The sequence below is a fragment of the Carettochelys insculpta genome, chromosome 2 (genome assembly GCF_033958435.1).
Source record: "Carettochelys insculpta isolate YL-2023 chromosome 2, ASM3395843v1, whole genome shotgun sequence".
Lineage (NCBI taxonomy): Eukaryota > Metazoa > Chordata > Testudines > Carettochelyidae > Carettochelys > Carettochelys insculpta.
The window spans coordinates 74,354,207-75,507,639 of record NC_134138.1 but is presented as its reverse complement, the minus strand read 5'-3'; the positions used below and the strand labels follow the sequence as shown (position 1 = coordinate 75,507,639).

General features: G+C 44.0%; 8 protein-coding genes and 1 pseudogene across 11 annotated transcripts; 7 read left to right on the top strand and 2 right to left on the bottom strand.

Annotated features, from left to right (window-relative positions):
• The first annotated feature begins 134,742 nt into the window (after positions 1-134,742).
• LOC142008563 (transcription factor SOX-17-like) lies at positions 134,743-137,662 on the top strand. Its single transcript, XM_074985792.1, has 2 exons — positions 134,743-135,853; positions 136,410-137,662. The coding sequence occupies exons 1-2, from the start codon at positions 135,553-135,555 to the stop codon at positions 137,345-137,347; spliced, it is 1,239 nt and encodes a 412-aa protein (XP_074841893.1). The 5' UTR covers positions 134,743-135,552; the 3' UTR covers positions 137,348-137,662.
• An 8,885-nt stretch (positions 137,663-146,547) lies between these two features.
• Positions 146,548-148,822, top strand: LOC142008562 (transcription factor Sox-17-alpha-like). Its single transcript, XM_074985791.1, has 2 exons — positions 146,548-147,041; positions 147,590-148,822. The coding sequence occupies exons 1-2, from the start codon at positions 146,741-146,743 to the stop codon at positions 148,528-148,530; spliced, it is 1,242 nt and encodes a 413-aa protein (XP_074841892.1). The 5' UTR covers positions 146,548-146,740; the 3' UTR covers positions 148,531-148,822.
• Positions 148,823-274,110: 125,288 nt separating this feature from the next.
• Positions 274,111-592,331, top strand: RP1 (RP1 axonemal microtubule associated). The gene is made up of 58 exons (XM_074985790.1): positions 274,111-274,755; positions 276,177-276,348; positions 301,584-301,747; positions 302,868-302,954; positions 305,748-305,880; positions 315,833-315,984; positions 316,608-316,686; positions 319,664-319,739; positions 321,314-321,390; positions 321,494-321,525; positions 321,676-321,805; positions 326,785-326,885; positions 330,864-331,037; positions 331,386-331,598; positions 332,922-333,099; positions 337,023-337,154; positions 346,363-346,565; positions 353,935-354,021; positions 357,545-357,677; positions 357,937-358,088; positions 365,092-365,246; positions 369,739-369,797; positions 370,121-370,165; positions 374,239-374,402; positions 399,140-399,365; positions 418,157-418,311; positions 419,705-419,783; positions 421,266-421,347; positions 423,415-423,470; positions 423,627-423,659; positions 432,273-432,442; positions 448,357-448,576; positions 470,810-470,964; positions 476,887-477,100; positions 480,668-480,858; positions 485,432-485,642; positions 494,878-495,032; positions 511,153-511,231; positions 513,366-513,497; positions 513,588-513,769; positions 517,385-517,471; positions 523,891-524,023; positions 526,062-526,213; positions 539,186-539,438; positions 543,579-543,814; positions 547,101-547,227; positions 549,544-549,692; positions 567,256-567,454; positions 568,946-569,005; positions 569,314-569,492; positions 570,001-570,220; positions 573,371-573,525; positions 573,679-573,754; positions 576,295-576,373; positions 576,567-576,855; positions 578,825-578,903; positions 589,911-589,986; positions 591,839-592,331. The coding sequence occupies exons 1-58, from the start codon at positions 274,111-274,113 to the stop codon at positions 591,891-591,893; spliced, it is 8,487 nt and encodes a 2,828-aa protein (XP_074841891.1). The 3' UTR covers positions 591,894-592,331.
• On the top strand, positions 281,356-286,971 carry LOC142009132 (oxygen-regulated protein 1-like). Its single transcript, XM_074986693.1, has one exon. The coding sequence runs from the start codon at positions 281,356-281,358 to the stop codon at positions 286,969-286,971; it is 5,616 nt and encodes a 1,871-aa protein (XP_074842794.1).
• A 15,494-nt stretch (positions 592,332-607,825) lies between the features above and the next one.
• XKR4 (XK related 4) lies at positions 607,826-883,972 on the top strand. Its single transcript, XM_074985789.1, has 3 exons — positions 607,826-608,610; positions 795,281-795,480; positions 883,026-883,972. Exons 1-3 carry the CDS (start codon positions 607,826-607,828, stop codon positions 883,970-883,972), a joined length of 1,932 nt encoding a protein of 643 aa, XP_074841890.1.
• A 52,551-nt stretch (positions 883,973-936,523) lies between these two features.
• LOC142009324 (DGAT1/2-independent enzyme synthesizing storage lipids-like) lies at positions 936,524-974,892 on the bottom strand. 2 transcript variants are annotated; one of them, XR_012644432.1, is made up of 8 exons: positions 974,705-974,892; positions 962,010-962,340; positions 954,819-954,983; positions 948,326-948,519; positions 945,334-945,394; positions 943,732-943,838; positions 942,329-942,468; positions 936,524-939,276 (listed from the first exon to the last, which is right to left on the bottom strand). XR_012644432.1 is itself a non-coding variant. In XM_074987173.1 (7 exons), the coding sequence occupies exons 2-7, from the start codon at positions 962,335-962,337 to the stop codon at positions 939,172-939,174; spliced, it is 993 nt and encodes a 330-aa protein (XP_074843274.1). In that variant the 5' UTR covers positions 962,338-962,340; positions 974,705-974,892; the 3' UTR covers positions 936,524-939,171. The 2 variants fall into 2 exon arrangements, 1 of the variants encoding a protein (XP_074843274.1); XM_074987173.1 differs by lacking the exon at positions 943,732-943,838.
• A 14,999-nt stretch (positions 974,893-989,891) lies between these two features.
• LOC142008258 (DGAT1/2-independent enzyme synthesizing storage lipids-like) lies at positions 989,892-1,023,719 on the bottom strand (annotated as a pseudogene).
• Positions 1,023,720-1,040,574: 16,855 nt separating this feature from the next.
• On the top strand, positions 1,040,575-1,059,247 carry LOC142008559 (DGAT1/2-independent enzyme synthesizing storage lipids-like). Its single transcript, XM_074985788.1, has 7 exons — positions 1,040,575-1,040,707; positions 1,040,752-1,040,901; positions 1,041,933-1,042,097; positions 1,052,035-1,052,228; positions 1,055,261-1,055,321; positions 1,055,693-1,055,832; positions 1,059,152-1,059,247. Exons 1-7 carry the CDS (start codon positions 1,040,575-1,040,577, stop codon positions 1,059,245-1,059,247), a joined length of 939 nt encoding a protein of 312 aa, XP_074841889.1.
• A 5,653-nt stretch (positions 1,059,248-1,064,900) lies between these two features.
• TGS1 (trimethylguanosine synthase 1) lies at positions 1,064,901-1,105,737 on the top strand. 3 transcript variants are annotated; one of them, XM_074987172.1, is made up of 13 exons: positions 1,064,901-1,065,209; positions 1,068,971-1,069,035; positions 1,070,940-1,071,115; positions 1,072,555-1,073,407; positions 1,075,448-1,075,559; positions 1,076,562-1,076,648; positions 1,078,350-1,078,524; positions 1,081,432-1,081,771; positions 1,083,067-1,083,234; positions 1,084,246-1,084,389; positions 1,088,529-1,088,747; positions 1,089,722-1,089,798; positions 1,103,917-1,105,737. In XM_074987172.1, the coding sequence occupies exons 3-13, from the start codon at positions 1,071,056-1,071,058 to the stop codon at positions 1,104,031-1,104,033; spliced, it is 2,352 nt and encodes a 783-aa protein (XP_074843273.1). In that variant the 5' UTR covers positions 1,064,901-1,065,209; positions 1,068,971-1,069,035; positions 1,070,940-1,071,055; the 3' UTR covers positions 1,104,034-1,105,737. The 3 variants fall into 3 exon arrangements, with proteins under 3 accessions (XP_074843273.1, XP_074843271.1, XP_074843272.1); XM_074987170.1 differs by lacking the exon at positions 1,064,901-1,065,209 and adding an exon at positions 1,065,254-1,065,458; XM_074987171.1 differs by lacking the exons at positions 1,064,901-1,065,209; positions 1,088,529-1,088,747 and adding an exon at positions 1,065,254-1,065,458 and having other exon boundaries at positions 1,089,736-1,089,798.
• Positions 1,105,738-1,153,433: the final 47,696 nt, after the last annotated feature.

The following is a 1,153,433-nucleotide window of genomic DNA, read 5'->3' as shown; positions in this document are numbered from 1 at the left end:
TTGTGGACAGAGGCACATGCCAGAAATCCCTCAGGCAAGCAGGGAGTGGGAGTCAGAATTTTTTTTTGGCCCAGCTGTGACTTGCCAAAACATATGGAGAAGGTGCATTATAAGACTTTTCAGGGCAGCATATGATCCCCTTGCGTAGATATACATCTTCCTAGCTTGGTCCTAGAACCTCTACCTCCACCCTTTTGTGGATGATGAGTGATCGTACTAGAAATAGCCTGCATGAGAGTTCTGTGGTACAGTGAGACTCGGGAGAGCTACACACACTTCATGCCGGTTTGGCAGTATAAAGGAGGGACTTTTAGAAACGCTCACTGTTGGCCTAGGTCTCGAAGTCCATGGGAGCAGAGAGAGGCCCGCCTTTGGCACTTTTGAAAAGTCCACCCTACAAATGCCTCTTTTCCACTTTCCAGGTCAGAATTTGGCTCCATAGAGGACTAATGCTGATGTGTCAGCAACGAATCATGGAGCAGATGCTTCAATGGTAACCTTGAAACATATGTAATTATGAAGTTTGGGAGAAACACATTGACATCCACCTGCTTGTGGGCGAAGGACTGACTAGGGAGACCCAAAAGCTGCATGTAGAAAGAAGAAAAGGTGCCTGGATATTACCCTTACTTTTCTCCCCAGTGAGTCAGAATGTACCTGGGGAGCAAGGTTGGTTAGCAAGGTTAGAGCTTCTGCTTTTCAATTATTGTATCCTTTTCCTTGCTTCAGGGACCTCTTGGTTTTCTTGTTGTTTTTATTATTCTTGTTGTGGTGACTGGAGTTGGCTTGGAAAGAGGGGATGGTGACCTTTGAAACAACCCTGTCTGCACCCTTCACAGCTGCTGACAGTGGGGGTGGATAAGAGATCGAGTTGGTGGGGGGAGGGGGAGGAATTTCTCCAATTAACAGCCAGAGGAGCAGCACGTTCCAGTATCAGTCCCATACAAGTGGTGTTATTTTTCCTGTCATGTTTGTGGGGGTACAGCTTTTGTTTATTTTTCTTGCAGAAAGGCAGGAAAGCAAATCTGGAAAAAATACAGCTCACATGTCATCGGTAATTACTTGGCTGGAGTGCCTGGCACTGGCTTGCTGACAGTTTAGAGGCAGGGAGTGGGTGAAACCCAGCTGCAGCCAACAGGGAGAGAGAGAAAGATCTTAATCTCACTCAGGCTTCACCCACCCTCCTTTCCCCTCTCCTCCCCTTTCAGCCTTCTCCTCCTAGGGGAACTATGGCTACAGATTCGCATAACTAGTTTTCTCCATTTTTCAAGGGTCTGTTCCGTGACCTCTGCTGCTTTCCGCCCACCTTTTTCTGCTTGATGACTGAAGTTCATGAGGAAGCAATGCACCCGACAGAGCACAATGCTCCCAAGGCATCAGTGAGTCCTACAGCCTTCTCCAGGATGCAGGAGAGAAACACAGAATAGCTTAATTTGCAAAGTGTGAGTGAAGTATGATGAGGATGAGTCTTCAGGTAGATTCAACCTTGGCTGTGGCTTCTTTTGCAATGATGCCTGTCAAATCTGTGAATATAAATCTGTTCAAATGCTAAAAATGGTGCCGTCTACCAGAGCTAAATAGTGCTGCAGCTATAGTGCAGTAAGAAGCCTGGGGATATGATGTAAGAACTCTAGGAAGGGTTGAGACTGATCACTACTCAGGTGGGGCTCATGAATGAAAATCCAGAGTATGGTAGGATATTGTCCTGGAGAGTTATTGCCGGGGCAGGACTCTTCTTTTTGTTAGTCTTGAACAAATGCTTGAACATAATGAATTTGTCTTTCAGAGAACGCATGATGATTCTATTGTATTTTTTATGTCACAACCTTGAAACTGAGGCCTGATGAAAGGCCCTGGTTTCCTTGCACTCCTTGAAATAACTTCATGAATAGATGACGTCTTGCCCACTTGAATCTTTTTTTTTTTTGTGCCTTAAAAGAACAAAGTCAGTTGACTCTTTACAAAGTCTGTCTCTTTGTTGATCATATTTTTCTACATCCTCTGGTCATTGAAGGGAAGTGTTTGGTGGGCATCATGGAGGTGTCCATGGGAGGAGGGAGGCTAGGGCCAGGTCTACACAAGGGGAAAAGTCAATGTGAGATACATAACTCCAGCTATGAAAATTGTGTGGCTGTAGTTGGTGTATCTAAATGGCATTTGCTGCTGTCCTCACACCATGATGTTGAGAGGGGAAACTTATCTGTTAACTTCCCTTCCTCCTTGTGAATGCGAGGTATGCATGGGTTTACAGTGGCACCCTGGTTGTTTGAGTTAGCATGGACCCACTAGGTGAACTAAATCATATCCCAGAAGATCAACCACCAACATGTTGATCTTCCAGTAAGTATAGCCAAGCCCTTGGTTCAATAGACAAGCCCTTGGTTCAAAGTCTGAGGAGAGTTTGGGGGGGCTTCACTGAAAAATTTGCCTGCAGAGTTTGGGTGTCATCATATGGCAGCCCTGAAGGGAGAAGGACTTAGAGATGGTAGCCAGCTTGCTGTCAGTCATGTTATTGTTACTAATGTTGGTGTCTGTCAGGTGACCAGTCTGCCTGGGTTTAAAAATACAGGACAAAAGATGGAAGGTGGGTGGGCGGTTTTGGGGCACACCCTGAAAACAAGGTTGTCTGCGAGGGCACATGGTCACCCTACTTTAGTTGTATGTGAATTTCAGTGTGAGTAGCCGCATTCTTCCTACCAAATCTCCCCTTGCAATTTCAGAGGGTTGTCATGTTCTTTTTCACTTCGCCTGTGTCTATACTACCTCCTTACTATGAAGGCAGGATGGTAAGTAGGGTTTTGGGAGTTTATTAATGAAGTGCTGCAGTGCATATGCAGCACTTCATTAAGCAAATTCCCTCCCACCCCTCAGCAACTCCAAAGTGTTAAACTTCGAAGTGGTGGCTTGCATGTAGCCACAGCTCACCTGTCAGTTCTTCGAAGAGCCTGGGCAGCTTCGAAGTCCCTTTACTCCTCATTGTGTAGTAATCTGCTATAGTGTGATGCAGTCAGCGGCTGAGACAATTCCTCTTCCTGGAATAAAATCTGTCAGTTTTCGCATCGGTACCATAAGTCGGATAGAAAGTAGAATCCATGCATTTCTGCTGAGCATGGAGGGTTATTCTGGCTGTGCTGAGGGGATGCAGTTTGAGATATCCCTTTACGAGGATTGGTTCCACCTACTTGATCTCCAATCCAGCTAGTTGCTCCTGAGGAGAAACAATTTGGTAGTGTCCCCTGAGCTACACTGGGCACAGTTCTGCCATTCTGGATCTCCTTTATTCATGCCATGCATGTTGGAGGTGAAGGTGGAAGTTCCTTTGTTCTTCTTTCCTTCCCTGCCTTTCGGCTGTGGAAGACTGGGAGGGGAGGCATTGTTAGCTCTAACTGACCACCTCGTCTTCATTAAACTCCTTCCATAAAGCATGTTTCTTTCAAAGCTGTCAGATTCCCCACTATTAGCCTGATCCTCTGTCAACTGAAATCAACAACTCAACTCTCATTGGCTTTACTGGTGCAGAAGAAAGCCCAATAAAAGTGGCTACCAACAAAGTTTGTGCTGGCCCTAGGTTTCCTTATGCTGCTTGAAATAACTCCATTAATAGGTTATATCTAGCCCACTCAAATCTTTTTGCACCTTAAAGCTGCGTCTACACGTGCACGCTACTTCGAAGTAGCGGCAGTAACTTCGAAATAGCGCCCGTCACGTCTACACGTGTTGGGCGCTATTTCGAAGTTGAAATCGACGTTAGGTGGCGAGACGTCGAAGTCGCTAACCCCATGAGGGGATGGGAATAGCGCCCTACTTCGACGTTCAACATCGAAGTAGGGACGTGTAGACGATCCGCGTCCCGCAACATCGAAATAGCGGGGTCCTCCATGGCGGCCATCAGCTGGGGGGTTGAGAGATACTCTCTCTCCAGCCCTTGCGGGGCTCTGTGGTCACCGTGGGCAGCAGCCCTTAGCCCAGGGCTTCTGGCTGCTGCTGCTGCAGCTGGGGGTCCGTGCTGCATATACAGGGTCTGCAACTAGTTGTTGGCTCTGTGTATCTTGCACTGTTTAATGAAAGTGTGTCTGGGAGGGGCCCTTTAAGGGAGCGACTTGCTGTTGAGTCCGCCCCGTGACCCTGTCTGCAGCTGTGCCTGGCTCCCTTATTTCGATGTGTGCTACTTTGGCGTGTAGACGTTCCCTCGCTGTGCCTATTTCGATGTTGGGCTGAGCAACGTCGAAGTTGAACATCGACGTTGCCAGCCCTGGAGGACGTGTAGACGTTATTCATCGAAATAGCCTATTTCGATGTCGCAACATCGAAATAAGCTATTTCGAAGTTGGGTGCACGTGTAGACGTAGCCTAAATGGGCACAGTTAGCTGACTCTTTCCAAAGTCTGTCTCTTTGTTGATAGTATGTTTATTTATCATGTACATAGATTTGCTGAGGAACATTGGGTTACTAACTTTTAGACTTTTTATTGCTGTTTTTAAATAAAATAATATTATAGTTTTTGATTTTAGGGAAAAACATCTGAAATAACTACGTGGAACTTACAAAAGGACTTATGTCTCCACTGACATTAAAAAACTCACGGCCTTGATGCTCAGAGTCATGATCGGCTGACTCAGGTTTGCAGGACTCAGTCTGTAAGGTTAAAAATTGCGGTGTAGATGCACAGGCTGGAGCCTGAGCTTTGAGACCCTCCCTGCTCTGTGTCCAGCCAGAGCCTGAACATCTTTGCTGCAATTTTATAACCCAGCAGGTTTGAGTCAGGGCAGCTGTGACCATGCTGTGGGTCTTTTACTGCAGTAGAGACGTACCCTAAGAATACTCAGTAGTGTCCTTTTAACAATGCTTTTGCATGACTGAGAAAAGAACATTCTGCTATGGTGTCCTGGCACAGAGCCTTGTTTTAGCTGAGACAAGTCTGGCTCTGAATCTCAGCAAGGGGTCCTACTTCTCATGAGCAGAAGTAAAATCAAACATCCAGCGTCAGCAGGTGGAATGTTCAGTGAGATGGAACCATCAATAATCTTCTGGTTTTGCTCCTTACATTGAGCTTATTTGTCTGTGTCATTGTCGAATCAGCAGAAACTATTCAACAGTTATTTCCAATAAACTGTTGTCAAATCTTCTCAATCCTAACAGAATACAGGAATCCCCATTTTCTACCCTATCCTGGTAAATATTGTTGTGTGCTGCTAAACAGCTGCCTCATTCTACCCCAAGTGGTGTAAGTGAAGTGCTTCCATTTCACAATGTTGCACTGGTTACTTACTTACTTACTTAATTAATTAATTAAGGTTTATAAGACATGAGGGGGTTTTGAGAGGAAATGAAAAATAGATATAATTGAAAGTCAGTTGCATGTAAATCAAGGCTCCAAAAATAATGAGATTGGTTTAAAAGTCATTAATTTAAAAAAAAATTGCCTTCTGGTTTTGAGCCTTTTTAGATATATGTTTTTGAGCTTTGTTTCCATATCCATGGAGGCTAGAAATGTTATTTTATGTAATGAAAGCTGAGGCTCCTATGATCACATGACTCCAGGATCTGGATTCTGAAGGAAACAACAAATATCACAAGATTACAAGAGTTTGCAATACTGCAGGTTATGCTGATGCAAATGCTTACTCTGGAGTGCAACTGTAGTTCATGTTTACTATCTGAGACATTCACATTCTCCAGGCGGTTTCCCAACTTCAAAGAAAGAAGTTGTCTAATTTGCAGTGATCTGGGGAATTCCTCCTCTGGGCCCCCTAACTAGACCTTGGAGCAATTGTTTAGAACATACCACAAAGAAATCCATCCCAGGTATTATGTTGGTCTTAGGGCATTCTAGAAAGTGGGGCAGGGATAGATTATTGACTTTTCCCAAATTCTTTTCATTGTAGGCAGAGTGGAGGCCCTGGGAACCAGTAAAAAGTGCCCTTCGTGCACCTGGGAATTTAGCTCACAATTAAGAGTGCTTTGATTGAATACTCCCATAGTAAAGAGGGACACAACTGCATGGCTATTTTGCTTTCACCTGAGTAGAGCCGTTTTCAAGTATCCAGTTCTTTATATGCGCTGTACAGCATTATAGGCCATGTTGAGAAAGCTAGGAGAAAAGTTGTGTACCCCAGTGGACAGTGATGAAAGACAGAAAGGAACATCACTATAACCAAGTGAAAGTGTGTTGGGGAGTGAGAAAGAAGTTGTCTATAGATATAAGATGATATCACTACTCAGGTGTTGTCTTGCATTGATCTGAGTGGTTCTGAGTGCTTTGTTAGCTTTTTTTTTCAGCATAAACATGTATTTTTGTACGGAAAGCTACAAAGTGGGTCCTTAGAAGGGATCTGAATTAGAGGAGAGCGGAAGCTTGGCAAATAGATTTTTGGAAGGTCATTCCAGTCTCATCCAGGTCAGCATTGACGAAAGTGTGGACACGTTTGTGAGATAAGAAGATGAAAGGAGTGTGATGTGAAGGACAATCGGTGTCATTATGAAAACTCTGGCAATTAGGTTGTTAAAAGATGTAGTAAAATATGCGAATTGCTTTTTAAAAAGCCCTCTCTCCCCCCCCCCTCCCCCCCCCCCCCCCGCCCCTGCCTTATTTTCTTTTCTACTTTGTGGGAATGCCCTGCTCTCTCACACCTGTATTTCATGGGATTTTCACAAAACAGGTTTGAAATACAGCTCTCTTCTTTAAACTACATGTAGTCTGTATTATTTGCCCTCTTAGTGATTGGAATGAATCTCTGGATACTTGCTAGGCATGTATGGGAGTGGGAAGAGGAGGAAAGGAAGTGTACAAGAAAAGGCCAAGAGAGACAGAAGAAGTTAGCTCTGGTTTACATGATTATGTTGCATATTCTCTTTGCTTCAATTTTTGGAAATTTTGAAAAAAAATGGTTTGAAATTAAAGCAACCACTAAACCATTTAACTTGTATAACTAGAAGTGGCTCAGTAAATTAGCACAGGTCTCATTGACCCTGGCAGAATTACAGGGGTCATATTTTGTATGGATGAAATGTTCTATAATTTCTCCAGTGTATTATGTGCAAATAGGCTTTTCTTCAACAGCAGGCATGCATGTCTTCTCTCTCTTTCCACCTTTCTATTTATTTTATCAATAAACAGATCTGTGGACAATAACACTCTTTATTTTCTATTCATATTTGTGTTCCCATTTGTCAAGGGATTGGGCATTTATATGGAAAATGAGAACATCCACAGTCACATTAGAAGTGATGTAAACATTCATCATTTTGGGTGTATGCCAGCCTCTGAAAGGAATAGGTGGAAACTTCTCCTATGGACAGGCTTTCTACTATTGTCTTCTATGAACATTAAGCTACCTGTACTTGTTACTGTCAGAGACACAAAACTGGGCTGGATGGATCATTGATCTGATGCTGTGTAACAATTCCTATATACCAGTGTTTTTCAAGCAGTGGTGCATGTACCTTTGGGGGTACACCAAGGTCTTTCAGAGGGTACATCAATTGATCTAGATATTTGCCTAGTTTTATGACAGGCTAGATAAAAACACTAGTAAAGTCAACACAAGCCAAAACTTCATTCAGAACTTGTTTCTGCTGCTTCATATGCCTTATGCTGAAATGTAGGTACAATAGTTCTGTTCTAATTGATTTAATTGATAACAAGATGGTATAACTTGGTGGTATGCAAGACAAATCTGACTCCTGAAAAGGGTACAGTAATCTGGAAAGGTTGACTGGCACTTGTTTCAAGACCTCAGATTATTTTAGGGCCATGTTTCTCAGCTGGTGGTACACGTACCTTTAGGGGTACACAAGAGTAGTTTGGAGGTACTATAATTTTTATTTTTGAAAAAGGGGTATTTCTTAAAAAAGTTTGATAAACACTGCTATATACTTATATCTTCAAGAAACCTCTGCTGCAAGTAACCTCAATTAATACCGATAACTTTCAGACCTAAGAGAAGCAATTTAAACAATTAGGCAAGAAATAAGCACACTATTACTGCTGAGTCTGGTGTCCAGTTCCAAGTTTGATGTGCTGTTGAGGATGAGGATGTTACTTTTGGCTAATAAAGCACCTTTTGTCCAAGCGTCTCAAAGCACTGCACACATATTAATGAACTGGACTTTTTTCAAAGAGCCAATGAAATCAATTGGAACTTTTGTAGCAGTGCTCCCAAAAACCTTCTGACACATGCTGAACTTCTGTTATTTTTACAGATGGGTAAAATAGAGTCCTGGAGAATGCAAGTAACTTAGCCAAAGCTGCCTACGATACACTACTGCAATGGCAGATGGCACCGATGAACTATGCACCCAGGACAGAAAGGAGCTCCTGAATAATGCAGGTGAGGGAAAGGATGGATAAAATAGAAATACAAAAGAAAAGGAAGGATGAAGAGAGTGAGGAAAGAGAGGAGCATGAAAGGTTGGATAGACTACTCAGTAGTAAGCATTGTGCCAAGTAAGACATATTTGCAGGAATGGGCCATAAATATATTAAATTTTGTTACCTTTTTTATATATTCTTTTTGCGTGTGTGCATTGTCAGCTTGTCTGTATACACCTCAAAAAAGTAGTCAATTATTATTTTTTTCAAGATTCAGACTTCTTGGTCAAGATATTGTCAAGGTCCAGATAACAGAAAACAATAACAACAATGATAATAAGTAGAGCCCTGCAAATCTGTGGCCATTTGCTTTATATCTGTGAGTATCCTTGGCTCATTTCTGCAGATACAGTTGTGAAAGCAAACACAAATATTGTATCTAGAACCCTGCATATTTGCAGATATCCACTTTATATCTGTGGGCAATGTTCCTGACTTCAAACATTTACATACCCCTTTTGGGACTTTGGCCTTGTCAGAGTAACCCCTCCCCTAGTGCCATCCCAGTGCTTATCTCCTGATTTTTAGTAATTTATTTTCTGCCATGGACCCCTTGAAATCCTTTCACATATCACCAGTGATACACGTGCCACACTTTGGGAAACACTGCCTGTGGGTATTCACTACTGCAGATGTGACTGCGGATATCCGCAGATCATTTTTGCAGGTTCTGTTACCAGTTTCGTATCTGCACAGAACTCTAATAATAAGTAAAAAAAAAAAAAGAGAGATTTCAAGGTCTGCTCAAAAGCATCTGGAAATCCAGATTTGACCTATAGTCTGCCTGTTGCCTGAATTAAGTCCTTGGTCATGTAAATGTGCTAAACTTCAAAGTCATGAAAAGGTCCTATTGAATTCAGTGGGATTACTCATGTGCTTCAAGTTGACCTTGCCCAGTTGGAGCACAGTAAAAAATTCAGACCCTTGTCTTCACTTGGGTTTTACAGTGGTATAGCTAATCCACATTAGCTATCTCACTGTAAAACAAAATGAAAACATACAACCAACCAACCAACCAACCAACCAAAAAAGCCTCAGTTGGCAGTGAAGAGATAGCCTGAGTAGCAAGGACTCAGTTCAGCGCTCCTGCTTCCACTGGCTGCACCTGAAAGGATTAACAGAACAAGAGCTGCCAGGACCAACTGAGTTCCCATGGAGTTTACTTCTTTACACTCTGACTAGTGATTGCTGAACAAGAGTTTTAAAATCCTCTTTTTTTACTGGTCTTCACAAGTCCCGTGCAATATATTTAGATCACAAACTTCTATATATTCCAAGTACTGTGTCGTCTGAAAACTAAGCATTATTTTATATTTGCCTTGAAATTCTAGACAGTCTGCTAACTGTGATTCAGAACAATAAGATGACAAACAGAGACTTAGGGACTGATTCTTAGCTGAGGTAAATTAACACTTCTTGTGCCAATTCATGCCAGCTGACGTACTGGTACCAAAAATGGCTATGCTAAAAAGTGATTTATATAATGTGGAGCAATAGTTCAATCGCTGAATAGCTCAGACTTGTAGTTAGGGTTAAAATGACTGAACAAGTTGAAGATATTCTCTGTTTGCCTTCCATTGCTGCTAGCCAAGACTTCTGAGAGACTGACATTCAGTTAGCAGCATTATACACAGTATTTTTTCAAGTGTGAGAGCATCTCCATCAGTTCTTTTTAACAGTGAAAAAACAAATTTTGCTGCTTTTGAAAAAAAATATCAAACAAAATAAAATAGACTATCACCTCTGCTTTTCAATGCAATAGCCTCACGACAAGTAGATCTTGTGAATGTCCCAGGAATGGGATATTATTGTTTCATATTCCTCCTGTAGCAGTGTGTGGTCACAAGTGAATCTATGACAATTTGCCCCTCTGTCATGTGTACTGGATGTGCCAAAGGATGAATAGTCATAAGTCTGACTTGAGGAACTGGAATATACATAAGCCTGTTAGGGGAACACTTTAACCTTGCTGGACATTTGATAATGGATTTTAAAATAGCCATTTTTCTGCAAAAGGATTTTACCACAAGATTACAGAAGGAGACATCTGAATTGGAATTCATTTGCAAATTTGATACATTTAAACTAGGCCTTAAAGAGATATCAGCTATCTCATGCATTAGAAGGGCAATTTTCACACCTGTCATGTTCACAGGAATGGAACATATCCTATTTAATTTGCTTCATCAACTGGTCCGACTAGCACCAGGTAACCCCTTTCCTCTCTCTTTTCTCCCCGCATATAAACCCTGGATTCTATTTGTCTACTCTAATCATCTGAGGAAGTGGGTCTTACCCATGAAAGCCGAATGCATTTATTAGCCTCTAAGATGCTACAGGACTGCTTGTAATTTAGAGCAGTATAACAAAGGTGTGTTTGTTTGCTGCTACACTGTTTGAAAGGAAAGCAGTATCTTATCACCTGATAGCACTGCTTAGATTAGGTCTGATGGGAGTCCCACCTAAAACAATACTAATCTACATCTCTTTTATGGAAAGTTCTTGCTGCATTCTGTATCTGATTAACTTCTAATCAAGATGGCATTGTACTGGGGCTGCAGGTAGGGCTATGAAGAAGAGCACATAGTGGATTAGCTTTTCTTTCATCTCCTAACCTCTTTAAAAGTGGAATCAGCCTAGCAAACTAAATTAGGGTGAGGAGATATTCTCAAGGCTTTGAAGTGCTTGTTTGTCAATAAAAGTTTGATTTATTTGCCCTTCACCTGAAAATATTATTATGAGTTGTGAATAAACTAACTTATAAGCATCTTTTATTAAAGAAAAGAGAAATGTACCTGCTCAGTTAAAACTATTAAATTGTCAATGAATAGGTATGTTGTGAAGTATGGAGCAGAAAAACTTATTTCAAGGAAAGTATTAGCAAGATCACCTGGACAACCAACAATTCATTGTTCACTGAGATGCCACCTGAGAAAAAGTTATTTTTCAAATGAGAACTATAACTATTCACAATGACATTCTCCGTGAGGGTTGCAGAAATCTTCCTCTCTGATTTCTGATTAAAAATCATTACAGTCTATTTATACAGTTCGCTTAATCTCAAAACATGTTACACCTTTAATGGGAAGAAATGTAGACTACACTGGGATTATTCTCTCCACTCATTCACCCAGTCATCTTCAGAGCAACCTGGGGTAACAGTTTAACATTATATGGCAACACACATGATGGTTCCAGGCAAAAAATGAAAACTGTCTCCTCTGACGGATCCACTGGGGATGGAGGGTGCAGATGTTCAGGTTGAGCGAAGCACCAAAAGGCTTATGGATGGCCCTGGTTGTGGCTGAAATGGAAGAAGGAATCATCACCTTTCAGAAGTGATTCCATAATATGCTCTCCACACTGCAGCAGTGACAGCAAGAAGTTGGCTGGGAGCATGTTTTCTTCTGAAAATTAACTAATCCAGTTTCTACTGGCACAATAGCTGGATAATTCTGGGTTGATAAATACAAGTGTTCAAACAATCTGAAAGGTGTATTGTGAGGGCGTTGGACCTGGACCATCTTTTGTGTTTTGTGATTGTACAGCACCAGCACAATGGGATCCTTATCTCCGTCTGGGACTCCTAAGCACTACTACAATCCAAATAAAAATAATAATGGCTTAGTTATTTCATTCTTGTATAAAAGGCCATTAATAGGAATGAGTGAAAGCCAAGTCACTTGGGACATCTCTGTCCCAAATAGCTTGCAATCTACTTTCTGATCTACACTGAAAAGTTGAAGTGGCATAGGTGCCCCGCAGCTGCCATAGGTATTGCAAAATAACCCCCAGAGTGGAGGGCTTCCATTGGCATAGCTAACATCGTTCAAGAGGTAGTGTTCCCAAACAGACAGAAAAACCCCATCTGCTGGTGTCTGCTGCATCTACACTGCTATGCCAACATAGTCTCCGCAGCGTAGATGTACCCTAAGTGTGTGATATAGCTTTCAAATTGATAAAATAAAGATATTTATCCAGACAGAATCACTCAGCTGTTGTGACAGATCCAATCAACAGAAACTGAATTGGTTCATTTTCAATAGCAAATATATAGTCATAGTCAGGAACCAGACAACCTCGGCAGAGAGTCTGTGGAGAGTATTAGGGACAGGCCTGCCAATGGGGGATGGGGAAAGGAATGGCAAAAGGAGCAGCTGCCCTGAGGTCGGTCAATTCAGAGAGACCCAGGGCTCCAGCCCCTGATGCTGCTACTGCAGTGGTGGCAGGGGCCAGAGCCTGGGCCTTTCAGATTGATGCTGGAGTGCCACGCTGCACAGTCTGAGCAGCTCTCAGGCCTGGGGGGCTGCCCCAGCTCCGCCCCTTCTGCCTGAGGTAACCCCCTTCCTGGGGTGTGGAGCTGCCTCCACCTTGCCTGGAGGCCAGCAGAAGCTGTTTGCCCTGCCAATTATAGAAGAGCTTCCAATGGGTGGTGATTCCACCCAGGACAATGAATAAAGAAGTATTATGTATGCTATAGGAAGTGATGCAAGGAGCTGAGCTAAATAGCTCAAAATAATTTAGTTTGACCCTTTGGCTGTTTTTACAATGATTGTGAGATTTAATTTATCCAAACCCATTTGTTCATCTCCACAGTATTTTCTTAAATGTCATATATATTGTATTTTCAAGGGGATTTAAAGTTCATCTAATCTTGTCTTTAAATTAGTTGACTGGACTTGTGATTAAATGGAATTTTCAAATGTCAGAGGCTAAGTTTTGCTATAAAATATATAATTATCAACTATTAAATAATTCAATCTTTCCAGTTCAAATGGGCTTTTGCTAGTAGAAACTGGGGTTATATCTATTTATTTTACAGTTGTAAACATGACTATGGTTTTACAAATGGTGGTAGCAACAATATATGTTTGGGGGCAGTCACATACTAACGCCCTGTTTCAACAGCAATAGAGGATGAACAGTTGTTGTGCTAACAAGGCAGTTTAAGAAATCAGCTATCTCAAATACTTATAAGAGGATGTTGAAAAATAATGGTGAGCTATCTGATTACATACACTCTCTCCTTAATTACACACATCAGAACTCCGATCAGTGAAGCAAGTTAAATATCTCTGTCCCTAATTTACAAAGACAATCACTTCTAAACTGAGCAGCCTGAAGTCATGTGACTAAATGTATATTTAGGCATCTAACCAGATATTGGCTGTTCTTCAGAGGTCCTGAGTAATACTAGCTCTCCTCAAACACTTCCAGTGCCCTAAGTTACTTTGGCTTAGTTTAGCCTTTGAAAATCAGTCAACATTTGCTACTTGTGAATTTAGTAGCATAACTTAAAGCTCTTAGGTTAGACATTTTTGAGCAAAGTCACTCTTCTGTCTGTCATCCAAAAGGTCTGTCCTTAGATGTGCAGCCCCTTCTGCAATTGTGATGATAAATTTCCCAAAAGAGTTTTAGTTAATTAAAAGATGGTTCATTTGCTTATGTGTTGCTGTGTGAAACAAGTATGCTAATTAGCGGAGCATAAATTACAACTGTCTTTGAGAAGTATAGGTTATCACTGCTGGACTACCTCAGGTCTGTAAGTGTAACTGATTAAACAGCTATCTGGACAAATTAGGTTTTACAATGTTTTCAATTAATAATGGATTCAAATGCAAAATAGAGCAGTCAGAGCCATTATGGGGACTTGTGACACTATTGAGAAGAGTACGTATCAGTTAACCAATGGGTGGATTTTAATGATGCTTAAATGTTATTTTTATATCAGAGACCCAGTTGAACTCACTCTATTAATTTGAAATTTCAAAAATTATTCACAACAGTCAGTAACTCCTCCAGGGTGTAATTATATTTTAATACTGAAGGTCCAATCCTACTTCAGGTTAATGAGAGTTTTGCTGTGGACTTGAACAGAAAAACAGTGCTCCTTAAAGCTTTAAGTTACAGTCAGAACTTCTGAACCTTCTGCTTGCAACATCTGTTTTTATGAAAAGGGGGACATTGGTACCAATCATCGTTTTGCGATAATTCACACACAGAAAAAGCCTAAATTGGGTTGGTAGCTTATTCATGACAAATAGTTTTTATCAACTTTATTCTGAAATGAATGGAGAGAGTTCTCCAAGGGTAGTAGAGGCTTTACAGTGAGCTTAAAGAATTGCTTTCACTAATGGAGTCATAGGCTGCAACTGAAATGTTAGAGTCCTTGTGAACAAGATGGAATCCAATCTGTGGCCAAGAAAAGTCACAGGACTCTCCCTTCTACTTCAGGACACCTGTTACAATCCCCCTGGAGTAAAAATGAAACCACCATCCCTACACACTCCTCTCCCCTTCTCAGGTAGTACAACAAATATAGGAAAGGGGAATATTTCTTTGCAGAGGGATGAATGAGGGAGAAGAGCTAGCACGAGCAGTAACACAGGATTAAATCTACTGTAAAGATTTAGGGGCTCACTGGTACCACAGGACAGGTGCCAAGCACTGACTCTAGTTTAGGAGTGGGCAGTAAGTGGCTGTGGGCCAAATATAGTTCACCAGGGATAGCCACTGGTGAGATGCCAGATGCTTTGTTTACCTGAGCGTCTGTAGGTACGGCCACTTGTGGTTCCTGCTGGCTGTGGTTCACCGTTCCCAGCCAACAGGAGCACTGAATGGCTGCACCTGCAGATGCTCAGGTAAATAAAGCCTGTCAGCCTGGCAGCTAGCCCTGGTTAACCATATCCAGCCCATGGGCTACTTATTGCTCACCTGAGGTCTAGACCCACAGTTTAGGAACCCTGGGCAGAGTTCCACTGCAGTGATGAGTCTTGGAGGCCCTGATCATCGTCAGTACCTAGAAAGTCCACCCCACCATACTGAGTCCACTCCGGTGTCCTCATTTGATGTTCTCTGCAAATCCATGCAAAGTGACAATCTCCCTTCTTAGCTACAGCCTCTCTCCTTATTTCCAATGTGAAGTCACAAGCTCCAGAGCTCTTGGTCCCATACATGATGGTCATACAAGATCTGGCTCCACTTGGTCCTTTTCAAGAGATTTCTTCCTGACGTGTTCCTCCTCCTGGTTCCTGTCCTGGGATGTCCCCAGTTGGCCTTTCTGTCACTTCTGGTCTGGGGGCTGGTTCTTAGCTTTTTCACTATGTGAGGGTCTGGCTGCTGTAGGCCTTCACGTCTGGAGCTACAGACACACACCTGCCCCGTCCTCTGCCTTTCTTAATCATTGTCTTTCTGGAACAACCAGATTTTAAGTGCATATAAACCTGTTGCTGTGTGGCTGGTACTCAGTGTGCAGTAGAGGTCTGTGGAGAGCGGGAGGAAATTCTAGCCACAGACACAATAATGTTGTGGAAGGAAAAAAGCAAGAAGGATTGGCTGGTGGAGGGGATCCCTTGCAAAGACTTGTCAACAATGAGAGCTCACTCTAGAATGTGGCTAAGATGTTAGTTTTACAAAATATTCTAGAAAATACTCTGCAGCCTAGATGATAAGGGCAAGCCTACACTGCCCCATAGTTTGGTCAAGGGGTGTGTGAACAGCTGTGCGTACCCTAGTGCTGCTCTATGAGGGACTCTAGTGTGAAGTAGGAACCTTTAAGATTGTGCCTGCAGGATCCACTTGGGGGAGTTACAGCGTAGCACTTGGGTGGACGCAGCTGATCACACCCCCTTAGACTGAACAGCAGGGCAATCTAGATGTGCCCCAAACTTTTCCAGGCAGGGACAATTTGTCTGTTGAATTTGTCTAGCATGAGGAAGCTCTGATCCACAATCTGAACCTCTATGCCCTACCATGGTGCAAATAATAATAGTAATAATCATAAATGGATCTGGTTGGGAACAGAATTTCTGTTTTGCTGGAGCTTGTTGCTTTTGTACCTTTTGCTTATTAACAGATTTGCAAATTTAATTCTTCATATCAAACCTGCTCTTCTGCAGTGAAGTTCTACTGCACTGATAGCAGTACATAGCACAACACACCTAGGGTGGCCCACCGTTTGGAATATGTTGTCTCTAAATTAGGTTATCCTTCTTACATCTTCATATTTTGATGTATAAACATCTTTGATATAATAAATTACATGTGTAAGGGTTTTAGCGTCTTCTAGAAGGGGTGCATCTACACTACCAGCTACTTTGAAGTAGCTGGCACAACATTGAAATAGCATGCACCACATCTACACATGCCATGCGCTATTTCGATGTTGAAATCGACTTCAGGTGGTGAGACGTCGAAATCGTTATTCCTATCTGAAGATGGGAATAGCGCCCTATTTTGACGTTCAACATTGAAGCAGGGCGTGTGTAGACATGGAAATAGTGGGGTCCTTCAAGGCAGCCATCAGCTGAGGGGTTGAGAGACACTCTGTCCAGCCCCTACAGGGCTCTGTGGTCGCCGCGTGCAGCAGCCTTTAGCCCAGGGCTTCTGGCTGCTGCTGCTGCTGCAGCTGGGGGTCCATGCTGTGTGCACAGGGTCTGCAACAGTTTGTCAGCTCTGTGGACCTCGTGCTGTGCAGGCCGAGTGTATCCGGGAGGGGCCCTTTAAGGGAGCGGCTTGCTCTTGCCCCAAAAAGGCTAGTCCAGCCTGTGACCCCATCCACAGGCTTTGCTGGCCCCTTATTTCGATAGAGAGTGCTTGTGTGTGTGGATGCTCTGCATTTCCTTCCAGGGCGGCTCCTTTCGACGTTCCCCGTCGCTACTTCGACATTGAACATCGACGGCACCAGCCCTGGAGGACGTGTAGATGATATGTGTTGAAGTAGCCTATTTCGATGTTCTTACTTTGAAATAGGTTACTTCAACGTAGTGTGCTAGTGTAGACGTAGCCAAGAAGACTTATCTTAAAATGACATTTTTTACGGTTCACAAGTCCCTGAGAGACCTTCACCAAGTCACTCAAAAGCCTCAGAGCAGTGGTTTCAGCAGAGGCCTTATATTAATTTTTTTCCCCTTGAAGCTGATTCAAGTGCGCTGAGGTGACTGCAGCTAACATGCCTGTTCCTGCCATCTTCTCTCAGGCAAAAATCTCACTGTGGTTAATAGTTTTATCAGATAATGGATAGTTCAGCTGAGTCTCTTAACTGAAGTCCCATCAGTCCTCTTGAATCAATTTTATCGAGAAAAATTAAAGTCAAAACTAAAGTGAGGTAATTTGGTTAACTAAGGGTAGCTGGATCAGGCTCCTCTATCATATACATATCTTGAACACTCACAATTCTGCATGGAGCATTCAAACTCAGTAATAGTTTATACCTGATTCAAATTTCTCCAGGAACAAAATTTGTCTACTGAAAGGCATTGTTTTTGGCACACAAGCTGCATTTTCTGGCCTGAGCCACTCCACTGCTGTATCCTGACAGTCTGGCTTCTGTAAATTATATTGGGAAAAACAGAAGATGATGAAGTGTTACCGGGGAACATTATGGGTTATAAAATGGGAAAAACTGGAGGAAGAAAACTCACAACAAGCTAGTGATCTGACCAGGCTGATTTTTTTTTTTAAATAAAATGAGGGGGTTTGCTTTCATTCTTTTCTCCTGGCTAAAAATCATATATTTATATCCATTTTCAACAAGGGAAAAATAAACCCAAAGCAATGAAGATCAAAGGGAGGAATATATTTTTGTGATGCTAATAAATGGATAAAAAATTGTCAGAATTTGTTTTATGTTTAATGGTAGGAGACTGAATAGCTAAAGGGGTGGAAACTAACCCTTCCTGCAAACATAATACAGCAGTGAGTGACACCCACTCTCCAGCACTGTTGGCTGCTTTATGATTCTTTCTCAATTCAAACAAAGCTGTATTCAAAACAAGGATAAACACATCAATGCTAATTTTATATAAGACTCTTCCTTGTATAGTAATTTCACCAATTCTACTCACGTAGCAAAGAGCAGGATTTCTTTGATCTCTTCCTGCCATCTACATTTTGCTATGAAGACTACTGTTAAATGTCTTTTGTTCTGGTATAGAGTTGCTAACAGTGATAGATCATTTTCCTCATAATCTACATAAATGTCTATATTTCTGCCAAATGTCAACTGTTTTTTTCCTGTTCAAGTCTCAGAAATATATCACATCAAATAACTCAATACCAAACAACAAACAAGTGATAATGCCTTGTGTTCCCATGTGAAAGTTAGTACAAGTTGGAAGTACTTAAACTTCATGCATGATTCTGTGGAAACAAAGCTACAAAAAACAGCAGCCTCAACATGTGTCAAAATGTTCAAGTAACTTGAACACTTCCTTTGAATACTTTGCCCCTTTTTTATTTCAGTTTGTTTTGCAAATCAATTCTGATTTTTTTTCAGATGAATTTGTTATTCCTAAGAATTTTTAGGCATTTTCTAGCCCATGCATTATATGTGAGCTATTGCTGTTCCTTCTTCATGTGTTGTGTTTAAGATCCAGAATTAATCATGTGATACTGTTTCTATGACATGATTGGATGACTGAACTCTTTTTTACGCAAGAAAATGCTTGTCGTATTGTTTGTCAATGGTTAGCACAGATTTTTCTGGGATGAGTAAACATTTGTCCTAGAATTTGTGATGCTATGAGAATTCATGAATATTTTCACAAATACCTGGAAACTGTTCAAATACTAGAGAATAATGAACTTGAGGAACCCAACAAAACAAACTTCAAATGTTTATTCATTAATCGTTTCACCCTCACTACTCAGCAAGCTTTTCCTATGAGCTTGCAGTCACTCAGCCTTTGTCATAGCCATTGTACACTGTTCCTAGAAGCTTTTAAAAGTTCAAAATGACTTCTAAAATCATTGGGCCCTTCAAAAATTTGAGCTGGCCCTTTGCCGTCACCATTTGGAAAGGATGGATGGAGAAGTGCTAGGTCTTCGTTAGTGGGAATTGTCAGTGTCAAAGATGGCTTTTTGAACATAAGATTTAAAATGTTCTTTTAAGACAAGTTGGCACCCTGTGGAGACATTGACAATCTTTCAAATTATTAATTTGCATTTAATTTTACACATTTGGTGGAGAGGATTAGGGACTGGATTCTCATGAATGTAATTAATTTGGATTCCAGTTTGGATATGGCACAGAGACTACATTGGTTGTGTTGGACTGTGACCATCTCCTGGTGCATTAAAGATGAGGGTGAAATCCTGGATCCACTGAAGTCAATGGAAAAACTCCTGGTACCTTCTGCGGAGCAGGATTTCACCCCAGCTGTTCGTATGAATATCATTAGATGTATCATCTAATTTTGATACTAAATATGATGATATACATGATATGTAAAATCTTTGGTGGGATGGGGGGATACTTTCATTGGGAATAAGGCATACATTTTTAATAATAAGTATAATTCACCAAGATTTGTGGTAGATTCTCCATTATGGTGAACTTTTAAATCAAGATCAGCTGCTTTTCTAGAAGATGTGCTCCACACAGAAATTCTTTCAAGGAGGTTCAGTGGCCTGTATTACATAGAAAGTCAGACTCATAATCCGTAGTCCCTTCTGACCTTGGAATTCGTTAATATGTGTGGTTCTGTTACTTTCCTCAGAGAGATCCCGGAGGGGGATTGTTGGATTGTTGTTCTTGTGCTCTTTTCTCTTGGAGTACCACAATGTTCTGTACTATCACCTAGTTTATTCTATATACAGTAAACCCTCAATTTAATGGACTAATGGGGGGAAGAGGTATCCATTAATGCTGAAAGTCTGTTAGGTCTGAATGCTTATACTGTATGATGATGGACCGACCTTCCCAGCCCATCACTCACTCCTGTCCTCTGCTTCCCCTCTTCCCTTCCTGACTCCTGCCCCATTCTTCCTCCATCTCCCTCTCCCAATTACTGGGAGAGGAACTGCACACAGGCCTGGCTCCTTCTACTTCCCACTTGTCTCAGTGCGCTCAGCGCTGTGGCTCCTCCGGCGCCCCAGCTCCGAGCCACCTGTGTGAAGGCAGAGTGTGGCTGCAACCCCCAGCCTGCCAGCAGGCAGCAACCTTCGATGCTGCAGCTGCTGCTCAGTGTCATTGCAGGCAGCAGCAGCCAGGTGTTGACATACAATCCACACACATAGGGATGGGGGAGGAGAGCTCCTGCACCCTGCTGCATGCCCAGCCACTCCAAGGGCTCCTCCAGCCCTGGTGGCTTCAGCAGCAGCAGTGGCTCTGGCGGCTCTGGTGAGTCGCCAGCATTTATTCAGGGATTGGGGGTCTGTTATTTCCAAAGTCTGTTAAATTGGGGTCCATTAAATTGAGGGTTTACTGTACATCAGAAGCCATCAGGAGAGACAGCGAGCAGGTTACGACACTTGTTTTTATATCTTTATCCCGACAAGCTCATAGAGTGTTAAGTATTTTTCTCCATCTGGGTAAACTGGAGCATAGATCAGAGAACATAGTTGCTCAGGCTCATTCTGAGACTGGAAGGGAAATTCCAAAAGCCACTGTCTCTCCACTCTAATTAAGCATATTTGCCCATTGTTTCTAGTATACGCAATGTATTGATCTAGTTAGATTGCCTGTCGCTTTGAGAAGACCAAGTAGCAAAAGTGTGAGTGGCTTTTTCCAGTCTGCAGCTATGAACCCTGCTATAGTGATCCATGCGTTTACTTTAGCTGAGGTTCCTAGGATGTTCTTTACATCAAACCAGAACTTTAAATCTGTTTGAGAGCTGAAGGTAAGGCAGAACGTTGGGATCTCCTTGTTAAATGCATTGCCCGTGAGTACATGACCCCAGTGCTCTGTCAAGTGCATTGGCTGCTTTTTGGCTTCTAGATGGGGTTTTAAGATGTCAACTTTGACCTGAATAGTCTTGAAGAACAGGCCTATGTGGGAGCCTGCCTATGCTGCCGCAGGTGCAACTGGCAAATAAGCTCTAGCTAGACCTCTTTTTAAATTATAGGACAGGGAGTTCTTGTCAGAGCCTTCTCTGAGAGAACCCCTTACCTTTTGAAAGTCACTCCCTCACTCCCTTGGTCAGCAGTACTCCACATTTGTTTTCCTTTGCACATATTATAGAACCATTATCTTTTGAACAGGCATTGAACAGGATTCAAATTCAAGTGTTGTAGGGTAGCGGGATTTCTTGGGAGAATTCAAAGAGCGTGAAGACTTTTTTCTGCCATGTTTTCTTGCAAAATCACTTGTGCATGGATGGAATTTACAACTCTTGTTATTTTGTTATGTATCTTGTGTTTTGCATTTTTAGTTGGTGGTCTGGAATCTGGGAGAGCTGTTAGTTAGTTTATATCTGTATGTATGAATGAAAGGAAACTAGACTCTTTTATATACACTAAACTAGGATGCAAAAGCAAGTTGTATCCCAATCCACTCAGATTTGGTTTATATCCATGTCCTTCATCCCATTATGTGCATCCATTAAGCATCTCATTTCCTTTCATTCATACGTACAACAAAAATAAATGGCTTTAGCAATAATATAAGGTCACAAGGCTGATACATACAGCCAAGGAGTTTTTGGTGGGTCCCTTACGGTATGATTTCTCCCCATCTTTCTCCAGATCCTTTAAAGTAGTCCAAATGTCTTGGCAATTGGAGACAGTCTCTCATTGTCCATTTCACAGCACAGATCTCAATCTTTGGTCTCTATGGGAAGGGGAACTTGGTGACCCAGATGATACAAGATGGTTGCATACAGACCATTATTATTGCCCGTATGAGTAGTAAAGAGTACACTGGAAGTTGCTGTATCTCCTAGAAGTGGATGAACTGAGCTCTAATCCTAGTCCTATGTGTGTAACATATTTATGTTAGTAAATTTACTTGGCATTGCTTGAGTATTTAAGTCAAGTAAGGAGGAAGTTGGGGCTGGCTCCTTGTTGCAGGGCATCTTCCTCGGGGTGAGGGAGGAAGAAGCAGGGCTGGAGCTGCAGCACTTTTCCCTGTCCCCAAAGAGAGCTGCGGGGTGGGGTGTCAGGGTGCTTTTTTCCAGCCCTAGTAAGAGCAGTGGGGGTGGGCCTGGGTCCTCAACCCTTTTCTCTGGCTTTTCCCCAGCCCCAGTGAGAGCTGCAGAGTCAGGGCTGGGCCAAGGTTAGGGCTGGGGTTTTGCTGCTTTTCTCCAGTCCTGGCAAAAGCTGCAGGGTGGGGCTGGGGCCAGGCCGCTCTCCCCATCCCCAGCTTGAGACTGTGGGAAGGGGAAGGGTCAGGGTTCCTGGTGCCAATGTCTCCAGCACTGGCTAATTGGGGGCAGGGTGCATTACAGGGGGCAGCAGGACTCCTCTTGTGCGGCACCGTGACCAAGTGCCAGGAGAGAAGGTTAGGGCAGGGGGCACTGAACTGTCTGGATCTGGCAGGGTGGAGAGCCCTGTCTCTACGAGGCCACTGTCTTCCTGCTGAGACCACCCTCAGCGGTCACTTTGCTGTATCGCCGTTCACTGTGCTTGTTCCCCCAGTGGTGAGTCTGAAGTATGTCATCCCTCCTCTCAGCGCCCCTCGCTTTCCATGTTCTGGAAAACCATGGGATTTTAGGCACTTCCCACTTTCAAGGACAACCAAACCCTGACCTTGGTTTAAGTTAGGGTAAGAGGAAGCCACACACCAAATATCATGGTTGTAGCTCTTATGGTTTAAGAGAGGAATTCTTGAACAAAGGTAACACAGACAGACAGACAGACAAATATCTATCTATCTATCATATTTTTAATGTGTGTAGCTATAGATAGATATAGATATAGATATAGATATACACACACACACTACCACTCTGAGACTTGTCAGTTTTGTTCTTTAGGTCTTGTCAACATTGTGAGCAGAATTATGCTATTGTAGTTACAGCTGTGGTTAAACACAGCTGATGCTTGCTGTGCTGTAGCAGTTCCCCCTATTAGTATGGACTAAGCATTGTGCCATACAACTGTTTTATAGTACGTTACTTCATGTCACACCTACCGTACAAATTCAACCATGTCAGAAGATCCAGTTTTCCTGCTCAGAATTTTTTCTAATGCTGTCAGTGAAGATGACAACTCAGCATCATGGGCTATAACATTAGAATCGCTTGTATAGAAACAAATGTCGCTTAATTTTAGCTGCTTGTCTGTTCATGTTTTTAAGCACAGTTTATGTCAATGCATAAGTGTCCATAAAATTTTCCTTTGTAGTGATATTCACTGGTAATATCTTTTGATGTTTGATTGAGCTTTTTTTTTCTCCTACACAACTATGCCCAAGAGCAAGAGATATAGGGCGCAGCCCTTATTGTCATTGGGCTAAAGGACCACTTCAAGACAATGAAACCGATTTTAGAGAGAATTCTGTGTAACTTCCCATTCTAAGAGGTTTCCCCAAAGTATTCCATAACTATTGAACATAATTTTGCTCTGTTTGTCTGAGACCCAGTTCAGTCCCTTGATTGGTCACTTAAAACTGATTCCACTGCATCTTTTAATCTTGTGTACTTGATGTTTTGTAGATAGATGTTCTCAGGTAGGTCTGCATCTCTTGCTGATATATACAGATAGTGAATCAAAGGAAAGTATCCATTTCTCCACCTCTCAAATACCCATTTGATTATAGCACACAATATGGTATAGCTAAACAGTTCTATGAAGCAGACACAGAGTAGGTTTTTACAGGGTATGCTTCTCTCTGTGGTCTTGGGTAATGTCAATGGGATCTGGGGAAGCCACCTGTAAAATGTAGGTTTTCTTTGCATTTTTCATCATTCCTAAGAAGAGCTTCCTTTTTGCCACTTATTTGCCCAGAAATTATCTTTGGTTTTCATATGAGGTGAGTAGAAAAGTAACAGCTGTGCTTTTCTAAAGCATTCACATTGACTTCAGTGTAAGCAAAACTAGGCCAACACTCAGAGCTTTTGAAAATGCCACCCATTGTGCACAACCACAGTGTGTACTTGTAGATAATGGCAGGAGAAGCTGGTGTCCAAGGAGTGGTTAGTAGAGTAGTACAAATGGAATGGTTTCTCTGTGCTTGTTTTGAAGTTTCACTTTGAGATGTAGGTGCAAATAAAAGTTGTAAAAACACAAAGTGAAACAGCTGATGTCGCCAAATATTGACTTGGTATTTTTTTTCATCAAAACCAATAACTTCCATCCCAGTTGTGAATTGTCCCAGATCTGCTCTGAATCTGGTGCAGCTCAGATCAAAATTTTGTCCCCATTTGCCAAACTCAACAAGTTAGACAATTATGAAGGTGTCACACGTCTGCTAGTAATGGTAGAAAAGAAGAGTTGGCTTTAAATAAGCAAACTACATGGTTCATACAAATTTTTCCTTCCGTTATGCACATTCAACCTTAGTGAAGTCAACGAACTCACATGTGTGTAAGTAATACAGAATTTAGCCCTATGCTACCGTCAAGCTACTTTTTCTTTTTCATTTCCCCCAACAGTATTTATTCAAATAATCAGAATTCTCACTAACTGTGGCAGCCTTCCGCAGGTCATACAATCTTTCAAAAATGAGCTACTCTTAACCTTTCTCCATTTCATAGGACAGAAGAAGGCTATGACTCTCAGAGGGGATAAAATGTATAGATTGTTCAAGTTCTGTTTTTAGTATTGTTGGTTTCTGAATCTGCCCTCAGGCTCCGCCTCCAGGTTCTGAATAGAGATGGATATAGTATTTTTGATTAAATGAATTTTTGTGGAAGCTAAGGTGTTTCATGCAAGCATATTGGTTTCAATGATATTTGAGAGAGAAAAAGAAAAAATGTATCAGGCAGAGCAGAGATTTGATCCCACATCCCAGAACAAACATGCACCATTTCAAAAAGCTCAGGCTTTGGTACCATTCTTATCTCTTAAAACCATTCAAAACCTGTTTTTGTGGGCTTTTTTTCTGGTGTGTATGTGGGTGGGGGGCAATAACTTCAAGTACTGTTCTGAGAAAAACCTGGATCCAAGCCCCCCCATCTCTGGAGATTTGCAGTTTGATCTATGCTCCACAATTTAGGCCTATCTTGAAATAAAGGCAGTCAAGCCAGCCCCAACTTGTCAAATCATGAGTCACATGCTCCCAAGTTAAAGGGATTCTTAAAATTAGGAGATATTAGAAATTAATGGCTGTGAAGTTCTTTTTATTTGCTCTCTGTCTTCTGAGTCTTTAGGATCATATTTTCAAGCATGGCAACTGCAAGACCTGTGAGTTCTTTTTTAAATAATGAAAACAGAGATTCTCATGTAATCACAAGGTACAAGGAGCTGAGGCTTTAAGGAAACACTGAATATTGAGAGAGTTAGCCACACATCTGGAATAAAATAGAGTTGGGTCACTTTAGCTGCCACCCCCGCTTTAACCTACTCATTTTGCCATCTTCCCTTCCCCTACACACTTCATAGTTCAATAGCTAAAATGATTTTCCCTGTCCACCACTCAAGCCTTGTTACTCCCTCATCAAATATGTCCACCATATTCTTCTTTCAACAAGTCTAATCATTTTATACAGAGCCTTGGTAATACAGACAACTCTTCCCAATGACTGGTCTACTTCTCTCTTATCACAGTCATTGTTATGTATTAAGTCCCCAGTCAAAAGTCAGGGCCCTTTGTGCTTGGCACTGTGCAAGTGTAACAGGAATACAATTTCTGCCTAAAAGAGCTCTCAGGTAGGCTTAAAACAGGACACATCATCCGATAATGCGCCGTCATATTGGATGGTTCCTCCCATGTCTTCGTGGAATGACTGGATCATCTTGAGTAACTGTGGAGGACAGCTTATCTTGTGGAGCAGTTTGAACAGACCATCCCTGCTGACCAACTCAAAGGCCTTGGTCAAGTCGATGAAGGCTATGTAGAGTGGCTTCCTCTGCTCCCTGCACTTTTCCTGCAGCTGCCTTAGAGAGAAGACCATGTCAACGGTAGACCTTTTTGCACGGAATCCGCACTGCGATTCGGGGTACACCCTCTCAGCAATCTTCTGCAGTCTGCCAAGGATGACGCGAGCGAACAGTTTACCAGTGATGCTTAGGACGGAGATTCCATGGTACTTGTTGCAGTCGCTTCTGTCTCCTTTGTTCTTATACAACGTTACAATGTTAGCGTCACGCATATCCTGTGGAACCTCACCGTCTTTCCAGCACAGGCACAGTAGCTCATGTAGGGGTTCCAGGAGTGCGTCTGTGGCACACTTGATTACCTCTGGTGGTATACCATCCTGGCCAGGGGCCTTTCCTGCTGCAATGCTGTCGGTGGCTCTGTTCAGTTCATCCACAGTCGGTTCTTGATCCAGTTCGTCCATTACTGGTAGGAGCTCGACGGCATCGAGGGCTGCGTCAACCACAATGTTCTCGCGTGAGTACAGCTCAGAGTAGTGCTCAACCCAGCGCTCCATCTGTTTGGCTTTGTCAGCGATGACCCTCCTGAAGCATGCCTTTGGATCTTCAACAGAGGGCATCTTGCTGCACACAAGATCTGATGGGAAACTGTTTAACCTTGCAAGGCTGAAAGCTAAGTCTAAGGTGCGGGAAGTCCTCATCAGAGACATGCTGTTCGCAGACGATGCTCTGTAGTGTCTCACACAGAAGACCAGCTTCAAAAACTGCTGGATCAGTTCTCCAAGGCATGCAAGGACTTCGGGCTTACCATCAGCCTAAAGAAGACAAATGTACTTGGTCAGGATGTTGCTGAATCCCCATCAATCAGCATTGACAACTATACGTTAGAGATCGTCCACGAGTTCGTTTACCTCGGGTCCACCATCACTGACACCCTGTCGTTGGACACTGAGCTAAATAGGAGGATCGGAAAAGCGGCCACAACTCTGTCCAGACTCAGCAAGAGAGTGTGGAATAACAACAAACTGTACACTCACACCAAAATGCAAGTCTACAGAGCCTGCATCCTCAGCACCCTCCTTTATGGCAGTGAGACTTGGACCCTGTATGCCCGCCAGGAAAAGAGGCTGAACGTTTTCCACTTGCGCTGCCTTAGGCGCATCCTTGGAATATCATGGAAGGACAGAGTGACCAACACCGCCATCCTCGAGCAAGCTGGAATCCCAACCATGCACACCCTCCTCAGGCAACATCGGCTCCGCTGGCTTGGCCACGTCCACAGGATGAATGATGGAAGGATTCCAAAAGACATCCTGTATGGTGAGCTAGCCTCTGGCAAAAGACCTCCCGGATGCCCCCAGTTGCGCTACAAACATGTCTGCAAGAGAGACCTCAGAGAGGTAGACATCGAGCTGGACAACTGGGAAGAGCTAGCAGACGACCGCAGCAGATGGAGGCAGGGGTTACACAAGGGCCTTCAGAAGGGCAAGATGAGGATCAGACAGCTAGCAGAGGAGAAGCGAGAGCACAGAAAGCACACTAAGGACTTGCCAGACACCCACCACATCTGCAAGAGATGCAGCAAGGACTGTCACTCTCTTGTGGGTCTTCATAGTCACAGTAGACGCTGTAAATGAAGTCCTCAATTGAAACTATAAAGGGCGCGATCCATAGTCTATGCAGACTGAAGGATACCTACGAGGACCCATCAGCTGACTGAGACAGATGGGCTGCTGGGAGTGGGGCATGCAGGACAAAACAAGGAAACAAGCCTGGATTATGTAGTAGACCTGACACATCACCTGCCTAGTCATTGTCACACAGCAGCATTTTGTAAACATCCCAGCAAAGGTGAGGGTCCTTTGTCTCCTCTGGTGGATTCTAACTCTCCTCTTACTTCATCTTCTCTTGCTTTTCCCTAAGCATCTTCTATCTCGCCCAAGCGCTTGAAAATCTCTTTACTCCAGGGCACTAGAGCCCCACTGCCCTATTTTTCCCCAAGCACTTTGTCAAAATATGCCTCTTCTATGAAACTCAACCTACATCTATACTACAAGATAAATTCAATGTTATTAAATTCAATTTTATAATGCTGGGTTTTATAAACTCAAATTTGAGTATCCTCACCTCCCCACAATGTCTCCACAAAGTTGAATTAGTGCTTCCACTCTAAATTGCCAAAGATCGACTGTTGCTGCAGTGCATTATGGGAACTTATCCCACAGTTCCCTCAGCCCCATAGCATTCTGGGTGTTTTTCTCTGGTGAAGTATGGGGAAAAAATGCCCCACAAGTGGTTGTGGGTCTGTGATGTCATCTTCCCACATAGCATTGCTCTCATTCCCCTCCTGTGGAAAGCAAACTGCCATTTTTCCTGAATGAAAGAAGGAAAAGTAGGGAATCACAATGCGTATGTGCTCTGGGATTACCGAGGTGCCTATGCCATGTTAACCTGTTCCTCAGTTACTTTTCCCCCCTTGAAATCACGGTATGGTATGATCTATCTTAAGGCAGCCATTTGATGAGTTTGCCAAAAGAAATGAAGACTGGAAAGAAAGCATCAATAAAGATTGCCAAATTAACGGAAAAATCTTGCCTTTATTACTGAATTATCAATGATTTTATTAAAAAGCAGATGAAACATCATCTCTGAAATTATTACAGGAACAGATGTGATGTCCTTCTTCTGTCATTTTTTAAAGCTTTTGAGGAAATGGAAGGGTGTTCATTTAAACACATCTTGGTTTCCCAAGAGTTACTGGTTGAAAGAAAGCTATGGACTAACTGTTAATCCATCTTAAAAGCACATGCTGTAGATTCACCGGCTGAACTGCAAATAGTAATGGAAACAATTCAGTTCCCTGAAAACAAAATGTGCTTTCTTAAAAGGGAATCAACTTTCCAAAGCCTGCTTTGGTCTTGTGTTGCACTCCGTAGGATAGGGGTGGAAGCTGAGGGATTAGTCGACATGGTCCCTTCAGGGGATAGGTCCCTTCAGGGGCTTTCTCTGGTGGGGGAGCCAGCCCCAAATATCATTGATTGTGGAGGCCAGCCCCCCAACATATACTGATGGGTGGGGTTTGTAGCTGAGACATGGTCTCTTCAGGGGCTTTCTGCCAGCCCCTTGTTGTGTGCTGCCCACCAAAAACAAAGCAAAGACCAAGCTCTCCAGCTTGTGTAGCCTATGAGGGGCCATCCAGCCCCAGAAAGGCTCCTTTTAGCATGGTGCAAGCACCAGACTTCTTCCCAGTGACAGCCAGCCCCCCAAAATCTTTCCTGCCTTTAGAGACTTCACTGAGCACAAGATAGGATATGGTGCTGTCTGGAAGCACGGTCTGCACTGCACTACAGGCGTGTGCTTTTACTGGGTCTGGGGCTAGTCATGTGATGTGGTTGGGTGCGGGGTAGACCCCTGACTGTATGGCGCCTGTGCTGGAGGAGGGGCTGCCCCTGAACAAATGTGAACTGCAGAAAAGAAGCATCTTGGCCTCTCATGCAACCCCACAGTGTTGCTGCCACGTGGTGTGGTAGGGCAGGGGCTGGTGCCAGCACTGAAACAAATCTCGACCTCTCCTACTTGACCCATCCTGTGCAGGGGAGAAGCCATCATCCCTTGCTGGGGCTATTTTTCATGGCTAGATGTGATCACCACCCTGATCATAAAGAAAAGAATTCAAAACAAGGTGTTTTCTTACAGAAGAAAGGGGGTTTTAAAGAAGAAAACCCCAGTGTGGAGAAGCCCAAAAATGCATCTCAAAATAGCAGTTAGCTATTCTGAAATACCATGTCTATGCACCTGGAGCCTATGTTGAAATAGAGCCATTGGATGCACTGTGGATTATTTCAAAATAGGCAATACTCCCTGTTTTAACAGCGCCTATTTAAAAATAGCTATTTTGAAATACACACTATTGCTTGTAGAATGCACTTTGTCACTTTTGAAATAAGCCAACTGCTATTTCAAAATTATTTCAAAATAGCAGTTGCATTGTGTAGATGCTAAGATAGTTGTTTCAAAATAACAGCCAGCTATTATTTCAAAATAACTTTGCTGTGTGTACCTACCCAAAATTGCAGCTCTAGCTTCTGCGTGTAACAACAAAAGAGAATGTGTTGAGTGGTCTGCAAAATGGATTGGGATCTAGGATTCCTGCTGCTAACCTGGCCCGCAGTGTTGGAAACACCTATGCTATGTCTACACTAGTGAGTTTTTTTTTTTTTTAAACTGAGTTATTTCAAAAAATCCTGTGGAGCATCTACACACAAAATGTGTTCTTTCAGTGTTAAATCAGAAGAATGCAGCACTTTCTCCAGCAGCCCTCTTCCTCTCCCAGATCAGGAAGGGCACCTTTTTCCAAAAGATTCTTTCAGAAAAAAAGCGCGCAGATGCCCTGTGGGCTCTTCTTTAGAAAGAGCAGTCTTCATGGCGCCAGATTTTTCGTTTTCCAGCCCGTTCCTTTGATAGAGTGGGGCCTGTGTGGATGCTCTTTATCGAAAGAGCGGATTGACTTTTTCAATCTGCTTTTTTGTGTGTGGATGTGCTCTTTCAAAAGAAGTGTTTTGGAAGAGATCTTCTGGAAGAACTTCTTCTGAAGGATTGCTGTAGTGTAGACATAGCCTTAGACACGTCATTCAGATGAGTAATCATGTTTTTAGTAAAGTCTTTGGAATGAAGACTTTTGTTTAATATGGGTGAAATCCAGGCCTCACTTAAGCCACTGGGAGTCTTGAGGTTGACCTTTGTGAAGCTGGGATTTCACCATTTAAGATTTTACAGTGCCTAATACAATGGAGACTTCTAGGATTACTGCAATCTAAATGTCACAGAATTATAATAAAGCAGAAGTCTCTATATATTTGGTAAGCATTACTTTTTACTTTTTATAATAATTAACTGATGGCTCAGTATTGCTTGGTAAAGTACCATAATATATATCATTTTAATAAAACATCAAAGTTGAACAATGCAGGATAGCTAGTAATGGTAGATGTCTGGCTGCCTCCCCTAAATGCTCTGGAAAATCTCAAACTGAGGTTGTAATTGGGTGCAATTTAGTTTGTGTCTTTAATTGGCTCTCTTGTAAACTAACAATTATCAGAGCTTTCCCTTTCTTCTTCTCTGGCATAACAGCCATTTTCCCATCAGGCAGTGCACTGGGAAACAGGTTTACATTTGGAAATGTGCCAGCCCAAACTAAACCACTCTTCTTCAGCTGTGGCATAATGGATCAAATTCAGTATTAAAGCCATTTCCTTCAGAATGCCCAGGGTCAAACTGAATTGCCATAAACTAGCTGATGTGCATTGTAAAACAAATGTTTAGACGGATGACTACTCTTTTTCCCACTTTTTCTATTTACAAAGCTGGTAAAAACAAAAGGCAAACCCAGCAATGAAAGATTTCTTTTTCAGTAAGATTAAAGGGGTTGTTATGCAGATTGTTTTTACTTTACTTTGTTTATCTTGAGCAAACAGTGTAGTTGTTACATAGCTTGGATTCAAGAGACTGTGCTGCTCCCTTTACTATTCTGTCCCCTCTCAGTCCTGATAGTACTTCCTTCCTGACCTCTCATGACTTCCCGCTTCTAGTCTTATCACAGCAAAAAACTTGACACTGTACTGGCCATGCCACTTGGAATGCACCTAAATTCCATACATGGAAATCTCCTTGCCTTCACATTTGCAAACAACTATCATCTGCAGAGCTCACCCAGTTATTTCCTACTGACACTCTCATTCCCCTTGCAGATGCCGTGTTTAAAGTATTCAAAAAAGAAAGTGGGAAAGTATTTTCTCCTTTAAGCTCACTTAAACCATCTGGTAATCTGGCCCAATGTGTCACAATCAGTCCAACATAGCTGCATTAACTTTAGAAGGGTTACACCAACTTATACCAGCTGACGATCTGGCTAATTGAACCAAGTGTTTCAATAAGATAGATGAAGGAGGAATAAGTATGAGACACACAGGTGGTGCATCTGAATCCAATGATACTGAAATCCCAATAAGTTTAGTCTAGAAACAGCTCTAAATGTATGGCACAATTTGTTTAATTCAGACTTACTGAAAAGTGTGACATATGGGCTATGTCTACACTACCATTCCTCTTTCAAAAGAGGCATGCAAATGAGTGAAATTGAAAATGCAAATGAGGTGCGGATTTACATATCTGGCACCTCATTTACATATCCTTCTTTTGAAAGAGCTTTTTTCAAAAGAGGAAAAGCAGTGTAGACATGGCACTTTCTAAAGTAAACTCCATCTTCGAAAGAGCCCTTTTTCCGAAAAATTCAATAAAATTCAGTAGGGAAAGAACTTGTAATGACCTTGCTATAGTTGTTTGTCACAGATTTTGAAGTCAGAAAGGACCATTCTGAGCCTCTAGTCTGACTTCCTGCATCACAAAGACTATAAAACCCAACCAGTACTTTCTCCATCAAGCCTTCAACTACTATTTGAGCCATAGAATATCCCTGATAAACACATTGTTTTAATGTAAAGATTTCAAGTCATGAGGAATCCACCACAGCCCAGGATAAACTTTTCCAATGGTTAATTAGCCTCACTTTTAAAATATTTGCCTCTTATTTCTATACTTAATATATCTAGCAAGGCTGAGGACAGAAATGCTGGGATCCCAGGATAGGTGGGGGAAGCTGGTTCTGAGCCCTCTTGGAAAAGTCGGGACTCAGGTGCAAGGGGCATGCAGGGAGCTAGCCTCTTCCTGCCTGCCCTGACCACGTGGCCAGGATTTCCAGCAGTGATTTAAAGTGGTCCAGAGCTCCATCTGCTTCCATGGCTCTGGTGGCAACAGTGGCAGCAGCTGGGAGCCCCAGGCCCTTTTAAATTGCCAGTCCCGAGGTCAGTTGCCCCTTTCCTCCCCTCTCTCTCCTCCACTGGCAGTCCTTATGTCTAACTTCAACTTCCAAACACTGGATTTTGTTATGCCTTTTTCTCTGAAATGAAGAAGCTGTCATCTATCAGAATCTCTTTCCCATCTAGCTATTTGTAGACAGTGATATGATCGCTTAACTTTACACCAAAGTCCTCCAATCTTGTTTTATAAGACATGTTTCCCAAAATGCTAATCATTCTTGAAGTTCTTTCTTGAGCCTTTCCAGTTGTTCAGCCTCCTTTTTTGAAATGTAGGTACCATAACTGGAATCAACATTCCGGTAAAGGTCTCACTAATGCCACAAAGAAACATTTCAGTATCGTCTACTTGTGTATTCATTGATCCTGTTACGCCTTTTAGCTACAGCATTGTATTGGAAGCACATATTCAACTGGATATTTACCATTAATCCTAAATCCTTTTCCATGTCACTACATTTCAATATGTAGCTTCCCATATTGTAAATGTGACCTATATTCTTTGGTTTTAGATGTAGGACCTTGCATTTGGCTATATTAAAGCACGTTCAGATAAGTCGGCTTTGCCAAAGGACCAGATTGGCCTCTATAATTGACTTGTCTTGTCATTATTTATCAGTCCAGTTTTTGGGTCATTTTCAAACTTTACCAATAACAATTTTACAAGTTTCTTTTTAGGTCAGTCATGAAAATATTAAACAGCTCTGTGTCAAGAAGAGTTTTCTATGGAATTCCAACAGTGATAAACCTATAAGACGATGATTCCTCATTACAATGACTTTTTAAGATCTATCAGGTAACCAAAGTTTAATCTACTTAACAGTGATTACGTTGACTTTTGATCAGTTTTTCATCAGAATATCATACTTGACTCAGTCAAATTCCTTACAAAAGTCAAAGCATGTTATGTCAACCTTTATCTGCCAAACTTGTAACCTTGTCAATAAATTAGTTTGTTTGATGAGATAATAGATCTATTTGCTATACAGTCATTTAGGTTGGGATTAAGTATACCACCAGCCTTTTAAGTCTTTACTGATTGTATCCTGTATCAGCTTTGCCATTAATTTGATTGGATCAATGTCAGGTAACAAGTATTCAAAGACCAATTCTATTTTCAATTGTCTTTCTAAATCAAAATAACATCTGAGTTCATACACTTTAAGATGTCTCTATAGTTTACGCTTGCTATAAAGATTTCCTGCTATCTAAGTAAGTATCTGTTATGGACCAAATGATATTATCAGTTTTGCCAATGTAAATGCACATTTGTTGTCATGGATTTGATCCAATAAAAATCACAACCGAAATTGACCCTGATGTTTTTCAGGTTTCCGAAAACTTCACTAACAAAATCATATTGCACAATCGATCTGGAATTCCCCATCTAAAGACTCTTATGGTTACCAAAGGTGAAGGGTCTTGACAGTTTGATTACTTGCATAAGCTGAAGGGTAGTCAAAAATGAAAGCAAGAGTCTTCCTGAAATCACAAATAGAAATCATCACCATCTTAATTTAATATTTCATTCTTGTCAGATAATTTATGGCATGAAAAGGTGCTGGCTATAAAATGCAATTATCCCAGAAAGCTTGTTAAAGGTGCTTAAGCAGGATTGGTCCTTGTTTAAAGATGGAAAACTGAAGCACAAAAAAAGCAACATTCACATTTTCCAAAGTGCCCACTAATTTTAGGCATCAGTTTTTTGTGTGACCATTTTTGATATTTAAGGTATCTTAGTCTGGGCGCCTAGAGTCAGTAGCCAACTTTTTGCAAGTGTTGACTTTGTGCTCACGGGCAAGTCAAAAGTAAATAAAGATTCCTAAATTTGTTATCTAATATCTTGTGATACTGAAGTCAGTCAAACTGTATTTGCATCCTGATTCATGATTTTGGAACATTTGTGTCTGGCAGTACTGTTTTGTTTTTTTTTTAGCTGCATTTAACTATATCCCTCTTCTCCACCATCTTACTGAGTGTTAGTGTACTCAAAATATTAAATAATAATAACAAGCAATAAATAAATTAATTTCATACCCAAGAATAAGTGTGTGATGCCAATGTGTGTGATCAAGCAAATAGGTCCACCACCCTTCAGTTGAGAAGAACTGTCAAGTGAGAGTTCCACAGCCAATTTCTTCTTAGAAGAAAAAGATTAGATTTTGGACTTCTATAACATCAGCCAACTTCAGCATGGTCTGCTTCCTGATTAGTTAGTTGGGATACCATAATCAGTGATGTCATGGTGCTGATGAGGTTTTTCAGGGGATGCACATCCGAATTAAAGCAGCCAGATGAAGAACACAGAATCAGTGATAGCATTTGACTGCTTTGGACAGATGAACTATTTAGCCCTTCTGACAAGATGAGAATATGACTGAAATGTCAAATTAAATGGTACTGTGTGGCTTCAAATATTCCATGTTCTAAAAAATAAGCTTATCTCTAAAATGTCAAATCCTGAAGTTTTGCAGGAGCTCTTGCATCAAGTCAAGGGACAAGGTTAGAAAGACTTTATGACTTAAGTAGAATCCTACTTATTTCCATAGTTGCTAAACTTAATTCCTAAGTGATCTTTGTTAAGGCATCACACACGCTTGCCAAGCAAGGCTTCTTGATTTTTGATTATGCTGATTGTAAATTAATCTGATACTTGGTTTGATCCAAAACAATGAGGGAAAAGGGCTTTTAAATTGTGCAGTAACTGCAGCTGTCATGTTCTCTGTAAGGTATGGAACATACCTGGCTCTAGCTCAGTGGTCTGCAACCTGTGGCTCCAGAGCCATGTGGGTCTCTTTAAGGACTGCTTTGTGGCTCCCAATGCAGTAATTGTAAAGTTAAAAAAAACTTTCTGATTATTTTTGATAAACAATGAACATTTAAAAGCCCAGCAATGAACAACTAATATCTAAATAGCAAATGATTTGTGAGCTTAAAATGTTGGATAACTCCCCCGAGTGTACTCCAGAGAGAAAGAAGGTTCAGGAGTGAAAGCCCAGAAGACAAACACACAAGTAAAGTGTGACGAAATAGAATATTGAAAAAGTTTGTGAACATTGCAGTAAGCATGTATCTCATTAGAAATCATTGTGCATGCGCTGCTCTTAAAATAGGGGTTACAAAAAGTATGGTTTGATGTAATTTATTAAGGACTGTCTTGTATTCACATGCATTGAGGCTCTTGAACTATGGAGTTTTTTACCAAATTAAAAAAAACAAACAAACCCGGCTCTTCTTGCTGTTTTGGTTGCCAATCCCTGCACTATTATTCCAGTGGTACAGCTACATTAGGGCTCCCTGGTTCTTGGTTCTTGCTGCAGTGTGAGAATAGGGGTACGTGCCTGGCACTTCCAATTATGGGAGTGGAGACGTATGATCCATGGTTTGTCTCTAGTACCACACTAGACAGTGAAACAGACTGACATGAGGGGAAGTAACTAATACATTGGCCACGTCTACACTAGCCCAAAACTTCGAAATAGCCATGCAAATAGCCATTTTGAAGTTTACTAATGAAGTGCTGAAATACATATTCAGCGCCTCATTAGAATGCCAGCAGCCGCGGCACTTCGAAATTGACATGGCTCACTGCTGCGCAGCTTGTCCAGATGGGGCTCCTTTTCGAAAGGACCCCGCCTATTTCGAAATCCCCTTATTCCTATCTGCTGAAGGAATATTCCTTTCAAAGTTGGCAGGGTCCTGTTGAAAAGAACCCCTGTCTGGACAAGCCACGTGGGAGTGAAAAGTGGCAATTTTGAAGTGCCGTGGCTGGCGGCATGCTAATGAGGTGCTGAATATGCATTTCAGCACCTCATTAGTAGTCTTCAAAATGGCCATTGGCATGGCTATTGTGAAGATTTGTCTTAGTGTAGATGTAGCCCTACAGAGATAGCTAGGATCTCTCTTCTGATCTGTCTATCCAGGTATGGCCTCAGTCACTGTATTGTAGATGACTGTTTCACAACCTTGAATGGATTTTATTCTCACAACATGCCTGTAAAATAGGGAAGCATAATCCCCAATTTACTATGAATGGCAAATCTCCCAGTGATTTCATGTGCAGGACTAGGCTCTACATATGCATCTTTTGTACAGGAGAGTCATCATTGTTGGAAAGAGTCACTATAATGACAGACCTTACAATTTTCCTGTCTCACCTCCTGTTAGGCCCTGCTGGAATTCCCCGTCCTTGTCAATAACAGCAAGAGTTCCTGAATTCTGACTGCTCTTAAAAACATGATTACCTCACTTAAAAGCCTAAATGGGAGTTGATTACTCTAAAAATCTGGCTCCCATTACTGGGGCTGATGACTTTTAAACTCATCTATGAAGAGATGCTTTTGCGCTGGCTGATATCTGGTGTGACAGCTTTTCTTGAAAATCTTATTTTCTTGCAAAACTGGGAAAGAAAAGCATATAGAAAATGTTAGCGATTTCCACAAAGACTTGTGTAATACTCATTAGCGAGATGGTGGCTGAGTTAGTATCTTTTAGTGGAATAACTTTTGTTGGTGAGAGAGACAAACTTTGAAACTTACACAGAGCTCTTCTTCACCTTATTTCTGTGTTATTTGGGACCAACTCAGCTCCAGCAATACTGAATGTAATAACTCATTAAGCATGTTAAAGTCCTGTAAGAATACAGAGGTAAGCATCATGTGTGCAAGATTTAGACAAATCAATAGGACTTTGGAGTATTTTTTTAAAGCCTTTATATACTGGTACTTGTTTAGGGTATACATATATATACATACAGAGAGAGAGAGAGAGAGTTGTATTTTTTGCAATCAGGGTTTGAAGTTCATACATACTTGTATGATGTCCTACTGCACTCCTTTCTGACTACTTATTAGAAATAATCTGTGCCAGAATTCCTTGAGTTTATTAATATTCCCTGCACATTGTGTTTGTTTCTGTGTTTAAAGTTATTGCCAGATTATGGCCTGTCTGTGTCTGATAGTGGTAACGTTTGTGTATGAGCACAGGGTCATCTGATAACAATTAAGTGGGTGATAAGTACTGTTTAAAATGGGTAGAAGCCAGAATCATGTGGCTCCCAGTATACTTTTAGAAGGTCCCACCAACAAAAGAAAGAGTTCAAGGTATTTCGGAAGAGGTAATTGATTACAACCAACTTCATGATCGTTCTGGATGTGTTCCTTCCTGCTGAGACATAATTAAAGTTTGTGTTCCAGTTGGACCTATTTTCAGCATTTGAGCAAGGACAGTGGCTTTCAGGCCTGATTTGGATCTCTACTAATACTAATTGAACACCTCTGCAAACTCTTTTGAAGCCAGGTGTCACACTAACCAAAGTGAAATTTCACTCAAGCCCTTTAGGTTTAAATGGATAGCATAGGATTTGTGAGCAGCCTTGAAGCATTTCTGTTGCAGAACACATACAAGGACTTAAAGTGATTGGATTTAGAAAACTTATGCTAACTCAGACCTTCTTCTAGTGTCTTTTGCTGTGATTGTTCAGAAAGGTGAGTCACTTTCACTGACTTTCAAATAGCTAGGCTATGTCTACGTGGGCAGCCTCTGTCAACAGACATCGCTGTTGGCAGAGGTACCTTGGCAAAACATCTGTGGACAGACAGCATCCACACATACAAGAGGCTCGCCATTCTGTTGACAGAGAGCATCTACATGGCACCCAGATCTGTCGGCAGAGGGAGCCCCTTAACCCCGGAAGGAAGGCGTGCATGGAGGGCAAGCCCTTCCAGGACTGCTGGCTGTGTGTGCCCTTAAAATACACCCCCATCCTCTGGCCACAGTCCCTGTGAATGGTGAGCCTTGCAGAGCCCTGCTGGCACAGCCAAGCCCCTACAGGCACCACAGCCTCAGTTTCCAGAGCTCATTGGTGACACCCCAGCAGCATGGCAGGGTAGCTCCCAAGCTGTCCCTGGAGCCATGGGCAGCTGCTGCTCCCTCTGCCTCTGATCCTCAGGGGTTCTTCTATTACAAATGGGAGGATGACCTGGAGGAGGAGCCCACAGATGACAGCCACATGGCCCCAGAACCCTGGCAGCCCACCCCCCATCAGGGGCCCACACAAGTCTGGCAGTATTCCACCAGCAGCGACTGGTGGGATCATCTAGTGATGGGGCAATGGGATGATCACCACCAGGTTCAGAATTTCTGAGTGAGGAAGACCACCTTTCTAGAGTTATGCCACCAATTCACCCCTGCCCTGCACAGACAGGATATGACCATGTGTTCTGCCCTCACCCTGGAGAAGATAGTGGCCATAGCAGTGTGGAAGTTGGCAACACCTGACAGCTACTGACTGATGAGTTGCCAATTCAGGGTTAGGAAGTCCATCATCAGTGCTGTTCTGATGCAGGTAAGGAAGCCTCAGGCTACATGGGGGGATGAGGAGAGGGGCACAGAAGGAAGGGGAGCAGGGACAGGGGGTCAGGGAGACAGGGGTCAGGGAAAAGGGGAGGGGAGGCGGCTGTGGAGCTCCCTGTGTTACAGGGGTGCCATCGCCCAGTGACCCATAGCCAAGTCCGGTCTCTTCTCCCTGCAGGGGATGCACAGTATCAGTGACATCTTGTTCTGGAGGTTCATCGGCATCCATGATGTGGACACCCTGGTAGTCAGCTTCCACAACCTGGGCTTCCCCAATTGTTTTGGGGTGCTAGATGGCAAGCACATCCCTATCGGGGCCCTAGAACACAGTGCTGGAAGCTTCATCATTTGGGAGGGATACCACTCGGTGGTCATGCAGGCCTTCGTGGACTACCAAGGACAGTTCTTCAATGTCTATGTTGGGTGGTTGAGCCACATGCATAATGTGTGGGTGCTCTGCAATTCAAGCCTGTGGCGTAGGATGTAGGAGGACGCCTGCATCCCCCACCAGGCGCTGGCTGTCGGGGACACACAGATGCCTCTCTGCATTGTGAGGGATACAGCCTACCCACTCCTTCCGTGGCTCATGAACCCCTACACCGGCCACCTGGACTGCACCCAGGAGATCTTCAATGCCTGCCTCACCTGGGTGAGGAACCCCTTGAAGCTGGCCTTCGGCCGCTTGATAGGGAGGTTCCAATGCCCCCTCATGCAGCGAGACATGGGAGAAGAGACCATCCCTGCAGTTGTGGTCGCATGTTGTGCGCTCCATAACTTGGTGGGGAGGAAGGAGGAGGAGTTCCTCCAAAGATGGGTGCTGGAGGAAGGATGCCACTATGAACAGCCCAGGGCAGCCCCCAGCCAGCAGGTGTATGCGAATGGGGTGTGCATTTGGGAGGCTCTGCAGGAGTCCTTTGCTTGTGGACCCCAGTGACCATCCCCAGTGCACCCCCAGGAGGGGTTAACATCCTGCCACACCCCTCTCCTACAGCACCCCACCACCACCATTCCTCAGGAGGGACACAGGGGTTTGAGAAACAAATAAACCTTTATATAAGAAAAATACAACAGTTATATATACAGGTGCATTTCTAATTACACCTGAACTGGGGGGATACCTGAACTAGGCGAAGGAGATCAGTCAGGGTGGGGGTTGAGGGCCATGACCCACAGTGGCCATGTAAGCCCCTCACACCCCACGGACAGCCTTCCACCATCAGGCTGGGTTGGGGCTGAGACCATAGGAATGTAGGGGGCTGGGAGGGTGCCACAGTTTCTGGCTTGGTGGGTGGGGTGGCAGGGCTGGGGGGTCCTGGGGGAGATGGATTTCCACCATCTCCATCGCACTCCATGTGGCATGTGCCTCATGTGCTGTCTGGGGGAGTGGGGGCAGGAGGGGGAGCCCTGCCTGCCAAGGGGGTGAAGGCAGCAGGCTCTGCAGGTGGGGTGGGCCAGGACACCCAGGCCTCTGCGATACCTAGGAGCTGGTCCACCCAGGCCAGCCACTGCTCTGATCCCCACGAGCAGTCCCAGTGCTGCTCGTTCCCCCAGCACATCTGATTCTCGGTTAGTTCGTTCTGCCATTGGAGGGCAGTGGGGTATGCCCAGAGGGTGTCCTCATCTGACTGTTGATGGGTCCTCCAGATGAGTGGATGTGCTGAGGCCAGTGGGCTGCCATCCCTTGTGGGGTGCTGGTCGCTCTTCCCCTGCCTCTGCCTCCTCCCTGGGGCTGGCTGGGTGCACAGCGGGGCTGCGCCGGCCCCTGGATTCTGCAGTTGTGGGGAGAGATGGGGAGAGGGTGAGTCCTTCTCGCAACACAACCCTTGGATCCCACCCCCTGCTCCTGGCAGTTGCAGCCCCCAACCCTGGGGCTGAGGGATAGAGTTGTTCACGGTGCGCATGTCCGTGTCTTCGCAAAGTGGGCCCTGCTGCGCAGTGTGCCTGTGCTGTCAGGCGAAGGGCCTGATGACGTTTCCCCGACCTCCAGAGGCATGTAGCGTTCCCAGCAGTGGTGGCGGGGGCAGGTGCTGCCGGGGCCTCCCCAGGGCCCTGCCACATGTATACAGCATGCATCATGTAGGGATCTTGGCAAGGGTGGCCTGCCCCCACCCAGTGACTTGGGATGTCACAGGGCCTCCACGGCTGCGTCTACACGTGCACGCTACTTCGAAGTAGCGGCAGTAACTTCGAAATAGCGCCCGTCACGTCTACACGTGTTGGGCGCTATTTCGAAGTTGAAATCGACGTTAGGCGGCGAGACGTCGAAGTCGCTAACCCCATGAGCGGATGGGAATAGCGCCCTACTTCGACGTTCAACATCGAAGTAGGGACGTGTAGACGATCCGCGTCCCGCAACATCGAAATAGCGGGGTCCTCCATGGCGGCCATCAGCTGGGGGGTTGAGAGATACTCTCTCTCCAGCCCTTGCGGGGCTCTGTGGTCACCGTGGGCAGCAGCCCTTAGCCCAGGGCTTCTGGCTGCTGCTGCTGCAGCTGGGGGTCCGTGCTGCATATACAGGGTCTGCAACTAGTTGTTGGCTCTGTGTATCTTGCACTGTTTAATGAAAGTGTGTCTGGGAGGGGCCCTTTAAGGGAGCGACTTGCTGTTGAGTCCGCCCCGTGACCCTGTCTGCAGCTGTGCCTGGCTCCCTTATTTCGATGTGTGCTACTTTGGCGTGTAGACGTTCCCTCGCTGTGCCTATTTCGATGTTGGGCTGAGCAACGTCGAAGTTGAACATCGACGTTGCCAGCCCTGGAGGACGTGTAGACGTTATTCGTCGAAATAGCCTATTTCGATGTCGCAACATCGAAATAAGCTATTTCGAAGTTGGGTGCACGTGTAGACGTAGCCCACGTGGGACTGGCAGCGGCCCGGCGGTTGCCTGATGTGTGGGCACTACGCTCCACCATGGCCATGCATGCAAGTGGTGAGCCCTAGAGGGGCCTGCTTCCCCACCCCACAAGCCCAGGGGGATGTAGCAGCCGAGGTGCTCATCGGATGGTACCGAGAACAGGATGCCCATGTGGAGCTGGTGGCACTGGCCTGCCCTGGCTCAACTCAGGATTGAAAAAGGGCTTCAGCTGGAGTGGCTCTGGTGAGCTGGCTGGCTCCAGGGGGGCACCCTCTGGTGATTAAGGCCACTCCCCGGTGTCCATGCGGGCAGTGCTGGGGCCCCATCCTTGTCCCCTGAGGAGGTGGTCCAGCTCTCTGTAATAGGGACAGGTGGCAGATCCTGCTCCTAGCCTGTGCTGTGCGTCTTGGGCCCACACGTAACCCTGGCAGATCTCTTCTACATTTGCCCACACTTACTCGAGGGTATGGGTGGGGTGGCTGCATTCTGCCAGGACTTCAGCCATCTGTGTGTAGCCCAGGGCATTATAGTATTTAGTGGTGGAGTCCAGGACCATCTCCTCTTTGGCCAAGAAGGCCATCAGGTCTTTGATTTCAAGGGCAGACCAGGAGGGGGCCCACTTCCTGCCACCCCTTCTGGAAGCCTAAGATCCCTGCTCTGAGCTGTGGGAGAGCCCAGGATGGTCTCCTGCTGCCTGGAACATGTTTTTTGTTAATAGAGAGTGGCTGCCAGGTTGTACCTGCAGTCACATGCAGCAGGCCTATGGCCACATGTCCTGCTAGCTGCCGGGGCTGCCAGCACCTTTAAATGCAACCGGAGGCAGGGATGATAAAGTTGTCCCTTGGGGGAAAGGTGCTTCCTGGCGCTGGCTGGCCAGCACCATGGAGTACTTGTTCTGTTGACAGAATGGGCCCCAAGCATCTACACGGCAATTTTGTTGACAGAATTTTGTCCACACAGTTATAATGCCTGATCGGGGAGAGGCATAATGCTGCTGGCTGAAGAGCTGAGTTATGTCAACAAACTCTCGACAGACCACTTTAACTGAGTAGATGCTCTGTGCGTTTTGTCGAGGAATGGCTGCTTCTGTCGACAGAGGGTGCCCATGTAGAGCTAGCCCTACTCAGCTAAACAGCAAAGCTTTCTAAGCGAATCACTAAAAGGACACGATCCAAGTCTGATTTGCAATCTCTTCAGGGCCTGGTGGTAAAGGGGTAGTCCCCTTCCCTGCATCCCAGTTTTCCAAGCTTTATATTTTTATTGTCCAATCAAGCTGGTCTAGCCTCTCCATGCTTTGAGCCGGGTACTAGTTTTGAGATGTCACCATAGCCCACATACAGAAATAGAGCTCCGGATTCTAGATCCTCTTTTAGGAGTTAGTCATTAAGGCACCAATGGGGTTATGAAGTAATAAATTACAGAATAGTTCACCTCTTACTCAAACCTCGCTAACATCCGAAGGCAGCCCTTCCCCCATGCCGAGAAAATGTTCGAATGCTGTGCATGCCGCTCCTCCTCTAGACTGGGGAAGAGATTCTGGCAGCAGTGGTGTCCCTGACCTCAGTGCACATGCTCAGAACCTTCAGCCTGTGCAGTGGTAAAAAGTCACTCTTGGTCCCTGCTATCTATCTCCTTGCCATTGGGACGTGGGTATCCACTGCACGGACCATCAGAGGAGGTGTGGACAAGAGGAGGTGGGGACAAGAGAACTCAGTGCCCCACCACTACCTTGACCAGCTTCGAAGATGCAAGAGATCCAGCAGTCACCACCATCCCTACTGTCCAGGCCTGGCAGCCTCTTGACGAAGGACTTGCTGTCCCCATAGAAAGTAGCAGCCTGGTTGCCTGTATTCCTGCTCAACAGAGAAGCCCCTGTCAGACTCCTGCTGCTGTGGGCTGGGAAGGGACTGGATGCCCTGGTACTTCTCCAAGCCCCCTCCCCTGGGTGGGGCAACTGTAATGGGCCAGGGTTTTCCATAAGAAGCTGGAGGGGGGCCACAGAGAGCTCAAGGAACTGCATACTACCAGCTCCCCTTGCACTCTCCAAGCTACACTATGCACCGGCAGAGGGGCAAGTCCAAACACAGCTTAAAATCATGCAGGGGCAGGACAGAACCATCCAATCTGCTAGATCTGGTCCTCAGGTGCCAGTTGGATCACTCCGGCTAGATCATGTACCTTTAATCCCACACCCGATGTAGCTGCTTTAATTTTTAAAGGATTCTTTAAAAAATTCACGATAAACAAGCATTGAAATGTTCCTGGTCTCACCATATACTGTGCTTTTATGGCAGGGGCGTGCCCCACAGCACAGGTGACAATTTTTGAGATTGAGCAAATTAATGATGATAAATGGATGAAAAATGGTGGACTTGTGCCTTGTAGAAAGTCTTGAACTGAGTCAGCATAGGGTATAGCTGCACTGCTCAGGTAGCCAAGGTGACTGGCACCCAGGTCTCAGCAGAAAAGGTGGATCACTGGCAAGTTGCTTAGGATATATCTACACAAGGAAATTAAGTTAAATTTGTTCAGAGCAGTTTTCTAGCACCCGATTTTGTAAAGTCGAAGGTGCACGTCCACACTGGTACATAAAATCGACGGAATGTGTCTCTATGGCTACGTCTACACGTGCAGCCAACATCGAAATAGTCTATTTCGATGAATAACGTCTACACGTCCTCCAGGGCCGGCAACGTCGATGTTCAACTTCGACGTTGCTCAGCCCAACATCGAAATAGGCGCAGCGAGGGAACGTCTACACGTCAAAGTAGCACACATCGAAATAGGGATGCCAGGCACAGCTGCAGACAGGGTCAACGGGCGGACTAGCGCTTCCGGGGCAACAGCTAGCCGCTCCCTTAAAGGGCCCCTCCCACATACACTCAGCCTGCACAGCACGCGGTCTGAGGAGCCATATAGGCACACAGACCCCGAGCGCCGCAGTCATGGACCCCCAGCAGCAGCAGCAGCAGCAGCAGCAGCTAGAGGTCCACCCAGCCCTCCCGGCAGGAGCAGGGCTTGCCCTGGCTCATGCCATGTTGGGGGCAGCTAAGCACCTTCTTGCCCCGGGGGAGAAGATGCCCCCAGGGCAGCAGGGCTCAGCCCCTACCCCTGCAGCACCCCGCTCCACCCCCCGCCTCACACGCCAGCGGCTGTGGAGCTACCCCACCAGCACCGACTGGTGGGAGCGGCTGGTGCTTGGGGAGTGGGACGACGACCACTGGCTCCGGAACTTCAGGATGACCCGCCAGACATTCCTGGAGCTCTGCCAGTGGCTCACCCCCGCACTCAGGCACCGGGACACTGCATTGCGGCGTGCCCTCCCTGTGGAGAAACGGGTCGGCATCGCTTTCTGGAAGCTGGCCACTCCGGACAGCTACCGATCCGTGGGGCAGCAGTTTGGTGTTGGAAAGGCCACCGTCGGGGCTGTCTTCATGGAGGTAAGAGAACCCACAGGGGGAGGCCAGGCCAGGGCAGGGGGGCCAGAGCAGGGGGGCCAGGGCAGGGGGGCCAGAGCAGGGCAGGGCAGGGCAGAGCAGGGCAGGGCAGGGGGGCCAGGGCAGGGGGGCCAGAGCAGGGCAGGGCAGGGCAGGGGGGCCAGGGTAGGGCAGGGGGGCCAGGGCAGGGCAGGGCAGGGGGGCCAGAGCAGGGCAGGGCAGGGCAGAGCAGGGCAGGGCAGGGGGGCCAGGGCAGGGCAGGGCCACGCACACCCTGCTCACCCCTCATTGGGGCTGTCCCATGTGCTTTCTCTGCAGGTCGTGCGTGCCATCAACTCCATGCTCCTGCACAGGCTCGTGAGGCTGGGGGACCCACAGGCCACTGTCGCCGCCTTTGCCACCCTGGGCTTCCCCAACTGCTTCGGGGCTCTGGATGGGACTCACATCCCCATCCGCGCCCCGGACCACAGTGGCGGCCGATACCTCAATCGGAAGGGCTACCATTCAGTCGTCCTGCAGGCCTTGGTGGACAGCCGGGGACGGTTCCAGGACATTTACGTGGGCTGGCCTGGCAGCACCCACGACGCCCGGGTTTTCCGCAACTCGGGCCTGTGCCGCCGGCTGGAGGCGGGGACCTACATCCCCCAGCGGGAGATCCCTCTGGGGGACACCACCATGCCCTTCTGCATCCTCGCGGATGCGGCCTACCCCCTCCGGCCGTGGCTCATGCGCCCCTACACGGGCCACCTCTCCGCCAGCCAGGAGCGCTTCAACGAGCGCCTGAACCGTGCGCGCCAGGTGGTGGAGCGCTCATTTGGCCGCCTCAAGGGACGCTGGCGATGTCTCCTGACGCGCCTGGATGCCAGCCCCAACAACATCCCCCAGATTGTGGGTGCCTGCTGCGCCCTGCACAACCTCGTGGAGAGCAAGGGGGAGAGCTTTCTTCAGGGCTGGGCCGCCGAGGCCACCAGGGCACACGAGCAGCCACCTGCTGCCCCCAGTCGGCAGGTGGACCCAGAGGGGACCCGGGTCCGGGAGGCCCTGTGGGCCCACTTCGACCAACAGGCCGCAGGGTGAACTCTGCCCAGGCCCCCTACTGCCCGCCCCTTCCTCCCCCACACTGCTGCCCCAACGCCAACACCATGGAGCACCCCACCGCGCCCCCCCCACTTGTCCAAGAGAAATGACAGCACGAACTTGTGGGTGAACGTAAACGTTTTTTTTGTCTTAACGAATTTTTTTTTTTAAATAAATAAATATCTGACACAGAAACCAAAAAGAAGGAGGGACAAACGTTCAAGCAAATCAAGATGGGCACAAATAAAGCAATACAACCACAAAGCAAATAAAAAAGTGTGCACCATCAACAAAAAAGCAAAGCAGGGAGGAGAACAGGGCGAACTATTTACAGAGGGGGGACGGGGCAAACAGGGGCACCAAAATAAAGCAGTCCAACAAAAGTATGTCCAACAAGGGGGGGGGGGGGGCACGTCCCGGGCCCCTCGCCCCTACAGCCCAGCACTGGGCGTGCCCGGCCGGGAGCTCCGCCGGGCCTGCAGTCTGGTCCGCGGCTGGGTGGGAGCGGGCTCCACCGGAAGGTAGCGGTGCCGGCGAGTCTTGGGTGGCTCCAGGGGTCCCTCGGCGCGGTGGCCCTCGCGGGGAGGTGGTGGGGCGACGGCGGACGGCCCGGCGACGGCTGGAGCAGCTGGTGGTGGGGCTGCAGGAGCGGGCATGGCGGGCGGTGGCTCGGCCGGCGCGGCATGGGGGGCCAGGTAGTCAACCAGCCGGTTGATGGTCTCCATATAGGCCCCCCATGCCTCCCTGCGCCAGGCCAGCACCTGCTCCTGCAGCCGGAGGTGCTGCTCCGACACCTCTAGCTGCCGGCGGAGGATGGCCAGCAGCTGGGGGTCCGTGGCCGCCGCCGGTAGCAGGCGCGGGGGCCGCTGTCTGGCCCTCCGCGGGGCCGGTCGTTCCTTGGCCGAGGGGCTGCCCTGGAGCGAGGGTCCCGGAGGGCTCTCCGGGACAACCGAGGCCTCGCCGGCGCTCTCTTCCGGTCCTTCGGATGGTGCAGGTGCAGGTGCAGGACACAGGAGAGGAGGGGGGAAAGAAGAATGGAGACAGGCGTTAGTGTGGGCCCCGAGCCGTGGCCTTTGTCCCCCCCGCCCTGTGCTGCAGGTTCCCCATCACCGTCCCCGGGAGATGCTGCTGTGATGGATGGGGTTCAGGGGTCCCCCTGCCCTGCACCCCGTCACCTGGTGGGAGCAACTCTCACTTCACCCCGCAGGGTCTGAGAGCAGGAGAGCTTTCTTAGGCCACAGATGGCCATTTCTGGCAGGAGTGACAGCACCAGCTGTCGGAAGAGACAGTCCTTCCAACCCGTCGTGGGGAGAAGACCCCAAGGGGGGCTCCTCTGGGATGCAGCTTTCCCCCTCCTCAGGCTGGCTGCCTACCAGCTCTCCCTTCCCCTAGCCTCTACCTGTGGCCCCCGCCCTCGCCCCCCAATTCCAAGCCAGCTCGGCTCCTCCCTCCTGTTTGCTCAGGGCAGAGGTGTCACCTGCCAGCTGTAGCGCCAGGATCCTCCTTTGGCCCTGGGAGCTCCTCGGCTCTGGTGGCTCATATGTAGCCGGAGTCTCCCTTTGGCACTCCCCCCACTCCATCACATGCTGCTGCTGCGGGGTGTCCCACCCCCTCCGCCCGGGGGCCCCTCGAGGTTCTGCTCCCCCCCTGGCCCGGGGATGGGGCATGGCACTGTCATGCAGGGTGGCGGGGGGCAGGGGCTGATGGCTGCAGTGCTGTGAGGGCCATGGCCCTAGTGTCCTTGGGGCCATGGCCATGTGAGCGTGTGGGGGGCCCTGGACACACCTCTGTTCCCCCCGCCCCTCAAGCCCCGTGGTGTCCACCAGAGAGGGGTACCTACCTGTGGGTCCGCTCCCACGGTCCGGAGATCCCCGGGGGGCGGAGGCCCTGCTGCTGCTCCGGGATGGCAGGAGGAGGATCTGCAGGCTGGATTCTGCGGAGGAGGAGCCCCCCTCCTCCTCCTCCTCCTGCCGCGATGTCCTGGGGATGGCCCCCGGGGGGGGGCCCCCGGGGTGCGGGGCTTGCCTCCGGGGTGGAGTCCGTCTGCAGGGCCTGCTCGGGCTCGTCAGCCGAGGTGTCAAGGGTGGCTGGAGGGGAGGAGGTATGCCGGGAGCCCAGGATGTCCCTGAGCTCCCTGTAAAAGGGGCAAGTGACGGGGGTGGCCCCAGATCGGCTGGCCACATCCCGGGCCCGGGAGTAACCCTGCCGCAGCTCCTTGACCTTACTGCGGACGTGGTCAGGAGTGCGGGCAGGGTGACCCCGGGCAGCCAGGCTGTCGGCCAGCCGAGCGAACGCATCTGCGTTCCGCCTCTTGCTCCCCATTACCTGGAGCACCTCCTCCTCGCTCCAGAGCCCCAGCAGGTCCCGCATCTCGGCCTCCGTCCAAGAGGGGCCCGCTGCCGCTTCCCAGACTGCGTGGCCCTCTGGGTGCCCTGGCTGCTCTGGCTGCCCTTGGGGGGGGTCCCCTGGGGGCGCTGGGGGGGCTGCTGGGCAGCCATGGCTGGTGTCAGGGGCTGAGGGCTGTGCAGGCTCGCCGCGGGTGCAGGCAGGAGCCTGCACGTTGCCTCAGCCTCCTGCAGTCAGGGCGGGGGAGGGGACCTTTAAGGGGCCGCTCCACGCGGCCACCAGTGAGCTGAGGGGCTGGAGAGAGCGTCTCTCAACCCCCCAGCTGATGGCCGCCATGGAGGACCCGGCAATTTCGAAGTTGCGGGACGCGGATCGTCTACACTGTCCCTACTTCGACGTTGAACGTCGAAGTAGGGCGCTATTCCTATCTCCTCATGAGGTTAGCGACTTCGACGTCTCGCCGCCTAACGTCGAAGTTAACTTCGAAATAGCGCCAGACGCGTGTAGACGTGATGGGCGCTATTTCGAAGTTGGTGCTGCTACTTCGAAGTAGCGTGCACGTGTAGACGCAGCCTATTAGTGTTGCCAGGTTCAACTTTGTCAGCAGTGCACTGTGGGTACCTATCCCGCAGTTCCTGCTGCCCCATTGCATTATAGGTTTCTGTCCCAGTGTGTCATGAGACAAAAATGTGACACGGATCATTCTGGGTGTGTGTTGTCAGCATCCCATAGGACAGTTGTCTCCCCGGAAACGAACAGCAGAAAGTGTTTTTGCAAGAATTTTTTAATACTTATGCTGATACCATTACAAGGCTGGCATGGAACCTGTGCAGCTTAAAACAGTTGTGGCAAATATTTTGAGCACCTCATGCATTGCGCTGCTATATATGCAGAGCCTAAGCAGCCGTGAGAGAAAGGAAGACTCCGAGGAGGACACAGACATATATAATTATGAGACACTGGAGGGGAGGAACAGGGAGATGCTAGCTGCACTCGATCGTTTATTCACTGTGGAGCACCAGTTCTGTTACTGGGAAATGGGCTCAGACTGATGGGGCCACATAGTTATGCAGCTATGCAATAATCAACAGTGGCTACAAAACTTTCGCATCTGTAAGGCCACTTTCATGGAAATTTATGAATTGTTTTCCCCCATCCTGACGCACTGTGATACCAAAATGAGACCTGCTCTGACTGCTCAGAAGCAAGTGACATTAGCTCTGCAGAAACTTGCAACATTGGACAGCCACCAGTCTGTGGGCAACCAATTTGGAGTGGGCAAATCTACAGGGGCTGCTGCTGTCATTAGGTAGAAAAGGCAATCAATGCCCTTCCGCTATGAAAGACAGTGACTGGGAAACATGCAGAATGGAGTGGGTGGTTTTGCCACAATGGGTTTCCCTAACGGTGGTGGGGCAAGAGACAGAACACACATCCCCGTCTCGACATCAGGCCACCTTGCCACATGACATAAACTAGAAGGGGCACTTCTCCGTGCTGCTGCAGGCATTGGTGGATCACAAGGGCCATTTCATCAGCAGCACTGTGGGATGGTTGGGAAAGGCACATGATGCGCACATCTTTAGGAACTCTGGTCTGCTTAGAAATCTACAGAATGGAGCTTTTTACCCAGCCAAGGCTGCAGGGCTGAGGCACATCACCTGGCCAGTAATTATGAGCAGCCAGACACCAGGACAACAAGGACTGCACAGTGTGGGGCGCTGCTAATCAGGGAAGATTAGAAAACCAGCTTTACGAATGGCCAAACAGCAACATGACAGTCATGCCTGTTACTGTTAAGGAGGTACCCGCGGAATGACGTGTGCTTGCCTGTAAAGTCTGTAACCCCGGCCACACACACACCTACACTGCCCTGTGCAACACAAGCAACGTAGACACTGATCTTGCGAGTTTGATCGGTTTTATTCAGGGGACAGTAAAGGAGTTCGTGGCATGGGCTGTGGGGTGGGTGGAGCCATTTTAACCTTCCTGGTTTTGTGTTGTGGGTGTTTTTGGACCACACTGTCAATTATGTACAGGCTGCACCTCCTTCATCCAGCACCCTCAGGACCTGACTGGTCCCGGATGAGGGAATTTGCTGGATGAAGGGAAGTCCCCTGCTCCAGCCACCCAGTCTGCTGCCTGCTCCTCTTCTGCCCACCCCCAGACCTCCAGCTCCAGGGCCTTCTTTCCTCCTGCTGCACTTTGGCCCCTGGTGGGTTGACACCAGTCTGGCCACCTCTGTCTGCCAGCTGTGAAGACTGGTTCTAGCCCCATGCTGGAGATGGGCCTGGCCCGGGCCATGGCCTGGCCATGTGGGCACCAGCTCTGCCCTGATTGGGCTGCTGGCTTGGAAACAAAGGCCTGGCCCTGCACAAGCCAGCTCCAGCCCTGCCTGGGGTGCTGGATAGTGCCAGGCTGCCATCACATCCCCCACCTTCCACATGTCTGGTCCTGGCCAGGCTGTTCAGCACTGGCCAGGTTGTCTGCACGTTTCCAGCCCAGCAGGCACCGGGTGCAGACCTGGCCCTATGGAGGCCGGCTCTGGCTGGCTGTTGCTTCTGGCCAGGGACACAACCCTGCTGGGCTCCCCTGTCTAAGGTGCTTGGGCTCCCCCTACTAACCTCCCAACCTGGGGTCTCTGGTCCAGTAACATCCGTAATCCTGCTGACAGCAGATGTTGCTGGATGAGAGAATTCCAGTGTTGGGAGGTTCAACCTGTCTCTCTGTTTTTTAAATGTAACATGTCAATAAGCATTCAGTATCTGGTTAAATCTGACTAAAATAGCTTTTAAAGTGTCATACCAGTAGCAAGAATCTGTTAGAATGTTATGGTCTAGATCATGGGCGTCCAACCTTTTGGCTTGCCTGGGCTACATTGAGTGAAGAGGAATTGTCTTGGGCCACATATAAAATATATAATATAGTTAATGTATAAAAATCACATAATAATGTTAAAAGTTTATGATCTTGTGGGGCTGCATTACTAGCTGTCCAGGGCCGCATGCGGCCCGCAGGCTGCGGGTTGGACACGCCTGGTCTAGATTTTACAGTTCAAACTCATAAGTTACAAAACTTCATCTTCTTTCATACTTGGCTCTCAGACTATGAAGTCACTTTCTAGCACAAATTGTCTTTTATACAATCTGTTAGCTTTTGTTATCTTTCACCTTATTTTTGGAAAATTGCTTGTTGACTCCAGCTGTTTAATAGGAAACTATGCTTAATAAAAGTAATTTATATTTAAACAATTCCAAAGGAAATGGCCAAAGGAATGCATAAACGACAAGGATATTCATCAGACACTAGCAAAAGCAAAATGGATGTTGTGATTGGGATTTTAACATGTTTCAGAAGCCGGCAGCCGGAGATAGTTTTGTGGTGACGTTCCCACTCATTTATTTCCCTTCAGTGTTTATGTTGGAAGGATGGCATGTTATTTTGAAAGAAACGAAGAAAAAAGTATATTGAAAAGGAAACTGGCACTGTGTAGCCCAGCTTAACACTAGAATTTATTAATAGGATGCACAACTCAAGGGTTATGATAATTAACAGTACATAATAAATAACAGTTTAATATTAATTTATTTTCTATGGGCTACATTGTGTATTATGGTCCTGAAATCTGATGAAGTCAATGGGAACCATTCCATTGATTTAAGTAGAAACTAGATCAGAGCCTAAATGCACAGCTCTGCAGACCCCTGGTTGCACTTGGGAAGTAGGGGGAAATTTACTGCATCTCTTTGAACAGTGCAGTTTACTTGCTTTGTACTTCCGGTTAACTCTGCTGGTCAATACATAGGTGTGTATGGGCCTGGATCTACCAGATCTCTTCCTCCCTGGGAGACAATATAAGAAAAAAGGGGAATCTCTCTCCAGAAGTCCTACGCTTATGCCAGTATAGGCACTAATTCCTGACGGTCCATAACTGAGGCTGTGTCTACACTACGAGATAAATTTGAATTTAAGACAGTTAGCTTGATTGTACCAAGTGACTGTCTTCACTGTAAATACCACTAGCGTGATTTACGGAGCACTAATATTGATAGCGTAATGTCATCAGAACTGGGCAAGTGTAGTGTCAAGTTCAAGTTTAAAATTTGAATACAGGCCAGTGTGGAAGCACCATGTCTTAAAATTGAATTTATTGGTCTCCAGAAGTGTCCCATATGTATCCCACAAAGCTCAGCAGTTACCTGACATGTATGGCCACTTCCATCTCAGCTGCTCTCCATAGCTGTGTCTACACGTGCACGCTACTTCGAAGTAGCGGCACTAACTTCGAAATAGCGCCCGTCGCGGCTACATGCGTCAGGCGCTATTTCGAAGTTAACTTCGACGTTAGGCGGCGAGACGTCGAAGTCACTAACCTCATGAGGGGATCGGAATAGCGCCCTACTTCGACGTTCAACGTCGAAGTAGGGACCGTGTAGACGATCCGCGTCCCGCAACGTCGAAATTGCGGGGTCCTCCATGGTGGCCATCAGCTGGGGAGGTTGAGAGACGCTCTCTCCAGCCCCTCAGCTCACTGGTGGCCGCGTGGAGCGGCCCCTTAAAGGTCCCCTCCCCCTCCCTTCCTCTGCAGGAAGCTGAGGGAACGTGCAGGCTGCAGCCTGCACACGCGGCCAGCCTGCACCACCCTCAGCCCCACAGAGCTGCGATGGCTGGCCGGCAGCCCCCCCAGCGCCCCCAGGGGACCCCCCCCAAGGGGAGCCAGGGCAGCCAGTCCAGCCAGAAGGGCAGCCAGGCTGGGAAGCGGCAGCAGGGCCCCTCCTGGACGGAGGCCGAGCTGCGGGACCTGCTGGGGCTCTGGAGCGAGGAGGAGGTGCTCCAGGTAATGGGGAGCAAGAGGCGGAACGCAGATGCGTTCGCTCGGCTGGCCGACGGCCTGGCTACCCGGGGTCACCCTGCCCGCACTCCTGACCACGTCAGGAGTAAGGTCAAGGAGCTGCGGCAGAGTTACTCCCGGGCCCGGGATGCGGCCAGCCGATCTGGGGCTGCCCCCGTCACTTGCCCCTTTTACAGGGAGCTCAGGGACATCCTGGGCTCCCGGCACACCTCCTCCCCTCCGGCCACCCTTGACACCTCGGCTGACGAGCCCCAGCAGGCCCTGCAGACGGACTCCGCCCCGGAGGCAAGCCCCGCACCCCGGGGGCCCCCCCCGGAGGCCACCCCCAGGACCTCGCGGCAGGAGGAGGAGGAGGAGGATGATGGGGGCTCCTCCTCCACAGAATCCAGCCTGCAGATCCTCCTCCTGCCATCCCGGAGCAGCAGCAGGGCCTCCGCCCCCCGGGGATCTCCGGACCGTGGGAGCGGACCAACAGGTAGGTACCCCCCTCTGGTGGACACCCCTGGGCTTGAGGGGCGGGGGTAAGAGATATGTGTCCAGGGCCCCCCACATGCTCACATGGCCATGGCCCCAAGGACACCAGGGCCATGGCCCTCACAGCACTGCATCCATCAGCCCCTGCCCCCCCCCACCCCGCATGACAGTGCCATGCCCCATCCCCGGGCCAGGGGGGAGCGGAACCTCGAGGGGCCCCCGGGCGGAGGGGGTGGGACACCCCGCAGCAGCAGCATGTGATGGAGTGGGGGGAGTGCCAAAGGGAGACTCAGGCTACATATGAGCAACAAGAGCCGAATAGCTCCCAGGGGCAAAGGAGGATCCTGGGGCTACAGCTGGCAGGTGACACCTCTGCCCTGAACAAACAGGAGGGAGGAGCCAAGCTGGCTTGGACTTGGGGGCCGAGGGTGGGGCCCACAGGTAGAGGCTAAGGGAAGGGAGAGCTGGAAGGCAGCCAGCCTGAGGAGGGGGAAAGCTGCATCCCCGAGGGGCACCCCTTGGTGTCTTCTCCCCACGACGGGTTGGAAGGACTGTCTCTTCCGACAGCTGGTGCTGTCACTCCTGGGAGAAACTGGGCATCTGTGGCCTAAGAAACCTCTCCTGCTCTCAGACCCTGCAGGGTGAAGTGAGAGTCGCTCCCACGTGGGGATGGGATGCAGGGCAGGGGGACCCCTGAACCCCATCCATCACAGCAGCATCTCCCAGGGACAGGGATGGGGAACCTGCAGCACAGGGCTGGGGGGACAAAGGCCACGGCTCGGGGCCCACAGTAACACGTGTCTCCATTCTTCTTCCCCCACTCCTCTCCTGTGTCCTGCACCTGCACCATCAGAAGGACCGGAAGAGAGCGCCGGCGAGGCGTCAGTCATCCCGGAGAGCCCTCCGGGACCATCGCTCCAGGGCAGCCCCTTGGCCGAGGACCGCCCGGCCCCACGGCGGGCTAGATGGCGGACCCCGAGCCACCAACCGCCGACGGCGACAGACCCCCAGCTGCTGGCCATCCACCGTCGGCAGCTGGAGGTCGCGGAGCAGCACCTCCAGCTGCAGGAGCGGGCGCTGGCCTGGCGCCAGGAGGCATGGGGGCCCTACATGGACACATTTAACCGCCTAGTGGACTACCTGGCCCCCCATGCCGCGCCGGCCGCAACCTCGCCCGCCCTGCCTGCTCCTGCAGCCCCACCACCAGCTGCTCCGCCCGTCGCCGTCCCGTCCGCCGTCGCCTCGCCACCCACCGGCAAGGGCCGGAGCGCCGAGGGACCCCTGGAGCCACCTGACACTCGCCGGCCACCGTACCTTCCAGTCCAGCCCGCTCCCACCCAGCCACGGACCAGGCTGCAAGAGCGGCGGGGCTCCCGGCTGCCAACGCCCAGTGCCGGGCTATAGGGGCGAGGGGCCCGGGATGTGGCCCCCCCCCTGTATATAGTTGGACCTTGTTTTTTTCGGCCCCCAGTTTGCCCCGTCCCCCCCATGTAAATAGTTCTCCCCTTTATCCTCCCTGGTTTTCTTTTTATTATTGCGGACAGTTGTTTCTTTGTATTGTTTTATTTTTGTACATATTGCTTTTGTTCAACGTTTGTACCTAGTTTTTGGTTTGTGGTTCACATATTTATTTACAGTCAGAAAAAAAAAGCTTCGGAAAGAAAAAAAAAAGTTTACATTCAGCCACAAGTGCGTGCTGTCATTTGTCCAGGACAAGTGGGAGTGGGGGGTGGTGGGGTGCTCCATGGTGTGGGTGTTGGGGCAGGAGTGTGGGGGAGGAAGGGGCGGGCAGTAGGGGGCCTGGGCAGAGTTCACCCCATGGCCTGTTCATTGAAGTGGGCCCGCAGGGCATCCCGGACCCAGGGCCCCTCGGGGTCCACCTGCCGACTGGGGGCAGCAGGTGGCTGGACGTGTGCCCTGGCGGCCTCCGCAGCCCAGCCCTGGAAAAAGGTCTCCCCCTTGCTCTCGACCAAATTGTGCAGGGTGCAGCAGGCACCCACAATCTGGGGGATGTTGTTTGGGCCCGCATCCAGGCGGCTCAGTAGACATCTCCAGCGTCCCTTCAGGCAGCCAAATGAGCGCTCCACCACCTGGCGTGCGTGGTTCAGGCGCTCGTTGAAGTACTCCTGGCTAGCGGAGAGATGGCCCGTGTAGGGGTGCATGAGCCATGGCTGGAGGGGGTAGGCCGCATCTGCGATGACGCAGAAGGGCATGGTGGTGTCCCCCAGAGGGATCTCCCACTGGGGGATGTAGGTCCCCGCCTCCAGCCGGCGACACAGGCCCGAGTTGCGGAAAACCCGGGCGTCGTGGGTGCTGCCAGGCCAGCCCACGTAAATGTCCTGGAAACATCCCCGGCTGTCCACCAAGGCCTGGAGGACGACAGAATGGTAGCCCTTTTGATTGAGGTATCGTCCTCCACTGTGATGCGGGGCGCGGATGGAGATGTGAGTCCCATCCAGAGCCCCGAAGCAGTTGGGGAAGCCCAGGGTGGCAAAGGCGGCGATGGTGGCATCTGGGTCCCCCAGCCTCACGAGCCTGTGCAGGAGCATGGCGTTGATGGCACGCACAACCTGCAGAGAAAGCACATGGGACAGCCCCAATGAGGGGTGAGCAGGGTGTGCGTGGCCCTGCCCTGCCCTGCCCTGCTCTGGCCCCCTTGCTCTGGCCCCCATGCCCTGCCCTGCCCTGCCCTGCCCTCCCCCCGTGGGTTTGCTTACCTCCATGAAGACAGCCCCGACGGTGGCCTTGCCGACACCAAACTGCTGGCCCACGGATCGGTAGCTGTCTGGAGCGGCCAGCTTCCAGACAGCGATGCCGACCCATTTCCGCACTGTGAGGGCACGCCGCATCGCGGTGTCCTGGTGCCTGAGTGCGGGGGTGAGCCACTGGCACAGCTCCAGGAATGTCTGCCGGGTCATCCTGAAGTTCCTGAGCCAGTTGTCGTCATCCCACTCCCCAAGCACCAGCCGCTCCCACCAGTCGGTGCTGGTGGGGTAGCTCCACAGCCGCCGGCGTGTGAGGCGGGGGGGGGCGGGGTGCTGCAGGGGTAGGGGTTGAGCCCTGCTGCCCTGGGGTCATCTCCTCCTCTGGGGCAAGGAGGTGCTCAGCTTCCTCCCGCATGGCACGGAGCAGGGCAAGCCCTGCTCCTGCCGGGAGGGCTGGGTGGACCTCTAGCTGCTGCTGCTGCTGCTGCTGCTGCTGCTGCTGCTGGGGGTCCATGACTGCGGCGCCCGGGGTCTGTGTGCCTATGGCTCCTCAGACCGCGTGCTGTGCAGGCTGAGTGTGTCTGGGAGGGGGTCTTTAAGGGAGCGGCTAGCTGTTGCCCCGGAAGCGCTAGTCTGCCCTGTGACCCTGTCTGCAGCTTTGCCTGGCATCCCTATTTCGATGTGTGCTACTTGGGCGTGTAGACGTTCCCTCACTGCGCCTATTTCGATGTTGGGCTGCGCAACGTCGAAGTTGAACATCAACATTGCCGGCCCTGGAGGACGTGTAGACGCTATTCATCGAAATAGCCTATTTCGATGTCGCCACATTGAAATAGGCTACTTCGATGTAGGCTTCACGTATAGACGTAGCCCATGTGTGCAGGAAGTACATCACAGGAAGCCTGCAAATTTGAATTCATCACCAGCAACCCCTGGAAATATAAGATGCACCCAGAAGTTAGAATTTATTTTACCCATCTCATCGCACCACATCAGTAACCATTACACTGCATCGGTAGCCATCACACCACATCGGTAGCTATTGCATCGGTAGCCCTCTCGCAATCATGAGCACTCAGGGTAGTGATCTGCCTAGTAGTTCTCAGGGTCTCAGGAGAGCTCCAGTGTGGAGCCATCAGGAGATCTTCTTGCAGTTTGGGGAGAGGAATCAGTGGCGAGCAGACTTCGGGGTGCCAAGAGACATGTGTGCCTATATGATAACATGTTGCAGTTGATGATTGCCAAAGGCTACTCCTGGGACTCTATGCAATTCTGGGTGAAGGTGAAAGAACTCTGGCAGGCATATCACAAAGTCCATGAAGGCAACTGGTGGTCTAGGTCCTTACCCAAGACCTGCTGCTATTATGAACAGCTGCACATGCTTCTTGAGCGGGGAACACAACCATGTTGCCCACTCTTCATTTCGATACTTGTGGAGTCCCTGGTCTGGAGTCCAGGGTGAGCTGATAGGAGCTGCTGGAACAGGAGGAAGAGGCCAATGGAGAGGAGTATGGTGACAACCAGCAGTGGCCTGAGGAAGCTGTTCCTGACGTCCTGGAACTCTTTCCCCTAGACCTGAAACTGGTCCCCTCTACACCAGTCCACTCTATGCCAATCTCTTCAATGCTGGTCCCCAAGCACCTGGGGCCCAGCTGTTCTGGTGAGTATTTTTTTCTGAATGCTAAGCGGGTTGCGGCTTGGAATAGGTATGGGTAGAGATATAGGTTACCTGTGGAACTCCACCCCTCAGAACAGGGAGTATTAATCTTTCTGGGGATTGAGTGCTTCTCCTTTTTGGGGATCTCCTTGAATGCCTCATTCAGGCACTTTTGTATTTTTTGCACCAGGTTTTTAGGCAGGCCTGACTTAGTGCATCTTCCATGGTAACACACCTTGCCATGCTGGACAACCAGCTAGCAATCTGGTATCATAGTGCCACATAGTATTCTTGCAAATTTTCCAAGCTTGCGGTCACACAGGGTGAGCAGCTTTTCTTTTTAGCTGTCTGTTATTTTTAGGAGGCTGATGTTTTCTTTGGCAACCTAAAGAAGCACAGGAATTTGGATTGGATTTCTTTGCAATGCTCTCTGCCCTTTTACATTTGCCTGGAGTGCATTGCCACACCATGTGACTGGCAGGTGCTCCATCTCCCCTGACCGCCCCACCCGCACAGCTGGCAGGGTCTCCACCCATTCTCCTCTCCCATTTCTCTTTCCCCCTGCATTTCCCTCCCCACCCAGCCATCCCACAGGCTGGAATCAAACCCCTCTCCACCCTTCCCCCTTGCCATGCAGCTACAGACCCTGCTACTGCAAACTAGCATGTCCAGCACAGATGGGTTTGTCTTCCTTTTCCTGGCCTTTTCTTCCCTGATTAGGGCTGCTCCTGGGACCACCAAAAATTTTCACCCCTGGCCTGGCAAACAGCTGGAAATCTCACAACCCCCAGCATTTCTTTTCACATTACAGTGGTCCTCTCCACCCAGCCATCCCTGCAGATGGAATCAAATCCCTCTCCACCATGGCTGCTGGGCTCTGTGAATCCAGCTCCTTGTGAAGGATTAATGAAAACAATTTTTCCCCTGCATCAGGACACTGTCCTGATTCCCCTGCTTTGCACCCCAACTCTTGTGAAGCAGCCAATTGCTTACCATGTCCACAACAAAATAGTCTGGATAAATGATGGTTTGTGCAACGCACACTTTGAATCCCATCCTTAAGAAGCCTAAAGTGGCCTTGCAAAAGAGGAAGTTTCACTGGTAGTGCTGACAGAAAGCCATTCATTCCATGGGTAAGTGCTTTGTGTGAATTATATCTTCGCTGTTCAGCAGGCATTCCCATCATGGAAGACAGGGCAAGGGAGCACAAAAGGTCCAATCAGGATCTTATTCTGCAGCACATGGAGTGGTCTCAAGCCAAAATATTGAAAGCGAAAGGGACAAAGCACAGTGGCAGCAAACTACAGCGCAGTGGTGGCAGAATATGCTTGAGCTCCAGAGAGAGCAACCGGCACACCTGAGGGAGAATGTGGCAAAGCTAATAATGACAGTGAGTGACCAAATGGAGGTCCTGTGCTCCATGCTGGAGATGCAGAGGGACTCACAATGCAGCACTGTGGGCTCCGCTCACTGCTACCTGGAGTCCCCTGAGTACAGTTTGCCCACCCCCCATTGTCACAGCTCTCAAATGTGGAGAGGGAGTGCAAGGAAAGCCTGCTGCTCTAGCCCCAAGAGCCACTGAAAAAGGCTATTCCACCACCCTTGATGATGCTTATTTTCCCTGCTGCTTTAACTCACTCCCCCATCCCCCAAATATGTTTATTCTTTTTATGACAAGCTCGGTGTGATTTTTTGGTACCCATTTGTGGCAGACCCCACAGAGAATGGGTAGATGATATAGTTGATTGGTGCAGAGCTAGTCTACAGAAACTAAGCCACTCTGCACTGGACAGGGAAGGATGGAAGGAAATAGTGAGAAAGGCATCAGACACCAACAGGCGCTGAGACCACAGTTATTGATGATGACGATGATGATGATGATGTGTGGTAGGGTGCACAAATCATTGCAGGGACTTGCATGGGACAGTGAAGGTCTGCAGAGGACTTACAGCACAGGGACCTGGGTCAGAGTGGGGGCCAATAGTCCAGCTGCCTGGTGCTGTTTTGTAAAATAACCCTCCCTTCACCTCCATTCTTCTTCCTGCAACTTAGCCCCATCCCATCAAGTAACAGCATTCTTTCTGTGAAAGCCTTGGTTTGATTTATTGGTTCACATTTGGTGGGGATCACAAATCATTTTGGGGAGTCGTGGGTGGTATTAAAACAGAGAAGTACAGAACTATCGTGTCTGACAGATCATTCATAAAGCTATGTTTCAAAGCCTCCCTGATTGCTGCAGCTTTCACATGTTTATTGGAGAATGGCCTTGTAGGTGGCTGCACATAAGCCGTGCTCATGGCCTTAGCCTCAGAATTCCAGATGGTCATAAAAGTCTCCCTCCTGGATTCACAAATGTTATGCAAAATACAGCATGCTGTAATCACAGTGGGGACATTAGTTTCTGAAAGATCCAAATGGGTTAATAGGCACCTGAACCTTGCTTTTAAATGGCCAAAGGTGCATTCCACAACTATTCTGCACTTGCTGAGTCTGACATTGAAGTTATCCTGGCTGTGGTCCAAGGCTTCTGTGTAGGGTTTCATGTGGCAAGGGAACAGAGGGTAACAAGATCACCCAATATTAAGACAGGCATCTCCACATCACCAATATTGATTTTCTGATTTGGGAAAAAAGTCCCATCCAGGAGCTTTCTGTGCAGACCAGAACTTCTGAAGATGCGTGTCCTGTGAGCCTTACCCAACCATCCCATGTTGATGTGGGAGAAACAACCTTTGTGATCTACCAACGTCTGCAATGCCATTGAGAAGTACCCCTTTCTGTTTAGATACTCAGAGGACAGGAGGGCCAAGGCCATAATGGGGATGTGAGTGTCATCCATAGCCCCACCTCAGTTAGGAAACCCCAGGTCAGCAAAGCCATCCGCTATGGCTTGTACATCTCCCAGCGTCATGGTCTTCCTCAGGAGACACCAACAGAGTGCCTTGGCTACCTGCACCACCACGACCCCCACTGTATGTATGCCCACCCCGAGTTGATTTGCCACTGAGTCTTAACTGCCCGGCATTGCAAAATTCCACAGATCGATTGCCACTCACTTCTGAACTGTTAAAGCCAGCTTCATTCTTATGTTGTTGTGCTGTAGGGCAGGTGCCAGCACATCACAGAGTTCCATAATAGTTGACTTGCACATGCAAAAGTTCTGCAACTACTGCTGGTTGTCCCAGGACCCCAAAACGATGTGATCCCACCACTCTGTGCTGGTCTCATGAGTCCACAACCACTGCTCCACTCTCAGCAATGCAGCCAGGGCAGCCAGCATTTGTGAGTTTTTGGACTGCAGTTGAGCGATTTCCTCTTCAAAATATCCATCATCATCATCATCATCATCATCAACCATCATCTCCCTTTGTAGTTGCAAGAAAAAGTGCATGACAGTCTGTGAAGTTGCTGTAATGGTGTGTGCAATGATGTGAAGCATTCGAGGAGCCATGCTTGCACTAGTGCTGTGCCAGCAAAAATGGCATGATCTCACATTCATTTTTGCACAGTTAGTGGGTACTCTTAATTCTGGGACAGTGCTTTGCATTCTGGAATAGTGACATCAAATACCCACAAGCAACTGCAGAAATTTTTTTACACCCAACTCATTGGTACAAAACTTTCAGAAAGGAACAGGACTAAGGCACCATGGGATAAATACCCACAATGCACTACTCATGCATTTGAACTTGGATAAGACAATGGGAACATGGTAACTCAACATGGAGAAATGGTGGGTTGAATTTCCAGAAAGTTTGAGGACACTTAAATTCAAATTCATAAGAATGAGGTTAAAAAAATGAATTTATTAAAAGTCAAATTTATCTCGTAGTGTAGACATATCCTGAGTCATATGTGGAGGCAGGATATGGAAAAGAAATCTTTGCTATCTTCCCCTACCACCACTGCATCACACAATCCAGGTCTACATAAACACCCCTGCAATGCTCATTTTCAGTGGAATCTGAGCACCTAACTGTTTTAAAGGCACACCAATGTTACTTAAGTACAACAGGGCTCTCCTCCTCTATCCTATTGAGAACAGCAAGAAGTTCTGTGGCACCTTATAAACGTACAGATATTTTGGAGCATAAGCTTTTGTGGGCAAAGACCAGCTTTGTCAGATGCATGAGTGGGGGAGTTTCATAGCAGGATCTAAAGAGGGGGTCTCAGTAAAGGGGAGGGCCAGAGCTCACAAAGTCTGTTCAGTCAGGGTGGATATGGCCCATTATTGGCAGTTAATGTGGAGCTGTGAACATCAACAGAGGAGAAATCAGGTGAACTCAGTCTGGGGGGATGTGGCCCATTGTCGGTTGCTAATGTGGAGATGTGAACATGAGGAGCTGAGAAACTGCTTTTGTAATGGGCCAACCACTCCCAGTCTCTATTCAATCCTTGGTTGATGGAGTCAAATTTGCAAATGAATTGCAGCTCTGAAATCTCTCTTTGCGCTTTAGTTTTGAAATTTTTTTGTTGTAGGACTGCTACTTTTAAATCTGTTACTGAGCGTCCAGGGAGATTGAAGTGTTCTCCTACCAGTTTTTTTATGTTACCGTTCCTGATGTCTGATTTATGTCCATTTATTCTTTCATGTAGAGACTGTCTGGTTTGGCCAATGTAAATTTACATTTACATTTCAAAAATAAAATCCAAACAGAGATTTCAGAACTTCAATTCATTTGCAAATTTGACTCCATTGTGATGTTGGCAGGGTCCTTTCGAAAAAGACCCTATGTAGACAAGCTGCGGGTGAGCGAAACGCGGCACTTTTGCAGTGCCACAGCTGGCAGCATGCTAATGAGGCACTGAATATTCATTTCAGTGCATCATTAGCATTCTTCAATTTGGCCATTAGCATAGCCATTTTGAAGGTTTTTGTGAATTGATTTTGAGTAAAGCGCCAATGATGATTCAGTTTCTCATAATTCTCATTTACCAGAAATATCATATCTTTGATTTAGTCCTGCCTATTCAAGATTGTATGATCAACATCAGCAGAGTTCAAGATCACTGGTCAGATAGTAGAATCTGATGTGTCAGTTTCTGCTGTGCAGTTTTTTTCATTGCTATTTCTGTCATCAGGTGAAGTGGGATCTTCTTTATCATTTCTCTCCCTTTCACGTACACCAGATTTTTCTTTGTGATTACTCTTCTTTTCGTGTGTGTCTCATTTTTCCTTCTAATGATTCTCCTTTTTGCTAACAGGAAAACCAAATGATTCTCCATCACTTTTCTCACATTTCCATTACTTATCTTCAGGTTAATCTATTAATTCCTTAGTAATAGATCTTCTATCATTTATCCTTAGCTCCTCAGTTTCTTCTGCACTGGGACATCACTACTGCTTAAAGCCAGGTCTATGTTGCTCTGTTTCAGGTATTTTCCTCTTAGATGTTCACCTTGCTGCAAGATAGATAGCAACTGTGTTTTTTTGCTTCCTATACTTAGCTCCTGAAGGCTTTGCCAGGATCATTTTTTATTTTTACCAAAAAAACCCCAGAAAGCATTAAGCAAAATTCAATGTTCCTCAGTCTTAGAAAGTCACCAAACGTTGCACGTTAAGCATTTCAAAAGAAATAGTAGTATGTCTTTTATATTGTTGAATAGATAGGGTTTGATAGCTATTGCTGGCACTTCATTACATATGCCCTTTATTAGTCACTACTTACACTTTACAAGTCCTAAAATAAAAATACACTTTGGCCATGTCTACAAGGCCCTTTAGCCCAGTGCTGTGCTGGAAGCACTATGCTAATGACGGTTCTAGAAACTGTAAATGGAAGTCTATTTGCAAACTCACGCAGCTAATTTGCATAGCCATGTGAGATTTTGCTGTCGGCAGAGGGGGATGCTGGCAGTACAGAGGCCATGTGGATGTGCCTCTGCCAGCTACCCCTCCTCTGTTGCCAGCCCTTAAGCCTGAAAAAATTCAGGCATAAAGGGGTGGTGACAGAGTGGGGTTTAGCTGGCAAAGGCATGTGCACACAGCCTCTGTCCTGCTGGCAGTCCCCTCTGCAGAGAGCAACATATCACGTGGCTATGCTGATTAGCCAAATGAGTTTGCAAATAGACTTTCATTTGAAATTTCTAGAACTGTTGTTAGCCTAGTGCTGCTAGCAGCAGCACTGTGCTAAAGGGCCATGTAGATGTGGCCTTTGGCAATTACACAGTAACACACGGCTCACAATATTGCTGCTGGGCTCTGACTTTGTTCTTTTATCTTATTGATTGACTGGCAACGTGCCACTGCTCTATTCTCAGGAGAGCATGGCTGACAGTATTTGAGGAGATTCAAGGAAAATATAGTTCTCGGAAAGTCTGGGAGGTTCCATAAGTTTCTACAAAGTTCTAGAACATTGTAGGTGGTTAGCAAAAATGAGTCTGCATACAGAATACCTGAAACATTTTACTTCAAACAGTCTATTTTCCCTTTGGTTGCTAAAAAGAAAAGTAGCACTCTGAATCTGGTGCCTCTCAAAACCCAGCAATCATAAGGTTGCCTGCTCCTAAATTCAGCCCTGATTTGACCCATAAACCTATTGTGCCAAAAAAGTGTCCTTTTATTTTGTTCAAACCCATTCTTTGCCTCATTCACTGAATGGAGGAGTTTCTTCTTCCCTTGCTGGGTAGACACAAATCTTTCTTTAACTGGGGTCAGAAATTACTACTGGCATGTGTGCATATATATCTATATGATTTTGGATACACACAAACCTTTATTACTTAACCACAAAGAAAGGGGAATACAGCAGGGGTACATGTTAATATACTCCCTGAATTCCCTGTGGGAAAGGTTTTTATCTCTGTCACTTGTAGCACGTACGCTTTGTAAATAAACTGGAGTTTTCATTTCCCTGCTTTGTTACTGAGAGCTATAGTCCAGGACTGGAGCCATTCTGTCCTTTCTGTAAAAGGACAGTTGTTTATGTGTCGTCTAGAAAACTGAGGGAGGAGGGGTCAGCATGCCAGAGGATGTGCAGTGAATGTGTCATGTCAGCACAACATATCTTGTCTGTCTTTCTACTATTTGAACACATTGGATCATCTATTGTATAACAAAGCAGGTCTTACATGCCAAATTCCCATTGGCAAAGGAGTGTAAAACAATTTCTCTACATTGTTTGGGACAAATTCTAATCTCAGTCTCTTCGGTGTAAATCTGGAGTAACTCAACTGATTTCATTTCTGGATTTATAGCAGAGTAATTGAGGGTTTGTCCACATGAATAGTTAGCCCCTGGAAACTTGGGTATGAACCTGTCCTGTACTAGACTGCTGCAGTCTAACCGTTCATGTGTACCCTCTGCATTAACAGTTGATTAGATCATTTTGATCTACCCAGAGGATTACATCAAAGCACATTAGCAGACTCTTAATGTGGGTCAGCAGGGTGAGTATGTGCACTTAAACCATGGCATGCTAATGCAGGCTAGATTTATACCCTGGCTTGACAAGCCTTGAGGTCTTAGCTTAGCTATCCCTTCAAGCTGAACAGTTAAAATAACTATCCAGTTGCAACTACTGTCTGCAGAAGAAAGGACCAGTCAATGGGGAAATCTTTTGAGGTGATGAATGCTTCTTTCAAACAGCTAAGCATCATCTGCTCCCTGTGAAATACTGAGTCCTCTTCATTCCCATTGAAATCAATAGAGCTGGCCCTACGAGACATTGCCATTTTAGCTCTATTGGAGTACGATGGATGATATGTAGGCCTAAGGGCTGTCTGTATACTGTTCAGACATGCTGATGAAATATGGTTGTTACAGCATTATGTGAGAGGGAGATAGAATAATGTTAAAATTGTGGACTAAGTGGAGAGGTGCCAGTTTGTTTGTATATGCCTGTTGTTGCACCAGTAACCCTATTGTTCAATGTGTGTTGTGCATCCTTTCTAGGCCTGATCCACAGAGGATATGTGCGTGAGACAGGTGAATGTTTTGGGGACTGAATCCTTTAGTTCAATCCAGGGAGTCTCACTGTATGGAAGTCCTGGGTTTAATCCCCATGGCAACCATAATGGCCATCATTCTACAAGTCGTATAATGGAACATCCCTATAGAGTGGTTACCTACCACACACACTTCATGACAAGACAGACTTCAGATGTTAGTATTCACTGTGACCATCTTTAGGTCATGAAATATATAGAAAGTCTTGACATTTCTGCTATTGTACTTAGGTTCTTCTTTTCAGATATACTTTTGATGGCACAGGTGTTCCCCAACAGCAATCATTTAGAGGAATTATATCAAGGGCAAGTAAACAAGTTTCCTGACTTTCATACCAGGTGTAATAATGAGCAGAACTACGGTTTGCTTCTAAACTGGGATTACAAATTGGAAGAACAGGCTGTCCTAGGGTGTTTTTTATTTGATCTTCCAGTGAAGATTAGATTATATGATCAGTGTGACAGACACTATCTTTGTTCAGGTTTTGTATAGCATTTAGCACAAGGTTTCAGGTCCATGACTGGGGCTGCTAGGAACTACTACAATATAAGTAATGATAATCAGGTTTCACTTTCAAGTTACCTTGGGCTCCCTTCTTTTCCTAAGAGAAAACATTTAGGATGCATGCTGACAGAAGCAGCTATTGATTGTGTTGGGCTTTTTGGTTGTTGTTAAAAGAAATAGGAATTTTTGATGAAGTCCACAAAATAAGTAATTTCATTTGAAGCCCTGAGGTTCACTTGACCTGTCACTTTAAAATATGCTGTTCTCATTGTGATGTAATTTTGAAACTGGGTCTTGTGCCGAGGTTCAGCGTTAAATCACGAGCAGGCATATTTTAAAGTGACAGGTCCAATTTTCAAACAGAGCCTCATTGTTTTAAATTAAATAATTATGTGATGACAAAGCCCAGTGTTCTTAATGTGATCATTCTCGATAAACTCTCCCAAGCCACAAAGCCTGTCCCTAGGGGAAGCAAAAACCTTCTGGGAGATTCTTGAAATAGGAGTCTCATGTGGAAGCAACATCTGGGGTGTATGTTGTGGCAAGGTGCCCCTCCTGCCTTGGCTCAGATCCTTTGCCTCTTCCCCTAACAGACCTGTTGGCCTGGCTTAGGGAGGGGATCCCACCACTCCTCCCTCCCCAGCCCTTCTGTCAGCACTCTCCTCCTCCTCCTCCTGATCGGCTCTGGCTACTGTAACTCCCCCCACAGCATGTCTCATGCTCCTCCACCTCCTCTCCCCTCCCTTGCTCGGTTTGTGTCCCTGCTTTTAAGCCTACCAGCAGTTAGCTCAGCTGGACCCTGCTGATTACCTGTGCCACACCCTATTGCTTCCACCTCGGAGCTTAACTAACTCCTTCTGTCTTTTCCCTAGCCCAGGCTGGGTTCTGGGCTAACGTCCACCCTTCCACCTGGGTCTGCTGCCCTGAGCCTGTTACACATCCCCTCTCTCTGCTCAACACTAGGGGGTTGGGCTACTTGGGACGGTAAGCAATGTATTCTTGACAGGACATCTGTGTTGCCATGCTGGACCCTGGCCCTGTGCTGCACTTGGAAGTGGCGGGGCTAGAGAGACATGAACTACCATATCACCTGGGCATTCCCGTCTTTGTTCTGCTGCATCCACTTCAGGAGTGCATAGTTAGTGACTAAGGTGAATTTCTGACTCAGTAGGTAATACCGGAGGCTTTCCATGGCCCACCTTACTGCCAGGCATTCCTTCTCCACAATGTCGTTGTTTCACTCCTCAGGCAAGAGTTTCTGGCTCAGGTACAGGATGGGGTGTTCGTCTTCCCTGATCATTTGGGAGAGGACGGAGCCCAATCCAACCTCCGAGATGTCGGTTTGCAGTAAAAATTCCCTCTCAAAGTCTGGGGCCACTAGTACTGGATCACTGCAGAGAGCTGTTTTTAGATCCACAAAGGCCTCTTTGGCTTCAGGGGACCACTTCACTAGATCCGGCCCACAGGCTTTTGTTAGTTCAGTTACGGGGTGGGCCCTAGAGGCAAAGGTGGGGATGAACCAATGATAGTACCCCACCAGCCCTAGGAATGCTCACACCTGTTTCTTCCTGGCTGGTTGGGTCCACCTTTGGATCACCTTCACCTTATTCAGATGGGGCTTCACCACACCCCTCCCTACCATGTATCCTAAGTACCTGGCTTCAGCTGTCTCAAATGCACATTTCGTGGGGTCTGCGGTGAGCTTGGCCTCCCTCAAGGTGTCCGGTACTGCCTCCACTTTGTGTAAGTGGGTCTCCCAAGCTGGGCTATGGATGATGATGATGTCAAGATAGGTGCTGTCATACTGGTGATGCAGATTTAGTAATCTATCCATGAGCCTCTGGAACATTGCTGGGGCCCTGTGTAATCCGAAAGGTAGGATGGTGTAGTGGTAGAGGCCTTCTGGCATTGCAAAGGCTGTCTTCTCTCTCGCTTCCCTGGCCAGGGTAGTCTGCCAGTGCCCTCTAAATAGGTCGAGAGTGGATACAAACTGGGCCTGCTCCAACGGGTCAACAAGTTTATCTATTGGGGCATAGGGTATGCATCAAATTTAGATACCTCATTTAACTTTCTAAAATCTTTGGAGAAGCGGAGGCTGCCGTCAGTCTTAGGCACCAGGACAATTGGTCTAGACCACTGGCTGTAGGATTCCTCTATAATAACCAGTTCCAGCATCTTTCTTACTTCTCTTCGTACCTCCTTCCGCTTCTGGTATTTGGTAGGGCCTCACATTTACCCTCACTCCAGGCTCAATGATGATGGTCCTTTCAGGTTTGGGTGAGAACACCTCCAAGTATCATGCAATCATTTGGAGTACTTCCGCTCTCTGGCCTGGGGTCAGCTCAGGGGAGATCACCACCAACTTCTGGGGGGTCTTCCTCAGGCATTTGTTTCTCCAGTACAACTACCTGTGCTCCCCAGTACACTAGGGTTTCAGTAGGTTGACGTGGTAGACCTGTTAGGGCTTGTGGCAATATGGTTGCCACACCTTATAGTCTACATCCCGCACAACCTTGTCCACTTTGTAAGGTCTCTGCCATCTGGTGAGGAGCTTGCTTTCTGCCTTCAGGACCGGCACCATTAATCGGTCTCAGACCCAGAACTTCCGTACAGTTGCCTGGTGATTGTAGTATGTCTATTGGGCCTCTTGGGCCTTTTCTAAGTGCTTCCTGACAATGGGGATGACATGGGCTATCCTGTCTTTCATCTGGAGGACATATTCTACAACATTTCGTCCATGGGTTGGTTGCTCCTCCCACATTTCTTTAGCAAGGTCTAGGAGGCCTCGGGGATTACGCACATATAATAATTCAAATGGGGAAAACCCTGTGAATGCCTGAGGAACCTCCCGCACTGCAAACATAAGGTATGGCAGCAGGGTGTCCCAATCCTTACTGTCCCAGTTCACCACTTTCTGCAACATGCTTTTTAGGGTCTGGTTGAACCACTCAATGAGACCATCCATTGAGGGTGGTACACTGAGGTCCTGAGGACCCATATGTGGGGTAAAGCACACAGGTCTTTCAAGAGCTTTGAGACAAAGGGGATTTCTTGGTCTGTCAGAATCTCCTTGGATATTCCTACCCTTGAAAAGATTTAAACTAACTCCCTGGCTGTGGTCTTGGAGTTAGTATTCCTTAGGGGTACTGCTTCTGGGTAGTTAGTGGCATAATTGATGACTACCAATTTGCGCTCATGCCCCCAAGCAGACTTTTCCAGGGGGCCCACCAAGTCCATGGCGAGCTGCTTAAAAGGTACCTCAATAATAGGAAGAGGTACCAGTGAGGCTCTTAGGTGTGGCCAGGGCTCATGGAGCTGACATTCAGGGCAGGAGGTGCAATAACGTCGGATCTCTGAGTACACGCCAGGCCAACAGAACCTTTGTAAGACTCCGGCCATGGTTTTATCAACCCCCAGGTGCCCCCATATAGATGGCTGTGGGCTAGGTCTGGAACTGCTTGACAGTGTCTCTGAGGCACTCAGAGTTGCTCCACCACTGGCACCTGGCCCTGACTGGTTACCACCTGATATATCAGCTCCCCTTCTAGAATGTAGTATGGTCTAGAGCCTTTGTTCTTCCCTTCTCTGGGGACACCATTTACCTCAACACTTCCTGGTGTGTGTTGAGATACATCGGATCATTGGCCAGGTCCTGCCCAAAGTTCTCAAACAAGGGTCCCATGGGTTTGAGTCCAGAGGGGTCTTCTCCTGCTTCTGCTCCCAAGGTCCACAATATGTTGGGCCCAGCCTCAGGCTTGCCCACCTCCTGGGCTGCCCCCATACTGGCTTGCTCAATCCCATATCTGATCAGGGCCTGCCTTTGACTTTAGGCCAGAATATGACTCCCCAGCTTTTTCTCTGCCCTCTTTTCTCTCCCTGTTTTCTGGGACTTTCCAGACCCCAGGAATAGGTCCTGGTCAAACTCTCAGAAGGCTGGGAGGGCTCTGTCTCCTTTTGCATCATCTACAGGGAACAGGGTACTAAACCCAGAGAAGTCCTTTCCTATGACGACAGGATATGGGAGTCGGGGAACCACCCTGGCAACTACTATCTTGACATCTTCTTGGACTTCTATCAACACAAGAACAATGCAGGAATAATCAACATCCCCATGCACACAGGTTATGCCTATGCGCTTAGCACGGGATAGCTGCTCCTGCCCCATCAGTCTCCCCGAGACCAGCATGGCTGTGCTGCCTGAGTCCACCAGGGCTATAGTTTCTGCCATTCATCTTGACTGGCCAAGTGTATTGATTGGGAGCCATTGTAATGCCCATGGAGTTGGTGAGGAAGCAGGGTCCTCTGAGATTCCCAAGGTCACATTGCATGTGCTCCTCTAAATTAGGACATTGGGCTGCAATATGCCCTAACTCCTTACATGCACAGCACCTATAAGTTGCTCAACCTCTTGCTCAGCTCTGGAGGCTGCTTGGTCTCATCCACATCCTTCTCTCTCTCAACTCACAAATCCCTCCCACTGTTCTTTGATCCCCTTCCTCCCATTCCTAGCTTGATCTGAGGGCTTGGGTGCCTGGACCTTGAGGCGTAGGGTAGGCCTCTCCCTCCATTTTGGCCCATCTACAATGGCCCAGGAGAGACCTCTGGCTGTTATCTGTCTCTCTGCGAGGGCCACATTCTCCTCACAGGAGGAGGGGTCATTCTGGCTGACCCAGCTTCACAGGTTGGGTGGTAGCCCCCTCATATAACAGTCCAAAACAAGGGTCTCTGTTATCTCCTCATGGCTGTGGGCCTCAGGCCACAGCCATTTCTTGGCCAAGTGAACAAGGTCAAATAGCTGGGACCATGGGGCCTTGCCTTCCTGGAACCTCTAGTCATGGAACTGTTGGGCTCGGACTGTGCTCGTTACCCCAGACCTCACAAGTATCTTGGCCTTTAGCTGGACATAGTCTGTGGCTGCTTCCTCAGCCAGGTTGAGATAGGCCTCCTGAGCCCCCCCCCCCAACAAAAGGGGAGCCAAGATGCTGGGCCACTGGGCTCATGGCCAATCTTCCCATTGTGCCATTCACTTAAAAGCCAGGAGATACCCCTCTACATCATCCTCCCCTGTCATCTTGTGCAAGTTCTTGCCTGCTTGCGGAGTTATTAACAGTGGTTTGTAACCTATCCTTTAAATCCACTTTGGTACCAAATGACTGGAAGACGGCCAATATAACACCAATATTTAAAAAAGGCTCTAGAGGAGATCCTGGCAATTATAGACCGATAAGTTTAACATCAGTACCAGGCAAATTAGTAGAAACACTAGTAAAGAGTAAAATTGCAAGGCACATAGAAGAGCACGAATTGTTGGGCAAAAGTCAGCATGGTTTCTGCAGAGGGAAGTCGTGTCTAACTAATCTACTAGAATTCTTTGAAGGGGTTAATAAACATGCGGACAAGGGGCACCCAGTGGACATAATATACCTAGATTTCCAGAAGGCCTTTGACACGGTCCCACACCAAAGGCTTTTATGTAAATTAGGTGGTCATGGGATAGGAGGAAAGGTCCTTTCATGGATCGGGAATTGGTTAAAAGACAGAAAACAAAGGGTGGGAATAAATGGTAAATTTTCACAATGGAGGAGGGTAACTAGTGGTGTTCCCCAGGGGTCAGTCCTGGGACCGATCCTGTTCAACTTGTTCATCAATGATCTAGAAAATGGTGTAAGCAGTGAGGTGGCAAAGTTTGCAGATGACACCAAGTTGTTCAGGACAGTCAAAAGCAAAAGGGATTGTGAAGAACTACAAAAAGATCTCAGCAAACTGAGTGATTGGGCAGCAAAATGGCAAATGAAATTTAATGTGGGTAAGTGTAAGGTAATGCATGTTGGAAAAAATAACCCAAATTACACGTACTACATGATGGGGTCAAATTTAGCTACGACAGATCAGGAAAGGGATCTTGGAGTTATAGTGGATAGTTCTCTGAAGACATCCATGCAGTGTGCAGCGGCAGTTAGTAAGGCAAATAGGATGTTAGGAATTATTAAAAAAGGGATCGATAATAAGACAAAAGAGATCATACTTCCCCTATATAAAACTATGGTACGCCCACATCTCGAGTACTGCGTGCAGATGTGGTCTCCTCACCTCAAAAAAGATATATTGGCATTAGAAAAGGTTCAGAAAAGGGCGACTAAGATGATTAGGGGCTTGGAAAGGGTCCCATATGGGGAGAGGCTAGAGAGACTGGGACTTTTCAGTTTGGAAAAAAGGCGATTGAGGGGCGATATGATAGAGGTATATAAAATCATGAATGGTGAGGAGAAAGTGAATATAGAAAAATTATTTACCTTTTCCCATAATACAAGAACTAGGGGACACCAAATGAAATTGATGGGTAGTAGGTTCAAAACTAATAAAAGGAAATTTTTCTTCACGCAGCGCACAGTCAACCTGTGGAACTCCTTGCCCGAGGAGGCTGTGAAGGCCAGGACTCTATTAGGGTTTAAAAAAGAGCTTGATAAATTTTTGCAGGTTAGGTCCATAAATGGCTATTAGCCAGGGATAAAGTATGGTGCCCCAGCCTTCATAACAAGGGCAGGAGATGGATGGCAGGAGATAAATCACTTGATCATTGTCTTCTGTTCTCCTTCTCTAGGGCACCTGGCATTGGCCACCGTTGGCAGATGGGATGCTGGGCTCGATGGACCTTTGGTCTGACCCAGTATGGCCATTCTTATGTTCTTATGCTGGCGGCATTTTCCCTTGCAGCTGTGGACCTTGGCATTCAGGGCCTCAGCTGGGCAATCATCTCTTCCAGGTTAGCTCAGCCCTGGGCTACGTGGCTCACCAGCAGCTGGTTGGTTTGTTGTTGCAGGCAAACAGATTCTTGCTGGGTGGCCATCTGGACCCACATAGCCTCCTGCTGGGCTGCTGTAGTCTGCACAAGTGCCTTGACAACATTCTCCATTTTGTCTACACCCTTTTGCAGGCAGCGTTGCCCATCTGGTATGGGTCTGCTGCAGGGGTCTCACAGCAGCACATGATCCCACCTCTCACACCAGGTGTGGCAAGGTGCCCCTTCTGCCTTGGCTCAGTGCCTCTTCCCCTAACAGGCCTGTTGAGCTGACTTGGGAAAGGGAGGCCACCACTCCTCCGTCCCCAGCCCTGCTGTCAGCACTCTCCTCCTCTTGATCTGCTCTTGCTACTTTTACTTGCCTCACAATGTCTCTCATGCTCCTCCACCTCCTCTTCCCTCTCTCTCCTCTCTTGCTTTGTTTGCGTCCCAGCTTTTAAGCCTCCCAGCAGCTCACTCAGCTGGACCATCCTAACTGTGCCACAGCCTATTGCTTCCACCTGGAAGCTTAATTAACTGTCTTTTTCTAGCTCAGGCTGGGTTCTGGGCTGCCTTCAACCCTTCCACCTGGGGTCTGCTGCCCTGACCCTGTTACAATGTGAATACAGTAAGGTCTCACAATTTGCAAACTTAACATTTGTGAATTCAATTATTCGCAAGTGCCGGCAGCCACCACTTGCCTGGGGCAGTTGTGCTAGCAGCTGCTGCTTCCCGGGGGCCCCAGGGTAGGAGCTCCCTGGGGCTCCAAGCCACCCCCCCACCCCCCCGCAGTATTTGTGAAAATCAACATTTGCGAGGGTTCTGAACACGGAACCCTCGTGAATATTGAGACCCTACTGTATGCTGAAAACTTTCAAAATCTAGTTCCAGTTCTTCTCCTAAGGGCTCTTCCCCATCTTGTCAGAACCCTAAAGGCATCCTCCTTTTCCTCCACTTAGCTAGCACACACACGTTCTGGTAGAGAGACCACTTTCCTGGTTTTTAATGGCTTTCCTTTATTTGGGGCTTTACGTCTCATGAAGAGCTGCCAAGAAACATTTAATGATCAGATAAAAATATTTTCAAACAATAATCATGCAAAAGATACAGATGCCTAGTTGTGTATGATGGGCACTTCTGAGGCCTTTAGGAAGATGTTTTGTCTCATATTTTTCATACAATTGTTCTTTACTCCCATGCAACATTTCTGGTTGTCAGCAGGACCTTTTGTCCTGGGTGCCATTCTCTAGCCAAGAGAAATGGATATGAATCCTGTCAGAGCTGTCAGCACTGCTCCTTAATCAACCAGCAGGATTTCTGCAGGGTGGTATGAAGTCTTCCCTCCTCCAGAAGCTCTGCACTCCCTTATTGCCTTCCCAGGGAGCAAGATAAAGCCATGTTTTATAAGCTGTTTTTAAAAGAGACGTTGCAATGCTGAAATCCAGTTCTGATCCTCCCTGATATTTGAGGGGACTTGACTTGGACTTTGGGGCAGGCCTGTTTCTTAGATTGATGACCTTGGAGTGTTTAGAAAATACACAAAAAAGAGGAAGAACTTCTACAACAAGCAACTAATTACAATGAATAAGACAAGCCCCGGCTACACTGTAGTATTTCCCCTCTTCCACTGGGTAAGGACAATATATTACCTCCCCACCTGATCAATTTGCACATGGATGGGCTGTAGAGTAATAGTGGATCATTTGACAGTCAGTGACAACACTCTTGCACACTGCCATGACTTATATGATTTGCAATTGTCTGGGGGCGGAAATGTCTCCTAACTGATTCCTGGGAAATGAGTGTATACCGTAAAAGTCAAAAAACTTGTTCCAGATGATTAATAAAAGAGATGCTTGCTGAAACTTCAGAAAATCCCTATATACCTACACCTCAATTTACGAATGTAATTGGTTCCATGAAATCTATTTGTAAGGTGAAAATTCATAAATTGAAAATAAAATTCTCATTAATTTCAATGTAAAAAATTCTGACTGGTCCCTGACTCCTGGAAAAATCACTCAATATTTTTTCCACATATATTACAATACTATACAATCATAAAATAGAGCTGCTTTATTGCTTTTTTATTACATTTATTACCACCAGTCAGTTCTTAGATAGTGGGGACAAAAGTGGTATTGACCTGAGTTCCATGGGATCATCCGCATCATCATTGGAAACAGCTCCCTAGTGACTTCAACTTCCTTAATTGGGGTCTTATAATCAGCTTTTGAGGTTAAGGGCTGAGGATCAGCTGATGGTGATAAGGGTTTAGGAGGTGGTGATGAGGTTGAGGTTTGAAAAAATGATAGAACTGAAGTTTGTACTGCAGCACTCTTTTTTCCTGTCGTACAATTCCTGATAGCATTGAACAGCTTCATGAATTTGTTACTCACATGCTGAACTCCATTGTAAGATTGGGTCATTGTCACTGAGAATTTGTGTAGCTGCCTCCAATGCATTGAAGAATTTTGAGAGTATGTTAGTGTTCAGTGTTTTTTATGGTTTTTTATGGTCCATCCAATTCTTCCTCCTCCTTTTCCGTAATCTTCCTGCAGCCAGTTGAATAAATTCTTCAATAGTCAATTTTTACTGGGTGATAATAACAGGTCTTGAACATCATCTGTGTCTACCTCATTGAATCCTAGTTGAGTTACCAGTTGCACAATAGAATTTTAATGTCTTTCACTTCACCTTCAAAACCTCAGAAATCATGAATGTATTTAAGCAATAGCTATTTCCAAACACCATTCAGGATACTTTGAGTAATTTTGTTCCATGCCATTGTGATATTTTCTATAGCCATCCTAATGTTGTAGTTCTTCCGTAATTGCTTAATTGTTGGTTTGTGTTCCCCATCTGATGCAAATCTAAGATACCTCATCACCAGTTGCAGATAGTAAGCTTTAAATGTAGCAATGACTTGATCGATTGGCTGAATGATGGAAGTGGTATCTGGGGGCACCATTCAAATGTTATTGCCATAGGCCTTGACATTGATAGGGTGACCTGGAGCATTATTGAAGATCAGCAGACATTTATTATCCAGATTATTTTCAGCACAATATTTAGAAATGAATGATGAAAGATAGCTTGTTACATAATCAGCAAAAACCTGCTTTGTCATGCAGGCCTTGTTTAAGCCTTTAAGCACCTTCAGATTTTGTGAATGGTGAATAAGAAGAGGCTTCAATATCATGTCTTTTACCAAATGTCCACCAAGCAGCAATGTCAGTTGATCCTTCAAGACCTTGAAACCTGTTGCTTTTGTTTTATCCCTTGAAATATATGTTTGAGAAGGCATTCTTTTCCAGAGAAGGCCCATTTCATCAACATTAAAGATTTGCTTTGGAGAATATCCACCTTCACCAATTTTTTCTTGCAATGCAGCTGGGAAATGTTAGCTGTATGAATATAAGCAGATGCTGCTGCTTCACCTGTAATAGGCAGACTATGATAATGGTAACCTGAACCAACCATGACTTGCTTTGAACATTACTTTGGCGGCCCCAACTCGCCTCTCTTCCTTTGCTTTCTTCTTTAGGTCCTCAAACAAAGACAGGGCATTCTCTCTTATGATGAGGAAGCTCAAAGGCATGTTGCATTCATTATGGCTGTTGATCCAATGTATTAAAAGTCTTTCAAGTTTACCCACTATTGCATCCGTGGCCTTTGTTATTTGATGCAACTTTTAGCTCCACGAACATATGTGTTTGCCATTTCTTTTATTTTTTCTTTCTGCAAGATGCTTGTACGCACTGTCGATGCCACCAAGTTCATTGCTAAGCATGTCTTTTGATTGCTGGCCCTTCTCAATTCTTTTAATAACTTCAAGTTTGGTAGCCACAGATATTGTTTTGCTTGGTTTCTTGACATTAGTGACAGCTCCTGAAGAAACGTTTTCATGTCTAGGACCCATGATGATCACATATAGCAAATATATTTGAAGATTAATATAACTCACAGTCAAAATGATATGAACACAGTGAAGAGCACAAACCAACTGGGAAGAGCTGGGCAACTGAGGGAAATGAGTCAATCTCGCACTGCATTCTGCTGTATTCCTCCACTTCTGTTGCTTACAAAGCAGATGCTTGAATGAAGGATGGTTCTTCTTTGTAGCAAAAATGTTTTTCAATTTACAAAGAGGTATAAATTTGTTTGTTGTAGCAAAAATTCATAAATTGAAAGTATGTAAATCAAAAGATGGGTTTACTAACCCCCGGTAGGTGCCCAGTATTTTATCTGGTGTGCTTCCTTAACAATTAATTAGTTCAGGTCTAATCCTAAGAGATGCACAGCTCCTGAAATTCAACTTGACTTCAGTGACCACTGCTGCTAAGAGGGAAAGGAGAAATACTCACATATTGTGGAGACGATCACAGTTAAACAGAATCCTTCAAAGCAAAAAGTATTGCATGCCAGCGGGTTGACTCAGAATCCATTACCCAAGCTGTATAACAGCATAAAGTGGTAGGAAGACTAGAGCTTAGACTTTCTAGCCACACAAGCACATCAGTATTGACAGTCCTCTCTAGCCAAAATAAATAGCAGTACCATTGTGCGCATTTACATTAAGACTGCCCTCTGTGCTTGGCAGCCTGGCCAAATTTCTCTTGTTCAGGTACAGCATCAGAGGGAGAAAAACCTGTGTTGCCATCAACTTGATACCCAATTCAAAGGGTCTGATTTTTTGTTGCCCGGTGCCTGAAGTAAGTAATCATTTCTCCTGTACATCACAGTTTGCTCAACACAACTAATTCTGATTTGGTATCATCTGACACTCTTTGCCTACTGGTATAAATGTCTATTTCAGATATAGTCTCAGAGGGGTAGCCATGATAATCTGTAGCTTCAAAAAAACAAGCAGTCTTGTAGGACAGTAATGACTAACAATTCTTTACCTAAAAATAAATCTTAGTCATTACAGTGCTACAGGACTGCTTGGTTTTTGGTTTTGTTTTTTATTTTTATTTAAGATGTAGTGCAACAGAGATTTGGGCTTAAAATTCTTATTTTAATGAAACTTAAACCATCAAGAGCATGCTACAGGTTGAATCTCTCTTGCCTGGCACCTTCAGGACCTGACTGGTGCCAGACAAGAGAATTTGCTGGACTAGAGAAGGTTAATATTGTCTAGCACATTACCAACACTTTCACTGCTTACTGAGCTCTTAGAAGACATTTAGGCTGTCTGTACTAGCTGATTTTGTTGACAAAACTGGAATTTTGTCAACAAAACCCACGGAGTGTCCAGATTCCCAAGGTGTTCTGTTAACAGTAAATTGACAAAATGCAGCAATTTTATTGACAATTTTATCCCACCCCCACAAGGCATAATGCCTCTGTCAAAAGCCAGAGTGGACTTTCTGGGGGAGGGCTCTGTGGACAGAGAGGGCTTCCAGGACACTGGGCAGCCCTGTCTGCTGTGCTTCTGGTTGGCTGTTTTGCTTGAGAGAACAGCTGGGCAGTCCAGCTGCTCTCTCTTGACAGAAGGGATCATTCTTGCAATCTGCTTGGCAATTTGGCCACAATCTGTCAACAGAAGTTTTGTCAGAAGATAAGACTTCTCAAAAGATGGGTAAAATTTTCCACAGTGTTTAGGCACTTAAGTCCCACTGACTTTCAGTAGCCGTGTCTACACGTGCACGCTACTTCGAAGTAGCGGCACTAACTTCGCAATAGCGCCCGTCATGGCTACACGTGCCGGGCGCTATTTCGAAGTTAACTTCGACATTAGGCGGCGAGACGTCGAAGTCGCTAACCCCACGAGGGGATAGGAATAGCACCCTACTTCGACGTTCAACATCGAAGTAGGGACCGTGTAGTCGTTGCGCGTCCCGCAACTTCGAAATAGCGGGGTCCGCCATGGCGACCATCAGCTGAGGGGTTGAGAGACGCTCTCTCTCGAGCCCCTGCGGGGCTCTATGGTCACCGTGGGCAGCAGCCCTTAGCCCAGGGCTTCTGGCTGCTGCTGCGGCAGCTGGGGATCCATGCTGCAGGCACAGGGTCTGCAACCAGTTGTCAGCTCTGTGTATTTTGTGTTGTTTAGTGCAACTGTGTCTGGGAGGGGCCCTTTAAGGGAGCGGCTTGCTGTTGAGTCCACCCTGGCTATGTCTACACGTGCCCCAAACTTCGAAATGGCCATGCAAATGGCCATTTCGAAGTTTACTAATGAAGCGCTGAAATGCATATTCAGCGCTTCATTAGCATGCGGGCAGCAGCCGCGCTTCGAAATTGACGCGCCTTGCCGCCGTGCGGCGCGTCCAGACGGGGCTCCTTGTCGAAAGGACGCCGCCTACTTCGAAGTCCCCTTATTCCAATGAGCTCATGGGAATAAGGGGACTTCGAAGTAGGCGGCATCCTTTCGAAAAGGAGCCCCGTTTGGACGCGCCGCGCGGCGGCAAGGAGTGTCAATTTCGAAGCGCAGCTGCCGCCCGCATGCTAATGAAGCACTGAATATGCATTTCAGCGCTTCATTAGTAAACTTCGAAATGGCCATTTGCATGGCCATTTCGAAGTTTGGGGCACGTGTAGACATAGCTCCTGTGACCCTGTCTGCAGCTATGCCTGGCACCCTTATTTCAATGTGTGCTACTTTGGCATGTAGACGTTCCCTCGCAGCACCTATTTTGATGTGGTGCCGCGCAACGTCGAAGTTGAACATCGACGTTGCCAGCCCTGGAGGACGTGTAGACGTTATTCATCGAAATAGCCTATTTCGATGTAGGCTTCACGTGTAGACGTAGCCAGTGAGACTTAGGTTAGTCAAAATTTCAAATATGAAACTTCAGTATGTGTTATATTGCACCAAGGCTGGGAGATCATTAAATTCTGAGGCCAGAAAAATGTATTTTGACAAAACCTGTCGGCAAATCGGCGTAATCTAGACATAGCCTTAGCGGATAAATTACAGCTAAATAATTCCACAGAACACAGAGAACCAGGTCTGGTGGCTGTAAACAAACTTAATGGAACCACAGGAAACTTGGTCAGATCTATGGTAAGTGTTTGTCCGGCTAACTAAAGTCATGCCAGTTTACAGATATTGCCAGACTAGAGTTCCGGATTAGAGACGTTCAAGTTGTACCAGTGCTTCCCCTTGCACCACTCAGAAGAATTCTCTCTTCATTAGGATGGCTGCTAGCTGCCAAGCAAGCCTGTTTCAGATATAGCCTATCGTGAGCTATCTGGGTGGAGAAGAAGTGGGAGATAATCAAACCTTCACAAAGGTCTTTCCTACACTGGATATGGGTATGCCCATCTGTGGTCAGGCTTCCACGTGGCCATACCAGTGCAAACCCCTAGTGCAGTGCTTCCCAAACTTAAAACATACACATACCCCCTTGGAGACTTTGGCTTTATTGGCATACCCCCTCTCCCAGTACCGTCCCAATGCTTATCTCCTAATTTTTATTAATTCATATTCTGCTGCATACCCCTTGAAATCCCTTTGCATGCCACTGGTGATCTGTGTACCACACTTTGGGAAACACTGCCCTAGTGCACAAATAATTAGTTATGCTGATGCCACTTACATAGCTTGAAAGTTATGTTAACTATAATGCTGAAGATTGTGGCTTTGCTAACATATCCTAGGAATTTGCACTAATGCTGTGACACAGATGTCTGAAATCACCAGAGCAAACCAGGCCTGAATGTATGACTAAGCCACCACATATTCAGCAGGCAATAATTTATTACAGTACCTACCATAGTGGGGTCCTAGTCTGTGCCAAGAAATCCTGGGTGCTATGGTAACACAATTTTGTGGAGAAATCAAACTGCTGATAGAAGCTTACGCTGGCTGGTTGTCAATTGTCAAAGTTTTCTCTCTAGCCTTAGATAAGTCACAGAGTTTCTAGAAGAGTAAATAAGTGAAATTGGAGTCTTACAGTTTGAGCTTCTTAGTCATATGTGGCAAAAACAACTGACTTCTCAAAAGATGAGAGGTAAAATTTTACATAGTGTTTAGGCACTTAAGTCCCACTGACTTTCAGTGAGACTTAGATTTACTTAAAATTTCAAATATGAAACTTCAGTATGCGTTATACTGCACCAAGGCTGGATGGGCATTAAAATCTGAGGCCAGAAATCTGAGGCTAATTAGACAGCATTCATCACTTTATCTGCAGAGTGGTGCTCTTCTTCAGTTGTTCACTAAATAAAAATGGTGGAACTGCGGAGGGGTGTTGTAGGTACTAACAGAAAATTATAAATGGTTGGATTACTTTGTTTTCTGAATGTGTGTTTCCAAACATTTACTAAAGATACTGCATAGAAGTACTGCAAAGCCCTCAGGTTGGTTATAAAAATGTGGCATCTCAAATGAAAGGAACTAAGCTTAATACAGAATTCTCCGCATTTCCTACAAATTATTCAGGATGAAAAGCTGGCAAGGAGTCATACCATATTAGTTTCATGAAAACAGTGAACATTCATTTTGGAGTATTAAGGCATTCCTTACAAACAGTTTTGAGAAGGATAAGCATGTTTCTTCACGGGTATTTATTAAAATTTGGTTCATTTTGGTTTTGAACTGCTACAGTATTTTTTACCTGTTTCTGGAATTGAAGGTGATCTCAGTTTTTTAAACCAGTTTTCTAAAGTTCTGCTTAACAAGAGAAGTCTATTTCTGATCAAACAAACAGAATCAACATATGGAACGTTGCTGAGATCCTGGAATGTAACTTTAAGAAGTTACAGTTACAAATTGAGAGCCAAACTCCTGCCTTACACAAAGTATACCTAAGATAAATTAAGGTCTTAGTGACCTAATGAAAAGCTACAGATTGATATTCCTTTTGTTGAGCAGCCTGTAATTTCATTACTTTTATTGACAGTAATTATAACAGGCTGGATTTATGGAGGCCATAAAGAAAAGTTAGTGAACCACATGAAAATGTCAACATGCTCACCTTGGTATGAGAAGTCTCAGGCTTTTTCCTCACCCCCCTTGTGCAATTATGTTCTAGGACAGTTCTTAAAGGCTAGGGTGCATTATTTTAGAATTTCCCCATACCAATTCCATTTTTTGAAATAAAATGATGGCTGCTGGTCTCCTTATGATTTCAGGTATACCTTCTAACTCTTGCCCCGCTATCATAAAATTCATCATCTTTCTATTTTACATAGTTGCAATTCCATCAGTCCCTCTAGCCCCATTCCATTTGGATAGGCCTGAAATTTGACTGAGGGTTTTTGGCTCTCCTGTTAGTATGTTTTGAAATAACTAAATTAACCATGTAGTTCAAATCCTGCACTTCATAGTTAAGCAAACTGCCCATTACTCAGTTACTGGAAGGCTTGCCTGTGCTAGGATTACAAGATCAGGCCTTTCCCTTGATCATGTGCCAGAGGAGAGGTGTCAAGTTTACAAGTAGGAAAGTGTTTGTGCAAACGAGCTGGTGATGTAATGCTACTATGAATATCGTAGTAGGGCTGGAAACAGATCAACACCAACTGTAGGAACTATTCAAGAATAAGAAATTAGCATAGAATGGACATGCCTGGTATTTCTTCCAAAATAGCTATATTTCTCAATAAAATGAAAACCTAGGTTTGTATAAATGGGGAGGAGGAGAAGCAGGGTGTATTTTAGTAAAAGGAGAAGCAGCGTGTATTTTAGTAAAAAAGCGCACTAGACTCAGGCTAAAAGACCAGTTCCTGTTCCTAATTCTGCCGCTGGTCTTCTGGGTGACAAGCTTTTATGCCCTGTGCTTTTGTATGTTTCATCTGCACATATTGTAAGCTCTTTGTGACAGTGACTATCTCTCACTACATAGCTGTACAGCTTCTAGCAAAATGAAGCCTTCAGAAACTATCCTTGTCTTTGTCAGGGCTGCCTTCTCGCTCTGACACGCTGAGTGCAGAAAGGGGGAGCCCATAAAAACCTTAAAAATACCTTGCCTCAACAGATTCTGCTTAAAAAGAGCTCCCCAAGGTCACAGATTTCCTGATCCTGGCTTGGCAGACTGCCACCACCCAAGTGAATAGAAACCTCTTTAATCCAGGAAGACACACTTGGGATATATCCCTGTGGGGTAAACCCCAAGCTCTTGAACCTTCCTTACGAGAGAACTTGGAAACAAAGAGCTGTATCTGATGGCTCACCAGTCAGTCTAAGGTGCGAATATACACAGACCCTTCTCTAGGACACAGGAATCAAATAATTGCCTTTAAAAAGTAATTTATTCACAACACAAGAGATGGAAATATACCAAGAAAGTAAATAAACATATTTAGTTGCTTGATGAAATAAAACAACTCAAAAACCATTCCAGTTGCAACACAGAGAATTTCTTCCCTGGGATTCAGCTGAGAAGTTTCAGAGTGCAGGGGAAAGAATCAACAAGCCTGAGAAAGTCCACACCAATTTCAAAACAAATATAACCTGATCACCTCACTAAACATTTCATTTCTACTTACATATCTTAAAGTATTCTCTTACATGAACTACAATAGCTTTAAACTACTAAGTTACCTGTGTGGTCATGGGGCTAAATCTACTAATTCCTAAATGAAGCCTCTGAAACACAAAAATAATTGTGAAAGTGCATGAAAAGGCCCGCAGACTTTAGGAAATGTTGATGAATTTGTGAAATTATGTAACATTTACTCAAATGTTGCATTGTAAAAATCTTTACTAATTGTTTTATTATATATAAAAAAAATTAAGAGGGCTAGTATAATCATACTACATTAACAGTTTGTTCTCTATAGGGCCTTATATGTGCTAACATTTATGTTAAAAACCTCCCCCTTTGCACCTTTATTGCTACAGCTCCAACAATAATAGCAATAGTACTGACTACCTACAGCATTTTAGCCACTGTGGCTTATGATATTGCATCATCCAAGCTTGAGAAAACTGCTCAAAACACGAGCGGCCCAGATAGGCAGATTTGATTGAGTTCTTACTGTGGTACAGCCCTCATGTATGATTTTAACCAAATTTGAAGTCTGGAAATGACCTCCAGGACTTGATAAAAAGACATTTTTAATCCAGATGTATAATGTTCCCTGTCTTTAATGCTTCATAGTATAGCCAATTCATATGTTCTATTCAGAAATTCTTTTTTAATTGTTTGTTTTACATGCTTGAAAATAGCCTTGAAGAACAATGTATTGTTTATATCCAGCCAATTAGTTAATCTGTGTAAATAGCTTACACCAAATTAAAAATAACAGACCAAAGACTCAATCACAAATGATAATTTTCTGAAAGAATAGGGGAAGGGTGTCACTGAAATCCTGTACAACCAACTAAAATAAAAACAGCTCAGTATTTCTATAATATAAGTGTGCTATTTAGGGCCAGGAAAAAAGATTGGTTGCTGTAAAAAAACTCCCTGTTTGCACGTTACTTTATTTCCTTACATTGTGATGCTGCGGTGTCTGTCAGCAAAGGAGTGTGAGCGAATCACGTGTTCTCTCAGTTCCACTGTACAGATACAACATCTGCAAATCAGATGCTCTAAACAGAAGTAGTGATTGCATTCAGTGCATATCTCTATTTACATGTGAATACAATGTGAGTGCTTGTGCAATATGTATATTGCTATGTACAGATATAAAAAAACCTGCACAGAATGAACACAGGACTAGATCCTCAACTAGTGTAAACTGACTTGGATCAATTCAATTTATACCCAGTGAGGATTTGCCCTTGTATGGAAGAATGTGAGGCACTAAACTGGTGAAATAGCAGAAACTTCTATTACTGTACATGCTTGCTTACTATTTCGGCCTGTAAAGATGCAAATCATGTGATGGGTTCATTGCCTTTCCCTCAATTTTGCTTATTATCTTAATGATTATTCAGATTTATGCATGCCTACACTCCTGTTTGCTTACAATAGGGATAGCATATCTACCTTTGTGTCTCACTCTCTTTATTTATGCAGGTTGAACCTCTCCAATCCTCAATTCTCTCATCCAGCGACATTGGTAATCCGGCATGATTTTAGTTAACTGGACAACCACTTATCATGGGTGTGACCAAGTTTCAATGGCTCCATAAAGGTTGCTTACGGCCACCAGTCCTGGCTTTCAGTGTTCTGTGCTATTATTTAACTGTAATTTATGCCTAAATGTTTTCTAAGAGCACTGTAAGCAGTGAAGTGTTGGTAATGCTGCTAGATGACATTGACTTCCCATGGTCTGGTAAATCTCTTGTGTGGTGCTGGTCAGGGTGCCAGATGAGAGAGGTTCAACCTGTGCCTTTGCCTGCTCTGTATATTTAACTAAACATTATAGTTTCAGCTAGTAATAAACCTTATGGGGGATGACACATCTCTTTGCACTCTTTCAATTTCCCCATTACCAAACTTCATGGAACAAATTCCCATCAGCTCTTTTGTATCTCTCTTCATATAGTGGGTTCCTCTTCAGCTCCACTGCTTCAAGTCAACTTGGACATCAATATCATTCCACATGGTAAAATTTATGTTTTTATCATTTGTTAAAAAATTACATTGAACAGTTAAAAGAATGTTAAGGTTACAAAGTGAAGCACACAAAAGTTAGGAAATGCCAGAATTAACTTTAATCAACTTCTGCAACTTTAATTCAGCCTCCTTGTGCTGATACATTAGGACACAGTCATATGATCACATACTGGTTTTCTATCCTAAGTGCCATAGGCAACTCTCCCAAGATCACATAAGTAGTCCGGGAATTGAACACAGATTACCTGAGTCCCAGTTCTGTGCATTTCTTTCAAAGACCATTCTTCATCACTCGAAAAACATGTTTGAGCCACAGGGCAGTTTGCAGTCCAGTTCCTAATGCCCTGTATTTAGTATAGACTTGTTCCCAGTCTATGGCATGATCTCTTGACTTCACAGCAGTGCTTCTGCTAGCTGCTGAAAGGTCATGTGATCTGCATAATCCACAGACCTGAATATTGATTTCTAAACTTCAGAGCGGCACTTCCTGAGAACTCTGAAGCCACTGAGTACTGCAACATATTGATCACAAAACTCCCTGTCGCCAGCTTGCCCTAAAATTAACATTCAGGCTATCACACCTTAGCCCTGTAATACCAAACTGAGGCTTGCAGGGGTGAAAGGTCAGAGATGAAAGGGTTCTAATACTTATTGTTTGAAATCAGCCCAGGAGGGAGCAGAACACTTCTATTAACACCTGTCTTTTTACTCCTTTCAGATTTGTTTGTCAATTCTACCACAGGAAAATCCATAGAGCAGATGATAGAAGCGAATGTAGCTTCTTAAATGATTTGTCAAAGCTGTACAAATTTAGCTCTGAATTAGAGCTGTGCTGAGCATTTGAAGGAAGATAAAAACTTCTGAGAGAGTCTAAACAGAAATTTGGCTGTCCCAAAAGCTTAAGAGTTCACTGAATTCTACAAAGCTGGGCTGAGAAATGATGCAAAGCTTGATTTTGCATGGCTGAAAGGTATTGGGCAAAGGAAAGAGACCGGAATTAATAGTCTCTACTGGACCTGGAATTTAGTAGTTACGGTTCCCTAGCCCTTACACATGGTGGGCAATTAACACCCAAAGGCTCTGCTCTCACCGCTGGCAGAGCCAGTTCAGTAGCAACTACTACTGGTTCAGTAGTAGTTCCCTGTCTTCTAAACAGGGCAGGGTAATCAACAAGCAGAGGCTCTGCTCCGTCAGTCAGACAGAGTCACTTTGGAAACAATCATGGACTCCTGGTCTCCAGCAAGACAGAATAATTAATTACCAAAGGCTCTTTTACAGTCAGACAGATCCAGTTCAATTGCAGTCAGGGTTCAGTTGCAGTAGTGCTCCTCATGGTACACTGCCAAGAGCACATACAGCAGCTCCACAGCATCAGTGCTCTCCTGTGGTCCAGGTTGGTCTCTGGGGGTAACAATGGCTGTCTCTCGGGAGCTCATCACTTACCTCCCTCAGCTTCCCCTCACCTGAACGGCAATGCTTGCTTTTATACTTCCCCTTCCTGTCCCACTCTTCTGCTTCCTCTGAGTGGGGAAGGGCGATTGGACCCACCAATCAGCTCGGAGTGTCTCCTCAGCATCCATGGCTGAGGGGTGCCATCCCTCCTCAGTACAGTCAGCCAATCCAAAGTGCTTCACGAAGAAGTTTGTGAGGGAAAGGAGAAATCATGAAAGGTTTGAGGGTTATGCATACAGCCTTCGTGTACAGAAATGGGAGAGCTGAGTTCAGTTCCTGACTCTGAGAGACATTCTCTGTGACCTTGAGTAAGTCATATAAGTAGCTGCTGAAATCTGTCCATAAACTGGAAAAAACATACCCTTGTGCTTAAGTCTCATTGTAAATTAACGCTATTTAGTTCCCCCCATAATAAATGTCTTTAATCCACAGGAAGGGTGGATAAAACCTTAGCAGTCACACTAATCATTTGAGCCAAGTTAGAAAAAGCTATGCCACTACTAAAGATGTTATAACATTCTTTCTTAAATACCTTTCACAGAAACAAGTGTACATCATCACAAATATAGGCACACCTTTCAGCAAAGGACAAGTTCTAATTTTTCACTAAAACATTTTCAGTGCTAAATTAGTAGCACTTCTCCTGGAGATCTACCAAGATAATAGCTGATGGCAGCATCTTTCTTTCTTCCTTTCTTTGGTAGCTGCCACAAACATGGATCTGAATGATGAGTTGCAGGACATAACTTGAATCTGGCACACATCTTTTCAGAAAGAAAGTTCATGACAGAAAATAAAAAAGGTGCCTTTCAACCTCAAGGTCTCAAAAGGGTTGAATGTATAACAGACAAAAGTTAAGAACATTGCGAGAGGAGAATCAACATGGTTTCTTCTAGCTTCTGGGTGGGAAGCAAGGTGTGTGTGTGTTGGGGCGAGGGTGGGGCAAAAAGCCTATATTAGCTATTTTGTGGCTAGCTCACTGACAGAGTCCCAGACTTCATAATGCAGACTGAATAGTGATAAAATGTGTAGGTCATGGTCACGAGTAGCTGCATACTGTCTATCCTGTGAATGCAGATGTTCTCCGGTAGCAGCCACTGTTTGTTTTCTAGTGTTGACACAGAAAACTGAGCTGTTGTGTCTTGTTACCACCTCCGTGAAGAAAGTGTAATTTCCTTACTCTGTGCAGGCAAATATTTACTGGCTTGCTGGGGGTGGGGGGCAGACAACCAGGTGGATCAGTGCTAAGGAGACAATCACTGAAGTACAGAAAGGTCACTCAAGGGTGATAGCATTGAGTGCTACTAGATTTCATGTGTTGTTAGTGCTTAAAAACAATAGCTGTGAAAAGGGAGGAATTCTCTTAACCCCTTCTGGTGTTCTTTGCTTTCCTGTATCAAAACCTCCTGCATTAATAAACGAAAACATATCAAATATCTCTGGCCAAAATGTTCACAAGCAACCAGTGGTTTTGGGGTGCCTCTGTTTGCATTGTTGCAAAAGAAGTCTGGAAAGGGTGACTTCTAAAGGCTCAGAAAGTGATTAAAAAAGAAAAAAAGAAATCCAGTTTAAAAACTTTGTAATTTTAAGATGGTCTCATAATTTTTCAAGGTCTACTCAAGATTCTTGGAAACCTGGGGTTCTCAGTACTGTAAAACACTTGGATAATGCCTGCCTCTGTTGGACTAGGCCTCACCTCAAAGAGCCCCCTCAGGGCTTACTGTTTAGTCTAGTTATGTTTGGTGCTTTAATTACATGATCATTCTCTACTTTTTGTACATGAGGAGGTTTGATATTATGGCAATGCCTCCCTTATATATAATAAAATCATTATATAGGGTGTTAATTAGCATACTTAAAGTTAATAAATAATAGGTTCCGTTACATTACTTATATCAGAAAAGTCCCTAGGAGTTATTCTTATCTTGCATCAGATTCTGATGTCTGTGACATAGCTATGGTGGAATACAGAATGGAATTCCATCTTGAATAGTTTCTTGTGAGTCTTTTGCCTTCAGTATAAGTCAGTATGGGAGCACATAGCTTAACTGGAATAAGGTTAGCAGATTCCTGCCACATTGTTCTGCATTTGTTTTGAATTTTTTTCCCCAAGGTTTAAGTTTTAAAGAAAAATCTTCAGTTCAAGCCTTCAATGTGTTCTCCTCCCTAGTCTGTATTATAACCTTACTGTTACTTAAGTGTAAGTTTTAAAAACCTATTTAGTATGTTGGCTGTTGAAATGACCACTAACTAGCACTTTTGTCATGTTTTGCCGGGGAATCCTCAGAGCATAGCGAAATGCACTGATGATACATCCTTGAACTCTTGTGTGTTAAGAACAATATCATATTTAAACAGAGAACACAGCTCCTAAATAAATCTCATACAATTCAGGGTGATAGAAAATGAAAGCTTTTTGAAGTATTGGTTGACTACTATGAATATTTGACTGGGGCTAAGAGTAGTGATGGGAGCAGTTTGTCATTGTTACAAAGTGAATGGAAGATAATTTGTATCAAAGGGCAGCAAAGCAAGGCTCATCGCTAATAATCCTGTCATCAACTCACTTATTGCTTGTGGCTTTAAATAGTTCCCTCAGAGCCCAGCATGAATACCACCATCACAGCAGCATGGGAAAAAAAGGGGAGACTCGCAAAAAAGAAGTCATAAAGTCTGGAGCTCTAGCCAGATTTCCTCTGCAAGGTGAGGTGTGGCCTGCAATGTGTGTGTGGGACTGCCTGGGAGGGACACACATGCTCCCCCCAGACCGGAGAACCTAAGACTGGCAATGGGCCAAGCAGTCAGACGCCAGGCTCTGGGCTCTCAGCACTGGGAGAGGTCGCTCAGCCTAGTTATACAATGGTATTATCTCAGGCCAACCACCGCTGCAAAAACTCTCAATGCTTCCTGTCCTTATGGTAGCAGCACAATCTGTCTGCTTTCCAACCACTTTCTGTCACACTCACCAGCACTTGGTTGCCAGGCTAGCTGTATAAATGTCTAAAGCTACTTCTTTCCTGGGATTTTCCAGACACTGCATGCAGTAATCTATTGTCTGTCATGATCATGAGTCACATGGGGAAAGGGAGTAGCTCCTTGTTCTGTTTCTGTGAGGCCAGCAAAATCAGCTTTTACAGTAACAACCCTTTAGCATCTCTTGGCATGTTTTGCAGTGGAAAGTGTCATATCAATACTAGCTATATAGAGGAGATATATTTAGGGTCAGTCCTTTTCTGTGTTAAATAGACACTCTAGGCACTGTCTGGGCTCTTGTAGCAGTATTTTAAAAACGTGGAGTTGCAGCAAACCAGTCTCCAAAGCTCATTTTCCAGAAAGTAGGCTTTCTATAAAAACCACTAACATACCTTTAAACAGAAAATGAAGGGACCACACTGAAAATGAAAGGAAAAAGAAATATAATTTGATTGCTATAATTAAGAACCCAGGAGACTGAATCACTAGAAAAATTGAAGTGTAATAATAATAACAGAGACAGTATGTTGTTTGTGGTATATGCAGCTATCTTCCTCTGTTCTATGTATTGTTCTTGAAATACATTATATCTACCCATAATTAGCATCAACAAGAGAGAAGAAGAGCCTCAGTCACTGAAATAATAAATGTGGTGTCATGGGGTGGACATGCTCATCCCCCTCAGGAATAGAGTGTTAGACCTCTTAGGCCTCTCAACATGTATGCCACCCCATGGGTGTATCAGCTCCTGTGGCCCGGAGTAATCACACCTCGTCTCTGTGGGACCGTCTAGTCTAGTGGCCACAGTCAATAAAAACATCCCCTTCTTGCAGGGTAGTGTGGACTAGCGGCCAGAGTCAGTAATAAAATGTCCTACCCTCAGGGCCATGGGGCCTAGTAGCCAGAGTCAGTTTTACAACACTCCCTTTCCTCCAGGGCTGTGAGGCCTAGCAGCCAAAGTCAGTTTCCACACTTGCTTCCCTCTGGGCTCTGTGACCTAGCATCTAGCGTCAGTTTCCACTGGAGGCTGGAACAACTTTCAGAGTGGGGGTGCTAGAGCTCTTGAATCTAGCTAGAAACCCTGTACACAGTGGCAACCAGTTCAGGCCTGGGGGTGCTACAGAACCTACCCTGAACTCCAGGTTACAGCACCTATGGTTGCCACACTCCCATCCCTCAGGGCAGTGGGGCCAAACAGCCAGAGTAAGTTACCACACTCCCTGACTTCACAGCCATGGGGCCTAGCAGTCAGAATCAACAGCAACTGTTGTAGCAGCCTCCCTCCCCTTTGGGCTTAACAAGGAGGGGGACCCAGGCCCACCCTGTCCACTAGGTTCCAGTTCAAGGCCATGTGGACTGTGGAGTGGTTCCTCCTTAGTTCCCGGCAAAGAAATCCAAGCTCTGCCTTTTTTTTTTTTTTTTCACCATGAGAACTCCTCTAACCATTTCTCACTCTCTGGCCGCGTCTACACATGCACACTACTTCGAAGTAGAGGTGTCAACTTCGAAATCGCGCCCGTCACGGCTACACGTGTTGGGTGCTATTTCGAAGTTGAAATCGACGTTAGGCGGCGAGACGTTGAAGTCGCTAACCCCATGAGGGGATGGGAATAGCACCCTACTTCGAAGTTGAACGTCGAAGTAGGGCACGTGTAGACGATCCGCGTCCCGCAACATTGAAATAGTGGGGTCCGCCATGGCGGCCATCAGCTGAGGGGTTGAGAGACGCTCTCTCTCCAGACCCTGCAGGGCTCTATGGTCACCATGTGCAGCAGCCCTTAGCCCAGGGCTTCAGGCTGCTGCTGCGGCAGCTGGGGATCCATGCTGCATGCACAGGGTCTGCAACCAGTTGTCGGCTCTGTGGATCTTGTGTTGTTTAGTGCAACTGTGTCTGGGAGGGGCCTTTAAGGGAGCGGCTTGCTGTTGAGTCCACCCTGTGACCCTGTCTGCAGCTGTTCCTGGCACCCTTATTTCGATGTGTGCTACTTGGCGTGCAGACATTCCCTTGCAGCGCCTATTTCGATGTGGTGCTGCCCAACGTCAAAGTTGAACGTCGACGTTGCCAGCCCTGGAGGACGTGTAGACGTTATTCATCGGAATAGACTATTTTGATGTCGCTACATCGAAACAAGTTATTTCGATGTAGCGTGCACGTGTAGACGTAGCCTCTGGGCCTCATGGTTCGGTCCACCCAAAACTTATCCGTAGGGGCTTTGACAGAACCTCCTTCCCCAGCAGCAGTTAGCCCTTGGTGAGCTACTCCACAGGCCTTTATTGCTGACCTCCTGCTGGAGCATACACAGCAGGGTTGTTGGGCCTGGGGACTTTTTAGCCGGGTGACAAGAGTTAATCCTTGCAAGGCTGATACCTTCTATCACATGTGGGCATATTAAAAACTATAAAAATATCCTTTTAAAAATATTCCAATTTAATAAAACAAAGCAAGCAGTCTGTAGCACCTTAGAGACTAAAAATCTTATTAGGTAATGAGCTTTTGTGGGAAATAAACTCATCTGATTTAGTAAATAATATAAATAACTAGGAGAGGTTTATTTAAAGAAACAGATACTCTAGAAAATCTGATTTTATGATTCTGAAAACTGGCTTTCAGGATTTGATGGGTCAGATTCTCAGCTGGTGTAAAATGTAAATATTTATTTCACTTGATGCAGACATGTATTTGATAGCTCCAGTCTATGAGAACATACAATAGAATTAACCAGATACGTAAGCACATACTTAACTGTAAACCTGTGATTAGGCCCAGTGGAGTCAAAAATATTTCCCGTGATTAATAATGGGCCCAAATGAGTTTCTGTTCTCCCCTCTCAGCAAGATAAATGAGGTAGGAAAGTTTTAAGTTAGGCCTATTTTATTGTTTTTTGATGGGAGACTATTTGATGAAAATTTTTTGTTAACTTCATAGACCAATATTGAATTTAAGTTTCCGAATCTACATGAATACAGAGCTATGTAACTTGTAATTTTTAAAAGGTAGGAAATGAAAAAAATAAAATTCCTGTGCTAATATGTCATGGTTATTTTGCAATGTGCATTTAAAAACACAGGTTCCAAGCCTGCAAACTTTACATTAATAACTTTATGCTGGAATAGTTCCATTGTAGTAGCCACATATGTCTGTCAGCAAAAGTTATAATGTGGTTTGGTTTTGCCTGCTTAAGTTGAACCGAACTGTATTATGACACAGTGGGGCAATATGTTGTTCCAAAGAATCCTGATAAGATGATTTATGCAGTACAGGTGAGTGCTTAGTTGTCTGAACTATAAAACTGGGTGACGACCTACGTCACTGCAAATCAACATCTAGGTAAATGTGTTACAATTTAAAAAAAATCTGTAGTGATTTATATATTTTCTTTCATTTTTCTTACTTTTTTGGGTAATTTTCATCTCCAAGTGAATGATTAACTGTCTTATTTTTACTCCCAAAGAAGCTAAAACTAAAAGCAAGCAAACCAACTAAAAACGGGTTGCCTGAAGAAGGCTATCTGATAGGGAATCTTTAAATCTTTGCCATTATATTCATCACTTGATCACTAACTCTGAGTTTCCTCAGATAAGTGTACGGTACTAATTCATTATTACTGCTACCTGAAAGTATGACTACAAGCACCAACACAGAGGTGCAAATGTAAATGGATGAGCCAGATGATTAAGTTAAATAAATATGTAATGCCCATGGACGTGGGCTGTCGGCAGGAGGGAATGATCTGCAACTTTAGGGGCTAAAGCCCTTGTGCTCTACGACATGAGCTAAAGGCCAGGTGGCTCTCAGGCAAGGCTGTAGAGCAGAGACTTCACTCTCCCTTGTCAGTGGTCTCAGTGTCTCTGGGGTTACAAATGTATAATAGAAACATAAGTTACCAAATTAAAATGAGACCTTACTAAGTAATAGCCTGTTTGCACTACGTGGACATTACAAACCCTGTGATACTTTTTATGAGTAGTGCTTTGATTTGGTGTTTATGTAGAGTGACCATTTTTCCCTAGGTTAAATACAGAACACCCTGGGGAGGGGGAATCACACCTTCCTGGTGCCTGAAATAGGGGACTGTCCGAGCCAAAGTGAGATGGATGGTCACCCTGCTCAGGCAGTGGCTGCCACCCTGTTGAGGGGCAGGGGGCAGAGGAGTGCTCCTGAGCTGTCAGGGCAGCTGTGGCTCCTGGCTGCCTCAAGCCTTGGGGTACCAGGAATGGGGTTGCAGCCCTGCTGGGGACCTCCCTGCACTGGTGCTCCTCCTGGCTCCCCTGAGCCATGGGGAGCTGGGAAAGGGGTGGCAGCCACGGTGGTGCCTGTCCTGGCTTCCCCAAGCAGCAGGGGGCCGGGAGTCAGGTGGCAGTTGTGCTGGTCTTGGCTCCCCTGAGCTGTGTGGATCCGGGTGGCAGTCATGCCTTCTGGCTCCTGGCTCCTGGCTCCTCACACTGTGGGGACCAAGGAGCCAGGCACAGCCATGCTGGTCTGGCTCCTGGCTCCCCCAAGCTGTGGTGAGCCCAGTGGCAGCTGTGCCTTCCAGCTCCCTGCTCCCCAAAGCCATAGGGAGCTGCAGGGAGCCTGGGACTGGGCAGGAGCCGCTCCTTTAAAAGAATGCAGGGCAATTAGCTCCTTTGTTAAAATAAACTGGTAGGCCTTCCTGCCCCCTGAAATACGGGGGTGTCCCGGCCAAAATGAGATAGATGGTCATCCTACGCTTATGGCTTTCTTCCCTCAGACTCCACTCTTGTTCAGTGTTCTATGCACCGACTGCATTTCTGGGTTTATTTCACAGATAACTGCTTTTAATAGGAGATCTCAGTTTTTACAATGATGAGTGCTTCTAGCCTTCCAAAACTCTGTACGCTCAATAGTCTGGGATGAGTAATTTTGGAGGGACGAATAAAATGCCATTTTCTTCATTATGAAGTATGGCAAAAGTCAAGATTCCCGGGCTGATCAATTATGATTTTACAAGACTAGCTGCAGCATTCATGGCTGTCATTGTATCTTGGTATGCAAATAAAGAGCACGACCTAGCAAACTAATATATATGAATAAAATTATTTACTTGGATCCTGCTCCCGCAAATGGATCTGTGCAGTTGGACCCCTGCACCTATCTGGAGCTGAGTACTCTTTTGGAGTTTCTAGAGATATGAAATTAATGCCATTCATTTTGTGAGTTGCTTTCCTCCTGTGTGTCAGTTCCTAAAAGCCAATTAGTAATAGTATGTTTGTCTAAATTCTAATGGAGAAAACATGCTGCCCTGATTTGAACACTCAATTTCTACCAAGAAGAGACTTGAAAGAAACTAGCCATTTTCTAAGAGCTGTAAAATGGTGTCTTGTTTGTGTTTAGGTTTTTTTAATTTGTTTATTTTTTTTAAAGGATACCTTCTCTTTTTTCTGCAGAGTTGCTCAGGTCAAAGTCCACTCAAGTTTCAATTGGTACCACTCATACAGGTTTAGTTTACCATTTCTCACCCAGACTTTTTCAGCTCCTCAGCTGGCCAGTTTTCCTAAATGATTGCTGTTTGTGCTGTGTCACTTTCTGCCTCACATTTGTCACATGATTAAAGTTAAGCACATGTGCTTGTGTTCAGGGGCAGTGCTTGAGACTGCAATATAAATTTGAAAGTATGGATCGGTATAATACTAATTATCATTTGAGAGGTTTGATTTGTGAAAGTCAAGAAAATAAACAGAAATCCAGTAGGGACCATTTTCGTGTTGTTGAGTCCATTAAATTAATTTTTGTACTGATGGTAACTGTAACATAAAATTCACACAGTAGAAGGTAAAGTTTGCCACTCAAGACACAGTATCAGTGCAAACTAAAACCCTGAGTAAACACAACAAACACAAATGTTAGCCCTTTTCCATTCCAAATAATACTTGTTCTTATTAGCAAACATCCTCATCACTTTAAACTTTCACCTTGTAATAAAAATATGGTGCTATGAGGTAATGCGAAATCTGATTGGACTCTTTGAAAAAACTACAGAACTCAGATGAGGAAGAGAAAGATATGAGAATGTACCACACAGAGGAGACAGAGAGATGGACATATGCCAAGATAAAGAGATACAATAACATTTCTTGAGAGATATACACTGAATACACTTCAGCCTACACCCAATTATTTTAGGGGCCTTACTCATTTCCTAAACACCAGATAGGAAATATTCAGATATTTATTGAGTTTCCACAAACTCATTAAAAGCAAAAAACAAAAAACAAACAAAAAAAAAACACAGAAAAAATCCCCACAAAGTTATTGCAAACCCTGTGTCCACTGCACTTTATTGGGGTAATTATGAGGTACTCAGTGTTCCATTCTAGCACCAGGAGTTGTTCAGAGATTTGGAATATGTAGTCATGGAAATTAGAGATATAAAAGATGTCTGTCATTCAAGCATGTCCTAGACATACAGGTATCTTCTGTTACTTTTATTCTCACCAATATCCTATCGGGAACGATGCTTTTATCTTTCAGGTTGTCAATATTCACTAAGTTTAAAATCTGTACTTCAGTACAGGGCTAAGCTGCTTGCTAAAAATACTCCATTGTAATATTATTTTACAGTATTTTGTTTTGTTGGGGATGGCTAGATAGAAAGTTGTTTTTTCCTGGTTCTGTCACAATTTACTGTGTGACATTGTCCAAAACACATAATTCCTGCCTCAGTTTCTTCTTTGGTAGAGTGAAGTTAATGTTTAGGTAACTTTGTTTGCTAGAAATTTGTAAAGTGCTTTATGATTCCAAAATAGCTGTTATATAAGTGCAATATATCATAGCCACGTCTACACCAGTCTGATACTTTGAAAGAGCAGGCCCCATGTCATAGTGCATGTCGCGTCTAGACATGCCACGCGCCATTTCTAGGGTGAAATTGACATTAGGCACCTCAGACATCGAAACCGCTATTCTAAACAGAAAATAGGAAGAGGGCGCTACTTCGACGTCTTTCTTCAAAAAAGGATGTGTGTAGATTCTCCGCGTCCCGCTATTTTGAAAGAGTGGGGTCTGCCATGGTGGCAATCAGCTGGGATGCGGAGATGTACTGCTCAGCCCCTGGGGGGCTCTATGGTCCATACGTGCAGCAGCTCTTAAAGCTGCACGGACCATGAAACTCCGTTGCAGGAAGCTAAGAGTGTGCAGGCAGCAGCTGCTACATGTGCTGCCCCTGCACGCCTCAGTGCAATCCCCAGCAGCCCCCAGCTTGAGATGGCCATCAGCCTGGCAGGTCAGGAGTCCCAGGCCCTGTCCCCCCAAGCGAACCCAGGGCTCTCAAGTGTCCAGCTGCGGGGGGAAGAAGTGCACCCCCTCCTGGAGTGAGGCCAAGCTCCAGGACCTGCTGGGGCTGTGGCATGAGGAGGAGGTGCCCTGAGTGATGGGGAGCAAGCGGCGGAACATGTCTGCCTTTGCCTGGCTTGCTGAGGGCCTGACTCTCCGGTGTCACCCTGCCCACACTCTGGACCAAGTGAGAAGCAAGGTTAAGGAGTTGCATCAGGGTTACGTCCAGCCTCGGGATTCAGCCAGCCAGTCGGGGGCCACCCCTGCCACTTGCCCCTATTACAGGGAGCTCAGGAGCATCTTGGGCCCCTGGGACACCTCTTCCCCATTGGCTGTCCTGGACACCATGGCCAAAGAGCCCCAGGCGTGTGAAGAGCCAGAGCTAGGACCATTGGCCAACCTCACACCACCAGGACTGGAGTCGGAGCCAGGCACAACAGCAAATTGGTCCAGCGAGGAGAGAGACCTAGTAATAGATCTCCCTGCCCACACCTCCAGCCAGGCATTGGCCAGACAGCCATCCCCCAGCCTTGGCAGTGGACCTTCGGATACGCACCCCAGGTCATGGAGTGGGGAAAGCAAACACGACTGGGGGGCCCCCTACACTCCCGCAGACCCTGGCCCTCCAGGGCCCAGCTGGACCATGGCCGCGGGATGGAGGCATGGCTGCCAGTGCTCATCAGCACCGACTCTCACAGACGGTGCTACACCCTGACCCTGGCTGGGAGGGGTGGGAGAGCAGACCACACAAAGGGGCCGCCCACAGGGCCATCGCACCCATTGACAAGGAACAAGGGCAGGGACCTGGCACCCCCTGGAGGACAGGAGACGTGGGCCATGGGGCGGGGTTTGGTACTCATGGCCTTTTTCTCTCTTCCCCCCATTTCCACAGCCACACCATCCGAGAGCCGGGAGAGCCTTGCCTCATCCATCAGCCTGGACAGCCCACCAAGGCATGGGACGATGACTGCCCAGAGCCACTCCCAGCACCAGGACAGGCCCAATCACAGTGGAGCCAGAGGCGGCTGGTGGAGGACCCCCACCTCACCGCCTCCATCCGGCACCGGGTGGAGCTGGCTGAGCACCGGCTCTGCTTTGAGAAGGGGGAAGCTGCCTGCCACCGGGCAGCCTGGGGGGACTTCATGGGCACTTTCAGGGACATGGCAGCGTACTACTGGGAGCTCCTGGCCCAGCTGCCTCCTCCTGTCACCCTGCCTTCTGTCCCTGCTGCTGCTGTGCCTACTGCCCCCTGCTGCCCCTCCCACAATGGCCCCACTTGCCAGCCCCCCAGAAGAGGATCCCACTGGCCAAACCACTGGTCTGAGGCCAATCCCTGGCCCTACCTCCCTGCATTCCCCACCCCCCAGCCAGCCTCTCTGGGGACCCTGGACAAGGCAGGGTGGGACCTGGAGCTGGGATGGGTTGCACCCCTCCACTCTGCCCTGGAATGATGGCCCACCACCCATGCCATCTAGGTCCTCCTCCTCCTGTATATAGTTAACCTCCCCTCCTGTAAATAGTTAGCTCCCCCTCCTGTACATAGTTAGACCTACCATTATGTTTAACGATAAGTATTACTCACAGTTTTTGTAGTTTTCAGTACATTTTATTTTTCCAAAACCCCTGTGTGCTGTGTACTTAGTGGGGGTGTGGTGTGTGGGAGGTAGAGGACAGTGTGTGGGAGGCTCGTGGGGATGGCTGGAGAGGTGCTTATTGGGGCCTCTGGTCCAAGTACCAGCGCAGGGCATCCCTGATGTGGATCCCATCCTGGTAAGCCTGGCGGTTAGGGACAGAGGCTGGCTGGGGGTAGCTCGTGCCAGCCTCAACTGCCCATCTCTGCCTCCCATTTACTCTCCATGACATTGTGGAGTGTGCAGCAGGTATCCATGACTGGGGGACATTGATGACTCCCATGTCCAGGTGGGCGAGGAGGCAGTGCCACCTCCCCTTCAAGCGGCCGAAGGTGCACTCAACCACCTGGTGGGCATGGTTGAGCTGGCCGTTGAAGCGCTCCTGGCTGAGGGTGGGGTGACCTGTATAGGGCCATATGAGCCAGGGCTGGAGCGGGTAAGAGCTGTTGACCACCAGGCAGAGGGGCATGGTAGTGTCACCCAGCAGCATCTCCCTCTGGTGGATGTAATTCCCTGCCTCCAGCTGGCAGCACAGGCCCAAGTTCCAGAAGATCCACAAGTCGTGGGTGTAGCTGGGCCAGCCCACATATATGTCCTGGAATTGGCCCTGGCTGTCCACCGTGGCCTGCAGGACCACTGACTGGTAGCACTTCCTGTTTATGTATTGTCTTCTGCTATGCTCTAGGTTCTGATAGGTATGTGGGTCCCATTGAGGGCTCCAAAGCAATTTGGGAGCAATTCCAGTGCAGCGAAGCCTACAATGGCCGCGTCCAGATTTCTGACGCAGATGACCTTTCGGCGGAGCATGGAGTTCAGAGGGTGGACCACCTGTGGTGGGGGAGACATAGGCACCTGTGAGGGTATGCAGAGTGTGCCTGTCCCCCCCAGGCCCTCCCCAGGCTCTCAGCCCCCAGCTCAGGCCCCCAACTCGGGCCTGCGTGCTCAGGCCTTCTTACCTCCATCAAGATGGCCCCAACTGTGGCCTTGCTCGCACCAAATTGGTGTCCCACAAAGCGGTAGCTGTCTGGAGTGGCCAGCTTCCAGACAGCTATCACGACCCTCTTCTCCATGGGGAGGGTGCTTTGCATCCGGGTGTCCTGGTATCTCAGGGCAAGGGACAGCCACTGGCAGAGCTTGAGGAACATCTACAGCTGCATCCAGAAATTTCAGAGCCACTGGTCATTGTCCCACTTCCCCATGACCAGTTGCTTCCACTACTGGGAGCTGGTGGGGTGGTTCCAGAGCAGGCAGAGCACACGGTGGGGGGCAGGAGGACCCTATGGTCTGGGGCATCCCCTTCTGCCCCTGGGTGGGGGCTCCCCTGCCAGGAGCTGCTGGGCAGCCACCAGTGCTGCGACTAGCAGGGCACCCGCTCCGCTAGTGGCAGCCAGCTGCTGCTGGTCCATGGTCTTTCCTGCGGGCTCTGTGTCTCTGGGGCTTGTGGCAGCTCTGCAAGCCTCATGCTGTGCAGGCTGAGCATGTTTGGGAGGGGGCCTTTAAAGGAGCAGCTTGCTGTGGCCCCAGAAGGGCTTGGCCGCCCTGCTACCCCATTCATAGTGTTTCCTGGCCCTTTCTTTTGAACGAGGCCACTAGTAAGTGTAGACACTCTCTTTCAACATCCTGAGCTTCCCCTTTCAAAATGGCACGTGGCCCTTTCAATGGCTCTCATCAACGACGCCAGCTCCAGCCCAAGTGTAGACATTCCACTTGGAAAGAGCGTGTTTCAACCACTCTCTTTCGAAAGGTGCTCTTCCAAAGGAGCACTCTAGTGTGGACGTAGCTTATATTACATAAGCAACTGTAAAAGGGCCACTTAACACGTGTCATTCATGAAAGAGCATGACTACAGCAATATTTTCCACCCCAATAAGAGAAGACAAAGATCTCAGGGGATCCATGTGTTTTAGCAGACAAATTGCTAATGTGGGAGAGACACTCAGTACCTTGACTGAATTACTTGGGGAATTTTCAACACATGACAGAGTTCCTCTCATTCCAGGGCCCCTTCCTTCATGTTTTTGTATGTGTGAGATGTTAGTCATGCAGGGGCAACCCCCACTCTCCTGTTTAAAACCAAAATTATTTACCTATGTTACAAGTACTACTCTAGATTGTTAATATTAAAGGATCTTAACAGAGAAAAGTACTTTAGATTTTATGCATTTGTTTATTATATAAATTTCTTTCATGTTTTTATATTAAATAGCTTAGTAAATTTCAATACTTTTTTTTCACTCAGCTTCATGGTTAGGCTGTCATGAGAATACTCAAGGTGTAGATAGCAAGAACTGCAAATGAATGTTTGCTTATTTTAAAATAAACTGTTTCCAGTGATGTTTTTAATTTACAGAACTTTTTTCTGTTGACCTTAGATTTTGTAAAATTTGTTATTTTTACAAAACATCCATTTTCAGGCAAGATTTAACCATAAATGTGTCATTTAAAGGCTAAGAAAAATACAATACAATTCCTAAAAGTATTATTTTTCCTTTTATGGATGAGCAGTAGGCTTCAAAACCACAGTGTAAATAGAGTTTCCTGTTCCAGGGGAGTGTTGGCTACCGTAGGAGCCCAAAGGTCCTTTGGGAAAAACTTGATAGGAACTATGAGCTGTATGTGACCTGAGGCTTCAGGAACCAAAGAGCCAGAACTGAGGGAAACACATTTCACAACCTCTTTGTGCACTTTTAAGTCCCATAAGCACTTCTGGGAAAGTAAACCCTCCAGCATACACACCGGATTATTAAAGAATAGTGAAGGAATCTTGCAAATGCTTTTCAGAAATCATTCTATTATCTGTAGATCAGTGATCTTTTTCCCTGAAGTTTGTTGGAGCACCAGTTTTTATAAAAGCCTGCAGACAAAAAGCTGGCTCCTGCAAGGTAATGAACAGGATTAAGGGTATTGAGTATGACTCCAGAGTTGCTGGGCATCTCAGTGGTTCAGGTCCAAATCATTTGTTGCAGGCAGAATACTTTCAGGAGGATGCTTCAGCACACAGTGTTCTTTGATGATATAGCAAATTTAGTAGTTGTTTGGCACACCATCAATTTTAATTTATAACTATCAATATCACAGGATTCCACCCCTACAGGATATGTATGGCCACTGCCTTTTTTGTAAAAAAGAGGAGCTGGTACTCAGCCGGCTCCCTTCCACTCCCCTTCAGCCAATCATGCAGCTGGGGCTGCCAAGGTGCAGGTACTCAATGCCGGCAAGTACCAGCACAAAAATAGCACTGTGTGTTGCTATTCTCCCACACCCAAGAAAGGATGCAAAGTGGGAGGGGAGTCTTGAGTGACCACACCTTTTGTCATTGAGGCCACAGTCCAACACTTGTACAAGTACTTAACCTCGAGCACGTCTTAGTGGCACAGTGGGGCTACTTGTGAGTAAAGTTAAGCATATATATCTGTTGGATCAGGGATTTAATGAGTAATGACGTGACTAACTGGGACTTAGAGGGAGATAATTACAGGCACTGCCACCCACTTCGTGATTGTGATTGTAAGCAAAGCACCTAATCTTGCTGTTCCACAGACACTGACCTGTTAAAAAAGGTAATAGAACTGAATTTCTCCCATTCTTTTGTCTTTTCTCTTGTTTAGATTGTATAGGGGAAGAACCTTAGGTATTATTGCATACACATCAACATTGAGAGAATAAAATAATTTTGGATGCAAAATCAGTAAAGGACACTCTAAAAGCATCTGATTTAACTGTGCAACACATTCAATGCTTGTCGTGAGACAAGTTTAAACTATTTTACTTGTGCTTACCACATGACAGCATGTCTTGGAAACCAAAAGAACTCAAAATTTTCATTAAAAACTTAGTGAGAAACATGTTTAGAAGATAAAGAAGAAACATCTATCACATCAAGTGTATTGCTGAGAATGAGATAATGCAGCAGTTCTCAATCTTTCCAGACAACTGTTCACCTTTCAGGAAGCTGATAATTCTTGCATACTCCCAAGTTTCACCTTATTTAAAAACTACTGGCTTACAAAATCAGACATAAACATGGAAAAGTGTCATAGTACACTATTAATGAAAAATTGCTTTCTTTCTCATTTTTACCAAATAATTATACAATAAATTGTGACACTCAGGTTGAGAAACACTGATCTAGTATGTAGAACAGTATAAACAAATTTCGCTTTCAATGCTTGGTGGATATATCTCTTTCAGTTCTTTGAACAGTCCCTCTGAGACACTCGAGTCCAACTGTGCTTTGTACAGATCAGGGCACTATCTCATCCATCACTGCACAGCCTTCTCCTTGTTTATGAGCACCTTGTCATTCTTGTCTTCGATTGCCATTTGCTTTGGCTGCCACTTCCTACTAATATTCATGATCATCTTATACACCTCCCTAGCCTTACACTTATCGTAATACCTCTCTGTATAGCATGGAAAGAAGGGAAGGTACCTAAGGAATGGACAAGGTCCATGCTAGTGACAATACACAGGAAAGGAAGTGCCTTGGATTGCAAGAACTACAGAATGATTGCCGTAACGAGTCATTTGGGCAAGGTGCTGATGATAAGACTGAGATCACAGACAGAAGAACATCTAGAGGATGAGCAAGCGGGATTCAGGAAACATGGAAGTACCAAACAGCAGAAATTGCCACTAAAACTGATAGTGGAGAAAGCTCGATGAAAGAAAAAGAACATCTACAACTGCTTTGTCAATTTTCAGAATGCATTTGACACCATAAACTAGAAAGTGACTTGGGCGGTGTTGGAGTCATATGGAGTGGACAGCAGACTGATAAGGCTGTTGAAGGATACTAATGACAATGCAGAGGCAGCGGTGAGAATGTGTGGAGGGTTGGGAAGTTGGTTTAGAACGAGTAGAGGTACGAGACAAGTAGATGCAATATTGCCGACTATCTTCATCATGCACCTAGAGAGAGTGATGGACAAGATCAAGGAAGAGGTAGAAGAGATATCTGTGCACAGGATGAGAATCAATAACTTGAGGTTTGCAGATGATATAGTTATCATTGAAGAAGATAAAGAGATGCTAGCAAGAAAGGTGCAGGTGCTAAACAAGGAAGGGAAGTGGTATGGACTGATTATGAACATTGATAAAACAAAAACAATGGTATTTGGAGATGAGGAAGTAGGGAGGAAGATCAGTGTAGATGGGATCAAACTATAGAATGTAGAGAAGTTTATGTATCTGGAGAGCAACATAACATGTGATCTAGACTGTAAGATGGAAATAGCAACTAGACTAGCCAAAGCAAGAGCAAGTTTGAAGGCGATGGATAAGATCTGGAAAAGCAAAGCAATTAGCTTAGGAATGAAGGAGAGTGTCTTGAAAATGTGTGTATTCAGCAGCATGTTGTGTGGACGTGAGACATTGGTGATAACGAAAGATTCAAAGATAAGGATATTGGCATTCAAGAGGTGTTGTTATAGAAAGATCCTGAGAATAGGATGGATGCAGAAGATCACCAATGAGGAATTATATAGTGGGACAAACCACTCATCTGTCCCTAAACGGTCCTGTGCTTCCAGGTGGCTCCTTGTGGGCCTCAGAGACTCAAGGAGACCCCTTTGTTGCCCAGGGACTTCCTGAAGGTGAGAGTCTCCCTTTACCGAGCCATGTTCATCATAGGCCAGTCCGAATTTGGGGTGCAGGAGTTTCCCTTCTTCCCCTGCCTCAAGGTGTTCTGACCTTACCCCCATCAGTCAGCCCTTCCAGGGACAGCGGGGCTGGGGGGAGTCCAGTTGCACGTACTGCTCTGGACTCCAGACAAGAGACCCTAGGCAGGGAGGGAGGGAGCCAGGGGAGCTTTTTTCCCCTACCCCACGACAGCTCTCTTTCCCTGGGCCTTTTCACCCCACCACCACTTTCTGAGACCTTTCCCCAGTACCGTGCCGCTGTGCTGTGCTTGTGCTGCGCTCGGGTCTGGGCTGGGCTGGGCTGGACTGGGCTGATCAGCTCTCTACTCTCCACACCTCCAACCTTGTTTTCTCTGGGCACCATGCCCTCTCCTCTCCTGATGCCTGGAGAAAGCCTTTTATAGAAGAGCCTGAGGGACTTTATTAGGCCCAGGTGCTTCCACTCCAGCCTGATGCCGGCTGCCCCTCATGAGCCCCAGATGCTTATGCAGCCAGCAGGACTGTGCTCTCCAGGGATCTTACAAGGGGAACAAAAAGGGGTTCTTCCAATGCCCAAAATGTTCCCCTTCCCTCAGGCACCTGTCGGCTGCAGACTGATCTGCCTCAAGAGAAAGATACAGCTGAAAGAGAACCTACTGCAGAAAGTTATACAATGGAAGTTACAGTTATTCGGGCATATCTGCAGAATGAATGATGAACGAAAAATCAAGACCCTGGTATTCGGCATAATGGACAGTTTGAGCAGGAGAGGCAAACCCCACAGAGAATGTGTATATGATGTAGTAGATTGGTGCAGAAACTAATCTACAGAAACTAAGCCACTCCGCATTGGACAAGGAAAGATGGAAGGAAATAGTGAGGGAGGCATTGGACACTAATAGGAGCTGAGCCCATGATTGTTGTTGATGTTGATGATGACAAACAAGTCATTGTCTATATTAATTTTTAGCTTGTACTTTTCATGTACTCTATTGTACAACTAGGCAAATTTCCGCATGAGTTGATGGAGACCTCTGCATACTTCCAAAGATACATATATTTTTGATTGAGAACTAGTGAAATAATGCATTACTTTGTAGTTTGAAAACTACTCTTTTCTTTGTGATATAGCAAATATCATTTGATGGTTTTGAGTTAATGTACCACATTTAAAGGATCCCTTCTCTATACAATAGACTGTGACATTAGTTTCCAAATCAAGGAGAAGGTCTGGCTGCCTAACATAAAATGACCTTCCTTTCAGGTTGATTGTGCAAAAACTAAAACAAAACAAAAACAAAACACACCAAACTTCTGAAAACATAAACAAAGGAATCTCATTTGTCTGTCGCTCCTCAAGGTAATATTTCAGGTTTATTAGACAGTTTCTCTGTTAACTTTATTCATTTGAAACAAAACCCTGGGTGTGTGCTTTCTAGAGGCCCACATAAACCTACAAAGCTATACATAGCACAGTCTGATTTAGTTACCAGCTGACATTTCTCCACAGATATTCCATCTGAAGAGAAAGGAAATTCTGAGCTTCCTTATTATTCCAGCATGCTGAGCCTAGTAGTCAATAGAAGGTTTTCCAGGCAAACAGCTCCTTGTAATAAATGGTTGGGGATATTTTCACTAGTTCCAGTGATAGAGATAATATCATTGACTTTTTCATATTTTATCAATTCCCTTGGAAATCTTTGCAGCATTACATTTCCTGATCACTCCTTTGCCTTGTAAAGCATTTGAGAGAGAAGTCATTTCAGTGCTTTGGTGTGGGTTTCAACAGCATCCCTGCCTCCCCACCGCCACACACTGATCCTTTATGGTATAACGAGAGGAGTCACACTGGGTTCCATCCATAAATGGACTTGGGCACTTACCTGACACTTTAGCTGCCTAAGTCCTATATTCAAGAACCACTGAGACTCCCAGGCTGTCAACCTGGATGCACTTAAATTTCCACAGGTAAAGAAAGTCCTTTAAGCACCTTTTTCCGTCATTGGGTACCTGCAAAACTTCCTGAGTCCTGGTGCCATTGATCTGCTTGATACCCTAGCTCACTCTGGGGGGTTTCACAAACTACATATTCTCCCACCTATTCACGTACCTGCAGACATGGCCAGAGCCTGCCTACCCCACACAAAGGATGGGCAGCAATTTGCTAGACAGGCATTCCCCAATATACTGAGCTGTGGAAAACCTATTTTTAGTCCCTAAGTCTGCCTGAAGTGAAGCACAGATTTTGGTTTCCTACAGCTGAGGTGAGGGTCTTAATTGCTTAGCTACTGAGTATTCTGCACGGTCTTGTGCAGTGTCTCCTGTTCAAACAGTTCCATTTTGTATGCAAGGTTTAAAGATTAGTTGGGTCAGAGAGAGAGCATAAGAGGGAGTCTGACTCCAAAGCCCAGTGACTAGGGCAATGCCTGGTGCAGATATAGTCCTTATGAATCTCTTTCTTAGGTGCTTAACAGTGGGATGAGGATTCCAGTGGGAGGTAAATTACCTAAAATTTAAGTGTTATGATGCTTAAATATCTTTGTGGATTTAGCCCATCCAGACCTTCAAGCAGAAAAATAGTTATGGGGGGAAGAGGACACACAGGCCTGATTTTAGAGAATGGGAGACTTCTACCCCACCCCTTTTAACTTTTAGCTTGGATACACAATATGTGCTTCTCCCTGCTGAGCTGAGAGAAAAGGGTGAAGTAGAAGGGAGCACTGTGACTTTGCTGTCTGGCACTTGTTTGGCTGAGTGGAGACATGGCAGTTCCAACCTTTTGCCACAAGGGGCCGCTCTATTCCCCTTTCTGGGACGCTGGCTGTGGCTCTGTGAAGCAGATCCTGTTCCTGCACCCTTGAAGTCTTAATGGGAGCTTTGCAGCCTCTAATAGGGTTTCTTTCTTGTCTTCCCCCTGCTGCTGGCAGAATTATTCATCAGTGTAGATCTCAGAGGACAAGTGGAACTGAGTGGTGACAGCAGGACATTAGTGGACCCTTCGGGCTCCAGTGTGCATTGATTTATTAATTACATTTCAGATAGTACCCTTTCACAAAGTATATGTGCCATTGCACAGTGGCTGCTCATGGCACAGAGTCAGTGGCTAAGAGTGCAGATATCATTTTTTTTTTTACTCTTTATCCCTTCCCTAACCAAATTAATGAGTAGTTCTATTGCCAGAAAACAAAGAAGTGCAGTTCTGCTCCCCAAAACCTGCCTTTCTACAAGGGCATTGTGCAGCGTCGTATTTGTGTCAACTATTTTCACATTGAATATTGTCAATTCTCACCTTGAAAGATATGTTAGACCCCTACTTAACTGCCAGCCCTGCAAATTCAGTGTATGTTCTTTCCCTCAAAGGTGACCAGATAGCAAACGTGAAAAATCGGGACACTTTTGGTAGGGAAAAGGAGAGGGTATAGTTGTGTATACTAAACTCCTAATATTAGGACAGTCCTGTTTACATTGGGACATCTTGTCACCCTATTTCCTTCGCAATTACTATTCATCAATAGTGAATGTTGTACTGGTTACATCAGGCCCACAATAACATCTGTTCATTGCCTTCAGTTGATTTGCACAGAGGTAAATGATTGGAACTAAATGAGCCTTTTGGTGAATAGATGTGTTAACTCAGTCTGTCATAGCTGGTTTGGGTTTATAGGGCTGACAGGAGTAAAAATGAGTACCAACTTATTTTTGGCATCTAAGATCCTCAGTAATTATATGTAATACACATGGATCCAGATTTTTTAATAGAACATGCCGTTTTATGTAGTCATTTGTCAGAGATGAACTGGTATTTCATAAGGGTTTGTTGAAAGTACAGACTTGTGGTTAAATCTTGAAGGCTGAGGGACTCTGTTCTCTTATGTAGAGGGGAGTTCAACAGTGAGCTGGTGAAACCTGAGCTTGGAGTAGGCTGGTGTGCTAGATATAAAATATAGGCTCAGTTGCTGGGTGGAAGGGCCCTGCAGAGATCTAGAAGAGGCAGGGAATATACACAAAGGAGCTTGCTGTGAACTCCATGGAAATTCTATGGACCTTAACCTGCCTGTTGGAAATTCCACATGAGAGCAAAGAATAGCAGCTCCTAGGGAATGAGAGGAGAGTGGGGCTGAATGTTCAGTGTGAACAGCAGCAGCACAGTCTCAGCTGTCAAAAATCATGAGTCACTTTCCTCCCCTCCCATATCAGAGATTTAAGCAGATAAATTTGGGGTTATTTTTATTTGCTTTCTTTCTTTCTTTTTTTTGGGGGGGGGTTTGGGGGCAAGGAGGGGTTTGAGCCTTTGAGCTTTCAGTCATTTTTGACACGATAAATAACTTCCAATAGGGAGCCCTATAACTTGATTATCTGTGGGAATCTGGAGAACTCCAGTTTGATGGGAGAAAACAGACTCAGTGGAAGAAGTAATAAAGCCTAAATGATGTACTGTTTTGGTTCTCTCTTTATGCTTGAATACTGAACATGGTGTTTTATAAATAACAAGCAGTCATAAGGCACCTTAGATCCAGAAACAATGTGAAATAATTTATAAGACAGATCATTGCAATCCCTGTTAGTAAGTCTTGTTGATCACATTGATATTTTTCTGACCTGAAAATGATACCCCAGATAGCCCGCAGAGCATAAGGAAGTGTATGTAGGACAGAAGGGGGTCCACTGAATCCCCAAATTCCACTCCATTCTTCTCAGTCTGAGTGTTGCCATATTTGGTTGTTTGCTTAAAGACACTGCTGATGACATTGTGGTTTACAGACAGAGACAGCATTAACTTATTGCATTCTGAGAGTTTATAATGGGAGTTATAAAACCACTTGAAGACTTCATTGTTAAAAGTCATAGAACCCATGAACTGAGTAAATAGCATTGAGAAGCCAAGCAAACTATGTGTTTGCTTAGATTTAAGATAGATTTAAGCAACTGAAAGTCCTAAAGAGACTAACAAGTGCCTTATATTGAAGACAGTTACCTGACTTGGCAAAAGCCAAAATATTCTTAGCACTTGTTGCTCAATATGGATATTAACAATTGCTATTAAATAAGGAAAGCAGCTGCCTCTCCACATTTTGGAACTATCAGGTAGGTTCACACGTTGAGAATACCATTTGGGATAAAAGTCTGCAGCAGAAGATTATCGATGCAACCAGCCAAATTTACTAATGGAACTCCACAGGGATTAGTTGCATAGCTGATGAATTCTGTAGAACAGACATGGAAAAACAGTGGCAGCTGTCATGACCACAGCCTCATGACCACCGCCTGCTAGAAAGAGACAGGGAAGTAAATCTAAACTGAATTGCAATGCCATGTTTTTAGTGACTGCAGTAGCACATGAGACATGTGCTGATCCCTGCCAATGGCTACAGCTTGATGTGAAAAGGCAGAGACAATACAGCAGATGTCCACCTGAAAGACATTACATCAGTTTGCAAAGTCTAATAATCTCTGAATTATTTGACAAAATTGCTTTGAAGTCTTTCAGATGCCTACAAAACTCTGAGGTGACCATTGGACAAAGATGCTGAATGGACATACTTTCCTCAACATAATGCAGCCATCCATAAATCAAGGAGCAATCCTATCCTTATATACTAAGATGTGAATGAAGAGGAGAACATACAATGTGAGAGCATTGAGATGTGGCTTTGGACATTACTCCTACAAAAGGGACAACTGGTAGCAGTCCCATCAAAGCTACCGTCATCTATACATCAAAGATATGCCAAAACCGAAAAGAAACATGGTGCCATGGTGGTCACATGTAACAAATTTGACTAGAATATTAAAAGACAAAAAGCTGTTTGAGTAAAAAGTGACCATAAACTAGTACAGCCCATTTTAAAAAGCTACATCTGGTGTCTCCAAAACCTGGTAATGGAAATTCATTGATACCAGATAGACTCAGAGGGGTAATTGTGTTAGTCTGTAGCTTCACAAGTAACAGTAGTTCTGTAGCACCTTAAAGACTAACAAATGTATTAGGTCATGAGCTTTCATGGGTAAAAACCACGTCTTCAGATGACTGGAGTAGACAGTTAGAATCCAGGCTTTATATATCGGGGACAGGAGTAGGAGGGATTAAAATTAGGAAAAAAAGGTTACCTGTCATTAGTGCAACCAGTATATAAAGTGAAGTAAGTTAAGTAGGATGTGCCCCATTCCTGAGAATATCAAAGGTGGGAAAATCGCCCTTGTAATGCATAAGATAGTTGGTATCTCTGTTATGGACTAATTTAAATGTGTCAGATTTGCAAATGAATTCCAATTCAGATGTCTCCCTCTGTAATCTCATAAGATTGCAGAAGGAGACAACTGAATTGTAATTCATTTGCAATTTTGGGACACATCCTACTTAACTTAATTTGCTTCATCCACTGGTCCTACTAGTGAAAGGTAACCCCTTTTTTTGTTTTTTCCACTCCTTCCTTAGCCACCTCCCCCACCCCCACTGTATAAACCCTGGATTCTAATTGTCTGCTCCAGTCATTTGAAGAAGTGAGTCTTTAAGCTGCTACAGGACTGCTTGTCTTTCATACCAGATCATCACCAGATTGCAGCCTTGCAAAAAACAAAGAAAATACATGGCAAGCCATCATTGGATGATGAAATACTCCCACAGAAGGCATTACTAGCAGCCTACTACAGTACTTGATGCCAAGGCTCATGCATACTTTGTTCCTTATAATCCCAGCACTACTGTAATGGACAACTGTGGAAGGAGCAACAAGCAAAAAGGAGGAGAGAGATGATGACCAAAGAGTATTTTGACTGACAAGCTAAAGACCTTGATCACAAAGTGATCTTTAAGGGGTGATGGGTCCAGCCCCACCTACAACACACTTGACTTGCTTGCCCAAATGTTGAAAATAGCAGTGTCACACGACAGGCAGCTCCTGACAGCAAAATTAGAAATTCTGTGATGGAAAGCAATACAGAAGCCTCTTGAGCAGAGGTTCTGAAGTTGGAAGTTGTGACCCCTCAGGGGGTTGCAAGGTGATTACAAGGGGATTGTGATCTGTCACCTCTGGGGATCCAACTCAAACACCCTTTGAAATAAATTACCCCACCTTTTTAATGTATAAGGCAGGGCCACACTCAGACACTTTCTGTGTGAAAGGGTCACCAACACAAAATTTTGGAAAAACACAACCTTGATGTACCAAGAAGAAGCTGGGCTAAAAAGCAAGGATGGCTTCAGCCATTGAATAGCCTCAGGAAGGAGGAGGGAGGGCTGTGGAATCCCTTAATTAAGGGAAGGCCTTGAGTCTGAGGGAAGACTGAATATTAATAAATTGGACTCCAGGAAGGGGCATATTATTTTAAGTAATTTGGGTTGCAAGTTATTGAGAAGTTGAAGGGAACTGAGAGCGGGATGCCTGCAGGGCCGTGATGTGCCACAAGAGCCCATGCTCCGGAAGTAAAATTTGGAGATATTGTCAGTATCAAACTGTTTCTTTAGGACAAGTTGTACACTGGAAGCAAGCTACCAGATAACAGATTAATCTTTGTTTGTATAACATAGCATTGACTGGACATATATTTCACATAAACTGAAAATGCATTTGCCCACTCCAAACAAACACGGATGTGGAGGATGGTAACATATTCAATGACTTGATTAGCAGGAAGCAGAAGGAATTTAAGATGTGAATGACTGATAAATCTCAGAATAGATTTTCAAACACCCCACCAGCTGTAACAAAGACTTATTCTTGCTCCAGCATTAAAGCACCTGCAACTTAGGTATATGCAAGTTTTTCTTTCATGCTTTATTATTTTACAAACCCACCAATCAAAGAGAAAATTACCTTTAATGCCAGGCAAGTTAAAAATGTGTTAATTAAAACAAAAAGATATTATAGAGTGCCTGGGGGTATGTAAGCCCCTGATGATGTTCATATTTAACTTTGTTATCTCAGATAAATATTATGAAAGTGATGTTACAGGGCATGCTACTGTTAGCAAAGGTAGTTTTAAAAAGAAGCAGAGAGATAGCCCTGCTAGTCTATATATTATCAGAAAAAAGCAGTCCAGTAGCACTTTAAAGATTAACCAAATAATTTATTAGGTGATGAGCTTTCATAGGAGAGAGCCACTTATTGAGTCTGTTCTGGTATGGCTATGGTCTGAAGAAGTGGGTCTGTCCCACAAAAGCTCACCTAATAAATTATTTTGTTAGTCTTTAAAGTGCTACTGGACTGCTTTTTTGCTGTAAAAAGAAGGTGTATAGATATGAGGAGTATGATTGATTTTTCTGTGCGGAAGATAACAGACCCATTCCTCTGATCCAGAGGCTGTCACCTGTGGTTTACCCCAGTGTTCTGTAACCCCATTTCTGTCCCCAAATAAAGAGGACAGTGTGTATAAAGTATATTGGGGAATGATACAAAATCAGGGAATTTATGATAGAAATGTAACATACAAGCAAATAATATAACCCAAAAACTTAGTGATATAGTGACTGATTTACTGTGCTTGGAGCCCAGACCCAGCTTGGTAAGCCACGGCCACATCAGGGAAATACTGACTGGAAAAGGTAAGAAGATACCTATACAAAAATCTGATCTGGTGACCAGTGACTGCCACTTGAAGGGTCCTCAGGACATTTAACCCATGGGCTTCACAGAGCCTCTAGGGAGGACAGCTGAAGAGTTCATTGATGTTGTTCAGGATGAGAGGAAAGCTGCAGAAAGTTCAGGGATGCAGGTGAGGAGACATGTTTTGTGATGGCTAATGGATGGGATGTCTCTTCCTTTTCCTCCCCTAAGGTGCTGATTACGAACAATCCTTGATGAGCTGCAAAGACCTGTGGGTTTGCTGCCTCAAGGACAGACAGCAGTGACTAGTGTCACTCACAGTGTTATATAGGCTTCTTAGCCAGAAACATGAGGTGAGTGGAACTCTCGCACCAAGGCGGGAAAATCTGGTTAAAACCAGTTCTCCAACAGTCTCTGAATGTTCCAGAGGGAGAGGGCAAAGCTCAAGGTGGAGCCCAGGAGCCAGAGGTGACCAACTCCATTTTTTTTACATAAAATCACTGTTTTCATATTAAAATCATTGACATGTAATCATAAATGTGCAAAAATTATATACTCCAAATTAACCACTGTGGCATGATTATGTGTAGGAACTTGGGAGATCTCTATGGAGAGAGAACAGCACGTGTGTGGAGGAAGAGCTAAAATCTGAATGTTGCACTGCCTTGACAATCTCTCCTTTCATGCTTGATTGGTGAATATTTTGGAGCTGTTTCCTTAAACTATGAGGACAAGATACTGGCTTGTTTTATAAATAAACTGCCAGAGTCTCTTGTAATCACCTGTGCTAGGGAGCTGGGGCTTAAAGTAAAAGCCCAAATACTGTAAGTTTTGAGATTAAATCACCAGGTTTTTCATGTGGGGAAGAAGATGTTGAAGGGGGAGGTTGAGGCTTCCTCTGCCCTTCACACACATCTTTACACGATATAGGCTGTATGTCTACACTATAAAAATAACTTTGAAGTTGCTTACTTCAAAGTACAACGTCAAAGTAAGCAACTTCAAAGCAGAGCGTCTACACACACACTACTTCAAAGTTCAACTTCGCAGTAGGGCACTACTCCATTCCTGGAAATTGAGTGAGGACTTCGAAGTAAGGGGAAATGTGTGTAGACTCTCTGCTGGCTACTTCGATGTAGTGCCTAACTTCAAAGTTAGTTCATAGCGTAGACGCACCCATTGGATGTCATTTTGACAGCTGGCAGCTGGTACTAGTGCTTTGGAAGGATCTCCCCATAGCAGTCAGTCAGACAGGGTATCTTGCAGTCTTTTGCCTGCTTTGTAGCTACAGATCCCATTTAAAATGTTACTTGTCTTTAAAGTGGTTAATACCAAAATCAGTTTTCCCTAAATACCATTGCAAGTAAGAAATTCTGAAATCAGGTTAGTATTTGGGAATATCTGTGAGCTAGTATTGACAAAGTTTTGATTTTTTTCATATTCATAGATGGTTTCAATCTTTTCAAGGATTAAACAAGTAGAAAATTCAGAACAACATCCTAGAATTGTTACTGTAATAAAATTAATTCTTCTGTGTAACTGGTAATGAGTGGACAAAAGGAATGTAATTCATCATTGGGACTAAATATAACATTTTATTTTCATTTCCTTCTGTCTTATTTGTGCTCTCTTTAAAAGCAAAGCATTCTTTTATAGCTGAGTATGGCAGATGGAGCAGGTAGCACATTTGCAATATGTTTTGCATTTACTGGTATAGATGCTCCAACATCAACAGATAAATTTGCGATGTTGGAAGTCTTTCAGAATTCTTTTTTGTGTATTCCACTGCTGAATAAAGGCAGGTGTGGCTATATCTGCTTATCTTTTACACAAGAATGTCTGCTTGGAGCTGTCATACAGTCTGGTTGCCAGGTGTCACACAAACAAGAATACATATATGATGTCATTCATAAACCCCTCAGGATAAAGCTCAGTGATGTCTCTCTGAAAGAACCCAATGTATAAGGGATTTTGGGAACTGTTCATGTCAGGTATTTTTAATAACATAAATCATACTATGTATTCAAAATGCTTGATATCTAGAAATGAAACAACTCTATTATTAACAGGGGTATGGTCTCCCCACAATGTATGTGTAGGAATATATCAGCAGTAGTAGTAGTATTTTTATTTCAATAATGCTTAAATACCTAAATGAGGATTCTTGATTTTTATTTGATTGGCATAAATCTTGTCCCAAAGTTCTTACAATCTGTGAGTCCAACTGCATAATACCCACCATTATTAGGGAGAATTATCAAGTGAATGTTATTGCTCCACAAAGGAAAATAGATCCTTAGCTGTGAGACTGTCTTCCTCTTTTTTTAAAAGTTCCTTACTCAAAGAATTCTTCATTGGCCTTGTTCATTAAGGAGCTGTGGTAGTGAGAAGTCCAGGGTGGAGCATCTCTCAGTGTGTCCTATACTGTGCTGAAGTGGCCCTCAAAACCCCACAATCAGGAGGAGCTAGAATGCTAGATAGTTCCCTGCAGTCCTCATACTGTCCCTAATTTGTGAGGACCTGATCCTCTGAATTGCTTAGCTCCCTTGATTTCGGTTATATTCTAATAGTGCTCCACCTTCTTGTATTTTACATGATTAGGACCTTCGTTTGTACATGGATCAAAAGTTCTCTCAGAACAAATACAGATGATAGGTGTTGGATTTTGCACTTGGCCTCTGAATTAATGGAATTTGTATACCATGTAATCAGATAATTCTTACAGAGCAGTGTTTATTAAACTATGTTCCATGGAGCTCTGTTGTTCTGTGAACAACTTGCCAGTGTACTGCATGCATCTGACACTTTTTTGATATCATACATCAATGGTATATATTTTCTGCTATTAAAACCAGATACAATCTTATTTCTTCATTGCTATAATATCTGATTAAATTACCTCATTTTGTTTTTGCTGCATATGTTACTGTGGGGTTTTTTTTGGTGGAGGGGATGTCTGGCAACAGTTTTTTCAACAAAATGTTGAGAGGTGTTCCGCATAAAGAATATTATTGTTTGGTGTTCCGTGGTTTCAAAAAGTTTAAGAAACACTGTTAAAGAGCATGCTTCAGGAGCAACATATGCATTATTTACCAAAGCAATAGTGTGAGATAAATAGAATCCTGGAAGCTTGTTTGGGGCATGCCCACACCAGATAGTTGTTGAATAATAATTGTTGTGTAAGGCTTAAACTTTTCTGTTTTAGCTCAGTGTCACCTTAGTTAGAGACTCAGATGCCTGAGACATGCATATTTAGTGTCATTTTACTGTAAAAGTTGCAGTATCTTAGTAAAACAACAGTTTTGCATGCAGATATCTATTAGCCTGGCAATTTATATTTTATTCTACTTTTTTGCACTTAATGAATGTTTATATCCAAGTGCACAGCTGAGTCCTGAGATGTAGAATATTAACAATATTTTCAGAAGTAACTAGTGATTGAGTACCTCAGGGTTTGAATGCTTGCTTGATTCATCTTAAAAGGAACCTGTTTTCAGAAGGTTCTGAGCATCCATGCTCTGAAAATCAGGGACCTTAAAGTGTCTAATGTTGGGCCCCCCTCAATCACTAATCACTTTGGAAAATATTGGCCACTAAGTCTTACAGCAAGTGATTCAATATTTTGCATATATTTGCTGAATTTTAAATTGTATTTTTATGCAAATAGTTTTCCTTCTGTCTTCTTTAAAAATAAGCATAACCTTCCCTGTCCTCACCCTCCTCAATGCACAGTAAAAGCTAGTATTCTTATCTGCTGGGGTCAGAAAAATCTGAGAGAGAGAGAGAGAGAGAGAGAGAGAGAGAGAGAAAGAGAGAGAGAAAGAGTGAGATTGAGTGTGAGGGGAGAACATCCGAACAATTGCTGGAGCTGTTTCTTCCCATCTTTCCACTATGTGAAAGGTGAAGAATTTGGAACATTACATTATTTCATAGAATAATCTAGCATTAAGTTTTTTTAAAAAAGTCACACCTGAAGCTTGGCTCCTAAATTTGTTTGTAGACACTTAACATAAGCAATCTGAATTTCTAAAGTACCGAAAATAGTTTTCATTATGGCCTTTGGGAATGGCAGGATGCTCCCCATTTCTGAAAATCATGTCAGTTACATAGGAATTGTATACACACAACAGTTACACCAATGTAAGTGAAATTGGCTTATTTAAAATGACACAACTTTCTATGTAAACTGGGTTTTAGCTAATTCAGATTTAGAGCCCAACTTTAAGTTCTGATTCCTGAAAATATTGGCCTAGAAATCTAAATATTTTGTGCAATAGTGATAGCTTGTTAGGTAATTTTCAGCTAATGATTTTTCTTACATGAAATTTAAATAGTGTTCGGTACATTGGAATTTCTATTGCCGTTTAATCTTCTAAACAGTAGAAAAGTTATGGTGTGAGTAGGGAGATGATATTTACATCCTCATAGCATTTTTCCTGACATTCTGTATTGCCACAAAACACACTTTTTTTTTTGCTTTGTATAAAGTGAGCGAATATGATTGCACATTTTTGATATGTTGCTAAGTAGGTTTAATTATTTTAAAATAGGGGTTTGACATGGTAATGCACACTACTAGGAGAAACTTTAAATATACTTTCAGGAATCCAACATGTGTTTGGAAACACTGACCCTTTTGCACCCTGCAACTTTTCTTTATCTTCTTTCTCACAAAGTTTATTTGTTGATTTTGAAGGTATTAAGCTGATAAATGCAGTTCTCAGGTAGCCCCTCCATGACATTTTAACCCAGGTTCAAAGCCTCAGTTGTAGCTCAGCTCCCTGAGAGAAGCTTTGATGTTCTTACATTCATTCCACCCTGATTGGCTATTGTCCCAACTATTTACCATTGTGAGGTTTTAGTGGAGTTTTTTGAGGGACGGCCAGTGAAGGTTAAAGGAGTATTCTAGGATACAGCGGAATATCCTGAAGCAGAACCTTATTTGCTTTGAGATTCTAAGAAAGACATTACAGTAAAACCCCAACTTACACACAGGTTGCACTCCTGGGCAACCCTTCATAAGTCAAATTTCATGTAAGTTAGGATGTGGATAGGGCAAAGAGCTAGCCCAGGCAGCAGGTAGCCTTGCTGCCTTAAGGTCCCCCGAGCCGGGGCTGTGAGTGATGGAGGGGCTCAGCAGCCACAGTGAAAGTGATGGTGGTTCCAGGCACCCGCTGGCTGGGATAGTGGCGCTGCTCGCATTGCTCACCCTGCTGCCTGGTTCCTGGGTCCCTGCAACTTGGGGGAGCTAGGAAGCTGACCAGCACTGCTGCACCTGGCTCTGGGTTCCCTGCTGCTTTTGGGAGCTGAGAGCCAGGCACAGAACGGAAGCCAGGTGCTGCAGCACCAGTCAGTTTCCTGGCTCCCCACTGTAGGAGCCAGGAAACTGACCAGCGCTGCTGTGCCTGACTCTGGGCTCCCTGCTGCTCATGGGAGCAGGGACCCAGGGGCAGACAGCACTGGTGCAGCAAGAGCAGCAGGGTGAGTGATGTGAGCAGTGCCACTGCACCAGCCAGTGGGCACATGGAGTCACGAAGCTGGACCGGGGTGGTGAGAGCAGCAGGAAGAGTGCCACTAGCAGTGCCACCACACCAGCAGGGGGGCACACAGAGCCGCCACCATCTGTGTTGCACCTGCTGAGCCCATGAAGTTTTCAAATGGGCAGCAGTGAGTGTGAGGGGGGGAGGGCTGGGAGTGCAATAGGGCCCAGTGGGAAGGTGCAGCAGCAGGGCAGTAATTGTTGATTTTGACTTGCATTATTCCAAGAAATGCGCACATGGAAATCATGTAAGTCGGGGGTCTACTGTAATCACTTATGATCTGTTGTATGTTTCTGAATACAGGAAGAGTCCTGAATATATCAGAACTGAATATATTCCATGTAGCTAATGAAGAGGGCTCAGTTCTGCATCAATAATTGCGCTGAGTAATTAATGAGCAAAACCTCAGCTTGTATGAACAGGAGTAAGGGCAAGGGACAAATCTTTGGATAACAGCTCTTCTACCTAGTGCAGGGGTCGGAAACCAAAATAGCAAGAAGAACCATTTTTTCCAGCTGAGTAAAAAACTCAATAATTCAAGAGCCGCAGTTCATGTGAATACAAGACAGTCCTTTACAAATAATGTCAAACCACACTTTCTGTAATCCCTATTTTAAGAACAGTGCACCCACAATGATTTGTAATGCAATACATGCTTGCTGCAGGACATTCACAAATGCTTTACATATTTTATTTCTTCACACTTTACTTGTGTGTTTGTACCACTGTCTTCCTGATTTTCAGTCCTGAACCTCCTCTCTTTCTCTGTGGAGGACACTAAGTGGAGTTATCCCACATTTTGAGATCACGTATTGTTTGCTATTAGATATGAGTTGTTCGTTTTGGGGCTGTTAGACGTTCACTCTTTATTGAAAATAATCAGGTTTGGTTTTTTGTTCTTTTTTTTTTCCTTGCAGTTATAGCATTAGGAACCACAAAGAAGTCCTTCAAGAGCCACATGTGGGTCCGCAGCCACAGGTTGCAGACCCTGACCTAGTGTAATCAGTGAATATTAGCCACAGGATTTCTAGCCTGACAATGAAGCAAATTATTCATTAGAACATGGTCTTAAAATCCTGGATTGCCACCGGCTAGTGTAGTCATACAACTTTGCGGCAATTAGCATCATTTTCGTAAAATTTAATAGGACTTGGTGGTTATAAATCTAGAAAAAAATTGACAGGTTATATCAACTTACTAGAAAATCAGCTTCCAATTTTTTTTTCTTAAGACTGGATTCAAGTTTAAATTATTAGACTCAGAAAAGTAGACTTTTTCATCCCTTACAATTTAAAATACTGATTGACACACAGCATTCCATGCATGCACAGTCAATGATAATGCCGTGATAAGATCTGCTCTATGCAGCAAATCAGAAACATCATGGTCTCTGACTGGTTACAAATTTGAAATAAACAGGAATGTCTGACTTTTGTCCACAAGCAGACTCGGAGTTTGTATTCCAGTCTGAAAATCAGACTGCAAAAGATTACATTAGATTTAAGAAATCCATCTGAAACCAGAATTGCTGGGCTACTATCTCCTTCTGGTCATTCTGTTCACATAATATTTATTTTAAAGATGAAGCAGAATTTCAGGAAAGTTGTTCACACTTTAAGGTGCCCCTCTCTGGAGCTTTGTATTACCAACCTTTAAGTCCCTGAAATTATGCATTTTCATAAATGTTTTTAGAATGGTAATCCAGATAGGAAAGTATGTGAAATCGAGGAAATTCAGTTCTGAAGTTAAAACAACTTGGTACAACTATAGGCCTTATTTTGTTTCAAAAAGTCTTATTCTCACTGGGACCTTTTGAATGTTTTAGTTTAGTTCCACTCCTATAAATCTGCACCTGGAGGGAGACATTCCTGCATGGGGCTTTCACCTTTGTGTTGGAGAAAAGTCTTGGCCATCCCTTCAGCACTATAACCATTACTAGTTCTGAAACCCATGAAGGGTGCTCTCTGAGGCCAATCCATGCAAGGGATGGAGACCAGGCAGGCTTGGGAAATGAGAGTGGGAAGCAATGGATTTCACTGCCAGGGATCTCAGAGAGACTTAAGAGGCCAGAGTAGGTACAGTCAGGGGTTGACAATCCATGCAACTCTGTCGACATTTGTCAGGTTTGACAGAAGTGGACCCTGCAGTCTCTTTAACAAGCAGAAGCAAATCTTCCTCTGCTTTCTCTGTGTTGGAAGGAGTCATGATGGGCTCTTTCTTCATGGACCTCCTCGTTACCTAAGAGAGGGATGAATTTAACTGAATTTGGTGTCTGTCTTTTTCTGAACTATGATTTCATTCCAGAGAGGTCATCTACAAAAAGTCTTCATACTATGTGGCCAATCCAGTCACTAGGGAACAACTTGCAACTCTGCTGGGACATGAGGCAGGGAATATGTGAACTTGATACTGCTTCATTTGATACATGCCCCAGTACCTGATACATGTGGCTGAACTTCATGTATTTCCTATTCTATCCTTTTGCCGTGTGTGTGTGTGTGTGTGTGTGTGTGTGAGGTTGGATGATCATCATATAATACTTATATGACTGTTCCAGAGTAGGATGTGTACCACTCAGCGTCTCCTCAGTGATTCTCAACCTCTTCTGTAATAGGATCTTCATTTCTTCATTTAGCTGAGACCTAGTCCAGACAGCTCTCCCATTTAACAGTATAAGGAGGACAGGGTAGTTTATCAATCTGAATGAAAAATGCCTGTTTTAAAGCACTTTTGGCTGGGATGCCCCTGAGTTAAATCTTTAGTTGGACTTGTTTACTAGGACATGGTCAGAAAAACTCTTTACGTATCAGAGTCCACATCCTTTTTTCAGACATAAGTAGCTTTTTTTTTCTTTTCAGATTTCAACAGTTTGGTATTTAAAAATTGCTTCTTGGAAGACAACTTTCTTTAAGACTACCATGTGATGCTGTATACATGAGTAACTAGTACAACACGTACAGTAAAGTAGCTAGGATAGATATATTGATTCTGGCTGAAAACAAACAAAACATAACCTTGAACACTCTGTGATGGTCACAGCGAGATTTCCAGTTATTTCTGGTGCCAACATAGATGATCTGATTCATTGTACTTTGTAGTCAACAAAACAAAAAAGCAGTCATGTAGCACTTTAAAGACTAACAAAATAATTTATTAGGTGCTGAGCTTTCGTGGGACAGCTGTTGTTTGTATTCAACAGTCCATTTTTATTTCCAAAATATATTTAACAGAATGATAGGCTTTTCTCTATAAAAATGTGTTTCACTGACACACAGAGAACTGAATAAGGTAACTTTTCCATATTATCCTGACATCTCTTTTATGAAAAGAATTTTCTACCTGTCTTCTATAATTTCAGATATCATGGGGGCAGCTTTTGATCTCTACAGATCTGGAAGTAGTTTTCGGAACCTTATCTGCATAGCATGCAAAACCATGTTAAGTGTTATGAGGTTTTGACACACTTATCTGGAACAACGAAGGGTCCTGTGGCACCTTATAGACTAACAGAAAAGTTTAGAGCATGAGCTTTCGTGAGTTAACTCATGAAAGCTCATGCTCTAAACTTTTCTGTTAGTCTATAAGGTGCCACAGGACCCTTCGTTGCTCTACAGATCCAGACTAACACGGCTACCCCTCTGATACTTATCTGGAACAGTTATAGACAGGCAAGGATCAACACTTTGGCATAGCCACTGCCCTCAGCAAAATCTACGGTCTTTACAACATTGCTCTTCTAATAAATTTTTCCAGGTTACTCATTTTAATATTGCATAGTATATTTTTAAAAATTAGTTGTTCTGTGACTGCAACCTAATTATTTAGTCAAATAGCATTATTTATTTTAGTGCTATATGAGGAGATTTGAGCCTTCTCACAGAAGATCCTCTCTTATCATGGCATATCTCTTTGTTGTGAGTCTGGATCTAATTCAACAAACACAACCTGTGCCAAGTACACATATAGCAGGCATGACAGATATTCTGACTTGGCTTGCTTAGTGAGTCATCCACTTGTGTTTATCAAGGTACCTGATTTCAAAGAGCACTACAATTCAGTAGTTCTCAGCTGCAAGTTTTGGTTAGTCTTTATATTTTAAACCTCTGTTAATGGGTTAAATAACGTCACTTCAGTTGTGATGAAGGAGAAAATAGGTAATGGCAGAAATGCTAATCATTTCTAGGTAGCCATAAACAGCATAGGTTTTTTTTGTTTTGTTTTTTTTGTTTTGTTTTTGCCAGTTTAAGAAAATTGCAATTTGTTAATATAAAAATACCAGGTCTCAAGTCAAGTTTCAATTACTGTGTTTGACATGTCTGAAGTTTTGCAAAACCTACAGTTCAAGTATCAGTTTGTAAATGGCTATATTAGCTACATAATATTCCTCAGTGGGATATAAATATAGGGCCAACCAAATCTGTCTGCCTTTGCTCACATACTAGTATTACTATCAAAACAAAAAGCAGTCAAGTAGCACTTTAAAGACTAGCAAAATGGTTTTTTTAATAGTTTTTAAAGACTTTGCAAGTCTTTAAAGTGCTACTTGACTGCTTTTTGTTTTGATAGTGTATAAACTAGCACGGCTTCCTCTCTGTTACGAGTATTACTGATATTGAAATCAATGAAAGAGCTCCCATTAACTTCAGCAATGGCAGGATTCAGAATTTTCCCCATAACTTTTGGTATAGCTTCTTCAAGCATTTCCCCACAATGTTCTGTTGTTAATGTTCCAGTGAGATAACCAAAGGATTAATGAGGAATAATTAAATTAATTAATTTATCCACTCTCTATCTGGGAGTGTTTCTGAACAGCTTGTTCTTTGTTCTATTCTTTATCTGGAATGATTTTCCAGATGATGCCTACAAATATTTTCAACCCAGTAGATTGTTTGCAAGTAATTTGCAAACATTAAGTACTCTAAATTCAAGGTATGTCAGTGGGCTCAATTGATGGATACACCGCAGGGGTCTCATTGTTCCAACAAAGCGGATCTTTGCCCATAAAAGCTTATGCTCCAAAATAGCTGTTAGTCTATAAGGTGCCACAGGACTTCTTGTTTTTCAAGCTACAGACTAACAGGGCTACCTCTCTGATAATTGTTCCTTCTGTTCCTTAATTGGATGAACAGAATCTTTAAATCAGATGTCAATGAGAATACTTGTATTTGAATTCAGAGTTTTCTTTTCATGAATATTGTCTAAAGTTTGTTTATGTCACTGTTTCTGCAGCCACTTCTTCCAATAAGTTTGCTCACTAGTCTATGTGAAGGAAGTGAATATAAAGGATGTCTAACACAGCCTAAGTGAATCTGCTTTTCATATGAGCAAATATTTGAGTGTGTATTTTAAGTATTTACCCTGCCCTAGTACAGAATGAACTGTCAAAAGAGGCAGAGGCATTTGATCTTATAAATGAGGTGTTTTCAGAACTACTGTTGTCTAATATGTTCATCCTGCAGCTGTTGGTTTTAGTTGTTTAAATAATCCTACAATATTATGTGTCTCCACTATGTGTATTATACGGTGCTCTTTCCTTTGTGAATGAAAAAGGAATAGTAATATGAGGGTTTTAATAGGGTATAGTCTCCTTTTACCTCTCCCCTCAGAAATATGCTACAGTAGTCTATATTAATTGTCCAGAATAATACATATAGTAAATGTCTTAGTCTGGTGCTTTGTCATGGATACCATAGTGTAAGGACAACTGCCAAGTGTTTTGTATTTTAATTATTTCCTGAAAAATTGGTCCATTGGATATTTTATTTACTCAGTAAAAAAGAACTCTCTTGAGAGATGTGGTTTAATAACTAAGAACCCTTATCTTATGTTTTTGGTTCAATTTCAGATGCATTTGGTTGTCCTGGAAGTGAGGGACTGATTGCATTGGCTAGATAGTCCACAGCATAGTGCTCAAAGATTTAGAAAGTTGGCAGGGCAGCTAAGGTGGAAATGAGTGAAAGACATGCATATTTTAACAGTTACTGCACCTTCATAAAATGGTTGCAGAGTTGAATTAATTATAAAAATGCTTAATTTAAATCAAGTGAGTTTTGGCTAATGTGTTTCAGAGTTACTACTGGGGCTTCAATCTAGACAGCAAACCTTAAAAATTAGGTATATTTGTGCAACAGTTGCCCAAGGATTTGAGAAGCAAGGCTAGATCTACAGTAGAGTTCTAAGTTGTTTTCTGATATGCAGTTTAGCTATGCCATCAGTGTAGTTAGAATCGATGTATCAGAATTGACTTTCTTACCCCGTATAATCGGAGCTCTCACACTTGTGCTGATATAGTACCAGGGTTGACAGCCTATCCAGAGAGATTGATTTAGCCACGTCCTAACATGCGCGGCAAAACTTTTGCCACTATACTATCAACTGGGTTTTAATGGTATTTCCATACCCACAGAAGGCCTGGTGTAGATGCAGTTTTTTGGCAATTTAGGCTACACCTTTCCATTTGGTGTCTCACATGACTAGTTGATGCCTGGTTCAGGCAGCTCTTCTATTTAGGCTAGAGAGAAAATCTATTTGGTGTGGGCAGACCCACACTCACCTATCCCCTCTGTTTCAATGGGTACCAACATCCATCAGACTATTCCTAGTACTCAACCCACAGTGTTTCCCCATCCATGGAACTTAATTAAATGGTGCCCATACCCAACACCTTTTGCTTAGCAAACAATGGTTGTAGATAAGTTACTCTTTGGCCTTTGCTGGGAGATTTTTGGTCACATTATGGTCTCTGGCTGCAGGGTGATTACTTCTTTGGGGGGCAATCAGCTCCCTCTGGTGGCAACTGAAGGACTGTCTACCTGTTTGTCTAGGTTTTTATACAGGGCTTCAGAGCATCTTCAGAATGACATTACTATAACTAGCACATGAGGGAATGCATCTTTGACTGTTGGCAATCTCTCCAGCTGGAGCAGATGGCTACAACGGAGAGCAGTTTCCTCCTCAGTGGAAATAGAGATTTGAGAGGTAGCATCCTATAGATCATGGTTTCTCAAACTGGGGGGGCGTGCCCCCTGGGGGGACATGAGGCAACCCAGCCCCTCCATCATTCCCCCCACCCATTGCTTCTGGCTTTCAGTCCCTTCCATTTTACGTGGGTGACCCAGCACAGCCGCTATAAGAAGCAGGCAGCTGGTGAAGACCCACATGCAAAGGTGAGTGAGTGTGGGTTGGGGGGGAATGGGGTTAGATGGGGGCTTAGGGGGTACCTGGCTCAGGTAAGGGGAGCTGAGTGGTCTCTGGCTCAGGTAAGGGGTAAGAGCGGTGGGCTGGTGGGTCCTGGATAAGTGGGAGGGGAGGGGCTTGGATAGGTGGCTTGCAGACCTTGTGCAGCTCAGGCAGCTGGCCAGCTTGCAGGACTCATGGGGCTTGGGCAGCTAGCCTTGGCATCGCAGGGCTCAGGGGGCTTGGGCTGGTGTGCAGGTGACTGGCCCAGCAGTGTGGGGATCATGCAGGCAGGTGGGTGGCTTGTCTGGGCAGCATGGTGCTTAGGCAGGTGGCTTGGGCAGCTGGCCCCAGCAGCTGGTGGGCGGGCAGGTGGCTGGTCCCGTTGGTGCGGGGCTCAGGCGGGCGACTCTGACAGTGCAGATCTGAGGTGGGCAGGCGGCTGGTGCGGGTAGCTCTGGAGGCTAGCATGGGGCTCAGGCAGCTAGTTAATTAAGGCTGCACCAGGCAACCACAAAGGGCCAAGAAAAACTATTTGTGCATATTTTTAATTTTAAATAACATTTTTATATCAAGTCTTTGTGTTTATTCTAAATTACAAACTGCATTTTTTATTAACAAGGGGTTTGGATGATAGTAAAGAAGAGGTGGTGGGGGTGTGAGGCTTTCTCAAAAATCAAAAGTGTGGGTGTGATGCCGAAAAGATGGGGAACCACTGCTATAGATGTTTGGGACCTATATGAGATGCTTGATGCATTTCAGTTCTAGCTCCCAGATCACTAACTCACCATCATGTTTTGCACTACCTGATCAAGTGAATTGTATCAAAACTTGAGAGCAAATTAGTTTTTATTGTGACACCACTGGATATTTGAAAGTCATGTGCCATAGCCCCAGAACTGAGAATAATACAGTAGTTTCATCATGAATCAGACAGCTTATATTTCTGGAATTAGTAAACTGAGTGAAGATAGTGAGTCAAGACAATCTATATACCAGTTATTTGCACTTGGAGTGGGGGACTATCTTTTTTCCCTCTGTCTAGCTTAATGAGGGGATTTTGTTTTGTTCCTCTTTTCTAGCTTGTGGCTCCATGTGATAATTGCTGTCTCATCCCTTCTGCAAACACCTTTCAAAGAGAACTGTGCAGATATGAAAGGTAATGTATGGAGTATATGCAGTTTTTCAACCCCCTGACTTTTGTGAAACACAGATAGATCATGGAGGGGAAGTAGATGCAAACTTCAGACAGATGATTTCTAGACAAATTTAAAATGCAATTTACAAGTGACTAGCTGAAAGTATCTCAATGGCGCAAATTATTTTAGAATCTTTTGGAATTGTTCATCTTTTTTTAGAAACTTCTCAGCTGATTTGGGCATGATCCTATGAGGTATAGATGTACCTCAGTTCCAACGGACCAATAAAACTTGGGGATGCTGAGAACCTTGCAAATAAAGTTGCAAATAAAATTATTTGTAAAGAAACATTGTGCTTGACTCTGCATCTAATGAAGTCAGTTCTGATTTTTCATACTTCTATACCTTAATTCTTTAGACCTAGTAAGTGCCAGGGCTCAAAATATTTTAAATTACTTCATGGATTCACAACAAAAAAACAAAACAAAAAAAAAACCCTAACCATGGGACACCTGTTCTGGATTTCATTTAACCTAATGAAGAAAAGGGGTTCTTATCCAAATCACTTGGATATGAATAGCTCATCTGGGAATCTTGTAAAAATGTCTTTTTGCTTGAGATTTTTAGTATTTCAAATTTCTGGACAAAGAAACACCCAAAAATCTTTTTTATTATTGTATTTGTTTTATTCGGCATTTTTAGAATAACAAAAGTTGTGATTTATTGGAACATTAAAAAAAATCTTTTTCAATCTAAATATTATCCACACTGTAAAAGGATTTTCTTTTATTTTCGCTTTTGAGGACTTTTGAGGTTGTGCACGATTCTTGTTTCTTCTGATCCCATTTGCTTAGCCCTAGTAACTATTGCAATAAAAAAGATGGTAAGTCATCTGAAGATTTGAAACAAGGATCCCAAATTTTGCATTTTTGTTACGTACATCTGTGAAAATATTACGAGCAGAATACCTGCTCTGTAATTTAAATAACTGTATAATAGAATGGCAACTACTTCACTCAAAACATATTTCCTTTTCCCCTGTGTATTGGATGAAAATATCATTTTGATGTAGCAGAAGGGACTTAACATAAATTGTCTACCAAAAAAAAGCAGTAATAAACATAGAGTTTAGGATTATCAATAGCACAACAGACCACACAGAGAACTTTGTAGAACATATCATTCTTGTGACTTTTGAGTAAAATTATTTTCCTTTTTGATAGCATAGGCCTTACACTATAAATTTTAATAGTAGAACCCAGATCAACTTTTCTCTTTCAAAAAATTGTTTGCGTTTCTCTCAGCCAAAACTAAACAATTTCTTAACTGAAAACATTCTAGTACATGGGCTGGATTCTGATTATAGGTACAGTTGCATAAATCTGGAGCAGCTTCATGGGCATTAGATTTATACCACTGTAAGTACAATCAGACTGTGGCCAAATGTGTGGGAATTTTAAAATATTTTTCCAGGGTAGGGATTCGCAAGGTGTAACCGACTCTAGTGGAGGGTTAATCTTGTGGTTTTTGTATGCAAAATTTATGTCTGTTTTTGGAGCTGTGTTTTAAAAATTGTAATTATTTGTTTTAATAAGCGCAATAACTTATGACTTGTATGATATATTAAAAATAATTTTACCCCTCCCCTAATTTTCACACTTTTGTTTAAGTGAAACTGGGGTTGGCTAATAAATTAAGACTACATCCATTTTGAAAATCATTTCAGTATATATTTTTGAGCATTAAACCTGATTTCCAAAAGCAAAAACTATGTTTAAAAATAAAACTTGATTTACAGTAACATTCTGCATGGGCCCAAAATCTTCCATTACCCTTCAGTCTTTCAAAGACAAAGTCCCAAACTGAGAGCCAACAGAATAACAATAATGGTAAAGGACAGTTTACAAAATGTAGGCAGATTGAATAAGAATGAGTAACCTGATAAATTTAGAAATAAAATGAAGGATGAGCCTGGGGATAGTTGTTATTTCTGGACCTGATCCTGACCCCAACCCAGTTAATTACAGTTTTGACAATGACTTAGAGCTATCTTGGTTACAAATATGATGTATAGCTTAGCTAAGGCTTTAAATATAATTGACTGGGGTACAACTTTCAACGGCACCTACAATTTTTATTAATCTAAGCACTTAGGTCACTTTTGGAAACGGAATCTAGGCGGCTCAGCCATTTAGACACTTTTGGAAAAATTAACCTCAGATCTCAGGGAGAATTTTCCAACTACCCTGTATCTGCTTTAGAATGGCTTCATATGCCTGGATCTAGCCATTTTCTTCAAAACTACCTGTCTTCCGTCCTCAGTAAAAAAAAAAAAAAAAAAAAAAAAAAAAAAAAAATCGACTGGCTGTAGAGTTCTCCAATCCACAGAGGACACAGGAGAAGCTCTTCTCGCACCTGAAAATCTTCCAAAATGCCCAAGATTCAATTCAGCTGATGAAACTAGCTTTCCAGAAAATCACTTCCCTCCAGAATCTGCTCCTTGCCTGTGTCAGCGCAGCAGTGCAATGCTACCAGCAAGAGAATGGGGTGGTTATAGACAGCTCCGTGGCGCAGCGTCAAATCCAGCGGGACAAATACGCTCGGTTAGTGTGTGGCTGGATCTGGCAGAGGAACACACCTGCAGGCAGTGGACTCTGTATGTGTGACTGCAGCGGAGATCGGGCCCAGCGTTTGCCAGCCAGCTGGTACCAGCAGCTACACTGTGGAGAGCCAGCGGGCAGGCGGGCTGGAGCCGCGCCTCTCCTGCGGCCTTGGCAAGGGTCAGCCCGGTCTAGGGGCTGGCGGAGGGCAGCGCCTCCCCTGGGGAAGCCCGGGCCTGACTGACACCTGCGTACGTAGGGCGGCTCCATGGCCCGTGGGAGGGGGTAGCGGAGCCGGGCGCCCGGCTCTCCTAAGGAAGCGCTCCGGGGACAGGCCTGGCACAGCAGCGCCGGCTGGGGCTTAGATGGGAAGAAGCTGCAGCCCCGCGACCGAGGAGCTTCAGGCTGCGGGCGGAAGGGGAACAGCGCATTTCCTCCGTCTCCGGAATGCCCCCGCCGGCCCGGCAGGAGCAGGCTGCAGCGCCCGGCCCGCCCGGAACCAGAGCGCCAGGCAGCAGCGACGCCCGGCCCGCCGTGGGGGTGGGGTGCGTGGCACAAAGGGACCAGACAGCATCAGCCGCCCCCGGGCCTGAGCACGTCTTTGCGCTGTGTTCTGCTGGGGGTGGGCCTCTCACGGGCCCTGTGGTGTACCTGGGGAGGGGTCCCACGGGCCCTGGGCTGTACCTGCTGCTGGGCCCAACGCCAGGTATAAACCACCCCAGTCACGCCCGTGCTCCGTGCTTGTCAGAGTTGCAGCTTTCAGAGCAGTTTGCACTGGGCAGATCCCGCAGCGCTTTTAAAATGCTAGTTGAGGGGGGTACTCGGGGCAAGCCCAGTCCTTCCTGGAGTGGGAAGTGTTCTTACCTGGGCCGTGGGGAGAAAGCCCCTCTGCGGACTTGCACCCGCGCTGCCCTCCGCTCCTAATCTGAAGGGGAAACGGGCTGTTTCTGAAAGGGGGCACACCCAGCACACTCCTATGTGTGCAAGGAGGTTATTGTTTTCGCTTGTTCTCCGAGCTATTGTCTATTCATACGAACAGCCAAGCCCAGGGTTATGGCGTCCCCACTGAAGCGCCTCAGTGCCGGGAGCTATATACGGATATGAACAGACAGCGGCTGACTTGGGGTCAAGGGAAAGAGAGAAATTGTGTGTATGTGAGAGAGAGAGAGAGCGAATGTGAGTGACGCCTCTGATGTGTGCGTGTGTGTCAGAGAGAGGGAGAGTGAGTGACGCCTCTGTGTGTGTGTGTGTGTGTGTGTGTGTGTCTGCGTGAGAGAGAGAGAGACAGACGCGGGGGGTGAGAGAGAGTGAGTGACGCCTCTGGTAGTTTAAGCTGCTCCACACAAATTAAACACACAAAAGTGTTGGGGGAAATACTTTCTAATTAGTCATCCCGCTGTATTCAGCTTTTAGCAGAGAACAAATGACTGTCGCGTTGATTTTAATATTAAGTCAAGTCTCCCCCAGTTATTTTTCTAACTCGACAAGCCCGGGCTGGCATTTCTCCTCTAAGTCATTTCAGGCCGTGTTACTTTGGCTGCTGTGAGCATGGACTGCAAGCGCTGTTCTGCGGCGCAAGCTTGTTCCTTTTAAATACACGCACACAAAGGTCTTGTCCTGAGAAACAGCGCGTTTGGCAGGAAACCCTCCGGATGTTTGCTGCTTTTCATGTGGCATTTGTGGTCGGCTCTGATAACGCTGGGCGCACCACTTCCAACACCCCGTTTTGTAAGGGAACTGAAATAGAAACACGTCTTAGCTGCAGGAGCCCCCTCCCCCGCTCGTTGCCTCGTACACTTTTATATTCGTGAGTTGAAAAGGTCAATAAATCAGAAAGCTGAACTCCCGGGGACACTGTTAGGTTGGGAAAGTCAACGACTGACCCCCGCTTCACACCCCCGCGTCCGGTGAGGGGGTTGGATATACCCAACTTTTGAACTCCTAGGGAAAAGGGGGTGAAGTTTAGCAGAGAGACCGCAACTGGGCGCTTTCTAATTTAACTCAATCAGCTGCCCGTGTGGTCTGGTATGAAATAAATCTGGACTGAAATTCAGGAATAAAGCTTGCTCAGAGTGAGACAGAACATGGGGTGGGAGGGCGGCTGGGAGGATAATCTGTGTATCCATGACACCAAACGCATTGGAAAGGTCACACCGCCAAATTTTCTGTACAAATTAGCCAGCTTTTATTTTCTCGGCTTGGATTCAAAACACACCTTACACTCACTTTGATCCCAGATCAACGAGCTGTAGAAAGTTTGCACAAATCTCCCAAAGCCAGCGGCGGTTTGCTTCTTTCCTGACCTGTTCATTCAACGGAAAGACGTTTTCCCCACTGTTAGAAATTACAGACTAAACGCTGGTGTGCATTTTATATCTAGTCCTTCACTAAACTGGGAACTTTTAAATGTTTGCCTCACAGCGCTTCTTCCTCGTGAAGCTGGATGTTCCCACCAGCAGTGCTGGCTGGAATGAAAAGGATTGCTTGACAGTTCACCAGGAGCAGCTCGTTCAAAGGTGATACACTCTTTTCCAAGGGGTCAGAATCTGCAGAAGGTAGGAATGTTGTCTGAGCGAGATCATAAGAACTGGGCCTCAATGCAGCGGGGGATTGCCCCGAAGTCAAGGGTAGCCTATTCACATTAATAGCTATTAAATATTCCGCAGCCACACAGTTGGGAGCTAGAATTTCTCTTTTAAATTTAGGCTATCTTGCTTGCCACTCCTACTTTGAATATGCCGCAGTGTGCAATAAAAGGGATGCTAATTTTCCCGTCGCGTTGATTTAATTCAGATAAAAGATCTCTTTCTCCCACGTTTTTCAGTGATCCACTAATATGTGACTCCTTGCTAAAAACTACTCTGCGCCTAGCCTTGGATTCGGAAGGGTCCAGTGTCACCAGCACATCGAGACTGTTGTACTTTAAAGCCTGGGCCACAAGTATAACAAAATTGGATGATGGCCATATTTGGAAAAAGAGCACGAAGGGAGAAAGGCATAAGGAGAGAGTAGGGAAGGCAGCGCAACACAGTTGGTGTCTGGGCCCTTGAAAGGTTAATTCTAACAGGAGTTTCTGATTGTTATAACCACTTATCCGACAATGCATTTTCGCGGGCAAGATTATTATATCTAGATTATTGAATTTATTTTAATGCTATTTTAAATATATATAATGTGGAAAGATTATTTTTGTATAAGGACAGTTTGCAGCTAGTTATAAAAAATATCCCTTCTTTTTGTAATAGCTACTACACAAGCCTAAGACATTAAGACACATTGAAATTCGTGTCCTTGGCGTTTTTAAATTTTGCGTGCTTGATTCTATACTTCCTCAACTCGAATGAACATTCAGAGGAAGAAAACCCCAAATGTGCTTTTCTTTGTAAGGAAGTTACTGAAACTACCCTTGCAAATCTTCGCAACTAGAATACATGCCGTCTTCTATACGAAATACACGCCGAACATTAGGGTTTGAACACAAGAATTTAGAGCAGACTCGTAAGACACGTACGCATTTCCTTGGCTTTAGAAAAGGGGACACAAAACCAAGAACGGGCCCAAAAGGCTCCCACTCATAAAAGTTAGTTACTTCTGGAACAGTAAAGCATCTCAAGGTATTGCTTTCTTGAATCCCTACTAAATATTTCACTTGTAATGGAATAGATCATTTGACAGGAAACATAAAATAAAATGCTGTATTTCGTTAAAGGCGAGGCTGACTTCATTCATGAATTGAGAAGAGGATTCATGTAGTATCAGCTTATTTGCCCGTAGCTGTTGTCCAAACAAAGGTGTCCCTAACCAAATAAGCCTCTTTGATCTTGTGTTTAAAGCTCGGCGCTGTTCTAAGATAAGCATTCAGGCATTTAATAGTGCCATCAAGCAATGCAAACATCAATCTCAGACTTTATGAAAAAGCTGTAATTTTGATTACCGCGTATGCCACGTGAACACACAAATTAATAGATAAATATATACAATATGAATCACGTATATAATTGGATTTTATATTTCAAAAGACCCAGCCATATGTTAGATATAAGAAGCATAATTACATAGTAGTTGTTTACCTTATATACTCAGGGAAACGCTATGGTATGTTCATCATACTTCTGAATGCCCAAAGCATCTTTAAGGTGCAGAGGTTGCAAAGTTCAACACAACTACCGAGCGCTATATGAGCACCTCCAGACTGTATATATTAGAAACACGTAACAGAAAATCTAGTTTGCACGCATTACAAGGAAGACGCAGCTTTTAATTTAGTGAAGAGTTCACTAAAATCAAACTGAGATGCCCATGTGAAAGATGGTTTTTTCCCCCTCTAGGCTGCCGAGTTAGATATTTCTAGGCTAGTTATGAAACTTTTAGGGAGAGGAGGTGTAAAAATATGCCTAATTATTTCGCTAACTCCAACCTAGGCAAACTCCACCTAAAATGTAAACCCATTATGGAGCTAACATTCAGTCTGTGGCAACATATTGAAGGCTCTGCTCTTCTCTTATATTCCTTTTTCCAACATTTCTCTACCTTGAATAATGAGATTGCAAGCTTGAAGGCAGGGGCTGCAGAGGAGTCATTGCGTGTACAAGACCTAACAAGTACGCGCTGCTCTTGTTTTGTGCCAGTTCAAACCCTCAGTAATATAATTAAGATGTATTATGGGGATGTTTTCAGCTCTATGGAACATAAGCTTACATAGGTACACCAAAGGCTTCGTGGTGATATACAGCATGTCCCGGCAGCAGCTCTTTGCCCTCGCATTCAGATCTGACTCCTGGAAACGGCCGTCCCCGCCCGGCGCTGCCTCTCCTGTAACCTGGGCAGGTAAAGAGCAGCTGGACGGGGCGGGACCGGGCCGGGCCTCTCCCATTCCCCGCTCGGAGCGACCGGCCTCTGGGACAGAGCCAGCCCAGAGCTGGACCCGCCCCCGCCGCTCCATTGGCCGCGGCTCCGGGTAAATAGGGCCGCGCTCTGACAGCTGGCAGCAGTGAGCCGGTGCCCCCCAGCAGAGGCGCAGCTGGTACTTAGTCCCCGCGCCCAGCCCGACACGCGGGGCAGCTTTCCCTGCCGCTGCCCCAGCTGAGCCTGCGCGAGGGGCTGCGGCGCAAACGGCCCCTGTCCCCAGGCGGTGGCCGGGGAGGGGTCGGAGGCGGAGGCGGAGGCGGGTCCGGCTCAGCCCGGCTCCTCCCGGTGGCTGCGGCGGGCCCGAGATGAGCAGCCCCGATGCGGGCTACGCCAGCAGCGACGACCAGACGCAGCAGGCCCGGTGCCCGCTCCCCATCATGATGCCGACGCTGGGGCCGTGCCAGTGGGCAGAGTCCCTGAGCCCGCTGGCAGACGCCAAGGGCAAGAGCGAGGCGGGCGGCGCGGGGGCGGCGAGCGGCCGGGGCAAAAGCGAGTCCCGCATCCGCCGCCCCATGAACGCCTTCATGGTGTGGGCCAAGGACGAGCGCAAGCGGCTGGCGCAGCAGAACCCGGACCTGCACAACGCGGAGCTCAGCAAGATGCTGGGTGAGTGTCCGCCAGGGGCCGGGCCGGGCCCCTTCTCCCCTCCGTGCCGCAGCCGGCCGGGAGCGGGAGCACTGGCCGGCGCGCGGGCGGGCGGCACAGCGCGGGCAGCGCAGAGCGCCGGGATCGCTGCCAGCGCGGTGCAGGGAAGGTCCCCGAGGGAGCGCAGGCGCTGGTACCTGCCCCGGGGAGGAGGCGGCTGCGGGGCCGCGGCGGGAGCTCCAGGGAAGAGCGGCCTGTGCGGCCGGACCGGGGTTGGAGGGGAGCTGTACGCTGTGCAGTAGGTGCGGGCTGCGGGCGGGCGGGCGGGCGGGAGGGGCTGGGTGGGGGCGTACGAGGTTCGGAGACCCGACCCGAGGGTGTGCGGCGCCCGGGATGGTGGGGAGAGGATGGGAGCGGCCGGGCGGAGGGAGGATGGGGGAGCCCGGGCAATAGGGGCAGAGTGGAAGTGCCTGGCTGGGGGCTCACGAGGCTACGGGGGACCGAGCCCTGGGCGCTGGGCGCGGCGCGGGAGGGAGGGAGGGAGCAGGAGCCCAGGGTTACGCCTTTCTCCCCGCAGGGAAGGCCTGGAAGGCGCTGTCTCTGGCGGAGAAGCGGCCGTTCGTGGAGGAGGCGGAGCGGCTGCGGGTGCAGCACATGCAGGACCACCCCAACTACAAGTACCGGCCGCGGCGGCGGAAGCAGGTGAAGCGACTCAAGCGCGTGGAAAGCGGCTTCCTGGCGCACGGGCTGGCTGAGGCGCCGGCTGCCGGGCTGGCCAGCGAGGGCAGCAGGATGTGCGCCGAGAGCCTGGCCCTGCCCTACCCGGAGCCGGGCTACCCCGCCGTGCAGAGCGCGCTGCCCCCGGCGCTGGGCCACTACCGGGACTGCCCGCCCTTGGCGGCCGCCTTCGACGGCTACCCCCTGCCCACGCCGGACCCCTCCCCGCTGGAGCCGGCGGAGACCGAGCCGGCCTTTTTCACGCCGCCCCCGCACGACGAGTGTCAGCAGCAGCAGCAGCAGCTGGCGCCCTACGCCTACCCCGCGGCCGAGTACGCGGCGCTCGGGGCAGAGGGCCAGGCCAGCGCGGCGCTCCGCAGGCCCCTGGCCCGCGCCGAGCCGCTGGGCCAGCTGAGCTCGCTGCAGAGCCTGCTGGGCTGCCCGGGCCCCCTGCACGCCTACTACGGGCAGCTGTGCCCGCCTCCCGGCACAGCCCGCACAGCCCAGGCCCAGCTCCAGCTCCAGCTCCAGCAACAGCTGTGCCAGCCCTCGCCGCCGCCCGAGGCGCAGCAGTGCCGAGAGCCCCTGGAGCCGCTGCAGCAGGACGAGCTGCTGCTGGGCGACGTGGATCGCACGGAGTTCGAGCAGTACCTGCCCTTCGCCTGCAAGCCCGAGCTGGGGCTCCACTTCCAGGGCCACGAAGCCGGTCTGCCAGCGCCAGACGCCCACGGGCCCATCTCCGCCGTGGTTTCGGATGCAAGTACTGCTGTGTATTACTGCACTTACCCGGACGCCTGAGGGCTCGGAGCTCCCGTGTGTGGGGAGTACTTGGCACTGGCGCACTCCCTGGCCATGACTGTGCTTTGCTCCTATTTATGGTATTTATTGGAATCTTGAGAACTGAAAGGTGACCCAGAACCCGCTCAAGGTTCGGCAAACAGCCCTCCCTCTGCTCCTCAGGCGGTGCAGTTCTCCCGTTTCCCCCTGAACTGAAGATGTAGAACTGTTACACTCAGAGAGCTTGCACAGTCGGACTGTAACTGATCAGCTCTTGGAAGAGTTGTTGGGATCCACCTCTTTTATACATGCGGATTTGGGGTTTTGTACAGACTTAATTTTGCACTTTTACAAATAAAAGGATAAAATAATAAAACTGTTCATGTTATATCCCCTCACTGGTGCGATTGCACTTATTTTAATGTCACGGATGGTTGATAACTTGATCTCTTTAGGCGCTAACCACTTAGATAAATAACCTGTTTTCAGATGGAAACCGCGACAGTAAAGAGAGCTCCATTATACTTAAATATTGGAAACAGTGCCAAAGGACTTCCTTTTGAGTCCCTGACTTACCTCAAATAAGTGGCGGAAGAAAATGATAGATCATCCGTCAAAACACTGTTTTCTCCTTAATAATATCAATACGTGAATTTTCAGTGATTTTTGTTTGGCGAGGCTGATGACTGAGGGAACTCAATTTACTTGTAAATTAGCTTGGTTAGTAGTACGTTTGTAGTGAGATTCAAGTTAAAGGGGAAAGAAAAGATGACACTAACATATTTAGTCATTGGCCAAGTATTTAGTGAATCGTGGAAAGGTTGGAATTCACTGGGAACAGGATCTTTAAAGTGCCAACCCAGAAACACGAATTTTACCACCTGACCTAGACATAATGCAGCCTGCCCTCAGTGTGCGGCAGAGTTGATTTACGGGAAAAGATTGAGGGGTGCCAATAGCTCCTCTAGCATGAACCCCACAGTGTAGTTTAGATAATACTCTAACACCTGTGTTGAATCGTAACAGAGAGGAAGCCGTGCTAGTCTATACACTATCAAAACAAAAAGCAGTCAAGTAGCACTTTAAAGACTAGCAAAATAGTTTATTAGGTGAGCTTTCGTGGGACAGACCCACTTCTTCAGACCATAGCCAGACCAGAACAGACTCAATATTTAAGGCACAGAGAACCAAAAACAGTAAGCAAGGAGGACAAATCAGAAAAAGATTTGTCCTCCTTCCTTACTGTTTTTGGTTCTCTGTGCCTTAAATATTGAGTCTCTTCTGGTCTGGATATGGTCGGAAGAAGTGGGTCTGTCCCACGAAAGCTCACCTAATAAAGCATTTTGCTAGTCTTTAAAGTGCTACTTGACTGCTTTTTGTTTTGATACTCTTAACACCTATGTGACAATCGGGGCTTCTAGAGTTCAGGTTTCTATGGCTGATTCCCAAATCTACAGGAAGCTGTTATTTCGCAACCCAGCATTCCGGTAGTAAATCAGAATAGGCGTTTACACCTTCCCCTTCTCACTGATCAGCCTTCCTCTTCCATTTAGGCCTCACCTGGCAAATATGTCAATGTCACTTCAGCTAGAAATACCTGACTCCAATGTAACTTGAATTTCGTATAAGTATGTCCGATTAAAATATTTAATTTCAGAAAACGTTTTCAATTAAGAGGAAGTGTGGGGGGGGCAAAGTGGTGACAAAGGATTTATAAATCCATATTCAGAAATTCATATTCAGTTTCGAGACTGACATCTATTTCCTTTATTTGTATCTGAAATATTGTACTGCTGGAAGCATGGGTGGCAGAAATGAATTCTGGGAAATGGGAGTGAGAGGGAAGCTCTAGCTATCCTGTGATTAACCCGACTTTTATCTAGTGCATTAAATAGTGTCTTGTCCCAAATTCATTTTAATTAGGTTTTGGCTCAGTTGATAAAAATAATACCTGCAAACAACTTCGGTAGAGGGGGCCTGATGCATTGGTTTTTGGATGAGGCCCCAAAGCACTTAGGCGGTATGTCTGAAATTTAACATGACTTAATTTTAGCTGCAGGGCTTGCATTAAAAAGCAATTTTCACTTTCCTTGTACAATGGTCTACTCTCAAGGTTCCTAACATAATGGGGTTCCTTCCCTGTTGCTCTTTTCACTGTATGGTGATGGTGTGACTACAAGTGCTGTGTCCTCCAGACCATTTCCTGTCTCCTCACTCAGGTTAGCTAAGAGCAGATAGATCCTTTATGCTTTTGATTATCAGGTCGGGCACAGGGCTTGCCAAGGAATGTTATAAGTGGGTATGCATTTAGGACCAGATTTTCAAGCGTCGCTTACACGGCTTGCCTACATTTTTGTACCTGGAAATTACAGATACAGATTAGATCATTTATACTTTCAAGTACCTGAGTGTGTTTGAAGTTGGATTTAAATATTCTAAATTACCTACATTTTTTCAAAATCTCTGCTAAGCCCTTATTCAGTTTGAGAGAGAGGAAAATACTACCCTGCAATTAATACATTTGTGTGAAAAGGGCGCCATTTATTTCAATTTTTGATATTGCTATATTGGATGAGCTATGCGGACCTAATTTAGCCAAATATTAATAGTTCTGTCAGGTAAAGAAAAGCGCAGAAAGTCTATTTTGGATTGGCTAGCTAACGCAAGACCTGAACACATTGTTCGCAGGTAGCCAGGGAAACCGACGTTGACGCTGCCGCTGGGGTTAGCAGAATCACGGCAGTGACAATCGGACCAACCGCTCGCCGGGAGAGCAGATCCGGGAAAACTAAGGAGCAGAATATGGTGTAAATTAGGGTGTCCTGATACCCCCATGAAGGGATGCCTTAAAACTTCCTCATCAACACGCGTCTGCAACAGAAGACTATAATCTGAATATATACTTCATCTCCTCAATGAGAGAACCAGATGTTCATGGCTGATCAAATATCACCTTGAGACAAGTTGCTAGTTAGGAATATAGATGATAGACGCTGAAATACGTTGGAAAAGTACCGCGGTGGTATTTCTTTTACATTGCCACGCCTTTATTGCAGGCCACAGGAGGGGATGGAAAATTGTTTCAGTTATTCACTCTTCACCCATAGTTTTTGGCAGAAAATGTCTTGGTTCTCCCCTTCGTCTGAAAAGGCTTGGAATAAGTGAGTGTTTTTGGAAAGTCTCAGTTTCTGAGGTAAGGGCAGAGGTGCTGGAACTAGGGGTGCGATGAGGGGGTGCTGCAGCTCCCGCACCCCCCAGCTTGAAGTGGTTTCCTTTACATGCAGGTTCACAGCTTGGTTCAGAGGCTCTCTGAAACCTTTCCCTGCCCCCCACACACTATTAAAGTTCATTACACCTTATAAATTATTCTGTTAGTCTTTAAAGTGCTACTTGGCTGCTGTTATGTTTTGACAGTATATAGACTAGCAGGGCTTTCCCTCTGTTAATGTAAAAGTTGTCTCGGCACTTCTGGATATGGGCTGCATTTTCTTTTGTTTCCTCCCCGGTGAAATTGCCACCCTCTTTCCACATACCTGGGTTAACTTCCAAATGTGTCATGTAAATGAATTAGGTCCATGACCAAATGCGAGAAAAGTTGATCCTGCTTTGGGCAGGGGGCTGGATTCCATGACCACCGGAGGTCTCTCTCAGCCCTAGGCTTCTATGAAAACCCTGCATAACATTTATAGAGCTGGGAATAATTACTGATGAGAGTTACTTAATACATTTACCCTTTCTTGGAGAGGCGGTGGAGGGAGGGGTAGGAACCGTGTACAGTTTAGAAACACCTTTACTCACTAATCAAAAATATTTCACCGCGAGGGTCTAACAATATACGGAGATACTCCCCCAACTGTTCGATTAACGTATTTGATATCTCATATTCGGGAGGTGCTTTTTAGTTTGATTTGATAGATGGTTTAGTTGATGTTCTTTTGTTTAAGAATCCGACTTCTGGCTCCTGCAGACTCACTTTTAAGAGTTCGAAATGCACTCAGAGTTATTCGGTCATATTAATTTAAAATATAGCAGGTTTGTGACAGGTGCCGGTGCATAAGTTTTGACTTTCCCAAATTTTAAGAAAAACCAGAAGTACTGGGGCACCTTATAGACTAACTTATTGCCCACGAAAGCTTATGCTCCGAACATCTGTTAGTTTATGAGGTGCCCCAGGACTTCTGGTGGTTTTTGCGGATACAGACCTAACACGGCTATCCCTCTGATTGATACTTGTCACCACATTTTTCAATTAGACTCTTAAATCTCATACTCAAGCTGTTACACTATGTTCTCTAGGACATTTATTGAAAGTGATTATACAAAAACTAGGGAAAAGGCGCGAATGAACTGAGTTTTGATTGGTGAGTATGTTCCTAAACACAATTTGTTGAGAGATTCTAACATTTAACTACTGTACTGTCCCCGTCACAGCTTGATTACAATGTGCCAGTTTTGTAACAGAATAAGGAAAGTTCTGTCTTTGGTCCCGTTCTCTGAGTCCAGCCCGTCAGGCTCTGCTGCTGACGGGAAACAATTTCTACAAAGAATGGTAAACTTTCTCTTGAAACATGCATTTTTCTGCTCATCCTTAGCGTCTCCCTCTTTCCGCTAACCAAAAAGAAGCAATGCCTCTCTACTGCCTTATCAGGAGCAGAAGCAAGTCCTGAACTGAGGAAAACTCTTTCGATTTGAAGTTTTTTATGTTTTCACTTGCTAGATACAACAATCAACTTAAATCCAGTCTTGCAAAAAAAAACAATCTTCCAGTAAACAAAAGCGTTAGCAAGCATGGTTTTAATTCATTTATGTAAATGAAGTGTGAACCCTGTTTTACAACCCTAAGACGAATAAAGACCACTTATCCTAAGGCTCGTAAACTCGGGCTTCTTCCCATTGAAAAATCACCCACCAAGTAATTAGATTCTTCCATACTACAAAACTACTGTACCTTGCTGAGGTTCCCCATGGCGGCAGGATAGTTTCCAGGCACAGTAAAGCACTTACAATGTTGTGTCGGTGAGTGCATGTCTCCTTATTTTTAGTTTCTCCCAAAGGACTGGTATACTGCCTGCTGGTGCAGATTTCAGTAAGCAGATTAAAAAATCGATGAGGGAAGGGTATAATCTAATGTCAAAATATGTGAATTTAAATCCATATAGTCCCAGCTCTGTATATGAACACTTTTTTATGCTTGACTAAGAGGTTGCTTTCCAATTAACTTTTCAGGAATAACTAACCATGTGGATTTTTACCCCAGAATAAGAGTGCCTGGTTCCTGTTTAGTTTAATCTTCTTTTAAAGGTAACAGGAACAAGACACTCCCATTTTTCTAAAGTAAGTTCATCCACACTTGGAGTTATTCAGAGTAGCTTTAAACCAACAATCTACCTGAATCCGAATTCGTTTTCGGATTGGTTGGTCTTGAATATATGAGGAAATGAATTCGGTTTCAGATAGGGTGTGAATTTAAAATGGAGTTATTCCTGAATAATTCCATGAACAGCTATTCTTGTTCCAGATCATTTACAGGTAGACTTTTACATCAGAAACAGCCATGCTGCTTCTAACCCATAAGCCCTAATGCCTTTTTTAAAAGTTTGATTTACATTGCCTGGACAACGGTTTTATTGACATCCCTCCAAAAGCTGCTCGCAGCGCACCAAAGAAGAGCGTTCATTTATACTGATGCAAAGGTGTAGGCTGGACCCCTGTAAACAACATCGGGAGCGCCAATGTAGAGGGTTCTGGCGGACCATTTACAGCACGGAGATAATTAAACCAGCCTTGTGCTGGGGCGGAGGGGAAATGGAGATGAAACAAAGAATGGATGAAGATGGGGCACCATAGGAGGTTAGGGCAAACTGTATAGTGGAACAGTGTGTTTTATCCCTCCCTCCAATTCCTACCCTGTCCTATTTCAACTGTAAAATCTCTGGAGGCAGGGATGATCTACTACTTTGTGTTTGTACAGCGCCTCGCACGTGAGGGCTCCTTTTCTGGTTGATCCCGAGGTACTACCGTAACAAATGTGATTAGTAATCATTAGTCAGAGCTGGATGTGGGCATATCATACAGATACCTACCAAGAAACAATCCCTGCTCTGAAGAGCTTATAGTTGAAATCAACAGCAATGAGGGGTGGGAGGAGGAAAAACTATCGACTGCCTAAAATGGCAGGAAGGGGGCAAATTCCTGATTTGTGTTTAGATTAAATCGCTGTTCTGATCTACTCGTGCAGTGTGGTCTGCCCTAGTTCCTGTGACAGCTGCTGAAGGAGGACAACGGCACCTTTCAAGCGCTGCCGGCTCTGAGTCTTGGCTGCTGTGTATCCCACTCCCAAATCCCTTCCTCTCCAGCAAACGGTTCGAGGGAATGGTTTCTCTGTGGAGCTGGTTGCTAAACTACTCGCTTGCTAATGGGCTGGGTCCTTTGTGGTAAATGTCTGGGTTAAAGCACCCTTTGTAAGTCATACACAACATGGCTTGCATGTCACCGTTTGAAACAGGAGGGCCAGTATTGGGGAAGTACAAAGAAGCCAAAACAAAAAAGTCTGTCCCACGAAAGCTCACCTAATAAATTATATTGTTAGTCTTTAAAGTGCTACTTTACTGCTTTTTTGTTTTGATAGTATATAGACTAGCACGGCTTTCTCTCTGTTACTAAAGAAGCCAAAGTGCTTAGTACATTTGTTTCTAGAAAAGAAGAAAATGACAACAAAAACAAGACAAAAATAACAAACTCACAGTCCCCTTGCTCATGGACATTTGGCACCTAAACTCAAAGGCTGTGGTTACAGTACAGCACTCTGTCAACAGAAGTCACTGTCGGAAGAGATTTCCTAGCAATACTTCTGTCCACAGAGTGGCTACATCTACACTTAGGAAAAACTTCGAAATGGCCATGCTCATGGTCAAATCAGAGAATACTAATGAGGCACTGAAATGAATATTCAGCACCTCATTGGCATGCTGCTGGTTGTGCTCCCCTGTGGCTTGTCTACATGGGGGCCCTTTTCCAAAGGATCCTGAAAACATCAAAATCCCCTTATTCCTATCAGCTGATTTTGATGTTTGCAGGGTCCTTTTCAAAAGGACCCCATGTAGACAAGCCACATGCAAGTGAAACCGAAGTGCCACTGCCAGCAGCATGATAATGAGGCGCTGAATATTCATTTCAGTGCCTCATTAGCATTCTTCAATTTGGCCAGTAGCATGGGCATTTTGAAGTTTTCCCTAAGTGTAGACATGGACGGTGTGGCCATGCATAAAAGCCAATGGGAGAGCACTCTAATTTGTCGCCAGTGTAACTGTAGCTAAGGGCTATGTCTAGCCTCGTGGGTTTTGTGGACAAAACAGCCATTTGGTAGAGAAAACCTGCAGAGCATCCAGATTTTCAGGGGTGTTATGGCGACAATAAGTCGACAGAATGCAGCCCTTTTGTTGACAGGCATACCCTGCTTGCCAGCTGGCAGAATGCATCTGTCAACAGAGATCTGTCGACAAAAGCTGGTCTGGATGTTCTGGGGGCCCTTGGCTGTGTCTACACGGACACAAATCTTCAAAATAGCCATATTTCTAAGATTACTAATGAGGCGCTGAATATTCAGTTCAGCACCTCATTAGCATTAAGAGGCTTCAGGCCACGGCGCTTTGAAAGCACTCCTTTCAAAAGCGTGTGGCTCAACACGGCTACACGGGGGTCCTTTTCGAAAGGACCCCACACCTTTCGAAATCCCCTTATTCCGATCAGTGAGCGGGATAAGGGGATTTTGAAAGGTGCAGGGTCCTTTCGAAAAGGACGCCTGTGTAGCCGTGCTGAGCTGCACACTTTCGAAAGCTGTGCTTTCAAAGCGCCGTGGCCGGAAGCCTCTTAATGCTAATGAGATGCTGAATATTCAATTCAGCACCTCATTAGTAATCTTCAAAATGGCCATTAGCATGGCTTTTTCGAAGATTTGTGCCCGTGTAGACACACCCCTTCTGTTTACAGAAAGGGCTTCCAGGACACCAGGCGACACTGTCTGCTGAGCTTCAGGTTGGCCGTTTTGCTGATAGAGGGGCTAGACACTCCGGCTGCTCTCTGTCTACAGAGTGTATGGCTGTTGTGATCCACTTTGCTGTCTGGAAGAGATCTGTTCACAGAAGTTTTGTTGTAAAATATCCTCCGGACTGCTGACCGCTCTCTCCACAGAGCAGATGGCTCTTTCAATCTGCTTTAGAGTAGAGCTGCACTGTGTCGACAGCAGTTTTGCTGGAAAATCTCTTCTGGCAGAAACGTCTGTCCACAGCTGCTTCTAGTGTAGCTGTAGCCAGAGTTAGGGTGTGGCTTAGTTTTTAATACTAGTACACCAAACTTGAAGCAACTGATTTGTCAAATTAAGACAAAGAAGAGGGTCCATCTATGAGATGATCTCCGGGGCCAATTCACAAACTTTTCAGCTGCATTGGCACAAGCATTCCTCTTTCAAAAGAGGCATGAAAATGAAGGAAATCAAAAATGCAAATGAGACAGATATTTCCATATCTGGCACATCATTTGCATATTCCTCATTCAAAAGAGCTTTTTTCAAAAGAAGAAAAACAGTGTAGACGTGGCTCTTTCGAAAATAAGTGGTGTTTTCCAAAGAATACTTATTTCTATTTTTTTCTAGGAATAAGGGTTCTTTGGAATATGGTTTATTTTCGAAAGAGCCGCGTCTACACTGCTTTTTTTCTTTCCAAAGAATTTCTTTTGAAAGAGGAGTTTGCAAATGAGGTGCCAGATATATAAATATATGCCTAATTTGCATTTTCAATTTCCTTCATTTGCATGCCTCGTTCGAAAAAGGAATGCTAATGCAAAACCAGCTTTCATCTAAAAGATCTCTTGTTCCATATCCCATTGTACAGCCACCCCCAGTGGTCCCTTACTTAACGCTGCAGCTAAGTATGGGTTTTTCATTTGCTCCTCTATACGATTTTTAGGCTGAATAACTCCCTTCAGCTTGACTCCTGGAAACGGCCGTCCCCGCCCGGCGCTGCCCCTCCTGTAACCTGGGCAGGTAAAGAGCAGCTGGACGGGGCGGGACCGGGCCGGGCCTCTCCCATTCCCCGCTCGGAGCGACCGGCCCCTGGGACAGAGCCAGCCCAGAGCTGGACCCGCCCCCGCCGCTCCATTGGCCGCGGCTCCGGGTAAATAGGGCCGCGCTCTGACAGCTGGCAGCAGTGAGCCGGTGCCCCCCAGCAGAGGCGCAGCTGGTACTTAGTCCCCGCGCCCAGCCCGACACGCGGGGCAGCTTTCCCTGCCGCTGCCCCAGCTGAGCCTGCGCGAGGGGCTGCGGCGCAAACGGCCCCTGTCCCCAGGCGGTGGCCGGGGAGGGGTCGGAGGCGGGTCCGGCTCAGCCCGGCTCCTCCCGGTGGCTGCGGCGGGCCCGAGATGAGCAGCCCCGATGCGGGCTACGCCAGCAGCGACGACCAGACGCAGCAGGCCCGGTGCCCGCTCCCCATCATGATGCCGACGCTGGGGCCGTGCCAGTGGGCAGAGTCCCTGAGCCCGCTGGCAGACGCCAAGGGCAAGAGCGAGGCGGGCGGCGCGGGGGCGGCGAGCGGCCGGGGCAAAAGCGAGTCCCGCATCCGCCGCCCCATGAACGCCTTCATGGTGTGGGCCAAGGACGAGCGCAAGCGGCTGGCGCAGCAGAACCCGGACCTGCACAACGCGGAGCTCAGCAAGATGCTGGGTGAGTGTCCGCCAGGGGCCGGGCCGGGCCCCTTCTCCCCTCCGTGCCGCAGCCGGCCGGGAGCGGGAGCACTGGCCGGCGCGCGGGCGGGCGGCACAGCGCGGGCAGCGCAGAGCGCCGGGATTGCTGCCAGCGCGGTGCAGGGAAGGTCCCCGAGGGAGCGCAGGCGCTGGTACCTGCCCCGGGGAGGAGGCGGCTGCGGGGCCGCGGCGGGAGCTCCAGGGAGGAGCGGCCTGTGCGGCCGGACCGGGGTTGGAGGGGAGCTGTACGCTGTGCAGTAGGTGCGGGCTGCGGGCGGGCGGGAGGGGCTTGGTGGGGGCGTACGAGGTTCGGAGACCCGACCCGAGGGTGTGCGGCGCCCGGGATGGTGGGGAGAGGATGGGAGCGGCCGGGCGGAGGGAGGATGGGGGAGCCCGGGCAATAGGGGCAGAGTGGAAGTGCCTGGCTGGGGGCTCACGAGGCTACGGGGGACCGAGCCCTGGGCGCTGGGCGCGGCGCGGGAGGGAGGGAGGGAGCAGGAGCCCAGGGTTACGCCTTTCTCCCCGCAGGGAAGGCCTGGAAGGCGCTGTCTCTGGCGGAGAAGCGGCCGTTCGTGGAGGAGGCGGAGCGGCTGCGGGTGCAGCACATGCAGGACCACCCCAACTACAAGTACCGGCCGCGGCGGCGGAAGCAGGTGAAGCGACTCAAGCGCGTGGAAAGCGGCTTCCTGGCGCACGGGCTGGCTGAGGCGCCGGCTGCCGGGCTGGCCAGCGAGGGCAGCAGGATGTGCGCCGAGAGCCTGGCCCTGCCCTACCCGGAGCCGGGCTACCCCGCCGTGCAGAGCGCGCTGCCCCCGGCGCTGGGCCACTACCGGGACTGCCCGCCCCTGGCGGCCGCCTTCGACGGCTACCCCCTGCCCACGCCGGACCCCTCCCCGCTGGAGCCGGCGGAGACCGAGCCGGCCTTTTTCACGCCGCCCCCGCACGACGAGTGTCAGCAGCAGCAGCAGCAGCAGCTGGCGCCCTACGCCTACCCCGCGGCCGAGTACGCGGCGCTCGGGGCAGAGGGCCAGGCCAGCGCGGCGCTCCGCAGGCCCCTGGCCCGCGCCGAGCCGCTGGGCCAGCTGAGCTCGCTGCAGAGCCTGCTGGGCTGCCCGGGCCCCCTGCACGCCTACTACGGGCAGCTGTGCCCGCCTCCCGGCACAGCCCGCACAGCCCAGGCCCAGCTCCAGCTCCAGCTCCAGCAACAGCTGTGCCAGCCCTCGCCGCCGCCCGAGGCGCAGCATTGCCGGGAGCCCCTGGAGCCGCTGCAGCAGGACGAGCTGCTGCTGGGCGACGTGGATCGCACGGAGTTCGAGCAGTACCTGCCCTTCGCCTGCAAGCCCGAGCTGGGGCTCCACTTCCAGGGCCACGAAGCCGGTCTGCCAGCGCCAGACGCCCACGGGCCCATCTCCGCCGTGGTTTCGGATGCAAGTACTGCTGTGTATTACTGCACTTACCCGGACGCCTGAGGGCTCGGAGCTCCCGCGTGTGGGGAGTACTTGGCACTGGCGCACTCCCTGGCCATGGCTGTGCTTTGCTCCTATTTATGGTATTTATTGGACTCTGGAGCTTTGGGACAAAAAGCTAGGCATGGAAAAGTACTTATTTCTTCCTGATAAATCCTGTTTTTTATAAAAAATATATTCAGGTAAGGTTCTGCCGATGGTTCATATGCTTCATGTGAAAGTCTTACCCTCACTTTTGCAAGAGGAATCATAAAAGTGGTTTTACTTGTTAAACTTTTTAAAAATAATGCCTTCTCAAAACGTTGTCTTTTGTACCCTTAGTAAAATAAATCATTGATATTTCTTACACATTTGTTGTCTATACAAGTAGCCTTCCTTCTTGGACCATGCACACTTTAAACCTGCTCTAAGCAGAGCTATCATGCAGTAGGAAAAATGTAATTACTTTGCCTGGGAGCCATTCCTGCCATCATTAATTTAGGCAAAGGAATCTCTGGTACAAAATAACACTTGGCAAGAATGCTGTTAGTGCTGAAAGGATCAGACCTACTACTGTACACATGTGTACCAAAGTTCGGGAAACAGAACTATTAGCTTCTGTAAACAGCACATCTTACCATTCTAGAAGAGCAAATAAATATCCTTTGGCCAAATATTTCTTTTTGTTATACTTGGGTCCTCTTCAGAGAGCGTGTAATACCTAGTTCAGTCTGATCCTTCAGGTGGGTTCGGTCTAGTCTATTTTTATAGACTCCAGACAGTTGCCTGGGGCCTCAAAAGCCACTGCTGGTACAGGAAAAATAACAAACAAGATTTCTAGGTAAAGTGCTTGTTACTAGCAAATTACTTTAAACGTGAGTGACTGCTTGGCTTCAGATCTAACGTTTCTGTTTAGGTACATCTGTGCTAGAAGGAAAAAATAAATACATCAGAGCTAACTTTGCTAAACAAAAAGCCAAATGACATTTCAGAGGGACCTTGGAATTTGAGTGGAGTGTCTGTTGAAATATTTCATCAAGCAAACAAAAATAAAATTTAATAGAAGTACCTACATACTGGATGAGTTTTTGTGGAACAAAATAATGTTCTCTCCTTGTGAGCTGGAATCTCAACCTGTCTAGCTGGTTACAAACTACAGTTTGATAACCAGTTATCATGTAAATCATCTTTTGTACTAAATGACTGAAGGATAGCTAACGTTATGCCAATTTTTAAAAAGGTCTGTAGAGTTTATCCTGACAATTATAGGCCAGTAAGCCTAACTTCAATACCTGGCAAACGGCTTAAAGCTGTAGTAAAGATCAGAATTGTCTGACATAGACATGAACATAATTTTTTGAGGAAGAGACCTCGCAGTTTTTGCCAAAGGAAATAATACCTTATTAATCTACTAGAATTCTTTATGGGGGGTCAACAAGCGTGTGGAGAAGGGGGATCCAGTGGATATAGTGTACTTAGATTTTCAGAAAGTCTTTGACAAGATCCCTCACCAAAGGCTCTTAAGCAAAGTAAATTGTCAAGGGAAAAGAGAGAAGGTTCTCTCATGAACTAGTAACTGGCTAAAAGATAGGAATCAAACGGTATGAATAAATTGACAATTCTCGGAATGGAGAGAGGTAAATAGTGGTGTCCCTGAGGGGATCTGTACTAGGACCAGTCCTACCCAATCTATTCATAAATTATCTAGAAAAAGGGGAAAACAGTCAGGTCACCAGGCTTGCTGAGTGGGGGAGGGAGGTGTAAAGGAACAGTTTCCCAGGGGTGTGTGCTTTCAGAGGGACCCAGAGCTCTGGCCACTACTGCTGCCAAAGTAGCAGTAGTGGTGGCCAGCGCTCTGGGCCCTTTTGAAATGCTGTGGCAGTGCTGTGCTGCCACTCCCCATGTGGCTCTGAAGAAGCATATGCCTGGGGTCCAGGGTTGACTGCTCTAAGCCCCACCTCTTCTGAAGGGGTAGGAAGCTGGGCTTCCCGTCCCACTTTGCCCTGAGGGCCTGCAGTGGCTGTCTGCCTCACTGAAGGTGGCAAAATTAACAGATGGTACAAAACTGTTCATGATAGTTAAATCCCAGGCAGACTGTGAAGAGTTTCAAAAGGACCTCAAAAATGGGTGACTGGGCAACAAAATGGTAAACAAAATTCAGTACTGGTATATGAAAAGTAATGAACATAATTCCAACTATAATATTATAGGGCCTAAATTAGCTGTTACCTCTCAAGAAAGAGATCTTGCCATCATTGGGGATAGTTCTCTGAAAACACCCAGCACTGCAGTGGCAGTCATAAAAGTGAACAGAATGTTGGGAATCATTGACAAAGGGTTAGATAAAAAGACAGAAAATATCATATTGCCTCTGTATAAATCCATGTTCCATCCACATCTTGAATACTGCATATGGATGAGGTTGCCCCATTTCAAAAAAGATGTATTGGAATTGGAAAAGGTTCAGAAGAAGGCTACAAAATTATTAGAGTTACAGAACGGCTGCTATGCAAGGAGAGATTAAGAAGACTGTGACTTTTCATTGTGGAAAATACAAAACTAAGAGGAGGCTGTGACAGAGGTCTACATAATGTGACTGAGGTGTAAGAAGTAAATAAGGAAGTGGTATTTACTCCTGATAACAAACGCAGTAGGTGGGGCGGTCACCCAAATGAAATTAGTTGGCAGCAGGTTTAAAAAATAACAAAAGGAAGTATTTTTAACACAACACACCATCCACTCGTGGAACTCCTTGCCAGAAGATGTTGTGAAGGCCAAGAGTACAACAGGATTCAAAAAAGAACTAGATAAATTCATGGAGGACAGGTCCACCAATGGCTATTAGCCAGGATCAGTGCGGATGGTGTCCCTAGCCTCTGCCAGAAGTTGTGAATAGGTGATGGGATGGATCATTTGATGATTACTTGTTCTGTTCATTTCCTCTGGGACATTCAGCATTGGCCACTGCTGGAAGACAGGATACTGGACAGAATAGGTGGACATTTGGTCTGACCCAGTATGGTTGTTCTTATGCTCCTTCCAGCAGTGTAAATTTCCTTCTTATTTCCAACAAAGATAACTGCAGTTCTGGCCTGTGTTATCAGATCAGCTTCAGACCCCTGGGAATAATCTAATGGATCAAGCAGATTAATTTCAAACAAATATTCCAATAATAACAGATGTGGGCTTGTAAATGTTTATTTAACAATTCAGCAAGAAGATATAATTTTATGTAGTATCTTTTGCGATCAAGGCCAAATTCTGACCTCATAAATCCTGACTAAACTCACTGACTTCAATGGAGCTGTTTAGTTCAAGACTTCCAAGCATTTATTCAAGATGTCTATGTTGTAATTGAAATCACAATTTGGATCAAATTATTCTGAAATGCCTTCTACTCCACTTAATGAAACAACAGTGAAGATGAGCATAGCACTCATTCTGCAATAAATAATGGCCAGCTAAAACACAGCAGGGCAAGAGAGATAGTATGAATGTTAAATTTCAGAGACAGAGTAGCCTAGGGAGGTATTTTCATGAATCCTTCAAAGGCAAACATGGTATATACTATGCTAGTTTCTCTTATCCAGTGTTGATGGTGACAACAATCCAGAACCGTCATCAGCTATAATGCATTAATACAAGCATTTTCTTGTATTAGTTTTTCTTCACCAAAATTACTGCAGCTATCACAAAACTTAACATTCTACTGCTATGTTAATAAATAGTAAGAGAGGTATAGCAAAATATACATAAATTATATCTATTACATACAAATCCTCTACATTAAATAACATTAAAGCTGTGAATTTAAGCACGCAAAAGGTAGGAAGTGCTAGATTAAGATTGCCTTTGCAGCATTAAATTCTTTCATAGCCTTTGTGCTTTAACTACGTGATCATACACTCCTCTTTCCCACACTAAATGGATAGTTATTCTGTATTGCTTTATGTCCTCACACTTAGCATTTGGGCTCAGGTGGTATTTGTATGCATGCCATCCAATTTTGCAGTGGATACAAAAGTATTAATTTTCTCAGGGGCTTTTCTATTTTGCTTCTATCATAATATTTTAGTTCTTTACATACAGTGAATTATTTTTACAACACCTACGAGATGAGACTGTGGTACTATCCCCATTTTATATATGTGGAATGGGAAACATAGACTGCAGGCAAAAGTATCAAGTTGGCTATCCCACGGGAGATGTCTGGGAACCTGGGTTCTGATTGTTTTTTTCAGAGTCCTTAGTATTTTATATGTTCTGTACAAAACTCCCAATGTCTTCAGTTGCATCTGTGAATACCTAGCAGTTCTGCAAGCCAGATCCCAGGTGTCTCAAGCTGAGTACCCCAAAAATGAGAAATATATAGGGGCCACCTTTGAAAATTTTGGTTTACACGACATGCCTAGCACCACATCAGAGACTACCACAAGGCTATCCTTTCTCTTGCTGCAGCCCCTCCTTCATATACTACACTTCCAATTTCTACCACCTCAGGCATAGTTCCTACAGAAAGTAGCATCATTCTTTACACAACCCTGAGTCATTCTCAGATTGCTGTTCAGCCTCTCACTGAATGGGGCGGTAATTGCTGAATGCCTCATTGAGGTAATGAGCAACTGGTTGCAGTAGCAGATTGTTAACGACTATGTAGACCTGACCCTATATGTGTACAGGGAGACAACAACTTGCCACCAGGTTTCATAGGTATTTGTTAAATAGCAACACAATATGAGTTGCTGAAATAATTGATTCAGTTCTAAGTTCTGCAGGGAAGTGTGTGCTAGTGCCCAGAGAACCTTCTTCCCCAAACATCTAGTTCTCTTCTGCCACTCTCTTCCCCTCAACTCCCACCTGATAGCACCCTGCTCATTGACTTTTTCCCCCATCCATAGCTACTGCTGCCTCCATGTTCCACAGTTCTTTGCTCCTCTCTCCATCTCCTCTCATGTCTCTGCTCAGCTTCTTCCGCTGTCTCCTACCTATGGTCCTGGCCATGTTTTGCTTCTCTTCTTCCACCACCCTGTGTTTCTGACTTTCCCCCTCATCTTTCTTTCCCCCACAGGCTTCTGTACTCCCTCCCTCCCTGCAAGCTCCTACCCTTAGTTTCCCCGCCGCTGCATCTCTTCTTTTCCCTTATGTATTCCCCTCCAGCATGCAAGTCAAACTGCTGTCTCCTCACTGCCAGTGCTCTTGCAAGGGGACCACTGACAGCAACAGAGAGAGAGCCACCCTGTCTTCATTCCAGTTCTCAGTGCCACAGGGGCTTGCAAGTGATAAGAGGAGCAGTTACACAGAAAACACAGCTCAGCCCTTGCATCTCTGAGCTGGCACACGCTGAGTTTGAACCAAATCACCAAAGAATCCTAACAAATCTCTACTGAGCATGCAAAGACTGAGTTTTTGTTCCCCCATTCACTCCACCCAAGTCTTATACGAGCCAAACACTGGTGAAGTTTTGGGACAACCTGATACCCTCTTGCTAAATGTTAATTCTCTGCTTCAAAGAATGCAGTAGAATAAAGTGATCGTAGGAATTGATTTAACATGACCAAATCAATATTTTTCTCCTTGATTTAATTATTGGAAATAGCTGAACGATTTTAGCTGAAGCTATCCAAAACACTTCAGCCTGAGGCAGACACCTGGGCCTGGAAAATTTCTGCCCAAATCATTTAAGTCTTCACAGTTAGTATTAATAATTGAAAATAGGGTCTTATAATGGAGAGTGGTAGAAAAGCTGTAGCTAAAGGTGTTGCTATCCACACTACCTATAGAACTATTCAGTATAATGATTTGGTCATAACACACAAATGAGCATTGGCTTAATGAAAATCTATTTAAATCTAAATTAATTAAAACTGAGCAAGCTTCTCTGGCTACATCTACACTAGAGAGTTTTTTAAACAAAACTGGGGTTTTGGTCAACAAAAGTCAAGGTGCAGCTGCACACAAAATGTGTTTTGTTGACTGTCTATAAAAAAGCTGTGTAGATGCTCCAGGGCCCTTTTGTCGACAGAGCAGATCAAAAGATGACCCGCTTTTATGTGTAGATGCGATCTGTTGACAGAAGTTTTGTCAGAACATCTCTTCTGACAGTAACTTCTGTAGATAGATGCTTCTAGTGTAGATGTAACCTCCGTGATGATCTTAAATCCTTTTTAAACATGGTTTATGTTGACTCAGCTAAAGTTTTTGGGGGTGGGTCTACACAGAAAACATTTTTTTAGAAATCAATTTAATTAAATCAATCTAGTGAAATTGGCATAGTCTTCTTATGTGGGAACTGATGAACAAATTTGTGTAAAATCATTGCAGCTTACTGGAGATTTTAAACTTACTCAAATTAATAGGAGGGTTCTGATGAAGGTGTTGGACTCCATCTTCCTTCTAATTTTTTCCATTTATGTGTGGAATGCATTTTGTTATGTGTACTGAGGCATGTGGGTGTGCACCACCAGTAGAAACACATGCTGCTGGCTGTGGGTGCTCTGCTAATCAACTGAGAAGCATTTGAATCTCTCCTGGGCGGCTGCTGAAACACTCATTTTGCAGCAAATACTGGTTGGACCCCTGAAATTAAACTGTTTATAACCATTTAGTTGAGGAAGCGTCTTCTATGAGTATATCACCTACCAAATTAAGTTAAATCTATGTACATTTGAATAGCAGTTTAGGACTGTCCCCAAAGACACTTGCCCTTTTCTTGACTAAATTGGTTTCAAAACACACCCTTAAGTAAACTGGGACATATTTGGATATAGATCAGGGCTTTCTGACCAGCTGTTTTGTTGAACTTGATAGCTCTGAAGACCTTTCTGATTTTTGTGTGATGTGTACTCATTATTCCTCCAACTTGTAGTTTCTGAATTCCTCAGAGATCTAAAATAATAAATCCACATGATTGTCTCAGGTGAAACTGAAAGTTTCATCCAAAGTGACAGTATAATGATTAGACCCTTCCATGATGTACTGTTTAGAATGCTGGCCAGTGAGGAAGAAAGAAGAACAACTGCATACTTCTGAAATGAAAGTGCTCCGGGGCATTCAGAGAGGTGATAGACTATTCAGTGAGACATTGTGAGCCATGATACAGGTAGCACTCATCATGGCTAATCTGAGAAAGTATCGGCTCAGATGGCTGAGCCATTTGAGATGACAAGAAAATGTGGGATATGTTGGTCATATTCCTGGCAGTGCCTCATTAGCATATTCTGAAGTGCCATATTACCATACCCCTTCTGAAAAGAAGGGCTAGTGTAGCCATGTAGTTTATTTATTAACCAGTCTAAGCTATTAACTAACAAGCTTGCTTTTACTATGTTATTAATCAATTGTAGTGGCTAAAATAATAATGCTTGGTTAGTCATTTTTGTGGGGAGAATTCACACGACTGTGGTTCATTTGGATAAGGAAGTTCACTAATCTGGGTACTGAGCCACTGCTAAGTATTACTGTCTTATGGCTTGTCTATACTTCAGGCTAAACTGGTGTTTCTGTGATTGATGTAGCAGCGTTGATTTAGCAGATCTGGTGAAGATGTGATGAGTCAATGGGATAGTGCTCTCCCACTGATATCGGTAGTCCACCTCCCTAAGAGGAGGAAGATAAATCATCTGGAGAGCATCTCCCACCTACACTGTGTGATGTAGACATACGTTAAGTGAATGTAAGCTACTTTGCTGTCTGGAGTAATTCTTTTCATACAGTTAAATGACGTAACCAACATCGACTTATGTGGCAGCCCTTAGATTTCAAATATTCCTCCTTTCAATGTAAAAATGGTATATTTGTTATCACAACTGTATTGTCATACCTAGCATTTATAATATTATTTTATCTGACATAGGAAAATGTCAAAGTAATTTGAAATATGTTATCAGAAACTATGTGCTTACAGCTTTAAAAAAACACAAACAACCCAGCTGATAGTTGAGAAGTAGGAGTGTAGCATCTTCTGTAACACTGTAACAAGCAACAATTCAATGAAAGTCAAATATATTTCCATGCCTTTGCTTATCAGAGTAAAAACTTGTTCCAAAGAGTGCTCCTTGCAGGTATCAAGGGAATATAGTTATTGTTCATGTAAAGGGTGGCAGCTCCATTTACCCATAGAGAATATATTTAGGAACCAGAAAACTTGGGCTCTTTCCAAGGCATTGTGGAATTACTTTACAGTGCCTGATTTACTTTAAAACTTCTTGTTATGGCAGTTTAGAAACAAAATTTATCCTGCACACATCCTGTTTAAAACAATTTTTCTCTTCTGTTAAATAAAGATAAAGAATAGCAGAAACTGTTTTTCCAACTAAAGGTTGCTTCTTGATTAGCTAAAAAAGGTAAATCAGTATTTGTGGATTCATGAACTGATCATTTGACATGATCCAATTTCAGATTTCAAATACATCAGTTATTTCTCACTTGCAAACTGGTTCTTAGGTTTATTCATATTGTGCCATTATTGTTTTATTTTACCCTTTGAATTTGTTACCCAAGAATTTGGAGGGATGAGGGGTTGCAAATTTCCATGACTATGTGTGTTGTGTGTGTATCCAGAGGGAGAGATCCTGCTCACCTTGCTTATGTGAAACCAACAAGGCTATGTCTACACTAGCTCCTTCTTTTCAGTAGGGGCATGGTAATGAGTGAGTTGGGAAGATGTTAATGAGATGCTGCCATGAATAATGAGGTGCCTCATTAGCATAATGGTGGCCATGAGCAAGCTGAAAGCACTGTTTTCAAATCACGCGCTGCCCATGTACACAGGGGCCTTTCGAAAGGACCCCCTGGACTTCGAAAGCCCCTTCTTCCTATTTGGTTTATGTGGCCCCCATTATGCTAATGAAGTGCTGCACATTCATGACAGAGCCTCATTAGCATCTTCCCAACTTGTGCATTACCATGCCCCTTCCAAAAGGAAGGGCCTAGTGTAGACATAGCCCAAGAGTTTTGAATAAGGCAAAATTTAACCATCTGTAATGCCTATGAAGAGGATATATCATATTTATTGGATATGTAAGTGAACTGATATTAAAATACCTGTTAATAACTCTATCTTGTATTTATATAGAAATGTTGTTTCAGATGATCTGAAAGCATTTAAGCCACATCTACACTAGCAAGTACATTCAGAAAATCTGTCCCTCTTTTGAAAGAGTGTGTGGAGCAGCTGCACACCAAGTGTGCGCTTTCAAAAGGAAATTGAAGGAATGCCGTGCAGCTTTGGAAAGTGCTCCTGTGGTTCTGTATTAGGAAGAGTTCCCTCTTTCAAAAGAATCTTTGAAAGAACCTGTGTAGATGCTCCATGGGCTGCTTTTTCAAAAGAGGAGTCTTCTCCGGTGCCAGCCAGCTGGGTCGGGGAGATGCCCTGGCCAGTGGCAGCAGGGCGCTATGCTCCCTGCATCTGGCCATGTTTAAAGATGCAGGGACCCAGAAACCCTGTAGCAAGAAGCTGAGAGTGTGCTTGCAGCAAAGGCATGAGCTGCTTGCAGCACACCCTCACAGCCACCCCCTCAACTGCGAAAGACTGCCATGCCAGCAGCCAGCCATCACAGGAGCCCCAGGGCCTCCCCTCAGAGCTCTCACAGGGTCCACAGGAACCCAGGGAGCTGCTGAAAAAAGAACAAGAAGTCCTGTGGCACCTTATAGACGCACAGATATTTTGGAGCATGAGCATCTGATGAAGCAGGTCTTTGATCACAAAAGCTTATGCTCCAATATGTCTGTTAGTCTATAAGGTGCCACAGGACTTCTTCTTGGTTTTGAAGATACAGACTAACTTGGCTGCCCCTTTGATAGTGAAAAAAGGGCATCCCCCTGGACCGAGCCGGAGCTCAGGGACCTCCTCAGCCTGTGAAAGGAGGAGGAGGTCCTCCGGGAGATGGGTGGCTAGCGGCAGAGTGTGGCTGCCTTTGCCTATCTTGCAACCAGACTGGCCACCCAGGGACATCCTGCCTGCACACCTGTAAAGCAAATTAAAAGAGCTCTGGCGGGGCTACGCCTGGGCCTGGGATTCTGCTGAGAGATCAAGGACAGGTCCTGAAATCTGTCCCTACTACTGGGAGCTTTGTAGCCTCCTGAGGCCCTGGGACACTTACCATCACCCACTGTCCTGGATACCATGGAAGATGAGCCAGACCTCAAGGTCAAAGAGGAGCCAGGATCCCACGGCAGCACCACCCTGCCACGCACAGACCAAAGCCACCATCTGAGGACTCCTGCGATGGGGACCTGGTCATCGACCTGCCATTGCAGTCATTGAGCTGGGCGGCAGCCAGCAGGGCATCACAGGACTTCAGTGAGGTACCCTCTGGTAAGTGTCCAGTGGGACACACACCCTGGCTCATGGGCAGGGGCACCACAGCTGTCAGCAGGCCATGCACATGCCCAGCGGAGCCAGGCTGGACACATTGCAGATGGCCATGGCTCCTGGTATGTTGTAACGGCCACTGAGCAGCAGCTCCTGTGGACAGTGCCATGAGCTGCATGCTCAGGAAGGGGATGTGCTGGGCCAAACTATGGCTGGGGCCTGCCCCACGCAAACACACAATATTCTATGGCTTCCGTGCCATTGGAGAGGGGGTGGTGGGCTCATGCCTACAGGTGCATAGGGGACACAGCCCTAGGGCCAGTACTGAGGGACTGATGTGCTGTCCATCTCTTCCTCTACATCCTTGCAGCTGCACCACAAGAGGGCTGGGAGACCCCTGTCCCATCCATTGTCCAGGACAGCCCACTGGAGGTGGAGGGGAGGGCCCAGTCCCGCCTCCCACACCAGAACCTTGATGGACCTGCAACAGGAGGGCATGGAGGTAGTCAGGAGATGACAACGCCATCTGCCACCATGTGGAGGTGACCGAGCAGTGCCGCTGCCTGGAGGAAGAGGACCTTGTCTGGTGGAGGGTGGCCTGGAGAACCTGATGGCCAACCTCAGAGACATAACTGAGATTCTGTGGGGAGTATCTGGCCCACCCGGGCTATCTTGTCTCCCCCCCGCACCTCCTCTGTTGACCCCCTTGCCCCCCTCACCAAGTCCAACCCTGCCAAAGCTCTCCCGTGGCCCTACCTCCCTGTGCTTCCTGCCCTTTTCCAGCCCTACCAAAGACCCTGAACCAGGGGTGGGAGGGGATTCTGGGGCCAATGGGACTCACGGCTGTGCACCCCATCCTGGACTAATGCCCCTCTCAGCCCCCAGGTTGAGCTGCCCTCTTCTTCCTCCCTCCAGACTGAGCTGCCCGTACTTTCCCAGCTGCTTGATGTATATAGTTTGCCACTGTTCCCCACTGAAAATAGTTCTGGTCACTGTTTGTAACAATCACAGAGTTAACAGTTTACATTAAACAGTTTATTTTTCCACCATCCATATCCTGTGCTCATGGTGGGGGGAGGGGGAGGGGTTGATGCGTTCTATACCAACTAACTTTTTTGATGTGTGGGAGAGAAATTAAGAATGTGATCCAATTCAGGCAATGGAGGGTTATTTAGATAGGTAAAATGTGATCATCTAATCAGGGATTTGTTAGATATGAGCATTATTACCCCTACTCTTGATTGAAACACGCCACCTTGTTTTCACTTCAGTTACACTTGGAAAGGTGAATGGGAGAGGCACATGCAAAACTTCTGCTTGAGGGAGGAGTGGGGTTGTTCTAAGCCAGCTGCAAAAAAGCCATGTGGAGTGTTGAGGGAGGAAACTAATATTTCTATGACTACTCAAATTTAGAGTCTGGACTCCTCCCCTATCAAGGACGCAAAGGAAGAGAAACATGATTTTGAGTGATAGCATGACGTAAAAACAACAGAAAGTCCTGTGGCACCTTACAGACTAACAGCTATATTGGAACATAAGCTTTCCTCTGACGAAATGAGTCTTTGCCCACAAAACCTTATGCTCCAATATAGCTGTTAGTCTATAAGTTGCCTCAGGACTTGTTATTTTTGTGGATACAGACTAATACAGCTACCCTTCTGAGGCTGACATAGTATATATAAAAGAGGCACTGCATCATTTCTTCAACCCCACCTCTTTTACTTTCTGCATGAAAGGGCAGGCAGTTTCACCTTTACATGAAACATACCATGGGATCTTTAAAGACTATAAATTTAAGTGCCCCTGAAATACTATGGAGACATTATCATTTTTTATTTTAGTTAAGAAATAACTACCTACTAATTCACCAACAGATAAAACTTCCCTTACATGTACACAACCAGTGTCGAGGGTAGTTACCAGCAATTCCCGACAATAGGCTGGAATAAGAGTGCAGCACTATGGTATGTTCACAAGTATCAGAGGAGTAGCAGTTTTAGTTTATATCAGCAAAAACAATGAGAAGTCCTGTGGCACCTTATAGACTAACAGATATTTTGGAGCATAAGTTTTCATCGGCAAAGATCAACTTTGCATCTGACAAAGTGGGTCTTTGCCCACAAAAGCTTATGCTCCAAAAATCTGCTAGTCTATAAGCTGCCACAGAACTTTTTGTTTTTATGGTATATTTGTGTAGGGAAGTGTTCTGCAGCCTTGTACCTTAGAGGAGCTGGAAAATGAATTTTGTCTTCCCAAATTTATACTCACACTTTGTGTACACACTGAAAGGAATAGACTGAAATGCAGTGGGAATTGTGCAAGCTGTGTTTGGGCTGAGTTATAATAATTTTAACAATACCTCAGTTTGAGAGCTGTCCTAGCTCTTGGAAGTATAACCTTTGGGGAGCACAAGCAGGGGAGGCTCAGTTGCAATGATCTGATCTGTCTGTGAGGCAAACATAGAAATGACTACAGTCTTTTCCAGGAAAAGGACCCAGGGAAGATTGATATGTTTACAAGCACTATGGGAAGGACAACCTTAGAGATCATTCACGTTAAGGTAGGAGTCTTTTATACCAGCTGGAGAAGGAACTTTTAAGACAAATCTATGACTCTCTGAGCATGTTTGGGACATGTGGTAGCAAAACTGATAAAAACAATAATAATTACTTTGATCAAATGTGTAAGAAGCTATTTAAACAGTGAAGTGTGAGACTATCAAGTATTGTTTACACTGCTAGCGTTAAAAGATGAGACTTTGCATCAAATTTCTACAGCAAAAGAAGAATCAACTGAAACAAAGTAAAAATGTGAAACAATAATTTGAAAAATGAAAATCTTTTTGAAATACCATTTCAGGAAAGCAATGAAGAAATAAAAAGATAAACCCCTTTTAGAAAGTCTGCCACACTTCAAGAAACAGAACTAATTGAAAAAAAAAAGACTTTGAAATGACAGGACTGATTGGGAATGCTCTAAGCCTAACCAGGTTGATTTATCAAACTGAAAGTGGAATTTGAAAGTGGCCAGGTAACTGAATCTGTAACCAAGGTAGTTGGACCATGACTTAGCGTTAGGAGGACTTGGTGGGAAAATGTAATCTGAGCCTGCAAAACTAAGGAGCATTATTCATATGGTTTTCTTACTAGGCAAAATATGCACCTGAACTAAATCTGCAGCTCTCCATAGCAGAACAAGAGCCTAATGAGGCAACCAAGGATTTTTCAGTCTGAGTGCTTGATCTGAGACAAAAGACACAAGAAGTTGACTTCCAGCTAAGCAGTGACCCTGCCCTTTGACAAAGCAAGTTTCTCCATTTAGTCATGACAGGACTGCAGAATGACATATTCAAGGGTGACACAAACCATATTTAAGAGATAATCAGGTTGCTGGTGAGACTTTATTGGAGATCTCTACACTAACTGGGAGTAATGAAGTGAAGAGAAACAAAGGATGACTTGGACTGACTGATGAATGAAATCAGGGAACTAAAGGACAGCATTAACAAAATCAAAGGTGCAAAACCTGAAATTAACATATTAAAGCAAGATGCCCAAACAAGTAACAAAAAGCACTCTTAACGATCTGAACAGACAGAGGTAACCCCAGAGAAAAGAATGTGCTAGCTGCAGGCGATCTGGCAGAAGCCGTATTTGACCACTGTTTCAGAGGCGCCAGGAAAAGCACAAGAAATCATAGAAAAGCTGACCCCTTTATCTCATTAACCAGAAGCAGTCTACTTATACCCATTTGTAAAGAGATGTGTGGTGTGGTGTTTCCTAAGTAAAACTCCACCCTGTGGGACACAGGCACAGGAGGGGTGCGTGGTCTTGAGCCAGTGGTTGGAAAATAGTCTCCGAGACACATGCCTTAGAGGGCTTTGAAAAGCTACTGGAAAGGGAAGATGGGATTGAAAGTGGCCTACGGACCCAAGCCCCTTAAAAGGATAGATTGAAGTCCACTTTTAATTAAGTATGATGACATATGTTTTAGTGTAGGTCATTCCACACAAACTAGAGAGCTACACTAGTATAGTACCCCTAGTAAAAAGCAACAACAACAACAACAAAACCACTGCTATAATTCACCCAATGAGGCACCAGCACCTAGCTTCATTAACCATATGAAATGTACTGTATGTTTCCTTGTGTGGGTGTGGCAAAAGTGAAAGCTCTTGTGGGCTTCATCAGAAACAACAGTTCAGACAATCTGTGAACTTGTAAAGCAGAGAGAAGGGATGCAATCATCCCCAAAGGAAAAACCACCAGTTTAACATATTAGACTCACACAGGCCTGGATACTGAAAGTTTAACAGCAAGGCTTAAACCAGATGTTGCTGTTCAATGGGTTGATGGTGTAGGGCATCAATAAGAGATTAGTCAAAATACCTCAAGAATCATCTAGTTCGATCCATGTCCCTGTCAATAAGCTGTTAAAACATAACTTCACTGTGAAAGGACAAATGATGCTGAGAAATTTACAGCAGGTTAAATCTGAAATTTTCTGTGGGCACTCATCATATAATATGTTTACTGGCAGCATCAATGTCAAAGGACAGAGTTGGGAGTATCCAGAATTTGGGTCTAAGGGCAGGTCTACACAAGAGGAGAAAGTTGACCTAAGATACACAACTGCAGCTACAAGAATAGCATATCAGGAGCCAAAGTACCTTAGGTTGACTTTCCCCACTGTACCCACAGTGGGAAGTCGATGGGAAAGTCTCTCTTGTAAACTTCCCTTACTTCTCACGACTGGGGATGCCCTGAACATTTGATTTAGCCCATCCCTTCTAGTATGCTAAACTGAACATCAGAAGCATCCTCGTGAGTGTTGATCTTCCTGTAAGTATAGACATGACCTAAGCCAGTGAAGAGGATAAGAGACTCTAAACTGATGGGATGACCAAGATCTGTTTGAATCAGCAATGAACATGTGTTATTTGTCAGAGATGCGAAGGAAAATAACCCATCAGGTGCCAGAAGAAGAGTCCAAAGTTTTCTCCAGAAATGATGGAGACACAGGGTGGATCTCTAGTCTGCAGATGTACATCAAGTTAGACAGCTGACAATCAGAAAAGCATGTGACTGTGTATAGACTATCAGGATTTAATAGAAAAAACACTCAAAAACATGCTCTGAATGGATGAGGAATTAAATCTTCACTCTCAGCCTTAGATCAAGGGAAGACCTACAACAAAAGTTTTATGGTTGAACGAAGTCATCCACCACAACCTTCATTACTCCATGGAGTCTATGTCAATGGGTTAGCATCCCATTTGGATTAGCATATTCATTTTCAGCCTCCCGGTGGAGTACAGAAAAATGCCAGGAGGAACTTAGGTATAAGGTGTGCATCCCATATTTGGATGATATCCTTGATTACAGTGGCATCTTTGAAGAACACACAGAGAATATAAGAAGAGTACTGTAACAATTTTAGAAGCATGACAGTAAAGTGAAAGATTCTAAAGTGATTTCTTTAAAAGAAAAATATGTTACCTGGAAATGGTGGTGTCTGCTGAAGGTTATAAAATGGATCCAGCTGGCATGTTGGCTGTTCTTGCTCTTGTAGAAGAACCACTAACAAGAATTTTGCATGCTGCTATTTGTCCTTGCTATTATCACAGGTATATTCAAGATTTTTCTCCATAGTAAAGCCAATGTAAGATTTGTGTATTCCTTTGGAATCTGACATATAACACCATCAAAAGTAGATTCCAAAAGGAGAAATGCCAAATGGCAAGGGAATGTGATAATACTCCAAACTTCCAATTATCAGGACTGAACAACTTCAAACTGTTTTAAACCAGCTTGATTGCTTAATACAGCCACCAATAACAGCTTATTCTGCTTTTGCCTTACCTTTTGTCATTCTTACAGATGCTTCTAATGAGAGACTAACCACAGTTTTATATCAATATCACGAAGGTAAATTAAGGATCAAGAACTTCAATTGCATATGAGATGTATTATTACTTTCATTCAGGAAAGATGGAGTATCTAGCACTGAAATGTTCTGGAAATGACAAATTCACTGACTACCTCTATTACAAACCTTCATGGTTACAGTGATAACTCATTAGTCTGTTGTCCTCTCTGCCATGTTGAACAGCACTGCACAATGATGAGTTCCAGCTGACTTTAAGTTCAAAGTTAAATATTTCCATGAAAATTTAATGAAGAGGCACATGCTTTATCCAGGATACACTCAACATGGAAAAATATTTGACAGAATCCACAGAAGAAATGAGCAATTATGTTGTTAATGCTGCATCTGCACAGTATCTTGGTTAGCAGTTATTACTAAGAACACTTTGGCAGAAGACGACTTCTCCATGGACATTATATCTATCATGAAACCTGTTCCACAAGGAAGTATTTTGGCAACTGAGAAGGAAGTAACAGTTGTTGTTAAAGTTCTTCTTTTTCATATTCCTGTGGTATAAACCAAAAGAACACAGGAAGAAGTGGTCAGATCTCCATCCTGATGAGTAAATGGTAGTGGCTGCATATGGATAAAGGTGGACCACTTTATCATAAAACCAAATGATGAAATCAACTAGTATTACCTAAAAATACAAGAGGCAAATATAGCAAAGCACATAGGAAGAGATGAGACCTCTAGGAGCAGGGCAAGTAAGCAGTCCAATGAGAATGTAGCTTTATTGGCTGCAGATGAAGAGAAGTATCCAACATTTTATTACTGTGACTACAGTCTGCACATGCTTCAAACGAAACATGACCAACTTATCAAAGATTCACTAAGTAATGTAGTTACAACAGAGCTTCTGCAACTTGTACCAATAGACTTCTTGTATCTGAAAAGATGGAAGAGAGGGTATAAATACAATAAACCCTTGAGTTATGCACCGGTTGCGTTCCTGCAACCTCCACGTAACTCAAATTTTTGTGCAAGTCAAATTTTGCTGCAGCCTGGTTCCCAGCTCCCCTGGGGTTGCAGAAGCTGGGAAACTGACCAGCGTACCAGGGCTGGTCAGTTTCCGGGCTCCCAGAGTGGTGGGGAGCCAGGAACCAGGGGTCAGCCTCGTTCCCATCTCCCTGCCGCTTGACATACTGGTCAGTTCTTGGGTCCTGCAAATGGCAGGGAGATGGGAACCAGGCTGTCGCTTGGTTCCCAGCTCTATGAACTGGTCAGTTGCCCGGGTCCTGCAAGTGGCTAGGGAGCTGGGAACCAGGCAGCAGCCTGGCTCCTGATTGCCCTCTCTTTGCAGAGCCAGGGCAGCAGTCTTGCTCAGTTTCCTGCCTACAGCCAGTGGAGGGGAGCTGGGAACCAGGGGAGTCCTGGCTTCCAGCTCCCCTCCACTCCTTGCCAGATGCACAAAATCTCTATTAGTAAGGTCATGCAGGCCTATAACTGTTACATGAAATGAGGCTACAGGATTCTCATCCTTATATTCATTATATAAAAAAAAATCACCTAATTTGCCCATTGACATTGCATTTGGTTTACCTGTAAACTGCACCTGGGGGGACACAGAAAGAGAAGCTGCTGGTGAAAAAAGCTTATGTATTGACATAAAAATGTCCTCATTATTTGTTCATGAAAAGAATCAGTATGACCAAAAAGTTCCTGGTGCTGCTTGCATACCAGATTACATAGTAATGGTCCAGAATCTTTCAGAGAGAGACAGAGCAAGCAAATTAAGATCCTATTGGGAAGATAAAGAAGAAGGCAAACTAGCATAGTAAAAGATCAAAATGAGGACAAGGATTCATCTTCCTGTGATTCTGACAATGAGATTAAAGATGAGCTACTTTATATGAGGGTACCACATACTGCCAATGGTACAGAGACCCTGAATCCAAAGGCAGAAAAATTGTAACTACACATGGGAAATGGTGGCCTATCCTTGAATCACAAGTTCTCTTAGAGTGAGGGCAGGTGTTTCCAGGTACGGCAGGAGGATTTCAATCATGACTGTAAGCCCATCTCCTTCATCCTATGTCTCTTTTCCTCCTCAGCTTGTTGGAGGGCAAGTTCAAAATGCAGGGGACCATCATGTATTTATTTCTCTCCTTTTTGAGTGATCTTGGGCAAGTATCTCCCAAGTGTCAATGTAAATAGTGCACTTCTTTAAGTTATCATTCACCAAGCCCTTATAACTGTTCTGTTGTCCTCCTATGGTACCCTTCTTTCCATTGAGAGAACAGGACCTCTTTTGGGAGGCTGTCATCTGGCATCCAGACAAAAATCCAGTGGAGCTGCTGACAGATGAACATTGCCTTAATGCTAGTGTCTGTGTCTGTGTCGAATTAGGTCTGGTTCACCATCTTTAAAGATTTCAGCTGGGATCCCATTTGGACCTGCTGCCTTGTTGTTCTTCATCTGCTTAATGGTACTGTGTACCTCATGCAAATTGGAAGGGTCTCCAAACTCATCCCTAGGAGGTCATTGTGGGCTTTGTTCAAATACTTTATTTGCAAACATGGAGTTACAGTTAAGAAGATCTTCAAATGTACAGCATGCTGCAAATTAAATCTCAATAGTGCTTTACAATTTCTCTCTTGATAATGTCTCATAGGCATTGCCATAGGGACCTGAACAGTGCCTCTACTTTCTAGCATAGCAGATGCAGCAATGTCTCTCTGCTCCTCTGTTCGGGTCACTTGTAGTAGAAATAGGTATGGGAGGCTTGCTGTTATCATCACAAGTTTCTGTCTGTGGCTGTATTGTAAGGTTGATATTTTCAAAAAGTGTGATATTGGTGTCAAAATCCTGAAGAACTTGTACTTAAAAGCTGATTTGTGTGTCTTCTCCATAACATGTTTGTTGCCATTTCTGTCTGATACTACAGAGGTTCAGGATGTGATGTAATCACCCTAGATTTCCACAAATTACCTTGGTATTCTGACTGTCAGACACTTTCACCAGATGAAAACTGTTCAGCAGCTAGGTGTGACTTTTGTGGCCATTGGATCACAATGTTGCTCAAGAACATTCCTCCGTAGATCAAGGTTTAGCAAGTCTAGGCATCCCATAAGAAATGTAGTAGCCTGGGCTGCATTTTTATAAGTCAACAGAAAATTGTCTGTCTTCTCTTGTGTAACAAATTATCTAGTTTAAGGCATACCGCAGATCTCTTGAATGTCTGAATAAACCTATTCCCTAATTTGTTCTGGCAGGGTGGTAGAAAGTTACTGTGATATGTTGGGTATCATTTCTTTTGACAAACAATGAAAACTCTTTGGATGTGAATTGCGTTCTACTGTTACTTACAATTAGTTCACAGGCTCCACTTCCTGAAAGCAATGTCTCAACTAGATCTTGGTGAAGCTTTATTACAAAATGAATTTTTAGGGCTGTGAAACTTGTTGTGAAGTCAGTAAATAGTTTTGGCCAAGCCCCCGCACCCTTCTTTTTTCAGAAATGTCAAAATGTATTATTTTGATGATTTCTAAATGAACCACTCAGACATTTCATTATGAAGCAACATTTTTGAAACAAAATGTCAGTTTGAATCTACGTTCAAAACATTTAGTTTGAACATTTTTTGGTTTTTCATTTTAGTGAGAAAAAACAAACCACTCTGTTTCTGTTTGAAATAAGCAACTTTTAAATTTTATTTTTCTGTTTGGCCACTGAACTGTGAAAAAATTCAATTAGTTGTTCAGCTCTACTTGTAACTCTTCCAATATCTGTGCTGAACTACTTGAATTCGTACAAAATACTTCATGTAACTTAGAAACTGCTGGTAGTAAGCCTCACCCTTGCTGACTGAGCTAACCTTGTTATCCCCACCCTTGCTCTGGCTTATTTATACCTGGCCCTGCAGATTTCCAAGACCAGCATCTGATGAAGTGAGTCTGTGCTCACGAAAGCTCATGCTCAAAACTTTTCTGTTAGTCTGTAAGGTGCCACAGGACCCTTCATTGCTGTTACAGATCCAGACTAACACAGCTACCCCTCCGATATTAGAATGAGCATTTACTGCTACCAAAAATATACCTCCTGTAAATGGGCCAGCATTATCAGACCCCTGGTATTGAACAGAGGCTTTTAAAGCATTTAGGAAACAGCTTTGGCTATCATGCCACACCAACACAGTAGCAGATGTGTGAATGGACAGACTTAGGTGGTCTAGCTTACAGCGTTCCACAACCCTCTTCTTATTTGGCCATATGGTCTTGGCCCTGATTGGCTAGTAATTATATATAAACTACCCGCTTCAGCTATGGCCGTGTGTGAGGAACAAGGTATTGTGTACTAATTGCTACCTGGACCTCTTTAAGCTGACCTTGCTGCACCTTCCATCTGTATTGGCTTCCCTATCACATGGACCTGTTGCTCAAACTCTGACCACTGTGTGGGATAACATTTTGACTGGATGAACTCTTGGATAAGTGTATTCTATGTGGATCATGGTCATGGGCTAGGTGGGCTCTCATAGGGTGCAAAGGAGTCTGCTTAGGCAAGGGGTTGTGTTTGACAGCTTTAATATTGTTTTGCCATTTCCTTTACTTGTGTATCAATCCATGGCCACAGGACAGAGCTCCTGGCAATACTTTTTATTTCAGATACCAAATGGCCATCCTGTAATTTGTGGATATTTATGAGCTATGTTTTGTAGGAATAACTGCTCTGGTGTCAATATTAGACTGCTTGTTTTACCCTTATCTGTCCTTTTGCTGTAAGAAACCTGGAGAAAGATTTGTTTGCACCTGTCCCTCCATTCTTTGTAATGTCACACACTTTTGCCAATACTGGCTTGTTTGTAGATTAGTCACTGGCAAAGGTTCAGTTTGTCCCATATAGAACATTGGCTATCTCTGGTTCCACTTCAGTAAACATACCCATGCCTTTCAGTGGGAAGCATGAGAAGTCACTTGTCTTTGCATGCTGGTTGCTGCTTTTGAACTCTGTATAATAACAAGAATAACTAGTTGTGCTGTCACCTCTATGGGTGCTCGCCACCGTGGGTTAAAAATTGAAACTAGCAGTTGATGGGCTGTAACCAAAGAAAATAACTTCTCACGTAGGTACTGATCATACTCAGAGCTTCTCTATCAATTTAAATATGGCTATCTTTTGCCGAAGTAAAAGATCTCACTGAAAGGCCTACAGCTTTTGCTTCTAGATCTTCCATTATGTGTGAAGCAACTGCTTCAATTCCATATACAGAAATGTCACAAAGTTTATATGCAGTGATACACTGTGTTATGCAAGGAACTTTTCTGATGCTATACATTTCTTTCTCAAAAGCCTGCCCTTGAGACAGTGTGCGGACCAACACCATGTTTGTCCATTGTGTTTTGTTTTTGCTTTTTTAAGAGGTTGTAACTCTGTTACATTAAGCAAAAACCTCTGGTAAAAGAACATCATTGTATTATATTTTGTATTGAGGATGCCTTAAGGATCACAAATTTTGTTTTGTGATTTACAGAAACTATCTGTGTCAATGGTATCACCATAAAACATCAAGTATTTGAAAAAATACAACTTTTTTCCTTGCTGGGTTTACGAGCAGCTTTTGGTGGTTTCCAAGAGACTCTTAATGTCAGGTTCTAGGACCAGTAGATTATCCAATTCCAAGAAATATCTAGTGCCTTTGCCTGTATCAACTTCTCCCACTCCAGCGTCAATGAATGGAACGGATTGGGTCTGGGTGAATAGCCTTGTGCCTGCCTGATAAATGGCAGTACCTGCCAGCCTCATCAGCCAGAGTTATAATGACCACGAGGAAGCCAGAGAAGAGAGAAAGGGAAAGAGAGCCAGGCACAGAAGTAAGTGGTGCCTCTTAGTCTGTTGCCCACCAGGCCCATTGTGGGCAAAGTAAATGGGAAGCCTATATGTAGTTGGGAACTGGTGGTGGGAAACATAATGTGAGTGAATATTATAGGTGTTGCACCTGACTGATGTGTCCCTGACTCTGGCTGCATGTACACCATGGTTTCCCAAACTGGAGGGCATGCACCCCTGGTCGGGGCATGAAGAAATTCCAGGGGTGTGTGAGGTCACCCAGCTCCCCCCATCAGTCTCCTCACCCAAAGAAAGAGACGTCCTTTGCTTCTGGCTTTCAGCCCTGGCCATTGTACATGGATGACTCAGTGCAGCCGCTATAAGACCAGGCAGCTGGTGAATACCCAGGTTGACCTAGAAGACCCATGTGGAGCTAGCTGCCTCCTGCAAAGGTGATTGAATGTGGGTTGGAGAGGGAGGAGGCTGGGGAGGGGGGAGGAGGAGGATGGGCTTAGATGGAGGGCCAGGGATGGGGTAAGAGCCAGGGCTAGTGGTGCCTGGCTTTGTGGAAGGGGAGGGGCTCAGGTAGGTGGCTTGCAGGGCATGTGGGGCTCAGGCAGCTTGGGCTGTCAGGTGGGTGGTTGGCTCTGGAAGCACAGAGCAGCTTGGTCTGGTGGGCAGGCAGCTGGTCCCAGAAGTGCGGGCTCGGGTGGTTGGCTCTGGCAGTACAGGTCTCAGGCGGGCAGGTCTCTTGCACAGGCAACTCTGGTGGTTGGCATAGGGCTCAGGCACCCAGCCAGCTGGGGCTGCACCAGGAACCCACAAGGAACCAAGAAAAACTATTCATGCTTATTTTTGATTTTCAATAACATTTTTATATCAAGTTTTTGTGTTTATTTTAGATTACAAATTGAATTTTTTAGTAAAAAGGGGGTTGGATGATGGTAAAGAAGAGGTGGGGGTCATGTGGGTTTCTCAAAAATTAAAAGGGGGGGAGGCGTGATGCCAAAAAGTTTGGGAACCACTGGTCTACACTATGACATAAAATAGATTTTATTAAAATTGATTTCTTAAAGCTGGGTTTCATACATTCGATTTTGAGCACCATCACCTTCCCACATGCTCCCCACAAAATCGACTTACTGCTGCCACACACAAGTAGCTTAAATTGAGCTTAAATCAAATGCTGCTGCAGTTTATTGTGGGAACCTAACCCACAGTTCCCTGAGCCCTGTTGCATTCTGGCCCCATAAGTAGATGTGAGTATATGATGCTATCTTCACACATTTCATTCACATCTTTCCCCTGCCATGGTAAGTATGTTTAAGTAGACATGGGTGCTACACTGAAACTTGAATGAATCATCAGTAATGGGCCAAGGTGGCTAAAAGATGGCACCCAGCTAACAGCCATGCAAATTGTGACCGCCCATGGAGTGCCTCTCTGAAACTTTGATCTGGATTTAGGCCACCTGCAAAAGAAGACCCTTATGTCAAAGTAGACATGTTTGTTATACGGAAATTTGAATAACTCACCAGGCTAAACAACCACAGACTACAGCCAGGTTTGCCCATGGAAAAGAAGACCCTTACGACAAGAATTTTCCCTGCTGCAAGCCCTACTTCAACAATTGTGGAAATTGTATAACTAATAAGTTGCCTTCATTGAGACATGTATGGCTCAGGGTGGCTACAATACCCCTGGCTACAGCCAGCCCCTCAAAATCATGACTGCTAAAACAGCCACAGCTACAGCCAACCCCTGAAAATCATGACCACTGAAGGAGATGTCTAATGCATCTACTGGCATTAGAAAAGGTTCAGAAAAGGGCAACTAAAATGATTAAGGGCTTGGAACGGGTCCCATATGAGGAAAGGATGGAGAGACTGGGACTTTTCAGTCTAGAAAAGAGGAGACTGAGGGGCGATATGATAGAGGTATATAAAATCATGAATGATGTGGAGAAAGTGAATACAGAAAAGCTATTTACTTGTTCCCATAATATAAGAACTAGAGGACACCAAATGAAATTAATGGGTAGCAGGTTCAAAACTAATAAAAGAAAGTTTTTCTTCACACAGCGCACAGTCAACCTGTGGAACTCCTTACCAGAGGACGCTGTGAAGGCCAGGACTCTAACAGAGTTTAAAAATAGCTTGATAAATATTTGGAGGTTAGGTCCATAGATGGCTATTAGTAAGGGGTAAGGTATGGTGCCTAACCTTTTGTCGAAGGCGGGAGATGGATGGCAGGAGACAAATCACTTGATCATTGCTTCAGTTCACCTCTTCTGGGGCACCTGGCACTGGCTACTGTCGGCAGACAGGATACTGGGCTAGATGGACCTTTGGTCTGACCCAGTATGGCCGTTCTTATGTTCTTAAGGCAGCTAGTAGTGGTATACATGGAAGCATGGACCCCACAGTTGCACTCCCAGCAAAGAAAAAGAAAGAAGATTTTTCAGCCTCTCATGATCCTACAGCCACGGGCTTGCAGGTGCCAAATTGTAACAGTCCTGTTGCCTAATTCCTACGCAACTGAGAGCAGTGGAGACATAAGTGGCTAGAGCAGAGAACTGTAGTGCATTGTGGGGCACATTCGGGACATCTATGGAGGCTAATGAATTTGATTTAAAGATGTGCCACATCCTCACTACACTTTATGGCTGGGGCGGCCAAGGTGCTGGTATTCAGTACTGGCAAGTACCAGCACAAAACAAGCACTGAGTATAAATGCTATTTTAATAACTATCCTGTTTTATTGAAATAATTCTGCTTTGTATGTTAATCATGAGATACCTGTTGTCATTGTCATAAATCTCCATTTACTGGAAGGCTTGGACTAAGCTGATCTTGGAGAAATGTTTACCACTAGCTATTGAGGCAAATGTATCTTCTAGTTTGATTAAAGAATACTCATATTGGCCCACATGGAAAGTTGGGTTAATGGCAATCATGATATATTCATAGATTCAGACAGACTCTTGCTTTTTCATTTGTGACATTATAGAAGTGTTTTCAGTTAACCTTGGGTAAAAATTGCAAAGTCCTGTAACTGGCTCTTGCTGCATTGTTGTGTCCCTGAGCTCATCAGACTGTGCTAGACTAGGAATAGGCAAAAAAAGCTGCTTTTAAAATTGAGTTAAGCTAACTTTCATTAGTTGACATGATTTGAAGTACTCCTTAAAGCCTTACAGCATTAGCTGGCCATGTGGTAGCGTATATATGGCCGCGCTTGCACTGGCCCCTCCCTTTCGAAAGGGGCATGTTAATGAGAGAGTTCAGAAGGTGCTAATGAGGCGGTGACATGAATATGCAGTGCCTGTTAAGTATAATGGTGGCTACATGTAATTTGAAAGTGCTGCTTTTGGAACGTGCACCATCTGTTCTTCATAAAACCAAATAGGTTTTGAAGTCAGGAGGGTCCTTTAGAAAGGCCCCCATCTACACAGGCAGCATACATTCTGAAAGTGGCACTTTCAAATCATGTGCAGCTGCCATTGCGCTAATAAGGCGCTGCATATTCATGTCAGTGCCTCATTATCATCTTCTGAACTTCCTCATTAACTTGCCCCTTCCGAAAGGAGGGGGCCAGTGTAGATGCAGCCAATGTGTCTTGCCCTCCTTCCAAGCTACCCTGGCAGCAATTTTGGTGGTGCAAAGAGAGGAAAGCTATCTCAGTGGGGCAACTGAGACTTCTGGGGGCCATGCTGCAGGTGTTTTGTGACCATGAAAGGCTCTGGCCAGTGCTTACTGCACTCTGACATTCCTTACCCAGCATAATGGTTCTTCAGGAAGCTGAATTTAGAGCAGTCCTGAAGCCTGAACCACATTTTATAGGCTATTTCTACTCCCTCAGCAGCGTCAAGCAGAGCTGTTGTGCAGTCGAAGCTTTGGCCCATTACGTGAAAATAGTTGAGTGCATGTATCCTCTGGAAATAATCCAAGCTTCTCTTTGTGCCAAATGATGAATAACAGTACTGTGATCGCATATAAACATTCCACATTGATGTGAATCTTCATAGTTCTTAAATTAGAACTACTGTTATATCCAGGAATTCTCATTTTCTTTTGCAGAATTGGTAATCTTTGAGTTCTTATGATTCACTTTCAAGTAGAGGAAAGGAAACAGTTCAGAAATTTCTCTGCATTACCCTTGACAGCAGGAAGGCAAACAGTGTCAGTTTTAAGTGTTGCTGTCAGAGCTTGGCAAAGCCACATTCTTTCTCCCAGTATACCACATCAAAAAGTTCTGCATTTAAATGTTGTATTAATAGCCCTTTATATACCAAGCACTGAAGAAGATTAACAAAAGGGTAAAGAATTAGCACAAAAATAACAAAGACAGAAACATTTAAGTGAGAAGAAAATATTAATTTTTATAAACCCAGTAGGAAAGGCATCAAATAATTAACAGGAGCAGCGTTCAAAAGAAGCAGAAAGGAATTTGAATATGGGTCTGAAAATGACACACAGAAGAATGAAAAGAAAGGACTTTTTGGTTTTTGGGGGGGTGAGAAGGATATTAGATAAACATGAATCATGGGGAGAAGTACAACACAGGCAGCAAGCAGAAAAGATGAACAAATAGACAGAAGACATAGACTCTGATCCGAGGGTAAGGGAAACAGGCAGGGCAGGACCAGTTCAGGGGATTAAATGTAAGACTTTCAAAGCACTGTTGCAGATGGAAGCCAATGGAATGAAAGGAAGCAAAGAGAGATCTGTGAATAGAGAAGCCAAAGATAAATGTATGTGTTGTATAGGATTAATTGAAATGGTTTCAGAGCATATTGTGGGTGACCAGTATAAATTCCATTGCAGAACTCATGAGTTGACAAGTGTGTGGACCTTTTTCCATATCCAAAATGAGAGGTTTCTACAAATGTTTATAGAAAATGTCAGTTCTTTGTTTATGAGGACTAGAGCATGATATGCATATACAGGTGCTATGCTTTCACTGATAGTTCCAGTGCTAGGATGCTCTGAGCTTAAAAACAAAGATTTGAGGAATGAAAACAGACTGCTTCAAATCCAGTCACCTTCTGCTTTCTGAAACCATCCACTGTGTGTCACGTGTAAAAAATATGTTTTGTAACGGGGGTCTTGCTCTTCAAAGGCTAGAAGCCTAGGATGAAACAACCCTGATCACTAAAGAGCCAGATTTGGGGATACAGTGGGTGTTCCCTTGTAACCAGCAGCTGGAGGCTACAATGAAGGGGAAAGTGCTTGAAAAGATAAAGTGTTAAGAGAGCTGGCTCCTGCAGACCGTAAGCAGGAAAGAACAGGAAGTGACAGAACAAGAGATCAATGAATGGAATTAATTTTAGGATTTTGAGTTTAATTTTTGAATTTATTTTTATCTGAATAAACCAAGATGTCAGGGAGAGGTGTTGGGAATCGACAAAGCAATTGTGGTGATTAAGAAGCCCTTGAGGAAGAAACTGATCCAGGCTGCCTGAGGTGACCTCAAACCCGGAGGAGGTGCCTGGAATATGGTCACTAATTCTAGTGTCCATTTAGCAGTCATATAGCAGCTCTGGCATTAATAACTTCTGCAGATTATTTTCCTTGCAGGCTAGCAATATCTCACTAATAAACAATACATACACTCAATGGCTGCATCTATACTACAAAAGTATAACTTCAAAGTAAGCAACTTCAAAGTAGAGCATCTACACACAAAATGTACCTTCCCTTACTTCAGAGTAGGCTTCCCCTACTTTGAAGTAGAACATCTACACACAAGTAGCCCCTACTTATAAGTATGGGGCCAGGAAATGATGCAAGCATGGGGTCACATGGCTGACAAGCCTTTCCGGGCTTGCAGCCAGCCATCCCCTTAAAAGGTCTCTCCCAACAACCCCACCCTGCACATGGTCAGGACTGCCAGGCTGCAGACAGCAGCAGAGCCCATACTAGGGAGAAGAGCTGCACACCATGCCCACTCCCACCCTGCCCAAGAACAATGTCCACTTCCCCCTGGCCAGCCTGCTGGCCATACTGATTGCCCTGCTGTTCCAGTGGCGTGACCAGGTAGCCTGCCTGGGACCCACCCTGTAGACCCTGGCCATGGCCCTGCTGATTCTCCTTCTAGCCCCCCCGATTTGGTGCCAGTGGGCCTTCACCACCAGCACTGAGTGGTGGGACCGGCTGGTGCTGAAGGACTGGAACAATGAGCAGTGGCTGAGGAACTTCAGGATGACCCAGCAGACATTTGAAGACCTCTGCCACTGGCTCACCCCAGTCCTCCAGCACTGGGACACACAGATGCAGTCCCCTGCAGCTGCAGTCCACTCTGGTGGGCTGCAGCAACTTTCCACCTGTGGAGACACAAGGGGACAGGGGTCAGCCCATGAGTGCTGGGTCCCAACCCCAGGGGGTCCGAGGCCCCAGCTCTGCTGCCCCCCACCCTGCACCTCAGCCACCCAATAGTCCATGAGCCCGGGGGATCCTGGGTACCCAGAGGTTCCACCTTGATGAGGGTCAGCCCATATTCCCTACCCCTCCTGTCCCCAGGTGTGTGGGCTGGATGGCTGTTCTGGGTGGCGGGGGGCCCTCCCCTCCCTGTCCCTGGTGACATCCCACTCATCCCGTACGTTCTGGCTATGACCTCCCACCGCTCAAGCAAGGCTCAGCTGGAGGAGGCACTGCTTGGTGTCCCGAAGGAGAGGGTGATGACAAGCGTCCCGTCGCTGGAGCCGTCATCATCACCCTAGGTCTTGGTGGGCTGCTCCCTGCACAGGGGGCTTGTGGTGCCGGAGGAGGCCACCTCGCCATCACTGTCCGTGGGGGGTGGGGATGGGTGGCACTGGTGGTGTCCACGAGGTGCTCCAGGGTTGCCACTGCCCTTGGCCCCAGGAGCCTGTACAGTTCCTGTTAGTGGAGACAGTGCATGGGCCATGCCCCCAGCTGGCTAGCAGCATCACAGGCTTTGATGTATGTCTGCCTCAGTTCTTTTACTTTGATGTGGATGGTGCTGCCAGTGCCAATTGGGGTGGCCAGCTGGTCCAAGCTGGTTTGGCAAAGGACCTCCTCCCCCCCCACCCCAACAGCTCCTTCCCTCTTCAGCTTGTCCTTGGTCCAGGAAGGTCCCCTTCTGGCATGGCTCTTGCCCGGGTGCTGCAAGCCTTCAGACTCATTGTCGGGGATGCCAGGGAGGCAGGGACGTCTTGGCGTGATGCCAGGGTGGTCAGGGGATGTGGAGGCTGGGTGGTGCATTGAGCAGGGGCAGTCCAAGTGGGTGTTTTTGCTGACTTTGCTGGTGGCACAGTCTCAGCTTCCTGCTCGGGGCTGTTGGGGAGCTGTTTCGTTTAAGGTAGCTGGCAGGGAACATAGAATGCTGCCTTGGCTGGCCTGACTGTCTCCACCCGCGGGGGTGGTGGGAGGGCTTCCTTGGCAGACCTCCTTACTTCGAAGTAAGGAGTGTAGAGCATCTACCTACACTTTACTTTGAAGTTAAGCTTCGAAGTAAGCCACTACAACATTCACAGGAATGGAGTAGTGACTTTGAAGTTAGCCTCCCTTACTTCAAAGTTAACTTCAAACGAAGGAAAAGTGTGTGTAGACGCTCTGCAGGCTACTTCAAAGTAGCAGCTTATGTCAAAGTTATTTTGTAGTGTAGACACAGCCAATAAGACCAACATTTTGAATAATAATAGCTTAATGTTACGTCCTTAAGTCTACATTTATAAATGGCCTAAAATTTAACCTTATAGTTTAGGTTAGATTTTGGGGAAAAAACTAAATCTTTCCTGCTGCAAATTAAGCTGACAACAGTTTGTCCCACATGCAGTGGATGTGGATAACAATCCATCACCATTCTTATTATAAAAATCCTTTCTATATTTGAAGACTCTTTTATTTCAGGGCCATGCTTCCTCTCAAGACTAAATATAACTCATTTTTAATCTTTCCTAAGAGGTCACATTTTCTAACTCTTCAATCATTTTTGATGCTCTCCTTTGGATTCTGTCCAGTTTGTCCACAACTTTCATGGGCATGGGGCCAAGAACTGAACACAGCACTCCAGCTGAAGCCTCTAGAGTGCCATGTAGAATGGACATTTATCTCCCATTCCTTCATATGGCACTTTTTAAAATATATTCCAGAGTGATAACAGCTTTTTTTTTCCCCCACAACTGTGTCACTTTGGTAACTCTTACTCAGATTAGGCTCCACTATAACCACCAAATCTTCTTCAGTAGTACTACTGCCTTGCTACTTATTCCTCATTTGTCGCTATGCATTTGGTGCTCTTTCCTAAGTGTAGGACTGTGTACGTTTTTTTACTAAATTTTATTTTGTTGATTTCAGACCAGTTTGCCTGTTCTTCAAAGTGCTTGCAACCCTCCAGCTTGGTGTCACCTGCAAATTTTACAAGCTCACTTTCCTTTCTGTAATCCAAGTAATAAATAAAAATAGTGTGTAGTATTGGACCCAGGATAGACTCTTTTGGGCCCTACTAGATATGCCTCCTCAGTGTGATGACAAACCACTGATAACCTCTCTGAATGTTTTTTCAACCTATTGTATAAGCACTTCATAATAATTTCATCTCAATCACATTTCCCTAGTTTGCTTATGTGACTGTTACGTGGGACTTTATCAAGGGCCTGAAATTAAGATATATCAGGCCTTCTAATTTCCCCCCATCCTCTAGACCTGTCAAAGAAGGAAATCAGAAATGTTTTGGTGTTGACAAATCAATCCTGGCTATTACTTAATATCCCATTGTCTTCTAGGTGCTTGCAGATTGGCTAATTATTTGTTTCAGTATCTTTTCAGGTATCTAAGATAAGCTGACTGTTCTATAGTTCCCTGGGTTTTCCTTATTCCCCTTCTGTATTTGTGATTCTTCCATCCTCTGGAATCTCATCCGTCCGCCATGAGTTCTCATGTAACTTAGCTCTCCATAAATGCATCTTTTCTACCATTTATATACTGGTAATGCCTAAGAGTCTCAGTCAGAGTTTAGGGCCCTGTTAGCTGGGAGCCAGGCCCACTGATGAGGGGTAGGAGGGCAAAAGGGGCAGTTGCTCCAGGGCCTGACATTTCAAAGGGGCCTGGAGCTCTGGGCCCTTTTGAAGTCCTACGGCAGCACGGCTGAGCTGTTACCCATGGCTCTGAAGGAAGGGGAGCCCAACACAGTGAGTCTAGCTGTGCAGAGGGCTAACTGCCCTGGGCTCTGCCCCTTTTGTAATAAGCCCAGCCCCTTTCAGGGGCATGGAGCTGGACCCCCCACTCACTTTACCTTGGGGCCCACGGTAGCTGTTACCCCCACTGCTAGAAGCTGTACGAACATAGATTCAAACCTGCAAGTTAGAACACACAGGTAGACCCATGTGCCTGTACAAAACTCCACTGAAATCTGCAGTCTGTCCATATATTGTAGAACCAGGACCAGAGAAGAAGACAGGGCCACTGTCCTAAAGAGTTTACAAGTTTAGGTTCTAATCCTGTAAACACTTCAACATGTCTTTGGCTCTGCACTCAACCAGGCTCCTGAGCTATTCACATATGTACAGTTGCAAAGGTGGAAATGTCTTCAGGATCAGGGCCTAAATGTGCTTGTTCCTTGTGTTATAGTATTAAGCGCATAGCATGTGTTCCATACAAAGGAAGTTCAAAAGGACTTCTGTTAAACTATTGACCTTCCATTTTCCTAACTAAACCTCTCATTTTTTTCCCTAGGCTTTTATGTCTGAGATATGAGATATCCACTTGGATATCTTCCCTTTGGTGAGACAATAGCAGCATTTTAGGAAAGTCACCACAGATTTGGTCTAGCAATCCTTACTCAAGCAAACCGTCCATGTCGTTTCTGGAATGAAATGCAGTGGTGGTGTAACAGGGCACCATGAGGCTACATAATTTAGAAAAAGAGTTCTAGAATATTTTCTTTGATTAAAACTACAGTGAGAAATTGGGCCCTGATACTGCCATTGACAGGATACAGGCGACAATGTAGATAGCATCGAGAACAACAAGAAGTCTTGTGGCACCTTATAGACTAACAGATATTTTGGAGCACGAGCTTTTGTGGGCAAAGACCTGCTTCATCAAAGTCTTTCATGGGCAAAGACCCACTATCTGCTAGTCTATAAGGTGCCACAAGACTTCTTGTTGTTCTCGAAGCTACAGACTAATACGGCTACCTCTCTGATATTTGTCACAATGTAGATAGCAGTGATCTGTGTGGGAGCAGCAGTCCACCCACATGATATCTATTGCAGGATCAGGCCTTCAAGCAGCAGCAGGAGCAGTGTGTAAATAAAGACTACTGAAAGAGTGTACTGTAAAGTAAAGCTGAGATTTAATCATGAGTATTTTGAGGAAAAATCATGGACAGATCACAGGCATGAAATGAAAATTCACAGGCTTCATGACCTGTCTGTAACTTGTATTATATACCTCTTACTAAACCTTGCATGCTGCAGTGGGGCACTTTGGGACCACCAGAGGAATGGTGGGGAGTGGTCTGGGACTGCCACTGGTGCTTGAGAGAGGAGGGATACTGTGGTGTGCAGCACAGGACCACTGCTGGTGCTCTAGGGCAGTGGATGACTTGGCCTGCGACTGCTCCTGGTGTTCTGCAGCAGAGGGTCGCCCGCTGTTTGGAAGGGGAAGCTGCAGTACACAGACTAGGACCTGCACTCATGTTCCGGGCAGAGGTGCTGGGTGGGAGCGGGGGCAGGTGGTGTCACATGGCCCAGGACTGCCAGAAGGAGCTGCTGACGCAGGGCACTGGCTCCTGGGCACAATGAGACTACACTCCTCGAAGGATATCTGCATTCGTGGGTAGGCATTTGTCTTCACACAGGGCTCTACAGATAATGTCTTTCTACTTTAAGACATCATAGATATTCCTAGGTTGAGTAATTTAGGAAATTTTAGATAAATAGATTATAAACTTAGTTGTAAAGTGTCAATTATGATATAATGTATTTAAATAGTAAACTTTTGTTCCTGTGTGCTTGAAAATAGTAATTGAAAGGAGACACCAGAATGCTGTGAGTGTGCAAATGCAGTTCTAGGGGAGAAATGTTAGCTGTGTCCTGCAAAAATATAGTGTGACAGGGTAAGGCCGGCAGGGGGTGAGTACAAGAGGGAAAAGCAGGGCTGGCAAATAAGCAGAGTGGGAGCAGCTGGGGAGGAAGATGGGAGAAACTGGGATGCCCTACCCCCATACCTAATGTTTACCATCTGGGAGGTTCCTCAGGCCTCCACAAGGTTTCCTCCTTTCGAGCTATTGTATGATGGAAACCCTGAGGCATCCTGGACCTCGCCAAAGAGATCTGGGAGGAGCAGCTGAACCATGGGCGCAATATTATCGCACATGTCCTCCAGATGAAGGACCAGATTGCCAAGGTTATGCCTATTGTCCAGGAGCACCTGGAACAGGCCCAAGAAGTCCAGCAGGCATACTATAACCGACAGGCGACCGTCCGGAAGTTCAAGGTGGGGGACCATGTGATGGTATTAGTCCCAGTGGCTGAGAGCAAGCTTTTAGCCCAACAGCATCCTGGCCATGGGGCTAGTGGACTGAACAGAGGCCTGGAGCACAGGAACGAGGTTAGCCATACTATAATAGGTATACAGTAAACCCTCAATTTAATAGATCCTGATATAACGGACTTCAGAATTAAGGGATGCTGTCTGCTGCTGATGCTCCTCCCCCACAAATAAATGCTGGAGACTCACCAGGGCTGGAGGGGCCATTGGGGTCAGAGAAGTGGGGTTGGGGGGCTGAGGTGGGATGCGGGAGCTCTCTTCCCCCGGCCCCATGTGTATGGAGCATGTTGGCACCTGGCTGCCACTTCCTGTAGTGGTGCTGAGCAGCAGCCATGGTGTCAGAGGCTGCTGCCCCATGGTAGGCTGGGGGCAGCCATGCTCTACCTTCGCATGGACAGCTCCGAGCTGGGGGCTGGAGGAGAAGCAGTGCTGAGAGCTGCAGGAGATGGAAGGAGCCATGCCATGATTCAGCTCCTCTCCTGGTAATTGGGAGAGGCAGATGGAAGTATGAGGGGAAGAATGGGGCCGGAGTGGGGAAGGGAAGAGGGCAGGTAGAGAACAGGAGTGAGTGATGGGCTGGGAAGGTCAGTGCATTATCATACAGTTTAACCATTTGGATATAATGGACTTTCGGCCTTCACAGACACCCCTTTGCCCCAATTAGTCCATTAACTCAAAGGTTTACTGTATTTAAAAAAAAACCCTTAATACTGATGCCAATGCAATTTTTTGGTAGAAGGAAAATTTTGATACAACATAAGAAATGCACATTATTTTAAGATGGTAATTATTATCAGGAGAAATTTTAAAAATTATGTTTCTCAACAGAGTTATACCCACATATAAATAAATACTTGCATAAAATGCAGTCTTCTCAAAATCAGTAAATTATATTTCAGAGATCAGTATATCTTAGAAGTCTTTGCTTTGAAATCTACTAATGGAAAGCTCTAAAAGAGCTTTACCAAGGGAAGTAAGGATCACCATCTTTATAAAAGGGGAGACTGAGACACATAATTGTGAAATAACTTGCCCAAGGCCATCCAGAGGACCAGAAATGAGAATAGAACCCAGATTCCTGAGTGCTGGACTAGTGCTCTGTCTACTGACACAGATAAATTCCCATGTCACCAATACAGCTCGGAATTCTGTAATTTTTACCAACCAAGGTAACACAATGCAGCAGTCTGGGAGTATTATATTCAATTCCCTGTAGAGGGAAATTACAGAAGCACAATGTAACCATCCAAACCAGAATTTAATCAGGCTGGCTCATCCCCATTGATCTTATGAAACATTCCACAGGATCTCTAATGACCAGATGTGGTCAGGAGTTCAATGTTATGTCTCATTTAAAGTACATCACCTTTAGCAACCCAGTGCTTCTTGACATCATAGTGAAGCTGTAGATGTAGTCAGACTTTTATATTTGGGGGAGGGCAGCTCCAGCCAGGCTAATGGGACACTTTGTGTGCGCAGGGAAGGGGGCAGAATTCCTTGCCTGCCTGATGCTTGCAATTTGAGAGGGCAATGGGCCCTGCAGTAACAATTCAGAAGGAAGAGTACTGCCTACTATTGGGCTGCTAAGTACTGGGCATCTCATGGGACAGCAGCTCTGCTGTGTATTCCTGCAGCCCAACTAGAGTGTCACACTGAAACAAGGGGGTCAGCCCTTTAAGGGTGAGGGGTTCTATGGACTTAGCCACCTCTGTTTCCTTATCAGACACCACTGGGAAAAAGTCAGATGTTGGGAGAGCTCAGCTGAAGGTACAGCTATAGGAGGAAGACTGATTCTTTTGATTGGCCGGGGCAGGGTAAGGAAAATGGGGATGAAAAAGATTGGAATGAAGGTTCCTCCAGTCCGGTTTGTCAGGGGGAATAGGTTTATTCTGAGTATCTTGTCTGAGTTCATAAAGTATGCCCTGAGCCTTGAAAGTGCCTTGAGCATGGCTTTGGTTCTTCCTGGGTTGGGGAGGAACAGGACAGCTACTTACATGTGCATTCAGCCAGGCTGCAGCTACTCCTACTGTCCATCAAGACTGCGGTGGTATCTACTGCACAGGTAGTCAAGAGTACTTCTGCTCTCCCTGTTGCATCCAAAAAAGAAAGGAACATCATAGGCAATGTCTACACTACAACATAAAGTTGAAGTTATGCTCTAGTATAGACACAGCCTAACTATAGGTGTGGGGAACAGAAAGTAAATGGAACCAAATGTTAGCACTAGGATTCCCTCATCCTCTTTCCCTCCACTCTCAGCCACCTTCTCTTTTCCAGCTTTATACCTTCTTGGCTATCCCCCTACTTACAGAAGTAAAGCACATTCAGATGCACCCACCCAGCTGCCCCATATATAGCTGTCAAGATTGCTGAAGCTCTATGTCTGACTCCTGAATATTCAGGGCCTCATTAGCATTAGGATGCTTCCAGCCACAGCGCTTCAAAAGTGCCGCTTTCAAACGCTTGCAGCTTGGCGTGGCCACACAGGGGTCCTTTTTGAAAGGACCCCACACCTTTTGAAATTCCCTTATTCCTCTCAGTGGAGGTGAATAAAGGGATTTTGAAGAGTGCAGGGTTGTTTTGAAAAGGACCTCCGTGTAGCCACGCCAAGCTGCGAACTTTAAAAGCCGCATTTTTGAAGTGCCGTGGCCGAAAGTATCCTAATGCTAATGAGGCCCTGAATATTCAATTCAGCGCTTCATTAGTAATCTTTGAAATGGCCATTTGCATGGCCATTTTGAAGTTTTGGCCAAGTGTGGCCACAGCCTAAGAATGACAAGGAGTCTGGTAGCACCTTAGAGACTAAAGGATTTATTAGAGCATAGATTTTCCTTGGTTTTCTCTTTAAGGTGCTTCTGGACACCTCTTTATTTTTAAAGATACAGACTAATATGGCTAATCCTCTAAGACTACTTATTTTAATAGCTATATGTAAGGCCATTTCTACACATGCCACTTTCTCCGAAAGTGGCATGCTAATGAACTGCCCGAAATATGCCAATGAGGCATGGATGCAAATTCCCCATGCCTCATTAGCATAAGGTCACATGATTTGGAGTCCAGAAGATGCTTTTCCAGACTCCAAAACAACGTGTAGGAGCATGACCCTGAAGGGTCTTCTGGAAGGAAGTCCTCCTTCCGGAGGCCCCTTCTTCCCAAAATTTTTTGGGAAGAAAGGGTTGCACTTCTACACGTTGTTTCGGAGTCCAGAAGAACGTCTTCAGGACTCCAAATCATGTGACCTTATGCTAATGAGGAGCAGGGAATTTGCAGCCGCACCTCATTGGCGTATTTCAGGCAGTTTATTAGTGTGTCACTTTTGGAGAAAGTGGCATGTGTAGAAACAGCTTAAATGTATATATTTGGGAACCAAAATTGAATGTCATGCTTACAGGATGAGAGACTCTATCCTGGCAAGCAGTGATTCTGGAAAAAAGTGGTAGAGTTAGTGCTAGATGAACACACTGTGGTACTTTGGCTAAAAGAGCTAACATGATCTAGGGATGCCTTACAAGGGAATTTCAAGCATGAATAGAGATGCTGATTAGTAACAGAGAGAAAGCCGTGCTAGTCTATATAATATCAAAACAAAAAAGCACTAAAGTAGCACTTTAAAGACTAAAACAATAGTTTATTAGGTGAGCTTTCGTGGGACAGACCCACTTCTTCAGGCCATAGCCAGACCAGAACAGACTCAATATTTAAGGCACAGAGAACCAAAAATACTAATCAAGGTTGACAAGTCAGAAAAAAAATTATGAAGGTGAGCAAAGCAGAGAGCAGAGGGGTGGGGTGTGGGGGGTCAAGAATTAGATTAAGCCCAGTATGCAAAAGAGTCCCTTTTGAGTCCCAGAAAATTTGCATCCTGGTTCAAATCACGTTAATGTGTGGAATTTGTATATGAAAGAGAGTTCAGCAGTCTCACTTTACAAAGCAGTGTGAAAATTCTTCTTCAATAAGACGCAAACTCTTAAGTCATTAACAGAATGACCTACTCCATTAAAATGTAGACTAACTGGTTTGTGAATCAGGAGTGGTTTGATGTCTGTTTTGTACCCATTAACTCTTTGTCTAAGAGAGTTTGAATTCTGTCCAATACAAAAAGCATCTGGGCATTGTTGGCACATGATGGCATATATGATGTTAGTTGAGGAACATGAAAATGTGCCTGTGATTCTGTGACTAACCTGGTTAGGTCCAGTAATGGTATCTCCAGAATCGTTATGTGGACAAAGCTGGCAGTGGGCTTTGTTGCAAGGAAAAGTCCCAGGACTGGCGTTACTGTGGTATAGACTGTGGCTGTTGGTGAGAATCCTCATGAGGTTGGGAGGTTGTCTCTAGGAACGTGGCTTCCTGATTAAGGATAGGTTGTAGGTCTTTAATAAATTTTTGCTATTATTTCCCCCTCCAGCTTATCTGTAAAATCATCAGATAATTCATTTCTGTGGGTAAATCCTGACTACAGAAATTGTTCAGTACTGTTCTTATCAGTCTTTTATGCAGCCATGGTTAGTGATCTGCAAGATAACAGGAGCAGAAAACAGGTATAAGAATCTTTCGGACTTTTCTAGATAACAAAGATGAATTTACAGAAAAGAATCATGGAATCATAGAATCCTAGGGCTGGAAAGGACCTCAGGAGGTCATCTAGTACAGCCCCCTGCCTAAAGGCAGGATCAACCCCAACTAAATCATCCCAGCTATGACCATATCAAGCCTGGACCTAAAACCTCTAGGGATGGAGATTCCACCACCTCTCTCAGTAATGCATTCCAGTGCTTCACTACACTCCTGGTAAAATAGTTTTTCCTAATATCCAACCTACTTCAGATCATTACTCCTTGTTCTGTCATCTGTTACCTTGGAGAACAGTATCTCTCCATCCTCTTTAGTGCCCCCTTTCAGGAAGTTGAAGGCTGCTATCAAATCACACTTGTCTTCTCTTCTGCAAACTAAATAGCCCACATCTCTCAACTGCTCCTCATAGGTCATGTGCTCCAGCCCTATAATCATTTTCACTGCCCTCTGCTGAACCCTCTCCAATGCATCCACATCCTTTCTATACTGGGGGGCCCAGAACTGGATGCAATACTCCAGATGTGGCCTCACTATTGCTGAATGGGGGGAAGAATACCTTCTCTAGATCTGCTGGAAATGTTTCTGCTAATGCACCCCAATATGCCATTACACTTCTTGTCTACAAGGGCACACTGTTGACTCATATCCAATCTCTCATCCACTGTAATCTCCAAGTCCTTTTCTGCTGCACTGCTACTTAATCAGTCAGTCCCCAGCCTGTAACAGTGCTTAGGATTCTTCCATCCCAAGTGCAAGACTCTTCACTTGTCCTTGTTGAACCTCATCAAATTTCTTTTGACCTAATCCTCCAATTTGTCTAGGTCACTCTGGACCCTAGTCCTAAACCTTCAATGTATCTACCTGATCCCCTAGCTTAGTGTCATCTGCAAATTTGCTGAGGGTGCAATCCATCCCCTCATCCAGGTCATTAATAAAGATGTTCAACAGTAACGGCCCTAGAACTGGTCCTTGGGGCACTCCACTTGAAACCGACCACCAACCAGACATTGAGCCATTGATCACTACCCTTTTGGGCCCATCCATCAAGCCAGCTTTCTATCCATCTTACAGTCCACATATCCAATCCATACTTCCTTAACTTATGGGCAAGAATGTTGTGGGAGACTGTATCAAAAGCTTTGCTAAAGTCACGGTATATCATTGACTTCCCCATGTTCACAGAGCCAGTTACCTCATCACAGAAGCTAAGGAGATTGGTTAGGCATGACATGCTCTTGGCACTCTTGATAGCTTTCCCCTCTTCCAAGTGCTGCAAAATGGATTCCTTGAGGATCCCCTCCATGATTTTTCCAGGGACTGAGGTAAGGCTGACTGGTCTATAGTTCTCTGTATTGTCCTTCTTTCCTTTTTTAAAGAAAGGCACTACATTTGCCTTTTTCCAGTCCTCCAGGACCTCTCCCAATCTCCGCGAGTTTTCAAAGGTAATACCCAAAGGCTCTGCAATGACATGAAGGTCCTTCTTAATAAACTTGTATGTTATCTTCACTGAAGAAATCACTAAGGTTACTTTGTGATTAGTATCCAAAATCTGGCATATTTTAGGGACAAAAGTTGTGAACATATTGGACACTATGATGCATATGAATGATAACTGTTCCTGAAGGCAAATATACAAGCAGTAATTCAAGAAAATCAAATGGCATAACTGGCAGAAGCTTTCCTGTCTCTCTGGCCATTTCTACACATGCTAATATAGGGAGCAAAAGATGCTAATGAGGCATGGATGCAAATTCCACACACCTTATTAGCATAACGTCGTGTAAGTTGGAGTCCAGAAGACCGTTCTTCCAGACTCCAAAATGCCAGGTAGAAGCGCGGCCGCCGGGGGGACTTCTGGAAGGAAGTCCTTCTTCTAGAGGCCCCTTCTTCCTGAAAATTTTTGGAAAGAAGGGGCCTCCGGAAGGAGGACTTCCTTCCAGAAGCCCCCCCAGGGCCGCGCTTCTACACAGCATTTTGGAGTGTTGAAGAATGGTCTTCTGGACTCCAAATTACGTGACGTTATGCTAATAAGGTGCGGGGAATTTGCATCCGTGCCTCATTAGCATCTTTCACTCCCTGTATTAGCATGCCACTTCCAAAGGAAGTGGCCTGTGTAGAAACGGCCTCTGTGAATCCACCCATGCAGGAGTTTACAACACTATCTGTCAGCACCACATGAGTCCCTAAGATGTGGTCCTGACCAGGTATAGAGGACTTATGCATTTCTGAGGTCAAGCAATTCCTATCTTCAGAAATGCAGACCTGAAACTATAGAATCATTTGTAAACTTAAAGGAAATTTGGCTGCAGTATCTTTGTGTGATTGGAAAAAATAAACTAAAAAGCAGTACATGTACTGTTCATTCTCTCCCAGTTCATCAAGGTAATTGCATTGCCCTGACATGGTTAATCCTAAAAGTACATACACACCTGATAACCTGCTTGCACCTCAGGCTAGGAAAGAGGATCTTACATAATTGGTGAGAAAATAGAAGAAAACATTATTTGCCTGTCTCAAGCTTGTGTTTTCACAACTAAAAGCTCTGTTACTGTTGATTTTAGCCTCACACATCATGAGGCTATCACATTGTGTTTCCAGCTGCCAATTTTTGTAAATACATTACAGTAAGTAGTGAGCAAATCCCTGTACAAAAGAACTTAGTTTTTCATATTAGAATGTCCACAGAATAATATATTATGATACATTTTGTCACTGTGGAATATGTAAGATTACTAAGCATATGGGGATGGTGTCCACTTCAGGATTAAATACTTCAGAGGAATTAAGGCAGGGAAAAATAGAATAATTTTAATGTTCTTCATATTTATTGCCACAGAAAAAGTGAAAGTGTCATAGTGTTTTCAGTGATGCTCAGTTCATATAGATAGAAATATATACCTAATCCTCCCGCACCCACTCTTTTCTGTTTAAAGAAAACAAGTTAATTTTGGGTGGTTTTCTAATTATTAATATGTCAAGACATCTTCTGTGAATTGCAGGCTTTTTTTCTCACTTTCTCATGTTTTTAAAAAAATCAGTATGTGACCATTTTGGCACAGAGTCACCAAACCTAAGCAAGATCCTTTGACTTAAAGTTTCTTAGAAAAATGAGAATAAATTTCCTGATTTTAAAATATGCTCACCTGTGTGTGTCAAACTTTCAAATGTGAGCAGCCAGTTTTTCAAAACTCAGGCTTCCTTAAATTGAATCAAATTGGATGAGCAAAACTGCTGTTCAGTTATCAAAATCTTGGCCACATATGTTTGTATAAACACTTATTTAACCTACATTCTTGTAACATGTTATTTTTTAAAATGCACTGTTCTATGATGTCTTCTGGCAGAACAACTCTGAATTTAGTAGAATGAGTTTTAACATAATTTTAAATTTACTAAAGAAAAATATATGCCCTGCCATATAATTTGATTTTTCTTTTGTCTGTTCAGATAGCATGCTTTGTTAATGGGCTGTTTTTTCATAGCTGACAGAGGCCACCCACTGTGGCTGTTTATCCTGACCCATGTACTTCCATGTAGGCAACTTAGTCTTTAATCCAAATGGAATCTTTATTTAACTAAACCAGAATCTGCTGATCCCATCCCAGCAGGTGTAAATTGAGAAACTGGTAGAGCTGATGATAGCTCTGGAGCTAGCAGGGTCCAGAGCTAAATACTCAGCAAGATTACTGTTAGGCGACTTCACTAATTAACAGAGGACAAGCTTATCCAACCTCAGGGCATAATTGCTTACAAATTATGACTAATTAGCTTAAAAAGTTGTGGAAGCATAGAACAAACATGTAAAATAGAGACAAAACCTTACAGAAATAGCACATAGAAATTCATAGACCCTCCAAAAACCTTGTACTGTACTTTTTATTTTAAGAAAATGAAAAAATAATTGAAGATTTTTATGGCATTAGAAATAAAGAGACAACCTCATCTTCCAAATAAATTCCACATTCATTCTCTGGGTCAAACAAATAGTGAGGTTCTTGACTTCATAAATTTTGTCTTCCATCTGCACCAGTTCTTCTTTCCTTGTTTTCAACTAAACCCAAGTTAAAAGCTGAAATTGTCTGTATGGAAGACCCAGCTATTAACAGGTGATTTTAAAAGCCCCACAAATATTCTCAAATACAAAATGTGTTACCTGGAGTTATTTGGAGAGGTCTTCCTCTCACCCCCACCCAAAAGGTGTTAAATTATTAAAGAAAGAAATATAATTTCCATGAAAAATCATTCACTGGGCTCTACAATATCTCATTCTATCATGTGAGAAAAAGGCATTTTCTAGGTCATTCTTTATATTCTTTCCTTATAACCAGGACCAAGGAGAAAGAGGAATGTGAGGGGCAGGAGGACTGTTTGGCCTTGGCCTCAAGCTCACAGGGGGGCATCAGATTTAAACACTCATTAATTTTTTGGCATTTGATATGTTTCACAACTTGTTTTTGTGCACATCCCTCAATAATTAGTGCATTTGCACAGAAAAGGGCTAGAAAAACATTTGTTAAATTAAAAAAAATCAAATTATGTGTCACTCTGTTATGACTAAGGGCCTCAAAAACTGGAAGTGGCCTGGGCCTTTCTGGACCTCTGAGGCTGTATCTACACTGGCAGCTTCTGTCAACAAAACTGGGCTTTTGCCAGCAAAACTCGCCGAGTATCTACATGGTTAAAGTGCTCTGTCGAGAGTTTGTCAACAAAACTCAGCCGTTCACAGCAGTGTTATACCTCTCCCTGCTCAGGTACAGTGCCTCTGTTGACAGTGTTTTGTTTACAGAGTGCCCATGTAGAGACTTCTGTCGATAGAGGGCTTCCAGTTCCCTAGGCAGGCCTGTTTGCAGAGCTTCTGGTCAGCCGTTCTGTCGAGAGAGAGCAGGGCAGTCTGGCTGCTCTCTGTCAACAGAGATGATTGCTCTTTCCATCTGCTTTTGCATGTAGGTGGAATCTGTTGACAGAGCTACTGCCAACATTTCTCTGTCAACATTGACCTCTGTCAACAGAGGCTTCCCATGTAGACAAGGCCTGAGAGGTCCTGCCTACGACAAATCTGGGCTGTGGGTCTTAGATCAGAGAAACTCAACACAGCCTATCCAGGTGTGTCTGAGAAGAAAGGCACATCCCCAAGAATTGAGTGCCCAGAAGATTTCACTATATATATATTTTTTCTATATGTGGTCTTCAATACATGTATACTTGTACTAAAATGTATTTGTTTCCACAGTATAGGCATTAAATAGAAGCCTTTCCTAAAGGAGTATCTAAGTGTGTTTCCCATGTTTATAAATAAATGTTTTATTATCCAGTTGCAGTCATTAAATGACTGTTTTCCACAGCGGTATAGTAATGTTTACTGAGGTGTTTGTGGTGAACACTATATACAAAACAGGAAACTCTGCAATAGCTTTAGTGTGGGTAGTGAATGTTCAGTTCTGAATAGCACCAAAGCCTACTTTCTTTAGGATTTCTTCATTTAGGCGCCAGTTCAGTCAAGCACTTAAACATGTTTAACTTTAAGGGAAGAATCACAGAATGATGCCCTAAAGGCCTCATTCTAATAGCTCAGGAAAAAGCCTGAAATACAGCATTATGGTGGTAGGGAAGCAAAGCGGTTGACATGATGATGGAAGCCTGTGTAAACAGTCTACAGCCCTCTGATCAGCTCTTAATGGAATTCTCTGCAGTACAGTTACTTTTTCAAAAGGCAGAAGTGGGACACATGCAGAGGCCGAGACACCTCTGTGGCCCCATTTTGCCTCATCTTCTGAACCCCTACCCCAAGCCAAGCCAGAAGTAGGAGCCAGGCTGTGGTAAAAGCTGCACAGAGAACCTAGGCAGCTGTGAGGATATCAGATCCTCTACCTGCCATAGGCAGGGGCCCTGAAAGCATCTCTTGGCCTCTGTCCCTGACCCCCAGGGCAAGTGGAGGATCCAGGACTCTCCAGAGCAGCCTAGGGTCCCTGGGCAGCTCTTACCATGGCCCATCTCTGGCCCTGGCTTCTAGTCTGCAAAGGAGATGGAGCCTCAGGGAGGGAGAAAGGAACAGGAGGAAGGGATTTATGGTGAGGGGTGGACCTAGTACCACCTCAGACTCCAACACCTAGAGGAGTCTGGTATCTCCCCGGAGCCTTGGGCAGGTGTGGAATGATGGAGTAGGGAATCTGGGAAAAACGCTGCATTTAGCCCAGGGCTGGGATTACAACTGCATTTTGGAACTGTGTAATGGAGTGGGGGGAGTGCATGTGTGAGTCAGGCTGGATGTCTGAGGCAAGCAGCAGCTCCCAGTGGCTAAGGATGACCCTGGGGCTACAACTGGCAGGTGACACCTCTGCCTGAACAAAGAGCAGGGAGGAGCTGAGCTGGGTTTTTGAATCGGGGGCGGCAGTTAGAGGCTAGGAAAAGGGAGAGCTGGAAGGCAGCCAGCCTGAGGAGGGGGAAGCTACACCCCAGAGGGGCACCCCTCGGGGTCTTCTCCCCAGGACAGGTTGGAAGGACTGTCTCTGGCTGCTATGCTGTTGCTTCTGTGAGAAACTGGACATCTGTTGCCTAATAAACCTGCTGTTGTACCTGCTGAGTGAGAGTCTCTCCTGCCAGCGGATGGGGTGCAGTGCAGGGGGACCCCTGAACCCCATCACAAACTGTCTCACCCAAATTAGGACAGGTGGTCACCCTATGTGTGTTCTCAGCTGCTGCAAGGGCTATTGGTGCTGTAGAGCCACACTGGCTGCTGGTTCTCAGCCGGTAGTGCTGGGTGAGGAAGAGTGAGGCTGGCAGCCACTGTAGGCTCCAGAGCAAGGTGGGAGAGGGGGGTCTGGCTCTGCACCTGCAGAATGGGTGGGGCCAAGGTGGAAGGGGCGGGGCCTAAGGCAGTCAACCATTAGCACCAGCTGGACATCAGAGCTGGCCTCTCTCCTCCACTCACAGCTTCAAAGGGGCCCGGAACTCTGGCTGTTGCCACTGGTACTTTGTCAGCAGTGTTAGCTAGAGAACAGGGTCCTTCTGAAGTGCCAGGCCCTGGGACAGCTGCACTCTTTGCCACCCTGTTGTCATTGGGTCTGGTGGGGAAGTATTCCATTGAAATGCTGTGAAGAAAGTGTGTATACAAATGGTTCCTTGCTGAATAGCTAAGTTTAGGATTATGTTATACAGCTGCAGCAGAAAAGCTGCTAACAAAAGACTAAACTGTGGCTTTGTCACAAGCCTGGAGTGACACGGAGTTTCATTGCTGCAGGAGCGGACTGGGAAACAGATTGACATTTGGTCACTGTCTGGCTCCCTGTTTCCCCCCATGTCAGCAAGATTTGTGTGTGTGTCAGATATGCATCTTGTGCAAGCCCTGTACCTGGTTCAGTATGCAGACTGTGGGAGGTGCAGTCAAGGCTCTCTGAGGCGAGTGATGTCCCTGTTCCACTTCTGGGACAGTGTACCTAGGTCCTGCCCATTACTCAAGGGAGATTACAAGGTGCCAAAATAGCCCTAAATATTTACTATTGTTAGCACTGTTATGTTAAGTATAACTCTTACAGTGGATGTAGCCAGGTGGTGCCCGTAGTTATTTTTCTAAACATTCAAGCTCTGTTGAAGCTTTGAAGGACTGCTGGATTGTTAATTTTGTAATGTATTTTCTGTAGTAAAGTAGCCATCACTGGGTTACCTGGTTACTCAAAGGGTTGGTATAGCTCCATCCCTCCCTACCTATTTGGGAGCATTCCCGCTCCTCTGATCTCCACATAAATTCTCTCTGTTTGTTGTGATGACATTGAATAAAGCAACAATGTCTCCAACCAGTAGTTTGGTGAGCAAAATATTACATCTGTTGCATTGAGCAGTCTCTCCACTAAAGATTTTTTGTGGGTGGGGATTACTGTGGGTTGCACTAGAGCTGGGTCCATTGTTTAGCCCACTAAAAACTGGAGTCTATTTTTGCTGCAGAGTTTGTTCTGTGTGGTGTGTGGGCTTTAAGCCATGAAAGAGGCCACTGTCTGTATGATATTTGACCATCGCTGTTCAAGGACTATGCTATATGGTGTAAATAGAACAAGTTACCCATACTCTGCATCACTACCACCTTTTCCAAGAGGAAACTGACCTTCAAGCCCCCCAAAGCCTGCTAGTTTGGCACAGGGAAGGCAACAGCTGTTTGAAATATATGGGCTGGGTGTACACTTGTCCCCAACTTCAAAGAGGACATGGTAATTAGGGCTACAGGAGATTACCAATGAAGTGCTGCTGTGAATACTTTACTCCTTTGCTTCTTTGCGTAAGTATTCAAAATTTTGAGGAGTAAAGGGACTTCAAAGTAGCATGTGCCCGTGGCTACACACATGCTGGCACTTTGAAGTTTGAAGCTTCAAGCTACCACGGGGGGAAATTAGCCTAATGAAGTGCTGCATATTCACCGCAACACTTCATTAGTAATCTCCCATGGCCCTGATTACCATGCCCACTTCGAAGTTGGGGGCAAGTGTAGAGAAACCCATGTACAATTGTATTAGATGACTCAGGACTCATGATGGCACAAGGATTCTTTCTCTTCTAGGTGCATTTGTATTTCTTGTTCAGAATTGCAAAGTGTCTGTTACCTCAGTAGTTATGCGTCAGGAGTTCTGACTACATAGTTTAAGTATACATGTTAAGACTAGTTTGGATATTTGGATATTATGTGTCTCTCATTTACTGTGGAGAGCTTTGAAAGTTATGTAATTTTAAAGCTACACATTTAAGGACTGTATCTTGCATTCGTTCCTCATTTGAAATAGAATAAGGAGAACAGGTCCAGCTGCTAAATAGTGAAGAAATGTTAAGTCTGATGGATTTAAGGTAAGGTTGATTAATTACTGAGAAGTACACAATTTAATTTGGAAACAAAAATCCATGAAACGTCAGATTTCAAGCTTCTGTTAGACCACCTGTCCCGGTTTCCTAGCCTTTTGGCCTCTGTGTGCCATGTAGATGACAGATTAGCTGTGAACATCCTTTATAAAAGGAAATAGTGTTCTATAAAATTCACACCACGGTTTCCAATTTGGTATCAGTCAGGACATCCTAAAATAAAATTTGTTTCAAAAATAGATCTGTAGTGGGGAAATGTCAGGGTTAAAAGAAAACAATCTGCTTATGTCAGTTTGTTCTGTGAGAAAACTTGCCTGAAAAGAAGGTTTGTAAAGGTGCAGTAGTTTTTTGGCTGATTGGAAGTAAAGCAAAGCAAAACAACAATAGTGTGTTCTGTGAATCGAGTGTGATAAAGAAGAGTTACCATATGGCAAAACAGGAAGCTTTAAAAAGCAAAACAATTGATCTGAGAGAAGGACTGATGAGCTAATTTTAACTTTCTTGTTTTAATTTTAATGTAGAATTATATATACCAAAGTAAATTGCTCAGTAAATGCTATTAGTAAATGCTATCAAGAACACACAGTACAGTACAACAGTACAGAGATGCACTATAAAACTTAATTTTTGCCTTTATTTTGTTTCAGTTTTGGTCTAATTTTTGCAGTCCTTTTAGAAATGGGAATTTTGCTTATATAAAACCTGGTAGATTGGTTTCTTTGTCTAATTTACACTGCATCTGGAGTACATTGCAAGAAGCTATACTTAAGGTTGCCTGAATACTTCTATTGTAATGGGCCCTTTTTTAGTAGCTTGTAACTGGGCTATGTCTAGACTACAAGCTTCAGTCAACAAACTATTTGTTGACAGAAGTTTTGTCGACAGAGTATGTGTCCGAACTGCAGATCTCTTGGAAGAGATCTGCTGGTTGGGAGTGTTCTGTCAACATTCCTGTGCACCTCATTCCTCGAGGAAGATGGGATGTCTCGACGGAGGGGTTTTTTTCTGACATTTGTCCCCATGTGGATGGGCAAAATGTCAGAAAAGCATCTCCCGACAGAACTGTTGGGAAAAGATATGCAAAGGAGTTGTGCAATTTACATATCTTTTGCTGGTAATTTTCTGCAATCTAAACACAGCCTATGACAAACTTTAATCTCTGGTGTTATAATTTGTAAAGTCTAGGCTATGTCCAGACTGTCAGCAAAAGATACATCGTCCCATCCTCAAACAGACCTGCTACCAGGGTGTGTGTGTGTGGCCTCAAAGGGGTGATCTTGGAGAGCTCAGGGGGCAGGGGATGGGAGGGGGCAGAGATCCCCCTGGGGCCCAGGGACTCCCTCCCTCAGCCCCTGATGTGTGTGTTTAGTCCCCTCCCTGTGCAAGCTGTGAAGGCCATCAACACGCTCCTGCTGAGGGTCATCGGTCTGGCAGCTGTGGATGCAGCCATGGCCATATTTGCCTCCCTGGGGTCCTTGAACTGCTACAGTGGGACCCACATCCCAATCCATTCCCTGGAGCACAGTGCGGCCAACTGTATCCACAGAAAGGGGCATTTCTCCATGGTGCTGCAGGTCCTGGTTGACCACTGTGGACAGTTTGGGGACATTTATGTTGGGTTGTCAGGCTGGGCACACGATGTGCAGCTGTTCTGCAACTCCAGCCCGTGCTGGAGGATGGAGGCAGGAGCATTTGTCCCCTGCCAGGAGCTGGCCATCAGGAACATACACATGCCACCGTGCATTGTAGGGATCGCAACCTACACCCTCATGCCCTGGCTGATGAAGCCCTATACCGGCCAGCTGGACCCCAGCCAGGAACTGTTCAATGCCAGCCTCAACCGGGCCCAAATGCAGGTCGAATGCATCTTCAGCTACCTCAAGGCCCATTTTCAGTGTCTGCTCACCTGCCTGGATATGGGGGAACACATCATCTCCCGAAGTTGTGGCCCTGTTCTCTACCCTGTGCAGGATTGTGGAGGGGAAATGGGAGACCTTGGATATGAGCAGCTCGGTGCAGCTCTGATCTGCCTGGCCAATCAAGATGTGCTGCAGATCCATGAGGCCCTGAGGGAGAGCTTCTCCCCATCCATCCCCAGGGTCCCCCCAGCAGGGCCTTGGGGCTTTGGATGAAGGTGGGGGAAATCACAGCTTGGAGCGGGGGCTTAGGACAGGGGTGGGGGACCTCAGTCCATGGAAGGGTGGGTTGGGGCCAAGAGCAGGGGATGTAGGGAGACACTGGGGCTGTGGTTGGGTCTTGGTTGTCAGGAGGCGCAAGGGGGGGCCTGGAGAACAGGGGGGATGAGCATTGCCCTCAGCCATTGCCAGAGGTCAAAGATGCTCTGTGGGATGGCCGGTGGGGTCAGGTTAGTGGGGGCAGAGGTGGGGGGCACAAAGGTGGGGAGCCAGCAGGGATGGGGGTGGCAGCTGCAGTCAGGTGGGCCAACATATCTCACCAGACACCAGTGGTGGTGTCAAAGTGTGACAGGAGTTGGTTCCAGGCCTGCAACCGCCATTCCTGGTTGTCCTGCAGTCCCCACTCCAGGAGGTCCATGAACCTCCAAAAGGCAGCATCTGTGGTCAGGGACTGGGACAGGGACAGGTAGATAGTGGGGGAGGCAGCTCCTCCTGGCTGCACCAAGCCCCAAGGAGCTGGTGATCCCTGCCTTTCCAGCCCCAGGGAAGCAGCAGCTGTGGGTGCTCCAGGCCCAGAGCCCCAGGGAAACAGCAGTCACAGGAGCTCCCGGTCTGGAGCCCCGGGACAGCGGCAGCTGGGGGCGCTTCCAGCCCCATCACCAGCCACCAAGAGCCTAAATATGGGACAATTCATCCCTTTTAAAAAATAAGTCGGGACGCCTTTTGGCTTCCCAAATACAGGACCATCCTGCCCAGTATGGGATGGTTGGTCACCCTAATTATAAGGCATGTTTTCTAATCCTTTAATGATTCTCATAGCTCTTCTTTGAATTCATCAACATACTACCTGAGTTGTGAACATCAGAACTGAACATAGTATTCCAGTAGGCTACCTCTACACTACAGAGATCTTTCCAAAGAAGCCTTTCCACAAGATCTCTCCCAAAAGAAATTCTTTCAAAAGAGTGTGTCCACACACAACAAAGCAGATCAAAAAAGGTGATTTGCACTTTCAAAAGAAAGTGTCCACACAACCCCTGCTGTTTAGAAAGAATGAGCCAGGGATCAAAAAATCAGGCACCAGGAGGACTGCTCTTTCAAAAAAAAAAAAAAAAGGGGCCTGCGGACAGTCTATACGTTTGCTTTCGAAAGAAGCTTTTGAAAGGGGGCGCTCTTCCTGAAATGGTAAAGGAAGAGTGGTTTTGAAAGGAGTGCTGTATTCTTTCAATTTATTTTTGATAGAACGCTTTTTATGTGTAGATGCTCCACGGGATCTTTTGAAAGAACTTCCTTCTTTTGAAAAATCTTTCAAAAAACTTGCTGGTGTAGACACAGCCATAGTGATTATACCTGTGCCATATACAGAGGTCATATAACTTCTCTGCTTCATATGCCTTTGTTTCTCTATGCAAGAATTGCATTAGCCTTTTTCACCACAGCATTGTGGTACGGGCTTGTGTTCAGCCAGTTATTATTATTCATCATTATCATTTATTACTTCCCATTTAAAATTACATTTGGAAACTGACCAGCCAGTTTTTAATCTATTTAATGTGTGCTGTGTTGGTTTTTTAAAACTCTAGTTTTTTAATCAAAATATCTCCAAGTAAAACACCTTACAGAAGTCTATTACATCAACTGTATTATCTTTATTAACCAAATTTGTAATCTGATGAAAATGTTAGTTTGGGACCTATTTTCCATAAATTCATGTATTCTCCTTTATATCTTTATTAAAGGGCTCCCATATGAGCAGTTCCATTATTTCTCCATTATTAGTGGTAGGCTGACAGGCCTGTAATTATCTGTGCTATCTAATTGACCCTTTTAAAATACTGGCACAAACAGCCTTCTTCCACGACATAATTAAAATAAGAAGCATAAACAAGTCAAAGAACTCATTGGCCAGCTCTTTTACAACTCTTGTGCTCATGTTCTTCAGACGTACTCATTTAAAAACTTCTAGCTTCATTAGAAGCTAACATCGTATTGAATTACTACTGGAATGAATGAATATTATTTCATCGTTGTTATACATGGCTACATCTAGCTTTTTCCCAAATACAGAGTAGAAATATGTATTGCAAATGTTCTTTTGCTGCATTATTATTCACAAATCTGCTATTGTTCGGAATACTTACATTTCCATATACTTTTCCATATATTTTTATAAATCTCTTTCTTATAGTTGTCCTGATCATAGATTTCTTCTTGTGCCTCTTTGCTTCCCTTACCAATTTTCTTACAGTTCCTAGCTTCTGATGCAAATTCACTGCTATCAACTTCCCCTTCCTTTAATTTGTAAGAAATAATTTTAAATATGTTTAATTATTTCACAGTTGCTTTCACTTCCCTTCTAATCTTGGTTGATCTTTTTACCATTGTGGACTTTTTCAGCTGGAAGATTGTGAATTTTTGGGCACATTGTAAGATATTCTTAGTTTACAATTATCATTATATTTTTTCTGTTTCAATTCTATCTCTCAGCTGACATGGCTCCTGACTATTTTCAGCTTGTGCAGCTGGCCTATTTAACATATCATGTGTGTATATGTGACTATTTTGTGGGCTCCTGTGCAAAATTACACCTGCAGGAGTCTAAGCATCTTTCTTCCAGTCTATCATTGGCCTTAACTTCCATATACACATTAGAACACATCCACCCTCATTTCTATCTGTCTTCTGCTTAGCTATGATCCTCCTTTGCTTATGGTGACTCAACAACCTGATTAGAATTGACAACTTTCACACCTTGTGTGGTCTCATGGAGGCTAACCCTCATGCATTCCCGCTTTCGCTTATTGAGCAGACTTCCAAGCAGCTCACTTGATGTGTCCCCTGCTGGATCTGTGCAGGGGCAGAGCACTTGGGTGGAGCTGGCAAACTCCAGTGGCAGGAGGTGGAGGTAGCATCAGGGAGAAGAAAAAGGGGGTCCGCCCTGGTCTCATTCCATCTTTGCTTCTACAGTTATTTCCATCCACCCAAATTTCAGTCACCCCATATAGCTGCCCCCATCTGCTCACACAAACCCAGCTTTCCTCCCTGCCGCCCAGCGTCTTTACCCAGACATCTACTCTCCAGCCACTGGGCTGCCCTTCTTTCCCTCCCTGCCGCCCACATGCAGCAACCCTAGACATTCAGATTTCCAGCTAATCTCAGCTACCATCCTGCACACTCCCACAAGCCCAGCTGTGCTTCCCCAGCCACCAATTCTTATCCTCCAAACCCCCTACAAGTGCAGCTGCCTGATCTTTCAACCCCAGACTGTCACCACTCAGCTATGCCCCAGATACCCATTTGCATCCATCTACCTTCTGCAGCTAACAAATTTTGCAGCTTCATGTCCTACCTTACCTCTGCTGGGCCGGGAGCATAGTCTGATGCAAAATAACTTGTAGATTAGTCATTAGGCCAATTTTGCAATTTCACATAAGATATCACACATGGAAGAACAGACCCCTGCAAGGCTGAGTAGACAAAGACCATTGCTGGTTAGTGGAGAGAGCTCCAGGAAATGACAAAACAGGGTTAGTAGCTGCGGAGGAGGAGCAAATGGCACGTACAGGTGATCTAGACTAGAGTTTCTAAACCCATGGGTTAGGACTCAACATTGGGGTACACCACAGGAGTGTTTAACAAGGTTGTGTGTCAGCTCCTGTCTCTCAGAGGCAGCTGGGCTTACCTTCCTGCTTTAAGGAGAGGGCTAGTGCAGTGATATGAGCATTAGCCTGCTAAATTCAGAGTTGTGGGCTCAATCATTGAGGAAGCCATTTAGGGACCTGGGGCGAGCAGATTTAAAAAACATTCTGTCAGGCATGGTGATAGGTCATGCTATAAGGGCAGGGGAGTGGACTCGATGACCTGTGAAGGTCCCTTCCAGCTCTACAAGATAGGTAGCTCTCCATATTATTAGAGGCACTGTAGCCTTTATGGTCCCAGCACCACTCAGGTTTGGCCCCAGTCATCATGGTGACGGGATGCTGGGTAGGCCAAAGTTGAGTGAGGGGCACTACAACCCCATGGCATCGCATCTCCACTCACAAATTTGGTTCAGTCAGGAGGAAGGGCCAAACCTGAGCAGAACTGCAACCTCAGGGGTTGAATTCTTGGAGTGGTAGCCAACCTCATCCCGTTTCACAGCATAGGAGTGGAAGGAGATACCATTGTGAGGTGAGTGCTCGGCAGGATCTGATAAGCGGTGAGAGAAAACCACTTCAGGGTCTCTACGTCCAGACTATTCACTGTGTCTGAAGAGGCCATAAAGATTTACAAATGGATGCCGAGCCCAAAAAATTGAGAACACCTGATCTAGGCAATATATCTCACCCTCCTGGACATTACCTCAGCAGTAAGGCTCTTTCTCTTCCTTAAGTGGGCCTTTCCACTCTACCCTGCACCTTCTTTGGCTGCCAAATCATGTTCTCTTCCAGAAAGTAGCAGTGGGCAGGTGGCCTTTTAGCATCTAGGGAAGGGGCTCACTGGCAAGGAACGCAGAGTGGTATTGCGATAAAGAGACAGATAGAACCTGAGGTACTGCAGATGGGCAACCAAGAGGATCAGTGACTGTCTTGGGAGGGTTAGAAGAAGACTGAAGGGTGGGCATGAGAACCAGGAGGCAGCTGGAAATGAAAAAGAATATGTTGGGGATGTTAAAGATGTGAGAACTAGTTTCAGCTTTCAGGTTTGATTGAAGATGTAGCCACATCACGCTGCACTGATCTAATCTCAAAATGACCAAGGCACGCTTTAGCATAGCAAGGTCTCCATCTGAAAGGAAGGTTAAACTCTTGATCAGAGCTGTATGGAGATAATCTGTGGCTGTAAGTATACCATGACATTGGGCCCCTTATGGTTCTGTCACTGTGGCCACCCCTCCTCTTTGGAATGGTGGTGGCAGGAGGCCCTCACTACAGGTACAAAGGCAGAAGCATGGAGTCCACTTCTTCCCCCACAAGCGTCTACATGTCCCCCCAAGCCCTTGGAGGCAGTAGTGACCCTTCCCCACTCTGGAGAGGCAGGAGAGCAGGAAGCCCTCAGCAGCCAGTGGGTAACTGTTCAGCTGGCTGTCTGGGTTGGGAATTTCTCGGCTGACAAAGGATAACAGAAGCACATCGCACTCTGGCTCAGGATCCCACCCATTTCTTATGCCCACAAAGAGAGTTTTATGGCACAAAGAGAGACCCTGTATGTTGTGGGGGTGGAGGGGGTGGGCAGAGAGGGAATGCCTGGCTTCTTAGGGCAATTGTCTTTTCCAAGCAGCATTCGGAGGATCTGACTCCCTGAATTTAGATTTGTTTGCCAATCCTTTGACCTTAGTAATAGCAGGAACTAAGAACCTCGCTAGGCTAATATTTATCAAAAATACTTTTAGAAATGGAGAACAGGTCTCCCTAACTCCCACCACAAATGTTTGACCTCCTTGTCTCCTTTGAATCAAATGGTGGCATCTCCACCTTTATTTACTTACTTAGCACACTCAGTTATGGACAGGGAAGCCTTGCTGTTGTTTTTTTGGTCATGGTGTAGATCACAGATACCGTGCTGCATCTGTTTCCTGTTAAGGAAGCTTAGTGCTGCCTTTTGTCCAGCAGGTGGAACACTTGCTGCAGTTTGTGAAGTGTAGGAACCCTGCTATGACACTATTTTTAAAGAGATTTTTAGGCACAGTTACAGCTTCATGACAAACTGACATTATGAAACAGGCAATTTTCCCTGGTACATTGTTTGAGGAGATTTTGCTAGTCTAGGAAGTGTAACATTATATGTGTACACCAAGTAAAGGTAGCTCTAGAAAACTGAATTGTTAGTAATTGAACTATGTTGCACCAGTGCATGCATCAATTATGCAAAAAATTATACTGGTTGTGTTGTTTGATGTGCACATCTTCACACTATCACTTTATCTTTGTAGTTGCTTTGAATTGCATGCCAAACCCAGAGTTCATGGCACCCTTCCCTGAAGCAGGGGCTTGTTAGAGTTCTTGAAAGGCCTTCTGGTAGCTCAGGGGCTGTGGGATAAGTGCTAAATATGGCAATACTCATTTTGTTATTATCAAAATATCTCTGGAAACAGGGACCAGGTCTTCAATACACGGATATGTGTTGGGGATGGATGGGAAGGCTTTGGAACTTGCTGCAAATTATGTTCAGGCTGAACCTCACTAATTTGGCATCCTCAGGACCTGACCAGCTCTGGAGGAGAGAATTTGCCAGACTACAGGGGATCAGTATTTTCTGGCAGCATTACCAGCACTTCCACTGTTTACTGGGCTCTTAGAAGACATTAACTTAAGCTGAGGGAATATATAGAGGAGTGAAGTAAGATGCATAGAAGCAACATTACATGTTGTTACCAAAAATAATATCTGCCCAGGTGGCAGTTATGCATATTTTAATCTAAATTTTTATATGGTGTGTATGAGCTAAAATGAGTTTAAAGTTGAGGAATGACTTGTGCATGGATTGATGTTAAAATACCATATGCTCTGTAAACTCTTGATGCAGATATTTTGTCAATATAAACTTCAATAGTCACACAGACAAGCAGACCAGCTGCATTATGTAACCAAGGTAACAGTTAAAACAAAGGAAAACAGAATTGTATTTCCCTGTATATGTGCAGGGATGAAATGGCATGGGAAAGCACAGGGGGAAACTGGGGAACCTCAGCCTAGTAGTGGTATCCCACGTCCTGGCCCTCTACCATGGAAGAATTACATAAACACATCCCAGGGGCATGTTGCTGGAATAATTGTGGAGTCTATTTTGGATTTCACGTAATTAAATAGTACCTTGTGGGATGGTGGTTGGTAAATTCTTTGCCCTTCTACCTAAATTTATCAGATGTTTTAAAAACACTCGATTTATTTTTCCTTTACAAATCTAAATGTTTGATCAGTCCCTTCTTATGTCCCTGTATGTGCAAAACCAAATCTCCCTGGTTTTTCTTTACCTTGCTCTCAGCTTGGTCAAACTGTCAATGGCTTGTCATCTTTGCTTCCTAGCCTTGTCAGTGAGGTTCTTCTTGTTGTTCAGGTCACGCTATTGAGAAACAAGAAACAATCGGGTTAAAAAGCATAAAAGTGGCTCCCCCATCCTGTGGTATAGCATGCAATGTGATAAAAATAGCTAGCTTTGTTTAATTTAAAAAGTCAGTGCCTTCTTGCAAATTTGTATCTTGGGTCTAGAATGGTAGGGCTATAAGGTAACACTTTCCCCACCCTCCCAAAAATTAGATTGGGAATAGAGGAAGATTATTGGAAGCAAAGTGGACAGAGCAAGGGGGTAGGTTTAATTTCAAATGAGCAAAATAAGAATTGGCAATAATGGCACTGAAGATCCTGAAAGGCCCTATTTGGGAGAGTGGGGTCAGGGCTGATTAAACTGGGCAGATTTTAGCTTGGATGATATTGCAGGTCCAGCTCCAGGAACGGACGGGTGTGAAATTCTTTGATGGCAAAAGAAAACATGTTTGACTCCTAAGTTTGATTACCAGAATACTGGCTTTATCAGAGGTCTGCAGACATCTTCCATGATGACTGGAGAAATTTGGAAATAATATTTATACCTTTCTCTACTACTTTTCCTGGTAGCAGGCTGGATGAGTTTCATATGGATTTGCATTCTACCAACTTGCTGTGGGTGCACCGGCATTTGCTATCAAATAATATTTATATCTGTGTTTTATCTATTAAAGAAAGCAGGATGAACAGCGACTGCATCTCGATAAGAGCAAATTGCTAAATGGATGCCCTGGCTTGCATGCCAATATGGACAATTATACGACAATGTATAAGGTAGATGTTGGATCTGTGATTCACAGCATGCAGATCAGTCAATCAATTTAAATGTGTTGTACACAGGGTTAACTTCTGTCTAACTTGTTTAAAAAAGGTTTCCCTTTCATTATGCACCCCTTTGAGTGCGACCTCATGGCATGGTTCAGTCAGCTATTGTGCATGGTGTTAGACAAGTCTGCCCTGAGCAGGATCAAAATCCCTGAAGGTAACATGGAAGGGGGTTGCATCAAAGATGTTGAACGTGTCAGAGCTAGGTGGGGAAAGGGACCATTTTTGCTCTGGCCACTGAGAAGGTTTGTGTGTGGGAAAACCAGGAGGACTAGGTGACATAGGGGGAGATTCTCTTTGTTCCTAGTTATGTTTGATTTAAGCAGGTGAAGTGTCTATCACATGACTTAGAACAAAGTTTAGGTATATGAATAGCACAATGCAAATATATTTTTTATAAATTACTGGATTGAAGTGTAACACAGAGGTAGCCGTGTTATTCTGTATTCTAACAATGCAGAACAGCAGGCATGTAGCACTTTAAAGACTAGCAAAATGATTTATTAGGTGATGAGCTTTCAATCTGAAGAAGTGGATCTGCCCCACGGAAGCTCATCACCTAATAAATAATTTTTCTAGTCTTTAAAGTGCTACATGACTGCTGTTTTGGACTGAAGTGACCTATCTGACTTCTTTTATTACCAACTAAGATATTTAAAAACAAACACCAATTTCATCTCACATGATCTAGTCTGAACTAGTCTGTCAGGTGGTGGCCACTATTCAGGAGAGAAAGCTGCCCCTCTGACTGCTGGCTTGTGGAAGTTCATGGACTGAGTCATAGCCACAGAGACTGCTCTGTGTTCCAAGGAGGTGTTATGTCTGCAAGAGTATTTTAGTAATTAAGTTTAGGCTCTAGAATATGCATTATGGTTTTATTATATATACAGTACTTCTATTTGCAGGTACTACTTGAAACTGTATGCTTGGTTAAACAGACAGACACTTACTGTAACTATAAGAATACCTCAAGTGTTGTGTGTGAAGCAGAGCAGTGATCTGAGTAGAAATGGTAAACTGAGATGTTCTGACTCTTTGACAGAAACAAATCTGTGAATACTGCCAATGGTGACTAGACCGGAGGCTAAACAGCTCTTGTGCCCTCTGAGCAGCTCTGTGCCATGGGCCAGGCTCTAACTTGCAGATGAACAGCAAGGCCTGTGAGGCCTAGAAGGGAGGGCTTGTTTTATGGATGGTAGAGGAGCTGAAGCTGGGCAGCTCACAGTTTCCTTTCACTTAGCAAAGGTTGGGTAGCAAAGTGCCTCACAACCCTGTGTCCTCCCAGGAAGCATCACACTGCATTCTTTCAATTTCATTTATTTTTAAAAAAGAGAACCAATCGTAGCCTCTTTTATTTTATAGCAAAGAATATTATTTTGCTTTCAGGGAAAAGGAAACCTGGGATGAACAGTGTTAACAGGTGATGCTTATATTAATGCTGCCATTTGTCATGTGCCTAAAACAGCTGTCTTCACAGCCTAATGCTGCATGCTCAAGAAATGAATTCAAGGCCACATTTTGACTGTTGAAGAAAAGCAATTTCAAATAATGATGACGCTACTATCTATGCTGGAGTCTATATAAGTTTTGACAGATTAATTTTCACTGAAATGGGCCCAAACCTACTTAAAACTTTTGAATAGAGAAGAGTTATTAAAAATCCACCTGAAAATGTTGTGGAGGACCATCTCTAGATATGTGCCAGATGAAGTCTTGAACTTAAAAGTTTGACTTTGGTGTGTTCATATTTTGAAGGCAGATTTCTTTCAGGATTTATAAAAATCTGAGTTTATCAACCTGTCTTGGTTTTCTCCTTTTTAGTTTTATTGAGATAGAGCTGAACATAATTAACACATTTATTTTTGGTGCTGTACTTTTACAGGATTGGAGAAACAGTCTGTTGTTTTTTTTTTAATGTAGCTACCCACACAGTAAAATGAGTCAGAACACTTTGTCTAATAAACAAAAAAACAACTGTATAATTTACAAGTTTTTTTAAATCAAGTAATCTTCATAATGACAAAGGACTTTTCCTTATGATTTTTCTGCCATTCTTTTATCAGCTCGTGAAATTTATTCAGTGAGAAAATCCCAGGCACATCATCTGACATTTATATTACAACTGAATCTACCTGTGTCCTGACTTCAATGCACACTACTTTACAATTAAAAAAAAATCAGATCATTTATAGATTTAGGTCTCTAAATTTTCATTTAGATATCTTACTTTGGCCATCCAAGTTTGAAAAGTTGCCTTTTTTTTTGTTATAAGTGTATAAATAGCTTAGCAAAACTGTAGTCTTCATATTTTATAAAGTTATAGATCATTGCTTTGAGGATAAACCACTTCAAAAAAGAGGTAGGAAGAGATAAAGAAAGAAAGGATTTACCCTTAAATTCATGCATGCGAAGCTTGACCATGGAGAGGACAAAGTTTGGAGAGCTCTGCTGTCCATGTCTATTTCCTTAAACATGCTGATTTGCCTGTTAGTGAAACAACACACGTATGCTCTAAATTGGAAAGAGTGCCACTGACTTCAAGAGGAACAGGGTTTGGCCCACTGCTGTTTTGGGATGGAGTCCTGCAAATGCTTGGGATTGTTGACTCTACTCACTGTATTAAACGGTTTGCTTAGCAATATTTTCCGGTTTGAGGCCGAACATAGGATTATGGGTAGGGACCTACAGTAAACTCTGTCTTAACCAGCATTCTATCATCCAGAATGCTCATATAACTGGCATTTTAACCATAAGTAAATTTTAGTTATGTTTTCTGTCAGTATACTACAGTGAAAGTAAATACAAATACATACAGCAAATACAGTACAAAGTTACAGTGTGCAATACTACTGCTGTTGGCAAAGAAAGTACACTTCATACATTTTTATTTGTTTCTTAATATCTAATTTTGTTTTTATTTAGTGTTATGCATTGCTAGGTAGATCTCACTATTATCCAGAATATTTGAATATCCAGCAACCTCCCAGTCCTGGGGCTGCTGGATATGAAAGTTTACCGTAGTATAATTCAGGATATGTACATCACCGACTACATTTTCAGCACTCAACAAATGGATAAGACATGAATAACTTTTTCACAACCTCGTCTTACATAGTTCTGGTAAAATACAGACAATCCTCAGGAAGGCAAAACTCAGCACTTGGCTGAATTGTGAGTACAGTGTGGTGATATGAGGAGGGGGAAAATAGGGGAAAAACCCTAACGTGTTTTGAAAATCAGCTTATTCTTGGGCTGTCTCTTCTCTACCAGAAACCAGGCAAGACTCTGTTAGAAACCTGTGGTTTCCCTCCAGCTTTCCTACCTGGTTCCTCAGTAGCCTCTTCAGTGGGCTAATGCTGAGGAGAGCCTGGAAGCACTGCCTGCCAAGCTCATAGCTCATCAGCAGCTTGGGCTTCCCTGGTCTACATTTCGTGTGCAGCTAGATAGGCAGATTGCCCTAGACTTGCAGACCACAGAACTTCCCCTTTTGTGGAGAAATTAGATATGTTGGGTTTGTATTATTAATTGGAATGAAGCTAAAATTTGAATTTTTGAAGACCTTCCTGAAATGATATTACTTTTTTATCATATGGAGATATGCCTATCTCACAGAGTGGGAAGGGACCTTCAAAGGTCATAGAGCCCAGTCCCCTGCACTCACAACAGGATCTATCACCAGCCTGATGGATTTTTTTGTTAAATCTACTTGTTCCAGACCCCTAATTAGCCCCTCTCACTGACTGAGCTGACATCCCTGGGTTTAGTAGACACGTGCAAACTCAGCTCCCCTCCCTGCTATGGTTATTCAGCTCTAGTCAGGCAAGAATTCAACTGTGGGTGCCTGAACTGTACATTTCCTTATGCTACCATGGTTGGATTTTTTGAATGGCAACAATAACTTTGTATTTCCTGGATATGTAATGCTGGAGTTTGATACAATTAAAGCATCCCTGTTCTGTGTTTTCTTAACCCTTACATTACTGATAATTACTCTCAAAAGTTGATTCTGTTTTTAATTCAGGTTTTTTGGCTGTGAATAATCACCCAAAGGAACATTTATAGCTGGTAAACTTAGTTGTGGACTGAGTTTATATTTGGGAAAAACTTGCAAACTGTTGCTCTTTTTTCCTTTAGTCTTGTACTGTTTGGTATCTCAAAGCCCCAGCTCCTGGAGTCAGATGATTAGGTGAGAATCTCAGTTTTGATTCAAAAAATGAAGATGTTGATGAGAAAAGTTTGAATATGTGATCCAAGTATGCCCCTAAAACCTCAAAATCCAGGACACACACAGACTCCAAATTTATTTTTTTAAAATCTTATAATTCTTAAACCTGCCTCCTGATTTTCTTGAGGGTTGATGGATTACTTACAAACAATTGGGGATGTGAACGCAGAAAAATTTTACAAACCTTATTGATGTTTTCACAATTTTTAAAAAATGCAGTGAATGTTAGTTAATATGTTTTATTTTTGAAGTTGCATTCATTTGCCACTGTGTTTATAACCCAGGTACTGTGACATTGAGACAATGAATGCAAATTAGAGCTAGAGAAACTAAATAGAAACATATTAGTCAGGCTACATCTAGACTGCAGAGTTTTGTTGACAAGATGGCCATTTTGTAGACAAAACCTGAGGAGAGTCCAGATTGCAAAGTGCATTCTGTGGATAGTATGTCAACAGAACAGAGCAGTTTTGTTGATGGCCAGACTCCACTTACTACAAGGAAGAACACCTGTCGAGAGAGATTTGTTGACAAAAGGTGGGTCGGGACATTCCGGGGGAGGGGGGCTTCTGTCGATGGAAAAGGCCTCTGGGATGCTGCGCAGGTGCCCCGGTGGATACCCTGTCAACAGCAAGCAGCTCTCTATGGTTCTTTCCTCTGCTTCTCCTTAAAAACACAGGGAGCCTGGGGAACACCTTGGCAGGAAACTGAGAGCATGGGAGCAGCTGAGCTACACGCTGCAGCCCTCCACACCTTCACAACTTCACCTTTTCTCTAGAGCTCCAATGTGGCTAAGCAGCAGCAAACCTGAGACCCCTTGGGCCCTCATGGGAGCAGTCTCAGGAGTCCCAGAACCCACCTGAGGGGTCCAAAAGATGTTCCCTCTCCTGGAGGGGGCCAAGATCTAGGCCCTCCTGGATCTCTGGGCTGAGGAGGAGATGCTGCAGGACCTCAAGGCTCTCTGCAGGAATGCAGACATTTATAGACAAATGGTTGACACCCTCACTCAACAGGGCCACCCCCACCACACTCTGAAGCAAGTGAGGACCAAAGTGAAAGAGCTGCCACAGAGGTCCATAAGGGCCCAGCATGCAACAGGTTGCTTGGGGGCAGAAGTCCCATCCTGCCCTTACTACCAGGAGTTCCACCACATCCTACAGGGCAGAGAAACACCTCACCCCCGGGCTGAGTTTGGACATGGAGCTCACGGCCCTCTAGTGGAGCAGCAGCCCGAGAAGGAGGAGGAAGAGGACCAGCCACCAAAGGGCGAACCCCTGCAAGAGACAGACTCTAAATCCAGCAGCCTCATCATCAGTCTGGACTTGGTCCCTGACAGCCAGGCCGCCTCCTGAGCCTCCTCTGAGCTCAGAAAGGGTCCCTCCAGTGATTGTCCCATTGCATGGAAGGCAGGCTCAGACAGGACGGTGTTGAGTGTCACTTGGCCAGCTCAGGCGGGACATCACGGAGCATTCCCAACACATGGAACCATACACAGCGGTGGTGTGCACCGCCTGCAATCAGGAGACAGCCTCAAGGCATGGGTGGCATCCTGCTGCCAGGCTCATGTGAAGCTGGATGAGCCCCAGGCCCTGGGCAGGAGAGGTCAGGGAGCACCTGCCATGGTTGGAAATGGGCTAGCCACAAAGGCACCGGCCTGACCCTAGACACCCTGAGGAGTGCGGCACCTGGCACACAGGCATGCCTGCAGGTCTGAGGCAGGACCTGCTCCTGTGATCAATGTTGTAAACTACAGGTGTATGAGTGGCTGCTCCCAGCTCACCCACTACACATGAGGTGACCCCTCTGTGGGTGGACACCCCCCTTGGCTGCTAGCCCATGTAGTGGTGGAGGTGGGAAGCCTGCAGTGGTCAGCCCAGTCCTGCAGGCACCGTGGGGCCCCTGTGTGGCACGGCCCACTGTGCAGGCCACAGATGGCTTTTCTCCTGGGACATCCCCATCTCTTGACCCAGGGGGTGTTGGTTGCTGCTCATGGTGGGAGGCACAGCCTCAGGGGCTGCATTGCAGGAATAACTCACCATCTCTCCCTCCTTATGCTCCATACAGCTGGACCTGCATTGACCAAAGGCAGGGCCACCCCTATGACACCACCAGGACACCTCTGGAGGTGCACACTGGAGGGTCCCTGAGGAGATTCTGCAGCAGTGTGTTCTGGTCCTCAGAGATATCCGGGGACCCCAGAATAATACATCTGGGTGGATGTGGAGTGGTGGTTGTGGGTGTGGGAGCAGTTAATGTCCCACTGTGACACTGTCACAAATATCCGGCGGGACATGCTGGCCCAGCCATTTGCAGCCACCCCTACCCACCCTGCACCCATCTGCCCTCTCACAAAGCACTCTGGACCCCGTCTGCTCCCCTGGGCAATGGCCATGCCTCTCCCCTTCACCCCCAGACTCCCCCTGTTCCTCCTGCCTACCCAGACCCCACCACAGCTCCTCCTCGTTTGTACCTTCCGCTGGTCCCATCCCCAGCCCTGCCCCAATGGGGGCCCCAAACGCATGACAGGAGGGGATCCTGAGGCTGATGCCACTCAGGGTCCTGCTGTCCCTTAAGTTCATGACCCAACCCCCCCATGTTCTGAGGCCCCCCCACCATGTCCTAAGCCCAACCCCCTATGTTCAGGTTACAAGGACCCTCAAAACCCCGCTGTCCCAGTCACCATCCCCTCATAAATAGTTTCATGTGAGCATGTAAGTTTCACATAACTTTTTTTGTTAATAGTTTTCACCTGAGCAGTTTATCTTACCCATCACTTTTTTGTTAATAGTTTTCACACCATTAAAACCCAGTTAATTGTTCACCACACATGCGTCCATCTATATTGTGCAGGGGTCAGGGAGGACAGAGGGGGTGTGGTGGGGATGGGGTAATGCTGTGGGCCTGAGTCCCCTGCTGGGGGGCCCTGGGAAGGGTTACTGGGATCCTTGGGAGAAGCTCTACCTCAGTGCCTCCTGGATCTGAAGGCCCATCCTGATGGGTCTGGTGGATGGTAGCAGTGCTTCGCTGCTTATCGGCATGCCCCTTACAGCCAGCATCTGCCACCACCCTGGGAGGAAGGCCTCCTCCTTCTGTTCCATGATGTTGTGCAGGGTAGATCAAGCTCCCACAACCTGGGGGATGTTGCACTTCCCCGCATTGGGGCATGTCAGGGGGCACCTGAACCACGATTTGAGGTGGCTGAAAGCATACTTGGTCTGCATCCTGGAATGGTTCAAGCAGTTATTGAATTGTTCCCTGCTAGTTTTGCTATGTATTATTAATGATCATTATGTTGTTCGTGGGCTGCATAAAACACATGAGGGTAAAAAAATAGCAGTAATGGTACAAAATAAATTAGATTTGTGAGTGTTTTAGTTTTAATTACACAAGGTATAAAATATTCTACAATAGAAGACAAACACTTTTTAAAAATATGCAACATTCCATCACCCTCATGCTTACCCATCAAAAGGTTACTCAACACTGTAGCATAAAATACAGTGAATTCCAAAATGGAAGCATTGAAAGTGATGCAGAGTATTGCAAGGGGAAAAAAAAGCCTCATTGTCATGTGAGATTGTACAGTGTTTGGTCTGAATATAAACAGTAGTCCAGCAAGATGATGAACTAGGCTCTTCACTGTTTTTTTGGTGATATTTTGGTTCTGACTCTTTAAGGCTAATATGTCCAAGTCCACCTATAACTCATTCCACCTGTGGGGAAACAGAAAGAAAATTAGTGTAGGCATATGACAAGTGGACCCTGCGGTTAAATCAGTCCAGACCTGGAAATAAGAGTAGCCTCCAGAAGGACAAAGTGGGAGAAAGGATGGCTGCCTTCGACATCTCCCAGTACAGGGAAAAAAGATAGAGTGGAAAGACAACAGCGGAAAGACAACAGCTTTGAGAAGCTGAGAGAGGGCTATAGCTGGCTTAATTATCAATATCGATTCAAGAAAGACAGTAGTGTCACCCCTGACTGAAGGAATTAAAACTTATGTGGATTAGCAGTATTGGCCTCATAAGGAAGTCTGTGGGACTCCTAGTTGAGGGGAAGTCTACCCATAGTGTCAGAAAGAGAACCGTCATTTTCCTGAATCAAGGCAGACAAGGGCTGGACCTGGTTTGATTTTCTCTGATTTTCCATGCATAGGGCATTTTCATTTAAAATGTCTTTTTATAGCACCCCCAGAGGAAGTTGAGGGAAGACATGTCGGGGGGCAACAGCTCCCACAGGCCCTCAGACAAGGTGCATGGAGGAGGGGAGCCCTAGATCCATGTCCCAGAAAGGCTGGGGCCTCCAGTGGAAGTGGTGGATCTGGGACATCCTTCTCTCATTGCCACCCAAGCATAGCGCTAGGTCCCTGCCACCAGCTGTCAGAGTAATGCAGAGCAAGCCGTGTGGTGCTCCAGTGGTGATTTAGAAGGCCAGGGATCTGTCTGTTTCCTCTGTTGCCACAGTAGCGGTGCAGTGGCTCAGAATGCTGGGCCGCTTCAAATCTGGTCCCCAGGACAGCTATCCTCTTTGTCCCTTCACCCCACCATTGGTGGGCCTGAGGGCAGCACTCCTAGAGGGCCACACTTTGCCACAACAGGATGTCCTGAGATGTCTCTCCTACTCTGGACTTAACACACATGGAAAGTTCCTATTCAATATAAACCTACTATTTTATTCTAGTTCAGACTTTAGTCAGAGAGCTTTCGTGATTCGAGTCCTCCTACTCTAGATTGCCCCTCCTACTCCACAATGACTTAGTGAAAGATATTCTATTCTAAGCCCAAGTTTGCCCTCCTCCAACATTCTAAAAAACAAAACAAAAAAAAAAACAACCCTTTTTCTTCCTGAATTTTCTTATTCTTTCCTTTACTGTATTAAAATATACTTTTTATTCAATACATAATTAACCTATGGAAACCCCATACCAAAAGATTTGACCAAGGCAGAGAACTCAGAGTCCAAAAAGAATAAAAGCTTTACATGGATTATGAACATTTACGTTTTACTTACATAGGTTAAAAAAGAGGGGTAGGGACCCTCACCCTTCAGGCTAGGAGCCATCACTAATAGATAGGTTAGTAGGAACTGTTCCCTACAGGTAAGTTATCCTTAATAATTGACTATTAGCAAGGTTTTTTGCACCTTCCTCTGCAGCCTATAGTATTGGCTACTGTCAGAAGCAAGACAGATCACTGCTCTGATCCATTATAGTAGTTGGCATGCTCATTTCTGTCTTCCATGGGTTTCAACGGAAGTTGTAAATGCATATTGTGCACAGGCTAATGTATGTGTATAATTCCAAATCTTACATTCAATTGGAATGTTATTCTTTTAACTTGGCACTTTGTTTCTGGCTTGTGCCAAAGCATAGGAGACACCCAGGCACACATGTTTCTGTATGTTTAAGCCACAGAATCAGAGCTTCCTAGAATAATAATGTGTTCAGTCTCATGATAATGTTTGTTCAGCCATGAAGAACAGATTTTAATATCAAAATGAAAGAAGTGGGTCTATCCCATGAAAGCTCACCACCTAATAAATTATTTTGTTAGTCTTTAAAGTGCTACTGGACTGCTTTTTTGTTTTGATAGTATATAGACTAACATGGGTATCTGTCTGTCACTATTCAGGTTTTAATATGTTATTCTGGTGCCATAATAATACATGTAATTTTCTTCCCCTTTTGAAGAGAAATGTTTGTTAGATTCTATTCAGAACCCTTGTAAATTTGTAATTGTGGAAAAACTTCACAAATTGTTGCAATCTCTGTAACACAATTTGAATTTTCACCCTAACTAATTTTAGTTAGATGTAAAATAATTAAAACTAAACAGCAATATGAAAGTCTGCTGGTTATTCTGATTAATGCAAAGCAAACGAAAAATTGAGGGGTGGGCTTTCAGCTCAGTGCATGGAGATTTAGGTACATTTGTTACATGGAAGCAACAGTTATGTGCAATGTCTGAGTACTGCTTCTTCTCAGTTGCAAACAGCTGGCACCTGAAAGGCAGTACACCCATGAGACATCAAGTTGTCCGTAGGAAGGTGCACGTTCCCTGACTTCAGAAAACTTTGCCTTACATTTAGAGTTGTTTGTGGAGCAAAAACCATGGCTGCTGAGTTTGCACCAGAACAGGTGCTGCCAAACCACCAGATGGGAGAGGGTTCATTGGCTATGAGGGCTAGCAACTGCTGGAATTTAGTGGTCCTAACTACTTTGGTAAGCCTATTTATTCAGGTCTTGCATTTAGGAGAGGCTCAGTTAGGGTATATTCCTAAAAATCTAACAGGTTGATGTCAGACCAAATATACATGATAGGGAATTGTTCAATGCAAGGCTCTAAGATCCTCAAGGGATTCTTAGGATTTATGATGTCATCAGAACCAGTAGATGTGTATGCAGTAGAAGCTTTGTTCAAAGTTTACCTATTTGTTTTTATAACACATGGAAAAATTCTCATTTGTCTCCAGGTCCACAGCATAAAAACTGTTTTTCCTTTGCATCCCTCAAAAGCCATTAACATCAGTAACCAATAACTGGGTAAGTAAGAGAAGCACAGAATTCCTCTCATGGGTTTCTGTTTGGTAACATAAGCCACATAAAGCTCCATGGCTTTGCCATTGAAAACCCAAGAACGGATTACCTTTTGACACATTGTTCATCATCTACTTAGTAGATGGAACATTTCTATTTATTTATTTATATTGCCAGAAACAGTCTCAGATTTGTGTTGTGACACTGCCTTGATGTTATGACCATTTTGCTCCCTGCTGCTCTCCAGAGATTTCCACAACCAAGCACTAGTTTTTATACAATAGTGAACTACACTGAGTGTTTATAATTCATTAGCATTCTTGTAGTAAACTATGAAAATGAAGACAAAATGGGAAATCCAGTCTAGTCACACATCCACTCCAGAATAAAATTATAGTAACATATCCACTGTGACAAAGCTCCTTCTCTGGCTTGGGGTGTGGGAGGGGGCAGGCCCATGTTTTTTGGGTAGATTACTTGCCTCAGAGACTCACAGCAGGCCTCAGGTTACACACCAGCAAGCTGTTTTGGTGCACTACTTATGATTGGCCAGCCCTGGAAAAGAGAAAGCTATACTCCTTAGTCTCTGTTGTCCTTTCAAGTGACTCAGGCAAGGCCACCCTTCCACAAAGTCAGTTCTTCTCCTATGCTGTATAGAGAGGTCAGGGGAAAGCCCAGGCTAACCCTTTACTCTGTACTCCATCCCAGAGACTCTGTGATAGCACCTACTAACATCTTGAGTTTCAGCTTCTTCACAATGATTTCCTGGGACACTTGCCCCACAGCAGTCCCTAATACTTTCCTTACTGACAGTACTTCCCTCTGGTACCTGCTTGCACTTACACCACTCAAATACTCTCTACAACTCCTTATCTCTTCTGAGCCACTACAGGTAAAGCCTTTTTATAGCCAATCTCCACTGGTTCTTTATTGCACCAGCGTCCAGCTTAACTTGGCTCCCTGGAGTCTAATTGGTCCCAGATGTTTTAAATGGCCTAATTTCCCTGATTGCGTCTAGCAGGTTCCTGCTGCTTCTGGACCAGCCCTTGCTAGTTTATTCTGAGAAAAAGGACTTATTTCGTCTACAGCTAATATAAGTCCTCTACATCCCTGTTCTATAGTCCTCTGGCTCGACCCTGTCACAGTACATATAGGCACAAAAATTATCCCTTTTTTCCACCAATGTGGAGGGTTCAGTTTTGCCAACCCCAAATTTTCAAAAATCATGAGTAATTAAAAAAACTCACATGATAAGTAAAGAGAACCCCATTTAAAAAAAATCTTTTGAGACTCTTTGTGTGTTCCTGGCTGCTTGTTTTTAAGCATTTCTCTACAACTGAAGGTTAGAAACTTTTTTTAACGACACCAGAGATTATCACCTAATCCTTTGATTCTAGGTGCTGACTCTTTAAGAAAAAAAATCAGCTATTTTGAAACCTGTGATAAAATTGCTGGAGTTGGCAATGCTGGTTGAATCAGTTCTCTGTGTTTGCTCACAGGGAGATGTGATTTGGGGAGCTGGGGGGGTGATTATCACTTACATGCCATAATTTCTCTCTGTGTGGGGTCCTGCGTGTGACTGAACAGGGCAAAGGGCTGTAGAAGTGATTGATCTGCCATTACATGGGCAGAAACTAATTTTGGAATATTTTTAAAAAGGTTCATTTTAACTCAGTTCCCACCCTCCCCCTGATGTATTTTTTTTCCCTTCCTGTTGCTAGGAAGAAAACTTTCACAGAATCTTAGTGTGTGTTTTAAAAGCTTCATGACTGATCCACTGTACAAGTGACTGAGATCAGTAATAGCATCTACTCATGGATTTTTCACTTTGCTGCTCTTGAAGGTAAATTGTCAAGATGATGAATTTTTTCACCTACATAACACTGAAATTTAAAGGTATAAGCATTCAAATTATATTATGAGTTAGATTTGCTCCAGTTTCTTGCCCTAGTGTAATTGTACTGTTTTCAGGTGGATCACATTAGCATTACAGGAGTAATGCAGTGGTAAATTAGGCCCTGCATTTCTTTGATGCTTTAGTTTTGTATTAAAGTATATGGGATAAATTCATTTCTGAGTAACTCAATCAATGTAATGAAAGATCCACTAGACTACAGTACTTCTCAATGTGGCTTCTGAGCAATAGCTTATTGCATCCCTCATGGGACAGAGGATGAGTAATGAATGAGAGTATTACTATTCCCTACCTTTTGTAATAAGCTTAGTTACTGTCGGCGACATTGGATCTAAGTCCTAAATTCTAATCCTGGTTCTTCTACTGATTCACTGTTCTTGAGCACTGCGCAAATCATGTTGGCTTCAAGACAGCAAAGTGCTTCACCACAAGAGTGGTGCTATTGCAGTCAGTGTGACACCTCTCATATTTAAAATCAAGTACATGCTCAGGTGCTTCACTGGATTAGGAACTTAATGTCTGCCTGTTGCCACAGTTACAAGACAGGGCTAACAACAATAACTCCTGAAAGTAGTGTGAAGATTCATAAGCTAATATTCATAAAACATTTTGCACATGTACATTACTTTATTAGCAATCAGTATAGCTGATAAGTAACAATCCTGGGAGGGAGGGTTGAGTTTCTGCACCTCCTGTGGACTTCCTGAGCTCTTAGAAATGGCCCAAATAAAGGGTTACAGTGTACTGAACTGTATTGTGACAGAGAAAATGTTTGTGATGGGAAGAGATTGAAAGAGAGGAGGTAAATGCTGTTCAGTGCCAGTCCTTTACAGGATTAATTCATTCATATATCACAGTGAGATTAATGACTGCAATTATGATCAGGAAATAACAAGCAGCTCCACTATGGTCAGTTTGTTGCTTAAGAGTTGTATGAAGTGTTTGCCGTTGCTATAGGTAATTCAGCCAATAATACAAACTAAACATTAACGTTCACTTTCAACACGAGTGTGTGTGTAGGATGCATCAAAGGTGGAGTATACATGAATTTAGAGCAGCAGTTTAATAAAGTAGCATCTATAATGTTTTGATTTTTCTTTGCAGCCATTTTCTATAGCATTGCAAAGACCTGGGTGGCAATAAAAGATTAAAATGCAACTGCATTCTGGAAAAGTGAGGTAAAAATCTTTTAATATTTTTTCTTTCTGAATGATTCTACATGCAATTTTTATACTCTGGGAGCAAATTGTCCTGGGATTAGATTGGGGCATATGGTATAGCTGATTTTGTCTATAGCAGAATTTGTGACAGATATGTGTATTTGCTTTTTTTTTTTTTTTGTATACTTGACATTTTCCCATCAGTTGCTGAACCTGTCTATCTGGGCCTTCATTTTTATCTGGACTTCAGGTGAAATATTTTGAACTTATGAAAACTAAAACTCTTTCTCATACTTGTGGCCTATATCGTGCTGGTGGAACTCAGCTGCAGTCAATAGTTATGCCAGCAGTGAGTTCACCTTTAGAGTTGTGAAACCCACAGCTTGACCCTTGTGGGATTATATCCAGAAGGTCACACACACAGTATGAATTTTGAGCATATCCCCATGTTTTGCTCAGTTGATGGACATTATATATGATGTTGATGGTGCTGGAGAAAGCCCAGAGTGCTCTGTCCTCTCTATTTATGGCAGCTACTGCTCTCCTCTCTTGGTTTGCTGCTGGGGAATATGGTGTGGCCACTCTACTGGAGGTTAATAAGCACATTGCTGGCAAGGGAAAGTGACCTCTTTTGGCCTTGCCAGAGTCCCTAACAGGCAGAAATATTGTCATACATTTACTTTCATGGATTTTTCCTGTTGATGAAATTAAGTTAATAGGAATAGATTCACAATTGACAGTGTTCTATCCATAGCCTATAGAGTTAATTTTGGTATAACAGTGGCTAGGCAATTCTTCACAGTACCTCTTGCAGCATGAGAGAAAATCAAACTCCAAGTATCAGCTCTCCTTCCTTACTAGACAGGTATGGATGGAAAGGATTTACCTCAAAATGTTCCTTTCCTAAGAGTGCTTTGTTATGTAGCATTATTCCCTGGGGAGTCCTATGTGGCTACAGCAATACACAGAGCCTGAGCTTCGGTGAGATCAGCAGAGGAAAAAATCAAGCAGATTTCAAGCCATCCATGTAACAGCGACCCGGCTCTGCAAATAGCCTGGCATTGCTAGGTTGGTCACCCTGTTGACAGCAGCTATGCTACCACTATGACACTTCAGTGTGGTTCATATGACATGCAACAGCCATTTATGTCACTTTGACTAACTTTTGATGCTAGTCAAACATAACATGCTGAATTCTGAAGGGGTCATACAAAGACCTCCATATTTCCCTGGCTCTTCCCATCTCTAGCTGGTTACCACTCCTGTCCTCACACATAGCGGATCACATCAGCTGTGTCTAAACAAGAAAGTGTATTATGTTCATAAAGTAATGTTATTATTTATTGGTATTACAGAAGTGCCTATAAATCCCAGATGAGATTAGGGTCCCATTGTGCTAGGCATTGAACAGGCATAATAAAATACAGTCCCTCCTCCCAAGAGTTTAAAATCTAAGAAGACAAGGAGTATGAAGTGTGAGAAAGGAAATAGAGGTAGAAAGACATGGGTAAAGCCACACAGCAGAGATTCAAATGGAATTCTGGAATCTCCTAACTCCCAGCTGTATTGTACTGTACTGTATTCATTGGATCACAAGACCCTTCCCTTTAGCTGTGTCTATACTATGAGATAAATTTGAATTTAATTCAGTTAGCTTGATTTTACCATGTGACTGTCTTACTGTAAAGACCATTAGCTCGATTTTGGGTGCACTAATCTTGAGATTACAAAATTGCAGTTACCTGATGGGTATAGCATCAAGCTCGAATTCAGAAGTTCGATTAAATGCAAGAGTAGAAGCGCCACATCGTAAAAGTGAATTTATTGGCTTTCAGATGTGTCCCGTATGTAACCCATAATGCCCCTTTCAGTGCTCTGCTCTGGCCGGTGCTCTCCAGTAACAGGAAGACCGTGAATTTCCAAGCAGGAGTAATGAGCCTTTAGATGTGGGATCATGTTAGTATGAGAGCCTGAAAAGTGTCTGTCTTTCTTTCTTTCCCTGTATGCTATGAGCGCATCTACACCTTCAAATAGGCCCCGCAGGGAGTTCGTGGCTCTGTCTGTACACTTGCTATTTTTTGCTGCTCTGCGTGAGGGGGAGACTCTTTTGTCCTCTTTCTTCCAACTTTGAGGGGCCCTGCATTATTTCCAGGGATTGGCATATTTTCAGGGTGGGGAGGGGAATGAGGAAAATGCAAAGTGGGAAGATGATGTCAAGACCAGTGAGCATACCTAGAATGCTACCGGCATGAGGGAACTGTGGGATAACATCCCACAATGCACTACTGCAACAGTTGTGTGTGGCAGCAATCGCTCAACTTTGTGGAGAGCACATGGGAAGTGAGGATGGTCAAATTTGAACTTATAAATTCTAGACTTAGAAATTTGATATAAATAAATTCGAATTTATCTTGCAGTGTAGATGCAGCCTTTAACTAAATTGATTTAGCAACTGCTGTAGCTAAATAGGTGCAACATTTTTGTGTAGATTTTTGCTCTTATTTTATTTAACAATGCCATGTTTTAATTTAGCTTAAGTGAGCAGAGAATTGATTTTTATGGTAAATCAATATTTGGGTCTCTTAAACTGAAATGCTAGCGTCCACCTAGATAGTTGCACTTATGTAACTAAAACAGTTGCTAAACCCAGCTACAGGATGAACCTCTCTAGTCTGGCACTCTTTTATCTGTCAACATCCATACTCAGGCATGATTTTAGTTAGCTGGATGACCACTTATCATGGTTGTGGCCAAATTTCCCATGGTCCCATACAGTTTGTTTACAGTTACCAGTTCTGGCTCTCACTGTTCTGTGCTGTTATTTGGCTGTAATTTACCCCTAATGTCTTCTAAGAGCCCAGGAAGCAGTGGAAGTGTTGGTAATGTTCTAGACAACGTTAACCTCCTGTAGGTCAGAAAATTCTCTCGTCACATCAAGTATCAAGGGTGCTGGATTTAACCTGGTTTAACCTGTAGTTAACTAAGTACAGTTTTCCCATATAAACAAGCTCAGAGGTTTAGCTTGAAGTGTGGTGTGTGGTGAACCTCTTGTTCCTCCTCTAAGCTGTTGCCTAACCTGTTCTGCATTGATACTCCACTGATTTGGTCTTTGCCTTGCTGAGGATGGAGGTAAGCACGTGGGCTGAACATATTTGGGTAACACTGTGTCGTTGAGCAAATACACTGTAAAAAATGAGTTAAATAAATTCAAATGGATAAGTAACTTATGAATTGTAGAATTTGTGCCATGCTAAAGTTCTGTGTAGCAAAGTAAATTCATTGAGAAAACACTTAAGGATGGATTTAGATATTTTTCCAAAATTATAATTTAAATTGACTGAAAGGGAAATCTAAGCAATGTAATACATTAGGCACACAGTCCTTCTGTGGATCTACCCCTTCCTTTATGTTGTAGTGAAGGAAATGCAAAGGTCAGGGTCACTTTGGGACACTTATGCTCAAACCTGATTTATATCACAAATGACAGTGAGTTTGGTGCTGTGTGCTTATTATTCTCTAATAAATATTTGTCCATAGCATAAAATTTGGCATGATTGTCTGTACTTGGGACATGTTTAAAATCGTGGATCTTTGGTAGGTTTGAGGTAAACTGTCATACTCATGATTAATACCAGGTATTAACTATTGCAGTAAAGCCTCGATCTTGGGAGCACACAAAACTTGGTGTACTCGTGGTCCTGTTTATTTCACTCTCAAAATACTCACATTTCAGTGATTAGCTGGGTTAGAGCTGGAGTCTCTGCCACAGGCTATATCTACGCTACATTCCCCTTTCCGAAGAGGGATGCAAATGAGGGAGCTAAAGATGCAAATGATGTGCTGATTTACGAATCTTGTAGGATTGATTTGCTTAATCTCATGTGATTGCAATTCCGGAAGAGACTTTTCCGAAACAAAAACAGCAGTGTAGATGGGTTTCCTTCCAGGGGGGCAGGAAACATTTTTGGAAGAACCCTTCTTCTTATTTTGGCCCTTCTTCCTATTTTGTTTCAGGAAAGAGGGTTCTTTCAAAAACAGCTTTTTTTTTTTCCCCAAAGGAACCCCATCGACACGGCTGTCTTTGTATTTCTGGCAGAGACTTTTCTGAAAACAAATCACATGAGATTATGCAAATGAACCATACAGAATTTGTAAATTAGTGCTTCATTTGCATTTTTGATCTTCCTCCTTTGCATTCCTCCTCCAGCAGGGGACTGTAATGTAGATGCTGCCATAATGAAAAAGATATATACTAAAGTTAATTATGCCTAGTAATGATGATTATTAATAACAATAATAATGTAGCTAAATCCCCATGTACTGTGCTGTCAAAAGTGCTAACTAAACTAATGGTAACGGGGCACATAATTCACTGCTTTAATTGCCTTACTTTGTTCAGTACAATCGGTATATTCTTTGCAAAGGTGTTTCAAAAAGCAAACTAGATGCTTGTCCAGCTTCCTTTTTATCTTTTACAATTCACACCTCAGTCTAGTTGAAATTCTTATTAAAGCCATTTATCATTTGCAGCATGGCAATATATGTTGAGTGTTTGTATGTTTATTACTGCCTTGGTATTACTTTTATTATTAGCAAACCATGAAAAAATAAATAGTATCCTTAGAAACTGTAAACTGAACATGGAAACATACTCAGTATTGCATTGTTTCTAATTACTTTTAGCATTCCAAAGTATTAAGATCACCCAGGCATGACTTCCTTAAGGACAATTGTGCATTTTCAGTGACATAAATTTCCAGCACTGAAACTTGCTTTGAATATTAGAATAGTAGAGTTAGGAATCCATAGATTGTACATTCTTCAGCATAGGGCATTATCTTTTGATATGCTATTAAAGTGTCATGAATAGCTCCTCTCCTTCATAAATAATATAACAGCAGTATTATGAATGTAATGGGAAACATTGACTGGTGCAACCAAAGATAATGCAACAATATTGGAAAATTAACAGAGAGTAAGCCGTGCTAGTCTATACACTATCAAAACAAAAAGCAGTCAAGTAGCACTTTAAAGACTAGCAAAATAGTTTATTAGGTGAGCTTTCGTGGGACAGACCTACTTCTTCAGACCATAGCCAGACCAGAACAGACTCGATATTTAAGACACAGACAATATTTAAGGCATGTCACTCCTATAGACAACCTCCCAACCTCATGAGGATCCTTACTAACAGCCACAGTTTATACCCCAAGAACACCAGTCCTGGAACCTTTCCCTGCCACAAAGCCCGCTGCCAGCTTTGTCCACATATCTTCTCTGGAAATACCATCACTGGACCTAACCAGGTTACTCACAGAATCACGGGCACGTTCTCATGCTCCTCTACTAACATCATATATGCCATCATGTGTCAACAATGCCCAGATGCTTTGTATATTGGACAGACTTCTAACTCCCTTAGACAAAGGGTCAACGGGCACAAAACAGACATTAAAACACTCCAGATCCACAAACCAGTTAGTCAACATTTTAATGGAATGGGCCATTCTGTCAATGACCTCAAGGTATGTGTGTTACTGAAAAGAGATTATCGCTCCTTTGTAGAAAGGGAAGCGGACGAATTGACATTTATATTCAAATTCGGAACATTAACACATGGTTTAAATCGGGATGTGAACTTTCTGAGTCACTATAGGGGCTCGTCTGCATACTTAACTCAATCTAATTCTTGATCTTCCCCCCTCACCCCTCCACTCTCTGATTTGCTCACCTTGATTATCTTTTTCTGATTTGTCCTCCTTGCTTACTGTTTTTGGTTCTGTGTGTCTTAAATATTGAGTCTATTCTGGTCTGGCTATGGTCTGAAGAAGTGGATCTGTCCCATGAAAGCTCACCTAATAAACTACTTTGCTAGTCTTTAAAGTGCTACTTGACTGCTTTTTGTTTTGATATTGGAAAATTGTTTTTGTCCCACCTCCTCATCTGCTGTTGAACATGGCAAATTTCTAATGTAGATTTCTGCAGTGAAGCTTTACATTTGTACAAATGGTTGTACTTTTTCTAGTTGTTTGAATATGCAAGCCCACATATTTTAAAAATAGGCTGGCTTTGATTTGTCTTTTTGTTCCTTTGACAGCTCTCTTCTACAGAGGTGCTCTTCGCAATGTGGGAGTGGTTTGGTCCCAAATCTAAATGAGTATTTACTGTACATCTTTTGTTACAGTCTCTCCCATCAGTGAATGCACCATACAGGTTGCCAAGTTTCATACAGAACATTTCGCAAATTTCAGTAGAGAACTTATATTTTATGTTGTTAGAAGAACCAATTGACTATTGGCAACAATAATGTTTCACTTTACTCTACAATTTGTTATGAACTCATACTTGTGCATGCCTTTAGGAGTATGGTGATAGCTTTATGCAGCCTATATATTTCAATACTCAAATTGGTCACCTGTGTTTTTTTTTTTTTAAGACCTCAGTATTTACCTCATGAAGAAAAGGTTGAGCTAAGAACAAAATGGTTTTTTAAGTAAAACAAACACATTTTTCTAAGACATTTGATATAAAACAATCTCTCTTTCTGCTTGTCTTTAAATTTAATTATTTTTTTAAAAAAATTATTTTAAAATCTAACCTGCACCGTAGATTTCCAAATAAGCTCATTTTGTGATGCTTGTATAGTTTCAGGCATTAAACTTTTATAGTTCTTCTCCATGTATTAATCTAGTAACCAATGGATAACCAGCTTTTTTTACTTACTTAAACTTGAGTAGTCAGTTTGTGGTTTGCTTCAGAAATATAGTGTTTTTTCCAGATTTGTTTCTGAACTATGTTTTCTCTGCTTGCATAATTTTTCTTTTCTGAATTTTGAAAAAAGTTTGCCTATCTGAGTTCTGATAACAGGAAGATCTTTAAAGGAGAAATTTGGTTTGTAGCTTTTTTTCTCAAATACTTGCATGGTTCTTGCATTTTTATTCATGTTCTTTTTGTAAGGGGAAATAATATAAGTCCTATTATGCACATAGGCAAATAGAGGGAAGGTTTTACAGTATGTGTGGAGAAAGCAACAGCTCTGATAGAGGCTTTTCTGGGGAGATAGCGTGAATGTGTTTTTGTTTTAAATGCTATTACAGCCCAATCCTGAGAGTTGTTGCATATTTAAAATCTAATTTCCATTACAATCAGTGGAACTAGAAGGTACTGAGCACTTCATAGGACCTGCCTGAACATTAGGTTTTGATCACTTAAGCATGTACTTTAATTTTTTATTTATATAGGGCTGTTCCACATGCTTAATTTAAGCATGCGCTTACCACTTTTTTAGATTTGCGCATAATGGGTGACATATAAGGAATCCAAAGCCAATAGTGGTGATGCTGGTGGGCAGAGGAAAGTTTTGTGAAGGGTTTGCAGCCATGGTGCAGTCTCTCTTGATGGAATAGTCCATAGCCATGGCTGGTCATTTTTGGCTGTAGTTTGAATACTAATGGATTTCTCAGTGAGGCAAAATATCCATGAATAGTGCATTTGATCATCCCCAGTTGATGAGGAGACCTTGTTCTGTCCTGATGGATTGTGATCTGGCTTCAGTTACTAATTTGTCACTTCTTGGGTGTAGTACTGCAATGCAATATATCTGCACATGAGAACATCAGTACTTAGGAAAAGCAAATTAGAGTAGAATGTTGCTTTGCAGTTCCTCATCAATATGGGCTACCTTGAGGCCTTCATACCTGTCCTCTGTAGAATTTTGCATCTAGTTGTAGGTCCTAGTTCTTGTTGTCCAGGTGCTCAACACAGTGCACAGAATAGCTAAAAGATTGCCCAAAGCTCTGGGATGAGGCCCATGGTTCTCAGCTTTGCTTCTTTGATGCTAAGGAAGCATCTAGACTAAGGCTAGAGCTTATCTGCATGGGAGACAAAACTTGCCCAGGGGGATGGTCAGAGACTGGAAAATGAACTTCCACAAAAACTATGGACTATCACACATCTCGGCACTTTCAACTCCAAGTGAAAGACACGTCTTTGACCTTGTCTTCTCTAACATCAATAAACAACAACAGGAATATATGTGTTCTGGGTTTTTAAACCTTTCAAAAACAAGATATTCCACATCACATACTTCTCCCCATGAGAAGAGCATGGGAACAAACACCTGTGAGATGCATACCTGTAGTACTTAAAGCACTCTTGGAAGGTGCTCAGGTACTCTGGTGATGAGGATGGTAAAGAACCTTCCTAAAATACAGCATAGAAGTTCATTCACTAAACATTCAACTGAAAGTGGTATCCTGGGAACCCATGCACATTAATAGTATTGGGTCTGAATGAAGTTTATGGGATTTAGATTCAAATGCTGTTCACCTTACTTGCTCAAAACAAACCCATTGATTTCAAGTTACAAGTAATTGGGTCTGGGTTAAAATTAGTAGAACTCTTTTGAATTCATAAATTTTAATTACCTCTAAAGTTGACTCCTGTTTTTGTGGAAGTCTAACAGAACAGAGTCTGATGGGCTCATGCAAGTGCAGATGTCCTAATGTGGTCATACCATCCCCCTGAGGCATGCAGAGCATCATCCTTCACCCCCATTCTGATCAAGATACTGTGGGAGCTTTATAGGGGCTTTCCTCAATAGTGCTTGAGAGACTGGAGCAAGGAATCAGTCCCTCTAGAACATTGTTCCCTGCTGGCCTTAGGGGATTTCTGCTCTGAAATCTGAGGTGGATATGTGATGGGTTGGGTCACAGAGATCCCCTTGAGACTGTTGCCTTATAGGCAGGCTCAGTGGTATGATCAGCCTATCTTCCCTCTGGGGCACCTCGCCACCCTGTCCTGCTGAGTCAGAAGCTCTGGTCTCCCCAGGGAAAGGCACAGAGCTGGGATCACAGCCCACAGCAGAGTAACACACACAGAGAGAGCAGCTTGGTTCTGGGAAGGCTGTACACAGCCCTAGTGGGGCCAGAACCTCAGATAAATCCATTTTATTCTGCATGAGTTTCACAAAGAGCAAGCTAATACATTGTTTTCCCCCTTTATCAACAGAAGAGAGAGATGCAGAGCTGTTGTACCTCCCACATAACCATTATTTATACTGGGTTTAATGATAACAGTGATGTTATTAAAAGTATGATTTAAATAGTAGTATCAAGTGATGATAGATCAAATTATGTTACTAAGCAAAATAAAACAAAACATGCTGGCCAGCTAAGTTTAATACTCTCAGAAATTTCTTAGCCTGCTAGTAGTTTTAATCATCTTTCTCTCAAATTAGGCAGTCTCCAAGCTTGAGCTCAACCCTTCCCCTGTTCAGTCTTTTTAGATGTTTCCAGCAGTCATTCTGGTACTAAGCAGGGGTTGTCGTGGCATCTTGCAACTGCCAAATCCCCTATTGTTTGGTTCCCTGCCTATAAATAATTTTGTCCAATGCAGGAATTCTTTGTGTTCTGCCTCATCATTTCACACCCCTTATAAAAGTACCACATGTAAAATGGGTTCCAGTACCAGGTGGCCTAGTTACATGCCTTGGTAGGACCAACCGTAGTCCAGGCTTACAGGAAGAACAAGACTAGTCACAGATCATTTTCCTGAGTATTGGGCCATTAAGTGCATTAAGTACCACTAATGGCTTGTATTAGCTGTCACATGGCTGGATTTTATATTGGTCTGGAAGCCATTTTAATTCTCAGTGAGGCTACTGGCCTCATATATTGTGCTGGGGGGCCATGTGGGGTGTCAAATGAAAACTGATGATGCCCTGAATCTATGTTTGCTACTTGTGTGCCTGTATCATGTATGTAGGTAAAGTTATGGATTTTATCTCTGCAGCTGTGTGAGAAATGTTTCAGTGCTGAGGTTCACATTAGGAGGTGGATCTCCACTCCAGCCAGGACAATAGACTGAGCAAAGGCCCAGATGACCAACACCTCTTTTGTGATGGTGGGGTTTTCCTACTGGGACTGCAACAAATGGAAACTCAGCACAGTGACCCACCTGGTCAGGTAGTAAGCCAAGACCTATGGAGAAGAATGGAATTTTCCCTCCACATATGAAAAACTGTAAGATGGCCCCTGGCAGGTACTTTCTTTGTTCTTCAGTCCTCATGAGTTAACCCCCCCCACCACAACCTTATGAGGATTTTCACTAGCAACCACAGGCTATGAGACAATAATACTAGTCCTGGAACCTTTCCTTGCAACAAGCCCCATTGCCAACTTTGCCCACATATCTATTCTGGAGATACCATCTCTGAACCTAACCAAGTTAATTACAGAATCACGGGCTTATTCTCCTGTTCCTCAGCTAACACCATATATGCCATCATGTGCCAACAATGCCCATACACCATGTATATAGGACAGATTGCAAACACTCTTTGACAAAGAATGAATGGACTGAGAACAGACATCAAAAACTCCAAATACACAAACCTGTCAGCCAGCACTTTAGTGGAGTGGGCCATTCTATTAAAGACCTGAAAGTTTGTGTTCTACTGAAAAGGGACTTTAACACTCAGTTACAGAGGGAATGCTCAGAGCTAACATTTGTATTCAAATTTGACATGTTAGCACATGGTTTGAACAGGAGCAGCTATTATCTGACCCATAATAAGGACTCTTACATACTTTGATGTTTTATCTAATTCTTAACTTTTCCTCTCCCCCGGCCCCCTGCTGTCTTTCTGCTCTTCTGATTTGCCAACCTTGATAACAAATTTTGGACCTCTGTGCTTATATATATTGAGTCTGTTCTGGTAAGGCTATGATCTGAAGAAATGAGTCTGTCCCACAAAAGCTCATCTCCTAATAAATTATTTTGTTAGTCTTTTAAAGTGCTACGTAATCTCTTTTTTTGTTTGGATAGAATACAGACTAACATAGCTATCTCCCTGTCACTACACAAATAAGCTGTGTCTACAGGATCCCCCTCCTTTTGGAAGGGGCATGTTAATGAGCGAGTTTGAAAGATGCTAATGAGGTGCTGCCATGAATATGCCATGGTGATTCGAAAGTGTCTCTTCCGAATTGCGCGCTGCCCGTGGAGGTGGGGGGGCCTTTTGAAAGGACCCCCTAGTCTTCAAAAGCCCTTTCTTCCTAACACCAGAAAGGAAGAAGGGGCTTTCGAAGACTGGGGGGTCCTTTCGAAAGGCCCCTGTCTCCATGGGCAGTGCGCAATTCAGAAGTGGCACTTTCAAATTGCCATGGCCACCATTATGCTAATGAGGCACTGCATATTCATGGCAGCACCCCATTAGCATCTTTCAGATTCACTCATTAACATGCTCCATCTGAAGGGAAGGGGCTCATGTAGACACAGCTATAGAATATACACATTCAGAGGATTACAAACTCTCCAATGATAGGTTTCATGCCACATTTTGAATAAAGCATATTGATGTGGTGCATATTCATATTCAAAAACAGATTTCCATTAAAAATATGAGGGCCCAATATCATAGGGTAAATGCTGCTTCACATGGCATCAACTTCTGCTGGGTCTCCCTCCCTTGCATGCTAGTCAATAGGAATTCAATCAGTAGAGTCATGCTGGCTGGGGAGAGAATGGGCACAAGAATGCTTTGAAGGGCACAATCTATGCAGGATGGCTCTGGTCTCTGGAGTTCACGGTCTGTGTGTCATTAGGAGGTCTCATACTTTGGACCCACATCCCTTCCCTTGACAAAAATTTTTCAGAAAACTGTGGGGTGATGCTTGTTGAATGCTCTGCCTTGTGCCCATCTCCTGTAGATTTTTTGGTCACTATGGGCTAAGAGAAGAGATAGCTAAAAGTGATTTATATCAGGGATCACAGAATCACAGGGCTGGAAGGGACCTCAGGAGGTCATCTAGTCCAGCCCCCTGCTTCAAGCAGGATCAACCCCCATGCGCAAAAGAGGATCTGGTGGCTCTTATTTTTGGTGTTACTTTCCTTACATGTCACGACCCAGAAAGCTAAAACCACTTTATATTTGCATACATTACATTTTGTCTCTTCAGCATAAGAGTAACACAATTCACCTTTGGTGATAGTTGTTGGCAGACAATCTTGCTAAAATTAGTCCTGTTTTATTAACTGGAAATCGTCAACAAGACCGAAACCATGTGTTTGTATTATATACTGCAATGCCACAGTGCCGTCCTTTCTTTCTTTTCATTCTGCCCTAAAACTCTGACCTTTGATTACAAGGGAGGGTGCTTGCAAAGCCAGATGTCTTAACCATGTTCAGATAAGTCACTCATCGCCTTTTTTTAAAGCGGTGTTTCGCAGAGCAGCATGGATGGTGCATAGGATTTGGTTTCCGCTCAACCTTTCCAAAACTAACAGAAGCAGGATTCAAAAGTGCACTAGCCCTGTTGTGTCAGCTGGTTAGGCAGCAAGTCCTGGAGGATGAGACTGATTATTTCAATGATAAACTGAGGTCAGATTTCCAGGCAAGGTGTCTGCATACTATTTAATGCTGGAACCAAAAATAACAACCAGTGTAGGGGAAAAATAACTGGCTAATAAACTTGGTTCCAGACTTGCCTTTTGTGATCATTGGCAAGGCTGATGATCTTGAACAGAGTAACTGTTTGTAACACTTTTAGAATTTAATTTTTATCAAATAAATATCTATGCACACCCCTCACCAAATGTCTACATTTGTTTTTTCTTGTTCAGACTAAATCTCTTCTGGTTTAAGCTGAATAACTAATGTTCTCAACTTATTCCATGTGCTTGAAAACATCGACAATATGCCATCCTTCTCTGCCCCCCAAAAAGTGTTGCCAGATTACAGATTAACCTACTGGAATTGTGAGATACTGAATTCATTAATCTTCAAACAAGCTAGTTAGCCGAGATGGCCTACCATCCCTCTCAGAACACGCTGAATACTTATGTGTAAATCCTCAAACTAGTGCCCAGCTTGAGGAGTCATATTGGTAATGGGTAGCTCCACTGAAAGACTGGAGGAAAAAAATCCATCTCTTTTCTTGTCCTGAGGCCAGGGACCAGCTGAATAACTGTTCCAAGAATGCTGCCACAAGCCTTGAGGTGGCTCCACTCCCACTGCAGCCTGTCCTCTGGGTACTGATGTACTAACTGTTGACATACAGCTGAGCTGTCGGGAACAGAGGTAAAGATGCAAGTATGCCCATTCTCTGTCTTCCCGCCCACATTCTTTATGTAGTCAACCTGGACCAGCACTGCTCCTGGGAACTTTCTGCAACTGGAGGAAACAGGGCCATGGTTCACTGCACAACCCTAAATGTTTGCTGTGAAAGAAAACTCCATGGTTATGTCTACACTAACATCCCACTTTTGAAAGGAGGATGTTAATGAGACATTCAGGATATACTAATGAGGCACTGTGCCTCATTAGCATAATGAGAGTTATGGCACTTTGAAAGTGCCGCTTTCGATCGCGCAGCTCAACTACATAGGGTCCTTTTTGAAAGGAACCAGTAGACTTCGAAGTCCCCTTTTTCCTGCACCCAAATAGGAATAAGGGGATTTTGAAGTGTGCGGGGTCCTTTTGAAAAGGACCCCATGTAGATGAGCCATGTGCGGTCGAAAGCGGCACTTTCAAAGTGCCACGGCTGCCATTATGCTAATGAGGTGTTGCACATTCATTGCAATGCTTCATTAGCATATCCCAAAGTGTCTCATTAGCATCCGCCTTTCGAAAATGAGAGGGCTAGTGTAGACATAGCCCATATGTTTGTAAGTCAAAACTGAAAAAGAACCGTTGCCTTCAGATTTGTAAATGCACAATTTGTCAGATACAAAATGCAGTGTTCAGCTCACACTTGAATACCACAGCTCTGCACTTTGCTTTCTGAAGGACCACACACACACACAGCTATATAGGGTAGAAGGACTGCAAAGAGCCATACCTCAGAAATAGTTTGGTAGAAGGATAATATGTCTACCAACACATTGCTAAGATCCATCCTTTTCTTTCTATTCAAACAGCCAAACTCTTACCCTCTCCATCCTGACTGCTGTTCTTCCTCTCTTGTAGTCTTATTGCACCAGCTTTACCCTCCTTCAGTCCCTATACAGAGCAGCTGCTAAGATCACCTTCTTTGTCCATGATTCTGATCCCATATCCCTCAGGTCCCATCTCCCTCAGTCCTCTTTGAACCTGTCCACTGCTTCACCCAGTCTCCCCCATGTCCTTACATTCAAGCCCTTCACAACTGTCACTCCTGATCCACTTGGGTCCCTTATTGCATTATATGAATTATGCAGGCTTCATTTACCCCGTGGTCAGCTTCTCACACATATGTCTCTGTACTTCTCTTCCATGCTACCTTGTTTGCACTGAATGATCTCCGCTGAGCTATTCCAAAAAGCCATTTCCTTTCTGCTCCTTCATGTGTAACAATTAATGACTGAGGGGTGGCCAATTTAGTTTGGGAAGCAGATGGGATGGCCAGCACTTATTTATGATGAAAGTTTTGACCATGGATCAATGTATATTAAATTCACTCTCTACCCGCATTCTTCATCTTCACTTGTCTTCACGGAAGCTCTTCAGAGGTGGGCAACCCCCGTCTTTGTATGTGTTCATAGTGTGCCTGTCTCAATAGAGACCTTGATCTTCTTTGGGGTTGCTGCCGTACTACACTTTATCAAACAATTAAAATAGCTTTTATGGTGAGGTTTTTACCACAATGGTTTGTACCAATGCAGAATTGTAAATCTATATCACAGCTACTTGATAGCAGCAGTCATCCTGCACAACACTGTCAATTTTGTATTCACGGCTGCAAAAATGTGTCTCTCTGTTCTGTTTCCCATCAGATCACTCAACCTGTAAGCGAACTTACCTCAGGCTCCCTTCTCTCTTCCGAGCCACTGGTCAAAATATCTCTCTTTCTAAATAGCTGCTTATATGCAAAGAATAAGACTATCAATTTCTTCTAAAATCTGAGGCACAGTTTCAAGTCCACATCACACAGTAATTAATAATCTTCACCACTAGCATTCCCTTGCAGATCTACTCACAATAAAAGCCATATGAAAAATGTTAAAGTCTGCAAGTGAAAACATTGGGAAGTGATTTATCTCAGTAGGGAGGGAGCTAATCTTTTCCTGGTTTTAGTCCGGATATTCATGGGTTTTATTTCATAGATAAGACTTTGGCACCATAAGCAAACTGGAATGAGGAGCTGGAAGAGTCATATGGGTGGAGACAATATTAGTCAGCACTAGCACCAGAGCAAATGTGATCATCGGTTATAAATATCTTTCTTGATGAAGTTAAGTGATATGAATAATTTTATGCGACATTTCAGAAGTACCCATTTGCAGCTGTTCTATCAGTCTAAAAATTACAGATCTGAGCAAATACAGTATCAGAAAAGACTGAAAAAGAGCTATGGTATTTAAGCATTTCAAGGTGTGTATTGTGGGAGGGGTGGTTGAGAGTGTTTGACAGCAGAAGATCCAGAATGTTTTAGTGAGCAAGAGTACTTTTAAAATGTTTGGTTTTTATAGTACAGTGTTAACTGTGGGCCAGCTTCACCCCTGGTGTAACTCCTTGTTGTCTGATTTCTTGCTGCTGTGGAGAAACACATGAGAAGAAAGAAATGAGGTTCTCATTGTCTTTACTTCCTGTAGTTCCTTTGAGGAGACAAGATTTACTATGTTCTCCCCACGTTTTCCTGCCATAGAGTGGGCAGGGTTAGGGCCTCGGAAATCACAGATCACTCAGGGTTTCATGAAGGATCACCTAACCAGCATGGCTCCTTCCCTTTTCTAGTAGGGGCCACAGCTTTGCTTTCAAATATTTAGAATGTCATTGTCTTCATTGGGAAAAAAATAATCATCAGGTGAAGGCTCGAGGAGGGTTTAACCCTCTGTAGTAGGGTGAGTGCCTACTACTGTAAAGAGGGAGTTAAGGCAGGCTAGAGGGAGTATGTAGCCATGTCTACACGTACACGCTACTTCGAAGTAGCGGCGCTAACTTTGAAATAGAGCCCGTCATGGCTACACGTGTTGGGCGCTATTTCGATGTTAACATCGACGTTAGGCGGCAAGACGTCGAAGCCGCTAACCCCATGAGGGGATGGGAATAGCGCCCTACTTCGACGTTCAACGTCGAAGTAGGGAACGTGTAGTCGTTGCGCGTCCCGCAACTTCGAAATTGTGGGGTCCTCCATGGCGGCCATCAGCTGAGGTGTTGAGAGATGCTCTCTCCAGCCCCTCAGCTCAATGGTGGCCATGTGGAGCGGTCCCTTAAAGGTCCCCACCCCCACCCTTTCTGTGCAGGAAGCTGAGAGAGCGTGCAGGCAGCAGCAATAACACGCGGCTCACCTGCACACTCTTCTTCAGCCACCCAGACCCCCAAAGGACCTCATGGCCTCCCAGCAGCCCCCCCAGCGCCCTCAGGGAACCCCCCCGAAGGGGAGCCAGGGTAGCCAGGGCAGGAGCCAGGCCGGGAAGCGGCAGCAGGGCCCCTCCTGGATGGAGGCCGAGCTTCGGGATCTGCTGGGGCGCTGGACCGAGGAGGAGGTGCTCCAGGTAATGGGGAGCAAGAAGCGGAACGCGGATGCGTTCGCTCGGCTGGCCGAGGGCCTGGCCGCCCGGGGTCACACTGCCTGCACTCCGGACCATGTCCAGAGTAAAGTGAAGGAGCTGTGGCAGGGTTACGCCCGGGCCCGGGATGCGGCCAGCCAATCTGGGGCCGCCCCTGTCACTTGCCCCTTTTACAGGGAGCTCAGGGACATCCTGGGCCCCTGTCACAGCTCCTGACCTCCGGCCACGCTTGATACCTCGGCTGAGGAGCCCCAGCAGGCCCCGGAGCCGGAGTCTGCCCCTGAGGTAAGCCCCGCACCCCGGGGGCCCCCCCGGAGCCCACCCCCGGGCACCGGAGCAGGAGGAGGAGGACTCCTCCTCCACCGACACCAAGCTCCAGATCCTCCTGCCATCCTGGAGCAGCAGCCGGGCGTCCGCCCCCCGGGTGTCCCCCAACCATGGGAGTGGACCTACAGGTATGTACCCCCCTGGTGTACACCCCCGGGGTTGAGGGGTGGGGGTAATAGATATGTGGCCAGGGCCCTCCACATGCCCAGATGACCATGGCCCCAAGGACAGCAGTGGCATGTCCCTCACAGGAGTGCATCAGCCCCTGCCCCCCCCAGCACGACAGTGCCATGCCCCATCCCCGGGGCAGGGGGGAGCGGAACCTCTAGGGTCCCCCGGGAGGAGGGGGTGGGACACCCAGCAGCAGCAGCAGCAGCATGTGATGGAGTGGGGGGAGTGCAAATGCGAGACTCAGGCTAGATGTGAGCAACAAGCTGAATAGCTCCCAGTGGCTAAGGATGATCCTGGGGCTACAACTGGCAGGTTACACCTTTGCCCTGAACAAAGAGGAGGGAGGAGCCGAGCTGGGTTTGAATCGGGGGCCGCAGTTAGAGGCTAGGGGAAAGGAGAGCTAGAAGGCTGTCTGCCTGAGGAGGGGGAAAGCTACACCCCCAGAGGGGCACCCCTCGGGGTCTTCTCCCCAGGACGGGTTGGAAGGACTGTCTCTGACTGCTGTACTGTCACTCCTGGGAGAAACTGGGCATCTGTGGCCTAAGAAACCTGTCCTGTCAGACCTGCTGAGTGAAGTGAGAGTCACTCCCACCAGGGGACGGGGTGCAGTGCAGGGGGACCCTTGAACCCCATCACAGCAGCATCTCCCGGGGACGGGGATGGGGAACCTGCAGCACAGGGGTGGGGGGACAAGGGCCACGGCTCAGGGCCCACACTAACGGCTGTCTCCACATTTCTTCCCCCCCGCCCTGTGTTCTGCAGCTGCACCATCGGAAGGACCAGAGAGCGCCGGCAAGGCTTCAGTGGTCCCGGAATCCCCTCCGGGGCCATCGCTTCAGGCCAGCCCCTCAGCGGAGGACCGACCGGCCCGACGGCGAGCAAGATGGCGGACCCAGCAGCAGCAACCGCTGGCAACGGACCCCCAGCTGCTGGCCCTCCACCGCCGGCAGGTGGAAGTTGCGGAGCAGCGGCTGCGGGTGGAGCAAGGCCGCCTCCACCTGCAGGAGCGGGCACTGGCCTGGTGCCAAGAGGCATGGGGGGCCTACATGGAGACATTCAACTGCATAGCAGATTACCTGGCCCCCCATGCCGCGCTGGCCGCCGCTGCGCCCGCCCTGCCTGCTCCACCCGCTGCACCACCCGCTGCTCCTGTCGCTGCGCCGTCCACTGTCGCCCCGCCACCGAGGGCCATTCCGCCGAGGGAGACCTGGGGCCAGCTGACACTCGCCGGCCATATCTTCCGGTCTGCTTGGCCCCCAGCCAGCCCCGGCCAGGGCTGCGGCCGAGGCGGGGATCCCGGCCGCCCACCCCCCGTGCTGGACTATAGGGGCATGGGGCCCAGGATGTGGCCCCCTTTGTATATATTCCCCCCACTGTTTTGTTGTTCGGCCTTGTATATAGTTTGTATTTATTTATTTGTGACCCCCGTTTTCACTGTCTGATCCTTCTCCCCCCCATGTAAATAGTTCTCCCCTTCCTTGTTATCCCTGTTTTTTTTGTTAATATATACATACATATATAATATTAAGTTACTTAGAAGTTCCTTTAGTTATTATTAGTGAGAAAAGAGTTGCAGTAAAGAAGTTTGATTTCAAAACAAGTGTCTGCTTTTATTTGTCCAAGAAAAGTCGGGGGGTGGGGTGTGCTGTTGGGTGCTCCGTGGTGTGGGCATAGGGGCAGGGAGTGTTGTGGAGGATGTGGGGGTGCAGTGGGGGACCTGGCAGCGTTCACCCCGCGGCCTCATCAAAGTGGGCCTGCAGGGCCTCCCGGACCCGGGTCCCTTCGGGGTCCACCTGGTGACTGGGGGCAGCGGGTGGCTGCACATCGGCCCTGCCGGCCTCCACAGCCCAGCCCTGAAAGAAGGCCTCCCCCTTGCACTCCACCAGATTGTGTAGGGCGCTGCACGCACCCACAATCTGGGGGATGTTGGTGGGGCCCGCATCCAGGCGGGTGAGGAGACTCCTCCAGTGCCCTTTGAGGCGGCCAAATGAGCGCTGCACCACCTGGCACGCGTGGTTCAGGCACCGGTTGAAGTGCTCCTGGCTGGCAGAGAGATGGCCCGTGTACGGGTGCATGAGCCAGGGCCGGAGGGGGTATGCCGCATCTGCGATGATGCAGAGGGGCATGGTGGTGTCTCCCACAGGGATCTCCCACTGGGAGATGTAGGTCCCCGCTTCCAGCCGGCGGCACAGGCCTGAGTTCCAGAAAACCCAGGCGTCGTGGGTGCTGCCAGGCCAGCCCACATAAATGTCCTGGAAACGGCCCCGGCTGTCCACCAAGGCCTGGAGGACCACTGAGTGGTAGCCCTTCCAGTTGATGTAGCGTCCTCCACTGTGCTCCAGTGTGCGGATGGGGATGTGAGTCCCATCCAGAGCCCCAAAGCAATTGGGGAAGCCCAGGGTGGCAAAGCCCGTGATGATGGCATCTGGGTCCCCCAGCCTCACGAGCCTGTGGAGGAGCATGGCGTTGATGGCACAGATGACCTGCAGGGAAAACACATGGGAGAGCACCAATGAGGGGTGAGCAGGGTGTGTGTGGCCCTCCCCTGCCAGGGCCCCCCTGCCCTGCCCTGCCAGGGCTGCCTCTCCCCCTGCCCCCCGTGGGTCCTCTTACCTCCATGAGGACAGCTCCAACGGTGGCCTTGCCGACGCCAAACTGCTGTCACATGGATCGGTAGCTGTCTGGAGTGGCCAGCTTCCAGACAGCGATGCCGACCTGTTTCTCCACAGGGAGGGCACGCCGCATGGCGGTGTCCTGGTGCCTGAGTGCAGGGGTGAGCCACTGGCATAGCTCCATAAATGTCTGCCGGCTCATGCGAAAGTTCCTGAGCCAGCAGTGTTCGTCCCACTCCCCAAGCACCAGCTGCTACCACCAGTCGGTGCTGGTGGGGTAGCTCCACAGCCGGTGGCATATGAGGTGGCGGGGGGGTCGGTGTGCTGCAGGGTTGGGGGTTGCATCCTCCTCCCCTGCGGGCATCTCCTCCTCTGTGGCAAGGAGGTGCTCGGCTGCCTCCTGCATGGCATGGAGCAGGGTGAGCACTGCTCCTGCAGGGGCGGCTGGGTGGACCTCTGGCTGCTGCTGCTGCTGCTGGGGGTCCATCATGACTGCGTTGCCCGAGGTGTGCATGCCTATGGCTCTGCAAACCATGTGCTGTGCAGGCTGTGTGTGTCTGGGAGGGGCCCTTTAAGGGAGCCGCTAGCTGTTGCCCCGGAAGCGCTAGTCTGCCCTGTGACCCTGTCTGCAGCTGTGCCTGGCACCCTTATTTCGATGTGTGCTACTTTGGCATGTAGACGTTCCCTCGCTGCGCCTATTTCGATGTGGTGCTGCGCAAAGTCGATGTTGAACATCGACGTTGCCAGCCCTGGAGGACGTGTAGACGTTATTCATCGAAATAGCCTATTTCGATGTCACTACATCGAAATAAGCTACTTCGATGTAGGCTTCACGTGTAGACGTAGCTTGTGTGGCTCTCCCAGCCAAACAGTGAAGGGCTCCTGGGGAACCAATCACAGGGCAGCTTTCTGGAGCGGCCTAGTATAAAAGGAGCTGCTCCAGCCCAGCTAGGTCAGTTAGGTCCTAGCCAGGGAAGGGGCAGGACCAGCTCCCACAGAGCAAGCACCTCAGCAAGAATAGTCCTGGCAGGCCAAGGTGGGCCAGGGAGAGCCTCCAGCTTGATGCCTGCCAGACTGCTGGTCACAAAGTGGAAGGCCCTGAGGGTGCAAAGGAGGCTACAGGGGAAGAGGCACAGGAAGCAAGGCAGTGAAGGGAAGGGAAGGGAAGAGAAGAGCAGGGCAGGGCAGGACAAGGCTGCCACCAGAGTGCCCCTGAGTTGGGACTCAGAGGAGTGGGCAGGCCTGAGTCCCTCCCCTTGTACCTCACCAAGCCACACAGCAGGGTGGCCCTAATAAACTGTAGCATGCTCCTGATGTGAAGGGCTTGACCAAGGCAGTAGGCCACAGTGGTGGGTGCCCTGTCTGGGCTGTTCAAGCTTGTGGGGGCAGGGTGGTGAGGTGAGAGGAGCAGGGACAGAGCACAAATCAAGAGATTCGTGGCACTCAAGTGCTGACAAGGAAGGAGACAGAGGGTCTGGAGGCCACAGATGGAGTCCCTGTGGCCCACTGAGGTGCAGGATGGCCACTCTTGGGGATGACTCCCTATTCTTGGTTGTCTATGCTTGATAATACGTATGATGAAAACCACAGAAATATGGGTTATACAACGGAAGTTACAGCTATTCGGGCATATCTGCAGAATGAACAACGAACGAAAAGTCAAGACCCTGGTTTTTGGCATAATGGACAATTCGAATAGGAGAGGCAAACCCCACAGAGAGTTGGTAGATGATATAGTAGATTGGTATAGAGCTAATGTGCAGAAACTAAGCCACTCCACACTGGACAGAATGGAAGGAAAGATGGAAGGAAATAGTGAGGGAAGCATCAGACACCAATGAGCACTGAGCCCATGGTTGTCGGCATGACAGGAATAAGCAAGCGATCCCATTGGCATCAGTGGGAATGGTAGTGCTAATAAATCAGGATTTGTCTAGAATAGCTGTGGCTAAAGAACGAGAAGAGGTGTCTGCTTAATGATCTTAAATTAGGATTTCTTAGATAATAAATGTTCAATTCCCTGCAGATGCTGGCTGAAATATAAATCACAAATGACATTGGATTTCACATACTTGCAGAACCACCATGCTGTTTTCCCTCAAATTATTACAGTAGCCTTTAAATAAATCAGTTCTTTAGACCAGGTTATAATGGCTCTATATCAGTCAAAGTTTGCTCTAAGGTGAGCACATGCTTTTCATGCACCAGCTTCTTGTGTGTATTTGAGGACAAGATTGGCTCCAGATGACCCTGTGTTATGAAAAGGAGTAAATAGCAAATCTTTATCTAATTTCTCTACACCAGCCATGATTTCATAGACCTCAGTCATATTCCACCCTTAGTCATCTTTTTTCCACACTGAAAATTCCATTCTTATTAATCTCTACCAGTCCAGTATATCTTTTTTGAGATAGGGTGACCACATATGCACACGGTATTCAAGATGTGGCTACACCAGGGATTTTTTAGCGAGGCAATAAGATATTTTCTGTCTCATTATTTATACCTTTCTTAATGATTCACAATATTCTGTTTGCTTCTGTGACTGAACACATCCAGTCAATATGCAGCAGCAGAGAAGTATCCCCAATGAGTCCAAAAAATTTCTTGAGTGGTAATAGCTAATTTAGACCCCCATCATTTTCTGTGTATAGATGGGATAATGTTTTGCATTAATCAACATAGAATTTCATCTGCCATTTTGTTGCCTAGTTATCCGGTTTCAAGAGATCTTTCTGACGCTCTTTTCAGTGTGCCTAGAAATTAATTCTCCTGAGTAGTTTTGTGTCATCTGCCAATTTTGCCACCTCACTGTTTACCCTTTTTTTTCCAAATCACTTATGAATATGTTGGATAGGACTGGTCCCAGGACAGACTTCCAAAGGATGTCACTCTTTATCTCTCTCCACTCTGAAAAGTGAATACCTACCCTGTGTTTCCTGTATTTTAACCAGTTACCAATCCATGAGATTACTTTTCCTCTTATCTCGTGGTAGCTGATTTTGCTTAGGTGAGGGACCTTGTTAAAGGCTTTCTGACAATCTAAATGCATTATAATCATTGAATCTCCCTTGTCCACATGTTTGTTGACTCCCTCAAAGAATATTAGTAGATCGGTTAGGCATGATTTCCCTTTGCAAAAACCATGTTGACTCTTTCCCAACAAATAACATTCGTGTATATGTTAATAATATTTTTCTTTATTATAGTTTCAAACAGTTTGTCCACCACAGAAGTCAGTCTTACCAGCCTGGAATTGCTATGATCACCTCTAGAGCCCTTTTTAAAATTTGGCATCACATTAGCTATCTTCCAGTCGTTTGGTACAGAAGCTGATTTAAATGTTAGGTTACCAACCACAGTCAGAAGTTCTTCAATTTCACTTTTGAATTCCTTCAGAACTCTTGGGTGTATGCCATCTGATCTTGCTGACTTATTACTGTTTAATTTATCAATTTGTTTCTAAACCTCCTCTAATGACACCTCCAGTCTGGGACAGTTCCCCAGATTTGCCCCTTAAAAAGAATGGTTCACATCTCTCTTCACAGCCAGGAATACTGATGCAAAGAATTTATGTAGTTGCTCTGCAATTAACCCTATCATCCTTGAGTGTTGCTTTAGCATATTAATTGTCTACGGGCACCACTGGTTGCTTGTCATTCTTCCTACTTCTGATGTACTTACAATTATTTTTTGCTCTTACTTTTTGAGTCTTTGGTTAGCTGTTCTTCAAATGCTTTTTGGGCTTCCTAATTATATTTTTAGCCTTCATTTGCCAGAGTTTATGCCTTTCTATTTTCCTCACTGGGATTTAACTTCCACTTTCTAAGTGATGCCTTTTTGCCTTTCACTGTTTCTGTTTCTTTGATTAGCCACAGGGGCACTTCTTTTCTTATTAAGTTTTTAAATTTAGGGTCCACATTCAAGATGAGTGTCTTTTATGATGCCTTTAAAAAGTTTCCCTACAGCTTGCAGGGTTTTCACTTTGGGCATAGTACCTTTTTGGGTGGGACCTTCCTGGTCAGCCTGTTAAGAGACATGGTGCTATTTTAGAGTGGATGTGAATTTAATTGTAGTTAGGCTGCTTAGTGCTTACATGATGTTTCTTATGGTAATTCCAAGTAAAGATAATACATGAGCCCTCAGTGATATATTATACTGCAGGGATGTAAGAAATACGAAGCTAGAAGAACCGTGTATTAGTCCAAGGCAAGGGCATATAAGTAATATGACGAAAGTCAACTAGGGGTATATCTTTACTACAGGGAAGATCGACCCTGCTGCAGTTGACCTTCCAGAGTTCCATCTAGCACTTCTGTAATAGGACAGGGTTTCTGGGCACAGCTAGAGAACTCAGTCCAGGGTATCTTTGCTTAAAATCTGGGCTATTTACAGCCCCAGGCTGGGATTTCCTTCTCACTAAGGCAAATCCAATCAGCCACAAAAGTACCTCTGCCAGCCCCACGGGCCGGCAAGAAGCCACACAAGCGAACCCACAGACTTCCCAGCTACTACACCAGCCCAGACCAACAATGCCAAAACTTAGGTGAGAGGTTATTAAACATATTTCACCAACTCCATGCAGATTCTTCTGAGCCCAAAGGGGTCCACCCACAGTCCTTGGTCAATATATACTTGGATCTTACCCAAATCACCATACTGAACAGTCCTTCAGATCTAAATATCTAAAGGTTATTAATTAAAAAGAAAGAACAAGGTTAGAGAAAAAACTGTTAAAGCAATACTTTACATACATCAATTTTAGCTACTGATGCGGGCCAGTGATGTTATTTGAAGATTCTTGGAAGTCTCTGAAAGTCCATTCAGGTTACATAGTTTTAGTTACTGGAGAAATGTAGATCTGGCCTGCTGCGGTCCATGTGCTGGAACATGGACCCTTGGAGACAGGCACAGGTACTAAAAGACAAAAAGATCCAAGATGGATACTGCTAAGTCCACCTCATGGTTCTCTCTTTGTGTTCAGGGACAAAGCCCTTTCTTCTTCCCATAGTCCCTTGAGTGTCTGCCCCACCTGACTCAGGTGGTCTGTTTGTGGCAAACTGCCATTGGTTGCTGGTTTTGCTAGCATGCCCCAGTCATTTACATGGCAGGTGAGATGATGCCCTGTCATCCAATTTCAATTTCTTTGCTCTGACCAGGTCACCTGACTAGTGGGTTCCATTCCACTGACAATTCTCAAGCATCTGGGATGTGTATTTGATGTCTGAGCACCTGGGTTCTGCCTCGTTTAGTCTATATCCTTTCTGGGGCTGAGTTCACACCTCCTGTTGTGAAGCTTAGCACTAAAGCATTGCTAATAAAACTACATTGAACCTACAGTGTGCCCCATTGGTACCAGTACTCCTGTCTCTAATTAGGAGTAAGGGAAGTCACTGGGAGCACACATGCCAGTTGACTTCCCTTAGTGGAGACAGCACAGAAGCCTGAATTAAGGTATATCAGTTCTACCTATGTAATTTGACATTCTGCTGTCGTGTTGAGCTGCTCTAAGGGAAATATCAGCTGAACTGATGAATTGCCCAAGTTGTGTTCACAACAGGAGAGTTGTCATGCAGTAGAATTAACATCATTTGAGAGAGACTGAACAAAGCTGCCCATAATGGACTGTTAATGAACAGTCAAGCAGTGGCTGGTAGATGCACAAGATTAATGAGTATGACCTTCTCATTTTAACTTCTGTGATTCTGGTAACCTCAGAATTTTTACATAGCCTTTCCTCTATCATATTTTTTATGACAACACTGGTTTTCTATTCTTTTGTCCCCACTCTCAAATTTCATATTTAAACAGATTGTTCTGACAAACCAGCATGCAAATGATCCTCAAGAATATCTGTTTATATAGTATTGAATGGCAGTCTGCTTTAAGTACACCTGTGTTAGTTTCTTAAATTCCAAACCGAATGCTATTAAACAGCACATTGTCATCTAGTTTTCATGATTCTACTGCTACAAGCTGAACCTCTTTAGTCTGGCACCCTCAGGACCTGACTGGTGCTGAATGAGCAAATTTGCCCGACCATTGGAAGCTGGTATTATCTAGCACATTACCAACACTTGCAGTGCTTACTGGGCTCTTAGAAGATACATGGGGTAAATTAGAGCTAAATAACAGAAAAAAACATTGAGAGCGAAGACGGTGGGCTGTAAGGAAACTTTATGGGACCATGGGAAAATTGGCCCCACCCATGCAAATAGGACTGCTGGCTAATTAAAATCATGCCACGCCACGGATGTTGCTGGATGAGACATTGCCAGACTAGAGAGGCTCAACCTGTATTATAATTTCAACTATAGTAACCTTAATTTACAGCTTGATAAAAAGTTTTATTCCAATTGCAAACCAGTTTGTCAGGACTAGTTACTATGTAAATAAATATGCACATTAGAAATCATTTTCAAATTATTGCGTTTTCTGTGACCAAAATCTGTGGTGTCTTGTAATTTAAAACAGTCAACACTCTGGGAAATATTAAAAAAATAACTCTGAAGCAAGAATTATTTTCCAGTCCTGAAAGTTGACCATACAATATTTCTCTTTTTCTTGTCCTACCCCAGAAAATGTTTCTGAAGGGAGAAAAATGTTAAGAATTAGTGTTTAGAAACCCAGGAGAGGGAGTCCTAATGCTCATTGTCCTCTGCAGTTCAAGATGGCAAGACAGCATTTAAGTTCAGAAGAAGTCAAGATTATACCTTTAGTTAAAATTGTATTGGAAATACAATATACTCCTATAGCATGATAAATGGCTGTCTGACATGGCATACTGTATTTTTCTAAAGAGCAGGTCTAACTCTCAAAAGCAAAATTAAGCCTAAAATAGCACTAAGCCAGTAAGGAAATCTAATTGTTTAGAGACAGTTTGCATGCTCAGATTATAGTAGCGTGTCAGTTCTTTTTTGTATCAGTGTCTTCTATACAACAGGCATTCTTCAGCCTCTAAGTATTTCCCTGTGGCAGTCTGCTAAAAAAAACAAGGACAGAGCTGTCCTACATCATTCTTTCCGCTAGCTGCTCCCAGTGATTTATTTGAAGTCTGGATTACTGCTTATCTATTGAGATAGAGAAGTACAACCCTAGTGCCTACCTGTCTACTCTGTGCAGTAGTGCTATTGTTCTGTCATGATTCTTGAATAATTGTTTGTAGGTTGACCTTGGCTGGTAAACTTATCTGTGATGATTTTACAAAGACTAGTTTTTATTTCATTTGTGGCAAAAGAACTTTTTGTAACATAGATTTTTCCCCCTCCTATACAAACTTAAATCAGAAGGGAATGATTCTGAGGCAAGGCTGATCCAGAGGGCTATTTGTAAATCCACATTGTTTTGACCTTTTCTATGGCTCCTATGCCCATGTCTTTGTCTCCATAGACAAGGGTGGCTGCACCCACAGGAGAGTAAAGTTGATCCTCTACTGTATGCTCTTCTTTTCCCTGCCTCCTAAGAGGAGTTAGCAAGAATGGTCTGCAGCAGTTTGAATTATGTGTCTCCAAATGAAAGTCTAATCGGCACTAATTTCCTCTCTAAGGTTAGGGCCGTACTACAATTGTCCTTTGAAAGAAATTCTTTTGAAATATCTCTTCTGAAAAAAACTTCTTTCGAAAGTTAGAGACCACACACAAAAAAAAAGCAGATCAAAAAAATCGATTGGTTCTTTTGAAAGGACGGGCCAGGAAATGCTGCAGATTGAAAAGTCTTGCGCCATGGACGACTGCCCTTTTGGTAAAAGGGCTCCTAGGGCATCTGCACATGGTTCCCCCCCAAAAGAAATATGTTTCATAAAAAGGCATTCTTCCTCATCCAGGAGCAGAAGGGGGCCACTGGAAAAAGTGCTGCATTCTTCCTAATTAATATCAAAAGAACGCATTTTGTGTGTAGACTCTCTGTGGGATTTTTTGAAAAAGCCATGCAAGATCTATTGTTTAGTATAGTAATAATATTCCATGAGGGGGTTTCGTTGATATTTTGGAAGTGCTGGGCACTAGCCTAACTTTCTTCCCTTGGCCTATCTCTCTGACTTTTAAGTGAGCAGAGTTAGCTTAACACAGTGCTTTGAGAACCCCATTGTTTATTGTTATTAATAAACAGTTTGGAAGTACAGATTCAACCTCCCAGAAATGGCATTTTGTGGTCCAGCAACATCCGTGGTCTGGCATGACCGTGGGTGTTACTGAACCAAAGACCCCAGGTTGGGATGCTATTAGAGGGACGGCCAGCCAGAACCCAGTACTAGGAGAGCCTGGCCATCCTGGGCAGAGGAGCCTGGCAGGGCTTGTGCTTTTGCTGCAGACAGCCTCCTTGGGGCTTTGGCCACAGCAGCACCCTGACCCGGGCTGAACCTGGTGCCCGTTGGTCTGGGGCCATGCCAGCAGCCTGGCTGGGTTCACAGCAAACCCCAATGGCTGTGCTGAGGCCAGAGCTGGTGTCCCAGTCAGGGCTGGAGCCAGACCTCACAGTTCTGGGGGCATGGATGTACCAGCAGCCTCCTTAGGGCTGGGCTTGAGCTGGTGCCCACAGGGATGAGGGAGGTGTGACCTGGCCATGGCTATGTCCGGTGCCGATGGGGCCAGAGTCACACCAGCAGGGCTTCAGAGAGGTAGCCGTGTTAGTCTGTATTTTCAAGAAAAACAAGAAGTCCTATTAGTCTATAAGGTGCCACAGGACTCCTTGATGTACCAGCAGGGCTTGTGTCCCTGGCCATATCCAGCCTCTGTGGGGTCATAGCCAGCCCAAGTGGCTGGGCTTGGGCCGAAGCCAGCTCCCTGACTGGACCTACACCAGCTGCGGCTTGTGGGGCTGGGGCTGTGCCAGCAGCACAGTTGGGGCCGTAGTCCAGCCATGTCCAGTGCCCACAGGGCTGTGGCCAAGGGCTGGAGGGCATTCGTGGGGCCAGGGCTAGAGCTAGTAGCAGTGTCTGCGGGGCTATATATGGCATCTTGGCTGGGTCTGGGGCTGATGGCAGCCCGAGGTCTGGGCAGGAGGAAAGGGGGCCATGGGGCTGGAGATGGGAGCAGGAGGGCAAAAGTGGCACTGCTAGCAAGGAGGAGCAGCAGACTGGGTGGCCAGAGGCAGGAGACCTCCCTTCATCTGGCAAATCCCTCTTCATCCAGGACCCTTGGGTGGCAGATGAGGGAGGTGCGACCTGTAGCGTTTGTGTTAAATGCTCAGTATTGTTCTTCAGTTGTCAGTAGATCATAAGTTTCACTCTAAACCACTTTTTAAATCAGTATAGTTAAATAGTACATACCCCTGGGTGGACATATATAAAAGGAATCAAACATGAATTATATTGTTTTATCTTAATTTGGACAAAATTAAGATAGATAAAAAAGTTTAAGCATTTTAAACATGCCCTGGCTTTGCCCTGGTTTAATGAAATTTAAAAACAGACTTTTGGCTAATACAGAGTAAGATTCTGTGTTGACAGAGCAGTGTTTCAAGGTATTCAGTCATGCATCTTACAGGTTTCAATACATTTGTCTTGGGCTTAAAGCACATATTAAAATGCTGTTGGATCCAACATGGAACATTACTACTTTTATTAAACTGTATTATAGCCTGAAAATCTGAGTCTACTTGCTTGACATGGAGTTAAAAATTGCAGTGTAGAGGCACAATTAATTTTTTTTAAAAATAGCATGAATTTGTGGTTACTGTGGGGAAAAAAAGCAGTATTCAATCTTCCTGTGCACTGAAGATAAGTGAATGAGTGTAGGACTATTTGGCTGTGCCTACACTAGCTCCCTACTTCCAAGGGAGCATGGTAAGTAAGGTGTGGGGAGATTATTAGTGAATTGCTACACTGCATATGCAGTACTTCATTAAGCTAATTCTCCCCTGTGGCAACTCTGAAGTGTTAAACTTTGAAGTGACGACTCACATGTGGCCATGGCTCACCCGCCGGTACTTCGAAGTGCCTGGGCAACTTTGAAGTCCCTTTATGCCTCAAAATTTCAAAGAAGTAAAGGGACTTCAAAGTTGCCCAGGCACTTCAAAGTACCAGCGGGTGAGCCGTGGCTGCACACAAGTTGGCACTTTGAAGTTTAACTCTTCAGAGTTGCCGCTGGGGAGCATTAGCTTAATGAAATACTGCATATGCAGCACAGCAATTCATTAATAATCTCCCCACACCCTACTTACCATCCTCTCTTCGAAGTAGGGACGCAGTGTCAATAAGCTCTTTATTTTAAGTAGGGCTTTGTATTACAGCTGTCTCTTGAAGGGGGATAGAGCATCTGGCTATACCTCTTTGCCAGATGCAACTGCATTCCCCAGGCACTTTTACTCCAGTTAGGACCTAGATGCTTGTGACAGCCACTGCTGATGTTGAACGAGTGTCATCCTTGAAAGTGATGTAAGGCAAAAATTGATATTGCATCCTAATGAGGTTTCCAGCAGAGTTTTCCTCAGGAACTGAAAATGGTGTGTGTGTGTGTACGGTGGGAGCACGGTGGTGGGAAATGAGGCCCAATGAGGGCTGAGAACATAAGAGCAAAGGTGAGCTATATGGCGTCACAGTAAAAATTGTACAATGTTCCACAATGGTTTAATTACACTTAACTCATGTTTTAAAATTACCATAGAAATTTAAAGTTGGCTACTCAAGCCATCTATGAAGCATTACATCTACATCCTTCTTGCTTTTCTGTAATTTTGATGTCTTCTTCTGTGACTGTAATTTCCAGTCCTTCATGATATGCTTGTGATCAGGCAGAAGGTGATTTCTTTCAGAACTCACAATTCTACTCAATAAGAGAAAAGAATGCTCAGCACTGGCTGTTGTTAAACGGGGAGTAGCAAGAGTTCTTTCATCTCAGCAAACATAGCACAAAGATTGAGTCAAACCATTAGTGATGATAAAGAAGTTGAAGTTAAATCTTCATATGTTCATCATATGATATTTTGTGCTGTGAATTCTCTATTCTTTCCTGATCACATGGCACCCGTATTGCTGGTAGCACCTCACACCACTCAACTCTGCATATTTGGTAAGTCAGGCATGAGAAAAAGCTGTAGGGAGGTTGAGTAGAGTTCAGAAATCACTTCAGTTTGCACCTCTGAAATCTGGTACTCTCTTGTCCAGCAACATCTGTGGTCTGGCATAGGAATTTGCCAGACATGAGAGTAGTGGCTGATGCAGGAGCCCCTGCAGGGACATACCCTATCTCATCAAGCTGGAAGGGACCTTGAGAGGTCATCAAGTCCCGTTCCCTGCCCTCACAGCAGGACCTATCACCCCCCTCTTTTTCAGAAAGATAGCAAGCATTTGCTTTGCTTGATCAGAACCAGTGTCCAACCTCAGGATTAACAGGGGTCATCCACTTAACATTGGTGTCCTGTTTTATTATGTGTGGAGTCCTTGCTTAAATATAAAGTATAGTGCAGGCATGTTGTTTCACATAAACTGCTGGAGACGCAATTCATTCTTAACAGCTTCATTAAGTTATTTTATACTTGGCTTTGACAGTGACTGGATGATAAGGATTTCTGCACTTTGATGCAGTCCAAAGGTCTTTTGTTTTGTAGCTTTTTAATATAGGTTGTTAGAACTGGCCTGGCTGATAAGTCTTGCAAATCAGGCTCTTCTACTCTTACTATATCAATCCATGATATGCCCACATCGACTGTTTCTACACATGCCACTTTCTCCAAAAGTGGCATGCTAATAAACAGCCCAAATATGCTAATGAGGTGCAGTTGCAAATTCCCCATGCCTCATTAGCATAAGGTCACATGATTTGGAGTCCAGAAGATGCCCTTCCAGACTACAAAACAGAGTGTAGAAGCGTGGCCCCTGGGGGGACTTCTGCAAGGAAGAGCTCCTTCTGGAGGCCCCTTCTTCCTGAAAATTTTTATATCAGTGGAATAGTAGAAGTGTTATACAGATGTGTAAATAGAAATATCTTCACACCACTGGACTTCCCGTGGTATTAAGGAATATCTGATGCATTGATTCTGAAGTATCTTCTTTGTTGGCCTTATTGTTTCCTTTGTTGGAGAAAGAGCTTTTAACTCTCAGATTTTTTCCACATTGCCAGTTAAATTAACGAAGGGGTCCTCAGTGAGAAAGTTGCCTCAAGTTTAAGAATTTTCCTATTAACATTATGTATTTGAGCAGTTATAAATATGTCAGATATCCATTCCTATTGCTTTGAAAGCTTTTTTAATGGTACCTTGTTTTCATTTAATCACTAGGCCTAATGTTGCTCCCCTTTCACAATCTGATCAAGTCCCCACTAAAGCAGAGTGAGGGATTTTGTCCATTGATGTCAGCGATGCTATCGTGTGCCTGGACACACTGCATATACACTGATGAATAGAAGATGGTTTTCACCTTTAAAGAAAACCTATTTAGGTTTTGCAAGGAGCACATAACTGGGTCCATAGAAGCTAGAGAATTAAAATTTCTAGTAGATCACTTAATCAATTCTCTTACTTATGTAGGATTTTTTTTTTTTGCAATATATTTTTTGATATTCAGCCATTCTAGTTCTAAATGTCTCAATGAGCCTTTAGGGCATTTTTCTTAAATTCCTTCTGACAGTACTGTTGTTTAAGGCCAGGACTGATATCCTCACCCACCTACTGTATGGAAGCTTCCTTTACTTAGGAATACTTTTATTACTTTTAACTAATTCAGCTTATTAATTGATTTTGGAAAATGAATGCAAATAATTTCAACAGTAATTTTTACTAAACAGAAGTAAATAACAATAAATCATTTTATTTTGTATCTTTAATTAAAGTTGTGAAGTGTCTTTTCTGTATAATTTTCTAATTAATGTGACCATCTGTATGAAACTTTGCATTGAGAAGAGGACATCAGAGGACATTTTTAGCTAAGGTAAAGGAGTGATTATCAGAAATGTGATGTACATTTGAAACCTAATGTTGTTTAGATTGGAAGATACTGGCATTACTTATATATATTTTATCCTCAAGAAATTGCTTTTGATACTTTTTCTGGCATGTGCTATGTTTTACATCTATTCTGAATTGAGAAACTGGCAGGATGCCAGAAATGCCAGCAAAGCAATATACTCTGAGTAATTAATAGAAAAAATGTAGGTTTTACATTTTTCTTCCTAACCTGTTCAGTTTAAAGCCTCATGCATATATATGACCAATCCACTATTTAAATGTGCATTAGAGTCACCAGTTACATATGCAGCAGATGTAGCAAGGACTGTCACTCTTACGTGGACCTCCACAGTCACAGTCAATGCTCCAAATGACAATCTGAAATGGAGTTACGAAGGGCGTGATCCATATTCTACGCAGACTGAAGGATGCCTAGACAGCCACCAGGTATGGGTTGGTCTGGAGTATAGCTCACCCAGCTTCCAAATCAAAACACAATGGGAAGGAAGATTAAAAATTAGCTCTGACAATAGGCACTACAAAGACATTGTAAATAATTAATATAATCCAAAAGGCTTGACAATAATGGAGGAAACTCAGTGTGTGCCTATATAAACATATATGTACATAAAATGAGCACACATGTGGATACTTCAGTCATTGAATCAGAGGTGGAAAGGAAGTTTATCGGAGGTTCTTGTTTAAACACATATCTCCAACTTGAAGGCAGGGGTTTTATTGTAGACATTGAGGTTTAACTTCAAAGACACCCAGTTGGTAAAAGTCTCTGGCTACATCAGTTTTACAAGTAGCTTTGCATTTATTTTTAAAGTGAGAATGAAGGTAGCTCCTATATTTTCCCAGAACTTCTTATTCTGACTTATGGTTAGCACCACTCCTTCTCTTTTTCTACACGGGGTGGCTCAGCTACCTCTCTTTAGCTCCCTGATCATGGTGCCTTTTGTGAGCTGCCTCCTTCAGCAGGGAAATAACACTAAACCCCCAGATTACTGTCTGGTTTGGGGTACAACTCAGGCAGGGTGCAGCAGAGCTTGGGGTTGGCCTCCAGGGGGCACCCAAAGATCTTCTTCTTCTTCTTGGCAGCAACGAAGGGTCCTGTGACACCTTATAAACTAACAGAAAAGTTTTGAGCATGAGCTTTCGTGAGCACAGACTCACTTCATCAGATGCCGGTCTTGGAAATCTGCAGGGCCAGGTATAAATAAGCCAGAGCAAGGGTGGGGATAACAAGGTTAGCTCAGTCAGCAAGGGTGAGGCTTACTACCAGCAGTTGATCTGGAGGTGTGAACACCAAGGGAGGGGAAGCTGCTTTTGTATTTAACCAGCCATTCGCAGTCTCTGTTTAAGCCTGAGCTGAGGGCATCAAATTTGCAGATGAATTGTAGCTCAGAAATTTCTCTTTGGAGTCTGGGCCTGAAATTTCTTTGCTGTAGGATAGCTACCTTTAAGTCTGCTACTGTGTGGCCTGGGAGATTGAAGTGCTCTCGTACAGGTTTTTGTATATTGCCATTTCTGATATCTGATTTGTGTGCGTTTATTCTTTTACGTAGAGACTGTCCAGTTTGTCCGATGTGTATATAGCAGTGGGGCATTGCTGGCACATGATGGCATAAATTATATTGGTAGATGTGCAGTCACTTCTTCTTGGCAGTCACTCAATAACGAGTAGGATGTCTTCATGTCACCCTCCTATTTGTGAGTGCATTGATGGCTATCAGCCTAATTCTGGAGCTGCAGGTCTTACCACAGAAGGGACAAGTGTTGGTTGCTGTTGGAGGGGCACAGGACTATTTTTGCTGTTCTTTTCTTCCTCTCCACCTCTCCTCATCTGCCTTGTGGAGGGAACTCTCAAATTGCACCAAACCCTCATGGATTACCATTTTCCACTGAGGACAGCTGTGGGCACAGTTCTCTCAAGTGTCAACACCAATGCTGCATTTTTTTCATGTGTGCCTTCAGAATGTCCTTATAGTGCTTCCACTGGCCCCCAATGCTCCTCTGTCCTTCCTCCAATTTGGAGAACAGAATCTGTTTTGGGAGTCGCTGATCAGACATCTGAACCATGTGACCAGTCCAACGAAGTTGTTGCTGAATGATAATGGCTTCAATGCTGGTCATGTTTGACTCTTCCAAGACACTAGTATTCATGTGCCTATCTTCCTAAGAGATATTTAGGATCCATCCTCTCCATCAAGGCCACATGTCATCCACAGTCTGAAACATTTTTATAAATGTTAATTAAGCTGAACAATATTCCTTTAATATAAGAAGAGACCGGCAAATATCAATACATCCATTTACAGATAGATAAATGAGTCACACAAGGTGTGTCTACCCTAGAATGCAACATCAAAGTAGTAAGCCCAACTTCAAAATAGCGTGCGCCGCGTCTACACGCAGCACACGCTACTTCGAAGTTGAAATCGAAGTTAGATGGCAAGGCGTTGAAATCACTATCTCTATCAGAAGATGGGAATAGCACCCTACATCGATGTCTAACGTGGATGTAGGTTGTGTGTAGACGTTCCGCATCCTGCTACTTCGAAATAGGGAGGTCCGCCATGGTGGCAATCGGCTGTTAGGCGGAGAAGTGCTGTCCAGCCCCTGCGGGGCTCTATGATCTCTGCACCCAATGGTTCTTAAAGCTGCATGGACCTGGAAACCTCGTAGCAGGAAGCTGACACCATGCAGGCAGCAGCCATGCCACGAGGTGCCCCAGCACGGCCCAGAGGGAGACCATGGCAGCAAGCCAGCCCACCGAGCGTCCCCCAGAGCTCCCCCCCACGGGCCATCCCAGGGTCCCAGGACTCCAGCCAGCGGGGCAGGAAGCGGGGCCCCTCCTGGACCGACTCTGAGCTCCATGACCTGCTGGGGCTCTGGGGTGAGGAGGAGGTGCTCCACTTAGTGGGGAGCAAACGGCGGAACGTGGAGGCGTTCACCCGGCTGGTTGAGGGCCTGGCTGCCCGGGGTCACCCTGCCTGCACTCCTGACCATGTCAGAAGTAAGGTCAAGGAGTTGCAGCAGTGTTATGCCTGGGCCCGGGACTCGGCCAGCCGGTCTGGGGCTGCCTCCGCCGCTCGCCCCTATTACTGGGAGCTCAGGGCTATCCTGGGCCCCCAGGACATCTCCTCCCCACCAGCCACCCTTGACACCATGGACAACAAGCCCCACAGGCCTCAGAGCCAGGGTTGGGTCCAGAGGCCAGCCCTGCACCCCAGGGCTGCAGCCGGGACCCTCCACATCCCTTCCCACAGTTCCAGCTGGGCAATTGCCAGACGGGCCTCCCATGACCATGGCAATGGACCGTTGGGTACGTACCCCACAAGGCACACACCCCCAGGGCACGGGGCGGGGGAACCACTTGACTGGGGGCCCCCCACATCCACAGAAGACCCCAGCCTGCTTTGGCCTGGGCAGACCATGGCCCGGGGACGGTGTCACAGCCACCAGTGCGCATCAGCACCTCCACCCACGGACAGTGCCGTGCCCCACCCCCAGTGGGGGGTGGGGGGGGCGGACCACTGGAAGGGGCCATCCACAGGGTCACTGCATACACCAATGGGGGACGGGGGATGGGGACCAGATGCCCTTGGGGGGAATGAGGGGTGGGCCACGTGTCAGGCCTGGGTACTCACAACCTCCCTCCCCCATTCCCCTGTTTCTGCAGCCGCACCATCCATAGTCCTGGACAGCCCCCCGAGACCCCCGGACCACCACTGCCCGGGGTCACCGCCTGCACCGGCACGGGCCCACCCCTGCTGGGGCCAGAGGTGCACCACGCACGAACCCGAGGTAGCTGCTGCCCTCCGGCACCAGGAGGACATCATGGAGTGGAGACTCCACTTCAAGGAGCGGGAGGCTGCCTGGTGCCAGGAGACCTGGTGGGACTTTATGGCCACCTTTAACCGGGTGGCCGCCACATTCGAGGAGCTGGTGGTCTGGCTGCCCCCCCCCCGTTATCCTCTGTGCTGCCCTCCCTGCTGCCCCATCTGATGTCCCACCTGCTGCCCCATCTGACGTCCCACCTGCTGCCCCACCCATCAGCTCTGCAGGGCAGGAGCCCACTGGGGCTGATGACTGGGCACAGGACCCGCCTCAGCCATACCTCCCCGTTCTCCCGGCCCCCAGCCAGCCTCGCCGGGGACCTTGGCTGAGGGGGGGGACCAGCCACCCGAACATGGCGGGGGTCGCGCCCTTCCACCCCCACCCCAGAATGATGGGCTGATGTCTGGCCTACCCAGGTCTCCCCTGTGTATGTAGTTGTCCCCACCCTGTATATAGTTATTTATAGTTGCCCCCCCTTATATAGTTTATTATAGTTGTCCCCACCTGTATATAGTTATTTTCCATGATGCTGTTTGTATTAGTTTAATATGCACAACAGAGGCGAGGTTTTTGGTTATTTAAACAATGAGGCAGTTTTATTTTTTAAAAAACCATGTCCCGTGTGCTTTTGGTGAGGGCGGGGCGGGGGTGCTGGGGCGGTGTGCAGGCAACCCACCACGGATGGCCTGGGTGGTGCTCACTAGGCCCCCGGTCAAAGTACTCCTGCAGGGCTTCCCGGACCCAGACCACACCTTGGTGGGCCCGGCAGCTGGGGCAGCAGCTGGCTGGGGGTAGCCTGTTCCAGCCTCCAGTGCCCAGCCCTGCAGGAAGGCCTTCCCCTTGCTTTCCACCAGGTTGTGGAGAATGCAGCAGGCACCCACAACCTCGGGGATGTTTGGGAGGCCCAGGTCCAGGCAGGCCAGGAGACAACACCAGCGGCCCTTCAGGAGCCCGAAGGCTCGCTCGACCACTTGGCGGATGTGGTTGGGTCGTGCATTGTAGTGCTCCTGGCTGGCATTGAGGTGGCCTGTATAGGGCCGCATAAGCCAGGGCTGGAGGTGGGTAGGCCACATCCGTCATGAGGCAGAGGGGTATGGTGGTATCCCCCAGAGGGATCTCTCTCTGGGGGATGTAGGTCCCTGCCTCCAGTTGGCAGCAGAGTCCCAAATTACGGAACACGTGAGCGTCATGGGTACAGCCGGGCCAGCCCACTTATGCGTCCTGGAAGTGGCCACGGCTGTCCACCATGGCCTGCAGGACCACAGTGTGATAGCGGTTCCTGTTTATATATCACCCACCACTGTGGTCTGGGGTGCAGATAAGGATGTGGGTACCATCGAGGGCCCCAAAGCAGTTGGGGAATCCCATGGCAGTGAATCCCGCGACAGCTGCGTCCAGTTCCCCAACTCAGATGGCCCTCTGCAGCAGCAGGGCATTGAATGCATGCACCACCTGCGGAGAGTGGACATGGGTGCCTGTGAGGGTATGCAGAGTGTGCCCCCCCCAGGCCCCCTTCCCAGGCCCCCCTCCTGCCCCCCTCACTGGGTTCAGACCCAGGCCTCCTTACCTCCATCACGACAGCCCTGACTGTGGCCTTGCCAATGCCAAACTGCCGGCCCACAGAGAGGTAGCTGTCTGGAGTGGCAAGCTTCCAGACAGCTATGGCGACCCTCTTCTCAACGGTGAGGGAGCGCTGCATCCGGGTGTCCTGGTGCCTCAAGGTGGAGGTGAGCCACTGGCAGAGCTCCATGAAGGTCTGCCAGTGCATGCAGAAGTTCTGTAGCCACTGGTCATCATCCCACTCCCCCATAACCAGGTGCTCCCACCACTCGGTGCTGGAGGGATAGCTCCAGAGCTGGCAGGGCACCCGTGGGTGGGAGAGCAGGAGGGCCCAATGGTCTGGGGTGTCCCCTTGTGCCCCTGGGGAGGGCTCCCATTCCAGAAGCTGCTGGGCGGCCGCCTGTGCAGCATCTAGCAGGGCGCCTGCTCCGCGGGAAGTGGCTTGGAGGGCTTCCAGCTGCTGCTGGACGTCCATGTCTGTGGGCTCGAGGTCTGCGAGGCTTGTGTCACCAACACAGGGCTCGTGCAGTGCAGGCTGGGTGTGTCTGGGAGGGTCCCTTTAAGAGAGCGGCTTGCTGTTGCCCCGGAAGGGCTAGTCTGCTCTGTGACCTCATCCACAGGCTTTCTTGGCCCCTTATTTCGAAGGTGGGTCCTTGTGTGTGTGGACGCTCTGCTTTTCCTTCCGGGGCGGCCCCTTTCGACATTCTCTGTTGCTACTTCGACATTGTACATCGATGGCACCAGCCCTGGAGGATGTGTGGACGATACGTGTTGAAGTAGCCTATTTCGATGTCGTTACTTCAAAATAGCCTACTTCGATGTAGCGTCCTAATGTAGACATAGCCACAGAGAACAAGTGACTTGTTCAAGGCCACGCAGTTAGCTGGTTAAAAGAATTTATGTCCTACATTTGTAGTCCTTTCTTCTGAGCAGACTTTCTGAAAGAGGCAAGAATTTATAGGCAAACTGATTAAAAGATTTCTGAGACACCAAGAAATATAGGTAAGGATTAACTATTACATCACAAAGGCTACGTCTACACTAGCCCCAAACTTCGAAATGGCCACGCAAATGGCCATTTTGAAGTTTACTAATGAAGCACTGAAATGCATATTCAGCGCTTCATTAGCATGCGGGCGGCTGTGGCACTTTGAAATTGACGCGCCTCGTCGCTGCACGGCTTGTCCCGACGGGGCTCCTTTTCAAAAGGACCCCACCTACTTCGAAGTCCCCTTATTCCCATCAGCCAAGTATGTGTCTATTGAATTTACTTTAAGAGTTTGGGTCAAGAGACAATATTTTAGACATTGATGTTGCACGATTGCATTGGATAATGTAATTGCAGTGCAGACAAAGGCAAATATTTCCCTGAAGTTGGTAGAGGAAAGTCCAATTTTTTGGACACACTTTGCCACAAAGTGGAGTGGAGAAATCTAGCTACCTCTCTGTAGCACAGTCAATGGAAAGATTCTTGTGTCAATCTAGCACTGCCTTTTGGGGAGGTATTCGAACTGCAATGACATAACTATGCCACTTCAGAGGTGGCAATGCAGACATGGCTAAAGAGATCTCCTACTGATTTTATTGGGGCCAGGATTTTTCACCAAGAGCCCATCATAGGAGTTTAGAGAGAAATTCAGGTTTGTGTTCACATTGCCCAGATTCTGTGGAAAAACAGCTGAACCCAACCAAAGCATCAGCTTTCAAAGCTGGTTATATTGAGCCTAGTTTAACAATCTACTTTTTCTTTTTCCTCTCCAGTGACATTTTTTCCCTTTTTTCCTCATGTGTGGATCCCCAGTTGCTGGTTGTCAATTTTTTCTTGCAGAACTTCATGAACTAATGTCTGTAAGGATGAAGTTGATAAAAAGTTAATGGAGATCAGACATGGAAATGTGCTTCTAACTAAATGTCTCAATCTTATCAGCAGTAGCGTATTAATAATGGCACATTTTTGGAAGGCTTTACTGGAAAGGATGTAAAGAGGCTGGGCACATTCAGAGAAACTTAACCCAGGCCCCTGCTGCTAATGTGATAATTTCCTTTTCAACTTGATAACAATTTCCTAGTTCCATACCTTACTGAACAGTCCAATTAAAAAATAGAGGGGTAAGAGGTTGAAGGGACTTGGAAATGTAAGGCGTACTATCACCATTTGCTTGGGTCATGAGGCCAATTGTAATAACTGCTATAGCAACTGCCCATTTTAAATAACTCATATCTAAGTGATAAAAATATTCAGCTGCTGTTGCCCCAGATGGCTCAAACTTAAACAAAGAGTGACGTTCCAGGTCCATAGGATTGCCAGTCCGGGAGAACGATGTCACGCATACCTCTGACCCACGATAATTCCCTGAAATGGGCGGCTTATGTTTCTGGGATGCTAGTTATCTGTTTAAAAATAGGAAAGGTCAGTGAAAATGATAGAATAATTGATCAAATATTTTTTCCTTACTTGGACATTAATTTCCAAACTGTTGCTGAGGAGCTAAGAGGTGGGCCAGAGGTGTTAAGCTATACTTAAATACTTTTAATGTGTAACCAAGATGTATAAGATCTTTTTTCATTACTGAAGTGACAAATTCTGTAAACAAGAAGAAATAATGAATGAACTTTGTATAGCTTCAAAAACTGCCTTGATACATTTACAGTTTTTGGGCTCCAGGTCTGATCCAAGGACCACTTAAGCACATTGACTTCAACGAGCTTTAGTTCTGCCCTCATGAGCACCTGAAGCCTGAGGATATCTGTGACACAGTAGAATGTGGTCAGATGTCATTGGTATTTTGCTCTGTTCTACAATGATAACTGTTCTGCTACGCACATGTGCTCCCAGTGTGTTGCACTGTCTCTGAAATGTAACAGAGAGGTAGCCATGTTAGTCTGTATTCTAAGAAAACAAACCAGCAGACCTGTAGCACCGTAAAGACTAACAAAATAATGTATTTGGTGATGAGCTTTTGTGGGCCAGACCCACTTCTTCAGAACTGGAGATACCTCTGGCTAACTAAAATCATGCTGGATTACGGATGTTGTTGGACAAGAGAGGCTTAACCTGTAGTTAATATTACTTCATAAAGACACCCGATCAAGAAAGACACTCATTAACAGATTGCTGTGTAGCAGCCTACTTTATAACTTTATAAAACTTTTTTAAGATGTGCACACCACTTCTTGTTTTCTGAGGTGTGCATGCCTGTCATGCTTCTTGGACCACTGGGCTTGAGCCAAAGAAGCTGAAAAACGCAGCCTGCAAGGTTCATATGCAGAATTGTTTTTGATCTACTTCTCTTTTACTTCAGGGCTCAGTGCCATATAGTGTAATATTCTTGTTATGCAATTAAATAACTAATGTTCCAGACACAGTATTTGAAAATTAATGTGACTTACAACTTAGATAAGAATAAGGCTGGGTCTTCACTTGCCCCCAGCTTCAAAGGAGGCAGGGTAATCAGGGCTATGGGAGATTACTAATGAAGTGCTGCGGTGAATATGCAGCACTTCATTAGGCTAATTTTCCCCCACGGCAACTTTGAAGTGCCGGCTTGCATGTAGCCATGGGAACTTCAAAATCCCTTTACTCCCCAGAATTTTGAGAAGTAAAGGGACTTTGAAGTAGAGTGGGAACTTCGAACTGTTCATGGCTACACACATGCCGGCACTTCAAAGTTTGACACTTGGAAGTTGCCGCAGGGGAAAATTAGCCTGATGAAGTGCTGCGTATTCACTGCAGCACTTCATTAGTAATCTCCCATGGCCCTGATTACTCTGCCCCCTTCGAAGTTAGGGGCAAGTGTAGACAAGCTTTGAGTGCTCTGTCTTGTCTTCCCATATTTGATTATCAAGAGTTTAAATGTTTTTTTACTTCCATCCTAGAGCTTATTTGTGTAATTTTCTTCATAGTCCATGAGTGGCATTTAAAACTTGAATGATATCTAAAATTACAACATAAAAAATTAAAAACTAACATCTTATACTTTTGTTTTAATTCCAAACCTATGAGTGATTGTGGGCCCAGTTTTGGGCAAATCTAGTTTCAGTTTTCACTCTTTGCTTTACCCTTTCCTTAGGGTGGAGGGGGGTGCAGATGGCTAACTCCAGAATAGTAAAAACCCAAAAGAGATCCCATTTGTCTGTTGGAGATTAGCAGCCAGAAACCATGGACACCATTGGGTTCACTGTGTATGTAAACTTAATGGATGCCAAAAGCAAAATAAAGCTTGTTAAAGCCATCTGCAACCTAATGCAGTAGTGTTTAGCACAGTTCTGCTACACAGTATGAACTACGTCACACTTTGGGATGCATCTGCAGGAAGAATCCTTAGCATTTTGCTGGCTATACATATTCCAAAGACCATTAATACTGAAGACTTTGGGGCAGGCTGATTTTGTCTATGGAGAAAGGTCAAGCTGCTGTGGACAGCCAAAAATACCAATAAATATCTCTTGCAAGGAAGTTGCAGGGCAGCTGGTGACAGGAAGGTTTAGATTAATATATAAAATTGATATTAAATGGCTCCCTTCCTTCTAAGTCCCTATATAATTAGACAAAGTAAGAAAGATACTTTAGTGACTTTTCTGCTGAATTGGTCAGCAGGATACATGTATATCAGCCTTTCACATTCCTGCCTGGAAATTAAAAATATACCACACACAAAAAAATGTTAAAAAAACATTATTATCTTTGCAAATTTTAACACTCAAATGATTTGAAAGGCCAAATTTAAGATGCTGGTGGTATCTTATATCAGGTTTTTTGTCTGTATGCATTATGATACTGTCTTTAATGATGTGATCACACAAAAAAAATGCAAAGGCCCTGTGCTTCACTAATCCAAAGTATGACCCCATGTGCTCTATCTCTTCTTCACAGCTGGCCCCTCATCCTGGTCCCATTGTCCTCATTTAGCAAATTCAAGTCTCCACTTAGTCTTTTCATCCTAATTTTCCAAGGCCCTAATCTAACCCATCCAACTCTCTGTACCATTCCCAGTCTCCTTGCTCAGCAATCTTCAGTTCCTGCTCTTGCTACATGTCTCCTTGTTTTCACTTTCCATGTCCAGCCAGTTTCAGTTCCTGCCTTCACAGCTCCTTCCTAATCTGTCTCTGTCCCTCACCCTGGTATCTTGTTATATCTGTCCATGTTCCATGTCTTCACTGGCCCTCCAATCCCAATCACACTGTCTCTACCTCTCTGGCTCCTTGTCTTCATCTCTTTACCTTACTGGTCCCAGTTCTTTCCTGACACTGCAGCTCCTTGTAGAAATGTAGGGCTGGGAGGGACTTCAAGAAGTCATCACATCCGGCCACATATGCTGAAACAGAACCAAATGGACCTAGACCATCTCTGACAAGTGTTATCTAACTTGTTGTTAAAAAACTCCCTTATTTCACAACTGCCCTCAGAAACTATTCCAGAGACATTAAATCTTCCAACCAGATAGGTTTTTCCTAATATGCTACTTAAATCTCACATGCTGCCGGCTAAACCCATTCTCACTTTTCCTACCTCCAGTGGGCATTGAGAACAACTGATCTCAATCTTCTTTTTAAGACCCCTTAATATAGTTGAAGTCTGTTATCTGCATGACCCCATCCTTTCAGTTTTCTTTTGTCAACACTAATCATGCCTGGTTTTCTAACCTTTCCTCATCAGACAGGTTTTCTAAGCCTGTCATCATTTTGCTGCTTGCTTCTGGACTCTCCACAGTTTGCCCACGTCTTTCTTAAACTGGGGTGCACACAATCTAATGCAGTACTCGAGCTGAGGCCTCACCAATACCAAGGAGAGCAAGACAATTGCATCCCATGTTCTAAGTATGACACTGCTGTTAATACACTTCAGAAAGATACTAGCTGGCTACGTCTACACTAGCACACTACGTCAAAGTAGCCTATTTCAAACTAAGAACAAGGAAATATCATTAACATGTCCTCCAGGGCTGGTGCCGTCAACGTTCATCATTGAAGTGGCAATGGGGAAAGTTGAAAGGAGCCACCCTGGAAGGAAATGCGGAGCGTCCACACACACAAGCACTCTCCATCAAAATAAGGGGCCAGCAAAGCCTGCGGATGGGATCACAGGCTGAACTAGCCCTTCTGGGGCAAGAGCAAGCCACTCCCTTAAAGGGCCCCTCCCAGACACACTTGGCCTGCACAACACGAGGTCCACAGAGCCGACAACCGGTTGCAGACCCTGTGCACACAGCATGGATTCCCAGCTGCAGTAGCAGAAGCAGCCCGAAGCCCTGGGCTAAGGGCTGTTGCATGCGGCAACCATAGAGCCCTGCAGGAGCTGGACAGAGCGTCTCTCAACCCCTCAGCTGATGGCCGCCATGGAGGACCCCACTATTTTGATGTAGCGGGATGTGGATTGTCTACACATGCCCTACTTTGACGATGAACACCGAAGTAGGGCGCTATTCCCATCTTCGGATAGGAATAGCGATTTCGACGTCTTACCGCCTAACATCGATTTCAATGTCGAAATAACACACGGCACGTGTAGATGCGACACGTGCTCTTTTGATGTTGTGCCAGCTACTTCGAAGTAGCTGGCTAGTGTAGATGCACCTGCTGTGATACAGTGTTGACTCATGCAGTTTGTAATCCATTGAAACTCCCAGATTCCTTTGGGCAATGCTACTCCACAGCCAGTTATTCTCCTTTTAGTAGCTGTGCATTCGAGTTTTCCTTCCTACGCACAGCACTTTGCATAAGTCTTTTGTATTGAACTTCATCTTGTTGGTTTCAGACCATTTCTCCAATATGTTAAGGTCATTTTGATTTCTATTCCTGTCCTCCAAAGTGTTTGTAACCCCTCCCAACCTAGTGTAATTTGCAAATATTATAAATATACTTTCCAATCTGTTATCCACGTTATTAATGAAACCACTGAATAGTGTCTGGTCCATGCAGCACCCACATGAGGCAACCTCCCAGTTTCATAGAGAAGCGTTGCTAGATACTCTTTTTGAAAATGTTTTTTCAGTGAGTTTTGATTCTTGGAAGTGGCTGAACCATTTTGTCTGAAATATCATGAAATATTATTATAAAATATAATTTTATTATTAGCCAAACCATTCTGCAACTCTCTAGATGCATACCCTATTCACACAAGCAACCATATTCTGTCTGTCTATATATGTACTCTATCTGCCCCTCATCACTGCAGTGACTGGGAACCTTATTCTTCCTTGTCCTAGTTTCCCCTTCCATGTTTTTAGGGCTTTCTGTGTCTTTTTATTTATCTTTTTATGATGTCCTCATCTAAAGGGGGATTGACACTATTATTTATTGTATAAATATTGTATCTTTATCAAAGCTAAAGAACAGTAATATTTGTACATACCAAGAACGCAATAAGACTTCAGCACAGGAATTTTTAAACACCAAAAGCAAAATTGTAGCAGCCTAATACTAATACTTTTTTTGTCCACATTACGGCTACTTTTAAAGAAAGTTTGGAATCAGTATACATGTGGTGCTCAAGTTGAAGAAATCTCCCAACTGGGCATGAAGACAATGTAATGTAGAAAAAGGCATGGTAGCTATCCAGAAAATTGTTACACCACCTCTACATTACACTTCAGTGACTGCAACATCATCTAATTTTTCCTGGACTAACTTTATATTTCTACATTCTATTACAAATCTTGTACAAAAATGGTATCGATTTCAAATAGTAAGGCCAAACTCTGCTCACTATTCTTGAATGAGTAGTTTTATGGATAAATACTAACAGAGAGGTAGCTGTGTTAGTCTGTACTCCAACAAAACAAAGCGGAAGAAATGTAGCACTTTAAAGACTAACAAAATAATTTGTTTGGTGATGAGCTTTTGTGAGACAGACCTACTTCTTCAGACCGATTTTGTTTCCAATACAGACTGACATTTATAAGTACAGAGGAACAAAGAGAAAAAAAAATTGCAATAAAAACTGACAAATCAAATAGGAGAGAAGGAGCAGGGTGAGAGGTGGGAGGATGTTAATTGTCCTGTCTGGGATAATTATGAGCATCAACGGAAGGGAAGCAGTCCTTGTAATGCATGAGGTAGTCGATGTCTCTGTTCATACCATGTGTTAATATGTCACATTTGAATATGTACTGTAACTCAGAAATCTCTCGCTCTAGTCTGTTGTTAAAATCTGTCTGTTGCAGGACACAAATTCTCAGGTCTTTAACAGAATGGCTCACTCCATTGAAGTGTTCAGACAGACATCATCTTTCTCTCCAAATGCAAAAAGATGGACATTGTACCCAAGGGACTGACAGTGAAAAACCCCTTACAGTCAATGTACTACACTGATTATAGTGAGAAGCTATACCACACATTCTCTAAGAAACTGAGGAACCACTTCATGAATATCCTTTACAGCAAGCAAGAAGGGATCGAGAATGACCTCTCTGAACTTGAAACTCTCATCAGTAGTCAAGATTCCACACAAGACCTCACAGAGTGGGACTTTTGCTACAGTACACAAATCTATAACACACACTTCCACTCCCTACAAAAAAGAAAGGACAATAAATTATCTAAATTACTTCAAGATACTACCATTACAACAACTACAACACACTGGATAATATTGCTAACCTTTCAAGCTACAAATTTAACCCAGCTGAAGAGTCTCTCTTATCCCAGGGTCTTTTTGTCCCACTACTTCCATGAACCTAGTACAACTTTGTGGTGATCTCGAGACCTTCTTTCATCATCTCCATCTAAAGGAATACTTCCAATACACCAGTGAGCATCAGTCTGACTCACTACATTCCCCCTCCCAATACCAAAAGAAGAAAAATTCTATGTGGACTCCCCGTGACAGATGTGACAATCTAGATTTCTACATACAATGCTTCTGCAACTGCGCAGAGACTGAAATTATATGCAAACAACACTAAATGAAATACAATCACAACAGTGCTGAATGCTATGCTGTCCAGAGTCTCAAAAATAACTCGGACATTATTATCAAGCTGGCTGACAAAGGGGGTGCTGTTGTCATCATGAATAAATCAGACTATGAACAGGAGGCAGCTAGACAACTATCCAACACCACATTTTGCAGACCTCTTTCCTCAGATCCCACTTTAGAATTACAGAAGAAACTACACCATCTACATAAAGAATTCCCTGCCTCTACTTGAGACCAAATTCACTCAGGCACACCATCTGAGCCCTGACCTGGATTATTCTATTTACTGCCTAAAATCCACAAACCTGGATACCCAGGACGCTCTGTCATTTCAGGTATTGACACCCTTACTACCAGATTGTCTAGTTGTGTAGACTCCCTTCTCAAACCCTACACCACCAGCACTCCTAGCTATATTCGAGATACCACTGACTTCCTAGGGAAATTACAAAACATTGGAAACCTTCCTGACAATTCCATCCTTGCCACCATGGATGTAGAGGCCTTATACACCAATGTTCCACATGAAGATGGACTGCACGCTATCAGGAATACTATCCCTGATGTTACCACAGTAAATCTGGTGGCTGACTTTTTGTTCTCACCCACAATTATTTCCAATTTGGGGACAATTTATATCTCCAGATTAGCGGCACTGTTATGGGCACCTGCATGGCCCCACAGTATGCTAACATTTTTAGGGCTGACTTACAGCAACGATTCCTTAGCTTTCATCCCTTCTTACCCCTCATCTACTTACGTACATCAATGATAGCTTTATCATTTGGACCCACAGTGAAGCGAATCTGGAAGAATTCCACAGAGATTTTAGCAACCTGCATCCTATCATCAATCTCAGCCTTGAATATTCCACATGAGAAATACATTTCCTGGATAACACAGTACAAATCGCTTATGGCCACATTGACACTACCCTCTACTGGAAACCCACTATCTGCTACACTTACCTACATGCCTCCATCTTCCACCCAGCTCACACCACACGATCCATCGTTTGCAGTCAAACCCTTAGATACAATCACAACTGCTCTGATCCTACTGATAGAGACCGAAAATGACAAGACCTCTATCAAGTATTTATAAAACTGAATTACCCACTGGGAGAAGCAGAAAAACAAATTGACAGGGCCAGAGGAATACCCAGAAACCAACTACTTCAAGATAGGCCCAAGAAGATCAACAACAGAACACCACTTGTCATCACCTATAGCCCCCAACTCAAACCCCTGAAATGCATCATTACAAATTTACAACCTATTCTGGATCAGGATGCTACACTCCAGAGGGCTCTAGGTGACAGGTATGACCTTTCCTATAGGCAACCTCCTAACTTGAGAAAGATTCTCACCAGCAATCACAGGCTACACCATGGTAATACGAATCCTGGAACTTTTCCTTGCAACAAACCCTGCTGCCAACTTTGTCCACATATTTATTCTGAGGATACCATCATTGGACCTAACCATGTTAGTTACAAGATGAAAGGCAAATTCTCGTGCACTTCCAGCAACATTATATATGCTATTATGTTCCAACAATGCCCTGACACTATGTACATTGGACAGAATGGGCAAAACCTTTGCAAAGAATAAATGGACACAGAGCAGACATCAAGAAACTCAATACACATAAGCGGGTCAATGAACACTTCAGCGGAGTGAGCCATTCTGTTAAAGATCTGAGAATTTGTGTCCTGCAACATAGAGAATTTAACAGCAGATTAGAGTGAGAAATTTGAGTTACAGTACATATTCAAATTCGACACATTAACACATGGTGGCTATGTCTACACTAGCCCCAAACTTCAAAATGGCCATGCAAATGGCCATTTCAAAGTTTACTAATGAAGTGCTGAAATACATATTCAGCACCTCATTAGCATGTGGGCAGCCATGGCACTTAGAAATTTGATGCGACTCGCCACCGCGCGGCTTGTCCAGATGGGGCTCCTTTTTGAAAGGACCCCACCTACTTCGAAGTCCCCTTATTCCCATCTGCTCATACGAATAAGGGGACTTCAATGTAGCCGGGGTCCTTTTGAAAAGGAGCCCTATCTGGACGAACTGCGCGGCGGCAAGCCACGTCAATTTTGAAGTGCCGCGGCCACCCGCATGCTAATGAGGCGCTGAATATGTATTTCAGCACTTCATTAGTAAACTTCGAAATGGCCATTTGCATGGCCATTTTGAAGTTTGGGGCTAGTGTAGAAATGGCCAGTACGAACAGAGACATCAACTACCTCATGTATTACAAGGACTGCTTCCCTTCCTTTGATGCTTGTAATTACCTCAGACAGGGCACTTAACATCCCCCCCCGCCCGCACTCCCTTCCTTCTATTCTATTTGATTTGTCAGTTTTTATAGAATTTTTTTTTGTTTATCTGTATTTATAAATGTCAGTCTGTACTGGAAATGAAATTGATCTGAAGAAGTGGGTCTGTCCCACAAAAGCTCATCACTGAATAAATCATTTTGTTAGCCTTTAAAATTCTGCGTTTCTGCTACTTAGTTTTATGGATGCCATTGGAGCTAGATGGGTGAGACAAATGAGACAGATTTCTGCGGAAATTGATTCCTGTGTGACCGTGAGAGCTTTTCACAACTTTTATGAGTTTGATTCTATACAGTATAATAAGGAACAGGTCTCATTGAGGGCAGTTTCTTTCTAGACTCTCTTGAGACTAAAGAAGTATGGAGCTGGAACCTGTGTCTGTTTTGCTTTTTTAAAATACATGTAGTAGCTGCAGTACAGGGTAGGAAGTAATGAATCCTGTAACTTGTAGCTGTGTTGGTGAAAGCTTTGTGAGTCTTTTAAGGCCTTGCCAAAAGTAGGTTCATCTGCAGCATCAATCAAATTCACTTGTTTATTCTCACCAGAGGAACAGGAATGTAATCTGAGAGTCTCAGATTCCATTGATGCGCAGATGCAGCTCAGTGGCTGAAGTCTTCATCATCATCAAAAGGGGATTGTACAGTGGAAGACCAGATTTTAGTTCAGATACTTAAAAGGAAGTCAACGCTATCAAAATTTCAAGGTGACTTCAATTTGAAGCCATCAGAAGATTATTTACTAATTCTGAATGGTCAAATGTTGATGGTATATAGATAAATATATAAACAACTGGGGAAAACAGACAGTTATAAATAACAGAGTATTGTCTGGAAGGTGAGCAGTGTAATTCCATTTGTTGTCATCTATTTGAGACTTAAATGATTATTTTAGTAAGCTATTTAAGTTAAGAAATAAGTATTTGTAGCAAAAAAGCGTCTGCCACATAACCATACCATAAGTGGATACATATTGTGTAGGACGTAAAAAGCAACTCCAAAGCAATATTTAATATTGCTATAAACATTGAATGTACAGGATAAGAAGTAAATGCCTTCTGAAAAAATCATTGTGATATTTAATAGTGCTAGCTGAAAAGCAACCTTTCTTGTAGCTAGCCCACCAAGCTAGTAGGGAAAGCTGACTGTAGCCTGATTAAGTAAAGAAGCATCAAATCAGATTATACCTTTGGTAGTAATTAGATGGAACAGTTACCATCTGGGGACATGGTAGTTTCTTTAAAAAAAAAAAAAATCAAACCATGAAATAATGAAGCCACAGAATGACATAATCCTTCTCTGGATGTGGAAATAAAATACAAGTTCACTCAGTTTTATAATTCTTGTTTCAGTGTTCATTCTTGAATAGCAGATGTCTTCCTGGGTGGTTATCTGCACTTGTCTGGAAAGTATTTATGGAGGAAGAATGGTATGGGAAGAAAACCATGGAATTATTTAAATTGTAATTACTGAATGATAATAATTACAAATGTTCAGCCCAGTTATCATAAGCACAAACAGAAGGACGTGATCATTTGATGACTTTTCACAATTGAGAGAGAGAGGGAGGGAGAATGTCAGGAAAAACTTCTATACGCTGAGATCTGTAAAAGTGTGGAACAGTCTTTCCCAAGGTAAGAGATGGAATCTGTATTTCAGGAGAAATTTAAAGCTAAAAGCACTAGAAAAATATCTTTGAGAGGACAATGAGACCAAGGAGATGGATTGAATTTCCTAAGAGACTTCTGATTCTGTAACAACATTGCTAGGGAGATGGATCTGGGAAAGAAAATTGACATTAGAAATAAATAGAAAGGTAAAAAGAAAACTAATATTGAGTAGATTTGCTGAGTGAAATGCTAGATTCTGTACTTTGAATAATGGCTACCTAAAGTAAACCCAGTCACGGATTAACATTAGCACAGATTAAGCAAATTGATTGTGATATTTTTATAGCAAGGCTTTCTTAGGATAAGATTGAAGACGTTCATTTCATGAGGCATGGTCAGTTACACTTATATTAATGTAAATATTTGAAAACAAGATGGTTATCACTTTATTTACATAGGATGCGACTGTGGGTGAGTGTAATAAAATGTTCCAGTACAAAAATTAACTATTGTGAAAAATGATTGCTTTCTGTAGCTTTGGATAAACTGGTTAAATTTAATCTTTCTCTCTCTCTCTCTTTCTTTTTTTTAAAGCATGGAAACATTACTGTAAATTCTTAAATTGAAAGGTGTTTAGTGTGAAACAAAGTGTCTGAGTTCTGTTTTGTTTTCTAGCAGAGTAACATTCCATATAAAATGGAGATGTATATAATTTAAACAGACAATTTTGTTTTGTTGGTTTTTTTTACTTAATTTAATTTATGGGTTTTATAGTTTTAGAAATTAAGTTTAAATGAAGATAGTATAGTAGTAAAACTATGACCTCTGGTGTGAAATAAGGTCTTATATAATACATAGCTTTATCTCCTTTTAGAAACTGTGTAAGATGCATAGAAAAACCTTCTGTTATTTTCCAGAAATAATTGGATTAGGTTTAATTGCTAACATATGTACAAACTAAAAACATATCCAATATACTAATGCAATAATGATTAAATTCTAAAGTACTTTAGAATATTTGATTATTGTAGTATTTTTATATTTCATGAGGGAAGGCCTGATTTTCTGCTAGTTGATTACTTTTCTGTGTATATAACTATTTCATAATAGCTGATCACAGGTATTTGTATTTTTTCATTACCTTTTGTATGCTTTTTGTTTGGTTGTTTTTGGATTATAATTTCTTGTATCCAGATCCAGTCTAAAAATTATCTGTGTAATAAATAGTCATTTAAGTGATCTCTATTGAAAACCTTGATCAGTTTCCAAAATAGAATAACTACCTGAATAAAAATTTCTGAATCAAATTTTAATGACAATAGAACAGCATATTTTAAAAGCTGTTATGAGTAGGTTTCGAAACCCTCATGAGCAAAACTGTCCCCTGAATGATTTTCTTAGCTGTACTAATAGTTAAGTAGTTGAGGAAAAATCTCTTCCACGCAAGTAATCTTCCTCTTGGGAAGTGGCATACACAGAGAAGGAGGAGATAAAACCCAGTCTGTGTAACCTGAGAGCAGAGTGGAGGATGGCTGTGATTCCGTCAACCATTGATCAAGGCTGATATTCCACATGTGCTGGAATAGTAGCCTAAGCCTGTGTCTGCCAGTTGAGTGGGGTGGGAGTTAGGGGTTATTGGGGATGCTCATAAGCCATGCTGCCACTGATTCTCTCATTACATGTGCACCTTTGCCTTGAAGCCACCGGGGCTAAATTGGTGCTACTGTGAGAAATATTAACTCTCACGAGCACATCCCCTGAGAAAGTCCATGTGTTCTGAGGGGAGCATGGTGTGTAAAGTGGCTACTCCCCAGTTACATTGCCCATCCAGACTTACCCTGCCACCAAGTGAAGTGACACTGACAAGTATGAGGAAAGCATGTAACGTTAGCTGCATTCCTACCTTCATATTTTTTCCCCTGTTCCACCCTAAATGGGGGAACACTAGGCCTCTAGAGTCAGTAGGAACATTTTAATGTAAACATTATATAAAGCCCATGACTACTTTGAATGCCAATAGTTTCAAACTTGGGTTCCTACTGTTGGATATTGAAATCTATACTGAGGCAGCTAATGAATGGGCCTGATTTTCAGAAGTGCTGAATATCCAAATCTCCTATTGATTTCATTGAGAAGTGCAGTTGCTCAGAATGTTTGAGAAACAGGACACTTAACTAGGTGCTTAATATGGATTTGGATGTCTGATTTTAGGCACCCAGGTTTGAGATTGTTGGCTGGACCAGTAAACATTTTTCTGTTGACACAAAAATTTGAGTCCACCAGGTCAACCTTGGCCCAGATGGTTCTGACTCAATCTTTAGAGTTATTTTTGGTTTGACAACATGTCATATGTGCCCTTTGCAGCACAGATAACATAATGCAAACATAGACGTATTTTGGCTATTTTATTTTTAAAGAGGAAAAACCAAAACACAACATGATTTGACAGGGAGACCTAAGGCCTCAACCTTAAACCAAGCTTGTCAAACATGACCTTCCCATGAACTTCAACTGTTTTAAAGGTGGGAATGTTTTCTTATCCATCCCAGAGCTGTTGTATGTAGGTGATGAAGTATTTTCTTTAGAACAAGGCATTTTTCCCAGTTTCATTAAGAAAAATGTTTAATAGCTGAAGGAGGTAGTATGCTCCTGTATTCAATCTGCCATCTGCCTCCAAGTGACATAGTTTCATTTAGGCGATTTATTTTTAGAAAACACTCATAGAAAAAACACAAAGTAGCTCACAAGAGTGCTATATGCATTTATATGAAAAGAGTCTTTGAAAGGGACATTGGTTTTGGTAGACACATCTTTTCTCCAGGCTGATTAGTTCATAAGCTAGTTTTTTTTACTCCAGTGTATGTTGTGGCCAAGGCAAGCCAACTATTAAAATGCAACACTGCTATTAAAGAATTGTAACTAAACTGAGTGTGGAGTGTATGTGGGTGATACACGGGAGGAATGATCTTTGTTTTGAAGCTCATGGCCCATGTTAGCATTGCTTTCAGAAAGAGTGTGTCGCTTAGATGACCAGAATTTTACAAGTATCAGAGAGACAGCCGTGTTAGTCTGTATCCGCACAAACAATGAGAAGTCTTGTGGCACCTTATAGACTAACAGATATAATGGAGTATAAGCTTTTGTGGGCAAAAACCCACTTTGTCAAATGCATTAGTGCTCCAACATATCTATTAGTCTATAAGGTTCCACAGGGCTTCTTGTTGTTTTTTCAGAATTGTACAGCTCATTCTAAAATTTTAGCAACCAAAAACTGCTAGTTTTAATAAAAACCAACAGAAGTGGCTTTGTCTTTATAAAGGCTTACTCTAATTTAAACCTTTGTCCTCCTAGGAAAAAATAATTTTACATTTGACCATCAAGATTTCACTCAGCACAAATGCAAATATTTAACTGGTCAGGCTGTGTATCTGGAAATGGAAAGCTTACAGTAGAAAAGCAAATTATCTGTCCCAGTTCTAACATGGATGGTTAACTATAGCCAGGAAAACATGACTCTAAAATACTCAAATTAGTATCACTGGAATGGAGTTGAACCGGTGTAAAATGGTGTATTTGTGATCAGAAGAAAAGCTGTCGTCTTTCAGCTTTTGCTTACCTTGGCCTGAATTCTGGCGCGTATCTCTGGATAAACTCTCCCCTTCCGCTGTAGAGTTCTCTACTACCTAATGTGTGAAATGCTGCCATTACATGGATCCTTAAAAAGAAAATCTCTAATTACCATTTGAGTCTGACAACGTACCTTTTTCTAAGCAAAGTGCTGTTGCACCAAAACGATAAGAGATGTGAAAAAACATCTTGTGACTGGAGAGTTACATTGTAGAGTTCTGAGCATACCTGAAGTAAAGCTACACTAGTGTAATCCCACAGTCGTGGAGTCTTTGTGGAATTTAGAGATAACAGCTTCCACCATATGTTAGTGATTTTTGACAAGATTTTCTGCTGTTGATTTTTCTTACAAATTTGCCTTTTGCATCTTTCAGAACGAAGACTACATTGTTACTGCACTTGTGAGAAAGCTTTTACAACTATCTCCTCCTCCTCCTCCTCCTCCTCCCAGAGTGCTGTCAAAATGAGCGAAACACCGTCGACCAATTATTCAATGCTTCAGCCCAACTTTTCTGAGAGTGAACAGACTTTGTCTACACGTCACTTCAATGTTACTGAACCTGTTGTGGCCAAACGAATCTGTTTCTATAAAAGTGGAGACCCTCAGTTTAACGGAATCAAGATGGTCATTAATAATCGATCTTTCAAAACATTTGATGCTTTGCTGGATAATTTGTCCAAAAGAATTCCAATACCATTTGGGGTGAGAAATATTAGCACGCCACGTGGGATACACAGCATCACTAATCTGGAGGACCTTGAAGATGGGAAGTCTTATATTTGTTCCGATCAGAAGAAAATCAAGCCCATTAATCTGGAGCAGGCCAGTAAGAAGCCATTGCCCTGGCAGATCAGCAGGCCTGTTAGTGCCCGTCGCCGAGCAGTGCAATTAGCCAGGGAGAAGAAAGATGACATTGTTCAGGATGACGCAGCTGTAAAAATTAGAACCCCTAAAAAGCTGCTTGTTTTCAAAAATGGTGACATAAGAACCAGGGCCACTCTAGTTCTGGACAAGAAGAATATGCAAAACTTGGAGGCCTTTCTGGATTACTTAAGTGAGTTAATTCAATATCCAGTTGTGAAGTTATACACTACCGATGGCAGAAAGGTGAGAATAAATGGCATCACATATGTTTTTTACTGTTTTTGGTTTTATAATATTACCAATGAAATCAAATGACTTGGTTGCTTATATGACTGGCCACCACTCTGACCAGTGTAAGGTCCCCTTTCCACTGACCATCTGCTGCCTTCCTTGTAGACCTGCCTCTGTACACCTCTTCACTTTCAAAAAAAATTCTCACTTTTGAGGAAAAATACACTCATACTGGGACTTGCATGTTGAATAGTAACAGAGAGTAAGCCATGCTATCAAAACAAAAAGCAGTCAAGTAGCACTTTAAAGCCTAGCAAAATAGTTTATTAGGTGAGCTTTCGTGGGACAGACCCACTTCTTCAGACCATAGCCAGACCAGAACAGACTCAATATTTGAGTCTGTTCTGGTCTGGCTATGGTCTGAAGAAGTGGGTCTGTCCCACGAAAGCTCACCTAATAAACTATTTTGCTAGTCTTTAAAGTGCTACTTGACTGCTTTTTGTTTTCATACTGGGACTGTACTTCCTGAAGCCAGGGGATTTTAATTCTAGGTTTTCTTGGATGCCCACTAGCTTTCTCTTAAACCACTTCTTTCCCTATGGCTGGGTCTACACAGAGCTCTGCTCAGTGCTGCTGCCGACAGAGCTATGCAAAGTGAGCTTCTTGGGATTGCAAATGGCTGCTTATTTTGCATACTCCTGAAGCTCATTAACATAGCCATGTGAGAGTTTGGTGCTGGCAGAAGGAGGTGCTGGCACTGCAAAGGCCATGTGGACGTGCCTCTGCCAGCTAACCCCACCTCCAGCACCAGTCTCTTATGCCTGACACATTGCATCTTTCAACTTGCATTTGGGGAAGGTGTGATTTCTGTATTCTCTTTCCACAAACAGACGAGAAAGAGAGAAAGGGGCATGTTGTCTGCAAGTTAGCAAAGCACAATCCATGAGGCTCATATTCCTTGAATGGGTGGAGCAGTTAGTTTGGTACCTACTAATTATGTTTACTTTTCAGTACACAGCCACTGACTACCTATACAAGAGCCCAGTAATATATTTTATGGCTGAAGAGCCTTCTCTTCACTGACTCTCTCATTTCGTTGCTTCTGATTGTCTCCACGTTGGGATGAATCCAAACCCCATTTCTAAACTTCTGACTTCAGGGAAATATTATAACCAGATCAAAACTGAGCTTCTCAGTATCATCTTCTAATAGATTTACCCACACACTCACAAAGAGGCAGGAATTGTGTTACCCAATGTTGAAACACATTCAGCTCTGGAATAAAATCAAGCTCTTTGTAATAGTCTGCTGCAATGCTATGGAAGTATAGAATAGAACATGAAGGAAAAGCTATGTGGAAAGAATAAATCTGTTATATCATTACTAGTTGTTGCTGAGGCAGAGAACTTGATTTGTTGTTGCTTTTTCTCCAGGTTCCTAACCTTCAGTCTGTGATCTTGTGTTCTGGAGCAATTGTGGCAGCTGGAAGAGAGCCTTTTAAACCAGGGAATTATGATCCTCACAGGTATTCACTGCCTGCTAAATGGCCAGGACTGTCCAATCGTGTATACCCCAAAGCAGATGCCAAGTCAGACAGCAGAAATAGTAAGTTCCTTTAATTATTCTGTAATTTCTCAAGTGATCTATTGCTTTCACACTATAATGCAAAAAAAGAAACCCGAGCAATCCGATCTGGATCAAGGGTTTTCAAAGACGACCAATTGGAACAAAAGTATTTATTTTTCCTCACATTTCCTCAGAAGGCATGAGAAAGATCAAAACATTAATCTTCTATTTGGCATTCAAGTTTCTGTTGAAAAATCATCTGGCGTATGTATTGCTTTTCAAATAGATTTATCTGAATTGTGTATAAAACTATAACAACATATTTTAAAATGTGCTACCAGTTGTTAAGCTATCCACAGCATGCTTTGTGCATACTAAAGAAAGGGTTAAAGAAAACGCATGGTACAAAACAGAGGACAAATGTATGGCTCACCTATAGCTCAACTTTCTGAAGGAGTGATTGCTGAGCAAATATATTATCATGCAGTGTTTGGATGTTAGCTCACTATATCCTGGGCAGCAGGTGAAGGTGCACCTGGGGAAGGCAAGTCAAACCTCCTCCCCCTCCCATCTTGAGGCCCACCCCTCCAGCCAAGAGGCCCTGCTCCTTCTGCGACCTTCCCTTCTAGGTATTGTGGGGAGCTGGCTGCTGGACCATGGCCCCAGTCCTTCCTGGCAGCCAGGGAACTGGGCTGCTACACCACAGCGCCAGCCCTCCCAGGAGCTGAGGACCCAGACTGCAGCCGCCTCACCCTGCCCCAGCAGCCAGGGAGTTGGGCTGCCATGCTACAGCCTCAGCCTTGCCAGGGGACAGAGACTGAAGGCAAGGGAAGGCATTTCCTTCCCAAAATTACCCACCACCCATGAACCAAATGTAGGGGGATATCTTGTCATATTCTTAATTCCATATGTGTCAAAGCCTAATTAAAGCACACTGGGAAAAACAAGGAAATAAGCAGTTAAATCAGCTGCCCTCTGAATGTTTCAACCTCATTCTTTTCCAACATTTCTCCCACCTCATCCTGAAGAGTCACTGTGTCACATTAACTTTATTTAGTGGCCATGTTCATGTGTTTTCATTTAAAAGAAGTTTAGTGTGACTTTCGTAAAGTTACAATGCAACTTTCGTTGGTTTGTGTAAGTGAGGTACATTGTCAGATTCCTGATTATCTGTCTAGCTTCTTATATAATCCTGCTATAATAGTATTTGAGCATGTCAAAATCTTTAATGTATTTGTATGCACAAAACCCAAGAGAGACAGAATCTTAAAAATGGCTTTAACAACTTGTCCAAGATTATATAGGAAGTCAGTGGTAGAACAGGGACTTGAAATTGAAATGCCTAATTTTCAATTAGTGCCCACAATAGGACACCATAGTTCCTCACACCTTGTGGCCCACACCTATTTTAACAGTACTTTTTGGGTAGAGTTACGTGAATGGGTGATTTCCCTTTGTCTCCTCATGAATCTGCATGATGAGAGAGAATGAGGTATTGGGGAAGCCAGGTTTGGGGGATGTGGGAGAGGGAATCAGGGATGTGTGGATCTGGGGGTAGATCAGGTCTGTCTGGAGAACCTAAAATGGGGGACGAGCGGGAAGCACAGCAGTTCTGTGCTAAAGCATTAGCTCATCTAGGACTTCCTGATGCTGTTGGCTCTGCTCCCTAGTTCACCTAGACACCAGCACTTTAGTACTAGAAATGAAGCAGCACTTTAGAAGTTTATTTTTTCTGTTAATTTTCCAGGGTACTTCTGCCTTGCTGTGCTGAGGAGTCTATGTAGAATCAAATGCCAATTCCTCTGCACAGAGACACAATGTTCTCATTTACCTCTAGATCCCCACACCCAATGCCTCTACTCAGTATCTCATGTTGCCAAGCCTGCTCTCTTTAGTTTTTTCCAGCTTCCACTCTACAGCCCATCCTGATGTTTCTTGTCCCACATGTCTTGACTCCTTGGTCACCAAGGCTATGCGTACTGTATAGCTGATGTGTTAAGAGAACAAGTAGGAATAGTCTTAGGAATAGGAAATGTCTACAGAAATAAAAGCTGTCAATACAGTTTTCTCCTTCATCTAAATTTTTGCTTTAGTCATGGCTAGGTTGACAGCATTAGAATATGGAAGTAGCTGAGAGAGCTGGAAAGGTGCATCAGCTAATGTTGGGAAAATGTAGTTAAATCAAGAGGAATAAATAACTCATTTTGTATTCTACTTTGAAAATTCAAAACTGTCCTATGTTGGAGATATCATCATGTTATACTAGGGTGAAGTTCAGAATTTTATGGGACTTTTGCTGTTTCCATTCCATTTCCAGAGGCTAGTGAGGATGAAATTTTTATTTACAGAAGTGAAAGGTCTGGTGTTTGGAATGGGACCCAGGCTGAATTTGCTGTCACTTCTCATTCAGTTTCTGTAAAAGACTCTACAATGGAAATCTAAAAGAGGCAACACATCTGAAATTCTTTGTGTATGTAACAGTTACATGGACAGTCATGAAGTCATTCACACAGATCCTTTCAGGGCCTACTCCAGCAAACTACATGCTTACCTTATGCACACTGGTACAGTCATAGCCTGAGATGTGCCCATTTGGGTTACAAGAAAATTTGAATTTACAAGGTGTTTCATTTAATACCCCTACTTCGTCTTACGAGGCATTTCCTCGAATTTACAAGGATACACTACTGTGGCTGGTCTGGGTCTCTGCCTTGGCGCTGCAGCAACGGTGTGCCTTAGCCCAGCCAGCAGCTGCAGGCTCCCAGGCGCTCCTGTAAGACGTGGATGCTGGGCGCGCAGCCCTTCCCGGCCCCGCCCCTGCTGCTTGCCCTCAGGGGGCCACTGCCGTCTGCCCTGCACAGCTGTGCCTCGGGTGCCACTCGCTGCCTTTCGTCACATTGAGCACCTTGGCCGCCGCCAGCGGGGCCTCTCCGCCACGCAGCCCCACATGAGCGAGGCATCGCCCCTCACCAGCTGGGGGCCCCCTGTGCCTGCCTAGCTCCCCACGCAGCCAGCCCCTGGCACCGCCCCCTGCCCGCTTAACCTAAGCTGAGCTCAGGCCGGGCTGCCTCCCCATGCCCTGCTCTGCCCTGCCCATCCCTTGCACCGGCCCCGCTTCTGCAGCCGTGGGCAGCTACTTAGTTTTGCGCCCCCCTCCCAGGTGCTCTTCCATTTCTGTTCCCCTCGCAGCCCTGTCTCTGCACCTGGGACATCCCCTCCGGCCGTGGGCTCTGCTTCCCAGGCCGCACTAGTGGGAGAACTTTTCTGAGCTCCGTGCCTCTCCTGAACTCCTGCTTCCTACTGCAGCCCAATCACCACATCCTGGTGGTGATGCAAAACAAGGCAGCATTGGCTTCCTGGCAGATCTCCCTCCCCATTTTTTGTACTGTAATTAATGAAGAGAAAATGCCTTGTTAGGTTGTGTTATGATAACTAATGTTAACTATCGTAGTAATTGTGTTCATTTTAACGGGATATGGTGGTGTTTTAGCATAAATGGGTGTAAATTTTGGGGCTCAGGAACTCATAACATTTTTTCCCATTGAAATTCATGGTAATTATGTTTTCGACTTACGAGAATTCGCCCTAAGAGGGGTTTTTCAGGAGCGAATTACCCTCGTAAGGCGGGGGAAGACTGTAGTTCTATTAAGTCAAATTAATGTTAAACATGTGCTTTGCTGGACTGTAACTTTAATATAAATTACAAACCACTACATAAAATGACTGAATGAGTATCATTACCAATTAAGTCTTGATGTAACTCTTTCTGAATTTATAGTTGTGCCACACACATTATTTTACCTATACACATAAAAGCACGCAAAGTATAATGAAGGCACACAATTTAGAAAATTCTATTTAGTTTTCTCCAGGTGTGCTTTTGGTTCCTCACCTATTATTTTCACTCTCTAACACTTTTTAGAAAAGACAGATGCGATCTTTTTCTGTACATAGGTGCTGGAGCTAGGTTTGAAGTTTTTTCTAATATATACAGAGCTTATAGTTTGGTTCAATGGCTCTTGGCACCTTCACTGTACAAATTCCAACACCCCTGTGTCAGTATCAAGTTATGACAAAGTAATACAGACAGACATATTTTAGAAATACCTAACTCTGTGCAGAGAAGTGCATTAGAAGCCTAATTTGCATTCAGTGGATTTTGGCCCAGATCCTGGAGAACTGTAACATATAGTTCACCTTGCAACTGCATGAAGTAAATTAAAATAAATGACATAAAGATCTTATTATAAATATTTGGTTCACATTTTAAATGTAAACATATGTAAAAGTACATTCAAAGGGCCCAAGTTTACATCCATGAGTAGTACTCCATGGGACTACTGAGGTGACTGGATTAATTACATAAGTGAAAAGTATAGATTCAAGCCCAGAGAGATCTAGTCTTCCCTTGACTGACTTGTTGTAGCACCAATTAACATTCCAATTGCTATGCACTGCATGGACATAGATCCATTAACGACTATTAAATCAGTTAGAAGGAGCGTAGGAAAATATCTTAGGGCCCAATCCTGTAAGGCTCTGTGTGAATCCGGAGGGAGTACAAAGCATATTCAATTTACCAGGTCAATGGAATAGGGAACATTTGGCATGCCTCAAACTATGGGCCTTAAAGATTAATTGTAACACTGGTGTTAGAAGGGTCATGCTACAAAACAAAATAAAGACAACTGCACGGCAATAAAGTTCAGTCTTTACTCTTTGTATGCATTCTGTTTTTGTGTTTTCTTTTTTAACAAGTGTTTGGAAATGGGTTAGAGAAAATAAACCCCTCACTATAATAATTTTCCTTACAATAATTTATTCAATCACAATGCTCACCAAAATTCCCAGACCTTTCATTGGGTTCTTTTATACTAATCATATTTTGTTTTCTCTTTTTTTTTTTCTATCTCCTTTCTTTGCTGCCTGCCTGCTGTCTCTCCATCTGGATGTTCATGTATGATGATTATCTTCTACACTTTCCTTCTAATTTTGTGAATTTCAATTTGGGTGCTTTCAATAAAAATATTGAAAGTGAGTTCACAAATGGCCTCAAGATCTCAAATTTACTCAGTTTCTTCTGATAAAGGTTTCAGCAATGAGCACTCAGATGTTTCTTACATTCCTGATAATTATACGGGCTTAGCAGAAAATCGTTCCCATACTGCTGAAGATTTATCAATAGTGAGGTCTGAAGATGATATTGAGAAATCAGTCCATGTTAATCAAGATGGCAGTATGACAGTGGAGATGAAAGTTCGATTCAGGATAAAAGAAGAAGAAACCATAAAATGGACAACCACTGTCAGTCGTGCTGGTGCTTCTAGTGATAAAAACATCAAGATTTGCAATTCTGCAGTAGGTGCAGAAGATCGTTTATCTGATGTAAATATTTCAGCCTATATAAAACCCACAAAGGCTCCAGCCTTGGAGAACTACATGAATACTGAGAATGACTCACTGTGGCAGATTAACACAGAAGCAACAAGTAAAGAATCAAAGTCTGATTTAAGTATTTCTGACCATAAAATATGGCAGAACCCTTCTGCAAACATGGATGTAAGCAACGTGTTACAGGACAAAGTCAAATCTTATTTTCATAGGCCTCCTACACCTGGGCCAAGAAGAGTGAGACAAAAGAAAGCATTGGTTGAAAGTGTCACTGTAATATCTGACAAAAAGGTTCAGGAAAAGATAAGACAATTCTCCTACAGTGAGGAAATAGAAGATGGGGAAGGCAAATCTGAGTATTGCATGGTCACTCATTCCAGCAGTAAAACATCAAGTACTAATTCAAAGCTTAATGAAATAAGCAACAGAGATTTATTAAAACATTCTTTAGAAAAGAAAAAAGAAGAAACTCTGATTAAGTTAAGTCATACAAGTCGTGGTTTAAAAGAAGCTACAAATACAAAGACATTAGCTATGCGTGATGAAGATGGATTGTTACAGAACATTTTGGAGAAATCCATTGTGGAGGAAGCCATGTGTAATAGTTTATTTTCAAGCAGCAAAGCTAACATCAGTGGCTTCATACCTTCATCGACGATATACCAGGCAGCTAGGCCACTTTCAGCAGACACCATCCACTCTGTTCATGACCACTGTGGAATTAAAGAAATAAAAAGATCGCTGAGTTCTTTCATCAGGTACTCAGAATTGTCTCAATCAAAAAGTGAAGACAGACTGTGTAACCCATCTGCTGCATTACTTTCTTCTCAAGGTTCCTGTCACTCAGCCTGTACTGGAAACAGTCAGACTCGGACGACGATGGCAGAGTGTATGAAGGCTACTTCTGAGAAAATAAACCTGACAACAGGATCCTCTCCTGCCGCTCCTGAGAGTGAGAAGCAATTCAGTGGCACCAATGAGTATGATATGACAACCCATTTCACTGACAAAAACCAAACTGCATCTTCTAACCACAAAAAGAAGAAGAAAAAGAGAAAACCACAATATGATTATCTGGAGCAAGATGTACATTTGCACCAAAATCAACGCTATAAGGAGAGTGCAGAGGAAGGAACTATTGAGAGTGAGGAAATATCTCATCAGGCGCATGACACAAATGAAGGCATTCAGGAATTTACAACACGAATTAGAGATACTTTCTCTGAAATATGTCAGAAAAAAGCAGTGGCATTTCCTGTCAGAAACTGTGATGAATCTCTCAGTTCAAACAAAAACTTATGTCCTGAAAATGAGTTATCTCCTCAGGTTTCTGTGGAAGTCCAACAAAATGAGTTCTCTAGTAAAAAAATAAAAGCTAATAGACAGGCATCCAATATAAAATCCAGATCAACTGAACAATTTAGTTTGCCAGTGTCTGCAAAATCAGAAGAGGGCCTGACAATGGGAAAAGATGATGATTCAAAAAGTGAAACTGAATATAGCCAAAATACACCAGGTACTGAAAAAGAAGACATATGTCACAGCATTAATTGTTTAAAACAGACACAAAATTCCTTAGTGGCATCAAAGCCATTGTCAGATGTGGCAAGTGGTAATAATGTAGAAATAGAAAACGAGAATGCAATTTCAGATAGTTCGTATAAATCTTCAAAGAAAGAAAAAAAACAGAAAAAGAAGAAGTATCCAAGCACAATTGAAAGTACAATAAATATGGCAGATGGAGTTAATAGCCTAGGTCCTCTGAAACAAGAGGGCTTTCCAGATGAGATAACTGAGTATTCACTGGAAAACTATGTCCAGAACTGGCTGCAAAATACATATCCAAATGTTGTTTTGCCTCCAAACAAATTAGCTCCCATAAATAGAAATGAAAGAAATGTGGCAAATAGTAACTTTTTTCATTCTCCAATGGAGAATATCACTACTCTGTCAGATAAAGAGACTAAAGAAATAGCAAATGAAGTGGACCTAACCAGAAAACCCAATCTGATTGAACACCATTTACTAAAAAAGCCCATGGAACCTCTCAGTGAAATGGGAGCTATTCAAGACTCAGATAAGTGGTTATATAGAAGGCAAATTGGCTCTTTGACCAATGCTGATACAAGTATAACAAAACAGGAGAAATATTTCCTACAGTCAGATTTCCAGTATGATTCTAAGCTACAGATGTTTAATGAAATGCATGCAAAAGATAAGTTGCAATCAGAAATCAATACTCAAGATGTAAGTCCAAATCAAAGCAAAAGTGCTGAGGTTGCTGTTCAAGTTGATTCCAGAATTTTCAGTAAGACTGAAACTGAGGCTCAAAAGGATTGTGTGTCTAGTGGGTTGCTACGCCAACTACAATCAGCTATGCTCAGCATTCAAAAGGCTCATACAGGCTGTATAGAAAAATCATGTGATTTTACAGATTTTTCTTCTTCATTTCTTGGATCTCCTCCCAATCTCCTCTTAGCTTGGCTACTTGCACTGAATCTAAAAGAGAGTTTGAATGGCATGTCCAAAGGGGATATGCTAAAAGCTACTTGTAGCTGTTCTGAAATATTCACACTGTTACAATTTCTAAAACAAATTGCAGTCACAGATGAAGCTGAGGACTTAAAGGATGCGCTCTCAAATTTGCAAGAATCAACATCAAATCATTTATTACACTCTGGGAGCAGAACAGAAAAGCAGGAATCTGCAGATTGTCATGAAAGTCCTTTTGGAAATGTTCCAAACTTTCATGAAAGTGAAAACCCAAATAAGATCTGCATTCTGAAGGATAGTATGAATTCAGAGGAAAATGCTGATGTACAACAGCTGACTGAAGAATATAAACACTCCGATTTAAAGAAATACCCTAGTGCATCAGCAGAAACGTCAGATCTAAATGATTTGAATGTTCACAAAATACCATCAGATAGAAAATATGATAATGCTAATTCAAGTAACTGTAGTCTTACTTCAAATGTAGAATTATCCGAAGGAAATGAAGAAGTTGATAGTTCATTACCAGAATCCCAGGATAAAGCCACAGATACATCATTCAATAATGAAGAATCAGGGACTTCAGAAGAGCCTAACTCAACTGTTCACAGTATAGCTTCTAGTGATAAAAGTAATATTTTAGATCTACAAATTTCTGAGGTAGAAGATAATACAAACATTAAAAATGAGCAAGAGGACATAGAAAAACCAAACGAGCACTATAAATCAGCTGCTGAAACCTCTACAGAATGTGACTGTGAGGAAAACAGTTCACAGGAAGAAAAGAAAGAAAATGGGACTTGTGAAGAAACCCCTGAGAGATTATCTACACCATCACCATTATCTTTTAGTTATGAGTCAAAGCAAATTACAGAGTTGGATTTACCTGAAGTAGAACAGAAATTGAAAGTAAAACTGATAGTAAAAGAACTGGAGCATGCAACACATTCAAAACCTTCATCTGAATTCAAAAAATGCGTTAAAAGCCCTGCTACTTCTGACTGGTCAGATTATAGACCAGATACTGATGACAGTGATTACAATTTTAGGGCATCCAGTGACTTCACCAATGAAAGTGGGGAGGAAGCTATATATGAAAAACAGTATAATACTGGTTACATTAGAAGAACTATCGAACAGCTTTATGGTAAAGAAGAAGCCTCCTTTAAGCCTACCTTTCACCCTGCACATCCATACATGTCCAAAGTTCTTCAAAAGTACACTGAAGAATCTCAATGTACAATTATGAAAGAAAATACTTCCATTTGTCAGGAACATACTACTTGTTTTGTTCAGAAAATGTCCAAGTCTTCACTTGTATCATATGAAAGTCTCGAAGAAATAAACAAAGGGAGTAGTACATGGAGAAGAGAGAATTTTTCTTTACCTGCAGCAAAACTCAGTCTTAGTGGAGAGATGACATATTGCAGTGATAACTGCTCAGTGCAAAGTACAAAGCAGTATTGTCAGTCAGGTGTACCTGCTGATGAAGATGAAGGAATACTGATCGATAAAGGCAAGTGGCTTCTTAAGGAAAATCATTTGGTGAGAAGATCACCACCTGAAAAGACTGGAATGTATGGCAATTTGGACACAACGTCAGCAGACACAATGTTTGACAACAATAGTGGTGATGTCCCATATTCTTACTTTGGGAATCTGAATCCGTATTCACCATACAATGAAATATCTTCTTCAGAACCTGAAAATACGGCTAACCCCAATGAATGTGGAGGCAACTACTTCATTATGCCTCATAATAGTGATTCAGAGCCTTTTCCTGATTTGAACCTGAAAAGCAAACCTAGCCTCGGTGATGATACCTCTGTTCTTCATGCGGTAAAAAGAGAAAACAAGAATTTGTCATTCACAGTGTGCACTACTTCCACAAATGTTTGTATAGAGGCAAATACTAATTATCCAGTCTTTACATCTGTGGAATTTAGATTACCTGATAATAAGGTGCATCCTCTGGAAGAGCCTTTAAGTGATACACCTATAAAAACCCAACCAACTAATGACAATAATGTCAACAGGGGAGCTCTTGAGGAACAAGATTCGCTGGATAAGCTTCATGCTATTTGTGGACAACATTGTCCGATACTGATGGCCATCATAAAACCAGTTAATGAAGAGAATAGAGGATATGCCTATAGAAAAGCATCTGACATCGAAAATCAATTGGGCCTGTATTTGGTGACCAAAAAAGCTCAACATTTGCTGTTGCCAGGCAAAGACTTCATAAGAAACAAAAATAATCCTGTGATTCTGAAGAACAACTGTATTAATAAGATTGCCAGTGATATTTTTAATAGATTTTGTGCAAATAATACCTTAGATTTCATTAATAGAAATAACATTGAGATTCTTGTATCCTCAGGTCTAGGAGAAAAAAACAAGCTAAATATGTATGTGATGGAGGATATGAAAGTAAATGTGCAGGATATGAATATAAATAATGAAAATAATGTATCAAAACCAGTAAACAATGATATAATAGTAAATAGCGATAATAAGCTACCAGATGCAAAGCAAAAACTATACCAAAATTCAAGAGGTAGCCTAATTCAAGTTCTTGAAGAAAAATCTGCTCCCTTATTGACAGATATAGCAGAAGGCTGCCATTCTGAAACATTTCACAACAGTGACATTACCTTAAATAACACTGAATGTAATGTGTCTAAAAATTTGGAAGAAGAAAACACCTTTGGTACAGAAGAGAAAACTCTCTTTTGTGTAATGTACAATAACAGGAGCAATGAAGAGAAAGATGCATAATAAAAATATTGGGTAACTGACCACTCTGCCCAAATGAACCTTTGTGGGCCGTGCCCTAAGTATACGCCCATTGAATATGATGCACAGGCCTAGAATGCTTACCTTTTTACAGCACTGCAGAAATACAGATAATTGGCTAACTTCTGGGGGGAAGGAGGGTGGGTAGGAAATAGGAATCAGAACCAGCCTCCTATATGAGTGATGTCATAAAAAAAAAAAGACAGTTTTCCTCACTGATGCTGTTGTATTTATTCCTTAAACATAATTGGTTTCATTCCAATTTTAGTATCTCAGGAAAATCAACTAATGCTTGTTAGAATGAAGAGTTTTGTAACCACATAGCCACCAAAGCTGCAAAATAAACTACTTATACCTCATAAAATTTTTAGAAAAAAGCTGGGAATAATCTTTCAGACTTTGTCTGAACTGCAAAATAAAATATGGTAGTTAATTTGTAAGGAAAAGTAGATAAGTACTGTTCAGATCCTCTCAGAAGGTGCTACAGGACTGCTTGTTTTTTGTTCAAATGTCATTGTGTTACAATGACAACTAGCGAACAATTGTCATGGTAATTGTGTGCGGGTTTTTAAACCAAGATTAATACTAAAAGGCCAGCCATTCATATCTGTTAAAGGCCAGACTCAGAAGATCTGGCACCAGGGTAAATAAAATAAACTTTTTCTGCTTCATCTAAGACCACCATATTTAGGTGAGATTTGTCTCTCTGGGAATGGAGTGGTGTTACTGCCTTTGTTATCCATTAAGATTTTACAAAGGTGAATGTCTCTGAAACTAGATAGTCTATGTGGAACCTTATCATGGAGCCTATTATTTAGAGCACTCTTGTAACAAGATTTAAAGAGGGCTCTTCCCCCTTTCTCCCATCAGACAGAGCAGGGAGTTGAATTTGGATCTCCCAGATCCAGTAAATAAGTTGGTTACTTTACTACAACAGACTGATTCTGATTCATGTATTGCTGACCCAAGACATGCCCTCTTTGAGCCACAATTTTATCTCAGAGGGAGGAAACAAATTGGTCAATATCTCCCATTTGCTAGATCAGGTAGTTCCTTGCCTAGCTTTCTGGGTTTTTTGGATTGCATTTTAGGATGCCTAGACATGCACAACAGGCTTTGCGGATAGCAGTGAGTTTCTGTGAAAGGTGCTAAGATGCCCAGCATTGCCAGGTCTAAGCTCCTTAGTGGATCTGGGTCTTTTTGCCATTACACATCAGATTCTTGTACTCATTCTGACTCTCAGGCCTGACATCAACCTTTACCAGTACTAGAGTTTGCTAAAATACAGTAGTCCAGGTCATCCTAGCAAGAAACACTATTATTGCTCTTTTTAAATGGCAATTCAATTTATTATTTCACTAATGAGCTCTTTTATATATGACCCATGCTCATTTTTGTTTTCTAAATATAGTAAGCTAGTAGATGCACAGAAGTATAATTTAATATATTTCAGGAAGTTATGCTCTGTTTTTAGAAATGCAGATGCCTGTTTATAGAATGTGTTTTTTGTTTTTTCATGTAATTTCAAAGTGTGAAACTGGAAAAATACTTTATGTACATTGTAACGATAGTGAATATTGGAGTCCCTGAGGCCAGAGAATAATGTCCTTGCCCATGCTGAAGTCAGTCACTTGTGACGTAAGGTCTTACTAAGTAGGAGTTGCAGTAAGAGAAAATGGACTGTGCATAGTCTCTGAAAGTCCAGTCCAGTGGCAGCTATATCTCTGTGTAAATATTTGATATTTTTCTATTGTTTTGTTATCTTTGAATTTCTTTGTAATCTGTGAAATAAATCCACATTTATTATAAATAAATAAATAGTACCTATTTCCCCAGTTCTCATGCCAATTTCCACATTCCACTTGGATTCTCAAAATTCTTTTAGGACTGCATAGTGAAGATTATAGATATATTTCAGCTGTTTTAGATCTTAATTCACAAATAAAGCATTGTTTAAAAATGTTGAGTTTGATAGTATTTTGGTGAAATCCAGCCAGGAGTCAAAAGCAATTGTCTATTTTATGTATAAAACTTTCAGAAAAGTCCACTGTGGGAATGGCTGTAAATGAAGGGTTAAGCAACCCAACAACTTTTCATGGTCATTTAGTCCTTCTTCATCCCATACTATCCCCAATCCTTATTTTATGTCACCCAATACCTTAATTTATTTGGATTTTCAAAAGTTTTTTGGCAAAATTGCTCTCAAGAGATTACTAGGCAAATTAAGTAGTCAGGGAAGAGAAGTAACGTCCTGTCATGGATTAGAATCTGGCAAAGAAACTGAAAAAAGAGGGGAATCCTAGCCCCACTGAAGTCAGTGGATTTTTGCCACTGGGACAGAATTTTACCAGTAGAGAGAATAAATGGACACTGCTGAGCATGGCTAACAGGAGGATGTTCCAAACACCCATATGAGAGAGATCATGGCTATGCAAAAATCTGACAAAGATGTGGAGAGTCATTGGGGATGGCTCAGTGAACATTCTGCTCAGTGTGAAGTGGCATCAAACAGCAAATAAAATGTGAATGATGTGCTAGAAAGCAATGCAGAAGATGTTGTAATGTTTGTATACAAATTGATACTGAACCCTCATCCAGCACACTATATTTGCTTCTGGTCACCTTATTTCAGACGTGGTCAATATTACAGGGCCAGGTTGACATAAGGCAGCTGATGTGAACCTAATGATGCAACTGCCTGCACTATAATAGTACTCCGGCTGATGTAAGTCGCCCGCTACACTGACCCCGTAACTCCTCCTCCCTGAGAGGCATAGTGCCCAGGTCAATGGGGCTAGGACAGGGGTCGGCAAACTGCAGCTCCAGAGCTGCATACAGCTCTTTAATGAGTCAGTTGCAGCTCTGGAGGTTGCTGCTGCTGACTCTTCTTGTGGCTCCCTACCCCACTGCCTTGTAAACAAACAAACAAATAAATAAATTCAGCTGGTTTAAACTAACTGAATTTAGGTTTTTTTTGTTTGTTTTTGTTTTTTGTTTAAGCGGCAGCAAGCAAGGAGCTGCAAGAGGAATCAGCAACAGCAGGGGAACGAGTCTAGCGAAAGCCGCAACAGGGCGAGCCCCGGAGAAAGCTGCGCAGGGGGGCTGGGGAACTGCACCGGGTCCAGGGAGCCCTGCAGAAAGCCGTGGCAGGGACCCGGGAAAGCCTCAGTGGGGGCCAGAGAGCCACGCAGGAGTTCACAGTGGCAGTGTGACTCCATGAGCCCTGGGACAGAGCAGTCTATCTGGCCCCAGAGGGGGGAACTAAGGGACACTGTTCTGCGTCCTCTCCCCCACACCAGCATCTTTCATGTTGGCCGGCTCCACCCAGCTCCCTCCATCCGTCAGCTTGGTGCAGGTCAGCAGTGTGGTGCTAGGTAAGGCTGGCAGTTCTGGGGGCTGAGAGGGGAAGGGAAGGCAGTACAGGCCTGGGGGATGGGGTGGAATTGGGCTGCTGGGTATCTTGTGGGGAACTCCCATGGCCTCTGTCAGCCCATCTACCTGCCTCTGTCATAGGCCATGAACATCTGTCTGCAGAGCTCACAGGACTACATGGCGGCCTGGGTGCAGGAGGAGTACATGTCCAAATCTTCTGCCTTCCCAACATGACTCCCTACCCCACCACAATAGGGAACGGCCCCAAGGATCTCCTAATAACTCAATACAATTAAATATTAATGGTTATTAAAAATTCTGTTAAATGCTGAACAACTTATTTTTAAATAGCAAATGATGTGTGATTTGGAAACATTGGATAATTCCCACTTTAGCATGTGCAGTGCATTGTGGGATATGATAATGTATCTGTGTTTGATCATGTTGCTAACAAAGTCTTGATTCTGAAAAGGAAAAGGAAGCATGTGGCATTCCTGGTGTGAAGGGCAACACACATTTTAAGAAAGAAAATCGAAATTAAATGTGAGGTAAAATTGGCATAATAAAAGTGGGCTCAGGAGTGAAAGTTGGGAAGACAGTGAGATATGAACACACGTGAAGTGTGAGGAAATAGAATATGTTAAAAGTTTGTGAATGTCCTGCAGTAAATATGTATCACATTACAAATCATTGTGTGTGCACTGTTCTTAAAATAAAGGTTATAAAAAGTGTGGTTTGACATTATTTATTAAGGACCAGATTGTATTCACATGCATTGAAGCTCTTGAAGTATTGATATTATAATCAAATTTGAAAAAATGGCTGTTCTTGCTATTTTGGTTGCAGACTCCTGAGTTAGGATAAAAGATAAAGGAGTTGAACATTTCTGCTTCTGGGCACAATACAACCACTGAGTGGTTGGACAGCTTATGCCATAACTGTCCATTAAAAAGTTTCTCGAACTGTCTCCCAGTGCATCAGGTACTGACCACAGTCTGGCACCAAATTCTAGACTATATGGACTACTGGTGTAGCAGTTCTTATGCTACTCCATTTCTAGAACTGTAGAAACTTCAGTAGGTTTGAAGGTTCAACAAAACTGTGGGCAAAATTAGGTTCAGGTATGAAGGCATGGAGAATTTTTTAATAATGTTTTAATAATCATTTAGCAATCAATCAATATATTGGGAACAGCAGCAATCACTTTGGTTAAAATGGTTTGCACGGTGGTGTCCAATCTAATTCTTTGGTTTTGGTTATTTTTAATTTTCTTCATCTTTACAGATGACATTTTCCGCTGTTAGTCTGTTTCAGAAGGTGATTTTTTTGGCAGCTGCCTTAGAGCTGAAACTGTTGATGTTAGAAAAGTTGTTGGCTATTTGCATATCTCTTGTTCTGAGAAGTGGCTGAAAATCTTTTGCTTATACTTCAAAGACTTTTGGAGTCAAGCAATGTTAGCCTGAAAAAATTTGGAGTGATTGAAAATGGTACTAGAAAGGAAACCACTCTACATAATGGACTATGAAGGTCACAGCTACCCCACCCTCTCATTATGATAAACTTGAGGTACAGTCTGCTGATGGGTGAGATGGTTCTGAGAATATAAGCCGTAAGTAATACAATAAACAGCTAATGAACATTTACTGATTTCTAAGATTGGTATATTCAGTTTGAAAATAAGAATGAATGAATGAATGTTACCAATTTTCAATATCCAGTTTAAAAAGGCATTTTTCTCCCATTACTTTTATGAATAAGACAAAAGGAACCAATGCAATTTTATTACTTAACTTATCATTCTTAAACATGTTTCCTTTAACTTTGATAGCCCTGATGTTGTCAAATAGCGTTAGCCCTATTACCATATTAATCCAATGTAAGAATTAAAGGGATTACTTAACGAAGGCAAAGTTTTACCAACCGTCATCATCTGAATTAAGTTGAGATGTCAGGTACACGTGTCCAGCCTGACTTGCACATTGTACAGATATGTTGACTTAATGCTTATAAATGAGGTCAACATGCAGGATTAAGCAGGGGTGCAGTATGGTTGTCTGTAATCAGAGCATACTCATGCAATCATGGGAAAGGCCAACACTTCTGATAACAGTCGACAGTGGGTGAAGCTGCTGCTGCTTAGGGAGACAACCTCCCTTAGCCTGTGGCCCCTCCCATGCTCCATCCTTGTGCCGCACAGATGCCTTCCTCCTCACTGTCCTACACTCTCTCTCCTATTTCCCTTTTTTGCCTGCTCACTCATTCTAGCCAAATCCCTGAGCCCAGTTGTAGCAAAGAACATTTGGGGGAAAAAAAAAACACTTTAGATTTCTTTTTAAAGAACATGGAGCAGGTTTCCCACTGCATGCCAGATTGTGAACACTGGACATGCAGAAGGTACCTAATTAAAAAGCACTAAACTTGGAAATAAAAAATGTCAATCATGAGTTTTTTGATATACTCTGAAATTTGTCATATATCTCATAGAACTGGAAGGAATCTCAGGAGGTCATTCAGTCCAATCCCTTCCCCTCTCAGCAGATCCAAGCACCATCCCTGACAGATTTTTTTTTTATATCAGTTTGCCCCAGATCCCTAAATGTCCTCCAAGGACTGAGCTTATGACCCTGGGTTTACAAGGCCAACACTTAAACCACTAAAAGGCTCTGTAGTAAGGGCAAGGCAGTTTTCCTACAGAATATAATATTAAGTATTATGGAACATATTACACGACCCTTTTCTGTTTTACATTTTCTTAACCAGTATTTCGAAGCTGGTTTTATGTTTTAGATTAAGCCTTCATAAAGTAATCACTCCAGGTTACTACATATTTTAAACTCACTGAAACAAAGACATTATTTTAAATTAACCAGTCAGAGCAGTTTAGTGTGCTCATAACAAAGTTCATTGTTTTTGAGAAAAGGGAACGCTATTTTTTGTATGATTTTAATAATAGGATATGTGTATGAAATTTAACTGTTTGTTAAAATGTGTTTCCAAAGATTTTAGGCACATCAAAGGGACTTTAAATCTTAGTAAGATACTGATTTTGGTGGAGGGGTCTCTTAAAATTAGTTCACCAAGTAGTCAGAAGTAAAAAGGAAACTCCTTTGTCCAGCTGTCTAGGAGACTAGAAATAGTGTCCCTCTAAGGGTGTGAACGTAGTGTGGGGGTGCATAGAAAAGACAGGAAGACTTTGGAAGCAAGTTTTGTACTATAATAATAAAAAATTAAAGTGTGTGTTTTAGATAAGAGTGGTCTTTTAGAGAACTAATTTAAAAAACTAAACGTCTGATGATCCAAGCATTTAAGGCTAAAGCTGAATACTCTATTTGCACATTTAAGTATCTATGCAGGGATTTTTTAAACATGCAATTTTACAATCTTCACCCACAAACTACTGAGATGTTTAAAAGCAAATTTTAAACTAAGGTTCTGTGGACATCATAATGCACAACTGGTTTTGCCAATAAATGGGGTTGGCACATGCATGTTAAATGGTTTTATTACTACAAAAATGACCTGTTTTGCAGGTTCAGTGTTAAGCTAATCAATCTGTGTGCTGGTGGAGTGTCACTTCACCTGTTAGGCTAGTGAACGCTGCCAAACAATCTGGCAGCTGGAGTGGCCTGCTATGGGAGAGCCTTCGGGAACTGTCAGAATAGGGATTGGAGGAGGGGAGAAGTTGAGGCTAAGACCCAGGGGAGGCATTGCCTCCTTTTGCCTCTCATAGCAGTGGTGTCCAAAACAAATATAATGGTTCGCTGCCACCCCCCCACCAGGTGCTTCCCCCCACCCCTGAGCCAGGCACTTCTCTGCCCAGTGACATTATTCACTGGAGCCACCCCACGGCGGGAGCATGCCGGGGCTAGAGGAGCCATCTCCACTCCTGCCACCACATGCTTGTCCCACCATGTGGTGGGGCATGTGACCGGAGCAGCTGGAGGGGCGCCCCACATTCCACACACTCTGCTGCCGCGTTCACCACAAGTGGCAAAGAGGGAGAGTATTGGACACGATGGTCATATACCCTCAGCACGTGGTGCAAGCTTTATAGACTATGTAACCAAATCAGGCACGGGGAAAGAAGATTACACCAGTGGCCTGTTTTCCTCTAGTGTTGCAGAATGCGTTTCTTCTATTTGTTTCTGTTCCTTCCTTTTCTCTCTTGCAGCTTCTGTTCTTGTTGCTGTGCTGTTGGCTATTCTTGAACTTTTTAGACCTTTTTAGTTGAATGAGATCTTTCAATGAAGATCTATATGCACTATGGAAAAAATACTGAGTAATGTATCCTGGGTTCATAATATATGATTTGTTCCCCGCTGTCTCAGTTTAATGTCTTCAAACTGTGACAGTTCTTCGAAGGATGGGAGATTAACCTGGCACTGAGCATCTATTCAGCAGTTTGTTTTATAATTTAATAATGACAATATAATTATTTAGCTGAGCTGCTGGCACACACATGTATAACATTACTCAGAAAACCCTGCTGCTATCCAGGGGCAAACTCCATCTCTTTCAAAAATTAATGAATGCTGGATTGCAGCAATAATTTATTGTAATAAGTGCATATTTCATACAAGAGTGAAACTTTTTAGATCCCTGTTTTTAAGCAAGCTAATTTCTACCATATTCTGCCTGATTACACACTGTAATGCTTGGGCCATCTTTACACCAGGGATCTCAGAGCATTTTAGAAACCCAGTAAATAAATCTCAGAACACTGATGTAAGGTGAATATTGTGGGAAAACCACAACAAGCCTCCATGGGAGAAGTTTAAAATTACTGCTAGAGCCACTACTGGCATCCACATAGGTTTAATGGTGAAGGCCAAATCCTCAGCTTTTATAAGAACTTAGGTGTTATTTGCACAGGGATAGTTAAGCATGCAAGCAAGGGCTTTTCAGTAGCCTGCCAACCACCTGTGTGGGGAGCCATGTAAGCAAGCCAGGAGCGAAATAGTAAGAGACAGTTGAGGAGAGGCAAAGGGTGTAGGTATTTGGGTTACTGATCTGCCACATCTGGCTGACAGACCAGACACAGACACTTCCGTCTCCTTGAGATTCTCAGCTGCAAACATCTTGGTGTTAAGCATCTGAGCCAGGTCGCCCTTAAATGGTTTCAACCAGTTCATCATCATCATCATCAATAACCGTGGGCTCAGCGCCCCATGGTGTCTGATGCCGCTCTCACTATTTCCTTCCATCTTTCCCTGTCCAGTTGGGCATCAACTATCTGTCTCTACCCCTGTCTTCTGGTCACATGAGATTATTCTCTCAGACTCACCTATTGATGACCTTCATCCAGCCCACCAGCTATGAGTTCTAACAGCTATTGGGTCTTCATGTGCTGAAAAGAAGGAGTTCCCTGTCTAGTTTAAAAGTCCAGCTCTGGAGTCTCTAGGGCTGGGGCCAGAGGATTGCTGCTGCCATCTCAAGGGTACTTAGGGTGCTTTGAAATAGCTGACCAGTGGAAATGTGTCTTCTGGGGGACTTGGGTACCCAGGGTCTCAGGTGGCACCTGAGATGCAGCTTTAAAAAAAAGATGTGACCGACACGGTGGATATAGGAGCCTATCTGCCTATTTAGGCATCTGAATCCCTTTAAAAATCTGATCTGGCTTTTTTACCATATGATAATAGAGTAAGTCCCATCCACCTAGGCTAAAAATGAACTGTGGTGTTAGAGGGTAAGGGTGTGACCAAATAAAATGAATATTCCTTATTGATTTCTTCAAATAAAAAATAATACAACTTTGTGCCCTAAAGCATAGCTGCTAGTATCTGTCTGCCCACTGTCATTTTGCATGATAACACCATTACATGATGTAATTCTGAGTGACAGCCATGGCGCATATTCTCAAAGAATTTAATGGATTGTGGGTGTGATAAATAGACAGACTCATACTACAGTCAGAACACTGTCAGTGAGAGAAGCAGTGAACCAAAATGGCTAGGAGATATGTGGTTAACTAGTCCCTGGATTCCTATGAGAAAAATGTTTTCCTACTGCTTTTGCTCTTTCCTTTCTGTCCACGCCCAATGCAAAAGCCAGAACCTATGTGCTGTACTGGACACTCAGTGGCAGATTTAAGGGTGACAGTTCTGAAACAAAAAATTTCAAAAACCAAATAGAGAGAGAAATCTCTGAACTGCAATTTATTTGCAAATTTGACTCCATTAACCATGGATTAAACAGAGTCTGGGAGTGGCTTGCAGCTCACAAAGGCAGTTTCTCTGCTCTGGGTGCTAATATCTCCCCATTAGATGCTGACAATGGCTCACATTCCCCTGTCTGATCTGACTTGTTTTTACCTCTTTTGATAAGTACTGTTGGTACTGGACCATTTCCACCTTGCTGAATAGACCTTGTCAGCTCTGGCCCTCCCTCTTACTGGGACCCCACTCTTTAAATACCCCTCTGAAACCACCCGCCCTGACTCATGTGTCTGTTGAAGTGGGTCTTTGCCCACAAAAGCTTATGCTCCAAAATATCTGTTAGTTTATAAGGTGCCACAAGACTTCTTGTTCTATGTGCTGTACTGTAATTATATATAGGTTAGGCTATCATTCTGTGCTTATGTCTGCCTATATGCATCCAAACAAGAAAATAGCCAGTGCTGAAATTTAAAATCTCCTTCTCATCATCACTTGAAGCCATGACAGAATTATTGTACTTTTCTTTGCAGAGGGCTAAACAGAGGCACAGAATGGACAAGTTGCATCACCTAAATCAGCAACTAGAAATGGTAATAGAATATAGGGTCCCTTTTTCCCTTATGCTTTTATTCTAACCATTTTACCACATGATTATAGAAAATATATATCTCAGTACAAACACAGCATTGCATGTGAGAAATTCATTCCTGATGTGGATCGTAACTTGAGGATCTTCCTACATATGTTCATCTGAAGTAAATCCAGGTATGAACAGTGATATTCTCTCTCTCTTGACAATGAGACCCCTTCTTACTTCAGACCCAAATTTAACAGAATATTTAATCACAAACCAAAGGTGCTCCAGGGCAGATCTTATAAGCAGCAACCACATATATTGTGCATTGGATTCAGCAGCCATATGTATTTGCTTTGGATTTATCACAAAGGATTTAGCAAACACACCCATTACTCAACCTCCATTACCTCCTAAAAAGTTTAGCATCCCATTTTTTTTTCAGATTGGAGCCTAAGTATTTGTAAGGGTATAGTTTGCATCACACTCTTATTATTCTGAGGGGAACAGGGAGGGTGCAAATAGCTTCTAACTCAAATGTCCCCTGGCATGCAGAGGTCTCCCATAATTGTAATACCCGCAGTATCCTGTAACTAGCTGGTGAGAGAGTAAAATACTCTCACATATGCACAAAGTATTTAAATATCAGAAGTGAGACCACCGCCCACAATGTAAGATTTTTTTTAAATGTGTTTTTTGGCATGTCTTCTGATTCTTGAACTCCCTCACCCCATCTTCAATGTATGTGTGGCACACTGAGTATGGCTGTGCAGTGAGCTCAGGGGTTGATTTTGTCAAGGAGACAGGTGCTAACCCAAGGCAAGTCTACACTATGGAGTAGAGACCTAAGTTACTCAGTTCCATCTATGTGAATAATGGATTCGACATACCTTCAGTGGATTTACTGCAGTGTCTGCACTGCGCTGGGTTGACAGGAGAAACTCTCCTTTTGACTTACCACAAGCTTCCTGTGCTGGTGCAGCACAGGAGTCCATGAGAGTGCATTGGGTAGTCAATTCAGTGGGCATCCGCTAGAGCTGCTCAACTGACCACTGGTGGATCCATTGCTTCAGTGTCAATCCACCATTAGAGGAGATGTTCCCTCAGGTTGGCCAATTGTGCTAAATGTAGAGTAGAGGTGTGGCAGGACAGCTGTGCAGAACAGTGGTGCAGGGGGTAATTCAAAAGGATCTTGGTGGGACAAGGGTGGTTGGGCAGCTGGGAGCACTTAACCCCTCTACATCTTTGGGTCTAGGTGCAACTGGCCCTCTCACCTCCCCACTTCTCCCTGTTGGCAGGCCTGGATCCACAACACACATAATACCAAAGTGTTATGTTAATATTTGGCTACGTCTACACTTAGTTAAAACTTCAAAATGGCCATGCTAATGGCCAAATCATAGAATACTAATGAGGCACTAAAATGCATATTTAGAGCCTCATTAGCATGCCAGCAGCCACAGCACTTTGAAATTACTGCATTTCACTGCTGTGCGGCTCATCTACACCAGGGTCCTTTTCTCAAGGATCCCACCAACATCGAAATCCCCTTATTCCTATGAGCTCATAGTGTAGACATGGCCTTTGTGAGACAGCAATGGCAGGCATCAGGAGCATTGGCCTCTCTTCATGAATCCAGGAGCTGATTGCGGTGTGTGCATTACAGACTGCATAGCTAAACGTAACAATCTCCCTTGTTGGATCATCTGCAGGGAGTGAAGACAACAACACTTGAGGTAAATAAATGACCCTCTGCCCTTTGAGCTAAGGAACCAGTTCTCTTAGCCTAGAACAGGGATGGGCAACCTACAGCCCCAGAGCTGCATGTGGCTCTTTAAGGAGTCATTTGCAGCTCTGGACACTGCCATCACTGACTCCTCTGTGGCGCTCTACTGCGCCCCCCCCCAGACAAGAGCCCCCCAGGCAAGGCCTGGCCAAACAGCTCGCCTCAGGTGGGTTCCCCACTCTGCTGGCAGGTTGCTGACCCTGGGTATGCAAGAGAAGTCCAGGGAGTATGCGCACCCAAGCTGCATGTGGTTCTTTGAGCAATGAAACACTCAGCACCTCAGGAGCACTGTCTGCCACTGTGTACATGTGTCCTGCCCCCACACTTGGAGGGAGATGTGCATGGCAGCAGTGATGGTAGCAGAGATGGTGGCGGTGGCAGCGGCTCTGGTGAGTCACCAGCATTGGGTGATAGTGGGCTGGGGAAGGGGCTGGGGAGGGAGGGAGCTGGGGAAACCTGGCTATGGAGGAGGGCAGGGGGAGCTGACGGTGCCTGGCTCTAGAGGAGGGGAAGGGGGATTGGGTTAAAGTGGAGGGCTGGGGGTGCCTGGCTCTGGAATATGACATTTGTTATCTGAAGTAAGTGATAAAATTGCAATTAGTACAATTTTAGTTTAGTTTTTATAATTACAACTGAAACAGTTTAAAATTGACCAATTACTTGGGAAAACAAAGAATAAAATTGCAGATTTGGAAGAAGGTAATATACAGGAAACCGTGCCAGAAACATTTGAGATGAGAAAACCTGCAGTGAGACATCTACACACCAGTGGTGAAAGGGGAAATTCTTCCGAGATAAGGAAAGCACACAGTTAAAATTCTGAATATCTTAAATTTGGGGTTACTACAAGTGGAAGTGTACCCACTTTGCCCCTTGCGGGATTTGCCATGAGACATTATCTAACCACTGTATGAAACCATCTCCATTGAAATTACCTCAATACAAGTTGTTTAAACAAATGTGTTGCAATGATAGAAAAAAAATTGCATGTCTGAAAACTGTGTGTACTAGGGGGTACTTTATATATATTTTTTTTAAAAAGGGGAACATTATTAAAAAAAAGTTGAGAAATGCTGGTGTAGAGGGTTGATCTGAATGTTTTTCTTCCTGCTTATGAGCTGATCCCCAGTTTTTTGCTCGCCAACCCATCATTCACTCTTCAACCCATGGAAGAAAGGAACTTAAAATTTCTGACTGGTACAAATCATTGTGTGTGTGCTGCTCTTAAAAAAGAGGTGACAAAAAGCATGGTCTGATGTTACTTATTAAGGACTGTCATATTTACATGCATTGTGGCTCTTGAAGTACTGATTTTGTAATTGAATTGGAAAAAAAAGGCTCGTCTTGCTACTTTGGTTGCAGGTCCCTGCACTGGTCCCTAATTTGACATCTTTATTCTGAAAGACTGTGTAACTTAGCTATTGAGTTTGGGCTCTGTTATAGTAAACCCATGGATTCCAGCTCCAGCCCCGCTTTGTGCAAGTTATCAGTTCTCTTATCTGTGAATAGGGTGAATAATAACTGCCTCCAAGGAATGAAATCTTGGCTCAAAATAAGGGCTGTGAAGTGTACAGAAATACCAACTGCAGTTGATTTTCAGTCAGTGAAAAAACACACACATGACCTTGTTTAGTGTGGCTTCTATGGCACTAGAGGGAAGCATGGAAGTATTTCTCATTGCTTCTAAAAGTCATGTAAAGATTATCACAAGACAGCTTGCATCGAGGGCCCAAATCACAGTAGTTGCAGTGGATGCATGAAGGTAGGCCACACTGTAGTCTGGTTTATGTATAACTGAGTAATAGTGTCCCTAACCTCTGCCAGATGCAGAGAATGGATGACCGGAGATGGATTGCTTGATGATTACCTTTTATGTTCATACCGTATATGGCTGTTCTTATGTTTGTAGTAAACAGTTGTTGTTCATGGACTGCCTGTGTTATCACCTAAATTTCCTCATCATTAACTGTTTAATTATTTGGACTACCACTGTAGGTACGTCTACACTGCACAGGGAGGGTTGACTGCTGTGTTGACTGGTATGTCCACACTAACTTTAATCTAGGAAGGATAGTCAAAAATATCCATGAAGACGTGGTGGAAGAGATTCCATGTGGGTTACTTAGGCTTGCTGGAGGTCATGCTGCTAGCTTGCATTGTAACCTGTGTAACTATGTGCTTCACTGCTTTTATTTTTCAAACTAGTGAGATTCAAGCTCGCACAGGTATGTTTACACAAGCTGAAATTGTTCTTCCAATTTCTGTGAAGACATTCTCTAAAAAGCCTGCTTCTGAATGAAGAGAAATGTTATCAGTAAAGATATAATACACCTTTATAACTGTGGAATTAGATTGTGTGAAATAACAAAATGATCTCTGTATGGACATTAGGACACATAAACCCAATGTAGCACTATATATCATAATATTTCAGACTGTGCATTCATGAATTCAGCTGTATCATATTACATATGCACAAAGAGGCACAGTAAAGGATCCACATCCAACTTGACATTTTCTGGTTTTCTGAGTGCTTAATCATGCAAACTTAATAATCACTGATGCGTGCTTTTTATGGTGTGTATATGTACAGATGTGTGTATTTATATTTGTCTGTGTCATGTTTTGATTTCTGATTTATTGAAACACATTTTACCAGCATGTCATGGATTCAGATAATTGTCTGCGCCCTTTTCTGTTTTCACAGCTGGCAAATGGAAGGTGTCTATCCTCACCAGCGATATCCCATCTGCAGGAACCAGCTCACAGGTTTATATTACATTATATGGGGATTATGGTGATTCAGGGCCCATCTTTCTGTATGGAAAAGAAGGGGAACTATTTCAGAGGGGCAAAGAAGACACCTTCACTGTAAGTAATAAATATTCCATGTATTGCCTTCTTCAGAGTGGCCTACCAGATTACATAATTTGTGTAAAGCTACATGATGAAAAGGACAGCCAGTTTTTGCACAGTAGACTAGAAAACAAGTAATACTGCTTTTAAACCCAGAGCTAAACTGAATTATTTTTCTTAAATGCCAATTAAGTTCAATATATTTCATTAAAAATCGTATATCTACTGTGCATAGAACCAAATAATTAACAGCAAATGATAGAGAAGCCAAATATTTGGATTAATTTTCAAGGCCTTGAACACGAAATGAAGTAGTAGGGCTTAGATTGGGTTTGGTGTCTAAATGTCTTTGAGGATCAGGGCCTCAGTCTCTTTCTGTCTCAACTCCTCATCTGCAAAACAGGAATAAAGATGCCTCCAACAATGGCCTTGGCAACAGGGAGGAAACACAGCTCTTCTTCCCTACTTTTGCTTTCCCCCATCGTTTCCCTCCTGTATCTGAGTTTCATCATATTAACAACCTTTTTATCATCCTCTGACCTAGCCTTGCCTTGAGCTCTCTCTGTCGGACTGTTGTGGCAGCAGAAGAGAAGTCAGGCATTTGTCCTTGTATATCTCTATGCAGGAAATTCTTTACTGTTTATTTCTCAAAACCCAGAGGAGTTAGTATCCAGGGGTTTGCTTCACGTGCCCCTCTTCAGGGTAAGTCAACTCTAGAGATGACCTCTTCAGAATGGTGTGTTGGGAGTAAAGCACTTCCAGTGAGTGGGATAAATCATGAGAAAACTCACCCCGGAGATAAGAGATGCCCATGAGTAAGTTCCCAAAGCCCAAATGACCATCTCTTTGTTGATAAGACTCCCTTGGTTCACACCTTGCTGTTTGATAGACTTGTTGGAAGCACACACCCAGCACTTCCAGGAACTAATCTGCTAAACACACACTTATGAGAGAATCAAATTAGAGAACTTTATGTCAAGAGATGCTGTATTTAAACCCAACCCAATGCCTGATTGTTACTGTTCTCCAAGAAACAAGAATATAATGTATAAATGATACCCACTGAACTAATTGTTCTTTGGCAGTTTTCTTCCAAGGAGCTCAGTGAAACTTATTCATTTCATTCCTTTTATAGATTGATGCTGGAGACATAGGAGAGCTCTATAAAATACGCATAGGACACAATAATGCGGGAGAATTCCCCTCTTGGCACTGTGAAGAGGTGAGAACCCTGAGCAGCGTTTTATCTTCTTAGAAACAAGAGTTACACCCAAACGAGCAAAGGAAAAATGATACAAAATCCTGGGAGAAGTATTTCAATCAGATGCTGATGCTTATTAAATCATTAAGAAAACTGTTGTGAGTTATTCTTGTGGGGAATTTATGGCAGCCCAAGAGCTGCATTGCTAAGGTTCCCTTTTCAGTGTTGCTATGGAGAATGTTCACTGAATATTTATGATTCTTCTAAGTTACAAATTTTATAATGAGTAGTTCCATGGTTTGTAAGAAGTGTGGTTCCTAGCAGAGGTAATATTAGTAATTCCTTAGTTCTGTTTCCAGCCGTTACAGAGGCAAGGTGTAGCTAATGTGCCCCAGGAAATAGGATGGCAGTCTAGGAGTAAGGACACCTGGTTTCTGTTCCCAACTTTGCAACTCTATGTCCTTGAGCAAGTTTCTTCACCTCTTTGTGTCTGTTTCTTCATTTTGTAAATGGAGGGTAACACAACTTAACCTCCTTTAGCACTTTGAGAACTACAGATGAAGAGAGCTTATCAGTATCATTCATGTTTGAGGGCAAATTCAGACATGGTACCAATGTTTGAAGTTCCATCAAAGTAAATCTAGTTACAATCTTGTACATCAGGCCCATGGACAGTCAGGAGTCTTTTACCTCATTTCCCCGGAAACTGCATACCTGGGTGGAAAAGTTGTAAAACTGCTAGGTTTTCCTGGAGTCCAGGTGGTTCCTTAGCTTCTGTCCTAGGAACTGTGGGACATCTCTTGTAGCTTGGTATCTGATAGAGTAGAAGTGTTTCCAAGCTCCTGTTGGCCTTTGGGCGGTCTGTTTCCTACATGCCAGAAGACCCTTTACAGATTGCATAAGGCAGAAGCTCATAATGAAAGTGAGTAGTCACTTCATGCCCTCCCACCCCCAAACAAACAAACAAACAAACAAAAAGGTAGAGGGGCAGTTCACCAGCCTCCTTCAATGAAATTTTAATTTTTTTTTGGTGGGGGAGGGGAGCTACTAGAAAAGGGAGGCAGATGTCATCCATGGAAGAGTTTTTGATATACTTTTTTATTTCTTATATTATTTTTCTTTATTTGGGTCATATATAATCTGACTCCTAAGTAAACCTGCAGCCATCAGCCTTTGTGAACAGACCCTACCACATCTGTGTGCTGTGTGGTACCTCCATTTAAAGTAAAGAAATCAGGCAAAAAAGGAAAGAAAAGGTGTTTGTGCTCTTTCTTTCTATCCTCACCTTGCCTCTTCATAGACAGGCTGGTAGATCTAAATTAAAAACTGTGGTATTTCCATGTACTCTCTTGATTATTGGCTCCCAGTCTGTTTTGTCTATTCACCTGGTCTCCTCTTACATGGAAATAGCTGGATCAAGTTTGCAAACCTCCACAGCTTTTAGGAAGGAGTCAACCAGCAAGGGCTCGATCATTCCATTGGCCCTGCCTCTTTGGGAGGGAGGAGCAAAAGGAGCTTAATATCTTTAGAAAACCCCCCACATTTTGTGCAGCAGACTTAACACAATATGGTCTTCCACTGCTATGGAATTTGTGGAGAAGGGAACAATGCAATGGGCTGGTCAGACAAACTGGTCAGCACTATCTCCTGGGAAATCCCTGCATTCTGCTGCAAACACAAAATCAAGAGAGCCTGTTGCATTACTTTTGTGGTGCAAATGTGGTTCACTGCTGAGAAGCCCCCAGAGGTGCTAGCCCTCCATGCATAAACCCCCATTTCTTTCTTTATGGATCTCCTTGGCCTTAAGGTGATTTGAGTTTATGAGGCTTAAACACCTCCCTCAACCTTGTGTGCATGGAGTAAGTGTTCCCTTCCCCCTGTTTTTCCACAGAAGACGACTGCAGTCTTTGGGTTTGCCAGTTTTGAAGTCAGATTACAGATTTTGGTTCACTGGATTTCTGGTGAACCTCTTGCAGCCACTTTCATTTTAAACACAGTATTCCAGTTTTGATAGTGCACCACAGTCTAAAACATTCCAGTAATTCTGGGACTGCTTAATATTACATGATGCTGACAGACCCAGGTTGCTGGCCCCAGGGATAGAACCTGTGAGCATAGGGTCAAAAGCTAGAGGCCAGCTGGCTTTCAGCCAAGGCTGTAGAGCAGAAAGACTTCACTCACCCCAGATGAGGTCTCAGTGCCCCTGGGTACTACAATTATAATTAAAGAGCCATGTCAGCTCAGAAGGTGCAAAGCCACAGTAGGCTCAGCCCAGGGTAGTGGGCAGAGATGGTTTTATGTCACGTTTCCACCTCCTTAATTTTAGCTTGGCCAGGGGAGGCAAGCAGTGACTGAGCTGCTGCTGCTACTCTAGTTGATGAGAGCCTGGGCCAGCTCTGCAGCCCAGAATAGTCAGACCACAAACCATTCTGACTGTTGCACTCATGGCCCCTTCCATTCTACGGCTCTATAGCAGAAGCTGCACAGGAGGGTGACACAGGGCTACTTGTGTCATTCCTGTACCACTTCTGTAATGGGTGGGATGTCTTTATGGTCCCCTTTCATTATCAGAGGTGCAGATGGGCCGGGGTGGAGACCGGAATCTGGCCCTTTATTTTAATTCCTGGTCAAAACTACAAAATGTAATTAACCTAAGCACTGAAGTTGCAAGAATATCTGATAGCTCAGAAGCCTGCAGCTACGTGGAGCCCTGGAGATGCTAGTAGAGCAGTACCAGAGATGCCCCAGCAAAACCGACTTCAGAGTCGGAGAGCAAGTGATTTAAACAAATGCTAATTGCCTTTGCTTTTGTAGGTGCAAGTGCAGAACCTTCACTCAGGAGAGCAGTTCTCTCTCCCCACCCAACGATGGCTGGCACAGGACCAGGACGATGGTGAAATCTGTCGGGAGCTTCCTGTTTTGCGACGGGGCCAGCCTGTTCTTCCAGGTAGGGCAAATGATTCACCAGACAGTTCAAGACACAAACTGACACTGAATTGAAATGTTTTTCATTGGTTACCTATTACAGTTTGGCAGCTGCAGTGCTTTTCCTCTGGTCTTTTTCTATGTGGGAGATGGGGCACGTGAAGCCCGTGAGCCTGAGATATAGCAGGGAGATAACCTGCAATATCTTTGATCAAATATTTTGAATTTTGTAAGTCCTTTAAACTTTGCTTCGTCACACTGAGGTTTTAGAGATATAGGCAGCCCTGTTTACCTTCCACCTGGAAACAGTGGACAATAAATCCCAGTATTTTTATTTGGTTTTTTACTTATCAAGAAGATCAGGAAACAAAAAATCTATGTAACTATCATGGTGTCAGCGCGTACAAACTACAAGCACTATGGCCAAGTCTACACTAGTAATGAACTTTTAAATAAATTTTGAAGTTAAGGCTTATTTCAAAATTCAGTGTGGCATGTCTACACATTGTACATTACTTCAAAATAGCATTTGAAATAAGGGGACCCAGCTTTGAAGTCCTTATTCCATTCCCAGGAAGGGGACTAGTGCCCTATTTGAAAGTGTAACTTCGAAATAGGTTGTATGTAGACTGCCTCCTGCACAGACACCAAGCAGGAACTGGAGATGGGCACAGACAAGGAGCTGGGACCCTCAGGCGCTCGCAGCACCCATCCAGGGGACTGAGGCTGGGAGCGACAATGAGGGTTCCAGCAGTGGAACCTTCTTCATCACCATCTTCTCTGGGACATGGAGCTGGGGCACCTCCTTCTATCTCTATGGGTCCACTGTCCATGAACCGCCCCCGCTCCGTCTGGGACTAGCCTACAGTCATGGAGGGCCAGGAGTCTGCCACCCCACCTGATCCCACTTCCCTTGCAGTCACTGATGGGCCAGGTGCCACAACCAACAGGGGGGACGAGAGGGCAGCTGCAAACAGGCTGTCTTGTGGGAGATGACCTCTGTGCTCTGGGACTGACTGGCGATGGAGCCGGAGGTGTGGGTGCAGGTAGCAGACAGCCTGGAAACCCTCACCCAGGCTGTGGCCATCTGCCTCACCCCATCTCCCACTCCTTCTCCAGCTGGTCCCGCAGCACCCCACACCACTCCCGCCACTGGCCTTGGGCCCCTGCTCCTTCCTGCCCTCTGCTGCCTGCCCACTGCCCACCGCCCACCACTTGCCTTGCATTCAGGCAGTGGGTGGTGGCCAGTGCCACCCAGGGTGAGCTGGCCTCTCCGGTCCCACCGGCTCCCCTGTCCCCTGCGTGGCTGCCACTGGTCCCAAAGCTGCCATACCCCCCCAACAACCCCACCTTCCCATTGTCCCAGCCCCAACTCAGACCCAGGGTGGTAGGCGCTCCCACAGCTGCCATGGCTCCTGGCCTGTCACCCCAGTGGGTGCGTGAGTCCCCACCCACCCTGGTCCCCTCCTCCAAGTTGGGTCCTTCCCCCAATGCCACCACTCGATCTCTCTTGTATATAGTTTCCCCCTTTGCACATAGTTGTAGGCACTCGTTTCTTTAGAAGTTTATAAACATGCAACCTTTATCTACAGGAGTAAAGTTCAAGTTCCACCACTACTCCTGCATCCTTATTTTGTGGTGGGGAGATGTTGAGATGTGGGAGTGGGAGAGCGTGTGTGTGTGTGTGTGTGTGTGAGCTGGCTGCGGGAGGGTCATTGCAGGCCCTGGGTGAAGGCCTCCCGCAGGGCCTTCCTGACATGCATCCCATCTCTGTGCACTTGGCGGCATGGAGCTGCGATTGGCTGCTCGTACCTGGCAGCAGGTTTAACAGCTCAGCCCTAGGCGAAGGGCTCCCCTTTCCTCTCCACAATATTGTGGAGAGCACAGCAGGCCATGACCACCATGTTCACATTCAGGAGACTGACCTCCAGCCTCATGACTAGGTGTCTAAATTGCCCTTTCAGCTGCCCAAATGGTTGCTCCTTGGTGTTCCTGGCATGGTTCAGGTGTGTGTTAAAAATGTCCTGGGACGGGTCAGTGTGTACTGTGTAGGGCCTCATGAGCCATGGGTGCAGGGGGTATGCGGCATCGGCCATGATGCAGGGGGTATGATGATGTCTCCCAGTGGGAGCTCCCGCATGGGGAGGTAAGTCCTGTCTTGCATCCTGTGGCCAAGCCATGAATTCTGAAACACTCGGGTATCATGGAACCTGCCCAACCATCCCACACACCCATCCATATACCATCCGCTAGCATCCACGAGGGCCTGGAGGACCAAAGAGTGGTACCCCTTTCTGTTTATAATGGTGCCAGCACTGTGGTCTGGGGCCTGGATGGTGATGTGCATGCCATCCAGTGCATTTAAACAGTTCAGGAAGCCCAGGTCCATGAAGCCTGTGAGGGTGACATCCAGGTCCCCGATGGTGACCACCTGGCAGAGGAGAAGGGTATTGATTGCTCAGATGACCTGGATGGGATACAAAACAGATGTGGCTATGAGTACATGGCTAGGTGGTACTCGTCACTGTGCAGGGCTCCCCTCCCCTGCCCCATGCAGAGCCACCCCTTGCCATGTGCCCCCCAGGTGGGTGTGTTGCCCCAGCCTGGCTTACCTCCATAGGAACTGCCCCAATGGTGGCCTTGCCCACCCCAACTGATGTCTGACTAAGCAGTGGCTGTCCAGAGCAGCAGGCTTCCAGAGGGCAATGGCTACCCTCTTGCACGGGGGGTGTGTGGTCCACATCCTAGTATCCCAGTGCTGAAGGGCTGGGGCAAGCCAGTGGCAGAGCTCCTAGAAGGTCTGCCTGGTCACCTGGAAGTTGCGCAGCCACTGGTCATCATCCCAGTCGCCAGGCACAAGGCAGTCCTACCAGTCTGTGCCGGTGGAAGATCCCCAGCGTTGCTGGATCACCAGGGTGAGGTGCAGCCACTGCCCTTGGCAAAGGATCTGCAGGAGGGGGCCTATGCAGTTGGCCCTGCAGTACTACTGGAAGACGGCCACCAGCAGCACTGCCAGCCAGCTGGCCACAGCCTGGAGGAAATCCCCCTGGAGGAGCTGCTGAGGATCCATAAGGGTGTCCGCAGTGGCTGTGCTCTGTGCAAAGGGTGTGCTGTGCTGTGTGCACTTGGCAGCCCTGAGCACATGCAGGGTGTGCGTGCTGGAAGGGGCCTTTAAAGGAGCGGCTGGCTGCAGACCCCGGAAGGGCTTGTCAGCCATGTGACCTGTATCCATCGCCTTTCCTGGCCTCTTATTTCGAAATAGCGGCCATGGGTGGGTAGACGCGTCCTTCCGGAGTGCTGGGCCACTACTTTGAAATAGCAGATGGTGATTTCAATCCGCTTTGTGTGTGTGGACACGCAATTTCGAAGGTCATTGTTTCGAAGTTGGCCTTCAAAATAAACTCTTTGGAAATAAAGGTGTAGACATGCCCTATGGGGAATAATATGGGTATTGCATTTTTGTAAGCATGTCATTTGTATTGACTAACATAATTGCTATTTTCTCTCCTTTTCTGCTATCTCTGGCTGCGTCTACACGTGCACGCTACTTCGAAGTAGCGGCAGTAACTTCGAAATAGCGCCCGTCACGTCTACACGTGTTGGGCGCTATTTCGAAGTTGAAATCGACGTTAGGCGGCGAGACGTCGAAGTCGCTAACCCCATGAGCGGATGGGAATAGCGCCCTACTTCGACGTTCAACATCGAAGTAGGGACGTGTAGACGATCCGCGTCCCGCAACATCGAAATAGCGGGGTCCTCCATGGCGGCCATCAGCTGGGGGGTTGAGAGATACTCTCTCTCCAGCCCTTGCGGGGCTCTGTGGTCACCGTGGGCAGCAGCCCTTAGCCCAGGGCTTCTGGCTGCTGCTGCTGCAGCTGGGGGTCCGTGCTGCATATACAGGGTCTGCAACTAGTTGTTGGCTCTGTGTATCTTGCACTGTTTAATGAAAGTGTGTCTGGGAGGGGCCCTTTAAGGGAGCGGCTTGCTGTTGAGTCCGCCCCGTGACCCTGTCTGCAGCTGTGCCTGGCTCCCTTATTTCGATGTGTGCTACTTTGCCGTGTAGACGTTCCCTCGCTGTGCCTATTTCGATGTTGGGCTGAGCAACGTCGAAGTTGAACATCGACGTTGCCAGCCCTGGAGGACGTGTAGACGTTATTCATCGAAATAGCCTATTTCGATGTCGCAACATCGAAATAAGCTATTTCGAAGTTGGGTGCACGTGTAGACGTAGCCTCTGTGTTCTCTGTAGACCACACATGTTCAGAGATATTTAATGGGTTTGTGGAGCAAGCTAAATAATGATTTTTAATGTTCATGAATTTAAGTGGATTTGCTGCTGCATTCAGATTGAAGTTGGGGAGTAGAAGATGGGTGAGACAGAGGCTATCCCAAAGGTGGCATGGTGAGGGGGCTGTGTACTGGGAACACATGGGTTAGGAATAGATGACTAGATGGTGTGGAGCTCTGGCTGAGTTAAGGTGAGGGAAGAGGGAGAGGCACAGCACAAAGACCAGCAGTGTGGGACCCTCACACAGTAATTAAACTTAATCTCTTGAGGGGAAAAGAAAATCCTTTCTGTCCCTTTGCTCCTCAACAATACAGCTACATAGCTGGAAGACATAACTGGCTCAGAGAGTATGTCAAGGCTGTTCCCCACTCTGAGTACAGAAGGTGGGGACCCACAAGAGACCTTAAAATACCTTGCCTTTATAGGATTCTTCTTAAAAGCTTCCCAAAGTCACAAATTCCCTGACCTGGGAAGTATCTTCCACCACCCAAGTGAGACGCCCCCCATTAAAACCCAGGAAGACACATTTGGGAGGTCTCCATGTGGGGTAAAACCAAGCTCTTAACCCTTCCGTAGGAGAGAGCTTGGAAGCAAAGAGGGAGAAACTAGGCTGTAATCTGTAATTCTAGGCAGGGCTATACACTGACCCTTCTCTGGGACAAAGGAATCAAATCATTGCCTTTAAATAAAAGAATGTGATTTATTAACAAAACAAGAGTTACGTGATAAAGCATACATATTTGCTAGGTGTTACAGAGCAACTTAAAAAAAAAAGGTAGATTAAAGCACAGAGAATTACTTCCCTGGGATTCAGCATAAAAATTACGGTACATGGGGAGGGGGCTACATCATCCAGCCTGAGAAGTCCTACACCAAACCCAAAATAAAAAATAACTTGATCAAATCTGAATAAGCATTCCTTTCTATTTATGTACCTGTATGCCCAAATTTCATTGAAGCCTGGATATTTACTGAATTCCTTCAGCCAGCTCAGGCTTAAACATCTCTGAGTCTCTCTCCTCCAGCCACACAAAATAAAAAAGACCCCTCATCAGGTAACTGCTGTAGTTCAAAAAATCCCCTTATCTCTTCCTTTGGGCTCCCCTGACTGTTTGCCAAGAGAGAACCCACACTCTCTGGGTTTAACCCTTTACAGGCATTTATTTATGACAAACTACTATGAAGAAAGCCTAGCCAGTATTGCCCACAGTGCACCAGGATCCAGAGCAGGCATGACCATGGGCCCATCCTGTATGATAGATGCTTGCTGCAGAAAAACACCAAAAGGCACACTCATTTATTTGGTTCCTGAATGAACTCCTCAGCTCCCTGATGGGAAGGGGTTGAAAACTGGGAAGGAAGAGTTAGTCATGGAATTTGAAGCTGGGAATTGTTGGAGTCAGAGACGAAGATGGGAGGACTGAGTCGTGGGGGAAACCCACCAAACAGGTATGGGTATCACTGCTCTTGAATGCACTCTACCCAGTGCCACAAAAACACGATGCCTACTTGTTCATCTAAGAGGCATTCTGTAGTTCAAAAAGGAACAAATTTAGGAAAGTCCTATGGCCTGTGTTATAGAGGAGGTCAGACTGGATGCTCAGAGTGATCCCATTTGGCCTTGTAATCTGTGTATCTATTGCACAGACATTATGTCTTTGTGGCCCCACTTACATCAGACTCTAATCTCCATCCCAATGTCATTAGAACATATGAACAAAGTAACCATAATGCAGTAGTGGTATGCTATTTTTTATTGTTAAATTAAACAGGCTAAATTCCTTTCCTTTCTGACCCCAACAATACTCAGCTTCAAATTCATGACTCTAACCCTTCCTTCCCAGTTTTCAACCCCTTCCCATCAGACTGCTGAAGAGTTCATTCAGAAACCAAATAAATGATCTATATGTTGTTTATCAATAGTCATCATCTTGTTATGCTTTGAAGCCTAGCAGCGCAACTAAAATAGGGTTTCAGGCTGCATCCTGGCCGTGGCAATTTCTCCTCAAATCAGAGAGTAAAGAGCTTCTGAACACTTTGGCCAACCCCATTAAGAGAAAGGCCAGTCTGAAGACTTTGGGTTTCTGCTTTAACTAACAAACTGAAGGGAAGGTCCACTCTCTTCTCGCCGGTATTTCAGCTTCAGACAGTGAAGCGCTAGCACAGGCTTTTCTTTACCAAGAAGGTGATTTAGTAACACTGAAGATGTAAGGAGACTTGGATTCTATATACAAGTGAGAGGATCTGGGGACATTCTTAAACCACATACCTTGAATGAAAATGACGGGGCACTAGCTGTTATGGGTTTTGGTAATCACAAAATAAAATGTATTAGTTGCATAAAACCTTTGTAGGCCTGACTTCCCCGAGGAGCTGAGCACCTTCAGTTATCATTAACTTCTCTCAGCCTTGCGAATGCTCAGTGTCTCTGAAACTCAGGTACTATTTTAATCCTACGTTTACTGTATTTTGCATACATTATCGGCCAAGCTGCTAGCACCACATACACTTAAGGTTGCCTCACACTTGCTATTATAACACTCTGACTCACAACCTTCTTTGCGGTTTCCCTGCAGCTCCGGGGCGGGAATAAATTGTCAGGTTAACACCTGCTGCAGTATGTGTTGCCTGAGATCCCTCTTCCACCCCCACCACCTAATTGTGAGTGCTGGGGGAAATGTAGTGTACACAGATCCTTCCCTGCCCACTTTGCTGCCAAAAAGTACCTTTACACAGCTTCACTCCCTCACCCCATTGGGTCATAGTTTGTCCCTAAGTGGGACCGACACCAGCAGACTCTTCATGCCCCTTCTATATCTGCTTTTGGCCTCTATGGCTGTGTGAGCAATGCCAGGAGAGGACTACCCTATCTAATCCCCTTCCCCTGGTTCCTAAACCAGCTCAACTGCTGCTCAGGCGATCCTGAGGAACAGAAATCCCAGGGGGTTGGGATGAAGGGTGCTGAGAAAAGCTTAGGAAAGCAGGCTCTCCTGTCCTCACTATTATGTTTGGAATGAAGAGAAATCAGCAATTCCCCCCACCTCCCACAGCAGTATCTGTTCCGAAGCAGAAGGGCACGCGTGCTATTGTGCTTTGAAAGTGACAGGACCCTGACTCTCTTACAGACAATGGATAATGCACAAAAAGGTCCCAAATCAGATCTTACAGTCTGCAAATGGCAAAAGAAGTTTGCATCTTCCCAGTCTGAGGATTAGAGGGGCAAATGGCATAATATTCACATTCACATATGCCCGCAGCATATGCTTGCACAGACACCCACCGTCGTCTCTTCTCCTAGAGCTGTGGCACTTCTTTGGCTCTAGCAGGGATTGGAACAATTAGTGTGTTAAATTACAGTGCTCTCAACCATAGGCTGACAAGTATCCAAAGTCCATAGAAAATGTTCTGGATTTAAAAATAAAACAAAGAAGGGAAGATAGCAGTTCCTAGAGGATAAGAGTTGAGGCTGTTTTGCATGCCTGAGCAATGTAATTCTGTACTTTCAGCTGTTTTCTTTTCTGTTTAATCTTAATTTTGAATTATCACATTTTTAATGTCTCTGGATTGTTTTCTTCAGATTTACAGCTGCATAAATGTAACCTATTGGTTATCGTTCCCAATCTGAACTACAGTTTAACAGTATTTGGTCTGGGAATTTTATTTTTGTCACATTACATATTTTGTATTAAATTCTTAAAAGTGTTTGTTTTCATTTATAGCCCTTCCCTTCACTCCTAAATGTACAAAGAGTGCATCTACACTAGCCAGCTACTTCGAAGTAGCCAACACAACGTCAAAATAGCACGTGTCGCGTCTACATGCACTGTGTGCTATTTCGACGTTGAAATCGATGTTAGGCAGAGAGACATCGAAATCGCTATTCCCATCTGAGGATGGGAATAGCACCCTACTTCGACGTTCAACATTGAAGTAGGGTGTGTGTAGACAATCCGCGTCCCACTACTTTGAAATAGTGGGGTCCTCCCTGGCAGCCATCAGCTGAGGGGTTGAGAGATGCTCTGTCCAGCCCCTGTGGGGCTGTATGGTCACCGCATGCAGCAGCCCTTAGCCCAGGCCTTCTGGCTGCTGCTGCAGCTGCAGTTGGGGGTCCATGCTGCGTTCACAGTGTCTGCAACAGTTGTCGGCTCTGTGGATCTTGTGCTGTGCAGGCCAAGTGTGTCTGGGAGGGGCCCTTTAAGGGAGTGGCTTGGGGCTTTGCTGGCCCCTTATTTTGACAGGGAGTGCTTGTGTGTGTGGACACTCTGCATTTCCTTCCAGGGCGGCTCCTTTCAACATTCTCCATCACTACTTCGACGTTGAACGTCGACGGCACCAGCTGTGGAGGACGTGTAGACAATACGTATGAAGTAACCTATTTCAATGTGCTTACGTCAAAATAGGCTACTTTGACATAAGCTGCGTCTACACGTGCACGTTACTTCGAAGTAGCGGCACTAACTTCGAAATAGCGCCCGTCACGTCTACACGCGTCGGGCGCTATTTCGAAGTTGAAATCGACGTTAGGCGGCGAGACGTCGAAGTCGCTAACCCCATGAGGGGATGGGAATAGCGCCCTACTTCGACGTTCAACATCGAAGTAGGGACGTGTAGACGATCCGCGTCCCGCAACATCGAAATAGCGGGGTCCTCCATTGCGGCCATCAGCTGGGGGGTTGAGAGATACTCTCTCTCCAGCCCTTGCGGGGCTCTGTGGTCACCGTGGGCAGCAGCCCTTAGCCCAGGGCTTCTGGCTGCTGCTGCTGCAGCTGGGGGTCCGTGCTGCATATACAGGGTCTGCAACTAGTTGTTGGCTCTGTGTATCTTGCACTGTTTAATGAAAGTGTGTCTGGGAGGGGCCCTTTAAGGGAGCGACTTGCTGTTGAGTCCGCCCCGTGACCCTGTCTGCAGCTGTGCCTGGCTCCCTTATTTCGATGTGTGCTACTTTGGCGTGTAGACGTTCCCTCGCTGTGCCTATTTCGATGTTGGGCTGAGCAATGTCGAAGTTGAACATCGACGTTGCCAGCCCTGGAGGACGTGTAGACGTTATTCATCGAAATAGCCTATTTCGATGTTGCAACATCGAAATAATCTATTTCGAAGTTGGGTGCACGTGTAGACGTAGCCAATAGTGTGCTAGTAGATGTAGCCAAAGTGACTAAAGAAGGTCCCCCTCAAATGCAAGAAGGAATAATCTACTTTTATTATTGCATGAAATGCTGAAATATTAACACAATGAAGCTTTCTGTGATGCTGTAAGGTGGAGACAATGGGACTAAAATTTCTTTTTAACCATTGCTTTTAAAGGGCTGATGACTGCTGTCTGGTGAATTTGTGGTCTGACTGCTTATGTTGATGCTGATCTTGGATTTACTTTGTTTACTTTTCTATTTTATAATGACTGCAAGTGGTAGGTTAAAGATACACTGTTGTGCATTTAGAGCTCATCTTCAATTTGCATCCACTGTGAATACCAACTTGGGATAAACAACCTGCCACAAAACCAAAACAAATTTGTGTAGCATTTTACTTAGTATTAAATGGATTTTTTTATTAAGTGAAAAGTACATGATAGCTGATCCTTGATCCTGATGTACTTGTACTGTGTAGTCACTCTGCTTTACAACTGGATAGTTCTATAACTATAGGAGTGATTGCAATGTAAAAACTTGTCTCATTTTACCGTCAGTGACTGCATATGAGGTGCGTGTGATAACAGGAGAGCTGTGGAATGCCGGAACGGAAGCTGATGTCTATATTTGCATCCACGGAGAAGAAGGTGATACAGGCTCCAGACAGCTACTTAGGTCTAAGAATCCTAGGAAATTTTTAAAAGGACAAGTGAGTTACAGAAGCAAATCTATTTGTCTGTCCCTTCTAGCTCTTTACCCTGTGAGATCTGAGGCTTTTACAGGCCAAGGTGGGAGTTACACTATCAGAGATCATGAATAGACTGCAAAGTTAATAGAAAATTTGCACGACTAAACCAAAATTATTTTTTAAACATTTGCATTGACATTTTGGAGAAAATTTTAATCCATAATTATTGAGTAGGTAGAGGGCATCCTGTTCTTTTAAACTCTTAATTATTTAAATAATATATATGGAGAGAAGTAATAACCAATAAAATACATATTTTACATAATCTGTTATTAAATTAGATTACAATTTTCAATTGTTTTGTTAACTAAGTTAACTATGGGCTACTTTCTGCTCTCCTAGGAATTGCATTCATTGGAACCGAACACATGCAAAGTGGTCAGGGTTAGCTCTTTAATTATAATAGTTGTTCCTGGAAACCAGCCTTGCTTGCCAGCTTTGATACTATTTCATCGAGCATATCAGGATGCTTGTACTTCATAGAACAGTTTCACATTTTTTTATACAGTAGGTTTTATGCACCTCCTTCGATTGGGAGTTCCTCTTTTAGAGATCTAATTGAACTCTTCTTGCCTGGTTTGCAGACTGACGTCTTTCAACTTGAAGCTGTGCACCTTGGAAAATTGTACAAGATTGTTATAGGACACAATGGACTTGGATCAGGTCAGAGGTTGCTACATATAGTCACTGAATACTGACCACAGATTTCTGTGAATTTAGAGTAGGTATTTGTGAAATATTCATATGAAATACTGTGACTGAAGTATTTGAGGAGATGCGGGAAAGGAAAAGAGTTCCAAGAATATCTGTCATTAAAACGAGATCACATTTTGGTCCCATCGCAAATTCCCAATAATCTTCCTTAACCTTCTATTATAATCCAAATCACTGTATTAAAGGTTACTTTTATAAAGTACTGAACTTTATAGTTCTGTCATTCCCTTTTAAAAATTGCATTTGTTTGGCTCTTCTGCATTTTGAATATTTCATTGTTTGAATATTTCATTGTTCAGTCTATGCTCTGTGTGCCTCCCAGAGGTGGACTAGCCTCATTATTATTTATATTTATTAGCCTCATTATTATTTACATTGCAGCAATGCCTAAAAGTCTCAACCAAGGATTTGAGATGCATTGTGCTAGGCATTGTACACACAGTTAATGGACATATGGATTATGAACTAAATTGCCTTTGATCACAAGACTTGGATTTATTTGACCCTGAATATCAACACTAGCAGGCAGTCTGGGCCAGAATGTCACATATATGTGTGTCAATTTACTCTGCCTTGATATTTTAGACGGAGGCAGAACTACAGTTAAATTTCCCTCCTGTCTTCCCTCTTCCCTTCCCTCCAATGTTTACAAGGCATCACTCATTGCTGGTCATCCAACATTAATCCACTTGTCAAGATCATCCAGACTCCTCTCCATATGGAAGGGCATGTGCACACACACAGAGGTGTTTGTCTGTTGGCCTTGCACAGAAGTCTCTGGCTTGGAACTCAGCAAGTAGAGATCATGGCAATCTTTTGGGTGAGGAAGGGTGAAGCAGGTTAGATGAGATGTCTCGTTCCACAGTACTATTCCCAATTTGGGTGGCAGATTTTCAGAGGGAAATCAAGTGAAGTCATAACTGGGAGCTGTAATAGTTTGCTCTGGATCCCTTTGGTGGCTTTTGCTAAGCTGCTGAGAAAGAACCCAATTAATGGTTCAATAGTTATTATTGAATGAGGCTGTCAACTGCAAGTAAGACCAGCAAAGAGTAGCCTCCCAGCAATTCCTTTTCCAAAGGATAAATCCTTAAGAACCACAAAGTTAGTAGGGAAAATGGCTCAAGAAAAAAATCTGTAGGGGAAAAAATCCTTGCATTTGAATCCTCCAGACAACTTCCCATGGGTTTTTCAGTGACTGTCTTTATTATGCAACCCGTCATAAGAGACTATGCCATTATTATTATTATTGTTCTTCTTCTTATTATTATTATTATTAATAATCTATAATTATTAATCTAGTATTACAGTGACGCTTAGAAACCCCAGACTAAATCAGGGCCCTATTGCGTTAAGCTCAGCAGAAAGTCATAGTGAGATATTGCCTGCTCTGGAGACCTTGCAATCTAAGTAGACAGTCTGGACAAATGAGTGGGAGACAAAGGAAATGTCTTCAGTCTTGCAGTCCTTGTCCATTTTATTGGAAGAGCACTTCCTTTCACCAACAGATGTTTTAAATTAATCATTTGGATGATTACTCATGGCAGGGTTGACTGTATCTGAAAATCTCCATTTTTGTATAAACTCCACTCTCTTTAACTCGTCCATTGTGGTAGCATCTCTCAGGAGACGTCCACTGTTCTCAGAAATTTCTGCACATTATAACACGCGTTTCTGTGACAGAGATGTAAGTGATGGAAGAGCAGTGTGCCAAGATCAGTAGCATCAACCAATCAATTTTCTTCACTGTGCTTTGAACCAGTCAATGCAGTTCCTTAATGTTGCTGGCAGAATGAGCCTCTCAGATTGGTTAATGATTGAACTATCAGCTTCCTGGACTTCTGAAATAGTTTATGAAACTCCAGTCTCTCACCATACATACTCCTCAAGTGAATATTCCACCAACCATTTAAATGCCAGGCACTTTCATGGAATGGATAATATCTTTTCTGGCAATGATAATTAATGTTTTAAAAATTGTATCCAAACTATGGATATGTTCAGCTTTATTCATAATTTGACCAAAATACCAAAGAATTAAAAGACTCTAATGTGACCCTTTTAGATTTTCAGAGGCCTGGTATGCAAGGACCTAGGATATTGATTGGTCGAGGGGAAGTGGGCCTGGGTGTAAGTAGTGGTTGGGCAAACATGCTGTTACAGTTTTGGTAAGGGCCACAGGGCAAGGAGTCTAGTAGAACAGGTGGGAGCAATCTCCTCCTTAATAGCAGGAGAAGGCCTTCCTGCTGACCCAAGCATGAACAGATGAAAAGAAGCCAACTGAAGGATAAGCTGGCTAAAGACCTACAGGGGCAGTTACAACCCCAGCTCCAAGCAAGAGAGCTGCCTGGTGGACTCCTGTCATGAAAGAGTGACTGTTTGACCCACCTCCAGTAACGGAACTGGGGAGACAGGGTAGCAGGGGTGCTACTGAACAGGAGCAAAAAACCCCATGCCTGGACTGTTTTATGTATATGGAGAACATAAGAATTTGAGTGATAAAAATGGTGCATTACACTGGGTTGAAAGAATTAATAAACCAGACTCCACAGGAAGGGAATATATGCACTTTAAGTGACTCTGGTCTGAGTAATTGATGGCAAGAGTCAAAGTGGGAGCTCTGAAAACAATTAACCCATGACCAGGATCTACCATGATTACCTGGTGATCAGCGTTGTGCAAAGAGTGATATATAACTGTGCTCATGTTATATCCATTTGTGTTTAAAGTTATTGGGTCTGAGTCTGATCTGACTTCAACTGGTTTGAAATTGATGGAGCTCTGTAAATTCAGTGGAGTTACCCTGGATTTAAATGGGAGTAGTTTAAATCAAAATCTGGCCAAATATATTGATGTGTATGTGCGTATGCATGCACACACAGAGTAAGTTTTCATTTTAGGATGTTCTTTGCTTTTAATTAATTCTTAGGAAATGGATGGTTTCTGGAGAAGATTGTAATCAATGATCCTGTCACAGACCTGGATTATTCCTTTCTGTGTCACAGGTTGGTGGTGATTTCAAATGGGTTTTGTTGTAACAATAGTTGTTTATGATGTGTCCATTTAAGGTTAATCAGTAAGGTGCTTGTCCCCAGATAATTGAACTGAGATGACCCAACTCCATACTCCTACCAAACAGCAATACAAGGGTAACATCATCTGATCACTTCACACGTGGGATACATTTAACCATGGACTGAGCATTGAAAAGTTCTGTATTAGGTGTCACCACTACATGCCTGCTAAAACCTTCAGAAGCTGCTGGCTGGCACATTCCCCTCCTCTGACACTTTGGATCTCACATCAGCTACTCCACTTCTCAGTATATCCAAGGCAATACGTTGTGGTTGAGTTAGTTACTATCTCTAAGGGAAATTCTGCACCATTGGCTAGATCAGTGGAAGCTTTGGCATTTACTTGAGTGGACTCAGGACCAGGCTTTAGGTTCTCATGATATGGCCATCATTGATATATATCAGAGCAGCTGATCCCTTACCTGTCCGCCAGTGACTGAGCAGCAGCAGAACTGAAAATAATCTCAGTTTCCTTGCTGCGTCACTTCTGGCCTCTTCTGCTCCGAATCTGCTACTCCCTTGCTCATTCATAAATGTAACTATTCTCAATTAATTCATATATGTCTTATGGAAAGCAAAGATAAAAATCAGAACAAATATTAGGAACTGGTGAAGTCCAGTCACATATGAATCCAGTTACAACTTGCCAATGGCACCAGCACTGTGTCCCTCTTTCATTTCTACCAGTGAGTAAATAAGTGCCCAAGACAGCTTTGAGTGATTGATGTGCATCCTGGAATTGATTTATGTGTGCATGTAGGCTTTCTGCCCATCTGATAGAGCACCCCATCACTGCGGGACCTAATTTTGATTCAGCACTGTAACTAAGATGAACTGCTAGAGAGGGAGCTCAAAATACAATGCTACTTTCATAAATAATTCAGGGACCATTCAAATCTGCTTGGCACCAAAAAATCCTGTGTGTAGTTGTAGGGCTTGATACACCTCTCACTGACATCCCTTTGACATTGGTTCAACTCCTTTGATTTTAATTGAGTTAGTTCTACTTCATGTAGTGCAAGTGAGAATAGAATAAAACTTTTTTTAACTTTTAATGGCACTGTTCATACCTGTAGTGGTTGGGGATGAGGAGGATGGTGTTGTCTGCAAGAAATTTACTTAGTGAGAAATGGTTTTTAGGAGTCTGTACAGCCTCGCTACCTGCAGTAACGTTTTCAGGGCAGAGAGTGTGACCAATGGATCTGCTATTATTGATCTCTAACTTTGGATTAGTAGTTGAGATCCCCACATAGTCAGGCAGGCTTGGGCCTTTAAGGCCCAGATCAAGAAAAGCACATAAGCATGTACATAACTTTAAAGTAGTCCCTCAAAAGTCAATGGAATCTCCCATCTGCTTAAAGTTCAGTAAATGCTTACATGCTTTGCTGGTCCAGGGCCTTGGTGCAGAAGATATTAAAATGCAATATTTAAATATTGTTTCAGAAATATCGCTGAATTTGAGATCACAACTACAGAATTGTAATGGGCTCTGTTTATCTTCAAAGGTGGCTAGATCAAGGGGAAGAAGATGGTAAAATTGTAAGAGACTTAAATGTTGTTGATACCACCACTTTCGCCACAAGTAAGCATAAAACAATGCAGATGAGAGTCCATAGTCACTGCAATTGTGCAAAGAATGACCAGGCTGCTATGTAAACTGAGCATATTCTCTCTTATCTCTGCAGGGCAAGAGCTGGAACTCAAGAGAGAAGAAAATGTAAAGACTTCTTCCATTTTAAAAATTGATTTGGTAGTATATAAAGTCCGTTGTAGGGAAAATCAGCTCAATAGTTTCTGTGTCTGTGAACTTTTCTTGCTGTATCTTCTCACAAAGCTCTTTTCTTCCTTCTTTTAAAAATATAACTAGTGGGCTGCTGAAGGATGGAAGTTTCAGAAAGGCAACACTCTTCAGTTCTACAGCAAGCTCACCCGTGGTTTCATACGCCTCAGTCCAGATGGCACAGTTGATGCACTTGGTGACAAGAAGGACAAATATGGTAAAATATTTGTCAGGTGGGGATGTGTGGGTGAACAGCATGAGGAGAGAGGGCATAATCAAATTGATGTGGGTTTCATGTATAAGATTCAAAATTAATTCTAACAGGAGCAGAAGATGGCAACCATTAATTTTCTTACTCTTGAAATCATTTAGCCCTATTAGTGATATAACCAATATGGTTTTGTTGTAAAATAACATCTCACAGTGGCTTATGAAATAGAATGTGGTTTTCATGTGCCTGCTTAGTGATTCAGAATGCAAACCTCCATGGTAAGGATGGTAAAACCCTTTCAACAACCGGGGCAGACACCGTCCCAGTCACCAGCTCCAAATGCATCCTGCTCTCTGCTATCATCACCTCCGTCTTATCTCACTGAATGTCAACCAAATCACTTCCATTCAAGTCCCAACTCTGTCTGGCAAGATGGAGAAAATACTGTATCACAAGCATTTTCATCTGTGTTATGGCAATGTAACCCAAAGGGTCCTAAATGGCCTGACCTATGTTCTAAATAGAAGGGCTTACAGACCAGAACCTTGAAGCACATACAACAAATTCACAACAGTTGCTATCTGTGGGGTTTCTCTGAGAAACTAGAGCAGAAAAAGCCCCATATGAATAGGACTGTCCACAAGTAGATCAATTAAAATTGATAGGCTTGGAATATGGGTTTCACTTTATTTTTGTTAGCCTGGCTGCTTTTGCTTTCTATGACTCAAAATGTTGAATTAGTCAAATCTAAGCATTAAATTTCAGAGCATTCCAAAGCCAAAAAAGCTGTTACCCATCATGAGGGCGTCCTGGAAATCCCACAAGGAGTTTCATTTCATGATTGCAAACTGAACGAGTGGGTAAGCTCCCAAACCAAACCTCCTTACAGGAGCCAGCTCTCCTAGTTTGCACTCAGGCAATAAGCAAATCTTTCTATTTTAAGACTATGGCTTTGACTGATGGATTATGTTTGATTCAATTCCACATGACACCATAGAGTTCATAATTGCTTTGCATGCAGAATTCAAATTTACACTACTGTCTGCTTCACTGCAACTGCTACATCTGTATATACTTTCCATTGTGTTTATACAGGTTGCACCTCCTAAAAGTGACACTCTTTGGTCCAGCAATATCCCTCGTTTGACCAGAGAGATGGGCAGGAGGGCAAGCTTGCGCCCATGTCATCATGCAGCCCTGAAATCCCCCTAGGGGCAGCTGCATGGGGCTAAAGTTGATAACCCCCTTGCAGCCTGGTGGAGCCAGGGCCAGGACTGTAACCAGTGTCCCCCTGCAGCTACGCAGGGCTGGGGCTAATGTTCCCCAGCATCCCCCATGGGGGGACAGCACTGGGGAAGCATCTCAGCAGCAGGGTCAGAGGGTGGTGGCTTGGGGGCCTATGCAGGATACCTCCCCTGGTCTGGCAAATTTTCTTGCTCAGGACCAATCGAGTCCCAACCATGTCAGGTCAGGGAGGTGCAATCTGTATGTGGACTTCTGTATAGAAATTTTTAAACTTATAAACAATTAAATTTGTAGCACATTCTGTATGTTTAATTCTACACTGTGGAAGTGCAATCATTATGCACGTTTGTTCTCATTTTCAGTGAGTTGTGTGCTCAGCCTGTGTGTGACTGTGCAGAGACCACAAATATGCACACAGCCGTTGAAAATGGCCATGTAAATCGAGCATCCATCTAGCACAATTGTGATGTGAAATGAAGGCCCACACCTACATACTCTTTTTGTCATGAAGAACATGTCTCTAACCCTCAAACTTTGCCTTGAACATTTGCATGCCTTGAACACTTGCACATTGACGGAGACCAAAAACTACAAGATCTCTACCAAATATTCATAAACCTGAATTACCCACCAGGGAAGTAATTACAAAAACAAATTGACAGGGTCCCATGAATACCCAGAAACCCGCTACTTCAAGATAAGCCCCAAAAAAACAACAGAACACCACTGGTAATTACCTACAGCCCCCAACTCAAACCACTGCAATGCATCATTAAAGACCTACAACCCATCCTTAATTAGGATGCCACACTCCAGAAGGCCCTAGGTGACAGGCCTGTTCTCTCCTACAGACAAACCCCCCAACTTTATGAGTATTCTCACCAGCAACCACACGCTATGCCACAATAATACCAGTCCTGGAACTTTTCCTTGCAATAAGCCCCATTGCCAGCTTTGTCCACATATCTATTCTGGAGATACCATCACTGGACCTAACCAGGTTATTCTCAGAATCATGGGCACATTCTCATGTTCCTCAATTAACATCATATATGCCATCATGTGCCAACAATGCCCACATACTTTGTATATAGGACAAATGGTAAACATGCTTTGACAAAGAATGAATGGACACAAAACAGACATCAAAAATCTCTTAACTCACAAGCCTGTCAGCCAGCACTTTAATGGAGTGGGCCATTCTGTTAAAGACCTGAAATCTGTGTTGTACTGAAAAGGAATTTTAAGAATCACCTACAAAGAGAGAGTGCTAAGCTCTCTTTTATATTCAAATTTGACACATTAAGACATGGTTTGAACTGGGACGCCAATTACCTGGCCCATCATAAGGACTCTTTTACATTTTATCTGACTCTTGACTTCCCCCTCTCCTACCTCTCTCTCTTCTGATTTCCCCACCTTGATTACAATTTTTCTGATTTGTCAACCTTGATAATTATATTTGGTTCTCTGAGCCTTAAATATTGAGTCTGTTCTGGTATGGCTAGGGTCTGAAAAAGTGGGTCTGTCCCACAAAAGCTCACCACCTAATAAATTATTTTGTTAGTCTTTAAAGTTCTACTGGACAGCTTTATGGTTTTGATAGACTATGGACTAACACGGCTATCTCTGTTTCTGTTACTGGGTAGTGAGACTAGCTCTGTGCAACAGGAGCTCATGTGACATTTGTTACATAATTTCTGATGTTGGGGAACTGTTCCTTGCACTCACTTCATAGTAAGTAACTTTAGTGGAAGCTGCTTGGGCTGAAAGTTTCCTGCCTTTCAAATGTTAGTGGGACCAAATGGAAAAATTCATGAATTAACTTGAGACCATCTCCTCAACTCATGTAAATCAAGATAGCATCAATGTTTTTAATGGAGTAATGGCAATTTACATCGGTTGAGGATTTGGCTGAGAGATTGTTAATTTTCTAGGATAATTTATAACTAAGTGGAAGCAAGTGAGCTTTGGTTTGATTCTGGCATGTAGGAGGAGCATGGCCAACATGCAAGATGTTCTCAGGTATGAGATAATTACCATGAATTTAGTTGATCTAGCAATAAAAAGCAATAGTTTTAACAGATGAATATATCTTTGTTTTACTGAAATATATATGTTTTTTAGTTACTGAGCAGCAGGTTGCAAGAGATCTATTTTGTGATTAAACTGAACAAAATTACAAAACAAAAAAAAACAGTCCTGTTGCACTTTAAAGACTAACAAAATAATGTATTATGTGATGAGCTTCCATGGGGCAGACCCACTTCTTCAGATCTGGGAATTAGTCAGTAGATAAAATCTCTGGCCCAGATTCTGCCACTCTGGCTATGTCTACACTAGCCCAAAACTTCAAAATGGCCATGCAAATGGCCATTTCAAAGTTTACTAATGAAGCACTGAGATACATATTCAGTGCCTCATTAGAATGCTGGCAGCCACAGCACTTTGAAATTGATGTGGCTCGCCGCTGCGTGGCTAATCCAGATGGGGCTCTTTTTCAAAAGGACCCCACCAACTTTGAAATCCCCTTATTCCTATCTGTTGTTAGGAATAAGAGGATTTCAAAGTTGGCGGGGTCCTTTCGAAAAGGAGCCCCGTCTGGATGAGCCGCACAACAGCGAGCCGCATCAATTTTGAAGTGCTGCGGCCACCTGCACTCTAATGAGGCTCTAAATATGTATTTCAGCGCTTCATTAGTAAACTTTGAAATGGCCATTTGCATGGCCATTTTGAAGTTTTGGGCTAGTGTAGACACGGCCTCTGAGTAGTAACTTGCACAGCCAGTGGGCCCATCAGAGTGATAGAAAAGACCTATGGCAGAGAAGTGACACACAGTGGAATCACATCAAAGATGAGTTTCACTTGATCAGTGTGTTTATTACGAGGTGCAGAAAAGCCAGAATATGGGTGAGACGCTCTCCCTTAGCCTTTGATGAGAAATAACAGGGAGCTACCTCTATTGGGAAGGCTATTATTGTAAGCATAATAAACAAATACCTGTCACTGCTAATGCAATCAGCACTTCATTGCCTAACCATTGTCAAGGACTTTGGAGGCATCTTGGAAGAGGTGAATCGAAAGATGGAAAATCCAGAGCCATGCTACAAAGTTTGTTTCGCCAAATAATAAATAAAACTCTATTTCTTTCAGCAGAATGCTGTCTCCCCACCTATTTTAGGATTTTATATTGCTGCTAACCTTCACTGTGGTAGCTGTGTGTTTTCCACATAAAATCAATTAGTCTTAGGAAGGCCTCTAGTACACTTCAAGGAGTCCCTGGCAGTGTTCCCGGCAAGATAAGCACTTGGCAGCTGCCCAGAAGAGATTCTGGTGCTACCCAACTAATTAACAGAGTACCCACAGCCAAAATGTATTCCGTAACTGAATAGAAAAAAAAAAATTAGAGGGAACACTGGTTCCTGGCTCCCTTTTTGGGGTAAAAGGATGGAGTAATAATTTTGTTTGGATTGGTTATAAATAATAAATTTACTCTTACCGAGAGATGGTGGCTGTTTGCTGATAGCTCTCAGGCAGCAAGTAGTGACTTTGTGAGATTCCCCAAATGAATGGAGAGAAGATCTGTGGGTCAGAGTCCAAATTTTGCCCTAATTACTAAATTGTTTAATTCAGCCTCTTCCCTCCACCTTAATGTCATTGCAAGATCAGAAGTCAACTGCTCTATTGGATTGTTTGATAACATCAGTGGTTTTCCTGTTTCTCTTCCCCAAACTCTTTAGGTCTTTTTGATGTGACTACCAAAAGACACACACGTGTATTTAAGAGTCATCTGATGCCACACCTTGCTCTTGCTCTTGACAATGGCAGTGTCACTGGAATGGTACGAAATTGCCTTATTACTTCTAATTGTTTCATGATTTTTATCATTTTTATATAATTCAGATTTTGTTCTCTGTTCTGGTAAGTCCTCAGCTCTCCCAAACAGAGCTGAGGTCAAGCTACAAACCACAATCTGAAGTATGAACTTGCCAAAGACCAGAAAAATGTGAATTCTGCGTAGGGGCCCATCTCCTCTTTTTTAGTCTTTCCTCCTGTGTCTCACTTAATATTTTAATGGCTCATTGAGAAGGACCTTGATTTGTGCAGCATGGAATGTGAGCTGTGTTTCATTGTTTATACTAGCAATCAAATATTGACAACATATCTGGAATGCCCTGACATCTCTCCTTTGATAATTATCGGTGCCAAGGGCTAATTGTAAATATCCATCTATTTCCCTGTCACTCTTTGTAATTAACCTGCCTTTCAAGGGCTTTTTGCAAGTTAATGTTCCAAGCCTAGCTTAAACAAGGAGAAGTCCTGTGGCACCTTATAGACTAAAAAATATTTTGGAGCATAAGCTTTCATGGCTTCATCAGATGCAGGCTACGCTCCCACCCCCACCATCAGATGCATCTGAAGAAGCGGGTCTTTGCCCACTAAAGCTTATGCTCCAAAAAATCTGTTAGTCTAAAAGGTGTCACAGGACTTCTCACTGTTTTTGTGGTTACAGACTAACACGGCTACCCCTCTGATACAAGCCTAGCTTGATCCCCTGCTTACTCATCCTCTCCTCAAACGTAGATTGTTGTCAACCGTAATAAATTAGCACTGTTTTTACTTGGACATTTTCCTTGGACCATTTTTAGCTTCTTGAAAAGTCAAGCATGCAAAATCTTATATGTCCTACTAGATGGTAGTCAAAGAAACTGGAACCCATTTAGTGACCTTGAGGTTTCTTCCACAGCCCTGGTCAATTCAACTGGCATATCATTGGCCAGAAGATATAGTATAGGTGACATCAGAACTTGCAGGTTTGGAAATGGGAAAGTGAGAAACGATGCCCCAGGCATTGCAAAGCTTTTGTGATCTACGTCAGAGAGATTTTTTGGAGCTATGAAAGACAGAGGCTTCTCTATCCCATCTCTTGTGAAGCCCAGGAATCCTCTAGAAGAGAGTCTCTCCATCTCCCTCTACAAACTCTTGAGATCTTCAAGAAATAGACTTTTTTATTATCCTGCTCTTAAGCTCCCTCCCTTGTCTCATTTCTTCACTAGTCGACTTTCTGTACTGCACCAGTGGCACTGGAACTATTTTTGCATGGACATGGTAAGCTCCCCTGTGCCCTTTAGACCAGTTGAGATTGAGCTGCCAGTTGTCCCAGACTACACTGACTGGACTCCACTGCTTCAAATGGCATCCAGTCCATCTAGTCTGCGAGAGGCGGGAACCCTCACTACCCCAAGCTGAGGCCACAGCTGAGGCAGTTGCAGAGTCCTGGGCTGTCATGGCCAACGGATGGCAGAACAGCAGCAGGGACAGTCAGTGGCTGGACCCCAGAGGGCCAGCAGAGCCTGTGACACAGCCAACAAGACTTGCCGCAGGACCTGTGTGACCCAGAGGAGCCAGCGGGACTAGTGGCAGGGCCTGTGGGACCCTGGGGGCCAGTGGATCCCACAGTAGGTCTGACGGGACCCCAGGGGAGCCAGTGCAGTCCATGGCAGGGATGGTGGGACCCCACAGGGGCTGCCCAGAGGCCAGGACCTGGGGCTGGAGGTGCTGACAGTGCAGCCAGCCCCCAGATGGGGAGAAGCCAAGTGCAAACCTGGGAATGCTGCAACACTCATGCACTCCTACTTCTCACATCTCTGCACTGCACAGGAGAAGTCGTCTCTCACCTCCTGTAGAGATACTGAGCTCAACAGGAAAGAGATTTCCTCCCTGAATCCAAGCCCCACTTTGCTCTGCCACAACACTCACAATATGTGATTAGGCAAATGGAGTTGTGGGAGGTGGTTCTTTTAGGTAGGACTGACTTTTACTGAGAAAGGAACCAACAGAGCGCTGGTTTCCCTTATTTGAGGAGCATGTGATCTAGTGGTCAGAGCAGGCCATCAAGTATATTGGCTTTAGCAGGGAGAAGAGTTTACTTAGTATCTTGTGGCATTGAGCACCTGTTTGGGGATTGCTACAAGCCACAGACAAGCCATGTAAACTCTGCCTTTCCCTGTTCCACACAGCAATGAACTGTTCTCTCTCGTTCTCACCATCATTACAAATAGGAGCCTGACAGAAAGGATTCCAGTCTTCTCTTTCCACCTCTGTCACTGACTTTCTTTCTGATCTTCAGCAAGCCACTTAGAGTCATAGAATACTAGAGCTGGAAGGGACCTCAAAAGGTCATTGAGTCCAGCCCCTTGCCCTCATAGCAGGACTAAGTACTGTCTAGACCATTCCTGATAGACATTTATCTAACCTGTTCTTAAATATCTCCAGAGGTGGAGATTCCACAACCTCCCTTGGCAATTTATTCCACTGTTTGACCACCCTGACAGTTAGGAATTTTTTCCTAATGTCTAACCTAAACCTCCCTTGCTGCAGTTTAAGCCCATTGCTTCTTATTCTATCCTCAGAGGCCAAGAAGAACAAGGTTTCTCCCTCCTCCTCATAGCACTCGTTTAGATACCTGAAAACTGCTATCACGTCCCCCTTCAGTGTTCTCTTTTCCAAACTCAGCAAGCCTATGTAATGCCTCTACTTCCATTTACCCACTCCAAACTGCATATAGTAATAATACACATCTCCATAAGGAAGTTGTGAGGCATAATTAATTGATGATTAAACTACCTTGGATCCTGGGAAGAATGGTGCTGTGCAACTGTAAAACAGTACTGTAATACAGGAAACTATTTTTTTTTTAGGTTTGAGATTTAATCAAAGGTCCCGCAGTTCTCTAGTTTAACAGACTCATCTAAATTCCCCCAGATGATTTCTGTTATTCCCCTAAACTTCAGTGAGAGCTGGTTGAAATGATTTGAATGAAGATGATTTTTTTTCATGAAAAAATGGCCTTTCTTGGAACCAAAAGTTTTCACAAATTGTCACCTCTTTAAAATGTTTTCTCAAAAGGCTTATCACCTTTTTTATCTTATTTGTTATTTTAAAAGTGATCAAAACTATTACTAAAATGGCTGTTGACATTTTCCACTTTTCTGAGCCCAAGCTTTAAGTAAAAGAGAGAGAACTTAATGTGTAAGATTAAAAATCTTTATGATTTTTTTTGAAAAAGCAAGAGTCCACTGTGAACCATGTGAAATGAAAACTGCATTGAAATCTTGCAACTTTTCATTTTTGCACAACTCAATTATAAATCCAATCCAATAGATATTTGTATGTATAGTGTCTTTCTTACAAAATAACTAGGAAATAATTCACAGCCACTTACAGGCTGAACAGGTAAATACAAATAATGAGCCTTATTCAGCTATCTGGTTGCAGCCCTGTGGGTGGCTACCTTTCCTAGATGTTTATCTAGGGTGAGCAATATAAACCATGTGCGTGCACAGTGGTGCTGCCAATGAAGGGTGCTCAAGAAATATGCTAAGTGTGTTTCCTGGAAGCCTTGGTCAAGTACCCTCTGTTTTGAGTTTGGAGGTTGCACCAGGTGACTCCAGACCTCCACGGTTAAGGAGGCCGTATATCTTAGCTGTTATATTTCCTCTCACTGCAGAAGTTCTGTCTGTAGGGGTGCCTGGCCTGAAGTCTTCTAGCAGAACCCAGGAAACAAATATGAGATATTTAACATAATTATGAATAGATAACAGTCTTGTCTTATTTCATGGTTGTGTGCCCTGTTCCAGGCCTCTTAATTTTAGAATTTCAATCTCAAAACCAAATTTGAGAATGACCCGATGACATTGGCATGTTAGGCTGACCTGCATCACTAATAATAATATGTTGTTGGAACTAGGAGGAATTAAAAGAGGTGCAGAAATAGAGCCCTGTGGCTTGACTTCTCCTCCTGCTTTTCCTGTGGCAGAACAGTGAAGAGACTCTCTGTGAGCTACAAGTTCATGTTCAGCTAAATCGCTGTGCAATTCTGGAGTCAGCCCGGAACCCAGGCCATGTGATTACATTCAGTCCTCAAGGCAAAGTAGTCAATGATGCAATAGGTTATGCAGGACTCTCAAAAGAATTTGTTGTGCATGTGAAGGTAAGGTTGGGGGCATGAGATGAAGGGAAGTAAATTGTACAAATAGTTTATTCTTGTAAAGTCCACTGTACGTGAACACATCCCTGCAAACTGAAAGCTGAAAGCGTGATCTCCTCCCACTAGGTGGAGCTAAAGACTGTGACTACAGCTTAATAGGCAGACCTCATGATGAGGAAGTCACAGATAGTCAAAATAAGCCTTTCAAAACCGGGGAGCTGTATACACAATAGAGGTGGATGGGGAATTGTTTACACAGGAGAATCAATGGAACTTGTATGTGGCTTGTGATAAAAATGTCCAAGTCACTTATAAATGGACTTGTTGACTTGTCAATCTGTTGACTCGTAGGGTGTGTTTCACAATGGTGCCATAATTCTGCTCACCACAAGTCTCTGCCAGGCTCTCTGCCTCAGACCTGATGGAAGCTGCAGTGGAACAGGAAAGCAGACTGAAGAATCCTATTGGAAAGTGCATAAAATCAGCTCTGGAGTTTGCATGTTTGAGAGTCTGAAAAACCCAAGAATGTATCTGAGGATTAAGAATGGCGAGTGCAATGGAACAGTAAGCAGTCCTGGTTCATGTGTGCCTTCTGAAATGTTTAAGTAACTTTCCACTGCCAGAGAGAAGGAAGAAAATCTTTAAAGTCAGTAAAATCATCAAAATGCATTATCTTCTGTTATCTAAAATAGAAACTTTTTACATCTCTCATGTAGCTGTATAACTTGCAGAACAGGAAGACTCTGCTTTGAAAACTGATTAGCCTTTGTCTAAACCAGTGGTTCCGAACCTTTTCCAGGCGGGGACCCATTTTGACAGTTGAGGAAGACTTGGTGCCTCAAGGCAATTCAAAAATGGGGAGGAGGGGGGAGAGAGCAATGCTGTAACTAGCTAATTTTGCGCCTGAGGCAAAAATATAAAATTGCACCCCCTCATGTTTAGCTAGCCATAGTAGTTATTTCATAGAAAAAGTGAAAATACATGAACAATAATACAATAATAACACAATGTTTATTAAATTATTATTTTATTATTATCTTTAACCTGAGTTGTGGTGGAGGAAAGACCCTCATCCTAAAACTACTCCCTCCTCAGCTTAAAAGACCCTCATCCTAATACTACTCCCTCCTCCCAAACTTAGAGGCTGGAGGGGCTGAGGGGAGTCACAGTCAGGGGCTGGAGGGGTCACACTCAGGGGCTGAGTGAGTCACAGTCAGGCTGGAGGCACTGAGAGGGTCACACAGAGGCTGGAGGGGCTGGGTGAGTAACACTCAGGGGCTGGGGGGAGATACAAACAAAAAATGAAAACCGATGGATCAGCTACATAGAACAGAAGTAGGGGTAAAAGGGGGAAGGGAGGAGAGTGGTAAAAATTACTTACTGCAATAGTCTATTAAGTGGGATGGCTATGCATATAAAAGGGGGAGAAGCTTTCTTTGTAGTGTATAATTGCTTCCCTATTGACAGAGATAGCTGCTGGATGTGGCAGCGTTAAGGAGCTGCAAATGGCTTCTTTAAGATCCACATGTGGCTCTGAGCTGCCGGTGATCCCTAATAAATCTAATCATGACCTATGTTTGGATCCTGATCCATAGGTTGGAAAACCCTGGTCTAAACTCTTACATGAATTGGAACTCTCTGTCTCAAGAATGTTTTTTCCCTTGCATGGCTCATATCTGTTTCTGATCACAAAAGAATAAATAGGTCTAAACATGAAGCTATACTTGTAAGATAGCAGAGTTAGACAACTTAGCAGTATGCTATAACCTTAACACAACACATGGAAAGAACACAAATATTCATCTCCTTTTCTTTAAAATTATCCAACTGTGTCACATTCAACTGTTGAACTCATATTTCCATATTTCTGGTTTTTTTTTTTTTTAGGAGACCAGTGAGGTGTACTGTCATTTTAAAATTGAGAAGAACTTAGAAAGTGGAGCTGTGAGTCTAGAATCTGTGCAAAACAGAGGGCTGTATGTTGGTCTCCAACCAGATGGTCAGACCAAACCAGTTGTTCACACTGGAGAAAGAAACATTTTTTTCTACGCGCAAGTCATCAAATGTATGCAACTTTGACTACTAAAGCAAGCCACTGAGAATTTCACATATTTTAGCTGCACATGTAAATATTTATGACCACAAATATTAAGGCAAGAATTATAGAGACCAGCTCTGAAAATTTTCTCTTGAATGTTTTAGTCCTGTAAATGAGAAATATATCCTACTTGCAAGTCATTCCTCCTATATATATTGGTCATTTTTATATCAGTAATTTTTATCCTCTGAAAATACAAAAATATATTTTGCTGAATAAATGGAACTTTGAGTGTGTGGTTAAAAGCACTGAGTATAATAGCTGGTTATTACAGCTCCTTGATTCTCTGCCCAATTCCAATGACTGGTTAGAGCAACCTGGGACAGCTCTACTCTGCCAATTATTGGCAGTTAGCAACAAACTGCTCTTCAGCTGAATACAACTTGAGTGTGCTCCAGCTAGGCCCCCTCCCTAACTTCAGTATTCTCCTTACTGCTGGAAATGGCAAGAAATAAGGTATAGGACTCAGGTATATAGGTTCGGGTGCTTGTGTGTTTGGGAGTGGATTCTCTCTCCCTGGAAATCCCCAAAGTGTGAAATGAGTGAAAAATGTGCTACCCCCCGTCAATAGTTGGTACCAATGCAAACCTGAAAGTGTTGTTTTGATACGTTTCTGTGTTGCTCTTGTCATGGCATGAAAGCTCATCTCTACAAGGCAATAAATTAAGTATCACAATATTCTTCTGAGGGAGGGGAAATAATATGATCCTCATTTCTGCAGCTAGGGAACTTCCACACAGAAAGTCTGTCAGGAGTTAGAATCCAGATCTCTGAATTCTCTGCCCTAGCCACGAGGCAGTACAGCCTCACAAATATCTGCCCACTTCGTTGACCTGTAGCTTTAAAACACACGGTAGTCATCTGCTGGCCAGTTTAAAACCAGCACTTTTGGACAACATGCACAAAGTGTGAACAGTCCAAAGCGCTTCTCATTGGGAGTAAATTCTGGTATAGACTTGCAAATATACATCTCTGAGTTTCAGCTGCAATGCCTGTGCATGGTGGCAGTCTGGCAGACAATCTGGAGTAAATGTTCACAAACAGTTGATCAGTTTTTAGCTTTTTTTTCGCTTAGCTATTGTCCCCTTTTTATGGGGCAAAACAAGTGAGACATTTAAAATAGATATGCTTTTTACGTGGACATTAGGATAAATGGGACCATGAAGCCAGTCTTCAGGAACTTGAGACATTCATTTGCAATTACCTTCTAAAATGAAAAGGCAACTGCTGTACCTTATGGGCAGTGTACCCTCTATATTTCTCTGTCCATGGGTGGAATAAATTTTGTTATGTACAGCATGGCATGTGTGGATGTGCACCACCAATAAAAATACATACTGCCAGCTGTAGGCGCTCTGCCATTCAGCTGGGTGGTACCTGAGTCTCTCCTGGGAACCTGGCCAAGTGCTCAGCTTACAGGGAACACTGCTTATGGGCTGCATTAGGCATAGACAGATAGAGGTTTTGGACTAAGGGACAATACTTGAAGTTATACTTGTCTGGGCCCCAGTCCCACCAGAGTCATTGTCATTATTGTTATGAGGGAGAGGTGACAAGAGTAAGAGGTACTCCTTCCTATCTCTTTAAGAATGGTATAACAAAAGAGCTTGCCTGTACTCCCACAAGGCAGCCTACCTAGTACTGTCCCATGACCCTACTGTCCCAGTTGATGAAGCCATACCCGTCTAAACATTCCTTGTCTGGGCCATCTATTCTAACCATCTTCGCAGTGGAGAGCTGAAAATTAGCTTTCTGAAGTAGTCTGAGCTGGTGCACTGGTGAGTAAATAGCTCCCTATAACTTCTCCCCCTCTATTGCTCCAACATGGCAATAGACATAATTCAGCCTATGAATTTTTGGAATTTCTTGTACTGATTCTTTTGCAATGACGAATCATAGACTGGACAACAAAAGCTACTAAACCTTCTTCCTCCTTGGTTTGCTTTTACAGCCACAGCTCATCCATAATTCCCTTATCTTTGAAGGCCATGGAGTTTTAATTGCTGGGACAGCGTTGTCTTAATATGAAATTTATAATTCTATCTACAAAATGAGAAGTGTTTCATATGATTAAAATGACTTTTTTCTAAATTCATATTGCTTCTACTTAAATGATTACTCATTTACAATAGGATTTTCAAAGGAGCTGGGGCCTAGTTCCTTAAAGAGGCATCTAATGGTTGTTCATTTCACTGGAAGTTGGGAGCCTTAATAGCTTTGGGGATCAGGGACCAGGTGATTTAAGTTCTTAATTGGCATTTAGTTAGGCAATTAAATCCCGTTAGGTCCTTTGCAAACCCCAGCCTTCATATTTCCCTGAAAAGACCCATTGTTGGATCTGATGTGGTGGTTTAATGGGGTGACATATTGTACAATTACCATTGCACCCAGGGCTTTTCTGAGAAGACACTGCCTTTGCTGCTGGCTGTGATGTGAATCTTGCACTACCCTACTACTTGCTAAGTGTCCACATGGACCTTGTTGTCATGCACTAAAAGTTCCATTGTGTGCTGCCATGTACCCCATAATGAAATATATAAGCCAGTTGAAAAAGCTGTATACCATTCAGAGCCCTTTTTTAATTTTTCATTTGGTATGCAGCGGATAGGCCCTGGCCAATAAGATCACAGCAGAAACCAGGGCAGTTACAGCCTTTTTTATGTGATGGATATTGGCTCAAAGATATTTCAAATAAAAAATGAAGCATGCTATGAAAATGGTGAATTGACCATCACGCTTCCTCTATAAGTTGGGGATTCTGTAGTTTGGGCAGATAGAAGCAGTGTAGAGTCATGAAAAATACCTCAGTCAGAGGACAGAAACTATAGTATAATGCATAGTAACAGAGAGAAAGTCATGCTAGTCTATATACTATCAAAACACAAAAGCAGTAAAGTAGCACTTTAAAGAAAAATCATCTTTTGTTTATTGTAAAGAATTTTGATCAAGGGGTTCCTCAGTTTCTTAGAGAGCGTATTGCACAGATGCTCACTGTAGTCAGTGTAGTATGTTGATTGTAATGGTTTTTCACTGTCAGTCCCCGGGGTACAATGTCCATTTTCTTGCATTTGGAGAGAAAGATGATGTCTGTCTGTCTTTAAAGTGCTACTTTACTGCTTTTTTGTTTTTGTAGTATATGTATTACAATGCATAGTTCATAGTATCTGACCAATTCCAAAGGTATGCAGAATGTTATAATAAAGTAATCATAACTGTGGCCACACTGGAAATTCAGACATGTGCTCTGTGTGTGCACCTGGGGCAGGGCAGGGGTGGAATATGGGAGTCACTTTATACCCTGCAGAAGAAAGGGAAGAGTTCATCCTACTGAATCCACAAAGAACAGGATTTTCATGTGAAAGCCTTAACTAAAGTCATGCTAACTGGCACTATTGTAATGAAACTAATTGATATTCAGTTGTAGACCCAGGTATCAAAGTTAGTTCCTAAAAACTCTTGCTGCTTAGTTATAAAACATAAAAAGGACACCAGAAAAGCCAAGATTGGTCTCTGCTATTTCACAGTTCAGAAATGGCCACCGGCAGTTTTGTTTGAAAGAGATTTCAATCAGTAGCCCCCTTTTAGAGAGAAAACATCAGTGGGGTGGAGGGATTTAACTTTAAGAAAGTTGCATTTGAATGACTCATTTGATTCAAGCATCAATGTTAAATTGTTGCTTGGAACTGGGAGGAGATGAACGGATTTTATTGGCATGCCATCTTTTCTTTATTTTACACCTGCTGCTAGTGATAAGAACCCATTACTTGTATCTATGCAGTACAAAGAGAAACGATTCTGGTGTGTTTTGTATGTCTGTCTGACAATTGCAACATTGATAGAAGGAAATAATTTTTTGGTAATGGCACATTTTATTGACTTTATTATTTTAGTTGGGAGGGAAAAGCCTATGGGAACATCTGCACCACCAAGCCAACAAAAGGCAGGGATCAGAGAATCTGAACACCATCTGGAGAAAACCCAGAAGCCAGTGGCTCAAAGTCCATCATCCTCTCCACCCACAAGTAAGGAATAGTTTTTCAAAAATCTGTCTTCTAGCACAGTGATTTGTCAGTCTTTGATGTGTCTTTGTGATGGCTTACCCTTGGGCAACATGACAAGGCTTTTCTACAGACTGGTGCAATATACAGTGTGGATATGAAATGCTCATCAACAGCTTAGGGGTTATTGTTGTCTGAAAAAGCAGTGAAGTTTATAAGTCAATCTAACACTGGTTTGAGTAATATTCAGTGTTCTGGTTATGAATAAATTATTATGATATAGCCCAGCTCTTTTCCCTACTCGCATGAGCCATTCTGTGTAACTCTGCTAATACAATACAGGGCCCATACAAAAGCCCACTGAAGTCAATTGAAGACTTTCCATTTATTCTAGTGGACTTTGGATGAGACAGTAATGGGCATGGTTACATCACACTGCTGTGTATAATTGCTGTGGGGAAAATGGGAAGGATTCTTGGCTCACTACATACTGGGCTCAATACTCTGTTGCATCCTATATCCGCTGGGTGCAGATGAAGAGGCCCTGTTCCCAGGACTGATGGGGTAGAGGAGTTGTTAAAGCTGATTGTATCCATGTCTGCCTGTGACCCTTAAGGAACCAAAACTGGCTCGGCATTGCCAAAGCCTTTAGCAATTTTCTACCCTCTGTAACCTGCTCTGCTGAGAGTGGCATAAAGGGATTAAGACCAGTGTGTTTGGGGCAGAGCTGGTTCTCTACTGTGGACACCACCACAATATAAATAATAACCGTGATTCTCCAGTGATACCATTTACAATTATTAGTGTTTGAGATAGAAAACTCTTGGTGTTGGTGTCTTCTTTTTTAATTTTTGTAAAGGTTTCATTATTTCACTTTTGGTCCCTCAATTTAAACCATTTCTTTTTAAAGGATTACTAAAGAAAACAATCCAAACATAAACCCCATATTGCTAACTAAATGGAAATATCTGCTCTTCAACCACAGAGGAGCTACTAATAGTAGCTGTTGTTTGCTACTAATTCTTGCCCTGGTCCTACAATTATTATGGAACAAAGTAAAATAAATAAATAAATAGCAGCAGCCGAGAACTCACTTCACTAGCATTTCATGTTCTGTTCAAAGTTGAAGGGTTTCTGATTTAGCTGGATAAAGTCACACATCCCATCTCCTCTGATGAGAGAATCTTGTTCTTACCTGAGTGGTGCAAAACTCTTCTGTTCAAGGAAGGTGTGAGGTTGGTGAGGTACAGGGGACAGACCTCTGCTTTTTGTGATCCACCTATGTTCCAGATGTTGCGGTGTAGAGGGCAGGAGACATTGGTCCCTAAGAGGGGCAGAAGGGAAGAGCCACAGTTTTGCAATTCTAGAGTCAATGTAAGCAAAGACAAAGGCAGACTGACTTGCTGAAGCCGTGTGAATATTTGTCACTTATCCATCAGTCACACAATGTCCCTTTTATAGCCATCAGACTGAATTTTTGTCGTAGTGGGTTTGTATCATGTTGTACTGAGGTATATAAATTCCCATCATTAATCCAAGTTAACCATCAACTCCTCTTTTTAGACTGAAATATCTCATAGAATCACAGACTTTGAAATCAGAAGAGACCACCATGATCATCTAGTCTGTTGTTCTGTACATTGCCTCATCCACGCAGTCCTGTAATAGACCTCTCACCTTTTGCTAAAGGCAAAAACCCTAGGGCCTCTGCTGGTCTGATCTGTGGGATAATTCCTTCCCAACCCCAAATATGGCAACTAGTTAGACACTGAGCATGCAGGCAAAGCCCATGAGGCAGAACCTGGGAAAGAATTCTGTGTGGTAACTCAGAGCCCCCTCCCCCTAGTGTCCCATCTCTGGCCATTGGGAATTTTTGCGGCTCAGTCATCGACGGGCTACATGCCATTGTAGGCAGCCCCATCATACTATCCCCTCTGTAAACTTATCAAGATCAGTCATGAAGACAGTTAGGATTTTTGCCCCCACGGCTCTGCCTTCGGAAGGCTGTTCTAGAACTTCACTCCTCCGATGGTTAGAAACCTTCACCTGATTTTGAGCCTAAACTTGTCAATGGGCAGTTTATTTTCATTTTTTTAAGCCTGTGGTAAACAAATGCCATTGCTGTACACTCCTACAGAGGAACTGTTCATAATACAAGACTTAGAATGTTGTTTATGTCTGAATTATTTGAACATTAGGCTATAGTAGTAATTACTTTCAAGGCGGCAGAGTGTATGTCTGTTTGGGAAGCTGCTGTACACTCATTAGATTCTACCATGATTTTTCTTCCCTCCGTCAATAACAGACAGAGTCTGTTCAACTTCAAGGGCGAGGCTGCTCAGGAGCTTGGTGATGGTCAGGGTGGAGCAAGAGGGTGTCTGAGAGCATCTGGAAGGGATTCTGAGAAGGGATTTAAATTGAATTTGGCCACATCTTTTGTTGCCAGGGTGCTCTTTCAATATTAACCAATGAAAATTTCAGTAACCTACCTGAATTTCAGTCAAACTAAATTTTGGAAGAGCAGCTGTGTTAGTCTTTCAGCAAAAACAATGAGGTGTCCAGTGGCACCTTAAAGGTAAACATGTTTACTTGGGCATAATTTTCATGAGCCAGAGGTCACTTTGTCAGATGCATGAAGATGCTCATAAATAGATTTGTTAATCTTTAAGGTGGCCCAGGACTCCTTGTTCTTGTTGCATAGTAGCTTGCTTTACAAACCAGTGAATCAGCTTACAATGGAGTAGGATGCATTTTCATGTGACTGTAATTAACAAAAGTATATGAAATAATAAAAATAATGTGGGTGGAAAGAACTTTATTTTAATTAATTGATGTTCTTATCATCTTGGATAATTGCATATATGGGAAGTGGTGGTAACAAGTTATATAGTCAATTGTATTAATAGTATTTATTATTAATATTTTATTTTTATACTAAAGCAAATATACTATAATTTATTTATTACAGCTAGAAATATCAATCCTAATGAAATTCAAGTAAGATCATGTATCTAAGACTTTGTTCAAAGTTTGTTTTTATGTGGAAGTTGAGCTTTTTAATATCATGGCTGAAAATTCCATTAAAGCAATATTTCTTATGACATTTTTTATTATTTCTACAGTGTCAAGAGCTTGGCTGGCACCTTGCAGACAAATATTAATATACAACACAAATGAACAAACAACCAAGAGCCAGGCTTTGCTCAAAATAGGTTACAACCTCTGGGCTAAATTCAGCAGTCCTCTCTAGGACAATACTCTGACTTTTCCCCATTGAAGCCTGAGTAAGGATACCAGGATTTGGCCCTTGGTATCTTAGACCTTGGTTTGGTATGAAAATTCTTTAGGCGTCAGTAGGACTCTTCACAGGTGCAAGGGTCTGTATTAATAGATCTCAATGTAGAATCAGGTCTTTAGATACTTGACTCGGTTTAAATGTGAGATTTAATTGATTAAAGGAAACCCCTTTTCTCTACGTGTTTTTGTAGATAAATGTACTTTGGATCTACCTAGCTCATACGTTAGATAAAATTGACTATGTAACGTTCCTTGATTGCCACTGCTTTTCATAAAAATAGCCACCAATTCAACAAGGGTGAGGTCTAAAGAACTTACTAAGAAAAATCAGGACTGTGTGAAAATTCAGTTGCCAACTTTATTTCACATTTCAAGGTAATACGGAATTTATTATTATTATTATTATAAGAAACAACTCTGAAGGAATCAAAGTCACGTGTCTCACTAAGACTTCAAACTCTTGTTAACACTAACTCAGATATATAATAAGATGAGTTATGGCTGGCATTTCAGATTTAATTTTGAAGTTCAGCAGTTTCCTGGTGTCTATCATGTATAATACTTTATTTTCGTTTTCTTCTTCTGCTTAACATACAAAAAGGAAATTGGCCTTTGCATAAAAAAACATCTATCAAGGGCCACATCTACATGAATGGCTTTTCCCGGCAAAACCAGGCTTTTGCCAGGACAAAACACTACACGGGAAATGAGCTTTGTTGACAATTTGTCCACAAAACCCGGCAGATCCACTGTCAGCATTATTCTTCTCCCCATTCAGGTACAATGCTTCTCTCCACTGTGCTCTGTTGACAAAACAGCCCATAGTTGCTCTGGAGCCCTTTTGTCGACAGACAGGGCTTCTGGTTCACTAGGCAGCCCCATCTGCAGAGCTTCCACTCAGCTGTTCTGCTGAGAGGGGGCCAGGCAGTCTTGCTGCTCTCTGTTGACAGAGCAGATTGCTCTTTCAATCTGCTCTTATGTGTAGATGCAATCTGCCGACAGAAGTTTTTGCCAGGAAATCCCTTCCAACAGTCAGTTCTGTTGGCAGAGGCTTCTCATGTACACATGGCGAAGAGATATGAGAGGCCACATCTAGACTAGCAACTACTTTTGAAAGTGGGGGCCTTTTCAAAATGCCCCACAGAGCATCTATGCACAAATTATGTTCTTTTGAAAGGAATTTTGAAAGAATGTGGCCCACCTTTCACATTCACTCTTCCATTCCTGTATCAGGAAGAGCGCCCACTTTTGAAAGGCTCTTTTGAAAGAGAATGTGTGTAAATGCTATGTGGGTCGCTCTTTTGAAAGAGCAGGTCCTCCTTGGTGCTGGCCAGCTGGAGCATGGAGACACCTGCCAGCACAAGTGGGGCTCTGTGGCCTCTGTGTCCAGCTGCATTTAAAGATGCAGGGACTCACAAACCCCGTGGCAGGAAGCTGAGAGTGTGCTGGCAGCAGGGACAACACATGGTGGCAGCAGCCCACTCTCCAGCCTGTCCTGCAGCCACCTGAGGCCCCTGATCCCTCCAAATGGCCAGCAGCCAAGAGCCCCGTGCCCTACAGGGGCTCTCCACTGACAGGGCAGAGGGTACCCAGGACCCCAGTCAGGGTCCCCGAAAAAGGGGTCCTTTGAGGGTGGTGGCTGAGATCAATGATCTCCGTGGACTGTGGAATGGCAAGGAGGTCCTCCTGCACACAGCAGGCTGTTCCCAGAACACCGCTGTGTTTATGTGCCTGTTCATCTGCCTCACATCCTCGCGGTATTCCAGCCACCCAGCCAGCCAGGTACACTCCAAGGTTAAGGAGCAAAGGCAGGCATACTGCTAGACAAAGGATGTGGCCAACTACTTGGGGACAGTGGCCACCACAGGAGGGGATTCTTGGTTGAGGGTGTGTGGGGAGAATAACTGGGGCCCATGAGTGAAAGCCTCCCTGAGGGCCTCCCTGACCCACAACCCATCCCATTCCCCAGCTGCTCATAACCAGGGCTGGCCTCAGTGGCTCTCCCCTGCACAAAGGGCTTGTGCTTTACCTCTACAATATTGAGAAGGGCACAGCATGTCCCCACCATGTCTGGCATGTTGGGGAGGCCCATCTTCAGCTGCATGAGGAGGCAGCAAAAGTGCCCCTTCAGACGCCCAAACTCCCACTCCGTAGTATTGAGAGCTTGGTTCAGACACTCATTTAAAATCATCCTGGCTGGGGTCGGTATGTCCCATGCAGGGCCACATCAGCCATGGGTGCAGGGGGAAGGCGGCATCAGCCACGCTGCAGGGGGCATGGTCAGATCCCCACCTGGAAGGTCCCACGGGGAGATGTAGGTCCCCTCCTGAGCCAAGAGTTATGAAACACCCGGACATCATGGGCTTCCTCAGACCAGCCCACATGCATGTTTATAAAATGGCCCTTGGTGTCCACAAGGGCCTGGAGCACCCCGGAGTGGTACCCTTTGTGGTTGATGTACGCACTGGCATTGTGGTCCGGGCCCTGGATGAGGGTGTGGGCCCATTCAGAGCCCGGAAGCAGTTGGCAAAGACCATCTCAATGAACCCTGCAAGGTCAATGTTGAGGTCCCCAACACGGAGGACCCGGCAAAGGAGAACACTGTTTATGGCCCTGATGACCTGCATGGGGTGGAGGGAGAACATGCCCATGTATGTGTGGTGGGGTGCTCCACACGCACCCGTCCCCTGCCTCATCCCACCCCTGTGCACCCACACCAGTCCCCTCCAGGGCCCTCCCTTTATGTCCCCTTCCCTGTCCCCGAGGGTCCCCCTTGCTTGTGAGCTCCCAACCCCCTACCAGTGATCCGTGTGTGACAGCCCACAAGGATGGCCCCAATGGTGGCCTTGCCCACCCCAAATTGGTGGCTGACTGAGTGGTGGCATAGCCAGAGTGTTTAACAAATGTGGGACCTAAAGAGAGTTATGTTGGCAGAAACTCTCTTGGGGTAGGTCTGCACAGCAAATTTATTTTGAAATAACAGCCATTATTTCAAAACAAATATCCTAACATCTACACAACACAACTGCTGTTTCAAAATAATGTCAAAAGAGCAGTTGGCTTATGTTGTAATACATAAACCTCATTCTGGCTACGTCTACACGTGAAGCCTACATCGAAATAGCTTATTTCTATGTAGCAACATCGAAATAGGCTATTTCGATGAATAACGTCTACACGTCCTCCAGGGCTGGCAACGTCAATGTTCAACTTCGACGTTGCGCGGCACCACATCGAAATAGGCGCTGCGAGGGAACGTCTACATGCCAAAGTAGCACACATCGAAATAAGGGTGCCAGGCACAGCTGCAGACAGGGTCACAGGGCGGACTCAACAGCAAGCCGCTCCCTTAAAGGGCCCCTCCCAGACACAGTTGCACTAAACAACACAAGGTACACAGAGCTGACAACTGGTTGCAGACCCTGTGCCTGCAGCATGGATCCCCAGCTGCCGCAGCAGCAGCCAGAAGCCCTGGGCTAAGGGCTGCTGCCCACGGTGACCATAGAGCCCCGCAGGGGCTGGAGAGAGAGCGTCTCTCAACCCCTCAGCTGATGGTCGCCATGGCGGACCCCGCTATTTCGAAATTGCGGGACGCGCAACGACTACACGGTCCCTACTTCGACATTGAACGTCGAAGTAGGGCGCTATTCCTATCCCCTCATGGGGTTAGCTACTTCGACGTCTCACCGCCTAACGTCGAAGTTAACTTCGGAATAGCGCCCGGCGCGTGTAGCTGTGACGGGCACTATTTCGAAGTTAGTGCCGCTACTTCGAAGTAGCGTGCACTTGTAGACACGGCTTCTATGAGCTATTTCGAAATAGGTGCTGTTAAGTCGGGGTCTAGAGCCTATTCAAAATAAGCCACAGTGCATTCAATGGCTCTATTTCAAAATAAGCTCTATGTATGTAGCCGCTGTATTTCAAAGCAGGTAAGTGCTTTTTCAAATTGCATTTTTGTGTGTAGCAGCATTATTTTGAAATAAGCTGTGCCTGAATAGCTCTTCCAGAGGTTATTTTGAAATAAGGCTGCTGTGTAGACATGTCCCCAGAGAATATATATTTCAGCTATTTATGTTTTCTATCTTATTGTTCCAGTAATGGATTGCACTGTATTATTGATGATGTATTTATGCAGATGGAATGTTTATCTGCCTTTTATTTTGCTGAAGTAGCTTCCTCTAGGGATAGAATAGTTTGCTCTAGATGGCAAATCCTTCAGAGCAGGAATGGCATCTTCCTATGTATGTGGACAGCACCTGACAGCACTACCATGACAGAATAATATTTCAGACATAAGACTGTTACTAATCTGCTGAATTAGGAATATTCAACATTATGTTCTTCCCTGCTAGGACTCTATTAATTCATGCTTCACTTCCAGGTTTGTCATCTGAGATTTGCAAGTACGTCTTTTCTTTAATATTGGGTGAAAGATCAGTGGAGGCAGTCATTGAAGTGAATTTATATCTCTTCCAAAATTAAATTTGGTCAGGCCATCAGCTTGTGAAGTTTACTTGTAATGAATTGTGTTCCTCTCCAGTGGCTAATCCTTAGAGGCTAACAACCTACTATGCCTGAAAGCCAGTAGAGTTACTTCCTTTAACTTAAATGGCAGAGCTGTGTTCTCGGGAAGGGAGGGGATGAAAGGGCAGGGGAGATTTTTGCGCATGTTGTGACTTTTGAATTAGAATCTGATATTTAAACATGGTAAAAAGTTCACTTTTTTGAAGTGTGAAATTAAAAATGGGTGCTTGGTGCATTTGAAAAAGTAGTAAATTCAAACCTATTCTTCCATTTAATTTCCTCATTCCCTTTTTTATTTTAAATTTACTTTGTCATTTCAAGGATTAGTATTCTGTCAAACTGAGTATTATGGTACCACCCCAGGCTCAATGGTTAGAGCATTAGTATTGTAGTAAACCCAGGGTTGTGAGTTCAGTTCATGAAGGGGCCTTTCAAGGGCCTGGGGCAGGTTAGATTAAAAAAAAAAACTGTCAGGGCTGGTGAGAGGTCCTGCTGTGTGTGCAGGTGACTGGACTCAATGACCTCTCAAGGTTCCTTCCAGTTCTATGAGATATGTATATCTCCATGTGTATGTATGCATCAACTTAACTTTAAGCACATGAGTAATCCTATTCATACTAGTGCCGAATTATCCTAAATGCTGGAGGAAACGAAAAGTACTCCTCTTTAAAAAATTGTTTTAGACACATAATGAGGGCCTCTGCACCACGAAAAAGATACATGACTGCCACAGGTTCTCTACGAAGAAAGAACTAATGTATTCTAAAACAATAGACCCAGTATAGCACATGAGATGACTCCACACTAAAAGAATTTCTGCACCCCGCCTCCTCTGCTCTATTTGCAAGCAGGGCAGTAAAGAACATTACACAGGCTATCTTGTCAGTTTCATTTTGCTACCTGTGACAGCAACAGACCCTGAATAAGAAATTTCATGAACACCTGTCTGTATAGCTGTTTGAGAAATATATGATTCAGCTCATTCACATTTAGCTTGCACATATTTTAAAGCAGTGGGCTGCTATTTCAGCTTCACTGGGTTGCACTTGCCATTTTTAAATTTCTGACTTAATTGTCTGATTGTGACAATGCATTATTTCACAATGAAGATAGGTTAAAAGATCTTAGCCACTGGTGTTTCTACAGAATCACAGAGCATTATAGGGGTGGGGAGGCTACTACACATTTGAAGTTCTTGGTTTCCACTATGATTTTAGTAGCTCAATTTCAGCTAATCAGAACATTGTGGACTAGACAAGAAACATAAATCAATCTTTTTTTAGGCTCCCTCACTTATAGTGAAAAAATACAATCCTGTCTCTGTTATGTTTCCCTTATGTGCTGATGTTACAACTGGGACTGTCAGTTTTATGTCAGTTTTGATTTACCGCTAATGTTCTGTATTTCGCAGAGGAAATGAAAAATACCCAAGGTAGCAAGTATCCCCTGCCTTCAGATGATGAATGGAAAGTGTCAGTGCTGACAGGAGATTCAGGAACTCAAGCAAATGTCACACTCTGGATATATGGAGACAAAGGAGTGGCTGGGCCGATAACTCTTGGCAAGGACAACAGAGAGCAGCTCTTTCTTCCCAGGAAGGAGGATGAATTTCAGGTAGCTAATGAAGGCTGGGAACATCATTTTACTGAATACCTTTCCAAAGATAACTCTGTCATGTGATAGAGAAAATGTTTTCTCCCTACACTCACTGCATAAATTAAATTTATAGCTAGTGTCTCTGAATTATCTATTAAATCAGTTAAATATATATAATATATGGCAGAGGAAATATTCTTTTTGCTCCTATCTTAGACAAACAGGGGAAACTGCGGAAGTAAATTGCTTCCTTTCAGGCAATTAGGTTAGGCAGTAGGTTTGACACCATCTACCTCTGCACAAATCATATACGCTGAATGATGTGTGTCATTACAGGGTCTTTAGAAATGAAATGCATTCTTGAATACACTGGTGTAACCATGGCTCAAAAATGACTGCTGGGTGGTTGGCTCTGTGAAGTGGTAACCCTCCTGTCTTCCAGTTGACTAATGCCCTAATTAAAGACTGAGATTTAGAAAGTTTATGTATGGTATTGCACTTCAACCTCCCTAATATGGTTGTCTGTGATCCGGGAAAACCATGGTTCAGACCCTGCCTGCGGTGAGAGGGAGCAGCTCTGCATGCTGCCACAGCTGCTCCCCCAAGCTGAGGGAACAGCAGCATGGCAAAGGGGTTTCTGAAGGCTTTTCCCCTGCTGCTGTCATAGCAGCAAGGAGTGGTGCCTGAGAGCAGATGTAGCGTAGAGACACCTGTGTCCCTGGGAGCAGGGCTCTAGGTAAGCATCTCGCTCCCATCCTTCTTATGCCCAGACCCTGAGCTCCCATTCTTCTCACGCACTCTCCTTGTCTCTCAGACCCTGCACCTCCACACCCCGCACTCTCCTGCACCCTATCTCCCTCCCAGATCCTCCACTGCTACCGCCAGTGTGCTCCTACACCCTTCCTCCTTCTTTCCCTCCCTGGCCTGACACCTCTCCCCCAGTGTGTGCCTGTGTCCTACCTCCCTCCCAGACCCTGTTTGTATTGCTTCCTGCGTTACTTGTGCAAGAAAAATCCAGTACTTTGAAAAATGTTTTCATTTTCACCTTCAAAACAAAAAGTATAGATGGGCAACCATATCCAAAAATGTCCATAGTCCAGCATGGCCTATTTCCCAAAACTGCTGGATTAAAGAGGTTCAAGTGCAATAGACTGCAGTAACATGCATGTTACATTGTCAGGTTTCAATCCTTTTTATATCCTGCAAAGAAAACTAAAGGAGTTTTGCCATTGACTTCATTAATGTACAAAGGCTCCCTTTCATAAAGGAGGTTACCTCCAAGTAGGATGGAAGAAAGAAATTACTACGGGTTCAACCTCTCTAATCCAGAACTTTCTTAGCCAGCAACATCTGTAATCTCACTGAGTGTGGCCAAGTTTCCTGAGGTCCCATGTAGTTTGTTTCTAGCTACTAGTCCTGGATCTCAGTGTTCTGTTCTGCTGTTTAGCTGTAATTTACCCCTAACCGTCTTCTAAGAGACATGTAAGCAAAGGAAGTATTGGTAATGCTGCTAGGCAATAGTGACCTCCCATGGTCCAGCAAATACACTCGTTTGGCACCAGTCAGGTCCCAAGGGTGCTGGATTAGAGTGGCTCAACTGGTATTAACAAGACCTAAAGCTTCTGTTGGTTCTCCCACAAAGTTTTTATAGGAGGGACATATCCTCTTTTCTTGACTTCCAATTGGTGACCATATGTGAACAAATTAACCACAAATGATACTTCTCATCTTACCCTAGAACTTGCTGTGTGTACATCTTTTATCATACTGGAGTTGTGATTCAAACCAAGATCCTTATTATCCAGAATAATAAGCAATAAGTACTTTGTACAAATATAGCTCAAGCATCAAGGCCATTGCTGTGATGCTAATTTTGGAATTACACACCCTGTATATTTCAAGGAGCTAGGACCCACTGGGAACTCCTTTCTCCTACTAGTGAATAATTCATATCCAGTTTTGAGTAATAGACTGTCTGCAATATTAACTTCTCTCTGACCATAGATTCCTTAATACATGGACCAATTGTCCTGCTATAAGATAGGTATCCATTATAGTCATGGATATTGATTTTAAAGAAAAAGAAGAATCTGTCCATAAGCACTATGAGCTTGTGTACTCCACACACTGATGCTCGAGCTCTCTGGACTGACATAAGAAATATCACTAAAAAGCATTTCTCCTCATTAGCCAGCAGTAGACAAATCCATCAAAAGCTAGCTGATGAATAAGAGCTCTTTTTCAAAGTGGCATTGTGTTGTACCTGTGGATCAGAGTGAGCATAGCAGTTGATTGAAACAGTGCCAGGAATGCAAGATTGGTGTTGTTAGTAATTCTCTTTACTGCTCATGCGCTTGAGCCTGATGTGTGTTCCTCTTGCACTTTGCTAAAGCAGGAGACCTCACTTTTTCCTTTTTAAAATGATTGAATTTACCTGAGCCCTAGCCAGGAGTTCTAGGAAGAGATGCCTCCGAGAGCATTCCAGTAACCCAGGGCAATTTGCAGGCCTGCTGACTGAGTAGGTAAGGGGACATAATTGCACCCAGGCCTAGAGATTCAAAGAGGCCTGGAGGTTCAGGTCACCACCACTGGTACCATGACAGGAGTGGCTGACGAAGCCCCAGGTCCTTTTGAATTGCAGCTCGAGTCCTGGAGCAGTGCTCCTTACATCCCTGAGAGCAGGGGAGTTGTCTAGGCAGCGCCAAGGGCCCTTGGCCCCAAACCTTCCACCCTCTGGGGCCCCCACACTTTGTCCTGGAGCCTGTGATGGTTGTCAGTCCCATTGGCAGTTTCACTGTCTTTCCTTAAGCTTCCTTATTACCAAAATCATGCAGACATCTGTCAGAAAGTGGAGATACCCTTGCCTCTAGAAGTACAAGGAATCACATCCTTTACTCATGTAAGTCAACATTAGCCATTGGATTCACATGAGAAAAGATTGCTTGGGCATGTTATACCTTGTATTGTAGTGGACGCACTTGGCTATGCCCTTCTTTAACAACTACGCCAAAGGGAATCCTTCTTTCGGCCAAATGGGTGCTAAGCTTGTTTAGGTGGATGTTGCCTTTGCATTTGTGTGACAGCCAGTGCATTGCCTGTTGTCACTGAAACAAAAGAGGACAGGCTGGCCAGCTGTGCCATTAGCCAAATGAGATGAAAAAGGAAAAGCAAACTAAGCGCAAGAGTTATACATACAGAAATCCCTCGATTTACGTGGAGGCTGCGTCCTGTGCAACCTCTGTGTAAATCAAATTTCATGTAAGTTGCTGGAAGGCTGGGGAGATCCCCAGAATTCCCCTGGCTGCAGGAGCAGGCAGCTGGAGCCTCTGCAGAGCTCTGCTGCTCCCTGGCTTTCTCCGAACTGAGGAAACCAGGGAGCAGCAGTACTCTGCCACCCTTCCAGCCACTCCTTCCCCCAGCTGGGAGAAGTGTGGGCGGGGGGCAGCCATGGGGACCCCAGCTTCTCCCAGCTGGGGGACACACAGCTGCTTCATCATCATCATCAACAATCGTGGCTTCAGCAACCACTGGTGTCCAATGCCTCCCTCACTGTTTCCTTCCATTTTTCCTTGTCCAATGCAGAGTGGCTTAGTGTCTGTAGATTAGCTCCACACCAATCTGCTATATCATCTACCCATTCTCTGAGCTGCTTGTGGCGTGGTTTCTCCCAGATGGGAGAAACTGCACTGTAAGCCTCTGTCTGCATGCTGGGCTCCCAAGCTGAGGGCTGGGGAAGGGGAGGTTTCGATTTGCATTTAACTCACGTTAACACTAGTTAAGTGCAAATCGAAATTGCACTTCTGGAGTGTTTACTGTATTCAGATTTTTAAATTAAAGGATAAAAGTGGGTAACTATAATTCTGCTAGTTTATTGACTCAGAACCAGGTTATGACATCATTACTTTAATATCATCGTATCCTGATCTCACTGACTTGTGAAGTAAGATGGTGTGCAGTGTAACTGAGGGTATCAGGATTTGAGCCTGTAGAAGAAAATTACTGCTGAATGAAATGGAGAACCATTGATGATGATAGCAACAGGATCATCTTCTAAGTGTTGATACATTTTGCTTTGTTAATACAGTCTAAATTTCCTTATGTTCCCATGCAGCTGATTAAACCTCTTGGAATCCTCCAGCTGTCTCAAATGTACTTTGCAAGTTGCTTAACCTGTGAGAACATCAAGGAAAACAGGAATATGGGTTAACATTATTCTCAAATATTCTTTATCTTAACCATGCAAAGTGTGACGGGAAGCAGGGCAATGTTCATATAAAAGGGCCTAAAGAGAGCTAGGCCCTGATATAAGGTTGGGGGGAAATATTGAACTATGAGAGGAGACAAGGAAATGTTATTTTTATGAATGAAAATCGAAAGTAGGTGGATAATATGAGCAGGGACTTTTTAAGAGACAGAATTAAAAAAAAAACAATTCAAATAGCTCTTTGAGATTTGAACCATCAGTGAGCTGGATTAGGAAAAAGGAAGATATGGCAGAGGATGCTGCCATTGGCCTTTTAGTCAAAAGAACATTCACCGCGAAATACTGACAGTGAATCTGCTTCTCAAGTGCCTGAGAACTTCTACTTCTGGTACAACATATAGGATATGAAATAATTTATATACAGTTTAAATAATGGTAACAGTTCATCAAAACACCTGAAAAACTGGGATAAAATTGGATTATAAGAGTATCCTTAATGTTTAAGACCTTACAAAATGCTTTGCAAAATAAAAGGTGAAAGAGAAATGCAACCTGTGAGCCGCCAAAAAGTTAAGAATTCATCAATGACTTTTGAAGGTTTACTGATCTGTACATAACGTGTTTTGGGAAATGGATTATTTAGTCTTTTGTAAGCTCTTTACAATTGTATGACTAATATTAGGATTTATGTTAGAAATTATTTGAACTGCATTGCTCGAAAGCCTTCTGTTGACAAAACTAGGGAGTGTCCACAGTACAAATACACTGTGTCAAGAATCTGTCGACAGAATGCAGCAGTTTTCCTGGCAGAGTTCTGTCTTGACCGTATGAAGCACAGTGCCCCGTTGACAGATTTTGTTGACAAAAATGTAGTGTAGACACTCTGGGGGGCCTTCTGTGGACAGAGAGGGCTTCCCGTTCACTGGGCTGCCCTGTTTTCAGAGCTTCTAGTTGTCTGTTCTATCAACAGAGAGCTGGGCAGTCTGGTCATTCTCTGATGACATCAGGGAGCCGCTGTTAGGTGTGGACGTGTTCTGTAGACAGGGGTTCTATTGGGAAATACCTGCCAACAGTGACTTCTGTTGACGGAACTCTGTAGTGTAGACACAGCTCTACTGTTTGTTTTCTGACCTGAGTTCAAGGGAAACTACCAGCATTGAGGGATTAAGAGTCCTCTCAAGGATTCAGAGTTTACTTTAATTATGGTCACTATTATTTAGTAGACTAACTACAGTTGCTCCTTGAACCAATCTGTGTGTGACTAAATCCTATGTCTAGAGTAGCCATTCTTACATGCTGTCGAAGTACCTGTTCCAAGAAGCAAGTGTTTAAGGTGTCATGGAACTGCTTCTCTAAAACATCTTTTCTGTGACAAATGGCCAGTTCGTATGTAGGTGACTGCACTCATTCACTGGTTCTTTTATAGCAATAGACCACGATCCTGCATTGGGATCTGCTTGAGCAGCCCCTGTTACTGTGCAAGTATCAGTGGGTATTGAAGCACATGAAGTTCCACTCTAGGAGATCCTGATGCAGGATCAGGGCCTGAGTTTTCTCTTTCATGTCTTTCATTGTCGGCCACTCAATACCTTTTCCCTCAAAGGAGGTTGATGATGCCTTTGTATTCATATGGGTTGGGATATCTATTCAGAGAGATTCGATTGTATGGTCTTATCTGCTCAGAAATTATTAGCCTGATTCTCTCCACTATCTTTGATGGAGTCAGTTCCAATTTAGACTAGTATTAGCTGGAAGAGAATCAGGCTCTTAGCTGCAGTGGACTTTTTTAGATACAGTGCTAGACTCCCACTTCTATAGCTAACCTATTCCACCTACACAGGTAGGCTGTCCCACTGAGGTTTTGACACACCCTCATATGTCAATAATGCTTGGGAGAGCCAACAGCCTCCAGGAACCCTGGGAAAGGTGTTTGTGGAATGGTGGTAGCAGCTCTGTGCTCCCAGAAAGCATGGGGCTGTGAGTGGAAAGGGCCTGGAGAATGTCAGACAGTCCTCAGCACTTCCTGGAGTGCAAAAACACTGCCCTCTCCCTCAGCCCTTAATGCTGCATGCCGCATATGGTACTACTGCTGTGGCAGAGGTCATGGCCAGAGCTCCAGGCCCCTTTGTAGCACTGTGCAACTTCCCCCATTACTTTCCGCACTCCCCTTTCCCCGCCATCGGTGGGCCTGATATTGCCTGTTATATCAATGTCCTCTTTTCCAGTGCCAGGCATTGGAGTTCATATGTTTTTGCCTTTAAGTAGCTGAGATTGAAAGATTCTGTTTCTGTTTTCACTTTTTATGGCACGCTGCTTGCTGTTCAATTTCATTATCCATGACTTTTACTTTTCCAGAATGTACTTCAATGTAAAGCATCCCTCCTCCAGCTCAACTATAATTTATGACCTCTCTTTTCCTGTACAGAGTTATTTTTGTGTCCAGTTTTGGCCAACCTATTTTCCTTTAAACTATTAGTTGAAACCATCTCAAAAATATTAATTTTCTGTGGCAGCATCCTGGTTCCAGTGGAGCTAATGTGGAAGCCATCCAATTATACTGGAGTTTAGGCAGAAGTGAAACTGAATAGGCTATTTTCAGAGCCCGATTTTGAACAGGGGCAGTCCAAGGTTTGCCTGAAAACACACATGAATTATTGCATGTCTATCATTGTGTTCATCGTTACTTCACCTTCTCAGGGAAATTGGGAAAGAATTACACTTATACATGTGGATTTGATGCCTAATTTTTGTTTGTTTGTTTAAATGTGGGCCTCTTTGTCCAACCTGAATGAATGGCAATAAGAGTAAACACAATATAAACTGTGAAGAGTATGATAGGGTGTTTTCTCTCTACTTCCAGTAAGCTAAAACCCAGGAAAGGAAATATTTAGAAGGTGTTTTTATTTATTTATTTATTGCAAAACTATCCTGAAACAAGGGTCTGGGCACAAAATCCACAGGATCACTATTACTGTCAAAAAGTTTCTTGCCCCAAATATGTGGGTACGTAGAATTTTGTAAGGCTGCCTTCTAATCATAAGTCAGCTGCATGGTCAGTTGTCCAGTGGTGGCTTTAGTTAAAGTACCTCTCACCTTCACATCACAAGCCCAGCAAGGCCAAAATATGGAGCTTCAGTGCTTGATCCTTATTTACATGTTGTGCTGTTCTGTGTTTAAATTCAGGTTGAAATAAAACCTATTGGAGAATTCTTTAAGATAAGAATAGGACATGATGGAACAAGTGAGCACCCAGAATGGAAGTTAGAAAAGGTAAAATTTTATGTTCAATTTTCTAATTGGTCTTCAGCGTAATTAGTACTTTAATTCATTGCTTTTTGACTACATAGTAAATTTTGGAAAAACTTAATGGCATGTTGGCTGCTAATTAAAATAATAAATACTTATCACTTTTCATCTCAGATCACTTTATACAGTAAGAATCATTTTACCTATTTTATATATGAGATAACTAAGGTAGGGAGGGGTTTAAAGGACTTTTCCAATATCATTAGGAAAGCCAATGTTAGAGTCAAGAACAGAGCAAACTCTGAGCTCTAGCTATTGAGCTATTTCTCCTGGGTAAACATAATCCCTGGTGTGCCCTGTACTCACACATGGAGCTATGTTGCTCATTAAAGTATAAAACTGCATTATAAAATAGATTTATAATTTATTAGCTCTAAGAAAGTTGACTCAGGACAGTTGTGGTGACAGTTTGTGGTAACTCACTCAGCTTGTCATTGATCCCCAATTTGGTTGGCTTTGGTTAAATCAATGCTTTTTCATCTTTTTTTTCATTTGTGGACCCCAAAGTTGAAACAGAGGTGTAGACCCCTTTGGAAGTCTTTAATCTAGTCTGTGGACTCCCAGTCTGAAAACCACTGAGTTAAATGAATCTCTAGCATAAGACAGCTAAAGGCTAGTTGACATACATACCTGCAACGAAAGTTCTTATAGAATGTCAAGGCAACATGGTGGAATGTTTTATTTGCAAAAACAACAAAAACTTGAGATTTTATCTCTGTTGCAACTTTTGGGGCACATTTCTGCTTGCTGTGTATAACCACAGAGTCCTTTGATCATGGTATATACTTGTATATCCCTGAGTATGCAAATAGTTACTTCCCAGGGCCAATGACAGATTCTTGGACTCAGGGGGAAAAATCTAATTTTGCAGTTAACCTGGGCATTCAGAGAGTGTGAAATTATTGGCAGACTGTGTAATCCCAAAATACATGCCTCCAAAGCATTTGCATAAATGTATGATCACTGTCAAGTGACATTATCTGGTTTATAAAAGGGATGGGCCAGAGCCAAAACTTTGGATTCAAACTCCCCTGAACTTGGTATTGTTAGCATTTTTTCCTAGTGTGCCAATCACTGTAGTGTATAGGTGCCAATTTTGAAGTACAGTAGAACCCAGAGATATGCGCACTTGAGTTGCGTGTATCTCGGCATAACACTCCTCTGAGTGGCGGCAAGCTGGCACCTGTCTCTGGGCTGCCTGCCACTCAGGAGAGCTGGGAAATTGACCAGTGCAGAAGCACTGGTCAGTTTCCTGGCTCCTGCACATGGCAGGAAGCCTGGAGCCAGATGCCAGCTCCCTGCCATTCAGAGGAGTGGAAGCTGACCAATGCTAGTGGGTTGGTCAGTTTCCCAAGTCCTGTCAGTAGCAGTAGCCAAAAGTCTGGCTCTTGGCTGCCATCACTGACAGGAGCGGGAAAACTGACCAGTGCTGCTGCACTGGTCAGTTTCCTGCCTTCCCAAGTTACGCAAAATTTGATTTACAGAGGGTTGCGCAAGAATACAACCTCCACGTAAGTTGGGGCTCTAATGTATTGACATTGTCAAATTTTGCATCCTAAAAATGGAACTGTATTTTTCAGTTTGCTGTCATTTGCTCTTACATTACCTCCAGAAACTGGCTGAGAAATGTCATGGAATTTCTATTACATCTCAGATATCTTTGTGGAGAGAAAAAAAAAAACACTAAAGCATGCGTATGAATAGACCAGTCAGTCCTTGCACACAATAATATCCATGCTTGGAAACACACATTTCAGAGCAACTAAATGGAATAATTCTATTGTGCTAGATAATATCTGGTTACATTTGGTAGAATAAAGTCATACTAGCACAGATCCATTATATATTCCTTTGAGAACTCTAGACCAAGTACCTATGCTTTGTCTCTTAAACTGCATGTAAGGAAATACTCATGCCTACTTTTTATTTTGTGGTTTAATCTTACTAGGCCTGAAACCTAAAACTAGAACTACATGTCATAACTGATTTTAACATTAACTTGGAGGGATGATGTTTAGGAATATCAGATCTGAACGGAAGTTCAAATATTTCAGTTTTGCTCAAAGGATTTCAGGAAATCTATTTGCCAAGTTAGTGGTTACAGTATATTTCTTTAATATGTTTGTCCAAGCTTCATAGAATAACTCTGGCATTTCAAAGAATTCCCTTCACTTAAAGATACCAATTAGCATAAAGGTTGTGTTATTCATTCACAGAATCACAGAATCAATTGTTCATGCAGCTCATTTGTTGTTGCCCTGAATCAGCAGGGGGAGCTGTGCCAATAGCCCTTTCAGGTTGTTCTGTAAATTCAATTAGTGATTAAAAATCTAAGCTGCAAAAGTATGTCATGATGGCACAAAAATGCTGTCTCTTTTATCATTTTAAGTAAAATAAATATCTACTTTAATTGGGAAGCAATGTAAAGCAGTCTTTTTCCTCATGTAAAATAGGCATTAGAATTTGAGGGCCACTATCTAATTTTATATTTTAATCATAAAGCTTTTATGCAGAATACCACCTTTCAAACTGCATCAAGAATGTAGAGACAGAATGGTTTTGGCACTGAAGGCCTGCTGCTAATGAATGCTGTGGAAGAGAAAACTGCAGTATTTGATGCTATAATTGAAAGCCAATAATAGCCATCCTTAAGAATGAAAGAGAAAAAAAAAAGCTCTTCTAATAACAGGAAGCCACTAATTAAACAGTTATTACCATAGCATGCCATAGCAAATATCTCAAAATTTGGATCCTGAACTATCTTAAATTGGGGGAAGATGCAAATGTGTTAGGATGCAGGGTTTAATTTGTTTCACTGCAGAAGCAGGAGTCAGCTACAGAATTTGGATCTAGATCCACCAATTTCAACATTGAGATTTTTTAGAATCTAGGAAAACACAAGATCCCCCTGCCAAAGTTGTGAGATTTAGATTCAGGAATTTGGTTTCAGCCTATTTCCAGGCATATTAGAAAGATCCTATAATAGACCCAACTCCTTTTCAAAAAACCTCATCTCATTGCTCATTTTTTCAGAATGTTTCCATTGTGTAGTTCTCAAGGCAGTTTTTCAATGAATTTATCTATGTACAAAACTCAAAACTGTTGACATTTAATAGGGCAAAAAGGCAAATTTAATTCAGGCGTTTGCTCATACTAAAAATAAAAAATATTTTAAGAGCTCTTAGAAGATAAAAAGAGTAGACGTTGGCCGACGTAGGAGAAATACCAAAGAAAAAGTGAGCTGAGAGATTCTCTCTGGAGATGGTCTTTCTACTCTAAGGTGGAGACACACTGCTAAAGTAGCAACAGAATTAGAAATGGTCTCAAACAGTACCTTTTTGTGTTGTGTGCTGGTCCTGTGATATTACTTGAAGACAGAAAAAGATGAGAAGAACACATTAAGGAGAAGGTACCTCTTTAATATTAGGCACTGCAGAATTGGAGACACTGCATTGCCTCATGGTTGTCGCTGCTGCTTCTTCTTTAGGTGACACTGCAACATGTAAAGACCAGGAAGACTCTGAACTTTCCAGCAAACAAGTGGTTGTCAAGAAGTCATGGAGATGGAGACACTATATGTGAACTTCCAGTAGAAGAAGCTGGAAAACCCATTTATCGAAGTATGTGTATACTTCAGAAATATGCACTTACATGTACTGGATTTTGACTAGCTGAATTATAACCCATGAACAGCATGTTCATAAAGGTGTTGTCAGCAATCCCCCAAAAAGTAAAATTTAGTTCATAAAATATAATGTGCAAATGTATGCAAGCTAAAGTTGTGATAGCCTCTTCATTATGGGCAAAGGATGAACACGTGAATTGTGATCTGTCTGGATGAATAATTAATTGGTGTTTTCCTTTCTCTGTTTTTGGAAGTTGTAAGATATCACATTTATGTTTACACTGGCCACTTGGAGCATGCTGAAACAGACTCTCCAATTTATCTGTGTATTTATGGAAAGAGAGGAGACTCTGGTCTAAGACTTCTGCATAAATCTGACATGCCAGTGAAATTTCAGAGAGGAATGGTAAGTCTGAGCCAGGAACCATGTTTAAAGTGGCCTTTATACATGCTTACAATTGGTTTCTAGGGGAACTAAGCAAAATTGTGAATACAGACACACAGCTTTATTTAGCTACTCTTTTATTAAAGGTGTTCATAGATACAATACAGTACATGTGGTCATTGCCATTTCAGGGAGATAATATAAATGAGGAAGGAACAGGATCTAGGAAACCAGAAATAAATAATCAAGTAAGAGTGAAAACGGGCAGTGGACGTAACATTAGAAAGAATGAAAGAATAGAAAAAGAAATAACTAAGATGATGAGAAAAACCACAAGGGAGAATAGAGACATTTTCAGTCAAAGCTTAAGAGATCAAAATTGGACACAAATGAATGCACCAAAATTGTTTCATGGCTTCAGATCTCAGTAGGAACATTTGCTGTCTATTTCTTCTATGATAGAAGAAATAGCTTTGTGAAGCATTTTGATACTGATGAATGCAATCCAGGTGTAAATGAAACTATCTAATTTGTCTTTCAGGTATCTAAGAGCTTTTCCATAAGTATACACACTCTGCATTCTTCAGTGTGATTTGGTGGACTGAGCAGGAGACTGAGTTTCAGAAATTAATGAATTCTAATTCTGGTTCCTTCACTGAGTGCAACACAGCACAATAAAATACTAAGGCCTGGCCCATGTCAGCTTGTCTAGGGCTTGTAAGGCTGAAGATGCAAGTCTATAAAACTGTAGTGTAGCTGTTCTTTCTTCTGTGGTATCAGCATATGGACACCAGCCTGAGCCCAAATGCTGTGTTTTTGTCATGTCAGTTGAGCTCTATTGTGTCTCAGTTTCTCCATCTGTAAAATGGGAGAAAATTAATGCATACTAGCCTCACAGATTGTATTGACATATCTGAGGAAAACTTTCATATACAAGGATAGGTAAATGCTAAATTGTTCAGCACAGTGGAACATTCCAGATCTAGAGAAACTGCAGGTGGATCTGGCTAATTTAACAGCATGGAATATAAATCTGCCTCATTAGTAATTCATTGGCTGAAAAGCACTGCACAAAGGACTCGAAATTCAGGACGTAAAGTTGCCTGAGAATTCTTCTTACACAAAAAATAAAAGGCCTAAGAATGAGGATATTCTGGTTTGGTCTACACTAGGAGATGAAGTTGAATAGAAGGGCTTAATTTCGATTTTATAAACTCTCCATCTACACTACTGTGCTCAACAGGTCGATTCTGAGGGACTCTATAGGTTGACTTTTTTGTGATGTTGGTTTCCCCTTGGAGTAACTCAAGAGGTCAAATTTGCAAAGTCCAACTATATAAGTGGAGACGGCAGTGTTATTAAGATCAATTTTATTATCCTTTAAACTATCCCGTAATGCCCCTCGAGGTGTCCTTTCAGGTCATGATTGTACCCTCACTGCTCTTCAGGTGCGCAGGACGTAGGAAACAGGAACTCTGGCATTTTGAATTCATAGCTTTATGAGCAGCATGGCGATCGCATCTAGCCACTTTAGAGAGTCCCAGCAAGGAGCCATCAGGACAGCCTCGGTCTCAGTTCATCTGGCGGGGTAGCCCCTGTCCTGCCACACCATGTGGTGGCTTGGCTCTGAGGACCAAACAGTGGCACATGAGACTGTGGGGCTGCGTGTCCTGCATGGGGTGAAAGCTTCTTCCCTGCACAGGATATAGCAGGAGCAGCTGAGATAATTTTTTCAGCGCTTCACATTTGTATGTGGCAGCCTCCCTCCCCCACAGGCACCATGCAGTCGGGGGTCTAGCCCACACCTCACCACGTGGCTCACCGCACCCCCCCAGCACCCAGCATCTGGAAAGCCAGCATCCCCACCCCACCGCACCATGTGGCGGCTGGGCTGCAGGGGGTTGTGCTTGTAGGAGAGGCTGAGAAACTTCTTTTCTGTTGTTCAGATTTATACTGGTCAGTCTCCTCTCACAGGTGCCATGCAGTTGGGGGTCTAGCCCTCATGCCGCCACTCCCCATGCTGGTGGTGCAGTGTGGACCATGCTCTCCAGACAGCAGCATGTCCTAGCCTGAGTGGGGTGAAGGCTCCCCTGGTGGGAAATATTTCTGGGGACTGTTGCTGGGGGAAGGTTTCCCCCACTGCAAAGATTTCTGGGGACTGGCTGACCCACATAAGGCAATGTGCTCGGGGGAAGGTTCCCCCGGTGGGGCTGCACCTGTATTCTGGTGACTGCACCATGTCGACAGGTACCTCAGCTGGCCCCTGCCGGCTGAGCTTTGGAGGGCCAGACCTAGCCACATCTATATTCTAGGTTCCCCGCTCCCCTGCCTAGGATCACTACTGTAGTACTCTACCTTCCCAGAGCATGTGGCTCAGGGGAGCTACACAGTCGCAGCAGTGGCCTATTTGTTCCATTTTTACCAGGGGAAAACAGCTCTTGCATGTACTGCCCTGCCCTGCCCTGCCTGCCCTGCCCTGCGAAAGGTGTTCTTTCACCAGGGGAAAACTGAGGTACCTGTTATCCTGTCAGCTGGAGCACAGATGCCCTAATATGTGGGCTGGACAACACTCTCAAGGGGTCAACTTTCCTCAACTTTTCTATCATCTATTGCTTCCTTAACTTTGCCAGATGTCTACTTATGATGGGCTCCATTGAAAACAAGTAAATGTACAGGTTTCCTGAAATGCTTGTAGATTATTGTAGCCTGAACAACTTTACCAATCCTTTTGGCTACTGTACAGGTTTTTCATGAGGCTCACACACTCAAGGTGTTCTTTCACCAGGGGAAAACTGAGGTACCTGTTAACTTGCCAGTCAGGGGTAGTGCAAACACCCTAATATGTGGGATTGACACCACATGTCAAGTTTCTCACTTTCCTCAACTTTGCTGTCCTCTGTTACTTCCTCATCTTTGCCAGCCTACCATGCGCTGGGCAGACTGGCACATAAATAGCCAGATCTGATGGTGGAAGTCACCAAAATGTCCTGATTCAGGGGCAGGCTTCAGAAAAATGGCTAGGTGTTTTCAACTGCAGGGGCAGTGAGGGCCATGCACTCTGGGATGATGACATCACACACCCACAGCCATTTGTGGTTCATTTTTTCCCATAAGACATGGGCAACCGCCCCCCCCCAATGCAATGGGGCTACAGGAACCAAGGCATAGGTGTCCACAATGTATTGCTGCAACAGTTGAACTTAGGCAATGTAGTGGGGACACACTAAGTCAGCTTTGTGAGCAGGTGTGGACACTCAAATTTGACTTTATACAATCAAGTGTTGCAAATTTGACTTTCACAAATTCAACTTCATTCCCAAGTGTAGACATACCCTCAGTTTTTTACCTCATTTGTTGCAAAAGTTGGAAGGTGTGTAGTGAATGAGGCAGGGGATTGTAGGAATTAAAAGTATAATTTGCTGGTTAAGATAGCTGCCCTGGAGAACTAGATCTGACAAAGTGGGTCTTTGCCCATGAGAGCTTATGCTCCAAAATATCTGTTAGTTTATAAGGTGTCACAGGACTTGTTGGTTTTGAAGATACAGACTAACTCAGCTACCCCTCTGATAGATTCTCTTTCTCTTTCTTTGTCACAGTGTTCCAAATATGATGCTGGGCAAACCACTTAAACCAAACCTTCACAAATGGCAACTGTGTTCCTCATTTTCTGGGTACTCAACTTCAAATGATTGAGCTCTGATTGCTAATTTGTTGAGCACTCATAGCTGGAACTGAGATTAATGGGAGCTCTATAAAATGCTGTGTACTCCAAAAGGCCTGACCTTACACTTCTCCAACTGAGCATCTACAATTAGACGACATTTTTGACAAATTTGGCTTTAATCTTGATGTTTCAACTCAGTCATGACATGGGGATAATAATACCACCTCACCTCACCAGGTTTTTGTGGACACCAGTTCATTAATCTTTGTAAAGAGCTGAGATGCTGCAGTGTCAGCATCACCAAAAAACAAAACAAAAGAAAAAAAAACAACCCCAAAAAAACATAAAAGAACCCGGAGGAAATGAACAATTCTGGATTCAGTGTAAAGTTTGATTGGTGTACAGTAAATAAAGCAGGGGAGAGGCATACAGAATGAGGATAAAAAGAAATATTAGTTACCCGCTTAGTGAGCACTGTCCATCTTGTGCTTTGAATGAAACGAAGGATCGTACAATTAAAGAATGTCTTATAATGCATATACCCAAAAGGGCAGAAGTAAAGGTGCCTGGACACCCCTAATTCTGGCATTCTTGTTTGAATTCTCTCTCATGTCCATTTCACGTTAGGTGTGCGTGCTCACTACATGCACTAGTGCTGGAAGTTTTTCCTTCAGCAGTAACTGTAAGGGAGCAGCTCTGGGTCCCATGGAGTAACACACACATGCTGAATTATAACTGGAGCTGCTAGCTCCCCCCACCCTCAGTTCCTTCTTGCCGCTAGTGAAGGAGCAGGCACGTTCAGCCACTTTGGTTAGCAATGTATTGTTCTCTGCTCGTATGAACCAGATGGAACTTAGTATAGCTGTAGATGGTTGTTGTTACAGTTAGCTATCATTAGTAGGTGTTTTGAAGTTTTTAGTTTTGAATGGGACTCAGCTGTGGGATGGGGTGTGCCCTTGTACCCCGGCTTTAAGCTCTGCCATTGCTGCAAATAGCTGGTGTTCATTAGCAGTTTGCATGTCAGCTGCCTAAGGTGCTCTTAAGTGACAAATATTGTATCTGCAAGTCCTTTAAGCATAGAACGAAAGAGCGTGATATTAATTGGAGAGCACTCCTAAGGGAGTCAGCACTCACTCCAGTGCAGGGGTAGCAGTCCAGCTCCTCACCAAGCGTGGTGGCCTCTGTGTGCAGTGTTCTACTGGCTCTGTACGCGAACTGGCACTGGAGTCCCACCATGGGTCAGCCAAGAAGACAAAAAAGATTGTGAGGGAAAGATCTACTTTCTCCCAAAAAAGAGCTAAGAGGGGTGGGTAAGCCAAAACCCACTGCGGGCAGCTCAGTGCCCCGTTTAGGAAGTCAAGCCCCAGCCCAAGTGGAGCAGTGCAGCCCATCCTATACTTTGGCTATAAACCCAGACAGCAGTATAGGCCCTGGCCAGCATCAGATGCTGTTGATGCTCCAAGTTCTTCAAGCAGCTCAGGAGACCCTTACACTCCCAGTGCTGGCTACATCAGCTCCAGCAGTGCCTTGGTCTCAAGGAAAACTCCCACTGGGATCTACTCATGGGTTCTCGCCTCAGTGTTCCACATGGAGAGAAATGTCCCACCATTGCTTGCCACTTGAGGTATGTGCCACCTGGCAAGAACTCTGGGACCAACCCCAACTATTTTCAAAGGCCTGGTACCAATCAAGACGCACCTCTTCTGTACAAGACCAGTGAGGAGAGGGGTCTTCACTTACTGGACATCTGAAAGGTGGCATTGGCCTTCTGTCTAGATCTTCAGTGCCAGAATGGAAAGGACTGAAGGACCCCCTTACTTTCCTTGCACAGGATTTCCAACTGGATCACCTCTCCTATAAAGACAAGTTACAAGCTGGCAGGGGTACCATGGCTGCCAATAGTCAGAAACTATTTGACTAGTGTTCAGGAATTCTCAGCTGCTTTCCTGGCACATGTCCTCATCCAGGACATTTGTAAGGCTGCAACATGATCCTCTGTTCGCCTGTTCACAGCGCTTCATTCCATCATACAGCAACCCAGATATGACACTGGGTTTGATAAGACTGTATCGCAATCTGTATGTCTGTGAACTCTTACCCACCTCTGTTAGTATTGTTTGGGAGCAACCACCTATGAAATGGACTTGGGCAAGTACTCAAAGAAGAAAAGAACACCATATCTGGTGTTCTTTGAGACGTTTTGCTCATGTCCATTACATGACCTGCCCTCCTGCCCCACTGTCAGAGTGCCCAGCAAAAAGGAATGGAGGCTGGGGAGCCAGTGGTGCCCCTTATTCCACAGCATGTGTGTGCTGCTCCAGGGGGTGCCAGAGCTGCTCCCTACAGATTCTGATGAGGGAAAAACTTCCAGTACCAGGGCATGTGATGAACACACATACCTAATAAGGAACAGATAATTGTCCTTTTCCTGTCTTTTGAGGGCTTGACTTTAAAACCTCAACATACTTTTAGTGTTTTTTCATCTCTCTATGTATGTAATAAACTTATACTTTCAGTTTTTCCTGTCATACATGATTCATACTGTTAAAAAGAGAGATCAGGAATGAAATAACTGTATGCTCTTCATGAAGTCAAAATTTGGCCAACCTGAATCTTTCACCTGATCAGCTGCATGCCTCTATTAAAGCAATCGTCATCAAACTTATGCATAAGTCTAAAAGGATAAGTATTACAAAGTGGCATGTCAGTGTTCAGCTTCTTGAGTGTAAAGACATTTAAATGGATGGGGAGAATCCACAAGGAGCAAATATCTCTCTTTCTAGGAAAATAATGTTAAAGTATTGTAAAGTAATCATCCCAAATGCAGCTTGAGATTATTATAATGTGTATTGAGCCAGTGCTGAGGAATTTTGTACTACTTTTGGAGAAGGATTTTAATGGTAGCTTCTGTAAAGTTTCTGTCATTATTGTTATAAACTGATTTTTAGCTTTGGGTAACCCTTGTTCACTTAATATCTGATCCACCATCCACTGAGTCAATGAAAAGACACTCTTTAATTTTGCTTGCTCTGGCTTATTTATACCTGACCCTGCAGATTTCCATGACCAGCATCTGACAAAGTGGGTCTGTGCTCACAAAAGCTCATGCTCAAAACTTTTCTGTTAGTCTGTAAGGTGCCACATGACCCTTCGTTGCTGTTACAGATCCAGACTAACACGGCTACCCCTCCGATCTTTAATTTTGATGGTCTTTGAATCCACCCCTTAGGCAACATTCCAATTTCCATTATATCCAATGGGAATTCTTTCCTTGGCTGTAATGAGAAGTAAATTGATCCCCTTAAAATACTGAGCCTCTTACTGCTTTTATGAAATGTTGCCTAAACTGTTGTCTTCTAGGTGGATATGTTTGAAATGGAAGCTGTATCTCTGGGAAAGCTGCAGAAGGTGCTATTGCACTGCAAGGCCAGCACCAAGGCACAGTACTGGTACTGTGAGAAAATAATCATCAGAAAAGCTGGGAAGGACTCTGAATACATTTTCAACTGTGAGAGGTAGTATGACATTACAGTCCTTTTCTTTTTAAACTATCTCGTCTTCTCAAATACCATAGAGTCCTTTAAGGCTGCATATCTTCAGGCCTGTGTGAAACACTTATCCTATAGATGTGCTCAGTTTGTTTTTTCCTGAGATAAGGCAGATAAACCCATCTTATTTATCACTCCAGCACTGATTGCTTAACTTAGTGATTGCTAAGAAGCACGTGCCAAATGCTGACTGTGGTTTATAATGTTATATTACTACATTGGGCAAGTGTATCATTGCCACGTGTGGAGTGATGCTTTAGGAATGTGGGTGGGGATTTCCCATACAAGAAGCAAAGATAAAGCATGCAAACAGGGTTCTTAAATTAAAACCTAATTGTCCCCATAAAATCTAGAAATAGCATGTGTTCTCTTCATGAGCAACAAGAGCATTGCTGGTGAGATGAGTGAGGCACCAACAAGGGAAACAATCTTCTGGTGGTTACCTAAATTAAGCTGTTAAATCAATGTAATCCCCTCACCACAGGTACATCAGCACACCTAAAGCCATTGAGAAATATTACATCATCCAGCCTTTTCCCATTTACCAAAAAAAATAAGGCCAGCTGTGGATACCAAAATCACGCTTAGGAGCATATAATATTATTTATTCTGTGAACCCTCACATATGTGAATAATCTTATGTGAGTAGACTCCCGGAAATCAGTGGACTGATGGGAGGCAACGTGCCCCAATGGACAGTGCTCTGGATTTGGTGTCAGGTTGCTTAATTTGTATTTCAAAATCTAGTGCTGATTTATGTACACTTGGGCAACGTGCTGAAACTCACTGTACCTCAAGTTCCTCGTCCTTTAGAGCAGCAATAAAAAGATGTGCACACCCTCTCTTCTACTGTGAGATAAGTGAATAAGGGACATGGGTTTGGGCACATACTAGTGAGTGTTTCATCAATATTGTCTCTGTGAGAAGTAATAAACAACTGTTCAACATTAATCAGATGGAAGGTTCTATAGAGAAATGAGGCCAGCTGCCTAGCTCAAACTAGGAAAATCAGCTCAGTAGCAAATCCATCGTCTAGTGGGTCACATGGCTGGGACACTATGTATTGCAGAGTACTTTGACATATTCGTTCTGGGATAATTAGCACCTAGGAGGCTGGTCAGCAGAAAATATTCAGCAGCAGAGAGAGTAAAGGTGAAAAGGAAATAGAAGTCACATCATTTCTACCTTTTGCAACTGTTATAAAAAGAACACTGCTACTGAAGAGAGTTTAAAATAGGGCAGCAGGACCACCAAAGGATGGCTTCTTTATTGTCCAGAATGCACATGTGAAATACAATGCTCTCATCTCAAGGAAGGAGACTGCTTTGCTCATCAGACGTATTTATGACATGTTTCATCTTCATGGCCTCATGCCTTTATTTTTAATTTGATGCGGGAAGATTATATTTTATTTCTCTGCTCTATAGTGTAAGATACCATATTACTTATTTCTTTCAGTTAACCTGAAAAGAGTTGATGTTTTTTTCTGACTTAACATAAATTCCTGATTTTCTGATTTTGCCAAGGCAAAACCCAGCCATCCTCATGGATTATAATTAACCCATTAGTTCGTCTGGGGTTTTAAACATTATAAATTAACACTTTTTCACCTTTGAAGATTACAGAATTTGTCTGTACACTCTGTTTTTAGTAAGAGAACAGCATAAATATCATTAACATATTCAAATTCTTAGGATCTTGTATTATGAAATGGTAAGAGCTTCTTTCGCTGTATAGTTGAGGGTGCTCAGCACCTTCTGGAAATGTGTCTGTTAGTTAGCTGGTTGGAAGGTGCCCAGGCACTTGCAGTCCAACCCTGATAGATAGGACTATATGTATAGCATAACATTAAGCATATCCTAAGTGCTTTGCTGAGCTTAGCTGGAGGCTCAGAACATACAGGATCAAGTCCCCACTACATCACTGTAGAGTAGTCCGTAAGTACTGATTAATAAAGTGGCTCTCATGCTGAGATTGCAGTAGACTTACTATGGAGAGAGAAAAGGTACCTGTAAGGACAATCCAGACAAGAGAGAGGAAACAAGAATGTGAAAAGCAATGTGTAAATGGATCAGTGTTTAACAATTTCTGGTTTCAGTCAGAAAATCATAAAATACATCTTTAGAAAACGTTATCTTCTCCTTCATTTACATCAAAGCTCCTGTCTTCTGAAAATAAAAATTGCAAAATAGTTAGCAGGGGATTAACTGACCTTTTTCCTCAGGTGCCACTGTTAATGATTTCTGGGTGTTCTCAGCATCCATTCTCCTTGTTGCAGACCCCTCTGTTTTGGTTTGTCAGTTTCATGCTGTTCCTTGGTGTGCAATAGACGTGTGGCGGTGAAAGTTGCAAACAAGAGAGGCTGAGGCACCCAGCTGCAGCTCTGACTTTTCTGCCGAGCGGAGAAGATTTCAGAACTAGAACATTTTCTCTCGGGCCTTTAGCTGAATCATTTTTGTTTCGTGTAAGGCAAGGATTGTTTTGCACATACCAAGGAGGGGTATACTGCCCAATAGGCAGAAGAACTACCACTGGTCTGCTGTCAGAATGTGGGAGGCAAGGAGACATGTCAGGAGTGCAGATGTTCTGCATACCCCACAGCTGAGCATCAGAAGGGCTTCCTCTATCTGACACATAAGGGAGATTTGATGAGTGTTGGATGAGGGACATAACTGCAACTTTGTAGTTCTGACTACAAAATTTTACTTCCCTCCTCGGAGGGATGCAACTGTAACATCAACAGCCCCTGGTCGTCAGGGGCTGGGATCAAACCTGGGACCCCTGGAGTTCAGTGCATGAGCCTCCCTAGCACAAGTTAGAAGACGTCTGTCTCTTTGCTAAGACTGTAGCAGGCTTATAGGCTCATCGATCACTAGCTGGTCCAGCTGCACTAGAGGGAGGGAGAGACCCATGCCAAGCAGGCATCAGTCACACACTACTGCAGCTCTGAGGTTGGAACAACCCAAGAGATTCTGCTGCTGAGTGAGGGAAGATCTCATCCCACTTGACCTCTCTGAAAAAGCCCTGCACAATCCCAGATTAATTGGGCTTGGCGCAAATATCCAGACTTGACCCCATTAGGTTAAATTCATCCCTAGTGTAATTCCATGGAAGTGGGAGTCACATTAGGGGTAACTGAGCCCACTAACCTGAAACCATGTAAACAAGCCAGAAGCCTACCAGGTAGTGGTTCTGTATTAAGAAATATGATTCATTTGTGCTGAAGAAGAAGTAAACAAATGTTGATCTGGGCCCAAAGTTTAGAGTTTCATAAGTGCTCTTAGTTCAGTCCATTCCTGTTAAAATGATTGGCTTAAATTCTGCTGAGACCCAGAAATGGCCCTGAGTCTTGTGCAGCATGGGTCACGCCTTCCTTAGCCCTAAAAAGCAGGGCCTAGTTTGATGTCATGAGAGGGCGACGGATCCCCTTCAAAGTTGCCCTCCTTCTCCAGGAGGGAACCCTGAACAGGCACCAGGAGACAGTTCTGTTCACATCGCCACAGGCAGCAAGTCCAGGTTCAGAGGGAACTGAATCATCCAGACCCTCAGAAGCAGCAAGCTTGGGGGACACGCAAAGGGGACTTTGCTGCAAAGTTTTACCTTGCAGCTTCATGGGGCTGCTTGCTACCAGAACTGTCCATCTGTAGGACCTCAAGATCGCCGTAGTTATCCATGGTATTTTTTGCACCATGGAGATAATGGTAAAATGATATTCACAAAATTCAACATTCTCAAGGGTCCTCAACACCAAACCCTCATGAATGTTACAGCCCTACTGTTTGTGTCAGCAAGGATTCGTAAAGTCATACAGTCCCTTTGTACAATTGAGGCCTGAATTTGTACATCATCATTATACGTATCTTCTGTTAAAGACCTGAGAATATGCATCCTACCACAAAGAGACTGTAACAGCAGATTACAAAGGGAGGTATGTGAACTGGGGTTTTCACTCAAATTCAATACATGAACACTTGGCCTCAATAGAGATAGCTGTTACCTCACATACTACAAGGACTGTTTCCCTTCCTCTGGTATTCGTAATGATGTCAGGCAGGACACTTAGCATCTTGTACCCTTCACTCCCCGCTTCAGTTCTGTGTATCTGATTTATCAGTTTTTATTTCAGTTCTTTTGGACATCTGTGTAATATAACCTAAATTCCTGTTCTGGAAATGCTATATCCCAGATCTGAAGTGGGTCTGCTTCACAAAAGCTCATCACCTAATAAATGATTTTGTTAATCTTTAAAGTGCTACATGACTATTGGTTTGTTTTGTTAGAATATAGACTAACAGGGCTACTTCTCTGCTCCTGTGTATCAAACTGTACTGTGTCAAGAGACAATTCACCAGCTACTACACATGTTCAACATGCAAAATAACCCTTGGATCATTCAGTTACATGCAAGGAAGAACAAATCGATTCCAGTCTTCTTTCTTGTTTGCTTGTTTATTCTCAGATGGCTTCCATTTATGTCCCAGGGAATAATTCACTCAGAAATCGAGCTCTACCCTGAAGGTAAGGGTTATTGTTACACTGTGGAAACTAAATAAATAATTTGTATTGTTTGCTCAGAATCTTTGTGCTGAATTTATACTTAAAATATCACTATTAACTCTTTTGCAGCCTTCCCAGTTCCATTTCACAGGCAAGGTTTTATATCTCTGTGTTGTTGTGTTGTGTAGTATTGTGTGTAGTATAGTATAGTATAGTGTGAAGAGCAAAAGGATTTGCATATGTAGGATGCCAAGGGTTAACATCACACTAGCATTCCCTCCACCTTTTTTAATGGAACCAGCCAGGTCTTCTACTAACTGTACTTCATATTTTATTTTTGGCAGAACTGCAAATAAATAGTCAGCTAAAAATGCAAGTTGAAGCAAATGGTAAATCTTGCTGCTGCTTTCTGTATTCTAATCAAGAGTGTCTATGTTTCGGAACTACCTGCCTTGCACATTTTTTGCCTTTTCATTTGCTTTTCAAATTTTAATTACAATACACAGCTTGACTGTTTCCGTAAGCCCGGAACTCTTCATTTTGAGTTAACTGATAAATCACTTGAACTGTGCTATTTTCAAATTCTTTTTCTTGTTCTGTCATTTTTCATGCCAATAATTTTGGGGTCTTTCATGGGGGATCTGGGAATTTATAATTTTCCTAGTAATGAATGAAGATTCATCTTGATTTTATTTTCTGTAGTTAATACTTTCCATCATGGCTCTGTGGCTTTTGTCACCAAGGCCATGTATAATTAACTCTTTCCCTTAGTTCTCCATTTTCCAATTCTGCCTGTGATTTCTTGTTTGTCTAGATTGACTTTTTTGCCCTGATACAATTATATTACCTATATCTGAAAAAAACACAACGTTCCCCCTGGCTGTGAGGAATACTTTATGCTGTAATTTTAGCGATAATTTAGAAGCTGTCAGGAGAAAGTTTTAAAATGTGTACATAATTCACTGTAGCAATCAAAATATCCACCGAGACCCAAGTACCTCTTTTCAAAAGGCGTCCCGAAGGCAGATTGTTAATTATAAATTTTATTTCTATTATGCAAATTATATTCAAATCCACATTTACCTATGCAAATTTTCTTTTAAATAACAATTCCTTGTGCCTTAATCCTTTTATTGCCTTTCTTAGAACATTTTCTCCCCATTTATTGGGCTTTGTACTAAGGATTGCTTCACCGTATCACACTCGTTAGTACTGCCATAGTTCCACTAAACAGGTTCTTACCTTTACATCAGCTTTAGAAGGAACTCTATTTTGTCCTTCCTGTAGCCACAAACTGGACACTATGGCTACATGTACACTAGGCAGTTTTGTTGACAAAAGCAGGTTTTGTCATTTTGTTGACAGTACATTGACAAAACTTGGCATCTCTGCCAACAGCGTTCTGCCTCTCCGTGATGAGGGATAATGCCTTTGTTGACAGTTTCTGTCAACAAAAAAAGTTGTGTAGACATTCCAGAGGACATTCTGTTGACAGACAGGTCTTCCAGTTCACTGGGCAGCCCTGTTTGCTGAGCTTCCGGTTGGCCATTCTGTCGAGAGAGCGGCTGGGTAGTTTGGCCACTTTTTGTTGACAGAGTGGATCATTCTTTCGATCTGCTTTTGTGTGTGGTTGTGATCGGTTAACAGACATTTTCCAGGACATCCCTTCTGTCAGTAACTTCTGCCAAATCGCTGCATATAGAAAAATGGTGAGGGGCAGGGAAGCAAGTTCATGATGCACTCTGAGCTGAGAAGTTTCATCCTGATCCAGAACCAGAATGAAGCACCATCTTGCTGGCTGGTAGAGCAGATTGATAAAAATCCAACGACCCTTTTTTCTGTTTAAATGAAAATGTTCTGTGGATGCCTATTGGTTTTGATGACACATTTCTTCATTCTAGGTTATGCTGGAACTGAGACAATGTCGTAATAGCCACTAGCCTAGTGGTTTCAGTTCTCAACTAGTTTCAAGTATCTGATCATCCTGAATCAGAGAAAGGACTTGAACCTAGACCCCAGCATCCCAAGCTAGATGGGGAAACAGAGCCAGTCTCACTCTGGCCTAATGAATGTTCAGTTACTTACCCAGAGTGGAACAGCTCTACTATGAAATATTGAGAGAAAAATTCACTGATTCTGTAGCCCATCCCATTGGTTTGGGCATTTGGTTTCAGATGGGGAATGGAAACTGTTGAGATCTGCATCTCTGTATCATTCTTCTTGTCTGCCTTTATTGTTGTCTTTTTCACTGCCATCTACTCACTCTCCTTTTATACCTGCATCTCTTCTTATATCAAACAAGAAGTCATATTTCAAAATGTGTAGGAGTTCAGTGTGAGCAAGATGGGTCCAAACCAAGACTGCCAGCATGCCTTGGGAAAAGTCAGACATGGGTGAGGTTAGGATTTGGACTTCACTGATGGCCCTATCTAGCATAACATTCCAAACTTAAACCTGAGTTCAAGTACTCCCATCTTTGGGAGTTTCTGGTCAGGAGGCACAGATGAACTTTACAGATTGGGCCCATTTCTAGTTGTAAGAGTTGTCTTGTAGGCTCTCTCCCCTGCGTGTCCCAAAACTAGACAGAAAACCAAAACTTGGGAACACTAATTCTATATTGCTTTAAGGACACATGTTAACCATCACTGACGTCAAAACTCCCAAGAACAACAGCTCCACACTAAGTGTACTTCAGGAGAAAATTCTCTACCAACATCATGTATTGATGTTGGTAGAGTAGTCATTAGGATGTAGGTGAAAAGGTACTTGGGACACTATCATTGAGGACACATAGAAATCCAGGCCCCCCAAAATGTCTTTAAGCCCATTTAAAAATGTAGTATGTCAATGTCTCCTCACAAATTTGGGACTTAGAATTTGAATTGATGTACAACATGCTGCATTTTATTGTTTGTCAGTAAGGTTCTTCATTTATCATATTCTCTCTTAGGAGAAGAGACTTCATTCTTTGTCAGCCAAAGGACCCCAGAGTAGTCTGGGCTTTCTGAAAATTAAAATTACATTGTCGGGAAACAGAAAAGATTGATTTTCATTTTTAAAAGGCATCTGATGCACTAAGTTGCTGGAGCAGGGAGTCCTTTAGAATCTCCCTTTCCATTACTTTTTCTTCTAGTCAGTATTTTTTGAATAATCCTCCCTCCATTGGAGGTGTCTGTGTCTTCTGCAACTTCTAAATGTGGTTCCTTTGCTAGGAAAGTGGATCTTTGGAAATTAATGTGAAGGGGAAAAATTCAAAGTCACAAAAGGGGGTTAGCATCCCAACTGCCATTGTTTTTCAATGGAAAATGGGTCTCTAGTTCCCTTTGTGTGTTTGAAAATCTCACCAGAGGTCCTTGTTCCCCCCCAGAAGCTTGACGTACCACTTTCAGAGGGAACCCAGCCCTTACTGGCATGGAAACAGGAACTCAAACTCACTGTTCCAACTCCTCCCAGGAAGCAGGAGATCCATGGCTCAAGACAAAGCATTTCTCTCTTATTCATGAGCATTGACTCATGTGGCAATTAACAAACCCAAGGCTTTTATTAATAAAACTGCAGTGTGTACCCTAGCATTTCTCTCTCCAAGTCTGCAGGCTAGGATTTTACTTTGCTTTCTCCAATATCAAGTAAGTCACTAGGTGGAACCTGTTGCACATATAGAACAAAACCTGCAATGAAAGGAATGGGCAAGAGCTCATGATTCCTGCTGATCAGATCTAGGAGCACGATTTCTGTTTGTGAACTGATTGTAATGAGATTTGTGTTACACCAGTTGCAGGTGTTTATATAAAATGTCTGCAGTGTATGGCAGAAGAAATGGCATTAATGTACACAGCGATCAGGAATGCCTTATGTCAGTGGCTCGCAAACTTTTGTTGACCTTTCCTTTAACACAGAGATCCACTCACAGATGATCTCAATCCTACGCTTGCCAGCTGGCAACTCAAGTGCTTGGTTACATGACTCACCAGTAGTCAGGCAGGATAAAGAAACAAGATGAGGATAATTTGCTTAATTCAAATATTTGTTAAAGTTTTGAAATGTTCTGATGTTTTTTGTTCCTGTGGAATTTCTGAGCAGCTCCCAGGATTGTGATCCAAATCTGTGGGAAAGGATCCCCCTCTTGTCCCTTGCCTGCACCATCATGGATACCCCAAGTGGGAAATTGCCAGAAGTCTGATGATAGCAGTTGGTTCTCATGAGAGTTCCACCTTAACTTTGCATACTGAAGGAGGAGACCAAGATAAACCTCTGAGCGGTTGGATCCGTATCCCAGTTTAACCTGAATTTCAAACATTATTCCGCAATTCAGCCAGCATGTCTCCCAACATTTATTGCTTCTCAGGTGCACAGTAGTTAAACTCCCCTGGTCTTGGCCATGCATGATTTGTAGTAGGCAGCTACCCAACCACCTAGCAGTTACTGTGATTAGAAGTGTTTCCATTTGATTTTTACTCTGCAGAAGGAGACTGGAAGATTACAGTAGCCACTGGAGGCTTCCAAACAGCTGGCACAACAGCAACAGTGTCCCTTTACGTTTATGGAGAAAACAAAGCTTCTGGTCCCATTATCCTGGGATCTGGGGAGCACCAGCTGTTTAATTCCAGCAGTGCAGACACATTCAAGGTACAGTACTGTTTTATAGGAATGGAGGAGAATTTACTTACATGATATATATATATATATATATAAAAGATTTCCTCAAATCATGATAATATTAATTAAGAGGACTCAATGTGCATATCAACTGGCTTTGCTTTTGTTTTGCTGAACTGTTCATAGATGTGCCATAAAAGTTCAGAAGGGTGGCATTGTATATGGGGAGCATCAAGTCAGCAAATGCAGGGAAAAGAGCATCTAGCAGAAGATTCAAAAAACTTGCTTCCCATGGCTCTAGGAACTTGCTTCCTGGGGCTAACATCATAATTTTAAATTGGCAGAGTTCACATGCAAGGCTGAAAATCATTTCCTTTCCTTAGAGCTATTCTTGAAGTCTTATTAGTAAGATAGGGCTAGATTGTGGTTTGTCCTGCACAGGCATTAAGGGGAGTAAGAGTCACACTCCTCCTCTCCCCACCATAGCTGGTATTCCTACAGGAGTTCCCTGGACACAAAAGTAAGCACCTGTATACCCTCTTAGACTCTCTTTGGAACTGGTGGGTGGGGAGGAGTGAGGAATGGGCAGAACTTAGTGCCCAGCCTCCCATGAGCCAGAGAGGTGTGTCTGCTAACTTGCTGCTGATATAAGCCACCAGGCATTGACTATACATCAGGAGCAACGAGGAAGGAAGGGAAGGAATTGTGAGTCCAGCTCAAATCTCAGGGACATAGTGCTTCCACTGGGTCTCTCTATGGGGTGGTGCAGTTTTATGGGAGCCAGTGTCAGGGTCATGCCTAAGATCACTGAGCCCACAGTAAGTTATGTAGGTCCATGTGGGATAAGGCACAGGGAGCAGATGATGGAGAATCACCATTCTTCTGGAATTCTTTCTTGTACTCTCCAATTTGAGGTGCAAAATTATATAATGCAGATTTGGGGTTATACACAGGGCCTGGTCTGCCTGTCACTTACACTGATGTAAATCATTAATAACATCTCTGACATCCCTGCAGTTACAGTGATGTAAAACTGCTGTAAAAAAGGCCAGAATCAGGCTTTTAGTGAACATTATGGATAATATGTCTCTCTGAGGGCAGAATCTAACCCTTCCTTTACCATCCCTTGGCACAAGTGTGTGTAAGTGTGATCCAGGCCTTTTAAACTTCAGTGACACTTGGGAAAGCTTCTGTCCAACTTACAACCTAGAATTCACACAAAACAATGAAATCTCCAGTCTGGCCAAATGCAATTCACCTTTTCAAGAGGAGCATTCATTTACTTCTCATGCTCAACTGCTACTGACAAATAATAGTGAAGATAATGAGAGAAGATAAATGTAAACAACTTCCCTTTCCCTAAACTGATTTTGTCCGTAATCTTAAATGACTGATTTAATAAGCTAATTGATTTTTACTCATCAAGAAGACAGGAAACTATGCTCTCTAATTTTTTTTTCTGATGTGTGAATATTTTTCGGTATTTCAAGGAATCCATTTATAGTGCTGTCTTCTGAGAACATCCAGTAATAATTTAGTGTTAATAGCACACAAAAAAGCTGTGGAGTTGTTGAAAAGTAAGACGTGATATACTGCTATTTTTTACTCATTGGTTGTTTCAGCCATTTAATATCTTGGAAGGAATCCTGGCACTCTTGAGTCAATAATAAGACTCTCATGAATTTCTTTGGGTCAGAATTTCATCTCTTGTTTAGGTAATGCTATATGTAGTGTATGAAATGCATTTCAACCCCTGGCTGAACTTATATGGTGTGGATGTCCGTTTCTTGATTGTAGTGGTGCTTTTGTGCTGTGTTTTATTTGGTTTTTATAGACTGTGTTGCAGAGTTTTACAGACAGCCATCAGAAACAAAGTATTAAATGAAAGAGAAAAAAAACAAATATGCACATGTCCAGCAAAAGGACAATAAAATAATATCTATTGTCTAACATCCCTGAGTCATGGTTGCTACCACAGAGTGTGTTAGGGAAAATGTCTGCAAGTCCCACAAGAAAGGAAATAAGAGATAAAATAAAAATGTAAAGCTAGACTCCAAAATACGAAAGAACACATCCTCACAAAAATCAAAATTGTAATAAGCTCACAGACATCGACATTAATTTCATACACAAGAGTAGTTTGTGCAGTATCTGAACATTGTTTCTATAGCCATCACAGCAAGTATTCCAGAACATCAAAGAAAGCAAATATGAAAAAAAAGGGGCATTGAAGTCCAAGGGTAATGAAAATCAAAATTTTTTCCGAGAAATCCATTACCAAGGCTTTAATTGTGATGTCACACAGGTTTTGCACAGTGGGCTAGTTCCATCCATCTCTGATTTTATTCTGGTATAAGCGAGTAGAGCAGTTCATGAATATTTCTGAGATTTTGAATTTTCATCCTTATTCACGATGGGAGGAAATGTTGAACTCTGGAAAATATTCATGGAATAGGAAAAATATTTGCTGCCCAGCTCTATGAGGAAGACCAAAATCAGGGTTTGGAGTGCTCATTGAATGTTACAGGTGTAAAGTCTGGCACGATCTTGTGCTATGGTGTTGACAATTTAATCGAAGCAGATGAAGTTTAGTGGAGATAGTTTATTGTCCTGTGATGGGGAACATCCTTGTTTCAGGCAGGAGTCTAAGTTTCTGGGCTCACAAGGCATCTGATTGCTGGCTACACCACGTTGGAGGTAGCTGCCTAGAGCTTTTCTTGCCTAGCATAGGCCAATGGGAAGACTTACTGTTACAATATCTGCACTACCTGGGATGCTCATTCTACAAGAATAGGTTTTCCTTAGGTAGTTCTGATAATTTCCCCATGGGCTGAAAGAGGCTATACTGCTACTTGGGGGTGTTTTTAGTGCCTTTGGCATTATTCGTGAATGCTTTTCAGTGAATGCTTATTGTGTGGCAAATTACATTTTCCTCTAATAAAGAAAGGTGCTCTGCCGAAGGGGTACCAGCTTGTTTCAAAATTTTAATCTGCTTTCCCCTGTTCACTTCTGCTGCCTCCACAGTATCCCAATGGTTTTCCAAAAGACTGATCCTGGCAGTGTCTTGAGTAACTAAACTTTACTATATTGGAAATGATATTTAAGAGCTAGCCCTGTGGCAGATGATAAAGCTTCCTCATATATTGCCTGAAAAAAAGAATGCTCTGTGTAATTTCTTCTGGTGTTTGGTTGTGGCACACTGTTCCCTTTCCCCTGTCAAAGAGGGATGGCCAGAGGAACATGAGCTTTTATCTTTCCTACAAGTTATAATCTCCCAGGTCCTATACACAGAATGAGCCTCTCTAGCCTGGCACCCCTAGGAACTGACTGGGGCCAAACCAGAGAATTTGCTGGACCACACGAGGTCAATATTATCTAGCAGCATTACCAACATTTCCACTGTTTACTGGGCTCTTAGAAGACTTTTAGGGATAAATTACAGATAAATAACAGCACAGAGCACTGAGACCCAGGACTGGTGGCTGTAAACAAACTTCATGGGACCTCAGGAAACTTGGTCACACCTGTGTTAAGTGGTTCTTCAGGTAACTAAAATCATGCCAGTATACAGATATTGCTGAACATGAGAGTGCTGGACTAGAGATGTTCAACATTTACATCACTGTGCAATAAGCACACAGAGGTAAAGCAAGATTCTGTCACCCTTAGCAATGTTGGCTTCAGTGAAGCTAAAGCATCTAGCCCAATCAGTGTAATCATGTAGTAAGGTACCACTAAATGTTGCTGATTATGGCAGAACCCAGCTCCTGCCTTTAGGCTTTCCCAGGCATCTTATATCAGACTATCAGATGACAAGTTATTTGGGGAAGCATTAATTTTTATGGTGTTGGGCACATTATTAAAATCATATAGATTAATATGAGAATCCATGCATATTGGTGACAAAATCTGTGGCTTTGTATTTCATAATTAGGGACTCTGCTTATAACAAGCCACACTGAATCCCCTTATCCAAAACCCTCAAAATTTGAGAGGAAAACTAAACCATCTGGATCAAATCCTGGTCTTTTGTGGCCAAGCCCCCTCTCTACCGGACAGTACTGCACACCTCTCTATTTGCAGTTAGAATCCATTGATTTTTCTTGATGAGACTGAAACACTGTCACAGTCTATTGCAGCGAAGTGCCCGGTTTTAGCAATATGCACAATCTGCTGTGGGGGTCTTTCTGAATACTTGCGTAGATACTTGATCAAAAAATTTCATGACTGTTATTAGTCTGAAGATATTGTATCAAAGTATTAAAAGCAATCTGTTCCCTTCCAATTATTAGTATTTTATTGGTAAATGATATTATTCTTTCCAGGAAGTACACATTATATTTTATTGTACTGTGCAGTGAATCTGTAGTGCTAAGGTTTATTAGTTAATTTTTCGTTCTGGTTGCATTGTCTCTAAGTAAGGTATATTCCTAGGGGGATGATTCAAAAGAGAAAAGACTCAATCAGCTGTCCGTGCCTAGATCACACAATGATACGTCTCCACTGGGAGAAAAGTGTGTTCTTAATTTGTGTTAGCTAACCTAGATTAAAATAGCAATGTAAACATGACAACTTGTCTTTTAATTTAGGTTAGCAGTTTGAGCCAATCCCTGGCTCTTCTTACCAGCTAATTGAATATTCCTACAGAATGAGGGAACACCCAAAAGGACATCACTCCACAATAGCTAGCTCTATGCCACACATATCCAGGCACTCCAAGACAGCAGGAAGGACAGAGCTTGAGCAATGCTGTGCCCCAACAATCCCTAGTTGCCAGATTGACACTTTAAGTCCCAGAACAGATACAATGTAGGGCATCCCTGAGACTATACCAACTCTAGCCACCTGCAATCTACCTTCAGCCAAAACTGGGGATATAAAGATGGCATAAGGCCACCTCCTTTAATTCATGATGTCATAGATTCCAAGGCTGGAAGGGGAGATTGTGATCATCACAAATCAGCAAATGTTGACTCTCGGCCTGTCAGGGTAATCCACCGGTGGGCTGCAGGACATTTTGTAGACATTGACCGTGCCCAGGCCTGGACCCTTGCAGCTCCCACTGGCCATAGTTCACCGTTCCCAGCCAATGGGAGCTGTGGGAAGCAGTGCAAGCTGCAAGGAGATTTAAAGTGGTGCCTTATTTACCTGAATGCACTTAGCTTCAATTTCGAACCACTGGATTGTTAAACCTTTCTCTTCTGGACTGAAGAGCCCATTTTCAAAACTTTGTCCCCCAAGTAGGTTCCTATTGAGTACACCTGGGATCTCCCTGGTCCAGCACATTGGGACCTGAGTAGTCCCAGACCAGGGATTTTGCCAGATCAGGGGAAGCCAATGCTCCCTTGTTGGTCTCCAGCCCTGATCCTGGCTCCCCTCCCAACTGTCGGCCTGCTTCTGGCCACTAGACCCAGCCGCTGCCTGTCTGCCACCTGTGGCTTCCCAATACCAGCTATTGGCTTTCTGGCCCCAGCTACTGCTCCCAAACTCCAGTCATGGGCCACCAGCTTCCCAGCCACAACTCCTCAACTTCCCAGACACTGCCAAGCCCTCTGTCACCAGCCTTCTTGGCTTGGGCTGGGGCTCTCTGATCTAGCAACACCCGTGGCCTGATAGGACCATGGATGTTGCTGGACCAGGGACTCCCAGATTTCAGAGGGTCAACCTCTATAATCAAGTCACCCCTTTATTTCGTCTTTGTGTGAAGCTAAATCAATTGAGCTTCTTAAATCTATCACTGTTATGCATGCTTTCTATCCTCCTTCTGCTTCTTCTTTGAACTATCTACAACTTGTCACCTTCCTTCTTGAGTTGTGGACACCAGAACTGAACATAATATTCAAAATGTGTGACACCAGTGCTGTATATACGGTGCCTTCCACTCAAGAGTTCTTTATAGAACAAAGGTCACATGAGCCATTTTGGCCACAGTGTCACACTGGGAACTCATGTTCAGCTAGTTATCCATCATGGTCCCCACCTTTAGAAAACAATCACTGCTTCCCAGGACAGAGTCCCCCATAGTGTAAATATACCCTGCATTCTTTGTTCCTAATGTCTACTTTTAGCCATATTAAAATACATACTGTTTGCCTCTACTCAGCTTACCACTGATTGCTGTGTATCAGTGTCCTCTCTTCATTATTTACCGCACTCCCAATGTTTTTGTCATCCACCAATTTTATGAGTAATGAGTTTGGGTTTTTTAAGATGATTAATAAGAATGTTAACAAGCAAAGGACCAAAATTTGATCTTTGCAGGATTCCACTAGAAATCGACCTGTTCAACGATTCCCCATTTACAATTACATTTGGAGATAGTTAGCAGTTTTAATCCATTTAGTATATACCACGTTAAGTTTATATTGAGTTTTTAAAATCAAAAATACCAAGTTAAATATCTTGTAGCTGCCTATATGTAAAACATCAACACTGTGACCTTCACAGCCGAACTTGGAATCTCATTACAAAAACATGAAATTAGTTTGACAGGAGTATTTTCCAAAAACCGTGTTGTATGGCATTAACTTTATTATCTTCTTTTAATTCTTTATTGACTGAATCTCATATCAGCTACCACCTTATCTTGTCTAGGACCAATATCCAAGTCATAGGACTAAAATTACCCAAGTCTTTCCATTTATCCTTTTCAAATATTGGTATAACATCAGTTTTCTTGCAGTCTTCTGGAATTTCCCCGGTGTTCCCAGACTTAATGAAAACCATCATTAACAGTTCAATAAACTGCTCAGACAGCTCTTTTTAAAACTCAAGGACATTCCAATTTAAAAATATCCTCCTTTGGGGTCTTCCATTTAATATCTTCCTGAGATGCCAGTGGAATGGGAAACCTACATCAAATGCAGAACAGAAATGTTTATTTAATATTTCTATTTTTCTACATTGTTGATAACTCTGTCCTTTCATCCATAATGGACCAAAATCAGGGTTAGATTTTCTTTTGTTCTTAATAGACATAAAACTTTCATCCTTATTGTCCTTGCCTCTACCGATTAAACATTTCTCCTTACTTCCCTTATCTGTTTGCTACAATTCCTAGGTTCGGATTTATATTTACTGGATTCAATTGTTCTTCATTTGTTATGTATTATTTTTATTTTTATTTTTATTTTTATTTTTATAGCTGTCTTCACTTCTGCTCTACAGAATTTTTCAAATCAACATGGTTTTCTTTTTAATTTATAGGACTGTGTCTTTTTGGACATCTAGAAAAGTGGCTCTTTTAAACCACCAGCTGTATATACTACTGGGCTGGACTTTATTCTGTTTATTTTATTTGTACATTATAAATGTGATCAAGCCATGATCACTCATAATAAGTTCTAATGAAGAATTACCACTTGTTGGATGCACCACTTTTTTGGTTAGGAAATTGCAATAGTATTTAGAAATTCCAAGCATGTTTCAGTACTGGCTGCTTGAGACCTTCAGCATACATCACTCACTTGAAGTGCCCCATGATCACACAGCTTTTTTCCCCCTACACATTATAGTGAGGTACATAAAGAGCCAGTCATTCTGTTCCTTAGTGTCTTTTGGTGGTCTTTAGGAGACACAAATTAAAATTCCATGCAACCAGGGAGTTGGCCCATTCAGTGAAATTGGACTCATTTCTCCCATTCAAGTCCCATTTGGACCAATTAAGAGGGCAGAGCAGAACTTGGGATTAGCGGTCTGGTGAGAAAGAGACATTGGGGTGCATCTACACTAGCCGGCTACTTTGAAGTAGCCGGCACAACATCACGCATCTACACGTGCCGTGTGCTATTTCGATGTTGAAATTGACATTAGGCAGTGAGATGTCAAAATCACTATTCCTGTCTGAAAATGGCAGTAGCATCCTACGTCAATGTTGAACGTCGAAGTAGGGCGTGTGTAGATGATCCGCATCCCGCTACTTTGAAATAGCGGGGTCCTCCATGGTGGCCATCAGCTGAGAAGTTGAGGCATGCTGTCCACCCCCTGCAGCGCTCTATGATCACCTCGCGCAGCAGCCCTTAAAGCACCACACGCCTGGATTTCCTGCGGCAGGAAGCTGAGAGCCTTCAGGCAGCAGCACACGCACATGCTAGCTCTGCACTCTTTCCAGAGGACCTGAACCACCCGTCCTCCACCCATGGCATCCAGCCAGCCCCCTGAGTGCCTCCAGGGCTGCCCCTCCGAGGGGACCCAGGGCCTCCCGGCAGCCGAATGGAGGCGACAAAAAGCAGCTGGGCCCCTCCTGGTCAGAGGCTGAGCTCCAAGACCTGCTGGGCCTCTGGGGTGAAGAGGAGGTGCTTCACATGATGGGGAACAAGTGGCAGAATGTGGAAGCATTTGCCCAACTGGCTGAGGGCCTGGCCACCCGGGATCACCCTGCCTACACTCCAGATCATGTCTGCAGCAAGGTGAAGGAGTTGGGGCAGGGTTACGCCTGGGCCCAGGACTCAGACAGTTGGTCTGGGGCCGCCCCCACCATTTGCCCCTATTACAGGGAGCTCAGGGCCATCCTGGGCTCCTGGGACACCTCCTTCCCCAAGGCCACATTGGACACTGCAGCCGAGGAGTCCCAGCAGGCTTGGGAGCCGGAGTCCAGCGCAGAGGTCAGCCCACACCCTCGGGGCCCACCCAAGGATCCAGCCGTCAGGACAGTGGATGAGGGGTCCAGCAGTGAGAAGGTGAGGCTCCTCATAGACCTCCCCTCCCAGAGCACTAGCCGGGTGTCTGCCCACCGGGGTTTCCCCGACTGCAGCAGTGGATGGTCATGTACGTACCCCACAGGGGGGACACTCCCAGGTGACAAGGTGGGGTCCCAGACATGACTGGGAGCCCCACACATCTGCAGCATACCCCGACCCACAACTGCACAGGCACAGCATGGTCCCAGGGCAGCGGCATGGCCATCAGCACCCGTCAGCACCCACACCCATGGACAGCACTGTGCCCTAACTGCAGGGGCAGGGGGACCATGCAATGGGACTGCCCAACAGGGACACCACACCCACCAATGGGGGACGGAGACCCAGCACCCAAGGGGGGATGGGGGGGCATGAGCCATGGGCCAAGGCACAGTACTATCAGCCTTCCTCTCTCCTTCTCCGCAGCTGCACCATCTGAGGCCCCAGGCAGCTAGGCACCCTCCGTGGTCCCTGAGAGCCCGCCAGAGGTCAGGCACCGCCATTGCCTGGGGACACCACCGAGGCTGGGATGGGCACGCCACCGCTGGACCCAGGGGATGGCCCCCATGGACTCCCAGCTCCAGGCAGCTCTCCGGCGGCAGGTGGAGGTGGCCAAAGAGAGGCTGCGATTTGACAGGGAGAAGTCCACCTGGCTCTGGGTGGCATAGCAGGAGTTCATGGGCATCTTCCGGGACATAGCTGGGTCACTCTGGGAGGCTGTTGCCTGGCTCCCGCTCCTGCTGCCGCCCCTGCCGCCATTCCTGCTGGTCCACCCGCTGCCCCCCCACCTGCCTCGGCCACTGCCCTGCCTGCCTGGCCCACCACCCTGCCTGCCTCACCTGCCTCTCCTGCTTCCCCAGCAGCCAGGCCCCAAGACTGGAGCCCCCTGGCGCTGAAGACCGGTCAGTGGAGGCATTCTGGCCATACCTACCAGTCCTTCCGGCCCCCACCCTGCCATGCCAGGAACTGTGGACAAGGAGGGGGGCCGTGACCTGTACCTGTTGGGGGTTGTGCCCCACTACCCCCACCCAGATTGATGGGCCGACAGCTGAGCCATCCGCTGGCCCCCCATTTGTATATAGTTGTCCCCTTGTATACAGTTGTCTCCCCATTTGTATATTGGTTCCAGTTTTTGTTGCACACATACCAGACATTTCTACCAGGTTCAGTAATCAACAGTTTTATTTTCCAAAGAACATGAGACGTGCTTGTTGAGGGGGGGATAGTGTATGGGTGGTGGGGCGGTGTGCAGGTGGTGGGGGTGGTGTATGGAGGCCCACCAGAGATGGCAAGGGAGGTTCTCAGGGGTCCCCCGGTCAAAACGGGCCCATGGTAGGCCTGGCCACTGGGTGCAGCAGCCAGCTGGGAGAAGCCCATGCCAGTGTTGACTGCCCACCCCTGGACAAAGGCCTCCCCCTTGCTGTCGACAATGTTGTGGAGCATGCAGCATGTGCCCAGAACCTGGGGGATATTCTGGAGGCCGACATCCAGGTGGGCGAGGAGGCACCGCCACCGGCCTTTCAGGCGGCCAAAGGTCCTCTCTGCCACCTGGCGGGTGTGGCTTAGTTGCATGTTGTAGCAGTCCTGGCTGGCAGTGAGGTGGCCAGTGTACAGGCGCATGAGCCAGGGCTGGAGCAGGTAGCCCGTGTCCGCCACAAGGCAGGGGGCAGAGTGGTGTCCCCCAGCGGGATCTCCCACTGGGGGATGTAGGTCCCTGACTCCATCCAGCAGCACAGATCTGAGTTCCAGAAGACATGGGCGTCATGTGTACAGCCGGGCCAGCCCATGTAGACATCCTGGAAGTGGCCCCAGCTGTCCACCATGGCCTGAAGGACCACAGAGTGATAGCTCCTCTGGTTTATGTATCTTCCCCCCACTGTGGTCCAGGGCACAGATGGGGATGTGGGTCCAGTCTAGGGCCCCGAAGCAGTTCAGGAACCCCATGGCAGCAAATCCAGAAATGGCTGTGTCCAGGTCCCCGACTCGGATGACCCTCTGGAGCAGTATGGCATTGAACACATGGACCACCTCTGGGGAGGAGACACAAGTGCCATGAGGGTGTGCAGGGTGCCCCAGGCCCCTCCCTCTGGATCCCCTCCCAGGCACCCCCCCACCTCCCCCCTCCCTCCCAGTGCACCCCTCTCTCCCTGGCCCCACACCCAGGCTCCTCCCTTCCAGGGGATCCCTCCCTCCCCAGGCCTCTGCCCAGCCCCCTCCCTCCCCAGTATCCCTCCCTCCCCAGACCTCCAACTGGCCCCCTCCCTGGCACCCCACCACCCAGTAGGTAACTACCCAGGCCTCCTTACCTCCATGACGACACCCCTGACTGTGGCCTTTCCCACACCAAACTGGTGTCCCATGGAGGAACAGCTATTGTGACCCTCTTCTCGACGGGGAGGGCGCACCACATCTGGGTGTCCTGGTGCCACTGGCAGAGTTCCGGGAAGTTCTGCTGGTGCATGCGGAAGTTCTGCAGCCACATCTCATCATCCCACTCCCCCATGACCAGCTGCTCTCACTACTCGGAGCTGGTGAGGTAGCTCCAGAGGCAGCGGAGCAACCGGCAGAGGAGCAGCAGGGGAGCCTGTTGGTCAGGGGTGTCCCCATCTGTCCCCGGGGAGGTCCCCCTGCCAGGGGCTGCTGGGCAGTGTCCAGTGCAGCACCTAGCAGGGTGCTTGCTCTCTGGGTGACAGCCTGGAAGACTTCCAGGTGCTGCTGCTGGGGGTCCATGGCTGCTGTGTGTCAGTCTGCGAGAGTGTGGCTAGTGCTCTGTGGACCTCGTGCTGTGCAGGCTGGGTGTGTCTGGGAGGGGCTCTTTAAAGAAGCGGCTTTCTGTTGCCCCGGAAGGGCTAGTCCAGCCTGTGACCCTTTCCGTGGGCTTTCCTGGCATCTCGACGGGGGGTCGGGGGGGCACTTGTGTGTGTGGATGCTCTGCTTTTCCTTCCAGGGTGGCTACTTTCAATGTTCCCCATTGCTACTTCGATGTTGAATATTGATGGCACCAACCCCCGAGGATGTGTGGACGATACGCGCCAAAGTAGCCTATTTCGATGTTGTTACTTCGAAATAGGCTACATTGACATAGTGTCCTAATGTAGACGTAGCCTAGGAGTCAGAGCAGACTGAGTCAGACAGAAGAAGGCAGAAGTAGAGAAGTGCTGGAGAAGGAAGATTTTTACTGGGAGAAGTCTGAAAGCAGGAGGAGCAGCAGAGGGTGCCACTTGCTAGCTCTAAGATGGACAGCAGAAGCAAAGACCCAAAGAGAGCTGAAGGAAGGGGAACAGCAGAGGGACTTTAGCACAGATGCATCCTTACTGGAAGGCTGGACTTTGAGAAATAGTGAGAAGACCTGAAGGAGTGAGGGATGCTCCTTTTTTACAGGATACTCCTAGTAGAGAAGCTGTGGCAGTTCCCCATGGGAAAAGCAGAGTTGTGCCCCAGAAGGAAGGGCTAGCTTTCCTGGCACAGGAATGGAAGAGTGACAGCAAACACTGAAGTCTCATGAAAAGAAAGCCAGATTTGTACATACTACTTGCATGGACTCAGATGGGCTTTTGTTATGGACTGACTGCACTATGGTAAATAAATTATCTTGATGGACTTGAGGGCATGATTGAATAGGATTACTGGGGAAGCCAGAAAAAAACTGAGGGAAGAGGCCACTTGAAGGCCTACCCTGAGACCATGTGGGAGAGGAATCAGGGAGGGGGCCACTTGCTTACATCTGAACTTGTCCTTTATTTGTTAGGACAATGATCTCTATGAATTTGTTAATCTTCCAAGTTATCAGTGATTTGGAAACAAGTAAAGCCATTTTCAACACTGAATGCCTCTTCCCTTCCCTTTTAGTCTACTCAGTGCTTCCTGAATAGTTGTAACCATTGATTTTAACATTAAAGTTATGCAGATCATCCCCTCACACGAGGTTTCTGTAATACCAACTAGATTGAATTTGTGCTCATAAATGAGCAATTCCATTTCTTCTTGTTTGTTACTCAGGTTCCTAATACTGGTGTATAGGCAATTAAAGAATCTCTTCGTGTCCTTTAGTTTCTTGATTAATTTTATTCTCAACATCTTGATTTAGTTTTAAATAAGTTGAGTTGTGGACCAAGCATAGTTTAATCTGTTCCAAGTAAGCCCTAGAGGGAGAACAGCATTAAAAAGGCCTCACGTAAACCTCTCCTTTGAGGCGTCTGGAGAAAAAGAAAACTTAATTTATCCTCAGTATGTGAGGTGATTGAATATAGGTGGTGTAACACAGTTAACCATGTTCCAGCATGAAACACCATTGTGCTTGTTTCTCCTGTAGAATAGGCCCTTGACTGGGTTTCAGTTTCCTTTGCTAGTGTGGTAATTTGTAAATGCTGCATTTCAAGTTTCGATCCATTTATCTATCTATTCAGCCAGACCTTTGTAATAACTAAACAGTCTTCTTCCTGTCACTTGCTGGATCATGTCTCTTTCTGTAGTCTCAAAAGTTGATTCAACCCCCTCCCTGGACTGTTCTTTTCCAACCCTCCCCAGGCTCTCTGACTTTGTGCTTCTCTTCTCAAGGCCCAGTCCTCTTTCTATCTATCCAGGGCTTCAGGTGGCACTGAGGGGCAACCAAGGCCTTGCCTGTTCATTGTGCTCTAGCCAAGTCCTGAAGGATGAGATGCATTCCCTAGATGTCATTCTATTCTATTGTATTCTATTCCATTCTGTCACTGTAGTATCTGAATGCCTCCTAGTAGCATGTTAATTGATACCACTAACATCTGTCATGTATGGTTTTGTTCTCTCTCTCATTCTCTCCTCAGGGAAGACTTGTATGTGCAGTGTTTTGATTTGGTAAAATTGGATAGTTTTTAAAATGTTTGTTCTGTTTTATATTAGAGGAGGCAATACTGAAGGAGTACACCTTGTACTTGGAGTTGAAAGCAGTGAGGTTTTGTGAGGGTCCTTAGCTCCTACAGGAGTTCATTCCATATGTCTTGTACCATTCTCCAAGAAAGCACATAGATTTTAAGGTCAAAAGAGACAATCACGAGCATCTAGTCTAACCTCTTGTACATTTCAGGCCACGGAACCTCATCCAGCCACTTATGTAATAGACACATAACCTCTGGTGGAGTTACTGACATCCTCAAACAATGCTCAAACAAATGTATATCCATTTGTTCTTATGTACATTGGCACTTAGCTGTAATAATATCTCTGCCTCCTTGGTATTTACTCCTCTGTGTTTATACAGAACAATCATATCTCTCCTGTGCCTTCTTTTGGTTAGGCTAAGCAAGCCAAGTTCTATGGTTCTTGTTTCATGTTAGGTTTTCCTTTCCATACCATCCCATCGTCTTAGTAGCCTTTCTCTGATCCTGTTCCAATTTGAATTAATCTTTCTGAAACAGGGAACCCAAAATTGCATGCAGTATACTAGATGATATCTCATCAGTGCTTTGTACAAATGTACTCACACTTCCCTTTCTCTATTGGAAATACCTTGTCTGATGTACTCTAGAACTGCAATAACCTTTTCCATGGCTGCATCACATTGGTGGCCCATACTCATCCTGTTATTAACCCACACACCAGGGTTCTTCTCTTCCTCTGTCGCTTCCCCATCTTATCAAAAAAAAATGTGTTAGTTCCCAAATGCGTGATCTTGCACTATTACATTTCATCCCACTTCTGTTACTCCAGTTTTCAAGGTCGTCCAGCTCTTCTCATATGTTAATCAGGTCCTCTTCTGTATTGTCAATACTTGCTTAATTTGTGTCAGCTTCAAATTTTATTAGCACACTCCCACATTTTGTGCTAAGGTTATTAATTAAAATGTTAAATAAGTTTAGTTCTAAACCCAATCCCTGAGGAAGTCCATTGGTAACTTTCCTCCAGCCTGACAGTTCACTCTTCACTATGACCTGTTGCAATCTCCCTTTTAAGCATTTCCTTATCCAGCTCTCATTTATCATATTGAGCCCTATCTTTTCCAATTTCATTAATAATTTCCATTGTGGAACGATATCAATTATCTTACTGAAATCCAGGTAAATTACATATACTGCAGATGGTAAATTAATCCACTGCAAAAACAACTACAAGTCTTGTGGCACCTTATAGACCAACAGATACATTACAGCATAAGCTTTCCCCAAATGGAAAGTGGGTCTTTGCCCATGAACGCTTTTGCTCCAGTATATCTGGTAGGTGCCACAGGATTTCTCATTGTTTTTGCTAATACAGACTAACACAGCTACCCATCTTATACTGGATCTACTTTATTTCCTTTGTCTAAAAAAACCCAGTTGTCATCTCAAAGAAGGAAAATCAGGTTGCTCTGGCATGATCTAACTTCTGGAAAGCCATGTTGTATGTTATTCCATTTATATCTATGTCCTTAACTACTTTCTCTTTCAAAATTTGTTCCAAGGCCTTGCACACAATGGAAGTTAGACTAACAGGGCTGTTTTTCCTGGGTTACATTTTTTTTCTCTCTCCTACACAAATATTATATATGTAGTGGAAATTTCCGTTCCACCTGAGGAGTGTAGTTGTCACTTCATCTCAGATCTTTCATGATGACTTAGATAAGCTTGGCCTAGGCCATTGAACATCTCGAAGATAAAGACCAAGATCTTGAACTTGACTGGATATTCTACAGGAAATACATATTGAGGGTATGCCATATAGGTCTTACAGAAAGTAGATTGCAGAGCTGCTGCTAACAGGTCAGGCTTCTATGCCCAAATTTGCACTAACTACAGAGCTTTCCTCGTTTAGAGAGATACAAGAGATAGTATCTTCAATATACTTGAATGTAATGGTTTTCAGTGTTTTTCATTCACAGACCATTAAAAATTTCAAAGTGAAGTGCAGACCCTTTGGAAATCATAGAATCATAGAATCATAGGGCTGGAAGGGACCTCAGGAGGTCATCTACTCCAGCCCTCTGCTTCAAGCAAGATCAACCCCAACTAAGTCATCCCAGCCAGGACCTTGTCAAGCTGGGACTTAAAAACCTCTAGGGATGGAGAATCCACCACCTCTCTAGTCAGCCTCCAGGGATCTCCAGACCACAGGTTGAAAGCCTCTGCTTTAGTGCAGGTTCCTGTGTGCCTGCCTAGACCTTGATGTCTCATGCTCCCTACTTGGCTGTTGCTCAGATAGACCTAGTGAGTTGTATCGTTCCTGCTTGGTAGTTTGCCCAGTCAGAGCAAGGCTGTTCCCTTTCACACTACAGGAGCAGTTGGAGCATGCCCAACAGGGTCAAGGGAGTGTGGCTTCTGCTGCTAAGAGCACCTTCTTAACACCTTCCACTCCAGTGTGTGGTCAATAAACCCTGTGTAACAGGGTCCACCTGCTCATGAGCACCCCTCTGTGGCCAAGGGCATGGCACAAGGTCTTGTTTGGTTGTCTTCAAGGTTCTGAGTGTGGAATCTGACTAGACCTGTCCAGGATGCTGTCAGTTCCTATATTAGGCTTGTGGCCAATCTTTGGCCATAGGGCCTGAGTCTTGCCCAAGTCTACGTTCAACTTGCACTCTCAGAGCTGCCTGTAGTGTTGCTGGTCTCCCAGTCAGTATGGACCCATCTAGGTCAAGCTCCTGTGAGGAACTGCCAGGCCCTAGCCCAGCAGTTTCTTTTATAAAAGCTTGCTGGGTCCTGATTGGCTGCTGCAGAGACAGCCACTCTATGCTGCTGGGAGGACCTCTCTTCTGCTCCTCTATCGTAGCCTCTCATGAGCTAGAGCAACTGTCTCTGCTCAAGTTGAAACCTTTGAGTCATCATTGTCTTCTTTTCCATCCTCCATCTGTGGCATTTGCTCTGTCAGTTGTTTATTCTGAGGAATAAACTGTAGATGTCAACATTTTCTCTTTTTTTCTTCATTCAATTTGACACAAACATAGTCCCCAGGTTATAGGACTGGCAGTTCTCTAACTGAGTGATGTTTCTTATAAAAGTATTCATAAAAGCTTTCCTCCCCATTTTATCTAATTTGGCTACTTGTTTCCTGTGTTGCCATCTTGGGGATAGCTACTTTTCCCAAGATGGAACAGTAGTTCTCAGTTGTCTTCTCATCATTTTTTGTGCTGGACTATATCCAGTAGCCACTATCTGTGTTGTTACATAGCTCAGAGGCACAAGGTATGGATCTTTTCATTGCAAGTGTTATGGGTACATCTCTCTCACCCTCTACATTCACTTGTGGATAATGCGGGGCGCTAGTAACATGATCAAAATCATATTTTGCTTGAAATGATGTAAACTTCACTGTGATGAATTGTGGTTCATCGGCCTCCATTAGTTGTTTTGGAATACTGAAATAATCAAAGTACAGTGAGTTTCTTGATAAACTGTGACTTGTTACGTCTTCCAAGAACATTATTTCCATACACCTGGAAAATTAGTTCACCATGATCAGGTAATGATGTCCTCTGAATTCACATCAATCTGCAGCTAGTTTCTTCCAGTGTCTGTCTGGTAGAGGTATTGCTATTAAAAGTTCTTCGTGTTGCGCTGTTTAGTTTTGCACCTTCCTCATGCAAATACTTTATGCTTTATGTCTTTGTGATGCCCAGGCATTGCACTGATTGCTTGGCCCATTCATGGCATGAATTAGTCCTGGGTGTCCATGGATGGAGGTTTAGGTTTCTTTTGCTCCATTTGGAATGAAGATGCAACTGTCTTTCAGCATGAGACCATTTGATTCACTTAATTTTCCACATGTTGCAAAGTAATCTCTTGTCACTTCCTTAATTTCCTTTAGATATTTGGACCTGCTTGCCCCCTACTGTAAATTAGGACTTCTTTAAGTTGCTTTTCAGTCAGGGTTGCTCATTGTAATTGGTGTGACCTCTTTGCTGACACTGGCCTGTGTGTTTCCATTGCATCCGTGTAAAATACATCATCTTTGAGTTTATGGATATCTGAGTGTGATGCTGGGCTCCATGACTGAGTTTTTGCTACTACCAGATTTTTTCCAGGAATATTGAATGAAATCTCATCACTCTTTTGAAAAGGCATTGACATTTCAGCAGTCCTTGCCCCAGGTCTTTTCCATTGATTAGATTTAAAAATGGCTTATGACCCATGACCTGTGTAAATATATCCAGTCTTCACAGATATCTGTATAAGTTCTCATGTGCCCATACACTTGCCAGGCACTCCTCAATTTGTGAATATAATTTTTTGGCTTTTCTGAGTGTGTGAGAACAGAATGGAAGAGACTTCCACTCAGACCCAGGTTGTTGCACCAAGGCACCACCTAGCCATAGCTACTTACATCCACACAAACCATGCTGGGTTTGTTCACATTACAGTACTTGAGAACTGGAGCCACTGAGAAATTACTCTGACCTTTTAAAGGCAATTTCTTGATGCGGCCCTTTAGCCAAGATGTGTTGGACTTTAACGCTTCATTGAGTGGTTTTGTGATGGTAGAAAGGTCTTGTAAGTATTGTTCAAAGTAATTTATCACCTGGAATATTTGTTTCAGTTCCGGTGCATTCATTCAGTGCAGTCAAATTCTTGAATTGTTTTAATTTTTTTTCAGGCCAAGAGCTGATTCCATCTTTGTTCATTGTTTGTTCCCAAAACTCGATTTGATGTGAGCAGAAAATGTACATTTCCTTGTTTTGGCTTTAGATTGGATTGACTGATTAAGGGTGGAACTTTGTTAAGGGTTTTGTTGTGTGCTTCCATCAATGACCCACATAGCAAAATATTGTCTATGAAAACTAAACTGCATTTGTGTTCATTAACAGTTCTTCCATATTTCTTCTGAACTTTCCAGATGCACTGGTAATCCCAAAAGGCAATATTTGAAAGCAAAATTTCCCAGACAGTGTGGCAAATGTAGTCATTTTAGCATTCTCTTGGATTGAAGGACTTTTCCAGAATGCTCTTGAGGCGTGCTGCATGGTGTATACTGCAGCGCCTTTCATGCTGGGGAGGAAATCTTCTTCCATTATTCTCACCAGGCCAATCAGGGCTACTCCATGGAATGTCATTGGGCTTTGACACTCTCATCACACACTTGGAATGCATATTTTTGTGTCTTTGTGAGTACTTCCTGTGGTGAACTGGCTCATGCCGTTCAGAATACTTCCAGGGTTAGTCAGGACTGTTGCAGCTGACTTCTGCACTGGGAGGGGTTGAAAGTGATAAATGACAGTTCTATTATGACTGTAAGCTCCAAAATTTATTTTCAAGTCAATAGGCTCTCCATGAATATTCAGTTTCCCTCTCCAGGCAGGCGCTCTGTCATCACATGTGATAGATTCCAGAAGCAATGGTTCTTGATTGTCTGCTGTAGTCAGTAACCCAACTGCCTTAGTGTGACAAGCAGCTGCAAAATGTCCATGTTTTGTGCATATACTACTTTTTGAACCTTTACTCATCTCTTGGGCTGTGAATTTTTTCACTTCTTGTGAATTTAATCTGAAAGGTTTTGCAACTAACTTGGGACTTGATACTTGGTGCCATGGAGGGTTTATTATGCTGTCTGTCAGTGCTTCTAGGCTAATTTCTGGGGTGTTGGTTTCAGGTTTTTCATGCTGCTCTGGCTTTTCCTTTTGCTCTTTGGTTAGCTCAGTCTGCTTAGCTATTTGGGTTGCTGTGTGTTGGGATAAATCTGTCTTTAATTTTAGCTGCTTTGACATAGTTTTGTCTGTAAGCCCAATAACCAGTATCACTCCCATTTCCTTATTTTGTAGTCCCAAAATCACAGCTCTTATGAAAATTTCAACAGGCTTGGCAGGTTCTTGAATTCTCTGTGGTTCTTTCATCGACCACATTTCTCTGAGGAATGAAGTATATGTCAAACTTAGCCAGAGCTCCTCCAAAGTCATCTTTTCAATTGTTGTTGGCAAAGGCAAAGGATTTAATTATATGCTCTACCTCAGAGGTGGGGAACCTTTATTGGGTTGGGGGCCACTGACCCACAGAAAAATGAGTTGAGGGCCACATAAAAGTGAAAAGCAAAAAAATCCATAAAACCCTCACTGAGATGGCCCCTGATTGAGATGCCTCACTCCCCTTATGCTCCAGCACCATGGCCATGGGAGTAGAGAAGGGGGACTGAAATTCAAGGTTTCCCCCAGGCCTGATTAACCCTTCTGGGGCTCTGGGGTGGGAACAAATTGGGGGTTCAGGGTTCAGTATGTGGGAAGGGGCTGCTGGGGCGGAGGTGTGGGATCTGGACAGTAGGGAAGACATAGGAGTAGGCTGGGGTGGGTGTTTGGGGTATGGATGGGAGGGAGAGTAGACTAAGGGTGGGCAGGAGGGTGGGGGATCTGGGCAGGAGGCAAGGTGCATAAGTGGGCTGGAGGCAGCAGTTGGAGGGGTTCAGGAGCAGGGTGGGGGTCGTGAGTCTGGGCAGGAGGGTGTGTACCGGGGGGTGGGTGGTTGGGAGCTTATCTCTCTTCAGCACTGCCACTGCCTGCTGCCCCTCCCCTGGCTGGGGCAATGACAGCTCGGAGAGAAAGCTCCCTGGAGAGGCTTTTCTCCTGAACTCCTAAGCACTGCCCTTCTCCCCACTGCTCTGATTGGCTGGAATTCAGTAACCAATAAGACTGCTTTGCACTTGCATTGTGCTTTCCACTGGGGAAACTCCAAATGCATGATGGGAGTGTCACAGTGTCCTTGTGAGGCAGGGGAGTGTTAATAACTTGATTATTCAGTTGGCATAAGGGGTGGTGGAATGAGGGAGGGCGCTCAGAAAGTTTGGACCAGAGCTAGGAACAGAACCCTGGGTGTCTACTGCCTGTTCTTGTGCCTCAACTGCCACATCTATCCTTTTTGGTCCCTGAGACCTTTTGTTGAAGCCTTTCCAGAAGGACAAGCTTCACACAAAAAATGTTACTTTTACAGCCATTGCAACATAATAGAAAGAGACTAGAAGAGTTTGTAAGAAGAGTTTGTATGAGCATTTCAGTTACTAGGGAAACAAGTCAACTTTGCTCTACAGCAACAAAATGTTCTGGGCATGGAAGTGATTTATAAATTCTAGCTTGCATTTGATTTGTACCGTTGTTCAAAATGATTTGGTCAGCCCTGGAAATGAAGGAGCAAGATGAAGTGCTTAAAATGAAGAACAGAGTTGTTAACAGTGAAGTGTGATTCTGAAAGCATTTTCATCTGCTCTGCACTGTAAGAGCTAAATCTGACATATGTTTGACAGCATTCCAGTTGGTAAACTGCAACATTTTAGCAAGTAGTGCTGTGAGACCAATGTGAAATCTGATCTGACAGCAAGATAAATTGATCCCACCCCAAACTACAGCAGATGGATTAAACTGGTAAAGTTTTTGTATTTCCTTTCAGAATAGCATACACACCTGATTTGCCGTTTGTCATTAGCATTCCTGCCTTACTTTCCAGCAAAAAATGAACATGACTTTCTTGGCACAAGAATGCACTTTAATTATCCATTCACTGAATGTGGACAGAATATTAAGCACATTTTTAAAGTGGTAATACTCTGTATTTTTACATGAATTTTACTCTTTAACAAACCTTTGCATGTTAGACACTTGATTTTAGAAACATGCTGGGTGGCTTTATTAAGTCCTGCAAACAACAATTACGACATTTCCAGTCCTTTCTGAATAGATACGACTTCTGCTATTTTGTTTGCTTTTTAACTCTGTAGGTCACATTCGCAGCTGGCATGCATGGATTTAATTTGAGTTCAGTAACACTGTGCCCACTCTGAATGTCTGGGAGCACTATGTCACAGAAACCGGGGTGCTGGAACAATTTTTACAGCGAGGTGATGAGAGCCATTAAATAAGCCTGCAAACCTGCACATGATGGAAATCACTTCAAGCCAGTGGTGCAGCAGCACCCCATTTCCAGCACATATGCACAGAACCCTTCATTTGAGAAGCTAAGCAGAAGCTTAGTGGGATTGGACTGGTACAGTCACTTTCAAGATCTTCACTTCATGCTTTTGAGAGCTCTAGGCTCACCTTCCTGCACAGAGCTCTTCCCAGCCTTCATTGTCTTGAACTACATTTTCATCATGTGTCTCTATCTGTTCGGAGGCTTACCCAATAATGAGGACAAGTTCAGTCCTCCTCATAAAGATAAAGACCCCATCATTTTCCTGCTCCCTCACTAGTCTCTGTTTCATACTGGCTCTTTTTCTTGCCTGTGGCCAGCTTTCCTGCATTATCCCAACCCATTCTCCCCAGCCCTCTCTCCCTCATTGTGCTATTGGTCTGCACAAAGGGAATCACAATGTACCATTCTCCACAGTGGCCCAGTCTGGACGTCTGTCTACCAGGCTAACCTTGCCTCTGAACAAAACGTTCGATTTAACATTGATCTTGGGGTCTGAATATCATTATAATTAAAGTTAAACCTCAGTAACAAAGGTATGGCTTCATTCTTCTGTGGCCCATTGTAAAAGGTAGCAATAATAGCTGTTGCAAATGTTATCCGTACCAGTTCCAGTTGGCAAGCAGTCCTGTGGCACCTTAGAGACTAACAAATTTATTAGGTCGTGCGTTTTCATGGGTAAAATCCACTTCACATTCCTATTGGTTCACTGTCAGTTCACAGTTTAGTCATTTCAAAAATACCCCATGTCAGTGATTAGTCCCTGACTAACAACACAATGTAAATACATCGCAACGAAATGTCTGAGTTGCAGCACTTTATTAAATGAGCTTACTGTGCTCCCTCGCTTGTGATATACTCATCTTAGGGCTCCATATTTTAGAGGCTTCATGACACATTAGCAGCTTATTAGACCTATCTCACTTCATGTCTTGGTGTTGTCTGTACTTCTTCTGAGTTGGTTAGTGGTGCTGGAACTATTTTGGGGCTGGGGGTACTGAGCTGTAGCTCCCCCCTTTTAGACCTATAGAGTTTGGGTTGCCAGCTCTCCTGAGCCAGACAGGCTGGACTCCATTGCTGCAAATGGCATGCCTTCATCCAGTCTGGGAGAGTAGCTGCAGTTAGCATCCTTGGTTAAATGTATAATGCTAAAGCACACTGCTAGCTTCGGACATACGTATTGATTTAGTGTGTACATAATGCTATTGCTTTACATGTCAGCGTGCCATAGAAGCCCTATACATCTTTAATTGTGCCTGAGTTGGCTCTGTACTGCAAGAGAAGAGGAAGAGGATTCAGGAATCTTTCCACAGTTCTTGAGCCCTGAGCTGTGTCCAGGCATAAGTGTAGGCCTCGTGCCCAGGAAGCACCAGGGTATGCCATCATCACGTCACTGCCTATGCAAAGTCTCAAGAGGGAGAGTGAAAGGAAGATGACTCTACTCTGCCCAAATCCACAGAGCTGGCCCCATGCTGGCAGGGACCACAGCCTGCATCTGGTGAAGAGATGATGGAATGGCAACCATCCTGTTGTGCGTCTGGAAGGCCTTATGTCTGCTTGGTGACTGATGCTTCCGGGACCACAGATGTGGGCTACGTCTACACGTGAAGCCTACATCGAAATAGCTTATTTCGATGAGTAACGTCTACACGCCCTCCAGGGCTGGCAATGTCGATGTTCAACTTCGACGTTGCGCGGCACCACATCGAAATAGGCGCTGCGAGGGAACGTCTACATGCCAAAGTAGCACACATCGAAATAAGGGTGCCAGGCACAGCTGCAGACAGGGTCACAGGGCAGACTCAACAGCAAGCTACTCCCTTAAAGGGCCCCTCCCAGACACAGTTGCACTAAACAACACAAAATACACAGAGCTGACAACTGGTTGCAGACCCTGTGCCTGCAGCATGGATCCCCAGCTGCCGCAGCAGCAGCCAGAAGCCCTGGGCTAAGGGCTGCTGCCCACGGTGACCATAGAGCCCCGCAGGGGCTCGAGAGAGAGCGTCTCTCAACCCCTCAGCTGATGGTCACCATGGCGGACCCCGCTATTTCAAAGTTGCGGGAAGCGCAACGACTACACGGTCCCTACTTCGACGTTGAACGTCGAAGTAGGGCGCTATTCCTATCCCCTCATGGGGTTAGCGACTTCGACGTCTCGCCGCCTAACGTCGAAGTTAACTTCGAAATAGCGCCCGGCGCGTGTAGCCGTGACGGGCGCTATTTCTAAGTTAGTGCCGCTACTTCGAAGTAGCGTGCACGTGTAGACACGGCTGTGGTGGACCAGTACACAGCTCTTTGTTGTGCTGCCTGCACATTTAAGATAAAACACTCCCCATCATTGCTAGTGATGCTGACTGGTAGGATCATGTTTAACTTAACTGTTTTGGCCAAGCCAGCCTGTAGGCTGAATACAATCAGCTTGGTATGATGAAGAAAGTGAACCAGGTATTTTTCTGTCAAACTGTTCTCAGTGAGTCTTCTCATTGTCAACAGCTGTCAAAGCCATCATGGAAGGAAGATATGAGACCCTAAAGTGCTTACCGCTGCTTTTTGTGTTTTGGTTTCTGCCCTCTGCATTGCTCAGCAAACTTCTCCTGCACCAAGACAAAGTGGCTCTTGTTTGTGTATTGCAGTATTCTGTGAGGCATAATGGTTGTGTTCTACAGTTTAAATTCACAACAGTGTGGGCGTCAGCACCTGCAGAAGCGCTAACCCCTGCCACCGACACACATAAAAATAAAAGATTATGCTGAAACAGTAGACTGATGAGTTGTAGAAATAGTTAACTTCATTGGCTGCGAAGTGCTTTGCAAAATGTATCTTCTGATGCAGCAGTAATAGGAAAATGTCTTTTTATTTAAATATTTATACAGTTTTATTTTGAAAAAGAAACTATGGCTCCTCAGCCACAAAAAAGATGGGCTCTGGAGACCTATCAAATGAGCCAGATTATCCGATCGCCTTACCCCTTCTGAAAATACCACACACCATTGCAGTCAATAAACTTGTGCAACTAGATACTGTAATGACCAGGGTCTTTCTTACTGTTTGGGATTCAGCCCCCACCCCACCTTGTTGTCCCCTTGAGGTGTCTGGACCCTGATTGCCACAGAAGAGCTTTGAGACAGTCTCATTCAACACATGTAAAGGCCTCATTTTTCAAAAGATACCAACTCAGTGCTACACATTAATTGTGTAGCTTAATTTATAAGAGCTGATGCAGGGCACTCTTATAACAGATTCCCTTTTTTTCCTTTTATAGATTAATCTCAAAGGTCTCGGGAAACTGTATAAAATCCGCATTGGTCATGACAACAAGGGAAGTGATCCTAGCTGGTACCTAGAGAAGGTGCGACTTGAAAGAATGGGCCCGTCCTCAGACCAGGAGATTTGTCTGGCTGTAGGCTGCTGGCTAGCTGAAGATGAGGGTGATGGAGACACATGGACAGAAATCGCAATTGGAACATCTGAAAAGGATCTTTTGCCACGTATGTATTGCCAAACATAGGATGAATACTTATTAAATCTGAAGGGCCAGTTCCCTCCACCACAGCAGTTTAAAGCTGCACAAAAACCAGTGTAACCAGTCCCAAGACAGTCCTTCCCAACACAGAGCCAATGTGGTAGTTCTGACAAAACCCCTCCTCTCCCTGAGGCCAAAGGATGTGGTCCACTTGGCCCTGTGGTGCTTAGCTGCTGCAACCGCCCCCTAAAACAGTGGTGCTACTTAAAACATTGAAAAGGCGCACATGACTGAGGATGAGGGGAATGTCTAGATACCTTGAAGTAAGATTGATGTCACCCACTCCTAAGCTGCACAAGATACTTTGTAGCTTCAGCCTGGTATCTGGGCCAATGAGTAGTTGTTGCTGAAACCAGAGTCGAGCTACTTTCTCTAATATTGCATGGTATAACTTTAGGATGGCTCTTAGATGGACATCAGAGGTTGTCCACATTTTGGATGCCATCACGGTTCCTTATAAATGAAGCAGAACAACACATACAATAATTAAAAGAACAAAGAAACAAACTTCTGGGCTTTTATAGTATCACAGTGAGCTTGGAAAATCATGTAGCGTATCACTTTCTTACAGAATTCTCTTAGCATTAGCAGGATGACGGTGCAACTATGAACTCACATAATAGGCTGTACTAGACCTTATCTGTGTTGTAGCTCAGCAAATGGTATTTGAGATGAGGTAGGGGAACGCATGGAATCAATGATTCAGTGTATAGAAGAATCAGCCCACGCTGAGTATCAAAGACAATCAACTACTTCCAAAAGACATAAACAAAACCCTCAGTAGGTCGTTTTCCCCCAAAAGTAATCTAGACTGGAACTGAGAAATTTTTGCAATAGACTTTCTAAGGCCATAAAGAGCTATTAAATTATCTAATTTAACCTCCTACACAGCGCAGGCCATCAAAATGTTGGGAAGCACAGAGATGCAAACTCATTCACGCTCCAGACACCCTTCCTCATTTCCCAGAAGAGTATGCAACTTAAGTGACACCCTCACTGATTAAGGGGTTCATTAATTAAGATACAGCAGGTGGAATTGTGGCCAATAGAATCTGAAAACAACATTATCATGAGCCTCAGTATGACTCTGAGGACCCCCTAGTAACGTAAATGACACATATTTGTGCACCAATAAAATTAATGGAATTTGGTTAGTGGAATCATGTCAGGCATGAATTTGACTCTTGACTCTACTGGGCAGCCATTTACAATGATGCCAAAAAAGTGTAAAATATTGCTATTCTGATAAATACTTTCACTTTGGCTACTTGTAAATGGCTACACAAGATGCAAGTAACTGGAGAATCATGCCTACTGTGTATATTATTGAGAATATGCTCAAAACAGGACATTAATTGAGCTCTGTTAAAAAGTGGCAGTATGCTATTGCTATTGTCTTTACAGGGACACCATATTTGTTAAAATGTATGCAGCAAGTAAAAATATTCATTACATGGGCTATAGAAATGTCATACATTGTAAAGATTATAGTTCCAAATTAACTATTGATTTTGGGTTCACTTAAATTGAACATCAATATAAACTCAGCAGGGCTGCCCAAGGATTTTCTATTTTGCCATAATCAGAAAATGAAACTATCCATTTGCATTTCCCATTTCCAAGGATAAGTGCTTACAAATACTGGACAAACCACATTTCAAGTCATTTACCCAACCAAACAAATAACAAGCTGCGTATTTCTTAATAACAACCTGATAAAACTTTGTAATTTGTCTCCATTGCATTCAAGTCAATCTGGTGCCAATCACTACTACTAAATTCACTTAATTAAAAATAGTAATTTGCCAAAAACATCACACAAAATAGGAAATGTATTTTTATAACATATGCTCTGGAAGCATTGCATTTTTTATTTCCGTTCTATGGCACTGATATTTATAACTTATTTTTTCCCTCTAAATGGCGTGTTCACTTTGTTTTCTTTTTGCACTCCCTTATTCTCCCAAAACAGCCTTGAAACCTTGGAGTTGATTTTGGTTCTTCTTTCTCTTACCACCTTCTACCCACCCAGTCCATTCCCCCATATCCAGGCTGCAACTAATCCCTCTGAGTTCTTCTTTACAACATCTCTAAATTCTCTTCTTTTATCTCATTCTGTTTCTGAGTTTGTACCTTTTCCTTCTGAATATCTCCTGCTCTTGGGGGTGTTTTCATCCCTGTTTAGCCTTCACTGGTTGTTCTTCGTCTTCTATTTCCAATCAAACTTCTCACCCTTCAAGCTTCTGCATTACTCTGCCTTTGCCTCTGCCCTTTGGGTTTTATTTTTTTACTGCTTCCTGACCTACCAGCCCTCCCACCTGAGTGTCTCTTCTTATCTTCTTCTCCCATCCCCTCATCATGCCTCTTTCATATCTCTCCCATTACATTTGGAACTTCTTCCCCGGAGTTCAGGATGGTTTTGCTGATTTCCAGTGATCGTTTTACACCCATTGAATCAGTGTCCTTCAGATTTGACATGGTTTGATTACCTTGTGACTAAGCTAACCAGATAGCAAGTGTGAAAAATCAGGAATAATAGCTGCTACATATGAGACAATGCCCCTAATATTGGGATGTCTTGGCACACTAAACAAAGAAAATCCATTCAATAGTTATTAAATTGATGGATATTTAAGATTGGCAAATGTGAGAAAGTAAGAAAGAAAAAAGAAAGGAAAAGATTCTGTAGATTTTCTCGATTTTACTTTAAATACTCATGATTTTATAACTGCAGAACTGATTTTTTCTTCAAACATGACTTAAAACTTTTGATCTGAAAGATCAGATATAGTACAAGAAATGTCATTTTTTTCAAGTTATCTAAATGAAAACTTTGTAACATAAAGGGGGAAAATCTATTTTGTCCTCTCGAATACCTCAAAAATGGTTTGAACTAATTTTTCTGAGACTTTTACAAAATCACTTTTGAACTGAGGGAATCAGTGAAAAAATTGTTTTGAGAAATGTATGAGCAGCTAGGGAGAGCAGTATTGGAATAGTTTCCAAATAATAAGTTCTGTCTGTTATAGCATCAGTTCAAAAATGGCTTACTTCGTGTGGTTCTAGTGTTTTGTCAGTGGCCCGCATCCATCACAAGGGCTGTGTCTACACTAGCCCAAAACTTTGAAAGGGTCATGCAAATGACCCTTTCGAAGTTTACTAATGAAGCGCTGAAATACATATTCAGTGCCTCATTAGAATGCCGGTGACCGCAGCCCTTTGAAATTGCTGTGGCTTGCTGCCACGCAGCTCATCCAGACAGGCTCCTTTTCAAAAGGATTCTATAAATGAGTGGAGGGGTAGCTCAGTGGTTTGAGTATTGGCCTGTTAAACCCAGGGTTTTGAGTTCAATCCTTGAGGAGGCCATTTAGGGACTGGGGCAAACAGATGTTAGGCATGGTGCTTGGTCCTGCTAAGAGGAAAGGGGACTGGACTAGATAACCTCCTAAAGTCACTTCTGGTTCTAGGAGATGCATATCTCCAATTAACTTTGAAATTGCCAGGGTCCTTTCGAAAAGGAGCCCCTTCTGGATGAGCCATGGCTATTTCAAAGTGCCATGGCCACCAGCATTCTAATGAGGTGCTGAATATGTGTTTCAGCACTTCATTAGTAAACTTTGAAATGGCCATTTCAAAGTTTTGGGAGAGTGTAGACATAGCCAAGGTGGTGCATAAGGGCCGTGTCTACGCTAGCCCCAAACTTCGAAATGGCCACGCAAATGGCCATTTCGAAGTTTACTAATGAAGCGCTGAAATGCATATTCAGTGCTTCATTAGCATGCGGGTGGCCGCGGCACTTCAAAATTGACGCGCGCCACCGCCGCGTGGCTCATCCCAACGGGGCTCCTTTTTGAAAGGACCCCGCCTACTTCGAAGTCCCCTTATTCCCATCAGCTCATGGGAATAAAGGGACTTCAAAGTAGGTGGGGTCCTTTTGAAAAGGAGCCCCCTTCGGGACAAGCCGCGCGGCGGCGAGGCGCGTCAATTTCAAAGTGCTGCGGCCGCCCACATGCTAATGAAGCGCTGAATATGCATTTCAGCACTTCATTAGTAAACTTCGAAATGGCCATTTGAGTAGCCATTTGAGTGGCCATTTGAGTGGCCATTTCGAAGTTTGGGGCTCGTGTAGACGTAGCCAAGGTGACCAAAAGTATGAAAAGTCTTGATGTTATTATTTTTATCTCTTTCAAATGTTTATCACCATCTTAGCACTAGAGATGATCCAAGTACATATGCAAAGATTCAATCTGAGGCAAGCAACCATTGACCTATAGTAAATAAATTAATACCTTCACTTTTCTTGTTGAAAGTTTTGCTTTATGATATGAAGAATGGCATTTCCACTTACAGAGGCATCAGATACCAACAGGTGCTGAGCTCACAGTTATTGATGATGATGATGACGATTTCCACTTATATAAGTTAAAATAAAATTGCCATAATCAATCAGCGTAAGTTAGGGCACAAGATGGTCGATAGTTGGGATCAGTAAGAAATTTTCTTCTACAGCTTTAACGTAGTTTCTAAAAGTCCTACCAGCAGTGATGGTACTGCCACAATGGTTGCTGGGTCTCAGAGGGTAGCTGTATTAATCTGTAGCTTCACAAATAACTAGCAGTCTTGTAGAACTTTAGAGTCTAACAGATCTTTTCAGTCATGAGCTTTAGTGGGTAGTACCCACTTCTCCAGGGGACGGGAGTGAAAAAAGGATAGAATCCAGGGTTTATACAGCAGGAAGAGAGGAATTAGGGAAGGGGGGTAAAAGGGTTACCTGTCACTAGTAGGACCAGTTGATGAAGCAAATTAGGTAGGATGTATCCCCTTCCTTGAAATCCATAAGATAGTTAAGGCTGAGGTTAAATGTGTCAAATTTGAAAATAAATTCCAATTCAGATGTCCCTCTCTGTAATCTTGTGATAAAATCCTTTTGTAAAAGGTTGGCTACTTTTAAAACCATTATTGAATATCTAGGGAGGTTAAAGTGGTCCCCTACAGCGCTGGTTCTCAAAATGTGGTCCTCAGCAGTCTTGCAGGTGAGCTGTAGGCTCGGGCTTGGTCTTCTCTTCTGCACCCAACTCTCCTTGCTGTGCTCCAGCACTCAACCCACCTGCCTCACTCCTGTACCCTACCTCCTTCCCACACCTCACACCCCTGACTCCTGCACACTCCCTCCTGTACAGACCTCACACCTCTATCCCCGTTCAGCGCCCCCACAGCCCCTGCACAGATGCCACACCCTTGTTCTGCTCCTTAGCAGCCCCCTCCTGAAAACTGAACCCCTCATTTTCGGCCCCAATCCAGAACCTAGGGGACACCCAGAAAAATCTCCTAGCTTAGGGACCCCTCAAATAGTTAGTTTGGCCTGTGGGAAGCCCTGAACCTCAGTGCTCCTGCATCCCAGCCCTGTGAGGCTGTAGTTTGAGGAAAGTGATGTGTCTCGGTCAGGTGCCACATCAGTGAAGGTTGGGTTTTTTTTTCCTTTTTCGTTTCTCACTTTAGTGTGGCCCCTGACAGATTTTTCTGTGGGTCGGTGGCCCCCATCTCAAAAAAGGTTGCCCATCCCTGCCATAAATACAGACCATATATGGAACAAAATCTAAATGTATGCCCCCCACCATACTACAACTGTGGATTTACGGATTTAAGCTCCAATAGCTGACTATGAATAATTTAGTAGTTAATGTATTTAGAGAGAGAAATCAGAGGTGGACAATACTTTCGGATGAGGGGGCCACTCCAAGAGTTGGTAAGGGGTCAAAGGCTGCACTTTTCTGTGGATGGGGTGCGAGCTCTGAGATGGGGGTTGGGTGCAGAAGGGAGCTCAGGAAGGGGACAGGGGCACAAAAGAGGGTGTGGGGCTGAGAATGAGTTTGGGTGAAGGAGGGGATTGTGAGCTGGGGCAGTGGATTGGTGTGCAGGGTTTGGGAGAGGGTAAGCGTGCAGGAGAGGATGCTGGCTTGGGGGAGGGGTGTAAGAGCAGAGTGCAGGGTGTGGGAAGTGTAGTGCAGTGCTACAACAAGCAGCACTCTCAGACAAGCTTCCAGGTCTGCCAGCAGCCCAAGCCCACTGGCTGTTCCATGTGTCTTCCTGCTTGGGTGTGGGGGAGGAGGAGGATGGAAGGGCTTTGCACACTGCAAGCACCCCCAGCAAAATCTCTCTGCTCCTGCTTTCTGGAAACAGACCAATGGGAGCTCAGAAATTGTGCTGCACTGCCCTTGCCCCCAGCAAAATCTCTCAGCACCCAGTGGCCAGTTTCCCACCAACAGCACATCAGAGATTTTTCCAAGGGTGGGGGCAGCACATGAAACTGGACAATAGGAGCTGAGAGATTTTGCTGGGGTGGGAACAACAGCCCAAGCTCTCCTCCATCGGCAGTCCTAGGGACCAGCTATGGGATAGATTAAAAGGCTTGGGAGGCTGGATCCAGCCCACAGGCTATATCTTGCCCACCCCTGAGATAAGTGAATACATGTTGTTAACATGGGTGGTTGGCAGGTGGTTTGCAGAAAGGTTTGCATTGAGTGGGCCAGGAGGTGGGCCAAAAAGTTTGAGAACCACTGCCCTACAGGTTTGTCTGTGTGTGCATTCCTAGTGTTGATTTATGTCCATTCATCTTTTGGTGCAGAGACTGTCTGGTTAGTCCAATGTACTCAGCGAGGGGCATTGCTGGCACAGGATGGCATATAAGACAATAATGAATGTGCAGGTGTACGAGACCTTAATTGTGTGGTTGACATGGTTAGGTCCTGTGATGGTGTTCCTAGCACAGATATATGGATAGACTTGGCAATGGGGTTTGTTGCAGAGATAGGTTCCTGGGTTAGTGTTTCTGTGGTATGGTGTGTGGCTGCAGGTGAGTAATTTCTTGAGGTTGGGCAACTGTCTGTAGGTGAGGACTGGCCTATCCTGCAAAGCCTACGGTAAGTATTGTGGACATAGCAACAGTCAGTGACTAATTTTTATGTCAGTCTAGGGCCCTGACCTTGCAACTATTTATACCTTAATCATTATTTGCACCTGAATAGTCTTGCTGCATTGGGTCCTAAAACTGCAAAACTTAAACTCCCAGCATAATTTGTGCATACAATATTTGTCCAGTATGTTTCTGGTATGTCTTACAGCATTAGTTCAAATCAAGAAAGAAAATGACAGAAGAAATTATTAAGAAATAGAAGAAGAGTCATGAGTGAAATGTCTCTGTGCCATAATGTTTACATTTATCCCTTGCCAGATAGTGGGGAAATTACTGCTTTTGAGGAACAATCACTGTGAAACTGCTGAAAAATTTCACATGAAATAGCAGCTATGTGAACTAATAGTAGCGACCTGATCTGCAAATAATTTGGGCAATTTGTGTCATTGTGATCAAACAATGGCAAATGTCGAAAGAGCTTATCTCATATGCAGACTAAGTGGAAAAAAAGTAAGTTTTACTTCATTTTAAATTCATCTGCTCTTGACTAGGATTCTAAGCTAGTGAGGACAACCATTTTTAAACTTGGATAATAATACTTCTCTGAATAGTGCTCAGTTTGGGATGAAAATGTATAGTATATGGAGAGAAAAGGCAAACATTTATACAGGTGTGACATGTAGTTTCTTATTCTTCCATTGTAATCCTATTAAATAAGCCTTCTCCACCTTCCCAAACATGTAGGTTGTGCCTGCACTTGCATTCCTCTTTCAAAAGAGGTATGCAAATGAGAGAAATCGGAAATGCAAATAAGGTGCAGATTTGCATATCTGGCACCTCATTTGCATATTCTTATTTCAAAATAGCTTCTTTCAAAAGAAGAAAACCAGTGTAGACACTGCTCTTTTGAAAGTAAACCCCATCTTCGAAAGAATCCTTCTTCCCTTTCTTTAACGGGAAGAAGGATTCTTTTGAAGATGGGGTTTACTTTCGAAAGAACAGTGTCTACACTGGTTTTCTTCTTTTGAAAAAAGCTATTTTGAAATAAGAATATGTAAATGATGTGCCAGATATGCAAATTTGCAGCTCATTTGTACTTTATATTTCCCTCATTTGTATACCTCTTTCGAAAGAAGAATGCAAGTGTAGACACAGCCGTTAGGATGTCAATTTAGTCTTTCCAATAAAACTGGCTGCAGCACATATATACAGTGGACAAATTGACAGATAATGTTGACCTTTACAATTTGAGTTTACAAGCCATCCATGTGGGTAGCTCCTTTTGAAGTAAACAGGAGTTCCACATGCAGAATGCTTGCAGGAAAGCTACCACAATGACTTTCACTGATTACCTGAGATCAAACACTATTGCCAATCATACATATTAAAATCATGAGTCAGTTTTCCCAAATCATTAGATTTAAAAAAAATAATGCAGTATGGCCAGAAGAGACCTCAATAATTCATTTAGTCCAGTCCCCTGCACTCCTGGCAGAACTAATTATAATCTAGACCATCCTGAACAGGTGTTTTTGAACCATTATTATGCCCTTGGACCACCTTTCAAGCTTTTTTAACACAAATCATAGGAGTTAAATACATTTTTTAAACAATAACTTAGTTTTTCATGTAATCACTTTACTCCAGGAGCTGAGATTTTAAGAAAAACTCCAGAAAATACAGATATATGATAAAAATCTCAATAGCTAGCAAAACTCTGAATCGTTATCATCTGAAAAGGTACAAAGTAGATACCTAAGCGTTAGCTCTCGTCACTGCACTCCTGTAATAGACTTTAACGTTAAGCTGCTTTTGCATTTGTCTCTGATGGAAGCTTCATAAGTTCATGGTTCTCTGCATGAAAGCATTTTAGTTCCCTTGTTTCAACTTTTCAGTCCATGACCTCAAGTCCTGGGGCTTTCTGTTTGATTTTGGAGTTTATTTAAAGAATCCTTATATAGCTACTTGAAGATTTCAACCATGTATTTTCCAAAAGGTCAGTTTAGTAACAAGTGCTAGCCTAGTATTTCCAGCCATTCTGTGTTAATGAATCCTCCTAAATCATGTTGCCCTTCTCTAGACCTTTAGCTATCCCTTTGATGCTCTCATATTAGATGCAGTAGTCTAAACTTAGAGTACCAAACCCCTTTCACAATGCTAAAATTATGTCTGTTTGCTTGCACTCAATGTTTTGCTTAGAGTGTATTTCAAGTACTTCCTCTGCTTTTTTGAGTGAAGCTCTGAATCTCTGTTCTATTGCAGCTGTTTTATGTTGGCATGACAGCACTGAAATCAGTGGCGTTTCACTGGAATGAAACAGCTGCACTAGACTGAGGAATCAGCATGGGCAGTGGGTGGCCCTGGGGCTTGGGGAGGCAAGTCCCCCCCCCCGCCACCACCCCTTTCATGCCCACCATAGTCCAGTCCCTGACCCCTATGGATGCTGCTGGCTCCTGTTCAGCCCTCTGTGCAATGTAGCCACTGGCCGCAAACATTCTTGTGCAGTCCCTTAGGGAGCCTGAGCCACTTTGGGAACCACTGATTTATAATATGCACACAAGCCTTGTTTCCTTGGACAGACGTGGCCAAATCAACAGGAACACAATATACAGGCCATTTCTCTTATGGACATTACAGCTAAGGTGCCACTGTGTAGTTACAAGCAGCTTCCTTTTCTGACCCTGGGTTTCCAGCTTTCAATTAACTACTGCACTATTGTGTCTCTCTCCTGGATCCATATCTCTTAAACCACTTATTCCAAAGTCACATGACTTCCTCGGTCTCAAAAATAACCATGCTCTAGCTCAGGTGGGCTTCAGCATTAAAACCCCTTGTATCCAGATGCTCCATAGCACAAATGAACTCCATGAGTAGGTCTGACTATACTTAGCAAGCCCATCAGTGGTGGCGCAAGTGAGGGTGAGTGGAGACAGTTGCCCCAGGCCTGGAGCTAGGGCTGCTGCCACTGCTACTTTGACAGTAGCAGCCAGAACTCCAGGACCCTTTGAAGAGGCGTGGCAGTGCTGCTCTGGATGCACATGGCTGTGAGGGAATGGGGGTGGGGAACACCATGGGCCAGGAAGCAATGAGAACTCAATGTCCTAAGCCCCGCCCCTTTCACCCTTACTCCCACCTCTTCCAGGGCACAGAGCTGAATGTCTTCCCACCTTGCCCCAGGGCCCAGGCCGGCTATTTGGCACTGCTCACATCCAGCATCCACTGGAGCTGGTGCCTGTGCAAGTCTCCCTCTGGGCAAAATGAAGCTTGGTATTCACAATCCAGTCAGTGACCAACTAGACAGAATTGTTATAGTCATCTCTAGCGGGACTTTTTGAATGAGACCATCTCTGCTTGACACTTTCTGTGCAGATCTTTGTATCAAGTACATCATTATACGTATATCAGTAAAGTACATCATTATATGTATATGAAAATATGCATTCCATTACTAACTTTACTAGATTTCCTGAGCACTGTTAGCATGTGTAAAACCTACCATAACACTTGGTCTCTGCCCCATGAGTTTAGAGTTTCCATTCTAAATTAGACAGAGTAGATTGTATATAATCAGAGCCAAAATTCTCCAGATGGTGAGATTAAAAGTCGAGTTACAGGGAGATGAGAGCATATATTTATATATATATAAATGAGAGTGTATATAAGCTTTACATTTATTCAGTGCACATATCTTTTGCTAGGTGGATTATTTAGGGAAGTATCAACTGAAAACTCATGTTCAGCTCTTATTATATGTTCCCTTGTTATCTCATGATTTTACAGTTTTATTTAATAGATTTAATATGAGCCATTTGTCTACTCATATTCCTGTGCTATACTGCAACTGTTTCTAATTCTCTCCCTGTGCATCGTGCATTTGCTCATCAATTTGATGTCATACCAAAGTAAGTTGTTTACACTTCGTTCCCTGGAGTCATTTATTATTGAAGGGGTTACTTTTCAAATGAGCCTCAACCCAGCCACTAAGCTGTGTGTCACTTATTTGTCTTTACAGTTTTGAGAATGCAAATCACTTGCAGGTGCAAATAATATAGACATTTGCCTAATTGCTGACACAATTTAGATAGTTAGGAGTCTGCATCCGTTTGTTAGCACCTGCAGGTGGTTTGCATTTTCAACATTTTGGGTGGGAATGGTAAGACTGCAAACTTCAAGCTCAGGGCCAGATTCCATGACTCTAACTAACTACATGTAGTACCTTCCTAAACAAAGAATGCGGGAGATCTGCTTCCTCAGTATGGCTGCATCTACATTACAGCACAATTTCAAAATGCGCCCTTTCAAAATCTACCTTTGGAAAGATTGCCTTTCGATATTGTGTGTCCACACATACAATGAGAATCGAGGTCACAATCCACTATTTTGAAAGATCAGTGCAGCATTTCAAAAGGGAGCATCTGTACAGCCACGGCTGCTCTTTCAAAATAACGGGCCAGGAAATGCAGCAGACGGGGTTGCATGGTATCAAGCCTTTCCAGGGCCCGCAGCCAGCCGTTCCCTTAAAGAGCTCCTCCCAACACCCTCGCCCTGCACGTGCTGAGGGTTACCCAGCTGTCCACAGCACAGCAGACCCTGTGCAGGGACCTGACCTCTTGCAGAGACACCATTACTCCCCAAGGGGGAGTTCGTCCAAGCCATGGTCAGCCTGCTGGCCGTGCAGCTTGTGGCTGTCCTCCAGCAGCATTGGCGAGCCAAATGCATGGGCCACATCCTGTTCTTTCAAAAGAGTGGACCAAGGAGCATCTACACATGTCCTCTTTCAAAATTTGTCTTTGAAATAGGGTGCTTTTCCTCATATGGGAATGGAAGAATGACTTTGAAATGTGGGCTGCAGTCCCTTGAAATCAATTTTGAAATAAGGCTTTATGTGTGGAGATGCTCCATGGTGTTTTTCAAAACGGGCCTTCCTTTGAAATTCTTTTCAAAATTCATTGCTAGTGTAGACGTGGCCTATAAGTGACAGTGGCAAAATCTAATCCACAGATGCGCTTTTGGAAATGTGACCCACCCAAATATTATGTACAATATCGATCACTATAACTTCTTTCTTTTTCTTTCATTCTTTCTTTTTTTCTATTATAACATTGTGCCCTCCATCACCTGAACAGCTCTCTATCATTTCAAAAGGAGTATTTTCCTTTTTATTATTGGCAGTCTGTAAATACTATTAATATACTTTGAGATATAATTTTAAAATCATTTTGAAATAGAGCTTAATCATGCCTACAGCTTCATATCCGTCTGCTGCTGTCTGTCTGCTGCTGCATGTAATCTGTGAAAAAATATCCAGCATATTCCTTTAATAAAATACGTTTAGTCTGAAAACCTAATGACTAATTTTTATCAAGGGATACAACATTTCTCAATTACTTATTATCAGGATGGTGTCTTACGTTTCAGTTGCTAAGTAAGCTTAGTCTTATTAAATATGGTGGGGGAGTTACAAGGAAAGCCATGATGTTGCAGAAAAGTAGTGACTGGGAGTCAGGAGCTGGCACTCTGCCCTCTGAGCCACTACTGAATCAATGTCCTTGGATGGAATTATTAGTAATAATGGAAATGATTAATCTTGGTGGTCTGTCATGTCCGATGATGATGTCTTGAGCTTTCACAGGCTCATCAGTTGTGGACTCGCATATGGCTCACTTGTCTGTTGTCCCAGGGTCAGAGTCAAGCAACCAAAGCCCACAGGCCACCTAGATGCAGGTTTGGAACTACAACTCCCAATGGTTATCTCCACCAGTCACTTCGCCCCTCCCCATTGCTGCAGGACTTTAAAGTAAACAGAAGATGTAGAAGGATAAAGTAGACTGATTTGAGAGATGAGAATGTGCAAAGAACCTGTGTGGGAGAGTGTTTAAGGTGGAACAGCTGTTGCACAGGGACAGTTCCACTCTCGTGGCCTCAGAAGCCTGGTTCCAATAGCACGAGAAGTCATCACAGCTGGAGACTTCCCAGGCTGAAATGGATGACCATGCCATCTTCAGTGGCTTGTCATGCCCTTTGCTCTCCACAGAGCATTGCGGAACTGCCTTCCTGGTCATTGGATCTCGCTGTTTGTCTCATCCACCCAGTCCGTCAGAGCTGATTTTGCATGCTGGAATAGGGAAGTCCCTATCTCACTGACCCTTCCTTTCTATTTTAATCCACACAAGATTTATAATTTTCTCCCTTTCCAAGGCATTGTCTCCCCTCCTACTTGCTACCAACACCTTTTCCACTGCACCTGGATACACAGGTTACAACATTGGTATAAGGGGTAGGAAGGTTCATGCTGGCTCCCTTTAGACAGATTCTGTTTATCTCATTTAAAACCAACTACAGGCACCCCTACCAGGCAAATGTCTTCAATTTAGAAATTTTCATTAGTTATTCTTCAAACCAGATATCCTCCTGCTTTATTCCTTCTGGTCTTATAACTTATTTTCTAAGCCTTCCCTCTACCTGCTAGTCAGAGCCTTTCTTTACCACACCTATATTTCCTTACTCAAGCAAATTTGAATTCTGTAATTTCACATTTATCCTATACCCTATTTAGTGGTAGGGTGTCAGAAAGGGTATTGTTTGGCTTGGACTCCAGTTCAAGGTCATTAAAATTCCTCTGGTGCTTTTTGTAAGAGTTACAGAAGCTATTCTAAGTGTTGTGGCCATATTCTATTTCAATTAATCACCCCCCTCTTTCCACCTAAATTCCCTCTGCAGCTGCAAAGGCACATGCTAGTACTCCTTAATTCCTGTCCAAACTTCTTCACTGTTCTGTACTGTTAAAGAGCCACTGCATTCCATCCTGGAAAGGGCATGTGTGTGGATAAGTGTTTTGGGATCCTTTCTTATGAAAAGTTCTATATAAATGTCACCTTGTTATTAGAAGTAAGAATAGTAGTTTAATAATAGTAGTATCCTTAATTAATGCTTATAGGATATAGCTTAATACCAAGGTCAAAGTAGTCTGTCATTTTCATAAAGGTTGTACTTAAATGTGTATTCCTGTGCCCTCCTCCCCCGAGTACCTTTCTTCTTTCTGAAGAGCTATTAAAAATCTCTATTACGGGAACAGTATTTTCTCCTGTTGTCTGCTAGATCGCAGTGTTAGTGACCAGCTGTGATTAGAATAGAAAAACTGCATGGAAAAATTCCACTGAGATGTAATTAGAAGCTTAAAAAAATAGTGAAAACATCTCATAACTGAAAGTCATGGCAGAATATAATAGTGTGTAATTGCTGGAAATAATGATTTTGTAACAAAAGTTTTAGTGCTGCTTGAACAATTATAATAATACTAATGCACTTAAAATATCTAAATAAAATAATTCTAAAGACTTACTGTAAACAGAGTTAACCACTGTTAGCTGGTCTTGGTCAATCATGTTTCCTAGTACAGAAAGTGTGACTAGGCATGTATGTGTGAGCACCTGTGTGAGTTCTCAAAAGGTGTCATTATCATATTTGGTCAAATCCCAGAATTATTGTCACCTTTTTTTTTTCCCTCCTTCTCCAGTCACATATGCAGGGACTACATGTGTGTTTTATGTTTGCTTTGCTTTTGTGATGTTATTGTGAGAAGACTGAGTCAAGTGGGTATTGCATTTGCTGTGAATGTGTTGAGGTTCACGATCATTCTGATCTCTTTTTGGGTGAACATCTGTTTTACATACACAGATTTCACTCTTTCTGAGGATAGCTCCATGCGTCTGGTGAAATATAGATCTTATCTGAGGTCATAATCATGGAGCATGAAACACTCCCCATGTAACTTAAGCCAGCCCCCACAAAAGGGCTTTGAAAACTAGGATTGAAAATTTGAATTTGATCAAGTACTCAGCAGGGAGTCAGTGAAGAAAATAGAGCCTTTGGGGATGCACACTTTCACTTCATGTATACTACAGAGATCTTTCAAAAGAAGCCCTTCCAGAAGATCTTTTCCAAAAGAACTTCTTTCCACAGAGCATGTCCACAAAAAAGTAGATCAAAAGAGTAATCTGCTCTTTCAAAAGAGAACATCCACACAGCCCTGCCCTTTCAAAAGAATGGGCCAGGGATTGAAAAATCTGGTGCCATGAGGTCTGCTCTTTTGAAAGAAGGGTCCTGTGGCGTGTCTACATACATTTTCTTTTGCAAGAAGCTTTCAAAAGGAGGCGTTCTTCCTGAAACGGGAGAGGCAGGGTGTTTTGAAAGGAGCACCACATTCTTTCTATTTACTTTTGAAAGAATGCTTTCTGTGTGTGTAGACGCTCCAGGGGATCTTTCGAAAGAGCCCCCTCCTTTTGAAAAATCTTTCAAAATAACTTGCCTGTGTAGACACAGCCTTTATGGCCTGTTTTGTGGAGCAATTGGGTTGCTTTGTTCAGAACAAACAGCTTTTTAAGGTAAGTAGTCTCATGTTTTGGTACAGAGAATTACAGATCAAGCCAGGAAGTGATCAGTATGTGGATTACGGTGGCTAATTACAAGATTATGTAATATGTAATGTCATGTATTATGTAATATAGCATGGAAAGAAGGGAAGACACCTAAGGAATGGACAAGATCTGTGCTAGTGACAATACATAAAAAAGGAGGTAAGTTGGAGTGCAAGAACTGCAGAACGATTACCCTAACGAGTCATCTAGACAAGGTGCTGATGATGATACTGACGGAGAGACTATCATCATAGATAGACAAACATATAGCAGATGAGCAAGCGGGGTTCAGAGAAGATAGAAGTACCATACAGCAGATATTGGCACTAAGACTGATAGCAGAGAAAGCTCGACAAAAGAACAAGAACATATACATTTGCTTCGTTGATTTTCAAATGGTGTTTGATAATGTAGATCAGAAAGTGACTTAGGCGGTGTTGAAGTCGTACGGAGTGGATAGCAGACTGATATGGTTGTTGAAGGATATTGGTGACAATGCAGAGGCAGCAGTGAGAACATGTGGGGCGTTGGGAAGTTGGTTTAAGACAAGAGGTACAAGACAAGGAGATCCAATATCACCAAGTACCTTCATCATGCATCTGGAGAGAGCGATGGACAAGATCAAGAAAGAAGTATAAGGAACATCTGTGCATGGGAAAAGAATTAACTTGAGGTTCATGGATGATATAGTTATCATTGAGGAAGATGAAGAGAAGCTAGGGAAAATAATGCAGGTGGTAAATGAAGAAGGGAAGAGATAAGGAAATAGGAAAGAAGGTCAGCGTAGATGGTATTGAACTAGAAAATGTAGAGAAGTTCACATGTCTGGGGAGCAACATTACCTATGATCTAGACTGTAAGAAGGAAACAGCAACTAGAATAGCGAAAGCAAGAGTGAGTTTGAAGGCGATGGATAAGATCTGGAAATGCAAAGCAATTAGCTTAGGAATGAAGCTGAGTGTCTTGAAAACGTGTATGTTCAGCAGCATGTTGTATGATGTGAGACCTGGGTGATGATAAAAGATTTGAAAAGAAGAATGTTGGTGTTCGAAAGGAGTTGTTATAGAAAGTTTCTGAGAATAGGATGGATGCAGAAGGTCACCAGTGAGGAATTATATAGAAAGATACAGCCGAAAGAGAACCTGCTGCAGAAGCTTATAAAATGGAAGCTACAACTATTTGGGCATATTTGCAATGAATGACGAACGAAAAATCAAGACCCTGGCATTCGGCATAATGGACAGTTCAAATAGGAGAGGCAAACCCCACAGAAAATGGGTAGATTGGTGCGGAGCTAGTCTACAGAAACTTAGCCACTCCTCACTGGACAGGGAAAGATGAAAAGAAATAGTGAGAGAGGCATCAGACACCAACGGGCGCTGAGCCCACAGTGATTGATGTTGATGATGATGAATTACAAGACGGAAAAAGTTCTCATATACATGGAATCATAGAACTCAAAGGATTATCTAGACATCTTCAAGTCCAGTCCTCTGCACACATGGAGGGAAAAACAACCATCTAGACTAGTGTTTCCCAAACTTAAAACATTCGCATTCCCCTTTCGAGACTTTGGCCTTATCAGCGTACCCCCTCTCCCAGTGCTGTCCCAGTGCTTATCTCCTGATTTTTAGTCATTTATTTTCTGCCGTGGACCCTTGAAATCCTTTCAAGTACCACCAGTAGTACACGTACTACACTAGGGAAAACACTGATCTAGACCATTACTGACAGATGTTTATCTAACCTATGCTTAAAAATCTCCACTGATGGTGAATACACAACCTCCCCAAGTAAATTATTACACTGTTTAACTACCTTGATGGTTACTGCCCAACCTAAACCTCCCTTCATTCAATTTAAACCCGTTTCTTCTTTTTGCATCCTCAGAATTTAATGAGAATAATTTTTCGCCCTCCTCCTTGTGACAATCTTACATATACTTGAAAAGAATCATCATGTCCCTTCTCAGTCTTCTCTTTTCCAAACAAAACAAACCCCTCTTCTCTGAAGATAAAAATGAATCTTCTCTCCTAAGTTATGTTTTCTAGATCTTTAATCATTTTTGTTGCTCTTCTCTGGACCTTCTCCAATTTATCCACATCTTTTCTGAAATGTGGCACCCAGAACTGGACACAGTACTCCTGTTGAAGTCTAATTGGTGCAGATTAGAATGGAGTGATTATGTCTCCTGCCTTGCTTACGATACTCCTGTTAATGCATCCCAGAATAACGCTTGCTTCTTTTGCAGCATTGTCAGACTGTTGATGCGTATTTAGCTTGTGGTGCACTACGACCCATAGCTCCTTAGGCAGTCACTTCTTCTTAGGTCTTCATTGCCTATTTTGTATGTGTGAAACTGATTGTTTCTTCCTAAGTGGAGTACTTTGTATTTATTCTTTTCTGAATTTCATCCTATTTATGTCAGATTATTTCTTCTGTTTGTTCAGATCATTTTTAATTTTAATCCTTTCCTTCAAAGCACTTGCAAACCTCCCAACTTTGTATCATCCACAGATTTTATGTGTACCCTCTATGCCATTATCTAAATTACTGATGAAACTATTGAAGAGAAATAGTCCCAGAACTAATCACTGCAGAGCCCCACTTGTCATGCCCTTCCAGCACAACTGCGAACCATTGATAATTCCTCTCTGGGAATAGTCAACCAGTTATATATCCACTTAATTGTAGCTCCATCTAGGCTGTATTTCCCTAGTTTGTTAATGAAAAGTTCATGCGGGACTGTATCAAAAGTTTTGCTAAAGTCTAGATAAACCACATCTACCACTTCCCCTTTTTCACGACACTTGTCACCTTGTCAAAATAAAAAAAGCTGCCAGGCTGATTTGACAAGATGTGTTCGTGACAAATCCATACTGATGGTTATTTATCACCTTATCATACAGAAGTTTGCAAACTGATTCCTTAACTATTTACTCCATTATCTTTCCTGATACAGAACTTAAGATGACTGGTCTGTAATTCCGTGGGTTGCCATTTTTTTCCTATTTTTAAAGATGAGCATTATATCTGCATTTTTCCAGTCTTCTCGAATCTCTTATGGCTTCCATGACTTTTCAAAGATTATACCAAATGGCTCAGATATCTCCTCAGTCAGCTCCTTGAGCACTGTAGAATGCATTTCATCAGACCCTGGTGATTTGAAGACGTCTAACCTTAAATAATTTACCTTAAATGTAAATCATTTTTAATTTGTTCTTTCCCTATTTTAGCTTCTGAACCTACCCCATTTTCACTGGCATTCAGTTTCTGGCATCCAATCACTATCAACCTTGGTGAAAACTGAAACAAAAATGCCATTAAGCACTTCTGCCATTTCCACATTATCTGTTGTAGTTTCTCCCTCTTTATTAAATACATACATAAGAAAAATAATAATTGAAATATTTGTCCTTTTTCTAGTGATGGTTTATGAACTCCACGCATATACTGGGTCTAAAGTTGGTGCTGAAATAGATTCTAATGTATATGCCACCCTTATTGGAACGAAAGGAGATTCTGGCAAGCGAAAGCTCCATAAATCTAAGAATAATAATGTCAAGTTTCAGCAGGGACAGGTAAGGGAAACATATATGAAACTGATGAGTGCTAGCAAATTATTTGTAACAAATAGCTTTATTTTCAAGATCTGTAGAGATTTTTCTTTTACACATTTGTCCTTGAGTTGACTGATTCAGTTTTCTCACATTATTTTTTTTCAAAATTACTCAGAGAAGCAATTTATTTGAATAATTTTTGACTTACAGAACATGAATGAACAGTTTACTGTTATTAGTAATTCATGTTCTGTTTAGTTTTGATTGATCTATGTGTCCACAGAGTTTTGATAGTGCTTCTGTTCCCTGATTAGGTGAATGTAATTCTTAGAATGAAGTTACATATCCTACTTCCCCCATCATACTGGAGATGTACCAAACCATTAAACAAAACAGTTGGCTTTAGAAGAGACTGTGTAGAGCTGACAAAGCCAGATCAGTGCTACTAAGGCTATGCCTATACCTCAATCATAGGTGCAACTACAGCACATCTCTGTAGGGACAGTCAAGCTAACTTTGAGCTTGAATAACAATAGCATGGTAGCATGGGCAGCAGCATAGGCCAGCTGCTTGAAAACATTCCCAGGTGGAATTGTACTTTGCTGCTATGGCTATTGTTACTTGAGGTAGCTAAATCAGTGCTAGCTCAGGTATGTCTACACATCTGCCATCACAACCCTAACTGCAGTAAATAATTCCCTTTATATATTAATGTTACATCAAACTGTGTGTGCTTGGAGCTGCCTAGGGTATAGGTAGTATCATAACTCTGGGCATCAAATTAAAAGCAATGAGCAGTAGAGGAAGTTCAGCAAAACTTGATCCTGCATGAAGTAGAACAGTACTGTGTACCCACTTTCTCTGTTACCTCTCTCAGTAGGTGTAAGACCTGAGAGGGGAACTCATTACTAAGGCCAGCTCTACACTAGCAGGTAAAATTGATTGTAGATATGCAAATCTAACTATGAGAATTGCATAGCTGGAGTCAAGGTATCTGACACCAATTTTTGTTACCGTCTACACAGTGGAACTCCTGCCAACTTCCCTTACTCCTCATGACTGCCAGTAGTACTGGAGTTTATGGTGACACCAAAACGGCTCGATATAGCACATTTCCACTAAGCATGTTATATTGAACCCTGGAAGATTGATTGTCAACAGGTCAATCTTCCCCTAAATGTAGACGTGCCCTAAATGTCCTATTAATATGGTGATTGTCATGCCTATCAAATGCCCCAAAACATAGCACTTTTTACCCTCATTGTTATCACTCAAGACAAATGGTTAAGTACAGTGCTTAACCTTACTTGTTTATATATGTAGCTTTTGCTTGTATTTCCTCTGGAAGGCAACACTATTGTCCATGCTCCTTGCAAGAACCTACATGATCAATCTCATTTTGATGATTCTGCAGGTGGATATCTTCTTCATAAAGGCAGTATCACTAAGAGACCTGAAAAAACTTGTCATAAGCCATGATGGAACTGGTCCAGGTAGGAGTTAACATTCTCACAACTCTTCTGTTTTGCAAACTGTTTTACAACACAATACAATTTATTTGTACAGAAAGCATCCTTCACACGAAGTATTACAAAAGACCTTGCACTGAGAAGACTCCAAACCAGACACAAGTACTTATTCCTGCAGATTAGTCATAGTGATGGGATTATAGTTTGCTGTTGTAATGGTCAACGAAAGGCAAATGGAGTTTTCTATCGGATAACATCAGTTTGCTAATAGTTTGTAGGCTGATTTATAACAGATTTATAACAGATTGCTATTTATTAGTCAGACAAAGTACCAAAGAAAAATTCACAAGGGTAGCTCATACAGAGCTGGATAAAATGATTCTTCAGAAGACAGTGAATGAAAATGAGGTACAGGAATAGTTAGAGCAGTGATATGACTATTACCCTGCCACCAAGATGAGCACTCTGAGCACCATAACAAAAACATCCTTGCATTGAGAAGGACACAGAAAGAATCTAGCAACACTAAGCCACTTGTTTCATGTGTGATGAGCAGTGTGGGCTGTGGATGGCATTATATTTTCTCTGTGAGGTCTTAATTGATTATATCTGTGGATAAGAGGAGAGCCTCCTGCAGGGCTCTGAGAGAGGATCAATCTGTAATACAGTTGAGTATTACTGGCACAAGCTAAAAGAAAAGAATGGAGATTGCCAAGGGGCTACTGTAAAATATTTGCAGGATAGGGTCAGATTGGATCTCCTAAGCAGGATCAAACCTAGTCAATACTTATTACTGAGGATCAGATTGCATTGTTTTAGGCTTTGTGTAGACACATGGTCCTTGCTCCAAAAAGCTTGCAGTCTAATTAAGGACCAGACGCAATGAGTAAATGTAATAATTGGAGCGAGGGAGTGGAGAAGGAAAAGGGATATAATAATAAGTTTGACAAGGCGAATGAAATAATATATTAGACTAACTTCTTTTTCACCAACAGACAAGCATTCAAGCTGCACAGAGCTCTTCATCAGGTTCAATAAAATATATTGCTTTACCCACCTTGTATTCTCGAATACCATGGGACCAACCTAGCTACAACAGCACTGCAAACAATAACAAGTTTGCAGTTACAAAATTCTTGCATTATGCACAATCTGATAGCTTTCAATCATTTATATTTTTGTTTAAATAATAATAATTTCCTTCTGCTCCTAATACTTGGATGGAATGGGCATTGCCTAAGAAAAACCCCAGTGCATGATTCAGTAGTTGGTATTGTTCTCTATGAGCCAATACTCAGTACTGGACCAATGCACTGCATGCTGTCCTGTGACTTTTGTGAAGGTATTAGGTTAATTTTTTCATGTCTTTATCTGAGTTTGGATGTAATGGGATCTGCTGTGGGGAAAGCAGCTAGCTTTATTTCAACTTTTCTTTCAAAGATTATTTTTTATCCGAAAAACCCAAACAAACAAACTTACAACTAAGCTTTTGTTGTTTCAACCTAGGCAATGGATGGTTCCTTGAGAAGGTTATTGTCAAATTTAAAGAGGACGATGATGATCAAGAAGTTGTGTTTCCCTGTAACAGGTGTGCCACTCATGAGGAATGAGAATTGTAGTTTGTTATACTGTGAGTAGCTTAGGGAAAGCATTGCAAGACAGGACTCAAACCTTTGATAAAAACAACCTTTGGTGCCAGCATAAAGCCTGGGATATGACACCTGACCAGCAGAATTCTACGGGGCAAGAAGTGAACAGAATTTACTATTCCAAGCCATGCAGAAAAGGATGCTGGATACCATTTAAAAATAAATAATCCTTCAATTCTCTGTTCCTTAAAAATATTATATTAACATTTCCTGTCACATGGATTATGGTCCATTCATTTTGCATTTCCCAGCCACTAAAGATCATTAGAGTGAACTTACTAGAATGGAAATCTTCATAGAAAACTTTTTTATGTAGATGCAAAACAAAAATAATTCATATTCTCCTAGAGGATAGTTAAAATGTTGCTACTCATGTAGCAAAGGTCTATTTCCATGTCTCAATGCTGGCTCTAGAATTTTGCTGCCTGAGGCAAATTTGGAAAATATCCAACTCTCCCAGCTCCCTGTCACAGCCACTAAATATTCCTTTGCTCCAGATATTTTGCTAGCCTAGGCAACAACCTAGCTTTCAGTAATTTGTATTGTTGAACCAACCACCATGTAAACTTTAGATAGGTTTGCAGTAATTAGAAGTAAAGATGACTATGTGTGTATGTGTGGCATGGATATCTATATCTAACAATAGAGACATAATTCAGAGAAGCATATTTTAAAATCAAGCAGATTGCAGTACAGGTTTCCAAATATTTGGACTATATATATTTTTGACTACAAAATAATTGTTCATATCAGCTCATTCATTTTAGGGTGGGTATTGTCTTACAAACTCAATTATCAATTAGAAAGTGAGTTAAGAAAGGAAACATTGTCTGTTTTAAGAGAAAATTTCCCTCTGGCTTAAAAAAATTAATTTTGCAAAGTTCCTACAAATTGATGGGTAATAACTTCCCCCCTTAAAGCTATTATTGTAATGATTAAGATTTTTTTAATCGATCAGGCTACTTAATTAGTTTGGTTCACAGTCAAGTTGGTTGTTTGAAGAGTAGATGGATGAGACAATAGTTTCTGATGTATCAGAAAGATTTTACACATTTCTTCCTAAGGGATATTTGATTAAAACTGTGGACTTCCTATAAAACTGCCCTGTCAAAAAGAACTTATTAAGCACTAGGAAAGGGTTAGAGACATTATCTATAGAACTAGAGGGCTCTGTAATTCTTTGCTTGCAGTAAGTGCTACCAATGAACTAAAGATTCCTGTCTATTTTTAACAATAGTTAGTGATCTTTTGGTTCCTTGGAGGTAATCAGAAGAAAATTCACAAAGATTAATCAAGGTATTTATTGCAACAGTAGTTTAAACATAACGATATCTACTCATCTCTCTGTACACAGGAGATTTATTTACATCGTTACTTTGTATGTGGAGAATTGACTGGATTGCAATTGTTTTGATTTAAACAAAGGATACAGTAAATGGAAGCCAGTAACATTGAAATGTATAACGTTTACCAATGTTTAAAAATAAGAGAACCCATTTATGGCTGTAAAAGCTTCTAATATGAGGTAGGGGGATCAGCTGAAGAATAAAATAGATATATTTTTAACATGTCAAGTTTAGACTTAAGTCCCTTAAATTCTGTAATGTACAGTGAAGGGCAAAACTGAGGTGAAATTCATCTTCACATAAATGCACATCCATAGAAGTTCTAGAAGCCTTGAAGAACTTAGAATCTAAGGAGCCAGTCAATACTTACTAGTTACAATCAGGTATATTGCTAATTACCAAGTAACTTCATTGGCTAGTGCTAATATAGTGGGCCAAATTATTTGTGGTGTGAGCTGGCCTAATGTTATTAAATGAGTGGAGCTGTGCCAGTTCAGACCAGAAGAAAAGTTGGCCTAGTAAGTGTTTACAAGGTTTAGTTTGACAAGAGCTGCACAAAAATGTTGGTGAAAGGACGGAAGATAATGCTGAGATTTCCTGTAATAAGATTAACTGGTAATGGCCATAACTCTAATTATTATCTGTTTTTTACAATGAAAGATGGTTAGATGAGTACCAGGATGATGGGAAGACTGAGAGAGAACTAATTGCTAACAGTAAGTATTCCAGTGAAGAGAATTTTCTTTATAACAATATTCTAGATAACAAATGGCTAGTTATGGAAGAGAATATGAAAACTCTTTTTGAGTGTGATTTTAACGTTAGACGTACTTGTTTACTGATAAAGATAACACTGTTTTGTTTTATTACAGAAAATGGTAATTTGCAGAAGGCATCTACCCAAGGTGAGAAATATTCTATATTGTCCTCGTGGAATGTTGACTTTGAAGCTAAATTCTTTTTCAGTAGGAAAAGAACAAATAAATGAAGAAAATTAGTTTCCTCACGCAGCAATAATTTATGTAACCTATCCAGGACTTGGGAAAATGCACAGAAATTGGCTGATGATGATCCATAAGGTGATGTCTCAAGTCCTTTCAAAAGAGTTGAGGAAAGAAAATATTTCACATAGGCCATTTTTGGTTTTCTTCCGATTTCTATTACTCAGTCCTGAAATCAGTCAGAAATTCCTTTGAGAACAGATTTTAATAACTGGCTTGTTTACTCAGTGCCACTGTCATTTAATACACAGGGACAGTCCCCCCCAGCAAGCAAGTTGAAAAATGTTTTGTGAAGTGACAGTGGAAGCAGTTTCAGGCCAGAGTTCATCAGAGTTTTCTAAGAGTATCCAGAAATAATTTGAACGTAAGCTATGAATTTGGCCATTGCAGTTAAGTACAGTATCTTCATTCAGTTGAATAAAACTGGCTGAGTCAATGAAATCTTAGGATCAGAAATCTGTCTACTTACCTATCCACAGGTATGGCATCTATAATGATAGCTAAATATCATAAATATCATCACTCAGATATTTAAAACTAGAAGTAAACTCTATTTTGATTCCTTGCCAGCTTTAAGGAGAAATAGCTTGATGAAGTCATAGGTGTTTGACATACGTTTGTGCATGAGTGTGGTGGGTGAGTTGATGTTTATATCTGAAAATCTTACTGAGCAGAAATGAAGTCAAAGAACAGAGCTTTGTATTTAATTTTGAGAATGGCTTCTCTTGTGATCACTTATCTTTTGGGGGGCATATCCATAGGTTAAATCTAGCTCCAACTTCAGGGAATGTTCAGTGTCTCAATGTCTCACATATTGCTCAAAGGTTGAGATGTTCCAGTAGAATATAGCTTTCATGGATGGAGAGGCAATCTCTCAGGCCATTAGGGTGATTTCCATGGAGAGCTCTGATTATCACAACCTTGAAGTGGACACTGTACTAAGTAAGCATTCAGTTCAGAGTGGAGCCTGACAGAGATGTATTCATGACACCCTGTGTTGCTAACAGATGGACTACTGTTTTTTGTACGACAAGGCTGAGATTTACCAGGTTATGTGACTTCATTCTGAGATGTATTGTACTGCAATAATCAAGCATGAATGCATGGGATCTTTGCTATGTCTGTGTCCGACAGGATGTGGCACCATCTTTTGACGAGCTAGTGAAGTAACTAGATGTTATTTAGCTCATGTCTATCTGAGCCTTTGGTAGCATTGAGGAATCCAAAAGGACACCAACGCTCATTTGTCTGTCAAGGGCAAATGACTTCAATAGTGGGAATGTTAAAGTGGAAGCAAGTGTTTTTGAAAAGCCTCCATCTGCCTATCAGCAACACTTCCATATTGCTGGATTAATAGTTAGCCATGTGTTTTTGATCCAAGCACTGATTTCAGTGAGGCATGGACAAAACTAGGAGATGGTACTTGTTGACATACGAAGATGCACAGCTGTGTCACATCTGAGTTCTGGTGACATTACAGCCCGTGTTTCTAATCAGCTATGCCATATAGCTGTTGAATAATATGAGACAGAAGACCTAGGCTCATGGGAGGCTTGCTGGATAAAAAGGGGATAGAAAGGAGGTCGAGAATTCAACCCACAGCAAACCACTGATTGCAGTGTCTGGGAGCATGTCAAAATAGAGAGCACTCCCAGAGCCGAAGACCTCTGACAGTGAAAACTTTAGGTCTGACCGCTCATGTCTGCACCCAGCAGTTTCAACTATGCTGATCTTAACTAACAATGCAGATCATAGTATGAAAGGTACATCCTTTTGCAGACTCTATTTACGGCTTTAACTACTAAACATGCTCACAGAATAACAGACAACCAGTGCTGATGGAAGAACACTGGTGTTACTGATTCTCTCAGTGAAGGATCTAGACCAGCTAAGATGTCAATTTTTTTTCTATAATTGAAGTCTGCAATTTATTTCCAAGAGAAGCCATCAGAAAAAGGCATTGTAGTCATACAACCATTCCGCAAGGTCACAGAGCTGTGGATCACTGCAATGAGGTCTTACTGAAAGCAAAGATCACAAAATCAAAATCGTTTAGCGATAACAAACCCAGAGAATCTCCTATCTGGATGTGGTTAATGTCGCTCAGCTGTCCTCTTCCCCATTGCCTTCTCTCCAAATAACAGTATTTGAAACTGAGTTGATCTTCCTTGTTAAGCAGTCTCTTGAACAGTAGTTGAATCTCAGCACTTTTCATTTAGGCTGCCACTCTACCTTCTAAAAATGAAACATTCATTTTAAATACCAGCAAATGGGCTACAACACTGACATCCACAAGCTACCTAAGGCAAGAGTTCTGTTTCCTCCTATAGCAGGTAGAATTACACTGAGGTCCAGACCGTCTGCAAATTATGAATAGATTGTCAAACCAAGCATGGAGCAGTTCTATTCATGCCTACTTCATCCCACATTGAATGCTGGTGCCAGGGAGAGTGCTCCCATACACTTGCCTTGGCAAAGAAGGTAGATAATTGCTCTCAGTACTCAAATGAGAATCAAGGGAAAATCAGATGCTTCGTGACCCAGTAAAGATTTACTATATATTGCAGGGATGATTTACTGTTTCCTTTATTCTTCTACCTCTAGTCCTCGCCCCAGCCCCCATAGTCTTCATATGAAGTAGAGTCTTAGAATAGTGCAGAATAATGGATTTTCCTCCAGTAACAAGAAAGAGGACACATATAGTGCACCACAAATCTTGTTTATGCTACAGTCAGGTTAAAGGAGCTGGACTCTGGCAGCACAGTTCATGGAATGCTCTGGGGTATTGCAGGAGTTTATGGGTGTTGCACTGAATGTGGTTTAGTAGCAGTGAAAGCAGTTCAGTTAACAGATATCTTTAGATTGTCTCTCCTTGTGTCGCGCAAGGATACTGGGCAGAAATAGACACAAAAGGAAAGAGAAAGCACAGAAAAATTCTCCGCAGACATTCCTCAGGTTTTCAAAAGTTCCAGGTTCTCTCCATGGAAATCATCCTAATGATCTGAGAGATTCCCTCTCCATCCACTCTTCTGATGGGGGTGAAAATGATCACAGGTAGTACACAGGCTCCTGGCACATTAATCTTGTAGTAGTAGGATGTCAGGGTCACCCATATAGTTGTCCAGAAGTCACTGGTGTGGTGTCCTGGCATGTCTCTATCCCTGACAGTGATGACAATCTTTTGGCTGTGTACCTAGCTCCCACTGTATATCACATTAGTCCTGTGCGGATGGCTATTGGCCAGGACTTCAAGCGAGCTCCCAAAGACCACAAAATCAGAAAAGCTATGAAGGTACCCAAACGAGGTTTATTGTTAAAAGAGGTACAGTGATAGATGTCAGCAGCCTTTGCCGAACGACTACACATATGTACCCCCTAACAGTGGACCAACTCTGTCAGAGCCAGGATTTTGGCACTGCTGGACAAAGAGTCAAGGTTCCCTAACATTTATAGACTGAGACAAACAATATGTGATATACACCTTATGTATCATCTTATGTGTTAATGACACATTTGTTATGATACATTCATTACCTCCCTTGTACTTTTCTCCTGATGTTTCAGACAAAGTATTTCTATTCACCACCTGTTGCTGTGCTTTCGCTCTTGATGTTTCAGACAAAGCATCACTATTCATCACTCTTGTCAAACTATTTGATCATGTGCTAGGTCAAGTTGTTCTTGTACTGTCCTAGTGGAATGTATTTGCATGGCCCATATGTTTTGGCAGCACTAATGCTGAGTTCATGTCCCAGACCCTGACTTGCAGACAAACATTTGCTTTTGGTAGGGCCTGCCTTTTACTTGTAACTCTTGCTTACTTTGCTTCAGGCCTTTTATGTCAGGCCCATGTTTCAGGCTCTTTCTTTCTCCTACAAATCTGAGTCCCTTTCATAGGGCACCTCTATTTGTACCCAGTGTATTCCACTGCCTGGCCAGTTTGTGTGATCTCATGGTCTCAAACACATGACAGGTTGATACTCGTTTGCCATGTGTTATTCATTCATTATAAAGTATCACAGTGTAATACAGACTTCCAGCAAGGGAAGATTTTACGACAGCCTTCGCTCCCCAGCCCAGGTTCCCATCCTGAGCTCCTCCTTGCTTCTTGTTTCTTCCACTTATCTCTTCCCAGTTACTCCTTCAACCCAGTGATTATGACCTGGGTGTTTGTAATGCCTCAGCAGAAAGATTAATTGCCTCCAGCTGGGACTGCTGCTTTCTTGAGGCTTTGGCAATGTGGGTGATCAAAGTATTGTTGATAGTGCCCTGTCCTGGCCCTGGTAATGACAATCAATATTGCCAGATGGACTCTGAAGATACTGAAGAAGCAACCCAGGCAGAAAGACTGTAGAAAACTACTGCAACACAAGCAAGCAAGTTAAACAACCATCAAACTTCCATGATCTCACTATGCTCGCGCACTAAGATAATTTAAGCAGCCACTACACCTTGGAAAGTGGTATCAGTCCAGAGAACCTATGGCACTGATGTTGGCAAATCAGAAAGTAATATCTACGGAACACCAACTATGACCTACATTGCTTTATAAGAAAACGATGTAGCAGCCTTCTGTGTTCTTTGTCCAGCTTTTGATTTTACAGTTTTCACTCTTAAAATATCTGTTTGAAGTAGTTTTGATTCTTTGTACAGAAGTCACTGCGGGTTTGACTTCTCCCACTTTTGCAGCTGGCATTTCTTTTTGTGTCAAAGTGTCAAAGAAGCTCATTGGGAGGGTGGCACTAAGGCTGATCCAGCTGCATTTGTTAAAGTGAACAAAGTGCCGATGCACTGGCAGTGTCGCAGAGCTAAAATAACAGGAAAAAACTTGGCTACATTGATTTTCAGAAGGTGGAGAGAATTTTCATACTTCATTGAGAAATGTCCTTTACACTCCATCTTCCTACTTCATTTAACTAGCCCCAGACTGTAAAGAGCCATAGCTAATAAACATAACATGCAGGTATGCAATCGGCAGATATTAACACAGTGAATTGACATGACATACTAAGTAAACACATCTTTTTATATGCGGCCATGCAAGATAGGTACAAAAGCCAACATCTTCAGTCCTAGGTATCTAAAATAAAGTAACTAAATGAATGGTCTGCTTTTCAGGAGTTCTGTACCCCCAGAGATTCCATTGATTTAGTGGCAGATTTGTCAGAGTAAGGATTGAGAGAAATGGCGTGAGAATGTCAAGATTTGGGCAAAAGACAAACAGAAATATGAAGCTGCTACACCCAACCACCATCCCATTTTACACCAACCAACTGGTGTTTGTACCTAGTTTCTTTTTGAAAATACACTTTTTTAATAACTAAATGTCCAAGGGAGCCAAAGTATTAAACAAACCTTTCATCTGACTTTAGAGTGAGCAGATTGAAATGAATTTACCAAATGGACAGAAAATGCAATAGATTACTTTGGCTGGGACACTAGGCTGTGGAACAAATGAAAAGTAAATGCTTGAGAACAAGCAGCTGCTGATGCCTACGAGGCCTTAAATCTGTTAACTACTGATTCATTTCCTGGGAAACTTCCAACTCTCTGATCACTGATACATTAACCTTTCTTAGGAAATAATAATTAAGAAAAGATACAGCCATGGGTAATAATTAAAATAAATCACATTGCTAGGAATGGCTTCTTGTTCTCATAACGTGTGCTCAGCATGCTGTGCCCTGCAGCAGAAAGCCTGCAACTATGTACCACCACCTCCTTTCAGCTTGGGATAGATTCACCCCTGCTTTCTGCATTCTGTTCAGGTAAAGAAGGGCCTAGGTGGAGGAAAGTCTACTAGAAAGACACTGTGATATAAGGTGGTCACAATCTCCCTGCCATCAGGCTCTAGAGGCAGCCTGTGCAGAGACAGTGTTGTTTATTGTAGAGGGATATTCCCTGGGTGGCTAAGGAACGTTCTGACTCATTGTATACCTGCTTCAGGTACTCTGCCTGTGGGATTTGTGTGCAGACCTGAAGAAGATAGTGGAATGCCCAAAAGAGCAACACTTCGAACAATGATCCTGCCCTCGTGAGCGTGAATTCCTCAGGCAGCACAATATGCCAGGTTGGGCATACAGAGATTGCATCTCTGTGCATCAACAGGGCTGAAATTGGTCCTACATAGCTAATGAATAAAGTTCCTCCTTGGGCGAAGTTTATTCTATTATACCTGACTCAGTCCTGGAAATAATCTTAAAAAGACAAAAGCTGCCTGTCATCCACCAGAGTGGCAGTGAGCTGCATATAGGTCTGTTGTTCTGTGTCTGAAGCTGAAAGAGCCACAGGACAATCAGCTGTGACACAGCCTTCTCTACTGAGTAGGGGGTGGGACAGGATAAGCTACACAGAACAAAGAAGAAAACAGGAAAAACCATTAGCCAAGGAAATTAGAACAAACAGATGGGGGAAAAAATAAGCCTGAAAAAGAATGCAGTTTAAGAACAGGAAAAAATACATCTATGTTTATAAGTGAATTCAATGCATCTGAAATGTCTCCTGACTACATACATTGTAGGCAAATAAATGATCATGGAATAGTTTTCCTTTATATTAAAATCTTGAGCAAAAGGCAATACTGTAGAAAGAGGCATCACAAGCTAAGCACAGATTCTTAATTTCCTACCTCTTTTAGGTTCCTTTAGCCCCCAGGATAAACATGGTCCCAAAAGCATCCATCATGTTGAAATCACAGCCAAATTCCAACCAGCCAGTTGGAACTACTCTTTTGGTCACTACCATCCTTTTAAGTCGCATGATATCTTTTGCTCCCTTATTTATTTTCTGCAGCTTTTTAAAGAGGAGCATAATTTATAACTTTGATATAATTTGCTAAACTTTACGAAATGTTCAGGATTTTCCAATAATTTCATTACTGCCTGGCAACTGTGCAAATTCTCTAACAGAGCCTAATCAAGGGGTGGGCAATAAATTTTGATGTCGGGGGGGGGGCACTCCAAGATTTGGTAAGTGGTCAAGAGCTGCACTTTTCTATGGAGAGGGCATGGGCTCTGAGATGAAGGTTGGGTGCAGAAGGGAGCTTGGGGTAGGAGACTGGGGTGAAGGATAGGGTGTGTTTTTGATAGGGGGTCTCAGTGAAGGAGGGGGTTGTGACCTGAGGCAGTGAATTTGGGTGCAGCTCTGGAATGGGGTGTGGGCACAGAAGAGGATTCTGCCCTGTGAGAGGAGTGTAAGAGTGGGGTGCAGGGTATGGGAGAGAGTTGTGGTATGGAGACAGGCAGGCTCTGCCCTGGAGGTGCTAAACTAAGCAGCTCCTGGCCAGCAGCACACTCAGGCAAGCTTTCCTGCCTGCTAGCCAGCAACCCAAGCTTTCCATGTGGCTCTCTGTGCTGGTGGGGGAGGGCTTTGCACATTGTCCCGCACAATTTCTGGCCAATAGCAGCTGAGAGATTGTGCTGAGGGCAGGGCAGCACGTGAAACTGGGCAATGGGAGCTAAGAGATTTTGCTGGGGGTGGGAGCAAAACACCAAGCACTCCCCCATATGCAGCCCTACAAGCCAGTCACAGTCTGGTTAAAACATCTTGGGGGGCTAGATCCAGCCCATGGGACATATCATGCCCACTTCTGGCCTAATCCAAACCATGTTCAAGGGAAATGAAAAAATTTCCACTGAATATTTTGGGCTTTTAGTTGGGCCCCTAGTGAACATTTTGATCCCTCAAAGCAGAGACAATTGTGAAAACCATTCTTATTGACCAAAATATTTGAAAATCAGGGTTCAATTTGTACAATTCATGCTGTTGTGTGGGCTAATATACGGTTATTTCATATATCTCCTATCTTAATGTCTTCTGTCTCTTAAACAGATTGGAAAGTTTAATGTGAAATACCTCTATTAAGCCATTAAATGAATGAATAAATTAAATTAATTTTATATTTACATACATTAAATTAATATCAAACAATTTATTATAAATCTATACTGTATTAAAAATAATGTGACCGCTTAGCCAAGGATTGTTTATTAATATCGCCTTACATATCAACTCCTCAACTGTTGGCCTATCTGACATTGGGTCTGTCTACACTGCAGCTTTTCACGGCAAGGCTGCGTTGGCACAGTCTTGTTGCTAAATGTCGGCTTGTCTGAGTGCTGTTTGTTGGCACTTTTGCCAACAAGATACTTCCAACTCTGACAAGGGGGTTTCACTGCTACAAGGGGGGATGGGGTTCATTTTGTCACCAGCAGAGCACTCCTGCCGACAAAGCAGCATTCACATTTTCACTTGCCTAGGAAAACCTTTGTTGTTTGGGGACTGGGGTGGGGTGGGGGTTAAGCACCCATAAATGACAAAAGTTGTGTTGATCCAAGTGCAAGGGTAGACGTACCCTTAGACTTTCATCTTTCTGTGGCAAAGAATGTGTGTCTATTGTCTGCAAAGCATCATGTGACTTCATTACTGTTCAAATGCTTTGTAGCAATAATAATAAACAAATCCCTTTGTATTCCCGCTCAGTGGTAAAAACATTGCATTGCTTTTGCTTTTATGTAGTACAGCAATGGAGAGTGCAGGTTAAAACTGCCGGAGATTCCCCGGAGCCACAGAAGTGTAAAAGAACCCTTGTGATTTATGGCACAAAGGGCAGAAGTGGCAACCTCCTCCTTTCTCCACAAAGCCCAGGATATGTGTGTTTTCTACCCAGAGCAACGGATGAATTCCTTGTAAGTTGTCAAATACAATACTGCACTGAGATTATAATGACATTCTGCTCTAGGTAAAGGATGGATTTGAAATGCTACTTTGGTTGCTACAAATAACCGTTATTTCCAAAAATGATAATAGATCACGTCAAAGCAACCTGGTGGCTTGTTACACTGTCGAAGATACCTTTGTGGCTAAGGGGGAAGCTGTAGACATGGTACATCTTGACTTTAGTAATGCTTCTGATTCTGTCTCACATGACCTATTCATAAATAAATTAAGGAAATGCAACCTAGATATAGCTACTGCAAGGTGGATGCAAAACTGTTTGGAAAACCATTTCCAGACAGTAGTTGTTAGTGGTTTACAGTCATGCTGGAAGTTTTGGGTCCAGTTCTGGTTAGTGCCTTTATCAATGATTTAGATAATAGCATGGAGAGTACTCTTGTGAAATATGCTTGCAGTATTGATTTGGGAGGGGTGCAAATTGCTTTGGAAGATGGAACTAAATTTCAAAGTGATCTGGAAAAACTGGAGAAATGCTCTGGAGTCAATAGGATGAAATTCAAAAAGGCTTAATGCAAAGTACTCCATTTCGGAAGGAGCAATTAGTTGCACCCATACAAATGGGAAATGACAGTGTAGGAAGGAGTACTGTGCAAACGGATACTAGAATCACAGTGGATCGCATATTAAATGTGAGTCAACAGCAATCATACTGGGATGTATTAGCAGGAGTGTTCCAAGGAAGATGCAAGAAATAATTCTTCTGCTCTGCTCTGTACTGATTGGGCCTCAGCTGGAGTGTTGATTCAACTTCTGGGTGCCGCATTTCAGGAAAAACGAGGACAAACTGGAGAAGGTCTAAAGAGGAGCAACAAAAATTATTAAAGGTCTAGAAGACATGACCTATAAACCTGGAGATTAGGAGAAAACAAGGTCTACTTTGTTCTCACTGCCTTGGGGGCAAGTAAGGTATGTCTAAACAGCAGTTATTTTGGAATAACAGCCACTATTACAAGATGATTTTGTGACTGTCTACACCATGCAACCTGTATTTTGAAATAATTTCAAAATAGCAGATGGCTTATTTCAAATTGGGTAAACTTCATTCTACAAGGAATACCACCTATTCTGAAATAAATATTCCAGAATAGGGACTGTGTAGACAGGGAATAGGGGCTATTTTGAAACAACGCTGCTGTGTAGACATGTTATTTCAGATCAGAGCCCCAGGATATGGCACTTCCAAGGGTACTAATCTGAAATAGGCTCTATTGTGTGCGCACATACTATTTCAGAATAAGTTTTGCTTATTTTGGCTCTTCCCTGTAGTGTCGATGTGTTATCCAGAAGAGTTTATTTTGGAATAATAACTCCAGAATAAATTATTCCAGAATAACTCTGTAGTGTAGACATACTGGCTGAGGCTACATTACATTCCCCTTTTGGAAAGGGGATGCAAATGAGGCCATCAAAAATGCAAATGAGGCATTGATTTACATATCACACATCTCATTTGCATAAGGGAAGCCACTCACTGTTCCGGAAGTGCTGTTTTTGGAAAAAAAAAACAAACAAGCAGTATAGACAGGGTTAATTCCAAAGGAAACTTCACTTTCGAATGCAACCTTCTTCCTCATATTTTTCAGGAAGAAGGCTGCTTTCAATGCAGTGTTTCCTTTTGAATGAACCCTGTCTACACTCCTTGTTTTTTTTCTGAAAACCACTTGCAGAACAGCGAGTGGCCACCATTTTGCACACAAGGCATACAATATGTAAATTAGCACCTCATTTGCATTTCCAATCAACCACATTTGCATTCTCCTTCTGAAAGGGGAATGTAGTGTATCTGCAACCACTCATAGTGGATAAAACCATAGATGGACTTTCCACTAAAAGCTGGCAGGCATAGTTAAGCAGTCACATGTAGGCAGCAAACTACCAGCCACAGAAAGGTAAAAGTTCTGCAGCATCTCCCCTGGAACTAATTCATCTCCAGGGAGGATATTTTCTAGCTAGGTAAATGCTCAGAAATACCTCAAAGCCAAGCAGCTTTTACTGCTTTCCTTTTTGGAACTGAAGGCATTAAACACTGGAATAAATTGCCTAGGGAGGTTGTGGAATCTCCATCTCTGGAGATATTTAAGACCAGGTTAGATAAATGTCTAACAGGGATGGTTTAGACAGTACTTGGTCCTGCCATGAGGGCCGGGGGCTGGACTCGATGGCCTCTCGAGGTCCCTTCCAGTCCTAGTGTTCTACCATTCTATGATTCTATGACCTGTCTAATATTGTGGGATTTAGTATTTTAAATATGTCTGTAGGGAGGCGGGATCGGAAATGTATACAAAATACAATACTTGTCCCTGTCCCTTTGAAAATGAAGAGAAATGGACTGTATATCCAAGGGATATAAATGGGCTTTGCTCCCTCTCTAGTCTTCATTAAAGTGGCCTCCACTTTTCCACAGTGAGCACATGTTGGTGTAGTACCACATTGGCAGCTTTTTAAGTGCATTTTTAGCCTTCTGATTGGCTTAGTTTTAGGGAGACCTGGTATATTTCCCCCTTGGCTCTTCAAGTTTTTGGTTTTGTTGCTTTGTGTCAAAAACTTAAAATTTTCTGAAAGTTGTTTGCTGCTCATGCAGGTTTGTCTTTTTGTAATACGAGTCACACTATTTTATAAGCTTGGTTGCATTTTAAGTAAATCAGAGGAGCAGGTCTGATTTTAAATAGTGGTTGGTGTTTCATGGAAACTTTGAAACTATTCTCTTTTGAACAATTCAACTGATACAGTTTCTGTTATTCTCTTCCTTTCGTCCTTATTTCTAAAGACATTTGAATAAACACAGGATCTTTGTTTCATAAGTGAGTTCATCTGCTCTCATTTGGGCAGCACAGTTGTTTGGTGGGAGAATGATTATGTCACAATGAACAGAGAGTTGTGAATTCTGATGAGCACTAAGCAGGAGAAGATGAACTCAGTACAGAGTTTATGGTTTTACACATGGCTTCAGTAAGTCAGTGAAGTAAAGAAGAACTATAGATAATGTTGCATATGTGTCATTGATACAATGGGCTTAATTTTGATGTCAGAAATCAATGTAAATCTACCCAGGTGTTTAACCCTTTCCTACTATGTAGGTTTTAAAAAACATTTTATTACTTTTGGTCTTGTCCTCTGGATTTGCCTCAGTTTATTGACTTCATTCCTAAAGTGGGGTGTCCACAATTGGACACAATACGCCGGCTAAAGTCTCACCATTGGCATATAGAGAAGAACCAGTTACCTCTGTGTCTTATTGGGGGAAGGAGTGTTCAAGGAAAACAAAAGCAAACAGCATTATTAAGGAAAATGAAAGTTGTGTGCTTTAAAGGGGTAGTTTGACATTGACAGACACCAAGTAATTTTATTTTAACATTACTAAAACTACTTAGTTAGAGAAACAAGAAATTGTAGGCCAGTTCTTAGTGTTTCTCCTTCTGCTGACTAGGGAATATGGCTCCCACAGGAGTTCTATTTACCTACCTTAGGGGCGCCATGAGCAAGACTATGCAAAGGCCAAAACTATAATGGATTTCCAAAAGAAATAGTTAAATTCATGGAGGATAGGTCCCTCCATGGCTATTTGCTAAGATAGTCAGGGATTCAACCCTGTCCTTTCTTTGATAGTCTCTATACTCTCATTGCCAGAAACCAGGAACAGGTGGCAGGGAATGGCTCACCCAGCAACTCCCTGTTCTGTTCTGTTCATTCTCTTTGTGGCATCTGTTATCAGCCACTGTCTGAAGACAGGATACTGGGCTAAATGCACTGTTTATCTGATGCACTATGGCCGTTCTTACATTCCTAAATAATGACAATCATTAACCATGACTATTGTAGTACTATAAGAAAGGAAAAGGAAACTAAACAAAACAACACAAGTGTCTGAATGCAAATGATAAACTGGTAATTTTTGTTACAGTCTCTTCTGTACATATCTCTGCGAAGCCGTGCCAACAGATCACCCTTCAGAGCGAATTGCTTCTGAGGGTGTTTTCTTCCCCTTGGTACATTGACTAAAGTGTACTATTTCCCAAAACTAGTGTGTTTGGTTTTAGTATTTTGCTAGATTCTTAAAACTATGTTTATATATGCAGAACAATTTTTGTTTAAGAAGTGTAGACTGTTTAGTTATTAATAGTAACTTAAACTGTTTATAGTTGAGCAAAGTAGGCAATCATAACTAAATCTGATGCACTCAGAGAAGACATTTAAATAAGTTACATAGAAAAATTCATTTAAAATAGGCCAATTATAACAATCAACAATCATAAATCCATTTGCATCCCATTGTTTATTGTTTATCAGTGCTTAGCCCCTGTCTCCTCTGCAGAAATATGTGGTTTAACCACTTGATGATTACAAAGAGAAACTTTTAACCTTTTAAATTATAACATTTTAAATATTCCAAAAAAATCAAAATGAGAGTTTTACATCTAATCCCCTGGCAGTATTTTAGTTAACTTCCTCCCATCAATCCATGCTGAAGTCTTGGGGAGGTTGTCCTGGGGTTGTTCTCCTGTTGAATCTTCTCTGGTTTTCTGTGGCACTTGAATGGAGTGTAAAGCTGGAGCAGGAGGGTTGCAGGTATGAATGAGGTGTGATCTCTTCAGTATTTTATGCCCCTCTGCTTCCAATCTTCATGGAAATTGTAAGAAAACACTTCTCTTTTGGGCTTACTTAGATTCAGTATTTGTTTCTGTCACCCATTCACTGACTTTGGTAGGCATCTTAGGTGATATTTTCAAGTCCTAACCATTCTAATAAGCTAGTTTTAACTCGTTCTTTTTATCCAGTCTATTCTCTGGGGTTGTCTTTCTGTTTTCTTAGGCCGCATCTACATGGGCAGGTTCTGTCAGCAAAATTCTCTGAGCAGCTACACGGTTAAAACACTGTTGAGAGTTTGTTGACAAACTGAGTTGTTCAGCCAGCAGTGTTATATCTCTCCCCAATCAGGTATAACGCCTCTGTTGACAGTGTTTGGTTGACAGAGTGCCTGTGTAGACACTTCTGTCAGCAGAGAGGGCTTCTGGTTCCCCAGGCAGCCCTGTTTGCCAGCTTCCAGGCAGCTCTTCTGTCAAGAGAGGGCAGGGCAATGCGGCTGCCCTCTGTTGACAGAGCGGATTGCTCTTTCCATCTGATTTTGTGTGTAGACACTATCTGTCGACAGAGATTTTGCCAGGGTTTCTCTGTTGACAGTGACTTCTGGTGACAGAAGCTGCCCATGTAGACTGAGCCTTAGAGATTGACAGGTAATGAAGTTGTCTTCAAAAATCCAAAAACTTCTGTTCGTGATGTAAGAGTTTTCAGTTCCAAAAACTTTTAAACTTAAACGTATTTTTACAAAATCTTTATCTTAAGGTGTTTATTCTTCAAGAAGCTTTTTGGAATTATCATTTTCTTGTCCTCCTGAGGTGGCCAAGGGTTTATTTGCACGTTGCCCAACATTAATTCCATTGATATAAAAATTCCATATTTAAGTGGCTTCCTGTATTAATAATCAGTTGGAATGTAAAATGATTTTGCCATATTTGTGCATAAACATAGTGTTATTCCTATAAGAATAATTTCAAGCAATTATTATATAGAGGCTTGCATTTACATCTAAATTATTTGAACTATACATCTCCAAGGTGTTGGCCCATTTCAATGCTTAAGGAATAAATAATAGTTTAAAATTTCCACCTCACTAGTATTTCCCAGAGTTTCAAAAACAAGCACAGACATTTTTCCTGTGGAAAAGGGTTTGTGTGGACACTTCACAATCTAGAGTTAAGGCTCTGATAACATTCCCATTTTCCTTTTACACAATTGTGCATCTATGTAAAACATGAACATTTTACCTTCTTTGTCTTCTTCATTTTTGCTTGTTCTTTGGAAGTAGATGCAGCTGTTTTAACATTCTGTAACATAAATAGTTAAATATACCTTTTGTTTTGTTTCCAAGCATTTTTGCTATAACCTAATTGCAGGTACATGTCAGTGTTCAATAAAGGCACAAATAAGTTTCTCATGGCTTCATAAAAATTACATATTATATGTATATAGGGCAAATGAGTTAGCTTAGCAAAGAAAAGCTAAAGGATGACTTGATCACAATCTATGGCTACGTTTACACTAGAACACTACGTCGAAGTAGCCTATTTCGAAGTAACAACATTGAAATAAGCTACTTTGATGCATATCACCCATATACCCGGCAGGTATTGCTGGGATGCCTCCACCAGCTGGTCTTTAGCCCCAGTGGTCTCCGGTCCTGGGAGGCTGGCAGATGGGGCAGGCAAGGAAGGTGGGGTGGCAGGGAGGGCGACAGGGGAGTAGTGGGGGGCAGGAGCCAGGTGACAGCCTCCTGGAGCGACCTGGCTATGTCCCAGAACATGCCCATGAATTCCTGCCATGCTGCCCGGCAACAGGTGGACTCCTCCTATTCTAAGTGGAGCCACTCCTCAGCCACCTCCACCTGCCACTGGATTGCCGCCTGGAGCTGGAGGTCCACAGGGGCCATCCCCTGGGTCCAGCAGTGGCATGCCTGTCCTGCTGGCCTTGGTGGTGTCCCCATGTGCTGGTGGTGCCTGACCTCCGGTGGGCTTTCAGGGACCACAGAGGGTGCCTGGCTGCCTGGGGCCTCAGATGGTGCAGTGCGGAGAGGGAGAGAGGGAGGGGAAAGCTGTTAGTACTGTGCCCTGGCCCATGGCCCATTCTCCCCATCCCCCTTTGGGTGCTGGGTCTCCGTCGCCTGTTGATGGGTGTGGTTTCCCTGTTGGGTGTCCCCATTGCATGGTCTCCCCAGCCCCGGGCTTAGGGCACAGTGCTGTCCATGGGTGTGGGTGCTGATGGGCACTGATGGCCATGCCGCCATCCTGGACCGTGCTGTGCCTGGGTCTGCTGGGGGTGTGTGGGGCTCTTGGTCATGTCTGGTGCCCCTGCTCCATGGCCTGGGAGCGTGTGCCCTGTGGGATACATACCCGACCATCCACTGCTGCGGTCGGGGGATCCCTGGTGGGCAGACACCTGGCTGGTGCTCTGGAAGGGGAGGTCTATGAGGAGCCCGTCCTCCTCACTGCTGGACCCCTCCTCTGCTGTCCAGAGGGGTGGCTCCTTGAGTGGGCTCCGGGGTATGGGGCTGGCTTCCGGGCCAGACTCTGGCTCCAAGGCCTGCTGGGATTCCTTGGCTGCGGTGTCCAATGTGGCATGTGGGGAGGAGGTGTCCTGGGGGCCCAGGATGGCCCTGACCTCCCTGTAATATGGGCAAGCAGCAGGGGTGGCCCCAGACTGGCTGGCCAAGTCCCAGGCCCAGGTGTAACCCTGCTGCATCTCCTTCACCTTGCTACAGACGTGACCCAGAGTGTGAGCAGGGTGACCCTGGATGGTCAGGCACACGGCCAGTTGGGCAAATGCTTCTGCATTCCACCGCTTGCACCCCATCATGTGGAGCACCTCATCCTCACCCCAGAGCCCCAGCAGGTCTCAGAGCTTGGCCTCCAACCAGGAGGGGCCCCAGTGCTTTTTGGCCTAGTTTGGCTGCTAGGGGTCTCTGGGTCCCCTCGGGGGGAACCCTAGGGGCGCTCAGGGGAATGGCTGGCTGCCATTTTGGTGGGTGGTCGGGTCAGGGTCCGTAGAGGGCATGCAAGGCTAGCACATGCATATGCTGCTGCCTGCACGCTCTCAGCTTCCTGCCACTGGAAATCCGGGTCCGTAGTGCTTTAAGGGCTGCTGCACGCAGTGATCATAGAGCCCTGCAGGGGCTGGTCAGCACATCTCAACCCCTCAGCTGACTGCTGCCATGGAGGACCCCGCTATTTCAAAGTAGAGGGACGCAGATCACCTACACACACCTTACTTCGACTTTTAACGTCAATGTAGGGCACTATTCCTATCTTTGGATAGGAATAGCAATTTTGACGTCACACCACCTAACATTGATTTCAACGTCGAAATAGCACACGGCGCGTGTAGATACAACACGTGCTATTTTGACATCGTGCCGGCTATTTCAAAGTAGCCAGCTAGTGTAGATGCACCCTATATGTATTTACACAGAAAATAAATGTTTCATAATGGTCTCTGGAATTTCGCAGACAATGGCATAATATGATTCAATGGCAAAGAGTTAAATCTAGACAATGGAAGACTAGAAATGAGATGTACATTTTTAACAGTGAAGATAATTAGCCACTGGAACAACTTACAATGACTGTGATGGATTTTCTAATCCAAGCAATTTTTAAAGTCCAGTTCAAAAGGGAATTGATTCAGGGAAGTTCTATGGCCTGGATTGTACAGGATGATAACAATCACTCCTTCTAGCTACAGAATCTGTGAAAGTGAAGCTGAGAACATACCGCAAAAATAGATAGATAATAATAACTAAATCCATGTTTGTTTGCTCAGTAACATGATTAGTTTCAGTTCTATCAGAATCCCTTTTGTGGTTTAATTTTGTTAAATTTTAAGGGGTCATAGAAGAGCTGCCAAGCTCCCACAGAATGCATATATGTATATGGTATATTTATTCCTTTCCCCAATGTCTGTGTGTTTCTTGTTTTCTTACATATTTTATTATGTAGTTGGAAAGCACCTAGCACATTGTGCATGTTACTGTAATCCAGATAATCATCTGTGAAGTGATACTGCTAGACGCCATTGAGATGTGGTCTTTAAAACTAGTTTCTGGAGCTCGGACACAGATGGTATTAAATGAGCTGGATAAGGATGTGATCACAAACCCATCCCAGAAGTCAGGAAGTTCTGTGTGTATTTGCCTAAGACTGCACACACCTCTGCAGAGGACTGTCAAGGCTGTTCCATACTCTGGCATTTCAAGTGCAAAAGTCTGTGCACAACAGATTTTAAAATATTTTGCCACTAAAGATTTGTATTAACACCCCCTAAAGTCACCTGGCCTTGGTTTAGTATCACTGCCTCCACCCTAATGCAAAAACCCCTTAGAGAACATAGGAGGCTCACTTGGAAATTCCTTTCAGTGGAGTACCTTCAAGCTCTTTAGCCTTCCTTCTGGAGAGAAAAACTGATTTGTCTTAGATTGTATCTGCACTAGCCCAGAAGATCAACCCACTCAGGGTTAATCTTCCAGAGTTTGATTTTGGACATTTAGTATGGAGATGCAAAATAGACCTCTCAAGGGTCACAACTGAGATTCAAGGAGTAAGGGAAGTTGATGGGAGAAACTCTCCCATCAAACTTCTCTACTACATACAGCCAAATTAGCTGAGTACAGATATGTTGATTTTAGATGTGCAATTATGGTAGCTAGAATTGTGTATCTGTGGTCAACTTAGAATAAAAGAATCATAGAATTCTAGGGCTGGAAGAGACCTCAGGAGGTCATCTAGGCCAGCTTCTGCCTAAAGCAGGATCAACCCCAACTAAATCATCCCAGACATGAGTATGTCAGTCTCTGAATTAAAAATCTCTAGGGATGGAGATTCCACCACCTGGCTCAGTAATACATTCCAGTGCTTTACCACCCTCCTGGTGAAATAGTTTTTCCTAATATACAGCCTACACTGCCCCCTCTGTAACTTCAGACAAATTGCCCCTTGTTCTGCCACCTGTCGCCACTAAGAACAGTCTCCCTCTGTCCTTTTTAGAGCCCCCTTTCAGGAAATTGAAAGCTTCTATCAAGTTGCCCCTCAGTCTTCTTTTCTGAAAACTGAATAAGCCCAAATTTCTCAGCCTCTCTTCATAATTCTGGTGGTCGGGGACTCCCTCCTAAGAGGTACAGAGTCGCCCATCTGCTGCCCAGACCTGGAATTCCAGGAAGTTTGCTGCTTACCAGGAGTTACAATCCAGGATGTGAAGTAGTCTCTTCTAAAAACTTCGAACCTGTAGATTATTACCCTTTCCTACTCCTCTGTGTGGAATTAATGACACAGCCAAGAACAACCTTGATCAGATCACTGCAGATTATGTAACTCTGGGGAGAAAGATCAAGGAATATGGAGAGCAAGTGGTGTTCTCATCCATCCTCCAGGATGACATACACATGCAACAGATGCAGCAAGGACTGTCACTCTCGTGTGGGCCTTCACAGTCACAGTTGACGCTGCAAATGGTGATTCCGAATGGAACTATGAAGGGTGCGATCCATAGTCTACGTAGACTGAAGGATGCCTACTACTCCAGGTTGAAAGGAGGGGACCAGGTAGAGATCATCAAATCATGGAGGTAAATGCGTGGCTGCTCAGGTGGTGTCTAAGAGAGAGCTTTGGTTTCTTCAGCCGTGGGACTCTGTTTCAGGAACAAATCCTGTTTCCCTAGGACTATGCATTGCATGCCTTCCAGTCAGTGGGGTCTTCTCCCACAGCATTCTCCACTGAATCACCCAGGTAGACAGCCTGAAAGTGGTTGCTTACCTCCACCGGAATTGGCGATACCTGAACTGGCTTTCTTCTTATTGAGATTATATGCTTCCAGTTTTCTACCTTGTTTAGCACTGCCTTTGCTGGCTGCTCAGCTTGCTGTGCTTGTAGTATTAAATTCTGCCTTCTGTAAAGGAAGTCTTCACCTTCTCTGATTGACCGGAGTGTTGATATTTGCACCTCAAGTCCTCTAAACTTCTCTTCCAAGATGGCAACCAGCTTGCACTTGGTACATGTAAAATCCATTCTATCTTCTGGGAAGAAGATTAACATGGCACATGCTGTGCAGGTCATAACAGCTGACTTATCAGTGGACTTATCACTAGCCATTTTTACCTTTCTTCAGAGAGTTCCCTCAGATGTTTTTATGCTGCTTTGAAGGGCAGAAGAGAAACAAAACTATATGAAATAAAGAGACAACTAGTATGGGGGTCCCCAGAAGGTGAACTGCAAGGCAAATTCCCTGTTAGCTGCTGCCCTGGTCATTGCTCAACTTACTTTGCCTTCTGTGACATAGCCTTAGTAGTTTGGCTTTGCAGTCTTAGGCATGTGCAAACAACTTCCTGACTTACAGGACATGGGAATCAGATCATGGTCTCAAAAAGGAGATTTTTATTAACAAAACAAAGAAAACATAAATGGTGAAACACTACTTAGTTTTTTGGTGTTACAGAGCATCTAAAAAAAAAGATTAAAACGTGAGGAATTTCTTCCCTTGAATTCAGTTTGTAAAGTTGCAGTATAAAGAGGTAGTTACATGAGCTTACCACAAAGAAGTCTGACAAGCCCCAAAATAAGAGAAAATAACTTAATCATATGAGACTAACACACATATCTGTTGTTTCAAGATTTAGTCCATCCCTAGGCATCCCTGGCTTCGTGCATGTCTATCCAGCTCTGCTCTGGTTACACAATAGCAAGAACAGGAAAGGTCACTGCTTCCAATTCAAAAGCCCATACTCTCTTTCTGTTGGCTCTCCTGGCCTCCTGCGAATTCACTTGCTGTTTCTTTAACATTTCTGTGGACTCTGCAGGACCCACTGTTTATGGTTTTAACCCTATAAGACAAAACAATTACGGCCAGGTCTCAAGAGTTAACTACTGAGAAACACTTAATCAATGGCTAGCATGGCAAATAAGTAAAAATATATTACCCCTCCCATTTATCATGAGGGCAATGCACAACTACGTGATTACTCTGTGTCAGTAATTGTGGAGTGGTAGAAAATTAAATACCATGTGGCCTGGAGAAAAGAGGACTGAGGGGACAAAACAGTTTTCAAGTATGTCAAGGTGGTTACAAGAAAGAGGGTGAAATATTGTTCTCGTTAATACCTGTGGATAAAACAAGTAGTAAAGCACTTTGTATATTTTCTATGCAAAGTGTCACTGCTTAGCACATCATATGGACAGAGTTTCCAGAGCTCTGATACAGAGGCATTTATATGATTCCTACAATTATCAGACCACATCCTTTGTAGCTAGGATCACACATACATGCAAACATGCTTTATGTGAAAGTGACAAAGAATTAAAATTGAAGTACTGTATGCATACAGCCAATACGCCTTAGGGGAGTCTAACAGTGCTAGGACTAAATCATATGAACAAGTCTTGTGTGGCCCAGAAAGGAAAAGGCTTACTGGTGCCTTTTTCTTAGAGGTTCATGGCCTCAGTGGCTTGTTCCAAGTGCATCTCTTGATTCTAAGAGTTGTGCTCATTCAGTCATGGAACAGAATAAATACCGGTTACATGGTATGTGACCAATCACGACTATCAAAGCTCAAATTTCAAGCACCAAGTATAGAATACTTGTTTCAAATAGTGATTAACTGAGAGAGGAAAAAAGTGACAAAATTAATTAGCAAACTTTGAATCATGAATAAATATGAGAAAAGAGTGTTCTGCTTGCAAATACTCCATAAGCTCAGGAGAGGGGCTGCATTGCTGAGAATTATTCTCTCAGCTCTACTTAGGTCATTTTGCATCAATTTGAAGCTTATAGGGATCAGAAGGTGAAGAAAGACAATTATTGGCTCCAGGGTAGTAAATCCAATTCTAAAATAGAAAGGTGATCATGGTAAGTTACTCAGGGAAGGTTAGACGATGTAATAAAAATGTGCAGTGTGTTGATGGAGAAAGACTGGAATAGAAAACAGAATAATGATAGCTGAATTAGAGGAAAAAAGTTAAAAGGAGAGAAATATCTGGTGAATTCAACTGAGATTATCCAGCATAGTTTAATTTAGTAGAAGTCTGGCTGCAGATGTGTTCTGGATGGAGGCATAGTTACAGAGTTCATTGGAATCATGCTTATGGGAAATGAAGGGAAAACAATGGGTTTAGAGCAGTGGTGCTTTACGTGGTCATGAAATATGTTCTAAAACGGTCTTTATGTATATTACATGTACACTGTATATTTGCTGCAAGGAACACAAAATACAATATTCACTTTAAAAGGTTATTAGAATTTTTTGCAACAGTTTAAAAGTTAGAGGGCTTCAGATCTGTGTAGCGGAAGCCAAGATAGGAATGTAAGGTAGAATTCCATACCTTGGGGGTAGAAAAGTCCATGAATAAGCCACACATACACAAGTGGGTGAGGTCCCTCTGACATGGCAATGCTGTGCCTGCACTTTCTGGTACCCAATGAGCTGCCAGTCATGTTGCTCTCTGCAGTCTCCTGGAACAGCAGGGCTTCCTTGTGCCCATGTGGTCGGGTTGCCAACTGAAAGACCCTTACCCTGACCCTTCCGTGAGCCTACACACCTGCCCATCCCTTCTGTGAGGTCTCAACCTCCACTCACTTCCCCCCAGACATGCTCATTTTCACCAGGATTGAGTGAGGGAGAGGGTGCAGGCTGAAGGCTCTGAAAGAGAGTTTGGGTGTTGGAGCAGGTATAGGCTGTGAAAGGAAGCGTGGGTGCAGGGTGCAGGCTCTGGGCTGGGGCAGTGTGGTAGGGTGCAGGAGAGGATTGAGAGTGAGCTTAGCATGAGTGGCTCCAGAAAGTGCCTGCACACCCATCTAGGAGCAGCCTCGAGGTGGGAGGCCCAGGGATCTCCACATGGTTTTGCCTGCAGGCATCACCCCTACAGCTTCCATTGGTTGCAGTTCCCTGACAATGGGAATTGTGGAGTTGGGGCTTAGGATGGCGCAGCGTGCGGAGACCCCTTCTCCCTTGGGGCCACAGGGATGTGCCAGCCACTTCTGGCAGAACCATTCAATGAGGGCAGGTGGGAAGTCTTCTTTAGCCCCACCGTGCTGCCAATGGTAATGATGGCACTTGGGAGCCCCTGAGCCCTTTTAAGTTACTTGGGGACCTAGGCAATTGCCTCCTTTGCATCCCACTTTGGCAGGCCTGCCACGGTGTACCTTAGAGTCCAGCCCCATGAGGGATGTCCTTGTATTTCCATACAGCAGGCCTTAGTGGCAAGCAGGTACAGGCTGAGGAAGGAGAAGGGGAAGTCTGCTGGATACTCCAGGGATACCTCAGGGCCACAGTATCAGCCACAGAGTAGCACTGCTACCATTGCTTAGACTATGAAGAGGATTTCCTGCTCCAGTCCCTATGAACTACCCCTGATTCCTGGGGTTTAGCTTGGAAGTAGAATTAACCCATAGTCTTTTTCTGATTGCAGTTTTATTTTAGTAGGTGCCCTCTTTTCGACCACCAGGTTCCTTTGAATATTCAAGCATTCAACCATGTTCTAGCCACCTGATTTCAACTGATGATAATGAAACTAGGGCAATTAATGGTCCTCTGCCCAAAATTATATCAAGTTTTCTTTCATCTGTGCTAGTCCTTATTATCAGTTTAACTCGCTCAAACATCAGTCATAAAGCCTTATGTTGTGGTTGGACTGACAATATTAACTAATAAAACAAAGAAAAGGTAGTTTTGATGAAGTACAAGAACCTGGGCAACCTTTTTGTGCTTAGTCCTGGCTTTAAATTAATTGTTGCATTTTAAAGGTAGCTTTGTCTCTTGTTTCCCTTGAAACAACTATTTTCAGTAGTAAGCTAATGAAGCTTCCATTTCGGGAGCTGTCGTAGGTGGGGCTGCCTGGCCTTATGGCTGTGAATAAAAGTTGCTGTTTCCATCCAATCCAACAACATGTACAGCTTTGGGGAGCGGGGAGGGATGCAGATCACTACCTATGGGATGATGAGGTGGCGAGAGAAGAGGATGGTGCATTCAGTGGTTCCATTGTCTCTTCCCCGGCCCCACTCCACAAGTACTAAGGAAATGAAAAAGTAATTAGGAGGCATCTCACTGCAAATTTTAGCCTATCTGTCCAGGTTTTCTTATATATACATCATTTGCCCTCAGACCCTCCACTGCCTTGCTCAGTGGATGGGATGGGTAAACTGGGTTTCAGACAGACCCATGGAAGTAGTGATTAATGGAAATATCCCACCTGGACTTGATGTTAACTAGTAACAGTATCAAGAGATCCAACTTTCCCATTCCCAATCATGAGGATAATGCAGTTACATCATCAAGAGTAGGGAAGGGCAGCCCTACAATGCAAAGCTAGAAGTATAAGGTGAATGATTATTTTAAGAACAAAATGTCTCTTTTGTCTAGTGAAGTGACCATGAAATTTTAAAATAAAAATAAAAACAGGTAACCCAGGAGGATCCATTTAAATGATCATGAAATTATTTGGACAATGAAATCTATCATTTTACAGGTGAATATTCCGTTAAAACTACTTGAGGTAGGCTTTATTATTACTTCTTGTTATGACTCATAGTACCTCACACTTAGGGCTTGAGCCTATTGATTTGATTAGTTGTTGAGGACACTCAGCAGCTGGCATGATCAGGCCATTACATAACACCTTTCATCCAAGATGCACAGATGTTAATGAATTTAGCATCTTAGTAGTTTACGGCATGTCTTCACTTGCTGCCAGGTTGACACACCAGAGTGCAATATTCTCAGGTTCAATTTAGTGGGTCTAGTATGGACCTACTCAATCAAATGGTTAGGGTATCCCAGTAAACCCTGGTACTCTCACAGATGAATGCCCTAGGTTGAATTTTTCTGCCACCCTCAGAGCAAGTTGACAGGAGAAACTCTCCCATTGACTTTCCTTACTCCTTCGATATGCGAGAGTATCGTCTGTTAACCTCCTGTGGGGATAATGGAAAACAATGAACAAAGGTACATCAATTCCAGCCACTCTATTCTTGTAGCTTAGGTTGTGCATCTTAGGTCGACTTTTTCCCCTAGTATGGACCTGGCTATAGGATGGAAAGTAGTATCCCCATTTTTTTAGTTAAGGAAACAAAGAAGGCTGATTTAGATGACATGCTCGAGGTCATACAGGAATGCTATAGGAAACCTAAGAATTGATTCCCTCCTCTCCTTTATCCTAACCACAAAACCATCCTTCTTGTCTGTTATCATAAACTTCATCCATCCTCTGCCACTGCGAAAAAGACTTTTACTGAAGTTGCCTTAACAATGTACTTTTCTTCATTATATTTATTGCAGGTTGAAACTGGAGATGTGGGGGATGTGTACAAGATTCGGGTCAGCTGTGATGATTTGCTGGGCTTTGAGGGCTGGCATCTTAAGTCCTTTCACATGCAAGAGCTACGTACTAAACAAGAAGTGAATTTTGACTGCAACTGCTGGCTCTCTGTTAAAAGAGAAGATGGAGAGCTGGTGAAAGAATTCCCTGCAGTGAATGAGAACCAGAAACCTTTACCAGGTAAAGATAGTGAAGGAGACAGGACAATGTGAAGCAGTCCTTGAAAAAAAATTAATTAAGCAAATATTACATTTAATCATTCTCTGTACTTGATATCTATGGCAGTGCCACAGTAACTCTATTCACACATGCTGCAACAATACTGCATGTTTTAAAATCTCTCCCAGTTAAATGACAAATTATGTTTAACATTTGCTAAATTTTGTGCACAAAACTGACTGTGCAACATTGGAAAAATCTAATTATGCTTGTAAAAGATAAGACATTCAAAGCTATGGAAGTCAATTATGGAAGAATTACTATTGAATTCCTTAGCTGATTGTAACTTGAGTTGCTGAAGGGAATATCAGAAATAATCCTAACTGTACCATCAAGTTGTGCTGTAATTTGAAGGGCATTTTTGTAATGAGGGAAGGTCCCATTTTTTTTTCCAGAAGGCCATCAAAATGTACCCATAAAATTAAAGAATATAGAGCAACATATGTGTGCATTACACATGGAAGTCATGTGGTTAAGAGACCTATTGTCATGGTTTCTTTAAACTGAGGGTGTATTTGCACTAGCACTTCTGTGAGTAAAACAGTACATACACTCTTTGACTGCCATAAGTTTCACTGACAAAAGTGCTGGTGTAGATAGCATTTTGTGGCCAGAAAACATTTCCTGTTGACACAGTTACTGATGCTCTTTGGGGGTGATTTAGTTATTCTGACTGGAGAGCTCTCTCCTGTCGGCGTAGAGCAACTACTTGGGAGACCTTACAGCTCTGCTACTGCAGCAGAATAGCTGTGCTACTGTAATGTCTGTAGTATAGATATATCCTAAATATTCATGATCAATAACACCAATTGCTCCCATCTGAACATCTGAAAATACGATGATTTTAAAGGAAAGCACTGACTAATTAAGGCTGATTCTATAGCTTAATATTGCCCAAAGAATAATGTACATAAAAATAATATAGAAACATAATTTAAGAATCCATGTTACTATGTCAGTATCTCCATGAAGGGTAAACAAGGCTCCTGCCTTATTGATACATCCTAGAAGAAGGCCTCTCTGACAATATGCACTGGATCAATGAAATGACAGCATTATGACTGCATTATATAGGCTGCGTCTACACGTGCACGCTACTTCGAAGTAGCGGCAGTAACTTCGAAATAGCGCCCGTCACGTCTACACGTGTTGGGCGCTATTTCGAAGTTGAAATCGACGTTAGGCGGCGAGACGTCGAAGTCGCTAACCCCATGAGCGGATGGGAATAGCGCCCTACTTCGACGTTCAACATCGAAGTAGGGACGTGTAGACGATCCGCATCCCGCAACATCGAAATAGCGGGGTCCTCCATGGCGGCCATCAGCTGGGGGGTTGAGAGATACTCTCTCTCCAGCCCTTGCGGGGCTCTGTGGTCACCGTGGGCAGCAGCCCTTAGCCCAGGGCTTCTGGCTGCTGCTGCTGCTGCTGCAGCTGGGGGTCCGTGCTGCATATACAGGGTCTGCAACTAGTTGTTGGCTCTGTGTATCTTGCACTGTTTAATGAAAGTGTGTCTGGGAGGGGCCCTTTAAGGGAGCGACTTGCTGTTGAGTCCGCCCCGTGACCCTGTCTGCAGCTGTGCCTGGCTCCCTTATTTCGATGTGTGCTACTTTGCCGTGTAGACGTTCCCTCGCTGCGCCTATTTCGATGTTGGGCTGCGCAACGTCGAAGTTGAACATCGACGTTGCCAGCCCTGGAGGACGTGTAGACGTTATTCATCGAAATAGCCTATTTCGATGTCGCTACTTCGAAATTAGCTATTTCGATGTAGCGTGCACGTGTAGACGTAGCCATAGAGAGACAACTTTAAAGGGCACCATATAATCAGAACTGGAAGGATCCTCAAGAGAGGGATCATCAAGCCCAATCCCCTATCCACGTGGCAGGAACAAGAACCATCAGGACCACCCCTGACAGGTGTTTGTCTCCCTGCTCTTCATGTCTAATGATGGAGATTTCACCACCTCCATGGGCAGTTTATTTCAGCGCTTAACCTGCCAGACAGATAGTTTTATCTAACGGTCTACCTAAACCTCCATTGCTGCAAATTAAGTCCATTCCTTCTTGTTCTATCATCAGAGGTTAAGGAGAATCACTTTTCCCCTCTCCTCATAACTCATATTTTATAGAGATGAGGTAGATGAGGATTTCTTCAGACAGCTAAGAGAAGCTTCCAGATCACAGGCCCTGGTTCTCATGGAGGACTTTAATTATCCTGACAATTGTTGGGAGACTAATACAGCAGGACACAGACAATCCAGGAAGTTGTTGAAGAATGCTGGGGATAACTTCCTGGTGCACCTACTCAGGGAACAGACTGGGGCCATGCACAGCTTGACCTGCTGCTCACAAAGGCTACGTCTACACGTGCACCCAACTTCGAAATAGCTTATTTCGATGTTGCGACATCGAAATAGGCTATTTCGATGAATAACGTCTACACGTCCTCCAGGGCTGGCAACGTCGATGTTCAACTTCGACGTTGCTCAGCCCAACATCGAAATAGGCACAGCGAGGGAACGTCTACACGCCAAAGTAGCACACATCGAAATAAGGGAGCCAGGCACAGCTGCAGACAGGGTCACGGGGCGGACTCAACAGCAAGTCGCTCCCTTAAAGGGCCCCTCCCAGACACACTTTCATTAAACAGTGCAAGATACACAGAGCCAACAACTAGTTGCAGACCCTGTATATGCAGCACGGACCCCCAGCTGCAGCAGCAGCAGCCAGAAGCCCTGGGCTAAGGGCTGCTGCCCACGGTGACCACAGAGCCCCGCAAGGGCTGGAGAGAGAGTATCTCTCAACCCCCCAGCTGATGGCCGCCATGGAGGACCCCGCTATTTCGATGTTGCGGGACGCGGATCGTCTACACGTCCCTACTTCGATGTTGAACGTCGAAGTAGGGCGCTATTCCCATCCGCTCATGGGGTTAGCGACTTCGACGTCTCGCCGCCTAACGTCGATTTCAACTTCGAAATAGCGCCCAACACGTGTAGACGTGACGGGCGCTATTTCGAAGTTGGTGCCGCTACTTCGAAGTAGCGTGCACGTGTAGACGCAGCCAAAGAGGGAGAATCTAGAAGGAGAAATGGATGAAACCTGGACTTCAGCAATCATGAGATTGTAGATTTCAGGATCCTGACAAACAGAAAAAAGGTGAGCAGTAAGATACAGAACCTTGATTTCAGAGGAGCAGACTTTGACTCTCTCTGGCTACGTCTACACGTGCAGCCAACATCGAAATAGCTTATTTCGATGTTGCGACATCAAAATAGTCTATTTCGATGAATAACGTCTACACGTCCTCCAGGGCCGGCAACGACGATGTTCAACTTCAACGTTGCTCAGCCCAACATCGAAATAGGCGCAGCGAGGGAACGTCTACACGTCAAAGTAGCACACATCGAAATAGGGATGCCAGGCACAGCTGCAGACAGGGTCAACGGGCGGACTAGCGCTTCCGGGGCAACAGCTAGCCGCTCCCTTAAAGGGCCCCTCCCACATACACTCAGCCTGCACAGCACGCGGTCTGAGGAGCCATATAGGCACACAGACCCCGGGCGCCGCAGTCATGGACCCCCAGCAGCAGCAGCAGCAGCAGCAGCAGCAGCAGCAGCTAGAGGTCCACCCAGCCCTCCCGGCAGGAGCAGGGCTTGCCCTGGCTCATGCCATGTGGGAGGCAGCTGACTACCTTCTTGCCCCAGAGGAGGAGATGCCCCCAGGGCAGCAGGGCTCAACCCCTACCCCTGCAGCACCCCGCTCCACCCCCCGCCTCACACGCCGGCGGCTGTGGAGCTACCCCACCAGCACCGACTGGTGGGAGCGGCTGGTGCTTGGGGAGTGGGACGACGACCACTGGCTCAGGAACTTCAGGATGAGCCGGCAGACATTCCTGGAGCTGTGCCAGTGGCTCACCCCCGCACTCAGGCACCGGGACACTGCCATGCGGCGTGTCCTCCCTGTGAAGAAACGGGTCGGCATCGCTGTCTGGAAGTTGGCCACTCCGGACAGCTACCGATCCGTGGGGCAGCAGTTTGGTGTCGGCAAGGCCACCGTCGGGGCTGTCTTCATGGAGGTAAGAGAACCCACAGGGGGATGCCAGGGCAGGGCAGGGGGGCCAGGGCAGGGCAGGGCAGGGGGGCCAGAGCAGGGCAGGGCCAGGGCAGGGCGGCCAGGGCAGGGCAGGGCAGCCAGGGCAGGGCAGGGCCATGCACACCCTGCTCACCCCTCATTGGGGCTGTCCCATGTGCTTTCTCTGCAGGTCGTGCGTGCCATCAACGCCATGCTCCTGCACAGGCTCATGAGGCTGGGGGACCCACATGCCACTGTCGCCGCCTTTGCCACCCTGGGCTTCCCCAACTGCTTCGGGGCTCTGGATGGGACTCACATCCCCATCCGCGCCCCGCACCACAGTGGAGGATGATACCTCAATCAGAAGGGCTACCATTCAGTCGTCCTGCAGGCCTTGGTGGACAGCCGGGGACGGTTCCAGGACATTTACGTGGGCTGGCCTGGCAGCACCCACGACGCCCGGGTTTTCCGGAACTCGGGCTTGTGCCGCCGGCCGGAGGCGGGGACCTACATCCCCCAGCGGGAGATCCCTCTGGGGGACACCACCATGCCCTTCTGCATCATCGCAGATGCGGCATACCCCCTCCGGCCGTGGCTCATGCACCCCTACACGGGCCACCTCTCCACTAGCCAGGAGCGCTTCAACGAGCGCCTGAACCGTGCGCGCCAGGTGGTGGAGCGCTCATTTGGCCGCCTCAAGGGACGCTGGCGATGTCTCCTGACGCGCCTGGATGCCAGCCCCAACAACATCCCCCAGATTGTGGGTGCCTGCTGCGCCCTGCACAACCTCGTGGAGAGCAAGGGGGAGACCTTTCTTCAGGGCTGGGCCGCGGAGGCTGGCAGGGCACACGTGCAGCCACCTGCTGCCCCCAGTCGGCAGGTGGACCCAGAGGGGACCCGGATCCGGGAGGCCCTGCGGGCCCACTTCGACCAACAGGCCGCGGGGTGAACTCTGCCCAGGCCCCCTACTGCCCGCCCCTTCCTCCCCCACACTCCTGCCCCAACTCCCACAACATGGAGCACCCCACCGCCCCCCCCACACTTGTCCTGGAGAAATGACATCACGAACTTGTGGGTGAACGTAAATGTTTTTTTTGTCTTAACGAATTTTTTTTTTTTGGTAAATAAATAAATATGTGACACACAAACCAAACAGGAGGGACAAACGTTCAACCAATTCAGGATGGGCACAAATAAAGCAATACAACCAGAAAGCAAATCAGTGTGCGCCATCAACAAAAAAGAAAAGCAAGGAGGAGAACGGGGAGAACTATTTACAGGGGGGGGACGGGGCAAACAGGGGCACCAAAATAAACCAGTCCAAACTATGTACAACAAGGGGGGGGGCCACGTTCCGGGCCCCTCGCCCCTACAGCCCAGCACTGGGCGTGCCCGGCCGGGAGCTCTGTCGTGCCTGCAGTCTGGTCCGCGGCTGGGTGGGAGCGGGCTGCACCGGAAGGTATCGCGCCGGCGAGTCTCGGGTGGCTCCAGGGATCCCTCGGTGCGGTGGCCCTCGCGGGGAGGTGGTGGGGCGACAGCGGACGGCCCGGCGACGGCTGGAGCAGCTGGTGGTGGGGCTGCAGGAGCGGGCATGGCGGGCGGTGGCTCGGCCGGCGTGGCATGGGGGGCCAGGTAGTCAACCAGCCGGTTGAATGTCTGCATATAGGCCCCCCATGCCTCCTTGCGCCAGGCCAGCGCCTGCTCCTGCAGCCGGAGGTGCTGCTCCGACACCTCCAGCTGCCGGCGGAGGATGGCCAGCAGCTGGGGGTCCGTTGCCGCTGCTGGTAGCAGGCGCGAGGTCCCCCATCTTGCCCTCCGTGGGGCCGGTCGTTCCTCCGCCGAGGGGCTGCCCTGGAGCGAGGGTCCCGGAGGGCTCTCCGGGACAACTGAGGCCTCGCCGGCGCTCTCTTCTGGTCCTTCGGATGGTGCAGGTGCAGGTGCAGGACACAGGAGAAGAGGGGGGAAAGAAGAATGGAGACAAGCGTTAGTGTGGGCCCCGAGCCGTGGCCTTTGTCCCCCCAGCCCTGTGCTGCAGGTTCCCCATCCCCGTCCCTGGGAGATGCTGCTGTGATGGATGGGGTTCAGGGGTCCCCCTGCCCTGCACCCCGTCCCCTGGTGGGAGCAACTCTCACTTCACCCCGCAGGGTCTGAGAGCAGGAGAGGTTTCTTAGGCCACAGATGCCCAGTTTCTCCCAGGAGTGACAGCACCAGCTGTCGGAAGAGACAGTCCTTCCAACCCGTCGTGGGGAGAAGACCCCAAGGGGGGCCCCTCTGGGATGCAGCTTTCCCCCTCCTCTGGCTGGCTGCCTACCAGCTCTCCCTTCTCGTAGCCTCTACCTGTGGCCCCCGCCCTCGCCCCCCAATTCCAAGCCAGCTCGGCTCCTCCCTCCTGTTTGCTCAGGGCAGAGGTGTCACCTGCCAGCTGTAGCGCCAGGATCCTCCTTTGGCCCTGGGAGCTCCTCGGCTCTGGTGGCTCATATGTAGCCTGAGTCTCCCTTTGGCACTCCCCCCACTCCATCACATGCTGCTGCTGCGGGGTGTCCCACCCCCTCCGCCCGGGGGCCCCTCGAGGTTCCGCTCCCCCCTGGCCCGGGGATGGGGCATGGCACTGTCATGCAGGGTGGGGGGGGGCAGGGGCTGATGGCTGCAGTGCTGTGAGGGACATGGCCCTGGTGTCCTTGGGGCCATGGCCATGTGAGCGTGTTGGGGGCCCTGGACACATATCTCTTACCCCCGCCCCTCAAGCCCCGGGGTGTCCACCAGAGAGGGGTACCTACCTGTGGGTCCGCTCCCACGGTCCGGAGATCCCCGGGGGTCGGAGGCCCTGCTGCTGCTCCGGGATGGCAGGAGGAGGATCTGCAGGCTGGATTCTGCGGAGGAGGAGCCCCCCTCCTCCTCCTCCTGCTCCTCCTGCCGCGATGTCCCGGGGATGGCCTCCGGGGGGGGGCCCCGGGGTGCGGGGCTTGCCTCCGGGTCGGACTCCGGCTGCAGGGCCTGCTGGGGCTCGTCAGCCGAGGTGTCAAGGGTGGCCGGAGGGGAGGAGGTGTGCCGGGAGCCCAGGATGTCCCTGAGCTCCCTGTAAAAGTGGCAAGTGACGGGGGCGGCCCCAGATCGGCTGGCCGCATCCCGGGCCCGGGAATAACCCTGCCGCAGCTCCTTCACCTTACTCCGGACATGGTCCGGAGTGCGGGCAGGGTGACCCCGGGCAGCCAGGCCATCGGCCAGCCGAGCGAACGCATCCGCGCTCCGCCTCTTGCTCTCCATTACCTGGAGCACCTCCTCCTCGCTCCAGAGCCCCAGCAGGTCCCGCAGCTCGGCCTCCGTCCAGGAGGGGCCCCGCTGCCGCTTTCCAGACTGGCTGGCCCTCTGGCTGGGCTGGCTGCCCTGGCTCCCCTTGGGGGGGTCCCCTGGGGGCGCTGGGGGGGCTGCTGAGCAGCCATCGCCGCTGTCAGGGGCTGAGGGCTCGGCAGGCTGCCCGCGTGTGCAGGCTGCAGCCTGCACGTTGCCTCAGCTTCCTGCAGTCAGGGCGGGGGAGGGGACCTTTAAGGGGCCGCTCCACGCGGCCACCAGTGAGCTGAGGGGCTGGAGAGAGCGTCTCTCAACCCCCCAGCTGATGGCCGCCATGGAGGACCCAGCAATTTCGACGTTGCGGGACGCGGATCGTCTACACTGTCCCTACTTCGACGTTGAACGTCGAAGTAGGGCGCTATTCCTATCTCCTCATGAGGTTAGCGACTTCGACGTCTCGCCGCCTAACGTCGAAGTTGGTGCCGCTACTTCGAAGTAGCGTGCACGTGTAGACGCAGCTTCAGAGAGCTAATGGGCAGGATCCCCTGGAAAGCTAATATGAAGGGAAAAGGATTTCAGGAGAACTGGCAATATTTTAAAGAAGCCTTATTGAAGGCACAGGAAAAAAATCATCCTGATGCACAGTAAGAAAAGCAGGTATGGTAGGCAACCAGCTTGGTTTACTAGGGAAATCCTTGGAAAGCTTAAACTCAGAAAGGATGCATATAAAGGTGAAAACTTGGACAGATGACTATGGAGGATTATAAATATAAGAATGCAGTTGAATAATCAGGAAGGTGAAAGCACAATTGGAACTGCAGCTAGCAAGGAATGTGAAGGGAAACAAGAATGGTTTCTACAGGCATGTTAACAATAAGAAGGGGATCAGGGAGGGTGTGAGGCCTTTACCAGATGAGGGAGGAAACCTTGTGACAGATGATGTGAGAAAGGCTGAAGTTCACAATGCTTTTTGTGCCTCTGTCTTCACAAACAAGGTCAGCCCCCAGATTACTGCACTACATAATTCAGTATGGGTAGGAGGTGGGCAGTCTTCGGTGGGGAAGAACAGGTTAAGAGCTATTTAGAAAAGCTAGATATACACAAATTCATGGGCCCAGATTTAATGCAGCTAAGGGCGCTGAGGGGATTGGCACATGTCATTGCAGAACCTTCGGCCATTGTCTTTCAAAATAAATGGACATCAGGAGAGGTCCTGGATGACTGGAAAAAGACAAATATAGTGCCCATCTTTAAAAAGGGAAAGGAGAACAATCACTATAGACCAGTCAGCATTGTCTGAGCCCAGAAAAATCAAGTAGGGATCCTCTAAGAATCCATTTTGCAGCACTTGGAAAAGGTGAAAGTGATCAGGAGTAATCAACATGGATTCACCAAGGGCAAGTCATACCTGATCCATCTAATTAGTTTCTACGATGAGGTAACTGGCTTTGTGTACATGGAAGTCAATGGATGTGATATACCTCGATTTTAGCAAAGCTTTTGATATAATGTCCCACAACATTCTTTCCCATAAATTAAAGAAGTATGAATTGGATAAATGGACTGTAAGGTGGATAGAAATCTGGCTAGACAATTGGGCCCAATGGGTAATGATCAATGGCTCAATGTCTGGTTGGCAGTTGGTTTCAAGTGGAGTGCCCCAAGAATGAGTTCTAGGGCCAGTAGTGTTCAATATCTTTATTATGTATTGGATGGGAGGATGGATTTCACCCTCACCAAATATGCAGATGACACCGAGCAAGGGGAACAGATTTATATGTTGGAGGCTGGGGTTAGGGTCCAGAGTGACCTAGATAAATTGGAGTATTGGGCCAAAAGAAATCTGATGAGGTTCAACAAGAACAAGTACAGAGTCCTGCACTTGGGATGGAAGAATCCCAAGCATTGTTTCAGATGAGGACCAACTGGTGAAGTAGCAATGCAGCAGGAAAGGAGCTGGTTGAGAGGCTGGATATGAGTCAGCTGTGTACCCTTGTAGTCAGGAAGGCTAATGGCACATTGGTTTGCATTAGGAGGAGCATTTCCAGCAGATCTAGAGAAGTTATTCTTCCCCTCTATTCAGCACTGGTGAGGACACATCTGGAATATTGCGTCCAGTTTTAGGTTCCCCAGTATAGAAAGGATGTGCACACATTGCCGAGGGTCCAATGGAGGCAACCAAAATGGTTAGGGGGCTGGAGCACAAGACCTGTGAGGAAAGGCTGAGCGATTTGGGCTTATTTAATTTGCAGGAGAGAAGAGTGAGGAGTAGCCTTCAACTTCCTGGAGAGGGGGTCTAAAGAGGATGCTGAGAGGCTGTTCTCAGTAGCGCTGGATGGCAGAATAAGGAGCAATGGTCTGAAATTACAGAGGGGAAGGTGTAGATTAGATGTTAGGAAAAGACTATTTCACTGGGAGAGTGGTGAAGCATGGGAATATTTTACCGAGAGAGGTGGTGGAAGCTTCATCCCTAGAAATTTTTAAGCCCCAGCTTGACAAAGTCCTGTCTGGGTTTATTTAGATAGGATTGATCCTGCTTTAGGCAGGGAGCTGGAATTGGTGATCTCCTGAGGTCTCTTCCAGATCTAGGATTCTATAGTTCTCTGCTTAAAACAACCATTCTTTCCAAACGGTGCAAACTCATTTATTTCCATCTTTCCTCAGAGGTCATGCTTTCTAGACCTTAATCATGATTGTTGCTATTCCCTGGACTTGTTAGCTGTGTCTACACGTGCACGCGACTTTGAAGTAGCGGCACTAACTTCAAAATAGCTCCCGTTGCGGCTACATGCGTCGGGCGCTATTTCGAAGTTAACTTCGACGTTAGGCGGCGAGACGTCGAAGTCGCTAACCCCATGAGGAGATAGGAATAGCGCCCTACTTCGACGTTCAACGTCGAAGTAGGGACAGTGTAGACGAACCGCGTCCCGCAACGTCGAAATTGCCGGGTCCTCCATGGCGGCCATCAGCTGGGGGGTTGAGAGACGCTCTCTCCAGCCCCTCAGCTCACTGGTGGCCGCGTGGAGCGGCCCCTTAAAGGTCCCCTCCCCCTCCCTGACTCTGCAGGAAGCTGAGGCAACGTGCAGGCTGCAGCCTGCACACGCGGCTAGCCTGCACAACCCTCAGCCACCCACCCAGCAGCGATGGCGAGCCAGCAGCCCCCCCAGCGCCCCCAGGGGACCCCCCCCAAGGGGAGCCAGGGCAGCCAGCCCAGCCAGAGGGCCAGCCAGTCTGGAAAGCGGCAGCGGGGCCCCTCCTGGACGGAGGCCGAGCTGCGGGACCTGCTGGGGCTCTGGAGCAAGGAGGAGGTGCTCCAGGTAATGGGGAGCAAGAGGCGGAACGCGGATGCGTTTGCTCGGCTGGCCGATGGCCTGGCTGCCCGGGGTCACCCTGCCCGCACTCCTGATCATGTGAGGAGTAAGGTGAAGGAGCTGCGGCAGGGTTATTCCTGGGCCCGGGATGCGGCCAGCCGATCTGGGGCCGCCCCCGTCACTTGCCACTTTTACAGGGAGCTCAGGGACATCCTGGGCTCCCGGCACACCTCCTCCCCTCCGGCCACCCTTGACACCTCGGCTGACGAGCCCCTGCAGGCCCTGCAGCCGGAGTCCGACCTGGAGGCAAGCCCCGCACCCCGGGGCCCCCCCCCGGAGGCCATCCCCGGGACATCGCGGCAGGAGGAGCAGGAGGAGGAGGAGGGGGGCTCCTCCTCCGCAGAATCCAGCCTGCAGATCCTCCTCCTGCCATCCCGGAGCAGCAGCAGGGCCTCCGACCCCCGGGGATCTCCGGACCGTGGGAGCGGACCCACAGGTAGGTACCCCTCTCTGGTGGACACCCCGGGGCTTGAAGGGGGGGTAACAGAGATGTGTCCAGGGCCCCCCACATGCTCACATGGCCATGGCCCCAAGGACATCAGGGCCATGGCCCTCACAGCACTGCAGCCATCAGCCCCTGCCCCCCCACACCCTGCATGACAGTGCCATGCCCCATCCCCGGGCCAGGGTGGAGCGGAACCTCGAGGGGCCCCCGGGCGGAGGGGGTGGGACACCCCGCAGCAGCAGCATGTGATGAAGTGGGGGGAGTGCCAAAGGGAGACTCAGGCTACATATGAGCCACAAGAGCCGAAGAGCTCCCAGGGCCAAAGGCGGATCCTGGCCTGACAGCTGGCAGGTGACACCTCTGCCCTGAACAAACAGGAGGGAGGAGCCGAGCTGGCTTGGAATTGGGGGGCGAGGGCGGGGGCCACAGGTAGAGGCTACGGGAAGGGAGAGCTGGTAGGCAGTCAGCCTGAGGAGGGGGAAAGCTGCATCCCAGAGGGGCCCCCCTTGGGGTCTTCTCCACACGACGGGTTGGAAGGACTGTCTCTTCCGACAGCTGGTGCTGTCACTCCTGGGAGAAACTGGGCATCTGTGGCCTAAGAAACCTCTCCTGCTCTCAGACCCTGCGGGGTGAAGTGAGAGTCGCTCCCACCAGGGGACGGGGTGCAGGGCAGGGGGACCCCTGAACCCCATCCATCACAGCAGCATCTCCCGGGGATGGGGATGGGGAACCTGCAGCACAGGGCTGGGGGGACAAAGGCCACGGCTCGGGGCCCACACTAACACTTGTCTGCATTCTTCTTTCCCCCCTCCTCTCCTGTGTCCTGCACCTGCACCTGCCCCATCAGAAGGACCGGAAGAGAGCGCCGGCGAGGCCTCAGTTGTCCCGGAGAACCCTCCGGGACCATCGCTCCAGGGCAGCCCCTCGGCCGAAGAACGACCAGCCCCGTGGAGGGCTAGACGGCGGACCCCGCGCCTACTACCGCCGACAGCAACGGACCCCCAGCTGCTGGCCATCCTCCGCCGGCAGCTGGAGGTCTCGGAGCAGCACCTCTAGCTGCAGGAGCGGGCGCTGGCCTGGCGCCAGGAGGCATGGGGGGCCTATATGCAGACATTTAACCGGCTCGTTGACTACCTGGCCCCCCATGCCGCTCCGGCCGACCCATCGCCCGCCCTGCCCACTCCTGCAGCCCCACCACCAGCTGCTCCGGCCGTCGCCGGCCCGTCCGCCGTCGCCCCACCACCCACCTGCGAGGGCCAGAGCGCTGAGGGACCCCTGGAGCCACCTGAGACTCGCCGGCACCGATACCTTCCGGTCCAGCCCGCTCCCACCCAGCCGCGGACCAGACTGCAGGCGCGGCGGGGCTCCCGGCCGGGCATGCCCAGTGCTGGGCTATAGGGGCGAGGGGCCCGGGACGTGGCCCCCCCTTGTATATAGTTGGACCCTGTTTTTTTGGTGCCCCCGTTTGCCCCGTCCCCCCCATGTAAATAGTTCTCCCCTTTCTCCTCCCTGGTTTTCTTTTTATTATGTATGCCACACAGTTGTTTCTTTGGATTGTTTTATTTGTGTACATATTGCTTTGGTTGAACGTTTGTACTTAGTTTTCTGTTTGTGCTTCACATATTTATTTACACCCCAAAAAAAAGGTTCGGCCAGAAGAAAAAAAATTTACGTTCAGCCACAAATGTGTGCTGTCATTTGTCCAGGACAAGTGGGGCGGGGGGCAGTGGGGTGCTCCATAGTGTGGGCGTTGGGGCAGGAGTGTGGGGGAGGAAGGGGCGGGCAGTAGGGGGCCTGGGCAGAGTTCACCCCGCGGCCTGTTGGTCGAAGTAGGCCCGCAGGGCCTCCCGGACCCGGGTCCCCTCGGGGTCCACCTGCCGACTGGGGGCAGCAGGTGGCTGCATGTGTGCCCTGCTGGCCTCCGCAGCCCAGCCCTGCAGAAAGGTCTCCCCCTTGCTCTCCACGAGGTTGTGCAGGGCGCAGCAGGCACCCACAGTCTGGGGGATGTTGTTGGGGCCCGCATCCAGGCGGGTCAGGAGACATCTCCAGCGTCCCTTGAGGCGGCCAAATGAGCGCTCCACCACCTGGCGCGCACGGTTCAGGCGCTCGTTGAAGCGCTCCTGGCTGGCAGAGAGATGGCCCATGTAGGGATGCATGAGCCACGGCCGGAGGGGGTATGCCGCATCTGCGATGACGCAGAAGGGCATGGTGGTGTCCCCCAGAGGGATCTCCCGCTGGGGGATGTAGGTCCCCGCCTCCAGCCGGTGGCACAGGCCCGAGTTGCAGAAAACCCGGGCGTCGTGGGTGCTGCCAGGCCAGCCCACGTAAGTGTCCTGGAAATGTCCCTGGCTGTCCACCAAGGCCTGCAGGACGACTGAATGGTAGCCCTTCTGATTGAGGTATCGTCCCCCACTGTGGTGCGGGGCGCGGATGGGGATGTGAGTCCCATCCAGAGCCCCGAAGCAGTTGGGGAAGCCCAGGGTGGCAAAGGCGGCGACAGTGGCATGTGGGTCCCCCAGCCTCACGAGCCTGTGCAGGAGCATTGCGTTGATGGCACACACGACCTGCAGAGAAAGCACATGGGACAGCCCCAATGAGGGGTGAGCAGGGTGTGCGTGGCCCTGCCCTGCTCTGGCCCCCCTGCCCTGCTCTGGCCCCCCTGCCCTGGCCTGCCCTGCTCTGCTCTGCCCTGCTCTGGCCCCCCTGCTCTGCCCTGGCCCCTCTGCCCTGGCCTGCCCTGCCCTGCTCTGCCCTGCTCTGGCCCCCCTGCTCTGCCCTGGCCCCTCTGCCCTGGCCCCGCTGCCCTGGCCTGCCCTGCCCTTCTCTGCCCTGGCCTCCCCCTGTGGGTTCTCTTACCTCCATGAAGACAGCCCCGACGGTGGCCTTTCCGACACCAAACTGCTGGCCCACGGATCGGTAGCTGTCCGGAGTGGCCAGCTTCCAGACAGCGATGCCGACCCGTTTCTCCACAGGGAGGGCACGCCGCATGGCAGTGTCCCGGTGCCTGAGTGCGGGGGTGAGCCACTGGCACAGCTCCAGGAATGTCTGCCGGCTCATCCTGAAGTTCCTGGGCCAGTGGTCGTCATCCCACTCCCCAAGCACCAGCCGCTCCCACCAGTCAGTGCTGGTGGGGTAGCTCCACAGCCGCCGGCGTGTGAGGCGGGGAGTGGAGCGGAGTGCTGCAGGGGTAGGGGCTGAGCCCTGCTGCCCTGGGGGCATCTCCTCCCCTGGGGCAAGGAGGTACTCAGCTGCCTCCCACATGGCATGGGCCAGGGCAAGCCCTGCTGCTGCCGGGAGGGCTGGGTGGACCTCTAGCTGCTGCTGCTGGGGGTCCATGACTGCGGCGCCCGGGGTCTGTGTGCCTATGGCTCCTCAGACCGCGTGCTGTGCAGGCTGAGTGTATGTGGGAGGGGCCCTTTAAGGGAGCGGCTAGCTGTTGCCCTGGAAGCGCTAGTCCGCCCGTTGACCCTGTCTGCAGCTGTGCCTGGCATCCCTATTTCGATGTGTGCTACTTTGACGTGTAGACGTTCCCTCGCTGTGCCTATTTCGATGTTGGGCTGAGCAACGTCGAAGTTGAACATCGACGTTGCCGGCCCTGGAGGACGTGTAGACGCTATTCATCGAAATAGGCTATTTCTATGTCGCAACATCAAAATAAGCTACTTCGATGTAGGCTTCACGTGTAGACGTAGCCGTTGCCAATTTGTCCACAACTTTCTTGAAATATGGCACCCAGAACTGGCCACGGTACTGGCAACAGTTGAGGCCCAGCCAGTGTGGAGTAGAGCAGAAGAATTACTTCCTGTGTCTTGTTTACAATATTCCTGCTAATGCATCCCAAAATAATGCTTGGGGTTTTTTTGCAATCATGTTACTACTCCTTCTTAGACAGTAATTTCCCAGTTTGTACACATAAAGCTGATAAAAGACTATATCACATGCTTTACTAACACCTAAATGTACCACAACTACCATTTCTCCTGTATCCGTAAGGCTTGTTACCCTGTCAAAGATAGCTATCAGGTGTGTTTGACATGGCTTGCTCCTGACAAATCCATGCTGACTATTATTTATCTTCTTAAATATCTTATAGATATTTGGAAATCAGTTCCTTAATTATTTGCCCCATTATCTTTCCCAGTTAAGCAGACTGGTCTCGAGTTCCTTGGGTTGGTCTTACTTATAGTGCCCTTCTTAGAGATGGACAACATTTTTGCCGTTTTCTAGTCTTCCTCCATCTCTCCCATCTTCTATGATTTTTCAAAGACAATAGCTAGTGACTCAGATACCTCCTAAATCAACTCCTTGAATATTCTATGATGCATTTCATTAGGCCATGTTGACTTCCAACTTGTCTGAGTAATCTTAAACTTGTTTTTTCGCTATTTTAGCTTCTGATCCTCCCCCATTTTCAGTTGCATTCATTATGTTAGGAGGTCAGTCACCACTAACTCTCTTGATGAAAATGAATACAAAAAATCATTAAGTACCTCTACCATTTCTACATTTTCTATTATTGTTTTCCTCTCTTAATTGAGTAATGGGTTTGCCCTGTTCTTTGTCTCCTTTTTGCTTCTACTGTATCTGTAGGTTTTCTTGTTACCCTTCATGTCTCTATCTAATTTGGTCTTGTTTTGTGCCATGGTCTTTCTCATTTTTCCCCTATATATTTTTGTTATTCGTTTATATTCCTTTGTAACTTGATGTAGTTTCCACTTTTCATGGGTCTCTTATTTTGATTTCTAGATCATTCAAGATTTCCTGGTTAAGTAGGGTTGTTTCTTGTCATACTTCTCATCTTTCCTATGCAGTGGAATAGTTTGCTCTTGTGCCTTCAGTAATGTCTTTTTGAAAAACTGTCAGACATCTTCTTTTGCTTGATTTCTTAGGCTACAACTACACTATGAAATAAAACCAAATTTAATGGAGTTGACTTTTTACTGCTATTTTATGAAATCAAAGATGAGTATCTGCAAATGTCCAGAAAGTCGACTTCGTGTGTCTCCTTGCCAAATCCAGGTTTAACTGTGTCAGCAATGCATTGTGGGTACCTATGCCACAGTGCCTGCAGCCCCATTGCATTCTGGGTTTTTGTGCCAGCATGTTATAGGAAAAATACACTGCAAGTGCTTGTAGGTGTTTGATGTCATAATACCAGAGTGCAATGCCCCCCACCTCTGCCATTGGAAAACAAACAGCCCAGGGAATTTTGCACCATTTTTTGGGCCATTTGCCCAAAGGTTACCCCTGGATCATGCCACTAAATGGTGCTAGCATGGATCCTGAATAGCATATAGTCATTGCACAGTGTGTTATGGCCACTTCCCAAAGTGTCATGCAGTATTTTATTAGGCAAAGCCAGTGAGAAAATGAGATGGATGCAGATGATTTGGAATGTTACTGAAGAACTGGAGACCAGGAATGCAGAGCTGCTGGCTGCCCTAGAAGCACAGCTTGCAGTTGAGCACTGGTTCTGGAGAGAGGAAACCAGCACACACTGGTGGGACCGCATCGTTATGGAGATCTGGGACAACCAGCAGTGGCTGCAGGACTTTTGCATATGAAAGGCCACTTTAATGGAACTCTGTGATTTGCCGTCCCCTGGCCTGAAGCTCAGCGATACCAGAAGCAGACCTGCTTTGACAGTACACAAACAAGTGGTGATTGTTCTGTGGAAGTTTGCAATGCCCTACAGCTACTGCTGAGTGGGAAATAAATTGGGATGGGCAGATTTACAGTGGGGCCATGGTGATCCAGGTAGCCAAGGCAACCTGTGCCCATCTAATGAGGAAGAGTGTGACTCTGGGTAATGTGCAGGACATAGTGGATGGCTTTGCTGCCATAGGACTTCCAACTGCGGTGAGGCAATAGATGGAATGCACGTCCCCATCCTGGCCCTGGACCACCAGGCCTCAGAGTACATAAACCGCAAGTGATACTTCCTCATGGTGTTACAGGTGTTGGTGAGATCACAAAGGTCATTTCACCAACATCTGCATGGGATGGTTGAGAAAGGTGCACGATACATGTATCTTCAGAAATCGAGGTCTGTACAGAAAGTTCCAGGATGGGACTTTCTTCCCAGACCAGAATATCAAGATTAGCGATGTGGAGATGCCCGTAGTGATACAGGGTGACCCTACTTAGCCTCTTCTCCTTTGGTCCATGAAGCCATATACAGGCATACTGGATTGCGGCAAAGAGCTCTTCAACTACAGGCTGAGCAAGTGCAGAATGGCAGTGGAATGTGCCTTTGGATGCTTAAAAGTCAGATTCAGGTGCCTTTGACCCATTTACACCTTTGCAAAGCCAATACTCCCTCCCTCTCCCCAAGGTTGCAGCATACTGTGTTCTCCATAACGTTTGAGAATCAAAGGGTGAAAATTTCATGCCAGCCTGGGTTGCAGAGGCAGATGCCCTGGGTAGTGCTTACGCATAACCAGACACAAGGGCATTCAGCAATGCACATGCAGAACCAACAGCAATCAGGGAGCCTTTGAAAAATAGCTTTATGAATTAGCAGACAGCCACATAAGTCTGTTCCATTTAACTATTGTGATACCACCCCCACCCCTCCATAATGATATGTGCTTGACCTTTATAAAAATACCTCCAACTACACTCCACCCTATGTGACTCAATAAACAACACTGTAGTTTTCACAAGAACATTCTTTTTATTTGGTGGGGAGTGAGGGTTAAGGGATAGGAAAAAGAAGGGAATCCTGGCATCACATGAGCCATTTGAAGTGCGGAGAGGTCCTGGGGGAGGATCATGAGACTGTCCTTACACCCAACCTCCCCCATATTCAGGGACCCCAACAAGGGTGAGTCAGGCAATAGCAAGGAGAGGCAGAGCAACAGGATGAGGAGGCTGCATAACTGTAAGACCTGTGGTGGGTGTCCGTCTGCAGTTCCAGCATGGACCTCAGGATGTTGGTTTGCTCCTTGACAGCCATCAGGAGCTCTGCTGAGTCCTTGTTCCTTCACTGGAGCTTGCTTTGCTGCTACTGCTGGGTCCACTTTCTGTCAGCAGTGGCTTTAGCTCACTTCCTCTCTGCCTTTTCAAGCTGCTACAGAATGACGTCCTGTTTGGATCTTTTCCTGCAGTGCATAACAGCAGCCTTGTCTGCCCACTCAAGCTGGCTGTTGAAAACAGTAAAGGTGAAGATTTAGATACAATTTTTAGATGTGACACAACACTGACCCATACAATTAATGGGTCTCTGTTGATAATCACTGCAACTTTTGTTTTCCAGGGCACTTTTGGGCTCTTAAGGAGGACAATGAATCAACCTTTGCAGAACAGAAACTATTAGTTATCCAGACCATTTCACTTCAGATATGGTGGCTTAAGGGTGGCGGGGGCAGGGGAGGCGGATTGAAACAAAGCCCTCTTAAATGTAAAGCATGGACAAAAACTTTCTAGGTGACGTCTTATAAATCCAATGCAGGGAAAATCCCACTTAAAGCAGGAAAAGCCCATGTTGGACATGTCAGTGTCCATGAGAAGGGTCCGCACAGTCCAGTAGCTGTGTGCTGTGTGGGAGCGGTTGAGCCCGGGGTCAGTCCTGTAAAATGTAAAGAACAGAGAAAAATCTTTCTTGGGCTATGTCTACATGTGCACGCTACATCGAAATAGGCTATTTCGATGAATAACGTCTACACGTCCTCCAGGGCTGGCAACGTCGACGTTCAACTTCGACGTTGGGCAGCACCACATCGAAATAGGTGCTGCGAGGGAACGTCTACACGCCAAAGTAGCACACATCGAAATAAGGGTGCCAGGAACAGCTTCAGACAGGGTCACAGGGCAGACTCAACAGCAAGCCGCTCCTTTAAAGGGCCCCTCCCAGACACAGTTGCACTAAGCAACACAAGATCCACAGAGCCGACAACTGGTTGCAGGCCCTGTGCATGCAGCATGGATCCCCAGCTGCCGCAGCAGCAGCCTGAAGCCCTGGGCTAAGGGCTGCTGCACACGGTGACCATAGAACCCCGCAGGGGCTGGGGAGAGAGCGTCTCTCAACCCCTCAGCTGATGGCCGCCATGGCGGACCTCACTATTTCGATGTTGCGGGACGCAGATCGTCTACACGTGCCCTACTTCGACATTCAACTTCGAAGTAGGGCGCTATTCCCATCCCCTCATGGGGTTAGCGACTTCGACGTCTCGCCGCCTAACGTCAATTTCAACTTCGAAATAGCGCCCAACACGTGTAGCCGTGACGGGAGCTATTTCGAAGTTGGCACCGCTACTTCGAAGTAGTGTGCACATGTAGACACGGCCTTGGTGGCTCCGCATAAAGCCTTTGCAGCCATGTGATTGTGGATGGAGCCAGGGAGCCCTCCAGCAGCATGGTGGGAGGGAAGAGACCCATGGGAGCTCAACAACCACGTAGAGGTGGGGAGATGGAGACCCTGCCAGCCATGTGGTGTGGCAGGAAAGCCTGGCAAATTTAAATGGCCAGGGAGCAATGCAATAATGTTAATGGGGCAAACTTTAATGAAACTTCCTATGCTTCTTTTTGGTTGCCAAAAGAGACATCGGCCTTCTAAGAACAACAGAGTGTGGAAAAGAAAATGTGCTCATACTGTGTGATTTGCCAGAATGCTGTGTGTTGCCACAATGCTAGATTACTTACTGATTGTCTGGCATGGCAAGGTATAGTGTTGTGGAAGCCAAAATAAATCAGGCCTCCCCAAAAACCCTCATGAGAAAAATGAAAGAGTACCTGGCTGTGACCTTTGTGGAGTTCTCCAAAAAGGATAAGTGCTCCATCCCCAAAAATATTAACAAGCTCTTCTAAGAGGCACAGATCCACCACACCTAACCTGCAACCTGCTTGTAGTAGTTTAAAAATATGCTCAACAGAAGTAAACCTATATCTGAACCCTGCTGCAAACTGCTTGCAGCAGTTCAATAAATATAGTCAACAGAAGAGCCCTCTCCAGCATTGCTGGACACCAGAGCATTAGGTGCTGATGAGGGGACTGACTTCAGGGTAACAAAGAACTATAGGCTGGCAGGATCAGCTTCCCCAGAGGTCTGCTGGCTGGCAGTGTCCTCCTTTTCATTGGCCTCTGCTTCCTCCTCACCCACTTGGCTCTCAGCAGAGACCTGAAGATGGTCTCCTGAGAAGTCCATGCTACCCCTAGGGACCATGGTTGGGTCCCTCCCAAGAATGGTGTCGATCTGATCATAATAGTGGCATGTTTTGGGAGAAGTCCCAGATCACCCATTGGCTTCACTCACCTTCTGATAATTCTGCCTGAGCTCCTAGATTTTAACCCAGCATTACTAAGCTTCCCTGGCATATCTTTTCTCTATCATGCTCTGTGAAATCTTGCCATAAATGTCCTAATTTTGCTTGCTGATTCACAGTATGCTCAGCACAGATTCATCACTCCATACGGAAGTGAGATCCAGGATCTTGCTATGGTGCCATGCTGGGGCTCTTTTGCAAACCTGAAAACTCAGATCAGAACTAGAATCCTGAGAACTCATGATGGCTAAGTGTGATGGCTCCTGAGGTGCACTCCTGAAGTGTCCTATCCATGCTAGTCAGAAAGAAAATGAATTCAAATTCCCAGGCTTCCTGTTACCTACTTCCTGCACACTTGGAGAGCAGTTTGAGGTGAAAATGGCCAGAACAGGCACTTGTGGGGCATTGTGGGATACCTCTGGAGGCCAACAAAATCAGTTTAAAGTAATGCTATTTCCACACTAGCATTAATTCAACTTTTTAAATTTGAAATTGGTGGTATGCTGCATTGGAGGGGCAGGGCATGAAAGTTGACTTTAGCATCCCTTAAAATTGACCTAACGGTATTTGCAGTAAGGACAGTCACATTATAAAATTAAGTTAAGTGCCTTAATATTGACTTTATGATTTAGTGTAGATGTAGCCGTAATCTTGCTTCCCATGGTATCTTGCCTACCAACTCCCTGAGTATGCTAAAGTCTACCTTCTAAAAATACCTTGATTTTATTCTGCTATTCTCCTTCCTACCATACCTTGGAGTCATGAACACTATCTTTTTATGATCACTTTCACTCAGCTCCCTTCCACTTTCAAATTCTCAACCATTTCCTCCCTATTCATGAAAATCAAATGTTGACAAGCCTCTTCCTTCTAAAATCAAAAGAATGTTTCCAATAGATTCCAAGAACTTGTTTAATTGGTGGCCTGCTGTGTTATTTTTCCAACAGATGTCTGGTATTTGAAGTCCCCCATCACCATTAAGTCCTGGACTCAGTCTGGAAGGGACCTCATGAGACTGAGTCCAGTCCCCTGCCCTTACAGCAGGACCATCCCTGACAGATATTTTTAATCTAACCTGTCCCCTCTCTTTGGCTACATTTACACTAGGGGAAAACTTCGAAATGTACATGTTAATATCCAAATTGGACAATACTAATGAGGTGCTGAAATGAATATTCAGCACCTCATTAGCATGCTGCCAGCTGCAGCACTTTTAAAGTGCTGCATTTCACTCCTTTGTGGCTCATCTACATGGGGGTCCTTTTCAAAAGGACCCTGCAAATGTCAAAATCCCCTTATTCCTACCAGCTGAATGATAGGATTCATGCAGTTTCAGCTGACAGGAATAAGGGGATTTTGATGTTTGCAGGGTCCCCATGTAGACGAGCTGCATGCAAGTGAAATGCAGCACTTTCAAAGTGCTGTGGCTGGCAGCATGCTAATGAGGTGCTGAATATTCATTTCAGCACCTCATTAGTATCATCCAATTTGGACATTAGTATGGCCCAGTGTAGATGTAGCCTTCAAGGATTAAACTCACAACCCCTGATCCATTCCTTCACCCCAGGTGGGATAGGATCAGGTTCATATAGAAGAACCATTCCCTTCCTATTTTAATCTCTGTGTAGAACATTCTTTTGTTGTCATTGTTATTTCTCTGATTTTATTACAATCTCTTTAAATTATATTGCAGTTTTCCTCAAAGCTAACCCTTTCCATTCAATTTCTTTTGTTCAGACAATGTTCTTTCTTTTGTAGTCCACAAGTATGTTGTCTCTGTACATACTGGTGATCACTGGGGATCAGAAACTTTTGCAAATATTTATATCACTCTGCATGGTGACAGAGGGGACACAGGTGTGCGGAAACTGCATGAATCTTTGGTTGCAGGAGAAAAATTTCAAAGGAACAAGGTAAAAAGACACAAATATTAAGTTTTCTTACAAACTCAGAACAGTAGCACTGGTTTCTAAGTGTCTACCACCAACCCTTGATTCTAAGAGCAGAATTTTCCTTATAGATCTTCACATCTGATCAGCTCCTCTATTCTGTTCCAGCTTTATGCCTAGATTTTCCATTGGTGATACTCAGGGTTCTACATCTGCATGTGTAAAGAAACTTATCTGACTCATAACCCTTGTGATCATGCCTCTCACATTTTTATGTCCTAAATGTGGGATGCAGTATGTGACAAAGAACCGAAATTAGTGTCAGAAAAATGATTCATATGGGAAACTTTTATTGCGGTGAGATTCATTCTTTTATTATAAATCACGGTTTATTTATTATTTCTGTTGATAATTTTCAACAATAAAAGTGAAGTAACACCAAATTTCTGTGGCCCATAGATAGCCTTTGAGAATAAAAAAAAGTGATATCCTTCAAAATAAGAGGTGTTTAAATGTACAACCTCAAATAAGAAATTTTATTTCAAGAAGAGAATGAACTGGCAGAGTTTAAAAATAAGTAAACCTTTTTCATACTTACTTACCTCCAAGCTGTAGTATTTTGCTTTCTTCAGATTTCTGTGAAATTATGTCATTTAACAATCATATCGACAAGTTAAAGGACAGAGAACCTCTAAATGGGCCGTGCCTATGTGTCTCTCAAGTCCACTTCCAGCTAGCTCTCTGCAGGGTCCACAAAATGGCACTTAACTCAGATTCTTTGTGGACCAGTGTCCCTATGCATGTTCCGCTTCACATGTGCATGTGGATCTCGACCCCTTGATTAAAGATTTTTGGCAATTAGTGTCAGTTTGGCTCACACATGCACCTTAAGCCTCCTTGTGGCAGACACCAAGGCTAAATAGGAGTGTGCAGGCGAACCAGCCTCAGTTCCTGCTCTATTTTCTCAGCCTAAGATGGATCCCTAGTGTTTCTATCTGAACTCTAGATTCTAGAGAATACTTGGCCTTCTGGTTTTTCTATTGCATTTATTCAGTTTATAGTAAGTTAGATGATAGATTAGTTTTTCCTTCTTTTTTCCTCTCTGGGAGACATGTCTTCTCCTAACAGAGCATGCCTGGATCACCCTTCAAAAAACTCTGTCTTTTTGTCAGGAGGCTATACCATTGAGCAGTAGGTTCCCATTATATGGAGCAAGTCCACATCTTACAGAAGTGTTCCTTCTGCTTGGCCCCAAGTCCAGGACAAGAAAGACCAGGGGAGATACAGCTTAGTGTTAATGATAAAACATTCCCCACATCGTTCTCTGAGATTGGTCAGGAAACACATCCCACCACATATCTGTCATGGACTAGATTCAGGACCCTGGAAAATCTTGAGGTGTTCTTCTCGTTGGGAAGAATCTTTGAAGGGAATCTCTGAAGCTCACTGGGAAGGTACCCAGAAAGAGAAGCAAAGACTTTCACTTTGTCGCAGCCACTGCCGAGATGCCAAATGTGGCAAGCAACTGCGAGACAAGGGTACTGTGTGAGCAGCAACAGCCAACCAAAAATGCCAAGCTCTATCAGAACTAGGCTCTAACAATGGCTCTAGGTCTGTGGTGTAACGACCCCTCGCGGGTTTCCCTCTTTTAATAAAAACAGTTTGCTTTAAAGATGAAACACAGAGATACCTGATTGAATTAAAAAGACCCAAGGGCAATTTAGCACAGTGGTCAGATTAAAAGAAACACCAGTGTCAGCAGTAGCTAGTAAAGTTCCTAAGAGGGCATCCTCTGGTGTTAGGTCCCTGCAGTTCCCTGTATGACCCAGAGAAAATGGAGGCTGAGAGTAATTAACTGTTACAAAAACAAAGTGGAAGTTTATTATAAGTGTTCACCAAAGAAACCTTCTGATTACAGTTAATCCAGTTATTTACATTTACTTACACAAAAGATGAATCCAGTTGCTATTCCCATGTCTTATTCGCAAAAGTATTAAAGACCGACAGGATGTTGTTAAACCAGACAGCGATCCCTGCTGTCAATTAAGTCCAGTAGGGGCACTACTCCCCAGGGACCCAAAAATAAGATATAATACTGTATTCAGGTATGATACGCTTCCTGCTACCTACCCCCTGCATTCACCTAAAGCGGGGGCAGAGTGACTGCTTCCTAACACCCCTTATTTATAAGTGTTCGGCCCAGGGGTTGCTAATCCCTGACATCAATAGTGACTTATAAAGAATTTGTAAGTATATATAATTGTATTAAGTTAACAGCAATAAAAGGTCTTTAAGAGACACTAAACAATAAGCTTCTACTAATAATACTATACCTAATACTTAACCATAACAATAACAACAATAATAATTAACAATAATATCAGCAACTGTGAATAGGAGTAAAGGGAAAGAAAAGAGTCAATATTAGAAGGATACAGCAGCTGGAGCGGCCTTTCTTTTGTAGCCTCAGATCACAGCTGCTTAGTTGATGAGTTGTCCAGTCTGTTAAAGAAGTCTCTTTGGAGCGAGGGCCGGCCCTGGTCCGGTCGGCCCCTGCGGGGAGCGGTGTCAGCTGATGTAGTATGCCGCCATCACTGCTGGGCTTCGGCGCAATGGTATGACTGCGAGCTGGAGATGGCGCCTGGTGCAGTGATCCAGGTCCCCTCAGTGCTGCTTGTTTGTCCAGTGATGTTTCAGCTGCTTCACCCCAAAGGGCTACCGAAAGGGACTGGTGCAGGTCAAGAGACAGGACCTTCCTGAAGGGCCCCTTCTGTGGTGAGCAGCCTTCCTTTATACACCCAGCTCATGAATAATTCATAAGTCTGGTGGCTGGGTGCGGACCTGATAGAGAACTACCCCTAACAGGTCCGGAGATTTCAGACCTTTCCAGAAGTTTTCCTTTTATGGTCATAAGTGGCAGTTACAGTTCATTAATATTCATAGGCTGTTGCTTTCCCGCCTAAAGTTACCCCCTCAGATTAAATGGATGGCTAGGTATTGATTTTAAGTTAAAATCACTTTCTGAAGAAATTTCTGAAGTAAAACTTCGTACTTTGTTGATGTATCAAGCATGACCTGTCACCAAGGAGACCCTGCAATACACCAGAGGCTGGGGGTGTCTCGAAACCCTATCAGGGGCTTTTCTGACAGGATTTCTTGACACACCTGAACAAGCCAGTTCCAAAAAAGACCAGGTCCTCATCAAAGTCTTCAGTCTTTGAAGATATCTCGGAGGCCACGCGCTCTTTTTTCTGTGAAGCCCTGAAACTCCAAGAACAAGAAGCATACCTCCAAGAAGTCCACGATACCATTCCCCAGAAAGGAGGGTAAGCACAGGGTAGCATTGACTTTTATCCTGGTATTTGCACCAAAGGATCCATTCTGTTATTAATGTTGTCCTGCACCTTAAGCCAGCGATCAGTCCTGAGCAAGGAACAGTGCCAGACATCTATGATGCTAATGATACACCAATCAGCAGCATCAGCAGCTTGAGCTCCTGCTACCTTGGCTATGGTATCAGTCTCCAAGCACTCCAGTCTGTCGTCAGTGATTACTCTCCCCGCACCATAGGAGGATGTGGAGGAAGAGGGCTCTAGTTATTCTCCTCAATTTCGGTAAGGGCTTCTCCTACCTACCCCTTCAGGAATCTGTTTTGGCCAGCTGCAGGGAGGACCATGCCTAGGTAGAGAAGGATCTGAAGATTGTGTGTCCATGCATGCATGTAAAGCCCACCCAACTGACACTCCAGCCAGGATACAGGGGCAGGGCATGGGGGCACCCATTTTTCCAGAGCACTCAATTTAGCCAGGGCCCCTGGGCATAGTCCATGTTGGCACAGTGCCTAATTGACCATTGCTGCTAGCTTGAAATTTCTTTCAAGGGCTTCAGAGGCACATGCACCCCTGAAGTGGCATACCCATAGGGACACACATCTCAAAGAACTACATTTACTGCACAGAGTGAGTAACTATTCTTTCATGAACAGATTGTTTTCCTGTAATGCCTTAATTAAGAACCAGTTACTTAAGTGTACTTGCAATCTGGTTGACAAGTCTGGAATTCTAGTAAAGGGATATTTTATTACCTGAAAGCATGTTTAATATTGGTGAAAGATAAACTGTTTTGTATTACTTTTATACAAAAATAGCTATGATATTCAATAGCACTTTGGTAACCACAGAGTTGCTCTTCACACAGGTGTTTGCCAATATAAGTGCCTTGAAGTTTTATTTATTAGGATTCTGTAGTACATAAATCTATTTTTATCATTATTATCTGAAACATTGTTATTGTTAAAACACCAATTGTTTCCAAATTGATTCAATACTGAGAGGTTGCCAGCAGTTCATTGTAGCTAATCAAAACTTACTGACCCTTGTTAGGCCCACTGGAGCCCCACTGGGTCCTCATTTGGGTACTGTACCAAACAGGATTATTATAAAATGGGAAGGATGAAGTACACCAAGCTGTCCATGAAGCATACAGATTTAGTGCTGCATTAAGTTACCTTTATCGACTCCTCTCTCCCTATTGTCCTCTTTACCTTTTCCTTTCCTCCTCTCCCTTCCTTTCCTTCCCCATTGCTCTTTTTTATTCAGTTCCTCTTCCATCTTGATCTTTCCTATCCTTTTCTTTCCTCTCTGCTTGTGTCTTCTTCTCTTTCCCATCTGATAATCATCAGTCTTCTTTTCCCCCCTCATGTTGTACAGAAAACAAAGGAGGGACTTCTCTGCTTTCTAAGAGAGAATTCAAGGTTATAGAAAACATTGTCTCCCAGTGAACCAGCTTTTTCCAGAATGTTAACTTCTCTCTGGAGTCATATTAATGCATATTTGTGTAATACAGGTTGAACTTCTTGGCTAGTGCTACACTCACCCCTAGTGCCAGCAGCTTGATGCAAATGAGCAGTCTCAAAAATGAAAAATGGCCACTCGTTTGCATATTCACGGCAGAAAACAAGCAGCGAAGATGTGGCTCTGTTAGCTAAAAACCTCCTCTGTTGGCAACCCCTTATCTCTGATTTTTTCCAGGCATAAGGGGCTGGTGACAGAGGGTGTTTTTGCTGGCAGAACCATATCTTCACTGCTTGCTTTATGCCACAAATATGGAAATGAGCCAATCAAATATGCGAATGAAATGTCATTTTGCATTTTCGAGACTGCTCACTTGCATCAAGCTGCAGGCACTAGGGGTGAGTGTAGCACTAGCCCTCTAGTAGTCAGTTAGCCACTCTGTAGTCAGTTAGCCAGATGTTAAGTTATTCTGAGCGTGGCCATGTTTTCCACAGTCCCATAAAGTTTTACAGGCACGAGTCCTGGTTCTCAGTGTTCTGTGCTGTGATTTATCTCTAATTTGTCCCTAAATATCTTGTAGGAGCCCAGTAAGCTGTGGAAATGTTGATAATGCAGCAAGACAGTATTGAGCCCCATGGTTCATGCAATTCTCTGGTTTGGCACCAGTCAGATTCTGAGGGTGCTGGACTAGAGAGGTTTAACCTGTAGAGCATTGAAGCAAGAAACTCACAATGAGTAAATTAGAACCAAGATCTAGAGTTTTTTTTGTGTGTGTCCAAAAACACATCGTGGCATAATTTTGGAATGACTGATTAAATGTCCCATATGAGCCAAAGATCAAATGAATCTGCAATCATTACTAATGATGGGCCTGAACCCCAGTGTTTGTAAGCTAATCAAGAGCAGAAGTTTGGTGTTCAGAGAGTAGATGTCCTTTTCAACCATTACAAATATAGGCCAGCCATGAAGTTCTGCTCATAATTCTGATCTAGATCCAGGTCCAAATTTCCTCTTGATTTTAAAGCTGTTCAGATCCAAGCTTTTGATTTAAGCTCATCTCTAGTTAATATATTTTGCATGTCCACTGTGTGTGTGTGTGTGTGTGTTTAAAGATCATTTTTGCTGCTTTTCAATCTATTTCTCCTTTTTGCAGGTGGACTCATTTTTAATAGAGGCAGTTTCTCTGAACCATTTGCAAAAGGTAGCTGTAGGACATGATGGAGAAGGATATGGGGCTGGAATGTATCTCAAGATGATAACAATCAAGGAATCAGAGGACTCAGATAAAGAATGGATCTTTCCATGCTGGAACTGGCTTGATACACATCTGGGAATATGTGAGACTGTTTGTGAGATTATAACAATAGGTGGGTCCTTCAGTAACAATACTAAATTCAATGAGCAGTCTACCTGCTTATATCAGATGTTAATCTGACTGAAAGGCTTTCATATTGCTAAAGTTTTTTTTATTTGGCTGTAAATATCACAATTTTTCAGCATGATTTTATTACAAAGGTTGAACCTCTCTAGTCAGATTGTTTTTTTAAATCTATTTGCCCCAGATCCCTAAATGACCTCCTCAAGGATTGAGCTCACAACCCTGGGCCAATGCTCAAAACACTGAGCTATCCCTCCCCGCCCCCACCAGCTTCTGTACCTGACTGGTGTGAACAAGAGAATTTGCCAGACCCTCGGAGGTCAATATTTTCTAGCAGAATTACCAAGACTTCCACTGCTTGTTGGGCTCTTAAAAGACATTTGGGGGTAAATTACTGCTGAATAACAGCACAGGAGACTGAGAGCCAGGACAAGTGGCTGTAAACTAACTTCATGGGACTGTGGGAAATTTAGCTACACCCATGATAACCATTTGTCTGGCTAACTAAAATCAAGCTGGATTATGGATGATCTGGTATATTGTGTCCAGTTTTGGGGACCCTTGTATAAAAAGGATGTGGATTTGCTGGAGCAGGTTCAGTGGAGGGCAACAAAAATGATTAAGGGGTTGGAGCACAAGACCTATGAAGGTAGGTTGAGGGATTTGGGCTTATTTAGTTTACAGAAGAGAAGACTGAGGGGTGATTTAATAGCAGCCTTCAACTTGCTGAAGGGGAGCTCTAAAGAGGAGGGTGAGAAACTGTTCTCAGTGGTGTCAGAGGGCAGAACAAGGAGTAATGGTTTGAAGTTGAAGAAGGAGAGGTGTAGGTTGGATATCAGGAAAACCTACTTCACCAGGAGGGTGGTGAAACATTGGAATGTGTTGCCTAGAGAGGTGGTGGATTCTCTGTCCCTTGAGGTTTTAAAGTCCCAGCTTGACAAGGTCCTGGCTGGGATGACTTAGTGCGGGTTGATCCTGCTTGAAGCAGGGGGCTGGACTAGATGACCTCCTGAGGTCCCTTCCAGCCCTGTGATTCTGTGATAATGCCAGCTGAGAGAGTGCCAGGCTAGAGAGATTCAACCTGTAATAGCAAAGCTACACACCAGTAAATTCAGAAATAATATAATCTAATGTTGTGAAGTGGAATGTGCAACAAGCAATAGCTCTCTTTTAAATTTAGCCTGTTATGATTAATGACAACGTGGAGATTAGAATTTGAGAAGTGGGCCTCATGGGGATAAGTGGTTTAAAGGAGAGCTTTAATGCACTAGTTTTCAGCCTCTTGGGAGCCAGTTTGTAGTGTATGGAAAAGTTTCTTGAGTGGCCTCAGCTTACTTCTTATCTGTGGGCATCAATCCACACCCACCAAGCTGCTGCACAGTTTAGGAGAACTATCATTTGGCAGCTGAAGCCCATCACTGCAGCAAGATTTCAAGATGAAACCTTGGTGCATGTGTCGGAAAGGCACTTGGGAGGTGCTCACACATAGTCTGATCTCTGGACAGCCTCTCACTTCCAACAAGAAGTAAAATCGATCAGTCCCATTTAAAAATAAAAAAAAGAATACTACGATAATCAGTTGTTGTATCATCTGAAAATAATTCTAAAAAGATAGATACACCAATGGGAATGAACCTCCCAAGTTAGATTACTGAGAAAAAATGTGGAAAAGCAAGAAACGCATGTCCATATCAGATGTACTTAAAACATACCGGCTACGTCTACACGTGCAGCCAACATCGAAATAGATTATTTCGATGTTGCAACATCGAAATAGTCTATTTCGATGAATAACGTCTACACGTCCTCCAGGGCCGGCAACGTCGATGTTCAACTTCGACGTTGCTCAGCCCAACATCGAAATAGGCGCAGCGAGGGAACGTCTACACGTCAAAGTAGCACACATCGAAATAGGGATGCCAGGCACAGCTGCAGACAGGGTCACAGGGCGGACTCAACAGCAAGCCGCTCCCTTAAAGGGCCCCTCCCAGACACAGTTGCACTAAACAACACAAGATACACAGAGCTGACAACTGGTTGCAGACCCTGTGCCTGCAGCATAGATCCCCAGCTGCCGCAGAAGCAGCCAGAAGCCCTGGGCTAAGGGCTGCTGCCCACGGTGACCATAGAGCCCCGCAGGGGCTGGAGAGAGAGCATCTCTCAACCCCCCAAGCTGGTGGCCGTCATGGAGGACCCAGCAATTTCGACGTTGCGGGACGCGGATCGTCTACACGGTCCCTACTTCGATGTTGAACGTCGAAGTAGGGCGCTATTCCTATCTCCTTATGAGGTTAGCGACTTCGACGTCTCGCCGCCTAACGTTGAAGTTAACTTCGAAATAGCGCCCGACGCGTGTAGACGCGACGGGCGCTATTTTGAAGTTGGTGCCGCTACTTCGAAGTAGCGTGCACGTGTAGACGCAGCTACCAAGTCATTTGCTACATTCATTAAAGATAGATCTCTCTGTGTTGTGTTATCACATCACAACATAGGATCATTTAAGTATACACAGACTGTGTACATGGTATCATTTAAACACTTTCCAAAATCAAAAGTCCAAATGTAGCAGACACAGAATTATTCCAAGGGTTTTTACCACTGTTGTATGAGAATCTGACTAATGTGGGTTTGAAGCACATTTTTTAAAATACTCACCTCTCAATATCATACAAGACATTCTTATTTGCTGTCTGATTGTGAGGAGGGATTTTATTGATGCTATTTGTTACATACAGATATTGTTATGTATCAGACTATTATTGTTTCTAAGGCCATGTCTAAACTTGTCCAAAATTTCAAAAGGGCCATGTTACTGGCCAAATCGGAGAATACTAATGTGGCGTTGACATAAACATTCAGCACCTTATTAGCATGCTGCCAGCTGCAGCACTTCAAAAGTGCCGCGTTTCGACCGCTTGTGGCTCGTGTACACGGGACCCTTTTTGGAAGGACCCTGCAAATGTTGAAATTCCCTCATAGGAATAAAGGGATTTTGACATTTGCAGGGTCCTTTCAAAAAGGTCCCCAGGTAGATGAGCCGCACACAGTCGAAATGCGGCACTTTCGAAGTGCTGCAGCTGGCAGCATGCTAATGAGGTGCTGAATATTCATTTCAGTGCCTCATTAGTATTCTCTGATTTGGCCAGTAGCATGGCCCTTTCAAAATTTTGGCCAAGTGTAGACATAGCCTAAATGAGATAGGTGAGGTAGTGTGTTGGTGACATTGATTATTTCTGCCAAACAGTTAAGTAGGGTTAAGAAGGAGGCTGCATGTTCTTTAATAATTAGTTCATAAAAGATCAGTATAAACAACTTAGCAATCAAAATAAATTCTGTAAATCTAAAGTTTGAAACATAGATAAAAATTAAGGTTACATTCTTGGTGCAAAAATGCAATAAAAGTATTCATGCATTATTCTTAGTGAACGGTTGCCATAGATACAACATAACCTGCAAAAACAGCTGTATTTGTGTATTGTAAAGCCTATGGTCCTAACATATCTTACCTTTCTCTCATGCTGTCTTCTTTCCTCTTTCTCTTTGATCATTTTTAAAGGTAAAAGATTGATTTCTAGTCCTAAACTGCCTCAAATCATCATGCAGTCCTCAGGTCTGTGGATAATGGACATCATTGGATCTGACATCAACACTGAAATGGACTCTGTACTGCTTTATTTCATCTTTTATGGAGACCTGAATCACAAGGAGTTGGCTCTTCAAATTACAGGAAAAGCAACTCAAATCAAAGTAGTTCAACCTTTCTCTCTCACCAGAAAATGTCAAAGAATCATTTACCTAATAATCTCTTTAATTCCTGTAGAAGTATTTTAATTGGGCTGAATTCCAACGTGATTTTGAAACCTGTCTGAACTGGCACACACAGTCATTTTTGTCTACAGAGGACAGGTTCTGCACTTTGCAATGGCATTTTCATTAGCAAATCCTGCCTGGTGCTCACACGTTGTATGTTTGCATGAGAATATTCTGTGCTTTGTTTGGGCATATGACATGCATGTCAGACTGCAGGCATGGATATGAAGGCCAGTTTGAGGGCCTTTCGAAAATGTGGTACTTTGTCCGTAAATAAGGTGTGTATAGTCAGAGACGCCCAGGAACTTTAAGGATCAGGATATCATAGCGTAAAATGTCCCTGTCCCTTGTCCTCCCTATACCTCACCATCAACTTAACCTCCCTACCCATCATCATCTGTGCTGATTAGGACTCAGTTGGAGTATTGTGTGTAGTTCTGGGCAGCACATTTCAAGAAATACCTGGAGAGATTGGAGAAGGTCCAGAGAAGAGCAACAAGAATGATTAAAGGTCTAGAGAACATGAGCTAAGAGGAAAAACTTAAAGAAATGGTCTTGTTTAGTTTAGAAAAGAGAAGACAGAGAGGGGACATGACAGCGGTTTTCAAGTACCTAAAAGAGTATTACAAGGAGGAGGGAGAAAAATTGTTCTCCTTGGCCTTTGAAGATAAAACAAGAAGCAATGGGCTTCAACTGCAGCAAGGGAAGCTTAGGTTGGATATTAGGAAAAACTTCCTAACTATCAGGGTAGATGAACATTGGAATAAATTGCCTAGGGAGGTTGTGGAATCTCCATTGCTGGAGATATTTAAGAGCAGGTTAGATAGACATCTATGAGGATGGTCTAGATGGTGCTTGGTCCTGCCATGAGAACAGGAGAATGGACTCAATGACCTCTCAAAGTCCCTTCTAGTTCTAGTGTTCTATGATTCTATAATCTCATTCATTCTCCCTTCCACTATGTTTCTACTTTCCAACTGCCTTCTCTTCATCCTATATTCAAACTCATTCTGTAACCTGGCTTCTTTTTTGCTTTCTATCCCTCTCTCTCTTTGCCCTTCCTTATTGTCTTTGCCCACTTCCTTGTTCACCCAGCAGTGTCCTTATGTCACCCTTTCATCCTTACCCCATTTCTCTCTGTCTCCTTTCCCTCTCCTTCCCAGCTAATTAAAACATCAGCAAATCTTTGAGATCCACATTCTCTGAGTAGGAAGCCTCTTATTACCCCACATCCTCACTTCCTTTTGGGAATTATACTTTCTTTTCTTATGGAGTGGGGGCTTCTCCTATTCCTATAGCACTCATTAACACTCCACTCTGCTCTGCCTGTGCTATGCACACAGTGGGGAACGGAACAGTAATTGAAATGAACGCCGCCGAAGCAGACCCAGAAATGGAATAACTCCAAATTTGTACAGAAAGGAGGAGAAAGAGCCTCCACTATGGGCTGTCATGGACTCACAGGTCTTGCCCCTCCTTGGCCCCATACAGTCCATGGAGGGGAACCTCCTTCTGTCTGACGGCTCTTCTTGGGGGTCCACTCTCTCAGAGACTGAGCCTTTCCCAATTCTTTAGACTGGAGTGACTCAGCATAAAACAGGATGGTTTACTAAGCCTCTGAACACAGAATAGGAGTTCTCAGGGCCCTCAGGCCTGAGGTCCATCAGCACAGTATGTCTCAATCTCTCCTGCACTCAGGTGGGCTTTGGTAGCTCCCCCTCCCCAGCCCAGAATTCCCCTTCTTCCAGCCAAGCATCTGATACCACTGGCCCCAACAGATCCTCCCTGTCCTTTGTCTTCCACCCCAGGTAAACAAGTCACTGGGGCCCTCTCCCTCCACCCTTTGTTTCAGCTTTGCTGGAACAGGCTGGTCTGGTCAGAGAGGTCCTTTCACCTCAGCCCTTTGTCCCCCCACTGGCCAGACACAGCTGACTGCCAAGCTGAGCTGGGCCTCTCAGTCAGCAGGTCGCTGGTCATGAGACTCCCCCCATCTCCAGGCATTTGTCCAGGGATCCCACCTGCCAAGCGAGGTTACACCTGGTCGTCTGCAGCAATAAACCCCCTCTAACTAACTTGTTAACCTGCCAACGCACAAGGAAACCACAGCACACAAACTATTTATACAAAACACTACAAGCATTCCCAGTTTGTCACATGGGCATAATCCACAAAAGATCTGTTACAGATTTAATACAAAAAACTGAAATATTTCATTCTTTTTACTGCTCTTTCGCATACAGAGGTGCTAGCCATTTTCCATGGTGCATCTAACATGCCTATCTTGGCAGCCTAATAATACTTGAGGCAACATTTCTTTTTTATTTTATAGAAGGCAGAGTCAAATCAATACTGCTCCTAACCACCTGAATATATCACTTACCCCAATCTGTGTCTCCAAAGCAGGACATTTTGAAGGACCTTATTGGTGGATTAGCTACCAACAGTATAAAGAATGATTATGCTTGAGAGTATTGTTGGCTATAAGCATGCATGTCTTTGATGTGTCAGTAATCATAGGTCTCATGGGCATGCTAGTCACATTTCATTCAGGTTACATCAGCGAGAAATCAAAAGCTCCTTTGTTCAGCGATAACTGAAATAATAGAAACCACAGGCCAAGGCATTTGACCCCTTGGGAAGACCTGAGCAAGAACTAATTAAGGGACAATAAGCAGGGTTTTCCCTGGTGTTTGTGAGGCTGGAACGTTGATTGCTGGAGCTGTGGGTGCCACAAGCAGTCAGGATCAGAAAGCTAGGGAAGCACTGGGAGGTGTAGCTCAGCATGGACACCAAAGGTGAGAGTTTCTTTTGGGCATGGGACTGACAAGAAAGCTAGCTTGGATCTGTGAGCAAGGAAACTGTCTCCCGGTGGTGCTCAGGACAGTAGGACTTTGTGGACACTATTTGTAAGTGAACAGGATTTGCACCTATGAACTGTCTGAATCTATCATCCATTTTTCTTACTAATGGACAGCAGGGCTGTCAGCCATCATGGAATGCAGCACAAAATGTGTGCATCGGGGGCTGATTCTGTGTCCCTGGGAAGGCTTCAGTGAAAGGGGCAGAGCCTCAGGCACTCAGCCTTTAGCACCACCCAGACCCCTGTGCATCCCCCAGAGGCACACAAGCTGGCATTCTGGTGGCAATTCAAAGGTGGACAGGAGCTCCAGGGGCCTATGAAGCACCGGGACCTGGTGTAACTGACCCCCTTGACCCTCCCCATTGGCAGACCTGCTAATGGCAATAACTTAGCAAAGCCCCAAAAATTGCCTAACTGCTTTGGCCAAGGGCCAAAAATATATTCCAATTTCCTGTGTGAAAAATATGAAAATAATGCACAGGGCCACATGGAATGAACTGCCTGTTTGGCTGATAGAGGTGGGCTAATATGAGTAGCATAGCAAGTGAGCAATCTTTCTCAAACTCGCTGGTGATTAATAGAAAATAGGATCATCATACTTCATTCGCTGCTGCTCCTCCTTGCTCCCAGCTGCGTCTTAAAGCACCAGAAGAGCATGGATAGGATCTGGAAGCAAGGGGGAGTAAGTCTGGCTGTCTCCACTGAGGGCCCTTTACTGATTAAAGAAGTATGTGAAAGCAGAGATGCCCACCATGGTGAAGAGAATGAGCTAACTAAGCAGCATGTTCACGGCACCTGGTAGCAGGCAGCTTGTGTAAAGAAGGGAAGGAGGAAAACCAAGGAGAGCTCAGATGGAAAGTAGAGATGAATCCAAGAGTGAAAAGAGACAATCTGCTCATCCTATTGTTCCCTCAAAGGGCCAAAGGATTTATTGCCTTTAAATATAGGTACAAATTATGGGAACATGATCCATAGCCACAGGGAGATAATGCAATCCCTAATGGAAGCTGAGGTAGTCTCTCCAATGAGGAATCCAAGGGAAAGGGTTCCAGGGGACAATCTGCTTATTAAACTGTGGTCCACGCCATGGAAGAATCTGAGACTCCTTTAAAGAAATGAATTAATGTGCTTCCCCAGTTGCATCACCACCTCAAAATTAGATTAATTGACGTTAAAATTCAAAATTAACTACAGCTTTTCCCCGCTGTATGCTGTAGGTAACACTTTTTCCTCCCATGGGATTCATGGTCTGGTAACTCAAATTTAAAGAATACTTGAGCTTTTTATTGTATTGTTAGCAAGTTGAGATGAGCCATTTATTCACTTTCTAATCAATAACGTTTGCAAACAGTCCACTGTATCACTGTGAGTTATAGCCTCTAATTTTGTTCAGTATGCAATTTTCCCCAGTGACTCTTTGGAGAAAAGTCACTAATTCTCTGGCATTCAAAACTCTAGAGAGTCATTCAGCTCCTGCAGTTAGCAAATCAATTTTGTAGTGTGTAAAAAAAACCCAGAAAGTAGCAATTATAAAACAGCCCCATCTTCTAATTTTTGAGATTTGTTAAATTATTATATATAACTGGCAAACACCTTAGATCTGGCACTGCTGCATTCTGATTGCTTCTGACTTGTCTTTTTCTCTTATAGGATGAACTGGCAGACATTGGCTCAATCTACAAGATTCAAGTAACTGGACCCCACAGCAAATTAAATCAGCCATGGCACTTAGACTTGCTGCGTATGAAGCACACAAGCACAAACCACGAGATGTGGTTAGCATTTGACTGTTCGTTTAAACCTAATGAAGACAAATGTGTGGAACTGCCAGCTCTCTATGCAAACCAAGACCCTTTGCCTGGTAATTTAAACTCTTTTTCGTCACTGCGTGTCAGGTTCTGTCTTTGGATGCCTGCGTGCTTCTGATGTTGATTGCGGTACACGCTATTTGTAGGTTCCCAAGACAAGAATTTTGACCAAAAATTGTAATGTAATTAAAAAATGTACATCAAAAGCAAGAGACAGCAATGTTTCTTTCCCCATAGAAAGGTAGTCATTCCAGTGAAGTCAGTCTTGGGGCAACTTTTGCACCAGCTGACATCTACTTAAACATATCCGACTAATGTAAGACTTCAGTCTCTTTCATATTGTATCAAGCAGATGATAGCATGTAGCATTTAAATAGATTTATTGATCTGCACAGTAAAATAGGTCATAATGGCTCAACTGGTTAAATATACGATGTATTTTGTAGTGTGTTATATTAATCTGTCCTTTTTTATAAATAAGGAATAGACTAACTAGAAATGTTATTTTTTTTAGGAAAGCCAGATACGCAGAAATCCAATATAAGGCAATAAAAGGTTTTTCAAATCTGCTGTGGTCAGTTAGCATAAAGCTATCCAGAAATTTCAGTTGCCTTAGTGAGTGTTTTCTTGACGTTCATGAGGAATTTACCAGACAGCAAATATTACCATTGCAAAAAGGAAAAACTATTAATTTGCACAAGTTCAGTTATTCTGCAAGTGTTTCAAATCGTAATACAAGTAAACTATTTCAATGTATGGCATCCAAACATGACAAAATGATTATTACTTCAGATAATATGCTTGTTGCATATTGATAGCTTTCATCCATAGGCCTTTAAGAAAAAGCTTCCCATCTCTCCAATTCATTAGAATAAAGAGAAGTGATAGGTATAGTACAGATCATGTACTGAAACTATTAGCAACAGCAAAGAGGTTTATTGACTGAAGCTACTGTAGAGAGGAGGTGGTATTGACTAAACAGAAGTTGTTAGAAAAAAATGGGAAGTCTCTCTGTACCCAGAAAGAGACAATAAAATACTCCACATGAAAATTAAAAACCCTAAGCAGTTTTTCTTAACCATTCTTATCCCAAATGGAACAAATTCAAGAAATCACAGTCAAACTCTTTTGATAACTAACTGCAAGTTAATATGTAGAATGTTGTGAGATTAGGGCTATGTCTACACGTGCACACTACATCGAAATAGCTTATTTCATGTAGCGACATCGAAATAGTCTATTTCGATGAATAACATCTACACGTCCTCCAGGGCTGGCAACATCGACGTTCAACTTCGACGTTGGGCAGCACCACATCGAAATAGGCGCTGCGAGGGAATGTCTACACGCCAAAGTAGCACACATCGAAATAAGGGTGCCAGGAACAGCTTCAGACAGGGTCACAGGGCGGACTCAACAGCAAGCCGCTCCCTTAAAGGGCCCCTCCCAGATACAGTTGCACTAAACAACACAAGATCCACAGAGCCAACAACTGGTTGCAGACCCTGAGCATGCATCATGGATCCCCAGCTGCCGCAGCAGCAGCCAGAAGCCCTGGGCTAAGGGCTGCTGCCCACGGTGACCATAGAGCCCCGCAGGGGCTCGAGAGAGAGCGTCTCTCAACCCCTCAGCTGATGGCTGCCATGGGAGACCCCGCTATTTCGATGTTGCGGGACGCGGATCGTCTACACGGTCCCTACTTCGACGTTGAACGTCGAAGTAGGGCGCTATTCCCATCCCCTCATGGGGTTAGCGACTTCGAAGTCTCGCCGCCTAACGTCGATTTCAACTTCGAAATAACGCCCAACACGTGTAGCCATGACGGGCGCTATTTCGAAGTTAGTGCCGCTACTTTGAAGTAGCGTGCACGTGTAGACGCGGCCTAGGAGACTCAACCTGTATCCCTTCACAAAAAATTGTTTTTCCAATGTTTCTAGTCATCTAAATTCGAAGTAACAAAAGACGGTGATACACAAACACTCCAGTCATCAGCATGAATCATGGGGAAATGACCTCATGCTCTAGGAACAAAAAGCAAACCTCTACTAGCTGAGCAAGAGGATTTTTTCTTAGCTTCTCAGTGGTATGGACCATCCACAAAAGGGCAAGATGAACAAAAAATCAAAATTCAAATGCTTATCAAAATTCTTGTGACTACCTAACACACACAGGCTATGGTTGCACAACAGAAGTCACCATCAGAAGAGATTTCACAACAAAACTTATGTTGACAGTGTGCAGCCACACACAAAAGCAAATCGGAAGTGTGCTACACTCTGTTGACAGAGCAGCCGGACTGCCCAGCTGTTCTCTTGCCAAAATGAAACCCAGAAGCACAGCAGACAGGGCTGTTCATTGTTGTGGACGCCCTGTCTGTCAAGAGAGGCCCCTTGAGGGCATTTACATAGCTTGTGGACAGAATCTGTCAACAGCAGAGTTATGCCACAAAACTTGGAGGCAGAACGCAGTCAGTAAAATTGCTATTTTTTGTTGAGCTACTGTGAACAAATCCCATTTTGTGTGTGCACACTCCACAAGTTTTGTTGACAAAATGGGTTTTGCTGGCAAAACTTGTTGGTGTATCCATAGCCACAAACAAATTCCCAGATGTGTTAATTCATAGCACCAAGAATATCTGCAGCAGAAATGTCCTCTTCGGAGTGTTATTTTCATCCACTTCCTACTCCTCACTTGCTAGTTTTCTGAGGTAAAACAGAAGTGTGTGAAAATTCAGATTTTTCTTTGTGGATTTTTTTTCCAAGCAAAACAAATTAGTGAGTAATTTTCTGAAAATCAGGCACTGCTGAGGATAGGAAATTCATATAAAGCCCAGATCTTGTATATGACTTACATAGTGGGATTACAGGCCTCATGAACTCCAATCGAAAGCAAATGTAGAGCCCTCAATCCTGCATAAATTTCTGCATGGTGAATAATTTTAGGCATGTGAATAGGCTCATTGGGCTTATGTGTGTCTTTGAGGTCAGAGACAATGCTATTCATATTCATGTGGGGGGGCTGCCATACATGAGATTTTCTATATGGGAAAGTATTGTTTCTGGGTCAGTGGTTTATATTTCTGGAACACAGTACTAAATCAATCTAAATTTTCTAATAAACAGGATGATTTTCTTTGCATGCCCGTTTACTTACTGGTGCCAATGATGCACAAGAGATTTATGTGATTTCAGTCATTCATGACCTGAAAGAGACAACAGGATGTAGAGAGGCCTTTAATAAATCCCTTAGTAGTGCAAGATCAAATAAAATAAAACCTTTTTAAATTAAATAAAACATTGTGCCCCATCACCCAAATCAACCACAGAAAAAACAAAGAGAAAGAATCCTTTAGATAACAATATTAAAGGTAGAAGGTAACCCCCCAAAATATGCAACCACTTTTACTGTCAGGGTCAATTTCCTGTTTCTAAGAGAAGCCATATCAGTATCACAACATCCACTATCATCTCTGCTTTTCATGGGCTTTTTTCGAGGAAAAAAAAGTACACTCATCTTTATGATATTTACTCAGAGGAAGTTTTCTGTCAATGGAGAGAATCACAAGATTGATCAACTTTTATGTATACACGTCATCTGTCGATAGGAGTTTTGTCAGAACATCTCTTCTAACAGTAACTTCAGCAGACAGATGCTTCTAGTGTAGAAGTAGCCATCTAAACCCATTCTTGCAAAAAAGCAGGGTGACTTACATTTTGTGTTCATGACTCCTATGTCACCCCACCAGTCACAGCTGGACAGATGATTGGTTCTGTGTCCAGTTTATCCTGTTCATAATTTCAATTTCCAAGTTTCGCCTTGCTCTGTTCTCCAGCTCTTGGACGATTTCTGGCTCCTTAACACAATGATCCTTTATATGCAACCTGTAAACAATGGGCAATTCAAAAGTTACTCAGTGCCGAAACGGTAGTTTTCAATCTTTTTAATTTTTTTTCAAAAATTTCAAATAGAGATGCACACCTCTCTATCTAAGCTGACTTATAGTCAACAGAAACTAGTTTTAACAGCGCTGTTACCCAACAATAGGAACCATTTACAAAAGGTTCTCAAAGATTCTCCATCACTAGAAAGTATTAAATCAAGATTGAATGTTAGTTTTCCCAAAAGATCTGCTCTAGGAAACATTCTGGGGAAGTTCTATGGCCTCTGTAATACAGGAGATCCGAGTAGATAATCACAACGGTCACTTCTGGCTTTGAAATCTAGGAATGAAAAATCCTTCTCATCTCATTCGAACAAGTGGTCTACTGACTACAGTAGATCTATCTGCATGAATGAGGTTATCAGGACTAGGTTTTTGGTGCATCCCAACAATGACATACTTTGTTTCCCCTGACCCAGAGAATTCTGCATGTTAAACTCTAGTTTTTTTTAATGACAGAAGAACTTTCTGCCAAAATATCATGTAGGCAATTAATTTGCTTTAATAAGTGTGGGCCAGCTCCTCAGCTGATGCAAATTTACTTCGGTAGGCAAAGACTGATTTATAGCTCTTAAGAATATTTAGACACTTTTTAGAGTACATTGTCTCAGTGTAAAAAAGAACTTAATCACCTTCTTAACTCCCACGTATCTGAGTAGTCCAGCTCATGTCAAGTGCTTTGCTGGATCAAAATCTAGATTAATTTTTTTGACATAATGTTGGGGTCCTTGAATAAAAAAAATAATGCCACACTGAAAGGAAAGTTACTTTTCAGTAAAGAGACTTCCCTCCTCAAATGATGAAGAGAAACAAAAATGTTTCCACCTAACAGAAATGTGTTGCAGCATGTCCAGAAATATTATCAATGTGGATAGATACAGCCCTTATTACTTGTTAAACTGAGCCAGTATGTAAAATTGGCCTGTAAAACCCTTGCCTCAGTAATACGATCTTTTTATATTTTAAAAGGATTAGAAAAATGACGGTATAAAAATGTCACAATATTTGTGTTTAGCCCTTTTTATTATAACACTCAATATGAATAGCACCAGCTTGTGAAAAGAGCTCTGGGAAAAATTTAAAAATAAATATCTTGCAGAACACTTTTTTTTTCCTCTCTCTTTTGCTATCACCTACGCATGAGAATAAACGACAGCTTTAGCTTGTGGTTTCTTAATTTTTCACAGTGTGTTTTTAACAGTCACTCTTAAACGTTCCATAAATGTATCGTGGAAATATCTATTTAGTGAATGTGGAGTTTGGTTAAATTTTGACCAGTTTTATCATAAGTGTTTCTTTTTCAATGCATTTACTCCAAGAAACTTGCTGTAATGACGACCACATGAACTTCTGGGAATTTTAGTACAATTCCTGTATATTCTGTAGCATTCTGGACTTAAATTCTGTTGTCTCTCTGACTTCTGCAGCAGTGGTGATGATTTTGGCATAAGCGGGAGCTGTAATATTTGATATTGCCAAAGATGAATAGATCCTGGAAGATATATGGACTTGGATTATAGTTGTGGATGCTTAGCACTGCTGAAAATCAATCCTTAAACAATAAATCTGATAGGATATCAGCTTATCAACTAGCTTGTGTGCCCATCCACACCTAAGTATGTGTGGATTGGTTAACGAACCCACAACCTAAAGTGTCACCATTGTGGTATAAAAGGGTATTTTTATATAAAATAATAATAATAAACAAACATATCACTTCCCCTCTGAAAGGAATCTGTGGGGCATACTGCTAAAACTAACATTTTTTTCTATAGCTCAAGTTAATGCTTCTAAAACAGAAGGATCAAAGTTAGTTCAGCACTGCTGCCTCCCTTTTGTCCCTAATAGCCTGGACACATAACTGGGCACAGATTTGATATTTTGCTTTGCCCTCAAATATTGTGTTCTACGAGAACTAAAAGCTTCCTTTTGTTCTGTGTCTGTGCAGTGTCCTTGGCCATGAGTTAAAAACCAATGGTGTCCTGGGCCAAGGTTTAAGTTTCTAGGCATAATACAAGTAATAACTAATAGTCAGGTACTGAGTGAAGGAAACAGCTGCTTCTTCTGCCTAAGAGTTCCCCCTGTTCATCTCTTCGGAAATATGTGTAGCTGTGCTGGGTGAGAACCAAGGCTGAGATTTTCAAAGCTGAATAAGAGGTTTAGGCACACCATGCTCATTGTAATTATTGGTATTGGTGTGCCTAAATCCTCTTTTTGGCTTCGAAACACTGGCCTGCATCTCTCCTTTACCTATTCATCAATCCATTCATTCCATTCATCAGTCTCCATTAACACTTCTATTCAGCAAGTGGGCCTAAACCCGCTAAATACTAAGTGGTGGCAACCTCCCCAGACATCCTTCCCTGGCTTGCGCTAGAGTGAGCAGCAGGGGTCCCAGCTGTCCTTTCAGTCTCTACCCAATTCCTAAACCTCATATTTAAGTTAGTCTGGGGAGAGCAAGGAAGTGGACACAGCAGTGTCTTCAAAGATCCACTCTCCTGGCAGCAGTGACACTGGAGTACTTGGTCCCTTAATCCAGTGTCATTGCTCAGCAGAACAGTAAACCCCCTTCTGGCCAATTACTGCTTCACTACCGGAGCCTGGGCTGGGTTTGAAGACCCATCTGCACTCCTCCTGTAGTGGAAAGGGAAGGGAGTATTTTATTTAGAGGAAACAGCTGAAGTTGAAAAGACTTAAAATTTTAATTGATCATTTCTATTATTTTGTATCAGTGTATCAGATCCTTGAGTGTGTTGTGGTCTCGTGCATGAAGAAGCATGATACTCCTGATGTGTATTGGTAACTCATACACCTCTGTGTGGTTAACTGTGCCATGTCGTGGTACCTAGATTACTTCACGGAGAGAGAATAAGTGTATGGTACAGCCTCACCTGAGAACCAGCTAGCCTTTAGCTCAAGCTGTAGAGATGCCTGCTTGAAGCTCCAGAGGTCTCAGGTTCAAGCCTGCCTGTGGGTACTTATCTACTCAAGAGCTACGTCTACACTTGAAGCCAACATCGAAATAGCTTATTTCGATGTAGCAACATCGAAATAGGCTATTTCGATGAATAACGTCTACACGTCCTCCAGGGCTGGCAACGTCGATGTTCAACTTCGACGTTGCGCGGCACCACATCGAAATAGGCACTGTGATTGTACGTCTACACGCCAAAGTAGCACACATCGAAATAAGGGTGCCAGGCACAGCTGCAGACAGGGTCACAGGGCGGACTCAACAGCAAGCCGCTCCCTTAAAGGTCCCCTCCCAGGCACAGTTGCACTAAACAACGCAAGATACACAGAGCCGACAACTGGTTGCAGACCCTGTGCCTGCAGCATGGATCCCCAGCTGCCGCAGCAGCAGCCAGAAGCCCTGGGCTAAGGGCTGCTGCCCACGGTGACCATAGAGCCCCACACGGGCTGGAGAGAGAGCATCTCTCAACCCCCCAGCTGATGGCCACGATGGAGGACCCGGCAATTTCGATGTTGCGGGACGCGGATCGTCTACACGGTCCCTACTTCGACGTTGAACGTCAAAGTAGGGCGCTATTCCGATCCCCTCATGAGGTTAGCGACTTCGACGTCTCGCCGCCTAACGTCGAAGTTAACTTCGAAATAGCGCCCGACGCGTGTAGCCGCTACGGGCGCTATTTGGAAGTTAGTGCCGCTACTTCGAAGTAGCATGCACGTGTAGACACAGCTAAGGACAGTTACGTGAGTTGAAACCATCTTAAGACAATCAAATCACAGCTTTCATCTAAGCCAATTGATGACTGTGCAGTGCAAGATGAGAATGACACACAAAATACAGAAGGGACAAATAGGAATATATAGCCTTAGGAGTTAGACTCAGATTCTCTGATGGCTATGGAAAGGGGCAGGGGTTTTGGCTACCCAAGAAGCCAGGAGGGATGTGTGTGAGCTATTGTGTAGTTTGTTGAATGCAGTAGTCAAGAGTGCTGATTTTTGGAAGAGACATTGCAGGGGAGAAGAGAGCTGCATTATGTAGATTTCTAAATAGGGATTTATGCAGCAAGTAAGAATGTGTTGTAGTTAATGCACTGGACTGTGACTCAGAAGATCAAGGTTTATTTCCAAGCCCTGTTACAGACAAGCCCATCAATGTGAGGGTGGGGCATTGAAGAGGACAGCTGCCCCAGACCCCAGGGATTTAGAAGTGCCCAGGGCTCTTGGCCACTGCTGCTGTGACAGTAGCCAGAGCCCAGGGCAGTGCATGTCCTGGAAGTACTGAAGGGCTGGCTGGGGGTGCTAGCCCCCAGTCCCACCCCTTCCATACGAGGCCCTCACCCCTTGAGTGGGCTTGAAACTATTGTGTTTTCCCCATCCCCCAAACACTTGGCTCAAGACCTAGTGAAGTCTGTCGGCTGCCCTGGCTATAGAGTGTGTGATATTGGGTGAGTTACTTAGGGTCTATCAGTAGCAGAGAAGCTTCCACTGAGAAAGCCAAAATCAAGCATAGTCCATCAAGCTCTCACATGGAACCTGCAAGGAAAATGTGGAGAAGATCTACTGAACTGAAGGACAACAACTGGGGTACTCCTGGAGTCATCTAGAAGTTTTGTCTCAAGACAGAGTGAGGTGGAGGAGACTTGTAGATGACCTGTGCTCCACTTGGCATACAAGGGTTTAAGTCAAGTCAACAGCACAGACATAGTTTTACCAGAACAGATCCCTGAGGTAGCGTTTTCCACTGGTGTAAAACAGAATTGGTATCAGTGTAGCTTACTCTATTAATCTACAGAATTAAGATGCACTGATTTAAACTCTACTTTATACTGGAGCAGGGTTTTCCCATTAGGATGGAACTATATTGATGGCATAACTATACAGAGTAAATTATAATAGTGCACATTTCTTTAATGTAGGTAGGGTCTTAATCTTTCTGTAACCCAGTTCTCCTTACATAAAATGGAGACAATAATTTCCCCATCTTGTGTCTGCCTTGTATATTTAGATTATAAACTATCTAGGGCAGTATCATACTTTCTAGGTTTGTTCAGTGCTGAGTGCAGTAGGACTCTGATCTTGGTAGAAACCTCTGGGTTTAACCACAGTACAAATAATAACAACTTGACAAAAAGGTGAACTTGTGGCCAGCTGGAGAGCTACATATTTCATTCTCTACAGCCCCTTTCCTCTATACAGACCCTTCCCCTTAAAAATTTTAAGATGTGATTTTAAGGTTACTGTGCCTTTCCTTGTTTAAGAATATATCAAGTGAACCTCACTTAATAAAATCGAACCTAAGTGTTTTCATAAGGAATCCAATTATAAGACAAGATGAGAGATAATTTCCCTTTTATACTGTTTTTAAATTTTTCTTTTAGTTGTGGAATATTCCATTCATGTGCACACTGGAGACATAAAGAAAGCAGATACCAGTGGAGAAGCTTATCTTTGCATTAAAGGAGAGAAAGGTGACTCAGGGAAAAGATGGCTTAATAATTCAAGAAGCGGACCCATCACTTTTGCCAGAGGACAGGTAAAAATATTATAGAAAAAATAACAGAAATTCTAAATGTCTCCAGAATAATAGCGCACATTTAGTTTTTCATGCAAAAGGATATTAAGGAACTTTAAAAACCTGCACATTCCATACACAGATTGTTTCACCTACTGCTACTAAGTGGCAGTCATCTCTGGAATGGATTATGGTGATTCTTCTGCACCATCTGCCTGTACTACCATGAAGTAGTTAATGATGTGCAAGTTGGACCGCCTAAGCCTGTCATTCTCTGGTCCAGCAACATCCCTCATCCAGTAGGGCCAGGGATGTCGCTGGACCAGATGGTGAGGTAGGAGGGTTCAGCCTGTGTCCTCTTGTAGCAATGGGGGCCTGCAGATCACATCCCCTGCAGCCCCACAGGGAGGCAGCCACAGGGGAGCTTGCATCTGCCAGCAATCCTGTGGGGAGGTAGCTATGCAGGCCTGGGGCCAGCAATCCCCAGCAGCCTGACAGGGCCAGAACCAGCTTCCCTTGGCAATCACACAGAGCTGGGGACAGCCACAAAGGGCTTGAGCTGTGTCCTCAGTGCAGGGCCAGAGCTGACTTCCCCCAGCAGCCCAATGGGGTGAGTCAGCTTTCCCCAGCAGCTCTGCAGGGCCAGGGGTAGCCAAACAGGATTGGAGCCATGTCCCCAGCAAGGGCCTGACACAGCTTCCTCTGGCAGCCCCATGCGGGGGCATTATGGGGGGTAGCCCAGCAGCAGGGCAGGCCAGAGCTGGTCGCTCAGCAACAGGTAGGAGAGCAACCCAGCTGTGGGGGTTGGTGGCTTGGGGGCTGGTGACAGGGAACCTTCATTGCTCTGGCAAATTCTCCCGTTCAGGACTGGTCAGGACCTGACCATGCCAGACCATGGACTTACAATCTATCTTTTTGTTCAGAAAGTTAGATTACAAACTCCTTGGTGCATTGACTTTTCTAAATGATGGGACAAACATACCATTGTTGGAAGTGAATAGCTTTACCATAAGATATCTTGCATTGTTCTGGCTTAAATGAGTATGGCATTTGTGAATCATCATGAACACCTACCTGGCAATGTGAACTGTAAATAACAAGACAAATGTCCCACCCAAGTTTACATTCTCCTTTTTTAATTCCTCCCTTTAGAAATTCCTTATAAATCCTGAAAAAAATATTCTTGGTTTTTGAGAATTTAATTTTTTCTAGAAAAAGTCGTAGAACAACAGCTGACAAGGGACTAGTTAGAGAAAATTTCAGATCAAAATCTTACAGATGCCTCATTACACCTCAGTGCTTGACTCAAATTTAGGATTGCAAAAAACTAGGTCCATTTTTATTAAAAGACCACGTAAGATCACTTTACAAGGGATCTCCATGCATTTCTCTATTCCAGTAAAAGCTCAGATTTCCAGCATCCGGATAATTGGCTCATTTGGTTAACATGCATGCCATAGGCTGACTGACTGGCCAGGGCCAGCTGCTTCAGGGCAAGTCACTGGGCCGGGGCCATAGGAGCAGGGCTGGATACCCACTGCCCTGCTGGAGCAGAGTGGGACTAGCTACCAGACCGAGCTTGAATATCTGGAACATTTTATTATCCATCATCTGCAGTACCCTTGAGATTCCAGATAACAAAGCTTTTACTGCATTTAGCCTTTTTGCAGTTGACAACCCCTCAACACTGAGTAGTGTTAAGAGTGGCCTTGGAGATGTTGAATGGAAAATGAAGAACCAAGGAATACTGCTCAGTTACCACTGTAACCAGAATCCAGGCTGTCCAGATTCAGTTTGCTTCTTACTTTAGTCAGCTCAGAGGGTACTCATAGGGCATGATGAGGAGAATCACTTCATCAAAATTGAGGAGATGCCATGATTGCCACATTGCAGAGATATATAGGAAACACCCTGACACTGATTCATCCATGGAAAACCAATGCAACTACTTTACTGGAAATCTCTACAGTGAAAAGAATGGGAATGAGCTGCTTCCTTTCTCATGACTCAGCCTGATGAGAGACTGGCTGGCTCCAAGCTGTGATGCTCTGCCTAATGCAATCTCAACCATTTCAAAGGCACGATGATGAGATACGCAGCACATGACCATACCTGGGAATTCAGAAACTCCTCTGATTGAAACCATTGCACACCTGAATGGCTTCTTGTCTTGTGCTGATCTATCAGGAGGACTTTCCAGACTTCATGCTGCTGGCCACCAGATGGCTGAATGATTAAAACATGTGAGGCCTATCTAAGTCCTTTTGACAGTTTTCTCTTGATTCCTACCTATGTATTATCACTCTACTTTCTATCTTGATTTTTTCCCCATCTTTATTGTGCATTCACTAATAACAACTCCAAAAGAACATATGTAATTAAAGACTTTTTATGTTAATGGATAGACATTATTCTGGTCTCTGTGTGTAGCAGAAGTACCTCAAAGAATCTTCTACTTGACATACACTTTGTCTGTGCTCTAAACCTTCCTTTCTCCATTTCTCCCCTATGCTGATTTTCATTCTTAAAAGTTTCAGAAGCCAGGTTATATGAAAAATGAACTCGATCTTTGCTGCTCATTGTAACCTTTGCAACCATAGCTTCTCATTGCAGTTAGGCTAATTAATCTGTTTAGTTCTGCAGCAGAGTGTTAAGTCTTTCCTGATATCCAACAAGCATGGAGTTGATTCCATGCTCAGAGTTTACAAAGGGAATGAGGAGACAGTATTGAAAGAGGAATCAGAACTGTAGAGCAACTCAAGCTTTGAAGAAAAATGTACAGAACTCTGTGGGGCCCTCTATTTGTTAGGTAGGTGAGGATGACCCTATCTTCAAAAGAAGGCTGATACCTGAAAATAAATAGGAAGAAGAGTTCTTTCAAAGATGGGGTTTATTTTCAAAAGAGCCTCATCTACACTGCTTTCTTTCTTTCAAAAGAAGCTCTTTCAAAATGAGATTATGCAAATGAGGCACCCAATATGTAAATCAGTGCTTCATTTACATTTTTAATTTCCTTCATTTGCATGCAGCTTTCAAAAGAGGGATGCAAGTGTAGACACAGCTCAACGGTGTACATCCTCCTGTTATTTGAGCCCTCTTTTTTTTTCTTTTTACATCTTCAGTTTCTTTTTACATCTTCAGTTTGGAATAAAGGAAACTTGGTGGGACGATTCGCATAACTGGAGCACGGTCATGGAAGGTTATAAATTGTTTAGGAAGGACAGACAGGGGAGTAAAGGAGGAGGAGTTGTGCTCTATGTGAGGGAGCAGTATGATTGCTCAGAGCTCCAGTATGAGGAAGGAGAAAATCCAGTTGAGTGTCTTTGGGTTAAGCTTAGAGGTGGAAGTAACAGAGGTGATGTTGTAGTTGGTGTCTGTTATAGGCCGCCAGATCAGGGACATGAGATAGATGAGGCTTTCTTCAGGCAGCTAAGTGAAGCTTCCAAATCATAGGCCCTGGTTCTCATGGGAGACTTTAATCATCTGGACATTTGTTGGGAGACCAATACATCAGCACACAGACAATCCAGGAAGTTTTTGGAGAATGCTGGGGATAACTTCTTGGTACAAGTGCTGAAGGAAGTGTCCAGGGGCCGTGTGCAACTTGACCTGCTGCTCACAAACAGGGAAGAACTAGTAGAAGAAATAGAAGTGGGAGGGAACCTGGGATGCAGCGACCATGAGATCGTAGATTTCAGGATCCGGACGAAAGGAAGAAGGGTGAGCAGTAACATACAGACCCTTGATTTCAGAAGAGCAGACTTTGACTCCCTAAGAGACCGGATAAGCAGGATCCCTTGGGAAATGAAGATGAAGGAGAAAAGAGTTGAAGAGAACTGGAAGTATTTTAAATAAATCTTACTGAAGGCACAGGAACAAACAATCGCGCTGCGTAGTAAGGAATGCAAACATGATGGGAAACCAGCTTGCCTTAACAGGGAAATCCTTCGTCAGCTTAAATTCAAAAAGGATGCATACAAGAAATGGAAACATGGACAGTTGACTAAGGAGGAGTATAAACATAGGGCTGGAGAATGCCGGGCAGTAATCAGGAAAGCGAAAGCACAATTGGAACTGCAGCTGGCAAGGGATGTGAAGAGTAACAAGAAGGGTTTCTACAGGCAAGTGAACAATAAACAGGTTATCAGAGAAGGTGTGGGGCCATTAGTGGATGAGGGAGGTAACCTAGTGACAGATGATGCAGGAAAAGCTGAAGTACTCGATGCTTTTTTTGCCTCAGTCTTCACGGACAAAGTCAACCTCCCTGTGATGGTCCTAGATGATGCATGTATACCCCAAATGTATACCCCAAAAAAAAAACCCAGTAAGAGACCTAACAAAGAACCACCATGGCTAAACAGCCATTTTAAAAAGGCAGTGAGAGAGAAAAGGGCAGCTTTAAAAAAGTGGAAGTCAAATCCTAGTGAGGAAAATAGAAAGGAATATAAACACTCCCAAATTAGCCGTGTCTACACGTGCACGCTACTTCGAAGTAGCGGCACTAACTTCAAAATAGTGCCCGTCACGGCTACACGCGCCGGGCGCTATTTCGAAGTTAACTTCGATGTTAGGCGGCGAGACGTCGAAGTCGCTAACTCCATGATGGGATAGGAATAGCGCCCTACTTCGACGTTCAACGTCGAAGTAGGGACCGTGTAGTCGTTGCACGTCCCGCAACTTCGAAATAGCGGGGTCCGCCATGACGACCATCAGCTGAGGGGTTGAGAGACGCTCTCTCTCCAGCCCCTGCGGGGCTCTATGGTCACCGTGGGCAGCAGCCCTTAGCCCAGGGCTTCTGGCTGCTGCTGCGGCAGCTGGGGATCCATGCTGCAGGCACAGGGTCTGCAACCAGTTGTCAGCTCTGTGTATCTTGTGTTGTTTAGTTAAACTGTGTCTGGGAGGGGCCTTTAAGGGAGCGGCTTGCTGTTGAGTCCGCCCTGTGACCCTGTCTGCAGCTGTGCCTGGCACCCTTATTTCGATGTGTGCTACTTTGGCATGTAGACGTTCCCTCGCAGCGCCTATTTCGATGTGGTGCCGCGCAATGTCGAAGTTGAACATCGACGTTGTCAGCCCTGGAGGACGTGTAGATGTTATTCATCAAAATAGCCTATTTCGATGTTGCTACATCGAAATAAGCTATTTCGATGTAGGCTTCACATGTAGACGTAGCCATTAAAGCTGTGTCTACACGTGCATGCTACTTCGAAGTAGCGGCACTAACTTCCAAATAGCGCCCGTCGTGGCTACACGCGTCGGGTGCTATTTCGAAGTTAACTTCGACGTTAGGCGGCGAGACGTCGAAGTCGCTAACCTCATGAGGGGATCGGAATAGCGCCCTACTTCGACGTTCAACGTCGAAGTAGGGACCGTGTAGACGATCCGCGTCCCGCAACGTCGAAATTGTGGCGTCCTCCATGGCAGCCATCAGCTGGGGGGTTGAGAGACGCTGTCTCTCCAGCCCGTGCGGGGCTCTATGGTCACCGTGTGCAGCAGCCCTTAGCCCAGGGCTTCTGGCTGCTGCTGCTGCAGCGGGGGATTCATGCTGCATGCACAGGGTCTGCAACTCATTGTCGGCTCTGTGGATCTTGTGGTGTTTAGTGCAAGTGTGTCTGGGAGGGGCCCTTTAAGGGAGCAGCTGGCTGTTGAGTCTGCCGTGTGACCCTGTCTGCAGCTGTGCCTGGCACCCTTATTTCGATGTGTGCTACTGTGGCGTGTAGACATTCCCTCACTGTGCCTATTTCGATGTGGTGCTGTGCAACGTCGATGTTGAACATCGACGTTGCCAGCCTTGGAGGACGTGTAGACGTTATTCATCGAAATAGCCTATTTCGATGTCGCCACATCGAAATAGGCTCCTTCGATGTAGGCTTCACGTGTAGACGTAGCCTAAGTGTCATAAGCTGTGTCTACACGTGCACGCTACTTCGAAGTAGTGGCACTAACTTCGAAATAGCACCCGTTGCGGCTACACGCGTCGGGCGCTATTTCGAAGTTAACTTCGACGTTAGGCGGCGAGACGTCGAAGTCGCTAACCTCATGAGGGGATCGGAATAGCGCCCTACTTCGACGTTCAACGTCGAAGTAGGGACCATGTAGACGATCCGCGTCCCGCAACGTCAAAATTGCTGGGTCCTCCATTGCGGCCATCAGCTGGGGGGTTGAGAGACGCTCTCTGCAGCCCCTCAGCTCACTGGTGGCTGCGTGGAGCAGCCCCTTAAAGGTCCCCTACCCCTCCCTTCCTCTGCAGGAAGCTGAGGGAACGTGCAGGCTGCAGCCTGCACACGCGGCCAGCCTGCACCACCCTCAGCCCCACACAGCTGCGAAGGCTGGCCGGCAGCCCCCCCAGCTCGCCCAGGGGACCCCCCCCCAAGGGGAGCCAGGGCAGCCAGGCTGGCAAGCGGCAGCGGGGCCCCTCCTGGACGGAAGCCGAGCTGCGGGACCTGCTGGAGCTCTGGAGCGAGGAGGAGGTGCTCCAGGTAATGGGGAGCAAGAGGCGGAACGCGGATGTGTTCGCTCGGCTGGCCGACGGCCTGGCTGCCCGGGGTCACCCTGCCCGCACTCCTGGCCGCGTCAGGAGTAAGGTCAAGGAGCTGCGGCAGGGTTACTCCCAGGCCCGGGATGCGGCCAGCCGATCTGGGGCCGCCCCCGTCACTTGCCCCTTTTACAGGGAGCTCAGGGACATCCTGGGCTCCCGGCACACCTCCTCCCCTCCGGCCACCCTTGACACCTCGGCCGATGAGCCCCAGCAGGCCCTGCAGATGGAGTCCGCCCCGGAGGCAAGCCCTGCACCCCGGGGGCCCCCCCTGGAGGCCACCCCCGGGACATCGCGGCAGGTGGAGGAGGAGGAGGAGGAGGAGGAGGAGGGGGGCTCCTCCTCCGCAGAATCCGGGCTGCAGATCCTCCTCCTGCCATCCCGGAGCAGCAGCATGGCCTCCGCCCCCCGGGGATCTCCGGACCGTGGGAGCGGACCGACAGGTAGGTACCCCCCTCTGCTGGACACCCCTGGGCTTGAGGGGCGGGGGTAAGAGATATGTGTCCAGGGCCCCCCACATGCTCACATGGCCATGGCCCCAAGGACAGCAGGGCCATGGCCCTCACAGCACTGCATCCATCAGCCCCTGCCCCCCCCCCCCGCATGACAGTGCCATGCCCCATCCCCGGGCCAGGGGGGAGCGGAACCTCGAGCAGCCCCCGGGAGGAGGGGGTGGGACACCCCGCAGCAGCAGCATGTGATGGAGTGGGGGGAGTGCCAAAGGGAGACAAAGGCTACATATGAGCAACAAGAGCAGAATAGCTCCCGGGGCAAAGGAGGATCCTGGTGCTACAGCTGGCAGGTGACACCTCTGCCCTGAACAAACAGGAGGGAGGAGCCGAGCTGGCTTGGACTTGGGGGGCGAGGGCGGGGGACACAGGTAGAGGCTAGGGGAAGGGAGAGCTGGTAGGCAGCCAGCCTGAGGAGGGGGAAAGCTGCATCCCCGAGGGGCACCCCTTGGTGTCTTCTCCCCACGACGGGTTGGAAGGACTGTCTCTTCCGACAGCTGGTGCTGTCACTCCTGGGAGAAACTGGCCATCTGTGGCCTAAGAAACCTCTCCTGCTCTCAGACCCTGTGGGGTGAAGTGAGAGTCGCTCCCACCAGGGGACGGGGTGCACGGCAGGGGGACCCCTGAACCCCATCCATCACAGCAGCGTCTCCCGGGGACGGGGATGGGGAGCCTACAGCACAGGGCTGGGGGGACAAAGGCCACGGCTCGGGGCCCACACTAACGCCTGTCTCCATTCTTCTTCCCCCCATCCTCTCCTGTGTCCTGCACCTGCACCATCAGAAGGACCCGAAGAGAGCGCCGGCGAGGCGTCAGTCGTCCCAGAGAGCCCTCCGGGACCATCGCTCCAGGGCAGCCCCTCGGCCGAGGACCGACCGGCCCCACGGCGGGCTAGACGGCGGACCCTACGCCACCAACCGCCGACGGCAACGGACCCCCAGCTGCTGGCCATCCACCGTCGGCAGCTGGAGGTCGCGGAGCAGCACCTCCAGCTGCAGGAGCGGGCGCTGTCCTGGCGCCAGGAGGCATGGGGGGCCTACATGGAGACATTTAACCGCTTGGTGGACTACCTGGCCCCCCATGCCGCGCCGGCCGCAACATCGCCCACCCTGCCTGCTCCTGCAGCCCCACCACCAGCTGCTCTGCCCGTCACCGTCCCGTCCACCATCGCCCCGCCACCCACCGGCGAGGGCCGGAGCGCCGAGGGACCCCTGGAGCCACCTGACACTCGCCGGCCACTGTACCTTCCAGTCCAGCCCGCTCCCACCCAGCCACGGACCAGGCTGCGACCGCGGCGGGGCTCCCAGCCGCCAACGCCCGGTGCCGGGCTATAGAGGCGAGGGGCCCGGGACTTGGCCCCCCCCTTGTATATAGTTGGACCCTGTTGTTTTCGGTCCCCAGTTTGCCCCGTCCCCCCCAAGTAAATAGTTCTCCCCTTTATCCTCCCTGGTTTTCTTTTTATTATTGCGGACAGTTGTTTCTTTGTATTGTTTTATTTTTGTACATATTGCTTTTGTTCAACGTTTGTACATATTTTTTGGTTTGTGGTTCAAATATTTATTTACAGTTAAAAAAAAAAGGTTCGGAAAGAAAAAAAAAAGTTTACGTTCAGCCACAAGTGCGTGCTGTCATTTGTCCAGGACAAGTGGGAGGGGGGTGCGGTGGGGTGCTCCATGGTGTAGGCGTTGGGGCAGGAGTGTGGGGGAGGAAGGGGCGGGCAGTAGGGGGCCTGGGCAGAGTTCACCCCGTGGCCTGTTCATCAAAGTGGGCCCGCAGAGCCTCCCGGACCCGGGTCCCCTCGCGGTCCACCTGCCGACTGGGGGCAGCAGGTGGCTGGACGTGTGCCCTGCCAGCCTTCGCAGCCCAGCCCTGGAAAAAGGTCTCCCCCTTGCTCTCGACCAAATTGTGCAGGGCGCAGCAGGCACCCACAATCTGGGGGATGTTGTTGGGGCCTGCATCCAGGCGGGTCAGGAGACATCTCCAGCGTCCCTTCAGGTGGCCAAATGAGCGCTCCGCCACCTGGCGCGCGTGGTTCAGGCGCTCGTTGAAGCGCTCCTGGCTAGCGGAGAGATGGCCCGTGTAGGGGTGCATGAGCCACGGCCGGAGGGGGTAGGTCGCATCTGCAATGATGCAGAAGGGCATGGTGGTGTCCCCCAGAGGGATCTCCCGCTGGGGGATGTAGGTCCCCGCCTCCAGCCGGCGGCACAGGCCCGAGTTCCGGAAAACCCGGGCGTCGTGGGTGCTGCCAGGCCAGCCCACATAAATGTCCTGGAAACGTCCCCGGCTGTCCACCAAGGCCTGGAGGACGACAGAATGGTAGCCCTTTCGATTCAGGTATCGTCCTCCACTGTGATGTGGGGCGCGGATGGGGATGTGAGTCCCATCCAGAGCCCCGAAGCAGTTGGGGAAGCCCAGGGTGGCAAAGGCGGCGATGGTGGCATGTGGGTCCCCCAGCCTCACGAGCCTGTGCAGGAGCATGGCGTTGATGGCACACACAACCTGCAGAGAAAGCACATGGGACAGCACCAATGAGGGGTGAGCAGGGTGTGCGTGGCTCTGCCCTGCCCTGCCCTGCCCTACCCTGCCCTGGCCCCCCTGCCCTGCCCTGCCCTGCCCTCCCCCCATGGGTTCTCTTACCTCCATGAAGACAGCCCCGATGGTGGCCTTGCCGACACCAAACTGCTGGCCCACGGATCGGTAGCTGTCTGGAGTGGCCAGCTTCCAGACAGCGATGCTGACCCGTTTCTGCACTATGAGGGCACGCCGCATGGCGGTGTCCTGGTGCCTGAGTGCAGGGGTGAGCCACTGGCACAGCTCCAGAAATGTCTGCCGGCTCATCCTGAAGTTCCTGAGCCAGCGGTCGTCATCCCACTCCCCAAGCACCAGCCGCTCCCACCAGTCGGTGCTGGTGGGGTAGCTCCACAGCCGCCGGCGTGTGAGGCGGGGGGGAGGCGGGGTGCTGCAGAGGTAGGGGTTGAGCCCTGCTGCCCTGGGGGCATCTCCTCCTCTGGGGCAAGTAGGTGCTCAGCTGCCTCCCGCATGGCACGGAGCAGGGCAAGCCCTGCTCCTGCCGGGAGGGCTGGGTGGACCTCTAGCTGCTGCTGCTGCTGCTGCTGCTGCTGCTGCTGCTGCTGCTGCTGCTGCTGGGGGTCCATGAGTGCGGCGCCCGGGGTCTGTGAGCCTATGGCTCCTCAGACCGCGTGCTGTGCAGGCTGAGTGTGTCTGGGAGAGGCCCTTTAAGGGAGCGGCTAGCTGTTGCCCCGGAAGCGCTAGTCCGCCCAGTGACCCTGTGTGCAGCTGTGCCTGGCATCCCTATTTCGATGTGTGCTACTTGGGCGTGTAGACGTTCCCTTGTTGCGCCTATTTCGATGTTGGGCTGCGCAACGTCGAATTTGAACATCGACGTTGCCGGCCCTGGAGGACGTGTAGACGCTATTCATCGAAATAGCCTATTTCGATGTCGCCACATCGAAATAGGCTACTTCGATGTAGGCTTCACGTGTAGACGTAGCCATAATGTAGTAAGAAAAGCCAAAAAAGATTTTGAGGAACAGCTAGCCAAAAATTCAAAAAATGATAATAAAATCTTTTTTAAATACATTAGAAGCAGGAAGCCCGCTAAAAAAGCAGTGGGGCCCTTGGACGATAAAGATATAAAAGGAGCGATCAAGGAAGACCGTGCCATTGCGGAGCGATTAAATGATTTCTTTGCTTCAGTCTTCACGGCTGAGGATGTTACAGAGGTTCCTAAATCTGAGCCAGCCTTTTTAGGTGACAAATCTGAGGAACTCTCTCAGATTGAAGTGACATTAGAGGAGGTTTTGGAGTTAATTGATAAGCTGAATAGTAACAAGTCTCCAGGACCAGACGGTATTCACCCAAGGATTCTGAAAGAACTCAAATGTGAAATTGCGGAGTTATTAACAGTGGTTTGTAACCTATCCTTTAAATCCACTTTGGTACCAAATGACTGGAAGACAGCCAATATAACGCCAATATTTAAAAAAGGCTCTAGAGGAGACCCTGGCAATTATAGACCGATAAGTTTAACATCAGTACCAGGCAAATTAGTAGAAACACTAGTAAAGAATAAAATTGCAAGGCACGTAGAAGAGCACGAATTGTTGGGCAAAAGTCAGCATGGTTTCTGCAGAGGGAAGTCGTGTCTAACTAATCTATTAGACTTCTTTGAAGGGGTTAATAAACATGCGGACAAGGGGCACCCAGTGGACAAAATATACCTAGATTTCCAGAAAGCCTTTGACACAATCCCACACCAAAGGCTTTTATGTAAATTAGGCAGTCATGGGATAGGAGGAAAGATCCTTTCGTGGATCGGGAATTGGTTAAAAGACAGAAAACAAAGGGTTGGAATAAATGGTAAATTTTCACAATGGAGGAGGGTAACTAGTGGTGTTCCCCAGGGGTCAGTCCTGGGACCGATCCTGTTCAACTTGTTCATCAATGATCTAGAAAATGAGGTAAGCAGTGAGGTGGCAAAGTTTGCAGATGACAGCAAGTTGTTCAGGACAGTCAAAACCAAAAGGGATTGTGAAGAACTACAAAAAGATCTCAGCAAACTGAGTGATTGGGCAGCAAAATGGCAAATGAAATTTAATGTGGGTAAGTGTAAGGTAATGCATGTTGGAAAAAATAACCCAAATTACACGTACTACATGATGGGGTCAAATTTAGCTACGACAGTTCAGGAAAGGGATCTTGGAGTTATAGTGGATAGTTCTCTGAAGACATCCACGCAGTGTGCAGCGGCAGTTAGTAAAGCAAACAGGATGTTAGGAATTATTAAAAAAGGGATCGATAATAAGACAAAAGATATCATACTTCCCCTATATAAAACTATGGTACGCCCACATCTTGGGTACTGCGTGCAGATGTGGTCTCCTCACCTCAAAAAAGATATATTGGCATTAGAAAAGGTTCAGAAAAGGGCGACTAAGATGATTAGGGGCTTGGAACGGGTCCCATAAGGGGAGAGGCTAGAGAGACTGGGACTTTTCAGTTTGGAAAAGAGGCGATTGAGGGGCGATATGATAGAGGTATATAAAATCATGAATGGTGTGGAGAAAGTGAATATAGAAAAATTATTTATCTTTTCCCATAATACAAGAACTAGGGGACACCAAATGAAATTGATGGGTAGTAGGTTCAAAACTAATAAAAAGAAATTTTTCTTCACACAGCGCACAGTCAACCTGTGGAACTCCTTGCCCGAGGAGGCTGTGAAGGCCAGGACTCTATTAGGGTTTAAAAAAGAGCTTGATAAACTTTTGGAGGTTAGGTCCATAAATGGCTGTTAGCCAGGGATATAGTATGGTGCCCTGGCCTTCAGAACAAGGGCAGGAGATGGATGGCAGGAGATAAATCACTTGATCATTGTCTTCTGTTCCCCTTCTCTGGGGCACCTGGCATTGGCCACCGTCGGCAGATGGGATGCTGGGCTGGATGGACCTTTGATCTGACCCAGTATGGCCATTCTTATGCTCTTATGTTCTTATGCAGTATGGGAAGGTGGAGGGCAGCCATCTGTGGGGAAGGAACAAATTCTGAGCTATCTAGAAAAACTAGATGTGCACAAGTCCATGGGTCTGGATTTAATGCACCCCAGGGTACTGAGGGAATTGGCAGAGGTCATTGCTGAGCCTTTGGCCATTATCCTTGAGGACTCTTGGGGATTGGGGGAGATACTGGATGACTGGAAGAGGGCAAACGTAGTGCCCATCTTTAAAAACGGAAAGGAGGACAATCCAGGGAACTATAGATCCGTCAGCCTTACCTCAATCCCTGGGAAAATAATGGAGGGAATCCTCAAGGAATCTGTTTTGAAGCACTTGGAAGAGGGGAAAGTGATCAAAAGTAGCCAGCATGGATTCACCAGGGGCAAGTCCTGCCTGACGGCTCTGTGGACATGGGGAAGTCAGTGATTGTGAAATATGTTGACTTCGCCAAGGCTTTTGATACGGTCTCCCACAACATTCTTGTCCATAAGTTAAGGAAATATGGATTGGATCCTTGGACTATAAGATGGATAGAAAGCTGGCTTGATGGTCGGGCCCAACAGGTAGTGGTCAATGGCTCAATATCTGGATGGCGGTCTGTTTCAAGCGGTGTGCCGCAAGGCTCGGTTCTGGGGCCCGTGTTGTTCAACATCTTTATTAATGACCTGGATGAGGGACTGGGTTGCACCCTCAGCAAGTTTGCGGTTGACACAAAACTAGGGGGAGAGGTAGATACGTTGGAGGGTAGAGAGAGAATCCAGAGGGACCTGGATAAATTGGGGAACTGGGCCAAAAGAAATCTGATACAGTTCAATAAGGAGAAGTGTAGAGTCCTGCACCTGGGGCGGAAGAATCCCAAACATTGTTACAGGCTGGGGAACGACTGGCTCAGCAGCAGTACGATGGAAAGGGACCTAGGGGTTATGGCGGATGAAAGGCTGGATGTGAATAAACAGTGTGCCCTTGTAGCCAAGAAAGCTAACGGCATACTGGGGTGCATTAGGAGGAGCATTTTGAGCAGATCTAGAGAAGTAGTAATTCCTCTTTATTCGGCACTGGTGAGGCCACATCTGGAATATTGTGTCCACTTTTGGGCCCCCCAGTATAAAAAGGATGTGGATTTGCTGGAGCAGGTTCAGTGAAGGGCAACAAAAATGATTAAGGGTCTGGAGCACAAGACCTATGAGGATAGGCTGAGGGATTTGGGCTTGTTTAGTTTACAGAAGAGCACACTTAGAGGTGATTTAATAGCAGCCTTCAACTTCCTGAAGGGGAGCTCTAAAAAGGAGGGTGAGAAACTGTTCTCAGTGGTGTCAGATGGCAGAACAAGGAGTAATGGTCAGAAGTTGAAGAGGGAGAGGTATAGGTTAGATATTAGGGAAAACTGCTTCACCAGGCAGGTGGTGAAGCATTGGAATGCGTTGTCTAGAGAGGTGGTGGATTCTCCATCCCTTGAGGTTTTTAAGTCCCGGCTGGACAAGGTCCTGGCTGGGATGACTTAATAGGGGTTGATCCTGCTTGAAGCAGGGGGCTGGACTGGATGACCTCCTGAGGTCTCTTCCAGCCCTATGATTCTGTGATTCTCTTCCCATTCTCTAAGATGCTTGGTCAGGACCATTATCCTCACCTGGAGCAGAACTCTTCCATCTGTTGGAGCCCAGTATCTTGATCTTTTACTTATTTTTAAAGGATTCCATGCATCAAGCAATAATAGCGCTCTTTGGAGTAATACTACTTTCCATTCTCCTTACTGTATTTTTTACCCTAACCTCCCTGACTACAATCTAACAAAAGACCTTTTGTTTTTATCTTGATACATCTGCTTTGCATCCATATGAGAATTTGACCACAGCAGTTCATGTATTCATCACCTCCAAACTGGACTGACAGTCAAAAGCCTGATCTTGGCAACCTGGGTCAGCAAAGTATTTAAATACATTCTTAGCTTTAAGCATAAGTAATCTCATCCATATTCAATAAAACGTGCGCTTAATTTTAAGCAGCTACCTAAAGTCTCATGTGCTTAAAGTTAACCATATGCTTTTATGAGTGATTTCCCACCTATAACCAGACAGAAGGGAGAACTTTGAGAAAAGAATGAGAAAACAAACAAATAACCATGTATCTGTGCATCCTGTACCAGGAAAGATCAAAAGACCCCGTTAAGTTCACTAAAAATTTCACCACTCAAATCTAAGGTCCTTGAGAAACTGTTTTTGCGTGATGGAGAATACTTCTATAAAAGCCCTCTGCATAGGCACATTGGCAATTCTTTTAACAATCATAATGATCCAATTTAGCTATTTCATCCTACAAGCTTAGTAGAAATGCACATTTTACTGAAACTTTAAGCTGAGCAATAAAGTTTCTGAAAAATAGTGGTAAAAGGATTCATCGTAACAGTAGTCAGAAAAGTTATGCTAGTCACTGAAATGGCAAATATCAGTTACTTCTCTTAGGCTACATCTACACTTGCCCCTTCTTCAAAGGGGGCATGGTAATCAGGGTGATGCATAAGCAGCACTTCCTTAGGTAAATTCTCCCCTGCAGCAACTTCAAAGTGTCAAACTTCAAAGTGCCGGAATGTATGTAGCCATGGGCACTTTGAGGTGCCCACGCTACTTTGAAGTGCCTTTACTCCCCAAAATTGCCTAATGAAGTGCTGCATATAATCACCAGGGGGCAAGTGTAGGCGTAGCCATACTGTTTTATTATGCACTTGAAAGAAATAGAGTGTTATGACTAGGTTAAAGTAAAGTACACAAATATACATGGTAATGTCACTTATGAGCTGTGTCTACACGTGCACGCTACTTCGAAGTAGCGGCACTAACTTCGAAATAGCGCCCGTCGTGGCTACACGCGTCAGGCGCTATTTCGAAGTTAACTTCGACATTAGGCGGCGAGACGTCGAAGTCGCTAACCTCATGAGGGGATCGGAATAGCGCCCTACTTCGACGTTCAACGTCGAAGTAGGGACCGTGTAGACGATCCGCGTCCCGCAATGTCGAAATTGTGGGGTCCTCCATGGCAGCCATCAGCTGGGGGGTTGAGAGACGCTGTCTCTCCAGCCCGTGTGGGGCTCTATGGTCACCGTGTGCAGCAGCCCTTAGCCCAGGGCTTCTGGCTGCTGCTGCTGCAGCGGGGGATTCATGCTGCATGCACAGGGTCTGCAACTCGTTGTCGGCTCTGTGTATCTTGTGCTGTTTAGTGCAAGTGTGTCTGGGAGGGGCCCTTTAGGGGAGCGGCTGGCTGTTGAGTCCGCCCTGTGACCCTGTCTGCAGCTGTGCCTGGCACCCTTATTTCAATGTGTGCTACTGTGGCGTGTAGACGTTCCCTCGCTGCACCTATTTCGATGTGGTGCTGCACAACGTCGATGTTGAACATCGACGTTGGCAGCCCTGGAGGACGTGTAGATGTTATTCATCGAAATAGCCTATTTCGATGTCGCCACATCGAAGTAGGCTACTTCGATGTAGGCTTCACGTGTAGATGTAGCCATGCAGAGGTAAATTCATTAGTCATTAAAGCCAATATATATCTACCAGTCCAAATACATAATTTAAGTTATTCTCAAATTGCAGGTGGATGTTTTCCAAATCAAAGCAGTTCACCTTGGCAAGCTGAACCAAGTTCTTATTGGATTTAAAAGTTTTAAAAAAGGTACAATAATTTAAAAATAAACTATATGCTTGGAATGTATAGCTTTGCATTATAAGTACGATATAATAAAATTGATTATCATCAGGTGAAATGGAGGGTCGGAAATGCAGAAGAACACCTGTTAAAATATGATTGAAGATCATAGGTTTAATGAAATTTGTTCTGTTTGGAATCTAGTGAAAAATTGAAATTGATAGATCTTTTCTGTTTTTTCCTGTTTTTTGTTAAACTGTATATAATCTCGTTTCACTTAAATGCTCAGTAAACCACAGGAAAATCATAAGCAGTAGCCAATGGATTAGAGAGTGAAAAATCATGAGGCATTTTTGTGTTGTTTTTTTTTTGTCTTCTTTTTACACTTAGTGACTTGTTTGATATCTTTGGTTCTGCCTGTATACTCCTCAAAAATTTTTGTTTTCCAGTAAAAATATGTATTTTGGCTCACTAGACTGTTATTCACCACCCCCCAATACAGAAAAAAATTTCTTTTAAAAATTATGGACATTTTATTAAGAATAAAACAAACCATTAATCACTCCAGGTGAAATACTTTCTTCCTCTGCCACCAGTCAGTCACTCAAGGTAAAAAGAAGGACACGGAAGTGGAGGAGTGCTGACTTGAAAATATTGTCCTTATTTCCCATAGGAATCCATTCACAGATGTTTCAGAGGCTCAGGGATGTGGGGTGAAGGGGCAGGCAGAGAAAGGTACACTGTCTGCAGCATCATTGCTCCCAACTCCCCTCCAGTTCTCAGTGTCTATAATACTTACCATGTCAAACAGGTAGTGACAACTGGGGACAGTGTTGGATCATGGCTGTTTCCGGACTGCCCATGCCCTATGGGCCTACTGGCCATGTGGAGACACATAGATAAGATGCAGGAAGCCCTGGGCTCTGCAGGTCTCTTGAGATGTAAACGTTGCAGACAATCTCTGAGAGTGGTCAGCCCAGTTCTTATCCCTAGTCCCACTATTGACAGCAAGGCCATGTGGAAAGTTCAGAAGCCACAATTTGAGGAGTTTCAAATAATTTATACAGGAAAAATCATTATAGGCAGCCTTATTGATTAAAGCCAGAGTGAAATGCTGGCCCCACTGAAGTCAAAGTCATAACTTCCATCAATTTAAGTAGAGTCAGGATTCCACCAAAACAGTTCCCTCCCACTTAGAATTAGCTGAAAAAAAGCAAAAGACATGTCAACACTAAGCGGAGGCTAAGTGCCTGGAGCCAGTAGCATCAGTTTCTGTAGATTTGTTTCTCCAATTTTTTATCTTTTCAAATTAATTCATTTTCTAGCTCATTTTAAACCCTCAGATTACGTCTACATGACAAGCCTCTGTCAACAGATGTTACTGTCGGAAGGGATTTCCTGGCAAAACTTTTGTCAGCAGATTGTGGCTATAAATAAAAGCAGATCAAAAGAGCAATCCTCTCTGTTGACAGAGAGCAGCAAGACTGCCTGTTTCTCTCTCAATAGAACGGCTGACCAGATGTTCTGCAAACAGAGTTGCCCAGTGAACCAAAAGCTCTGTCTGTCGACAAAAGAGACCCGGAGCACCTCCATGGCTATTTTGTCAACAGAACATTGTCAAGAGAGGCGTTATATCTGAACAGGGAGAGGTATAACATTGCCAACAGATTTGCCAGGTTTTGTCAACAAACTGTTGACAAAGCACATTTTGCATGTAGACACTCTGCAGTTGGTCCCCAAAAAAGTCTTGTTTTGCAGGGAAAAGCCTCTTATATCGGTGTAGCCTCAAGGGCTAATGACAATACCCTATTCCTGGTATAATTCATTGCTAAGTGCATGAAAAGTCTGGAAAGGGCTACTTTAAATACATTCTTTGTATAAAGAATTATTTGTATTACTTTTCTTTGTTGCCCAACATGTCATGTGATTACAGAATAACTTGCATTTATTGCATTAGCAGATGAGTAATATTCTTCTTGTGTGAGTTACAATCACCAGTAGAAAAATCTTTCTAGCCCCAAACCTGGAGGGCGTTTCTTGTTCCTGTGAGTGGCTGAGTCCCCTGCAGTCTCATTCAAATCCGGAGCTTCGGACTGTGCAGGCAGAGCATACCATTGTTACTTAAAAAGCAAAAATTAAATATATTGTTTGTTTCAATCAGATGACTGGTTCTTGGAAAAAATTGTTATAAAAGAAGAAAGTTACCCTTTTGCTGCTCACATCTTTGCTCACAGTGAGTGGGTCAGGAAACACTCAAAGAAAGATTTTACAGAAGTAGTAATTCCACTTAAAGGTAATGCCAACAATTTTTTTTTTGCTTACACAAATACATGCTGACATAAGTAAGATATGTTTTCTGAATATATATTTCTTTTAAACACAGAAATGACCATGACCTCTGATCCAGTAAAATACTTTTCTACTAAAAGCAAAGGACAATGGCAAATGTGGATGTACTGCACTCACGTGCCAGAAGAAGTTCCTGATATTCAAGTCATTTTGTTTGGAACAAAAGGGAAATCTGCTTCACAGAAAGTCCAAAATCTGAACAATAACCCTTTTTTGGTTAGTTTATTTTTATTATATTTTATATAGGTCTTAGCAACGTATAACTCAAAAAGATACAGTGTGTTTTCTATGTGCTGGATTGTATTTTTTTATTATTTGTTAAAGTTGATACTTGACATCTCACAAGCACCACAGTACTATTAAAACTACCGGTAAAGGAAGTGAAACCAGATGTTGTAGGAGAACAAAAGCATAGCAGGATAGCAGTTACAACTGGAATACAGGTAATGAAGGTTATGTGCTTTTCAGGAAAGACAGAAATAAAGGTAAAGCTAGAATACCGTTGTATATTAATGATGAGGTAGATTGTAAAGACAACAGTGATGGAGGGATAAAACAGAACCCGTTTGGGTCAAAATCACTTTGGGGAAGAAACCTACCAGAGGCACCATGGAACAGTGCTTGTGCTTCTGCTCCAGCTTCTTAATTTCTAATATGGATATAGATGGAGTCCTCTTTAATAATTTTAATGAAATATTCACAGATAGAGAGTGGAGGACAAGTGTTGTTAATAATGGTAGGGGTCAGATATTCCTGGATGTGAAACTGGATTTCTTCACCAGTCACTGAACCAACAAGAATTTTCCAGAGCTGAAGAAGAGTGTGTGTCCCATGAAACCTCATCACCTAATAAAATATATTGTTAGTCTTTAAAGTGCTACAGGGCTTCTTTTTTGTTTTGTTATGTTCCCAAATCAGTTTATACTAAATGGAAGGCTAAATAAAACTAGGAGTGCAAGTAGGGTCTTGATTTCAAGAAAGCAAACTTTAAAAAAAATTAAGGAATTAGTTAGGGAAGTGGACAGGACTAAATAACTCAAGGACTTGAATATGGAGAATTATTTTAAGGCAGATGCGATCTGAAGCTTGCATCCCAAGCAAAAATGTAGGAAGGAGTTGTAAGCCAAATTGGATAAGCAGGCATCTCAAGCAGGTTATTAAAAGGAAGCACACCATGGGCAGTGGGTGAATCAATGGCTGGAGGAGGCAAGCCACCAGCCCTACCCCTGCCACCCAAAGTCCCACTCTACCACCTAAGGACCCCAGGGGAGCCAAGCCCCCATCTTCTGTGGGAGAGGCTACCCCCAACATCAGGCATTATACAGCCCCAGCCTTTCCTGGCCCTGAGAGCCCTGGGAGGGTGAGCCCCCATCCCGCCACAATGGAGAGTGAGTGATGAGCAGCTCCAGCCTTCCCCAGTCTGTGAGGAGGACTTGCCCCCGCCCAGACCCCTCGAAAATAAGTGGCACATGGTGGGTAGCCTCCCTAGGTCTGGAGCATAGGAAGCGCCAAGCTCCAGCCTGGGCAAGGCTGAAGCCCAGGCAACCCCAAGAGACTACGGGAGGTGCACTGAATGAGGGCAGGGGAAATGCAGCCGATCTAATTTACCTGGATTCTAGTAAGGGCTTTGATAGAGTTCAGCATAGGAAATTAGTTAAATTGGAGAAGATAGGGATCAACATGAGAAATGAAAGTTGCATAAGGAATTGATTATTGCGAAAAGAGTGGAATTGTCAGGCGGAGGAAGGAGTTTACGACAGCAGTTCCTCTGTGACTGGTCTTGGGATCAATCTTATTTAGCATTTTTATTAGTGGCCTTGGGACAAAAAGTGGGAGTAAGCAAGTAAAATTTGTGGATGATGCAAAGTTGTGAGGTGCAGCCAATACAGATGAGGACCAAGAATATCATACAGAAGAGCTGAAAGACTTTGAATGCTGGAGTAATCAAAATACAAAGAAATTTAATAGTACAAATATTCACTTAAGGATTAAAAACAAGATTTTTTTTGCTATTACTGGGGAATTATAAACTGGAAGTGACAGAGGACAAGACAGATCTGGCTGTACTACGAGTGCAAGTTGAGTATCTGTTGTCAACATGATGCAGCCATGAAAAAGGCTAAAGAAATTCCAGAATGCATCAGGCAAGATATTTCTGGTAGACATAGGGATTTATTATACAAGGCACTGATGTGACCTTATCTAGAGTACTCTGTACAGTTCTGGTCTCTCATGTTCAAGAAAGATTAATTAAAACTGGAACAGATGCAGAGAAGGACAAAGAGGATGATCAAAGGAACGGAAAACCTATCTAAAAACAGGACACTCAAGGAGCTTGGCTTAGCCTAACCAAAAAAGTGAGAGGGGAAATATGATCACTCTCTATAAATATATCAGAGAGATCAATATCAGTGAAGGAGAGGAGATGATAAAGTTAGATGCCAATGTGGACACAAGTATAAATGGGCATAAAGTGGCCTTCAACAAGTTTAAGGTTGAAATTAGATGAAAATTTCTAATCAGATTCATTTTCTGATTTCTCATTGGGGTTTGTTCACTCTAAGACTGTGTCTACACTATGAGATAAATTTGAATTTAAGGCAGTTAGCTCGATATTACCAGTGACGGTCTTCACTGTAAAGACCACTAGCTCAATTTAGGTAGCGCTAATCTCAGGATTACAAAATTGCAGTTACCTGATGGGTATTTCATCAAGCTCAAATTCAGACGTTTGATTAAAGGCCAGTGTGGAAGCACCAGATCCTGAAATCAAATTTATTAGCCTCCAGTGGTGTCCCCTATCTATTCCACAAAACTATGTGTGTTGCACCAGCTCCCAGCTGGGAAACTGACTAGGCTGCTGCACTCCTGTTGTGGGGACCAGGCACCCTGTGGCCAGATGGCTCGAGCCACACAGGTCTGGGCACCCCGCCGCCAGGCTGCTGGAGCTGCACATGGGTCCAGGCACCCAGCTGCCGGGCTACTGGAGCCACATGCAGGGCCAGAAACCCAGATACCAGGCTGCTTGAGCCACGCAGGGCCAGACGCCCCTGGGCAGGCACCCACCCCACAGGTGCCCTTGGCCACCTGTGACCAGGTGCTCACAACCAGCGGGCTCCAGCAGCTTTTCCACCACAGCCAGTGAGAGGCAGGAGTTTGGGATTTTTAAGAGGATTTTTTTTGGGGTGGTGGGAGGGCATTTTGGGGGTTGCTGCTTTTGGGGGGCAGTAGGAGGGAAGTTGGGATGGAACTGGGGTTGGGGTAGCCTGTGAGAAGGAGGAGTAAACCCTCACATTTAATGGACAATGGGGAAGAGCAGACAGCCCTATTAGCCCAGTAAATGGAGGGTTTACTGTACTCGCAGGAGCTGGGAAATTGACCAGGGCTGCTGCGCTGTCAGTTTCCTGGGTTCCCCAAGATGCTGGACCTGGGAAATTGACCAGGGCTGCTGCTCCTGTCTCAGAATGAGAGGCTGAGGGAACTATGGGATAACTTCCCACAATGCACTGCTGCAACAGTACATGTTTGGTGACTTCAGTGTGGAAGCGATATGTCGAATTTGTTGGAGCCTTTGGGAAGTGAGGATACTCAATACAGAAATTAGAAAAAACAGTCTTATAAAAGGGATTTTCATAAATTCTAATTTATCTTGTAGTGTAGACGTAGCCTAAGATTCACATTTCCTTGCTCGGTATTCTGTTTTGGGTTACTCATTTTCCCATATGAGTTAAGAAAAATAACAAAAAATCCAAGTAAACTTGCATTATGTCACCCAAATAAATATGTAAGGTGTATATGCTTCAGTTAACTTTTTATTATTATTTTTGACAGTTGACTGTTGATGATATTGGTGATATAAGAAAAGTTTCCTTTGTGTTATCTGGCACAAGTTTAGGAAGAGGAATTAAGCTTCACAAGGTATTTTGCATGAATTACATTTAACCTGGATGATCGTGTATAACGAAATCAGATAAATACCTCTCAGAAGTACATTCTTATACAATGTAGATAACTACCTTGTAATGTGACAATACTGTTTACTAGCAAACATCAGAAATATAAGGTGAAACTTTGGCTCCATTAAAGTTTTGCCATTGAATTCAGTAGAACCAGGGTCCCCTGCCACATACGTAATATCTGACAAAATATATTAAATTAATTGATCTTTGCTGAGTCTTATATTTAGTGTGTAAGTCCATATAACACAATCCACTATTTTCCATTGGTGTATACCTTTAGCAGATACGGAGCCCTGCATGAAAAGAATGACGGACTTCTGATTCACAGTGGCCACAATTCAGAAAAGCATTCAAGTCCATGTATAAATCAACCTCTGTTCAGGGCAGGAGGTGTACAAGTGGCAATAGTTTTAGTTTTTACACTTCCTGTAAGTCTCTCAAAAACTCACTTTCAGGCTAAGACAAGCAGAGATCATTTTAATTTAAAGGAAAAAAATTAAGTTATGAGCAACCGAAAATTTCGGATTATAATGAAGGCCCAACATAATCTTTACCATAATAGTTACTGCGAAGAAAGAGGATGAGTTTTTTTAAGAATTTAAAAGAGTTAAGTGCCCAGTTCTCATTGAGAGAAATGGCGTTTTGGAAGTGGACAAAGAATTGAATTAAGGCCACTTCAGTTCTGAATGAGAGTAGTCAAGTGTGGGGGGTGAGAAGTGCTAAAGCCATTTAAATAATCCACTTTAAATTCATACCTTAATTCATTTGGAGTAATATTCCAGAGTGTCTCAGGCCTGGTCTGCACTTCAAAGCTTATCAATATATACTACAATGTTATGTTAATATACACTACTGCACTACAAAGTTAAGTCAATATAAAACCTCTTGTGTCAACTTAATTGTACATGTGCCTACAATTAAATTTGTCTCCTAGTGATGTAAGCCCCATTACAGCAATGCAATAACATCACCTCCTCAAATGGCATAAGGTCATGGTTGATGTACTGAGGTCAAGTGCAGACTTTGTTATTTATGTCAGCCCTAACAGCAGCTGTCTCACAATACTTTATACTGAATGTTCTTTTGGTCATAATTGTGAAATCCACTGCCGAGGGGTTCACAGAACAATTCTGTGATCTTAAAGATGTGAGTGACATGTACGTTCTCTGACTAGCCAACACTGAGGTGAATTAAGTGTCCCTGGTGATCTACCAATGCTTGATACCATTTGTGACAAGGTTATATAGTGCCAAAATAGGGACACAATTGCCATTCATTGATCCACCATATTTTGGGAACCCTGCTGCTACAAATATATCCACTCTATACCACATCCCACAGAAAATCACATTCATGAATAGCAGGAGATGATTAATTTCCCTGCATATATGCATGACAATACCCCCACTGTGTATTTTTCATCTCTGAAATGGCTTTCCGTGCACCAGTAAGAATCCAACATTGCACATTTCTACAGTACAATCATCACTTCCTTTTCTGCTGTTGGTACAGTTCTCGTTCTGCTGTCTGTGCTCTGGAGGGTTGGAGCAAGCTTGGAACACAGATCCAGAAGTATGGCCTTCAACATCTCAAAGTTTTGCAACCTCTGCTCATTATTATCCCAAGACGGCATCATGATGTGATCCCATCAGTCCCTGCTTATCTCTCAGACCCAGAAGCATCATACTATCATATGTAGATGCTCCATGAATGCCACCAACAGCATTGAATTGGTTATGGCTATGTCCAACATTAATCTGTCTTCAGAGGTGTCATTTATTTCCCCACTCATCTGATGATTCTTGTGGCTCTGCAAATAAAGTAGGTTAACGCAATACTTATGACATGCTTCCATAAGAGATGGTGGACAGCAAAAAGGTCTGTGTGGGTTTGTGGAACTTTTTAGAAAGGTGAAAACATTATTGATATAAATGACATTACTGGATGGAGATCTTGCAATCGGGGAAGCGGAGCACTGTCATCCCTGCATGATTTGTTACTGCCCCACTATACATTACCAAAAATTCCCCAGAGACAGTGCTCTGGATGGTGGCATGTTGTTGTGGTGCAGTACATTCATCACTCTTGGTGAGTATGCTCAGCACTGACACAAGGAGTCAAGTATGTATGCACATGAGCAATATACAATAGTACCTTTATGACAATATAATGCATGTCAACCAATGTTTGCCGTGTAGACATGGCCACAGAGTAGATAAACCCTTGTAGTATATTTACAAGCTCTTACATGCCTAATTCCCATACAAGTCTTATTAACTTTCAAAGGAGGTTGGACACCTTGCTCCCATAAATGCCATTGAAAATCCTAGCTATAATATATGCAATGTCAGCATCAAGCATCAAACAAACGAAAAGGAGAAGGAAATATAAACAGATAACTTACATATATGTTGAATCATAAAAGGAATATTAATATTTCCCTACCTCACAGGGGTGTTGTGAGAATAAATGCATTAAACATGGTGAAGCACTTTGAGAGCTGCTGATGAAAACCACTTCAAAAGAGCAGTAGTAGTGGTAAATGAGCATCACTCCTAACATCTTTGGAAGGATATGTATAAACAGATAGTCTGTTGTAGCTTTACATAGACACTGGAAATCCTGAAACAGCAGTTTCAAGCAGATGGTTTTAGGCCCTGATCTTTCAAGTGAATTCACTCAGAGAATATTTATGTCTGTATGAAGCTGCATTTCTTGATGCCTTAAATGACTGCTTCTTGGAGCAGCTAGTACAGGAACCCACAAGGGCAGAGTCAATTCTCGATCTAGTCCTGTCTGGAATGCAGGATCTGGTCCAAGAGGTAACTGTTTCTGGACCGCTTGGAAATAGTGACCACAATATAATAACTTTTAATATTCCTGTGTTGGGAAGAACACCGCAGCTGTCAAACACTCCGGCATTTAATTTCAAAAAGGGGAATTACACTAAAATGAGGAAGCTAGTTAAACAGAAACTAAAAGGTAGAGTAACTAAACTAAAATCCCTGGAAGCTGCATGGAAACTGTTTAAAGACACCATACTAGAGGCCCAACTTAAATGTATACCCCAAATAAAAAAACACAGTAAGAGACCTAACAAAGAACCACCATGGCTTAACAGCCATGTTAAAAAGGCAGTGAGAGAGAAAAGGGCAGCTTTTAAAAAGTGGAAGTCAAATCCTAGTGAGGAAAATAGAAAGGAACACAAACATTCCCAAATGAAGTGTCATAATGTAGTAAGAAAAGCCAAAAAAGATTTTGATGAACAGCTAGCCAAAAATTCAAAAAATGATAGTAAAATGTTTTTTAAATACATTAGAAGCAGGAAGCCCGCTAAAAAAACAGTGGGGCCCTTGGACGATAAAGATATAAAAGGAGCGATCAAGGAAGACAGTGCCATTGCGGAGCGATTAAATGATTTCTTTGCTTCAGTCTTCATGGCTGAGGATGTTACAGAGGTTCCTAAATCTGAGCCAGCCTTTTTAGGTGTCAAATCTGAGGAACTCTCTCAGATTGAAGTGACATTAGAGGAGGTTTTGAAGTTAATTGATAAGCTGAATAGCAACAAGTCTCCAGACCAGACGGTATTCACCCAAGGATTCTGAAAGAACTCAAATGTGAAATTGCGGAATTATTAACAGTGGTTTGTAACCTATCCTTTAAATCCGCTTTGGTACCCAATGACTGGAAGATGGCCAATATAACGCCAATATCTAAAAAAGGCTCTAGAGGAGACCCTGGCAATTATAGACCGATAAGTCTAACATCAGTACCAGGCAAATTAGTAGAAACAATAGTAAAGAATAAAATTGCAAGGCATGTAGAAGAGCACGAATTGTTGGGCAAAAGTCAGTATGGTTTCTGCAGAGGGAAGTCGTGTCTAACTAATCTATTAGACTTCTTTGAAGGGGTTAATAAACATGCGGACAAGGGGCACCCAGTGGACATAATATACCTAGATTTCCAGAAAGCCTTTGACACGGTCCCACACCAAAGGCTTTTATGTAAATTAGGCAGTCATGGGATAGGAGGAAAGATCCTTTCATGGATCGGGAATTGGTTAAAAGACAGAAAACAAAGGGTTGGAATAAATGGTAAATTTTCACAATTGAGGGGGGTAACTAGTGGTGTTCCCCAGGGGTCAGTCCTGGGACCGATCCTGTTCAACTTGTTCATCAATGATCTAGAAAATGAGGTAAACAGTGAGGTGGCAAAGTTTGCAGATGACAGCAAGTTGTTCAGGACAGTCAAAACCAAAAGGGATTGTGAAGAACTACAAAAAGATCTCAGCAAACTGAGTGATTGGGCAGCAAAATGGCAAATGAAATTTAATGTGGGTAAGTGTAAGGTAATGCACATTGGAAAAAATAACCCAAATTACACGTACAACATGCTGGGGTCAAATTTAGCTACAACAGATCAGGAAAGGGATCTTGAAGTTATAGTGGATAGTTCTCTGAAGACATCCACGCAGTGTGCAGCGGCAGTTAGTAAAGCAAACAGGATGTTAGGAATTATTGAAAAAGGGATAAATAATAAGACAAGAGATATCATACTTCCCCTATATAAAACTATGGTACGCCCACATCTTGAGTATTGTGTGCAGATGTGGTCTCCTCACCTCAAAAAAGATATATTGGCATTAGAAAAGGTTCAGAAAAGGGTGACTAAGATGATTAGGGGTTTGGAACGGGTCCCATATGGGGAGAGGCTAGAGAGACTGGAACTTTTCAGTCTGGAAAAGAGGCGATTGAGGGGCGATATGATAGAGGTATATAAAATCATGAATGGTGTGGAGAAAGTGAATATAGAAAAATTGTTTACCTTTTCCCATAATACAAGAATTAGGGGACACCAAATGTAATTGATGGGTAGTAGGTTCAAAACTAATAAAAGAAAATTTTTCTTCACACAGCGCACAGTCAACCTGTGGAACTCCTTGCCCGAGGAGGCTGTGAAGGCCAGGACTCCATTAGGGTTTAAAAAAGAGCTTGATAAATTTTTGCAGGTTAGGTCCATAAATGGCTATTAGCCAGGGGTAAAGTATGGTGCCCTAGCCTTCAGAACAAGGGCAAGAGATGGATGGCAGGAGATAAATCACTTGATTGTTGTCTTCTGTTCTCCTTCTCTGGGGCACCTGGCATTGGCCACTGTCAGCAGACGGGATACTGGGCTGGATGGACCTTTGTTTCTGACCCAGTATGGCCATTCTTATGTTCTTATGTTCTTATTAAAGTGCCCACTTGAGAGCACCCAGTGACAGGGTGTGGGCCTTGCAGTAAGCTGTTTCTTGTCATGCTAAACCAGGCACAATTTATACATAAAAATATTATTTATCATTTACTAGTAGATTCCCCCAGCATTGCTCCAGTCCTTAGCACAATTAAGGTTTTTTTATTTTTTTAAATAAAAGGGAAATGTACATTTTTTAAATAATTGTGTGTTTCAAAAATAATTTTATTTTTCTGAGGTTATTCTTATTTTTGATTTCCTAAAAAAGGGATTGTTCAAATTCATGTTTAATTTTTAATTTTTGTTAAATGGGAATTATGTCGTGTGTTTTTTCTTCATCCCTATAAACGATGTAATTCCCATTCAAAAAAAAGTTAAAAATTAAACATGAATTTGAACAATCCCTTTTTGAAGAAATCAAAAATAAAAATAACTTCAGAAAAATAACGGAAACAAAGCATTACTCCAAATTTCTCTGTTTTATCTCTTTTCTGTAAGGTTTATTGAGAATCAGTCCTATGCCAGGTTCATCCTATTTTTCTGGCTCATCTTGGTTCAGCCTCTTCCAACATTCACCGTTCTTAATTCTGAGAACTGTACATGATCTGGGCCAGGTCTACACTAAAGGGGAAGGTCAAATTAAGATGCACAACTCCAGCTACATTAGTTAGATAACTAGAGTTGACTTACCTTAATTTGAGTTTCTGCACAGTCTCCATTCCTCACAAGGAGCAGGAGCACAGCACCTATGGGGGTGCCCTGTGAGTTCAATTTAGTACTTCTCTACCAGATGAGGTAAATCAAACTCCAGAAGATTGACCACAGCAGAGTTGATCTTCCCCATAGTGAAGACACATTCTTGGTTATTCTGTCTCTTTTCTGTTGGTTTTAAGGAGAAATAATCCTATCCCTGGCATATCCCATTTCCTGGCACAACCAAACACTTACATTGCTTTAAGTTATGATCAGAGGAAGCTGTGTACCAAATTTGGTGATCCTAGCACTTACCATTTAGGAGGTGCTCTTGATCCAACAAAGAAGCAAACTCCCCCAAATAGATCATAGATTTATTTATAAATGATTGTCAGAAATATCAATTTTATTTTACGTCGTAAAAATGTGATTGTTCTCTTCTTCTGCCTGCAGGTTCGGCTGAAAGACCTGGACACTAAGGAAGAACTGGGCTTTTATAGTGCAGACCCGTGGCTCTTTAAGGGAGATGGTTCAGAGACTGTGACAGAATTAGCAGCAGTCAGACCAGATAAGGCACCACTCAGGGGTATGCTGCTGAACCACGACACAAGCAAAAATGTTTTCTAAAGTGAATCAACTAAAATAAACATAGAAAACAATCATAGAATATTAGAATGGGAAGGAACCTCAAGAGGTCATCAAGTCTAGTTCCCCATCCTCCGGGCAGGACCAAGCAACATATAGATCACCCCTGTTAGATATCTAACCAGTTACCAAATATCTCTAATGATGGAGATTCTGCAACCACCCTAGTCAATTTATTCCAGTAATTAACCAGCCTGACAGTTAGGAAGATTTTCTTAATGTCCAATCTAAACCTTGCTTGCTGCAATTTAATCCCATTGCTTCTTGTTGTATTCTTAAATTATTTTGAATTCTGCATTCATTTTTACAGCATTCTGCAAAGTGTTTTAGAGATGACAAACAGATTAGAAACAAGTTTAGAACTGCATAAATATTCACTAATTCTTCATTGCCTATGCATTTGAAGTATGGCTAAAATGGATTTAATACATACTTAAAATATAGTAGGCTGTCTAATGAAACTATAACATTGCCCAGTTAGGTTAATGATCAAGAGTTTGGATCTTTTGGAAAGCAAACAGAACTTTGCCTTCAAACTGATAGATTTTTTTAAATTTATTTCCATGACAATCTTTTTCATATTTAAATCATAAAGAAATAGACTGTATATTTATAACTGGAGAACAGATTCAGAAATAAACTAATTTGTGTCTCCAAAACTCTGTGCAGCTGATAGATATTTGGGTAATCCTTTTCATTCTAGTGTCGGGTTGGGCTTGTTATGGCATCATATCTAAATCGCTGTGTTCTGTGAAACTGATAGAACTATGTATTTTGGCTGTTATGGTTTAAAGGGTCCTGAGATGATTATGGGAAAGATTACAAAACACTTTAGGAAAGTTATTCCCAGTTGCTTTTGACATCCTTGGTTAAAGCGTTTGAGGGAAATGCTGGATCTTTGATTAACTTTTTTCCTCTTTAAGGCAAATAGCACATAGTTATTTAATGTCTGCACTACGTCAAATTCCAATTCAAACACCTCAAAATATAGAGGGTCAAACTGATGCAATTCTTCTGAAGTCATTGGAACTGTGCCAACATATGTAATCTGGGGACCTGGCTCGTATATTTTAAAAAGCATGGTAAAGTGATGATTGAAAATGTTATAGACAAAGAAAAGATTGGGGGCTTTCTATTTAAAGACAAAAGGCTGAAATTCTGGCCAAACCAGAGATGTGCCTCCATAGTTTTATATTTGTGTTGTTACCCAATTGCCATGTATTTAAAAGGGGGGGAAGTCTCATTCAATTAACATTTTGAACAAAAGTCAGTTCCATCCAAGCATTAAAAATTGTTTCCTTTCCCTTCCTGTTCAAAGCTGCTCAGGAGATAAAATTAGATGTTGGGAGTTATTCTCTACAGAGTTAACACAAAGTTGGTTAAAAATGTCCTTGTCATGCTGCTACAGGAAAAATCATGCCAGATGAGAATTATTGTCTGTAGTGACTAATATTAATGCTTATTGATGTGAATAGTTGAGCCACTTCCCCAACCCAAATTAATTGGTAGTGGCAACCATTATGTAACCGATAGATTAACACTGAATGCAGTTAGAACAAGGAGTAGGATATTTTAAGTATTAATGTTGTGTTTTTCTTTCATAAAATGTTACTGTAATGAGCAAGATCTAACTGGAATTAAGCTCTGTATTTATTATAAAGAGAACTTGGGCCTCATCCCAAACCTATTGCAGTAGCTTTCCACTCACTTCAGTGGGCACTGAAACTAAGATTTATTTTTTCTTTGGAATATGAACATGAGCTCTGACATTTATTCTTAAAGAACATCTAGACTAATAATTAGAAAACTGCAACATGCTTTTGAGAAGTATTTAGCAAGTTGTATTATTTCAATGGAAAATGTGGGTGCATGGAACAGAAACAATTAATATTCATTTTATCCTGTAATCATTCAGATTACTTAAATAGCTGGCATAATTTTTTTACTAACAGTTTTCTTTTATTTATTTTTCTTGGTAGGAGTAATTTACTCAGTCAGCGTTCACACAGGAACATTACCTGCTTCGGGAACTGATGCAGATGTCTTTATCACAATATTTGGAGAGAATGGAGATACCTGCAAAAGAAAATTTAGGCATTCGAGGTCACATGCAAGTTTTGAAAGAGGGCAGGTTAGTATGGATTTTTATGCATCTTTCTTTCATGCTTTCTTTCTTTCTTTCTTTCTTAGTGGCAAGGCACAAAACTGTAATAGTAATGATAGGAGATGAGTGGAGAGGCGGTCCAGGAAGATGGGATGGTTTCCTTAGTAGACTAAAGTTATTGGCAACCTGGAGACATTTGAGTTCAGTGCTATGACCAGTGTGAAGCCCAGAAGGAAAGAAGTCAAAGATACTGTCATGCGTGAGATGTGTGAAGCCATGCTGTGAATGGAACATGACTACCCAAAGGGAAGGAGCTCTCTTAATCCAGGATTTAGGAGCTGGGGCTAAAGGGGAAGTTGGAACTGTTTTAACTGAAGGAGGTAGAGTTCCTTTTAGGAATTCTCGATTCATGTCATACTCAAACTGACCATTCTTTTCCGTTCCATTGAGTTTCTCTATATGCTAACCAAGGTATAAGGGGAAAGTGCAATGAAGTGTCAGTACATAAACTAAATCATGACTCAGTTGGCGTCACGGAAACATGGAGGGATTAATCTCATGACTGGAACATTGGTATAAAGATATATAGCTTGTTCAGGAAGGACAGGCAGGGATAACAGAGAGGACATGTTGCATTATACATCAAAATTGTACGCTTGTTCTGAGGTCCAGAAGGAGGTGAGAATAAAAGTAATTGAAAGTCTGGGTGAAGATAAAAAGAGTAAAACCCAGGGACAATGTCACTGGAAAGGTCTACTATAAAAACACCCTTGAGGGAGAAGGAAGTGAATGAGACATAAGAAAATAAGAACAGCCAGATGGTATGACACCAAAAATCCATCTAGTTCAGCATCTTGTCTTTCAACAGTGGCCAATTTCAGGGTCACCAGAGGGAATGAATAGAAAAAGTAATGATCAACAAGTGATCCATCCCCTGCTGCATATTCCCAACTTCTGGCAAAATGAAGCTACAGGTACCATCCCTGTCCATCCTGGCTATTGATGGACTTATCCTCCAGGAACTTATCTAGAACAAATAACCAAAATATTCAAACCACAAATCCAGGTATTCTTCTTCTTAGTGTATGTGCAATGTGCCTCAGGTGGCATATGACCAGTATTCATCACCAGATTTGGTCTACTGGTCAGATCTTTAGCTTCTCTGTCTCAGGGAGGTACTGACAGGGAGTTTAACATGAATTTTGAATAATGGGGTACTTTAACTACCCAGACATCTGTTTGAAAACAATTATAGCAAAACACAAAATGTCTAGTAAAATGCTTGCAGTGTACTGGGAACAACTTTGTTTGTTTGCAAAGGAAGTAACTAGGGGGTGGGAGGCAGCCATTTTAGACTTGTTTCTGAGTGATGGTTGTGAACTTATTGAAGGCAGTTTGGCTGAAAGTGATCATGAAATGATAGATTTCATTATTCTGAGGAAAAGAAGGATTGAGAGCAGCAGAAATGAGGAAAATGGACTCCAAAAAAACAGGTCTTAATAAACTCAGAGAACTGGTAGTCAAGATCTTATAGGAAGAAAATCTACGGCCATGTCTACACTACTCCTCCCTTTTGGAAGGGGTATGTAAATGCTGTGGATTATCATGAGGCACAGGTATGAATAGTCAGCACCTTATTTGCATAATGATGGCCAGCCAGAGCATCAAAAGTGCTGTTTTCAAAGTGAAAACTAGCTGTGTAGATGGCTAGATTTCAGTTCAAAAGCAGCACTTTCGACTCTCTGGGTGGTGACCATTATGCAAATGAGGTGCTGAATGTTTATATCAGCACCTCATTAGAATTTCCAATCAGCAGTATTTACATGACCATTCTGAAAGGGAAGGGTAGTGTAGACATGGCCAAAGTGAAAAAGTTGTACAGGACAGCTGTCAGTTTTTCAAAGAGACAGTATTAAAGGCACAACAACAATCCTGATGCTAAGGGAAGGGAAGAAAAATACTAATAGGCCAGTATTTCTGCACCATGAGCTCTTTAACAACTTGAAAATCAAAAAGAAATCCCTCAAAATATGATAACAAATTGCTAAAATTGAATGTAAAACAATAGTATAAAAATATGAAGGGACAAATCAGAAAGGTTAAGGGACAAGATGAATTACAACTAGCAAGGGACATAAAAGGCATGAAGAAGAGGTTCTATGAAAACATGAAGAGCGAGATGAAAGTGTAGGTCTTCTAGTTAGCAAGGAAGGAGATCTAAAAACCAAGAAGTCCAAGAAGGCTGGGATGCTTAATGCCTATTTTGCTTCAGTCTTCACTAAAAATGTTGTTTGTGAGCAGATGCTTAACACAATTAATATTAACAGCAAGGATGCAGGAATACAGGCCAAAAGAGTAAAAGAACAGGTTAAAGAATGTTGGGATATGTCAAATGTATTTAAGTTGACAGGACCTGAAGAAATTCACCTTGGATTGCATGGAAAACTACCTGAAGCAATCTCAGAGCCATTAGCAATTATCTTTTTGAACTCATTTGATAAGACAGAAAACCAGTCCTGTAGCACTTTAAAGACTAACAAAATAATTTATCAGGTGATGAGCTTTTGTAGCACAGACTCACTTCTTCAGATCTGGAAAACTGTGATAAAAGTAAACTGGCATGAGAATTTAACAGAAAGACAGAAAAAAATTAAATGAAAACTGATGTATCAGCTACCTAGCGCAGAAGGAATGGGAGAGAAAAGAGGAAGAAGGGGAAGAAAATTACTTACTGCAAGGGTCTATTAAGTGCGTTGCCTGAGGTTTGCTTTGGGGATACCATCACTGGACCTAACCACACCAGTTACACAATCAGGGCTATGTCTACACTAGCCAAAAACTTTGAAATTGCCATGCAAATGGCCATTTCGAAGTTTACTAATGAAGCGCTGAAATACATATTCAGCGCCTCATTAGCATGCGGACAACTGCCCTAAGAGCAGATGGGACTAAGGGGACTTCGAAGTAGCCGGGGTCCTTTTGAAAAGGAGCCCCATGTGGATGAGCCGCACGGCGGCGAGCCGCATCAATTTCGAAGTGCCGCGGCTGCCCGCTTGCTAATGAGGCGCTGAATATGTATTTGCATGGCCATTTCGAAGTTTTTGGCTAGCGTAGACACGGCCCAGGAGTCATTTTTCTGTACCTCCACCAATGTAAGGTATGCCGTCATGTGCCCACGATGCCCCTCTGCTATGTATATTGGACAGACTGGATAATCACTTTGCCAAAGAATGAATGGACACAAATCAGATATTAGGAATCTGAATATACATAAACCTGTCATTGAGCATTTCAGTGGAGAAGGCCATAGCATTCAAGATTTGAAAACTTGTGTTCTAAAGCAGACTTTAACACCAGATAACAAAGGGAGACATCTGAACTAGAGTTCATTCTCAAATTCAATACTTTACACGTGGGTGTGAACAAAGATATTAATTACCTTATGCATTACAGGATAGTTTTTCCTTCTTTGGTGCTTGTAGTGACGTCAGGCAACTCACTTAATAGACCCTTGTAATAAGTTATTTTCTTCCCCCCTCTCCCTTTTGCCCCTCTACTTCCATCCTATGTAGCCAATTCATCAGTCTTCCTTTTTTTTTATTTCTGTTAAATACTTGTCATACCAGTTTACTTTTATCAAAATTTCCAGATCTGAAGAAGTGGGTCTGTCCCATGAAAGCTCATCACCTAATAAATGATTATATCAGTCTTTAAAGTGCTACAGGTCTGCCTTTTTGTTTTGTGAAGATATAGACTAACACTCTGTCATTTCATAAACACCTACAAGATAACAGTATTATCGGAAATAGCACAGATTTGTCAAGAGCAAATCATACCAAAGCAACCTAACTTTCTTCTTTGGCAGGCTGATTGACCTAGTGAGTGAAGGAATATTGTATGTATGATAAATCTTATTGGCTGGGTCTACACGTGCCCCTTCCTTTCGAAAGGGGCATCTTAATGAGCAGGTTCGAAATATGCTAATGAGGCGCTGCAATGAATATGCAGTGCCTCATTAGCATAATGGCGGCCACAGCGATTCGAAAGTGCAGCTTTTCGAATCGTGCGCCACCCGTGGAGATGGAACCTTCCAAAAGGAACCCCTCCAGTTTTCAAAAACCCTTCTTCCTATCTGGTGATCGGAAGAAGGGCTTTCAGAAGGTCTCGTCTCCACGGGCTGCGCGCAATTCGAAAAGCCACACTGTCGAATTGCTGCGGCCACCATTATGCTAATGAGGCACTGCATATTCATTGCAGCACTTCATTAGCATATTTCGAACCTGCTCATTAACATGCCCCTTTTGAAAGGGAGGGGCATGTGTAGACCCAGCCATTGTTAGTAGGACTTTGGACACAGCCCCACACACATTTTCATAATAAACCTAGGGAAATGTGGTCTAGATGAAATTACTATGAAAGCTACAAAACTGTTTGAAAGTTCGTGAATTTCAGCAATTCCTGGGTGAATTTCTCCCTCTTGAAAGGTTCTTAGAATGTGCAACCATTAACCTGGCAGTCTATCCGTGGCTATTAGCCAAGATAAAAATGGACACAACACCCATGCCCTGGGTGTCCTTAAATCTCTCATTGCCAGAAGCAAGGACAGGATGATGGGATGGAAAATTTTATAGTTGCCCAGCTCTGTTCATTCCCTTTAAAGCATCTAGCACTGGCCACTGACAGTATGGTCAGTCTTATGTTTTTATTTGCATTTCAGAGGAAAGATCAGGCCACGTGTTTCAGAGGAAAGATCAGGCCACGTGTTTTCCTCAAGCTCTGAATTTCAATTTACAATAATCATGGTGAAGGGGAGATTTTATTAAGGAGTGAGCAGTGACAGCTTTTTAAAGAACCAGGGCAGATACTAAAGGAAAAGCCATTAATAAGAATGTCCATAACGTAGAGAATGAAGCTGGAGTGACAGGCAAAGCTCTCTGAAACTTGGAATTTCTGTGCTACAGGAGATTCTGACATTCAGAAAAAGCTTGTTTAATTTTGGGATTAAAATGAGCGTTGACTTTTCCTCTGGAAAAGATGAGCCTGTGGTTTTCATTTACAAATGGACAACACAGGCTAATTTTTTTTCTAAATAAAATAGAACAGCTGGCTACTCCGAACTTCATCTCTGGGGGATTCTCCTGAGCTACACATGTGAAGCTGGGGACAGTCTGTGGAGTCTCTGGGCACTGGGGAGCCCCTACTGGGAAATGGAGCAAAAAAGCCCCAAGCACCCTGGCTCCAGTTTTATCTTAGCCATACTAAGTCCACTGTGAGGCAGAGAATCTAGAATCCTGAAATCATCATCTCTAACCATCAAGCCAGGGTTCTCAAGGTTTTCAGGCCCTTCCACAGAGCCAGGTGCCTATCCATTGAGAACTCCTGATAGGTTGCACCCTTGGAGGGTTATAAAATCAGGGCATGGGATTGGGAAGCTGGAACTAAAAGAAAGGGGCCATACTGATTGCTCTCTACGCATCCTACATATCCTACCATTTAAAATGAGAACACACTGAAGTGAGAGCATGGAGCCATGAATGGATGGAGAAGAGACTGGTTTGAAAGACACAACCAGGGTGCACTTTTAGAAATGAAGACTGAGAAATAGGCATTGGTAAAATACAAATGAATTAAATGAGCTACCGATAACAAATTTCTATTATAACTGCATGCTAAAAACAAGTTAAACGTATTTAATTAACTGCAGAAAGTAAGGCTAGTTTATATTTCTGTAAGTAATTATCTTTCTAGCTAACTGATCTCACTGGTTTCATGGGTTAAATGAGTGGGAAATTGTCATTTTGCCTTGCTAAAACTGAATCTAAATCAGGCAAGCTAATTTAAATAAAATGATTTTGGTTTTCATCAATTACACTTCCAATGAAGTATATAATACAGATCTGAACATCTTTAAACAGAGGAAAAAATAAAATAACAAAAAAGAAGGATGATGACATAAGACAAAAGTATATTCTTCATAATGCTAAGGAAGTGGGTAATTTAGCGCATTATGATAGGAATTCATTGATTAACAATGGATGATTGTGGCCACTGTTGTCTAATGACTATGAATTATTGTCACAAAGAATAAAGCTAATGATAGGTCTCCAGCTGAAGAGAGTTAGCAGTGAAGGAACATGAATATTAGCAGCACAGTTAGTTTCTGTAGGTTGAGGTCATAAAAATTGACAAGAAAAACAATTTGGCCCGGAAATTGCAAAAAATTGAATTAAAAAATAATTTAATGCCTCCCCACCCCCCGCCAAAGTTATTTACATGTTCGGATCAGCTAACTCCTGATTTAGGCCGCTTATGCCTTGTACTATGGGCTGTTGTTCGCCATGGTAACTGGTTGGAAAAGATCAAGGGTACGTCAAAACAAAATTATCAAATGTCCGAAAAAATGTGGTAGGACTAACAATTGTTGTTTCTTCATTCTGAGCACATTATAGGGAATAATACTCCATTCACAGAAACATGGATTATCTGGGCTAATTTTTTTAAAATCGTCTCTCCCTTTAATATTTTCTGTTCTTTCTGTCCTACCCTGACTGGTGGTACAGTGGTTGGCAACAAGTAAAATTATAGCTTCTGTTTCTGCTATCCATCTGTTTTTTTAATGACACCCACACACATGCCCATATATCTATCTTCCCCAACACATTCTCTCATAGAATACTTTTGTTCTCTTGCTCACATAATTTATTCATCCCATCATGCACTTGTGAAGCTGCCATTTATTTTTGGTTTACTGGTAGCTGTAGCAATATCATCACAGATGTCCATTTACACAGAATGACAGAATCATAGGACTGGAAGGGACCTCCGGAGGTCATCTAGTCTAGCCCCCTGCTTCAAGCAGGATCAACCCCCACTAAGTCATCCCAGCCAGGACCTTGTCCAGCCGGGACTTAAAAACCTCGAGGGATGGAGAATCCACCACCTCTCTAGGCAACACGTTCCAGTGCTTCACCACCCTCCCAGTGAAGTAGTTTTTCCTAATATCTAACCTGAACCTCTCCCACTTCAACTTCAGACCATTACTCCTTGTTCTGTCACATGATACCACTGAGAACAGTTTCTCACCCACCTCTTTAGAGCTCCCCTTCAGCAAGTTGAAGGCTGCTATTAAATCACCCCTAAGTCTTCTTTTCTGTAAACTAAACAAGCCCAAATCCCTCAGCCTGTCCTCATAGGTCTTGTGCTTCAACCCCTTAATCATTTTTGTTTGCCCTCCACTGAACCTGCTCCAGCAAATCCACATCCTTTTTATACAAGGGTCCCCAAAACTGGACACAATATTCAAGATGTGGCCTCACCAGTGCCGAAGAGAGGGGAACAACTACTTCTCTAGATCTCCTGGAAACGCCCCTCCTAATGCAACCTAGTATGCCGTTAGCCTTCTTGGCTGCCAGTGCACACTGTTTACTCATATCTAGCCTTTCATCCACCATAACCCCGAGATCCCTTTCCGTTGTACTGCTGCTGAGCCAGTCGTTCCCCAGCCTGTAACAATGCTTGGGATTCTTCCACTCCAGGTGCAGGACTCTACACTTGTCCTTGCTGAACTGCATCAGATTTCTTTTGGCCCAATCTTCCAATTTATCCAGGTCACTCTGGATTTTCTCTTTACACTCCAACATATCTATCTCTCCCCCACTTTTGTGTCATCAGCAAACTTGCTGAGGGTGCAATCCAGTTCCTCATCCAGGTCGTTAATAAAGATGTTGAACAACACGGGCCCCAGAACTGAGCCTTGCAGCACTCCACTTGAAACTGACCGCCATCCAGGTATTGAGCCATTGACCACTACCCGTTGGGCCCAACCTTCAAGCTAGCTTTCTATCCATCTTATAGTCTGTGGATCCAATCCATATTTCCTTAACTTATGGACTAGAAAGTTGTGGGAGACCGTATGAAAAGCTTTGCTGAAGTCAAGTTATATCACATCCACTGACTTCCCCATGTCCACAGAGACTGTTACCTTGTCATAGAAGCTAATCAGATTGGTCAGGCAGGCCTTGCCCCTGGTGAATCCATGTTGGCTATTTTAGATCACTTTCCCCTCTTCCAAGTGCTCCAAAATGGATTTCTTGAGGATCCCTTCCATTATTTTCCCAGGGATTGAGGTAAGGCTGACTGGTCTATCTACACCTAGACAGCCCATCTCTTTTCATATGCTTGCATGAGCACCTTTAGTTATCATGGGTGGTGGGTGAACCACCAGTTCAGGAGGCTAGCACCAAGCAGTGTGTGACCCACCAGAGCACTGGGTATGTGGGGTGAATTCAGACTCTCCCTCAGCCCCGGAGTGGTGGCTGGCATGCAGCCCCTGCTCCCCAACTAGCCCTGAGTCTCTGGTCAGTATTGCTCCAGTATCGCTATCCCCCACACCTCCCCTGCACTGCACAGCCCCAGCTACCCCAAATCCCAGCTACCCTGTCCCCAGCTCCAGAGGAAAAGCAACATGTCACCCACTAGCAGCAAGAGGGGGGCTCCAGGAGGAGTGTAGGAGGGCCATGGAGGGCTGTTTGGGTAGGGTCATCCCTCCCCTACCTATGATATACACTCCCCATGTTAATGATACTTTCTGCTGTTTGTGGCTATGTCTACACTAGGACACTACGTCAAAGTAGCCGATTTCAAAGTAAGAACATTGAAATAGGCTACTTTGATGATTATCGTCTACACGTCCTCCAGGGCTGGCAACGTCAACATTCAACATCAAAGTAGCACCGGGGAACATCAAAAAGAGCCACCCCAGAAGGAAACACGGAGCATCCACACGCACAAGCCCCCTCTTTTGAAATAAGGGGCCAGGAAAGCCTGCGGACCAGGTCACAGAGCACACTAGCCCTTCTGGGACAGCTGCAAGCCGCTCCCTTAAAGGGCCCCTGCCAGACACACTCATTCTGCACCACACGAGCAGCCCTGTGTTGGTGATACAAGCCTCGCAGACCTCGAGCCCACAGACATGGAAGTCCAGCAGCAGCTGGAAGCCCTACAAGCCGCCTTCTGCGGAGCAGGCTCCCGTCTAGATGCTGCCTGGGCAGCTGCCCAGCAGCTTCTGGAATGGGAGCCCTCCCCAGGAGCACCAGGAGATGCTCCCGACCATCGGGCCCTCCTGCCCACCCCTGCCGGGTGCCCCTCCGACTCTGGAGCTACCCCTCCAGCACCGAGTGGTGGGAGCACCTGGTTATGGGGGAATGGAATGAACTGTGGCTGCAGAACTTCTGCATGAGCCGGCAGACCTTCATGGAGCTCTGCCAGTGGCTCACCCCCACACTCAGGCACCATGACAGCCGGATGCGGCACACCTTCACTGTCGAGAAGAGGGTCGCAATAGCTGTCTGGAAGCTGACCACTCCAGACAGCTACCACTCTGTGGGCTGGCAGTTTGGAGTGGAAAAGGCCACAGTCGGGACTGTCCTGATGGAGGTAAGGAGGCCTGGGTCTGAACCCCCTGGGGAGGGGGGCTGAGGAGGGGGGCCTGGGTGAGGGGGACCTGGGTGGGGGGGTCACACTCTGCAAACCCTCACAGGCACCCATGTTCCCCCCCCACAGGTGGTGCGTGCACTCAATGCCCTGCTGCTGAAGAGGGTTGTCCTAGTTGGGGACCTGGACGCGGCCATTGAGGGATTTGCCGCCATGGGATTCCCCAACTGCTTTGGAGCCCTGGGTGGGACCCACATCCCCATCTGCACCCCAGACCACAGTGGTGGCCACTACATCAACAGGAAGGGCTACCACTCTGGTCCTGCAGGCCATGGTCGACAGCCGTGGCCACTTCCAGGACATCTACGTGGGCTGGCCCAGCTCTACCCATGACGCCTGTGTTTTCCGGAATTCGGGACTATGCTGCCAACTGCAGGCAGGGACCTACATCCCCCCAGAGGGAGATCCCTCTGAGGGATACCACCACCATACCCCTCTGCCTTGTGGAGGATGCAGCATACCCCCGCCAGCCCTGGCTTATGCGGCCCTATACAGGTCACCTCACTGATAGCCAGGAGTGCTACAACGTCCAACTCAACCATGCCTGACAAGTGGTCGAGCGAGCCTACGGGTGCCTGAAAGGCCGCTGGCGTTGCCTCCTGGCACACCTAGACCTGGGCCTCCCAAACATCCCCCAGGTTGTGGGGGCCTGCTGCACACTCCACAACCTGGTGGAAAGCAAGGGGGAGGCCTTCATGCAGGGCTGGGCACAGGAGGCCGCAACAGCCTACCCCCAGACAGCTGCCGCCCCGAGCCGCCAGGCCCACCAGGATGGAGTCTGGGTCCGGGAGGCCCTAAGGGAGTACTTTGACCAGGGGGCCCAATGAGCGACCCCCCCAGCCATCGCTGCACCCCGTCCCAGCACCCACACCCCACCATCACCAAAAGCACACGGGACACAGGTTTTTTGAAAAATAAAACTATCATTATTTACAGAAACAAAAATGTCTCCTCTTTTTGGCATATAATATTAGCAAATAAAACATATTCAATGAAAATAATAACTATGTACAAGTGGGGACATCTCTAATAAACTATGTACAGGGGGGTCAACTATAAATAACTATATACAGGGTGGGGACCACTGTGTACAGGGGGGAGACATGGGCAGGCCACACATCGGCCCATCATTCTGGGTCGGGGGTGGAAGGGTGCGAGCCCCGCTGCATTCATTTGGCTGGTCCCCCTCTCAGCCTGGGTCCCCGGCAAGGCCGGCTGGGGGCCGGGAGGATGGGGAGGTGTGTCCGAGGCAGGTCCTCAGCCCTGGGTGGCTCCTTCTCTGAGGAGCTGGTGGGTGGGGCAACAGGCGGGACATCAGGTGGGGCAGCAGGTGAGGCAGCAGGTGGGACATCGGGTGGGGCAGCAGGCAGGACATCAGCAGGCGGGGCAGCAGACAGGACATCAGCAGGCGGGGCAGCAGGTAGGGCAGCACGGAGGACATCGGGGGTCAGGCAGGCCACCAGCTCCTCAAAGGTGTTGGCCACCCAGTTGAAGGTGGCCATAAACTCCCGCCAGGCCTCCTGGCACCAGGCAGCCTTCCGCTCCTTGAATTGGAGCCTCCACTCCATGATGTCCGCCTGGAGCTGGAGGGCCACAGCCGCCTCGGGGTCATATGTGGTGCGGCGGGGGCCCTGGTGGGGGTGGGCCTGTCGCAGGGCAGGCGGTGACCCCGGGCATTGGTGTTCCAGTGGTCTCGGACGGCTGTCTGGGACCACGGATGGTGCGGTTGCAGAAATAGGGGGAAAGGGGGAAGGGAGGCCGTGAGTACCCAGCCTTGACCCATGGCCCACCCCCCCTTTCTCCCAAGGGCCTGTGTCCCCACCCATCCAGCCCCCACTGGAGCGTGCAGTGAGCCTGTGGGTGGCCCCTTCCAGTGATCCACCCCTCTCCCATCCCACCAGGGGTGGGGCACGGCACTGTCCATGGGTGGAGGTGCTGCTGGGCACTGGTGGCTGTGGCACCATCCCTGTGCTGTGGTGTGCCCAGGCCATGGCAGGCTGGGGTGTTGTGGGGCCGTGTGGGGCCCCCAGTCAAGTGGTGCCCCTGCCCCATGCTCAGGGGGTCTGTGCCCTGTGGGGTACATACCTGACATTGCACTGCCAGGATCAAGAGATGCCCATCTAGCGGACACCCAGCTGGAGATGCAGGATGGGATGTCCAGCAAGACCTCCCTCTCCTCGCTGGACCACTCGGTGGCTGGGGTGGAGGGTCCCGGCTCTAGCCCTGTGGGGGCAGGGCTGGCCTCCGTACCTGACCCTGGCTCCTAGGCCAGCTGGGGCTCGTCGGCCATGGTGTCAAGGGTGGCTGGTGGGGAGAAGGTGACCCGGGGGCCCAGGATAGCCCTGAGCTCCCAGTAATAGGGGCAAGTGGTGGGGGCAGCCCCTGGGCGTAACCCTGCTGCAACTCCTTGACCTTACTCCTGACATGATCAGGAGTACAGGCAGGGCGACCCCAGGCAGCCAGGCCTTCGGCCAGCCGGGTGAATGCCTCCACGTTTCGTCGCTTGCTCCCCATGATGTGCAGCACCTCCTCCTCACCCCAGAGCCCCAGCAGGTCACGGAGCTCAGGGTCAGTCCAGGAGGAGCCCTGCTTCCTACCCCGCCAGCTGGAGGCCTGGGATCCCTGGGATGGCCCGGAGGGGGAGCTCTGGGGGCACTCAGGAGGCTGACTGGCTGCCATGGTGTCCCTCTGTGCAGGGACACCTCGTGGCACGGCTGCTGCATGCACCATGTCAGCTTCCTGCTATGGGGTTTCCGGGTCCGTGCAGCTTTAAGAACCTCTGGGCGCTGAGATCATAGAGCTCCGCAGGGTCTGGCCAGCATGTCTCAACCCCTCAGCTGCTTGCCACTATGGCGGAGCCCACTATTTCAAAGTAGCGGGACACGGATCATCTACACACACCCTACTTCAACGTCGAAGTAGGGCACTATTCCCATCTTCTGATGGGAAATGTGATTTCAACGTCTGGCTCTTCAACGTCAATTTGAACGTCGAAATAGCACACAGCGCATGTAGACGCGAAGCGTGCTATTTCGACGTTGTGCCAGCTACTTCGAAGCAGCCGGCTAGTGTAGATGCAGCCTGTGTAATTATTCATTTGCATAGTCATAAAAACATCACTATTTCTGTTGGGTGTTCTAGTAATGTGGTTCTTCTCCTTTCTGAGAAGCTAGGGAGGCAAAAGAGGAACACCCCAGAGAAAGTGCCTCTAGTGAAGGATTCTCTGTAACTTGCAATCCTGGGGATGGAGTATCTGGGTAGGGACTGGGAAAATATGCTTACACAAGAATCAAAATATCTCCTTTACGAGGAGACCTCCAAATTTCAAAATCAATTCATTGTGCATGCCAGTCTAATTCCCCATCTTTCTGTTAGGCCACCAGCCAAACCAAAAGATTTAATATTGAAAGGAATCCATTTTACGTAATGCAATCTTGGTAAATATATGATAAGAATAACTGGTTTTCTTAATTATGCACAATTCACTGTAACTTAGTTTCCCATCAGGTTAATAGCTTCAGTGTGAGAGCTGTAGACCTCGGGATGTTAATCAAAGTGCTAGTTGAACACAATAATATTGGCTATGGAGCTGGATGGTACTTGGACCGGATCACCATGCAAGAACCAGACAAGACTGACTGCCAGTATGTATTCTCATGCCAGCAATGGTTAGACAGTGGAGTTGGTGATGGACAGCTGGAACGAGAGTTGAGACTTCTTGGAAAAGTGAGAAATGAAAGATTGGCAGGAAATATTCAGGGTGAGATGCGAAATTCTCAAAACACATTTACAATTCTGATTTGACTGTATTTTATGTTTATGTTCCTGGGGCGGGTCAACTGAGATTTAATAAGCAATATGGTATGATACAACTTTATTCTGACAGGCTTTTTCTATACATATTGTATGGCTAGCACTGTACAAAGCAGGTAAATGCAGTTATAAGACTAAAATAAATAATTGCAAAAAAAAGGGGGATTAAGAAGTACATGCTCTGCTGCGAATATGTTTTGAGATGAAATTTGAAAATTGATGTTGAGTTGATGAGAAAGAAAAAAATTGGTTTGTTCCATATGTTAGGAAATGGAGAGCAGAAGGTTCTTGCAGCACTGTCATATGAAAAGACATGAAACATTTCTTTCAGAACATAGTGTTTTTATCATATTCTTACATGTTTTCCATTGGTGTTGCTGTTATTTGCATTAGACTTTCATCTGAAAGGTACATCTGTGGTACCAGTTCTCAATGACAGTTAGCCTAGGGACGAAACCCACACTTCCATTCAGAATTTTAAATAAGAAGATGAAACTTCAGAAAGAATCTGGACACTGAAAACATTTCAAACCTTTAATCCTTTGTCACTGTACCAACAAACATGACTTTCTCCAATAATTTCTTTTGGAAGGTAGTGAAGTATTGATTTTGTTACTATGCATGGTATCTGAATCACAAAGACTCCATGTCCAGATCCAAATAATCTGGACGTCAGAAATTGCATTCAAAACTGCAACATTTTAATGGAACTTCAGTTACTTTATATACATGTTGTGATTTATGGCTGTTTATGCTCTGAGTATTTTGTGTAGCTTAGCTGTGTTTATTATGGGTGCAGGAAGCAAAATGTACATCCTTGAGTCTGAGCTGCATATTCTTGGTACAGCAGGCAGACTTCTGTTATAATTTGAGAGAACATTGGAACATCAGAAAAATGTTGCTGCAGCAACAGAAGCTCAGAAAAGCTTGGAAACATAAGTGTAGTTCCAACAGTTACAAACACTGACCTCCTACACCTGTGTGTATCCATCAATCTATGGTTGCCATTTTTAACTTAAGAAAGACTTGTCTTCTTGCTCTTGTGATGTAACATTATCTCCCCAAACCCAGACTGAGAATTACCAATAGTTCCAGAGGTCCATGATTAGTAACATTACGTATTTCAATAACCCGAAGGTCTATAACTAACATTCCACTTGCTAATGGGGAAACAGGAAATTTTCATCTAACTGTCATTCAATTTTCATTGTCACCTTTGATTTAGTTTGTTTATGTAGCTTTGACAGAGCCTGGCTATGTCAGGCTTGAATTTTCACTCTCACTGAAGCCTGCACATTTGAACTAAAGGGAGGAGATTCTCTGGTCTAGCTCCATAACTCCATTGATGTCATGAGTTATGAGTTATGAAAACTGACACCGGCTCAGGATTTAATCTATGCACTTAAAGCAACCTAGCCTGGCTTTCGGAGAAATTCTGAGAGCAAAAACAGGAAGTCATTGACTGAATTATTTCCAGCAAAGTAGCTTTTTATTTTACAACAAAAATTATTTAAAATGGTTAAATCCATACTCTAGCTCACTGAGCACATCAAGAGCCTAATTGAATCATATTCAGTATTGGACCAGCCCAGGTGATCAAAAAACTCTTCAAAAGTCACGCTTATTGTCATAGAAATTATCATGTGAGCCTTAAGCCCTCACCCATCTATGCACCTGGCTAGTGTTTGGCGTCCCACTAAGGTCAGTGGGACTCCCCATAGGGATGCAGTTTGGATGCCTAATTTTTCAAACCAAATGTTTGTGTCCAATATTAGAGTAAAATTTCAGTGTCAATTTCAAACCTATGATGTCTCATCTGCACCCAAAACTGTTGTTGACTTCAGTGAGATTTTTGAGCTGTTTGACCACCCCTTTGGCTTGAAATGTCAGTACTATTCTTCTTCAATATCCAATGTGATCTTCCAGTTCTTTTATACCTCTAGTTTCAGTTGTTGTTTTGAGTGTCTTCTATGACCCAGTTCAGGAAAGTACATGCTCACCTCCACCTCTCTTTAGGACAACATTTAGTAGGGTGGCCATCCATCCCATTTTTAATGGGACAGTCCTGTTTTTAAGCCATCTTGCAAGTGTGCCACTCTTAAAAATGTGAAAATTGTCCCATATTTTTCACTCCCCCACTGGTCAGTCAGCACAGCCCTATCCCTGCCTTGTTTGCAGCTGTCAGGTGAGTGCAGGCAGGTGGTGGCCAGAGAGAGCATGCGTTGGCCTCAGGCTCAGAGGAGAGGCGGAAACAGGCAATGTCAGATAGGAGTAGAGACAGCCCAATGTGTGTGTTTACATGGTGGGGGAAGAATATGTGTCACCCCTCTCTATGTGCAACTTAAAGCAGGGGTTCTCAACAGGGGTACACCAGCCCTTTCAGGGGGATAACAGGGCACCAATACTGAAATCCAGAACCTGAGCTCCAGCACCCCCCTGTGGAACTGAAACTAGATCTCCAAGGCCTCTCCTGCCATTAGGCTGAAGCCCTAATCCCCAGCACCCTTCCTCCCCCGACTGGGCTGAAGTCTCAATCCTTGGTGTTCCCTCTTTCACCCCCCACTGAAGCCAGGAGCTGCAGGTCTGACTGCCCAAGCCTTGGAAAACCCAAAGGGGCTAAAAGCAGGAGCTGTGGCTGAAACTCTGATCCCTGGTCACCGCTTCCCACTGCTGAAGCTGGGAGTGGCAGAGCAGAATGCCAGATCCAGCAGTGCACTTTGTATGGAAGAACCCTGCTGAGCCCATGGGCAGAGGCGGAGGTAGGGTGGACCAGGGATGCTGCCCGCCCCCCCCAACTACAATGCAAATGCAGGATAGTCCAGGGGACAGATCTATGCCCCCACATCTCTTTCTCTACCTGCCCTCTGGCCAATTTGGAGACAGGAAAGTAGAGGCAGGCAGTTCCAAACTATTTTTTTCTCACATAGCTGCTAAGAGCCACAGAGGTGAGGAACCTGGGCTAATGGCTGGCAGAGCCCTCAGGGAACAAGGACTGCAGGGGAGTCACCCCCTCCCTGCACCTTGAGCTACACTGAGCCAAACAGAGCCCTGAGTTACCTCTTCCCTGCCCCCTTCCTGCACCCTAACCTGTTTTCAAACTTTTTGAGCTGAGCGCCCCCACTGTTGAGTTAGAATTTCTGTTTGCACCTCCCCACCACAGTCAAGACAGACTGGGTAGCCTGCTGGGGGGTCTCAGAGGGTGAAGGTGGCACTGCCTCCCTGGCCCTGTCATATGGAGTTGGCTTGAGCCTTGTTGCACCCAAAACAGGAGTCATACTATGCCTATGCCCAAACCCTCTGTACGGAAGGCCTAATCCCCACCCCACCCCCCGAGTCCCTCCTTCCCCTGCTGGGCCCTGGAATATTTATAGCATGTTTTGGGGGAGGAGAAGGGAGGGACTAACACATAGTCCTAATTGATGGCCATTGAATTTACTTGAATTTGAGCACTTTTACAAAGTGTCCCTTACTCAGCATAGGGACGTATGGTCACCTTAGCATCTAAGCATAAACTTAACTTTATGTTAAGCACGTACTTATATGTTGTCCTGTATGCAGATGACTGCTGAATAGGGGCCGTAATTGGGATTCCCAATATGAACAGTACATCTGTTAAAATCTGATCAATGGAATTTCTCAGTGCAAATGATTATGATATGTTCAAACTGGAGACTAACTCATATGACCACCTCATGGAAGAAGGACTTGATGTCTTGTGGTGACAGAAATAAAAAAATGTCAAATGTGGAGCCAAGGGATATGAAGCCAAAGGTCTCTGGTGAATGAACACACCTACCAAATTTCAAGAGTCTAGTTTAAGTGGGTACTTGAATAGCTGAAATCCAGTGAAACAAGATTGATAATTGGTAGCCTCTGGCAGAACGGTTAAAACTCAAATCTAGGATTTCTGTGTGTACTCACTAGGTGGTAATGAATGAGTTTTACAAATTTCAAGATCCTGCTTCAATGGGAAAATGAAAGTCAATTGTTAGTCATTCGCTCACCCGCCATATTACAAGCATCTGTACTACACTGGATGTTAAGTGCAGTTAATGAATTAATTATTTTTACTGATTTGTTTCACTAGGGACCTGGGATGTCATTGTTACGACTAGTGATGCTTCAGGCATGAGCCCTAAAATGTCTTTAACAGTTTGCGGTGAAAAAGGTGCAAGTATTTCAGTCTTATTTCCCAGAGGATCCCTTAAAAAGTCTGAGATTTGTCAGACGTCCGTGGAACTAGATAAGAAATTCACTGCTATATGCAAAGTTCGTCTGGAAATAGATGATGCCAGAAATGGAGAGACCTGGCATTGTCGTGAGGTAAAAGCTACTAAAGCAAATCTATTTTATTTGATTTTCATAATCTACAGTTGTTATTTCTAGAAGTAGCTTCCAGTTATGTTCAAAATGGCATAACAATTTTATCTACAAAGTAAGTGGAACTGCTAACTGTGTCGGTGCAGTGATTTTGAAACTCAAAGTGCTCAAAATATTTTTATTAGAATATGTTTAAACAGCAAACATCCTGTAAACTTACATTTGATTTCTGGATAGCAGGTGCTTAGAGAGGTACCATAATCTACAGCTTTTCCCAATGCTATTTTTCGTAACTATTGCCGCTGGCATAAACTGCAGTGTCTACATAATTCCAAATTGTCTATTAGATGTTATGGACCTATGATCTAGAACCACTAATGAAGCAAGACACTGGAAATGCCTTTTGGCAAAAATATCTGCCATTCAAGCTGGCATCATAGAAAAAGAAAGGTGTAGCAAAAGTGACAATCTTGCCTCTGATGCCTAAGACACTGAAGATAAAAACGTCACCTCACATCAAAATTGCTGTGGCACTATCCTGCACAGAAATGATCCTTATCAACTCAAGATGGCAAAATAAAAGTCAATGTGTAGGAAAGAATTCCCTCCACTTTCAGCTTTCATTTTACCTTACTGCATGAATATTTGCATTTCATTTTCTTTACGAATTCAGGTGGAAAAAATGTTAATTCTAAGTCTGAATACCTAATATTAAGCTAAGGGATGAAGCACCTGACATTTATCTGCTAGACCAGTTGTTAATTTCATCTTCTTTTCCAAATGAAATATTCATATAGCAAGTCAGTTGATAACATTGTAAGTGCCTCTGGAAAATTATAAATTATAAAATATCACAATGGAAGTTTGCACTGTGGATAGAAACTTGGTAATTACAAACAGTTATTCCCATTAGCTTGCTTTACTTCATTAAGTCATGACAGTGATTCAAAGCTTAATTAGTAGATCACTACCATTTATGTGGATAATGGGAGTATCCATAGTTATATTAGGTAGAATAAAAATACAAAGGACATAAGCAAAGTGCTAGCTGTCTGAGATTAGAAAGGATTTTCCTTAGGGGTGGGTTTTGCTATCAAAATTCTATTGCAGGAAAGCTTGAAATTTCATGTGAGGCATCTAGTACTAGTTACTATGAGAAACAGGACACTAGTCTAGTTTGACCACTGGCTTAATCCAGTATGGTAGTTCCTGTTTTTCTATTGCTATTTTATTTAAATTATACAAGACTGGACTTCACGATCTAGGGGATTTGCCCTCACAAAACAGGAAAATATTAGGCTCTTCATTCTGATGTTTAATGTTAGGACTGAGAATTAGAGTCTTCCCATCACTGTTGTAATGAAAAGCATTGAAAAATAATTCCATTTATGTTTTTGAATACAATGTCTCAATATCCAGTACAAGAAATAACTGTAACAGTTCATTTCTGGAGAATGCATTAGCCAAAATACAAGAACCATTTTCTTTCTTCACATTTCTGGAAGAAGCAAAACTCAGGAAGTGAGGGCTGACCACCAAGAAACTTTTCAGACGTGCAGACATCAGTATGAAACAGAATTCTATTTAGTTTAGTTTAACTCCATAACAGAGCCTACATTTTTAATCTTTTCAATGTTTCTATTCCTTCCAGTTCTAGTATTCTTTGATTGTTTTAAACTGGCCCTTTAAAACTTGACTTTAACAAACCAGGCTAAGGAAAGATAGCAAATTAGAAAGTCATGAAGATCCTGTAGTTGAGAAAACATGCTATTTTAGAGAATTCTGGGAAAAAAAGAAAATGGAGAAGTCTAGCACTTCAGTATCATCTGATTCACATGATTTTAAGTATATTTGTTAATTAAGTAAAAGATATTCTACTACCTGGATCTTTTAAAACTAGATTGGACAAAGCATTTGAAAACATACAGAGTAATCCTATTTTGACTAGAAAATGAAAAAATGGCCTAATCTTTGAATTATAATCCTAGTCTCCAAAGTACTTGCAACCCTTCCCTGTTTGGTGTCATCCTCAAGCTTCATAAACGTGTTCTCTGTGCTGTTATTTAATCATTGACAAAGATATTGAACAGAACCAGTTCCAGAACTGATCCCTGTGGAACCACACTTATTATGTCTTTCCCACATAACTGTGATCCATTAATAGCTACTCTCTGGGAATGGTTATACAACCAGTTACACATCCACCTTATGGTAGCCCCATCTAGATTGTGCTTCCATAATTTATTTTAAGAAAGTCCTGTGAGACTATATCAATTGCTTTACTAAAGTCTAAATATACCACATCTACTGCTTTCCCCTTATCCACCGAGCTTGTTATCCTACCAAAAAGCTATCAGGTTGGTTTGATATGATTTGTTCTTTACAAATCCAAGATGACTGTTATTTATCACCTTATTCTCTTCCAGATATTTGTGAATGTTTCCTTTGCCCATGTCAACCTTAGTCTAAGTGTATATAATTATGGTATATAAGACACCTCCTCCCTTTTTTCCCAGCCTGTCCTTCCTGATTGAACTGTGCACTTCTATATAAATATATCCCCCTGCATATTATCCCATCAAATCTCTGTGATGCCAACTATGTGATAGTTATGGTTATTTACTAGAATGCCAAGCTCTTCCTGATTATTCTCCATACTTCTCACATTAGTATACAGACAACTAAGATACTGATTTTATATTACCCTCTCAGTTCTGTCTTATTTCTGCTTATCCCTGATATTACAGACCATGCTCCCCCCCATTTGTGACCTGTCTCCTATGTCTCCATGTTTATGACTTACCTGTGGGTTTTGGACACCTGCCCCCATCAAATCTAGTTTGAAGTCCTCCTCATTAGTTTAGCCAGTCTGTGTTGAAATACTTTCTTCCCCTTCCTCAATACATGGACCCCATCTCTACTTAGCAGTCCTTCGTCCTGGGACAGCATCCTGCAGTCAAGGAAATCAAAGCCCTCCTGGCAACACCATCTTTGCAACCAGGCATTCTCTTCCAGGATGCATCTCACTCTGCCTAGGCCCATATCTGAGCTGGGAAAGCTCAGAGAGAACACCACCTGCACTCCAAACTCCCTCACCCTTACCCCCAGTGCCCTGTAGTCATTTCTGATTTGTTCAGGGTCCTGCTCGTCAGGCGCATAATTGTATTCATCCTTTTCTCTACTAAGTATCATGTCTCTTTAAAGTACAAGTATTTATCTATCACAGTTTACAAAAGAATCCCAGAACACAGATACTGAGATTGACTTATGTGCTTTTTTGTATGTGCAGGTGAAACTTCAACACAGAAAAAGTAAAGAAATTCTAGAATTTCCATTTCTTCGGAAATTTGCAGCTGCTGAAGGATGCACAGTGGCAGAACTTCCAGTTCTCACAGATGGTTTTCACTTTTCAATAGGTTTGTTATTTGACAAACCAGTGAAGATTTGTGTCAAGAATCATACATAAGATTTTCAAAGTTTTGCAAGCAATTTCATTGTACATCTTCCATTCATTTAAATTGGTCAATGTAGCTTAATCCTTTGCACTGCTTTTGAAACACAGTCCATATATTTATTTGTGCATTTTGTTTTTTAAGTATAATTAATGCCAGTTTCTGATACAAAGAAGTGCAGAAACTGAGCATTGAAAAGATTGAAAATCTTGTGAGTAGAACTTAGTTGAGTTCATTTTAGCTTGACAATATTACTTTGTTTCCCTTCCTGAACAACAAAGGAAATTCCAGGGGAAATTACTATTGGTGCTACTATTTCAGATAAAAAGTTACATAGTTCCTCACACAAGATGCATATATGTTTGTGCTCTTATGAATTTGAGGTATTCCTTATTTATGATATCGTTATCAAGTTTACCCAGAAATTTCCTACTGTAAATTTTGCCTCTTTCCTCAAAGCTAGATTTTTGTACTGTAGTGTGCTTTGCTTTGAGCCTAACTCCATTAATAAACAGAAGCTAGTGCAGAAAATGGTATCTCAAGTAGATACACAGACTTACGAACATTACCTCGGTGCTCCTTCTCTTCACTGACTTCTGTATTTCCTGAGTGGAGCTTGAGGTATTAGTTAAAATCTATCAGTCCTAAATGTTCTGAGACCAACCCGCTTGAGAGTTCACTTTTCTCCCTCAGCTCTATAGTCATACTTGATATAACATATTCATGCAGGTCTCCATTAATATTAAATTGAAGAAGTTATTGGCAGGACTTTCTCTATGAGGGCCCCTTAACCCTGAACCCTTGCTCCAAAGTAGCACAAACGTGTTGACTTTTGGGGGATGCTGCACTCCTCATCTTTTTAAAGGATCTTTTGTTGAGAGAGACATTGCCTAACTGAACAACAAGGAGTCCAGTGGCACTTTAAAGACTAACACAGGTATTAGGGTGTTAGGGCATAAGCTTTTATGACATACAACCCACTTTCTCAGATACCAAAGAGAAAACAGGAAAGGAAAAGATACAGAGACGGCAGTGTGCTAATAAAATCAGAGTGGACATGGCTCATCTCCAACATTAATGGGAAATTACCTATGGTAATACAAGTGCCACTCCAGCTGAGTCTTTGGTTCACAGTATTAAATTCCAGCACAGCAGTCTCTTGTGCACGTTTCTTTTTTTTTTCTTTTGGAAATGTTTTGCCTGAGAATAGCAACTTGGAAATCAGAAACTGTGTGTCCAGGAAGGTTAAAGTGCTCTCCCACTGGTTTTGGTATGTTGCCATTCTTAATGTCTGATTTCTGTCTATTTTTTCTTTTACATCGAGACAAACTGGTTTATCTAATGTGCATGGCAGGGGTGCATTGTTGGCACCTGATTGAATATACTACATTTGTACATGTGCATGTGACTGAGCCTTTGATGGTATAACTGATATGGTTAGGTCCTGTGATGATATTGCTGAGGTAGATATGTGGACAGATTTGGCAGTGGGATTTGTTGCATGGAGCGTCCACCCTACAAATGCGTGCTGTCAACAGTAAATCGACAGAACTCAGCACTTGTGATGACACACTTCTGCCTCTTCCCCATGAGGCAGAATGCCCTTCTCAACAGAATCTGTTGAAAAAAAAAGCCATGTGGATGCTACTGAGGGCCCTCTGTCAACAGACAGGGCTTACAGGTCCCCAGACAACCCTGTCTGCTGTACTTTCAATCGGCCATTCTGTCAAGAGAGTGACTGGGCAGTCTGGTTGCTCTCTATCAACAGAGTGAATCAACAGAGAAATCCACTTTCGCGTGTGGCATTGATCTGTCAATAGAAGTTTTGTCGGAAAATATCTTCCAACAGTAACTTCTGTTGACAGCTCAGTCTAGTGTAGATGTAGCCATTATGTTAAGTTATGGTTCAGAATAAATATTAAGATCACCTAGATTTTAGGATGTTATGCTTCTAAATAAAGAAATAAAGTAGTTTTCCCCAGAGCTGTTATGTGTATTATTTTAGAATGATACATACAGTATTGATCTGTTTATTACCTTTCTCTCATTCTCTTTTTTTCAACTCAAAAATTATTTTAATTGTTAACTATATTGGACTGGATTTTTATTTTAATTGCAATGTTTCAGTGTAGTTTTGTAAACAATACTATTTTATAAACAATACTATTTTGTTCAATTTGGCCAGAAATGCATCAGAAATTAACATATAATTTAATATTAAACTGAACATATTTCTTAACTGTCCATGCTTCAATACTTCTTTCTTTTCCCTCCCAACAGTAAAAGAGTATGTTCTGTACATTACTACAGCTGCATCCCCAGAGTCAGGAACAGATGCAGATGTGTATATAACTCTACGAGGGCTCTTGGGAGACACAGGGAGAAGAAAACTAACAAGGAAAGGAAAGGATCTTTTCACCAATGGAAAGGTGTGGTTATCATTTCTAAATAATCTCTTGCACTTCTAAGACCTGATCCAATTCTGATTGACTTGACTGAGAGCTGGATAGGGCCTCCGGTTTCTAGCCTGTGATAGATGTCTTGTGACTTTTAACCTGTATACAGAGGCATGCACAGATAAAAATATTGCACATAATAAAAGTCCATTAAAAACTTTATTAAGATTTCAAAGTCAAACACTCTAAAATTAGGACACACCAGAATTAAAGCTATCTGTTCAACCTTAAATTGTCTGCTTGTGTATATACATTATGATATAGATTCTAATTACATGCCAGTTGGTCTCACAGATATTTGGTGACAACAGGGGAATGGTGAGAGTCAAAAATCCCATGTTCCTCTCAAGGTTAGGTGTAGAAACATGCAATACCCTTCTGCCCCATTCCCACCCAAGTGGGCACAGATTCTTTTGTCCATTCCCTGCAAGTGTGACCTCCTCTGCCCCATCCCCTCTAACCTGTCCCTGTTCAAATCCCTTCCCTTCCCCTCTTTGCTTCTCACCCACTTCTGTTCTCACCTAGTGAGTCCCATTGTCCACTCCTCAGATGTTTCATCCCAGCCTATTTGCCCAGCAAGTCCTAGTTTCAATCTGTGCAGTCACTGCACAACTCCTATCTCCTAGCTTCACTTTGTGCCCATTCTCATTATCCAGCTAGTTAGAATGCCCACTTCTGCCTCCTCCTCCTCCTCCCCAAATTTGCCTTTACCCCCAACTCTAACCTCTAGTCACCTCTTTCCCACATGGACATTCCTCATACCCACTGGAGCTTCCAGTCCCAATTTCTCTTCTTCGGTTTCTCATCCAATCTCAGCAGCAGCATCCTCCAGTTCCATGTCCCAGTATCTCTGCTCAGCCAGTCCCAGCTCTTCCCAACATCCTGGTCCTCACCAGACACATCTTTACTCCCTACACCTCTTCTCTACACCCTCTTAATTCTCAATGCCATCTCCCTTCCCAGAAGTCTCAGTCTCCCTCCCTGGCTCAGTCAGTCCCAGCCTCATTCTCTGCCCGAGCTCCAGTTGCAGATGCCCTCAACCTCTCACCAACTTTCAGTACCGTTCTCCCTCACAGGTTTCTTATACCAGCTTGTTCCCCTCTGCCACTTCCCCACTGTTCCAAGTGTTGTCTCCTCTGCACTCAAATCAGGTAGCTTTCTTCTCCAGGCTACCTGAACACAGCAGTGGTGGTGGTGGAGCATTGAGAGCACAAGAGAGACAGTCTCCGGGTTCTCTATTCAGTTGCCTGGACCACGCCTTGGTGCACAATACCCATAGCAGCCCAGAGTTACAACTGCAGGGAAAGTCCTGCAAGGTATGCCTGATCTGATGGAATCTATGGGAATTTAGCTGCTTATATCTAAGTCGCTACCAAGCATGTACAAACTGTGGTTTCTTTTTCAAGTGCTGGCCCCTGAATTCTTGCAAGGTGTGTTAGTCTGTTAGTGCATGCTTGTCTTCCTTGCGCTTCCAACCAAAATATAAAGGGTAGAGTGGACCAACTGCCTCTCCAGTTCCTCTTTCTCTCTGCATGGCCTGGGTTGGGAAACTCCAGTATCTGGAGCTTTCCTTGAATTTTTTTCATGTGTAAATATGTCAACATTTCCTTCATGCCTTCTATATAGTTCTTTATAGTTAGTGAATTTCTAATAGTTTCATAGCTTTTTAGCAGAATTTTCTAGTTAGACAGAGTTCCTGCCTTAGGGAATCCCCTCCTCCATACCCTATAACAAGTATTTGACTATAGACAGAGAGCTGGGATTGAAAATCTGTGCAAACTGCCACTATACCTTCTTAGTCAGTGTTGACCACAAGAGTTGTTTTTGTATGGTCATGGAGAAGCACATGTCTTGTCTGGGTGTAATATCTGCTGTTCTTTCCCTAGCCATAGTCATAAGGTGCGGGAACCCTGACATAGAAAACATCTCATGAGAAGACCATGAAGACTCAGACAGACCCAGACCAAAGAACTGCTTCCCCCCATATATAGGCGTGAATTGACATGGCATTCATCTCATGCCTCAAGGTCCACCTCTGTTGCAAGGCAATCCATATCCATAGGATTCCCCCACCACTGCTCCATTGGGATCTTGTCAGGAAGGCAGAGAATGCTCAGACAAAAGAGTCTCCATCTCAGTCTGCTTCAGAGACATCCAATACAACTCTTTCTGAGCAAATCCATTCATGCAGCCCATAAAGACTAAATCCCAGGGCTATGACCATAAATTCAGGACTTGACCCCATAACAATGACACCCACTGCACCAGTAGCATCCAAGTAAAAATGTTGGCTTTATCAGTTCTGGCATGATCAGAGCTTCTACCATTGATAGTACCATAGCTCTGTCAGACTCCAGCCACACAGAGCCTTCCTCTTCTCATCCTGTCAGCAGGAAAGCATAGGGCTCGCTTGCATTCCTTGGAGGTCACAGATATATACTGCACTGGAGGATGTCTTTATTCTTCCTGAGAATTTCATAAAAACCTATCCCTTCTTCCATATGGCAGTCACATTCTTCTGTAAAAGGTATGTATTGGCTACTGAACTTGCTTAGGCACACCATGTTGTATTAGTCTCCAGATTCTTATATGTTCTGCCAAGTATGGCTGAGGTCTATTTAAACAGGATATATTGCACATATAGCCACTTAGTGGCTGAACAGTATAATACAATTTAGCATTCCATTATAGCTTTCCTTCCAGGTCTACATTCCCACTACTTGCAATATCTATATTATCATGCTGTCTTTCAAGTTCATTACACACCAATCTGTTAGGTTCTCTGAATTGTACTGGTTTTTAATTACACATCCCAAATCCATAACAATGTGGTCAGCTAGATGTCCATTAGTTGTGATGACTGGCCATAGTCAATCCTTGAGTTGTTGCTTTGTTCTACATCTACTAGCTGTAAAGTTTGATCTCCTGATAGTTTTTTCTGAGCAACAAATGGTAGAGGTTGACAGATTTTGCTGAACTCTCAACTATTGGTCTCAATCACATATGGTTTGTGTGCTGAATTCTTTTTCTTTACGGCAGATGCATTTGTCCCTCTCATTTCTCTACCTCCTTTGACGTGTACATGATAACCAAACTGTAGACTTGGCAGTTCTCTAACTCTTATAGACGTGTTCATAAGTTTTTTTTTGTCTTTTGATTTAATTTGGCTGCTTTCTTCATGTCTAGCCTCATAGAAACTAGAGTTATTTTCCAAAATTAGAATAGTTGTGCTGGGTTATATCCAGTAGCTGTTATTGCTATTGATCACTTTGTAGATGACAGTGATGTCCGCCCTGAGTCAATTTTAAATTCAATTGCATTACCATGAATATTCAGTTTCACTCTCTAATCAAGTTTTGTGTCACCACAAGTGATAGATGTCAGAAAAAATGGTTCTTGTTTGTCCATAATATAGATGAACTTCTTGACTATTTTGTTTCAGCAAACAGGTGCAAAATGTCCATATTTCATGCATGTATTATACAATGTGTGACTGGCTAGACATCCATTGTCTTTTTGGGGTATGACTTATTCCACACTTTGTGCAAGTAGGCTAGAATTTGTCCATTTTAGCCTGGGAGTGAACATATTTGATAGGTTATAATGAAGAGAAGCCCAAAACTGAAAAAGCAGAAATGTTGTATTTCAGGATGGAATCTGAACTGGCAGAGTTTCACTGCACTGGAGAAGTTTGCCTCCGCTATAGGGTAGCAAAAGTTATGCCTGATTTCCGCCACAGGAAGAAAAGTCGGCGTGTACCTTTTATTTTATTATTTGATTTGGCAATAGTGTAGGAGTAATGTATAAATGTAACAGAGTGTTCATGCATTTCTAGTGAATCTTGGTAAATATTAACATATGTTTATTTTAGAGCCTGGCATGAATTTGTTATGCCAGTTTGATAAATGATTCATAACTATAAAAATCAAATTATCTTGATTTTGCTTCATGTCCAGTTAAAACAAAATTGATGCAATAAAGGTGATAGATGAATTTTGTAAAAGAATGGATACATGGATTCCATAAGTAAGTTTCCTGCCTTATCAGCCACGCTTTTGTTCATTACATGCTCTGGGAAATTTCCAGATGTTTTCTTCTGCTTATTAATAAGCTCCAGAAAAAGACTCATCTGTGGAGTGCCTCTTTCTAGACCAGCACACTCACATTATGTGCTGAGCACCCCTTTGCTTAGAGAATCTTCATACAGTCAGATTGAGAATTTCGGTACAACAGTCATGGAATTTGTATGCTAATTTTAACTGTGAATCTAACATTTTAATTGTGCTTTTCCTCACATTAATACAATATACTGACTAGGCAATATATGCCAGGGGACTGGAATAGTATTTCTATTAGAAATTAGATCAAAATATTATTGGTCCAATACTATGTCAGGACTGTTATAAACAACAATTTAGTGATGCAGAAAATGCATAGAAAATCAAAAGTATTCAAATGGATTGTCAATGGATGGAAGACTCTCATTCCATTAGATCCCTTCTTCACCTGAGCTAGACACTATCTGTTTGGTTCCATGATAATTAAAGGCTGGATTAATTTCTAAAATTACAAAAATTACCTTTTTGTCCTTCAAGAAGCCAGGTTTTATCCTTATGAATCAACTGAAAAATTGATCAGGTGGTAGAAAACTTCATTTAGATGAACTCACTTCCAGTAGCGTTCCACAGCTGAGCGTATGTCCAAAGGGAAAAACACCTTCAGTTCTAGAGCCAAGTTTCTGGTGATTTTTCAGCATTCTTTTAGCTAAATAAACACATGATCCTGTGTTGAGTTGAGTGTCTTCAATTCCCGGCGACATCACTATCTTGTGGTGTCTGATATCCTCTCCAAAAGATAAAGGTGGGCAAGTGTGATTTGCCGCCTTAAAGTTAATGAAGTCCATAAATCAGCCCATCTCCATTACATAGCTTAGTAGATTCTGGGATGTCTGATCTACAAAGACTGAAGAGATGTTGGGGGAAAATAAAATGATCCTGGGACTAAGCAGAGTTCAGGAAGAATCTGTGGCAGTCAGCCTCCCAGCCTGGCAGGGCTCTCACTAGCACTCTAAACCTCACTGCGTAGACAGAACTATGAAATTGCTGTCAGGCTGGAGATTGGTTTCCAAAGCCTTCCCCACACCAGAGGCTTCAGAGCCTGAGCCACAACTTCAAAGCACTGTGTACATATCTATTTTTAGAGTGCTAATGCAAACCTTCCAAACCCAAGTCTTGCAGTCTGGGCTTGGTGGCTTGCTAATGTGGGCTGTGTAGATGCCCCTGTAAAGGTCCCAGAACCAAAGCCAGTCCAGGCTCCCCTCATTTCCAGGCAAATGGGGTGAAATTTAGGGAAGGGACCAGCAAGTGTTCTTCCTCGTACCTCCCAGCAAGGCTGAAGCCACCAGGAAAAGTCTGTCCTGCTGAGCCCTCAAAACTGGATGGCTAATTGGGAATATGTTCCCAGCTGTAAGAGAAGCTGGCTAAAGCCTTGCACTGATTTGAACCACAGTCCCAGTTCCATGAAGAAGAGCTGGGGAAAATTCCTGTCTCAAGGAGGGAGAGGCTGACTGCTGTAACACAAAAGGCAGATGGAGGAACTATGTGAAATACAACTCCAGCCCGCTGATGGAGAGTCCTGTAGGGAAGATCTCAGTCTGAGGGAGAGAAATACTGATTGCCTTAAGGAAAGAGACAGAAGAGCCTCTCCAAATATAGCTTCAGAGCAGGGCTTGAGAGCAGCTTTGAGAAACCATGCTCATAACTGTCTAAAAAGAATCTGTGAGGAGCCATAGCCCCAAGATGGGAAAAGCAGAGTCCACAGAACTGGAGAAAACACTGACAAGAATAGAAAAAGCAGAAGCAATCCAAGGAAGTGGAAATGGAGTTGATGAAACAGTCCTTAGCAACCTAAAACATGGTGCTGAAATGCAGAGAGAGCAGGCCTGTGTTCTCTTATCTCTTCCTCAGACAAAGCGGGCAAATACAGACCTCAGGAATAAAAGAGGCTAAAAATGTGAATTTCAGACACAGGCTGACAGCCAGACTTAGCAATCACTAGACTTTGATTTTTTTTTCTTATTTTGGACTTTTCTGTTAAACCCAAGAGGAGAAAGGGACTGAGAGGTGACTTAGTTGGAGGACGAGGTTCCAAAAGCAGCAAACAATTGTCAAACTAGGAAAGATAAAGAATCCCTGTCACTCCATGTCCAGACATGAGGGACCATTCTGCATGCATCTTTATACAGTAGTCCATTGGATGTCTCTAATATTTATTCATAATTTAGGGGTGACTTTAATTCTCATGGGTGTAATTCTCATGGGTGTTGGACACTATTTGCATTGTCCTGAACTATGTGAAGACGTATAAAATTCAGTGCCCAGCGCCATCCTATCACCATGGTTTTGAATTGCAGTTCCACTACTATTCCCTTCTAGAGTCCACCATTTTGAGTTGACGAGCTTCTAGGGTCCTTTCAGTGCACTGTTCTGCAGGATGTATATATATATACATATATATATATATATTCAGATTGCTGAGAATTATTCACGTTTTGTCTTTCAAAGTGTGATTTATTTTCAAACCAATCCATTCCAAAGCAATCCAAATGTTATACATCATATGCTGAGATCAAGACTTATATTTAAAGATCCACCACTTTCATCACATGTGCAAGGGACATGGGGATTATATTACTGTAAATTTTTGAAAAAAGGAAACCTCCATGAATATTTTAACTCATATGATTATACTGGTTGGTGGACAGAAATGGTATCCTTTCTCCTGCCCTATATTTAGACACCAGCCACTCAGGTTGGTACCATGGTAACTGCAGCACACAAAAATTGTTATCGAAAGATGATTTAGTTCGGTTTCTTGGGTTGCTTATGGATTAACAGTTGGCAATTTTTAAATAGGACTTTGGAGAAAAGAAAAGCACATGGTATGAATGGACTAACTGTCACCATTAAAAGTCATCATGTGTCAACAGTGTCATACCACGATCTGTCTCAGGATATGTCCATGCAGCAATAAGGATCATGCTTCCCAGCATGTGTAAACAGACATATACAAGCTGTGCTTGAGTTAGTGGACTAAAAATAGTACAGTAGCCCATGGTAATATGGCTGGCAGCTTGAACTAACCACTGGAGTACAAAGATACTCAGAGATCCTCTAGCTATGTATTTCAGTGACTAAACTAAGCTGCTGTCAGCCTGTCCCAGCTACACTGCTATTCTTAGTGTGCTTGCTGAAGTAGTGCTAGCCTGCATCGATTGACCCAAATTGTAGAGCTTGCTTTTAGGTACTGTGTTGGTATGCCCCCAGATGCCAATGTTTGCTCACCACTGGTAACATGTTGGTTCTCAGGAAACATGTACCCTGTATAATAACTATAACATTGCAAAGTAACAGAGAGGTAACCGTGTTAGTCTGTATTCTAACAAAACATACAAGCAGTCAACCAGCACTTAGAAGCCTAACAAAATAATCTATTATGTGATGAGCTTTCATGGATCAGATCCAATTCAGCGAAATCTGCCCGACGAGAGCTCATCACCTAATAAATTATGTTGTTAGTCTTTAAAGTGCTACTTGATTGCTTGTTTGTTTTGTTATAACATTGCAAAGAACTATTGATTCAAATATCATGTGTGGTCCAAAATACAGTAGTCAGCAACCACGATGCCTGGAATTACCTGTACATTTAGTGAAAAGGATAACAGAGGCCAGAAATCACTGTGGGAAAACACATTATGGAGGGTAGGATGGTGGAGGAGTGTGGTTATTAAAAAATTTTTTGCAATGGGGAAATGTGAGAGAGAGAGACCATAAGTACAGCAAGCTTAAGTCCAGAGTCATAGGGCTCTGTGCAAAACACCAGGCCAGTGCCAAGGTTCAAAGCAACTCCCAATTTGACAATGTAGGACATCCCTCATGCTTGCAACACTTTTTGAATTAGGTGAAGGTCACAGTTAAATTTTAAAATTTCCAAGAATGTTTCGATACTGGCATTATGGGACCTACAGCCTATGTCACTCAAACTGAAGTCTCCTGTGAACTTTTTTCCCTATACATTTTTAATAGGTGCTTGTGCTCCTGTTCTTTCATGTGATTTGGTGGTTTATAGCAGATACATCTAGCATTCTATCCCATGATTTAATCTGTAAGAACATTTATCCATAAGCATTTAAAATCATTTGTTCAGAGCTGAAAGTGACTCAGAAATAGGTAATGTCATTTTTGACTTAGAGTACCACTCCCTCTTCCTTTTTACCCACTCTGTCCTTTCTACCAGGGATTTTCACATCCTAGTCATGTGAACCTTCCCACACGGTTTCAATAATACCAACAAATTTGTGTTCATTAAGGAACAGTTCCAATTCCTTTTGTTCATTACCCAGATGCCTAGAATTGAAGTACAGGTAATTTAAAGAATTTCTTGAACTACAAAGTTGACAGATTGAGCCTGTCTTTCTCCACCAGTATCCGTAATCTGGCATGATTTTAGTTAGCTAGATATCCACTTCTCATGAATGTGCCCAAATTTCCTGTGGTCCCATAAAGTTTGTTTACAACCAGCTGTCCTGGCTGTCAGTGTTCTGTGCTGTTATTTACCTGCAAGTTATCGCTAAATGTATTCTAAGAGCCCAGCAAGAAATGGAAGTGTTCTTAGGCCATATTGACCTCCCATGGCCCAGCAAACGCTCTTGTTCAGCACTGGTCAGGTCCAGGGGAAGGGAGGGGCAACTAGAGAGGTTCAACCTGTAGTAAGATACTTGCTGCTCATGTTCCAATGCCATATGATGCTAAGAATGAGTTAGGGAATGTTTTTCCATTGGAAAATGATGATTTATTAGCTCAAAACCCTCTGCAGACTTGTGTCAACTTTGACTGAATTCTAATGGAAACAGGCATGTTTCTGATAGAAGCCCATCTGCCAGGCAGATTCAACCACTGACTGATTTCAAGCCAGCATGGATGCCCTGAAAGCCCTGATTCAACAACTGACTGGTTTCATGCCAACATGGAAGCCCTGAAAACCCCACACTCTCAGGCTTAAGGCTCCTCAATACCCTGGGCTCCCAGGACTTCAGGGTCCCTTGGCTCCTCAGCAGCCTGGAAGTCCCCAGCTCCTTGTATGGCAAGCCATTCAAGTTCTGAGCAGCTTGAGAAAGCTTTGCAAACATTTTGAAAAAGACAAAATGAAATGCTATTTCAGCTTCTTTACAATGAAATATTGTAATTCCTGTTCAGTGGGAAATTCTGAACTTTTTCATTTTCATTCTGGTTTTTTTAACATTTTTCAACATCAATTTTTTTAAAATTTCAGAGTTTTCTGTGGAATGGAAATTCTGGGGTTCGTCCAGCTCTAGTTAGTAATCTCAGCTTCCCGAGCAATAAAAATGTCTTCTCCGCATGTCCCAGAATGGGACCTGGTGTTTGTTCTTGGTTAATCAGAAACCTACATCTGCTATTTTCTCCACAAATACGCATGCCATTTCTAGATATATTTTATTACTAGTTCTTTTCAGTTCCTGGAAGACTCAAACTCCATAGTTTGCATAGCACTACATTTTGAGGCAGATAAAGGGGGAAGTCATATGCAATCTCCTGATTTTACCTATGTAGGCCCAAACTGAATGACTTTGTAGGGAGTACTGTATCAATTTGAACCTGATCTTCAAGCCCCTTTTGACACCTGTATTCTACTTTTCTCAGTTATGTTTTTTTCTCTTTTGTATAACAAATATGTAAGAATGAAAGGCAAGATGCTGGAGTAAATTATGGCATTAAAGCTATTGGAAATCAGAGGTTATTGGGTTCTGTAGTAGTCATTGTTCATTACAGTAAATTCATTTCACGTAAATCCTGAGCTAAAAGGTTTTCTTGACTTAGTTGGATTGCAATGTCTATAACTTTTTTGTAATGCCCCACTATTTCTTCTGAGATGTTATTTTTATCATGAGAAAAATCTTGTGGCTTTTTTTTTTTTTGAAGATTCCATTTCAGGTAAATTAAGCAAAGAGTTCAGGGTTCTCTTTTTTGCTTTAATCTTGTTGTAGACAGGTGAACTGTGATAGTGATAGGGATGCAAAAGCCTCTAATCACACTTTCATTTTCACTTAAAAGGGTTTTGATTTCTTGTGTACTGAGCGAGAACCGTTTTAAGGTAATTATGGAAGAAAGTTGAACCCAAAACAACCCTGAGTTACATCCATTCAAGAAATTTGAGAAAGATAATGTCTTCTCGGGGAGAATCAGTCCTAGAAGAAAAAATGTTTAAATCCATGAGAACCTGAAGAGTGGGAGATTAGCAAAAACAAATACTTCTCTTGTGTTTCCTACTTGTACAAGTATTTCATAGTCACCGAGGTTCAGAACATAAGGACCAGATTTTGATGTGTCTCAGACTAGCAAAATGCTTGACTTTGTACAATGGAGATACACATCTCCTGGAACTAGAAGGGATCTTGGGAGGTCATCTAGTCCAGTCCCATCCCCTGCCCTCTTGGCAGGACCAAACACCATCCCTGACATCTACTTGCCCCAATCCCTAAATGGCCTCCTCAAGGATTGAACTCACAACCCAAGCTTTAGCAGGCCCATATGCAAACCACTGAGCTAGAGAAATCAAAATAACCAGGCCCCCAATCAATGGATTTACAATCTCAGCAGAAAATATCGTCTTCTAGAGGCTCGCAGATTCTTCTTCAGTGAAAGCCTGTTTAAATGAGTAACATTAAGAAGAGGGGAAATCACTGTGCATGTACATTTTTAAAACTAAACATATGGTTTGCCTGGACTTTCCACTTCCAGTTCTCCAGGGAATATTGCAATTAACCAACCATCAAGAATATGAAATGATTGGCATTTATTTAGGCAAACTTTACACAGAGACTGTTTATTTGAAAGCTGTTGCTGCAGTTGCAGTAGCTATTGCTACTGCTACAAGCAGTAATAAAACTGCCGGTGCTGACACTGAGGAGTTCTGGGTAAAGTTAACTCAGGCTGTGTCTACATTATGAGATAAATTCAGATTAGCTCAATATTACCACGTCTGTCTTTACTGTAAATACCATTAGCTCAATATTCGGAGCACTAATATCAATTTTACCTGACAGGTATAGCATCAAGCTTGAAATCAAAAGTTCGATTAAGGACCGGTGTGAAAGTGCCACATTTTAAAATCGAATTTATTAGCCTCCAGAGGGGTCCTGTGTGTAACCCACAATGCCCCTCAGTGCTCTGCTCTGTGCAGGAGTTAAGTATCAGGAAGACCATGAATTTCAAATCGGTAGCAGCAAGCCTGTGGCTGTGGGCTCATGTTTGTATGAGAGCCTGAGAAATGTCTTTCTTTCTTTGTTATTAGTATTGTGAGTGCATCCACCCATTACAAATAGCCCCAGCATGGAGTTCATTGTTCTGTCTCTACAAATGGTATTTTTTTCTGCGCTGCCTGGCACCAGCTAGTGCCCTGCTGCACCACGTGACAGCAAGGCTGTTGTCAGGATTGTGCTTGCATGAGAAGCTGAGAAACTTGTCTCAGCAGTTTACATTTGTACATGAACCCCGCTTACCCCCTGCCCCGCCAGGCACCATGCAGTCGGGGTCTTTCCTGCGCACAGCCACATTATGTGCACTGGAAAGCCAAATATCCTCCCCTCAGCAACTCTTTCAAGCTTTTCAGGGTCACTGTGTTATTTTCAGGGATCAGATGAAATCACAAAGGGAAGTACAGTCAGTGGACTCTGTATAGAAGCCGAATAGTGCACTGCAAAGCCAAATACCCACCACTCAGCAACTCTTTTTTCAAAAACTTTACTATCAATGCTTTCTTCAAGCTTTTGAGGGTCCCTGTGTTATTTTCAGGGAGTGGATGCAATCATGGGAGAGAGGGACACTCAGTGGAGGGCCAGATGAGAAGACACACATTTGCTGATTTTTATGCAATGCTTTTTCATTCAGTAAGCCATGCTAGTCTATACACTATCAAAAGAAAAAGCAGTCAAGTTGCTAGTCTATACACTATCAAAACAAAATCTTGACTGCTCTTTATCATTCAGTTACAGGAAAAAGAGAGTTCTGTTAACTTTGCTATCTCTGTGGACGCCCTACTTACATTCCTTCCAATCGGAGAAATGTAAGTTTCGTTTACACGGGAGACGAATGAGGAAAATGCAATGGGGGAAGATGGTGTCAAAGACCAGCGAGCATACCCTGAATGCTATAGGGATGAGGGAACTGAGGGATAGGTTCCCAAAATGCTCTAGTGCAACAGTCGATGTTTGCCAATTGAGTGGGGCAGCAATAAGTCGAGTTTGTGAGGAGCAAGTGAGGAGGTGAGGATAGTAAAACCCAATTTATAATTTCCAGAGTTACAAAACCAATATTAATAAATTCAATTTTATCTCATAGTGTAGACTCAGCCTCAGATCAGAAAGTTCAAAATCTCGAATCCTACACCAACACAGCAGCACTTAGAAGTGTTCTGCAAAAGGTTTAAAAAAATTGGGCTAGCTTTCCACCTTGCTTGTTTACAATGGATTAAAGAAGGCCTGAAATGATGGTTGGTTGTTTTTGAAGGAATTCTTCTCTTCATCTCTGAAGTTTTCAGAAATCTGAGCAATATCAGAACTTTCAGTTCTGCTCTTGCATGGTTTTGCTGGATGAGCTGTTCTGGATCTTAACTCTTCTGTCTTAATTCAGAGCTGCTCAACCTTTGATTAGGACTTCTTTTCTCCAACTTTTCAATTATTGTTAAGTGGGATTGTTCAGGTACCTACAACTGTGTGGTGTGAATAAGCTGATAAATATATATTCTGCTCAATAGACTGTCTAGTGTTCAGTGGTTAACATGGCCTTTTCTCATTCATCCAGGTCTGAGTTCCAATTATGTAGTTAACGACTATGTATTTTTTTCTAAAAAAAAAGTAAAAGAAATTTTAAAAATTCCCTGTCTCCTGCATGCTCTCCCGCTTCAGCACACTGAAGACTTTTTTCCTTAAATTGCAAACCCAGTCCTGCAAAATACTTCTGCATGTAATTTCAATGCGAGTATACATATGTTCAATGTTAACCGTGAGCATAAGTTAATCCAAGACCAGGGCCATAATTTTCAACATGAAAAAAGGTTTGAAAATAATGAGGAACATGAGTGATTTGCCAAATTAATTTTATATGCCTCTCTTAATGGATAATGCACAGTAGGGGGCACAAAATTTCATTTGGTGCAGAGTGTATGAACCCTCCCTCCAAATCAACAGCTTTCTTAATATGCGTTGGCTAAGAAACCATCATGCAGTGATGATGAGCTAATCAACTTGTGAAGTTTCGATACAAAAAGTCTCTTAAGTGTGGCTGCTTTACACATTTGTTCTTCAAGCACTTGTCTCTGTGTGTAATGTACTTTAGATGATGTGTACAACACATATTCACAGGACCAGATAACTTTTCACTGCAGTGTCCATGTGGTACACCAATGGGCCAGTGCTGTCATTTTGCTCCATAACAAGGCCATTTCAGTTCTTACTTCCCTCTTGTGGTCTGGAACAGACACACAGCATCAGCAGTAACTTCTTTTCTCTTTCTCTGTAAATAGTTAAAGTTTAGTTAGTTGTAGTTACATTGGTTTAACTTATTGAATCAGATTGTTAGGGTTTGGTGCCTCACTTTGCCTTTTTTGGGGCAGAAGAGCAGTGTTCAGCCCACTTATCCTGTGTCCTCCACCAGTAGCAAAAAGAGGAATGCCAGTCACCCCTGGCATGAAGAGCTGTGTGGACTGTCAGAATCCCTTCATGATAACAATGATCATGAGGCCAGTTTGTGTTGCCTGTGTAAGACTATGTCCCTTCCAGGTGCAATATCAGCAGTTTATCCCTGAGGAGAACCAAGCAGTTGAGAGAATTTCAGTTCAGAAGATTCCTCATGGAGAAGTTGATAAGAGTGAGGCTGGACTCTGACTAGGGAACCCTCTACTACAGCAGCCTGAATAAAGCAAAATTGTGCCTTCAAGTGTGCTTCGAGCTGGTATCAGGGCCTCCACATCCAATACCCTTTTCCCATTGGCTCCAAGAAACTCAAATGATCAGCATTAGGGCAATTGGAAGAGGGACAAGAAGGAAAGTTCCTGGTCTACAGCCTCCAAGAAGAGGCAGAATTTTCCATCTTATATCCAGTAGGGGAGGACATCAGTCTCCAGATCTGGATTCTCTGAAACAAGGAAGGATCATCTTGGGACTTGGATGGGTTGGTGCCATGTGGAGGGGCAGGTGGCTCAAGGGACATGGTCCTGTCAGGAATCAATCCCTCACCTCAACATATTGGAGTTGAGCATAGTCAACTCTACGAACAGTTTCTCCTTTGCATTCAAGCTATTCAAACCAGTGTTATTGGGCAACATGATAGTGGTCTTTATTGCATCTGCAGATATCCACTTTATGTCCAAGCGTATCTGCAACTGCAGATGTGGATACCGTAGCTCAGTTTTGCATATATGGATGCAGATGCAGATTTTGAATCCGCACAGAACTCTATCCATCAACAAGCAAGGAGGGGGTCATTTCCTCACCACTCTGCACAGATATCATTGCCCTCTGGAGGTGGTACATACCTCTGCAAATTATCCAGACTACCATTCATCCACCAAGGCTTCAGAACACCGAGATGGACTCTCACCACATACATTTTACCAGAGAGCAAATACAGTAGAAGGAAATTCTGCATGAAGACTTTGGGTGTGGGCTTCACCCAACCACAGATTTGTTTGTGCGGAGAGGGTTGCAGCCACTCTCTCTAGGTGATGCTCTACTTATATGACAATCAGAAGTCTGAACTTCATATTTCCTTATAGCCTTCTATTGTCATAGGCGTTAAAGACAGTCAGACAAGACGAGGTGATTTTCACAGCACAGATATGAACTATCCATTCTGCCGCTCCCCATTACTACAACTGTCACCCTAGCTTCCTTTTTGTCTTCCTTTGATATGCTATCAGCACTCAGGATGAGTGGCAGATTCACCATCGCAGTCCATCCATCTTGCACCTGAATGTTTGGATGAATGTTAAACCTAGAGATGCTAGCTCAGTAGGGCTACGTCTACACGTGAAGCCTACATCGAAGTAGCCTATTTCGATGTGGCGACATTGAAATAGGCTATTTCGATGAATAACGTCTACACGTCCTCCAGGGCTGGCAACGTCGATGTTCAACATCGACGTTGCGCAGCACCACATCGAAATAGGCGCAGCGAGGGAACGTCTACACGCCACAGTAGCACACATCGAAATAAGGATGCCAGGCACAGCTGCAGACAGGGTCACAGGGCGGACTCAACAGCCAGCCGCTCCCTTAAAGGGCCCCTCCCAGACACACTTGCACTAAACAACACAAGATACACAGAGCCGACAACGAGTTGCAGACCCTGTGCATGCAGCATGAATCCCCCGCTGCAGCAGCAGCAGCCAGAAGCCCTGGGCTAAGGGCTGCTGCACACGGTGACCATAGAGCCCCTCACAGGCTGGAGAGACAGCGTCTCTCAACCCCCCCAGCTGATGGCTGCCATGGAGGACCCCATAATTTCGACGTTGCGGGACGCGGATCGTCTACACGGTCCCTACTTCGATGTTGAACGTCGAAGTAGGGCACTATTCCGATCCCCTCATGAGGTTAGCGACTTCGACGTCTCGCTGCCTAACGTCGAAGTTAACTTCGAAATAGCACCCGACGCGTGTAGCCGCGACGGGCGCTATTTCGAAGTTAGTGCCGCTACTTCGAAGTAGCGTGCATGTGTAGACACAGCTTAGATGTATAAGGCATACAGAACAGCAACAGGATGGACTCTACCAGGAGATGCTGCTTTGGAAGAGTGGGAAAGATCTGAGATCTGGTATGATCAACAGGAAATTTCCCCTTTTGTGGTTGGGATGCCAAACATAATGGACTACTGATTATCCCTAAAGTAAGCAGGCCTGCTTTTGAGCTCCCTTGGGATTCCCGTGGTGCATTTCATTTGCTGGTAGGCACCTACTCCACATTCTCACATCCCGTCATATTCAGGTTCCTGAAGAGACTAATTAGGGTCTTCCCTCCAGCGTGAAACCCACACCTGCTTGTGACTTAGCTCTGTCATCTCTGATCGGGGGAGGCTCTTTGAACTGCTCATTTCTGCACCTTTCTATGAAGGCATTTCTGGACACAGTCATGGTGGCCAGAAGAGTACATGAGCTGGGGTTGCTCAGAGCAGACTCCCTACCCTCAGGATCTTCTTCAGGATGAGGTGGCACCTAAAGTTCATACTTAATGTGGTGTACTACTTGCTAAAGCAACCACTTACCTGTGTTCAACCAAAAGCTTCAGGCTAATAGGGAAGCAGTGATATGGTGCTCTTAGGATACGTGTAGAGCCTTTGCCTTCCTCCTACAGAGAACAAAATAATTTTAGAAGTGGCGTACACTCACCTCATTCACAGAGAAGATGAAAGGGGAGGCATTTCCTTCTAGAGACTGTCAGTGGATCTCAGGCAGCATAATTCTCTGCTGCAAGCTGAACAATGTCCCTGGTGAGGTAGTGTGAAGGCACAATCAATGAAAGCCCCCTTTAAGGGTGTACCTGTTGTTAACCACTGCAGCAACCTGATGCTTTGTGCACACCTTCACCAGATACACCACAGATGCCTTTTTTGCCTCCCTGGCCAGGGCAGTTCTGAAATCACAGAAGTCCAGCCGACCCCCACCTCAGGACAGATGCTGCTTGTGAATCATTGGAAGTGCACTACACATGGGGACAAGCACTTGAGGAATTAAGAAAGATTGCACTCCTTGTAGTAACCAGTGTTGTTGAAGTATTATCCCTATGTCTAGTGAACTGCCTGCCCTTCTTTTCCACAGTCTCCATTCCCTTAGTTTGGCCTAGTGGGGAAAAAGGAACTGAAAGGTAGCAATCTGGCAGCACCCTTTGTACCCTGGGTGTGAGCATAAGAAGAGTTGGTGTGCATGTGTGAACTAAATACACGCTAGTAAGAAAAATTCTTCAGCCTCAGCACATGGAAAGAACACACGTGCAGCTAAGAGTGCACCACAGATAGGACAATGCATCCCAAAGAACTGCAGGTGCTACAAAATGAGTGAACTTTCTTTTCTAGGGAAGAGAACCCCATCCCAGAGGTCCCCTACTCCAATCCCCCTGCCCTGCCTTTTCTTCCCCACAGTATGAAATTTGGAGTGTGTTTTGCCCACAGCTAGATGTTTTTTTCACGTGCACCTCTAGAAAACATTGGTACAGTTAGAAGAGAAAATCTTACTTGTAAGGGATATTAGGCTTCTCAGTGACGTGCATGGGAAAGCAGAGGTTTTTTAGCAATAGAGAGGCTTTTGCTCCTCGCAGGACTTTGCTTGTTTTTTAAACTCCTCTGGACTCTGATTCTGTTTGTATTTTACTGAATTACCCTGAAAATCCCATGCCTCAGTCTCTTCTCACTTTCAGCAACTGACAGTTTTGTTTGCATACTCATTTGTTAGTTGACTTCGTCTATTTCAGGTGGATGTTTTCCGGGTGGAAGCAGTAGATGTTGGATCTCTGCAAGACCTGGTTGTAGAGAAAGAAAAAGGCTCTGACTGGCAACTGGAGAAGATTATTGTGTATGAGCCAACATTGGCTGGAAGAAAGATACTGTTTATGGCTCAAACATGGCTAAAAGATGGGAAAAAGTCTTCCTCAGTAACTTTAAAAGCTACAGGTAAGTATTATTTTAGAAATGTATTGTTCACTAAGAGCACAATTCAAAAATGCCAAATGCAGCTATATTTTCTGTTTCTATAAACAAGTTATATGTTGCTTCAGTATCTCATTGTAATTAAGGAACTACAATCTCTGAACACTGTTCAGTTTTAGTACTGTTTGATAATCCACTATTTTACAGGGCGCTAACTTCTCCTTGGTTACTCCATGTTTATATTGAGGCAAATGAGAACAAAACCTGGCCTACTCTATGTAACTTGCTGTCTCCCCAACTTACGTTTTGTTCCTTGTGACAGGATCATATTTTAAAGGTCACTGCATATACATTACCATGATGTCTAAATCCTGCTTTCTACTATTTTGCCAAGCAAAAAGGATAAGTTCACATAGTTTGCTCCACTGCATTCAAATGGTAGAGAAGATACCATACTGGCCTTTATACCACATTCTCGTGATACAGATTGTGATATATTGGAGGTATGTCTGCCTAGCATGTATGCAGCAATCAACCAAAACCCCTAGCCAGAGACAGGGTCAGTCACATTATGTTCCTGTTCAGAAAAGCAGTAAATTACAATTGATAAGTGGTCCCTTATTCTACAAAAAACATATCTTTTCCTTGCTGATAGCAGTACTTGAGCCAAAACCAAAGCAAGGCACCTCTGCTTACCACATCTACTCTGGACATAGCAGAATTGGGAACAAAGGCTATTTTTAATTTGTTGTAGCCAGAGTACCATTACAATGTATTTCCTTTGTTTCACCATCCCTAATCCTCCAGCCATCAGATTTTAGAAATAAAAAGAAACAATGTTTTACCTTTATAAAAGCCAATAATATACGAGCTGTTTGAACTTTGTTCTAAAAAAAAAAATTGAAAAATTCTTGCAACATATATAAAGAATAATGGTGTCTCCAAAATTACATAATATTATAAATGGACTCAAAGAATGGGTATTGTTGAACTTCTACAGGAACACAAATGTCTTTCCCTTCTTTCACAGAAGAAAATATTTTATGCAATGATGCCAGATCCAAAGCCTATTGACCTCAATAGGATACTTTCAGTTGACTTCAGTGAGCTGAAGTCTGATTTATTCCCACTGAAGTTAATGAGAGTTGATATCAGAAAGAGAAATATCCGTCTCTTAGATCAACTTAAAAATATCTGATCTGTGCAGACCACACCCAAATCACAGGTAGCAGAAATTGTGCAATTGATTAAAAATTTAAAAAAAAACAAACACTTTGTCTGGATCACAACCATTTCATAATATTGTGTTTGTTTTGGCCCAGTTCATTATGCAGAACAATATGTAAAAGAAGCTGACTAGAAAAATCTCATTTTACTTTTCTTAGTCAAATCTTTAATCTAAATGATACCATGCTCGGTCAACAGCTACAAGATAGATGAATACAGACATTCATTATAATTTAGATATAGCTTTACAAAAGCATTAATTTGATTTTTCAATCTTTTTTCAACAAGAAATTCAGGAGAGGAGGAGCACAGATGCCGTGCCATCAAAAAAACAGCAAATGGAATCAGGTAGGTCTGATGTTCCAAGCCCAAAAATATGTTCACTATTTTAAAAATGATTATGCAGGAGCTTTGTCAAACTTGTCATTATGTTTACTAGTGCTGGAAATGTTATCCCCTTTGTAATTTTAAGAAATAAAAATATATTTTCATACATGTTAGCTGTCAAAGTACAGCTAAATAATTTTGATACCCAAATAAAAAGAAAGTAAGTGTACATGTCATAAATTTTATTTTGGCTATCTTGGTGAACATATAAAAGGAAAAACCTGCTTTAATCTCTTTCCTTTATCATGTTCCTTATTTCATTTGTTCAGCTGGCACATGGAGAATTTATTTCACAAAACATTGTGACGAAACAGCAGAAGAATTTGAGAAGTCAGTGAAGAATATTTCAAAATTGATCATGGTTTTTTATGGAACAAAGGGCAAGTCAAATCCAATTTCCATGGAAAACAAAGTACAATATCGAGCTGATGATCAAGTAACATATGATGTAAATATATGCATGCTGAAATAGCTTTTATATAGAGATCAATAAACAGGGACTGTAATATCCCAACTTCATAACAATTTGGCACCTGTTTGGGTATACAAGAAAAGATGAATTGTAACTTTAACCTGAATATCATTGTTAATCTGTGTTTCTTTTATACTCTTTCAGGTCCTGGAAATAAAGGATATTCTTTGTTAACAATTATTTGTAATTAATTACCCATATCCAAGCAATTTGTATTAATATTAAACATTTACATTTAATAGTACTGTATGTAATCTGAATTTGATTCTGGACTGATTTCCTATAAGCATATAGGCAACACTGCTAAAGGATAAACATGAGATTCAGGAAGGTACTCACTGCTGGCCAAACTTTGCTGCCAGAAAGGGAGTTTTGCCACTGACTACAATTGAAACAGAGTTAGGCCACTACAGAGCATTTTTGAAAATCCCACTCTTTTTTAAAATCATGCTGGATGTTAAGTTTTTGTTTTGTTCTTCCCTAGGTACATTTCCCATCTGATGTAGGAATGCTTTATAAAGTGAGATTTGGGCTTCAGAGTTTGGGAAGTAGCACATCCCAATTGTCTCTTCATCACTTTAAAATGCAGAACACAGCAAGCTTGGATACCTTTAGCCTCTCTATAAATAAAACACTTTCTTCTTTTAATGGAGACAGATGGATCGAGCTCCCTGTAGAGTGGCCATTAAAAGCAGCACTTTCAGGTAGGTATAAATCTACATTAAAAAGGTAGAATGGTCCAGAAGGTTAACAAGTTCTGATAGTACAACTGAAATCTTCATCAAAGTATGGTATTTTAGTGTTGTCATTTAACATTCCATCAAATCTACATCAGAATCCAAAATATATCTGACAGGGAAAACATTATTCATTTCTCTTAATTTCTGTACCCTAAAGTATGCCATGGAAAGATATTTGTATATGTTGTCTATGAACATTGTGAGTCATATAGGACAGCACAGAAAATGTTCCTTTATTTGTCTCTATTCCATTTGTTCTGCTGCTGGTGGTGTTAAAAAACTATGTTATAGCTCACATTCTAAAAATGATTATGTTTTGCTTATGTTTGTGCAGTCTACATATTTATGCTTCTTAATATTTACCTTAAAATTTGTCTGATAGACACTATATTTGTTTTAGCAATGCAGGAGGAGTCCTTCAATCTGAAACATTCTTTTCACCATTTCATATTTTTTCCAAGTGAGAGATGAAGAATCTGTACAATCCCAAATTACACAGAATCAAATGTCTGCAGTTTTTCTGTAGCCATCTTGGTGCCAGGATAAGAGTGACACAAGATAGGTGAAGAAATAACTTTTGTTGAACTAACTTTTGTTGGTAGGAAATATACCTACCTTTTGAGCTACACAAACCCCACTTCCTTGGGTTCCTCTTCCTCAGATAGCAAAATGTATGTTTGCTAAGACAAATAGGCCACACATTTTTATTTAATATTTAATAAGTTTTTATGTAGCTCTTACTCAGAAGAGTATCTGTTCAGTAGAGTGTGGATCCACTCAGTAAGGAGCTGATCCAAAGCCTAGTGATTCAATGCTAGTCCGTCCATTGACCTTATTTGCCCTCCTGCCCCCAATTCAGGAGGTGCTCACAGAGATGCCTAACTTAGTAGTCTCGGTAAGATCACTTGTTCTTTCCTCTTGAACGCTTCGGTTAGCACAAAACACTTAAATGCGATAAGCAGGAATCAGACTTCATGTCTCAGAGCTCCACAGCCTCCCCACCAGGCAGGAGCTTAGTCTACTCTACATATCTGCCCACCCACTGTCCTGGGTCCTAGCCCCAAAGAGTATGGGAATGCTCCATTTCCTATATGCCTTCCCCTTCTGAGCCACCTCTGGCTGGACTCCAGGGCTGTCAAGTTCCCTGGGGACCTTGTACATAGTGCCTTCTTAGGTCTTCCTGCCTTCAATACAGCCAATGAGACAGGAGGTTGTCGGTGTCCAGCAGCAGCTTGGAGGTGTTAATTGCTTTTCAGCATCATGTGGGCAGAAAGGGATGGATGCTGCTTCCAGCCACAGCGCAGCGTGGTGGTGGGGAGAGATCTGAAGAGACAGGCCAGATTCCCATTCTCCTCATCACATGCTTCCACCAGTCACTTTCCTAACCCAGCAGTCTGCATTCAAAATCCTCCAGTCTTGTGACTCTTGACTTTTTCATTGAGCCTCCCCATGCCATCCCTCTTTCATCTGCTTGAATCACCTTTGGAACTCAAACATAGTGTCCACTTCCATCTCCAGCTCTCAGATCTTCTTTTCCAGCAGCTCTCTCAGCAAAACAGTATGTCATACAAACCACGTTCCAGGATAGTATATATGCTGCAGCTTTCACATACAGTTATTTTCACTGTCTCTTCCACACCTTGAATCACTACCATTGCTGCCTCTGTTTCAGTCACAGCCTTCCCGTCTGAACTCCTGTCAAGGAAAAAACCTACCCAACCCAGCAAACACCAAAATAAAACCGGAACACTACTCAGCCCTTCCCTCAGACACCCTTACGTACTTCCACTGGTTACTGCCCTGTTTACTCATTCCTGTCCATGTTTTTGAGGGATTTTTTTTTTCAGTTTCAAAAATAAAGCACAAGCCACATGGCATCGACTGCAACTAACTGTAGTTGCCTTAAGGAAAAAAATGTCATATATGCTTAAGCTGCAAATACAGTGAATATTTTATCCATCAGTGCTTTAAAACCTTTGTCATCTCACTGGATAAAGATTATCTTTTTATAAACAAAATAATGCTGGTAAGTACAGTCCGCAATTTTATTTAAACAGCAATATACAGCATGTGCAGAATATTGCCAACCTACAATGTCTTTCAGAAGAACAAGATGCATCTGCTTCTCCAACAGTTCAGGAGCAGCAGCCAGTAGTGTGACTGAAAGTTGAAGACTGTTGAATATCCAATACTTACATATAATGTAGTTAGATAGAGCCAGTTTCTCAGCTAGTATAACTTGAAATAGCCATTTTGACTTCAATGGACCTTCATTAATTTACTGCAGTTGAGAACCTGCTCCATAAAAATTAAAAAGTGTAAAACAGAGGCAATGGGTGCGGCCACATGCACCCACCCCTCCAGCCACATGCACCCACCCATCCAGCACGTTTTTCCTCTCCCACAAACTGCTTCACCCGTGCCCCACCTCTTCCCCACCCATGCCCATCCCTCTCATGCTCTGCCCCTGTCATGCACTCTCCCCACCCCTCATTTGCCCCTGCCCTCCACTTCCTCAGGAAGTTCTGCACCCCTTCCAGTGGAGGTATGGGACTGCCCCTGCACTCACCAGAAGAGGCGTGCCACTGATAGCGAATGCAAGGGGGCACTGGGAGTGCAGGCGGCCCCGGTGTACTCCCCAGGTATCGGCTGAGATTGTAAATGTACTCAGGTACTGTCCATACTGATCACACCCAAAGGCCAAAACACATTCAGTAAAAATGTCAAGTGTTTGCATGATTTAGGAGCCTGAATCCCATTGATATTTTTTACCAATGTGCATTTCCCAGGTAAACAGAATCTATTTGTTCATTCTACAAGATGGTTGCTGTCTTTTACTAAGTGGAAAGGCAAATTAAACTCATGGGTTTTGTAACAAAAAGTTTCAGATCTTTCATTTGTGGGTTTATGACAATTGCTAATATTTGCCATCAGGAGCTGCAGAATGACACGAAGAAAAAACTTGGAAACATCATCTGATTGCTTAATTTTCTACTATCTCTATCAATTTTTGAAATGTCTTCTTTCTGCAGACTGTACAGTGCTGCAATCTTAAATGCCTGTGAAAAGTTGTTCTCTGGTCATGATATGATGTCTCTCCTTTTGATCTTGCAGTGGTTACATATCACATGACTGTGTTTTCCAGCAATATTTTGAGCAAGAGGAATGTAGTGCTTGTGTCTGTTTGTGTGTATGGCACCAATGGTGACACAGGAGACAGATGCCTTCACTGGTCATGGCAGAATTCCCAACAAGGAGAAGACAATGAGGTATTTCACCTCAAGGTTGTTAAAATTTCCCTTTACGTTCATGTTAAGTTCATTCATTTATATTTTATTTGTAACCTTTTCTTTTATTTCTATATAATATAGTTTATTGAATATATCTTATGATTGTATCATTGGATCATGGTATATTTTTAGTTATTTACAGCCCAGATGGACGCTGTTGACCTAGGAGAACTGCATAAAGTTGTCCTCGCTATCAGCAGCAAAACAAGTAAGTTACTTTGCTAGATACAACTGCTGTCCAAAGAGCCTGATCCTGCAGTGCTTGCACTGGCGTAACTCCTACAGAGGGTAACGGATTACTGTGCACATGCTGCAAGGTCAGGTCCAGGGTGATTTCTTCCAGCTGTTGTTCAGTTCTCATCTGACATGGCAAAGATCTAGGTCTCGACTAACTAAAATCCAAGGTACTAAAGACTACATAATTAATTGTATCCAAGAAGTAACCTATTTCCGTTCCTAAGAAGCAGCAAATTGAACAAAATCTCTATATCTCAGTAGCTGATTTAGAAAAATATAGGGAGGGGAGCACTGTCTGGCTACAGGATAGTGCTATGATTCACTACTTTTTGTTTATATTCCCAGCTCTGTTGAACTCTCACTGCGGGTCTTTTAGGAATGATCTTCCATCTGTTAAATCAGTGGGAGTTTTGACTTTCATGGAGATATGGTTAAGCCCATATTTTCTCTGTACATGAACTTTAATGGGCTAATAATAATACTAAGGACAATTGTGAGGTTTACTTAATGTTTTCAAAACAGATTGAGATTTGATGATACAATCTAACAGCAACATATTATTGATTACTGATGCTGTTTACTTTTTGGTTCATCATTTCTGCTTTGCACTCCATTTCAGTAGAAGAATTTGTTGAGCTGCTCAGAGCTGTTCATACCTGATTGTTCTAAATCACTAACTATGTCCACTAAAGTTGTGCCAGAGGACAGTAGACAAAACAAGAGAAATGAGATTTTTCCAGGTATATCTAAAACCACTGCTCGGTAAGGAAGGATTCAGGGGTAAAGCAAGGATTTTATTTTTCATAATTGTCTATACGATTTATTTTTCATTGTGAAGGAGTCACACTGTCTAGAAGTTAAACCTGTAAATTGATTGTGTGGGCTCTTGGGTTTTATTCCTGACTGCCATTGATTCACTGTGATCTTGCGCAAATGGCTTCGAATTTCTCATTAGTTAAATGTGTGTTGTAACACATATTTCAGAGAGGCAGTGTCACGAGTAAGTGTGACCAGATTTGTCACCGTTACTGAGTTATAGTATTATCATTGATTTTAGAGGGACTGCTCATGTAGTAAATAGCACCATGAGAAATGGTGGTCAAATTGGGCCCTTAAGTCTTCCTTGGGCTAAGTGCTTCGTGGCCTCATTAACATCATTAAAGCTGTTAGAATTATCTTAACTCTAGGGCAAAGGGGCTACGTCTACACGTGCAGCCAACATCGAAATAGTCTATTTCGATGAATAACGTCTACACGTCCTCCAGGGCCAGCAACGTCGATGTTCAACTTCGACGTTGCTCAGCCCAACATCGAAATAGGCGCAGCGAGGGAACGTCTACACGTCAAAGTAGCACACATCGAAATAGGGATGCCAGGCACAGCTGCAGACAGGGTCACAGGGCGGACTCAACAGCAAGCCGCTCCCTTAAAGGGCCCCTCCCAGACACAGTTGCACTAAACAACACAAGATACACAGAGCTGACAACTGATTGCAGACCCTGTGCCTGCAGCATAGATCCCCAGGTGCCGCAGAGGCAGCCAGAAGCCCTGGGCTAAGGGCTGCTGCCCACGGTGACCATAGAGCCCCGCAGGGGCTGGAGAGAGAGCATCTCTCAACCCCCCAGCTGATGGCCGCCATGGAGGACCCAGCAATTTCGACGTTGCAGGACGCGGATCGTCTACACGGTCCCTACTTCGACGTTGAACGTCGAAGTAGGGCGCTATTCCTATCTCCTCATGAGGTTAGCGACTTCGACGTCTCGCCGCCTAATGTCGAAGTTAACTTCGAAATAGCGCCCGACGCGTGTAGACGTGACGGGCGCTATTTCGAAGTTGGTGCCGCTACTTCGAAGTAGCATGCACGTGTAGACGTAGCTAGGGAGGAAAATAAATTATAATAATTGAAATAGAACCAATAAGCACAGGCAGAGTAATGGGCATTATGTAGTTGCAGTATCTCAGCAGGAGGCCTGCGAAGGAATTGTGACTTTGAGTACACTCCTTCCTCTTGTCCCATTTTGTGCTGGATGGAAAGTAAGTAGCAACATCCCTTTTGAGGGTGCAGCTCATTTCACGCGTCCTCTCTGGCCAATACCTTTAGCGGCTCTATGGGGAGCTCTCGTCAATCACTAGCTACAGGGAGAGTATCAGATGCACAGCTCCTGCTCCCCACCCCCACCAGCCAGACATGCTCAAACTCAGATCTGCTCAGCCAATCCAGGGATGGCGATGGCTTGATGCCTTTGCAAATCTGCCTAGGATCAGAGAGTAATCTTGCCCTAAACTAAAAAGTTGACATTTAAAATAGAAATCCTCCAGTTAGATCATTTCAGTACGGGAAGCTATAATGGGGCAAAACTTTTGTGAAGGAGGCAGGTTAGCTATATTTCAATTGACTAAGGTGCTATATTTTACATATAATAGAACTCTGTAATGCTATCATGACCAGATTCCTCATAAATCCTGGATGTACAACTGAGTATCTTAATTTTATTTTGTTTCTATTTGTAGATTGCAAACTATCTGTTAAAACTTTACATCTGAAGGAAGCACTAAAGCAGGAACCTGTCTACGTATTTGAAGTGAATGAGTAAGCTTGGTCTTTTTAAACTAATCTCAAAAACATTACTCAGGATCCAAAATCACTTTTGTTACATAGCATGTTAATTACTGATATTTAGCAAAAGTATCCGTGCAAAATTCTCTCTTCAGCATTTAGATGGAAATTCAGCTTTTTAATCTCTACTACAGTTGACATTACTATGTATGGTTTTGCCTTGCAGAGTGTTCTCTGTGGATCCCCATGAACCTGAAATAAGGAGAGAGATTCCAGTATCTTTTGTTAACAGGGAAGGAACTGAACTCAAAAATAGTATAGCTTGCTCTTTACATAAGGAAAAAAGACCCCCAGACAGTCTGACAGAATACATAATTAAAGTGTACACAGGTGACGAGAAGGGAGCAGGAACTGATGCCAATGTGCATGTAATTTTATTTGGAGATGAGGACTCATCTGACCTGGTTCAACTGACTAAACCACTGGAACATCAAGACCCTTTTGAAAGAGGAAAGGTAAGCTCTGCAGAATCTGTATCTTATGGTGTGCCTGTCTCCACATTGGAGAAGTCATGCATGTACAGTACAGGACTTTTAAGGAACTGCAGCCTCCTGTTATTTTTCATGTCACTACATGAGACAAGACTCCAGACTCCTTAATTATTTGGCTAGGAATTGCATCTTAAACCCTTGATAAAATATCCAAAATACTCATCAAACCACCAAAACAAGCACCATGCTACATTTTAACATTCTCACCAGAATGATTGTGTGATTAAAATAGCTATTCCAGGATTTCGATTCTATTAGAAATGGAGAATCTTACTTCTGGTGACTCTGATTCCTCTGGTGCCCTTCTGTTTCTTAATTCCACTTTTCTACAGGCAACATATAAATGCAAGGTGTGTTTATATTGCTGATATGCAAACGTGGAACACTTGCATTTGTATGGTGGGTAGAAGTATCCCACCCTACTAAATCCCAGCATTCAAATTTGTCATGGAACCTGGTGCTGTACAGAGCCCTCTCAGTCACAAATGGTGTGCAGCCACATAACCAGATAAAAAACCATCATGCATTCCAGTTGGAGTCTGACATCCTTTGACTTCAAGCCATTGTCAGATTCCTGTCCACAGTAAACTGAAAATCCCATGTCATGCCATAGCTACAAGTATCTGAAACATGACAAAATACATGAATAAAATATTCTTCTGTCCCACCACCTGACACCTTTTTTTTTCACACATTACACTGGAAAAAAAACCACATAAACATAGATCCAGTTATCCACCAGACAGGCTACCTTGAACTGTTTGGTGGTGTGATGGTGAGCATTCCTGGTCTTGGAGCTTCACATGAAACAGGAAATAGAATATTCTCCTATCTCAGATTTTCTCCTTAACAATTCCTAAAAGGTGAGGGCTGAGTCTGGGTGTTTTACTCTTGAGTTTTAAATCACTATTTCATACTTTGTAGCTGAACTCCCAACTATCCCAAACCTTCTTCCCTTACGCTGGCTGTGCTGCCTGCCAATCTCTTCTGGCGGCTCTTCATCCAGATGGCATTCTCCATGAGCAGAGGGTTAGCGGAGGTGGGAAAAGTTGTTGCTGCAGACCGAAGGAACAGAGAGAGAAAATCTGCTTGTTCCTGCAGATTTAGTAACATTCATCAACTGTCATGTCCATTGGGACTTGGGAACAGGTACATGGAAAACCTTGCAACAAGCCAACCACATTCCTGAAGTTGGGTGCCAGGGATGCCTTTTGATGTCTTGGAGATGCCTTAAAGAAAAAAGTTGCTGTTGCTCCTCTATAATATATGAAACAAGCATGTATTTTGAACTAAAATGTAGAATGGTTGAGAGGTCTGACAGTAAATAGAATAAAAATCACTTACCTTTATATTCTCAGAGGCATGATTGTGTATCATAAACCATAATAATAAAAAGTATTGCTTCTTTATCTGGTTGACAATTCATAATGTATCAAGCAGAAGCATCTCTCTTGTGTATGCAAACCAATAAAAGGGTAAGAATCATTCAAATGATTCATTCAAATCATTCAAATTGCTTGTGTAGAACAACTTTCATGTTAAACTGAAGGAAGACTAGCAAGACAATGCCCTATACCACAATGCCCTATATCAGTAGCAGTAATGCATTAATCTGTTAGCTATGGGGGGACTATAGTCAGAGGGAGGGAAGCTCAGTAGCTTGAGTATTAGCCTGCTAAACCCAGGGTTGTGAGTTCAATCCATTTAGAGTTCTGGGGCAAATTGATTGAAGGGGAAAGGATAGCGCTTGGTCCTGCCAATTGGGCAGGGGACTAGACTCCATGACCTCCCAGGTCTCTTCCAGTTCTATGATATGTGTATGTATCTAGTTTTGTTACATTTGAACTGTCTCAGAACTGAGCTAGACAAGCATGCTACTTTCCAGACTTTAATCTATCATATTTTAATAGCTACCTCTTTTTCAATTTTCAAGTCTGACACATTCAGGATTAAGACAAAAAGTTTAGGAAGTCTGCATTCAATTGAAATTGGCCATGATGGAAAAGGATTTGGTAAGTACTCTCTGTATCTATTCAGTATATTTGTAAGCAGAATATAGCTTTTAAGGATGTACTCGACATTTGTAAAGACCTGTAAACTCACTGCAACTGAAATAGAGCCTGATCCTTAGCTGGTGTAAATCTATGTAGCAACATTGATTCCATTCAAGACAGTTAAGTTACACTGATTTACAACAGCTGAGGATCCCGCCCATGGTTTCTAAATGAAACCTATCACTTTCACATATTTCTGCATCTTTCAAAGTCTGATCCTGCAATCATTATTCATCCAGTACTTCTACTAAATACTTCAGGACTGAACCTTACATTTGAAGACTGGACAGAAACATTTTTTATATTTTGATGTACTATCTTAAAAAACAAAAAACAAAAGAGAGAGAGAGAGAGAGAGCGAACTTAAGAATGGTTTGTTTAGAAGCTTGAATTGAAGAAAGAAAACACTAAGCCATGCTTAGGTATGCAACATTAGTATTTCATAAGATGAGAAGTTAACAAAGCAAAAGAAGTAATACTCACAGGATATAATACCTTGAACTTATATGGCTTTAGTTAACAGTACAGGTTGAACCTCTCTAATCCAGCACCCAGGGGACCTGACCAGTGCTGGAAGAGAGAATTTGTCGGACTATAGGAGGTCAATATTGTCTAGCAGCATTACCAACACTTCCACTACTTATTAATCTCTTAGAAGACAATTGGGAGTAAATACAGCTAAATGACAGCAAAGAACACTGAGAGCCAGGACTGGTGGCTATAAAAAAAACTTTATGGAACTGTGGGAAACTTGGCCACATCCATGATAAGTGGTTGTCTGTCTAACTAAAATCATGCCAGACTAAGGATGTTGCCAGATAAGAGAGCTCCAGATAGTTTCAACCTGTGTTTTTAAAAAGTACAGTGGAACTATAAAATTGGAATCAGAGGACTACATATCAGTTGAATCTAAGAAATCTGTGCTGAGATATTCTGGTCAAATCACTCAGCTAAAACTCGCTTATTAGATGTGACAGAAATCAATTAATATTGATTCCAATGCTTTAATAAAAAAGCCCGATAAAATTCACATTTATTTGACCACATGGGCCATCAGAAGAAGTCACAAGTTTATCGTTACTAGGAAGCACTGAACCATTCTGTGATGATGGCAGTTCCTGCTGACTCCAAGGTTGGACAGTTTCTTGCTATCAGTCACAACCCACACAATGCTGTATAATTTCTTTTGGAAGCAGAATGACCTTTGCAGTGATTGGTCATTGGAGTGGGTTGATGGATAATTTGTAATTTTTTAGAAAGATCTGTTAAAATATCTACAATATATAAAATCCCACTAATCCCCTGCTGTTTTTTATTCTCTCAGTCAACATTTCACCTTAATACTCCTTTTTGTTTAATTTGTTATTCATGTTACACTGAAGCTTAGAGACTCCAGCAGAACTTGGGGTACCATTGTACAAGATGGGTTAGGAAATGATTTTTTTTCCAAATAATTTAGTCTAAATAGACATGTCTTGAAAAAGAAAGGAAGGGTTATTGTCTTCAATTTACTGATAGGGAACTGAGGCTCTTGCAAATTCACACAGAAACCTGTAGCAGAGCAAGGAACTGACTCCAGGTCTTCTGAAACCCAGACCAGCATTTCTACCACTGGACTATCTCCTTACCTCACATGCAATAGTACTGACCCCAGTGCTCAGAATGGTTGCTATCATCCACCTAATTCCTTCATATTACTCTTTCAAATCACTTCCCAGATTCTCTTTAAGAAGCACTAATAATGAAGACTGTTATTAAGTATATTACCTTAGAGACTAGGAACCCCAGGCCTGGCCTAGACCCCCATTGGCACTGTAAAAAAAAAACACAGAACAAAAAGCCTGTCCCAGCCCCAAAGAGAACACTGTCTTTCTGCTACACATCTGCTCTTTTAACATAGGTGTCATACAGTGTCCTCTCTTACATCTGTTGACTTACTTGACTTAAACCCCTGTACTCCAAGTGGAGCATAGGACATCTACCAGCCTCTTCTACTTCACTCTATCTCGAGACAAAACTTCTAGCTGTCTCCAAGAGTACCCCAGCTATTGCCCTTAAATCTCAGTATATTGTCTCCATCTTGTCTGAGGTCCTCCTCTTTTGCATTTTCCTTGAAGGTTGCATATGATAGCTAGACAGACTATGCTGGATGATGGTTTCCTGAGAGTGTTGCCTAGCCATCCCCACTTTCTTCCCTTGATTTGAATGTCAAGTTGTTCTTGTCCTGCTCTGTTCCAAAGCTTCTCATTTGTGATCAAGTTTTGCCATTTGATGTGAAGGATGTACCTCAGGCATCTGCTTATGAATGTCTATAGCTTGCGATTTGAAGACTTTTTAGCATACCAGGTCTTAGATCCATACAAGAGCACGCTCTTCACATTTGTTGAAGATCCCCAGTTTCTTCTGCACAGATATTATTTGTGAACTCCAAATGGGACAGAAAGTCTTGAAAGCAGCTGTTGCTTTCCCTATCCAGGCAATGATATCCTTGTGTGTTCTTCCATCTCTGCCCATAATCTCTCGAAGATGAACTTTTCCGTATCTTCCAGGTCATATCCTCCCATTGTGATGGCATTGTTGTTAGACAGGTTGATCCTCATTGTCTTGGTCTTTCCCTTGTTAATGCTCAGTCTAGTCATTGAAACATTTTTGTCTAGTGTTGGAATCTTTTCTTCCATAATTTCATGTTGGTGTGAAAGAAGAGTGACATCATCAGCAAAATCAATGTTCTCTAGCTGTTTGAAAAGTGCCCATTGAATGCCCCATTGATGGCCATCTGTTGTCCTGCTTGTAATTCAGTTCATTGTGATCAAGAACAGGAAAGGTTACAATAGGCATCTTTGTCACACTCCCAAGAGTATGCTGAAGGATTCTGTCAAGATACCATTGTGAACAACTTGGCGTGTCAAGGGTTCATTCATTGAACAGATCAAGTTAATAGTTTTGGATGGGATGCCATGGTATTGCAGCATTTTCCACAAAGTGTCTCTATCAACACTGTCAAAGGCATTTTCAATGTCTATGAAAGTTATACACAGAGGGGAGCTCCACTCGAGTGACTGTTCTATGTTCATTCTGAGAGTTGCTATTTGGCCAGTACAAAATCTCTCACTTCGGAAACTGATGTGGTTTGCCCTGAGCTATCTGTCAATTTCTGTCTTCATTCTGTCCAAGGGAATCCTATTGAACACTTTTCCTGGAATAGACAGTAATGTGATGCCCCTCCAGTTCTTGCATTCATTCAGGTTGCCTTTGTTTGGAAGCTTGGTAAGATAGCCATGTTTCTAGTCTTATGGGATCTCCTCAGCATGCCAAATTTTCCCAAATAGACTATACATCATGTTGACTGATATCTCACTACCTGCCTTGACTGCTTATGCGGGGATGTTGTCTGGACTTGATGCTTTTCCATTTTTCAGATGGGCAGTGGCTTTTCTGATTTCTTCTTTTGTAGGTCTGCTACTGTTAGTTTGCAGAGGTATATATGCAGGTGGTAACTTGGGAGGTTCCATGTGGGCGTAGTGGTTCAGTAGCTCTTCAAAGTTTTCCTTCCATCTACTGAGCTGCTCACTTGGGTTTGTTAGAACATGCCCCTCCTTATCCTGTACTGGCTAATCTACTGTACACTGTGACCCAGCTACCTTCCATATGCTGTCATATATCTCTTTCAAATTTCTCGGTCCTGTAGCTTGTTCTGCTTGTTCAAGATTTTCCACAAAGTTCTTCTTGTTCCATTTTACAGCCTTTTTAACTTCTCTGTTGGCCTCTGAATATGGTCTCTGAGCTTCCACCTTGGCTGCTCTTGTTTTGCTGTTGTTGATTGCTACTTTTCTGTCCTTTCATTCCTTTCTGCTGTTATCCATTCTTTGTGATGCCTTGTCCTCTTTCCCAATGTTTTATCACAGGTCCCTTTCCAGGCTGCTTTGGTGTGTTTCCAAATGTGGTCCACAGTAGCTTCTTCTGGGATAAGGTTTGTCAGAAGTGCATATCTTTTGGACAGCTCTTGGAAACCAGCTCTTACCGCTAAATCCTTCAGCTTCTCCATGTTGAATCTCAATCCTGGCTTGTAACAGCAACGAAGGCTTCTGTGGCACCTTATAGACTAACAGAGTCTATAAGGTGCCACAGGAGCCTTCGTTGCTGTTACAGATCCAGACTAACACAGCTACCCCTCCAGTCCTGGCTTGTTCACTTTTGTGGTGTACCTCTTGTGCTTGAACTTGAGTTTCACCGTGATCAAATGGCAGGCTGAACCTACATCTGCTCCTCTTCTAGCATAGACATCCTGCATTGATCTTCTGAAAGAACTGCTGATACAGATGTGATCAATCTGGTTTTCTAACTGATGGTCTGGTGAAACCCAAATGACCTTATGGATCCTTTTGTGTGGAAAAACACTACCATCTATCACCAATCCATTAAAGAAACAAAAGTCACTGAAATGCTCTCTATTTTCATTCATGTTGCCTAGGCCTTCTTTTCTCATGGTCTGTTCTCTGCTGTATTTATTGTTCAAATTTCAGCATTGAAATCACTCACCAATATTAAGATATCCTTCTTTGCTTTCCGATTCACAGCACTTTGTAGTTTCGTTGGTTGGTGCATAACATTGCACAATGAGTACCTTTCGCATTTTGGTGTAGAATCTGGCTGTGGTGACGTGTGAAGATAGTGCTGTCTACTCTATTAAAGCACCGTATGCATTTTTCGATAACATCAAGCCCACACCTTCTGTGTGGGGGTGAACCCTCTTCTACACATCCTGAGTAGATGAGGGTTTCAGCAGTTGCCAGGCATAGCTGCCCAGATTGTGTGTCCATCTTGTCTCACACAAGCCCAAAACTGCAAGCCTGTACTATTTCATCTCCACTGCAGTCTGTGCTGTCTTCCCCTCTTGATGCATGGTCTGAATGTTGCACATACCAAATTGGGTGGTTTTCCTGGGTGAGAGAAGGCCATCTGCAGGGCAGCTTCCTTTTAGATTTCCTACCCTGCTTCATACTCAATTTTTGTGGATTGCAAACTCCTCCCAAGACTTGTGTAGTTGTAGGTTTCTTTGTAGATGTTTCTGTAACTTTTTTTTGCATGGATAGGGTTGTTAACCTAAGCCAACCCCTTTCACTTTGGGGAGAGGTGATCCAAATTTGTCTGATCTCTACCCTTTGACTTGTCCAGTTTGAGGACCCTTCCAGGAGCTGTAGCTCCCACTGGCATAACTCTCCTGGTCATTGAGACACACAAGCCACCTCACCATAACATTTGTTGACATTGCCTAATTTAAGCCTTGGCTTTGCAAGCCCTCCAAGTATGGAACTCTCATTGAAGTCAGCTGGAATTCCAAGGATAATAGATAAAGCTCTCAACTGTAAACTCTTCAGGATAACAAAAAAGCCTTATTTTATGTTTGTAAAGAACTGTGTCTGTGAGAGAGAGAGAGAGACAGACAGAGAGATTCTTAATAATCAATGCGCACACTGATTCACAGAGATTTCTAGGAAATGTTATATCTTATGAGTTGTGTCTGTGATATATGAAACAATTCAGATGATTTAATTAGTGGAGTGCCAAAAGTACTTCACTATCTCTCTAAGTGACACTTGGGAACTGGAAACTGAGAATGTCAGCATCCTTATATCCTAGGTTCTATATAGTTATCAGTTAATAACCTTTCATGAGCTATGAGAAACTTAGTAAAGCTTTGACCTTTATATGCAACTAGGTGAGATTCTGTTTTTAAAGGATTTTTTGTACTGTTTTAGACTCTGTACACGTTTCTGCAATTCAGATGAAAAGAATACAATATTGTGCCTTATCCCCAACATGCACCAATTATGTGTAGAGGCAGCCATATACAATTCGAACACATAATACTTTTTTTCTAATTGATTTTAAGTGTACACGTGAAATACTTCTACAGTCAAATCCAACTTCTCGAGAACAAACATTAAGGCTACGTCTACACGTGAAGCCTACATCGAAGTAGCCTATTTCGATGAATAACGTCTACACGTCCTCCAGGGCTGGCAACGTCGATGTTCAACATCGACGTTGCGCAGCACCACATCAAAATAGGCGCAGCGAGGGAACGTCTACACGCCACAGTAGCACACATCGAAATAAGGGTGCCAGGCACAGCTGCAGACAGGGTCACAGGGCAGACTCAACAGCCAGCCGCTCCCTTAAAGGGCCCCTCCCAGACACACTTGCACTAAACAGCACAAGATACACAGAGCCGACAACGAGTTGCAGACCCTGTGCATGCAGCATGAATCCCCCACTGCAGCAGCAGCAGCCAGAAGCCCTGGGCTAAGGGCTGCTGCACACGGTGACCATAGAGCCCCGCACGGGCTGGAGAGACAGCGTCTCTCAACCCCCCAGCTGATGGCTGCCATGGAGGACCCCACAATTTCGACGTTGCGGGACGCGGATTGTCTACACGGTCCCTACTTCGACGTTGAACGTCGAAGTAGGCGCTATTCCGATCCCCTCATGAGGTTAGCGACTTCGACGTCTCGCCGCCTAACGTCGAAGTTAACTTCGAAATAGCGCCCGACGCGTGTAGCCGCGACGGGCGCTATTTCGATGTTAGTGCCGCTACTTCGAAGTCGCGTGCACGTGTAGACACAGCTTAAGAAATTAGTGGTGCATTCACTGCAGTAAAAGTAGTGTTCTCACTGTACTAATAAATGAAACAAAGAGTCTGTGTCTACACTATAAAGTAACTTCTAAGTAGAGCATCAACACACAAAATGCACCCTCCCTTACTTTGACGTAGGCTTTCCCTACTTTGAAATTAAGCATCTACACACAGTTAGCCCCTACTTCAAAGTAAGGGGCCAGGAAATGATGCAGGCATGGGGTCACATGGCTGACAAGCCCTTCCTGGCTCACAGCCAGCTGGCCCCTTAAAGGGCACCTCCCAACACCTCAACTCTGCACGTGCTCAGGACTGCCAAGCTGCGGACAGCAACAGACCACATGCTGGGGAGACTAGCCAAGCAACATGCCCACTCTCACGCTCCCCGAGGACGAGGTCCTCTCCACCTTGGCCAGCCTTCTGGCTATGCTGGTCGTCCTGATGTTTCAGAAGTGCAGCCAGATCGCCTGCCTGGGATCTAGCTTGCAGGCCCTGGCTACAGCACTAATGCCCCTCCCCCAGCCCCCCCACCGCCATCTGGAGCTAGTGGGCCTTTGCCACCACCAGCAAGTGGTGGGACCAGCTAGTGTTGGAGGACTGGGATGATGAGCCGTGGCTGAGGAACTTTGAAATGACCCTCCAGACATTCAAAGACCTCTACCACTGGCTCGTCCCAGTCCTCCAGCACCGGGACACACAGATGTCACCTGCGCTTCCAGTGCAGAAGAGGGTGTCCATCGCCATGTGGAGGCTTGCCACTCCTGATAGCCTCTGGTCCATCAGTCACCAATTTGGCATCAGCAAAGCCACTGTCAGAGTGGTGATGATTGAGGTAAGTCCAGCTGTCACCACGGACCCACCCTGGAGAGACGGCTACTGGGCAAGGGGCAGGGGCAGAGGGAAGTGGGTCCCTGGTGAGGAGAGGGCAGGGGGAAGGCAGCCCCTGTTGGGAGGGGGCAAGGGGGCCTCTCAGTCAGGCATTCATGGATGTCTTTCTTCCCCCCTGCAGGTCATCCAAGCCATCAACAGGGTGCTCCTGCCATGAGTCATGACTCTGGGGGACCTGGACACCACCCTTGGGGGGTTCATGGACCTGGGCTTTCCCAGTTGTTTCAAATCACTGGACAGGACACACATGGAGACCCGAGCTCCAGACCACAGTGGGGGTGCCTACATTAACAGGAAGGGGTATGCCAGGCCCTGGTAGATGTTAGGGGCCATTTCCTGGATGTGTGAGTGGGGTGGCCAGGCAGGACTCATGACGCCCAGGTGTTCCAGAATGCATGGCTGGGATGCTGGATGCAGGAGGGCACGTGTGTCCCCCCATGGGAGCTTCTGCTCGGAGACATCACTGTGCCGCCCTGCATCGTGGCCAAAGCCACATACCCGCTGCACCCATGGCTCATGCGGCCCTATACCAGATGCAGCATGCTGGCCCAGGACACCTTTAATGGTCACTTCAACCATGCCAGGGGCACAGTTAAGTGGGTATTTGGGAGGCTCAAGGGGAGGTTTCACAGCTTCCTCACCAGGCTGGATGTCAGCCTCCCAAACGTCCCTGCTGTCATTACTGCCTGCTGTGCCCTCCACAACCTATGAACAGCCAACCTCTGCCCCGTGCTGTGAGGCCCAAAGGTATAGGGTAAGGGTCAATGGTGCCTTATGCCTGGCCTTTACCCATGGCCTGCCCTGAACCTTCCAGCCACACTCCACACCAGAGGTCCCCCCACTTCCCCATCCCTCACTCTCCCACCCTCACCACTCTCCCACTAAGCACCAGGGGCATGGGGTTAGGGTGGGAAAAAGACACTTTACTATTGGGGGAATAAATGTGCTTGGAAAAACAAAACAGAACAATGTATGAAACTATTTACAGTGCACAGGGGGAAATGGTCCACAGGACAGAGGCAGGGGGCTAGATGGGGGGATTGAACTGGGAGGGGGACAACTGCAGGGGGGCAGCTGCCAGAGGGGCAGCTGCTGGAGGAACGGCTGCAGGGTGGGGGTGGCTGAGGGCCAGGCTGGCAAGGGGGAGGGTGATTGGGTGAGGCAGGTGGCAAGGCCTGGGCCACAGTGTCCAGACTGTCAGCCAGCCACACCCACATGTCCCGCTCCATCGCCAGCCAGTCCCAGAGCACCCCAGTCATCTCCCGCACGACCAAATGGTTGGCGGCCACCTCTTCATCCCTTCAGTGTTGTCTGCGGGAGGCCCTGCCGTGGCTGTGGTGGGGATGCAGACTGGGGCAATGGGGTGGCCTCCCAGACCCCTGCTGCTGCGGTGGGCTGCAGCTCCTTACTGATGATGGACCTGTGGAGACATAAGGGGATGGGGGATGGCCTGTTAGTGCTGAGTCCCAACCCCGGGGGGTGCATGGCCCCTTCTCCGCTGGCCTCCCGGGTGCCCAGAAGTTCCTGCTTAGTGAGGGTCAGCCCTTGTTCCTCCCCCCCTCCCCCATCCCCAGGCACATGGGCTGCAGGGCTGTTCTGGCGGAGGGGACCCCATCCCTATCCCTGTCAAAATCCTGCTTGTCCAGTACATTCTGGCTGTGACTGCCTGGGGCTCGGGTGACACTCAGCTGGAGGAGGCTTGGCTTGGTGTCCCAGAGGGGAAGGCTTGTGGTGTCAGAGGAGCCTGTCTTGTCCTCACTGTCCACGGGCAGCGGGGGAGCAGCAGTGTCCACCACATGCTCTGGGGTGGCCACCTCCCTTGGCCCTGGGAGCCTTTGCAGCTCCTGGTAGTGGGGGCAGTGGATGGGCCATGGATCCAGCATCGCAGACCTTGATGTAGGTCTGGTGGAGTTCCTTAACATTTATCTGCACACTGCTGCCAGTGCAGTCGGGGTGGCCTCGGGTGGTGAGGCCACTGGGAAGCCAGTCAAAGGCCTCTGCGTTCCTCTGCCAGGTGCCAGTTTGCCAAAGGACCTCCTCCTCCCACCACAGAGCAAGGAGGTCCTTCAGCTCATCCTCTGTCCAGAAGGGTCCCCTCCTGGCATGGCCCTTGCTCAGGTACTGTGAGCCCTCAGACTCCTTGTCTGGGGCCCCTGAGGGGGCAGTGGGGTCCCAGCATGCTGCCGTGGTGGCCAGGGGTTGCAGAAACAGTCTGGAGCTTCAAGCAGGGGTGGTCTAAGTGGCACACTCTCAGATTCCTGCCTAGGGTTGCTAGGGAGCTGTTTCCTTTAAGGTGGCTGGCAGGGACCATAGAGCCCTGCCTGGGCAGGCCAGAGTGTCTGCATCCTCTGTGGGGACATGGGGGGCACCACCTTGGTGGACTCCTTACCTGGAAGTAAGGAGTACAGAGCATCTATACACACAACTTCAAAGTTAATCTTTGAAGCAAGCCACTATTCTATTGCGGGAGTTAACTCTGAAGTAAAGCAAAGTGTGCGTAAACACTCTGCATTCTACTTTGAAGTTGCAGCTTACTTTGAAGTTACCTTCAAAGGAAGTCTGTAGTGTAGATGCAGCCAGTGTTGTGCCATAAACAAACTGTGGAGCAAAACCATAGATATTTTGACAATTGGCAAAAGATTCCCTGAAAGCACCAGTTTGTTTGAAGGTGAAAACTTCCATAATGAAAAGTTGAGAGATGTTCATTCAATGTCTATTGAGCAGAGTTCTTCATCCCCTCCCCCAAAGATTTCCTCCATTGCACATCCAGTGTCTTCAATGAAACTTATGCACATGTTTAAAGTTTACCACATCTTTAAGTTTTGCCATGAATAGGCTGATGTTGTGAATTAGATCTGAAAACATACTGATAGGAAAAGCCAGTTAGTTTTCACAAATCCAAAACAAATTCACTAAAAATTAAAAATCAACCAAAAAGCCTTGTTTTCCCCTTTTGTTACTTAACAGTATTGTGTTTCCTTGTGGAGTGTTTCCACTTACAAATTCTCTGGGTTTTTTTCATTACTTTGGCAACTAACATAGATCAAAACACATTTGCCCTGTACTATGTTCTTAGATAACATTTCACACTGGAAAAAAAAAACAGAAAAATTTAATTTTAAGAATTTGTGCCATATGGCTGTATACTCTGCTTCATTTAGTTTGCTAACTGGTCCTTTCAGACCTGAAAAAAATGATTTTAGGTGTAATCAAAGCTTACCTTTTTATTTTCTTTCAAAAATGTCAAAGGAATTTTCTTTAAAATAAAGAAAAGTTGCTAATAACTTCAATTATCTGTGTTTCAGTTTTCTTATTTGTATTGGATGTATGTGGTAGTGCTGAATCATAGAAGGTTTGGAAAATGAAACTTTTTTCTCTGTATTTTGTTTGCATTTGAGCTATATTAAGTATCTGTTTGGCCTTTTTTTTTCCTTCAATAGCAAGTGGCTGGTTTCTGGAAAAAGTAGAAATCACAGACACTTCTACAAATGAAGTGTATTGCTTCAACTGCAGCAGGTCTGTAAGCCGATATATCAAAAGTCTTCATTATTTAGAATGGTATTTTCTTAATAACCTATGTCGTAAACTGTAATTTATATTTTCACAATTGCTTTTTTTAAAAAAATACAATTTCAGAGTCTATTTATCTGTTTGGATAGGGATCACGGAATTCATTTAGTTATACACTATTATGGCTAAAGGGAAAGCTTTTTCATGGAGGTGGTACAGACAGAGAATCATAACCCAACCTTAGGGTGTTAGCTGGAAAAAAATGGCGATGGGATGGGTTAAGGATTGGCTAACGATTGTACTGTGCAAGCAGAAACATTTCTGAAACCTTAACTATTATGGAGCCCACTAATAATTTACAGGTATTCATAAAAATGTGTCATATAAAGTGAAACAATATACCTATTTTTCAGAAGTTGAAATGAATAATTGAATGATCTCTTTAATGTGATATTTCCTGCTATATTCTGAATTCTTAGCACTTTTATGGAACTTTATGTTAAACAAAAAATCAAACACTAATGAAGATTTCTGTTGAGGTATTCCTCCATTTCTAGATGCAAAATATACTTTTAATATATTGTACGAACAAAGTAGTATAACATTGCTCAGGTTTCATGCTTCTAAAGAGAGGGTTGTAGTCCAGTGGTCCATAACCAGGTTTGGGAACCATAAAATCCCAATTCTGATCCTAATTCTAAAAACCTACATGAATTAAGACAAGTTGGTGAGGCCAAAAAAATCAAAATATCTTGTGGTCTTTTGGCTATTTGGCTTCAGACTTCTATGGTCTGATTATCAATGACTCCCATTGATTTCAACTGTGGTTGTGAGTTCCCCGTTGTCTCAAGATGAACATCCAAAATTACTGGATATTTTAAAAAAAAAGGTTAGCCTTACGCTGTCTTTCCCAGTTAATCCTTAAGTAAAATGAGATCCCATGGTGAGAGTGCACTAAAGAAACATAGATGGATTATCTACATAAACACAGGACCAAGTTCTGACCTGTGTACATTGTGTACTGGGCTGATTCTAGTGTCCTGATTCTGAGGTTGGCCTTGTCCCTGACATTTTACAGAACATTCAGGTGTGAGGCTCCTGGGGACATTACATCTACCAAAATTAGAAGGTGTTTAATAGCACTCCAGCCATGCCCCCTTTTATTCCCTACGACAGCTGCAGGAATAGATGTTGAAGGAACTGATTATATTGGCACTACAGAAGCCTAGAACACCCCTACCCCACTCAGGGAGTTCTAGCCCATTTGTTATACCAGAGCAATAAAGGAACCAAATCACCTAAGAGAATCTAACCCACCCAACATACTTCACAGAAGAGTTGAACGTCTTGGTTATTTGTTAAGCCTTTGGAAGATAAAAGTTCCTACTTATAAAGCAGTGAGTATTATCACAGTGTCTTATCTGAACATTTCAGTGTGGCATCCATTCCTGTTTCCACTGAAATGAGTGGCAAAGTTTCCACTGGCTTTTATAGGAGATTCATTGGGCTACTCTGGAAATCGGGAAGTTATATGAGCCAATAAGGAGGCATCAGATTTGAATAGTAATAGAATAGCGTGGATAATGATCTGTTTGTTACACAATAATCTTTGAAAATATTTACTTAGTCTAAAATGCACAAAATTTTGTGCCACTCAGTGAAATCATGTATTTGTGACTCAAGTATATACAGTGTTTTTTAAATTTTGGCTCACCTCTGCTCCTGTTAATGTCAATGCCACATTCCTCACTGAAATCTGGAGATACACAAGAAGGTCCTAATTCCTTATCTATCTGTTGGATTTCAGATATACTGTCCCTAATGTACCAATTATGGATTTTTATATTTTTCCCTCAAGGTGGCTTGCTGAAGATGAAAATGATGGACTCACTGTAGTGCAACTTTATGCATAGTTGATTTCTAGGATACAGAGTGAATATGCTGTTTCTTCAGATTCAAGCTGGTTTGATTTATATGTATTTGATAATTAAGAAGGTACGGTAATTATTATGGAGAAATGTCAAAATGGTAGATTAAAAACATCAGCAGAAATTAAACAAGTCTAATGCGAAGAAAGATTTGCAACCCTTCTAGGACTTCTTAACAATTTTGCAGAACTGAACTGTAAGTAAAGCAGAAATGTAGGGCTGTCGCATGGCTTTCTGAGTCTGATGTGTGATTCGTGGGGTGGGCTATATGTAGTAGTAGTAGTATTTAGAGAAACAATTTTTGTTTGGTGATTTGTGTAAGTGTGTTGATCATACCTAATACGTGTGTGAAATCTGTTTCAGGATCAATATTTTTTAAGGTTTTGTATTTTCTCAAGATCACTTTTTGAACAAAACCATACACCTTTTTGTGGGTCTTACCTCATTACATAATAAATAAATTTGTTAGTCTTTAAGGGCTACAGGACTGTCTGGTTTTTGTGAGGCATACAGACTAACATGGCTACTCCTCTGAGACTAATCACCATACATGCTATGTCCCATTACTGCAGCTCTACAAAACAAACCATGAGAAAAACCATCACTGAAAAATTCACCCCATTATTTAGTTCTTCTTGTGTACTCAGGCCCCTCGTCTATATTTGATGCATAAGCTTTTGAAGAATACCGATTCAGGAACCTTTAGATCCTTTAGCTGTACCTACTCAGAATCCTAAAAGAGAATTTCCGTCAGCTGTCATTAGTAATAGTCAGTCCGTAAAGTCTTTTTGGGTTTTAACTACGGGAGGGTTTCCCAACCTATGGGTCGGGATCCAGACATGGGTCGCAATTACATTTCAAAAGGGTCGCAGTTTGGGCTGGGCAGCTCCTCAGCTGGCTATTAAGAAGCCATTCACACTCCTGAAGTGGCTCTCAACTTCTAAATTGGATTAACAGCTGTCAGGCAGTTAAGCCAATCAGTTACACTGAGAACCACTTCAGCTGCAGGGCAGAGAAGTGCATACCTGAGGAGCAGTGCCCACCTCAGGTATGGTGGGGGCCTGAGATCAAGGTTCTGAAGGAGGGCAGAGCTGATCAGTTCCCTGGCTTCCAGCCTCTTCAAGAGATGGGGCCCCCACAGACCCCAACAGGGTTGCAGAAGCTGATGCTGCCAGCCGGGGCTCTGTCCTTGGGCCTCCCCAGCTTCCTCCAGCCTGTGAGTGACTCCTAGCTCCTGAATGTGACTCCCCTAGCACTCTGCAGCCTGAGTGACTCCGAGCCTCCCTGTGTGACTTCCCTAGCCCCCTCCAGCCTGAGTGTGACTCCCCTAGCTCCTGTGTGTCTCCTCTAGCCCTCTTCTGCCCCGATAGTCACTCCCCAGCCCCCTCTATATCCCTCCAGCCCTTGAGTGTGACCCCAGCCCCTGAGTGAGACACTGTTAGCCCCCTTCAGCCCCTGAGTGACTCCTAGCCCCTGAGTGTGACTCCTTTAGCCCCCCTCTAGCACCCTGCAGCCCCTGAGTGACTCCTAGCCACTCAGTGGGACTCCGCTAGCCCCTGATTGTGAGGTTGAAACCAGGAGAGTGATTTGGGGATGAGTGTCTTTCCACCACCACAACTCTAACTATAGTAAATTTAGTGTTATTATTTTTTAATATATTTTCCCTTTTCTATGAAATAACTATTATGAATTTATAAACATAAGGGGGCACAATTTTATATTCTTACCTCTGGCACAAAATTAGCTGGTTATGGCTCTGCTCTCTCCCCCACCCCTCCCATTTTTGAATTGCCTTGGGTCACCAAGTCTTCCTGAATTCTCAACATGGGTCCCTGTCTGGAAAAAGTTGGGAGCCGCTGAACGACAGTCAGAGAAAAGCCTTAACACCTTCCCTTGCCCACAATTCTGAATTGCAAAGTGCTCCAAGTGCTCACACTCATGTATGACTGAATATGTTGTTCTTTGAACTCACTTGCTACATATTTTGGCTTTACCAGGGTTGGTGCTTCCAGTGTTCATAGAAGAGATAAGCCTAAAACAAAATCAAGACATGAATGCTCCTTGAAAATTGGTGGTAAGGGTGGTCAGAATAAAAACCCTATTCTAGATTTGAAGTGTGGAAGGTTGAAGCTAAAAAAGCTAAGCACTCCTGAACTTTCGGTACATCTTCTGTAGCTGTGAGTGTGCTTCCAGGCATGGATAGACAGACATTTTAGCTCTGCTTGAGCTAGCACACTGAAAACAGCCGTGTAACTAGCCACTGATGGCATCGGTAGTGGTTCAGGCTAGCCACTCGAGCAATTATTTGGGATTTGTGCACAAGCAGCTAGTCGATGCTGCTTCCTATTCTACACTCACCTATGCTGCTATTTTTAGCACACTCACTCCAGCAGAGCTCGTGCATGTCTGTCTATCAAAGCTAGAAGTATGATGCCAGCTGCAGTGTGGACATATCCTTTGAGGGGTTTAAAATCTGAGTTTTATAACATGGGCATATCTCTCTTCCACAGAACCATTAGATGGTATGTAGTTAGGGATCTCATGATGAATTTGTTATAACTGTAGGAGCTAAATTTACTTTTAGTATATTCTGATGAAGTATTTTCATTTTTTAAAAACTTCCTGTGTTTGTTTTCTCATCTTATTCTTTCAAGAAGGTATGTTGGCTGATAGGTTTGTAGAAAATCAGATCTCAGTGGCTATTTTGGTAAACACTACAATAAAATAAAATAAAATAGCCCCCCTTGTGGGTATTGCAAGCTAAATTCTGTTTTCATAAATGTGTTAGGTCATTGTGCTGAAGATCTATCTACTATATGATGTAATCTGCCTGAGCAAGAAAATGTATCTCTACAAAAATACTCTTTGCGCTTGCATTGCTACCATGCACACTGCAATGGATTTAAAACTGTATCTCTGGAGTGCACAGTTCAGCTACTTAGTATCAGCATTCATTACACTGAATCACTTTGTTGTGATCTATTATGTGATTTGTTTCATTATTATGTCTTTCATTAATAGTTTGTAATACTATTCTCTTTGATGCCATTGCTGATTTATCAAGTGTGGATAATGCCATCCTAATCTGTTTTTCCATTACTAACAGTGAATACCTTCTTCCAGCGGCAGGATTCCTTACTGGAAAATTATTTCCTCTACCTGCACAGCGTACAAATAAGTGATTTGATTCACTCTTTTGGGTGCAGGTAAATGCAAACTACATAACCTGTGATTGCAGGGACAGCAGTACAAGAGAGAGGTGCTTCAGTACAAAGTTATGACACTTCTACCTTGACAGAACTGCTTTAAGAATCACGGGACTCTCAGTAACAGAGGTTGCCTAGAAGATGTCCTTAGAAAAGTTAATGTCTGACTTGGCCTCAGCCACATAGTGGGCTTTGCTGACTTACTCCAAGCCCTGCATTGGGGAGTATGCCACAATTCCTGGATGTGCATCAGGTTCAGTATGACTTATTCATAGTGGATTGATTTATTTATGTATTTTTAAATCCCTTTTAACACCCTGCTTGAAAGTTACAGGTCAATAGAAAGTTATAGTTCCATATAAAGTCCCATATAGTTTTGTAAAGCCCTGGCGCAAAATGCCTAAGAATCAGATCCTCAAAGGTGCCTAGCTCCCATTGATTAAGTCAGTGGTTCTCAACCAGGAGTCCATGTCCCCTGGGGGGTATTCAGAGTTTTCTGAGGAGGTACATCACCACATTTAGCTATTTGCCTGGTTTATGTAGACTTAACAGCTGCAGCCAAGTCAGTGCAAACTAAAATTTCACACAATGGCTTTTTATATCACCCTATATATTATATACTGAAATGTGAGTAGAATATTTATTTTCCAATTGATTTATAATTATATGTCAAAATGAGACAGTAAGCAATTCTTCAGTAATAGTGTGCTGTGACACTTTTGCATTTTTTATGTCTGAATTTCTAAGCAAGTAGTTTGTAAGTGAAGGGTGTTTGGGGGATATGTAAATCACACTCCTGAAAAGGATACAGTAATGTAGACAGGTTGAGGGCTGCTGGCTTAAGTAATTTAGGAGCTTATATCTCATTTTCAAAAATGATTGAGGCATTTAGGAGCCCAAATCTCATGGACTTTGTGATTTTTTCCCCAAAAATCCATTGATTTTCCATGAGACTTCCTGTATGTTGGCAGTACAAGCAGTAGAATAGTGGTAGGCAACCTGCAGCTCACAGGCCGCATCCAGCCCACTGGGTCTCACCTGCAGACTACAGACCCTCTGGCCATCCCACTCTGCTGTGCACCCCTTGCACACTGAGGCCCAGAGCCCCAAACTTCCCACATCTCTCCCTCCTAGAGCTTTTGGAGGAGCTGCAAATTGCCTGATTCACACTTTGTCCCTACTCCTCTCCCTCTCAGGGCTGGAATGCTGCCAATCAGCTGATTGGCAGCACTCCAGCTCTGGGAGGAAAGTGGAGACAATTCATATACTCTGCAACTACTGACAGGGTGTAGGAAGTATAGGACTCAAGAGTGCCAGAGGCAAGAGTGGGAGAGAGGCTGCAGGGCCACAGGTGGAAACCCAATGGGTCACAGGCTGCTACGGCCCATTGAGGAGGAGGGTCTCTCACGTGTCCCACCAGTTATTTGTGGTTACCCATCCCTGCTTTAGACCCTTGCTAGAATAATCAGAGGGTTTTTTTTTCTATCAGTGTATTAAATCCATCCCTCAAGAGGCAGTTGCTAGGTTGACAGAGGAATTCTCCTGTTGACATAGCAGTATCTATTCCACTGCGTAGATCAGCTTAACTTTGTCAGGGATGTGAATTTTTCATACCCCAGAGTGACGCAGGAAGGTCAACCTGAATTGTAGGTGAAGACCAGACCTTAGGCTCACAAGTATCTAAGGTTTTAAAGGTATTTAGGGGTTGCTGCACTCAGCATTGCAATGCCTAAGTGCACATGAATACGAGACAATCCTTAATAAATAACATCAAACCATACTTTTTGTCACCCGTTTTAAGAACAGAACACACACAGTGACTTATACCAGTTCGAAAGTTAAGTTACCCCCATCTTCAGGCTTTTTGGAATGTACGCTCTTAGGAGACTAAGCCCATTGATGGTCAATGAGATTTAGACTCTTAACTGCCTGACTCTCTTTTGAAAATCCAGTTTAGGCTCCTGGGACAGTTAGGCATTGAAATGCCAAGTGAAGCCATGATTTCCTCTGTCTCTGTCTTTGGATGCTTCAGCATTCCTTCCTCAGAGAACTTGATTAAGGAAGAATGAAGGTTGTATCAGTCATGAGCTGTTCAATTTAAAACAGTGCTAGTATGTTGTATTACTTAAAAAATTAAATCAGGAACTACATAGTGAAAATTTAAAATGAAACAAATATGTCACCAGAAAATTAGAACCTTGTGCTTCATAAAACCCGAAGCACTAAGGCAGGGGTCTGCAACTGAAATAGTGAGAAGAGCCATTTTTTCAAATTTGTTTACAAAATCAATACATCAAGAGCCACAGCGCACATGAATGTGACAGTCCTTAATAAATAATATCAAACCGTACTTTTTGTCACCCCTAGTTTAAGAACAGCACACACACAATGATTTGCACCAGTTAGAAAGTTGTTACTCCCATCTCCAGGCTTTACTCGCTTCAGCCCCCAAATCCGCCCCCCTATCCTCAAGCTTTACCCCCATCCCACAAACCTGACCCCATCCCTAGGTTTAACCCCTTTAGCCCCAAACCATCACCCCTCCATCCCCAGGATTTACCTTCCTCAGATGCTCTGCATACTGCCCACCTTCCCCAGCTGCTGATGTGCAAGGAGGAAACCTGGAGCCTGTGCCCACCCCGCCCCCCTCACAGCGTAGGCAGATGGGGCAGACTGGGCTGGACGTGGAGAAAGCAGCCGGGGTGAGCTGGATGCTTTCTTTCCCCATCTCCTTGGCACAGTCAGGGAGCACCCACCTGCAACTCCTGGTGGTGGCTGATGGGCAGTGCACTGTGGGAGGCAGAGGGAGAGCTGGGTTCCTGCTCTGCTCTTGCATTGCTACCTTCTCCACCACCGTCTCCTTCTCATCATTGCTCCAGCAGGGGAGCCCTGCTAGCTTCCTCTACTGGAGCTCCTTTGCCCCAGCTGGCTTCCTCTTCCAGGGCTCCCTGGTGCCACTGTCTCCACTTGTAGCTCCAGAGGCTGCCACTGCTTAAACCAAAAAACTAAAGCCCATTTTAACTGCAGCCACTGTTTAAGCAGGACCGGTCTCCAGAGCCACAAGTGGAGTCAACAGCAGCAGCAGAGTTCAGAGCTGCAAGTGGCTCCTTAAAGAGCTGCATGTGGCTCCAGAGCCTCAGGTTGCTGACCCCTGCATTAGGGAGTCTGGATAGTCTTAGTTAAGATTTGGTAACAACCAACTCTGTTCCTTACCTCCACTCAGTGGGGCCAACAGCCACTGCATGCCCTTGGGAAATGGGGGCTTGGCTCCACACCCCCAGAAGGGCTGGGGTCAATGGCAGAAGGGCCAGGGCCTAGGGCACTCAGCCCTCAGTGTTGCCTAGGCTGTGGCACTGCCCCACCAACCAGGCAGAGTGGCAGACCAGCACTGCTGCAACACTTCAAAGGGGCCCAGAGCTCCAGCCCACTGCTGCTGTGCTCTTGGCCCCATTGAAATGCCAAGCCCCGGGGCAACTGCCTTTTGCACCCCCTTCAGTGGGCTGCCTCCACTTTTCTTCTTAACTAAGTTTCATGTGGTTGTATGAATTGCAATATAGTAAACCCTCGATTTAATGGACACCGATATAATGGACTTCAGAAATAATGGACACTATCTGCCATGCCCCCATCCCTCCTAAATAAATGCTGGAGATTCACCAGAGCCACCACTGGGGCTGGACGAGCTGCCAAAGTGGCTGGGGCTGGAGGGGCCAATGCAGCAGATGGGGCCACCACGGCCAGAGCTCTCCTCCCCCAGCCCCATGTGTGTGGAGCATGTCAGCTCCTGGTCACCACTGCCTGCAGCGGTGCTAAGTAGCAGCCATGGTGTCAGAGACTGCTGCCCGCTGGCAGGCTGGGGGCAGCCACGCTCTACCTTTGCGTGGACTGCTCAGAGCAGGGGGCTGGAGGAGCCTCAGTGCTGAGAGCTGCTGGAGGTAGAAGGAGCCAGGCCCGTGTACAGTTCCTCTCCTGGTAATTGGGAGGGGGAAATGGAGGTGTGAGGGGAAGAACGGGGCAGGCAAGAAGGGGGCAGAGAACAGGAGTGAGTGGTGGGCTGAGAAGGTCAGTGCATCATCATACAGTGTAACCATTTCAGATCTAATGGACTTTCAGCATTAACAGACATCCCTTCTCGCCTATTACTCTGTTAAATTGAGGGTTTAGTGTACAGCATTCATTCACTATACATTGTGCTATAACTTACAGCCACTTTAGTGGAAACTTTTCAAGCCCAGGGTCATCTAAAACTTATCTTGGGAATGTTAGGATCTGAAGGAATATAACTTTGAAAACTAATTGTCCAAAGCAATACTCTGATTGTCTTGTTGGACCATTTAATGCTGTCAGAGTTGTACAGTCACTCCCAACAGTGCACTTCTGGGTCCTCTTCACCAAAATGGAAAAAAAAAATCCATTTACCAAATAGGTAAAATAAGAGAAACAAAAAGGAAATAGAAAGTAAAAATCATTCCCTTTATTTTCCTTCTCATTTAACATTATGTTTGCCTACAGCTTTTGGAGTGGGGAGGGCAGTGGAAAGGTTTGTAACATGATACAGATTTTTGATTGCAAATGTACCTTGTCCCTGTAATTCCCCTCCTATGCCTGCATCTTCTGCTACCTCCAGTTATATATTTCAGTGTAAAAGATAACATGGAGTCAAGATTGCTAACACCTCTGTCTAAGGACCATATACTAAAACCTGAATTACAGTTCTTTTGCAAACTTTGGAAGTAATTTCCTCTTTGGTATGTAACATTCCTGTCAATGTGACTACATAAGTAGGAATGTGAAAACATATTTCACATCACAATCTTTACTGTGCTTACAAAAATATGAATTTAGTTTTTGACTGAATATAATTAAATATATTTAGAGTTTTAAAATATGCTTAGGTGGTTTCTGAAGAACTCTATTCACATTGTAAGTCTCATCCACAAAGGTACTTAAACCTAAGTTAAAATAAATTAATAATCCTTCAGAGGTGCCAGTGGCATGCTTAAGTTGGGCACGTGTGTAAGTGTCTTGTTGGTCTGGCGCCTGCCTCCTTACAGGATATACGATTTGTGTGTATATTGCATGTTCTGTGTTTGTATAGTCCTATAGATGCTATGCAAAATGGAATCACACAAAAGTAATGGGCATATGAGCAAACATCACAATATATGGATATTATCAAATAAAATGATTTCTGAAACCACAAGAAAAAACTAGCAAGACCTTTGTTAACCTATAAAAGGGTATAGACTATATAGCAATGTAGACACATAGAAATGTCTGACTGATGCCTGTTTTGTGAACTTTATACATTTTGATTAATCATTCCTTCAAGTAAAATATAACAATACTATATACATGGTTAGAATTAATGTTGTCCTGTGAATTCTGATTTCTGATTTGTACATATAAGTGAGTTGATTATCAGGGGTAGCGGAGCATCCCAACATGGCTTCCAGCCAATCCTCACAGCTCAGCTGGGCTCACTGACCTTTCCGGGGGTTGCACTTCCTAACTGGGCAGGGGAGCCAATGATCTGCTGTTTAAGCCTCACAGCGGCAGCATGGTCATTCCTGGATGAACACAGTGCCTGCACCTGTGCTTACGACAGCTTCCTGCTCCTAGCCCTGTTCCATTTTCTAGTTCAACACTTGGCTACATCCCTGCCTATGTCCCTGGCTTTTCCTTTGGCTTAGACTTTGACTTCTGACTCTGATTGTTGCTTGTGTCTCTGACTATGACTCTGGCTTACCCTTTAACTCAGGGTTTGGCTCTGGTTCTGACCTTTGGCTCGGCCACTTAACGCTGACTCTGGCTTTGCCATTGCATGAGTGCCAAACTCCTGGAGCTTTGCTTGTCAGTATCAGAACTGCCATCACATCCACCAGGCAAGATCCTGGTTCTCTTGCTAGGTAGGCTGCTTATGCCCAAGCAACTTATGTTTATAGACCAGAGTATACTACATTGGCTTTACTGTAACAAAATGCCTTCCCCATCTACAATAAAATATGGAAGTCCTAAAATGCTTTTGTCAGATGAATTGGATTACATGAAAAATGTAAGGGAAAATGTAAATGAATCCTTTATTGTGTAAATTTTATGAAATTAAACACATGCTGTTCTGCTGCTTTACCATTATACACACACACACGTGCAGTGAATTTGTAGTTTTGATTTTAAACAATATCAGATTTAGAAACCTCAAACTAATGAACGTTTTGTAACAATCATTTTGAGTGTTTCTCACGTTAAACTTTTATTAGAAGGAAAGAAAGAAAGAAAGAAAGAAATACATTTGGTAGAGGGACATCAGTCCAAATCAGGCTCTAAGTAGAATCTACTTACTGACTTAAATATGTAAGAGCTATTGAAGCTCTAAGGTAAGACAAAAAGTTAATAACACCAGAAGACAGAAGGCTTCATTCTCCACAGTGTTACACCAAATTTATGCACTGGTATCACATTGCAGAAAGTCAGAGAAATGCAGTGGAGAATCAGGCAATATGGACTAGCTATGGAAGGAGTAGACTGTCTCATCAGTTGTATTGTAAGTATGCAACAAGTATTTGTTAGTTGAGGTACAACTGAAATATGTGACCTGGAAAAAGCTGCCTTCTTATAGATTAGAAATAAAGATAGGAAAAAAAAAAAAGCATCACCCAAGAGGTCATGACTGTCAATATTATTACCAAAGGGAAAAAAGCTTTGGTAAAGGTGCTGATCTGTGCAAGCAAAAATGGACTAATCTTACACAGTATAAGGCTTACCTAAAGGCAGAAGGAGGGAACTAGGAGCAAAACTAGGAATCAAATTCATGAAGATAGGCTGAGCTACTTTATATAGCTAAATAAGATTGCAGAAGAGCTCATTTGTGAGAAATGGCAAAAGCCAGAATATATCACACAGGAAAAGGACCATGACTTTTTTTTTCAGAAGACTGAAACTAAAGAGAAGCAGTTCCTTGACTTCTGGAGCGGAGCTGTTCAAGGCCCATGTTCAGGAACACAGAGAACCAAGCACAAAAGCAAAGGAATAAAATGTTTCATAAAATAGAAAGATGATTTGGGGGAAAAAAAGCAAGAAACAGACAGCACTGTGGAGACCTGTAACAAAGAAAAAGCAAATGATACAGCAACCATAAAAATATAGCCCCATAAGAGGCTTCGCAAAGAAGAAATCTGCTTTGCATGGTTTATGAAGCAGGTGATTTGATGACTGCAATTAAAGTAATTAACCTTCAATTATATTTTGTAATGAATAGAATAAGATTCAAAAGTGATCTTTTGGTTTGCTGAATGCAGACCCATTTATATACTGTGCATATGCTATACGAAGTATATACTATATACTGTGTATATACTATACATTTCTCTTCTTATAGCAGTGCAATTTCTTTTAAGATGCCCCAGTATAACAGAGTGAAGAATTTAGTCTAGAGAGGGGCAATAAGCAGCCCCAGGGTTGGATGCTGTTTAGCTTTATTTACCTGTGTGTCTGCAGGTATGGCCACTCGCAGCTCCCTTTGGCTGCAGATTGCTGTCTCAGCCAATGGGAGCTAGAGGAAGCAGTGTCCTGAGCCAAAGTGCACTATGGTCAATTTTCATCTTTCTGATGACTTCAGTGAGCTTTGGATCCTCTGCTTAGAGTCCAGTCCTGGCCCTTTTGAAGCTGGGGGAACAAAGCTGGACCTTTATGATATATAGAGAGAAAAATTATTGGTAATAAACTTTTAAAAACAAACTGCTGTTACACAAAATTACATGAAACATATGATAGGTTAATAGGGCTGGGTAGCCCCTCAATGTATGCACAAAGCAACTTAGAAAATGTTCAGGCAGGTGCTGATGCAATAATTGGAAAACAAAATCTATGAGAAAAGAGCTGGGTACTCAAATGGACAAGTCAAAACTGAATTTGGACTAATTTTGGTTCTCTGAGGGATTCATAAAACCCTAAACTGCTAAACTGAAGTAGGAGGGGATGGAGTTATTCCTAAATACAATATTTTAAACTTGGTAATCTAAAGAGATGACCTCTGTACATTCTCTGATCCTGAAATCTTTATTCACAGAGCTTGTCCTTCAAGGCCTCTTTGGGGAAATTCTCTTTATGGAAGAGCTGCCCTCAATCTGATAGATGATGACAAGGGATTCATAGCACTGCAAACCAGCAGTAGCTCTGGATCCCAGCAGCCACTTCCCTCCACCTTCCATGTTTCTCAGTTGCCTGGCTCCACAAGCTTCTGGATACTGAGAAGATGATAGATGGGTATGTTAATACAGCTGTCACTTTATAAGTATCCACTCCTAGGCCTCGTGAGGACATTATATATAACTTGTGCAACACCAGCCATCCTGCCCTGCAACCCACGGGTGGACCACAAACCACATAGAATGATCTTGCAAGGGTCTATGGAAGGATTAAATGATGCTGTGCAGTCATCCAAGTCCCATTCTGTGCAGTGAAGAGACCTCCATATGCAGACCTCTCTATGCCTGGATCTTCTGAACATCATCTGGGCCTAAAACAGTTAGTTGATTGCACACAGTTTCAGATATGATACTGCAGTGTAATCTCAGAAATACATTTCTATCATTTTGCAGTACTGCAACATGCTACAAAGTCACATAAATTAAAAACAACAAGAAGGGTGTGTCTACACTTGCATCCCCCAACTTTTTTTAAAGGGAAGAAGAGTTCTTTTGAAGATGGGGTTTAGTTTCGAAAGAGCTGCATCTACACTGCTTTTCTTCCTTTGAAAGAAGCTCTTTCTAAATAAGAATATGAAAATGAGGCACCAGATATGCAAATCTGTACCTCATTTGCATTTTCGATTTCCCTCATCCACATGCCTCTTTCGAAAGAGGAATGCAAGTGTAGATACAGCCGAAGTCCTGTGGCACCTGATAAACTACATATTTTGGAGCATAAGTTTTCATGGGCAAAACTTATGCTCCAAAATATCTGTTAGTCTACAAGGTGCCACAGGACTTCTTGTTGTTTTTTAAGATACAGACTACCTTGGCTACCCCTGTGATAGTCGTCATAACTTTAAAGTCCACCTAAATTGATTTTATTAGCGTGTAAGTTTAATACAGCAAAAGTGATAATCTGCTGATTCATATGATAGTTTAACTGGCTACAGAATCAAAAGCATTAGCTGTTCATAGGGGAATCTAGTGCAAGGGTGTGCCCCCTTGGCGTGTGTGTGAAATGTTTATGGTGGGGTTGCAGCAAAGTCAGATGGCCCACACCTGTGAATCCTTCAGCTGCCATTGCACTGCCGTTTGCTGAGCAAAGGGGCTGCCTCCTCTGCTCACTCCCCACCACACACCTGGCCACACTCAGGTAACCAGTGGTATTCCAGCAGAACTGCTCATACCCCTGCCTGTAATACTGCTACTACTCTAGGGAGCACCTCAGCATGGCATTAATCCAGGAGGGATTGAGGGGGCTGTGCACCATGGGGAAGAAATGGCATTGGTCCAGGAGGGATGGGGGCGGCGCTGTGTGCACCATAGGGAAGAAAGAAGCCCCTTTAACCAGGCTACCCAGCATTGGGCTTGTGTGTTTGATGGTGACTTTTAAAATCTCACCCAGATCAATGTTCCCGCTAATCTTTTCTATCCACCCCTCCTCTCCACCGCTGTGACCTCCTCTGCTTTTCCCCCCGCAGCATCTGCTACCAAGGGGCACGCAGTGAATCACTTACAGGAGACGGCTGCTCATTTCCAGGGCCACCAGAAGGGTGGCACTCACTAACTGCATGGATGAAAAGTGGGGCCAAGTGTAAAAAGTTTGCTCATCTCTGATCTAGTGTATAGTACCTAGATGCCAAGTATATTAATATAGATATCTTTAGAATTAAGCAAATTTACACAGAAAGTGTTAGCCAATAACCATATGATGGAAAATTATGAGAATGAAATCAGTCCAGACTTAGAAGAGTAGAAATTAAAAGCATTAACACACGTGGCAGTTAAGATTGCTGAGAAAGTGTATGTTATTTGAAAAGCGTTATATGAATCTGTCATTTAAGACTGTATTACACATACACACAAGTGGGCAAAGTTGATTTTAAGTGCAGGAATCATAGGCTTACCAAAACTCTGACTCTTTAAGTGCTCGATCATATAGCCCTTAACAGTCTCAATGTACATAATTTAAAACAGCACTGTTTTTTTTCCAGAGATTTTAAGCATCAGTTGTCCATAGAACCAAAAGTTCTTATATGCATCTTCCAATCAAGATTTTGAAAACATAGCTAACATGGATTTTTATTCAATATAAATGGTTCCTCTTCATTCGTGGATTAAAATGGTCTGTGTTAAGTAGGAGATTTTGCTATTGGACTTTCCCATCATGTTTTCATTAAGGGGGTTTATTGGGATTTTTCTAACAACATGATTTTATTTTTGGCTGCCTTATTTAGAAAAGAAAATATAGTTATGGAAATACATCACAGATTTTAAAAGACCATTAAATAAAGCCCCAGTTCAGCATGTACGATTGGAATACCCAGAAAACCAATGATATTAGAACCAAACCTGGAGCTTCAATTGCATCATCCCACTGATGTCAGTGGAGTTAAAAGTATAACAGCTGAATTGCCCTTCCTTTCCCAACTGTCCCTTCCCCATGCCAAATTCAGAGCTCTGGTGCCACAATTATCTCTAGGTGTTGGTTGTTTAACTGAGCCCTGTTAACTGTTTGTCCCACCCTTATATTGCAGAACTGTTTTTAGCTGAAATGCGATTAAATAGCTGTAACCTAACCACGCCTCGGTGCATCTGCTGTCACCGCTGAGTGTGAAGCAATTAAAGCAATGCGCTACTGTTGCCCTGAGGATACCAGTCAAACATTTGAGGAGGTCGAGCAGTGTAGCTTAGTCGCCCGACTAAGTCAGCATGGCCTTTCTCTGCTGGAGGTCAGCAGCGCTGCTGGCAAGGGACGTGCTGAACTGGCTGCAGCGGCCAGCGGGGAGTACTGGAGCGGAGCGCAGGGGGCAGAACCGGGATCAGGCTGGACTTAGCTAAACGTGCGAGCTCCGGGGCTGAATGACCAGGCAAGGGAGCGAGTTCCAGACCGGGCCATCCCCGAGCCCCGCCGCAGCGGGGGAAGTGCGGACACGTGGCCGCCTGCGCCGCTCCCGGGAACTGCCACAGCGGCAGGGTTAGGGCCTCCTGCAGCTCCGCCAGGGGGCGCAAGATTGGGCTTGGGCTGTGCTGGGGCCGCGGGGGAGGAGCGCTCCCGCGCACGAGCCTCTAGTGCGGGACCGGGCGGGGTCTCGGTACCTGCCCTGAGCGCCGCTGCAGCCCTGCGACTCGCTGGAGCGCGACACTGACGCGGCCAGGCAGCGGCCGCAGCTAATGGGGGGCAGGAGAGGGTCCCCGCAGGGGGCGGGGCGTATTCTGTGTGGGCGCGCGGCCCGGGCGGGCAATGGCCACGTCCCAGGCCAGCCCCACCGCCCCGGGCGCAGCCTCTCCCGCCCGGCTCCCCAGCGCAATGCGCCCCCTCCCGGCAGCGGCGCCCAGCACCGCCTGCTCCTGCAGCGCCCGTGGGCCGGCGAGAGCCCGCCGCTGCCCAGCCTGCTCCTCACAGCCACCTGGCTGCCCGGCCCCGACCCTTCCCTTCTGGGCGGGAGCTGCGGCTGCGGCTCCTCCCGGGCCGTGCCTGAGCGTCCCGTGGCCCCTCCAGGCTACAGGCCCCGGTCCCCCACACCTGCCGGCCTCGCCCGTCTGCGCAGGCGGGTGGGCAACTCACCTGCGCCTCCCGCCAGTGACTCTCCATCGCCCGCCCCCCGCCCGCCACAGGGACTGATCCCCCAAACTCGCACTGCACCCCACTCCTGCCCCTCCCCAGTGACTGATCCCCATCCCCGACCCCAGCCGCCGCCCGCCCCAGTGACTGATCCCCATCCTTGATCCCTGCCCCTGCCTAGTGACTCATCCCCCACCCCAGACCCCCGCTCGCCCGCCCCAGTGACTCGCCATCCCCCGTGCCCGAGCCCTGCTTCCGCACCCCCGCCCCAGTCACTGATCCCCATTCCCGCCCCCTGCTACCATCCCGCCCGCCCCAGTGACTGATCCCACCGCCCCACCCGCCCGCCCAGCGAGCCCCATTACTCCGTTCCCGTCCCCCGCCTCCACCCCGCTTCCTGCTGTCCCCGGCGACCCCCCGGCGCCCCAACCTTGCCCTCCCTACTGACCCCCCACTTCCCTCCTCCCCCGGCCCGCCCCGGCGATCCGCACCCCCCCGTGCGCTACCCCCCGGCCCCCGCACTGCAGCCCCCCCCCGCCGCTGCGCGCCCCCGCGGCCGGGCAGGTAGCTGCCCCCTCCCCCCGCGGCGCTGGTGCCGCCCCCTGCCCGCCCGCGCGCCGCGGCTGGTGCTGGGGGCGGCGGGCGGCGGCGGCGAGGAGGAAGGGATGAGGTCATCCTCTTTCCCGGCGTCAGTCAGCTGGGTGGCGGCGGCGGAGGGCGGAGGGATGCGCCGGGCCGGGGAGCGGTCCCGCGGCGGCTGCCGGCTCGGGCGGAGCGCGCGGCTGGCCGGGCGCCGGGGCTGAGCGGGGCTCCCCGCAGGCAGGCGGCGCTCCAGGCGCGGCGGCCCCGGGAGGAGCCGGCGGCCGGGCCGGGCCGGGGAGCGGCGGCGGGGGAGGAGCCGGCGGGGGCGCGGGATAAAGGCGCGCTCTCCCCGGCGGCGGCGGCGGCGGCATCATGGCCGCGAAGTCGGACGGGCGGCTGAAGATGAAGAAGGGCGGCGAGGTGGCGTTCACGCCGCTGCAGAACTCGGAGCACTCGGGCTCGGTGCAGGCGCTGGCCCCGGGGCTGCCCGCGGGCGCGGGGCCGGGCGGCGGCGGCGGCGGCGGCGGCGACGACGAGGCCCCGGGGGGCGGCTGCTGCAGCGGCGGGGACGGTTCGGGCGGCGGCTCCAGCTGCTGCGGCGGCGGCGGCTCGCGGGGCTCGGGCGGGGGCTCCCCGGCGCTGTGCCTGCGGCTGGGCCGGGAGCCGCGGCGCTACTCGCTCTGGGACTGCCTGTGGATCCTGGCCGCCTTGGCCGTGTACTTCGCCGACGTGGGCACCGACGTGTGGCTGGCGGTCGATTACTACGTGCGGGGCCAGCGCTGGTGGTTCGGGCTGACGCTCTTCTTCGTGCTGCTCGGCTCCCTCTCCGTGCAGGTATTCAGCTTCCGCTGGTTCGTGCACGACTTCAGCACCGAGGACAGCGCCGCCGCCGCCGCCGCCGCCGCCCACTGCCCGGCCGCCGAGAGCAAACTGCTGGTGAGCAGCGGCTCGGCCGCCGGGGACATGGACGCCCCGCGCCCCTGCACGCCGCAGAGGCAGGCGTCCAACGCCAGCAAGAGCAACGCCACTACCGCCACCAACAGCAGCAACAGCAGCAGCAGCGGCAGGGCCGGCAAGAGCAGGTCCGCTTCCTGCGCCTTCTGCATCTGGCTCCTGCAGTCCCTCATCCACATCCTGCAGCTCGGGCAGATCTGGAGGTACAGCCCCTTCGCCCCTCTGACACCCCCTACTGGGCGCAGCTTCCCCGGCTCCCACCCGCCCGATGGTATTGTGGGGAGGGTCGGGAGGGGCTCCTCTGGTGTATCACATTGAGTTAAAACTTGGAGGGCTATTAAGCTTTCCCCCTTCCTTTTCGGGAAGCCAGTAACCCTGTAAATAATGTGTGTGTGCAGTTTTCTGGAGTGTGGCAGCAGCAAATGCACAGGGCTACTTGACTGGTCTGGTACCCAAACTGTCTGGCCCAGGTGTGTAAGGGAACAGGGTTAAAATCTTTCCGTTGTCATCACTGGCAATATTATCCCTTCCCCAGTGGTGGGGTAGGTAGACAATGAATATATTGCACAATCCTGCCGGCACACTGTTTTGGATATAATTGGTGTTAAATATGCAGTTTGACCACCCAAAAACTATTGGTACCTGCATCTGGAGAACTGGCTGGTGATTTGGATGGTTGGATAGCTGTAAGGATGACCAGATGGCAAGTGTGGAAAATCTGGCTGGGGGGAAGAGGATGTAATAGGGTCTCAGGGAAGGGACGGATGTAAGACAGAGCTCCTAATCTGGATGGTAAAAACCCTAAAAAGGGAGGCAGTGGTAAAACATTATAAGCCTTCTGATGTTTTAATTCTAGTGGGCATTTAAACTGGTTGTTAGCTGTATTCTGAGTAACTGTACATGGGAAACAGTTGCATCAAATCCAGATTACATCATTTTGCAATCCAAAACATAATGCATTTCCAGATGTATGTTATCCCGTAAGTCTAGGAAACCTTAACTTTCTGAGTGAGGTCAAAAACATGTGATTTTGAGAAAAATATAGCGTATAATTCATGCTATCTGGAATTGTCTTCATATATGCACAATATTGAAGTGATTAGAGAACTTAAGACAGAGTAAAGATGACAGCTAGAAATGGGATGTTGCTGTGCTTGGAAAACATCTATTTACATAACATCTTGTCTGAAAAATCTTATTTTCCATTTCTCATACCTCATGTATGGTGAAGAAAACTTTTAAATATCTGTAATGTGTTCTGCATGGAAAGGCCATGTTACAATGGTCTATAGTAGATAGTGCACTTGACTGAAAGGATATTTGCACGAACAGTTCATTGGTATTCAAGATTTTGGCAAAAACTATGCCATAGTAACTGCATAGTTTGAAATACTGAAATACAGTTAAACGCTATGTAGCTTAATTGTTTCAATAAATCCTTTGTTTTCTTCATCCGTGAAAGATGTTTTCTGAAAATGAAATTCTATTCTTAGAAAAGATTTTAATATGAGACATAGTCATTTACAAGTATCAGAGAGGTCGCCGAGTTAGTCTATATCTTCAAAAACGACAAGAAGTCCTGTGGCACCTTTAGAGACTAACAGATATTTTGGAGCATAAGTTTTCGTGGGCCAAGACCCGCTTTGTCAGATGTGTCTGACGAAGCGGGTCTTTGCCCACGAAAGCTCATGCTCCAAAATATCTGTTAGTCTACAAGGTGCCACAGGACTTCTAGTCATTTACAAGTGAATTTTACAATCGTTTTTAAAAAGCCTAGTTTCAGGGAAGCCTAGTGTATGCTATCAGTTACAATTCTAAAATAAAATTATGGTATACCAAAGCAATGTTTCAGATATGCCGAATGTAGAGTCTACTGAAACAACAGTTGAAAGTGTTACGGAAGTTTTCTTTTTTGACTGCTAGGAAGTGTATTTTTTGAAATAGGTTTTTATTAGCATTACTTGTAAAACGATTTCCTGTCATTGTCATCTAATTTTTTTAATGTTGTAAATTCTGGAATTTTTAACTTCCAGAGATCCCTTTTTTTGGTGAGAGGTTGTCCCTTAATGCCACTATTCAAATCTGGCTGTGGGCTTTGGATACTACTTTAATATCAAATAATAAATAGGGAGTTTGGCAATATTAAATAGATCATTTGTTGTTACAATTTTCTGTTTCATAACAAATACTTTAGTGTCTTGAATATTATTTTTCATCAAATCTGTGTTAAGACTAATCCAAAATTAAAACTTTTCTAAACATTCTGTGTCTGAGAAACAAATATAATTTTAGCCAACAAAATGTTTGTTCAGAATTGCTTGTGCACTCCCCCCCACCTCCCGCCATGTGAAGCTGAACTCAGGACTCTGAGCAAGATGCATAATAATATTTTGATCCAGCAAGCACGGAATTGTCTTCATACATATCATACTCAACAACAACACTCATGACACTGTTCGTGGGCATAAAGTTGCCTGTGTGTATTTGTTTGCATGATCAGGATCTTAGAAAGCATGATCCAATAGCTTGTAATATTTTGTATTTTGAGAGCAAATTCTCTCTCCTTCCCCCCATCTCCAGAATGGTCAAAATGGCAGGAGTAAAGCATTTCACTTGCACATGGGAGGCTGCAGTCTGTAAAGATGCATACAAAGAGAGCCTGTACCTCCCTGAGTGCCACAGAGCAGAGCTTCACAACATCTGTCTCTGGTTTGGAACATGCAAAGGGTAGAGTTTGTGGGTAGAGATGTGTGTGGTCCAACATTCTGTGGCAATGCGGACAGAATGGTGAGTTGGGATTAAGGGTATTTTAGCCCCTTTTTTGTTTTTTTGTTCTTTTCTGTGATAAGTAAATTCTTAATGTGTGAGATTTTTGCTTCATGGAAGAGTGCTTAATTTTTTGTCCTTAAACTTGCTGATTATCTTTTATTGTAAGTTTTCTTCGTAAATTATGTCAATTATAATGCTATAAAACCTGCATGAGTATCAAACTCAGTGGCCATTTTTATATTTTAGCATGCTCTGTTATTCGATCAATGAAATTTAATTTGACCAGATTGTTAGCTGCTGGCCTGTAACTTAACTGTTTTTCTCTGTATTCCCATAAGTCTAGCTATTTTATAGTCAATTGTTTACAGCATTTTGTGTAATTAGCCAAAAGGACTCTAAACAATAATTTGTTCCTTTTCTCCCTGATATGGTTCATAAAAGTCACAGTCCTTTTGGTCATCAGAAACGAATGACATGAGAAATGAGATGTGCTTATACAATTCCCATAGAATTTTAAGGGCTGAAAGTGAAAATGGCAATGATACCTTGTTTTCTCCTTGCCACCAAGTACACTTAGGTGCAGAGGTTGCTATTTTGCTGGTTTGGGTCATATATAATATAAACTATGAATGTGAGGGTGTAAGAAGCAGGTTTTGTGCTTAGCTGTGGAAGCTGTTGTTCATTCTCACTGAATCTGCAGTGAGGTCCATCTCCTGTGAAGGTTCTGACTGCAGAGGTCATCGCCATCCCTTATTTGCCAGCTGATTTACTTCTCCAGTGGAACTTAGGTATCAAGGAAGTGGTGGTCATGTGGCAAGACAATCACTCAAATAACTAGGAACAGTTCCATGCAGCGTGTTGAAATGGTGACCTGGAACTGGACTCTGAATTCAACAGAGAGCTCATACTGAGAGTAACAAATTAGGGCAATGTGTTCCTGGTGACCTCTGTTGATGAGCAGTTGTCTTGCTGCATTCTAAGTTCGCTGGAAAGATCTCAAGGAATAGAGCATCATTCCTAAGTATAGAGAACTGCAATAGTTGTGTGTGGACATTATGAAAGCTGGTTCTTAGCCCATGAGTTTTGACTACATATGGCTACGTCTACACATGAAGCCAACATCGAAATAGCTTATTTCGACGTAGCAACATCGAAATAGGCTATTTCGATGAATAATGTCTACACGTCCTCCAGGGCTGGCAACGTCGATGTTCAACTTCAATGTTGTGCGGCACCACATCGAAATAGGCGCTGCGAGGGAACGTCTACACGCCAAAGTAGCACACATCGAAATAAGGGTGCCAGGCACAGCTGCAGACAAGGTCACAGGGCGGACTCAACAGCAAGCCGCTCCCTTAAAGGGCCCCTTCCAGACACAGTTGCACTAAACAACACAAGATCCACAGAGCCGACAACTGGTTGCAGACCCCGTGCCTGCAGCATGGATCCCCAGCTGCCGCAGCAGCAGCCAGAAGCCCTGGGCTAAGGGCTGCTGCCCACGGTGACCATAGAGCCCCGCAGGGGCTGGAGAGAGAGCATCTCTCAACCCCCCAGCTGATGGCTGCCATGGAGGACCCGGCAATTTCGACGTTGCGGGACGCGGATCGTCTACATGGTCCCTACTTCGACGTTGAACGTCGAAGTAGGGCGCTATTCCGATCCCCTCATGAGGTTAGCGACTTCGACGTCTCGCCGCCTAACGTCGAAGTTAACTTCGAAATAGCGCCCGACGCGTGTAGCCGCGACAGGCGCTATTTCGAAGTTAGTGCCGCTACTTCGAAGTAGCGTGCACGTGTAGACACAGCTTATATGAGCATCCCATATTAATACATATTTTGAAATGACTTGGTCTCTCAAGCTCTTTGCTTAAAGAAAATATTACTTTAATTAAACTAGTGAATTGCTAAGAATTGGCCTTTCTTAACATTACATTCAAGATTCATTCTTATTTACCAATGTAAGTGTGATTTGCTAAAAAAACAATTACATATTAATTTTAATTGAACTGTACTAATGGGAAATTAATGGGGGTTGTAATGCTGCCTGGGGTGATGCTTTGAAATAGAGATTTAAAATGAGCTACTACAGTGTAACAAAAAATGTGGTGTGACTGCAGATGAGCCACAAATGACTTATGAATTAAAGTTTAGGGGTTTGTTTGTTTGTGTTTTTTTTTTCTCTAATTTTTACAAGCCATTCTACTGAGGGCTGAATTTTGGCATTTGGAAGAAAACGGCCCATGTGTGAAAAGTTGTGCTGGATCTCTGCAGACTATCAGCCAGGACTGATTCTCTGTTACAGTCCCATTAAAGTTAGTATGCAGTTGGTTGAGTGTAAGTGACGGCAGATTTTTGGCTCTATATAGAAAGTTGCTTTGATACTATAAATTGTTAATTGTCATTTTAAAAGAAATTCTGCATGAAGACTTAGCTATGGATATGTTTTCCTAATCATGCCTCTGATACATTGTGGTTACGTCTACACAAGCCACTTTTCCCAGCAAAACTTGGCCTTTGTCAGGAAAGACCACAGAACATCTACACAAAAAATGTGCTTTGTCAACAGTTTGTTGAGAAAACCCAGCACATTCACTGGCAGCGTTGTACTCTCCCCATTCAGATATAACTCCTCTCTCTCGAGAGTGTTCTGTCAACAAAACAGCCATATAGATGCTTCAGGGCTCTTTTGTCGACAGACAGGGGTTCCGCTTCACTGGGCAGCCCTGTTTGCAGAGCTTCTGTTTCACCATTCTGTAGAGAGAGGGCCAGGCAGTCTGGCTGCTTTGTGTGGGCAGAGCGGATTGCTCTTTCCATCTGCTTTTATGTGTAGATGTGATCTGTCAACAGAAGTTTTCCTGGGAAATTCCTTCCAACAGTGACTTCTGTCAACAGAATTTTCTCATGTAGACGTAGCCTCTGTTTCAACCTGTTGTGATGTTCTGCTCAGGGCACTCAGAATGAAAATCTACTGTGTTACCTATCTGCTTTAGCAAGACAGCCCTTTGCTGGAGCTTACAATATGAGACAGCTGCCTTCCTCGGCAGTCTGTGTGTCTCAGCAGCAAACTCCGAAAGAATTTGCCACTCTAAACCTTGCCTTGCAGATAACAATCAGTGAAACCAGCTTCCCTGGAGATGTCTCTGCTGTATATCCAGTCCCTATCACTGGGCACATGCAGAAATTAAGTTTGATGCCTCTAAAGGGGCAGTGGACACACTACTCTGTTAGTTTAGCTGAGGTCCCATACTCTACATAAGTACAGCATGCAAATGGTTTTGTAATAAACCGGGAATATACAAGAGCCCCATCTACTCTGCTTTTTTTCTTTCGGAAGCATCTCTTCTGAAAAGAGATTATGCAAATGAAGCACATGATATGTAAACCAGTGCCTCATTTGCATTTTCAGTTTCCTTCATTTGCATTCCTCTTTCGAAACAGGGAATGCAAGTGTAGCCACAGCCTAGGTGAGAGAAAATTAGGGTACGCCACCACTCTGCACCTTACGGTGGCATGACAGTGCTGCCAGAGCTACACCATAGTAAGCTAAGCTGTGTAACAGCTCTTTGTAAGAAGATCAAACCACCTCCAAAGGAAGGCAGTAGCTCCACTGACAAGAGAGAGGTACCAACCGACAAAGTACTGTCCACACCAGTGCATTTCATCCTTAAAACTAGTATCATTTGGAGAGGTGTTTTTTCACACCCCCGAGTGACAAAAGTATTTAACAATGAAAGTGTGGTGTAGACAGGACTGTAAGCTGTCTTTTTGTTCCCCTTATGTTTCCAAAGTCTGTTGTTTTTGCCTCAAGAACCGACAAGACCTCCTGTGGGTTCAGGCCCCCTGGAGTGCTCACCAAGCAGTTCACTGCTTTAATTGCTTTGTTGACCTCATATCCTGTCTTACAAAACTCACCCAGAAAAGTAAACCCATATATTTTTTTCTAAAGCAGGTTTGTCTATTGACTGCCGTAAAAACGTTAAGAACGTATTTCCAGCACACCTATATAATCCTTGGTATACAATCTGTATATAATACATCACACAGTGATATTCATGACCCACATGCCACCAGTTTTTATAGAATCATAGAACACTAGAGTTGAAAGGCACCTCGAGAGTTCGAGTCCAGTCCCCTGCCCTCATGGCAGGGTCAAGCACCAGATTATCTCTGGCAGATGTTTATCTAACCTGCTCTTAAATATCTCCAGGGATGGAGATTCCACAGCCTCCCTAGGCATTTTATTCCAGTGTTTAATCGCCCTGACAGGAAGTTGCTCCTAATGTCCATCCTAAACCTCCCTTGCTTCAATTTAAACCCATTGCTTCTTGTCCTGCTCTCAGATGTTGACAATAATTTCTCTCCTGCTGCCTTGTAACAGCTTTCAGGTATCTAAATGGTTGGTACCTTGTCCCTTCTCAGTCTTACGATATCTTAGAGGACTCTGCTTAGCTAAATATTTTCACAACAGCGTGTTCAATGCATCTTATGCTGGTTGGCATAAAGGGACTCTTTGGTCAAACCCATGCATATGTACATCTAGGAGAAATTATGGACCCCTGTCTCCCAAGTACATCTGCTGCAGGAGACAGGCATATGGCTATAGCTTTGTAAGAATGGTGAAGGAAAATGAGGATATAGCTAGCACTGCCTGCAATGCTATAGTCTTAGAGGGGTCTTGTATTTTCAGAGTAAGGGAGGGTTCATGGCCTTGTCAATTGCACATGCTGGTAGAGCAAGTGTCAGCATACAATACTGGAAGAAGTACAGAATGTCTTCCCTTTTAAAATTGGTGGAGCAGGAGCCACCCTCAGCTTAAATCTCCTTTTTTCTCTCCTTCAGGCAATTCATGTCCTCCAGAGGACCCTCTGCGTAACTTCTGAAACTCATTCCTCTTCCTTGTCCTTCCTTCTCCTTTTAAATTCTTGTTGTGGGAAGGTTAAGCTGAATTGATTTGGAAGTGACATTTCACGCTCAGAGCAGAGGGATTTGTAATACCTCTGATCTCCTATGGAAATGAGCTTGGTAAAGCTATATCAGCTACCAAGGAAGTTTGGATTCCTCTTTCTCATGAGTCTCACCCTTACAGTTCCGTGTTTTCTGAGGAATGCAGCTGCTAGGGAAGATAATTGCTGCTGTACGTAAGGCTTGTTCAGTTCTCTCTTGAGTGAACCTGAGTAAGGGACTGCATGATTGGAGTAGAAAGCTGGACTAGCAAACAAGATAATACAAGTTAAGAAAAATTGCAGCAGACATTGTTTTGTTAATTAATTTATTCATTAACTTGAGTAATGAGTCTGCAAAGTGAACATATCTACAGATATTGTTTCACCCTGGTAGGCAACTGGGCCAAAGCTAGAGATTTAGAGTTCTCAGAAAGTAGAAATGAAGACTCTTAAGTGCAATGTGGAAAGTGAACACACGTTTTGATAGGTGCAATGCCTCAATTTCACCGATCTTCATGAATAACCTGTGGCATGAGTATGGAAATAATTAGGTTTTAAAACATGTTATTTATTGAGCTTTACAATAACTTGTCACCAACAATAGTGGTATTTACATATAGAGATATAAGAAGTGAAACAAACACCAAGGACTCAGTGAAACCATGTTATGTGGCTGTCCAAATGCCATTCTCTCTTCCTTATTGCATTGTTCTGGAAGAATTCAAGATTTTTGATTCTGCATGTTTTCAATCTGGAGTTGTTGGTTCAAATGTATTAACTGATCCCCTGTATGTACAAGGTACCTGTGCAGAGAGATGGCCTGTAAGGTAGGCAGGAATGAAAGCAAATTCTAATACAGAGGTTCTGTGATATGGTATGTTCTACACGGGAAACAGTTTTAAATGGATTGCTGCATTTTGCACCAGCTAAAGTTCTGAGAGATCTTTGTGTGTAGTGCTGCACAGAGCATATTGCAGTAACAAAAGCTAGGTTACCAGTGGTAAGGATTTTGTTAGTGAAAACTCAGCTTCCTCAGATTAAGTGTGGGGGGGAGTGAAAAAGCATTCATGGCTACAACTGCTACTTGCTTCTCCAAAGAAAGCCTTGCTTCTAATAAGATCTGCTCGATTTTGTTCACCTTACTGACAAAAGGCAAATTCCCTTTATCAAGACAGCTGCTCTTTATCCTTCTTTTCTCCAAGAAAGGGACCAGTGAATATTGTTTCAGTCATCCCCGCACTGAGTGTAATACACTACCTCTTTTCTAGCTCTTTATCACACTCAGAAATTGGGAATGCTGAGAAACTGCATCATCCATATCTGATGGAAAAGAAACAGAGTAGAATGTGTCATAGCCATTAGTGGCAAGACAGCTCAAACTGCTTCTCCAGTTCCCCGTACATAGTGAATGAGGCATGACAAAACAGAGAGTTGTAGCTTCCCACACAAAGGCTATGTCTACAGTAGCTGCAGAACTTCGAAAGGGGCATGATAACGAACCTAACTGAAAGATGCTAATGAGGCTCTTCCATGAACATGCAGCACCTCATTAGCATAATGGCGGCCATGGCACTTTGAAAGTGCTGCTTTCAGTCGCATTCAATCTACATGGGGTCCTCTGTCATCTGTTTCTCAATGCACAGGAAGGCTACAACTCAGTGGTACCATGTTTCTTCCACAAGGATATAGGCATTCTTGACTTGTCTTACTGGGTAACTGTATTGTTTCCTTTGATTAAAGTGCTCATGAGAGGTGATTGATGAACAGAGGAGCAGCAGAAGGGGCATTTGCACTGAGAGAGAATTTATGTACCTTAATGCATTTTAGCTGCTATTAATCCATTCAGTAGAATAAATACTCCTTACCTTTTGTTGAGATACAGTGATAGTAGATGGGTGTTATGTTTTGAGATATTAAAGTGAAGCTCCTTTTCAGTTCTTTGGCATCACGCACTTCAAGATGGTGTGTAAATTAGTCTTCCGGTTCAGTTTACCCTTGCAACCCAAACAGCATATAAATGTTGCTGATAGAGTTTAGAAGGAAATTTACCATAAATGGCAAATTTAAAAACATTCTTAAAGGAATGCTTATTACTTATGTGGCACTTTGCTTTTTTGAAGCACTGGGTAAACACCAAGGCTACACCTACACTATTGCCCATCTATCGACAGACGTTAGTCAGAAGATACCTTTCGACAAAACTTCTGTCAACTGATTGCAGCCAGACAGCAAAGCCAATCAAAAAAGCAATCCGCTCTGTCAAGAGAGTGGCCGGGCTGCCCAGTCACTCTCTTGACAGAACAGTCAACTGGAAGCACAACAGACAGGGCTGCCCGGTGACCCAGAAGCCATGTCTGTCAACAGAGGGCCCCCCTGAAGCATCCATGTGACATTTTTGTCAACAGATTGTATCGAGAAAGGTGTTCTGCCTCATGAGGGAGAGGCAGAAGGCTGTTGACAAAAGCGTTGTGTTAGGTCAATTTACTGTCGACAAGAAAGCATTTTTAATGTGGACACTCTGCAAGTTTTGTTCTCAATGCTGGCATTTTATTGACAAAACTCTCTAGTGTAGATGTAGCTCAATACTTTTGCCCAACCATTTGGTCCAAGTAGATGAACTTATTGTAGTTTGCCAAAAAGATGCCTTTAGAAACTTATAACTGAAGGAATCAGTATTTGGGTTGTCATAACCCTATACAGCTCTGACTTTATTTTGCACAGGCATGACTACTTGCACTTTCCTGGTTTCTTTTTGTGGCCAGTCCACAGTAGTATCCAGTAAAAGTAAAGAGTTTGTGTTTCAGAAGCTTTATGTTGCAATGTAAAAATGCTAGAGCTCTATGTTGAAAGTACAGAAGTGGCTATAAGTAAAAAAATTTTAAAAGAGACTCTGTTTCAGGCCTGTATAGTATCTAAAATGAATTACAGTATAGGTATTTCTAATTCTCACAGATTTCTGTGAACAAATGAATGTTCTGGCTACCCTCTGCAGTGTTACTTACAATTGGAAGACTGTGGCTGAAAGGTCAGTTTCCATATATGAATCTCCTGTGGAAAGGAAGAAAGCGTAACATCTCAAAGTGTGTTATGGCTTCCAGTTTTATTCTTGTTTTATTCCAGTTTTTGTGCTGGAGTGCTTTGGATGATTTGCAGCAAAGTTTATCTCGTAGTGTCAAAGAATATACTTTTTCTCCCGACTAGCTTCAGTCCCCAATCTTTAACTATAAGGACACCCTTTATTAAAATATATGCAGTTTCCAGAATTTCATTCTTATTTTATATATGTAATAATAGGGGTGGTTTCTATTCCTTCAACTTAAGTTAATTCTGTTGTATAACATGTCAGTAAAAACAGTTAAATAGAGAGCTTGGTGGGCTTTTTAATTGACTTCTTTATTTTAAGAAGTCAAAAAAACTTCACCAATGCCTTTTCAGTTGAAGACTTAAGAGTTTGTTTGTTATTGTAGCTTGTTTATAAAATATAATACCAGTTCTGTCCACTTCATCAGCATTAGCTATTTAGTGTGTTATGTCCAACAGATACATGGGTGTGAAAGAGTTAGTCCATTGAAGTAGGCTTTTTAAAAAGTGAAGGAAGGCAGCAATAGGAAGGGACATAAATCAAGTTTGTGGCAGCAATAGTAGGGGAGAGAATAAAAGGAAAAATGAATGTGAGAAGGTACGGGGATATGGCTTAGTCCTCAGTGAACAAGGAGTTAACTCCAGCTCATCTTCCTCTACTCAGTGACCAGGGAGAAGTGACAAGATTGACACCTGCTTGACTGGGGAAGGGAAAGGGTTCCGTACTTGGAGGCTGGACTGAAACCCGCTAACACTTCTAAATAAAATTATAGCACCGTAACTTGCAGTTAGTAGTTGTCTCTTGTATAATCGTAAATATAAACACCAAAATGGAGGATGCACTCTTCTACGCCTGATTTCTATTTCTTGATTTTTTAACAGCTTGACAACTCATCAGTAGCATAGTCATCAGTGTAACTCACATGTCTTATTCTATTAATTTTGGAATAAGAATAAAATTAGTCCCATGTGTTATATTTTACTACAAGATTTACCTGGCTTTGCCAAGGTCTAGGGCTGGCCTGGGGTGACAGGGGACTCACTAGCCACCTGCCATCTTTTCCCCAGGATCAGCCTGGGATGGTGGTATAGCCCATTTGGGCTGCCTGCCAGCTTCTCCCTGGGACTGGCACGGGACAGTGGAGGTGCACAGCTGGAGCAGTGGCTGCTCCTCAAGACAGCGTGGGATAGTGGGGGCCACATGGCATGCTGTCGCAGAGTTGGCCTGTGGCACTGGGGGCCATGAAGTGGACAGCAGTGGCTCCCTGGGGCAGGCCAGAGTGGTGGAGGCCATCCTGCTGGCCAGCAGCTGCTCCCTGGAGGTGGGGCACTTGGTTCCCCTTGTGGTCATTCATGTATATAACTGCCCCTCCTCTCACACCCCTCCTTTTCTGTTTGATGGGAAACAGTCACATTCCATGCACATCCCACTGTCCTGTCACAACCAAACCCTGACCTTGCTTTAAGTTATGATAAGAGGAAGCTGCATACAAAACTTGGTAGTCCTAGCTCTTAACATTTAGGAGGAGTTCTTGAACAAATGGACTCATGGATGGATGGACTCACAGACACACAAAATCTCTGCAACATATAGGAGATTACTTTGTTTACTGGCATATCCGATTGCTAATTATTGTAGTCCTTCATGCATAGAGAGGCATAAACTATGATTTATATTAAAATACACTCTATTTCCTTGGCTTTCAAACTTTTGTATTGGTGACCATTTACACAGCAAGCCTCTGTGTGTGACCACACTTACAAATTAAAAATACATTTTAAAATAATTAACACTCAAAAGTGCTGGAAGCAAAGCAAGTCTGTGGGGAGAGGCTGACAGCTCACAACCCTCCTCAAAAACTTTGTGACTGCCTGAGGGATCATGACCTCCATTGAAGAATCCCTGCTTTATTTTTTTTTCTTTAATGCAATAGCTAGTTTTTCTATACTATGGCATTATTTTTGTTGCAGTGTTTTTTGTCTGTTAGCTGGAATGTTATTGGTCTAATCAGTACATAAATGGTATTGGTAGAAATGTTTCCCTGAAGAGTCACATAATTCCTTTGGACTGGCAGAATTAATCAGTGGATGTGGTAATTACCATAAATTTCAAGTGATTTGAGAACACCATCTGGAATAATGGAACTAAATTATTCTGTGCGTGTGTTTAAAAAAAGTTTGGCGGTCAACAATATGACAACAGCAGTCAGGTTCTTTTAAAAATATTGAAATTGTTCGTTTTATTTTAAGCAAATTTGGTAGAAATTTTAGGTGCAAAGCTAACTGTCCAGGATAATGAAGCATTCTATCTGTCCACCAAGCAGATCTGTCATCAACAGTAGCAGTATAACCTTCCTCATACTGCTCTGCTAATGAAACTCAGGCCTGGCACAGGGAATTTGTCCCTACGGGTGAAGGTAGTTGCATTTCCAAAGCCTATTCAGTTCATAATCTTGGAATGGAGACAATCATCTGTCCCTAAGGAACTAACGTGATCAACTGATTTCACAAGGGCACTCCCTGGGTTACAGATTTTTCTAGCACCACCAACTTGGTGTTGTAAAGCAGGAACTTGTAGGTCACACTGTTAATCCCTTGAAACATCTAGTGCCTGTTTAGCTCTTAGTTTTGTGTTATTTAAAAATATGCCTTATGGCTGTTCAAAGAAAATAAACAGGCTTTCCTCAATACAATTTTAGGCCATTTTTTAATAAGCTATTTCAACATAAATTGAAAAGTTGTTTTCATTTAGTTCGTGCAACCCCCTCCCCCGCAAAAAAATTAGAAATGAAATATGTAATTTAAAACTTTTAAAGTTTCTTTAAGTTGAAATTACATTTTCTCTGAAAGCTTTTTGTTTTTTGACTAAACCCACTTTTAATCTGGAATTTTTTCAGCCAATAAACAGATGTACGTTCACACATGTGCCCCCAAAATATGATGGGAGTAATCCAGACTAGTGAGGCAATGTCCTGCTATGCTCCTCAACCTGGGCTGCTCACAAACAGCTTAGTAGCACACAGGTCATGCAAATACTCAAGGGGTGCGTTTCCACTAGCTGGCTACTTCAAAGTAGCTGGCACAATGTCGAAATAGCACGTGTCGCGTCTACACACACTGTGCACTATTTCGACGTTGAAATCAACATTAGGCGGCGAGACGTCGAAATCACTAATCCTATCCGAAGATGGGAATAGCGCCCTACTTCATTCACCATTGAAGTAGGGCGTGTGTAGATGATCTGTGTCCCGCTACATTGAAATAGCGGGGTCCTCCATGGCAGCCATCAGCTGAGGGGTTGAGCTCTGCCCAGCCCTGCGGGGCTCTGTGGTCGCCATGTGCAGCAGCCCTTAGCCCAGGGTTTCTGGCTGCTGCTGCTGCAACTGGTGGTCCATGCTGTGTGCATGGGGTGTGCAACTGGTTGTCGGCTCTGTGGACTTCGTGCTGTGCAGGCTGAGTGTGTCTGGGAGGGGCCCTTTAAGGGAGTGGCTTGCTGTTGCCCCAGAAGGGCTAGTCCAGCCTGTGACCCCGTCCTCAGGCTTTGCTGGCCCCTTAATTTGACGGGGAGTGCTTGTGTGTGTGTGGACGCTCTGCATTTCCTTCCAGGGCGGCTCCTTTCGACGTTCCCTGTCACTACTTTGATGTTGAACATTGACGGCACCAGCCCCAGAGGATGTGTAGATGATACACGTTGAAGTAGCCTATTTCGATGTTCTTACTTTGAAATAGGCTACTTTGACGTATTGTGCTAGTGTAGATGTAGCCAAGATGTGTAGTTGTTGTCCTGATCCAGAAGCTCTGATGCCAGTGGTCTGTCAGCAAGGTTCCTCTTACACTTGTGCCTCCACCCACCTCAGTTACTACTTGCAGGGTGACCCCTAACATATTCCTAGGCCTGAATTCCCAGCCCCCCCGAAACGCGTTTTTTCCTCTTCTGGACAGCTGTCATGTTAAAGGTCTCTTGCCTTTTGTAAATGGTCAACATTCAGCAGTTTTTACTTTAATAAAAAGGTCAGTTTAAACAAGTACTGGCGCAATCAGGATTAAAAACAAAAGAAGTTAATTTAACTACAAAGAGAGGTATTGTAGGTGAATACAAGAATAAGGTGTCACAGTCAGAAATAGTTATAACTGAAGTACAGTAAAAGCTGGAATTCAGATAACCAGCACGCTCAATTGGCCAGCATCTGTTCCGCTGGGGCCAGTGACCACCCACTGGCTGCAGAAGTGGCCGTCTTTCTGGCAGCAGCAGCAGTGAGGCCAATGGAGCATGGGGCATCTCTGCTCCAATATCTGGCACATTTAGTTGTCCTGTACCCCCAGTTCCCCAAGGCTGCCAGATAATAAGGCTTCTACTGTACTGCACTATGTTTTCTATTAGCTACTCTTGGCTCATGATATAATAAATCCTTATCACATATTCCCAACAAGATAGCTGATCAAATTCTCCTGTCAGGATCTCTCCCACCCCAAAATCAAAGGTCTGGTTCCCTCGTCTTCTTTGAGATGAGCTGGGAGTGTTTTTGCCCCTCATTTTCCAGTCATTCACCCTTTGAAATGCATTTTTCTGAGGGTTTCTTCTATGTAAAATTGATTCCTACCATGAGGAAGGAGAAATGGAGTCTTATGGTGAAACAGGTTCCATTGCTGTTTTTACTAAAATGCTGAGCCATATGCTCCCGTCCCACTTCTTTTCCAAAGAATATCCACTTGACAGTTGATTGCCAAACAACTTTTGACACCCTGACTATAGGTGTCTGCTTGTCCTTGTGTCTTGGCCCAAGTCTACCATGTCAAGTTTTAGCTACTAGTTTACCCCCTCCCTGCCCTGTTGTAATGTTCTTACGTTCATAATTTTTAATACGCATTTTGTCCATATATCCCACCAGAATATTAATAATCATCACATTGTTTTTAAATGGTACTTCTCAAAGCCTACTGTTCACAAAGGTTATTAATGCAACCTGTAGGGTGTGAATTCTTGTGAAAATCCACTATTGGATGGATAATCCATGAGAGAAGCTGCAGACTCAAACACTGCCCATAGATCCTCACCGCTGCTGCTAACCACTGTCTCTTGAGATGAAAAGGGGCCATACGGCATGAATACAAGAAAGCTTAGGGTAACATAGGAATTGTTGTACCACATAAGACCATTGGTCCATTGAGTCCCTTGTCCTAGGGGCCAGTACCAGGTGCTTCAAAAGAAGGTGTGAGAACCACAGTACAGATAATTCAAGGTCAGGATGAGATTTTCCCTGTAGGTCAGTTATTCCCTATCAGTTAATAGTCAGTTTGTACCTCAAAGAAAAGTTTGTACTTCTTATAACTTGTCTTGTGTAAAGAAATGGTGGATCCCCTCATAACCATATAAATATCAAATCCTTGTTACCAGGCTCTTCAGTGGCATCTTATGGCATTGAGTTCCACAGTTTAATAATGTGTAGTGTGGGGGCAAAAGTATTTCCTTTTATTCAGCTTAAAATTGTTGCCTTTCCTTTTTCTTGTATTCTGAGAAAGTAAGTGTAACTCCTTTCAAAAGAGAACCGTTCTGATCACTGCAGTGTTTCTTCATATGGAAATCTGTGTCTCTAATTCTTTTTGTTATTTCACTTCAGAATTATCTATCGCTATCTCAAAAAAATTGCATAGGTGTCCTCACATGGCTACCACATACTTAATGGTTCTGTTTCCATGTATTTTTCTTACTTCTATAACCGATGACGGGAGCATAAAATACATATCATGTTCAATTGCCTGACTAGCACAGAGAAGTACATTTACACGGCATTACGTTTGAGACTAGGGGTCTAGTTGTTTACACTTTATACAACCTCTCTCTGTCACACTAATTGAGAACAGAGAAATGGCATATTTTTTATATGTATCTGGGGGAATGTGAAGGAGTGTCCAAAAAACCTTTAAAAATGTTTGACCTCATTTTACATGGGTTTTGGGTTAACCCCCCCCCCACAATTCATATGCTTTTCTCTTAGGCAGATAGCACATTGACAGCCTTTTCCTCAGAGTCCTTAGATAACCATCAAAGCAGGAAGCAGACGCTTGTGGCTTTAAAAAAAAAAGGGCTAGGAAATCTATCTTGTTTCTTTCCCTCTCCCTACTATGTTGCAAACTATCTTTGTGTCCTTGAGCAAGTTAGATAAGCTGAAGCTTTGATGTGTCCATAACTTGAGTTGGCTTTTTGTTTAGTCTGCCTATCATGAAACACTTAATGCCTGACTTTCAGGGATGGACGGCAACTGCATACTCCCCCTCCCACTTTACCTTCACTTGAGTACCTTACCTTATTTTTCTTTTGTCTTTTAAAAAGGAGAAATGGGATGAGACCTCAAATTGGGCACTCAAAATAGTGAACACTTGTGAAAATGTTTTCCTGTAGTCTTTGTCTCAGGTTTTCCATCTGTAGGATGAAGAATACTTAGCTCTCCTACAAAGGTAGTGTTAAACCCTGTTCTATAATGTTTGTAAACTACATCCAAGATGGTCAAATGCAAATCATTCTAAGTGCCAACTATAAATATTTTTATTTTAATATGTATCATGCTTTCTTAAGTTAAACTGTTTTTCAAAATACCTAGGTATATTTTACATAGAGACATTTGGACACTAAAGCAAAAGTTTACTACAGGGAGAAATCTTTCAACCAGGACTTGTATATGCTGGATGGCAGAATTCTCCTTTTGATGTAGTAGAGAGACTTGAATTTATTTCACTTCAGAACATCCAAGAACCTGACATTTCTGAATGGTAAAACAGAGAAACATGTATGGGTGATAGTAGTAAACTGTAGAGTTCTCATTAACATTTCCAGTAATAATGGCAAAAATTACATTTAATATAGGCTTATTGGAAAAGGCATAAACATAAATAGAGTTCATAGGATATTAAGCAAAGATGTGCTGTGAGTAAAGACTGGGCAATTAAAAAGGCTTACCCAAGTGAAGGCAAATCTAGTACTGAAGATAATTAATGGGGTTGAGACAACTCAATAATAACCACTTTGAACTTTTAAAATAGTACATTAATGCATGTGTCAGAAGGAGGGATTATATTTACAAGCAACAACCATTTGCTGGAAATTTTTACTACCTAGGTTAATTAGGAACTCATGATAAAAGCATACTGATTAACTTGCTGAAGAAAAGGCTATACTTGGTATTTATGCACACTATTCATTTTTCCTGTTTTTATTCAAGTGTCTAAAGAAGAGACTTGTATGTAATTTGAATATAACTGATTCTGTAACCTATCCTCCATTTCATGTGTCATTCCTTGAGAGGCCTGGAGCTGTTCTGTAATAACTTCTGAATGCTATAGGTTGAACTGGTTATTGGGTGTTTCCAGAAAACATACAGAATTGTTGCAGATACCAGGCAGGAATGGGAAACAGTGGGTCAAGGTAAGTCACCACATAAAAGTCCTTCAGGTTCTCAGTGACCAGCTTGACCCTCTTTGGAGCCTATTAAACTGGCTTGAACAAGTAGGATCGTGCACCCAGGCACAAAAAAAGAACAAGGGGAGTTTGGCAGGATATTTTTTTTAAAGCGACACTCTCTTGCGAAAAGGAAGGAGTTGTTGGGGAGCTGGTCAGATTGGCACCAGCATCCGCTGAGAGGCCTGGAGAAGTTAGGCCTGCCTGGTCATCACTAAGGGATAGGAAGCCCTTTCAGGAACAGAAACATGTATACGTATGTTTTAAACAACATTTTGTTTAAGTAGTCTGTTGCTACTGTTAAAATAAATGAAAATTTGGCAGAAATGGGAGGAAAAATAGTTTGGCGAATAGTGAATTTACCCCTAATGCAAATGTTTCGGGTACCAATTTGGTTTAGAAATTCAGATTGAATTTGATGAGCCATCTGGGCCAGAGGACATGGAAGAAAATTTTCTTTTAAAATATCTCAGCATTTCAGTATTTTGAAAACAAACCATTGAGCTATTTCTTTTAATTACAAAATAATTTGTTTAACCTGAACATGGAGGTGTGCAGAGTTTAATGTCAGATCAGTGAGGGGGGAAAAAGTCAATTTTGTTTCAAAATGAATTGGCCACCAAAGTGGAAAAATTGGTTTGTTGCTCACCTATATCCTTATTAAGAAGTCTGTCAAGCCAGTATATTTACCACTGGTCATAGACTCCCTAAGGGAAAGAAGCACAGGTGTTAAATTCATTTGGATTTGTTAGGGAAGTATGGTTGATACATAGCATACTGAAGTCCATGGGGTCTGGTCTAAGAGTGGGAGAACTGCAGAATTCTACCTCAGAGGGTGCACTCAGAGAGACTTGGAAGAGGACAGGTGCCACAAGCCTCGCAACACTGGATGCATCTAGATTACAAGGGAAAACCAAGTCTCAGAGCTCAGGTCAACAACCCGGGAGCTAAAATGAACAGTGTTGACATTCAGGCTTGGTCTGGAGTCCAGTGTGAGAGGAGAGTCTGGGAGCCTAGACTTGGGCTGGAGCCTTAGCTCTGAGACCTTTCTCCTTTGCTAGACTCTAGCCCAAGTCCAAACATCTTTACTGCTGTTTTTAGCTCCATGGCCCAAACTCAAGACAATGGAGCTGTGACTTGTCACAGGATTTTTCTTTACAGTGCAGACATCCCTTATGACAACTTCTACTCATGTTAATGGGGAGACTTGTGTGTAAATTACGTGTGAGCTATGGCTAGTTTTAACTCTGTAGACTAGATTCTGTGCTGGAGCTTTGCAGCACAAAAGACACAGCCCATAAGTAAAAGGAATAAAGATACCTTAAGCCATTATTGTGCCACTTTAATTTTGCCCATGCCAGGGATTTATGTAGTCCTTGGAATAAGATAGAACAGCCCCAAATGCTACATAACAAACGTAAGTTTTTAAAAGGGAAAATTGACATAGTACTACCACAAAATCGATATGGGATTGAAAAGTAAATATAATACCTAAAATATAACCTTTATTTTCTTCTTTTTTTAAACATTCTTTCTCTAGACTCACTGATTTCCCCATTAAGTAAAATAGTTTTAGAATATATAGTCTTGTGAGACAGTTGTGACAGTTGTCAGGGGCTCACATCTACATCTTTTGAGTAAGGAAACACTTGAAAGTAAATTCTTAAGAACTTTTTGAAAAATGTTGACTGTTTCTGCTACTCTAAATACTTTACACCATAGCTAAAATGTGCACTCATCCAGAAAATAATTAAGGGTAAATAAAAACAATATTTTAGACATCTCAGCATATTTTCTTGTCATCTATTTTCTTTTCGGAATTTTATGGAATTTGAATGGCCAATATTTCCATAAAACAATCAGTTGTCTGGAATTTGGTCATATAGTATTTTAAAAATGATGCTTATTTTTAAAATAATATCAGGCTTTGTAAATGCAGTAATCCCTCAATCCCTTGATTATGCATATCTTGAGGATTTTATGGTACTTGAAGTTTCACAGCATATGAAACACTTCAAAAAGGTTTATCCCTAATTTGTAACTTCATAACAATATCTAAAGAGAGATAAAGGGCACTAGCAGCATATAACTGCTAACATTCACTTAGTCTCTATCCCCACTATCCCCACTATATTTTTTAAAGTAATATGGATCTGTTTTGCTAGCAGATGAACACACCCATACCTTATTACACATTTTGAGGATTTTTAGGGAGGGATTAAGGGGATTTCCTAGCTCATGGCTTTCTGTGTTGTTAGATAGCAATTTGTACAGCAGACCGCTTGCTTACCAGATCAGAGGCTGGGTCACCTGGGTGGTGGGGTCAGAAGTCACTGGTATGGTATCCATACTGGTATCTTGCTCTTTCCAGTGATGATCGCTTACAAACGCCATTTATATTTATATTTGCCATTGCTGCAACAGCATGCACCCTTCTTCACAGACCTCATGGAGGGCACGTAGTGTGTACGTCTAGGGATTTTCACAGGCTTGGTGGAGGACAGCTTGGTCCTACCCCTGTTCCTAGTTCAGAAAGCATCAGACTTATTGGCTCTCTGCTGGTCACCTCTCTTGGTGGTTGTGGGAGAAGCGTTTGAATCATCCCTGTAAGAGCTGTGTTGTTAGGGCACAAGATGGGCTTTACAGGACAAACAGCCATAATAGAGGCACAAATCCTCCATGGGGATGGTCCTGGGATCCAGCTGGTTCCTACCAAATGGTTTAGAGATGATGACTCTCTCTGCAATCATTTCTCTTTCCCAAGAGTTTTCCCATGTGAGGGGGTGATCAGTTGCATTGTTTATTGCCATGAATTCTAAGGTGTACATTAACTGCATATCTAGGCCCTGGATTGTACGTGGTCCTGGAAAAGAGAGAAAATGACTTGAAAAAGGCATGTGCAATCTGGAGGCTATGAATCATGAAAGTGCCTTTTACATTCCTTTTTCTCTTTGCAACTGTTTTTTCATCATATTTAGGCATTAGTTCTGAGGAGAGATAAATAATGCTCTCTTCAAAAGACACTTCCTCCCTAATAAATAATTCAGGTTTTAGATTGTTGATATTTTGTCCTGAGCAAAGTAGTAGTACTTAACATTCTGAGCAATCACATTAGCTCTTCCCCACATATGATTTAAATGGAGTTTGAGAGTTTAGGGTCTGTATTTGCCTCATGGCTTAGTAGGATCAGACTTGGCAAGGGGCTGCAATGCTCTCTTATCTGCTGGAGGAAATGAATGAAAAATGCATAATTCAAAGAGGTTTTCTTAATTGTATTGAAACTTTAAGGTTCTTGGATGCTAAAAACTAGAATTTTTCCAGCTACGTTCCATGTGTAAATTGTTGCCTGTGATCAGTTTTAGCCCATATGCATGTTTTGCCTTTCCTTCATAAAGATCTGTCTCTTTTAAAGTTTGTTGAATTACCTTGAAACAAAGATACAGTTGATGAACTTCCACTCATCCCTCATTAAACAAGTACTTTACTTATGAGTACTCGCTTAAATGAGGGACACATATACTTACCTTTGTTCACTAGACAAGTGAACTCCCCTGCTAATACAAGCCTTACCTCCCCCCCCAGGCCCGACCCTGCGGCTCCAACCCACCATAGTCTGATGCCCCACGGCCCCAAACTGCTGCAGCCTTAACACCCCCTGCCTGCCCCATGGACCCAACCCACTACCAAGTTTTAACCCTCCCTCCCGCTCATGGTCCCGAACTGCCCCCAGCCTTTATCCAACTCCCCCGCCCCCCAAATCGAAAAGTCACTTACCTTTCAAAAGCAGCATCGCCTGCTGCCACTCCTTTGCTGAGTTAGAAACACTAGGAACCAACAGAGACTTTTACCTGTATTTTAATGGTAATTGAGTGTCCCTCTTGTGAGTTTTCGCCTACGAGCAGAAAGTTGGGAACCAATTGTGCTCGTAGAATGAGGGATGAGTGTGCTTTGTTTTACATTATGGTTGATAGTCTGTTCTCAGCCTTCTTGAGCTCGCTGTTGTCCATGAAATTTTCCTCAGCGGACAGACCTCTGCACAGTGGAAGGCAGAGTGGCACAGCTTGCTGGAGCTGTGGGCTGGCAGAGGGTGGGTGGGAAGATTGGGGGGCTGAAGGGCTGGGGCCAGGAGGTGGAGCAGAGAACCAGAGTATTGGGTCTGGAAGGAGGAGCAGAGGGTTGGGGGATTGGGGCCAGCTGGGCTGGCAGGTGGAGCAGGATTGGGGGGCAGAAAATCAGGGCTAGGAGGCACAGCAGGGTTGAGGGGACTGGGGTCTTTGGAGCTGGGAGGCATAGCTGGGACAGGGGATTGGGTGTGACAAAGCTGGAGGCAGAGCAGGTGATGGGTGGAGTGGAGCTTATGGAGCTGGGAGGCGGAGCAGGGTCTGGGGATTGGGTGCAACAGGGCTGGGAGTCTGAGCAAGGGGATGGGAGGGCTGGGGTTGATGAGGCTGGGAGGAGGAGCCAGGGGATGGGTGATCAGGGCTACTGGGGCCAGTGCTGCCCTGTAGCCAATGGTTGCTGTAGGCATATACAACATAGAGCACTACCAAATACAGGGCACCACTGACTCCTTTGGTCATTTGGAGAACTTAAGCAAGAGCAGCTCTCTGAATGTCCTGTTTGATGTTGGGGGTTTGAATATTGACAGGTCCCAAAATTTGGAGGGCTTCCAAGGTTGTATACAGCCATCTCTTCCCTCTCCCTTGTCCAGAAACCAACTGCCCCGTGTTTAGTGCTCCATCAAGATCATTATATTCTTGTGAAGTATTCAATGCATGTTCTGTCTGATCATAACAACCCTAACTCTGACCCCAAAACATACTGGTCTTCCCCAGAAATCTCAAAAATAAGCACAGCACAAACCTTTTTATGAAACGAAAAATGTTGTATACCTGCCTGCTAATGATGCACAGAGATCTGCCTGAAATGTATGTTCACAAATATCTTCATATCTTACAAGTTTGCACTGAATAACTTTGCTACAAATTATTGTCATTTATTTCCTACTATATTATTTTCAAGTATCCACCGCTAAGTACGATACCAAAAATTTTACATCCTGTCATTTTTATATATGGACTAATTATGCAATCAGTGTTGGACACAGGCATGAAATATATGAACCCTTTCATCCTCATAGATAAATACACACCGATCCATGTGTTATGGTTGTGGTTTTGTGAGGGAATGTGCAAGTGCTGCTGCATTGTTATCACAAGCAGCATAAACTTCAGTAATAAAGTCTGATATTTAACCAGATATATTAATTATTGTGGTAAAAAATGTCTGTCTCATATCTGTGTTGTAACACTGTTCCCTCCACAGTTCGTGTGCCTGGCTATATCTCAGGTTCCCAAGCTAAGGCCAGGAGATATGAATATGCAAATAAAAAACCCTCCTCCTCCTGGGATATTCTCCTTGAAGCCCCAACATAAAAGAAACCTAAACAGTTTAATTTGGCTCCTGTATCAGGATTCCAACTGAAAGGTTCTTGGTTGCTCTTGGCCCGCAATAGAAAGCCTACCCCAGCAACAACAAACAGTCCTTCTGGTCCTTGTATCAGGCCTTCAGAGGATGTTTCTTGGTGCTTGCTGCTCCTCACAGCTTTCTCTCATTCTACCGGTCTTTGTAATATAGAGATATCAGACTGTCTACCTGTTTTCTTAGTTGCATGATCTCTGGATTCTCAGTACTTGTGGAAAATTACCATTGCACGAATGTTTAGTTTTCAAAAATCTTAGAGCCATAACGAATGCACCAGGACATGTGCATTTGTCTGAAGGCCTTATACCTTGTTTATATGAAATCACAGGCAAGGTATAATTCCACAATCTGGCCTAATATTAGAGGCAAGCATTTCTGGAACGCACAAGGAGTGAACCAATTTGAGTGTAACAATTCTTTCTCTTGTTCTTGGTGAGGAATATGTCATCCTTTTCTGTAGCATAATCTTGATACCTCCAGCCCATTTTTCTGGCTGGCTAGTTAGGGGATAGAACTGGTGGTTTCATTGCTCTAGCCTCAGATTTCAGCCAGCATTCTGTTCCCCGGGGGAGAGTTAAATCTGATTAGGGTCAAACAGGGGAACAAGACAAGATGGCCTTATTCCCTGATCCAGGGATGGGATGAAGTGGGCTGTGGCAACATAATTCTCTGTGATTTAGCTGATCAGTCTGACCGTGTCATGTGATCTGTTGAAGTTTTATGAACCTGCTTGTTAACCTGGTCTTATATTCCATGGGAGTCTGGGATGGGAAAGTATCTCTGGATCTGACAACATGAGGTGCCAACACCCTGAACTTCCAAGTGAGCATGAGCTGAGGACTATATATGGGCTGCAGAATCAGACCCTCTATGGCTGTTTCAGAACACTGAAAAGCAAGAACTGAAACCATAGAAATACATATGAAAAGATTCCATAAACTAAGCAGTGTAATTAAAATAAAAGCATCCAATCTGAAATGATAGTTGCCACATTTTAAAATATAATTGTAAAATCATCTTGCTAATTGTGTTCCTTTTATAAATAGTCTGCTAATAACATGGAATTCATATGAATGTGATGTAATGAAGAGGCTAAATCAGTGGAAGATACAGGTCATCAGTTACAAGTTTCGGCTCTAGAGAAATATTTAAAATGTTGTATTCCTATAGGGAATATGGGGCCAGAACTAGTATCCACTGAGATAAATCAGAATCCTTCATGCACATAAAGAGGTGAGTAACTTGATGCAAGCAGGTTTTTGAATACAAGGAGCATGCTCATGTATCAAGATATTCACAAGTACGTTTGCAGGAATCCGCTACTGGGTGACCTTCAGCAAGTCACTTCTGCTCTCCATGCCTCACTTTCCACGTCTGTAGAAAGGATAAATGACAGTTATTTCCTCTGTAAAGCATTCTAAGATCTGCAGATGGAATAAATCCTTATTAAGTGCTAAGCTTTAGTTATCTAAATGAGGGGTTTCAAGAACCTTTCAGAATTCCTCAGAATATTGCAAAATCAAGCCCTAAATGTATAACCATGTATTTGCTATTGAATATAACTTACAAAATCTGGAACCACAAATCTGTAGATTCTTTAACATTGCAGACATAAGGAAAATCTTGGCATCAGCTCACAGTATGATTAAGTTAGAACAGTGGTGCTACCATTTTATAACACTCTACAAGCCAGTGCTGTTCTGACTCCCAAAACAAAGGAGATCTAAATCAGAAGTTTCCAATTTCTAGCCCAGCCAATATCTACTAGAATCTTGTTTGTTCCCCAGGCATGATATGCCCAGATAGAAAACTTTCTGGTAGAACTCCTGTCAAAACAAATGCAGGCTTTCAAAATTTTGATTTTATTCCACAGAGATGTATTGTCGCATGCTATGAAGCCAAGAAGCTTAAGTTTCACAGTCAATGATTTAAGCTTCCAGTAAATATATCTTCAAATAGCATTCGTGCTTCTGGGTTCATGGCTTTCCTCGAGTCAAGTTAAGGTAAATTAGAGCTCTGTGATACATCACTCCATAAAGTGGTTATTTTTCATTATGGTAATAGGTATGTAGGTCAAGATTTTCAAAGTTACAAGCCAAAAGTTAGGTTCATAATGTTAATGGGTGCTACTGAGTGCTCAACAGTATTGAAAATCTGGCCACTTAAATATGGATGTAAGGATCTCATTTTAAGTTTGTACCGGGCTTAGTAGACATCTGTAAAGCTTAGATGGAACTTGGACAGGGCAGCCCCAGGCTGGACCCTGGGTGAACAGGATGCTAAACCCCTGGCTAGGGTGGGGAGCTGCTATGGAACTTGCAAGTTCAGACTGTGAGCAGGTAGGAAATTGCTCTTCTCTCTTCCCTGCCATGCCAGAGCTTATCTGGAAGACAGAGAGACTCCTCCAGGCCAGGGCTATGCAGGTCTTTGGCACAAACAGACAAGGCATTGTTCCTATTGCAGAGCACCCCGGGCAAGAGGATCTTTAGCTTTCCTGAGGTGCCAGCTCAGCCAGAGGCAGTGGGAGAAGGAAGGAGCCTGCTGGCCAGGCTGTTAGTTAGCTGAGCGCTCCAGTCAGGGCCTGGTTCTTCCCCCAGGGCTGGGAGTAGGATGCACCCCAGGAGGCAGGGGGGATATAGAGGTGCAGCAGGACTGGGAGGAACAAAGTGGCAAAGCAGGGAGAAGACAGCAAAAAGGGGAGCAATAAAAGGTCAGTGGGTGTGCAGCGGAGGGGACGGGTAACTGGTGCTGCCTGGTGCCTGCCCACACTCAGCAGCTACCATCGCTTGCTGCAAGTGCCAGCTGGAATGGAGTTCAAAGCCCTGCTGGCCAAGAGCTGGCAGATGGCAAGGGGCTGCACTGATGGACCAGCAGGGAGGGTGGCTGGTCCTCCACGCTGTATCGTCATCTTCCCAGTAGCCTTGCACACCCACTCCTATTGTTAGCCACTGGATGCCCTCCCCACCCACACCCATACTCATCGCTAGTGGGTGGATTGCTGGCGACTTGAGATTGAGACAGTAGCAGGACCTGGCAGTACTGAAGAGAAGACAGAAAATGTGGGACAATTTGCCCATTTTTAAGACAAGTTGGGGGATTTGCAGGAGAACTTAAATACAGGACTGTCCTTTTAAAAATAGGACATCTGATCACTCTATTTATGGAAGGGACACTTAGGTCAGCCAGATGGAAGATTCAGGCCATCATTTGTGTACATTTTTTTCAAATCAGTTAGCTTTAAACTGTTTTCTTTTGTCTCATCTACTCACCTCTGGAGTGATTGTAACTACACGACAGACATTGTGGCATGAGCATGAGAACCAATAGAATTGACTTGTATAAAGGGAAGTTCAGATTTCATTGAGCCAAACTGTACACTCTGTCAAAATCAAATAGCTCTTTAATGTGCAGCCTCTGGCCCGAAGTGCCCAAGAAGTCCTTTAGAATGTGCGACAACAAGCAGCTGAATATAATCTAGAGTTTTTCATACCTCAGGGTGGTGAGATACTTCATATTTCTTGCACCATATGGAATGATATTGTGTCAATGTGATTAACTCCAATTCTGGAGTACTGTGAAGTAAAACTCTGCTGTGGTTGCACAGAATCATTCATATCACACTGGCCAAATTCTGCCACTTTTTACTAATGGTGTGTAATAGTACCTTACTGATTATTTCCATTGACTTCAGCAGGGCTACTTCTGAAGTAAGTAGTACCTAGCTCATCATGAATAAAAGTGACAGAATCCGACCTATACATTTACGTACAAGCTTGCAAGCAATAGAACAATGTAGAATTCAGTCACTGCGAGCAATAATATTTTCCCTTGTATATACTCCTTCTGCCAGGTGGAGCCAGTTACCACCAGGGGCAGGTTCAATATCTATCCCTCCCATCCATACAAGACAGAACTGGTTTGAGCCCGCACCCAGTAACTTGGGAAATTCATCCCTGCATATCTCTCAGTGGCAGTGCTTCCCCACCTGCAAACACAGAGTACAAGTGTAGAAAAGAAACTTATTTTAATAAAAAGGGAAGTGAGTAACTTGGCATTAATTTAGGAAAACACCACAAACACAGTTCATAAACAAAACCATGAGTAAAAGTCCTTCCCTAAGTAAGTTCAACAGTGACCTTTTCCCCTCAGGTTCTTAAGTTGAGCAATCTATATGTCCACTTCGCATACTCAGTCTTTCTCTGCACCCTCTCACAGCCGCTGCCCACAGAGTTCAGAGGTGTATCTGTAACCGCCGACAGGCCAACTCAAACCTGGTACCTTTGGAGCTTAGCTAAGGGTCAGCTGGATCTCAGCTTGGGCTGTAGAGGACACATTCTTTTTCTGTGAAGTGGTCTGGGTACCACTACATGGGACAGTTAACCTCCCTAGGTGTCTGGGTTACATATCTGCAGGGTTCAGCTCCCAGCCTGAGTAGTGGGAGGTAAAGAGGCATCTTACTCACTCCACGGGTCACTTGCCATCCACCTGCTCACTGCTTTCTGTCACCACCCTGCTGGCCATTCATCTCACCTCTCCGCCACTGCTCTGCTGGCTGCTCGTTATGCCTCTCCTCTGCTGCCCTGCTGGCCCATTATAGTGCCGCTGCCACTCTGCTTGGCATCTGTCCACCAGAACCCTGCTGGCTCTCACTCACCATCTGCTACCATCCACTTCTTGGCTGTGACTTCTGCTCATCAGTCTCAACTGATTTCAGCTTCCAGTGATTTCAACTCCTAGCAAGAAGGGTAGAAGAAACACAACTCCAACACAAGTAACATAAGGAAAGAGGCACCTAATCGTACCTGTTTGGCTCTGTTCGCTGAAGAAAGTGTGTGTGTGTGTGTGTGTGTGTGTGTGTGAGAGAGAGAGAGAGAGCGGTCCAACCAGTTCAGATAGGGGACGCCTTTGTAGCTTCCTCACCAGAATAATCTTTCATCATCCCTTCCCTTTCAGAGAACTCTGAAAGTCAAACTCTTGCATTTCCAGGATTTTGTGCTGTGAGCCCTTTCATTTGGAACAAGTTAGTGTAGTTCCACTTCTCTGTATTCCCACAAAATTACAAACCTTGATAACCATACTTTAGCTATCCATGCATTTAATACAAACGTAGCTGGGTTTGGGTCACAAATACAACAGGAGCTGAACATTTAGCAAAGCAGGAGCAAATTGTATTTACAAAGACACGCCTAGGGTTTATATCCCATTCCAGCTCGCTGTAAGGGAAACATTCCTTCAGATCCTCCTTATATCTAGGTGAAAATGTTTATTCAGTAAGTACTTGAACATCTTCACAGCTGCAGCAGTATATGCAGAGGCCCCAATCCTGCAGTCAGTCGACTTACACAGTAAAGTTAAACACTTGTGTGTTTGCATGATCAGGGCCAGAGATTGTCAGACCTCAGCAGAGGCAGGAAACCATTTTGCCATCCTGTGAAATTACTCAAGAATTCAAATATATTCCCATTTGCTTCAGAATGAAACTGAGACCTCTGGAAGTGTTACATTGAAAAATAAAACGCTCACCCCAGAATAACAGTCTAGTAGGGCATTCATACGGGATGTGGGAGAATCATGTTAAAGTCCCTTGTCTGAATCAGGCAGAGCAGGATCTTGGATCTGTATCTCCCATATCTCAGGTGACTGCCCTAAACATTAAGTATTAGTGATTCTGAAATAGTTTTTTTTTTTCTTCTCCTCTCTCTCTCCCTCTGTTCCTCTGTTTTTCCTCTGGCGTGCCAGATCTGAAAAACCTTTCCTAATGCAAATTTCGTTTTTAACAAATCAGCATTTTCTGTCAAAAAATACTGATCAGCTTTACTCAAATCTAAATTGCAGCCTGTTTGGTCCTGAGAAGTCTTGAATGAAACCCTTTGATTATGAAGATCGTGTAACAGCAAATTTTTTAAAATAAAATTCACTTCTTGGAATGTTGCTTCTTGTCTCAAGACCACTGTTACAAATCTAGATCAGGATATTGTTGACAAAAATGTTCAAACAGGGTTTGTTGAATGGGCTATGTGAAATAAGTTAGCAATCTAACTAATTTCTAATAGCCTCAGAAGTGTAGCCGTGTTAGTCTGTAACTTCAAAAACAACAAGCAAGCTGTCCTGTGGCACCTTAGAAACTAACAAATATATTAAGACATAAGTTTTTATTTGTAAAACCATAAATAAAACTTTACAGCACAAGACCCAGTAACCCCATTGGCAGCATTGACGATTGCACACAGAAAGCAAAAACTTAGGTGACCTGAACTTGGCACGTTCTTACCCACGTAAGTGGACCATCAGTAACAGTCCTGAGGTGCATTGGATAGCAGTGCAGGGAAACTTGAACTGAAAAAACAAACGGAGGTATGTACTATTGAAATATCCATTTTAAAGAAAGCAAGTTTCAAAAAAGATTTAAAAAATCATTCTCTTTAATGTAAGAACATTTTGTCCAAATAGCAGGACAATAGTAATGAGATTAGCCAACCTATGAAATAATCACTTGAGGAAAATGGTGGAAGATCATTTAAAAATTAAATAACTCTAAATCTACTGCACAGAATAGTGTTCTTGACAGGAAGATGGATTGGATGATCTATTACTCTGTTTCCGTCTTGAACTTCTGACTGTCCATATAAGTTAATGGTGACCACATGACTTTGGATTCACTTTCATCTTGAATTATTTTTGTTTCAGGGAGGTTGAGTAATAACTACTTCAGTTAACTCGGGGAGTTTCATACGTGCAGCACCTCTGAAATCAGGCTGTAACTATCTTAAATGGAGTGCTCGCACGCTGAGGCTCTGCCCAAAATAAGTAGGCATATAGGGTTTAAGAGGAATTCAGTGGTGTATAAGCCTTGCACTGCCTTTATGCGCAGGCGTGAGTTTTACCCACTGAGCGCTGAAAAGTGCCTCATACGTAGTACTTACTGCGTGCATATGGAACATACTTTATAACTGCTTTTGGTAAAGGCTATAGACCCTGAGCCTCAAATCAATGAGGCTCTGAAGAGCCATTGGTGTTCATGTCAGGGCATGTGACTTCAGGACTGGGAGCAATGTTGGTCAAATATTGCCGCTTTTACAGGTTATGCTAGTGAATATACAAAGTTTAAAGCCTGCTGCTTAACTAAGTAGAAATGATAAATTACTGTTCAAAATTATTATTATTATTATTTTATTTATTTTTGTAAGACTAATGAAATGTCAGCAGGCTTAAGGTTGGAAGTTGTCTGTAAAGACTTGTATTAGTTGTGTCAATGCATAAAGGCTTTTGGTTCTGTTTTTCCCTCCCCTCCAGCCCTTCTCCCCCGTTGTTGCCATCAATTAAGGAAGAGGAGATGGATGTATAACATTATGTTGCATATAATTTCATCTGAATATTTAATCACAAGTGATTAAGGTGAAGATTTATAACACAGATTTTGACATTCTGGCTGATTATAGCAAGGTTAATAGAGCTATATTGTCCTTGGATATGGATTGCCTGGAAAAGGAGGAAGGACAACAATATCTAAAACTATAGCAAGAAAATAAGACCTTCAAAAATCTTTCCTGTTTGTATATTTAATAGGGTTTGATGGAAAACAAGAATTCCGTTTCACAAAAAAACCTTCTTTTCCAGGGTTTTGACATTTTTCACAAAAACCCATGAGCAAGACACACCTCAGAATAGCCTGTAGCTTGGTGATAAGGGTTCTCATGTGAGGCTATGTCTACACTATGAGATAATACCAATTTTAAGTCAGTTAGCCCAATTTTACCAAGTGCCTGCCTTCACTGTAAATTCCATTAGCTCGATTTATGACTCTCTAAAATCAACATAATGTCTATAGCATAATATTGTAGTAACCTGACAGGTGTAGCGTTCAGTTTAAATTTAAAATTCCAAATGAATGGTAGTGAGGAAGCAGCATGTCTTTAAACCAAATTCATTAGCCTCCAGAGATGTCCCAGTATGTGCCTGACAATGCCCCACATTTTTCTACTTTGTTCTCTTCCATCTCCACTGCTCTCAGGTATGCAGGAATTAGGCAACAGCATGACCTTTTCAGTTCAGCACCTGGAAGCCTGTGGCTGTAGGGTCATGCTTGTATGAGAGTCTGAAAAATCTTCTTCCTCTCTGTGCTATCAGTGTGTCTGTGGTTCTGTGTCTGCTTCTCTTTCTCTTAGCTGTCTTTTTTTTTTTCCACCCTATGCTGCCTGGTGCCAGCCGCTGCGCCCCCCACCTCACACCACGTGGCAGCTAGGCTGTGGGTGGGGGTCGTCCTTGTGTGATAGGATGAGAAACTTCTTTTCAGCTGTTTACATGTTGTTCTGCCCCCCCACATCCCCTCCCTTCCCTTCCCGAGAGGCACCGCACATTATGGAACTTTCCTGCGCCCAGCCACATCATGTGGCTTGACCCCAAACCAATAAAAGGACATGGTGCGCAAGGTGCCAGGCAGCTTGCATGTGGTGATGGTCCTGTAGCCAGTCGGGGGAAGTCTCCTTCAGCAGCTAGGATATTAGGGGTGGGGGGGCTGGCTGCTATTCAGGGGTCTTTTGTTTGCTCAAGGGAAGCCTACAAAGAGCCAGTGCTTTTGCATCCTGTTTTGAAAACTGGCCAGTTGGGAAACCCAAAACTGTTTTTCTAACCTTTCCTAAGCACTTTACTACCCCTCTCCTCCCCTCAGTTATAAAAAACACATTTCTTATACAGGCAAGCCATTGCCCCCCTGGAAAAAGGGATGTTCGGTTAACATGGCAGGGGAATAAGGGAAATGAAATGTAGGAGGTTGTTGTCAGATACCCACAGCCACTTGCGGAGCATTTTTTTTTTTTCCCTATACTGCCCTGGTGAAAATAGTGTGAGTGATACAGGCCTCAGGGAACTGTGGAACCGGTTCTCACAATACCTTACTGCAACAGTGGATTTTGGTGACTTGAGTGTGGCAGCAATAAGTTGATTTTGTGGGGAGCATGTGGGATGGTGGGGATGCGCAATCGAATTTATAAAACCCAGTGTTAATAAATTGATTTTTAGCTCGTAGCGTAGATGCAGGCTGAGTGTGGCAGACCCTGGTTCAAATCAGGCCTGATTCAGAAGAGGGATTGGTACATGGGTGTCCCATTTCTCTAAGCAGCAGGCTTATTATGGAGTAGGCATCATTCTCTTCTCCCCTCATCTACCCACTTCCACCTTCAAATGTCTCTGCAAAATGTTTGGTTTCAGAGAAATGCCATTTTTTGGTGGTGGGTGGGGAGATGAAGAAGAGGTTAATAGTTAAAAAAAATATATATTAGCTCTTATTTTGACAGTAACCTCATTGTATTTTAAATGTTAGGAAATTGCTGATCATTATAACAAAGTCAAATGGAAAACAGGATTGGTATCCAACAAGATACACAACCATGGGTTTATAGAAACATAAAAGCAGCAAGGCAACTTCAGGCAAACACATACACAAAAGGCTTCCAACACTCCATCCCCACAATAACAGCAGTACTTGACCACAAAAAAGCAGCCAGTAAATCTGAAAAGAGTCACAGGACCAAATTCTGCTCTGATTTACTTTAGTGCAGCCTCATTAATGTTAATGGTGGGGGGTTGGGTATAACCAAATCCAGAATTTGTCCAATACTATTTTGCATAAAACCTGTAGGCTAAACGGGGCTGACAGCCACGACAGACACTGGGTCAAGATGGGAGAGGGACTTGGCTCTGCACCCCCTGAAGGGGCATGGCCAATGGCAGAAGGGACAGGATTTAGGGCAGTCAGCCCTTAGTGCCACCTGAACAGAGGCACTGGTCCCCTCCCTCAGAGTCATGTAGATCAGTGGAGCTGTGCTGCCGCAGCATTTCAAAGGAGCCCAGGGCAATTGCCCTCTTTTTTTTCCCCCACATCAGCAGGCCTGTGTATTCTTGGAGGTTAGTGAGTTTTGTCATAAATACCCTGTAGTCCTCCAGGAACCCTAGGAATCACCAGGACTCTATTAGTATGTACTTAAAAAAAAAAACAGGTCAAATACTGAGTACAAAGAGAGAGAACCTAATCCTTCCACCCTGACTCTTATTTATAGGCTTTTCAATGGCACGTCAAACTAACACTTGATAATTGTTCAAGTACTAATTACTGTAGGATCACAATTCGCCTGTGATGAATGGGACTATTATTCTATAACTCTCTCATTTTACCGAGGAGAGACTGAGTAGGATTTTCAGAAGCATTCAGTATTGACAGAACTTATGCTTCCATTGAAGTCAGTTAGCTTTTCGCTTCAAAGGGAGCTGGCTTATCTGGCTGCGAAGTGCTGGTGGAAAACTTCCCCTCAGTGACTTGCCTCTCCATTCCTTCCTCTATCTTGCACCAACTGGCTCTTTTCAGCCCTCAACCATTTTCTTCCCTCTTTCTTTTCTCTTGCCCCATTGTTTCTGTTTGCTATTAGCTAGTGTGTAGGTGGGAAGATTTTCTGTACAGCTCACAAGTGGCAGGGTAGCACTTAACATTTCCTAGACTTGGAAAACTTTTCCACCTCCAGTATTTATTCTGGCTTACATAGGATAGCTTTTGAGATTTATCATGTGATTCGTAGCAGGGGCACAAGATCTTTGTTCTATACTGTAGGGCCACATCTAGACAAGAGGCTTTTCCCAGAAAAACCAGGATTTTGATGGAAAAAGCTGTGGAATGTCTACATGACAAATGCGCTTTGTTGATAATTTTGTCAACAAAACCTGGCACATCTGCTGGCAGCCTTGTACCTCTCCTCATTCAGGTATAACACCTCTCTCAACAGTGTTCTGTTGACAAAACAACTGTGTAGACACTCCAGGGCCCTTTTGTCAACAGACAGGTCTTCTGGTTCACCAGGCAGCCCTGTTTGCAGAGGTGCTGGTCAGCTGTTCTGTCGATAGGGCGTGGGGTAGTCTGGCTGCTCTCTGTCAATAGAGTAGATTGTTTTTTTGATTTGCTTTTATGTGTCGATGCAGTCTGTCCCTTCCGACAGTGACTTCTTTTGACAGAGGCATTTTGTGTAGACATGGCCTAGATGTATGTAGATACTGTGGATAATACGTCTTCCAGTGCTTAAATTAGATACCTTGTTTTCACTGAAAGAAGACAATTACTTTCACTTAAGTAAAATATAATTGACATGGATAGTTCTAGTCTTGCCCAGTAATGCAAAAATAAATGCTGTGCATATAAAAACTGTGTGGAGTGAGTAATGGCAATTAATTGGTAGGCTTCATAACTTTCAGCTTACAGAATTTTTCTTTCCAGTATTTCTCGGGGAATTTACTACTGTTTCTGGGATAGTAATATAGTTTATCTGGATTAATAAAATATTATCAATATATCATATATGAAAGTCAAAAGATCTGACACTAACAAAATATAGGGGTGTATGTTCCATTAAGCAATAGTACATTAAGCTCTTTTTATGTTGCGTTCTCAACCATTAAGAATTTTTATGCAACAATTTTCTTAATACATTGGTAGGTATGCAGGGTGGGCTCACAGATGAGGTATAACTCCATGTGGCTATAAGTTTAGGACACAACTAGTTTATGTTTAAACTTTCTGGACTTGTCTACATTGATATGCATTTGGGATGCTCACACCAGTGGAAGGTCTCAGCTGCTACCCAAACAGAATATTATTTACATTTACTCTGTAGCGGTGTAAATTACAACATAACAGTGATTCTCTGTTCCCCTTCACCTTATCCAGTCTCCTTTCTTTTTTTTTTGTTTCATCTATCTGTGTTTGTTTTAGCCATCTATTGTGTCTTGTCTTTTAGACCTTGTTCCTGCAATTGATTGCATGTGAGCACATCCCTGCACTCAAATGGAGTCCAACTAAAGCAGGATCAGGTTGTAATCTCCCTCACGCAAGGACTGACATGGACGGTGCATATTACCATAGAGACGTGATGTTTTCAAGACCTTTAGATGCTACAGCAATAGAAATGATGCGTAATGTTATTCCCAACATTGTTGGGAGTTGGGAATAGTTAATAAACAAGCAGGCTCTGAGCAAACTGACACAACTGTGCTAATTCACCTCAGTGATGATGTGAGAAATGCCTGCTATTGCAATCATAGCTCCCTTTTGTGTAGTAACACAACATTAAATTGTGTGACAGATTGGTGATGGTGACTAGGATGAGAACAATGAACTGATTTTGACTTGTAACATAAGTGAGATTTGAGAATATTATAGTATCTAGAGGTGAATCTAAAGGTACATTAAGAAGCTCAAATTATACATAAAATCATTCATCTCTACTGCCAGCTTATAACAGTAAATGTGACAGACTTTCATAATAGAAGTACTTTCATTTCATATGCCAAAATCAGAAGAGCATAATTTTGAGTGCTAATCTGAAAAACGAGTCATCTTACTTAACAGTCACTAAATCCAGCTCCCAGTTGTCAATGACTGTCAACCTGGCAAAATGTCCAGTAAACCACAGTCTGTGCTTCTAGGAGCTCTGAATGTCAAGACTGTTAAAGCAGTTCATGGCATCGTGTAGTGGGGTAGCCACCCCACTCCTGCAGGGAAAGAGTTAATGGAGGGAGCCTGCACAGCACCCCAGCCAATTAGAAAAGGTGTCCTATGAGAGCCAATCAGAGGGCAGTTTGCTGGAGCAGCCATGTATATAAGTAGCTGCTCAGCAGAGCACAGTGAGTTGGGGTCTGACCAGAGAAGTTGCAGGACCAGCTCTTGGTAAGAGGAAGCACCTGAAGAGAGCAATACTGGGCAGAGTCAGAGTAGTCGTAGAAAGTCTCCAGCCTGACAGCTGCCAGGCTGCTGGCTCTGATACAAAGGCCAGTAAGGTGCAAAGGGTTACAGGGGAAGCAGCCCAGGAAATGAGAGGCAGTTAAGGGAGAGAGGAGGGAGGACAAGGTTGCCACCAGATGGTCTGGGCTGGGACTCTAAGTAGTGGGAGAGCCTGCCTCCCTCCCTTTCCCTTTGTACTGCACCTAGCCATACTGGACTGATGATACAAGCAGGTTTGTGGATTCTTAAGGGACTTTGCAGCTAGGGATCCGCACCCCTGTTCCAAAGGCTTTTCCTTTAGGAGCATCTCTTAGGTGCCCCACTGGGGGGGAGTGAGGAACCATAGATGATGTCACTCCCTGCCTTATATAGTTTTGCATATGGCAGGAACCCTTTGTTTCAAACTTGGTTCCCAGACTAGTTTGTGGAAAAAGAGACACCCCAAGATGGAGTCCATAGTCATGTGGCCTGGTCACATGCCCTTACATTGTCATAGCAGTGATTGTTTCCAGACTGACCAAAACGTTGCCAAGTAGGTTAAGCCCTTTGAAAATACAGATCCATAGTCAATATTTATCATAACTCTTCCAGTGACACCATAACAGCACTACTGTGAAGAACATGAACAGTTACACAGGCAGAATTTTTTAAAATACTGCTTGAGAAGTTACTAAAGTTTGATTTTAGGATGGTTATTTTCAATATTTTGACCTGTGATATTGGCTACTGGTGTTTTACTGGTTATAAAGCTTGAATTCTTTTAACTCACAGTCTCCTGTCATTAAATAGTAGTCTGATTTCTCCCACGTAGTTTCCAGCAACTGTGAAAGTTTCAATGATGTAGCACAATGAAAATGTAAGTAGATGAAATTTATGAAAAAACTTTAAAAATCCACTGATATTCTGTCAACATTATTAAAAGTTAATACTGCCAAGCCTAATTCAGTCTTTAGAGGCAGACTATTTTTGGTTGTTTTGGGGGGAATTTAGCCAGCTAGGTGGTATTTGTTATTCAACTTGAGATTGGTTTTTGTTCATTTTAGTAAAACACCTTGGATGTAACTGAAAAAAATACAGCTTTTCAGTTTTATATTTGATACTTTTTTTTAAAAGTCTCCTCAGATAAGGACATGTCAAAAAGAAAAAGGTACAATCTGAATGAAAAAGTTTATGAAGGATAAATCTGTATCATAAATCAGTGGTTCTCAACCAAGGAAACACGTCTCTAGGGGTATGCAGAGGTTTTCCCAGAGGTGCATCAGCTCATCTAGATGTTTACAATAAGCTATATAGAAATATTAGTGAAGTCAGTGTACAGCATACCCTTTCACATCTGGCATTCTATTATCTGGAACTCAACTGGCATTTTTTTAACCATAAGTAAATGAGAGTTCTGTTTGCCATCAGTAGTAGGCATCCTTCAGTCTGCATAGACTATGGATCGCGCCCTTTAAAGTTTCAATTGAGGACTTCATTTACAGCGTCTGTTGTGACTATAAAGACCCACACGAGAGTGACAGTCCTTGCTGCATCTCTTGCAGATGTAGTGGGTGTCTGGCAAGTCCTTATTGTGCTTTCTGTGCACTCGCTTCTCCTCTGGTAGCTGTCTGATCTTCAACTCGCCCTTCTGAAGGCCCTTGTGTAACCCCTGCCTCCATCTGCTGCGGTCGTCTGCTAGATCTTCCCAGTTGTACAGCTCGATGTCTACCTCTCTGAGGTCTCTCTTGCAGACATCTTTGTAACGCAACTGGGGGTGTCCGGGAGGTCTTTTGCCAGAGGCTAGCTCACCATACAGGATGTCTTTTGGAATCCTTCCATCGTTCATCCTGTGGACGTGGCCAAGCCAGCGGAGTCGACGCTGCCTGAGGAGGGTGTGCATGGTTGGGATTCCAGCTTGCTTGAGGACGGCAGTGTTGGTCACTCTGTCCTTCCATGATATTCCAAGGATGCGCCTGAGGCAGCGCAAGTGGAAGACGTTCAGCCTCTTTTCCTGGCGGGCATACAGGGTCCAAGTCTCGCTGCCATCAGTACAGTAAATGCAAATAAACACAGCAAGTACTGTGTAAGTTTGCAGTGTACAATACTACTGTTGCTGGTAAATAAAGTGTTCTGCATGCATTTTTGTTTAGTATCTGATCTTGTTTTTCTTTAGTATTATGCATTTCTAGGTATACCTCTCTATTATCCAGAATATTAGAGTATTGGGCAACCTCCCATTCCTGAGGCTGCTGGATATGAAAGCATTTACTGCAAATGTCTGTTTCTTACAGACAAAGACTTATTTATTCAGTTCTATAAACTTTAAACTGGAATGTAAGCACAATAGGTATATAATTATTCTATTTTATATAGTAAAAGTTAGAAAGTAAGCAATTTTTAAGTAATAGTGTGCTGTGACCCTTCTGAAGTTTTATGCCTGACTTTTCAAGCAAGTAGTTTTTAAGTGGGATGAAACTTGGAGCATGGAAGTCAAGACAGAGCCCAGAAGGGCATACAGTAAGTCAGGAAAGCTAATTCAATACAAACCCTTAAATTCTAATCTTTCATATTTTATTTCTGGATTTAAAGCTAAATGAGGGATTCTGTGTAGTTTTACAATGCTCTCTAGAGAGTTTTAGATTTGGAAAAACTTCTTAAGAATTTTTGTAATGTATCATTTATGCAACTTTCAAAGAGTGAGGGATTTTACCTCGTACTTACTGCAACGTGAGCATTAAGAAAATAGTCTCTGAAAATAGTTAAGATGTAATGGTCACTTAAGAAAATTCCCAGTTATTTCTATTTGCAAGTCTAAAGAATATCAGAAATTGAAATAACTCCCTTAGCTGATTTGTTTCAGGTTCTAGCGTATGACGGTAATGCTCTGATATTTTATTAGGCCAGTTTAAACCTAAACAACAAATCCTAATCTGCTCATAATATAATAAAGGTATAGTAAGAGAGCAACATTGTAGAGATTTCTACAAAGAGCTCTGTAAGTTTCTGAAGATCACATATCCACCATTCCAACTGCCAACCCAGAAATAACTAAATGTAACGAACATTGGAAATATGTGGGTGCTGTCTGAATATTTTGTGTATATCTGTTTTTTTGATAGCAGTTATGCTGTTTGCCATTTGGTTCCAAGGTATTAGCTCTTCAAGGAGCCCACTTCACATCTGCAGGAACCAGGCAATGGCTTTAGATAATCCAGTCACTATACATGACAGACTATACAGAGGACAAACTGCTTTGAAGTTTATCTCGACACTTTCTTCCATCTATGGGGAGGGTAAACAGATTTGACCAGGTTCAGGAGACCCATTGCTGGCAATGAAATTCTGAAGGAGATGAAAAGGGAACCTTGGAAAAATAGGTGCTGTCAGTGCCTTCAGGGAAGTAGTCACAGACTGAATTCCTAGAAGCCAGGGTACATGTCATAAGCTGTGCCTGACTAAGCTTTGAGGGAAGCTTTAAGCAAGACTAAATGTATGCAGATTTCTTTGTTGTTCTAACTCTTTTCTGGTTGCCATGATCCTATGGATAAACCAACCATACTTCGTTGGCTCTGGCCCTCCCTCTTACTGGGACCCCACTCTTTAAATACCCCTCTGAAACCACCCCCCGCCACTCTTGCATCTGATGAAGCAGGTCTTTGCCCACAAAAGCTTATGCTCAAAATATGTTAGTCTATAAGGCACCACAAGAGTTCTTGTTGTTCTTGAAGCTACAGACTAACATGGCTACCTCTCTGATACATACTTTGTTGTGAAGAAGGTGTTCTAAGTCACTTCATTTAACTAGTTCTCACAGAAACTGCTGAGGAATCAAAATTGGTGAGGAAGGGTACTGGAACTCAGGGAACAAGTGGGATAATCCTATGTTTCTAAACAGGAGAGAGTAGGATAGACCAAGAAAACCCCCTGAAGGATCAGAGATAGAGCTTGTCCTGTCACTTTGCCATGTATACAAGACACAAAGATGCCATACTTCCATTGATCAATATGCAATTGTGACATGGAAACAGTATATGAGAGGATGAACTGCTGACATGGTCATTTTTTTATGACAAACTAGGCAGAATGTGGAGTTTCTCTGGCTTCTTGTTCAACTTATTTATTCCTATCAATGAAATGTAACCAACTATTCCCTAGAAGTGCATAGTTTCTCTCTAGCAAAGCAATTCACATTTTAAACCTCTTTTATGCATGCAAACCTTGATACCAATTAAGATTGTCACAAACAGCAAAAATTGACTTTCATGTTACTTCATTTCCAGTGTTTAAGTGTTTGACATAACATTAATTGATAAACATGGGCATAACCCCCACTTTTTTTCTTAACTCTCGAGTTGATGAAAGGCCTTTTCCACCTGCCAGGACTAAGATAAATCAGGAATAGTTGCATGGAAGTCAGTGCAGTTAAATCAGTGTAAAACAGATGTGAGAGGAAAATTGGAACCTAAATGACTATCTAGGATTAATCTATGAGTGAAGCACTCTATAACATATCTGTCTTGGCTTGTTCTTGGAAACAGTCACATCAGAGCTGGGGGTGAAATGGAAATAAAGGTCTGTGAAGTGCATGGATGAGAAGTATTCCCAGCTACAGTAAAGCCATTGAGATGTCCCTCAATTCACAATGCTGCTCCTATTTCATGTGAAATTGAGCTTTGCACTTGGATCTGGGATCATTTGTGAACCCTGGAGCACCCAGGTCTGCATCCCTTGGACATGTGCCTCTCAAGCGTTTGGGCACAGGAGCCCTGCGTTTACCTGCTTCTCCTCCTCCCTCCCAGCACTTTCAGAGCACACAAATCACCTGATTTTAGAACATAAAAACAGCCATACTGGGTCAGACCATAGGTCCAGCAAGCCCAGTATCCTGTCTTCCAACCGTGGCTAGTGCCAGGTGCCCCAGAGGGAATGAACGGAACAGGTAATTATCAAGTGATCAATTGCCTCTTGCCTTTTTCCAGCCTCGAGCAAGCAGAAGCAAGGAACACCCTCCTAGCATTCCATCCCTGCTCCTCCTCTTCCTTCCCAGAGCTGGAACACTGAAACCAGGCAAGTGGGAGGAGGGATATCTCAGTGGTTAGAGCATTGGCCTTCTAAATTCTAGGCTGTGAGGTCAATCCCTGAGGGGGCCTTTCAAGGCTCTGGGGCAGGTTAAATTTAAAGGGAGAAAATATCTGAGGGATGATGATTAGGACCTGCTGTGAGTGCAACGGGCTAGACTCAGTGACTTCTCAAGGTCCCTTCCAGTTCTACAAAATATGGATATCTCAATGTTTCAAGTGCAGGGTGTGTGTGTGTGAGAGAGAGAGGGGCCCAGGGTCCCCAGGTTACGCCACCACTGACATATATATATACACACACAGAGTCTGTGTCTATATGACAAAAATAACTAAAGTTGACTGTCTACACACACCTAACTTTGAAGTAGGAATTTGAAGTTTGGCTCCCTACTTCTAAGTAAGGGAAAATGTATGTAGACTCTGATGGTTACTTCAAAGTAGTGCCTAACTTCTGAGTTAGTTCCTAGTGTAGACATACCCAGAGAACGAGAGAGAGCACCTAGGGTCTAGGCATTACACACAATTAAAACACAAATACAAGGCCTTTCCCACCAAATGTAGAATAGTTACATAATAATACTCAGTTCATCCCTTACATAATGGACATGCAAAGCCTGTAAACAATTACTAGTAGCAAAGTGCAGAGGAATAGAAATATCCTTCAACTTGCTCTAATATTATCAAATTCATCTTGAGTCAGACACAGAAGCAAATTCTAGTGCACAGGACTGCACATAGAGAATGCCCTGCAGGTATTGCTAATAAACTGGGGCACTTTCAGATTGTGTGGCTCAGCTGGTCACAACTGACAGAATCTCTTGATGAGGAGAGGTGATTCTCCAGTTAGTTAAGGCCCATATGGTTTTATAAATCAAAAGCAACATCCTAAATTCCACCTGGAAACTAATGGGAAACCACAGGAGATAAAGTAGCTCACTAAGTATGCAAATGAAGTCTGTGCCTTTACTTACAAAGAGCTTTAAGCTGTAGGCCTATGTCAGTGGGGTCAACCTTCAGCCAATGGGTAGCATGCAGCCCACAGATCCCCAAGTGTTCCATAGGCAATACTGTTACTGTCCACCCTGTGTAACCACCTTTTTATGTTGTCAGTTCCTACTGCTTGCTGCTCCCTCCCTCTGCAAAGTAACAGAACAAGTCCCTGCTTCTGCTCTTCCTCGAGCCCATCAATCCCTCCAGACATCTTTTCCCTTCCAAAAATACCTCCTCCCATTACAGAGAAGTGGACACAGTATCCTCGTAATTTGCCTCCCTAAATGTGCATACCTAGAGGTGATGGTGAGGAAGTGACTCTCAAACTCTAATTCTGATCAAATATCAAAATGTAAAATATTTTCCCCAAACTAGTAAATCCACCTGGAGGTGGCAAGGAATAATGCAGCTGTAATTGCCTACCACTGTGGCAATCAGAAAGGAGGAGAAGAAGGAAGTCAGTAAAAGTACAAGCTTTGGGTGTGGATTGAGACTGGAGGACCTGCTCAAATTAACCAGACTGTTGTGAGCATTAAAGTTCAGATGTTCAGTGGTATTGGGGCTTCTGTTGGCAATTGATTTCATTCCCTGGCAAACACGGGTCACATCCCAAAAATCATGATGGGCTAGAGAACATGACATTTTAAAAATATTTTTGGATTGTTTCTTCACCTACAATTTTTATTTTGCTTTGTTTTTTGAGACTTGAATACATTACAACCACATGTTCAAGCTTTTTTTTTCACAATATGAAGGTTTGTATCTTTCTTTCAAGTGTTAGTGTCATATAATCTAATAAGTCCGTTATGTGGGTGTGATGCTTCTCTTAGGATACCCTGAACTGAGCCATTGTGTTACCCATCTCACCCTCAGTGAGAGCTTAGCAGCAGCAAAGCTATGTGTCAGCTCTCTGACACATGAAACTTGTCTGCCTCGCCAGCAGACTCAACAGGATTCTTCCAGTCCAAACCTTGCCTCACTAGTGAATCCCAAGTTCCCCAAAGATTTTTCTTTTCCAGTGTTTGGATCCTGTCCTTGACTAACTGGTCACTCAAACCCTGCTCCCTCCCCACTCAAGGCAGTCACTGCTTGCTCAAATCCTGCCAGCCCACAAGCACTGGAATCTTTCCTCTCCTTCTCCATCCCAGGCTCTCTGTGCGCACAGGACTGGTATCTCTATTCATCCCCTGCACATTTCTCTGCTTAAACCCTGTTTTTTTTGACAAAAGTGGGCAGCAGCAGTGGTGGCCGGAGCTCTGGATCCTTGAAATTTGCCACCAGAACCCCACACAGTGCTTTCCAGGGGGAGCTGAGGGCTGGCAGGAGGAGGCATGGCATGGTCCAGGAGGCTCTGAGGGCCACCTGCTCCAGCTTCGTCCTTCCACCCAAAGCCTTCCCCTTCTGGGGTCTGGAACTGAGCCCCCCGCACCCCAAACACACATTGCCCATCTCCTGGGGAAGCCTGTCTCCAGTCCTGCTTATGGTTAAAAGAAGACAAATGATGCACAAAGGATACAATCTCTCATATCTGGATATTTTTAAGTAATTATCAAAGGTGGCTACTGACCCATTTACCTCCAAAATATCATTGATTTAACCTTCTTTCATTTACATGAAAATGACAACGTATTTGCCTTGCACATCAATGTCCTAGAGTCTGTTTTCTCACGGTTATAATAATTTTATCATATGCCAGAAAAAAGTGGTCCAGCTGTAAAACCCAGAGTCTGAGGAGTCACTTCATTATAACAAAGAAAATATGTATATTTAGTGATGGCATTACTAGTAGCTCCACAAAAAATTGAAGAAGACAAACCCTAGGTTTTTTGCTTTGGTGCTTTTTGTGAATTACAGTAGGGATATCCATTTTGGTATCATAAATTGTTCCAGTACATTTAATAAAGGCAATACTGTATTTCCTGTGCATGCGAGTAACATTTTTACCAGCATATATACTGCTGGATTTTGCTACAGGCTGACAACTTGTTTATGCTTTTAGACTCTAAGCTGCATGGAGCAAAATCTGTCTTTCTGTGTGTTTTTTGTATAGTGCATATCACAGTTGAGTTTCTCAATTGTTACTGGCACCGTTCATGCTACCACAATACCTATAACCATGATAATAGTCATAAAGTTTTGTTGGAAAGGAGGAATAAGAAGCATATAATTTTCATCATTTTAGTTAAGCATTATTTCCTCTTTGACTGGGTTTCAGACAAGTCCTATGAGAAAGATTAATGAAAACGCTAGTGCATTTACCCCAGTAATTCCTTTTCAAATGAGAAAACGTCAGTTGCTGAACTGGTTTGATTTGGAATTAGAATGTTAATTAAAAACTTCTAAACATAAAGGCTGTTTCTACACATGCCGAAGAAAGTGGCATGCTAATAAACGGCCCAAAATATGCTAATGAGGCATGGATGCAAATTCCCTGCTCCTCAGTAGCATAAGGTCACATGATTTGGAGTCCGGAAGATGTTCTTTCAGACTCCAAAACGCCATCTAGAAGCGTGGCCCCCGGGGGGGGGTCTTCCGGAAGGAAGTCCTTCTTCTGGAGGCCCCTTCTTCCTGAAAAGTTTTGGGAAGAAGGGGCCTCTGGAAGAAGGACTTCCTTTCGGAAGACCTCCCGGGGGGCTGCACTTCTAAATGGCATTTTGGAGTCCAGAAAAACATCTTCCGGACTCCAAATCACGTGATCTTATGCTAATGAGGCATGGGGAATTTGCATCCATGCCTCATTAGCATATTGGGCCGTTTTATTCTAAAGTGGCATGTGTAGAAGCAGCCTAAGATAATGACACTCTTAGAGGTATATTAATGAATCTATGTGAAGGAAGACAAGGAGGAAAATGACTAATCAAAGCACAAGAGTTGTAAAGTAATTTTATCACATTTATTTCATGACCTTCACAAACATGGTGCAATATTTATAGTGGCAAACAGTCTTACCTCTAAGCTGTGAGCATGTACTATTGCTCAGGGGACATTCAGATGCTACCCAGCTGGTTAGGAGAGCACGACAGCTAGATTTTTGTTTCTACTCTGGTGCACATTTGCACGTCTTAGAGCAAATAAAAATTATTCTGCACGTGGATGGAAAAAATCTGCACACAAATGGAGGAAATTAGAGGGAGCACTGTTAGTACATATTTGGAAATGTTTTTGTTTGTTTAGCTCCTCAAAATAATTTTGACTCTCTTTATACTCAGAGAACACATACCACTTTGCCCCAGCTCCTGATCACAGTGTGATTCTTATTGTGTATTTTCACAATTCCATCAAAGCTAGAACTGTCTGTTTATTTTCAGAGACAATTTAATCTGGGAAAATTCTTAACATTCTGATATGCACAGAGAAAACAACAGCACCAGAGCTCTGCACAGCTTCTCGGCAGCTAGGGCTTCTTTCTGCAAGGACTGAACTGTTGCAGTTCCTATGAAAATGAATTCACTTGGTTCTTTGCAGGAAGTATTCAGTACCTAGCAGAGTTGGATCCACTGTCTTTCCATGGGGTTTTCTTTATTTTGCTTTCCGTTGTGAGATTAGATCCCCAAAAGTCAAAGCAAAATAAGACAACCCCATGAAATTTTATTTGTTTTAGGGACAGTAGTCAATGACATTGAAGGGAGGTTGTGCCTAAGCCAATGACTCTGCATTGGTGAAAGGGCAGAGGCTCATAAGTTACTGCTGTAGCTGGGAACTTAGGGGTGAATCAGCTTGGAGATTAAGTGCTCCAATTCCCCTTTTGCCCACCAGGTATAAGTCATCTGATAACTATAAAAATGAGATCCAAAGAAGGCCAATTATGATTAAGTTTTCAATGGTGGTTTTATCTATGCTCTGTTCTAGTTGGGCAATAGTGCCATCTATGCAAAGGGATTTTTTAAAAAAAGATGAAAAAAGTATTTTATGATTTGCATCAAGTAAGAGCTTTCTTTCACAATTCAAATGTTTGATGTCTGAGCCGATTTTATACTAGTAAAGCTAACTTGTAATGTACAAGAATTGCACTTGCCATCAGAGGATCTCCATGCAATTCACTAATATGCATGAGTTCTTCAACACTACTGTGAGAACAAACCATAATTCTCATTTTGTAGTTTCATTATCATGATTAAAAGACTAGGGCTGTGACCTCACTTGGCCAAAATTTTGAAATGGCCATGCTATTGGCCAAATCGAAGAATACTTATGAGGCATTGAAATGAATATTCAGCGCCTCGTTAGCATGCTGCTGGCTGCAGCACTTTGAAAGTGCTGCGTTTCAATCATGTGCGGCTCGGCTACACAGGGCCCTTGTCAAAAGGACCCCACAGACTCAAAATCCCCTTATTCCTATCAGCTGAAGTCTGCAGGGTCCTTTCGTAAAGGTCCCTGTGTAGCCGAGCTGTGTGTGATCAAAACGCGGCACATTCGAAGTGCTGCGGCTGGCAACATGCTAATGAGGTGCTGAATATTCATTTCAGTGCCTCATTAGTATTCTTCAATTTGACCATTAGTGTAGCCATTTCAAAATTTTGGCCCAGCCACAGCCTAGGAGTAACATCCTGCACATTCATCATCAATGGAGTTCTTTGTAGTTCTCGGGGCCTGAGTCTCTCTTTGCTTACATTGGTTGTATACCAGCATAACGTCAGTAAATTTGTTGCACTTAAAAGAATTATGTACAATCTTTTCACAGTGGGCAAAACACCATGTTTATTTAGTAATATACATATATCTCTCAATGCTGTATTATGCATATGATATACTACACACATGCATTCATATACACACCTGAACATATTTCTTAGTTACTTTTAGTTACCAACTTGGTGCTCCCCTTAACTCACTGGCCAGGTGAGTTAGGTGGGGGAAGGGCAGGAGCCAGGCTTCTGTTGATCTGGATCAATGCTCCAATGTTGAGAAGATGACACCCAATGTATAGTTTTGCACCATCTTTTTGTATGTTTCAGTCCGTAGCCCACTCCAGAAACTGTCTGACTAAGAATTATCACCTGATCTTTTCTTGATGGAGCTTTTGTCTTTTTTTTTTCTTTTTCAGGGCTCACTTGCATTCTTCTTCCACCCTCATGGTGCTGTTGGCAGCTGGTCGTCCAGGCAGGCTGGCTTCAGGGACTGATCTCATTGCGTACACATCCATATTCACACTCCAAAATGAAATTACAGTCATACACTTGACTTCAAACAGAGTCCTAGCAGTACAGAGCTTTAAAATGGAGTTTCAGTTATAATATGAAAGAAAGTTACAGTAACAGATACATGGAACAGACTATTTAAAAAATTTATTCAAAAAGTGATCACAATTCATGATGTTACATAACACGATATTGGTGGATACAATTCATTAAAAGGGCAATTTTTATCTTTTAGCCCTATAAATTGCTCCCTACAGAAGGGGCACACTTGTTTCTCAGTTTTTATGATCATCAGCAGGAATAGTCAAGACAACCTACTCCAACCCCCCACCTCAACCTTCCCAAACCACACAGACACTTAATTCTTGAACCAAAAGCAGAAGCTCCAGCTACATTAGTTCTGTTAAAATTTTTAGTTTTCTGTAATCTGGTACTGGAAGGCAGCATAACTTCAAGCAGATCTATTTCTCTATCCAACAGTGACCCATTTATATGCATGTCTGTTTAATGTATAGATAAATAAGGATGGTCCAGATAACAAACTTTTCAAGAACCCCTGTTTTTGTTTTCCATTTTGAACAATCTGTTCTCTTTCACTAGCAACTGGATATAGCACGCTTAAACTGTATTTAATTCATTTCTGAAGATACTATTTGTATCTAGCTTTTTAATTTTGTAAGCCAGTCTGTTTGTTTGTATCCTCACTTTCTCTCTTGTCCTCAACTCTCTCCCTTAAATATTGAAGCAGACTCTTAGGCCTTCCATGTTCCTGTGGACACTCTTCCAAACCAGCCTTCACATCTAATGTTTTTTACTGGTGTGCACCCTACATGTCTTCCTATCTCAGTATTCACCTTACTTAATATACCTTTCCCCATCTAAGAAATGATTCATACTCAGTTAACTTTCCTTGTGCTGCACAAAGATGTGCCTCCATGTTTTCCATTAACATATAGTTCAATGTGCGCTATGTTGAAATTTCACCATTCAGTCTCATTGTCTTTGTTAAATAGTAGTGCACAATGTAGTCAGTGTACTTCAAAAGCAAGAAGAGCTGTATTTCTGTGTTACTTCTATATTAGAAGTCATCTCATTAGTTAAGATATTCACCCTTCCCTATTCTGCACATACAGCAGTTAATTGGTGGCTAAGGCTGTATTCCAAGAGCTGATTTGTTTCTCTCACTCTTCCAGGGTAGCTCTTCTCTTAAACCTTGGACAGCTGCCCAAATGTTTTCAGAGGTGGCAGACTTGAAACAATTTAGCTGTCCTCCATGGTAGAGAAGGTCAAGGTTTTCGCTAGTTTTGGTGATTGGTTTGACTCTAGTCCAGATTGATGGTAACAAGAATCTTTACTATATGATATCTTTAATGCTTGCCTGTGAAATGAATTAGTACTTTTAATACAGTTCCAAGTGGACAGGTTTACTCATAACAATTGATACTGCAGAAAATGGCTTTTTTATTAGTGTTCTTGCAGGGAAGCCAGAGAGGGGAAAGATATGGAGACTAAACTAATGACCCGTAGTTATAATCCTTTGAGGTCAGTGAGGAAAAGACACTTGCAGTTCTGTTGTCTGTGGGGCACAGATTCTGTGGATAAATTTAGTTTTCATCTTCCTGTCCTATTCACCTATTAACTTTCACAAGCACTCAGTTGACACGTGAAAATTGTCAGCTAATTGATAAAATGAAAACAGTGTGATAACTGTTTTTCTTGTCCTCAAGATCAAACTGTCCTTGCCCCTGACATCTTCACTTTCTCTTTGCCAGACGTAAGGTGACAAAAGGAGTCATTTTTCCCACTAGAACCCAGCAAGTGTAGATGTGCCTAGTTCCTTTATATCACTGTGGTCATATGAAACTGACTAATAACTTGGCAGGTTTCTGCTCTTTGCCAGGCGATAAATCATTTGACTTCTATATCTATGTACTTGTGCAGACTCTGCAAAAGGTAACTTGCTAAGTATCACTGGGCATGTTTTAATCTTGGAGTTGACCTCGCTAAGGACACTTCTGTGTATCTCTGAATCAAAAAACATCGCAAGGAAGCTCTGACACGAGTGGCCTGCGCTATCATCCTGTATTCGTTGACTTCCACCTTCAGTGCTTACCATTTTTTCATATTTGTACTATGACTAATAACATGTTTGTTTTAATTTTGATTAAAGTGATGGGTGTTCTGGACAAGAGAAGTGTCAAATGACAAATATTAAATGGGCTGAACTGAATTCTGGTGTCTTTGTGTGCAAATGAATCACAAATAATTCTGTTGGAGCCCGTGGAGTGATACTACTGTGAAACCCATATGGAATCAGAATCAGGTCTTGGTTAAAAGTTTGCATCAATGCTTTAGCATGTCATAGGTTTCCAAACCTTTCCTGTTTACAGTTCTCTATCATTCAGTCCCTTTTTGTGTGATTAACAAAGTGATGTTTAGCATGCAGACCTGAATGTCATGTGAAAATGAAGCTCACAATGCCCAATTTTGGTAAATCATAACCGTTTGTCTTGACATTGCCTGGAACCTTCCTTTCTTGCAATTGCATAGATTGTGCATCCTGATATGACAGTGGAAAATCTATGTGGACAAAAGGTACTGAACATACTATTTTTTCATTAATCTGACTTAACATTTTGAATCAATGGAGTATTAAAAAACTAGGCTAGCAATGAAGCAAAGCTTAGACAAGTGCAACAAAAACAAAATATAAATTCCAAGGTGAATATTTTTTTAAAATAATCTGAGGGTGACAAGCAGATCTGCTAGCTAATTATAAATAGGTGGATGTGAGGCTTGACATCAATGACCATGATTTCCCTTACTTTGCAATCCTCAACAGAAAAAAATTATTTCTGACATGTTTTTCATTTCTCTGCATGTGGTGCTCTAGTTGTTTGTAATTCCACTGACGGATAAGTTTTATGGAATTCCTTTTCAAATATACAGACTCTTCATTCTGCATTTTTACTTTGTGTCTAACCACTCGTGTTTAAATTTAAGATGAATTTCACATGGAAGATAGAGTAGAAGTGCAAATGATTGCATCTGGACTAGATTGGCAGTGGTCTGTGATTTCACACAACTACAGCTAGTTGGTTCACATTGCTTTTGTTCTGCATAATCAGAAGTCAGTAACAGTTCTGTTGTTTTCTTCTAGTTCTCTAATCTAATCTTGTCCTTTTAAAAAACTAATATTAAAAAGGCAAAACAAAATTAGCATTTAAGAAATTCATCACCATGAAAAAAATTACCTTGGGATATGTCTGAAGCAAATTTGTATGCATGCCAAAATACCTTGGACACTGACTTTATGTTTTAGGGATGTTAGGATTTATGGTGCCACATGGTCGAATGTCAGGCCTAATTTAAAAAAAAGAGTGACTGCTTATTTTTGAGTGCCTATAAATTCACCTTTTTATTTACCAGGATTGCCAAATGTATATGGGTTCAGAATCCTTCTGGCTTTTGCTGCTCATTTTTTCTATTATCCAAAAACCTGCTTCTGTTTTACTTTTATGGTGATGACATGCTAGTATTTAAATACCCCATTTAATGTGTCTTAGACTTCACAGGCAAACATCGCTGGCAGCAAGTCTCAGAGCCACTGTCTTGGGGTTGCAGGACGTAAGCTATGGGGTTGAAAATAACTGTAGACATTTGGCCATAGGCTGCAGGCCAGCCTCTGCAACACCCTCCCTTATCCCTTCTGTCTGCCTCCTCCTCCCCATTCCTCATGGCCCCCGGGCAAGTGGCAAAGTGGTCAGCTGGATCTCAAAAACCCCAAAATTTTATTATAGGTGCATAAGGGAAAAGGGAGCCACAGAGAAACTATCAGCACATGTCATATGGATACAATATTAAATTCTGTTTAACACTTTGGAAGTGTTTGCAGAGACTGTTTTAAAAGATCTAGACGTACATCCACTTTCTTAACTAATTCTTTAAAAACAGCCTTCCGAGAAAACAGACTTAAGAATGCATTAAATCTTTCTTCTTCCACGGAACATCTTTTGTGGACATTTTCTTGTATTTGATGTTTTACAAATGGGAACATCCTGCATCTATGCACCAAATCATGACATTTGAAATGACAAGTTTCCTTCCTGTTAGGGGGCCAAAAATGTTTAGAGCAATACTCCTACTGAAGATTCTCATTCAGCGGGTGAAAGAGTAGTCAAGGCAGATTTTCTGGTGTCCTGTTATGAACTTGAAAAGACAAACAGAGGAGCATATTTCAATAAGAGCAAGAAATAAACATTGTTAGGTTAGTGGGCCCCCATGAGATACATGGGAATGTGGTGAGCGGGCTGGAACCTGCTACTGTTTTTTAGAAGTTTTCCCCAGAGATTTAAAAGACAAAAAATAGACTGTTTTAGATTAATTCAGGGTTGACCGCATAAGAGATGGTGGGACATAATGAAATACAACTAGTCTTGCACTCTCTTCTAATGTACAGAAAGAGGACGAATACTTCCTAAGAACAGGAGTTCGAAGCAGTGTTTCCTGTAGGCTGAGCACTTGGGTGGTTGCCCAGGAGAGATCCAGGTGCCACCCAGCTTATTAGGAAAGCACCCACAGCCCCCAGCATGTGTTTCTATTCATAGTACATATCCTCATATGCCTTGACACACACAACAAAATTTATTCTGCACATGGATGGAAACGTTAGCGGAAACACTGGTTAGAAAGGTCTGTGGCTGTCTTTTTAAAGTTTTGTTTTGCCTGTTTCTACAAGATGAGGTATATACATCCAAGTTCTGAGCTGACAATAAAATCTTACATCAGCAGATGTCACTTCACACCAATGTAGTTTCTAGGAAATCTGAGGACCTTTTATGTGTATTTATAGACAAGTCCATAGAATAACAAAGCCCCGTGATTAAAATGTACAGACTGGTTTAAACAAAGTTAATTAAACAAACACTTTAGAAAAATGTGGATACATTTGCAAAGGGATATAATATGCCCTCCCCCAAAATGTAATAACTTTTCACATAGGTGGCCATTAATTTCATTCAAACAAAATAAATGAGCCATTTGTGGGGCTTTTTTATCTAACCCATCATGTTAACAATTACTCTCTGCAAGTGAGAATAACAGGTCTACAGTATGTCCCTTGTGTCTTTTGTCAGAAACAGTAAAATTACCTGAGAGATTGATTCCTGTAATGTGTTGCGTGCTCTATTTAGTAATAAAAATGAGCTACACCACAGCAAAGGCCCCTGAAGCAAACAGGTTTTTGTTAGGCTTAATTAGTGTTTTATTTCCATACGTTCAAGACCTTTCCATGTTAGTCCTTCTGTTCACCCAAAAAATAATTTCCTATTAAATATTCTATCTATGATATTTCCTTACAGCTATAAGTATCAGAGAGGTAACCGTGTTAGTCTGTAGCTTCGAGAACAAGAAGTCTTGTGGCACCTTACAGACTAACAGATATTTTGGAGCATAAGCTTTCATGGGCGAAGACCCGCTTTTGCCCATGAAAGCTTATGCTCCAAAATATCTGTTAATCTATAAAGTGCCACAAGACTTCTTGTTGTTCGTACAGCTATAGTCATTCTAACATGACAGTAACATCCATGATTATTGTTGAAGCTGTGTCAATCCCAGGATATTAGCAATACAAGGTGGATAAACTAATATTTCTTTTGGATCCTCTATACCAACAGAAGTTGGTCCAACAAAAGAGATCCATGGTTAAGCCCAAAGACCAGCTATGCTGGACACAATACACTAGAATCTCAGAGTTACAAAGCACCAGACTTGCAAACTGACCAGTCAACCATGTGCCTCATTTGGAACTGGAAGAGTGTAGTAGGCTGGCAGCCAAGACAAAAAAGTCAAATACAATGCAGTACTGTGTTAAATGTAAACTACAGGCTGACTCTCTCTAATCTGGAACTCTCTTGTCCAGCAACATCCATAATCCCAAATGATTTTAGTTAGCTGGATGACCAGTTATCACAAGTATGGTTAAATTTCCTGAGGTCCTATAAAGTTTCTTTACAGCCGCCAGACCTGGCTCTCAGTATTCTGTACTGCTGTTTAGCTGTTATTTACCCCTAAATGCCTTCTAAGAGTCCAGTCAGCAGTGGAAGTGTTGGCAATGCTGCTAGACAATATTGACCTTCCATAGTTCGCAAATTTTCTCATTTGGCACAGTTCAGGTCCTAAGGGAGCTGGGCTAAAGAGGTTCAACCTGTATTAAAAATTAAAGGGAAAATAACCTTCTTCTTAATAAAGTTTTAAAGCTGTAGTAGGTCAATGTTCAGGTGTACACTTTTGAAAGAACAACTGTAAATTTTGTTCAGGGTTATGAAAGTTTCAGAGTTACAAGCAACCTCCTTTTCCAGGTGTTCATAACTCTGAGGATTTTCTGTATTTTAATTTTTTTTCATGATCACATGAAAGTGTTTTCAGTTTTATTCAATGGAAAATAACTCTATCATTTCTAATTCTTTTTACTTGCCGTAATATTCCTGTGATTTTCTTAAATTGGAATCTAAAAGGCTAAAATGTGCCATTTTGAAACAGTCCTGCATTTATGAAACTGTGTTGCCAACTCTCCTGGTATTACTGTTTCTTTTCTCAGAGCTTCAGCTCTCGTAATCATGCAATTATGTGAATCTGTGTTTTTGTAAAGTAAATTTCTAATCCTTATGTTTGTGGGCGGGGTGGGGGGAAGCTTGAAAATGGGATTCATGAAGGTACAAAGACTAGAAAGCAAATAAATAGAATACAACATCTATCATTTCTGAGGAGGGGAAGTGCTCATCAAGAGAAATATCTAGATTTTTTTTTAAGAACTGTCTCATGTTTTTTGATTATTTTAAGATAGGAAATGTTGGGAGCCTGGTGAGTTGGCAATATTAGGAACTTCACTGTGCCTTGTTTAGGATATGGATTGTACTCCTCTTCATTTCCCTACAAAGCATTTGGCTTTGACTACTTTTGGAAATCATATACTGTACTAGATGAACCAGTGATGTGATCCAACATAGCACTTTCTGTATTCCTAAGCTGTTTTTCTTTTTAAATGGGATATGAGTAATCCATGTCCATATAAACTAAATTCATGTTACATCCAAATTGCATGAATACATCTATGATACTGTGCATTATGATGCATTTCAGTTTCTCCCTGGTGAATTTTACATTCTCAGACTCTTTCGGGACGATGTCCTGAGATGTTCAGGATTGTTTTAAGTCTTGCTAACATTCTATGCCATTTTCATTGCAATCTTTTTTTTTTTTTTTTGCAGAGCCATTTATAGTAAACCTGCAGTGCTGGGGACAATGCCATTGCAGACTCTCTAGAATTTTGTTCGTGCCAATGTCTGCTGTTGCCAACTAGCAATTACCAGCTGTTGTGAAACTAGCTTCTTTATGTATCATACAACGAACTAAGACTCTCAGATTGTTGACCAGTCTATTGATACCAAGCTTGGCAGTGTCAGTTAAGATGGAGCAATAAGCTTTCTAGAATGTTGACCAATCTTATGAAGCAGTGCTCAATTGCCATTGCAGACTAAGGGAGAACACAAGGGGATACGCCCTTTCAGTCTCTTTGGTTTTTAGTTGATCGTATTGGGTAAACCATTTTGTGCTACTGACCAACACAAAACACCTACTTTAGAATGAAAGGATGGTTTTCTTTAATCTGTCACTTATGAAACAGTTTAACTCAAATGGGCAGAAAAGTAATGATCAGATTTGCCACCGTAGCCTGCTGGTGACACTTTTAGGATGTCCTTGCACTGATACACAAAGAATATGAGTCCATTACAGTCCCTGTCTATGGAGGGTAGACTTGTTAGCTGAACCTATAGCGCCACATGCTTTAAATCACAGGGACCACTCCAGTATCAATGTATTGGCCATAAATAGATGTCATATAATGAGCACACAAATAGTGAAGGCATAGCCAGTTTAGAGAGTGTTTTTGGGTTATGATTTTTTTTTAATTTGAATTTTTTAACAGTGTCTTGGCTTGATTGATTTCCTTGGTAACAACTTCTTCCTTTAATTGTATCAGACCATTGTAATGGTGTAGAACAGATTACTACTGAAATAGTGGAATTAGCCTGATGTAATGGGATGTTGTCTGAGCTGTTTCAGAGTTCTTAATTCTATTATCCTTCATGTTATTTCCATTAATGCCACATTGCTGGGAATTAACAAGTAGCTTATTGTACGCTAATCAAATTTCCTTTAACAAGTTAGTGGTAAACTTCTGATGGCAGGGGGGACTAATAAAGCCCTGTATAAAATATGTTATCATGAAGGGGACAAAAGATTCAGCAAGATGATGGATAACTTACAGGACAACCAAAAATGTAAATATTGTCATTTAAGAGATTCACTGAATCAGCCTCTCTTTTTAGCATCTGAGAAATCTGTTCCCATTTATTATTAGATCTTAAAACTGTGTAAGTTTTAATTGTGGAAAAGCTGTTTTGGGTCATCAGTAGAAGTTTGGCAGCTGACTTTACTTGACAGATGCAGAAACAACCCCGATATTTAAGGTAAGTTGGATGACATTTCTTAAAAGGGAAGCATTTCTGTAACATGGTACACATTGAGAATTTTAACAGGGTTTGTCTGGGATTACCTGCATAGCTTGTTTGTGATTTTTATACTGCACGTAACCATGCTGTAGGGGGCGGGAATGGGCTAGAAGTGATAACACCATCTTTATTTCAGCCTGGGATTCCCATACAAGATGAATGAGCAGAAGCAATGGAAAGGGGATAGAACGGAGGCTCAGGATCTGACTTTATGTGTTTGCATGTAATGTAGTGAGAGAGAATGTTCCAGGCTCCTCCAAGGAGTATCTGTACCTCTGTTTGTTGTAGCTTAAGTAATTGTCATAGAGCAGAAAAAAAAATATTTTTTTTTGCAGAACTGAAAGAGTATCTGAAGGCAAATAGAATATTTGGAAAGGAATGCACAGGAATGAACATTAAGTAGCAATTTACAGTTCATTCATCATACAATTTTCTATGCATTTTTAAACAGTATTTTACTATCTGGAAGCTGATGAGAAATTGGACTGTTACTCAGTAACACAAAGCAAATTTATTTTAATAGCTTTACTTCACTTAAAAGGGTCATAGAAATACAGGATTCCTGGTTACAATGCTCAAGGCAATCTCTTCTGCAGAATCTTTCCAAACAAATGCATGAGTATAGCTCATCATTTAAACAACTTGGCATAGTTCTCTCAGAACTAATTTGAGTGCAGCTTGTACATCCAGCTCTGTTTCAGTAGTATTGAGGTATTAATTCTTTTCCGAAAGTGCCTTCCCTTAGCATTCTTTTTCTTTCTGTTTGCATTTTTTGTTTTATAAATCGAATATTCTACTCAGGGATGAAAATTCCATCTGCAGTGACAAACATAAATACATTCTATTCTAATATAATAAGGAGGCAATATGGGACCACTAGTCAGACTATTTAGAGACATTTCTCTGATCTGTTACTTGTGTGCTGTTCCTGTTTAACCTCCAACCTATGTCTGTTTTGCCTATTCAGTTTGTATCTTCTTTTGTGTGAAGACAATTTGAGGATTGTTGATTAAAAGAGCCACATAATATTATTTTATGTTTGTACAATACCTAATTCAAAGGGGTCTCAGCATTGCTTGAGGTCTGTAGATGCTGCCAGAAATCAAATAATTAAGCAATAATGATTATTGTAGTATCAGAGAAATGACACAAGTGGTCCTCTGAAAAGAAGAATTTTTTTAAAAATATTACTCGCAATGTATAAGCCTCAGGATCATTAAACTGATTAGACATCTGAAATTAAAAATGTATTCTGTGAACACATCGTACTATATTTAGCTAGGCTGCTTGATCTTTTTACAACAGGAAGAACAGTAACACTGTTAGATCAAGTGACATCATTGCAAAAATGTAAGGTAAATCCTGTCCATGCCACCCTCACTCATGTGTTCTGAGCTTCCTTTGCTTATAATACAATCTAAATCAGGCATAATTATATCGGAGTCTGTGGAGATAAAACAGTTTGAAACCTGTGTTTGTAAGAGAAGAACTAGGCGTATGGTCTTACTTTGATCCCACGTCCTGCACAGGCAGGCTGTTCATCTTCTCTCTTGCTGAGGCAGAGCTGGCAGGCAAAAATGTGTCACTCTTGTGCTTTTACTTCTATCATTATTTTTAAATCCTCCTTTTGGGGCAGGGGGCAGGATCCCATTTCACCCCAGTCTAAATCCTCCAAGCCCACAACAGGACAATGCACAAGCTGTTTCCGTCCCAAGCAGGCACAAGTGAGGGTCATTTTGAATTGTGGATGGGCACAGAGGTTGAGTCTCCTGAATTATTTGTTCAATTTGCATGTCCATTGTAAAATGAGAGAGAGAGTGCATTGTTGGGGTGTGGGAAATGATAAGCATTCATCAAGAGCAGGAAGAAACTGGCAAGAAACTGAAAACGGGAAGAGACTGGGCTAGATGTGTGGTGAGACTGCATGGAATCATACAAACATAGAGCTGAAAGAGACCTCAGGAGGTCATCTAGTCCAACCCCCTGCTCCAAGCAGTACTAAACTCCCCTCTGTTCAGCACTGGTGAGCTCACATTTGGAGTATTGCTTCTAGTTCTGAGCCCCCAATGCAGAAAGGGTATGGACAAATTGGAGAAAGTCCAGCAGAGAGCAATGAAAATGATCAGGGGCCTGATGTGTATGACTTCCTAGAACAGGGTGAGGGAACTGGTCTTATTCAGCCTGCAGAAAGGAAGAGTGAGAGGGTATTTTATAGCAGCCTTCAGCTACTCAACAGGGGCTCTAAAGAGGGTGAAGCTAGGCTGTTCTCATGGATAACAGATAACATAACGAGGAGCAACTGTTTCAAGTTGGAGTGGAGGAAGTCTTGGCTGGATATTAGGCAAAACTATTTCACTATAGTGGTGGGACTGGAATGGGTTGGCTAGGAAGTTATTGGAATGTCTGTCCTTAGAGGTTTTTAAGGCCAGGCTTGGCACAGCCCTGGCTGGAATGATTTAGTTTGGGTTGGTCCTGCTTTCAGTGGAGCATTAGACTAGATGTCCTCTTGAGGTCTCTTCCAACCCTAATCTCCTATGATTCTATGAAAGTATTGAAAACCCTTTTTTTTTTTTAAATGCACTTCTATTCACTTCATCCTGACACAAGAATTTCATTGTATTGCGATACCACAGTAGACCCTGCCGACTTTCATGGAGGTTGAGTTCTTGGCAACCTCTGCGTAAATTGAATTTTCATGTAACTCGGGGGAGTCGTTTTCCTTGAGTGGTGGGGAGCTGGGAACCAGGCTCCAGCTCCCGACTGCTCACAGGAGACAGGAAACTGACCAGCAACTCTGGGAGCCAGGCCTGGCTTCTCCCCAGTGTCTCCCAGCTAGGGGAGCCAGTGAGAAACCATGCTGCTGTGGCTGCCCGCCCCACTTCCCACAGTTGGAGGAAACCAGGGGACAGACAGCTCTGGCAGCACTGCGGCTGCCCACTGGGCTTCCCCCAGCTGGGGGAGCCAGGTGGTCAGATAGCTGCAGTGCAACTTCAAGTTGTGCTTAATTCACGTTAATGCAAGTTAAGCACAACTCAAAGTTGCATATTTTGGGGGTTTACTGTAGTGGGTTTTTGCACAGCATTTAATTCCTGTGAGCTACACTAGACACAAGATCATGCCTTCAAAGATGATGTACTCTAAAGTAACAATGTCTGGGACAGTCACTTATGTCTGATAAGTGTTCACGCACCATTTGAAGGGTTTGTCAGTGGGTGCCTGCCGTATTAAATTTCTAATCTTTTTTTAACTATTTTGAACTGTAGCCATTTTAGGGGGATAATTGTGCTTGATTTGCCTCTTTCTGGAGAATAATTTACATGCATATAATGCATTTGTGCTAATAATTTACATGTGTACAAAATAAATATAAATGCTACCAATCTGATCTGGTACAATGATCTGTTTTGCACCATGCAAAGCAATGGAGACTTAGGCCCGTTGGTTTTTTTAGTTTCACAAGATACCACTCTGTACAGCCTGATTTAAGCAATGCTTATCAGGAGGGACTGTCTGCAGTGCAGGAAGTGGAAGAGCACTTAGGAGCTATCTCAGCACAGGGAGTTGGAAACAAATTTATGACTACAATTATATGACACAGTTGCTTGTGATGGGAATGGACAGGGCTTTCCTGCTTGGTCAGGAGCCTGGTCTCTGAGAGCTTCCTCTCGCCACGTCCCAGAGCCAAAGCTTGCACCCAAACCTCTAAACTGTTCTTTGGTGGCCAACAACGTGAGTCTGTATCAATTGCCCCAGTCTCTGAAACTCATTGTTGTGGGTTTTTTTCTGCATAGATAGGCACTGTGACTCTAACAGAATGCTTGGATGGGGTAGAATTGCTAAGGCAGCTGTTTGACAATGTCTGATGTAGTTCCATAGGATTAACTGTGTTATTTGTGTAAGACAAGAAAGAAACAAGACCCAAATGTTTTTTATTTTACTTTTTACAATCTGTCTCATATCCCAGAGAAGCTCCCCGGGTTTTAAATTAGAAAACCAGTTCAAGTTATTTATTTTGACCTTACAAAGATGTTGATGAGGTACATTAGGCTAAATAATGTTGGATTGCGTTTCTACATATACTGTCAGTGGCTCCAAAGACACTTGGCCAGATTCATCACTACTGTGATGAAACTCCGTTGGAGTCAAGGTATCGGATTGCACTCCCTTATATCTAGGGAGAATAAGACCCATAATCTCTTCAATGAAATGTAGTGATTATTCTTCCAGAGGAAAACTATAAATTAAAAGACTTTGCTCTGAGTTAACGCAGGGAGCTAAGGGTTTGGTGTTTTATGGTAAACATCTACAATACAGATTTGGCAATCCTGTTTGGTTTTTGTTTTGAAGAAAACGTCTTTTGAAAAATTACTTGTCCGATGTTGTTTGAGAAAATTATGCTAAAACAGAGATTTTTCTTCTCCCACAAGAAATTTTGATCATTCAGCTCATAGGAATTGTCCTAAAATGCATGGTTTTCCCCCAATACCCCCACCCCCAAAATAAAAAAAAAACAGGTTTTTCTGTAACATGCTTGCAGGAGTATTTGTGGAACTTTGTTGACCAGCTGGAGTTGTTTGGGGATTTGATTTCAGGAAGAGATGTCTTACTGAGTACAAACAAGATGAAATTTCTGGAAATGTACTGAGGGAACTTATATTATTGTTTCTGCGGACAGTGCAAAGTTGTTAGATGTCTTCTTTAAGAAACTGCTGAAAATACCTTAAGTCAAATTGATATAAAAAACCTAGCCTATTAGTAACTGCATCCCTACTTCATATACTTGCATTTTAAATAATGTCTCAGAAAATATGTCAGTGCTTTCTAGCTAGTAGAAAAGGATGATCCATGGCTTTATAATAATTAGTGTAGTCGTCACTCAAAGTGATGAAAAATTAGAGCAAAAGACCTTTTCCTTCATGCATTCTAAATTAGCAGACACACTGTCATTACCACAGCAAATCAAATAGTATATGTTTGAAGGACAATGAAATTTAACTTGCCATATTGTGTGTATTTTTTCTGAGACCTTCAATTTGTATAAAACAGATTTTAAAAATAGCTAATAGCTTGTTGAAGGGATGGGTTCTGTTTGTCTTTAGCAGTTGAAAATGCATTTTAGGAAACTAGGTCCATGTAAGCTACTGGAGTGATTCTGTTTAAGCAGAAAGTTGCAGTCAGTGAAGTCTTAGGGATTGAGGGTTAGTGGTAGTAACAAAGTAGAACAGTTTAATATCATCAAAGCATTAAGAGAAAAAATCCCCCTGAACAGGTCCCAACCTCTGGCTGTGTGGATCTCTTCCTTCTTCCACGCAGCCTTTGACCACCTGTTTCCCAAGTAGCTGGTCTTGTTGCCCTTCCTCTGAGCATGTAGGCGAGGAGAGGGGGAAGCTGCATTCTAATGTACTGTAGAAAATTTATTCTCTTTTCTTTTTTGTAGAAAGTGGAAGTGTGTTTTCTTAATTTCCTGTCTAGCACAGGTAAAGCCTTGTTCTGTGGGGGCTTGCGTGGATGCCTGATTGTTGGTGATAATTTCAAGTTCAGAGAGTTCATTTTTGATTATCTTTTGTTTGTTGTAAAGGATTTTGATCAAGCATTTCCTCAGTTTCTTAGAGACCATGTTGCATAGATGCTCACTGTAGTCGGTGTAGTACGTTGATTGTAATAGGTTTTTCACTGTCAGTCCCTGGGGTACAATGTCCATTTTCTTGCATTTGCAGAGAAAGATGATGTCTGTCTGAATCTGGGTGAGTTTTTTCATGTAGTTGATGGATCTCCATTCCAAACGACTAAATGTAGGGTATTGCATGTTGAATAGCAACAGAGGGGGAGCCGTGCTAGTCTAGTATATAGACTAGCAAGGCTCCCTCTCTGTTTCTAATGCACTAGATGTTCATCTGAGACAAGTGGGTGCAGTGACACCCTATCACAGCCTGCCATGTAAAAACACATGAATGTCTGTAAAATGAGGACTCCTGCAGCTCCTTAGAAACTAACGGATTTATTAGGGTATGAGCTTGTGGGGTAAAACGACTTCATCAGGTGAACTGGAGTGGAAGTACAAAGGCAGGAACATACGTAAGAAAATTACTGCAAAAGAAAAGTTACTATCCATTGTAAAGAAGGGTGATTTAGTTAGGGTGAGTGTGGCCATTCAGTGTAGCTGATGGGGAAGTGTGGGTATTCATCGAGGGGAAGTTGCCTATGTAAAGTGTTAACCAGTTATTATTGAGGCCTGATTATATAATACATCCTCTTCTTCTACAGGTTTGTGTGTATGCTTTCTTGATGTCCTGATTTGTGTCCATTTATCCTCTGATGCAGAGACTGTCTGGTTTGTCCAACATACACGAGAGAGAGGCATTGTTTGCACTTGGTATATATCACATGAGTGAACATGCAGGTGTGTGAGCTGTTAGGATTATAAGGTTATGTCCTGTCGTGGTGGTGTTTGTATAGATAAGTGCCTAGAGTTGACAGCCAGGTTGTTGCAGGGATAGGTTTCTGGTTAAGTGTTTCTGTACAGTGTTGTGTGTCTGTAGGTGAGCATTTGCTTCAGGTTGGGGAGTGGTCTGTCTCCCAAGGTCTGTGGATATGTCTACACTTGCTGCACGTTTGGTGTGCTGCAATGGATCCTCTTGATTTTTGCTGCGTCTGTAAAGAAGCAGCTAAATTGATCTCTCTGGGCATGGCTGTGGACCCTGGTACTTCATGCGTGGAGTAAGGGACATTGGCGCAAGCCCAAAAAGCCCCAATCTACACCAGGGAACAAAGTCTATCCTGATATGTTGATTCTAGCTATGCTAACGGCATAGCTAGAGCTGCATATCTTTGTTCCCTGGTATAGACCAGGCCTGTGAGAGATCAGTTTCCAGGATAGGTTGTAGTGTCAATGAGCTGCTGGAGGGGTTTTAGCTGGGGCCAAGTCACCTACTTGAGAACAAACCCAACAAGAAAAATAGCAGAATACCAAAGGTTACCACCTGCAGCCTCTAGCTTCTTCCTTTGAGGCTGTGGAGGTCCTATTGTTGTGTGCAGTAGTAATTATTTAATTCATTGATTTTTACATCACCCGTACAAAGCCGGTTTCTCTCCCTTGATTTCACACACCCCACACCCACCGAGTTTTGTAAACTGAAGAGGGATGTCCCAAAAATGAGGAAGAAAAAATACCTTTTTTTCTGATGCTGATGCCAGGTCAATTGACTATGTTGTCTCCTTGCTCCCACAGCTGCTGGTGACAGCTGCATTAGTGGATCTGGGAGACTTTTAGGGTGCAAAAAGGGGCAGATTTCTAAAAATGATCTCAGTGGGGAAGTTCTCTGGCATGAATAACTTGAAATAAAAGCTCAGGCAGGCAGCTTCTCTAACAAGGAATATTTCTCTGGGACTCATCTGACCATTCAAGGTGCAGGAGATGGTCATGAGAAGGAGGAGGTCACTCATGGTGGAAATGTCATAAGCATGGTCCTATACAGTGATTGAGTTTGGCCATTCCAGGGTAATACTTATGTCAAGCTAGCTGCACTCTGGCCTAGTCTGGGCACAACATGAGTGTAGCCATGGCCTTGTTTAAATAGTTAATATGGCCTATGGGTTGTCTACACAGCAAAGGTAATGTTTTGTACTCAGTTGGAGGACACTGGCAAAAGGAATTTTAAAGAGTGCCCTCTTGGTACACAAAATGTTATGCCAAAAAGTCCCTCTATGGAGAAAAATAGGGGAGTCCCTATAGGATAGAGTGACATGATCACATACAGTAACTTTTACTAATTACAGTCCTCAAACCTTTCCTGCAAAATACAAAGAGACAGGCTCCATAGATAGGGATTCCCTAGAAGTTAGTCAGATAGGGAATGTGGGAAATAATATATGGGCAAGATCAGATGTGAAACAATCGTGCATAAAAAAATCCAACGCGTCTGTGAAAGGCGGACATATAAATAGTGGTAGTTTTCTAACATGCTTTTACACTAATGCTAGGAGTCTGTCTAATAAGATGGGTGAACTGGAGTACCTCATATCAAAGGAGGAAGTTGACATAATAGGCATCTCAGAAACATGGTGGAATGAGGACAATCAGTGGGACACTATCATACCGGGATATAAATTATATCGGAAAGACAGAACAGGTCGTGCGGGTGGCGGAGTGGTACTATATGTGAAGGATAATATAGAATCAAATGAAGTAAAAATCCTAAAGGAATCAAAATGTTCCATAGAATCATTATGGATAACAATTCATTCCTCTAATATGAATATGGCATTAGGAATATATTACCGACCACCTAACCAGGACAGTGATAGTGATGCTGAAATGATAAGGGAGATTAGAGAGGCTATCAAAATAAAAAACACAGTAATAATAGGAGATTTCAATTATCCCCATATTGATTGGGTGCATGTCACCTCAGGACGGGATTCAGAGATTAAATTTCTTGATGCCTTAAATGACTGCTTCTTGGAGCAGCTAGTACAGGAACCCACAAGGGGAGAGTCGATTCTCGATCTAGTCTTGACTGGAACGCAGGATCTGGTCCAAGAGGTAACTGTTATTGGACCGCTTGGAAATAGTGACCACAATATAATAACTTTTAATATTCCTGTGTTGGGAAGAACACCGCAGCGGTCAAACACTCTGGCATTTAATTTCAAAAAGGGGAATTACACTAAAATGAGGAAGCTAGTTAAACAGAAACTAAAAGGTAGAGTAATTAAACTAAAATCCCTGGAAGCTGCATGGAAACTGTTTAAAGACACCATACTAGAGGCCCAACTTAAATGTATACCCCAAATAAAAAAACACAGTAAGAGACCTAACAAAGAACCACCATGGCTTAACAGCCATGTTAAAAAGGCAGTGAGAGAGAAAAGGGCAGCTTTTAAAAAGTGGAAGTCAAATCCTAGTGAGGAAAATAGGAAGGAACATAAACACTCCCAAATTAAGTGTCATAATGTAGTGAGAAAAGCCAAAAAAGAGTTTGAGGAACAGCTAGCCAAAAATTCAAAAAACGATAGTGAAATGTTTTTTAAATACATTAGAAGCAGGAAGCCTGCTAAAAAAGCAGTGGGGCCCTTGGATGATAAAGATATAAAAGGAGCGATCAGGGAAGACAGTGCCATTGCGGAGCAATTAAATGATTTCTTTGCTTCAGTCTTCACGGCTGAGGATGTTACAGAGGTTCCTAAATCTGAGCCAGCCTTTTTAGGTGACAAATCTGAGGAACTCACTCAGATTGAAGTGACATTAGAGGAGGTTTTGGAATTAATTGATAAGCTAAATAGTAACAAGTCTCCAGGACCGGACGGCATTCACCCAAGGGTTCTGAAAGAACTCAAATGTGAAATTGTGGAGTTATTAACAGTGGTTTGTAACCTATCCTTTAAATCCACTTTGGTACCAAATGACTGGAAGACGGCCAATATAACACCAATATTTAAAAAAGGCTCTAGAGGAGATCCTGGCAATTATAGACCGATAAGTTTAACATCAGTACCAGGCAAATTAGTAGAAACACTAGTAAAGAGTAAAATTGCAAGGCACATAGAAGAGCACGAATTGTTGGGCAAAAGTCAGCATGGTTTCTGCAGAGGGAAGTCGTGTCTAACTAATCTACTAGAATTCTTTGAAGGGGTTAATAAACATGCGGACAAGGGGCACCCAGTGGACATAATATACCTAGATTTCCAGAAGGCCTTTGACACGGTCCCACACCAAAGGCTTTTATGTAAATTAGGTGGTCATGGGATAGGAGGAAAGGTCCTTTCATGGATCGGGAATTGGTTAAAAGACAGAAAACAAAGGGTGGGAATAAATGGTAAATTTTCACAATGGAGGAGGGTAACTAGTGGTGTTCCCCAGGGGTCAGTCCTGGGACCGATCCTGTTCAACTTGTTCATCAATGATCTAGAAAATGGTGTAAGCAGTGAGGTGGCAAAGTTTGCAGATGACACCAAGTTGTTCAGGACAGTCAAAAGCAAAAGGGATTGTGAAGAACTACAAAAAGATCTCAGCAAACTGAGTGATTGGGCAGCAAAATGGCAAATGAAATTTAATGTGGGTAAGTGTAAGGTAATGCATGTTGGAAAAAATAACCCAAATTACACGTACTACATGATGGGGTCAAATTTAGCTACGACAGATCAGGAAAGGGATCTTGGAGTTATAGTGGATAGTTCTCTGAAGACATCCATGCAGTGTGCAGCGGCAGTTAGTAAGGCAAATAGGATGTTAGGAATTATTAAAAAAGGGATCGATAATAAGACAAAAGAGATCATACTTCCCCTATATAAAACTATGGTACGCCCACATCTTGAGTACTGCGTGCAGATGTGGTCTCCTCACCTCAAAAAAGATATATTGGCATTAGAAAAGGTTCAGAAAAGGGCGACTAAGATGATTAGGGGCTTGGAAAGGGTCCCATATGGGGAGAGGCTAGAGAGACTGGGACTTTTCAGTTTGGAAAAGAGGCGATTGAGGGGCGATATGATAGAGGTATATAAAATCATGAATGGTGTGGAGAAAGTGAATATAGAAAGATTATTTACCTTTTCCCATAATACAAGAACTAGGGGACACCAAATGAAATTGATGGGTAGTAGGTTCAGAACTAATAAAAGGAAATTTTTCTTCACGCAGCGCACAGTCAACCTGTGGAACTCCTTGCCCGAGGAGGCTGTGAAGGCCAGGACTCTATTAGGGTTTAAAAAAGAGCTTGATAAATTTTTGCAGGTTAGGTCCATAAATGGCTATTAGCCAGGGATAAAGTATGGTGCCCCAGCCTTCATAACAAGGGCAGGAGATGGATGGCAGGAGATAAATCACTTGATCATTGTCTTCTGTTCTCCTTCTCTGGGGCACCTGGCATTGGCCACCGTCGGCAGATGGGATGCTGGGCTCGATGGACCTTTGGTCTGACCCAGTATGGCCATTCTTATGTTCTTATGTTCTTATGTTCTCTTTCTGGGTGAGGAATCATTTCTAGTTTGATACAGGTGATCATAGCCGTTCCATTTGCCCACTCTGCAAATGAAGGGGGAGGCTGGGCCATGACCCAAAAGGGGTGTGACATCAGGGATGATGAAACATGTAGACAACAATCACAGACCACTAGCTGCATAAAAATCACACAGGCACTTACCTACTAAAGAGCAGGGGCTGACTGTGACAGCACCAAAGATTTCCATGGCTTGGTCAGCTAAATCCAGCAGCATCACTCAACAGACCTTAGTGGAAAAATATGACTGCAGCTGTTCTGCGACCATAGAAACTAACTAATGGTGGGCCTGATCAGGAAACCTGCAAGCCCCTATTTGTTTAATGGAAACTGGACTGAAGAGGTGCCCTATGCACTGGGCCAAAGAGCCTTGACTCTTCACTGGACTAACTCAAGATGCAAACAAAACCTGTTACTGTTTGGTTTGAACTGTCACTGTTTAAATTTCTGGCCAAAACATCTGCAGCCTTTTCCCGTCAGCCTCAGTAAAATGCTCTTTCCCTTAGTCTGAGTGCTTACTGGGATCCACCAACGCTAGCGTATACAAAACCTAGCTGATGAAGGCTCAGCAGCGCTTGCCTCTGGATTGTGTTCCATTCTTGATACCTTACAGGTTGGATGTACTGAGCAGCACCGTTGACCTGTGAGAGTGACTCCTCAGTGTGCTGGGGAGGTAGTTAAGGTCTCTGCCTCTGTGATCTCACTTGAGGCAGCAACATACAGAGATAAGGATGGAGGGAACCAAGGATTCCATCTTGCAACTGCCAGACCCTTACCTCCTTCTATCACCCATCCTGCCCGGAGCCCAGCCCCCTCTCCCATGTGCATGCCTGGCCCAACTCTCAAGTGGCTCCAGAGAGGCAGAAGATGCAGGATGATACCAGATTGCTGCAGGACCAGGAGTGGGCAGTTGTGGCCTGGGGTTCTGGGGGCAGAGGCAGGACTTCCTCTGATGGTGGACTGAGGCCCCTGGTAGCACACCTAGGAAGAGGAATAAAGGAGTCCCCTGTAATCTTTGCTGTTAGCTTTTACCTGCTACTTCAGGGGTTAGCACTTTTAACACTGCTGCTTCATGCTGGCTCACAATCGCCCACAAGCATGTACCATGTGCATTACAATAAGCACCTGCTGCGGTACCACTGTTGTGCCTCACTTGGCATCTTCTCCTGCTTCGGGGTGTTTGTGGGAGTTCTTTTTTTATGCTCCTGAGGATATTCTAACAAAAAAGTTCCGGAGTCAATAATTATTAATTGTCAATACATTATATTATTTAGAAACCTATTTTCCAGAAAACAGAATATTTTATCCATAATTTCTCCCCTGCTCAGCTACTCCCCCATAAGTCCCACACAGACATGCACCTAGCTGTAAAGTTAGGTAGACACAGCCTGTTCCTCGTGCAGCTCTGTCTCCAGTAGCTCTGTCTCCAGTTCCTGCAGCATTTCTGCCATTCCCTGTTTGCCACATGGCTCCTCCTTAGCTTCCCCGCAGCTCCTCCTTGCTTGCCGCATGGTCACTGGTTGCAGTATGGAGCCCCGCCAGTTCCTGGTTGAGGAACTTCCCCTTACCTGGCCAGGGGAAGGATCTGCAGGATTTCAGTCCTCTGCTTAGTAGATCCATGGAAGGTGGCCACATCCAGCTGGCCTGCTTTCACATTGAATTACTCCCAGCTGACGGAGTGCCAGCCATGCCTTAAGAAGCGCTGAGGGGCTCTCCCAATTTCCAGCCCCACTCATTCTGTTCCAGCTTCCTCCATTTGGTAAGGTTTAAGGGGTTTGTTTTGTTTTGTTTTGTTTTGTTTTGGGGGGGGGGCTGTTTCAACATCAAAGCTTCTTTTTCCCTCCTCTGTCTTGAGTGGTGCCACAAAAGTATGCATCAGAATGGCCACATGGCCAGTGCTTATTCTGGGGATAAATGTTTTGAAACTTGTTGAAAAGGTCAAAACAAAATCTTAAGAAAACAGATCTTTTTTCAAAATGTGGTTTTATGAAAGACTGAAATTTTGCTTTTTGGCCCTAATTGGGGATGGAACAAAATTTTATAATAGATTTTCTTCACAAAATGGAAGCTCTTCTTTCTTTTGAGGCAGGGGGAGAATACACACTCTACATATATTCTTGTTTCAGGGACCATTCCTCCAGCCGTTTAATGCAGATTCCAGACTCCTTTGCCCAACAACGTTAATATAATGATTCTACCCATGAAGAAAACAGCTGTTCTCCCCCATGCCTTCTGTTCCAGTTAAAATAAGTGTTCTTCATAAAGTTAAATTGCTTTTCCAGAATATGAAAGGCAATGAAGTCTTATCCCAAACTGCAAGGTACCGGTTACCAATTCAGCAAATTGTTAAACAGTGGCAGTTTCTAGTAAAACATCACCCCACTCATTATATGTCCTCAAATACACTGTTTCCACATATTGTCTGGGGGAGATGGGTAAATTAGTGTTAAAAATCATCTAATGAAGCAGGTCTTTGCCCATGAAAGCTTATGTTCCAAAATATATGTTAGTCTATAAGGTGCCTCAGGACTTCTTCTTGTTAGTGGTAAAAATGTTCAAGTATTGTTTCAAATTTTAATGAATTTTCTTTTATGACCCACCAGCCCATCTTGTGTTTGCTTTCAGTAGACATTCCAGTGATCTGGTTTATTGGCACAAATGTTTGCAGAAAATGAATCCTGAAGCAAATTCCGGTATTTGCAGCAGTGAGTCACAGACAGAAACTCATTGTGTATTGCTGAACTGATTGCTCTTGACCAGCCACTTGCTAGGATGGCTTCACTTGGAATGAAAAAAGAGAACTCTGGATGGGAAGAAAATAATTAGTTTTGACAGTGTGAGAGGAAGAGTTTATCTGATGAGAGGAAGAGCAGACTGGGAGGTTTGGAACTGCTGAACATTTGATTGGGGCCTTGAATAATGTTAATATAACCACACACAGTAGAAAGGGTTTCCAAATGTAAACAGCTGGAAATGTTTAGGAGATTTTTTTTTTACTCACTCCCTCCCACTTATTTTAATCTCCTTTTCCCACCTGCAATAGGGTAGTGGGGTTTGGTTTCATTTGTTTGTTGTGATGCTGAGTAATTAAAATTCTTTTCCACTTGGGAAAGTGCAGTAGAATTAAGAGGGTACAGATCAGCAGGTGTTCAAACTAGAACAAAAATAAATAAATTAGCAGGTCAAGAGGTTGCTATTCTTTTTAAAGCCATACAAGCTGTTTTGTTCTGTTCTTTTTAAACCAATGAATCTATAATCAGTGTGAGGCTTAGGGGTATGTCGTTAGAGTCATCTGGGTACATCCCTAAAAAATATGATGATAATTTATAAAGCAGAGAGGAAGCAATTTCATTCTCTGAATAGGATTTTGAAAATATGATTTTGCCAGCAATTAAAATCCAAAGGAATGTAAACCAAATTATGTTTCTTCTTGGGATTCCCACCACTGTTTCATTTGTTTCTGTTCTATACTCTGTCATGTTACCTTCTCATAAGACTCCTAAAAGGAATGTACAATTGTTTTTATTACATTAGGGCAAGGACCAAATAAACTGTCAGTACCTTCACGTGGCCAAAATACTCAAATACATTTTGTCCTCAGCATCAAACAGTAATACGTTTGCATATTTTGCATTTGACAGTGTTTTGCAAAATCATTTGTGCATCTTCAGCTGTTTATGTTGTGAAGAGCACTTCTGCATATCCGAATTGATGGATTTTTGTCAAATTGAGGGAATGAGTGATGGTTAGTGCAAATAGTTCACATAGACATTACTCAGTATCTTTTAGAGCCCTAACAAATTCAGAATTAGGAAAATAATGTAAATGGAGCCTTGGAGTAGTAAAATAAAAAAAACAAAAAAAAACAAACCCCACAAACCTATAATAGACATTTCAAAAAACGATGGATGTAATCGGTGGTTTTTTTGACCGGTACTTGTTGGTACTGAATACCAGCACCTTGGCAGCCTCAGCCACGGGATTGGCTGGGGGATCGGAGATGGGGGAGGGAGGGGAACGGGGAGCTGGCTGAGTACCAGTTCCTCTTTTTTTTTTTTTTTTGACAAAAAAAGCAATGGGCGTAATCCAATGCAAAGAAGACACAACAAATACCTTTTGCATCTATCAGTTTAGCTGTGGCTCTAATTTATTGCTTAAAATGTTACTGCACATTAATGTGAGACTCAAGGCATGCTCCTCTCTATGCTTTCTATCTGAGAAAAACTACTCAAATAGGTCGCATTTATACTTCTAGGTAGCCATTATTGCATCATATCTGTAATATTTTACTTAATTGCGGAGACTGGAGGTATCTGGTACAGCGCTGGAGAATATAACCTGTCACATTTAGAGTGCATGCACATAATGGTTCTAGTTATCTGTCAAAAGTATTGCAGAAATTAAATATGTAACTTACCAATACTTCCTCTCGTTTTATAGTATGCTGCACAATTTTTGTGCTCTATATGCTAAATAACTAAATTGCATTTTTGCTCAATAAAGAGATTCATAGACCTGCTGAAAGGGGACAAGGGAAAGAGGGCAATAGCCCTGGGATCCGGTATTCCAAAAGGGCCTGGAACTCAGATTGCTGCTGAAGTAGCAGCCGTGGTGACTGGAGCTCTGGGTCCCTTGGAAATGCCTCAGCAGTGGTGCTGAGCCACTCTGCGTGGTGGGAGGAGGGGATGAAGTGCTGTGGTGTGAGTGGTGCCCAGGGCTGACGGCCCTAGGACCCATCCCTTCCAGGATCCCAGAGCTGCCTCCCCGCTCCCCACCCCGACCTTGCCCGTGGGCCCACAGTGGCTGTCCTGCTGAGATTCAATTTTGTCTACTAGATTTTTATCACTCTGCTTTTCTGAAGCCATAACTCTGTAATCTGATCCACACTGGTGACAGAATCCAGCTGCAGTCAGTGCAAGAACAGGGTCTTCCATTCAGATCAGATCGCGTGGCCAGGATCAAAATTTTAGCCCATGTTACAGACAGAGCTGTGTCTAAATGAATAGCTTATGGGACTGGGTACAAGACATGTTCCTAAATCTGTCACTGACTCTGTGCAACCTTTGCAAATCACCTGACCCTCATGTGCATAACTTTCCACTTCTGTTACATCTGCACCTAACTTTAGAGATCAGTTTGAGGTCCTTGGATGAAAGGTAGGCGTAAGGTATTTTTGCTGTTTATTACTGAAATATACTTTTCAGAGTAACACTTTATATGGAACAAATAAAGGATTGTTTCACACATTTGCTTTTTACCCAGCGGCAAAATATATCCATAAGGGCGTGATAGATAGTAACCATGGTAAAATTACTATGCAGATAAAGATTCTCCAAAATGAAGGCCCAGGATGCCCTTTAGGGAAAAAAAGGACCCCATGAGAAACTACTGTAAACAGTATTGAAGAATTGTTGTCATCATTCGGGGCAAGTCCCAGTTCTGCAACTTGTTGTGTATGAGCAGATCACTTTAACCAGGTGGACCGAGACCATAAATGGTCACGGTAACATTGATATTGTGTGGCAAGCAAGCACTATTTTATTTAAGGTCCACTGGTTTCCACACAAGTACAGGTTTCACTCCTGTGAAACAGCTTACAGGATTGTGTCTTCAAGTTCTGATCCTGCAAACACTGGTGTAAATGCTTAACCTTAGTACTATGAGAGGTCTCAAGTCGAGTCAATGCCACTAGCACTCATGGCAATGAAATTCTTAGAATCTTAGAATTCCAGGGCTGAAAGGGACCCCAAGAGGTCATCGAGTCCAGCCCCCTGCCCGAAGCAGGACCAACCCCAACTAAATCATCCCAGCCATGATTACATCAAGTCAGGACTTAAAAACTCTAGGGTTGGAGATTCCACACCTCTCTCAGAAACACATTCCTGTGCTTCACCACCCTCCTGGCCTGTCCATCAAGTCAGTTTCCTATTCATCTTACAGTCCATGTATCCAGTCCACACTTCCTTAACTTATGGGTAAGAATGTTGTGAGAGACTGTATCAGAAACTTTGCTGAAGTCAAGGTACATCACATCCATTGATTTCTCCATGTCCACAGAGCCAGGTACCTCATCATAGAAGCTAATCAGATTGGTCAGCCACGATTTACCCTTGGTGAATCCATGTTGACTATTCTTAATCACTTTCCTCTCTTCCAAGTGCTCCAAAATGGATTCCTGGAGGACCCCTCCATCATTTTTCTGGGGACTGAGGTAAGGCTGACTAGTCTACAGTGCCTGGATTGTCCTTTTTAACTTTTTTTAAGTCTCCATATATGTGTTTGCAGGATCAGAGTTTTAGTGTGTGTGTGTGTGTGTGTGTGTGTGTGTTTTGCAAGTTTAGACAAGAAAAATCAAGAACTGTTTACTCTTGTGATTATGTAAACTTCTTTAGTAGGACATAGTTCATATTCAACTGAGTTCTTCGTAAAAACAGACATAAAATCAATCTGTTTTGAATCTCTGAAGTACAATCAAGTACAAGCCATTCCAAACTCTTCACTTTTCAAACCATTGAACATGTGAGATCCTTCACCTAAGCATACCTCTTGAAACCTTAAAGTGTCTTGGTAGGGGGAAAAAAGGCTAGATATTTTTTTAAAAGGAATATTTTTATATAACTTCAATGTTGGAAATAAAAACTGGAGAAGAATGGAAAAAAAAAGTTTGGAGATGAGGAATTCTCCCTTCCCCTTCACTTAATATAAGAGAAGCTGCCCTGATATTTATTTTAGAGGCTTTTTTTTTTTGGTGATTATCAGTTCACACATGGCTGGCCAGTTCAGCTCTGAAGTAGGCAGACAGGTCAATGAGCCATGCAAATCACATGTGGGACCTCTAGACTGTGACTAAACAAATAAAGAAGTTTAAAATGAAACATGAACATAATAGACAATTCATCCCATCTTAGTTTTGCCAGTCTATACATAAATGGGAAAACTGAAGTGTCATTATTCCTGGATAACAGGTACAGAGCTTTAGTTGGTGTTCCTCAGTTAATTAAAAGGTGCTCTGATTTCCCAGCCAGTGCAGAATGCACCTTAAGCGTTTTATGTTTGTGGAGGTAAGGAAGGGGGAGAGAGGCTGTGTGTGTATCTGAAACAATGTCTAATACCATGGCATTTAGATCTTCAACACTTTTGTCTTTGGTGAGCACTATCATGGAAGTAGGGGCCTGGACGTGACCTGAATAGGTCTTATAGTCCAGTGCCCTGCATTCAAAGCAAGATTACCGAACTAAACCATTCTGTTGGGCAGGGAGGCCAGCAGCTTCCGCAGGCCCCTGAGCAAAGTGTGTAAGTGGAAGGGTCTGGCTTCACACTTCAGAAACAGGGAGGGGGACAGGCTGTAGAAGAAGGATTAGGGCCAGGAGAAGCCAGCCTTCAGTGCCCCCTGGATCATGGTGCTGGACCTCCTTGTCCCCCTTCAGCCCTCAGAGCTGCATGGAGCAGCATTTCAGTGCAATTTAAATGGCCCAGGGCTCTGGCCCCGACAGAAGCAGCCAGAAGCCCCAAGTCCCTTTGAATCTCTGGCCCCTAGGGCAACTGCCTTCTTTCCCCTGCTCCTGCTGGTGGGCCTGCTAATGGGTATTTCTCTAACCTGAGACTCCATAACCTCCATAAGCAGTTGACTCCGATGCTTAACTATCATGACAATTAAGAATTTTTTTCTCATATTTAGCCTAAGCCAGTTTTGCTGCAAGTTAAGCAACATTTTATGAACTTGGAAAATTGTCTGCTCTCGGTTTTTCTTTTCTCTAGACTCAAGAAAACCTCTTTTCCTATTTAATCAGGTTTTTTTTTTGCCCTTCTCTGGACTTCCTCTAATTTGTCCTCATCTTTCCTGAAATGTGGCAAAATGGGATATAATGCTCCCATTAAGGCCTTACTCGCAAGGAGTAGACTGGGAATAATTACTTTTTGTGTCTGGCTGACAATTTTGCTAAAGCATGCTGTAAATGTTTACCTTTTTTTTCCAACTGTGTTACTAACGTATTTAGCTTGTGATTTAATGTAAATCTCTGATCCACTTTGCGCAGTACTCTCTTGTAGGCAGAGGTTTCCCATACCGTATGTATGTAACTGTCTGGTCCTTCAAAAGTGGAGTAATTTGCATTTATCATTATTGAATTTCATCCTAGAAGTTGCTGGATAATTTCTGCCCTGCTGTATTATTTTGCCAACAGGTGTCCGAGTGGCTGAAGTCCCCCATCACAACCAAGTTATGTTTTTTGGATTAGCGTTAGTTTTTTTTTTTTTTTAGCTAATTTCAAAGCTCTGATTTTAATCTATTATGGTTTTAACATACAAACATCTTTCTGTGTAAATATCCCTAAAGCTATTAGCTTAATCAGGCTTAGTTAAAAAAGTGGGTTGCTTATTTCTTTAGGCTACTTACTATTGGTTGAGGGTTTGCTAAATCATTTTCTGTCTGCAAGAGCTTGTTTATATACTGTAAATCCTGGCTGTGTGTGTGGTTTTGTGGTTTTTTTTTAAGATGTTCATTTTAAAACAGGATAAATAAGATTTTAGAGGGTTTGAATCTTAGTGTTTCTGTAACTGAATGCAAGGTTCTTATGTGGATTCACTAACAGGTGGGGAAACCCTGCAGAAAGAAGCTGCTGACTCATTATGGCAAGTATAGTTATTAACTCCAGCCTGGATAAAAGGAATGTGGTGTGGTTTTCTGTCCACATGGAATGGAGGCCTGATGACTGAGAATTAGCTCTGCAGGAACCTTAAGCAGAGGGTTATAGGTTTGCTGTTTGATTCATGGACAGTTAGAGAACATTTGGCCATAAAGTAATGGTTTGAAAGGCTCCAGGCATCTCAGGAACAGTGTGAAGTGATGGAAGTATCCACTAAGCCTCCAGCACTTCCTATTGCTTAAATTTTAATGAGTGGCCATTGATTTTATATATATATATATATATATAAAACTTCAGATACGTTAGGTCTGATTTTTCTCTGAGCATTCATGACTTTAGCTGAAGTCAGTGGGACATACAGGTGCTCAGCAGCACTGAACACTGTTCCCAGAGACAGGGCCACCAATGGGGGAGATATAGGAGGCAGTTGCCCTGTGGTTCAGTGATTTAAAGGGCCTGGGGCTCCAGGCCACTGCCGCTGCTATCATGGCAGCCAGGCCCCTTAAATCAGTGCTGGAGTCCTGCATGGTGCAGTGTGGGTGGAGCTGAGAGCTGGCTGAGGGATGGTGTTGCACAGTCTGGAATGTGCTAAGGGCTGGCTAAACTTAGTGCTGCCCATTTCGGAGCCAAGCCCCCCACATTGCCCAAGGCCTAGCAAAATCTGTTGCCTGCCCTTCCCAGAGATCTCAATTTGGGTACCAAAAATTAGTGGCCACACTTAAATATGTTGTGCATCAAAATATTGATTTGTAAAATGGGGTTGGTTGTTTGCCACCCAATTAACATGGGAGAATGGTTTGGAAATCTTGACTGGAAGATTGTATATTAATAAATGGTTCTTAAATTGACATTTAATGAAAATAGTGTGTCTGTGTACTAATATATGTGTTTTGTTTTTATTGCCTAGAGTTCCTTTAGCTGTTCAAAATTGAATTAATGCAAAGTTTAGAACACTTCAGAGTCATTGTATAAACCAGAGAATCACTGATTGGAGTTTTGATTTGAATATTGGCCTAATAATATGGAAACATTTTGTAGCTCATCTTGTGATTGGCGTTAGATTTGTTTTCAGGAAGCAGAAGTGATTTAACAGCAGTTAAATGTCTTTTGAAAATCCCACCCTCAACCCTGTCCATCCTTTGCATTTTGCTTTGAGTGGAAAAAAAAATAAATCCAGTGGAACCTGCACATCATTTCTATTATTGTTCTGGTCACTGATCTTGAAATACGATCTGGTAGTGCAGATCCTTGTACCGTACCTGTGCAGTGTTAGACTGAGGCTAAGCCAGGATGTATTTCAGAATCATGGCTTTTGAGTATATATCTTTGCATTTTTCTTTTCTCCGACTTCTCTCACCTGTTTCTAGTAGTCTTATACTGCAAGCTCTTCAGGCCAGGCATGGTCTCTTATTTTGAACAGTGCTGCATATAATAGAGCCCCAATCATAATGAGGACTTCTGGGCTTTAGTGGAGTATGAATGATATGATATTGACAAGTAATTAGTAATAACCTTGATTGTTGATGTAGTCTGTTAATGTCAGTAACTAGAGTGGCTGGTCCAGAATAGGTTAGGTAGGAATTACGTGTTCTAGTCTTCATTGCTTTGCTCTAAACATAAGACTGAGACAAAAGCAAAAGAACAAAAATTTTAAAGGAGCCAGTACAAAAAACAGTAATATAATTCTCAGTGTGTGTGCAGGAATATAAAACCATGTGGTTGCCTGGTTTGATATGTATGGATTTTGTTGATTCTGCTCTTTAAAAACTGTGTGCTGATTATCACACTACTTAATGTCTTGAATCCCACCAGTCTCCACTGGTAAATTGAGAGGCTAGGGAAAGGAATCTCTCATGTTTTATGTTTCTGTATATTCCTGGTAGGTAAGGGAGAACTAGGGTTTATTACACGGTGATATCTTGGAGCTTTACAGGGAGATGAATGTAAGCTGGAAATTACTACTCCAGAATCTGCCTCTTAACAGGGTAAAGTAGTAAAATGTGATGCATTTGTCAGTTAAATGATTCCTGTATTGTAGGTTTTAATGCCTTTAACTGTTGCCTATTAGAAATTGTAACTCCTGTCTAAAGCATGCTATGCAAGTGAATCCCTAAAGGCTAGATAAAAAAGATCTTCCTTTTAGTCTTCATTCAGCTTGAGTGGCTGAATAAATGGCAACAGCATCATGTGGGAGCCATTCAGGTGAATTGTATTCTTCTACATTGTCCAGAGAGGAGAAAATTAGAACTTGTTTGTGTGTGTAATTTCTTTTCCCCTTTCCCTGTATTTAAAAGTTCCACATACTTGCAACCATTCCTGGTACGTTTATTTAATAGCCCACAATGAATACTATTACACATAATTTGGATAAATTATTGCTATTTCTACAGTTTATTTGAAATTTCGAGTATATTTATCTTTATTTTGAAAGGAGAGAAGTGAGGTGAAGATAAACACCTTAAGTGTGGTTCTTACGTCCATTCTGGAATTTGTTTTATCAAGTAATTCTCTTGAGCTCAGTCTTGTTTCCTGACCACTCTGAACATCTTTGTTTTCTGTGTAATGCTGGTTCACACTCCTAACCCAGCCAGGTAGAACGGTGAACATACAGACAGATACAGGGTCCAATTTTCCCCCCCTAAATTACATCAGTGTCACACAAGAATTATTTCTGATTTATACCAGTGTAATCTGAGAGGAGAATCTGGCCCAGACAGATCAGTACAAGATTGTACAGTGAGTATCACCAGCTGTGCAAACTCCTTTAGACTAGCTAACTGGGCTTATTTGATTAGGAAATGAAACTGGGGCACAGATTTCATGCTGTGTAAGGGAGAAAACCAAAATTCTTACATACCTGAATTGCAGATAAAAATAGGAATACAAATATTTTAGGGTTATATTTTTATAATTTTCCTTCTTTAACTGTCAAGCACTTTGCCCTTAAAAAGTGGAGGGGTATATTGCATACCTCTGCTCCCATTGTTTGCACATGCATGTATGTTCCTTATTTTGAAAATGGAAACTTGAAAATCACAAGTCACATACTCGATTAGCCCTGGACTATGGCAGGGTGTATATTAAAATATTAGTGGTCTGTTATCAGATTGGACAAATATTAAAGAGTAACTGGTGCATGTGTTGGGGTGGTGTGTGTCTGGGGGATGGGAGGGAACCACGCCTCCACACAAGTTGGTGTCTGAAAGAGCCTTCTCCAGTCTGAACAAAAAGGAAGGTTAGGTACTAGCAATTCACACAGGGTTCTGTCCCACGCAGTCTGGTGCCCACAGTTGGTGGTAGCTGTCCATTCACTCTGCCCTTAAGCAGGGCAGGGCAGGGCAGGGCAGGGCAGGTAATAATTCAGGCACTGACCTGTAATTAGACAGAGCTTAGTGCTCTAGTTCTCCATCCTTCAAGCAGGGCAGGGCAATTGGTAATTTAGTTTCTGGGCCTTCAGTCAATCAGAGCTACAGCTTCAGCCCAGTGTAGGGGCTCAGGTAAAGGGTGAGCACCATGAGCTGTCTATGAGGCTCAGGTAAGGAGTTGCTCGGAGGAGCACAGGCCTCCTGGCATTCAGACAGGGAGTATGACACCCCAAGAATGGGGTGGCAGTGGGGAACATGGGTCTACTCATCTCCACTGCATCTCAACCCAAAGCCCCATCGCTGGCGGAGCAGTCCACCACAGGGTCAATAGAGATTTGCCCTCAACATGCTGATCTGGTTCCACAGTCCCTATTATACCTGACTGCTGCCTGGTTCCCCTGGGTTGCTTCATTCTCTCCCCCTCAAGTTCACCTGAATCCAGGGGTCCTCCTGAACTTCTTTTAGGTACATGGCCCAGAGTAGTAGTACGGGGGGTCCTCATTATAAGTCCAGGTTACATTCCTAAACAATGCAACTTACAGGGAAATGACTTATAAAGAGGAACTACTATCCATAAGGAAGAATGTAATCAGCTTGAGATACGTTCCCAACACATACAGTTCACCTGTGTGGTACCTATAGTTTACCTATAACCCACAGAAAACAGTAAACAGAAATAGAAATAAATAAGTCGAAAAGGATAAACCAGCTCCCTGCCAGCTCCCCGCCTGTGCACGCAGGTCCATGCCCACTCCCCACCGCTCCCTGTCTGTCCCTGCCAGTTCCCCACTCTCCCTGCAGCTACCTGCTGGCTCTCCGCAATTCCCCGCCACTCCCCCAGCTACCTGCTAGCACCCCTCTGACTCCTCCCAGCTCCCTACAGTACCCCACTGGTCCCTACTGGATCCCCACAGCTTCCTTAGTTACCTACCAGCTCCCCGCTGACTCTTCTGGCTCCCTGCAGCTCGCCATCTGTCCCCCTTCACTTCAGGGCTCACTTCCAGGACCCCTGCACTACAGCGCCTGCCACCCGACCACCACAAAGCTCCACTATGTTCCTGGCTTTTGATACCTCAGCCCCTAACAATGTAAGTGCGGATCAGTGCGATTTATAATGAATCTGCTTCCCTGAATTAATTAACAAAGTATGTGCAAAACAACCTATAGCAAAGCGACTTATAACAAGGACCCCATGTAGCAGTTGCTCCACATCAGGGATTTCAGGGTTCCTCAGAAACTCCTGCAACCTCTGGGGCATGAACAGCTCTCCTGGGTGCTTGTCTCCGGCAACAGGAAAGAAATGTCTGTCACCGCTGGCAGCTTCCGACCAACTGAGCAGCTGGGGCAGCCTTTTATAATTCCTGTCCTGGTCGTCTGCCTATGGTGTGCAAAGCATAGACTTCCTGGGTTCTCCCACCATTATTCCCTCCACATTGGCATCTGAGGGGGACCATGCTTCTTCACTACACATGGAAAGAGCAGAACCTCAGGCATCAAAAGAGTGAGCAGTTAAAAATATTGTTGTTCTGGTGCCATCCCATTGTGATGCAACATCCCTGTATTTTTATGGACATATGTTTTTGAATATAATATGCATAACTTACATATGCTTTATGCAAAACAGGCCAAGTAATCTATCATTCAAGAGCCTGTGCTCCCCTGACTGTGTATATTCTGTTTGTGTGCATGTATCATTCTTGCATGTGAAGTTAGAAATATGAAGTGTAAACCTGCTTATTAATCTAGAATTTCTAGTGAAAGCCATTAGTGGTACTTAAGGAACTCAATGGTCCAGTGCTCAAGACAATGATCTGTAAATGGTTTCATTTTTCCTATTAAACTAAACTCAAGCTCGTTCTATAAAGACACGTGTCCATGCCACCTGGTGCTGGAATCCATCTTGAGTTTAATATTTTTTTTCCATTGCCTTGGGGAGAATGGAACAAAGACTTCTCATCCAAGGGAAATTATACTTCAAGGATGGGAAGCAATCCATGATCGCCTTCAGCAGGCTTTTGAAACTGCCTCACCACCCTAAGAGGATATACAAGAGACTGTTAGACCCAGACCAGAGAAAAGACCAGCTCTTACTTGACCAATTTTACTGGAAATAAGGGTTAGAATGAGAAATCTGATTTGTAACAATTTCTCATGGCATATTAGTCTTAGCTGGCAAAGCAAAATAAACAAAACATGCCAGGATAGGCACTAATGTTTCCCCACAGTGCACTGCAGTCATAGAGGCCAGAGCAGCTACAATCTGAGGGAAGGCTGCACACTAGAAATTCAGGTGTATGGTTACTTTGACTCTGGTCTGTGCTTTGTAGGGTGGACACCAAGGCCCTAGGTTTGAAGTTGGAGTAGAAAAGTCTAAATGTAAGTATTAAAATACAATGTAAATACTCAAGCCTTTAACCCTTTTCTTACATTGCAATGTCATTACAGGCATTAGATTTATCTTCAGTGTCTATTATGGCTGAACTAGGATTCCTTGGCCCAGTGGTACCAGAGCTAAATAGACCAGAAAACAAAGAATTGAGGATGACAAAATGGATGTCCATACGTTATCAGGCCTCTGGCATTGTAGGTGATTTAGGTAACCACTTAGGCCTCTAAGGTCATCATTATGCAAAATAATACTAAGGAGTCTGATTCTAAACCTATGGGGGATGGGGTAATCTTCCTTTGGTGCTATAAACAGCATCAGAGATTTGTAAAATTTGTTGTACTTCCAGCTATATATTTTTGTCATCTGCTGGAATTCATTTGCTTTTGTGGCATGTATGAATACGGACAAGAACACTGTGTCCCTCATTGTAGCGAGTACTTGTAAGTAAAGAACTTGTTTAATGAGGGATGCGTGTAATATTATTTTAGCCAAAAGCCACCTGAGAATCTCATTAGAGCAGAACCATTTGCTTTACAGAACGCATTCTATTCCACTTTTTTTAAGTCATAATGTATATCTTTTAGCCAAAATGAGCAGAAATTGTGACAAAAAGTCTGCAAATGGTGCTTATTATTGTCATGAGCAGCTTACAAACCAGCACCAAGGATGTGCAGTTACAATAAACCCTCGTTTTAATGGACCAATGTGTGGGAGGGGTGTCTGTTAATGCTGAAAGTCCATTAAATCCAAAAAGTTTACTCCCCTCCCCAGTCTCTCTCAAATAAATGCTGGCGACTTGCTAGAGCCGCTGTGGCTGGAGCCACCACGCATACCTCACACTAGGGGTGGGGCATATACGCAGGCAGGTGGCACTCATGTGCATGTCCCACCGCTGGTGGGAGAAGCATGTGTCAGCTCCGGCGGTGCCAGTGGTCCCAGCCCCAGCAGCTCCTCCAGCTGCTCTGGTGGCTACAGCAGTGGCCCCAGCCACAACAGTTCTACTGGTGGCTCTGGCTGCGGCAGCAGCCTCAGCTGCTCTGGTGGCTCCACTGGCAGCTCTGGAGGCTCTGGTAAGTGTCTGGCATTTACTTTACTGCAGTAGAGGGTGCTGACAGACAGTCCATTATTTCCAAAATCTGCTAACTGGGGGTTTAATGTACAGTGTAGAGCAACATATGCATTAAATTGCAAGCAGATGTAAAACTGAATGATTCTGAGACAACTAAAAGAATGAAGGGGCTAAATAGATCTAGCTCAGATTTATGACTTTTTTGTATAATGCAAATAGTAGATCATATACTGAAAATATCAAAAAGGCTTGTAAACAGTATAATTAACTTGTATCTTTTGTAAAAACTGCAATGGGAAAGATCCTTTTCTAATGTAAATCTATGCAGTTCTATTGACCATGACCAAGCAATATCAAATTCTGTCAGCTGAGAATCAGACAAATGTCTGCAAAGTATTCCCATCATTATCTATTCCGTGTTGTAATCCAAGTGATTATGTATAACTAGCCAATTTCCCCAGCATTGCTCAGGTCCTTAACTCAAAGTATTTTGGTTTTGGGCTTTTTTTTGTTTTTTAAATAAAAGGAAAATGTACATTCTTTATTAAAATGAGTGTCTTTTTCAAAAATACAATGTCATTTTATTAAGTTAAATTTTATTTCATATTTCTTTGAAAAAAGGCAGTGTTACATTTTTTCCATTTTTTTTAAAAATAGGAATTTGTCAAGTGTATTTTTTTTCTTCATCCATATAAATTTGGCTACATCTACACTAGAACCATCTATCTACAAAGTTATTGTTGGCAGAAATTTTCTGACAAAACTTCTGTCGGCAAAACACATTTTGTATGTAGATGCTCCATGAATTTTGTAGCCATAGCTGTTATGTTTTAACAATAGAGTTATCAGTTTGGTTTGTAATATTATTTTTATCCTGGTTTTCAGGTTTTAAGCATTGATTTAGCTGAGCTGAAACAGAGGACCACTCCAAATATCTGTTTCAATTCTTTTCTGTAAGGTTTATTGAGAAGCAATCCTATTCCAGGTTCATCTTATTTTTCTGTCTCATCTTGGTTCAGCCTCTTTCAACATTCACTCATTTGTCAGTTCTGAAGACTGTACTCTGGTGATTCTGTCTCTTTTCTGTTTGGTTTTATGAGAAGCAATCCCATTCTAAGCACATCTCTGAAACAACCAAACCTTTACATTGCCTTATTGTATAAGAGGAAGCTGTATACCAAATTTGGTAGTCCTAATTCTTTCCATATAGGGGAAGGCCTTGATCATACAAACTCTCTAAAATATATAGTAGATCTGAATAAATGTACTTGTAGGAAACAATTGCTACAAAGGGGAAAATATCATTATGTCGCAGGGTTCAGTTTGAATAAGAGGATCATGTTTCAGTAATTCTGGGGCTCTGAATTAACTTCCCAAAGGAAGCCCAGGAACAGTGAATTAAGGGTACAAATCCAGTCTGAATCTGCTATTATCTTTGACCATTATATGGAGTAAAGCTGAGAAATAAGATCCATCAGCATGGTCTTTCGGAGTGTCTTAGAATTTCCCTTGAAGGTTTTAGAACAAACAGTTAAGACCAGATTATGATACCCAGAGGAGCTGTCAATGCTGGAAAGTTAACTCAAACTGTTGCTCAAATGTGGCAATTGACTGGCCTGCTGAGGGGCATATATTCAAGCTTAAGATAGAAGCTGTTAAATTGTGCTAACACGTGTACTGAAAACATAAGTTTTTCCCCTTAGAATTCCATTGTGTTCCTCATGTGCAGAAACCTGATTTTAAATTAAATAGTTGGATGTATTATTTTGTGTGTTTGTTTTTATTTAAAATGACAGAATTGTTTATTTTTGGCTGATCCTTTCAGGACTGCAGCATAAGTCCATGTGGCCGTGCTTCTCAGTTTTAAAAAATAAATAAAAAAAATAATAAAACAATCCTGGTTTGAGTTAGGATTCAAATAGTTTTCCACCTGTTTCTTCAAGGCTGAAACATACCGTGCATGCCTTTTAAAAAAATCTGTCTTGTTTTGGGCTGGATAGCCCTGTATTTTGGGCACCATTCTGGCATCACAATTTATTTTTCCACAGGGCTAATTACCCCACATTCCACTTTCTTACAGCTCAAGTGGCTGCCCCCAGTTCTGGCTCCCTGGCTGGGGGGAGCTGGGAACTGGACCCATGTGGTGGCATGGCTGCCACCCTTCTTTTCCCGGCTGCGGGGAGCTAGGAGCCAGACCCACACAGTGGCATGGTTCCCATGTGGCTTCCACTGGCTGGCAGGAGCTGGACCCGCATAGTGATGCTACCATTGTCCAGCTTCCCCAAGCTGGCAGGAGCCAGGAGCTGGGTTGGTGCAGCTCCCACCCAGCTTTCCGCAGCTAGTGGAAGTCAGGAGCTTCACTGGCCATGTGGCAGCCCCATTCCCAGTGCCCAAAGTCATGGGGCAGCTGAAAGCTGCGGCTGTCACCGGCAGTGCCCCTGGCTAGGGCTCTAGCCCCTACAGGGCTGCCACTACCTGACTCCTAGGTAGGGTGACTACCTGTCCTGTTTTGGCCAGGACGGCGTCCTTCCCCGAGTCCCATATTTGGCCAGGGGAGATATGGTCACCTTATTTTTAAGAAAAAAAACAAACTCTTATTTCAGAGCAAGGACCTTTATTTGGCAAATTTCAGCACAGAGTAACTCTGTGACAAGCTTATGAAACTCCTTAAGACATGCAAGATGGCAAGGGAGTATGGTCCACATTATTTAACTCCTCCGGCTGTCATGTGTGCTGAAATCCTTCCCTCTGCATTACTTCTAAAGGCAACAGGGGTACTTACTACAATGGGAGTTGAGGCATTGTGGTAGTCAGACTCAGCACCTCATAAGATTGGTTCCTATTGGATGTCTCTCTCTACCAATAAAAGGTATATTTTTTGTTTTTTGGCATTTCTATGGCACATGTCATCGTAATATTGTAATTCCGAAGCATGTGTCTGTTACTCAGTGCAAGGTGTGTTTAACTGGGAGGCAGTATGCTCTTCTGTCACAGATTTTAGGAGACAAGGAGAAACTGTAGATTTCAACAGGTGTCACCTAACTGATTGATGGCTTTTAATTCACTGGTTGGCTATTAATCTAGTGAATATGATGGATCATTAAACTAAATTGATGGAACAGCTGTGTATTTTATATACTTGTTAGGATGATTGTGGCATCTGCTTTATATGTTAGGGCAGGGGTGAGCAAACTTTTTACATTGGGCCCCACTTTTCTTCCCTGCAATTAGCAGGGCCTCCAACCTGTCTAACGTAATCCAAAATAATGGAAATTTTAGTTATGTTCATATGGAAGAAGCCTTTTCAGCACGTGCCAGAAAATAAGTATGTAGAATGTAAAAACTTTTATTCATTAATTGTTATATAAATGTGAATGCACCTATATAAGAACAGTAACATATTTTAACATTAAGATAGATGAGCCTGACACATAGCAGCCCCTTTTATGAAATTTCATGCCCTCCAATGGGGACAGTCCTGCAGTTTGATCACCCATGTGCTACGGTAATAGCTGAAATCTAGCTCCATTTCACATAGGAGTGTTGTTATCCTAAATAAGTATATACAAACAAAGGTTTTGTTTTTTGTTGTTGTTCTTTGTTATTTTCCAGTTTTCACCACAAACTGCTTTTAATAATATGCCATTCAGTAAGTCCTTTCTCCAGTCACGTTGACAAGAATTTTCAAAAGAACTCAACATCCAAAGATGGGACCATGTTTTCAAAGGAGTTCAACTTTCATCTCAACACAAAATGGACATGGCTACACTAGAGAGTTTTGTCAACAAAACTGGTGGAGTGTCCACTCACAAAATGCGTTTTGTCGACAGTATGTTGGCTAACGTCAGCACTTTCGCCAACAGTATTCTGCCTCTCTCAGAAGAGGAAGAGCGCTTTTGTTGACAGATTGTCAACCACAAACCTGTTTGAACGCTCTGGGGGGCCTTCTGTCAACAGACAGGACTTCCGATTCACCGGGCAGCCCTGTTTCGTAGAATCATACAATCATAGAAGAGTAGGACTGGAAGGGACCTCGAAAGGCCATTGAGTCCAGCCCCCTGCCCTCATGGCAGGACCAAGCACTTTCTAGACCATCCCTAAAAGCCATCTATTTAACCTCTTCTTAAATATCTCCAGTGATGGAGATTCTACCACCTCCCTTGGCATTTCATTCCAGTGTTTGATCACCCTGACAGTTAGGAACTTTTTCCTAATGTCCAACCTGAACCTCCCCTGCTGCAATTTAAGTCCATTGCCTCTTGTTCTATCCTCAGAGGCAAGGAAGAACAAGTTCCCTCCCTCTGCCTTATGACACCCTTTTAAATTACCTGAAAACTGCTATCATGTCCCCCCTCAATCTTCTCTTTTTCAAACTAAACAAGCCCAATTCTTTCAGCCTTTCTTCACAGGTCATGTTCTCTAGACCTTTGATCGTTCTCGTTGCTCTCCTCTGGACCATCTCCAATTTCTCCACATCCTTCCTGAACTGTGGTGCCCAGAACTGGACACAATACTCCAGCTGAGGCCTAACCAGCACAGAGTCGAGAGGGAGAATGACTTCTCGTGTCTTGTTCACAACACACCTGTTAATGCATCATAGAATCATGTTTGCTATTTTTGCAACAGCATCACATTGTTGACTCATATTTAGCTTGTGGTCCACTATAACCCCTAGATCCCTTTCTGCTGTACTCATTCCTAGGCAGTCCTTTCCCATTCTGTATGTGTGACACTGATTGTTCCTTCCTAAGTGGAACATTTTGCATTTGTCCTTATTAAACTTCATCCTGTTTACTTCAGCCCATTTCTCCAGTTTATCCAGATCCTTTTGAATTATGACCCTATCCTCCAAAGAAGTTGCAACCCCTCCCAGCTTGGTATCATCTGCAAACTTAATAAGTGTACTTTCTATGTCAATATCTAAATCGTTAATGAAGATATTGAACAGAACTGATCCTAAAACAGACCCCTGCGGAACCCCACTAGTTATACTTTTCCAGCAGGATTGAAAACCATTAATAACTACTCTCTGGGTACGGTTATCCAGCCAGTTGTTCACCCACCTTATAGTAGCCCCATCTAAGTTGTATTTATGTAGTTTATTGATAAGTATATTATGTGAGACGTGTCAAATGCTTTACTGAAGTCTAGGTATACCACATCCACTGCTTCTCCCTTATCCACAAGGCTCGTTATTCTATCAAAGAAAGCTATTAGATTGGTTTGACATGATCTGTTTTTAACAAAACCATGCTGGCTGTTCCCTATCACCTTACCACTTTCCAAATGCTTGCAGATGATTTCTTTAATTACCTGCTCCATTATCTTTCCTGGCACAGAAGTTAAGCTGACTGGCCTGTAGTTTCCTGGATTATTCTTGTTCCCCTTTTTATAAATGGGTACTATATTTGCCCTTTTCCAGTCTTCTGGAATCTCTCCCATCTCCCACGATTTTCCAAAAATGATTGCTAAAGGCTCAGATACCTCTTCTATCAGCTCCTTGAGGATTCTAGGATGCATTTCATCAGGCCCTGGTGATTTGCAGACATCTAATTTTTCTAAGTAAATTTTAATTTGCTCTTTTCTTATTTCAACTTCTAAACCCACCCCTTTTCACTAGCATTCCCTAGGTCAGGCATTCCTTCAGATTTCTCACTGAAGACCAAAACAAAGAAATCATTAAACATCTCTGCCATTTCCAAATTCCCTGTTACTGTTTCTCCCTCCTCACTGACCAATGGTCCTACCCTCTCCTTGGTCTTCCTCTTGTTACCAATGTATTTGTAAAAAGCCTTCTTGTTTCCCTTTATGCTTGTAGCTAGCTTGAGCTCATTTTGTGCCTTAGCCTTTCTAATCTTGCTCCTGCATGCTCGTGTTGTTTGCCCATATTCGTCCTTTGTAATTTGTCCTAGTTTCCATTTCTTATATGATTCCTTTTTTATTTTGAGATCATGCAAGATCTCTTGGTTAAGCCAAGGCAGTCTTTTGCCATGTTTTCTATCATTGCTATGCAGTGGGATAGCTTGCTTTTGGGCCCTTAATAATGTCCCTTTGAAAAACTGCCAACTCTCCTCAGCCGTTTTTCCCTTCAGTTTAGCTTCCCATGGGACCTTAACTACCAGCTGTCTGAGTTTACCAAAATCTGCCTTTCTGAAATCCATTATCTCTATTGTACTGTTTTCCCTTCTACCCTTCCTTAGAATTGTGAACTCTATGATTTCATGATCACTTTCACCCAACCATCCTTCCACTTTCAAATTATCAATAATTTCCTCCCTATTTGTTAAAATTAAATCTAGAACAGCTTCCCCCGGTAGCTTTTTCAACCTTTTGGAATAAAAAGTTGTCTGCAATGCAATCCAAGAATTTATTGGACAGTCTGTCCCCTGCCATATTAGTTTCCCAACATATACCTGGATAGTTGAAGTCCCCCATCACCACCAAATTCTGGGCCCTGGATGATTTTGTTAGCTGTTTAAAGAAAGCCTCATCCACCTCTTCCACCTGGCTAGGGGGCCTGTAGTAGACGCCTAGTAGGACCTCATCCTTGTTTTTCACTCCTCTGAGTCTAACCCAGAGACTTTCAACCCGTCCATCTCCTACGTCCATCTCCACCTCTGTCCAAATGTGTACATTTTTAATATACAAGGCAACACCTCCTCCCTTCTTTCCCTGTCTGTCCTTCCTGAGCAGGCTGTACCCTTCAATACCAACATTCCAATCATGAGTATTATCCCACCAAGTTTCTGTGATGCCAATGATATCATAGTTGTATTCATTTATTAGTACTTCCAATTCTTCTTGTTTATTTCCCATACTTCTTGCATTTGTATATAGGCATCTCAGACACTGATTTGGTCTTGCCTCCCAGTTTTGCCCTGGCCCTCTTTTTACTCTCCCAGTGTAGCCCATACTCCCTCCCATTTCAAGTTCATCTCCCAGGTATCCATGCTCTCCACTTACCTGCAGGCTTTGCTCCCCTGCCCCCGTCAAACCTAGTTTAAAGCCCTCCTCACTAGGTTAGCCAGCCTGTGTCCGAATATGGTCTTCCCCCTCCTCGAAAGGTGAACGCCGTCTCTGCCTAGCAGTCCTTCCCGGAAAAGGATCCTGTGGTCAAAGAAACCAAAGCCTTTCTGGCGACACCATCCTACGCAACCAAGCATTCACCTCTAGGATACACCTGTCTCTGCCTGGGCCCTTGCCTCTGACAGGCAGGATTGAGGAGAATACCACCTGCACCCCAAACTCTCTGACCCGTGCCCCCAGAGCCCTGAAGTCACTCTTGACCTGCTCAGTGTCATACCTCGCAGTATCATTAGTGCCCACATGGATGTGAAGCATGGGATTGTAGTCAGAGGGCTGGATAATCCTCGACAATGCCTGCGTAGTGTCTTGGATACAGGCCCCCGGCAGGCATCACACCTCCCGAGATGAAATGTCAGGGCGACAGATGGGCGCCTCCGTCCCCCTCAGAAGAGAGTCTCCAACCACCACTACTCTACGTTTCCGTCTTCCAGGGGTGGCAGTAGACTTCCCAGCCTTGGGTGTACGAGGCTTCTCCTCTTCTGTACGGGGTAATTCTTGGTCTCCTGTATTGAGTACAGCATAACAGTTTTCCAGTACCACGGTGGGAGGGTTCTGAGCAGGGATGGGACACTGCCTGCTGCGAGAAGTAACCAGCTGCCAGTGTCCACCCTGGTCCACCTCCACCAGTGGTTTGTCAGCTGTCCTGTGCACTGGGACAGTTACCTCCGCAGTCTCCACCTGAATACTATCCAGGAACTGCTCATGGACTCAAATACTCCTCAACCTGGCCACCTCCTCCTGTAGCTCCCCCACCTGCCGCCTGAGAGATTCCACCAGCAGGCACCTTCCACACTGAATATTCCCCTCAGCCTGGGTATCAGTAAGTGGGAAGGGCAAGTCACAGTCCTTGCAGAACCACACCAGGATCTGGGTAGGAACATCCATGGTCAGGCAGTCTGTCTGGCTACAGGCACAAGTGGAGGAGACAGCAGTAGTGCTGGCACAGGTGTTGCGGGTCTTCCTAACCATTACAGTCCTCTCTGTCACACTCCCTCTTAAACTCCCTCTTAAACTCCCCTGTCCGCTTCGCTCCCCTGGTCGCTCCTGCCTCTGGCTTTTAAGCCTGCTGGCCTCTCTCAGGCCCTCCCCCTGTGACTCACACAGGGGAGGGCTGATCAAGGGAGCAAAAGGTCAGGCAGGCAGTCCCAACTGCCACTGGAACTGAAACTGAAACTGAAACTCCCCCCACCTGGAATCAAAATGGCAGTTCAATTGCCAGCAGTTAAAGCACACGCTCAGTCACCCAGAGATCAGCACTCTCACCTGGTAGCTGCTTCAGCGGCGGGCTCACTCGCTCTCCTCCCTCTTAAACTCCCCTGTCTGCAGCTCCCTGTCTGCTTCGCTCCCCTGGTCGCTCTCTGTTGACGGAGTGGATCGCTGTAGTTTATGGCTGAACTCGGTCAACTGATGTTTTGTCGGAATATCTCTTCCAACAGAAACGTTTGCTGACAAATGCTTCTAGTTAAACTGTAGCTAATAAGTGGCCATATTTTCTCAAATTGTTTATATTGCATGCTAGCCTCTTCTGACAGTCTGGCCCCCTGTGGCACTGAACACTTGGAAATGAGGCCCTCAGCACCTTTTAAAAAGTTGTCCAACATATACCATGTTCTTAAACGTTATGATTGTATTGCCTCAGATTTTTATGTGTGCACATCCACAGACTCTATTTCCTTAATCTGTACATGTCCCTGGATGTCTAAATTGCGTGTCTTTGGCTACCTTCAGCTGAAATCAATAACGGCTGTCTAATCTGTGAATGCAATGTCACTGCATCTAAGTATTCGCTGTCCCATCAAACTCTGTATTTTGTGTGCTGACTTGAAACAAGTTCTGTGATTCAGCGTGGTGTGTGACATTGAAAAGAGAGTACAGTCGTCTTCAGCTGGAATGAGTACTTCAAAAAGAATCGAACATATATTTAATTCAGAAGGTTGCAGTTTAAAAAAATGCATAAATCTCTCTTAAGAAGGCAGTGCTTGTTATGTGTGCATTAGGAAATTCTGTTTTTCACAGTTATGAGAGTTTTTAATGTCTTGTATTCCCACAAATATCTGAATGCACAAAGAAATTTGCATATATTACACATTTTGTTTTTAAAAATTTACAGGTATGCCTGGGTTATTCTCTCAGCTGCATACAGCCTAGCATTTGGAGTGTTCTGTAATTTGTGTTAGGCAAATAGTTTGCTTTCACAGATAATTATAGATGTTTGATATAGTGTATTGTATACCTTCTATATCATTTAACAAGAAGTTTTCAACTTGCCTGACTTCCAATATCAGCTAACTAACCATTTGTAATTGTCTGGCTGACTGAATCATGATAATATATCCAAAGCATGGCTCCTTGAATTGTGTCTTTGCTATTCTTAATTAAAAGTGCTCTTTTTTCTTTTGTGACTTATCAGTTTAATTTAGATATTAAACTCTTTGGGATGGGAACCATGTCTTTTTTGTATTCATATATCGCCAACCACCATGAAACTCCAATATTGAGTGAGGCCTTTGGATGCTACCACAATGTAAATCATAATAGTTCAATATGGTGTTGGGTGGTTTTTTTGTTTGTTTTTGCAGGGGTGCATCGTTAGACTTTTGAAGAGCACTTTTTAGATGCACACAAGTAGCAGATATTCAGAAGGTTACACTGTGTCTGCTTCGTTTGGTAGAAAAGAGTTAATTATATTGTGACTTAGGTGTCCTTGTTATCTGTGTGGACTCTACAAGGCTATTGAAGTTTGACCTAGATTGAATTTGGTCTTCATTGTCATCTACAGAAATCTTAACGAAGTACTAAATGCAAACCATCTTACTAATGTTGTGTGTTGCAAAGAATTCAGCTTGACTTTCAGAGTCCAGGTTGAATGTGCAGATTGCCTGTTAGAAAAGCTGTTTTTAGAGTTCTAACAAATTTGAGATTGAGACTGAGTCATTGAGAGCCAATAAATATGGGACAAAACATAGCGCCTTTCAAAAATTGTCAGGACTATAACATTGTGAGGCCGAGAGAAAAGATTATGGAAGTTCATGACATAATTCCTTCAATTGACCAAACATTGATGTCTCACTCAAGGTCCTTCAAGGCTTACAAAAACAACATACAGTCAGTAGTCCTTGACTACCATTGCTAAATTGATCTTAATCAGTAAACTTCCTGATAAAAAAGCTAGATCGTCATTCCTGACACTGTCATTTATTTCAGCATGTCTCACAGATGTAACTTTCAGATTTGATTCAGACATTCCATGTTCTGTTAATCAGTTATCTATACTTCATTCTTCCATGACGTGCAAAGAGTATAACTCAAGATTTGTCTTTTTTAAATTAGGAAAGCCTGATATCTAGGTAACATTTTTAATAGCTTTGTTCATGCAGTCTCACTTACAGATCAGCCACTCAGTATTTCGTCTCTCTTCCTTTTTGTGTCTTCTCAAGAAGAACAAGAAAAGCAGTTTTTTGGGCAAATCACTAGCCCGCTCTTTGCCTCAGTTTCCCCACGTGTCAAAGGTGGTTAATTAAACTGCTCTTTTAAAACACTTGTACATCTATGAACAGTAAGACAAGATACAAGAGACAGATGATATTATTACAATAACACAGAACAGCGAGTTGCAGGGTTCAAGAAATTTATTATGCAGAAGAACAAACTAATACAAGTAATTATACATAATATAATCCCAGGTTGAGGTTTCTGCTCATCTATTTCAATGGCTCTGTCATGTGGATTTCCTCTTCTATTCAGAATGTGTACGGGGCACTTAGGAAGTTGAGTAATGAGGACTGTCTTGGGTGCATTCAGTATGCACTTAACAGCCAGATCTCCCTTGCAACTTCATTCAGTTTAGCTTGTGATGCCGAACAGTTTACTAATGGCCAAAGGAGACTGGGGCAGAACCAGAATGAGTTGGCTGACTCAACCTAGAGGAAACTGAGGTCATTCTAAGGGAAGCAATGGCAAAAAACAGAATCTGTACTTGTCAACACACAAGGTCAAGGCTAGACAGGGTATATGGTATTTACTTCAACACAGAGCCAATTAGACATAATAGTACTTTATTAAGCTTATCTACTCCAAGTTACTGCAAATTATTCACAAAGTTCCCATTAATAAGCAATGTACAACAGGAAAGTATGGGTGTGGACAAGCCGCTATTTGGCGTGCTTACATCCCTTCTGCCACGGAGAGTTCCAGTCCTGAAGTGCCTCCCATCAGGGCTGCAGCAGATGTTGCTCCAGCAGATGTTGCTGGGGGAAGAGTCCCTGATGAAACTCAGCTACAGGCAGGACCTCAGTGATTTTATCCCTTAGCTATTTACTGGATGTCTGCATACTGGCTCAACGACACTTTTAAGATTCTCACGGAGCTGAAGCCAAGGTTGCCTTGGTTACTGGTTTCTCTGGTTCCCACATCTAAATGCAAGTGTCAGGAGATGATAAGACTATCTCATGTCTATGTTTGAGGGGTTCAAGCCTGTACCAGGCTGTAACAGAGGGATGGGAGCTTGGCTTTGCCACAGGAATGGAAGTTCCCTCTCTTGCTCTCTGAGGCCTGCAGGCTGCTCTTTAAGGTCTCTAGGCCTGCAGAGTCTGTTGGCATGTTAAGTGAAAGTAGTCAGGTGTTCATGTAGGAGGCCCTGGTTCAAATCAGAGTAGAGTCTTGACCTGGGCTTTTCATGATCCTGACCACCAGGATATTGTCTGTATTTTAAAAGGGCTTGGTGTTGTCTTGATCTGGAAAATTTTCCCAGAGTGGGAAAAATGTTTCCTGGCCACCTCACTTACCATGTGTTACTCAGGTTTTCAGCTTGAAGTTTTCTTTCGATCACCATCTGCTTCCAGATGCCCAGGGGTTGACAAGAACACTTTCAGTCATTTGTGGTTAGCAAGAAAATGTTGACCATTTGTTGAAGGTGGTCCCCACCAAAGATCTCCATGCCTTTGGCCCTTTCCACATGCTGTACATTGGGTCCACATCCTAAATCTAGGAAGAGAATTTCAGAATGTAGTTGGCTGCTTAACAGGGCCAAATTCTGCTTCCCATATCCAAGGTGAGTTGTAACATGCTTGACAAGTGATGCCACTGAAATCTAAAGGGAGTAAAGAATACCTCATAATGAGTAAAGATTGCAGGATTTGGCCATAACCATTGCTCTGTGCAGGAAACATTTTATAACTTCTTACTTTTCCACTGATTACCTGCTGATTTCTGGTTGAAGTTTAAGGTGTAATTAGATTTGGATTCTGGCTATTGTAAACACTGTGGGTACAAATGGTTGGGAATTTGACAGGGAGTTCTTAGTGAATGGCCCTTGACCCCTGAATACCCTATCTAACAGATCTCAGAGCTGATGACCTTCAGTGTATGCTACAGGGTTCTTCTCCTTTCATAATCTTTTCTCAAGAGTGAATTTAAATAGGGTATTTAGATTAAGTGATAACAGAAGTTCTTCTGGGTCAGGGAGGCCCTCTTTTATTCTTTTTGAAGTAATATTTTTATAATCCTACAGTTCTTTGTAGCATTGGACAAGTACAGTACTTCTTATATATAGATTATATTTTTAATGTATGAAATGATTGCAGCTCAGTTGGGCTCTCTTGAATACTGTGAATGCCCTTTCATTTGTCAGATGGATGCCAAAGCTATTTGGTTTTACTATGTACTCTTGTCATCCATACCACATGTAAGATACTCCATAATTAACCCACTAAAGATTCCGGGGTCTTATTTTCTCTTTTAATTAATAAACAAGGAGGAAGCTGTATTGTTTGTATTACAAATGTAGCTTTTTGATTAAATATTTTATATTAACATAAAATAGCATATGCCTTTCCAGAGCTTGATCTTAAAACACATATATCTGAATTAAATATGCACTAGGAAGTATTACTTTTGGGGTTAAAACCAGTAACTTTTTAAAGATACTCACATACGTTACAGATATGAGAACAGTTTTAAATATTTTTCTTCTAGTTTCAATAATATGACTAAAAGGAATAAAACAGGTACATTATTCAGAAACAAAAATATAGCATGAAAGGCAAAATATGTGCTTTTGGATTTTGCCCAGTGAGTCTAATCCGGCTTCCATTTAAGTCAACAACTGAACTTCTGATGAGTTCAGTGTAAGGGGGATTCAGCCTCAACTGAAACTTACAAAACATCCCTGATTTTTCATGAATAAAAATACCTAACATCATCAATATGTTTTGGTGCTGTTTTCAGAATGCAGCCTGATTTTGCTCACATATATTGGAGGAAACCTTGAACATGTCAGTGATCAACCAAAGGAGTGGCAATATGCTGTTGGAAAGGGATTGTTTATTAAAAATAAATAAATAAATAAACAAACTTGTCAGGATGATACGTTTGTGTTCATCTGAAAATTTCTTTTGGGCACTATATTTCCATTCGAAAAAGGAGCATTTAACTGTGGTATATTGCCATCTATCTCAGTAGTTATTGCCATTTGGGTAAGTTGTGACAGAACAGACAAACAGGGGTCTTTTATTTGGAATAGATTCAGTACAGCGAGGATTTTGCACCATCCTGGTGACATCCTGAACTGTCCAGTTTTGTGACACGTTTCCATTTTATTCTTGAAGAGTACATCTAGAGAACGGTGAGATCAGAAATTTGAAAACCTCTTCAGACATGCCTCTGTGTACACGTTTCCTCTACTGGAATATTAGTGAATTAGAAGTCTTTGAATCATCTCCAGATTCTGAAAGTATGAGTCAAAGTAGTATGCGTGTGTTGGGACTAATTTTTTCGTTTGATAGTCAGGTGTCCATCTCTGGAGCATGTGTACAGAATTTCTTCCTCTATCTTGGATCCTTAGGAAACTGAAGTCTCCATAAATCATATCTTTCTCCTTATGTCTTTGCAAATTTTCTCTGCTTTTTACAAAATATGTATTCTGTTTTATTCACAAGAGATCATTTCTAGCTTGCTGTCTGAAATTTGGTAAATTGGCCTAAATCAGGTATCAGCAACCTGTGGCTCTGGAGCCGCATGCAGCTCTTTAAGGAATCATTTTGAGGCTCTGAATGCTGTTGCCACAGACTCCTCTGTGACTCTCTACTGTGCCCCCCTGATAAAAGCCCCCTGGGCAAGGCCTGGCCACAGAGCTGCCTCAGGCAGGCTCTCTGCTCTGCTGGCAGGTTGCCGATCCTGGGACACGAGAGAAGTCCGAGGGATATACATGCCCAAGCCTCATGCAGCTCTTTGAGCAATAAAATGCTTGGAGCTGCAAGAACACTGTGCACACATGTCCCACCCCAGCACTTCAAGGGAGAAGCACGTAGCAGTGACGACAATGGCGGTGGCAGCTCCGTTGAGTCATGGCATTGAATTACAGCATGGGGGAGGGGGCTGAGGGTTCCTGGCTCTGGAGGAGGGGAATGGGGATTAGGTTAAAGCGAGGGGGAACTGGGATGCCTAAATCTGGAGGAGGGAAGGAGGAATTGGGTTAAAACAGGGCGGGGGCTGGGAGTACTCTATTATTTTAAAAATTAAAAAAAAAGTTTGAGAAACACTGGTGTGGAGGGTTGATCTGCAGATTGTTCCTTCCAGCTTAAGAGCCTATCCCCAGGTGCAGCATTTTCTTTTTCCTCAGTTGATTTCTGACCCAGAGGTGAAAATACCTCAAAATTCCTGTCTGGTACAAATCATTGTCAGTGCGCTGTTTTTAAAATGGGAGTTACAAAAAGTATGGTTTGACGTTACTTATTAAGGACTGTCTCGTATTCACGTGCATTGCAGCTCTTGAAGTATTGATTTTGTAACTGAATTTGAAAAAAATGGCTTTTCTTGCTATTTTGGTTACAGATGCCTGGCCTAAATAATCCAGTGATCCTGAGTCCTTTCCTTAAGGATTTTGGGATGTCTCCCATGTGAGAAGCCTCCTTTAACTTTCAACTGAGTTAAAGAGGGGAGGGAGGAATTTGGTATGCTATCTCCATCTGTCAATGACTTGGGAATGGTAATAATTAATAAATACATTGCATTTAGAATAATTTCAACCAAAGATTTCAGCACACAAAGGAGGGAGGTATCTTTTGTGGCTAACAACTACTGGAAAATGATGCCTCAATCTGTAGGAATCTTTGTTTCCTGCCTCTTGAATGAATGTCCTGTGATCAAATACAGCAATGTTATTTTGTGTTGGTATGATCTCTTCTGCTTTCACAGGTTTGGAGTGAGTCCGATAGTGCTTAGTTCAGTAGCCTTCTGGGAAAACGTGTTTTAAAAAGGGTCAGGTCATAGAATCATAAAAGCTGGAGATAGCAAAGACCTATGAGAACATCCAGTTCATCTTCCTGCCGGTGTGTAATTGTTTCCTTTTGTACATAATTTATTAGCATTTTATCTGGCCTAGTTTGAAATGATCCAAATGATGGAGCTTGCACTACCGTTCTTGGGGGACTAAGCCATGACCTAATGAATCTTACTGTCAGGAAGTCTTCCTTAGACTGGGCTTTAATTTTCTCTTTCATATCAGTAATTATTCTTATTACTCCAGGTTGCAGCCTGCACAACTCCTCTCCCACCTTACCATACTCAGGCCACTTTTCAGTTCACATCAGTGTAATTGACAATTCAGTAAGTGGTGTCCACCGAAGACGATATAGAGCCAATGCCATGGCATCATCGTAGGGAACACAATAAATGAGGGTGGAGTCTGTTGTATGAGATGTAAAATTGAGGTGTTTTGGTCACTAAATACCTGGTGGCATTTATCATAGGAAGAGAGCTCTTATGGCAGTTCCCTGACTGAGTTCTAATTTTAGTTGATTTTGTTCTCCCCACCTAAAATCTCTCTTACTATTTTACTTGGAGAAATATGTTCTATTCCTAAGTTGTTGTATGGTAAAGTAATACATAATGCTAGAATGTTCGATGAAGTGATTCTCAGGTAGAGTTTGCAAAATGTGTTGGGATGAAAGACACTATAGAAATATAATTAGCGCTTTATACTCCAATAGATCATTTTGTATTAAATATATTCTGCAAGCAAATTTTTTTGTGCAGTATTTGTTACCTAGTCAGAAAAGGGAATCTGATTTTGAATGTTGTTTCTTCTTGAGATCCCACCGCATGATATTTTAAGAGAATTGATATTGAAGTTAGGCATAGCTTCATCTGTAGTCTGTGTCATTCTGCTTGTGATTGCTAATCTGCACAACTTGATAACACACTTATAAATATAAGCATTTTCCTATTTAAGATGCAGTGATTTCTAGAAGTCAGCTGAGAGTGCTGCATTGCACAGGGTCTTCTCTGATTGAAGTCGGTTGAAAGCAGTGAAGGGCTACGTCTACACGTGCACCCAACTTCGAAATAGCTTATTTCGATGTTGCGACATCGAAATAGGCTATTTCGATGAATAACGTCTACACGTCCTCCAGGGCTGGCAACGTCGATGTTCAACTTCGACGTTGCTCAGCCCAACATCGAAATAGGCACAGCGAGGGAACGTCTACACGGCAAAGTAGCACACATCGAAATAAGGGAGCCAGGCACAGCTGCAGACAGGGTCACGGGGCGGACTCAACAGCAAGCCGCTCCCTTAAAGGGCCCCTCCCAGACACACTTTCATTAAACAGTGCAAGATACACAGAGCCAACAACTAGTTGCAGACCCTGTATATGCAGCACGGACCCCCAGCTGCAGCAGCAGCAGCCAGAAGCCCTGGGCTAAGGGCTGCTGCCCACGGTGACCACAGAGCCCCGCAAGGGCTGGAGAGAGAGCATCTCTCAACCCCCCAGCTGATGGCCGCCATGGAGGACCCCGCTATTTCGATGTTGCGGGACGCGGATCGTCTACACGTCCCTACTTCGATGTTGAACGTCGAAGTAGGGCGCTATTCCCATCCCCTCATGGGGTTAGCGACTTCGACGTCTCGCCGCCTAACGTCGATTTCAACTTCGAAATAGCGCCCAACACGTGTAGACGTGACGGGCGCTATTTCGAAGTTACTGCCGCTACTTCGGAGTAGCGTGCACGTGTAGACGCAGCCAAGGGGTAACTGCCGACAGGCAGGCTAGAGCCTGGGAGCCTGGAGCTTAGTGCAGGAGCCTCTATGGTTTGAGCTAAAAAGCAGCTCTCTCTCAGCTAAGGCTGTAGAAGAGGCTCATTCTTCCTCTCTGTGTCGGTGCTCTAGGTGCCACTGCATGGAACAGTGACTGACACCTAGGTGTGGGGGCTACAGAGGTACAGTGGAATACGATTTAACCCAGGTCTCAAATAACCCCACTAACAAATGGGAGAGCATGACCCAGTAGATGCTGCATGAGAAGAACTGGAAAGTTTTTTCTTTGTTTTCTTACAGCTACTCTGTATTTAAAGTTTGGTTTTAAGGGTTCCCTGCAGGGCTTGCATGCTGAAATGTTTATATATTGATTGGTGCATCTGAAACTATTTTTGAAAGCAACTTTGCTGAGACAGAGGCAAGAGTTTTCAGACTGTAGCCTCTGTGCTAGTCTAAAGTCTATGTGACTCTAGTGCTCCTCTTCAGTGCAGTGCTCCTTCTGCAAATGGGGGAGCAGAGGGATACTGCAGCTGTGATTCCTTCAGTTCACTTCTGTCTTCCTCTATGTACAGTGTCCTCAGATCTTTTATTTACTCCCCATGCCTCCTGACACACACGCTTATAGAGGAACCATGCTGATTCCACCACAAGAACACTGCCTTGTGTCCTATGAAGGTGGAAGCAAGATTCACCCACGAGCCTCTACCTATACGTAGGGTAACATTCCGTCCCGTATTAGGCGCAGTGGTCCTGTATTTGGGACACCAAAAAGGCGTCCCGACTTATTTTTTAAAAGGGACTAATTGTCCCATATTTGAGGCCTCCCCTGCTGAACTTTTCTTCCAGAAAATGCGCAGGCACAATTGCTGGCAGGAGTCACTTCCTTGAGCCTCAGGAAAGTGGGGAAGCATGGGCAGCTGCCCTGACCTTGCTGCTCTCAGGGCTCCCGGTGGCTGCCGCTTCCCTGGGGCTCCTGGCAGCTGCTGCTTCCCCACGGCTCTGGGGCCGGGACCTCCTGCAGTTGCCGCTTCCCTGGGGATTCCGGCGATTGCCGCTTGCCCAGGGCTTCCAGACAGGCTGGCAGCTGCTGCCCCCTTCCCAGCTCCCTGGGGCTTGGTGGAGCCAGGAGGAGATACCCCTCCCCTTCATATCCATATTTGGAACAGGGAGATATGGTCGTCCTACCTATACCACACAGTCCTTATAGTGGCATGTTGAGTAATACACAGCATGTCCTCCTAGCATGGATATAAATAGCACTGTAGTTGGTGGGAGAATTTTTAGGTGAGTAAAGACGCCTCAGAATGTAAGGGTAGATATCCTAGACAGCTCTCTGCATGCCAAACTACTGCTCCCATGTCTACATGGCTGCTCTTAATGTAGTGCCCAGCTGCCTCCGTGCTGCGGGAACCCTTCCCCACGGCAGGAAAGGTCTCTGGCAGCAGGGAAGGCTGCAGCAGCTCCACACTGCTGGAGTTTTCTCTCCTCAGGGAGGGGCCAGAGCCTTTTTCTGCTGCAAGGAAAGGCTCTGTCTGCTGATGCCTTTCCCTTCTGCTTCCTCCTCCCAGAGCGTTTCGCTGCCAGGCATAGATGTACACTGATAGGTGGACACGGTCTGCTGTTCACTGTGTCAGGCAGCTGTACATACCCGGCATGCTGCTGCCAAGAGTGTGTGACCCGGGTCTACCTGAAGAGTGCATCTTTTCCAGCCAAGTGCTAGTGAATGTTTACTTTACTTGTGACACTGGAATTAGTTTAAAAATCAACAAAAGCTAACATGGCCTTAGACTCTTCATCCCCAAATGTTCAACTTTGGGCAAGATGAACAGTGTAAGAGATTTTCTCTTAATAAAGGAACTGCCGATGCCATTGTTAGAAAAGTCCTGTTCAGAAGCCTCTAAAGAACAGCTAATACAGCTGAAGTGCTCTTACCACAGCGAACATTGAGGGACCAAGTACAGCTACTCAGGTCATTAATCACGACCAGAAATATTGTAATACAGATTCACTAACAGATGCAAAATCACTTAATTAGACCCTCCCGCTTCTCTTTTTTTGGAGAGGAGTAGAAGTGGCTTTGAATTGCTAGTGAAAAAGGATTCTCAGAGTAACAAACTACCACTCACTACATAAGAGACCATGTGAAAGTAAAAATAGATTGATCTCATGGACAGGAAGTCTGAGTAAGAGACTGCTAAAATACAATGTGCCATTGTTGCTTTAAACAGAGAGGGGCAATGAGCTAACCTAAAATATACACCTGGATATCTCCAATAGACATCATTGAGAGCTGCATGTGCGTAATGAAGTGTAAAGTGGCAGTGGACAATGCAGGAATAATATTGCTTTTTATTGTAGCTCTTGGTAAGGATTGCAAAATATTTTAAGCCCTGTTCACAAGGGCCTCAGTCACTGTGTGAGAAGAGAAGAAAATACATATAGTTGCTATGCTTGAATGAGACTGCAGCAAAAATGGAGCACAAAGCTGAATGTTTGAGGAATAGTTTGTTTAAATATGTACAGTCATTATGACCACTTTAGTGTAATGTATCTACCTTTTAGCCTGTGCAGAGGAGTCCCTGCCCCAATGACCATATACTGGTTACATATCTCATAGAACTGGAAGGGACCTTGAGAGGTCATCGAGTCCAGTCGCCTGCACTCACAGCAGGACCAATCACCAGCCCTGACAGATTTTTTTATTATTTTAATTTTTAAATCAAACCTGTCCCAGACCCTTGAAAGGCAGCCCTTAAGGTTTGGGCTCACAACCATGGGTTTGCAAGGCTAATGCTCCAACCACGATCTAGTCCAGCACCTTCAGAACCTGATTGGTGCCGAACCAGAGTTTACTGAACCATGAGAGGTCAAAACTTCCACTGCTTATTAGGCTCTGAGGAGACATTTAGGGGTAAATTAGAGCTAATTAACAGAACACTGAGAGCCAGGACTGGTGGCTATAAACAAACTTTATAGGACTAAAGGAAACTTGGCCACACTCATGATAAGTGGTCTTCTGGCTAACGAAAATCATGCTAGTCCACAGATGTTGCCAGACCCAAGAGTTTGAACCTGTAGTTGAAAGCTTTGATGATAGAATTGCTTTTGTACCGCATTCCACGTCTCCAGGAACGCATTTCTTTCTGTCTTAGGCCTAATCTAAATACAATCTTGCACTAGTTTAACTAAGCTGATTTAAAGCAAAGCAGTGCTAATTCTAAGAGTAGACAAGGCCATAGAAGGTTGTTTACATGGCCACAAGCTCCTTCCCTAGAGCTGAATCAGTAAGCACAGAAACAATTTGTTACAAACAAATTGCAAGGTACGTTTCACTTTACACCCCTTTTAATCCTTCTTGTGAGTAGTCCCTTAAGGGCAGCTTTCACTCCCGTCATCCCTCTCAGGGTGCCATGGTTCCATTAGAAGTCTGGGCTGCAGCCCTCTCTGCCAAACTTGTTAAATCACAGGCCCACTTGTGTTTGGCATGTGTATGCCTTTTTCCCTAGGAACCTGTGAAAGCAGCTGATTAAAATAGCTCAAAAGCAGCTTCTTCTGAACAAGCCATTATTACATCCAGTGCTGTATAGTATAATATGAAGTATGCAGGCCTTTCTTCCTTTTTTATTCTTTTTACACTATGTGCCTAGTTCCTCTTAACTAAAAAGTTCCATTCAGCCTGGTTATGTCCATCATTGAGTTGAGGCGCAGAGACTATTTGCAGTGTCTGTATCTTTCCCTGTCAGAGCCTCATCTTCAGCTGCTTCTTCCAACCTACTCAACTCCCCCCACCTTTTTTGTTTGTTTGTTTGTTTCTTGTTTAAGATTTGGGATTTTTTATTTTAAGGGTTTAGCATCCTGTCTGATTTCAGGCCTGGGAAGGGTAAACCTTGCTAGTCCAGACACTGCCAGGCTTGGATGTTCCCCAGTTAATATCACTATATTGCTCCCTTTAAAGAGCTTAATCTTGGATGTGGTTTAGTTTCCTGTTTGCTTGCCCCAAACAGCCCCCTTTCATTTAATTCTGTGCAGTCAGGCAGGATAATATCCAACTGAAGTCATGTCATGTTTATGAAAAAATCTAACTCCTTCAGTCATCACATCATTGTTCTGCCACACATCAAAAATTACTAATAGTTTGCCCCAAATTGCCAAATATCTATAGCTCTCACACTCATTCACACTCTCACACTTTGTAACAGTAGTTTCACATGCACTTTACACTCACTCTGTACTGGTTTAAAACTACTACTCTTGTATGCAGTGAATCAAGGATGTAAGCACTGTGAAATGTTTATGTGCAAGGAAAAAATTATATTTTTGGCCTACAGATGAGGTCCTGGCTCCAGTGAAGGCAATGGCAAAACTCTCTGGCTATGTCTATACGAGAGTTTTGTAGATAAAACTGGGGTTTTGTTGACAAAACTTGCAAAGCATCTACACACAAAATGAGAAACTGTCAACAAAAAAAACGTGTTGACACTCCAGGGGGCCCTTTTGTCAACAGAGTGGGTCAAAAGATGATCCCCTTTTATGTGTAGATGCAATCTGTCAACAGAAGTTTTGTTGGAACGAACATCTCTGTTGACAGTAAGTTGTTTAAACAGATGCTTCTAGTGTAGACGTTGACCCTGTGACTTCCATGAGGCCAGGATTTCACCAGAAGTCTTAATTGGCCCAGCAGCACAAAACTGTGTTAAACATTGTCTCACTTATAATTGAGTGAAAACAAGGACATTTCTTTTCCCTTTGTTGCTCCACTGTAAAAGGAAAAAAAAACTACAAAGAAATTACCATTGTGTTTGAGTATGCATTTACATTTACCATTGCACTGTGTATATGTCATTCAACTGAGATCTCAGGAGAAAGGAAAGCAAGCAAGTTTTATAACAAATTTTGTAAGAAGAAATCAAATCTAGATGACAAATTAATCTCACATAATTGAGCATCTTGTCAGTTAGAATTGTATCAGGTCAAAAGCACTACTGGAAATGAGATGGAGCAATTCCAATGTCTGTATCAGTTCTATATTGTTCCCCACTAGCAAGATAAAGATGTGTATTAAGTGCAATATGTTTCCAAGATGGATAAAATGATGTTAGGATAAGGTCCTCCATTACATTTCTTGAAGGACGTGGGGGCATAGTTAGCAGTGTGAAGTGTTTGATATGTAAGTAGTGCTAGAAAAAGACTAGCCAATAAAGATTAAATGTCCATATAAATAAGTTTGTACTTACGTCCCAGTATGGAAATCATTTACTGTTGTAAGTATGAAATGGAGGATAATTTGTCCATGATGCATTATAAACACATGTATTCATTATAGTGCAATATTAAGCTGATAAAGTAAACTAGTCAGTTGTTGAACATATAATTAAGTGGCTTCAAATCTAGAAGAAGTAAATTAAAAGTATCTGTATGAGTTTTTTTTAAAGAGAGACTACAAAACCCAGGCTATATATATATATATATATATATATATATATATATATATATATATATATATATATATTTCAATCCTTTCTCCATCCTGCCCTCCTACCCATCTTCTGTGCTGCCCTGAGAATATCAGCTGCAGGCAAAAATAACCTGTCCACTTTTCATTCATGAGGCAACCTAACTCAGTTCAGCAGTTTAGCAAATCCCAGTATTTTCTCAAACAGACCCAAAGAGGTATCTAGTGTGAATGTTGTAGCCACTGCAGAGAGTCTAACTTTGAATAAGATCAGTGTGTTTGTTGCAAATCCACCATTCCAACATTTACCAAATGCAGACAGGAAATCTTCTTGGATCTATGCTGCTGATTTCTTGCATATTCTGCATTGGTTCCACTCATTGTGCTCCCAGCAATGTTACTGTTGGTCTCCTGCATGGAACAGTGCTAATAAGAGTTACAGGCATCAACCAGGTGCAGAATAAGGAACAGATGTGTGCTGCCAATAAAGATGCACAGTGAAGAGCTGAGAATTTTTCTCCCTTTCTCTTAATGTATTTTGTCCTCTTGAGTGCTTACTTTGTACTCGATGTATTATATGCACACAATTCCTATTGTTTAGGCAAGAACAGGTTGCCAGTGGGCTTTCCTGACCTTGATGGGTGCTGTTTTTTCTGACAAGATTCTATGCTTCCCTTAGTTATTCACATGGAACTCCATTTAGATCAATGAGCACTTATATGCAAAGATCAAGGATAGAATATGAGTGATGCTGTCGCTCTCTTGAGATGGATCACAGCCAGGGTTAGGTTTGCAAAACTGATTATACACCTGGAAAATATTTTTTTAAATATTACATTGTCTATATCTATGTTGTTATCTCATTTATATATTAGATATTATGTTGAGAAATCTTCACTGATAAATGCAAAGTTATACCTCCTTCCCACCCAACATATTGATATTATGTAGAAAGTACATATTCACCCTAAAACGCACACATTTCAAAGTCATTAAAGTATATAATTATTATATTTGTGTGGCGCTTGCAATGAATACATGAATTCCTCCCCCAAGTAAACACTGCATATTGAGCACTAGGGTTTCACCATTACAGAGGTCACCAAGTCGCTTCATAAGAGGTATAGTCAATCTGCAGCTGGCCACAATCAATATGTGGGCAACAAACCCAACCTATTGCACAACTCTGTCCTGGTGGATTTTCAAAATGGCCAGCATTTCACTCAGAGAGAGAAAGAGAGGTTAACACAGATAATGTAATGTAACTGTATTTAAAGTTGGTCCAAATTTGGCTAAAAGGTTACAGAAATTTGCTTAGTTTTTCTTAATTGTGCTGCCTGTGCTGCAGCGCATGTGTTGGGTAGCCAGCAGGCTCTCATGTGATGAGATGACCTAAGTTCCGTTCATGCCCAAAGAGACAACTCTTCTCAGAAGTGAGTCTGATGTTCTACTACAGTCTGCTTATCAGGACAGACATGCATTAAGACTCTCTCTTCCCTGCAGTTGCCCCAGCTATTTCTGAACAGCACCTTACATCTCTGGCTGATTTCTGCCTATCCAGCAACTCCACCACACAGTTCTCTCTCTTTCCCTTTCCTCCATTTTTATTTCTTATGATGATTACTCCTAGTCACAATAATACTATGGACCCGATTCTTCTTTCATTCATATAGATGGAACTTGAATTATTTCACAGAATTACTTTTGGTTTAGCCTGGCACATGTAAGAGGAGAATTAAGTATTCGCACTGGTTTGATGTCAGCTGCCCTCTTCTCATTTAACCATTATCTTGTGCTGACCACTATTAAACAGTGAACTATCAGTTATGCTTTTGTTGCCAAGAGAAAAAATTATACCTTCCTGGCATTAGTTTCTGCTGAGTGTAAAAGAAGTTATCATTCCAGGACCCTCTGTTACTTAGGCAAATTAAAAATATCTGTATGCACTTTCCTGTGTCTTCCAATTCTCTTCTAAAGATGCCAAATTCTTGTGTCTCCACCTCCACCCCACCCCCTATGCCTGCCTCCAAGATGTGAGGCTGAGTATTTGTGTGTGTGTTTCCCAAGGAAAGTCACATTTAGGCCAAAATGTTGGATCTCTTCAATTTTGTAGATAATGCTATCTCCCCTGCATTCCTCAGCTGATTTTTTAGTGAAAAATTAATTGGGTGTTTTCTTTTTTTAAAGTTTAGCTTAATTGTGTGAGACTGGTCGTGGGGCGGGGGTCCGGTTCGCACTCTAAAATCTAGAAGTGTTCCATTGATTTCTATAGTTACTCTGGATTGACAATAGTGGAAGTGAGAGCAGAATTTCACCCTTTGTTAGTAAATTCCCCACTTTAAAATAAAATAGTGTTAGCCCAGTAGGAACCCTGACACCACCATGGTGAAGCAGAGTGCGGCAGGCTGGGTGATAGGTGGTAGAGGAAGCTGTCAGTTCGCTCTCGCTCCCACCACCGAGGTGAGTGCATGGGGAGGGACCTCCCCCATGCCAGCCGCCCACCCAGTAATCCTTCTGGCCACCCCAACCCCTGCAGGTCCCACTCTTAGGATGGCTAAGGTGGCTTCCATGGCCCCTCCCCCAAACCATAGGGTGTGCGGTAGCTGCCACCCCCAATACATCTTATGGACTGGACAGCTCTATTATAGAATAGCCTTTCAAAAGCCCATCACCTGTGCGCTCAGGGCTTCATTAAATAAATTTTGCCCTTCTGGAAGACATTTAAAATAATTTAATCAAACTCATATGGAACTGAAAAAGGGAAAAAAAAAAGTATTTTAAATCCTAATTAGATTGTTGGGGAGCACATAAACTCAAATGCATTTGAGAGCCAAATGATTATTGATTCACTGTATTAAATATTAATGTTTCAAAAGTTTTAAATTTGGTCCCAAACTATACAGAAATTCAGTTCTGTAGTGGAATAAGACCCCATGTTTTTATTTTTTTTAAAGCTGTGTTTTGGAGCTTTACAGTTTCAATACAACATGCAATGTCTGCGAAAGGCTGCCCAGTTGCTAGAATACGGTAGTGCCTCAATTTACGTGAGGGTTCCCGTTCCCACTCTGGCATACCTCCCACACACTCTGGCATACCTCAAATTTCACTAAAGTCAGAGGTGGCTTTTTTCCCCAGTGGAACGCACCTTCTGCAGCTGGGGAAGCAGCAGGAGCACCTGGAGCTCCTTTTGGAAGGTAAGTATTGGGGTTGGGGGGGCAGTTCGGGAGGGTTAAGCCTGGTGGTGGGTTGGGGCCATGGGAGGAGGGGGCAGTCAGGGAGGATTAAGCCTGGGCTGGGTTAGGCTGCGGGTGGGGGGCAATGGGGTGGAGTTGAGCTGGAGCTGCATGGGGGGGCAGTTGAACTGGGGCTGTGGGGAGCGGAGGGAGGGTTGAGCTAGAGCCAGAGCCATGTATGGTGGTGATGAACTGGAGCCATGTTCTTGTGATGAACACCACAGGAGGTTTGAACCGGGGGGGGCGGGGGTGTTGAACTGGACCCGCAATCAGGGGTGGTGAGCTGAAGCAATGCTCAGGTGGCGAGCTGGTGGGGTGGTTGAGCCGGAACCACGAGTGGCAGGTTTGAACCAGGGCAGCGGGGTGGGGGTGCGCTGGAGCCACATGCGGGTAGGGAGTGGGTCTGCAGGAGAGCGGTTGACCCAGGGCTGCGCAGGGCTGGGGGTATTGAGCCAGGGCCAGGGGAGCAGGATTTTGACTTGCACTTAACTCATGTTAATGCGAGTTAAGCACAGCTCAAAATAGCACATTTGAGGGTTTACTGTGCAGCTTTTTAAATAAAATCCTAATATATTTCTATTTATATCTTGATAAAATATAAACCATTAGATTATAAACCTATATTTTTCATTAATAATCTTGTTCTTTTACCACATGCACAGTAAATTTTACATCTGAGATTATTAGTCTTTACATTTTTATTTACTTTATGCAAATCAACAGCAGTGGTAAATCAAAGAGAGGAATTGATGTTCAGGAGATGGAAGAGGCAAGCTGCTCTATCCAAGTTATTAAATAGTGCCCAGCATACCACCATACGGACCTATAAATTGTATACAATAAACACTTTCATATCCGGCAGTCCCAGGACTGGGAGGTTGTTGAATATTCTGGGTGATGGAGAGATATAGCTAGCAATGCATAACACTGAAGAAAAACAAGATTAGATATTAAGAAACAAACAAATGTAAGCAGAGTACTTAATTTACCAACAACTGTAGTATTGTACACTGTAATCTTATACTGTATAGCTGTTTTTGTTTATATTTACTTGCACTTTACTGTACTTAAAAAAAAAAAGTAACTAAAATTACTTATGGTTAAAATGCTGGTTATTTGACTGTTCCAGATAATAGAATGCCAGAGATGAAAGAGTTTTCTGTACCATGCTACGTACTTACTCCATACTACAAATCTACTGTGCCACCCCCTCCCCCTGTCGCCACGCAGAAAGACTCCTGTTCAACCCCTTTTCAAAATGTTGATTAACTCCAATAATTTTTAAATCCATTTTTACATTAGCAGCAGAGAGAAGCTTTAATTACTTTACATCAGTTTTCCTTAAGTATTTCAGCCTAGCACGTAGACAGATAGCAGACGATCACTGTGATATAGGATACACTGAGGTGATAAACTAAGGAAACCCTTATAACCTCCCAGAGCAGCATTATCGAGAATGGCGACACTTCTGGGAATCCAAGACTGAATTCTACAGTAGTGTGGCTTTTTGTTTGTTTTTAATGCTCTGTATCCAGTTTCAAATTCAAATTTCTAATCAATAGAGGGTGAGCTGCTTTGATATCTGGGGAGCACTTGCTGCAATGGATCCTTCCGTCAGTGTCAGTGAAATTAATGCAGCATAACTAAGGAATCTAGACTGCATTTTGGAAGGAATCTAGCAGTCCTCTGACAAAACCTCCAGCTAGTCGAGCAAGTTGGCTGGAATCCTGTCAGTGGATGTCCTGGTGATGTAATACTGTCTTGACTTTCTCTGGTTAAGAATTTCTGTTTCTCCTTCTACAGTAGGTGTCTGCATTTTCTCTTTTCTCTCTCCTCATTCAGGTCCCCTTTCTGCAAATCTTGCAGAAACAGAATAGTGAACAAAACGTAAAACCCACAGTTTGGCTCTTTCAAAAGTATTAAAAATGCAAATAACCACTTATTTTAAAAAATACCCATGCAAAATGTACATGCATTTATGTGCATGCAGATGCTGTGGTTACTTGTGTCGGTCACATATCAGGGTGAAGTAGCATTTAGGCTATGTCCAGACTGCAGGGTTTTCTCAACAAAAGAGCTGGGGAGCATCCAGCTTGAGAAGCATGTGCTGTCAACAGTATGTTGACAGAACAAAGCACCTCTCTTGACAGCCGTACCCAGCCTGCCATGAAGAAGAACGTCCCTGTCAAGAGAAATCTGTTGACCGAACACTGGTCTGGACATTCTGGAGGGGACTTTTGTCAACAGAAATGGCCTCAGGGATGCTGTGCAGATGCTCCAGGGGATGCCCTGTCCGCAGCAAGCAGTGCTCTATGGTTCCTGTCTCTGGCCCTTCTTAAAACCACAAGGAGCCCGGGGAGCCCTGTAGCAGGAAGCTGAGAGTGCGGGAGCAGCATAGGTACAACCTGCAGTCCCCCATCCCCTGGCAGTCACATCTTTGCAAACATTGTAGAGCAGCAGGGAGCCCAAGACCCTCCTGGGCCCTCATGGGAGCAGCCTCAGTGCTCCCAGGACCCCACCCCACAGATCTTAAGAGGTGGGCCCCCTGCTGGAGCAGGGCAGAAATCCAGGCCCTGCTGGACTTGAGGGCAAAGAAGACGACTTGCAAAACCCCGAGGCCTGCCGTAGAAATGCAGATACTTACAGCCCACTTGTGGGCAAGTGCAGGCAAAAGTGAAAGAACTCTGGCAGTGGTGTGTCAAGGCCTGGGATGTGGCAGTATGCTCGGGGGCAGAATCTCCATCCTACCCATACTACCAGGAGCTCCACCACATCCTGGAGCGCGGAGTGGGAACACCTCACCCCCTGGGCTGAGCCTCAACTTGAGGCTCAAAGCTCTCCTCATGGAGCAGGAGCCCAAAGATGACCAGCCAACAGAGGGCCAACCCCCACAGGAGCCAGACTGTGAGTGCAGCAGCCACATCATTGCCCTGGACCTGGTCCCCAGCAGCCAGACCATGTCCTGGGCCTCCTCCAAGCTCAGAGAGGGTCCCTCCGGGTGAGTGTCCAGTGTGTTGCATGCCCCAGGGCATGGGAGGCAGACACAGATGGGGCATGCTCTGAGCTTCGCTTGGCCAGCTTGGACAGGACCTCACGCTGTGGTCACAGCACGTGGAACCATGTGCAGCAGTCGTGTGTGCCACCCAGACCCAGCAGACAGCCTCAGGGCATGAGAGACCACATGAGCCTCAGGCCCTGGGGGCAGGGTCCCTCCCAACACCTGCCATGGCTGGAAGCAAGCTAGTCACAAGGGCACCAGGCTGACCCCAGATACACTGAGGAGTGCAGCACACAGCATATGGGCATGAGGCAGGTGTGAGGCAATGCCTGTGAGGCATGGACAGTGTTGTGAGCCACAGGTGTGTGAGTGGGCTTCAGGGAAGGCGAGGTTGCTCCCAGCTCACCTGCCTCCCGTGAAAGGTGGCTGGACAGCCCCCCTTGGCTGCTAGCCTGTCAAACCAGGGGAGTGGGTGGCAGCAGCAGTCAGGGCAGTCTTGGAGGCCCTGTGGCAGATCAGACTGCACAGGCCACACATGGCTTTGTTCCTGGGACATCCCCATCCCCTGCCCTGAGGGTGTTGGTTGCTGCTCATGGTGGGGGGCATGGGCTCAGGGGCAGCTTTGCATGAATGACTTACCACCTCTTCCTCCTTATGTGCCATACAGCTGGACAAGCACTGACTGAAGGCCAGGCCACCCCCACGACACCACCAGGCCACTTGCAGAGCAGGAGGAGTCACTGGGGGGACACAAGGAGCTGATGTGCCAGCACATCACAGTGCTGCAGGACATCCAGTGCACCCTTGAGTACCATGTCCAGGTGGCAGCCACCAATGTGGGAGCAGTTAATGGCCTGCCATGACACTGTGACCAATGTCTGGTGGAACATGCTGGCCCAGCCACCCACAGTTGCCCACATCACCCTGCACCTGTCTGTGCTCCCACAAGACACCCTGGACCCCAGCCTGATCACATGATGATGTCCATGGTCCCTCCCCTCCAAACCACCCCCGACCCTCTGCCCACCCAGACCTCACTGCAGCCCTTCCTCATCCGTACTTCCCACGATCCAGGTCCCAGCCCCTACAGGGGCCCCAAACCCAGAGTGAGAGGGGGATCACAAGGTCAATGCCGCTTTGGGTCCTGCTCCCCCTTGGGTTCACAGTCCTCACACCCCCATGTTCTGAGGCTGCCCACCTCCTGTCCCAAGCTCCCCCAGTCCAAGTTCTGAAGACTCCACCCCCTGTCCCAAGCCCCCAACAATGTAAATAGTTCACATATGATCACACAATACTTAAAGTCACATTTTTGTAAATAGTGTAAATAGTTTTGAAATGCACAATTATTCTTTTTTAAACAGCACTTTTTCACTCACTAATACCCAGTCAATTGTTCACCATACATGTGTCCATTTTAATTGTGCAGGGGTCGAGGAGGAGTGAGGGGGCAAAGAGACAGGTTTTGGTGGGGACAAGGTTGGGCTGTGCACCCAAGGCCCCCACTTGGGTGGCCTGGGGGAGGATTACTGGGATCCTTGGGAGAAGATCTCCCTCAGGGCCTCCTAGATCCGTAGCCCATCCTGATGGGCCTGGTGGATGGTGGCTGTGCTTGGCTGCTTATAGGCACAGCTCTCATGGATGGTGGCTGCCCCCAACCCTGGGAGGAAGGCCCCCCCTTTTCCTCCATGATAATGTGCAGGATTCAGCCAACCCCCAAAACCTGGGGTATGTTGCACTCCCCCACATCGATGAGGGTCCACAGGCATCTGAACCATGCCTTGAGGTAGCCAACAGTGCACTCAGCCTGCATCCTGGCATGGTTCAGGTGCTTACTCAATTGTTTCCTTTTGGGATCCAGCTGTCTGGCATAGAGCTTCATCAGCCATGGCATAAAGGGGTAGGCCACATCCCCCATAATACAGACTGCCATCTGCAGCTCTGCAGCCCCAGTTTCCAGCTCATGGCAGGGGACAAATGTCCCCACCTCTAGCTTCCAGCACAGACTGGAATTGTGGAACACACCAGTGTTGTGTGCCCTGTCTGCCCACCCAATATAAATGTCCATTGACTGTCCACCGTGGTCAACCAGGACCTGCATCAGCATAGAGAAGCAGACATTCTTGTTGATGAACTTGGCTGCATGAAGCTCTGGGGTGCAAATCAGGATGTGAGTCCCATTGATAGCTCTGACACAGTTCAGAAATACCAGGGCAGCGAATCTGGCCATGATCTGCTCAGGGTTCCCCAGACGGAGGACCCTCTGCAGCAGGATTGAGTTGATGGCCCTCATGACCTGCAGAGGGAGGCAACCGCACACACAAAAGGGACTGAGGGAGGGAGTACCTGAGCCCTTGGGGGTCCCTGGCCCCCTCCTGTCTGCTTCCCCCAAGCTCTCAGGGAGCCCCCCCGAGGGCTGTGTGAGGGTGGGACAGCATGATCCTCCCCCAGCACATGGCTCCCCCCACCATCTTAACTCCACTCCTCACACTCTCCAACCCCACTTCCTGAGAGTTCCCCTTTAGCAGGCTACATACCCTCCCAATGTGAGGACTGTTGCCCAAGAATGCATTACCTCCATGAGGAGGCCCCCCCCGATGGTGGACTTCCCCATGCCAAACTGGTTGCCCACCGACTAGCAGCTATCAGGAGAGGTGAACTTCCAGAGGGCGATTGGGACCCACTTCTTCACAGGGATACAGTGCCACACCTAGGTGTTGCATCTCCAGAGGGCAGGGGCAAGCCAGGCACAGAGCTCCAAGAAAGCGGCCTTCCGCATGCGGAAGTTTTGGGACCACTGCTGGTCATCCCACTCTTCCATGACCAGCCAGTTCCACCAGTCTGAACTGATGTGGTGTGTCCAGAGCTGCCTGTGCACTATGGGGAGCGGGTGCAGGTGTGTAAGACCTGCAGCCAGGGCACTGGCCCCAGAGGTGATCTCGGGGTTGACCTTGCTGAGGAACAGGAGGGCAATTGCCAGAAAGCTCAGCACCAGTCACAGCACATCCGCATGAGGCCATTGCAAGCCCAGGGGCAGCTCTGGCAGCATAGCACGCAGGGACCAGCTGTGTTGCCCACAAGCGCAGGGCAAGCACAGCTGGTACTGTGAGCTCTGCCATTCCTTGCAGGGGTAGGCGATCCTGCATTGGGGCAGTAAATTGCTGACTGGAAGAGTCCCTTTAAGCGCCCATCTCCACAGGGCTCTGGCACTGGCTCCCAGAAGGAGTTGGTAACCTACTGTCCTGGCTGATGCGGTTCAGGGTGGTGTTTTTGTCAAGAGAGCAGCCAAACGGTCTGGCCACTCTCTGACAGAGCTGGTCACGCTTTCAGTGCACCCTGCTGTCCAGACGCGATCCATTGGCATGAGTTTTGTCCCAAGACATCTTCCAACGCAAACTTCTACTGACAAAACCCTGCAATCTAGATATAGCCCCACACACAGGGCTGCTGTGAGACTTCAGTAGGCCATGGGGCTAGACTCCTCTGCCCCCTTGAAAGTGCTGGACACTTGGGCAGAAGGGCTGGGAACTATCATCCTCCAGCCGGCACTGTAGCATCTCTGGGGCTGCAGGGTGCTTGCTGCCAGGAGCTCCAGCAGCAGTTTAAAGGGCTCGGGGCTCCTGTTGATGCCACTGCCAAGGTAGCAGTAGTGGCAGCCAGGAGCCTTTTAAATTGCCAGGCCCTCAGAAGCTGTCCGCTTTGCCTCCTGCCTGTGTCCTTGATGGTAGCCCTGCTCCGCAAGTGTGAAATCTTCTTTCTTGTTCTGAAAACTTGTCCTAAAATGTCCTATTGTGTTTGAAATTCCCCAAATCATATTCCTACTGAAAATCATACTTTTCCACAGGTCACTTCCAATTTGGACACATCAGTGAACACAGCTGCCACAATCAGAGACAAATTTGTTCCACTGTATGGGACCAGTTTGAAAGATGTATTAACACAGCCAGTGTGAATGCAGGTTTCTCTTTACATGATAAACTGTAGCACCAATGGCAGATCTCCAGGGCAGTGATCCACACAGAAAAATGAAACCTCAAATCCAATCAAAGCATAGCAAATGTGCCTTCATTACAATAATTAACAGACTGGATTTGTGCATAGAAACTTAACATACCGTCCCTGATATGCATACTGTCCCCTCGTAAGCACGCATCCCATGTGCATCACGTTGTTGGGTCAGTCGGATTTAATTTGTGATCTACTGTAATCCCCAGATCCTTTTCTGCAATACTGCTCCATAGCCAGTTTTTTTCCCATTTTCATAGCAGCACATTTGATTTTTCCTTCCTAAGTGTGGTACTTTGCACTTCTCTTTATTGAATTTCACCTTGCTGATTTCAGACTAATTTATTTAAATTCCTTTGAATTTTAATCTTCTCACTTCATGTTTGCAATTACTTCAGACTTGCTGTCATCTGAAAATTTAATAAGCATACTTTCCACCCCATTTTTGAACACAGTGAAAATTATAGCATAGTACCACACTGAGAACAGACATGTAGGTCACCACTAGATTTGTCTTCCAAGTTTGACAGTAAACCATCAACAAAAGACTCTCTTTGAGTATTTATATCAGAGAGGTAGCCATGTTAGTCTGTAGCTTCGAGAACAACAAGAAGTCTTGTGGCACCTTATAGATGGTTATTTTGGAGCATAAGCTTTCGTGGGCAAAGACCTGCTTCATGTTTTTCAATCAGTGGTGCACTCACTTTATAGTAATTTCATCTAACTCATATTTGCCTAGTTTGTTTCAGAAAATGTTATGTGGGCCTGTGTGTGAAAACCTTTACTAATGTCAAGGTAAATAACATCAGCTGCCTCTCTCTATCCACTAGGTCAGTAATCTTGACTAAGACGGAACTGAGTTTGGTTTGTTCTTGACAAATCTATGTTGGCTGTTACCTAGGTAATCCCACATGTACTGAGACCACTGACAAGGGTGAGTAGCAGAAACTTCACTCTCTTTTCAGTGGTCTCAATGCCTTGGGGTTATACTTATCACACTGTTAGTCTCTGGATCTTTACATTTTGGGCTTGTCTACACTTGCTCCCAACTCTGAAGGGGGCATGTTAATCAGGGCGACGGGAGATTATTAATGAAGTGCTGTGGAGCACCTCATTAGGCTAATTCTCCCACGCAGCAGCTTCGAAGCTTCAAACTTTGAAGTGCCGGCATGCGTGTAGACACAGGCACTTCAAAGTGCCTGTGCTACTTCAAAGTCCCTTTGCTCCTCAAAAGTGCATGCTGGCACTTCAAAGTTTGCAGCTTTGAAGTTGCCATGGGGGAGAATTAGCCTAATGAAGTGCTGCGTATTCACCACAGCACTTCATTAGTAATCTCCCATCGCCCTGATTAACATGTCCCCTTTGAAGTTGGGGGCAAATGTAGACCCAGCCTTTGTGTTTAATAATTTGCTCAAGTATCTTTCCAAGTATAAAAGTGTGGGTGACTGGTCTATAATTCCTTAGGCCCTGTTGGTTCTTTTTGGAATTGGAGCTGTGTTTTCCCTTCTCTAGTCCTCTGGGACCTCATCCCATCCTCCATGAGTTTTCAACAATAAGTATTAGAACTATTACTTCAGCTAGTTCCTTAAGTACCCCAAGTGGATTTGTCATGACCTGATTAATTGAATGCTTGGAATTTATGTAAATGTTCATAAACCCGCTCTTCTCCTATTCTGATTTTGTGCTTCTTCCAGTTTTTTGTTAATATTGTATTAAGCATCTGGTCACCCTAATTTAAATTAACTTCTTCAGTGACAGTGCTAGCAAAATAGGTATTACCCTCCAGCCTTATTGGTGTTATCTGGTACTTGCGCTCTTTCTCTGCTAAGTGGTGACCCCGGTACTTTCCTTCATCATTCTATTGCTCCAAATACATGTATTGAACCTCTTCTTATTGCCTGTTATGTCCCCTGCTAAGAGTACCTCATTTTGCTCCTCAGCCTTTCTGAGTGTGTCCTTACATGCTTATGCTTTTCTTTTGTACTCATCCTTAGCGGTTTTCCCATGTTCCCACTTTTTGGTGGGATTTTTTTGTAGGAGGAGGATGATGAAGATGATGGAAGATCTCCTGAGGCATATATATTGGCCTTTTCCTCTCTCTCTCTCGTAGTTTGCAGTTACGCCTTTAGTATTGTTATTGAATATCTGCCAGCTCTCCTGAACTCCTTTTGCTCTTAGATTGTATTCCCAAGTGACCTGACCTGCTAGCTCTCTCAGTAGCTCTCTGAGTTAAAAAAAATAATAATTAAGTGCGCTGTCCGCCACTCTCACTCTTTCCTTTCCTTGGAGTCATTTCATATTTCATTCACCAAGCTCAAATTTTGATTTTAATTAAACTAAAAAGAAATCACCCTGAGGTGGTTATCTTAAATGAAAAGTATAAGTGTCAACCAAAATAATTCACTCATTTCTGAGCATGGACTTAGGAAAAATATGCTGTTTTTCAATGTTAAAAAAAATTCTAGCACCCCCATGCTTAGAAGCAGGAACTCGAAATGTGGCTGGTGAATGACTTTGTTTCATGGCTGTTTGGGTGTGTTGGAAATCACCCAAATTTAGCAGCAGAATAGAGAGCAGGACACTTCTCTGTCCTGTGCTGTCAATGACCTTCCCAGCTGGTGCCCACGTAGCCTGGAGGAGGAATGTGCCTGACTCAAATGCAAAGGGGATGAGTCAGAATGGGGGAGAGCGAGAGGGGTAGATTGGTACAAGAAGCCTAGTGAGACTGGGACTGGCAGCTGATAAAGGACATGCAGTCTGGGAGGCAGTGGAAACATCTGCATCATTTAAGCTGAGAGGAGATCAGAAGACTATTGAGTGGCTGAACAAGGAGGTTGGGACTAGGAACCAGTGAGGTGGTGTTGGGGGGACAGACACGGGCATACATGCAGGGGAGACAGATTTGAAGAGGGAATAAAGATGTATGGGGAGAACAGGAAGGGGATGGCCAAAGAGAAACTGATCTGAGGAGTAGTGACAGAGAGATGGCCATGTTAGTCTGTATTCTGTCGAAACAAAAAAGCAGACCTGTAGCACTTTAAAGACTAACAAAATAATGTATTAGGTGATGAGCTTTTGTGGGACAGACCCACTTCTTCAAATCATAGCCATACCAGAACAGACAATATATAAAGCACAGAGGTCCAAAAATTGCTATCAAGGCTGACAAATCAGAAAAATGATAATGTTACTAAAAATATATATATTCAAATTTGACACATTAACACATAGTTTGAACCAGGACATCAATTAACTGGCCCATTATAAGGACTCTTTCACATGCTTTATTTTATCTGACTCTTAACTTTGCCAGCTCACGCCTCTCTCTTGCCGCCCCTCTGCTCTTCCGATTTGCCAACCGTGATAACATTTTTTTCTCGTTTGTCAACCTTGATAACAATTTTGGACCTCTGTGCTTTATGTATTGAGTCTTTTCTGGTCTGGCTATGATCTGAAGAAGTGGGTCTGTCCCTCGAAAGCTCATCACCTAATACATTATTTTGTTAGTCGTTAAAGTGCTTACATAACTGCTGGTTTGTTTTGATCTGAGGAGTGTTAAATAGGTCTTTCCCAGAGCCCTTTCTAGTATCAAAGGGACTATAGAGAGCACTGGGATGCTGGTCCTTTGTTTCGTATTGTTTCATTTATAGTTTCAGAGTCCAATTTTAAATGTATTTGTCAGTATTTTAATATCTACACCAGTGCTTCCCAAACTTAAAACATTCACATACCCCTTTCAGGACTTCAGCCTTATCAGTGTACTCCCTCTCCCAGTGATATCCCAGTGCTTGTCTTGTGATTTTTATTAATTTATTTTCTGCTGCATAACCCTTGAAATCCTTCTACCACGCTTTGGGAAACATTGGTGCACAGTATAGATTTAATGTATGGTTTGTAGAATGCCTTTTGGTCAGGATGTTAAAGTTTACAGAGTTCCATGGATGGGAGGGTCTGCAGCTGTCTGCTTAGTTTACCCTGTTTTCTCAAACTTGCACCCACACATTTTCAGTGCATCCTTTCTTCCACTTCACTTTCTATAATGTAGTTTCTCTCACATATACATTTGCTTCAGTGGTCTTCTGTGCAACTTATTTCATATTTAGTGCTCTTTGCATGAAAGAGTGCTCTCTCCATTTCTTATTGTGTCATAATAGTAACATTATCTTCGTCAGTGATATCACAACATTCAAAATAGCAATGAATTAACTCTTGCGACACCTCTGGGATGTAAGTAAGTATTATTAGCCCCTTTTATAGATTGGGAAAGGAAACCACATAAATGTAAAGTGACCTGATCGAAGTCAAACTTGAAGGTCGTGGCAAAGGAAGGAGTGGAATAAATGTTTTAGTAAAATATACTTAGGCTGTAGTTTAGATTTGTGCTCCTTCACTGCAGTGGAACAGTGCTATTAGACAACATCCTACAGTTGTATAAATAAATCTTTCAAGCAATATTAACTACTAAAAATGAACTATAAAAATTGTGGTTAATTTCATATAATGAGACAGAAATCCTTCTGCTTTGTTTTCAGTCTCCTAGCCAGTACTAGCTTTTGGTTAGGTCTGGTCTGCTGGTTTTTCTTTCTATTTTTCAACAGCCTTTTCTGATCATATTTTTAACTCAGTAGCCACCTTTAAAATAGCCACTGTTTTCTACAGCTTTTTACTCCACATGGACTTTAGAATCCAATTTTCTGAGTTCACTGATCTGTGTTTTGAAATTGCAAGTCTTGTTAAAAATGTACCCACTGTTGAAGTTTCAGGAGCTTTTGTCAGATGCAGTGAGCTAACTCCTTTGTGTACTATCAAAACAAAAAAGCAGTCAAGTAGCACTTTAAAGACTAACAAAATAATTTATTAGGTGAACTTTCGTGGGACAGACTACAGTACTGTCTTTTAGCCAGTCCATTCTCATTCCCTCTTAAAAGTTGAGAGACAATGTCTCAGGGCCAGATGGCTGAATAGAAATGGCATGAGTCTTAACATATGAGAACTGCATATAGCAAAATTGCATGCTATCCTTGCTAAAGCAGAAGTGTCTTGATCTCAGGCATGATTGCTATATGGAGCAGATACTTTTAAATGCTTTTTAAGACAGTATGTGAACTTGTATAGACAAAGAGCAGCTACTAATTCATCAGGTCATTCAGTTGTATGCAATAAATTATTAAAATTATTTTCCTGCATTAGATTTCCATTTTGAAAATTAATTGTATAGATCAGCTCAGTCTCTCAATTATGCTACCTCCATTTTCTTAGCTTTTCATGGTGGTCAGTGAGCATCACTCTCTGCCTGTATCCAGTATATTTTGATGTAACACAAGGTCTCAAAGGCAGTTGATGTGATATGAATCCTAGTCTTGCCTGGCTGTTGGGGCAAAAGTTCATTTGTTTTTGTTAATATTTGTTGTTTGTCGTGTTAATCTCAGGCTATTAGAGACAAGGTGAGGTGAGGTAATATTTTTATTGGACCCACTTCCATTAGCAAGAGATACAACCTTTCAAGCTTACACAGAGCCCTTCGTCAGGTCTGGGGAATGTCACCTGGACAGGTGTAGATTACAGAATTACTTTGGTATGACTGCGTTGCTCAAGGGGGGTGAAAATCCACCCCCCCTTGAGCAATGCAGACATACCAACTTACCCCCACATGTAGACAGTGCTATGTCAGTGGGACAGTGTATCCCACCAGCATAGATACTTACTGCCTCTGGGTTGCAATTGGCCAGCTCAGTCAAGCCTGGAAAACTAATCTGTCACTTGTGCAGGGCAGTTAACAGAGGCAGTGCCTCTCTTGGCTGCCACGTTTTAGGGCATCAAGTCCCCTGGCTGGAACCAAAAGCTGTTGCTGCAGTATGGCAACAACAGGCGCATGGTAGGTGCCGGCAACTACCAGCAGCAGGTGGCTCAGCACCAGTCCTGATTCATCCCGCTGGCCTATCCACCAATGTACAATAGGCCCCTCAAGCCAGCAGGGGGCTGATTTCTCCTGGGCCCACACCTCTCTCAGGCCAATAGGGGCTGATTTTTGTCCCAGGCCCCATATCTCAATTCCTGTAACATATAAACTCAAGCTGTGATTAGTTTTTCATAACTCCTTACCGCTCTTTCTTTTGAAACCTGGAAGTGTTCTCTCAAAACAACCTTTATTGTAAACTGTTTGGATTAAATGTTACTCTGTTAAAGGACAAATCATGTGCCTATACTACTTACTTATGCAAATCCACCAGTGGAACTACTAGCATAAATTATATGAACAAAACTGTCCCAAACTGAAGATAGGTCTTAATCTTCATAACATGTCAGAATTATGCTTTCTATTTAAAAGACTAAGACAATCATCCAGTTTAAATTACAGACCTATCTTGTTCAATTTGACCTATTTTTGAAATATCTTATTTGGGTTTCACAGTGTGCCTTAGCACACAGATTTGCTGAAAATATGCTATGACCTACTGAGTGATACTGAGTCAGGTGCTCTTTCATGCTCTTAGTCTGTGGGCCACTCACTGAGGCATATTGATTGCAGTATTTTGTTGGCAAATGTAAGTTTATTGTTGGGATGTCAGATGCTGCCTTGATGTGGTTCAAATCATATTTGATTCATTAGCTAGTGACAATTTTCATAGGTCATCTGACAACAGACCAAGATTCTCCTTGTTGTGGTGACCCTTGGAGATAATTGTTAGGACATTTTTTTTCTCCTCTGCCTCCTTTATCACTAGATTGAAGTCTTGTTAAATCAAGAAACACTGTTCATATGCACCTTTCCTTCCTTTGATTACTACGCCCTGTAATTGGACTTCACAATCCTTTTTGAGATTCCACCATCACATGGTATTATGAAGCAACCATAAAAAACATAGCAGTTATAACATTACTCCTCAAGTTTTCATGCTTGTTCCTTGTTAAGTTTACATATTGACTCATGGGTAGTACTGCTTCTCTTTAAGGCACTTAATGGTTCTGGTCCAAAGCATTTGGCATGTTTTTTTTATATGTTCCTGACCATTCATTAATGCATGGCTTGGCAGACTATTTAGTCTGTCTATCCAACACCAAGGCTTTTTAGCATCTTGTTCCCATTGATTGTGGAATTCACTTCTGGTTCCAGTTTAATTTTAAAAGTTTACAATTAAGGAATTTGGTTTTGTTGCTGCTTTTGACTCTTTAAAAGAACTGATAGCTCTTGTTAAAACCCTTGCTTCTCTTTTGTGAAGGATTCTGCATAAATACATCTCTTTTTTTGGTTCCGCATAGCTTCATTTAATCCTTTGCCCATTGTCTTATGATGACAATAAATTGATAATCAGGTAAGATTTTGTAATGTTTCATATACAACCTAAATCACTTCATCCCTTCACAAAATAATGAATAAATGTGAACATAAGAACATAAGAACATAAGAATGGCCATACTGGGTCAGACCAAAGGTCCATCAAGCCCAGCATCCCATCTGCCGACGGTGGCCAATGCCAGGCGCCCCAGAGAAGGAGAACAGAAGACAAGTGATTTATCTCCTGCCATCCATCTCCTGCCCTTGTTATGAAGGCTAGGGCACCATACTTTATCCCTGGCTAATAGCCATTTATGGACCTGACCTGCAAAAATTTATCAAGCTCTTTTTTAAACCCTAATAGAGTCCTGGCCTTCACAGCCGCCTCGGGCAAGGAGTTCCACAGGTTGACTGTGCGCTGTGTGAAGAAAAATTTCCTTTTATTAGTTTTGAACCCACTACCCACTATGTGGATAGACTTGTAAGGGTTGTGATTGAATGCTTTTATTTTAAGGATGTCACATTACTATTTCCAAATGACCACACTTGTTACGAGAAGAGGGCACTACTCCTCTGAGTTTTCTATGATATTTTGAGTAATTCAGTTGGGTTTGCAAAGTAGAATGACAATTATACACTAGAATTACAAAGAAACATGACTCCAACTGTGCTGTTCAGCTTTTGCAAGCCCAATTAAAATTGCATATAAATAGCTTAAGGATTCCTTACCTTGTAATGTATAAACTCAAGCTGTGATTAGTTTTTTCATAGTTGCTAATAAAGGATGGTATCAGTGTGTGTTTGGCAGATGCCTCTCTGCAGAGTTGTTGCTTACCACTCTTTAGCCGTGTCTACACATGCATGCTACTTCAAAGTAGCGGCACTAACTTCGAAATAGCGCCCGTCACGGCTACATGTGTTGGGCGCTATTTCGATGTTAACATCGACGTTAGGCGGCAAGACATCGAAGTCGCTAACCCCATGAGGGGATGGGAGTAGCGCCCTACTTCGAAGTTGAACGTCGAAGTAGGGCACGTGTAGATGATCCGCGTCCCGCAACATTGAAATAGCGGGGTCCGCCATGGTGGCCATCAGCTGAGGGGTTGAGAGACGCTGTATCTCCTGGTCACCGTGTGCAGCAGCCCTTAGCCCAGGGCTTCTGGCTGCTGTTGCTGCAGCTGGGGATCCATGCTGCGTGCACAGGGTCTGCAACCAGTTGTCGGCTCTGTGGATCTTGTGTTGTTTAGTGCAAGTGTGTCTGGGAGGGGCCCTTTAAGGGAGCGGCTTGCTGTTGAGTCCGCCCTGTGACCCTGTCTGCAGCTGTGCCTGGCACCCTTATTTTGATGTGTGCTACTTTGGCGTGTAGACGTTCCCTCTCAGCGCCTATTTCGATGTGGTGCTGCGCAACGTCGAAGTTGAACATCGACGTTGCCAGCCCTGGAGGACGTGTAGACGTTATTCATTGAAATAGACTATTTCGATGTCGCTACATCGAAATAAGCTACTTTGATGTCGGCTTCACGTGTAGACGTAGCTTTTCTCTATGCCAGTGTGACTTGTTGGATTCTGATTAATTTTCTACAGGTAGTCAAAACTCATTAAAGGTCAGAAGGACTGAATTCAGAGTAGCTGTTTTTCAACAGCTCCTGTAATGAACTCCAAATGGGGTATCAAATTTCATTTTGCATATCAGCAACAGCTCATCTGTTTAGAGTTCATATTCAACTGTTTGCGCTTGTGTAATCCATGCTGCCTTTTAACAGTAGAAACCAGGGTTTTTTGCCACTAAGGAGCAGCTGTCCACTGACTCCAGTTTGTCTGGGGCTAGCAGAAAAAAAAAAAAAGGCAGAAGCCTTTGGTTCATGTTCAGTAGAGCATCTCCAAGGATAAGGGCTAATTTAAACTGTAGAATGGTTGTGAGGGGGGGTTGGGGGAGTCAAACATTTCAGGTCAGGTGTGCCAGCTCTAGAGGGAAACTGAAAATCTCTGCCCTCACTGGCCTGCTTTTTACTAATCCCTAGCAAGAATATAGTCACAAGAAGAAAGGTACCAGACCAGCCAAAGAGCTTGGCGCTTGATACTTGTGCAGCTCAGGATGGTTGCGGTGACATAAATGTCAAAATCAATGGTGCGTGTTTTAAATGCACTGGATTTATGATGTATGTGCGGTTTGGGCTCAGAAGAAATGTGTATGTTTTAAGCACACTGTTTATTACATATTTTGGTTGTTTCTCTACATATATTGATTTCAGTTACAGCAGAGAATACTAAAGGCACACTACTTGCTTTGTTATTTTTATTACAAATATTTGGATAGTAAAATGATCAAAGAAATAGTATTTTTCAGTTCCCCTCATAAGACTGTAGTGCAATTTCTTTATCATGAAATTGCAAATTACAAGTGTAAGGCTTTTGTGTTACGTAACTGCATTCAAAAAGAAAACTGGGTCACTTTGGAGCCCACATGCCCACTTAATCCTATTTCTTGTTCAGTAAATTGCTAAGACAAATACATTTGTTTACTTATATGGGAGACAAGGCTGCCCACTTCCTATTTACAATGCCACCTGCAAGTGAGAAGAGGCATTCACGTGGCACTTTTGTAGCCATCATTGCAAAGATTTTATGTGTCAGATCAGGTAAACAATCGTACTTCTCTTCATGCTCTGCCACCATTCCAGAAGACATGCTTCCATGCTGATGATTCACCTTAAAAATGTATTACATTAGTGACTGAACTCCTTGGACAATTGTATGCCTTTTGCTCTGTTTTACCCACATTCTTCCACATGCTGTAGCAGTTTTGGATGATGACACAGCACATATTTATTTTAAGACCTCTTTCACTACAGACTTAAGAAAAGCAAAGAAGGTGCCACTGTGAGATGGAAAGAAATAGAGAGAGAGTCATCAGACACCAGTTGTTGATGATGATGACGATGACGATGATACCACTGTGAGATTTGTAAAGATAGCTGTAGCAGTTAACACAAAGTTTGAGAATCTGAAATGCCTTCCAAAATTTGAGAAGGAGGAGGTGTGGAATAGGCTTTTTGAAGTTGTAAAAGAGCAATGCTGTAATGCAGAAACTGCAGAACACGAACCACCAAAAAAGAAGATGAACCTTCTGCTATGCATCTGGCAAAGCGGGTCTTTGCCCATGAAAGCTCATGCTCCAAAATATCTGTTAGTCTATAAGGTGCCACGAGACTTCTTGTTGTTGTCGAAGATACAGACTAACACGGCTACCTCTCTGATACTTCTGCTAAGGCATCTGACTTGCAAGATGAAAATGAGCATGCATCAGTTTGCACTGCATTCGATCATTATCAAGCAGAACCCATCATCAGAGAGCAGGAATGGTGGCACATGAAGGAACATAAGAATCTTTAGAACATCTGGCATGTAACTCTCTTGTGACACCAGCTACAACAGTGCCATGTGAATGCCTTTCAGGTGATACTGTAAATAAGAAGCATGAAATATCTTCTCCAGTAAATGTAAACAATTTTTTGTCTGAGTGTCTAGCTGAACAAGAAGTAGGACCAAGTAGACTTGTAGGCTCTAAAGTTTTTAGTTTTATTTTTGAGTGCTGTTTTTTCTTACATAGTTCTGTATTTGTAAGTACAACTTTTATGATCTTATGTATTTGTTTTTCACAGTGCAAATATTTATAAGAAAAGATAATAAGACAAAAGATATCATACTTCCCCTATATAAAACTATGGTACGCCCACATCTTGAGTACTGCGTGCAGATGTGGTCTCCTCACCTCAAAAAAGATATATTGGCATTAGAAAAGGTTCAGAAAAGAGCAACTAAGATGATTAGGGGCTTGGAACGGGTCCCATATGGGGAGAGGCTAGAGAGACTGGGACTTTTCAGTTTGGAAAAGAGGCGATTGAGGGGCGATATGATAGAGGTCTATAAAATCATGAATGGTGTGGAGAAAGTGAATATAGAAAAATTATTTACCTTTTCCCATAATACAAGAACTAGGGGACACCAAATGAAATTGATGGGTAGTAGGTTCAAAACTAATAAAAGGAAATTTTTCTTCACACAGCGCACAGTCAACCTGTGGAACTCCTTGCCTGAGGAGGCTGTGAAGGCCAGGACTCTATTAGGGTTTAAAAAAGAGCTCAATAAATTTTTGCAGGTTAGGTCCATAAATGGCTATTAGCCAGGGATAAAGTATGGTGCCCCTAGCCTTCAGAACAAGGGCAAGAGATGGATGGCAGGAGATAAATCACTTGATCATTGTCTTCTGTTCTCCTTCTCTGGGGCACCTGGCATTGGCCACCGTCGGCAGATGGGATGCTGGGCTGGATGGACCTTTGGTCTGACCCAGTATGGCCATTCTTATGTTCTTATGTTCTTATGTAGGTGACCACTGTTCTAGGTTATAATTGAACTTTATTTGAAAATGTGGAAAACATACAAAATATTTAAATAAATTGAATTTCTATTGTTTAACAGTGCAATTAATCATAGTTAATTGTTTTAATTGCTTGACAGCCCCAATCTACTATATATTTTAGTGTGTCTGGGCTTGCTTTGTCAAGAATTCGTCTTAAACCATGAGAGCTATAACCATGAAATTTGGTGTGCAGCTTCCCCTTCCCCTAACTAAAATCAAGGTCAGTGTTTGGTTGTTCCTTTAAAGTGGGAAATGCCTGAAATCCCAGGACTTCCGGAACGTGGAAAGAGAGGAGCACTGACAGGAGAGACGACATACTTCAGAATCACCTCTGGGGGCAGTGAGTGCAGGAAATTGCTATACTGCAGAGTGGCCACTGGGGGCAGCTCACAGCAGGAAAACAGAAACCACTTGGAGATAGGGCTTTGCACCCTGCCATTAAAAGAAAGAGCCACAGCTCCTCTGCTCCCCTCCCCCCAACTCCCACACACAGTTAGCATGCCTAAGATGCTGTGGTCACACACTTCATTCCTGCCTCCCTCCCGCAAGCTCATACTGGGGCTGGGAAAACCACCCTGGCCCCAGGCCCACCCCCCTACACCCCTGTCTGCTCCTGTCGAAGCTGGGGAAAACAGCCCTAGCCCTGACTCCCTCTACCCTACTGCCACTGTGCCAGGGCCATGGCTCTTTTCCATGACTCCAGACTCCATGCTGCTGCTGAGCCAGAGCAGTGGAAAAAAGCTGTGACCAGCCCCAGCTCTGTCCCTAGTCTGCCTGCTCCTCCACCCCTAACTGCTGCTGTGCTGGGGCCATGGGACAAAAAATGTGTCCATGGCACTGGCTCTGTATCCCCTGTCCCTGCAGCCACTGCCACTGGGCCAGGGAAAAAAGCCAGGGCCCTGGCTTTGGCTCACCTGCCCCCCCATTCATGCTGAGGCAGGGGAAGGGGCACACCATGGCAAAGAGCCCAGCCCCAGCCTTCCCCAGAGTGTGGGAAGGCACCTCCCTCCCCCTTGCCAGGAGTGGCAGAAGCCAGCCCAGCCCTCCCCCTGGAGACACTGGGGCTAGGGACCATAACCCAGGAGATGCCTTGCCAGGCAACACAGCCCTGCTCCCCAGGGACCAACTCCACCTTCGCTGCTGTAGCTGCTCCCAGAAAGCCCCATGAGACCACCCACTGCGCTGCCCTGATGCCCCCTATCCCTGCTGTGACCCCCTCCCACGCACACCGAACTCTCTGCCCTCAGCCCACTTCGTTCACTCCAGTACATATACCACCCTGCCCTGAATCCCCTGAAAAAAATGCCCCACACCATTCCCTCACTGCAGTGCCCTCCGCCCCCTGCTCTGACCCCCACAGCTCTCCCAGCCCCTGCTCTCACGCCTATGCCACGCCCCCGCTATCAGTCCCTCCGCATTCACCTACACTCTGTATAGTCTAGCAAAAGAACAAAGCCTGCAAATGTTGTCTACCTACAAGTTCTATATAACTTTTTATATCTTGCTCCAAAATATCTGTGAGTCTGTAAGGTGCCACAGAACTTCTTGTTGTTTTTGAAGGTACAGGCTAACACAGCTACCCCTCTGATGTATATATAACTTTTGAATCACTCTCAGACTTTTATTAATACAAACTCTTTTCCTTTATTTTCCACAAGTACAATCATTTGCCTAAGCCAGATATATTTTCCTTTTATTTTCCAAACAAAAACGCAAAAAACAAAAACAAAACAAAATGAAACAAAAAAAGCCAACCTTACTTCATTTAAATACCTGTGCAACTCTGGCTCAGTTTCCTAGTACTGAGTAAAATTCAGCAGTCCTCAAGCATGCCCCACTAAGGCCAAAGTTAACTCTAGTTTAGTGTATCAAGTGAATCATTTCAAAAGGAAAACCTACCTAGAGAATATTGCCTATGTGCAAGAACCCCACATTACTATTACCACGAGAACACCGTTTGCATTTCCTAACTAGTATTTGTTTTTCACTGCAACATTATGTTTAGTTTAGTGTTCCCCATGGTTTTCTTCAAGAAAAAAAAATGCTGGCAAGTGAAGGGAAGAAAACTGAAACGCTAATGTCACTTATTTCAGTGTGTTTTTCCACAAATGAACATCATGTTGCTATACCAGTAAAAGCTTCATCTGCGTAACTACAGAATTATACAGTGTATGAATTCTGTCACTTCATTGTCCTGAAGATAATAGTCGCTGAAGTACAATGGCTAGACTGTTTTGTTTATATGAAACAATCTAGAAATCAGCTTCTTGTTATTTTGCGTGATGGGGGAACATAAATTTTGCTAGACTGAATTAACATAGTTTATTTCTCTTTCATAGCCAAAAGAGAAATACATTTAATTCATTTTCTGAAACTCTTTGCTCTTGGTTGAGCTAAGGCATGTATACATTTTTCAGCCAGAAAGGAAAATATCTGAGCAAGGTATGAGAGTGTGAAAACAGGGGTGTGAAACTGGAGTCTGACAGTAACATTAACTTTATGTCTTGCTACTGTGAGTCCTGCCTTTTACTTAAAGTACTCTTTATATTTAGCACATCCCAGTGTGTCATATAATTCTTTCTCGCTGAGGGAAGTTTTGACAGTGGATAGAACATAGGACGGTATTTCAGAAAACCTGTTTTGTTGTTCTGGTCACTGCTGCTTACTAATGGTTTCCTGGGTAGGTCATTTAGGACATTTTTAGATCTGGATACGCAAGGTTCAGCGTAAAGTATCAGTGTTAGGCCAGATTTTCCACAGTGATAAGCATCCACAGTTCCCATTGACTTCCATTTCCTCACCTGTAAAATATTTACCCTTCATTGGACCCTGTTTTGCCACCTTTGCACACATGGAATAGTAGCTTCCTCATTGAGAGGGCCCATTGAAATCACAGACCACTTACATAGTAAGGTACATCTCAGTGTGAGTAAGACTTGTAGTCGGGAGACTGCCCTGCTTTGGAGGATGAAGGGTTAAAGTTGACTGTGCAGGTCTGTGCAGGTTCTTTGCTGCCTTTGAGGGATATGTTTGTTAAGAGCCAATCAGGAGGTAGCTCGCTGGGACAGCCCAGCTATAAGGAGATGCTCAGCAGATCAGAGGGCTGTTGGTCCCTGACCATCAAGGGAAAAGCACTTTGTCCAGAGCAGTGATGGTCAGGCTCAGGATTAGAGAGAGGAAAGTTCCGGCCTTGATACCTGCCAGGCTGTGGCTCTTTCTACAAAGTACTAATAAGGTGCAAGGTCTTGGAGGCAGTGGCCCAGAGAACATTTGGCAGAGAAGGGGGTGAAAGAAGGCAGGATATGGCTGCCACCAGAGGGTCCCTGGGTCAGGACCTAGAGTAATAGGCAGGTCTGGATTTCTCCCTCTTCGCCCCTCCTGTGATCCCCACTTCCTCCTTGTACTGGACCTTCCCATAACAAAGTATGGCTGATGCAGACTCTGTCTTACCCCTGAGCAAGTGGCTGGACTCTGGGTTGCACCTGCCTCAGCAGCCATCCAGAGGATTGCTGATTACAGACAGAAGTGTCAAGGAAAATAGAACAGTGACATTCTGTCTGCAAAACAAGAGACTGCTGATTGAAGTTTGGAAGATAAACTAAGGTGCAACAATCATCTCCCTGTTTGCTAAAGTGTTTTTAGCATTAATATAACTTGCAGCTGTAAATCACTATACAAAAGGTGGAGAATTTTTATCCTTAAAGTTGTCACCATTTCTGCAGACTGTCAAGATCATAAAAGATAAAATCATGAGTGGGAGCCATTATACTGGAACATGGACCTTAATGCTCTGCTTTCTGTATCTTTTTAAATGACTTCATCACACTAATAGAGGAAAAATCTGTTGTGATGCTTCTGTCAATTGTGTATAGATTCTGTGCATAAGTAAAGCAGTGAATATCCACCGAAAAGTTGCCCAGTCAGCAATAAATATCTCTGTGAATGGATTTAACACTGAGAAGCATTTCCATGTCTATTTTGCTTACACCCAATCAATGCTCAACCATTATCCAGTCACATATCTAATGTTAGATTTAATCACCTAAATCCTGAGTGTGTGTGTGTGTGTGTGTGTGTGTGTGTCCGTCCATCCACACATACACACTTTCACACAAGCATGTCAGTGCATCTCATTGCATGAGTAAGCACTGGCAGATTGAACCAATATTGTTGGTTCAAAGTAGCTTGTTTTGAATGTCAGAAGAGTTCCTTAGGTGTATTCTACCTGTAATATACAAAACATATCATCCTGACAAATGGAACTAAAATTTCCTGGAGTATATTCATAGTTATGATGCAAGATCAGGAGCACAGTTGATCATCTAAAAGATTTTATTCCATGTTAGAGCTGTCTCTAACAATATTTTACAAGACTGCATCAATCACAAGTGGTCAAAACATCCAGTGATTGCTCTGCTGTTCATGGTCAGGTTTACTGGGGCCAATGATGTTCAATTCCCAAAGAAAGAGCAGAGGTTGCAATAGGATGGCTGCTTTCCCTATGGGGGCTGCTGGATGGGGGGCAGCCCCCAGACAGCATGCAGGCCACAGGAGAGGTGCTGGAGGATGGGGACATCTCCCAGAACCTCACCGCATCCAGACAGCCTGCAAGTCGGGGGGGAGGGAGCTGGAGGGAGGGGCAGCTGGCGGGGGGCTTCCTCCTGGAGCCTGGACCCCCTCAAACAGACTGCAGGCCATGAGGGGCATCTGGAGAGAGGCAGCCCCTGGAGCCTGGCCACTCCCCAGACAGACTGCAGATCACAGGGGGCCAAATGGATGATGAGGCAACTCCTGGAGCCTGCAGCGCTCCCCCCTCCACCACACCCAGACAATCTGTAGGTTGTTGGGGAGGGGAGGATCCTGCTGTGGCCAGCTCCAAGAGTCTTCCCACACACACGTGACCTGCAGGCTGTGTTAGGGCCACTGGAGACTGGGGTAGCCCCTCGAGCCTTGCCCACACTTCATGAGCTACAGGCCATGGGGAAGGGGCTGCAGGAAGGAAGGGCAGCCCCCAAGCTTGGTCCTCCCCAGACCACAGGGCGTGCTGGAAGTGGTAGGCAGCCCCCAGAGCCTGGCCAGCCCCTGGAGTGCCACACCAAGCTGGCTGCAGGATGGAGGGGGGCCGCTGGGTTCCAGAGGTAGTATTCCAGCACTGTCCCCCGCCAGACCAGAGCAGGGTAGGGGCAACTGGGGCCAGAGTCAGCCTGCAGGGTGCTGCCCCACCTCCACCGGGCTGCAGGACAGGGCGGCCACTAAGCCAAGCAGACACCGCCCTGGAAAAGCTGCAGGCTTGGGAGGGCAGCAGCAGCAGTTGGGGGGCTGCCCACAGAGTGCTCCCCACAGAAGCTGGAGGCCCAAGGGGCAGCTGGAGGCCAGGCCCAGCCCACAGAGCCCCAGCATGCAGCCCCAGATCCCTCCCTCCCAGGAGGAACTGCTGCGTGGGGAGTGCAGTCCTAGGCCTCTAGGAGGTGATGCTGCTGTAGCACCATCACCGTCACTGCCATGGGAGCCCCAGTACACCCCCACCTCTCTGAGACTCCTACCCTAATGTCTGCATTCCCACACCTAGAGCCCCCACCAACTCTCTGCCCTAAGCTGCCCACCCACTGCCCCATCTCACCCCAAATCTTCACTCCAGCCTTCTGTTTTCTTTCTTTCAAAAAAAAAATACTATAATTTAAAACAGCATGTAAGCTTTTCATTGATTTTCAAAAAGTCACTTCAGTTACAGTCCCAGACAAGGCTGGGTCCATCCGCTAGTGTTCTATAATTAAAGCAAGTGTGTAATTTAGGGCAGGGCTTTGGCACCCTTACTCATTCTGAATAGTATCTTTATTCCCATTAGCAAATCTGAAAGAGACCTTTCATGAAATAAGGGGTCACTAAAACTGCAACAGCTTCAGAGCCCGAAGCCTTAGATTACTTTGCTTCTTAGGACGAGTGAAATAGCCTTTAGAAGAGTCTCAGCCCTGCACCTCTAACCCTGGCAAAGTCCCCATTTGATGACAGTGGAAATATTGCCTGAGTGAGGAGCACACCATATGTTAAGCAATATGAAAAATAAATTTGAAAAGTGTCTCCTGATGCTTGCCCTTTGCAAAGTCTGCCTTTAAGATGTCTGCCAGCTCTTTACGCATAGCACTGAAGTTTTCTGTGCTCTTCCATAAACATGCTGTGTTTCAGCATCAGATTACCCATTTGATACAGGGCCTGGTTGCATTGTAAAAACAATCTCAGTTACACATTCCCCAGTGTGGAAAAAACAGCTGGACACCCCAATTAAAGATGAGGGAAGATGGTGGGTATTACAGTGTAATTCACTTGTTGGCTGTGAGAAGGTTCACTTAGTTTGGGTCTCTTATACTTCAGAAAGCACCTCCCTCTCCCTAAAATACTGTCATAGCTCACATCATCTGAGCTGATCAAGATAACACCATTTTAGTTCAACTGGGAAAGGAACTGACTGGAAGGCATTCTCAGAGGGCTTGTGGGTTACGGACTTTTCTTCTAACTGAGATCACTAAGATGCTCCATTAGTGGCTCACAAAAGATTTTCCTGTTCCATCAGGCTTTTTGTGAGAGGGGATAGCAGGCAATGGGGTGGGAAGTTTGGACTGAGATAATGCTAAAGAGGAGACCTGACTGTGAATGAGACTTTGTGTTCAATGGAGACATTCCAACATTTAGGAGGGAAAGAATTATTCTGATTCAGAACAAAAAGTCAATATTTAAGCTTCCTGGAAATGACATTTCGAGTCATGCTTGATCTAGGATCGTTCAAGCCATTTTGTTTCGATTACATATCAGTTCATTCCATGTAGATTTTATTTTATTAAATGATTCATTATATACAATAAATTATAAACAATATTCTAAATACCCACACTAATAAAATTAAATGGTTTGGCTTTTTTTCTGGCAAAAATTTTCAGAATTGACAAATTCCCATTTATTTAGCTAAAACTTAGCTTTTCAGCAGAAAACTTAAGCATCAAAAAATTCACTAGCTTTAATAGAGACATTATTTGTGGCTGGAAAATTATTTTTCATTCTATCTTTTTAAAATGAAAGTCTGATTTTATGGAAATATTTCACATTAAGCTGGTGTGTGTTTTAATATGTCCAGGCATTTAGGCTCAATTGAGATCTGAAATAAATACATTTACTCATGGAGGTAAATAGACACATTGAAGCAATTGCATGCTAGAGGGGTGTAGCAAATTCTTTCACTTTTACCTCTCTGGACACGTCTACACGGGCAGCCTCTGTTGACAGAGGTCACTGTTGACAGAGAAACCTCTGCAGTAACTCTGTCAACAGGTTATGCCTACACACAAAAGCAGATGGAAAGAGCAAGCCTCTCTGTCGACAGAGAGCAGCCCGACTGCCCTGCCCTCTCTCGACAGAATGGCTGCATGTAGGGCCGCTCGGGGAACTAGAAGCCCTCCCTGCTGACAGAAGCATCTACCTGGGCACTCTGTCAACAGAACGCTGTTGACAGAGGCACTGTACCTGCTCAGGAACAGGGATAATGCTGCTGACTGAACAGCTGAGTTTTGTCAACAAACTCTCCTGTGTAGGTGCTCTGCAGGTTTTGTCAACAAAAGCCCAGTTTTGTTGACAGAAGCTGCCTGTGTAGACATGGTCTCTGTATATAATTGGTTTTCTCTGCAGGAGCGATTTTTCTGAAAAGATATCTCCTTGCATGCCTCCTAAAGAATCCACATTATCTGCTTGCCATTGTCCTTAGTATAACCATCTATTATAACCAGAAAAAACTGATTTAGATTTGTAAAGGAGTTGCAGGTCAGACCTGCAATAAGCATAAATGAAAAAAACAAATAAAGTATGATTCTTAACTAACAGACATAAAGGAAAAAAAGAGATGCCTGAAGTCATAATGCATCACTTCAGAAGTAAATTGGTTGTGTTGCCATTTAGAAATGTGAGAAAAGATGCTTGTAGGAAGGGAAATATGTCTGACTTGGAAGATACCATGTAAACACAAAAGTGAAAGAACTGTATGGTACATGTGAGGGGTTTTCTGTTGAGAGGAAAATCGGGAGACAAATTTTTATCACTCTCTTCCCAGAAACAGCAACGGGAACACCAACTTTGGAAACACTTCAGAGACTGAGAATGTATGGTGCCAGAGACAGGGCTGTGTATCACTGTAAAACCATGGTATGTCACTGTTGTAATAGAGAAGCACTCCCTTTATCACTTAGGGGCAAAGCAAGGACCTTGTTTTTATTCAGTTTTACTCCTGGGGCTGAGAAGGAGAAATAGGCAGGACAGATCATATAGAAGCATTTCAAGTTCTTTAGAATTTCAACTGTTAAACTTTTAGAAATCTTACCCACTGTAGGTTCAGGGACTAACCTGAGGCCTGCCAAATGCAACTGCTGATTCTTGTTTCTACTGCTCTTTGGGGTAGAGCTGCCAGAACAATCCTGACCAATTCTCTGCTTTTTCTCAGACAAGTGTGAGATTCTCATTTACCCTGTGTGCTTGATAACAATCTGGTGGGTTAACATAGCCTTACATTCAGTGTAAAGGTAACTTGCTCTTACCTTAAGATCCTTTTTTACTGCCAACGTTGTGTAAAGACACACTGGGACACCTAAAATGGACATTTGGTCTATGCATGAAACTTAGGTTAACCTAGCTACGTTGCTCAGGGTTGTGGAAAACATTACTCCTGGTTTGATGGGTTTAGGTCAACCTAATCCCCACTGTAGATACCACTATGACATCTCAAGGGAGTGGATTGGGTACAGTGACAGAAAACTCTTTTGTAGTGTCACATAGCTACTGAGCTAAGACTGTGCCTCTGTAGTGCTTGTAATGTAGCCTTACCTTTAGGGTGAGGGCTTCACTTCACAACAGCGTTATACATCAAATTAATGAATTGCCAATTAACATGAGTTAATGTTTTTGTAATGGCTACTCTGGAGACTCCCCAGATGTTTGTTCCAGGCTGTAGATATTTGTAGCTTGCCTGTGAATTCTAGTGGAGAGAAACCTTTGATAAAAATTTGACTCCAAATGTTATACCATGCTCAGTTTGTGGTGCTCTGTCTATCAGAATTGGTGTGTCTGTTCTGTATATTCACCCACAGTACCAAAGTTCTCCTTGCATACCAGCCTCACTGCTGATCTATCCCTAGGGGGCCTCTAATCAGTGCTTTAGTAACAGAGAGAAAGCCATGCTAGCCTTTATACTATGAAAACAAAAAAGCAGTCCAGTAGCACTTTAAAGACTAACAAAATAATTTATTAGGTGATGTGCTTTCGTGGGTCTGTCCCATGAAAGCTCATCACCTAATAAATTATTTTGTTAGTCTTTAAAGTGCTACTGGACTGCTTTTTTGTTTTAATCAGTGCTTTGTTCTCCAATCCATCTCATACATTTACAGTCAAGCCCTTAGATACAATCACATTTGCTCTGATCCTACTGACAAAGACCGAAAACTACAATATCAACCTTCATTACTATTTTTGGTTCTCTGTGCCTTAAATATTGAGTCTGTTCTGGTATGGCTATGGTCTGAAGAAGTGGGTGTGTCCCATGAAAGCTCATCACCTAATAAACTGTTTTGTTAGTCTTTAAAATGCTCCTGGACTGCTTTTTTGTTTTGATAATGTATAAACTAGCACGGCTTTCTCTCTGATACTAGAAATAGAGATGACAGACAAGAAGTGTAAAAATTGACACCTTTTCCACTCAGATAAGTCTACAGGCAGCCTTGGAGGGTGGGATATGATGCAGATTAATTGGGAAGAGGGAGAGGAAGGAAGGAAAGAAAAACATGAAAGCAGGAGGGGAGAGTGAGTGAGACAGGAGGAACAAGTTGGTGGAATCTGGGGAGCAGCAGGAGGTTGTGGATATCTGTTTCTGGGGACTTAAGAAGGACAAGCAGGAAGATGGAAGGTGTGGGGACAAGTCTGGGAAAGAATAGAGAACAAGTAGGGGAGGAAAAGGAAAGGAAGTAAACTGGAGAATGAGTGGGTCAGCAGAGAGAATAGAGGAGGATGAAAGAATAGACTGGCGTTATATTTGAGTAAGCCAAAAAATGTGGGGTTGGGTGGGAGAGAGCTCACAAAGAGAGGAGATGATGAACAAGAACTACAGCCTCCTAGGAGGCAAAAAAAACAGAGGAATTCCATTCTGCCAGAAACAGAACCCTCCGTGTGGCACAGTCAGACGTGGTGACAACTTTAGATGAACAGCTGATTTCATTTCTAATGAATTTGCTTCAGCCCTAGTCGCTCCCCTTTTGCATTCACCTTCCATGAATATTCAAGCAACTAAATTCTACTGCCATTGCTCTTCTGAACAAGTGAATATCAAAGTCACATGCCTGAGTATTTTGAATTCTCTGATTTTTCCACTGACACGTGAATATTTGCACCTCACATGCCCAATCACTCCTCCAGCTAGGGAGCAGAAACAGTTTTATGTGACCGATGAAACCACGCAGCACAGCATGAACTTCAGCTACTCAGAGCAAATTATTCATGATCAATTTATGCCATGTTTATAAAAGAAAAACAATCCCCCAATACATCTTGAATGATAAATCACAGGAAATGTGGGAGCAGGAAAAAAGAGCAAATTATGCATTCAGCTGTAATCACAGGGAAGAGGAAACTGGTTCAGAAGGTGTCAGTTCAAGAAAAGCATTAATCTAAGGGTAAGATTTGCTTTACCTAGGAAGCTAAAAACCCAGAATCAGAATAAAAAGAAGGTGGCAAAAGTTCCTTTGGCATTGAAATGCTTCCAGAGTCCATCAAAGCAACAAAATATTTGAGGTCACAGCAGCCAGCACTGGCCCTCAGCCCTTTCCCTGGGGTGAGGTTCCAAAGCTCCTGGCATCTTTCCTATCTCTCACTTCTCTCTCCTCATCACACAACATTCAAAAGCTGCAAGAATATATGATTTGCAGGTGCTTCTCCTTCCTCAGAAATGTCATTGTTTGTACTCCTTCCCCTTACGACTCCCATTTCTCACTCTTTACTGCTCACAACTCATTTTCATTACACTCTATTCATTGGAACTGGTCCATTAGAGGGCAACCAAAATGATTAGGGGCTGGAGCACGTGACCTATGAGGATAGGCTGAGGGATTTGGGGTTATTTAATTTGCAGAGAAGAGTGAGGGGGTGATTTGATAGCAGCCTTCAACTTCCTGAAGCGGGGCTCTAAGAGGATGGAGAGAGACTATTCTCAGTAGTGACAGATGGCAGAACGAGGAGCAATGATCTCAAGAGGGGAGATCTAGTTGGATATTAGGAAAAAAGCTATTTCACCAGGAGGGTGGTGAAGCACTGGAATGCGTTTCTGAGAGAGGTGGTAGAGTCTCTATCCCTAGAGGTTTTTAAGTTCCAGCTTGCCATAGTCCTACCTAGGATAATTTAGTTGGGGTTGATCCTGCTTTGGGTGTGGGGGCTAAACTAGATGACCTAAGGTCCCTTCCAACCCTAGGATTCGAGGATTCTAGGACAGAGCCGAGTGACATGTAGGAAGTTACCCAGGAATATTTTTGTAAATTAGAACAAGAGGGCTGGTGTAAATTGGAGTACATTTCTGAATTAAATTGCACAGGTGACAGCAGAATACACAGAATAGAGCCTATTTTGAAATGGAGCTGTTGGACACACTGGCTACATCTACACTAGTCCAAAACTTCGAAATGGCCATGCAAATGGCCATTTCGAAGTTTACTAATGAAGCACTGAAATACATATTCAGCGCCTCATTAAAATGCCAGCAGCTGTGGCACTTCGAAATTGATGCAGCTTGTCCAGACTGGGCTCCTTTTCGAAAGGACCCCGGAAACTTTGAATTCCCCTTAATCACCTTATTCCAAAATGGCCATTTTGAAGTTTTGGGCTAGTGTAGACACAGCTACTATGGCTTATTTTGAAATAGGCTCTGTTCCTTGTCTTAACATCACCTGTTTTGAAATGGGTGCTCTTCCTTGTGGAATGAGATTTACCTATTTTGAAATTATTATTCCTTATTACTTCCTACTATTTGAAATTACCTATTATTGAAATTATTATTCCTATCTGCTGTTAGGAATAAGGAGATTTCGAAGGTGCCGGGGTCCTTTCGAAAAGGACCCCGTCTGGATGAGCCACGTCAATTTCAAAGTGCCGCGGCTGCCAGCATTCTAATGAGGCGCTGAATACGTATTTCAGAGCTTCATTAGTAAACTTTGAAATGGCCATTTGCATGGCCATTTCGAAGTTTTGGGCTAGTGTAGATGTAGCCAGTGTGTCCAACAGCTCCATTTCAAAACAGGCTCTATTCTGTGTAGACACTGTGTTTTGAAATAGCTGAGAACTATTTCAAAATACGTTTTGTGTTTAGCAGTGTTATTTCATAATAAGCTATTCCAGAAGATCTCTTCTGGAATAGTTTTTTTCAAAATAACACTGCTGTGTGGACATACCCACAGTCAAAATCTCCTTGCAGGAGCCCAACAGCTGCTAATTGGTGAATCACCAGAAGAACTTCTGAGGATTAAGATTGAGTTGTTTCCATCAACTCTACTGTAAATAGGTTCAGATCCAAGTTTCCCTTTGCATCTTATTTATGTCTTTGAAGCATGTGTCGTTCAGAATGCCTTTTCAAATCGAGAGGCTCGCCCTTTGCTTAGATCAAAATGGAACTTGATGTGCTGGAATCCTTATGCCCTGCAGTTTCATGCCACAGTATTAAAGAAGATGTAAGCATGACCTCCATTTGGCCTACAGGCCATACTTTGGTCCTCCTTCTATAGTTGGAGGCATAATAGGAATCTCTTGCAATGATACTCTTCTGCTCTTACTGCAGACTGTTTTTAGGGCACAGGAGCCAGAATGAGGCTGTCCTTTGATATAAAACATAAAGGCCGTGTCTACACGTGCCCCAAACTTCGAAATGGCCATGCAAATGGCCATTTCGAAGTTTACTAATGAAGCGCTGAAATGCATATTCAGCGCTTCATTAGCATGCGGGCGGCAGCGGCGCTTCGAAATTGACGCACCTTGCCACCGTGCGGAGCGTCCAGACGGGGCTCCTTTTCGAAAAGACGCCACCTACTTCGAAGTCCCCTTATTCCCATGAGCTCATGGGAATAAGGGGACTTCGAAGTAGGCGGGGCCCTTTCGAAAAGGAGCCCCGTCTGGATGCGCCGCGCGGCAGCAAGGCGCATCAATTTCGAAGCGCCGCTGCCGCCCGCATGCTAATGAAATGCTGAATATGCATTTCAGCGCTTCATTAGTAAACTTCGAAATGGCCATTTGCATGGCCATTTCGAAGTTTGGGGCACGTGTAGACGTAGCCAAAGAGAAGCAGAGGAAGTTTTCATGGGTGTTACAGAAATTTGCTTTGATTAACCTTGGCTTACTCTCAGCTGTTTTCCAATACATAAGTGTCAAATATAAGAAAAGGAGTTGGATATAGTACTTCCGTTTAGTGAAATCTCAGCATCCCATTCTGCTGATCAAGAGTAAGCCACAGGTAATGGATAAGTGAAAGAGGATAGGAAAACTAAGGTTAAAAGTCAATGTTTCTTTGTTCAGATTCTCATTATATGTTGGCTGCAAACTAATGAATGACTTACTGTTACAAGGATCTCTAACATAAATTGTTGACAGCTATTGATTTTGCCATCCGGACTGCAGTGTAGCCTTTTCCTGATTTAAATGAGTGGTTAGCAGTAACAAACTGCTTTGATCTATTAAGTATTAAAAGATTGTATTTAGAGAAAGAGAGCTAATGCAAGGTGGGTGAATTCTCTATTTTAATCATTAATGGAAGAGTGTTTCTGAGGTAGGTTTGATGAAGAGCTCTTTCCATTTTGTAAACCAGATTAATGCTCTACAATCAGCAAGTGCAGACCTGTGAGGGACAGTGTAGTCCAGATGATAACATATTGGACTGGGGCTCAGCAGATGTAAGTTTTAGTGCTAGTTCTGGCACTTTCTCTTGCACGCACACACACACACACACACACACACACACACACACTTAGTCCCTACCACCCACTGTGTGGTCTGCTTTAATTATAAACTATTGGGTGCAGGAGATGTCGCTTACAATGTGGTTCCATAATGCAGGTGTCAGCAACCTTTCCGAGGCAGAGTGCCAAAATGTGACCTTTTGACCTGTATGTACAGTCCAAGTGTCATGATACTTTTTAGAGTCACTAATAGTCCTACATACAATAGCTTCGTTAATAAATAAATTAAGACTCAGAGCTTTACTCTTTAGGTGGTGGTAGTAGCATTAGCTGGTCTTTTGTTAATCCAAATGATGGGTTACCAGTCGGGACCCAATTCAGCAATCACTTAAACATGTGCTGAATTTCCAGTCAATATCCCTGAGGTCAAGGGCACATAAGCTGGTGGTGGAAGGTGAGCACATGGTTGAAATGTTCTCCAGAATCAGGCCTCTGTTCTGATACTACAGGGAGGCAAATATTTTAACAGTAATCAATCATTACAAATCACTGAGGATTGCAGGTGGATTCTCGTGTCACCAAGAAGCAGAGGCCACCTTCCTACTGGTGAGTCTGCCCCAAGTATAAAGACAGCTGGAAATAGGGTGGGCTGAGCTCACAGAGCCAGGGAGCAGCTGGCTGGGGGCACCTGCTGCCTTCCATAAAGTGAATGGCCCTCATGAATGGGAGTCAGTCTCTGCCTCTGCTCGCCTCTCTTTGTGAGTAACAGGCCAGCAGAGCGCCCAGTGCCCCACAGCAAGCCGGGAGGAGCAGACTGGGCGCTGGCCAGAGGCAAACGTCCCTCCTCTGTGTGGGATTAAGGCCAGCTGGCCAGCGGAACTCACCCGCTGCAAGTGCTCCCTTGTCTGCAGGAGCTGCTTCCCAGACCCATTTGCCCCCTTCAAACTCAGGCAGTGGTAGCAGTCCTCTGCAACTTCTGCCAGGCTGCCCTGCCACACTGCATGAAGTGAATTCTCAGTATGACTTTGAGCAAGCTCCCAGCTGTATTGGGAGGAGGGTCGGGGCTGAGCGCCCACTTCGGCTGTTAATGAAATTCGGCTCACAAGCCTCCATCAGAGGTTGCTGACCCCTGGCATAATGCTTAACACAACGGTATTTAATCTCCATTTGATGTCAATAGAGAAATGTGTAATACAAATATAAAAAGCGCTATTAAAATATACCTTGAACTCTGTTCCATAAGTGAAGGATAGGAAATATAATTCTATTAGAATGAATGCATATTACAGTGGAAAAGAGAGTAACATAGGGAGTTAAAAAATTACATAATATTATCCTTTATATCCCACCTATATTCAATCACCTGAAACGTTTCCAAAACCGTTACCTTTTAAATGAATGTTCTTCAGGCTTCCTCTCTTTCTCCCAAGGGAATTATTTTTGAAGGTAGAGTTATAATGGTTCAACAATGTCTGAGAAAAGAGAATACAAAAAACAAAAAACCAAAAAAAAACCAAACAATCAATGATGAAACCCACTTACCCAAGCTTTTGTACTGAAACAGTGTGGGGAAGAAAGTTGAAGTTTGATAGAGAAGTGTCTGCCTTTCAATAAAAGTGAATTATGAGCCTTTGAAAACTTGTCATTGTGAATATGTAATGCATTATTTTCATGCCTTTTTGCTCAGTTAGGAAATGTGCAGCCAAGGAAAAGCCATGTTGTCGATGAGCTAGACAGCAAAATATATAGTGAGTGTCATCAGCGATTAAGGCTTAATATATTTCTCCACATAACTCCCCTGTCGGATAAGAAAATATTGTTCTCCCCATTTTTAAGAATGGAGAGCTGAGTCACGGAAAGAGTTAATGATGTGGCCAAGGTCATACACAAGTCTGTGGCAGGGATATAGCTCAATTAGGTTTTCCAAGTCCTGGGTTAGTTCCCATGCTATTGTACCATCTTTTCTTTCTGCTGTTGGTAGTAGTCATCAGTTAAAGTATTGGTTGGGTGACTTCTCTTCAAAGGATGATGCTGCATACGTTGCTACTGAACCATAAATTGATGGGGATTTGGTAGCTGAACTGGAAAAAAAAATTAAGCAGACCAATTTTTAAAAAAAATCTAATTTTTCAGTGCAATTAAGAAGTGGGAAAAATTATTTTTAATCAGACAAAACACTTTAAATTAACATTTAATTTTACTATTGAGGGTTTTTTCCTTTTATAAGATACAATTAAAATCAAAACAAAATGTTTCAAATAAGAAACCTAAACATTTTTTTCAAAAATGTTGACATTCAATGTGCCAATTTTTGAAATATTTTTGAGTGGGGGATGTTTCAAATGACACAATGTATGGACTACAGTACAGCTACACGAACTGTCAGCCTGAATCTGTTTTTTTAGTGAAAAAAAGTTGTCCAAAAAGTTTTGTCCATATGTGCTCTGCAGGCGTGGAATGGAAACCAATAGCTTAGCATGAATTTTCAACAAAGATGGGTAAAATCCCACTTAGATCAGATGACAGTTTTTGCAATCAAACATCCTCCTGGAATTGGACATACATACAATATGTTCCAGGCTATGGTTACATTAGCAAGTCTTGCTAAAACCCTGGTTTTGTCAACAAAACTTGTGGAGCGTGCACACACAAAATGCATTTTTTCCACAGTATCTGGACAAAACACAGCACTTTTGCCGGCAGCATTCTGCCTCAAAAGCTTTGAGACATAACACTGCTGTTGACAGATTCTGTCGACAAAAGAGCTGTATGGCTGCTCTTTGGGGATCCTTCTTTTGGCAGACATGGGCTACATCTAAACGTGCCCCAAACTTCGAAATGGCCACGCAAATGGCCATTTCGAAGTTTACTAATGAAGCGCTGAAATGCATATTCAGCACTTCATTAGCATGCGGGTGGCCGCGGCACTTCGAAATTGACGCGCCTCGCCGCCACGTGTCTCGTCCAGATGGGACTCCTTTTCGAAAGGACCCCGCCTACTTCGAAGTCCCCTTATTTCCATGAGCTGATGGTAATAAGGGGACTTTGAAGTAGGCGGCGTCCTTTCGAAAAGGAGCCTCGTCTGGACGAGACGCGCAGCGGCGAGGCACGTCAATTTCGAAGTGCCGCAGCCACCCGCATGCTAATGAAGCGCTGAATATGCATTTCAGCGCTTCATTAGTAAACTTTGAAATGGCCATTTGCGTGGCCATTTCAAAGTTTGGGGCTCGTGTAGACACGGCCATGGAGTCCAGGACAGGGCAGCCCTGCTTTGTATGCTTCTGGGTGCCTGTTTTGTCGAGAGAGCAGCTGGGCAATCCAGCTGCTTTGTCAGCAGAGCAGAGCACCCTCCCGATTGGCTTTTGTGTGTGGACACACTCTGTTGGCAGAAGTTCTGTTGAGAAATCTCTTCTGACAGTGACTTCTGTTGACAGAGCACGGTAGTGTAACCGTAGCCCTGGTGTTTGCACTCTTTGGAAAGAAGCTGATATGCATTTTGACAGTGCTGTGGCTGGATCCCACAGCTGTGGGGGCTGGTGCCTGCAGCAGTGAGGCCAAGGCTGGCAGTGGAGGGAGCTAGCTGAGGCTGGAATCAAGGCAATGGTGGTCTGGGAGGTGGGTCTGGATAATCCTCTCATTTGGGACCGGTTAGGTCCCGAAGGTGCTGTACCAGGGAGGTCCAACCCTGCATTGAGTTGTGACATCCAGAGGTTCTGCTTACACACAAGTCTACAGAATCAAACAATAGTCTATAAATACATAGTGCTCTCCTTCCCAGCTGATCAAATTGGGAAGGAGAATATTTTAAAAGGAAAGAAAGGGTATATTTAAAGTATTGTCCTGTATAGCCTTACCAGTGCGGTGCTCAAGTTACTCGAATAAGAGTTTTGCTTTATTCCTGTACAAAATTAGCTCAGGAATTTTGCAAGAAAATAGCTAAGTTAGGCAGAAGTATAAAGAAGTCATTGAAATGGTTATGGTCATTCCAGAAAGCTTTTTTCAAAAGTATTTTTGCTGAAGATAAATGTATGTGTTGCCACTTACCTATAGATGAGTTTGTGTTGGTAGCTTTAAATATTATTTAAAAATATTTGCCACTACAAATTTAGTTTTATGCAAAATCTGTTCAATGCTGAGTTTTTGTTGTCTTGGATTTAACTATGGAGCTGTCTATAAAAGATAATCTTAAGGATGCTAGGAGTGAATAATTCCCCTTCCAGATGCTTGTGAAAATAAAGGAATTTGGTACACATTACATGACATCCAGCAGACAATCTTCCCACCTGACACAAATTCACCAGATCACACTGTTTCTACTTGATGGGTGACTTAATGTGCACAGTTACAGATTTTTTACAGTGGAACATGCAAATAATGTAGAAATTGACTGACAAAAACAATTCCATATGAGGCAAAAGTAAATGTCTGTTTTCTTAGGAGTAATAGGATTTTTGCTGGAATATTTTGCAGCTTGGATGGGTTGGAAAAAGTAGTAGTGCTGTTGGAGACAATCTCAGAAAGAAGGGATGAATAATTTTGGCACCTATATATATGAATATCTTGTATGGGCAGCCCAGCTTTCTTCCATTCTTTCTCTTTTGCTCCTTCTCTGTACTGAGTATGAGAGTTTTCCCTTGTTACATGTCTTTGTTAATGTTTAGGAAGGGTAAAAAAATAAACAGCAATCAGAAGATCTATTTTCAGCAGAGCAAATAAAGCGTAGACTCTCTTTTCAGCATCTCCCAGAGTATGAAAACTGTATCACTTCAATTTTCTAGAGGATGGATTGTGTTATAATACGTTTAACTTGGATCAGCAATTTTGTATCATACACTGTTGGTATTTCTTTTGCTATATAATATCCAAGTCTCATTGTGTTAATAGAAAAGTGAAGACACTAATATGATACGATGCAAACTTTTTTTATATGGTACAACTTTCGTGTTGTATTAGTACAAAAGGCTGCCTCTGACTGTTCTCCCTCGTTTCCAGCAATGCCTGTAAGCATATGAACTTCACATGCAGTTTTGTAGTTGATGTTCCCATGCATGTTCCTTATGGGAAGATTCAGTGCAGGCAAGTTCAATGCATATATTAGCTTTGTTCATAGTGTTTCACTTGCCTAGTTTCCTTTTGGATGACACACGTTATTTATGCTCTCTCAATGAATCAGAAGAAGTGAGGGAGTGAGTAAGTGATAGGCACGGTAAACCAAGTATGTTTCTTTCACTTGGATATACCTGCAGTTTTATAGCAAACCGGTTTGCAAGTCATGGCTTGAAACTGAAATACTGAGACTACTAAGGAAAATGTGGTGCGATAAAGTTAATGTGAATCTACTTTTTAAAAAAAGAACCCAATAAAGGTTACAGAGATTGGAAGGGATAAAATGTTTAAGACGTCACTAATGAGTTAGTAGGAGTCTAGGCAATCCTCACAAAGTTTGCTATAGGAAAAAAAAACTCGTAAAGCAGCATGTTTCTATTATGAAGTGGTTTTAAAAGCAATGTTAGTGGACCTGCATACATAAGTAAGGCTACGTCTACACGTGAAGCCTACATCAAAGTAGCCTATTTCGATGTGGCGACATCGAAATAGGCTATTTCGATGAATAACGTCTACACGTCCTCCAGGGCTGGCAACGTCGATGTTCAACATCGACTTTGCGCAGCACCACATCGAAATAGGCGCAGCGAGGGAATGTCTACACGCCACAGTAGCACACATCGAAATAAGGGTGCCAGGCACAGCTGCAGACAGGGTCACAGGGCGGACTCAACAGCCAGCTGCTCCCTTAAAGGGCCCCTCCCAGACACACTTGCACTAAACACCACAAGATCCACAGAGCCGACAACGAGTTGCAGACCCTGTGCATTCAGCATGAATCCCCCGCTGCAGCAGCAGCAGCCAGAAGCCCTGGGCTAAGGGCTGCTGCACACGGTGACCACAGAGCCCCGCACGGGCTGGAGAGACAGCGTCTCTCAACCCCCCAGCTGATGGCTGCCATGGAGGACCCCACAATTTCGACGTTGCGGGACGCAGATCGTCTACATGGTCCCTACTTCGACGTTGAACGTCGAAGTAGGGCGCTATTCCGGTCCCCTCATGAGGTTAGCGACTTCGACGTCTCGCCGCCTAATGTCGAAGTTAACTTCGAAATAGCGCCCGACGCGTGTAGCCACGACGGGCGCTATTTCGAAGTTAGTGCCGCTACTTCGAAGTAGCATGCATGTGTAGACACAGCTTAAGACTTCAAGTCAAATTTTGCCCCTGGATTTTGGCTTATCTCCAGACTTAAGGATTATCTTGCATCCAAAACCCCAAGGCAGCGTCTGGAGCATTCAAAGTGACTTTTCGTATTAGGCTTTCAGGCACACAAAAAACATTATGAAGTTGAACTGCTTGATTAATCGTCATCATCGTCATCATCAATAACTGTGGGCTCAGCGCCCGTTGGTGCCTCTCTCACTATTTCCTTCCATCTTTCCCTATCCAGTGCAGAGCGGCTTAGTTTCTGTATTAATAATAATGCCAAATAATAACTCATGTTTTTAAATGCAATTTGTCTCCAAGATAACAATGAGCCCTTCTACAGTGCTTTGCATACCCACAGCACTTTGTTAAGCAGCAGCTAATAAAGTACTTGTTGAAGGCTTGATTCTGCCTGCCTGCCTGCCAGCCTGCCTGTCTTAGAATTAGCAAGCTGTCTCTTATATGGCAGGTAGTGCCACCCATCTCAAGAGGATGACTTGGGGCAGAAAGTGTTGCTAAACCTGAGTAAGGGAGGCAGACTTGGGCTCTAAGTTAACAAATGTAGTTCAAATATTGTGGTTTTCCAGTACGGGCTGAAGCTCTCTAATATGGAACTCTCTCAACCAGCGACATCCGTAATCTGGCATGGTTTTAGTTAGCTGAAAAACCACTTATCATATGTGTGGCCAAGTTTCCCATGGCCCCATGAAGTTTGTTTACATCAACCAGTTCTGGCTCTCGGTGTTCTGTGCTGTTATTTAGCTGTAATTTACCCCTAGATGTCTTCTAAGAGCCCAGTATTGGCAAAGTGCTAGACAATATTGACGTCCTGTGGTCCAGCAAATTCTTTCATTCAGCACTAGTCAGACCCCAAGAATGGCAGACTAGAGAGGTTCAACCTGCATAAATGAAAGCACATCACCCATCAGGGTAAAATTAAAGCTGAAATGGAAGTAAGTAAGATGCATATGTGTGAACAAAGGCGATGTTATCCAGCCCAGTCCTGCCCAGTGATATACAGCCTCAATGCCCACAAATACCAGTGAAGGCTGAGGGAACTCAGTCCCCTGAAGGATGCAAGCCAAAGAATGAGTCTCAGCTTGGAGCGGTGCACAGGAAGATGTGGAGTTCCTGATTACGCTTGATACTCAGTTGCAAAAAGGAAAGAAAATAACACAAAAAGGAGTTTAATTTTCAAGGTGATATTATTAAAAACTGAAACAAAGTTAATGAAATTTTATTGGGTCTAATTAGTTTAAGGTGAGTTTGTGTGGCAAAATCCATCCATTAGCCATTGCTGTGATATTTAGATCTCTCACCTTGGGGCTTTTGTCTCTTTGCAATAACTGGATCAGCCAGGGAAGGAGTTCATATCATCTTGTTGGCACAAGCAATTCTGGTCTGTGCCTTGTAGTCATTTCAGTAGGGCAACAGCTTGAATTCTGTTGAATCTTCCCTTCTAGCAAATCTCTGAACAAAAAACAAAAAGAAAATGGTTACATCTGTTATCTGTTTAACTGGTATGGTTTTCTCCCAATCCTCTCAATGAAAAGTTATTAAAATTAATATAATTAATCCACCTTTCAGTTATTCTAAGCAATAACTAAAAGTAAATTGTTTACTTACACAGAATAGGAAAGTAACCATTCTCTAATGAGACTCTAGCCTCGGGTTTCATTCAGAGTTGAATAAAATTGCCCAATGGAACTGAAGTAATGAGTCTGAGTTATGTGCCCTAGTTTTGACGAACTATAGAAGAATCTTGCACACTCTCTCTTATGCTCCTCAATAAATTTGGATGACTTCTTAAATTTCCCTTATTATGTACTTAAATCAAGTCTGGATGCTGTTCTGCACTCCCCATCAAGTTACCTTTGGCTTTGAGTATTATGTTAGATAATGGCGTGAGGACACAATCCCTACCTAGCACTGTGCATGTGAACTGAGGGAATGAACTAGCAATTGACCAGAACCCAAAGTTCAACTCTGGATTCCACCTTATCGAGGTGTTTAGGTTCAGGCCCATTTCCAGTCTGAAACTGAAGAGACTAGTATCCAGTCCTAATCATTTGTGCATTTCCAGCATGTAACAGAACTGAAAATGAATGATATTTTCAGCTCTAATTTACATTTAGAGAGTCAGAGAGGAACAAAGGATTGATTAATTGTCTTGTTTATGTATGTAAATTATTACAGAAGTGTCAAGTATTATTTAAGTAATTTGTTAAAATAAAAATCTTACTCATTTTTCGATGGTTAGAGACTAGCTAAGAGTCACTCTGTGAAACATTTCTTACTGCTTTCTTTCCAGACAAACATTTTGACACTGGAGCTTCTTACCACCAGGGATCAGAATGAGCTCAGAGCTGACTGTTTGCAGAAGTATGAAGCAAATTCTACCTTACTGTACAGGCAGTCCCTGAATAAAATGTTGACTAATGCAAAGGGCATTGGTCTGAGAGTCAGGAAATCTGGGTTCTGTTCCCATTGCTTCGCTGACCTGTTGTGTATCCTTCAGCAAATGATGAGCACCTTAGTTTCTCATCGCTAAACTGTGGGTGTTGATACTAACCCTGCTTTTCTAAAATGCCTTATGATCCTTGGATACAAGTACAACATATGTAAAGCTGGCCAGAAATTTTTCATCTTTTTTTTCTTTTAATTTAAAAGTGGGGTTTTTTTCATTGACATTTCAATATATAGTCCCCTAGCAAGAAAAAAAAATGAAATGGAAAAAATTATTCAGAATGTTTGTGTTTTGGAGTGGTTCAGAATTTGGTTTTTGAATTTCAAAATGCACTATTTCCGTTGGCATGATTGGAGATCATGAAAACTCTATAAATAATATACAAATGAAAAACATCCCATGAAATAAAACAAAACCAAAAATTTAGAATTCTGAAACAATTTTTTTTGGAAAATTCTAATTTGAGTGAAATATGAAAAGTATTTGTTTGCATTCTGATCTGGACTGACAACAAATGTTGAAAGGTCAGTTATTTCCCATGAATGAAAGTAAAGGATTTCTATCAGCTTTCTCTAGTTCAGCTAAATACTACTACTGCTTCACTTTTGTATTAGGAAAGAACAATTCCTGTCATTTCTGGGTGAAAATCTTTATAGTTCATGTTACGCAGAAGGACAAAGTAGATTATAGTAGAATAAAATGTAAGGCTCTATAACAAAGCTAAACAGTGACTGCCATTTCTCATTGATTGAAAGGTCTTAAGTTATTTTTAAAAACTTAAGTAATATCTGCTGTATTATACTTGGACCAGCAGAGAAGGAGATGGATACAGACAGGGCTGTCCCTACCAATACTCAAAGTACACAGCTGGGTAGGGCCCGACAGCCTTGGGGGCATCACACAGCCACTGGAGGGAGAGCAGGTAAGAGTGGGGTGGGAAGCTGGATGCACCACTGTGTGCTGGAAACAGGTGTCTTCTATTAGATTGGAAAGAAGGGGGAAGTGGGGAGTGCTCCTCCTGGGCTCAGTCTTGGTTGTTGATCCCTCTGATGTGGGGGTTGTGGGCTCCCAGCTCTGAGCTCAGCAGCCTGCTGGTGGGGAGGGTTTGCAGGTGCTCTATTCAGAGCTCACTGGCTGCATTCCCAGCCAGTCATTGGCCTGCTCCAAGTATACACACATGCTGATCTGGAAATGGTGAAATGATGGAGTCTGGAGACAGAAGATCTAGCATAAGGGCTGAACAGTTCTGAGGGAGGAACTCGAAAGCTGCAGGTAAACTATGACCTAGGGATGTTATGCCTTTGTTGTGTAGACATACCCACATAGGCGCTCATCAAGCTAGCGGACTGATAATAGTAGTGTAGCCACAGCAGAATGGTAAGAAGCAAGCAGCGGTACAAGCTTCTTATGCCGAGTACGTAACAGGTTGAATCTCTCTAGACCAGCACCCTCTCCATAGGTGTTGCCCTACTCCAGCATGATTTTAGTTATCTGGATGACCGCATATCACGGGTGTGCCCAAGTTTCCTGCCTCTCAGTGTTCTGTGCTGTTATTTAGCTGTAATTTACCCCTAAATCTCTTCCAAGAGCCCAGTCAGAAGTGGAAGTGTTGGTAATGTGCTAGGTAGTCCTGACTTCCTGTGGTCTGGCAAAGTCTCTCATTTGATTCCTGTCAGGTCCTGAGGATGCCAGATTAGAGAGTTTCAACCTGCACCAACAAGGCTCCAGCAGCTTTTTACTTGGCATGGCTGGTCTGTTCTGCTGCTTGCCAGTGCCTGTGCTACTGCACCCTATTTTCCTGGTTATTATTATGTGGAATATAGTTCCCTTTGGCCTCATTCTGTTCTATTTTCGGTGCACTAGCTCAATGACCACTTGTATGAGCATGTCCATGCAAGCCAGGAATCACATCCTTAGCACGTATACCCTAAAAGATACAAACCTGAGCAAAAGTCTTGAGCTGTTCATCTTGCTGCAATTTTACTCTGTTAATATATCCAGTTGCCAGAGAGAAAGGGAATTTGAACTCCACATAGTATGTGGACTGTCTTTATAGAGCAGATCAGGGGAGGTACCTGACTTCTTAAGTGCATTCAGAATGGTGGCAGGATTAGTTTTGTGTAGAGTGCATCAATAAATAATGAGCAATTTAAGTACTTTAAGATTCGAAGATAGACATTACACAAATCAGTTTTAATTCACATTATGCTGCCTGCAAGATACTGTAACTAAAGTGTGTGTAGCGGCGGTCGTGGGAGGAGTGGGAAAATCAAACCTTCATCTCAAGTCAAGCAATGCCAGAATTACTGTAATAGTCTTGGCTATCTAACTCCTGAATTACCCGAGGTTTAATCGGTGAAGTGCAGTGTAGTCCATTATATATTAAGTCTCTTTTATCCACTTTACTTGAATTGAAAAGCTGAAGCCAACATGAATAGGGACTATCCAATTAAAAACAGACTTGCAGTATTGAGTAGTATGTATTATAGTGACTGCTTCTTTCAGAGAAAGTATACGTTTCTCAATTCTTTATACGTCTCTCATTTAGCACAAACACATCCATTCTACTTTTAGGCTGTGAAACAATCTCTCAAAGCTTCATAGTACATTTTTTAGAGGTTGTATCATATTAATCTTTCTTTGTGTTTTATAGGTGAACTGTGAAGCATAATCTCAGAATCAGTTCATTAACTGCTGTAGGCAATTACATCCATGCTCTGAAATGTCTCTCATTTTGAAAGTCATTGCTCCTTTTAGTCCCAAGGTTACCAATATTCTGCACAAATTAGGTGTCCCCTCGCTTCTGTTATTGAAAATAATTTATACCATAAATAAAAAATCACAAAAATGAGGTTATAGAACACTATTTACCACGAAGAAATGAATGCCTGAGCAGTTTAAATTTCCTTCCTCAACATGTTTTTTATGCCTCTCATTTTGGTGCTTTATCATGCATTTCATCACACATTTGGACCCTGGAAGGGTAAGGGTAACGATTTCATCTCAGGGTCAAGTTCTGCCACTTATCTCTGTATTTAATAGGAATTTTAAAAGTCCACATTAAAGTCAATAGGAGTGTTTCCATTAATTTTGGTGGTCTTTGGATCAATCTATAATCTTACAAATTTGTTCACTTTTACTCACCTTGTAAAGGTACTTTCACTGCACTATGCCTATTACCATCACAAGGTAATATGAATACTACAATAATAACAACCCCTGTAAATTTAATAACACTTTAAAATGTTCAGCTGCTCAATTTGGTGATCCAACTCCCACTGAAAACCAACACAAGACATTACATTAATTCTTTTGGGAGCTTAGACTGGTGCCTACGAGTTTTACGGAGTTTGAAGTCAGATTTAATAGGTGGTCATTGTGTAAATCCAGAAACTTCCATCAGCTTTTCTAGAACTGTTTTTTTTTAAAAATCAGTTTTTAAAAGTAATTAAAATTCTAAATTTGAAGTACCTCTAAGGGAATTAATTCAATAGGAATCCATATGTTTGGATACTAAAAGTTTATCCTAATGAAACATGAATCACTTTGGTCGAGTGACTGGAATTTCTGGTGTTTCCTTATTTTGGCTAAAATCCCATGCATATCAGCCCCTCTTGTGATATTTTAGTTTGTCCAATCTTAGCTAAAACCTAGAACTGCAGATTTGTAACATTAAATCAAAATGTATGGATTCTCACTTTCTTCAACATTCCAGTTTGGTTCAAGTTCAGTTCAAATTAGCGTGAAGATCTGAATCAATTAACTGTCTCTCTTTGCCAAATGAACTTGTGCAGGAAAAAAAAATCCAGCAGCCCCTCTTTCCTTAAAACACCCAAAAATTAGCCTTTGTCTAAAGCGGAGTTTAGCTTGCTTACACCAGGGCTGAATTTGATCCTCATTTCAAAGAGTATCAGGAGCCCTAGGGAGAAGATTAGGCTAATAGAATAGATCTATGTATTCATTAACACATAATTTCACTTTTCCTTGGCTCATCCTTCAACACTGAAAATAACAGCATGATTCTAAAGCAAGTGGGAATGTGAATGTGACTCAAATACCCACTTGGTACCCTATTTTCCTGGTGATTATGATGTGGAATATAGTCCCCTTTGGCCTCATTCTGGGTCCAGCCCAGCTGGTGTGGCATCTGCAAAAAACAGATGCCAAGCTCTGTAAGGTATATTTTAACACCAGTTCTTATCTTTGGTTTGCTTCCTGCAGGGTCTTGTGTGTGGGCAGCAATGTAACCATGGTTCTCAGCTGGAGCAGAGAGAGACAGAAATCTAGCTAGCATCTGTTTACTGTATTAAAGTTTTTTTTCTTTTTTAATGTAGTGCATCAAGTTAAGGTGTACACTTTCAGGACATTCATAGATTATTTAAGCACTTATTTTACATCTCCAGATCCCCACGTTCCAAAAAGAAACTGTATTTGTTGTCTTCCATATACACTACTTAAAGCATCACCACTTGACCTACTTCTACAGTTCTGTTTGCAAAGCTATCCTATTAATTATAATCACAAATTCTGATTTTCTCCTAAAAATGCTTTAAGCCTGTTTACTCCCTAAGGTGGTGTATACACTAGAGGGTTTTGTCGACACAACTGGTGTTTTGTCGACAAAACCTAGGGATTGTCCAGGTTTCCAAGGCATTCTGCTGACAGTAAATTGACAGAACACAGCACTTCTGTTGACAGCCATATCCTGCTCCCCATGGCTACGTCTACACGTGCAGCCAACATCGAAATAGCTTATTTCGATGTTGCGACATCGAAATAGTCTATTTCGATGAATAACGTCTACACGTCCTCCAGGGCTGGCAACGTCGATGTTCAACTTCGACGTTGCTCAGCCCAACATCGAAATAGGCGCAGCGAGGAAACGTCTACACGTCAAAGTAGCACACATCGAAATAGGGATGCCAGGCACAGCTGCAGACAGGGTCACAGGGCGGACTCAACAGCCAGCCGCTCCCTTAAAGGGCCCCTCCCAGACACAGTTGCACTAAACAACACAAGATACACAGAGCTGACAACTGGTTGCAGACCCTGTGCCTGCAGCATAGATCCCCAGCTGCCGCAGAAGCAGCCAGAAGCCCTGGGCTAAGGGCTGCTGCCCACGGTGACCATAGAGCCCCGCAGGGGCTGGAGAGAGAGCATCTCTCAACCCCCCAGCTGATGGCCGCCATGGAGGACCCAGCAATTTCGACGTTGCGGGACGCGGATCGTCTACACAGTCCCTACTTCGACGTTGAACGTCGAAGTAGGGAGCTATTCCTATCTCCTCATGAGGTTAGCGACTTCGACGTCTCGCCGCCTAACGTCGAAGTTAACTTCGAAATAGCGCCCGACGCGTGGAGACGCGACGGGCACTATTTCGAAGTTGGTGCCGCTACTTCGAAGTAGCGTGCACGTGTAGACGCAGCTCATGAGGGGTAACACCTCTGTTGACAGAAAGCTGGTCTGGATGTTCTTGAGGGCTCTCTGTCAACAGAAAAGCCTCCAAGTCAACATGCTATGGTGCCTGCCTTCAGCCATTCTTAAAGCTTCAAGGAGACCAGGAAACCCAGTGGCAGGAAGCTGAGAGCGGGGAAGCAGCAGAGGTACTATCTGTGGTCTTCCATGCCCTTGCAGCCACTCTTTTTGCTAGAGCTGTCCCAGATCACAGCCAGTCAGTCCCCGGAGCCCCCCGGAGCCCTTGGGAGAGCGGACCGAGGGGTTCCAGGAGTCACCACAGGGCACGAAGAAGCAGCTCTCTCTTGGACTGGGGACAAGGTGCAAGCCCTCCTGGACCTCCAAGAACCCAAGGCAAAACGCCATAATATCCCCACCTACACATGGATGACCGCTGACCTGGCAGAATGGGGCCAGTCCCCAACCCCCGCAGCATGGAGCGGGTCAGATTGAAAGTTAAAGAGCTCTGGCAGGGATATGCGAGGGCCTGGGATGTTGGCCGATGCTCTCCCACCTGCTCCTATTACAAGGAACTGCATCACATATGGGCAAGGAGGGGACACATCACCTTAACCCGCACCATACAGCACTGGAGGCCCCCCACAACTGCTGGAGCCCCCGGAGGAGGAGGAGCGGGGCTCTGAGTCCCAACCCCCACTAGAGCCGGAGACAGACACAGCCTTGGAGGCCAGTGGCTGCACCGTCATGATAAACCTGGAGGCATTCCCCGCCAGCCAGGCCACCTCCTGGGTGTCTTCAGAGCTGGGTGAGAGTCCCTCCGGTGAGTACCCCATGCACTACACATTCCAGGACATGGGAGGTGGGTGCAGACAGGGCATGCTTGAGTGTTGCCAGGCTAGCTCGGGCAAAACCTTGCATTGCGGTCCCAGCATGTGGAATCTTGTCCAAGGTAGTATGCGTTGCCTGGACCCAACAGACAGCCCCCAAGCTTGCTTGCCAGCCTGCTGCCAGCCAGATGGGCTGTCGGGGGGCTACCAGCACCTGCCCCGGCTGGAAGTGGGCTGACCACAAGAGTGATGGCCTGACACTCAACACACTGATAATGGTGGTTCCCGACAGGCAGGCATGCCCACAGGACCACACTGTCAGCTGCAGCTGTGGGATTCAGGTCTCAGACTGCTCCCGGCTCACCCACCACCCATGAGAGGACTCCTCTGTGGCTAGACACTCCACTTGGCCACTAGCCCATTCCCCACGGAGTGGGGGATCAGCGGTCAGCCTGGTCCTGGGGGTACTGCAGAGTCCCATGTGGCAGGGCCCATTGGGCTGGCCACACATGGCTTTGCTACTGGGACATTCGTGTCCCTTGGCCCAGTGGGTGTTGGTTGCAGCTTATGGTTGGGGGCAGAGCCTTAGGGGCTGTGTTGCATGAATGACTCACTATCCCCCCTCTTTGTCTCTCTTACAGCTGAACCTGCACCTTTGGAGGACCAGGCTAGTCCCACCTAACCACCAGGATGAGCCAGCCCGACCTCACTGCCAAGGTGAGCTAGCCCCATTCCAGCACCAGGGTGAGGCAAGTTAGCCCCACACCAGCACTAGCATGGGCCTGCAACCCAAGGGTCCATTGCCACATCCAGGAGGACCTCCAGAGAGACCACTATACCACCCTCTGGAAGATGACCAACCTCCTGGAGCAGCCACTGTGGGACAACAGGGAGTGGCAGTTGTGGGTCTGGAACCAACTAATGCCCTGCTTTGATACTGCCACCAGCATATGGTGGGACATGATGGCCCAGCAGTGTTTGGTTGCCACCCCACCCCTTCCCGCACTTACCCCGTCACTCCACTTCCTTCTCCACCCTGCTCCTGCCAGCCATCCCACTGGGTGTTCTGGACCTCCTGCAATGGCTGAGGGCCACGCCCCACCGTCCCACTCCCCAGCCCCCCTCCTTCCTCCTGCCCCATCCAGTCCCTGCCACAGCCCCACAACATCCATTTCTCCTGGTCCTGGCCCCAACCCAGGCCTGATAGGGGCCCTGGATGTGTGGTGGGAGGCCATTCCGAGGCTGATACCACTCAGGGTCCCACTCTCCCTCGGGTTCATGGCCCCCATCACTTCCATGGACTATGCCCTCCTCTGTTCCCAGCCTCCCCATCCAAGTTCTGAGGCCCCCATCCCCTATCCCAGTTACCACCCCCCCATACAGAGTTCAAAGATTTTTGCCCTTTGCTTTATTGTAAATAGTTTGTAATCACACCAGTTCTTTTTGACATATTTTTCTTTGGTTAAGTAAAATAGTTGTTCAGTACACCTGTGTCCCTCTTTATTGGGCAGGGTATGGTGGGAAACTGAGGGGGCAAAGGGTACAGGGGACAGGGTAGGGCCACTGAGGGGGTGCTGGGAGGGTTATTAGGGGTTGTGGGAGAATCTCTCCCTCAGGGCCTCCTCCATTCTCCAGCACGGCACGGAATTGCAGAACATCTGGGAGTCACGTGTTCGGCCTGACCACCTGAAATAAATGTCTGTGAACTGTCCAGGGTGGTCTATCAGGGCCTGTAGCACCATGGAGAAGTATCCCTTTTGGTTTATATACTTGGCTGCACTATGGTCCGGGACCCAGGGCAGTGAATCCAAACATGACTGTCCATATCCTCTATACAGACAATACTCCGCAGCAGAATGGTGTTGATGGCCGTCATGACTTGTGGAGGGAAGGGACCGAACACGCATATAAGGGACTTGAGGGACAGGGTCCCTGGGTGAGTTCCCATCCCTGTCCCATCCCAACTCCCCACCCCTCTTTCTGAGGTGCTGTCTTTGGGAAGACACACACACACATCCTATGCAAGGGCTGCAGCCTGAGAGTGCCTTACCTCCATGAGAAGGGCCCTAGTGGTGGACTTCCCCATATCAAACTGGTTTCTCAATGAGTGGAAGCTGTCAGGGGTGAGGAGCTTACCAGAAGGTGACTGTGACCTGCTTCTCCACAGGGATGTCAGGCTGCAGCCAGGTATCCTGTCTCTGGAGGGTGGGGACAAGCCAGGCTCAGAGCTCAAGGAAGGTGTTCTTCCACATGCAGAAGTTCCAGAGCCACTGCTGGTTGTTCCCCTGTCCCACCAGTCAGGACTGGTGTGGTGCCTCCAGATCTCCCTGGGGGAGCGGCCGGGTACAGTTGTGACCATCCAGCAGCCACTGAGAGTTCCTCGAAACTGGTGTCAGGCTCACCCTCCCAGAGGAAGAGGGGAGTGGCTGTGAGGAGGTGCAACAGGTGCTGGAGCACCTGTGTGGAACCAGCACAAGCCCCAGGGGCTGCCCTGGTACCATGGCTTACTGGAAAGAACTGAGTCTCCCAGGAAGCATTGAAGCCCTGCTCTAGCCATTGTGCTGACCCTCATGGAGGTAGGTACTCCTTAGCCTGGGCAGGGAACGCGTGTCTGGGGGTGGGAGGCTTTAAGGGTGCCTCTCTCCGGGGCTCCCGGGAGGGACTGCCAGCCACGTGACCCTGTCTGATGGTGTTCTAGGTGGCCGTTCTGTCGAGGAGAGCGACTGAGAAGTCTGGCCATTCTCTGTCAACAGGGCGGACCAAAAGAGCGATACTCTGTGCTGTCTGGCCGCAATCTGTCAGCAGAAATTTTGTCAGAAGATATCTTCCAAAAAATAAATTCAGTTAACAGTTAGCTCTAATCTAGACACAGCCTAAAAGAATGAAATAGTTCATTCAATTAGCCCAGCAAATGTGAAGAACACTGGAACAAAAAGACAGAATGGTTGTACTTCCTTGTGTTGGTCTGTCGGGGTGGGCAGTAAGCAGGAAATGGACTGAACATTTCTGTAGTAAGCAACCTGCAGACCTCTTAGCTGTCGCACTCTCCCATGTGCCTCTCGTGTACCCTGGCACTGGAGTTCTGAACTTTGCTCCTTCCTGTCCCTCCCAGCACCTTCAGAGCGCACCAGTCACCTGATCTGCGTTCCATCCCTGGTCTTTCCCCTCCCTCTCAGAGGTGAAGTGCCATGAATCAATGGATATGACTTGCCCAAAATCACAGCAAGTCATGGTAAGAACCCAGGTTAGAACTGAGATCACATAACTGCAAGTTTCATTTCTAATGAACTACACCTCAGTGGCCCAAGTCCCATTATATTTAAGACAAAACTTTCAAGCCTGGGTGGATAAAGTTAGAATCCTGAATCCATATTTGGTCACTGAGATCAAAGTGGATTGATTTTCAAAAGGGTGGTGGAACATCAGCTTCCATTGTGTGTAACCATAAATGTTGTTGCTCAGACTCTTTGAAAATAAGATCATTTTGATTTAGACATCTTAAATATTAATTTCAGTGTTTGAGCTGAGTTTCACTGCGATCAATGAAAAGACTCCACTTTAGTGGCCATTGAATTGGGCCCTGAGGCCAAACAGTCTGAAGCCCATATGTTTAAAAATTTAGTTTTTATCTTTCCTTTGTGCTTCCCTATCTTTAAAATGGGAACAATACTTAGCAGTCCAAAATGTGAAGAATTGGAGGCCTCAATTTGGGAATTGCTGTATTTGAAATGAGATCTGGAAGTGCTGAACAGGTGAAGTCCTGAGAAAAAATGAATTCTTAACACTCCAGAAAAAGTTCTAAGTATCTAAGGCTACATCTACACTAACTCTGGAAGATCAACCACTTAGATTCAATCTTCTGGGACACCATTTTATGCATGCGCAAAACCGTGCATTCCGGGGTCAACTCCAGACCCCAGAACTCCTTGTGAGCCACATGGATTAAGGCAGGTCAGTGGGAGGAGTTCTCCCTTTGACCTTCTGCCATGAAGGCAGCCACAGAAGTCGATGGTTGCAAAGTCAATTTTTGGTAAGGCATAGCAGCTGTCAACCTTCCAGGTAAGTATAGACGTAGTCAGAGTTATAAGACCTAAAATTGAGAAGGCTTCTCTAACCCTCAGTTCTCTCATCTGTAGTTCAGAGGGTTATTGTGCAACCTAACAGAAAAGTTGTAATCTACTGTAGGCATGCAAAGTATTATGAAAATGTCTATCTACCAGAGTTAGGAAGGAATTCAATTACTGGGCTTACAGTCTTTTGTTCTTTCATCTGTGTCATCTTGCTCCCTATTTCACAATATCTTTGACTTCCAAAAGAGTTTGTAAGGTCTGCTGGACTTTGTGTCCTTGAAAGTTTAGACTAAGCTTAAATCGTTACCGTGCAACTCCGTAGATTGCTTTAAAAACAACAGGAAGAAAGGAACACTGTTTTCAAAGTCTATTAGACTACCAGAGGGTACAGGGAGTAATCACAGAAAATAAGAAACATTACAGAGAAATTTAATGATTTCTTTGTATCAGTCACTATCACAGACAATGATGTGTATTTGTCTACTCCAGAGCTACTCCTTGTAGATAACAGTGAGGCAGTGTTAGAGACTGAAGTGTCAAAAGAGTAAGCTTTCAAATAAACTGATGAATTGAAATAAATTGCTGGGACTGGACAACATTTATTCAGGAATTCTGAAGGAAATTAAAAATGAAATATGCTCTAATAAAAATATGCAATCTCACAGTAGACTCAGCTCCTTGACTTATGTTGTACTTCTCTTTAAAAATGCTTTGAGAACCACAAACCAATAACTTTTATGCAGTATTAGGAACATTAGCTGAAAAAAATTAAGATAGAGCTATAAAGCCCTGTTTAGGATTAAAATGATAGGTACCAAACCAGCACAACATCTGTGAAATAAAACCTTATCTTTGTAAACAGCTAGAATGTGATTGTGCCAACAAAATAGTAAATAAAAAAGATTGGACTAATCCTATTTATCTGGACTTTCAAAAGACCTTTGACAGGTCCCTAACGAGCGTGTTAAGGAAATGAAAGATTCATGTGGCCAAAAGTTAAACACTGTTTTGCATTAGGGACTGGGTCAGGCTGCAAAAAGATTTCAATATAGATGGTCAGTATTCCAAGGGGGGAAAAAACAAATAGCACAGTTCACCAAGGATCTGTACTAGGACTGTTATAGTTTAATAGATTTATTAATTATGTAGAAAAGGGTATGAAACATGAGCTGGCAAAATTGGGATGATTTACTGTTCTAGACGCTGACAAAGACTAGAGAAGATTGCAAAAAGTTTCAGGACTTTACAAAGATAGAAACATAACTGTGCACCATAGCTGCTGGTGCCATTCAGCATGGAAGTAGGCAAAATTCTTCGATTCTCAGTTCATACATTCTAAGCCCAGACGGGACTGTTGTGGTCATCTAATTCGAACTCCTGTATAGCACAGGATATCAAAATTCCCTAAAATAATCCCTACTGCATACCTTTCAGAGACCTATGCAATGTTTATTTAAAATTATCCCTCATGGAGACTCAACAGGAAACGTGATAAATTGTTCCAAAGATTAATTGCTCTCATCTTTAAAAATGTACACTTTATTTCTAGTCTCAATTTATTTAATTCCACATTCCAGCTATTGTATCATGTTATATCTTTCTATGCTAAACTGAAGACCTCATTATTAAATATTTGCTTTCCATGTAGATACATAGGCTGGGTCTATACTAGGGAAATAAGTCAATTTCATATACGCAATTCTAGCTATGGCATTTGCATAGCTAGAATAGACATATCGGAATCTACTTATTTCACTGGTATAGACCTAGCCTCTATCCTGTCGACCTCCCTTACTCCACAGGATAGCATGTAGTACAGGGATTGACTGCCAACCCCAAAGAGATCAATTTTGCTACAGCTGTACCACGTGCACAATATCAAACTCCAGAAGATCGGCCCTGACTGGGTCAATCTTTACTTAATATAAACAAGCCCTTAAACTGTAATCAAGTCACTTCTTAACTTTCTCTTTGTTAAGCTAAATAGATAGGAATCCTTGAATCTACCACTATAAGTCATGTTTTCTAATCCTTTAATCATTTTTATGGCTCTTCTCTGAGTCCTCTCTAATGTGTCAACATCTTCCTTGAATGGTGTGTAGCAGAGCTGGACACAGCATTCCAGCAGTGGCCACACCAAAGCCAAATACAGAGGTAATATGTCCTCTTTACTCCTACTCGTGAGTCCTCTGCTTATGCATCCCAAGATTGTATTAGTTCTTTTGGTCAGAGATCACAGGGGGAGCTCATGTTCAGCTTATCCACCACAACCCCCACCTCATTTTTAAAGCCACTGCTCCCCAGGATAGAGTCCCCCCAGTCTGTCAGCATGGCTTACATTCTTTTTTCCCAGTCGTATATACTGACAGTTAGCCATGATAAAAAATATAAATAAATATTGTTTGCTAGTGGCCAGTTTACCAAGCAACCTAAATTGCTCTGAAGCAGGTCGAGCAAGTGGAGCAGGGGGCAGGGGGGATAAACAGGGAACAAGCCCCCAATAATCATCAGGAGTACAGAACTTCTCTGGCTCTGGAACTGTGGAGGCAAGGCTGAGCTGCTGCCAAGGTGGGGCAAGAACAAGCTTCTTCGTGAGCTGTTGAGGAGGAAGGCAGAAAGGAGCAAGCTGCTGTCATGGCTCGGGGGCACTTCCTGGACCCATAGTATGTGCCCCACCAAAAAGGGCTCAAAATTAAATTCGTTCACATGTCCCTGGCTTTGAACCAGTGACCAACCATCTCCACTATGTACCATTTTTTCTGTCATCTACAAACTTTATCAGTAATGACTTTATTCCAGATTTTATTTCAAAAGGTTAAATAGAGTAGGGCCAAGAACACATCCTCATGGAAACACCCCGCTCCCCCTGCCCACGCACACACGCACACTGATTCACATTAGAAGAAGCAATTTGAACTAGTCATTCAAATGCATGGGTTATCAATTTATTGTCTGGGCAACCATGCACTTTGGCCTGCTGCAATGCTAGACTTGCTTTATCTCCAGTCTCTGACTCCTAGCAGAAGCTATATTTCAACCTAAAATCTAAAGGCTCGGTCCTTAAGTAGATAAAATAAACAAAATAGCATGGGTGAAATGCACAAAGTGACACAAGGAGTATGTCTACCTAGCAGAGTTATTTCAAAATAACTTTCCAAGCATTTGCACAAGGCAATTGCTATTCTGAAATCATTTCAAAATAGCATTGGGCTTATTTAGAAAGAGGTAAACCTCATTGCACAAGCAATAGTGCCTATTTCAAAATAGCTATTTCAAATAGGGGCTGTTTAGACAGGGAATGGAGCCTATTGCGAAACAAGCCATGGTGCCTCCAATGTATCTGTTTTGAAATAGGCTCTATTTGTGTAGATGCTGCATGTCAAATAGCTAAGTGTTATTTCAAAATGCATTTTGTGTACAGCAGCATTATTTCAAAATAAGCCATTCCAGAATATAGAGAGAAGTCATAGAATTACATATAATGCAGAAAATCCCTAAGAAGTAAATACATCTGTTGTGTATTTGGGGAAAGACATGATACATTCATAACATAGGATGAGGATGATGCTGTTTCCATTCCATTAGTATCTCAGAAGGATGTTAAACAGCATCTACTGAAGTCAGACCTTTTAAAATCAGCAGATTCATATAACTTGCATCTGAAAGTGTTAATGTTGACTTTCAATAAGTCTTGGAACACTGGGGAAGGTCCAGAAGACTGGAAGCTTAGCTAATGTTGTGCCAAAATTTAAAAAGAGGAAACAGGATGACCTACATAATCAAAGGCCTATCCTTCTGACGTCAGTCCTGGCATAATAATATGCATGGCCATTTTGAAGTTTTGGGCTAGTGTAGACGTAGTCATTTAGTTGATAAAAGTTTTAGTGTTTGATGTAATAAGCTTAAACTTCAGAATAGCATTTCACTTGGTACCATGCCACATTTTATTGAAAAACTGGAATAATCCTAAATTAACATGGCACATGTAGAACGAATTGAAAGCTGTCTAACTGGTAAGTCTCAAAAAGTAACTTTAAGCAGGGGTCATCACTGAGTTTTTAGTGGGGTTCCTCAGAATATGTGCCTGGCCCTATACTGTTTAACATTTCATCTGTGACCTGGAAGAAAAGATAAAATCGTCAATGATAAAGTTTGCAGATAGAAAAAAATTGAGGGGGAGTGATAAATAATGAGGAGGAGAGAACACTGATAAAGGGTGATTTGGATTGCTTGGTGCATTGGGCACAAACAAACAGTATGGCTCCATCTATACTACAGAGTTTTGTCAGCAAAACTGGGGTTTTGTCAACAAATCTGATCAGGCATCTACACACAAAATGCATTGATGTGTAGAAACTCTGGGGTCCCTTTTGTCAAGAGAGCAGGTGAAAAGATTGATCCAGTTTTATGTGTAGATGTGATCTGTCAACAGAATTTTTGTCAGAATATCTCTTTCAACAGTAACTTCTGTAGACAGATGCTTCTGGTGTAAACATAGCCTAATGTTTAATATAACCAAATGTAAACAAATACATCTCGGAACAAAGAAAATAGGCCATTCTTACATGATGAGAGGGGACTCTATCTTGCGAAGCAGTGACTCTGAAAAAAATAGTTGAGGGTCATGTGTGGATAACTGGTTGAACATGAGTTCCCAGCATGAGTCAGTAGCCAGAATGGCTGAGGTGATCCTGGGGTGGCCAAATGGAGGTAGAGAGGTTATTTAATCTCTGTATGTGGCACTGGTGCAAGCACTGCTGAAATACTGTGTCCAGTTATGGTGTCCACAAAGCAAGAAGGATGTTGATAAACTGGAAAGGATTCAAGGAAGAGTCAGGGGAACAATTAGAAAGCCTGCTTTATAGTGATAGATTCACTGAGTTCAATCTGTTTAGGTTAAGGAGTGACTTGGTTACAATGTTATAAGTATATATATGGGAAGCAAATGTTTGAAAATGTGCTCTTCAGTCTAGAAGACATAGACATAACATGATCCAATATCTGGAAGTTGAAACTAGATGCTCATACTGGAAAAAAGGAATACTTTTAATGGTGAGGGGGGATTCTATATCACTGACAAAAATGGATGTTTTTTTTCCAAAATAATCTGTTCTAAGAATTATTTTTGGGCAGTTCTATGGACTGTGTTCTATAGAAGGTCCAATAATCACAATGGTCCCTTCTGGTCGTGGAATCTGACAGTGCACAGAATAGCAGAATTTTTCTTGCTCTTAGTGTAAATCAAACACAGGAGATTGACCCAGATACATCTCTGGCTTCTTAAGGAGCTAAAATGACTGCAAATACTTCCCTAGGGTAGTGAACCTTGAAAATGTGAACCTGACATCTTATGTAGCCATGTCAGTTATCAACCATAGCCATATATTTTGCTTCCTTCATTCTAAATATAACCTTTTGTGTTCCTGATGCAGTTCTGTAATTCCGTCCTTGAATGGAGATTTGTGATCAGAACATGTCACCAAATGCACAGTTCAGTGACCTTGTCACAGAAAATAATGATGACTAAAATTCAGAAATTATGCCTATCTAATATCTATTTTAGTTAATATTTTACTGCTGCTAATCTGCTACCTAATTTCATTCTAAGCCTATGTGGAGAGGAAGTTGTCTGGTAACACTTTTAATCCTCCTTCTTAACAACTACAGTACTCGTTCAGTGATCTTTAAAATACAGTTGTCCTGTTGAACTTTCCATTTTTATATCCATCTACCTGAGTGACTGTTGTAGACTTTTTAGGTGGTCTGGAAAACCAATCAAATATACCACTGTGAAACTACATTATTGGGATCCTGTTTGAATGAGCATTCAGAGCATTAATGAAGGATAACGAACCAGAAATGCATATGTAAAAAGTTCACAGATTGATTCCCTGTTGAGAGAAAAAGATTCTGGAGCAATACTGGGTTTTCAGAAATAGAATTCTAACTCAGATTTAGGCTTCAGAAGAGTTATGCTTTAGAAATTATAGGCTATGTCTGCACTTAGTAAAAACTTGAAAATGGCCATGCTAATGGCCAGATCGAAGAATACTAATGAGGCACTGAAGTGCATATTCAGCACCTCATTAGTATGCCAGCAGCTGCGGCACTTCGAAATTGCCTCATTTCGCTGCCACATGGCTTGTCTACACCAGAAGGACTCCACCAACTTCAAAACCTCTTTATTTTTATAAGCTGATAGGAATAAGGGGATTTTGAAGTTGGTGGGGTCCTTTCGAAAATTACCTCAGTATAAAAGAGCCATGTGGCAGCGAAAGGTGGCAATTTCAAAGTGCCACAGCCACCAGCATGCTAATGAAGCGCTGATTGTGCATTTTGGTGCCTCATTAGTATTCTTCATTCTGGCCATTAGCATGGCCATTTTGAAGTTTTAACTAAGTATAGACACGGCCATAGAGACAGGACAGTGCTAATCTGGAAGTCAGAAGTTTTAAGCACAGTCATGAGGAATAACAAAAATTCATACGCATCAAAGGTGTGGCAGTCTGGGGCTTAGTTATACTCCCGCATTGGTTTATGTTGGTGGAATTATATGGACAGCAAAAATGTTCAAACATGGATGCCTAAATTTAAGCAACTAAATCCGTGTTTAACCACTGAAATCAAGTGGTTTCATTCTTAGAGATTCTGAACATCAGCTGCTGTCAGTGATGGGGAAAATATGGCCTATGGTCTGTCCACTGCTGCAATGCGGCACGAACTGGAGATTACTTCCCAAGGCAAGGGTGGAGATGTCTAAGGAAACTACAGGACAAAGTTAAATACCAATGGTCTTGAGGACGCAGCTGTGTGAGAAATTAAAGGTGCATCTTTGAAAGTCACCTTTTTTCCTCATCTCTTGAGTGTTTTGTAATGGAGGCTGCCGCAGGAGGTGCTCACATATACAGGATGTCAAGCTGAGATGGCGGTCTGCCTGCCCATGCTTCTCTTCTCTGCTTCCACAGCAAGCCTTTGACAGAGCACATATGCCTGACTTTTGTGAAGACACAACTGAATTCCCGCACTCTACTCTGCATAGCAAAGAGCCTTCTGGTGAATGGGATGTAGTTGGAGAGCCAGTGGAGGAGAAAGCAAGAATCACTAGGGGAAAGGAAACAATGAACAGAGCAAAAAGAGAGAGGAAAAAAATAAAACATTTGTGGGAAAAAAGGACAGAAACTAGACTTTAAAAAAATCCAGAATGGCTCACCTGTGCTGGAGCACACGTAGGACAAGAGGACGCGTTGGCTTTGTCTACACTACAAAAATAACTTTGAAGTTGCTTACTTCCAAGTACAACGTTGAAGTAAGCAACTTCAAAGCTGACCATCTACACACACCCTACTTTGAAGTTAAACTTCGAAGTAAGGGCACTATTCGATCCCAAAGTTATCTTCAAGTAAGGGAAAATGTGTGTAGACTTTCTGCTGGCTACTTCGAAGTAGTGCCTAATTTTGAAATTAACTTCAAAGTTAGTTCCTAATGTAGATGCACCCATAATGAGGTGCCAGTTTGCTCATCCATTGCAAGGAGGGTTAGCCCCAGAGAAAATCTGGAAACTGTATAAAACATCTAAAATATTTACTGAGCCATGGAAGTATAATAAATATAATCTTGTAACGGAAAAGGTCGGGGAGAGTTCATGTATTTATTTTAAAGGAGGCTTTTAATTGCGGTTACAGGAGTCAGACTGAGCCATACCACACGTTAGGTTCATCAGCTGCCCATTGTGCAGCAAATGCAAATCTACATTGGCTGTGGTAGATTACAGAGAGTTATATGTGAACATGATTTTGCTTTTAGCATCTTTGCCAATGCACAAACTGCACACGTTGACTGGGGCTTTCACTTTTTTTAAAGGAAAGATTGAGAATTGCTATGTATTTACAATCTTTAGTCTATATGACACTATTACTAAAGTGGAAACACATTTCCATTGCTGCCCTGGTTTGTCACTGAAAGGCATATGATGACAAATAACTCAATTCACAAATCTACAATGTGCAAGACCTCCCCCAATTGCATCAATAATTAGTGTTCAATTTAGGCTTTTTATATGCAGCTAACTTTTACAATCCCTTTCATTGTTTATTATTTCAACTACCACTAATTTTAAGCAACTTTGATTGTAATTTACAGGTTTTTCAGAGACTTTATTTGTTAATATAGACTTTATGTCATAACATCTGCTAATCCAAACAAAAAAAATTCACCTTCAGTATTTCCCACAAAGGGTCTGCCATCACTGCTGCAGGATGATAATTACCAAGGAAAAGAGTAGTCAAATTCTAAAAGTTATAAATAACTTGTCACTAAATCCTGATTCAGGAATCACCCCTCTTCAGCTCCCAGTTCCAAAAATGTCATGCCACTTTGCAAAATTTCCAAAACTTGTTTTCTGGAAAGGAGACAGACACATATTCTGGAGTTTATATTATAAACAACTTTAATGTGTTGTGTTGTATCTTTTTAACCAAAGTGCTGTTGTAAAATTAGATGTCAAGGTAGCAAAAGATCTATAGTGGGATAGTGTACAATATCTGGATACAGTGGACTGGAGTCCATGCTGTAAGTAATCCATTTTTGAATACTTTGATACCTTTGACATTGTTTTAACAATTGATTTTATTGGAAAGGGGCCAAAGTTGTTTCCTTCAGCCAAGAGGTATAGTGGTTTTGGCTGAATGAAATGGAAGTGTACATAAAAGAAACCTTACACTGTCCATAGCTAATGAATGTCTCTGGTACAAATTCAATATTGAGTGCAGATTATGGCTGGAATGGTTCTCAGGGGAATTCAGAAGAAATCAAATCTTATGTGGGATGCTAATTTAAAAGAATAGCTGGCCAGGATGCATTTAATAACCATAGATTTTGAATGATGTAGAAGTGAAGCATCAGGAAAAGTGGAGAGAGAAAATAGAAGTTCAGTGGAAACAGTCTTCCTTAGAAGCGGCGTGAGGTTGGTCTGGATTTTATGGAGCAGATAAGGCACTGTACCCTTATTTATTGAAAGGTGTGATGAACCTTGGAGGCTAGACCTATGCTCAGTGTCTCCTTTGAAGCAATTGTTGGTTTGGCCAGAGATTAAATCTGTACAGTCTTCACTTGAACACAACAAAAAGTCTTGTGGCACCTTATAGACTAAAAGATATTTTGGAGCATAAGTTTTCGTGGGCAAAGACCCGCTTCATCAGATGCTCCAAAATATCTGTTAGTCTATAAGGTGCCACAAGACTTTTTGTTGTTCTCAAAGCTACAGACTAACACGGTTACCTCTGTGACACTTGAGCACAGTTTCTCTAGAAGAATGGGAATCAGTTCTGTTATGTCTCATTCTTTTACTAAATCAGAACATGGGCAAAACTTAGTTTTTAAAATTTAGAGGCATGATAGGATTTTGTCCCACTGTCTCAGGATAATCCATTTGTCCTTGACTGCTAAGAGGAATGCTACAGAAAATATAAAAAATAAGATGTTCCATTTGGTTTTAGAAAGACCTTTTTATGGCTTCATTTTGTTCTTTTAATTCCCTTTTTTTAAAGAATTCTATTCCGTTTTTCCTTTGTCTTTCTGCATACCTTCTGCTCTGTGTTTTTTTTTCTTTTATTTATTTTTGAATGCTGACAATTTGGTAATTAAAGTTTCTACATTCAAACACGTTGAGGGCTTCTGTGGAATCTTCCAAAGAAACATTTGCCTGTTAACATGACATTTAATATATAAGATCAATATCTTTCACTTATATAACATCTATGTACAAAGACACCCCATGTTTTGCAAACCTTAGGTAAATTAGCTTAAAATACACCCTACAAGGTGAGTAGATACTACAGTCCTGATTTTAGAAGTAAGGAGACAGATGCCCAGAGAAATAACATAGAGTGATAGACCTTGCCAAAAAACACCTCAGATATTCTATGGCCTGTGTTTTTCAGCAGGTCGGACTAGATGATCACAAAGGTCCCTCTGAGCTTTGGAACTGGTGATTCTTAACAAGTGCTTCATATAGTGCTGCCTGTAGCAGAGATTAAAACCAGATGCATAAAAAGAAGGTGTAAAACCCTAATGTGCATATATGGTGGGTTCTTTTTTATGGAGGAAGCCTCAAACAAACACAAAACTGATAGGGGTTGGATTTTGAAGCATAAGAATTAGAATCTTACCATATTTAGCTTACATGTTGTAATTTAAGTGACTTGGACAAACTCACAGAGGATGTATGTGGTAGACCCAAGAATAGATGCAGATTTCCTGATTCCCAATTCCCAATGGGTGATCTGCATGCTTGGGTGATCTGCATGCAGATTTCCTGATTCCCAATGCTTTAACTATCCAGACATTTCTTCTGTTATAGATGTTCCTCCTGACCACCATGCTATGTCTCAGACCAAAGGAACAAGCTTAGTAATGGATGAAACTGCAGGGGTTTGCTTTGGATAGGCATGCCAAAACTTGGGAGGCTTGGATAAAGTTTAGCCAAACACCTTGGCTCATTAACATTAATTTGGAAATATATCAAGAGACAACTTATGAAAGTTCTAGTTGCTCCTTTTCCTTGTCTGGCTGTGCTCATGGTAATCTCAGCCCTTGTTGGGGTAATTTGGATTTCCAGCTCCAGGGTCTGGCTGGAGGAATGGGATGCACGAAAACTAGCAATAATGTGGAGAATAAGTGGACCATGTGGTTTTTTGAAATGTCAGTTTTCATTTGAACATGTTGTTTTATTCAGACGGGTCAAGCCATCCAATGGTAATCAGCACTTAGAACCAGATGCGGCCTTCCCACAGTGTTGACCCTGTCAGAGGTCTCCAGTGGTGGTCAATAAGTTGCAGCAATGGAAATGGTGTAAAACATTTCATCAGGCAACATGTGGGCTGGGAATCAGAGGGAAAATCCAGGGCCCCAAAAGTGGGCTGTACTGGGCAGAAAGAGCTGTGTTGAGGGTAGCCTGGGGAAATCCTGATTCATCTCACCACCTTGGTCAGATTAGTTGAAAGAGCCACTAGCAACACTGTCACACCTTCCAGTCTTCCATTCCTTGCCAGCTTACAGCTCTCCAAAACAGCTTCTCTGACAATGGGTCCACATCTGTTAAATCTACAGATATTCAAGCTGCTGCCAGATGACCGATCTGTAAAAGCATAACCTCTGTGTGTATGTGTGTGTGCCTGCACATTAGTCTTCACTTTGCATAATTTAGGGATGGATGTCATCTTTGGAAGTGAGGCATTATGAATATTCTGTGGAGATGTATTAAAAACTCATTATTACAACAAGGTAACCTGGAGCCAAGTCAAATCAGATACTTGTTAATGAGTGGAGTGCAGGTTTTGAATAATAAAATTCAGTTTGGATCATCTAGTGTATGATGAGAAAATCACAGCAGATGCTGCTGCAGCAAAGATGGGAGTTCAGGGCACAGCCTGCCAAGAAATGGTAAATCTATTTTTGTAGAAACCCCAGATATTCACTGATTTATGCAAGTGTCTTTTTTATTTTGTGTGCCATCTCTGTGCAACTAATTTTCCCCCAGGAAGTTGTAGGTCACATTGACCTGTATGTTCAAATCACATGGTTAGGAACAAAAGAAAAGATAAATGCATTTATTAAAGTACTTGCAGAAGTTGGTACAAGAGGAACCCTTTTACACAGAAATAACTTTTCCACTGGCTTTTTCAAACTTAATTTCAAAAGCAAATTAAAAGAGCAAGTTAAAGCCTCTGACATGATCCAGAACTTCTTGCCATTCTCCAGCTTAGCTCAGCATATTTATAGTGTAAACGCAGCAATAATCATATATATCGTTAGACCTGGTCACAAAGTTTCCAGCAAAACAGCGTTTTGTGTTTATGTGGGTTTTTTTTTTGTTTTTTTAAGAAAACACTAGTTTGTTGAAACCTAAACTTTTCATGGGAAAGGGTGAGGGTTGATTTTTAAAAAATTATCATGAAAGTTTTTGGTGAGAGAGAGAGTTCCATCAAAGAATATTCAATAGCCAAGTACTTTGGTCACTCAACTGGGATGTTGAATTCCCAGCTGTCCCTGATTTGGAGCCAAAGAACTGATTTGAGAACATTCAAACTTCTTTTTTTAATTGGCTGCTCTGTTATTCCAAGAGGGGTGGGGCTGAATTGTGACCTGCCCAGCAGGCTGAGTTAAGGGAAGTTAGACTATCTCATGGTAGAGCAACTGTCAGTAATGGTGCTTGACAAGAAAGAGCCTTCTATACCATGCCCCACAATGAGAGGTCCTCCAACTCCACAGACACAAATAATTGAGGGATAGGTGTGTTAGTCTGTAGCTTCATAAATAACTCGCAGTCATGTAACATCTTAGAGACTAATAAATTTGTAGTCTCTAAGGTGGTACCTGACTGTTGGTTACAAATAATTATGAACACCAAAATGGAGGCGACTGGCATAAAATCTTCTTCTAACTCATTCGTGCATAAAAAGGTGAACAGGACATGTCAAAACACTTGGATGTGAAAGAGTTCACTTCCCTAAAGAGTGTCTCTCAAAGACTGGTTCTCAAATTTAATGAGAATTCCTTAGACTTAAAAGACCTTATCTGACATCAGAAACAGTAAAAGCTCTGTAGCAAGCACAAATGTTACCTAAGCTAACTGTTTGGGGTGACATTTTAAATGTAGAAAATGAAATCTGGCAGGATAATACTGACCTTTCAGCTTGAATAAATAAAATACCATTATCTAACTCTAAATGGCAGCCTCTAGCTGCAGCAAATTTTATGTCTTTTAACAGGTCTTTGGAAGAATTAACTTCTGGTAATCTCTCTTTGGCCTGAATCCATGTTCTGCTGCAGATGAGTGTAAGGGAGAAAATCCCAGGGATGTGGTTCAGGGACTGTGGGGACAGGAATACACACAGGATGAGAGAACATGTGACCTTACAAAGCCCCATTCCATAGAAGCTCTGTGTGGTCAGGCAGGAGCCAGGGAACAGGCACTTTCTGCAGTCTGTATCCCCTCCGATGTGTTCCTGTTGTTTAGGTGCTAAAATATGACACAAAGATCAGGTAATGCTCTTTGAAGCTACAGTGACTCCCCTTTCTACATTTTGAGAACTTCCTCTTTTCACCTGTGAGCCAATAGCAGCCAGGCAGACTGTGCTCTAGGACAAAAGGCTCTCAAGATGTGGTCCATCAACCACCAGTGATTCTCAAGCTCCATTCAGTTGGTCCACACATATTCCCCTCCCAGGTGCACACCTGAAAGGCTGCACACAAGAAAATGAAAGGCTTTCCAGCTAATTAGTGGCTCACAGGCATGGCTCCACTAATTAGCTTCCTGGATCCTCAGATGTTAGATGAGATGGTGGGAAGGGGAGAGGGGAAATAATGGTAGATGGGAGGGGGAAGTGGGATGAGATGGTCGAAATAGGAGATGGGGTGAGGGGAATTTGGAACATGCAGGGCTGTGGGAGCGAGAAAAAGAGGGGACCTTCCTCTGCTCCAGGCCTGTGGCTGCCAGGGAGAGATGGCCATCCTTCCCAGCCTCAGCTCTGTGGAGGAGAGACCCCTACTGATATTAAAATGCGATTTATGTGCTTTTACTTATAGAACAAAAACGTGTTCATTAGTAAGGGTTTTTTACTGAATGCTTTTATCCAATGTACTTTACAATCCAGTACCAAATCTGAAAAGTTCATTAAGTGGTCCCCTGAGACCTTCTGCAATTTTCAAGTGGCCCCGGGGGGAGGCGGGGGAGTTTGAAAACCACTGGTCTATGGATGAAGATCTGAGGGGGCCATGAAAGGACTCCTCTTCTCTGCCCCCCCGTCCCCGAAGGAAGTTGTACCTCATGCCATATAACTGTTCCTCTGTGGGAAGGGGAATAGGGAAATAGGCTACATTGATATAAGGCACTTTTATACCAATATAATTTCATCCACATAAGGGTTTTTAGTGATATATATGCTACAGTTAAAAATACCAAGCCTCTACCTGAAATAGTTCTCTCTCTACCAAACTGTGCATAGACAGGGCCTTATTTTACTTGGTGGACAGTCTTATTTTAGCATGAATGGTTTTTTTCAGTTTAGATCTAATCATCTGATTGGATTTAAGTCACTCAAATTAAATCACTATAAGTTTGTGAAGTATCAGAGGGGTAGCCGGTAGCTGGTCAGCATCTGAAGAAGTGAGTTAACTCACGAAAGCTCATGCTCTAAACTTTTCTGTTAGTCTATAAGGTGCCACAGGACCCTTCATTGCTGCTATAAGTTTGTGCTGGATTAACTGAACCGTCTTAATTTAACACCTTTAAGCTTGTGCAGTAGTTCTTTCTACAGAGAAGCCATACTGGTAAAGTGGGTCAGTTTGTACTCCCACATAAACTGGACTCTCACATGAACAACTACATGGGACACCTGATTATGAAGCCTTCCAGCTAAAGACATAAACAAGTTTCCACCATTGCTATCTATCCTGAGCCACTCCTTGCATGTCCACTACACTGTAATGTTCTATACATTTTCCATCATCAATGTTGTTTTACAAACAGATTCTTTCACTTGGCCCATTATGTGTGTTCCTCCCCCAAGGGGACACCTGCTACAGCAGCTGCTCTGGCTTAATTCTTCATGCATATCCCATCTATTTCCACCTTCTGTTCTGGGTAATTTTGCAAATAAGTGGTAGTTGAACTCTCTGTTAAACACCCCCATTTGTTATAAATTCATTCTGTTTAATACCCAGTATTTCCCGTGACATTTACTTTCAAAGGCATTTAGCTGTCTGTCTGTACCTTTGTCAGATTTCCAGCTTTCATATCCATATGAGGCAAAAATAACATCTGAGTTAAAAAGGTGAGGGTTGTTAAGTTGTAAGTTTTCAATGATCAAATTATATTTAAACTGGTGATTTCAGCTGCTGCCTTGCCAGTTGATGACGTTATGTCATTCTGGTTGCATGGGGCTTGCACATTGCTTCCAAGACATGGGAATTGACTCTGCTCTTGGTGAGCTGAGACAATCTGGAGGTCCTTAGTCAGGCACAACTCTCTTTGAGCTGTTTGGGAGTTTTCTGTGGGTAGGGATTTAGGATTTGTCCTGAAGAAATTGAGGAAAGGCTAAAACTTTAAGTACTGCCATTCTGTTGACCTTTACCCTAAACAAAATAGAAAGCCAAAAACCTCAGTACAAAGATTTATGAATAGCACATTTGGTAAATACACAGAAATAGCCTGGGGGTCAATGTTCAAGTTCATATGCAATATTGTCCCCTTTGTGAAACTGCTGCTAAGCATTACTGATGCTTTTAACTGGCAAATTCACTTTTGAATTGAATGATGTACCAAATTCTTCAAGCAGGCAACACTGAAGTGTACTCTACAGTCCTGAGTAATAGAAGCACCAAAAAGTTGACAGTCTGGATTTCTGTGAAGTGGATTTTAGCTGTTGGATTGGTGAGGGCAATCTTATGAGTGCTGCCTGTGGGTAAATTACACCCACGCTGTTGCCTGAATGTTTATAGACTGTTTAGGTGGAATATCAACCCCCTGCTAGGTTCAGCACATTGCTCTTAGCATTCTGTTTACTGAGCTTTCACATCAGATGGTTGGATGACATTTACTTTCTTAAAACATAAAGCCTGCAAGCACAGATAGCTGTATAAACAAAGTTTTAAAAATGTGCAGTGAAAGTGAAAGAGGCTAACACACCCCCCCACCCAATTCTTCTGTCTGTCTTTTCAGCCCTGGACTTAGACGAGACAGGCAATTCCCTCTACAGTGTCTAATCTTGTTGTCTGGCAATAGATAATGGGCCAGATAGCTTCTGCTGTTCCTATGTGTGAGATTAGATGTGAGGACTCAAGAGCAACACAGACCAAATCCAGACTGCAATATATTAGTCCAGGGAGGCTGCTAGTGAGAGAGAGAGACATGTATGTGCTGAAGGAAATACATTACAACTCATCTGTGGGATTAAAAATGTTCTATACTCATGGCTCATGGAGGTGCCTCTCAACTAGCATCCAGCCCATGACACAGAAAGGGTTAGACTATCTTATTCTAGCCCACTGGGTCTCAGTCTCTGGTATTTGCATCAGTACTGCTACAGCTGGCTTTTCTAAGTGGTTTTCCAGGCTTTTCCTCCCTCCTTTAAAAATGAGTCTGTGATGGACCATGTTGAGCCACAAATCCCAATGTAACATATGCATTCTGAGCTTGAAAGACTGGGTTCTCCTAACAAGGTAAATGCATCCCCTTAAAGGATCACCAACATGACACCATGACTGGCCAGCAGCCCAGGTTCTCATAGAGACTAGAGGTAGGACCCTTAGAGCTCGCACATGGTGCGGTGCACCAACAGTTTATTAACTCAACACTTAGAAGCTTTCACTGATAAAATGGGCAGTGAAATCTCTGTAAATTTGCATCATCTCTTGTACTGACTTATTCAGACTATGAAGGGTAAACTCCACACCCCGCCTATCCCTCCAACCCCTGTATTTCCTGTTTCCCACCTTTCATTCGATGTCTCATGCGTCAGATGATGCTGCGTCACCTTCACATGGTACTGGGGGATGGCCACTCCACCAGAAGAGACTTGGGAACATTTCTGTCACCCTATTGGAAAAAGAGGCAGGGAAAGAATCCCATAGCGAACACTGGTGGTAATGAATTAAATTGGCCTATAAGCATGAATTTAATGCCCTGCCACCTGCATGCAAGGGATTTTTGCTTATTGGTCCTAGTAAGAATTTTCTGTATAATGCTTGGAGTTTCAGGGCTTACTTCAACAAGGGTTATGAGAGAGAGAGAGAGAGAGAGAGATGGTTTAAGCCTGAGCCAGGTTTGGAGGATTCAGTATATATCCAGGCCTCAGGGAAATCTGGGAGTACAGATATGTAAGTAGAAAGGAAATGTTTGGGCAGATGCTACCAGCTTAATTTTTTATTTTGAGTTTGGTGCACATAGTTGTCTTGGGAGGAGTCTCAGCTCAGCAGAGGTTCATAATCTACCAAGGAAGTTTTTTTTAAAAGAAATGAATGAAACTACTATATATTCAGGAGAAGCCCTGAGAATGGAAATCTTCATTTTTTCCAGGCCCAAGGTCATCCTTGGCAGTGGCCTTATGAGACAGTGAGATGTTCTCCCCAGAATCCCTCAGAGGTGTCATGCCTTATACAGGTGTAATGCCTCCCCAAACTATTGCCCTGCTTTGACAGTCTAGAGAATTACCTCTCCAAGATTTGTGCTTGTTACTGCTACATAACAAGTGTAAAGAAAGGTAAAATGCGCATGGTGCTAATGGGTCACAGCAGGTTTGCTCAAATGGCAGCCAGCAGGCCAAATGTAGCTCCTGGAATGGTGCTTTAATATTGCCTGTGGCCGCCTGTGAGGATATGTGTATTATGCATGAAATCTCTAGCTGGAAGCCAGCCAGTGAAGAGTCTGCGGATGTTCTAGGCTTCACAGGGAAGCAGCGAGGGCAGGAAAGGACACATTTTTAAGGGTAACGGCACTTTCCTTATTCTAATTAAGCTCCTTATTTGGTGTTACAAGAAAGCGACTCCTTGTGTTGCTTCACTCTTGCGACAAAAATCTTTGTCTTTTACATGGAAGGAAATCTCAAGACTCAGTATGTTCTGTTTGGTGTAATTTAGAACATTTCATGCTGGGACCTGTAGTCTTAATGGACCACAACATGATATTAATGTTAAGGACATCTGAGTCTTACTTCTACACAGAGTAGGTGTAGACTTCTAACTGCTGGCCCATTGCCTCCATGAGCTTTGAACAAATTCAGGGTATTCCTTTGTTTACAGAATCTATTTCAATTTCCTTTTCCACATTAAACATTAATGTTTCTATTGAAGGAAAATTAAAAATCATCTGCTAAAGCCTTCCTTGAAGATATAGGCATCAAAACTGAAGAGATTTAAGCTGTTCTCTAAAACAAAAAGAAAAATGTTAGCCTGTTCCTGAAAAAGAAACAAAGTTGGGGGCTTGAAGGGGGCGTTTTTTGTTTTTTGGTACTCAAACACACCCACCAAAAGATATATTAAAAGCAAAATATCTTGTTATTTAACAACAACTCTCTTTGAGTTAAAAATATAGTAAGGTTACCTCTGGTAGCTAAGCAACAAAACAAAATGCTATTTATTTGAATTGCTGTGTATTCTGCTATTTCTAAATGCTTCTGTAGAGATTCTTACTCTCCATACTTCTCAAACAGTAGAAAACGCAGCTGATTATAATGTAGATAAATTATTTAACTTATTGTTTTATCCAGGAGGCAGAGTAAACATCTGAACAAAGGTCTAGAATAATTACAATTGGCCATTAATGATTTTGCTCTTCCTGTAAATGTTTCAGTCATTTATGTAACACAAGCACATGTTCTTTGCACATATTGTCACAAATAGGGACTGTATGGAGCATGAAACAATAAGTTTCCATTTTTCCAAAGAATCCAAACTTTGTTTCAGTCATGTGTAGCTCCTTAAGACATTTCAGATTCAGCACGTGGTAGCAATATACTGTGTGACACCTCCAAACTGAATAGTTCTTTCCAGGGCTGCATGTATTACCCCTCAAATAGATGGTTTCATTATGGTGAAAATCTAGAGTAGAAACCAGCACTTTTGTCTGTCTGGAATTGCACTGACTGGCTCATCTTTTTTTCAAAATTAGAATGAAAAGCAGCTGAATAGAGCTCTTCTCTCTAAAATCTGTGACATCAGGCATCTTGATTTCTGACCAACCATCTAAAAACATGGTAGAGGATTGGCTGGTTGGGACTCAGAGCACTGAAAAATGATGATCTGTCAGACTTCCTTCAGTAAGATGCACAAAGTTCTACCTCAGAAACATGAGAAAATTTGTCAGCATTTCATATTGTAATACATCCATGAACACCTAGAATTTGAATTTTTTGGTCCTGCTTCAAAACATCAGGACTTTGTTATTTGTGTTACAGGGGAATCATTGTTAGCAGAATAGTGCCTATTACACATTGTAGAGTAGCTCTGGTATCTATTAGAGGGAAACTGTGTGTACGCTGCTAACCAGTTAATTACAGTACTAGAAGGTAAACTTCAGATGGAATCCTACGTCTACTAAGTCTATGGCAAAACTCCTATCAATATCAGCAGGGCCAGGATAGTTCCCCAGGAACGCCTAAGTTATGACAGCCTATACCTGCTGCATGTGCCAGCCTGGTGGGGGTGAAGGGAAAAGGGGCAGTTGCCCCGAGGCCCATTTGAATTTCCATAGCAGCTCTGCTGCGTGAAACTTCAGGGGCAGACAGCGCTCAGTCCAGTTGTCACAGAGGGCCAAATGCCCTATGCCGTTCCCCTTCCGTCCTTAGCCCCACCCCCTCTGGGGCACGGAGCCGGGCCTCCCTCCCACCTTGCCCTATGCATGTGGACTATAGCACTGCCTCAAATTGCTGTCCCACGCTGCCCCCAGCTTGCAAAAGGATCCCTGGAAAACTGTCTTCCACAACTTCTCCAGCCAGAGGAGGGGGATTATTCCTCAGCACAGAACGGTGCTGTTAGGCCTCTATATGCTGCTTCAGCCCTTGATTGTATTGTAAAGGGGCCAAGGTGGGTGTTAATGTCTCAATGGTGTGTTTAGGACGAGATCCACCATTCCTGAAATCAGGGGGGGTTGCGGGGGAGTTATGCCTGTGCATAACAAATAGATGTCTACCCCCAGTCTGGACGTCAAAAGCTCACCCCAGGCTCTTTCCTCGGTAAGTACAGAACCTTCTTCTGACAACACTGGATTGGTCAAATGCTAGCCTCTATAGAGTGAACCCTGCAAACTAATTAATTACTGTTTTAAAGCACTTTGTAGTTGGAAAGCACTGTTATAAGTACTTAGTATTATCTTATAATTACCCTATTATGTCTAAATTAAATGCACATTTGGGCATACTTTAGTCACATAATTAAAATGTCACCCAAAACATTTGAAGTGTAAATATGTGAGTTTATGCCGAGGGGCAGCAACTTTAATTTGTGCACGTATAAAGTGGCAGGTAAGTCAAGGGCTCTTGATTGTGGAAGCACTGGTGGGGAATACTCATTGAAGCACTTTTCTGAATGATCAGATGTGTAGGTCATCTTGTTCTAGGTCTCTTTCTTCTTTAACATTTTTGGGGCAACAACATAAGGACTGTCTCATTTTTCTGCTTGTTTTTGAGTTGCCCATTGTCCCATGTTGTAGTGTGCGGGAACAATGATGCATCCTGCCCCACACATATGTCCTTCAGAGTCACATTTGCTTGGGTGATCTGTGTGTTGCGCAGTGTGATTGATGAACCAAAATAAATTAGGCCTGTTCAAATGCTTTGTCAGGGTAAGAACTTTGTATATTCCGTCAGAAGGTAAAAAGAAAATTATGTCATACCTATGATACCATTTAATAATTATACAGGTAGCAAGCTAGGGTTGCTGCTACCTCCTCTGGCTTAACACCAAAGAACTGTGCATGCTGCTTGTTTATATCAGTATTACCAACCCCAAGCATTTAAAAATAACATGTCAGGCCCAACGAATTATGAATTTGACTTAAATTGTAAGGTTTTATTTTAATAATAAAACATCTATTTTATTTAAAAACATAATTAAGGTGGGTTGTTTATTTGGTTTCTGAGCTTTTAGGTTATATTCAGTTCATGTTTTCAAGCTTATCCTCACAAGCTTGAGGGCTAGAACCTTTCCTTGTAATGAAATCTAAGATCCTCATACCATCTCTTGATTCTAGCCTCTGGGGCTTTAAGAAAATCATGAAAGATAAGAACATCCAATAACATCGTATCCCAACACTTTGAGATTTGGTAACCTTGTTATACTAAACATGCTGTTACTTCTCCTCCCTCTCATCCCAGCCTGTTGTCTGTTCCACCTCCATTTGTGGCAGAGGAATAATGGGTATATAGAGTACTACTGTCCCTCACACACGATGGTTCTCGCAATGTGATTCAGGCCTTTATGCATTACTGCAATAATGTTAATTAATAAGTAAGTGATATATGCTGCTTTCATATCTCTAGTTGCAGTTAGATTCATCTGGATTGACTAAAACCATTTTATCTTATGAATATCTTTACTCATCTGTGAACCTTTTCTGGTATATAATCTCCAATCACTAAAAATCGTTGATCTATATATTTTTGAGGTATCTGTGTACATAAGCAGGGTAGACGTATACAAAAAACAAAGCAGCAGAATGCTTGGATCTAGGACGGTCTTTGTGTGTGTGTGTGTTAGTGTAAAGCCATCTCCAGGAATATTACCTCACTTGCTAGCATAATTGTGAATGCAAAGGATAATTTGTAGATGTCTTACTACCTTACTGGCATAGTAATCTATTTAAATGCTCCTTTCTGCCTGTAATTAGTTTTCAAAAAACTTGGCCTCTGATCTCTAGGAAAGGAATAATGCTCTTCCCCAGATTTTCTGTTTCTGCTTCTAGTTTAAACATGGGGTGTGTAGTGTGGTGGGGAGCAGCTACCCAGTCACTTACCTCACTTCCCTATGCTCTGTAATAAAGTGCAAAGAGAAAGGAATTATTTCCTTAAGTGCCAATAAATCACTGGTCATAAGGCAGGTGCAGAACAGCAAGTGGTACCACCAAAAGGAGTACTACAATATTGTAAGAGGAAGGTTTCTGATTCCAAAAGTGAGAGTAAGTGATCATAGACTCCTAGGGCTGGAAGAGACCTCAGGAGGTCGTTGAGTCCAGTCCCCTGCCCAAAGCAGGATCAACCCTAAAGTGATGTTACCATGGCAATGCTAGAGATGGTGTTTGCATTGGTGTGCAACACACCTATGCATATTCCTTGGAGAGAGGTGAGGGCAGAGGAAGAAACCCAGTGACTGTACTCTTTTAGTATTTGTTGTGCAAGAGACACAGCTGACTGTATTGTGTGTATCCATTGTGACCAAGTGTCTTGTTGATCAATGGACTTGCTGTGTTAACAAAACTGAACAATTTGCTTATGTGTACAGGAATCAACCCATTTACTTAGGGTGACCAACCATCTCGTATTGGGTGGGACAGTCCTGTAGTTGGGATGCCAAAAAGGTGTCCCTACTTTTTTTTTTTTTTGAAGGGACGAATTGTCCCATATTCAGGACTTCAGGGGCTGGGAGTTGGGGTGGGAGTGCCCACGGCTGCTGCTTCCCAGGGTCGGGGGGGGGCAATTCCCCCAGGCTTGGTGCAGCCAGGAGGACCTGCCCCTTTCCCCCATATCTGCCCCATATTTGGGACAGGGAGATATGATCACCCTACATTTTCTGCTTCTTTTCCTGAGCCTCAACTGATGTGGTCCCTCACCCCATCCAGCATTTATCATAATACTGCATCATGCCTCCCATTGTCTAATCATCCTCATGTCCACATCGTTCTTGTTGTTCTGTGACCTTCTCTAGGTCACCTGGGGTGCCAGACTTCATGTCCTGATCATCACTGTGATTTTTCCTATATGCTTCCATTGCCTCATTGAGGCTTCCTGGATTATATTCTTTGCCAGACGATCATCGTATTATTTATTGCTCCTTTCCACCATCCCAGTGTGGCTAATTGTTGCTTTATCCCAACTCCATTATCGAGTTGGCGACAGGTCCTGGGCAATGTGGGGGGTCAGCTCTGAGTCCTGTAAAGGTTGGGGCCTTGGGCTGTAAGGGCAGGGCTCGGGGCTAGCCTCCCAAGCCAGCCCTCAGCAGTGCCCAGATCACACTGTGCAGAGCTCTGGCTTTGATTTCAAGGACCTGTGCCTCCAACCGCTGCTGCTGCTGCCATAGCAGCAGTGGTGATGGCCCAGAGCCCTGGGCCCTTTTAAATCACAGGGTCCTGGGACAACCACCCTCTTCTTCCCATCCCACCCTCCACCTCTCCCATACACCCCAGTCAATGGCCCTGCTCCAGTACAGGTGGTACCTTCCTTGCCTGGCATGGGTGAGACCTGACAGGTCCCCAGCAAGAGAATTTGCTGGACCATGGGAGGTCCAGGGCTTCTGCTCCCAGACAACCCTGCACTCCTGGGGCTGCTGTGGCTCCAATTTTCCTCCCCAAGGGTGTCGGCCCCAGCCCAGGCTCCACTGGGTTCCAGCCTCCACTGGGGCTCTCAGGGGCTCTGTCTTTGTCTCTCGTCCCTGCTGGACAGGTGGGAGCTCCTGCACCTCCCCGGCTGCTGTGCAGTAGGCAGTGGGCTCTGGCTCCCACCCTGAGCTGCTGCAGTGCAGACAGGGGCTCTGGTTCCTGGCTCCACGCTGGCACAGGGCAGGTGACTGCTCTGGCTCGAGTCCCAGCCAGGTACACTCTTGTCCTGGAGCATACGTGGTGCTGCACGTCTATGGATGTTACCGTAAGAGAGAGTAACTGGATTTGAGAGGTGCAACCTGTGTAACATTCAACTTGGACAGAGTCCGAGGCTGCCGTAGGCCACGTTAAGTTACACTTTCGTCACACACCACTGTGGTGTGCATCGAGAAGCATTCAGTGCTGCAGACTCAGCCCGGCTCTCCTCAGCATTTCTCTAGACCAGTGTTTCTTCAACTTTTTGAGACCACAGACCACCAAACAATAGTATTTTTTATGCAGAACACCTATGAATATTTTCTTAAAAAAATGGTTGTCAGACTGAAAAACAAACAAAGAGCAGCATGTAGAGGGAAAACAGAATGAAGTAATTTAATCAGGTAGCACAGCAATGTAGAAGTAACATTGTATCTGGTTGTATTAACAGAAACTATATACTTTTAATTATTTTTCCAAATGCTCACAGGACCCCTGTGAGTTGGTCACACCACCGTGGAACATAGTTTAAGAAACGCTGCTCTAGACTACACCCTGTTGTTTGGTGCACACTGACTGAGTGCAGGCTTGAGCTCCACTCTGTGTACATTCCAGCAACGGAGGATATTGAGAGCCGTGATTTTTCGAAGTGAGCTAATGCCAAAGTGACTGTGTCTGGAACAATCTGTGTCACAGAGTTCAGAAATCCTGTCAGACACAGCTGCAGTTAGAGCCTAAAAGTGAAGTGAGGCTGGCTGTTGGCTATAAATCATGACCCGTCTCACTGTGCTTGCTCAGCTTCAGGATTGGAGAGTGGAAATTGGGAGGGGCATTGTAGTGTTTATCTCATCTAATAAAAATGGTTAGTTAATTAATAGTTATTAAGCACAAGAGCATGATTGGCAGGTTGGATTTCGTGGTACGTAACAGTTAAAAGTGAAGGTGATAAAGACGTCCCATCCAGTCAGATAACTCCTCTTTCAGTGGGACTTATGAATTTTGTGGGGAACCAGATGCACCCCTATTGCCTATAGCAGAAAGTTTCGTTCAGGCAGTAAGATCTGAAGTGCTCCTGGACTCACTGACTCTCCTCTTTGGAAACCGAGAAAGTCATGGTGTGTAAATGGCTAATTTAGATCAGTTTTAAAACAATTTAACAGTAAAGTAACTTAACTGCTTTGGGACCACAGATTAACTTCCCTTATTTTCCTTTGTTTCGTAGGTAGACTCCTTTCTCTTTCCTCCCTTCCCCCAAACTCTCCTTCTTGGGTACTGTGATAACATCAGGGGCAGAACCAGCAGCAGCAAAAATTAGGGCCAGCAGCTCTGGCACAGAGATGACAAGATGCTGATTCAGCCTGAGTAAAACTGGGGTGGTAGTAAGAAGCAGGCCACCTGTGCTTAGTCAGCAAGGGGTGAAAGTTTCCCTGTCCTAATAAATGGAATGATTATTGGGCAGAAACAACAGGCCATGAGCGAGGAAGTAGATAGAAATGGCTGAGCAGGACCCTTTTGACAGAGAAACTGTTTGCCCACTGAACTCCTTCCTGTGTTGCATTCACCTCTCCCCACAGCACAAACTGCAGCAGCTTCCAGTTGACTTCTCTTATCCTGTTACCTGCCTCCAGCCCTCTGTTAGACTGAAAGAGCCTTTCTTCCTGCAGGTGAGATAAAACAGGTGGCTGGTAGAAGAGAAATTGGGGATTCCTTCCAAACAACAGAGCAAAGGCCACTAAGGAGATAGCAAAGGTGTCCCAGCAGCTGCTATAGTCTCTGCAAGGAACATGGGAGTTTTCTCAGTAGCTGAGTAGGTTCACTGTCGGCAACCATTCAGTTGCTCCTACACTGACATTTTCCATTTACCTGTCTGGTAACCAGGTGCTTTTCCTTCTTATTCCCACAGCCTATTGGCTGCCTGAGTAGCCAGTTGCACATAGGCTTTCCGTCCACCTTTGCTCATTTTCAGGTTGCCTTTGCCTTTAGCAGCAGTCTGTTGTCTTCAGACAAGTGCTGATTCTGGTTCCCACCTTTGCTACTGTTTTACAGAAATCCCTGGACTAGGGGATAGTGCTTCTGCATAGGAAGGGAATTTGTAGATGTCCCTGCTCCAACACAAACCTGGACTACGAGAGCTATGTATTAAGATGGCCAAGATCAGTGATGTATTCATCGTGCCTCCCGCTCCAGAAAACAGGACTAATGAGCACAGTGATTCTTTAAGGCCCTGAAACTGCAATTACCTCCATGTGCAATAGCTCCTCTTCACACTGAAATCGGTATGGTCTATGTGAGCATAAAGGTCTGCCCAAGCAGAGCCTGTTGCAGGTTCAGGGCCTCTAGACTTAATCAAGCGCCCACTGAACTCACTAGGTCTTTCCATTTACCTCACAGGGGCTACGTCTACACGTGCACAGTACATCGAAATAGCTTATTTCGATGTAGCGACATCGAAATAGTCTATTTCGATGAATAACGTCTACACGTCCTCCAGGGCTGGCAACGTCGACGTTCAACATCGACGTTGCGCAGCACCACATCGAAATAGGCGCTGCGAGGGAACGTCTACACGCCAAAGTAGCACACATCGAAATAAGGGTGCCAGGCACAGCTGCAGACAGGGTCCCAGGGCGGACTCAACAGCTAGTCGCTCCCTTAAAGGGCCCCTCCCAGACACACTTGCACTAAACAACACAAGATCCACAGAGCCGACAACTGGTTGCAGACCCTGTGCATGCAGCATGGATCCCCAGCTGTATATGCAGCATGGATCCCCAGCTGCAGCAGCAGCAGCCAGAAGCCCTGGGCTAAGGGCTGCTGCACACGGTGACCATAGAGCCCCGCAGGGGCTGGAGATACAGCGTCTCTCAACCCCTCAGCTGATGGCCACCATGGCAGACCCCGCTATTTCGATGTTGCGGGACGCGGATCGTCTACACGTGCCCTACTTCGACGTTCAACTTCGAAGTAGGGCGCTATTGCCATCCCCTCATGGGGTTAGTGACTTTGACGTCTTGCCGCCTAATGTCGATTTCAATTTCGAAATAGCGCCCAACACGTGTAGCCGTGACAGGCGCTATTTCGAAGTTGGTGCTGCTACTTCGAAGTAGCGTGCACGTGCAGGCAGCCATAGATGAGCCCAACATTTCTGTGTTTCATCCTAAAATGCCTTATCTTTGAAAGTAATGGAAGCCATTTAGCAAATCAGAAAAAAGTGCTAAACTTTATTAAAATAATTTTTGTTCAGTTTTTCATTGAACAAAATGTTATGAACTAGAATATGGTGTCCCTTCCGAAGATACACGATCCTGGGGCATGTTGGGACATGGCGGGTTAGTTTAGAATACAAACGTTGCTTGTAAAGTATTCTGCAGTGTCTCCTTAATCTCTCTCTTCTTTCTAGGTATTTCCACACTATATACTTGGGGATCCGCAGTCGACAGAGTGGAGAGAATGACAGATGGCGGTTTTATTGGAAAATGGTATATGAGTATGCCGATGTGAGTATGCTGCACTTGCTAGCTACATTTCTGGAAAGTGCACCACAGCTGGTCCTGCAGCTCTGTATTGTTGTACAGACTCGTACGCCACAGGCTCTCCAAGGTAAGGGGTCATTTCAGGTAATTTCATCACTTTGGGAGGAAATTGTTTATGGACATATGTGCTCTGTTCTTTCAAGCCAGTGTGTACGTTGAAAGAATGAGGTCTTTCTACTGACACCTGTTATTGTTTTAACGATAACTGTGTCAAAAGCACACTATTTGCTTCAGCACTTCCTGTCACTTCTGGTTAGTGGTAGTTACTATTTTGTTTTGCCCAATCTAGACACTTATCTTAGAAACAGGGATTACCATAATATTTCCCAGAGGTGGTTTTTACCAGATAAAATCACGATTTTCACTGTCTCAGGAAAAATAAGGGAGTCACAGTTTCAGACATTTTCCATTTTAAAAACTGTTTGCTTAATGCACATACCACATTACACTTAATTTTGGTTACATATGCAAATTATGGTTACATAAGGCAGTAGATTTTCAATTAATACAGGGCTGTACAAACACAAATTAAAACTGCCCTGGACACAGTATTAATATATGTAATTCTAATACTGAGCATCAGAATGTCTGTGTACATTTTGATTTGGTATTTTCTAAAGGAAGTTATGTGTATTGTGACTTATTTCAATTTTCAATATTATAACATCTAGTCAAAACATTTAATTATATGAAAGTTGTAGGCTTAAAGCATTAAGCAATCAGAAACGTGTGGGGTTACAGGTTACCAGGCTAGGTCCATTTAGTCATTAAGCATTCTGTCGAAAGGATCAACTCAGATGTAGTGGCTGGACTGAGCCTACTTCTAAGTTTGGAATGGATGTATCCAAAGTTTGAAAAGATTCTTTCCATGCTTTCTGAACTTCCTGGACCTTGAAGCAATTATTTTCCTAGTTTATACCAATTTTAAGCCAGTATTTGCCAGCACCATGTCCTAAAGTAGGTTTTCCTGGGAAATTTTCAGCCTTAAACAGAAAGATGCACTCATGATTGTCCACTTCAGGGAATAAAGCCAGCACTGTTTTCCTTCTCTTTAATCCTCAGCACGTTCAAACTTCTTTAAAATATATCTAGTGATTAGGTTCATCTACATGTTATGAAAAGGAGAAAATGGCTTATCAGAGAGCAATGATTTTGGAAAGGAAATGTCAAAAGTCTTATAAAATGGCCATTTGTTGTCAGCCAGGTGTATTTTAAGTAATATGTTTGACTGATTGGTTTTGTGCATAGACCAAGTCCTTGAAGCTTGATGCTTAGCTCTGACTTGGCTTTGATTTTGTGCAGCAGGCTTTTTTATTACTTTAAAATAGTAAATGCAAACACATGTCCTTGAGGCAGGCCTTCTCTGTGGATTGGCAATATAGTGATATAGGCTTGATAGCAATACATTTTCACAAATGCTTTGTTTAATACTCTTTTTCCCAGGTCTTAGTTTCCTTTCTTGCTGTAGCACTGTTGTGCTTATTGTTGCATTAGTATATAGAGTCATGCCAGGAGGGGCACCTTGGGATCCTGGGGACCAGTGAAAACACCTACATGGTGAAGAAAGAAAGGGTATGATAACATGCCCAGAGTGCAATCTGGATTGATGACTGTCTGTGTCTCTAACCTTTAGTCCTGCTTCATTGTGAGAACAATCACTCCTGCTCTGCTCATACACAGCTTCTGGAATATAAATTATTCCCAGTTACGGTGCCTGAGTGCTGCAGTCAGCCCTTCTTGAATTACAATGCAGAGCAGCACCAGCAAACTCCACATTCCAGAGTTTCCCCAGAAATGTATATCTTGTACAGTCCAGCTCTCTCCTGTTCACTACAAGCTCTTACAAAGTCTGTCATTTTTAATAGAAAATGGTATGCACAAATCCCATTATCCCGAGTGGAGTTTCCCAAACACATCAATCCAAATGCACGGCTTACATAAAACTAATTCATTAGCTACAAAAGGTTGATTTTAAGTAACTACAAGTAATTAGGCATAACAGAATTGTTTGCAAGAAAATAAAAGAAAAATGCAACTAGTGCCCAACTTAACAAGCTAAGCCAAAGTCTTTCTTACTACATGTATCAGCAGTTTTACTAGCTGAATTTCTTTCCGTCAGGATCCCTCCCCAAGTCCAAAGCTATTTCTCTTTTTCCTTCACACGTTGTGAACATCATGGTCAGAGGGAGTAATAATATGAAACTTCTGCTCTCTTCTTACAGTTCTTTCTCTTTCTGTGCATTTCTGTCTGTGGTGATGGGAACCCCATGTTGTTTCTTTGTCCAGATGTAGAATTTTCTCCCACATCCATTTCTACCTGATTGTGGCCACTCTTGAGAACTGGAACATCTTTTAATAATGTAAAACAATAGAATCTTATAACTTTACATACAATCTTGCTACATATAGTTTACCAAACCAATAATGGTTAGTACATTATGAGTTTTCAAATGATACCGTCACAAGGCATACTTATGCAAATATATCTGCAAAGAGGGTAAACATGGGCATAGATTGTCACAGGTATACATTATTATTCCTATTTATTATCAAGAATCACTTGCCACTGTACAAGGCAAAGAGCAAAAAAGTAGTTTTTAAGCTGTTTGTGGAGAAATTTGGAACCTCTTTACATATATCTTTTGTGGGTACATAGACTAAAGGCAACCTATAGGTTATGAGCTATTCTTTCATTGTTGCCTAAGCGTGTCAGATAGGCTGTTTCTACACAAACAGCCCAAAATATGCTAATGAGGCACATATGTAACTTCCCGGTGCCTCATTAGCATAAGGTCACATGATTTGGAGTCCAGAAGACGCTCTTCCAGACTCCAAAATGACATGTAGAAGCACAGCCCCTGGGAGGGTCTTCCAGAAGGAAATCCTTCTTCCGGAGGCACCTTCTTCCGGAAAATTTTCAGAAGAAGGCACCTCCAGAAGGAGGACTTCCTTCCAGATGACCCCCCGGGGGCCACGCTTCTACACACCATTTTGGAGTCTGGAAGAGCATCTTCCGGACTCCAAATCACGTGACCTTATGCTAATGAGGTGCCAGGAATTTACATACGTGCCTCATTAGCATATTTCAGGCTGGTTATTAGCATGCCATTTTTGGAGAAAGTGGCATGTGTAGAAACAGCCACAGGCTTTTCATGGTATCACTGCGTTCCAAGCATTTAAAGCTATTTTCACTTAGAAGAATGTACTGTCACTTTAAGAAGTGCATTGTTAACTGTTTGATCATTGGCTCTTCAGGAAAAAAAGGTCTGTGAGAGAAATTTAGTGAGAGAAATATAGCCAGAATACTGTACTGTTAGCTGTCAAATGCATAGCTTCAAAAATCCTTAATATAGAGGGCTCCTCTTTTTTCATTTAGGTTGCGTATAAACTAGCAAGTTCTTTTGAAAGATTTTTCAAAAGAAGGGGGCTCTTTCAAAAGATCCCATGGAGCATCTACACAAACAAAGTGTTGTTTCAAAAGTATATCAAAAGAATGCAGCACTCTTCTTGAAAGCCCTCTTCCACTCCCATTTCAGGAAGAGTATCCCCTTTCGAAAGCTTCTTTCAAAAGAAAACGTGTATAGACGCTCTGTGGGGCTCTTCTTTCGAAAGAGGACCCTTCATGGTGATGGATTTTTCAATCTCTGGCCCTTCTTTTGAAAGAGCAGGGGCTGCATGGATGCTCTCTATCAAAAGAATGGATTGACCTTTTGATCTGCTTTTTTGTGAGTGGACGCACTCTTTCAAAAAGAGTTTTTTCAGGAGAGATCTTCCAAAAGAATTTCTTTTGAAGGATCACTGTAGTGTTGACATATTTGTGTAGTAGTAGATGTGTCTGTGAGAAGTGTAACTAGTTGGAAGACATTCAACCTGTGAAATACTCTGTAAGTGTTTTTAATTAAAATACCTGCAATGTTGCAGTTCAACAAAGAAGGGTCCTGAGGTCTACAATCAACAAGCTGTGTGAATTTTATGGTGATACCCCTTGTGGGGTTGGATTCATAACTATGAACTTCTGCACTGCAGCAGGCAACAGCTTCTGATCTCCCATCATATGTTTTTCTCCCATCCTCCCCATTTAAAAAACTAAGCAAATTAAGCAAGACTTAAAACAACCTTAACAATTGTAGTCCCTTGACAAAATCTGATGCAATGCTAATATCCTGCCAGCTGTGAAAATCTTTCCTCTGTTCTCCTTACTTATTAAAGAAAGAAGTTAAAAAGAGTGCGTTGTGCTGTTTGCTGATAGACTTACTGTAGAGCTGTGTAAGTAAAGCATAATTTCTCACAGCAGTGCCTGCAAGAGCTGGCTTTTATTTTTTTAAATCCCAAGGATCACCAGTATGGCTTGCTCTTTGGCTAGTAATTCAGGGATCTTGTTGACTATTTTAGAGGCTTCAACATGGGGTCAATACATACAGTTGTTTTTCTCTAGAAGATTGATGTTTGTGATTTGTTAGTAGCCCATTTGTCCCTTGTCACTAAGGTATGGATGTAATTTTCCTGAAGATGGATAGAGTGTCAAAACCCTCCCACTAAGCTCCTCAGGGTATACTTTGGCCATGAACTACAAATACATGGTAAGAAGTGAATGGCACTGGAAATTCTTTGGCACATAAACAGGGTATTGTTACAATCAAGACATTAATGGGCACAAGAAAAGCTGTTAAATATTTTATATACCTTTTCTTACTTTTTCTTTGCAAGCTACAAAAATAAATCATTAAGCTCAGGTTAAAGGCTTGAGGGTTTTTTTAAGTACAGCTTGTTAAACAGACAAGTGTAACACATTATGATCAACAGGAGGATAATTTACCTGTTTTTATAGTGACTGTTGCACATTTCAAAACTCACGCAGTGATGTATTTCTCTACAAAAGATTAGACGGCTCTCTCTACAACCTGGCAAGACTCAAGGCCAAAACTAAGGTCTAGAAAGTCCTCGTCAGTGAACTCCTCTTTGCGGATGATGTAGCTCTTGTCGCTCATAATGAAGACACGCTACAATCTCTGATGGATTCTCTGTCCAGAGCCTGCAAGTTGTTTTCCCTTCATATAAACATGAAAAAAACTGTTGTATTCACTCAAGGTATATTTCAGTGATCCAATGTCATTCTGGATAACAGCCCATTAAATGTGGTTCAACAATTCTGTTAATTTGGATCTACTGTCACCACAAACCTATCCATGGATAAAGAACTGAACATCAGAATCGGGAAGGCAGCTACAATTTTTGGCAGACTTATGTAACGAGCATGGAACAATCCTAAACTGACAGTGAAAACAAAGATACTAATCTATCAGGCATGTGTATTGAGTATGCTGCTCTGTGGTTCTGAGGCATGGACCTCCTACTCAAACCGAGAGAAAAAATTGAACAACTTCCATCTTCACTGCCGCCGCAGAATTATGAATATCAACTGGCAAGATACAGTTTAAAATGCAGATGTCCTGTCAAGATCTGGCATATCCAGCCTCATAGCAACACTCAACAGCAGAAGACTGTGATGGTTTGGTCATGTGAGCAGAATGAGTGACAAACATCTTCCTAAAGAAATTCTCTTTGGTAAAACTGTCATGTGGGTTGAGAACAAGAGGAAGACCAAAGCTCAGATTCAAGGATATATGCAAAAATGCCATGAAAACATTCAACATCGATCCAAAATCCTGGGAATCTACATTATCAGATCAAAATACGATTGCTATGACAGGGCATGTCATCCTTCGATAATATATGTGCAAGTCACACCAAAGTACTTTGTCTTCGAAGGAAAAACTCTAAGACTCAAGAATTTGGAAATAGACTGACATGGTTATTGCAGTCAACTGTGCAAATCCAATATTGGACGGATAAGCCACAAGAGAAACTGCAGAGTCAAACACTGCCAATAGATCCTCACCATGGCTGCTAACCACCATCTTTCGAGATGAAAAGGGGCCATATCATGTTACATGAGAAGGATTATTGCTTCTTTTTGTCCTTTAAGATGCTGCTTTGTCATAATCAGAGTCTAGCACAGATTTTCTTTTTTATTGATAAACTGTCTTTATTAAAGTAAACAACTTGGAACAAAATAATTGGGAGACAAAAAGTGAGAGCAAGAAAGGGAGCATACAAAATTGCGAACAGCAAGGTCTGCACAAAGACTAAGTCTGAATCTTTATACACAAAAATGACCATCTATTTCCAATGCCAGGAGGGTGCAATATCTAGATCACGTAACACTAGTACTTATGTGGGGTCACTAGGGTACACTGGAGAGTGAGACATGAGTTTGAAGGAAAAAATGTGAACCACAATGACTATTACAACAAAAAGTATGCAGGTATGATAACATACACATGTTCTTGACAGTGGTATTTTTCTTATATTTTGGTATCCAGTGATCTGAGTAATGATGTGACAGCACAGACTGTGATTTTGAGCTATAATATTTGTGCATGCTCATACAAACACACACACGCACAGGCTGTCGTGCACACACACATGAATGATCATGTATGTGTTTGCTCTGGAAACTATTTCCATCCCAGTTTCAAAATCTTGTTTTGTCCCTATTTCAAAGGAAGAATCAACCTTAATATTTTCTGTGGAACAAAATAATCTGAAATATTTTGTTTTGGAAACACTGAAATGTTTTTCTTTTGACAATGTCACAACAGCACACACATCTGGCACTGCTTCTTTTGCAAAATAAGAGCTAGTAGGTATGTGGCAACCAGGGGAGGATGGGCAGCTTCAGCCCTTAGCCCCTGAGAAGCTCACCCTCCACAAACTTGGAAGGAAGCATGGCCACAGCCACCATTATCACATATGCTGTGATCAGCAATATGGTACTAGGATGCTTTTCAATCTCTGGATCATCACCTTGTCCTGTGAGTGGGCTTGTATGTTCCAGTGACCCCAAGACCAATACCATAGGGAGTCTAATACTCCCAACAAGGTCGCCCATGGTAACAAGGTAAAGGGGGAGGGTCCAGATGAAGAATGATCCTGAAAGTCCTCAATGGCAGAACAGGCAGAGGATCGCAAGGGCAATGCTACAACATCTGTGAAGATGGATGAAGGCTGCAGTGGACAGGAGACTCCCAGTCATTGTGGATCCCATGCCATTGGACCTGAGCCTTCTGTCCACCAAGAACCGTGTGGTGGCTGCACTGCAACAGTCCCCCCCACCATGTTAAAAGAAATAATGAGGAGACATCTTCCTCTGCATACTACAGTCCTAAACTTCAGCCCTGTGTTGACTGGCGAATACCAGTGGGAACAGGATTGTGAAATCTGGAAGCTTTTAGTCATGGACCAGCTTGTAGGTGGAGAATGTATGTACTAGTCAATCTGTTTTGAGGACTGAGGTGGTAGAAAGTTCCTGCTGCTTCATCCATGGCAGAGCAACCCTGTTAAGGATCTGCTGTGCTCACCCCACATGGAGAGGGAGCTAGAATAGGTTCCTTAAATATAGTCCACCTCAACCCCCACCCACTCCCCCCAACTGGATAACTGTGTCCATTGGGTTCACCTCTATGTGGTTGAAAATGAACAGTAAAGTTTGGAATATGGAATATTCAGACTCTAATGAGCAACCCAGACAGTGAGAGACCCAAAAGATGAATGACAATTCTCACCCACGAGCTGCAGTGATTCAAGATTCAAGACTGATATAGCTGCCCTGGCAGAAATGTTTAGACTAGAAGGACAGCTAAGAGAAGAAGGTGCAGGGTATGCATTTTTCTGGAAAGGAATCCCAAATGAAGAAAAACAAATTCATGGAGTAGGATTTGCCATCAAGAACGAACTTACAAAGATCCTCTCTGAAGTCCCTGTTGGCATCAATGATCGGCTCATGACTCTCCTCTTGAAGCTTGCCTAAAAACAAACAGGCAAATGCCATCAATGTTTATGCACCAACTCTAGACACTGGAAATGATGTGAAAAAGAAGGTCCACACCCCATTGGACACAGTCCTGAAAGACATCCCCAAAGAAGACCAGATTATTCTCTTGGGGGGTTTCAGAGCAAAGATTGGAAAAGACATGGATCTCTGGCAGACTACCACTGGGAAACAAGGAGTTGGCAACAGAAACTCCTGTGGAGTGCTCCTCCATACGAAACATGTGGAACATGAGCTCATCATCATGAACACCCTCTTCCACCAGAAAAACAAATTTAAGATATCATGGCAACATCCTCAATTGAAGCACTGGCACCTCAGATACTATGTCATCATCCACGCTCGGGATTGGCATGATGTCCTTCTCGCATGTTCAATGGCTAGTGCTGATGGCTGCTGGACCAAACACCACCTTATTCGATCTACAGTGATGATTAGGATTGTCACCAAATGGAGAAGTCAGAGGAAACAGATCCAATGCAAGATCAACATACAAGGCTTGAAGGGTCCAATCAGATGAAGTGACTTCCAGATAGCACTCCAAAGGAAGATGCTGACAGTACAAGCTGAATATGGTGAAGAACACTGTGGTCAATTGAAAAATGCCAACTTTGGAGATTGTGGAGAAACCATTGGCTACCGGTCCAGGAAGCATCAGGACTGTTTTGATGAAAATGATGTGAAAATTGAACACCTGATTGAGGCAAAAAGGAAAGCTTTTTGGGCCTATCAAGCAACATTAGCTGCACAATGAAGAGAGAAGTGCATGCCAAGGCCAAGGCAGTAGTACAATGTAAAACAAGGACTCTGAAAAACCAGTGATGGACTGAGAAGGTGCACAATCTCTAGTATCTTGCAGATATTAATGATACAAGAGGTTTCTTCAGTGCTACCAAAGCTGTTTATGGACCAAGAAAACATGGAGTCAATCATCTGAGATCAAAGAATAGTACCCAACTCTTGAAAGACAATCAAGCCTTTTCTTCTTGCTGGAGGGGGCACTATAATGAGCTCTTGAACTGCACTTCCACTGTGGTCCGAGAATCACTTGACCAAATGCCTCAACAACTGCCTAGGGATGATTTTGCAATACTTCCTACCCTGACTGAGGTCCAAGCTGCCATCAAAGTGGTGAAGTGCAACAAGGTAACTGGACTAGATGGAATTCTGCCAAAGTCTTCAAAGAAGGCAGGCCAGAGCTCCACAAACAACTCCGCCTCCTGATTCTCAAGATCTGGGATAGAGAGCAGAGCTGCAAGATTTCAGAGACACATTGATCATCAATCTCTTCAAGAAGGGCAACAATTCAGACTATGGAAACTATGGTGGCATCTCGCTCCTGGCAACGGCAGGGAAAATCTTAGCTTGAATCTTTGCAAACCAGCTCCTGCCACTCTCAGAAGAAATTCTTCCAGAATCTCAGTGTGGCTTCTAACCATTCTGAGGAACACTGGACATGATCTTCACTGCCAGGCAACTGCAAGAAAAATGTCATGAACAAAGCCAAGCCTTGTACATGAGTTTCATTGACCTGACCAAAGCATTTGACTCAGTCAATCATAGCGCCCTGTGGACATCCTCTCATTAACATCTTGAGGCTGCTTCACAGCAACATGGATGCCACAGTATTGACCCCTTTGAGGTCAAAACAGGAGACAAACAAGGCTCTGTCATTGCTCCATCACTGCTCTGCGTCTTCATCACCATGACCTTTCATTTCATTGATGGCAAGCTTCCAGATGGTATGAAGATTGTCTGTAGAGTGAACAGGAATCTTTTCAGTCTCAGCAGACTTAAGGCTATAAGCAAGACCTCCACAACCTCAATCATGGATCTCCAGTATGCAGCTAACGACATGGTTGCTGCTCTTTCTCCTGCAGCCCTTCAGACCATTTTAAGTGCCTTCACTGAAGCATATGAGAATCTCGACCTCACACTGAACATCAAAAAGACCAAGATGCTTCACCAATCCTTGCCAATGGGACAATCTCATATACCTTCTATTGAAGTCAATGGAGAACTGCTGAAAATGTGGAGCACTTCCCACACCTTGGAAGTCATCTTTCTGGTAAAGTCAACATGGATGCAGAAATCCAGCATCATCTGAGCCACATAAGCTCTGCTTTCACCCTCCTGAGACAAAGGGTCTTCAAGAACTGGGACATCTATCCCAAGACAAAGCTTGTATACTGTGCAGTGGTTGTTCCAATGCTACTGTACACATGTGAAACTTGGACAATATGCAAACATCATTTGAAGGCATTTGGACAATATCATCAATGCTGTCTCAGGAGAATCCTAAATATTTCTTGGGAGGGTAGGTGCACGAACACTGTGGCCTCTGACCCAGAAAAGGTTCCCTGCCCCTGAATGAAATATTTCCCCCCAGATATGACACACAGAATGCAGGCTGCTGGTATTGAATGGCATCAGAGGGTAAAAAAAAATCAGAGGGAGTCACTCGTCCTTCAGTGGGTTCTACCTCCGCAGTTTGAGCTGCTATGAAGAGGCATTGGCAGCTCCTTCCTGCAGCAGCACTTGCCCCTTATGCCTGGTGCTTGGCCTGCAGCTCATGGTGAGCTCCCTGATATTGGATGGGGGCTGCATCTTGCCCATGGCTCTCCTGTAGCCCTCTGACCACTCCTGACTCACTGACTCCTGAAGTGGTGCCATTTCAGAGTGTGTTGGGGCTGGAGAAGTCAACTTTAACTGTAATTCCAGAGGAAACTTAGGCACCCAAACTATCTAGGGTTTGGGGGGATTTTTGGGGGGGGTTCAAATAACTTAGAATTTAGCTGATTTCACAGAACACAGCAATTGTAAATATTTCCATCAGTAACAATTAAATTATCTATAGCTAGTGAAAGCAAGAAAAAGGCAGCTTGAGAACTTGTTAGAGTTAAAATTCAATGATATGAACTTCTGAACTGGACTTGTAACAAATGGATGAGTGAATGAATAGCTAAATCAACAAAAGATGTCTGGTATTAGGATATTTATTTTGTATATCTTGACATGATATAGTGGATTTTGCTGTGTTGTTGTAGTCATATTGTTGCCTGGATGAGAGTCACAAAGTGAGTGAAGTAATCTCTTTAATTAGACTAAATATGGCTGGTGAGAGAGACAACCTTTGGAACTCCTCAGAGCTCTTCTTCACACCTGTGAAGTTCAAAAGGGTTAATCTCTCCCCAAGCAAAGCTGTGTCAAAATAAAAAAGAGATTACCTCACTCACCTTGCGTTGTAACAGCTTTACAGCTTGAACTCGTTGCATTTCCACTTTGTCTGTCTTTAAAAATTATCAGATGTCCCTCCGTAATTTCTCACAACTTTGAACATTACAAAAAGACAAAAAGCTTAAAACATATTACGCAAAGTTATAAAAAATAAAAAGTGCTTCCCACCAAACCTTTTTATGATCTAGAACAGCAGGGGTGAAACACTGTAGACAGGATGGGGGGATGAGGCAGAGACTGTATTCCCAGTAAATTCCTCTGAGTTTAAGTGCCTCATTGAAACTGCAAGTCACAACAATCACACCTCATCCTTCCAGAGACTGAAGAAGGTTTGCAGGTTAAGATAGGAGTAAAGAAAAATCCTTATTCCTTATCTTGATGCAAGAATAACACTGTGTTCAAACATTTCTCAAGTCAGAGGTCTTTAAGAAGGCCCCCCAGTCTGAGAAATTTCAGCATACTGATAAGTACAACTTGCAGCCAGAACACAGACAAAACCTGAGGGTGTGGCTAGGTCATCAAGAATTGAATGAAAGGTAAATGTACTTCAACCATCCAGCCAGACATCACCCACTGTAACTCATTACTCTACAGGACCACTGGGAGAGCTGATTTCAGTAGCAGTCATCTCTTGTGCGCCCATCCACCTGCCTCACATTGGGGAAGCAGCAGCCCCCCATCCACCCCAAAAAAAGTGAGCAAAACTTCTAAGCCAGCCAGGGACGCAGGAGGACAGGTGGACCTCCGGCTGATAGGGGAGGGGCCCAATTAAAAGATTCCCACCCCAAAACTCAAGTGTCATAAACCACTCCCCACTTTGTAGCCCAGTCCTCCTTCTCCATCCCCCAGTGGAGCTTAGGAGGAAAAGGGGGTGAGGGTGGACCCAGGCAGGCCTGCTCCACACTAACACACACCCAGGCTACGTCTACACGTGCACGCTACATCGAAATAGCTAATTTCGAAGTAGCGACATCGAAATAGCCTATTTCGATGAATAACGTCTACACGTCCTCCAGGGCTGGCAACGTCGATGTTCAACTTCGACGTTGCTCAGCCCAACATCGAAATAGGCGCAGCAAGGGAACGTCTACACGCCAAAGTAGCACACATCGAAATAAGGGAGCCAGGCACAGCTGCAGGCAGGGTCACGGGGCGGACTCAACAGCAAGTCGCTCCCTTAAAGGGCCCCTCCCAGACACACTTTCATTAAACAGTGCAAGATACACAGAGCCAACAACTAGTTGCAGACCCTGTATATGCAGCACGGACCCCCAGCTGCAGCAGCAGCAGCCAGAAGCCCTGGGCTAAGGGCTGCTGCACACGGTGACCACAGAGCCCCGCAAGGGCTGGAGAGAGAGTATCTCTCAACCCCCCAGCTGATGGCCGCCATGGAGGACCCCGCTATTTCGATGTTGCGGGACGCGGATCGTCTACACGTCCCTACTTCGATGTTGAACGTCGAAGTAGGGCGCTATTCCCATCCCCTCATGGGGTTAGCGACTTCGACGTCTCGCCGCCTAACGTCGATTTCAACTTCGAAATAGCGCCCAACACGTGTAGCCGCGACGGGCACTATTTCGAAGTTACTGCCGCTACTTCGAAGTAGCGTGCACGTGTAGACGCAGCCCCAGATAGCAGGGTTACTCCATCCCCCACCCAGCCAGCACACAGAGGGAAGACACACACACACACACACACACACACACACACACACACACACACACACACACACACACACACACACACACACACCTATCCAACCCCCCGGCCCGCCAGAACACAGAGAGAATATACTTACACTTCTTCAACCCCCAGCAACCTCAGCCACCCGCACTGCGCCTCTTCCAGCACAGCCTGCCCCACCCTCTTGCCATAGGACTTCTGCAGGGGACCTTCTGTCCCAGGGAGAATGGGGAGCCCCTGCCCTGGGGACCCACCTTGCTGCTTCTCCCACCAGAGAAGAGGGATTACCTGAGAAAGAGTAAGTGCTGTCTTCCCTCCTGGATTTCCCCTCCTACCTAGCTGACTCGCCTCCAGGTAAAGTCACAGAAGACTCTTCATAGGCACCCCCTCAGCAACAGCACCAGGTCACTAGGGCTGCTAGATACTGCACAGATACTGTCTTTGAATGGAAAGGTGTTGATGCAGCTGTGAAAAGGCTGCTAAAAAGGTTCTTCTTTGGCAGGATCATTGTGCTTGTTGGTTATTTTTAACAGAAGTTCTCAGCGCGTGATGATTGGATAATATCCATGCGCACCTGTGCTTTAGCAAACTGGAATACAGGCTTGTGGGGTGATGAAAGTAGTGAGTAGCTAACCACTTTCAGAAATGGTAGGTGAGTAAACCGTACAGTATTTTATAATAACAAATATTAAAGTGAAAGAACAAGTTTCATGAAAATAAATTACTTGAATAAAGTACAAATCCTGAAAAAATGTACTTGGGTAGTGTAACAAAGTATTTCTTCGTTACTTTACACCTCTGCCCCTGGGCTGAATCTGGCAGCTTATAGGCCCACTCCTGCTTTACACTACCATGCTGGTCTGCACACTTAAATGAACCACTCAAATGTTTCTAGAGAACATAAAAAATGAACACGAAAATGTGTATTTGTTTACTACAGGCACCTAGTTAAAACCCAGAAACAGTCTATAATTATATACACTGCCTAAGGGGGAAGCCTCCTGTTAATTTAAATGGGCTGGGATCAGTTCCTAGGAGCTTCTCCAGCTCATTTTGCAACAGAGATCTTTTTCTGACCTAGATCATCTCCCCACTCACCACCTTAATTGCCTCCCTGCTGGGTTTTCAAACAATTTCATTTTGTGGCGCTCTTGGAAGGGCTCTGCAGAGCTGTGGTGGCACTATTTAAGTATCTATGAGGCATAGTCAAGAATCATTGCTACAGACTATTCACACTGAAAACTATTCATGGGTGTTCTGGGGCTGACAAAATGAAAGATTTTATTTTCAGCATTTGACTCGATTAGGTGAGAATGAAGGAATTCTGCACTGTGAAGTATCTGCACGGTGGTAAGAAGCACACAGACTCCACGCTCATTAAATGTAATAGACTGAGATCAATAATGTTACATTCAGTAGGCTCATACCATGTGATTTTTCCTTCCAAAACTATTTAATTCAGTAGAACAGGGTGGCCAACCAGGCACGAAGGCTGTGCTGTAATGCCTAAATTAAGACTAAAATGGGAAATTGTCTCTTCATTTGCAGTACAAAAGACATTAATGATGTGTTTTTAAATTGCATTCATTAGGAAGAGTGAGCAGATCATAGGTTTATTGCTTTAGTAACTGACACTGCAAAAGACAAGTGGCTACAGGAAAGTACAATAAAACATTTAATTCCATGACAGTTTAGTTACAGGAACAGAAAACTGAGGAAATATGTTTAAGGGATTTTATCTCATAGTGAAGAAATAGGCCAAAGTGTAAGCTTAAAGCAAACAAAGCTATTTTATTTTACGTTGTCAGACCCTGATCTTGCAGCCTTACTGAAGGAACAGTCATTGCTGATATCAGTAATTCCCTTCAGTTCTACGCCACTCTCAAAACTCAGGGCATATACGACATATCTTCTTCTACATGTAGTGTTGCATTATTTGAAAAACAAAAAACCTCACCCCACAAACCAGCTAGAGGAATGTGTCTTTTCTTCTCCTGCAGTGTCTCTATAAAGTACACTGGTCCTAGGTGCAGAACAAGCAGGCTTCATTCCTGCAACAGCATCAATTAAGGATTTGTACCTTTCAACCTATTAGAGTTAGAAATAAGAGTGTTATGCCATGAACAGGGGAGAGCTCTATCTTTCTAATGGTGTAAGGAGCACTTTTTCCTTGCACTCAGAGGTCTTGAGATATCAAATCTCATGGTCACTAATAAGTATTCAGAAGCTTTTAAATGAAATTTTTAGAAGGTTCTTACAGAAAATTAGTTATAAATTTCCCTCTTCCTTAAGAGAGTGTGTACTTGGAGTCAAAGGCCAAAGCATTCAAAAATGTGCCTAAAGGTAAACTTCTAAATTCACAGGCACATAATTGATCTGATTGTCAAAATGTCAGGGGGAGTAGCTGGCTGACTGGTCCTTTTGAAAATCAGGCCATTCATTTAGCTGCTTAAATAAAGAATCAGGAACTCACCTTTAGCCATTTATTTTTGAAAATTTGGCCATGGTACCTTAAACAGTCTGAGGGAAGAGAAGGAAATAGGCCGTGTCTACACTGGCACAGAACTTCTAAATGGCCATGCAAATGGCCATTTTGAAGATTACTAGTGAGGCACTGAAATGCATATTCCCCTAGGGACTCATTAGCATGCCACTGGCCGCGGCTCTTTGAAATTGCTGCGTTTCACTCCCGCACGGCTCATCCTGATGGGGGTCCTGTTTGAAAGGACCCCACCAACGTCAAAATCCACTTATTCCTATGAGCTGATAGGAATAAGGGGATTTCAAAGTTGGTGGGGTCCTTTTGAAAAGGACCCCCATCTGGGCGAGCTGCGCAGGAGCGAAACGCGGCAATTTCAACGAGCCGCAGCCAGCGGCATGCTAATGAGGCGCTGAATATGCATTTCAGTGCCTCATTAGTAGTCTTCGAAATGGCCATTTGCATGGCCATTTAGAAATTTTGTGCCAGTGTAGACACGGCCATATAGTACCAACATAATCTGAGTGAAACTCTCCAAACCATTTTAATGCTTTTTTTTTCCCTAGTAAAGTGAAATATGTACAGATTAGATGAGATGTTATAAACAGAATTGGAAAAAAATCAGAACTTCCATTCCTCAAGGATTTCTGACATTTAAAAAAGGGTTACAGTTCACCATGTAATCTAGAAATGTCACAACTTCCTACATAACTGAACTTCAAATAATGTTTAGAAATAAAGTATTTCAGTTTGATTTTTTTTCAAAACAAAATGAAGCAGCTGGGTGCCCTGACTCCCAGGAACTCCCTAATCCGCTTCGAAGGAGTCGGCGCAGTTTGGGAAATCTATTGTGGAGCAGGAAGCCTGGAAGCCCTGAGAGCCCTCACTCCATCTGGAGTCAGCTGATTTGGGCTTGTGGGACTTGAGCTACAGGGTTCTGAAACTGAAACATAGACATTTGGGCTCAAACTCACTCGGGTTTTCTCCCTGTTGTGGGGTCCCAGAGCTCAGCCTTTACTCTGAGCACAGACATCTACCCTGCAGTTTTACAGGCTTGCAGCCGAAGAGTCATGAGCCACAAGTCAGCTGATATAGGCCAGCCAATGAGAGCCAAGTGTAGGTGTTTAATCGCAGTGTAGTCATATTCTGAAAGTCCCTGCTAAAGAACTTTGAGGGTCCCATTTGTAGCAGAAAATCTGGAAGCCCGGGGTTCCCACCCAACCCAGGGCACTTCACCTGGCAAGGCTATTCTGGAGCTGTGCACCCTGGAAGCTTGTGCTCCCTGGCAGCCCACTAGGGCTACGTCTACAGGTGAAGCCTACATCGAAGTAGCTTATTTCGATGTTGCGACATCGAAATAGGCTATTTCGATGAATAGCGTCTACACGTGCTCCAGGGCCGGCAACATCGATGTTCAACTTCGACGTTGCTCAGCCCAACATCGAAATAGGCGCAGCGAGGGAACGTCTACACGTCAAAGTAGCACACATCAAAATAGGGATGCCAGGCACAGCTGCAGACAGGGTCAACGAGCGGACTAGCGCTTCCGGGGCAACAGCTAGCCGCTCCCTTAAAGGGCCCCTCCCACATACACTCAGCCTGCACAGCACGCGGTCTGAGGAGCCATAGGCACACAGACCCCGGGCGCTGCAGTCATGGACCCCCAGCGGCAGCAGCAGCAGCAGCAGCAGCTAGAGGTCCACACAGCCCTCCCGGAAGGAGCAGGGCTTGCCCTGGCCCATGCCATGTGGGAGGCAGCTGAGTACCTCCTTGCCCCAGGGGAGGAGATGCCCCCAGGGCAGCAGGGCTCAACCCCTACCCCTGCAGCACCCCGCTCCACCCCCCGCCTCACACGCCGGCGGCTGTGGAGCTACCCCACAAGCACCGACTGGTGGGAGCGGCTGGTGCTTGGGGAGTGGGACGACGACCACTGGCTCAGGAACTTCAGGATGAGCCGGCAGACATTCCTGGAGCTGTGCCAGTGGCTCACCCCCGCACTCAGGCACCGGGACACTGCCATGCGGCGTACCCTCCCTGTGGAGAAACGGGTCGGCATCGCTGTCTGGAAGCTGGCCACTCCGGACAGCTACCGATCCGTGGGGCAGCAGTTTGGTGTCGGAAAGGCCACCATCGGGGCTGTCTTCATGGAGGTAAGAGAACCCACAGGGGGAGGCCAGGGCAGGGCAGGGGGGCCAGAGCAGGGCAGGGGGGCCAGGGCAGGGCAGGGCCACGCACACCCTGCTCACCCCTCATTGGGGCTGTCCCATGTGCTTTCTCTGCAGGTCGTGCGTGCAATCAACGCCATGCTCCTGCACAGGCTCGTGAGGCTGGGGGACCCACATGCCACTGTCGCCGCCTTTGCCACCCTGGGCTTCCCCAACTGCTTTGGGGCTCTGGATGGGACTCACATCCCCATCCGCGCCCCGCATCACAGTGGAGGACGATACCTCAATCGGAAGGGCTACCATTCTGTCGTCCTCCAGGCCTTGGTGGACAGCCGGGGACGTTTCCAGGACATTTACGTGGGCTGGCCTGGCAGAACCCACGACGCCCGGGTTTTTCAGAACTCGGGCCTGTGCTGCTGGCTGGAGGCGGGGACCTACATCCCCCAGCGGGAGATCCCTCTGGGGGACACCACCATGCCCTTCTGCGTCATTGCAGATGCGGCATACCCCCTCCGGCCGTGGTTCATGCACCCCTACACGGGCCACCTCTCCGCTAGCCAGGAGCACTTCAACGAGCGCCTGAACCGTGCGTGCCAGGTGGTGGAGCGCTCATTTGGCCGCCTCAAGGGACGCTGGAGATGTCTCCTGACCCGCCTGGATGCGGGCCCCAACAACATCCCCCAGATTGTGGGTGCCTGCTGCACCCTGCACAACCTCATGGAGAGCAAGGGGGAGACCTTTCTGCAGGGCTGGGCCGCGGAGGCCGGCAGGGCACACGTGCAGCCACCTGCTGCCCCCAGTCGGCAGGTGGACCCCGAGGGGACCCGGGTCCGGGAGGCCCTGCGGGCCTACTTCGACCAACAGGCCGCGGGGTGAACTCTGCCCAGGCCCCCTACTGCCCGCCCCTTCCTCCCCCACACTCCTGCCCCAACGCCCACACCATGGAGCACCCCCCCACCCCCCCCCCACTTGTCCTGGACAAATGACAGCACGAACTTGTGGGTGAACGTAATTTTTTTTTTCTGGCCGAACCTTTTTTTTGGGGTGTAAATAAATATGTGAAGCACAAACAGAAAACTAAGTACAAACGTTCAACCAAAGCAATATGTACACAAATAAAACAAACCAAAGAAACAACTGTGTGGCATACATAATAAAAAGAAAACCAGGGAGGAGAAAGGGGAGAACTATTTACATGGGGGGGACAGGGCAAACGGGGGCACCAAAAAAACAGGGTCCAACTATATACAACAAGGGGGGGGCCACGTCCCGGGCCCCTCGCCCCTATAGCCCGGCACTGGGCGTGCCCGGCCGGGAGCCCCGCCGCACCTGCAGTCTGGTCCGCGGCTGGATGGGAGCGGGCTGGACCGGAAGGTATCGGTGCCAGCGAGTCTCAGGTGGCTCCAGGGGTCCCTCGGCGCTCTGGCCCTCGCGGGTGGGTGGTGGGGCGACGGCGGACGGGCCGGCGACTGCCAGAGCAGCTGGTGGTGGGGCTGCAGGAGCGGGCAGGGCGGGCGATGGCTCGGCCGGCGCGGCATGGGGGGCCAGGTAGTCCACGAGCCGGTTAAATGTCTGCATATAGGCCCCCCATGCCTCCTGGCGCCAGGCCAGCGCCCGCTCCTGCAGCTGGAGGTGCTGCTCCGATACCTCCAGCTGCCGGCGGAGGATGGCCAGCAGCTGGGGGTCCGTCGCCGTCGGCGGTAGTAGGTGCGGGGTCCGCCGTCTAGCCCTCCGCGGGGCCGGTCGTTCCTCGGCCGAGGGGCTGCCCTGGAGCAATGGTCCCGGAGGGCTCTCCGGGACAACTGAGGCCTCGCCGGCACTCTCTTCCGGTCCTTCTGATGGTGCAGGTGCAGGTGCAGGACACAGGAGAGGAGTGGGGAAAGAAGAATGGAGACAGGCGTTAGTGTGGGCCCTGAGCCGTGGCCTCTGTCCCCCCCGCCCTGTGCTGCAGGTTCCCCATCCCCGTCCCCGGGAGATGCTGCTGTGATGGATGGGGTTCAGGGGTCCCCCTGCCCTGCACCCTGTCCCCTGGTGGGAGCGACTCTCACTTCACCCCGCAGGGTCTGAGAGCAGGAGAGGTTTCTTAGGCCACAGATGGCCAGTTTCTGGCAGGAGTGACAGCACCAGCTGTCGGAAGAGACAGTCCTTCCAGCCCGTCGTGGGGAGAAGACCCCAAGGGGGGCCCCTCTGGGATGCAGCTTTCCCCCTCCTCTGGCTGGCTGCCTACCAGCTCTCCCTTCCCGTAGCCTCTACCTGTGGCCGCCGCCCTCGCCCCCCAATTCCAAGCCAGCTCGGCTCCTCCCTCCTGTTTGTTCAGGGCAGAGGTGTCACCTGCCAGCTGTAGCGCCAGGATCCTCCTTTGGCCCTGGGAGCTCTTCGGCTCTTGTGGCTCATATGTAGCCTAAGTCTCCCTTTGGCACTCCCCCCACTCCATCACATGCTGCTGCTGCGGGGTGTCCCACCCCCTCCGCCCGGGGGCCCCTCGAGGTTCCGCTCCCCCCTGGCCCGGGGATGGGGCATGGCACTGTCATGCAGGGTGGTGGGGGGCAGGGGCTGATGGCTGCAGTGCTGTGAGGGCCATGGCCCTGGTGTCCTTGGGGCCATGGCCATGTGAGCGTGTGGGGGGCCCTGGACACATCTCTGTTACCCCCGCCCCTCAAGCCCAGGGGTGTCCACCAGAGAGGGGTACCTACCTGTGGGTCCGCTCCCACGGTCCAGAGATCCCTGGGGGTCGGAGACCCTGCTGCTGCTCCAGGATGGCACGAGGAGGATCTGCAGGCTGGATTCTGCAGAGGAGGAGCCCCCCTCCTCCTCCTCCTCCTCCTCCTCCTCCTGCCGCGATGTCCCGGGGATGGCCTCCGGGGGGGGCCCCCGGGGTGCGGGGCTTGCCTCCGGGTCGGACTCCGTCTGCAGGGCCTGCTGGGGCTCGTCAGCCGAGGTGTCAAGGGTGGCCGGAGGGGAGGAGGTGTGCCGGGAGCCCAGGATGTCCCTGAGCTCCCTGTAAAAGGGGCAAGTGACGGGGGCGGCCCCAGATCGGCTGGCCGCATCCCGGGCCCAGGAATAACCCTGCCGCAGCTCCTTGACCTTACTCCTCACATGATCAGGAGTGCGGGCAGGGTGACCCCGGGCAGCCAGGCCGTCGGCCAGCCGAGCGAACGCATCCGCGTTCCGCCTATTGCTCCCCATTACCTGGAGCACCTCCTCCTCGCTCCAGAGCCCCAGCAGGTCCCGCAGCTCGGCCTCCGTCCAGGAGGGGCCCCGCTGCCGCTTCCCAGACTGGGTGGCCCTCTGGCTGGGCTGGCTGCCCTGGCTCCCCTTGGGGGGGGTCCCCTGGGGGCGCTGGGGGGGCTGCTGGCTCGCCATCGCCGCTGGCTGGGTGTCTGAGGGCTGTGCAGGCTGCCCGCGTGTGCAGGCTGCAGGTTGCCTCAGCTTCCTGCAGAGTCAGGTGGGGGGAGGGGACCTTTAAGGGGCCGCTCCACGCGGCCACCAGTGAGCTGAGGGGCTGGAGAGAGCGTCTCTCAACCCCCCAGCTGATGGCCGCCATGGAGGACCCGGCAATTTCGACGTTGCGGGACGCGGATCGTCTACACTGTCCCTACTTCGACGTTGCTGCGACAGGCGCTATTTCGAAGTTAGTGCCGCTACTTCGAAGTAGCGTGCACGTGTAGACACAGCTTAGGTGAACAAGCAGGAAATCAGGCAGGCTTTCACTGGAACCCTATATTTGTTTGGCAAATGTTCACTGACAGTAATGCTTTTGCAAAACATTTCAGCCTCTTATGATGAAAACCTAACCAGCTCCAGCAGTAACTGGCTGGCATATATTGACATTCATTTGGAATAGCCTATACAGTTCAACCCTGCTTTGCCCATATTAAGTACTGTGACCATTCAAAACTTAGCCTGATAAACCTTTGTGCTCTTATCTGACCATGTGCTATACTCAGTGGGGTTTAGCACAAACAGGCAGAATCCCTGGACACAGGCACAAGCTCAGTAAAAACAGAACCCCTCCTATTTACTATGTAAGGACAGTACAGCTTCAGATCCACTTCAGACTCAGCCCTAGATGATGGGGCTTGGGGTCCAATAAATTTGTGATTTATTCTTTAATGCCTGCATCCCTTCTGGGACTTTACATAACAATACCCAAGCCAAGATCATAGCCTTAGTTCTCACGTATTCATTCACCCTCTTGCTCAGACATGAGCCTGTGGTGGTGGTAGTTTTATGGTCAGGAATGGAGGATAACATTTAGGTACACACAAAGGAGGCTTGTAGATCATCCCACACCAAGTTCTGAAGATACATTTATTCCACCAAGTACCATCTTTATTCATGGCGCACAATTATTGATAATCCGTATCAGATGGTTTGAGGGAAATTTTCAAATGGTTGTTTGTACTATTTTTTATTTCAACTTCTGGATATCCAGCTTCATATGTGAGGTGAGGCCAGGGGAAGTGGCCTGTGCCCTTACAGAAGGAAGCTCTGAACTCTTTGCCCACTGCCGCACAGTTCCAAGAGCCCACACAGTGCAGAGTGACACTTGGGAAGATTTAACAGACTATGGCTTTGTTACCCTGTTCAAAGAGAGAGTTTTGGATGACAGATGCTCTAGGGTGAGCTTGAAGCAGGGAAGTATCTGATGACCTAGCTGGTGTTTATGCATGCCACTTTTTTCTACTGGATAAAATCAAGACCTTTCAGCTATATGCCATCAGACCTATACTGTGAACAACTAACTGAAATAACCTTTCAGATCAAATACAAATGGCCTACGTGGTTGGAACAAGAGAACATAAGGTTTACACTTGTTGCCACTATGGAGATCGGTCAGCTGTGTAACACAGGGACAACTCTAGAGTTCCTAGTACTGCTGACAGAAATGTTGATAGTGGGACAGCTTTCCATCAGAAAAGTAAGTTTCATTTAAATGTTTCCTTGGGAATATGTCCATTCCAACAACATTTTCCAAAGAAAACATTTCAGAACAATTCAAAAAATCAACCAGGTGTGGCATACTGAGTCAGCATTGTCATATGTTGCTGTAGTAAGATGGAAGGCCTAAGTCCATACAGCACAGGCTTGGTTTGAGGCCTCAGGCCTAGAAACAACAGACAAAACATGGCTACAAGCAAAGCTAAGCTGTGAGCAAGAGGCAAGCGACTGATAACAGAACTTGGCACAGGCAGGGCTCAGAGTAGAAAACACTAATTGGTAACCTGCCTGGGTGCAGAACAGTAATTGGTACAGTCCATAAGTTGAAATCACAAGGTAACACCAACTCGTTAAAAATACCTTGGTACCTACTCCTCACAGATACAGACTTAGGTTCAGGAAAGGATCTAAAATGACTGCCTGATGGATAAGAGATGATCTAACCGAACCACTAGGTACAGAGTGATGCGTGGTATCTAAGTAGTGTCAGAGGGTGGTAGACATACGAGTAAGAAGCAAAAACAAAAACAAAGAGAACCATCACTGACGTGGCCCCCCCGCTGAGAAGAGGAAATACATTCCCCTTGCACCCTAGAGACTTGGAGGGCCCAGGCTAGTAGATGTTGTGTGCTCCTTCACCAAAACTCCCTCCCAGCTGCCTCACCTCCTCCTGTACCCTAATCCCTTATCCCAAGCTCCCTTCTACACCCAACTTCCATCCCAGACCCCACCGACCTTCCATTAATATCATGGAAGAGTGCTGCCCTTGACCACTTTCTAAATTCTTGGAGTGGCCACCCCCATCAAAAATGATTGCCCACCCCTAGTGTAAGGCTGCAGAAAAAGCTGCTGCTGTAACCTGGACCTCTTAGTGCTCATACCCTGCCTAGTTAACTTCAAGGGAACCTAGCTGCCATTCAGAGAGTTCATTTTAACACTCCCCATTTTAGTCACTGTTGGTAATGTAGCACAGTAAAGATGGGGAACAGAAGGCCTAAGAAAATGGAAATCAAATGTATCACAGTCTACTTGACCTTTTACCAGCCACTGACCTTATTTTAATGCTGGCATTTATTCTCTGGCTAGCTCCAGGATTTTCCTTTTTATAACTCATCAACACTGAAAAGAACTGTTTTTAAAAGAAATAGTGATTTGCACAGTCTTTGCTGAGCAAATGCACAAAGCAAACAAAGTGGGCCCAAGTTAACAGTAAATTGAAAATGGCTTACCACAGGATTTTTTAAAAGCTACGGTAGTTCAAACAATTCACATAGGCAAATCGTGTGACCAGAGTGCTTTCACAACAGCTCTTTAATCAGTTACTGTCAACTCCAATCACATGCAACCCTCAAATAGTTTGCAGTAAACAGTGTTTTCTCCAGGCGATGAATATTTGATTTCCTCTTCTTGGCATTTTCTTTAGAAAACATAGTTTTATTTTCCATTTGAATGGAGTCAGTTTTGTTTTAAGGAGCTGTCGTGAAAATGTCTTGAACGATGATTCAGCAGGAGTAAAATTGCGCTAGGATCAGCTCTCCTTGAAAGAGTCAAAAGATTAGGGCGGGGGAGGGGTGTAATTTTGTATTTATTTATTTTATTACTTTGAATTGCACTTCCTCCAGAAATTGGTACAGCAACAAAACCGTGGAAGCAAGATGTAAAGAATACATTGAGACTGTTATGTAGACATACTCGGGGGTTCATTCTCCTCTCACATCTCTGTTAGAATGGTGTAATTTCACTTGCTTCAGTGGCATTGCTTCGTATTTACAACAAGGTAAGAGAGGGGAGAATCAGGCCTTGGGTGTCTAAGCAGCACATCGTACAGCATGGCACTGGAAGCCAGATGGGCGTTCTGAGAAGAGCATAATGGGCTGAAATTGAATTGATATTTTAAGCTAACACATGTTTAGCTCAAAGAGAGAGATTCACAACACAAAAATGCACAATATAGGGCTGATTGCAATATGGCAGGGGCTGCTAAATGCAGTAATGGGTAAGGTTTTGTCAGCATTTCAATTCTAAACTCAAATCGTCAATGACTTCATGCAGCTGCAAAAATTCACTTTTAACTGAAGCTTGAAGAAATACAAGGGCAAAACTTCACAACGTTTCTTAAAGAAATATGGACATCCGTTGAGGCTCTGCTCTGTCTGGTGTGCAATACTGCCTGCTATGCATAAAACAGAAATGTGTCATGAACAAAATATCCTTATCCACAGATAATATGATGCTATATGTCATTAAACCAAAGATCCTAGCAGGGTAATGAAAATAAATAGGGTACGGAAGAAAGGGTTAATCAAAGGGAAACATGCTAAAAGAAAAAAAAAGTTCAGGAAAAGTAAATCACCAACTTCTGTATGCTGTCTCATAATATATGAGTAGAAAGGCACTCAGTTGGATAGGTAGAAAGTTGAAAATTGATAAAAGGAAATACTTTGTCACAGAACGGGTAATGAGACTGGAACACATTGTCACAAAATATCCCTAAGGATGTAAACTTCATCCTACAAGCCTCTAAATACTTTGGACAAGGTTATATGAAAACTGTTTACTGGGGATATCCTTGCACCTTTCTCTGAAGCATTTTGCACTGGTTGCTGTCCGTAACAGAACAATGGTGTAGCGGGATCTTGTCTCTGATCCAATATGAATATTCCTAGGTTCATACTTTACTAATCTTTGGAGACACTTTTAGAAAAAAATGGTGTAATAATTAATATCCTGAGACTGATACCTTGCCTCTTTCAGGACATCACAAATATTTGTAAACAGATTCCTTGAGTCAAATTATTTTAGATGAACAAATCTAAAATCATTTGAAGTAGCACCTCCAAAATGCAAATGGAAAAAGTTGGCATCACGCTGGAAACATTTAGGAAAATCTGACCTAATAGCTGCATAGATGCAAGCCAATGTCCAAACCTGAATTTGACCTGAAGAGTTTAGACATATAGGAAGAAATAGAGGATTTGTGGGCATATTATATGTAGTCTGCAAGCAGAAAAAAAAACAAATCAAAGAGGAATAGGGGTCAGATTACAAGGTCTCCTAGAACAGAGTTTTTTAAACTTTTTGAGACCCTGGAACGCCAAACCATAATATTCTTGTGTGTGGAACACCTATGAAAATTTTCTTCCAAAAAAAATTGTCAGGCAAAAAAAGACATATACAGCAAAAACAAAATGAAGTAATTTAATCATAACAACGAAGAAGTAATATAGTATCTGGTTTTAATAACAGGAAATACTTACCATCAGAGTATTTTTCCAATTACTCGTGGCAAGTTGTTCATGGAATGCCAGTGTTCTGAGACACATAGTTTAAGAAACACTGCCCTAGAACACATATATCAGAAGTTCCATGAACATCCCTTCAGCTTCTTAAGATAATCTCCTACTGGAATGCTCTCTATCGCATAGGCTTGTACACTCTGGTTATCTTAACAAAATTAAACAAAACACCCCAACCTGTGCTGGAGGTTCTACAGTCAGAAAATTTCTGGTCACACACAGCTTAAATTGTGCCAGGCCAATTTAAATCATTAGTCTCCAATGAACATCAGTTTCACCTAAAAGCAACAGCAACAAAAATAATACACAGGAAACCGTCAGCAGTTGCCACATCCCTGCCGCTTGTTCATGCAGTGACCTGTTGCAATCAGCATCAGGTTGCACAGGGAGCAGCCCTGTGTCACAGTCCCACTCATTCACTGTTGCAGAGTGCAGGGCCCATCCTCAGCAGCTGCTGTTCAGCAGAAAAGCTTACCTTCCCGGCAATGAGGGGCATCTTCCGCCTCATGACGTTAGCTGTGGGGGGGTCTCTGCTTTGCCCCAAAAGAACTTCAGGCTTCTCCACACTTCATGCCTGCACTACTCCAGTGCACAGGGAGCTCTTAGCAGGCCTTCTGTGAGAGCACTGCAACTGCTCAGCAAGCTGCATGCAGCACCACTGTGAGACCTGTGAGCATTTATTAAACAATATAAAAAATTGGAGGAAAAAAGGATAAAAATAACAACTAATAGTAACAGCCGAATTTAGAAAAAAAAAAAGGACATTAGCAAACCTGCGACCACAGTGTAGTTTGTCACATGTATTCAGTGCAGTTTGACATTTAAAAAATGATGCACAAGTTTTAGTCTGGAGGAATTAGTTTAGTGATCAGAGTGCTGGGTTTGGAAGGAGGCCTTGAGGATGCCAATCTGAGCTCTGCCACTGGCATGAGTAACCTTCAGCCCATCATGTTTACCAGCATTTTCAAACTTGTGAGCCTAACGTTAGGAAATTAAAATTCATATTTAAACAACTAAGTAGTCTGATCTTCCAGTTGAATATGAATAAGCATTTGCAGAGCAATGTGTGGAGTTTATGCAAATCATTAATATGTTAATTTATCTGGTACTTGACTATGAACGCCAATAATATGTCATCAGGAATAGCAGAGAACTGAATTCATAGCTTTTATTCATGAAAACATTTGCAAATCACTTTTTCTGCTATTTGTCCAGCTCTAGTGTTGTGCTTTGTAATGCTACTTGGAATCCATTAATGAAATGGTAGCCCCATAATTGTCATTGGGCCTTGAGTCTGTATGTTTAAATTAGTTTACATATGGTCCTGCAGTTCAAACTTCCAAGATTTTCCAATCTGAAACATGTTTTCTTCTAAAAAGAGACATCTCATAAAAACATATTTTGATCTTCTATTGTATTTCATTATGGAAATAAATTGCATCATGAGGCTATCATGTTGTAACTTTTATCATAGATACACTGGCTGCTAGGCAATCATGAGGAACAAAATATATAATACTAATTATCTACTTAATATTTGTCATTAGATTTCTTTTTCTGAATGGACAATAAAACTTACACCCAAATTCACTAGCACCTATGCAGTAAGTGCAAAAATGTTAATTTGTGGCTAAATTTTTTCATGGTGCCTTTTCAGTGCTTGCTCTAATTTAGCATTAATGCCCAAACATTAGTTTAATGGGTTATTTATCTACACTAACAAATCCCATGGCCTCTTCCTTCCTGTCCCTCACCAACTCCCTGCCCCCCAAAAACAAACTAAAACAAAAAAAACCCAACAACATGTTTTCCCTTTCACAGGGATAAGATGTTTGTTTAAAATTTTTAATAATTTTCCTGTGAACACAGATTTCAGCGATAGGTGAGTTGATGTGCCATCAGCTGGCAGTTCTGCTGCAATAAGGAGTTACTCTTTAGCTACCGAGTATCAGCACACACAGGCGTGTGCAGAACTGTGGGAGAGCCCTCCAAAACCATTAGCAGTTCCCCTGGTGGCATGAAGCACAATTCACTGTACGCTTTCATCTTGCCCTCCAACTGCATACATTGCTGTCCCAAATTCCTAGGCTAAGTTAATCAGTCACATAAAAGTGGTGAGAGATTAGATAATGTGCCCAGAATTGATGCATGCATATATTTACGGAGCAATCTAAAGCAGTGGTGGACAACCTGCAGCATGGGGACCCCCTGGCTGTCTTCCTTCTGCCCTGCAACTCTTGTGCACCAGGGCTCTGGAGCCCCATACTTCCTGTGCCTCCCTCTCCATCCCAGCACTGTTGGAGGAGCCATGAATTGCCTGACTTGCTCTCTTTTCCTGCTTCTCCCTCTCCTTACCAGAGCTGGAGTGTGGATAGGCAATTTGCAGCTTCTCTGAATGTCTTAAAGGGAGGAGCAGTGTGCAAGAGGCACATAGGGGGTGGAGGTGCAGGGCCACAGGTGGAACTCCAGTGGGCCGTGAGCTGCTTTACCACTGAGGTAAAGGAGGGCCAATCATGCAGCCCACCCACTATTGGTGATGGCACATCCCTGGTCTAGAGGGATAATGGATGACAGCTGCAAGTTAAACAAGAAGGTGTGAAACCTCCAGTGTGAACTAGGCAAGGCCAGAAAGGAGGAGGCATTTGCCAGCTCATGTGATGTAGCTCTTCATACTTGTATTCAAGGCAAATAATTTTATATCCCACACCACAGGGCATAGGAGCATGTTTGGTGAGCATTATGGAGCAACATTATTTGAACTGGTAGTGAGTATCTACAGTAGTCTCTTTTTTGACCAAACCTTGACTTTCTGGGTGAATTTCTGGCCTCACTGAAGTTGTTAGTTAACTTCCAGCATCATCCTATATATATGGTGTACCAAGGACCATTGAACCAGCCAAAGTGACTAGGGTTGATGGCATTGCACCAGGCATTGTGTAGTGAAGTTCCCAGGTCTCATTCAATCCTGTGAATCCATGAATCTGCAGAGTGCCCAATGGGTACAGTGCAAGGGAAGGTGTCGGGGATGTGCACCCCTTCACACATCAACAGAACATGTCAGCGCCATGCGCTGAAGCGTTTTTGTCCATCCTGATGCAAGAGCCGAACAGAATGCAAAACTCTTTTGGAATATAATGAGTGATTGAAGGACGGCCAAATCTTTGTGAGATGGTAATAGTTTTACAAAATCAACCTGCTCTGTGCTCAGGATTTGGCGGTGAGAACAGCTATGAACTGCCTATAGCTGCTCCATGTCAGCCTGTGAGAGGGTCCAGGTTTCTCATATAGCAATACAGGGAATATGCAGGTTTGATAGATCCTAAACTTTGTTTCAGCACATTTTTGGGTCCATCAGGGAAAGATTAACCTCCTGCAGGAGTTGGCAAGACTCGTTAAAGCATATCTGCATCATGGAGATTGTTTGAACTTGACAGCCTAGCAAGATGAACTCATTAGTGTTCTAACCCCCACCCCAAGTGAGGGGTTCTGCTGGCCCAGCTCTGAAATTGTGGACTTCCACTGATTTCAACAGGGCCAGTGTTTCACTTTCTATCTTTGTAAGTTTAAAAAAGAAGGGAAAAGTATCTGCATTTGTTTCTATATATTGTCTCTGCTTCAGAGCTCTAGGCAACATCTTTACGTTAGTGATGCTAACCAGTAAGAATACCAGAGAGTATGTGTCTTACTGGTATGCTTATCAGTTAACTGGCCCTTGCCAGGCCAGCTGTGCTGGGCTGCAGCAGCCCCAGCTGTGGCAGGGCCAGGGGGACTGGGAGCCCCACAGCCATAATGGGACCCCATGGCCACAGCTGCAGCAGGACCTAGGTTACAGTTGACCAGTGGCAGACTATCATTTAACCAGCTAACTGTTTTAAAATTGCTACTTTTCTCAGAGCCAAGGTTTCATCAGGGAATACAAATTAATGCTGAGAGCAATACTTGTTTGGGTCTCCAGAAGCAATATGAATTTTCTTTAGTGCTGTTTCCTGCTAAAACAAAGGAAGAACAGAAGAAATAGAGAAATGATGAGAACACCGGCTAAAACTTAAAATATGCTGAAATTAGTTGTGGTTTGCCTTAAAGTAATATAATTTTAGGGCATTTAACCACCATATTTGAAACTGTCTGGACTTTATACAGTATACTGTTTCATATCTGGCATTCTATCATCTGAAACTCTTATATAACTGGCATTTTAACCATAAGTAAATTTGAGTTACATTTTCTATAAGTACCGTGTAGTGAAAAGAAATAGAAATAAATATATCAAACACACTATAAGTTTATAACATACAGTGCTACTGTTGTTGGTAAAGTACACTGCATAAATTTTTGTTTGTTTCTTAATATCTAATCTTGTTTTTCTTCAGTGTTATGCATTCCTAGGTTTACCTCTCTATTATCCAGAATATTTGAATATTCAGCAACCTCCTGGTCCCGAGGATGCTGGATATGAAAGAGTTTCCTGTACCAGATAAGCAAAGCTAGTATATCACAGGTTAACAGAGTGCAAGTATGAGACTGACCTACTGAATGTAATGTGATTATTTTTGTTAAATTTAATTGTCATCCTGTAGCAGAACTGTTCATGTCTTTTTGAAGCCCTTTGGGGGGATTAATTTTGGCATTTATTGTTACTATATTCTAGCAAAGCAGAACAGTATCTATAGACTTTTTAAGCAGCAAAGAATAAAGGTAGATTTTTGAAACCATCATCTCAGTGGTAACGTGATGGATAGCTTTTCACTCACATCAGCCAATCAAAGCTTCAAATTCACCCTCTGTGGAATGGCACACTTGCAAAATGTCAGATAGTTGTCATATTTCTCATTGTAAGCCCCCAAATGACATCCTGGGACTCAGGCTTACTAAGCAAGTAGTAAGATAAGCAGGTTTTGGGGACATTGATAAGGCAATTCACTGTGATTTTTGAGGGAGAACAGCATCTGGCCAATAGCCCACCAAATATACTCTCTTGTGGTCATTATTCATCTGAGCAAGCAGTGCAGAACTGGGTGCTGCCTGAACATATTTGACAAGGTCTAGTGAGACAAGAAGGTGCAAAGTTTGTAATAGGCAATTTGTTTATATTGTTTTGGAGTCTGACATAGCTTTTATGTGAGTATTCTTTCAAGGGCAGACTCTGCCATCATCGTTCCAGTTCTGTAATACTTTATGCTGTTTGTAATCTGGTAGAAATCAACAGGAATAAGTATTAGAAATATATCTCAAGGCTCTTATCTGATGTATTGTCAAAAAAGGTGACATACTTAATTGTACTGACCAGGAAAAAAAAAACTAAGGGAAGTTTTATTCTAACTTGCTGCAGTTGGAATTATTTGACCTGAGGAAATGGGGAACGGCTAGTGGCAGGACATTCTACACGAGGGGTCCTGACTTCTGGATGGTATTTAGGTCAAAAGGTAACTAAATCTACCCTTCAGGGAATGCTTCATGACACAAGGATTTTCATCAGATTCTATTGAAGAGTTGGTGAAGAAAACCTTGTAGCTGGGCAATTTTGTAAGTTTTCACCTGAGAATTATGAAGCTGACCATATATATTAAATATCTATATATTAACTTAATATATTTAATTTCTGTGCAAGCACTTGCTTAGGTACTTTGAAAAAGAAATATGAATAAACCCTAAACGCTTGTTTCAGTAGAAACATATTTCGCTCCATCCCCTCATTCTCACCCTGTTGTTATAGCCTACGTCTACACGTGAAACCAACATCGAAATAGGCTATTTCGATGAGTAACGTCTACACGCCCTCCAGGGCTGGCAACGTCGATGTTCAACTTCGACGTTGCGCAGCACCACATCGAAATAGGCGCTGCGAGGGAATGTCTACACGCCAAAGTAGCACACATCGAAATAAGGGTGCCAGGCACAGCTGCAGACAGGGTCACAGGGCGGACTCAACAGCAAGCCGCTCCCTTAAAGGGCCCCTCCCAGACACACTTGCACTAAACAACACAAGATACACAGAGCCTACAACTGGTTGCAGACCCTGTGCCTGCAGCATGGATCCCCAGCTGCCGCAGCAGCAGCCAGAAGCCCTGGGCTAAGGGCTGCTGCCCACGGTGACCATAGAGCCCCGCAGGGGCTGGAGAGAGAGCATCTCTCAACCCCTCAGCTGATGGCCGCCATGGCGGACCCCGCTATTTCGAAGTTGCGGGACGCACAACGACTACACGGTCCCTACTTCGACGTTGAACGTTGAAGTAGGGCGCTATTCCTATCCCCTCATGGGGTTAGCGACTTCGACGTCTCACCGCCTAACGTCGAAGTTAACTTCGAAATAGCGCCCAGCGCATGTAGCCGTGACGGGCGCTATTTTGAAGTTAGTGCCGCTACTTCGAAGTAGCGTGCATGTGTAGACACGGCTATAGATGGTTACAGTAAAATAGACTTGGTGGATTATATCTGTTTTCAGGCAGAGTTGATCAGGGCACAGGTGCTGTTTCTGGTTTGTGCATCAAATGAGATCAAATTTGAGTTAACTTGCTTTGTTTTTTGTCTTCAACACATATCAGTTAAGCTTTCACTTTATTTTGGTTAATAAGGGCAACATTTTTTATTTTGATCTGCACTTAGGTATCTAGGACCTGATCATTTTTCCATTCCCAATACCATTTCCGTTGCCTTCAGTGAGATGTTGATGGCTGTCAGTGCTATAATGTTAGATTTATCTGGTGATTATTTCTGTGATCTGAGTGCTGGAGATTTTTAATGTCCCCAAAATAATGGTGGGTATTAAGTAAATGAGGTTCCCAAATGACTGATATATAACGTGGCCTTTGTTTGGCCCACACATATGTTGCTCTCCAAAGTGCACAGGAAAATATGAAGGTTGTGGTCAACCATTGAAGGAACTTCATGAAGTTAAGGCCCAGTACAGGCAGGGTTTGTTGGCAGAGTGCAGAACTCCAGGGTATTTCAGAAATGTGGTATGTTCAAATTTGTAGAAGCTGGGATATTATTCCCTCCAATAATATGGTTATCAACAGGATGTCTGACCTCACTGTTATGAAGCCTTGCTATCATTTCAGAGTATTAGAGAGAAAAAAGTTTAAGTTGCACTCTGATCAGTTGTATGACTATGGTAGAATGTGCACTCACTGCCTGAAGGCACAATGGTATTGCCTACAAACCTGTTTGAATACCAGGGTAAGTAATGTCATTTATATTACTGGAACATGATATTCAACAAACATGATGACAGGAGAGCTTTAGTCAGATGTGGTGAACAATAGTTAGGGTTGCCAGGTGTCTGGTACGGAACCAGACAGTCCAGTATTTGGCTCTCTGTCTGGATAAAAAAAATCAAAGAATTTTAATTTTAGTATCAGTTCTCAGACAGCGGAGGGGCAGGGCCTTTCTGAACACGCATGGCTCCACGATTGGCCACACCATACATTGCCCCCACCCCACCTTCAATGCTGCATCTGATTGGAGGGAGGACTCTCAGTCTCTTCTCTCACTCTTCCGGGACTGGCGGCAGGCGTCTTCACCACAAGCCTCCTTTGGTGATAGGCAGCACGGCGCCCCTGAACCCACCACCCGCGCAGGACAGTTGGCATGGGTGGGATGTCTCTCTCTTCATGGCCCCTCAACGGAACTCTGATCGGTTGCCAGCTGCCATGTCCCTGCCCCTACCCCGCTGGGCTCTGTGATTGGGTGGCAGACACTTGGGCAATGGGGTGCAATAGTGGGTGTGGCAGAGTGGGAGGCGAAGTTGTAGCATGTGTAGAGTCTGAGCTTATGAATCCATCAACTAACTCACTGTTCCCAGCTGCCGCTGCTATGTCTCAGGTATTGGGCATCCCTCGCTGGCCCATGCCCATCCCAGCTGAGGGAGAGGCTGACTGCCCACACATTCCATCCCAAAGAAAATACAGTTATCCCCCAAGTAATACATCCCCTGTTCCATGCAGCCCTCACATACCTCAACGTTCATGTAAGTCGTGCGGGGGGGCTTGGGCAGTGGGTTGGAAGGTGCAAGCAGGGCAGGGGGCTTAAGCCTGGGGTGGGATAGGGCTGCAGGGGGGGTCAGGGGGTGCAGTTGAGCCAGGTCCATGGGGGTTGGGGCCGGGTCTGCAGGGGTTGGGGCCGGAGCAGGGGGGGTTGTAACCATGGCCACAGTGGTGGAGCTAGTGTGCATGGTGAAGGCTGAAGCTGAGGTCTGCAGCGGAGGCTGGAGCCGAGGCATACGGCAGTGGCTGGAGCCCTCCCTCCCCCCACTTTGCAGCGCTCAGGGGAAGCGCTGGCTCTGTTCCCCTTTGACAGGGGACTCTCCTGTCCCATCCTCCTGCCCTGCCCCACACCTTGGCGGCTGCCTGGGGCTGGAGCATCTGGTGTCCACCTCCAATTGTGCTAATGGGAGATACACACATGTCGAACGAGCTTATCTCGAGTGATTACTGTACATTTTTTACCCTACCCCCCATCTGCCCCTTGGTGTCTGGTATGTTTGCGAAGGACATCTGGCAACCCTAACAATAGTGCTTGTTTACAGGGCCAGAGCAGATGACCAAAAAGTTTACTTCTGATAAATGACTGATGCATGTTTAAATGCTATCCCCACCCTCTGTTGAAATGCATCTTGGGTCTCTCATTCCTGCTAAGGGGGCAGTAGGGTCTGGAGACAAAGGTTCTTCTGCCCACATAAGAAGCAGAAACCACCCACAGCATTTAACGTCCCCATAACTATAATGAGGTGGGTCATAAACCAGCAGTTTGCCTCCCCGTCTTGTCTTGCTCTCATGCCCCACTCACTCCCAGGTCTGTAGCGTCCTCTCGGTATCTTAGCCCTCCAGCCAAGTCACTAGAGACCTCCCCTTCCTCAGAATTCAGTCTTTCCAGACCTGGCTGGCTGGCTCTGCCAATGCCCTTGCCACTCCCAAGTGGCTGGTAGGGGAATCCAGGTTTGCCCTCTACCCTGGTTTCCATCCCAGAGACTTTATAACAAGCACCCCTAGTCCTTGTGCAGCTCTAGCTCTTGCTGCTGTTTCCATGGGTTTCTTCCTACATATCTGCTCCCATCCCCATCCCAGTACACCGTCCTCCACTGAAGGAGTGACTGTAGCTTACTTCCCTGTAAAAGTAGCTGCTCTTGTCTGTAGTCACATACCAGGATTTATCCAGTCCTGCCGCGTCCAATACAGGTTAGCCTGTTCTTAATTAGCTACCTCCATCCTAAATCTCCCCTGCTTGCAGCCTAATTAGTGGATGGGTTCCACCTGGCTTAATTCAGGTTTCATAGGCTGTTGTGGGAAGTCCACCCCATCACAGTCACTTCTGGAGGCTTTTCTTTTAAAAGCACAGGTCAAAAACACTTTGCGAAATTGTGGAGGCAATATCATTCGTGCATTTTTGTACATCTCACTAGATCATGTGATCTGTTTGCCTTTTGTTATGTTCACAGGGACCTTTAACAAATGATTTCTAGGAACTAGCATGAAATCTTACCTTCAGAATAATTAAAAGTCAAACTAAAGGAGTGTATTAGAGCCAAAGAAAAGCTGTGCTGTGGACTAGTCTGTTACAAGTTTGTTAATTGAAAATAGGCATGAATCAGTAAACTGAAGGCACCCTAATTCAGCAGGTTTTTAATTAAATCTAGGTTGGTCTTGTACAATTCCTTACCTGTAACCTTTCTACAGTTTTAATTGGTTTTCATAGTTACCGAAGCAAAATGAAAATAACAAATAATTACAAATTTTCATTAACAAATGAAAGCTGTGCAAATAACAGATTTATTTGTTCGCTGAGCATTAAGAATAAGAAAAAGCCCTTTGGTTTCGGTAAAATAATGAAATTGTTCAAAACTTTAGGTGACTCAAAAAGTTTTAAAAAATTCAGATTGAGCTAAATGCTTTGTTTGATTTTGATTTCGTTTCACAGATTTTAAATGTTTGATTATTTTTGTAAAAATATTAGAAAAAGTATTTTGGTGAAAAAAATGAAATATTTCATTTAGAAATGCCAGTGTTTTGATTAAATATGTTACGTGTGTTTCAATTGAAACAATTTTGTGAAACTTAAACAATTTTGTGAAACATTTCAGTGTCACCAAATCTGCATGTTTTGCTGATTTAAAAACTTCACCTACCTCTCTTCCAAAAGAAAAGTCAGACCCACCAAGAAATATGATGATTGTTTTTCAGGCTACTCATAGGGCATAGTCCATCAAGGATTAAAAGAAAAGGACCTTTAGTGTTGATCTGAGAAAAGCAAGTAATGATGAGTAGGAACTCAATAAATTCTCAAACTGATCTGTGGAAAGTTTTCACCATCCAAAGCTTATCAATAGTTTAAAAGAAGAATTTGTATTAAATTTGTATTAAAGACAGTTGACAATAAAAACTGGTAAGATAGAATGTATATAGAGCTAATTAATTGAGGTAGAAGTCTGTTTTAAAAGTTTTAAAGAACAACTGTATATTTCTTTTATCATATCATTAAATGTGACTTGCTCTCTCGTTACATGTCCTCTGGAGCTACACTGTATGTACCCAATGGAAATGCACGAAAATGGCCAACATGCTGACATCCTGCCATGTTCCAGCACCCTTTCACTCCATTGTACAGACACTACCAGGTTTGATGCCCCATTGGTTTGCTCCTTTGATTGCTTCGGAGCTTTATGATGTCCCTGATGCATGGAACAACCCCCAAGACCCCAGTCACTGAGCCACCAACCTCTATATACTTCAGTCCTTTATAAAAATGCACTTCAGCATCTGCAACAATAAGTGAATAACAGTAATAAAAACAAATAAGATAATTCACGGGGTGAATTTACACACAAAAAAATTGCATTACTGCAACCCTATCCTAGTCCCACATCTACTCTACTAACTTCTGTCCCACATTTTTATCATCACTTTATTTTTTATTTTACCACATCTAAAATTAGATTCCAGTGTTGAAGTGGGATTTGTGCAGACAAACCCCTAGGCTATTGTGGAGCCCTGATGATTTTATTGGCACTCCACCTGGGTGCTGGGGTCCAAACACAAGAACTTATTGTGAGGCAGAGATTCTTTTCTCTGTTCTGTAAAGTAAAGCCTTGAACATTTCTGGAAAATCTAAAATAATAATCAGGTGTCTGTGGGAAACCTGGTGTTTATTGGTTATTTTCTGTTACCTATACATACAAAATGATGTGGACTAATTTAGCTATAATCACACAAGAGAGAGATCTTGGAGACATTGTGGATAGTGCTCTGAAAACATCCACTCAATGTGCCGCAGCAGTCAAAAAAGCAAACAGAATTGTTAGGAATCATTTAAAAAAGGGATAGAGAATCAGGCAGGGACTATCTTATTTCCTCTATATAAATCCATGGTATGCCCACATTTTGAATACTGCATACAGATGTTATTGCCTCATCTCACAAAGGATACATTGGCTTTGGAAAAAGCTCAGAAAAGGGCAAAGAACGGTACGGGGTTTGGAGCAGGTGCCCTGTGAAGAGAGAGCTTAAAAAGACTGGAATTTTTCATCTTAGAAAAAAGGAGACAAAGGGAGAATATGATAGAGCTATACATGACTGGTGTGGAAAAAGTCAATAAGGAAAAGTTACAGAGAGGTAGCCTTGTTAGTCTGTATCTTCAAAAACAACAAGAAGTCCTGTGACACCTTATAGACTCACAGATATTTTGGAGCCTAAGCTTTTGTGGGCAAAGACCTGCTTCGTCAAATGCAAGAAAAAGTTATTTACTTGTTCCCATAACATAAAAACTTGGGGTCTCCAAATGGAATGAATAGGGAGCAGATTTAAAACTAACAGAAGGAAGTTTTTCTTCACACAGTGAATAGCAGGCCTGTGGAGCTCCTTGCCGGAGGAGATTCTGAAGATTCAAAACAGGATTCAAAAAAAGAACTAGATACATTCATGGAGGTTATGCTGATCAATGGATATTAGCCAGGATAGGTAGGAATGGTGTCCCTCGCCTCTGTTTCTCAGAGGTTGGAAGTGTATGTCAGGAGAGGGATCACTTTGGTGACTGCCTGTTCTGTTCACTCCCTCTGGCATGGGCCTCTGTCGGAAGACAGGAGACTGGGCTAGACTGGCATTTGGTCTGACCCAGTGTGGCCGTTCTTATGTTCTTAAAGTTTATCAAGTTCATCCCTCTTGAAAAACATTTTTTTATCTCACCCATTGTCAAAATCTGTTTTTAATAGCATGAAAACCCTACCAAGAGAGAAATCACCCACCCATTGAAGTCAACTTGGGTTTTTGCCATTGATTTCAGTGGAAGCAGGACTTTACCCAAACAGAGACAAAAACGATCTGAAATCAAGATGGGCAGGTAGAAATCTTGTTTTTTTAAATTCTTCTTGAAATAATTAATGAAGATATTGAGCCTAAAAATATTCTGTTGCATGAAGCTGTGATAAATCAAGTCGATTTGTGTTTGTTTTTTTCTTTTCCTAAAAGTAGCTGGGTGCGCATTTTGTAATGAATGAAACGATATACAGGGTTTCCAAATCATAAAACGAGGGGATGCTACTGAGCTTTCAGAGAAGATGTATTCTCACTGACATAGCAGAAGCAGTCTGCCTAGGCATAAGGGCAATAAATTTAGTCAAGAAACTCTGACTGTTGCTTTACACCTTGAGAGGTAGAAAAAGTAGATGAGAGAGAGGGCAGTCTGAATGTCACATCTTTAATCATGGAGGATTTCAATTACCTAGTTATTGATTGGGATGACAATTGTACAAAAGATACAGCAGGGAGCCCATTTGCAAAGGATGTCCTGGACTGCTTTTTAGGCCATTTGTTGAACTGCCTACACAATGAGAGTCTATCAGAAACTAATCTTAAGGAATATACTGGGTAGAATAAATAAACAGAGCTCTGAAACGTGGAACAGGCTTGTCTGGGACTGCCTAGGCACCTCCGCCACAAGTCAAGTGGTCTCCTCTTTCATAAACTTCCCATCTTCACAAATATCAGTGGAACTTATCTTCATTCCTCCAACAGAGTATCTTCCTTTCCATACATTACCATGATCTATCCCCACTCCAACAGTACAATTGATACACACGCACATAACTGTGGAACTCTCTCCCTTTGAGATATCTCCTTTGAGCTGTGTCTACACGTGCACGCTACTTCGAAGTAGCGGCACTAACTTTGAAATAGCGCCCGTCACGGCTACACGTGTCGGCCGCTATTTCGAAGCTAACTTTGACGTTAGGCAGCGAGACGTCGAAGCCACTATCCTCATCAGGAGATAGGAATAGCGCCCTACTTCGACGTTCGACGTCAAAGTAGGGACTGTGTAGTCGTTGCGCATCCCGCAACGTCAAAATTACGGGGTCCTCCATGGCGGCCATCAGCTGAGGGGTTGAGAGACGCTCTCTCCAGTCCCTCAGCTCAATGGTGTCCGCGTGGAGCGGCCCCTTAAAGGTCCCCTCCCCCTCCCTTCCTGTGCAAGAAGCTGAGGGAACGTGCAGGCGGCAGCCTAGACACGCGGCCAGCCTGCACGTCCCTCAGCCACCCAGAAAAGGGCCAGCACCTGCCATGGCTGCCCGGCAGCCCCCCCAGCGCCCCCAGGGGAGCCCCCCCCCAGGGGAGCCAGAGCAGCCAGGCCAGCCAGCCCAGCAGCCAGGCTGGGAAGCGGCAGCGGGGCCCCTGCTGGACGGAGGCTGAGCTGCGGGACCTGCTGGGGCTCTGGAGCGAGGAGGAGGTGCTCCAGGTAATGGGGAGCAAGAGGCGGAACGCGGATGCGTTCACTCGGCTGGCCGAGGGCCTGGCCGCCCAGGGTCACCCTGCCTGCACTCTTGACCATGTCAGGAGTAAGGTTAAGGAGCTGCGGCAGGGTTACGCCTGGGCCCGGGATGCGGCCAGCCGATCTGGGGCCGCCCCCGTCACTTGCCCCTTTTACAGGGAGCTCAGCGACATCCTGGGCCCCTGGCACACCTCCTCCCCTCCGGCCACCCTTGATACCTTGGCTGACAAGCCCCAGCAGGCCCTGCAGCCGGAGTCCGTCCCGGAGGTAACCCCCGCACCCCGGGGGCCCCCCCTGGAGCCCACCCCCGGGGCCATCGTGGCAGGAGGAGGAGGAGGAGGAGGGCGGGGGCTTCTCCTCTGCAGAGTCCGGGCTGCAGATCCTCCTCCCGCCCTCCCGGAGCAGCAGCCGGGCATCCGCCCCCTGGGGATCTCCGGACCGTGGGAGTGGACCGACAGGTATGTACCCCCCTCTGTTGTACACCCCCGGGGCTGAGGGGTGGGGATAATAGATATGTGCCCAGGGCCCCCCACATGCCCACATGGCCATGGCCCCAAGGACAGCAGGGCCATGGCCCTCACAGCAGTGCATCAGCCCCTGCCCCCTCCCCCACCCCGCACGACAGTGCCATGCCCCATCCCCGGGGCAGGGGGGAGCAGAACGTCGAGGGGCCCCCGGGAGGAGGGGTTGGGACACCCCGTGGCAGCAGCATGTGATGGAGTGGGGGGAGTGCAAAAGGGAGACTCAGGCTAGATATGAGCAACAAGCTGAATAGCTCCCAGGGGCAAAGGATGATCCTGGGGCTACAGCTGGCAGGTGACATCTCTGCCCTGAACAAAGAGGAGGGAGGAGCTGAGCTGGCTTTGAATCGGGGCGGGGGCCGCAGGTAGAGGCTAGGGGAAGGGAGAACGCAGCCAGCCTGAGGAGGGGGAAAGCCACACCCCAGAGGGGCACCCCTTCGGGTCTTCTCCCCAGGACAGGTTGGAAGGACTGTCTCTGACTGCTGTGCGGTCACTCCCGAGAGAAACCGGGCATGTGTGGCCTAAGAAACCTCTCCTGTCAGACCCTGCTGAGTGAAGTGAGAGTCACTCCCGCCAGGGGATTGGGGTGCAGTGCAGGGGGACCCCTGAACCCCATCCATCCCAGTAGCATCTCCCGGGGACGGGGATGGGGAACCTGCAGCACAGGGGTGGGGGGACAAGGGTCACGGCTCGGGGCCCACACTAACGCCTGTCTCCATTCTTCTTCCCCCCCTCCTCCTGTGTTCCGCAGCTGCACCATCCAAAGGACCGGAAGAGAGCGCCGGCGAGGCATCAGTGGTCCCGGAATCCCCTCCGGGGCCATCGCTCCAGGCAAGCCCCTCAGCAGAGGACCAACCGACCCACGGCGGGCTAGACGGCGGACCCCGCAACAGCACCCAACGGCGACGGACCCCCAGCTGCTGGCCATCCATCGTCGGCAGCTGGAGGTCGCGGAGCAGCGCCTGCGGGTGGACCAACGCCGCCTGGACCTGCAGGAGCGGGCGCTGGCCTGGCGCCAAGAGGCATGGGGAGCCTACATGGAGACATTCAACCGTCTTGTGGACTACCTGGACCCCCATGCCGCGCCGGCCGCCACAGCGCCCGCCCTGCCTGCTCCACCCGCCGCACCACCTGCTGCTCCGCACATCGCTGTCCCGTCCGCCGTCGCCCCGCCAACCACCGCCGAGGGCCGGACCGCCAAGGGACACCTGGGGCCAGCTGAGACTCGCCAGTCATATCTTCCGGTCCACCCGGCCTCCAGCCAGCCCCGATGACGCAGAGGGGCATGGTGGTGTCCCCCACAGGGATCTCCCGCTGGGGGATGTAGGTCCCCGCCTCCAGCCGGCGGCACAGGCCCGAGTTCCGGAAAACCCGGGCGTCGTGGGTGCTGCCAGGCCAGCCCACATAAATGTCCTGGAAACGGCCCAGGCTGTCCACCAAGGCCTGGAGGACCACAGAATGGTAGCCCTTGCGATTGATGTAGCGTCCTCCACTGTGATGCAGGGCGCGGATGGGGATGTGAGTCCCATCCAGAGCCCCGAAGCAATTGGGGAAGCCCAGCGTGGCAAAAGCCGCGATGGTGGCATCTGGGTCGCCCAGCCTCACAAGCCTGTGCAGGAGCATGGCGTTGATGGCACGCACAACCTGCAGGGAAAGCACATGGGAGAGCACCAATGAGGGGTGAGCAGGGTGTTTGTGGCCATGCCCTGCCCTCCCCTCTCCTGCCCTGCCCTCCCCTGCCCTTCTCTGCCCGGGCCCCCCTCCCCTGCCCTGCCCTCCCCCCATGGGTCCTCTTACCTCCATGAGGACAGCCCCGACGGTGGCCTTGCTGACACCAAACTACTGTCCCATGGGTCGGTAGCTGTCTGGAGTGGCCAGCTTCCAGACAGTGATGCCGACCCGTTTCTCCACAGGGAGGGCATGCCGCATGGCAGTGTCCTGGTGCCTGAGTGCGGGGGTGAGCCACTGGCACAGCTCCATAAATGTCTGCCGGCTCATCCTGAAGTTCCTGAGCCAGCGGTCGTCGTCCCACTCCTCAAGTACCAGCCGCTCCCACCAGTCGGTGCTGGTGGGGTAGCTCCACAGGCGGCGGCATGTGAGGCGGGGGGGGGCGGGGTGCTGCAGAGTTGGGGGTTGAGTCCTGCTGCCCTGGGGGCAGCTCCTCCTCCGGTGTAGCAAGGAGGTGCTCAGCTGCCTCCCGCATGGCATGGATCAGGGCGAGCCTTGCTCCTGCCGGGAGGGCTGGGTGGACCTCTGGCTGCTGCTGCTGCTGCTGGGGGTCCATGCCTGTGTTGCCCGGGGTCTGTGTGCCTATGGCTCCTCAGACCACGTGCTGTGCAGGCTGAGTGTGTCTGGGAGGGGCCCTTTAAGGGAGTGGCTAGCTGTTGCCCCGGAAGCGCTAGTCCGCCCTGTGACCCTGTCTGCAGCTGTGCCTGGCATCCCTATTTCGATGTGTGCTACTTTGGCGTGTAGACGTTCCCTCGCTGCGCCTATTTCGATGTGGTGCTGCACAACGTCGAAGTTGAACGTCGATGTTGCCAGCCCTGGAGGACGTGTAGACGTTATTCATCGAAATAGCCTATTTCGATGTCTCCAAATCGAAATAAGCTACTTTGATGTAGGCTTCACGTGTAGACGTAGCTTTGGTGTGGTAGCCTGTCATCCTCCTCTTCCTGTTCTGGGCATTCTTTATTCATGTGGGACATTCAAACAATACTGGACTTTTTGCCACAGTATCAAATTCCTGCTTTGCAACTGGATAAGCTGTTGCCCAGCATGCAAACATTTTTTCTGGCACTAAGATTCAGTTGTTTTCTTTGAGGATCATAGGTAGCATTTAATATCATTATTGTTTCCAAGAAACCCAGCACTGGATGTAGGGTTGCCAGGTTTCTGATTTCTAGCCAGAAACCCTAGTTGAAGAGGGGCCCACGTAGCTCCACCGACCAAGCTGTTTGAAAGTTTGGTTGGTGTGGAGCTGGCATGCTCCCTACCTGGTGCTCCATGGCACTTGGAAGTATCAACATGTACTTCAGCTTCTAGGCAGAGGAATGGTCACGGGGGCACCACACATTCCCCCCACATCAGCCTGAGCGCCAGTTCCACAGCTTTCTTTGGCCAGGAACATCACACAGTGGGAGCCGTGGGAATGGCTATTGTGGGTAGAGACAGTGCACAGAGCCCTGTGGCCATTTGTCCACTTAGGAGCTGAGAGACATGTCACCACTTCCAGGAAGCCACTGAAGGGGAGCACCACAAGCAACCTGCGCTCTGAAATGCCTTCCACAGCCCAAAGCTCTGCCCCAGCCCTGAGCCCCCTTATGTACCCAAACTACTTTCCAGAGCCCACATCCTGAATCTCCCCTGCCCCAGCTTAGAACCCCTTTCCACACTGCAGACTCCTTGGCCTCAGCCTGGAGCCCCTCTGCCTGCACCTTTAGCCTCTCATCCCTGGTCCCCTCCCAGAACTTGCACCCCCAGCTGGAGCCCTCTCATCCCTCCCACACTGAAACGCTCCGGCATGCTGAAGCCCTCAGTTTGGCCCCACCTCCGAATGTGTATCCCCTCCCACAACCCAACCCCCTGCCTCAGGCCAGAGCCCCTTCCCAGACTCCAAATTCCTCAGCCCCATCCCTCAGCCTGGAACTCCCTCCTGCATTCAAACACCCCATCCTTGGCTCCACCGCAGAGCCTGCACCCCCACCACCTCCTTCACCCCCGCCCCGTTCCAGACAGTGAGGGTGGGCGAGCAATGAGTTTCCAAAGGGCCCAGAGCTCCAGGTTGCTGCAGCAGCCGGGATCTCCAGGTGCTTTTGAAACACCCCTCTTGCCCCTTCCACCCTGTGTTGGCAGGCCTGTGAAACAGGTGAGCAGTTTTCTGAGTGGCGCAGCTTACACAACATTGCTTCATAGCTTTTTGTCAAATAGGTCTATAGATGTCAGATATGACATATGACCTACCCCTAAATAATCAGATGTTTACTCATCATGCACAAGAATGTGTATCTGCAGTACTAAGATCCCTCCAGACAGTTTCATCCCAGGATGTCTTCTAAACTAAGTTCTTCTAGGTCATATTTGCAAATAATCCCACGTGTTTTTTTAAGGCGTAAACTCAGGATTCAGATCTACCTTTCACTTTCCCAGTTTTAGGCCAGTGAATACTGCATCTTTCTTTGGTCTGTTTTTAGCAGTGAGGTAGGATAGAGTCAGCTGGCATTGTCTCTCCCGGAGCTGTTTAGCAATGATCTGGCTTATTTTAAACAAAGGTGCTTTCTTTGCATTATCCGTGGATTCCTGCCTGTTTCTAGCCACTTGTTCTTCATAGGAAGGTGCAGTTCCTTTCTCATGATCGGTAGCAAGCATTTCATTTGTATCTGTCTTCTTATCACAAAAATTGTACTTATCTCCAATTTCTTGCCTTTATATTAGGAATCACAATTTTTTGTTGTTGTTTTAGGCATATTCATAACTGCTGAGAATACAGTCTGTTCACTATGTAAGCCCTATTTGGATGGCTTCAGTTAACTTTAAGTAGTGTACAAGTTCTGTGTTGGCCCTCTTAAGGCTATGTCTAGATTGCCAAGAATTGCCAGCAAAAGATAAGCAATTGCACAGCGTATTTGCATATCTCCTGCTGACAGTTCTGTTGGGAGAGGCTTTCCAGACATTTGGCCTGGCCACAAGGGGCCAAATGTCAGGAAAACCCCCTCTGCCAAGACTTCCCTGCCTTCCTCATTCCACAAGGAAGAAGGAATGTTGGCAGAATGCTTCCTACATGGCTGGCTTCTGTCACAGAACCTTCAGTTTAGACGTTGCCTAGGAGTGGGAATTTCACTCTCTAGCTTCCAGTTTGGTAAGAGCTAATATGCATTGATCTAACTCTTTTGGTGACTGCATACTTCCAGGCTGTCCTAGATGGGTGTCCCATGGTTTTATGCTATGGTCCATTTGCCATTTTTACAGACCCACAGTAGGATTCAAGTATAACTTTATTAAAAATCAAGACATTCCTCCTCAAAGTTTTGTGTCTGAAAGAGACCTACATGACAAAATCCATATATTACAATACACATATGATGTATAGCTCTGGGTGCTTTATACTCTCCATGAAAATAAAAGATTGTTCAGCTTCTAAATCTTTCTCTTCCAAGTCCTATTTTCAAATCATACTTTTTCTTTCACCATCAGATTATGCAGAACTTTCATATTGTACTTATGGTTATGCTATAGCAACTTGTATACGGAAGGAACAAGCACTAAAAACATAACCATTTTAGCAACAAGGGGTCCTGTGGCACCTTATAGACTAACAGAAATGTGTGAGCATAAGCTTTCGTGGGCAAAGACACACTGTGCCTCCCATACACTCATACATTTCTGTTAGTCTATAAGGTGCCACAGGACCCCTCATTGCTTTTGCAGATCCAGACTAACACGGCTACCCCTCTGATTATAACCATTTTAGGTTGATGTAACCTTCTAATATTCTTTAACAAATATAGTCGACCATTGCAAGTTACATTTTCCTTAAACACAAGCAAATAGCGCCACAGTGCCATCTAGTGAGAGGTGCATATTAAAACCAAATTTCCACAGCTTTTTAGGTAACACTGTCACATTATATTATTAAGTTATTGTAATTTGTAATTATTGACCAGACCTGACCCTGCTTTGCTTATGCAGTTATAGCTAAAGGTGGTATGTCTACAAGCACGATGTAAATATTTTTTCTAAAGCATCAGTCTTGCTACTTCTATGGTAATAATGTGTTGATTAAACTGCCTGTAGAATACTGAGCCTAATGGTCCTTTCTCTGACACCAATGTAAATCAGGAATATCTCTGTTAGATTTATTGGAGGTACCCGGCTGAAAAATAGGAGCAAATGAGAGTAAAATTGGACCCTCCTGAGTTTAGTATTAGTCATGTTTTCCAAAGAGCATGTAATTGCCTGCAGATGGGGCAATGGAGGGCAGCTGTGGAGATTCTGAGTTGTTTGTTGTTTTATTTTAAACATTTGCTTGGGAGGAAAGTCAAAAGAGGTTAGGCTTATTCTCACAAGAGATGGCTTTGAGGCAAGCTAATGGCTGTCTTCAGGATGTTAAGGGGATTGAAAAAAATCTGGTGACATCATCTACAGATTAGAAAATGATGAGGGTGAACAGGGATTCCAGCCACAGCTTTCTCTCTCAAGGATTCTGAACATCTTGCCAAGAAAGCACAGTGAGGCAAGCAGTACTGAGTGGTTTTAAAAGGCAGCTGAAAGCAAAAATGAGGTGAGAGGTACGGGATGGAAAGCTAGAGTGGAAAAGCATCAAGGTAGGGTTAAGAGGAGTTTCCCAGGGCCAGGTTTCTTTCTGTCCTGTGATCCCTTGTGACTTCTTAGCTATGTAATTGATGAGATACGATCTTTGTTTTGCTGCTAATAAATGTTTCAAGTATAATACAATCTGCGCACCTTAAGGAAGCCTAGTAAGGCAAAAATTCTTGTATGAAAGTTAAATGCTTAGAAAAAGACTACCATGTGTAATAAAATGTTAACACATCAAAATTCTCCCCGATTTATAGGAAAGGATAGGAACAGATTTATCACTAATTTAAATTGCTTTACCAAGTCAGATTTAGCTACATCCAAACCCATAGGGACTCCTTTCCAGAAACAAGGAAATGTGTTGCATCACTACTTCATTACACAGTCCAGTGATCACCAAATGCATCCACTCTAGGTTTACCCCAGAGTCCCTGGCAAATGCACAAACAACGAATGGAAGCTCAACAACCTCAGAAAGGGAGTTTTAACTCTGATCTTTCGTTGCAGCTTTTGGTCTCCAGCAGCTAATTAGCACACCTCACAAAGCACTGATTACAGTCTTTTTTTACCCTGCCCTATCATCTAATGGTCTGGATATAGCTGAAATAAGAATGCATTCATTCATTTAATGGTCTTGTGGGTTGACAGTTGGTGCATGTTGTCATTTTTGCAGTCTCCAGTCTCTGATTCAGTAACTCTTTCTGGCCCCTGTTGGTGTCAGCAACATTTACACATCTTGAAATACAGGAATCGCAAGTTTCCTGTTAATGAGCCAAATTCTGTACCAGTTGAGTTCCATGCAATGGCACTGAGTTCAGTGGGATTACATATGGTGTTAACTTTTACTGATTTCATCCCCTTTCTGTTTCTGTGAGAGTTAAGTGCAGGGCCAGGTTCTTAGCTGTGCCGGACCAGTGTTTAGTGCGCCTTAGGAAAAGAAGCGGCTATCGGTGTTTTTCTCTCATCTGTCTACTCCTTCTCACCCAATCCAGCTTCTTGGTACCTTCCTGTCCTGAGGCATCATGCTGCACCCCAAAAACAGCCATCAGGTCCATACCCTGGGGCAGAGCTGGGGGGGCCAAGAGGCTCCATGGAGTGTCGAGCCCTGTGGTCCCCCCATCTAGGAGCCACACCTGCTGCACAGCTCCATGGTGCTGGGGCTGGCAGGGACAAACCTTTCTCCCCCAGCTGTAGCAGCTCCATGCTGTGGCCAGTGGCAAGAAGTGCTTCTGTGCCGGCCACAGCAGCTTGGGGAAAGGCATCTTTCTCCACTGCAGCCCTGAGCCTCTGCTCAGGGCTTAATGGAAAGCTGCGTGGCCATACAGCCTAGCTGGAACTTAGGTTAAACTGAGAAGATAGTTCAGTGGTTTGAGCATTGGCCTGCTAAATCCACCATTGTGAGTTGCATCCTTGAGGGGGCCATTTAGGCATCTGGAACAAAATAGATTCTAAAATTAAAAAGAAGGGATGGTGCTTGGTCCTGCCAAGAGAGCATGGACCTGGACTTGGTGACCTCCCGAAGTCCCTTCCAGTTCTGTGTGATGTGTGTGTAACATATTCAGGACAAACTGCTAACGAATAAGTAGGATGACTGTATCTCCCTAGGCCACATACAGGATTGGGGGTGGGTGGTGCTCCCCCACTTCCTTGAGCCTTGGGGGATTGGCAGGGAGGGGGCAACCATAGCAAACCCCCCTCCCTGAGCCTTGGGGAAGCAGCAGGCACAGGACAGCCATAGCTCCCCACTTACCCAAGCCTCAGGGAAGGGGAAAGAAGGTTAACCTGCTGGCTCCCTCTATTGTGCAGAGCACATACTGTGCTCTCAGTCCAGCAGCTGCACCTGCACAGCAAATACTGGACAATTAGTCCCTTTTATAAAATAAGTCAGGGGATGCCTTTTTGGTGTCCCAAATACGGGACCATCCCACCAAAAATGAGATGGATGGTCACCCTATAGGTAAGGCAGACACACCCAAATTCTTCCCTAAGAGTTACCAAACCAGCAACAAAAGTAAACCTATGTTTCACCACACTGGTTAACAGGAAGTCAATAAAGCAGTTGCTTTAGTCATTCCAGTCTTTGTAGCTTCCCTACCCCTTCCCCACCCAAAAAGCCCCACATTTGACTTTATGATGAGTAGTTATTTAAAACCAGTTTAATCAAACAGAAGATTCTTCTGATCGCATAGGACCAGCCATGCACTCTGGTCAATATATCAGTCAGATCTTACCCAGAGCTTACACAGGAGCCATTCCTTTAGTAACTAAAATGTAAAGGTTTATTTATAAAAATAAATAAAAATAAATTAAAAAGATGAGAGTTATACTTATTTAAAAGAATCAAACACATACAATAATTACAACACGCTTGCAACAGTGAGGGAATAAATGGGTGCCGGAAGTCAAGTGTCTGTTTAATTCGAAATCATTGGAAGTTCTTCAGTCTCTTGGTTATAATGTTCCCCACAGAGTTTTAATATCATGTTCTGCAAACAACTGCAGGGGACAAGTTAAAGAGCCATTTGCACTAGTAAGCTGCAGTCTCAGTATGTGGTCCTGCCCAGGGGTACATGGTACTGCCTATCTCAATGCAAGGGTCTGGAAAATGACTCCTCAAAGTCTCTTCCAGTTCTACACTGTTTTGATTTCTTGAAAACAGTTCCACAGCCCTATCATGTGTGTCTTTCCTCTTGTGGAGCTGCCAAGTGTCTGAATTATTGCAAACCCTTTGACTACACCTTGCCAAGTCTACGGAGCTAAGGTGAAGAGCCACTTACAGAGCCAGCACAGAGACAGTCTGAGGATTTAACAAAGGATCAAATGCACTTTCATTGTAGTGCCTCCCAGGGGTAACACAAGCACCAACAGGCTTTCCAGATTCTTTTCAGTTTATACTCTGACTCAGCAACCTTAGGCCTCCTTGGTCACACACTAGTGAGAAGTACAAACATTCTACTTTCTAAGGAGGGAAGTGAATATATTTTCTCAACCTGAACCCTGAGGACAGGGATTTGAATGTGGTAAATCACAGCTTGAAATAAGGCTGCTTAAAAGGAAGCAAAGGTGCAGGATGTTTCATGGTGCAGACACAAGTGATGACCTGTTTCTATAGCAACAGCAAACCATTCCTCCTTGCTTCTCTACCTTTCTCCTGCTTGCAACTTGTATATACATAGAGCATAGGGCCAGTATTACGGGTGACAGGAACCCCCTCAACACACTTGCTATATGATGCCCTGCTGTGCAGCATACATGGTTGCAGGATAGAAAATCATCCTCCTCCCACCCTCCCCCATACAGCCACATACAAGAAGGGCTGTAATTATTTTCCTGATTTGCGTCAGACAATGGACTGAAGCAGCCTCCGTGGAGAATCTTCAGACCTGCGGCACAAGCTGAAGGGGAATAGTCTTCTCCCACTCCTGCACATGTCCCCAGTACTTTGTCTGGCCACCCACAGAACCACTCTTGAATAAGTGCCAGAGAGATAGCCATGTTCCTCTGCATTCTATCAAAATAAACAAGCAGATACACTTCCTGGACACTACAATACAGATCAAGGATGGCCTGATCAGTACCACACTCTAGCGGAAACCCACTGACCGCTATACTTACCTACACATTTCTAGCGTCCATCCTGCACACACAACAAAATCCATCGTTTACAGTCAAGCCCTTAGGTACAATCGTATCTGCTCTGATCCTACTGACAGAAACCAAAAACTACAAGATCTTTACCAAATATTCATAAACCTAAATAACTGAGCAGGAGAAATCAAAAAAAAAAAAAATTGACAGGGCCAGACGAATACCCAGAAACCAACTACTCCAAGATAGGCCCAAAAAAACAATAACAGAACACCACTGGTCATTACCTACAGCCCCCAACTCAAACCACTGCAATGCATCATTGAAGAGCTACAACCTATCCTGAATCAGGATGCCACAGTCCAGAAGGCCGTAGGTGACAGGCCTGTTCTCTCCTATAGACAACCTCCCAGCTTATGAGGATTCTCACTAGCAACCACAGGCTATACCACAATAATACCAGTCCTGGAACTTTTCCTTGAAACAAGCCCCGTTGCCAACTTTGTCCACATATTTCTTCTGGAGATACCATCACTAGACCCAATCATGTTATTCACAGAATCACGGGCACATTCTCCTGTTCCTCAGCTAACATCATATATGCCATCATGTGCCAACAATGCCCACACACCATGTATATAGGACAGACGGTAAACACTCTTTAACAAAGAATAAATGGACACAAAACAGACCTCAATAAACTCCTAATTCACAAACCTGTCAGCCAGCACTTTAATGGAGTGGGCCTTTCTGCTAATGACCGGAAAGTCTGTGTTTTACTGAAAAGGAACTTTAACAATTGTTTAAAGAGACAGTGCTCAGAACTCTCATTTATATTCATTTGACACATTAACACGTGGTTTGAACTGGGACAGCAATTACCTGGCCCATTATAAGGACCTTTTCACATACTTTGTTTTATCTAACTCTTGACTTCCCCAGCACAAACCCCCCTCCTGCCGCACCTCTGCTCTTCTGATTTGCCAACCTTGATAACAATTTTTTCTGATTTGTCAACCTTGATAACAATTTTTGGACCTCTGTGCTTTATATATTGAGTCTGTTCTGGTATGGCTATGATCCGCTTTTTGACTTTTGAATGAGGAAGCAATGGCAGCTTAGTGAAAAGGGGTTGGGAGTGCCTTCTGTCTTTTGGAGACTATACAGAAGAAGGCAGAGAAGTGAGAGTTGGAGATGCATACAAAGGAAGTACTAAGGGATACATCATTGGTTGGATGTACGGGAGAAATGCCACAGGAGACAAACTTAAAGATGAATGCCAGGGCAGCATGCAAACCAGAACAAGAGGTTTGAATGTGATAAAGCACTGGTGAGTCATGGCCAGAACCATACGTGAGGAGATTGAGTTTATCAGCAGAAATGGCAGGACAAATCTGTGTTGCTATAGAAAAAAAACAGGCAATAGTTGAGACAAGAGATGACTAACACATGAACATGTGATTTGATTGTTGTGTTGAGGAAGACACAGAGGACAGGTGTATGTACTGTGAAGGAAGAAGTGACAAAATTTGTGCATGACTGAGAAGTGGGAAGTGGAGGAAAGGGAGAATTCAGAGCTGCCTGAGTGGGAGGGTAGTGATGGTGTTGACAGCAGTGGAGAATAGCAGAAGGGGGATTAGGAGAAAAAGAAGTAGCTAATTATTGGCCATATTGTGCTTCATTTGTAAGTGAACTACTCCGAATGAAATGTCTGAGAAACAACCAAATTGGAGACTGAACAGAGAGAGAAAGGCCCTCTGTGTAAAACAACCACCCTATAGTTGGGAGTGGATTCCATAGTGATAACGATGCCATGTCTAATTAAAGTGCATCTGAGTGTTGGGATTTTGTGGTACCCAAATGAGTCAGGTGTTTGGTAGAATCAAGAGTCTTCAATGCTTCAGTTCAATTCAACAAAACTTTATTGGATGTGCACAGAGAGACCCTGGCATGAAATCAGCCAGAGCTCCTCGAGAGAGAAGCCCTTCCCCTTGATAGTTTATAGCACATGGCAGTTAAGTAACATGAACCTTTAGCCAGTCTTATCACTCTTCCATATATAGACTTGTTTACCACATGCTCGTACTTTTCCACTCCACGTGTTGAGCTCACCCCTGCCCTTGGCCTCTTTCTAGAATGTTCCTAGGGTGGCGAGATACAGCATTCTTCCTTGTGCATACGCGCACTCCAATTCAAATCCTGTGTAGAAAGAACATAAGCATACCCTTCACCAGGTACAAACAGTGGCTAAGGTAAGTCACACTAGGAGGGGAAGCTCCTCAGCTTGGTGGTTGTTGCCACAGGTCCTAGTGTTAGGTTCCAGTGTATCAGCAAGGGGCAGAGAGTGCAGACAAGAGAAGAAGTTTCCCCAAAAGGGATTCATATCTCCATGCAGTCCTACAGCCAGCCAGACACAAGTATGTGTATATGCGTATATGTCTGAGACCATGTAGGGACTCATATATTCCTGGTGCACCTCGCTCCCATGTCTATAAATTGTGTCATTTAGACTTAATCACCCTGGAGAATCTGTACTGATGCAAAACCCCCACAAGGATTCTTCCTCAAAAAATTTTACCATACAAAACACTGGCCTACTGTTAGAAGATATTAAGACAATGAAAAAGTCAAATATATGATGATGCATTACTTGTCTGTCCATCCTCTTCAGGAGAGAGGCAGGCAGAGGAGCCAGCAAGGGTACAGATGTTTCTTCAGAGGAAAGAATGTGGACAGAGGACTTGTGTTAGGACTGCTTTTTTTTTCCTTTGGTGGATGAACTGTTTCTCCACGAATAAGTAGCAAGCAGGAATGCTAAGCAGTTTCAAGAACTCTCCAGCTAGGCTTTTCTTTTCCAGCCACTCCTATTTCTGATTCTCTTAACTAGGGAATGGGTCTTCACTGCACCACTGCATCGGATGAAGCAGGTCTTCGCCCACGAAAGCTTATGCTCCAAAATATCTGTTAGTCTCTAAGGTGCCACAAGACTTCTGTTGTTCTCAAAGCAACAGACTAACACGGCTACCTCTCTGTTACACTGCATCAGTGTGGACAAAGGAGCTCTGAGACCAGGATTCAGGAAGGTAGAAGATCTCCCTCTGCTTTTCGTAGAGGCTGAGGTGCTGTGCTGCTCATCACTATGTGAAAAGTGCTGAAGTAGTAAACACCTACAGTGACAAGAGCTACCCAAGTGATTTGGATTAACCAAAGATCAAATGCATTTTCACTATAGTACCTCCAGTATCTCTCGAACCCTGGAAGCCTTTCCTAATCTCTACTCATCCAGCCACCTTTGGCTTTCAGTGATCCCTCCTTTGTGAGACCTGCTAATGCCCAACTTGTAAGAGAAAAAGCACAGTATGTTTCTATATCCAGGCTTACGAGCAGAGTGATGCTGGGGTTATCTTTCAGCTTGGAGTAATTCAGTGAGTAGCAGGTGGGGGTTATGGGGGTTCCCAACTTGTAACTATCCATAAGGGCTAGTAGTGAGACTGAAGAGGTGAAAAGGAGCAAGGCGGGGTCTTGGGGGATGACAAGGTTCCAGGAATGGGGCCTCAGGAACAGGGCTGAGGTGGAGCAGGGTCTAATTCCATACGCAAGAAACAATATGCCGCTTACCTGGGCAGACATCCATTCATCCATTTCTCTTAATCCACTGCCACCTAGTCCTAACACACGTAAGGGTGGTAAAACTTGCACTGCAAAAGCATATGACTGAGCTAGTACAAGAGGAAAAATTACAAGTGCACTGTATTACAAAAGTTATTTCCAACGTTCATTTTGGTGCCAAGTGGAGTTACTCTAGCTGACAAAATTTCAGCTGTGTTGACTATCAGATATTTTGAGAGTGTATACACTGTGGTACTTTTCAGTACAGTTTCTCCTGTAATTATATTTGCAGTCATTATTATTTTAACAGAATTGCCTAAAATATTATCCTAGGTCAGAGTAATCATGCTGACAAATATGGTCTCATTGGTTCCTTATATTCTCCAGTCTATCTGTATGCATCTGTTGTCTCTTACCTTACACTTAAAGTGTAAGCTCCTTGGGGCAGATATTGTCTTCTCTTCTGTATTTGTCTGGTTTCTACCACAGTGGAGTCCTGGTTTATCCCTGGGGCTCCTAGGCATTACAGTAATACAAATAATAAATAATCATAATGCAGGTTGAATATCTCTAGTCTGGCACCCTTAGGATCTGACTGATGCCAAACCAGAAAATTTGCCAAACCACAAGCGTTCAGTATTGTCTAGCAGCACTACCACCACATCCACAGCTCACTGGGTTCTTAGAAGACATTTAGAGGTAAATTACATCTAAATAACAGCACAGAACACTGAGAGCCAGGACTGGTGGCTGTAAACATATTTGTAGGCTTGCAGGAAACTTGGCCACACCCATGATAAGTGGATGTCTGGCTAACTAAAATCACGCTGGACCACAGGTGTTGCTGGACCAGAGAGTGCTGGACTAGAGAAGTTCAACCTGTAGTATTTCTCGTAATCCAATGGTGCAGAAATGACACGTGAATAAAACCTGTTCACACTACCACAAGGGCAAATATAGACTTTCTCCCCTGGCTGCAGGAGATGAATTCCAAAGTAGCTATACTAACTAGTAGAAATTAGTTTTAGAAGCTTTTTTCTTATTTTAAAATTAATTAACTAAAAGTTAGAGTGGATAAAAATTTACTCTCACAAGGAATAACAGGGAGGCTGTGTCCAAACCAGTGGATGACTTCTGTTATTGGATAGAAAAACTGCAGGTAAGGACAGTCATTTTTTCTTTCTCCTGCATGAGCACCCATGACAAAAAGATATTAGAGCATGAATTAGAACCCATATCTAGCTCAATACATCCTTGAGGAAATAGCTGAACTCGCAAAGATTTAGGGCTGGATCATTTAGTGTTCTCTATAGGATTGTCCAAATAACTTAGGTACACTGAATGATACCATAATGCTGATATGTGTCAGGAATTTTAGATGTCTCTGTGGGGTTTTTTTTTGTTTTAAATTTTGCACAATAATTAAAGGTAACTTTGACTGAAATGATGCAGGACATTTTCATTTGTAGCCTATGTTACCATGAAATCAAAAATTCTCAATTTTTCCCCTTAATGGCACTTAATAGTATTGTAAATATTGATAAATATTTTTCCACACCTGACAGAAGGAAATATATGTAATTCCTTTTCCTTTGATGAGAGGTCCTACTGAAAATATACATACTCAATTCCTATTTTGGGGCTCCTAAGATGGAAAAGACTCTGAGGATAAGATACTATCAACTTTCCAGATGCCCATCTGACTCCAGCATTTTAGCCAAAGTTGTAGTATGTTAAGGATTGGTCACCACAAACTGCTTCTTGTGGTCTGTGCCCATCAGGAAGCCAGGTAATACTGGCCAGTCACTGGCTTACCCTGGGTCAGGAGTCAGGCAGTGGTCTTGGTGAGCCAAGCCAATCTTCCTCTGCCTGTGGGCTCACCTCAGTCTCCCAGTCTGAGGAACCAGGAGGAACATCCATCTTCTCCAGCAGCTGAATCCCAGTTGAGCTCCTAGGTAGAGCCTTTATACTTCCAGCAAGCCCCTGCTTCCAGGGGGTGGGGTGACTGATCTGGCTCCACTCACCAGCTTACCTTAAAATGACCTTCACCTTCTGGGTTGGGAGGGTGAGGGCAACTTACCTCACAGCACTGAGCTCGGTATCTTTTTGATAAGTGAGTAAAATATCATGGGGGTTTTTTTCATTATTGTCATGAACCAAGTAAAGGCAAGTAGATTTTATGCTTGAGATGGTAAGCTATGTGACAGTTTGGGGAGATATTTTAAGTCTTGTGTGTATATGTTTGAATGTCTGAGTGTGGGTATAAACATATAAATACGAAGTGTAACTTCACTACCTGGGAAGATAATGAAGCAAATAATTAAACAATCAGTTTGCTGACACGTAGAATGAAACAGCATGGATTTGTCATGAACAAATGTCAAACCAATGTAAAAGTTTTTCAGACAAGGTAACAAGCCTTGAGGATAGGGGGAAGCAGTAGATGTGGTATATCTTGACTGTAATAAGGCTTTCAGTACTTCCTCACATAATCTTCTCATAAGCAAGCTAGGAAAATACAATTTCGCTGGAGCTACTGTAAATTGGGTGACTAACTGGTTAGAAACCATTCCTACAGAGTAGTTATCAGTATTTCACAGTCAAGCTATAAGTGTATAATTGAGTGGGACCCTGCATGGAATCATTTTGGATCTGATTCAGTTCGACATCTTCATCAATGATTTAGATAATGGCAATTTATAAAGTTTGCAGACATTATCAAGCTGGAAGAGGTTGTCAGGAGTTGGAGGAGAGAAATAAAATTCAAAATGATCTGGACAAACTGGAAAAATAGCCAGAATTAAAAAGAATGAAACTTAACAAGACAAATGAAAAGTACTTCACTTAGGAAGGGACAATCAGTTGCCCATATAGAAAATGGGAAATGGCTGCCTAGGGAGAAATACTACAGAAAGGAATTGGGGGGTTCACAAGCTAAATTTCAATCAACAGTGTGACACTATTGCAAAAAATAAAGTAGCCATCATTCTGGGATGTACTACCAGGAGTATGCTAAGCAAGGTAGGAAAAATAATTTTGCTGTATTTCATGCTGAAAAGGCCTCAACTGGAATCTTGTGGCCAATTCTGGATACCACATTTCAGGAAAGAGGTGCACAACTTAGAAAAAAATCCAGAGAAGAGCAACCAAACAGATCTAGAAAACATGATATGTGAGGGAAGATTGAAAAAAAATGTTCAATCTGTTCAAGAGAAAACTGAGAAGGGATATGAGAGTAGTTTCCAAGTATATAAAAAGCGGTTATGAGGAAGAGGGAGAAAAATTTCTGTTGTTCTCCGCTGTGGGTAGAACAAGGATCAATGGGCTTAAATTGCAGCAAGGTATAGTTTAGGTTGGACATTGGAAAAAACTTCCAAACTGTGAGGGTGGTTAAGCATTGGGATAAATTGCCCAGGGAGGTTGTGGAATTTCCATCACTGGAGATTGTTAAGAGTTAAACAAGCACCTATCCGGGATGGTCTAGCTGGTGTCTGATCCTGCTATAAGTGCAGAGGACTGAACTAGAAGATTTCCAAAGTCCCTTTCAGTCCTATGATTTTTTGGGGTGGCAGGAGGGGCAACACTGAGAAGGAGCCTGCCCTATACTTACCTTGGGGAGCCTTGCTTCCTACTTCCCCTGACCAGGCTAAACTCCCCACTCCTCAGATTTGGCTTGCCTCCCACCCCCATCACGGTACACGTGCAGCTGGGTCAAACCTGAGCAGTGCTAAGAACCTTCCTGGGTCGCTAAGCTTTTGGTGGTAGGCCAGGCCCAACCCTGTGGGATAGAAGCTGTAAAAACCACCATTGTGCTGTGAGCCATGGACACTAACAAATCAAGGACAAATGGGAAAAACACATTATTTGTGACTTTTTCCCCAACCTGACAACCTGCAGCTGTAATCTGTATTTGTGTATGTATATGTGTGAGTGATTATGCATATACATGTATGTGTGTGTGTGTGTATGCGTGCGTGCATGTGCAGTCAAATGTCTTTGATCAGTAGTTACATTAATTTCTGTTTACCCAGCTTTTAGATTCATCTAAACTGCCCACGCAATTTTCTGTTGAAACTTAGAAGTACAAAACTATAATCATCATGCCATCCCTTTTCCCCATCCTTATTATAATGTGAAAATAGTAATTATATTGTATCCATTTGTTTATATTTTCAGTTGCACTTCTTCAACATACCACGTGTCTAATTCTGTCTATGTACTTAACCCCTGAACTTTTTCATATATACATATATATATATACATATGTGTGTGACATGTTTTCATATATATATGTGTGTGTGTGTGTGTGTGTGACATGCTACCTTTTGAAAATTCAGGACTCTTCCCCACAAAAACCCCCAATCTGTTAAAATTTATATGAATAAGTAATATTTTGTCTGTCTTGGGTAGAATTTTGATGCCCATCCCTCTCTCTAAAATTCAGAGCCCAAGTTCCAGTGTGAGTTGCAACTTCCGAGCACTGCCTAAACAGCTAAATTTTACCCCCCCCCCTCCGGATTAGACTCTTGACCCAGCTTAGGAGGCTCATGGCCATGGGGTGTATAGATATGCCCACAAGTCACTTGAGCAGTTTGAAAATTGTACCTGTTATTCACATCTGTCAGTGTTCTGGTTTGCCTTTTTGTCTGTTTTACTGCCATCGTTTGAAAACAGAACTTGATTTTTACTGATTTATTTGGAGCTATTCAAATGTTTTGTCCAAACATATTTCAACACAGGAAGTACTCATGAACTGTGCATTTTCTCCTCTCCGCTGTCATCTACCACTCTCCCACCCGAGCTGAGTGAGATAATTCAGAAGTTGCTCGATTGCGTGAACCTTTCTGGCATCAGCAGGGCATTTCTGTTGCAACACATACATAAACAGTACACAAAAAAAAACAAAAAAAAAGGGCAAGGGGCTCACCAAAGTAACTGTAATAAAACAATTGAGAAGAAAATGGAGGGTTTGAACATGTTCAAAACTAAACACAGGATGTAAATAGATTGAGAAAATGTTTATGGAACTTGTTTTTCATTTCTCTCTAGCTGCAGTCATAGGTCTTTCTGGGGCACCCCTCAACTGAATGCCCAAAGCATTTGTATAAGCTATAAAATGATATCGTTGGGTTTCTCGGATGTGATGACTCTTGGTATTTTAATTTTAGGATCAGATTTGGCTTTGATTTCTACTGAATATACACACTCAAAGTGAAATTCATTCCAGCCACACAAACCATAATGCGGGTGGGCAGAGTGCACGACATTTGCACAGTTGGCATCCCCACCCTCACAACAACGTGTTTCGTCAGTAGCAACAACCTCTTTGGTGCTAGCTGTGCAAGTTATTGGGGCCCTGGGACCCAGATAAACACGCTGCACGGCCACTCCAGTAGGATGACCTGGATATACCTCTAGTGTCTTCTTCCTCAGCAGCAGTGTGGGACAAACACAGTGATGTTTTTTGTTGTTGCGAAGGCATTCGTGTACCACTGTATGACCAGTGGATCCTCATGCTGTCCCTTGGCAAAGATTAAGTGGTGCAGAGAGACCTTCCCTCAGAGTAGGGTTGCCAAGTGTCTAATCATACAAACCCAAACATCCTTGACTCGCTATCTATCCTAGACCTTTCCAAGGCCACGTCCCTTCTCTGAGGCCCTGCCTTCACTCATTCCATCCACATCCATTGCACTCTGTCTTCCACCCTCACTCACTTTCGCCTGGCTGGGGTAGAGGATGGGGGTGCAGATTTGAGTTGGGGGTGTGGGGCTGAGAAGTTGCAGTGTGAGAGGGAGCTCTGGAGTCAGGTCGTGGGTTGGGGTACAGAAAGTACTGTAGGCTGTGGGAGGGAGTTTGGGTGCAAGATAGGTCTCAGGACTACGGCAGCAGGTTGAGGTACAAGAGGCAGTGTGGCTCTGGAAGAGAGTTTGGCTGTGGGAGTGGGCTAAGGAGATGGAGGTTGGGATAAGGGAGTTGGTGAGGTTGTGGGGTCTGGTCAGTATTTATTTGGGCAGCTCCTGGAAGCCATTCACCAGACTTTCAGCAGCTTATTAAAATCTCCCACATGACTTTTAATAGCTTCCAGGAGATTGGTGACAATTCTGGAAGGCTGCTGGCCAAGCCAGGAGGGTTGGGAACCCTGCCTCAGAGCGTTTCCCAGCAATGCAACTGTTGCCAGACTTGTTAACTGGATGGTTTCTACTGGGATGAAAAGAAAAGGATGTCTGGGGCAGTGATACAGATAAAAGATTATTCCCCTTTTTCCCACTATGCACAGACTCAGTAAAGGGCTAACAGAGAAGTTCCATTATCCTTGATACTGGAGTTCACACGAGATGATTTCACGGTCCCTTCTGGCCTTAAGCTCTATAAACAAGACAAATTACACTAGCTGGGGAATCATGGAGGTAGAGTCAGATTTTCTTCCACTCCCACCACCCCCTTGTCCCCTCCAGGCCCATTGTTTGTGCAGAGGATTACAAAGTGAACAGGTGTCAGAATGCTGATAAGCTTTCGGATTGTTCCGTGTGCTGCCTTTACTTAACTCCTGATCCCACGCTGCATTCCACGCGACAGAGAGAAACCAACAGTTGTGATTTGCCCAGGACTTGGCTTTTTTAATACCTGCCAATATGATGATTCAGGGGATTGAAGGCTTGCATGTAAATAATGTTTCCATTAGGTTGCCCCTCTTTAAATGTACAGGTTCATTAGAGTAAATGCCAATGTCTTTGCCCTTGCAAAGTAAAAGGCAATATCTTACCCTTAAGTATGAAAGTAATCAATACGTCTAAATAGGAAAAGTTATAAATGGAACGCATGTGCACACTCAGCTTGACCAAAGGCAGTGATACACTGTCACCACCTACAGCCTGAAGACAAAGAGGTGCAATTTCTGATCTTAGTAACTATAGTTTGGTGGGGGGGGTGGGAAGAACGAGAAAGAATAAGATGTTGATTGAAAGAATGACTCACTGAAACAGGTCCAGCAGCCAGAAAAGGCAGCAGGTGAGAAGATGAGAAATCCTAAGAACAAGAAAGGAACAAAGCACAGTGTCAGCAGAAAGTGAGAGTGGCAAAAAAAAAGAAAAAGAAAAAGACAGTCTGGTTTCTTTATCTATTAGAGCCAACTTTTACATTATCTGTTAGATAACCTTTGTAGCTTGTTATCTGATCAGCTTGGCTATTATTTTGAAATGCCCCAATGTGACAGTGATCAATTCATTTAACTACATCTATTTTTAAATTTCTAGTAGGTAGAATCATTCGTTTTTACTTGCAGAGGGTACAGTGGTATTAAAATGAACATGGCTCTGTCCCTCAAAAGAGACTATATTACAGAGGTGCATTGGATCAGATAAGAGAAGGCGGGGAGAAGGAATCTCAAACTTCTTTACTGATTGCTCTGCTGAAATGAGAAATGACACTTGTGTCACTGGGGCTGTCAAGTGATTAACAATTAAACATGATTAATTGTGCAATTAATTGCACTGACAAGAAGAAGTCTTGTGGCACCTTGTAAACTAACAGATTTATTGGAGCATAAGTTTTTGTGGGCAAAGACCCACTTCATCAAGTGCATCAATTAATTAATTAATTGCACTGCTAAACAATAGTAGAATAACATGTAAATGTTTTGGGTGTTTTCTATATTTGCAAATATATTGATTTCAATTACAACACATAACACAAAGTATAAACTGTTCACTTTATATTTATTTTTATTACAAATAGTTGCATGGTAAACAACAAAAATGGCACTTTTCAATAAAATATTTAATAAATTTCAGTTGGTATGCTATTGTTTAACTGTGCAATTAATACTATGATTAGCCACAATTAATTCTGAGTTGATTGAATGAGTTCACTGCAATTAATTGAAAGTGTTACATGTGACCAATTTATTTTAAGCATTCAGCTCCCGCTGAGAATCACAGCAACAGAATTACCAAATTAAAATAAGTTAACATTACTACTTTTATGAACATCACAGAGTCTCTGTTTTGTATCTTAGCTGCTAATGCATTTTCAGTACAGTCAACAGGAGTGTCAGAACAGCCCCACAATGCACTTGGAGTACTTATGCAGCTATTTCCAAACAGCCATGTAATGTGATATCACTTTCTGAGTATGCTATACCTGTGATTTCTCTCATGCTGGAGATATGGTAAGTAGCACAGTATGCCTTGAATAGTTTTGTTACAGACATTCACAGAATACCAGTTTGTTCCCAAAATCTTACTATGCAGAGCTAATTTGAGTATGAAATTCTTGGATCTTATAGTGATTGGCAGTATAAAAGCCCCCTCAGATAGATATTGAATAAAGTGCATTTCCCAAGCTAGAATTTTATTAATGAGAGGAGATACATTTAGCAGTCTACTTGCACATTTTAATTTGATGCTACAAATGGCTATTTTATGCCCAGTCCTGACCCATACTAACATCTCTTTGCCCTACCAGAGTAGTAGTAGCATCCTTCAGTCTACGTAGACTGTGGATCGCGCACTTCATGGTTCCGTTTGACATCCTCATTTGCAGCGTTGGCTGTGACTGTGAAGACCCACACGAGAGTGACAGTCCTTGCTGCGTCTGTTGCATATGTAATGGGTGTCTGGCAGGTCCTTGCTGTGCTTTCTGTGGGCTCGCTTCTCCTTTGCTAGCTGTCTGATCCTCAGCTCACGCTTCTGAAGGCCCTTGTATAGTTCCTGCCTCCATCTGCTGCGATCGCCTGCCAGCTCCTCCCAGCTGTCTGGCTTGATGTCTACTTCCCTGAGGTCTCTCTTGCAAACATCTTTGTAGTGCAGCTGGGGGCGTCCGGGAGGTCTTTTGCCAGAGGCTAGCTCGCCATACAGGATGTCTTTTGGGATCCTTCCATCATTCATCCTGTGGATGTGGCCAAGCCAGCGGAGCCGCCGCTGCCTGAGGAGGGTGTGCATAGTTGGGATTCCAGCTTGCTCAAGGACGGTAGTGTTGGACATTCTGTCCTTCCACAATATTCCAAGGATGCGCCTGAGGCAGCACAAGTGGAAGACATTCAGCTTCTTTTCCTGGCGGGCGTACAGGGTCCAAGTCTCGCTGCCGTAAAGGAGGGTGCTGAGGATGCAGGCTCTGTAGACTTGCATTTTGGTGTGAGTGTACAGCTTGTTGTTATTCCACACTCTCTCGCTGAGTCTGGACAGAGTTGTGGCTGCTTTACCGATCCTCCTATTTAGCTCAGTCTCCAAGGACAGGGTGTCAGTGATGGTGGACCCGAGGTAAATGAACTTGTGGACGACCTCTAACGTATAGTTGTCAGTGCTGATTGATGGAGAATCAGCAATGTCCTGAGCAAGTACATTTGTTTTCTTTAGGCTGATGGAGAGCCCAAAGTCCTTGCATGCTCTGGAGAACCGATCCAGGAGCTTCTGAAGCTGGTCTTCTGTGTGTGACACAACAGCAGCAGCATCTGCGAACAACATATCTCTGATGAGGACTTCCCGCACCTTAGATTTAGCTTTCAGCCTTGCAAGATTCAACAGTTTCCCGTCAGATCTTGTGTGCAAAAAGATGCCCTCTGTTGAAGATCCAAAGGCGTGTTTAAGGAGGAGTGCGAAGAAGATCCCGAACAATGTCGGAGCAAGGACACATCCTTGCTTGACACCGCTCCTGATGCTGAAAGCATCTGATAACATGCCATCGTATTGGACCGTTCCTCTCATGTCTTCATGGAAAGACTGGATCATCTTGAGTAGCCGTGGCGGACAACCTGTCTTGTGGAGCAGTTTGAACAGTCCATCCCTGCTGACCAAGTTGAAGGCCTTGGTTAAGTCGATGAAGGCAATATAGAGTGGCTTCCTCTGCTCCCTGCATTTCTCCTGCAGCTGCCTCAGAGAGAAGACCACGTCGACGGTAGATCTCTCTGCGCAGAATCTGCACTGTGATTCGGATACACCTTCTCAGCAATCTTCTGGAGTCTGCCGAGGATGATGCGAGCGAACAGTTTACCAGTGATGCTTAGGAGGGAGATTCCATGGTAATTGTTGCAGTCGCTTCTGTCTCCTTTGTTCTTAAACAAGGTTATGATGTTAGTGTCACGCATGTCCTGTGGAACCTCTCCCTCTCTCCAGCACAGGCACAGTAGCTCATGTAGGGGTTCCAGGAGAGTGTCTGTAGTACACTTGATTACCTCTGGTGGTATACCATCCTGGCCCGGGGCCTTTCCTACTGCAATGCTGTCGATGGCTTTCTTCAGTTCATCCACAGTTGGTTCCTGATCCAGTTCATCCATTACTGGTAGGAGTTCAACGGCATCGAGGGCTGAGTTGACCACAATGTTCTCGCGTGAGTACAGCTTGGAGCAGTGCTCGACCCAGCGCTCCATCTGTTTGGCTTTGTCAGTGATGACTTTACCAGATGTGGATTTCAGAGGTGCCATCTTGTTCTGGTTGGGTCCTAATGCCTTCTCGATGCTCTCATACATTCCCCTGAGGTTACCAAAGTCAGCACTGGTCTGGGTGCTGCTGCATAGGTCGAGCCAGTAGTTGTTGGCACAGCGCCTGGCTGTCTGCTGTACTGTTTTTCTGGCTGCTCTGAGCACTTACAGGGTATTCTGGCTCAGCGAATATTTGTGCTCCAGGAGCGCAGCATGCTTTTTTTCGATGGCTGGATTTTCCCAAGGATTTTATTCTTGAGGGAACAAATTTCTGGCTGTTGTAAAATTGACATATTCATCCCTAGGTCAGCGCCTCTGGCAGAGAGGCCATGAATGGAGTTAGAGGGAAGTAAGACAGCATAGTGGATCCATGGGCCCACTGCAGAGGTGCAGAAGTTAGAGCATCCTGAAAGCCAGTTCAGCCCCACTGCTATAAGTAGTTCAGAGCCACATTCGCCTTTCATACTTCCCACTTCGTTCTCACACAACTGAAGATTTACCTGGTAGTATTTTTTAAACTACTGCATATGAGGACCCTTTGTTGCTGTTGCATATGAGCTGACACACATGAAGAAACTCCTCTTCTGGTGGCATTGTTGTCCACACAACATAGGAAGATATTCACTTTCCCCTTTTCTTCTTTTTCTGCCTTACTTGTATCACCTCTTTTTATTTCCTTCCCTTTAATTTTCCCTTCTCCTTGTTTGTTTCCTTTTTCCCTCTCTTTCTCCTTATTGTGCTCTTCATCTCTCCTCCTTCGATCTCCCTGCCTCCTCTGTCTCTAGTTCTTCTCTTTCCACGTTCCTTTCTTTTCCCATTTTTGTTCTATTTCTCTTCCTTGCTCTTTACTTTCTCCCTTTTCTTTCCCTACTCTCTCTTTGCTTTTCCTTTCAACCTTCATTTTTTTCTGCTTTCTTTCCCCTTTACTAGGCTGCAACCACTAGAGGGAAGTATGATCACACTCACTTGAAGAACTTCAACAGTGGCATTAAACTGAAAAGCAGTGTTTGGTTAGGTGAACAGTAACACACTTTCGGAGCATGCATTACATATTGCTACATCGATCCTCTGCTGGAGGAGAGGACAGATGTTATGACAGACTAGAACTGAGAGATATGGTGCTTCACAGGCATGTAAGAAAGCAGGTGCCTGTCTACAAACAGCTTATAATAATACAGCTGGCAATCTAAATAACAAGGTGATGAAAAGTGTTATTAAGGCACAAGACATGTAGCTCTGGTTTCATCTCAGATTTAACAAGTGTCCTTAGGCAACTCACTGTAATCTCTCAGTGTCTGTGTCTTTCTCTGAAAAGTGAAGATAATACTTACCTGCCTTACAGGAGATCTATGAAGGGAATATTTATAATCCATGCTCTAATCATTTGGCAGAAGATGTAGTATGGTCCCTAAGGATTGCTATTGTTTATTTCATTTGATACTTTTCCTAAATGGCCTAGCAATATGCCGATATAGAATGCACACAAAACTTTGATATATTATACTTCCTGTTGACCCCAAGAAGATAGTTTCATTCCCATTGAAGAAGCGATTTCTTTACAAAAAGACAAAATCAGATACTGTATACAGGCTAGTTACTACATGATGATATCTAGCAATCATTCCTATGTCCTATAAATATACAATAAGAAATGTCGAATCTCCTTCCCTAGAGATGAGTAAGTCCCAGCTTGACAAAGCTCTAGCTGGGACCATTTAGTTGGGGTTGGTCCTGCTTTTAGCAGGGAGTTGGACTCGATGACTTACTGAGGTCTCCTCCAACCCCATGATTCTGCACAGTGGGGAGGGAGGTCTTGGGGCTTCAGTCCAGCAAAGACACCTGCCAGGGCTCAGGAGTCCAGCAGACATGGGTCTCAAGCCCCAAACGCATCAGGCAACTCCTGCAGGGCTGAAGCCCAGAGTCCCAATCTCCGACAGGTGTGGCCCTGCTCTCAAACTTCTGAAGATTGTTGTACACAGGCTGGGGGGGCCAGTAGGTTTAGCAATTTCTTCTGTACTCTACTGAACAGCAGCAGGCTGCTGGATCTCAGAATAAAGCTCTGTTTGAATAAGTCCATGCAGATCAGTTCAGATGCTGTGTCAGTGCTGTATACAACACTTTACTTACACACGGTCACAGATCATCTGTTAGCAAAGCAGTCAAAGCACTTATTAAAAGTAAACAGTTCTGAGATCACTTCCTGATTATGCCGTACCAAACCCCAACCTGTTCTATTTCATTAACAATGCCAGGGTTCCTCCCTTGTTGCTGCATAAATTCAAATGTACAAGAGTGCCTTTTAGTCAGGGTTACAATAACACATATGAGCTGTCAAAATGCATATTTGGCAACTGTGTCTTAGAGCATGTGCCAATTCTCACTATTTTTTACTATCATTTGCTTCTGACAAATCCTGTCTTTCTAGACCCACTCAAGTGGAAACCCTGAAGCTTCTATTACTACACAATTGTGTTTCCCATTATATGATGTCAGGGAGACTAAATCCAGACCTATAAATTATAGCATGTAGAAGCCCTAGCCAGTATCTGTGTGTCTTTCCATATTTTTGATTGATTGGGCCCATCTTTTGATTGACATGTGGCTGAATGCTTCCTGCTTATCAGTCGTTCCTGTGTCTGCAAATGTAGAAAAACTGTAAGAAAACTAGAAATCTTGGACACTGGAAAAGGACCCTGCTTATAGTTTTACCTGTGTATTTATTTTATCTCCTCTCTCCTGGTTTCTCTACTAAAAATAAAGATTCATACATTTGATTGCTACTTGGTGGCCTAGCAAATGAGTACTGCTGGCACAATCAGATTCTCAGTGTACCCATTACATGACTCCACATCATAATAGCCACCACAATAATTGGCGTACTTACTTTCTGAACTAGACTGGAAAATAGACTGCCCTCTTCTGCCTAGACATGAGGACTTGTGCTGCTTTCCCCCTCTGTATTCTGTATGGTGGATTCAGGCGCTGTAGACCCCAGGGATGTCAAGATCTGGTTGGAAAATGGAAATCATTTCTGGCAAAATAATTAAAAAAAAAGTCTTGTTTTTAAGATATGTTTTGTCCTGAACTGACATGAAACCCAGAACTTCAGGAGTTTTCATAGGGAGGGATTTTTCAGAATCATTCTGTTCTGGGAGAACTGACATGGTTTGTTCGGGGGAGGGGTGGATGATTTTTGGTTTTAGTTTTGTTTTGTTTTGTTTTGTTTTTCACTTCCCAACTGCCCAGCTGGGAGCCTGTTTTCAATTTCACTTTTTTACCTACCAGTGGAAATTGAGATTGACCAGATCTTTCCAGCTTCACAGGCTGAGCGCCCCGGCTCTCTGCCTCACTCCCAGAGAAGCAAAAGTGGGTGGGTGGCGTGTGAGGAGGAAAGCAAAGAACAAGCAACTCAGTGTGCAAGCTGCCACACACAGTCTAGCTGCCACTCTCTGCCCTCCTATTTGGAAGGCTGTTGTTGATTCTGCTTTCTCTCTGCAGGCAGAAATTGAAATTTGCAAGAGTTTTACAGGTGCCAGCCAGGGAGCCATCGTTTCAATTTTCGCAGTAAAACATTGACATTTTGGAGCAAAACTGAAATTTGCTGAAGGATTATTTTCCATCAGAAAAATCATTCTGATAGAAGATTCTTGAACTCCTCAGTTATCAGTCTAGTACCTTTCATAATTAGTAATTTTATGATCACACCACCTTTCTAATAATTATAATTAACCTAAATAGGACATCATTCAGTAGCTAGGTTAATTTACTTTCTCCCCAGTGCTAATAATCCATCATTTATTATTGTTATTATTATTATTATTATTACTAATAAGAAACCCTCTGTCAATAGCTGTCTGTTTGATATATAGATAACAATCCTTTCTCCGTGCCCTCTAGCAATTTAATATTTGTGTTCATTCCTCTTTGGAGACAACTGCTGCAATTTTCTCTGTTCTGATCGGGAAAGGGTCTAATTTAATAGGCTGTTCCCCGACGATGTTATATCTGTGGCCTTTGTTATTTTTTTTTTAAATTGTGGGCAGAGTACTGCCTTTCAGAGCTTGGCAGAGATTAAGCTTCTTGCTGGAATCAATAGGAGCTCATGTATATCCGAGGGTCTAGTGATCAGCAGGCTTGCTAATTATTCCACTGCTAAAGAGTGGAGTTTCATTTACACTCTTGTGGGGTAATTCAGTACAGGTGCCCCTGGATTATTAATGATCATTTTGGGAAGGACTGCCGGGCAGGTGAGTATAGCACTACTGAGACTGGCACTACTTCCTAATATTATAATGCCATGTCCAGTGTTTCACATATTCATGCAATAAATGAATCTTGTTTGACTACATTTCTGTAGATGCGCAACTTTAGGTATAATGACAATTTATATTTATATCATACTTTACATTTTAAAACATTCTACCAACAGGATAGCTTTACTCATCAGTACACCGCAGCTCATTTTCATTCATCCCATATTGTAGGAAGTAAACAAAAATTATCGTGAAAACTGTTGCACCAGGTACACCAGACGGTTAGGTCTAAATGTACCCAGCAGCCTAAAAAAGAATTTGTCCTTTTCATACTTTTGACATGTTTAGCACACAGAGCATAATTAATGGTGCTATAATACACAAGACATATTACAAATATTTTTGTCTATTAAAGGATTTACAGACTAATTAAAACTAAAGGGTTTAGTTAATATACTGGGTTCAAACAGAGTGATTTAAGATGCAGTGTTCCTTTGTATTGATTCAGGAAATAATACAAGAAGTTAAGGGTATGCAGTGATTGTTAAGTGAGAAATCTACAGATAAATACCAGTCCATTGCCATTTCAGCCACACAAATACAGTTGTTTTGTAGAACTTGGCTAGAGATAGCTAAACTAAATGATTTCCTGACAAAATGCAAAAATCATTTGTCCTTTAAGATATCCTCAGAAGTAAAGAAGAAATTTCTGAGACTGTCCAGTGTGGGTTTGATGAAAAAGTAATTAAAATCACTGACTGTGCCATCCACATGTTTGTGTCAGAAAACAGTGTAATTGACTGTACTGATCCCTATGCTGAAAGGCAGTAATCAGAAGGCTGAAATGTGACTGAAACCAAATTTGCTCTCATAATTGCCCATTGCCCATTGAAATTTCCTGTTACTAATGCTAAGTTTAAAATTCAATTTTAGTCGTGTGTGTGTGTGTGTGTGTGTGAAGGTAGCATGTGATGTTGATTTTTAAGAGGAAGAAAGATAAATAGGATATCATTCAGTAATTAGGTTAATTTACTTTCTCCCCAGTGCAAATAATTCATCATTTATTATTATTTTTATTATTATTATTATTATTATTATCATCATCATCATCATCATCATCACCACCACCCTTCCTGGTGGATGCTCTCACACAAAACAGGAACCTGATCAACTCATACTAACCATATACCAACACTACAGACTGGTGCCCTCCTACATCAAACCCTGGCCCTGGGTAACAGCAGTTTCATCCTCACCTCTCTATCTCCTCCATTCTCAAGATGCCTGGAAACTAAGTTTAACTGTACCTAATTTGTTGAGCTGTAGGCAAAGAAATCTGCTTGACATATCCCCCTTAACCTGATTAAATTCTTTTTAAAATTTTTGTCTGCTTTCCTCAATGCTGCTTTTCAGAGTATAGCAGATAATTGTATTAATTTACAGCTGATCAAAAATAGGAATAATTTTTATGAAAAAATGTGTGCCTGTTCTTTGTAAAGTTTAGAAATTGCCAAATTTTTTAAGATTCGGTCCCAGTTCACGATCATATAATGCTAGTTTACCAATGAATTGTTTTTGTGATATCGTCAGCTGTAGATGTGTGATCTAAAGTAATTGGTCATTAATAACAGAATTATAGAACACTAGAACTGGAAGGAGCCTCAAGAAATCATCAGGTCCAGTCCTCTGCACTTGTGGCAGGACCAAGAAATATCCAGATTGTTTCTGCCAGGCATTTGTCTAAACTGATTTTAAAAATCTCCAATGATGAAGGGTGCACAACATCTCTAAGCAATTTATTCCAGTGGTCCAGCACCCCGACAGGAAGATTTTCCTCATGTCCAACCTAAATCTCCCTGGCTACAATTTAAGCCCATTGCTTCTTCCCTATTCTCAGAAGTTAGAAAGAACATTTTTCTCCCTACTTCTTGTAACACCCTTGAACTTGAAAGCAGTTATCATGTCCTCTTTGTCTTCTCTTTTCCAAAGGAAAAAAAAAACAGTTCTTTCAATCTTCCCTCATAGGTCATGCTTTCTATACCATTAATCATTCTTGTTTCTGTGCTCTGAACCTTCTATGGTTTGTCCACATGTTCTCTGAAATGTGGTTCCCAGAACTTGACACGGTACTCCAGTTGAAGCCTAATTAATACAGAATAGAGCGGAAGAATTACTTCTCATGCTGGCCTTACAATACTCCGGGTGATAAATCCCATAATCATGTTTGCTTTTTCGCAGCAGTGTCACACGGTTGACACATATTTAGCTTGTGGTCCACTATAACCACTAGATCCCTTGCTGCAGTGCTCCTTCTAGACAGTTGTTGCCCATTTGTGTATGTGAAACTGATTGTTCCTTCTTGAGTGGAGTAGTTTGCATTTGTCCATATTGAATTTCATCCTGTTTACCTCAGATCATTTCTCCAGTTTGGCTAGATCATTTTGAATTATAGTGCTTCCCTCCAAAGCAGTTGCAACCCCTCCCGTCTAGGTATCACTTCTAAACTTTATACGTGTATTCTCTATCCCATTGTCAAATCGTTGATGAAGCTATTGAACAGAACCAGTCCCAAAACATCCCTGCAGAACCCCACTCGTTATGCCCTTCCAGCATGTCTGTGAACCATTCATAACTCCTGTCTTGGAATGCGAGAACAACAAGAAGTCTTGTGGCACCTAATGGAATAACAGATATTTTGGAGCATAAGCTTTGGTGCCACAAGACTTCTTGTTGTTCTCGAAGCTACAGACTAACACAGCTACCTCTCTGATACTTGTGTCTTGGAATGGTTATCCAACCAGTTAAGCACTCACATTATGGTAGTCCTGTCTAGGTTATATTTCCCTAATTTATTTATCAGAAGTCCATGCGAGATTGTATCAAATACTTTACGAAAATCTAAGTATACCACATCTACCTCTTTCCTTTTATGCACAAGGGTTGTTATCCTACCTAAGAAAGCTATCATGTTGGTTCGACATGATTTGTTTTTACAAATCCATGCTGACTGTTACTGATCCCCTTATTATCTTCTGGACATTTGCAAATGGATTCCTTAATTATTTGCTCCATTATATTTTCTGGTACAGAGGTTAAGCTGATTGGTCTGTAGTTTCCTGGGTTGTCCTTATTTCTTTTTTTATAGATGAGCACTGCATTTGACCTTTCCAATCTTCTAGAATCTTGCCCATCTTCCATGACTTTTCAAAGGTGATAGCTAATAGCTAACATATCTCTCCTATCATCTCCTTGAGTATTCTAGGATGTATTTCATCAGTTCCTGGTGACTTGAAGACATCTAACTTTTCTAAGTAATTTTAACTTGTTCATTTCCTATTTTCACTTCTGAACCTACCTCACTTTCTCCAGCATTCACTATGCTAGACCAGCAACCAGCACCAAACTTCTTTGTGAAAACCAGAATGAAGAAGTCACTAAGCACCTCTTCCATTTCCACATTTTCTCTTATTTTTCCCATTTCATTGAGGAATGGGGCTATCCTATCTTTGTTCTTCCTTTTGCTTCTAATACATTTGTAGAATTTTTTTCTTGTTACCCTTTATGTCTGTCTCAAACTATTTTGAGTTCATTTTGTGCCTTTTCTTTCTAATTGTGCCCCTACATACTTGTGTTATTTGTTTATATTCATCCTTTGTAATTTGTCCTAGTTTCCACTTTTTGTAGGACTCCTTTGGGATTTTAAGATCATTCAAGAGCTTCTGCTTACACCAGCATTGTTGCTTGCCATACTTCCTATCTGTTCTACCAACCAAAATAATATTTTCACCATTAAAAATGTGTCTTTGAAAAGTTGCCATCTTCAGTTGTTTGGGACCTTACCTTCCAAATCTCTGAGGTTGCTGAAGTCTGCCTTCTTTAAATACATTGTCTTTCTTTTGCTGTTCTTCCTCCCACCATTCCTTAGAATCAAGAACTCTTATAATTTCATGATCACTTTCACTTCAGCTGCCTTAATTGTTTGAGGTATATTTATACTGCACTACAGGTCCTTGAGAATCCCTGGACATAATTTACAAGGCACGTTATTTGTAGTGCCAAAGTCTGGTACCCTACCTCACACTGTGTACACACTTACTTCATGTTTATCCTCATTCCCTTCAATAAAACTGTTCAGTATTAGGCCTACCCCATTGTGTGTATTTTGTCTTGTGCATCCTCAAATTGATAACTATGGACTCATCCTCTGGGGCTCTGAAACAGTGCGTAGCATACCTGGAGGGGGCAAAGGTGTCTTTCCACAACCTGTCTACCTTTAGCATCCTGAGACCTGTGGCCATTCAGACCATGACTGTTTGCTACTACTGTCCTAGAGTAAAACTAGATATGTCTGCATGTATTTTTTTCTTTAGGGGTTTAAAGAGTTCTGGACACATCCATATTGGTCTTTCATTTTCATTCCATCTTATCTTGTCATCAAGATAGTTCGTGATTACACTTTTAATGTTGTCTGCTTTAGCAACTGCCAGATCTTCTGAACACCCATTTTGACAAAACTTCCTTCCCATGGAACTATATATACCAGTTTCCTGGATTTGTTGAAGTCTGTGTGTGTTCGTCTGTTTTTAACTCCACCATTTTTATTCTTTTGCAGCCACTCTTTTCCTTTGCTTAGAATTATGACTCTTATTCTGTGGGCACTTTCACCCAAGTTGTCTTCCACATTCAAATTCTTAACCAGTTTTTCCCTTTCTGTCAGCGTCAAATCTAAAATAGTTCACGCACATGCACACACACACACAGATTGTTTTCCATCTTCTGAAACAAAAAGTTGTCCATCCCCAACATTCTAAGAAAATGCTTGCATGCTTTTGTTGAATAGGGATGGATTTATTTAGCTGTTTAAAGATAAGTGTGTGAATTAATGCATTAACACGGGGAGGGAAGTGGCTTAACATGTTATTATTAGGTAACTTGTGGGAAATGTACTGTAGTTTTTAAATGACTTTTAAGTGCAGTTTTTGGACAGAAAATACTCATCTTTTTTATCTTGGCCAAATCCTTTTTTCTTTATGTGTCTTGTTCAGAAGCTTTACCCTGTCAAAACAGAAAGTGTACATCTTTCAGGTAACAATAGTCTATGATCATTAAAATGAAACAGCTGAAACCCAAAGGACTACTTCAAACTGATATCCAGAGTACATTATTTTCAAAGCTTCATTCTATTGTGTATTTGTTCAGAATAGGAAAGTGAAAGGTATTGTCATTCAAAATACCTTCTTATTTGGTGAAGAGAAAATATCTGTGTTATTTAAATACGATGAGGTTCACTTAGAAATATAAAGATTTAATCATCAAACATATAACCATTTGGGTGGTATTTAAATGCATCAGTTTTTGAAATCAAAAGCTTATATTTCACAAATGACGCATTTTGTTGTCATTATGGCCACATCTACATGGGCAGCTTCTGTTGATAAAACTGGGCTTTTGTGAACAAAACTCACTAAGTGTCTACACAGTTAAAGCACTCTGTTGAGTTTGTCGACAAAACTCAGCTGTTCAGTCAGCAACGTTATCTCTGTTCCCGAACAGGTGTAATGTTTCTGTCGACGATGTGCCTGTGTAGACACTTCTGTCTACAGAGCTGTCTGTTTGCAGAGCTTCCTGTCAGCCATTCTGTCGAGAGAGGGCCCGGCAGGCTGGCTGCTCTCTGTCGACAGAGCGGCTTGCTCTTTCGATCTGCTTTTGTGTGTAGATGCTATCTGTCAACAGAGGTACTGCTGAGGTTTCTCTGTCAACAACGACCTCTGTCGCCAGAGGCTGCCCGTGTAGACATAGCCTAGGAGAGACAAAAGAAGATATGTTAATATTCAGTAACATCTCCTTTACTGATGCAACTTTAAAGTTATTCTTCAGGGCTCCGTCTATTCTGCAGCAATCTGGTGACAGAAATCACTGTTGGAAGAGATCTGTCATCAAAACATCTGTTGACAGGTTGCGTCTACACAAGCATATTGAAGGAGTAAGGGGATCTACTGACAGAGAGCGGCCAGACTGCTTGGCCGTCTCTCGAAGGAATTGATTACTGAAAGGTCTGCAAACAGGGCCGCCCGCGGAATCAGAAGCCCTGTCTGTCAACAAGGGCCGCGGAGTGTTTACACTGCACTTTTTGTCAACAGATCTCTGTCAACAGAACGGTTATTCCTCAACGTGGAGAGAGATAATGCTGCGGGGAAAGTGCTCTCTTTTGTCGAAACTGTCGACAAAATGCCTCTTGTGTGCAGATGCTCTCTGAGATTTCTCAACAAAAGCTCTGTAATGTAGGCACGGCCCAGGAGTGTATTTTGAGGCTTTCTGTAGAATCAGATCAATTGTTTATTTTTGGTCAGGGTAGGTTACTCTTTTCAAATTACAAGATGAACTGATTTCCTGTATGTCCATTGGATGGTTTCAGGGCTGCCTATGGAGTGAGACAAAGGGAGCAACTGCCCCAAGGCCCAGCAATTTAAAAGGGTCTGAGGTTCCCAGCTTGGCAGCAGCATTGCTAAATCCCCAGGCCATTTAAATAGCCTCTGGAGCCCCAGGCAGCTCACACCAAGTGGCATTTAATGGCTGGCTGTGGGTAGGCTGTTCCCTAGCTTTGCCATTTCTGTCCAAGGCCCGGAGCTGCTCCTCCCACAGGCCTGGCAAAGTCTCTCCTCAGCTCTGGATGGTTTGATTTTGTATTTCATGTCATTTGCTATCCATTAAGGAAAAACAAATGCTTTTGTTATTATTAGTAGCTTACAGAAATCAGCCTGAATGTCTGTAACCCCATTTGGAAGGTGTTTGAAATCCAAGCCTGGATCTGATCTGAATTGGACATAGTATTAGATTTAGCCAAAAACTGGATCCAAATTTCCCTGGCTTTTGGGAAGTTTGAATTCAAGATCCAAATTTGTACAGAGAGCCCACCTCTACTGATCTCCACGTGTTGTTAAGGAGTAGGACAGGTTGGAGAATTCAGCACAACACTTGGAGTCAGAAATTCCTGAGTTCTAATGCTGTGTCCTACTCTGAGTCACTATGAGGCCTAGTGCTGACCTCCTACCATGTATGGCTTGCGTCCCCACTGTGAAATGAGGATGGTAATCTCAGCCACTGTATTTAGCCTGCCTAAGCTTGTCTACTGCACAGTAGTATCTGAGCACCTGTTCCTATTTCACAGAGGTGTGTGGTCGACCAGTCGGTCAGTTCATAAATCTGAGATTCTGCTGTATTTTCCCTTCTATAAATTTCATCGTCAGTGGTGGTTTCCCCCATTGTGGACATATTCTGTCAACAGTGGAAGCAAGTGTGAATACCCTCTGGCAATTTTTGTTTTATCAATTTTTGTGTTTTGACATAAGGTTTGTCAACAAAACTTGGTAGGGTAGATGAGGCATTATTGTTACCATTGTTTAGTCTCTTGTTTGCTTTCGCTCAAAAACCAGCCAATGGGAGCTACAAGCTTGTACTGGGGGTGGTGATGGCTTTCATCATTCAGAGAAGCACACATCCCCCCCTGCAGCTAACTTCTCTGAGGCTCCAGCTGGGCCACAGGCTGGATACAGTGGCCTGGCAGGCCAGATCCAGCCTGTGGGCCATACTGTGTCTGCCCTTACTTGCGATAATACATCTAATCCATATGAGTGCAACAGCCCTAGTGGCTCATTGATATAAAGTTAGTCTTGGAGATAACCAGGATCCAAATCATTTAGAGCATTGTAGGTCAAAGCTGACAGCTAACATTCCCCTGATTAAATTTTATTGTTCCAGCTATCACAGAAATCATCCATGTTTGAAAGACACCAGTAGCTAGTATATTGATAGATTTTAAAGAATGTATTCCATAGCAGAAGCATCCTGAAAAGAATGTGAGTAATAAAAAGTTATTGAAATTGGGGGGTGTTTGCCATTGGTTTTAAAAGGTTCTCGCTTTTATACAGCTTTTGTATATTTTCTTTTAATATTTTTAACTGCCTGTTGTGATCACAAAAAGTGATACGTTAAGGGCCTTGGAGACTGAGCGTCTTAATGTGGTATCTAACAGTTCCAGAACAGACAATGGTAAGTACAATTTCCTCCATGCTGTCCTCCACCAATGCAATGCAAACCTGACACAGAAAGACTACATTTAGTGTAGAGGTGCAGCTCCTATTTCCATTCAGTCTTGAAACCCCTTCCTATGTATAACCATTCATAGTACAAAACAAGCAGTAGAAATGTAGCACTTTAAAGACTTAACAAAATGATATACTCCATGATGAGCTTTTGCAGGATAGACCCCCTTCTTCAGATCAATTTCATTTCCAAAACAGACTGATATTTATAAGTACAAAGGATCAAAAAGAAAAAAAATTTCAATAAAAACTGACAAATCAAATAGGATTGAAGGAAGGGGATGAGAGGTGGGGGGGATGTTAATCGTCCTGTCTGAAATAATTACAAGCATGAAAGGAAGGGAAGCCGTCCTTGTAATGCATGAGGTAGCTGATGTCTCTGTTCATATCACATGTTAATGTGTTGAATTTGAATATGTACTCTAACTCACAAATCTCTCGCTCTAATCTGTTGTTAAAATCTCTTTGTCCCAGGACACAAATTGTGAGTTCTTTAAGAGAATGGCCCACGCCATTGAAATGTTCACTGACTGGCTTATGTGTATTGAGTTTTTTGATGTCTGTTTTGTGTCCATTTATTCTTTGGTGGTTTTGCCTGGTTTTGCCCAGTCTGTCCAATGTACGTAGAGTCAGGGCATTGCTGGCATGTAATAGCATATATAATGTTGCTGGAAGTGCATGGGAATGTGCCTTTGAACTTGAAACTAATATGGTTAGGTCCAGTGATAGTTTCCCCAGAATATGTGGACAAAGTTGACAGCGGGGTTTGTTGCAAGGAAAAGTTCTAGAATTCGTATTACTGTGGTGTAGCCTGTGATTGCTGGTGAGACTCTTTCTTAGGTTGGGAGGCTATAGATATATAATTTGAAATATAATTTGACTCTTCAATTTAATTTGGTCACTCTTACGCTTCGTAATTGAAGGCAACGACTATATTTATATTCCAGATTTGAAATATAAATGTGTAGTGTATATGTGTGTGTATATAGTATATAATACACACTCATGTGGAGGTGTAACTGGTTGGATAACTGTTCACAGAGAGCAGTTTTTAATGGTTCATTGTCATCCCAGAAAGGCAGAAGTGGGCATCCACAGGGATCAGTTGTGGGGCCAGTTCTGTTCAACATCCTCATCAATGATTTAGATAATGGCAAGGAGAGTACGCTTATCAAGTCTGCAGATGATTCAACATTGGGTGGGGTTGCAAGTGCCATTGAGGACAGAGCCAGATTCAAAATGATCTGGACAAACTGGAGAAATGGTCTGAGGAAAATAGTTCAGTAAGTACAAAGAGCAAAGTACTCCTCTTAGGGAGGAGCAATCAGTTTCACACAGACAAAATGGGAAGGGACTCCCTAGGATGGAGTACTGCAGAAAGGGATGTAGGGGTCACAGTGGACCACAAGCTAACTATGAATCAACAGTGTGACACTGTTGCAAAAAAGCAAACATGATCCTGGGATGCATTAGCAGGAGTGGTGTGACCAAGACAGGAGAAGTCATTCTTCCGCTCTCTTCTGCATTGATTAAGCCTCAGCTGGAGTACTGTGTCCAGTTCTGGGCACCACATTTCAGGAAGGATGTGGAGAAATTGGAGAGGGTGCAGAAAAGAGCAACTAAAATGATTAAAGTTCTAGAAAATCTGACCTATGAAGGAAGATTAAAAGAACTGGGTTTGTTTAGTTTCGAAAAGAAAAGGCTGAAAGCTGAGAGGGAACATGATAGCAGCTTTCAAGTACTTAAGAGGATGTTACAAGGAGGAAGGAGATAAATTATTCTTCTTAACCTCTGAATATAGGACAAGGAGCAATGGGCTTAAATTGAAGCAAGGGAGATTAGAATGGACATTAAGAAAAACTCCCTACCTCCCAGGGTGATTAAGAACTGGAATAAATTGTCTACAATGGTTGTAGAATCTCCATCATTGAAATATTTAAGAACAGGTTTGTTAAATATCCAACAGGGATGATATAGATATTGCTTGGTCCTACCATGAGGGCAGGGGACTGGATGAATTCTTAAGGTCCCTTCCATTTCTAATGCTCTATAATTCTGTGATACACACACACACACACACGTGCATGCACACACACACACATGTATACACACACATATTTTATATATGTGTATACATATATATGTGTGTATATATACATATTTTTTTATATATATATGTGAAAAATAATGATTCCCTATGATAACTCAGGTGATTAACCATAGATTACCATAGGACAACTACTTTTTCCTTCTGGATACTTCAGTACAATTAAGCCACAACATGGTTGTACTTTTACTTAGTTACTTTTCCAAAAGGATACTTTCACTTTTACCTATGTACTTTTTTTTCAAATTAGCCGTACTTTTACTCAGGTGACTTTTTCGGGTACTTTTTCCACCACTTGCAATTGGCTATTTTGTGCATAACTGCTGGTTCAGAGCGGCCCTTACGCCAATGTGTTAGCCATAGGAGGAGCTATAACACCAACACAGAGAGCATGTCTAGGGAACTATAGGCATTAGAATAAGGTTCCGATGGAACCACGTTAGCACGTGACTGGTTTAATTCTTACTGGAACTCGTCAGACGTGCATAAACTGCTGTCTATAGCATGATTCGAACCCGGGATGCCTTCATTATAATCAAGGATGATACCATACCTACATGTGTTCACAGCATCAGTTGTGGGAAAGGAGTATATATAGATCAGTTGGATTGATCACTCTCCCAGATAATTAGACCAACAACTGTTGGCCATGTGTGCTATGTTCACAAGACCTTATTCCAATAAATATGTTCACCCCGATTGGGGCGTGCTTACAGTTCACTCGCTTGTGAATGTAGCACACGTGGCCAACAGTTGTTGGCCTAATTATCTGGGATCCAGCTGATCAATCTATACTAAGCACAATCAATCCAACTGATCTAACTATAGGCATGGCTGACACAGAACTACCCTTTTTGAAACCCCAAAGTGAATCAACAACTGGATTGGCATGACCCAGAACACCCATGAAAGTGCTTGGATTTATTGCAGGAGACCAGCCTGGCACACATCCCCTTTCTCTTCTCTGGCTGCAGTCAAGGATGAGGGCCTATATGTTATACCATATATAGTTCTTACTCTTCGCCACACATATAGATTGGTATGTGTTGTGCACTAATAAGTTTCTTCCAGAGAAACATCAGATATGATTTCAGTGAGTAGAAATAATAAATACGTTTGCTACAGCTGATGGAAACAGTGGTTTGTTTTTTGTAATAGAAGGTGTGAATACTATATGCTCAATGGCTGTTAGCCGACGGCCAAGGATGTTTGGTGAGGTGCCAGCTATGCCCGTTTTATACCATCCGTGACTTTAACCGCTAGGACGCACTGTCCCTTCGCGGCGGGCAGCCCGGGCTAGGCTGACGGATGTCCCAAGGTCCTAACCACCCGTGACTTTAACTGCTAGAGCTCAGAGCCCCTTCGCAGTGGGCAGTCAACACTGACTGACAGGTGCCCCAATGGCAGCACTAAGAGCCTTTCCACACCCGTGACTTTACCTGCTAGAGCTCAGAGCCCCTTCGCAGTGGGCAGTCAGGATTGACTGACAGGCGCCCCAAGAGTTTGCCCCGTGGAGGCGGCACAGCTCAACGCTAGGCTCTTAGTACTCTCACCTAATGGCCAGGCTTTATTGCCAAAACGGCTGAGGTTCTTTAATTGTGTTGGCTGCTTTACAGTAACCCAGAGAAAACAAGTCAGGCTTATGCACAAACGGTTACCAAAAATTTATTAAACTAGATTCTAATCATATGGTTACAAAATTGCTAGTGCCTACTTATTTAAATGTATAGATGTTACACACACAAACAAGTTACACAACTGAAGCCACGATCCCAAAGAAAGAAAACAAAGTATAGAGCTCTATTTCAAAATATGTGTACACTAAAGATAGGAGATCAGGTGTGAGTGCTTCTTACCCTCCTTGCATCTCTTGATTCCAGCGGTGCCAAGCCAGGATCGGTCACTCAATTCCGCAGAAAGACGAATGAGGGACAAGGCGTAGGGACCCCTTTAGCTGCAGAAGCCTTGGGAGGCTGTCACTTATCTGACCAGCAGATAGATAGTGAAAAGCACTCAAAAATCATGGTGCTGTAGGTCCCATACTTATACCTCTGTACTCCTTTATTCTCTTTCTCCTTTCTTATGCCAAATTGGGGCTGGTCTGTCTGGGTGACGCCAGCTCTCGCAAGAGTAGTTTACACTTGCAAGGGAGAGAAACAATAAGTTTCGACTACTGGACATTCTTTTATTAGGGTAAATATTTTCCCAGCTAGGATGTGGGTGTGTGTGCATCACATTATTTAGTAGGGGCTAAGAGCCATGTCTGTCACAGCTTCTCTGTCTGCTGTGAGCCTAATCGTTGTATATGTTCCCAGAGGCACCTCGTAGCAGCACACCTGTGCTTTCTCACAGCTTCAAAGGCTGTGCTGGAATTTATGTTAAGTGCCCTGTTGTTTTGGCTCCCTTGTGTTCCCAGCAATGCTGGTCTGAGAGGGGGCTGGCTGTCTGGCTACAATGGCCTAGCTGGTTTGGGAACCACATCTTTTGTCCCTGCTCTGTTTGCAGGCATGATTCATTAAGCCATTCATTATATAAATTGGTTACTTCAAACCATGCACTAGATGGTGATTCTAAGTCTGAAATACAAGGTAGAGTGTAAGACTCTAAGTAAATTATCTTCAGCTGTCACTCAAACTACCTGGCTGCCTTGATTCCCCAAGGGTTACAAAAAATTTGTCACAGTGTGAGTGCCAGTCAAGTTTACTAGCAGCTCACCACCAGGAGAACTGCCAAGCTTGGAATATTCTCCTCTCGCTGGAGTTTATACACTGTGCAGAGAGAATCGGCTCCCCAACATTGGTATGATGGTGTTGCATTTATTATAGAAGCTTAAGCACTTGCATTATATGCTGTTACATTGTGGTCCTCATTACAATAAAAAAGAACAGTTCAAGATGAAATGTAGTATACATTATTTCTGTGGGGTAAGGGAAATCTGTGGTATTTGACTTATGAAAAATGTTGCTAAAGTAGCAGTTTAGTGGTCATAGTGGTTTCTGTTCTAATGCAAAATATTTTTGTAAACATGTAACAAATGTTTGGCTGACAATAGGATCGAATAATTTTGCCTGGCTTGGAAAACCTGTGTCCAAGCCAACAGTCCCTACTCAGGAAATGCTACTTTTAAACTGCTATCTAAACAACTTAGTTATTGCAGCTAAAGACATGAGTGATTGCATTGTAATGTGATATTATCAAAATATGCATTCAATTCAGGACGTGGTGTTGAGTTATGTAATTTTACAAAATTTATGAAACTGGAGTCAAAAGAACTAAACAGAACTGAAGGACACAAATTCCACTGATTTTTTTTTTCTATTGGACTTGTACTTCTATTACTTATGAAGCAGGTCTTTGCCCACGAAAGCTTATGCTCCAAAATAGCTGTTCGTCTATAAGGTGCCACAAAACTTCTTGTTGTTCTATATACTTAGTCACTCTTAAAAATCTCCTGCTAAAACAATGGGGCCTGATTCTCCTGTAAGAATAAGAGAGCAGAATACTGGTGAAGTTACTGGAATTGCTCTGGTGTAAGACTGGTGCAAGTGAGAAAAGCACAAGGCCTCTTGTCTTCTTTTTTTAAAAATTCTCACTATTTCTGGATGCAAAACCTAATCTTACATTTTTCAGTGAAGTCTAGATTGAAACTAGATCACAAGGCACACAAGCTGCCTACAATCTGAGAACAGGAGAATAAATTCTGTCAACAATCATGGCGACCAACTAAAAGTGGAAACCATTGGGCACTCATTTGTGTGAGTGTATAATCTTGAACAAAACCAGCATTGCGACAATAATCTCTATAAACTGTAAATAAAGTTAGGAAAAATCGTGAGGTGTGATTAAGAAAGCATCTGTAAGGTGCTAGCTGTGCTAACTATGACCATTCAGCAGTCTAATAGTCCTTAACTTCTTCTATAAACAGTGATAAAAAATCTATCTCAGCTAGGCAGACACTCTCAGCCTTTGTCACATGTATAAGAAACTACCACCATTCTTTCTTAACTATTGTAGAGTGTGGAGGATCATAAAAAGGAGAGATAGTTGTATGTGCTGTAGTCACCTGTAACAACTAGTGGTTAGTGCGCTGAAGTTCTCTAATCACCATACTAAGGTAATTTTGTGTGTAACCCATCTGCCAGGTACAGCTCACAGCAGCCATGACTGGGTTCATTATCTAGGTGTTCCTTTCCATCCAGCCAACACAGAACTGGGTCAAATCCCTACCCAGTAACCTGGGAAATTCACACGACACTCCTGGGTGTCTCTGAGAGGCAGTGCTTCCTCACTTGAAAACACAGAGTGTGAGTGTAGAAAGGAAACTTTTAATAGTTGGGTGGGAAGTAAATTAGCATTTATTTGGGAAAACACCACAGATTCCAGAAACAAAAACCATGAGGGAAAGTCCCATCCCAAGTAAGTTGGACAGTGTCCTTTTCATTTCAGGTTCTTAAATCCAGCAATCTGAATGTCCCTTTCACGTGTTCAACCTTTCTCTGCACCACAACTCACAGTTGCTGCCCTGGGTCCGAACATGCCCAGAGTTCAGAAGTAAATCTGTGGAGTTCACCTCCCATCCTGGTAAAGAGGCATCTTACTCACTGCACTGGTCACTTACCATCCACCTACTCACTGCTGCCACCCTGCCAGCTGCTTGTCACACCTCTTTGCCTTTGCCCTGCTGGCCACTCATCACACCTCTCCAACACCATCCTGCTGGCTATCAGTCACCATCCGCTACCATCCACATCTTGGCTGTGACATCTGCCCAACAGTCTTAAGTGATTTGAGCTGCCAGTGATTTCAATTCCAAGCGAGCAGGGTAGAAGAACCCTGTTTCCACACAGAAGAGGATGTACCAAAGGTATACAGAAAAAGAATCTTTCTACACTCTTCTATTCAACTCACCCTCTGAACTTCCCCTTTAACTTCCTGTTCCTCCCAATTAAATATCCTCCCATTACTATTCCAATTATCTCATTAGCCCAGCGATTATCACTCAGATGTGTCAGTAATCCCCCCACAGCAACTATTCATTAACTTCACTCAGGGCTTGTCTATACTTACCAGAAGATCGACGTGATGTGTTTGATCTTCCAGATTTTGATTTTGTGTGTCTAGTGAAGACAAAGCAAACTCAACCTCTCTGGGATCAGCCACTGACCCCTGTGCTCCCCACTATCATGCGGAGTAAAGGAGGTCAACACGAGACTAAACAGGATCGGACTTCCCTAGGGAAGTAAGTCAGTTCTGATACGTCGATTCTACCTATGCAAATGTCGTAGCTAGAATTGCTTATCTGAAATGGATTTATTTCCCTAGTATAGGCACAGTATTGCTGCCGCTTCAGTGACCACATGACCATGTGTATCACATGTGTAGCCATATAATGTATCATGCCCTTTTTTGTATATTATTTTTATTGTAATTTATTTTAGTAATTACTTAGTGATCTTGGCCACATATAATGCAAAAAAAAAAGGCAGTTCTTATCATAAAATGTTTACAGGGCTATATTTTTATCCATAGCCAGCATCAAAAAAAAAAAAAGCAAATGAGAAGAAGGGTGCTTTCGAAAGTGGGGTTTCCTTTCAAAGGGAACCCTGTCTACACGGCTGTTTGTGTCTTGAAAGCAGCCCCTTTCGGAAGCAAGATCCCATGGGAGTATGCAAATGAACTGCGAGATATTTAAATCCATGTCTTGTTTGCATTTTTGATCAGCTGCATTTACATGCTCCTTCTGAAAGGGAGGGGTAGTGTAGACACAGCCTGGGTGTGGTACAGCCAGTCCTGTAACTTACCTGGCAGAGCAGTCATTTTATAATTCTCTTCTCCCATTTTGAACTTCTGCTTCAAAGCAATTTGGTAGATTTCCACAGAAGTTCTCAAACTGTGGGTCATGATCCCAAAGTGGGTCCCTATGCCATTTTAACGGGGTTGCCAGGGTGGTGTTAGACTTGGTGGGGTCCAGGGCTGAGCCCCACCCCCTAGATCCCAAGCCAAGCCTCACCACCTGGGTCAAAACCAAAGACTAAGAGCTTCAGATCTGTGTGGTAGGGCTCAGGTTACAACCCCATTCCTCCAAGCTGGGCCTGAAGCCCTCAGGCTTTGTCTTGTGACTTGAGTTCTGAGTCTGCCCTGGGAGGTAGGGCTCAGGCAGACTCAAACTTCTTGTGAGGCCATGTAGTAATTTTTTGTTATCGGAAGGGGCTAGCACTGAAGTTTGAGAACCCCTGTTACCACAGATGTCTTTCTAACAACAGATCTGTAAGGGTGGCCTCTGCTTATACTATGCATTCACAGTAATTCTTAATTAACACCTTGCCAGTGACAATGTTGCTCACAAGAACCAGCGTAATGGTTTCCCCTGAAAATGAATCCTCTTAAATCAAAGGGGAAAATCTAAAAGTAATAAGACCTCACTTGTGCTTGTTCTTTGTGAATCCCATTAGCTGCAATAACTGGCTTTTCATTATGCTACCACTTCCAAAACACAACCAGAAATGATTTAGACGAAATAAAGTAAAGGGGCTAAATTTTGACCCTTCTTCCTCAAGCTGAGGAGTATATCATCCCTGAGTAACTACGAATCAAGTCAATGGACTGTCCATGGATTAATAAGCTAGTCAAGCCAAAATTAGAAATAATTGGAAAAATATGATTTTGTTAAAACTGTTCTTCAAAATTTTCCACAAATTCCTGAAAATATTGGCCAACATTAATTTTTTCATGAAAATTTGTCTGATCAAAAGCCACTTTGCTCTGAAGAAAGTTGAGGTGAAAATATTTAACCAACTCCTCCAAAAGGGATTATGATCTCATGAAATTCTGAAATCTGAATATTCACTTTCATCCCAAATTGGAATTCAAAGTTGAAATTTCAAAATTTCTCATGAAACAAAGTTTCATTTTGGAACTATCAAAAGCTTTGGAAAGGCTAAAGCTTTTATTTTCATTTTAAAGGGCTGAAACCCTATGTTTTATTGTGGCTTGTTTGAAGCTCATTGGTTTTGCTTCATCATTTCAACTTTTATATTATAATATATTTTATCTATTATACAAGTGAACTCAAAATGTTTCAATCATTTTGTATAGGAAATATTTCTGAAATTGATATGTTCCTGGGAAATGTTTTGAATTCAGCAAATCATCAGTGTCTAACAGAAAACTTTTCCAGTGCAAAAATGTTTGACAAAGTATGGAAAATTAGGCTATTAGACAAAAAGTTAGGACACACTAATTACCAACCGTAGAGCATAATGTGACAATGGGCACCTGCAAGTGGCCACTGGTGTAAAATAGGTTATTGGGCTAGATGGACCTTTGGTCTGTCCCAGTATGGCCACCTGTATCATGTTTTTATGACAATGATATTGTCATGGGATTCATTACTCACTGTTGGGGTGCCTCCTCTGAGCTGCTCTGGGATTAGTTCCTTCCAGATTTGAGACTCCCTTCCTCACTTGTTCATCAGCCTTGAAGCCTCTCTCTCTATGGTTTGGCCATATAGGTATGTCATTATGGGTAAATCTACACTAGCTGGCTACTTCGAAGTAGCTGACACAATGTCAAAATAGCACGTGTTGTGTCTACACACACCGTGTGCTATTTCAACATTGAAATCGATGTTAGGCAGTGAGACATCAAAATCACTATTCCCATCTGAAAATGGGAATAGCGCCCTACTTCAACGTTGAACGTCGAAGTAGGGTGTGTATAAACGATCCGCGTCCTGCTACTTCGAAATAGCAGGGTCCTTCATGGCGGCCATCAGCTGAGGGGTTGAGAGATGCTCTGTGCAGCCGCTGCGGGGCTCTATGGTCACCGTGTGCAGCAGCCCTTAGCCCAGGGCTTGTGGCTGCTGCTGCTGCTGCTGCTGCAGCTGGGGGTCCATGCTGCGTGCACAGGTCTCCAATTGGTTGTTGGCTCTGTGGATCTCGTGATGTGCAGGCTGAGTGTCTGGGAGGGGCCCTTTAAGGGAGTGGCTTGGGGCTTTGCTGGCCCCTTATTTTGACGGGGAGTGCTTGTGTGTGTGGATGCTCCGCATTTCCTTCCGGGGCGGCTCCTTTCAATGTTCTCTGTCACTGCTTCGACGTTGAATGTCGATGGCACCAGCCCTGGAGGATGTGTAGATGATACACGTTGAAGTAGCCTATTTTGATGTTCTTACATAGAAATAGGCTACTTCGAGGTAGCATGCTAGTGTAGACGTAGCCTATGTGTTTTCCCCTTACAGAGGTATCAAATTCGTGCCAGATAAGCCATCCTAGGTAGCCTCCATATCCACTGCCCTGACCTTGCTACTTTCCAAGCAACTGCTGGGGAACCTGGGTCTACTCTCCATTCTGGGTTTCAGCTTTAGGACCATCTAATCAGAAGCCAAGAACTGCACCATCTTAACCATTGCTGCCATTTCCCTGAGCCTTATTCTGACTCCCACTAGGGTTCCTTCCTTCTCTCCCACTATAATGCCCAAAACATGTCTACAGGCTCCCTCACAGGGATCCTTACCTGATGCTGGCTTTATACTGTTCCCACCTGTTGCTTCTCAGCTGGGCTCCATCATCATTTAGTAGTTAGGCCTCCTTTAGTACTTAGGCTCCTAATTCTTCTCAGTAGTGTTATATCTGGTCATTGGCCTTTTCTCAGACTCATTAATCTTTTCTAGGCTAGCGTGTGGTAAGCACACTATTCTGATAACTAATGTCTGCATCACAGATATTTCAGGATAACCTAATCATATTCTTAAACTCTAATCAAGTGAATTATTTAGTTATGATATAACATCATAAGTGTATAGTGTGATAATTAAATGAGAAAGAAGTGTTAATTTTATGGTGAGCGCTTATGTTTTCTTAGAAAAATCATATTCTTTAAAATAATATTAACTGTGCATTGCTAATTCACAGTGTTGACTAAGAGCTCTACTGTAAATCACTGAATTTTGTGAATTAGCAGATAAGTAGCCGGACATGATAGAAAGGCAAAGATAATGTGTCACAGTATATTTTTGTGTAGGTTGTCAACTCTTGTTTATTGATAGTACACAAAGAGTTATCATTCAGACCTCTCTGTAAAAATAATGAAATGTTAATAATATGAGATCTAGCCCTAAATGATTGTTGAGTAATGGGGAGACAGTGCAGATTCCCTGTGTTAAATAGGAAGGGTGCAATTCAGCAGAACGTATGGAGGTTCTGCTGTTTTTTATTGGCTCCAACCAAGTTCTAATGCGCTAATTAACTCTCTGTTTTTTTTCTAGGTCTTACAGCTGCAGCATCTCTTGTGTCCCTGGCTTGGGCTTTGGCTTCCTACCAGAAAGCCCTCCGTGACTCCCGTGATGACAAGAAACCCATCAGTTATATGGCTGTTATAATCCAGTTTTGCTGGCATTTCTTCACAATTGCAGCCAGGGTAATTACTTTTGCTCTCTTTGCCTCTGTTTTCCAGCTGTACTTTGGGATCTTCATAGTCCTCCACTGGTGTATCATGACCTTCTGGATCGTTCATTGTGAAACAGAGTTCTGCATCACTAAATGGGAAGAGATAGTGTTTGATATGGTTGTTGGGATTATCTATATCTTTAGCTGGTTCAATGTCAAGGAAGGAAGGACACGTTGCAGGCTCTTCATTTACTATTTTGTGATTCTTTTGGAAAACACTGCCTTGAGTGCTCTCTGGTATCTGTACAAGGCCCCTCTGATCTCTGATGCTTTCGCCATACCAGCACTGTGTGTGGTGTTCAGCAGCTTTTTAACAGGCATTGTTTTTATGCTGATGTACTATGCCTTCTTTCATCCCAATGGACCAAGATTTGGGCAGTCGCCAAGCTGTGCTTGTGAGGACCCCGTCACTGCCTTCACTGTTCCCCCAGAAGTGGCAACAAACACTCTAAGGTCTATCTCTAACAATCGGAGTGTCACAAGTGATCGGGACCAGAAATTGGCAGAGAGGGATGGGTGCGTGCCTGTCTTCCAGGTAAGGCCCACGGCACCTTCAACACCTTCATCCCGGCCACCAAGGATTGAAGAGTCAGTTATTAAAATTGATCTATTCAGGAACAGATACCCAGCCTGGGAGAGACATGTTTTGGACAGAAGCCTGAGGAAGGCTATTTTAGCTTTTGAATGTTCCCCTGCTCCTCCACGGCTACAGTATAAAGATGATGCCCTTATTCAGGAGCGTTTGGAATATGAAACCACTTTATAAAAATAATAAAGACTTGAAGAAGCTACAAAGTTACAGTCCAAATTAAGGGTTGACAGTAAGGCTGTGGCAATAACTAAACTGCATAGTACAGTAGAGCAGCAACCGGTAGTTTTCATACTCTGGGTATCATCATGATTATCATTTGATCTTCCATATGCAGTCTGACTGCAGTTCACTTGTAAAGCAGCATCACCTGAGAGCCTCAGAAAATCTATTACTTCAACCAGGAAATAGACCCAACCCGTGATTCCTTGCTGCTAATGAAACTCTGCTACACAAATGATGAACAGGAAGATTCTGATGAGAACTTTCAACTTTAACCAGTAGTGCATTTTACTTTAGAAATGAACGATTAATATTTGCTTATTTAGTAACAAAAAAAAAAACCTTGTCAAAATAGCTTAACTGTACCAGGCAATGTTGCTGTTATAGAAAACTTTGGTTTCTGCAGAAGTGATAGGAGTATAATCCTCAAGTCTCCAGCAGATAGACCATTCAGTTTAGAATAGATTAGCAAAATAGTTCTCAATCAAAAAATTACACTGTTATGTTTGCAAGCCTATCAAAGGGGAGAGTAAGCAAGCGTGATTAATCAGGTAATAAGTATTAGTACCAAGAGAACCACTAGTTTTCTATAGAATTCAATATTCATTTTAATTAAAATTTCAGTTCCGCGAGTTACTTTTGACAGAAATCCTATGCAGCTCATTTCTGGCTTTCAGGAGGAACAAGGAGGTCTCACACCTAGCAATGTAAATTAAATGATAATCATGATTCAGTGTTCAATCTGCAAAAACATTAACAAAAAAGGGAAAACAAGGAAAGTGTAGGTTTCACACTACGGACTTTTGAGGACCATGTTCACATTCTGAGAGGAAAGCATATTATCTCATTGTAACTTAAATCTGTTTCAGAACTCGGAATGCATGGCTCTGTGTGTGAGTGAATGCAGGTGTGATAAGAGACGCAACATGCCATACCCTTCTAGTGCCAAACAGTGTATAACTACAGGATTGATATTGTTGCCTGAGGGACAGAAAATGAGAGGCATGAACCCTTCAAGAGCAGGAAGCAGGAAAGAACAATCAAGTTCTCCACATGTACAGACAGCTCTGTTACTCCCCCTCCACCTAAGGTGAAAGTGATGTCTTTTAGAGGCTTTCAGCCACCTGTTAGTAAGTATATACCATCAAGTACAATTAAAAAAAGCTATGTGGAAGAACCTCTTGAAACTGTTCAAGACTTGGTTCCATATCTATCTAAAAATGATGTTGACTCACATGTAAAAAGAGTGTTTTTGCTACAAGCGTCTGGGTTTTAAATACATACCTCTCCAGGTATGATCAAGTCAGTTGTATCCTTCTTTATGTTAAAAGTATCCCCTGATGGTGCTTTCAGTTGCATTAAAGGTGCAAGTCAAAATTTGATAGTATTTTTTTTAAAGCTGGTGCAGAGTGAATAACTCATGGATTATTTCAATATTTTTGTAAAGTAAAAATACGATATATAATGGTGTTACTTTTTATAAGCCGCAAATCTTTTAATACATCTCACTCTCTTTAATAAGGTAGAATTTAAGAACTGGTCCACCAATTATGTCAGCTGGCCTCCACAAGTTGATATAAACATGTTTTTTACACATTATGGATTTATTTTGCAGTGTAATGCCATATGAAAGCCTACATGGGTACTTTTAGAATATTCCATAAAAAAATGAATCCTGTCTCAAGTATAGGTAAGTTGCAAAGACGCCAAAGGGTTTCCATGAGAAACAACTCAGTGTAATTATGTCTATCCATTTTAGGAAAGTGGAGCACAGCTGGAGGTTTGGTGTTTTATGCAGCATTGTCAGGGTGGAGAAGACCTGTGATTTTGATATTTTAACCACTGTCAGGTATATTAAGTGTAAGTCACTACTGTATATGTTGCTGGAGAAGTTCAATCTTTCCTGTTACTATATTTGTACTGTGAAATAACAGAACTTATATAACATATGGTTTCTTTGTATACGTTCAATTTGACATTTTCAATACTTAAATAATTTTTTATGGATGAGATGTTGAAAGTCTATCATTCTTTGCTGGGGCAAAATCCTGAAAACAAAGTATCTCTGAAAGTGCAGAAATCTGCAAGAGAGAAAAATAATTTACTGTGACCAGAAAAAAATATCACCCAAGTATGAAGATTTGCACAGAGGTTTGCAAATTAAGCAGTAGCCAGTTATAGGCATGGTCATTTTTAAAGGAAGTGATCATCTGACAGTCAGAACTTAAAATCTTGTAGAAAGTAATTGCCCTGTTCCACAGAGGTTTGTATGATTATTCAGCAGACACTAGTTTGAGTTTGTCAAAAATTTACTGCTGCTACAACCAGTTAATAAGTTGAGGAGAATCAAGTCCTTTGTGTAATAAAAGTCAATTGAGCTTTCATTTCGCAAGCAAACACCAGATCATCACTTGAAATTAGTGGTCAGTCCATACAAGCCAAGGAGCCCTAAGTTTTTCTTACCTGTGACATCAGGGACTAGATTCATAGTGGCTAACCCCAACATTTCGGTCCCACTGACATCTACAAAACAACAGCTCAGCAGCTGTTTAGTCCAGCAGGTGCTGAAAACCCTGAGTACCTATATTTTAGCTACTAAAGTCTCTGAGGCTCTTTACGTTCTTTTGCTGGGCACGCAAACACTAGATTCTTAAGTTCTGACACCACTGAGCACCTTGGCATCATAAGCTGTGACGAATTCATAAATGAGGCATTCCCTGCCTATCTCCTCAGCGGCTGTTAAGCTGGTAGGCATGTTCAGAGTACAATTAACCTCACAAAAAGATGAACTGTGGAGGAGGTGGTTCCCTGTACAGTACCTTAGTTAATAGTCAGTACATTCACCTTGGGTATATGAGACCCTGGCTCAAATCCCTCTATGCGCTATAGATCATGGATTTGAACACAGCTGTCCACTTGCCAGATGAGAGTCCTAACAATGGGACTAGAAGTTATTCTGGGGTGCATCTTTCAATTTCTACTGTTGGAGCTGTTCCATCACTTCCCCCTCCTCCTGGGTTATTCCCAACAAAGGACTAATCTGGTTCAAGTGCCTAACTTAAAGAGAGGGCTCCCAGTTGTAAATCCTAAATGGAGCTAGGCACGTCCCTCCTGTCCAGAGTTAGGCACCTAAGGCTCTTTGAAGCCCCACCCATCTTCTTAGCAGTTCGTACTGGCTAGCTTAGACAGCTTCCTGCTCTGCTTCCTGGTTCTATGAATCTCTTTTTTGGGAGCCTAATTCTCCCCATTCATTGAATAAGTGCCTAAGGTGAGGTTGGGCATTCCACTAGATGCCAGGGTGCCTAAATTTGGGTGTTGCAATGCTGATCTTTTTAACTCTTAAGCCCCACCTGTGAATCTAGCTCCAGATCTTTTGAAAACACAGTTAGACTTCTACTGGAATAATTAAAAACCTGCACATGTGAAAACAGAGTTCAGAGCTTTTTCAAGTCCCCTGTCTAAATGTTGCTGATACTTACAGATTAACTTTGTTTAAAGGAACTTGTCAAAGTTCAGCATTTGCACCATAGTATTTTTGCTTTGGGTTCTTTTTCACTTTCTAGAGTTCAGTTTCACTATTGTCCCAACATGTTTTTTTTTTCTATTTAGAAAAAAAAATCTGAGATTTTTAAATGCTTTATTGTAGATCCTAACTCAAAGAAAATTGGTATATACATGCTGTCATAGAGGAAAGTATGCATAGCCTCACTCTAGAAATTAATCCAGTTGTGTTCACGGAGAAAGAAGCATTTTATAGTAAGTCACATTCTGATCCCCCCTGCAAAAATTTTTCATTTGTCATATGTGTCAATATCACAGATAGCTGGAAAATTATTAGAACATCCATTGAAATCTATCTGTAAAATGAACTACATAAACTGTTTGAGCAATCAAGCTAAATAGTGATAAAAACATTTTGAACACAGTCCATTCCTCATCACTGCCTTATGAATATTTACTAATGGACATGCACTGTTCTTTTTACCATGATTTATAGTTTTAGGATTAGCCAATAAATTTCAAGTACAATGGCAATAGGGAAAAATAAAATGTTAAAACTTTACTTTTGCTTTTGAAGGAATCAAAAATCAGTTCTTTAAAATTCCATTCTGGAATAATAGGGAAATGAACCTAAAAGACGTAATAAATGAAAGCTTGAAATTATGCTCCAGTAGAGGAAAGATATCAATATGTCTTTTTGACTGTGAGAAATTCATTTCACATTAGTGTTGTCTGTTGAACTGTACAAATTCACCAGTATATCAAAATTAAATGGAGCTGTTTAAACATTGTCCTGAAACATGGGCATTTTAAAGTTTGTGGGTTTATGCATTTAAGAAAAGATAGTTTGTAATAACTGCACACAGGTTATTTGTGCGCCAATGCTGAAGTTTGAAAATTGATTCTTGTTCGTTTCAAAATGCAGTGTGTTATACAAATGTTTAGTTTTCATGGTTACCATAAGTACGTATTATTAGCCTGTTTGTTTCTGAAAAAAGCTTTTGAAGTGATTCTTCATTGTTCGTCTTTCCTTAAAGCTCATCAAAAGCCTTAAAAAAGTGACACTCCTCATGGAGTGGTTCTTGGCTATATCCTTGCTCCAGCTAACCAAGCTTCTGTTGTTTTGCTGCTCACTTTCTGAAGTAGTGGGGTTCAATGGGACTGACATACTGCAATTTACCCCGTGATTCCTCCACCTCTTGCACTGGCCTTCACAATGCCAAGGAAATGACTTCAGCCAACAGCTGGGGTTGTAGTGCTGCCTCTGTTGCCCCTGTGCACGGTAGGAAGTGGAGTAAATTGCATTCGTCCAAAATGAACATACATACAAGTATCCATCTGAACAAGCTTATTTCAGCTGAGCTGCTACAGAAGGTGCTTGATGAAAATAATGGCAACATGTGCCCAGGAATTAACAGGCTACGCACTGTAATTGCTAATTCTATGGTACTGCAGCACAGAATGTCGAAGACATATGAACACAATGAGCCATTTAAATGTTGATAATTGTAGCAATTAGGCTAGCACACGTGAAGCCTGCACTCTCTGTAGGCAGCCAAATGGAATAAGTGGCAAACAGACATTTATACATTATAAACAACGTTATGAAATTCATCCTCATCCTCAATTGTTTATAGAGAAATATTGTTTATTATACGTATGAATCCTTTCCTCTTTATTCTGCTACACTATCTGAGAACAGACCAATTTAAATGTAAAAACAGACAGATCTGAATACGGAATTCTGCATTTGCACTGTTTTCCAAATTTCTTTGTGTTAAACAGGTTACTGCAATTAGTATGAATGAATAAATTTTTTAGAGAAATTCTGTATCAGTTTTACTCATTTCTAAACTGCTGCAGTGATCCAATTCCAAGATGACTTCCCTCTTAAATCAAACACAGTCCTGCAAAAACGTGTTCCTACAAGTACAGTGAACTCTTTCATATCCGGCAGCCCCTGAACTGGGAGGCTCCCAGATATTCAAATATTCTGGATAATAGAGAGTTATGCCGAGCAGTGCATAACACTAACAAAAAACAAGATTAGATGCTAAGAAACAAACAAAGATGTATGCAAAGTACTTTATTTGCCAGCAACAGTAGTATTGTACACTGTAAACGTACTGTATTTGCTGTATGTATCTGTATTTATTTTCACTGTACTGTACTTATGGAAAACGTAACTAACTACTTACCGTTAAAATGCCGGTTATTTGAGAGTTCCATATGATAGAATGCCGGATGTGAAAGAGTTTCTTGCAGGATTTATAGAAGTGATCTCACTGAATTAGATTGTATGTCAATGTTTTGTGGCCTATGGGACCTGATTCTGAGCTCATTTATTTGTTTTACAATGGTAACTTCATTGTCTTTAGTCATTTCTCCTGATTTACATTGCTGTAAGAGATCAGAATCAGGGCCTTTGAAGTCAGTGGACAATTTGCACAATTAAGGATGACTTTTGTTGGGTAAAGATTTTTTTGAATGAGGCCTTCAGCCTGATTTATTAGCCCCTTCCAGAAGTCAGCCATCGCATTGCTGTGGGCTCTATTGGAAGCAGGCTTGGGAGTTAATATTGCTCTCAACTAGAGCAGAAAATTGGACTCAAGATATGGTGATGCTAACCATTTTTCTCTCTTCCATGCTGACTAATATTTGCTATATTTTATCCAGCTGACATATTTTATTTGTTGATCTACTCCTGTTAAATGGGCTTTGGAAAATGTGTATCCAACTTCAGTCATTGCAAATTAACATTATATGGTTTACTCTAGATTGGAACAAACAAATTTATCAAAAGCAATTTCATGTAAACATTGGTGTTTGAGCCTGCATTTATGTTTTAGACTTCATTAGTAAGATTTACTTGTTTGTGCTGGGAAAATCAAGTACATGCTAGTAAGGCACATATCTATTCTGAATCCTGGAGGGAAAATATCAGGTGCACAAGTAAATATCTGGCTGAAACAGGAACACAAAAGGGCTGAAAGAAATGTCTGTGGATAAGCTCTGCAGGCAGGGACAGATGCACCCTCCAGGATGTGTACAAAGTACTCTGTATCACCCACACACCTAGAATTTATTGTATGGGATAATTTTTGTACCAAAGCATTTTTATCTATATTATAGGAGAGTGGTGGGTATCACATTTGGGGGAGGAGAAGTGCTAGGATTAAGTAAGATAAATTAGAGGGTAATAGAAAGACCACATGTAATTGATAGAGACAATTCATGGTCATAAAGAAACACTTAGCTGAAACCTTGTTCCCAGGAAATGACTAGGACAAGGTAAATTTGAAAGGTACTAGATAATACACGTGGAAATTACAATAGCAAAAATAGATATGCATAAAATATATACACCACCTATTGTACAGGAATATTGCATCCCTTTGTTACAGACCCCATACTGGAATACTTACTTCTGGTTTCTTAATCCTTGGGCAATTACTTATGATCTAGGAGAAAAAAAAAAATAAAATCGCCAGGTCCAGTCAGTGATTATTATGCAATCGTTCTACATCTTCTGCAAGAAGAACAAGTTAGCTGATGCTCCAATGCACTTCCTCACCAGCCCCACTGTGCCCATGGTTGCTGCTTTTCTGGAAGAGATCCATGTGGTCTGGCTCCCGTACATTCTAGTGCAGCACTGCTTTACCGGGAAATTTGTCCATGGCCTGAAAGTTGTGTGCACATGGCCCACTCAATGGGGTATGCAAGACATAGGCCTGAATATTTTCCCTAAAACAGTAATAGTTATGAAGTTTGGTTGGTTGGCTTCCTTACACAAAGAACAGGCTCATGTTTGGGCTGTATCAAACACACATACATTTGGAGTTAACAAGTGTATGTAGAGATACACACGCTGCGTGATGTGCAATTCCTGAAGTGTTGGATGGGAATGTTTGGCACTAGGAAATAGATTTATGCGATTTGCAATAGACCTACCCTTTTTTCTTCCTTGATTGTGTAGTTTTTATTGGCTGTAAAAAACACACTGTAGCCAAAGCATGTGCTGGAACAAATCACAGAAGTGTTTCTGTCAAACTGAAGAGCTGTGAGGTACGAAGTGGTTGGTAACTGGCATTCAGGAAAGTTTGATTTTTCTCCTGTACCTTAGTATTTGATAGAACAAATTGATGTTAACACTCCAGGGCTGGGTCTACACAGAGGGGCATTGCTGGCAGGTTCATGCTAATGAGCAGTCTTGCAATTGCAAATGGCTGCTCATTAGCATAATCACATGGCTAATTAGCATCGCCGCAGGAGATCTCGCTGCTGGCAGAAGCTGCTACCAGTAGTAAACAGGCTGTGTAGATGTACCTCTGCAGGCAAAAAACCCCTTGTCGCCAGCCCGTTAGGCCTGAAATTTTGCTAATTATGCTAATGAGTGGCCATTTGCAATTGCAAGATTGCTCATTAACATGAAGTTGCCAGCAGTACCCCTCCATGTAGAAGCAGCCCAGGATTCTCACCTTTTCCTGATCGCTAAAGATCTTATTAAGCTTCCACAAAAGTCAGTGAGAGGCTTTTCACTAACTTCAATGGCCTTTGGCTCAGGCCTTGCAGACTCAATCCCACAAATTACTGCTCAGCCCTCTAAAGTGCTCTGCTCCTTTAATTCCCATGAAAGTCAGCAGGTGCTAAGGTTGCACAGCAGGATGTGCCCAGAATCACATTGGATCACCTCCTTATTGCTTAGCTAAATTTAAATTGATAGTAACTGTGACTTAGTTCTCTTGGGTCACGTCTACACTAGCAAGTTCTTTTGACATATTTTTCAAAAGAAGGGGGTTCTTTCAAAACATCCCATGGAGCGTCTGCACACACAAAGCATTCCTTCTAAATTAGTGCATTTCGAAAGAATGCAGCTCTCCTTTTGAAAGCACTCTTCCACTCCTGTTTCGCAAGAGCGCCTTCTTTTGAAAGCTTCTTTTGAAAGAAAAAGTGTATAGACACAGCACGGGTCCTTTTTTCCAAAAGGGCAGTCCTCATGATGCCTGATTTGTCACTCCCTGGCCTGTTCTTTCAAAAGAGCAGAGGGTTGTGTGGGCACTCTTTCGAATGGGCAGATCACTCTTTTGATCATGCTTTTTTGTGTGTAGATGCACTCTTTCAAAAGAGATCTTTCGGAAGGGCTTCTTTCAAAAGATCTCTGTAGTGTAGATGTAGCCATGGGCTATTCCAGGATATCTTATTTTGAAATCACGCTGCTACACACAACAATGCATTTTGAAATAGCACGTAGCTATTTTGAAATACAACATCTACACACATAGAGCCTATTTTGAAATAGAGCCATGGGATGCGCTATGGCTTATTTTGCAATAGGTCTTAACAGCACCTGTTTCGAAATGGACGCTATTCCTCTCAGAATGAGGTTTACCAATTTCGAAATAAGCTGAATGCTATTTCAAAATTATTTTTACCAGCTCAACTGAGAGCAATCAATCCAATCCCTCCTCTAATTGACATCAGTGCTAAACCTGTCGTTTGACTTCATTAAGAACAGAATGGGCTCCTAACAGAATATTACAGTGTAAACAGCTTATCTATTTTTAAACTAGTTTTCACAAGGAAAATAAGTCTGCTGCTAATAAAGCCCGACTACTGTAAAGAACTTCATTGCGCACTGGCTTAGTTCCAATGGCTTCTGGTGTATGCCATTTGAAGCTGTCACTCAGGGTAGTAGCTAAAGCATGTGCAACAGGTAGAAAATGTAGCAGGGCTTGTCTACAAAGCAGGGCAATGTGCTCTATAGGGCTGTGATTTTTCACTTGCACTAACAGCGTACATAAAGTTGTCCATGTAGCCCTTATTGGTACACACTGAAGGTTCCCTCATACTCTTTGTCGTAGTGCTGTTTCAAAAAATAAAAGCACAACAACAAATAATAAATACACCAACACACACTACACAGACCAGTTCACATGCAACATGTTAGTGCATTTGTGAGTTCACTCCCGCATAAAATGCAGTGCCATACCGTGTAGACAAGCTGTCACAAGTAATTGTTTGACTAGGTGAGTCAAACAGCCATCCTAAGCTTTAGACTTACAGAGACCCTTCAACAACCTCTAGACCAAATATACAAGCTGGGTCTGCATTACATTCCCAGTTTGGAGGAGTAATACAAATGAGGGAGATTGAAAATGCAAATGAAATGCTGATTTAGAAATCTCATTCTTCATTTGCATAATCTCTTCTGATCGGATTTCCAGAAGAGACTTTTGTGAAAACAAAAACAGCCATGCAGACAGTGGTCCTTTCGGAAAAATAAAAAAAAATTTTTGAAAGAACTCTTCTTCCTATTTTGTTTCAGAAAGGTTTATTTTGAAAACAGGGTTTTTTTCTGAAGGAACCCCATCTACACAGATGTTTTTGCTTTCAGAAAAGTCTCTTCCGGAAACGTGATTGGAGGAGGTTATGCAAATGAAGTGTGAGATTTGCAAATCAGTGTGTCATTTGCATTTTCTCTCTCTCTTATTTGGATTTCTCTTCTAAAAGGGAAAGGTAGTGTAGCGGTAGCCACGTCTTTAAAGTTAAGCCTGTTTATTCTCTAGGGTATTTAGTGTTTCTGCTTGTTGAGAGGATCAAAAAATATAGCGCGCTTTCCAAGACAAAATTATTAAAAAAATACTATTCTGGGATTTTGAATGATCTTTAATAGAAGCCTTCTGCTATGGTGAGAATCACTCATATGCAGAAGGTTGTACACTACTTCAGTTCCATTTATGCTCTGAACTATAAATAATACATATGCCTTGTTCAGACCTGTCCTCAGAGGCGAATTTCACCCTCTGCTTTTACAGTACTATTGTCTTCTTATTAATTTTTATGATTATTTCTGTTTTACTGGTGACTATATGATATGGGAAAAAATGATCAGGGCCTGATTTGAATTTTCACAACGGCCCCTTTCTGCAGCATAAGGGGGGCATTAATGTAAATGAGACCCATGTCCTAGTTCTCTGACAGCTCATTATTTTTAATCTATAGTAAATTCCAGGTCTAGTAGAACATTATTCTAAGGAATAATAAAGTGATATCTTCAGGAGGGAAAGCATAGTTTTCTTTTAGTGGTTCTGGAGACTGTTGAACCATATCTCATGCTGTCATTTTAAATAAACATGATGAGGAATAGAAGGTGCCCCCAGTTACTAAGTTAAAAAAAAAATCTTTGCATAACTTCCCTGTAGAAAACAGTGGGCGGTCAGTAATACTCCAGCAAACTGTCCATTCACACAACTCCAATACAGGGATTGGTGGATTAGGCAGTAAATAGCACTAAATATAAACATTAAATTTGATTAGTCAAGGAAAAAAGAATAAACATCAGCAAAGTATTTAGAAGGCCAATTTCCCAACTGAATTGCTTTAGTTAATACCCCTGGAGTTTCACTGAAATCTGTAAAGCTACAATGTGTGACTGGAATAACCTGTAGTGAGTCAGGCCCAGTGTGTTTTCAGATTAATTTTGAATGCAGCATACTATAAGAGGGTTTGTTGACAAACACAAATAATGTTATCAGATATACATGTTTTAAAGGGAAAGAGGCACCAGTCCGTGCATGTATTTTTAAGATAATGATCCATCTGTCAATTGAAATGCAACACAAATGCACATTAGGAGGAGTTTCAAGATCTTAATTTATTACTATTGCGTCTATGTATAACAAATACAATTCAGTCGTATCTTACTAAGATATCAAAAAGATATATCTTTGTTTTCTCTCATTCTTCATGATTTTCAGTGCACCTTGTGTCTTAACCTATGGCTGTTGAAACTTCACCTAGCTATTAGAAAGCTAAGGAGGGAAACACAGGCACGCTTGTTAAAGACTCTTAAGTCATTATGTATATCAAGAAACCCTGACACCTTCACAAGCTTCTGCATCTCAAGACCTCAGTTTAATAAAACATGAAATTGGCCTCTTGTCCTCTTGAAGCTATGGGATTATTCATGCTTAAAGTTAAGTGCATGCTTAAGTGCTATGCTACACTGAGTTTTACATGTGCAATATATGTACGTTCAGATCTGAATGATCACATTAATGACAGCTGAAAAAATGTGTTAGCTTTCTAATGAGTGCTGAATTATATACCGAGCGTGAAAGTGACCCAAAGCTGCTGCAACATGTAAGATGTAGAAGAGGGCAAAAGGCTCCCCTCTCCTCTCTCTTGTGCAAGCACATGCGTACACAAGAGTAAGGCAGACTCTGCAGTAGAACTCAACTGAGCATGAGAGAGTAAAGTTGGCTGACACTCCAGCCTGCACACCATAACACACGGGGCATGGAGGTCTCCAGCTAAGGTAGTCATTCCCCTTCCAGCCAGTTAAGGTTCATGCTGTGGCCAGCTGTAAGCCACACACCTCCTGGGTATGGTTTTCTGTCCCATGTAGTGGTACTTGGACCACGCACAGAGAGAAAGAAGGAGCCTCCTCTATAACCTTGGCTAAGAGCCAGTTGGCTTTTAGTGCAAAGCGTAGTGGCTCATGCACTAACCTCAAGAGCTCCTAGGTTCAAGTCTGCCTGTCTTCAGTGACACAGCAACAAGGAGCAGCCATGGGCATGCTTTCCTCCTTCTCTTGGAAAAGCACTAGCTTGTTCCCTGCCAGAATTACTTCCCTGGCCAGTGGAGACATTTCAGAAAAGACACTAAGATGATCCTTTGTGTTTCCTTGCTCTGCCCTGGCTGGGCAGGGGTTGGCCCGGAGTCAGCAATGGGTGAACAATAAAAAAAAATATTTTTTGTCTCTGTAAAGAAGGCACCCATCACTAATGATATGCTTATAGTGCCAGCAGACATCATGTATTTGCTGATGCTCTTGATTTCCCCCATTTCTTTTTGTACAGAAACACGTTGGAACTTGTCAAGTGTTACTCAAGGTGAATTAGCAGTTTAATTCATTCAAAGAGAAGACATTAATTTTGCAGATTTATGACATTTTATAAAGTAATCAAGCTCCTGCAAGCAACCATTAATCAGTGTGAGGAAAAGAACACCATTATTAGCATTGTGCCATACTGTGCCCAGGGCTGGAAAGAGAGAGACCTACAAGAAACATTAATAAATTCATAGTACCTAATTGCTCATCATTCAGCTTATGAATCATTCATCCATTTGGTTTGTTTCATTCAAGGCAGAAGTCATATTAAAAATGGATTTGTGGGGTCTAGATGGCTCAGGGCATTTAGAATGAGTCACACAGCCTTCCCCCTACATTGGCTGTTCAACTATGGCCAAGCTCACTGATGACCAAAAAAGCATGCCTAGCTCATGACTGTACATGAAGTGCTCAGCTCTTAGTGGAGAAATGTCCACTTAACAGTAATACATGGTTACCTCAGCACGAAGGCCAAAAATACAGTGGTTGTGGAGAGCAAATGCTTTACCTCAGAAGCAGTAAGACCAGATCAGGATGAAGGTACTTGGTGTGGGGAAAGTCCCTACTGTTGCTTTCTACTGTGTGGCTCTGTTGAATAAGGAAAGCACTTTACTCATCAAAGTACCTTTCCCAAGCAGTGAAGTGGCAGGGGAATAAATCTTCCAGGCAATTTGTATGAAGTGCACTGATTGAACTAGCAACAATCAGTATTGGCTGAAAATGTTCCTTACCCTTTGCAGACTGGCAGCTAGTGGTACTTCATGCTAGTTTATTGTGGAAATGCACCCACATCCTAACTGACATGCTCAGCAGGGAGCTGAATGGTCATAAGAACAGAGAGAGGCAAAGGCTTTCTCCAGCCAAGATGAAAGTACATGTGTGGAGCGCTATGCAAAAGATGTCACTGATGCTTTCAGCCTCTAAAGCACTCACCTTCACCATCTTCATTAGAACTAGCCTGAGAGTACACAGTTTGGACTGTAAGAGCATGAATACTAAGATGCACCCAACAGCTGCACTGTAAACCCTTCAGGTGGATGCTGCAGCTGCAACCTAAAAGGTTCACTCTTGGCATCACTATAGTCCTGTTTGACAAGAATGCCATTAACAGGAACTAGGGTCAGTACAGGGGAGTCAGAGCACAGCACTTTGTTTCACACTGTTAGTTATACCCCAGTAGTCCTTACTGCAGGGCAGTGTAGACAAGCCTCTAGATTCTCTGCACAGCAATCAGGTAAGGGTCCCCCCAACCAAAGTGTGTGTATTTTAAGATGCTTCCCCCGATAATCGCAATTTGAGGAACTCTCCCAGGTTTTTATATTTTTAGAAATTAATTTGAACAAGACAGACTGGGAAACATAGTATTTAAAAATGTCACTTTATTTCTATAGAGAGTGGTTATTTATTAACAGCAAAATACAGTACCATCCTCACAAGCCATGCGCACCAGCAGCAAAGGTTTTGTGCAGGCGTCTTGATTATTGTTCAATTTAAAAGTCAAAGATTTACAGAAAACTAAGGCAGCGCATTAAGTTGTAGGTCAACAAAAAAGTCATAATTGTTTCTTTTACTGAGCAGAGATTCACAGTGGCCTCTACCACCTCACACTGTTTAAGCCAGACTGTTAAAATGGACTTTTCCTTTCATAAGAAGCAGTTGGCTCAGCATTTTCAAGCGCTTGTTTGTGCATTTTTTTCATGCTCCTAGCTGCTCATGCTTCCGTGCTTGGCCCTTCTCATGAGGGCTGGGGACTGGACTGTACTACGGTTCCATGCAGTACCCAATGGGTGCTTGGAGGTTCTGCTTTTGCACGCATACACCCCCCACACAAGCCTCATGTTCACATTCACAGCTTGTTTTCTGCACACAGCTCGGGTAAATGTCGAAGCAGGTGTGCCCTTTTAAATCTACAGGCTAAAAATAGTCAAATGGAACAATTACGGAGTTCAGAGTCATAAGAAGTTAGCTGGCAATGGCCTTAGTGTAGTTAGGCCTGATCATAGTCTTATAGGGTAGATGGGCCCTCATGGCATTTCTCCTTACTCTTTCATGTTTTGCTTCTTAGTCAGCTCAGCATGCAAAGCACTAGTGAAGAATTTTAAAGCATGCTATGCTATGTCCTGAGATTTTGCTAGCAATTGACCCCTTCCAGACTGATCCAGCAATCAGCTTCTTTAAGTTTGCAGCGCTGTCATCACAGTTCTGGTTTACTTGCAAAGTCACAAAAACTAGATTACATGATAGATCAGCTGTGACTTTGATTTCTTGGGGTTTTTTGTTTGTTTTTTGTTGTTTTGTTTTTGTTTGGTGCAAAGCACACACTCTACATTCACCCATCCTATCAGAAATGTCATGTAAACTAGGTGGAAGAGAGAATGAGAAAAAAAGTTATACCTTTGGCAACACTTTGTTTTCTGACTGCTGAATATACCATGGTTACCTCTGCAAATCTGACAGTTCCTTAGACAATGCCTTAGTTATTTTGATAGTTTTACCACAGTAGTTGAGATCAGGAGTACAGGAAAGTTGAGTTAATCCTACAAATACGAATGTAATCTTGGTTATTTGTTCAAAGGCAAAACCAGCAAATTTTAAAAGAGAACAATTATACCTTTATGTGCCACATCTATTTCATGAAAGAAAGGAAGAAAGAAAGAAAGAAAGTCGTTACAAACATCTTTTTGTCTCAGTTCATTTTGTCTTTGTTCTTTTGTCTCTGAATTCATTTTTGCAAACACAGAACATCAAAGAAAGTCTCTATAAACAAAATAATATTTGATCAGCAGACATAGCTCCTTGCCACATCATGGTTCCAATTTAGCACTAATGAAAGCATAGTTCCCACGGACTCTAATAGGATAGCTGAATCTGGCCCTATAAATGTTGTCCTATAGGCAAAGTTCAGACAAAAGCGATCTTTTACTGTTCAGTCATCATGACATATATAACTCACAAGTGGCTGTGTATGGTAAAATAAACATTGCTGTGCTTTCCTGTGGACGCTGTGCCAACTTCCAGAGTACGTAATGTGAACTAAATGCTCTTTTTAAAATCACTTTTGTTTGTATGATGGTGGCCCCAGTTTGACTGTTCAGCTTCCAAATTGTGCTTATGGCATTAGCAGCAAAGAGAGACGCCATTTTATTTGTAAGCTGAGTACCTTGGATAGTCAATAAGAAGCAGCAAATATGGAATCTCACAATGCTCATTTTCTAGAGTCTTCTTTCATTGTAGAACTGCACTTTAAAAGTTCCTGTAGCTGGCTACAATCTTCTTATATTAGCTACCATTCTATTAAACAAATTAACCAGTATATTTGAATTAGTCAATTCATACTGGAAAACTAGTATTTCTTCTGTAGTCAGTTCAAAATGGCCCATTCAGAAAAAACTAGAAATAATTCTGAGGTGTGCATTCTCCAGATGTGACATTTAAATGCATGCAAAGATTTCAGTCTTCGCTTAACTGATTTGGGCATGCTTCTCCCATGTATAGCCTGAAACCTGCATCTTTGAATTTGCTGTTCAGATTGAACTCTCGGGTTTTGTTTTGCTTTAGTATTTTTATATTTGCATGTAAAGTGTGTTTATAGTTTAGCACTAAAACAGGTGTGTCTTCCAAAGCCGCTCTTCATTTGAGAGCAGTTGATTTTGTAAGAGGTTTAGACCTGGGTATGGTATGTTTATACCTAACCTTCTTGACAGGTTTTCAACACTGCAAAAAATAGCTGAATTGCTAGAGAAATGTATTTGGCAGGCACTTAAGTACTGTTTAACTTATTGTACCATGTGAGGATTTTTGCATGCATTATAAACACCAATACATTTGCCAACCAATTTTTGTCTTAAAGGGCCTGACCCAAAGTTCATGGAAGTCTTTCTGTGAACATCAGTGGGCACTGCATCAGCCCCCAAATAAGGATTTGTTTGCTTGCTTTTAAATTTGCTATGTCTTCAAAGTCTTTTATTTATATGGGATTTTTAAAGTAAAATCTTTTCCAAAAACAATCTCTCGTTAATTTTATCATCTGGTTAAACCAGACAGTAACATTACATTATGGGTCCTACTCCTGATCGTGCTAAAGATAATGGGAATTTCACATTGCTTCCATTCAATGGGAGAAGAAATCGATCTCTGTGCTGTCAAGGATCAATTGTGAATATAATGAAAACATTTTGAGGGTGATGAATAGATGGCTATTGAATGGAATTCAAAGGCTAGTAGTAAATTAAAAGAATTGCAAATTTGAGGGGTAAGGCTGATATTTTATGTGAAAAAAAAAGACTTAAAATGTGAATCTTCTATTTCAAGAGAAATCCAAATCTCCTATGTAAAGCCTGAGCCACTGGCCTGTAGGCAGGAGAAGGGTGGTCATGTTAGAGAGGTGAAGTTGTACCATCACCAAGAACCCACACACCCCACGGCCAAACATCAACCTCTGGGCTGGCCTAAAAGCTGCTGCCCTCCAAACTACTTCCATAGAATGTTGGAAGCACTGGGGACACTTGAGTCATAACTCTTTCTGCTGGATTATGCAAGGTGTGTAAAGAGGTCCCTGCTACAGTACACTCTCTAGCTGAGTCACAAACCCAGTATGGGACTTCAGTGATGTGGAGGGCCTGAGGGAGTGTTACTCACAGTGCAATAGCATAAGGTAAACTCTATTAAACTCTAATGGAAATTATGTGATGGCACTGAGGGCAGAATATGTCCCATGGAATGTTCATGAGTTCTGTTGGTAACAGAAGAGTGAGGAATACTTTATGCACTAATTATGTCTCAACAGAAGTACTGTGGCCATTTTGTGGGGCCACATTTCAGGAAAGATGTGGACAAATTGGAAAAGGTCTGGAGAAGAACAACTAAAAAGATTAAAGGTCTAGAAAACGTGACTTCTGAGGGAAGATTGAAAGAACTGGGTTTGTTCAGTCTAAAAAAGAGAAGACTGAGAAGGGGACATGATAGCAGCTTTCAAGCACCGAAAAGGTTGTTACAAGGAGGCGGAAGAAAAATTATTCTCCTTCACCTCTGAGAATACGACAAGAAGCAATGGGCTTCAACTGCAGCAAGAGAGGTTTAGGTTTGACATTAGGAAAAACCTCCTAACTGTCAGAGTAGTTAAACACTGGAATAAAATACCTAATGATGTTGTGGAATCTCCATCATTGGAGATTTTTAAGAGCAACTTAGACAAACACCTGTCAGGGATGGTCTAGATTAGGGGTCAGCAACCTGCAGCTCTGGAGCCTGTTGCAGCTCTATAAGGAGTCAATTGTGGCCCTGGACACTGCTGCCACCAGTGACTCGTCATGTGGCTCCCGGCCCTGCCAATGCTGAGATAATGCCGCTAGATTTAATTGGTTTAAGGGCTGGCAGGGCAACGGGAGGGATCCAGCCATTCAACCAATTAAATCTAGTTCCTTTATTTCAGTGCCGCAGGGCAGGGAGCTGCCCATGCTGCAGGTGGGGGAGAGTAAGCAGGAGAGCTGGGGGGAGGGGCAGCTGAGTCTTCCCCCGGTGGAGTCATGCAGCCTTGCTGAGAAGGCAGTGCAGGGGAGAAGCAGCTGTGGGGGATAGGGCAGCTGAGTCTGCCCTTGCTGGAGCCACACAGCCCCACTGAGGTGGAGATGAGGTGGAGGAGCAGCATGCGTGCGCAGCTGGAGGAACTCATTAGCTGAGGCAGGTTAATCCTGGGGATGGGGGGCAGGAAAGTTTGGGGCTTGGAGGGATTAAGCCTGGGGATGGGAGGGCGCGGGTTTGGGACTGAGTGTTAAGCCTGGGGATAGAGGATGAAAGCAACAAACATTCTAACCAGTACAAATCATTGTGTGTGGGCTGCTGTTAAAATAGGGGTGACAAAAAGTACAGTTTGAGGTCATTTATTAAGGACTGTCTCGTAATAATGGAATATTAATTTTGGAATATTAATTTTGTAACTGAATTTGAAAAAATGGCTCTTCTTGCTGTTTTTGTTGCAGACCTCTGGTCTAGATGGTCTTGGTCCTGCCATGAGTGCAGGGTATTGGACTTTATGACCTACTGAGGTTCCTTCCAGTTCTAGTGATCTATGATTCTTCCTTCACAGTAACTCTTCAATATTAAAACCTCTTCTTACTGGGCTTGGGAAATAGAAAGTAAAAAGCAAAGCAATCATCCTTTTCACATTACTCTTCACTGGTTCACCAGCATTTCATGGAGCTGTAATTTGTACTTGTATTCAAACCTGAATACAGGAGGGGAGACTGGACCTTGTTTTTAAATCTGTGCTAATATTTAAAGTGATTAGTTATTCCCATGGGGATGTGGGGAATTTACAAACATTGCATAACAGCATAACGTGGGAACTAGGGTGATGAGTATAAACATTTCCAAGTCATTGGTTTATCTTGGTTTGCAGAATTAGGCTAAATTCTGTCCCAATTTATACCTATAATCCATGGAATAATATGGAAGCAGGATGTGGGCTCCACATCTAACGTATTCTAATTAGCTTGTTTGCTTTTAGATGCACCAGTGAGGGTTTGTTTGGTTTGTTTGTTTGTTATTCAAATAAAGCCATTCTTACTAAGGGCTCAATTGTATAAGGCCCTGAGCACCTTTTAAGAACACTTCTGAGATCTATGGGTGCACCTTCTAGGACTGGTCTTTAATGAATGCAAGCATTTTCTGTCTATTATTCCAGAATCGGTTAATTGTCTTTTCATTAATAAGTTTCAAATGAGCATAGCAGGCATTTAGCATTTGCAATGAGGGTGTCTACAATTGTAGAAAAAGAGAATAGACACAGAAAAGGAATATAGCAAGACAGAGTGATAGTTAAAGCCACTGCATGCAATAAATGGTTCCAGAAAGTGATGTAGGATATCCAGGATGTTTTATATGTTAGTTACTAAATTTAGATTGGTAAGGTAACATGGCAGAGTAATAATATTATTGTCCATACAGGATTGTATTACAGTAGAAATTCCTGGGAAATATACTGGTTCTTTAGTCCATACACAATTACTTCATCCCGATTAATCAATGAATTATGCTGCACTAGTTACTTTACTGGGTTAAGCTGTCAACATTGACACGCTCATGCCTAAAACATAGATGAATGCCAGATTTCTAAATTTGCATATGAAAGTTGGATCTGCATAATGTTTATAGCTTAATGTAGCATAATGTATGTGTCTGATGAATGAACATGCCGTGTGAACGTGGTGCATTAAAGTATCATCCACTAGATCTCATGGAACGCAGTTGGTTTTTACTAGCTGAGGCTGTGGTGACGGGAATCAGATAAGTAATTTTAAAAATTACCCAGAGGTCCTTTTCACTGTGTACTTTCAGTTCTGAGACTCAAACATTAATAGCCCTAAAACACTGTCCTCTCTTACTGAAAGGAATTCTTGAGCTCAATAAAGTTGGTCCTTTTTGCCTGGTATTTTAGTCCCCTACTGCTAAACACTAACCTGTGCTAAAATACTGATTTTTCTGGACTCCAAACTCTCTTTTTCTGCATTGGCAAATATAGGCTAGCCATGCATCTCTGGCACTGCTCCACTGGGGGTAGCAAAAGTGAAAACTGTAACCCTCAAGCCTTTTTTAACATAGTCTAAATTTGCACAAAGCGAAGGTAAATGACATGCTAGTAAAAGCATTTGAGCTTGCCTGAGCCTATCTATCTTTGTATTTCTAGTATGGCTACCATGGGCAGAGTTCAGATCCATGATGAATGAAGGAATCCTGTCTTTCCCAGTGCAGATGCTACTTCTCAATTGTGGGACTTGAGGTGTGGCCTAGAGTCATGTGATAACCTTTAGTACGGCTCTGTGAAAAGGGAAAGAGTGGAACTAAAATTTTGAAGCATTGTTTCAAGAGGCCGTCTGCAACATGTTGGTTTAATGACAGCAACTGAAAAACTTCTACTTCCCAGCAAGGGATAATATAGGCCACAAAGATGAAGTGGATTTATTTTTCTTTTGCAACTTCATATTTATAAGGACAAAAATACAGAAAAAGCTAAAAATATTTAACCAGAGCCTCATTCTGAGGATAGTTTCATGTGAGGAATAAAGATCTGGATTTATCAGTTTGTGATACCTCTCAGATTTAAACTTGTGTCCATTTGTTACTTTGTGATTTGAAAGCCCAGGAATTTTCATTCCAACTCCTCCCACCAAAAAGGAGGAGGGGGAGTTCTGCTTGTTACATTAGTCTTTTCTTATCTGTTTGCTAAAGAACTGAAGAGATAGTGAGATTAATGGAGTATCAAAAGAAAATGAAACCTGAGTAGTTGAGAAAAAACTCCAAAAAATTGCTGAAAGATTCAATACTCCAGTCTTTCATTTAAAAGCAAAAATATATCACCCTCCGGTTCCCAAGGCTTCCACTGAAACTCCTAGCAATAGTGGGAAAGCTTTAGGGCCAAAATTTGCAAAACCAACTGGTGGTTTTGGTTCCTCCATTCGTGGGAGCCCAACTTCAACCGTAAAGGGCTTTGATTGTCAGAGGGGGGGAATATTCACCACATTGTGAAAAAGAGGGCCTTTTAAAGCACTGCCAAAAGCAGAGGTAACCTAATCACTTTTGAAAATCTTGCCCTATATTTCTATTATTTTGAGGGTTAAAAATGAGCCAGGGGGGAACATCATTTTCATGTTTTGCTTATTTGTCAAAAAAATAAACAAAAAGAGAACAAACATGTTTTTCTCCTGGCATGAGTTACCTTTAAGCCTTTGTGTACTAAATTTATGCCTAAGCTAACATATCAATATTCTCAGAAATATGACACATACATTCTTGCAGGTCAAACACTCCCTTTTCAACTCAGGAAAGCATCTTCAACTTCTCCTCAAGGTGTAACTGTTTATTGAACTGGACTGAGACTCCTCTCATTGTTATTTTTATTTGGACGGGACATGTAATGAACTAGCATCATCACACAAACGTTAGTTAAACAAATGATCCTTTAGGTTATTGGGGTTTGGTCATTAATGTAGGGAGGTGTGATGGAGTGGGGGATACCTGTGTGCATGTGAGTGGCTCACAGAGGATGTGAGTCTCCTGCTGAGGGTAACCTTGACAACCAGGTAACACCTTTGTACTGGAGACAAAGGAGGAGGTGGAGCCTGAGGAGTTTGAATTGGAACTGGGAGTTGGGAAGCAGTTAGTCTTGGCTGAGAGACAGCGAGACCAAGGAGGGGGCAAGGCCCTGCCTCTGGGGGTCCCCTCGGGGCCTCCTCTCCCCAACATGGATTTGACTGGCTGTCTCTGCCTGCTGTACTGACTCCTCTGTACAATGCTGTGTCCTGTTGGCTAATAACCCCGCTGTTCTCGTGCTGAGTGAGAGTCACTCCTGCCTGCGGACGGGTTGCAGAGCTTGGAGGACCCTGAACCCCATCACAGGAGGATCTACAAATCAGAAGAGGAGGCCACTTTTGTTAATTAGGCCTGTGCATGTTTCACACAGCTGAACACGGATATTATTTAATATGATTAATCATTTCTGTTATAGTAGTACCTTGATGGTCCATTCAGGGATTGGATGCCTTTTGCACTAGGCATTCACTGTACATGCTTAAAATGAACAAATGGTCTCTGTCCAAGAGAGCATCCAGTCTGGTCCAGGTACCCCTGAATATCTCAGTGTTTGTGTTTCTGTATGTTTATCACTTGTACAGTTAGTAGTTTAAAGAGAGACTTAACAAACCAGAATAACTTGAGCTCTGGTGGGCTTGCAGGGGAGGAGGGCAGGGATAGCAAGGTGGTTAGAGCACTGATTTTTGTAAACGCAGAGATGTGAGCTCAGTCCTTGAGGGGGGGCCCTCAAAGGTTTGGGGCAGGTTAGATTTAAAAAAAAAAATATGTCAGGGATGGTGATAGGTCCTGCTGTGAGGGCAAAGGACTGGACTCAATGACCTCTCAAGGTCCTTTCCAGGCCTATGATATGAGATACTTCTACCATTCAGGAACTGAAATCCTAGATGACAGGATCTCACATGTCAAGCCGATAATTGGCTCTTGAGACAATAAAAAGCACGTGCATGCAAACAGACAAATACTTGAGATTCAAGTAGAATAGTTCCTGCTCACTCTCACTGTTAACATACTAGGAACCTTCTTATTTAGACATTATGCAGTTTTTTGCTTGGCATTAACTCTGACTAAAACTAGTTCCAAATGAGTGGGATTTCTATTGTCTATGTCCTAGTTTTGGTTTTCTGATTATTTTAGGTAAATGCGTTTTACATCTAACTACCTCAGCTGCCTTCAGTTTCATTTTGGAGCATATTAAGTCATGCACTTTGGAATTAACTGGTTTTTTTTTTCATTTTGCAAAACGCTGGTTCAAAGCCATGTTGATGAATTTATAGAAGACATTTAGCAAAACAAAACTGCTAATGGTTGCAGGGCAGACACTTTATTTCTAAGGGGTGTTTTAGGTATCATCTAAGTATCCAAAAGAAAAAACCTTATATAAGCTGCTTATATTTGCTTAATTTGCCTTAAAAGATTTGTGCTCTTTCCTGGTCAAGTTGTGTTCTTTCATTCTAGCTTGTACCCATTTAAACGACACACTAAAGTAACAGTTGGCAGATGAATAGAAAAAGGAACAGAGTGGACCAATAGTTTCTCCGTCGTCTGTTGTAAACCGTTGCATTATACACTGATTGTGCTAAGTGTCACTGTGCTTCTACTCCTCAGCCACCATTACAGAAATAAGTTACTAAAAATCACATTTATGTTTATAGAACAGTGTAGGTATTTCCCCCACTACAAGCACAGTGACTGGAGTTGAATGATAATCATGGCAGTACTTGTGCTTTGACTTGTAAACATTGTACAAATGTATTTGGTATTTTATTTGAAATGAAGAAGCAAAATAGTTATTTAAAAAACTTCCTGTAAATATATATATTCAGATTCCATGTGTACAAACATTCCTTTAGAGTCCAGATTGTGAAGAGTGTCTTTATTGGCTAGAGACTACTGTCTCCCACAGCAGTGGTTACATGTGCTATAGTAAAGAACACAGTGTGTGAAGTATTTGATGTACTACAGTACCATAGTTCTTTTGGTCTGTTAAGTAAGTTGCAATTTGTGATGAAATGAAGTTGAAAGTAGTGCTTCATACTAACAAATGTCCTTGGTTACAACTTGATTTTTCTTGTAAATCTTCAAAGGAAAACTTGAAAATTTTCTATATTTGGATTTTGTAGATTTTTTTTATTTTATTGCAACACAAGGTACCAAAATCATTAAATAAAGTACACTGTGGTCATTTTACCAGGCTTCCAGCATTTCCTTTTTAATTTGATTTTGGAGTGGGGGGAGGATAGTCAAAAGCACCTAGGCTCTTAATTCTCATTGCATTCTATTAAATCCTACTAGGTACCTAGTTTTAAAATCTGGAACTTTGGCTACAAAGGCCACTCCTGGCTGTGGGTATGTACATACCACAGGAAAAAGCCAACTGTGTTCACACTGTGGCATATGTCAGTGAAGGACACAGTTAGTGGGAAAGGCCTCGGCAGTTCCCCACTGCCTTTCCCAGTAGAGAAAAGGCTGGCAGGGAGAGACAGCGGGGAAACACCAACATCACCTTGGTGTCTGAGTTTTCCCTCACTGCTGGAATCTTTCCCCGCAGAGGCTCCAGCAGTAGGATGCTGCACTGCTAAAAGTGGCGGGGAGGAGCAGCTTGGGCATGTACAGAATTATGTAGGGGGTGTGTTTGCACACCTACCAACTCTTTTCAGGTATGTCTACTCACCTGAGCCATGCCTCACCTGCTACACTGTCATTTTTTGCTGTGGTAGAAGGGATATTAACTTATGCACAGTACACAACATCAAAAGAAACATGGGCGTATAGACATACATTTAGAGACTGGCCCAAAAGAACACAGGGAGTTAGCAGAACAAAGAGATAGCATTCACATCTCTGAAACTTCATATGCCTTCTTTCTCTTTTTCTCTCTTGGTGGTCATTTGATAACAAGTGGGACGTCTTCATCTCACCCTTCTATTTGTGAGTCCGTTGATGGCTGAGCAGCCTGATTCTGGAGCTGCAGGTCTAAGTGCAGAAGGGGTTGTATGCTATATCCACCAAAATAAACCATTTTGCCTCTCTTTGTCCAAAGTTGCTGCTTGTAAATGTCACTGGAAGCTGTGCATAACAGAAGGCAGAGCACAGACCACTTGAGGTGAAGCCCAAGAGGAAAAAAAACGTTAAGAATAATCAGGGGATGGTGGGGTTGACTTATTTGAAACGGTTTTTTAAAAGCTAATCTGTGTGACTCAGCTAACTGACAGTGCAGGAGAATAGGAATAATATTACCAACCCTCATGATGCTCTCAGAAGTCTTGTGGTATTTGAATTTTTTCTTCAAGCCTCACATCCAAGAATCCTGTCATTTACAAGGCATTATCCACTTTTTAAAGTAATTTTCAAGCCCAGGTCATTCACAAGAAACACTTGAAAGTGTGACCAGCATGCACATGAAAGGCTCAAAAAGGCCGCTAAAAAGAACCCAACATCATTTTTATTGCATGCTTTTTGAACACTGGAGGTCAGTATACTAAGTGTGTGAACACCCAAACGAAGCATATCTCCATGAGCTCAACACAGACTGCCTTAACACACCCACCTCTCTACCACCGTGCAAACGGAACACAGCTCTTGCCATATTTCCCCCCGCCACCCACACTGGGAACCAAAGGGGATCTGTGACAGCACCTGAACTGCTCATCAGTTGTTCTAACCTCACCTCCATTCTCCCGGATCTCCCAGGTCTGGAGGTGACCACAGAGTGAGAACCCTACATCTCCTGTAAGATTCACAGCAATAAATGTCATGAGGGAATTCCCATGGGGCACTTCCCTCAGAGCCTGCTCCTTTGGTACACAAAATACAGTGTGTGCTACACAACATGCAGCAGCAGCCCCTTTCCAAAGACTATCTTCCCTTGTAATAGACTAGTCCCATGTGTAAGGCTGCTCTTTGTAGTGGGTTTGCAGAGGTCCCACCCACTAGACATCGCTTACAGTTAGGGACTTAGCAAGGCAACACTCAGGCTATGTCTACACTATATTGTAAAGCTGACTTGAAAACACCTAGATTTTACAATGTCACTGTCTTCACTGTAAATACCATTAGTTTGACTTTTAGAAAACGCAAAGGTCGATAATCATATCATCATCGAAAGTGGGTAAGTGTAGCGTCACGTTTAAATTTAAAAACTTGAATGAAGATCAGTGTGGAAGTGCCATGTCTTTAAATTGAATTCATTAGCCTCCAGAGGTGTCCCATATGTATCCCACAATGCCCCACAGGTCTTGCTCTGGCTGCTTCCATCTCCACTGCTCTCCAGGTGCCCAGGAATTAGGTTACAGGAAGCCTGTGAATTTGAATTCGGCACCAGGAAGCCTGCGACTGTGGGGTCATGCTTGTATCAGAGGCTGAGAAACATCTTTCTTTCTTTGCTATCAGTGCTGTGAGATCATCTACCCATTAAAAATAGGCCCAACATGGAGTTCATGGTTCTCTCTCTACCTCTGCAAGCTGAGCACTTGGATTTTTTTTTTCCAGCACTGGCACCAGCCCCTACCCTCCTGCACCATGTGGCAGCTGGGCTTTTGTGAGGGTGGCGGCGGGAGGTTGTGCTTATATGAGAGGCTGAGAAACTTCTTTTCTGTGGTTTACATTTGGACAGGGGCCCCTTCTCCCTCCCCCACAGGCCCCATGCAGTTGGGGTCTTTCCTGCACCCAACCACATCACATGTGTAGCCCCCAACCCAATTAAAGGACATTTCTGCTGTTCAGTGCAGCACCACATCCTGGCTTGCGCATGGTGAGGGCTACAAAGGCAGCAAAGCTTTTCAGGGCCTTGCTGTCACTGTGGGGGGAAGTCTGCCTTAGTGGCTAAGATTTTGCGGGGCTTGCTTCCTCACCTGAGCAACACCAAAGGGACTGTCTCAACTGGCCCTTCATCCTCGGATCCCCCCAGTCCTGCCCCATGAGATGAGGCGGCCTGGCCCTCTATCATGGCTGTCTCCCTCCCACCCCAAGCAACACTGCTTGCTGAAATTTGGTGAGCCCCATCCTCTGTGTTGGACAACTCTGTGAAGTGTAGTGGGAAGCCCAAAATCTTTTCCCTAACCTTTTCTGTCCATCTCTTTCGTCAAGCTTTGGCAAATTCCTTATCAAGTGGCCCCCGCAAGCCAGGGAAAAGCAGCTGGAGGGCCAATTGAGAAGACACAGACTCCTGCTGCTTTTTGTAAAATCTTTGATACTTCAGTTATAAAAGCAGGAGATTTCAGTCAATTTGGGGATCTTTGTTGACGCTTTCTTTCCAATCTTCATTTCTTTTGGAAAATTTTAGCAAATGGCTCCTTTGTCTCTATGACACATTCTCAGAGTATTTTACCACAGGAGAAAATGGTCGGGGGCCTAAGAATAAAGAGAGATCATGCAGAGCCCACTAACAGCAGTAAGTGGAGAGGATTCGCCACACACAGCTCCTACCCATATGCATACATATAAATGTTTGTTTGGAAAGGATGGCAACCTTGATCCTGCCATTCAAATGACTGTGAATTAGGTGTATAACACCCAGAAGCTCTGGGCTTAGGTGCCTTCTGTGCTGCCTCCATGACACCATCTTCTACCCATTTCTGGACCCAGCGACAAGCATTCAGCTGGCCTGGGATTCTGTCGTAGGGAAAAACAGGTTTCATGGGAGCCAAAGGACGTAGTCCTGAGCCTACAGTAATTTCTAAGAGATCTTTCCTGAGAAAAGATTTCAGCTCGACCCCTTGGCCTTTGCTCTTAATTTGTACTTCCCACATGAAAGGAAGTTAAACTTGTCCTCTGCTTTTGGCCAACCAAAGGCAGCACGCAATTTAGCCAAATATATGCCAAAAGAGCAGAGCAAGCAGAGCAGTGAGCCAGTGCTATTTAGGTCACTGTTCATCTGGGGTACGCTGACTGGGGGAGTAGCAAGGAGTGCTTATGGGTGAACCCCTAAACAAACCAAGAGTGAAGACATAAATTTCAGTGCACCCCAAAATTTGTCTTAAACTAGCCCAAGCAAAACTATTCACCTATTTTACATCTCTCACAGAAGTCTAAATAATTACTTCTGGTATAGCACTTGAAGATGCAAGGTACTGTAAGTGGAAGCAGTGTGTCTATATGATCCTCGAATCATAGAATCCTAGGGCTAAAAGAGACCTGAGGATGTCATTGAGTCCAGCCCCCTATCCAAACCTGGATCAACCCCAACTAAATCATCCCACCCGGGACTTTGTCAAGCCAGGACCTAAAAACCTCTAGAGATGGAGATTCCACCACCTTTCTAGGTAACACACTCCAGTGCTTCACCACCCTCCTGGTGAAATAGTTTTTCCTAATATCCAACCTACACTTCCCACTTTGTAACTTGAGACCATTGTTCCTTGTTCTGCCATCCATAACTACTGAGAACAGCCTCTCTCTATCCTCTTTAGAGCGTCCCTTCAGGAAGTTATCAAATCCTCCTCACTCTTCTCTTCTGTAAGCTAAATTAGCCCAAATTCCTCAGCCTCTCCTCATGGTCATGTGCTTGAGCCCTGCTAATAATTTTTTGTTGCTGGACCCTATCCAATGCATCCACATCCTTTCTATACTGGGATGCGGGCAGAAGGGAACAGAACTGGATGCAATACTCCAGACGTGGCCTCACCAGTGCCAAATAGAAGGGCATAATGACTTCTCTAGATCTGCTGGAATTAGTCCTCCTAATGCACCCCGATATCCCATTAGCCTTCTTGGCTATAAGGGCACACTATTGACTCATATCCAGCCTCTCATCCAGTGTAATCCCCAAGTCCTTTTCTGCTTCACTGCTACTCAGCCAGCTAGTCCCCAGCCTATAACAATGTTTGAGATTCTTCCATCCCAAATGCAGGATTCTGCATTTGTCCTTGTTGAACCTCATCAGACTTCTTTTGGCCCAATCCTCCAATTTATTTAGGGCATTCTGGACCCTATCCCTGCCCTGCAACTTATCTGCTCCCCCTAGTTTAGCATCAGCTGCAAATTTGCTGAAGGTGCAATCCATTCCCTGATCCAGATCATTAATAAAGATGTTGAACAATACTGACCCTAAAAACTGATCCTTGAAATTGACCATCAACCAGACATTGAGCCATTGATCACTACCTGTGGGCCTGATCATCTAGCCAACTTTCTATCCATCTTACCGTCCATTTATCCAGTCCACAATTCCTTAACTTATGGGCAAGAATGTTAAGGGTATTGTCTCAAAATCTTTGCTAAAGTCAAGGTATACCACATCCATGGAATTCCCAATATCCACAGAGCCAGTTACCTCATCATAGAGGCTAATCAGATTGGTCAGGCATGACTTGCCCTTGGTGAATCCATGTTGACTACTACTGATCATTTTCCCCTCATCTGAGTGCTGCAAAATGGATTCCTTGAGGATCCCCTCAAGATTTTTCTAGGGACTGAGGTGAGGCTGACCACTTTATAGTTCCCTGAATTGTCCTTCTTTCTTTTTTTAATGATGGGGACTACAGCTGCCTTTTTCCAGTCATCCGGGCCCTCTCCCAATTGCCACGAGTTTTCAAAGATAATAACCAAAAGCACTGCAATGACATCTGCCAATTCCCTCAGTACATTTGGCTGAATTAAATCCAGACCCATGGATTTGCAAAGGTCTAGCTTTTCTAAATAGCTCTTAACCTGTTCTTTCCCCACCAAGGGTTATGGTGATAGTTATTGTACAACTGCATCAGGCAAGACAGTCTGAAAATTATCTTTTGGTCAGTATATCTAGAGTCACTTATGAGCTGTGTATGCATAAAACCTAGCTGTTCAGCAACTTCTGCATTGTGTAAATACAATATGATAGGAAGGTATGGGCAGAGTTTCATCTATAATTCTCACGTTTATGCCACTAAAATAAACAACCCTCTTCAGTATGATGGCAAAAAAAGAATGTCTGTCTTCAACTACTCTAAATATAAAACCAGATTAGCTGAGCACAGACTCTGACTAAGGTCTATAAACTGAGCATAGGCATGTTGATTAAATTTTTTGTAACAAGCCAGACCAGTCATTTTGCTTGGATGCAGCTGCATATGAGATTGAAGAAAAAGAGTTGTATTTATTCACTTGGCTTTGCAACAATTATCTATTTTGTTCATAGTTCTAATACTAGCATAATCATATACTCTCATCCCACAGACACACACAATACCTATGTAAAGACAATCAACCCCCAAGGTTTCCCAAGAGCTGCATGGCCCGGCATAGACATGATGAAAAGCCAATACCAACTATGTAATTCAATTTTGTTTCTGGTCTCACAGGCATTGATTATCCAAGAACACCTGTTTATTTAAGCAAGATCATGACATGTCACCTGACAACAAGGGAAAAAAAAAACAAAAAAAATCTGAAGGTACAATGCAATGAAACAGGCTGTGAAATTAACCAAAGCTGAATCTACTTGAAACCAACACAATACTGGGGAAGGAACAGGAGATGGGGGAACAGAGCACAGAGTTTAAATATATTTGCCAGATCCTTTGTTTAGAATGGGAATCTATGTAATTTTGAAACAACAGACATTTTCACGAACCCCAATTTGAAATTATAGCTACTTGTTATTTTAAGCTAATCTCATGATGTTCTGAAGTTTGTCTCGTGATTTTTGAATAGGTGGAATTGGCACTGGTAGAATTTGCAGACACTGTGATGGGCAGAAAGTGTCTCCACTTTCCTCCAGCATTGCTGTAGCATAAGAATTCATCAAGTCTTTATAGGGCTACTAGTCAGAGGTGTCCTGAAGTCTCCACCATCATTGCTCTGGCCGTTTGCTCACTGGTTACAGACAAAAGAAACGTGAACAATGGCTGGCAAGCTATAGAAGACAGTCTGCCCTGTCAATGGTGAAGGATAAAAGAGTATTATAAAATCCAACCTAATCTTCAGTAAAATGGAGGAACCATAATTTCCCTCATGCCCATCGGGAAGCATAGCCCGTTAAGTGGATGGTATTGACAGCACAGAAATCAGCCCAAGAGTGCCACCTTAATCAGGTTTCTTTTATACATGCCAGATCAGGGACCTCGTCTGTGATTAAGTTATGGTCAGTTTACACAATAACCACTCCTTCTACATTTACTGACATGCATCTAAAAGAACTGGCATCTACGGACACCTATGCCTCTCAAGAACTAAGTGCAGGTGTGACCCATGTTGTTGATATTAAACTCCTTGATTATCACAGATTCTTCCTGCCTTGTCACCTGCTGGCCATAACCAGTGACAATAAAGAGCGACATCCACCTTGCTTTATATGGTTTAATGGCCACTCCCATTGGGTGTCACAATAATTTCATCTCAGAACAGGTATAAAATGCCTCCTAAAATTACCTCTCTTACACCAGGCAGCAGGCATAAACACATGAGTACGTCTACAATGTTGCTGGGGGGGGGGGGCCGGCGGGGTGTGTGAAAGGCCCAGTTTGGGTGGATGGCCTCTCACAACCTTTTCCCTGCTGGCACCCTGAAAATAACACTATGGTTACAATGCCACACACAGTAGGATGGACTTGCCAACTGAGTGTTTACCTAGGATGTTGGGTGGCATTCGCGCATGCCATCGCCTGTGTAGCTGTGGCTACTCTTCTGTTGTTAGCCTTTTTACATTTACCTGAGCTGGAAATTAGCTGTTTTGGCTGCCATGTAGGCCTACCCAGAATCAAAAACTGACATCCACAAACCAGCATCCTCGCGTCACTTCACGCAGCCTCTTATATGAAGGGCTAGTAATGCCCTCCTCCCAGCCTCTAATGTGTCTCTGCTCCACACCCAACAAAATACCTCTTCCAACTCACTTGAAAAAAAATAGCCTTATTCCTCTTCAGAGATGCTCAGGCTCTACAAGGATTTAAGCCAATCCAATTATATGTTTAAGAGGACGGCGGGAAATTGAATGGTCATCTATTACATTGCAAAAGAGTTTCGGATCATGTAATTAAGGACTACATCCTGGTTCATCTGTACATGGGGACAGAATGAAGATCATCTGTGCAACCTACAATCTGGCACTTTTTTCTCTTGCAACTGCTTAACAATGACACCCTCGTTTTTGATAAACATAGCTGCAGTGCATAAATGCAATGGTTTTTGTTGTTTTTCAGAGGCCCTGACAGACTTGCCATACTTGAAGGTACAGGTTTTGATCTTCACAGCACAGTGCTTTTATGTGATATAATCAATAATTTTCTGATATCTAGGTAACCTAGTAAACTATCTGTGATTAAGCAAATAATCCGCATTATTCAAAGAAAACATCTCTCAGTCTTCACTATTATGGCATGTGCTGTGTGTGTTGTGATTTATTTATTTTTTTAACACAAGGAACAGGATACTAAAAAACGGCAAACACTATTATAAAGTTGTCCACGCTTGAAAACAATTTCTACAGGCATCGTGCTGCCACTGTCTTATGGATGCTTGATTGTTATTTTTAGTAAAAGCCAAATTTTAGTTTTATGTAGAATAAACAGCGACCTTTTCTTTACCATGTTAGATTCAAGGTGACAGTGAGCATCTTTTGCAGACATATCTAATGACTATGATCAAGCATTCCTATCTACTCTCCAGCAAAGCAAAGCAAGACAGAAATATAAATCAGGCAGATGGGCTCTCATTCTGTCTAGTAAAATTTTAAGGATTCAACAGCATTAGCCTCAGCATTTTTTCAGAGTATCATGTGCACTTCCATAGGTCCCTGAAAATGTCCCTCACAACTTTGTGGCTTATTCCCCTTTAATATGTGTAATACAGCTTTTTAATCATGATATAAAGAGGCTCAGAGGCAGAATAGGTCGCATGTTATTTATGATTTCTGTTTTTCAAAAGTGGAACAAAGGAGTTCTTAGATTCATCTCTTTTGTGCGTCTATTTGATTAACACTTAAAAGCATCTGACCTGGGATTGGATCCAGCCCATGGATTTGTGTCTGTGTATTACGTACACATGCCACCATAACTGCCTATTATTGCTGACAGCTGAGGGATTACTCGTTAACCACAACATCATCCCTCCACAGGCATAATGGTCTAAGTACTGGCTGGGAAGCCTGGCACTCCCAATACTGCTTTGAGCAGTTACAGTTTGCAGCCCTGCAAGATTAGAAGTCTCTGGTCTGGTAACATCCATGGTCCATTAGGACCATGGATATCCCTGGACGGGAGCACCCCAGGGAGAAGGGCTGGGAGCTCAGAACCTGGTGACAAGGAGCCTGTGGCCCTGTGCACAGGGAGCCTGCAGAGGCTTGTGTCCCCAGGGCCAGCATCTGCAGAACAGGGGCTGGAGACTATCTGCAGAGCCAGTGTTGGCAGCCCAGCTGACAGTCAGGACTGGTGGCAATCAGGCACCTTTGCTGCTACCTGTTTCAGCCCAGCAGGGACCAGAGGCTGTTACCAGGTAGAGCATGGTAAGGGAGCTGCCAGAGGCAAAGGGCATCAGTAGAGGTGGAAGCTGAGCCAGTGGCAGTGGGTGGGGGGAGGCAGGCTGTGGTGGCCTCCCCTAGTCTGGCAAATTCCCTTGTTCAGGACTGGTCAGGTCCTGAGAGTGCTGGAGCAGGAATGAGCCACCTATAAGGTGGCTCCAGTCTTGCAAACTGCTCTGCAGGTGCAGACTCACGTGAAGGCTCACTGGAGTTAAGGGGGCTCTGCGGAGGTGAAGGAGCCTGCCTGCATGGAACAAGTTGTAGGATCAGGACCGTAAGCTTCAATTTTCATACACCCACTAGTTTTAGGCTGCCTGTATTTTTAGATGGCCCCTGTAGAGTCCTAGGGCTTGATTTCTGAGGGATACTGAGTGCCTACAGCTCAAGATGACTGGGGATGCTCAATACCTTTGGAAAATCTGGTCCTAACTGGCTCACAACAGACATCCAAAACTGAGAACACTTGTGATCACACAGTCATTGACCTTTATGTGCCTTAACATTAGTTTTCTGATGTGGAAACTCACATTTACCTAGGAAACAGGGTATTATCAGAAAAACTAGCTAATGTTTGTAACATGGTCTGACGAAAAATCACCTTTGAAGAAGGCTATTAATTTTTTTATACCTGGACACCGACTCTGCATATTATCTAGAACACAGATTGTGGAATCTTCAGCAGAACTTTTTTTGTTTTGAAAATCTGAAATGCAAATGAAGAATAACTGTTTGCTAACTTTTATTTCCAGTACAATGAGCGACTCCTTCATGTTACATGAGTAGTATTCTGTGCTTCAATACTCCTTACATTTGGCCATTCTTATTGGTCTTCTTGGGTTGTCCAATCATTTTTTAATTCGTTCTTACAATTTCTCCCTTAGTTTCTTGATAGATTTCAAATACATATTTCTCTCATTTAATTCTGGTTTTGCTTTGTTGTTGCTTTGAGTCATATTTTGCCATCTAGCATGTTTCATGAGACTAAATTTCAATTATTGTAACTATTTGTGCGGCTATGTATCCAGTGGACTATGGCAATATCACAGGAGAACAAAAACTGACTTAATGGTTCTTTCTGTGATGGCTTTTATTTCTTATCAGAGCCACAAAGTCTTTTATGCTGTTGTTTTTGTTGGACCTTTACTACAAACCAAACCTGAAATGACTTGTTTGATCATAGTGTTTTACCATATGCATTGCTTAATCTGCTGCCTGTGAGCGCCTCTGCCTGAAGTTCTGTATGGGCTTTTGTAATCACTCTCAATCTATAGCCCCATGAAAGGGTGGGGAGGAGGGGCAGGCATAGTTCCTTTGCAGCTTCATCTGGTGTGTATGGGGTATTGAAAGGTGTTTGACATCAGGAAGCAAAGATAACAAGCAGGGCGAAAGTGTGGTTGTTGGCGGGGGGGGACAGAAATAGACTTGTAGCATGTGAATACAGATCAGAAACAGAAAGTAAGTCCCTTACGGTTTTGGATGCACCAAAGGATTATAGCCATAGGTGATCACATCTCAACATTTAGCAGCAATGCTTCCCGCCTTCCAGTGCAGGAAACAAAATGGTTCAGATCCCAAGCTTCCAGTTTAGTACCACCTTTAATAATAGTATACACTGGAACACTAGATGGGCTTCCCAAAACAATAATTGCAAGCTTAGAACATAGCCCATGAGAATTTAGATGCCCTAGGTTCACAAAGCCAATGTTCAGTCTCTTTTACTGTCAACCTTGAAAGTTTATATATATCACATCTGCTTGCTGTACCTTAAAATACTCAAATTCTAAGCATTGGACATCAGGAGGTAGGTTTAAAGGTAAATTAAGGCCTTATTTGGTGATGGTTTTGTATATCTGGGAATTTGCTAGTACTAAGGACTTTTAAAAACAAAAAGAAGTCCTATTACACCTTACAGACTAACAGATATTTTGAAGCATAAGCTTTCATGGGCAAAGACCCGCTTCATCAAATGCATGAGGGGGAGGGGGAGGGGGTTCCAGAGGAGGATTTAAAGAGGGGTCTCAGTAAAAGGGAGGGCTAGCGCTGGCAAGCTCTATTCAGTCAAGGTGGACACAGCCCATTACACTCTAAACCATTTTGAGATTGTCTGCTTGGCGAATGAGCTCAGCAAATACTTGGTTTGTTTAGGGGCTGAGGGGCTGTTTGGGTTCTCACCTCACATGCTTCCCCTGCCCCTCCTCTGGGAAAAAAATATAAACCAGCATTTGCAAAGAAACGTAGCCACAGTTCCTTGCAGTAACATTTGCGGAGCACCCTCCCCAGTTCCCAAAAATGTTATTTTCCTGGAAACCATGACATTAATATTGAGTTTCCTTTCCATTGTTTCTCTTGCACTCTCTCCCTGGTACATATGGCTGCACAGAGATTGTGTTAGTGCTAAAAGGGGAGGACATGGTAAACTGAGACAGTCCTGGTCTGGTCATGTCCCTGTTAAAAGTAACTTTTTTGTTGCCCTTGTAGGATGTAACTGAATGTGGAAGGGACAAAAATAATATTTTCATCTGATGCGTGCATTGGTCATGATTAACTGCACCTAATTTAGAGACTGGCTTTGCATTGTTAATAGCTAAGTACATAACATAAGCAACGTCATATCAAACAGGCGTGCATTACCTGTTCCTCCAGTCGTAGTTCTACAAGTACGAGACCTTGTATGTGTGCTTCTGCTACAATTAGGCTCAACTAATATCTATGTAATTACTTTGGAACGTGTTATGTGTTATTAATTACAGTTCATTTAAGCCCAATTCTGTGTAACTTTGCGGTGAACGCCACTGATTGATTCAATTACTGAGGGTAGGTTTAGTTTGACATCACTTCCTCATGTGACATGTGCTTTACTGTGGATCAGGAAGCTGCCCTTATTTACGTTTGAGCTGTCTGCGTGATTCAAAAACTATTATTGCCAGTCATTCGCATTGTTGGCATATTACATCTCAGTTCACTGCTTGACCTGTGGACTAGAGGCATGAGTAACTGAGAGTGTTGATACATGCAGCGCAACTTTCCTTTGCCTTCAAAGATGGCTGCATTTCTGTAGCCTAGGGAAAAATGGAGCCTTAGTGCCTTTGTAGCGCAGCTTAGTCAGAATATGAGCTATATAAGAACAAGTAGAAGACTGTGGCGCATCAGAGGGGCTGAGGAGCTGTTGGGCAATTACACTTTGGACGCATCACCATTCCAATTTCAAACAAGATAGGAACTAGCTGCTAAAGAAACACAGAGGGAGGAATTTGAAGAAGAGGCTTAGCCTGGCATAACCACAGAAGTACCGGACAGCATTTGAAACTGCTGGAGGCAGATGGCGCTGGACAGTCAGGACCACCAGGGAAAAGCAGCACAGGTGGAATTCCACGTGTCAAAATTTTCAGTCAACCACAGGTCTTCTGTGCAAAAACTGCAGAAGATATCTCAGGGGAGCCAGCTGGTCAAATGGAAAGGAGGGCTGTTTAGGATGTTTCTGTTGATGGACTCATATGAACTGCCAGGGGGCGAATTACATTTTTGAATGAAATCAGGACAAATTTTAAAACTGGATAAAACATTTTAAATATAAAACATTTGAAAAACTTAAGTGCATTTGATTTACAATTTCATTTATTCACCCCTGAACTGGCCCAGATCCACATCCCTCTCCCAACCAGGGGCACTGATAGGTGGATGGGACAGGGATAACTGGGTGCTGGGGGATGTTGCTGTGGGGGGGGCATGTGGCAGTGGGAACTGGGTGTGCAGTTTCTCCATGGGGCCTGGGCTGAGGGGCTAACTGGAACAAGGAGCACCCATGAAGCAGGGTCTGCCCATTGGATGCCAGTGCCAGCTCCTGCCCAGCATGATTCAGAGCCCCTAAGCATCCTGGTCACTGCATTTGAATATTGGCAGGGACAGTGCGGTGGCATGAGGGAGATGCATGCACCGCACCTTCCACCAGAGCTTCCTAAGTCTGGCAGGAGCCAAGAGCCCAGGGACAAGGTGGGGTCTGCACCACAGGGGACCCCAGCTGCCCTCAGCGTCCAAAAGGCAGAATCCCCTGGGCCTCCTGCTGAGCCTCCCCCTACCCACCTGCCTCGCCACCCCATACATCAGCAAGTGGTACGAGCCTCTGGGAGAGAAGGTGGGGCCAGAGCAGACCCAGAGTCTGAAGCTGGCTGGACTTTTCTTTGCTCCCATCCCTGGCAAGAGAAGTAAGTAGGCTGTCGGAGGGAGCGTGGGAAGGGCGGGCAGCCCTGCCACAGACTCAGAGCAACCTCTCGTATATACAGAAAATGTGGCTGTATGTGTTGCGTATCCCTAGGGATGGCCCAGATGCGTGGAAAGCACCTCCTTCATGCTGGCTACCATGGACTTACTATTTGTGCCCCAAAGTGGGCAAATTTCATGATGTAGAGATAACAACACATGACTATTACTTAGTCCTTTGATAGCCAGGCAAATAACTCAGTGCTTAAGTTCTCATAAGGCTTTTGTGGAGCTGGGTGAGGGCTCCACAGCTTGGCCTGTTGGCATGATTTGTATTTTAAGCATGACAAACAGTTTTCTATCACATTAGTAATGTTCTGTGGTACCTTAAAGACTAATATATTTATTTAAGCCTAAGCTTTTGTGGGCTGGAGCCCATAAATGCTTATACCTAAATACATTTGTTAATCTTTAAATTGCCACAGGATTCCTCATTTTTGCTGAAACAAACACGTACTGCTCTGACATTAATAATGTTGTTATTGATCTGCAGCCAGTACATCACCTCTCATGGAATGCACTTTTCAAGTCCTAAATGAGCGTTACAGATCTTCTGTAGCATATTTTTTTCTGAAGAGTCCTTCATGTTACAACCTTGCTGCCCGAGAAAACCACCCCATCTGTCACAGTAAGTTCATGTTTTTTAGATCCAATTGTCTCTTATACTTGGATAACAACTGCTTACTTCTTCAGGCCTCGTTAATTACAAGGAGCCTAAGTGATTTGTCTTTCACCAGTTCCCCCCTTTACTGTTGCAGTTTGTTGTTAGCTACAGGAATTGACATCGCATTTTGATCTACATAGGCTTGCATCTCTTTTTACAAAGTTTCCTCTGGTTGTATAGAGGGAGTCAGAAGTCTGGAATGTACATCTGCATTAAATATGAATTTACCAGGTGTGTAGATCATAACCAAATCTGCTTTTGCAGTTTTATCATCATTCTTTGAGTCCTAGAGGAGCAGTCAGCCAGTGAATTGCCAAGCAATTCTATCAGGGGCTTGTGGCCTGTTTGGACATCCACTGTTTGATTGTAAATTGAGCTGCTCACAGGAAAATAATATTCCTGGTATGTTCCATCTCAGCTGGTGCATATGTGATTTCTTCATCAGTCAGTGATCTGGATGCACACCCCACTGTTTGCTATTAATCATTTTGTTTCTGTAAAATCACTGCACCTAACCGAGACTGTGAAGCATTGCTTACATTTTAATAGGCCTTCCTGGCACATAAAACTTCAGCTCTTGCGTGAGCTGTTTCAAACCTCCCCATGATTCTACCTGTTCTGCATCCCAATATCATTCATTCTTACCTTCCAAGAGTTTCTACAAACTTGCTGCTTTTGTAGATTGATATGGGCGTGAGAGATTACCATTTAGACTTGCTCCCTCATAAGGGACAGAGTTACGATATAAGAATATTGAGCTGCGCCTGGGAAGCAGGGGATTGTTCTGGGTTGGGGGGTGGGTGGGAAGGACGTACTGTTTAGCCAACTAAAATTCAGATCCATTCCAATGATATGTTGTATATCTGTTGCTCAGCGGAGGTGAGCTGATAATGGAAGATGACAGGAAGTCGGAGTTCTTTAATACCAGTTTTTGATTCAGTCTTCTTCACAAAAAAAGGTAAGGTTAACAGGGTTACCATAGAAAGTACAGGAAAGGGGCTGCAGAGTGGAATAAAGAACACGTTAGCGATCTTCAGAGGCTTCATCCTGCTGTGAGAGCAGGAGATTGAACTTGATGACCTCTTGAGGTCCCTTCCAGTTCTAGTATTCTAAGATCCTACATCATAACTCACATCATGATGAAACAATTTTTTCCTCAATAGTTTCTGTCGACAAAACGCATTTTGTGTGTAGATGCTCCACGAGTTTTGTCAACAAAACCCCAGTTTTGTCGACAAAACTCTCTAGTGTAGACACAGCCCTTATGTCTAATATAGTTATAGCCTTAGCATTTTTTTAACCAATGACCTGGAAGAAAACAGTTTGCAGACGATGCAAAGTTTAGGGAAATTGTAAATAATGAATATGACAGGTTCCTGATACAAAGGGATCAGGATCATTTAGTAAGCTAAATTCAAACAAATTATATATGTATGATACATGCACATTTATAGATTTCAGAGCTAGAAGGGACCACTGTGATCCAGTTTAGGCTACTCTGACCTCCTATATAACAGGACACTGAACTTCCACAAAATGTTCATATATACAAGTCATATATCTAGAATCAATATCTAGGCCATATGTACAGGATCAGGGACCCCATTCTGGGAAACAATGACATAGAAAAAGATTTGGATTCGGTGGTAGACATGATGTGTGATGCTCCCAGTACGATGCTGTGGCCAAAAGGGCTAATTCAATCCTGGGATGCAAAAACAGAGAAATCACAGGTAGGAATTAAAGGCAAACAGGAAATAAATATGTTAAATAGTGAGGTTATTTAAACAGTGGAGAAATTGACCAAGAGTTGGGGTGGATTCTCCATTACTGGCAATTTAAATTGAGATTGTATTTTTTTTTCCTATAAGATACACTCTAGTTCAAATAAGACTTCATTCCTGAAAGTCTTCTGACCTTTGTGTTATATTAAGGGCCAGACTAAATGTTCACACTAATCTCTTTTGATTTTATAATTGATGGAAGTCTATGGAAATTACCATTGTCATGGAGCACCCATAAAACAAAAAAGCAGTCCTGTTGCACTTTAAAGACTAATAAAATGATTTATTCGGTGACGAATTTTCATGGGACAGACTCACTTCTTCAGATCTGGAAAAATCTAGAAGTGGGTCTGTCCCACAAAAGCTATATTACCTCATAAGTTATTTTGTTAGTCTTTGAAGTGCTACAGGACTGCTTTTTTGTTTTGCAAAGGTACAGACTTAAGGTACCTCTCTGTGACTGTGGGACCCCCATGTGACTATATCTAAAATGGAGGGTTGCAAAATAAAAATACTTCTGATCATTTGCTGTATATGAAATATTCATATTAGCTGTTTTATTAATACAGAAGGGGAAATAGGGAAAACATTTCTGAATTGTGGAGAAAATTGACTCTAAAGATATTTGAAGGTTGGATTTATTGCCCGTAAAATTACTACAGCTACCAGATGGCTATTTTGACTTTCCCCTTAATGGTAACAAGACCTGAAGATGAGAGAAAATACATAAGGACTTTCTTCAATGTGGCATAGCTTATAAAATTACCCACACATTTAAGACGACCACATCAGCAACAACTGCATCTACTATTATGCATATTAATAAAGTTAATCAAGGCTCCTGGTTTAGAGTATGCCACCAAGGGTAAGGGCACAATTTGCCTTAATTGCCCATCTCACTCCTGCAGCCTTATTCAATGGTGAGATATATGATGGGACTTTATAGCTAAGCTCTAGAATATTGGTGACGGCCTTAAGCAGGTTACCAGACTAGTGAAGAACCTAACTAGTGAAGAACAGGCCATACACTTCCCAAAAAAATTTCTAGAGCAGACCTTAGAAGTTGTCACCAGACAGACAGAAACATGCTGATGAGAAATGGGTAACAACTTCAACAACTTCCATATGGAAGAAATGCAAGGACCAGTGAATTTGCCTTTTCCCCTCAAAAGGTCTCCGTTAAGCGATAACCAGAAGAGGTCACCCCATGCCAATTGCATTTGGCAAAATCTACAATGGCCACTAGAATTTAGAAGTTAGGCTTTCTTCAGGCTGTAAGGTGTTGCATATTCTCACCTTAAGGATAGGTGTTTGGGATCTTCAAGAAACATATTGTATACCTGTAATTATCTTTTGGCTGACTACATGGCCATGACATGTAACATGCACACCAGTTGACGCCAGTATTAGATAAGGAACGGGACCAAGGAAAGAGACAACATAAGCTGATATAAAATGAAGAGACAAATGGTTTCAAAGAGACAATGTAAGAGTACAAAATGAAGTCTGACATGTGTCCTGTTTCCAGTCTACATAGTCTCTGGGAATTGGGCAGGAAGGAAAATGAAAGACATTTGTTTTGTTTAGACAGAGATGATCTTATATTTATGTTCTTCTGGAATTCAGGAGACTTGAAGAACCTGTAAGATAATCAGTAAGGTAGATACAGAAAATGCTTAAGAAAGTTTATAGTTTAATTGGAATACATTACATAATAGCATTAATAATAAAAGATAGGCATGAAGACATAAATTATAACAATTGAAAAGCAAGAGGAAGAGGTCAAGATCAAACCTGGAATCAGAGACCAGGAGAAATGGAAAAATGTGTGTTGCTTAGAGGACTAGTATTGAAGAATGGAAATGATGAAGATGCCATAAAAAAAAAAGAATCAGGCTAATCACTATTACATTTGGAAAACTCTAGGATCTGTTTATTTAAAACAATTGTCCTGCTGCTGCTGTACGAGTCAGAATACTGGCATATGAGGAAAGTTAACAAGCGGGTCCTGTAGCACCTTAAAGATTAACAAATTTGTTTATTAGGTAATGAGCTTCAAGGGTAAGACCCACTTCCTCAGATTTGGAGTAGACAATTAGAATCCAGGGTTTATATAGCAGGGGAGGGAAGGAAGGAAGGAAGAAAAAAAAAAGAGAGAGTTACCTGTCACTAATACGACCAGTAGAAGCAGCAAACTAAGTAGGACGTGTGCCATTCCTGCAAATAACAAAGGTGGGGAGATTGCCCTGGTAATGCATAAGATAACTGATATCCCTGTTAAGGCCTAATTTAAAAGTGTCAAATTTACAAATGAATTCCGATTCAGATGTCTTCCCCTGTAATCTTGTGGTAAAATCCTTTTGTAAAAGGAATGGCTACTTTAAAATCCTTTATTGAATGTCCAGGGAGGTTAAAGTGTTCGCCTACAGCATGGTTTCTCAAAGTAAGGGGCATGAAGAAATTCCAGTGGTTGTGTGAGATGACCCAGCCCCCCACCCATCATTACCCCCACACGAAGAAAGATCCGGCCTTTGCTTCTGGCTCTCAGCCCCTACCCTTTTACATGGGAGACCCAGCACAGTCGCTATAAAAAGCAGGCAGCTAGTGAAGACCCACATGGAGCTAGCTGCCTCCTGCAAAGGTAAGTGAGTGCAGGTTGGGGAGGGGAGGAGAAGGACAAGGAGGGTGGGGTTAGATGGGCTGGGGGTGCCTGGCTCAGAGGAGAGGGAAGGGATGAGAGTGGGGGGCTAGGGGTGCCTGGCTTTCGGGAAGAGGAATGGCTGGGGGCGGGGCCTGCGGGGCTCAGGTGGCCAACTTGCAGGGCTTGTGGGGCTTGGGTGGCTGGCCCCAGCATCATGGGGCTCAGGTAGCTTGGGCTGGTGGGTGGTTGGCTGGCCCTGGCAGCTCAGGACTCGGGTGGCTGGTGGATGGGTGGCTGGCCCCAGTAGCACAGGACCCCATTGGCTGGTGGGTATGTGGGGAGCTGGCCCCAGTGGCGCTGTGTTCAGTCAGCTCAGACAGGCAGCTCTGGCAGCACAGGACTTAGGCTGGTGGGCAGCCAGTACAGGCAGCTCTGACAGCTGGCATAGGGCTCAGGCAGCTGGCTGGCTGGGGCTGCACCAGGCACCCACAAGGTGCCAGGGAAAACTATTTGTGCTTATTTGTAATTTTAAATATTTTTATATCAAGTTTTTATGTTTATTTTAAATTACAAATTGAATTTTTTATTAAAAGGTGGGGGTGGATGATGGTAAAGAAGAGGAGGGGAACCTGAGGGTTTCTCAAAAATCAAAAGGGGCTAGGGGTAATGCCAGAAAGTTTGGGAACCACTGCCCTACAGGTTTATGGGTATTCCAGTTCCTGATGTCGGATTTATGTCCATTCATCTTTGGGGCAGAAACTGCCCAGTTTGTCCAATGTATATGGTAGAGGCGCACTGCTGGCACAGGATGGCATATATCACATTAATGGTTGTGCAGATGTAGGAGCCCCTGATGGTGTGGGTGATGTGATTAGGTCCATTGACTAGTATGGACATGTGGGCACGGTTTGTTGCAGGGATCGGCCCCTGGTGGTTCTGTGGTACAGTGTGGGATTGCTGTTGTTTTCTTGAGGTTGGGAGACTCTCAGTAGGTGAGGCTAGGCCGGTTACCCACTCAGAGTGTGGATCATGTTCCAGTATAGGTTGTAGCTCATCAATGATGTGCTGGAGGGTTTAAAGCTGAGGGTTATAGGTGATGACAAGTGGTGTTCTGTTATTTTCCTTGTTGGGCCTATTGCAAAGTCAGTGACTTCTGGGTACTCATCCGGCTTTGGCAATTTGTTTCTTTATTCCTTCTCCCCCCGCCCCTCCCCAGTGGGTAATTAAGTTTTACCAATGCTTGATAAAGATTTGTAGTTTGTCTCTGTCAGTGGGATTGGAACAGATACAACTATATCTTAGGGCTTGGCTGTAAACAATGGATTGTATAATTTGTCTCGGATGGAAGTTGGAGGCATGTAGGTAAGAACAGCAGTTGGGTTTCTCGTATAAAGTGGTATTAATGTGACCTTCGTTGATTTGTACTGTAGTGTCCAGGCAATGGATCTCGTGTGGAATGGTCAAGGCTGAGCTTGATGGTGGTGTGCAAGTTGTTGAAATTTATGCAGAATTCTTCAAGGGTCACCCTACCGTGAGTCCATAAGATGAAGATGTCATTGATGTAGCTTAAATAGAGGAGGCGTGGTAGGGGATGGGAGCTGAGGAAACGTTCTATGTCAGCCATCAAAATGTTGGCATACTATGGTACTGACTACAGAAATGACCTTACGGGGGGGGGAACATGTGAAGTTTCAAGACTGCAGAAAAAAATAAGAAAGCAAGTGATGAGAAAATTGATAGGGTAAGAAACAGTGCTGTTATAGGAGATCTAAGAAAGATGACTGAGATGATTTGGACATGTGCCAAGAATGGACTCGGAAAGGATACCACGCATGGCAATATTTAATACCAGAGTGAAAAGGACCAGAAACAGAGGAAGTTCTATGATGCACTGAGAAAACATATTTAAGTATGAACTAAAACAAAAAGGTTTAAAGATGAATAAAGCCATGAATTTGTCACAAAACAGAAGAGTGAAGACTTCATTTAGCCCTATTGCCTCTCCTAAGCTAATGGACAGGAATCAAACAAGAACACTGGTAGTGCAGTAGCATTTAAAGACCATTCTATTGTACTAATTGTTCTATTTCTACTAATGATACTCATATAGTAGAAATAGCACCACATGTACAAATTAAGCATCAGAGGGGTGGCCGTGTTAGTCTGGATCTGCAAAAGCAACGAGGGGTCCTGTGGCACCTTATAGACTAACAGAAATGTATGAGCATAAGCTTTCGTGGGCAAAGACCCACTGCACCTGCATCTGATGAAGTGGGTCTTTGCCCACGAAAGCTTATGCTCATACATTTCTGTTAGTCTACAACGTGCCACAGGACCCCTCGTTGCCAATGTACAAATTAGTGCACTTTTGGTCTTTCAGGCACTAACACACCAGCAAAGCAGATTTTCTTTATCCTTCTCTTAGAAGTCACTACTCTGCCGTTTTCTAGTCCAATCTTCTGATTGTGCCAGTTAAGGTTTGTAGTGTTCTCTGCGCAGCATGGCAAAATATTCACAAAATTCTAACAGTACATGCGCTAAATCCTTCTTACTCACCTACCTCTGGATAATGGCAAAAGCAAATCTACCTCTTAATAACCCTGTGAAATTGCACATCCACTAAGAGAACAAATTTCTAGAACTTTGCAAAGCTCACTTAGTGTCCAATGATGACAGAACAACTGCTGGGAGTTATGGGCAGTCTGCTATTTAAAACACAAATTGTTTTAAAGGCCTATGGGACAGACTACCACAACCTAGGATATACCTCTGTTGACGTATGATACAAGTGAAATTGGTGCCCATTCCTGCTAAAGTCAGCTGGATCATTGTCAGGTAAGAGCAAAGCAGCAAGATTACAGAGTGAAAGATAGCAGCTTCCCACCTTGCACTAACATCCCTCTTCACCACCCAGCATCTATTACATAGCAGGCTGCTAGCTAGATTTTCTGGAACTTCTTTCCATCTGAAGCCAAATTGGATAGTATCTAATTTATCTAATTATGGCAGATACTGATTTTTCAAGGATGATAAGCAAAATGATACACATTTGAAAACATAATCCCAACTCTACATATAAATAATGGGGATCTAAATTACCACTCAAGAGAGATCGTGGGAGTCATTGTTTTCTGAAAACATTCACTCAACGTGCAACAGCAGTCACAAAAGCAAACAGAGTGTTTAGAATCATAAAGTTAAAAAAATGGATAATCAAACAGACAGTATCATATTGCCTCTATATAAACCCATAGTAAGCCACATCTTGAATACTGTGTGCCAACGTGTGCATCCCATCTTAAAAAAAAAAGAAAAAAGACATTGGAACTAGGAGAGGTTCACAAAAGGGCAACATAAATGACTTGATGAGCTTTTGTGGGACAGATCCACTTCTTCAGATCTCTCTAGCTATGATCTGAAGAAGTGGGTCTGTCCCATGAAAGCTCATCACCTAACAAATTGTTCTGTTAGGCTACGTCTACACGTGCAGCCAACATCGAAATAGCTTATTTCGATGTTGTGACATCGAAATAGTCTATTTCGATGAATAACGTCTACACGTCCTCCAGGGCCGGCAACGTCGATGTTCAACTTCGACGTTGCTCAGCCCAACATCGAAATAGGCGCAGCGAGGGAACGTCTACACGTCAAAGTAGCACACATCGAAATAGGGATGCCAGGCACAGCTGCAGACAGGGTCACAGGGCGGACTCAACAGCCAGCCGCTCCCTTAAAGGGCCCCTCCCAGACACAGTTGCACTAAACAACACAAGATACACAGAGCTGACAACTGGTTGCAGACCCTGTGCCTGCAGCATAGATCCCCAGCTGCCGCAGAAGCAGCCAGAAGCCCTGGGCTAAGGGCTGCTGCCCACGGTGACCATAGAGCCCCGCAGGGGCTGGAGAGAGAGCATCTCTCAACCCCCCAGCTGATGGCCGCCATGGAGGACCCAGCAATTTCGACGTTGCGGGACGCGGATCGTCTACACGGTCCCTACTTCGACGTTGAACGTCGAAGTAGGGCGCTATTCCTATCTCCTCATGAGGTTAGCGACTTCGACGTCTCGCTGCCTAACGTCGAAGTTGGTGCCGCTACTTCGAAGTAGCGTGCACGTGTAGACGCAGCTTTAGTCTTTAAAGTGCAACTGGACTGCTTTTTTGTTTTGATAGTATATAGACTAGCACAGCTATCTGTTACTAAATAGGAAGAGGTATAATTCAACATCTACCACCCTTGAAAGACTGGAGTGGGGATTGTGACAAATATTGCTCTCAAGAGATTATTATGTTTAACATCATGAATATTATCCAAATAATTAAGCCAAAGCACGTGAACTACAATGACCTTTGTACTGAGATGAGACAGCTGGCAGGAGCCTGTGGAATCATCATAACCCTTTGGCTCAATAACCGTTAAATATTTGTACAGCTTAGCTCTCTGAGGGGGATTTCCTAACCAGGGGAGTAATTACTGCAGATACGCAGCATTTAAAGTCTCATTCCCTTGGCAAGGGATCAGTTTTACCTATTTTCAGGAAGCTGGGAGACAAAAGCTGTGTCTACATGTAAGCGCCCTTTCGAAAGGGCGAAAATCAAAGTTCGGCTTTCGAAAAAGCGGCCATCGAAAGACAGCACCCGCTGCCATTTTTCAGATCGGCGTTCCGATCTGCTCTTTCGATGTGCTGTCGAGGTCTTTCAAAAGAGAGCGTCCACACGGCTCCAAGCCCTCTTTCAAAAGAAGAGAGGCAGGAAATGTCGCAGACGGGGTCCCATGGCCAACAAGCCCTTCCGGGGCTGCAGCCAGCCGCCTCCTTTAAAGGGCACCCCCCCGCCCTCCCCTCCACACGAGCTGAGTGCTGCCCAGCTTGTCCCAGCCCAGCAGAGCCCACTCGTGCTGACCATGGAGGCCTGGTGACGGCTCCTGTAGGAGGACGCCCTCATCATGGACGCCCTGCTGGCAGTGCTGTGCACCATTGCTGCAGCTGCACCCAAGCTCATCGGGTGGCTGCAAGGTCCCCCTGGGGCCACGGGGCTCCCCCCACCAGGGCACTGCCAGGCACCCCCGAGTGCCCCGACACCTCTGGACCCCCCCCCAGCAGCACCCACTGGTGGGAGCACGTGGTGCTGGGGGAGTGGGGTGAGGAAAGGTGGCTGCGGAACTTCCACATGTCGAGGCAGACCTTCGAGGAGATCTGCCACTGGCTCGCCCCCGCACTCCGGCACCAGGACACCTGCATGTTGCCAGCCCTCACTCTGGAGAAACAGGTCGCGATTGCCATCTGGAAGCTGACCACCCCGGACTCCTACCGCTCCATGGGACAGCAGTTCGGGGTGGGCAAGGCCACCATCAGGGCTGTACTTATGGAGGAAAGGTGGGGCCGGGTGGGCTGGGGCAAGGGGAACCCTCCCTGCAAGGGGCCGGATGGGGCAGAGGCTGGATGGGAGGGTGCAGGGGCTGCACGGCCAGGGGCCAGATGGGAGGGAGGCAGAATAGGCCCGAGGCGGGGGGGCAATGGCCACCACACCCGCATTAGAGCATGTGTGCCCCTTCCCCCTCTGCAGGTCGTCAGGGCCATCAACGCAATACTGCTCCATAGGGTCATCCGCCTGGGGGATGCGGACAACACCATTGCCGGCTTCCAGGACCTGGGCTTCCCGAACTGCAGCGGCGCTTTGGATGGCACACACATCCCCATCTGCACCCTGCCACACAGTGCCAGCCAGTACGTGAATAGGAAGGGCTACCATTCGGTGGTGCTGCAGGACCTGGTGGACGCGAGGGGCCAGTTCACTGACCTCTATGTGGGCTGGGCCAGCCGTACCCACGATGCCCGGGTGTTCCGGAACTCCAGCCTCTGCCGCCGCATGGGGGCCGGCACCTTCATCCCCCAGAGGGAGATCCCCGTGGCAGAGGACGTCACCATGCCACTGTGCATGGTGGCAGATACGGCGTACCCCCTGCAGCTGTGGCTCATGAGGCCCAACACAGGACACCTTGACCCCACTCAGGAGGCATTCAGTGAGTGCCTCAACCATGCCCACAATGTGGTGGAGCAGCCTTTGGGCACCTAAAGGGGCGCTGGAAGTTCCTCCTCACGCGGCTGGTGGTCGGGGTCCTCAATGTGCCCCAGGTGATGGGTGCCTGTTGCGTCCTCCACAACATTGTGGAGGGAAAGGGGGATGCCTATGTCCCCGGGGGGGACCCTCCGGCTGGCGCTGTCTATGAGCAGCCAGGGGCCACCCCCATCCACCAGGCCCAGCAGGATGGCCACTGCATTCGGAAGGCCCTCAGGCAGGCCTTTGCCGATGGCCACCTGTGACCTGCAGGCACGCCCACATCCCACGCATATCCGTCGCCCACCATCCCTGCCACCCCCACCCCCACCAGCACCGCACCTGCACATCCACCACCCACCAGCCACCGAGAAGCACAGCACGGAGTGGTGAATAATAAAGAAACGTTTATATAATTGGGTGTTCGTGAATAATATGTACAGGGGAAACCTAACTTGGAGGGGGGCAAGGTGCTCATTCTGGGCCGGGGTGGTGGGGCACGAACCCCATCAGCCCCTGGAGCCCGTCCCCACCGGGTGCAGGGTCCCCGGTGGCAGGGTGCCAGTAGCACTGGCAAATATTGCTGGCGGGTAGCCTTGGTGGGGGCAGGCTCAGTGCGGGCAAAGGGGGCATGGCCAGCAGGGGGAGACACCGGGGAAGCCAGGAGGCAGGCCACGGTGGCTGTGTGCTCCCGCACAGCATGGCCAATGCTCTTAAGGGTGTCCAGCAGTCTATCCCAGGCCGCCTTCCGCCACTCCACGTCGGCCCGGGAGAGCTGGAGGTGCTCCTCGGCCTGGTGCTGGGTGGCTGGGTCTTCCTTGGCCTGACGGGGGTGCCTCCGGCCACGGCCCCAACAGCGCCTTGCCTGGGGTGGAGTCCGGACACCTCTGACGGTTGTGGGTGGGCTCTCCGGGATGAGGGATGGCGCAGGGCTCTCCTGGCCCACGGATGGTGCAGCTGTGTGGAGAGGAGGAGAGCATGTCAGTAGTGTTCCCTGGACGGAGGGGACCCGGCTGTGACCTACCTGCCCGAGCCCACCCAATGGGGCCCCCGCCCCTCCCCCAAGGGACACTGACCCCTCCAAAGAGCACCGACCACGCCCCCCTGGGACCAGGCCTCTCAGCCTGGGCGTGATTCCAGGGGTCTCTCCCGCAGGTGGCCCTTCCCGGCCTGTGGTGTGCGGGTCCCGGGCGCCGTCCGGCCGCCACCCCTGTGCGACTTATGGTACTGTCCACTGGGGGCGGGTGCTGGGCATCACTGGTGTGGCACCACGGGGTGTCGCATCCCATGTGGGGGCTGGCCTGTGTGCAGCCCGGGACCACCAGTTCCGTGTGTGGGCGCCTAGCCATTGCGTCGCCCCCACCCTGTGGAGTAGGTGTGCGCCCCTCCCTGGACGTACCTGAGGGTCCCTCGGCGACGTCTGGAGATGTCCGGCCCTCGGTCGCCCAGCTGGAGGAGCGGGAGGGGATGACTATGGTCAGCTCCCCCTCCTCACTTGACCAGTCTGTGGTCCCCTCGCCCCCCTGGATCCCCGATCCGGGCTGCTCCTCCTTCTCCTCTGCCTGCAGCTCCTCCCCGGAGGTGTCCAGGAAGGCCACTGGGGGGTGAACTCTCCTGGGGGCCCAGGATGCTCCGGAACTCCCTGTAGAAGGGGCATGTTGCTGGTCCTGCCCCGGAGCGTCCGGCCTGGTCCCTGCCCGGGCATAGCCCTGACACAGCTCTTTTACTTTGGAGCGTACCTGCTCCACGGTATACTCCAGGTGGCCCCTGGTGTGGAGGCCAGAGGCCGAGGAGGTCCCGCAGCTCCCACTCCATTGCAGGAGGGAGCCCTTTTTCCACCCCTGGGAGCCTTGTGGAGGCTCAGAGCAGGGGCAGGGAGCTCACGGGGGGGCTGGCTACTTGCCATGTGGCTGCTGGAGCGTCAGGCTGGAGCGCATGTGCAGGCTGCTCCTAGCACACTCTCAGCTTCCTGCCATGGGTTTCCTGCGTGCGTGCGGCTTTAAGGCAGCCAAACGCAGGGACCATAGAGCCCCGCTGCTGCTGGCCCGGTGCTCCAGCTGACCAGCGCCATGGTGGACCTGTATTTCAAAAAAGCAGACTGTGGAGCGCCTACATGTGTACTCTTTCAATTTACTACTTCGAAAGGGAGCAATCTTCCTGATACAGGATCGGGGTTCAGATTTCAAGGTCTGCGCCCCGTTCTTTCGATTTTCTTTCAAAAGGTGGGTTTACATGTGTGGATGCTCCTCCTGCTCTTTCAAAAAAGGGCCCTTTATTTCGAAGTTTTTTGTACATGTAGACACAGCTAAAGGTTTTAGGATATGAAGACTGAACTTAAAGAGTTTCAGGGCCTTATTTTGGATTCAGCAGACAGTTCTGACCTTTCTTCCAAGAGGAAAGACTCAAGCCTCATGAAAGTATGGAAAGACTAGTATCTTCTATCCTCCACAGGACTGGTGGGAAACTACTAGCAAAGTGTTTATAGCCCGTTTTATGTTTCCTCCGTGTGCTTTCGTGCTTTAAACCAATGTCCTCAACTGAAAAAGCTGTTTGGGTCATTTGTAGCCATTAGAATACCCTGGTCATAGCCCTGGAGAAAAAACTGGGGCAGGATATTAATCAGAACTGTTTGGGAAGAGTCACAGTGAGTGCAAGGAGACCGCACCCAAACTCCTGTCTTGAGAGCAGACACTCTCTTTTTGGGTGAGAGTGTGGGGTGCCTTCCTCTGCAGCATGGGTTACTTGCAGGTTTAAACTAGTGTAAATTGTGAATTCTATGTAACTTGAAGTCTTTAATCCATGATTTAAAGACTTCAGTGATTTGGCCAGGGAGTAGGGTCTACTTTCAGTAGTGGCTGGGTCAAGGTCTGTGGCCTCCGAGATGCAGAACTACAACTAATCTACTACTCTGGTCAACACCAGTAGGTCTCTAATCTACAGTCAGCTCTTTCCCTTCTTATCTAACTGAAGCACAGGGGAGATTTATTAAGTTTTGGATGTGCCCTTAAGTGACTCCATCCAGATGCTTCAACTACCTTGTAGTAAGATTTCCCTAGACCCCAGAGAGTCAGGGCCTTAATCATTTTAGGGTTTATACATCTCCCATCCACCACTCCCCTGCTGCATGACACAGCTATTGAAAAGAACATTCTACCCTATAATTAGGTACAGTTCATTCTGTACCTCTCTGCTTGGAGTTGTCTTTCTTCACCTACTTCATCATTTGCGCCCATTTCTTCTTTCAATCTAATGGCTTAAGACAAGTTTATAGAGGTTAGCCATAATCAACTCTCTAAAAGTCTATCATTACACTGGGAAAAACTCCACATTAGCCCTGCAAATCTTTCAAAAAGTATCTTGTTATGAACTGCCACTGTGGCGTATGGTACAGCAAATTCAACATAAATGTATTCCATAATTCATGACTTGAATAGAATCTACTCTGGGAGCATGATGCATTGCTCTAGCTTCCATTGTCTGTCAAAACAGAAATTATTTTAATTTAAAGACTGAGTAATAAATAGCAATAATTTCAGCATCACTAAATATGCCATTAGATGAGCATTAACTGGCAGTAAAAAGAAGCCAATGAACTGGCCAGTGGAAAATTTCAGATTTGCAGGGGAAAAAGTGCTAATGGTACGTTTCTAACCTATATCAAAATTCCAGTGTTGTTACAGCATCACAGTTGAACTAGAAAGGCAAAAATTTAATACCTATCTTCAGTTTACCAGATTGTACAATTACAATAAAATTTCTATTATCTGGCACACCTGGGGAACTGTGGGTGCTGGATAATCAAATGTGCCAGGGTAATCCAATGTGCCGTTTATCCAGATGCTGGATAAAGAAGCCTTTACTGTAAGAATTGTCATTATTGATCATTCAATCAGAAGGCATCCAAAGCATTATTTTAATAACTTGCCCCTTAAACACAATAGTTACGTATCATTCTTGGCAACACCTTCAGCAATGTCCAAGAACAGTTGCCTATGTTTTTCCCCTCCATTTGTTTCAATCTTTTTGTGATTCCTTTACCTTATACATTGTTTTTAGTGTTAAATGTATTGTTTCTTTCCCCACAACTGGACATTTTCTATTCTGCTGCACAGATCCACTGGTAGTTTCACAGAGGTAGGTTACATGTACTTTCACACTCAGTCTGTACACAGCAAAGTAATTTCAGGAGTCTACTCCAGTTGCAATTTCAGTTTTATTTGTCTGTTGGATATGTCTAAATAGTTCATATCATACAGACTTAAACACAAAAAGCCTATACAACAAAGGGTATAGTTAAGATCTAAAAAGTACTGATACTGCATTTTGTTTGATAGCTGGGTTTCAATACTTCTTAAATGAAAGGGACAGAGTCAGGTCAAATTTGGCCCCAACCAAAGTAAAACCACGTTCTTCAAAATCGAAGAACAACATAAAGGCTGCATTTATACTACATTCTCGCTTCAGAAGGGGAATGCAAATAAGGCCAATCAGAAATGCAAATGTACTAATTTGCATGTCGTGCATCTCATTTGCATAATGGCAGCCACTCCCTGTTCCAGAAGTGCTGTTTTCCAGGGCGGGGAAGTGCAGCAGCAAGGGGACAAGCAGTATAGACAGGATTCATTTGACAGAAAACCACACTTTCAAAAGAACCCTTCTCCCTGAAAAATGTAAGGAAGATGGGTTCTTTTGAAAACGCGGATTCTTTTCGAATGAACCCCATCTACCCTGCTTGTTTTTTCCTGAAAACAGCTCTTCCAGAAGTGAGTGCCCGCCCTTATGCACATGAAGCACACAATATGCAAACTAGCACTTCATTTGCATTTCCCTTCCAACCCCAGCTGTGCAGCCCTGCCCCAGTGCATGAAATCCTGAAAGCAGCAGATTGGCTAGTCTGCCTTCACTGTCCAATTTGAGAATAATGAAAACATAAAATACCTAACTTACACAAAAACAAGTTTTAATAAAAAAAAGTCTCAGTTTCAGTAGTCTAATGTATTAAACAATATTTTTAAAATTCATTCTTACATCATGATAGTGTCCCCCTAATTTTTCAAAAAGATCACAAACCAACAAAGACTTTGGAAAGGACATTTGTTTTCACACGACATGGTTTTCTTCAAGCTTAAACATGACACTACTGTAGAGATCTGAAGTTTTTGCACCTCATATAATGTACAGATGTTCATTTCGCCATACAGTCTCTACACTTAATACGAAACCCCGATCTTGCAAACATATGCACACAAGTCCCATTTAATTAAATACTACTAAGATGTGTGTAAGGTAAGGCACATGCATACAAGTGTTTGCAGGAATTAACCAAACTGTGACAACAGAGTTAAGTGAAACAAAGCTGTTTGCCTCTTTAACAAAGTGTCATTTTTGTTTTATTTTCTTTTGTGTTGTAAAGTCCCACAAGAAGATGGCACTATAAAAAACACCCTCTCCTTCCTCAATTTGTCATCCTCCTCCAATTAAAGAACACTTCCAGACATTAATGTTGCAGTCACTGACAGCATAAGGACTTATCTAAAGGAAATATTTAAGGTGTTTATTATTAATGAACAAAAGTAGTCCAGTCCTGCAACTCTCTACTCAGGCAACCCCTCCACTCACTTCAAGGAGGGTGTTATCTAAGCAAAGCCTGCATGATTCACAGCAAGTCATAATTTAGGAATTCTGATGTATAAAAAAAAGTATCTAGTTTTCTACAAAAATAGTTTAGGGAAGTACATATATATAAAAAATTATAAAGGCTGTTTATACTGTTGATTGTGGTGAAACTCTGAAAACACAAGCTGCAGCCTATTTGTGACTTAAAATTTGGAACATTGACATTTTAGTCTTCTCTCTGAAAGTTAGGCATTCAGTTTGCTGTACCAAAAAAAATCTTGTAGACTGTTCACAGATACACAGGTCTACAGTCTTTAGTCAGGGACAAAAAACAAATAACAATTCCCCCACCATGTGTTTCTACCCTGAAAAATGACTTCATAAAAATAGTATTATGGGTTTCCATAGGTACAGTAGAAGCTTAATTATCCGGCATACCCCAGGACCACAGGGGCAGCCCCACAGTGGCCAGTCCTGGGGAAGCTGCCCTGAGCGCCTGTTAATAGAATATGCCGACTATCCAAATGCAGGATAACACAGCTTTTACTGTATTGTGTCTTACTGGTTTCTGTAAAAAGTTTGCTCAGTTTCTCTGGCATTTTTGTTCGAGTAAAGCTATAGCCTTGCAAACTCTTTCTGGCCTTCAGCAGTAAAGCTGGATTCTTTCCAGAGGAAGCATTACCACTAGCCTCTAAAGGTTCTACATAGAAAGCTAGATGATTAGTTATACCTGTTTATGTGAACATCTTTAAATGTCATTCAAGTTTGTATAGGCATTACCACAGTCATAATGGGTTTTCAAAGGTGTCGTTCAGGTTTTATTTGGTATGATAATCATACCAAGTTATTATGGTAATTATACTTTTTTGACTAAAAAAAATCAACATTTTTATTTGAAAATTTAAGATGGAAGTAATTGAGAGCATGAATGCAGAAGCCTAAAATGTAATTTTTATGAAGTTACTTTTCACTATAGCACTGCATTTAATTGAGAATTACTTTAGTGTGAGTTTTGCCTGAGTAAGATTTCAGGTTTGGGCTCAAGTTTGATACTGGTCACTGGAAAAAAAAATTGTTCACAGCTCATGTTAAACTATACAGAAAACATCTGCATTAGAAGAAGTATTATCATTAAGAGTGCATTAATAACTAATAATATGATCCTCAAAATTAGTTACAGTTTTGAAAATATAACAAATACATGTGGAGTTTGTTAGTACCACACACTAGTCTTCCTTCTGCTGTGCCTCAAATCGTTCCATTAAAGCCCTAAATACGTTTCCTGGTATTTTCTGGTGTCTGTCTATTAAAGACTGGATTGCGCCCTTTGCCTGTTTGGAAAAAAAAATAGAAATTAAATTGTAAGGAAGTCAACTGTTCTTTTTTATATTACACAAATGGAAAAATGCAGCAATTCAGAGGCAGTTTCTGCACAGGCCACGTCCTTCGGAAGTGGCATGCTAATACATGGAGCGAAAGATGCTAATGAGGCCCGGATGCAAATTCCCCATACCTCATTAGCATAATGTCACGTGATTTGGAGTCCGCAAGAAGGACTTCCTTCTGGAAGCTCCCCCAGGGCCACGCTTCTACACGGCATTTTGGAGTCTGGAAGAACGGTCTCCCAGACTCCAAATCACTTGATGTTATGCTAATGAGGCACGGGGAGTTTGCATCCGTGCCTCATTAGCATCTTTCGCTCCATGTATTAGCATGCCACTTCCAAAGGAAGTGGCCTGTGTAGAAACAGCCAGAATAGCTTTTCATCCTTCTAGTGACTTCAAAATGCAGGGTGTAATATCTACTTTAAAATGAAAACTGAGGGACGACTTGTAGGCTCTTTATCAAAGAAACCACTTACAATTATTTTATTACATATGACAAAGATCCCTGGTAATATCTACATTTGATAAGCAAACATAGTAAGTATAAATGGCAAAACATGAGAAGTACATGCTAACTTACATAACTACTTAAGCATGTAAAGTTTCCACAAAAATAGAGGTTGAACCTCTCTCATCCAGCACCCTTGGGACCTGACCAGTGCCAAACAAAAGAATTTACCAGACTACGGGAGATCAAAATTGTCTAACACATTAACACCACTTCCACTGCTTACTTGGCTGTTAGAGGACATTTAGGGGTAAATTAGAACTACATAATACCATAAAATACAGAGCTAGAACTGGTGGCTGTAAACAAAGTTTATGGGACCACAGGAAAAATGGCCATACCCATGATAAATCGTCGTCTGGCTAAATAAAATCATGCTGGATTACAGATGCTGCCGGACAAAAGAGCTCCAGATTAGAGAGGTTCAAGCTGTATAAAAAAATTATGCTAATGATGTCTCATATCATGATGGATGTATAATATACTGGTTATTCGAATGTCTCAGAGGACACCTAAACCCATTGGATTAACTGGTTTAGTTGTCATGGGAGATTGTACAACAAGTTTTGAACTAAATGCAGGCACACACTAAGTAAAAATGACTTCAGAGCCAGATGTGCAACGCCTTTAAATTACACATATCACACCTAATCTTCTAAAGCCTACTAGCTCTGCATCAATATGGGACTAGTGCTTTAGGCAATCCATGGAGGAAATATCTGAACTTTTGTTTAATGGGGTTTGGATAATACCTAAACATGTCAGGTGTCATCTTTAAATAAATATATTCAAGGAAACAAAACAGCACAAATGTAGCACTTTAAAGACTAACAAAATGAGTCTTTAAAGTGCTACATTTCTGCTGTTTTGTTTTGTTGGAGTACAAAGTAACACGGCTGCCTCTCAATATTCAAGGAAAGAAAACCAGCTATTGAGATCTATCATTTTTATACTGGTATAATCAAAATGTTCATGAACTAATAAAGGATCTCCTTTCAGAATATTGATTGTATAAGTACATATTTAAAGAACTTCTGATTAGTCTCCTATAATTATTGTTGACTGCACCATTCATACCTGTCAGTGCACCAAAGCTCTTCATTCCTTAACTACTATGCACTAACAAAGGCTAATCGTAATTATATGAACGGAAAACAATCAATCATAAACCAGAAAAAGATGATTGAACTAGTTATGTATGAACATACTAAATTTAAAGAGCTTATGCATGTTGGGTAGTTGTAGGTGTGAGGAGAGCAAGAACTAGAATTTGAACTTGGTGGGAAGTGAAGAGATCATTTTGCTTTAATCTGATTTTACTTTCTGTTAACATCCACAACTCTCAGATCAAGCTTTCTTTTACGAAAGCCAAGAAACAGGGGAACCTCCCTTGAGACAGATGTCAACAACTTTCATAACCAATAGAAGAGATAACAGCTATTTTCACTGAGCTAGAATTCACAATAGAACTTTAAAAAGCTGTCATTCTGATCCAGATAAAAACCACACACCGCTTCAAGGAACTAGAACCTATTTCTGTGCCAGACTTCCTTAGCTTTAATATATGAAATATCTGCAAAAGACAGAAGATGGTTATAAGAATCTAACAATGAAGAACTCTACCATGAAGTCTGACAAAATAAGACAAGGATAGAACAACTACAGATGCGTGTTAGTGGGCCTCATTGCACTATGTAAACACCTGGCATACACCAAGACAAAAACCACTTACTTGAAAACTAGTATCTAATATAGTAGAACCCCAAGATACATGCACTCAAGTTGTACAAATCTTGGGTTAATGCAACTGAGTGGCAGGGATCAGTTTCCTGTGTTTTGTGAGCCGCAGGGAGCTGCTGCACTGGTCAGTTTCCAGGCTCCCCCAAGTAATGTGGAATTTGACTTCCATGGGTTTGCGCAGGAACGCAACCTCTGTGTAAGTCAGGGATCTACTGTAATAAGCTTCCATGATTTTTAACTCTGTCACTCTGAAGCCTAGAATTTCCACTGAGTAAGTGTGAAGGGACAGAAAAAGTTACAAGCAGGGTGGATAGATCTTTTTGCTTAGAACATTATCAGTTTTAATCCTCACTAGAATCTATGATTTATTATTACTACTATGGTTTATTAAGTTCTCAGATGTTTTGACTTTATGAAGAATACCTATGCAACAACCATGCCAAGAATCCTAAATCACCAGTACTACCACCCTTACACTGCAGGTAATTTGCATATAATAATTTCATAGGCTAGCAGAGAGAGACTGTACAGATAGTGAATCTCCTGGCACAACAATCACAGCTCAGCAGGTTCAATCATCACTGGGTTTCACAACCTCTTACCATTGAAAGCTCTCCTCCTTGTTTAAAACACATTCAGCACTTCATAACAGCAGAGGCTCTCAGCTACTAGAATTTTAAATCTTGACTGTTTAAGACCGCAAGCAGAACGATGGCCAACCCGCCCCTCCCCTGCAAAAAAAACTCTTACCTTTTCAGACAGTTCTGCAGCAGTCATATTTGGATCATAAGGAATTGGATCTCCAATATATGTACGAAATTTGACTGGAAACCCTCCATATATAGGAACAACTGGCAATCGAAGACGTTCATACATCAACCTAAATAACCCTGTTTTTTAATTTAAAAATATTAATACGCATTTTTGGAGGTGGTAGATAAATTAACTTGTAAAGTAACCCAGGCCTCTTATCTGAGGTTGTCAAATGAACAAAAGTATCTTTGAACTGCTATTCTACCTTTGAGCGTCACTTTGCAAAAATAGAAAAGAAAAATAGAAGAGTCACAGCCAAGGCAAGAATAATCTGCACACTTTTCTATGATGCCTGGAAGGAAATTATTTAGAGTTCTTACTGCCAACAGCAAAACCTAATCCAGTGGCTGCCACTGTAAAGGCAAGGAGAGCTACTTAAAAGAAATGGGAATTCAGGTTAGTAGAAATAGCCCCTTCAAAACCTTGTAGGAACATATGGCCAGAGACGGGGTAAGGAAGAGCAAGAGCACAGATAGGTCAGCAACCTCTCCTCTGAAATATCTCACGGGAGAAAAGGAAACGGACACCCCCAGGGCTCCCTCCTTAACCCACATCTCTCCAGGGCAGGAGTGGTATACCTATTTTTTAAAAATATTCTCCAAATAACCCCAACGAAACTAAAATGCTTCACTGTGTGCGTATGGTTACACACATTCAGACCTTCCCTGCTCTCCCCCCGCCAAGGGAAAAATATGAGGAGAATGAACCACAGGTGACCTATTAGTCACACTGCTTAACGTGATCCTGGATGATGCTCTGATACTAGGATAATCAGGCCAATACAAGAACCTATAGAAGAATAGATTAGAATGTAAAATACAACTAGCTACCTGAATTTCCACAGTTTGGGTTCTGGGGGAATGGAAAGGAATCCTTAAATCTGAAAAGGCCTAGGTGGCCGAGAGCAGGAAAAAAATTTTATATCATAACTTCTATTGTAGGAAGAACTGGAGTTAACTGCCAAGGCATAGAGAATGTAGCATTTTCAGAGATGGAGCTTTTTTGCAAAAGTCACCTTTGTTCCTGTACCTTTAGAATTACAGAAGGTAGCACCATGACTAAGCTTGTGTTTCTAGTGTAAAGGATCTCTGTGTTTCATCTCCAGTGATTCTTTCCTGAGCTGGTCTCCCTCTGGTAACCAGGGGAGTGATCTACAGCACTAGAGGCTCCAGTCTCTTTGGGGATGTTGGTTTCAATTTCATCTTCACCATAAGCCACCTTTACAAGTCAAACTAGATGATCATAATGGTCCCTCATGGCCTGGAATCTATGAATCTTGAATTGTACATTAATTAATGTTTGGATGTCTATTTTGTAGTACATGGAAAATATGTGGCTACCTTGTACTTCTCCATTTGATGTATGGGCACTCTGTGCCCAGAATTCTCCTTCCAGTCAAGATCAGGGCCAATGTCAGGAGGAAAGATTGCTTTGTTTGCTTGTAGTACTATGAAACAGGAGAAGGAGCTGCTGTGATTGAAGCAGAAGGCAGTACACAGACATGTATGGCTCATGCAGTAGTCCTCTGGCTCCAGGCAGATGGGGGAGCCTGGAGGAGAGATGTGGCTAACGCAACTGGCACTGGTGGCTCAGCAGAGACTTAGTCAACTAGCTGTCCTACATACAGACTCTGCGTGTGTGTGTGTGTGTGCGCGCGCGCAGGCGCTGCAACAACTGAAGGGGAAGAGGTAAGAACCAGAATACAAATATATTTCCATGTAAGTTTTCTACCTCATTAGCCATTAGACTGAACAGTTGGTTTTTCACCACTTTTATATAAGGATAGGCGGCAATTAAAGATAGAGCATTTGAAAAAAAAACCTAAAAGGAACAGGAAGTCTGGTACCAATCATTAAAAAAATCCGGAGTAGACATAGCAGACATGTTAATGTAAAAGAAATAAATCATTTTAAAAGTTTGTTCTTCAACATGCAAACCGTGGGTTCCTTTATCAAGACTTGTCACTATGTACAGAATTACTTTTAAGGAACCATCTAATATAACGCTAATGGCAATACAGTAAATTCTTTCGTATCCAGCATTCTATCATCCAGAACCCTCAGATAGCCAGTAAGTCTATTGTAATTATGTTGTCCATAAGTATAGTACGCTGATAGTAAATACAAATAAATACAGCAAATGCAGTATAGCCGTGTCTACACTATCCCAAAACTTACAAATGGCCATTTTGAAGTTTACTAATGAAGCGCTGAAATACATATTCAACACCTCAATAGCATGTCGGTAGCTGCAGTACTTCGAAATTGCTGCAGCTCGCCGCCACACGGCTCATCCAGACGGGGGTCCTTTTTGAAAGGACCCCGGCAACTTCAAAATCCCCTTAATCCTATGGAATCCCTTATATCCTATGGAATAAGGGGATTTCAAAGTTTCTAAGGTCCTTTCGAAAAGGACCCCCCCGTCTGGATGAGCCACGCGGTGGCGAGCCACGTCGATTTCAACGTGCCGCAGCTGCCATCATGCTAACAAACCACTGAATATGTATTTCAGTTCTTCATTAGTAAACTTCGAAATGGCCATTCGCATGGCCATTTCGAAGTTTTGGGATAGTGTAGCCTATAAGTATACAGCGTACAATACTACTGTTGTTGGTAAATAAAGTACTCTGCATACATTTTTTTTTTTTTTGTTTCTTAAGATCTATCTTGTTTTTCATTAGTGTTACAAGTGGCTATGTATATCTCTCTATTATCCAGAATATTGGAATCTCTGGCAACCTTCTGGTCCCAGGGCTGATGGATATGAAAGAATTTACTTCATCACAATTTGACAACACAATTCCTTATTTCATATCCTTAGAGAATAGCAACACAGCCTAATCCCTGCAGAAACAAGACTGTATAACAAATGTAAATACAGATTTAGATGAAAGAGTATTTCTGAGAGTTAAAAATAAAAAAAATAGATACTTTATGTCTTACTTATTCTTCCTAACGTCCGAATTCCTTCTCTAACATTTTGTGTGAACATAGGAATGATGGGCTACAAGAAAACAGAAACGTAAGAATTTAGTGAAAATAAGTGGAAGTCTGTTTTATACAAAAAGCAGTCAAGTAGCACTTTAAAGACTAGCAAAATAGTTTATTAGGTGAGCTTTCGTGGGACAGACCCACTTCTTCAGACCATAGCCAGACCAGAACAGACTCAATGGTCTGAAGAAGTGGGTCTGTCCCACGAAACCTCACCTAATAAACTATTTTGCTAGTCTTTAAAGTGCTACTTGACTGCTTTTTGTTTTGATAGTGTATAGACTAGCACGGCTTCCTCTCTGTTTCTGTTTTATACAGTGTTTAGTTGAACACAAACTTGTAACTTATTCTATAAATACATTGATAGACAGTTGGTTTTTCAGTCAGCAACAAAATGTTTTACATCAGGCGTGTCCAACCTGCGGCCCACAGGCCGCGTGCGGCCCTGGACAGCTAGTAATGCAGCCCCACAAGATTGTAAACTTTTAACATTATTATGTGATTTATATACATTAACCATATTACATATTTTGTACACGGCTCAAGACTATCTTCACTCAATGCAGCCCAGGCAAGCCAAAAGGTTGGACACCCATGTTTTGCATGCTATTTTACCATAGTTTGAAAGGTCCAAATTAGAAGACACCACCTACTAATACAGAGTTAATACAGTTAGTATATTTAAGTCTGTCAATCTTCTTAAAGTCATGTATTGTCTTAGAACCGCAGTAGCATTTAGAACAGGATCCTACAAGCATTTGAATATTTGTGACTTTACACAGCTGAGCAGCCCTCTAAGCTTAAGTAAGCAGTTTTAGATGTGTAGAAATTTGCAGGATTGGGATCTTTGTGTGCTTAAATTAATAGAGCTGTCATCAACATTATTTTCTAAGAACTAAATTAAACTAGATGAAGCACCCTTACTAGGGATATAGTATCACAGAACCAAAGGGTTAGAACAGACCTAAAGAGGTGGGACTACCCCCCGCTGAAAGCAAGACCACTCCCAAGTAAATTATCCCAGCCAGGGCTTTGTCAAGCCAGGATTTAAAAACCTCTAGAGAAGAAGTTTCTACCACCTCCCTAGGTAATCCATTCCAGAGCTCCACCACTCTCCCACTGAAATAAAGAATTAATTCCTGGGGCAAGCTATGGGAAGTTGTGTTAACATTTACGTTTTTTGTTTTTTTTTAACACTATCCATACATTTAATGATGCTGTAAAAGTTAAAATCAGGCTGTCAAATTTCCAAAAGCTTTTGGTGACCCTATTTATTATGGTTTATTTAATCTCAAATTGGTCTAACTTATCATAAACACATACATGCATGTACAAACACATACAATTACCTAACATTTGTAGCCAGAAGATTCCTGTTTCTCTCATTATAACTGTCTACACTAGCACTAAACTTCAAAATGGCCATGCAAACAGCCATTTTGAAGACTACTAATGAGGCACTGAAATGCATATTCAGCGCCTCATTAGCATGCCGCCGGCCGCAGCTCTTTCAAATTTCTGCTTTTCGGTGCCGCGCGGCTTGTCCAGATGGGGTCCTTTTCAAAAGGACCCCGCCAACTTTGAAATCCCCTTATTCCTCCGCTGATAGGAATAAGGGGATTTCAAAGTTGGCGGGGTTCTTTCGAAAAGGATCCTTTTTTCGAAAAGGATTTCAGCACCTCATTAGTAGTCTTCGAAATGGCTATTTGCTAGTGCTAGTTTCGAAGTTTTGTGCTAGTGTAGACATAGCCTATATTTCTCATGTGGAAGACACAATATGTTGTCTCCTATTTCCTAATAATTAACATATTGTAGAACAGCTTAGTAGCATAAGCAAAATGGAATCCACGGAAGTCATTTATAGCAAGACACACTATTGATTTTGAACCTCAAAAGCAGTCAGATTTTAGTTACTGGACTCTGAAACTTTGTGATTAAAATAAATGCCAGGGTAATATATCACCAATAGTTTTAAAAAAAAAAACAAAACAAAAAAAAACAAGCATTTTAAGGAAAGATATTCCAATACTACATTACAGTACTACTACAAGTTTGTGACGTGAGCTTGTGGAAAATAAAACTTAGCTGAATTTCAATACAAGACAAGAAATAAAACAATAATATGGCTAAATATTGTGACAAAGTCCCTTGTCAGCCTCTGTGGGTCCCTGCACTTCCTGGCAGATTTGTGCTGCCTCAGAGACTCACAGAGGCCCCCCTTTTGCCCAGACCCTTCCAAACGCAGGGGTCTCCGCTTAGCAAGCCATCCTCATCATAGGCAGGACCAGTACAGGGAGAATAATACCAGTCCCTTTGCAGGCCCGCGCCTACTCCAGTAAAGTGATCCCTCGGGGGAAGGGTGGAGGGAGTCCAGACCCACCCTCTACCCTGGACTCCGGTCCAGCGTCCCTATGAGAACAAGAGGCAACTGGCAGGACCTTTACCCCTGCCCCAAAGTAGTAGCCTCACCCTGGGCCACTTCACCCACCACTTCCCCGTGGTACCTTTTCGCTGTGCTCCTGCTCCTCTGGTGCACCTCCCAAAACCTTCCCCCCCCGCTACCAGATGGGGAGCCTTTTATAGGAAGCACAGGGCCTATCTGACCAATGAGGGCCGATACCTAATAAGGCCCCAGCTGCCTGTCCTAATTGGGCCTATTCAGGGAACAAGAATGCATTAGCCCACCAGCCGGCATACGTTCCTTCTAGAAGGCTCCTGCAGCTACCAGGCAGCGGTCTGCCACAATATGTATTTCTTAAAGAAACAGCAGAGGAGTGAGAATCATAATTTAGTTACAAAACTTAGGAAGAGAATATTTAAAGTACCTCTAACTTTGGAAACATTTGCTTTACTGTGCAGAGAAAAACAGCTTTAGCCACAGGGAAGGACCTAAAAATCTGACCATCTTTGCTTTTGTTTTGTAATCCTCCACATACTCACTCACCACTTTTGCATCAATTGCCACCTGAGCAAAACCCGTACGATTACCCCACATAAGAGCATAGGTTTCATCACTAAAGAGTGCTTCTCGAAGTCCACCTGGAGAGATAGCCAGCAAGTGACCATTCTTCAGCGCTCTAACACATTCTTCCTTTGGTCCATGCATAACACCAAATACATCAAGTAAAAGTTTAAAACCTGCAAGATATGTAAAAAATAAGTTATTAACACTGAGCATTTAAGATGTTATACAACTATTGATTTCCAATTTGAGATACAGGTTAAACCTTTCCAGTTTGGCACACTCGGGTCCAGCCACATCTGTGGTCCGGCATGATTTTTAGTTAGCAGGACACCCACTTATCATGGGTTTGGCTATATCTCCTGTGGTCCTAGAAAGCTTACAACCAATGGTCCTGGCTCTCAGGGTTCTGTGCTGTTATTTAGCACCAATTTATCCCTAAATGCTTTCTGAGAGCCCAGTAAGCAGCAGAAGTATTAGTAATGCTGCTAGATAATACTGACTTCCACTGGTTCAGCACCAGTCAGGTCTCAAAAGTACTAGATTAAAGAGGTTCCACCTGTACCTCTAAAGGGGCTGGTTTTCAGAAGGTACAGAGCACCCATTTTCTCAACATCCTCTCCAAAAAAATCATGAGGAGTTTTGAAACTCTTAGCCAATAAAAATCTAAACTTTAAAAGCTTGTTTTTAAACAGCTCTGTACATCAAATCGAATCAAATTAGGTGCTACCTCAATCAATAGCAATGCCTTCAGCCATAACAAATCAAACCAACACAAACACACAGTGATGCCTTCAAGCACATTCATCAATTATGATGAAGAGATGATTTAATAGTAGTGTAACTTTACCAATCCATACTTTCAAAACTTGGCTTCATTGTGACCAAATCCTCCAATGCAATGGATGCGAATTGTTTAAAGCTATTTCCTTCAATGGTCAAAGAGCACATTGATATGAATGAAGAAATTGAAAAAACCCTCAGCATTCTCTGAGTTTCAAGCCTCAGCACTATGATTACAGTCATAGTAACTAAACACAGTGATTAATTTTTTTTTTTTTACCATGAAAGAAAAATGGGTCAAAGTCAGCTCACAGAACCAATCCGATATACGACATGTTTTATAAATTAAAATTATGCAAGCTCTTCCTGGCTTGCATCATCCTTGTATTTCAATTATTAAAGTCAGGCATCCAGTCTAACCAGAAAGACACACAAGCACCAAATGACATAAGCTAAACTTCACCACTTCCACACCATCTCTGCAATGCAACCTTAACTCCACCCCTTCTGGAGCTGACAGCCACTGAGTTGGACATTGTTATACAATGCTCATGTGCTCTGTTCCCAAAATGTGCTTTGTAAATAACAGAATGCTAGTAATGGTACACTGGGGCAGAGTTAAAACGGTGTGGCAGGAATTGGTGAGACATGTACCTTAACCTTCTATTTCCTGGCTTTGGAGAAGTTTAGCCTCTTTCCGCATATGAAAGGACAACAAGCCAAAACCAGGTTACTCTAGCTCTATGCTAATTAAGTTATGGGATATTTATAGAACACATTTCCTTATGGAGGCAGGATTGCAGTTCTATTCACTTATACTTGGAAGGAATATTTTAAAAAGAGGAGAAGTCTGGAAACTACACATTCTGACAGATGAATGGAACAACTCACATTTTAGTTCAGTAAAGACTGTCATTATAAATGTCAGTTTAATTTAATTGTCAATTTGAAAAATGAATGATCTTTCAGTATTTTTATCTAGGGTTAAATGGAGAAAGAACAGGGGACATGAAGTAGCGGTATTCTTCCAAGCTCTGCTCACAAAATAAGCGTCACCCATGCCAATTTGCCAAAATCAATTGCCGTTCACAGGAGATCATGCAAATGTTCGAAACTTGATCATGTGTGTTCTTTGGGCTCTTCGAGATGAGCTTCCCTTGGTGGGGTTTGAATGTACCCCTGGGCTCTGTTATGTACCATAAAAGTGCTTAGTTCTTTTATGGTGGGGGGAGAAGTCTGGGACAGAGTCAAGGAAGAGCAAGGAGTAGTAAAATTCACCAAAATGCAATATCAGAAGAAATGGTGCAGATCTGTGAATTCCTCATCCTCTCCTTACATGAGAATGAAATAACTAACAATGACTATTTTTAAATGATCAAGACTAGGTATCTGAGTTAACCAGATCACTGAGATAAAGGAGACACCTCTCAGAGTTATTATTTATTCCAGTCTCTTGGCAGATTTACATATCTATTCACTGATTACACTGAATTAATATTTAAAGGGTTCCCCTTACCTAACCATAACAACTAGCAGCTTGCTGATGTCTTAAGCAAAGCAGTGTCCATGTCCACAATACAAGTGTTTACTGGTGTGGGCATGCCAGTATACTATACTATCAGTGTTCCCAGGGGCACAGCTGTACCAGCAAAACTGTGATTTATACTGGTACAATAAATTCATTGTGGGGTTGGGTGAGGATGGTGCAAGGTAGTCCAGTTTTAGGTATAGCAGTAAGAATGCATCTTTTATTTTTAAACTGACATAGCCGTACCAGCAAGATCTGACCTTAGCAAACTAAGTTATGAATACAAAAGAAACACTGGGTTTAGGCCATCTGATTTTAATTTTTTTTAAAAGAGTAAAGAACAACAGGAATGCAAAGATTGAGAATTTTATTTTAAATTAAAGTCTGGGGAAAGAACATTGAAGTTAAGGGTATCTTCTAGAACAGTGTTTCTCAATCTTCCTATAAAGTAGCCCATTTAAAAAAAAAAAAAAAAGTCATAAGTACTCCCAGACTTGTCTCACGTACCCCTAAGGGGGCGCATACCAACAGTTGAGAAACATGGTCCTAACGAAATCTGAGGTCTTGAAACACGTGCCATTCAACCTTTCCAGATTACTGTATCTGTGTGTTTTGCATAGCACCAAATTACACCTCACTTAAAAACTACTTACAAAAACAATCACAGAAGGCTACTACTGCAAACTTACTGATTTTCTACTATTTTATCATCTGATGGAGTAGAAATATTCTATAGTAACCATCCAGGCAACCCTCGCATACCTTGAATTTCGCATAAGTTGGGAAGGGCTTGGGGGGATGGGTTGGGGTCCTGTGAGGAGGCAGGGCTGCAGGGGGGGTGGGAGGGTGCAGCTGAGCTGGGGTGTGCAGGGGGTTGGGGTGGGGGTTGAGCGCAGCCAGGGGGTTGGAGCCAGGGCCAGAGGGGTGGTGGGTAGGGGGGTTGGAGCTGGATTTGGAAGCCCCAGGCACAGGTTGAAGCCGGAGCCCCACATGCTGGGAGGTGTGAGCTGGGGTCGCGGGAGGTTGAGGGGAGTGTTAAACACTGTGAACCAGGGCAGGGAGGGTTAGCTGCGGGGGGTAGAGCCCCCGTGAGCGCTGGCGGCTGACAGCCCAGCACACATGGGAGCTGGGAACCCAGCATATGCTGGGAGGGGTGGGGGGTGAGCTGGGGACTGAAGTAGGGAGGAATTGAACAGGGGTGAAGTGGGGCAGGAATGGGTTGAACTGGCAGGGGAGTTAGAACCCCTGTGCCTGCCGGTGGCGGCTGACAGCCAGAGCCCCAGATGTACAGGGTGAGCTGGGGCCACAGGGGGAATGGGGTGAGTTGGGCAGGGGGGTTGAACAGGGGGTGCACCGGGGGGTGGGGTTGGAGCGCCGCACAGCACATCAGGGCTGCAAGCTGGAGCCCCACACACAGATTAAAGCCAGAGCCCTGCACACAGAGGGATGAGCTAGTTTCATAAGGGGTTGAGCCAGGTGGGAGAGCAGTTGAACGGGGGTGCACCAGGGCAGGGTGGAGTTGGAGCCCTGCACACACTGACCCAGCCACATGGGGATGGGTGAGCTGGGGCTGCACCGGGGTAGCAGGGGGCTGGATCCTGGCCTGTGGGAGTTGGGGCATGTGGAGGTATGAGGGTTGGGGCTGCCCCTGCAGGGGCTGGAGGAGAACCCCAGGCATGTGGCTGCAGCTCCCCACTGGGGAAAGTGAGCTGGTGCATGTGGGGGTGTAAGCTGGGGCCATGGGGGCAGAGGAGTTGGTGGAGGTTGAGCTGGCAGAGGGTTTAAGCAGGGGTGAACTGGTGCGGCTATCAAGTGGTGCTGCTCTGGGAAGCGCGGAGAAGTGGGTTTTAGCCCACCTGGCTGCCCACAGCTGTGAAAAGCTAGGGAGGCTGAGAGCCCAGCAGCTTCACCCTGTGTTAAACTTGTGTTGAAGCGAGTTTAGTGCAACATGAAGCTGTGTAAAGTGGGGGATAACTGCACATACATTTCGCTGTAAGGCCTATGAAGCAGTAGAAACAAGTCACTGTCTGAATGAACTTTTAGGTTGTACTGACTGACTAGGTTTTTTTTTTTTTGTAGCCTATTGTAAAACTAGATGAAGATCAAAAGGAGGCGATGTACCCCCAGGAAGACCTCAGTGTACCCCCAAGGGTACTCATACTCCTGCTTGAGAAACACTGTGCTGGAAGCCAAAAAATAGACTATTTCTAACTGATCTAACTTAACATGCACAATAAGCTGCATTTTCATAGCACATTCTGTTACTGCAAATTATGGCTAGCCATGCAAAAAAAAAAACAAACAAACAAAAAAACCCCACAAATTTTAAAAGACAAATTCCTTTTGCCACAGGCCTAATCTTAATTTTGAAGTTAAAATTGAGCAGTGGATGTTTCTGGGTTTCATGAAAAAAAATAAAGACTGATTCTCTCCCCCTTTCCATGCAATAATCTCACACAGCCTACTTTTCAAAACTAAAATTTTTTACATAGTTACCACTGCAGCTCTGTGCCCTGTGTTCATTAAAAGGGCTCTTTCAAAATGCAGTTTAAAGCAGCGACAAACATCATCTAAATCCACAAACATGCACTCGTACAGACAGATTGCCAGCAGAAAGTTGGACTATGTTAGTTTATATTAGAGGGGAATTTGACCCATAATTTATGTGTATGTGCAGCACTAATGAGCATCCGTAAATGTTAAGTGGCGCAAGAAGTGTTCCCTCTAATTTTTCCACTCATATGCAGAGTAAATGTTATGTTCATGTGTGGATGTGCACCACCAACAGAAATACACACTGCTGGCAGTGGGCACTCTGATAATCAGCTGGGCTGCTGCCTGAGAGCTCAGTTTATAGGGAATACTAGGCCTAAGTCAACCAAGATGGATCTCGCAGGCCTCACAGGATCACCTAGCCCCCCAGCAGCAGTCTGCTGCTCTCTGGTTTCAGTGGGACCAAGGAGTGGTGGCCCACAGCTGGATAGAAGGGACCACAACCAGAAAGTGGTCAGCATCTGGAAAGGGAGCCCAGGAGCGGGGCCCAAAGGCCAAATAGGGAATTTACCTTCCCTGCTGTGGAAAAAGCCCTGGTCCAGGACCACTCAGGTCTCAAGGCTGCTGGACGGTTCCCTGTATCTGGGGTAATTTGTAACTTACCAGCATTTAGGTAAAGTTTAACTTACTGTAATATAAAAAATTAATGTTGAAGATTATCACAAGCTTCCATATTTACCGTCTTTATCTTATTCTATACCACTGCTCAGCAGGACCTTAATGTTTAGAGCTCACAGATGATTGCCTTAAGCTATGGATCCCTACCTCAGCCATCTGTAAGTTCTTCTGCCAAAGGAGGATCTAGCCCACGTGTAGCTATATTTTTGGTCGAGGCCCAGTTCCGCTATGCATCCTGTTCAGGGACATTTTTACTACATTTGGCAACTTGAGGAGCATTCCCTGCCACCGACTGTTACGTTGTGCAGGGGTGCGACAGCTTCCACAGGTCCCAGGCAAGGTGTCGGGAGGCCCAGGGCCTCAGCCAGAAAGGGCAGTGCCAGGACACAGCCCTCAGTGCTGCCTGAACCACAGCAAACCTCAGAGCCATGCAGAGCGCACAGTGCAGCACTCCAAGAGCAATTTAAAGAGGCCCAGGGCACTAACCATGGCCCTGCCACAACAGCAGCAGTGGCTGCTGGGAGCCCAGACCCCTTTGAATTGCTGGGTGCTCAAGCAACTGCCCTCTTTGCCCTTCCTATCAGCAAGCTTGACTCCATGTCCTCCTACTCCATTCAGTCACCAAATTACTGCCTGCATTATTAAATGGAAAGAGGCATGGAAGCTGCTGCTGTTGTTTTAATCAGAACAGCTACTTTGTGCTGTGATCTGCTTTGTTTTCACATTTAACTGGACAGATAAGGTAGGAATAGTCACCAACCAGTCTAATTCAGTCCAGTCCAATCCAATCCATGCAGTGGTATTTATAAACTGGGACAATATCTTGGGCTGTCACAGACCAAAGTCCTATCTAAAAATCAGACTGTTTGCAGGGAGGGTCTGAATGCTTGTGCATATTAATGTGTGCCAGTAATATTATGGTATGATATCAATAAAAAAGCGTATCTACTATTAAACACACCAAAGTCACTTTTTGCTAGAAAAGGACATTACCTGGTAATTTAAAGACAAAATGGTCAGCTACTGTGTAGCAGATTCTTTTCTTCAGCATCAGGAGTTTAGCTATGAAGTAGAAATAGTCTATAGGAGTGGCACCATGGTAAAACACAACAAGTCCAGGTCCTTCTGGTATTTTTTCCATACCATGAACCTCATAACCTGTTAGAAGGACAAGGTACAAATGATATCAATGTTTTATACCCTTCATATGCCAGTTTAACTTTTCTTGAGGATGGTAAGAAGTTACAGAGCAAAAGGAACATAAGAACTGCTATAAAGCAGTTCAATAGTTGGTGAGAAAGATGCCAAAAGCAGATTTCCCTGCAATTAAACTATTTCTCTGAAAGAAAAGTAATTCCACTAAACACAAAACTTACTATAATACAAAAAGCTATCTTACTACCTGAAGCTATCAAAATTTTTTTAACTTATGCTTTTCCCCAAAGACATCACTGCTGAAATCTTACAAATCATTCCTATCACTTATGCAATTGCTATAATTTAAAAGTTAAAATAAGGAACAGATGTGGGGAGGAGGACTGGTACATAAACCACAGTTTGAAACAGTTAACAGTCTTATGTCAGTTAGGACAGAAAGTTTTGACTTGATAATGTCCTCTTCACTTTTTTTTTTTTAAAAGCAAAACACCCGCAAATTTAAAAACCAAAACCAAAATCTCTTCTTAGGAAAAATACAGAGTGGTGGCAAAGAAAAGTACTGAAAACAATTTTGGGACTTGTACCGAAGTTTTAAATACGTTTATTAAATGCTTTGTTGAAAGACATTCCATGCACACACCCCTCTCTTGCCTTTCCCTCTTTAGCAGCCATTTCTAATGGTATTTTTCTGCCCATCCATGTTAACTGTACAAAATGTTCAGCTGTAGAGGTTGAACCTCTAAAAACCGGGGCTCACTGTTCCACCAACATCTGTGGTCTACCATCTATCATCCGATAGCACCAGCATCTCTGCCACCAGGTCCTTAGATGTAGTGATAGTACTGGTACCTGAGGAACCAAATGCCTCATGGGTACTGCCACACAGCTCCTTTGGTACAAAAGTGGTCAACTTTGCCAGAGATCTTTTTCTCAGTTTGAGAGCTCTGGGGACTTGTACTCCTCTTTTTTGTGCTTTTCTGAGAAGAATCTATAAATTTCATCTTTAGCTTGACCAGAGTTTGATGTCCTGTGGACATTCCTGTGGATTGCTGCTTTGGCGAAGTCCCAAGACCTGGTCTCACAGAATCATAGAAGAGCAGGACTGGAAGGGACCTCGAGAGGCCATCAAGTCCAGCCCCCTGCCCTCATGGCAGGACCAAGCACTTTCTAGACCATCCCTGAAAGCCATCTATCTAACTTCTTCTTAAATATCTCCAGTGATGGAGATTCTACCACCTCCCTTGGCAATTCGTTCCAGTGTTTGATCACCCTGACAGTTAGGAACTTTTTCCTAATGTCCAACCTGAACCTCCCCTGCTGCAATTTCAGTCCATTGCCTCTTGTTCTATCCTCAGAGGCAAGGAAGAACAGTTCCCTCCCTCTGCCTTATGACACCCTTTTAGATACCTGAAAACTGCTATCATGTCCCCCCTCAATCTTCTCTTTTCCAAACTAAACAAGCCCAATTCTTTCAGCCTTTCTTCATAGGTCATGTTCTCTAGACCTTTGATCATTCTCGTTGCCCTCCTCTGGACCCTCTCCAATTTCTCCACATCCTTCCTGAACTGCGGTGCCCAGAACTAGACACAATACTCCAGCTGAGGCCTAACCAGCGCAGAGTAGAGTGGGAGAATGACTTCTCGTGTCTTGTTCACAACAGACCTGTTTATGCATCCTAGAATCATGTTTGCCTTTTTCGCAACAGCATCACACTGTTGACTCATATTTAGCTTGTGGTCCACTATAACCCCTAGATCCCTTTCTGCTGTACTCATTCCTAGGCAGTCCTTTCCCATTCTGTATGTGTGACACTGATTGTTCCTTCCTAAGTGGAGCACTTTGCATTTGTCCTTATTAAACTTCATCCTGTTTACCTCAGACCATTTCTCCAGTTTATCCAGATCCTTTTGAATTATGATCCTATCTTCCAAAGAAGTTGCAACCCCTCCCAGCTTGGTATCATCTGCAAACTTAATAAGTGTACTTTCTATGTCAATATCTAAATCGTTAATGAAGATATTGAACAGAACCGGTCCTAAAACAGACCCCTGCGGAACCCCACTAGTTATACTTTTCCAGCAGGATTGAAAACCATTAATAACTACTCTCTGGGTACGGTTATCCAGCCAGTTGTTCACCCACCTTATAGTAGCCCCTTCTAAGTTGTATTTGCGTAGTTTATTGATAAGTATATTATGTGAGACCGTGTCAAATGCTTTACTGAAGTCTAGGTATACCACATCCACCGCTTCTCCCTTATCCACAAGACTCGTTATTCTATCAAAGAAAGCTATTAGATTGGTTTGACATGATCTGTTTTTAACAAAACCATGCTGGCTGTTCCCTAGCACCTTACCACCTTCCAAAGGCTTGCAGATGATTTCTTTAATTACCTGCTCCATTATCTTTCCTGGCACAGAAGTTAAGCTGACTGGCCTGTAGTTTCCTGGGTTATTCTTGCTCCCCTTTTTATAAATGGGTACTATATTTGCCCTTTTCCAGTCTTCTGGAATCTCTCCCATCTCCCACGATTTACCAAAAATGATTGCTAAAGGCTTAGATACCTCTTCTATCAGCTCCTTGAGGATTCTAGGATGCATTTCATCAGGCCCTGGTGATTTGCAGACATCTAATTTTTCTAAGTAAATTTTAATTTCTTCTTTTCTTATTTCAACTTCTACACCTACCCCTTCTTCACTAGCATTCTCTATGTCAGGCATTCCTTCAGATTTCTCACTGAAGACCGAAACAAAGAAATCATTAAACATCTCTGCCATTTCCAAATTCCCTGTTACTGTTCCTCCCTCCTCACTGACCAATGGCCCTACCCTCTCCTTAGTCTTCCTCTTGTTACCAATGTATCTGTAAAAAGCCTTCTTGTTTCCCTTTACGCCTGTAGCTAGTTTGAGCTCATTTTGTGCCTTAGCCTTTCTAACCTTGCTCCTGCATGCTCGTGTTGTTTGCCTATATTCATCCTTTGTAATTTGTCCTAGTTTCTACTTCTTATACGATTCCTTTTTTATTTTGAGATCATGCAAGATCTCCTGGTTAAGCCAAGGCAGTCTTATTCCATGTTTTCTATCTTTCCTACACAGTGGGATAGCTTGCTTTTGGACCCTTAATGATGTCCCTTTGAAAAACTGCTAACTCTCCTCAGCCGTTTTTCCCCTCAGTTTAGCTTCCCATGGGACCTTACCTACCAGCTGTCTGAGTTTACCAAAATCTGCCTTCCTGAAATCCATTATCTCTATTGTACTGTTTTCCCTTCTACCCTTCCTTAGAATTGTGAACTCTATGATTTCATGATCACTTTCACCCAACCATCCTTCCACTTTCAAATTCTCAATAATTTCCTCCCTATTTGTTAAAATTAAATCTAGAACAGCTTCCCCTCTGGTAGCTTTTTCAACCTTTTGGAATAAAAAGTTGTCTGCAATGCAATCCAAGAATTTATTGGACAGTCTGTCCCCTGCTGTATTAGTTTCCCAACACATACCTGGATAGTTGAAGTCCCCCATCACCACCAAATTCTGGGCCCTGGATGATTTTGTTAGCTGTTTAAAGAAAGCCTCATCCACCTCTTCCACCTGGCTAGGGGGCCTGTAGTAGACTCCTAGAGAGCTTGATATGACAAGGGTTGGCAATAATTTTCACAGGGGTTCACTTCACAAATTTTGGTAAGCCATCATACGACACACATTTCTACCATATTAATGAAATTACCTCACCTTTTACTATAAAAAAAGACCACAGTATGTTCTTTACACAGCAAAGTAATTGCACTTAATAACGATTAACTGAATACACAAACATTTATCTCAGAAGGCAATTTATATTGCAAACCACTTTGTGAACCCTTGTAAAATTTGTAACAACACTAGCACTAAACTTTTACTTATAACTTACATTCGTTATTGAAAGCGTAAAAAATGAAGTGAAACTCAGCATGAAGATGAAAAGCTTCCAGTGGAGCATTAACAAGGCTGGTGAAGTCAGGTGTCAACCTGTGCAAAGTGGGGAGGGCCCAGCTCCAGGACCCCAGAATGGGGTCTTCCTGAGGTTGAAGGGGAAAGTCTGGAGGCTAGCCTAGCACAGCCAGTCAGCCCTTCGGTGCTGGCCAGCCTGTGCTGCCCAGCGGTCCAGCAGTGATTTAAAGGGCTTGGAATGTCAGGTGGAATAATTTCCTCCACAGCCAGCAGTCATGGTGGGCCAGACAGAAATGTTGAATGGGAGGTATCTGGCCCAAAGGCTGCATTTTGCCCTGCCCTGATCCATTTCAGGAGTCTAAGTGTTAATTCATGACTCTTTCTTCTACTCTCTGTCAAAAATTTAAGGTGAGTACACTTCTGTGATATACGGAACTATCCCAAGCAGCAAATGACCATAACTGACTGGAATCCCCTCTCTGCAGGAAAGGCAACGTTTTAACCTGAGAGAGATAAACATGCCCTTTCTTGGGGTTCTTTCCCTGCAAGAGCAGAAAATAACAAACATCAATAAAGACAGGGAGATACCAGTTTGTCGAGCCAGTATAAAAACAAATATCAAAGTTAGGGAGGCTTTTATATATACTTTTTAAAGGGCAAGGGAATATTAGTCATCTAAAACCAACAGAAATTATACTAGCTACTCTACATATTAAAACAAGGTTGAGAACTAATTACCTGTCAGTCTCTACTCATGCACAGAACAAGGGTGGTTGAAAAGAAACTGAGGATTGTTCACCCATGCAACACTAGATAGCCACCAGGTAGGGCAAGAGACAGAGAGAGAGCCCAGACGGGCATCAAGTGGACTCTTCTATCTACAATCCCTGAAGTGAGGTGCACAGATGAGGATGCACCAAGAGTGGGGCACCCACAGAGACACCACTGAAAGAAATAATCCTTACAAAAAACAAGAAGAAAAATCCCCCCCACCTTACAGGGTTTGGGCAGATCCATCATGAGCTAGGCATCACCTGGTCACATGAGATATTATTCAGAGTCTAAGAGTTCCTGTTTACTATATACAATGCTGGGGACACTTATTAATCTCTTATCAGTTTGAGATTTAATAGGGAAAGGGGGGGAATATCTCCACTGGCCCGAATGTTTTCTGCTTTCGCAAAAGACAGACAAAGCTGTTAAACTGGCATTTTAAAGGGCCAGGTAGAGTAAAGAATGTCTGAAGTTGCAGAAAGATTGGCCATAGCTATTGAAGTAAGAGTTTTCTTTTGTTTGAATGCTCACAGAAGGTCTCAGTTCCTCTCCTCACCTGGAAAGAAATCACTAGTCCAGGGGTCTGCAACCAAAACAGCAAGGAGAGCCATTTTTTTCAAGTTTAGTTACAAAATAAATACTTCAAGAGCCGCAGTGCATGTCAATACAAGGCAGTCCTTAATAAATAATGTCAAACCGTACTTTTTGTAACCCCTATTTTAAGCACAGCACACACACACACACAATGATTTGTGCTAGTTAGTTTAAATTACTTTCACCCCTGGATTGGTGAGCAAATGAGGACAAGGAAAATGCTGAGCCTGGAGAGAGGCTCCTGAGCAGGAAGGAGCAATGTTGGCATCAACCTTCCATGTTGAGGAGGAACTAGACAGCATATTCCCTGCAGGTGGTACTCAATGTCTCACCCACTCTCCTGGCCAGAGCTAAAGCGCTGCTCCTGCTCGGTGTCCCAGGAACTAATGCTGCTGCTGGTTTGAGGCAGCTCAAGTTCCCGTGCTGTGCACGAGACCTGGTACCAGCTCCCTACCCACTTCTCAGGAGGCAGCAGTGCACCCTGTCTCCCCGCTCCCTGTATGCTGCTGGTGGAGCAGGGAGCTCTCCTGACCTGAGCTCTGCAGCCGGTCCTTGCCTGGACTGCAGTTATTGCCACGGCAGAGGAAGACAGAGGAGCCAATTCTCGTTCCATCTCCCTGAGCCCATTCCACCTTTCCCTCCCTTCTCAGCCCCCTGATCCACTGACCTGCACTGGGCACAGGAAGGGAGGGAGCCGACCAACGTGAAAGACACAGGTGGGCAGGAGGAGGGAAGACATAGAACCATCCCCTCTAGTCCTCCCCACCCCCACCCCCTTGGGGCCAGACTGTTCTCTCCCAGGGCCCAAATGAAGGCATTACAGCTTGAGATGCTGCTGTCACTGACTCTTCTGTGGCTCCCTGACCTGCCGCTGCTGAAATAACAGGACTAAATTCAGTTGGTTTAATGGCTGGATCCCTCCGGCTGCCCTGCCAGCCATTACACTAACTGAATTTAGCCCCACATTATTTTAGCAGTGGCAGGGCAAGGAGCCACAGAGGAGTCAGCAGCAGCGTCTGGAGCCGCAAATGACTCCTTAAAGAGCCGCATGCAGATCCGGAGCCACAGGTTGCCAACTCCTGCACTAGTCCATTTACCCATTCTGTAAAGAATGCAAAGTCTCTGTCAACAGGTACCTCATCTATCATCAGCTGTAAAGAAAGCTGGAAGCGGCAGAAAGGGAAAAGGGATAGAGAAGCTGCTAAGCTCTTTGTTTCGATGGCAGTCTTAAGCTCTAAGGAAGACACAGAGTTACATCCAAACCTATCTGGCCTAATCAACGCAAGCAGGATCAGATATTGCCTTTTGGTTGGTGAGAGGGAAGAGTCAGTCCCTCCTCTAAATATGATTTGACGGTAGGGGAGTTGAAAGAGTCAAACACAGCAAACTGAGGTGCTGCTTATGCTCTTAATCTTATCCTCTGCCCTGACAATCATTAGACACACAAGGTGGCCTGAAGAAGAGCTCTACGTAAGCTCAAAAGCTTGTCTTTCTCAACAACAGAAGATAGTTCAACAAAATATATTACCTCACCACCTTTTGTTTTTAATATCCTGGAACACATGTAGTAAACAAAGCACACTGCCATTCACAATCACATGTTTGTTTTCTGAGCAAATAAGAGCTACATGAAATTTGCAAGCAAATAAGAAAAAGGAAGATGATAGGCCTAAGTCATTTAACTACAGTGGCAATAGCTTCAGCATTTGGAAAACCATCAGATCTTGCTTACCATGCCATATTCTTGCATGTCCATCCCATAAGGTTGCCAGCATTTGTCTTGCACCATCCCAGATATCATTGGAATAAGCCTCTCTCAATTCATTCTTCCTCTTATAAACATGAAGAAAAATAATGGAAATGTAGAGAAGGAGGAGAATAAGTCCAGGAAGTATAAAAACAATGATGAGTGGAGTAAACACCCATAAAAGGTAGGCCACATAATTCAGATAGTCCTCAAGGTATTCCACACCAGTCCAATCTTGCAATATGTAAATCAGGCAGCATACATAGGTCATAGGTACCTGCCCTGACATACAGGATTCATTTCCATGTGTCATCTCCTGTTTAAAAGAGAACAAAACAAGTCAAACTGTCTGGAGGTCATGGAAGCTTCTTAAGCTAGGGCAGAAAAAGAAAGTGTTATTTTATCAGACAAAATCAAACTTTTAAAAAATTAAGTGTAATTAAATTAAGTTTAAGTAAATGAAATGAAATGAAGTGTATTAATTTAAGTGTATAATGTCCTCAAACTATCTTCATGAAAAGCAGAACGGACATATGATTACAGTGATGGCCATGTAAAATTTGAGTTTTAATTTGTTTTATTAATTCTTTTGTGCCAAAAGTTGGAATTCGCTGGCATAACATTGGACCCAGTGTCAGAGGTAACTACAACATAGTGGTAGAAACTTAAGAGACATTCATCTTTTGTTATTTCAAATACTTTTTAAGAAAAAAAAACATGTAGAATGTTAATTTTATTTCGCTGTTAATTCCTCCAAATGCTTACACTGAAGCTCGCAAGTAATCCACCAACCACAGCTACAGCAGTAGGATGCAGGATTGAAGGGTGTTTTCTCAAAGAGGTAGGTTCCAAGTAATTTAGGAAAGTGATATACACATCACATGTCATAGAACTGGAATGGACCTTGAGAGGTCCAGGCCCCTGTACTCACAGCAGAACCTACTGCTATCCCTGACTACCTTTTCTTTTTTTTTTTTTAAATCTATCCTGCCACAGACTCTTGAAAGGCCCCCTCAAGGATTGAAGTCACAACCTGGGATTTACAAGGCCAATGCTCTAGCCACTTAGCTATCCCTCCCTCGCAAAACCATTAAGTCCATCCAGAAACCTACTGATGGCCAAGACCAAAGTCACAAAGAACAGTCTGGGAGAAACTCCACTCAACAAGGTCATAGAAAGAAAGACAGAGGACAGGAGGATATTGTCAGCATACTGAAGACAATGCAGCTCCTTTCCACATATAAGTTTTCTTACCAGTCTCAGTTAAACAAAATTGCCAGAGAAATGGTGAGGGGTGAATGATGATGGAACCTGAGGCAGAAGAGCACTTGCCCAAAACCACTGGACTCCCTCCCAGAAACAAGAACAATAGCCTCGATCTACAAAGATACTTTGGTACTGCAACACCCAGCACTGTCTAAAAAAAAAAAAAAAAAAAGTTCTTGCTGCCTTAAAAAAAAAAGTTGCAGGAACTGCAAGATCAGCACAGCCTGAGTGTAGCCAGACAGAATTCCCCTGCTCTACTCCATCTTGCCTGCCCCTCTTAGGTGCCTCAGAGCACACAGCACAAAGAAACAGCACAATCTTGGAATGGTTTGAGAGAACACTGTCCAGTGCCTCACAAACACAGATGTGCTATGTCAGCATGACCCTGGACAGATAAGAGGGCTAACAGGCGAGCTGTCGGCCTTGGGGCTTCAAGCTGCCCTTGGCTGGTGTTGATAATTGATCCACCCACACTTTGTCCTAGGAAGGGGAACTTTACTGCCCATGTGAAAATTTGCCCCGTTTCTAGAAATTTAGTTATCTCTGTCCTTACAAGTGTAACTGCCTTGTAAGCGCCGGCGTCACAAAGATGAACCAGTACAATTGGTACCTTGAGATAAGGAAGAACCTACGTGCCCCAAGCGGTGTATAAAGAGGGGCCCGGCAGCCTACTCAAACTGAGCTCCAATTTCCTGTGCCTGCCGGTCGGGTAAGGTTACTGCCTCCCAAGGATCTAGGGGACCCCTTTCCTCGTACAGTTCTTCCCAAGGGATTCAGTGAACGACCTTGGCTACGCCGGAGTCGAAGGATGCAGGGGTGAGAATTATACCTGCAATGTTTTTTTTGTGCACGTTTAATAGTAAGAGCTCTTTAGTCTGAGGTGTCTCGTCCTCAAATGGGTAACTTTTCTCTAATTGACATGTCATTTGTATCATCCTGGTATAGTAGCTAAGCAAATAGAGCAATAACAGTACAACCATTAAGATTTTATCTAACTTTTCCTGCAACTGTAACCATTAAGACTTTATATAATTCTGTAACCATTAAGATTTTCATTTCTGCTTTGTAATAAATACTAACCATGTTTAAGCTTCAGCCTGACTCCTCCTAGTTTCTGTAACTCGGCCAAACACAAACACAGAACCTTAGCCGGTTTGGCTACATTCAGCCTGGTCAGTGGTAAGGTGCAGTAAAAGCTGGGCGCTGAATCATGCTGCCTCCATGGAGCAGACTCTTGGGGCACCTGTCAGCCTCACTGGCTGCCCACTGCAAAGGGACAGTCTGTCTTAGCAGTTAAAGTCTTGGGTGAATCTCGGGGGCGTCCGTCAGCCATCTTGGCGGCCTGCTGCGAAGGGATGGGCCGTTCTAGCAGCTAAAGACTTGGATGTAAAATAGGCTCACAGACCACTCATTACCCGGCCATCAGCTGACACTGAGTTAAGTGTCTTAGCGCCCTATTCAATGAATCAGGGGAAAATGGGCATCTTAGAATACAATCCACAAATCCAGCATGCTAGGCAGGGAGCATCTAAGGTAGCTACTGAGAAATGCCAGTGATTCATGAACTGGAAGATGTTCCTAAATCTTGTGCAGGGCCTGGGCTAGTAGATGTGCTCAGAGACTGCCCAACTTCACCAAAAAATCCCACAGAGATGTGGAACCACAACCATTAGATTTTTCAGCCCAGTGCATTAGGGTATTCATCTGGCAAGATGGAGCCACTGTTTCAATTCTCCCCATCTCACCCCTGCGGGGGGGAAGTAATCCTCAATTAGGTGAGCACTCCAATTGATAAGCTCTACTGTGATTATCAGTCTCTCTGGCCTAATATTTAACTAAAAAGTGCAATAATATCAACAGGAGACATTGAGGGAGACCTACATCCGAGTATCCCAAAGTGCAGCATTTTAAAGCACTCATCTGACACGTGGCAGATCTCAGTTCAAATCCCTCGTACAGGCAGAATAGCGGAACTGAACAGGTTCTAGGTATGTACCCTAACCACTAGGCTGGAGGTTGTATGGGAGGATTCACCTCCTTTCCAAACATCCCAGCTGCTGAGTATTGAGTCAGGTAACCTCTAAAGGAGAGCTACTGGATCAGGGGCTCCACAAGTCAGGTATCTATTTTCCCCTGGTTCATGGACTACCTGGGGCCACAGACAAGAGACAGGTAGTGCACGTGTTCAGAGGAAATGAACTCTTACCACAAAAAGTTACTTAGGCAGTGAGTTAGCTTAAGCGCTTACATGATTAAGCAGCAGATAACTGGAGTTTTTGTGAAAATCACTTCGGCAGTATCTGAGGACTTTGCAGACTGCGTAAAGAACAGTTTTGTTCACTTTGCATTCACAACATTGGTTCTTGCACTAATGAGCAATTGTCATTATCTTGCTACTGGGCATGACTAAGGCTGCTTCTACACATGCCTCCTCCCATTGGAGGTGGCATGGTAATGAGGCAATTCAAAGCAGGCTAATGAAGTGCTAACATGCATATTCAGCACCTCATTAGCATAATGGCAGCCACATGAATTTCAAAGTGCAGACTTCAAATTGCAGATTGATGGTGTAGATGAGGGCAGCTTCAAAATAAGCACCCCACTTCGACATTCCCTCTCTCCCACAAAACTAGATCAGAGTAAGGGAATATTGAAGTGGGGTGCTCATTTCAAAGCTGCCCCCATCTACACTGTCAATCTGCAATTCGAAGTCTGCACTCCGAAATGTGAGTGGCTGCCATAATACTAATGAGACGTTGAATATGCACGTTAGCACCTCATCAGCCTGCTTCGAATTTCCTCATTATCATGCCACCTCCAACAGGACATGGCATGTATAGAAGCAGCGTTAGACTCCATTCATACTCTTCAGTACACCCATTTCAGAACAAGATAGTGAGTATTAGCAGGACACTGGCAGATACTGCAAATATTAAATGACTAAATACTGTCTTAACCTGGAATTAGATATTATCACATCAAGTATTTATGGAGAAAACTCAGAGTCTTTAAATATAATCTTAAGTTTGAATGTTCATATTTTCTAAGATGTAAGAGCAGTTCTTCTGTGCATTTCACATGTCTCAGACACTCAACTTATTTTAATCAGTCTTCCCAGAAATATCCTACAATAGTGGTGAAATGGCAACTTTCAGGCTAACTCATTAAGGTATTAGCGATCCAAGGAAGAAGTGGGAAGAAAACCAGCCACCATGTAAAAACCCAACAGATTTCATCTTTAGCTATGATACTGCTATCAAGCCTCTACCAAAGAGACTTCAAAAAGAAATCCACAACCCTTCATGTTACCATATCTTGTCCATGCCTCACTCTGGCCATGGTATACCTGCCTCTCTCTGAAACTAACATTTTCCGCCTATTTTTAGTTTCAGTCAGCACTAGGCCTGTCTGCCACCACTAGGCGTGTTAAAATTAGGGATGTAAAATCCTGGTTAAACAGTTAATCAGCATATAAACCTACTGTTTAACTTGTTTATGAATTAAAGGGGGGGGGCAGCTTCAGCATCATCCCATCTGCCCCCTTCTTCCCCACAGTGGCACACCGGGGACCCAGGCTGCTCCAGGCCAAGGCAGCCCTGGTTTCTGGTGCCCCAGGGTGCACTGCTGGCAGCAGAGTTCCGCCAGGCCAGAGCAGCCCTCATCTGCGGTAGCTCCAGAAGCACCAGAGGTAGGGGAACTCCAGACCAGCCACAGCATATATCAACTTGGCAGTAGCTAGAATGACAATATTTCTGACGTGGATAAAGTAGATCTAGTAGGGGAGAGGTTGTTCCTTATCCACCATTTCTGAAAGAACATAAGCTTTTACTGAAAGTAGTTTACAACATGAAGAGTCTCAATGTACATTAATAAGCCCAAAGAGACATCATTCCATCATTTCTCAGCTGCCGCTCATAGTTTTCCCAAGCAACGGACAACTAAAAATCTCACTGTGGCTATTCAGAATCTGGAGGGCAGAAAAAAAAAAAAAGAACAAAACAAAACAAAAAAAAAATCACTTTCATCCAACTTGTACTTGGCACAACTGTGAGCATCTGTGAGAGATGGATAGTGAAACTATTTTCTACAGTAGCAGTAGCAGCACCCTTCAGTCTACGTAGACCATGGATCGCACCCTTTGTAGTTCCGTTTGGCATCCTCATTTGCAGCGTCGGCTGTGACTGTGAAGACCCACATGAGAGTGACAGTCCTTGCTTCATCTGTTGCACATGTAATGGGTGTCTGGCAGGTCCTTGCTGTGCTTTCTGTGGGCTCGCTTCTCCTTTGCTAGCTGTCTGATCCTCTACTCACCCTTCTGAAGGCCCCTCTATAGTTCCTGCCTCCATCTGTTGCGATCGTCTGCCAGTTCCTCCCAGCTGTCTGGCTTCATGTCTACTTCCCTGAGGTCTCTCTTGCAAACATCTTTGTAGCGCAGCTGGGGGTGATCGGGAGGTCTTTTGCCAGAGGCTAGCTCGCCATACAGGATGTCTTTTGGGATCCTTCCACCATTCATCCTGTGGACGTGGCCAAGCCAGCGGAGCCGCCGCTGCCTGAGGAGGGTGTGCACAGTTGGGATTCCAGCTTGCTCAAGGATGGTAGTGTTGGACACTCTGTCCTTCCACGATATTCCAAGGATGCGCCTGAGGCAGCGCAAGTGGAAGACGTTCAGCTTCTTTTCCTGGCGGGCATACAGGGTCCAAGTCTCGCTGCCATAAAGGAGGGTGCTGAGGATGCAGGCTCTGTAGATTTGCATTTTGGTGTGAGTGTACAGCTTGTTGTTATTCCACACTCTCTCGCTGAGTCTGGACAGAGTTGTGGCTGCTTTACCGATCCTCCTATTTAGCTCAGTCTCCAAGGACAGGGTGTCAGTGATGGTGGACCCGAGGTAAACGAACTCGTGGACGACCTCTAACGTGTAGTTGTCAGTGCTGATTGATGGGGAATCAGCAACGTCCTGAGCAAGTACATTTGTCTTCTTTAGGCTGATGGAGAGCCCAAAGTCCTTGCATGCTCTGGAGAACCGATCCAGGAGCTTCTGAAGCTGGTCTTCTGTGTGTGACACAACAGCAGCGTCATCTGCGAACAGCTTATCTCTGAAGAGGACTTCCCGCACCTTAGATTTAGCTTTCAGCCTTGCAAGATTAAGCAGTTTCCCGTCAGATCTTGTGTGCAAAAACATGCCCTCTGTTGAAGATCCAAAGGCGTGTTTAAGGAGGAGTGCGAAGAAGATCCCAAACAGTGTCGGAGCAAGGACGCATCCTTATTTGACGCCACTCCTGATGCTGAAAGCATCCGATAATGTGCCATCGTATTGGATGGTTCCTCTCATGTCTTCGTGGAAAGACTGGATCATCTTGAGTAACCATGGCAGACATCCTATCTTGTGCAGCAGTTTGAACAGTCCATCCCTGCTGACCAAGTCGAAGGCTTTGGTCAGGTCGATGAAGGCAATATAGAGTGGCTTCCTCTGCTCCCTGCATTTCTCCTGCAGCTGCCTCAGAGAGAAGACCATGTCAATGGTAGATCTCTCTGCATGGAATCTGCACTGTGATTCAGGATACACCCTCTCAGCAATCTTCTGTAGTCTGCCGAGGATGACGCGAGCAAACAGTTTACCAGTGATGCTTAGGAGGGAGATTCCATGGTAATTGTTGCAGTCGCTTCTGTCTCCTTTGTTCTTATACAAAGTTATGATGTTAGAGTTGCGCATGTCCTGTGGAACCTCTCCCTCTCTCCAGCACAGGCACAGTAGCTCATGTAGGGGTTCCAGGAGAGTGTCTGTAGTACACTTGATTACCTCTGGTGGTATACCATCCTGGCCCGGGGCCTTTCTTACTGCAATGCTGTCGATGGCTTTCTTCAGTTCATCCACAGTTGGTTCCTGGTCCAGTTCATCCATTACTGGCAGGAGTTCGACGGCATCGAGGGCTGAGTTGACCACAATGTTCTCGCGTGAGTACAGTTCAGAGTAGTACTCGACCCAGCGCTCCATCTGTTTGTCTTTGTCAGTGATGACTTCACCAGATGTGGATTTCAGAAGTGCCATCTTGTTCTGGGTGGGTCCTAATGCCTTCTTGATGCTCTCATACATTCCCCTGAGGTTACCCAAGTCAGCACTGGTCTGGATGCTGCTGCATAGGTCGAGCCAGTAGTTGTTGGCACAGCGCCTGGCCGTCTGCTGTACTGTTTTTCTGGATGCTCTGAGCACTTGCAGGGTATTCTGGCTCGGCGAACATTTGTACTCCAGAAGCGCCCCAAACCCAGGCACCCACACACTCCAGAAGACGACTTCAAAAGTTTAAATTAAATAAAGAGACTGGAGAATAAGTGAAACAGAAACTCCCCATTTCTGTAGCTAAAAGCTAGAGCAGAGGTTTTCAAACTATGGGGCATGTCCTCCTGGAAGTCATGGAGGAATGTTCAGGGGGAAAGGGGAAATAGTGGGTACACCAGGTGGCTCATGCCAGTTCTGTGCAGCCCCTACAGGGTGTAGGGAGAGAGCACCACCGCCACCCTGGACCCTCTTAAGCAGCCCACTCAGCCAGTGGGTCAGTACTAACATCAGCTTCAGCTACACCAATTTCCATTTCCAGCAGCCTCCACACCCAGAGACCATCACACGGGCCTTCCCCCACCCTTAAAACCTAAGAGAGAAGGGGCTAGCAATGCAAGGCAGAAGCAGCTTTCATATGAGGAGGCTTAGGCTGTACTATTTATTATTAAGGATTTGTATATTTGAAGCTGATCGGTGACGGTTGATGGGCAGTCAGGTTTAATTAAAGGGCACTCTTAGGTTTATGCATGGGCTGTCAAGCATATTTGTGCATTTGTCTATTTTAGTTTGTATGGGGGGGGGGGACAGACAACCATAAATTGTAACGCAAAAGGGGCTCAGTTCAAAAAGTCTGAAAACTGCTGAGCTACAGGGAAGACATAGAACAAGAGTGGCAAAGGACAACTTTCTACTTCATGTAAATGAATAATTATCTGTGTTGTTTCTTCTGTAAAGGATTTTGACACTGTGATTCAGGCCTGTCAATTTAAAGTGAAGGTAACACAATCATCTCTTCATGGAGCTCCCAAGTGTATGAACTATGGTTGGCTCCCTTATGCAACAAACCATGAGCACATCATCCCAGGAGTCTGCATATGCCATTAACTCCATGTTTGCTTTTATACTGAACTCCAAATTGTGATCCTGCTTTAACAAGGCCAGGAACAGGGACAATCATGGGTACTTCAGAGAACACATCACTATTGACAACCGACTAAGAAAGTGGCATTCCACAGAGATGGTATGGCTAGACAAGTAGAGGTTTAGGCTTTCAGGCATGGAAGGCAGATATTCGTGCTGGCGGAATCCTGCTTGTAGCCATAAACCTCTTTAGTGAAGGAACTGGACGCCCTGTTAGGGGAGGAGAGGGAAAGAGAGACTTCCTTTTTCCTTTGCAACAGCCAAAGCAGGGATTAAGTACCCAACACATACCTGTCAGCCTGCCCCTAGTTTAAGACATTAATCTTATGAGCTTCATCAGTGCCCACAGACAATTTCCAACCACAAGATAATCAAGCTGCACATCAGCTTTTTATCACTGTACTTCACTGACTCTCCTTCCCTAATTTATTTTCATATTCATCTCTGTCTTGTTATAGGCTTTGAAATAACTTCCAGACCTCACAAGGCTACATACATTCAAAGCCTATTTAACTGTGGACGTTTCATTACAATTATCTCTGTGTTGTTCATAACTTTTTCAAACCTAATTTCTGAGGGGAGGGGAGAGCAAACTTTTTACACTGCGTACCACTTTTCACCCTTGCAATTAAAGACCCCCCAACCTCTGTAATGGAATCCAAATTGATGGAAATTTGGTTATGCTTATATGAAAAAGAATCTTTCAGCACACATAAGAAAATAAATATGTAAAAACTTTATTACTCCATACATAAATGTGAATATACGTACATAAAAACTGAAATATACTTCTATATTTTTAATGAGATGGATGAGCGTGAGACCCAGCAGCTGATGGTGCTGCAGCCCCCTTATGAAATTTCGTGTCTCCTCCCCTCCCTGCCTCAGGGGGCCCATACCCAATTTGCACAACCTGTCTTAAGGGTTAAGCTGAAAGACTTGTCTGTGTGCAAGCCCTGCAAAATCTGGCTACCCTTTCATACGTAATTATGTAATATGTTTCTATTAAAACCACCAATTTATGAGGTGCTACTTTCAAAACTTTGGAGGTTTTTGTTTTGTTCATATTAGAAATGCCTCACTGTTACCTTCCCCTATGGTGTCTAAACTTCACTCCATCACCAGCACATGGGGCCTCTAGCATAGACTTCAACCTGCAAAGACCCAACTCAAAACCCAGAAAGGTTGTTTCCTGTTATCCAGGAGAATATTCTCAGACCCCTCTGCAATTCATTTTGTGAGAAAGCCTTGTTTTTCACTCTAGCAAGTCTAGGATCTGTTTTGACTGTAAGTGTCAGCGTTCCAAAGCCCATCCCATCCTAAAATCCAGCACTCCTTGTTTTCCAAGGCATAGCAAAATCAAAGGTTCCACAGGCTGAAACTGACCTTGAAATTACACACCTGGGTTTTGGGTAAATTTCCTCAATAGAGCTGTTATGTCCTTGAAATGATTTCCCCTTCTAACTAGCATCATCTGCATATTTCCCATATTTAACTTCAGGCAGATGGTTTTTCATTCAGATTCCAATTTCCTTCATAGAGTGGAATAGTTTGAAGAGCTCATTGTCTGCACTGGCCAAGAAAGATACACACAGCTGTGTGTCATTTGCATAATAACATTGCTGCACATTGTTTTCTTACAATATTTCTAAATTACTTTAATTGATGGTTGAATAAGACTGGTGGCAAGATTAAGGTTAGGATTAAGATTTCCTTCTTTGGAGAAGAGAAGCAGCAGATGCCCCTCATGAATCTCCGGAATATGTCCAAGAGATTTTAGCTAAAACAGGTCAATGTGTTCATAACTACACCAGCAAAGAGTACCATTACCCTGCCTATAACATCAGTTGCATCTGATATTTCAAGCAAAATTAACATGGTCATGGGGGAAAAAAAATCAGTGCTGATGTCTCATGTTCATTTATTCTTTTATGTAGAGAGAATAAATGAATATTTATGTAAAATTTTACGTAAAAGAATAAATGGACATAAATCAGACATCAGGAATGGTAATGTACAGAAGCCTGTGGGGGAACACTTTAATGTCCCTGGACTCTCAGTAGCAGATTTAAGGGTGGCAGTCCTGAAACAAAGAAATTTCAAAAATCAGATGGAGAGAGAAATCTCTGAGCTGCAATTTATTTGCAAATTTGATTCCATTAACAATGGATTAAACAGAGACTGGGAGTGGTTGGCACCTTACAAAAACAGCTTCTCTGCCCTGGGTGTTAATATCTCCTCATTAGACTCTGACAATGGGTCATATCCCCCTGTCTGATCCGACTTGTTTTTTCCACTTTTGATATGTACTGTTGATAATGGGTCATTTCCACCTTGCTGAATAGACATTGTCAGCTCTGGTCCTCCCTTTTACTGGGTCCCCACTCTTTAAATACCCCTCTGAAACCACCACCCCCCACTCATGCATCTGATGAAGTGGGTCTTTGCCCACGAAAACTTCTGCTCCAAAATATTTGTTAGTCTATAAGGTGCCACAGGACTTCTTGTTGTTCACTAAATTGACCATCACTTTTCCATAGACTCCAGTATTCCATCCAAACAAGATGAGTACGGGGAATTGATGGGAGAGTTTCTCCTGTCTACCCAGCACAATGCAGACCCCATGCTGCAGTAAGCAGATCTAACCTACGCTGATTTCACTTACGCTACTAACAAACTGCATAGTTAAGATCAGCTTTCCCCTATGGTGTAGATCTGTCCTAAGGAATATACTCGAAGTTATTTTGAGAACATTTTATGGCCTGTGTTATACCCAAAGTCAGTCTAGGAGTTTAATGAATACGTGCATTAAAAGCATTCTTTTCCCATTATAGTCTAATAAAAAGTGCGTGTACACAACAAACGCCACCCCCCCAACCTGCCAATCAGGAAAAATTATATTAAAAAATTGCTAAAACAACTGTGTTCAAATTTGGCTGCTCTGTAAGCTTTAAGGAGCTGTAAGAAATAAGACATGTCTGAAGAAAATTGTTTCTGCAGTGCTAAAGCCATATTATTTAAAGTGAGAAATTCCTGCATGGAGTCAAATGCATCATGGGTTTTTTTGATGGAAAAAAGTTAAAGCTTCCGAATATGTGGGGACAAAAAAATAAGTTTAATGTAAATTACCTGCAAAGGCTGCAATTCTATAATTAAAAACAGATTCAGAAAGCCCTTAAAGACCTGTTGAATTTAAGTTAAGGAAGCTTTAATTTTTTTTCTCCCAATAAAAATATTCTACAAAAGGTCTTGTGAAGTTCTCTGAGCAAATACTTCTATATTGAAGACACCTTACCTGGATTTCTTATGATGCTTACTGATCTGATTGTGAACAGAAGTATTTTTGAAGTTGTGTTTCAGTAGTGATTTATGTCCAGATTTTGGGTCTAAACAGGCTGTACCAGGGTCATTTAACTGATTAGTGGGTTTGCTTAAGGCAACTGACACTGATCATTTCCTGAATCTACAATGTGTTTATAATTCCTGTGGTATTACATTGTTAGAAAATAAAGACTTAATAATAAAATTATGCTACTTTCTCTTAAAAAAGAAAGATCAAAAAGCACACTTTATGAGCGCACCAGCCCAGGCTGCTCCGAGGTGCACCACAACTGTTCATGTTGGCAGGTAGCACGGCAGCAAAGGACATAGCACACTGAGGGCTTGTTTACACAAACAGAAACAACAAGAAGTCCCGCGGCACCTCACAGAGTATCCGCAGAAACAACCACAAGTCGTGGGGCACCTCACAGACGAACACATCTTTTGGAGCATAAACTTTCATGAGCAAAGACCCTCCTCGTCAGCGGCGATGAATCTCCACTGCATTGCAAAAGCTTATGCTCCAAAATATCTGTCAGTCTGCGAGGCGCCCCAGGACTTGCGGTTGTTTCTGCGGATGCAGACTAGCCCGGCCGCCCTCTGACACTCTACGCGCACAGAGAAGTAAAGCGGGCGGGGCGGGGGGTCCCGCACCTCGCCGCTCCATTGTATGCGGAGGTCCCGGGGAGGAAACGCGCCGCTGCCCTGGCATCTGGTCCACAGGGCTCCCGCCAGCAGCCGCCGTGCCCGGGCAGAGGGAGTCCAGGACGGGTGCTCCGGGAGAGGCCGCGCCCCACATCGCGCTGCGGCCAGCCCGGCACCGCCTCCCCCTGCCGAAACCCACCGGCGGCGCCGCGCGCCGCTCGGGGCACGCGGGCGCCTCCTCTCCTCTCCTCACCTCGCTCCGGCGGCGGCGGCGGCGGCTCGGACTCTGGTCCTGCCTCCGTTCTGAGTGTCGCGTTTTCTCCTCCCGCGGCCGCCCCCGCGCAGGCCGTGTCCCGCCAGGGCGGCTCCCCCCGGGGCCAGGGCTGGAGCCGGGGCCGAGTCAGGGAGACGGGGAATACCGGCGCCACCTCGTCTCCCCGGCAAAACCCTCCGGACCCCATTGGGTGCGGCGCCTGGCGCCGCTTCCGGCGGAAGCAGTTCTCGGTGCGCACGCGATGACCGGGCGGGCGGGCGGCCGCCGGGGGTGTCAGTGCCGGAGCCCAGCTGCCCTCCTGCGGCAGTGGCCAGGCCGCCCAGCGCCCCCATCCTGCTCGGTCCTCGCGCAGCCGCTGCGGCGCCTACTGCCCAGGTGCCCAGTGGTGGCCCGGTTCTCCAGCTCGCTGGCCTGGGAGATGGCCGTGAGGTCCGCAGCCGCTCCCAGCTGCCCCACGGCCTCAGGCCCATCCCAGGCGGCCCCGGATTTTGCACCTCTCGTGTCCACCTTGTGCTATGCCCTTGGCTCTCCCGGCGCCGCAGTCCGGGGCCTGGTCTGCTGCTGACCCCGCTGCCACGGTTGCTTGGGCTGTGAGAATTACAGAAAAGTAGGGCTGGAAGGACCTCGGGAGCCCGTCACTTCCAGCCCCTGTGCTTCAGCGGGACCAAGTGCACCGTCCTAGACCATTAGATTTGGCCAACCTGGTCTCAGAAACCGAACTGGAACTACAAGAATCCCGCAGCTTCCCTTTTGAGTCTGTTCTAGTGCTTTTCTGCCCTTAGGGCTTGTCTACACTACCACCTTCCTTTGAAGGAAGGATGGAATTAGGGTGTTGGGAGTTTACTAAAGAAGTGCCACCCTGCATAGGCAGCTCTTCATTAAGCAGATCCCCCCCTCCCCCGCAGCAACTTTGAAGTTTTTAATTTAGAAGTACCGGCATGCGTCTAGCCGCAGCTCACTTGTCGGTACTTAGAAGTGCTGGGGCAGCTTCAAAGTCCCATTACTCAGAATTTTGCCCCGGCGCTTTGAAGTACCAGTGGGTGAGCCGCAGCTAGACGCGTGCCGGTACTTAGACATTTAAAACTTCGAAGTTGCCGTGGGGTGGCATTTGCTTAATTAATTGCTGCCTATGCAGGGCATCACTTCATTAGTAAACTCCCAACACCCTAATTATCATCCTTCGTTCGAAGGAAGGTGGTAGTGTAGACAGCCTTATAGATAGTTTTTCATGCCATTTAATCAAAGTCTCTCTTGCTGCACCCCCACTTAAAAAAAAAAAACCTTACAGACACTGTAGCACCTTAAAGATTAAAAATTTTATGTATTAGGTAATAAGCTTTCTTGGGTAACACCCACTTCGTCAGATTTTTTCTTGCTACAGGTTACTTCCTTGTCTCTCTCCTATCTTTAAAAAAAAAAAAGTCAAGTAGCACTTTAAAGACTAACAAAATAATGTATTAGTAACAGAGAGTAAGCTGTGCTAGTCTATACACTATCAAAACAAAAAAGCTTTCGTGGGACAGACCCACTTCTTCAGACCATAGCCATACCAGAACAGACTCAATATTTAAGGCACAGAGAACCAAAAACAGTAATCAAGGAGGACAAATCAGAAAAAATTAAATTCAGCAAAGCTCACAACTTGTGAAACTAGAGGAAAGGCAAAGTTGAGGTACATGACCACAGCAACTTAATTCCATTTAATTATAGTAAAAATCAAGTTACTGCCTTCCAGTTTCCCAGCTCAATTTTATAATTACATTTATTCTTTAGAAAGAACTAAATTGCCTGTGTCTGCTTTTTTGTGATCAGTATTTATTACACTGCCAGATGCTGCACAACTGAAAGGTATGACATTTAGTAATTTCATTCTGTGAGATAAGACTTCTGGGACCACTATACCTCAAAACTTTTTACGTGGTCCAGGGAGATCTGGAATATGAAGATTCATTTATGGGTCTAAAGTTAAATGGAAGACCCACTTCAGTAGTGTACTAACTCAAGAGATTTTGAATGTTAAGTGTTTTGACAAAATGAAAGCACAGAATAACACCAGTCCAGTTGAAGGCCAGCAGTTTATTAAAAAGAAAATTTTGACACTGAAAAGGGCTTTAGTAACAAATGTCATTCTCTCAGAGGGGCAGCTGTGTTAGCTTCACAAATAACTATGATGGTGTCTTTCACAGTGCATGATAGTGAACCTCATGTGCCTCCACCTGGTCCAATTTGTAAGCTAGCCACGAACTGTGAGTGGGTCATTGATCCAAGTCCCATCACTGAGGGTAAGTCTATGCTAAGGAAATAAGTCAGCTTCAGGCACACAAATCTAGCTATGGCATTTGCGTATCTAGAATTGACATACTTCCCTAGTACCGTAAAGTCCGAGCCTCTTCAGCCTTGTGTCGACGTCCCTTACTCCACACCATAGCATGGAGTACAGGGGTCGACAGCTGAGCCCAGAGAGGTTAATTTTGCCATATCTTCACCAGACATGCAAAATCAAACTCCAGAAGGTTGGCCGCAGTGCATCGATCTGGTAAGTATAGATTTAGCTTGAATGTACTTAGTGATTGGGATTCAACAAACTGTTAAACTTGGAGCTTCGGCATCTTCCATGGTAACTTTAGGGTTTACCAACTTCTCTGTCACATTTTATTTTCAGTTGGATCCCTTATCACTAGGTAACATTGCCCTGCATATTCATAAGTACAGATTAAGATAAGATTAGGTTTTAAATCAGGCGAAGCTCTTATTACAAAGGCGTTTACCCAGGAGACACTCCTTTTTACACAAGCACCAGTTCTTTCAATATGCCAAGCTCTTGGAACTTCCTTCTTAGGTGCTGTCAGGGTGGCTTTCCCAGGGAAGAAATTAGTGGTAAATTGTTCTGTTATTCATGGATAGTCATCACCACCTGTCATGCAGTTTTTTCCTGTACAGTAGCAATGATGTGTTCCTCATATTCAGTGTATTCATCCTCTAAAAACTCCTCTTCCTCTGCTACCAGTTTCTTCAGCCATTCCTACTCATTCACTCATTCACTTAACCTCATTGCTATTTGTTGTTGAGCTTGGTGATCAAGGCTTTGGGCATGATTCTATTTTTAGAGAAGACACCAGCTGAACTTTGAATTTCACAGAGTTACAACAGTGCAAGCAAGACCAGAATCAGATCCTGAAAGTCTGCTCCTGCAAATGGTAGACATAGAGAGCCTATCACAGCACTATACATATCTGCATGGTGGGAGTGCTTGTTGCCATGAATCTGGAGTAGCCACATAGCTGTACAGAAACCAGCAGAGAGGAGCCAATAGCCACACCTTTTCAGCAGGATGGCATCTGTAAGATGAGTGTACGAAGGTGATGGGTGCTTGTGACCCAATTATTTACCAAAGTCTTGGGAAGAAGTCTGTACATTTTGTTTTTCTTGCCTCAAAATTGTGCCTTTTTAAACATTTTTGCATATGAAGCAACCTGGGGTACCAAAACTGTTTTCTTCTAGAATGTCACACTGATGAATTTCTCACAAATAAAAAGTTACATCAAAAAAGTCAAAAATAAAACTAAGTTTTGTCAATAATTTATTACATTGTAAAAGATTCTGGATCTAAAGCCTAATAAGGTGTTTTGTATATTTTTTTATTCACAAGATTAGAATAATCTCCTGTGAGCATAAGGGGTGCAGTTACGAATTCTTCAAGATACACTAACGTATTTGAAATTGGAAGAATACTCAGGTTAAAGGAAGATTAGCTAGTTTTGTACCTTCTTCTATTTCAGAGCACTTTCAGGTGAGTCAGTGAAAACAAAAAAGCAGTCCAGCAGCACTTTAACAAAATAATTTATTAGGTGATGAGCTTTTGTGGGACAGACCCACTTCTTCAGACTACAGTTATACCAGAACAGACTCAATATTTAAGGCACAGGGAACCAAAAATAGTAATCAAGGTTGACAAATCAGAAACATTATTATCAAGGTGAGCAAATCAGAGAGCAGAGGGGCAGAAGGAGACGCGGGAAGTCAAGAATTAGATAAAGCAAAGTATGTAAAAGAGCCCCCATAATGGGCTAGAAAATTGCCACCCCGGTTCAAACCACGTGTTAATGTGTCGAATTTGAATATAAAAGAGAGTTCAGCAGCCTCTTTCCAAATGGTTGTGAAAATTCCTTTTCAGTAAAACACAGGCTTTTAGGTCATTAACAGAATGGCCTACTCCATTAAATTGCTGGCTAACAGGTTTGTGAATAAGGAGTGTTTTTATGTCTGTTTTATGCACATTAATTCTTTGTCTAAGAGAGTTTGAAGTCTGTCCAATATACAAAGCATGTGGGCATTGTTGGCACATGTTGGCATAGATTGCGGATTGCTCTTTCGATCTGCTGTTGTATGTAGACACAATGTGTCAACAGAAGTATTGCCGGGATTTCTCTGTCAACAGTGAAGCTGCTCTTGTAGATGTAGCCAGTGTAGCCAGGAGTAAGGGAACTTCGAAGTTGCCCTGGCACTTCAAAGTACCGGCAGGTGCACCGTGGCTAGACGCGTGCCAGTACTTCGAATTTTAAAACTTCAAAGTTGCCATGGGGTGGAATTTGCTTAATGAAGTGCTGCCTATGTACGGCAGCACTTCATTAGTAAACTCCCAATACCCTAATTAGCATCTTTCCCTCGACGGAAGGTGGTCGTGTAGACAAGCCCTTAGAGGGACGTCTTTTACTATAATTTTCATTGTAACATTCAGAAACAATCACAAAATAAACTATTTAATGTATAATTTTTAGTAGGATAGAGATTTGTTCATAACAAATAGTAGCTATAAAGAGGCATTCCTTTTTTTCTATACATGAAACTAGAACAAGGTGCGGTGCTGTTGACAGATTAAAGGAAGCAGTTAACTAATAGCATCTCAGGATACCTGAAAGCAATGAAGAATTCAGTCATGTTTTTAAAATACTGTAAGCAAAATGCAGAATACTTGAGAGAGAAGGTTTTTCCTACACTTGTGGATGTTTTGGGGAAAAAAATCGCTTTGGAAACCTTCGACAAATAGTGATTGCATCAGCTTAATTTCATGCAATTTTTTGCGCATTCTCAACACTACCCATAAGAAGCAATACTGTTCTGTATGCCTGGGTCTGTAAAGTTCAGTGCCTTATACATTTGTAGAACACGGGAACAGATAGCAGGAAAGCAAATAAAAACATGTTTTGGTCAGTGTATTTTTTGTGAACATTACATATATACAGGTCGCAGCTTAAGATAGAGAATTGACAATCTGTAAAGAAGCTAAGCAGAGTTGGCACATTCACTTTATTCATCACTTTTTATTCCCTTCGCTTTCTTTTCTGTTTTATCCAATTGCCCCTACTTTATGCCATTTAAACTTATATACAGTTTATTCATGCTGTTTTGCAGAAAACTCTTACTGTACCTCCGACTTTTAAAGCAGCAATCTTTATTTCTCTCTACTGAAGATAAAACCACAACCTAAAATATGAAAAAGGAATGTGATGAGCTGTACTTTATAGCAGCAGGAAAAAAAATTGAGCAATAAAAACAAAAACAGTGCACTCATGTTAAAATTATATGCGAGAACCTCCACAGTGCCAGTAAAATGATTAGAAGTGTTTATTTAAAGATCAGTAATGCCCTCTGATAGCACTTGTGTGGGAAAAAAATTTTAAATATCAGCAATTATGCCTTACTGAAATTTGGTCATATGATTTGAATGCTGCATGATTATTCAATATTTAAAAATACATCAGAACTACGTTATCATACTTCCTGTTTACCAGTATGAGCCTGATTTTGCTTTTAAAAGACCCACTAATTGTAGGAAGTTTACAGGGGGGCATGCTTCTGCAGGCGATATTTTTGGTGCTAATGGACAGAGCTAGTTGAAAAATACATTTTCCTTTCCATTATTTTAAAAATAGACTTTATAAAATTTCGGATTTTCATTGAACCAATTTTTGATGAAAATATTGGAAAATTTTCTCTAGAAAATTTCTGTTTTGTCAAAGTTTTCATGTAAGTTTTCACCCAGCTTGGTTATAGCCAAGGCTGCAGTCTGACCAATTTAAGTTCACTAGTCCCACTGCTAATTGTTGGAACTCTGATTTTCAGGAAGTAACTGGATGCTAACATACCATTCACACATACTGGTTTAGCAATTTATAAGTTTTCTCATGTGCTTTGAAATGTCCAGAGGAGTAAAGGCACTTTGAAGTAGCATGGGCACTTCAAAGTGCCCACAGCTACATGGCATGCCGGCACTTCGAAATTGCCATGGGGAACAATTAGCCTAATGAAGTGCTGCATATTCATCGCAGCACTTCATTAGTAATTTCCCATCAGCCTGATTACCATGCCCCCTTTGAAGAAGGGGGCAACTGTAGACAGCCAAGATGAAAAAGAAGTTTCCCTTCTCCTGAAGCAATTGGGTCATAGAGCGTGTGTTTTGGATTTACTAGAGTGCTCACTATTCCGTGGTGTCCAACACAATAGCCACATGTGGGTCATGGCTACACTAGCCCCTGCCTTTTGAAAGGGTATACTAATGAGCCACTTTGGCAGATGCTAATGAGGTACTGCCATGCATATGCAGTGCCTCATTAGCATAATGGCAGCCACGCACACTTCGAAACTCCCAGTTTTGAAATGCACACCACTCATGTAGGCAGGGGCCTTTCAAAACGGCCCCCTGATTTTGAAAGCCCCTTCTTCCCATCTGGTTTTGGGAAGAAGGGGTTTTCGAAATCAGGGGCGTCATTTAGAAAGGCTCCCAGGTACACGGGCAGCTTGCAATTTGAAACAGGCAGTTTCGAAGTTCGCACAGCTACTATTATGCTAATGAGACACTGCATATCCAAGAGATTGTCTCATTAGCATATTCTAAAGTGCCATATTACCATAGACCTTCCGAAAAGAGGGGCTAGTGTGGCCACAGCTGTGGTTATTAGGCTGGCAGAATGTGGTTAGTTGGCTTGAAAAATAAATATATTTCAGAATAATGTGGTTATAGCAGTAGCAACACTATAGCAGCTACTCTTTCAGAACTTGTTGGACGCTGCAGATCTAGACCAACTCTTTATCTCGCTGACCAGCCCTCTAGTTTGTACCATTTGTTGTACCTTATCTTTGCCTGGGAGCTTATTTTATGGCTGTCACCAGCACTAGAATAGATGAGTCTCTAATGCGTCTACCTCCAGATTCTTTTGATCCCCAAGGTTGCCAGATGCCTAGTGAAAATCTTTTAAAGCATTTTAGAGTACAGAAATACGGATTAGCCCAAACAACCATAACTATTTCCCCCACTCACCCTCGGTCCAAATTATTATGCATGTCTGCATAATGTACAGCTTCAATATTTACTGAGTCTTGACACTGAATTATATTGTCATTCATTTTGCTTGGGAGTGGGGAAAATCAGAGGGAACCCTGACTTAGACCCTCATTTTTTAATGAGGATTAAAACTGTATAATCAAGAAAGGACCACATTCTCCTAGCTAAACACAGAAGAAAAACCTGGGTGCCTGCTGTGATTCAGTGGGGTGAAGATGCATCTTTCTTTGCATGAGGAAAATATGACAAAGTTTGGGCAACATATTTCACTTGTCTTCAGACTGCATGTAAACATTACTGCCAGGAGACACTTAACAAACAAACAAGAAAACGTGAAGCTTTTTACTTCTAGGCTGATTCAGAGGTCACTGAAGTCAATGTAAGTCTTTTAAACTAGACTTCAGTGACTTTGGATCAGGCTCTTTAAGAGTGTGCAGTTACAGCTCTTATTTGTGTAATACTTACAATTGCATAAATGGATTACTTCAGATTTACATGAGTGTAACAGACATCTGACCCCACACCACTAAAACATCTGAAAAATATACTATACTAGAAAATTTATCTGGTGTTTCTCAGACCCTTAACTCAAATATTTTTCTTCATTTACATCATTGCTCTGGGGTGGGGATGGGGAATTCGCTATGCTGGCTGCCCTGTGGGGAGAGGACAACCCCAGCCTTCCCTCACTGTGTCAGCTTGGAGTTGGTGACATGCACCTGTTCGTGGTGCTGCAGACAAACTCTCTCAAATATATAGTAGATAGTTGTTCTGGTCCACATCTCTGGCCTCTTGCTGCCCCCTTTGGTCATTATCCGATATAATTATCCCTGCTAGCAAAGACACCCCCGCCTTTCCAATTTATGAAAAACAGTCATATACCAGGCACATCCCATTGTCTTGGCACAACCAACCACTTACTTTCTATAAGTTATGAGAGAGGAAGCCATATACCAAATTTGGTTCTCCTTCCTCTTAACTTTTAGGAGGAGTTCTTGAACAGACAGACAAAGTCTCTCAAATATATAGTAGAAAAAAGCACCAACTTCTCTGCCTCATTTTAGTTAATAACAGCAGACTTTTTACCCCCTCCTACTCATTTGCAGCTTGCATTTGCAATCCTTAATCTACCTAATCACTGTCCTTTTATAACTCATAACCCAATTCACACAAAACATCTAGAGAGGGTCATCAGCTGTGGGAGGGGCCTGGTGCCACTTGCGGATCTCCCATGTGGTGCTCCTTGTTCCAAAAGCAAATTCCCTATATGATCCCCTTCCACTTGTAGAAATGGAGGGAATGATCCAATAACTGTTGCCAGGAGAATGTTTTTTCTCCACACAGAACTACAGAATTATCATTGATTTTGTTACAGCACTTCTGTGAAGCACGCACATAGCAAAATATTAAAAGAAGGTTGTTTGTGTAAGGAATTTGGAGGAGATGATGAAAAATAATTTTAAATTATTAGTAATTACATTTATATGTCAAATTACCTTGCCAAAGTTTAAATTTTTGTCATGTGAAAGAACATTTAATTTAGGATTATTAAGGAGCAGTCAGTAGGCTGTAATCTGTGTTGATAAAAACAGTAGTAGGTCTTACACACTAGCCGTGTCTACACAAGCCCCTTCTTTTCAGACAGGGCATGTTAATGAGCGAGTTTGAAAGATGCTAATGAGACGCTGCCATGAACATGCAGTGCCTCACTAGCATAGTGGCAGCTGTGGTGATTTGAAAGTGCCGCTTCCGAATTGCATGCTGACTGGGGAAACAGGGGCCTTTCGAAAGGACCCCCAGTCTTCAAAAGCCCCTTCTTCCTATCTTGTGTTAGGAAGAAGGGGCTTTTGAAGACAGGGGGGTCATTTTGAAAGTCCCCCATCTCCACGAGCGGCATGCGATTCGGAGGTGGCACTTTAAAATCATTGCGGCTGCCATTATGCTAATGAGGCACTGCATATTCATGGCAGTGCCTCATTAGCATCTTTGGAACTCGCTCATTAACTTGCCCCTTCCAAAAGGAAGGGGTTCATGTAGACACAGCTAATAACAGTACAATACTAACACACAGAAGAATCTGAAAAAGGAGATAGAATCATAGAGACAATATCATATTTAGACTATATGCTATGTGAGGTATAGTGGCAGTCCAACACAAAATGCTCGCCCAATGTTGGGTTACTCTCAAACCCATATTGCTTTTAATCATATTTTGCAATCCTCTCTTTCTTTAGGAAAAATAAGCTCAGCCTCTCAAACTCGGTTATACTCTGTGATCTTTATCTTACATCCTTGCTGTGATGTGTGTGATCACTCTGTCATATGTCTGAAATAGTCCTGGTTTATTGATCTTCAGGATACTCATCAAAGGTTATTTGTTTATTTCAAGGGTAAGAGAGGATGCTGATAGGACATTAGAGAGATCAAAATATGTGTAACTGCTGGGTTATTATGTATTGTAACTATTGGGTGAAGAAGGATGTAATTACTTTTCTGTAATTGTGACAGGGAGCATCTAGCAAAAAGAACAGAGGATCTTTCTATGAAATGAGTGTATGAGTTAAAATAAATACAAATACATTATCAAAACAAAAAAAGCAGACCAGTAGCACTTTAAAGACTAACAAAATAATTTATTAGGTGATGAGCTTTCGTGGGACAGACCCACTTCTTCAGATCATAGCCTTATCAGAACAGACTCAATATTTAAGGCACAGAAAACTGAAAATAGTAATCAAGGTTGACAAATCTGAAAAATATTATCAAGGTGAGCAAACCATAGAATAAAGGGGCAGAAGCCAGCAGGGAGTCAACCTCTCAACCTTATGAGGATTCTCACCTACAAACACAGTCTATACCGCAGGAGTACCAGTCCTGGAACTTTTCCTTGCAACTAAACCCGTTGCCAACTTTGTCCACATATCTATTCTGGCGATACCATCACTGGCCCTAACCAGGTTATTCACAGAATCATGGGCACATTCTCATGTTCTTCAACTAACATCATATATGCCATCATGTGCCAACAATGCCCAGATGCTTTGTATATTGGACAGACTTCAAACTCTCTTAAACAAAGAATGAATGGGCATAAGACAGACATAAAAACATTCCTGATTCACAAACCTGTCAGTCAGCACTTTAATGGAGTGGGCCCTTCTGTTAATGATCTGAAAGTCTGCATCTTACTGAAGAGGAATTTTCACAACACTTTGGAAAGAGAGGCTGCTGAACTCTCTTTTATATTCAAATTCGACACATTAACATATGGTTTGAACTGGGATGGGAATTTTTTAGGTCATTATAGGGGCTCATTTGAATATTTGGCTTAATCTAAACTATATTTTTAATTCTGTTATAAGAAATGTAGAAGGGAACTTTTCTGCTTTCTGGATGTCTCATTGACATGGCTTTTAAAACTCTGCTGAACCAATTTCACAGGTAGTAAAAAACAGAAAGTTGATGTGTGTCTTATTGACAGTGGACTCTTGGTCTGTGTTAAAAGAGGGCAAAGCAAACCAGTCAAATGTATAATTTACTAGCCAGGTAGGAGTCTTGCTAGACTGGAGACAATGGATGCTGCCTAGACTAAACTAGCCAAATAGCCAAAGTAAGTTACTATACTGACCCTCAGTCACTGACCAGTCCTGGGTTATTGACCTACAGACCACTCTCTGCATCTTCTTTTGTCTGCATGGAGTATCTGCTACCTATTTCCTTCTCGTTGATCACACAACTGTTTAGAAATAGGGGACATTCTTTCTGAGGAATATGATAGAGTGTTTAGCCCAACACAGGTGAAGAAAGGATAAATGTGGGTTGGAAGCTGCCATTAAAACACCTGGTTGCATCTGGCAGGCCTAATGAAAAGGAAAAAATAGCTGGGGAGGAGCTGAATAGTTACTATAAAGGGAAGTGGTGGAGCGTGTGGTATGAGATTACTGTGCTAAAAATCAGACAGAGAAGGAGGCTGTTAATGTTGAAAATAATGATATATATCAGGTCCCGGACTGAAGAAATGAAGTGATATTTTTAGAGCACTACTTGGCTATTTTAACGTAAAAATCTTCTTTGGAATAAATCAGCAGAAAGATAAACTTCTGTAAGGTGGAAGAAACAATTGTTCACCTTTTATGGGTATGTAAACCCTTTGATAAAGAAAGGGAAGAGTTCTGAGGAATTCAAAAAGCTTAAGGTAACAAATGTTAGGGTTTTAGGCTTTAGTTAGGGTGGGCAGGCTTGCCTGAGACACGCTGGCTGCGCAGCCTGGCACTGCAAAGCCGTGTCTACATGTGCACGCTACTTTGAAGTAGCGGCACTAACTTCGAAATAGTGCCCGTCACGGCTACACGTGGTGAGCGCTATTTCGAAGTTGAAATAGACGTTAGGCGGCGAGACGTCGAAGTCGCTAACCCCATGAGGGGATGGGAATAGCGCCCTACTTCGACGTTCAACGTCGAAGTAGGGCACGTGTAGACGATCCGCGTCCCGCAACATCAAAAGAGCGGGGTCCGCCATGGCGGCCATCAGCTGAGGGGTTGAGAGACGCTCTCTCTCCAGCCCCTGCGGGGCTCTATGGTCACCGTGGGCAGCAGCCCTTAGCCCAGGGCTTCTGGCTGCTGCTGCGGCAGCTGGGGATCCATGCTGCATGCACAGGGTCTGCAACCAGTTGTCGGCTCTGTGGATCTTGTGTTGTATAGTGCAACTGTGTCTGGGAGGGGCCCTTTAAGGGAGTGGCTTGCTGTTGAGTCCACCCTGTGACCCTGTCTGCAGCTGTGCCTGGCACCCTTATTTCGACGTGTGCTACTTTGGCATGTAGACGTTCCCTCGCAGCGCCTATTTCGATGTGGTGCTGCCCAACGTCGAAGTTGAACATCAACGTTGCCAGCCCTGGAGGATGTGTAGACGTTATTCATCAAAATAGACTATTTCGATGTCGCTATATCGAAATAAGCTATTTCGATGTAGCGTGCACGTGTAGACGTAGCCCAAGTGAGGTGGGGGTGGCCCTGCAAAGCCTGAGCGGCCATGCCGCTCCCCTCCCCAGGGCAAAGCAGGCAGGGGTTGAGCCAGTCAGGGGCTGGCAGCTGCACCAAAGCAGGCTTATCCCTGCAGGGTCTGCAGGGAGGGCCACCTGGAGGCCAGTGGTGGATCCATCTTTGGCTCAGCAGACCCAGGCCTAGGGGTCCCGGAAGGAAAAAGGGGCTCCCCACGCTCCTTTCGGCGCTTGCTGCTGGCCCCTCCTGCCTGGGAAGGAGTGGAGCAAGCCCCCGAGCCAAAGTTCCCTTTCTGTGCACAAGCCGTGCCCCTTCAGTTCCTCTGTTCCCTCCATTGGCAACAGTCCCATTTTTTTCCACATTACTAAATAATGGTGTATCAGGGAAACAGAGTATTCCTCTGGCCTCGCCCTATTTTAAGAGCTCTAGGGAACGAGAGAGAGGTTATGAGACTCACTTCTGGTTTCTTTGTGACAAAACAGTTGAAATTTGGCCACTTAAAAGTAAGGGAGGAGATTAACTGTGAAAGTGTACACAACTGGAAGGCATGAGTATGATCTCTGGTGGCACTGTGTTTGGTAAATACCATTATGAAAGAGTGAAAAAGGAATCACACAGAAGTTTATCAATTTTAAAATAATGAATTGAATATAACTTTCAATTTTATTTGTTTCCAGGATTTCATAAACCACATTAAAATATAATTTAAATCACTAAATACATTTATATGTAGAGAGACCCAACAGAGCATTTAGTTTTGATTCTTTTCTGTGCTCGAGATAAATCTGTATTAGATACTTTTAAAACTGAGCTTTCAAGAAGACAAGAAATCTAAGTGCTTTGGTGAACTCATTTTCACATGCATAGCTTTAATTCAAACATTTGTACACTACACATTTTAATACCAAATCAAACAGACCAAATCTGGAGTTGTTTCTGCAGATTGAATTGTCTTTGGTTTTGTTCTTGCAATATTAGACAAGTGGCTATTGCAAGAAAATGAAAGGATAAATGTTAGCTCTGTCTTTTGGAGTCATGAAAGAGCAAATACTATAAGACAATGAAATTAAAGCAAAAATGCATCTGTAACTGGGCAAGAAGTTTTCTCACTCTGCCAACTGGCAGCTCAATCTCTAACATTCTTTAATAAAATGATGGCCTAATTAAAGTCAAAGCTAAGGCTACACTAGTGAGTTTTATCAACAAAACTCGGGTTTTATCAACAAAACCCTCAGAGCATCTACATGCAAAATGCATTTTGTCAACAGAAACTGTAGACAAAAAGCTGTGTAGACACTCCAGGGGCCCTTTTTCTGACAGACTGAATCAAAAGATCGATCCACTTCTTTGTGTAGAAGTGATCTGTCAACAGAAGTTTTGTTGGAACATCTCTTCCAATAGTAACTTCTGTAGACAGATCACTGTAGTCTAACTGTAGCCAAAGGGATTTTACTATTGAGTATAGAGGGTGAGGATTGTCACTTCGGGGCTGCATCTACACTAGCAAGTTCTTTTGGAAAATCTGTCCCTTTTTTGAAAGAATGCATGGAGCGTTCACACACAAAATGTGCTCTTTCGATCCAAAATTGAAAGAATGCAGCTCTTCTTCCAGAAGCCCTTTTCGGCCCCTGGACGAGGAAGAGTGCCTCCTTTCAGAAGCTTTTTTTGAAAAAAAGCACGTATTGATGGTCCATGGGCCCTTTGATTGAAAGAGCAGTCCTCATGGTGCTGGATTTTTCGATCCCTGACCCGTTCTTTCAAAAGAGTGGGGACTGTGTTAACACTCTCTATCGAAGAGCAGATCTGTCTTTCAATCTGCTTTTGTGTGTGTGGATACGCCCTTTTGAAAGAGGATCTTCCAGAAAATCATCTTTCAAAAGATCGCTGAAGTGTAGATGTGGCCCTTATGTTTACAATCTATACAATTCAAACATTAGACATTTTTACAATGTCTGAATAAGTTAGTAATTCTGTTATGAAAGAATTAATGTGATGTTCTGTATTTGATCATCTATGCCACACAAGTTTTACTGTTAAACCTGGTGAAGTATCCCACAAAGAGGAAAAGATGGGTTTCTTTTTTTTTTAATTCTTTGGGGTTTTTTTTTTTTTTTGTTTTTTTGTTTTTTTAATTCTTCATAGTGATAAAGAGGGCATTAAGAGTTTTCCCTCCCTAGCAGAGCTTGGGTTTCTTCATTTATTTTTCCAAACAGAAAATGTTAAATGTTATCTGCCTTGGAAGTATCTGTAGTGATTGGAGGACTAGCACAATGGGAGCTGTACTATTGAACAGCCAAAGAATTCTTAGGTAGTTATGCTCTGGATTTTCATTTGTTTTGTTAGCACCTGTTTAAATCATAACTTTTAAGGAACAACTCGTCATTTCCACTAAAGCCAGCTCAGGATGAATATCCGAGACCCCCAGGAGGTCCTTCAGTGAAAACAAGCAGACATTTATTATGGACCTATTTCCACTGACTTAAAATTGATTTATGGTCTTCAGTAGCACCAGAATCAAAACCTAAATGAGGGATACAGTGGAACATTTCAGTTCCAAAAAAAATTCTCCATCTTTTCAGGCCATCTTCACATACCTTGAATTAGTAAAAAGACACAAGCCTAAAATTTCCAAAATTCTTCGTAAGCCAATTTTATCTTTTAAGAATTTTTGATTTTCGGCACATTTCTACTTGCTGATAAGACAGACAGACAGACAGACAAAACCAGCCCTTGTTAATAGAAAAAATTGTATTTTTTAAAAAGTACTGTAATAGGTAGTTTGAAATACTTTCACAAGAAGGTGCCATTTTATACATATATAAACACACTAATCATCTTTTTGATGTTTATCAAATCGTTCCAACAGGGCCCTTAATATATTTCCCGGTACATTTTGGTGTCTGTCTCTCAGTGTTTCGATGGCAATGTTTGTCTGTTGATAGAAAGAAAGAGAGGAAAACATTTTTTTATTACAGGAATGATGAGCCATTTTCTTCAAGTCTTCCCAAAGTTACAAAATACAAATATCTAAAAATCTATGGAAAGAAATAAGGATGTGGGCAGAGGGGTCAGAAAAGTGAAATTCCTCACAAGAGTCCATCAAACCCTTGCTGAGGAAGTCTTATTTCCAGATGCTAGAGTATTTTCCCTGTGATAACATTAAACATTTTAGCTATAGACATGTTAGCACACTACAGCCCTAAGTGCGATAAACTCTAAACTAAGCTAAGCACCAAGGAAAGCCTATTCAGTGTAAAAATCTTTGCCACAAGCTTCAGGAGGCAGTTTCCCTTTCAAAACCAGTTACAAACATTTCAAACTCCATTGGAAATTTTTAACATTTATCCAAGTATGCATGGCATAGCTAAATAAAAAGGGAAAAATATGATGTAAAAGGGCAAGTCCTTCAGATTCAAAAGGACTGTCCACAACAAATCGTGTTTCTTCAGACCCAAGAGTGGTGGGTGAATGTCCAGGACCCAAGCCCCAACTCTGCCCCTTCAACTTGAGGCCCTGCCCCTTCCATGCCCATCTGGCCACTGCCCAAGACTAGTGCCTCCCCCCAGGGCAGCCAGGTAGCCCTAGATCCCCTCCCACCAACCCTGGACCTGGCCCCACACTTGCAAAGAAGCGTTCATACTTGCAGTTGCTGCAGCAAAACTTTTGTCACTGGGGATGGGGGATGTAATCACCCATGAATGACAAAAGTTTTGTCCATCAATTGTAAGTGTAAACATAGCCTCAGAGAGAAAGGGATTGTGTTTAGAGAGATGCTACTTAGAATACGTTCTTGTGAGACATCATTAGTCAGGTCTTTTAATAAAGAAAGGGAGGAAAAGTCTACAGCCTTTTGTCATGTCAATTTAAAAAAGAATTAACAAAACCCATATACCACAGAAAAACGTGTTGTGAAAAAAAAAGTAAGATAGTCTTTGCACATCAGAAAGAAGCAATGGAGGCCACAAATATTTGCCTTTGCTTGTAGTCCACCTTTAAAATATTCCCCCACAAACTTTAGGCACTTACAAGCTCTTATGTATTGTCAAATAGCACCATCAGCTATTCATAAGCAGCTTATATTCACAGAAGTACCGTTTATCCGAGATTAAATTCTCTAAGAACAGTAAATTTCTGGTCTTAAAATCAATGTGTTCTTTTCCCAGGCATCCCCATTACCAAAATATTTTGCAAACCAAGTTACCTTCATTTACATATGTGCAACCCATTGTCTTCAAAGAGAAAACTACTAAATTCTTACTCATTCAGTTTTCTGCAGGAATGTTCTTAAAGCCTTTGAAGTTGGCATGACCCTTTACCAAGCAAACACAGGAAGAGAAACGAAACCTCCTAAAGTCCAGGGGATGCTTTGTCATTTTGCTCCAAAATGGCTTCCACCCTACTTGCTTGTTCCTTTGAAAGGAAGTGATCATTTCCTTTTTGGACTGTCTTTTTGGCTTCCACAGCTATCTTAGATGACAAAACAAAGTTGGGTTTGTTCTTTTGAAATTTCTAAGTGCACAGGATATGTATTTTCACTCTATGGTTAATTCTCAGTCCCCTTTAAAAATTCCCTCTCATTGGATTTAGGGTAAGTTGATTTTCCTTTTTCCTTCTTTTTGAAAGTGTCTTCCTGTGGATGAATGGATAGATGTATTCTTTTTGCGTACATGGCTCCAATCCTAGTGAGGTAACGATTCTTTCGTACAATGGAGCTAACAGCCATGCTTGGGTCACCTGAGCCAGATTTCTCAGCATGATAAGGGACATTGGAAAGTCAGTGTTTGTTAAGGAAGGATGAACACTGCAGAAAATGGGGAAATTCTAATATACCTGTGTTTCTCCCTTCTCCCTGGCTTTTCCCATTGCACATGCAGGAGCTTCTTCTCTGCAATGATGGAGAGGGGGAAGAAGGGAGACAAGAAATTGGTGATCTGAATCTTAGAAAAAGCATATAATTCTCTGAACTTGTGAGCAAAATCAAGTTTATGCTGGTGGATGAATGTACCTGGTCTGATACTGCCACATCCAAGAGAGGCTCAGTCTAGGCTTGACCTTGCAATAGACTGAAGATACACAATTCTAGTTTTGGCAATTGTGTAGCTAGAATCAACATCTCTGCAGTTGACTGTACGGTCTGTCCTCACTGAGGGATGTTGATGGGAGCATTTCTCCTGTTGACCTCCCTTACTCCTTGCCAAAGCAGGAGTACAGAGGGTCAACTGCAGATCCCAGAGAGATTGATTTTGTGCACCTTTACCAGATGCACAAAATCAAACTCTGAGAGATTGACACTGGACAGGTCGATCTCCCGTTTGGTGTAGACATACCCTAAGTGGCCCAACCAGGAACCTGGGAGCAGGAAAGGTATTTTGCTCTTTCTGGGAGTCAGGCTGAGCTTGCCTGAAGTTGAAGTTATTTTCATTTTTAGAAACTGCTTTGTGCAGCTCTTCACCCACCTTCTGTCTCTCTGGGCATTCATGCTGTGCTTCTCCCTGCATGGAATCTAAATGTACCACAAAATAGAAGAGGTTAAAAAGCAGGAGGAAAGAAGAAATAATAATAATAATAATACAGTCCCTTTAGTCCCCACAGAAAATAAAGCAGAAAAAGATTGCAGAGATGTCCTCAGGGAAAGGATGCACATGTAAACCTGGGTCTGAGTGAGAGTTCACCTAGCGTCTATTGAGTAACAGAGAGGTGTCCTCAGGAACAGACCAGATTTGCACAGACAAACTTTGCCTAGATCATAGAAGACAGATTTGCTTTGGCAAAGTGATTGGTTTTAGCGGTTTTGGATTAAGGTTCTTATTAGTCTTTAATGCATAGACTAATGAATTCTTGGATGTCGAAAGGGCAGCAGAATGGTACTTAATGTGTACAAATTGAGAGGGTCATCCTAACCTGAACCTCACTCACTAAGCAGGAGTGATGCCAAATCCAAGTACAAGTTGGAAGTGGGATAGGTGTTCCAATCTGATGATGGGTGGCTGATGATGATAATGAGGACTCTGTTTAAAGTGCCTTAAATACTATTTGACCTCCCCTTCCCTGTTTAAAAACAGAGATCAGACTTATTTAGGCCTGGTTTACCATACAAAATTAGGCTGACATATATTGCCTATTGTCAACCTATTTGTCCATGTGTCTGTACTCAAATTTGTCTTTCACTGATTTAAGCATGCTATTATAGTGATGCAGTTTCAACACCTCCAGAATAGCATTGAGAAAGATTGACACAGTGCAAGTGTAAACAGCACGTGACTTATGTTGACCCTAACTGTCCTCCTGCAGCTATCCCATAATGCACAACAGTGACCACTCTGGTCACAATTGTGAATTCCACTGCCCAGGGCCATAGAGACTGCCATCCCCTGCACCCAACTTTAAACGCTTGTGTATTTTTGAAATAACTTTTCCTGATTGTCCAGCTTGGTGAGCACACCCAACAGATCTTCCTTACTGCCTGCAACTGACCAACCAACCAGGCCCTTTACATACTTGAGATATGCTTCTGCCTGGGATAGCCAGCAGATATTGGGTGTCCTGTCCTGCAGGGGAAAAAGGCTGTGCAGCTCAGCTATGGATCAGTCATAGAAACATGGACTGCTACAATAAGATTGTACTGTGGATGCAGGTGAAGGGGCACGACATGGATCAGCAGCAGGGCCACAGGAAAATGAAGCAACTGTAGCAGGCACTCCACAAAGCTGGGGTGTGAGTGAGAGGGAGGGTTAAAATCTGGTGGTGGGTCGCGTCATGGGGGCGAGGTTCAGGCTGCCACAGTTTGGGGTCACAGGGCCGGTTGTGGGGGTCAGGCTGCAGGGCCATGGGGGGGTCCAGATGGCAGGGGGGTCAGGCTGTGGGGCCAGTAAGGGGGTCAGGCTGCAGGGCTGTGGGGGGTACAGGTGGCAGGGGGGGTCTGGCTCTGGGGTTGGCAGGGGCATCTGGCTGCCGTGGTTTGGGCCATGGGAGAGTCAGGATGCAGGGCCGTGGGGGGTCCAGGCAGTGGGGGGGGTCTAGCTGTGGGGCTGGTAAGGGGGTCTGTCTGCCACAGTTTGGGGCCATGGGGATGGCGGGGTACAGGTGGCAGGGGGGTTCTGGCTGCGGGGCCAGCAGGGGCATCAGGCTGCTGCGGTTTGGGGCTGCGGGGGCTCTGGCTGTGGAGCTGCAGGGGGTACAGGTGGCTGAGGGGTCTGGCTGCAGGGCCAGCAGGGGCATCAGGCTGCTGCAGTTTGAGGCCAGGTGAGGGGTTCTGGCTGGGGGGTTGCTGGGGGGGTACAGGCGGCAGGGGGGTCTGGCTGTGGCGGCAGGGTCTGGCTGCGGGACCACGGGCGGTCAGTCTGCGGGGGCATCTGGCTGCCATGGTTTGGGGCTGTGCGGGGGTCAGGCTGTGGGGCCACGGGGAATACAGGTGGCAGGGGGATCAGGCTGTGGGGCCATTAAGGAAGTCAGTCTGCGGGGCCGCAGGGGGTTCAGGCAGCCACAGGGAAGGGGTTATGCTTGTATTAGAAGGGGAGTTCACTCCTCGAGTGAACTAAGGAGGTATATGTGTCCCTCGTTTAAGCAAGAACTCGTAAGTAAAGTACTCATTTAACACGGGATGGGTGTACTTCAGAAACCCAGTTAGCATGAGTGGAAGGTTATCCCCACTTGCACACCCCCCCCCCCCGACTTCTCACTCACAAGAACCAGGGAAGTTCATCCCAACTCAAACAAGCATTGGAGTCTGGAGGGAGGGATAACTGCCCCTGTAACCACTTTCCAAGAAAAGGCCATGCAAGCGAGAACCAGGCACTATTCCATTTGCTATTCCAGGCTGGTACATAAAAACAAACCTGTTATTGCTCTATGCTGTTACTACCTTTTGCTTTAATCTTCCAGATAATGCACCCTTGGATATGCCCATGTGAAGATGTCATCATTTCTCTGGTATATGCATCATTAATCCAATTAGACACATACATGTCATTAAATGTTTGCTTTGTTTAAGTAACTTGTTAAGGAAAACCACCCATACTAGAGATAAGGTACTGTGTAAACTATGGGCAGGGATGCTGCATAACCTTTTTAGATTAATGGCTTATTGTGCTCATTTCATCTTGCTGCTAGAACCTATCCAGGCTTGGATAAACACCCATGCTGAAGTTCCCCCCTCCATCAGCACTTGTAACCTGTTTTCTGGAAACGTTCACTGAGTCTAACCAGCAAAATGATGCTCCACCAGCGCTGTGTGTAATAAACCCTCCTGCTTGCTTCATTTTTAAAAAGGCATGAAAAGTATGGGATCACTGTGGCCTTGAGAGAAGAGAGTTGCAGGATATGAATTTGACCCCATGTTCCCAACCCCCTGTGTGACTCATTGTGACACAGAAGCAGAAAGAGTTACAGGACTAGCAAGCCAACTGACCCAAATTCAACCTTTTTAGACATGTTAGAAAAGTATGTAAATAGTAATTAGAGGCATTTCCTGCTAGATAGATTAGAGCTTTGAATTGCAAACCCATGTTGTTAGACGATTAGAAGCAATGCTAATTGTACTCGTGTTTACTTATATCTTGTTAGATGTTAACTATGTAAACAGATGGTTCCAATCTGTTTCTGTATCTATTAATTCAGACATCAAAAGGGACTATTAACATTTAGATAAAACCTGAATGTAATAAATTCATTGTCTATATTTTCTTTGAAGTTTGTAATAAACCAGTAATGAACTGCTTAATGGATAATCACCTTATGCCAATCGATTCAATTAGTTACCTGTGCATGCATAGGAAATAGGTACAGAGAGATAGCCGTGCTAGTCTATATATTATCGAAACAAAAAAGCAGTCCAGTAGCACTTTATTTTGTTAGTCTTTAAAGTGCTACTGGACTGCTTTTTTGTTTTGATAGGAAATAGGTAGTTCTACTTCAGAGACACTATTCTTCACCCAAGAAACACCTGATATCAAAAGAATAGCACAGCCTGCTGGGAAACTTGTTTATTTATTTATTTTAAAGAAAACCTGTGGGATCCAATCCTTTCACCTCAGATCTACTTAAGTTTTATCAGAGGAAGCCTGACTCACACGACCTTGATCTCCAATGCCATTCTGGATTGCCCTGATATTGCATATGGACATGGAGAGCTTTAGTCCAATCTCTAAGACCTCTTTTAATGCCTATATGGATAATGATTTTTAACCAATCTATTCTCTTTCCTTTTTAAAACAAATTTTAGTGTAGTTAATAAGAACTGGCTATAAGCATGTATTTGGGTAAAAGCTGAATTATAAGTTTTCCTAGTGGATAATGTGTCCAAGCTAGAACTTTTTGTAGGATGAAGATTTTCAGTAATCCTCATCATATATGATTTAGCTATCTGGGTGGCAGCTCAAGGCTGGGTTGTTTTAAGGGAACTGAGATTTTGGCTTCTGGGTCCAATAAGGTATTGTAGAAACTGTTTTGTTTCTGGCTTGTTAAATCTAAGTAGAGTACAATCTGTACCATCTGGCACCCCCTGGGGAACTGGATAATCAAAAGTGCCATCCCCTGCTGCCAAACAGCCAGCCTGGCAGCCATCATCCCAGCCCTGGCCAGGCAGCTGGCCCCGACCCTGCAGCCACTGCCAGACCCTAGCTCTGCTGTCCCTGCAGTCCCAGCTGGGCAGCCAGCACTGGCCAGAGAGCCAGCTCCATGGTCCCAGCCAGGCAGCTAGCCCCTGGCCCCGCTGCCACTGGCTGAAGAACCAGCCCACAGCCCCAATCAGGCAGAAGACCCACTTCTGTTGGCATCAGCTGGATGGCTGGCCCCGCAGGCCATGGCCAGGCGGCCGGTTGCCCCACTCCCATGCAACCGGACACACTCCATCAGAGTAGGTGCAGGTTAGTTGAGCTTGCTGGTTATTCAAATTCCAGATAACATGGCTTTTACTGTAGTAGAAACCAACAATTTCAAAAGACCTAGTGAGATATCATGAAGGCTCTTCCTGCCTGGGTGCTGTGGTTTGCCGTGACAGCTGAGTAGCTGGTTGCTAGTGTACTCATCCTTGAGAAGCAGAATTTCAGGTACGGTCAGTTGTTAGCTACAAATTGTCTCCCTTTCCTGGTCCTAGGGAGCTGTTTAGTGGCCGTACAGGTCTTATTCAACTGGACCACCAACTTGGGCAATCCCTTAGACCCCACATGCCTCTCCAGGAAAAAGGGTTTATATGAATTTCTGTCAATGTTTACTTAGCTACTTGGATTCACATTTGCTGCATCAGCTTCAAGCATCAATATACCTTCGGTCATTTGACCACTGTCTGTGGTCAGGCTTTCTGGGGATGTGTCTCCATCCAGAAGCAGTGGCAGTTATGTCTCCTCAATGCCAATATAATCCAGGACGGCTGCTTTAAACAATTTGTAATCTGTTGCAGGCAGAAGGTCAAGCCCTCAGGAGCCTGCATTGGCTAGGGTGGTGAAGGGCCAACAAACACCAGAACCCACTGTTCTGGAGCCACTGCCAGCTATTCAGAACTAGTCAGGCAGACTTCAGAGTGGTTGTCAGGCCCCCTTTGAGCCAGCTTTCCAGATACAGGAGTGAGCAGAGGCCCTAGGCATACAGCCCCTGCTACCAAACCGCTAATTACCCCAAGAGGTAATTCTTTCTGCTGTGTTGCCATATAGTGCAATAGCCGTTGCTGTTCACCACCTGGAGGTGTCGCTGTATGGCCCACTGTTGCAAGTTCTCCCTGTGCTGGCTGCCCAGCTGGGACTGCAGGGACTGAAAGGGCTGTTGCTGGGTGGCCTATTGTGTCTGCTCTTCGTCAATCACTTGCATCATTGTTATAGATCTATACTACTTGGGGTAACTAACTGTCACTCCAGTGTATGGAGTTTTACCAGTTCTAATTTATTCCTCTATCTAGGTTAGGGAATAACTACCCCGTTCTCCTATTTGTCAGAGGCTTTACAGCCACAGCACCTATCTGAGTGCTTAAGAGGCTTCCTTTCCCACCAATCACATCTGACTAGAGAATAATTTAATAGTGATGCTATAAACTCAGCTGCTGTTGGATGTCGAACAACAGCAGTAACCCAGAGAGAGACAAGATTGATTCAATAAAAGATATTATGTCACTAACATCTTTTGGTGAGAGACGAGCTATTGAGCTTACACAGAGTTCTTTATCAAGTCTATGTCTAAACTCCTAAGTTTTGCTGACAACACTTATGTTGACACCCAGAAGTCAACTGTCCAGGCATGCTTCCAGACATCTCTTAGATGGAGATGGGGAGGGGGCTGAAGTAGACTGTCTGGAACTATGAATGTGTAGAAAGAAGCTCTTTTGTCAGTGGGTGGTTGGCAGAGTTCTTTGCTGAATGATTGTTTTAGACGGTGCTCGGGTTTTGTTATAATAATTTATGGGTTGGGGCACCAGAGACTTGTGAGCATTTGTAAAGAATTATTTACTTCAGTATAAATAGTGTAATTTATTTTCAACTCCTTTTGAAATAGTTTTCCATTTGGAAATAAAGGTGCACAGCCAGGACCTTGCAGTCAGCCAATTCCGAGTAATGGCAAGTGAGTTACAGAATTCAGTCCACAAACCTAGTGGGTAAAGTATTGAGAGAGAAGGCCAGGGACGATAATGGTGAGTCAAAATAGTGCATAAATCTGTGGAGGAATCTAAGGCTACGTCTACACGGGCAGCCTCTGTCAACAGAACTGGGCTTTTGTCAACGAAACTTGTTGAGCACCTACACAGCTAAAGCATTCTGTCCAGAGTTTGTCGACAAAACTCAGCTGTTCAGACAGCAGTGTTATACTTCTCCCCAATCAGGTATAACACCCCTGTCGACAGTATTTTGTTGACAGAGTGCCTATATAGAACTTCTCTCACAGGGCTTCCAGTTCCCCAGGCGGCCCTGTTTGCATTTCTTCAGGTCAGCCGTTCTGTTGACAGAGCGGCTTGCTCTTTTGAAACACTTTCACGTGCATACACGATCTGTCGACAAAAGTACTGCCGAGGTTTCTGTCGACAGTGACCTCTGTCAACAGAGGCTGTCCATGCAGACGTAGCCTAACAGTGTAAGATAATATTGTCAGGATAAAATGGTATTTCAGCCCCAAATGTTGTTGAACAACAGTACACTACGTAAGGTGACCAGTGTATTGTAAGAAAGATTGTACTTCATAAGAAACCAATACTGAGATTGATGTTAAATATTTCAGTCCTAGCTAACATCATTTAAAGTAAGACAATAAGCTCCACGAATTTTCAGAGAAGATCAAAACTTACCTTTTCCACTAGTACTGGAGCTGTTATATTTGGATCCTACGGAATAGGATCTCCAATATATGTGCGTAATTTAACCGGGAACCCTCCATATACAGGAGCAAGTTGCAATTGAAAACGTTCATTTAACCACTTAAACCCTGTGAATTAAAACAAAGGAGGGGTGAGAAAAATCACACTTGAGAGACAGAGGATAAACTTACAAGCTAGTAGAATCCCTGAATCAAAATGGTGCCTGGACTGTAACTAACAATTTTTAGTGATTTGCTTAAAGGCAACAGTAAGGTCAAATAATATTTCATGGCACATAATCATGAAAATAATCTAACTTTGTATTACCTCAGTCCTAACAAGTACTGGTTTAAGATATGTCACCATGTAAACCACAATTAATACCTAGTCCAACAGATACATATTAACTAACCCAGAAGAGTTTGTCTCACAAGAAACAGCTACCACAGTTAAAAGAGAACAAAAGATTCAAAAGAAATTCGTAAGCCTAGCATTTTCCAGAAACAGTTGATTTTGAAAATGTAAAGAAACTTAATTTAAAAAAATACCTATGAAGTATGTCTTACACATTCTTCCAAGTGATCTATATCCTTCCTGAACATTCTGAGTAAACAAAGGGATGATGGGCTAAGAAATAAGGAAAATAAGAGATAAGACTTTGGACAATCGTTCATCCTCTTTTTCTCTTTTAAATCTTGCTTCATCTTTGAATAGATATATTTTGCATCTATGTCATGTGATTACACTCAATTTTACCATCTCATTAAATAAAAATGAAACTGGTAAGTTATGGCTGGAAACTCAAAAGGAGTCACATGTTTGTCAGGAAGAACTAACACTGCACATGTACCAGGAGAGGCTTGATTTTCTGAGGATTCTTAGATCCTTAGTCACATGTTGCTGTTATCACAATGAACATCAAAAACACTGACAGAATGATACCCAAAAGAAAAAAAAAAATACCACAGGTATCAGAATTACCTCAGCCCCTCCCCTTCCACCCAAGGTTCCACCCCTTTCATGAGCAAGGAGCTGCCTCCCGACCTGGCTCAGGAGCCCAGCAAGGCTTTTGACTCCCCTGAATAAAGCTCAAAAGTGTGTCTCTCATTAACAGAAGCTGGTGCAGTAAAAGATGATATCTCACCCACTTTGCTGTTTCCCTGTGACAGGGGCAATAGGTGGAAAGGCATATGGGGCTATGTGCCCTCCCCAGCCAGAGCGCTGCTTAGGTTATACAAAGTGTTCATACAGACTGAGATGAAGCTGACAGCTTCACTCCACCTCCTCCTCCCACTCTCCAACACATAGTATCTGTAGCTATGGGTTGTCTCTGTCCCGCGGAATGTGTCACAGGAAACTCATGGAGAAAACAGAACACCACAAAAATCAGATTCTCCATCTGGGATCATATAGGATCCCAGGAGATATACTCATGCTATTCAATCAGCTTAGCTATGTCCCACGCTGAAACCATGGAGAACAAAGCAAGTCTCTCCTCAATCTTATTCCTTCTTTTCTTTTTGGGTGGGGAGGGTATATTATATTTCTTTTATATGCAATAAAACCTCATCCTGTTGAGAAGTAACAACAGATTAAAACCTACATTGAAACATTTGTTTAACAGGATCCTGATTAGGACTGTCAAAAAATTAAAAGTTAACCGTGATAAATCATATAATTAATCATGCTTTTAAAAAAATACCATTTACTTAAACATTTTTAATGTTTTCTACATTTTCAAATGTGTTACTTTCAATTATGACACAGAGGACACGTCTATGCTGATGACAGGTTTCCGCCCCTTAATAATCCAAAGCCGTGTGGACTGATGCATGTTCATTTTCATTATCTGAGTTAGATGCCACCAACAGAAGGCTGGTTTTCTTTTTCAGTGGCTTAGTTTCTGTAGTGTTGCTCTTTTAACACTTCTGAAGCATGTTCAGCACATGCCCTCTCACAGTCTGGAAGGCACGTCAGATTCTTAAACCTTGGGTCAAAAGTACTGTAGCCATTTTGAGAAATCTCACATTTGTTCTCTCCCTGTGTGTTATCAAATCTGCATTGAAAGTGTTCTTAAAAAGAAGATGTGCTAGGTTGTCATCTGAGGCTGCTATGACATGAAATATGTGGCCGAATGCAGATAAAACACAGAGCAGGAGACATACAATTCTCCTCCAAGGAGTTCAATCACAAATTTAATTAATTTTTTAACAATGATTGTCAGCACGGACACATGTCTTCTGGAATGGTGGCCAAAGCCTCAAAGGGCACCTGACTGTTTGACATATCTGGCACAGAAATACTTATCTTGCTGACTTCAAAAATGCCATGCAAATGCCTGTCCTCACTTTCAGGTGACTTTGTAAATAAGAAGCAGGCAGCGCTATCTCCTGCAAGTGTAAATAAACTGGTTTCTCTTAAAGATTGGCTGAACCAGAAGTGTGACTGTCTGGACTGTGAGAGGTCAATGATAGAAACTCTCACATCGACTTCTCTTGCTTAATGAATGCGAGGAGTATCAGAGTTGATGGGAGTGCCCTCAGTGTTTGATTTTGCACGTCCCTACTAGGCTCACTAACTTCAACCCTGCAAGATCGACCTGTGGACCATTGATCTTCACGTAAACATAGGCATGCCCTCAGTCTCCCCAACCAGAAACCTGCTGGAAGTGCTCATAATAGGCATCAATGCCTATTGCAGCTGCACAGGTGAGCATTCGGAAAATGGGAACCCCTACTCTGTATTATCCCTGAAGTACACAGTCTCACAAAATTGCTCCCTGTATTCTTACACGGGTTGAACCTCTCTTGTCCAGCACCCTTAGGACCTGACTGGTGCCAAACAAGACAATATGCTGGACCATGGGAGGTCCATTTTGTCTAACAGTATTACTAACACTTCCACTGCTTATTGGGCTCTTAAAAGACATTTAGGGGTAAATTACAGCTAAATAACAGCACAGAACACTGAGAGCCAGGACTGGTGGCTGGAAACAAACTTTATGGACCATGGGAAACTTGGCCACACCCGGGGTAAGTGGATGTCCGGCTAGCTAAAGTCATGCCAAATTATGGATGTTGCTGGACTAGAGAGGATCAACCTGTATTTGACATTAGACTATAATAATTCTGTTAATATATAAAATGTTTTTGAAGCTATATAGGTTGCATACTGTAATCCTAGAAAAAAGAGAGACTCAGTTTTACAAACTATATCTGAAAACAGAAAAAATTTGGCTGTCTCCATAATCCCTTTGTTCATGTATGGTTAGTGAACCTACGGGTGAGAGTGGCAAATATCACAGGGTTATCAAGTAAGCAGTTTTACATAAATATATAGAAAATATGTTCCTAAATGTCTGATTCAAGGAAAGATTGACAGACATGTTTCTGCCACAAAAAGGATGTATAATTCATTTCTCTGCCTCTGTTCACCTGTGAAATAGGAGTTGAAAGCAACGCAACAGAATCCCTGTTTGCATGCCATGTCAACATAAGAATATGAAATCAACATGAAGTCAGCACACCAGGAAATAAATCCTAGAGGAAACAGGTGGGGGAGAGGCAGTGTCGTCTGTACTCTGCAGACAAATAGATTTGGAGTGATATAAGGGGAACACAAAATGACATTTCTTTATCCTGCATCTGAGGATGTAACTGGGCAGTGCAATTACATTCATGAAAGTGAGATCCCATCCTGCCCTGGTTGGGAGCGCTGGAAAGGATAGTTAGCTGAGAAAAATACAACTTATAGATAGACATTCTGTTAAAGTTAATTTTAGTCTCTATAAAGTATATAGGGATTTTGTTTAATATGTAGCCTCTGTCAGTCATCATCCTTACCCACTCTCTTGGAAATCCTAGCTTTTGATAATATTGTGAAAATAATCAAGTTTAACTATATCTTGGTGCTCTGAAGTTATCTAGGAGCTGACCCTCACTTGAAGCAAACAGGCTGGTATGTATGCTGTCTGCCTGAAGATAGCAAACCAGGAATTTCTGTTAGTAGGTAGGGACAGGGTCTGGTTATCACAGGGGAAATCTTCAAATTTGCTCGGGAACTTGGATTCACCTACAGTTAGCCTTCAAACCTCAGCAAAGGCTCCCACAGTCCTGAGGAGATTGTTTAGGTTGCTAACAGGCTAGCGTCAAGGATTTGAAATCCAGTTTGGCACAAACAATTCTTCTCTGGGCATATGAAGGAAGTGTCAGACCAGGCCCTGTAGCTAGAAGCTATAAGAGATGTACATATTTTATGGCGTCTCAGGCACAGAGAGGGTCATGTATGGGGTACACATTTACATCATACACACAAGAAAAACACTCACCACTTTTGCATCTATGGCCACTTGAGCCAAACCTTTGTGATTACCCCACAAGACTGTGTAGTTTTCCATCACTAAAGAATGCTTCTCGAGCTCCTCCCGGTGCCACACACAGTAAGTTGCCTTTCTTCTCTCCCTGTATACACCGCAGGAAGAAGTTTAAGATACATTTGTATGCCTGCAATAAGCACAACCACTACATATCATTATGGTGCATTAAACTCATTACAGTTCACATATTGAAAATTAAACCCAATCGAAAACATTCCCTGCCTCTCTCTCACACACAAACACACACATGCACATGCACGCACACATGCCCCATCAACATTTTTAAGCTTAGCCTTATATTACATATCTGATAAAACTGCAGATGTCATAATCAGCATAACGAGCTCAATGGAGAGGAGTTCTGAAGTGGCGCAATAGAGGCAGGTAGAGGCAATTTATAGGTGAAATTATGTTTTATGTCAATCCATTTGAATGAAGAAGAAACCTTAGATTTCTTAGGGAACCTTTAGTTATTTCTCCTCATGTTGAGTTGTACTACTCTGACGCTCATATTTCCTCTTTTCTCCAAACATCCATGCCTTTCCTTTTCCTAGGTACTGTCTCTTTGAGCCTATCCCTACTTTCATAGTAGCTTTGTCCCTCTTGAACTGGTGTTATTCTCTTTCAGCTCTGTTCCTGGCACCCCTTTGATAATGAACCTAGGCCACTGGAGTCCCTATCCATGGGCTCCCCACTTACTGCACCCCTGCTGTTCAGGTGCAGGTTTCTGCCTATTTGCCTCTTTCCCAATGCAACCCAACCTCTCTCTAGCACTCCACCAGCCATTTTCCCCACTGTCTCATCTGCTTGCAGCAGCACTCCAAGGAGGAAACTGCCATCTCTCCCCCTCTGTCCCCCTCCACCTCCCTCGCCCCCAGGAAAAAAAAAGTCTTTCCAGACTCAAGCTCATCTTGTTCCAGTAGCCCCAGAATACATGAAGTTATCCCGACAAACAACAGAAAAAGTAGATGGAATAAAACAAGGGAAGTTACTGCAGGCTGACATTGAATGTTCTTTATATGTGTCAGTTATTACCACTGCATCTGTTGATGGTTACAAATTTAAAGCCAAATTTTGACTCTGGCCTGCCTTACCTTCCCTCCAGAAGGTAGGAGAACACAGGAATGGTGATTTCACCTCCAGTTCCACATCCCAAGAAGACACCTTTGGAATCTCCAGCTCTAAGATCAGTTCTACCAGGTCCACTGCTGTCTCTCATTATCAGATCCAAGATCAGAACCATTATCTGACTGCTACACCCTTCAGCTCAGCCAGCACCATTGGCTCCTTCTCATCTACCTTATCACAACAAGAGATACTGGAACTGTGTCAAGTGCCTTTCTTACCTGGGCCACTGTTTAGGTCAGTCTCTCACCCCCTTTCCCCAGGAGCTGGGGCTTGCAATGGGTCCCTGTGGCAGGGAGCCCAGCCACTCCTCTTGGGACTCACTCCCCTGCTGTTCCTGCCCTGAAGCTGATATGCTTTACTCTCAAACTTTTCTGCTTTCTCACTCTGTCTCTCCTACAGCTCTCCTCCAGCTTCCAACTGTGGAGATGTTTAAATGCCCTCATCAAGCCAGCAGTTGAGACAGCTGACCCCAGTTTTCCTGAGCCAGCTCCCTCCCAGCTGCTTCTGATTGCCCTGTTGTACTCTACTTCTATTTAGCGGGTCTTTTTCCACTTTTTGGGCTTCTTTCTCCCACCCTGAAGGAGCCCTCTCAGCTGACCCTGCCATAAACTTCTGCCCCCTCCCCCAAACCACTGCTCAACATCCTGGGGTTGGGCTACTTGGGCTGAGGAACTGTATACCCTAAACAAGCTGTCTGCATTTCCATGCTGGATTCCTGATCTATATTGCACCTGGAAGTGAAAAGGCTGCAGGGATCGAAACCATCTGGTTACCCTTGTGTTTTTGTCCTTATTACGGTGCATCCACTGCAAGGGTGCATGATCAGTGACACGGGTAATCTTTCGTCCAAGGAGGTAGTAGCATAGGCTTTCCATGGCCCATTTCACAGCAAGACATTTCCTCTCTACTATGGCATACCTCTGTTCCCTTGGCAGGAGCTTCCTGCTGTGGTATAGGACTGGTTGTTCTTCCTCCCCAGCCATGTGTGACAACACTGCCCCAACCCCAATTCCAAGGCATCAGTCTGCAGGATAAACTTCTTTTTAAAATCAAGAGCTACGAGGACTTAGTCACTGAAGAGAGCACTCTTCAGATCCATGAAAGCTTCTTCTGCTCCAGTGGTGCAATGTCAGGGCCATGAGCTCTGGTCAGGTCAGTCAAGGGGTACCCTGGAAGCAAAGTGAGGAATGAATCTGTGGTAATACCCAACCAGTCCTAGAAATGCCCTGACCTGCTTCTTCCTGGTTTGACGGGTCCAGTTTTGTATTGCTTCTACCTTGTTTAATTGGGGCCTTACTATGCCCCTTCCTATAATATGCCTGAGGTATTTAGCTTCAGCTAGCCCAATTGTTCACTTACTGGGCTTCGCCATAAGGCCAGATCTCCATAGGGTCTCCAACACAGCCTCCATCTTCTCAAGGTGTGTCCCCCAATCTGGGCTGTGGACAACAACATCACCTAAATAGGCAGACACATACTAGGCATGCAAATGTAATAGCTTGTCCATAAGCCTTTGGAATGTTGCAGAGGCCCCATTCAGGCCAAAGGGGAGGATCATATACTGGAAGAGTCCCTCTGGGGTTGAAAAGGCCATCTTTTCTTTGGTTCCTGGGGCCAGAGGGATCAGCCAGTTGATTCCTCTGGTTAAGTCAAGGATGAACAGAAATCAGGTCTTTCCCAGTTGGTTGATTAGTTCTTCTACCTGTGGCATAGGGTAGGCATCAAGTTTGGACACCTCATTCAACCTTCAGAAGTCATTACAAAACCATAGTCTTCCATCGGGCTGGGGCATTAACACAATAGGACTGGACCATTGGCTGTGTGACTCCTTAATGACTCTGAGTTCCAGCATCTTCTTAACCTCGGCTTGAATCTCCCCTCGCTTTGCCTCAGCTATCCAGTAGGACTTAACATTCATCTTCACCTCTGGATTGGTGATGATGTCATCGTAAACCTCAGTTGTTCTCACAGGCTCAGCCAAAAACACATCATGATTTCTCTCAATTATGTCAGCCACTTCTGTGTGCTGGTCTGGGGTCAACTCAGGGGATATCCTTACCTGTTTCTGTGGAATCCCCTCTTGAGATGGTGCTCCCAGAGCAACCAATTACACTCCTCTGTCTTGCCAAGGTTTCAAGTTGATATATTTGTTCTGGCTTCCGTTGGTCAGGCTGGCGAACCTTGTAGTCCACCTTGCCAACAGCTTCTATCACCTCATATAGCACCTGCTACCTGGCTAGGAGTTTACTCTTCAGCTGTTGACCCCAACACCATCACCTGATCTCCCACCTGAACTTCCAGGGTGTTGCTTCATGGTTGTAACAGGTCTGCAGGCCTTCTGTGACTTCTCTAAGGCTACATCTACATGTGAAGCCTACTTCGAAGTAGCTTATTTCAATGTAGCAACATCAAAATAGCCTATTTCGATGAATAACGTCTACACGTCCTCCAGGGCTGGCAATGTCGATGTTCAACTTCGACGATGCACAGCACCACATCGAAATAGGCGCAGCGAGGGAACGTCTACACGCCAAAGTAGCACACATCGAAATAAGGGTGCCAGGCACAGCTGCAGACAGGGTCACAGGGCGGACTCAACAGCAAGCCGCTCCCTTAAAGGGCCCCTCCCAGACACAGTTGCACTAAACAACACAAGATCCACAGAGCCGACAACTGGTTGCAGACCCTGTGCATGCAGCATGGATCCCCAGCTGCGGCAGCAGCAGCCAGAAGCCCTGGGCTAAGGGCTGCTGCCCACGGTGACCATAGAGCCCCACAGGGGCTGGAGAGAGAGCGTCTCTCAACCCCTCAGCTGATGGCCGCCATGGCAGATCCCGCAATTTCGATGTTGCGGGACGCACAACGACTACACGGTCCCTACTTCGACATTGAACGTCGAAGTAGGGCGCTATTCCCATCCCCTCATGGGGTTAGCGGCTTCGACGTCTCGCCGCCTAACGTCGATGTTAACTTCGAAATAGGGCCCGACACGTGTAGCCGTGACGGGCGCTATTTCGAAGTTAGTGCCGCTACTTCGAAGTAGCGTGAACGTGTAGACACGGCTTAAATGTTCCCGCATTATGGAGGTGACACTGGGTATCTTGTCTGTCATCTGAAGCATGTAATACATGATATTCCTCCCTGGGTTGGGCTGCTCCTCCCATGCCTCTTTGGCGAGGTCCATAATACTCCAGGGGTTATGCCCATACAAAAGCTCAAACGGGGAGAATCCAGTAAAAGTTTGAGAAACTCCCCATATGGCAAATGAGGTATGGCAGCAGAGTATCCAGTCCTTGCCATCCCAGTTTACCACTTTCCCTATCATATATTTCAGAGTCTTGTTAAACTGCTCAACAAGGCCATCAGTTTGGGGGTGACAGACTGACGTCCTCAGGGCAGATATGCAGAGTAGGGTACATAAGTCCTTCAGGAGCTTGGATACAAAGGGTGTCCCTTTATCCGTTAGGATTTCTTTGGGTATCCTTACCTTAGCAAAAATCTGGATTAGTTCCCTTGCAATTGTTTTGGATAGGGTATTGCATAGGGGCACAGCCTCTGGGTATCTGGTAGCATAGTTCACAACAACTAGTATGCTCTGATGGCCCCACAAGGATTTCTCTAGCAGCCCAATTACATCAATGGCAATCCTCTCAAAGGGGACTTCAATGATTGGTAGGGGTACCAATGGGGTCCTCAGGAGAAGTTAGGGCCCATATAACTGTCATTCAGGGCAGGGAGCCCAGTATTTCCAGACTTCCATGTATATCCCTAGCCAAAAGAACCTCCATAGTATGCAGCCCAGGGTCTTGTCTCCCCACCAGTTGCTCCCCAAACAAGTGACTGTGAGCTAACTCCAATACTGCCCTCCAGTGCTTTTGAGGTACCAAAGTTGTTCCACCTCTTGGTCCTGTGTATGACCTACTCTATATAGCAGATACCCCTTAATTATATAATAAGGCATAGTACCCTTGCTCCTTCCCTCCACAGAATTCCATTTACCTTGACCACATCCTTATGGGACATTTTGATAAGCCAGGTCATTGGTTTGATCCTGTCCAAAAGTTTCCTGGGAGGGTCCAATATGTCCAAGCTGAAGGGGGCCTACCTCAATTTCCTCCCATGATGAGGTGGGACCTGCTTCTGGCTCATCTACTTCCAGGGTTTCTCTCTTAGTGGTCGGGTGGGCTCCCCTAGTCCCCCACACAAGTGTCTCCTTCAGATTCTGAGCCAAGATTCTGGTTCCCAAACTCTTAGGTGCCCTTCTCTCCCACCTCACCTTCCAAAGTTTCCCTGGCACAGAGAACAGGTCCTGGTAAAATGTATGGAAGATCAAGAGAGAAGACTTTCTTCTGTCCAGTCCCGTGGTAGCAGGTTGTTAAACCTAGGGAAGTCTCATTCTATGACCACTGGATAGGGAATCCTGTGGACTACTCTCACAGTTATGTTTGTGACACTTCTTTAAACCTCTGTTTTCACAGGGATGGAGGAGTAAGAATTAACATACCCCTGCACACAAGAAATCCCAGTGCGCTTGGCTCAGGTCAGCGGGTCCTGTCCCACTAGCTTCCCCGAGACCAACATAACTGTGTTCCCCAAATCTACTAACGCGGTGGTTTCTGCCCCATTCATTTTTATTGGGCAGGTGTACTGATGAGGGGCTGTTGCCACGCCTGCCAGGTTGACCAGGGCACAGGGATCTTGCAGGTTCCCCAGGTCATAGGAATAGCCTCTTCTTTGTTAGGGCACTGCACTGCAATGTACCCTATTTCCTCACAGGTGTAACACCTATACCCTCTGTGGGGCACCCCAATTGTGCCTTGCCCCCAGCCCTCTCTATCCCAGCTCCCAATTCCCTTTGCAACCTCTATTCATTCCTCCGCCTCCTTTTTCTCTGTCTGCGCTCCATCTGGGGCTTCAGGAGCGTGGGGCCTTGGAGGGAGGGCAAGCTTCTTGTTCTGATGCACCACCTTCCCAGGGGGTCAGAAAGTTCCTTGGCAGTCAACTGCCTCTCCAAGAGGGCAACTAAGTCATCTAATGTAGAGGGGTCATTCTGCTCAAGCCATTCCCACAGGTCTGGTGGTAGCCCCTCGTGTATCTGTTGAAGATGATGATTTCTGTGATCTTCTCTGGGCTGTGGATCTCAGGCCACACCCATTTCTGGGCCAGATGGATCAGGTCAAATAATTGAGCTTGGGGAATTCTGTCTTCCCAATATTTCCCTTGATGCAATCCTTGGGCTTTCACCACTGCTGTGATCCCTGCCTGTGCCAGAATCTCTGTCTTCAACGGGTAGTAGTTGGAAGTCTCTTCCTCCGCCATATCGAAACATGCCTTCTGGGCCTCCCCACTCAGGAAAAGGGTTAAAATGCTGGTCCACTGGGCTTGGGGAAGGCCTCCCGCAAGGCTGTCCTTTCAGAGGCCAAAACATAGTCCTCCACATGATCATTCCTGATCATCTTCTGTAAGTAACCACTGGTGTGTAATGCCCAGCTCCTGTCTTGACTCTGCATCTGCACAGCCAGGGCCTTCAGCTGATTCACCCTCCCACACAATGCCTCAGTCCTGAGCTGCCTGGCTCATCAGCAGCTAGATTGTTTCCTGATGGTGCTGCAGTGACTCTTCCTGGGCAGCCACCTGCACCCAGGTAGTCTCTTGCTGGGCTGCTGTGGCCTCCACCAGCACCTTTACCATGTCTTCCATAGGTATGTCTCCTTTAAGAGGGGTCCAGTTAACCAGTTTTTGGGTACCTGTGAGGCCTCACAGCAACATCCCACCTCTGGCACCACTAGGAAAATGTAGGGAAGTGAATGATGTGTAATATATGACAGATCTATGACACATGGATAGCTCATGATCTGTATAGAGACTGACTCAGATAAATTAAAAAATCAATCATAGAGCACCTGAAATGATGGAGAATGGAAGGAGCAAGTTACAGTATAGAGTTAAAATTATATATAAAGTAACTACTTACGGGATTCTTTGGAAATTTGGGTTCTGATGACAATGGTCTACTCTTAACCCTCCTTCTAAGCTTGAGCCTGATCTACTCATTGTAGTTCTTTACCGGCATACAGTAAAAACCTGAGTGATGAGTCCAGAGTAGAGCTGATTTTCCAGATACTGAGAGGTTAAGGTCTCAAGAGGAATTGCAACACCGTTTATTCTAATCCTTCTACTCAAGAGGATGAGAAAATTGATATATTAGACTGAAAACTATTCTGAGCACCTACTTTGGGCCTCAACTTATGAGTCACTGCTGCTATCAATATTATTCATGAGAAAAATTAGAGCTGTTCATCAAATTTCTGCCAGAAAATGAAAGAAAATTAACAAACATTATTGCTTCATATGGCCAATAGATTATTAAATATGCTTATATTTTCCAACACCAGCAGTTTCATCTGCAGTTTTCTTAAAATGCTGAAATCTTGGCTGAAATCATCTTGCCTCCATAGAAAGAGTCAAAGATTTCCCCATTGAGGGCTGAGTGTTAGGCTTGTTGAGGTATTAGATAAAATGAAGGAAACAAGATACACTGCAAAGTGTGTGCATTTTTACAAGCCACAGCATACGAAGAGAACTAGAAAGTCATTTTTCAGATATCAAAGACTGCAGTATCCATTTTCTTCTTCATCGTCACACTCTTCATAGAGGAGACAATGTTATCCTCATTACCCATCCTAACATTTGCCTCAACAATGTAGATGAAATTTAAGCCTAAAACAAGAGAGAAACCATCTTCTTTTGAAGGTTGGGTTCTAAAAGTAAATTTTGACAATTTATTAGACAGTTGAAGTCTGACAAACTAAGGAGAGTGAAACCAGCTGTTTAGTTTTTTAGAGCAAAAGAACATAAGAATGGCCATACTGGGTCAGACCAAAGGTCCATCCAGCCCAGCAACCTGTCTGCCTACAGTGGCCAGTGCCAGGTGCCCCAGAGGCGGGGACCAAAGACAATGATCAAGCGATTTGTCTCCTGCCATCCATCTCCAGCCTCTGACAATCAGGGGCCAGCGATACCATTCCTACCCTGGGCTAACAGCCTTTTATGGACCTAACCTCCATGAATGTATCTAGCTCTTTCTTAAATTCTGTTATAGTCCTAGCCTTCACAGTCTCCTCTGGCAAGGAGTTCCACAGGTTAACTATGTGCTGAGTGAAGAAGATTTTTCTTTTATTAGTTTAAACCCGCTACCATTAATTTCGTTTGGTGTACTCTAGTTCTTGTATTATAGGCACAAGTAAATAACTTCTCCTTATTCACCCTCTCCACACCTGTCATAATTTATATATCTCTATCACAGAGGAGTCACAGAGAGCCCCACAAGGAAGTGGCAATGCCACTGATAAAGGCTTGAGGGAAATGTCAGGTCCAGGCTGAAAACAGCCTGAGACACTCACATTGCATTCTGGCTGGCTGTGCTAGAGTCAGAGTCAGGTGTGGATATGACTTTAAAATTAAGTCAAAGCAGGCTTCTAATGCTATCTGTTAAATTGAAAAAGGTTTTCTCTATAGTTATCTGAAAAGGGTGTCCCAGAGTCCCATATGAAGTATGTTGGGGTATTTACTTAAATGTCAGAATTGTCATCTGAGTTCATTTATCAGCCATTGTTACCTTCCACTATCATAGGGTGGTGCTTCCACATGAATTACTTAACACATTTATGAAGGGTCTAAATTATATGTAGCCTTCTATCACTGGATACTTACACAATTCCAATATCCTTTTGAGCCAGTGGGTTGCGGGAATGTTCCTTATTTCCATTTTCACTAACAATAACATTTCTAGTAGCAATTGCTTCAGCAAGAAGAATTATTGAATTGCAGGCTCCAATAGTGGATCTTCCATATACAATTTTGCAGGAAGACAAGGTAGTGCTAATTTTCACACCTGCCTTTTAGCCAAAGTTGTCATAGATTTCTACATCAGTCAGTTTCCATTCCCCCCTGTCCCACACATCACCCCGCCAAGCTAAGATAAGATTTCACACACCTGGTGTTAAAAGAGCATTGACATTCTGTACAGATGGACAAGAATCTTTAGACATTATTTAAGTCAATTTCTATTATATGTTGATAATGAAAAGGGTCAGTCTGTATCTTCACATACATTATCCAGATGGAATAAACTCTGTAGTCAGGAAACATATTCTTTACTATTAGTTCCATTTCATCAAGGAATTACAGTCCATTCCAGTAGGACCAAGGCTACACTATTTCCTTGCTTCTGATTTGTTTCAATCACAAAGATCTATCTGTAAGCTGACCACATGCATTTCTATCCCTTCGTAAGCATTAAGTATAAGCATTTTTCTTCTGCAAGGTAAAATTTCAAACCTGGGGTTTTTAACAGACAACCATAATGTTTTCTTTAGAGTTATGAACATTTCAGAGTTATGAAGAACCTCCATTCGTCCGAAAGTGGCATGCTAATAAACAGCCTGAAATACGCTAATGAGGCGCAGATGCAAATTCCTGATGCCTCATTACCATAACGTCACGTGATTTGGAGTCTGGAAGACGTTTTTCCGGACTGCAAAACAACGTATAGAAGCGTGGCCCCCAGGGGGTCTTCCAGAAGGAAGTTCTCCTTCCGGAGGGCCCTTCTTCCTGAAAATTTTGGGAAGAAGGGCTCTCCGGAAGGAGGACTTCCTTCCAGAAGATCCTCCGGGGGCCGCGCTTCTACACATTATTTTGAAGTCGGGAAGAACATCTTCCGGACTCCAAATCATGTGACCTTATGGTAATGAGGTGCCGGGAATTTGCATCTATGCCTTATTAGCATATTTTGGGCTGTTTATTAGCATGCCACTTTTGGAGAAACAGCTAAGGTGTTTATAACTCTGGGGTTCTATTGTTCAGGCAAAATCCATCCTTGGTACAAGACTATTAACTTCAATGAAATTACATCAAAGATTAATTTTGATCTCTAAATCAAAGTTTTGAATGAGTATGGGCCAGTGCAGTCTGTTCCTAATGTCCACCCTCATGAGAAGCTGGATCCTTCTTAGGATTTCTATTTAACAACCTATACAATCGGTTAGCATGCTGGGGAAAAAAAAGGTTTGTTAGACTGGTTTATACTTCAGTTCTGTCTCTCTGTCAGGCAGATTAGAAGGACATGGCTAGCAGCTGGGTTTGCCTCACCCTTTTTGGTTTAGGGAGGGGGACCATGACAGCATACAGTATGCCTCTGGGATCCCCTGAAGGACACTGCTAGAGAAAAGCTTTTTGAACTCATGTGAAGAACACATAATTGCACCATTTGTGGGATCCACTTGATCAGGAGCTCAAACAACTTTTAGCTCTAATGAACTTCAGAAGGGCTTAGAATTTCTCAAATGCTTGAAATTATACTATTTCCTGTAGTGCACACGTGGTAAACATTTTGTTTGAATCTTAATATTTGTAATAAGATACTTACCTCCTGTAGTATGGAACTGTATCTGAATTTTACAATGAAAGTACTTTACCTGGTATGAAGGGCAAATAATTATGAACTACTGAATAGCAGACTCTTCTTGTCCGTAGATAGAGATTACAGATGAAGAAGTGGTAGTCTACAGCGCTGGCTCCATGGTAATAAACAATAATCCCTAGTCCTTCTGGTACTTTTTCTATACCATGAACTTCATAACCTATCAAGAATACAGAGTACAACAATTTCAATATTAGCTTTTTATAAGTAATGTTGTGATTTACCATAAAGCGCCTAACTACAGGTGTGGAAACTCCTTACTATATATGGGAAAGATCTTCTAGGAGTCAATTTTAGCACATCCAATATGAATCAAAAGTGATCAGCCTAACAATTAATTCTTGGTTCTGACAAGTCACACATTTCATTTCATAGTTAGAATGCTGTGAGAAAAAAAAATCAGCAGTATTTTGTTCTCCTGCAGGACTGCACCATTTGTCAGCTCACATTGGCCTAAAGTATTGGTTCAGTTTTGAGTCACTCTTATTTTTTAGTTGTGACCAGGATATAAAAGAAGTCAGGAATGCAGTGGGGAGGGGAGATTCTTGCCTGTATTGCTATTTAACTAATAATCAGAACAGCCTCTAACTTGATGGTTTTTGTATGTATCACACTTGAGACTTAACAACCAATCGGTCTATAGAAGTTTGAGCTCTAGGTCAGTGGATGAGCCTTCTGCTAGTTTACGGTCTCCCTCAGGTTCCAGGGCACTAGCCTGACTGGGCCCTGGGACTTTGTTTGCTAACTCTAATTTGGGGAGAAAACAGAGTTCCAGGACTTGCCTCAGGCATGCAGATGCTCAGGTTGGGGAGGGAACAGCTGTACCCTGCTCCCCCTGCATCCTCCAACCCACAAGCTTGTGCTGCGTGCCTCAGGTGAACCTCCCTGCTCTGCTCCTCCCTGCCCCTGCAGCTCTGGTCCTGCCTCCCACAACACCTCCCATGGGGAATACCCACCATGAAGCAAACACTGCCCCATAGGTGGGGTGCAGATGCTCAGGCTAGATAGGGCACCAAAATTGGTAGAGATGGCCTTGTATTTATGTGCCAGATATGCTAAAATTTTGTTTGCACCTTCATGCTTCAACTATCATTCCAGAGGACATGCTTCCATGATGATGACAGGTTCTGCTCAACAACCATACAAAGTACTGAGGACTGATACACATTCATTTTTGTCATTTGAGTCAGACACCAGCAACAGAAGGTTGATTTTCCTCTTTTAGTGGTTTGGATTCTCTTGTTTCCACATCTTGCTGATTGTTGCATTTGTACGACTTCTAAAAGCGTGGTCCACAGTTCATCACCCTCAGATTGCTGAAGGGACTTCCAGTTCTTAAATGTTGGGTTGAGTACTGTTGCTCTCGTTAGACATTTCACTTTGGTACCTTCTTGTTTTGTCAAGTCAGCAGTGAAAGCATTCTCAAATCGAGCTATTTATGCTGGGTCATCTCCAAGACTGCCATAACACAAAATATATGGTGAAATAGTCTCAGATGGGTAGCTGTGACAGTCTGTAGCTTCACAAGCAGTCCTGTAGCATAAGAACATAAGATGTTGCCAGAGGATGTTGTAAAAACCAGGACTTTAACAGGGTTCAAAAAAGAACTAGTTAAATTCATGGAGGACAGGTCCATCAATATTTACTAGCCAGGATGGTTAGGAATAGTGCCGCTCTTTTTGTCAGAAGCTCGAAATGGGTAATAGGGGAGGGATCACTTGATGATTACCTGTTCTGTTCACTCCCTCTGGAGCATCTGGCATTGGCCAGTCAGAACACAGGACACTGGGCTAGATAGTCCTTTGGTCTGGCCCAGTATGGCCGTTTTTTGTTGTTGTTTTTTTTTTCTCATTAAAAAAATCTATATTTGCAGTTGCAGTTTCACAATAAAGAGATTGCACGACAGAACGTGTATGAGGTGAATTGGAAAAAAAAGGTAATTAAAAAGCAATTAGGCCCTAATTGCCAGAAGTCAAAATACTGACCCTAGCCACAAATGTGTGTGCGTGTGTGTGTGAATTTAAAAGGAAGGTCCTCACAGATATGAGAAGTGAGAAAAGGAACCATACTTTCACCTCCCTCAGATCTTCCTGAGGAGCAAAGCTTCTCTTCAGTAATTGTTCAAGCTTCAAGGTTGGAAAAGACAGTTACCTGTTCTGTAACTTGTGTTCTTAAAGATGTGTTGCTCATGTCCACTCCAAGTTGGGTGTGCGCTGGCACATGCCCAGTTGCCAGAAGCTTTTTGCCCTAGCCAGTACATATAAGGTCAGTGCGGAGTCCCCTGGAGTGGCACCAATACGGCAACTAATATATGCACCTCCTGACCTGTCCCCCACTCAGTTCGTTCTTGCCAGCTACTCCAACAGTGGAGAAGGCAGGAGAGTTTTGGAATAGACAGGAGTGACACATCTCAAAGAACACCAGTTACAAAACAGCTTACTGTCTTTCCTTCTTCGAGCAATTGCTCATGTGCATTCCAAGTTGGGTGAATGCAAGCCAATATCTAGGAGGTGGAGTCAAAGCCCCGGATGGAATGTAAGATATCCCTGCCTACTGTAGCGTCATCCCTAGCATACTGCATCAGCACATAATGGGCTGTAAATGTGTGGATGGAGGACCAGGTGGCTGCCCCGCAGATGTCCTGGATAGGAACCTCGGCCAAATATGCCACTGAGGAAGCAGGCACTCTGGTAGAGTGAGCTCTGATGGGGTGAGGGGGAACCCTCGCCAGCTTATAGCATTCACTAATACAGGCCACTGTCCAGGAGGAGATCCACTGGGTGAAGATTGGGAGGCCCTTCATCCTGTCTGCCGCCACTACAAACAACTGCTGAGACCTCCTAAAGGGTTTGGTCCTCTCCATATAGAACGCAAGTGCGCTTTGGACATCCAAGGTATGTAAGCTCTGCTCCCTAAAGGAGGCATGAGCTTTCCGGTAAAAGACCAGCAAAAGACTGGTTGATATGAAAAGGAGAGACCACCTCCTGACTCAATGCCTCCTGACTCAAGAACAGCAAGTAGTCCAAAATAACTGGTGTTTGAACCTGTACTGGGGATAACCCCTTCTGAGATGCCTAGATAGAAAATCTTTTCCATTTGGCTACTTATGTTGCCCATGCAGAGGGCTTCCTGCTGTTCAACAGCACATCTCTCACAGGTCCCAAGCATGAGAGCTCCATGGCTTTCAACCATGTCCTGCACTTGCACTCAGATGCGAGGCGAACGGGTCCACTTGGGGATGCCCCCACTTCTGGAAAATTAAATGCAGCACATCTAGGTGTAATGACCACTCATGGTCCATAAAGGACCTGCTGAGACAGTCTGCCAGGGAGTTGTGGACCCCTGGTAGATAATGCGCCTTCAGGAGAATTTGGTGTTAAATGAAGAACTCCCAGAGCCTGAGGGCCTCATGACACAGGGGAGAGGAATGTGTTCCCCCTTGCATGTTTATATGGTACGTTGCCGTGGTATTGTCCATGTTCACAGACACACAATGACCCATCAGACTGTCCTGAAACACTTTGCAAGCAAGTCTGATGGCCCTGAGCTCCCATTTATATGGAGCTGGTCATCCTCCTTGTCCCACAAAGCCTGAGTCTGGCGCTCCCCCAAATGCGCCCCTGAGCCCAGGTCTGAGGCGTCTGTGACGAGGGAGAGAGAAGGCTGCGGAGGTGCGGGGGTGAAGGGAACTCCTGTGCAAACCAATCAGGTGTCCAGCCACCAGTGCAGGGCTGATAGAATCTGTGGTGGTACCGTTGCCAACACGTCTATGTTGTCTTTGACAGGGTGGTACACTGAGGCGAGTCACAGGTGGAAGGGACGCATCTGCAGCCTAGTGTGCTGGACTACAAATGTGCATGCCGTCATGTGACCCAACAACCTCCAGCAGCCTCTGGCCGTCATGGTCAGGAACTTAATCGCCTCATGGAAAAGAGATGCCATGGCCTGAAACCTGCTTTCTGGTGGGAAGGCTCTGGCCTGCACCACATCCAGGAGGGTCCCCATGAACTCAATTGACTAGGTGGGAGTCAACAGCAATTTCGCCTCATTGTCCATGAGGCTGATAGATAGTTGGATTTGTGATGACCGGGAGAACCGTATGGTGACTTGCCTGCCTGGTGCGAAGGTTGTGGATCTCTCGAGGCATCTAGACAGACTTATGGGCAGTGCTGGGGAGGAGCCGGTGGTCGTGGTACATGTCGGTACCAATGACATAGGGAAGGGTAGAAGAGATGTTCTGGAGGCCAAATTTAGGTTACTAGGAAAGAGACTGAAATCCAGAACATCTATGGTGGCATTCTCTGAAATGCTTCCAGTTCCACGCGCAGGGCCAGATAGACAGGCAGAACTTCAGAATCTCAATGCGTGGATGAGATGATGGTGTAGGGAAGAGGGGTTTAGATTTATTAGGAACTGGGGACACTTTTGGGGTAGGGGGAGCCTATACAGGAATGATGGGCTCCACCTAAATCAAGGTGGATCCAGACTGCTGGCATTAAACATTAAAAAGGTCATAGAGCAGTTTTTAAACTAAGAGGTGGGGGAAAGCCGATTGGTGCGGGGGAGCACCTGGATCGGACGGAGACTTCTCTTACACGAGGCTCCATAGATAGGGATTCCCTAGAAGTTAGTCAGATAGGGAACGTGGGAAATAATATATGGGCAAGATCAGATGTGAAACAATCACATATAAAAAAAATCCAACACGTCTGTGAAAGGCAGGCATATAAATAGTGGTAGTATTTTAACGTGCTTTTACACTAATGCTAGGAGTCTGTCTAATAAGATGCGTGAACTGGAGTACCTCATATCAAAGGAGGAAGTTGACATAATAGGCATCTCAGAAACATGGTGGAATGAGGACAATCAGTGGGACACTATCATACTGGGATATATATTATATCGGAAAGACAGAACAGGTCGTGCGGGTGGCGGAGTGGTACTATATGTGAAGGATGATATAGAATCAAATGAAGTAAAAATCCTAAAGGAATCAAAATGTTCCATAGAATCATTATGGATAACAATTCATTCCTCTAATATGAATATGGCATTAGGAATATATTACCGACCACCTAACCAGGACAGTGATAGTGATGCTGAAATGTTAAGGGAGATTAGAGAGGCTATCAAAATAAAAAACACAGTAATAATAGGAGATTTCAATTATCCCCATATTGATTGGGTGCATGTCACCTCAGGACGGGATTCAGAGATTAAATTTCTTGATGCCTTAAATGACTGCTTCTTGGAGCAGCTAGTACAGGAACCCACAAGGGGAGAGTCAATTCTCGATCTAGTCTTGACTGGAACGCAGGATCTGGTCCAAGAGGTAACTGTTACTGGACCTCTTGGAAATAGTGACCACAATATAATAACTTTTAATATTCCTGTGTTGGGAAGAACACTGCAGCGGTCAAACACTCTGGCATTTAACTTCAAAAAGGGGAATTACACTAAAATGAGGAAGCTAGTTAAACAGAAACTAAAAGGTAGAGTAATTAAACTAAAATCCCTGGAAGCTGCATGGAAACTGTTTAAAGACACCATACTAGAGGCCCAACTTAAATGTATATCCCAAATAAAAAAACACAGTAAGAGACCTAACAAAGAACCACCATGGCTAAACAGCCATGTTAAAAAGGCAGTGAGAGAGAAAAGGGCAGCTTTTAAAAAGTGGAAGTCAAATCCTAGTGAGGAAAATAGAAAGGAACATAAACATTCCCAAATTAAGTGTCATAATGTAGTAAGAAAAGCCAAAAAAGATTTTGAGGAACAGCTAGCCAAAAATTCAAAAAATGATAGTAAAATGTTTTTTAAATACATTAGAAGCAGGAAGCCCGCTAAAAAAGCAGTGGGGCCCTTGGACGATAAAGATATAAAAGGAGCGATCAAGGAAGACAGCGCCATTGCGGAGCGATTAAATGATTTCTTTGCTTCAGTCTTCACGGCTGAGGATGTTACAGAGGTTCCTAAATCTGAGCCAGCCTTTTTAGGTGACAAATCTGAGGAACTCACTCAGATTGAAGTGACATTAGAGGAGGTTTTGGAGTTAATTGATAAGCTGAATAGTAACAAGTCTCCAGGACCAGACGGCATTCACCCAAGGGTTCTGAAAGAACTCAAATGTGAAATTGCGGAGTTATTAACAGTGGTTTGTAACCTATCCTTTAAATCCACTTTGGTACTAAATGACTGGAAGACGGCCAATATAACACCAATATTTAAAAAAGGCTCTAGAGGAGACCCTGGCAATTATAGACCGATAAGTTTAACATCAGTACCAGGCAAATTAGTAGAAACACTAGTAAAGAATAAAATTGCAAGGCACGTAGAAGAGCACGAATTGTTGGGCAAAAGTCAGCATGGTTTCTGCAGAGGGAAGTTGTGTCTAACTAATCTATTAGAATTCTTTGAAGGGGTTAATAAACATGCGGACAAGGGGCACCCAGTGGACATAATATACCTAGATTTCCAGAAAGCCTTTGACACGGTCCCACACCAAAGGCTTTTATGTAAATTAGGTGGTCATGGGATAGGAGGAAAGATCCTTTCATGGATCGGGAATTGGTTAAAAGACAGAAAACAAAGGGTGGGAATAAATGGTAAATTTTCACAATGGAGGAGGGTAACTAGTGGTGTTCCCCAGGGGTCAGTCCTGGGACTGATCCTGTTTAACTTGTTCATCAATGATCTGGAAAATGAGGTAAGCAGTGAGGTGGCAAAGTTTGCAGATGACACCAAGTTGTTCAGGACAGTCAAAAGCAAAAGGGATTGTGAAGAACTACAAAAAGATCTCAGCAAACTGAGCGATTGGGCAGCAAAATGGAAAATGAAATTTAATGTGGGTAAGTGTAAGGTAATGCATGTTGGAAAAAATAACCCAAATTACACGTACTACATGATGGGGTCAAATTTAGCTACGACAGATCAGGAAAGGGATCTTGGAGTTATAGTGAATAGTTCTCTGAAGACATCCACGCAGTGTGCAGCAGCAGTTAGTAAGGCAAATAGGATGTTAGGAATTATTAAAAAAGGGATCGATAATAAGACAAAAGATATCATACTTCCCCTATATAAAACTATGGTACGCCCACATCTTGAGTCCTGCGTGCAGATGTGGTCTCCTCACCTCAAAAAAGATATATTGGCATTAGAAAAGGTTCAGAAAAGGGCGACTAAGATGATTAGGGGCTTGGAACGGGTCCCATATGGGGAGAGGCTAGAGAGACTGGGACTTTTCAGTTTGGAAAAGAGGCGATTGAGGGGCGATATGATAGAGGTCTATAAAATCATGAATGGTGTGGAGAAAGTGAATATAGAAAAATTATTTACCTTTTCCCATAATACAAGAACTAGGGGACACCAAATGAAATTGATGGGTAGTAGGTTCAAAACTAATAAAAGGAAATTTTTCTTCACACAGCGCACAGTCAACCTGTGGAAATCCTTGCCCGAGGAGGCTGTGAAGGCCAGGACTCTATTAGGGTTTAAAAAAGAGCTTGATAAATTTTTGCAGGTTAGGTCCATAAATGGCTATTAGCCAGGGATAAAGTATGGTGCCCTAGCCATCAGAACAAGGGCAGGAGATGGATGGCAGGAGATAAATCACTTGATCATTGTCTTCTGTTCTCCTTCTCTGGGGCACCTGGCATTGGCCACCGTCGGCAGATGGGATGCTGAGCTGGATGGACCTTTGGTCTGACCCAGTATGGCCATTCTTATGTTCTTATGTTCTTATGAACGTTTGTCAGATCAGCTGCACGTGCTGGACTCCCTGGCATTGTGAGCGTCTCCTGACCAGCCAATCATCCACGTACAGGAAGATGTGTACCCTGCACCTGCGCAGGAAGGCTGCCACCACCTCCATGCATTTGGAAAAGATCCTCATGGCAGAGGACAGGCTGAATGGAAGGACCATGAACTCATAATGGCCCCCTCCTGCCACAAACAGCAGCAGCCTCCTGTGGGGCAGACAGATTGCTGTGTGGAAATGCGCTTACTGGAAGCTGAAAGTGGCAAACCAGTGCCCCCATTCCAGCACTGGAATGATTAGGCCCAGGGATGTCATACGAAACTTTGTCTTTTTTATGAACTTGTTTATGTTTTGCAAGTCCAGAACAGGCATTAATTCCCCTTTTGCTTTTGGAATTAAGAAATAACGGGAATAAAACTCCTGTCCCCAAAATAGATGGGGAATGCCCTCTATAGCCCCCCACTGGAGGAGGGATTGTATCTCCTCCCTGAGCAGTCTCATGAGAGTGGCCCCTGAAGAGGGACGGGGAGGGTGAGTGGGACGGAAGGTATGAGAACAACTGGATAGCGTATGCCCTTTCCACCATGCGTAGGGCCCGCTGGTCTGAAGTTATGTTGCACTAGGCATGACAGAAGGGGAATAGGTGAAACAAAAGCAAGGGATGAGCAGGAACTAAGGTGGTAATTGGTGTGCCGCTCCTGACCAAACTATCAAAATGCTTGTTCCAGCCCTGATGAAGGTTTTTGATGACTCTGGCCCGTGGTCTGCTGGGCATGGCGCCTTCTGCCTGCTCGTTCCCTCCTCGTATGAGTACCCCTCTGTTGTTCGGGAACCTGTGTGAATGGAGGTCTAGGTATAAAGTGCCATCGTTGGGTCACAGGGGTACACAGGCCCAGACAGCATAAAGCAGCCCTTGAGTCTTTTCGGCTGTGTAGCATCTTATTGGTCTTTTCTGAAAATAGCTACAGCCCATCGAAAGGTAGGTCCTGGATGGTCTGCTGGACCTCATATGGGAGTACAGACACTTATAGCTATGCCCCTTTGAGCATGGCTACCCTGAGGCCATGACCCTGGTGCCGCCTGCAGCACTGCCCTGGGTATGAGTTTATGCTCTTTCACTACCTCCTTAAACTCTGGCTTACTCTCAGGTGGGACCAGCTCTGAGAAGCACAACAGGGAATTAGCAGTGTTAAACACATATCTGCTAATCAGAGCCCGCTGGTTAGCAATTCTTAACTGTAGGTCTCCCACTGAATAAACTTTTTGTACCATACAGGTCCAAACATTTGGCCTCTCAATTTTTTGGGGATGGGCCCTGCAACCTTGCCTCTCCCTATGATTTGCTCTGTCTACAAAAAGGGAGTCAGGGAAAGGGTGGGTAAATAGATGGTTTTTGCCCTGGGCAGGAACAAAGTACTGACGCTCATTCCTTCTGGCCATGGGCAAGGCGGAGGCCGGGATTTGCCATAGTGTCCTTGAAGTATTGGCAATTGTTTTAAAAATGGGCATTGCCATCCTTGTGGGGCCCAATGTGGGCCCAATATCTGTCACTGGGTCCATTTAGTCCCTGACCTCCTCCGCCTGTATACCCAGGCCCTGGGCTACCCGGCACAGCAACTGCTGGTACACCCTACCGTCTTCCATGGTCGGGGATGCTGAGGACCTAGCCGGGGCTTCGTCTGGAGATCACGAAGAAGATGCCCCGCCCCCTCCATGCCTACCGGTAGGAATGGTAAGTGCAAGTCCCCACTTGAGTCCCCAGCACCAGGACCTGCAGTGCTGTGCTCAGCACCTGTGGTAATGTGCCTGGGACCGGGGCAGGCTGTGGCAGAGATGCGTCTTGATAACTTGGTACCTGGATCAACACCGGGCCCACCAGTGCAGGAACTGATGGTGCCATAGGTCCTGGTGCTTGCAAAGGCGGCACCCACAATTGGGACGGTGCCGGCTGGGATGGTGCCATCACTGAGGAGGGGCCTCAGACACGGTCAGCCCTTGTGACTGTTCCAGTGGGGGTGCCCCCAATGACACTGACAGTGCTGCCTGCGGCACCTGGGGAGTGCCAGAAGCCCTGGACAGGAATCCTACGGCTTGCCCCTGCATTTCTTGAAACTCCCACAGGGTCCAGAAAGACCACGGAGGTGCTTCTTGAGAGGACGCCTGCCATCCCTCGTCTGCGGAGTGTTGGCTCCGGTGCCTGTGCCAGCTGTGGTGTGACGTCCTCATGCTCCTGCTCCTAACCAAGCTGGAGTAATTTAACACAAGAGAAATAGCAAGAGACTGCATGAGTCCCGGGTCCTACGGCACCAACCCGGTCATCGGAATCAGAGTCAGACTCTGACACCGATCCCGATAACCAGATTGGTGCCATAGGACCTGGGGCTTGCTCAGTCTCTTGCTACTGCCCTTGTGTCAAATGGTAAACAGATCAAGCAGGGTCATCGCCGTTGGTCTGCCCTGTTGGAGCTGGGCTGGTACCAGAAATGGTGTCAGCACTGTGAATGAAGGTGCTTGTGCGGCGCCTTGTACTGGCGCTTGCGCCTTGGATAGTGTTTCTGGTGGCGATGCAGTCTCCTGCTGTGGTGCCAGTCCCAGCACTGTGATTTGTAACAGGCCCTATGCCGCATTGAAAGCCTCCAACGTTGAGGGCAGCCTCAGAGAGCGTGGGCTCCTGCCTCGCACCAGCATTGATGCCTATACTTCATTACCCAATTCATGGTGCAACCTGGCAGATGTCTGAGAGGGTTCCCGATGCTTCACCCTCTCTGGGGACCAGGCCCAATTGTGTCTCTTTTTCTCACAAGTCACTGGGGACTGGCTCCTGTATCATCTTGGAGTGCTGGGAGCCATCGTCTGGTTCTGGTGGTTCTGGGAGCCATGGTTCTGGTGCTGGGAGCTCTCTGACAGCATGGATGATGCTGGAGCACTCCACACCAAAGACGCACTGCTCTGAGCTCCTGCTGGGGACACATTTGGGCACAAGGCCACCTCCATTAGTGGGACTTTTAAGTGCTGCACTCTGTCTTTGAGAGTCCTGGATGTGAAGGTCTTGCAGATGGACCAAGGTTCTCAGGTGCCCTTTACCAAGGCAACTCAAACAAATTTTATGCCGGTCACTCTTGGGCATTCGTTTGACGCATTTTGAGCTGGTCTTGAAACCTGGAGAGCCAGGTGTCCCCTGGCACTGAAGCAGCAAGAGGGGTAGAAGTCCTGCCTCAGCTCTCTAACAATTAAGTACTATTTACAGGTAATTTCAATTATCTAATACTATTTACAACTATTTACACCAACCATTACTATCTAAACTACAGGTGATGGCTACCAGCCAAATGAGAAAGGAGAGAGAGCTCCTGCAACCAACAGTGCGGCGAGAAGGAAGTGAGCAGGGGCCAGCTCCAGTGGTTCATATATTGGTCACCACACCGGTGCCACTCCAGAGGGTGCTGCACTGACCCTATGGTTACTGGCCAGGGCAAAAAGCTTCCCTGGAATGCACAAGAGCAGTCACTCGAAGAATTGTCATTGCTCACTATAGCTACGTCTACACGTGAACGCTACATCGAAATAGCTTATTTTGATGTAGAGACTTCGATGAATAACATCTACACGTCCTCCAGGGCTGGCAACGTCAACTTTCATCATGGACGTTGCGCAGCACCACATCGAAATAGGCGCAGCGAGGGAACATCTACACGCCAAAGTAGCACACATCGAAATAAGGGTGCCAGGAACAGCTGCAGACAGGGTCACAGGGTGGACTAGTGCTTCCGGGGCAACAGCTAGCCGCTCCCTTAAAGGGCCCCTCCCAGACACACGCAGCCTGCACAGCACGCAGTCTGCAGAGCCATGGGCACGCACACCTCGAGCGACGCAGTCATGGACCCCCAGCAGCAGCAGCAGCAGCAGCCAGAGGTCCACCCAGCCGCCCCTGCAGGAGCAGTGCTCGCCCTGTTTGATGCCATGCAGGAGGCAGCTGAGCACCTCCTTGCCACAGAGGAGGAGCTGCCCGCAGGGGAGGAGGACTCAACCCCCAACCCTGCAGCCCCTCACCACCCCCCACCCCGCTGCACACGCCGCCGGCTGTGGAGCTACCCCACCAGCACTGACTGGTAGGAGCAGCTGGTGCTCGGAGAGTGGGACAACGACCGCTGGCTCCAGAACTTTCTCATGAGCCGGCAGACATTTCTGGAGCTATGCCAGTGGCTCACCCCCGCACTGAGGCACCAGGACACCTCCATGCGGCGTGCCCTCAGCGTGGAGAAACGGGTCGGCATCGCTGTCTGGAAGCTGGCCACTCCAGACAGCTACCGATCCGTGGGCCAGCAGTTTGGCGTCGGCAAGGCCACCATCAGGGCTGTCCTCATGGAGGTAAGAGGACCCACGGAGGGAGGGGGAGGCAGCCCTGGCAGAGGAAGGGAGGGGAAGGGAGGGGAGGGGGTCCTGGAAGGGGAGGGCCACACACACCCTGCTCACCCCTCATTGGTGCTCTCCCATGTGCTTCCCCTGCAGGTTGTCCGCGCCATCAATGCCCTGCTCCTCCACAGGCTCGTGAGGCGTGGGGACCCGGATGCCGCCATCACAGGCTTTGCCACCCTGGGCTTCCCCAATTGCTTTGGGGCTCTGGATGGGACCCACATCCCCATCTGCGCCCCAGAACACAGTGGAGGACGCTACATAAACAGGAAGGGCTACCACTCAGTGGTCCTCCAGGCCTTGGTGGACAGCCGGGGCCGTTTCCTGGACATTTATGTGGGCTGGCCTGGCAGCACCCACGACGCCCAGGTATTCTGGAACTCAGGCCTGTGCCGCCGGCTGGAGGCGGGGACCTACATCCCCCAGCAGGAGATCCCTCTGGGGGACACCACCATGCCCCTCTGCGTCATCACAGATGCAGCATACCCCCTCCAGCCCTGGCTCATGCACCTGTACACGGGCCATCTGTCTGCCAGCCAGGAGCGCTTCAACCAGCGCCTGAACCATGCGCGCCAGGTGGTGGAGCGCTCATTTGGCCACCTCAAGGGGCGCTGGAGGTGTCTCCTCACCCGCCTTGATGCGGGCCCCACCAACATACCCCAGATTGTGGGTGCATGCAGCGCCCTACACAACCTCGTGGAGAGCAAGGGGGACGCCTTCTTTCAGGGCTGGGCTGTGGAGGCCGCCAGGGCCGATGTGCAGCCACCCGCTGCCCCCAGTCGCTAGGTGGACCCCGAAGGGACCCAGGTCCGGGAGGCCCTGCGGGCCCAGTTCGATGAGGCCGCGGGGTGAACGCTGGCAGGCCCCCCACTGCAGCCCCCCCATCCTCCACAACACTCCCTGCCCCTACGCCCACACCACAGAGCACCCAAGGGCACCCCCCCCACTTTTCTTGTAAAAATAAAAGCAGACAGTTGTTTGTCAACTCAAACATTTTCTTTACTACAACTCTTATACTATTATTATTATTATTATAAATATTCTGAACAAGACAAACTATGTACAGGGGAAATCAAACTGATAAATATATATACATTATAAAAATCAGGATAACATGAAAGGGGAAGACAAGGAAGGGGAGAACTATTTACATGGGGGGGTAAGGATCAGCAAAGTAATGGGTCACAAATACAAACTATTTACAAGAAAAGAACAATAAACTGGGGGGAATATATACAAAGGGGGAGGGGGGGGCCACGTCCTGGGCCCCACGCCCCTACAGTCTAGCACTGGGGGTGGGTGGCCGGGATCCCCGACTTGGCCGCAGCCCTGGCCGGGGCTTGCTGGGGGCCGGGCGGACTGGGAGATATGGCCGGCGAGTGTCAGCTGGCCCCAGGTCCCCCTCAGCGGAATGGCCCTTGGTGGCGGGTGGCGGTGTGACGGCAGACGGCGCAGCAGCTGGAGCAGCGGGTGGAGCAGCGGGTGGAGCAGGCAGGGCAGGCGCTGCGGCGGCCGGCGCGGCCTGGGGGGCCAGGGAGTCTGCGATGCAGTTGAGGGTCCACATGTAGGCCCCCCCATGCCTCCTGGCGCCAGGCCAGCGCCCGCTCCTGCAGCTGGAGGCACCATTCCTCCACCCGCAGCCGCTGCTCGGTGACCTCCAGCTGCTGATGGTGCAGGGCCAGCAGCTGGGGGTCTGTCGCCGGCGGCTGGTGGTGCTGCGTCTGCCGTCTTCCCCGCCGTGGGGCCAGTCGTTGCTCCACCGAGGGGCTGGCCTGGAGTGATGGCCCCGGAGGGCTTTCCGGGACCACTGACGCCTCGCTGGCACTCTCCGGTCCTTTTGATGGTGCAGCTGCGGAACACAGGAGGGGGGGAAGAAGAGTGGAGACAGCCATTAGTGTGGGCCCCGAGCCGTGGCCCTTGTCCCCCCACCCCTCTGCTGCAGGTCCCCATCCCCGTCCCCGGGAGATGCTGCTGTGATGGGGTTCAGGGGTCCCCCTGCGCTGCACCCCGTCCGCTGGCAGGGGTGACTCTCACTCACTCAGCAGGTACGACAGGAGGCTTATTAGGCAACAGATGCCAAGTTTCTCCCAGAAGCGACAGTACAGCAGTCAGAGACGGTCCTTCCAACCTGTCCTGGGGAGAAGACCCCGAGGGGAGCCCCTTTGGGGTGTAGCTTTCCCCCTCCTCAGGCTGGCTGCCTTCCAGCTCTCCCTTCCCCTAGCCTCTAACTGCCGCCCCCAATTCAAACCCAGCTCGGCTCCTCCCTCCTCTTTGTTCAGGGCAGAGGTGTAACCTGCCAGTTGTAGCCCCAGGATCATCCTTAGCCACTGGGAGCTATTCAGCTTGTTTCTCATATCTAGCCTGAGTCTCGCATTTGCACTCCCCCTACTCCATCACATGCTGCTGCTGCTGCTGCTGCTGCTGCTGCTGCTGCTGCTGCTGCTGGGTGTCCCACCCCCTCCCCCCGGGGGACCCTAGAGGTTCTGCTCCCCCCAGCAACAGGGATGGGGCATGGCACTGTCATGCTGGGGGGCCAGGGGCCGATGCACTCATGTGAGGGACATGCCACTGCTGTCCTTGGGGCCATGGTCATCTGGGCATGTGGAGGGCCCTGGCCATACCTATTACCCCCACCCCTCAACCCCGGGGGTGTGCACCAGGGGGGTACATACCTGACGGTCCACTCCCACGATCGGGGGACACCCAGGGGGCGGACGCCCGGCTGGAGCTCCTAGATGGGAGTATGATGTGCAGGCCAGCGTCACTGGAGGAGGAGTCCCTCTCCTCCTCGTCCTCCTCCGGTGCCCCGGGGGTGGGCTCCTGGGGGGGCCCCTGGGGTGCGGGGCTTGCCTCTGGGCTGGACTCCGCCTCCGGGGCCTGCTGGGGCTCATCGGCCGAGGTATCAAGAGTGGCCGGAGGGGAGGAGGTGTGCCGGGGTCCCAGGATGTCCCTGAGCTCCCTGTAAAAGGGGCAAGTGATGGGGGTGGCCCCAGATCAGCCGGCCGCATCCCTGGCCCAGGCATAACCCTGCCGCAGCTCCTTCACTTTACTCCGGACATGATCCGGAGTGCGGGCAGGGTGACCCCGGGCGTCCGGGCCCTCGGCCAGCCAAGCTAATGCATCCGCGTTCCGCCTCTTGCTCCCCATTACCTGGAGCACCTCCTCCTTGCTCCAGAGCCCCAGCAGGTCCCGAAGCTCGGCCTCCGTCCAGGAGGGGCCCTGCTGCCGCTTCCCCGCCTGGCTGCTGGGCTGTGAGCCCTGGCTCCCCTTAGGGGGGGTCCCCGGGGGCGCTGGGGGGGCTGCCGGGAGGCCATCGCGTCGGGTAGGGGTGTGGGTGGCTGCGGAGGAGCGTGCAGGCTAGCCGCGTGTTACTGCTGCTGCCTGCACGCTCTCTCAGCTTCCTGCACAGGAAGGCAGGGGGCGGGGAGCTTTAAGGGGCCACTCCACGCGGCCACCATTGAGCTCAGGTGCTGGAGAGAGCATCTCTCAACCTCTCAGCTGATGGCCACCATGGAGGACCCCGCAATTTCGATGTTGCGGGACGCGCAACGACTACACGGTCCCTACTTCGACGTTGAATGTCAAAGTAGGGCACTATTCCCATCCCCTCATGGGGTTAGCGGCTTCGACGTCTTGCCACCTAACGTCGATGTTAACTTCGAAATAGCACCCAACACGTGTAGCCGTGACGGGCACTATTTCGAAGTTGGTGCCGCTACTTCGAAGTAGCATGCACGTGTAGATGCGGCTTATGCCTATTTTATGTGGGGTGGAATGGTCTGTAGACCTTTGCTGCAGCTAATATTCAGCCCTACATTCCCAGTTACTGGTGTGTAGAAGCCAGTCCCTACTCAGTTACCCCTCCACCCCTGCTGTTTTGCAATATTGCTTGTTATTTCAGTTCCTGATGTGTATTGTGAGGTTCTAAGTAAACCGTGACTACTCAGATAGGAGACCTGAATAATATATGGACGGATCAATGAAAACCCCCCATCAAAGCTCAACAGTGAATAAAGAAAATATTACTATGTATAAAGAACAGAACAGAAAATTACATTCATCGTACAGGTTGAACCTCTCTAATCCAGAACTCTCTCAGCCAACAACTCTGTAATCCATAATGATTCATGTTAGCCGGATGCCCACTTACCATGGGTCTGGCCAAGTTTCCCGTGGTCCCATAAAGTTTGTTTACAGTTACCAGTCCTGACTCTTAGTGTTCTGTGCTATTATCTAGCTGTAATTTACCCCTAAATGTCTTCTAAGTGCACAGTAAGCAGTGGAAGTGTTAGTAATACTGCTAGATAACATTGACTTTCTGTAGTCCAGCAAATTCTCTCTGGCACCTTGCACAATTGTGAGGATATTCAAGGCCAAAGGAATGAATCACTTCATTTAATTATGCCTTTTGCTTCTGTGTGTCCTATGCTTTATCTACACTGCCAAGTTTTATTGAGAAAATGTGCTTTTCAGTGACAAAACTGCATGAGCATTCACACTGCAACATGACTTTTGCTGGGAACAAAATACTTCCAGCTCCAAGAGGGACGTTTTCCTTTTCCTATCCCTTTGTTATTTACAAACACATGCTGTAGACACCACAAGGCATTTCATCCCTGATTCTGGCCTCCAGGAAGTGGCTCACAATTCTCAATCAGCCACTCTGGTCATCAGTTTGAACTCCACTGCCCTGCAGGCAGATGAAGAGTGTCCTGTCCTTCCCCCTTGAAAGCCCTGCAAAATTTAAATCCAATTTCCTGCTGGCTGGCTTGTCTATGCCAGTTCATTCGAGAGAGTACTGATCGTCAGGTCTCCTCCACGTGATTGTGGAGGCAGCTGATGCGATAGACGAGGTACACCACACAGGGCCGACCTTACTAAATGTGGTGTCCTACGCAGCTGGAGCATCCGCATAGCACCACCCCACCCCTCTGCTCTGGCTCAGTATCCAGTGGTCTCATGATATCTTCCCAGCTGCCCATGCCTGGCCATTGCACCAAACACTCCCACACTTGGACCACCATAGAATTGTTGCATATGATCAGTGTATGAGGAGAGGAGTTTATTCAGTCCCAGCTGAGAATGACCTTTAGAAAATGGGACACGTGTGGGTGCATTTCTCAATCCTTGTGTGAAAAGGGGTCTGAGAAGGACATGCTGCAGTGCAGACTCACACAAGCATACTATAAGGTCTGTGAAGTGAACTGACTCTGGTGGTCCACCAGCAACCTCCCTTTTCTATAAGGAACTGGAAGTGCTTGGAGGCTGTATACCAAAATAGTAGATGAAGATCAGAGGCTTTCCCTGGGATCACCAAATGTGTCTGGCAGCCAGGAACTGCTCTCCAGTGCTGAAAGACATAGCCAGTCTGAGCAACTGCGTTCTGGGGAAGTCCTGTGAAATTGGTGGGGGGAGAGGAGGAAGGAAGAGGAGAGGAAGGGGAAAAAGCTGCCTTCTGATTGGCCATCTTCTTCACCACGCCACCACTCCAGGACCAAAGCAACCAATTGGAGCTCAGTCTCCCTCTCCCATCAGCCATATCCTGTGAAAGCAAGGGGTCAGTTTCTCTGCCCCACCCACTGGCTTGGGGAAAAGAGATCTACCCCCTCAGCCTGGAAGGGAAGCAGGACACCAGTGAAGCTCCTGACGGTTGTAGGGAGCAAACTACAGGAGAAGCATGAGGGACATAGATAGCACGTAATGGAGGAGGCTAAGCCTCCCTAAACTTCATGGTGCTGGGAAAGGAAAGCAGTGGCAGCACACTGCACTGGACAGTACCACATTTGGAGCCCCTGGATAAATCTTTCCTCTCCTATCCCCCACCACATCCCCAGGGCTAAAGGAGATCTCTGTGGGGCAGAAAAGAGACAGTGGAAGAGTGAAACCTTGGGAGAAAGAAATGGAGTGGGGGAAGAATGGAGGTAGGGTCATGGGGGAAGGTGTGGAGGCTGGTACTATGTGTGGAAGGGGTGGGACCTCAGGCACAAGAGCTGGGTCAGGAGACTTGCCTCCTTAAGGGGTAGGGTCACCTACCGCCCACGGCAAGGGTTCTGAACAGGAGGGTGGGAGTTGGGTATGAGGGATGATTGAACTAGTATAGGCTGGGAGGAGCTGAGGAGATGGAACAGTGGGTCTGGGTGGGTGTAGGGCAGAACTGGGCTGAGATGGGAGCTGGAATGGTAGAGGGTGAGGGCAGAAGTGATGGGGACAGAGGGCAGAACTTATCTGGAGACTATAGACCAGTGGTTCTCAAACTGCTGGAATCACGGCCTTGGGGAACAGCAAAAAGCAGTACCTAGGAGCCGTGGGGAGCACGGAGCCAGGTGACAGCCCACCTATCCACCTCATGCCGTGAACCCACACTCCCATCCCCCTCACATGCCCCCATCCTACCCAGATCCTCCACCCCCACCCAGCTCCTGCACTCTCCCTCCCACCCAGACCTCCTCACCCCCAGCCTGATCCTGCATCCAATCTCCTGGCCAGACCCTTTACCCCCTACCAATCCTGCCCCCCACCTCCTGCTCAGACTCTGTACCCTCATCCCCATCCCACTCCCCAGCAGCTTCCTCCCACACACTGAACCCCTCATTTTGGTCCCCCCCCCAGAGTCTAGGGGGCCCACAAAATCTACTAGCTCTGGGACCCCAGAAGAGTTTTCCTGGCCTGTGGGAAGCCGTGAACCTCCGTCACCCTTCTCTACAGGCTGTGAGGCTGCAGCACAGGAAAGTGAGGTGTCTCAGTCAGGGGCAACATCAGAGATGGTCTGGAATTTTTTTTGACTCTCACTTTGGTTTTTCTGTGGGTCAATGACCCGCTGGACCCCCATTCCTTCCTTAAAGATAATGTTGAAACCTTTTGTGTTGGACATAAATTAATATTTTACTTTATTGAAACAAAGTTTGATAAACTATCATAATATACACAATGGCTACATCTACACTAGAAGCATCTGTCTACAGAAGTTACTGTCAGAACAGATGTTCCGACAAAACTTCTGTTGACAGATCATGTCTGCACATAAAAGCGGATCGATCTTTTGATCCACTCCATCAACAAAAGGGCTCCTAGAGCACCTATATGGCCTTTTGGTCAATAGTTTCCGTCAACAAAATACATTTTGTGTGTAGACACTCCATGAGTTTTGTCTATAAAACCCCAGTTTTGTGTACAAAACTCTCCAGTGTAGACGTAGTCAATAAGATCTAAATATATGCCTCCTCCCTTACTTTATAGCTGCATATGTACGTATTTACGGACCAGTGGCCTAATATGAATAATTTAATATTTAAGGTATTGAGAGGCAAGTGTCATCATTTTGTCATCATGGGTGGTTCTTGCAAAGGTTTGAGTTAAGCGGGGCAGGTTGAGGGACAAAGAGTTTGAGAACCACTACTATAGGCTGTGAATGGCAAGGGTGGTAAACAGTTTAAACATGGGTGATAAGAGGGAAAGTTCATTTGGAAACAATATGGTGGTGTGTCTCAAAATAATTAAATATGTGAAAGTCTGTTGTAACAGCTAGCCAAAAGCTCAAAAAGTAATAACAAAATGTTTTTTTAAATACACGAGAAGCAGGAGCCTGCTAAAAAGCAGTGGGTCCCTTAGAGAATACAAATACAGAAGGAGCAATCAAGGATGATAAAGCCATTGCAGAGGGACTAAATGATTTCTTTGCTTCAGTCTTCACGTCTGAGCATGTTCGGGAGATTCCCAAACCTGCACCATTTTTTGTGGGAAATGAAACTGAGGAACTGTCCCAGATTGAAATGTCATTAGAGGAGGTTTTGGAACGAATAAATAAACTTAATGTTAACAAATCACTGGGACTGGATGGCATTCATCCAAGGGTTCTGAAAGAACTCAAATGGGAAATTGCAGAGCTATTACCACTAATTTGTAACCTTTCCTTTGGATCAGCTTCTGTACCTAATGACTGGAAGATAGCTAATGTGACACCAACATTTAAAAAGGACTCTAGAGGTGACCCTGGCAATTACAGACCAGTAAGTTTAAGGTCAGTTCTGGGCAAATTAGTTGAAACAATGGTAAAGAATAAAATTGTCAGGCACGTAGAAAAACATAATCTGATGGGCAAAAGTCAACATGGTTTCTGCAGAGGGAAATCATGTCTTACTAATCTGTTAGAGTTCTTTGAAGGGGTTAACAAACATGCAGACGCGGAGATCCAGTGGATATAGTATACTTAGATTTCCAGAAAGCCTTTGACAAGGTCCCTCACCAAAGGCTCTTATGTAAATTAGGTGGTCATGGGATAGGAGGAAAGATCCTTTCATGGACTGGAAACTGGTTAAAAGGCAGGAAACAAAGGGTTGGAATAAATGCTAAATTTTCACAATGGAGGGGGGTAACTAGTGGTGTTCCCCAAGGGTCAGTCCTGGGACCAATCCTGTTCAACTTGTTCATCAATGATCTAGAGAAAGGGGTAAGCAGTGAGGTGGCAAAGTTTGCAGATGATACCAAGCTGTTCAGGATAGTCAAAACCAAAGTAGATTGTGAAGAACTTCAAAAAGATCTCAGCAAACTGAGCGATTGGGCAGCAAAATGGCAAATGAAATTTAATGTGAGTAAGTGTAAGGTAATGCACATTGGGAAAAATAACCCCAATTATACATACAATGTGATGGGGGCAAATTTAGATACAACAGATCAGGAAAGGGATCTTGGAATTATAGTGGACAGTTCTCTGAAAACATCCACGCAGTGTGCAGCGGCAGTCAGTAAAGCAAATACGATGTTAGGAATTATTAAAAAAGGGATAGAAAATAAGACGAAGAATATCATACTTCCCCTATATAAAACTATGGTAAGCCCACATCTTGAGTACTGCGTGCAGGTGTGGTCTCCTCCCCTCAAAAAAGATATACTGGCATTAGAAAAAGTTCAGAAAAGGGCAATTAAAATGATTAAGGGTTTGGAAAGCGTTCCATATGAGGAGAGGCGAGAGAGACTGGGACTTTTCAGTCTAGAAAAGAGGAGATTGAGGGGCGATATGATAGAGGTATATAAAATTATGAATGGTGTGGAGAAAGTGAATATTGAAAAGTTATTTACTTGTTCCCATAATATAAGAACTAGAGGACACCAAATGAAATTAATGGGTAGTAGGTTCAAAACTAATAAAAGAAAAATTTTCTTCACACAGTGCACAGTCAACCTGTGGAACTCCTTGCCAGAGGATGCTGTGCAGGCCAGGACTCTAACAGAGTTTAAAAAAAGAGCTTGATAAATTTTTGGAGGTTAGGTCCATAAATGGCTATTAGCCAAGGGTAAAGTATGATGCCCCTAGCCTTTAGTTAAAGGCTGGAGACAGATGGCAGGAGACAAATTGCTTGATCATTGTCTTCGGTTCACCTCCTCTGGGGCACCTGGCACTGGCCACTGTCAACAGACAGGATACTGGGCTGGATGGACCTCTGGATGGACCAGTATGGCCGTTCTTATGTCCTTATGTTCTTTAATACATCAAAAACAGTGGCTTGTTTAGTTTGAGTGGAGTGGTTGTGGGGGAAGAGGATCCCTCTCCATCCTCCTTCCATCTACCCCCCCCAAACAAGATATGATATTACGCATCAGAGGGGTAGCTGTTGTTAGTCTGGATCTGCAAAAGCAACGAGGGGTCCTGTGGCACCTTATAGACTAACAGAAATGTATGAGCATAAGCTTTCGTTGGCAAAGACCCACTTCGTCAGATGCAGATAAGATATGATATTGTTATTTAAAACTTCCAAAGGAAGGTGGAACTCCATAATTAGACAGGACTTATCTCATATAGGTTTAGTGTCACAAAACTTTATTTTACGGCCTGACTCCATTTGCTGCTCCAAACCACCTCAAGGATGACTATAAAGAAGAAAAACATAACAGACCAGACCATGTCCAGACTTGATAAAGCATAAATATGTTTCAATAAAGTGATATGATTATTTCATGCATGATGTATTTTGTAATATCTTTTACAGAAAAATTAATTGTTTAAAGTAAGATACAGTAAACTATTTAGTTTTAAATATTTTACAGGAAAATATGTACATTTAAACTATATGTTTAAACATACTGGTCATCTTTTGAAGTCAATTGACTCAGGCTTTGAGACTCCGTGCTGCAAGTTTTCTTTGTTGTGTTAAACATGCCCTTTGTTTCCAGCCCACTGCTCCCAAAGAGCCAGGAGCCAGAGCTCCAGAGGAGATACCCTTCTAGTGCAAGGGTCAGAACTGCTGAGGTAAAAAACAGTGGTGTAGTTTTCTTCCTACAACTGGGCAGTGTAGTTATATTGACCTAATCTCCTAGTGGACACCTGAATCAATGCCAACCTGTTTAGAAAAACCCTTTGTTTCATTATCAAAAGACAAAAACAAAAAAAGGACTGTTCAGTGCTGATATGTTTGCAGAATGATATCTTCTATTTCACTTACCTTTGTAGTGGAGAGAATAATAGCTAGGATGGAAAGTAAATTTTAAAACTAAACCTGCTTTTAAAAATATGCAACCTAACCACATCTGAGCCCTGCCCAATCCAATATAACCAACACCTGTCCATTCTGATCATACCACTGTGCAAAGGGCTTGCATTGCTTTGTGCCTTCCCGTTCTGATTTTGTGTCTCATATTTGTGCTATTTTGTATATCTCCTTTGGAATTTGTCCTAGTTTCTCTCCTTGTAGCAAACCCTTCCATTTCCTTTTATTATTTGGATTGAAGTTGCCTACTGGGGAGTTTTGCCTTAGGAGTTCATGGAGGGCTGATGAGCAGAACTCACAAGTCATCCCACAAAGCATTCATTTGCTTGCAGCCCTATGGCTTTTCCTGTGCAGTGCATCATCCCACACACCAGGGGGTGGTGTGGCAGTGTACAGCTACAGATAGCCAGGTGCCCTCTTTGTTTCACCACATGCTGATGTTGGGTTCTGTGCTGTATTTCAGCCAGCCACGCAGTGAGCATGGAGGGGCCTCCTCACAGCATGGCCAGCAATGGTAAGGAGAGCACAGGCCTCACGAGCACCCACACCATCCTCCCAGCCCAACTGTCCTGCCACCCAACTGCCACGGCACCCTCCTACTGCTCCAGCACCTCCCAGCTGCAGTGGCCCCTCCACTCAACTCCCCTGACACCCAACTGCCCTGACAATTCCCATCTGCCCTGGCACTTCCGCCCAACTGTCCCCGCACATCCACCCAACTGCCGCCGCACCCCCCCAAATGCCACGGCACTTGCCATTTGCCCAGACACCTCCACCCAACTATCGTGACACTAAATTGACCCAGCACTTCCTATCTACCGCGACACCCCCCAGCTGATCTGTCACCCCACTGCCCTGACTCCCCACTTGACTGTCCGGGCACCCACCTGCCTCAGCACCCCCCACTTCTGTGGCACCTCAACCGAATTGCCCCGACACCAAACTGCCCTACTTCCCCAACTACCCCAGCACTTCCGCCCAACTGCTCTGACTCCCAACTGCCCTAACACCTCCACCCAATTATCTTGACACCCAATTGCCTAGGTACTCTCTCCAATTGCCCCAACACCTCTCATCTACCCCAGCACCAACACCCAACTGCCCTCACACCCCCAAACTGCCATGGCATGCCTACAACTGCCCTGATATCTCCCAAGTGCCCTGGCACCACTGCCCAATTGTCCCAACACTCCAGTCCCCTGACACTACTGCCTAACTGTCCTGAGACCCAACGGCCCCAAGACTCCACCCAACTGATCCCCTACCCAACTACCTCACAGCCCCATCTAAAGCCCTGGCATCCCCATCTAACAATTCTCCCCCAATTACTCTGACACCCCTGTCCAACATTCAAGTGCCTCATTAGACATCTTTATCTTCTGCCCAACTGCTCCAGCAGACAACCCCATCCATTCTACGCACCACCAGCCACTCCCAGTTCTTCTGTCCTGAAATTTCCACACACCACCCAAGAATCCCACATAATTGCCCCAATATCCTTATCACACACTACCAGACTCCCACCCAAATGCTGTGGCATCCTCACCCATCCCACCCAAAATCAGACATGTCCCACCAAGATGTCCCAGAACCCATTACCACACAAAGCCCCACCCAACTGCCCAGCACAGCCTGCCTCAACAACCCCTGGCCAGCTGCCTATCCACACCAACACCCAGAGGACACTCAATACAATCTGCCATCCTACACAACTTCACTGTGTCACTCCTTCCTTCACTCCTCCTCCATAAGCTTTGAGAGGCAGATTAGGCTTTGTTACTGTTCTGTCTTGACAGAGGGGTGAGCAGGACAAATCTAAGCAAGTAGTATTTCAACCCTGCACATGGGATCACAAAGCCACTGTAATTTGGTGTGGCCCTTTCTCCATGCTCTGCAGCCTAGTTTGCCGACAACTAGAGTGGCCTCTGTCAGCATCCCTCACCCAACTGCCTAACTGCTCCAACAACTACCACTCAGCCCATCCTACCACCCAAGACACTCTTCACCCAGCCAGTCCTAATAGCTCCACCCTAATCATCTGTTCCCAAAATCTTCCACATAGCCTGGTCTAACACCCCACCCCACCTAAATGCTGCAGTCATCCACCATCTAGCCCACAACTAGACCTGACCCACTCAAGTTCACCACTACACCTCCATCCTACTCCCTGAACCCCCAGTCCCACAGCTTCCCCAGGCACTTTTCCACCCAGACCACTAACCTCCTTCCCTACCAGTCTGCCCCAACAATCCCCAACCAGCCTACTACCAAGCATTCTGATGCCAGTGAACTGCTCTTACACACTTCCAGTGATCCTAAGATTGTCCGTTCTTTTATTTGCCTCTTTTGCAAATATCTCCCACACTTCCCATGTCTGTAACTCCATCCCCAAGCTATTCATTACCTTGTCTTACAAAACCCTCTTTAAGACTCTCCTTTTCTGTGAAAGCTGTAAGTAATTACCAACTAATTAAGGATAGGTTGGAGGGCATTAGAGTGAAAAGTTGGGCCTACACTAAAGAGTTCTGTTGACAGAAGAGGCCTTCTGTCAACAAACCAGGGAACTTCCACACTACAAATGCTTCTGTCAAGAATCTGTCAACAGAATGCAACAGTTTTCCCAACAGAGTTCTGTCTTGACCGTAAGAGGCATAGTGCCTGTGCCGACAGATTCTGTTAACAAAAATATAGTGTAAACAGAGAGGGCTTCTAGTTCACTGAGCTGCCCTGTGTGCAGAGCTTCCCATTGGCTGTTCTCTTGACAGAAGGCTGGGCAGTCTGGCTGCTGTCTGGTGACAGAGGGTGTTGACAGGGATAGCCTGTATTAGGTGTTGACATGTTCCATAGACAGAGGTTCTGTGAGGAAATATCTGTCAACAGTGATGTCTGTTGACCGAACTCTGTAGTGTAGACACAGCTAAAGAGTATAGTTGATATGTACTTAGATATTATTTTAAATAACAAAATTCTATATGTATAACGTATATAAAATTGAAATATTTTGATAATATCTCTTCATCCATCCTTTGCATATCTCTTGTCTTAGGCTCTGATCCTGACAAGTCTTATGCATATGGTTAGCTTTAAGCACATGATTAATAGACTCAGAGAGGTAGCTTTGTTAGGAAATGGCTCTTACCCATGGAAACTCATTACCTAAAAAAAAATGTGTTAGTCTTTAAGGTGCTACAGAACTCTTGTTATTTAAACACACAAGTATTCCTATTGAAATCAAGCACACATTTGTGGGATCAGAGCCTTGGACTGGAAGCCGCTTGGGGCAGAGACAGTATCTTAATATGTGCTTTCTTATAGTGCGCACTACAATGGGAAACTGCTTAGGTGTCTCTGAATACTATCACAATGTAAATAAAAATATATTTATATATACCACAGTGTTAATCATATATCAAGGTTTAAGTTGATAAAGGAGAGTGAGTTAATGTTAAGAACGCCATTTAAATGAAATAAAAATGTGTGGAACTTCTCTGATAGTAGTAAGAATAAAGGATAATGCCTTCTTTTCCTAGTGGAAAAGCTAAGAAAAGAGCTTTGACTATGAAGAGTTTTGGACTTAGGTTTTTTCATTCTCTTTTTAACAGGAGATGCTAAGCAGAAGTAAACCCAGTATTTCAGAGCAGAAACTTGTAAACTATACGACCCATCTTACTTACATATTGGAAGAATTGACTGGTCTGGAGTATTTTAAGACTATCTGGACTACGTGCTCTACTTCTTGTAGCTGCAAATTCCATTTACAATGCTGTATGCATTTCATATAGTTTTGTTCGGTGTTCTCTACCTTTCCAGTCTTCTCCTTCATGTTTATAAGAGAAAAAATGATCTAAATGGGGATTATTCCAGTAAATTATGGGACAATGGAAGGCAAATGGTGGTATATCTCTGGGATTTGTATGGAAAGTTATGGCATGGTAAGCAAGATTTTTTTCTTTAAACGTGAATTCAAGACCTCTTAGATAAAGAGGAGGCACCAAAGAAAACCCTAGTTCTCCAAACAAATACTAGCTAGTTACTTCATAGCCCATTTTGTCATGCTGGCTGCTTCTTTAACTATTCCATAGCAAGTTCACTAACTGATTCATTGTGACAAGGTCTTTTTTATTATTAATAAAATAATGTTTCAGTTCCCTGTTGTGCATTCAAACATTTGTGTTCCAAACTGATGCTACTGAGATGGACCTTGGTGCTCTCTTGTTAGTCTTTCCGTCTTGTGAACATCCACTGCTGTATTTCCATTGAAAACTCTTACCCTGAAAAATTAAATACTACAGAATTGAGAAGGGGCATTTACAATTCTACAGCTAAGTCCCTCTAGCACTGTGTTTTAATGACAACTTTAAACAGATTTTGCCACATTGTGTTAATTTAATATTACAAAGGACACCAGTTCTTGGGTGCTCCAGTGGTATCTAGCTTGGCACGACTTGGTGATATTATTTATAGGAAGTAAAGTACCAGTCATCTATGTGGGGAGATTTGTAATAGATGGTACAAACCCTTTGGGCCCCAAAGAAAGGCACTCTTGGACCTGATTCACCACACCAAAGCTCCAGTTTCTGTAAAAAAGTGAAACAATACCCTCCTAGATCTCTTTGCCTCCCTTTATGAATGGCTGACCTCCAAGATCTTATTCATGATTCCCAGAACCCCAGGTCTCTCAGGCAGGGTCTTTTCTATTCCAATGGTCTCAAGGCCTTTTTCATGGTTCCTAGCCTTCTGCATTGAATCATAAAGGCACTGTGAAGCCAAGACAAGCTTATGTCCCTCTATTACACAGTTCCGTTCTATAATCAACATGACCTTGATATCCAGGGCATGGTGAATGAGAAGCTAATCTTTGGTGCTGTTTCTTTTGTAATCATCTGCTTGTATGTAGTAAGGAACTTATGTTAAATCATAGGTTGATTTGTATAAAACTAATTGCACTTTGTGTACTTGACAGGTTATGAACTTCATGGTGTAGAAAAAATCCCAGAAGGACCAGGGCTGATTGTTTATTACCATGGAGCCACTCCTATAGACTATTTGTACTTTATAGCTAGACTATGTAACCTGAAGGGCAGACTCTGCCATTCAGTAGCTGATCACTTCACTTTTAAAATACCAGGTAAAGCATTTTCATTGTATTGGGATGGTGGGGCAAAGGGAGGTAGTTACAAGTATTTTAAATTCAAGGCTTCTTGGTGAAATTTATATATAGATACCAGAGATACCTATATTAGTACAGGCATTCAAATTGCTTGCCAATATGTGCTACAAAAATAGTGTAATTTCAAGTGTAGGAGGAAATCTGAGGTCCTCTGAAGTTCATATCTACAGGTTCACAGATTTCCCAAAACTGCCTGGTGCATTAACTTAAAGCAAAGGCAATATCCTTTCTTCTGTTCAGTAGCCCACTTAATATTTTTTATCTAATTCAGGCTGTTAAAACAGAAAAGAATACATTATTGAATGAGCTATATTATTGACATTCAGAATTGTAAATTAATATATAAATATAGCCCTACCATATTCATGGCTGTGAAAAATGCATCACAGACCATGAAATCTGATGTCCCCCATGAAAGCTGGTCTTTTGCATACTTTCACCTTACATTATATTTATTTCATATAGGGGACCAGTATGTCTCTGACACGGGGGGTCCCAACCCAAAAACAAGTCAAGATTATTGCAGCAAAAGGTCAAGGTACTACTTCTCGTAGTTCCGTGTTGCCTTCGTAGCTGGGTGGCCAGAGAGTGACTTTAATATATATGTAATTATGCTTGTTGCTATGTGTTTATATTGGAGAAGTCAGGTGAAAGAAATGCAGTTTGCATGTGAAGTGATGAGGTTTATGATAGTCTTTAGTTCCTCGTGGAGTTTATTACAAAGTCTCAGACTCCTTCCCAGGGAAAGGTCTATCTCCTTCACAGGCAAGTTCTACTTTTATCATTGAGAGTTCCACTGTGCCAGAGGAAGGCAGGCCACAGCCTTCATTCCAGAATTTTAGATGTTTTTTCACATCTGAGGGTGGTGGTCATGGAGTGCTTTGACGAGCAGGACTGCGAACTTGAACTTGGTGCAATATTCTATTGGAAGTCAATATAGAAAGTGGATGATGGATATGATATGTTTCCAATAGCCTCTGTTGCTGTTGAGATGCACTGGGGCATTCTGTACTAGCTGGAGTTTCCTAAATGCTGAAGGTTTCATGCCCAGGTATATTGTGTAGCTGTTAGTGAGCCAGGAGATGACAAAGGTCTGAATTACTGAGGCCAGGTCTTCACAGAATCATAGAACTCTAAGGCTGTAAGGGAACTTGAGAGATCATCAAGTTCAGATCCCTGTGTTAAGACAGGACCAGGTTAGCCTCAGCAAACAGTGTCAAATAGGAATTTAAAGATTGCCACACTTGTGGTTGTCTTCTTTCTATATTCCCTACGTTATGTTATGCAAAACTTTATAGAGCCAAGCACTATCAATCCTGTCCCCCACTCTAAATAAATGCCCTCTCTCTCTCCCAGAGACAGGCTTCCCCAGAGACAGGTGCTCCCAGCCTCTACCCCACCCCAAATAAATGCCCTCACCCAGAGTCAGGCATCCCCAGCCTCCCCCTTCTAATTCAATGTAGGTGGCTCACCAGAGCTCCTTGGCCTGCTGCCACCGTGTGCTTCTCCCACCAAACAATGGGGCGCATGCACGCAGTGGGCAGACGTCACTCCCTATGTGCAGCTTTCAGGAGGAGCAGCATTTAAAAAGCTCTAAGAGCCACATGCAGCTCAAGAGCCACAAGTTGGCCACCCAACTATTCACCACAACACAGTGTTCCATTTGCCACGTGGGGCGAGTGGCAAATGTGTTGGATGCCCCTCGACTAGACCACGTGTAACAAGGTGTGTGTCCAACCTGTTCTTAAAGCTCCAGTAATGGGGATTCCACAAGCTTTCTTGGAAGCCTATTCCAAAACTCAATCAACCCTATGGTTAGAAACTTTTTACTTACATTTAACTTAAATCTCCTTTGATGCAGATAATTTATTACTTCTTCCTTACCTAGAGAGAACATAGAGAACAGTTGATCACTGTCCAGTTTGTAACAGTCCTTAACATATTTGAAGACTATTATCAGATTTCTCCTTAGTCTTCTTTTTTCAAGACTAAATATATTCAGTCCTTTAACCTCTCCTCACAGACCTGCTTTTCTAAGTCTTTCATCATGTTTCTTGCTCTCGTTTAGACTCATTCTAATTCAACCAAATCTTTCCTAAAGTGTTGCATCCAGAATTGGATACAGTTATCCAGCTGAGGCATCACCATTGTCAAGTAGCATGGACCAGTCACCTCTTGAGTCTTACATTTGAAATCACTCTTAACATACCCGAGATTATTAAACTTTTTTTGCAACTGCATCCCATTGTTGACTCATATTCAATCTGTGATCCACTATAAACCCTAAATCCTTTTCAGGAGTTCAAGTATCAAGCATCTCTCACAAGCTGCTACCATGGCATGATGAGAGAGCTTGTGTGTCCAGATGACCTGATGAGCTATGCCGGCCAGAGTTTATCTCCTGGTAGGGCCACCCATGCCAGTCAGGTCTGAAGGTAGGGGCCAGATGAAATGCAACTCAACCTGCTGCCTTGCAGGAAAGTATTGGTTTACCAAAGGCTAACGGAGACAACCAGAGATAACCAATGGAAGGCAAGGGGAAACCACAATTGTATCATTGCCATGTACATTATGGCCCCAAATCACTGTTTATTTTCTGAGAACGACATAAAGGGAGGTTGCAAAACATCCTTGTCCAGTAGGGTACGTCATGCGCTACAGGTGACACCAGACCGCTATCAAGTGACTGTTAGCAAACCAAAACATAAAGCTCAAATGAACATCCTACACATAGCTACATGGAATGTGAGAACATTATTGGTGAATGGAAAACCTGAAAACATCAAACAAGAAATGAAAAGAATGAAAATGGGGTGATGAGGCTTTGCGAGAAGAGGTGGGAGGGAGCTGGAATAGTGACATCAGACAGGTACAAAGTAGTTTATTCAGGTGGAGAAAAACATGAAAGAGGTATAGGAGTCATTTTAAGTCCTGGAGAAGCAAATAGCTTGAAAGGTTATGGGACAATATCTGATAGAGTCCTGCTAGCAAAACTGGAAAGCAAGCTTTTTAACTTGAACATAATTCAGGTTTATGCCCCAACTGCAGATAGCTGAGAAGAAGACATAGAAAGGTTCTATGCAGAAGTAGAGCAAGCAAAGAATTATTGTAAGTCAGGTGAAATAATAGTTGTTCAAGGAGATTTCAATGCCAGGGTTGGATGTGAAAGAACAGAGGATATTGCAGGGCCTCATGGTCTAGGTTGGAGAAATGAGAGAGGCAAAAGAATGAGTGAGAATTCATAATGTGATCATAGGAAATACATGGTTCAAGCAACATCCAAGAAGGTTGTGGACATGGAGGAGTCCAGGAGATAATGTCAAAAAACAAATTGATTTTATTTTGATAAATACAAGATTCAGAAGTGCTCTGATATCAGCTAAAGCGATGTTGGGGGCCAATTGCTATAGTGATCATGTACCGGTGGTAGGAAAGCTGAGAAAGTTAAAGAGAATCAGAAGAGCAGAGAGAAACATAAAACTGGATCTAAAGTTACTGCAAACAAATAGAGAAGTTCAGGAGCAATTCAGGATAGCTGTTAAGAATAGATTTACTGCCTTAGGAGACCTCAGTGATGTCGAAAAACAATGGGAAGCACTGAGTGATGCAGTTATGGCTTCCGCAGTAGAGAGCATACCAGTAAAAAAAACAGACGCAAAGAAGAAATGGATGACAGAGGAAATTTGCAGTTAATGGACAAAAGGAGACTAAATAAAAGGAAAACAAACGAATATGAAAAATTAAATAAGGGAATAGTGTTCAAATGTAATATATCAAAGGAGAATTGGCTAAATTAGCAGTGTAAGATAATAGAACAGCAGCTTAGAAGCAGTACAAAAGAGATGGATAAGTACATCCAGTAGGTAACAGGAAAAAGATCATGCTCATCATCTGGCTGCTTGAAATCAAAAGACAGCAAGATATTAACAGAGAAATCAGATATTTTAGATAGATGGTCAGAATACATAGGAGAACCGTACAATAATGTAAGGCCTGAAAAATTCATCTTGGGTAAGATTGCAGATGGTCCACAGATGCTTTGGGAAGAAGTAAGGAAAGCTTTAAAAAGCATGAAAAGAGGCAAGCCATCTGGACCAGACAGTATTACAAGAGAAATGATTGAGGCATTAGAAGACTTTGGTATTGATGTAGTTACAAAACTTTTAAATGAAATATACAATACAGGTCATATCCCAGTGGACTTATCAAAGTCAGTTTTTGTTGCTTTACCTAAGAAGACGGAGCTACTGAATGTGAGGAGCATAGGACAATAAGTCTCACGAGCCACATTACTAAACTACTCTTGAAAATCCTCAGGAATGGGGCAAGAGATAGGATAAAATCAATTATCTCTGAAGAACAGTGTGTCTTTTATCGAGAACGTGGATGTGACGTAGATAGGAAGATTAAAGTAAATTGGAAATAACAAAATGAATCACGTCCACTCAGGGTTTTACCCCGCGACCCTGGTCGAGCACGCTTGGCCAATCCAATGAGATTTCACAGGGTGTGTGACCAGTGCTGCAAGTGGTGAATTTGCCCCGGAAGAACAACAGACAAGATAAGTAAGTTTCAAAACAAGACAAGGAATTTATTGAAGGAGAATGGAATTCTTTTAAAGGACTAATACCTAAATAACCTAACACTACAGTCTAACCTAATCCCTTATCTAACTAGATTTAGCACAGGATTTTTAGTTTTATAAAGCACACAGCCTTGGAATTATATAACCGCTGCAACCAGCAGCAATACTGTCTAACCCCAGCTAACTCCTTACTGTGATCCGTGGAGCAGACATATTACTCTCTTCGGAGCGTGCTGCAAAAGGGAATATCATTAAACAACAGAGCTACTATATATTTGCAATATAATTCTGGATCCTTCCCACTATGGGTTTTACCAGTCGCTCTTACCCTAGGCCGAATTACCAAGGAGAGCAGATTTTACTTATTTATCTTTTTATTTATATAATTTGCCTATCTAGGCTACCTATATTGTATTCATAACCCTATATATATGTTAACCGGGTTGCCCTGCTGGCCATACAGGGGAGAGCCCTTTATTAATGGGATTGCCTTAGGTAAAGGCAGAGCCCTAAATTACCCTCAAGGGGTTTTGGAAAATTTACCAGGGTTGTCCCTTTTTAAGGGTTATCCCTTAACTTACCCAAAAGGGTTACAAATTCTAGGGTATTGCCCTCATATGGGGTTATCCCTAGTCGCTCTAACCCGTATCTCCGAAGAGAAGGGGAGCAGTCTGTATTATTTAAATAGAATATAATTACCACAATATTATTAAAATTTTTATACCAGGGTGATTTCTGGCCACTCTACCTTCCTGGTTACAGGAGGGAGCTGATAGCTCTGTTTACAATATACTTATAAGTTAATATAAAGATCCTGAACTGTTCTTCTGTTTGAGTGCTAAACTCTCAGGCTAGGCTATAAAGACTAGCCTCCTGTGCTTTACAGCATGAATCTAGTAGATATGGGGTACAAAATCTAAGGCGCCAATCATAACTGGGGCAGTCCCAGTCCTAACTTAAACATCTATTGAACCTTTAAACTCTTTATGTGTAAAATACTATAAACTTCAATATGGCTAACAGGAATAACAAACAAAGTAAAAAGAATACAAAGCCTATTTCCATTCTAACACATCCAACAACATGCGAACAGACAATAGAATACACACATCCAATTAGACATATCTGACCCTTAATTCAAACCTAACAAATTTGGGTACCTTTCTCTCCTGTTCTGTGGTCCGGCTGCCGGGGCCGCAGATCTCAGCTTACGCTAGGAAGAGATGGCCTTCACTGGCGTGCTTTTACGGCAGCCACGGCAGGCCAGACAGGAAAGAGAAGGAAAGAGAAAAAGCAGGAGGGAAAAAGCCGACTTGGTGAAAACAAAAAACCCTCCTGAGCGCGACGGCCTTTATTTCCGCCACCGGCTCAAGGCGGTGGTCAGTGGCGGAAAGGGCAGGACCGCTGCTGCGGTTCCCCTGTGCAGGGCCCCCACCGTAAGGCATTAGCTCCTGCCAGGTGAACCCTCTGGATTAAACGCTGGAGCCTTTGATGGTAAATAGCTGGCTGGAGCTCTTCTCGCTGGGTCCACTTCTGATCTTCTACAGCCCACGTCGGCTGGCGTGCGTTGACTGACACGCGGGTCTCCTTCTGGCTCTTCTGCCTCTTCAGTGATTTCAGCTCTATTCACAGTCCAGCTCTTGACACGGTTCTTTTTTCCTTGATCTTCTCGCCGCGGTGTGTTTGGCGCATCTGCCTGGTCCCGGGTTGCGCTCTCAAATGTATAGAGCTGGGGCGGACCTGGTTGAGCACCGCAGGCTGCCAGGTCCGCGCCTCCGTTGCCCCGGCAACCAGGACACACTCTCTAATGTTTATTCATAAGGCATCCAAAGCTAACCTATCATAGTACAGTATTTCAAACCTTAACTTATTAATAGTAATGAACCTAATAAATATTCATAATAACTGACCCTAACCAACGGTCATTCCTATACTCTTATATGAACCATTTTCATACATCAAATTAAACACATTTTTTGAGGTAAATTCTTTTTGGTTTTTATTTAATTTTATTGCGGTTTGATAGGGAAGAATGTCATTACTGCCGGGAAAGCAGAATTTTTATTTTAGATGCTTGGTTTTTAAGGCTATTTGGAAAGGATGCAGGATAGTCACACAAGCACCACAGCCCATGGCCAGGGACACATCAGTCACCTCAGATGAGGACTTTTCAACATTGTTGTAGAAGATAAAGGTACTACCAATGCTATTTACATCTTACAGTCATCAATAGAAAGAGCATTGGAAGTACAAAAGGACATATGATTTATAGACTTTGACAAAGAATTCGACAGGGTAAAGCATGATGAAATGATAAAAATCTTAGATATAGATGGAATGGATTTAAGAATAATTGGGAATATATACTGGGATCAAACAGCAACTGTAAGAATGGGTGGCGAACTAAGTGACTATAGGAAAATAAAAAATGGGGTTAGGTAGGGTTGTGTTTTTTCACAAGATCTTTTTAATTTGTATAGTGAAAGGATTATGCAAAAAATAGAGGGTCTTCCTAGGTTAAATATTGGTGTATACAATTTAAATAATCTTCGATATGCTGATGATACAGTTTTAATTGCAGAAAATGAAATGGATCTTCAAGAATTAGTCCACGTAGTTAATAGGGAAAGTGAGCTGAAGGGACTGAAGTTAAATCTTGCAAAAACGGAATCAATGGTAATAACTCAAATCAAAGGTATGCCAAGGTGTGACATAAGTGTGAATGGGATAGCTATACGTCAGGTGACTAAATTTAAATACTTGGGGTGTTATATCACATCAGATGGTAAGTGTACAATGGAAGTTAAATGCAGAATTGCACAAGCGAAATCTGCATTCCAGAGCATGAGGAGTATCATCACTAACAAGTTGTTATCATTAGAAATTAGGAAAAGAGTTTTGCGATGTTATATTGAGCCAATATTATTATATGGGTCTGAAGCATGGACAATCAGCAAGCAAGTTGAGAAGTCCATTGACGCCACAGAAGTGTGCTTTTTAAGGAGGATGTTGTGTATTCCATGGACAGTGTAGGAGACTGTTGCTAGTGAAAACAAGGACAAGCAAAATTTATAGGACACGTAATGAAGAAATTAGGACTTGAACACCTAGTAACGACAGGGAAATTAGATGGTAAATGGGGTAGGGGTAGGCAGCAAGAGAAATTATGGGATAGTATTACTTCCTGGTTACAGTGCGGAAGCACTGTAAAAATGCTAGAAAGCACTCAGAATAGACAGGGGTGGAGGGCCATGATCACCTACACCAGTTGGCATGGGACTTAAGGAAGGAAGGAAGTGTCAAACCAGTTATTCCCCATTTTGTAGTTGTGCATTTGATTCACTCATTTAAATTTTTGAAAAGTGCTGCTAAGACAGTAGGGATGGATTTGCTTGGCAATTTTTAATGTAAGTCAGCACTTGTTCTGGAGCAGGTATATTTCAAGGTTTCTTGTATTGTATTTTTTCAGACATTACCTTGCGCTGATCAGGGCTGATCACTACCAAATACCTCTGGTGGTATTCCACCCATCTTAGCTGTTTTATTCATTGTAGGACACAGGCCTATCTTGATAGTAAGCTACAGAAGTGATGCATGAGGGAGTATATGAGGGGAGTTACATGCTCCCCCATTTCTTGGTCACATGGTGTGGCCAGTTTCCCTCCCTGTGGGACCGATGAACCACTCAACTGTGAGTTGCACCAGGAAAGGAGAAACAGAGGTGGAGGAACAGCTGGATGCTGCAGGGAGGGGCTGATGATTTCTGAGAGGGAGGGCTGCTTTCTAGGTGAGCATGCAGCTTCCGGCAGGGGGCATGACTCCAGTTGTTCTGGAGTCCAACCCGCTCTGTCAACAAAGAGCGTAGTAGACTGCCTGGCTGCTCTCTTGATGGAACGACAAACCGGAAGCTCAACATCCAGGGCTCCCAGAAGAACCAGAAGCCCTTTCTGTCAACAAAATGGTCCCTGGAATGTCTGCATGGCTTTTTTGTCAACAGGAAGCTGTCAAAGAAGGTGTTATTTCTGAACACAGAGAGACCCAATGCTGCTGGAGGATGTGTCAGGTTTTGTGTACAGTCTGTCAACAAAACACATTTTGTGCACAGACGCTGCATGAGTTTTTCTGATAAAACCCCAGTTTTGTCGGAAAAATCCTTTTGTGTAGATGTAGCCTTAGGGGTTAGAGATCCTGCTACACTTAGCCTGAAACCATTTACATTTGTGCCTCCAGCCTGGCCTTTCCCCAGCTTTCTCCTCCAACTTCCAGCCTGTTTCAGTCCTCCCTCTTTGCTCCCTTTGCACCCCAACTCCTGGCTGTTTCCCACCCAAACGCCTCTCCTCTCTGCGTACAGTCTAGCAACTTCTTTATCCTCCATGCTTTCAGTTTCAATAATCAACAATGCAACAAGTGGCAGTAGCTGCGTCAAGCAGCTGGAGAAAAAGTTCTTGTCTGCTCCAGGATAGGGAATGATAAATAGCTCTGACGGGATGATGTATGTGAAGTTTAGTCAACATGTGGCATCCACGCTCACTCTGTCAGTCAATCACGCACACAAAGGAAAATCCCCTGTTGTTATGACTAAGCAATTGTTCTTCTCCTCAGACAGGTATTTCATTTCTTTTTTTACATATTTTTGTTCTCAGTGACTATCAGCACAAAATTCTCTAACACAAATCTGGGTACAAGGTTAAACTAAAGCAATCAGAAGAAAAGGTCTGTTACTCTTAGAAGCCATGACATGGGGTTCATTTTTCATCTGCAGGCCTATCTGCTTCCTGTGGGCTGTGTCTACACGAGCCCCTTCCTTTTGGAAGGGGCATGTTAATGAGTGGGTTCAAAAGATGCTAATGAGGCGCTGCAACAAATATGCAGCACCTCATTAGCATAATGGTGGCCACGGCAATTCGAAAGTGCAGCTTTTCGAATCGCGTGCCGCCCATGGAGACGGGACCTTCAGAAAGGACCCCCCAGTTTTCAAAAGCCCCTTCTTCCTATCTGGTATGAGGAAGAAGGGGCTTTTGAAAAGTGGCGGGGGGTCCTTTCAGAAGGTTCTGTCTCCACCGGTGATGCGCAATTTGAAAAGCCACACTTTCAAATTGCTGCAGCTGCCATTATGCCAATGAGGCGCTGCATATTCATTGCAGCACCTCATTAGCATCTTTCAAACCCACTCATTAACATGCCTCTTCTGAAAGGAAGGGGCTCATGTAGACACAGGGGTGATGTTTAGCTGCTGTACTTCTTTTGGGTTAAGTAGCTCTTAATGATCTAGTGTTCCATTATCGTGTAAACGGAACATATTTCTTACAGGTATTAAGCTGCTTTTAGATATTTTTGGCGTGATGCATGGAGGAAGAGAAGAATGTGTTCAAATTCTGAAGAATGGCCACTTACTAGGTGTCTCGCCAGGCGGAGTTCGAGAAGCATTCTTTAGTGATGAAAACTACAACCTCTTGTGGGGTAATCGCAAAGGCTTTGCTCAGGTGGCTATAGATGCAAAAGTGGTAAGTACCTGCTGTTGCTGGTATATATAGACATAGATATTATCTTGAGCAGGGGATCCGAAGAATAACAAAATAGTTGTTTACAAAGGTGCTTTAAAAGATAATGGATTTCTCTTGCCAACAGTGTCAGAGGGTGCTTCTTCAGCTACCATGAGCAGTGCTGATCTGCCTGTTTTTGTGTTTTTTCACGCAAAAACAATCACACAGTCTGTTTCTTTTCCACCACATGTGCCTTTAATCCTTGCTTTCTGAACAGTATTGACATAGCACAGGTAGTCAGCAGGAGGAACGTGTCAAAAGCTTCCTTCGCCCGCTGAGCTTTTCACAACTGCTTCTTCCTGTTCCTCTAAATATATATCCACCCAGGTACTGAGCCAAATGTATCACTAGCCCTGAAGTTACACTAGGAACATGTTGATTGACTGTAGTCAAACCTGCAGTCTTCTGTGGAGCAACTTCAGTGAGCACGGAACTACAAGCAGCACTCATTCATGCTTAGTCACATAGTCTGTACCCTAAGTTCCACTCTTTTCCAAGAATGATATATTTTGTAGAAAGTAGGCCCTATGAGGCATCATTTGCAACTCATAACTGCTGATCATTATTATCCTGGTGAAAAATATGTGGCAACATTGCATGTCAAATTAACAGATTCCTCAGTATGGTATTACTGACAAGTTCCACATCTGTGAGACAGACATAAACCAGTTCTTCAGAGACAAAAGGCTAGTCAGTGACTCAGCTGGGTGTCAAGAAAATCAAATTGACCATCATTAGGTTTTGTGGCCATTCCTTGGCAGGAAATAGGATGAGGCTGAAAAATTACATCATGACAGATGGTATTTCCTGAACCTCAGCTGGAGGCAATTATCGAAGAGGAGAAAGACATATAAGAAGGAAGGGCAGATGCCCCAAATTCTCTCTTCCTTTCTTTCAAACCCTGGCATCCACAACATCTGAATGAAAAAGGAAATAGCTTTAGACTGGGCCAGGGGATCCTGACTGAAAGAAATTCAGCTAGTGAAACTGCAGAAGAATGAAGTGAAAGAGACCGTGGCTTTGAATTCGCTTAGTTTGTTGGGCATTAGTCACATTTTACTTTTATTTTTTGTAACCAGTTCTGATTTTTATGCCTCATTATTTGTAAAATCTGTCTTTTAGGAGCTGATATATTTGTTTTAAATAAACCAGTGCATTTGGACTGAAGTGTTTGGAAGATTCCATTTTGGATAATGGGATTTTTGCATGTCATTTTCTATTAATGAAATCACATGCTTTACATGAACTTGTATTGTTAAGGAGATAGCTGAGCAGTACAAGGTGTACATACTGGGAATTTCCTGGTGTTGCTCTGCAGTGTGATACATGAATGACTGGCTGTAGCGCTCATACACTATAACTGGGAGTAACTTACATTCTGAAGGCTGTGTGTGAGCAGACCAGAAGTGATAAATCACAGAGCAAAAAAGTTTAAAAGGCACCCCAGCATGGAGAACTGAGGATACACAGCTCGTCATCAGTCAGTATTATGACCTTGGTGATGTCAATGACATAAGTAAGTTTGAACTCTGTTAACTTTTTATTTTCATGATATCAAACCTGAACAGACAGCAATATAATCCTCAAAAACACACAACTCGGTGGCAAGCACATCAGCAGTCTTGTCAAACTCTGAAACTAATCTTGTGTACATAAGATATTGGAAGAGATATTTCAGTGATTCAATAGATTGTCTCCAACCACATAATAAAATACTCCTCTATAAAGCAATAGGCTCATTTGTTGCCTGTTCAGTCTTCTCTAATCTATCTATCTTTACACACAGGAATTAGATTGGGTCTTCCAAAGCCTTATTAAATGAGAGCCTACATAAAGTGTCTTCATTTTGTATTACCTCATGCCACTATACAGCTGTGGGAGAAAATACTTCCTGTATCAGAATACTTCCTGTACAATAAGCATAGAGAAACTTCACCTGCCAATAATGAAACAGTACTGAGAAGAGTATAATTTTGTATGCTTCAGTCAGAGATCCCTATCAGCCGTCAGGAGGAAGGCTAAACAATCAAAGGGAGAGACAAGTGAATGGAGTAGTGGACACAACAGAGAGATGTTTTATTTTATTCTCCCCACACCATGCCACGTGTATCAGTTCTTCAAAACTGCAGTCTGTGCAGGTTCCCTGTACGACTTTTTCTTCATTTGATTTGCCTATTTGCAATATTTTGCAGACAATAATAAATCAGGATATGTTTTGAGCTTTCTAGTACAGGATGAATCTCTCTAATCTGGAACTCTCTCATCAGGCAACAGCCATTATCTGGCATGATTTTAGTTAGCTGGACAACCACTTATCATGGATGTGTCCAAGTTTCCTGTGATCCCCTAAAGTTTGGTCACAGTCCTGGTTGTCAGTTTTCTGTGCTGTTATTTAGCTGTAATTTACCCCTAAATATCTTCTAAGAGACCAGTGGACAGTGAAAGTGTTAGTTGTGTACTAGACAATATGGACCTCTTGTGGTTCGGCAAATTCTCTCATCTGGCACCAACCAGGTCCTGAGGGTGCTGGATGAGAGAGGTTCAACATATTAACATTTTAGGCAAAGACACAAAAAACAAAACACAGCAGGGTTGCATCTCTCAAGCAATCTCTTTGGAATGCGTCTAAACTACTTCCAGAATCTTCTTTTTGCTTCTAAATTTTATGTTGATAATCAATGTTGTTCTTGTGTTTATGTACGTTGGGATCCTACCCAACACCCTTGAAATCAATGGAAAGATTCTTATTGAGACTTCCCATTGAGTTTAGATCAGACCCATGGTAAACAACTAGTCTTAGTTTTCTAAGCAAACACATAATTTCTTTCATTTACTAATAAAAATACTAGTTTCATTTCAATTTAGTGAGATGGTAACATTTATTCTGACCATGTGATAAAGATGGAAAGCTTCTCTAGTTCAGAAGAAGGATTTAAAATAATTGGACTGAAATGTTGTCCAAATCTTCACCACGTCTTTTTCTCTTTTATTAGCCCATCATCCCCATGTTCACACAGAATCTTCGGGAAGGATACAGGACACTTGGAAAAATATGTAAGATATAATCCCTATGTATCCCCTCACATTTAGAATTTTTAATATGTGCAATGCTGTACCTACTGTATGTCAGGCATATACTTATAAATCTATGGACACTTCTGTTTTAAATCTGACAACTGTTTTTTTTATTGTATCAATTAAGGTGCATACCAAATATGCATGAGGTAAAGGAAGGGTAAATAGAGGGATTTCTCCCCACCCACCACCTAAGAGTCTATGCCTTCTGCATTGTCTTGTCTGTTTTGTCATGGTCTTGGTAAAATGTTGTCACTGCAAACTAAGCAATCCAGGCACCATTTGGATTTAGGGACTCAGCTAGTGTCTAACCCATGGTTCACTATTTACAATTTTTTTTAAACTCGCAGGGTCATTTAGGTGGCTCTACGAATATTCTCGATTGCCAATAGTTCCTCTGTACGGAGGGTTCCCAGTCAAATTTCGCACATACATTGGTGATCCCATACCGTATGATCCAAACATAACTGCTGCAGAACTAACTGAAAAGGTAATTTGTTTTTCTTAATTGTCAAATCTCCAGTATTCTATAAATTGTAGCTTTTCAAAGGTAAAAGGCAAAAATAAAATTCCTGATTTTCTTTATGAAGTAAAAGTGCTTTATAGTCATCAGTCTATAGTCTGTTCCATAGTCATCCATCGTTCACTGTTATGCAGCGAGCTGTTGCCCACACCCAGACATCAGTGGCTATAACTGGTAATCTATGGCTGCAATTGACTCCTGACCTCATTATCATAAATTCTTCATAAATTTGTACATTGCTTTAATTAGAGCTAATAATAAATGTATGATGGAACAGTTTGGTGATAGGAAATGCTGATTTACCTAAATCAAAAATTTTTTCCAGGAATATACTGATTTCATAAAAATTTTGACACAAACAACCAAATCAAATCATTTTGATTTGTTTATATGAAGATTTTCATATGCTGACGTTATGCTGATATTTCTGAAAAAGGCTTCTGGAAATTTTGGTTTTGCAGGAAATTTTGAACTTCTATTGTCCTCATTCCAATTGGGACAAAAGTAAATTTTGCAATGTCACAATTTCATGTGGAATGGAAATTCCAAGTTTCAGACATCTCCTGTTTTAAACATATAACCTTCTGCTCTGCCACTTTCCGTTAATAACATACACCAGACGGTGATATATGGAGTAATTGCTAGATGTTTATGGAGAGCTATCTAGTCAAAGGTGCTGGTTGGACTTGTTTCCAGTTGCTAAATTACACTGAAAATAAATGCTTCATTAAAACCTTTCCCATTTTCTTTTCCATGGAAGCCATTAGCTTGTCATAGGAATGTTATCTGCTTGCAAAAGAAAAGGGAGGTGAGCCACATGATTGTGACTCAGACTGAAAGGGTTTGGAAAACCTGTTTTATACCATTTAGTGAGGTGAGAAGTATAATGCAAAGGTAGTCAGTTTCAGGCAATTTCATGGAATCTTCAAATACAAGAACTGGAGGGGTTCTAGAGAGGTCATCAAGTCCAGTGCCCTGTTCTCACAACAGGAACAGGCATCATCTGGATCATTCATGATAGAAGTTTATCTAACCTGCTCTTAAATATCTCCAGTGATGGAGACTCCACAACCTCCTTAGGCAATTTATTCCAGTGTTTAACCACCAGGAGGAGGTGAAAATGGCTGACCCACTCTTAACTCACATCTTGATTATGTGAGCTTGCAAACACAAGGGGGGTGGTTACTTGGTTACTGCCACTGATTGTTCTGCGTGGCTGCAGGCTGCCTGAGCTGGGCTTCCTGTTCACTGGAAGCTGAACTGTCTCTGACTTACAGTGAGCCACAGAGCTGAGTCACAGCCTCCACAGGAGCCACGCATTTAACCCCCTCCCTGCTGAACTCTCCTAGGCAATGTGCTGGGGGGAATGATAGGGAGAAGTCATGTGAGGAAACGTTTTGGAGGTGGAGTTTGTAGGACCTCATAAATTCTCAGGATGGTCCTGATGGCAGCTGATGCTGTACTAAGCACCTGAGCCTTATAAAAGGACTGAGGCATCAGACTGGGAGTTGATTTATACAGGAAAGAAATAGGCAAGGGTTTCATAACAACTCAGCCTATGTGGCACATCAGCTATTTAACTCCTACCTCTAAATTTCATGAATACACAGCTGAGCTCTCCAAAATGTGTAAAACAGACCACAAGCCACAGTTTCTTTTTGCCTTCAAAATCATACAATCGCACCTCTAAGAACAAGAAACATTTTTCAGTTGTTAATCTGTAGACTTAATGAATTCCAGCATTCTCAATCTTTACCATTTACCTGTTAGTTTCTGTCACAAATACCTTAGGACTTATATATACGTCCATGAAGATTGACCCGGTCTGGTAAAGATGCACAAAATCAATCTGTCTGGGGTTGGCAGTCAACCCCTGTTCTCCTTGCTATTGCAAGGAGTAAGGGAGATAGATGGGAGAAAGGGTCCCACCAAGCTTCCTTGGTGAAGGCAGTCACAAAAGTAGATTTCCAATATGTCAATTCTAACTATGCAATTGCCATAGCTAGAATTGCGTATCTGAAATTGACTTTCAGGTCTAGTGTAGACCTGGCCTCAGTTTTCCCTCCCAGGCTACCCCTTCTGCATGGAGAAAAATTCCCTGATAAAATTTATTACCTCATCCTTCTTCAAGCCCTCCTTAAAACTCACCACTGCCAAAATGCTTACAAAAGCCAACATGCTAATCATACCTAGTTAATGACAAGCTGTGGTTATTACTCTTCTCCTATCCTTTTTCTACATCTTTACTATAAAATGAGCATTAAAAAATAAGTCTACAATGCAAGTAACTGTAAGCAAAGATGAGCCAATTCCCCATGTTATTAATTTGGCTTTGTATGTATCCCCATCCCCTATTATTTATGGCTACGTTTACACTAGAGAGTTTTGTCAACAAAACCCTGGGCAAAACTTGCTGACTGTCCATGCTAAAAATGTGTTCTGTCGACATACTGAAATACTGACAGCATCTGTCAACAAAATAGCCATGTGGAGGCTCTGGGGGACTCTGTCAACAGACAGGGCTGCCTGGTCACCGAGCATCCCTATCTGCTGTGTTTCTGGTTGGCTGTTCTGTAGAGAAAGCGGCTGGGCAGAGCGATCCATTTTTGTGTATGGCCACAATCAGTCGACAGATGTTTGTCAGAAGATCTCCTCCAACAGTACCTTCTGTCGACAGATTGCTGTAGTGTAGATGTAGCCTACGTGTTTGTCTTTTTACAAAGGTTCTCTTTTTCTGTTTGTACAGGTCTCAATAGTAGTTGAGGTTGTTGGGTACTGCCATAATTTAGATATTTACTACTCCTACTATTACAGATAGCTCTAACAATTTTTACTTCCACACCACAAATAATTTGAATATACATTACTGTATCTTCCTTCAGATAATAAATTCAGCACAGGAATATTCTTCTTGCTCCCAATTTTCCCAGCTTCCCATTACTTAATGTCTTCCTTGATTCTTTCCCTAGATTAGTTGCTTGTATGGCATGTATAACATGCATAGCTAACAGTACGTATGAACAGGATATAGGGCCCCATACCACAGTGAGTTCCCTGATGGCACACCCCATTGCAAGACTGGGGTCACAATCTAATGTACCAACAGCTTTGAGCAGCTGAATATGAAATATTTTCTCATTGTGGGTCTTCCTCCCTTCTCCCTCCTGACACCATTTTCCAGACTAATCAGAATATGTATCTTTAGCATGATGGTGATTCTGTGAACATCAGTGTTCATATAAAGAAGTAAAATTATGTGTTTCTTCTTCTTTCTTTCCCTTAACAGGCAAAGACTGCAATCCAATCCTTGAGAGACATGCACCAAAAAACACCAGGAAATATACTAAGAGCTCTACTGGAACGATTTGATAAAAATGATTAGAATGTTTAAATATAGTGAATCATTTACAAATTTGATTGCAGAAGATCTTTAAAGGTGCATGTTGCTGTAACTTGTGATTTCTTTTAAGGAGCATTATTGTTAAATCTTCAATAATTACTGCTGTGTCTCACCTGATGCTCTCTGGACACAAATAGTACCCTTCCTGCCAGCAGAAACAGGTTAAAAAGCTTTTTTGTGGTGTTGAAGATTACTTCCTGCTATAGCTTGTTTTCCTCTTTGCTAAAAGCTTTTCTCCATATGGAAACTTTCTGGATTAGCTCCACTTGTGAATGCTCTATTTTGGAATAAAGATCACTTTGTTCCAGAATAATGTGTGTGTTGAGCACGATAAAGATTAGCAAAAATGTTGGAAACAGCATTTGGTTGGCTGGTGTTCTTTTGTTCATATTATTCCATTACTACCATTCTAATGCCTTTTACTGTGACTTTGTAATTTATATTTCAGATCCTTATTCTGAATTTCTAGTTTGTAATATATTTGTCTTTGATTTAAGATTGAAGGGTTAGAATTTAAGCAGTGAAAAGCAATATTCTTTATGTAGAAATCACAAGAATCTTAACTACTTACTCTTGTCTCTTTCCAGTCCAGGGAAGACAGGCACCCATATGACAAAAAATACACTAGGTAGAAAATATCCAATTATCCTCTTGGTCTATGGAGATTTCACTAAAAGAAGAAGGGATGACAATTGCCCCTACTCTGGGCTGCCACAATGGTTATTACAACTAGATTTCTGAATTGACATCAATCTTAAAATGTTATCCACCACAAAGGTGTCTTCTTATGGATTAGTTCTGAATTCTTGTTTACCCATGATTGAATGAGTTTGGAGTAGGAAAGAAGGAAGATCACGGCCTTGCTGGTCCTTTGTTATGTATTTAAAACAAAGAAAGTGATTTACAGTGTTTGTTTCCAGTTTCTGTTATCAAACTTAAATGTGCAAAAAATTTACATTCTACTTTTGTGCACAGGGAAGCAAATGCTTAACCATGCAAAATTATTAAGAATACCATAGAATATCAAACATCTTCCTAAAACAAGAGAGATGACCTGAAAAGCATTTTGAAATAATTGGGCCTTTGTCGTGTTTTGCTTCTTCGAGTTATAGACAGCTTAGAAGAGTTAATTTTGCCAAAAACAGTTTGGATCTCTTGGGATTTTGGGTTCGTTTTTTTTTTAAGCATAAGAAGGGTAATAAAATGTCAGTTATGGTTTTGCTGAAGAACATTTTGAGGCTGTTAGATGCGTACTGTGAATTCTTCATTTGAAATGTGAGGCACTGGAGTATTTCCATTATGTTATATAAATGCTAGCAGAAAACCAACCAACCAAAACACTCAAACAAAAACAAAACAGCTCTCCAACCCTGTCCCAGTGCGTTAACCAATCTGACTCAAAAACCTTTCCCTGCTCAACTTCAAGAGTCATGTTATGTCAACATTACTCCACCAATAGTGACCCATTTTGGATTTATTTTACATAGCTATTGCTTCTTAGTATCTATTCATTTTTATGCCCCAAAGGGGCAGACTAAATGTTTATTGTGTTGTACTTTAAAATTTAAATCTTCTTGAAATAGCCATTTGCTGAAAACAGCAAGAGTAAAATATGACTGAAAAAGTTAGAAATAATACCAATCTTTTTGTATAACAAAGTGTTTTATTTAGTATTTAATACAACTCTATTGAATCTGAAAACTCTGTAGTCATTTTGCATGAAAATAAATGCACTTCAGAAATGGCCAGATGGTTTGTCTTCTTCCAAACCTGATTTTTAAGGTGTGGAAACAGAAGAGTGGTATTCATTCAAATAAATTGTGTATGTACAATACATAAAGCTCTAAATAAAAATAAAGTTTCATTTGGAGCCAGAATTGATTCACTTCCATTGAACCGATTTTATATTTACCGTGCAGAGATTTCTTCTCTAGATCATTTACATGCTGTGTACCAAATGTCATCCCAAATAATCATTCATTTTTCCACTAAAAATCTGACCCAAAGACCAGTGAAGTCAGTGGAAGTCTTTCTATTAATTTAAATGGATTTTGGAGTAGACCTTAAGTGCACTTATGAGTTATTCGTGGATAGCGAAGCTTTCCAATACCCTTCAAGTGGTCAAGAGTAAGCAGTGTTCTGCTTATTAAGGACACTAGAAATGAGTCTACATAGCATATCTTCAAGTCAGCCTGCTAACTCATATGAAAACTGAAAGCTTCCTTGGTTTCGCTAGGATTTTACCCTGAGTTAGAGTTAACTCATGTTTAGAACATGCCACCTTCCCCTCCTCCCAAGTAAAGACAAGGCCTTAGGGCAGGAGTGAGCAAACTTTTTATGTTGGGCCCCACTTTTTGTCACTGCAATTAGCAGGGCCCCCATCGTGTCTAATGGAATCCAAACTGATGGACATTTCAGTTATGTACGTAAGGAAAAAAAAAAACCTTTTGGCATATGTAAAAAAATAAGAATATGGAAGTAAAAACTTTAATTGGTATATAAATGTGAATATACATACATAAAGGCTAAGTCTACACTAGCCCAAAACTTCGAAATGGCCACGCAAATGGCCATTTTGAAGATTACTAATGAAGTGCTGAAATACAGATTCAGCACCTGATTAGCATGCAGGTGGCACTTCGAAATTGCCGCAGCTCGCTGCCGCACGGCTTGTCCAGATGGGGGTCCTTTTTGAAAGGACCCCGGGAACTTTGAAATCCCCTTATTCCTATCAGTAGATAGGAATAAGGGGATTTTGAAGTTGGTGGGGTCCTCTTGAAAAGGACCCCTGTCTGGACGAGCCACGTGGCAGCGAGCCGCAGCAATTTCAAAGTGCCGCAGCTGGCTGCATGCTAATGAGGCGCTGAACATGTATTTCAGCGCTTCATTAGTAATCTTCGAAATGGCCATTTGCGTGGCCATTTCAAAGTTTTGGGCTAGTGCAGTCACAGCCAAAAAGAGTAACACGTTTCAACATTTTTGGTTAGATGGATGGGCCTGAGACCCAGCAGCTGATTGTGCCGTGCCCCGCCTTACAAGATTTCATGCTCCCCTGAGGGGGCCCACCTTAGGGATGGCAAAGTAGGGCAAGCCCACATGAAAATGAGAATTGACTACTTTCCTAATTTTCAATCCCTCCTGCCCAGCTCAGTATCACATTCTGTACCGTAGGTACTTCATTTCATCATCTACAAGATGTCTGTTTCTGCCTATTTGTGAGCAATAATGAGAAGTAAAGAGGCAGTAGGCGCTCAACAGCAGTGTTTCTCAACTTTTTTTTTCCATAAAATACCCCTTTAAAAAAATTGTAAGTACCCCCAGTTCCTACATGTTTGGACACATAATCTTTTTCTACTATTGCAACAAATTTGTTTAAACAAGTTAATCATAACTGGCTGGATGGAAGAAATTGCCTATAGGCAATAAACTTGTCATGATACTTATGATTGTACAAAAAGGGTAAATAAAAATTAGATGAACCTAAAATAAGTCCATTTTTTCATTAAAAAAAAAAGGTTGAGAAATACTGTGTTAACGTATCCTCTGGAAGTGCTCTGTGAACCCCTGCTCTACAGGACAGAATCATTATGAAAAAATGGCCTGCTAATGAATGGCCATACTGACCCGAAGACAGTCAAAAAGTGATGCATTTGGTGACCTATTTAACCCAGCATTTCCCAGTTTTATTTGGTCACAGAACCCTTTTAAACTTAAAAAAAATTTGCAGAACCCCATTCCCAGGTTCTACCCCTCTCAGCCCTCATATCTGACCCCATCTCCAGGATTTACCCATCTCAGCCCTCAGCCCCCAAATCCACCCCCCTACCCACCAGCTTTATGCCCCCCCATCTCCAGGCTTAACCCCTCTCAGCCCCAAAACTGCCCCTCATCCCCAGAATTAACCCATCTCAGCCCCAACACAGCCCTGACGGATGAACCCATCTGTGGCGCGGTCTGGGGAGCCTACACTGGGTGGCCATAAGTACCCAGTGAAAGGAAGGCTGGCAGGGAGGTTCCGCTTGCAGGGGTGAGCTGAGCCATGCTCATCAGAGGAGTGTGACCATTTGGGTAGCAGCTCGAGGGGCTCTCTCCTGCTCCCTGCCCTGCTGCCATTGAAATAATGGAACTAAATTCAGCTGGTTTAATGGCCAGATCCCTCCCGCCACCTGTTAAACCAATTAAATTTAGTTCTACTATTTCAGTGCATGGAGCCAGAGAAGAATTTGCTCACAGAACCCTTATCACTTTGTAGCATCCTGCGGTTCCACAGAACACCACTTGGGAAACACTGATTTATCCTATGATTTCTACCATATTAGGGTTGAGCCTTGTTAGGCTTCATATGCCTGCCAGGAAATGGACAACTGTACAACACCGAAGAAGGAAGGAAGTCACATGAAGATGCCCCTCTTTGGCAGGGGCTCTCCCACGCATATTCTGATGTCTGTCCATTGAGTGTAGCATACGTTCCCCTCTGAATGCCACACCTAGCCCAACCAGATGCCCCATATGAGGAGCCGAGTGTTGCTGCCATCTTAAAACTGCCACTGCAGTCCGTGCTGGGGACGGAAATGAAGCAGGCTCAGCATGGGAAAGTAGGAGCACATGCTCCTCCAACCTGGCGCACCTGTTGAAGAGCTGTGCACTAACTAACACTAAACTATCTAAGAAGTAAAAAAGTACACCTCAAACACCAGAGCTACATCTACACTAGAGAGATCTTTCGAAAGAAGCCCCTCGGGAAGATCTCTTCCAAAAGAACTTATTTCAAAAGAGTGTGTCTGCACACAAAAAAGTGGATCAAAAGAGTGATCTCCTCTTTCGAAAAATAGCGTCCACACCGCCCCCGCTCTTTCGAAAGAATGGGCCAGGGATTAAAAAAATCAGGCCCCAGGAGAACTGCTCTTTCACAAGAGGGGCTGTGAGGAGCACCTACATATGTTTTCTTTCAAAAGAAGCTTTTGAAGCAGGGCAGCACTCTTCCTGAAATGGGAAAGGAAAAACAATGTTGAAAGTAGTGCCAGGTTCTTTCAATTTACTTTCAAAAGAACACTTTGGCTACATATATACTACCCGCCTCTTTTTGGAAGGGGCATGCTAATGAGCTGGTTGGAAAGATGCTAATGAGGCACTGCCACAAATATGCAGCACCTCATGAGCATAATGACAGCCATGCATGATTTGAAAGTGCTGCTTTTGAATCATGCGATGCCCATGTAGATGGGGGCCTTTTGAAATGATGCCCCAGATTTCAAAAGCCCCTTTTTCCTAAAACCAAATATGAAGAAGGTGCTTTAGAAGTCTGGGGAGCCCTTTCGAAAGGTCCCCATCCACAGAGGCAGCGAGCGACTCCACAAAGACTCTTTCAAATTGTGTGCAACCGCCATTATGCTCATGAGGTGCTGCATATTCATGGCAGCGCCTCATTACCATCTTCCCCACTCACTTATTACCACGCCCCTTCCGAAAGGAGGGGGCTGGCCTTGACTTAGCCTTTGCGTGTACAGCTGCTGCGCGGGATCTTGCCAAAGAACGTGCTAGTGTAGACGCAGCCCAGGGGAGGGCCCAAGAGACCCACCACAAACCACGCAGAGATAAGCACGTTCTCAAAAGGTGCAAAGGGACAACACCACACAACAGGGACAGCTCGAGGCACCCGCACACCGGCAGGGAGGCCGCCGGAGACACCAGCACGAGAACACGGGGGGTGCCCCAGCGGGGCCCCGTTTAACAGCGGGCCGGCACCAGAAGAATTCGCTTCCCCCGTGGCAGTTCCCGCGCGACGCCGGCAACAAGCGGCAGCGTCCCCGAACAGCGGAGGGACACAGCCAGCTGACTCGGTGCCTGCGGCAGCAGGACCCCGCTCTGCCCCGCGCGCCCGGCGCTCCGCACCACGGGCCGGGAACCAAGTGTTCACCCAGCGCCTCCGCCCGGGCTTCATTGGGTGAGACACCCCGAGCCCGCCGGAACCGCTTCCGGCGGAAGGAACGCGGGGCGGTGGCTCGCGTGCGATGGGCTCGCGGGGAGAGACCGGCGGCGGCGAGCGTGGCCCAGCGGCGCGTGCCGGGTGCTCCCCGCTGCTCGCGTGCGGGATGACGTGCGAGCCGCGGAGCCGCGTGGTGGCGGAACTGCTGCTGCAGGCGGGCGAGGGCGCTCGCTGCATCCTGTGCCTCTGCTCCCGGGCCTTTGTGGAGTGAGTACGGGCGGGAGCTCCGTTCCCGTGGGGCGCTCGCTGGCTGCGGCCTCGGGGTCTCTGGCTTCGCCTCCAGGCCGTGTGGCGGGCAACGGGGCAGCAGGAGACGTGCTGTGCGGTCCCCAGAGCAGGGCTGTGCCCTGGACTCTTGCAGAAATAATTGGTCACTGTCCTTACCAGATCTCTTCTTGGCCAGTCCCGAGTGTCGGAAACGATGCGCTCTTTCACACTGCTGCCACGGTAGAGTGGTAAGAGAGCCCGCAAGAGCAAGTGGGCAAAATTCAATTGAGCTAAGCTGCATTGTCCTTAGGATGAGCAGAGAACACGTGTGAAACATCAGGATAGGGAGTGTGGATAATAGTCCCCCATGTAAAAAGCCACAAATATTGGGGCTCTCCCTATAAAATTGGGCAAGGGTGACCAGGCAATCAGTGTACAGCTTCCACCATAATTATATTGTTTTTACATGTCCACACTCTGCTGCTTGTGTTGCCGGTGATTGTCCTCACTATTACACCACTGTAACTGTTAGTGTAGGGTGAGGTGGGGGACCTTTTTTCTTGAGAGAGCCACTACAAAAGAGAAGAATCAGTTGTGGGCTACTAGTCAGGAGTGGGAGATGGGAATGTGTGCAGGCTCAGGGTGGGGACAGGAATGAGGGGTTGGGACTGGCAGTGAGGGTTTGAGGTTTAGAAGGATGCTTCAGGCTGGGGCCAAAGTGTTTGGAGTGTGGGAGAAGGCTCAGGGCTAGGGAGGAGATTTGGGGTGCAGATATGGAGTCTGGGAATGGTGTTAAGAAGGTGGTGGTGGTTCTGACCTGGGGCAGTGCATTGAAGGTGTGGGATCTGACCAGACAGTATTTACCTGAGGCAGCTCTCAGTCAGCAGGTCTAACTTCCTGTCTGCCATGCCCAGTGCTGCTCCTGGAAGTAGCTGCCATATCTCTCACTTAAGTGGAGAGGTTAGCAGCTCTGCATAGTGTATGCTGGGGTGAGTAAACTTTTTACATCAGGGCCCACTTTTCATACCTGCACCTGAGCAGCCACCGTTCCCCTGGCCCTAGAAGTGAGCCGTGGTCTCCTGGAAGTGACACGCTGTGCTCCCTCAGCAACGGTGGCGGCAGAGGCCCCCAGGGCTACTGGGGAGACAGCGGATAAATCAGTTTTCAGAATGCCCATTTTTCTTTTGAAAAAGCTTGGCATGTATTTTTCAGTTCATTCAAGGAAGAGGGACCTGCAAAAAAATTATAAATTTCCTTTTTTTATTGGTTTGGCCCAAGGGATCATTACTCTGACCCTGGCTCTAAACAGAAAGAGGTTGATAGTAATTGTGCTAGTTTTGTAACTTGCACTGCTTCTTTCTGTTAGGGATTCTCATCAGCAATGAAACTTCAAACAAAATACAGCAAGGTCGCGACATTGGCGAGTGCCACATTTGCAAATTAAATTATTCGTATTCGCGAGCAGCCTCACTTTCTGTTGTGGGGGGGGGGGGGGGGGCACGGAAGCGCCGGCGGCTGCCACTTCTGAAGGGCTCTGGGTGGGGAGCGCCCGTGGCTGCTGCTGGTTCCCTATGGCTCTACCACCAGTCTCTGCCTCCCTCTGGTGCTGCCCAGAGCCCCCACCCTATTTGCAAAATTCAGCATTCGCAAGGGTTCTCAACACAGAACACTTGCAAATGTTGCGACTGTACTCTCTAGATATCAGACTCTTGGAAGCTTTGAAGCAAGCCCAGCCCAGGGTGCCTCCAGGAGTTAAGTCTGAACACGACTTATAATTTAGAGTTAGCATTTGTAAAGCAAAGCCACTGGTGGAACTTAAGCCCAGAGCCAGTGCTTGGGAGATCTCAGCACACTACTGAAGGGGGACTTAACTTTTCTTGAAGACTCTGCCTGGTGGGAGCAGGGTGGGAGCAGCTGGCAGTTGCTGATATGGTCTGGCCTGGGAGCCGAGCTGTTAAGTTTTCATAGAGTGTAAAACCTGCCTGTGCTGAGGGGGAGGGGCAGCTGGATCACGCTGAACCTCCCTTATAAAATTTTGCACCCCCCCACTTTGCTCACCCCGGTGTACACCACTCAAGGCGCCACCCCTGCAGCTCCTGTTGGCCATGATTCCTGGCCAATGGGAGCTGTGGAGCCAGCTGTGGGGAGAGGGGCAGCATGCAGAGCTGAGCTTCCCTAATTTCCTCTAGGGGCTGCAAGGACCAGCCCGTGGTGCAGAGGTTTGCTGTGGGCTATATTAAATTAAGCAACAAGACTGAGGTTCCCTAACCTGATGTAGGCCATTGTGGGATGGCTTCATAAGGGCAGCAGGAAACAGTGTAAACAAAGCAGTGTCTACACTGACTCTTCAGTATCTTACTTTTTCTTGCCTTGACTGTCACCTTTAGGGGCTCCTTCAGTATCTTTGTCCTCATCATCGTGTTCATCGATATCTCATTTTTGCTCTTTATCTGATAAATATGGAGTCAACTTTTCATCTACATTTGTTTTCCAGTCTTAATTTGTAGTACGTGGTCAGTCACTTCCCAGCAAGAGAAGGTCTTCGGATTCCGGCTTTTGAAAGGATGGTTCCCAAAATGGACCGATACAACCTGTGCAAAAAGAACTTGGCATTCGCAGAGCTCTACTCCCAAGACACACTATAGCAAGGACTATGGTCCTGTCACGCCCAAGAGCCAGCATCCCACACTGATAGCTCCTCTGAGCGGTGTGGCTGTACCACCCCCAGCAGGACTATACAGTCCCTAGTGGGAGACGCTGGGGCTGGTGCAGCCGCATTGTTGGGACGAGCTTCTGGCATGGGAAGTTGTCTCCTGGGCACAATAGGACTATACTCCTCTTGGAAGTAGAGCTCTGCAGAGCTGTGAATACTGATGTCTGTCTACAGATATCTGCAACCGTGGATAGACATTTCTATCCATGTCAGGCTCTACATGAGAGTTAACCACTAGTGGATAGTGAGACAGTTTGTTTACGCTGGGCATTTGCAAGCACAGCCCTCCTGGCCCCGCAGCTCCCTGCCAATGGGAGCGGCAGGGAGAGCATACCTACAGGTGCTCAAGGTAAACAAACTGTCTTAGAGCCTGTCATCAGTTTACTCTGTCAGGCCACATATGGCCCATGGACCACAGGTTGGCATCACTGTGCTAGAAGATAAAGAAGTAGAATTAGCTTCACTTTCATTGTCACTTATATAACTGTATTCATCAAAAAACTGCTGCATGTTGACTCTTCCAAAGATGACATAGAAGGAGAATGCAAATAAGAAAGTGATAGTTTGATGTAGGCCATTTTTTTTCTCCTGTTTGACTTTAAACAATTTATCTTTGACATCACATGGCCATATGCCACAAGAATTCAACAAATGTTTCTCCATTCAATCTATGTGTGTCACATATTCAGAAAACTTTCAGTGGTATTTTTCTTTTCATGGTCAGTGTGTTGTTTTTGTGTTTCTTTTTATGCCATTGATTATGATGATGATGTGTTTTAATGCTGGGTTTTTTTTATAGGGATCGAAAATTATACAAATTAGGACTAAAGGGGTTTTATAGCAAAGAAGATTATGACAGTATAGGTAAAGTATGCATAATAATTAAAGAATCAGTGTTGATTTTAGTTCAAGTGGCTAAAATAATTACTACTTATGTCGTAAATATGTTCTTTTAGTAATGTGTGTAATTTTGTACATATTAGTTATTCAAGGTGTGGTAGTGCTGAATAGTTGTTAACCCATAATCACGCTAATTTTTCATCCATTTCTCATGCTTCTATGAGAACCTTGATTCTGTAAGGTTAACTTAATTATTCCTCAAGTGTACCTTGTGGTCTTGCAACTCTAACTTCCTTTACTCTCACAACTGTCTTTAGCACGATTCCCTTGGCATCTGACTTCCTCTTTACTATCCTGTCACTTTTTCCTGGCCCAGGTATTAAATATTTTGTAAAGGAAGGGCTGGGCCTATAGAGGAGGCTAGACTTTCCATACAGACTCAGAAAAAGTAGCCCATTGGAGGTTGAAAGAAGCTGGAGCTGTCAGAGTGGTGGAATTGGAAGCTGAAAGAATTGCATTTGTTTTAGGTGTATGAATGAGTTTGGGGGCTAGTCACCAATCAAAACAGATGAAAGAAGAGCATGCATTTTAGTAGGTGATCTTGAAGGTGATCCTTGTTGTCTGCATTATAAACATACTCTGATTTAATATTTTTAAATACCTAAAAATCAGTCTTCTCTACAGAAAGGAAAAAGTCTGCATTTAGCAAGTCCATCTTTGAAATTCCCTTACTTCCAGTTTGTTTTGGGAGCAAGGGTATTTTGAAGTTGGGAGCATATTTCAAAGGGCCTACAACTAGACTATCTGTCAGCACTTCGAAGTTAGCAGCTTCAAAATTTGCACAGCTGCCATTATGTTAATGAGGTGCTGCATATGCATGGAAGCACCTCATTGATATTTCCCAGTCCGTGTCATTTCTGTGCCCCCTTTGAAGAAGGGGGCTAGTGTAGGTACGGCCTATGTGTTTTACAAGTATTTATATATCTGGGACTTGATTTTCAATCTGGCTGCCTATCTTGCAGGCAAAAAAAAATGTATGTATAGTGATTTGCATCCACAGTTTTGTATTGCCACTCCATTCATGCTTTTTCCTAGTTCATTTCAGGGCAAAAATCATGCAGATAAAAATTGAGGCTCTGTTATAGTTAGTGGAAATAAGTACCTCATTCCTAAGTTTGGAATTCATGTATGTGTTTCTTGACTGCTATGTTTAAAATAAGTCAACCAAAAACAAAACAAAAAACAAAACGCCCCACACACCCAGCAGAATTGCAGAGATATAGGTTAAACCAGAAAATTTGTCAAATGTGGGGGGGCCCCCTGCCATGGGGCCCCAAGCGTGCAGAAGACACTCTGCCTCTTCCTGCCTCCCCGCCTCCCCAGGCTGCTCACCTAGTTGTTGCTGGGAGCTGCCAGGCTCCAGCCCCAGCCTGCACTGCTGTGTGTGGCACTGGCTGTGACCCCAGTCACGCAGTGTTGCCAGGGGACTCTGGCTCTGGTCCCAACCCCACACTGCCCCTAGGAGGTTCCCTGGGGTCTCCGGCTGTGCCCTGGCCCAGCACTGCCCCCTAAAAGGCCCTCCATGGGACTCTGTCCCTGGCACTGCCCCCAGCCTGGCTGCTGAGTCTGTTGTCCCAGCCCCAGCTGGCCCTCCTGCCCTTAGGCTACTGGGCTCTCTGGTACAAGAGGACCATGGATGTTGCCAGTTTTAGGAGGTGCAACCTGTGATTGGTTTTGCTTCAGTGATCAACTAGCAAGAGACAGAGGTTGTGTCTACTAAGCAGCTGTCAAATGTTGTTACAGAATGTAAGCAGGAAAAGATGCTTGAGGTGAAGATCTCCTTATTCTGCCTCAGCACAATACAGATTAGAGCTGGGTAGGATTGAAACCAAATTACGATACTATAAATTGATATAACCTGTTAATAGGAGAGGAGCAAACAGAGGAAGAAGAGGGGAATCATCATCCCAATGTGACACAAAATTCAAACAACAGTCATTCTTTGGGCGTGGAAGAGGACGAGCTGGACTCAGAGGCTGAACTAATGAGGAGTATGGGGCTACCACTTCAGTTTGGAGGACTGTCAGCTCTCAAGGAGTTTGTGGTAACCTCAGTTTATGTTGCTTTTTATATGTCTGAGCTATGCAAGTAAGTTGAAAGCTTTGTTGTGGGTCTCTGAAAACATCTGAAGCAGCTGGTCCAGGGAGAGCAAATTGCAAGATTAGGAACTGATTAGGATTTGACAGCAACTGAAAATGGGTTTCCAGTTTATCAACTTGAGCACTGCTTGTTCTTTTGCAAGTTCCAGCCATTGACACAAGTGAATTTTGAAGCTCCTTTCCTCAGTACTGCAAAGCCAAGTGAAGCTGTGTTTTGAAAGTAAATTTGGGGGATGTCCTTCTGTGCAGGAGAATAGCTCTGTTTAAGGTTGGAGGGGGTTGAGGGTGCCTCTTGGTCTTGGTAAGCAGTACTCTGTGTAACGGAAGCTTGTTCTCTTTCGCTGCCACATTAATAGGTTTGTGGATTTAGCCAAAGATCTGCGTTCAGGCCCTGATAAAATCATTTCTTGATCTTTGTTGATGGCTTTAAAAAAATCAACAACCCAAATTCGCTGCTTATGTAAACAAAATTCCTAGCCCAAGGTGAATAGAGTTTCATTTGTTTATACTAGTGATAAAGATAATACCATGTTGACCATCCCATTACCTTTGTCCTCATTTTAGTTGTCTCTTCTCCTTTACCATTAGGTAACTTTTTCTATCTTGGGCAGCAAATGTAAAGGTTTTTGCTGTAACAGGAGTTCATTTCCTTCCCAGTTTCCCTCCAAAAGTTCTATTACTGTATTCTACCAGTGATCTCGAGCAAATCTGTGGATAGCTGCTTTATATCAGTGGGTATCCACATCCGTGGATCTGGATATCCATGGCTCATTTTGTGGATTCAGATACAAATTTTATACTCATGCAGGCTTCTACTCATGAGTAAGTCTGTGATTTTTGTCGTGGATATTTTTAGTAAAAGTGATAGATCACAGGCAATAAACAAAAGATCACAGACCTGTCCCTGACATTCACTGAAATGTTCATGACAAAATGGGGATGGAGGAGAGTCCAGCACCATGCCCCATTGCAAGCTGGGGCAGGTGCTGCAGCCCCCTACTCAGTGGCGGGAAGCTGGGAGGGACCCCTGACCACAGGAGTAGGAGCTGGGGAGGATCCTCCACTGCCCTGCAGGGCTGGGAGCCCAGGGGACCTTCCCACTGAGAGCAGTGCTGGGAACTGCAGGGCCCCTCTGAGGCTGGGCTGCTGTGGAGCCCCAATGTCATGGAGCTTGCAGAAAGTCGTGGAATCCATATCTTCCCTGACCTCCGTGACATGCTCTTGTCCTTACACATAATACTTTCATAAGGCTTCTGAATAACAAGTGGAGAGAATCTTGTGGAAGGCTGACCAAGGAGGAAAGAATAAATTCTACCTTGCGAGATACTTGGTTCTGGGCATTTTTTAAAACTCATTTAATTTTACTTTGATTTTTTTTTTTTAGGCATCAGAAAATCCCAGGAAGAGAAATAAGATTACGAAGAAAAAAAAGAAGAAAAAGTTGCAGCAAAAGCATTTGAATGAGATTATGCGGGAAAACTGGAAAGAAGATTTTGAAGAACAAAACCAGTCTTTTTCCGATGATGCAGCTTTAGTTACCGAGCAAACTGAGGCAAAAAAACCACTGCAGCTTCTGAAAGAGGATAATTGTGAAAAGAGCGATTGCCCTGTTAATGCTGCTTTGCCCAGTGAACTGCAAGAGAAATGGGAAAAATATTGGCATGAATATGGAGAAGGTCTTCTGTGGCAAAGCTGGCTGGAGAAGCACACAGACGCAGAATTGCCTGAGATTGCAACTACCTCTGAGCCTTGGAACTCTCCTGACACCAAGGAAAAGTGGGAGCAGCATTATAGTGAACTATACTGGTATTACTGGGAACTGTTTCAGTACTGGGCAAGTCAAGGGTGGACTGTTGACAGCCCATGTAATGGCACAGAAATCAATGCATTTAAACTGGAACCAGGTCCACCGGGAGAAGTAGAATGTGTTTCCACGGATGCTGTGTCTGATGGAGTGCTGAACTCACAACTTTTTTCTTATCCTCTCTCCGACATCAGTTGTAAAGAAAACCCAGGTTCGCATGATGAGCACCATAATGAACTCCTCACTGGGATTAGTGACATACATCTGGATATGGAGCAAGTGGAGGACAGCAAATTAGCCCTAACTGTACTTTGTGTTGACCATCAGAATCTGAGTAAAAGGCAGTGTCCTGGTGTTTCCAACCAGAAGGAATCATGTGATGGAGGAACCAGGAAGAGTGCATCTTCTGCAAATAGAAGTGCTAAGCCGTCAGGTCAGTGTCGGATTGGCTATGAATGATTTTGGTAATGTTTTCCCAGTTGGATCTATATGACACAAGAAGTGACCTTGGCCCTGTCTCTGTTACTCAGTTTAAGCCTGAGGACTGAGTGTTATGTAGGATGATAAATTAATTCAACGTTCTTCTTTCTATTTAACTCCAAGCCTCATCTCTCTCCTTTTAGGCCTTATTATTAAATATGTTCTTTAGATAAAAGTCTTTTTTAATGGAATATTTCTTCTTATAAATTTTGTAGATACACCAGAGAAATGGTGGAATAACAGTATTAGTGCTTTCTGATTTGAAGTTTCTAATATGCAGTTGCTAGACTACACATGTAATTTTACGGAACCCCTAATAAGAGTTTTATTATATGGCTTAACCCCTGTCAGCCCCAAATCCCCACCCATCCCCAGGATTAACCCACCTTAACCCCAAACCAGCCACTGGGACTAACCCATCCACCTAAAAGAGGCCCCCAGCCTAGCCCCACCTGAACAAACTCTGCCCGAGTTAGCCCATCCCATTACCACGCTCAGGCTGGCGGATGAATCTAACTTAACCACCACTGCTCCCTCCACGCTAGTCCTGAGGACCTGATTTCATTGGCTGCCCTATGGCAATGCGAGAGGCCGGTTGCAGCCAATGAAAAGTGAGGACAACGCAAGAACTACAGGACCTGTCTGGCTCCCTTTCGGGATAGCCATTGGCTCCCCTTGCCCTGTCCCCTTTGTGCACACACCAGCTACTTTGTGAGTGAGGGGCTCTCTGCAGCTCCCTGCCCTTGCACCGCTGAAATAGTGGAACTAAATTCAATTGGTTTAATGGCTGGATCCCTCCTGCTACCCTGCCAGCCGTTAAACCAATTAACTTTAGTTCTGCTGTTTCAGTGACAACAGGGTAGGGAGCCGGAGATTTGGCAGTGTCTGGAGCCACAACTGACTCCTCAGAGCCTCGTGCGGCTCCGCAGCTGCAGTTTGCTGACCCCCTGATCATTTGCTTGTGGAACCCTTATTTTCACTTCACGGAACCCTGGGGTTCCACGGAACACCATTTGTGAAGGAGAGATGTACGTACACACACCAACCGGAGAGAGAGACCTGTACTATATGTGCTAGAAGCTTGATTATCCAGCATCCCTGGGGAACAGGGGTTGCTGGATAATAAAATTTGCCAGTTAATTGAGCAGGCCACTCCAACCCTAGCAGCGCAGCTGGCTTGCTCTGCCGCCCTGGTTCGGGGGACACCCAGCAACTGGTCCTGGCTGGGGAGGTGGCCCTGCAGCCTCTGCCCTGAGGGCCAATTAACAGAATGCGCTGGTTATCAGAGTGCTGGATAACATGACTTTTCTTAGGTAGTATGTACTATCTAAGCCACAATTGACCAACATTAAGAGATGGCTTTGTCCCCCTTCATACTGCTCTGTGGCTTCATCTGCCTTACAGGAAGGGTGGAATATGCAAGGCCAGAAGCAGCTGTGGTGTCAGGAGGTTGATGCAGAATCCTGTAGTAACCATTGCTGAGGAACGTAGCCTGTGCACAGATTTCTGATCCTTCCCGCTTCTGGCTGCTTCACAGAAATACCAGGGGCAGGAGCTTGGAGACAGCTCTCAGCAGCTTCCCCGCCCGCCTTGCCTTCTGACTTCCCTCTGTTCTCCATAAATTTCTGCCCCAGGCCTGGGATTGCTCAAAGGCTATATCCATGCTGCTTTGAGTTCTTTAGCCTGTGTCACTGCACTGTATTGGCAGACTTTCTCTCAGCTGTTCAGATAAGGCAAGGGATGAAGATCCTAAATAATTTGCAGTTTTTTTTTTCAAAAACACCAGGTAAGCCATTTGAGGATTGTATTGTATAGGCCTTTCATATGTGAACAGTCTCTAAAATTGGTGGTGCCAAATATGTAAACACCCTTTTAAAAACAGAAGCACGATAATGCAAACAATTGTAGTGCCAAAGTATTTATTTTTTTGCAAATTTTTTTTGGAGATGAGATGATTTGACAAACAAAAACTGAAGTTTTTATGCCTCTTTAGAGTCTCAGGTGCCATCTAGACCAAATTCAAATGAACGAAGAGGATCATACAACAATGGTAACGAAGAAGATGAGGAGCCACCTGAATATAAGCATGCCAAACTCAAGAGGAGGCAAGTTATTTTTTTTTTCTTATTTCTGCATGTTCCTGTGCCTTAGTATGGCTCCTAGCACAATGGGACATTGATTCTGATGGGATCCATTGGCTGCTGTCACAATGCAAATAATAATAGTCAGCTTTTCTACCTCCTTACCTGTTCATCTGACAACCTGGATCCCCTGTGTTGATGGAGGGCTCTCTTCCTTTATCTCAAGGAAAGAATCTAGAGCCCTGACTTCCAAACTTTCTGGGAGGTATATGTGCACATCTCACCAGACTGGTTATTAAATTGGATGAGATGAAGCTGAAGAAATGGGTCTTACCTACAAAATCTAATTTCCTAATAAATAAATTTGTTAGTCTTTAAGGTGCTACAGGACTGCTTGTCTTTGGGTGAGAATGGACTTGTGTATTTGTAATTGGCATAAAACATGCTTTTTTATGTTTTGTGATGGTCGGAGAGAAACTGGAAACAGTATAAAGCAGTTACCATTTCATGTGGTGATAATGATGTGTTAATGCCATTGTTGTAGCATAAGAGCAAGAAATGATTGTGTCTTGAGGTAAACAAAGCTAATTGTCTCCATTCATCTGGACAGATTGCCCCGTCTAGCTTGTACCTAGAGCACATAAATGGAAAATATCAGAGAGGTAGCTGTGTTAGTCTGTATTTTTGAGAACAACAAGAAGTCCCGTGGCACCATGAGTCTCACGCATCTGACAAGTGGGTCTTTGCCCACAAACGCTTATGCTCCAAAATATCTTAGTCTATAAGGTACCACAGGACTTCTTGTTGTTCTTGATAAATGGAAAGGTTCATTGTGACACTTACTGATGTGTATATTAAACTTCATTAATATTTTGGTTTTCTTCATGGGTTTCTTTAAAAACCCAGAAGATAAGAATATGTGCTGTGGAGTCTCAGTATTAATGGGAATTTTCCTCTTTTACTACCAATTGTGATAAAAGTGGTGACTTTTTACAGAAAGTAACAAGTGTCTGCATTTCTTTATAGCCATGAACTGGATGCAGATGAGAATCCTGTTGCAGATGCTGAAGAAACGTGTTCTCTTCTGGGATTCAAGCATGGCACAGGACAAAAGTAATGATTTATAAGCAAATTCAGTGCCCCTTTCACCCCCCGCCACTTCTCCCAAATTTTTTCCCACTTCTTTTATGCTTTAGCTGTCCCAGCAATATTATTTTGAAGGATACCAGCAATATCTGTTCCTTTTCAGTATTAAGCTATTTGAAGATGATTTGAAAATTGGTGTCTGTGTTTAATAAAACTCTAAGGCTGTGGCCATACTTGGCTAAAACTTTGAAATGGCTGTGCAAATGGCCATTTCGAAGATTACTAATGAGGCGCTGAATTGAATATTCAGCACCTCATTAGCATTAGGACACTTCTGGCTGCAGCACTTCGAAAGCGCCGCTTTCGAAATCATGTGGCTCGGCACGGCTACACGGGGGTCCTTTTCAAAAGGACCCCGCTCCTTTCGAAATCCCCTTATTCCTCTCGAGAATAAGAGGATTTTGAAAGGAGCCGGGGTCCTTTTGAAAAGGACCCCTGTGTAGCCGCACCAAGCCATGCGCTTTCGAAGTGCAGCGGCTGGAAGCATCCTAATGCTAATGATAGTAATCTTCGAAATGGCCATTTGCATGGCTATTTTGAAGTTTGGGCCAAGTGTGGCCACAGCCTAAGATTTGTCTCAGGTGATTGTAGTAGTAGGAGTGGAAAGTAGAGATGCAAAGTGCCAAAGGTGAATTAGAGAATAATAAAAGTGCTTTGAAGTGAAGGTAGCTGGTTACAGAGGTTTAAATTATGTGGCGTCCTAATGTACAGCTCCTCTTGTTAAAGCACTTGCAGTTGTGTAGATATCTTGGTTTTGTGAAATTATGAATTAGTTTCTCAAATTCTCTGCTTTTGAGGGCTCTGATTTCTAATCACCTTTAAAAGTTTGTTGTCTAGCTAGGAGTCTGATAGTCATTTATTGCAGCTACGTTATATTTGGACAGATCTAATTTCCTGTTAATGCAGGTGTTGATAGCGTTTTGATGATGAAAAATAAATCAGTTTTTAGTTTCCACTGGCTCAATTTTTCCATGGCATGATCTACAAACTTGACAGGGATTGGGGTGTCTCCTTTGTGGAGTTCTAAGTTGGATCTGGGGATATTCTGAGGTATCACTAACACACATTAATATGCAAATAGTTTAATTTTGAATGTTCTAGCTAGGTAGTTTAAATTTGCATATAGGCTGACAAGCGTAACTTTAAGATAATGTTTGGCCTATCAGCCCTGGCAGTCTCTCTCTAAGATTTCATAACAGTCATATAGGTGAATTCCACATATTTAAACTTTGGTTAAATTTCAGTAGGTGATAAATACGTAGATTTTGTTTTTCAGTTTCTGCAAATCTGTGGGAAATGGTTTTATTTAATTTTATAAATCAAGATGTCTTTTTCCCTTTCATATTTGTCCTCTAGAAGATACTGAACTATTGAAGAACTACAAAAAAGAAAACTGAAGTAATTTTTGGTACATTTTGATCCTAAACATTTTTCTCAAGTAGACATGACATGTCTATTTGGCAGGGGCTGCAAGTGAGGTATACTTCAATGAAAGCTTTTATGTGAAGCGTGCTGTTCATGTGAGATTAGCAGTGAAACTGCCTGCGCCAGTTGTTCTGTTGTAAATTGCCTTCTTCCAAAAGTGTATATTCCTTGTTTCATCTTTTTTATAATTGGCCATATTACAGTTAAACCAAGGCCCACTTAATCCATTTATTTTGATTGCAGGTATGGGGGAATTTCAAACTTCAGCAGCAGAAAAGTCCAATATTTAGAGAAAAATGCAAAGCTCAAATCCCAGTTCTTGGACATGCGCAAACCAGTCAAGAGAAAAAATAAGCACATCTTCTTCACTGAAGAGTCAGAAATGTTGTCTTATCAAAAAAGTAAAACTCTGAGTAAGGTATAAGTATTTCTTAAGTTTAATTATGACCATTGGCATAGTGAAGTACCTAACCATTGTTCTATAGATGTACTGTGCATGTCTGGTATCTATTATTGAACTGTGAAAATGGAAGTGTTGGGGGCGTGAATATGCATTATTATACATAAGCTTGGCTTTCTGTATTGCTTTCACATCTTTGTTAGTAAAGAGCACAGTCAGGAAGAATGTTGAAATGGAGAAAGACTCTTCATGTTGTGAGCAAGGCACGAGAAGTAATTTTTCCACTCTACTCTGGGCTGATTAAGCCTCAGTTGGAGTACAGTAGACTCTTTCATATCTTGCAGCCCCGGGACCAGGAGGTTGCCATATGTTCAAATATTCTGGATAATAGAGAGGTATACCTAACCACTCTTAACATGAATGAAAAACACGATCGGATATTAAGAAACAAAAAAAAAAGTATGCAGAGTACTTTATTTACCAACAATAGTAGTATTGTACACTGTAAACTTTTATACTGTATTTGCCATATTTATTTGTATTTACTTTCACTATACTGTTCTTCTGGGAAATGTAACTGAAACTTACTTATGGTTAAAGTGCTGGTTATTTGAGACTTCTGGAAATAGAATGCCAGATGTGAAAGAGTTTACTATACTGTGTCCAGTTCTGGGCACCACATTTTAGGAAAGATATGGAGAAATTGGAGAGGGTCCAGAGAAGAGCAACTAAAATGAATAAAAATCTAGAAAATATGACCTAGGAGACAAAATTAAAAGAACTGGGTTTGTTTAGTTTGGAATAGAGAAGACTGAGAGGGGACATAACTGCTTTTAAGTGCTAAGAGGCTCTTACAAAAAACAGGGAGAAAAATTGTTCTCCTTAGCCTCTGATGATAGGACAAGAAGCAATGGTCTAAAATTGCAACAAGGTAGGTTTAGGTTGGACATTAGGAAAAATTTCCTAACAGTCAAGGTGCTTAAGTACTGGAATAAATTGAATAGGGTGGTTGTAGAACCTTCCATCATTTGGAGATACTTAACAGGTTGGATAAATATCTAACAAGGATACTATAGATGGTGCTTGGTCCTGCCTTGAGTGTAGGGAACTGGATTTGATGACATGATTCATGAGTTGTTTTTTTTTTGAGGAATGTTGCTTTTTAAGCATGTCAGGTTAACAGTCCAACTTACATGAACAGCTTTCCTTAGCTCTAGATGCCTCATTTGTTCAGTAACATGCATATGTTTCTATAGACCATTGAATTACTTGCAGGTTTAGGTTTCAGTTTTGCGTTTTGAAACACGTGCATTGTGAAGAAGAAATATTTCTGTAAGTATCCTGTCATTAGTTGTGTACAGCTGCACAGTATTTTTATTGAACATAAAACTACTCACAAATCTTTATCCATTCTCCTGTCCCTTACCAAAACTTCTGCTATGTTATTGTTGTGATTGATTTAGGTTTCAGTCCAACTCAACTGAAGCAAGTAAATGGTTTTCTCTTGTAGACTGTTGCCATTGCTGTTTAGTCATTACTTTTTTCTTCCTCGATACATTATTTTGATATCTTCTGTATTATTGTTGAGTTTATTTACTCTTAATATTATCTCACATTTTTCTAGGGCTCAAGCTACGTCCAACTTTTTTATGTAAACATTTTATTTTCTAGCATTGATGGTTAGTGTTGTGTTGGACTCCAAACTTGTCAGTAAACTCTCTGGTACGAGACTGAGTAGTGCTTATCCTGCACCTGCGGTAAATGTAATCCTGGGGAAAATTCCGCTTTGCCAGGCTTATGAAAGAAATGTGTGGCTATTTGAAAATAACTGTATGTGTTTCCTAAGGTTTACATGAGAGGGGCTGATATATGTTGGGAAACTAACACCGCGACACACAGACTATCCAATAAGTTCTTAGACTGCATTGGAGACAACTTATTTCAGAAGGTTGAAAAACCTACCAACAGGGAAGCTGTCCTAGATTTGATTTTAACCCATAGGGACGAACTCATTGAGAATCTGTAAGTGGAAGGCAGCTTGGGTGAAAGTGATTGTGAAATCATAGAGTTCACAATTTTAAAAAAGGGTAGAAGGGAGAACAGCAAAACAGAGACAATGGATTTCAGGAAGGCGGATTTTGGTAAACTCAGAGAGCTGGTAAGTAGGGTCCCATGGGAAGCGAGACTGAGGGGAAAAACAACAGAGGAGAGTTGACAGTTTTTCAAAGGGATATTATTAAGGGTCCAAAAGCAAGCTATTCCTCTGCATAGAAAAGATAGAAAATATGTCAAAAGACTGCCTTGGCTTAACCAGGAGATCTTGTGTGATCTCAAAATAAAAAAGGAATCATAAAAAATGGAAACTAGGACAAATGCCGAAGGATGAATATAGGCAAACAACACAGGAATGCAGGGGCAAGATTAGAAAAGCAAAAGCACAAAATGAGCTCAAATTAGCTGAGGGCATAAAGGGAAACAAGAAGACTTTTTATAAATACATTAAAAGCAAGAGAGAGACTATGGGTAGGGTGGGCCCATTGCTCAGTGAGGAGGGAGAGACAGACAGTAATGGGAAACTTGGAAATGTCAGAGATGCTTAATGACTTCTTTGTTTCGGTCTTCACTGAGAAGTCTGAAGAAGGAATGCATAACATAGTGAATTCTGATGGGAAAGGGGTAGATTTAGAAGATAAAATTAAAAAAAGAACATGTAAAAGTTAGATGAACATAGAAAAGTTAGATGTCTGCAAGTTACCAGGGCCTGATGTAACTTTTAAGTGAGGTGAAACTTAGAAGTGCACAAGACAAATCAGACATCTGAAAAGGGTGCAATGTTCTGGAAAAGGTAGAGCACCACTATTTTGAACTACCTTGTTTCATCGTAATGATGGTGCAATCTAATTATTTGATGCTTGACACTTCCAGGCAGAGAACTTCCTAAAGCAGGTTAATGCACCTGGAGAGGAGCCTATGTCCCAGGAATCACAGGATAAGGTGCATGCATCCTCTTCAAGCAGTGACTCAGAGCAAGAGGAAAGTTCACGAAATAGTAATCTCAGTGCTAAAAAGCATGACCTGATATCTTCTAACATTGTTACTAATGAACTTGGTACACATTTCCTTGAAGAGAAGGGGAAGGAAGATGCAACAGTCAGTGGCTCTACCTCTCAGAACTCAGGAGGACAGGAATGTCATTCTGGGCGACAGCTAGTTGCTCTGGATATTCCAGATTATCTTCAGGTAGAAACAGAAATTGTGACCCAAGGTTGGTACATTTTTAAATAACTAGAAGCATATTGGTTATAAGCTTTATCTTGTAAGGTTTCTTTATCGGTCTGTTTAGCATTTTATGTTTACTTAATGAAACTTACCATAGTCTCCATTTTTTTTCCTTCAAAATCATGCAAACTGAGATCTGGCTAATGCAGTGTTAGTGTAAGTGTAGATAGCTTTGGCACTTCTCTGAATGAATTCTGACCTTATCTCTCTTTAATAATGATCTTTGGGGTTTGTGGTGATGAGTAGCAGTTTGCCACTCCTTTTTTAGTTGCTGTGAAACTGCCCTCATTGTTGCTGCATTGTTTCAGTAGCGAGAGAGAGTCTGTAATAGTGATTGATTCAATTAAACAGAAATATCTGGACTGTCAGCTTGGGTTCTTGGATATGTTACTGCACTGATCCTCAAGGAACATGAAATGTGTTAACATGAAAATTAATTTATTTTCCAGGAAAGAAAAAAGCTATTTAATGAGCCTTCTCTTTATTGAACATTTGCTATACTCAGAAGGAATAGGATTATGGAAGCTTCCAAATATATGTTAATATTCCTGTGACTGTAGCTGCACTTATTTTAATATAAGATTGGTATTAAAAAGTTCTTCTGTGTAGATCAGTTTTGATTTCTGATTTAAGTGCAAAGCATAGTACAGTTGCTTATACATGGTCATTAACTTGCTCCCTTATTTGGTTAATACTTATTAATTATGCAATGCTAATTATATTGCCACCTGCAGAAAAGAACGGTAACTCGGTTGAGATTCACCCCTTTGCCAGTAAACCAATTCGCCTAGCAGTTAAGTTGTGGGCGATAAGTACAGGAACCACTCTGCCAAAGTAATTAGGGCAAAGAGACTTCACACTGGGGAACAGGAGGATTTGATACCGTGCCAGAGGTACAGCTCAGAGATGCCTGGCAATGTGTGGTGTGCCAACTGGAAATTCACCTCAAGCTCCTAATGGCAACCTGGGCTTTCATTCTCTTCCATTTGCCCTGCTAACCCAAACCCATTTCAAGACACTTCATCAGTATTCCCCTTTCTGTCTTAATACTGTAATGGGTTTGTGGCCTAGATCTATCTGTACTGGAAATTGGTATGAAAACACTGCCTCCTTCACAAACATAACCACGTGTGTCTCTAGATCTAGCAAGCTCCTGTTTAACACCCCCCACTGCCCCACCAACCTGCAGAATCCTGCAAATGTCCGTATATGGAATCCAACACTGAACTGAGGAATTTCTACAATGACGCTAACTTTGCAATTTGGTGTTTTCATTTGTAGCTGAACCAAATACCCAAAAGAAGAAGAAAAAGAAAAAGAAGAAAAAGAACAGAATGGCAACACCATCTTTACCTGTTGAGATTGCTGCGGATCCTGAGCTGGCCAAATACTGGGCACAGCGTTACAGATTGTTCTCTCGGTTTGATGAGGGGATTAAATTAGATAGAGGTATGTTATTAGCTGGAGCATGCGAATGTTGTAGTGTAAAGTTATTTAAACCAGCACACTCATTGTCTGATAAGAAACAACAAAGCAAAAGTGAATGCTAGTTTACATCATTGTGGCACATATGAGTAAATTTACAGTGAACTGGGGCAGATGAACATAGATCATAGATTTCAATGGAGCTGTGTTGATCTCTATGGAGGGTCTGCCACATATGTAAGACAGGATCTCCTCTGAAAATTGTGCTGCCTGTAATTATGCTATATTCTGTTTGGTTAATTTATGTTAGTGGTGGTCTTCACAAAGCAGATGGCAAAAGGTGTGTGTGGCCAAGTAAACTTGTAAAATGTTGAAATACGTTGATTAAATGTTTTGTTCGCATATTAAATGCTATAAATTTAGTCAGTTGCTAAAATGCAGCTTTACGTAGATCCTTATAGGTTCTCCAAAGGGCAAAAAAAAGTCATAAATGTGCAGAAAGATGAGTGATTGTTATGACAATGTCTTGTGGGTTTTTATCATCTTATTTCAAACGATCCCCTTCCTGACTTCAGTTATAAAGACGGCATGGTCTGTGTTCTCCATTGGCTTTTTTTTTTTTTTTTTTTTTTGCTCTGGTTTAATTTTAACATAAATTCTGGATCTTCTGTGTTCGTTAGTAACAGAATGACACCGTAGTGACTGAAGCATATACTATTATCTTTCGTCATGATCGTGTTGGGCTTGATCCCAGAAGCTTTTGAGCACATTGGCTCAATCTAGCACTGAAGTACGTGTTCGGCTGCAATCGCACGAGTACACTGACTTTAGTGGGACTACGGGACGTAAAATTCTGTACGGAATCAGTATTTAGAACCTTACAGGATCAAGCTCATAATTCTAGTAAAATGCCTGGTGCGATAGTTGCCAGGCTTAACTTGATGTTCAGCTTCTGTTCAGTTCTTTGGATGAGTTGATTTTTGAAAACAATTGACAGCTTTTTTCCTCCATCCCATCCAACATTCCCTCCATCAGAGGGTTGGTTTTCTGTTACACCTGAGAAGATTGCTGAGCATATTGCAACCCGTGTCGGGCAGTCCTTCAGCTGTGATATAATAGTGGATGCGTTCTGTGGAGTTGGAGGAAATGCCATTCAATTTGCCTTGGCATCCAAAAGAGGTAATCATCTCTTTGTATATATTGATTTAATATGTTTGAAAAGATAGGGCTGCTCTTGTATTTCTGCCATGCATATTTTAATCAGTTTATGTTAGCCAAAGATGATCACTTGTTGCATTATTCAAAGTTATTTTATTTATCGTGTGTTGTAGTAAAAAGCTAATCTATATAGCAGGCATATCCCAATCCCAAGTAGACTCCCTTAGTGCTGAGATATTTTAAAAAATAAATAACGGGCTGCAATAGTGATTAAAATGGTGAGTCTGAATTAATCTGTATAATTAATTTTAATTTCAGTGAAACTCTCACAGAATTTCCAGTCTCCCACAACAGAGTGGTGCAAAATCTAGGGAACTTGCTTCAGAAGGCAGGTCCAGCTTGTAACAGACTTCTTGGGGCCATGCCTGTGACAAACTGAGGGGCAGCACTGGCTGGCTCTGAGAAGTGCCATTCCCAAGCTAAAAAATGGATGAAAAGAAAATGGGAAGAAAATCCTCTTCACTTCCACAGGAAAAAGAAAACCCATTTATAAGAGATGTTCCCAAGAACAGTTTTTTCCCTCAGGAAATCATTTTGCAGGTTTAATAATCCCACAGTCCCCAAGAATCTCTTTGATGATTTTGTCACTCTTGATCGGGTTCTGATGAAGTACAGGAAGTTAAGGTAATGAGCGTGTTAGTGTCGGATGAGCGGCTTACAGCCCCTTGTTTCCATGACAACTCAGCAGTATGCAGTTGTGGGCCACTCATAAGCATACTCAATATTAAATACAAAATATGTCCAATAATAGGAGCACATGCTGGTGCAGCTGAGCCAGTTACTGCAAAGTAATGTTAATCTAAAATTAGTTTATTTTTAAATTGAAAATTAATTTCTTCTGCTTTAATTGAATGAAAGCAGTTTCAGTGAAAACATAGTGTTCATCTCCAGGAAATCTATCACTAAGCATTCCTGGGTGAAAAGCAGATTCATATTCTACTACTGAGTGTTTTGTGGGGAAGGCCGGTGATGACGGGATATGTGCTAAATGTGGTAGTTCACATTCCGTTATTTCTGTAACTATTCTTTTAATCTTAACTTAGTTTTGTACTTTATATTTTGTGACTGAGTTTTTTGTAAATGCTTATAGTGTGTCATAAGAGCTAATCAGAGTCATTTCTGTAGCTCAAAAGTGTGTAGAGGTGAAGGGAAACTGTACCATGGACCAGACCTTCTTTTCTGATCCAGGCTTGGGACCACAAAATCCAATAAGGAAGAGAGGTAGTCTTACGATGCCTTGCAAGCATACAGTTATCAATGACATAGAAATATTTAGGCTATGTCTACACTGCCTGATAAAATCAAATATAAGGTAGTTATCTCAATTTTACAACATTACTGTCTTCACTTAAATATCACTAGCTCAATTTTTCGGAGCACTAAGATTGATATAACGTTGAAGGTGGGTGAGTGTCGTATGAAGTTCGATTTAAAAAGTTCAACTGAGGGCCAGTATGGAAGCGCCATGTTTTTTAATCGATTTCCTTAGCCTCTAGAGGTGTCCCATATGTATCCCACAGTGCTCAGCTCTGGCTGCTTCCATCTTTGCTGCTCTCCAGGTGCCCAGGAGTTAGATAACAGGAAGCCTGCGAGTTCGAATTTGCACCAGGAAGCCTCTGGCTATGGGATCTGGCTTGTATGAGAGACTGAGAAACTTCTTTCTTTCTTTGTTATCAGTGCTGTGAGATCATCTACACATTAAAAATGGCCCCCACACAGTCGGGGCTGCTCCCCTCCCTCCGCTTAGGCAACACTGAAGGGACCTCGTCAACTGGCCCATCATCTTCTGATCCACCCGACTCCCCCAACAATTGGAGGAAAGGGTCCAAGGGGTCAGGGCTGTCCCCCATGCCTGAGCAACACCACATGTTGAAATTTGGCGAGTCCCATCCCCTGTGTTGGACCACTCTGTGTAACGTAGTGGGAAGTCAAAAATCTTTTTCCTCACCTTTTCTATCCTCTTTCTTCACATTTTGGCCCCCTTAACACAGGAAAAAGTGTCTAGAGGGCCAGTTGAGAAGACACAAACTGCTGGATGATCCCAGGGCAGTGGAGCATTCGTGTGTGTAAATTTGGCAAGCCCCATCCCCCATGTTGGGCACCTCCATGTAATGAACTGGGAAGCCAAAAACCCTGCCTCACAAAATCTCTTTTTTCCAAACCTTTGCTGTCCTACTGTTCCTTCAAGCTTTGCATTGTTCCTGTATTATTTTCAGGGATCATGTTCCTCTAATCAAGGGTGAGGGGACAGTGGCTGGAGGGCCAGCTGAAAAGAAACAGAAACCTGCTGCTTTTTGTATAATCTTTGATAATTCAGTTATAAAAAACACTTCAGTTATAGAAGTAAGACATTTCAGTTAATTTGGTGATCTTTGTTGATGTCCTACTTTTCCCTCTTTCCTTCTGGAAAAAATGTCAGTCTGCTTTCCAAGGGAGGGGAATGAGGGCAATGCAATGTGGGAGGATGAATCACATATCCACAATCACTTGTGGGGCATTTTTTTCCAATGCTGCACCAGCGAAAATACACAGAATGCTATGGAGGTGAGGGAACGGTGGGATAGGTTCCTACAATGCACTGTTGCAGAAGTCAGTGTTTGGCGATTGAATGTGGCAGCAAATAAATCGACTTTGTGGGGAAGCTGGGGAGGTGAGGATACTCAAATTCAAATTTATAAAACCCAGTGTTACAAAATGAATTTTAATAAATTTGAATTTATCTCATACTGTAGACGTAGCCTTAATTTGAAATGGGAGGACTTAGGTCATCTGGCAGCTGATAAGCGTGTGGGTAGCCCGATGTGAAAAACATGGTAAGGCCTGAGGTGAGACGTAACGCTTATGCTATGTCAGGTGCACGTAGCTTGTTTAGTTTTCAGAAGAGTTATTGATTAGTGTCATCCCTTGCAGCCTGTCATTCATTTATTCTTGTGCTAAGATCAGCTGCCAGCCACGTAGTCTGAGCTGCGTGGCCTAGGGGGTTTGCTGGTGTCTAAGAAAGGAGTCCTTGCCCTCCCAGAATGTACTGTTGTAACCAGTGCTTCAGCCCAGTGTTGAACTGGTGGATCAGCGTAGTGCGGGAGTCTGCAACCTGCAGCTCTATAGCTGCATGAGGCTCTTTAAGGACTTCTTTGTGACTCCCGATGCAAAGTAACAAAAAAAAAAAAAAAACTGATTATTTTCAATAAATGGTGAATTCCTAAAAGCATCAAAATGAACAAATCATATCTAAATAGCAAATTATATGTGATCTCCAAACTTTGGATATCTCACCCAAGCGTCTTCTGGAGATAGAGAGAAGGTTCAGGAGTGAAAATCAGGAAGACAGTGGTGCGAACTGAGATACATAAAGTGTAAGGAAGGAGACTATTTAAAAAGCTTGTGAACATTCTGCAATGAACATGTATCACATTACAGATCGTGCGTGCACTGTTCTTAAAATAGGCATGACAAAACGTACGGTTTGACGTTATTTATTAAGGACTGTCTCTTATTCACATGTACCGTGGCTCTTGAATTATTGATTTTTTTACCGAATTGGGAAAAATGGCTCTTCTTGCTATGTTGGTTGCCCACCCTGCCACAGCAGCAGATGCACAGTCCCAAAGACCCCAGTTTAGCAATACAGAGGGAGCCATTGCAGAACTGTGCTTCGCACATGCAGAGTACGTACAGCCACAGCTAGCTTTCCCAGATCTCACCTGCTTTCCCATCTTCATGTACTGTGAAACTGTACTGGCCCTGCAGCGTCTAGGAATCTCTGCTTTGCCACGTCCAAAAGTAAGAACTTGCCTCTTGCAGGAAATACAATTTGGCGTTCGTTAGCAACAAGACTGAGATAATTAGCTGTGGTGTGTGACAAAAAGGACACACATTTTAAGGAATGCGTATTGGTATATGACAAAAGCTTCACCTAGTCATGGAAGTCCCTATTGGGAACACACAATTAGTGGGTTTATGAATGCATTCTGCACGTGAGACCTGCAATATACACCTTCACCAAAGGAACATCTTCTTTGTCAAGCAATATTGACATCTGTCCAATGGCTTTGTCAGCTTGTGTATTTCACATAGTGCTCATTCTTTTTCCTTATTTGCAGTGATTGCAATCGATATTGACCCTGTTAAGATCAGTCTTGCCTGCAATAATGCAGACGTATATGGAGTAGCCGATCAGATAGACTTCATATGTGGAGACTTCATGATGCTGGCTTCTCATATAAAAGCAGATGTTGTGTTCCTCAGCCCTCCATGGGGAGGCCCTGACTATGCCACAGCAGAAATCTTTGATGTTAGAACAATGATATCACCTGATGGATATCCTTTTTCAGTTATATATTCACATTGACCTCTCTCACATTTACAAGAGCTTAATTTCTGTTAGTCCATAAAACCCCTGCATGATTATTTGGCTCTGTCTCGTTCTGATATCTTGGGTTCCTTTGAACTGGGTTTGGAACTGCAGGTGCAAACTACTTTAGACTGTTAGGCCTTATAGGTCTGAAATTGGATGCCCAAAATCTGAGGTGGTCAAAATTAGTGGTCACAGTTACAGCATTTGGTCCTTGGTGATTTGCCCATGCAGAGGGTAGTGGTAGAGCTTGAGTTAGTACTCAGGAGCATCTACCTTCAAGATTGTTGTATGGTAAAATAAGATCATGTGTCTCCAAAAATTATCAATAAACAATCACTGCTATCACTTCTGATTTTTTTTCCCCTCTCAAAAGTACATCCTATTTACTTAGAATTTTTTTTTCCAGACTCTAAAACGTAGGAGATGCTGCATCCCACAAAACCAATCAATAGGAAAAAGCAGTGCTATTGATGCGGAAGTTTTAATCCTGTCTGTCTTAGTAGACCTTTTCCATTTTGATATTGTATAGCATCTTGTTGGCCTCTTGCTAACTTGATAATTGATGCGTGTGTGTGACTTTCAATTTGTCTTTCATATGTGTGTGATTAATTAGAAGGATCAAGCCAGAATATGGATACAAAACAGCTAGCTAATTAAAAATGTGCAACAGTTGTAAAAGACATGGTTTTCATTATAAGGAACAATTTTATTGAAACTCTGACAAATGAAACACTCCATAACACGTGGACATATTTATGGAATGTGAGGAGTTTATCCGTTTTGGTAATACTAGGTCTGATATTTCAAAAGAGTATCTAATGCATGGCACCAACAGATTAATTAGAAGTGTATACTATCCCTGATGACTAGATTGGGACTTTCTAACATATCAAATTAACCCTTGCAAAGCTTTTATTTTTCCTTTACTGATCTCTACATTTGAAATTTTCAAGCTGTCCCAGAAGATCACAAACAACATTGTCTATTTCCTGCCACGCAATGCTGATATTGACCAGGTGAGTTATCATTCATAAGCCATTTTCAGAAGCAACTTTGCTGAAGTAAACTAAAAATTGTCAGTTTGTTTTTCCTTTCTTCATTCTAGAACAATAGGCTTTTACTCTCTGTTTTGTGTACCACTCTATTCCAAATTCCTATAGACTTCTGGCATGGCCTATCTTGTGATAGTCGTTGCAATTTTGTAATATTGGTATAATACTAACTTGATTATCCAGCATCCCTGAACACTGAGGATTGCCAGATAATGAAATGTTCTGGTTATTCAAACTGGGGTAGCCATCCCTGGCAGATGTCAGTTAACCAACTTTGCCAATTATCCAAGTGCCGGATAACACAGCTTTTACCATAAGAATAATATGATGAATGATCACCCATGTTCCATACAGCTTTGCAGTCAGTATTAGTGTAGAAGGATTTTTCCTGAAATATTATGTGCCTATCTTGTAAACAGTAAGTTTTTTAGAATTTTTTGTTCAGAATATAAGAATAGAAATAAGTTGTTCTTACTTTTCATTCCTCCCTCCCCTCACTATTACAAATAAAATAACATTTGTTTAGTGCTGGCACCTGCATAGTGGGAGGGCGGGGGAGTAGGAAAATCGGTAGTCACATCCCCAGAGAACTTGTTACAGGATTTGTCATATAGAATCAGGTCATTAGTTGTTCAAATATGCATCTTGTCTTCTGGAGGAGCTATTTTCTGATTTCATTTAATTTATGTATGTATTAGAAGAAGGGAAGAATCTGTAATATACCAAGTCAATTTGAGCTAAGCTGTACATGGCAAGGAAACTCCTATCTGCACCCAATGGAGGCCAATTTCACCCTCAGTTATAAAGTGTGATTACCCCTATTTTACTACAAGCAGTTAGAGACATTGGTATTGGCCATATAACCTTTCGTTCCTTTTTTATTTTAACTTACCATATCTGTCTCTGTCACCTGTGGTGGTCAGTCTGTGTGGAATTCAGTATCAAGTGTTTCTTTTTATTCTTCTTTAAATTTGGTCTGCCATTATTTTTTAATTTAGTTCTTGATTTATATGAAGGTTCAGAGGCATTTATTTTTTATTGGTTAATATTAATGAACATCAGTTTTACTGAACACATACAAATTGAAGAGATGTTTCCATTGATGATGAAAAATTTAGGCAAAGTAAGTAAAATGTTGCTTGAGAACTTAGCTTAAGGTACACCTCTTTACTTAGTATAGTTTGACATGATGACAATTTGTATTTTAACAACTATAAATCTTCAGCATTTTGAATCTGTGTCTACTGTCATTACATTATTATTCTTATCCACATTCTCTGGCCCTCATAGTGTCATACAACTCAAAGTTTAAAATCAGTTCAAAAAAACTTTGAAACATGGATATACATATGGTATCTCACAGAGCTGGAAGGGACCTCAGGAGGTTATAAGTCCAGTCCCTGCACACATGGCAGGCGGTATCACCATCACTGACAGACTTTTTTAATCTAATCTGTGCAAGGCCCCCTCAAGGATTGAAAACTCACAACCCGGGGTTTATAAGGCCAGTCCTCTAACCACTGAGTTATCCCCACCTTCCCCCCCGTGCTGTGGCCCAATGCAGCAGTCTCTAGTTCAAGCAACTGTGTGCAGCTGAGGCTGCTAGCCCAGTGCCCCTACCGAGCAGCCCCTCCCTCCCACCAGTGGCACACCCTTGCAGCATTCCCTCAGCTCTCATTCTCTCCCCTCCCCAAAGATTTCATCATAGGTATTTCTAGTGTAAGTCATGGACACATTGCAGGCGGTGAATTTTTGGTTTTTTGCTCTTGACTTGTCCATGACTTTTACTAAAACTACCCAAGACAAAATTGTAGCCTTCCTTATGCTGATAGGAGAGTGCTCTCCTGTCAGCATAGTGTCTTCACCCAACATGTTACAGGGGCACAGGAGCACTAGCGCATGGTAACGTAGACCAGCCCTTGGTTAAAATGCGGGTTATCCAGCTTTCTTTCTTCAGTTCATTCTTCTGTCTCTAGAGGGAGCAGTAGTATCACTAAATGATGGGAAAAGGTGTTACACAAGAATTCACAGGAAATTATTTGGGTTTTTAAAAATCCCATTAAATTTACCTGCATGTGATTGTGATTTTTTGTTACAAGAATAATTTTGGTGCACGTTTTCATCTTTAGGTCAAATTGGAGATGAACAGCTCCAGGAGAATGTTAAAGATCTGTTTTTAACTATTTTTTTCTGTTTATGCTAATTATAGTACAATTATTCCTTGCTTTTTAAGCACTCTTTGTTGTGTGTGACATACTGCATGTTGTTGAATCTCTTTGCTTCAGGGTTTTAGTGCACTGAGTATGTTTTCTTTTGGGGGGAAAAAACAACTAGTATTTTCAAATTAACAAAACTAGCAATCAAATGATTTTAAAAGGCTTGGATTGAGGAGTCACTTTAACTGGCTGCTGGTTGTACATTTACACAGTATACCACACACTTTCATTTGGAAAAACTCCCTCAGAGAGACAGGTTTGAGACACAGATTCAAAGAGATTTTCTTGTTCTCGTTAGGGTATTTGTTCATTTTGTTTTAGAGTTTCCAGCATCAAGCTCAGTGGAAACTCTTGAGAAATCCAGATAGTTTAAAGCCCCACTGATTTCACCTGGTGGCCTGTTCACTTAGAAGGTTTTTGCCCCCCTTCCCCCCCCAAAAAAAAAAATTGAAAAACCGTCAGGGATCAGGGAGCAGAATTTGTCCCTAAGGTAGTAATTCTGGCTCTTACCACTTGCTTTTTCTTTAGGGATTTTGACACTCTTGCAGTGTTACAGCCTTTTTTATATTTAGTGAGAGAGAGCGTGAATGTGCAGTGGCTGTTGTACCTATTGATCCTTTTCCCTTCTCTCAAATTCAACACCTTTGCCCAGAGATTGACCTAAGCTGGAGGATATGCTCTTTCTACTATGCCAATATAAGATCTGAAACTTAGAAGGAGAATTTATTATTTCTGTCAAGGAGTATTTTAAATTACACAAAAGTTAACTCTGAGACATCTGTTCTATCACTGAATGCTGAAAATAAAATTGGTTTTGCAGCATAGCTCTACTAAAATGATGACCTAAATGTCAATCTACTGAGATCCTGAATGTGACATCTCTGATTAAAACGGTGTAGGATTTTTAACCTGGTAGAGAAGAAAATTGGAATAGTGTCATAAAGCTATGGGAGAACACCTAGTGCAAATCATCCACAGGTGATAAGTTTTTTTTCATTTTTATTTTTATTTTCAATTCAAGTATCAACTTATTTAACAGGATTTTAACTCAAAATTGCTAGAGGCTAATATACCAAATTTCACTAGTTTTTTTGGAAATCACTGGCCTCCCTGGCTCTGGATAATTAGCTTCCATGGTACTGTAATTTGAGTACTTGAGTATTCAGTTTTTAATTTTAGAGATAGTCAAATTGCATACAAAGTCAGTCGTTATGAGTGACTAGTTACATTAATTTTTTTCCTTTTAGCAAAAATGTGATACCATGAATTGTCCTTATTTCTTAACACTGTCTATCTTTATTTCTGTAAATATCACAATGTTAGTCAATCTTTTTCAGTAAAGTACCCCTTTAAAAAAAAAACCCAGTACCTACAATTTTCTGGCACAATTTTTTTCTACCATTGCAACACACGTGTTTGAACAACTTAATCGTAACTAGGTGGTTGGAAGGAATTGCCTGTAGGCAATAAACTTGCCATCATTCTTATGATTGTTCAGAAAAAGATAAATAAAACAAATTAAATGAACATAAAATAAGACAATGTTTTAATTCAGAAAAAAGGTTGAGAAACTGTCATATACTCTCTGGAAGAGCTCTGCATACTGGTTGAGAATCACTGCAATAGGACATGCAATTATAAAACAATTTAAAAATGGTTACAGTGTGTCCTTAGTCCAGTAAGCACTTTCTACAAGTTAAAATCATTTAGATCAAACTTTACAAGAGTATGTAATTTGGAAAGCCTAAGTTTATGGGTGCTTAGCTTGAGCCCTTAAAATCTGATTTTTCAAAACATGCTAAGCATTTACATTCTGATAACTGGGTCCCTTTAAGGCAGAGGTTCTCAGGCTGGCCCCCAGAGTGTGGCAGAATATGTGGGTCTGATGGGAAGGGGGAATTGAGAAGCTTTTTTGGGGAACCCCCCCCCAATTACTGCACATATTTTACAGAAAGCAATGCATAATTTGCAAAGCTGATTCTCCCAGACATATCAGGCCCTCATGTGGGGCTGTAGCTAGGATTGTGCATTTTGATGGGTATTTAAGCTTGCAAGCATTCTGCAAAGTTGTCGCTATCAATGAGTTAATTCATTTGCTAGGATGTTGCATGTACATTTAGTTGTCAGTATCAGCCACAATTGTAGTGGTCCTGTTGCTCCAATGGATTGTTGGCTCTGCTTGAATCAATGCCTTACTGGCTTCAATAGAGTAAGAGATGCATCTTGATTTTTTTTTTTATTTTATCTGTATGTGCACTTATGTGACAGCAGGCATAAATTACTACAGACACAAAAAGCAGGGGCATGGTCAAATAAGTTTAGGGATTACTGCTCTAAGGTTTTTCATATTGGGAGCCCAAAATTACTAGACCCTTTGCAAAATCTTGGTCTTGGCATACAATGATTAACCTGCTGTAAATTGTCTCCCTATGATTGGATTTTATTCCAGCAAAGATCATTGCAATCTTTAACTATCAAGACTATTGACAATTCTGGGTTAACAGCCATGCTAACACCATTGTTATTTCCAACAAGCAAACTTCTGTTGTCCTCCTAAGGTAATCTGCACTGATTCTTTTTAACAGTAGTCACTCTTCCTTCCCTGCCGCTCCTCTTCCAGCAAACTTTAAAGATAGGGGAGGGAGCAGGATTCTTTTCAAAAAAGCATTAGTAATAATTTCCCATTTTGACCTTCGTTGTTACAAAAGGTGAAGGCAAAGTTAGTCTCAAAGCAGTATAAGAAAGCTGATTGATGTTAAACCATTAGGTCATTTTGCAGAGTCCTCTATTAGAGCTACTTAGTTGGCAGTTAAGAGAGAAGTTTTCTCAACATGGATGCATCTCTGTTAGGACTGTAAGGATGAGTATACTATATGCCTCCTTAGAGAGTAAGCCACAGGTGGATTTTCTAACCAAAGGCAATTTTCCCAACTAACTTTATGTAGTTTTGTTATCTACAAAGCTATCCAGACATTTTCCATGTCTTGTTGTAATTTTTTACTTCTTTGGAAGATCCTAGAGCCCTCCCGTTGCCTCTGTGGCCCTTCTTCTTCTGTAGCTTTCTGTAGCATCTCAGCAGCTTTCCCCATCCTCAGAAAAAAACAAATAGTCTTTAAGGGGACAGTGGGTAAGTGAGCTTTGCCCGTCTTTGATGAGGCCATGCTCTGTTGCCATATTCTGATGCCCCAGAAACTGGTTAGACACATTTGCTTCTTGTGTGCAGGCGGTATTTTATTCTAAACCCTTCCAGCAGCCCTGGTACAGGGTAACATCACAGTTCTCACCTCTGCTTCATTTCAGCCCTTCTTTGCTTGGGCTGGAAGAGGAGATGAGCTCTTTCTCCCTCTCACAGGGAATGCCTTCATTCCAGGCTCAGCTAGCCCTGTCCTCCTGCCCCGCATACTTCATTCCTAGCTTTTATTGGATTCACATGAGACCTAATTAGTTCATTAGCTTCCTTAGTCTCTCCTGTTGAGCTGCTTACTCAGTCATTGCTGGGGGAACCAGTTGTGGCTACAATGAGCAGACTGCTGACCCACCTGCCAGATCTCGGCACTGTATCATACCATTAAGTCATTCTTAACAGGCTTTGAATACACTGCTTCAAATAATAGTGTCTACATTCAAACTGCATTGGACAAAGTAGGTAGACAATGCCTTTATGTTGTTCAGGGAGGTGCTTTTGCCGTGTCTAATGGGACGCTTATGTCAACCAGGAAAAAAATTTATATGTAAACACATGCAGAAATAGGTTGACACAATGTGACTTACCTCAGCCTAACTTGGTAGTGCAGAATAGGCCTAGATCTCGAGGTTTTATTTCCAGAGAGGTAACGAGAGTATTTATCTAAATAAATTCATATATTTCCACTTAAAATAGATTATTTTCCCGTTTGGAACAGGAACCTAGCACAAAGGGAGTTTTGACCTATAAATGGGGCTTCTGGGATTTGTGTTCATACAAATAATAAATAATTAGGTCAGGATGGCCAACCATTTAGAGACTAAGAGCCATAAAAGCTGTGGATAGAGTGCAAAAAGCCACATATTATATATTTATGTTTATATATCTATAGGTAGGTAGATTCTATTTGTCTGTCTATCTGTCTCTCTATCTAGATATTTATATAGATATGGCTCAATGTCCTCTCCCAGAGACCCAGTCCCCCTCCCCTCTTCCAGTGCAAGGCAAACCCAGCTCCCCTGCTCTAACCCAATGCAACCTCCCCACCCCCAGAGCCAGGCACTCCCAGCCTCCCCACTCAAACCAATCCTTCACCTCTCCCCCAGAGTCAGGCACCCTGGTCCCTCCATAACCCCCATTCTAACTCAATGCCTGTTATGCCTGGGACTCAACAGAGGCACCGCAGCCATGCTTCTCCCTCCAGGTACTGAGGTGTGTTTGCAGAGCACATGTGGCTCAAGAGTCTGTGGGTTATGCACTCCTGAATTAGGTGTTGAGGTATATGGAGTTACATTCTGTAAGTGATTAACTTTATGCTCAATCATGTTAGGTCTAGAAGCATATTTTTCATGAAAGTTTTACCAAAGATTAAAGTGGTTTTAAAGATTAAAGTGGTTCAAGAGGTTTCTTATTTGATTTGAAAAAATTGGATTAGGTGACTTGTTCTCTTGCAAAAGCAGCAGGATACTCTGCACAAATTTTCAAATGAGATCTTTTGCTTTTATGATCTTATCCAAATAAGCCAACTCAATAAAGATAGGATTGAGTTTCTGTTTGATATGTTAAGGCAAGGTAATAGAGGATATAGTGATATTGTTAAAACCTGTCTGTAGTAACTCTGCAAATAAAATGTCTTAATATTATTCAAACAAAAAGGAAACTAGTAAAAACTAATCTGAGAATCACAGTGGCTTTCTGACAGCAACAGATCTCTATGTAAATTGAGGAAATGTGGTTTCAGATGGAGAATGCACATTGTTAAATTGGGAGGTCAGAATCTGACTTTTTCCTGGGGTTTTGAAGGGTTTCAGGTATGTTGGCTGTGGTTTGTGATTCATATTGTCCACTAAAGAACTTCTGAAGCTTCTTAACTTACTGTTCACTGTTTAATTTGTAAGATATTTGCACCAGCAGTTTATTAGTGATGGAGAATGTTAGGAAAGGTCAGAGAATGCTGAAGTAACTAAAAAAATTGGTGTAAGGTATACATCAAGAATAGAGTAGATTTTGCTTTTAAGCATGAAGAGAGCCTCTTTTAATTTCTATATCAGTATTTCCCACTGTAATTGTAACAGAACTTTGGTTTCCATTGACTGACTGTTTTTTAATATACAGCAAGTTCTTTCAGAAAATCAGGCCCTATTTCGAAAGAACATGTGGAACGTCCACACATAAAATGTGCTCTTTTGATCTGAAATTGAAAGATTGTGGCTTTTCTTCTGGAAGCCCTCTTGCATTCCCAGATCAGGAAGAGCTCCTCCTTTCAAAAGCTTTTTTAGAAAAAAAGCATGTAGACACTCTGCAGGCACTTTTTTTTGAAACAGCAGTCTTCATGGGACCAATTTTTCAATCCCTGGCTCATTCTTTCAAAAGAGCGAGGGCTGTATGGACACCCTTTATTGAAAGAGCCAATTGATCTTTCAATCCACTTTTGTGTGTTGGATGCGTTCTTTCAAAAGATCTTCTGGAAGACCATCTTTTGAAAGATCGCTGTTGTGTAGACATGGCCTAACAGGAAAAGATCTCTTCCTGTTAGTTGCCACAAAAACATCTAAATTTCTTTTCTTGAGCTGATACTTTTTTGGGGGTGTATATGTATAGTTTATTACAGAAGAAAATTAGCAGGTTTTGGGGTAACTTCTAATGAGCTGAAGCTTTTAGGATGTAAGCCATTCTCATTTCTCTTTGTCTGCTTTATAAAAAGTTTTTTAAAACTTCACACCCAAATGGATACGTGAGGGAAAATGAACAAGAGAGACTTTACTGGAAGGGGCACTATTAATTGCAGTCTTGTTCCCCAAATGAATCATAATTATGTAAAGCTGACAGAGCCAACAGAATACTCATGTTTAGAATAACAAACAGAACATCATGACAAAAATTGTCAGAATGATGGTTTATAAGATGGTCACAAATAGGTGGGAGGGATAGCTCAGTGGTTTGAGCATTGGCCTGCTAAATACAGGGTTGTGAGTTCAGTCCTGAAGGGGGCCATTTTTAGTGCTCTGGGGCAAAAAAAAAAAAAAAAAAAAAAAAAGCTATGGTGCTTGGTCCTGCCAAGAAGGCAGGGGACTGGACTCAATGACCTCCCAAGGTCCCTTCCGGCTCTATGAGATGGATACATTTCCTCACCACTAGTAAAGTTATTACTCAATGGCTGAACAGGAGTTTCCTCCAAATTTATGGAAAAGATTTAGGCAAACTGCCCAGGGATGTCAGCTGAACTTTAGTGCATAATAAAATCCAATTCTGTTTCATTAAACATGCAGTGAAAGCAGGATTTCTTTTTAGAGGTGTAAGCCGAGACCGTAGCTCTCCACAGCATTTCAATCCACATTTTCCATGGCAACATCAACCTCTAAAATATGAGATACCAAATTCTAATCATACATCCATTCCTTTTTTTTCATAGAATATTTTCCCATAGAATTTAAGTCTAAAAAGGACCGTCAAATTATTTTGTATGATTTTTGGTATTTAAAAGCCATTAAATTTCACTGGTATGTCCCTATATTAAGCTCAAAGACTTTCCTTAAAATAATTCATCAATCCACAGGAAACGAAATTGGCAGAGAACAGGGCAGACTAAAGCAGGGCCGGGGAACTTTTTCAGGTTGGGAGCCATTGGCTTATAGACAAATCACCCCAGGGCCATGCAAATTAAAACTAAAAAGGGAAAAAAAGCCCCACTGATATGGAGTCTGCTCCCAGTCAGTGCCCTCCACTACTCTGATTGGCCAGAATTCCAGCCAATCACAGCAGCAAAAGGAAGCCTTCTGGCAGGCTGCCAAAACCACTTGCCACCGTGGGAGATGTTATATCCCCAACACCTTAAGGGTTTTTGGTGGGTTGTACTGGGCTGGATATGCCAGATTTTTAATTTCTCATTAAAACTTACAATGTGGGTGTGCTGCTGATCCCTTAACCACCCGAGGTGGGGTCCTGTGCCATTTTTATTTTCAAAGCAGATGGGGTACACTTCCCTGGAGGTTCCTGTTATATATTCCAAAGGTTGACCCCACAGTGTAGGTCACCATTGTCCATGCCACCCCCAAGTTCCCTTCACAGAGTCATTTAAAAGGTTGTGATCGCTGGGGTTCCTGTCATCAAACCAGGCTGGTCCCTACTGGAAAACGTTGCTTTTGTTCCACCAGTCATTTAAGTTTAAAGGAACAAATTCAACTCTAAGTCCTGTGGAGAAATTTAGCAGGGTGCACATCCAGCAGTTTGTAGCACCGGCAGCAGAGGCAATGGTCTGGATGGCGTTTTTGAGTGGGTGCTCAGGTGCGGCTGAGATCACAGTGACCAGAGGAACATCACAGCTAATTCTGGCGTCATGCTGTTGTGTGCATTGGGATGGGCTCAGGCTGATAAGTAAAGAGCCCTTGAGGCGTATTTGCAAGTCCTGTGTGGGTTGTTATCTCGTTAACTCCTTTCCTGAAAGAAAGCACAAAGTCAGCAGGTCTTGGGTACAATCCAAGCCTCAGAAATGGTTAGTGGCAGCTTGTCAGGGTTTGCAATAATCCAAACTCCCTTTTCTTTTTAAGACTGGAGTATACAAGTGTGTGTGCCCAGGCTGGGGTGCTTAACTACCACGGTATCCCCAGGGGCATATTTGGAGTTCGTTAGTGGTGCTCCTGGAGTCAGAGAGGCTTTCCTTGTAGGGAAGAATCCCTTGCTAATTGGGCTACCTGTAGGGGTCTGCCGGTTGTTAAGCCGCTGGACCACAGAATCTAATCTGTCTCCCCAGGTACCGTCCATAGGCTTCAGGTGGTATTTTAACAGTCCATTCCATCGCTCAACTATGCCATTAGGCTGAGGTCGGTATGGGAGGTGAAAGGTCCATTGAATTCCGTTCTGGAGAGCCCACTCCTGGACAGGCTTGTTTTTAAAGTGTGAGCCATTGTCAGACTGAATTTCCTGGGGCGTTGGGACAAGTGCTATTAGGCGGTTTAGTCCCATAATTGTGGACAGTCCTGTTGCTAAATGAGTAGGGTAAGCAAACCCTGTTCCTGAGACCACACTTCCATCCCTGTGAGAATGTATTTCCACCTTTGTCTGGTGCCGGGCAATGGTCCCACATAATCAACCTGCCCGGTTCCCCATAGTGTCTTCCCATCCCTTAGTGTGGCAAACCGTTGTCCCTCAGTGATATGCCTCCTGGTCTCAGCACATGTAGTGCAGGCTTGTACCAAATCCCTAGCCTGTTTGTGGGTGAGGGGCCACCCCCTGATATGTGCCTGCCTTACCAGCTCCCCACTTCCTCATTAGCAGCCAGCAGTGAAGCTTGAAGCCAGTTCTTGCTCTCTCACCCCAACTCCCAGCAGAGCCTGTGGTCTGGAGCCAGACAGCTGTTTGCTTGATCTGGCTGTGAGGCTTGGGGCTTCAAACCCTGCACCCTGCTGTGAGCTGGATTCTGTGGATGGAAGTCCCAAGGCTTAGGGTCCGGATCCAGACAAGCTGTGGGCCAGGGGTTCCCTACCTGTGGACTAAAATATAATCAGTGCTTGAAGCCCCTGTAATGACAGGAAATTGATTAGGTGTGATATATCATCAGTGGGCAAACCACACCCCATAATACAGGGGACTGCATTAGCCAGTTTGTGTAATTAATCTTGTGTAATACTGTTTTTCCCTGTATAACTGTCAAGTGTTCATTGAACCCTTCTGATTAGAACTGCAGGCTAATATCTTGTACCTAAATAGATCTACAGTCTCCAGTAATTTGAGTGTAAACATAATTGGAAAATGTTCTTAGATTTTATTGAGTGGGCAGCACCTTTGCACTGAATTTTGTTTGTTTCTCTGAACCTCCCATGAAAAAAAGGAAGTTGAGGCAATACCATGGAGTGTGGGTGGCATTTGAGGAGACAATCTATATTATTCATGGCATTCTGGAATCTTGAGACTTTTACTGCATTCTCTTTAATGTCCCAATATTTTTATACTCATATATTTAATTGGCTTTAAGGGTTCTTATCACGTTGCTTAAAGTATTCTTAGTGATTGACTAAAATTGTAACCATATTCATCATGGATATAATAGTATGAAACTATTAGCAACCATACCCAGCGTAACAAGTTCAAATATGCTTCAGTATTGTTATCTTTCTTCAACATGTATATCCTGCGTTTCCTCAAAGTCATTTTTAGTGATATGCTATTTTATAGTTTCCATTTATTTTACTAAGAAGTTGTAAAAATGAAGGAAAACAGTATACCTTTTTGGGGAATACCTTTTTTGTCTTTACCAAACATTTTTATCAAACGGTTCTGTTGTTTCGTAAGAACTCATTAGTCATATACAGAAATATTTCATGCTGCAAATACTGTTCCTAATCAGTTGAAATTATACTGAAATGCCTTTTTACTGGTATTGTGCAGGCACCTGTCATACTGTTTAGTCTCTTTCAAAATATTGATTTAATAATTTCAACAGATCGAATTACAAAACAAGTATTCCAACACTTTGGAAGGAATTAATTTCTGCTTCCTTATACAGCCTGCTGAAAGGAGACTAGCACAAAAGTAATGTCCTTAAATTTGTTTGATTCTTAAATGTTAACAATTTTTCCATTAAAACGTCAAATAAGAAAAATTAAGTCAGAAATTTTAACATTCCTGACCACTTCTCAAATTCAGATTTTTGTGCTATTTACAAATATTTCAATCAGCTTCTGCTTTTGGTTTTGGTGGGTTGTTGATTCTTTTTTTTGCCTTCGGTGTTAGGTTGCATTTTAACAAGTGTTTTCTTTTCCTGTTAATATTAAACTGTGAGAAGAAAAAGCTTTTAACACTTTTGTCTGCTGCTGTAAGAAAATAAATGTGCGTGTCAGATTAGTCTGTGGTAATTATTGATTTGCGTTAAAGCTCAAAGATTAATTTAAATGAATGTTATTTCCTCTCTATTACAGTAGCTGTTTTTTTACTAATACAAAAATAAGAGGAAGTTCAGCATGTTTAAATATAAATTTGTGCTTCATGGTATAAGTCTCAAAGGAATTTAGAAGAGGTAACAGTGCATATTAAACTTTGTATTTTAGCAGCTACTGCCATGGACTTCTTGGTCTAAAGTTAGTTAAAATCTACTTCAGACTTGTAATCCATGACCTTAAAATTTTAGTCAACATAGAATCACTTTGTTGGAGTACAGGACGTTCAGCGTTTGGTATCTTTGCTTTCTTGGGACAATTTAAATGCAACACTGAAGCAAAGACAATAAATTTATCAGTTTATCATATTGGGTACCATCCAGTTATTTAACAGCTGGCATGCAAGTAAACCACAGCACATACATGGAATCATTTTAAAATCAAGGGCTACATCTACACAACAGACAGAAGTTATTGTCAGAAGATATCTTCTGACAGTAACTTCTGTTGACAGATCATGACCACACAGGATAGAACAGTCTCAACAGAATGGCCAACGAGGAGCACAGCAGACAGGGCTGCCCGGTGACCCAGAAGCCCTGTCTGTTCACAGAGGGCACCTCTGGAGTGTCCACGTGGCTTTTTTGTTGGCAGATTCTGTCAAGAAAGGCATTCTGCCTCATGGCAGAGAGGCAGGCATCTGTTGACAAAAGTGCCAAGTTCTGTCGACAGTAGGTTGACAGGACGCCTTTTTTATGTGGAAGTTCCCCGAGTTTTGTCGACAAAACCATCTAGTGTAGACGTAGCTGAGGAGGCCCTGTATCAGCGCAACTGCCTGCCCTGGCACATGTTGCCAGATCAGGGGCTATTGCCCCTTCTGGTCCCTTTAAAAATACATTTCCAATTATCTTCCCTGTATTTTTCTTTCCTCCTTGTAGTAGTCCATCTCAGTTACAACTGTAATAAACAGGTATTTCCTGTTGTTCGCACTCGGCACAGTGGTACTGCATACTGTAAATAAGAAGTAGGAAGAATAGAATTGCTGAATGTTTTTGTCATTGAATGGGAGCACCTGCTGCAACAAGTTCTCTCTTCAACTGCCCTTTACATATTCCTTTAAAACTAGTGGAGCATTATGGATGTGCAAATCACAGTGAGTGAACTTGTCCAGGATTTCTGTCCAGAATATTAAGCAGCAACCAGTCAGTTGGTAGCTGTTTTACTCTAAACATTGTGTGAGGCTTTAAAGTATATTAAAAAAAATCCAATCATGGTTTCTTTGTGACCATTTTTTGTCATTCCATGTTTTTCTTCAATAGTCAACTCACAGGCCATTCATCCGTTCCTTGATTCTGAAAAGTTAGTTTGTATAATCTACAAAACTTATGGGGCTGTCTATTTTGGTGCCATCTGATTGCTGTTTGCTACAAATGAGAAACAAACTGCAGTGCTCTCCAAGCACTGAGGGCCCCTGTACTCCACAATTAATATTTCTGGTAATCAGCTTTAAGTAACATTGAAGTGCGAAACACTAGCATACATTTATTCCACATATGCAGTCTTACTGTTTTACTAGAAATGAATAGCAAAGATATTTTCAGAGGCACAAATGACAGAGACAATAAAGAGTCAGTGTTTTGTTATTAGTTTAAATGTTTAGAGGGAGATTTTCCAGTGTTACCAAAGTGAGTGTCCCTGTATTAATAGTAACCAAGAAAACTTTTGATTGTTTGGTTTGAAAAAAAGACATGTGTTTGACATTGTTTGTTTGTTTTTCTGGAAGTAGACTGTTTTTTTTTATTCCTTTCAGGTTGCTTCTTTAGCTGGACCAGGAGGACAAGTTGAAATCGAACAAAATTTTCTCAATAATAAATTGAAGACAATAACTGTTTATTTTGGTGGTCTAATCAGACAAGATGTATCCTGAATTCAGTGTATATACATACACCCAACTATGAAAAGGTTCATTGTGCTTTAGACTTCCTAATAATGTAGACTTGATTTCCCTTTGTCTCCAGTCATCATCTTTGGTTAAATTTCTTATTTTTTTTCTCCTTTCATTTTTTATTTTGAGAAGTATGTTTTCATCCTGTTTGCAAATATGTCAGTAAAATACTTTTTATAAAAAGATTTTTTCCTATTGATATATTTCTTTAATTAAAATAACAAAATTAAACTTCAATAGTTTTCTTTACCGGAGATCTTCTTATAAATCTAGGGAAAGCTGTCTTCAGAATGTTACTTGTCGCAACATCCCTCTAAGAGGAGTTCAAGCTTCTGTTCAAGTATGTGTGCAGAACCTAAATCATATTTTATAATAGGTATTTTTGTATGTATCAATTTTCTAACCCTACATAATATTTAAAACAAATTGAGAGAGATTTAGCCCTTAGTACAAACTAATGCTGAAAACAAATAATGAAAATGTTTTCTCTGAAAAAATTATAAAGATCTGTGGTCCATGCTTAAATAATTAAGCACATTAAGCTACTATTGAAGAAAATCTGCCCAAGACATACCAAAGTCAGAGTTAAGCAGCCAATGTCAGGGAGTGTGGTAAGCGCAAGGTAAGCTCTTTCTCCTTTTTATGACTTCTGTATCAGACCTTCAGGGCTGCTACTGATATAGCTAACTGAGGCCTCTCAGGGAAATGCATAAACCCATATGGCCACCATACAGTACAAAGGGGTAGACTTTCTGAGGAGTTGATTCTTGAACTCCAACATCTTCCCTGAGAGACCCCAAAGGGACCTCATTGTGGAGAGAGGATGACAAACCCAGCATCTCCAAGAGCAGGGGGTTGCTGTCCATTTAATTTTTTTGGAAGAATGTCTGAGGCAAATGTTGCTCCTCCCTTATAAGCAGGATCATAGGGACTGTGACACACAAGCCCACTTATGGTTCATTGCTCTCTGTTTGCAACGCTTTTCAGACTCACTACGTGTACCACACTGTTGCCATAATCTGTATCTCAAAAGGTGACACGGACAGTGTCCTTTACAAACTACTAAAATCTTGGTGCGCTGTATCTGCAAAGTTATAAATATGTGTTAGAATTATGTTCCTAAAATATGTAGCAGGTGGTGCCTAAGCCCAGTCTCCTCTAGACAAAGAGGATGTGTATTGTCTTGTCTGAACAGCTGGGTCATCAGGCAGAGACAATGAAGAGACACATACAGGGAAAGCAAAGTTTTCAAGGTGGGAGGAAGACAGTATTTAGGGGAGAGAAACTTTTTTCTGGGATTACTTGTCAAAGAATACCTTTCAGTGGTTTACTAGAATACTAGAAAAAATTATAAAGATCTGTGGTCCATGCTTAAATAATTAAGCACATTAAGCTACTATTGAAGAAAATCTGCCCAAGACATACCAAAGTCAGAGTTAAGCAGCCAGTGTCAGGGAGTGTGGTAAGCGCAAGGTAAGCTCTTTCTCCTTTTTATGACTTCTGTATCAGACCCTCAGGGCTGCTACTGATATAGCTAACTGAGGCCTCCAAGGGAAATGCATAAACCCATATGGCCACCATACAATACAAAGGGGTAGATGGAAGAATGGCTGTTGTGAGTCAAACTTCTTGGAACAAAAGAGACTAAGTTTTAGTCTTGGAGGCATATTTTTTCTTCGTTTGTAATCATTTTTGTGGTATAACTTAAACCTGGTTTTTTTGTTAATAAACTTGTTTTAAACTTAAAAAAACTATGCACTGTGCTTTGATGGCAGCAGAGAGTTTGTCAACCTCTGTTTATGTGCTGCTGTGTACTGTCTCTTCTAAAGAGCAGCAGACTTGAGGAGGTTTTGTGAGTCCTACAGTAAAAGGGCTGAATATTGCAAAGAAAGATGTTTTGTGGAGAACTCAGGCCTGCATCAGTGTAGGTATTTCCCTGCAAAGAGTAACCAGGCTGGTGGGAGTCAAGGTGAGGCCATTGTGCTGTGTGAATTTGCTGGTGTCAGGGCTCTGAACCAAAGCTGTGCAGCACAGAGGCACCCAGGGTCCTACAGTAGATTGTGACAACACCCTGTGCCAGTCTGGGTTGAACCCCAGGATGTCACAGGAACAAATTCAAGAAAGACCAAATCAAGGCTGATTACTTTTGCTCATGTAGTGCAACATGGTAGATAATCCTCAGTGAATGGTCCCTCTGCTCACCGAAGAGTGCAATATGGCAGATAAAGAATAAGCAAGAGATCTGTGCTAATTCCACTGGGTTCACAAGATAAGCTGTGTATAGCATAGCACTGGATCATCTGCAAGTAAGGCAAGTCAGTGCTATGGAAATCAACACTGGGGAATTTTGGATAGCTACTGCAAAAAGCTTGATGCAGAATGAATAGAGAACCCTGGTTAAGTCTAATCTACACTAGCAATAGGAGCATATATCTGGTGTCTCTGAAATAAAGGAGGTGAGTTACAAGATCTGAAATATGAATATTAACAAGAAAAAGTTGCAGACAAGAAAAACCAGTATCCTAAAATTAGGTTCAGACTTAGTAAATTGAGCCTCTCGATGATGTCAAAAGCTCTTTCTTCCATAGGAGGTGCAGCTGCTGAAGCAAATATTATATACACAATACAAATAACATTACTGAATGCATTTGTACCATCAGTTTAGTTTCTTAAATCAATCTAATCACTGGATACTGAATGTTACCATTGTCTGTTTCAAATGGGAAACTAAGAAGTAAAACTTGTCAGTAGTTGCAAAGTTGCAAGTGGTGGGATTTTTTCCCTCCATGGAGGCCAGGTCCAAACCTTCATCCTAGTGCGCGGCCTGAGTAAGGGGGATGTATGATAGGGAGGTGGCGCTGGAGGAGGGACCAATATCTACCACAGTGCTTAGGCAGCTCCATCAGTCTTGCATTGACCACCACTTCTTCCAGGATCTGTTTAGTATCACAGCTGACAAACGGATTTTAGATAGCAATAAATCATGATTACCCCATCCAGTTTCTATTTCTTTCCTCTTTCTCTGTCCCTCTTGTATTCAGACATGCTGGATCTTTGAATCCCCTTCAAGCTGTTTCTGCTACCTCACCCTGATGAGGGGCTTTCTGGGGCTATAGCTAGACAAGTCGGACAGATCCAGGCACTCGTGGCTGAACCTCTCTATATGCAATGTTTCACAAGGACCTGGTCATAGGAAGAGGGCTCAGTAAGTTTTTGTTGACAAGATGGTGTTAGGGTTCCATTTGAACAAATTACTTAATGTACCTGTCTTTCTGCAATCCCATGCTGTGCTGGAGAGAAGAAATGGCACTCACTGGATGGTCCCAGAATCTTCCTTTATTACATCAGCAACACTGAACTGTTTCCAGACTTGTCTCATCACATATTTGTAGCTTTAGGTAGCCATTCCAAAGTTCAGCTTTTTCCTAACAGAGAATATTTGTGTGTGTCTTGACTCCTAATTTACTTGCAGCATTGGTTCCCCAGAATACTAGTGCTCACTTTACCGGTGCTCCAATCAGCCACCAACTGAGTCAACAGTGTGCCAATATCTGAGATCTCCAAGGTGGCAACATGGAGTTGCCCTTTGTCACTAACCATTGTCAAGCCCTCTGAGTTGGACATAGACCCCAGACCAGATGCCAAATTGAGGAGAGCAGTATTATCACCACTTTTTGACTGAGGCAACTGGTGGTTCTTATTCCCACTGTCCAGGGGGGATACTTGTTTGCCAGTCACCTACAATGGGATCCACAATGGGTCATACTCGACAAAGGAAACTGGTTATCTATCCTGTAGCAACTGTGGTTCTTTAAGATATTGTTGTCCAGAGAGATTTCCGGACCTATCCTCTCTTTCCTAGGTCCAGACTCCTCAGCAAACGCAAGCTCTAAATTCAAAGCTCAGATTCTAAGCTGTAAAAACAACAAGGAGTCCTGTAGCACCATAAAGACTAGCAAATTTATTTGAGCATAAGTTTGCGTGGCTGGAATCCATTTTGTCAGATGCACAAAAGTTTATACACAAATTCGTTAGTCTTTAAGGTGCCACAGGACTTCTTGTTGTGTATGCTGCTACCTGCTAACAAGGATACCCTTCTGAAGCTTCAAATTGTGAGCGAATGAAGCGTTGCAGACACTTTGCTCTTTGTGCCTTTGTTTGGAAGCACCAGGCACTGCTGGACAAAGCCCTCATGGGCAAGACTGTTCCAAAGACTCCAGTCTTGTGCTAATGAGCAACCCCAGAGTGGAAACCACTCTGACTACATCTTGAAGAAGATTTATTGTGGACTAAATAACGATTGTATCCTGTGTTCAAAGTTTAAGATTTATCTGGCAATAATTTGCTAGCTGTTCCCCAGCCTATTTTGTATCCAAATTATTGTTGCCATTATTCTGTAAAGACAAAATGTGAAATTGTGAGAAGCTGGAGTTGTTTGGATATTTTTGCTCGAGAGGTGAACTATCAAGCAAGAAATAACACAAAAAAGCTCTCCTTTTAGGGAAAGCCTTATCTTTTTGTTCTGCATTTGCTCAGTGTCTAGCACAATAGATTCCTGGTCCAACCCCAGGCAGAAAGAGTTGATGAGTCCTTTGGATATATCGACGGGAGTAGTGAATAAGAGTAGGGAGGTGATCTTACCTCTTTGGCTACGTCTACACATGCACGCTACATCGAAATAGCTTATTTTGATGTAGCGACATTGAAATAAGCTATTTCGATGAATAACGTCTACACGTCCTCCAGGACTGGCAACGTTGACGTTCAACTTCGATGCTGGGCAGCACCACATCGAAATAGGCGCTGCGAGGGAACATCTACACACCAAAGTAGCACACATTGAAATAAGGGTGCCAGGAACGGCGGCAGACAGGGTCACAGGGCAGACTCAACAGCAAGCCGCTCCCTTAAAGGGCCCCTCCCAGACACAGTTGCACTAAACAACACAAGATCCACAGAGCTGACAAGTGGTTGCAGACCCTGTGCATGCAGCATGGATCCCCAGCTGCGGCAGCAGCAGCCAGAAGCCCTGGGCTAAGGGCTGCTGCCCACGGTGACCATAGAGCCCCGCAGGGGCTGGAGAGAGAGCGTCTCTCAACCCCTCAGCTGATGGCCGCCATGGCGGACCCCACTATTTCGATGTTGCGGGACGCGGATTGGCTACACGTGCCCTACTTCGACGTTCAGCTTCAAAGTAGGGCGCTATTCCCATCTCCTCATGGGGTTAGCGACTTCGACGTCTCGCCGCCTAACGTCGATTTCAACTTCGAAATAGCGCCCAACAAGTGTAGCCATGATGGGCGCTATTTCGAAGTTGGCGCCACTACTTCGAAGTAGCGTGCACGTGTAGACGCGGCCTTTATGTGGCATTGGTGAAACCAGCTCTGAAATGTCCAGTACGTGCATTTGAAAAAATTGGGACGGGCATAGGAAATAGCCACAAAATTAATTTAAAGCTTTAAGAAACTTAAAGAGCTCAATCTGAAGAAGATTATGGTGAGTTAATTACAGTGTGTAAATTGCATGATGGCGAGAAAGTACTGAGTAATAAAGGGATATTTTTAATCTAGTGCTGGAGGCATAAGAATTCATGGTGGAAGGATGCTCCTAGACTGACACTTCGTGTAACTCAAACCCCATTCTCTTTAGCGTAACAAAATCAGACATTGCCTCATTCCCAGATCCATTTGATGACCAGGTCCACCTCTCCACAGTCATTATTTGCCTCCTCTGGGAACAAATGCACCTTCTTATTGGATTCCCTTCTACTGTCACTTGTTTCCTTGTGTCTTCCTGCACTAGATCTTTATAGACCTGCCCCCCAACCTCCCCTTCTCTACTAGCCCTTTCCCTTTCTCACTCACAGTTATCACTTCTGACAATCCCATCGCCTGGTCTGAAGAATCCACACTCGACCTGTCCTCACTTGCTAACTCTCATCCAACCTCATCCTGTTGTACCGCAGGAAGGGTCTGAGGGAGGTGTTCTTTGTCCACCTTTCTGACCACATGAGGAACGTTTGAATCAAGAGAGAACCAAGTCTGTCCAGCATGCCTGCTTGCTTCCTCAAACAATTAGTGCAGTTCCCAGGAAACCGAGAATGATACGGCTGGATGGTTCTTTCAATAACAGGATCTAAATTTGTCTTCACTAGATGCCTACTGAGCTCAGAATCAAATTCGAAATTGCTTTCCTCTGATTCAAAAGTAAGACTTGCTTCAGTCTATTTCTGACTGTATATCCCCCTTGGGCTCCGCATACTACTTTTATCTGACCTCTGCCCTTTCCTCTCCCTGGGATTCTCTCTAAGTACTGAAGTTGTGTGTTTAGGGGTAGATATCCTGGAGGTTTGTATTTAGTTGAAATTAACTCACCCATCAATAATTTTTCTGTCTAGCTCAGGTATTTCTAATAAACATGTCCCTGGGTTATTTTAGTGCTGCACAGTGTACTAGAAAGAGAGGGATTTTCTGGGGCTAGCAAATTTTAGATTTATGTTTTCAAATTCAGCTAGTTTTAAAACATAGTAAAAATGCAGCTAACATATGTTGTTCCTGATTGAGGACTCTCGTGGGTCGACAGGACTCCCTGGCTCAGTAGTGCTGCATGGCTTTGGTTTGGAATGGGGTCTCTCACCTCACACACACACACGCACCATCTTTAGCTCCAGAATCACAGGTTCATTTGTGTTGACAGACCTGTCCCCAGCTTATGAAAACAGATCCTCATTTTTATGATCCCTGCAGCTTGATGTACTTAGAAGCATTACGACCGCAGAGATAGCACAACCATGTAACTTGGGCGGTGTGATCTTTCACGGAGTACAGCCCTTGGGGACGGGGTGCATGGTCAGTTACTAGTCAGAACAGGTGCCTGCTTAGCAAGTAGACTAGAGCATCCACAGCTGCATTCCCTCTTTTTTTCAATCAATGTGCAGAATACATTTGTTATGTGCAGTGGGGTATGTGTGGATATGCACCACCAATAGAAACTGTTGTGGGCACCATGGGTGCTTTGCTGATCAGGTGGGTAGCATCTAAATCTCTCCTGGGTGGCTGCCTGAACGCTCAGCTCACAGGGAATACTGATCTACAGCTCACTTTACCGACAGTGCCTCCTTTGTGATAATCAAATGTGCAATTTCCCAAGGGAGCAATGTCCGCCTAAGGCCATGTGTCTCAAACTGTGGGTCCCAACCCCCCGGGGGATCGCAAGCAACTTAGAGGAGGGTCGCGGTAAGTCAGGGTCCAGCTTTTTCCCTGGTGAAACACATGTTCTTCTACGAGTGTCCCCGTGGGTGCTCCACAATAGGTGTCGGGCTCGCCCGACGCCACAGATCGGAACTCTTCCAGCAGTTTCTCCTGGATCGCGCATGCGCCGGCGCGCGCTGCTCCCTTGTGCGCCCCTGGCCACGTGCGCGATCTGGTCCCCGCCACTTCCTTCTCATCCACCATCGGCTGCAGATGGAATCCGCTCAGGCTACGGCCAGAGTCAGATTAGATAGTGTTTCTACATGTAAATTGTTGTTTTTTTTCTGGTTTAAAAAAAAAAGAGAGAAAGCAAGAGAATATATATATAAAATAAAAAGAGAGAGAGGAGCGGAGAAGACGAGTGGACATGAAGGCCAGTAGGCCTCCCCTTAATTAAGTGTCAAGTACCCTATTAACAGTAAAAAGACTCACCGCGATGTCTTCTTCAGGCTTTAAAAAGTGTGAGTCTTGCCGTGAAGCTATGCCGGCCTCCAATGGGCATAGTGAATGCATCCGGTGCCTGGGGGAATCACACGTTACCCAGAAGTGTTCCCACTGTGCGAAGCTCACAGCCAGGGCCAGGAAAGACAGAGAAATGCGGCTTAAAATGCTCCTGTTTGATAAAGCCCTCCAGCCAGACTTGCCGGAGAGGCCTCAACCAGAAGGGCCCTCTGGGCTCCACAAGAGGAAGGCGGCTTCTCTCACCCCCTCTGTGCAGAAGCGGAGGAAGCTCTCTCCAGCCCAATCCCTGCCGGCGGGTTCAGCGAGCGAGACGGGCGGAGTACACAGCCCCCAGCCGCATACTCAGACAAGCGGCAGCGCAGCAGCGCACGTGGCAGAGGCTGAGCCTCCAATTACAAAACAGCCGGCACGCGTGGCACCTAGAGCAGCGGCCAGGCAAGCACCAGAACCGGCGGCACCGGCACAGGCGGCACTGACTCCCGCGGCACCAACGGTGCAGGGCCAACAGGCAAGGAGCCTGCAGGCACCAGAGGACGTTATCCGCGCGGCACCGCAGCTGAGCGGGCCGAGCGCGGCGCCGACAGCGGGGCCGAGATCCCCGGCATGGGAGGGGGCAGCACCAGCCCCTTAGGGGAGGGGAAAGGTAAAAGGAAAAACCCGGCACCGCAGCCCTTCTCCGGATAGGGCTGCACTGCTGCTATCAACAAGCCCTCCCCTTATGCTGCACACGCCACCCAGAAGGTCGGGGTCTCCACCGGCCTATCTAGAACCCCCTTCTCCGTTCCTCCAGCCAATGTCACCATGGCTTGGGCCACCTTCGCCCTTCCTGGGACTGGATCCCTTGGAGTACTATCACAAACCAGTTTCACCGCTATCTGTGTCGTCGCGGAGATCTCGCTCTCCCAGACATCGGGGGTACACACCCCGAGAGTGGTCCAGGTCTCCATCCCCGGACCCGTGCCCGTGCTGCCATGGTCGTCCTTATCATGCTGGACACAGACACCCTGGGCCTACACCCAGGGGCAGGTCCCCTTCTGCTGTCCAATACCCGCGGGGACACTCCCGGCCGGGGATGGAAACACAGCGATCTCAAGGGGAGTTAATTTTAGAACCCCGAGACTTCCCTTCGCAATCCTCCAGCGAGCGGGTGTATCATCGGCCGCAGGAACCTGAGAGTTCGAGGGAGGTTTACCTAGTGGTTCCTCCTCATCCTCCCCAGATGAGGCCACGGCCCCTGGGAATGTTGCTCCCCCAGATGACCTCAAACAGTTTCAGGAGCTGTTTAAAAGGGTGGCTTTCATGCAAGGCATCCAAACGGCAGAAGTGCAGGAGAAACATCACAAACTCCTGAAAAATTTGAGACCCCCGGCTTCATCCAAAATTGCTATCCCGCTGGATGAAGCCATTATGGAGTCAGCCACTACCATATGGCAGACCCCGGCCTCCGCTCCGCCTATGAACAAGAGAGCGGATAAGAAGTACTTTGTCCCGGCAAAGGGCATGGAGTTCCTCTTCAGTCACCCACAACCAAACTCACTGGTGGTCGAATCGTCCCAGCAGAGATCAAAGACTTCTCAGTACAAATTGGGGGGATCAGACAAAGATGCCAAGAAGCTAGAGCTGGTTGGCAGGAAGGTATATTCCTCTCCCACCCTGCTATTGAGAATGGCAAATTACGTGGCACACCTAGCGAACCATAATTTTGATGATTACTCCAGGCTTACTTCTCTCATGGACTCACTTCCGGAAGATAAGAAGCCGGTGTTAAAGGCAATTGTGCAAGAGGGCTACGCAGCTTCGAGGACGGGAGTCCAGATCGCCCTGGACGTGGCAGATACGGCGGCACGCTCAACGGCTACAGCAGTGGTCATGCGTAGAGAATCCTGGCTCCAGACATCGGGTATCCCGAGGGACCTACAGGCAAAGATTGTGGATCTTCCCTTTGACACGGAAAAGTTGTTCGCAGACTCAACTGACTCGGTCCTCCACTCCAGTAAGGACTCGAGCTACACTTAGAACCCTGGGTATTTATACCCCTCCGTATAGGAATTAAAAATATTACCCTCAGCAAAGACGCTACCCATACCAACCACAGCATGCGCAGTATCAACGGGGCTACGACCAAGGGCGACATCAACAGCAGCAACAGTACAGAACTCCCAGGCGACGTTCTCAACAAAGCCGTACATCCTCGGGGCAGGCCCAAAGGCAACAAGTTTGACGGGCATGTCGAGGGCTGCACTATCACCACCATCGTGCAATGCCACTCCCATCTCTTGTTCCATCATCGCCTCAGACCGTTTCACTCCCAATGGCAAAAGATCAGCGCAGACAAATGGGTGTTGGAGATCATGGGTTACGCGATCCCCTTTCAGTCACTCCCACCGCCGAAACCTCCCTCCAGGCCCCACCTCAGGGACGCTACCCACGAGGCGAGGCTCAAGCAGGAGGTGGACCACCTTATGTTCATAGGGGCGGTGGAAAGAGTGCCGGAACAATTCCAGGGGAAAGGCTTTTATTCACGCTATTTCCTCACAGAGAAGAAAACAGGAGGCTGGAGGCCCATCTTAGATCTTCGGGGCCTCAACCGATGCTTGCACAAACAACATTTTCAGATGATTATAGTTGCCTCCATACTCACGGCACTGGACGATGGAGATTGGTTTGCAGCCCTCGACTTACAAGATGCTTACTTTCATATAACGATCCATCTGGCACACAGACGCTTCCTCCACTTTATGTTCAGCAAGGAACACTTCCAGTACAGAGTTCTTCCGTTCGGCCTCTCCTCGGCCCCCAGAGTCTTTACCAAAACCCTGGCAGTGGTGTCAGCCTACCTGCACAGACAGGGGGTATTTATATTCCCATACCTGGATGACTACCTACTGAAAGGGGCCTCGAAGGCAGAGGTTCTACGCATGATACGCGTCACAGCGGACACGTTTTCTTCGCTGGGCCTAGTCATCAATTTTGCGAAGTCAAAGACTGACCCCACACAAGACATAGAGTTCATAGGGGCACGTATAAACTCTACTACAGCAAGGGTGTACCTTCCTGACGCCCGCTTTCGCGCCGTCAGTTCGCTGGTGCAAGTCATTTCGTACAGCCCCACGGTGCCGGTCTTAACGTGCTTGCAGCTGCTGGGCCACATGGCGGCAGCGACATTTGTGGTGCAGAACGCCAGATTGCACATGCGCAGCCTGCAACATTGGCTGGCGAGCATCTACAAACCGACATCCCACACTGTCCGCAGGGTGGTGTCGCCCACGACAGAGGTGCGCAAATCCCTGCAGTGGTGGATAAACCCCAAAAACCTGCTAGCAGGGGTACCCTTTCACCAACCACAAATCTCTATGTTTCTTACTACCAACGCCTCCCGCATAGGATGGGGAGCACATATCGGCGACAAGGTGACGCAAGGGCTATGGTCCCCTGCAGAACAGTCACTGCACATAAACACACTGGAGCTCAGAGCAGTGTTCAACGCCTGCAAACATTTTCGAGACCACATATACGGCAAAGTAGTCGGGATCAATACAGACAATACCTCCACTACGTTTTATATAAATTGACAAGGAGGAGCCCGATCCCGTGCCCTATGTGCGGAAGCAGTCCGACTGTGGAACTGGTGCATTGCCAACAACATAACGTTGAAAGCCTCGTACTTGCCGGGCGCTCACAATGTGAAAGCAGATCAGCTGAGCAGGCGCTTCGCACTCACGCACGAATGGCAGATCTGCTCCGATCTGCTACGGCCGATTTTTCATACGTGGGGGTTTCCCCAGATCAACCTGTTTGCCACCCAGCACAACAAGAAGTGTCCCCAGTACTGCTCCAGGGCAGGATTGGGGCGAGGCTCCCTAGGGGATGCATTCATGATTTCATGGAAGGGCCCCCTACTTTACGTGTTTCCCCCCACAGTGCTTATCCACAAGGTCTTGCAGAAAGCCAGAAGGGAGAGAGCCCGCATGATTCTAGTGGTCCCAATGTGGGACCGGCAGCAATGGTTTCCCTTGCTTCTGCGCATGTCGGACCGCCCACCGCTCCCCCTACCGGTGGCGCCGGACCTACTCACGCAGGCCCAGGGGTCCATAGTGCACCCGAACCCTCAGAGCCTGTGCCTACAAGCATGGTTAATCCATGGCTCAGCTCCTTAGAAAGCACATGTACGGAGGGAGTACAACAAGTCCTGGAAAGTAGCCAAAGGACCTCCACCAGGAAGACTTACGAGCAGAAATGGACTCGATTTACAGCCTGGTGTTCCGCCAAGCAGTTAGCTCCACTTGACGTTCCTATACCTGTAATACTAGAATACTTATTGGACCTCAAGAGGGGCGGGCTTTCCCTATCCTCGATAAAAGTCCACCTCGCAGCTATATCTGCTTTCCGGCATACAGAGGAGGGGCCCACGGTATTTGCCCATCCTATCGTTACCAGGTTCCTGAAGGGGTTGGTAAACCTGTACCCCCCTCAGAAACCGCTTCCACCATCGTGGAACTTGGACTTGATGCTCAGCACGCTAACGGGTCCACCCTTTGAACCATTAGCCACAGTTCCCCTGCATCTCCTTACGATAAAAACAGCCTTCCTCCTTGCAATTACGTCAGCTCGCAGGGTGAGTGAGCTTGCAGCAGTTATGGCAACGCCGCCCTGCACAGTATTCTCAAAGGAGGCAGTAACCTTATGGTTGCAGCCAGCTTTTGTTCCGAAAGTTTCTTCAGAGTTCCACCTTAATGAACCAATAGTTTCACCCTCGTTTTACCCGAAGCCTCACAGCTCCAGCAAGGAGGCGCGCCTACATCTCCTGGACATGAGGAGGGCATTGGCCTTCTACATAGACAGGACTAAGTCCTTCTGAAAAACGGACAGGCTTCTAGTATCTCTCGCTCCCAGGTCAAAAGGAGAAGGTCTCTCTTCACAGAGAATCTCAAAGCACATTGTGTCCTGCATAAAAATGTGCTACGAACTTCGAAAGACTCCTTTGCTGGCCCCGCCCAGGGCTCACTCCACCAGGACGGTGGCGGCGTCAACAGCCTTTTTCAAGGGCATCGCGTTAAAAGACATCTGTAGAGCGGCAACTTGGTCATCCTACGACACCTTCGCCAAGCATTATGCACTACATCCGGTATACCAAGAGGACACCCGTCTGTCGGCAGCAGTCCTTTCGGGGGCAAGCTGCACATAAACCGATTACCCACCTCCTTACTTGGGTTACTGCTGGGTAGTCACCTATTGTGGAGCACCCACGGGGACACTCATAGAAGAAAGAGAAGTTACTCACCGTAGTAACGGTGGTTCTTCGAGATGTGTCCCCGTGGGTGCTCCACCACCCGCCCATCCTCCCCGCTTCGGATCTCTGTTTAGTGTTTTTCAGGAGCATCCGAGGCGGTTGGTCAAGGAACTGGCGGGGACCGGATTGCACACGTGGCCGGGGGCGCACAAGGGAGCGGCGCGCGCCGCCGCATGCGCAATCCAGGAGAAACTGCTGGAAGAGTTCCGATCTGCGGCGCTGGGCGAGCCCGATACCTATTGTGGAGCACCCACGGGGACACATCTCGAAGAACCACCGTTACTACGGTGAGTAACTTCTCTTTCTGCAGCCAGGGAAGCAGCAGAAAGGTAAGTCCGGGGGGGGAGCGGGGGGACAATTGAGGATTAAGCCTGGTGGTGGGTTGGGATGGTGGGTTGGGGCTGTGGGAGGCAGGCGGCGGGGGGGGCAGGCTAAGCCTGGGGTGGTTTAGGGCTGCAGGGAGGTGAGGGGTGGAGTTGATCTGGAGTGTTAGGCAGGGGCGTGGAACTGGAGCCGCACACAGGAGGATGGAACCAGGGCTGCGCATGAGGGGGTTGAACCAGGGCAGGGGAGTTGAGCTGGAGCCAGGCACAGGGGTGGGGTGAGCTGGGGCCATGCGCAGGTGGTGAGCTGGCAGGAGGAGGTTGAACAGGGGCCACACCTGAGGGATGGTGAGCAGGAGCCAGAGCTGGGGGTGGTGGGTGAGCTGGACTCGTGGGCGGGGGGGTGAGCGGGCTGGAGGGGAGGCGTTGAGCCAGGGCCAGGGGAAGCTAGATTTTGAGTTGCTCTTGACTCGCATTAATGCAAGTTAAGCACAACTCTAAATCATGCATTTTGAGGGTTTACTGTAGGAATTGAGGGTCAGCTGTATAAGAGCTGGGATCGCATGCTCTGGGTTTGCGTACGCTGAGACCTTACTGTGCAATGTCTTTAGTAGTCCTTGAGTGCATATGTAGTTCCATCTTTTATCAATTATTATAAATATATAAAGAGCTTTTGTCTGTTATTTTAAATTTTTAGCCTTTCAACATGGAAAGGTTTTTGTTGGGTGGTAAGCGAAAAGCTGATGACAAATCAGCAATATTGCTTATAAAAATAGGCCTAAATCAAGAAAGCATGATGAAAGTTACATATCTTTTGGTTTGACAAGTGTTTTTGTTACTGGAACAGAACAGCCTCAATGTGGTGTTGTCAGAAAACGCTACCTGCTGAAAGTATGAAGCCAAGCAAATTAAAACAACACCTGGAAACAAGTGCACACATGTTTATCGACAGGATTTCAATATGCATGTAGCATATTTAAGTGACATATTCAATAAGCTGAATGCTCTTAATACCTCACTGCAAGGTGGTAATAATATTCTTGAACTCTGTGATAAATTGAAAGTGTTTATTAGGAAAGTTGAACTGTGGCAGAGCAAAATGGAAAATTGAAATTTAGACATTTCCTACTTTAAAACAATTTGTTGAAAGCAATAAACACACACATTAGTAAAAATGTGAAATTTTGTATTTTAAATCCCCTTTCTTTAAAATTTCACTTTAAGAACTATTTCTCAGATATGGATATTGAAAAATTCGATTGGATAAGGAACCCATTCGATTCTAAAATAATAGCTGGTACACTCACTACTACCGCGGAGGAGCAAATCATCTATATCTCTTCTGATGCTGCTGTAAAAATAAAATTCCCAACACTGTATCTCTCTAAATTTTGGATCAGTGTGTAAAATAAGTACAAAGGATTAAGCAAGAAGGTTATGAACATACTGATCATGTTTGCAAAATCTTATTTGTGCAAGTCAGGGTTTTCTGCGGTTGCTGCTGTAAAAAGCAAATATTGATCAAAAGTAAATGCGGAACAAGAAATGAGAGTGGCTATCTTGACAACGAAATCCAGATTTCAAAAATTATGCAACAATAAACAAGCTCTTCCTTCACATTAAACAATATGATTCCAAAGTTGATATTTTTTGTTTCCAATTAAAAAATTATCAAAAGTTATTGGCGCATTTATTTCTTGTCCACTCCTAATCCCAATAAAATGATTAGTTTCCCTTGTGGAGCAGTGAGGGTGGGGGTTACACAGATTTATTTAGCATTTTAGGGGGTTGCAGTATCACAAAGTTTGAGAACCCATGGCCTTAAGCTATAAGACAGAATGATTTTCTCCTCCCCTTCCCCATGCTGTCCTTGTGACAGCATGAGTCCAAAGCTGACAAATTCAGCTGTTTGCAGACTAAAAGTGCCTGAGAAGTCAGGGTGAAACAAAACAGCTTCTTGAATCAGTTGTTCTCATACTAGAATCGGAGAATCATGGAATAATAGAACTGGAAGGACCCTCAAGAGGTCATCACGTCCAGCCCCCTGCACTCATGGTGGGACCAAGTTGCACAATCTAGAGCGTCCCTGACAGATGTTTGTCTAATCTGCTTGGAAGGTTGGAAGGCTTCATCAAAGATTTCAATCCAGAGGATCTTCCTTGATGAAACATCTTTCACTAGATCTGTTAAAGGGGCAGCTGTCATGGCAGTTGGGGATGAATCACAATGGTATCCTGCTAGCCCCAGAAGCAGCACACTTGTTTCTGTATAGTAGCAGGGAATCAAGAATTCTGACAAAGCCTTCCCCTTTCCCACCAATGGGCAGAACTCCCCATGCATGCTGTTTCTCAGGTGGTTCAGAGTTGGCCGAACAACATTTAGCAGGGTTGGCTGTCAGTCCTGCTGCTGATCACATGTGTAGGATCATCTTCAGGTGTCTCTAGTCGTCTAGTTTGTCACTGTCACTGCTTTTGGAAGAGTCTATGGTTGGCATCACTCTTAATCTGACCACAATCCCCACCACTCTCAAATCACACAGATTTCCTGCTAAACACCTGTGGGTATATGCTAATTTACAACCATGTCCTTAGGTCTGCATGGGGCTGCCACTACGTTCCAAAGGCGAATGAACAAAGTGTTATGATACACAGATGTTGTGCAGCCACTTATATCTATCCCTTTCCTCATGGTTCCTAACATTCTTTTAGCTTTTATCAGTGCAGTTGTAAATTGAGCAGAAGTTTTCAGAGAAATATGCACAATGATGGTACCTTGATAGTACTGAATAAAACCTCATAATCATCCTTTCAAGTGTCATCTCCCCAACGCTCTCCTCACCCTCCATGGTGTCCTCCACAATGTATTGTATTGGCCAGCTTTAGCATTCTCTTTGGAACCACATAGGGATGAGGAGCTGCCTCTTGAGCATTCCAATGTGAGGGTCCTTTGCGTCTTGCTATATGTTTTCCCACTGCAGTTAAAAGTGTGGCCATTGTTTTAGTAGTCATGATCCCTTTACTTAATTGTTGAGTCAAATAAAGGTGCTTGTAGGCTTCTGTCAGTATCAAATAATTGTGTTCTTCTTTGATGAAGTCAACTGAGTTCACATGCAGGTCGGTATCAGAGGGTGAAGTATGTAATTCCTTGGCTCAAGTCCTTATGGGCCATCAGTACAGGTAGACCCATTAACTGGCAATGCCAACATTCCTTCCACCAATCCCCTGGGGGTTTCCTACTGCTGTGCCCAAAGACTCTCCCCTCCACCCCCCGCCACCCATCCACATCTTCCTGCAGGGCCTTCCTTCACTCTTTATCAATTCCCAGAAGAACTTCACTCCCACCCAAGTATCAAAAGGAAGGCCAGGCTCGTGGCCACAGCCCTGCTAGCCCAGTCTGTGCAATTCCATATCATTAACTGCACTCATCTCCTGGGATAGGGCTGCATGTCCCCACAAATGCGCTGTAGAAATATAGCTCTCCCTCAGCTCTCAATAGATATTCTCTGGCTGTTGTCTGACTAGACTCCAAATCTATTGAATTTCGCATTCTGACCCCATTAACCTCCACAGAGATGGCCAATTTTTTTTTTTCTTTTCTAATGGACTCTGGATTCCTCCCTCCACACCTGCCATGAATTTCAGTCTAACTATGGGCAATCCCATTGGAAGTATCCCAGTTGTTCACGCAAAACTACTGCCCAACAGTGTAGTGCATCTGATGCTTGTCTCCTACCTTGAACGGTGTTCCTGTGGAAGTGTCTGCAACCAGGCTGGACTCTCCCTCTTCTTTCATCTCTTGGTGAGGTTGAACTCCCAAGAACAATCTCCTGACAGTTGGCCGTCCCCACCTTGAATTGGGAAGCCAGTTTTCTCTTGCACCTCTTCTTCTTGCCCGTCCTCTGCATTGGCCATGATTGACCTAGGTTCCCCTTTTGCTGTTTCTTGGTCGAGGCCCAGCAGACTGTGTGTAATTTTGTCACTGTCCCTGCTTTTGGAAGAGTCTGTGGCAGGTGTCACACCACCCACTTCCAAGCTCTTAGTGGGAGAATTTGGAAAAACTCTTTTTGCTGACTGCACTCCTCTTTTTTCTGTTCAGGCTGGAGCTGCCATCAGCAATGCTCCTTTAGAGTCTGGGCTACATCCTGGGTCCAGTTCTGGCCAAAATTCTCGCCCACCAGAACCTCTGGCAATGGGTCTTATCTGAAATGCCAAAAGCAACTAGGATGACCACCTCTGAGTATGAAATAGTCCTATGCCCCTGTCACATCAAGGCTTTGATACACAGCCTGAGTCATCTCTGTCAGGTATAGGGAAAATCAGGACTGCCCAGTTCTCTGTCAGTCAACAGGCTGCCACGACAACACTCTGAAATGTCCCAGGAATGGTTTGGGCTCATTGTCTGGTCCTATTTCTGTCTGTTTCAAAGGCAGGTCTGGAGCCAGGCTGGTATTAGCTGTTCCGACTGGCATAAGAGTGGGATCCCAAGGAAAGGCTTTCTGCATTTAACCTTTTCTGAGGATAGTTTCATGTGCAGTGCTTATATATCACATATTTATAGCATGTAGTTCATTACCACTTTTGCCCTACTTGGCAGCTGTCTAGATGACAGCACCTGGTACAAGATTATTAAGCTTTTGGAACCTGTCCTGCTCTCAAGCCATTGCTCCTTGTTTCACGGGAAAGCTGAGTGGGGACAAAAGCTACTTCATGGAATAAGAACTTCAGGTTATCTGGCCACAAAAAGGTAGATGAGCAAGCACACCTGGACAGGAGATTGTGTGGATTAAGCACTCACTGGTCTGGATGGGGACTCTCAGGGAAGCCAGTTGCAATGGACATTAGAGATTAAACCTCTCTAGTCAGGCACCCATGGGAACTGTCCAGTGGTGAACCAGGGAATTTGCCTAACCATGGGAGGTCAATATTGTGTAGCAGCATTACCAACACTTCCACTGCTTACTGGGCTCTTAGAAAACATTTAGAGGTAAAATAGAGCTAAATAATGGTCCAGAACACTGAGAGTCAGGATTGGTAGCTATTAACAAACTTTATAGGACCACAGGAAACACGTCCACCCATGAGCATGCCAGACCACAGATGCTGTCAGTCCAAAGTGTGCTGGACTAGAGACATTCAACCAGTAGCTATCATGGGGCCTGTAGAGTTCCTTTATGCTATAGAGCAGCTGGACTAGTGGAAAGGGCAAACAAGTAGTTAATTACAACTCAGGCTCACACAAATGCTCCAGTGAATGGTTAAGAAAACAAGAGTTTCAAGAGCAGGAAATTGGAGGTTTCCTGGGAGGCCAAGATACCTTTAAACTGTATTTTTGATTATGCAATATCCCTGGCAATAAGACCGACCTTATTTTTATGCTGAGTTGCAATTTATCGTGGACTAATGCCCCCATGTATTCACCACAAGTACAAAAACTGAAGCCTCGCGTAATGAACAACAATTTCCATGGGCCATGTCCTATGCGCAGGCAAGATCACTATCAAATACGTAACAAGGCTTATCACAGAAATACAAGAGTGCCGTAGGTCAATGTTAGTCATGTCTATTCAATAAAAACCACCCATGAGTGACTCACGCAAGTAGATATAAATACACCATGCATAAAATATAGCAAATTATTCTTATTCACTTCTGGGGAGGAAGATACAAAATAGGGTAACAGTTTTGAAAATATTGGTATATTTAATGAGTGTTTACAGAAATCTGGTCATCCTACCTTGATGTCAGTGCTCTTATGCCAGAGATGATTCTGGCTCCATATGAATAATCTTATAGAGTGCAAAGGCTCTGGACGTGCAATAGTTCTGCAAATTCTGCTCTCAGGAATTAAATTATGAGCAGGTGACTGATGACAGTGACCATTGTTATGTTAAAGTGCTAGGGCAGCTAATACCTCATGTCCACCTGCTTCTGACTGGGGCAGATTTCTGCACACTCATGTGCTTTGTCCTAGGGGAATATTTGTTCCTGTCTTTGTGTGTGCTGGGAGCAGGAAGTGAGGGAGAGAGGGGACTTTTGGAGGGATGCAAACGAGGCAAAATGGTTAATGAAGAAGTGGTAGTACTTAGCGCAAACCTACTGTGAAGTGGTAAATGAGTATTATGTGTTAAGTAGCTTGCACATCTGGGCTGATGAGTACAACAGGATGGGCAGTGTACAATTAGGCTCAGGAAAAGCTAGTCACATGGCCTGATCTGTTCAATGTCTATGTGTGGCTGGTGGCCAACCCGTCTGTTTACACCAGAAACCCCTTCAGTCCAAAGAATTCCGTAAATGTGACCAATGTCAACCAGCTGGCCAGTCAGGTAGGACAGATTGAGCGGGCGCAGTGTAAAAGCATTGCTCATGGAAATAAACAGACAGCTAATCTGCCCACTGCTGGAAACTCACAAACCTGTGCAGCTGCAGAAATGCTGACTATGTGGAACTGCATATGCTAGCCTCCTTGGCCAACCCAATGGCCAGTCCTAGGTGCTGCTCACTCTTTCAGCAGCACAAATTCAGAGTAAATCACGGGTCTCAAGTCTTGAGTCTGAGTAAAATACACTTTATACAGGACACACAGAAGGGGATGGAGGAGGGCAAAGCCGCCTTTATGCTGTGTTGGCAGCCGCTAGTCTTTTTGGGTTGGTAGGTGGCAGGTTCAACCTATGCTTTACATTCCACTGTTCAAAGATGATTGCTCTACTTGAGCTGTAATATACTGGGTATGGGTATGGCTGGAGCACTTTCATAAAACTTACACCTGTTTGGAAAGGGAAGCTGAGCCGATGGGTGGCACAGAACTGTGGGTAGTGTACAACCCATCCCTCTCGGGGAAAGGGGAATTCCCAGGTAGCTGTTCAAGCTGACTGCTTGGCTGCTTTGCACAGCCGGTACATTACTCTAGACTTTCATCAGCAGGGTGGAGATCAGAATCCATCTAAGGAAACTGACAGAGCCAGATTTGGGCTTCTTGTGTCCTCAGCAAGATTTATTGTTCTCTCCTTTGGACCCAGAAGAGATGGCAGAAGCTTGGGAGCCTTTACATGCAGCTTAATGGGACACCAAATTACTGCCAGAAAGGCAGATGTTGAACAATTCCTACTTACAGGTACTTGAAATAAGAAGAGGTTTTCAGCCGTTTTCCTCTCAGAAGCCAGAATGTGATAATCTCTTCATGTTACTAGCTTCACTCCTTCCCTCTTGGCTAGTCCTGACCTAATTTTGACTGCTCTTCCTAGTGTAAGCATATCCATGTGGATTTAGATCCCCTGGCTCCAATCTAAACTCACTTTAAATGTATGAATAACATGAGTATGGTGCATGTAGACACTCACATCAGTATACTCTCATGTTCAGGCCTGCCAGTGATGGGGGCGGGAGGAGGGGATGGGGGGGCAAAGGGGGCAGTTGCCCCTGGGCCCAGTGTTTCAAAGAGGCCCAGAGCAATGGCCACCACTGCTGCTTTGGAGCTCGGGGTCCGTTTGAAACACCACAGCCTCGCTGCTCTGCCTGCGTACAGCCATGAGGGACTCGGGGGCAATGCAGCGCTCTGGACGATGCTGAGAACTGGCTGCTCTTGGTCCCGCCCCTTCCTCTCATGGTCCCTGCTTATGTTTAATTCCTAATAAAAGTACTAAGAGTTGCATAAGCAGTGAGGTGCAAAGAGACGCAATAGTGTCAGACCAGAACAGCCGATCACATAAGAAACTTGTAGTCTGTTGCACCGCAGAGTGAAAATACCAAATATGCTTACAAGTTAGTTTGCATTGATGTAACATTGAGTCTTCAAGAGTGATGCACAACCTAAGGTTGTGAGTGGGCCACAAAATTGTCGTAACCAAGACAGTCTCCCAGGACAGGACGGTTTTACTAACTGGGCTTGCATACCTACAGTTTGTGGGTTGTGATGACTGGACTGTAGCAGCACTTCCAGCAGCATATGACTCTCACAGGCAGTCATCATGCAGTTCACTTCCCATGCCCTAGCTTCATGCACGGATCACTTTAGTAATACTAGTAGGAAAACATTACATGAACAGAAATCAGCAGAATCTGGCAACTCGGTGTGTGGGCAATGTTAAAAATGTCTCGCAGGCCATGCATAGAACCCCAATGGGCTGCATGGGGTCCTCAGGCTGCAGGTTGCCTACCGCTGGTCTTGAGTCTTCCAACAGAACTGGGGTCCCATGCCCTAATGTGCATAAACATAGCCTCTGCCCTGATGGGTTTCCAACCTTTCTCAGCCCTGAATGTGATTCATGCTACTAATGCACAACTCAGAGTGTAAAGTCCATGTACAGTCATACCCCGAGATACGCCCATTTGGGTTACAAGAATGCAAACTTACGAGGAGTTTGATTTAAAACCTCTACTTCATTTTACAAGGCGTTTCCTCGAATTTATGAGGACCGATGCATCTCTCCACAACACCCAACAGTGGTTTCCCAAAGCCCCCGGCCCAGACTTTACCTGTAGCTGGTCTGGGTCTCTGACTTGGCGCTGCAGCAGCGGCGTGCCCCGGCCCAGCTAGCAGCTGTGGGCTCCCAGGTGCTCCCGCGAGACGTGGCTGCTGGGCACGCAGCCCATCCCGGCCCCACCCCTGCCGCTCCCCCCAGGCAGCTAGGGGGCTGCCACCACCCGCGCCGTGTAGCTGTGCCTGGGGTGCTGATTGCCGCCTGCGGCATTTCTTTGCATTTAGCACCTTGGCCACCGGCGGCAGGTCCTCTCTGCCACGCAGCCCCGCATGAGTGAGGCATCGCCCCTCGCCAACCGAGGCCCCCCCCGTGCCTGCCTAGCTTCCCACGTGGCCAGCCCCTGGCACTGCCCCCTCCCTGCTTAACCCAAGCTGAGCTCAGGCCGGGCTGCCTCCCTGTTCCCTGCCTGCCCCCTTGCACCAGCCCCGCTTCTGCAGCCGTGGGCAGCTACCCGGCTTTGCACCCTTCCTCCCAGGCACTCTTCAATTTCCGTTCCCCTCGCAGCCCTGTCTCTGCACCTGGGACAGCCCCCCAGCCCCGGGCTCTGCTCCCCAGGCCACACTACCTACTAGTCTTAAGTGTACGGTGCATAATAGCTACCAAAGAGCTTAATGAGAGCAGGTAAACAGCCATATTATAGAGTAATTAATGAAAGGAAAATGCCTTGTTAGGTTGTGTTATGATAACTAATGTTAACTATTGAAGTAATTGTGTTCATTTTAATGGGATTTGGTGTTGTTTTAGCATAAATGGGTGTAAATTTTGGGGCTCAGGAATTCATAAATTTTTTTCCCATTGAAATTAATGGTGATTACATTTTTGACTTACAAGAATTCACCCTAAGAGGAGTTCTTCAGGAATGAATTACCTTCGTAAGACAGGGGAAGACCGTATTTCATTCAAGACAACTGTGAGCTATTCTTTGGGTGATATCTTAAGCCAACAACGACCAAAAAGTTCTGATTTGGTTGAGGATGGCGGAATGGGCTGATTAGAACAGACCAATCACTGAGCTGCAGCCTCCTCACCAAGTCTGAATGTGGTTTACAGTAGTCCCCTGAAATACATGCACTCAACTTGCGCATCTCTTGGGTTAACGCCACTCAGAGGAGCGTGGAAACTGACCAGAGATGCTGCACTGGTCAGCTTCCCAGCTAGCGTCAGGGGCGGCTTCAACAAATTGAGAGGAAGGAGCTGGCTGCTGCCCTGGTCACTTTTCTGGCTCCCCCCAGTTGCATGAAATTTGTCTTACGTGGGGGTTGCGAGATGGGGACAGAACAGCCCAGGCAAGAACCCATGCCCCAGGCTGGGCACATGCACCATGTCCACACCAGGGCATCAACCCTGCGGGCAGCCCCCAGGCTCGGCTGCTGAACCATTCACAGCCCCACATGAGCCTCATGACCTCCCAGGGTGGTGAGGCTTCCTGCCCCTGCCATGCCTGGGCATGTGCCAGCAACACAGGTGACAGGCCCACCCCACACACCCCACCACTGAGCGCAGCCCTCCGCTACTGGGCATGCCACCAGGCAATGGGCAGCACCCCACCCCCAGACAGCCCTATGAGCTGCATGCATGGATGGGTGTCCCAGGGAGGCCTTGTTTGTACCCAGCTTGCCTGCTACCCAGGAAGGCACCCCACTGTGGCCGCCTCACCAAGGGCACCAGCCCCTCAGGCTGGCCTGATGCAGGGGCTGCTCTCTGGCTGGTTCCCAAGACACTGCAGAGTCCTTGTGCAGCAGGGCCTGCCATTCAGGGGGCATGGGCACCCACACCCTGGATGGACCCATCTCATGGCCCGGGGGGGTGGGGGCTACCATTTGTGGTTGAGGGAGCTGGGTCTCAGGGGCTGTGCTGTGAGAAGGACTCATTGTCGCCCCTTCTTTCCCCACAGCTGCACCGACCAAAGGCCAGGCCAGCCCCACCAGCCATCCAGGCAGCCCTGGGGAGGAGCCAGTGCCAGCAGGACTGGGACCAGTGCCACAGAGGGAGGGCAACCACCACCCCAAGGCATTCCCACAGCCTGGGGGTCCAGCTCTGCCCAAAGGAGGATGGGTAACAGGCATTGGCAGCCGCTATCTGGAAGCAGGTCAAGGTTGCTCGGGTGTGGCTGCAGAGGGAGGGGGAGTGGCACTGGGACTAGCCACTGATCTCGGAACTGTGGCTGGACAGGGTCAATCACGCCCGCGACCTTGTGGAGGCCTGACTGGCCCATGGCACTGCTCCTGTGGTCCCTGCCGCCAATGTCCCCCACTCCTGCCCCTGCTTCCCTGAGCCTACGCACCAACTGCTCCTGCAGGCCGTGTGGTGCACAGTGGAGATAGCCCGTGTCCCCCTCAGACCCTCCTGCTCCCACTGCTGAGCCCAACCCAACAGCTGTGCCCGCATCCATACCTCCCTGTCCTCCTAGCACTATTCCAGCCCCCAAAGGGCACCCCGGACCCAGGGTGGCCAGGGATCCTGCACTTGGCGCGGCTCATGGTCATCTACCCCCCCACCCTAGGATAGTGCCCCCCTCTCTTTTCACATGTCCCCCTCCCTGTTCAAATTCCCCCCATTCCACCCCCTCTCCCTGCATATAGTTAGGCAAGTTGCACTTTTGTGCATAGTTCAAACAGAGATTTTTATTGGTGCACAGAATTGGTTTTTTGGTTTGCAGAAAGTTATCTATTGTTTTGTACACTGGTATATTTTGCATAGTAAAGGGCATTCTTTTAAGACTGCACACGCATCCTTCCTTGTTGAGTGAGGGTCGGGGACGGGGACAGGGAGGAGTGATGGTGGAGAGGTGGATGGACTGCAGGCATGGGGCAGCCCCCGGAGGTGACCTGTTGAGGGTTATTGGGGATTGTGGGTGAGGTGTTCCTGTGGGGCCTCCCAGATGTGCACCCCTTCTGCATGCGCTTAGTGGCTGGGCGCGGCACCCAGCTGTTCATAGGGGCTGCAGCTCTCCCCTGGAGAAAGTCTTCTCCTTACGTTCCATCATATTACAGAGGGGGCAACAGGTGCCCATGATGTGGAGGATATTCTGCTCCACCACATCCAGCCAGTTCAGGGGCATCAGAACCTCTTCTTTAGGTGCCTGACGATGCTCTCAGTGGGGTTCCATGTCCATGCCCATGACAGCCAGATGTTCAGTTGCTCCTGGGTGGGGTCCAGGTGCCCAGTGTAGGGCCTCATTATCCGTCGGGGGAGTGGGTAGGCCACATCACCAAAAATGCACTGGGGCATCTGCATGTCCCCAGTGGCCAGCTCCCAGTGGTGCCGCAGGTGCCTGTCTCCATCCTTTGGAGCAGGCTGGAGTTCCGGAACACTGTCACGTCATGGCTCTGGCCTGACCATGCCATGTGGATGTAGAGGCATTGACCTCAGTGGTCCACCATGAGTGGTAGCCCTTCCTATTTACGTATGGGGCAGTGCTGCGTTCCGGGGCCCAGATGGGAATGTGGGTCCCACCCGGTGCCCCAAAGCAGCTGGGGAAGCCGAGGAGTTTGAAGCCCACCCAGAGGGTGTCCACATCACTGATCTGAACAAGCCTCCGCAGTAGGATAGCATAGATGGCCTGCAGCACCTGCAGGAGGAGAGGACCCGACACACTCGTGAGGCTCCGGGGGGCGGGGGGGATAACAGCCCTAGGCTCAGGTGAGCCCTGCATCCATTAGCCCCCTCCCCTTTCACCCCTCTGTCCTCTGTCCCCCCTCCCCTATCTTTCTCCTCTCTCCCCACAAACCCTTTCCCCCATGTGGCCTGTGACCTGTGGGTGCCTTACCTGTATTAGTCTGGCCCCTACACCCAGTTGGTGGCCCACAGAGCAGGAGCTGTTGGGAGTGGCCACCTTCCACAGGGTGGTTATGACTCGCTTCTCAAGGTGGACAGCGGCCCTTATGGTGGTGTCGTGTTGTTGGAGGGCAGGGGCAAGCCAGCTGCACAATTCAAGGAAGATCTCCTTGTGCATCCTGCAATTCTGGGTCCATTGCTAGTCCCCCCCATTGCCCCATGACCAGGCAGTCCCACCAATCGGTACCTCCAGACCCGCATGGGCACCCGTGGGGGTGAGGGCTGCTCAGCCACTGCAGCGCTATGGGCCTGCTCTGCAGGCTGCCTCATAGGGTCATCCTCCCAGATGCAGTGGAAGAGACCAATGATCACAAGTGTCAGGGCTGGCATGAGCTGGTCCTCAGGCAGCGTGAGCCTGGGGTCTGCTCTGGCTTGTCATCGGTTTGGGCAGACTTTGAGCTCTCTCAAACAGCAAGGAAGCCCTGTGGTTAGTTATCCTGGGGTTCCCCCACTCCCAAAGTTTACATTCCCCATACCAGGCCATTCTGTGGTCTCAGGAGTTCAAATCTTGTGAGAGCTGTGGGAAGTCTATGCCCAGTAAGTGCCCCGTTTGCAAGAGCTTTAAGCCTCAGACTAAGAAAGAGTGGGACCATTGCCTGAAGCTCTCACTTACAGAGGCAGTACTTTGCCCTCAACCAAGATCATTCAGAACACCACTCAGGTGCTGTGGTCCATACCACCCCTGGCCGACGGCGTTCAGAGGAGGTGCTTCATGCGACACAGAGGGTATGAACATTTCTTCACAAACCTTCTGCCAAGCACACTCATGTTGGGAGTGATCAACCACAAAGCAGCAGGGTCAGCTGGGGCCTGCGCTCAAATCACAAGAGGCTAAAAAAATGCTTGAGTTATTTAGCCGTGAGCTGACTCCACGGGGGCAGGGGTGGGTGGGGTTTACATCTGCAGGTTGCCATGAAGGAGGTGGTGCTGAGCCACTTGTGGCTGCCCCGCCGCATGTTCCCAGCCCGTGCTGAGGCTTGCCTACCTCCTTGAGGGAAAGCAAGAATTCGTGGCCCCCACAGAGGAAGGTAAATTAGTCTCCAGAATCTCCTTGCAGGTCATACAGAGATACACAACTCCTAGGACTAGAAGAGACCTTGGGAGGTCATCTAGTCCAGTCCCCTGCCCTCTTGGCAGGACCAAGCACTATCCCTGACATGTATTTACCCCCCTCCCTAAATGGTCTCCTCAAAGATTGAGCTCGTAACCCTGTGTTTAGCAGGCCAGTGGTGAAACCCCTGAGCGTATCCCTCTGATTGGGCAGCCCTTACACTGGCAACTCATGGATATAGGTCTCCACTAATCAGACTTTTAATGGCTTGGCTGGTGGTGCTGACTGGTACCGCCATCATCCCTTTCTGACTGGTCATTCCGGACACTTGGTCACCCTAATTAGCCGCTGCTGATTAATTTTTTTTTAATTAAAAACACTTCTGTATATTAACATTCATTAAGTTACAAAGAGCACATTCTTGGTTGATGTTTTCCCCCATCTGCATGTCATGGATCGCTTTTAGAGGCTGTATGTAACTGGGGCTTTGGAGGCCACAGATGCAGGTCGTGTCAAGTGCTATTTTTCTGGGTTATCATAAACCATGTTATTCAAGACCTAACAAGTTCCTTTATTCTTACCTCATGCCCCACAAGCTCTAGGACTTCTCCACTTGTGCAAAGTTTTGTATTTCAAAGCTTGAATACTTCATATTTTCAGGAAGAAATTTTAAAAAGTAACACATAACACCAACAGACCTGGGTTGCCAGCCCCAAGGATAGGACCTGCAAGCGTAGGGTCTAAAGCCCTGTACTCTACCACATGAGCCAAAGGCCAGCTGGCTCTCAGCCAAGGCTGTAGAGCTGAGACTGCACTCACCCCAGATGCGGTCTCAGTGCCTCTGGGTACCACACATGCACAATAGTTTCCTATCATCGGATACTTTGGGTGAGTCATGTGCCTGCCTAGCTAGATAAATGCACAGGACATCCTGTAGCTGTTGTACAGTTTTTCTTTAACTTCTAACACTTAAACCACACCTGCCCCCCACACACACACAAATAATGAATCAAGGCAGAGAAGAAGCCAGTGGAATCAAACTCCTACCCCAGCACCCTTCTCCACTTGGGTCTCCTCAGTGGAGGTCAGTTAACCTAGTAAGGTGGCTATACCATCCATGCAGCACACTGTAGAAATCTGCATGTGTAGTGTGGGGACAAGAACATACATGTGTGGTGTTTCCCTGACAAGCAACAGAGAATCCAAAGACAAATGCAGTCAGATGGAGATGAGAGAAGCTATATTTGCTTTTGTGGCCTCCCTCCCCTGCTGAACTGGGGAAGAGATTTCAGAGATAACCAAAGGGGAATGAGTGTGTAGCTGTATGTCTTCCCTGGAGTTCTGCTGGCAAGCAATCCATAAGCTGTCAGTGGGGCCTCTAAGGCTGTGTGGAAGCACAAGAGCTCTCTGCTAATGGTTCAGACCCTGGGCAGATCTTGGCAAGTGGAGTAGCTGGATGGGAAAGAGAGAGAGTGTGGGGCCAGAAATCCATGGATGTATAGAATACTAGAATTTTAGGGCTTGACTGTAGAGGCTCAACTCCTTGTTTCTTCTGTGTAAGGAGGAGAGAGTCCTTATCAAATGAGAGAAGCTGCAGGCAATTTTGCAAAGGGGTCATTAGAGATTTCCATCTGCCCAAGGCTTTTTTCTTCATGCTGATTGAGGGATAAAGCCAACAATACCACATGTCAAATGAATGAAATAAGCTATTGTGTCAGGCAAGCAATGGGGAGGGGGAAGAGGCAAATTCTAAGAATTTTGTCTACATGCCTAGTTTATGTATACATAACAGAGGAAAGAAAAAATATCAAAACACTCCGACAGGGAAATATCTTCCTCATTCCAAACTGACTATAAATACAAACAGCTCTGAACTTCCACATCTGCAGGAATCCAGCGATTACCTCAAGGCCTTGCGCAAGATAACTGGCATCAGGCAGATGATGATCAAGTCAGCGATTTTTGTCATAGATTTGAGGCACAATCAGCTTTCATTGACGTATAACACTGCATGGCAAAAAATTAGATCGTCCGTCTCAACTATAACATGGTGGCTTAAAATGGACATTTACAAAGGAGTCTAACTATAAAGGCTTTCGTCCATGCCCTCTGCCTGGCTCTCTGCTGTGAATGTTATTGTCAACAGAACACCAGGAATTTGTCATCACCTTAGTGTGCACTTTCAACACTGCCTTTCTCCAGTGGTGTTATGCCCACCTTTGAGTGACAGGAAGGAGCGTTCAGAGATGGGAATGAGTGTTTCCCAACATTTCCAGGGGGCAACGTTGTGCATAACACACCTTCTTATCTGGTGCTTTTATTGACAAGTGGCTGTTTTATTTTGATTCTTGGGGGTGAGGATTTACCCCCAATACATTATATCAATAGTTGTTGATTTGTTAACAGCTTGCCAAGGCACCACCTACCTCTGTCATGGTGCCCACAAGTCATTATTTCACAGGCGTTGGTTAGGCTGGTGGTCTCCTGTGGCCAATTGCAAGCCAGTAATATGAACGAGCTTTGTCTTGCCTGCTCTTAAACTGTCATATTGGCTACGTCTACACGTGAAGCCTACATCGAAGTAGCTTATTTCGATGTAGCGACATCGAAATAGGCTATTTCGATGAATAACGTCTACACGTCCTCCGGGGCCGGCAACGTCGACGTTCAACTTCGACGTTGGGCAGCACCACATCGAAATAGGCGCTGCGAGGGAACGTCTACACGCCAAAGTAGCACACATGGAAATAAGGGTGCCAGGCACAGCTGCAGACAGGGTCACAGGGCGGACTCCACAGCAAGCCGCTCCCTTAAAGGGCCCCTCCCAGACACAGTTGCACTAAACAACACAAGATACACAGAGCCGACAACTGGTTGCAGACCCTGTGCCTGCAGCATGGATCCCCAGCTGCCGCAGCAGCAGCCAGAAGCCCTGGGCTAAGGGCTGCTGCCCACGGTGACCATAGAGCCCCGCAGAGGCTGGAGAGAGAGCATCTCTCAACCCCTCAGCTGATGGCCGCCATGGCAGACCCCGCTATTTCGATGTTGCGGGATGCGCAACGGCTACACGGTCCCTACTTCGACGTTGAACGTCGAAGTAGGGCGCTATTCCTATCCCCTCATGGGGTTAGCGGCTTCGACGTCTCGCCGCCTAACGTCAAAGTTAACTTCGAAATAGCGCCCGTCGCGTGTAGCCGTGACGGGCGCTATTTTGAAGTTAGTGCCGCTACTTCGAAGTAGCGTGCACGTGTAGACACGGCTATTGCTAGACAAGGACTTTCCTGGGGTGGGGATTGTTTGATTTGTACAGCCTGTACTCCTCCATGAAGACCTCTCAGACATCCATCTTTATTCCATGCCCTGAAAGTTTATTTCAACAGCCAAGTCCTTCATGTCTATTGGAGGAAGACCCTACTTGGTCCTTGTTGATGTTATTTTAATGAGACCTCAATGTCTCTGGCAGGCAGGACAGGTGGATTGTATAGTGCTTGCTCAGTGTGTGGGGCTGTCTGTCCATGGCACCACATCTTGTGTTCCAGGAGGTGATAAGCTGCCCTATCTCTCCTGCTTATCACAAGTAGGTCCTGCAAGAAGGTGCTTCCTGCCAGCCTTGTGCCATGAGCCCTACTAACTGTCCCAGTAGGGTTGCAAACCATCCCGGTTTCTCTAGGAGAATCCCAGAATTAGGGTCTCTCACTTGGAAGGCACTACAGCCAATCCGAGAGATCTTCAGTCACTTGAAGTCTGATGGCACAGTCAGGCTAAGGTAGGCTTCCTGCCTGCCCTAGCCCCCTGGCACTCCCAGTGGAGTGGGAGGGCAGATCTCAGAATGCCGCTCCCCTGAGCACTGCCCCCAGAGCCCCCATGGTTGAGAGATGCAGGGGCAGTGCCTGCAGTGAGGTCAGTGGGTGGAGCCATGTGTGCCCTACCCCAGGGTCGCAAAGTCATGCCGGCCTCTTCCTGGAGCAGCATGGTGCCAGAGCCTGCCTTACACCGTTGTACTGCCAACCCAGAGCTATATGAAGAAAGTGCCACCAAGCCAGAGTCCACAACCCAACCCCTGCCCCATTTCTAAGGTCCCCTGCACCCAGACTCCTAGAGCCTGCAACCCCCTTGCACCCTAACCTTCTGCCCCAGCCTGGTGAAAGTGAGCCAGGATGGAAGAGAGCAGGTGACAGAGCAGAGGGGATGGCGTGTGGAAAGCAGGACCTCCGAGAAGGGGCAGGACCTCCAGGCAAGGGCCAGGGCAAGGGTGTTTTGGGGTTTTGTGCTTAGACAGTTGGCAGCCCTACAGTTTAACAACAATCTGCACCATACCTAGATACCATCTGTAGGTGCCCACACTCCACCAAGGGCATATCTTTCTCTTCCCAGCCAGATATCAAGCAGTAGGAAGTTCTACCACCTGCAAGGGAGAGGAACCTTAGTGGGCCATCCTCTGTTCCACCCTGGTACCTCAACTAGCTAGGCATATTAGTTAGCAGCTCCTTCAAGGAGTAAAGAACATGAGCATGTGGCTGGCACAGATCAAATGTCCCCAAAACCTCTCCTTTCTGCAGAATGACTGAGAACCTGGTATGTGCTTGTCACGAATGCAGCAAGTTGCAGCCCCTCTTCTGGCACCTCTAGAAGCTCCTTCTGAGTTTCTAGGTGCGCTTTTCCCCATGTCTTCTTTTGGGTACCCCTCACCTATAGACCACATAGTCATGAGGTCTCCTGGACATATCAGCTTAGGAGGAGGAAGCTCTGCAACTCTCACGTATCTAGGCAATTTGTCCACTGACTCCTTGGACTGCTTGGAGCAGTGAGTTGTGCCTGGGGTTCTCTGCCTCGTATCTTCATCCAATAGCCTCACTTTGAGCTTACAACCTGCATGCCTGTTCCTGTGTGTGTCATTCGCTGTTGTCTGTGGAAAGTGGCTTCTTGCCTCAGTATCCCTCTTCATTCTTCAAATAAACTCAAGACAACCTTCTTCATCTCTAGCTTCACTCCAGTCCTTCTATCTGGGGTCATTCTCTGCCCTATTTCCTTCAGAGTTTAGGCTTCCAGTTCCTGCCTGGAGACAACAGCAGGATCACTCCTCCACCCCTGACCGCCATTTAGCCCTCTCTGGCCCTCCAACTTCAGCTCTCCAGCAGCTGCCACCTTCACCATTCCAATCTGGCACTACTGCGCAATCAGGAAACTCACCACTCTCCCCTTCAGGGGCATCCCCTCCCTGAAGCTCTCAGCCCTGCTCCTCCTCTGAGCTCCCTTTTACTCTCTGAAGTCTCTCCCTTGGCAGAATCTGGGATCTGCATGCTCACATTCTCTCTGGATTCTGGACACTGAGCTCTCATTTATAATGCCCAGCAATGCCCCACCCTCCTCATTACCCCAAGCTCAGCTGTCTCTGGGTTGCAATAGGAGTGCTGAACCTGATTGCTTGTACAGTAATGGGCCAGCTACCCTTTTCCATCCCCATCCTAATTCCTGTGAGCTATCCCTTCACTGCTTCCTAAAATTCAGAGCCTGCCTTACCCCGCTGTACTGCCAACCATTATTCATAATAGAAAGCCTGCCTCCCATATGGCTTTTTTTATGAGTAGACCTCAAAGCATGTCACGATTTAAATGTACTTCTCCTCACACACGTGTGAGAAGTAGGCACGTTCCACAGCCGGAGAACTGAGGCATGGGCAGGCTTAGTGATTTGCCCAGAAGCTTGAACTCAGGCTGCCAAAATCCTAGGCTTGAAACCTAACCTGCCCTACGTTTACTCATTGGTAAGCACTAGAGTCATGAACACTCGAGGCAAATAAGTCACCCAAGAATTAAAGTACAGCAAATGTAGTCATTAGGTACATTTTGATCTTTATTTAAATAAATAGGGCTACCCTTGTTTTGCATGCGTTACAGGATCTGATACCATAGCTACGTGATTACCAGACGTAGTCAATGTGGGACTTTTGCCAAAACTGAAATTAGTAATTGTCTTTCAAGAACCCATACGTCATTGACTAAAGCAAGGGCAGAGTTGTTTATTTGGCATTTGCTAGTTGAATATTTGTGTTATCTTCAGTCTTTAACAGCAACACTGGCGGTTTCCTCTGGCCAGCCCTGATCACAGCAAAAGTTAAAGTCCTGCAATTAACGGGGCCCCTTTTCTTGTGCTGTGCCTTCATTTTACCCTTCTACAAAAACTTAGCTGTTATTTTCCTATTAGAACAAAGAATTTAATGATTTACCCACAGGGGCCTGGGGACATCAAGGCCACGTTTCTCAAAAATCTTCTGTCAGACCCCAAAGAGCTGGATGGAAGTTTGCATGAGGTGGACCATGACTTGTACACAGGCTGACCACAGCAGCTGAGCCTGGTCAAAGGCTTGACTTCACCCCAAACATCCTGTTTGTGGCTCTGCGTACTGGGTGCTGTTGTCGTGTGACAGATTTCTCCACTTGACCAGTCACTACCTGCAGATCAGATCAGCATCACTGTAACTTCTGCTTCTAATGTAAAGTGAGTGACTAGAGGTTGAACCTCTCTAACCTAGAACTATATTGTCTGGCAAACGCTGTAATCCGGCATGATTTTAGTTAGACAGATGATCACTTAATCAGGGGTGTGGCCAAGTTTCCCGCGGTCCCGTAAAGTTTGTTTACAGCCACCAGTCCTGGCTCTCAGGGTTCTGTGCAGTTATTTAGCTGTAATTTACCCCTAAATGTCTTCTAAGTGGCAAGTAAGTGATGGAAGTGTTGGTAGTGCTGCTAGAAAATATCGGTTTCCTGTCATCTGGCAAACTCTCTCATCTGGCACCGGTCAGGTCCCGAGGGTGCTGGACGAGAGAGGTTCGACCTGTACTGGTGTGGGTTGTGGAAGGAGGCAGTGAACAATTGCAACACATGGCATGTGAGTGACATCCTGATAAGAAGCCACTTTGGTCCTAGCCTGGGGCTGAGTGGAGCGTATCTGCACAGAGTGGTGTCAGGTGGGGGAAAAGGGATGAATGAGGTTGGAAAATGGAAAGGAAGAAAAGAAGCTGTATTCAGAAACTGGGGCCAAAGTAGATTATGTGGCACAAAGAGAAAAATGGGGTGAGGAGGAAGTCAATGGGAGGCAAGGGGGAAAGAAGGAATTCATTGTCACAAAATAGGTAGAAGGTAGTGAAGAGAGAAGGGGAAAGAAAAGTTGAAGGGGAAGCAAAATAGACCTGAAACCAGGAAGCAAAGTTGTCATGTGCAGCACAAGAAAGCAGGAGGGTTTCTCTGCCCTCCAGCCACAATGGCAGTTCTGTAGTCTTGCCCCACAGTCCTGAATTCCCACTGCCAGCCCAGGGCTCTGCCCCCAGCTGAGACTTGGAAGCAGGGCTGGCGTGTGCAGACGAAGAAAGCAGGAGGGGAAGGGGAAAAACCAAGAGCCCCAGCAGACCCGCTTCGTCCCTGGTGTAACGCTGCTGTAACGTAGGTGTTCAATCAGCGACGAATTTGGTTCCCTACGTTTTTATTTTAAGACAAGTTGCTGTCCAGGGTGGTCCTGTTGCGTCGCTTTACAGAGATGGCGTCAACCTGGATCTTTCTGAAAACAGGTAGCCGAACAGTGTGTGTTACAGAAGGGGTTATGGAGATTAACCATAGGCATGGGAAGTAGGTGTACGGGGGCAGCTGGTTTTGCACCCAGCTACCCCATACCAGGGGGTGGAGGGCAGCTGTGGGTCCTGGCCTTCAGACAGCCCCTACAGGGTCCTGTCAGCTCCACATGCTCTGCTGGTGACACAGGGCCACCCGCCACCTCCACAGGCTTTGCCAGCCCCTCAGGGTCAAGCCACCCACCAGCCGTACTGTGAAATTTGCAGTCCGCTGGCTCCGTCAGTGCTGGGGTCCCACCGCTGGCCCAGGGCTCTGCAGCTGCTCCCAGCTGTGGCCCTAGCCTGAGGCGCTGAAGGCTTCCAACTCTCCACGACTGGATGTAACGGATGCAATTTGCACTAATGGAGGCTAGTCCATCTGGTCCAGGAGAGTGGGCAACCCAATTTCAATAGGTCTAAAGGTGGGGAGCAGTTCAGCACCCCCACCCAAACTAGTGCCACTGCCACTGAGTATAGTTATAAGATATCTGATTTCAGATGTTTCCATTCAGCCTGTTTTCTCTCTGACAAAGCTCGCCGACGCGCTGAGGAACTCCTTTACTAATGCGCATGCCACAATGAATGACAAACAGCTGTGGAAGTGGCATGAAGGACTCCCAGAACTCCTTCGCCTTCTGTATTGCAGCAGACATGGCCATGAGCTGGTCGTGTGCCTTGTCTGTTTATTCGCACATGGTAAACAATTATGAGCCACATGCGATGTGCAGAAGGCAGCCCTGCCGCTCAGTGGCTCAACTGTGACTTGGGAGGTCCTTGCCTCTCAGGGCTGTTTAACAGCAGCTGTCACTAGAAGTGACAAGTTGCTTCCACTGCAGTGGGAGCATTGTGAAGTACTTTCTCTGACTGTGAACTCAACAGATCCACTGGCTGTTGGTCAGTGACCCCCCTCAGGGTGCTGGATAGCTAGTGTCCTGATTTGACACTTTGACGGGTGCAGCTAATCCAGCGGTTCAGTTACGTCCATTCTTGACAACATTTTGTGTTTATCCAGGGACAGCGGGAAAGTGTAGTGACGCTTTGGGCCACCTGACTGAGCAATGGGACATCACCCAGGGCAGATCACACGTGGCTCTCAACGGCCCCTGACTCATTTTGTTTTTCAGCTTTTGTGAAACAATCTCTCAGTCTAACCAGGAATGACAATTTCTGGGATTCTTTGGCAGATATTTACCCCGAATAAGAGGCAGAAGATTACAAGCTAAGTGCACCTGTGATTTGTATGACTAATCAGTGTGTTTAGTGCAATAACACTGGAGAATATGTCAAATGTTCATCAGTCCAATAGTTTCTATTAAATGCACCTTAATTTGGATATGAAGCTTTTTGAAAAAAGAGTGAAAAATATTCATAACTTTTAAATGTTTTTTTCAAGCCTAAATCCACCATTGCAGGGAAGACAAACCATCTGACTGCCGTGTTTATGAAATCAAGAAATATGAAAACAGGTGGGGGCAGATTCTTTGGCCTACTTTACCGAGTTCAAGTTCCTCCTGGGACCCCCCCAAAAGGACAGAATTTAGCCTTAGCACCTTTGCTGGGGATAACATTCCTACTCGGGGATGGGCAAGTAGTCATGCTAGCTAGTTCCTATGCCAACCTCCCTGAAGCCCTCTATCAAATGGCTTTGATGGGAAGTCAAGAAGAGGGAGGGGGATGTAGTGGCTAAAGCTGTGCCTTACATACCAACAAAGTTGGAATACAGGCCTGGAGGCTCCTTTGCCTGCTGGTATGAGTTAGAGCAGTTCCCAAAACAAAGATTGGGTCCTTAATGCCACTCTGTGTTCTGCAGAGAGCCTGACTCGTGGTGATGTTATTTACAAGCAGTCCTGTAGCACCTTAAAGACTAACAAATTTATTAGGTCATGAGCTTTTGTGGGTGAGAAGCCACATCTTCAGATGACTGGTGTAGACAATTAGAATCCAGGGTTTTGGGAGAAGCTGTAGAATTAGAAAATGTAAGCAAACTAAATCAGCCAAGAGGTTTTATTCTTTTGTAAGGCTGTGTCGTACATGTGACACTTGCTGGTACAAGTTTTCAAAGATGGACTCAACCATTTAAAAAGGCCTGTGTGACAATGAAACCCCACAGCTGCAAGTACAGAAATATCAATGCTCCACACAATTTTGTTTGGCCCTTGGCATACATGGGGTTTTGTACAATGAGTTAGCGGAGGGTCAAATGGTGCCTAGGACTTCTAGACAGAGTCCACATCAGCTGTCCCCATTCTGTCTCTCTGGGATTTGGCTTCCCAGCAGTTCAGAAGGAATCCCTCAATTAGGAAAGATTAAATACAGTTCTGCTGTCCTTCTCTTACAAAAATAAGGCCAACATTTCATTACCGTGCTACTCAACAACTAAAGGGACCTGTAAGTCCCCTCCCAGCCAAAACCAACCACTTTGGCAAAGCGGCACTCTCTGCTGGCTACCTGAGCTCTTTGGGTGTGTTTATACAAATATGGTCTGTGCCTCAAGTCTTTCTTTGTCAGGGAGCACTCACTCAGGCCCTGATTATATCTTCATTGTGTGCTTCTTGAACGACATGTGCATCCCCCTTGGTTACAACCATATTCCTCTGTTCTTCAGATAGAATTATATTTGTGGAAACCAAGAGACATATGGCTCTACCACTCCTCAGTTTATTGTGGATCCCAGGGGTGGCAAAGATTTGATCTGACTTCCCTATAAAAACACAAATACTATGTACTAAGATGTGTGGACAGCTTCCTCTTTCTTTAAATCTAGTGCCATTCCATCAAAGCCTAGCTCAGGGCAAGTGTTTTTAGAGTTGGCTGCCAGTGCTGGGGGGATTTGCTTCAGACAACCAACTGGCTATCTGCTCACTTCAGAGCAGGAAGAAATAGACAAGGAGGAATTCCTTGCCAGCAAAAAGATGAGGGAAGTTGAATCCAATAATAAACATATCCATAAAAATCATAGTATAACCAAGAATCTAGCTGTTGCTCAAACCTGAGAATTAGGGACTCTCCGGGTAAGCATTTTCTATTAGGGAGGGGTGATACAATGATAACTAGAGGTAACAAGGTGAAATAATACAAGGTAAATTTAGTGTATTAGGAATACTTCAAAGAGATCTAATAGGCTGTGGATTAACCCCACTGCAGCTGTGGGAAAGATGCCATTTTTTCCTGCTTTCAGTGTGCATAATTTTAGTCCATCTGATTTTGAAGAAGAGACTGAGTCAATATACAGATTTTTTTCCTCCTGAAAGATTTTGTAATGGAATCAGTTTAACTTCTTAGAGCATTGGTCCAGAATACGAACTAATAACCTGCAACATTCCATTAAAAAGAATCACAGCCATTTTAGAATAATGGAACTCCAAATTAACAACTGGAAAAACTAACCTGTTTGTACTCCTAGCCTTTAAAAACAGCCAAATAGATTCCCTCCCTATCACCACCAATTTTAACCCCTACTCACAGTCTGATAGCAACTGCAGAATATCCATGTGTGTGTGTATTTCCATAGTTTTCATGCTTGAAAATAACATTTCTTTATTAGATTATTTTTCCCTTTTCTTGCTTGTCAGAAATCTCTTCTGTCACATCAACTGTACATTTAGCAATAGTACTTGTAAATTATCCTATGCTCTTCCTTAATTGGATGGCCTCCTCTAAAACATCCACACTAAAATGTTTGCCATACAAGAAAGAAAAAAAAAAGGACAAAAATACATTGCTTTTGTTTTTTGTCATATTTTTTCTGTTAAAATAAACATGGAGAAAGACTGGATTTTTTTTTAAAATTGAAATCCAGAAGACATTTGCTATCAGAGCATTAAAGAGATTATAAAACAGGCTAATAATTTTGACTTAAACTAGTTGACAATTCTTCAATTAAAAATAAAACTTGGAGAAATAATGCAACCATTAACCAGGCAAATGCCAGAATTTCTATAGGAGGAAAGTTCCCACTTGTTGACACTGTTGGACTCAGATTTCAAACCTCTCCTTACACTCTCCAAACCCAAACATTTTAATGTTGCATCTGATGAAGCGGGTCTTTGTCCACGAAAGCTCATTCTCCAAAATATCTGTTAGTCTATAAGGTGCCACAGGCCTTCTTCTTGTTTTTGAAGACACAGACTAACTTGGCTATCTCTCTGAAACATTTTAATGTAGCGTTTATTGAAACCCAATGCACAAATTGAGATATGCAAGTAGTTCATCAGATTTGCCGACTTTTTATGAGATGTTCTTTAAGCTAATGTCATTTTCCATTCTGCCTTTTGTTTAATAGTATGTTTTAACTGTCCTTACATTTCTAAGGGTTCTGTATTGCTTCTGATTTCCTATACTATTAGGAAGACCTTTCAATCTTTGCACTGTTGTTCAAATAAAATGATTTTTTTCTTCCTTTTTTTAATGAAAGGACTCGCTATTCTAAGTGATCTCCCTCAAATTACTGCTTTGCCCATTCCCCATATAGTATTATCACTAATATATTATGTGTTATTGAATTTTCTCTATTCAAAGACCCCAAGATGAGGCCCTCAGGTATGCTGGTAGTAGCAAGCCCATCTAAGACTTCAGATAGATCTTTTCAATAATTTTTTCTGTGTTCAATTCTATACTGTACTTCTTCTTTTTCTTCCCTGCAGCATGTACATTTGCCCAAAAAGAGACATAACAATAATATCACTAGCCACTTTTTCATAGGGACGTAATGCAAAATCTATGGGTGTCTTATCAGTCATATCCATGGACTTTGTATCAAGCCATCAAACCATAAAATCTATTCTGGAAAACAAACACTGACTCTTCAGCTATGATGATCTTTCCCTGCAGTATTTCAATAATAGATTTGGGGTATCTCTTTTCACATTTTCTGACCTACAGAACTTGTTTTGTCATTTAGATATTTTTCACTAGCTTTAGATGGGAAAAGCAATTAAAATCTCCCATCACTGGTAAAATGTCTCCGAGATGCAGAGCTGACCTGCACAAAATAATTATTAATGTGCTTTGTGATTTCATGTGGTGAATATGTTTGTATAGGTAGCTTTTTGCCTACCTATAGTTCCTGAGATAGGTACGCATCTATATTCTTTATCAGATAGCAGCTTTATTACTTATCCTGGGAAGATTTTTCTGCTAAGGATAACCACACATTTGTTTGCTGTTCTTACAAAGCACAGAATATATATCCCAAAGTCACCCTCTTTACATGTTAATAAAACCTTCTTGAAAAGCTGCTTCTTGTGGATAGAATCATAGAAACCTTGTGGCTGAAAGGGTCCTCAAGATATCATGTAGTCATGTGTCCTGCCCCGAGGCAGCAGAAAGTATCTCTAGATCATTCCCAACAGGTGTTTGTCTAACTCATTGGCTCCCAACCTGGGGTCTATGGATCCCTATATTGCAGGGAGTCCATGAAAAAAAAAACAGATAAGTAAAACTGACGATAGAAAATAGAATTGGCTTTGATGGGAGTCCACAAATGGTTTGGAGGGAGGGGGTGGTGATTGGGGGTCTGCACCAGTGAAAAGAGCGCTACTGGTCTAACATTCTTTAAAAAGTCCAGTGACAGAGATTCCACAACCACCCTTCTGTTGAGGCCGCTATCGCACAGATCCTGCCCAGAGCACTGCAGCCTGGCTGCTATGGACTGACCCTCGGTGGCAGTATGGATGTCAGGATAAAGAGTGGCCCCAGTTTTGACTTTGTGCTCTTCTTCTAAGTGAAGGAATGGAGGAGAAGGTGGTTTTAAGCCACTTGTATTGCAGCATCATTTGGGGACAGCGTTGGAGCTGCTTTACCTTTATGCTCAGAATGGTACGTCCTTCTGGGGACCAAACAACAGAAAAATACCTGGAGTGCAGTATGGTCTGGATGCACACCCAGTAATGGGGACGCTCCCCTCATTGGTGCTTCCTGGTGGCTTGTTGTGATGCTGCAAACTTTCCTTCCCAGACACCCCCATAGGTCACTGACCTCACTAGGGGGATCTTCAGGGGTTCAACCTTCCAGCCAAATCACACAGTTTAAAATGACTGAACCCTTCCAGGGTAGCAAAAGTCCAACAAACTGTCAGCCCTCATCTCTAGGATCCTTAAAATCCAGCCCTGTGCTTGGGCTTCTAAAGGTGGCTTGTGCCCTTTTGGTGCTTAGACCACTTAGTGGCTGGTGAGGGAGGCCAGGCCTGCCCACTACTCCAGGTCCAGAGCCATGTACTCACTGCAGCAAGCTAGCAGCCCCCACGGGCCTGGGTGCAATGTGGGAATAGGGTCCACTTCGGTGCCCCAGAAGGAGCCAGGCCAACAGTGGAAGGGGCAGGGGCTGAGGGCACTGAGCCCTCAGCATTGCCTAGACCACTGCACTGCCCACCCTCTACCCCAGCCACAAAGAGCAGCACAGCTGTGGCAGTTCAAAGGGGCCCAGAGGTCAGCTACCACCACCGCTGAAGCAGTAGCAATGGCAGCCAGAGCTCCAGGCTCCTTTGAAATACTGGGCTCCAATGCAACTCCCCACATTGCCACCCTTCCCCTCCCATCAGAAGGCCTGATCTTCTGCCTTCTGTTTACTGCTGCTCGTCCCGGTGCCTTGTCCCAGATAGCTCCTTTCTCTTCATCTTTAGCTCAGCTCTGTGCCTCTCCGATCTTCCTCCTTGCTGGAGGAAAGTGCCACCAGAACCTGTCTGTCTTCCAGGTCTCCCTCAAGCACTTCTGACTGGCAAGGAGCACCCTTCCTTGCTCCTTTAGTCCAAGCTAGAGACTGACCTGCTCCGTCCCTGCAGCTCCTTTTACCTGAACCTGTTGGATTCTAACAGTCTGCTTCTATGCAGCCTTTGTAGGCATGCCCAATGGGCCCATATTAGCTGCTTCTTTCTTGAGGCAGGATGTGGTAGGACTATGGGCCCTCCAGCCAGGTGCCTCAAAGGGCTGGTATGCCCCCATCATACCTCCTGCCTTCAGTTTCCTACCTACATGCTAAGGACTGTGTCACTGACTGGCATGGACTTATGTCTCCTACCATATACCAGTAGGGAATCCTGATTGCAGAACAGGCACCACCGGGGAAAGGGTAAAAGGTTTACCACCTTGAAGACCTATTTAGACCAATGGACTATGGTCCTGCCCACTGACAGACCAAGTCCACAGCCCCAGCCAACTTCAAGATTTTTTCTGCATCTTGGACTTTGGGATACTGGGTTGATGAGTAGCTGCAATGACCTATGTTCAGCTGTCGGAAATATCTCTCAGAGCCTCAGGTCAGTGGTGTCCAACAGGAATTCAAAGATTGCCACACTTGTGGTTCAATATTCGCCACATTAAATTACACAAAGTTTTGCACAGCCAGGTACTCCCACTCATCCCTGCCCCTGCTCTGAATAAATACCTGTTAGCCAATGGCTGGGGGTGAGATACCACGCGTGCCCTCACTTCATCTGAGTCTTTAACTGCTAAGACAGACAGTCCCTTCGTAGCAGGCAGCCAGGGAGGCTGATGGGTGCCCCAAAGGGTTGTTCTGAGAGCTTCCTTCACCCAAGTCTTTGGCTGCTAGGACAGAGAAATCCCTTCGCAGCGGGCAGCCAGGGAGGCTGACGGGTGCCCCAAGAGCCTGCCCCGTGGAGGCAGGACGACTCAGCGCTCAGTTCTCAGTACACCTCACCAACGACCATGCTAATATAGCTGAAAAACCGGCTGGTTTATTTTATTTGTGTTTGGTTTGCACAGTAACAGGAGGAGTCAGGTTAAAACTTAAACAGTTACTATTTAATTGATAAGAAAAAGCTTAATTCTTATGGTTACAAGGTTTACAGTTTCACTTCTTTAGTTACAAGCAGCTAGCATACAACAAAAGTACTTTAATTCATAGATCTATTATTAAATGCGTGCAAAAGTGAAACACATAGCAGGTCTTATTCTCACCCCTGCATTACCCAGCCTGGCATGGCCAGCGTCTGTCACTCAATCTCTCGGGATGAAGAGTACGAGGAGGGCGTCCCCTGGGACCTTGGGAGGCAAAGACCTTCCTGACCTGCAAGTATAGGTAATTGGAACTCAATTGGAGAGGGCTGCTGGACCCTTCTTTATACCCTTTGGGTCACGTACACTCTTCCTTATCTTTAAAGATGCCAATTGTGTTAGACATTCTTTTCTTATGGGCGGGAGAGTCCTCTCCTGGGACGATGTGTAGGCGTATCAATCACCGGTACTAGCCAAGGGCAGCCTGAGGCCCTGGTCGTCTGCTAGCCCGTTTGTCTTTTATTGTCTGGTTTCGGTCCGTTCAGGGCCATGATGAGGCAGTCTGTCTATGCTCTGAGGCATCAAAGACTCTGCTTGAGATTAGCACATCTGTGCTCTCAGGCATTCCAAGACTGGGCTGTGTCCTTTTAAGAACATAAGAACATAAGAATGGCCATACTGGGTCAGACCAAAGGTCCATCAAGCCCAGCATCCCATCTGCCGACGGTGGCCAATGCCAGGCGCCCCAGAGAAGGAGAACAGAAGACAAGTGATTTATCTCCTGCCATCCATCTCCTGCCCTTGTTATGAAGGCTAGGGCACCATACTTTATCCCTGGCTAATAGCCATTTATGGACCTGACCTGCAAAAATTTATCAAGCTCTTTTTTAAACCCTAATAGAGTCCTGGCCTTCACAGCCTCCTCGGGCAAGGAGTTCCACAGGTTGACTGTGCGCTGTGTGAAGAAAAATTTCCTTTTATTAGTTTTGAACCCACTACCCATCAATTTCATTTGGTGTCCCCTAGTTCTTGTATTATGGGAAAAGGTAAATAATTTTTCTATATTCACTTTCTCCACACCATTCATGATTTTATATACCTCTATCATATCGCCCCTCAATCGCCTCTTTTCCAAACTGAAAAGTCCCAGTCTCTCTAGCCTCTCCCCATATGGGACCCTTTCCAAGCCCCTAATCATCTTAGTCGCCCTTTTCTGAACCTTTTCTAATGCCAATATATCTTTTTTGAGGTGAGGAGACCACATCTGCACGCAGTACTCGAGATGTGGGCGTACCATAGTTTTATATAGGGGAAGTATGATATCTTTTGTCTTATTATCGATCCCTTTTTTAATAATTCCTAACATCCTATTTGCCTTACTAACTGCCGCTGCACATTGCGTGGATGTCTTCAGAGAACTATCCACTATAACTCCAAGATCCCTTTCCTGATCTGTCGTAGCTAAATTTGACCCCATCATGTAGTACGTGTAATTTGGGTTATTTTTTCCAACATGCATTACCTTACACTTACCCACATTAAATTTCATTTGCCATTTTGCTGCCCAATCACTCAGTTTGCTGAGATCTTTTTGTAGTTCTTCACAATCCCTTTTGCTTTTGACTGTCCTGAACAACTTGGTGTCATCTGCAAACTTTGCCACCTCACTGCTTACCTCATTTTCTAGATCATTGATGAACAAGTTGAACAGGATCGGTCCCAGGACTGAGCCCTGGGGAACACCACTAGTTACCCCCCTCCATTGTGAAAATTTACCATTTATTCCCACCCTTTGTTTTCTGTCTTTTAACCAATTCCCGATCCATGAAAGGACCTTTCCTCCTATCCCATGACCACCTAATTTACATAAAAGCCTTTGGTGTGGGACCGTGTCAAAGGCTTTCTGGAAATCTAGGTATATTATGTCCACTGGGTGCCCCTTGTCCGCATGTTTATTAACCCCTTCAAAAGAATTAACCCCTTCAAAGAATTCTAATAGATTAGACAGACACGACTTCCCTCTGCAGAAACCATGCTGACTTTTGCCCAACAATTTTTTTGCTCCTTTGTGCTCTGAAGCACCTAAGAGGGGCAAGATGGAGCAGAGCCAGGGGGAATTCTGTCTGGCTACAATACCCTTCTCCAGAGCCTGGGTCCTCCAGAGATAGGCACTCCCAGCCCCCCCGGCCAAATAAATGTCCTCCTTCCCCCCCCCGTGCCAGGCCCCCCCAGCCCCCCCAATTCTAATTCAATTCCAGAGACACCCCAAATCTGCCAGATCCACCGCTAAGGCCGCCATGCACTTCTCCCACCAAGCAGGTGGATGGTGCTCCTCACATGCAGCTCTCAGGAGGAGCCCCATTTACAGGCTCCCAAGAGCCACATGCACCTCAAGAGCCACATACACCTCATATTCGCCACAGTGTGAATAGTGTCCTATTTCCCACATGTGGCAAGTGGCTATGCGAGTCATCCCATCAAGTCTCCATTATTCCAATCACTTCATACTTCTTAGACCATGCCAGGGCCTCTAGTTCCTCCTGTTTGTTTCCCAGGCTTCTTGCATTTGTGTACAAGCAGCTTAGAGAAGTGACTGATTGGACCACTTTCTCCTCTTCACCTAGGAATCCTACTTTGTTACACCTTTCTCCTTCCCCACTCACCTCAGGGCTTGTGTCACCGTCCCCACACAAACCTAATTTAAAGTTAAGATACTGGGAGCTTTGCTGCCGCTGGGGGAAGGACCACTTCAACTGGGCCTCCACCCACTGCACCTCCCGCCCTTTTCCCATACTGGGGCTTGCTGCCACTGGGGGAAGGACCACTTCAACTGTGCCTCCACCCACTGCACCTCCCGCCCTTTTCCCATACTGGGGCTTGCTGCCACTGGGGGAAAATCTCATGAGCTGTGGGGGTGATTCCCCATGAAGGGACCATGTCAACTGGGCCCTCAGAGCTAGGTTTGCTTCTCTTTTCATCCACTTTTGTATCCTCTTTCTTCTGACTTTAAAAAACAGTCCTGACCCCTGCATTATTTTCAGGGATCATACGCATGCAATGATGGGAGGTGGGATACTCAGTGGATGGCCAGTTGAGAGCACTGTCGTTGCATGGAAGCCGAGGGTGAACATATCTCCCTGCCCCAAACATGGCACAGGGAGATATGGAGGGAGGGGTGGCTCCTCCAAGCCCCGGGGATCTGGGAAGGAGGTGGCAGCTGCTGGTGCTCCCCGGGAGTCCCAGGGAAGCCACAGCCGCCAGCAATCCCCTGGAGCCCCAGAGAAACTACAGCTGCCAGCCTCCCTGGAAGCCCTGGGGAAGCAGCAGCTGCCCATGCTCCCCGCTTCCCTGAGGCTGGGGCAAATACGGGACAATGAGTCCCGTTTTAAAAAAAAGTCAGGACGTCTTTTTGGTGCCCCAGATATGGGACCATCCTGCCCAATACAGGCTGGATGGTCACCCTATGGAAGCCTTCTGGCACGGGAAAGCCAAAGACTCTCCCCAACACCAATGTAGTGAAGGAGGAAACCAAAAATTCTTTTTTCCTGCACTTTCCTATCCTCTTCCTTCTCACTCTAAAGAACAGTCTGGGCCCCTGCGTTATTTTGAGGGATCACCTTCAGTGACGGGAGGTGGGAAACTCAGTGAATGGTCAGTTGAGAATACAGTTGCTGCACTCGTGTTGGCAATGTAATGTGGGGGGGAACCAAAAATTCTTTTTTCCCCAGACTTTTCAATTCTCTTTCTTCTAACTTTGAGGGGCCCTGCATTATTTTCAGGGATTTGGCATATTTTCAGGGTGGGAGGGGAATGAGGAAAATGCAGTGTGAGAAGATGATGTCAAGACCAGCAAGCACACCCAGAATGCTTTGGTGATGAGGGAACTGTGGGACAGCTTCCCACAATGCACTACTCCAACAGTCCATGTTAGCTAATGTGTGTGTATCAGCAATGGCTTGACTTTATGGGGAGCACGGTGGAAGTGAGGATGGTCAAAATCGAACTTATAAATTCAAGCATTAGAAAATCTATATAACTGAATTCAAATTTATTTTGTGGTGCAGACGTAGCCTTAGAGCCCTGCAGGCCCAGCCTAGTGAACCTGAGTCTTCTGACCCAGGCTAGCCACACCCCTGCTACAGGTCTCTTAATGCAGTAAAGATGCACCCTGGAGGCTATAGTACCTAATGTTGAGGGCTGGACAGGCTCTTAGCTGGCTTCAGACCTGCAGAACTGCCAAGAAGGCGTAAAGGTGCCTGCACATAACGTTTCTTGGCCACTCCTAAGACTGTGGCCTGATGTTGTCAATACCCCAATTTAGTGCTCTGCCGCTGAAGTTTAAAAGTGTGAGAACTGAATGTTACTTAATTGTTACACTCCAAAGTTCTTTGCCCAGTAAGTAGACTTCTGCCTATCTCCCCTTTTACAGTTGCAGCTTCTGGATTTCTTGCCCCGGATCTCCCTGCTTGGGGCTTGGGTGGGCTCTAGGGGCTGATTCCACATCTGCGTACTCTTCTAGTGAATCCAAATTAAAAACTGCTCATTTTACCTTTGGATTCTTTCCCAAGCCTATTTTCTGTGCGTCTTAAAAGGTGACATGTTTAAATATTCATCGGGGGTCCATGGTGGATTTCTAATGCCCATCAGCAGAGTCCTCTGCCCTGTCAGGACATGGGGCTTCCCTCTCAGACTTTTCAATATCTTCTTATTTCTCATTAATAATATAAATGGACAGGTGATCGCAGACAAGAAGGTGTAGATGTCCATATGGGTGGAACACTGCTCAAGGCTTTATTCCCACAAGTTTACAATACGACCTGAACTTGACAACCTCATCCCAACTCTTCCAGAAATGTCTGAGCTAGATGCAGAACCTACAGAGGAGGAACTTTCTCAAGCTGTTGATGCTCTCTCCAATGGAAAAGTGCTAGGAAATGAGAGAATCCTAGCTGAAGTCCTGAAGGCAAACAAGGCTGTGCTCTTCCCCTTCCTCTATGATTTACTCCTAAAATGTTGGAGAGCAGATGTCCCACAAGACATGAAGGATGCAAACGTCATCACTCTCTTTAAAAACTAAGACAACAACTAAGGGTGACTACAACAGCTACAGAGACAGCTCATTACTGAGCATCACAGGAAAAGCATTTGCTCTTGTCATTCTCAAACGCCTGCAAAAACTCGCAGATCAAGTCTATCTGGAAATACAGTGTGGCTTCAGGGCTGGCAAGTCAACAATTGGTACGATTTTTTCTCTTAGACAACTACAGGAAAAATTCAGAGAACAACGAAAGCCATTATTCATAGTATTTGTGGACTTAACAAAAGTGTTTGACACAGTTAGTAGATCAGGACTATACAGAGGATTAACCAAGACTGGCTGCTCACTGACCCAACTGAAGATCATAACATCGTTTCATGAAAACATGAAAGCAATAGTGCAATATGATGGGTCTACATCGGCACCATTTGCAATGACCAGCAGATTCAAACAAGGGTGTGTTCTTGCCCCTACCCTCTTTGGCATATTCTTCTCAGTTCTACTAAATTGCTCATTTCAAAACTCACACAGCGATTATATTTCTCTGCACTAGAGTAGATAGCTCTCTCTTCAACCTGGCAAGATTCAAGGCCAAAGCTAAGGTCAAGAAAGTCCTCATTAGGGAACTCCTCTCCATAGATGATGGAGCTCGTCACTCATAGTGTAGACACGCTACAGTCACTGATGGATTCTCCGTCCAGAGCCTGCAAGCTGTTTTCCCTTGACATAAGCATGAAGGAAAATGTTGTATTCACTCAAGATATACCTCAGCATCTGAGTGTCATTCTGGCTAACAGCCCATTAGTTGTGGTTCAACAATCCTGTTACCTTGGATCTACTGTCACCTTATCCATGGACAAAGAACTGAACATCAGAATCAGGAAGGCAGCTACAATTTTGACAGAGTTATGAAAGGTGCATGGAACAATTCTAAGCTGACAGTGAAAACAACGGTAATAATCTACCAGGCATGTGTCTTGAGTATCCTGCTCTATGGTTCTGAGGCATGGACCACCTACTCGAACAAAGAGAAAAAACTGAACAGCTTCCATCTTCACTGCTGCCGCAGAATTATGAATATCAACTGGCAAGATACAGTTTCAAATGCAGATGTCCTCTCAAGATCTGGCATATCCAGCCTCATAGCAACACTCAACAGCAGGAGACTACGATGGCTTGGTCATGTGAGAAGAATGAGTGACAAACCTCTTCCCAAAGAAATCCTCTTTGGTAAACTGTCATGTGGGTTGAGAACAAGAGGAAGACCAAAGCTCAGATTTAAGGATATATGCAAAAATTCCATGAAAAAATTCAACATCGATCCAAAATCCTAGGAACCTACATCATCAGATTGAACTACCTGGCAACGATTGCGACAACAGGGCACATCATCCTTCGATAGTATATGTGCATGTCACACAAAAGAACTTCATCTTAGAAGGAAAAACTCTCAGACTCCAGGATTCGGAAATAGGCTGACATGCGGTTATTGCAGTCAACCGTGCAAATCCAATATTGGACAGACAAGGCATGAGAGAAGCTGCAGACTCTAACACTGCCCATAGATCCTCACCATCGCTGCTAACCACCATCTCTCGAGATGACGAGGGGCCATATAGAATAAGCAGCAGGTCCCAAAGCCACTGCAGGCCCTGGGGCAAATTGGGAGGGGAGCCCAGCTCCAAGCCCCAGAAGAGGTGGGGCCAAGAGTGGACGGGGTGGGGCCTATGGCAGTCAGCTCCTAGCTCTGCCCAGACCAGAGCACTGGGCTGCCCCACTCAGAGCCCTGCTGCCATGGCACTTCAAAGGGGCTCAGAGCTCCGGCCACAGCTGCTGCCAGAGCTCTGGGCCCCTTAGACACGCCAGGCCCTGGGGTAACTGCCCCCTTTGTCCACCCCCCCACCCATCAACAGGCCTGTTAATAAGCTAGAGCCTATTGTGGAAGCAGGAGTTTCTGCTCCTGCAGATGAACAGATTAGGGCTCTGACCAGCCTTGAACATACCAAGCCAATCCCCATCAGAGCAGAGAGGGTTCCATCCTGTTACCCGCCCTCACCGCCTCCTACACGTGGCCAGATGTCACCTGACAGTTACCGAATGCGCAGCGCCGAGCACACCGTGCCCCCTACTGCTTAGCCCCTCGGCCCTACTGCGCTAGTAATGTTTCCCAGCCTTAGCTGCTCTGCTCAGACGCGCCCGTCTCGGGAGGACGGCTAGCCGCTATATTTTAGCAGCAACCCCTTTCACTTGCCCTGCTCCTGCGCGCGCTAGTGGCACTACAACAGCTCGCTCTCCGCCCGGAGAGCAAGGGGCGCAGAGAAA

Bases quoted from the DNA above. Each gene is read 5' to 3' on its own strand.
- RP1 (XM_074985790.1), top strand. From the start codon at position 274,111: ATGAGCGAAACACCGTCGACCAATTATTCAATGCTTCAGCCCAACTTT. The intron at 374,403-399,139 runs GTACAGTACTGT...TTCCTTTTATAG, and splicing joins GCAGTGCAGACACATTCAAG to ATTAATCTCAAAGGTCTCGG. The intron at 421,348-423,414 runs GTGTGCCACTCA...TTACAATGAAAG, and splicing joins GTTGTGTTTCCCTGTAACAG to ATGGTTAGATGAGTACCAGG.
- TGS1 (XM_074987170.1), top strand. From the start codon at position 1,065,277: ATGGGCTCGCGGGGAGAGACCGGCGGCGGCGAGCGTGGCCCAGCGGCG. The intron at 1,071,116-1,072,554 runs GTAACCTCAGTT...TTTTTTTTTTAG, and splicing joins CAGCTCTCAAGGAGTTTGTG to GCATCAGAAAATCCCAGGAA. The intron at 1,088,748-1,089,721 runs ATCCTTTTTCAG...TGATCTCTACAT, and splicing joins AATGATATCACCTGATGGAT to TTGAAATTTTCAAGCTGTCC.
- XKR4 (XM_074985789.1), top strand. From the start codon at position 607,826: ATGGCCGCGAAGTCGGACGGGCGGCTGAAGATGAAGAAGGGCGGCGAG. The intron at 608,611-795,280 runs GTACAGCCCCTT...TCTTCTTTCTAG, and splicing joins CAGCTCGGGCAGATCTGGAG to GTATTTCCACACTATATACT. The intron at 795,481-883,025 runs GTAAGGGGTCAT...TTTTTTTTCTAG, and splicing joins TACGCCACAGGCTCTCCAAG to GTCTTACAGCTGCAGCATCT.
- LOC142008563 (XM_074985792.1), top strand. From the start codon at position 135,553: ATGAGCAGCCCCGATGCGGGCTACGCCAGCAGCGACGACCAGACGCAG. The intron at 135,854-136,409 runs GTGAGTGTCCGC...TTCTCCCCGCAG, and splicing joins GGAGCTCAGCAAGATGCTGG to GGAAGGCCTGGAAGGCGCTG.
- LOC142009324 (XM_074987173.1), bottom strand. From the start codon at position 962,337: ATGACACATGGAAATGAATCCTGTATGTCAGGGCAGGTACCTATGACC. The intron at 954,984-962,009 runs GTAAGCAAGATC...TCCTTCTAACAG, and splicing joins ACATGCAAGAATATGGCATG to GTTATGAGGTTCATGGTATG. The intron at 942,469-945,333 runs GTAAGACATAAA...ATTAAAAAACAG, and splicing joins TCGGACGTTAGGAAGAATAA to GGTTATTTAGGTTGATGTAT.
- LOC142008559 (XM_074985788.1), top strand. From the start codon at position 1,040,575: ATGCTAAGCAGAAGTAAACCCAGTATTTCAGAGCAGAAACTTGTAAAC. The intron at 1,052,229-1,055,260 runs GTAAGTACCTGC...CTCTTTTATTAG, and splicing joins TGGCTATAGATGCAAAAGTG to CCCATCATCCCCATGTTCAC. The intron at 1,055,322-1,055,692 runs GTAAGATATAAT...TTAAACTCGCAG, and splicing joins CAGGACACTTGGAAAAATAT to GGTCATTTAGGTGGCTCTAC.
- LOC142009132 (XM_074986693.1), top strand. From the start codon at position 281,356: ATGGCCTCAAGATCTCAAATTTACTCAGTTTCTTCTGATAAAGGTTTC.
- LOC142008562 (XM_074985791.1), top strand. From the start codon at position 146,741: ATGAGCAGCCCCGATGCGGGCTACGCCAGCAGCGACGACCAGACGCAG. The intron at 147,042-147,589 runs GTGAGTGTCCGC...TTCTCCCCGCAG, and splicing joins GGAGCTCAGCAAGATGCTGG to GGAAGGCCTGGAAGGCGCTG.